Genomic DNA, 1,153,433 nt, shown 5'->3' with positions numbered 1-1,153,433 from the left:
TAGTTTACTCATCACTGTCGATACAAATCACTTGTTCATGGCTCTTGTATTTGACGTATTCCGAGTGTTTTTATGCCCTACTTGAACTCCAAAAATCGCAGATATAGTTTTTCACATTGTAAGTAGCTAGGAGGATGTGGAACGCAATAGCATTTCTACTATTGGCTATTTTCAATTCAATCGTCCTGAAGGACGGCAGCACCCCTTCTAGTGGAAACTGAGAATAGCAAACCAGAAAAATAGAAAGCACAAAACTAACAGACAATAAACTATAAAACGGCCAACGGAATGTGGCTGAAAGTGACACAAGACAGTTGAGAAAAAAGAAAACTAGATCTGAATAGGAAGGGCTGAACACAAAAACCAGTTAAGTTCTCCAACTATCTGAATAAGTAATTCCTGGCCAGTGTACACTTACTATATATGGGTCAAAAAAGTATTCATACACTAAGTTTTCTTACTTTATCTACTGAACTTTTGTTTCTAGGATGACTACTTGTTCAGCACTGAAATCGAAGATAGTAACTATGAATTTAATTCTCTCATTTTCTTTTATAAACATAAAGAATTGATTAAAAAGCAGAAAAATAATTTATTGTATGCTAAATAAGGATTCATAGAGCTGATGGTTATGAATTTAAGCTTTATTTTGAGTCTTTAGCTTGAGTACATATTTTGTGGCTAGGGGGCTAGAGTCCAAATTGATATTAGGATGCTCATATTAGGATAAATATTAGTACTTATTATCTATTGATTGAGATAGGGTGAAAATCAGCCGAATTAAATTCCGCGAAGAATGATAAAATTGAGGCGTTATTTCAGAAAGGGCTTAGTTATCGCCATATAAGGAGGAAACTTACATTAGCTCATGCGACCGTCCAGGAAATAATTAAAAAGTTTAAGACAAGTTCTACTGATAACGCAAAACGTTCTGGGAGGCCAAGAAAAGTTTCTGGGAGAGGAACGCGCAATCTGGTGCGGCAAGTTTCCAACAATCCCATGATAAGTGCACGCCAATTATTGGAAAGCCTCATGTCATCTTCAGGGACCCTTGTTATGCCACAGACATCCGAAATCGCCTATTTGCAGCGGGAAAGAATACATTCATTAGTGAAATGAATAGGATGAAGAGACTGGATTTCGCTCGAAAGGTTGCCAATAAGCAGCTGGAATTTTGGAAAAGTATAATCTATTCTGATGAGAGCTAATACAATATTTTTGGGTCCGATGGTCGAAGGTTTGTTTGGAAAAGACGTAATAGGGTACTAAAAAAGCAAAAAAGATAATAAAAATTGTACAGCAAGGAGGAGGCTGTGTGATGGTATGGGGCTGCAAGAGTGCTGCGGGGGTAGGAGAACTTGTCGTCATCGATGGAACTCTTAACGCTGAAAGGTACGCGGACCAATTCCGCCATTATATAAGCAAAAGTGCTGGTAAATTGGGGATCGAAAGCACATACTTCCTTCAATAGGATAACGATCCCTGCCCGGAATGGCTGCTTTATAATGCCCGGAAACAACTTGTCACCCCTCCACAATCTCCGGATATAAACTCTAATGAAAAATTGTCTTCTTTGGAGCGGTAAATTCGAAAATTGAGATGTTTTTTCAGAGAAAAACTCATAACAAATTTTAAAAAATCATGGGAAGATACCGCTGAACAAGTAGCTATCAATACTTAGTTCAATACTTAGATTAAGCTAGAAAATTAAGCTAGGTGTATGAATATTTTTGTGACCCACTGTGTATAGGGTGAACCAGTAAGTAATGTACGTCTACATTGGAGTTCAATGACGTATTTGACCAACTTCATATTTTCCACTGTTCTTGAGTGACGTCGCTTTAATTTTTTTCTTCTAAAATCATTACTTTTTTTTGCCTATAAAAAGAAGAAAAAGCACCACTGGAATTATCTGATTTTATTTTATTTCTGTTTTTGTTTTTTCAAAAAGAAGCATGAAAAATTCATATTTCTGTTCACCAATTACTGCCATTATTCTTAGAACATCTGCTTTTGACAATTTAATTGGTTAATTTTATCAATTACGTAATCTCGATGTTTGAGATGTTGTCAAAATTAATTAAAATTGCCAACCGCAAATCCAGCAGTAATATTATTTCAAACGGGGAATTTATTAATAAATAGATATATTTTAATGCGACACCAGCTGTAATGGCCAAACTCTAAAGTTCTATTTTTAAGCGCATATATTAATTAATGAAAGAGCATTCCAATTAATATCTGGCCAATAAAAAATTAGTTAACAAAAAAAACTAATGTAAACCATATTTTCCATCATTACTAGTAAATAAACAGATAGTCGTGGGTCACATTTCCTATTTTTTTTTTATAAAAAATCACATGTAAGAACACATGTCCACAGATTTCCGTACCGTGCTGATAACATTCTTTGACAGCCATGAAATGATGTAAATTTATGTTAAAAATAATAATTGTAGTAGTTTGTATTGTCTGTGAACCATTCCATTATTTGGAATAATTCCACTCAACAAAAGAATATATTGGCTATAAAACCCACACAAAAAGAGGTACCTAAAGTTTCATTTTAATTTTTATTACAAATACATATATTAGATAGAAATAAAACATTTCCGAGATATATTTTGCAAAAGCAAAGTGTTTACATGTAGCAATTTTTGCTCTGTCTTTACGTGCTTATTTTGACGGTTAAAAGTATTTTTTTTAACTAAATTTTGAACGGTTTAAATAAGTTTTTTCAGTTCAGTGTTTTTAGTTTCTAAACAAACATTTATTATTAATACTCAACCGATAACATTAATTCAGAGAACCAATCTTTCTCTTCAACACAGAAAAAACAGTCTAATATATCCACATTAGAAGTATCCATTTCTATTCAAAAACTTGCAAATTGGCTTCAGTTATTCTAATCAATGCGAAATCTTTACCACTCATGTGCTAGAGGATGAGATGGAAATAGTCGCAAACAATCGGCCAACTCATACAAAACCTCCCACTATTTACAGTAAGAACGTTACTAACATACAAAGGCTTTGCCTAACCATTGCCGAAGTCATAGGCAGCAAACAATCTCTCTGTAAATCAACGTCTCTGACGACTACAGGAAAATAATAAACTTTTTGAAGGAAAGAAATAAAAACAGGATAAACCACGACGTGTTGTGATTAGAAATCAACACCTCACTACTCCTATATCCACCATTAAAGAAGAAATACAAGAAGTTGGCTTTAAAGTAAGAAATAAAATAAACATTCTCTATAGTTACAACCTCTAAGCAATCCCTACCTCTCTTCTATGTAGACCATGAGCCATGACAAACATCTTGTACTATTAATTACAATATTACCAAGAATCAGAGTGGAAGAACCGCACTAAAGGGAGGACATTGCTCAGTGCAAAAGATGCCATCAGGACCTACTGCAACCACTTCACAAGATGTGTAAAGTGTGCAGGTTTGCATTCCACAGAGGAGTCGAAGAAGTCATGAGAAACGCTTCCCACATGCGTGCACTGTCTTCAAGAGCACTCGGCCAACTTTAATGGCTGCTGAACTTAAAGGGAACTATTGCAACTAAGGGATCGAATCAACAGCACTGATCGACGCCCACAATCATCGTCCTTTCAAGACAACCGGTAACCATTCCACTTCAATGAGCTACGCTCCTGCCATTGCGCCATCACTATCATTCATTCCTCAACCTTCAAACATGCTCCACACCTCTAGCGTCCTCTGACATCACATCCTTGCTCAACTGTTTTCTCAATGATTTTTAATCTCTTGCATCCCCTCTTATAACTCTTCTCACCACTGTAGTCAGTAAACCGCTTCCTAAAAGATAGAGATGAACTCTCCTTCTCGCAGTTCTCTTCAAATTCTCCCATGGAATACCAATTACCTGGGATACCACTACGAGGAACACTCATTACCCCAAATTTACCTTTAGCTTTTCAATATTATGTTATTTATTCCAATTATTTTTCAAAAAATAATTTAAAAAAAAGAGATTGTTCCGTTGCAATTTTAAACTGAAAAAATCTATTGAAAATAACCAGCAGTTAGAATTCCAAGAAATGGCTGTAACTGCTGTAATGCCTAAAAATTATTCATTTTAAGTAAAACAGTATATCTGCCGTCCATATTAAGAAATTCCCCCAAGTCTGTAAAAAGGTTATGAAATGATAGTTGATTCGAAGACACCAATTTATTGATTTCCAAAACTTGGAATATTGAAGGCAGGATATGGAGTTTTAGAGTGATTCGAAGGATTCTGGGTACAATGTTATGAGAAAAGGAAATAAAAGGCTCTAGCAGACTTAGCAGAGCGATCTGAATAAAAATATAACATCTTCTAAAAATTTTTCCTTATACAGAGATCTGGGAGAATATCTCAAACTTCTAAAATCTGTTGTGAATCCTTATAAAGGATTTCTTACGGCAATTTAGTTATTTAAATTGTTGTTTAAACTAAATATTATGGCGACCACTCACCACATACCTAAAGGCCTATGCCCAAAACTACCCACCTCACTTCTTCACAAAGCTTTACCAAAGAATAAAGTAATTCTTATGTGATCACGATCACACAGTCTGGATAAAAACCAAGTTAGAAATTAGGGATGAAAATAAAAAAACAAAAACTAAATCATCTAAAACGTCGTAAAAAGAAGATGTTCTCATGCCTCTTAGAAAGTTTCTTTAAGAAAAACGTAAACAATTTCATAATCTCTGGTCTCGCTAGAAAAAGTAAAATTCTATTCAACAAAGTTTGGAGATGATTTTCTCCTCTATGTTCATCTATAATAATTTGAAATTTTGCCAGATAATTGAATGCACATCAATAATCTTAGTTCCACGACCGTCTAATGCACTAAAAGGTATAATGCACTTCCGAAACTCCCACCTAAATAGACTTTAACAGGAAAATTAATTTAAATGAAAATTATAAATCTAAGTGGGGGGTAATTACCATCAGATCCTCTTCTTTGAATCAAAAATCATTTTCGAGAATGTATTTATTAAATCTTAAGAAAACAGTTAAAAGACTTATTTAGTTGCTTTAAAGTCGTATTTTATGGTAGAACATAAACGTAAATTAAGTTTGAGCTTTTTTGAATTTCATATTATACGATTTTGAGATTAACTCACATTCATATTTTATAGAAATCATTCGACAAAATTAGCACTAATACAAAATTTAGATGTAGGAAAGCTGGAAGAATCATATTGTTTTTTAAGTATTTGTTGTTACAGCTTTAGCAAGAGCATAAAAAGTAAAACCCAAGAGCTCTAATGAAATATGTCTTCTAGACGCCCGTCTAACGAAAGTAAAAGTAAAGTAAATGTTAGTACAGCAGATAGTCAAAAAGGAACAAGTCATAGCGAACCCAAGGGTGATAATAAAGTAAAGAGTATAAGAGAAAGGATTTTTGGAAGTAGTAGTAACAAAAAAGAACCTAGTACAAGTAATGACGGGCGTCAAAATGGGGAAGAGAGCAAGAGCAGGGCAGACAGTGAGATAGAAAGAGGTAGTAACATACGTAAGAGCGATAAAAAGGCAATGAAGACAGCAGATAGTGAGATGGAAACAAGGAGTAGAGAACTTAAGAGTGATAGTAAAGCCAGGGGTATATGGGAAAGTATTTTCGGAAGTAGTACCAACAAAACAAATGAGAAAGAGGGCAAGAGTAGGGTAGATAGTGAGATAGAAACAAGTAGCAGCGAACCAAGGGGTGATAACAAAGTAAAGAGCTCAAGAAAAAGTACTTTCGGAAGTAGTAGTAACAAAAAGGAACCTAGTACAAGTATTGACAGACGTAAAAGTGAGAAAGAGGGCAAGGGCGGGGTAGATAGTGAGATAGAAACAGGAAGTATCAAACCTAGGGGTGATAATAAAGTAAAGAGTATAAGAGAAAGTATTTTTGGAAGAGGTAGTAACAAAAAGGAACCTAGTACAAGTATTGACAGACGTAAAAATGAGAAAGAGGGCAAGGACAGGGCAGATAGTGAGATAGAAACCGGAAGTATCGAACCTAGGGGTGATAATAAAGTAAACAGTATAAGAGAAAGTATTTTCGGAAGAGGTAGTAACAAAAAGGAACCTAGTACAAGTATTGACAGACGTAAAAGTGAGAAAGAGGGCAAGGGCATGGCAGATAGTGAGATAGAAACAGGAAGTATCGAAACTAGGGGTGATAATAAAGTGAAGAGTATAAGAGAAAGTATTTTCGGAAGTACTAGCAACCAAAAGGAACCTAGTACAAGTATTGACAGACGTAAAAGTGAGAAAGAGGGCAAGGGCAGGGCAGATAGTGAGATAGAAACAGGAAGTATCAAACCTAGGGGTGATAATAAAGTGAAGAGTATAAGAGAAAGTATTTTCGGAAGTACTAGCAACCAAAAGGAACCTAGTACAAGTATTGACAGACGTAAAACTGAGAAAGAGGGCAAGGGCAGGGCAGATAGTGAGATAGAAACAGGAAGTATCAAACCTAGGGTGGATAATAAAGTAAACAGTATAAGAGAAAGTATTTTCGGAAGAGGTAGTAACAAAAAGGAATCAATTACAAGTAGTGACTGGCCTAAAAGTGAGAAAGAGAGCAAGAGCAGGGCAGATAGTGAGATAGAAACAGGAAGTATCAAACCTAGGGTGGATAATAAAGTAAACAGTATAAGAAAAAGTATTTTCGGAAAAGGTAGTAACAAAAAGGAATCAATTACAAGCAGTGACTGGCCTAAAAGTGAGAAAGAGAGCAAGAGCAGGGCAGATAGTGAGGTAGAAACAAGGAGTAGCGAACTTAAGGGTGATAAAAAGGCTAAGAGCGTAGCAGAATATCAGAAAATATCAGAAACCGAAAGCGAAAAGCGGTCAACTGTAGAATTTACCTACTCATCACTGCAGTATAAAATTCATAGCGTCTACGCTCCGCAAACTGATTATGGTTTAAAAAAGCGTGAACAAGTGCCCAAACTCGAGGCGTTTAAATTATTAGTGGCTTTTTGGATATTTGGCTTTTGTAATAATGTGGGAAACATTGTAATGATAACGGCCGCGGAAGATATGTTATTAGAAATTACTGGAAGTAAATTATCCCGTGAATGTAGTCGTGAAGATCTTTCTAATGAAACTTATTACAACAGAGTGTGCAATGAGATTGGGACCGGTGCCATAGTCGTGGCAAACATAGCTCCGTCCATAATAGTGAAGATCATTGCGCCATTCCTGCCTTTTATGGTACACGTCAGACTGATTATTGCGGAGATTATGACGACGTTGGGTTTCCTATCGGCTGCTCTGGGCTATGGAAGTACTCAAGGTCATTGGATGGCAATATTTGGTTTGATAATTATATCATTTGCAAGAGGCCTAGGAGAAAGTACATTACTGGCATATACGGTATTCTTCTCTTCGAAAAACGTGCTCTCAACGTGGTCGAGTGGTACTGGCGCAGCCGGCATAGTTGGAGCTTTTCTCTACTCGCTGTTGAGAAAGGTAAATGTCGGTGTCAAGGATACCTTATTAATCATGACAATATGGCCAATGGTGATGGCCACCACATTCTGGGTTTTGGTTAAACATCCGTACATCAAGAAATCGAATATACGTTTTTCAACACTAGAAGAGGCAACACTGGAACAGATCGAAGAGGAAATACCCACTGTCGAGGATGTACATACGACTACAGGAAAACTGAAAATTTTGAAAAGAATTTTTCTTGAGTACATGGCTCCATATAGTTTAGAATTTTTCTTTGAATACTTAATATGTCCAACCTTTTGCGAGATACTGTATTATCCGGACAACGCTTATGCTTCATGCAAAACCGACTATCGTTGGTTCATGAGTATCTTTCTTCTTGGAGTATTCATTGCCCGCTCCTCTATGAACTGCATTGTAGTTAACAATTTATGGTTGTTAGCACTTTTACAGATAATAAACGCCTTAGTGATCTTTTTTGAAATCCTTTACGGCTATCTTTATTATATACTGGTTTGTGCGGCATGCATATTTTGGGTGGGCCTTCTTGCCGGCGCTTCTTACGTGAACACCTACCGTAGAATATCTAGAGAGCTACCACCGTTGCAGAGAGAGTTCTCAATGTCGATGACTACAGTTAGCGATGCGATTACGATAACATTGGCCGGATTAGTGGCAATACCATTGCACTTCTACTTGTGTGGAACACACAATCCATACGTAGAAAGAAAAAGACTACGAAAGCTAAGATTGTCGTAAGCCACTTCTTAAAGAAATAAAAATAAATCCGTTTTGGTTGAATGTAATATTTATTTTTCTTTAATAAATTTTGATAAGAGTTCCATATTTTACTTTTTTGTGTGAGTAAGAAGCATGCTGTGAGCAGATTGAGTTATCGGATAAATGCCTCCCTATCCTTCTAGGGTAACCCTTCATTATCGGCACTAGTTTACTCATCACTATCGATACAAATCACTTGTTCATGGCTCTTGTATTGACGTAACCCGAGTGTTTTTGTGCCCTACTTGAACTACAAAAATCGCAGATATAGTTTTTCACATTGTAAGTAGCTAGGAGGATGTGGAACGCAATAGCATTTCTACTATTGGCTATTTTCAATTCAATCGTCCTGAAGGACGGCAGTACCCCTTCTAGTGGAAACTGAGAATAGCAAACCAGAAAAATAGAAAGCACAAAACTAACAGACAATAAACTATAAAACGGCCAACGGAATGTGGCTGAAAGTGACACAAGACAGTTGAGAAAAAGAAAACTAGATCTGAATAAGAAGGGCAAGATTTAGGTTAAGGACTTCCGACGACCGCTTCTTACTGACTCAAGTAAAACCGCTGTCTCATGTAAAGTAGATGAGTCACCGCTATAAAATTATTATTCGCGAAAAGACTTAAGAGAAAAGGTGCACATGCATTAAGATTATATTGCTCCCTATCTAGAAGTTGGTCCACTTCCTCCAACCATCTCTTTTCTTGGAGGATTCAGCCTCTAATCGCTTTTCCAGTTCTCTCCAGTAGATCACATTCTAGAGCACTCTGCCGGGAGTGAAGGGAATCTATTTTTTTTTTCACTTACTGAGAGTGTATGTATATAAGAAGTCAGATAGTTCAAACTATGCCTACGTAGCTCCCCACTATTTTAATTATAACAATCTTCATGGAAATTGATGTTTTACAGGATCAACTATAAAATGTAATTACAAACGAAGTCACCTGCATTAATGGGAAGTTTAAATGTTAAATATAAGAATAAGCCTAGTCAGGAACAAACGTAGAACGAGTTTTTCACGATCTAATTGAAATCTAAATTTGCAAAATTTATAGTTTTGCTAAAAACATCATTTTGAAAGAAAAGAGTAAAGGGAAGGAAAGGAGAAGCCACTTTAGCCACTTGGTTTTAAGTTCAATTGACCAAGTCTTTATTATTGGAACTTAACGCGGCACACAACTGTGCCACGGCTACGGTAGATGTGTGCCGTCGCAAAAAATTGAAAATAGTTATAAAATTATAATTCCGTTGCATTAGAATTAATTAAAATAGTATAACCTCATACTCCTATAATGAAATAAAATATAAAATGATGCGGATATACCATTGGTTTCTACACAAAACAAACCTCGCTTACTAAATTCATTTCCAGAAACTTCAATCGCAGTGTACTGTCAGCTGCAACGTCAACAAGTTGCTCCTATTATTTTATTAGTCAAGTGCAGAGTTATGCAAGGAAATAGGGGCAGACCATTATATACTTTTGATGCACACAGATGTAAGATGGCTATCCAAAAGAAAAGTTCTTTCGAGAGTGTACGAGCTGAAAGAAAGAACTCAATTGTTGAGTGATTCCATCTGGTGCAGCCAATTGGCTAATTAGCTTAGCTAACTGCGTTGACATTTTTGAAGTGTTAAATGCACTGAATTCGAGTATGCCGGGCAATGAATCAAATATAATCTCTGTTACTGACGAAACTATGCGCATTTCGTCAGAAACTTCGAATGTGGGTCACATGAAATAGAAGCAACTAATTCAGTAGCTATGTTTCTTCGTGCTGTTGAAGTTGATCCTGGTGCAGTTGTGTTACATGACATAGTTATTGATTTATCACATTGTTGGATGAGAAGTTGCAACAATACTTTCCAAGTATAACTCTTTTTGACAAAGATTGGATCAGTAACCCATTTCATAGCCAAGTTGATATGTCTGGCCTACAATTAATGGAAAATGAACAGATTATTGACGTTGCAGCTGACAGTACACTGCGATTGAAGTATCTGGAAATGAATTTAGTAGAGTTCTGGATTATGGTTGAAAAAGAATACACATTGGTAGAGATAGTAAGGCAATCGGAATACTGCTTTCTTTCAACAATACTTACCTGTGGGAGAAGGCATTCTCAGCAATGACACTGATCAAAACGAAACACAGAGGGTGTTACGACTTAGAGTGTGCTTGTCAACTGAGGTTAACGCTCAAATTGAAACACTTTGACGGTCCTTGCAAAGCCAGTCGTCTCATTAACACACCTGTTGGTCGCTTGACTAGTCACTATTGACTAAATTAGTAAAATATGTCATAGCTTTCGTTCTTCTTTATTGACTGTTTAGTTTTTGTAACTTTAATCTCATTTAGAGGGGCTTTTTATCACTTTCTTTTAGTTACGGATTTACACGAATTTCAGGCACTTCTTGACATCAATAAAGAATTTCATTAAAATAAAGAATTTCTTTGACATAAGATTCATTGCTACTGTATACATGTAGTTAATTGTATTGACAGAGAACGGTATAGACGGGTGAATGATTGGGTTTGTTATTAATGTTACAGCCTGCCACGAAAACTTGTATTTTTTGTAGGATTGTAATAGTGTTGCTATTACAGCACTAATTGAGCATAATACGTCATTTTAAAATGAAATGAGAGCATTTCAGTTCCAGTGTGCCGTTTTTCTGTTTGGTATCTGACTAATATGCCACGACCAGAAAAAGGTTGGGAAGCACTGTCTATTGCAAGAGATGGTGCTGTAACAGTAAGGTTATACTAAACACACAACACCTTGTGATCTTACCATTTTAGCCGCTCCAAATTTTTAAAGGCTGCTAAACAAGAGCGAGAAACGGATTAGCTACTTCTTCAGGAGTCTTTCCTAAACGTTATTCCTGTCTTTTTTAACTTATCACCACATATTCACTAACTATACTTCAGATATTAAACCAAATGGTAGATCTTTTAGATTTTAGATCATATAAATTAGGCTAATGGCCACTCACTTTACAATCTACAAGAGCTAGTGGGAATGCCATCCTCCAACACCTACTCTATATTTCTCATTTTAATAAATGGGAGATTTCAATTCTTTCATGATGTTGGTCAATTAAATGCTCCTTTTAATCACTTACACCAGCGTTTCCCAACCTGTGGTACGCGAGTTGATGGTTGGTGGGATGCGAAAAATAATCAATGATGGCGGACATAAAAAATTAAATCTTAAAGAAACGTTTTTTCCGGTAATTCATAAAAATTATTTTAATTAATAATATTATCCTGTAAAGTTGTTAATATGTACAATTAATAAGGTTAGTCTGTCTCCAAGATATACGAGAAAATATAATAGCACATTTAACAGGTTTAAAATTGTCTTTCATGGAGTACTTTCCAAAACCCGAAAGCACAAATGATAATTGGATTTCAAACCCCTTCTATAAAGAAAATTTAGGAAAAGCTACGTCATTATCAATAAACAAAATTTAATAGAATTATCATGTGACAGAACTTAAATGATAACTACGTAAAAATCTGCTTAAAGAGATAATGAGTAAGCTCTATCCAAGCAACATTAAATTTAATTGGTACTTGCAGAGGTAGTTTAATGCCTAAAAGAAATTACTTTAGAAGATTTGGGCACAAATGTAATAATCCTAGAGAAGAACTTTGTAAATTAATCTGTAATCTTGATGAGAAAAATTTGAACGCATTTTTTAATTATTTAAAAAAGTTTTAAAACAAAGATCTTACACTTTACGAAGTTAAAAAGAGATCATGAACTTGAACTCCTTTGTAACGGATACATTGGTATCTCTAAACAAATAAAGATAATAATAACGGAACAGGGAAGGGATTAGCTATGAGGTTAGCATACTGGACTCCCACGCGGAGGTCCCGGGTTCGAATCCAGCAGCTGACCCTTAGATTTTCTCTTCCTAGGAGCTTCTTACAGCTCACTGTCCGGTGATGGTCAGTGTTGTCTGTAACGAGAGAACACTGTCCGGAGGCCGGCAGTGCACTGGAAAAAGCTCCGGGCGCTAATGACCTCAGCTGTTGATGCGCCAAAAAAAAAAAAAAAAAAAAAAAAAAAATATAATAACACACTTGGAATAACAAATTTCACGAAATACAATCATTTTTACGAAGTGGTACAATTTAGCATGATGTACGAGCCAAAAAAGGTTGGGAAACGCTGACTTACAGTTACAGAGTTCATTCACGTTTTCTGATTGGTTCTTTTCTATTTATTTTGAAAAAAAAAGAAAAAGAATTTTGGAAATGTAAAACAGACGAAATGGTTAACCTTTCTCCCTTCAAAACTTCAAAGCGAATCATCTTTTACTCAAAATATAACAACTGAATCTAAATATTAGTAATTTAAAATGAAAATAGGCACCAAGAAAAAAAATTAACAACAAGGTTAGACAAGTTTATTTGTTCCTGTAGTGTAAGCTGTGGACAAGCTACACTTATCGCTCCAGTATCAAGAACTGCAACTATAATAGCGAACAGAAAGCGCTGAAGATACCTTACCTAAATCACACATAAAGACTAATTCTAGTCTATCTCCACAAAAGTTTCATTTAATCTATTGATAAGCACTAATAAAACTGTATTGTATAAATATACTCGCCTAAAAGTGACTGACATACTGAACACTTCCCGATTATGAATTAGTTAATGAATTTATTTATTAAATAATAATTTATTTTTTAAATTTAATTAGTGTTGGCGCTTTAAGTACTCGTAAGAAACAGAGAATCAAATGAAGCAAACGAGTGGAGAAGTTACTCAGTGGTAACTTGAGAGGAGTTCACGAGGACACTGTCTCTTAAGGCGTCTTGTCCGGGTTGTCAGGAAGAGTTCTAGAAGAAAGATTTTGAGTTAGAGGATTTATATGAGATTGCAGGCTGAAGTGGAGTTTTCTGTATCGTGTTTTAGCGGCTTGTGTGATAAAAGAAATGGTTAAGGTCAGTGTGTATAGTCCCAGGTTGGGAGACATAAAATGGAGCATTTACAATAGTTCCAAGTATTTCAGATTGAAGAGATTGAATCCTTTATATCGTCTAAGAGTCTTTTAAGTAGTCGATAGCGTCTGTTTAGTTCTGTTCTTCTAAGTCTAGTGTCAAGGGTTACTTTTAAAAGGAAGTATTTCGAATGGAGGAACACTCGAAATGGAGTGCGCATGGAAATATCGGATGCCTGTGGGATTGCTACTCCTATTTCTCACTCTCTCCACAAGCTTTCGACCAAAGTTCAACTTAAATAACTATTTTTTCCCGTTTATTTATGCAAGCTAAACAGACGAGGGCTTAAACAAACCCACTTATGCTTAAAACTTTCTAGCACAAAAGAAAATTTGTAATTGATATGTATTACTATGGAAGGGATTAGCTGAATGATATAAAAGTGTACTGGGTTCCCAAGCGGAAATAGCGGGCTCTTATCCGGAAATACAACTGGAAAAGCTGACCTAGAGATCATTCAATCATGATACCAGTGAATTCTAAGAAAAGCTTGCAGCATTTCTTTGGTACAATTTTAGAAAGTCAGTAATATTTCTCTCAGGAAAGCATTTTTTCATTCTCTTTTGAAAAAAAGTTGAGATTAGGACTAAATCTCTATTTTTTCCAAAACGATAAAACTTAACACGAAGTGAACGAATCATAAATAATATCAAGAGACAAAACTAGAGATTTATTTTGAAATAAGAATTGGGCTCCTTACAATAATATTTTAGCTGAAACGCAAATCACATATAAATAAATAAAATCTCCAGTCTTAAGATATATATACATACTTTCAAGATGAACACTGTAGCGTTCAAACATCCTAACTTTACGCACACAATGTCCGAGTTTACACAGTGCAAGACGAAGAGCACTGGGCGTAATAAATCTGTTACATGAATTCACGGTCCGTTTCTTGAAGTATTTGTCTTTTTTTTTTACTAACAAGACTGGGCAGAATTTTTTATCTTTTTCACAAGTTAAATGAAATAATTTTTTAAACAAAACTTACTAAAATAAGATGTTAAAGAATCTTTTTTCTCATACTACCGATCTTGAGTTGTTGACTTATGACAACTCAAAATGCCCAAAATAAATTATCGAAGAAAAAATTAAAAAAAATGAATAGATAAATAAAATAAAAATAAAGAAAAGCACGCAGAGTCGTACATTATTCTGACACGGAACTTTAGTGGGAGAACTTTGAATCAAATTGTTATGAAATAATTTCTTAAAATTTTTTTTTTGTAGAATACGAGAATAGAAAATTCAAAGAAAACATTTGAAGGAATTTTCAAAGTAATAAATAATCCCTACAATAAAATGGTACTTCTTGTTGAAGACTTTCCATCAACTTTGGAATTTAATTCTAACCACCTTTAGGACATAACAAAAATTTATATTAAAATGCTGCTACAGAGGAAAACAATGCTACGGCTAGGTTTGATTTAAGCCTGTCCTGAATGGATTGAGAGTAGAAGGAGGAAAGTATTAAGCCCGCAATGAACAAGTAATAATTTATATTTCGCTTCCGTTGCAGAATAAAAGTTTAGAGTAGAATATAAAGAGAATAAGGCGGCACGGTAGCCGAGCGGTTAGAGAAGAAACCTGCGAAGCTAATATGCATTGTGGTACTGGGTTCGATTCCCGGTCTTAGGCCTTGTATTTTATTTAATGGAGGCGCCACGGTAGCCGAGCGGTTAGAGAAGAAACCTGCGAAGCTAATATGCATTGTGGTACTGGGTTCGATTGCCGGTCTTAGGCTTTGGATTTTATTTAATGGAGGCGCCACGGTAGCCGAGCGGTTAGAGAAGAAACCTGCGAAGCTAATATGCATTGTGGTACTGGGTTCGATTCCCGGTCTTAGGCCTTGTATTTTATTTAATGGAGGCGCCACGGTAGCCGAGCGGTTAGAGAAGAAACCTGCGAAGCTAATATGCATAGTGGTGCTGGGTTCGATTCCCGGTCTTAGGCCTTGTATTTTATTTAATGGAGGTGCCACGGTAGCCGAGCGGTCAGAGAAGAAACCTGCGAAGCTAATATGCATTGTGGTGCTGGGTTCGATTGCCGGTCTTAGGCCTTGTATTTTATTTAATGGAGGCGCCACGGTAGCCGAGCGGTAGAGAAGAAACCTGCGAAGCTAATATGCATTGTGGTACTGGGTTCGATTGCCGGTCTTAGGCTTTGGATTTTATTTAATGGTTAATAAAAAGAAATTTATAGTAAAGTATGTTTGCTAGGCGCCTCCGTTCACAACACCTAATTTGGTAGCTGGACCCCGCCTAAAAAAATTGTCGATTACTTTACTTTTTTTTTATTAAGAGAATAGCCCTAGCTTCTTTAATTGGAGCTAAACAAGGAGGTTCTTAAGGTCTCCTATCTTATCCTGATGCTGATTTTACAGGAGATGTGCACTGTGAATAAAGAGATAGTTTGATAGGCAATAAGTCCGAAACGCTGAATACATCTAAGCAGTATTTAAATCTGGGACAATAAAAACTCATAGAATGCACTTTTATCCTGTGCGAATGCCTGGCCAACTGAATCGTACAAAACTTGTAACTAAATAAATGCCGCATACGAAGAAAATCTGACTTTAAAAAAATAAATTAATCTGGGAAGAAAAATTAAAAATATAAAGGTAAATCATCATAATATCAACATCTTTATTGCTTTCAATCTCTTACGTAAATAATAATGGCATTATCATTCCCTTTTGTGTGCATGATTCAGCGGTGCATACAAAGGACTCTACATCCTTTTGTTAGCATAAACAATAATCGTATTATAGTTACATATTACACCATAAATACAAATGATTCATTGGTTACATGAACACAACGATTATTTACATTATTATAACGACAGTTTATCGCTGCTGCAGCGCTTCAGCAACAAATGCAATTGCATTTCACTTCAAGGGATGTAATTTTAAAAACTCTTAAAACTGATGTAACAATATTAAAAATTTTGAACAGAAATATATTACTTATTAGATTTGTTTATTTTTTAATGATTTAAGGCGTGTCAACATCTAAGGTTATTGGAGCCCGGAGCTTTTTTCAGTGCACTGCCGGCCTCCTGACAGGGTTCTCTCGTTACAGACAATACTGTCCATCAACGGACAGTGAGCTGTAAGAAGCTCCTAGGAAGATAGCATTAGATATATTATTATTTTTTTTAAATGCAATTTAAAACATGATTTTGTCTATTTAGAGTTACTTTCCTTCTGTGCCAGATTTTATTATCTCTTTGCATACTTAAAACGGAAATTGTTCTAAACTCTCAGTCTCAACTTGTAGATCGAAATAGTAAATTGATAAAATTAGAGGTCTAATGTTTTGCGATTCAGTTTTCAATGGAAATATTCAATTTGAGTTCGACATTTTCTTTTTTTTTTTTTTTGCTAATTCGACTGAAGTGGTTTTATGTGTGTGTGTTCGTAGTCAGTAAATCGAAAATAGAAACTCCCTTTATTAGATTACAAACAAATATCGCCACTTTGCTGAATCGATATTTCTTTTCTTGATTTTTTTTTTCTTTTAAAAAACGGCTTTCCGAAAATGAACAGTTTCCGCCAACGAAGAAAATCCTTTACCTACGATAGGAATAATACGAGATAAGGGTCGATAGAACTCCCAAACTCTTTCTCTTGTTATGGCTCTTAGCTGGAGAGAAAGATATCTAAACTTGAGGAGTAGTTTGAAGAGAAACTAGATTTAAAGGAAGTTTCCACTGGCAATATTTAAGTAATTCACTATCTCTTCCCTTGTTTGTACGTACTGTAACCCAACTTTGTAATAGAACAGAACTAACTTCACCGTTAAATTTATTGTATTTCCAGTTTTATAGTTTTACACTAGAACAATCTGAGACTGCTACATAGAATAAGTCTCGCAGCTGGCCGGCAACAGCCCGAGTTGTTACTAAAAGTAGAAACGTGCATGAAATGCACAAACAAGAAATTTTTACCTTTGGCCGGTTTGAAAAGCGAACTGATAGGGAAGTAAAACTGACCATTCACTGTGCGAAGGGTGGAAGGGCTGCAACAGGAAGGAGCTAGGGCAAACTATTGAGAAACTGTTCAAGCATGTGCACAAACTGGGTGTTGGCTTTCTTTCGCACCGCCTTCAGTATTATCTGTGCTCTACACAATTTTTCAATCAACGCTAGCTACTAAAATCATTTTATATTTTCTTTCGTAGATTATAATCACAGCAATCGAGTCAACCGAATTGATTCTATGAAATAAAAGGTAATTTGCCTTAAAGAAGTATGGCCAGTGATAAAATGCGTAAGTACCGAATTCGATTTCGGTTGTTTAGCTATAGATGAGATTGATGTCGATGAGTAAAGCCACGAAAAAGAGATTTAAGTAGATTAGATTAGACTAAACTAGGGCGGCCTCAAAGCCTACCCCTTTGGATCTATTGTGGCTCCCCTCACTCTAAAGCTCACCCTCCAGACCCTGTCCTTTTAATCAGACTCTTGATGCTGGAGAGCGGCACTTGGATAAAGCTCACAGGCGTTGGTTTTTCCTCCCCGGAGAAGTAACATCCTTAGCCATACGAGTCCTTCGCACTGACACAACACGAAGATTTAAGTAGCTACAAATATTGGAATATTGGGATTTGATTAGGGAGACTGAAGGGCTGAAAAGAATAAAAGATAAGATTACTGACTAGGAGTGTAATGGCTAGCATTAACTATAACTTAGGAACGAGCGTGAATTGCAATAACTAACTGGGGTGAACTAAATACAAACTATACTCAAGGACAAAATTAGCGCACCACTCAGTTTTTGTTTAGTTAAAATTAAATAAATTATCTTCCGCTTTTGTGTTGGACGTACATCACTTGCCAAAAGCGATTTAGGGAGACAAGAGGTCATTCAAGAAGAGATGTACAGCAGAGAGAGAGAGAGACGATAGGTACATCCGGCACCTGGCTTTACGAAACAGGAGCATAACGAGAAATGAGATAAAAAGTCTCATAAGGCAAGTCCGAAATGTTTCCATCTCCAGCAGGACTGTTAGAAGAAGACTTAATGAAAGTAACCTTAGAGCCAGACATCCTGCTCGTGGCCCTCTCCTTACCACAGTTCACAAAATGACCAGGCTTCAGTTTGCACGTGAACATGTGAATTGGACTTAAGACAACTGGAAGAGAGTTCTCTTCACAGATGAGGTGAGAATAGGCCTAAATTCTTCAGATGGCCGTAGTTACAAATGGCTTATTTTTTCAGCCAACAATATTTTGAAAGTCCAAAATTTGCACAAATTGGAAATAATAAAAAAAATAAGGGTGGTGCGTTAATTTTGTCCATCAGTGTATTTCTAAAAGAACTGGCTAAACTGAATGACGAGTAGAGTAAGGTTGAGAAGAGAGTGTAAGAATGAATCCCCAGGGAGTAAATGCAATGTCTGGATACGATTGTGTTCCGAGCGGTGGTCTGGTGTCCTTATACAGGGTGTACACTAAAGAGAGATCGAAATTTCGGTAGATGATTCAGAGCTCTAATGGAACAAAAAATATTCTCTTCACTTTGGCCCGATTTCCAATAGTGTCCAAGATATTTCGCATTTTTAACTTTTCCGTCGATATTCGCGTTTTTCACCATAAAAACGGTCGTAACTTTTCTATCCTTTATCCTACAACAAATCTGCTTATTCCAAACGAAAGAGCATTAAATTTTCTATAAATCTGCTTAACCCAGAGCCTCAAAACGTTTCTTATAAACCATGAAATTTTTACTTTAATGTCTAAAAAAATTCGTACTCGAAGAATTCTGTAAAAAAATTTCAACTGTATTTTTGCAATGATTAATTAATCACGGAGTCACCCATTACAAGAAAAGTTGTGTATTTATTGAGCTTCAAGACCATATAGAATTTTTGTTTTTAATATTACGCTAACCCGAACAGAGTGCAAATGCAAAAAACTGGGGATGTTGCGTAACCGACTTTTCACTGATATCAAATTATTAATTCACTCGTATTTTAATTTTTTGAAGAGCAACAAAAAGAAAATTAATCCTTTTTTAGTTTTGAACAATTATTATTTAATAAAACGGAAGTAAAAAATACGGCAGCAATAAAACACAGACAAAGATAAAATTTGCAAAAGGTAGGTTGCCTATCTAAAATCGTTAAACAAATTGTTCGAATTGCCCCAGAATTGATTCTTAACTGATTCTAACAACCTGGAGATCGTCAGTGCACAGTCAACGGTCCGGGTATCAATAACGTTGACACCTTATCGTAATTATCTAACTATGAGAACCAACCAAACATTCAGCTAGTCAAGATCCCTGAACCCGAACACCAGACCTACAGAATAAACAGCTGTAACTGAATCTAATCTCCTCACTACCACAAACAATCCATCATGAGATGAATGATGGATCATTCTTTTTGTATCTCATAAATTGTATAAATTGAATAACTGATCTGAAAAACCGTTGAACTCGCTGAACCCGTTAACTTTTATTAAAACAATACACTAACTAGATGAGCCACAATAATAACAGAAAGGGAAGGGATTAGCTATGAGGTTAGCATACTGGACTCCCACGCGGAGGTCCCGGGTTCGAATCCAGCAGCTGACCCTTAGATTTTCTCTTCCTAGGAGCTTCTTACAGCTCACTGTCCGGTGATGGACAGTGTTGTCTGTAACGAGAGAACACTGTCCGGAGGCCGGCAGTGCACTGGAAAAAGCTCCGGGCGCTAATGACCTCAGCTGTTGATGCGCCAAAAAAAAAAAAAAAAAAAAAAAAAAACAGAACATTCTTCTAACACTAATATGCAATTTAAATATAACACAATATCAAAACGCTCGAACTGAAAGATATACGATCATTTTAGAGTAAAAATTATGCCAATTATATGGAAAATTTTTAAAAATAAAACATTTTATACTTACAAAATAAAAAGCACAAAACCATGGGCATGTTTATGATAACAATATCTACACGTGTAACGCGATATACGTAAGTAGTTCAGGTGTGAAGCTGGTTATCCATTTCCAAGATGCCATCCAGATACACAGGGTGACCAGAGTTATATGCTCCACCCACTTTTTTTTTTTAACGACGGGAAATTTCGAAAAAATAAAAAACACGTATTTAATCATTTTTAGTCTAGTTTATTTTCAGTGATTGACCCATTTTTTTAAACCCTTGTATCTCGAGATACAGCATCCATCTTTTGTTTTTCAAATGGAACGTTATATTTTTTGTTGCATATTTTTGTAGTAATTGAGCTCCTAAAAACAACAAATTTTTTTTTGAAATCGGTTAGGTTTTTCAAAAGTTATGGGTATTTAAAATATGAAAATCAAATTTCAGTTTACTGTCAAAATTTCGTTATTTTTTTAAAGAATCTATTCAAACTGGGCACAACCAACGGATAGGCAAGCCAAAACTCTGGACTCCCACGCTTTGCTTGTAGCAGCACTTATAGTGGCGAAGTCAAGATCTAGGCAGGCTAGAAGTATTCGACGTTCAGGTTGTTTTTTTCTACAAACGTTTGGTGTGAAGTTTTAGGAAATCAACTAATCGGTCCATACTTCTACAGAGAGAACTTAACTGGTGCAAGGTATCTAACTTTTTTTAAAGAGACATTTTGCCAGTTCTACTTGAAGATGTTCCTCTACAACGTCGACTAGATATGTATTTTCAACAAGATGGTTGCCCGGCACATAATGCGAGAGTGGTTAGAGGTTAGCTGGACAGAAATTTCCATGAAAAGTGCTTAGGGACTCATTGTCCCATCCAATGGCCACCTCGATCTCCGGACTTAACCCAAATGGACTATTTTTTGTGGGGATACCTAAAAAAAAAAAGTGTAAAGTATCCTTAATCCCGTGGCTTCAGACGATGATCTGAAACGTCGAATAACTCAAGCCTGCCTAGATATTGACTTCTCTACCATAAGTGCTGCTACAAGCAGAGCGTGGGAGTCTAGAGTTTCAGCTTCCCTGCGTTGATTGTGCCCAGTTTGAACAGATTCTTTATAAAAAATTACGTAATTTTGACAGTAAACTGAAATGTGTTTTTCATATTTTAAATTACCATAACTTTTGAAAAATCTAACCGATTTAAAAAAAAATTCTTTTGTTGTTTTTAGGAGCTCAAATACTACAAAAATATGCAACAAAAAATATAACGTTCCATTTGAAAAACAAAAGTTGGATGCTGTATCTCGAGATACAGGGGTTTAAAAAAATGGGTCAATCACTGAAAATAAACTAGACTAAAAATGATTAAATACGTGTTTTTTATTTTTTCGAAATTTCCCGCCGTTAAAAAAAAAGTGGGTGGAGCATATAACTCTGGTCACCCTGTATATATATATCATCTTCACATACGAGAATATAGCATTTTGCAGAGGAAGATTTGGTGGAGTTTTTAAATGGAAAATATCGCTCTATGGTTTTGTTTGGCAGAAATATATATATATATTTTTAAATTATTTTTGCTAATGTAAGGAGAAGGAATCGTAAGCATACTCAATTTTGGAGGCGGGTCTAGCCTATAACCGCCAAACATACTTCACTGTAAATTTCTCATATTAACAATTAAATAAAATCCAAGGCCTAGACTAGTACCGCAATACATCTTAGCTTTGCAGGTTTAGCCTATAACCGCCTAACATACTTTACTGTAAATTTCTCATATTAACCATTAAATAAAATCCAAAGCCTAGACTAGTACCGCAATACATCTTAGCTTTGCAGGTCTAGCCTATAACCGCCTAACATACTTTACTGTAAATTTCTCATATTAACCATTAAATAAAATCCAAGGCCTAGACTAGTACCGCAATACATCTTAGCTTTGCAGGTTTAGCCTATAACCGCCTAACATACTTTACTATAAATTACTCATATTATACATTAAATAAAATCCAAGAACTAGACTGGGAATCGAACCCAGTAAGGAAGGATTCAGTTCAATACAAACACGTTATAAAATATTCCTTGAGGTGAATAAAAAGTCCCAATTATTTTTTTAAATATCCCCCTCGAAAGAACATTTTAAAATTACACTACAGGAATTTAGAAAATATAAGTTGTTAGATTTTAAATGTTTGCACACCCTTGCAATGTTTTTCTACATCCGCTAACATCAAACGTTTGTCGTTTAAATCTGTAATGCTTGTAAAGAGAAAATTCATGTCACCTTAACCAATTCCTCTATGACAAAATTATAAACTGTTTCGGAGCAAATATAAGAAGAAATCTAGAACTTTATAAATAAACTTTCGGAAATGAGATTTGCATCACAGAATTAGCCGCTTGGCTATTTTAAGAACGTTGATCCATCTCTTCTGCAACTTTGCCGGGAGAGTTCTTATTGCCACTTCTCTTGATTAGTACCAATATAAACCGAGAAACGCAATACATTTCCCGAAGTCGCATAAGTGTCGTAAATATTTCAATTTTCTGTTATTTAAGAAGCCACCATGACCACTTTCCGTTACTTCTCTATGGCTTCCATGCCATATTTCATTATTTATAGGTATTTCCCGTTTGGCAAAAAAAGAAAAAAAAGCGAATTTAAAGTATTCGTTTTCAAGATTTTTGTACCTTTTATTATTAATATAAATGTGGATTATTCGAAGCTTTTTCTTGCACAGAACAGAACTGAAGAGATAAAATATACAGTAAATAATTAAAAATACAAGAGGTCACAAGAATAATAGTTATTTATTTAACAAGTGTGGAAAGTAGTACTTTTCCTCACGCGAGGCAGGGTTTGCACGCAAATTGTCGAGTGTGAGGAAAATACTTTACACTAGAGTTAAATATTATATTTTTTCTGCAACCATTTATTAACTAATAAAATTAAAAATTTCATTTTTACAGTCTACAAAAAGTAATTTATTTATTATAAACATTTATTGTTATATTACAATTATTTACATTACTTACGTATTTACATTACTTATTACATTTTCTGCTGTTTCTTTTATTGAAGGAGGAGTGTTTTCTAAACAGGCATCACTAGAATCCATTTTAAATTTCTATAAGGTAACACTATAACCTTTTTAACTGTTATAATTAAAAATATCTAATTATTTATTAAAGTATTATTTTTATTTCTATATTCCTTTCAATTTTTACTTTATTTTTTAATATTCGTTTTTTAATTATTTAAATAAAATAAATTTAAATAAGCTTATTAGAGTTTTACAGAAAATATTTATGTTAATAACAAAACTTCTTATATCAAGGAAGCACAATAAAGTTTTTCCACTCACTTGTGCGGAAAGTGACACTAATGGGAATTTCCCTCCACTAGTGTGGGAAGTTGGGCATTACACAGCTGATTTTAATTGAGTAATGAGAACTTCCCTACATGGTTGCAGAAAAATATAATATACAGTAACTGTCACTGGCGGGGGAAAGCAAAGTGGCCGCTGTTTGGAGGTGGTCGTTAGAAGGAGGTAGGCAAGTTTCATAATGAAAAAATATGGGTTTTTTTTTCCAAACATCTATTTAAAAATTGTTTATTATTAATAGATTTAAAAACGTTCATAATTGCATAATTATTGCAGCTATATGATATGCATCAAGTTTTTCTTAATTATCCAAAAAATTTATCAAAAAACTACATATTATTGACTTAATTAATAATTTTTATAATTATCATCACATTTATTCATAACAATAATAATTTATGGTAAAATTATCATCATACTATCATCTATTATTAGAAAAATAGAACAAACCTTTCGGCAAGTTGACGATGGCTCGATTTGGTTTTTGCAAAATCTTCCAACACATTTATTTTCTCTTCTAGAGTTAAACCACTTTCGTTTGAGAGACATATTATAGGAAAAAATAATATTGTTCGTCCAAAGTTATATTGAAAAATGATTAAAATGGTACAAGATGTATGGAGCTTATATAGGAAACTTTAGGGAAAACCAGAAAAAAAAAAAAAAAAAAAAAAACTTGAGAGGGGATTATTATTTTTTATCGCCGCGTCAATCGAACTTTTAATAATAAGGTGGTCGTTGATGGGAGGTGAAACATGTAATCCGTTCCCCCAAAAAATCAATGTCCGTGGCCGCTATGTAGAGTGTCCGTTAGACGGTGGAGGTTCTTTTATATAGAAAGTGTATAGGGGTAAAACGGGGAAATCCAAAAACTGTCCGTAAATAGAGGTGGTCGCTAGTGAGAGTGTCCTTTATGGGAGGCTCGACTGTAGTTTCTAACTTAATGCAATAGCCGATCAATATTTACTGAAAATTTTCCAGCTAAAATAAAATCAATCCCAGTAAACTAACGGAGAACTTAAAACCCCATTTTACAATATTGTAAAGTTTTTCCCCCCAAAAAAAACCTTACTTACACAACTAATGCCTGCCACTAGTTATTAAATAATATGGGTTTGATTAACTAATAAAACTCGCTAAAGTTGTAAGTAATAACCTGATTTATTAACACGTTAACATTACTCACATTAACATTTACAAGCAACTAACGCTATTCATTACAGTCACCATTTACAACAGTCACAACAGTTTACTGTTACTTACTCACTTCGTAACGCCACAAAACTGTTCCTCGACTGACCACTGGTCCGCACTGCACCGAATTGCACTAGTCTCAGCTACACTAACACAGCTCTACTCATCAACTGACTAATTGCCCAACTAGCTACCACTGAAGCACTCCGCAACACTGACTCTCCAAGACTAACTCATAAACTTGACTAATAACTATAAACTCTAATAACTCCTTAAAACTTGCTTGAAAACTTAATTGAAACTTAATTGAAAACTGCTTAAAAACTCGATTGAAACTCTATGATTGAAACTGCTTAAAAACTGACTTCTCCAGCTATGTCTGCCTCCTTTTAACTGCGTGCCTCCCTCCAACTGGGACTGCCCTCCTCCAACTCTCTGAGCATAAGTTTCCACGCCCTCCTGACGTTCATTGGCTGGAGAAAACATACTGCCACCACCTCAGCTGTGAGCCGCCTCCTCCCATTCTCCGTCTCTCTCCAACACCGTCTGTCTCACTCTCACCTGTCAATCACAGGCTGGGAAACACATATGCCACCACCCCAACTGAGGCCTTTCTCTTAGCTGGCTTTTACACAGGTCACTACTCCTTGAACAATCTAGCCCTTGCCTTTCTAGTTCAAGTAAAGACCGGCCCTTTTGTCTACACAGTGGTGGCCTGTTACCGGCTTTAGTCGCTTAACCCCTAGAACAATCTAGGCCTTTCTTTTCTGCCACAATTAGATACCGCCCCTTTTGTTTATGCAGTGGCGGCCTGTTACTGACTTTGGTCGTTCAACCTCTAGAACAATCTAGGCCTTTCTTCTCCGCCCAGGTCAACTTCGTTACAATATTAACAACTAAAAGGGTTTCCCAAGATCCCATTAACAAGACTGCAAGACTATCATTGCCATTTGAGGGAACAATAGTAAGCGACTAATTGTAAGCCCTTAGATTATTCTCTGTTCGGAGGCCTAGCAGAACTGCAATTGGTAATAATCTTTATTCACTTTATATTGTGTTAATTTAACCCAATAATTTCTCTAATCAGCAATTAGGTGGATGGAAAAAGCTATCTTTGCAAAGAAATCTATGGGAGAAATATCTACCAAACGAGTCTAACAAAGATGCCGAAAGGAGAAAATACTGAAAAATAAAAAAAAATGAAAAATATTGAATATATAATTCTAAATTTTATTTATTTACATTCAGGATTAGATTCAGGCACCACATGAAATATAGTACAAGAATCCTGTTGGAAGATATTTTACCAACACTTCCCAGTAACTGCTAACATCTTGTTGGGAGAAATGCTTTACACCTCTAAGGAAACTAGAACCCTCTAAAGAATGATGGTTTAAGCCGCTTAAGAACGTGGCCCCAAACCCAAAGTAGCCGAGGGTGGAAAAAAATACTCAAAAGGATTGTCTGAAGGATAAAAAAAAAATCTATCCTCCCTTTCTAGTGAGATACTAAAAACATTTCCTAGAATTTTACTTTCTCTTACCAACCGTAAATGCAAGTACTGTGATCGTGCCATAATATATCCCAGAAATAGTCGCTTTTGAATGCCTGCCCAGGGTCCAAAAAAGATAAGTGATTTCCAGAAATTGCCTACAGTCTAGTGGCAGGGATTGCCGTCAAATCCACTCTTTGTGGAAGTATTTCGCAGGTGCATCTTATGATCTAGGAGAAAACAATTCAGCTGCACATATTTGCTGTGATGTGCACACAGACTAATGCTTAAATTGAATTGAGTTCTTTTCAAGACAAATCATCCCATTATCGCATACTTAATCAGTAAATCATACAGAATGTTAAGATGCGATAAGCGCATGTGCAACATGCTTAAATAGGAGAAAAAACAATAACAATTGCAATAAGCAGGTTTAGTTGAATAATGTGATTTAATTTAATAAAGATTTTTAGCATCATTACTTTTTAGGAATCTTATTAAGTGCGAGAATTGTAAAAGTAATTTTTAGTAATTACAGTAATTAACTTCAGTTTTGAAAGTAATTATGAAAAGAATGTTTGCTACATTAAATTTTCTTTGAGGAATGATATTAATCACTTGTGGGTTGAACATTGAGACAGAGATATACAGCAGCCCGCCATCTACCTGAGCACTCACAACAACAGCATTATAACAGTGAATAAGGTAACACCATCACACCTTCTACCATTGAACACAACCCCCTCTGTGAAAAAGGGGATGTAGCGAGAACATTCCTTTAGCCACTAGGTAGAGGGAGTGAGAGGGAGAGAAATAGCGGCGGCCCTCTTATAACTCTCAAAAAAACCAAATATAACCACACATACGCTGTAACCTGCCTCTTCATATGGCTTTCTAAAATTGCCACAGCCTTCTTTATATACCTATATATTCCCTTTCCTACATTCAACTGTTATTTATGAGCGGATAAGGACCCATACCTTAAAAATTATGTCCTTTATATATACATACTGTAGTATATAACAAGGCGGGATAACAGTGTCTCTCTCTTTTTCGGCACCTATCATCCTTTTAATGCAAAAAAAAAGTAAAAGAAATGTAAACAGTTTTGATAAGCCTTAGCCTTTACAAAGTCTTGCAGGTCAACTATTTTTTGTTCAATATAAAGAATGATTTGTTTTTGCCTTGTTATTCTAACTTGTTATAAAAAAAGAAAAATAATAAATCTTCAGAAATCTTTATAAATTCATATCAATGACTAATTCACATGTTTGTTCGTAATAATCATGAATGAATTTATTATTTAATAGGAAATGAGGAATCAGTAGGTTGTAATGCAAAAGTGCATGCAAGGCGCTGGCTGGGCAGGATAAGAAAAAAGGTAGTTAGAATGCTTAACTCCATTCTATGGAACGAATACAAGAATTACCAGCGAAAGTGAGATTAGAATCTTCAACATCAATATTTGAAGATATCCTTTTGTATGGGCCCCAAAACTTCGAGAACCTCCAAAAATCTTTAGCCTAAAATAAAAAGCAGAACTATCACTGCTTGAAGCGAAAACTTTTTAAGGTTTAGGGTTTTAAGTCTTTACTTAAAGCAGATATCACCGGGAACCCACTTTTTTTTAAATGATCTCCCCTCTCTCTCTAAAATGAGTATGAAAATAGCCATTTTATTCAAGCGAAGCTTAAAGTCGCAACTACCAATTAGGTGTCCTAGGATGGAGGCAGAAGCACAAACTAGAGGAAGCGGTGGTGGTAATATGGAACCCTTCTTTGTTTTTGACTTACCAATGCTAGAAATTCCAAACAATTGTATTGCTTTCTCTGGTAATTATTAGCTTTATTAAAACTGTCCGGTAGGACAGTTGTATAAGGGTTGACCATCAAAAACTGCACGAAAAAGTGTAACGTTGAAAAACACCCAACTTTGACAATTTTTTTCTATTTTTCTATAAAAGATAAAATTCCCAAATTTTCTTTAAATCTTACTCCAAATTCTCCTTTATAACTATAATTTTTTTGCAACCACCCAGATCTAATAGGTTTCGAGAAAAAAGTTGCCGAAAATGAGCAAAAACGGCTTTTTCAAAAAATGTTCTTGTTCTTCTTCTTCTTGTTCTTGTTCTTGTTGTTACCTTTTTTGTAAACAACGTAGCGCCTAAACGCGTGAACCGATTTTCATGAATGAGGTGTCATTCGATTCGGAACTTTATGTAGATGTGCCTTTTGGGGGTCTCGGCCCTGTACATCGAATGGGAGAGGAGTTAGCCCCCTTTATGTAAGGCCCCCTCCAAAATTATTATTACTAATTACTCTGTAAATCTTGGCCCTATTTTGATAAAATTTGGTAGGATGATAGGGTTAGGGCTCCCCTACCTAACAATAAAGCGACGATCTGCTCTTACACTTGTTAAGGGGAAGTATAGCAATCGTTTCAAATTATCGACACGTGAACCGATTTTCATGAATGGAGTGTCAATCGAATCGAAATTTTGTACAGATTTGTACTTTAAAAGTCTCGACGCTATGCCTCATAAGGAGGGGAGTTTGCCCCACCCAAATAAGGCCCTTTCTAAAACTATTATTACCAATATTTCTACAAAGCTTAACCCGATTTTGATAAAATTTAGCACGAAGAAGTGATTAAAGCTCTTCTACGTGGCTGTGAAGTGCCATCATGCTCTTACACCTACTAAGAGGAAGTACTGCAATCGTTAAAATTATCAATGAGTGAACCGATTTACATCAATGAATTGTCGTTCGATTCAAAATCTTTGCCTTTTAGAAAGAAGTACTGTAATCGCAGTTTATTTTTCTTGCTCCTCTTAAAAGGAAGTACTGAAATCGCAGTTTAATTTTGCTATTTACGTACAAATACCTTCCTATTTTATATAAAAAGGCTTTCTCAAAAAAATTGTTATTGAGGATGGTTTGGGGACCGCAACTATAACCATTCTTTAAAAAGATCTCTCCAGTGGTAGTTACGGTTCCGATTTAACACCTTATCAGGTTATAATGATAGAATAGCTTATTCCAAATTTTAAAAAAATCCAATCTGTAAAGCAGATATGTAACTTTGCTAATAGACAAAAAGGAAAATCTGTCCAAAAGGTACAAAAATCTCCTTAACAAAAACTTACAGTTTAAAAAGTTAAGTATAAGGGTTGATTAAACGCCAAAAGGTACACAAATCAGCAAGTACCCAACATTTCGTTAATACTTCATTGATATTATTTAAGTAATTTTACCGCATTAATTTTCATTAATATTTTTTAAGAATTTATTAGATGTCACATACCCTTATGCTGGCCAGTTCATTCATAATAGTTATAATTGTGATAAAATGTATATGATATCTTCGTATAAATAGGTACTTTATTTTAACTCTATTCCAAATTATTCTTCTGATTCTGAAGTTGTCACATATACATGCATGTTAAATTAGAAAAAGACAAATTTAGAGTCGGCCACTGTTTAAATTTGAATCACGGAGGATTTAAAGCAATATTTCAGTCTTGAATTCGTCTTACCGAAATATTCGTGAGGACAAATAATACACAGTTAATAACAAGTAGATTATTCAACATTATTTATTCATTTCTCAATTGTAATTTAATTTAGTTCCCCTAATTTTACTTATGGTAAAATACTGGAATAATTAGCTGTCCTAAAAATATGCATATCTTATTTATTTTATATTACATATACACAACATTGTGGGAAGAACACCTAGATGGAGAATGTAATTGAAGAAAACTATATTATTTGCGATAAAGCCAGATTAATTATTACCTATTATTATAAACGTTTGACTACTTCATACAATAACAATTACTTTAATCGAAGAATGAACTTAAACCGACGATTTTTATTTAAAAATAAAAATAAATAAAATCATTGATGTATGTTGGTGTAAGCAATTTTTAAAAAAGTTTATGAATTTTTTAGCCTCATATTTTTTTGTTTTTTATAACGTTTTCTTTTTCACCAGTGATTAATAGTTTGATTATTATAGATAAATAGATATTACAGTCAATCTAAGTTAAATGGTGTGCTACTTGAACAAATATTTTGTAGATGAAAATGGCCAGCATAAGGGTATGTGACATCTAATAAATTCTTAAAAAATATTAATGAAAATTAATGCGGTAAAATTACTTAAATTATATCAATGAAGTATTAATGAAATGTTGGGTACTTGCTGATTTGTGTACCTTTTGGCGTTTAATCAACCCTTATACTTAACTTTTTAAACTGTAAGTTTTTGTTAAGGAGTATATTAGTCTTGAGATTGTAGAAACTATTGCCATTTTTAAAGAGAAGGGAGTCTGCATCAACTTTTTGTGGGTCATTGTGGAATAAAAGAGAATGAAATTGTTGATAAACTTGCAAAGGAAGTCACCATTAGTGGGGAAATGGCTAATTATAAATTACCACACACCGATATCAAGTGTATAATTGCAAAAGCAGCACGACAAAAAATGGCAGACAGATTACAGTAATGGTAATAAAGGGAGATTCTATAAAACTCAGGCAGATCAGTTACCTAGACAACCATGGTTTAAGGGAACTGTCACTAATAAATGGGTTGTTACGACAATAAGCAGGCTGAGAGCGAACCACGCGGTGTGAGGATCGTATCTACACAGGATCAACAAAAGGTCCTCTCTCCTCTTTGCGTAGATTGCAATGAGGAGGAGGATTTCAAACATGATATGTAATAATGATATGTCCACGTTATGTGGTAGAAATGAAACGAATGTTTGACGATATATACAGGTATTCAGATGCACCATTTCGCTACGAAGACATTATATTCTCCACCAACATTTATGTGCTTAAGTCGATAGCAGAGCCAGCAATGAAATTTGAGTGTATTTAAAAGTTGTAAAATGAATGGATGAAAATGATTACAGAAGGAGTACGTGATTTCAATTTCGGTTAAGCTATAAGGATGGCAGGAATATAGAGTACTGATCCATCCATTAGTTGTAGTATATGTAAATAGTTGTATATAGTAGAGGGATGAATGTGTGAAGCGAATGTATTTATGAGTAAGAATGGAGAGTGAGTGATATTCTAGTGATAAGCACCTAGACGATGCTGGCTGTATGGCGAAAGCCAATGCCCCCAAAAAATATTATTCTTGCACTATCGCTTTCAAATTTACTTTCCACCGACCGCCAGATGAGCAACTTTCAATTTTATGAAAAAAAAAAATGAAATTGGTGCCTCTGACTTGAGTTGCAAGTAATATGGAACATCTTGGTATTTTTATTGCAACTCACCGTAGTGCCGTGGGTTTAGGTACAATGAATATTTCTGCAGCTTTGTTTTTTAGCCCCATTTTAGGTTCTTCTCCTTTTCTCCCCTAGAAAAATAAGTGATTTGCCTGTAATGCTTGCAATATGGAATCCCATGAAATTTTTCTACTGCGAGTGTGTAGAACAGTGTTCCAATATTACCAGCAGGGGTTCCATATTGCAAGCATCGCTATCTTGGATTTGATATGTCACCAAACGAAAATTAAAAGACATAAGAACTGATTCACAAATTAAAATCGCTGCAATACATCCCTTTGAAGCAATATATATAGTGCGCATAACTACCACTATTTTTGATAACAAAAAAAACAAACAACAGTTTGAACTTGCCTTCTTAAAGTTTTAAAGAATAGATAAAATTTCAAGATGAACTGAACCAACCACCTGCTTTGCACACTAGCGCTATCTAGCGACAGTTTGAGCCAGATACTGTTATCACAAGATCACTTGCTGCCCAAAATATTAATAGGGTTCCATAATACCAGCGCAGGGTTCTCCATATTACCACCAACTTCCTCTAGAATTTTTTTTTTTTTTTTAATAAATAAAAAGTAGCTAACAAGCTGCTGGATTCGAACCAGCGATCCACGCTTCATAATCCACTACACTACACCAATATCGCCCCCTACTCGTGAATGTTTGTAATAACACTGCGTGAGATTCAGTCAAAAGGCTGAAGACATATAATAATGGTTCCACCTTACAAAACATCGCTTTCGGAGTAATCGAATTTTACATTAAAAGAAAAGACTTGAAACAGGTAAGTTTTACAGAGAAATCGCATTTGTACCACAAATACATTCTTCTTTGGTTTCGAGTCCAGGGGGTTTAGGATATATACTTTTTTCCTCATCCACCAGATCCTGGTGTGTTCTCATTCTCCTTTATAAAGGATTGTTTCGGTGGTTTCTCAAAATAATTGCATAATCACAATAATCCTTTTTACTACTCAAAGAAGAGAAATAAGTATCTATAAAAAAAAGATGATTGATCCATAAGCTCTTTAACGTTCTACAGTCCAATTTAATGAAATTTAATCCAAATATAATTTGCTGCCAAAGAGATATTCAATTAACTGCCAATAAAACAAGTTCATAGATGAACAAGCACTTAAATTACACATACTCAAAAAAAATGCTCTATTCTTAAATTACAAAGATGTTAACATCATATATCATAAAAGTTCGTAAATAAAAACCTAAGCAATTTGTTCATGTAGTCAGTCAGTCATCAGTATCTTTTCATTCACCATTATGGATGTTCTAAGAGTTTTATGATGAACTTTAAACTCTCTCTCTCTCTCTCTCTCTGTGCGTGAGAGAGAGAGAGAGAGAAGAGAGAAAGAGAGCTGAAAGTAACATAATAGCTGCATCAGACATGCTGACCATTGAATGTGTCAGCAATCTGAAAACACTGCCTTCTGTCATTAAACTTGCTATTTTATAGAAAAAGATATAATTCTTTTATTTAACTTAGAACACAATTGCGTATTTCCTGTTCATCATGTTCCTTAAGAAATGTCTCATCATCAAAGAGAACCTATAAATAGTTATAGTTACTATTCAGCTGAAAAATATAAAAATAAATCTTTTTTTTTTTTATAAATTTATTTTGTTATTTACAATCTGTATAATACACTATACAATAAGTAAATAGGGAGATAGAAGTATAGAGGCGTGAAAGGCAGGAGGAAAGAAACTGCCCAGCGGCAGCACTTTCTACAGGATATTTATTTTAGGCCTTCAGACTGCGAGGAAGTCGCAGGGCCACTGGCGATTCAGACGGCGAGGAGGGTTGTCAGGAATATCAGAGGAGATGAGAGGCTGTAATAGAGGATTGGAGCAAGTGGAGAAAGCAGTATGGAATTTTTGATATTTCGTCTTGGCGAGTCGGTGTACGACTGGGAATGTTGAGGTCGTGGCGAAGAGTGAGGTTAGCCACGTAGAAAGGAGCGTCAGCTATCTGTCGGAGGAGTTTTGACTGAAATGTCTTGTACTGTCCGTATGTTTGTAGGTTTGGCTGAATCCCACAGCTCTAGCACCGTAAGTCCACGTAGGTTTGAGGATAGTACTGTATATTAATCGTTTGAGTTCAATAGGTAATTTGGAGCGTCGTCCAAGTAGTCTGTAAAGTAGTTTCGCACGTTTTGTGATTGCTTGCCTAGTGTGTGGGTTCCACGTGAGTCGCTTGTCTATGTAGAGCGCACCAGATCTGTGCCGAGGAAGAGGATTGCTGTTGAAGAAGACAGGTGGACAGGAGCCTCGCCAGAGAGTAAACGTGGCTTTTCAGTGGATTCATTTTAATCCGCCACTTCTTTGCCCAGGATTCTATTTTATGTAAGTGTGTCCTGTAACTTGTATGAAGCTGATGAAGGATGTGTACTTGTAGCTAGTATAGCTGTGTCGTCTGCATATGTACAGAACAGTGTAGAGGGTTATACATGTCTGATGTATATACTGTGTAGAGAACGGGGCCAAGTATCCTAAATTTTTAGATCAGAAACTTCTTGTCTTGAAGAAGTAGAATTGCCTTGGAAAGTTTTTTTTTCCCTAAATTTGTGTAGGATAATGTTTCGCTCGGTAATTTAGAAGTATGCTAACTTAAATTTTGCTCTAAGTCGCCTTGTGTTTGCTGAGAGTGGTTCAACAAATTTTTAGATTCTTTTTTGGAAATATTATTCCAACTATTTACTCTGAAGTTCAAAAATAAACATCTGCCGAGATAAAACGTGGTTAATTTTTTTTATCATAAACATTTTTTCAGAATAGAATCCATCATAAATGGAAGATTGGATTTTATAGGTAAATGATGGACAGAAATGGAATGAAACCAGAAAGTTATATTAAGACTTGCAGTCGACACGGTAATCTTGAATAGAGCAAACTTAGTCAGCAGCAGTAGTATATCTTGATGGTGCACCGTCCACCATACAAAACACCATAGGAATGCGGACCTCATGGTGAGATGAGGTTCAAGAATAGGAGGGGAGAGGAAAAAAACTCGTCGGAAGGGCCACCGCTTGGTTCTTCTTCAGAAACTACCACCACAAAGAGATCTCCCAGTGTTTTGTGGGGAATTGTCAGTGATATTGTTACGTGTTAGGCTCGGCTTCATAACCATAGCCCCGGCTTCTCATCAACGCGCATTCTATCACTATATAGCCTGGGTCTTTCCTTTGCTTCCTTCACCTTATACCAATACCTACACAAGGGAGGCCAATGCCCTTTTCCATTTTTCTTTACCCTGGTCAACTCCATCTTTTTTTTTTCCTCCCCTTAAAGTCGCTCCTTCTCTCGTTCTTTCTCATACCATCAATGAATTAAGAGGCAACAAAAACTGGGACAGCCTACCTGAGAAGTATATCTATTACATTATCTAATTTATTGTCCTAATTGGAGTTTAGAGACAACTTACTTCTTGTAGATCATAGTGCAAGATTTCCAAGTGATTCTCTTGTTATTATTTTTTTTTTAATTGTGTAATAACTACATAAATAAATACTAAGTAATAAAAGCAAGCAAAAGCATAAAAATTATATAGTTGTTGTTAATTCTTTTTGGTGACTGATTCATAGTTCACCATTTAAACAACATATACGCAAACTTACTACAAAATATTTGACAATTGGCAACATTGACTTCCACACAACCTAACACATATCACACTCAGTCCATGAACAGACAAGACAGAAGACACACCAACCCTCTAATGATGTAAAATATTACTTTATAAACTAGGTAAATAATTTTTGTAAATTTCATTATATTCTACATATTCGTTTTGACAGAATCATTGTTAACTATCTGTAAACATGTTCCACAGCCCTGAAGATGACCTAGTCCCTAGGTCGAAAGCTCGGCAAAATAAATTTTACTCGACTGAAATGGCAATTATTTTTTCATTCTAAAAATTATATAGTTTAATTGCATTGTAAATTGATTTTGATTGTAATTCTGAGCAAGAAAGTTACTCCATTTCCAAAAATATAAAAGGAAAATTCTATTCATCCATTCAACCTTCAATTCCAGTAAAACCGTGGTACAATCAATATACCGAGGGTAGACGATTCTACAGAACGATCTGCAGTTTAAGATTCAATCATAATTATTCACCACATCATTTGGCGCGGATCGGAATCTAAATAAATTCTTCATGTACATGGGTCGTCACTATTTTAAAATTACTTTTTGATCTTCGTGCACGTGGCCAAGGGGTGACATTCGTCTGGGTGCCAGGACACATAGGTGTGTCCGGCAACGAAAGAGCAGATCAGGCTGCTAAACAAGCTGCCTCTACTACCTCTGAAGATGTCATCCCTGTACGTCCTACTGATTTACAAGCCTATATGAAACTTATTATAAATAGAAAGTGGCAAGTTCAGTGGGACAACACTAATGAAAAACTAAAAGATATAAGGCCACGTGTGCTAAATGCCAAAGTCGAGAATTACCCGCGGCATGAATCAGTGATTCTAACAAGGCTAAGGATTGGTCATACACGTCTGACACATGGGTACCTCCTCATTGCCGAAAGAAGGCCGAGGTGCCCGCGATGCCGAGAAAGGCAGACAGTGTCGCACGTGTTGGAAGGGTGTCAGGCACTGCGAACACAGAGAGAAACAGCAGGCCTGCCACATGACAAGCGCGTTATCCTTCAAGAGGGTTCTCCTTACATCAGGAGGCTATTTACGTATCTAAAACAAATTAATTTATATTTTAAAATTTAGGTTAGTGATTAGGTTAGTTTATAGGTTAGTTCTTTTAAAGGGGAAAGGAATATCGAGTACTTTCCCCTAGTGTGAATGCTTAGGATGAGTGTATTATATTAAGGTGAGAATGTATTTATTGGCATGAATGTATTTATTGGCGTGAATGTATTTATTGGCACGAATGTATTTATTGGCGTGAATGTATTTATTGGCGTAAACGTATTTATTGGCGAGAAAGTCGTATGTATGTTTAGGTTAGGTTTTTTATCTCGGGGTTGAAAGAAATTTTATACGAGTATTTCAACCCCATTAGGTTAATTATATTTAGTTCTAGTTTATTTTGGGATGTGCAGGAATATTAGTTCAAAGTACTGCACATCCAACTGCTAGTAGAGTAAATAGCCTCCTCGGACTTAGTATTAGCAAAGCCCAAGCAAATAGTAAACATAGAAATGATAATACTTTTGGTTTTGCCTACAATAAATATAATAGAAAACATCTAAAATTATTAATTCAGATTTAGTTATGTATTGTAAAATTTAGTTTATTTAAGGGATGGCACAATGATGTTCCACACTCCCCCTCGTCGACAATGTCGATGAAATAAGAGGGGATGTGTGGAGACAATCTTGCGGACCCAGGCTCCACCCGACCTTGCTAAGCAAGGTGTAGTGTTTGGAAGCTATGGGTCTGCACACGTGTCATCCCAGCTCGAGTAGTATTTGGAAAGTGAAAAGAACATTATTAGTGCCCCGTAGGGGGGAGTGGACTAGCCACTTCTTCAGGGAGCTTGGCGTCCCTGCGGGTATCCCAGTCTAACAACACTTCAACACACACACACTGACACCCCTTAACACTTGCACACTACACTTACGACCTGCAGAGGTAGTTGCTGTGTGCAGCTACTTGGGTTTAGCGAACCCACAGGTAAACTCGAGCTCCCCACCACACATACTCATTTACACCTTAACATTCACACTATACAGACGCCTACACACACTGCACGAACAAGGACACGCACTCGTCGAGAGCCAGAGTATAAATATCTCTCCCTCGCGTGCCGTGGCGAGGCTTTGGGGCTAGGGTGGAAAAGAGGATCCTGGGCATTGAGGGAGACGTTGACCTGCGGGCAGCTTATCCCAACACATGTCTTTGGCCTCGGCTTCACCCGAGAGCTCCACCTGGAGGATACCCCTACTTCAGGAAATCGGTTAGGGAACACTGTCTCAGACAGGTTCCTAGGGGTAGGAAGGGGGTCGCGGGGGCACGGGTCGGTACCTGGTACCGGAACGTTGTCTTCCGCGGCACCGGTCTATGTCGAAGTGCGATGGTCTACCCGGATAGTAACCGGGTCCACTTGAGCGTCCGAGGAGGCGGGACCACGTACTTCGATGAATTTATATGATATCAGTATGGATATTCATATTAATTCAGGGCCTAGCCCACCAATCCTCCTCTCCCAAAATCCTAACCCTTCTCCAAATAACCTTCCCACCCAATCAAACCCTAATCCAACCCAAAACCCATCCACTAATCCTCTGACCAATCCCCCACCCCAACCAATTGTCTTTACAGGTTTACGACACGGCATGGAACAGGACAACTCAATGGAACATTCAACATCTGGGATGCAGGTTACACTGCAACCCTTCAGCCCTTCTTCCCCGCCAAGGAAGAAAGCCAAGGGCGGCCACCAGAAAGGTAAGGAGATTTTTAAATTTGTAGATTTTGAATCTGATAATTGGGGAAGATTTTTTGTTATCAAGAGGAAAGAAGGCTCATTCTCAAACGAATGCTCCTTCAAATTACATAAGTTTTTGAAAAGTGTACTGGGCAAAACCAAAAGTATTAGAAAGCTTGGCGATGGCTCCATTTGTGTTGAAGCGGATAACCGCTCCCAAATAGGGGCCATTCTTAACTTGCAAAAATATATGGATGCTGAAATAGAAGCGGGCCCACACAAGCGCCTAAACACCTCTCAGGGTGTGATCACTTGTCGGGATTTTTTGAACAGTGAGTTAGAAGATATTAAAGAGGGTCTGGCTGATCAGGGCGTGATAGAAGTGAGGCGGATCAAGCGGAGACTGGATGGTTCCTTAGTGGATACCGCCTCCCTTGTCCTCACATTCGACCGCCCGAGACCGCCACAAACGGTAGAAGCTGCTTTCTACAAGTTGAAAGTACGCCCTTACGTCCCATCTCCTATGAGATGTTTTCAATGTCAGAGGTTTGGACATACCTCCATGAAATGCAAGGCTACCGAAGCGGTGTGCGTGTGTGGGAAACCCAAACATGAGGGCGAATGCACACCGCCGATAAAATGTGTAAACTGTGGCGGAGATCATAATGCCAGATCCTCGGGGTGTCCGATCTTAATAAAAGAAAAAGAAATTCAGAAGGTGAAAACAATACAACAATTGCCCTATCATGAGGCAAGGGCTATTGTTGAAAGCAGTTCGTATGTTACGAAAGAACTTTCATATGCAGAGAAACTGAGGACACCCCAGACAGTGGCACACAGACTTCCAACCCCTGCAAACCCACAGGGGCATTTAAAAAATGGCCCTTCCCCGGCCTCAAGGGGAGCTTTTACTGATTTGGGAGAAATCCCACCATTTACTTCCTCCCCTACTTTAAAGGGGACCATTATAACGGTGGGAGAAATCTCACCACCAAAACAAAACGCCCCTCATGGGGCATCGGTAGCCGAAAGGCTACCATCTATCACTCCCACTACCAGTGGAAGTGACTCAAAGGTGGTGTTACCACCTAAAACAACGCCTTCCTCCGAAGGGGAGTGGAAGGTGGTAAGTCCACCTAAATACTCTACCAGGAGGAAGCGTGTAGGCTTGAAGATGCCTCCTCCTTATCCAGTAGGTATAAGGGGGAAGAGCAGTAAACCTAAAGGACAAACTTCTTCTGGCCAAAATGTCCATTCCCCCAAGCAGCAATGGCAGCTAATGGGGACGGATATTGAGGCCTCTGAATCGGAGGGTGGTAACATTTCCGACCACCCCCCAAGAAGAAGAAAAAGGGGCTGGCCTAAAGGCAAGCCTCGAGATAAGTGTGCCACTGATTGACAAGTGATCATGAGTCTCTCTTCAGCATCCATGTATTTTGTTACTAAAATCTCAGTAAGCATAACGAATTCATTCGGAATTATCCTGCCACGTGTGGTCACATCGAACTATCAAAATGTGTGAGTCTATCATGCAATGGAACATGCGGGGCTACATGAGTAATGTGGAAGGGTTACGCCGAATGGTGGCGGAACACCGACCATTTGGGTTGTGCCTCCAGGAAACTAAGATTAGACCGGTGCAATCCATTCGAATCCCTGGATACAAAGTATACAGCAAAGAAGTGCAACCTGCCCCAGGTGGGAGGGCGCGCGGCGGAGTGGCCGTCTGTGTACGGGATAATATACCCAGCCAGCGGCTATCTCTCCAGACTAATTTGCAAGCAGTTGCCGTGCGCCTTACTACACCACTGCAGATCACATTAGCCAGTATTTACTTGCCAGATATATTCTGGCGAAGAAGTGATCTGGAGAATCTACTCTCGCAGCTGCCTGCCCCAGTGTTGCTGATGGGAGACTTTAACTCTCACAACACTTTATGGGGTTCAGCTAGAACTGATGCACGAGGTAGGGCTCTTGAGGAGATTATAGACAATTCTAATCTGATGTTCCTCAACAGTGGTGAAGCTACACATTTTAACGCACACTCGGGAGGCTTTAGCGCAATTGACCTGAGTGTTGCTACTCCCACCATTGCTGTTCGCTTAAGATGGACCACACTAGATGAACTATACCACAGTGACCACTTCCCTATCTTACTATCAAGCTCCATCTCCAGGACGCCCTTTGTGATACCCTGGAGATACGACATCCAAAATGCAAATTGGCCTGCTTATGCACAAAATGTGGTGACTCCACCCCTAACCGGGGATGCCACCCTTGATGCAAAAAGGTTGACAAGATCGCTGGTGCAAGCAGCCGAAGGTACCATTCCTAGGATTGGCGGGAAAGTCGCAAGACTCCCCGTTCCCTGGTGGACTCCGGAATGTAAGGCTGCCAACGCAGCAAAAAAGCAGGCCTTTAATAGATTTAAAAGGTATCCGACAGAACAAAATTTAATTAGTTTTAAAAGATTAAGAGCCAGGGAGAGGCGTTTAATAAGGCATTTAAAAAAGGAAACTCTCACCTCATACGTGTCGACGATTTCCACATCGTCGACTTTGAAGGAGGTGTGGGATAAAATAAGAGCTCTCTCTGGTGGTTGCAAATATCCGTCGATACCAGTTCTAAAACGAAATGATGTCGTCGTCACCGAGCCCAAAGAAGTAGCAGAAGTATTGGCTGGGCACTTTGCACAAGTGTCCAGTTCACAAAATTACCCTGCGGAATTTCTAAGGCGAAAAGGTGACGTGGAGCAGCAGTCACTCGACTTTGAAATCGCCATTGATGAATCCTACAACGCTCCGCTGACCATGCAAGAACTAGAAAACGCTTTAAAGAAATGCAAGAATACAACTCCAGGAGTGGATGGAATCCCATATGCTATGTTAAAATACTTGAACATAACCGGAAAGGTAAACCTGCTAAAATTATATAACAGCATATGGGAGACCGGACAATACCCTGATGGTTGGCGGGAAGCGATAATTATACCGATCCCTAAAGAAGGAAAAGACCCTAGCGACCCCTCTAGTTATAGGCCCATATCATTGACCACCTGCTTGAGTAAGGTTCTCGAATCTATGGTCAACTATAGATTAGTATATGTGTTAGAAACAAGAGGACTTTACAGCCAGCATCAAGCGGGATTTCGCAGGTATCGTTCCACGTTGGATCAGATGAGCCACCTTGAGGTCTACGTACAAAACGCATTTATGCGTAGGGAGCACGTTCTGGCCGTGTTCTTCGACCTCGAGAAGGCTTATGATACCACGTGGAGACATGCGATCCTGCGGAAGTGTCACGATTGGGGTTTGAGAGGGAACATGCCGAGGTTCCTTCGTGGCTTTTTAGAGTCGCGAAGGTTCCGAGTACGCCTGGGGTCGGTCCTTTCGGACCCACACGTTTTAGAAAATGGAATACCTCAGGGATCGGTATTAAGTGTTACATTGTTCACAATGGCGATAAACAGTCTAGCTGATGTTGTAGCAGATCCGCTTCAAATTTCATTATATGTTGATGATTTGGCAATGTATTTATCAGGAAGGGATCTTTGCGAAGTTGGAGAATCGCTACAACAGGCAGTAGACAGAGTGGCTGCAGAGGCTTCCAGGAACGGATTTAAATTTTCGAAACTTAAGACGGTGTGCCTACATTTTTGTCGCTTAAGGCATGATCATGTCCCTCCAACACTGTTCTTGGATGGCACACCAATTCATTATAAAGATAGCGTTCGTTTCCTGGGCCTCATTTTTGATAGTAAGCTATCCTGGCAGGAACATATTGAACACACTTCTACAAAAGCAAGGAGAACCCTCGATATCTTGAAATTTCTTGGAAGTTATAAATGGGGGACCGAGCGGGAGATCTTGAAACGAATCTTTATATGTCTTACCCGCTCAAAACTTGAATATGGAGCCCCTGTTTACAGTTCAGCGCGCAAGTCACGCCTGGCGCTATTAGACAGAGTTTATAATGAAGGTATTAGATTATTTACAGGCGCCGTCCGGACCAGTCCTCTACAGAGTCTTTATGTGGAGTCGGGGATGTTGCCTCCTCAGTTAAGAAGAGAGCAGATTACCCTGACTTACACCGCCGGAATATGGGGGAAGCGCTTTCTTACCTTATTCCCTACCATATTCGAGAGCCTACACGATGAAGAGTTTCGTAACCAACGCTCGCGGACGCGACCCCTTAATATCCGAGCTAAGGAAATCTTAGCTGCAGAGGGTATAGAATTAGGAGAAGTTATGGGTTGGGGCTTTGCACCCCACCCTCCATGGTTACTGCCCTCTGCGCGCGTCCGCATGGACCTGGCAATATTCAAAAAAGATGATACACCGCCCGTTGTCTATAGACAAAGACTATTAGAATTAATGAATGCTTATTATGATTCTAGACCTGTCTTTACGGACGGGTCCAAAACAGACAACGGTGTTGGTAGCGCTGTGTACACCGATGGAGTTTCCCTTAGTTGGACACTCCCTCATTACGCGTCGGTGTACACGGCAGAGACGTATGCACTTTGCCAGGCTCTAAAGTTAATAAAAGATAATCATTATAATAAATCGTTGGTATTGACAGATTCGTTAAGTGCGATAATGGCTCTCCGGGATCAATTCTCGACGGACCCAATGGTCATCACCATCTTTAAACTACTTTTTGAACTTCGTGCACGTGGCCAAGGGGTGACATTCGTCTGGGTGCCAGGGCACATAGGTGTGTCCGGCAATGAAAGAGCAGACCAGGCCGCTAAAGAAGCTGCCTCTACTACCTCTGAAAATGTCATCCCTGTACGTCCCACTGATTTACAAGCCTATTTGAAACTTATTATAAATAGAAAGTGGCAAGTTCAGTGGGACAACATTAATGAAAAACTAAAAGATATAAGGCCACGTGTGCTAAATGCTAGAGTCGAGAATTACCCGCGGCATGAATCAGTGATTCTAACAAGGCTAAGGATTGGTCATACACGTCTGACACATGGGTACCTCCTCATTGCCGAAAGAAGGCCGAGGTGCCCGAGATGCCGAGAAAGGCTGACAGTGTCGCACGTGTTGGAAGGGTGTCAGGCACTGCGAACACAGAGAGAAACAGCAGGCCTGCCACATGACAAGCGCGTTATACTTCAAGAGGGTTCTCCTTACATCAGGAGGCTATTTACGTATCTAAAACATATCAATTTATATTTTAAAATTTAGGTTAGTAATTAGTTAATCTATAGGTTAGTTCTTTTAAAGGGGAAAGGAATATCGAGTACTTTCCCCTAGTGTGAATGCTTAGGATGAGTGTATTATATTAAGGTGAGAATGTATTTATTGGCATGAATGTATTTATTGGCGTGAATGTGTTTATTGGCACGAATGTATTTATTGGCGTGAATGTATTTATTGGCGTAAACGTATTTATTGGCGAGAAAGTCGTATGTCTGTTTAGGTTAGGTTTTTTATCTCGGGGTTGAAAGAAATTTTATACGAGTATTTCAACCCCATCAGGTTAATTATATTTAGTTCTAGTTTATTTTATAATATTAGTTCAAAGTACTGCACATCCAACTGCTAGTAGAGTAAATAGCCTCCTCGGACTTAGTATTAGCAAAGCCCAAGCAAATAGTAAACATAGAAATTATAATACTTTTGGTTTTGCCTACAATAAATATAATAGATAAGATTTAAAATTATTAATTCAGATTTAGTTATGTATTGTAAAATTTAGTTTATTTAAGGGATGGCACAATGATGTTCCACACTCCCCCTCGTCGACAATGTCGATGAAATAAGAGGGGATGTGTGGAGACAATCTTGCAGACCCAGGCTCCACCCTACCTTGCTAAGCAAGGTGTAGTGTTTGGAAGCTATGGGTCTGCACACGTGTCATCCCAGCTCGAGTAGTATTTGGAAAGTGAAAAGAACATTATTAGTGGGCGCTAATGGCCAAGGCAGTCGATGCGCAAAAAAAAAAAAAAAAAAAAAAAAAAAAAAAAAAAAAAAAAAAAAAAAAAAAAAAAAAAAAAACATTATTAGTGGGCGCTAATGGCCAAGGCAGTCGATGCGCCAAAAAAAAAAAAAAAAAAAAAAAAAAAAAAAAAAAAAAAAAAAAAAAAAAAAAAAAACATTATTAGTGGGCGCTAATGGCCAAGGCAGTCGATGCGCCAAAAAAAAAAAAAAAAAAAAAAAAACATTATTAGTGGGCGCTAATGGCCAAGGCAGTCGATGCGCCAAAAAAAAAAAAAAAAAAAAAAAAAAAAAACATTATTAGTGGGCGCTAATGGCCAAGGCAGTCGATGCGCCAAAAAAAAAAAAAAAAAAAAAAAAACATTATTAGTGGGCGCTAATGGCCAAGGCAGTCGATGCGCCAAAAAAAAAAAAAAAAAAAAAAAAAAAAAAAAAAAAAAAAAAAAAAAAAAAAAAAAAAACATTATTAGTGGGCGCTAATGGCCAAGGCAGTCGATGCGCCAAAAAAAAAAAAAAAAAAAAAAAAACATTATTAGTGGGCGCTAATGGCCAAGGCAGTCGATGCGCCAAAAAAAAAAAAAAAAAAAAAAAAAAAAAAAAACATTATTAGTGGGCGCTAATGGCCAAGGCAGTCGATGCGCCAAAAAAAAAAAAAAAAAAAAAAAAAAAAAAAAAAAAAAAAAAAAAAAAAAAACATTATTAGTGGGCGCTAATGGCCAAGGCAGTCGATGCGCCAAAAAAAAAAAAAAAAAAAAAAAAAAAAAAAAAAAAAAAAAAAAAAAAAAAAAAAACATTATTAGTGGGCGCTAATGGCCAAGGCAGTCGATGCGCCAAAAAAAAAAAAAAAAAAAAAAAAAAAAAAAAAAAAAAAAAAAAAAAAAAAAAAACATTATTAGTGGGCGCTAATGGCCAAGGCAGTCGATGCGCCAAAAAAAAAAAAAAAAAAAAAAAAAAAAAAAAAAAAAAAAAAAAAAAAAAAAAAACATTATTAGTGGGCGCTAATGGCCAAGGCAGTCGATGCGCCAAAAAAAAAAAAAAAAAAAAAAAAAAAAAAAAAAAAAAAAAAAAAAAAAAAAACATTATTAGTGGGCGCTAATGGCCAAGGCAGTCGATGCGCCAAAAAAAAAAAAAAAAAAAAAAAAAAAAAAAAAAAAAAAAAAAAAAAAAAAAACATTATTAGTGGGCGCTAATGGCCAAGGCAGTCGATGCGCCAAAAAAAAAAAAAAAAAAAAAAAAAAAAAAAAAAAAAAAAAAAAAAAAAAAGAACATTATTAGTGGGCGCTAATGGCCAAGGCAGTCGATGCGCCAAAAAAAAAAAAAAAAAAAAAAAAAAAAAAAAAAAAAAAAAAAAAAAAAAAAAAAACATTATTAGTGGGCGCTAATGGCCAAGGCAGTCGATGCGCCAAAAAAAAAAAAAAAAAAAAAAAAAAAAAAAAAAAAAAAAAAAAAAAAAAGCAGCAGATAAAGGAAATAATGCCAGTGAACTTTTTTCATCATGTATCCGACAAGTCGGGTTCCAACTTTATAATTATATTCTTATGTGATACGTGATTTGTATTCCGGTATGGACCATTCATTTCCTGAATTAACACCAAAAAGTTTTCCAATAGTCTGCGTTCCTGATTAGGATTAATTAACTATATCTGACTTCATAGTTTTTTTTAGATTGTAATTATATAAATGTAATTGTATCCTCTCTCCAAAAAGAAGTTACCGTCCGATAGAATTAATTTATTTTATTTCAGAAATTTTCAGAATGAAGTAAAACTTTTATTCTGAATTTTTGTATTTCCAAAAATAGATTGGGTCTGAAAATTTTTTAATGCTGATTTTTAAAGCAGGATTAAATCTACTGAAAATTTGAATCGAATGACACTTGATTCTTGAAAATCGGTTCACTTGTCTATAATTTGAAACAATGGCAATTACTTCCCCTTGATAGTTGTAAGAGCAGGATCGCGCTTACATGTTACACAGGGAACTTCCATAACCTCTCCTTTCTATTGAATTTTTGTTAAAATCTGGCTAAGATTTACAGAGTTATCAGTAATAATAGTTCCAAGTACGGGGAAGGCCCTTACATTAATGGGGCTAACTCCTCTCCCAATGCAAATACAGCGTCCATACCCCAAAAAAGGTACATCTACATAAAATTATGAATCGAACGACACTTCATTCATGAAAATCCGTTCACGCGTTTAGGCGCTACATTGTTTAGAAAGAAAAAACAGGTAACAATTACTGAAAATGCCGTTTTTGCCCATTTTTGGTATCGGTTTTCTCGAAACGTGATAAATTCTTTTGTAAATGAGGATATTCCCTTTATTAATGATCCTTGTTGTCATTGTTTAAATAGACCATTTCTTAACTTTAGTTTCGTTTGTAAGTTCTAACCACTTATTTCTGGCCGCCACGTTGTGAAAGAAAACGTTAGCAAAGATTTCAATAAAGACATAGAGAATCTAGCCAAACATAGAGAATCTTCCAAAAACCAAAGTAACTTCAGGAAACTAATTCCTTTTTGTCTGCAAGTCGGAAGTGAATCGCTTTTCAATAGCGACTAATCACCACATATGGGCATTTTGGATTGCCTTGGTTCCTTCCCCAATAATAATAATAATAATAATAATAATAACAATAATAACAATAATAACCGCCACAAAACATTTTTACCATTTTTCAATTAATAACAAAATAAAACAACAGAATTTTGTGTACGTAAACGAAAAGCGGAACATGTAAATGTTTAGTATAAATTAAGCGTTGTTATTTTCAGAGTAAATTAATGTAGTTTGTATTAAAACCGCAACAGCAACAGTAGTAGATGGAGAATATCGTTCACAGTTGGTTCGCAATTATATATGTCGACCGTTAGTGTACACTGTAGCGAGCCAGATATTATACTGTCACGAATTCCATTTCTCACTTTAAAACAGGATTGTTTTATCAGTTTTATATCTGCCTTGTCTTCCCTATTTTTAGTCAATATTTAATTAATATACGTCTAATATAATTATACTTTGTTTTATTGAAATACTAACATAGACGATGAAATGATAGTCTTTTAGTTAGCCTTCTTTTTGCAAATTTTACATGAGCTATTTTTTTCTGTTTAATTAAAAAGACATAAAGCGCGAATCATTTGATCTGATTAACCTTATATTCTGCTGGTTCCTTGATCATTAAAAATACTAATTTAGCCTGAGCGTCCTTGTTAGAAGACAGGCACTACTGAGTTATAATAAAACGCAGTAAAACTCAATGAGTTTTTAAGCAAACAGCTTTTCTGAACTTCAACAGGCTTCAGATTTGGGTTGTGATTAGGGCAAGTTTTCCCCCCCTAATCGAGGATGCTGGTTAAATCTAATAAAAAAGAAAATTTAAGGACAAAATAATTTTTAATCTATGGCGCATCAACGTCTGAGCTTTTTCCAGTGCTCTGCCTGCCTCCGAACAGTGTACTCCTGGTGCATCACCAGACAGTGAACAGTGAGGAGCTCCTAAGAAAAAAAAAAATTACGATCAGCAGCTGGATTCGATCTTTTGGATTTCTTCACGCCTATTAAAAACATCATTGAAATCTTCCAGCCGGAAAAAAGCAACTAATTATAGTTCGCAAGAACTGGGCAATATATATTATAGAAACTAAATTACACAGATCTGGTGCGCTACCTTGGGCTCTACATAGACAAGCGACTCACATGGAACCCACACACTAGACTTAAAAGACAAGCAATGACATAACGTGCGAAACTGCTTTACAGACTTCTTGGACGACGCTCCAAATTACCCATTGAACTCAAACGATTAATATACAATACTATCCTCAAACCTATGTGGACTTACGGACTAGAGCTGTGGAGTTAAGCCAAACCTACAAACATACGGACAGTACAGACATTCCAATCAAAACTCCTCCGACAGATAGCTGACGCTTCTTTCTACGTCACTAACCTCACTCTTCACACCGACCTCAACATTCCCTTCATAGACCAACTCGCCAAGACGAAATACCAAAAATTCCATGCTGCTCTCTCAACTAGCTCTAATCCTCTTGTACTGTCTCTCGCTTCCTCTGACATCCCTAACAATCCTCGCCGACTGAATCGCCAGTAGCTCCGCGACTTCCTTTCGGTCTGAAGGCCTAAATTATTACTCTCCTATCTCTCCTCTCTCCTCCACACATTCCCCTCTCTCCTATAGAGAGTGCTACCGCTGGGTAGCTTCTCTCCTCCTGCTCTTCCCGCACAAGTTCATCTCATTCACCTCCTCTTTACTTATTGAAAATATTTATACGACTAAGCTAGCATGATCCCATTATGAACTCATTAACATCTCAAAGCGGGAGTAAAAAGACAAAAAAAACGAAAAATATATAAATACTAAAACGGGATATAGACTGATCAGCGAAGTTGGCCCTTCAAACTAATATGGCATATCTGGATCACCATGTATCCGATTTAACGTCTACACAACAGTAAAAGGTTAAAGGTGAACTATATATTTGTTATAATAATTGAATCGGGTGAAATAATATTCCCTGGGGATTTCTAAATTAGAACAAATGATCACATATAGGAGATAACGCGGCCCATTAAGGCCACAAATTGGCAACTTTAATTAGATAGTACTAACATACTCGTACATACGTGCACGATGAAGGGCTATCGTTATGAAGATTTAGAAGGGCATTGTGAGCGTACTATTAAGGCAGCTAATTACTGGTACCTATCGATCTGTAATCTACTAATTTAGCCCTTAATAAATCATCAATGCTATCAGAAAATAAAGAAAATATTCATGCGAATATTCATGCGTCTTTTCCAAATTCAAAAATTAAAAATATCAGAGTTTATTACTATTATTCAGACAACTAGAACTATAAAAGGTGTATCGTGAAATATGTACGTCTTGAAAACGTGAGAGTTACATTAACTACTTCCAGAGCAATACAAATTGACTGCACCCAGAGGCGGCTAAAAGCCTCAAAATACACAAAGGATATAAACTATTGAGGCCAACTTTTAGAGAAGCGGAATACAGAACCGAGGTATTTTGGTTGTGAACTAAGATTCACAAATTTCCGAACAAGTTAGACAGCTTAGAAGCGTGGGGTTATGCACATAGATCACTTACTTTAAGCTGAACAATCTTTATAAACCCTACCTCTCCAAAAGAGAAGATGGTGGATCAATTTAGGTTCCCTTCTACAATCCCTAATTGTATAAGGATGTCCCGAGAAGACACAACTCCTTTATTCCATCAACTCTACTTGACTTATGGAAAGTGTACATGCTTACCCAGTCTTCCTAAGAGGAAATATAACTTAGGAGCCAGAACTAATTACTGCAGAGTCCTGTCTTAACCAGACATTATCCTCTGGCGATGAAATCAACGCTAAACCCGTGAAACTTGGGCACAAACATCTGGGTTCCCTCCAGCAACAATAAATCATTGATCTTATTGGTACTCAGTTTTCATCATTTACACCAGGGGTGTCAAACTCAATAAACTCACGGACAACAGACAAGATTCACGCGGGCTACATCAAATTTTTACAAATCTCGTGGGCACCACGATAGACGAGCGATTAGAGGCGAGACCTACAAAGCTAGTATGTATTGTGGTACTGGGTTCGATTCCCGGTCTTAGGCCTTGAATTTTATTTAATTGTTAATAAAAAGAAATTTACAGTAAGTATGTTTGCTAGTCCACTCCGTCCACGACACCTAATTGATAGTTGGACGTAAAGCCTGCCTGAAAAAATAGGCAATTACTTTTTACAAATCTCGTTAAATTTATATTCTGAAGTGAGGATTCTAGAATATGGATAAAATAAATTAAAACACTATATAACTGTATTTATAAAACGAAAATTATTCTTTTTTACCTCGAAACTTGGCCAGCGATTTCCTCGTACAAGTTTTGCTATATCTGGATTCAAAGACTGAGAACTTAAGAATATATTTTGGGAATTCCTACTTGTTTCCGCCTTTTTAAAAACCGAATCATTCTGGAATTCCACCTAGAGTGGAAGACATATCGCTTGCAAACATCGCGCGGAACTGGGTCAACATGTTTATACACGCCCGCAGGCCTTCAGGTAAGGTACTGGGCCACATGTACACTCGTCTTCAGAAGCTAAAGGGTTAACGAGGGAGCGAATTATGTGTACAATAGTGCCCCGACTATCCTAGGCGCAATTTTCTTCATAACAATTTTTTGTCTATTTTCATTTTATTTCAGAACATCGTGGGGCCACAAAAAAGATTACCTCGGGGGCCGCCATACAGTTTGACACCCCTGATTTAGAGAGATTTGAAGTGCCTCATAACCTCAGAATTTGAAAAATAATAAAGCTAAACCATTTTTAAGCTTAAAAAGCCAACAGCTTAAAATTTTCTGTAATAAAATAAGTTATGGATTAACTTTGTAGAAAATCGTTTGATTCACAATTTCTGAAAACAAAAGATCCATTCCGGAATGAGGTACTTTCAATGGAGGGATTTAATAAAAACTAACGAGTTTTCAGCTTTTTGAGATGTTTTGTTCACAATAATCACAATATTACCCAAAAAAACAAGTTTCAGCGGACTTCAAAATGTTTCTTTGAGGAAAATAGAAAATACGTACTATACTTTCAATTAGAGTAAATGAAAAGTGGCCAATTTTTAATGATTTAAAGCGTGTCAACATCTAAGGTTATTGGCGCCTGGAGCTTTTTTCAGTGCACTGCCGGCCTCCGGACAGTGTTCTCTCGTTACAGACAACACTGTCCATCACCGGACAGTGAGCTGTAAGAAGCTCCTAGAAAGAGAAAATCTAAGGTTCAGCAGCTGGATTCGAACCCGGGACCGCCTAGCTAATCCCTTCCAGTGACCAATAATTATACCTTTTTTTTTCAGATACTTCAAAAAAGAATGTAATTCGAGATTAGTACATAATTTAAATGTATCCAATATAAGTAACATAGAAAAAACTTAACTGCTGTTCCATGATAACATGGAACTTTTAAAGTTTTCATTTTTAAGGCACATGTGGAATTTTCAGTTTAAACTTTAAAAGTTTTCTGTTAAAATTAAATAGAATTAGAAACGGCGAAACAAAAAAAACGATAATTTAAATTCCATGATGAACGTACATTTGTTGAAATTTAATCAAAATGGCAGAGAGAGAGAGACAGAAGGTTTGTAATTTTTTGTATTCCAATGCCATCTGGTGGCAGTAAAAAAAAACGAACTGCCAATAAACGTGACCTAATTTGTTTGAATTAAAGAAAAACAGCTGATTTTGCCAAGCTTGGAGGAGGAAATACAGAAATTCCCTTTGTAAACACAAGAGTACCTTACGAGTATAAATAATCAATTTCCATTACACAATTTTTTTTTTTTAAATTAATGGACCCAATATCAAAATAAATGAAATTATAAAAACAATAAATACTAAAAGAGGAGGAGAATGATGGGTTAAATAAAATATTTGATAATTTTTTTTTTATGAGGTCAACCCCCCTCATCCCATGGGGCTTTTTTTTTGGTGGTCTGATGAGAGAAACTTTTTGCAAACTAGGCCACAGCAGGAACCAGCGGCCAGCACCAGCCGAGTTATTACTGCTGCTGTAGCCAGCCACCCCCTCTTAGTCCACGAAACATCGTCCCCAACGGTGGAGAGCCAACGGTGGCAAGCAAATTCACAGTGTGGTTGGGAAGTTGGTCAGACTGTCCGTCCAAATTGCTCGGCGAAGTTCCAGTTCAAAGCCGCAATCAGTTGCTCCAATTAATAATATACCGGGAATCATCCATCACCATAGCTACAGCAATTAGATATTTAATAAATTGACTCCAATTAAAAATAATTACTTTGCTGGCGGTGTCGACTAAATATAGTATTTATTCATGAGGTAGCTTAAACCGAGTTATTTCGCTGCTTATATCCAAATTTAATAGCAAAGAAAATGATAAAAGTTTCTAGCTCTGGAAAACCATGGCATATTTTCCTGATTTCCTTTCCTTTTAGGTTAATGAATTACTGGAATAGGATGAGTGCCCTTTACCGCTAATCTTGAGTAAGCTTCTAAAAAATATACAACCTCATACTTTACTTTTTACGATAATAACGACTGATAATTACATTTGTACGCTTTACTCTCAATACTTCTTTTTCGGATAAACCCACTAACAGCTGGGACTCCCTAATTATAGTCCTAATATCTCTAAACTACCTATCTCTACCTAGAATTATCTTCTTGGAGGAGCTTTGTTAACAGTGCCACCACTGGGCAGAGACAGGCGAAAGAGTTCATTACGAGCTATTCACCAAAGATGACTGCAGAATTAATCCATCAAGGGGTTAACAGGATAACTGTAGGCCAATTAACTGGCCAGTGCAGTCTTAGAAAACACAGGAGCTGGTCTGGCATAAGGATGTTACTACACGGAGAGGAAAAACCACAGGCCTGTGAGCTTTACCCAAGAGTCGCTCTCGTTTTAAGGTGTCACGGTAGCCTAGTGGTTAAAGGTGAGGCTCTTGAAATTAAAAGGTACTTTGTAGTACTAGGTTCGATTCCCGGTCTTTGCTCTTGGATTTTATTTAATGGTTAATTTTGGAAATTAAATAGTAAAGTATGTTTGTTAGTCGCCTCCGTTCACGACACCTAATTGGGTAGTTTGACATTAAAGGCTGCCTTAAAAAAAATAGGCAATTACTTTACTTTTGGCACTAATTTCAGATTCATTCATCATGCCACCACTGGGCGAAGGAGTTCAAAACGGGTTATTCGCTAAGGCTGGCTGCAGAATTAATCCGTCAAGACCGTGGGGTTATCAGGATAATTGTAGGCCTATTAACCAGGCCACTGCAGGCTCAGAAAGCACACGCATCGCATGGACCTGGCAGATGATAGCCTCTGTGTAGGTTCTGTCAGGAGGAGGAGTAGAAGGAAACGGGCACTGTTGCAAGTGTTGTGTCAGTGCGAAGGGCTTGTCTGGCTAAGGATGTTATTTCTCGGGGAGGAAAAACCAAGGCCTGTGAGCTTTACCCAAGAGTCGCTCTCCAGAATTAAGAGTCTGAATAAAGAGACGGGTCTGGAGGGCGAGCTCTAGAGTGGAGGGGTCGCAGTGGTGTAGGCCTTGGGCTGCCCTAGCTGAATCTTATCTTATCTTTGTTTACAATATTTTTTTTGGAAGGACAATGGAGAAGAAGTAAGCTCCCTTTCCTGCTTTATTAGCTCAAACTTCTCCCTAATATCCCCTAAAGACTCTGGATGAATTGTTTCATCATCAGAGATGCTGTGAATTCTCAACTAGCCATTAATGGAGTCACAACAGATTTAAGAAGAAAACCCAGAAAAAAAAAGTTTATACCTACACCGGAAATGTTTCAAATCATTAGATCAGACGTACTTCTAATGACATAAAAAAAGGAAACAAACCCAATCCTAAGAAGCACTCTCACGAGGAAGCCAGTACCATAAGCACAAGAAACATTGAAACCCTACAAAAAAACTGAAAATAAATAAATAAAAAAAAAAACGTCTGAATAGGGCAAAAAATAAGAGGAAAAAAGGGATTCTCCCATAGAGTATAGTTCTAATGTGAACATTTATCAGTAAATAACAAATACTATAATAAAGTTGTGTAAAGATAAGGACAACAACGTAGTAAATGCAGTTTATCTACATCTGCTACACATATTTACCTGTCAACACTTCTCGCATCTCGGCACCTTTTATCTACCTTCCTTATCTACACAACCATGGCTTTTCCGTCTCACACTTTTTATTATTAACTTCATAAACAAGGATCTTAATAAATAATGGAACTTATGCATAATATTCTACCTCTTTTACCTTGTTCAGGGAGGTAAATTATCATTAAATAAAATTATAAAATATGATTGAAAACCGAAGAAATCTTCAGATATAACCAAAAAAAGAGTTATTGTATAATTAAAATATAATATTATAATATTTAAATTAATTGGATAAGACTATGTAGCTAGTTAACTACAAGAGACCATTAAGACTAATTTGATCTTAAAGCGACTAATTTTTGAAAAATAAATTTCTACTCATAAGTTGGAAAAAATGTGAGTTAATTTGAGTAATATTTCTTTTGGGATGGGAAAAGCCTGGAGTGAACACTCAGACAGTTATTTTTAACTCAAATTCTTAAGTTCCATAATTTATTGTCAACTTTTGAATTGTAATTGAATATTGTACTCGTATCTACCACGTAGATTAACTGTACTCGTACTTTAACCAGTTAAGAGTGGAATTTAGTTAAAAAAAAAAAATCTCCCACAGTGTGCGGAATTAAAATTAGACAATGACGTGTATACAAGTCGAACGCAGGGGGCAAAACAAACAAAAGTTTACAATAGTCGTAATAGTCACTGCAAGCGACTTTTTCTGCAATCTCCTGGGGTCTTACAGATTACAGAGCATTCTATGCATTTCAAAATCTTGCACCACTTCACGTATGCATTGCCTAGTTAACTAGAGACGCAAGAGCATTTACAAAGGAAGAAAAGAGCTTTGAATTCTATGCAAAGTACAAATCATGCTCGCACTGAGATCTGAATCTCTATCTAAGAGGTAAAAACGGCTTTGCACAAGTGTTGAGAGCTTCTATTTGTGTCCGTAATTCCCCAATCTCTAATGCGGAAACCAAACATGTACCAACCACTTATCATTTGGCTGGCTCCCTCCACCACCCTTCGCATAAAATACCTGGCAGTTCTATTGGTATGACAAAGGAAACATCCCACCAAATAATATTCTTATTGTATTTTATTAAAATTTCGAGTTTTTTGTAGTTAATGGCAATTTTATATTTTTCACAACGAGTATACACGTCGAACGCACCGTAACAGAGATTTGGTTTGACGTGTGTACACGTCGAACGCGCTTAACTGGTTAATGGAACAGAAGTTTCATGAAAACATGACGTATCAACTCCCACCGTATTCCTTAAAAATGTACACAAAATATTAAAGTAATATCTATTTTTTTTTTTTTTTTTTCACGCTGGGCCATTCGCCCTCTCCCCAAAAAATACATTATGTATATATGAAACTGCAGTCAGCTAAATTTATATATTTCAGAAATTTAAAAAAAAAGAAAAAAGAAAAAGGCACTTACATGAACATGGTAATAACAACAGCAACAGATTCTTACCTGTAACAAAAGAAACAATAAAATTTTTTAGAAACAATTTTTCAAAATTCTAACACTGCGCATGTCATTAAATGTTTTTTGGCAAAATGTTTCAATTCAGTCGAGAAAAGGGATGTTTTATCCTCTACCAGAATCTTCGAGTTAATTATTGTTAATTTACAGATCAATTAAAATTTAATGTCAAGTTGAGAAAAATGAACATTTTCGACACCTCCTTTTTTTTTCTTGCTTCTAATCAAGGTTCTATGGCCGGAAAAGCTGCTCGCGACATTTGTACTGAAAGAACCGCTCGTGAGATTGGTATGCCAAGTTCAAAGGAATGGTAATAGCCCCCCCCGGTAAACAAGGGACACCGTAGCGTGAAACAAGATACAAGGAAGTGCTGAATCATTTTTCTTCGGCAATTTTGTGTAGATTAAACAACTGCCTCGTTTCCATGGCAATTCTAAGAGAGCGGGAAGTCCAACAGAAGCATGGCTAGAGTTACTAAAAAATCTACTGAGATTTAACGGGGGAAAAAACAAATTATTGCACTTATTGGATTATTTCAGCACGGATTAAAAGTTTTATATATTTTTGGCAAATCAATACTTTACAAAGAAAAAGTATTTATATTTAGGTATTTTATTCTTTTTAATTAATCAAAACATTTTACAACTAAAAGTTCCGTGAAATAATTGTTGAGAATTTCAGCTAGTAGGCTAGGAATAACTAGCATCAGCTGAATAATTGGAATTACCATGATAATCACTGTAATATAAGCAGCTGATTGGAACAAATCATTGAGGCGGTTCAAAATGATTGGCTGTTGAATTAGCAAATGAAATTATCACAGTAATAGGACTAACAATAGACAAAATATTCATTATATGGTTAGCTAGGTTACATTAAAGGTGATATGATGTCAAGAGATTCAACTAGTTTATACCTTTAAATGAAATGAACTTTCATTTGAAAAAATTCATTCAATAAATTATGAGAGATAAAGTTAGCGCTTACTGTGTGTTCACACAAGTTCAGTTTGATACCCATCCAGAGATACTGGACCCTAATAAGTTTTTTGGGGGGAAAAATTACCGGAGAAATTTCTAATGAATTCATAACTAAGTTGTTTACAACCTCAAGCACTAAAAGGAGAACCGTTTATCTAGAGAGCTAGTTCGTGTACCAGAGGAGCCTCTGGCAGACAGCCAAACCGACTTTAGAATGCCAAGAGAATGCTGAGGCAGCTTTTTCATTTTCTCATCCTAATTAATATTCATATAATTATGCCATTCCCTCTCTCAAAAAAAAAGTTACCAAATGTTTTTGGGTTTAAAAAAAAACAATTTTTTTTTAATTTACTTTGTAATTTACAATCTGTATACATTGTATACAATAAGTAAATATGGAGAGAGTGATGAACTGGAGCGGGAGGAGAGCATGAGGAGAGAAACTACCCAGCGGTAGCACTCTCTATAGGAGAGAGGAGAATGTGAGGAGGAGAGAGGAGAGATAGGAGAATAATGATCTTTAAGATCTTCAGACTACAAGGAAGTCGCGGGGCCACTGGTGATTCAGTCGGCGAGGAGTATTAGGGATGTCAGAGGAAGCGAGAGACTGTACAAGAGGATTAGTAGTACTAGTCGAGAGAGTAGTATGGATAATGATAGTTTTGGTTTTCGACCATTGTTAATTGATGATTTTTGGGAATAAGTACAGTAATCGCCTATTTTTTCAGGCGGGGCTTAATGTCCAACTACCAATTAGGTGTCGTGGACGGAGGCGACTAGCAAACATACTTTACTGTAAATCTCTTTTATTAACTATTAAATAAAATCCAAGGCCTCTAGACCGGGAATCGAACCCAGTACCACAATGCATATTAGCTTTGCAGGTCTCGCTTCTAACCGCTCGGCTACCGTGGCGCCCTTTTTTTTTTCTGCTAAACATAACTAACAGGCTAACACCACAGTAAAACTAATTTTCTATTTTTTTCCACGTTTTATCTTTTTGTCTCCACGTGCAACCATCACTTTTTTTGCATTCTATTATATTTTTATGTTCGTTGCTTAATTTCAATAATAATTGCTTATCGCAAGCAATAAAATTTGGACCTCTTTTATCTTTTTCTTCCTGTTTAATACATTCCATGTTTCACTGTCACAAATTTGCTTCATGTCAGTTTTAGGTTATGTATGTATATATACGTTGACCATTCGTACTGTTTTTGGCAGCTCAGTACTGTTTTTTAAGACGCTTTCCTTTTTTTTTAAGCATAAATGTCCTGTTTTTTTATTTATTTGTACTGTTTTTCAATGAAATTTAAATTATACTCAAATTTTATTTTTGAATGTAAAAATATAATATAAATGTATAATAATTAAGTTTGCAAATAATCGTTTAGAAAAAAAATTTCTGTTTACATTAACTTTGGACGAACCTTTAGCGTAAAACACAACCTGTTTTACCGATAGAGTAGACTAGTCGAATAGTGTAAACATCGATCGCTAAACGTCATGTAAAAGCTAATAACTAAACTAACCTATACTAATATATGGCCATTGTTTTGTAATAACCGAACTCGTGTTAATAAACGTATTAATATTTTTTATAGTTTTTTTTTTTGCTCCTTGTCCCGTTTTTTTATACAAAAATAATGGTCACCGTATGTTGAAAAACAAGTTTTCTGACTTTGGGGAGCTCCAATGGGCGATATATTCGGTGCAAACACGAAACCGGAAATTTACCATGATCGCAATACTTAGTAAGAAAAATAAAAACAAAAGCCCAAAGAGAAAAAGACGAGAAAACACTTATGTGATGACAAATGAAAAATCGAAGCTCTTTCTCTCTAATTATTGTAAAACCGAGCTAAAAGAGAGAAGTAATATTATTTTACTCAACTTAAACTCTCTCTTTTCTTCACCAAGTCCGTCTTTATGTTTGTCTGAACCACATACATAACACTCTTACCCCATACAGCCACGAGTTAGTGAGTTACAAATGTTTTTATTACGAACTCCTTGGATACTTTTATCAACCCTGAGTAAAAACGTATTATTTATTTTCTTTTATTTATTTGTATTCCGCACCGGAACTAATGTATTAGTCTCTCTACAACAAAAGGGCCTGGCTATACTTATCGACAAGATTCCATTTTAACTGCGCTTTGACTGGGGAATGGAACCAACTGATTGCTTTAGACGTGCGGACACGTGCAGACTGGTCTTATTATCTAAAAATCCTAGGGGAATTTCCTTTTTTTTCATTAGATTACTTTTTCATTTCGACAAACAACACTGTGAGCAACCTGTGTAGATTTCCGCTTTAAAGTTGAATTTAAGGGGTTATAGGCAGTCAGAAATTTGAAAAAATCGATTTTTTTTTAAATTTTTTTATATTAAAGTATCTCAGGAATGTTTACCTAAAATTTCAAGTCGATCCGAGCAAAATTGTAAGAGTGAAAGTGTTTACAAGCCCCGACCGTTCGAATTACCATCGCTGAGCACAGAGCTCAACTTGCTACGCGGGAGGCAAGAATCCTACGCAGACAGCAGAAATCGGAAAACTTGGACATTTTGGAAGACATGGAGGACTTATTTTATGGGCCTGGAATCGATGACTCTGTGTAAGTTGAAAAAAAGATTATCCAAGTTTTATTCGCAAACCTTTAACCGCTGAAAACTTTAAACGCGTTTTCAAAGTCGGTGGACACGATATCTCAAAATCTACTGCACCGATCTTTTTGAAATTTTACGTATTTCTTTTACACATATTAAAATCGTACTTGGACGAAGGATTTTTTTTTTCAATGAATAGAACTTGTTTTACAAACATAAAATGGTCAATTTTTTTTAGTGAAAATCGTGACTCAAACTTTAAAGTTGTCCCAAAAATTAAAAATTCAATTTTTTTCTAAATCCTTCGGTCAAGTACGAGATAAAGTCATCTACTAACGAAATCTTTTCGAAATTTTGATTTCAGATGATCCAGTCTCAAGATATCATGTCCACGAGAGGGTTGCATTTTTTTGACGTGTTGCATTAAAATATTCGCCATTGGTACAATTATTATTACTTTGTAACGAAAAAATTACAATAAGTTCTTTAAACATGGACTGAAATGACGCAAAAGTTCCCAAATAAAAAAGTAAACACGTTTTTCCCCCCAAAAAAATTGAAAAAATGACTTTTTTGGCGCCTCTGACTGCCTATAACCCCTTAAAAAAAGAAAATCAATTATCTTGGTGACGTTGGATGTAGTCTTCAAGGAAAAGAAATTGTGACGTCATGTTTGAAGATGCATGGCCAGAGAGTGTAGAAAAAGAAGTTTTAGAGGCAAGCACACGGAGATAGTAAAAGTTATTCTGTTCTGTACAAAAGATGACTTTGTTCAAAAAAAATGTTTAATCTTTATTAACCAAATAGATTCGGTTCGTTTTATCTAGAACAGACTGAGTGAGTTAAATAAGAGACTTCGTTAAGAAACAACCCAGGTAAGACTTGTGAATCCAAGCGAACTGGAATTTTGAACAGTGAATAGAGTCAGGAAATTTGATCTAACTTCACAGACAAGTTCTAGGTAGGAATGCTTGGCTCTCACAAGGAGCCGGTGTATGGACAAAAAGTGAGGACGTTGTGAACGAAGCCTACGTTTGGGAGGGCCTACCTATGGTATTTCAAACAGAAGTCATGAGCACAGTAAAAGCAACCAGAGAATAACGAGGTTAATGGAATAAGAAATTTCTCAGACAATCAGTGGTCTGAGGAAAGTAATGAATAGGATGAAAAAAAATAACCGCCAGTTTCAGTCATGATATATTTTTATTATGCCGAGTTTTCGACCTAAAGGGACTCGGTCAGGCCGCATGCGGCTCTTTTATCCAAATTTTGTGGCTCTTCAGCCTGCCCAAAATAAATTGTATATTTCAATTTTACTGAAACAAATGGAAATTTCATTTATTAAAGTAAAGATATTTTTTCAAAAAGAATTTTAAATGAGATTTGGTTTGGAATTGAATAGAATTATATTAAAATACAGTACGTAATTATAAAAGACTGCCGCCATTTTCATTCAAACACAGGTTTAATTATTATTTATTTGTTTATTTACTTTGCAATATGTGAAAATAAATATATAAAACAATTAAATGTTATTGAATATCATAAAATAATAATTTATGAATACAAATTGAACTACAGAGTTTGTTTACACTATCATCCTTGCGGCTCATGGTATGATTTATTAAAATTATTTAAGGAGAAATGGCTCTCTACTTGAAATAGGTTGCTGACCCCTGTCCTAGGTCAACTTCAGGGCACACACTCAGTCCATGAGCAGACAAGGCAGAAGACACAGTAACCCCTTTAATTATATTGCGTTGTAAATTAGCCTTGAAGATGACCGAGTCCCTTTAGGTCGAAAGCTCGGCATAATAAAAATATATCATGACTGAAACTGGCAGTAATTTTTTTCATCCTATCGAAACTATGAATCACTGTCACCAAAAAGTAATGAACAGAAAGTAAAATGAACTTCTTCTGGGTTCTGGGACATCAAGGTATCCAAAGAAACGTAATGGTTGATCAAGTCTTCTAGCAGCGTCTTCACCCAAACTTCCGCCACTCCCAAATCTTCTCTAATTCACTTCCGACTAAATCCGGAAGTCGTTGTCCCTGCCACAACATTAACTATCCTTCTCGTTTTTTAATGCTGCTGAATCACTTTCACCATGTATTTACCTAACTTATTTAATTATTGCATTTAATAAACATTCAAATAAATAGTAAATAAAACCACGAATACGAATGAGAGCAAAGTGAAACTATCTCAAACTATCAGCGTCTATTTGCATAGAAATTTATGTTAAAATATTCTTCAACAGTTACTACTTCCAAAATAGTTCTGTATTTGGATAATATGGAAAACATTTTATATATGTAAATGGAATATCCGACAGTTGGGTAAGTTTGGTGTCTTGGAGCTCACATTCAGCATCTCCTTCAAGACTGCTGCTGAGTATCGCCTTAAACACCTGTTCCTCCAGCACCGCCAGAACTACAAACTTCATACAACACCATTACAAATGTATATGGGCTTAATACCCATCTCTTACCACTTTGGCCTACTATTGCAGCAACAGCAGCTGTATCATATGCCAAAGTGGTTACAAGAAGCTAGACCACTCTGGCAGCCATGTTGCTAACTTTGTTCGCTGATGTAATATGTATAGTAGGGCGTCTGTTATTAACATAATGGCCTAGTATTAAATGGACTGTAAATGTCATACTGAATAATTATTAATTACATTATACGAGACTTAAAACAATCAAATTAGTTTAATTAAAGAAAACTTGATGATTGGTTCGGAGTTTCGGACATTTTCGGTGTTCTTCATCACAATCTGCAGGTAAATATTGTGGAAAATCTGGGTATGAACACTCACAAAACTTTCTCTTCCAAATATTCTCAAAGTAAGTTCGAAACTCACTAAATTCCTGCAAACTTCGAACGTTTGAGTCATATTTAATTCATATTAACATGATAATGTTCACAAAACCGTACCCTTGCACTTCAAATTGCACCTGAAATTCCCCCTAACGGGGCAGCCGCTCCCGACCCTACTCTCAGAACTGGTTTAAAACCAATCCTCTAAACAAAGTAAATCAAGTAAAAGTTATTAATCTATGTTATTATGCCAAGTATATAAGAAGTATATATTCTAAGTATAATGTATACAGGAGTTAACAGGAAATTCTATGCACCATTTTCAAAAAATTGAACCACTTTATTGACTAAAGACGTGCTTACGGATGAATTTTCAACAAATTCGGAATTTAGATAAACTTTTTTTTTTTAATTTATTTTGTAATTTACAAACTGTGTACATTGTTTACAAACAGTAAATATGGAGAGAGTGATGAACTGGTGCAGGAGGAGAGAAACTACCCAGCGGTAGCACTCTCTACATGAGAGAGGAGAATGTGAGGAGGAGAATGTGAGGTGGAGAGTGTGAGGAGGACAATAATGATCTTTATGATCTTCAGACTGCAAGGAAGTCGCGGGGCCATTGGCGATTCAGTCCGTTAGGGAAGTCAGAGGAGGCGAGAGACTGTACAAAAGGATTAGAGCCAGTAGAGTGAGCAGTATGGAACTTTTGATATCTAGTCTTGGTGTGTAGGTGTACGAAGGGAATGTTGAGGTCGTGGTGAAGAGTAAGGTTAGTCACCGTAGAAAGGTGCGTCAGCTATCTGTCAGAGGAGGAGATAAACATTAAATCCTCTTTTAAAAGCACATAAAGAGGACCTACATTAAAAAATGGCACTCGAAAGGGAATTAATTCCACCTTTCAGGATACGTCCTAAGTTTCACGATATTCGGCACACAAGAGGTTCTTAGAGCTCTTGAAATCGGCGTACAGACTGCCAAGAAGTTTGAGGATACAAAAAAGGGGTCCATAGACCCCCACCAAAAAAAAAAAAAAAGATCCAATAGACACCTATTTAAGAACCTGTGCTTAAAAGGAAAACGTAATCTCTGCCCCAAAGAAGTCCTACAAAGATTGTTCGCACTGTCGGCCTCCGGACAGTGTTCTCTAATTACAGACAACACTGAACATCACGGTAAGAAGCGACTATCAAGAAAAAAAAATCTAAGGGCCAGCAGCTGGATTCGAAAATAGGACCTCCACGTGGGAATCCAATACGATAACCGCATAGCTAATCTCTTCCCTTGTATACTGTTATTACTATTTCACTTAACAGTTTGTAGACATACAGACAGACATATAGACGACTTTGTAAAAACCTTTAAAATCTACATTTACGGTGAAAAATTAAATAAAACAACTGCACAAAAGCAAAATTCCCTCTACAAATTAAAAGATTTATCATAAAAACATTCAGTGTAAGTAAGCACTTACCTTTAAAGGCATCCCATCCTTAAGACTAGATGAGAACTCAGTGCGACAAACTTGTCTTTAAAGCTCACAAAGTTATAATGGAAAGTGAAGCTTGAATGGTCAATTTGGCGGGCGAGGGGGAGAGGGAAGAGAATCAGAAGTTTAGCAAAATTCAGTTCAACTTTCTGACACTTAAATAATAGCTCTAATGAACTTTAAACAATGGGCAGTACGTATTGTCACCTAATTTACTAAAACTTGGTGACCACTAAACAACAAAATCCACTACAGGAACTTGGGAAATAGTAATTAATTAATTCGGTACCAAGTAATTAATAAATTATGGCTCCACATGGTAGCCGAGCGGTTAGAGGCAAGACCTGCAAAGCTAAGATGTATTGTGGTACTGGGTTCGATTCCCGGTCTAGGCCTTGGATTTTATAGTAGTTTGCTAGTCGCCTCCGTCCACGACATCTAATTTGGTAGTTGGAGGTGAAACCAGCCTGAAATAATAGGCATTACTTTTCTTTTTTACATTTTAAATAACAAAATAAACCTATTTCTTTAAAGTTTTTATATTTCTAGTTATGTACAATTATTAACTAGTTATTTACAATCTTATATACTGTATAAATATAGCTGTTGAAGAGGCCTGATGGACAGGAGTCCCATCGGAGTTTCTTTAAAGTAGGCAAAATAATTGAATAGGATGAAAAAATAAATGCCAGTTTCAGTCATTATAAACTTTATTTTGCCGAGCTTTCGACCTAATAGGGACTAGGTCATCTTCAGGGCTAGTTTAGAAAGTTTAGAAACAGAAGACACACCAACCCTGAAATGTAACAGCACTACTTTCTATGACCTAGTCCCTAGGTCGAAAGCTCGGCAAAATAAAGTTTATAATGACTGAAACTGGCATTTATTTTTTCATCCTATTGAAACTATGAATCAGTCACCAACAAAAATGAACAACAAAATAATTGAAGATATATTTGATTGTTTAGAAGTGCTCTGGAGTCATACTTATGTGTGGAATGGGGGGAAGATGCTGGCAAGATACGCCAACAGTTTTAAATTCAGAGAATTTAATGACAATTATTAAAGAGTTATAAGAGAAACTTGAAAATAATTAGAACTATGAAGATTCCACACAAAGTATGTAACTATAGATAATTTATAGAATGGGCAATTCACCAAAATACATTTAGACGGACAGAAATGGCTGAAATGTGAAGCTCAAGGAAGAAGCTACTTTAGGGCAGCCCCTTTTCATGGAATCGTTAGGCTAAGGGTGTTCTTCTAGGACAATAATAGTTAGCCATCTTGTAGTGAAGGGTGATTTGGTAATATTGTTTTGATGTAAGAAGCTGAGCGCTATGTAGAGAGACTATTTCGCTTGCTATTTAATCAAGTAGATTCCGATTCCTCCAACCAAAAACAATCGTTCTGAATCAATTGCAAAAGTCCTTAAATATCTACTCAAGAATTCGTAACAACGATAACCATAAAGGAGAGCCCTAAAATCTCTATAACTGAGTAATTTCAGGCATCTAGCGCATTCATATTCCAGCATAACCTTCCATATATCACTTAAAACCTGATAAAACCACCAATCAATTTGAAGGCATAAATTTATAATATACATTATATTGGAGGTTGTGTAATATTGTGGTTTGGGTTAGACAGCTATATCCGAAAAGGGGATATTGGTGGGGAGGTAACTCTGGCGTTATGGCGATTTATATGTATGTATAGGAGATACGACAGACAAACATGCATACAAGCCACATTCCTCTAAACCCACTGTGCAGAAAACGACGCTACCACCACCAGAGATATAGATGGCAAAGCATTCCCTTGTTTTGCCAGTGTCGTTTTGCAGCCACTGGTTCCAACCAATGTCATTCAAACTACCTCCCCCTCCTCAAACTTCCATTATATGTCATTGTAAATTTTCTCACCCGCACATATACATCTACATCTATGTACATATATACATGTATATACTTCACCACTACACAGAATTCTGTATGAAACATAACTGCCGTTCGTTCTAGGCCATCTATCAGCTGTCAAATTAGTTATAAAATATAAAGTGGTTAAATTTGATAAGTACTAAAGTGAATAATGGCCAAACAACAAATTTTATATATTTTTTTTGAATTCGAAAAATTTTAGCATAAAATTTGATCATTTAGTGGTTTAAACCAAGAATATTAAAAACATTTAACCCTCCTTAATTTTCAAAAAAAAATTAATCAGCATATTATAATAACTCTCTCATAGATAATCACCGGTTCAAAAATATATTTAACAAATTCAGACTCGCAACAGACTCTCCACGACGCACTAGAATTGATTCACACCACAGAGAGTGCGTCCATTCCCCCCCCCCCCTACACTCCTATATCCAAAAATCGTCTGCTCAAACTCCTTTCCATCCTAGATTGCCATCCTAATCCACTATGTCGCGACATAGCCTCCTACAGATCCTTCTACAACATACAGACACAAAAGACTAAAGCATATCCTACTCTAAGGGTGCGTTCACAACGGAGCTGTGAGCATAGATGATAGCGGAAATGATAGGAGTGATGCATCAGCGCTTATACAATAGAATAACCTAGTACATTCTTATGTGAGCGTGCACAACGAAGCTTCGACTAGTGACTCATACGCGCTGCTATAAACGAGCATAGATGATAGAATTGAATTTTTCATTTTTCTGCCAGCTGAGCTCCAGTATCGGAGCTTCAAAATGGACGTAGAAAAATTATTTAATGCTGTCTTTACTCATTATTTTTGGTTATTATTTTATTATTTACTTTTAAACAATATTTTGTTTTTTAAATCGTGCTTACATTTATTTTCATGTGTATTTATTTGTTTTTTTTTTCTCAATAAAACCATTAGGGTGAAGGGACCAGTAATTGACTGGGCACCAGTAATTGACATACCAGAAATAAACTGGTATTATAAGGGATATGAGCCGTTTTTAGTGGTGATTCTTTCAATTTCGTTATTAAGAAGCCTTTGGGCAACAGTTCCAGAAAAATATTAATTATTGGAAGGTTCCTTGGTATCAGTGGAAGGTTATTTGTGTTAAAAGTTCAAAATCAAGGAAAAAACAAGCCGTTGCTAAGGAGGATTGATAAGAAAATAATTTTTCTTTTTTCTTATTTTTCGTTTATTTGTTCATATATTCGTGTGGTTATCAATGTTCTGTTATAATTAGTATTACTTGTAGATTTCATTTATGTAGTTTTTTTTTTAATTATAAGAAGCATGAGGATTAAAATGGGGCTGTCAATCACTGGTCCTTGAAACGGCAATCTGCCCAGTAATTGACATGTATGTCAATTACTAGTCCTACAGCTTTTTTGTTTGAGACCAGTGATTGACTTCCTGGGAAAATGGTAAGATAGGTTGATAAATTTTATCATAATTAAAAATTCAATACATTGTAAAATAAAATCATTGATAAAAATCGGCAACATAAAATAAATAGTAAAACTTCCAACAAAATATGTTTAAATTAATGAATTAGCAAATGTACGCCTTATTTCAAGAGGGCATGCAGAATGATTATTCTGCAGAGAACAACAACGTATGAACAACAAACTGGAATAGTCGAGATCGCCGAACAGCTTCACGAGGCCTACGTGACTAATAAAAACGACGCCCACTTATCGGAGTTGGAAAATATCTCATTCCCCTCAGTTTTGGGTCCTTGCCACATGACAAAGAAGAAAGGGAGGAAATGGCTAAACCATAGAATTCCATCAAAGAAAACGGCCAGATGAAAAAAGAAGTTCCTTCAAGAGAAGTACCAGGTGCGAAATCAAACATACGTGGAGAGTTGGTGACTTTGTGATGTTACACATTAATAACATAAAAAAGATTGTAAGATCTATTGTATTTACCAATTGACAGACATGTTGACCGTAGACGAATATATAGCATCCCATAGGCTAAATAGGCTAAACTGTAGTAAAAAAAAATGAAATCGGTATGAAAACCATTTTTAATCCCCAAAGACGTGAAGGTTGGATCGCCCTGTACTACTTTATGGAGAACGTTACCAATTTAATAAAACCGTTGATGTGTGAGGTTTTCAAATGGCTTGTAATTTCAAGTGGCTAATTATCAATTACATAAGATATATTATGATGTTCATTTCCTATGTATTCCGAAAGAATATTTTGTTTTTTCATTCATTTTTTCTTTTATGGTGTGCCTATTTTAATAACACATATTTTTGTCAATTGGTTACCTAGTTATGTGAATATCAGTGGTTTATTTGTAGGTATGTTTATATTAATACCTATCTTTTTCAATTTAATGAGTCAATAACAGATATATATTCTTTAACCTAGTTTTTTTTCATTGACGTTTCATTTATTTATTACTGTTATAAGTGCGAATGCTTTCAACCTGTGGCGGGACGCGATGAACGTGCACACAATGTATATATACATGTGCCCAAGAGGTAACTCAGTAATAATAAACAATAAAATACTGAATAGATGCAGAAAGTAAGAATGAATTACATCCAGATAGTTTGGTTTCGAAGCAAATGACACTGGCAGCACAGATTGTGGAAAATATTAGCGAAGCGCTCCAAAAGAAGGGAAGCGTAGGAGAAATTTGGTTCACTAGAAAGCGCCAACAACTCGAACCCAAAGTCGCGTAGTTGCGATCGGTAGCAGCGTTATAGGCGGAATGAATGAAACAAGGATGTGACCACATAGTCTAATCGGAAGTAGGGTAGTAGGGTAGTTTGGTAAAGTGAGAACCAAAAAAGTTCCCAAAAAAAGGTTTAAGTAACAAAATATTTAGCCGAAACTTGAAAGGATAAGAGAGCGGAAGAGTTGAGAGAAAGAGATAAAAGCGAGCCGACAGACATTGTGTACGATCCAACAAGTATGTTATGCTAATATCTCCTTGGTACTATTGAAAGTAAGGGCTGTTCTTCAAATTACCTGTCTTGGTTTGGACTTAATTAAAACTATCGTTGATCGTCAAAAACTGCATAAAAAAGGGTAACGTTGAAAAATATTAGATTATTTAGATTTGCCTATTTAAAAACTGATTGTAATTAATTATGAATAAGACTGATTTTTGTTATAAATCTAATTGAAAAAGTGATTTAAGTGATTTATTTAGATTTAAAAGTGATTTTGAATGCATACCTTATGTCGTTTCATGATTATATTTGTATGTCAATTACTGGTCCCACCCCATGTCAAACACTGGTTCCACCGAAAATTCGGTATGTCAATTACTGGGTCATTGACTTATTTTCAAAAAAAATCATTTTTGGTTGACATAAAGATCGAATTTACTGCTTTTAAAATATTAATAAAATAAAATACATCCTACTGGAGCGGTACAATTTTACAAAATACACCTGGAGTCAAAATAACGGAAGTTATTCTATCTTAAACTCAAATTTTTTCTTAAGCAGTCAATTACTGGTCCCTTCACCCTACATACCTAAGAGTAATCACTAGTTTTTCTTCTATGGTTATAGGATTTCCATGACAATTTTTTCAAAGTTTTCTTAATTTTGACCTTATTTTTTCTAAAATCTAGTCGAATGTGGTTGGACCCATCCTCACATATTCAAAAAAACGATCCGGATAATTTCTAAGTTCCTTATATAAATAGTGAAATTCGCCCAAAGTACTTCGTTTTTTATTTATGGGATGTACATGATATTTTCTTGAGCGTTTTTTCTTTAAAATATACCATTTTGTTGCTTCTTCACTACTCGGACATGTTGCATGTATCACAGCTCTGTTGTGCACACTAATCAGCGATTATATTTTACTCTATCAGTTATCATCTCTGCTATCATCTATACTCACAGCTCCGTTGTAAACGTATCCTAACTCTCTACACTAGCTGCAGGTTTTTCCTCTCCTTTTTTCCCTGCATTCCAATCCTCCTCACCTAACTTTTCTCTTACTTCACTTAGTTAAGAAGGTTGAAATGTTTTTATACATTTATACTTCTATATTTATTTTATTTATATATTTATACATTTCTATTCTTCTATTCAACAAATAATATTTAAATTATGAACAAACAATAACTACGCAATAAAATTTGATGTAAATCAAAATACTTTTAGTCGGTTAAAAAGCGGAAATTGGCATATTAAAACAGCGGAACTCGGATATTGAGGTAAAAAAACTAATTTTTACAATGTTTCTGCAAGAGAATTCGACTTTTTTTTGTGGTTCTTTAATGATATTAACCATTAATAATTGTTTTAACATTTTATTACTAATTAAAAAAAAATTGATGATGTCTTAGTTTAACAATTCACGCATTAAGAGAAAACCGTAAAGAAGGCAAAGACATTTGCCCAAACGTTAGCAAAAAATAAATTTTTTGTTTTTTTTGTTTTCTTTTTTTGGCATTGGCTTCCGCCATACAGCCAGCATCGTCTAGGTGCTTATCACAAGAATATCACTCACTCTCCATTCTTACCTACAAATACATTCGCTTCACACATTCATCATTCTACTATATACTGCTATTTACATAAACTACTGCTAATGGATGGATCAGTACTTTATATTCCTGCCATCCTTATAGCTTAACCGAAATTAAAATCACGTAATCCTTCTCTAATCATTTTCTTGCATTCAATCTATAACTTTTAAATACATTCATATTTCATTGCTAGCTCTGCTATCGACTTAAGCACATATATGTTGGTGGAGAATATAATGTCTTCGTAGCGAACTGGTGCATCTAAATACCTGTACATATCGTCAAACATTCGTTTCCTTTCTACCACATAACGTGGACATATCATTATTACATGTTTGAAATCTTCCTCCTCATTGCAATCTACGCAAAGAGGAGAGGACCTTTTGTTGATCCTGTGTAGATACGATCCGCACACCGCGTGGTTCGCTCTCAGCCTGCTTATTGTCGTAACAACCCATTTATTAGTGACAGTTCCCTTAAACCATGGTTGTCTAGGTAACTGATCTGCCATAGTTTTATAGAATCTACCTTTATCACCATTATTGTAATCTGTCTGCCATTTTTGTAGTGCTGCTTTTGCAATTATACCCTTGATATCGGTGTGAGGTAATTTATAATTAGCCATTTCCCCACTATTGGTGGCTTCCTTTGCAAATGTATCAACAATTTCATTCTCTTTTATACCACAATGACCTCTTACCCACAAAAAATTAATGCAGACTCCCTTTAAAAATGGCAATAGTTTCTACAATCTCTGCGATAATGTGATTCATTCCTGCAGACTGGTTGTGTATATGTGATAATTTACACAACGCACTCTGGCTGTCACTAATAATGGAATAGAATTAAAAATACCTGACGACAAACTGAGATTACTAATCAAAGATAAAGTGATAAGTTTGAACGAGGCAATGTAAATTTCCAATTGGTTACTGTTATTAAGTAACAAATACTTTTTAACTGTACAGTGTAGATAATATCTCATAGTTTTACTTAGTATACTTTCATTTACAACACATGAATAAAATAAAAATACTACAATGGAACGCAAGATCAGCCGTTTCCAACAATAAATAAATAAATAATTAATAAAAATTCATGAACGCTCTCCTATAAACAAAATAATAATAAATAATTCGACGCGAAGATCCCGGATTCGAATCCAGCTGCTGGACCTCACCTTTTTTTCTTCCTAGGCCATTTTCTGTAAGGAGAGAACAAGGTCTTGAGGCCGGCACTGCCCTGAGCACAAAGCACCAGACGCCAATGATTACTGATGTTGACCCACCTTAAATTTTTTTTTTTAAATTATGTTGTTTTCTTTAACTCCCCCTACTCAGTCATGTATAATCAGCCTCTGACGATGGACGTAAGTCCGAAAAACCGGTAACAGAGATCCCAATAAAAGCAAGCCCTATTAAGACGGGAATAAAAACAGCGACGTTAATTTTTTGTTTAATATTTGTAAACTCTTAAAGTACTGGGCGTTCCTGTTAATGGAATAATATAAATTAAAATACAACAGGGATTTTGGTGTTTTGCAAGTTTGGATTATTTGGAGCGGAAATTGTGGCGAAGTGGATAATTCCCATAATAATGCTCATTAAGATCTGTCTCCAAAAACAACAAATGGATTTTTTTCTGCTGGATTAACTTGCTCATTTAAACTGTGGCTTCGCCTTTTAAAGAATCACTTAGTTTCTGAATTATTATCTTAATGCTTTTGTTTTATATAAACTGAACGTAGGCGCATTCAGTGCTGTACATTCAACAATCTTTGTTATTTTATTTTAAACAAATATCTGGTGTATTAAAATCTTACTAAATTACAACATGATGAAACTACCTTTAAATTGTTGAATTAACCAGAAGGAATCTAGGTATTCAATGAAACGAGTATGGTTGTGAAGAATGTGGATATCCATAGAGGTTCTTCTTGGTTTTTTTTTCATGGGTACTTCTAATTGGTAAAGCCAAAAAATCCCTACTAGCGAAATCAAATCACTTAGGGTACTAAAACTGGATAACTTATTTTGAAATTTCTTCGCTATTTATTAATAATATTATCATTTGGCAGAATTAGAAACCCGATGAGAAAAACAAGAAAGCGAATATTTAATACGATCGCGATACTTTCCTTTTTTCAAATAAGAGAAAGGTAAAAATATAATGACGTAAGAAAAAGTCTTGTGAGTCCACATCAGGCATATAATTGTTTTGCCAAGAATAATTACTAAGATATCATACTTAGGCTCCGCATTTTCCGTACTAATTACCCCGTATTAAGTAATCTTGAAAAAAAGCAACTTAAGTTCTAAAAAAAACCAAGACGCTTTGGTTTGTGCATAAGACTTGATTGCTCCTTAAAACATGGGCAAATACAAAACTCTGCAATACGAGTAGGCTGAGAGAGGTGGAGCCCTGCCCTGCTGGAGACTGCCAAAGTGTGGTGGTTCGGCTGTTAGAATAGATCGTATCAGATTTTTCAGAAAATAAATCTAATCACTCCAGTGGAATAGGTTACCCGCTGGAATTCGTTATAAAAATGTATAACCTTACATAGCGTGTACCATTAATGAAAGTCGAGTATCAAATTTAGCTGAATTTATCTGCGGTGTATTCAATCTTTATTGGGCAATTTATTTGCTAAAATAAATATAACTCGAGAGCAATTTTTAGTTGTTAAAAAACCAAATTTTTTTAAACTAAGATTTATGAATAAAAGGTTTAAATTAAATTAAATCTTCTTTTTTAATTTTGTACTGTTAGGCTAGGAAATCCGCAGGGGCGCCAAAATCCCTGAAGTGGCTAGTCCACTTCTCCCTACGCCTTTTTGCACAAAACTTTTAAACCAAGAAGGCCAAAAAAAAGAGTTCGGTAATAAATTTACATAAAGAACAATTAAGAATCTTATCTTCCAAAAGAATGGATACTGATGTACATATAAAAGGATTCTATCTTTAGGAAGAAACGTAACACTGATTAAAATAAAGTTGAGAACCAAAATTACTGAACACCTTTCTATTGGGGCTAACGATAACTAGTTTTCCGCAGCTCTTTTAAAGCCAGAAACAATACCAAAAATTAATACAGAAATACTTAATACAAAAACGTCTTTTAAGTGAGAAAACTTTTGACACTACACTACACAATGCAAGAGACTGTCTGTACCTACGGCAGCTGTAGCCAAGAAGATATTCTATGTACTTAGCGACAGTCTCTCTCTCTGTAGTTTAAGGTAAAATACCATTCAAGAACATGAACGTAATCCTTTCATCCCTTGCAGAGTCAAGGCGCTCTCTTTACCAGAGTAAAGCTTACTGACACAGCTGAATTTTCATAAGTACCAAGAGCTAGCTTACTAAGTATGGCTTTTAGAAACCATTCTGTAAAGTAGAACTTTACTTTTCATTTATTATGTTTCATTTGCAAAGTAATTTTACAAAATTTTAATATATTATTAAAGATTGGAATAGTTTTGTTTCTTTTTTAATTTTCTTTTATAGAACTTATAATCCTCTGAATTAATTTATGAAAAACAGAATTGAAATAAAAGAATTAATCTATCGTTTAATAGAAGGAAACTCGTCACACGGACGACTTTTATTTTATGTTATTCTACTGCAGTAAGTTGTTTTAATGGAAAATTCCAATTTTGAGTTATCATTTGAGTCTAAAAAACATGGTGTTCACAAATTATGCGCCCGTCACTCCGCCTGTCGCATACAGGCTAACCTGGCTTGCAAGCCAGAGGAGGCACCTTTGAAGGCACAGTACATGCTTCACAAGTTGAGTAAAGTGCATTATTTGATAAATTAAGGAATAAGTTTGATCCTTTACATGAAAGATATTGATCACTTAAATATGTGGCTGGAGGTTTCCAATGTTTTTGGTAATTAAACGCAACTCACCCAAAAATTACCAAATAATTATTAAACCTTCTTGTTTGTAACAGAGCTAAAATTAATTTTTAGCCATTTTGTGTATGCTTGAGAACATCTAAAGCTCTCTTAACATTTGATTTTTCTTAGAAAAATCACTCGGAAAACTACTTATTTTTCGATATTAAGAAAAATACTAGCTTTAGTGCCTTGGCAATATTTTTAGTAGAAAGGGGATGGAAAAATAAATAAAAATGACCTATCGTATGCTCTTTGATAACAGGTTAAAAAATTGAAATATGATTAATAAATACCAGATTTTGAAATGGCTCATCACCTTAAATTTTAAAGATATCGAATTGAGGTTTCCGGTTTCTTTCATAACTTTTTATACTCTTTAAAAGTGTGTATATGAAAATGGGGGTGAACTGCGAACCCTCACTTTTGGTCGCGCGTCAACCGCGTATGCGGGCAGGAATCTAAAATCAAGTTACATATTCTGAAACTAGAGGTGAAGGGTAACAGATTTTTCCTCTACAATTTTTTGCTCAGATCAACCGTTTAAGCATGAAATGCATTTGAGCCGTCTTAAAATGAACACCCTGTATATCTACCATAATTCAAAAAACGAAAATTCAAATTTAGTACTTAAATTTAGCTTATAGGTGGTGATACTAGATACTTAACAGAGGACGTAACAATAAAGTTTTTTAGTCAGAAATCGATCTACCAGAAATATCGCTTTACTGAAAATCGTGTCCAGTCTAAAATACAAAAAAAAATAGAAAATTTATTACACCAAGTGGTAAACTCCTGATTTCTCCCAATAAGTCCAAAAATTTTGCCCATAATAACATGGCGTGTGGAGGGAACCACAATTTAGAAGATAAACTCGTAACTACTAAATTTCACTGTAACTGCAACATTTTATTTTGTAAGATTACTGTAAAAAAATTGATACAAAATTATGGGTATTAATGTGCAGTAATGCACGACCGAAAAAACAGAGATTGAAATTTGAAATTCTTGAACGCATTTTAGAATAAAAATATCGCATTATTTAGCCGGCACACGCGCACAAATTTCCCTCTTTACATCCACGATTGCATGGTAAGAGAGGCGTATGGAGATGGCCACAGTTATGCTCTGGTTACAAAAACTCTCAACTCAACTCTAGAGAGGTCGGGCCCCCGACGACGAGCTCCCTCCCACCAAATGGAATGGTGCCAAACTGACAATTGTCTCACATGAACTTTCAATCTTCAACCCTAACTGTACCCCATTCTGCCCGTCTACTTCAAGATGTCATCTTTAACTCACTGGAACAGTTCAATGCCCTAACCATTAAAGTTATTCGCTTCCTTAAATCTATTCACTGAATCATCTATTTATTTTGAAAAAAAAGGAAATGTTATTTACTTAAGTAAAAGTAAAAAGTAATCACCTATTTTTTCAGGCGGGGCTTAACATCCAACTACCAATTAGGTGTCGTGGACGAAGGCGAATAGCAAACATACTAAATAAATTTCTCATATTAACTATTAAATAAAATCCAAGGGCTAGACTAGTACCGCAATACATCTTAGCTTTGCGGGTCTAGCCTATAACCTACTAGCAAACATACTTTACTGTAAATTTCTCATATTAACCATTAAATAAAATCCAAGGGCTAGACTAGTACCGCAATACATCTTAGCTTTGCGGGTCTAGCCAATAGCCGCCTAACATACTTTACTATAAATTTCTCATATTAACCATTAAATAAAATCCAAGGGCTAGACTAGTACCGCAATACATACTAGCTTCGCAGGTCTCGCCTCTAACCGCTCGGCTACCGTGGCGCCCTATTTACTTAAGTATAATAAATTTAATAATAAAATAAATACATGTCAGGCGTTCATTATTTTTTTAACCATGAAAACCTATAGTAAAAACAAACATAATTTTGGCAACCGTAGAAAATGAACATACAAATATTTTGGGAAGGTTTACAGGGGAGGCCTTAAATTTAAAAACTTTAATAAACATAAAATGTAACTTAGGGCTACCTTTTTCCGGATTTAAATTAACAATAAAAGTTAAAATGCGTACATTTTTCTATGGTTTTTATTTTAAACACACAAAAAAGGGATGAAAACTTAGCCCTAAAGTACATGGAAAATGAATTAGGGAGAGAAACAAAAACACAGTTGAACTAAAGCCACATCCCTTTGGAAATAGCATAGAATTTAAATAAAGCCAAGCTGTGTATATTATATAAGAGTTTATCATATATTTATAATTATATATTATATATTTTTTAAAAAATAATTATAAATCGAAATTAATAAAGAACTTCAATAAAAGAAGAGATTTTTTTATTATTTAAAATAAAAGTGTGGCAAATATGAAAATCAGGGAAGGAAAAATTTAAAACCTCAGTTTGGGAAACCAACTTTTTACTCTCTCTCGGGTCATTGAATAATATAATTCCGGCAGGACCGGAAACATATAGATTATGATAAAATTAATGCAAAGGAACCATTTCCTGTGGGGAAAATATAAGCGGGAATATACATATTTTGCAATGAGTACATGTGCATTCGTTGCTTATTTTATTTTGCTATTTCACACCGCGAGGCCTCCGCTCTCTCGTCACAGACTTTGTGAGCGCTAACTGCTGAGATTGTCTGCGAAATTTAATATTGTACAGGTTTCCGAGACGAGAAAAGAGAACAAGAATAATAATTTTGTATCATTTAATTCATTATAGCTGACTTAAACTCACGAAAATGGTTACACAACCATTTTAGGAGCACAACTTTTTAAATTATGTTAATGAAATCAAATTTTACGAGAAATATTTAATCTATTTTTTAAATATGGCAAAGTAGGAGTATTGCGCATCAGTAAATCCTGCATTATAATTGGATCAAGGTGATGTTGATTGAAAATTAATGAAGTGTTACATCAGCTACTTACTATAATCGCGCATGCGTGCTTATAACTAGCAATATAAATAGAAAACTATCTGACACAACAAATAAGAAATAAACTTTAAACTATTTTGATCTAACTAAAGGGACAGAAGACTGATCGTGGACACATATCGATCAGCCCCATGACTCATACCTGACGCACCATGGCGACTAGCAGACTGTTTTTTCAGATGGATATCTCACTGATAAGATGAAGTGTTAAGGGTATGCACAGCGTTGTGGCTAAATTTTAATCAATTTCTGACTTAAACGCCAACTTCTGACGCCCGCAATTTTTTTTTTCAGTGCTCTGCCGGCCTCTGGACAGTGTTCTATCGTTACAGACCACCCTTCTCCCTAAGCAGACAGTGAGCTTGTAAAGAAAAAGCTCCTAGGAAGAGAAAAATCTAAGGGTTAGCAGCTGAATTTAAACAAAGGTTTTCCGCAAAAGCGTCCAGTGAAATAATCTCTGAGCTAATTCTTCATCTGGATTTCCCAGCACGGATATTAACTAATTTTGGGAGAGAGAGAATGAAAGAGAGAGTCCAATTTGTGAAAATCACTTTTCCAGACTTGGGGAGATCACAAAATGGAAAATCTACACAATATCTCACCTTACTTAAGGATGGAATTATTATTCTCAGGGGGATTGCTTATTCGAATTAATGATCTATAAAATGGACAGCCAGACGCACTAAGGAAGTTTCAACCAGTGGGCAACGACCAGATTAGACAGAGGATCTCGGAACAGAGGTGATCAAAGGAGAATCAACAGATAAAACTTCCAGTCCACCAAGGATGACCCCGACCAGATGAAATCGTTTAAACAACTAGGAGTTGTGATAATGAATCTGGAAGAATGATAAGCGAACTTAATGAAAGATTTATCGGTTGTACTTAGGAAACGTCGCACCAGAAGTCTCTCCAAAACCAGACAAACCCAACGACCTCCTAAACTCACGAAATGTTACAACAAATAAGTAATCCATGCTGAAGGTTGTTTGACGCTACAAAAGTAACTGTTTAAAGATATGGAGCCTTAAAAAAAATACAAAATAAACATAAACACAACGAGGGAGATGACTCCTTTACAAACAGGAAGCAAGTTTATCACCGCAAAGAGGAACTGACTCATATCTTAAGATGGAAGATGCAGGAATAAAGTATGTTGGCTCCTGGAGGAAGTGAAGGCACAAAACCACTAAGAGAACAGGATGCGGTTAGTAAAGTCAATCTCTACCATATTTTAAACATCCCAATTGCGATGAGATATTCGGCACTCCATAGCCAGAGCTGATCGTACCGCAATAAAAAAAGGTTGTCCACTGGGGTTGATGATACCAAGTAGTGGATCTTTAAAAAAAAAAGCTCTAAATTAACCCAAACTACGAGAAGTTATAGGCGCCACGGTAGCCGAGCGGTTATAGGCTAGACCCGCAATGCTAAGATGTATTGCGGTACCAGTCTAGGCCTTGGATTTTATTCAATGGTTAATATGAGAAATTCACAGTAAAGTATGTTTGCTAGGAGGTTATAGGCTTGACCCGCAATGCTAAGATGTATTGCGGTACTAGTATAGCTCTTGGATTTTATTTAATGGTTAATATGAGAAATTTATAGTAAAGTATGTTAGGCGGTTATAGGTTAGACCCGCAATGCTAAGATGTATTGCGGTACTAGTATAGCTCTTGGATTTTATTTAATGGTTAATACGAGAAATTTATAGTAAAGTATGTTTGCTAATCGCCTCCGTCCACGACACCTAATTGTTAGTTGGACGTTAAGCACCGCCTGAAAAAAATAGGCAATTACTTTACCACTACTACGAGAAGTTATCAGATTATGTAAAAAAATAGAAGCCCAACGAATGAAAACTGAAATTGTTTCATGATAGTCTCAGTCGATGGTTACATCTATGAGGACGACAATAATTACAAATAATAAATATCAAGACATCGATAGAACAAGACTAGCTGGAAAACTAACTTGTCAGTTTCCTTCAATAAATCTTCTTATAAAAAAAAGAAAAGCTAATTTATTATTCTGAAAATAAAACTTTTCTCTTAAAAATACTAAGAATTTCCCAAAGATTCATGTTTTTCCCGTGGAAGAAACTCACTCATCCAAAAAGTTATTTCCACAAATTCGCACTACTAGAAAAATCACAGTAATATTGTATGTATATATTCTGCGGTACCCAAGCTATACTAGTCCATTACCTGCGTCACCATCTAATATTCTAATATTATTCCCAAGAAGAAAAATATTAAAGCGGAAATAGCCCAAGTTAGAACAACCAACTTTCAAGAATGTAACCTTAGCTAGAAAAATTGCGGTATACCGCACAACTCTTGTGTATTCATGACAAATGGAGTGTGAATAAATAAATGGATTCGCTCGGTAATTCTCTTTTTCCATAGCAGGTGGTGTCTGTATTAGTGTATATATATATATATATTCACCAGTGATATATTAGTAGTAGTAGTAATAGTAGAGAAAGGAAGGTAACACACACAAAGGTTACAATTCTTTGTTTGATAAAATATTCAAACAATCATTCAAAGAGTGAATTCCATTTCAAAGTGAAGCTTTCTATTTTATTTATTCACGATTTTTTTTAATATTTCATATAGATATATTGTTTTGAGGGAAATTGTATCAACTTTTATTACATATTTCCCAGCTGTAAACATACTAACATTATTATTTTCCTCCATGTAAGGAAAGATATAATTTGATGTAAAAGTAAAGTAATTGCCTATTTTTTCTGGCGGGGCTTTACGTCCAACTACCAAAATTAGGTGTCGTGGACGGAGGCGATTAGCAAACATACTTTACTGTAAATTTCTCACATTAACCATTAAATAAAATCCAAAGATCCTGCAGAAAAATGGGTGAACCTGTTGGTGATAAGTTTATCCACTCCCTCCAATACGCCGATGACCAGGTAATAACAGCGACAGAGGCAGAGGATGTGTGCTACATGTTCAGGAGATTAATAGCAGAGTATACCAGATGTGGACTAAGCGTTAGCAAAAAAAAAAAAAAAAAAAAACAGAATATATAGTGTTCAATGCTCCATGTTTCGGTAGAGATAGATGGCTGGATGCTATATCCAAGTAAGGAATTTAAATATCTTGGATACTGGCAGTCATCTGCAGGAAAAAGTGAGACAGACATTGAAAACAAAGTAAATAATGGCAAGAAAATTATAAATGCATTAAACGCGACCATCTGGAGCAAGAAAATACGGATACAAACAAAAAAGAAGATTTTCCACTCATTTGTGGAAAGTGGTAGCCACATACGCAGCAGAAAACTGGACGTTGTCCAGAAGAGGTGAAAGTAGCCTGTTAGCCCTGGAAATGGACTTTTGGAGAAGAAGTTGTGGTAATATCCAGGCTCCAGCGAGTTCCCAACTCCGAAATTAGGAAGAAAGCCAAAGTCAAAAAAAGACCATTCTCTACACAATAGAGACCAAAAGATTGAAATGGTATGGCGGCCACCAAATGCGGATGGATGAAGATCGCTGGCCCAGGAGAATCTACAGCTTCACTCCAAAGGAATGGAGAAAACGGGGCCGACCTAGGAAGCGGTGGATGGAGGATGTGGAACAGGCGATGGCAGCGAGAGGATTGAGAGAGGGTGACTGGGAGGATAGAGAGCGCTGGCTGTTGGGTATCGGGGATATGACCCCATAGGTTGTAAAGTACCCGTTGGGGGGGGGGAATAAATAAAATCCAAGGCCTAAGACCGGGAATCGAACCCACTAAACCAACAATACATCTTAGCTTTGCAGGTCTCGCCTCTTAACCGTTCGGTTACCGTAGGTCCGAGCGGTCCTTGTGCCATTGTCTTCGTCTATAATATTATGATTCATCACATTGTGGTATTACTTAAAATTTGATGTGAATCATTAAAATTTCATTTTTAGACCAAAAAATTTCTTTCTAAGTTTAAGTTAGAGAAAATCCCAGACTGCTTACTTCTACTGGCCCCACACCCTTTTAAATAGCCACGCACTTCTCTTGATTTGAAATTTAACTAAACTGCAACAACCTAGGCAGGGGGAAAAAATGAAATGCATATTCTAAAAGTTGTTTACAACAACTACTCACTCGAAGACAGAGAGATCTCTTGCAATAAAAAAATCCCAATTTTGGGCTAAAGATTTAAATCAACCGAACGAAATAGGACAAAATTCCTGAAATAAGACGCTAACCACAAAAAAATTTACAGTTTAAACAACAACAACAGCAAAATCTGATGTAACATGGTAACATTATTAAAAAAGAGCAAGGAAAGGGAATAATTTGAATGTAATGGCATTTTTTTTGGTCTAGATTGGTCCCCGATAGTTAAGACAAACTGGGTACGACAACCAGCAATAAAATCTTGCAAATAAAAAGAACAGATGAATAAAACTTTTGCATCTCTTTCACCTCCCTGCAGCTCCCTTAAATTGTAAGAAATAAAAATAAAATAATAAAAAAAGTCCATTGACCCGTGAAAGTAAGTTTTTAAATCAAGTAAGTTTGAAGTTTTCTAGAGCCTGAGACACGCTAACTTGTTAAAAAAACGACTGGCGCCAACAAAATCGCTATCGATTACTGAATTATGTCTTTTTTTTTATTTAATGTTACATTTATACTTAAAGGTGGCCAAGAAATGACACTACTGGAACAGTATTAATAATATGCCGGAGTTGGTTTGCTTTATATAAAACTGCGTGGGATTTTATTTATGACAATAAATAGATAAATTATGTTAATTCCATCTCCAAAAAAAGAAGTAGTCTCTAAAAGTAGAAAAGAAACGGGGGATTCAATAACTTAGGTTTGATTCTCGTCGTCTTCTTCTACTTCTTAAGAAAAAAACCTGTATTGGGTAATGTTATTCAGTTTTGATTTTTTTTTAGAATTTCAGAGAGGTGTTAAAATAAGATTTGTGAACTTGTTTAGGCAGAAATGTCTCTTAAAATAAAAATAAAATACAGTAGTGGCCGTCTGAATTAAGCTGCTAAAGAATTATAGAGTATACAGAGTGGTTCGGCAAGCCTTTGAAGGAAAAGCACCAGCTTGTTTGAAACTTAAAAAGGGGAAAAAAGTCCAGTGAACCCAGGGAAGAAGTTAATCTACCCAAATGCGGTAGTTTCACAATTCCTCAACATGAGGAACTTAAACTCAAGTTTCTGATCATTTTAGAAAAGACAGTCTGGATATACGAGGGTCGTTTAAAAAGTCCGTGCGAAGTCAGAGAGATAGCACCACTGGCGCGTATCGAGGTTATGTTTAGTTAGTAGCATCTCTTGGAAGAACACACACCAAGTTTCAGCCAGATCGGTCTATTTCATTGCGTTTGGCATTCGTTTGAATCGAGGAAGTCGAGTGATTTTCAAAAAATGGACGAAAAAGAATTTCGTGTGTTGATTAAACACTACTTTATGAAAGGCAAAACGCCTCAGGAGACTAAAGAGAAGCTTGATAAACATTATGGTGACTCTGCACCTTCGATTAGAACAGTTTATAAGTGGTTTCAAAATTTTCGGAGTGGCCATATGGGCACAAGTGACGCTGAACGTTCTGGACGCCCTGTTGAGGTTACTACTCCAGAAATCATTGATAAAATCCATGATATAGTGATGGATGACAGAAGAGTGAAGGTGCGTGAGATTGCTAGTGCTGTGGGCATCTCGAATGAACGGGTACATAATATTTTGCATCAACATTTGGACATGACAAAGCTATCCGCAAGATGGGTGCCGCGATTGCTCACGCTTGACCAAAAACGAAATCGTGTGAAGTGTTGCAAGGACGGTTTGCAGCTGTTCCAGAAGAATCCGCAGGACTTTAAGCGACGTTTCGTCACTGTGGATGAAACATGGATACATCACTACACTCCTGAGACCAAAGAACAATCTAAACAATGGGTTACCAAGGGGAAATCTGCGCCAAAAAAGGCGAAGACCGTTCCTTCGGCCGGAAAGATTATGGCGACTGTCTTTTGGGATTCGCAAGGAATAATCCTCATCGACTATCTGGAAAAGGGTAAAACTATTACAGGTGCATATTATTCATCGTTATTGGACCGTTTGAAAACCGAGCTGCAAGAAAAACGCCCACAAAAAAGTCCTTTTCCATCACGACAACGCACCAGCTCACTCCTCAGCAGTTGTGGTCGCAAAATTAATGGAAATAGGGTTCCAACTCGTTTCACATCCCCCCTATTCTCCAGACTTGGCTCCCTCGGACTACTATTTGTTCCCCAATATGAAGAAATGGCTGGCGGGAAAAAGATTTTATTCAAACGAGGAGGTGATTGCAGAAACGAATGGCTATTTTTCAGACTTGGACAAATCCTATTATTCGGAAGGGATGAACAAACTAGAGCAGCGTTGGACGAAGTGTATAAGCCTAAAAGGAGACTATGTTGAAAAATAAAAAAGGTTTACCCCAAAAAATTAAGTAGTTTTTATTTTTGCACGGACTTTTCAAACGACCCTCGTATTACTGGCAAAGTTTTTCCAGAAGAACGGAGACTGTACAGGAGATTTTAAAAGATCTACCAATTAGTGCGGAGTGGTAGCTGATCGCAGAACATCAAAATTTGTTTTTTGTAATATTATACAGTTATATACGAGGCATGTCCAGAAAGTAAGTGTACCGAATTTTTGTAGGTACATTAGAACATATGTAAGCCTTTTTTTTTACATAGTCACCACTCCTCTCAATGCAAGGTGGTGAACCGGGGTATTATATTTTTTGATGGAAATAGTATAGTAAATAGTAATCCTGGGTATCACAGTATCTTGCAGAGTTGATGCTCTCCCCTTGAGGCATATATTCAATTAAAATTATGCCTTGACAGTCCCAAAACACGGATGCCATGATTTTCTAGGGCTGAAATTGTGGTTTTGAACTTTTTTGGCGGAGTGTGAAGAGGTGTGACGCCACTGTTGAGACTGCCTTGAAATTCATCTCCATAGAGTTTGTAGCGTCTCAAAAACTCGCACTTGGCGGGAGATTGGATTGTCATTTTTGCACGAAACCTCAACGTACTGACCTCGAACCGGTCTCGTTGCGGAGGGGAGGAATTCCCTCCGGCCGTGAGAGCCTCAGTACTCTTACTTTCTGGCCATGCCTCGTATATTGCAAATAATAATGGCAGCCAAAAATTGTAGAAGCTCGAAAGGATTGTGGGTAATCCCAACAACATAGGTCATCGCCTGACAACTTTATTCTAACAAATGGGGGGGTAATCTAATGAATTTTTCATTTTTCAAGGTGAGAAGCTTCAGCTGTTTGAGAAGTTAGTGTTGTCACGTTTATTAACATAGAATATTGAAGTACATTAAGAGGAACTGAGATTTGGATAACCTAACGGGCTGAAAATAAAATGTGAAAAAAGTTTATTGTATCGGAGACTGCCCTATGAAGGCCCTAAAACTATTGTGCTTATAAAAGACTGAAAGAAATAACTTCCATCAAGGATTTTTCCTGGATTAGACTAGTTTATTTAGAATGAGGATAGCTAACAGGAATGGTCAGTTCACAGAAGTAGTTATTGTGGATAAGCTCGTTGAGTTGAAAGCACTCTAAAATCCATGGTTTGGAGTCAGGAAAAACGGGTTTAAGGTAAGCATAGAGTAGAGGAAAACGGAAGGGAAAAATTTACAGAAAAGATGAAGGTGTAACACAATGAAGTAAGTAAGTCCCTCGATAAACCATTTCCCCATTAAGTAAAGTAAAATAAAGTAATGCCCTTTTTTATAGGTGAGCTTTAGGGCCAACTACCTAATTAGGTCCTTAGAAGGAGGTGATTAGCTAAAACATACTTTACTATAAATTTCTTATTATTACCCATTAAATAAAATCCAAGGCCTAAGACCGGGAATCGAACTCAGTACCATAATAATGTTAACTTTTTTTTTGGGACTCGCCTTTAACCCGCTCGGCTATCGTGGCGTCTATCCATTTCTCCGTAATATACACGGAAATAACTGATATACGTGAAAAGGAATTGAATTTCTAGTTTTTGGGGAAAAAAACACTTTTCTTTTGTTGAATCGATTTAATTCTCCACCTGACCACTGTAATAATTTCAAGGATGCTGTACAGTAAATGTTGAAGATTAAGGAAATAAAAGAAAATGGACACAGAAATGGCAAAGAAAGAGACACTGTGTGGTACACTTCCTGAATTGAGAAGGTGTAACACATTCGGGTTAAGGAACATGCAGCAAAAAAAAAAACCGAAGGATACTGTATTGGAGAGGAGATAAGGAGGGATCTGGTAACTAGCAGAGGGTAGCTTACCTGCTTCATCCAGGACCACTGTGTCCTTACTTTTATCTCGACAGTACGACGTCTACCTTACCCTCTGGGGTCTAACTTTTCCTACCACTCTTCGGCCAGTCCTACATTAATGTGATTACAAACCTCCTTTTTATGTTTTTTTAAAGATAAGATATGAAAAATTATTTATTTACTTTCTCCATTTATATTACTATTTATTACAGTATCTTTATTTTGACATTCTAACCCAAAAAAAGGCAGGTGTGAACACATATTTCTCTAACTGCTATTCTCGAAGTTATAACCCACCAATTTTCTTACAATTCAAAACATTTGAGTTACATTAAATTCTTACCCTTCATTAAATTGAAATTTAACTTACTATAGAAGCCTATAACCTAATACCTCACCAAAACTGTCCCAAAAACGAATTATTAAACAAAGATGAACTTTTTTTGTAAGCGAGTATATGCGAGGTCTGTCTAAAAAGTATGCGACCTTTATTTTTCCCTCGCAAAATAAAGACGACAGCGCGGCGCCACTGTACTCAGTAAAGGAAGACACCTTCATGTGCATGTGTGAATTTTGTCACCGCCTTCCAGCGCGACATTCGCTGCCTGTGGGTCGCCGAGTGAGATGCTACTCAACGCGTTCGTCGCATTATCGATTCTCTGACTTCCGGAACCGATTCTCTCAAGATGACTGAACGTGATGAGCAAAGACACTGCACCAAATTTTGTCAAAAGCTTGGTGATTCTCAAAGCGAAACAATTCGTAAGATTCAGCAGGTGTTTGGAGACAAAGCGACAAGTGAAACACAAATTAAGGAGTGGTTCAACTGCTTCAGAATAGCCGCACATCAGTGGAGAGTGACCAAGTTGTTGTCGCCGGAACGAAAGGACCTCCGTTTTGAAGTTGCATTAACTCCAACCTCTTGGGCAATCTCCCGCACGGTCAAGCGACGATCTGCCATCACCAAATTTCGCACAGTCTTAACAACGGCTGCACTCCCAGCAATCTGGAGCCTGCCAGTACCTTGGTCACTCTCCGCTGATGTGCGGCCATTTTTGAAACGGTTGAACCACTCCTTAGTTTGTGTTACACCCATCGCTTCGTCTCCAAACACCTGCTGAATCTTACAAATTATTTCGCTTTGAGAATCACCAAGCTTTTGACAAAATTTGATGTTTCAGTTCATCTTGAGATGAACACGTTGTATAGCACCTCACTCAGCGACCCACAGGCAGCGACTGACGCGCTGACAAAATTCACACATGCACATGAAGGTGTCTTCCTTTACTGAGTACAGTGGCGCCGCGCTATCGTCTTTATTTTGCGAGGGAAAAATAAAGGTCGGATACTTTGTAGACAGACCTCCTATATATTTTTTTTTAATAAAACCGCAAAAAAGTTTTCACACTAATATTTTCTGAGCGAAAAGAAAAGTTGACAATAGATGATTTTCTTTATAGCAAAAGAGGAAGAAGAAGAAAAATGAAATGATGGAAAAACAAGTGGTTAATGTTGGCACACCTGCACTGTTGTATAATACAGTTTAACATGTTGGTTATAGTGTGTGTTATAGAGGTCAGATGGGGGAAGAATCTAGAAGGAAAGTGTCACCATCCGGCTGGTTATAGAAAGAAGGTTATTATAGGTGGGTGTAGAACACCGTTGTCCACACTAACTTATATTGCAGACAAGAGAGTTCCATTAATTTCTGTCAGACTTGCCGCCCGACCTTCTTCTCACGCCACCCGCGCGCGCGCGCATTATTTTTAAAACAATTACACAATTTTACCGCCCTCGAGTATCTGTCTTCCCCCTCCCCTTTCTAAATAATAGTACTGGAGGAGTAATTAGTCATTAATTGCGTTAATACAGAAAAAGTTATTTCTACCAACAAAAGTTTTCAAAGAAGACAGACTCAGGGTTTCGAATACAAATAAAATTTGATAAAGCATAAAAAGTACTTACTTAAAAGAAGTAAACTGAATAAGTGAACACTTACCTGTAAATAAAAACAACCAATTAATGTTAAGTTTCGAAACAACTACTTACGAGGGTCGTTTGAAAAGTCCGTGCAAAGTCAGAGAGATAGCACCTCTGGCGCGTATCGAGGTTATGTTTAGTTAGTAGCATCTCTTGGAAGAACACACACCAAGTTTCAGCCAGATCGGACTATTTCTTTGTGTTTGGCATTCGTTTGAATCGAGGAAGTCGAGTGATTTTCAAAAAATGGACGAAAAAGAATTTCGTGTGTTGATTAAACACTACTTTATGAAAGGCAAAACGCCTCAGGAGACTAAAGAGAAGCTTGATAAACATTATGGTGACTCTGCACCTTCGATTAGAACAGTTTATAAGTGGTTTCAAAATTTTCGGAGTGGCCATATGGGGCACAAGTGACGCTGAACGTTCTGGACGCCCTGTTGAGGTTACTACTCCAGAAATCATTGATAAAATCCATGATATGGTGATGGATGACAGAAGAGTGAAGGTGCGTGAGATTGCTAGTGCTGTGGGCATCTCGAATGAACGGGTACATAATATTTTGCATCAACATTTGGACATGACAAAGCTATCCGCAAGATGGGTGCCGCGATTGCTCACGCTTGACCAAAAACGAAATCGTGTGAAGTGTTGCAAGGACGGTTTGCAGCTGTTCCAGAAGAATCCGCAGGACTTTAAGCGTCGTTTCGTCACTGTGGATGAAACATGGATACATAACTACACTCCTGAGACCAAAGAACAATCTAAACAATGGGTTACCAAGGGGGAATCTGCGCCAAAAAAGGCGAAGACCGTTCCTTCGGCCGGAAAGATTATGGCGACTGTCTTTTGGGATTCGCAAGGAATAATCCTCATCGACTATCTGGAAAAGGGTAAAACTATTACAGGTGCATATTATTCATCGTTATTGGACCGTTTGAAAACCGAGCTGCAAGAAAAACGCCCACGATTGGCCCACAAAAAAGTCCTTTTCCATCACGACAACGCACCAGCTCACACCTCAGCAGTTGTGGTCGCAAAATTAATGGAAATAGGGTTCCAACTCGTTTCACATCCCCCCCTATTCTCCAGACTTGGCTCCCTCGGACTACTATTTGTTCCCCAATATGAAGAAATGGCTGGCGGGAAAAAGATTTTATTCAAACGAGGAGGTGATTGCAGAAACGAATGGCTATTTTTCAGACTTGGACAAATCCTATTATTCGGAAGGGATGAACAAACTAGAGCAGCGTTGGACGAAGTGTATAAGCCTAAAAGGAGACTATGTTGAAAAATAAAAAAGGTTTACCCCAAAAAATTAAGTAGTTTTTATTTTTGCACGGACTTTTCAAACGACCCTCGTATTACAGAAATAGAGCTAAATGCGCAATAAAAAGTGTATATTACAAAAAAAAAAAAAAAATGCGTAAATCGATGAAGCCGAATTACAAGAATTTTTTAATCATAATTACAGCGTTTCGTAGCACCCATATTTCTATGTTCAGACCTACGTGACAATCTTGATTTCACTACTACAACCAAGTTGTTGACGCATCTTCAAAAAAACATTAACCAACCACAAGGTTGTTTCAATTTCATATTTCTTTCTTTTTTTTTTGCAATTCGCAATTAATAAGAATGACATAATTGTTATGACAAACCAAAAAAAGACATCATTTTCTTATTGAACAATGCCTTCTTAATATGTAATTATAACGCTGAACTCAACTTGATAGTACGTAATCAGTTTTTTTTTCTTACGCCAAAAAAGAAATACTAAGAACCATATTTACATGGTTTGTTGAAATAAATAATAAACCACTGAATAAATAATTAAACTTAATGAGGCCAAGATTAAAGGATATACACAGACTGTACTTAGTATTTCATCATTTCTCAAACCGTATGTAATAATGTTGAAAGTGACGTATCCTAAATATCTTATTTATTTATGTACTTAGTTATGAATACACAGGAATTATTATGTACCAAGGAGGTTACCATTATTCGTAATACCATAATTATAATATTTGCTAGAGCGGAAGGAAACTCGCGTTAATCTAACATATCCCTTATTTTTAACCAGTTATCCCTGGTAAGGCAAGTTTTCACCATAAAGAACATTGAATTCTATAAGAATAAGGGGATTTACAATAACTTGTCGCAGATAAATGCAACGAAACAGCCATATCGGCAGCTGGAAAATTCGTTAATTGAACAGAGTAACAGGCTTTCACTGCCAAGTTTTACTTTCCCATCAACAGAGGCCTTTTCTGGACGCCAGATTCCTGGGGAGAAAAAAAAATTGCAAGTCCTGAAAGGGGGGGGATAAGTCTCCTTAATTCACAGCTTTTACCCTGAAACAGCTAATGGGATTTAAAGAACGTGATCCTAACATTGGATTGGCACCAGCGTCAAGATGTTCAGTTAATCTACTCAAGAAGTGGGATAGCCTCATTTTGAAGGTTTCTATTGGTGAATGAATGGCGAAGAGGTAGCAGTTGCTTGAACCTCACAGTAAACCCTAAATCAAAATGATGAACGGAGTCCTTTCTCAGTGAATGCAAATAAGACAATACTAATATTCATATCCGGGGACAAGGGAGAACTGAATTTTAAATAGATTTCTTCCCCCATAACAAATTCATTATTAATCAAAATTCTTATAGCATCAAACTCTCCATCTTTCGGTAAAAGAATAATTAAATTTTCAAAAGAGCAGAGAAAAGAACAGCAACAGTGATGAATTAAAAAGGTAACTTGATTCCATTTTTTCTTTTTTCTTTAAAACAACTGCTCCAACATCCACCCAGTCTTTCTCAAGCTACAACCAACTTCAAGACTTAATTCTTAACGCAATTTAAAGTTGTTTGTTGAAAGGTGATAGAAAATGAAAAGAAGTATCTTTAGGAAAAGTTTTTTAAGGGTGGGTTCTCGGAAAGTTGAAGCACTCACGACGAACACGATGTACAAAATGAGAATATATGTTCTCGTGTTTAGAGATCTGGGATGAAGAGGGTTTCTTTCAACTTTCTGTTGGTAAAGTGAATAACAATCACTAGGAGGAACTGAACCAGATGAACCAGATACCTCGAAATTCAAGTTGCAAGAAAGGGAAGGATAAGAATGTGGTTGCAATTTTTAGATTTAGAACTGCGCAGAAGCTAGAAACTTGTGACCAGATTGAGTTGTGACAGGATATTCAGTGTTTCAGGTCCTCGGATGTTTAATAAACATGGTAAGAAGATTTTTACAAATTTCTTATGCTATATAATTCACCCAACAAAATGGCGCTTTTTGATTTGATAAATGATATGCCACCTTCCAGTATTTGAAAGACCAGAGGAGGACAATTTGCAAAAACGGTGGAGTAATCCTGGTATCCTATTGCAAGAAGGCATTTGAGCTGTTATTTTTTAAAGTGGTATAAGTCCATTTGGAGCTTAAAATATAGTTTATTTTTTTAAGAATTGTAATTATTATTATTTCATAATAAAATTTAAAAGGTGTATAGTGTTAATAACATCACTCGAATAAATTAAGGTTTACGAATATTAATTCAAATGCAAAACCTTAAATATCTCGATACTTATACCTTAAAAATGGACTTATACCACTTTAAAAAATAACAGCTCATTTCTTACTTAGAACAACAGACTAGGGTTTCTTCACAATTGTTTTAAAGCAAAAGTTGATTAACCTAGTAGGAGTCTCTGAGCAGGAGGAGAAGTGAAATGACTTGTCTAAATCGCATTGTGGCAAGAGATCTTTGCAAGCTAAGGTAGAACAGATTATCTGCGGAGATGGGCCACTAAGTCTAGAGATCTACATCGGTTACCAACGACAAGATTGCTCAAGTTTCACAGATACCAAAAAGAAAACTTATCCAAACAAATTTTCGCGTTGTATACACGACATAACGGTGCGTTAATTCGCTCCGCTTGCCATATTGGTGACCGCAACATGAAGCGTAAACAAAAAGACATGCCCAAAACGCTCTCCGACGAGCTAGCGAAGAGCTACGACTTGAGAACGCCACTCATGTCTCAAAAATTTCGTTGGGAGAGGATATTTAACCTACTAGAGATCCTAGAAGAATACATATTAGTAGCCAACCAATCTGTCCTCAAATACTAAACAGAATATACAAAAACAACTCACTAAATATCATGAGGGCAGATCCAATGTTATCAGTGGTGATAACGAGTAAAATATTTATTATTATTGTTTTTTGAATGATCAGCTGATATATTTTCGTAAATATTTTTCGCTAATTAAATATAAAAATAAAAATTGAAATGGGTTATCATCAGATATGATCATCGAATCAATCAATAAACGAGGCTATTACTCTTTATTTACAACTTTGTTATTTTCACTAATTAGCATATTTTATCACAATTTATCTCTATTTTGCCATACAATATCATTTACTTTTCACCGTTCAAAAGATTTGAAGTAAAATGCTACCTTTAATTGAAGGAAAGGAAACAAACGAAGTGTTATGAAAGCCCAAAACAATCTTTTTGACGACCTGGTCTTCCGGAGGAGAGATGAAGATCTCTTCGAGATTGTTGCTTCTGGTAAACTAAACGTACTTTCCAGCTCTCTGTAATTTGAAGTACTTGGGAAACTAGAACCGCCTTGTATGACTTAGTCGGCTGCAAATGATCCGGTTATGGGCGTTTATCCAGCCATTTCGGCGGATGATTCTTGTTTAAAGTTCTGGTATTCCATTTAGCGCGTTCCTTCAGTAACGGAAGCTTTCCTTTTGCGCAATCAATCAATCAATCGAGCGAGCTTGATTAGGGCCACACTTGTGGGGGGTCCTTCACTTTACTTAGATCTTTTGAATAATTCATATTTTCTGCTCTCTCACCGGCTGAGAATCATAGATAGCGACACTATATAACACAGAAATAACGGATAAGTTAAGTGGATTGAATCCACTTTCTCTGGGCCCTCTTAACATCAATGTTATTTTTAGCCGTGAAGAGTTTCAATTTAGAAGCATTGTCTCAAGTATAAACAATTATCTTATGCAATAAACAAAAATAACTTGTTTAGAGAGGTCCCATTATTCCAGTAAATAATCAAGAGGGAGACATAAGAGATATTGTTAAAGTATGTTGCTCCAGAATTACGTCTACTTTCTCACGATCCAATATAAAAGCTCTGCTAACAAGTGGAAAGCTTCCAAAAAGCTTCTAACAACTAACAAGTTCAACAATGTTCTTTTTTCCCCTCTCTTATCGGAAAATTACCAATAACGAAGTAAAACAAATAAAATTACAATTTATTGGATTATTATCTTTTATTAGTTTTATTACTGTTAGTTTATTTTAATTGCACTGTTATTGAGGTCAATTGAAAGGGTTTTCTAAATTACAGTTTGGTTTTTTATAGCTCTTATTAAATATACATGTAAATTAATTACATATTAATAAAAGGAAATAATATTTAAGAATATAATAGGGAGATTAAAGCACGGAACTAAGCAGCATCCAGTCGATTGTTCATATTCTTTTTTTTGGTAACTTCACATTAGACCCAAAAGAACAGAACAAAACAGACGCTATTGATAAATTAAAAAGACTCTTAGACGATAGATCTAAATTCCCTCAAGACAACAAAAGAATATTTTTAAAAACCTATTTGGGCGTATGGAATAGAGAGAGCTGTGGGGTTCAACCAAATATTCAAAGAATTCTACAATATTAAATACTTCGATCTGTAGTAAATGCTCCTTTTTTTTTATGTCTCTAACCGGACTTCTACAAACAGAACATTCCTTTTATCAAACGAAGTCGCCAAAACAACGATCCTGGTAACTTCACTTCAGCCTGCAATCACACGCAAATCCTCTAGCTCAAAATATTTCTTCTAGATCCCAAATTGGCTTCTTAAAAGATAGTAGCCTCGTGATTCTTCTCTTAAGTGAAGAGTAAGTGACCAATAGTTTAGTTTCTGCAAGTTCAGTTACCATTGGGTAACTTCTCCACTCGTTTATTTCCTTTGACCCTATTATCATTCGTTAATGATGCGCTGATTATAGTACTAATGAAGGAGTAGAAAAAAAATTGTTCAGGAGTTTTATCCAGTACATTGCCGGCCTTTGGACAGAGCCCTCTCGTTGCAAACAACATAGACCAGCCGCAGACAGCAAGCTGGAAGAAGCTGCTAAGAAGAGAGAAAATCTAACTGGCCAATCGCTCAAACCCTGGATTTTCGCGTTAGAATCCAGTACACCCTATTGGCACTGGTAATCTTGTTAATATGGTCGATTTGTTGCTCTAGTTTACTAGTATTTTTTTTTTATTAGGTTTCTACAATTTGATTTAATTTTATGTAGAGTATTTCAGACAAAAATTTACTCTATTGCTAGAAAGAGGACATCGCTTCGTGATGTAAGATTGGTATGTAATTGTATTTGAACGGGGTGATTAGGGAATGTAAGAAGGTTTCTCTAAGGTTACACAACAGTAGTGTCTAAATCATACAACCCTTATCCTACCGGACAGTTTTAATAATATTTAAATGTTGACTTTTATAATATTAATCTTTTTTTGATGGTATAAGTAATAATGCAAAAAAAATGAAAACTTACAAATTAAGCCACATAGCAACATCGTGCACCATTTTTTTGGTCGTTAGTGATACAACTAATCTTTGGCTGTTGGACAAAAGATGTCTGACTCGTGAGAAAAGATTTTCGAAACACATATGTAAACCATTTGGTAAAGTGGAGTTTGTCCATCCTACCACAACCTAAGAGAAATGCTGGTAACCTTTTTAACCAAAAGTTTTAAGTTAAGGTGCCCTTCCCTCCTCATTCGAATGTCGCAATAAGTTTTGAAAACAGAATACTAGTATTTTGAAATGAGTAACGATGCTCACAAAAATTTTATTTTACTTAAAGTACTAAAAACAGTAAACTCATAAAGAGGAGAAGTTAGGAACAATGGCTAGGAACTTGTCAGAAAACTGTTTTGTTCCATTACTTGTTCACCTTACTAGACAGCTGATATCTTTCATGCCCCTAACCACACCACAACTTGATGGCCACTAGTACTGTCATTAAAGATAAACTTGTTGTCATACAGTGCTGTCTATTTTCTGTTTAAAGGAGTTCCCCTGTCAACAGAATATTTCCTACATTTGTTACCCTGTCCACTTCTATTACTGTAATTTGGATTAAGAGAATAATTCTGTTTTAAATTAGAGTTGTAAAATTATAGAATAAAACGCATTACAGAGAGCTGAACGGCACAAATGGCACAGACTAGAGTTCAATTCGATTCTAATTGATTCACTAATACGGGATTCATAATGCTCTTTTGCAACACGCCATTTTTAGTTGAAGTACCCTTACAAAAGCCCAAGCAATTGAATTTAATTGTAGACAGTCATTTTTATAAAAACTAAAAAATTCTTCTGACTCAGAATACTCGAGGGACCATTACAAACTTGATTTTGAAATAATGGCATGAACGCGGTACGTCACATTACCGGATGGAGAAATTAAAAATATAATTAAAACCCCAATTAAATCTCTAAGCCCAATATTGTATATAAAGTAATAAAATATTACAGTAAATCTTAAAAAAATATTCTAACTAATTAATCTACATATAAAGGAAATAAATTTACTATAAAATTGAGTCTAGACTTGAATGGTGCTGTTTTTTCTTCTTAATTTAAGCATGAAAGGAAAAGCAAAATTTAAGAAAAGAAAAACCCCAACTGGTTGAGGGGGTTCCATTATAAGGAAGAAGATAAGGGACGAACGATAAGAAAACTAATCAAGAAGGCAATGGTGGGGTTTAAAAGAAAGAAAAGTTAAAACTTTTCTTATAGAGTGTACAGGGTGGGTTCGCGTGCTATTTAACTATGATGGAGCAGTAAAATGGAAACGAAGGCCAGAATTTCTACTCCAAAATAAAAGTACTAAGGTTTTAATTTAGGTTTGTTATTTTTTAAGTTGTCAAAAAAAAATCCAAAGGACATAAATTTAAAATTAAATTTATCATTTCATGTTGGTGTAAATAATTTATTTAAAATAATTATCTCAGAAATAAATTTTATTTTAATTTTAGGTTAATAAATGATTGGTATTCCTGAAGGATTAATATAATAATAGAATCTTCAGATGGTAGAGAAATTCCCCGACTTCCCCGCTAGGAAGAGATCCGTTGTTCGAAATGATATAAATAGGAACCTAAAGCGGCGCAAATAAAAAGTTGAAAGTAAAGTTAGAGAAGCAGCTCAGATTTAATTTCGAATTTAGTAACAGTAAAGGAAGTGTGCTGACTTATTATTTGAAGAGGAAAAAAAGGTTTCCACATTCCCTAAAGAGTCGTGAGGTACTCGAAACCCAGAGCTGTAACCTTTTTCCAGCCATTACCGAATTTGGCCTAACAATTTACTATCCAGTTATGAGAAAATATCTTCAGAATTTTCTTTTAGAGAAATGGCTTTTCATTTTTCTATGACTTTCAACAATCTAATGGATATTCAAAATTCAAATTTACATGTTTGTTCACCATCGTATTTTCTTCTTAAAGCGAGGTTGTATCTAAGGATGCCCATGATCACCTGATGAAACCGAGACTGAAATTCATCGTAGCTTTTTTTTCTCTTAATGATCTCAGATAATAACTACCTTAAATGCTTGGAGGAAAGGAGATTCGGCTAGCCACTTAATATTTTCTAATATATCAACAAAATTTCTCAGAAATCCTTTTTCTTTTTCTGATTTTTCATGAGAAACAAAATAAACACAAAAATCTTCCACGAAAAATGGAAACTCTAAACTTGAATTTACCTTGCGCAAAAAACAATAGTAAAACAACTAAAATAAAATCAACCCGAACGCAGCAGAAAGATACAGCATAAACATTATAACAAGAATGGCGTAAACCAAAGTAATATGGACAATGGAATAAACAAGTAAAACACGTAGCGGTAAAGACAGGCTTGTTTGAAGTAGAGCACCGCATGAACACGATGTAACAACATGAACTCACCCAGGTAGGGGATCCTCCGACAAAGAGGGGGAATGTTCAACTCACATTTTGTTGTTGGCAATTTTGTTTTATCTTTTACTGACTTCATTAACACGTTGCCGGGCACGGAACTTTTCAGGATTCTGGTCTAGGAAGCCAATTTAACTTAATCATGTTATATTATTAAAAACTTTAATTATAGACCTACGAGATCGCTACGTGATATCTCGTAGTTGGCGTCCTAGGCAAGTAAGCAAACTACGAGGTAACGCGTAGTTCCCAGTCAACGTGTTAAGAAGGAAATACGATGGTGAACAAACATGTAAATTTAAATTTTGAATATCCATAAAAACCCTCCAGTCAAAAATCCTTCGAACCATCACTGAAGCAACCATACCATCCACACCGACCTGCGAATCCCATTTGTTTCTGACCTTGCCCAGTCCCGCTACATCAAATTCCACTCCAAACTTTACCTACACCATAATCCCTTAATCAGCAACCTGTCCTGCACTAACCTCCCGTCAAATCCTCCTCGCAGACTGAGGCGCCGATGGCCACGCGATCACCTGGTCGAGAGGTAAACAAGGCCATCCTTCGTATTCAATCCATTCGGTGTTTTACTTTAACCGACTAATGATGGTCATCGTTGGATGGGGGCTTCATTCAAGCTTTTCATGTGATTTTATTTTATTTACTTATTTATTTATTATTTTATTTTGTCTTTACTTTATATATTACTTTATTTTTATTTTATTTTTTGTTCAATATTTCACATTTATGATGTACTATACGCTATCATATTTACTTGTTGCGTTTAAGTGTTACGCAGTTGCGAATTTAAGAGTAAAGAAAAAAGAATATCCATAAGATTGTTAAAGTTATAGAAAAATGAAAAGCCATTTCTCTAAAAGAAAATTCTGAAGATACATACTTTCTCTTAACTGGATAGCAAATTGTTAGGCCAAATTCGGTTAAATGGTCGGAAAAGGTTACAGCTCTGGGTTTCGAGTACCACAAGGCTCTTTAGGGGATGTGGAGAACTGTTTAGGTTAGGAATGTAAAACTGAAGATGCAAGAAAATTGTTTTTAAGACAGTGGAGGGAACTTTTGGTTATACAAGACGAAGGATATTTAAAAATATTTAGCTAGTTGCTGTAGATCTTTAGGCCCAATAGAATATGCAATTGGAGGAAGCGAGTCAAATGGCCTATAGTCAGTCACTGCAACTCATATGGTCATCATTGCAAACCGTCTTCAGGTTATTCAGCGTTAGGAGCAGCTACCAAAGCCGGCTCTGAGAGATCCTTCCCCCACAGCTCAATGCCCAATAAGAGAAGGCCCTTCTCTCAATCAACAAAAAGCCTCAAGTATCTTCTAAGATTGCAGGATCCGCTCAATCGGTCCCCAAAGGCTGTTCACAACTTCGGCAAAGGCCCATCGAATAAAACTCCTTCATACTGTCGCTGTACATGGTAGTACACCACCTAGTCTCAAATTCTCTGCGCATCCAAGATTCAGAGACTTTAATTTCATCATAGTCCTGAGCCTGTTGCTGGAAAAGTCTCCAAGAGATTGAGTAAGAGCTCAGAGATTAACTGAAACCTTAATGGGCCAATTCGTCCGCCTTCTTCAAGTTACCCACGTACCTCTTAAACACTCTGGCACGTGCTTATTAGAACTACCTACTCAAGGAAGGGGGAAAGCTGAAAAACCATCCCACACACCATTCTAAGTGGGAACTAATGGCATTAATCAATGCCTGAATGTTCTTTGGGCACATTAAGTGCCCAGGGTTCTATTTTTTATGATGAAATAAAAAACAAATATCTTTGATTTTATCCATCTTGGCGCGTGTTTGTACGTCTGTCCGGTTTCAGACATTCATCCATTAATAGAGACAGTTACACAATTTAGTTGACATAAATTTCAATCAATATTCTACTACACAGATAAACTTAAGGAGTAAAAGATTGAAATTTAAACTCTTTATATTTTGAATTTAAAACGGGAAATTTTTTAAAACAAATATATAATACGAATTGGTAGTTGAAAAAAAACGCTGCAAACTAAAAGCAAGGGAGTGACTTAAAAACTGCTAGGGAAAGTAGATCCCTAGGGATGATGCTTGCTACTAAACCGCCTTTAAGCCCCCAACCGTGAAAGGAAAGAGTGGTTTCAGGAATCCTTTTATTTTTTTTGTCTCTTCCTTTCAGGAGAGAAGTGAAAAACCAAGTGGGTACAATTACGATAAACCTTCCCAGTTACCTACTAACTTTCTTATTCTACCAAGACGGGTTCCTTATTCTTTCCCATCCTCTCAAAACCAATTTCCTCTCTCTTTGTATTTAACTTGCAACTTCTTCTTCCTTCATTTAAATAACTGTTACTAATGAAACTAAAGCCGCATTATATTTATATGGCTCCGCAAAAAAAGTGGTAAAGTACTTTGAAATATGGGTTTTATTTTTTACCATTTCGACCTTTAAAAAAAATTCTAAATCTAGGATTTTATTAAGAGATATTTTATCCGATAAGGAAGTATTGTAATTGCTACACATTTGGAAAATTTCTACAAAACAATCAAGAGAAACTTCAACCAAAAATAAAAGGCGGGTTTTGAGGGCCCCCCCTAAAACCTCTTTCTAAAAAAACAATCTATTCATAAAATACAATTAGAGAAAAGGCGAAGGCTATAAAAAGTAAACTGTGATTTCTTTATTCTACTCTCATAGAACTGTAGTTAGATCTATACAAGTCTGTGATGTGGCACACTACAATTGAATTGGTCCTGGATTTATTATGATGGCACTGACTTTTCGTTAGCGTCACCTTAAAGTTGTATAAATATATATATATGCACTTCCTGTTGTGTGCGAGTGGAATGCGAAAAATCTCTCCTCCAACCCCCCCTCTGGCTCACTAGAGAATATATAAACCAGTGCCGACTAAATTACTCTTGGCACATCACTAACATCGCGTCTGTTTCCTTTAAAAACAGCTCTCTTCAGAGAGAGGTTCTACAAGTATATACTGATGCCGTAAATAGAATTATTCTAAGTAAGGGAGGGTTTTTTGTCTTTTTATAATGGAAGACCAAGAATCCTGCAGCAGACTAATAATGTCAAGAATTTATGTTGTCTGATTGTAGTTATATTTATTGATGAAAACGTGGTGTAAAGTAGTTTTTGATCGAACGTTATTTTTATTAGGATGAAAAAATAAATGTCAGTTTCAGTCATGATAAACTTTATTATGCCGGAGCTTTCGACCTAGGGCCTAAGGTCATCTTCAGAGCTGTGGAACATATTCGCAGTGTGTTAACAATAATTATATTACAATGAATATGTATAATGTGACGAAATTTTACAAAAATATTTACCTAATTTACAATGTACTACATATTTTACATCACTAGAGGGTTGGTGTGACTTCTCTCTTCTCTGTTCGTGGACTGAGTGTGATCCGGTCTGTGTGTGATACGTGTTTGGTTGTGAGGAAGTCAGTGTGGCCAATTGTCAAGTATTTTGTAGTAAGTTTGCGTGTATGTTGTTTAAATTGTTCGTGTCAGTTTTGAATTTTAAACTGTTTTCTGTCTTAGATATGTATATCATTTCTAGCACTCCTTTTTTGGTGTGTTGGTTTCTGATTTAAGTATCTTTGTGTTTAGGGAAATCGAAAGTGTGATGATTTTCTGTGCTGTGTAAGTGTCCCTAGGTCGAAAGCTCGGCATAATAAAAATATATCATGACTGAAACTGGCAGTTATTGTTTCATCCTGCTGAAACTATGAATCAGTCACCAAAAAATAATGAACAGTTACTTTTATTCTTATTTGACTGTTTACTTAGCCTGCTTATTATCAATCTTTCCATTCTTTATCGAAGCCTTTCTTTCTTTATTTACAAAAGGGGCCACATTTCCGGCCATTTGTGCTCGCAACTTTGTCAAGATATGGTGTTCTTCCGGTTCCTGTTCTCACAATACTTACCATTTCTGGGACAATACACAGAGAAAGAGGAATTTCTAAAAAAAAGTATCCCTGAATGGAAAAGTATGAACTAATCCCTGCATCCCTGTGGGTATCCCACCATAAACAAACTAAAATACAAACCAACCCACAATATTCATACAATGCACTTAGGTTCTGCAAAAAAAGAAAAAGGTAGTGGACATGTGTGGGTTTATAGCGAACCCACACAGAACTTCTCTAGCTTATCTACAAATACCCACTCATATCTACACTTTATACACATAGATAGATAGATAGATTTCCAATGTGGGCGATGAAACGAATCAGCCGATAAATGGTAAATTCTATCTGGGGGCGTTCCAGAAAATAAAGGGGGCGGTGAAAGCAAAGAAAAGCTCTAAAATAAAAGGTTTGCAATTCCATGTAGATTATTTTAAATCATTTAGTTATTTCCTGTTCTAAAGTGTCCTATTTCCGGATCTTCGAGTTAAGAACGTACTAAAAATATTAAGTAAAGTAGTGCTTCTTCTTATTTGTAGGCAGGCTTTTACTTTCAACTGCCTAATTAGGTTCGCGAACGGAGGTGACTAGCAACCATACTTCATTAATCATAAAACAAAAATTCAAATGCCTGGGACGGAAATCAGGGCCCACAGAACCACAAATACTTCATAGCATTGCCTCCAACCGTTCGGCTAAAAATTATATACTTATTAAATGTAGAAGACGATATGAGAGTAGCATTATCATTTATTCGACCAAATATTGACGAAATTATCAAAAAACATCAAGCTCAAATTTCTCATTAAAAGTATTCTTATTACTAACTTGTAATTAATCCCTTAATAAACATATACTGTTGTTTTTGTAGTTTTATTTTTATTTTTGTATTGAAAATCTCCCAATATACTGTGGGGTTCAACCAAACGCTCCAATCTCCAAAGGATTCAATCGCTACAATCTAAAATACTTCTAACTATCGTAAACGCTCTATTTTATGTCTCCCAACCTGGACTGTACAGATCTTAACATTCCTTTTCTCACACAAGTCGCTGAAAACACATACAGAAAACTTTCTTCAAGAACTCTTCCTGATAACCCGGACAAGATGCCTTAGAAAGACAGTGTGGCCTCGTGACTCCTCTCTAGTGAAGAGAGTGACTAACCATATAATGTTTTGGAGTGTTACCATTAGGTAATTTCTCCACTCGTTTACCTTATCATTTGTCACTCTATTGTTATCATTGTTACTTATAGCGCTATCGCGCTGATTGTAGCACAATCAAATATTGAAAATAAACAAACTATTTTACACAGTGCATTATGGATAAGTAAAATACTTTTAAACTTATCTTATTGTTAGTGTTCCGCCAAATTTTTAAATTGTTAAAAGTGTGCCGCCGCGACAAACAATAGGTACTGATGTAGATCTATCACATTTCTGTTCTCTTTTTGGACGAATTACATTCCATGAATAAACACTAACAACTGGAGAACGTTGTGGGCATGTTCACAAACCTCCTGGAGAATCGTAAGTAATTTTACCAGGTGTTTACTTAGGAGAATGTACCCCGAAACTAGAACTCTTATGGAGGGAAACTGTCTCAAGAATACTATATCTAGGGCGGGGAGGAGAGAGAGGTAGCTCCAGGTAGGAGGAGCTGACTTTCATTTCTACTCCACGGACTTCCCAACTTCACCTGGGTGTTTCATCATCTGCGGAGGGATAGAACTGTAAACTTCCGGACACATTAATAGGTATACCTAATTCTAGACAAGAAGAAAAGGGGACGAATAAACAATGTCAGTAGATCTTTTACGTCACAGTTTGGCTATGTAGCCACTCCCCTACACAAATTTAGAAGGTATACCAGAAACAAAAGTCGCATAAAATGCGGAGAAGGAATTAGTTGAAAGGAGTTAGTGAAACTAGAATTGAAATCAGGCAACTTGCTGAACTGGCAGAAAGAAAATGCTATAATATATTCTTGGAGGAGGGTACTAGAGTGAGTGTAGAGAGATAGGATTGTGCAGTGAAGTCATGTAAGAGGTGAAATTGAAATTTTTAAGAGATATAACAAGAGAAGCTGTTGGAAGATTGGGTCCGGCCAACTTTTAGTACGTCATACGTTCAACCACAAGCAATGGTTTCTTCTAGATTACTTCGTGGCCCTTTTTTTGACATCTCATTCCCCTCATCTGTGCCCCGTCCTTCAGTTAAGCCCTCTAAGAATGAATCTCATTTTAAATTTGTATTTTTTTCCACAAATAATTGAAATAAAACTTCATATTTCAATTTACCTCGGCGAAGGTAAATTGTTTAAAAACTTATAATAATGTTGGGTAGGAGATGCTTTTTTTGTTAACGTCTAAGAGAAAAGGTCTTTTTTGAAAAGAACTTCGTGTCTGTTGCCATGTGATTCTGTTCACTCTTCTACAGTTTTTTTTAAAGGTATCCTGTTTCGAAACTTTCCATAAATTACTCTCTTTCTTTCGAAATATTTCCTTTTCTTCTCTTAACTCAGTGAAAATGTACAACAAGATATTAAACAAAAATGATAAGAAGGAAAACTTAGCGCAGTCTCAATTGATAACAACTACAGATGCAGCATAGAATTTCTAAGTGAAGCTGTACTCACCCATACCTAGGAAACTGTAGATTAAAAAGGAGAGAGACGTTTTGTTTTAACGTATTGAAAAACGTGAAGTGGTAGTCCAGAATCTACAACTAAGCGTGCAAATGAAAGGTCGACGTGCAATTATTGTTTACACAAAGAGCTTTATCGTAACGCTGTTTCCTGTAGGAAGGCACTTCTTGTAGCAGTTGTTCCTCAAGAAGGAACTCAAGAGAGTGAGAGAGAGAGAGGGAGAGAGAGAAGAGAAATAAAAAGGGAAAAAGTTGTTGTTGATGAAGGATGTGAAACAGGAACTAACCTTCAAGAGTCTTTAACACTTCATTCTTGTATACATACAGCGGTACATAACTCTGGAGCTGGAGTGGAACGAGCTGCAAGAGCATGGAATGTGGAGGGTAGAGAGGCCGAGCAACCCTTTCTTGCAGTTGGCAGGCTGTTCAGCTTGTAGTGTGTTTGCAAGTAACCACGCTATTGTTTCTAAAGCCGTCTTCTTGTGCAGAACCTTTACCGTCCAGGGTTCTCTTTCTTCCTATTAAACACGTTGTAGTGAACAGTCCTGGACCGGCTGGCGATTGTTAAGAGGAAATGAAATGAACTACTTCTTACAATGGATGGCTTGTGATTGTTCTCAACCACTAGAATAAAATCAAGGTAACTAATTGAAACCTTAACTCTCAATCTCAATCCAACCTAAGTAAATCTTAAATTAGTTGCTCTTTCTTAATGGTTGAACTTTATTAGAATATTGTTTTAACAATCAAAATTATAGTTAATTTTCGTTGCAAGATAAAAGGGAAGTTTGGAAAACTCGAAACTAATTGTTGGCCCCCATCAAACTAAGGAAGTCGTATTAAATGATTTATTTAATGATCAAAACTTTGTATACACATAACAAGTAAATGTGCTACGAACGAAGGCAACAATAGCATGAGGGGCACGAGAGAAGGTATCTACCAGTGGAGGTGCATCTTAACATTATTTACATTTCACTGAGCCTAATCTCTGAGACGGTCGAGGGGATCTAACGGCGTTCCAATCAACCAGCAGGATTGCCTGGGTTAGGCGGGTGGACCATCTCTGAACGAGAGGAATGGGTGACCACAATATTTGATTTATTGGGATACAAAAGGACTTTTTGGGTTCAAACTGAGATTTTTTAGATCAGTATGGAGGGGGTAGAATGTTAGAAGTATTGTATAATATGAAGCGTTGGTGATTTAGCGAAGGATTTTGGATTAAAGATTGGATGCTGTAGGAGTTAGACTACTTTGTGAAAAAAGAGGCCTATTTTTTACAGGCAGTCTTTACGTCCAACTACCAAATTAGGTGTCGTGGACGGAGGCGACCAGCAAACATACTTAACTATAAATTTCTCTTTTTTTTTTTGTTTTAAAAGGTGCACAACATCGAAGGTCCTTTGCACCTGAGCAATTCCGGAAAATAACTCGTCTTTCCTTTTAACCTAACCTAACTAATGTTGAGATGGAGTACTCGATATTCCTCGCACCCCATAGAGATCTAGCCTAAATTTTAAAATCACCTATTTACATACATACTCATACACTCATTCTAATAAGTATTTTCGTCCTAATAAATATATGTTCATCCTAATAAATACATACATCCCAATAAATACATTCATCCTGATAAATATATACGTATATACAATGTGTTATATTGAATTAAAAGCCCTAATATCTTTAAGGAATTGCAGAATAGTTTTGTACGCTGTTTTCGTTGTGGTTCAATACTTCTTCCAGTTGTGAGGGAATGTTAAACTTTTGCCTATCTCTGGAATACTTGGAACATTCAAGCAGGATATGGCGTACAGATAAAGGAAGGCTGTACCCAGAGCAAATAGGTGGTTCTGCTCTTCTGAAGATGTGACCATGGGTTAATAACGTGTGGCCAATCCTCAGCCTGGCTAACACAATCTCCTCACGGCGAGTGTTTCGTCATGATGTTAATCACTCCATTGGTGTTGACCCTTATATTCCTCAATTTGTTCGTTAGTGGAACTGATTCCCAGTCTCTTATCCACTGGGACATAATCTTTGATCTAAGATAACTTTTCCAGTCTGAGGGTAGAATAAAATTTCTCACATTAACCATTAAATAAAATCCAAGGAGGCCTAGACTAATACCGTAATACATCTTAGCTTTGCGGGTCTAGCCTATAACCGCTCGGCTATCGTGGCGCCCAATTGTGCAGCTTATTTACACCCAAATCCACGCATCAAATCCCTACGACTTTGATGACTAAGATGTGAATCGGCTTTTTGTTACTTATGTAAAGTTTCGAGGGAATTTCAGATATGTATAAATAGGATTCATTGTTAACTGTTATTGGCAACACACTTTGACCACAATCAGTTTTATAATACTACCAAAACCACTTTTAATAACAGAAATAGCAGCAAAATTATTTTCTTAGTGATTAAACCTCTTCGGTGAACGCTTAATCAATTTGGCTTGAAGCTAATTTGAGTTTAAGAAGCACGTATTGGGGCGCAGTCTTACATTCATACGAGAAGAAGATAAAAATACTAATTACGAGACAGTAATTACATTATTACTATTATTACATTGTTACAGTCTCCTTCTTCTTTTTTTTCTGTAGTAACAAAACGGAAAAATGTAATTAACAGTTGACATGCTCGGTGAAGCACAAAGCTGTATTAATTTCTACTCTTATTCCCTTATAATTTCTCCTTTATGTTTCTATCTAGTTAATTTATACACTGGTAAGGTATAAAAACTTACAATGCTGTTGAACAAATTGTAATCCATGTTTTTTTTTATTACTTTAAATATTGAGAGGCCAATCAGCTCGTTTCCGTTAAACTGTCACTCACTTCCGCAATCAAAGTAAATAAATTTTTCTGACATTTTGAAGGATAAATTGGAAGTTAGTAAAAGAAATTCGCTTTTGGAGTTCTTATCGTCTAAAATAAATCTAAATCTAAAGTTTAGCAGACATATATCTAGCGAAGGAGGTCTTTGCAATAATCCTTGCAGATGATTACGAGGGTCGTTTGAAAAGTCCGTGCAAAGTCAGAGAGATAGCACCAATGGCGCCTATCGAGGTTATGTTTAGTTAGTAGCATCTCTTGGAAGAACACACACACCAAGTTTCAGCCAGATCGGTCTACTATTTCTTTGTGTTTGGCATTCGTTTGAATCGAGGAAGTCGAGTGATTTTCAAAAAATGGACGAAAAAGAATTTCGTGTGTTGATTAAACACTACTTTATGGAAGGCAAAACGCCTCAGGAGACTAAAGAGAAGCTTGATAAACATTATGGTGACTCTGCACCTTCGATTAGAACAGTTTATATGTGGTTTCAAAATTTTCGGAGTGGCCATATGGGCACAAGTGACGCTGAACGTTCTGGACGCCCTGTTGAGGTTACTACTCCAGAAATCATTGATAAAATCCATGATATGGTGATGGATGACAGAAGAGTGAAGGTGCGTGAGATTGCTAGTGCTGTGGGCATCTCGAATGAACGGGTACATAATATTTTGCATCAACATTTGGACATGACAAAGCTATCCGCAAGATGGGTGCCGCGATTGCTCACGCTTGACCAAAAACGAAATCGTGTGAAGTGTTGCAAGGACGGTTTGCAGCTGTTCCAGAAGAATCCGCAGGACTTTAAGCGTCGTTTCGTCACTGTGGATGAAACATGGATACATCACTACACTCCTGAGACCAAAGAACAATCTAAACAATGGGTTACCAAGGGGGAATCTGCGCCAAAAAAGGCGAAAACCGTTCCTTCGGCCGGAAAGATTATGGCGACTGTCTTCCTCATCGACTATCTGGAAAAGGGTAAAACTATTACAGTTGCATATTATTCATCGTTATTGGACCGTTTGAAAACCGAGCTGCAAGAAAAACGCCCACGATTGGCCCACAAAAAAGTCCTTTTCCATCACGACAACGCACCAGCTCACACCTCAGCAGTTGTGGTCGCAAAATTAATGGAAATAGGGTTCCAACTCGTTTCACATCCCCCCTATTCTCCAGACTTGGCTCCCTCGGACTACTATTTGTTCCCCAATATGAAGAAATGGCTGGCGGGAAAAAGATTTTATTCAAACGAGGAGGTGATTGCAGAAACGAATGGCTATTTTTCAGACTTGGACAAATCCTATTATTCGGAAGGGATCAACAAACTAGAGCAGCGTTGGACGAAGTGTATAAGCCTAAAAGGAGACTATGTTGAAAAATAAAAAAGGTTTACCCCAAAAAATTAAGTAGTTTTTATTTTTGCACGGACTTTTCAAACGACCCTCGTAAGTAAACATTCTTGGTAAAATCTTTCAATTTATTAATATTTTTCCGAACTAAAATACTAATTTTTTCTGAAAGGAGAAAACTCGGCTTTAAAAACTATTTCCCTGCTAAGTTTGATGATTTTCCTGTTTGTTGGTTTGAGTAAGAACTAAATGTGTAAAACATTCATTGCTTTAATGAGATAATTAAATGAGGAAAAATAACGCTTAACCGGGGAACCACGGTAGCCGAGAGGTTAGAAGCGAGACCGGCAAAGCTAAGATGTATTGTTGGTTTAATAGGTTCGATTCCCGGTCTTAGGCCTTGTATTTTATTTAATGGTTAATATGAGTACTTTATTATAGTGCAGTATGTTTGCTAATCGCCTCCGTCCACAACACCTACTCGTAATTCTGATAGTTGGACGTAAAGTCTGCCTGAAAAAAGCAAGCATTACTTTACCTTTCTTTTTAATGCTCAAACACTTGTACTAAAAATTAAAAAGTCCAGATAGAAAATTTAAAACTGGTAGTTGTAACGAACGATTGTGACAACATGAGCAAGAATGGAGAAATTGAAAAATTATAGATTAGTCGCTTGACACTGGAGTTCCTTGAAACCTCTCTACATCGCCGGTTAGATTGCTGAAAGATTTTGAATTAATGGCTCTAATCGATAAAATTGATTCTCTTTTATGAGCGTACTATTTATAGACTTCTTCAGCACTGAATGGTGAGCAAAGATCATTCCTATTGATCTGGAGAAACGGGAGCAGCAAACGATATTGCGTGGACCAGTTTGGAAATTTTCCATATTTTCCACTCACGAAGGCCAAAAAAAAAAAAAACCCAAGGAAGACAAAGATTTTCTCTAAATTTAGGGACTCAGATCCTTTTTTAGATGAATCGAATCTTATCTAGCTGGGAAATCAATAATCCTTCAGTCCTTGTACATTATAAAACGAAATTTCTTCAGCAAGCTGAACAAGACGAACGGGAACACCCAGAAATGATTTACCGGTCAATTCGAAGTACGTTATTTGAGGAACATTACATGAAAAGTGACTGAGTTGACATTGCTTTTCTGAGGCATTTTTTTTTTTTTTCTATTTCCCCGCTAAAAAGTGGTTTTTCCTCACCTCGCACATTATTGAGCTTTTCCACTCCTCTCTATTGAGGGCCGCTGATTCTATAAACCCACATCTAGCCATAGTCCAAACCTGATCTCAACTATCTATTTTCTTATTGGTCTTCTTTTATTTCTTTTCCCTTTTCCTTTATTTCATCTTACTGCAATCTTCCGTTCTCCATTCTTACTCCGTGGACAAACCCACTGCTGTCTCTGCTTCTCAATAGTCACGAAGAGATTTTTCTTTATACCTAACATGTCTTTCTTATTTTGGAATTTAACTCTTCCGTATCTAAATTTTCTAGCTCTTCAAAACTCTTAAAAACTTAACTAATAGCGAATTGCCTGTAAGTTCGCAGATGAAGAACGACTTCTAATAATGATATCATTTCTTCATAATTCAGATTCTAGACTGAAACTCAATAATTGGATAGGTAAAACCAAAAGAAAAACCAGTTCAAGGATCGCGTTGTGCCACCACTAAGAAACTGATGGAGTTGATGATAAGATAACTGAACAGCTTGTCTCAAGATGCCCCAGATAGCGAGGGTATGATGAAACGTGCTTTTTGACTAAAAAGAAAAATAACCCAAGCAAATTAGGGAGAAACCAGCAAAAACTACCAGTGAAGTAAGGGAGGATTTAACTACGACTAGTTGGTCAGACAGTTTACTTAGTGAAATGGGAGTTGACCCTCTTGCTTGGTGCTTCCCGCAGACACCTCAAACTGTACATGTGAAGAAGCAGGTAAGCGTAATCAGGTGTACAAGATAAATGAGCTAACGATTCCAAGAATATAAATTCCTATAATACTGAATCAGTAATATATAGGGAAATAGCTGTTTAGAGAGCGCTTTGCGACATAGATGCCTCTTTACTGCTGAAGATTTATACGTGTTTAGGGCTGGGTCCCTTCTTCTAATCCACCACATGCAGTCAGTCGTCTATGGTGCATACATGTATGCAGTAGACGTAGATAACGTGTTAAGGAGTCAAACATTTACTGAAATCTTACTAAGCACTCTGGTCTGGCCATTTGCATTCAGATAAAACTGTAATGTAGTGCATACAGTTTAATCAGCAATAAGTTCTCTACACTAGCAACATTAACTTTACACTACAAATATTTTTAAGGCGGAAGAGTTCCGGAAGAAGCTAAGATCACAACGTACTATTTAATGAACTTCGGAATCTTAGGCTACTAAAGCAAAGCTAGAATTTACTTTTATTAATAATGCAAATGATTTATTATGAACATCAGCTTATACGAAAGGATGCTGCATTTAGTTTAAACTATTTCCGTCTTCAACGATTGCCGACTAATGGGTCAACTCCTGGGGATGTTAAGGTTAAAGCTAATCCTCGAGGTTTAAGTTTAACTCTAGGGTTAAAGCTTGGGAGAAGGGAAATGCAAAGCTCGTTTGCCCATTTTTTGCGTAAAATTTAGTTATTTTCTTTGTCCCGTTTTACGAAATAAATTGAAGGATTGCAAAAAAAAGATATTCTTCATTTTTGGCAGCACTTTTTCTCGAAACAATAATGTGCAAATCTAACGCAGATGTTGTCGCGTAATACGTTTGCAGTATTGAGCTATTAATAATTTCCACGTACTTTTTTAGGGAAGCGATACAAGGTAGAAACGGTCAGTAAACTACCATGCTTCAATTTAACAACCAAACCAAGGGACGTAGGCTAGGTATAACCACTGCTGGCGGCACAAATGGGTAACTAACATTTAGCAACGTATGCAACAACATACTGGCTCGAAATGGATGATTTAACAACGGCAAAACCACTGGGCTTGTTCATCAATTAGGGCACAAAATGATGACTAGCAGGTTGTATAAAGGACAGTTTTGATTATCATCATCCGTTAACAGTAATTGCTAGTTTCACAAAATAATGAACATCCAACTCCTTTATTCGTGCTATATAAAGGGATGATGCAGAAAAAGGAAATTAAGATAGATTTGAAGTATCAGAGGTAAGAAATGATGTCAAAAAAGGGTCTAGTTTTACAACCGCAGCTGATGAGAAGATATCGACCATCACACCGCGATAAAAAAAAAAAGGTACTGGACCCTGGCAACAGAATCCATCTAATCTTCTGCCATTGGTCATTGCGGTCAACTTCCGGAGTTCAGAAAGTAAAATTCAATAAAATAACTTCTGCTCTACGATCTTCATTTGCTATCTTTGCACATTAATATTTTGATTTGGAATTTTAAATTATATTATATGAATGTACGTAATAAAAACAGTAAATTTTAATTTTAGGGGAAATGTAAATATAACTTTTTCCGAACTATTACGAGGGTCGTTTGAAAAGTCCGTGCAAAGTCAGAGAGATAGCACCACTGGCGCGTATCGAGGTTATGTTTAGTTAGTAGCATCTCTTGGAAGAACACACGCCAAGTTTCAGCCAGATCGGTCTATTTCTTTGTGTTTGGCATTCGTTTGAATCGAAGAAGTCGAGTGATTTTCAAAAAATGGACGAAAAAGAATTTCGTGTGTTGATTAAACAATACTTTATGAAAGGCAAAACGCCTCAGGAGACTAAAGAGAAGCTTAATAAACATTATGGTGACTCTGCACCTTCCATTAGAACAGTTTATAAGTGGTTTCAAAATTTTCGGAGTGGCCATATGGGCACAAGTGACGCTGAACGTTTTGGACGCCCTGTTGAGGTTACTACTCCAGAAATCATTGATAAAATCCATGATATGGTGATGGATGACAGAAGAGTGAAGGTGCGTCAGATTGCTAGTGCTGTGGGCATCTCGAATGAACGGGTACATAATATTTTGCATTAACATTTGGACATGACAAAGCTATCCGCAAGATGGGTGCCGCGATTGCTCACACTTGACCAAAAACGAAATCGTGTGAAGTGTTGCAAGGACGGTTTGCAGCTGTTCCAGAAGAATCCGCAGGACTTTAAGCGTCGTTTCGTCACTGTGGATGAAACATGGAAACATCACTACACTCCTGAGACCAAAGAACAATCTAAACAATGGATTACCAAGGGGGAATCTGCGCCAAAAAAGGCGAAGACCGTTCCTTCGCCCGGAAAGATTATGGCGACTGTCTTTTGGGATTCACAAGGAATAATCCTCATCGACTATCTGGAAAAGGGTAAAACTATTACAGGTGCATATTATTCATCGTTATTGGACCGTTTGAAAACCGAGCTGTAAGAAAAACGCCCACGATTGGCCCACAAAAAAGTCCTTTTCCATCACGACAACGCACCAGCTCACACCTCAGCAGTAGTGGTCGCAAAATTAATGGAAATAGGGTTCCAACTCGTTTCACATCCCCCCCTATTCTCCAGACTTGGCTCCCGCGGACGTCTATTTGTTCCCCAATATGAAGAAATGGATGGCGGGAAAAAGATTTTATTCAAACGAGGAGGTGATTGCAGAAACGAATGGCTATTTTTCAGACTTGGACAAATCCTATTATTCGGAAGGGATCAACAAACTAGAGCAGCGTTGGACGAAGTGTATAAGCCTAAAAGGAGACTATGTTGAAAAATAATAAAGGTTTACCCCAAAAAATTAAGTAGTTTTTATTTTTGCACGGACTTTTCAAACGACCCTCGTATACATCATTTCCAAGATGGAGGGTAATTAGATGTGTTCTGATAAATGAGAAGCACCATGGATGAATAGATTGAAGAAAGTCTATTTTGCAGTTTAAGGAGAGAATCCTATTTCAGCGAGATTAATAAATTTTGGTCCAAAGCGAATTCAAAAATACGATGATGGTTTTCTCAAAATTCTTTTGCCTTGATTGTCTTTGTTCCAGGCTTCAGCATGACACGAAGTCTTGAGAATTCTTGAAAAGGCAAGGCTATTTAAGACTGCTAAGTCCATTAGATATTCCATTACAGGCGACCTTCCTTCTTACATACTGGGGGGATAAGAAATGACTTACAATCACCGTACAAGATACCAACTATATAATGTTTGGTTAAATTCTTTAAATTTGTTAATATTACTAAATAAGCAGTGATAAATATATAATCAACATTAAATTATCCTTATCGAGGAATTCCATGTCATAAAAATGATAATGATAATAAAAAATAGATGAAATTGTATAGCATGTTAAAAAGTGATATAAGATAATATCTGGACAGTGTGTAATAATTAAAAAGGATGAGTCCACAATAAATTGTCAGGAGAAAAATTAGGGATTAGGGGAGAGCTATCGAACCTTAGTTTGGGATTTCAAAGGGAAATCTATAATCTTTAAAATAATTACTAAAAACGGAACTTCAAAAAGTTCCCGAGACGAATTCAACGACGATCTTTAAACGCTTGGAGTCAATGATCACTATCAAAATTGAAACATATAAGACAAATAACAACAATAATAAGGCTAAACTTACCTTAGTAGTGATGCTGGGACTGTTCAGCGTGGCATACATAATCGCATCCGAGATGACATTTGAAAATCCAGCCAAAACATTGCCAATATTTGGTAACTGTCCATCACGTACTTCTTTAACAAGTTTCTGCGTTTCCATTAGGAAATTACTCCATGGTAGATCTAGTTCGGTGGTTCTTTGTTGTGTTAAACACCCACGCATCACGTTTAAACAATAATTATTACACGGTTTCACAGATGGCGCTAGTCCTAAACATTTTGGACAATAATATAATCGTAATAATGCTTCTCGACATGAATCGGAACTTTCTTCAGTTTTTGACATTATCTCGTCGGTTGTGTTCAATACTTCCAGTCCTAGTGTTAAAGCTTGTATCAATACCTGGAACAATAAATAATAAATGAAACAAAATATAACCTGTTTATTACAAAAACAAATAAATAAATAAAATAAAGTTGGATATTAAAAGAGATGATTCGAAAATGTGTGGCAACGCTATCGTTGATTTTATCCAATAAAAACTAGTTTTTTCTTATTTGACTTCCGCTATCAAAGCTTCTGTACCCACTACAGTACACAATTTCCTTAAAATCTCAAAACACAAACTATAATTACGAATTGAAATTACAATTTTTCTGCTTATTTTTTAATTTATTCACTAAGCGTTTCCGGTGTATAAAGACGGTATAATCCATTAAATTACAGAAGAGGGAGACAGTGAAGAAGAAATTAGGAAAAGAAGTGGCCCAAGATGACAAAGCATTGAGGATGCTTCATCCTGTGGTATAAGTCCTTATATCCAAGGAGAGCAATAATGGAAGATTTTTATCTGTTATTTCTTCAAAAAAAAAAAAAAAAAAGCCACACTCGTAAATGATGTAGAAGCATGAGCTAAGACTAGAAATGTCGGTGAAAAGGTGAAGGTTATAGAGAAATGGACTAACGGAGCACTTAGAGATATCGTTCTAAAATAACCTACCACAACATTGCATTATCGTAAAATTGCATTGGCACTCAATTGCTTTTTAAATGTCTTTTGTAAGGCATATTTCAGCAATATGGGCTTAACGTCCAACTACCAATTAGGAGTCGTGGACGGAGGCTAGCTTTAAAATAAATTTCTTTTATTAACCATTAAATAAAATCCAAGGCCTTAGACCAGGAATCGAACCCAGTACCACAATACTTATTAGCTTCGCAGGTCTCGCCTCTAACCGCTCGGCTACCGGGGCGCCTTGGTAACTCTTAATCTAAATACTAAAAAAATAATAAAAAGAAATTTACCTTAGTAGTTTCAAAAGATTGGGCCACATTATTTGCCATTTTATGGGCAATAGAACCAAAAGGCATGATTGTCTCAGTATGCTCAACGAGGCATGTCCTATAGGCCGGTGTAAAATCTTGTGTCTTCAAATTGTGCACCACCTGATGGTAGACCATTGGAAATAATTCTTTATAGAACTTGTTGACACTGGACTCCAGCATAGCACCGTCGCTGGACGGTACAGCCGGCGGAAGATCTGTTGGTATCATTTCCGCTTTTTCTAAATATTCACGCAATGTTTTATATAATTGCGATAATGGGCTTTTAACCAGTTCAAACATGCCTCTGTAAACTTCTTGGAATACATTCATTGTATTTTTCTCACTTTTTACCGCCAGACGCCTCACATTTGCTGTAACAAAGAAAAAGAGAAAAAAATATATTAAAAAAAGTAGAAAGTAGAGTACCCGCCTAATTTTTCTGGCGGCAATTAACGTCCAACTACCAATTAGGTGTCGTGGACGGGGACGGAAGCACTATAAACAATTTTTTCTAAGAAATAAAAAGTAGCCACACGCGGAGTTTTGAACTGGGGAGACGATCATGAGGAAAGTGGCTCATTTAATTATAAATCCTCACAAAAAGAAGTAAGATGTTGAATTTATCCGCCGTATATGTTTATTGTACCCCTAAACCGCTTTTAGATATTCATCCATCGTCAGCGGTGGATTAATCAATAGAATAATCAATTGATGGATTTAAGAGCGAAACCGGGACTAGGGATACAATAAACAAGTTATGGCGGCTAAAATCACCTATATTATCCAACGCTGCACTCCTTATCACATTTTCTTTAAGGGAGATGGTTACCCCAAGGTAAATGTTTAAGTAGCGAGGTTGATTTTTTACAGAACTCCTTTACTGGAACGAACCAAGAAGAGTTACGAGTTGAAGATGCCAATGTCCTTTTGCAAAAAACGGTAATAATTAAGAGAAGAGATTCGCTCTACATCTGTGAACTTGACAAAAACCGCAGAGATGAGAATTCGAAACCAACTAGCTGTCTTTAGATTTTTCTCTTCCTAGGAAACAAGATTTACTAAAGGAGAATGATGTCAGCAGCGAAAGAACACATAAGCAAGCAGTAAAAAGGCTGAAGGCGACAAGAACTTCAGAGGCTGGAAACGTCTTAAATAAAAATATTTATATAAAAATTAAGTCATTTCTTGTTCTCCAAAAAATTATGAATTTAAAGAATTCTGTGGTTATTTTTGTTTTAGAACTATAAAAATATGTATCAGCTTTAAAAATTTGAACTGGCCACGATAATTTTCTATTTTTTAAATTATCAACAGTTGGTTATATTACGATTACGAAAGAACAACAAGAGGAACACGATTTCTGTTAACAGGATATCAGGAAACTTAATATCAAAATGCTGCGATTAAAAATAACCATTTTTCTTTTCTTGCTTTTAAAAATATGATAAAAATTAAAGGGAAACTGACCAAAAAAATATTTTTTTAATCTTAAGGAAACTGTACAATACAATATTTTTTTAAAAAAGATAAGAAATTCTTAGCGAATTATATCATTTAAATGAAAAGGTCATTCTTTAAAAAATTCTAATAAAAAATATATGAAGTGATTTTAAAATCAGAAATATTATCTATGAGGAAATGGGAAGATAAAATGCAGGAAAAAAAAGAGTTGTCAAAGGATCTTCTAACAATAGAGCTCTAAGAACACTCAAAGAACTGACCAATAAAAAAAAATGGTTCATTTTATCCTTCTTAGAAAGTACGTTTTCTTCAATTTTGATCGATTTAGAGAGAAGAAAACTTCAGGTATAACAGTAATTAAGGAAGGGATTAGCTTATTGGATTTTCACACGGAGATCCCGAGTTCGAATCGCAGCTATCGGCCCTTAGATTTTTTTTCTCTCCCTAAGGAGCTTCTTACAGCATACTGTCCCGGTAATGGACCAATATTTCTGTAAGAAGAGAAAAACTGTCTAGAGACGGGCAATGTACTGAAGGTGCTTAGGGTCTCAGATGTTGAAACCAAAAAATAAACCATAATTTCCAAACAGTAGAACGTCTAACCGTTTTTTTGGGGTCAAAGTTTATTGGCAGGTGCTTTAAGCTTCGTCAAGTATACGAGGGTCGTTTGAAAAGTCCGTGCAAAAATAAAAACTACTTAATTTTTTGGGGTAAACCTTTTTTAATTTTCAACATAGTCTCCCCTTTTAGGCTTATACACTTCGTCCAACGCTGCTCTAGTTTGTTGATCCCTTCCGAATAATAGGATTTGTCCAAGTCTGAAAAATAGCCATTCGTTTCTGCAATCACCTCCTCGTTTGAATAAAATCTTTTTCCCGCCATCCATTTCTTCATATTGGGGAACAAATAGTAGTCCGCGGGAGCCAAGTCTGGAGAATAGGGGGGGATGTGAAACGAGTTGGAACCCTATTTCCATTAATTTTGCGACCACAACTGCTGAGGTGTGAGCTGGTGCGTTGTCGTGATGGAAAAGGACTTTTTTGTGGGCCAATCGTGGGCGTTTTTCTTGCAGCTCGGTTTTCAAACGGTCCAATAACAATGAATAATATGCACCTGTAATAGTTTTACCCTTTTCCAGATAGTCGATGAGGATTATTCCTTGCGAATCCCAAAAGACAGTCGCCATAATCTTTCCGGCCGAAGAAACGGTCTTCGCCTTTTTTGGCGCAGATTCCCCCTTGGTAACCCATTGTTTAGATTGTTCTTTGGTCTCAGGAGTGTAGTGATGTATCCATGTTTCATCCACAGTGACGAAACGACGCTTAAAGTCCTGCGGATTCTTCTGGAACAGCTGCAAACCGCCCTTGCAACACTTCACACGATTTCGTTTTTGGTCAAGCGTGAGCAATCGCGGCACCCATCTTGCGGATAGCTTTGTCATGTCCAAATGTTGATGCAAAATATTATGTACCCGTTCATTCGAGATGCCCACAGCACTAGCAATCTCACGCACCTTCACTCTTCTGTCATCCATCACCATATCATGGATTTTATCAATGATTTCTGGAGTAGTAACCTCAACAGGGCGTCCAGAACGTTCAGCGTCACTTGTGGCCCATATGGCCACTCCGAAAATTTTGAAACCACTTATAAACTGTTCTAATCGAAGGTGCAGAGTCACCATAATGTTTATCAAGCTTCTCTTTAGTCTCCTGAGGCGTTTTGCCTTTCATAAAGTATTGTTTAATCAACACACGAAATTCTTTTTCGTCCATTTTTTGAAAATCACTCGACTTCCTCGATTCAAACGAATGCCAATCACAAAGAAATAGACCGATCTGGCTGAAACTTGGTGTGTGTTCTTCCAAGAGATGCTACTAACTAAACATAACCTCGATACGCGCCAGTGGTGCTATCTCTCTGACTTTGCACGGACTTTTCAAACGACCCTCGTAAAGGAGGAACTACAGTTCAGGCTGGCTGGATTTTATTAGTAAAATCTGGATAGCAAAATCCTTCCTGGACTTCCATCCCTTTCTCTCACACTTTAATTAATCACCCGATCCTAAATCCAATACTTAATTCTCATTCCACTATCTCAGTAATCATCATCTAGCTCTGCCTTCATCTAGCCACCAAATTTACCTCATTAACCAAATTTTTGTGTTATTATCCACAAAGATCTTAGAACATGTATTTGTACACAATCATACGAAATTTTATTAACTATTTGCAAACAAAATTCTAACCATGTTTTTAAATTAAAAACATAAATTATAGAACGCAGTAGAGAGGAGAAATTGTACAGTGCAATCAACTAGATCAAGTCGGCCGCACAAACTACATAAAACAGGCCACAATTATCGCTAAAATCCGATATTATTAGGTCAAACCATGGTAAAAATCATGATGATAATACAGCCAACTGTGGTTAACCATAGCCAGGCCTGGTTTATAAATAAGTTTATCGTATGCAAAACAAATAACACATATGTGTATGGATCTATAATACACGAATGGGGGTTTGGGAACATATTCGATTTATTTCAGCCGCAATAACAAAGAGGTCGTAGGTTCGTATCCATTACGAGGAATTATGTCGTTAATTTTTTTTTTTTTTTTTTGACAGTTGAGGGTGGAGTGGTGGGGACTGAATATCTGTGAAGAGTGCCTCCCAAAAATTGAACCTACGGGACTAGAGCACTAAATCGAAACAGATTACATCTATAAAATGCTAACTCCCAACAAGCCAATTCTATTCCCTTATTGCCTTCTACTATTCAACACTAGATGACACACGAACTCAATAAATTCTGCAAAAAATGCTGCCATGTTAGTAATTAGTTTAAGTGAAAAGTGATGTTAGAAATTAATTTATTGCAAGTTAAGTTCAATATCGATGATGAAAAATACATTTTAAAATGTAATGTCGTGAAATATCAATGAAATTTTGACCTAAAAGGGTCTTCTTGTAATCCAAAAATTATTACACAAAAAGTTACGTGATTGTCGCTATTGAAATTGTCTGAACTTAAGTAGCGGAAACCTTAGTTGTAATACTAAGATCCTAGACAGTGACGAAGAGCAGTTCTCTGTTTTGTTGAGCGGATGAGCGGACTCGTAACTCCCCAAGTAAAAGTGTCTTGCATCTGTTCAGATAGTATGGCTATGGTGAAGGCGCTAAACTCTTGCCTTTACATTTCCCTTAGGGTTTATGGATTGTTCTAGGACAGGGATGGCGAACCTTTTTGAGACGTGGGTCAAATTTTGTTCTTTTTTTTTTTTTAGTACTATCTCTTGGGTCACTAATGCCCATTTGCACAAGAATTAAGTTTAAAAATTTTAAACTGAATATTTTCAAAACTAAACATCTTTAAAATTCAGTTGGCTTAACTGGGTAAAACGGGACGAAACAAGTGCTATGGAAGTCTCTTTTTACAAACATAACCTTATAAAAGTCTGTTTTATCTGAAGAAAAAACTAAATATGGTTATAAGCTTTGGGTTGTCGATTTTTTTAACAAACAAAATATGAGTAAAATTATACATTTTATTTGATATTTTGTAAACTCTTTTTGCTTTATTTCAAATACTACAAAAGTATTTGTCGTCATTTGCATTTTAGAACTGTAATGATCAAACTAAAGGTTATAGATAGCATTTAAATTGCTTTTGTGTCAATGCGTGATTGAAAAAAATACAGATAGAATATAAATTATCAACACAATTAGAAAATCTAAATCAACCCGCGTAAACAAACAAATGGTTGCCTAGCAATTGTGAGTCAGTGACTGACCCGCGGGTCATAGGTTCGCCATCACTGTTCTAGGAGATACGAAGAGTTCTTCTGAATGCTGGGTGACAAGGGGGATTTCTGGTTTTGAGAAGACAGGAAAAGCTAGAGCAAAATCGGAAGCTTTACTTCCTCGCAGCTGTCATAATGAATAAGCTCAGCTAATTTGAGGTTCGTCCAGGGTTTGTCAATGAGATGCCAGTGTCTTTCATGGAGCTCTATAACTCTATCTAGCACCTAGTTGGTTCCCTCACTGGGTGTAATAATTTTAAGAGGCCCTTTTATTAAATGAGGCTCTTTTTTTGCCAGTATTTTTCTATAAAGTTTGTAAAAGAGACGGTGCAAACAACGGTTCACTTAACGTCTGATTGTTTAGCATGTGAGGATCTTGAGATAGGAATAATAGATGAAGTTGGAGATGCTTAGGCTGCATAATCCTCGAGATCTTGCTAGCTTTGTTTAGAATTCTGTAAAGCTCAGAACTGAATCTTTCTCTTAGGCTCACTTTGTTGCCGTTGTTGTATTTTTTAAGGGGTAACTATGCGAACCTAGAGTGACTTTGTGGAGCGTACGGCTAACCCAAAATGAATACTCGTAATAATATAAATCATAAAAGCAACTGGAATGGATTTTTGGAAAACAACATGGAACACAAAAAGGAGGTTGTCATAAACAGATGAAATTATGTACTAAAAAGCTCGACATTACAGATCAGCTGAAATGGACTCTTTTAGAAAGGAGGCAGAAACAACTGCTATCAGCGCAAGAAAAATAAAGGGAGATGATAATCTGTAAGTGATCGATGACAAAGATCTGAAGTGTAGCACGTCTGCTAGGGCAGAAATGGTTAGGAATTGACTTGGCAACGTTCCTAGTAGATAGGAGCTCTAGTCTAAGAAATGTAATCATCCAGTAAGACGATAGTGGATAGAAGAATATTGTCTAAAAGCGGAATGTCGTCACATATGGATTCAGGAAGTTAGTTTAAGAAGGATTGGCTAAAAACTCAATAATTCTCCTGAGGTATCAACTTAACAAGTGAAGTTAGTGCAAATGTACGGCGAGAGACGGATAACCGCATCGAAGAAGTGATAAACGTGGAATGATGTAATAATAATCTTCTATGATTCAGACTTCTTTTTCGAATTTAGATTCATTGTCAAAGAAGGAATTGTCTCTCGTTCTTCTGTACACGGGAAGTAAAAGGCATATAGTTTCAATGGAAAAGCCAACAGTAGAAATGTCAAGACTGATTGATGGTACAAACAGAACAGAACTAAAGAACAAAAAAAGATTTTAAAAGACACAATTACTGAAGAAATTTATCTTAAAATTATATTAATAATAAAAGAAAGTTGTCTTAACTCTCTATAAAAGCCGGTTAGAGAGAAATAAAATTTAAATTGTGCTAAATATTGAATACAAAGGAATCTTCTGCAAATTAATGGGCAACAGTGCAAAAGGCAAGCAAAGGAAGGAAGTCTGTCTGCGGAAGTACTGAGAGGAAGCTCTAGAGGAAGATAAATGATGGATTAATAGAGTTCATCAACAGAAGCCTAAGAAGGAAGTAGATGATGGTACTCTTGGCAAAATTTATCGATTAAGACATCCTTAGAGAAAGCCTTTACTGGAAGTGGCAGTCAATAAATGTCAATCACATTCTTTCCCCCCCCCAATTCTACGGACATAGAATAAACATCCGTTCCCTGGGAACACGAGTTGTGGTAACTATTTAAAATTTAGGAACTGTAATTATATTGTTAAATATAATTGGGCCTCACCGTTGGAAAACTATTCTATCAATTTAGGCTATGACTGGCTGTGGAATAGTGGAATTTAAGAATAAAATACTGAGAGATTTCCAGGTGTACTCATTTAATAAAGATTTAGAGCGAGCGAACAATTCTACATACAGTACGCTTTATAAGGGTATCATTACAAAAACTTTTTAAAAAATGTACTGAATGGACACTCAGTCCATGAACAGACAAGACAGAAGATACATCAACTCTGTAATATAAAAATATTACTTTCTAAACTAGCCCTGAAGATGACCTAGTCCCTAGGTCGAAAGCTCGGCAAAATAAATGTATCACGACACTGAAATGGCAATTATTTTTTCATCCTTAGTGACAATGATGACTCACCATTATTAGGCTCTCCTACGAATATTGACCGGCAACGGGAGGTTTCGATTCTATATTTAAAAATATTTAGAGATCTCAAGATAAGGATCTAAGGATCTGTACAACTTATTTCAGTGCACTTCCGACATTTTGGAATAGAATTAAGGCTTCATATAGTCCTCAGATTCAATTCTAAATGAAAATGCAGTCAATAAAATACGAGAGTCGTTTGAAAAGTCCGTGCAAAAATAAAAACTACTTAATTTTTTGGAGTAAAACTTTTTTATTTTTCAACATAGTCTCCTTTTAGGCTTATACACTTCGTCCAACGCTGCTCTAGTTTGTTGATCCCTTCCGAATAATAGGATTTGTCCAAGTCTGAAAAATAGCCATTCGTTTCTGCAATCACCTCCTCGTTTGAATAAAATCTTTTTCCCGCCAGCCATTTCTTCATATTGGGGAACAAGTAGTAGTCCGAGGGAGCCAAGTCTGGAGAATAGGGGGGATGTGAAACGAGTTGGAACCCTATTTCCATTAATTTTGCGACCACAACTGCTGAGGTGTGAGCTGGTGCGTTGTCGTGATGGAAAAGGACTTTTTTGTGGGCCAATCGTGGGCGTTTTTCTTGCAGCTCGGTTTTCAAACGGTCCAATAACGATGAATAATATGCACCTGTAATAGTTTTACCCTTTTCCAGATAGTCGATGAGGATTATTCCTTGCGAATCCCAAAAGACAGTCGCCACAATCTTTCCGGCCGAAGGAACGGTCTTCGCCTTTTTTGTCGCAGATTCCCCCTTGGTAACCCATTGTTTAGATTGTTCTTTGGTCTCAGCAGTGTAGTGAGGTATCCATGATTCATCCACAGTGACGAAACGACGCTTAAAGTCCTGCGGATTCTTCTGGAACAGCTGCAAACCGTCCTTGCAACACTTCACACGATTTCGTTTTTGGTCAAGCGTGAGCAATCGCAGCATCCATCTTGCGGATAGCTTTGTCATGTCCAAATGTTGATGCAAAATATTATGTACCCGTTCATTCGAGATGCCCACAGCACTAGCAATCTCACGCACCTTCACTCTTCTGTCATCCATCACCATATCATGGATTTTATCAATGATTTCTGGTGTAGTAACCTCAACAGGGCGTCCAGAACGTTCAGCGTCACTTGTGCCCATATGGCCACTCCGAAAATTTTGAAACCACTTATAAACTGTTCTAATCGAAGGTGCAGACTCACCATAATGTTTATCAAGCTTCTCTTTAGTCTCCTGAGGCGTTTTGCCTTTCATAAAGTAGTGTTTAATCAACACACGAAATTCTTTTTCGTCCATTTTTTGAAAATCACTCGACTTCCTCGATTCAAACGAATGCCAAACACAAAGAAATAGACCGATCTGGCTGAAACTTGGTGTGTGTTCTTCCAAGAGATGCTACTAACTAAACATAACCTCGATACGCGCCAGTAATGCTACCTCTCTGACTTTGCACGGACTTTTCAAACGACCCTCATATATATATATATATATAAAAATGTAATATGGGTCAATCCCACTGTCACATACATGTCTGTATTAAAACAGTGTGTTAAATAAATAAAATAAATAAAAATAAATATTTAAAATTTATGTTTTAATTCACAATAATAACTGCAGGGAGAGCTATTCTTATTCCAGAATCCCTATGTTCGACTAAAAAATGTCTATTTGAGAGAGGATATTTTTCTTATAAAAAAATAATCTAATATCTCTCTTCCTTCAGTTACAAAAAAATAAAAAAGGAAGTCATAATTTATTTCCTACTTCCGTTATATTCGATAAATGGACGTAGAAAGAAAGGAACAACTAAATAAGAATTGTGAGTTATACGGGCCCACTTATTCACCACTGCATGCTGGTTCCATTCAACAAAATTTATAGTTTTGAACGAATTATTTGAATAGAAAAATATCTATTAGATTTTTAGTCAAGCTAATATGGACTAGAGTTTTCTATTAATGGTTGGGTAGCTAGCAGAGACTTGAGATTGAATTCCCCTGTTAATACAATCGCTGGCTATTGTATAATAGCAATTAGATTCTAATCAAGACAGTATTTGCTTTGATATCACCCTACTCAAGTTAAAATGTACAACCCCCTTCCCGATTTAGTGTACAGTGGTACCTCGGTGCTCGGCCACAATTCGTACCGGAAGTGCGGTCGAGAACCAATTTGGTCGAGAACCGAAACAATTTATCCCATAAGAAATCTATTAAATCTGGGTTGTTGCAAAAAAAATTACAGCTATAAAGGAGGATACGCCCTATATTTTAAAGAAAATTTGGGAACTTTATCTTTTATAGAAAAAGAGGCAAAAAATTGTCAAAGTTGGGTGTTTTTCAACGTTACACTTTTTCGTGCAGTTTTTTGGCGATCAATCCTTATACAACTGTCCTACCGGACAGTTTTAATAATGTAAACTATGTAGTTTATTTCGTTTCTAAGCCCCAGAAATATGCCGTTTTACTGGCCTGATTTTATGTATTTTATGTAAAAACATGTATCTAAACAAGAAATAAGATCTAAAAGTGTAAATATAAAAAACAACTCGGTTCATCTCGGGTGTTCGAGTTCCAAATGTTTGTTCGGATTTCATCAGGACAATATTTTCTCGAATTTCTTGGTCGAACACCGAATTGTTCGAAAGTCAAGTCGTTCGAAAACCGAGGTACTACTGTATTTTTCTTTTTACAAGATCCAGTTTTACGCGATTGAAACTTTATTTTGTGGGCACATGTGAGGGAGAATTTGAAATAATAAACTTCATTTATTCCACTAACTAATGTCATTTGTGTCCTGGTGCCTTTTTGAGCGTCCTGCCAACTTGAGAGAACAGTATTCTCTCGATATAGACAAACATTATCCAATTTCCGGGCAGTGAAGCTGTTTAGAAGCTTCCCGGAAAATCTAAGAATAGAGAAAAATCTAAGGAGCAGAAGCTGGATTCGAATTCGGAATCTCCGTGTGGGTATCAATGACGTAATCCCCCCCTTCTCAATGGATTATTAAAATTATCGCCGAAAATTTGGTCAAGAAAACAAAAATCATCCTTCAATTACAATTAAATTTAAGTATTCCTCTGTGAAAATTAAAGTGTTTATTAAAAAATTTCAAGAATTATAGGGGAATTATTTTCCAAAATGACGTAAAAATCGCAAAAAATAAATGTTCGAACGAACATCTTTCTACTTGTACCAAAAATTCGGGTTCACTCGACTTCAGTTTGGTACAAAACAATATAATTTAGTAAAAGAAATTGTCAATGATAGACGTGAAATGTCAGGACTTCCTAAAGATCTACAGCTTCAATCAGATCTACTTTATATGACGACGATCAAGAACCTGTATTTGCACCGTTTAAACGTAGAAAAAAGGTGGAAAATTAAGTTAGCTAGGTCTGTCATAGCAAAGTTTATAGTCAGGATAAAAAATTAATCCTCTATCTTGCTTTAATACAAAGCTTATTTCTGGTATAATATCTTTATTCTGGAATGTTTCTGGTTACAGAGTGGTAAGGTTCATCTTATAGTCGAAAGATTTGGATTCGGGAGAGTTTCTACGAAGACCCAAACCTTTGACAACTTATCGACTAATATGTAATTCTAACGCAAAATACGAAAATAAAAAAGAATATAAATTAATTTTAAAAAAGTCACTTAAGTTAAAACAAAGAACTACTAATAAAATTTGCAGCGTTCATGTTCCAATTATAACCAATTAATGAAGCCAATTAACAATGAAATCAATATTTCAAACCAGTTAGCCAATATAATATTAATATAATGTGGTATCGAATGATAGGACAGCCAATCAGTGAACGAAGAAAGAAGAAAAGTATATGTCAAACTTTGTTAATTAAAGTTCAAAAATTAATTATTAATAAGCAAAGTTGGTAATAAATACAACTAGAGGGAACTTTGGGACTTCGCCCTTCGCTGGGCTTCAAAATTTCTTGTTCTTTATTTGTTTTTTATAAAAGCTTTCCTAAGGTAAAAGTTAATTTTCTTCTTTTAAATAATTAACTGTTTTACATCGCGTTTACCTTGGAAGAAGTTCTGTGTTTATAAAATAAAGTAACCGCCCACTTCTATCAGTGCTTCGCTTAACATCCAACTGTTAATTAGTTGTCGTGGACAGTGGAGCGGAAGCACATACTTAACGATTAACATTTCTTTGGAACAAATAAGAATTAGCTGCACATGGGATTAAAAACTGGAAATCCACGCTTTGTTTAACACCCGCTCTCCCTCCAAAATCTAATTAATCCGAGAGAGAAAGAGAATAATGATGGAAATGAGTGGGTATTACGTTCACCGACTATTTTTCAAATAGTAAACAGCGCTGAAAGAAGCGTTAATATTTCACTGAGAGAGGCTGTAATGTTTGCGGTAGAAAGATAAATAATGGAATGGAAAAGATGATTTCTATCGCCAGTAGACAAACACCCACTAATTCTTAGCTATATAATTACAATCATAAATTTCGCAACAGGAATAGTAATTAATCTAATTATAAGTGAAACAGAATGGAGGTACCGGAGTTGGGTAAGCTCATACCCGGAAGTCATTGAACTGGGCTCTAGGTTGTGCATATGGTAGAGACGCTAAGAGAAAATAATATCTTAGGGAGATACTTATCCCAGAATTTTTTTTCACTTTATTAGTTACATTTACAACTGCAACAAATGTTGCATCAAGTAAATTTGATGAAACTGCTTTTAAGTTCTCATGAATGTCATGTAAGAGCAACCCACCCATTGATGGAACTCTTTCTCAGCGGATATTACACTCACATCAGTAGGTCGCTAGGCCACTTCCGCTTAAATCGACAAGGAGGATTGTCTGGAAGGTGAGGAGAGGAGAGTTGTTGTACAAGAGGATTAGGATGGAGAGCTAGGAGGCTGTGAAAGTTGCGGTAATTATTAGATCAGTGACAAAAGGGATGTGAAGGTCAGTGTGTATGGTAAGGTTAGAAATGTAGTCTGGATCTGGAGCATTCCAGGATTTTCCATAGGATTTTAGACTGTAGTGTCTGCAGGCGTTTGGAGTTACGAGGGTTTGGTTAAGCTCCACACTTCTGCTCCGTTTGTCCCGTATGGGTCTTAAAAGTGTCTTTGTAGATTGTCAGCTGGTGATTAACCCCTTAATGCACAGTTTTTTTGAAAAAACCGCTATATTTTATATTTGATTAAGTAATTGTTAGAGCTTACAATCCCATGTAAATGATAAATATCTATAAAACGATTGCTTTTCTTTGCTTTCACATTATTTTCAATTCTCGATTATATTCGAGAGTGAAAAAGTATAGTAGCATAAAGTGCAACGCCGCTCGAATTATCTCGAGTGTGCACAGTTTGGCCAGTTTAGCGCGCTCGAGTTAACTCGAGTGTGCACGTTAAGGGGTTAAAGTCAAGTTTGGATCTACGGTCAAGTAGTCTAGTAAGTAGCTTGTAGCGTCTGTTCACGTCTTGTCGTTTCAGTCGAGTATGTGGGTTCCACGTGAGACCCCAGAAATTTAGACAAAAACATTTTCAAATCTGATCAAAACCAAAAAAGAAATTGGGCTTACAGGTCTAATTGGGTCTCAAGATGTTAATCAAGAATTTCCAACCAGCCGAGCCATCTCTTAGATCAGCTCTTAAATTTATCAAATGAATAATGATAACAATTTTTAGCCAATAGAAATAAAAAGTTAGTATGAATACTGAGCACGACTTTCATATTCGAATTTGTTAATATATTTAATAATTTGGTAGAGATTTAAAATATAAAGTACCTATTCATTACTATTTATAAAGATGTATAATAATTTTAACAATAATTTTTTTTTAGTTTTTTCTTGGGCATTGGCTTCTGCCATACAGCGAGCATCATCGTCTAGGTGCTTATCACTAGAATATCACTCACTCTCCATTCTTACTCATAAATACATTCGCTTCACACATTCATCCCTCTACTATTTACAACTATTTACATAAACTACAGCTAATGGATGGATCAGTACTCTATATTCCTGCCATCCTTATAGCTTAACCGAAATTAAAATCACGTAATCCTTCTGTAATCTTTTTCTTGCATTCATTCTAATCGGCTATAACTTTTAAATACATTCATATTTCTTAGCTAGCTCTGCTACAGATTTAAGCACATAGATGTTGGTAGAGAATATTATGTCTTCGTAGCCGAAATGGTGCATCTAAATACCTGTATAAGTCGTCAAACATTCGTTTCCTTTCTACCATATAACGTGGACAAATCATTATTATATGTTTGAAATCCTCCTCCTCATTGCAATCTACGCAAAGAGGAGAGGAGGACCTTTTTTTGATTCTGTGAAGATACGATCCGCACAACCGCGTGGTTCGCTCTCAGCCTGCTTATTGTCGCAACAACCCATAAATTCATTATGAAGAAACTGGCCTAGCATAAAGGGGGGACATTTAATAAATTCTAAACAATATTATTGAAAATTTAATGCAGTAAAATTACTTAAATGACATCGATTGCAATAAAATGTCAATTTAACACACATGCTTTTTCGAACAGTTCGATATACATAACTAAAATGACGAACCGAAGTACGAATTAAATGTACTTAACAAACTGTAAATTTATTGTTAAGGAGATATTTTTAATTATTACTAACAATCTAGATAAGTAAAACTGCACACTATATGGAAAAGACACGTTAGAGAATATCTGCGACCATCCTCAGAAAGACCTCCAATGATAAAGATATACGAGGGTCGTTTGAAAAGTCCGTGCAAAGTCAGAGAGATAGCACTACTGGCGCGTATCGAGGTTATGTTTAGTTAGTAGCATCTCTTGGAAGAACACACACCAAGTTTCAGCCAGATCGGTCTTTTTCTTTGTGTTTGGCATTCGTTTGAATCGAGGAAGTCGAGTGATTTTCAAAAAATGGACGAAAAAGAATTTCGTGTGTTGATTAAACACTACTTTATGAAAGGCAAAACGCCTCGGGAGACTAAAGAGAAGCTTGATAAACATTATGGTGACTCTGCACCTTCCATTAGAACAGTTTATAAGTGGTTTCAAAATTTTCGGAGTGGCCATATGGGCACAAGTGACGCTGAATGTTCTGGGCGCCCTGTTGAGGTTACTACACCAGAAATCATTGATAAAATCCATGATATGGTGATGGATGACGAAGAGTGAAGGTGCGTGAGATTGCTAGTGCTGTGGGCATCTCGAATGAACGGGTACATAATATTTTGCATCAACATTTGGACATGACAAAGCTATCCGCAAGATGGGTGCTGCGATTGCTCACGCTTGACCAAAAACAAAATCGTTTGAAGTGTTGCAAGGACGACGGTTTGCAGCTGTTCCAGAAGAATCCGCAGGACTTTAAGCGTCGTTTCGTCACTGTGGATGAAACATGGATACATCACTACACTCCTGAGACCAAAAAACAATCTAAACAATGGGTTACCAAGGGGGAATCTGCGCCAAAAAAGGCGAAGACCGTTCCTTCGGCCGGAAAGATTATGGCGACTGTCTTTTGGGATTCGCAAGGAATAATCCTCATCGACTATCTGGAAAAGGGTAAAACTATTACAGGTGCATATTATTCATCGTTATTGGACCGTTTGAAAACCGAGCTGCAAGAAAAACGCCCACGATTGGCCCACAAAAAAGTCCTTTTCCAACACGACAACGCACCAGCTCACACCTCAGCAGTTGTGGTCGCAAAATTAATGGAAATAGGGTTCCAACTCGTTTCACATCCCCCCCCCCTATTCACCAGACTTGGCTCCCTCGGACTACTATTTGTTCCCCAATATGAAGAAATGGCTGGCGGGAAAAAGATTTTATTCAAACGAGGAGGTGATTGCAGAAACGAATGGCTATTTTTCAGACTTGGACAAATCCTATTATTTGGAAGGGATCAACAAACTAGAGCAGCGTTGGACGAAGTGTATAAGCCTAAAAGGAGACTATGTTGAAAAATAAAAAAGGTTTACCTCAAAAAATTAAGTAGTTTTTATTTTTGCACGAACTTTTCAAACGACCCTCGTAACACAAACTAATGATCGATTAATAGTTCTGACTGTTTGGCAAATTATATAAACCATTTCAATGAATTATTAATAATAAAATATTACAAACAGAAATTATTTATTCTCTTATTTTGTAAAAATAATCAGGGAAAAAATGAATTTTTATGCAATACACGTTTTAAAGAGAGAACAATGTGCCGTACACAATGGAGGGGGCAGCTTTATGTAAATTTGATGGAAATTAATCATTCAGTGTAAGTATTTATGGAAACCAACATTTGTAAAATGATTACACTGATGATATTGATTATGTTTACATAATTATGGAAATTGTGAAATGCTTTTTAAAAAATATTTAAAAAAACACAAGTGACTACATAATTCTGTAAACAATTTTTTTTTATTAATTCCGTTAGCGTATTATTCTGAAAGCGTTTATTAATTCGTTATTAGTAAGAAGAATTTGTAGTCAGCAAGAAACCCTGCTGAGGAATGTCAGGACAGTTATTGCGGGCTGAATGCCATAGCAAATGGTAAATCGAAGTAAAAAATCAATTAAAATTCTAATCGATATTAATTTATTCAACATTGAGTGTATATTGATTAAAGGGGGGTACCATATATGGAAATTTAAAATCCAAGTCCTAGACACAGGGAATCGAACCACAGCCTGATATTTTATATTTAGTTATCTTAAAAAAATGAAAATTTGGTCCAGGATTTAAGCAATTTAATTTTAATGGATCCACAGTTAGTGCTGCAACATTTTTTGGATAAAAAAAAATGATATACGCAAGGTGAGGCGGCCATAAATAATGATTAAGAAAGACCGTACACTAATTTGAATAAATTAAAAGCAGATCTTAATGAAATGAAGAAGTATGGGGAAGAGGGGGGAAAAAAATGAAGCTTAGTTTCCATAGAGACCAGAGGAAAGTGAGCAAATGAATGGAGTACGCGGTTTGTAGTACGATTGCCGTCCGTTGCGGTGCGCCTCAACAATCTGCACAAGGGATAGGTTAATAATTTTTAAACGATTTGGCTAGAGTACAAGTGAGAGTTGCATACAAGGGGGCAATGCACCCGTGATGGCATTCCTATACGGACCCTCTCTCTATCTATCCCCTAGTAACCCCGCAGCACTCCACTGTGGTCCGCGCCAGGCCTGCAGTGTTCTCCTCCACTACCTGCAACATAGGGACAAGAGTATTTCTCATACTCCGGCTAGGCTTTACCAGCTGCACAATAACCGTATGCTTTCTCTACCTTCGGGGTCCCACCTCAACCTCACCTACCATTTATCGCCAATACTCTCTTACACGCCCACATTGTACAATACTCCTAACTATTAAAAAGTAATGGTACTCGTTGCATTCTGATCTCCTGACGGATGTTCTTTTCGAACCAGTCTTTTTTCACACCACTCTTCGCTTATTCTGTACTGAACACCCAAAACAACTGGTGGAATAATCAATTGATTAGGCGTCAAATAGCGGTAAAATTCTTGCGCAGAGTACAATTTATCTAATTTACCATTCACGAAATCCAAAACACTTGTAAAATTTATCTGACTTGTAATAAAAATAATTAATAAATAATAATATATAGATTTCGTGACCGTAAATTGTTAAGCTTAGGATTCAAGATTGGCTTTGGAATCGGTCAAATAAAAATCAAACTCGTCTTCTTGCCAACGTTTCGACAAATATATTGTCCTCTTCAGCCCTGACGAGAAGACGAGTTTGTTTTTTATTTGACCGATTCCAAAGCCAATCTTGAATCCTAAGCTTAATAAATAATAATTAAAAACCTTGTAAAGTGAATATCTAGTCGCAAAAAGCGCCACATAACTGAGAAACTTTAAACTAATCCAAATGGAGAAAGAACGGTTATTCCCAATTTCAAGGCGCCACGATAGCCGAGCGGTTAGGAGGCGAGCCCTGTAAAGCTAATATGTATTGTGGTACTGGGTTCGATTCCCGGTCTTAGGTCTTGGATTTTATTTAATGTTTAATAAAAGAAATTTACAGTGAAGTGTTGCTAGTCGCCTCCGTCCACGACACCTAATTGGTAGTTGGATGTTGAGCCCGCCTGAAAAAATAGGCATTACTTTACTTTACTTCACCCAATTTCGGCCATAACATTTTACTCATTTTTTTTTTGTCCAGCTTTCGGAGCTAGATCATTTTCAGGGTTAATGTTAATTAACAATTATATTTTTTACCTTTATAAAGTCTAAGGTTGGTGTGTGTTTTGCCTTGGGCCTAAAACTGTCAAGGAAAGGAAGACACACCTTGGGGCAATCATCTGAATATTGGTGACAACCTTCAAATACATAAAACGTATTTGGAAGTAAAGAATTGTTAAAGTCATCATATAAGAAGATTATTATATGAATTGAACTTGTCCCCTGTATGAGGAGGTAGGGGATACAGTGTAAGAGCAATCTTAAGACGTTCCATCACAAAGATCCAGAACGAATCTACAGGAAATAGGGGGAATCCTATACAAACTGAGAATATTGGAAATATTCAATAGACATTGTTCCCACAATAACGAGTCACTTCGGGAAATATGCTTCGCTTTACATCCGTTACACATGTTACCCCAACTGTCTGTCGCAGTTGAAGGTAAAATACATTTTCCTAGAAAAAGGGCATCATTCAATCTTCTTTCATCAGTCTAAGAGATGATACATTAAGGTATGATGTATCAATATATTTTCAATTTGATGTGCTTGGAACCATAAAGACGCATCTTGAAACAAACTTTAGATAATGTGAATACATTCTTTGTTAGAACAAACGAACTACATGAAAATGTAGAAATAGGTTATTTTAATCATAATTTTTTATCTAGTCAGATGCAGCTTCAACAAAATTTAATTTTTTCTTCTGGCAACATTCATTAATCAGACCGGATTTAAGGGATTTAAGTAAGTAAAAGTAAAGTAATGCCTACTTTTTCAGGTGGGCTTTACGTCCAACTACCAATTAGGTGTTGTGGACGAAGGCGATTAGCAAACATACTTTACTATAAATTTCTTTTATTAACCATTAACCAGTTAAGCGTGGAATTTAGTTTTAAAAAAAAAACCCAGTGTGCGGAATTAAAATCAGACAATGACGTGTATAAACGTCGAACGCAGTTACAACGACATAATAGTCACTGCGAGCGACTTTTTCTGCAATTTCTGGGGCTTCAGATAAGTTCAGATTACAGAGCATCCTGTGCTCATTCAAACCGTCTTGCACCGCTTCACGTATGCATTGCTCTAGTTACCTAGAGACGCAAGAGCTTTTACAAGGAAGAAAAGAGCTTTGAATTCTGTGTAAAATGAAATCATGCTCGAATTGGAGGTCTGAACCTCTATGTAAGGTAAAAACGGGCATTGCCACAAGGGTTGAGAGCTGCGTAATTCCCCAATCTCTAATACGGAGACCAAACATGTACCAACCACTAATCATTTGGCTGACTCCCTCCACACCCCTCCGTATAAAATACTTAGCAGTTCTATTGGTAAGATAAAGGGAAACATCCCACCAAATAATATTCTTATTGTATTTTATTAAAATTTCTAGTTTTTATAGTTAATGGCAATTTTATATTTTTCACAACGAAAGTATACACGCCCAACGCACCGTAACAGAAATTTGGTTTGACGTGTATACACTGGTTAAATAAAATCCAAGGCCTAAGACCCGGGAATCAAACCCAGTACCAGTACCACAAAACATTTATTCACTCTTTACAGATCTCGCCTCTAATCGCTCTGCTACGGTGGCGCCTTAAATTTAAGGATAATACCGCACAGAACAGGAACTAATGTTGCATTATTCCAACGTCACGAGTTACAATACCCATGATGCAACAAGTAAATAAATATGGTCCCAAATTTATTTTTTTAAAAATAAAGTCAGGCGCCACTATAACTGAGCGGTTTCAGGCAAGGACCGCAAAGTTAAGATGTATTGCGGTATTTTTCTCAAAAAACAAAACAAAAATTCTGGAATAAACACTATCACCACTTCCTCATACTGCAATGAGTTATCGCACCTCAAAACGCTCAAAAACTTTGGTAATTTCAAACTTTATATAGACCCGAAATTTAATCGCCCTTTACAATATAAAACACGAAGAACCGTACATTAACTTGAAATAGTACTTTTGAGGGAAGAATAACCATTCTCTTTCTCCCAAAAATGAACAATTACTGAAATCCATCTGTACACAAGTTGAGCGCTTCTAGGATGAGTTAAGATTAGATACTGTGTAAACTACTTCTACATCACAAATCACCTGATAATAGCGTAGTTACTAAGATCATAGATTTTGATATTCTATGCCAAGATTCTTAATAAAATTCTACCGTTAATTGTTTTTAAACCAAAAGAGAAAACAATTTTCCATTTATGGCCAAGATAAGTCCACCAACTAATTAAATTACAAGGCTGTTAAGTTATCGGAATATGGTCGGACGGTTAATAGTGGTAAGTTTTCTTCATTTCTTGCGCAAGAAGACGAACACATATAAACTTTAATGATAGAAGAAAGAAGAGCACGAAGATGATGATGGCCAAGAACCAAGAAGGTTTTTCTCCTTCTTATTAGATTCTTTCTTAGGCGAGAGAGTTAGTTTAAATTACCTTTAAATTAATCGCTAGCAATATCCTGTTAAATAATGAAAACCAATTTCACCCATACACAACTTTAATGCGCCCCCTCCTCCTCCTGTAATGTACAGAACCCGTTACTGCAACTCCATTGTCTCCTGAAGCTAATTACTTAATTAGTAATTAAAGAGTAATTTTACCGCATCTAAATGAACTATTTAATAGAAGCTAAGCAAACTAAATCGTAAAATGTTGTTTTTTTTTTTAAATTCTAATTATACGACGACGGATGAGATTATCGGACGAAGAAGGAAGGATGTAATCTTGGTACAAAAACAGGAACTCTTAGATCAGAGTAAATGATTTTAATGGTGACGTAATATGACGGCTAATAAGGCGTAGGTGTGGAAGATTCAGAAGGCTATTCAAAGCAAGTAAGTGCTTGGGCAGAGACAGGCGAAGGAGTTTATTAAAGGCTATTCGCCGAGGCTGACTGCAGAATTAAACCGTCAAGGCCGTGGGGCTATCAGGATGATTGTAGGCCTATTAACTGGCCACTGCAGACTCAGAAAACACACATGCATCGCATGGGCCTGGCAGATGATAGCCTCTGTAGGTTCTGTCCAGAAGAAAAGGAAACGGCACTGCACGTGTTGTGTCAGTGCGAGGGGCTCGTGTGGCTATGGATGTTACTTCTCGGGGAGGTGAAAACCAAGGCCTGTGAGCTTTACCCAAGATTCACTCTCCAGCATTAAGAGTCTCTATTAAAAGGACAGGTCTGGATGGTGAGCTTTAAAGTTAGGGGAGCCACAATAGACCCAAAGGGTTCGCAGTGGCGTAGGCCTTGAGGCCGCCCTAGTCTAATCTATTCTAATCTAAGTAAGTGCTTCTACCAACGATGGCTCTTTTCTGGGTGTCTTAGTCATGTGGCTATATTGTGAAATCAAGTGGTAGAAGGATGGTAAAATTAGTCACTTCTGTTCCCTCTTATCAGTCCTGAAATTACTCTTGGCTTGTTTTTTTATTGACTCATATCATCGTCTATCTTCCAAGAACGGATAGGTTACAGTATTCATCCTGATGGATGGAGCTCTAATGGACTGTCGGCTGTCTAAAATATTGACTGAGTGATGAAAACAGGGTTGGTATTAAGATTAACCAGTGTCACGGATATCTCTCTTATATTCCTGGATAGTCCAAAGGATTTATGAAGACCACACACACACACACACACACACACACACTTCGAATTTGGCACATTTTTGCACCTTTTTTTTTTAGGGAATTCCCGTTCAGCCTAGGACGACTTCATTGTTTAGGGCAGCGTTTCCCAAACTCTGGTTGGTGGTTCACGAAAAATAATCAATCAATAATGGCGGACATAAAAAATAAAATCATAAAATATCATAGAAACGTTTTTTCCTATACCTAATTCAAAAAATTATTTTAATTAATAATATTATACAGTAAAGTTGTTAAGATGTACAGTAATAAGGTTAGTCTGTCTCAAGATATACGACAAAATTTAATAGCACATTTATCAAGGATTAAAATTGTCTTTCATGCGAGTATTTTCCCAAAACCCAAAAACACAAATAATTATTAGATTTCAAAACCCCCTTCTAGAAATAGAATTGCTCATTAGAATGCTTATAACCACAAACCTAATATTTCTGTAATAAAACAGGGAACATTTTGCACTTGGCTGATTTAAATAAAGTAAATAACATGTTTTATGTATTTTGGAATTCTCAAAATTTATTCCAAAATGTTGGCCAACAATATTTAGATAAACTCATTTCTTTTCAAGTTATAAGAATTCTTTCTGAAATAAGATTGGATAGATAATAATAGAAAAATAGTAAAATAAACACACTCGGAATAAGAAATTTCACGAAATACATTCATTTTTACGAAGTGGTTAGCTTGATGTACTACCCAAGTGGTACGCGAGCCAAGAAAAGGTTGGGAAACGCTGGTTTAGGGTTCTCTCAACGGAAGAGAGTTCTACGGTCGTACGAATGGGTAGAGCTTTAAGCTGATTTCTTTTAAGGTTTCACTTCCTTACTCGGTAAGCTAGGGAACATCTGGGAGATCTTCGCGGCTTAATCTGGGAGCTTTGACTTAAGAGTCAGCTAGTGTTGCTGATGTTCGTATTTTGGAGCCGAATCGGGGCAACGGAAAGAGGACGGCTTGGGTCCCTCCCCATGGGAAAAGAATATAGAGAGATCCAGCATAACTTGGTGAGAGCATATAGGATTAGGCTACTCAGATTCCCATAACTAGATGGAATAATAGAACAAAGAGCTCAATTGGCTGTGATTATTCCAGACGACGTTAGTTTATCAAATAAGTTCCTGTCGACTATCGTCCATTCTAATAAACTAATTCTAGGATTTGATGATGATTCACACAATGTAAAGAATGCTCTAGGAAATCTCATTTGAATGTCAGACTATCCCAGTTATGTAATTTAAATCTATCTCAATGCAATTCTCTCCATGATTTATTTAAACGCAAAAATGGTTGAAATAAGTTTCTTCAAAACAAGCCAAAGCGGTTTTTCCCACTTTATTTGTATATTTACAACTGCAACAATTGTTGCATCAAGTAAATTTGATCTTACTGGTTCAGTTCACTTGTAACCCACTGGTGAAACTCTTCCACAATGATTTAATCACAATAGATCTCTAGGCCACTTCCGCTTCAAACGACAAGGAGGATTGTCGGGAAGATTAAGAGAGGAGAGTTGTTGGACTTAGGGTGGAGAGATAGCTCTCCTAGCGGAGGCTGTGAAATTTGCGGTAGCGAGACTTTATTAGGTCAGTGACGAAAGGGATGTGAAGGTCACAGTGTGTATGGTAAGGTTAGAAATGTAGTCTGTGGAGCATTTCCGTAGGATTTTAGACCATGTAGTGTCTGCAGGCGTTTGGAGTTACGAGGGTTTGGTTGAGCTCCACACTTCTGCTCCGTTTGTCCCATATGGGTCTTAACAGTGTCTTTGTAGATTTGTCAGTTTGTGATACAAGTCGAGTTTAGATCTGCGGTCAAGTAGTCTAGTAAAAATAGCTTGAAACGTCTGTTCACGTCTTGTCGTTTCAGTAGAGTACGAGGGTCGTTTGAAAAGTCCGTGCAAAAATAAAAACTACTTAATTTTTTGGGGTAAACCTTTTTTATTTTTCAATATAGTCTCCTTTTAGGCTTATACACTTCGTCCAACGCTGCTCTAGTTTGTTGATCCCTTCCGAATAATAGGATTTGTCCAAGTCTGAAAAATAGCCATTCGTTTCTGCAATCACCTCCTCGTTTGAATAAAATCTTTTTCCCGCCAGCCATATTGGGGATCCAAGTAGTCCGAGGGAGCCAAGTCTGGAGAATAGGGGGGATGTGAAACGAGTTGGAACCCTATTTCCATTAATTTTGCGACCACAACTGCTGAGGTGTGAGCTGGTGCGTTGTCGTGATGGAAAAGAACTTTTTTGTGGGCCAATCGTGGGCGTTTTTTTTGCAGCTCGGTTTTCAAACGGTCCAATAACGATGAATAATATGCACCTGTAATAGTTTAACCCTTTTCCAGATAGTCGATGAGGATTATTCCTTGCGAATCCCAAAAGACCGTCGCCATAATCTTTCCGGCCGAAGGAACGGTCTTCGTCTTTTTTGGCGCAGATTCCCCCTTGGTAACCCATTGTTTAGATTGTTCTTTGGTCTCAGGAGAGTAGTGATGTATCCATGTTTCATCCACAGTGACGAAACGACGCTTAAAGTCCTGCGGATTCTTCTGGAACAGCTGCAAACCGTCCTTGCAACACTTCACACGATTTCGTTTTTGGTCAAGCGTGAGCAATCGCGGCACCCATCTTGCGGATAGCTTTGTCATGTCCAAATGTTGATGCAAAATATTATGTACCCGTTCATTCGAGATGCCCACAGCACTAGCAATCTCACGCACCTTCACTCTTCTGTCATCCTTCGCCATATCATGGATTTTATCAATAATTTCTGGAGTAGTAACCTCAACAGGGCGTCCAGAACTTTCAGCGTCACTTGTGCCCATATGGCCACTCCGAAAATTTTGAAACCACTTATAAACTGTTCTAATCGAAGGTGCAGAGTCACCATAATGTTTATCAAGCTTCTCTTTAGTCTCCTGAGGCGTTTTGCCTTTCATAAAGTAGTGTTTAATCAACACACGAAATTCTTTTTCGTCCATTTTTTGAAAATCACTCGACTTCCTCGATTCAAACGAATGCCAAACACAAAGAAATAGACCGATCTGGCTGAAACTTGGTGTGTGTTCTTCCAAGTAGTGATGGGCTATTTGAGCGGACTCGTTCCATTGGAACGAGTCCGATGGTGGAACGAGTTGATTCAAATCCCTATTTTTAAAAAAAGTGATTCCGCCCCGCCCCAAAAAATTTAGGCAAATAAAAATGAAAATGAGGCAGCAGAAGGTTTGGAACGATTAAACATAAGAACAAATGTCACGCAATTTATTATATTATTATATCATTAAATGTTAGCTTTCCCAGTTAATAACAAAACTATATTTCTTTAACACACATTGAGTACTATCCCTAATTTCCAATTGCTCTGTTAAATATAAAATTAACAACGTAATACAAATATTAACACAAAAATAGGCTAGTCAAATATAAATTAAAGCAATGCAGTTTTGTCATTATCTAGCTTGACCACTAGAAGACTGGAGTTAACTTACTTCAAGAGTATTCAAGGTAGAGAAACGGAAATGGGTAGGAAATTATTCCATAAAAATTCTAACCCTTCAAAATTATAATTACTCATAATATTTATTAACTAAGAATTGAATATCAAGCTTTTAAAATATTATCTTATTGTTTTACAAAAAGAAAAAGCTGTGTGCTTAATCTTAAACTTAGCGCTGGACACTCTTACTCTCATCTTCATTGGCGTAAGCTTGAACGTGTACATGTCAGCTAGACGGTCAAAGTAAAACTGGGCCAAAATTTAGTATTACCTAACTGGTTTACTTAGTGTAGTATCCCTCCCACTCTATCACCTATTTCACAAACATTCATCGATTGAAAATATTTTTTAGTTAAATATTCGTTTCATTGGAATACAAAAAACATTATAACGCTTTCTTAAGATGATTTGAATTTTTAAAATTTGTTTTTGTCCATTACTCTTATAAAATACGAAGAATTTCAAATAAAATATAATATACAAACACAGAATGATCTAGTGTGCAGGTGGAGTCAGTCGTAGTTACCATGACAACGGAACCGTTAAACGACTCCGGCCCAGCTCTAGCATTTTCATTGGTTAAATCCACTGGAGTTGGTGGAGTCGAATCCGGAGTGATTTAAATCCTTTTGAAACCGGACTCGTTCCATTTTTTCGTTCACTGAATCTAGCCAATAGAAATTGCTGGAGCTGGAACCGGAGTTGTTTAACGGTTCCATTGCTATGGTAACGAGGACTGACTCCACCTGCATACTAGATCATTGTGTTTGTATATTATATTTTATTTGAAATTCTTCGTATTATTTAAGAGTAATGGACAAAAACAAATTTTAAAAATTAAAATCATCTTAAGAAAGCGTTATAATGTTTTTTGTATTCAAATAAAACGAATATTTAACTAAAAATTATTTCCAATCGATGAATGTTTGTGAAATTGGTGATAGAGTGGGAGGGATACTGCAGTAAGTAAACCAATTAGGTAATACTAAATTTTGGCTCAGTGTTACTTTGACTGTCTCACGGTCATGTACACGGTTAAACTTACCCAATGAAGATAAGAATAAGAGTGTCCAGCGCTATGTTAAAGATTAAGCACACAGCTTTTTCTTTTCGTAAGATAATAAGATAATATTTTTAAAGCTTGATATACAAGTCCTAGTAAATAAATATTTCTTTATTTATGAGTAATTATCATTTTGCTTGAAGGGTTAGAATTTTTTTTATGGGAATAATTTCCTACCCATTTCCGTTTCTCTACCTTGGATCCTCTTGAAGCACGTTAACTCCAGTCTTCCAGTGGTCAAGCTAGATAATGACTAAACATCATTGCTTTAATTTTTATAATTGACTAGTCTATTTTTATGTTAATTTTTGTGTTACGTTGTTAATTTTATATTTATCAGTGCAATTGGAAATTAGGGATAGTACTCAATGTGTGTTAAAGAAATATAGTTTTGTTATTAACTGGGAAAGCTAACATTTAATGATATTTTTTAATGAATTGCGTGACATTTTTACTAATGCATAGGGTAAGTACAGAGACCGGAATCGGTGAACGAGTTGTTGGAATCGATTCCAACCCTGGAACTGATTCAAATCCAACGAGTCCAAAGACGGACTCGTTCTGCCCATCACTACTTCCAAGAGATGCTACTAACTAAACATAACCTCGATACGCGCCAGTGGTGCTATCTCTCTGACTTTGCACGGACTTTTCAAACGACCCTCGTATGTGGGTTCCACGTGAGTCTCTTGTCAATGTACCGCCCTAAGTATCGTAAGCCAAAGTTAGTTTGTAAAAACAGGTTGGAACGATAAGTAAAACTAGAAATTGTTCCAAAGAACTGTAATGTCCGTTGAACGTTGACAAGTGTCAATATGAAATTATATTGGAACACTTTTTAATTACTTTGCGCATGCTCAGAGAATTTTCTTAAGCTCCCTATGATCAGGTAAAAATAAATGCAGCTTATTGAAATTAATTTTTGAATCTAAATGATTCAAGTAAAAAAATGTTGAATGAATTGTTTGAAATGATTAGTATCAATATCTAATTCAGATTATCACAATAACAAAACAATCATTGTATTCAAATTAAAAGAAGAAAAACTTATCATAAATCATGACACAAAGTGGAACAATTGTTGGCCTGTAAACACCAGATTGGCAGAGAGGACCAGAGGTATATTAGGTACACAAAACGCTCAATTGAGCTGTAAACTAGCGATATGAATTAAAATGATTAGTCATTCAGGTATTATGGGGGTGCACAATGGTCTTTGTTTATTTTTCAACTATTAATCATTCATTTTTCTCTAACACATTTTTGATTGATAAGCTTTTTATATAACTCATTAATCATGTTCGTACAAGGAATTTAATCAGTGTATTTGTTTTCAAGTTAAAATGTTGATAAAGGAACCTGACAACTTTTATTCTAAAAATATCTTGGATTCCTGATAAGTGCACACCCACCTGATCAGTCTACAAACAACACTAGTACGTCATAACTTCATTTTTTTTGCTCACCTAAATCTTATTTTCCAAATGGAGCCTGAGCAGGAAGACTAAATCCTGTTTCCTGTCAGGAAACATTCTACGTACAAAGGATTATTTCAATCTACTCGCATGGAAACGGCTGTAGAATGTGAACTCAACTTCAGACGCTCTCCCAAAGCAATCACAACCACTGAATAGTCCCCGTCGAAGCTACAGTAAACTCTAGATCAAATATTCCAGGAGAAAATGCTTATTTCAGATTGAAAACAAAAACATTGTTTCCGCTGAATCTAGCCCCGAATTCCGACTTTTCCCATAGGTTTTTTTTGAACTCGTATTATACAGGGTGTTCATTTTTAAGACGGTTCAAATGCATTTCATGCTTAAACGGTTAATCTATACTTGTGAAGCATGTACTGTGCCTTCAAAGGTGCCTCCTGTGGCTCGCAAGCCAGGTTAGCCAGTAGGTTATCAACTGCTCTCTGTATCTGAGGAGGCACCTTTGAAAGCACAGTATATGCTTCACAAGTTGAGTGAAGTGCATTATTTGATAAATTAAGGAATAAGTTTGATCCTTTACATGAAAGATATTGATCACTTAAATATGTGGCAGGAGGTTTCCAATTTTTTTCGTAATTAAACGCAACTCTCCCAAAATTACTAAATAATTATTAAACCTTCTTGTTTGTAATGGATGTTAAATTAATTTTTAGCCATTTTGTGTTTGCTTGAGAACGTCTAAAGCTCTTAACATTTTATTTTTCTTAGAAAAATCACTCGGAAAACGACTTATTTCCCGATATTAAGAAAAATACTAGCTTTACTTCCTTAGCAATATTTTTAGTAGAAAGGGGATGAAAAAATACATAAAAATGACCTATCGCGTGCTCTTCTTTCTCTTTGATAACAAGTTAAAAAATTGAAATATGATTAATAAGTACCAGATTTTGAAATGGCCTAGCACCTTTAATTTTAAAGATATCGAATTGCGGTTTCCGATTTCTTTCATAACTTTTTGTACTCTTTAAAAGTGTGTATATGAAAATAGGGGTGAACTGCGAACCCTTACTTTTGGTCGCGCTTCAGCCGCGTATGCGGGCAGGAATCTAAAATCAAGTCACATATTCTGTGAAACTAGAGGCGACTGGCAACAATTTTTTCCTCTATCATTTTTTGCTCAGATTAACCGTTTAAGCATGAAATGCATTTGAGCCGTCTTAAAATGAACACCCTGTATAATTGTAGGACATTCCAGCTCTGCTTTAGAAAATGATTATTTGAGATTAGAAATCACTTCTTTCGGTGAACCTAGTCCGGAATCCTGAATTTACTCGCTGTTGTTTTTGAATCTACATCATGAAGTAAGGGCAACGCAGTCTGCAACACCCAGCCGTGCTCTAGGAAATGGTTGTTTAAGAATTAAAATCACCTTTTTTGTTATATTACTTCCGTTTTTACAGAAGTTAAATATTGTTAAAAGAAGAAAAAGAAACGTTCTAACTAAAAAAACTACTGAAGCATTTTAATCGTAACTAAGTATTATAGAATCTACAAATGATCGTTTTATGTTTTGAATTAATAAGTTGTAAATTTATGAATCTAATAAATAAAAATAAGGGTGGTAAAGTTATAATCTTGAAGAACTAACTTAAGAACATAGAACATAAACTAACTTCGTATGTGCCTGTGTAAATATATATGAACTGTGTGGTGTGTAAATAAATAAATAGGTGTGCTTGTAAACAAGGGGGAACAAGCAGTTACAGAAAGGTTGAATCTGGTTCTTTAGCATCCTCTCCTAGCCTCGCCGCTAGTTGATATAATCAGATAGGACCTCACACGATCATTTAGGAAGATCCATATCTAAGATATATAAATATATATAAAAAAAACCTTTAATTTTATACTAAATATGTAAATAAATATATATAAGAATCTTTATTTACTTATTATCTCGTTAAATGTCTTCACAAAGACAAATTATGGTGTGGAAAACCAGCATTAACTTTTTATGAAATTATATGAATTATTGTTGATTATAAAAAAGGATAATTTAATTATAAGTTATTCTTATTTAATAGGTGGTAATTTTACCCTTCTTCAGGGATCTTTGCTCTGAGAGTAGCCAAGTTCGAATAAAAGAGTACGAATATATAGTAAAACAATAGTGCCTGTCCAGGAAACTAGGGACAAATATTCGAGCCTAGAATGGGTTTGGATAATTTCAATGATTTGGGAGGTCTCTGTAAGTTGCTGAAAATAAATCGTTATAAGTACTATTTGCGGGAAATGGTATCGTTTATCGTTTTTTTTTAGCGATTGATTCGCTGAATCCAAGAGAAAGAAAGAATATTACCAATTTCACTTTTAATTCTTTTGTTTAATTGCCAAGCTTTCGACAGAAGCGACTTCAGTGCTGTGAGACATATTTTGCAATAATAGAATTATAATTGTACAGTAAACGAAGTTTACAAAAAATCATTTACTTTATGCAAAGTTCGCTATTATTGAACATTAAAGTTTGGGGATGTCTTATACAGCGTAGCTGTTTAGGAACTGAGAGTGTGTTTAGTTTTAAAATGTTCTGGTTTTATAAACAGGTGCAGTGTTGCCAATTATTAATAAAACATTAGAGGTAAACTGTTATTTTATACCCAAACTAATGTAAATTAGAATCTATTTCTGTAGAATACGTTCCACAGCCCTGACGATGACATAAGCCGGAAGGATGGTAAAAATTACAAATGGAATCAATTATTCCTAAGTTAACTTTATCCTTAAAAAGAGCCAAAATGACTTCGAAATTCTAAGAGCGAACAGACACAAACAAAACGGAAGTTTAACACAAGTTTTGATAAACATTGTGTTTAACTTCCGTAGTACTATCATTAGAGCAGGATTAGAGGGCTTGGAAACTGTATGTATACAATTACAAGACTAATTGGCTCCACAGGATTAAAGCTAAGTATAATACAAGGGAGTGAGTATACAGAATAAATTTCAATTTGTCAGTCTGACTGGAGAAAAATGTTCCGTCTTGGTATTTTGGTTGCTATGACTACGGGAAAGGGGAAGGAAGCTAAATATTTGCTACTTAACTAAATAAATAAGATTTTTTCCCTCCAAAAAAGCAGCTTCTACAATTCAAATGAAACATCGTACAGTGATTACAGAGTAAAAATTTTATTTAAAATTGTTCCAGTTGTTTAAAGAAAACTTTGTAAGTTAGTACCAATAAGAAAGTACGAGAAAGTCACGTGAGTAAAGTAGGCGGGGCTTAACGTCGCAACTACCAATTAGGGGACGGGGGGGAACAAAGAAATAAAAAGTGGTCATCCGCGGGATTCGAACCGGGAATCTCCCACTTACAAAGCCACGCTCTTGACCACTAGACCCGTCACTCGTGTGTATATTCCCAACAGAATTATTTTAGCCATGGAAATCAGAAATTTTTAGTCATTTCTTCTCAGAAATATTTCAAATAATTCAGAGATGAATTGTAAGAAAGGTAATTTATAAAGGTAATTTTTCTTCACGCGCAAACGTTTTGGCCAAATATACGAGGGTCGTTTGAAAAGTCCGTGCAAAAATAAAAACTATTTAATTTTTTGGGGTAAACCTTTTTTATTTTTCAACATAGTCTCCTTTCAGGCTTATACACTTCGTCCAACGCTGCTCTAGTTTGTTGATCCCTTCCGAATAATAGGATTTGTCCAAGTCTGAAAAATAGCCATTCGTTTCTGCAATCACCTCCTCGTTTGAATAAAATCTTTTTCCCGCCAGCCATTTCTTCATATTGGGGAACAAATAGTAGTCCGAGGGAGCCAAGTCTGGAGAATAGGGGGGATGTGAAACGAGTTGGAACCCTATTTCCATTAATTTTGCGACCACAACTGCTGAGGTGTGAGCTAGTGCGTTGTCGTGATGGAAAAGGACTTTTTTGTGGGCGTTTTTCTTGCAGCTCGGTTTTCAAACGGTCCAATAACGATGAATAATATGCACCTGTAATAGTTTTACCCTTTTCCAGATAGTCGATGAGGATTATTCCTTGCGAATCCCAAAAGACAGTCGCCATAATCTTTCCGGCCGAAGGAACGGTCTTCGCCTTTTTTGGCGCAGATTCCCCCTTGGTAACCCATTGTTTAGATTGTTCTTTGGTCTCAGGAGTGTAGTGATGTATCCATGTTTCATCCACAGTGACGAAAGGACGCTTAAAGTCCTGCGGATTCTTCTGGAACAGCTGCAAACCGTCCTTGCAACACTTCACACCATTTCGTTTTTGGTCAAGCGTGAGCAATCGCGGCACCCATCTTGCGGATAGCTTTGTCATGTCCAAATGTTGATGCAAAATATTATGTACCCGTTCATTCGAGATGCCCACAGCACTAGCAATCTCACGCACCTTCACTCCTCTGTCATCCATCACCATATCATGGATTTTATCAATGATTTCTGGAGTAGTAACCTCAACAGGGCGTCCAGAACGTTCAGCGTCACTTGTGCCCATATGGCCACTCCGAAAATTTTGAAACCACTTATAAACTGTTCTAATCGAAGGTGCAGAGTCACCATAATGTTTATCAAGCTTCTCTTTAGTCTCCTGAGGCGTTTTGCCTTTCATAAAGTAGTGTTTAATCAACACACGAAATTCTTTTTCGTCCATTTCTTGAAAATCACTCGACTTCCTCGATTCAAACGAATGCCAAACACAAAGAAATAGACCGATCTGGCTGAAACTTGGTGTGTGTTCTTCCAAGAGATGCTACTAACTAAACATAACCTCGATACGCGCCAGTGGTGCTATCTCTCTGACTTTGCACGGACTTTTCAAACGACCCTCGTATATATATATTATAATGAAATTTTAGGAATTTTGATTATTAAAGTGGCAGTTTGGAATTTCAATTAATACAGGAACAATGTCAGCCGATAGCCGGAAGTATGAGAACACTGGTAGATGATGGTAGATAATTTAGCGAGTTATTTTAGCGTTTTCTCGGTAGATTCTCTTTCTTTCAATTTAATTTTTTATTTTACTAAGATTATTTCCATCTTCTCTAACTGGCTCTATTAAGTTTGGAAAACATTTTACCATCTTCAAAGAGGACATTTAGTAAATAGTGTGGAAATAAAGACGTTCACAATTCTAAACATAGTTTTATAGAAATACCCCACTGAATATGGGATGAATGCCAGGCAACAGTTCATTAGATAGCAAAAGAAAAACCATTAAAATCTGGCACAACTTTAGTGGAAAACTTAGCGACACTTTTATCATTGAGAAAATCCTTTAGAATATTAATTTTCATAGGTGAAATTTGTACAACAAAATTATTTAATGATGAGTAGACACAAAACAGTTAAAAGACAAGTTCCCTCTCCCTCCGAATATTGAATCAATCAAATCGCAATCAATTTTGAACATTAACTTCCTATAATTTAATTAATCAAAACTGCAACTTCCGCATTTTCTGAATAGCAAATGAATTCATAGGAAAAAGAATCGAGAACATTGAAAGACGTTTTTGGAACAAAAGTCAAATTCGTAAGCAATGTTAAGAATTTAATAATTTAAAAAAAATAATCAGCCTTAAGAAGAAGTAGAGCTCTGAACTTCTACCGCTACAAGAATTGTCGGGCAAGAAAAGAAGGCAAAAAGTATTGGCTTTCAAGAATCAATCGAGCTTTGCACTGAAGTTATACTTCCATACATCTAAAATGGGAGATCCTTGAATTGAGATGGCCATCTAGCTCCAAAGTGGAATCCTTCGGGATGAGTAATCAACGCGAAGATCTTCGTCCGCCTAAAGGTTAGTTTAAGAGAGATTTCACTTTTTCAGCTGCTACTAAAAAGGAAAAAAAAGGTTTACCTATTGTTTTATCATTCTTAGGTGATCACCAACTCGACCATGGCAATCAATGACACATCTTAAGAGGCTACCAGGCGCCTCAATGAGTGAGACCACATTACATTTAATGATGACCCCGTTTTTGTTTTGGGCGATTAATCGAAAATTAAAGGCCAATTTTGAATTTGAAAGGCTATTAATTTTCTATAAACGCTTTAAAATTTTGAAGATACTATAACCCCCCACACTAGACTTAAAAGAACAGAACTAAACAGACGCTATCGAGTACTTAAAAGACTCTTAGACGACAGATCAAAACTCTCTCTGGACAACAAAAGACTAATTTATACTTCTATTTTGAAACCCATCTGGGCGTATGGAATAGAGCTGTGGGGTTCAACCAAACGCTCTAATCTCCAAAGGATTCAATCTCTACAACCTAAAATACTTCGAACTATTGTACACGCTCCAACCTGGACTATACACACTGACCTTAACATTCCTTTAGTCACACAAGTTGCTAAAACACGATACAGAAAACTCCCCTTCAACCTGCAATCTCATATAAATCCTCTAGCTCAAAATCTTTCTTCTAGAACTCTTCCTGATAACCCGGGCAAGACGTCTTAAAAGACAGTGTGGTCTCGTGATCTACTCTCCAGTTAAGAGAGTGACTAACCATCTAATGTTTGGGAGTGTTACCACTGGGTAATTTCTCCACTCATTTACTTCTACTGTTCACTGTTATCATCGTTAATTATAGCGCCAACGCGCTGATTGTAGCACAATAAACGCAAAAAAAAATATATTATAAATCTGATAGCATCGTACATCACACTTAGGTATGATACTTTTACTTTAAAATGTAAAGTGACATTTCACATTTTTAATTATGTTTACAATTCTCCTGGAGACCTCCCAAATATTAAGTTTTCTAAAACAGAGAAATCGTTTTAAAGATCAAAGATGGTTAGCGTACAGAAAACTAGAATGTTGATTCTAGTTGCTAGTCCTTAGACCTCTCTATTCCTGGAGAACTTCTTACAGCTGTTGATGGACAATATTGTCTACAATGAAAGAATACTGTCCTGGAGGCAGCCAACGACTTCAGATATTGACGCGTTTTTAGAAAAAGGAAAGAAAAGTAGAATCAAAAAGCGATTTCCGTGGGAGGGAGATAAAAACATTCCGCATAAAACCCAAACCCAACACTAAAATTGTAACATTTATGACATCACCAAACAGTTGAAGACCTAATTTTTAAATTTTTTCACGTTCACCACACAAAACGTTAAAAATTATTATTGTTATTTCAGTAGTATTGAACATGGTCTTTTTTTTTTGGCAAAGAGAACATTATATTTATGGAAAAATTACTCGTAATGCACACCAAGTTTTTGCTCGTTTCCAACTTTACTCAACTCCCGCGCGCGCGCCCCCCTAACACCATACATACGTTGTTTTACTGTAATACTTTTACTGAAAACTGTAAATGTCATAATGGTATAAATTATGCAAATGTACAATACCACACAAACATATAAATACAAAACGCGCAGACGTCTAACACATAAAAAACTTTAATGTAACAAAATTTTCTGCATTTATATAATATATATGTTATATAATGGAAAGAGAATATTCCACAAACACATTAAGTATTTCAACTACAACCGAGAGCAGTAGTACACTAAAGGCACGTGTTAGAATTAAGAGCATTTAGCACCATTTTAAGAGTAGTTTATGAAGTGAGCTAGAAATAGACAGAGATTTAGTGTTGTATTATATACATTTAGTGTATAGTTAGTTTTAGTTCAACGACTATTAACAAGGTGGAACATTATTTAAAACAGAAATGTTCACACATTAAGTGAAAGAGCTGAACCATTAGCACATCCTGAACTGAATACTAACTTTACTAAGTATATAAAATAGTATTTGGAAAAACAATTATAAAGTATGAACTGAATTAGTTTTAAAGTTAAATAAAGTTTACCATTTTTGGGTTTATTTCAATTTAAAGTAAAATAAATAAAGCAAATTTTGTTGCAAATAAATCCAAACTTAATATAAATTTCCAACATTCATGTAAAGACCTGCGAAAAATGGTAATTTGACTCAAAATAAGACACAATGGCTGCCTGTTGACGTTTAAAGTACAAAAACAAAAGTGGAACTAAGATTGATTGTAACAGTTTGATGGCGGCTAAAAGGAGAAATATGGATCTGTTATTCCTACTTCGTCAATTTGGGAGGAAAGAAATCCAAATTCAGAAGAAAATTGAGATTTCAACCACCCAAGAGAGTGAACAACAACTTCTGAATAGGATACACATTTTAGACCCAACTGAACTACAAACAGTACTACTGGTAATCGTACTGGACCTACGTAGATATCAAAGAAACTAGGCAATTTTTCGTGGATTCTGCCTGTACGGGAGGCTTGGCTTGCCGTTTGGGGTATAGTATGATATTCAGCCCATTCTGTCTGGTGCTATGGAGGTGGTTTATTTCTGCGTGCAAATGCTGAGGTTTTGCCGTTAACGCCATATTTCGCAATAGGCATTCTATTCTTAACTAAAAACGAGGGTTTACGTTTCCCTCTTACAAACAGTTATTTTCTAAACTAAATCTAGTAATCTGAGTTGATATTTCTATTCCAATATTTTATTAACATTAAATAAATAAAATAAAATGCAGATTTTTTTTAACACATTGATGTGACAGCTAATTGTAAATTAAAACTTAGAAGTGAAAAGAATTGATTAACATTTTTAAAGCCTTGCTTTCATCGACTAGAACCAGTTTCCAGAACCCCTCCTTAATCATTAATTTATCGAAAGTTCGAAAAAATTACTTTTGGCAAAACAAGATCATTAAAAAAGGATCTCCAACATGACCGCGAAAGTGGAATTTTATTTCAATGAGTTATAACTAGGGAACGGATTCGTATGTATTTACATATTTTTTTCTAGGCAATTTACAGACGTTTTTCAACTAGAAGTATTCATACTGACACTTTATAAGCCGTTTGAGTCTACTTTTATTTCACATATTTAGATGTTATCGCATATTTATACATATTTGATTAAAATAAATAAATATTTCTACATATTTAATCAAAATATGTACATATTTTTCATTTTGGGCATATTTTCATAATTGGGAGGTGGTTGACAGGAACTGTGAACCACAGACTGTGAATCACAGTGGTTAAAAAAAGTGTTTTTAAAAGCACCAAGTCGCATTAAAATGCTAAAAGATCTCTATCCAGACTTGTGCCTTCCACCAGAACCAATATTGACAAGATGGGGTACTTGGCTGGAAGCAGCTCAGTATTACTATGAAAACTACAATAAAATCAAGAATGTCCTTTCACATCTCGAAGACGAAGCAGTAGCGATAAATACAGCCAAGTCTTTATTCGAGAAACCTAATTTAAGGAACGACCTTGCATTCATTTCTGACAATTGCGTATTTCTTGCACAAGCCATTACCCAACTTGAGTCCCAAAATGTTCGACTGACAGAAAACGTGTCCAACGTTAAAAAAGTCATCGAAAAGGTGGAAGGAATACCTGGGAGTAAGGGAGATCTGATCAGTTCAAAACTGTTAGAAGTACTGAGCAAGAACAAAGGGTGGGAGACCATCTGACAGATTTCTGATATTATCAGTGGAACAGAAATCACCTCAGAACATCGTGTACCCTTTACAACCAACGAGATAACTTCTTTCAGCAAGGCACCTATAACATCTGTAGATGTTGAACAATCTTTTAGTCGTTACAAGTCCATCTTACGCCCAGATCGTCGTCACTTTACGTTCCAACATTTGAAATTTCATGTGGTTGAAAACAATTTCGAAGAGTGAAGTTTTCAAAATTGAAAATTTAACACATCTTTTTATAAATAGTAAAAATGTTCTTTGTTGTATAAATCATTATAACTTGTAAAAACAAATTATTTTGTTCCTAATAAATTATTATAAATTGTAAAAATATTCTTTTCTTGTATAAATAATTATAACTTACCCCCCCAAAAAAAATCCATTTTCATAAAAAAAAATGTCCATTTTACTTAAATATTCCAGAAAATATTTTAAGAAAATCACATATTTTCCACATAATTGACGAAAATAAATGCATATTTTAGTTAAATATTTGGCATTTTTAAATACATAAAAATCCGTTCCTTAGTTATAACCAACATAGTAAAAGGACAATATCCTTCTGACCGCAAAAGGAAAAGTAAAAAGTACAATAAAAACAAAATGGAACCTGTAGGAAAGGCTGTAATAACCAAATTACATAGGTATAAACCAAAGGGTAACAAAGAGATATTACTTACAGGTGAGGAAGTCGATAAAAAAGAACGATTCAGAAACTTACCTGAAACAAAAAAGAATGAAGGTTACTTCATTGTTACTTAATGAATAATACTTACTCTAAACACTATGTTAACACCTTTTTTATTTCACTTACTGTAAAGAGTAAAGAGAATTTTCATGGTAAATGTCGAATTTTCTAAATTGAAATTTCACTTTTCATTTAAGAAAAAATGAAACTTCGATTATTCCCCGGCTAAGAGTATTAATCAGATAAAGATTATTTTTAAAAATTACTCTAGAGAGGTGAGTGTAAAGTAATAAAACTAGAGAGCAAGAATAAAAAAGACAAGTGTTGGTGGCGGGTAAGAGAGTGGAGGAATATGGAATCTATCTGCTGTCCAGCAGCTCGTATAATGTGGGCTCTCTAAAGAGAGGAGAATGGTATGCAGATAGTATTGCCGACAAGGAGATTGCAAGCAATGAGAGCCAAAGCTTACTCTACCCTTCCTAAACAGTTCTAACAGAGGCGAGAGCACTGCAGGAGAATTTAATTGAGAGAACCGGAGGTAGGTGGAGAAAAAGGAGTAAGCACACACAGAAGAGAAGCAGAGACAATGCGGCAGTTTTGGGACAATGGAGTATGTTATAGCAGGGTACTTCTCTCTCCTTTAGTGTACATACTGAGCTGGAATAGAAGAGCGAGCAAGAGATTCGGGTACCGAGAGAGAAAGCTCTGCTCTGGGAGAATTGACCGAGCTACCCACCCAGCCTTAGAGTAGCCACATAGCACAAGAGGAGAGAGAGGAGAGAGAAGAACATGTGTGAGGCGAAGAATGCAGGCGAGACGACCAGTCTGCCTTGTTTTCCACCCGCGCGTCATGTCTACCTTCACCAACACCACCGCAGATCTCGCGCACGTCTACCTAGCCAACCAAAGTGGTCAAACAACGCCCAAAAACCACTAGCCATTCTGCGCACAATGCAATGCACTTGGTTGTACACCTTTATAGCTGTCAGATACTACGAGCATATTCACCATAGGGGCTAGCTGCTACTCTTTACGACCCTGTTTGAACCGTACATTGTTTTTATGATGTAATATTGTCTAGGAAATTCATCAATATTGAAATTTAAAATTAGCACAATACTTGAATTCTTCAATTTTAGTTGGGACCCCTTAAAATTTACTTTAAGGCTTAATAAGGCTTATATACTTAGTTTAAAGCGTATCGTTTAAATCCAGGCCTGGCTCAGACTTCCAGAGTAAACTGTACTGTTACTTTATACTCGTACATAGTGATTTAGCTTGCAGTGTTAAGTTTTGGTGTCCAATGGACCTTCTTCATACACTGCTAAAAATAGTTATAAACTTTATTAATAAAGTACCTTATGAAACGAAGAACATTACAACCTTCATTACATAGTTTAGGGAACGCTTAGGATGAGACAAGGATCAAATATGCAGGAAAAAGGATTAAAAAAAAACTGCAGCTAGATGAGAAAGTTACAGAAGGACATGTTAATACTTTTGTGTCAGTGCTGAATGGAAGTATTGTAGATCAGAGAGGAGTTTCAGCAGCAGGTTTGCGATAAAAGAGTTTACAGGGGGAATTAAGGAAGATATTTCAAGGAGACAGTTGATTCTAGTTGGTCGAATAGATTTAGTCGCAAGTCAGAGAAAGTTAGTTGTCTGGAGTTGCTTGATGTTATGACTGCAGATTAGGGGATCCAGACGAAGGAGTAGAAAAAGAGTTTGTTATTTACAGTAATCTTTGAGTCTGGTAAGAGAAGGAGGTCTCAGGAGTGGTGGTTGGCCACTAGTGGGCAGAGACAGGTGAAGGAGGAGTTTATTAGGGGCTATTCGCCAAGTCTGACTGCAGAAGACTTAATTCGTCAAGGCCGTGTGGATATCAGGATAATTGATGGCCTATTAATCGGTCACTGCAGGCTCAGAGACACGTGCATCGAATGTAATCTTATGATAGCCTTTGTAGGTTCTATCAGGTGGAGGAGGAAACAGTACTGCATGTGTTTTGTCAGTGCGAAGGGCCTATTTTGGATGAGGATGTTACTACTTGGGGAAGAAAAACCAAGGCCTGTGAGCTACACCCAGGAGCCGCTTTCCAGAAATAAGAGTTTCCAGGATAAGGACGAGCTTTAGAGTAGTGGGAGCCACGATAGATCCATTGGTCGCGATGGCGTAGGCTTTGAAGGCCGCTCTACTGGAATCTAATCTAATCTCGTAAAAGAAAATGGAAAAAAATTTTTTTTAAATTTACCGGAGTTCACTTCGCTCTGAACGTGAGTAACCAAGGTCAGTTTTCTTTGTCCAAAGTTAAGGCAAAAAACTTGACATGGTTAGACCAAGGGATACGAACATTATTATGTCTTAATTCGTCGAACTTCGTATCTTGTTATCACTGACTAAGCGAATAACACAGATACACGCTAAACCACGCAGAAAATGTAAATTTTTCGAACAAGATGAAAAGCTTATGAAAATGATGTACAGAAAGTTTAGAAAATATAATGACAAGGTTCTAGTGTCGGGAAAATGGACAATTAATTGAAAATTAATATTTTCACTTTACATACGTCACATCATGAGCGATTGTTGCAAAACTTATTACATGCATAAGCTATATTATTTAAAGATATATGAACAATTGAAGATGGTGCTAAAAATAGGACCACGGGACAAGGTGATATTATGGCATATGATGATGTAATGTTGCAGAAAACCAAAAAAGATGAACGCATTAGAGACAGAGAATACGATTTAGAACTGTTGGGGCGGTTAGTCATGGTTTGGAATGTGGTTTAGGAACAAGTCTCGACTGGTGCTTGCAGGGGACCTGCATCAGCTTGCCTTTCACACGGCTTCTCCCACTTAACTTACAATACTGTTAGCTCTATTGGAGCGCCGGTAATACCATCACCGCGCTGGACACCAAAGAACGAGGTCCTCCGCCTCAAGCTACTACCTGCCAAGCCTCCCTTTCCGTCCGTCCTCCACACTCTTCTGCTCATCACATCACACTAATACGCCACTAAAACACACACACACACACACACACACACATGTTAATATTATCACTTTAATAAGGGAAGGTGAAGCAAGGAAGAAGAAATAATCACCAATTTATATTCCTGGTCTAATCCTTTTGTCGGGTGTTCATCATTTCAAAATAAAAAGACGCTAATCGTGTTGAATCCAACAGGATATTTCTATCAAAGCAATGAATCTTTATTTATTTCTTTGTGCATATCAAGGAGGCGCATCTTTTTCCAAAAATAACCTCCACACTATTTAACCTCTTAGAAATAGTGTTGGGTATGTACAATCAAATCTATTAAAAACCACAACTTCTTTGTTACTGGTTGATTACATAATAATTGGTAAAGTTTCTCCAAATTAGGAATATTTACTGCCCTTAATTCAGCGAAAGTGCATCTCCTAATCTAGACAATTTGAATGGTTATAGCCAGTCAAAAGTTCACCAAGGTTGGCTAAAGTGACTTCAAAGCCAGTATTAAAAAAAACAAAAACAGTAGTATAACAATCTTTGCCAGTTTCGTTGGGCCAACGTTCTAGTGCACTAGAAGTATAAAACCAGCTCTAAGATTCAGATACAAGATGTTCTTAGTGACAATTGCTGTTCATTATTTTTTGGTCACTGATTCATAGTTTCAATTAGGATGAAAAAATAAATGCCAGTTTTCAGTCGTGATACATTTATTCTGCCGAGTTTTCGACCTAAAGACTAGGTCATCTTCAGGGCTAATTTACACTATACTGTTTCACATCATTAGAGAGTTGGTGTGTCTTCTGTCTTGTCTGTTCATAGACTGGATGGACACTCAGTCCATGAACAGACAAGACAGAAGACACACCAACTCTGTAATGTAAAAATATTACTTTCTAAACTAGCCCTGAAGATGACCTCAGATCCTAGGTCGAAAGCTCGGCAGAATAAATGTATCACGACTGAAAACTGGCATTTATTTTTTCATCCTTAGTGACAATGATGACTCACCATTATTAGGCTCTCCTACGAATATTGATCGGCAACGGGAGGTTTCGATTCTATATTTAAAAATATTTAGAGATCTCAAGATAAGTATCTAAGGATCTGTACAACTTATTTCAGTGCATTTCCGACATTTTGGAATGGAATTAAGGCTTCATATAGTCCTCAGATTCAATTCTAAATGAAAATGCAGTCAATAAAATACGAGGGTCGTTTGAAAAGTCCGTGCAAAAATAAAAACTACTTAATTTTTTGGGGTAAACCTTTTTTATTTTCCAACATAGTCTCCTTTTAGGCTTATACACTTCGTCCAACGCTGCTCTAGTTTGTTGATCCCTTCCGAATAATAGGATTTGTCCAAGTCTGAAAAATAGCCATTCGTTTCTGCAATCACCTCCTCGTTTGAATAAAATCTTTTTCCCGCCAGCCATATTGGGGATCCAAGTAGTCCGAGGGAGCCAAGTCTGGAGAATAGGGGGGATGTGAAACGAGTTGGAACCCTATTTCCATTAATTTTGCGACCACAACTGCTGAGGTGTGAGCTGGTGCGTTGTCGAGATGGAAAAGAACTTTTATGTGAGCCAATCGTGGGCGTTTTTCTTGCAGCTCGGTTTTCAAACGGTCCAACGTTTGAAACGATGAATAATATGCACCTGAAATAGTTTTACCCTTTTCCAGATAGTCGATGAGGATTATTCCTTGCGAATCCCAAAAGACAGTCGCCATAATCTTTCCGGCCGAAGGAACGGCCTTCGCCTTTTTTGGCGCAGATCCCCCCTTGGTAACCCATTGTTTAGATTGTTCTTTGGTCTCAGGAGTGTAGTGATGTATCCATGTTTCATCCACAGTGTCGAAACGACGGTTAAAGTCCTGCGGATTCTTCTGGAACAGCTGCAAACCGTCCTTGCAACACTTCACACCATTTCGTTTTTGTTCAAGCGTGAGCAATCGCGGTACCCATCTTGCGGATAGCTTTGTCATGTCCAAATGTTGATGCAAAAATATTATGTACCCATTCAATATTATGAGATGCCCACCGCACTAGCAATCTCACGCACCTTCACTCTTCTGTCATCCATCACCATATCATGGATTTTATCAATGATTTCTGGAGAAGTAACCTCAACAGGGCGTCCAGAACGTTCAGCGTCACTTGTGCCCATATGGCCACTCCGAAAATTTTGAAACCACTTATAAACTGTTCTAATCGAAGGTGCAGAGTCACCATAATGTTTATCAAGCTTCTCTTTAGTCTCCTGAGGCGTTTTGCCTTTCATAAAGTAGTGTTTAATCAACACACGAAATTCTTTTTCGTCCATTTTTTGAAAATCACTCGACTTCCTCGATTCAAACGAATGCCAAACACAAAGAAATAGACCGATCTGGCTGAAACTTGGTGTGTGTTCTTCCAAGAGATGCTACTAACTAAACATAACCTCGATACGCGCCAGTAGTGCTATCTCTCTCACTTTGCACGGACTTTTCAAACGACCCTCGTATAATGAAAAATCTTTTCTCAAAGCCCTACCACTAAATATTTGTTCAAATTATAAAAATTTGAGTCTAATTTAATTTTTAACACGATTTTAACCGAACATTACTTTGAAATGTAATCTTACTCTTGTAAGGACTCTAAGGGTACGTTCACAACGGAACTGTGAGTATAGACGATAGCAGAGATGATAACTGATAGAGTAAAATATAATCGCTGATTAGTGTGCACAACGGAGCTGTGATACATGCAACATGTCCGAGTAGTGAAGAAGAGTTTTTATGTGCAGCAGCCACGAAATGGTAAATTTTAAAGAAAAAACGCTTTAGAAAATATCATACCATAAATAAAAAACGAAGCACTTTGGGTGAATTTCACTATTTATATAAGGAACTCCGGATCGCTTTTTTTTTAATACGTGAGGATGGGTCCACCTACATTCGACTATATATTAGAAAAAATAAGGTAAAAATTAAGAAAACTTTGGAAAAATTGTCATGGAAATCCTATAACCATAGAAGAAAAACTAGTGATTACTCTTAGGTAAGTAATGGTTTTATTGAGAAAAAACAAATAAATACGCATGAAAATAAATGTAAGCACGATTTAAAAAACAAAATATTGTTTAAAAGTAAATAATAACAAAAAATAATGAGTAAAGACAGCACTAATTAATTTTTCTACGTCCATTTTGAAGCTCCGATACTGGAGTTCACAGCTAGCAGAAAAATGATGTATTTATCTCTATCATCTATGCTCGTTTATAGCAGCGCGTTTGAGTCACTAGTCGCAGCTTCGTTGTGCACGCTCACATTCGAATGTATTATGTTTTTCTTTAAGCGCTGTTGCATCATCACTCCTATCATCTCTGCTATCATCTATGCTCACAGCTCCGTTGTGAACGTACCGTAAGAATTGCCCTAAGACTCTAATTTTCATTAAAAAAAAAATTACAATCGAAAAAAGAGGAATAAATGTATGTGTGTTTATATGAGATGACTATACGAAGTCCACGGAAGGACCATTTTCAAGAAAATGAAAACAATTTATCGAGTATATAAGTACTTCCGGTAGGAGGAGTTCTCAAAATAATGAAAAGTCTACTAAGTGGCATTCGTCAGCCAATTTTCTGCAACGAAACGATTTTCTTGACGAAAAACAGTACAAGTTACAGAAATGGCAAACGCTCTCCTAGAGATTTAAATAAATAAAAAAATAGACATCAACAACTGTGAGATTGATTTTCACAAAATTAAAATTAAAAACGCGTGATTTTTGTGAAAATCTACAAAAAAAGAAAAGCTGTAAGTAGCTCATATTAATTATGTACAACAATTAAACTTAAACTTAATAAAGGATAGATTTGTTAAAAAGAAAAAGAAAAGAAATACCAAAAGAAATGGCAGTTTAAGATTCGATCCGGTAGGTAGGACGTGTGCATCGCTTTTAGCATGCCAAGTTGTAGTTTCTCTTTTTGTTCGTTTTCTCACGAGAGACGAGGGGGTGAAGAAAGACATGAGAGAATAGAAAAAAGTGTAGCAGCAAGCTGCTTCTCCTCTATTCACCTTGTTGGAGGAACATTTCGATTGTGACTGCACATCCATTGCAGTCTGCTCCTTTTTTTTTCTACACTTTTGTTGCTGATTCTCTTTCTCCGAGAGCCACTTGCCTCTCTCTCTCTCACTCTCTTCTTGTTCTACAGAAGGTTGCAGCGGAGAAGGAAGTAGAAGAAAACGATAAAGGAGAAGGAAGAAGTTGATAACAACAGCCACGGACTGACAATAGTCACACTCACATATTGTAAGTACTGACAAACTTACAGTTTTATATCTCACAGTGCAAACCTTTTTTGTAGCTCACCTACCGCTTCACATACACCGTTCTCTTTTATCTAACATATAAAACAATTCTAGCCTTGTTTTCAAAATAGTTCAAAATTTCTTTCACTTCCTGTACTAAAACTAACACACTCATTCAGTTTTAACGGAAATAGAAGCTCGCTTTTCCACTAACAAAATGGGTTTAGCGAATGTCTACGCTCTAAACTGACACTCCTTTCCACCTTGAAGCTCCTATAGTGCAAATGCAGCGATCCTCAGAGAAATTAAGGACAACTGGGAATGGTTAATACTAAAAAGCCGGGTCTCCTCTGTTTAGAACTTCTCTTGAGATAGGAGTGGTCATAAAATACCCTAAACCAGTTATACCAGGAGATGACGAAGAAAACTGCTCTTTTTCTTGTATTCAGGATGGATATCTGAGAGAATTGGGACTAGAGATTTCTATTCATGGATATAGAATAGAATAGTTTATTACAAGAAAAGAAAATACAATACAAAAGATACATAAAACCATATTACATAAAACTACATACAGCATTAGTAATAAACCGTCTGCCGGAAGTTGACTGTTGCAGGAAAGAAATAAAACCTCTTCTAGAAGTTGCAGAACTAAATTAGTACAAAAGTGATCTGATAATGGAAGAAAATACATAATAGCAATATTAAAAATACAAGAACACGCAGATATTATAAGCACTAATACAAAAAAAAAAGAAAAGTCACCTTCAAAGTAATAATATAATTAGTAATAAAAAATAATTAATAATATGATTAACAATAAAAAATCTATTTAGTAATTATTATAATTAATTATAAGTTGACCTACAAGAAACTCAATATCCCTGGATAATCACGCCCAAGAAAAATGCAACCAACTTGATCATGAAACAGGAAAATTGGATTTAGTAGACTGTTTTCCTAGCTAGGCCATCATTAACCAGTTAGGCGCGTTTGACGTATATACAAGGTCAAACCAAATCTCTGTTCGACGTCTACACTCGTGAAAAATATAAAATTGCCATTAACTATAAAAACTCGAAATTTTAATAAAAATACAATAAGAATATTACTTGGTGGGATGTTTCCTTTATCTTACCAATAGAACTGCTAAGGTTTTAGGGGGGGGGGTGGAGGGAGCCAGCCAAATGATAAGTGGTTGGTAGATGTTTGGTCTCCGCATTAGAGATTGGGAATTACCTCACACAAATAGAAGCTCTCAACCCTTGTGCAATGCCCGTTTTTACCTTAGACAGAGGTTCAGACCTCAGTACGAGCATGATTTCATTTTGCACAGAATTCTAAGCTCTTGCGTCTCTAGTTAACTAGAGCAATCCATACGTGAAGCGATTCAAGACGGTTTGAATGAGCACAGAATGCTATGTAATCTCAAGCCCCAGAAATTGCAGAAAAAGTCGCTTGCAGTGACTATTACGTCGTTTTACAACTTTTGGTTGTTTTGCCCTGCGTTCGACAATATACGAGGGTCGTTTGAAAAGTCCGTGCAAAGTCAGAGAGTTAGCACCACTGGCGCGTATCGAGGTTATGTTTAGTTAGTAGCATCTCTTGGAAGAACACACACCAAGTTTCAGCCAGATCGGTCTATTTCTTTGTGTTTGGCATTCGTTTGAATCGAGGAAGTCGAGTGATTTTCAAAAAATGGACGAAAAAGAATTTCGTGTGTTGATTAAACACTACTTTATGAAAGGCAAAACGCCTCAGGAGACTAAAGAGAAGCTTGATAAACATTATGGTGACTCAGCACCTTCGATTAGAACAGTTTATAAGTGGTTTCAAAATTTTCGGAGTGGCCATATGGGCACAAGTGACGCTGAACGTTCTGGACGCCCTGTTGAGGTTACTACTCCAGAAATCATTGATAAAATCCATGATATGGTGATGGATGACAGAAGAGTGAAGGTGCGTGAGATTGCTAGTGCTGTGGGCATCTCGAATGAACGGGTACATAATATTTTGCATCAACATTTGGACATGACAAAGCTATCCGCGAGATGGGTGCCGCGATTGCTCACGCTTGACCAAAAACGAAATCGTGTGAAGTGTTGCAAGGACGGTTTGCAGCTGTTCCAGAAGAACCCGCAGGACTTTAACCGTCGTTTCGTCACTGTGGATGAAACATGGATACATCACTACACTCCTGAGACCAAAGAACCATCTAAACAATGGCTTACCAAGGGGGAATCTGCGCCAAAAAAGGCGAAGACCGTTCCTTCGGCCGGAAAGATTATGGCGACTGTCTTTTGGGATTCGCAAGGAATAATCCTCATCGACTATCTGGAAAAGGGTAAAACTATTACAGGTGCATATTATTCATCGTTATTGGACCGTTTGAAAACCGAGCCGCAAGAAAAACGCCACGCCCACGATTGGCCCACAAAAAGTCCTTTTCCATCACGACAACGCACCAGCTCACACTTCAGCAGTTGTGGTCCGCAAAATTAATGGAAATAGGGTTCCAACTCGTTTCACATCCCCCCTATTCTCCAGACTTGGCTCCCTCGGACTACTATTTGTTCCCCAATATATGAAGAAATGGCTGGCGGGAAAAAGATTTTATTCAAACGAGGAGGTGATTGCAGAAACGAATGGCTATTTTTCAGACTTGGACAAATCCTATTATTCGGAAGGGATCAACAAACTAGAGCAGCGTTGGACGAAGTGTATAAGCCTAAAAGGAGACTATGTTGAAAAATAAAAAAGGTTTACCCCAAAAAATTAAGTAGTTTTTATTTTTGCACGGACTTTTCAAACGACCCTCGTACACGTCATTGCCGTGATTTTAAATCCACACTCTGTGGTTTTTTTTAAACTAAATTCCACGCTTAACTGGTTAAAGCACAGTGCACTAATGTTATGCAGAAAATGTTTTTAGGGAATTGCCCAGTAAACATAATCAAGTGGAAGTCATAGTAAATCGAAGTGCATTTGTGGAATTCTATTTTATATTTGGGAAAACGCTGCAAAGATCGAAATAGCCTACAAAGAATATTTCTATGGATAGGCATAGTTTACGAGCAGTTTCGTTTATCGTTATCACCTTTTACCCAATTGCTGTTTCAGGCCTCTATTTAGGATGTTCAAATTTTAGATTAGGAAAGCTCTTTTTTTGGATTTCAGTTGTGTATCTGCGTGGCCGATGAAACCACGTTGCGGAAGTCAATATCCACAAACAGAACTTCGTTCAATTGTAACAAAATGCTCTAAAGCCAACTTAGTAAAAAAAAAAAAAAAAATTAAAATACAATTTAGCAGTAAGAAGAAACGTTACGAATTACCGTCCAAGTAACTCTTTTCTAGATTGTGTTTCTTTTTAAGCACTAGAATATTCTCATCACTTAAAACGATCTTTTATATAGGTACTCTCTTATAGTGAAGAGTATTGTCGTCACACTTTGTAGCTTGCGTTAATTAAAATTGAAATGAATAAAACATTAACGGCTAAGAATTGTCAGATCAAATGTTCTTGATGTTTCACAAAGGGAACATTTCTTTCTTGTCTCTTCGCCATTCTACTCTTGTCTATTTTATGAAGCTTTTTTTAATTATTTTCTAATTGATTGCTCCTTTCAATTGTGATACTGTAGCCGTCTGACAGAATCGGAAATAAAACTGCTTTGCTCCCGCTTTTTTTTTTTTTTTGGCGGGGATCACGGTATTTTGATTAAATCTCTTCTCTGACAACACCTCTCTCTCTCTCTCTCTCTACATATATATATATATCTCACTCTCTCTATAATTAATTATTATCTCACTCTCTTAACTAATTAAGAGTATTGAACAAGTTCAAAAAAAGAAAATAAATTAACAACTGGCAGCGTATGGATTAGGACAGTGGTTAGCGCACCCTGGATTCTAAGTGTGCTAGCCCTTAGATTTACCGCCTCCTAGCAGCTTCCTGCAGCTCACTTTCCGGTGATAAGGCGCCAATGACCCCCTCAGATATTGTCGCGCCTTAAATTATTATAATACAATACTTAACACCAACCGATTGAGCATTCACGTAAAATTTTACTAAAAAGCTCCGAGAGGTAGCGAAGAATATGGCGAGCGTTTTCGTCTCATGGTGTGGTTAGTGCAGTGATGGCAAACCTATGGACCCGCGCAAGCTTTTTCACTGCTGACCCACACAATTGCTAGGCAACCATTTGTTAGCGTTTACGTGGGTTGATTTAGGTTTTCTAATTGTGTGCGATAATTTATATTCATTCTATCTGTATTTTTTACAATCACGCATTGACACAAAAGCAATTTAAATGCTATCTACAACCAGTTCTAAAACGCAAATGACGACAAATGCTTTTGTAGTATTTGAATTAAAGCAAAAGTGTTTAACAAAATATCAAATAAAATGTATAATTTTACTCATATTTTGTTTGTTAAAACAAATCGACAACCCAAAGCAAATAACCATATTTAGATTTTTCTTCAGATAAAACACACTTTTGTAAGGTTTTGTTCAGTTATGTTTGTAAAAAGAGACTTCCATAGCACTTGTTTCGTCCCGTTTTACCCCGTTAAGCCAGCTGAATTTAAAGAGGTGTTTTGAAAATATTCAGTTTAAAATTTTTAAACTTAACTCTTGTGCAAATGGGCATTAGTGACCCAAGAGCTAGTACTAAAAAAAAAAAAAATGAACAAAATTTGACCCACGTCTCAAAAAAGGTTCGCCATCCCTGGGTTAGAGTATGTGTTTAAACTCATCTTTACGAATGATCAAAATTAGTCAAATAATCTAACCAAAATCAATCAAACATTTGTTAACCATAAACATCTTTTGTATTATATAGTCTTTATTTATTAAAAATAAGAATATAAATAATAAAAAATACACTTCTTTTAATAGGTGCAAAAATATAAAGACAACTGGCCGTCGGCGGAGTGGGTAATACAAACTATTGTTTCAATTAGTGGATCTAACTAACACTAGAACCAAGAATACTTATTGCTTTGCAACATTGGGCCAACGGAGGCCAATCGGAACCATTTAAAATTTCTAATACTTCAACATCTGATATAGAAATATTTCTAAAAATATTTTAATTTGACCTCTACACAGTCTAAGAATAGAATAGAACAGAAAATAAATTTATTATTCCGGGACAATTGTCCCCTAAGAATAAACACAGGTACAATTAGAGGCCTTAATAGTTTGGCCTGTGATTAAACAGAAAATATAGTTACGTAAGTATTTACAAAAAGTGGAGCTTCTTACAGCTCACTGTCCGGTGATGGACAGTGTTGTCTGTAACGAGAGAACACTGTCCGGAGGCCGGCATTGCACTGGAAAAAGCTCCGGGCGCTAATGACCTCAGCTGTTGATGCGCCAAAAAAAAAAAAAAAAAAATAGTAGAAATTAAGGAAATACATTAAAACAATTAAAATTTCGGAGGAAGCTGGATAGAAAAGAGATAACTGAATAGACGGGATTTAAAGGTAGAAAGGGTAGGAGCATGGCGGACAGATGTTGGCAAGGAGTTCCAGAGAGTGGTAGCACGTATTAGGAAGGACTTGTCAAAGGATGAGGTACGGTGTGAGGGAATACAGAGATCAGATGAGCGAGATCTAGTATTACGGGAATGGATGGAAGATTTAAACTTAAAGAGTTGGAAAATATAAGATGGCCATTGAAATCGGATAACTTGGAAAAGGTAAGAAGCCCAAAAATTACTGGCGGCGGTAGACCGGGGAAAAGCCACTTCACAACTCATCGTAGCAGTGCGAAATGCGGAGAGTCTCTTATGAAGCAGTTCATGGAGGCACTTCGAGATCACCAGAAAGATCGGCTATACCCTAAGCAACCATAGACGAAATGGGGGAAAATAAAAGAGGAAACTGGGAGTAGTTAAACTAGTCTAGAACAAACTACCAACAAGATATGATGCATTCGATGATGTATTTAGTTCACTACATAACAAACAAACTTCTTCAGTGTTACCACGATGGTATCGTGGAGAACTATCTAGATACTACGAGTACAATATACACCAGCCCGAGCACACAAATTCGACATCCTGTCGTTCAATTAAATTCATTTCTAAAAACCTTCAAATTAGTTAAATCATTTTATCTCGAATGTATTATCTTGTTTAGTGTTCGTGATTAGAAGATATTTTAAAACAAATTCGGAGCAGTATTTTTTATCACTTGTTGTTTAAGGTGGTAACATTGTCAGTTAACACGCGATATCACACTATCATGGAGGCCCATTTATTTACCTCCTAGTAGACTGTTCTAATGTTTTTTAATCCCTTCTGTTTTTTGTACTTCTCATGCTATTATTTTTTCCAGCCTTTGGGAATTGGATATAGATTTAAGGGCTGCCCTAGGCCGCTCACTCTCAGAAAAAGCTACGAACAAGTTTTTATTACCTAGTATTTTACTCTCTCAATTTAAAGCATTTTTTTTGTCTTGCTATGCCAGCAACTAGGATAGTAATTAATATATTCAACGATATTTATGTAATTACTGGCTGAATATAAGAGTGGTGAATAAATGACGACTTAGATATCGATTCTTTAATTGTTTTGCAAGCTAAATACCTCAACCATTTTCTAAAAAGGTCGAAAACCCCTCATGACATACCTTTATAGCTTTCATGTTGAAAAACCAAGGCAACATTCCCTAAAAGTAATTTCTGATAAAGAGGTTTAACTAAGAAAAAACAAGAAAAATTTCGAGCAGAACGAATGGCCGCCTCAATATCCTAATAATATTATACAACTAATTAATTATGTAAAATAAAATACCCAATTTAGGAGAAAATCGATAGCGCTTGAGGAGAAAAATTCACACCGGACATGAATATTTTTTTGCTTTAAATTTCAACTCTCCCTTGAGAAGAAGGAGTGTTGTTCTGGGGTGTTCCTTGATGTGAAGCAGGCTTTCGATCGGGTGTGGCACACTGGACTTCTCTGGAAGCTCAAGACCATCCTTACAGCCACCCATTTCCTCATATTGAAATCATACTTGACAGACAGACATTTTAGGAGTGAAGGTAGGAACTATTCAGCCATGCTGACGCTGGAGTTCCGCCAGGCAGCATACTAGGCCCCATTCTGTTACACTATCTACTCCTCAGACATACCTACCATCCTCAAACTACTCTTCTCACCTATGCTGACGATACTGCCATCTTATCTACTGACAAAGATCCATTAATAGCTCATAGAAATCTTCAGTCCCATCTCACCTCCTTAGAAAAATGGGCTATCAAACTGAACGAAACAAAATCTCAAAACATTACTTTCACTCTTCGACGAATCATTCTTCCTCCTGTCTTTTACAATTTTATTCCTTTACCAGTAGTCAACGTATTCCGTTTCCTTGGGCTTTACCTTGATAGAAGACTTACATGGAATCCTAAAAAGAAAAGAACTCAACAGACGCTTCCGACAACTGAAAAGTCCACTCGACAACAGATCAAAACTCACTTTGGACAACAAAAGACTTATTTATGTAAGTATATTAAAGCCAGTCTGGGCTTATGGCCAATCGAACTGTGGGGTTTCAACCAAACGCTCAAATCTGCAAAGGATCCAGGGCCTTGCAGTCTAAAATTCTTCTATAGTTGGACGCTCCTTTCTACGTCACCAATCAAACCATTCACACAGACTTGAACATTCCTTTCGTGCAACACAAGTGGCTGAAAACACGATACAGAAAATTCCATCTTAACATTCAAACACATCACAATCCACTTGTACAACATCTATCTTCCAGAACATTTCCAGACAACACTTCCAGACCGTCTTAAGGGACAGTGGCCTCGCGATCTCCTCTCTGATGAAGAGAGTCAGTAGATTTATAATGTTTTTGGAGCGTTACCGCTGGGTAACTTCTCCACTCGGTTATGTGTGAATGCTATTTATTGTTATCATTGTTGCTTATAACACAATGCGTTGATTGTAACTAAATAAATGATTTAAAAAAAAAAATTCAACTATTACTTAATCGAATGGTATATTTTTTATTTTATACCAATCCGCTTTCAGTTTTTACTTCACTCGATCAAAACATTTACTGTACTGAACATGGCACTGGAGTTTAATCACCTCTAGCCAGTCGATACATTTTATTGCATCGGTAAAACTAACATCGATTGCAGTCAACAAACAACATTCTGAGTTTTCATTTCAACTGGGGGGCAAACACATTCATTCCAACTTTACATTGTCGTTTTAGTTAAAAGCTTATTCAATTTATTTTTTATCAATTCAGTAGTAAATATATAAATAAATGTAAGAATGAAATATTTAAAATGTTAGTGAGTAAAATAAAACAAGCAAATTTAAGAGAAATCAACACACGCAGTGTGTTAAATCAGAAACCAACACATAAAAAAGTTAAGTGCTAGAAACGATATATACATATCGTATATACGTGTATGTATATGTATATCGTATATACATATCGTATATTCGTGCTGATACGTATATACATATCTAAGACAGAAAACAGTTTAAACTTCAAAACAGACACGAACAATTTAAACAACATATACGCCAAACTTACTACAAAATACTTGACAATTGGCAACACTGACTCCCACACAACCATACACATATCACGCACAGACCGGATCACACTCAGTCCATGAACAGATAAGACAGAAGACACACCAACCCTCTAATGTTGTAAAAATATTACTTTGTAAACTAGGTAAATAATTTTTTGGAAATTTCGTTACATTATACATATTCATTTTAATAGAATCATCTGTTAACAATCTGTATATATGTTCCACACCCCTGAAGATGACCCTAGTCCCTAGGGTCGAAAGCTCGGCAAAATAAATGTATCACGACTTAAATGGCAATTATTATTTCATCCTATTGAAACTATGAATCAGTCACCAAAAATAATGAACAACAATTACAAGATTAGTAAGAAGAAATCACCTGAGTAACCACAACCAATTTTATAGACCCATGATTTAAGATAAATCAACTAAATCTAATAAAATATAAAACGATTTGCTATTTAGTTACAAAATTATTAATTAAAACAGAAATTTATCTCCTTTTATAACCAAAAAATACCCTGGAAAAAAAATATTAATAGGAACAAGGTTTGCATAAAGTAATTTTAAATGATTGTATAAAAACAACAACAAAAAATCAATTTCGATAAATAAGGTCAATAATATGATCGTTAAGAGTATCGATTAAATTTAATCACATTTAATTGGATATTTAAAAAAAAAAAAAAAAGAGACAGAGAAAGAACATATTAACGAAATCAGTTTGTAACTGAGTGGAAGGGCGGTAAAATTATGTAGCTCGTTTCATAACTGTGCAATTATACAGCTTCTTTTTTATATATATACATTTAATTAGTTGGAATTTAATTTTTGAGCACCTAGAAATAAAACTTTATCATTAAAAACAAACTAAAAAAAAATTTAATAAATCTGCGAAGATGAGGAGACTAAATGGACCGTATCCTGAATGCGAGCCAACTGAATGAAACGGGTCCACAGAAAAGAGTGTAACTTCCTCTGGAAATGAAGAACACTAATTAACTAGACACCTCTACGTACAAGCTTCAACATCAAAGTATTTTCCCATTTAGGGCGTCACCGTTTCCCCTATCTCCGTCACACTCAAAATCGATTTGTAATATTACCTAATTAGCAAAGAGGGCACTTTCCAACATTTAAACTGATGGTTCTTGCAAAAGGTATTGAATTCTATGGCAAAGAAATAATCATTGGAAATGGTAAAGGCTCCAGTTGAGAGGCTTGATCGGGTGGCAGAATAGATGGAGAAAGGAATGGAGGAGTTGGATCTTTATTAAGGTCAAATAAATAAATAAGATTTACTAAATTAGAATAATTAAAACTGAGTAAATAAAATGACTAAAATGAAAGAGTAATGTTGGAGAAGATGCTAGGCGAACAGAGCAAAGGTTTAAGATGGATCTTCAAACAGTAGATCCTCAGCAATGTCCCTTTTTTCTCAAAACATTATCCATTTTCAGTAAATTAGAACCATTTTCATTCAAACTTACATTACAGTCTATGTAGCTACTAAGAAATCTATTTCTGATATTGGCGAGTGGGGCACAAGAGAGCAAGAAATGGCGAATATCATCTGGCGAGCGATTGTCACAAAGATTGCATCGTTGTTCACCATCAAATATATAGTGCTATTCCTTTCTGCAGAAATTGAATTTGGCGACTCTTAACTGGCTAATTAATTTTAGATAAGGCTCTCTAAATCCTAAATTGCTTATTTTCCTGTAGGATGGACTGTAATTTGAATTCATAACAGAATTTATATCTATGGATACCTTGTGGTTTCTAATTTTTCAACTATGTTTGAAATTTCGCGATGGACTAAATTAGGGTCTGAAATATTAAGAACATAGTTATCACCCATTGTAAATAGTTTATTTTTTAATTGCGAAAACCAGTTGAATCTTATGTCATTATTAAAGAGATTATCCAAATACTTTAACTTTACCAAACATATTCTAGGGAGTCGTTCAGTACTCATATTCATTATCTTCGCCCACCAGCTAATCATTCTTTTAAGAACCTCCACCTCGACATGAAAACATCCTGTTTCCAGGCGCACGATATAGTTAGGAGTATGAAGAGGCCAATTGAAAATTGATTTAAAATATTGCAACGGAACGGATTCTATTTTATCAGTGTATAAAGGAGCCCATATCTCTGAAGAATATAATAAGACTGAACTGGCCATCGCTCTGTAAAGCTCACATTTAGGCTGGAAACATAGTGGAGCGGCGAAATCAAACACAAGTAAACATATGGGACCGCGTATAGTGGGGGAACAAAGCGAAGATTTAGTGGATACAAGAATTTCTTTAACTTTAAACGAGGCTAGTTTTGCTTTCCTTACAAATTCCTCAGCGGCCAAGGAGAATTCACCTGAAGATGAGAACCTGACGCCTAAGTAATTCACGCTTTTTACAGTACTGATTTTAGAATTATTAAAATAGAATGTTCTATTAGTCCTCAGTCTACCGCCTCTCCTGAACGGGACGATGTTAGTTTTGGCAATATTAACAACTAAAGAATTAGAATTACAGTAATCGGATAATAATTGTAATTTATTATTCATGCCCATCCAACTGTCATCTACAAGAACTAAATCGTCCGCATAGAGAAGAGCCACCAGATCAAGATCTCCAATCAGACTGATACCCAAACTGCCATGCTCTTCAAAAAAAAAAAAAAAAAAAACCAGATCACTTACAAATAGTGAGAATAAAAGCGGGCTCAAGTGAATCACCCTGCCGTAGGGAATTCACATTATCTTTTCCCATTCTAGTAACAGTTCCGGTGTTAAAGTAATAGAATGAAACCGGAAGTCCATCTTGTGAGGGAGGGGAGAGAAACCATTCTTACCATTGGGCAATTTCTCCCCTTCCGGATCTGGGCACCACGCTACCTCTATCGTAAACAATTTTATAAAAAAAATAGATAAATAAATCATAAGGTTAGCACATTAAAAACAAAAAACAGACTAAATGACAATGACAATGCATAAAACAAACCAAAATGAGTGCAGCATTCAAATTATAATTTTAAAAATGTAAATTAGGTTTATTTATAAAAATAAAATGAAAAGTGAATTATAAAAAGAATTTGGTAACATGGTAATGACAAGAGCAGCATTGCTGCCAATTGCCAACCAACAGAGAACGCATTCACTCCTAGATATGCTGTAGAATTACAGGGTGGAGAGAGGGGAACACAGGTGTACCACTACCTAACTGGGCTACATCGAGTACCCCATTGTCATTGGGTTATACTGCATGCTTACAGTTAGGTTCTTACGCCTACTGCATTGTAGTAGCGAAATCAGTATTACTCGTAATTGCAATCGACATTTACACTGACTTCACTGAACACAAAATGGAAAAAAAGTCTCATAAACAATTATCAAAAAATGTGATAGGAAATAGTTGACACAACCCATATTTACCTATTTCAATTATTATTATTTTTTGGGTTGTTGCAAAAAAATTACAGTTACAAAGGAGAATTTGCCCTACATTATAAAGAAAATTTGGGAATTTTATCTTTTATAGAAAAAGAGAAAAAAATTGTCATAGTTGGGTGTTTTTCAACGTTACGCTTTTTCATGCAGTTTTTGACGATCAACCCTTATACAATAGCGAGGTCAAAGACTGCGCTTAGGGAAAAACCTTGGAATTGGCTGAAGGTGCGGCCGGTCATGGTCCTGCAGATTAACGGTACATGGTCACAACCCGGCGAGCAAGATGTTTCAGAGAATTGATCACCGGATCAGCACCGGTTTGAGGGCGTTAGTGAATTTAAATATCTAGGAGCTGTTCTCACTAGGCAAAAATGTGGTAAGCCGAGATATAGAAAGTAGAATAGTGGCCGGAAATAGGTGTCTGGGAGCGCTAAGGAGGGCATTGTACAATAGATCCCTTTTAAGACAGTTCCAAATTGACGATCTACAAGTCAGTCCTTAGACCCGTTGTAACGTACGGCTAGGAATCGTGGACGTTGAGGTATATAGACGAATCGAAATTGAACCGCTGGGAAAGAAAGGTATTATGGGCGGTCTATGGACCATTGTGCTAAGATGGAGTCTGGAGGTGCTGAAAAAACGTGGAGTTACTAAGAGAGTTGAACGGGGAAGAGGATTTAGTGTCTGTCGTCAAGCAGGGAAGGTTGCGTTGGGTGGGACATGTGCAGAGGATGGAGAGTGAAAGGGCTGGAAGGTCATCCTGGAGGCAGTAGACCGAGAGGGAGACCTAGGCTGCGTTGGATATGTGATGTGGAAGAGGATCTCCGGGAGCTGAATGTAAGACAGTGGGAGAAGGAAGGCTTTGGATAGAGGGGCTTGGGGTCAGGTACTGGCGGAGGCCAAGGTCCTACACGGGCCGTAGTGCCACAGTTGAATTGAGAATTATTATTGCAGTCCAAACAGTAATCACTTAAAAATAAGATTGGTAATTAAACTATTATTTAATTATTAATTTAGTTTATTCGATTTAGTATAACTATTTATGCGTGATTGAATGATGTTAAGTAGTATGCAGTCTAAGAAAAAATGGACTTACGCCACTCTCATTCTCACCGGGACATATTTAACTTTTATCGAAAATACTTTTTTATCTGGAAACTGTTATAATTCTACAGCAAAAAAATATAAGAACTGTTAGGAAAACAGGAGAGGCCTTTTCTGGAAACCGAGCCCGGTTACAGGTGTCCACCACCTTAAATGTCTCTAGATCTCAACAGAGTATACCATTCGACAGAGTTATTTAAGGCACTGTCTGTCTATCAAAAGAATGAAAACATAAAAAAAAAAAATTACGTCTTCAAACTTAAAAAGACATGGATTCTTTAATGAACAATGAGTAAAGATAAGAATTCAATTTTGGATAGTTAACCAAAGCACTTACAGCTCTTACAACAATAACAGCAAGCCAATGAACAGCTTTAAATTATTTCAATTCTAACTATAAACAGTGTGAAATATACCGGATATAAGGTTCCTGTTATTCAGGTGTACTATCATCACAAATGGTATCCTAGACACCTACTAGTACAGAAAGGTTGTTGTGATATACTTATATTATGTACATACAGAATGGGCAAGGAAGGGATTATAACACAATGTTAAGGTTTACAACCTTTCACGCTGTTACTTTCTTGAAATTTATAGTTTCCTTCCGGGTTGCTACACACTATAGAAGTATAATTACACGTGGGTAACCAATGGCATGCATGTATTGTATATATTATATTTCAAGTAAATTTTAATTAAATACAAATATTAAATTGTTATCAGTGAAAATGAAATGTTGTATTTACCTTCACAATAACTAATACAGAGAATAATTTGGGAAAGAAGAGAAAGCATGAAGCAAAAGAGCAAGAACAGTAATTCGTTTTCCGTTTGGTATGAACGGGGTATCCTAGAAAAGGCGTCGGCCACCTACATATTTCAAGTAGAGAGCCATTTTTCCTTAAAAATCTTAATAAATCTTACCAAGAGCCGTAAGAATGATAGTGTAAAAACCTCTGTAGATCATTTGTATTTTCACAAATTATTATTTTATGATATTCAATAACATTTAAATGTTTTATACATTTATTTTCACATATTGCAAAGTAAATAAACAAATAAATAATAACTAAACCTGTGTTTGAATGAAAATGGCGGCAGTCCTATATATTACGTACTGTATTTTAATATAATTCTATTTAATTTCAAACCTATCACATTTAAAATTCTTTTTGAAAAATTATCTTTACTTTAATAAATGAAATTTCCATTTGTTTGAATAAAATTAAAATATACAATATATTTTGGGCAGGCTGAAGGGCCACAAAATTTGGATAAAAGAGCCGCGGGTTGCCGACCCCTGTCCAAAGAACGTTCTTGCACCTCATACTTTTAAGTATAAACGCCGCTTTTACAAACAACTATTTATTTGTTGTTCAGTACTTATTTATTTAATCTACTTTCGTAAAAGCCTAAAAACAGTTTAGAGGGAATACAGCCTATCCGAATTCTTATACCCAAAAATGTATTCTAATAAAAGCTATTGCATCATCTATCTAAACGAAGCTTAAGGAAAACGCAGCAGCCATATTACATCCAGATTATGTGGAACATTTACTCAATAAAATGGTACTTCCAGCCGAGAATTTCAAAGCGCAAAAAATTAACTCATTCTTTTGTTGTATAAGAACAAAACCGTACATTATACTGAAATGGTACTTATCAGGGAAGCTTTTTCACACTTTTCTCTCTGTTAAAGATACCCAAAATAGAATAGAATCAAAATGTTTCAAATAATACCAAATTTTGGATCACCATGAGTACAAAGATTAAAAAGAATCGCATAACCTTTTTAAAAAGAATAGGAATTTTAATCGATAAGTTACAACCGAATCTTCTGATGGTACCAAATCAAAATTTCAATCTTTATTTTCCTATGAATTTTTGTTTTTATGGTAATTTATAAACACACTCAGACTTAATTTCTATAAACCTCTTTTTATAAAACTCAGGATTCATCAAAATGAATTTAGAAACAAAACAAAACAAAAAATGCTGCGATAGATAAACTCAAAAATATCATCTGGCATCGTGAAACCAACATCTTTAAATGAAAATAAATTTAATCACTGGACTGGACTAAATTAAAGACATTTGAATAATAATATTGAATCAAAATATAAACTTTACTGTTGTACATAGAAAATGAACTAAAAATTCCCATTATATAAACCTTTACTTTTACAGGTGCTAGGTTAACAGTAAACATAAGTTTTAATTATATAGGTTTAACCCTGTTAGGTAATATAAAAGATGAACTACCGTGCAGACGAAAAAAAGTCATGCGTTATTTTTTTCGTCTAGTTTTCAAACAAATAATTAAGTTTTAAATAAAGCATTTGTTAGACTCATTGTCTGATTTAATTAGAACAGTTGGACTACATTAAAATGCTGTAAAATAAAGTAAAAAAAACTTGATTGACGCAAATAGAATAAAAAGATATGTAGCGCTCCTGTCGGCAATTATGAGAAACCCAAGCAAGAGATTTTTGCAAATTTCAATTTAAACAATTTTGTAAGACAAAGAATACTAAATGAGAAATTATACTCAAAGAAAAGATTGTAATAATGATTGCGTTAAAACTTTACAAAATCAAAGTAATTTTTTAAAAGATAGAAATGAAATCATTTAAAAGTTTATCACTGAACATAGCCAACCAAACAAGCAAGCGATTGCATTTTGTAACATCAAAATTTAAATGATGAATGATTAACTGTATTAGAGGAATCACAAAAATTGTAATTGAAATTTACTAATAATTAATGTTTAATAAAGTCTTACCTTGTTTAAGAAGTATAGAAAAGTTCATTAGCATCTCGGTAGATCACCAGTCCAAATAGCACTTGACACAATTTAAAATAATTCACAACACTATTTGCACTAAAACCGTATATCACGCACTAAGTATAAGTTAAACACAATTTATAAAATAGAATTTCACTTTACAACGCACTTATATCACTTAAAAAAACTCGTTTATAGCGTGAGAGAATTTACTAGTAAAAGATGTCCGCCGGTAACTGGTGGCCAGATCAGCTGGTGACTTAAGCATACAGAAAGCAGTATGACCAACTTAACTTTAATAATTGAATTATTATATATTATAAAAGTATACAACTAATGGAAACACAACTAACCTAAACACAATTAACCAAATTATCACCAAAACACAACTGTTCATAGAACTGGTTTAAGTCTTCGATTATTTAAACTATTGGAGTGTAGGTTATGTTTACAATATTGCTCTGTTGAAATATTCTTTAATAATTTACATGAACAAATTATAATATTTCAAATTTTGCAAAAACTCAATTAATTAAAAATGTCTGCCGTGAACACTCACAAGACTTTTTCTTACGTAATTAAATTTTTTCTTAAAACTAAATTAAAATAATTTAATTACAAATTTATACAAGTTTATTTTAAAGGAACCATTTTCGGAAAAAATGTGAAAAACTATAAAAAAAAAATCTAATTATTGGCACTACTGGTCACCTAATGTACTTGAAATTTGGAATTTCCATAACAAATAGAAATCCTGTTATTAATAAATAAATTGATTACGCTAAAATTGCACTTCAGCGGAAAATCTAACTACATCCACATTCCCTCAGAAGTGCCCTATTCGAATTTTTCGAGCAAGAAATGCAAACACTTCCCTTATGATTTTGCTATCCGTTCTTGAAACAATCACTCCATCTCTAAATCTGTCTATTTCAGTTTTCAGGGTTAAATTGAGACAGTATATTATGTAAATCAGGGGTCAGCACCGCGAGGGTCCCCGTTGCAAGTTTTTGTGCGGCCCACCTAGCAATATAACCTTTTTTTTACGGTAAAGTAACAATTAGGAAGGCTTTTTTTTATTATTATTGTTTATTATATTATTATTAAAAAAATGAATTTCATAAAAATCAAAATATAGAACGAGATTGACAGATGAAAATTTTAATGTTATTTTCATTTTAATAAATTAATATTTTTTTTTTTTTAAATTTATTTTGTTACTTAGAATCTGTATACTGTATCCAGTAAGTAAATATGAAGACTGAATATGATGAACTGGTGCAGGAGGAGAGCAGGAGGAGAGAAGCTACCCAGTTGGTAGCACTCTCTATAGGAGAGAGGAGAATGTGAGGAGGTGAATAAGATGAACTGGTGCGGGAGGAGAGCAGGAGGAGAGAAGCTACCCAGCGGTAGGAGATGGATGATGTTTAGGCCTTCAGACTGCGAGGATTGTTAGGGATGTCAGAGGAGGCGAGAGACTGTACAAAAGGATTAGAGCAAGAAGAGAGAGCCGTATAGTACTGGCGTTTAGTCGGCTAGTAGGATTGTTAGGGATGTCAGAGGAGACGAGAGACTGTACAAGAGGATTAGAGCAAGTAGAGAGAGCAGTATGGAATTTTTGATATTTCCAGTGGTAGCACTCTCTATAGGAGAGAGGAGAATGTGAGGAAGTGAATGAGATGAACTGGTGTGGGAGGAGAGAAGCTACCCAGCGGTAGCACTCTTTATAGGAAAGAGGAGAATGTGAGGAGGTGAATGAGATGAACTGGTGCGGGAGGAGAGCAGGAATAGAGAAACTACCCAGTGGTAGCACTCTCTATAGGAGAGAGGAGAATATGAGTGGGAGAGAGAAGAGATAGCTTACAGGGAAGTCGCGGGGCCACTGGCGATTCAGTCGGCGAGGAGTATTAGGGATGTCAGAAGAAGCGAGAGACTGTACAAGAGGATTAGAGCTAGTCGAGAGGTAATTATTTGAGCTAATCGATTTTTGGTATTTAGTCTTGGCGAGTTGGTCTATGAAGGGAATGTTGAGGTCGTTGTGAAGAGTGAGGTTAGTCACCGTAGAAAGGAGCGTCAGCTATCTGTCGGAGGAGTTTTGACTGAAATGTCCTGTACAGTCCGTATGTTTGTAGGTTTGGCTAAACCCCACAGCTCTAGTCCGTAAGTCCACCATAGGTTTGAGAATAGTACTGCATATTCGTTTGAGAATACTGTATATTAGCGTTTGAGTTCAATGGGTAATTTGGAGCGTCGTCCAACAGGCCTGTAAAGGCAGTTTCGCATGTTTAGTCATTGCTTTGTCTTTTAAGTCTAGTGTGTGGGTTGCACGTGAGTCGCTTGTCTATGTAGAGCCCAACGGAGCGCACCAGATCTGTTCAAGGAAGAGGATTGCTGTTGCATAAATTAAATTAATTTCTTATTTTAAGAATTATTACTTTTTTGTTCTCCGATGTTATTCTAGCATATAAATCAAATTGTTATTAATTTTTTTTTCTTTTTAATTGTTTTAAATAATATTTAGGTATATTTGAACTATAAAAAAAAAACTTATTTAAGCTCCATATTAGATTACAAAACATCTGACCTTGCGGCCCGCTTAAAATATGTTTTATTTATTTTATTTTTTTAAATAGCCCGCCATCCAGAAAAGGTTGCTAGCCAATCCCCTGATCTACATGATAAGAACTGTGAAAATGAATGGTGTAACAGAATGATGACGGAACAGTAAATACTTGGCCACTGTCGGATATTCAGTAACTAGCAAAAAGAAGACCACCTGGCCGGAGAGAGCTCAAGAAAGAAACTATCAGATCTAGTAGAAATGTCCATGAAACCATGATTCATTTTTTTCCCCACACTCTGGCACGCAATGTTGGGAAAATACAGGAACTTAGGGAGAGAGAGAGAGGAAAATGGATATAGAAAATACGGGGAAAGTAATTGATACGAGTGCTTTGTGACACTTTTCCGGTTTCAGCCAGCTGACAAGACCTGGTACTTAGGAACACCTCATCGTCCGGTTGTAATCGAAAAGATATGACGGGCAAGAATTTACCTCCCTCTCTGCCCCGAATTAAGGGGGATACTGTATCTTAACTAAAGCTCCAAAAATTGAAATGAATGCTCATTTATATTGAGACAATAGAAGAAAAAACAGTCGTAAAGGCGCTATAAGAACTACGCAATAAATCTAACTAGTCTCTTAGAATTTGTGTTTTATTTAGCCATCCCTCTTCAAGCTAAATTTGCATTCAAATGCGGTAATTCATGAGGCAATCTCTATATTCTGGCCACACCCACTTCAGTTCCATTCCAGAAGATGAATTCTATTAGCTGTGTACTTTGTTTTGCTTTACCCACAGTAATTAATCAAAGAGAAAGGAAGAATATCAACATCATCAGATCAATTTGAAACCAAAGTTTCTAGTCAAAGAAGTTTATAATTACGTATTAAATGCAACAGAAAATTAGGGACGTTATCCTATTTCTAATTATAGTGTGTTGTTATTGGATAGTTACAGATAATTCGGCCCACTTAGTGGTTGCACCCTACCTCAACAAGGATGTAACACTTTAAACTCTGGTCCAATTATATACGTACGCGCACATAAGGGCTGCTTAAACGAGATTGATGACCCTAACCTTGGCAAAGGCAATCCAGATGGACTGGAAGTGGGTAGCAGAGAATCCGGAAGGAACTTGCTCATCAAGCTGGTCAGTTAGATGCAAAAACTTATTGACATGATCATCAGTGTTTCCGTTTTAATTTATTTCCAAACTGCCTTCATGATTACTCGACAATCCCCTCTAACCCTGGACAATGAAGGTTCTTATTCATGCGTAAACATGGGTACTTCAAAATGTGTATTTCATCAAAACGATCGATTGCAACACTTCCTCCTAGGAGCGGACAGAGAAAACTATCAATTCATTAAACAATCTAATAAAAAAAACATATTATTCGAGATAGAGAGAGAGAGGTGGTTGAGAGAGAAGTTAAAGTGAGATATTTAACTCGAATCATTTGTAACATATGTCTGCATACAGAGATTTGTCTTAGACTCAACACCACCTCAACGTTTCCAGCATCATTTATCACACTGTTTACAAAGTGGTAATGGTATGACATCACCACCACTAATACAGACATCACTCCTGGCTGTCTGTAACGACACACTGCAATATCACCACCACTGTAACAGTTCCTTGGATACCACCACATAAATATTCTATTATCCCAACTACCCCCAGCTATGCCAAAGGAAATCGTATCACAAGAACTTTCTTCCCGCAAAAGTTTTTAATACTTTGACATATTGTTGATCGTCCATCAATTTCGGTCTCGTTTAGTCTCTTCCTTATCACTCCTCACTGAATTAAATCGATTGAAATTCAATCGAATTTTCTGTCTTATATTGTTCACTAAGCTTTCACAAATTGTTGCCATTCTATTATCGATTTCATTCTTATCGATTTTTCGTACTTACATCCACATTCACACGTTTGATTCCTCTATATCAGCCCCGTGCAACCTGAACCTAGCAGGCCGCATGCAACTCGCACTATTTTTGTGCGTCCTGAGGTAGTTTCTATATTTTTTTTTAAGCAGGCCTTATGTCCAAACGACCAAATTAAGTGTCTCAAAGAATTGACTGGTATAGGTACTTCAGAAAATGTGGTTAGATCCGACGTGCTGGAGTAAATATCTTTGATTTATCCTTCGCGAACCACATGGCCTCTTGAGTGTGGTGGCTCTTCCATAAAATACCAAATGAGATTGAAACTTCAGGATCCATAACGCAGAAGTTGTTTTCAACCTGAGCAAAAATATTAAGAAGAAGTGGTTTTAAGACTAGGGCTGGGCTGGTAGGTGAAATTCCCATTCTTAGGGTACGGAGCTGTGAGCATAGATGATAGCAGAGATGACAGGAGTGATGATGCATCAGCGCTTAAAGAAAAACATAATACATTTGAATGTGAGCGTGCACAACGAAGCTGCGACTAGTGACTCATACGCGCTGCTATAAACGAGCATAGATGATAGAATTAAATATATCATTTTTCTGCTAGCCAGTAGTATCCTCCAGTATCGCTGCTTAAAAATGGACGTCGAAAAATTATTTAGTGCTGTCTTTACTCATTATTTTTTGTTATTATTTTATTATTTACTTTTAAACAATATTTTGTTTTTTAAATCGTGCTTACATTTATTTTCATGTGTATTTATTTGTTTTTTCTCAATAAAACCATTACTTACCTAAGAGTAATCACTAGTTTTTCTTCTATGGTTATAGGATTTCCATGACAGTTTTTCCATTTTCTTAATTTTGACGTGTGAATTAAGGCGTACCTTATTTTTCCTAAAATATAGTCGAATGTGGGTGGACCCATCCTCACATATTCAAAAAAACGATCCGGATAATTTCTAAGTTCCTTATATAAATGGTGAAATTCACCCAAAGTAATTCGTTTTTTATTTACGGGATGTACATGATATTTTCTTGAGCGTTTTTTCTTTAAAATATACCATTTTGTTGCTTCTTCACTACTCGGACATGTTGCATGTATCACAGCTCCGTTGTGCACACTAATCAGCGATTATATTTTACTCTATCAGTTATCATCTCTGCTATCGTCTATACTCACAGTTCCGTTGTGAACGTACCCTTATTCGGGATTCAGACTACGTGCACTCCTCATTGCTATACCTGGGACCGCTTTTGCTGCTTGTGATAATGTCTTCGAAAGTCTGAGTTTTGATGAATGTGAGATTATCTTTAACGTGCTGAAGTTCTGAGAAAATGAAGCCAGCGGGAGGAATATCTATTCCGTGGAAGAGAGTGTGACTCTGACTCTCGTCAAGCATGGATAAAAGCGTGCCATCGGGCGAAAGAAGGAGAAAAAGATAATTATCTTAATAAAGAACAAAAACAAGGGTTCATTTGAAAAGCGAAAAAGCCTCAAATCAGATTGAGGACGTTTTTAGCAAAGGCAGACTTAGGTAACACTCTACCGTAAGTTAATAATAACGTGATTACCGCGAAATATTTTTTAAAAAATTGGCTCTCCCCCCAAAAAAAATTTATATCGTTGTACTGTTGACTAATGAGTTTACTGACCACTATGACGGTCGAAACACTATGATAGTCGAAACACTAAGAGAGGATATTGAAAGAAAAATAGTTTTTACTGAAGAAAAATGTGTGTCAAATGATCGAAACACTATGATGGTAGAAACCCTATGATGATCGAAACCCTATTAAGTTCAAAACCCTATGCTTACCAAAGAAAGAGTAGTAAAGTAATAGGTTCAATTCCCGGTCCAGGATTTGGTTTCTATTTATTGGTTAATATGAGAACTTTGCAGGAAACTAACGTTTCGAAGTCGCCTCAGTTCTAATTTGGTAGTTAGAAGTACGTATAGCCTGCCTGAGCATTACTTTACTTTCATTTCAAAGAAATAGACATGTAATTAGATAATAAATGCAGTAAATGTTTCATTTTCCCCGCCTTTAGAAATAAATAAATACATTAAAATAGTTATTTATTTAACAAGTGTGGAAAGTAGTACTTTTCCTCACGCGAGGCAGGGTTTGCACGCATGAGCGAGCGAAGCGATGCGAGTGCAAGTGCAAATTGCCGAGTGTGAGGAAAATACTTTACACTAGAGTTAAATATTATATTTTTTCTGCAACCATTTATTAACTAATAAAATTAAAAATTTCATTTTTACAGTCTACAAAAAGTAATTTATTTATTATAAACATTTATTGTTATATTACAATTATTTACATTACTTATTATTACATTTTCTGCTGTTTCTTTTATTGATGGAGGAGTGTTTTCTAAACAGGCATCACTAGAATCCATTTTAAATTTCTATAAGGTAACACTATAACCTTTTTAACTGTTATAATTAAAAATATCTAATTATTTATTAAAATATTATTTTTATTTCTATATTCCTTTCAATTTTTATTTTATTTTTTAATATTCGTTTTTTAATTATTTAAATAAAATAAATTTAAATAAGCTTATTAGAGTTTTACAGAAAATATTTATGTTAATAACAAAACTTCTTATATCAAGGAAGCACAATAAAGTTTTTCCACTCACTTGTGCAAAAAGTGACACTAATGGGAATTTCCCCCCACTAGTGTGGGAAGTTGGGCATTACACAGCTGATTTTAATTGAGTAATGAGAACTTCCCTACATGGTTGCAGAAAAAGGTAATATTATTTCAAATTTCAAAATAAAAACTTCCCCATGTTAATAAGAATACAAATTTAGATATATAGAAAAGTGAAATAGAAAAGAAAATGAGAAGAAAATGTTTTTTATGAGGAGAAAAATGTGTAAGGCCGTTATAACGTTGGCCGAGTGGAAAAACTATGGTGTAAAGTTAATAGGCTAGCCGAGGAACGCTGGTTGGCTAAAGATATGAGACACTATGGCCATTTCGCGCCCTATCGCCACCACCCTCTCCCGCCTAAATATAAATGTTGCTATAAATTTTTACCACAACTTTCTGTCCAACACCTTTCATATGGTACCAACTGCAAAAACAAAAAAAAATTGAAGCTCGACAAAATAGGGCGAAAAAAATATATTGTAGGGTGTGCGCATGCTCCGCATTTTCTTGTAGCTTATCTTTATTCTATAGGTAAGACTGCAAGTCTGTTATTAGCTATGGCGTTTTTTTTCTTTTTTCAACGATAACCTTTCAAGAAAATCAAATGGTTAATCAAGAATTGGGGTCCCAAAAAAAGAAATTGGGGATTTCCTGTATTACGGTAGGAATTATTACTTGTTTAAAGGCGAGAGAGGCCTCCTGATCATACGCGATATGGTCAAAATTACTAAGATAACTTTATAAAGATGAGAATGTAACGGTGGTGAGCTAGAGTTAGACCTGTAAACTGAAGAATCTGCAATCTATTTACTATTAACTACCTTCTAAGGCGCCACGGTAGCCGAGCGGTTAGAGGCGAGACCTTCAAAGCTAATAATATGCATTGTGGTACTGGGTTCGATTCCCGGTCTTTGGCCTTGGACTTTATTTAATGGTTAATATGAGAAATTTATAGTAAAGTATGTTTGCTAGTCGCCTCTAATTGGTAGTTGGACGTTAAGCCCCGCCTGAAAAAATAGGCGGTTACTTTACTTTACTACCTCCTAAAGGCCAAAAGTTTAATTTATTACAGGTACAGGTGCCAGTGTTGCAGTGTTGTTTAGCTGGGGTAACCTTAGGCATGTCCAATCCCTGAAGAAGTGCCTGTGAAGATGCAATTGTGTGTTGTAAAACAACTGGCAAAGGTTCAACTGAAAATAGGGTTCACCATTACTTCAGGATGCCCAAGAGATAAGGATAGAAGTTGATTTAAAGTTGCGATAATCTTCTCCAAACGGGTAGATTGATATTAAAACTAAGATCAGATAAATAATCTAGTAATTGGTCCAGGTAGCTCACAGTAAGACTTCAAAAAATAATAGTAGGGAAGTAATTCCAACTAATCAAACAAATAAGACCAATTTCTCGGACAGTCAGGCTGCTTTGAAAGGCTTGGTAAAGACATAGCTCATTAAAGCTAGTAAGAATAGTGGAAAATTTAAAAAAAACTATAATAGATGAAAGCTGAGAGCCTATTTTTTGCCTCTCTGGACCTTAAGAATCCAAATATCGAGAAAGCTTTGGGTCTTCACAACCTTCACAGTCCCAAAATCGATCTCTGAATCCCAGCCTAATGGGTTGCCCAGAATCAGAGAGTGGGAATACAAAGAAATGGACCTAAGATAGTGCCCCAACTTAATTCTAGCGACCAGTCGAAGTGATTTACGCAAGATGTTATGATGGCCTGAGCATTCCCTTAAAGATTATTAAATGGAGTACGAATACTTTAAGGCAGCTAGAGGCGCTTATTCTATTGGACATGTACCAGTAGCTCGACACCTGTTCAACGTGTGAAGGTAATTTTGCAAATATAGACACAAAAGAGTGCAGACATCTTTAGAATGGGGGATACTTCAGTAAAGATTAGCTTATAACCTGCTCTTACGGATTTCCAAAAAAGGTACAGGAGACTAAGACAGGGTTAAAGATCACCTGTGTGAAGATTAAATGAGATTAGATTTCTCTATAGGGTAGGATAAAAGCCCTTCTTTGTTAGGATCAAAGCCTTATAGCAACTGTCATGAAATAGTAATCACCCAAACTTGGTATTCTGTTTAAAGCACTATCGATAATTGAAATCCGATTAGGAAGGCGTAAATCGAAATTACGATTTCCTTTAAAACTTCTTTTCAATACCTTTTCATCAAGTTTTTTATTTTTATAACTTCACTAAATTGTTAGCTTATAATTTATGATATTCTAAATGACCAATTAATTGCATTTTAGTGATCCTAAGTACCATTAAGTTGATAAGTAAGTAAATTCATTGCAAAAGTTCCAAACGAGAAAAAAATTCCAGAGCAGTAAACGCGAAATTTCAAAGAAAATGGTTTTCCCATTCCTCATAATGACAACAGCAGATTACCCTGAAATTATTCCAACCAACTACACTAACAAAGTGCAAAGAGAAAACTTTTCTTCCCAGAAAATGAACGTTGCATGTTTCTGAGTGCGCTAAAAAGTGCAGGAAAACAAAGTTAAAGTACAGAACAATGGCGGAATAAAGTGTGACCAACTTGAACCAAACAGAATAAATTAATTTAATAAAGCGGCTAAAATAAATAAATAATATTAATTAATATAAAGTGGCTATTATTTCAAACCAGTAACGAGCTTACAAGATAAATCCCTTCTATGGTTTAACAACAGAAATGTCTCCCAAATTAGGTAGAATCTGTGGTGGGGGGATGGAAGAGGCCATTTAAAGAGGCTTAAAGATTGAGCATACTAAACTTGGCCATATAGACATTAGTTTGGATTGGTAGCAATTACATTTACAGTGTCTGCAAGGAGACGTCCCTGTGGGGAGCTAAAAAGAGAGAGACATTTGTGCCAAACTGGGCAAATTCAGGGGGATTAGTGAGGAGCTCAGGAAATTGGCACAGTGAAGTGAAGGATAGATTTATGTTGGGACCCAGGACAGTAACTGCGACGAATTGGAGACTGGAGTTAATCAAATATGGTGTTTGCTTAAAATATGAAGAATAACAATAAAAGCCATTATTTAAATATTATTTTATTCCAATTAAATTCTTTAAATAATTATAATATCAAAAAATTCAAGGTTTGAATTGACAGTAAAAAAGGGCACAAATTTCGAAAAAGAGGCGATTGAAAATTTAAAAAAACAGTTTTTCTTACTCTATACTACTAAGGGAAGGAAATTATTGGGATTTTCCGGACTTTTGACTTTGAGTTATCACGGTAAACATCTTTTTTTGAGTCTATTAATTTTGTTTTGTTTTGAAATTGGACTACGGTGTGTACGATGCAGTATAACTCGAAATGGGGATAATTGCCAAAAGTTCTAATCTGATATTTTGAATCAGCATGGGATGCTATAAGCTTTAGTACAAATTCAGTATACTCCGTTATTTTGCACATCCTGAGGATCAGTAACTTGATTTAATACATTTTTTATTGTTCACAAAGGAAGTAAAAATAGTTATGTGAATATTGAAAATAATAAAACACATTATGAAGAGAAATTGTTTTAAATATTAATTTTTTTCCAAAAATTAACATCATGACTCTTTTTTTGTATTTATTTGTGCTACAATCAGCGCGTTAGCGCTATAAGTAGCAGTGATAACCGAGTAACAAATGATAAGGTAACGAGTGCAGAAGTTACGCAGTGGTAACGCTCCAAAAACATTAGATGGTTAGTCACTCTCTTCACTTGAGAGGAGATCACGAGGTCAGACTGTCTTTTAAGTCGTCTTGTCCGGGTCGTCAGGAAGAGTTCAAGAAGAAAGATTTTTGAGCTAGAGGATTAAAACTGTCCGGTAGGACAGTTGTATAAGGGTTGACCATCAAAAACTGCACGAAAAAGCGTAACGTTGAAAAACACCCAACTTTGACAATTTTTTTCTCTTTTTCTATAAAAGATAAAATTCCCAAATTTTCTTTAAATCTTACTCCAAACCCTCCTTCATAACTGTAATTTTTTTGCAACCACCCAGATCTAATAGGTTTCGAGAAAAAAGTTGCCGAAAATGAGCAAAAACCGCTTTTTCAAAAAATGTTCTTGTTCTTGTTCTTCTTCTTCTTGTTGTTCTTGTTCTTGTTGTTACCTTTTTTGTAAACAACGTAGCGCCTAAACGCGTGAACCGATTTTCATGAATAAGGTGTCATTCGATTCGGAATTTTATGTAGATGTGCCTTTTGGGGGTCTCGATCCTGTACATCGAATGGGAGAGGAGTTAGCCCCCTTAATGTAAGGCCCCCTCCAAAATTATTATTACTAATTACTCTGTAAATCTTGGCCCGATTTTGATAAAATTTGGTAGGATGATAGGGTTAGGGCTCCCCTACGTAACATTAAAGCGGCGATCAGCTCTTACACTTGTTATGGGGAAGTATAGCAATCGTTTCAAATTATCGACACGTGAACCGACCGAAGTGTCATTCGAATCGAAATTTTGTACAGATTTGCACTTTAAAAGTCTCGACGCCGTGCCTCATAAGGAGGGGAGTTCGCCCCACCCAAATAAGGCCCTTTCTAAAACTATTATTACCAATATTTCTATAACGCTTAGTACGATTTTGATAAAATTCAGCTCGAATAAGTGGTTAAAGCTCCTCTACGTTGCTGATGCTCTTGCACCTACTAAGAGGAAGTACTGCAATCGTTTAAATAATCAATGAGTGAACCGATTTAAATCAATGAATTGTCGTTCGATTAAAAAATCTTTGCCTTTTAGGGAGAAGTACTGCAATCGTAGTTTATTTTTCTTACTCCTCTTAAAAGGAAGTACTGAAATCGCAGTTTAATTTTGATATTCACGTACAAATACCTTCCTACGCTTTTTCAAAAACATTGTTATTGGGGATGGTTTGGGGGACCGCAACTATAATCATTCTTTAAAAAGATCTCTCCAGTAGTAGTTACGGTTCCGACTTAACACCTTATCAGGTTATAATTATAGAATTGCTTATTCCAAATTTTAAAAAAATCTGTAAAGCAGATATGTAACTTTGTAAAATAGACAAAAAGGAAAATCTATCCAAAAGGTACAAAAATCTCCTTAACAAAAACTTACAGTTTAAAATGTTAAGTATAAGGGTTGATTAAACGCCAAAAGGTACACAAATCAGCAAGTACCCAACATTTCATTAATACTTCATTAATATTTAAGTAATTCTACTGCATTAATTTTCATTAATAAGTTATTTTTTAGAATTTATTAGATGTCACAGACCCTTATGCTGGCCACTTCATTTATAATATTTTTTTGTTATAATTATGATAAATCACATAAATATGTACATGCATGTTAAAGTAGAAAAATACAAAGTTAGAGTCGGCTACTGTCTTGAATTCGTCTTACCGAAATATTCGTGAGCACAAATAACACACAGTTATAACAAGTAGATTATTCAACAACAATTATTGATTTCTCGATTGTAATTTAATTTAGTCCCCCTAATTTTACTTATAGTAAAATACTGGAATAATTAGCTGTCCTAAAAATATGCATATCTTATTTACTTTATATTACATATATACAACATTGTGGGATGAATACCTACATTGAGAATGTAATTGAAGAAAACTATGTTACTTGCGATAAAGCCAGATAATTATTATAAACGTTTGACTACTTCATAAAATAACAATTACTTTAATCGAAGAATGAACTTAAACCGACGATTTTTGAAAATCATTGATGTATGTTGGTGAAGTTTCTTTTAAAAGAAAGTTTTGAATTTTTTAGCCTCATAATTTTTTTTTATTTTTTGTAACGTTTTTCTTTTTAACCTGTAATTAATAGTTTCATTATTATAGATAACTAGATATTACAGTCAATCTACAGTGCTACTTGAACATATATTTTGTAGACGAAAATGGCCAGCATAAGGGTCTGTGACATCTAATAAATTCTAAAAAATAACTTATTAATGAAAATTAATGCAGTAGAATTACTTAAATATTAATGAAGTATTAATGAAATGTTGGGTACTTGCTGATTTGTGTACCTTTTGGCGTTTAATCAACCCTTATACTTAACATTTTAAACTGTAAGTTTTTGTTAAGGATTTATATGAGATTGCAGGCTGAAGTGGAGAGTTTTCTGTATCGTGTTATTAGCAACTTCGGTGATAAAAGGAATGTTAAGATCAGTGTGTATAGTCTAGGTTGGGAGACATAAAATGGAGCGTTCAAAGTATTTTAGATTGAAGGGACTGAATCCTTTGGATATTTGGAGCGTTTGGTTGAACGCCATAGCTCTATTCCTCCATACGCCCAGATGGGTTTCAAAATAGTAGTATAAATCAGTCTTTTGTTGTCCAGAGAAAGTTTTGATCTGTCGTCTAAGTTTCTGTTAAGTAGTCGGTAGCTTCTGTTTAGTTCTGTTCTTTTACGAGGGTCGTTTGAAAAGTCCGTGCAACGTCAGAGAGATAGCACTACTGGCGCGTAACGAGGTTATGTTTAGTTAGTAGTATCTCTTGGAAGAACACACACCAAGTTTCAGCCAGATCGGTCTATTTCTTTGTGTTTGGCGTTCGTTTGAATCGAGGAAGTCGAGTGATTTTCAAAAAATGGACGAAAAAGAATTTCGTGTGTTGATTAAACACTACTTTATGAAAGGCAAAACGCCTCAGGAGACTAAAGAGAAGCTTGATAAACATTATAGTGACTCTTCACCTTCGATTAGAACAGTTTATAAGTGGTTTCAAAATTTTCGGAGTGGCCATGTGGGCACAAGTGACGCTGAACGTTCTGGACGCCCTGTTGAGATTACTACTCCAGAAATCATTGATAAAATCCATGATATGGTGATGGATGACAGAAGAGTGAAGGTGCGTGAGATTGCTAGTGCTGTGGGCATCTCGAATGAACGGGTACAAAATATTTTGCATCAACATTTCGACATGACAAAGCTAATCCGCAAGATGGGTGCCGCGATTGCTCACGCTTGACCAAAAACGAAATCTTGTGAAGTGTTGCAAGGACGGTTTGCAGCTGTTCCAGAAGAATCCGCAGGACTTTAAGCGTCGTTTCGTCACTGTGGATGAAACATGGATACATCACTACACTCCTGAGACCAAAGAACAATTTAAACAATGGGTTACCAAGGGGGAATCTGCGCCAAAAAAGGCGAAGACCGTTCCTTCGGCCGGAAAGATTATGGCGACTGTCTTTTGGGATTCGCAAGGAATAATCCTCATCGACTATCTGGAAAATGGTAAAACTATTACAGGTGCATATTATTCATCGTTATTGGACCGTTTAAAAACCGAGCTGCAAGAAAAACGCCCACGATTGGCCCACAAAAAAGTCCTTTTCCATCACGACAACGCACCAGCTCACACCTCAGCAGTTGTGGTCGCAAAATTAATGGAAATAGGGTTCCAACTCGTTTCACATCCCCCATATTCTCCAGACTTGGCTCTCTCGGACTACTATTTGTTCCCCAATATGAAGAAATGGCTGGCGGGAAAAAGAGTTTATTCAAACGAGGAGGTGATTGCAGAAACGAATGGCTATTTTTCAGACTTGGACAAATCCTATTATTCGGAAGGGATCAACAAACTAGAGCAGCGTTGGACGAAGTGTATAAGCCTAAAAGGAGACTATGTTGAAAAATAAAAAAGGTTTACCCCAAAAAATTAAGTAGTTTTTATTTTTGCACGGACTTTTCAAACGACCCTCGTAAGTCTAGTGTGTGGGTTCCAAAAAAGTCTTCGGTCTAAGTAAAGCCCAAGGTAAATATCCATATCTTAAGAACAGTTTAAAATCAACTTTTAAAACATGATCAAATTTGTTAAATAAAATAAACATTTTCAGCGGGTGAGAAACAGTAAATCATGTACAGGAATTTCATTTTACAATGGTAAAATGCATGACAATAGAATATTAAATTATAATTTAAACATTGCCTGCAGGTTATATGTGAATAATAAAGGGTAATATAAACGAGAAATGAACTTCCAATTCACCAGAATATGGGAAAATAGCAGGGAAATTTGGAATTGTCTGAACAATGTGTTGGAACAACAAAATGGAGTTCTAGATAATAAAATAGCAAGGCTTGTTTTCCAAGATTTAAAACTAGATTAAAGAGATTTCGGATTATAGTTCTTCATAAAGAAGTTTTAAGTAATTAAAAAATGGAGATAATAAAGAAAGCAATTAATCTTTCCTCCACTTTAACCTTAAATTCAAGTTAATTAGGATTAAAAAACAAACAGGCATTAACAGGCGAAAAGCTCCTCTGTTTTTTTGTGGGAGCCGTGCGAACGGAATGATTCATTAAAATGACACTTTGAACAGTTCAAAGATCATCAAGATAAGCAGACGAGCTTTAGTCACCTATCTCTCCTCTTTGGCCCCCATACTAAAACAATTAACCAATCAAAATCGCGTACCTAATTAATAAAGCTTTCATTTCTTTGATCTTTTATCGCATTCATTTATTAATATTAAATAGCGATTACAAATAAATTTCTCTTTTTTTTTTGGTTACAAATAATAGATTTATAGTTGTAATTTACAATAGAAGATTGGTCATGGAGAAATAATTAAATGATTTATTAATTTAGTGTTCATTGTCAGAGGAACCACAAAAGAAGGATTCTTCGCTTACAACAGCCTCCTTAATTAGAGCTTAGAGCTGGTAATTAAATATTCATACTGTTAACTGACTGCTACTAAAATATTTGTATGATTTAAGTAAATTAACCCATTAATTTTCTGCTAATTGTTTAATTTAGGAGATTTTAGGAAAACCTTCATTACTTTTTTCTTTTTTAAAATTTATTTTGTAATATACATTGTACACAATAAGTAAATATGGAGAGAGTGATGAACTGGTGCGGGAGGAGAGCAGGAGAAGAGAAACTACCCAGCGGTAGCACTCTCTGTAGGAGAGAGGAGAGATTTAGTTCTTCAGACCTCAAGGAAGTCGCGGGGCCACTGGCGATTCAGTCGGCGAGGAGTATTAGGAATGTCAGTGGAAGAGAGAGGCTGTACTCTAGTACAGATCTAATCCTTTAGGATTAGAGCTAGTCGAGAGAGCAGTCAGGAACTTTTGATATTTCGTCTTGGCGAGCTGTTGTACGAAGGGAATGTTGAGGTCGTGGTGAAGAGTGAGGTTAGTCACCGTAGAAAGGTACGTCAGCTATCTGTCGGAGGAGTTTTTGACTGAAATGTCTGCACAGTCCATATGTTTTGTAGGTTTGGCTGAACCCCACAGCTCTAGTCCGTAGGTTCACATAGGTTTGAGAATATTAATATTAATATTTGTTGTATATTAAACGTTTCGAGTTCAATGGGCAATTTGGAGCGTCGTCCAAGAAGTCACTACTAAGTTGTAAAATATCATCGCCGCATTCATGATGTTAGAAAGAAGACCAACATGTAAGAAAGTTTCTCTTAGGTTACTGAAACTTCATTTAAGATTTAAAACGTGTTGCTAACTTATAAATTTCCATTATACTGGTTATATGTATATAAAATTATAACTTTGATATTAAATATCACGACAGATATTAGGGATATCGAAACAGGGTCTTCCGGATTTCCGCTTTCCTAAAAAAGTTATTAGCGATTGATGCATTTTAAATGGATCACCTTGGATATATAAATCAAAACTTATCAATTAAAATCCACAAAGAAGTTGTGCCCAAAATAGTGACTACCAATTAAACTTCAATTCTCTTAACTTCGTAGAATAATGGATAGACTAAAAAGTGTGGATGATTGGAAAAAAATAAAAAAAAATTAAGTTTTCTCAGACTTCGTGCAAGAAGTATATAATTTTCTTGTAATTAAATATGTAACTATCCAGTATAATGCAATCTCTCGAGGTCATCCTAGTATAAATTATATTTACAAACATGTGACAGAAAATGTGTACATTGTAGTTAAAGTAAATGGCGTGCAACGGACATAATATTTGCGTGATGTATAAAATATTTGGAATTTGCAAACTTGTTTTTCCCTTTATTGATAACAAATTGTTTCATTCACTGACGCTCTGTTCGTGTAGACATGAGGGTTGGTTACTTAATTAGTTCAATCGATTGTAAACCAGCGAAAAACAGAAGGCACATCATGTAGACTGCCTCAGAAAAGCCAAAGACACGAAAAAGCCTAAATAGTTTTACCAATTCGGCTTTATGTGAAAACTGACAAACAACGGCTGCAGAACCGGAAAAACTGAGAAATGATTAGCCCATAAGTGATTTCCATTTAAATAAAAGCAATCCAACAATGCAAGCTGCTGATGGCTATTGTTTCAGAACAGGAGGGAAAGCCAGTACTGGGCTGGGGCCCTTTTTAGATCAGGATTTCGATCCTGTTTTGCATCCTGCATTATTGTACCAAATAAAAAAAGAATCTTCCTTCAACTTAGTTCCTCTTTAAATGATCCAACCTTTCAGACAGATTCTTCGAGGTACAAATACTGAATCAGTAATTTCTACTTTCTTTTCAGTAGAGGGTAGGAGTTCCGCAGTGTACTTGGCCCCGTTCTCTACACTACGCACGTCAGACTCCTCCACAATACTCTGTATACGCACAAGTACACACTCTATGACAGCATCAAACAAGTTACAGACCCAGTTACATAAAATAGGATCTTGGACAAAGAATTGGCGAATTAAAATGAACTAACAGAAAAGCCACGTTTACTCTCCGACGGGGCTTCTGCACTTATGTCTTCTACAACAGCAATCCTCTTCTCCTACAATGCGATATTCCTAGAGAAATAGCTCGCTTAGAATCGTCATTGAATACTTAAAAGACAAGCAAGAACTAAGAGTGCGAAACTTCTTTACAGACTTCTTGGACGGCGCTCCAAATTGTCTATAGAACTTAAAACGATTGATATACTAGACAATTCTCAAAACTATGTGAAATTAAGGACTAGAGCTGTGGGGTTCAGCCAAACCTACAAACAAACGGACTGTACAGGACATTTCAGTCAAAACTCCTCCGACAGATAGCTGACGCTCCTTTCTACGATGACTAACCTCACTCTTCACAACGACCTCCACATCCCCTTCATAGACTAACTCGCCAAGGCTAAATACCAAAAATTCCGTACTACTCTCTCGACTAGCTCTAATCCTCTTGTACTGTCTCTCACTTCTTCTGACATCCCTAATACTCCTGCCGACTGAATCGCCAGTGGCGCCGCGACTTCCTTGTAGTCTGAAGGCCTAAACGCCATTATTCTCTTATCTCTCCTCTCTCCTCATCGTATTCTCCTCTTCCAAGATCGCCAAGACTAAATATCAAAAGTTCCATACTGCTCTCTCTAATCGCTCAAATCTATTCCTACGGTTTCTCGCCTCTACAGTTATTCCACCTGAAACGCCAGTGGCCCCGCCCCGGCATTTCCTTGAAAACCAGAGATCAACGTCATCATCGTCAAGGTAATTCCTGCATGCTCTTCACGTACACTCCTACTTCTTTGCCATTCTTATTTACTAATTATTATTTATATACAGCTTTTTAAATAACGAAAAATAAATAAAAGCAACACTCAATAAATTTACCAACTTTGCTACTTTAATTGCCCAACACCGATTTTAGTCAACTTCTTTAAACTCCGCAACATTCACCTTGCGGAATTTTTATTCAGAAATATATTATTCAGATAAATTGGCTTTGAAACTAAATATAATATAATAACTTAACGAACAAATTATTATTTTTAAATTAAGTAAGCAAAAAATAAAAAATAAAATAAAAAAAATTGATATTATATATAATTTAATGCCTGAATTAATCAATTTCACAGATTCCTAGTTTCATAATTGGATCACTTAATTTGCATAATCACATATGAAATTCTTAATAATTTTATTTTTAATATATACAATTATGTATTGTAATGAAGTGTCAAAAAAATAAAATAGGCCTACACATAACACTGCCATCATAATTTAGTTAAACTTGATGATGAAATTTACACACATAAAGACACCAAACAAAGTAGAAAATAGATAATTAACTATTTAGTGATTAGTCAAGGCAAAGTTTGGGTGGTAGCTGTAAGAAGAGTTAGTGGGAGGTGGAGGTCTGCTCTGAAATCTGAGGGTCCATTTAGTGTTGATGATGGGCAATTACCTGGACAGAAGGAGGTGTAGAATCAAACAACCTTGTAAGCGGAAACCTTCCACTAGAAATACCTCACTAAAACGTTTCCGCCACCTTTTTGTAACAATTGACCGTATTATCTTGTTCAAACATGTTTAACTCCTCCCCCACCAACCCAAAAAATTATAGCCTACTTCCCACTTATTAGCAAGTAGTTTCAAAACATATCTTTTGGCGGGCTTTACGTAGTCTATAGATTAAATACTGGACAAAAATATATAAATACTACGACTGAAATTTGAGAATAATTTCTCTTCTTGGAGTAAAGTATTACTTATACTCCTTAACAAAAACTTACAGTTTAAAAAGTTAAGTATAAGGGTTGATTAAACGCCAAAAGGTACACAAATCAGCTAGTACCCAACATTTCATTCATGGTTAGTTGATATAATTTAAGTAATTTTGCTGCATTAACTTCTCCTTCACATTTTTTAGAATTTATTAGATGTCACAGACCCTTATGCTGGCCAGTTCGTTCATATTATTATTTGGTTATAATTATGATAAAATGTATATTATATCTTCATTTTTAAATAGGTACTTTATTTTAACTCTATTCCAAATTATTCTTCGGATTTATCTTTAATATGCCCTTTATTCTGAAGTTGTCACATCTTATACATGCATGTTAAAGTAGAAAAAGACAAAGTTAGAGTCGGCTACTGTTTAAATTTGAATCACGGAGGATTTAAAACAATATTTCAGACTTGAATTCGTCTTACCGAAATATTCGTGAGCACAAATAACACAGTTAATAACAAGTAGATTATTCAACAACAATTATTCATTTCTCAATTGTAATTTAATTTTACTTATAGTAAAATACTGGAATAATTAGCTGTCCTAAAAGTATGCAATACTTATTTATTTTATATTACATAACATATATATAACATTGTGAGAAGAACAGCTACATTGAGAGTGTGATTGAAGAAAACTATATTATTTGCGATAAAGCCAGATAATTATTACCTATTATTATAAACGTTTGACTACTTCATACAATAACAATTACTTTAATCGAAGAATAAACTTAAACAGACGATTTTTATTAAAAATAAAATAATCGAAATCATTGATGTATGTTGGTGTAAGCATTTTTTTAAAAAAGTTTTTAAATTTTGTAGCCTCGTAATTTTTTTTATTTTTTATAACGTTTTCTTTTTAACCTGTAATTAATAGTTTGATTATTATAGATTAATAGATATCAAGGTCAATCTACAGTGCTACTTGAACAAATGTTATGTAGATGAAAATGGCCAGCATAAGGGTCTGTGACATCTAATAAATTCTAAAAAATGTGAAGGAGAAGTTAATGCAGCAAAATTACTTAAATTATATCAACTAACCATGAATGAAATGTTGGGTACTAGCTGATTTGTGTACCTTTTGGCGTTTAATCAACCCTTATACTTCACTTTTTAAACTGTAAGTTTTTGTTAAGGAGATTTTTGTACCTTTTGGATAGATTTTCATTTTTGTCTATTTTTCTAAGTTACATATCTGCTTTACTGTTTTTTTTAAATTTGGAATAAGCAATTCTATCATTATAACCGTAGGAACCGTAGCTACCACTGGAAAGATCTTTTTAAAGAATGATTATAGTTGCGGTCCCCAAACCATCCTCAATAACAATTTCTTTGAGAAAGCCTTTTTATATAAAATAGGAAGGTATTTGTACGTAAAAAGCAAATTTAAACTGCGATTTCATACCTTCCTTTTAAGAGGAGTAAGAAAAATAAACGGGCGATTACAGTACTTCTCCCTAAAAGGCAAAGAGGCAAAGATTTTGAATCGAACGACAATTCATTCAGGTAAATCGGTTCACTCATTGATAATTTTAACGATTGCAGTACTTCCTCTTAGTACGTGTAAGAGCATGATGGCACTTCACAGCCATGTAGAGGAGCTTTAATCACTTCTTCGTGCTAAATTTTATCAAAATCGGACAAAGCGTTATAGAAATATTGGTAATAATAGTTTTAGAAACGGCCTTACTTGGGTGGGGCAAACTCCCCTCCTTATGAGGCATAGCGACGAGACTTTTAAAGTGCAATTCTGTACAAAATTTCGATTCGAATGACACTTCATTCATGAAAATCAGTTCACGTGTCGATAATTTGAAACGATTGCTATACTTCCCCTTAACTAGTGTAAGAGCAGATCGTCGCTTTAATGTTACATAGGGGAGCCCTAACCCCATCATCCTACCAAATTTTATCAAAATCGGGCTAAGATTTACGGAGTAATTAGTAATAATAATTTTGAAGGGGGCCTTACATAAAGGGGGCTAACTCCTCTCCCATTCGGTGTTTAGCGTCGAGACCCCCAAAAGGCACATCTACATAAAATTCCGAATCGAATGACACCTCATTTATGAAAATCGGTTCACGCGTTTAGGCGCTACGTAGTTTACAAAAAAGGTAACAACAACAACAACAACAAGAAGAAGAAGAAGAACAAGAACAACAACAATTTCTGAAAATGCCGTTTTTGCTCATTTTCGGCAACTTTTTTCTCGAAATCTATTAGGTCTGGGTGGTTGCAAAAAAATTACAGTTATAAAGGAGGAATTGCCCTATATTTTAAAGAAAATTTGGGAATTTTATCTTTTATAGAAAAAGAGAAAAAAATTGTCAAAGTTGGGTGTTTTTTAACGTTACGCTTTTTCGTGCACTTTTTGACGATCAACCCTTATACAACTGTCCTACCGGACAGTTTTAATTATACCCCATTTAGAGAGGAGCCCGACGTAATTCCTTCTCCAGTGTCTCCTACCAGGAATTTATCCAGAAAAATCTGGTGCGAACACTTTCAAGAACTTTCTCTTGCTACAATTTTTATGGTTCGAAATTTCCATCACCGAATTTGGGAAACATATAAAAAAAACCCATTGGTGCGGGAAACGGAGAGAATGGAAAAGTTTATTGTGTGTAGTAAGCCTCATTATAAGAAAATATTTATTTCTTTTCGTCTAATGAGTCATCGATCCTTATTATTATTATTTTTTTAAATGATTAAATGAAGCCATTTCTTCATATTGGGGAACAAATAGTAGTCCAAGGGAGCCAAGTCTGGAGAATAGGGGGGATGTGAAACGAGTTGGAACCCTACTTCCATTAATTTTGCGACCACAACTGCTGAGGTGTGAGCTGGTGCGTTGTCGTGATGGAAAAGGATTTTTTTGTGGGCCAATCGTGGGCGTTTTTCTTGCAGCTCGGTTTTCAAACAGTCCAATAACGATGAATAATATGCACCTGTAATAGTTTTACCCTTTTCCAGATAGTCGATGAGGATTATTCCTTGCGAATCCCAAAAGACAGTCGCCATAATCTTTCCGGCCGAAGGAACGGTCTTCGCCTTTTTTGGCGCAGATTCCCCCTTGGTAACCCATTGTTTAGATTGTTCTTTGGTCTCAGGAGTGTAGTGATGTATCCATGTTTCAGCCACAGTGACGAAACGACGCTTAAAGTCCTGCGGATTCTTCTGGAACAGCTGCAAACCGTCCTTGCAACACTTCACACGATTTCGTTTTTGGTCAAGCGCGAGCAATCGCGGCACCCATCTTGCGGATAGCTTTGTCATGTCCAAATGTTGATGCAAAATATTATGTACCCGTTCATTCGAGATGCCCACAGCACTAGCAATCTCACGCACCTTCACTCTTCTGTCATCCATCACCATATCATGGATTTTATCAATGATTTCTGGAGTAGTAACCTCAACAGGGCGTCCAGAACGTTCAGCGTCACTTGTGCCCATATGGCCACTCCGAAAATTTTAAAACCACTTATAAACTGTTCTAATCGAAGGTGCAGAATCACCATAATGTTTATCAAGCTTCTCTTTAGTCTCCTGAGGCGTTTTGCCTTTCATAAAGTAGTGTTTAATCAACACACGAAATTCTTTTTCGTCCATTTTTTGAAAATCACGCGACTTCCTCGATTCAAACGAATGCCAAACACAAAGAAATAGACCGATCTGGCTGAAACTTGGTGTGTGTTCTTCCAAGAGATGCTACTAACTAAACATAACCTCGATACGCGCCAGTAGTGCTATCTCTCTGGCTTTGCACGGACTTTTCAAACGACCCTCGTACATCACCAGATAATGAGCAGTAAAGAAGCTCCTAGAACACGAAAATCTAAAGAGTCAGCAGCTGGATTCGAACCCGGGATCTCCGCGTGGGAATACAATACGCTAACCGCATAGCTAATCCCTTCCCTTGTTATCCTTAATCTATTTCAAGTTGATACTTCGTCACCGTTCGTTCTTTTAAATATAAAAGTTATGTTTTCTTTTTAAAGCAGAATTTAAGCATTCATAAAGAGCTAGATTAGATTTAAGCTTGGAAAAAATGCTGCGCCAAAAATATCAAATCTCTGGACTACTTATAGCTTATTTATAATGCAGCTAGAATTTTAAAAAGCTAATTCTCATTTTCAAATAAATTATTACAAGTGTCCCATTGTATCATTATTATTTTTTTTAAATTTTCATTTCCTACATCTTTTAATTTAAATAAATATATTTCAATAAAAAAAAAACCTATGTCAGGGAAATATTCATAAATAAAAAGATTAAAATAAGATAACAAAAATGTAGCACTAAGTGAGAAACTGAGGATTAAAAAATTCAGAAGCTGTCGAGAAAGAGAACTTGAAAATATGTTGTCTAAAGTTTTGTTTAAATTTATAAACAAGTAGAAAATTTTACCACAAGGATAGTACCAGTCGAGGCGAAGATTATATAATATATTCAGAAGAAGTACAAAATGAATTCAGGTAGAAAAGTAGCAGGCAGTGCGCTACTGTTTTATAGAACTATGGTTATGGATAATATAAATCTTTTTTGATTGGCTACAGATATATTCCTACGCATAAAGATGCTCTTAAAGGCATCTAAAATGGAAGACAGAGAGAAAATACACAAGATGTGATAAGGTAATATGTAAATTTTGGTGTAAAACGGTTTCTCTTTTAGTACACATTTTCTTTCTAACCAGTTCTATCTTACATATTTATCACTTTTACTTTTTAAATTTGTTGATCTACATGTGAATAAATCAGTTTTAAAGAGAATCGTAGCTGACAGTTGCAACAAAAAATGCAGGAGAATGCAATACCCCCAAACAGTAAAGTTTGTTAGATGCACTTCACACTTGGCATTTTAGCAGAACATAGAACTGTTCCTTTATAAAATTAAAATAAATTATCGATTCAGAATAACAAAGTTTAATGTTCATTAAAAGAAAACTGCAGCAGAAATTTCTCCCAAAAAAGTGAAAATCCCACTTTTTCTTATACAGGAAAGGTAAAAAAACGGATACTTCCGGAGTGAAAATTCCATTTCCAAAACTTGGCATTGACACAGAACCCAATATGAGGGGGGGGGGAGTAGTTCACAATGTTTCTGCTACTTCTCACAATGCTAAATTCGCAGATCTGGGGGTCTAATTTTTAGGGAGTGTCTTATCAATGTTAAGTTTAGAAAGCCTGCACTTATGACTCGTTCACTAACACACAACAAAAATTTATTGAAACCATATCGTTTAGAAAGAGAGAAACTGGCTTCGAAGCCAAAACAAATCCAACGGTAATCTAAAAATAGAAATATATAAATATACCTCAGGTTTCTTAAATGCGAGTGAGATAAAATTCACCAAAATTAGGGCATCGGTAAAGTGAACAATGTCTCAATTTGGAGTGATTGTGATTGCCTAAAAATCAACTATCCCTTTAAGCGTAGTGGTGTTAGTTGTTTTTTAGGATAAGCGTCAGCGTGTGTTGTCTTTGTACTGAGGCAGGTATAACCCACACGGGTGATCCAAGATCCCTAAAAAAAGCCGTCTTCTTCCCAAGTAACTTGATCTTATTACTGAGCTACATATATCGTAATGGTGACTTAAAATAATAATTACTTACATCATCAAGAAGTAGAGAATAATTACCAACTTACCTGCAAAGAAAAAAAATTATTAATAAAATTATAATTAACAAAGTCGATATACAAAGCACTTTAAAAATTAATTATTTTTAGACTGCAACATGCTCCACTAGCCTAAAAGTAGGATAATATTTGGATAAATCTGTTTTGGATTATTTTTTTCAATTTAAATTCTAATATATTCGCTATAATTACGATTACGTAGATTCTGCATCATTAGACACTTATTTCAAGTACTTCCGTCCGTTTAAGGAAGTATTGAAGCACATAGAACGTGTACGTCAATATATGGGAGCCTCTCATTAAAAATCTTAATATTTTAAATGTTAGAATAATAAATATTTGGAAGCCAAGTATCATAAAAGGAAAATAGTTTGACCCCATTTTTATTATCAAGTAGGCTGCGAATATTCTGCTTTCTAACATGTTTCATTTGTCCTTTACGAGGGTCGTTTGAAAAGTCCGTGCAAAGTCTGAGAGATAGCACCACTGGCGCGTATCGAGGTTATGTTTAGTTAGTAGCATCTCTTGGAAGAACACACACCAAGTTTCAGCCAGATCGGTCTATTTCTTTGTGTTTGGCATTCGTTTGAATCGAGGAAGTCGCGTGATTTTCAAAAAATGGACGAAAAAGAATTTCGTGTGTTGATTAAACACTACTTTATGAAAGGCAAAACGCCTCAGGAAACTAAAAGAGAAGCTTGATAAACATTATGAAGACTCTGCACCTTCGATTAGAACAGTTTATAAGTGGTTTCACAATTTTCGGAGTGGCCATATGGGCACAAGTGACGCTGAACGTTCTGGACGCCCTGTTGAGGTTACTACTCCAGAAATCATTGATAAAATCCATGATATGGTGATGGATGACAGAAGAGTGAAGGTGCGTGAGATTGCTAGTGCTGTGGGCATCTCGAATGAACGGGTACATAATATTTTGCATCAACATTTGGACATGACAAAGCTATCCGCAAGATGGGTGCCGCGATTGCTCACGCTTGACCAAAAACGAAATCGTTTGAAGTGTTGTAAGGACGGATTGCAGCTGTTCCAGAAGAATCCGCAGGACTTTAAGCGTCGTTTCGCCACTGTGGATGAAACATGGATACATCACTACACTCCTGAGACCAAAGAACAAATCTAAACAATGGGTTACCAAGGGGGAATCTGCGCCAAAAAAGGCGAACACCGTTCCTTTGGCCGGAAAGATTATGGCGACTGTCTTTTGGGATTCGCAAGGAATAATCCTCATCGACTATCTGGAAAAGGGTAAAACTATTACAGGTGCATATTATTCATCGTTATTGGATCGTTTGAAAACCGAGCTGCAAGAAAAACGCCCACGATTGGCTCACAAAAAAGTCCTTTTCCATCACGACAACGCACCAGCTCACACCTCAGCAGTTGTGGTCGCAAAATTAATGGAAATAGGGTTCCAACTCGTTTCACATCCCCCCTATTCTCCAGACTTGGCTCCCTTGGACTACTATTTGTTCCCCAATATGAAGAAATGGCTGGCGGGAAAAAGATTTTATTCAAACGAGGAGGTGATTGCAGAAACGAATGGCTTATTTTCAGACTTGGACAAATCCTATTATTCGGAAGGGATCAACAAACTAGAGCAGCGTTGGACGAAGTGTATAAGCCTAAAAGGAGACTATGTTGAAAAATAAAAAAAGTTTACCCCAAAAAATTAAGTAGTTTTTATTTTTGCACGGACTTTTCAAACGACCCTCGTACTTCCTGTCCGGATCAGAATTGGTTTCTTATTCTACGTGTTGCCGGCCATTTTTATTATTTTATTACACCTCTTGAAAGTAATTCTATTAACTCTCAGTTTGGCAAATTTCTTCATTAAAAGAATCTAAAAGAAGCTATTAAATACAAAAAACCTGTAGTCATCATTTAATGTCAATTGTCTCCCATAATACAGTCTCCCGAGGGTGGCAGAAGGGGAAGAACAAGAACTCATTAAAAGGGGATAACTTCTAAGCCGATTTTATTCTAATAGACTTGTTCCGCGAGTATTTAGATACGGAAAGAAGATGACGAACTGAGGATCTTACGTAATACTGCTTATTATTTTATTAAAATGAATTTCACCAGATGGTACTGGAGCTTCAACTCGGTAATTTTTGAAAGAAAAATATTTTATGGGCAACTCAATTTTGAAAACAACTTTTTCCCATAGTCTAAAAAAATACGTTTCCTTTTTTTTTTTTGAGCTTTCCAGATAAAGGCAGCCTTTCATGATTCTTTTTGGATAACCATAATGGAATCATTTTCCTCTCATAATTCTCCACCTCTTTGGAAATCTCAAATAAAATTTACAATACCCTCTTTCAATTAAAAGCAAATGTTATTCGAAAGAGCTTATAAGTTCTTTCTTTTAACCCTTACGCTGCTTCATTCAGACTATTGCTGTTTGGTGTTCAACAGCTGAATATAACAGTAAACATTATTTTAATTTAAAAATGGTGATGCTAATGGATTTAATCCAAAAATCTTAAGACCAGATTTTGAGTTGGCTATGATTTTGTCCATAGGGCGGAAGTTAGGATCGAGAAAGAGCTAGAAACTCATTTTTTTTTTGTACACGGAAATTACGAGCGAAAAGAAGAAGTATTTTTGCCGTAATCTCAATTTTGGAAATTTATCAGGTTTGCTACACTTCCTTTTTCTAAGTACAAGAGAAAAATAGGCTTAATAACATTAAAAAAAAAACTTTATGAAAAATATTATCGGCATTTTGGCTTGCTCAAAAGGAGCCCTATCCTTTTTATTATCCACCGGAAGTAATAAAAGAATAAATAATGAACAAAATTTATAAAATCGTGGCAACGTTTTTATCAGGAGAGCAAAAAGCGAACATTCCTATTGGCTGTATTTTCTTTTCCAATCTTCATCTTTAATTAATAAATTCTGGAATAAATTTGTATTACGGAAGCGGAAGATGAAAAAGAAGAGAAAAAAATTAATTAATAAATTCAATAAACGAATTTTTATAAAATCTGGTTTCTTGTACAAAAAATATTATCTCGTTCGTCTTGCTTCACTGGTCCAGCATCTACCTCATTCTAAGAGATACTTGGCTTTTTGATTTTTTTTTTATCCTGTTACTTATAAATTCAATAATACTGTTAAGTTCAGGATATCCGCCAATATTGTTTTCACATTAAATGTAAAAAGCATCGACAAGAACTATTTAGAAAAATAGTGATTAAAACTGTCCGGTAGGACAGTTGTATAAGGGTTGATCATCAAAAACTGCACGAAAAAGCGTAACGTTGAAAAACACCCAACTTTGACAATTTTTTTCTCTTTTTCTGTAAAAGATAAAATTCCCAAATTTTCTTTAAAATATAGGGCAAACCCTCCTTTATAACTGTAATTTTTTTGCAACAACCCAGATCTAATAGATTTTGAGAAAAAAGTTGCTGAAAATGAGCAAAAACGGCATTTTCAAAAATTGGTCTTGTTGTTGTTGTACTTCTTCTTGTTGTTACCTTTTTTGTAAACAACGTAGCGCCTAAACGAGCGAACCGATTTTCATGAATGAGGTATCAGTCGATTTGGAATTTTATGTAGATGTGCCTTTTGGGAGTCTCGACGCTGTACATCGAATGAGAGAGGAGTTAGCCCCCTTTATGTAAGGCCCCTTCCAAAATTATTATTACTAATTACTCTGTAAATCTTGGCCCGATTATGATAAAATTTGGTAGGATGATAGGGTTAGGGCTCCCCTACATAACATCAGAACGACGTTCTGCTCTTACACTTTTTAAGGGGAAGTATAGCAATCGTTTTAAATTAACGACACGTGAACCGATTTTCACGAATGAAGTGTCATTCGAATCGAAATTTTGTGCAGATTTGCACTTTTAAAGTCTCGACGCTGTGCCTCATAAGGAGGGGAGTTATCCCCTACCCAAGTAAGGCCCTTTCTAAAACTATTGTTACCAATATTTCTAAAAAGCTTAGACCGATTTTGATAAAATTTAGCACGCTTTTGGCGTTCAATCAACCCTTATACTTAACTTTTTAAACTGTAAGTTTTTGTTAAGGAGATATTTTATAATAATTAAAAATAACAATTACACTTTCAATGTAAATATTCAAGTTTTTAAAACGAGTTTAAAAATTGGGGTAATATTGGGAATATTGAGAATAACTACGTCCCCAATTTGGACCAAATTATGATGGAACTATTATCAAAAACACTCGCAGCTTCGTACGTCGCATTAGTTTAATTTTGATATTATAAAAATGATTTTACGCACTTACTGTATTTTTTTTACCTAAAAAAATTTATTACGGCCCGTCAAAATGTCTCCTTTTTAGTTTTTAGGCCCGCTATTAAAAAAAAAAGGTTTACCCAATCACTAGTCTAGTAGTTATTAGGTTTAATGTCAATGATTCGAAACAAAGATGCACAATAATATATCCCAAGAAATATATGCGAGCAGAATGAATTTTAAACATGTTGAAACCTGCAGAAAAAGAAAGAAAAGTTTATTTGAACGAAACAAAAAGTGATTTTTCCTGCTAACCAACATCCGCTGTAGTATCTCCAGCAGGTTTTTTTTTAAATAAAAATATTTTTCTACCTTAGGCTAAAAATTTAATAATGTTTCTACCGTCATAATATTCCAGAATATTTGCTAAAGAAATTATTAATTTTTAGGGTTAAATAAATAATGAATTTCCCCAAAAACAAATAGCGGAAAATTCAATGCTACAGCTTGATGAAGCAAGTAAGTTTTCATGGGAATTGAAAGCCATCCGGAGGAAGAGAGTGCTGGCTGATTAAAAGAAAATACAAACAGTTTTCAGTGAGTGGAAAGCGGGAAATAGATAAAATATTCTGAGCACGAATAACCCCCCTCTGCTCCAGGACCAGCAGCTCCCTCAACAGCCTGCTGCTCCTGTCCATCTTGTATTGCGATGACCAACCTCAACTTGTCACTCGTTCAATGGCTTCTTCTTCTTCTACTTCTGCACACAATTCTCTTTCTGACATACTTTCTCAGGAGACATTGGATTCTAGATTGTATTAAAAGGGCGGTTCCACCAAAAAAAAGGTGGAAGGAACGCTAGACTTTTCACTGGTTCAAAATAATGGACGATTCTTAAAGTCAAAGAACTCCTACTTTTTTATTACAACTTTTATTCTTTACGTACATCCAACATCTCAGATTATTAGCGCCCGGGACTTTTATTCTGTGCAATGCCGGCCTTAGGACAGCGAGCTGTAAGAAGCTCCTAAGAAGAGAAAATCTAAGAGCTACCAGCTGTTGATTCGAATCTGGAATCTTTGCGTGCACAATTCATTGAACTAATCCCTTCCCTTGGAACCTTTATTTACCATTTATACCATGGAAAGTCATGCACGATTATATTACCTAAATAATACGTATTAACGAGGTTGAAATGTTTGGTTAAAACCTCAAGTTTATTTTGGCACTGACAATTTATAATATAATCAAATATTGCAGCATCACAGAGCTGACAGAGCCGAACTACTCTTCGGTTATTTATACCATGAAAATCTCACCTACCACATTCATGCTAATCACATCGTAAAACCAAACAACTAACGCAACTCATTTATGCCAAATCTATCATGTCAATATTCATAATGTAGAAGTGGAGCACTCGATATTCCTCGCACACCATCCTACCCAAAACATCACAATAAAAACACCAAGTTTATACAAAAAAAAAATAAAATAAATAAATAAATACATAAATCACATAACAGGGAAGTGCCAATTTCATGAAAGGTACTTTTTATATATATAATTCTCTGGTATTTACTTCCGCCCGTTCTGAACCTCAATTATAAAGCAGGCAATCCATCTTTACAGCCTGACGGTGGCAGAACTCAATATTCTTGCCTTAGTGACCTCTCTCAACGCCTTCTTAAGAGAAGTATTCGTAACTTATTGGTATAAAGTTTAGATACTAGTAGATGAACTCTAGCTGAAGAAGATAATGTCCTCGCATCCGTAAGAAAATACCTGTATTAAGTATCGAACTCTTCATTTCTTCTGTTTTTATTAAAGTATTCTTTTTAATGGGAGCGGGTATATTGATCAAGAGTCGTCAAGAGTGTGGCTTTATAAGTGGGAGCTCCTTAAAACTAGATTTCTCGTTCTTCGGGTGGTTAAATGTTGCCCTCCCGGAGACTGTGGCAGCTAGTAATCTTTACCAGAACTATCTAGGTTTATTCAGTGCTCTGTGGCGATTGAGTCGCCATGCTCCCTAGTGTCATGTTGCTACTTTATTAGTTTATAGTACTGCTATCCGGCAATTTTTGGCCGGATTTGTTGGTCTTGAAGCCCCGGTATCTCTTATGAGATGAGGGGTGGGCGAGGAACAATGAGAACCATTTTGGATTGCCTGCGTTCCTTCCCCTTTTTTGGTGGAACCGCCCTTCTAATACAATCTAATCTAACCTAAATGGGAGATCCAAAGTTCGAATCCCACGTATGACTACTTTTTATTTGTTAGAAAAAAATTGTTTATAGTAAAGTATGAGCTTCCGCCTTTGTCCACGGCACCTAAAGTTGGACGTTAAGCCTCGCATGAAAAAATAAGCGATTAGTACACTTTTTTCTTTTTAATGTGGTTAGGCACCAAAGTGCTGGACGGTCGAAGCACACATAGTAGCGTAGCATGCATTAATCAATTTGGTGAAGAGATGTTTAAATTCACTTTCACAGAATACTTGATGACCCATTAATCTCTATCTCTGATGATGTATTAAAGTTCGAATCCGGCCAAGGATCCATGCATGCTATTTTTTTTTTTTTTTTCTTTCCTGGCATCAGTTTGCACTATTAGCCAGAACATTGTATTCTTGGTTCTTAATTTTTACTTAGGGCGTCCTTAAGTATGTTTATGCAGTGCACCAGTTCATCATGCTTTTCTACTTTTCTACAGAATCCTGGGATACGTTATGTCAGCCGGTAATTGATTTTTAATTTTTTAAAAAGGAGGTCTCTATGGTAAGTATGTTATATTTTTTTTTTTTTTTTTTTTTTTTTTTTTTTTTTTTTTTTTTTTTTTTTTTTTTTTTTGGGGCGCATCCACAGCTGAGGTCATTAGCGCCCGGAGCTTTTTCCAGTGCACTGCCGGCCTCCGAACAGTGTTCTCTCGTTACAGACAACACTGTCCATCACCGGACAGTGAGCTGTAAGAAGCTCCTAGGAAGAGAAAATCTAAGGGTCAGCTGCTGGATTCGAACCCGGGACCTCCGCGTGGGAGTCCAGTATGCTAACCTCATAGCTAATCCCTTCCCTATATGTTATATTTGGAGCACGTCATAACAATATGCTCCATGTCTTCTGGGTTGTCACAGGGGAAGCCTCTTTACCTATTTTATATGGATATTTTTTGCATATAACTATGATGGTCACTGCGCAGTCTATTAACGATGGTGACATACTGCTTGGAGCATGATCCATCTCGGAACCAGGGTTTTTGCCCTACTTTTGGGACTAATGACTTATAAAATTGTTCCTTAGGAGATTCTATGTAAGAACATATATGCATGCTACAATGGATAAAATCAACAATATTATTCAGCAACAATGCGCGGCGCCTAACTACATTTTTTCAGAAGTCAAATTCTCTACACCAAATTTGTTGAAACTAAACCTCTAGTAGATGGATGACAAACTGGTGCCCGCTAAAATGAGCGATATAATCCCAGAGCTCTGCAGAACTAACAATATTTTGCAATATTTAGGGCTGGCTTTCCTCTAACGTGTTATTTCGGTATAAAGTCCATAGTGTTACCAAGAATTTAAATAAAAAGAGTTCAGCTTTACCAAAATTTTTGTTGTTATTTTTCATTTTTTTTTTCTCCCTCATTGCTTATTTACTGTTCATTACTTGTAATAAATTGCTGACATTATAGTGTGGCAATCAGAACTGATAAAACTGAGGACGTTGAAAGTTAAGTTGGTGTTTGCTATATACCTAGCAAGAAAAAGTAAGGGTAATGGAGGAACATTGGGTGTGTTAGTAAGGTGGTAAAGTACTGCTGCTAGGAAGGAGGGTTACTCCAGATTCAGGGTTGGCTCTTGAACATCTGCAGCCTCATTGACCTAGGTTACTTCAAGCTGTGCCGCCTTCTTCTTCTTCTTCAATGTGCTCACCACCACTGAAGCCGGGCCCAAAGTGATATGAGGCGACGAAGGACAGACGAGAAAGGAGATCCACACTTATTCACAACTGACTAGCTCAAGTGAATCTCAATGACATACTCTTACTTCTGCTACAGTTCCCACTCCTCCACCCTAGAAGCGAGGCAACCATCTATTCACAACTACTTCCACTGGTGCACTGCTTGGGTTACCATAGCAACAATAATAGCCTCTCCTTCTGTGTATATGTTGCCCTTTTTATTCTCCTACATTCTTTGGAACATTCTCTATTTTAATGACGCTCCATTTTTTTTTTTCTTATTTCAAGTGGGGTTTTTCTTTTTTTGTATTTAACTAAAGACTTTCTTTTTTTCGTTACATTAAGAAATGTCTCCTTTAAGGGGAGACCAGAAATCAGGAATTAGGATTGAATCTGAACACCAGTCGACTTATTATGCACCATATGTTTCATTAAAAACTTAAAATTTCGCAATATTAAGAGTGATTTTTACAATTGTAATAAAGAGTAATAAATCTTATGTTTCTAAAGAGAAAATAATTAAATAGTTCTCTTATTAATAATATAAATTATTTATTCAGTAGTTACTGGTCAGATAGATCCATACTCGTACCGAGTTATTCACGAGAATGTGCTTTTGCAAAATAATTCCCCAGAAATCAAAAATTATATAAATGTGGGTTTCCAATTATTTTAATCCTGTGAGGATTTGCATTTTCTTGAAGATTAACATCAGTAACTTCTTAAAAGGATCATGGGAGTTTTCTCAAACTGTAAGTTTCGCCATTTTATAAGTGGATACGTCTTAATGATGACATGCAATGCGTAGTACCTACGGTAAAAAGGGCTTAATGGATGGAACAATAATACTTAAAAAATCTCTAATAAACTGGTACCATTAGAGTGGTCTTTGTTATAGTGAAATTTGTGAAGGAATCCCACAAAAGAATTAGCATAGATGGGCTGAAATACCAATTGTGCATAAGGATTCAGGACAATAGGGAGGGAGGCCGACATATTGGCAAAGGAAAAGACCTGCAGGGGCCCCACAGCTAGCATTTGTACCCTTCTTTGTCCTCTCGTTCTTTAAAACTGTCTTTGAGAAAAATTATTGAAAAAGAAAGAACTGTCTTTTAAGGAACCATATTCCATGCTAGAGAAGTTTTTTGGTGCACGTAGGCTTGTGTTTCCGTAGTGGGGAAGTGGATTAGCCACTTCTTCAGGGTACTTGGCGTCCCTGCGAGTATCCCAGCCTAACAACATATACTGTTACACCCCAATACATTTTCACAGTACACACATAGAGCATAGTCATCTGTACAAGGTGGGGGCTTATTAGCTCGGTACTGTTGAGCAGATTGTGTCAGGATGAGGAGGAAACGGCCTCTCACGGCGTTGCAATCGATTGATTGCGCTATGAAACCTTTGAATCTTTGAGACCAAAAAAGACAGTAGTGCAAAAAAGAACTAGTAGGGAAAGTCATCCAATTCTTTAGTAGGGGAGGTTTCGTCTACTAGATCTAAGAAGGGGGCTGGCACAATAAGCCTCTTTTGGCTGCGGTGCCGTGGGTAACAGGTCTCACCCCTGCAATCTAATCTAATCTAATAGGCTTCTGTAGGGCCCACACATTTCCTGGAATGTGGAATTATTTCTTGGCAACAGGGTATATATCCTAATTTAATTTTAATCACTTAGGCAAAGACACTTAGAAAGCCTCAATGTAGCCTTATAAATGCACAATACTAGGCACTGAGCAACGATAAGATAAATGCGACAAAGAAAATGAAAATGGCTTAGCAGATTTGATGGTTCCCAAAATTTTGGGACCAAAATCAATCGAACAGTCTTACTTCGCAGCTAGGTCATCCACAATCTACTTGGATCTGTCTTGGAACATAATTCTACAAACAATTCTATAAAAGCTATTCTAAAAAAAACCAGTCAACCTTTAAACAGTCGTCAACCTCGCGTAGTTTTGCAAAGGCTACAAGTTTATGATCACGAAGATGATCAAGAAGACAGTAACTCTATTCAAACAATTCTTTCTTAATAATATTACTTATTAACCATTCAAGATTGCTGTAAAATTCTTAAAATAAGTAATGCTTATTTTTTCTCCTCGTGAGCTTTACGTCCAACTACCGATATACATAAATTAGCTCGACTCGCGACAGGTTTTCTAATCTGTTTATTTCAACTTTGCTCTTCTACCTTCCTACGGTGTTGTATTGTTCCATTTAAAGCACCCGTGCCAAGTTAGCAAAACATCAAGGCCATAATGAAACTAGACACTGGATGTAAATACCAACCTGGTCAGCTTGTAAGCGCTTAAAGGATATAATGGTAATCGTATAGGTTTCATCTGAACCCACCTACACTATAATACAATCTACTCATATATCTTACATCGCAAAAACTAAGTAAGGTACACTATACGCCTGTCCGAATGCAGTTATTGCAGCATGTGTCATGAAAAATGATGAGTCAAGCTATTCTTGGCGGAGAATAATGAACGTATTTTCCACGTCCCCCCCCCCCCCAGGCGTGGCTTAACGTCCAACTACCAATTGGATGTCGCGAACGGGGGCGGAAGCTCACACTTTACTATAAACAATTTTTTTCCAACAAATAAAAAGTAGCCATACGCTGGATTCGAACTGGGGATCTTCCACTTACAAAGCCACGCTTTTGTCTACTAGACCAACACTAGCCCTGACGATAACGTAGTACATATATTATGTACCTCTACTTTTCCAGTACAAAATATAAACCTGTTTTGAAAATCCGGAAACATGCCTAAAATATGATTAAATCCATTAAAATTCCCATATATTTTGTTCAAATTAGTTATTCAAGAATTCATCCTTTAGGATGACTTTCATTTATCCTAAAAAAAAAGTCAGTACTTTCTTTGCAGTCGAATAGCCTTTGGCAAAACTAGAATATCAAATCATCCTCGAACGAAGTCATTTCCAAGTGTATGCTACATTTTTTTTTTAACTAGGTGATGAACAGACTTAAGTCCTACGATTTATGCAGCTTTGGGTACTATCGACCAGCACCCTCTTTCGTGATCCATCAGCGGCACGAAAGGTTAACCAGAAGACAGTCTCTCAGGATGGAGACTACAATTACCATAATTCTAGTTAATACAGTCTACTTGTTTAGGTATTCTGATCCAATAAAACAACTTGCTTCATGGTTAAAACTTTTTTTCTTTTATAAGACAATGTATTCTTTGTTTTGATTCAAAAAAATGTTTCAGAATTATCGAATGTGAGGACCCCATAGGTTGGGGTGACAATTTGAGGCTGTACAGAATTGGGCAGCCTCTAAGCACATTTAAAGTATTGCTTGGAACTATTTTAAGATTGAAGTAATACCTAGACGACCATCTTTGCTCTATTCTAAAATATAGTTAATAATAAATACAAAAATATACGAGGTGTGACTATTAAATAACGAGACTGATACTGCTACAGAAGAACTATGCATGTGCCAAATCCTAACGACCGACAGCTGTGCAGCGTAAAGCTTTCTTCTTTCGTCTCACGTGATTGTAGAGAAATCTCTCCGACCGGAACCGTCGTTTGTGTCAGAGGTGTTAGTTTCGTTTTGCCGAAAACATGTTACTACACATGTAGCAGAGCAACGAATTGTCGTGAAATTTCACATTAAAACTTGATAAAACCGCTACTGAAACTTATCTTTTATTAAAACAAGTTCATGGCGATGAATGTTAATTACGTGCGCAAGTTTTTGAGTGGTTCAAGCGTTTCCAAGATGGCCGAGAAGATGGCGGAGATGAAGGACCGCCCGGGTCGCCCTTTCACGTCCAAAACGGATGAAAATATCGATTATAATTAATCAGTATTACTACCGTTAGGTGCTTGCTTAACTCCGTGAAAGAGTAAGCAAAAAAAAGACCCGATTTGTGAAAGAACAAGTCATGGGTTCTCCAATAAAACAACGCGCCAACTCACACTGTCACAAGACGTTTCTAGCCAAGTACAACATCATAGTTTTAGGCCAACCGCCTTATTCGCCTGACCTGGCGGCCCCATGTGTTCTTTTATCTGTTCCCCAAAGTCAAATCTGCATTAAAAGGAACACGAGATTTCAGTCCGTTGAAGCTGTGAAAGAAAAAGTGGCACGCGTCATGCAGGAGCTCACAGAAAAAGACTTCCAGCACTGTTTCGAACAATGGTAAATTCACATGGAGCGTTGTAGGGATAGGGGAGGGGTGTATATTGAAGGTGATAATAACTAAATATGTTTAAATTTAAAATAAAATGTTTTACAGCAATAGTCTCGTTATTTAATAGCCACCACCTCGTAATCTAAATATGAAGAGGAATTAAGGAAACATCAGAATTTATATTCACTTGCAATCTTGATTAAATGAAATACTTTCTAGGACATGGAAGATATTTTAAAATTGTGATGCTGCAAAATTCCTTCCATAATTAATAAATTCATTTCTGGTATTGAAGAGCAACCTTTTAGAGATGCGCCACTGATTTTAAGCATCAAGAGTGGCTTAGACTAAAAACTTAATGAAGTAAAACCACTAATATTTTTACAAGAAATAAACTACGGGGCCGAGTAGAAGAACGGACGAACATAACGATATCCGGCAGATGATAGGTGCGCAGGAAATATTTTTCCAGCACATTAGTTCCAGTGACTATGCTTTACATCCAATTAATTCGGTGACCAAAATATATAAGCAATTAAAAATAATTATTACTGTCAGAAAATTAAAGAGATCATTTTTTTGTTTTAAGTAACAATAAAAGATAATTGATTGATTGTGTAGGCGCGCGAACACGCCTACACCCAGATGCTAAGGTGCCTAAGTGAGCGCCTTAGAAGTAATAGTAAACAAAAAAAAAAATAGAGAAAAAGGGGAAGGTACTTACCCTTTGGTGCAAGGAACGATGTGCGTGAGGTATGTTGACGAGGCGCCTGAGAAGCGATGATAGGGAAAGGAACCTGTGGAGCGGAAGCGTGTGAATATGTTTGTGTGAGTGTGTGTGTGTTGAACTCTGAGAAAATAGGCAATATTTGGGCTCAGGAGCAGAGAGGCGTAATGGAAGTGGAAGTGAGGTAAGCGGAAGAGTAAAGGGGAATAGTGCAATTAGTGCACTAAATGCGGTTGAGGGAAGAATAATAGTGCAATAGAGATGCGGAGGATGCGGACTGCTAGATATCAGCGGCAGTAAAGCGTAATAGGGTTGAGATGCGTTTAGAAGAACACCAACAGCAGACAGCAGAAACGTAGGATGCAATGCCCCAACAGAGAAGTACTAGGCGTCAGCGGAAGTGATGCGTAGCAGGCGGAGATGGTTAAAGGTAGCTAAAGCGTGATTAGCAAAGAATTGTCTGAAGCAATGCCTAGCAGGGAACTGCATAGACTGGAGAAGTGACCACATGGTCCAAAAGGAAGAAGTGGAGCAAAGGGTCTAGAATATAGACACACAAACAACGGGGAAAGGAAATAGAAATAGGTAGTGACGCATTTGGCATAAGAAACGGATACATGTTGAGATAGATAGAAAGTTTAAGAGAATAAAAAGGTGTCAAATAATAACATAATAATTAGCGATAAGAAATATGTAGAAAAAAGGAAATTAAGGAGGATGCGTACATTAGTACGCGCGCGGGCGCGAGGCTGACTCGCGAGAGACGGACGCTAGCCAAACTGGGGTTAGGTCACGACCGAACAGATTGATTAAAGTAAAAAAGTTTAACTTTTTAAACAATTGTTACATAAAATATAGAGCAAACATTTCTGCTAATAATAATAACGCACAGCATCATAACTGTCAACATTAAGTTTGTCAGCACTATTCATTTAAGTACAAAGATAAGTTCTTGCAGTTAACAGGTCTCTACACTACCTCATCCACTCTGTTCGGTCATATTAGGTTCATGCTGCTCTATCTCAACATATACATCATGCATTTATACAACAAACATATACACAACTCCTATAATACAAACTTTATCACAATGTTTACACGTTTCAAATCAACATCTATCTAGCTTGTGTAATATAAATGGAAAATATAAATGTTTGATTTCAGATGAAAATGTTGAAATTTATCTCAACAGAATGCGCAGATTTTTAACTCAATTTATTTGATTAAATTCAATGTAAATAGAATATTTAAAAGGGGCCCTCACATATTTGGGGCTAACTCCTCTCCTATAGCATGTGTTATACATCGAGACCCCCCAAAAGGCAAATCTTCAAGGAATTTCGAATCAAATGACACCTTATTCATGAAAATTGGTTCACGCCTTTAGGCGAAGTAGCGGATTAAAATGAAACCACAGAAAAGCGACGTTTACTCTCCGGCGTGGCTCCTGTCCACCTGTCCTCTTCAACAGCAATCCTCTTCCTTGTACACAGATCTGGTGCGCTACCTTGGGCTCTACATAGACAAACGATTCACGAGGAACCAAAAAAGGCTTAAAAGACAAGAAATGACGAAACGTGCAAAACTTCTTAACAGACTACTTGGACGACGCTCCAAATTGCCCTTAGAACTCAAACGTTTAATATACAACACTGTCCTCAAACAAATCCTGGACTTAAGGACTAGAACTGTGTGGTTCAGCCAAATCTACAAACAAACGGACTGTACAGACATTTCAGTCAAAACTCCTCCGACAGATAGCTGACGTTCCTTTGTACGGTGACTAACCTAACTCTTCACAACGACCTCAACATCTCATTCGTACAACGATTCAGGTGCGCCAAAAAAAAAAGCAATTACCTTTTTTTGCCAGATTAATACACAAAGGTAGCAATAATAAAAAAGAAGAAAAAACTGGGCGGAAGTAATTTACAAAGCATAATCTAATTATGATATCAAGGGCTAGTAAAGACAACAGTATAGCCAACCTAGAGTTTTTTTTTCTTTTTAGGTTTTAATAAACATTATGCAAATGTTCACATGCGTTGTAATAAAAACCCTTCGTGTAAAAAGGTAAAATGCCCTATGGAGTAGGGGGAGTAGATGTGTAGAAAAGAGAATATAGTACGAGCAGAAGGGCAAGGGAGAGAAAAATTAAATGAATAGTACGTGGTAGGATGGTAACAAAAAATAAAAAAGTGATATAGCAGCAAGATGGAAGGGAAAGAGGTAAAAGGGTTCCAGCACGTAGAGAACACAGCAATTAGGGCAGCCATGTTAATTGCTAAAGTGGGGTTCTTCTCTGCTGTACTGGACTGAGCAAGATGTGAATGCTTGCTCGCATTCAATTGCGAGAGAGAGAATTGGAGACTGTAACGTAAACAACGATAAGGATAGCAGAGGCAGGATGTACTCCACACGCTGAAGAGGATGTAACTATTTAGGTCTTCTCCAAAGAGGAGCAGCCTAGCAAGAAATTTCGATGCGCTTAAACTTCAACTAAGAGTCTTCAAACTATTGTGAATTTCCGTCAAATTTGGAATAGCTTTGTTAATTAAAGAGTTGAATGAACAAGCAAAAAAAAAAATCGTTTTAAAAATAGTCTTAATCCAGAAAAAAGGATGTATTGTGATCGAATCGGACAATTCTTTGATTTAGCCCGTCATAGCAATCATATTTAACTGTATCTCTGATCGGTTCTGCACTTTCATCCATCAATAGAGATTGATTCATCAATTTGGAATAAAGATTTTGAAACAGGAAGTGTACTGCAAGACGATAACCTAAGTGAAGTCGAAATCTTTACACCAAACTGATTAATACAACTCTGATAATGGATAAAAGACCGAAATCGATTCAAGAATACAGAAAACATGCGTGCTACGATAGAAGAATTAGATAGATCAAAGCTGCGGAGCTGATCATATTTTTTCAATCGATTGTTCCAATATTGAGCTTCTGGTCATTGAAAACAGCTGATATAATCACAATCACACGACTCGCTCTTACCATAGTTTTATGCAACTAATTTTTACTATATTCCTGAAAATTAATCAGACCGAAATCTTTAGACCAGCTTACTGAAACCTATCAGATTTTGTTGTAAAACTTTAAAGAGATGAACCCAAATTAATACCGATTTAAAGGAGCTATATCGGTTCCCTTAATTATCACTTCTTTTTTTTTATCTTTTTGTATAAATTTAAGCTCGTGGAAAGCTCATATTTAGGGGTGCGCCTATGAGTGGTTAGCTAAAGTTTGCCTATGAATAGGCTAAACCCAAATAGGTCAGCTCTCCCTGACCTATTCATTCCATTCTATCACTCTCGCCAGCATGATTATTCGTGAAATCAGTCAAAAAAACATTGCCAGTTGTTTAGCTGGGGTGGACGCAAAGAACCCCAAAAAAGAGGTTCTGTCCACTTCTCAGACAGAATCTCTAGAACTAGAATCTCATGACGTCCTCCAAGGGAAAAGCGAAGTGCTGCACGAGAAACGAGACAAATCTCGGTCTCGGTTTTTCAAATATTAATTTTTAGCTACAAAATTATAAAATTGTGTTCTTTATTAATAAATAATCATTACGGGTATTGAATTAATTATTAAAAGATACGATTTTATTATATATGTTCAATAATACTACATCTATTTGACTTCGAATTACATAAGTAAAGTAAGCAAAGTAAAGTAATCGCCTATATTTTCAGGCGGGCTTTACGTCCAACTACCAATAAGGTGTCGCGGGCGGAGGCGACTAGCAAACATACTTTACTGTAAATGTCTTTTATTAAGCATTAAATAAAATCCAAGGCCTAAGACCGGGAATCGAACCCAGTACCACAATACATATTAGCTTCGCAGGTCTCGCCCCTAACCGATCTTCTATTGGTCATTATCAACGCAGCTTGCGAAAATAATCTTTCCGATGGCACTGAAGTTGCACAGATACTAAAAATATCTTTCGCCATTCTAGACAAATTTTTGAAGGAATTCTCAAGTGTTTTCCACTATTTTAAAATGTCAACGTCTACTGGTGCTTGGTCTAATTTGGTGTAATTAATTATTTCTGTCTTCCATGCTTCGGTGATATTTGCTGATTTTTGAGCAAATGGTGCAAAAATATTGATGCAGTCGACGTCGTCGTCCAAAGGTGAATCATCAGAATCTTTATCTTCACCAACAGCCATAACTAATGGAGCGGGAAGTTTGTTGGGAGGTGTATTTTTTATTTCACGAATCGACTTGATATAGGAGGCAGATATGTTATTTGGGTCTTTCATTTGGCGCGTTTTTAACATCTTTTTGAAATTATATAAAGATATATAACAGTAATAGTAATATATGATGCACTGAAGTGTTAGTAGTTGTCTTCTTTTAAACACATTTTTTTTTCTTTATATCAATACCAATATAGAAATTAAAATAATTATTAGAAAATAATAACATTTTTTTGAAAATATTATTAATAGTAAACCGCTTTTAATACTTAAACAAAAATTCAAAAAACCGAGATATATCGACTAGTCCTAGACCGAGACCGAGACCGAGATTTGAGCGACCGAGACCGAGACCGAGATCGAGACTGCATAAGGTCTCGCCTCGTCTCGGTCTCGTGCAGCACTAGAAAAGCATAATTGTTTTTCCTCTAAAGTCGTTCATAGAAAAGTCTACAATTTTATTTTATTTTTATTTATTTATTTTTTTTAGGTGGAGTTCAACCAAACGCTCCAATCTCCAAAAGATTCATTCGCTACAATCTAAAATACTTCGAACTATCGTAAACGCTCCATTTTATGTCTCCCAACCTGGACTATACACACTGATATTAACATTCCCTTTTATCACCGAAGCCGCTGAAAAAACTCTCCACTTCAGGCTGCAATCTCATATAAATCCTCTAGCTCAAAAATCTTTCTTCTAGAACTCTTCCTGATAACCCGGACAAGACGTCTTAAAAAAAAGACAGTCTGGCCTCGTGATCTCCTCTCAAATGAAGAGAGTGACTAACCATATAATGTTTTGGAGTATTACCACTGGGTAACTTCTCCACTCGTTACCTTATCATTTATTACTCTATTGTATATCATTGTTACTTACAGCCCTAAAGCGCTGGTTGTGGAATAAATAAACGCAAAAAAAAAACATTTTTTTGGGGGGGCGCCCCGACAATTGCGGGCATTAGCGCCCCTCAGCTTTTAAACAGGAAGCTCACAGGCTGGGATAGCTTTGGGAAAGCTCCACCTGTTTGGCATCCGAAACAATATCATTTTTATTATTTATATTACTATAATTAAAACTATTGCTAAAATTTTTGATTGCTCACTCATGTTGTTGTGCTACGGAATACGAGAAAAGAAAAGGACATAATAATAATAAAAATTAAAGACCCTTTGCCCTAATAAGCTATCAAATCTTAAAGGTAACTATCCCTTTTTTTTTACTCATAATTTATTCACGTACTATTTGAGCTATGGAAGCAGTTACTTTAAGTCAGTTACGGCGGCCATTTAAAGGGCCCTACGCCCTTCCTCGTTCCCTAAAGGGTCATCACGATCCACAAGTTACTTAATGAATATTCAAGCATCTACTTGGATTCCTTTCCCGTTTTTATAATACTTGATGAGGCAATATTTTTTTTCTCCCTCCCTCTACAAAATGTCCAAATATTAAAAACAAAAATCCGTTAAAACATCGCTAAAAATTTCTCTTTAATTTTCTGAATATTATAAAGAAGCTGAAGAAAAAATAAAAAGAAAAAATTAAATTAAAAAAACTCCCGCAAATAATGTAAACATTTCCTGGGTTCCTTCCCCCACAACAAACATGAGAAATTTAATTAAATTTAATCCCATAATTTGGGTAAATCTCTCACTTCACTTTTATTTTACGACCATAAAAAATTTTAATCCCTGGATTAAAATGAACTCCTTATTTTGTTACAACTCACTTTTTTCCCTTCTCTGTTACAAAAATTAATGTAAAGTAAGAATATTAATGGGGGGGGGGGGGAACATTTTTATTTCTTTTTTTATATCTGTAATTTTTCTTAATACAAAAATTTTTGTGTAATTAGATTCAGGGAACTCCTTATTGTAATCCAAGAATTAAGTCTACTTTCTCTTACTACATTAGAAAAGGGGAAGTGCTGCGATCGTGTAAGGTTTTACACCGGAAGTATCCGTTTTTGAGGGCCCTTAAGTTAAAAAAAAACGGTTTTTCCCAGATTAAGCCTATCCAGAATATCCAGAGACAATAAGCCTGCGATGTTTTGGGGGAAAAAAAACCTACGCCTTGTCTCAATAACAATAAATAGGTTCTGTATCTTTGATCGGAACCGGATTGACGGAGAACTTCCCCTTGAGCGTTTCCCCTTGAAGTTAACTGCCGTGAAATGAAAGGCAGCGCTTATCCCAGTGGTGGCGAACCAATGACACGCGAGCTCATTTTTGGGTGACACGCATCTTCAAAGATAAAAAAAATTCATAATTCAAATAATATTAAGACAAACAAAAGGAATCGGTTAACAGATGAAGTCAGTTTTAGAAGTCAGAAGATTTAGCAGACCAACTTCAAGCACCAAAAAAGTCACTAATTTTTCATATAAATTTTATATTGTTTTTCTATTTTTGTTCAATTATATTCATACACCTTCAAAGGTGCCACCTCAGATACAGAGAGCAGTTGACAACCTCCTGGCTAACCTGGCTTGCGAGCCAGAGGAGGTACCTTTGAAGGCACAGTACATGCTTCACAAGTTGCGTAAAGTGCATTATTTGATAAATTAAGGATTAAGTTTGATCCTTTATATTAAAGATATTGATCACTTAAATATGTGGCAGGAGGTTTCCAATTTTTTTGGTAATTAAACGCAACTCTCCCAAAATTACCAAATAATTATTAAACCTTGTTTTTAACAGATGTAAAATTAATTTTTAGCCATTTTGTGTATGCTTGAGATCATCTAAAGCTCTTAACATTTGATTTTTCTTAGAAAAATCACTCGGGAAACGACTTATTTCACGATATTAAGAAAAATACTAGCTTTACTGCCTTCGGCAATATTTTCAGTAGAAAGGGGATGAAAAAATACATAAAAATGACCTATCGCTTGCTCTTCTATCACTTTGATAACAAGTTATTAATTTTGAAGATATCGAATTGCGGTTTCCGGTTTCTTTCATAACTTTTTGATACTCTTTAAAACTGTGTATATGAAAATAGGGGTCAACTGCAAATCCTCACTTTTGGTCGCGCGTCAGCCGCGTATGCGGGCAGGAATCTAAAATCAAGTCACATATTCTGAAACTAGAGGTGACGGGCAACAAATTTTTCCTCTACCATTTTTTGCTCAGCTCAACCGTTTAAGCATGAAATGCTTTTGAGCCGTCTTAAAATGAACACCCTGTATACAGGGTGAACCAGTAAGTATTGTCCATAGGCCTACTGTGTGAAGTACATCTAAAGTGGAGTTCAATGACGTATTGGCCAACTTCATAGTTTCCTCTGTTCTTGAGTGACGTCACTTTAAAGTTTTTTTCTAAAATCATTACTTTTTTTCAATAAAAATGTTATTACTCAGAAAGTTTTAGTCCGAATTCTGTATTCTGATGACACGGTTAGAAAGATAGATAAATTTTCTAAAAATTTATACCATTTTGAAGCATAAGTTATTCTCCAATCAGCCTCAATCTCTCTCCGAATCCTGGAAAAATAAAAGTAATCGAAATTTTTAAGAAAACTCATTAGGCCCTTACGTGATCATTATGAGACCTAGGTGCTGGCACTTTTTATAAAAGTTTCCTTGTTTAATGGGCTTTCAAACGGTATATCATTTTCCAGAATTCTTTTTATCTTCGTATGAGAAATTACGTTTGTTTTACCAGAAAACGTGTTCACGAGCACTCAACAGTGTTATGGTACAATAGAAAATTTTGAAACCAAGTCTAACAGATAAGGGAAGTTCATTTGTAAGGCCCTAGTTGTATTGGTTAATACCTAATTCAGATTATAAAGATTATCTGTTAGTGGGTTCAAAGGGTGGTTAAGGCTTATTCATATTTTTTTCTTTTTCAACAGTGTATTGTGTGTGAAATTGTAATTTGGAGTAAATACAAACTATATGAATTTTTTTTTATAAAAATAGTACTTGTTTAAAATATTTCCTAACATTTTCTCAAATATTTCAGAGTTTAGATTTTTTTTTTTTCAAGTGCAATTTGTAACCTTTGACTTCCTTATTTAAAGACAGCCTACTTTAAAATTGACTATTGGTCCATCTAAAAGAGTTTTCAATGAATTAAACAGCTTGATAACTAACACTCTTGAGTGCTCGTGAACACGTTTTCTTGTAAAACAAACGTAATTTCTCACACGAAGATAAAAGGAATCCTGGAAAATGATATACCGTTTGAAAGCCCATTAAACAAGGAAACTTTTATAAAAAGTGCCAGCACCTAGGTCTGATAATGATCACATAAGAGCCGAATGAGTTTTTTTTTTAAATTTCGATAACTTTTATTTTTCCCAGTATCCAGGAGGAAGATTGAGGCTGATTAAAGAATAACTTATGCTTCAAAATGGTATCAATTTTTAGAAAATTTATCTATCTTTCTAACCGTGTCATCAGAATCGAATTCGGACTAAAACTTTCTGAGTAATAACATTTTTATTGGATAAAAGTAATGATTTTAGAAAAAAACTTTAAAGTGACGTCACTCAAGAACAGAGGAAAATATGAAGTTGGCCAATACGTCATTGAACTCCACTTTAGATGTACTACACACAGTAGGCCTATGGACAATACTTACTGGTTCTCCCTGTATAACTTGATTTTCTATGTTAAGTGTCAATGAAATATGTAAAACAAGTCTCTAAATGTAAATCATTGGTTTCATAATTTTGGTTTTTGTATTTTAAATGGTATTATAAATTAATAATTAACTTAAAAAAATTATAAATATTTCTATTTTATTTTTAGTCTTTACTTTTGTGATGTGTGGACACGCCACGAAAATTATGTTTCAATTTTAACAAAATTTTGCCACACCCAGCTCAAAAGGTTCACCATTACTGGCTAATCCCAAGGGTTGAATGTTTATTTTATCTGTAAGCGATATTAATTTGCTGATGTTTTGATCCGTGGTAGCTGTAAGAACCAATGGAAGCGCAGGGTTATAACTTCTTCCCCTGTCTGTTAAAAAAAGGAAAAAAAAGAAGAGATATCGCCTTTGTAAATTCACGCTAAAGTTAAAGCAGAAGGGATAAAAAATTAAAATTAAAAAGGTACAATAACATCAGGAAAGAGTAAAATGATCATGTTAATACATGTTCAAGTATAAATTACCTCCCTTCTTTCGCCGTCCTACACGAGATTAACTGCTTCATTTTCAGCCCTTTTACCCCCTCCCATTCTACACTGTCAGACCGCCAATGAGAAGCTCCTCTTACACCTAACTTTAAAACCTTTAACAACGCTCGCAGAAAATTGACTTCACAAAGATAAATATAACAAACAGAAAGATACCACAAAACATCGATGTTTTTCACACCCTCCTTGCTTGTTTACAACCACTTGGTGGTGGTGGCCTATAGATAACGGAGCCATACTTTTTCATACACGATGGATAGGGTTGTCCCTATAACAGAGCTAGGTAAGATAGGTTGGCACAAAAAAAAAAAAGGATAGACCCTAGTTCTCTGGGACCTAATAGCTGCCAGGCGGAACACCACAAGTTACCAACCTAAAAAAGATCACAATTATCGCCCACCTTTCTAATAAGAATGCAGGGGAAAGAAACAGGAGACCTTTTAATAGATTTATGGCTGTTTACCCTAAATATTTTACCTTATGTATCAGCTGTGGTTTTTAGTAAAAATGGCTATTAAAGCTTTATTATTTTTTTAAAAAAGTACGCGAATATTTTTTGAAGTTTAAACCATTTAGTAATTTAAATATTTTTTTTTTTTAAAAAAAGCTGCACTATTACTACTATTTTGATACTGCTAACTGCATAACGATGCTACGATTTAGCAGAGCAAGCAAGGCTACTACACAAACACACTTTGACATACCAACCATACAAACTCATGAAGGGATGCTGCGACAGTAGCGCCACGTTATATTTTAAGCCTGAGCTACAAATAGAGCATGACGCATAGTATCAAGTTTACTGGAATGGAATTCATTAAAAAATAAAATAAAATAAAATGTATATGTACGAATTATGGGATTATTTAGCCACAATTTAGTTTTTAAATTGTAATACAGATGTTTTATTACTGTTTTTTTAAGTTGAGTTATATCTTTTTTTGGAGGAATGAAAAAAGATTTATGTTCAAGATTCACTTGACTTACATCTAACCAGAATCTTAAAATTTATAACTGAAATATTTCTGCATTCTTAAGTTTTTTTTTTTTTTTTTTTTTTTTTTTGGAACAGTATTTATTTTCTTGTACATTCTAAAATTATATTTAAATTCCTAATAAACATTGGTTTTCTAAATTTAAATCCCTGGAAGCGAATTTAAGGCTAATTACAATCAATGTCCTGATAATTACAGATAAAACTAGACTTTAGTTTGTCAGGTCCTTAAAGCACGAAAGAGAAGACGTAAATCGTATTTTTTTTTTTAAATTTATTTAGTAATTTACCATCTGCATGCATGTATACAATCAGTAAATAGAAGGTAAATAAGATGAACTGGTGCGGGAGGAGAGCAGGAGGAGAGAAGCTACCCAGCGGTAGGAGATGGATGATGTTTAGGCCTTCAGACTGCGAGGATTGTTAGGGATGTCAGAGGAGGCGAGAGACTGAACAAAAGGATTAGAGCAAGTAGAGAGAGCCGTATAGTACAGGCGTTTAGTTGGCGAGTAGGATTGTTAGGGATGTGAGAGGAGACGAGAGGCTGTACTACTAGAGGATTTGAGCAAGTAGAGAGAGCCGTATAGTACTGGCGTTTAGTTGGCGAGTAGGATTGTTAGGGATGTCAGAGGAGACGAGAGGCTGTACTACTAGAGGATTTGAGCAAGTAGAGAGAGCAGTATGGAATTTTTGATATTTCGTCTTGACGAGTTGGTGTACGAATGGGAATGTTGAGGTCGTTGAAAAGAGTGAGGTTAGTCACGTAGAAAGGAGCGTCAGCCAAGAGTTTTGACTGAAATGTTTGTACAGTCCGTATATTTGTAGGTTTGGCTGAACACCACAGCTCTAGTCCTGTAAGTCCACCATAGGTTTGAGAATAGTGTTGTAAATTAATCGTTTGAGGTCAATGGATAATTTGGAGCGTCTTCCAAGAAGTCTGTAAAGCAGTTTCGCACGTTATGTCATTGCTTGTCTTTTAAGTCTAGGGTGTGGGTACCACGTGAGTCGTTTGTCTATAAAGAGCCCAAGGTAGCGCACCAGATCTGTACAAGGAAGAGGACTGCTGTTGAAAAGGACAGGTGGACAGAGCTGGCATTTCTGTGGGTTCATTTTAATCCGTCACTTCTTTGCCCAAGATTCTATTTCATGTAAGTGTGTCTGTAACTTGTATGAAGCTGATGAAGGATGTGTACTTGTGGCTAATATGGCTGTGTCGTCTGCATATGTACAGAGTAGTGTAGAGGGTTGTACAGGTATGTCTGATGTGTAGAGAACGGGGCCAAGTATACTCCCAAATCGTAAATAAATTTATAATTGCCTCGTTTACTCTCCGGCGGGGCTCCTGTCCACCTGTCCTCTTCTACAGCAATCCTCTTCCTTGTACACAGATCTGGTGCGCTACCTTGGGCTCTACGTAGACAAAAGACTCACGTGGAATCCATACACTAGACTTAAAAGAAACTGCCTTTTTCAGACTACTTGGAGACGCTCCAAATTACCCATTGAACACAAACGTTTAATATACAACACTATTCTCAAACCTATTTGGACTTACGGACTAGAGCTGTGGGGTTCAGGCAAACCTACAAACATACGGACAGTACAAACATTTCAGTCAAAACTCCTCCGACAGATAGCTGAAGCTCCTTTCTACGTGACTAACCTTATCTTCAACAACAACCTCAACATTCCCTTTATAGACCAACACGCCAAGACTAAATACCAAAAATTCCATACTACTCTCTCGACTAGCTCTAATCCTCTTGTACAGTCTCTCGCCTCCTCTGACATCCCTAACAATACTCCTCGCCGACTGAACCGTCAGTGGACCCGCGATTTCCTTACTGTCTGAAGAACTAAATCTCTCCTCTCTCCTACTAATATTCTCCTCTTCACATTCCCCTCTCTCCTATAGAGAGTGCTACCGCTGGGTAGGTTCTCTCCTCCTGCTCTTCCCGCTCCAGTTCATCTCATTCACCTCCTATTTACTTATTGTATATGTTTATACATATTGTAAATTACAAAAAAATAAAAAAAATAATAATAATTTATAATTATTGATTAATAGTTAACAAATTTTGTGCTTAAATTTGTGCCTCAAGTCCTTGGCTGGACTTATTTTGAAATTAAAAGGAATTACTAGCATAAAGCCCAAATTACGCTGGCTAAACATGGGTCACAACTTGGGAATGTGTTTTATTCTTATTTGATTTATACGTCCGAGAGACACCTCTTTCTCAAAAATTTAATAAGGGAATGTAATCACACAAAAAACTATAGTAGTAACTACTACTAAAGTTACGCGACTGAAACATTAATTACTCCCGCCAGAAATACTGGACCAACTCGCGATTTGAGAAACTTTTATTCAAGTATTAGAATTTTTTAAACTAGAAAAGGACTTAAAAATAAACTACTTTCTTATTCATCTTTAATTTTCAAGTTTAATTACGGACATATACTGACGAATTCCCCCCCCCTCACACATAAGAGAAATTTCATCAAACTGATATAAAAATCTTTGAAACGAACCGAATAAAAATCTGTGAGAGAAAAAAATAATAATAAAAGCCAAAGAAAGAAGGCAAGAAATTGATGTATAGTTCAATTAAAAGTTTGGAACAGTCGAAGTTTGTACAGAGTGAAGTGAAGCGTGCTGCTGAAAATGTTAAATCGATTTTTATGACAGCGAACATAGCTGTGATTCATACTGATACATTTTTTTTTCTTTTCTTTAAGTTAGATAATACATAAAAACTGCGATAAATAATTTTTTTTTTTGTTTCTTTAATGTAATCTGAATGTTTATCTTGAAGTTACAATTTATCTTAAGTTCAAATCGCAATGTTATATTTCCCGTTATTTTGCGTGTACAGCTGATCAATCTATATTTGTGCAATATAAAGCCTTTGATACCGTTGACCATCATATCCTGCTATCTAAACTACAATCCCTCTCTTTTTCCAATAGCACCCTCCGTTGGTTCCAATCCTTCCTGTCTAATCGTTCCCAATTCGTTGTCACTCCCGATAGTAATCCTTCTTCACTTCTTCCTTTGTCACGCGGTGTACCTCAAGGTTCTTCTCTATCTCCCACCCTCTTCACAATTTACATCAATGACCTTCCTCTTTCCATCTCTCATTCCCAGTATCACCTCTATGCTGATGATTTTCAGATTTACCTATCCTTTTCCCCGTCGGATTTGTTTGAAGCTGTATTTAAACTTCAAGAAGACCTCAATAATATCTCAGCATGGGCCACGAACAATAAGCTTACCCTGAATGTATAAAAGACCAAAGCTATAGTTATTGGCTCCAACCCACTTCTTAAATCATTGGCTCCTCTTCCTAATCTTTTCCTTTACAATACCCCCAATAAAATATTGTTCCTCTGTGAAAAACCTTGGTATCACTTTCGATCAAAACCTATCCTGGAAAAACCATGTTTCCCAAATCTCTCGTCGTTCCATCCATATCCTTAAGCAGTTTAATAGTTCCCGTCACCTTTTTCCAATTAAGACCCGGCAACTCCTAGTTTCCTCTCTTATATTCCCCCATTTCGACTATGGTTGTTTAGTGTATGGCGGTCTTTCTGGTGATATTGAAGCTAAGCTTAAGCGCCTCATGAACTGCTTCATAAGATTTATTTTCAGCATTTCCAGAGACTCTCGCATTTCGCACTGCTACGATGAGTTGAAGTGGCTTTTTCCTGTCTATCGCCGCCAATATTTTTTGGCTTCTTTCCTTTTTCAAGTCATCCAGTCTCAAAGGCCTTCCTATATTTTTCAACTCCTTAAGTTTAAATCCTCCATCCCTTCCCGTAACACTAGATCTCGCTCATCTGATCTCTATATTCCCTCTCACCTTACCTCATCCTTTGACAAGTCCTTCCTAATACGTGCTACCTCTCTCTGGAACTCCTTGCCTTCATCTGTCCGCCATGCTCCTACCCTATCCATCTTTAAATCCCGTCTATTCAGTTATCTCCTTTCTATTCAGCTTCCTCCGAAATTCTAATTGTTTTAATTTATTTCCTTAATTTCTGCTGTTATTTTTATTTTCACTTTTTGTAAATACTTATTTATTTATTTAATTTCTGTATAATCACAGGCCAAACTATTAAGGCCTCTATTTGTACCTGTATTTATTCTTAGAGGACAATTGTCCCAGAATAATATATTTCTTTTCTATTTCTATTTCTATTTCTATAATTATCGTTCAATCAAAAATATATCGACTAAAGTAGTGAAGAAGTTACTGTAATTAGCTAGCGAACTCAGAGGACTTAACTAAATTTTATTTCATTTTCATGATGAATTTGCACATCATCTATCAGCCTGGAACATCCAGATTTTGAAAAAAATTATCATTAAATAAATAACTCTACATATAAGCTAAATACGAATTAGACTAGCGATCTATGTTCAGTAGTAGACTTCCAGTGGCAATATCGTCCACCAATGAAGGCCTCCTGAGGTGCGATTATTGCTGGGCGCCACGATAGCCGAGCGGTTAGAGGCTAGACCTGCAAAGCTAAGATGTATTGTTGGATTAGTGGGTTCGATTCCCCCGTCTAGGCTTTAGATTTTATTTAATGGTTAATATGAGAAATTTATAGTAAAGTATGTTTACTAGTCACCTCCGTCTACGACACCTAAGCCCCGCCTGAAAAAATAGGCTATTACTTTACTTTACTACTATAAGCTAAATACCATTCCCTTGGCTTCAGAGGCTGATATATTTGGATTTCAGCCTCCAGATTCCCCTATGGTTCTAGGTGCACGCCAATGAACAGTTTATTTTTTGGAAATTCTATACCTAACTGCGAAAATCGCGATACATAAAACGTAAAGTGCTACTGCCATTAGTTACACTGGCCTAACCCGTCAAAATTGATTTGAAAATTGAAGTGATTTGTTCATTCCTTTCGAAATAATTGTTATAGTACTAACTTTAAGTGATAATTACTTACGTATAAAGGAACTGGTTAATAAAACTTACCTGAAACAACAAAAGAATTCAACATTAATTAACAGAATATTTTGAACTTAATTAAAAATACTTTCATTAGAGGACAGAAATTATATTAAATTTCTGAAAAACCAATAACTGGTTTTTCCCCTACAGAAAATCTTCATATTGTAATGAGAATCACTGATAAGGACACACATCGTATCAAAACAATTGGTACTTAGATAAAACCTCTTTTTCAAGATCTTCATCCAAAGAAACTAGAGTTCACCATTAATATAAATCTAATCAAATGTTCTAATCAGCAAATAGTACAAAATATAGTTTTAAAGTACGTTGTGTGCTAGAAACGAAAAACCCAAAATTTAACAATAAAATGGTGAGCCTAAATTATATTGCTGAGAAAAAAATTAAAATTAAAAAACAAAAAAATATGACGTTTTAAAGAATATTTTCTAACGGAAGGAGTTTCTCTAAGGTAGGAAGGTATCTCTAATAACTGCATACCTTGGAAATTCCTTTCTCACGTATTTGTACCGTCAACTTGGTGGACCCTTGTTCACACACAAACCATAAAAAAGGAAAAAAAAAAAAAAAGGGAATAAGAGCCATAGCGGCCCTACAGAAAAAGGGAGACGGCGCACAAAAGACCTCTTGGTTCACTTTTCACACCCAGTATATTCTCTTCTCTTGCTTAGGAAGTTCACAATTCTTCTTGAGAGTTATCAATGGAATGAATATATAGCGGAGGGGGGGAAGGACTTTTGGAAGAGAAGTCGATTAGTCAGGCCTGATTAGATCTAGCTTGGAAGGCTCTAAGGAATCTCTCTTTGTGCGCGTGCGTTGTCTGCAAGGTGTCTCGCCAGTGTTCTTCTAAGAAGTACACTCTGAGTAAGACAGAATGTCCCTTAAAGTGAATAACATTAAAGGAAATGGACTAGACAACCTGATCGAACTGTACGTCGAATTAAAGAGATTGCACGCGCGCGCGTATGTCTGTTTGTACACCAGGTTCACACTAATTGAGAAATCCCAAACTTATCAGACCTTTCCAAACTACTTCCCCTCTCTCTATCCCACCTCCACACAGAGCACCGATGAAACGATGAGTTCCTCCAGTCCTCTATCCAACGTACTAATCATACCCAGAAAGCTATATACTATGGTCTAGTCCCAGAGAGACCACCAGGTAACAAATCTCTACCTTTATCCATATCTACCTCCACACCAAACCAACGCACGCTGCTCTACACTAGTTCCAGCTATAAAATCTAATTTATAGGCATCGTCAGGTACTAAAACTAGTTATTAAAATTAATACTTTTAAAATAAAAATAATAGACGTGCTTAAATAATAAGATGGAACAGTTTTTCCTAACAAGTCGTGTTTATTAGGGACATTTTCTGCCCAAATCAATATTCTTCTGATATCCTATCACATAGTTCTTTCACGAATTTCCAAATTATCTCCAAAAAATTGAAAGAACAGGATCCGAAAAAGGATTAGCTCGGTGGTTAGTGCATTGGACTTCTATACCCTTAAATTTCTTCAAGAACCTAATCATGGTTTCGATGAAGACAGTATTGCCCTACAACGAGAAGAACATAAAGCAGAGGTCGCCAAAGTGTTCTATATAGACCCCAGGGGTCTATTTAACAAAAGTAGGGGTCGATCTGAGCCATCGGGTCGATTGGGGGTTCTTATTGATAATTACTTATTGTTTAATAGATATTAAGGTACTTAAAATTTCAACATTAAGATATTTTTCATAAAACTGCTGTTACACAATGTAAAATTACTTTAATAATTGTTTAAAATCATAAAATAAATGTACAAACACAGAACCTAATAGATAGTTTTATTTTAATTAACTGAAAGTTACAGTGGAACCTCGCATAACGAGCACCTCGCTTAACGAGTAATTCGCATAACGAGTAAAACAAATTGATTCTTATAGCGAGCGATGTTTCGCATAACGATAGTTTTCTAATGAAATTTCGCTGACGTGTTTTCCTCAGCCAGTAAGCGGCCGGTGGGCGTGACCAGACGGAGTGGGGCAGTCGCAGTTAAAAGGGGCAGACACAGCTGGAGAAGTCAGTTTTTGAAGTCAGTTTTTAGTGAGTTTTTAGTCTTTGAGAGACGGTTTGGAAGTGATAGTTCGCGAGAGAGTCAGTGTTACTGAGTGCTTCAGAAAAAACTTTACAAAATTATTGTGTTTATTTTGTTATCCCTCTAACAAAATGGCTTCGAAAAGAATTAAAATAACGTTAGAATTGAAACGTAAAATCATTGAGAAACGAGAAGATGGTGTAAGTGTGGCTGATCTAGCACGCACCTACAATCGATCAACATCAACGATTTGCACTATTCTCAAGAATAAAGACAAAATCAAACAGATAGATGCATCAAAGGGCGTTACAAGAATGTCTACGCAGCGGTCACGTATCCTTGATGATTTGGAAAGATTACTTCTCATTTGGATAAATGAAAAACAATTGCAAGGCGACACTATAACCGAACAAATAATCTGTCAGAAGGCAAAACTAATTTTCACTGATCTCCGTACGAAAACTCCAGGATCGTCAACAGACGAAAAAGAATTTAAAGCAAGCCGTGGGTGGTTTGAAAAATTCAAAAAAAGAACCGGCATTCACAGCGTTATGAGGCACGGTGAAGCAGCAAGTTCCGATAAGAAGGCAGCTGAGAACTACGTCAGCGACTTCAAAAAACTTTTGATTTCCGAGGGTTACTTGCCACAACAAATTTTTAACTGTGACGAGACAGGTCTCTTTTGGAAGAAAATGCCCAAGCGAACCTACATAACAGAAGAAGAAAAAGCATTACCCGGCCACAAGCCCATGAAAGATTGCCTCACGTTCCTGTTTTGTGCTAATGCAAGCGGTGACTTGAAAATTAAACCATTGCTGGTGTATCATTCGGAAACTCCACGAGCCTTTAAGAAATGCAACATCCACAAGAACAAACTAAATGTAATGTGGAAAGCCAATAACAAGGCTTGGGTGACACGTGACATTTTTGTTGAATGGATAAATGAAGTGTTTGGTCCTTCTGTGAAAAAATATTTATTGGAGATGAATCTGCCGCTCCATGCGTTGCTTGTACTGGACAATGCTCCCGCTCATCCTCCAAGTCTACAAAATGATCTTCTTGACGAATTTCAATTTATCAAAATTCAATATCTGCCTCCTAATACTACACCGTTACTTCAGCCTATGGATCAACAAGTAATTTCCAACTTTAAGAAACTGTACACTAAAGGTCTCTTCGAACATTGTTTTGAGGTGACTGAAGAGACAAACCTTACTTTGCGAGAATTTTGGAAATACCACTTCCATATTGTTACATCCCTCAAGATAACCGACAAGGCGTGGGACGGGGTTACCAAAAAAACTCTAATTTCTGCATGGAAGAAGCTCTGGCCTGAAATCCTCGTCGAATCTGGTTTTGAGGCGATTGAATCCGAACCTGTGGAATCTCTAGATAATGAAATTGTGTCTTTGGCCACGGATATGGGATTGACAGTTGATAAAGATGATATTGATGAGCTTGTAGCAGATCATAGTCAAGAGCTATCCACAGAGGAACTTGTTGAGTTGCAACACATTTCACAACAAGAATTGGTGGAAGAGAATTTATTAGACAAAGAGGAGAAAATATCAGAGGAACAACAATCTTCCAGCGCAATAAGAGAAATGTTGAAAGCATGGGAAACTGTTGCAACACACGTAGAAAACTATCACCCGAATAAGGCTGTGGCTATGCGATCTATAAATTTATTTAATGATAATGCTGTGTCACTTTTGAAGACATTTTGAAGCGACGGCAGAAACAAGGAACATTGGACAAATTTATAATTAAAAAGGATTAATTATGAATGTACATATTTATCTCAATTAATATATGTAATTTATATTATATTACATCATATGTACATATGTATATAATTTTTTCGAAATAAATGTTATAAAAAAAAATTTTATCAATATTTTTTTTGCATGGAACCAATTATCCCCTTTTATTTTAGTTTAAATGAAAAAAATTGTTTCGCTTAACGAGTATTTCGCTTAACGAGTAAGGTTCTGGAACGAATTATTCTCGTTAAGCGAGGTTCGACTGTACTATTATGGGGGTCGATGGAGATTTCGAAAAATTATATACGGGGGTCCATGATCAAAAAAGTTTGGCGACCTCTCACATAAAGTACGTATTAATTGTTGCAGCATATCTCTCTCTGCCTGCATGAACCATTCCATTGGTTTAGAATTTTCAAAGAGGCAACTTCGATTGAAAAGTTTCAGAGTTCTAAAACTTTGAATTTAAAGATATTTTTAAAAACCACATCGAAATGAACACATCAAATTTAAAGGATATTAAATCGTTTTAATTTTAAAAGACAAAATCGAGAAAAAATGTTTGCTTATAATAAATATAAGATTATATCTTGATTCAAGTTTAGTGATTGATTAAATTAGGAATTAACTTAAATCCGCATTTTGCTAGCACTGTTCGTCGTTAGCTTTCTGATCCTAGATAGATACAAATAAATTGGATGTCCCCAATCAGGTGGACTAACTATAACTATAAAACAAAAATAAAATTTGTCAAAATAAAAATAGAAATTTCAACCATGATATTGCCAATTCCAACTGATATTTAAAGAATCTAAACCAGCGGCAACATCTCAGAAAAGATCTCCAAGACCTTGTAGCGGAGATTTTTTTTTTTTACCGACAGAAAGAGGAGGAAGAGGAGGAGGAGTGTGGCCAGCAAACCGCAGTTCATTGCCTTCTTGATCTGACATCTGAATATCCTAGTGCTTTAAATAAACAAGAGTCTGCGATTTAAAAAGAAAAAAGACCATATTGTAAGTAAGCAAATATAACTAAATTGACTTTGAAACCTTCATTTTTTGTTCTAATTTCTGTCAGCTGTCAAAATATTATTGGCAGTAATTTCATTCTATGTAGTTGTGCTGCTATTTTGCCGCGGTAAAAACAAAGAGATTTCGGTAAGATCCTTTTAAAGATGAACCAAAGCAAAATTGTAGGGATATACCGGTACTGAAGTTAGTCACAGTCGTTCTCCTAATAGCTGGAACTGTAACTCCCACTTTGTTTTCCTCTGCTGGACTCAACTAACTTCTTGCAGAGAGTATAAAAACAGAAAAGAGTTGGCTTGTGATTGGTTGAAATAGAAGCGAATGAGTTGCTCGAAAGCTCTACTAAGGACATCCAGGTGGAAGAAGACGGTAGATTGCGTTGGCAGCAGGATGTCGAGAGGCGGATTTGACGAAGATGGGCTTCAGTCAGTGCAGAAGATAAGCCAAGGACAAAAATGGATAGACCCGTCTGCTAAAGGAGGCCAAGGTCCTGCAAGGTATACATCCAGAGGCTCTGTATAATTGCCAACATTATTATACGAGGGTCATTCAATAAGTAACGAGACAAATTACTACTGCTCAAAAACAGCTAAATTGATCCGTATGAAACTTTCAGGACATAAAGTTGGCAACCTTGCGATGACATCTGATCAGCTGTTCAATTATATTTTGTAAACATAATCTCATATTTACTCAGTTAACGATGGCGAGTCCGCTCGAGAATTGCACCGTGGAAGAACAACGTGCCGTGATCAGATTTTTAGTCGCGTAAGGTGAGAAAGGTAGTAAAATCCACAAAAGAATGTTAAAAGTGTACTGAGACAATTGTTTGAATCGTTCGAACGTTTACAAATGGGTAGAACAGTTTCAAAGTGGCCGTACAAAAGTTTCTGACGAGCAACGCAGTGGACGACCGATCGAAGTTGGGACTTCCTCTCTCGAATCTCGGATTGACGCGTTAATTCGGGACAATAGGCGTATCACCGTTGAACTGATAAGTGAAAAAGTAAACGCGAGTGTTGGAACTGTCCATAACATTATTCACAACAAGCTGCAGTATAAGAAAACCTGTGCGAGATGGGTGCCCAGACAACTCACGGACGCTCACAAAGAAACCCGGCTTCAAATCAGTCAACAGTTGAAAAATCGATATTCGACTGAAGGAGAAGGTTTTTTCAAAAGAATTGTAACGTGTGATGAAACATGGATCCACCACTATGAGCCAGAGTCAAAACGACAGAGCCTTGAGTGGAAAAAATTCAGGACCCAGCCATCTGCCGGTAAAGTCATGCTTACAGTATTCTGGGATTTTCAGGGGGCCAATTTATTGTGATTTTCTTGAAGGCCAAAGAACAATCAACAGCCAGTACTACTGTGACATGCTGGAAAACAAGATAAGACCTGCCGTGGGCTCTTGACTGAAGGCGTGATTTTGCTTCATGACAACGCCCGTCCACATACGGCACAGCTGACGAAAGAAAAACTTCAGAAACTGGGATGGGAGATCCTTCCACATCCCCCCTACAGACCTGACCTCGCCCCATCAGACTTCCATCTGTTTGGACCCCTTAAAGATGGTCTACGAGCGATACATTTTCGATCCAATGAAGAGGTAAAAAATCAGGTGCAAAAGTGGCTTCGAGATCAACCCAAAGAATTTTATGCCAAGGGCATTTACAAATTAGCAGAAAGATGGGACAAGTGTATAAGTGTTGCTGGGGACTATGTTGAAAAGTAACCAAAGTTTTATACTGATTCAATAAACCGTTTTTGAGCAATAATAATTTGTCTCGTTACTTATTGAATGACCCTCGTACAATCCCAAACAAAATAAATAAATAAAATATCTTAATCTTGTCATTGAACGTAAAGTTATAATTCAGAATCTTTACTATTATAACCGTAAATTTGTATTTCTTTAAAATTATTTAATAAATTTTTAAAATATTATTTAAATTAAAAACACTCATAAACAATTCTGCAGACACTTTGGGAACAATATATTGGCAAGAAACATTCTATAGACAACACCTTTTAAACACATTTAAATTATTACCATCGCTTCTAATTTTATAGAACTGTTAACTAATTTACCTGCTGGTTGATGTAAATAATTGTTTTTTGTATTATTAAATTTATTTCTACAACAAAGAGGGAGTATGGGAGCTATCCTATAAGAATACTTTTATTTTTACAAATTAATTAGGTAAATAGGGCGTTAATAATTAATTTATTTGAACGGGAATTAATATTATTTATCTTGTCTATTGAAAATTTGTTATTTATCATTACAATAAGGATGTATTGTTATTCAACTTCTTCTTCTTATAGTTCTTTTTATAGTTTCAAAGCTTTAGTCGCATGAGTAATTGTCACACATTTCTGCATGAATGCCTGAATTCTTCTAATACGATACAGCAAAGACTCTGAACAGAGACCATCTTTGATGATCAGATGATAATCAGGTAAACGCTATCGCGACCAGAGGCGCTGCGCCATCTTAATTAACTGATAAAGTCAGCGATATTATCTAGTAATACGGATCTAGTAAAAATAATCCAATTCCTAAAATCTTTTATCACAGATTGTTGGGCGTTTAAATTGATTCACCGATGAATGAGTAGAAATGTTTAACCTTAAAAGTTTCCACGGATATGCTTCAAAATGACAAAGGGTGTGCAAATGGTAGGTTAGCTGTGGAGGCGGCAGTGTCATGTAGATCATGGAAATCATGGATACTGTCCTGACTGACTCTGCTCTTCATGAAGCATACTCCCAGCACAAAACTGGGACAGAAGTGGACCTATGTGTAGCATTCTGAATACAGATAATTCAGGCTCCTGAATACAGATAATTGGAAAAGGATATACAAGAGGCGGCCGGAAACGCGTTAGCTGGAAGCTGACGGTGATACATCCGGTTAGAGCGGTACACATCCCCCATTAGTGTTTGCATAACATTTCCCCACCGCGTTGCAAAGCGGTGACTCTGTATCAAAAGCAGACAATTTACTTCCATCAGTTAGTCTCTCCATAGTTTCAACAACATCGTTCCTCTCTCTCACTAACTGCACCAAACACGAAGCTAACCCAGAGTCACAGAATCCACACGATTGTACTCAATGGAAGCTTTAAACACTTAACTTCATGAACTTAACGAACAATAACTTCCAATACTACGTTCCTATCGTTTACAAATTGGCCAAACACAGCGGCATTGTCTGCGAACACACATACATTTGCCCTTCCCTCGCTAAGTCAGCAATCTGAACTCAGAGCTACTTTCCAATCCTTCCAATATTTAGAGCAACTTGAAGTTCGGGAAATCTGATTGACTATGGAAAAATCCTGTATTTATCGCCAGGTTTTTTCTTCTAGTCATCTTCTGCTGTTTCGTTTCTCCTTTCAAATATTTGTCAACCAAATTTTCAAGTTTTTATGTAGTTCAGGCGGGGGCTTTACGTCCAACTACCAATTAGGTGTCGTGAACGGAGGCGACTAGCAAACATACTTTACTGTGAATTTCTTTTTATTAACCACTAAATAAAATCAAATGCCTAAAACCGGGGAATCGAACCCAGGACCACAATACATATTAGCTTCGCAGGTCTCGCCTCTAATCACTCGGCTACCGTTTTTATGTAGTTTAATAGAAATACAAAGAATTAGTCTACAAATAGTTCCAACAATAATTGTAGAATTTTGTTGTCCTTCTCCTTTCTTGGCCTTATGGTGATTCCAAACTAGCCATCATGCAGAGATTGGTTTTTATGTGGTGGGTGGTTTGTCTGTTAGTATGTATAGTGTTAAAGTCACTGTCCGTGTGGTTGCGTGAGAATTATATTTTAATGTTATTTGTCCTAATGTATTTATAAAAGTCTGGGTAAATGTTTAGGTAAGTCAGTATATAGTGTTTAAGTTGGCCGGAAGTGGCCAGTTCGTCTGTAATATGGCCTTCCACAGCTTGGTCCCTACCATTCTTGTTCTTGCTGCAGGCCAAGATGATATGATTGGCTTTGGATACTGATTCCTTGTCACAGGAGCATATGGGAACTATTTGAATGCCAATATTCGTGCCAAATGATGAGGAGAGTAATTGAATCTCAGTCAGCTCATGGTGCAGTAAAATCCTTTGTTTTCCGCAAACGCTTCAAACCATGGTTTAACCGGTATGAAGGATTGTATAGAGGAGTAGAATTTTCCTTTAACTGTTTTCGAGAAAGAGTAAATGTCAGACCATTTTTTTGTACCAGATTTGTTTTTTGAAGTTTTTTTAGATTTCAGTGATTAGAAAAATTAATACAAAAAAAAAGCAAAGAAACTACTGAAGCTGCAAAATGCAATTTTAACAGACAATAGATCGTTTCCGACGTAAGTAGGGTTGTGTGAACAATGCGTATGTATATATGTATATGCTACTGTGTTGATAAGAAATATAACAACAACCAGCTACTCCACCAAGATATGGCGGCCGACGACCACAGCGGCACCAGTATGATGATGGTAGGTGTGGCAAGAGCTAGGAGATGACAAACTGGCTATAAAAGATGGAGGGCATAACCAGAAGCTTATACTGAAAGTAGAAGATGTAATGACAATAGTTTTCTTCACCCACACAATACAACTGGATTTCACGCTAGCACAACTCTAACCAAGTATATATATATATATGTATATAATATCTCTGATCCAGACAAAATACAACAACCAGCGGCCCCCCCGTCTCATCATTTCCACATACAGCAGACAATTCCCTCCACTGTAGCCTTGACCAGAGATATGGGATAACACTTAGATAGCCTAGGATTATATTGACAGGGTCAAAAGGCTCAATGCCTATTGTAAATTATAATAATTATTATTCTCCATCATCCTAATGAACATAACATTGATCTCTATAATAACTCAAAGAGACAGGACAATTGAATACAGATGTTAGACATTAAATGCAGGCAGTGAATCCAAGGCCTTCTATATATTAATAGAAGATGCTAAAAGGATGACCTACAAAATGATTAGATGAATGATTAATTCACTACAATTATCTTTTGACAAATGTCAAGTAATTGTCAGTAGATTTGGTGTAGGAGGAGTAGTCGTTAAAAAAGAGTAAAGTCACATTCTAAAAACAAAATTGAAAACGAATGGAACAAATTAACCTCGCGTCTCCCCTCAAATTGAATGGTTGGTGTAAAGCACTCGCATATATTTTTCTTACAGCAACTGACGTAATAAAAATTTTTTGAAATCTATTTGTGCGATAAAATTGCTAAAAATTACAAAACTGATAACGGAAATTAAACCCCATACACTCGAGATTGAATTCTTCTTCTTCCTTTGGCGCAACAATCCTTGCAGGACCTTGGTCCCTACTTTAGCAGGAAGTCCGTGGCTTTCCTTCTCCACGATCTGACGTCCCCTTCTTCTGCAGATCCGCCTCCACATCCTGCAGTCAACACAATCTTGGCCAACCTCTAGAACTTCTAACACCTGGGTGTCCTTCATAGATCTTACAAGAGGCTTTTTCCACACTCATTCTGTGTCGGTGACCCAACCATCGTAACCTTTCCACTTTTATGACAGCCACAAGAGTCCTCTTCTCTGTGCTAAGTACAAACTATTTCTAAAACAATTGGCTAGACTGAATGACGAGTAGAGTAACGACGTGAAGAGAGTGTAAGAATGAATCCTCAGGAAGTGAATGCAATGTCTGGATGCGATTGAGTGCCCCGAGCGGTGGTCTGGTGTCCTTATACAGGGTGTACAGTAAGGAGAGGTCGAAACTTCTGGAGGTGATTCAACAGCTCAAATGCAATAAAAAATATTCTATTCACTTTGACTCGATTCTCATTAGTGTCCAAGATATTTTGCATTTTTAACTTTTCCGTCGATATTCGCGTTTTTCACCATAAAAACGGCCATAACTTTTCTATCCTTTATCCTACAACAAATCTACTTATTCCAAATGAAAGAACATTAAATTTCCTATAAATCTGCTTAACTCAGAGCCTTAAAACGTTTCTTATAACAATGAAATGTTTACTTAAATGTCACAAAAATTCGTTCTCGATGATTTCTGTTAAAATTTTCAACTGTATTTTTCCAATGATTAATGAATCACGGAGTCACCCAATTACAAGAAAAGTTGTGTATTTATTGAGCTTCAAGACCATATAGAATTTTTGTTTTTAATATTACGCTAACCCGAACAGAGTGCAAATGCAAAAAACTGGGGATGTTGCGTAACCGACTTTTCACTGATATCAAATTATTAATTCACTCGTATGTCAATTTTTGGAGAAGCAACAAAAAGAAAATTAACCCTTTTTTAGTTTTGAACAATTATTATTTAATAAAACGGAAGTAAAAAATACAGTAGTAATTAAACACAATAGAAATTAAAGTAAAAATTGCATTGTTATAAGAAACGTTTTGATTTGGAGGTGAAATGCAAAAAACTGGGGATGTTGCGTAACCGACTTTTCACTGATATCAAATTATTAATTCACTCGTATGTCAATTTTTGGAGAAGCAACAAAAAGAAAATTAACCCTTTTTTAGTTTTGAACAATTATTATTTAATAAAACGGAAGTAAAAAATACAGTAGTAATTAAACACAATAGAAATTAAAGTAAAAATTGCATTGTTATAAGAAACGTTTTGAGGCTCTGAGTTAAGCAGATTTATAGGAAATTTAATGTTCTTTCGTTTGGAATAAGCAGATTTGTTGTAGGATAAAGAATAGGAAAGTTACGGCCGTTTTTATGGTGGAAAAAGGCTACTATCGACGGAAAAGATAAAAATGCAAATATCTTGGACACTATTGAGAATCGGGCCAAAGTGAATAGAATATCTTTTGTTGCATTTGAGCTGCTGAATCACCTCCAGAAGTTTCGACCCTGTATTATACATTTTCGAACTAAAATAAGCGGTAGGCCAAAACAAAAATTTAATAAAATATAAGGAAATATAAATTTAGGGAACAGAAATGTAAGACAAAGTATAATAAGAGTAGTCAAAAATAATTCAAGAGAAAGAGTGGAAATAGCAGAAAGGACTAGAAAATTAAAATTTTTCTCTTGAAATATAAAACTAAGAGAAAGAAGAGGAAGTGACAAAGAACGGACGAAAGTGGTTGAAGGCAGTGGAAATAAGAATATTGCCCTGATGGCTGGGTGTGTATACAGATGTCTTTACAAGCAGCACCCTGATAGCATCCCCGCTAGCAACAAATCATACCATATCTGCCTCATTTTCAGGATGTTTATTTTAGCAAGAAACTTCATGCGTTAACAATAACGATATATCTTAAATTATCATTTATATACACCTCTTCCTTTTTTATGCGCATAATTTTATTATATTACAATTTTTTGATATTAAATTGGAGAGGAGTTTATGACAGTAATAAAAAATCTGGTGTGTTTTTGGCCAATCATATTCTTAAAATTTATAACCTCAAAAGATATTTGATTATTATACTGTTGGCAAAACTGTTAATTACAAAAAAGAAAATTATCGATACCTAAAATGATACAATTAACGGTCAGTATTTCATTCCGAGTTTAAGTTCCACTTTAACCCCCTCAAAAAATGCTAAATTTTTGTGTATTTCAACTATATTCTGACAGACAAAACTGCGTTATAACTCTAAAGTTACAATTGATTACTTAATTGATTATTCTATAACAGTTATGGACCTAATATGACTGTCCGGTAGGACAGTTGTATAAGGGTTGATCGTCAAAAAAACTGCACGAAAAGGCGTAACGTTGAAAAACACCCAACTTTGACAATTTTTTTCTCTTTTTCTATAAAAGATAAAATTCCCAAATTTTCTTTATAATATAGGGCAAATCCTCCTTTATAACTCGTAATTTTTTTTGCAGCAACCCAGATCTAATAGATTTGGAAGTTGCTGAAAATGGGGAAAAACGACATTTTCAAAAATTGATCTTATTTTTACTTTTTTTTTTTTTTTTAAATAAACAACGTAGCGCCTAAACGCGTGAACCGATTTTCATGAATGAGGTGTCTAAATAATAATAATCATTAAAACTTCCAGAAAAAAATTTCAGAAACCTTTTTTTAAGATAAAATTTTGAAAAAAAATTGTGAAAAAATCCACTCTGTAAAAAAGGACTTCCGGTTTTTTGATTTGCATCAAAAACTTTTAATTTTAGAAATCTATTTAAATCCTCCATAATGATAAAATTTGGATCTGACACATAAAACGGAAATAGCACTTTAGAGAGAAGCCCAATCATCATCCTCAACCAAAAAATGCCCCTCATCCAAAAAAAAAAAAGGGGATGCTATTTTCTTGGGGAAGAAAAAAGAAGTAAATATGCGTAGTTTAAAAGAAGTCCTTTGACTCGTTTCCTTTAAAACCTCAAAAAAGGAAGTAAAAAAAAAATGCAATAAAAATGGTTGAGATTTTAATCGACAAGCTCCTATACTCGTAGTAGGGACTCATTTTAGATTTAATGTTTCATCTTGTAATTTTGAGTCTCCTGAAAATTAGTGGAAACTCTAATTTCAAAACTTTGGCAAGCTCAAAAAAAAAAGAAGCTCAATTTAATTAAATAAATAAAAAAGCCATTTATTGAGCTAAAAAAATATTTAAAGTTTTTAACAAGTAATACAGCTTTAATTGATTAGCTCAAATCAGCCGGTGAGACTGAGGCCTCTTCTTAATGAAGGTGAATGGATACACCTTTTGCAAACTAAACATATTAACATATTAATATTACATTAACAACATAACCCAATATAAAACTTAATATATTGAAATTACACTCATTTTTTATAATATATACTATAATATTTTACTGTTATTATAATTATTAATTGATTATTAGATAATATTACTTAATTATTCTTTTTGTCCAAGAGGTTACCCTAAGAGTTGCCATTTCTATCTATTACTAAGTTCTTCCACTCTTGTCTATACCTAGCACATCTCATCCAATTTGCTGAGCCACACCTCATTTTAAATTGCGAGTCCCATCCGAAGTTTTGGTCTACCCACTTTCCTTAATCTGTCTCTCTTGGATACCAGCTGATTATTTCTGTGGACCATCTTCCAACTTCTCTTCTGCTGATGTGGCCTGCCCAATTAGATTTCAGTTTCCATACTCGTGTCTCCAATATCTGAAATGCCTGATTGTGCTCTTATCCAGCTGTTCCTCTTCTTCTTCTTTCAAGGAAATATTCAGCGCTATCTTCTCCACTTTTCCTTACGGCGACCCTTAATTTTTCTACAATTTCTTTTTTTTTTAATATCCAAGTTTCCTCCTCCGTAGGTTATGGTCGGAAAAACATACTTTTCTTTTTATTTTAATTTGGGATAGTTTTGCATTTCACCAGAGAATAATAATCAATGACGATTGCTCACAAGAGAAATTAAGAAACCTGCCGATTACACTTCCAATATTACAACAACCCTAAACTGGATGAAGTTCCGGCCCAATTGTACCGGAAAGACAAAGTCGCGCCTGGTTATTAATAAAAAAAAACATTACATTTACAAATACTAGTCGAACAAACGTTTATCTTAATAATTATTAACAAAATCTACTTTTCCAAGATAACCATCCAGGAAATTAGAATCGTTTAGTGGGTGTCATTGAAGTAATCTTCCCGTCTGATGGATTTCTAAATTTAAAAACTAAATGAAATCATATGCCTTTATTGGAGCAATGAATAAGATCAACTAGTGTCTCCAATTTTATCGTCAAGGTAACCGTAGTCGCCATGTTTCCAATTAAACAAAATTCTTCTTTAACTTATTTAAACAACTAATAAATAAAGTAATGTCTATTTTAATTTATTGATTTATTTTTAAAGGGCAAGGTAACGTCTAATTTCACTATAAACTACTAATTTCTGATATAAACTAATAAATTTAGGCAAAGCTCGGGAATCGAACCTTCATACATCCTGGGCTTTGTAAGCTACGTCTCTTGAACATCTGGTCTAAGCTGTAATCATTACAAATAATTATTGGGAACTTTAAATTCACCCACAGCCGGGTGATAGAGACAAAATCTTGAGGTTAGCGCTTCCCACGTGTACCAAAACAATGGAAATCATAGTACCACGATCAAAATATAATACGCTACAAAAAGATAAACTACAGGGCCACCCGCTCTAGGGATAATGCAAGCATAGTGCATTATCCGTATGTTTCCTAAACCACTAGCTTTTCAGCAAATGAGAGAGCACTCCTTTTAAAAATCCGTGGTCAACTAGCGCCTTGAGGGTTTAAAAAATCCCTAACCCCAAAAATAGCCGGAAAGATACAAGAGGCATTTGCAAGAAAACGGAACTCCTTTGCCATGGCTGGACGATCTCCAAGATGACCTCTCTCCAATGGGTGTTAGACAGTGATTGAATGAAGAGGATATACAGCAGAAGCTTGTGGACTAGTGTCCGGATTGTTGAGGACTATTAAGCCGTAGATAGATAGACATATATACAGGAATTCCAACGAATACAAATAGGGTGCATTATTCGTACAAAACTAGGTTACAAAAAATGCAGTTAACTTTTTAACTGACCTCCACTTACAAAATAAAATAGGTCTTAAGACTGCAACTGACTCTTTTTTAATTAAAAAATAAATTAAAAACACCAAGACAAGTAAAGAAGACTGCATGCGTACAGAAGCTGTGATCTAATGAAAGTAAGTTGAATCATATCAACAAGTAAATCGAAATTATGTCATATGATTCGCTATGCGAACATGATCCGCATTATAATGTCCTTGAGAATGAAGCGCACTAGTTTAAATAAAAAAAAAATCATTAAAAGACCAACATAATCAGTATGATTGTGCCCATGATGATTTTTTATTAAAGACGTATATTTATTTGCACAAAGAACTATATTTACTAAACGGGATTTATTATTATAATATGTATATACTCTGTAAAACTTCATTTTATTTATTGAACATAGGAAATGACGTCTACGGTATGTGTAAGACTGTTTATTCAAAGACGTTCTTCCGAGTTCAAAACATTAGTTTGGAAAATTAGCCCATTTTGTTGGACGAAGGAAGATCCCCCCCCAAAAAAGAAATGATTAAGATCAGGTACTTCACTTGCTCAATAGAGATGATATATCGCTTATAAAGTAAGAAGAGAATAAATAAACTTTGGCTCACGACAATAAGCTTTACCAAACTGAAGAAATTTTATAAACTTCCAAATTGGAATTAAAATAAAAAAACAAACCAACAGAAAGGTTACTGAACAGTAATCTTACTTTTCTTTACTTCCTAGTATAGGCAGGTAGGAGAAAATAGGAGTAGACCGTCGAACTTGGTGAAAAGGAGCAACTTTGAGCACCCCCTAGGGCGCCATATGTATAGAGTTTGGTTTGGCAGAACAATATAACAAGAGCTTAACCTCAGTAGGTTCCCAAAAAATAAAAATAAATAAATAAAAATATCAATGAAACCTTGATTAGATTATTATCTGCAATGACGATTCGGTTCTAGTAAAAATTAGTTCCTGAAGTCTTTCTAAACACTCACACCCGTGGGTTCCCCCTTTGAAGTGGTTAAACATCGTGAACTGAACACCCACAAATACTCAAAAAATTCTCTTAGTTCTAAGTGCCCTAAAACTTAGGAGCCCCCTCATTTCTTCCAAGAACTGATAAGAGGCTTATATTGATAACGAAATTGTTAAGAATTGAATGTGGAAGGGGGGGGAATCCCCCGGAGACGAAATACGAGTAATAGGGACGACAAAGTACTTTGATGATCACGATGGCCGTTGTAGCAAAGTATCTACAAAACTTTTTAGGGAATAAGCGCGTTTATTTATCCCTAAATATATTAACCTTTTTTTTCCTTAATAAAAAATATATAACAAGAGATTAAGACAAAACCATGATCTTCATCAGATCATCAGTCAGACTGCAAATTTGTGATAGAAATTGAAAAAAAGAACTCTGTTTCAAATATCTCTAATCTCATTGAAGATGATGGTTCCTCCTCAATTTAAGAAATAAAGCAAAGAATGGGTAGGACAGTTGTGTAAGGGGTTGATCGTCAAAAACTGCATGAAAAAGCGTAACGTTGAAAAACACCCAACTTTGACAATTTTTTTCTCTTTTTCTATAAAAGATAAAATTCCCAAATTTTCTTTATAATATAGGGCAAACCCTCCTTTATAACTGTAATTTTTTTGCAACAACCCAGATTAAGTAGATTTCTAGAAATACGTTGCTGAAAGTGGGCAAAAACAGCATTTTCAGAAAATGTTCTGGTTACCTTTTTTTATAAACAACGTAGCGTTTAAACGCGTGAACCGATTTTCATAAATGAGGTGTCATTCGATTCAGAAATTCATGTAGATGTGTCTTTTTGTGGGTCTCAACGCTGTACATTAAGTTAAGAATGAATGATCCAAATGAAGTGATAATATACTCAACAAAATGTAGATTTGGAGTAGAGAAATGCCTAGTAACTAGTATATCTGGCTACAACTCTTAACTTACTACAGAAGAAGAGCTTCGAGAGTATCCAGACTTGAGAGAAAGAGGTGAAAGGTACTAATTTGAGAAGAGACTAGAATTCTTTGGGTACCTTTATGGACTAGGAGAAAATCCATTAATAGATTTGGAAATGGTTGGTAGAAAGAAGAGAGAAAAACCAAAAAAGATGGATTTATTGGAGAAAATAAGTTTTTGAGCTGAGGAGACACGTCACAGAGAAATTTATTTATATAACGCAGTAACTTTCCAATTAATTCTATTGGATCAATTATAAATTGAAGGCCACCCGATAATTAGCCACTTGGCTAATCGACAAGGATCGATCATTCCATAGCTTTTTTTTTGATCCAATATAACAAACATGTACCGTTAATATGAACAGGTGTCATTGAAAAATGCGACTTTCATTTCTACTAAAAGCCCTTGAACGATGGCCCTAAATATTTAGTTTAATTAAATTTGCTAAAATTTATTTCAAATAAAAATTTCACAATATAAAAGGCAAGGACAGATTCCTAATCAAGGTCGTTTTGGATGTGGTATAAAGTGGAGTTGATTAAAACTATGTACAGAGATATTCTTGTAGGAATGTAATAATATAAATACAGTTAGTTCTAAAAATAGATACATTAATGTGGTCATTCTATATTATACATTCAGGGGTTTAAAAAGATTATGGATTACATTTTATGCAAATAGATAAATGCATGTATGTTAGTTAATTTATAAGAGAATAAAACTTCAACATCTAATAAATAATTTAAAGGGTCGTAAAAATCGATAAGCGGACAATTATTATTGTGTGGATTGATAAAATAGTGTTCATCTTCGGCTGATAATTAGATTACGCGCGGGGCGGGACCCTTGCCCCACGGCACCGCAGCTACCAAGAGGCTTATTGTGTCTTCCCTATAAGTCTAGTAGATGAAACCTCCCCTTCTAAGAAGGTTGAGGACTTTCCCTACCAGTTCCTTCTGCGCTATAATCTCCTTTGGTCTCAAGGTACCAAAGAGTTCGTAGCGCAGTCTCTCAACAGATGAGAGGCCGTTTCTTCCTCTTCCTGACCACAATCTGCACATCGGTTCCGAGCTAATATGGCCCTAACTTGTGTGTAAATAATTTAAAGGGTCATACAAAATTATTGTGTGGACTTGATAAAATAGTGTTCATCTTCGGCTGATAATAATATTTACAAAAAACAAAACAAATAAACGTTTAATTAGATACTATCATTATAAAAAGATCCAAGTTTCAAAAATCTTTAACCACTTACCATGCAGAGCGCCGGCGGTTGAAGCGAGCATTGCACGAACTGAGACGAAATTGTTTTGCAGAAATGTGTGCAGTGCCATTGTGGCTGATTTCTTCAATTCAGCTTCCACTTTGGCACCGCAACAACTGTGTCCATCGCCGCATACTCCACTGTCTGCGAACAATGGAACGATATAAATAAAATTAGCTGGAAGGGGGAAAATTCCTAAAAAAAAAAAAAATAAATAAATAAATAATTAATCCATAATTATTGTAATAAAATTTCCGTTTTTTTTTAAACCAATTTTGCAAGAAAATCGTAAAGATTAAAGGAGCTTAACAATCTTATCTTCCTCTCAAATATAAACTTTTGGTGAAAAATCAATTTTGAAAGTTACAAGAATGAAGATGGAAATAATCGAGAGTAATCCAAAGATTAACGAAAATTTATTAAATTATAATTCTGTATCCTACAACTGGACAACCAGCTTCTTAGCAATGGTACAAAACAAGAACTCATCCTGTGAAGAAAATGAAAACTTTAACCATTTAAGGAGAAAGAGACTTTTCCTCTTTTTCCCCCACTTCAGTCACAAGAGAAAAATTTCACCCTTTAAGCATTGAAAAGCACATCTAAATCGATAAACTTCCGGACAAAAAGTTCATCATCATCGAAATCAATAACCTCTTATAAGGTTGGAGGAAGTACAATAGGGAGAAGACCAACTTCCTCCTTTTTCCCAGTGAATACTACCCACTTCCTTCCTCTTCTATTTTCCCTTTCAAGTCTTTCTCCAACCAACCAATCAGAATAAAAACGGCCGTTTTCTTTATACGATCCCCCTTTTGGGCGAAAAAGGAAAAATCTCATTATGCTTTACAGTTCACCGAAAAAAAAAATAAGTTTATACTTATAAAAGAATCTTTTTAAAGGAATCATTGAAGAATCATATACTGACAACTTCTGCCGTGTATATCTTCAGGGAAGAGTGGAAAAATTTAAAATAATTCTAATAGCATTCAAATTATTTTAGCATAAAAGTTTAAACTGAAATTAAATTCTGGAATATTAATTAAAAAGTTGTACCTATCCAGATCAGGTAGTTCTCCAGGAGATATAATGGAATTAATTTCAAAAAAAACCAGCCCAGATAATTAATTTTTCGACATAATAATATTAATATTTTAGAATGAAATCAATAAGTCTAATTATTTTACCAACAATACGATCGTTGAAGCGAATAAAACAGAATTAGAATGAAATAAAGTTTCTTAGAGGATTTAGGATACACTGAAATCCATGCGTAAAACACAAAGATGGAGACTTCCTCCGCAGAAAATTCTAATAGCAGAATTTACCCATGTTAATTTAGACAATGACATCTTTGATACCCAGAAACGTGGACAATATTTCCAGATTCTTGATGTGATAAGTCAGGCAGTCCTAGGATACTTAGAGCTAAAGATCTATTATGCCTTTAGCAAAGGGGAGAAGCCCCCAACTGACAGATCAAGGATCCAAACTTTGAACTGCTAGCGGATAGTGCTGGGTAAAGCCCCAAATTGGGAATCAGGTTCCACCCTGATCTAGTGCATTCCGGCATCAGTCATCCTCGCTTCATTGCGGCCGTTTTCTGACATCGCTCTCTGGGACACTAGGGCGGCCCCACTCGCCAATCTCTTTTTTGTGGCATAACCATTTTCTCCCAAACCTTGACGACATGATAGCCTACCTTTTCTGCCCAGCATAAAATTCCTCATCTCTTTACAGTTCCACCATCTTCCCAACCAAATTAATCCACCTTCTCCAATTCCCTTCTTTAAGTAAGCCATAAATTCTAGGAAGAATTTTGCATTCAGTGGACTGTAACCACCTTTCATCAGTAACATTTCATGTCTCAGAGCACTGTAATACATTTGCGCACCGTCTTAATATCTTACTTCTAATGGGATACATCAATCTAAAGTAGTTCTTTATTGTCACCTTTTACTGGCTAACACCAGGTACTCCAGGTAGCCAATTACTTTAGGCACGTAATGTTTATTACAGATTATCCCCTCCTGATAGCCTATCTGTTTGGACTGGTATAAGACTGCTTAAATATTCTCAATGAATTACATTGCCTCAAATTTCTTGCACTGAGAATCTTCTATAAGAACAGTTAAATTAAAATCTTACGTTTTTTTTTTCCCCCAGTAAATAGAACACAGTTATAAATAAAGATAGATCTGACGTAAACCTTTCAAGGTTCCTGACAAACTAATCTACTATAATTTCGACTGCCTGATAGTCGACAGTTCAGTCGACTCCGCATCTAGTTTTAATTAAACAAAATAATAATAATAATAATAATAATGGAGAAAGGGAAGGGATTAGCTATGAGGTTAGCATACTGGACTCCCACGCGGAGGTCCCGGGTTCGAATCCAGCAGCTGACCCTTAGATTTTCTCTTCCTAGGAGCTTCTTACAGCTCACTGTCCGGTGATGGACAGTGTTGTCTGTAACGAGAGAACACTGTCCGGAGGCCGGCAGTGCACTGGAAAAAGCTCCGGGCGCTAATGACCTCAGCTGTTGATGCGCCAAAAAAAAAAAAAAAAAAAAAAAAAAAAAAAAAAAAAAAAATAATAATGGAGAAAAGTTCAAGAATGATTTTTTTTAAAACATTTTAAAACGTGAGTGTAACATTACATATGAATTAAAACTTCTGAAGGCCGAAACATACCTGGCGAACAAGGAAGAGACAGATCGTGATGCTGTGAAAGGAGGAGAAGATAAACAGATTTAGAAAAGGATGTATTTCGTCATAATTGTAATCGCAATGTTTGTTTTAAAAAAAAAAAAAAAAGAAACTATAAAAAAAATGGAAATAGTTTAATAATTAATTATATAGACCAAATAGTTGCGAAAAATAGTGATGACTCAGCTGCTGGTAATTGTTGATATTTCTTACCGGTAATAAATGAAAAAAGAACCCACGTTGAGGGTAATTTTAACCTTTTTACCTCTAAATAAGCTCCTTTTTTTAAGTTCAATCCAATTAAATTAATTAATCGATTAATCACCAAAAAATTAAATACGAATAAAATTAGAACTGATCAAAAGTAAAGCAATCCCTTTACAAGAAAGGGGATAACCAGTGGAACAGACGGAAATCCTAAGAGAAGAATACTATGACTCATCGCTTCATCCCTTGACAATACTGTAACCTAAAAAGGTTAGAATTATTGGCCAGATATATCCGATATGAAATCGGGGCTAATGTAAAGAATAGTTACCCGGAGGTGTGGCCTGTTTATTTTTAGGGCATGCGCAGTACAGCACACTTACCGTTGAGTTTTTAAACTACTTCCCGCCAATGTTCAATATATTATTTTTAAATTTCTCAACTTCCCGCTAATGTGCTGTATATAATTTGTTTGAATTTCTTACCTATTTATGTTGAGCGCGCATGCGCAGTACACTTACTGCACAGTAACTGCTTCCTTTTTAATGTATTATTAATGTATTATCAGTTCCCACCAGTGCCCTGTTTGTGACTTGAGGTGCCTTTTTTTTGTAACTTCATGAGCATGAGCGTTTTAAATTTGCAGTTTTTTAAAAAAATTAAAGCATGATTGCAGTGTGAGTGAGGATGGAGTAATGAATGTTATAAAATTTTGTATGGATGTTGGTTTGATCAGTAGGAGATATGTATGTCCGAAGTGTGGATGTGATATGAAATTACCAAAAAAAAATAGTGCGATTGATATAGGCATAGGAGTCATTCTTCCAGTGGCGACCTTATGAGAGACTTTCTGGAGGGAGTCCGCCAAGTATACCCTCCTCAGGAAAAGGACTCCACAGAATAAGGTAAGTTTCTTTTGTGTTGTTCTTTGTAATTATTGTAATGAATCTTGTGACTCAAATTAAAAAATTAAGGGTGATTAGGTAGGTTAGGAGGGGTGTGTGGAGCCGAAGCCCCCCATTAAGAAATAAATAAATCAGGGGGTGTGGGGACAAAGCCCCCACATAAAGGGGGGTTTAAATAAAATTATCAATCTTAAATAAATAATTCGAAGTGATTCTGATTCGCTGTTACCATACAACCCGCCAGATTTAAATGTAAATATAAAATAAAGAAATAGTTTTATATTTATATTTGAATATGGCGGGTTATATAGTAACAGCGAATCAGAATCACTTCGAATTAGGCCACACCTCCGGGTAACTATTCTTTACATTTACCGAAATCGGATCTAGACAAGAATTAGCCTTAATTAGAAAAAGAAAGAAATCTATAATAAAAAGAAGAACTTACTTTACTGTAAATTTCTCATATTAACTACTAAGTAAAATCCAAGGCCTAAACCCTTGAATCCATTCAGACGACAATTAGAGATTAATGGGCACAGATTAAAATAACAATTTAATCATTTTATTTGCGTAATTTGTTTTTTTTTAAATTTCAATCAGAATTTAATCAGCGAAATTAATCATACTGTTAATCATATGACAATTAATTAGTGAACTAAATTCAAATTTAAACGTTAATCAAACTAAAAAAAATTATGGTTAAATTAATTATAATTAAAATTTTAGTTTAATTTTAGGTGATACTACCTCATAAGTATTTGATTATTAAATTTCTAACCAAACTTCCAATAACAAAAGAAATCAATACACCTGAAGTGCAGTTATAATGAAAAGCTTTTCCTATAACTTACTGTGAATTTCCCAAACGGATTCATTCAAAGCTGATCTAATGGCGTACTTAAGTTTAAATGTCAGTTTGGCTTGTAATTATTTCTCAATTAATAGTTTGGTTCAGAGGGAATGTGTCGCATTCTATCAACATTATTATTAAATTGATCTTTTTATCGTGCAATTCTAAGTTACAAGAAAATTCCATTATCTTCTTAAATTATGGTTAAGAAAAAGTCATGTGAGTGTCCATACGAGATTCTTTTCATGAGAAAGTGAAGTGAAACTGTCGAATATTGGCGAAAACTATTCGAAAACGATCTTAACTTCATAAAAAATTTCTTGAAAATTGAGAATATTTAAAAAAAATAATAATTTGTTAGCATTTTTTCTCAATATCTACTTAAGATTAATATTCTTTCTCAAAAAAACAAAAAAAAGTTAATAAAATATGAGAAAATAATGAAAGATTTAGTAAAATAAGGGAAAGGTAATGTGGGCACCATTGTTACTACGCTTTGGCCCAGCCCATAACTGGTTTTCATTGGAAGGGGCGTGACTAAACTAGAGGTGGGCATGACCCGCCCACCTCTTGCTACCTTACTGCGCTGTGATTGGCTAGTGCTTTAAAATCAATGAAATAATTAATTTAAAATTTTTTTTTCCACATTTCTCCCATAGGTATTTGATAAACAATCGATTTAAGCAAGAAAAACAATTTTCTTTGAAAAATACGATAAATAATATTTCTTTTGGAATAATACTTCATGTTTCACCCAAATTATCGTTAACAGAAACAAAAAAGTTGAGAATTTGTGTTGTTTAATCGTGAAATGGATAAAAGATAAACGGGCATATTGTAGCCTTGTAAGCCGCCATTACATGGGCGGTAGGCTCACTTTACAGTCCAGTCGGTGGAGAACTCTAGTGGCGATTTCAGTAAACAGAAATGCAGTTACTACAGCTTGGCTATTTCTTGATTTTCTTCTCAGTATTTTTTAGGTTTATGAATTGAATTTGCTCGGAAGGTTTTTCAATTTTCAGTTCATGAAATAGTTCCTTAATCATCTTGGTAACTCACAAGACTTTTATAGGTCAACCTTACACTCACATACGACTCTTTAGACTTAAGTAGGACAACCTAACATGCACATTTAACCATGTTGGTAACTCTCAAGACTTATATAGGACTATCTTACACTCATAATTAACCATATAGACGACTCACTAGACCTGTAGAGGACTATCTCACACTCATACTTACCCATGTAACGACTCACCAGACTTTTATAGTACTATCTCACACTCATATTAAAATATGTAGACGACTCACTAGACCTTTATAGGCCTTTCTTAACACTCATATTTAACTATGTTGACGACTTAACAGACGTTTATAGGACTACATTACACTCATATTTTAACCATGTAGACAACGCACTAGACTTATACAGGGGACTATCTTACACTCATATTTAAGTATGTGGTGACTCACAAGACTTATATAGGTCAACCTTACACTCATAATTAACTACGTTGACGACTCATAAAACCTACGAAAATAAACACCTTACATTCACATTCAACAATGTTGGGAGTTAAAAAAATGGATTTAAATATTTCATCGTCTAAAGTAAACACAACTAAATTTCCATCAATTAAAATTCTGATCATTTAATTTTAAATACAATGAGCTGTAAGAAGCTCTAATGCAGAGAAAATTCCAAGGGCCAGCAGCTGGATTCGAACCCGGGATCTCTGCGTGAGAATCCATATGCTAACCGCTTAGCTAATCCCTTCCCTAAATTAAAATCCAATTAAATTAAACTGAATTTATTCACAATCAACTTATTTTTATGGAATATATTTTTTTAATTCCATTGAAATTTAATTGATAAAAATTTGTATCCATCTCTGGTACGATTCTCGTCTTAGACCTTCGATTTTATTTAATATTTAATGAGATGTGGTATTTTGACCTGGTACTGGCTAATCCAAATATAAAATTTCAGCTTCTAAACTTTTTAGCTTTTTGAGATATTTTGTTTTCAGGCAGACAGACGCCTACACTCATTTTCACTTATTATATTTTCACTTTTGTAAATATTTATTTATTTATTTAATTTCTCTATAATCACAGGCCAAACTATTAAGGCCTCTATTTGTACCTGTATTTATTCTTAGGGGACAATTGTCCCAGAATAATAAATTTCTTTTCTATTTCTATTTCTATTTCTACACTCACACACCCGAGTGAGAGAGTGTGTGAGAGAGAAAGAGAGAGAGAGCATTTTCCACACAAAAACCACTTTTTCGAACTCACGGAACCTGAAACCCAATAGTTCCGGTATAAAGTCTAAATCGAAAATTAGACACAATTGCAAAACTTTTTAAGGTTTTTAAGTAAACATTATTTTACAAAATTCTAAAATAATTATTATACAAATAAAAACAATAGTTCAGCGGTTAGTGTACTGGACTCCCATGCGGTGATTCTGGGTTCCAATCCAGCTGCTTGTTACAACTCTGTACCGAGAGAATATTGTTCTCTGAGAACAGCAGTGAAAGAAGCTCCGGACGCGAAAATCCTGTGTTATTGACGCGCCTTAAATTGAATATATACACACATAAATATATCTCTTAAATAATATATGTAAGGCTGAAGTCGAAAATAAAAAACTAACTGTGGCGGGTAAGATAAAGGAATTTGGCGCCAACTATCTGCAAGGCAACTCCCCCTTTATAATGTCAACAAGAAAAAAAGAAAATAAAAAGACAGACTGTAGACTGTGTAAAATAACAGAGAAAAGTATAGGATAAAATGTCCGTCCATAAATTTTACGATCTGACAAGGAAAACGAGATTTCGTCACATCAATCACTAAGATCTACTCTTCAAATATTCTATCTCCAAAAACAACTTTCAGTTTTCATATGTTAATTGCGTTTAAATTGGGAAAAAGCCTATTTTTACTTTAATTATTTCAATTCCATAGGCAAAAAAAACAAATTTTGAATATAGAATTTTTGCAATTAATTCACTGTTTACAAAAAACAATAAAAGTTAGCTTAAAAAGGAAGTGATCAGCTATGTGTGATTCCCATGAGGAGATCTCGGGTTCGAATCTAGCTGCTGGCCCTAACATTTTTTCTTAAATTAAACGATAAAATAAAAACAATAAATGTCCTTAAAAATCTTTTACCTATACCTAATCATTATTTGTATGGCTAATAAACGGTAAAGCAAGGAAGCTCATTGGTAACGATTTGTTTCAAATTTATCTATTACCGGATTGGCATTTGTAATGCTAAGTGATGAAAATTCCAAACGAAATTGTCTTATCACGTTTCGTACTTTGCAGACGGTTTTAGCTTAAGAGAGAGCTGATTTGCCTAGAATAAAGAATCTTCTATTAAATCATTGCTGGATATCTACGAAGTATATGTATCTGTAATATCGTCATCTTTCTTTTCAAGAATAAGGTGGCAGAACTGAGCTCCTGGTTGATATTGGATGCCTTCGAAAAAAATGACCGGATCGGGAGTAGCACTTCTCCTAAAATGAATAAAAACTGACAAAAGTAGAAACTAACTGAACTTTCATATCGATCAGATCAACAGAGGAGAAGAGATACTTCAATTATAATCAATAACAATCGACCAACTTTTTAAATAGTTTTTTAAAAGACTCAATATTTATAAGAAAAAAATAATTAAAATAAAATAAAATAAAATAAACCAAATGGGTTAAAAAGAAACCACTCTAGGCCTTACACGTATTTACCCACCTTAATTCCGTGTGAAGCATCTAAACCGCCAGTAGAAGCGCTCGCGACTCACATCCTTCCGCCACCACTTCATCCCCTCCCTCTCCTCTCCACGTCTGCTGGAAAAGCCCTCTCTATTGAAGATGAATTTCACAGATGATGAAGTTCCATTGGAGCGTAATAATATTCATCCATAAACTCAATAGAGAGTCAATCACCTACTAAATCCAGTTACTCAAATCTCTGCTCACATACCCTAAATTTCCACATATTTCCCAACTACATACCCGAGTGTAAATTGAATTAATTTTAACATCTATTTTTAGAAAGAAGAATTTCCATTGATCTATTATTAGTAAATTGTTGATCAAAAGAAAGGAACTAAATTACATTATTTACTCCTTAGACCGAGAGAAGTGGGTAAGCCAACATCTTCAAGGTGAATGAACATCGACTAAAGAACTCATTTGTTGAGGTTCACGCGAAATACTAAAGGGATCTCTACCGAGGAAGTTTATCACCCCAAGTACAGAACTTGATAGATGAACTGTACACAGCATAACTAATCTTCTAAGCGGAGAGTGCCAACCTAACAGCGCTAACTGTTTTGTTAGCTATAGCTGAGGTGGATGTCGATGACTACAGCCATGAAAACGAGAATTCTGTAGCTACAAATTCATAGGCAAGAGCAAAATATTGTGATATGATTAGGGAGGCTGAAGGGCTGAATAAAATAAAAGATAATATTACTGGCTAAGAATAGAATGGCTAGCATTAACTCTAACTTAGGAACGAGCTTACATTACAATGACAGAAAAACTGAATGACGAGTAGAGTAAGTCCGTGAAGAGAGTGTAAGAATGAATCCTCAGGGAGTGAATGCAATGCCTGGATGCGATTGAGTGTCCCGAGCGGTGGTCTGGTGTCCTTATATAAGGTCGTGAAGAGAGTGTAAGAAAGAATCCTCAGGGAGTGAATGCAATGCCTGGATGCGATTGAGTGTCCCGAGCGGTGGTCTGGTGTCCTTATATACTCTAAATATAAACTATTTCTAAAAGAATTGGCTAGACTGAATGACGAGTAGAGTAAGGTCGTGAAGAGAGTGTAAGAATGAATCCTCAGGGAGTGAATGCAATGTCAGGATGCGATTGAGTGTCCCGAGCGGTGGTCTGGTGTCCTTATATACTCTAAATATAAACTATTTCTAAAAGAATTGGCTAGACTGAATGACGAGTAGAGTAAGGTCGTGAAGAGAGTGTTAGAATGAATCCTCAGGGAGTGAATGCAATTCCTGGACGCGATTGAGTGTCCCGAGCGGTGGTCTGGTGTCCTTACATACTCTGAAGCTCAGGCAGCTTCCACTATCCTGAGCTCTACCTAGCTTTAACCCTCTAAACCTTTCGCGACCGCTCTTCCAATTTAATTTCCTAATTCAGTTACACCACAAACATATGTAGTTCCTTCCCAAGAAAGGCAGTAATAGAATAATCAGCTGGGACGAGAAGTAGCCAGAAATTCCTCTGCAATGCCTGCAAGAAGAGGATACTTGCATTTGCAATTCTTCTAAGTGCCTCTTAATTGGATTTCCCCCATTATCTCTGAATAACATAAAAATCTTACTATATTTTAAAAATTTAACGTTATTACCATAATTTCTCTCTCTTCTTTTTCACGAAACATAAGGATCACTAAAGATCTGCGGTACAAACCTGGAGGACCACTTATTTGAACTAGTTAAATAAAATTCAATAAAAATTTAAATACAGAAATCAATTTTGTAATCACTTTATTAAATAAGTGCGAAATAATTAAGAATGGAGAAAAAGCAAATAGTCTTTTGTTCCAGTCATTGCTGGAGAAAAATTGAACTAATCAAGCTAAGTTGAAAGTAAGTTAAGCAAAGTATTGGAAACCCCTCAAAAGTTAAAAAAAATATAGAAAACGAAAAAAAAAATACAGTTTGTAAAATAAAGTACGTGCTAGCAATGGTTTTAGGAAGTAGTAATGGTAGTTATAACACATTTAGGTTCCCGCTTAATAGGTTATGGGAGCAAGACCGAAGGAGCAAGAGCTCTTCCAAACTGAGCTTAATGTAATCGTATTTACATTGTTTGGAAGTTGCGAGTTTAGAATTTACTCGCAGTAAAGAGAGAGGTTGGCCTAAAAATAACACAGGCAATAATTGAAAGTAAAAGTGAGCCCCGGCAAGGAAAGAAATAGGCAAGCCAGCACCACTCACACACACACACACACACACACACACGCGCGTCTAGAGTATGTTATTAGGATCTTGAAAAGTAGAAGACTCTCTTAAAGAAGCGAGAGAGGGAGAGAGAGCTTATAAAGAGTTCTCTAGAGCGGAAGGAGGGTTCCACTAACATCAGATCTAGGATGTCAGTCTCGACCTAGCAGCAGAGGGCTGGCCAACTTCCTCTTCCAGAACTATACACCAAACCTCTTCTTTAAAAAAAAAAAACTTCTTCCTTACAAAACTCTCTTTACATTCTAGAACTCTTTAAACAACGTCCGTCGACAGTCGCACACCAAATACAGAGTTACGTACCCATACTCTGAGACTTACACCAACATCAAAAGTACGTCTTTAAAACCACTGTTTACTAAATCGTTATCAAAAAAGTTTTTTTTTTTTTTTTACTTAATCTCCACTCTTTCTGTATAAGCTGAAAGGAAGTATTGCAATCGTGACCAATTTTACTTTTCTTTGTGGCCACAGGAAATATTCGCTTTGAGATCCTTTGAGTAAAGACGGCAGTATCACTTTATTTTAATCAGCAAAGAAAGCATACCACGCTAGGGGGCAGCAATCTATCCCAATCTGGGGACTCTTCTCCTCTTCCTGGAGGTTCCCCAGAGAGAGGTCTATGGGTAGGTGATTATAGTAAAATTCAGATCTCTGGACTGTCGTGGGAAGCCAGGGCGGTGGGTGGTATTTCCGACAGGGTTTATAGGGGGTGTTGGCATATCATCCCCTTAGAACGGCCCAATATTTTAATTTAGGAATGAATTTACGGAATACGAGATCCTTTGGACCTCTAGGAAGTTTATCCCTGTCTACTAACTCCGCTCTATTTCTGGAAATCTCCTTTCAGAGCCTTCATCCCTTTTGAACTAAGTAAACCATCTAAGACCTATGAAATCATAAGGTTGTTGCAAAAAAAAAAAAAAATACAGTTATAAAGGAGGATTTGCTCTATATTATAAAGAAAATTTAAGAATTTTATCTTTTATAGAAAAAGAGAAAAAAAATTGTCAAAGTTGGGTGTTTTTCAACGTTACGCTTTTTCGTGCACTTTTTGACGATCAACCCTTACACAACTGTCCTACCGGACAGTTTTAATGCGTGGCAATGATAGTGGTCGCTCACTATAGAGCCTGGGCAGATAAGAAGTGTTAGAGGGGAATATTCCTTAACCCAGAATCCTCTAAGGGCGGAGCTTTCTTCGGAATATTTAGGGTGGAAGGATGATTCTTCGGAAGTTGGCTTCATAGGATAGATATCCCTTAAGATCCTGCACCTACTTCCTTCTCAAACCTCCCTCGAGTAGCTGGGGGAAGCTGAATCATCCCAGGTGATTCTCCTGCCATTATTGGGGGCCTAGCAGGTCTAGGTTCACAATATACAATAACCCAATATATAAAAAAAAAAAGATATTAATTTCAATAGGATGAAAAAATAATTACCATTTCAGTCGTGATATATTTATTCTGCCGAGCTTTCGACCTAGGGACTAGGTCATCTTCAGGGCTGTGACAGTACACAGCACAGAAAATCATCACACTTTCGATTTTCCAAACACAAAGATACTTAAATCAGAAACCAACACACAAAAAAGGAAAGTGCTAGAAATGATATATACATATCTAAGACAGAAAACAGTCAAAATTTCAAAACAGACTCGAACAATTTAAACAACATATACGCCAATACTTGACAATTGGCATCACTGACCCACACAACCTAACACATATCACACACAGACCGATCACACTCAGTCCATGAACAGACAAGACAGAAGACACACCAACCCTGTAATGTAAAATATTCCTTTGTAAACTAGGTAAATAATTTTTGTAAATTTCGTTACATTATACATATTCATTTTAATAAAATCATTGTTAACAATCTGTAAAATATGTTCCACAGCCCTGAAGATGACCCTAGTCCCTAGATCGAAAGCTCGGCAAAATAAATGTATCACGGACTGAAATGGCAATTATTTTTTTTCATCCTATTGAAACTATGAATCAGTAACCAAAAATAATGAACAACGATATTAATTTTAATTATTGAAGCCAACCAAATTCTATATAAAAGCATTTAGCTTTCAAAATAATTTTCTTCAAACCAATTATTTGTGATGAAATTAAATTCTAAAAGCATATATAATAAGTAGAGCAAAGACCGCATAATATTTAATTGAACCCATCTACAGCATATATATTCCAGAAATTAATCATTCAATTTAAATATTACATCAGCTGTTGTAGAGGGAATAAAGAAGGATTTCAATGGACATAGTGATGGAATACTACAGAAGCGACGCTGGCTGGTCTTTGCTATTTGTTGTGATGCGTTGTTGCCGTATCGAAGACTCCACACTATGTTAGAGTGTTAGTTACATTCCAGAGCCCTGGGGACATATGGTCAACTTTTCTTGACATAACAATAGTGAAAAATACAGTAAAATATAGCGAGAAATAAAATTAAAACAAAAAACTAAATATATAATTGAAATGATTGTTTTATTCTCTAAAACTAAAAATTTTCTGCCTTGATTTCCAGTTTGGTTATTCTAAAATCTTACTTGTTAATCACTAACAATTTTATTATTATTATCATGATTTAAGGCGCGTCAACATCTGAGGTTATTGACGCCTGCAGCTTTTTTTTAGGGCACTGTCCACCTCCGGACAGTGTCCTCTCGTTACAGACTACACTGTCCATCACCGGAGTTTGTAATAGTTTCAAAATTTTATTATATTTTTGAAAGACAATATAATTTTAATTTATTTTCTCTGATTCTACGAGAATAAAAGAGCAATCATGCTAAAGTTTCGTCTTACAAATTTTCACCGGAAGCCGGTATCCGTTTTTAAGGTTCTTTGCGTCCAAAATAGTGGTTTTTACAAAATGGCATGTCTATCTGGTGTGTACCGTATCCACCGAAACTCAAAAACAAAAACAAATAGTAAAAAAAAAAAGTTAAAAATTCTGATATTTCGAAGGATGCCATAATGCCATTGGTCCAAATCGATAAAACGGAAATACTACTTAAAATGAATCAATTCTTTTCATGTTTTTAGGCAATTTCCTTAAAAAACCGCATAAACGATTTACCTTAAAATTGGCATTCTAGTTGTACATGTATATTTTATTAATAGATACATATATACTAATTCATTCATTATTAAAACTGTACGGTAGGACAGTTGTCAAAAGAGTTGATCGTCAAAAAAAAAGTGCACCCCCACACTAGACTTAAAAGAACGGAACTAAACAGACGCTATCGACTACTTAAAAGACTCTTAGACGATAGATCAAACCTCTCTCTGGACAACAAAAGACTGATTTAAACTTCTATTTTAAAAACCCATCTATGGGCGTATGGAATAGAGCTGTTGGGTTCAACCAAACGCACCAATCTCCAAAGGATTCAATCTCTTCAATCTAAAATACTTCGAACTATCGTAAACGCTCCACCTGGACTATACACACTGACATTAACATTCCCTTTTATCGCACAAGTCGCTGAAAACACGATACAGGAAACTCTCCACTTCAGCCTGCAATCTCATATAAATCCTTCTAGCTCAAAATCTTTCTTCAAGAACTCTTCCTGACAACCCGACAAGACGCCTTAAAAGACAGTGGCCTCGTGATCTCCTCTCTAGTGAAGAGAGTGACTAACCATATAATGTTTTGGAGTATTACCACTGGGTAACTTCTCCACTCGTTTACCTTATCATTTGTTACTCTGTTATCACTGATACTTATAGCGCTAACGCGCTGATTGTAGCACGAATAAACGCAAGAATAAAAATTTAATAAAGTGCACGAAAAAGAGTAACGTTGAAGAATACGAGTAACACCCAACTTTGACATTTTTTTTCTCTTTTTCTATAAAAGATAAAATTCCCAAATTTTCTTTATAATATAGGGCTAATCCTCCTTTATAACTGTAATTTTTTTGCCACAACCTAGATGTAATAGATTTCCAGAAAAAAGTTGCGAAACATTTGGGGGAAAAAACGGCATTTTCAGATAATGTTCTTGTTCTTTCCTATCTTCTTCTGGTAATATTTTTGGTAAATATAGATTCTAAAGTGATAATGCAATATAACACTATGTACGAAGTTTGAAGAACATTTGTGACTTAGGACTTCGAGAGAAAGACTTGGAGAAAGTCAGGCGGGGGTGTGCCCTCAGGAGTTTCTTTTTTTTTTTAAAGCCAAACTTAATAATCTTTAATGTATACACGAACGTTACAGTAAAGTTTTCTCAAGATAATAACAACTTCTAACAAGAAAACAAAGAAAAAGAAGTTTGTGGAGTGGAAAAAAAAAGATTGAATTAAATATCCTTAATTTTCTCTAAGAACGGAAAAACTTAACTTGATTTTTTTTTTTGTTTTTTATTAATACAGTTTCCCAGAACTTTGGTTTATAAATGAACTAAAATAATCTTTTAGAGGGCATTTAAAAAAAAAAAGAAAGGGAGACGTGAACGTTTAACTGGATTCCCCAAGGATTTAATCCGATAATTCCATCACAATCCTTGATATGATCGGATTATTAATAATTAATAATACCAGAGAGAGAGCCCGTTTTGCTCAAAGTTGTTTTTTTTGTGCTGTTCAGGTCAGCGCTAGGCGACAAACCTACGGGAAAGGACCTAGCGCACCTAGAGTTGAAATGGAGAAGTGGTATTATTAGCAAAAATTAGTTTGATAAACATCCAAACCAAAATAACTGTCCTAAAAGAACGATCAGTTCCATTATTTATATTAAACCTACGCTCATCCCTAATAATAACGAAGCTGTAATTAAATTGGTATCCCATAAAACTGTAGAGCACATCTCACCACTCCACTTAAATCAAAGTTTTCTGAAAAATATCTCTAGCAATATTCCATTGTAACTCTTAATACCTGTCTTATTAATTAATAAAAACACTTCAGGACAGCCTACAATTCATTAAAAAGAAAAGCCTATAAAATTCAAAACCAAATTAAAATAATAAGCTCAGTTTTTAGCGAATTGAATTCTCAAGCAGAGAACCCGGGTTCGACTTCCAGCCGGCCCTTACATTGTATCTTCCAATAGGAGAGCTTCATACAGCTTGGACCCTTGTAGTCTAAGACAAGAGAAAACTGTAGAGAGGCCGGCAGTGCAAAATAAAGCTCTGGGAGCCTTATAATCTCAGGAGTTGTGGCGCCTTAAATACGAGGGTCGTTTGAAAAGTCCGTGCAAAGTCTGAGAGATAGCACTACTGGCGCGTATCGAGGTTATGTTTAGTTAGTAGCATCTCTTGGAAGAACACACACCAAGTTTCAGCCAGATCGGTCTATTTCTTTGTGTTCGGCATTCGTTTGAATCGAGGAAGTCGAGTGATTTTCAAAAAATGGACGAAAAAGAATTTCGTGTGCTGATTAAACACTACTTTATGAAAGGCAAAACGCCTCAGGAGACTAAAGAGAAGCTTGATAAACATTATGGTGACTCTGCACCTTCGATTAGAACAGTTTATAAGTGGTTTCAAAATTTTCGGAGTGGCCATATGGGCACAAGTGACGCTGAACGTTCTGGACGCCCTATTGAGGTTACTACTCCAGAAATCATTGATAAAATCCATGATATGGTGATGGATGACAGAAGAGTGAAGGTGCGTGAGATTGCTAGTGCTGTGGGCATCTCGAATGAACGGGTACATAATATTTTGCATCAACATTTGGACATGACAAAGCTATCCGCAAGATGGGTGCCGCAATTGCTCACCCTTGACCAAAAACGAAATCGTGTGAAGTGTTGCAAGGAAGGTTTGCAGCTGTTCCAGAAGAATCCGCAGGACTTTAAGCGTCGTTTCGCCACTGTGGATGAAACATGGATACATCATTACACTCCTGAGACCAAAGAACAATCTAAACAATGGGTTACCAAGGGGGAATCTGCGCCAAAAAAGGCGAAGACCATTCCTTCGGCCGGAAAGATTATGGCGATTGTCTTTTGGGATTCGCAAGGAATAATCCTCATCGACTATCTGGAAAAGGGTAAAACTATTACAGGTGCATATTATTCATCGTATTGGACCGTTAGAAAACCGAGCTGCAAGAAAAACGCCCACGATTGGCCCACAAAAAAGTCCTTTTCCATCACGGCAACGCACCAGCTCACACCTCACCAGTTGTGGTCGCAAAATTAATGGAAATAGGGTTCCAACTCGTTTCACATCCCCCCTATTCTCCAGACTTGGCGCCCTCGGACTACTATTTGTTCCCCAATATGAAGAAATGGCTGGCGGGAAAAAGATTTTATTCAAACGAGGAGGTGATTGCAGAAACGAATGGCTATTTTTCAGACTTGGACAAATCCTATTATTCGGAAGGGATCAACAAACTAGAGCAGCGTTGGACGAAGTGTATAAGCCTAAAAGGAGACTATGTTGAAAAATAAAAAAGGTTTACCCCAAAAAATTAAGTAGTTTTTATTTTTGCACGGACTTTTCAAACGACCCTCGTATATATATATATATATATAAATAAAATAGAAAGGGTTAATTCAAATCTGTAATCAGGAAGTTAATACATATAAATTCAATTATTGGACCAACCAGAGAATGTCAATAAAATAAAAAAAGGAACATTTGTTCGTTGCGTAATATTAAAATGGGCGGGAATGGCAAACTTTTCAAATATGATAATAATCTAAAAGAATTTATTTATGGTACAATATCTGAAATTGGAATCTGTAATTGGAACATTTTAAACATTCCATTTTTTATTACAAGCAATTACATTTGTAACTGTATACTGTAATGTAATAGTATTGTTTGAATTTAAAAATTGTTTTTTGAAGTTATTGGTTACTGAGAACTTGGCTCGTAACAGTGGCGTGAATGGTAGGTGATTTGTTGCGCGATCAGTATTACTCTGGACTGATTCTTTTTTAATAGAAATCATATCCTTGATTCAGAAAGATGGAAATCAGGCTCAAAGCCACTCGCCAGATAAGACTGCACTGGGAATATAAAACGTGAACTACCAATATTAAATCGCACTAGTAATGAAATTCGATTTTCAGTTCGATTTCAAGCGAAAAAACAAAAATGTTTTGTACCCAAAAACATCTAATTCAGCTGCATTTTCCTCAAATGAAAATAAGAAACAGATACAGTTCTATTTAACTGTATATTTTTAAATATTTTTAAACAAATATTACAACACATAAAAGATAGAATTGTTTCTTTAAATAATCAAATAAGATATCACCTTATTATAGCCCAATGAGCATACGCTAAAAATAATTTATTATTGTTCTAATTAAATATTTATTTTAAACCTTTATTTATATTTGAAGAGAATATGTTTCAAAAAATTTATATTATATAAATATTTGCCGCCATACTGGCAATGAAAACTCTATAACAAGTATTATTATATACGTAGAGTTATAAGGAAATCAAATACTGAATTTACTTCTTCAAAAAAAAATAAATTGCAATTTATGCAATAACCAAGTGAAGATATTAGCTAAGAGTGCAAGGCACTACTGCACCTGGGAACAGGGCAGGTTCGAATCCAGCTATGAACATTGTAGATTGTGGATTGTAATAGAAGGGCGGTTCCACCCAAAAAGGGGAAACAACGCAGGCAATCCAAAATGTCCATTGTTCCCCGCCCACCCCTCACCTCATCAGAGATACCGGGGTTTTAAAACAATAAATCCGGCTAAAGTTTGCCAGATGCCAGTTACAATAAACTAATAAAGTAGCAACAGGACACTTAGGGAGCATGGCGACTAAATCGCCACAGTGCACTGAATAATCATAGAAAGTTCTGGTAAAGATTACCAGATGCTACAATCTCCGGTAGGGAGACATTTGACCTTGCGAAGCGCGAGAAATCTAGTTTTAGAATAAACGGGGACACACTTCTACAAAGTGCCGCACAGTCTCATTGGACTCAGATTGGCGAGACTGGGTAAGGCCGCATTTGAAAAGATGGTACGCTAAATTCGCATGTCCACTCAACCATCTGAACCTAGCTGGCGGATCCGGGACCTGCTAAAACCAACTATAGCCGTTATAATAGCTATGAAAATAATTTGAAATGAGAAATAACGCTGTCTAGATGATTAGAAGTTTCCGGATACCTATATCATTACGTGTTGTTTTAGATTAAAGGATTAGTCTAATAATACGACAAGGAGGTGAATTATTAGAGGATTTTAATGCTCTCTGGAACTGGGCTCTTCGCTGGGTGATAAACAAGATTTTTTCCTACTTTGCGGGAGTAGGAATATGAACGTGCGAAACGATGTTAACACTATTTTGATGGGGGTAGCCGAGCACAAGGCTTGCGGTTAAGTTTGTTATGTTAATGGCTACGGATGAGTTAACTTCACCAGCCTCTTCCATACAACCTCTATCTTCACTTCTCTTTAACGACTTGTACGAGAGATGGGCGGTGTAAGGCTGCAAAGTTGCAACAACGCTGTTAGAACGCAGATATAACTGTTTTAATGAATTGCTCCTGCCCCCCCTTCTAGCAGTCACCACTGGAGGGTATCTAGGTAGGGAGAAACAACCCCGCTGTCTGTAGGGACTGTACTAAGTGCCCTGGCTCGCTCTCCAATGTACCATGTACCCGTGTAGCACAACTCCCTCGCTAGGGTGCCGATGTAATCACGCTCTTACTGGCCTGTTGGGGGGGCTAACTTGTGGTAAATTCCAACAGTTAATAAACTTGTTTAATGAAATAGTCCCAGGTCCAGCTCCCAACGGAGGGATGTCGTCCGCTCACTGGTTACCACTTACCCAGTGGCCCTGGCTAGGTAAACAGCGTGGAAATACTGGCCACCAACAGTTTCTACTGACCACTCTACCAACGCCTTTGTCCACTACTAGACGCGCACTACCTTACCCTAGCTTATATTATATTAGTCAGTACTGTTTGCCTTAATAGTTAACATCTCTGGATATACAGTGAAAACAAAAACCGTAATGTTAACCTTGCAAAACTTCTCTCCTACAATAAGGATTCAACAATATTTTCAAAGTAATTAATTACTTAATTACAGTAAAAGTCTGCACCAATATTAGAAGCAAATTGAATTGGATTACATTGAACCTCAATTTAAGAAGAGAACGCAAAAAGTCCACAAGCAAGAAAAGAAGACGAATTATAGAATAAAGCAATTTCCAGAGTGATGCTGAAAACTGAACTACAATTGAAAAACGATTTCTTAAGGCGTGGTAGCGAGGGAAAAAAAGAAGCAAAAGGGAGAAGGAAGAACAGTGGGAAAATTGGACCGAAGATGGAAAGTAAATGAGACGATGACTATGAGAAGAACAAGAAGTTGGACGCTCCTCCTAAAGCTGATGAAATACGAGGGTCGTTTGAAAAGTCCGTGCAAAGTCAGAGAGATGGGGTGATCAACTTCCTCGGTAGAGATCCCTTTTGTATTTCGCGTGAACCTCAACAAATGAGTTCTTTAGTCGATGTTCATTCACCTTGAAGATGTTGGCTCACCCACTTCTCTCGGTCTAAGGAGTAAATAATGTAATTTAGTTCCTTTCTTTTGATCAACAATTTACTAATAATAGATCAATGGAAATTCTTCTTTCTAAAAATAGATGTTAAAATTAATTCAATTTACACTCGGGTATGTAGTTGGGAAATATGTGGAAATTTAGGGTATGTGAGCAGAGATTTGAGTAACTGGATTTAGTAGGTGATTGACTCTCTATTGAGTTTATGGATGAATATTATTACGCTCCAATGGAACTTCATCATCTGTGAAATTCATCTTCAATAGAGAGGGCTTTTCCAGCAGACGTGGAGAGGAGAGGGAGGGGATGAAGTGGTGGCGGAAGGATGTGAGTCGCGAGCGCGCTTCTACTGGCGGTTTAGATGCTTCACACGGAATTAAGGTGGGTAAATACGTGTAAGGCCTAGAGTGGTTTCTTTTTAACCCATTTGGTTTTTCAATTATTTTTTTCTTATAAATATTGAGTCTTTTAAAAAACTATTTAAAAAGTTGGTCGATTGTTATTGATTATAATTGAAGTATCTCTTCTCCTCTGTTGATCTGATCGAAATGAAAGTTCAGTTAGTTTCTACTTTTGCCAGTTTTTATTCATTTTAGGAGAAGTGCTACGCCCGATCCGGTCATTTTTTTCGAAGGCATCCAATATCAACCAGGAGCTCAGTTCTGCCACCTTATTCTTGAAAAGAAAGATGACAATATTACAGATACATACTAATAGAAGGTAAAAGCTGTTCCCAAAATATAGAAGGCTACCGGAGAAGATGGAATTTTTATTCCTCTATCGTGTGAGTATTCTCAGAGTCAAGAACTGGAGTCTACAATTCCGAACTAAATCTACGAAGATGAAGGTAGTAGATATGGTTTACCGATTAGCTATATACCCAAAAAAAACAGTAAGTGATAGATTGAGGAGTACAATTTTCAGAGAATGTTCACCTCCCCAAACGGAGAAGAAGTTAAGATAGTATGGACATTTTAGAAGGAACTACCAGAAATGATGAGAAGCTGGAAGCTTTCCGAAGAAATGGAAAAAGGGAAATGCAACCGGATGTTGACAAGAGGAGATGACTAGGATTGGGGGCTTTGGTGAGATGGTTTGGCCAAAACGGAAACGTCGTCGACGAGCAGCGATTAATCTTGTCCAGCATAATCTTTTCAAATATTTAATCAAAAACAACACGATATTATAAATTTTTTTAGAAATTACACCTCAGAATTTGCAAATATTCTGTGAGCGAAAAAATTGCAGAATTTTTGTAATTTACAATTTGCATAAATACATACAATAAGTAAATATGGAGAGAGTGATGAACTGGTGCGGGAAGAGCAGGAGGAGGGAAGCTACCCAGCGGTAGCACTCTCTATAGGACAGAGGAGAATATGAGGAGGAGAATATGAGTGGGAGAGAGGAGAGATTTAGTTCTTCAGACTGTAAGGAAGTCGCGGGGCCACTGGCGATTCAGTCGACGAGGAGTATTGTTAGGGATGTCAGAGGAGGCGAGAGACTGTACTAGAGGATTGGAGCAAGTAGAGAGAGCAGTATGGAATTTTTGATATTTAGTCTTGGCGAGTTGGTCTATGAAGGGAATGTTGAGGTCGTTGTGAAGGGTGAGGTTAGTCACCGTAGAAAGGAGCGTCAGCTATCTGTCGGCAGGAGTTTTGACTGAAATGTCTTGTACAGTCCGTACGTTTGTAGGTTTGGCTGAACCTTGCTGCTCTAGTCCTGTAAGTCCACATAGGTTTGAGGACAGTACTGTATATTAAACGTTTGAGTTCTAAGGGCAATTTGGAGCGTCGTCCACTTAGTCTGTAAAGAAGTTTCGCACGTTTTGTCATTGCTTGTCTTTTAAGTCTAGTGTGTGGGTTCCATGTGAGTTGCTTGTCTACGTAGAGCCCAAGGTAGCGCACCAGATCTGTATAAGGAAGAGGATTGCTGTGCAGAACTAAAACCGTGAATATTGCGTTTCAATCAATGCTGCAATCAATTTCACTTTAAAGTCATAATAAAATATAAAAGAATTCATAATTTATAAACTGAACCGATACAAGGCAATTCTGAAACAAAAGCAATTTCTCGATATTGCCTGTCAGCTTCCAGTAATCTATCAACTCAAATTGAAGAGTGATAAAAAAGAAAAACAATGGATGGCATAACAAAGAAAAAGGATATTAATATAAAGAAATGTCTGTCAGCCTTGACATCTACATGGTTTGCTGAAAAGACGGATATATTTTAATGGAAAAACCTTGTTTTCCGTTCTGTATGATAACCTGAGAAGGCCTTGACAGAGCAGGTTATATTGATTTAAAAAGAAAAAATCAAAATAAAACCCCAAATGACTTTCATTGTCTGCAGTTATTAAAATATTTTTTTTTTTTTTTTGAAATTCACAATTTGTAATTTACTTTTAAGTTTACTTGATTCATTATGCTCTCTCCTCATAAAGACGCTGGTCTTTGCTTATCGCTCCCTTAAATTCCATTTAGAATCTATTGAACCTTGGCTAAAGAAATGGAGAGTTAAAATCCAATGAAAACAAATGTAATTACATTACATTCTCCCTAAGGCGAACTATCCTTCCACCCGTTTACCTAAACCTCACTCCTCTTCCCTTAAAAGATTTTGTTAAGTACCTAGGACGTACTGCACGTGTTGTGTCAGCGTGAGGGGCTTGTATGGCTAAGGATGTTACTTCTGGAGGTGAAAACCAAGGCCTGAGAGTCACTCTCCAGAATTAAGAGTCTGATTAAACGGACGGGTCTGGAGGGCGAGTTCTAAAGTGAGGGGAGCCACAATAGATCCAAAGGGGTCGCAGTGGCGTAGGCCTTGAGGCCGCCCTAATTTAATCTATTCCATTCTAAGACTACCTAGGACTCTGTATGGACATGAACAAACGAATCCACATGCTGGACTCAAACGAAAAGAACTAAACGGACGATTCACAATCTTCTCTCTAGACTTCTTGAAAAACGATTTAAGCTTTCACTAAACAATAAACGACTTATCTACCCAATGATACTGAAACCTGGCCTGGACTTACAGAATGTAACTTTGGGGCTCAGTCACAGCTTCCAATATCTACAAGAATCTAATCCTTCCAGTAAAAAACACTCCGCCGAAACCGCTAATGTTCTAATTATAACTTGCACCAAGATTTCCTTTTGTTCCTTATGTTTCAGAAGCTTCAAGATACCATTACCTTAAATTCTACACATATCAATCACCTCACATCCTAATCCACTAGTATCCCAACTTACTGCACATTGCCTGGAAATACTCCAAGACGGCTGAAGCGTAGGAGGCCACGCGATCTACTCTCTATGAAGTAAAAGTGCCAATGGACGATAGTGAACTGTTTTTCTTTCGGGAGTTCCACCAATGGGATGAATTCTTCCCTCAAGTTACTCATGTTTACACTTGTGTCAAGTTATATCAGTTTCACTTATTGCAGAAAAAAGAAAAGTATACTTGATCCAACAGAACTATTTGTTAATGAAGTCTTAGCCACCGACTGATGAATGAATAAACTTTGTTTCATTTTAAGACATGTGACAGGACCTTTAAAGCGAATCATTTTTTTTGTATTTTAATTTCTAAAAGCCTCAAGTAAGAATACAATCATTATGGTGCAAGTAATCATTAAAAACAGTTTAGTAATAATAAAAAATAAAAATGAAAGAGAAAAAGTAATTTAGGTATAAATTATTGTCACGCTAAAAGATGGTATTGTATTCAAATTCTATCACACAGGTAGACAATAAGAAATAATAACGAAGGTATGCTACATGAACTTTAACCTATTATAAGGCATAATAATATCTGTTTGGCTCGCCCACTAAATATATCATTTTTTTTTTTTATTTATATTCCTTTTTTTTTTAAACGCTTATCACTTTTACTAAAATAGATTTAGGAGCTGTTGCCTTAAAAGTGGGAAAAAAATCTTCAAAACGGGTTATTCTGGGACGTAAGTCCTCTAAGAGGTGTTGGCAAGTTTAAGATAAAGACCTAAATCTGACTGAAGGGAGATTACTTAATTATCGCAGGGATCAACGCAAAAGTAATCATTATATCATAGTTAAGTTTAAAAATATGAATATATAGGTTTCGTGACCGTAAATTGTTAATCTAAGGATTCAAGATTGGCGAGGAATCGGTCAATTAAAAAACAAACTCGTCTTCTTGCCAACGTTTCGACAAATATATTGTCCTCTTCAGGGCGTGGCTCTGCGGGTTGGTTGAGTTACAGAAACTGTAGCCACGCCCTGAAGAGGACAATATATTTGTCGAAACGTTGGCAAGAAGACAAGTTTGTTTTTTATTTGACCGATTCCTCGCCAATCTTGAATCCTAAGTTTTAAAAATATGTATACATACATATTAAAACGGAAGAGGAAGTGCCGTATAAAGCATTGATTAAGTTTCCGGTACATCCTCCAAACTTTAAGGACAAAAATGTAGAAGAATATCCATTCCTTTAACAGTGACAATGGAGTCAAAGAATCCGCTATCACCCGTGATATCATTGATATGACTAGAAATAGCCGTGAGAGGCAAAAGAAGAAACTACGAGGACGCCGACTTCAAAAAGGATCACCAAACAGCGTGAACACCGACGATGTGCTGATTATGGCCAAGGATAATGGCAACTTAGCAATGAACAGATTTGGCGGTAGTAAGACTTGGGCAATGACACAAGAATGTGAGAATATGCTCAGGATATGAGAGCGAAAAGTGTGGCAGAAGATCTTCGGCCAGGTGTACAATAACGGTGAATGAAGGATCTGAAAGAACGAAGAACTCAAAAGAATATACGGAGAACCCGGACATTTCTTGTATCAAAAAAAAAGGTAGGCTGAGATGACTCTGCCATGTTGAACGGATGTCCCATTACCGAGTTCCGAGAAAAGATTTATAAGGACACCCAGGGTGGGGAAGGCGCTCGACGTAGAGGACGTCCCAAGAATAAGATGGTTAAATGATGCAGAAAGTGATCTGCGAAAGGCAGGTATTAGAAGATGGCGCCAAAAAGCCGAAGATATGGAAGAGTGGCACTCCCACTTAAATGTTGTTCCTGATCCAACTGTAGGACTGTAGCACTAACTATAAGAAGAAGAAGAAGCGATCTGGAGATAGAACCCGGAGACTACCAAGACTTAAGTGCACCCAGACACCAGGGAGTAATCGACAAAGGTGGGTTCAGAGGCTGAACAGTTTCTCTACATGCAATATAATGCAAATAACTTAACTCCGTACTTTGTTCAGTCATTTATTAGGTTTTAGTTATAAGTAATAAATTTTAACGCCAACGTTTCGAGACTAATTAAGTTCATCTCCAGAGCTTAGATTTTTTTTCTTATTAATTATCTATAAGAACGTATTTTTCTAGAATACTGACTTGCGCACTGCAAAGAAAGATTTTTAAGTCAAATCGAGAAAAACCTAAAAATATTAAAATGAAACTATTGAAGATATGCATTTCGTAAAGAGGTAGGAACTAAATTAAATATTTTATTATTTATATTTTAAATCTACTTTTCACCTTTATTTATTTTTAATAAAGTTGACTCATCACTTTTTCAGCTGTTAGATAGATTCAGTTCTCAGAAAGTATTACATTTCATAATTCCAGCTAATAGATAAGTATTACGAAGTGAGCAATTTGAAGATGAATATATATCTTTCGATAGACACACTGTTTTGCTTCATCATTCAAAAAAGAAAATGATAGATAACTGAAACAAAAAAGCAATTCTCAAAAACAAAAAGTTAGAAAGATAACTGAAACAAAAAAGAAGTTGCAGTAAATAAAAGTATAACTTTCATTACAGTAGGAATAACTAATTTACTTCGCAAACTAAATTCTGGCAAACGAAGCCCAGCAGGTATTTAAAAATTCGAATCGAAAATCTGTACGATTTCAAAACTTTCTTTTTGAAGTACCTGTGCGTGAGTGAAACAAGCTATCTCAAAGAGAAACCTGTAGAAACCAACAGTTGGACCCGAAACCTCTTAAGATTCACAAAGAACCCCGCACAAAACAATTAAAATTCTTCCAGCATCTTACTTGGTACCGAGAAGAATGACCCTAAACCCAGCTTCAACACAAACTTACAACATCTATAACATGATGAATGAATTTGTATCCTTTTCTGTCTTGATATAGTGTACCAAAAAAAAAGGATCTGTCATTAGATCCGTTAAGTAGAGTTGTATCCTCAAATTACCAATAACCTACCTAGTAAGTGATCCAATAAGAAACATAGAATCACTACAAAGCTTAAAAAAAATTGTTGAAAGTCACTTCCGGTATCTCAAAAAAAAAAAAAATTAAGTAAAGAAAAGTAAAGTACTACAGTCGACTCTCGATAAATCGAAATCCAAGGGACTACAAGAAAAATTCGAATTATCGAGAGTTCGAATTATCAAGAAGTTTGAATTATCAAGAAGGGGAAAAAAAATTCGAATCATTAAGAGTTTTTATTATGTATATATGTATGTACATACGTATATTGAAAATACGTATGAGCTTACCTAAGTTTTAGACATATACAGCCTCAAGTAAAAAAGTAAAAATAATGAAAACGACAAAAAAGAACAAAAAAATTACATATGTATTAACATTTCAATAAATAGTAATATACATATGTACCTAATTAAAAAAATGAAGAACAGTTTTTTGTTACAATGTGGCTTGACTTAGTCAAGTGACTTAGAATTGCAGAAAGCGCTGATGGTGGAATATTGAAAGTTTTGGCGATATCTTCTTTTTTTCGAACCACTTTTCACGGCTACGATACTGTTTTCTTTGTGGGACACAGTAAGGGAGACGTACTTCCTATCGTGACAAACTAAGAAAGAGAATTGTAAAGTTAAACTGGGCTGGAAGGAGGGAAACATTACGCAGGAAATGAACAATGAGCGGAAAATGAGAAGTAAACATTACTAGGGAAAATTCGAATTATAAAGAGGGGAAGCGGCCTCGTTCGAATTATAGAGCCTTCTCTCTCCCTGTTGTTAAGAAAAGGATTTCGAATTATCGAGCGTATCTAAATACACTGCATTTTTTCGATTTACCGAAGTTAGCAGCTGTAGAGTTCGAATTATCGAAAAATTCGAATTATCGAGAGTCGACTGTACTTTAGATGATTTAGCAAATTTGATATGATTATTCAGGCTTGTCCATGGGACATATTTTTCTGTCCCATCCCATGGCAATTTATGCCTGTCCCATCCCATCCCATCCCACGGGATTCCCATTATAATATTAATATTGAATACAGTTCAAATAAAATTATTAAATTTATGAAAGTTTACGTTTAGTGTCTACTAAATAGGACTACATGTACAAAGAGACATGCAAAACTACAAGATTTATTAACTTTAACACTCAAAAGTATAATCTAAGTATGACAATTCAGTATCATTCTGACACTCTCATTCTATTTCTGAGTCACTCTGCTCATGCAGCACACTATCAATTTCCTATCAATTTTGTTGCACTTACGCAACTGCAAATTTCAGCCTAAATTTATTTTACAATATCAAGTATCGACTACCATGGGAAATACAAATGTGTGCTGTCCCATCCCATCCCATGGCACGTTTCCCATGGGAATAACTATGGAATTCCTATGGACAACACTGTGATTATTGCTGATTTCGGTAATCATTTTTTATTTATTTTATTTTTTGAAAGCCAAGCTTCCGGACTAAGACACTAGACTAGATGATCTTCATGGCTGTGGAACTTTACAGAAAGCATGGCTTTCAATGAAAGTGAATACAAAATAATAATGGCTAAAATTGGCAATAATTTTTTAGTGATGAACTGGTGCGGGAGGAGAGCAGGAGGAGAGAAACTACCCAGCGGTAGCACTCTCTATAGGAGAGAGGAGGGTGTGTGGAGGAGAGAGTGATGAACTGGTGCGGGAGGAGAGCAGGAGGAGAGAAACTACCCAGCGGTAGCACTCTCTATAGGAGAGAGGAGAGGAGAGATAGGAGAGTAATAATTTAGATCTTCAGACTAGAAGGAAGTCGCGGGGCCACTGGCGATTCAGTCGGCGAGGAGTATTAGGGATGTCAGAGGAGGCGAGAGGACTGTACAAGAGGATTAGAGCTAGTCGAGAGAGGCAATAATCTTTCATCTTTGTGGATTAATGAATCCGTGATCAAAGAAAAAGATTACCAATTCCTAAACTAGTAACTAAAATAGTATTTTAAGGCCTGAACTAATTTCAAATACAGTAAAATCTAAAAGCGGAAACTAGAATGACAATTGATAATTTTAAAATATCATTTTGACGTTTCAATTGAATTTCCCCCGTAGTTGTGTTCCTCTAGCTAACAATAGATTCCAGCTATATTATAAGAAGTGTTAAGCAGCCTCTAGCCAGCACACAGAGCGGGTGGGGGGAACAATTGAGCCCTGCTGGTGCAGTAATTCTATTTTTTTTTACACCTTCATCGAGTTCCCACACACTTTAGGGCGATTGGACGGCGACAGCCAACTTAGCGTGGCTAAAAAAAAAGAAGAAAACCTTCTTCTTCTTCTCCTTCGTGGTGTAGATAGTTTCGTCAGTACAATGCAATAACAAGAACACAATGCTCTCCAGATCTGTTGCATGCATGCATCATTCATCTTATGATGTACATTGTCCATAACATAGGATATACTGTTCTTTTCTTCAAACACTCTGGAGGGAAATTCTATGCTACCATAGGTCTAAACAAATTTTAAATTTTTTTTATGAAAGTGGATATAACTGAATCGTGATCTAAATTGATATCGATCGGAAGTAAATGTTTAGATAAGTTTTGATAAGAGAAAAGAAAAGTTGCAGAGAGCAACTCAGTATATGGCTTTGGAAGTTTCAGCCAAGAGAGCATAAACCAAACACTCGTCTTGTTAGATGGACAACTGCTAAACAGAGTTGGTAAGAGGATTTGTGCCCTCAGAGTAAGAAGTGGGCAATAAACTAACATCTAAAGATGTTTAAGAGAAGGGATAAGGGAGCATATGGCGGTTAGTAGTGAGTAGCGTTTCCCCGTTAATAACGAAAGTTGGAAAGCACTTGACCTCCCCCTAAGAAAGCCTTCGTAAATTTTGGATGGTGGAGAAGAACATTCCCTCAATTGGGAGAGATAGGTCTGATTTTTAAGAAGCGACCATCCCCTTTTCAATCTGGGGTACTTAAAAGGTTCCCTAGAGAGCCTATGGGGTGGTCACCAGGTTTTGGGGGCGGGATATATTTAATTGGGTAATTGGTGGAGACTTCTGAAGCCACCTAGAGGGGTTGCCCCAATCTTTGGAATTTTCCTACAGAGCTAAAGGGTTTGAGATCTCCTCAGAACCCCACTAGCTCTAAATTTAAAGGCCGCATTGCAGCATTTCCTCTCCTAGAAAACATATTCTGCACAAAACCACCGCTCCTCCAATCAACTATATGCAGCGATTTTCAAAATTAAAATTAAACAATAATGGAATTAACAAATTTTTTGTCTAGTTTTAGTTCTAACAGAAGCTATGAGTGGTACAGAGGGCATGCGCACTAGAAGACTGGCGTTAATTCTCCATACAACCCCAAACTTGTTTTATATTTCCAATATTTCAAAAAAAAAAATCTTCTTTTGACGAAAAATTAATGACTGATAGCATCGTAAATTGCAGCAAGCAAAAATGGAGGTTCCATTTCAGATTTATAAGTTTTTTTAAGCGCTATTTTTAAGTAAGAATTCATATTTATAGTGTGAAAAAAAGCTGAAACCACCATCCTGGAAGGGAAGACGACAACTAAAATAGGCTCTTGGTAGAAGAAGACGAGGAGGAGACAGAAAAATGAAAAAGACGACACAGTTTCGCCATATAGCGTAGGACGCCGCTAAGGGTCTTGTGAATAGTAAGAATAATTTTCCAAGACGGTGATCTAGCCATACAACGAAAACAGAACAGCCACAAGCAATGAGAGGAGGATGAGAGGAGAGAGAAAATGAATGAAAAGTGGTAAGAGGAATGGATTCCCAGAGTTGTTGTCTGTATGTAGAATAGTCTTCTTTAGGAAGGGAGACATCCCGAGGACAAGGAGTTGTGGGAAGAGCTCCGGCTAGTTGTGTGTCACTACTGGCAGTGTAACTACTGGCAGGATCTCCCTTCGAGTTGAAATTGATCGATGAAACGCCACAAACTTACGACGTACCCCTACCCCTTTTCCGGTCGTTCGTTTTCCCCTATCTTAACAACTTACCACCCTTTAACAGTTTGTATCTCGTACAAAACTTTCCTAAAACAAACTATGGACACAAGTGCTGGGGTTATTGTGGTCCATTTTGTGCAAACATTGTCGCTTTTCAAGAAATCTCAGTAAAATTATAAATTAATGAAAATTAAAAAAAATAAAATAACTTGAATGTTAACTGTATACTCTTAAATCAATATGTATTTATTTATTTATTTATTTATTTACAAGACGGGCAATCACCCAGTTACAAAGAAATATAATTTAAAATAACATTTAATAATAACTCAATATATAATAATTATAGTATATACATACATCATACATTTATACATATATATATCGTAGAATAGAAATAAAGATAAAATAGAAATAATATATACACATAATTTACTTAATAGATAAACAAAATACTTCAAAATATGTACTATAAAATATACTTTAAAAATAGAAACTTTACTCAATTAATAAATCTTTATATCACAAATAACCGGTAAGTTTTCCCTAGTACCAATCACCGCAAAATCAGCCATTTAACAAATGTTTCAACTCGATCATGTTGGTGTTAAATATATCAAAATCAGCGGGTAGATGATTAACTTGATCCGCAACTCTTGGAAAATAACCGAACTTACGATAATTGGTACCATGGCACACTTTAGAAAACACTTGTTTTTGTCTAGTACCGTTTGTTGGCACGTGAAAATTTAACAATGATAAAAGTTCAGGGCAGTTTATATTATTATTTAGAATTTTGAAAATAAAATTTAAGTCTGTGGCTTGTCTACGAAACTGTAAAGTACTCAAACCAGTAAATTCCATTACGTCATCGTACGGTACCTCCGTCATGACTTTTGTCTCTCGATACCAGAGCAATCTTAGGAATCTTCTTTGAAGTGATTCAAGTTTGTTGACGTAAGTTTTCTGATAAGGAGACCATAAAGCAGAGCAGTACTCAAGAATAGGTCGCACCATTACTTTGTAAAGGATAATTATGGTTCTGACATCTTTAAAGTTTCGAGTAGATCTAGATATAAAGCCAAGCATTTTATTTGCCTTTGTGACTATGGAGTTCATGTGGAGGTTGAATGAAAGGTTAGCACAGAACGTAACACCAAGGTCCTTCACTACATTAGATCTACTTAGAGTTGAAGCATGAAGAGAATAATCGAAGTTTGTACACGTCCGACTACGATGATAGGATACTACCTTACATTTAGAGATGTTTAGGCTCATATCATTTTCATCGCACCAAACACTCAGTCTATGAAGAGAGTTTTGGAGGAGGAGAAAGTCATCCGCAGAGTTAATGGCAGTATAAATCTTTAAATCGTCAGCAAAAAGCAGAAAGTTTACTGAATTGAGACATGTAGATATATCATTGATAAAAATTTTGAATAAAAAAGGGCCAAGAATAGAACCTTGAGGTACACCAGATGATACAAGAAATTCTTCTGACATTAGTGATTTGTATTTAACAGATTGATGTCTTGCGGTGAGGTAGGAGTAAAACCAGTCAAGTATTAAAACAGCTTAACGTTAATTCGTAAAGGAAAAAAGCTATGGAATAAAACGAACTGCGAACGATGATAAAAGTTCATTTGTATTTCCTTCAAATCAATGTAAAAAGAAATAGTATGTACAGAATTTTGGATTTTGAGGGCTTACCGGAAATACATTATTTTAATTTTTTAATTTTTCCAGCATCCGGAGAAAGATTGAGGCTGTTTGGAGAATAACTTATGCCTTCCAAATGGTATCAATTTTTTAGAAAATTTATCTGACTTTCTAACCGTGTCATCAGAATCGAATTCGGACTAAAACTTTCTGAGTAATAACATTTTTATTGCAAAAAAAAAAATAAAGTGACCATCATCACTCAAGAACAGTGGAAAATATGAAGTTGGTGAATACGTCATTGAACTCCACTTTAGATGTACTACACACAGTAGGACATTACTTACTGGTTCATCCTGTATAGAGTTGTATGGTTCATTAAAAAAAAAAAAAAAAAAATACACTGCACTTTGCGCATTCTTTGTGTGTCCTAAAATCCAATCAGAATTCTTAGGATATCCTAGTTAACTTGGTCGTTTACGGGTAAGGATATAATCTGCCATCCACTTCATTCCTTTGGTCATTTCCGGTAAAAAAGAAAAAAAAGATAAAGTTCATTTCTACTTCCTCTAAATCAACGTTAACAGAAATAGTACAGAATTTTGGATTTTGAGGGCTTACCGGAAATACACTATTTTGATTTACAAATTGTTTGTATGTGTGTTTGTTCTCCCCATAATTGATGGAATTCATTCATCTCAACTAATTTCTGCTCTCCAAAACAAAAACTAGAAAACTAGGGCTTCGCGTGAGACAAGTGGTCAGAGTAAAGCTAACTGTAGACCATTCAGCCGTAAGTCTGTAGTGAGAATATTTACTATTACTGGGCATGACGAGCGCCAGATTTACTGTAAAATCTCTGGGACTAACACTAGCTAATGGAAAGCTTTCATCCTCTTAAATTCTATGGCGGCTAATGAAGCCTTTACGTCTATTTCCCGGTACTGTATTCTAGAATTCTAGAACAGAGCGTGTTTTGTCTTCTTCATAAAGGTTTCAGTCGTCTAATGTACCCGTTAGATTCCAGGCCACTGCGGATTCGAGAGTAATGCAATGCTGGACATAACAACCCAAGCTAAGGGGAAACGTACCTTAGACTGCTATCCAACTTGGTGTGTAGGGAAATTTGACTCCTTCAACCTCCATCCTGTTCTCATTTATTTCACTTTCTTTGTTGAATTATTTTTTTATAAATTCTTAGTGCTATTTTCTTAGTTATCAAGCGCATTGTGTAAGCAATTTCATTCTTTAGGAGAGGAAATCACGTGCTAATAGTATAACTATAGTCACATGCTAATGAGTATGCACTATTACTGTTTAGTGTATATTCCTTCAAACTTCCTTCGTTTATTGCATTTTTAATTTTATTTTCACAACCGTAGTTGATTTCTGCAACAACTGAAGCTGATACAACATGATGCAGAGAATAAATACGTGAGTACCATGAGAGGAGAATTCACCCCATTGGTGGAAATTGCTAAAGAAGAACATTTCACTAATGTGCACTAGCACTTACTTCATTAAGAGGGAAGATAGCTTGGCCATCGGCGGCTTCAACCGTCTTGGAGGGTTTTCTCTTGCCAAGTAGTAAGTTGTGGGGAAACTCTGGGAAATTGAAGCGTGGAATTTAACGTAACGGGATCTTGCAGCTTCAGAAAACATTGGGAAACAAGAAGATCTCGGTGCAGAATAAAGTTAGTTAAAAAGTAAGGAACAATTAGTGATTCGACTCAAGTGTTTTTGATTGGAAAGATTGGATTCTGTAGTTATTGGAAATCTTTGACTGGATTGGAAGGATTGTCGTGCATTTTATTCGCCAATTTCCGTAAAAAAGAACACTCGACTCTTTAAGGGAAATCATTTTTAACATAAAAAAACTGAAATAAATAAACCAATTAGCGGCTACAAAAAAAGGAATCACGTATTACATAAAAAATCAATTATTACCTTATTATTTTATTTGGTAATACTGATTCAGTTCAAGGTATTTGTTAAAATAAATAAATAATGAAAAAAACATTAACTTAAAATGGTTGTTATCGTACGTGTAGAGAGTGATGTTTACGTAATCGATAGATAATTTACTTTAAATTGTATTCGATTACATTAAATAGCCTCATTTGAATTCATTTTAGGTACCAAAGTCGATTAAAGACAAAAAAAGGACACTGATTAAAAATAGAAATTGCAAAAATCAGAATTAAAAGAAAAAAAAAATACATCTACCTTTAAATTTGATATTTATGTAGTAAAGGTGAGTATCAGCAAGGGTTTAGCGAAACTATTTCATCCCATTCAGCGATTGGTACTAATCTATCCCTTAACTGGATATGGATAGCTGAAACTGCGTGTGCCAAGAAAATACCTAAACTTACACTGAATGGATTTTTTTGTTTTACTGTTTTCAAATTCTGCCTCAACTAGCATCGACTGTAAACCTCTTATATACAGATAGATAAGGAAGCATACTACAATAAGGAAGGAATACGAGGTTTGGCTATTAAATAACGGATACTTATGCTGCTACAGAAGAACTATGCATGCGCCAAATCCTAACGACCGTCAGCTGTACAAGCCCACGTACTTGTAGAGGAATCTGTCTGACCGGAACCGTTGTTTGGGTAAGAGGTGTTAGTTTCATTTTGCCGAAAACATGATACTACACATGTAGTAGAGCAAAGAATTGTCGTGAAATTTCACATGAAACTGGGTAAAACCGCTACTGAAACTTATCTTTTATTAAAAGCAGTTTATGGTGATGAATGTTTATCACGTGCGCGAGTTTTTGAGTGATTCAAGCGTTTCCACGTCCAAAACGGATGAAAATATCGATTATAATTAATCAATATTACTATCGGTGAGGTGCTTGCTCAACAGAGTAAGGAAAAAAAACGACCTGATTTGTGGAAGAACCAGTCACGGGGTTCTCCATCAAGACAACGCGCCGGGCTCACACTGCATTGTCTGTCACAAGACGTTTCTAGCCAAGTACAACATCCCAGTTTTAGGCCAACCGCCTTATTCGCCTGACCTGGCCCCATGTGACGTTTATCTGTTCCCCAAAATCAAATCTGCATTAAAAGGAACACGAGATTTCAGTCCGTTGTGAAGCTGTGAAAGAAAAAGTGGCACACATCATGCAGGAGCTAACAGAAAAAGACTTCCATCACTGTTTCGAACAATGGTAAATTCGCATGGAGCGTTGAAGGGATAGAGGAGGGGTGTATATTGAAGGTGATAATAACTAAATATGTTTAAATTTAAAATAAAATGTTTTATAGCAATAGTCTCGTTATTTAATAGCCACATTGATTCCAATAATTTTTGCAGGAACATTCGTTTTGAAGAATAGTTCTGAAGCTGGGGTTGGTTCAGGGCAGCCTGAATAAGAGGAATCTAGAGTTTTACATTTTAAAATTCGGATTAGAAGAAAATGTTATGATGGAACTCTTAAGAATATATTGAAAGTTTAACCAACTTTTCTAGATTATCCCTACTTTTAAATGATTCCAAAAAAATTAAATTCAAATTTTAATTTCATTAGATTAATGACCCGATTTAAATTAGAAGATCTATTTGAAATAACCCTTTTGATTTTTGTATCCTCCATTAGAAAAAATATTAATAATTTAAATAAGTCAATGAACAGGAATGCAACGAACACAAAAAGAAATGAAACAAAGTGAGAAACAGACAGAGAGGGGAGATTAGAATAACATAGGCAATAAGTTGAAGTGACTATTAAATGTTAAATATTGCAGAGGAAGGAATGGGGGGGGGGTCGGACAGCCGACAATAGTGACGTGGGGTTCAGTTGGCAAGGGCGTCGGTGCAATGCACTGGCCTTGGAGGCGCAACTTGTACGTACAATATTCTTAGAGTGCTACTTCTGGCTCAGCTCCTCTCTCTATATTTATTTAAAGGAGTAAATCTGACATGAGTTTCAACACTGCAAGTCTCAAGTTTTTGTTTTTTTTTTTACTGTAAACTAGGAATTTTGATTTGGAAAATTAGAAAAACTGTTGGTCCATTTAGCTGAATCTGCAACAAGCAGATGTCTATAGTGTGATAACGTTGAAGGAGAAATCATACAGTTATAAACTATCAACACTATTTCAGTAAAAACAAAAGATAGTAATGCCGAAGTGGATTATCTGCAATGCATATTGGATGAAAGCTGGTGGATCAAAAGAATTGTGATGATTGCCAAGAAGGATGAAGGATTAGCGATGACATTTTCGGGATCAGAATAGACTTTTTAATTGGATCCCTTAAAAGCAGGATTAGTTTTACAAAACAATTTTTTTTTTTATTGAAAGGAACGAAAGCGCTAGATTTTGGAAACCCCTAGATAAAACACGAATCCGTAATTCCAAATTGGTTTTAAGTAGAGAAGTACTTAGTTATTTAAGGTTGATTTCTGTAGTTGCTTAAGCAGGGTAATAACTTCGTTTTGTAAATTCCAGGTCTATGCAAACTCCTAGATACATCACTACATGGTAGTCTTGGTTTGTAAGAAGTGGATAGTGGGACAGTGTTGCCTGTAACGAGAGAACACGACCTGAAGATCAGCTGGTACACTGGAAAGCGCTTCCGGCGCCAATGATCTCAGATGTTGGACGAGTACCTTAAATACCCATTGATTCCAATAATTTTTGAGGGAAAATTCGGTTTTAGAACAGTTCTAAAGCTGGGGTTGGTTCAGGGAAGCCTGAATGAGAGAAATCTTCAGTTTTACATTTTAAAATTCGAATTCGAAGAAAATTTTATGGATGATATGATTTAAGATGATTGGACAGTTGATCTTATAGCTTTTACAGATGTTATTCTTCTTCGGTTAACTATGGCCTCTGCGTAGGTAAAGATATGTGAGTGCAACATATGATTAGGTTAGAGAATATTGGTTAATGATAATGTGGGCCTCGAAGATAATGCCTTGCAAGATACTAGCTGCTAAAGGATATTAAAAAGACAAGGAGAAATCAACACTGTCGCCGAAGTGTCTGTGCAAGTGGTACAAATTAAAACTAAGGTGATAGATATGTGTTAGGTTGCTTCTACAGCATCAAATGCTTGTGCAATAACTAAGAATACTCTGAAACAGTTTTCTCTCAAAAGTGGATGCGATGAGTTCTGAAAAAAAAAGCGAAACTATTGGTGAACCTGGGAATTTGAAATCCGAACTAATAGTTGGGAGCTTAAAGAGTCATGAGAGCAAATTTTAGATTAATTGTAAACTTATCCTTAATTAAACATGGCGACCATAAAATCACATTAAATTTTCACAATTTGTTGGGTCACCTACAACAACACGTCATATGAATACATGAATCAATATATTTCAACATTTGTTTGACATTTCAAGTTGGATTGTACGTGATGGCCTTGCAAATTCTAAGCAGTAACCCAGCGCTCTACTGTAGTAGTAGTTCTCTAATCAATCTCGTGACACACAGATGGCATAATCCACCAGGACGAGTGACTTGTTGATCTAGCAGGGAAGTTAGCACTTACACCGTAGCTTCAGTATAAACTTCAGATGGTTTAAACGTGAGACTGTAAGTTTTGCATAAGTTTAAGGATTACTTAGCTTTAGAAGCGAAGTGATTATGATTTGCTGGAGGCTGGAGGCTATATCGAATGAAAGTTTAAAGAGGAGGAGCTCTTTACCGACTAAGCACCAGTTTGGGCGCATAACTGGCGCAATTTATGAGTAGCCAACCTTTCCAACCAAAAAGCAGAAGCCCCCTTAAGAGTAAACAAAGTACAAATTTCAAATCATTTCAAACTGAATTTCAAAACAAACCAATGAAATTTTTTAAAAACCCTTCGGAAAATTCGCCCTTCTGGAATAAAAAAAAGGCTACCACTTATGTGAAAAGCCTAATTTTTCTATGTTAAGCAAACATGTTCATGTTTTCATTTAATGTTACTAACATTTTTTATTAAGAATCTCTACATTTTACATCCAAGTATGTACACAAATTTTTATTTGATTGCTCCCGCTTTGGGAAAGTTAGGTGCTTGTTTCCTCTCCAGAAAAACATTTCCAATTAATTCACTAATTACTAAAAATTATTCTCCTTTCACCTGAACATAATTCAATTATTAGATTAATTGAGTGGATTTGCACTGGCAACGGTACCAATTCACTTTAAATATGTATACGAGGTGTGTTCAAAAAGTAACGGGAATTTTTAAATTTCGCGGGTTTGGAGAGTCTGATTGTAAATTTTTTTTTTTTATTATGTTGGTACACATGCCCCTGAAGTACGATAAAATTTTCAGTAATATTCATTGTTTACTTCTTAAGTGGCAGCCGTTAAGGTTAGACGTGTTTTTCGAGCTTGGCGATTTTTGTTTGTTAAAAAAAATGGATCAAAGAATTTGTATTAAATTTTGCGTAAAAAATGAAATAAAGTGTGTGAAATGTTAATAAAGGCATATGGTGAGTCTGCTATGAGTAAAACAAGGATTTACGAGTGGTATAAGCGTTTCCAAGATGGCCGCGAAAACGTTGAAGATGACGAACGACCTGGACGTCCAAGCACATCAACAACCGATGAAAACGTGAAAAAAGTGAAAGAAATGGTTATGAACGATCGCCGAATCACAATCAGAGAAGTCGCTGATGATGTTGCCATATCAATTGGCTCATGCCATGAAATTTTTTCGGATGTTTTGGGTATGAAACGTGTGGCAGCAAAATTTGTTCCAAAATTGTTGAATTTCGAACAAAAACAGCGGAGAATGGAAGTTGCTCAAGAGTCACTCAATGAAGTCGACAACGATGCGGATCTACTGAAACGTGTTATAACAGGTGACGAAACATGGGTTTACGGATATGATGTCGAAACTAAGGCTCAATCGTCCCAGTGGAGGCATTCTGGATCGCCAAGACCGAAAAAGGCTCGACAAGTGCGGTCGAATGTGAAGGTTATGCTCACTGTGTTCTTCGATTTTAATGGCATAGTGCATCATGAATTCTTGCCACAAGGTCAAACAATCAATAAGGAGTACTACCTACAAGTTCAACGCCGTTTGCGTGAAGCAATCCGAAAAAAACGCCCGGATTTGTGGCAAAACAATTCATGGATTTTGCACCACGATAATGCACCTGCTCACACTTCATTGCTTGTTCGTGAATTTTTGGCCAAAAACAAAACTTTAACGATGCCCCAGCCTCCATATTCGCCAGACATGGCTCCATGTGACTTTTTTCTATTTCCAAACATAAAGAGAACATTAAAAGGCCGTCGTTTTACAAGCATAGATGACATTAAAAGCGAATCGCTGAAAGAGCTGAAAGCTATCACAAAGATCGAGTTTCAGAAGTGTTTCGAGGATTGGAAAAAGCGCTGGCACAAGTGTATTGTATGCGAAGGGGACTACTTTGAAGGCGACAATATTAATGTAGATGAATAAATAAATGTTTTTTTCAAAAAACGAAAATTCCCGTTACTTTTTGAACACACCTCGTATACAGGGTGATCCATTTAAAACGCACCAATCGCTAATAACTTTTTAGGAAAGCGGAATTACGAAAAAAAACTACGAAGTAAACTATATGTTTTTTCGGGTCTAGTTTTCAAATTTTCCACCCCCGATGCTGTATCTTCATTTTTGGCGGAGTTACGGCCAAAAAACCTTATTGGAGTTTCATAAAGACCACTGGTTTTGACAATGATTGTGAAAACTACATTAATAACTGTGAAAAATGACGTTGACCTCGTTTCGATATCCCTAATATTAGTTGAGATATTTAAGATCAAAGTTACAGTTTTATCTATTCGTGATCGGTTTTCAATATTAATTTTCCACCAGAAATACACGTTTTGGGAGGTCCTCTGATTGCAAAAAATAATATTTGTGAAGCAATGTAAAAAAATAATAATAATTGAAGATTTTAAAACATGTAGTGTAATGTATGGTTGTGGGTGAATCAGGATAAATTTGTTTTATCATCAAATAAAAGCAATGCTCACATCACATCGTTTTAATGCACCCTGTATGCAAGACTTCTTGACCTATCATTAGGGTAAGAATATCTTGCCAGTATGTTGGTCTAGTGGTCAAGAGCGTGGCTTTGTAAGTGGGAGATCCTCAGTTCGAATCCCGCGTATGACTACACTTTATTAAAAAAAGTATTATGATTTTTTTAAGTAATAAGAATGACTGCATACGCGGGATTTGAACTGGGGAATTTAATGAAGTCTTTGCCGGAAGTAAAAAAGTCAAATTGATCGGAGTAAAAAACAAAATAATAATCTGAGAAGAGAGTACAATACAGTGAAATTGTATCCAAACTTTAATCTGTTCACTTTCTTTTAATTTTTTCGTAAACATTTATTCGTCCAAGTGGACGAAATTCAATCTACCAAGACCACAGAAGAATACAAGATACATAAGAAGATTTGCCGTGGAGAAAAGATGGAAAAATAACAAAAGGAAAAAAATGCACAGCTGATTTCCCATCCCAAACACAAAAACAGAAGACAATCCACAATTCCCAGTTAGCCAAGATGGCCATCGAGACTGTCTCGAGAGATTTGTTCATCCTCTCCTCCCTATAATTCTTATCTCTCATTCATTTCAATTCAGCTCATTCTTTATTTTCATTCATTCAAGTACTTTTCGAGTATACGTATTTCAGCTGGTGCAATTATTTATTTTGTTTACAAAAATTCTTATTTAAAACTTGGTCTTCAATGAAAAGAATATAAAACATTTATTATGAATTCAATTGTTGGCCAATATCGTTATTCATAATGCCGATATGGGGCCACAAAGAAGCTTATTTCACAAAGGCTACTTACCAGTAGAACCTACAATAGAAAATGGCCGTGGAATAACAGGGCATTAAAGAGGACTAAAGAGTAAATGTTCAAATATAAAATCTATTATCAGATTTAAATTCAAAGAGAATATAATAAAACTTTACAGCATTATTCTTCTATGGTTGGTTATTCCATGAAATATGTAGATTATTGAAAGGAAAAATCACGCATTCCCATTATTTTGTAGAATTTATAGTCTGTAGAAGAATAAGAGTAAGTTAGCGAACTAATTCTATTTAATTTATTATATCTTTAACCATTTGTTGGGTGAAAAAAAAATATGGAAGTCAAACGAGAGGCTCAAGGTAAAGTGAAGGTGACAAGTGAGGGTCTATCAAAAAGGAAGTCGGAAGGAGATGAATCAATCTGACGGCAATTGACGCTCCTTGGCGTGTCGCTATTGATTGATTTCTGCAAATCTGGACTACCAAACTTCACCTACTGTAACTACAGCCCTTTTTTTTTAGGCTATCTTAAGTAATCAGAACCAAATGAATTCGTGATTTACAGTTTCAAGTGAATCAGAATCAATTCCAGGTGTACCAAAAGGAACCAATTCAATTAAAGTCGAGCCTCCTATAAAGGACACTCTCACTAGCGACCACCTCCATTTACGGACAGTTTTTTGGATTTCCCCGTTTTACTTCTACACACTTTCTATATAAAAGAACCTCCTGTCTAACGATCACTCTACATAGCGACCGTGGACATTGATTTTGGGGAACGGATTAAATGTTTCACCTCCCAACAACGACCACCTTATTCTTAAAAGTTTGTTTCACGCGGTGATAAAAAGTAATTATCCCCTTTCAAGTTTTTGCTTTTTTCTGGTTTTTCCTAAATTTTCCTTTATAATCTTGTACCATTTTTATCATTTTTCAATATAACTTTAGACGAACAATATTATTTTTTCTGATATGTCTCTCAAACGAAAGTGGGTAACTCTACAAGAAAAAATAAATGTGTTGGAAGATTTTGCAAAAACCAAATCGAGCCATCGTCAACTTGCCGAAAGGTTTGTTCTATTTTTCTAATAATAGATGATAGTATGATGATAATTTTACCATAAATTATTATTGTTATGAATAAATGTGATGATTATTATAAAAATTATTAATTAAGTCAATAATATGTAGTTATTTGATAAATTTTTTGGTTAATTAAGAAAAACTTGACGCATATCATATAGCTAAATAATTATGCAATTATGTACGTTTTTAAATCTATTAATAATAAACAATTTTCAAATAGATGTTTGGAAAAAAAACCCATATTTCTTCATTATGAAACTTGCCTACCTCCTTCTAACGGCCATCTCCAAACAGCGGCCACTTTGCTTTTACCCGCCAGTGTCCGTTATTGAGAGGTTCGACTGTATACTGTGAAAATAATTCATTTGGATCTATTATCTAATCCAATCCTTCCAGTCAAAAACACTCCGTCAAATCGCAAATGCTTCTTACTATGTCTCTAACTGTACATTGCACCGAGATTTCCTTGTTCCTGATGTTTCAGAAGCTGTAAGATCCCGTTATATTAAATTCCACACATCAATCACCTCACATCCTAATCCACTAATATCCCAACTTACTGCATTGCCTGGAAATACTCCCAAGACGGCTGAAGCGCAAAGTGTCCACGCGATCTTCTAATTGAAGTAAGTGCCAATGTACAATAGTGAACTGTACCTCTTTGGGAGTTTCAGAAATTGCATAAGTAAGAAATATAATGCAGTTGTGAAAGTAAATGAGGTAAAAAAATAAATAAATGATTAAAAAGATCTACTATTTCACATACTGCAATAAGAACAAACTTATTGGGTGCAGATAAAAACGAATTTACCACTTTTCTAATTAAAGTAATTGTAATTAAAGTAATAAAGTAAAAGAAATAACGTGGGAAGTGCATTTACTGACTTAGACACTTGTTTGCACCTTTTTTAAAATCCGTAAAAATTGTATTTAACAAAGTATCACTTCCGTTTGAGTAACTACGACCAAAATGCTCCCCAGAAACCCCAAGAATTATAAAATTTAATTTTACTTTTTTTTCTAAATGTGACTAGAAATAGGAATCACCCACTTACTAGTCTACACTTATAACCACTACAAACCAAACAACCCTCCTACTTTTTATAGATTGCAGCAACAACAATAACCTGACAACACCGTCAAACCCCCAACAACGAACCTATCAACAACAATGACACTTATAAAACTTCTCTCTCTCTTTCGTTTCTCTTCAAATGTTTATGTCAAACTAATCTGGTACATGTTCCAATGGGCCGCCGCCCACCAGTACTGGGCCCAACTAGTAGAGGCAGACTATACCGCCTCCATACACTTTAAAATAGGGTGCCATCGTTGACATTGACTCGGACAATTACCACAAAAACCACTCTCTTTATATCACTATTCCATAGCACTCATCTACAGCCATTTCACCGCCTACGAACAACCACAAAACACTTCTGTCACAATCCATTTACCTTTACAGATGGTATGTAACCAAAAGTTGGCAGAGGATGGACAATTTTCCATTCACGTAAAGGCAATAATTTAACAAAACTGATAACCACCAAAATAACGTTAACTTTTTGATTGTTTTATTCCTCATAAAAGTGAGTAATCTGCAGTTCGAGTTATTTTTATTGGTGACAGCGGTACGAAGTTCCTGAACTACAAAAAAAAGGGGATTTCTACTAATTGTATTCTTCCTCTTACTGGGCGTGGACTCCCTGAGAGGATACAAAGCGTTAAGGCGATTAAAGATCGCCGATTATTATATTTAGCAGGAAATTATTCTGAAGATTAAATCTGGAGCTTTATCATGGGCTCTTTTAGGTAATCTCGCTACCAAATTCCATCGATTGGAAACGTTTAATTCTTGAACGGAAGATTTAAGTATTCCAGTTGCGACAACATCATCTCTTCATGTCCTGGAGTTTCATATCCAGGGTAATTTACAAAAACACTTTGAAAAATCCAACAACTGAGTATAGCTTCAATTTTACGAAGCGAGCAACTACGAAGGTTTTGGATCTTCTTTAAAGTATTTTAAACGAAGTAAAGTTCACCCTAACTTCTGTTGAAAATTGGTTTCAAACAAATGAATGAAAAAATAAAACCAACCCAAAAAAAAAAAAGAAAAAAGAAACCTGTCAAATGGAAGCCAATGAGATTTAATAAAACATGACAAATGGGGACAACAACAACAACAACAACAAAAAATATATGAGCAAAAGCGCCAATTAAAAATTGCGCAAAGGGTTGGTAGGAGGAGCCAGCCATAAATTTGAAATGCACTCCCCTCTGAATATTGGACGATAGTTGGGAGTTTTGGAACTGGACAAGACTTTAATTAAAAAATTTAATATTAAAGCAATGGGTCAAACTTTCCCCCCACCCCTCACCACGCCCCAGTTTGGGACATCATTATAAATTAGGCACCAGAGTGCGCATGATAGATGTTAAAAGAAAGAGAGAAAAACCGTCAGCCAATGAAAATTCTATCAGTGCAATTTTCCATCAATTATGGGGAGAACAAACACACATACAAACAATTTGTAAATCAAAATAGTGTATTTCCGGTAAGCCCTCAAAATCCAAAATTCTGTACTATTTCTGTTTACATTGATTTAGAGGAAGTAGAAATGAACTTTATATTTTTTTCTTTTTCACCGGAAATGATCAATGGAAATGAAGTGGATGGCCGATTATATCCTTTACTCTAAACGACCAACTTGACTTGGATATCCTAAGAATTCTGAATGGATTTTAGAAACCCTAAGAGTGCGCAAAGTGCAGGTTTTTTTTTACTGAGCCATACAACTCTATATATCTAAAAAATTAGGTGAAAACTCAGTCGTACTTACATAAATCAATTTATTCGATTAACCATGAAATAATCCATGAAAAAAATAGCACGTACCTGGAACAAAAAGAAAATATGTTAGGGGAAAATAAACATATTAAAAAGAAAAAAAGATTGGAAAAGTCTGGTAAATTATTAAGTAGGTATATCTAGCAAACAGATGCTAGAAAATAAAAAAAAAAAGCAGATATTCAATTTGAAAGCACCATGAACTATTGGGAAATATTCAAAATAAAAGTATAACTTTTGCAAAAAAAAAAAGAGAGAGACGGAAAAAAGAGAAGCTGCATCAAAAAGAAATATGATAAAAAGAAAATTCCACTCAGTGAAAAATGGTTGCAGGCCCCTTCCTGCAATAACCCTTGAACAGTAATAAATATCTGAATACATTTGGAAAAGCACGAGAAGCGAAGATTTACTATGAAAATGGCCATCTTTACATAAGAAAAAACTGATTCTGCAATCTTTTTTTCCATAACAATTTTCCTGTCGATAGCCTCATTGAGTCTGTTTTCCCCCTCACTCTCTCTCACTCATTCAGAAATAAGAGGAAGTTTTTCAGGCTTGCAGATTTACCGGAAATAGTATGGTCGAGACTTCCTGAATTTGAACAAAATAGTGTGTTTTTTTTTTAAAGTCTATCTGTCTGTCTTTGGGCATAGGATATGCACCCAAAAATAAGTGAAAAATAAAATTTTTGGAAAAGCCAAAGTAGATTATAGGCACCGACAGGATGGCCAAAAATCGGCTTAATAGGTAAAAAAAGATACAAAAATTTCCTACTCACTTTAAATGGATATTATTTCTACTAGAGTTTTTACAATAGGCAAAAAAAGTATTTGCACACCCGGTTATTTCAAGGTTTCAGATAAAAAAAAATCGCTTTTTTACCCAAATTACGTTTATTTAACTTCTTAAATCAAGCACTATAAGATGATAAATAAAAATATGCAAAAGAGTCAAATAAATTAAGTATAAAGAACATAATGTTATTTTATACTGCAAAAAAAGTATTTGCATAGCTGTAATTTGGGATCTCTTGACATGTAAATAAAACAAATGCCCTAACAAAAGAGGATTAACGTCACCTTTGGTACTGTCTATACTCCCTTTACTAGATTCATTAGTTTTAATTGTGTTTTCAACTAGTGCATTGAGATGGCTCCAAAATCTAGAAAAATTCCTGTGAGTGTGAAACAGGAAGTGCTTATATTACATCGTGCTGGAAACAGTAATAGAGAAATCGGAAATAAAGTAAATTTATCGTTTTTAACAGTGAGGTATATCATTAAAAGAGGAACAACAGAAAATAAACAGCGAACAGGTCGACCAAGAGCCTTAAATGAACGGGAGAGGAGGAAGGTCGTCAAAGACACGCTGAGGAAACCAACTCACAGCGCTCAAAAACTTGCGCATGACCTGGCGTCTTGTTCAGGAAAGACGGTTACACCTCAAACAATAAGAAACGTCCTTCACAATAAAGGCATACGAGGCAGGCGACCCTTAAAAAAGCCATTTATTAGTGAGGTTAATAGGAAAAAACGTCTTGAGTTCGCCAAAGAATTTGTTAAAAAACCTGTTGAATTTCGGGAAAAAATTATTTAAGCAAGATTGAGGTTTTTAAACCACAAAATGTAATAACAATCTGGAGAAGAAATAAAACTGGTTTGAATACAAAAAATATATTAAAAACTGTTAAGCATGGAGGAGGAAATATCTTGGTTTGGGGCAGTATGGCTTATTCTGGGGTGGGTAATTTAGAAGTTATTGAGGACATAATGTCAGCTCGGTCTTAGGTGGAGGTGTTGCGAGGCAACTTGAAGGCAAGTGCTGTAAAATTATGTTTGGAGAACGATTTTCATTTCCAGCAGGATAACCATCCAGAACATACGGCCAACATTACAAAAGAATGGCTCCTTTATAATGCCCCAAGAAGATTACTGAACCCACCTCAATCACCAGACCTGAACCCAATTGAAAATCTGTGGCATATTTTGGACAGGAAAGTCCGCCAAACCTCTATTACAAGTAAGGAGCACTTAAGACAAGTGTCAGTTAATTCCTGGAGCAATTTATCAGATGAGGTGACAAGAAATTTAGTTGAATCAATGCCAAGGCGTTACAAGCCGTAATTGAAGCTAAAGGGATGCACACTAAATATTAAGGACAATGTTATGATTGGTTATGGGTCAACCAAATTAGTTTTTGAAATGTTTAACTAGCTGTGCAAATACTTTTTTTGCAGTATAAAATAACATTATGTTCTTTATACTTAATTTATTTGACTCTTTTGCATATTTTTATTTATCATCTTATAGTGCTTGATTTAAGAAGTTAAATAAACGTAATTTGGGTAAAAAAGCGAATTTTTTTTTATATGAAACCTTAAAATAACAGGGTGTGCAAATACTTTTTTTGCCTATTGTATAATTTTCATTTGTTAACAAAAAACCATCGAGAACGAATTTTTTAGACATTAAAGTAAAAATTTCATTGTTATAAGAAACGTTTTGAGGCTCGGTATTGAGCAACTTTATAGGAAATTTAATGCTCTTTCGTTTGGAATAAGCAGATTTGTTGTAGGATAAAGGATAGAAAAGTTACGGCCGTTTTTATGGCGGAAAACGCGAATATCGATGGAAAAGTTAAAAATGCAAATATCTTGGACACTATTGAGAATCGGGCTAGAGTGAATAGAATATTTTTTGTTGCATTTGAGCTGCTGAATCACCTTCAGAAGTTTCGACCATTCCTCCCTAACATATACACCCTGTATACATCCTTTATTTTCTCTTCAGACAAAAGAGTTGAAAAACTCAATAATGGAATAAATTTATCATAGTCTCCAGATTGCAGAAAAATGTTTTACTAAATATATTTAGCTCTGTGCGAGGACGAGGCCAGGCGGTTCATTAAAAAGTGAAATATAGTGGGGTACCTCGGTTTTCAAACGACTTGACTTTCAGAACAAATCGGTATTCGACCAAGAAATTCGAGAAAATATTTTTCTGAAATCCGAAGAACAAACATTTGGAACTCGGAACACCCGAGATGAGCCGATTTGTTTTTATATTTACACTTTTACTCGTAGATCTTATTTCTTGTTTAGATACATGTTTTTATATAAAATACATAAAATTAGGCCAGTAAAACGGCATATTTCTGGGCCTTAGATACGAAATAAACTACATAGTTTACATTATTTCTTATGGGGTAAATTGTTTCGGTTCTCGACCAAATTGGTTCTCGACTGCACTTCCGGAACGTCACCAAAGTCATTTGGTGTGTGCAATTGGCAGAGAGGACAAGTTGAATCTGCTCCAAACTTTTTTAGTTTAGTTTAGTTTAGTTTTTAGTTTAGTAAACAAATTTTTTTTTTAATAAAGACGTAATTGTAATATATTTATATTATATAGATATAATTTTCATTAAATAATGCAGGAATTAGAACCGTACAAAATATATATTGGAAAGACATTATTTACCTCTAGGTACTCTTAACTTTAACTATGTTTTCTTGAAAAATAACAGCATTAATAATGCATAAAAAGCAACGTATGTTATAACAGTAGGTGAGGCGCCCCCCCCCCATTCTTAGGCTAGCTGATTCTGATGGTTATCCGTGATAGAAAAAAAAAGGAAAGAGTTATCCAAAAAAGTTTGGGTATGGGTCCAGGACCTATGAGTGCGTGATGGGAGAAAATTAACCCTGGGTTCAAAGCGAAAGGATATTAAGGCTTAGTTCAGAGGTTGGTTCGTGTCCTTGCCTAGTCATCACACCGATTTGAACTAACTTTGGGAGGGGACGAAAAAAACCGATCTGCAGTACCACCCAGTAATCCACCGGAAAAAAACCCTTACATTCCCTTGTAACCTCCCACTTCCTTCCGCACGATGTGCTACGTTACTATTGGCTAGTATAATTATTATAATTCTTTTATTGAATCTACATTAGGTGTACAGAATTTTGTTAGTGACAAAATGTTTAAGCTAAAAACATTCTAAAATATACATTAAAAAACAAAAAAAAATAAATTACATGATTTTTTAAAGAAAATTAATCAAACCCTTACAACTCTCGCCGCAAACTTCGATTGCATCCATGTCAACGGACATGCTGTGAGCTCCGAAATTACCTTCAAAACAGACCCATGTCAACGGACATGCTGTGAGCTCCGAAATTACCTTCAAAACAGACCCATGTCAACGGACATGCTGTGAGCTCCGAAATTACCTTCAAAACAGACCCATGTCAACGGACATGCTGTGAGCTCCGAAATTACCTTCAAAACAGACCCATGTCAACGGACATGCTGTGAGCTCCGAAATTACCTTCAAAACAGACCCATGTCAACGGACATGCTGTGAGCTCCGAAATTACCTTCAAAACAGACCCATGTCAACGGACATGCTGTGAGCTCCGAAATTACCTTCAAAACAGACCCATGTCACTCAATGCTATTTGTTTGCTTACATCACAAAAACTAAGTTACTGTTAACAAAACTTTACTGCAACCTATAATGAGGACCTACGGATTAGTGGTTGGTAGGGGTTCCGCAAAGTATTCCAATCTTTTTGCAGGCTCAGGAAGCACATGCATCGCATGGGCCTGGCAAATGATAGCCTTTGCAGGTTTTGTCAGGAAGAGGAGAAAACGGAACTGCAAGTGTTGTGTCAGTGCGAGGGGCTCGTATGGCTAAGGATGTTATTTCTCGGGGAGGAAAAAACCAAGGCCCGTGAGCTTTACCCAAGAGCCGCTCTCCAGAATTAAAAGTCAGATTAAAAGGACAGGTCTGGAGGGTGAGCTTTAGAGTGAGGGGAGCCACAATAGATCCAAAGGGGTCCCAGTGGCGTAGGCCTAGAGGCCGCCCTAGTTTAATCTATCTATCTATCTATTCCAATCTTTACCGTATGCAATCCTTAAAATCCAAAATCCTATACTAGTGCTCCTTATAGTGCCACCTACAACATATACATATCATTCTGAATCCATTTCGCTTTATCCGGTCTAGTAAAATTACGCAATTAAAGATTCCTCAACACCATATAATGAACTCCTCTCCCATTCGATGTACAGCGTCGGGACCCCCAAAAGGCACATCTAAATAAAATTCTAAATCGAATGACACCTCATTCATGAAAATCGGTTTAGGCGTTTAGACGCTACGCAGTTTACAAAAAAGGTAACAACAAGAACAAGAACATTTTCTGAAAATGCCGATTTTGCCCATTTTCAGCAGCGTTTTTCTCGAAATCTATTAAATATAGGATGTTGCAAAAAAATTACAGTCATAAAGGAGGATTTGCCCTACATTTTAAAGAAAATTTGGGAATTTTATCTTTTATAGAAAAAGAGAAAAAAAATGTCAAAGTTGGGTGTTTTTCAACGATACGCTTTTTCATGCAGTTTTTGACGATCAACCCTTATACAACTGTCCTACCGGACAGTTTTAACACAAATTCCATATTCATCACAAACCGCTGTGGACACAACAGCTTTCAAGCCTTAATCTTACTCAATACTCCAAGCGACAGTGGCTTCCTAATCCAACTAATCCAACGCTAACAAGTGATATCATCAGGGGATCTTCTTCACCAGCCATTTCATACTCGTACCGCATTTGAGAGGAAGAAGTAGACGGCGATGCTGAGTGGGAAGAGACAGTAAAATATGGGCCCGAGGGAGAAAAGATTGCGTGGAACGACAGGAAAGCTTTGGCGGAGGAATGAGTTTGGATGGAAGAAGATGTAGAAGAAGAAGAGAGCCACACACCGCTGACGGCAGAACAGGTGTACGATTGTGATGATTACGATGATGACCGCATTTGTTGTCGTAATTTTATAACTGCAAATGAATAAATGGGTGAGAATTGCAAGAACAAAGAATAAGATGAGTATTCTGAGGTTTCAGTGAGATAAAATGTGGGCAGCAATGCTACTAAGAAATTAAAATATGTTCTTCAAATTAGGAAGAGGGTAAGTACATAAAGTAGAAGCTCGAGAATCATATAGAATGTCGAGTGAGCATTTAACACAATACTTTTCTGAACCAATATGTAAACAAGAGTAACATGAGCACACTAACTAAATGATTTGGTCAGTTAGTTTTAAATAGAAATAACAAAAATCAGCAGACCAACTCATTACGTGTTACAGCAGATTGTCCAGTGGTTGTTGTTGACAGACAAAGCCTGAGAAACGCTGATACAAAACTACAGATGGATGTAGCTGAGAACGCTTTTGTCTCCTTTATCATTATGTAGTTGGTAGTAAGTTAATATTAGCAACAGTAGTTCTTTTGCTTCTCTCTTTGTCGTTCACATTGTTCAAATACTAGTCATCTCTTTCTTCTATCACACCCATCTTCTAACTCTAACCAACAAATAACTGGGCCCACATACAATTACAAAAACACAATCTGTGTCTCACAATACACAATATGTGTTCCAATTTCACAAAAACCCTTCCTCGAATTGGGTAAGGGACTCTGTTCTCGGGTTCGCTCTACTAAACCGACCAACTCCTCCTGTTCAGCTCAACCATTCCCTTTTCTTCACCAACAATCGATAAAATTAATAGAATCTCGCAACAATTGACTGTTTCAACGCTTTTCTCTTCAAATTATTTAACTTCTGGTCAATTATTTGTTAAATTAAATTTAGAAAAATATTAATTTTAGGGGAGACCTGCAAAGCTAATATGCATTGTGGTACTGGGTTCTATTCCCGGTCTTAGGCCTTGGATTTTATTTAATGGTTAATATGAGAAATTTACAGTAAAGTATGTTTGCTAGTCGCCTCCGTCCACGACACCTAATTTGGTAGCTGGACGTAAAGTCCGCCTGAAAAAATAGGCATTACTTTACTTTACTTTTTTTTATTAATTTTAAGGGCGGGTGCTGGTCTAGTGGTGAAGAGCGTGGCTTTGTTAGTGGGTAAACTCCAGTTTGAATCCCGCTTATGACTACTATATATTTGTTAGAAAAAAAAAAATTTGTTTATAGTAAAGTATGAGCTTCCGTCTCCCGTCCATGACACCTAATTGGTAGTTGCATGTTAAGCCCCGCCTTACAAAAATAGACTTACTCTTCTAAATATTTATTTTTTTATTTTTTAAATGATTTAAGGCACATCAACATCTGAGGTTAATGGAGTCCAGAGCTTTTTTCATTATACTTCCGGCCTCCTTACAGTGTTCTCTCGTTACAGACAACACTGTCCATAACCGGACAGTGAGCTGTAAGAAGTTCCTAGGAAGAGACAAATCTAAGGTAACTCCGTGTGGGAATCGAATACGCTAACCGCATAGCTAATACCCTCCCTAATATCAATTTATAAATATATTTAAATTTTGTAAAGAAATTTCAGATTGAATACATTTTTTTTGGGTTGTCACAAATCTTAGAGAAAACAATCAATACTACTTACTGTTAAGAATGTGATAATTATTAAGTCCCAAAGGCTTCATTAGTGGCAAATAAGCCTAACACTAAATGTCTTACAATTGTTAAACTTTCAAGTCTCTGACCGATCTATTTTTTTTTTTTTTGGCATTGGCTTCCGCCATACAGCCAGCATCGTCTAGGTGCTTATCACTAGAATATCACTCACTCTCCATTCTTACTTATAAATACATTCGCTTCACACATTCATCATTCTACTATATACCGCTATTTACATAAACTACTGCTAATGGATGGAGCAGCACTCTGTGCTCCTGCCATCCTTATAGCTTAACCAAAATTAAAATCACGTAATCCTTCTCTAAGCATTTTCTTCCATTCATTCTAATTCGGCCATAGCTTTTAAATACATTCATATTTCATTGCTAGCTCTGCTATCGACTTAAGCACGTAAATGTTGGTGGAGAATATAATGTCTTCTTCCGATCTATTCTTCAACATGAATATATAGTACTTGAATTTGTATTTTAAAAAAAAAACAAAAATACCTACGTTTCCGGTAAATACAAAGTAAAAAAATTAATAATATAAAACAAAGGTGCCTCCTCTGGCTCGAAGGCCAGGTTAGCCAGGAGGTTATCAACTGCTCTCTGTATCTGAAGAGGCACCTTTGAAGGCACAGTACATACTTTACAAGTTGAGTAAAGTGTATTATTTGATAAATTAAGGAATAATTGTGAACCTTAGAATGAAAGGTATTGATCACTTAAATATGTGGCAGGAGGTTTCCAATGTTTTTGGTAATTAAACGCAACTCTCCCAAAAATTACCAAATATTTATTAAACCTTCTGTTTGTAACAGATGTAAAATTAATTTGTGTATGCTTGAGAACATCTAAAGCTCTTAACATTTGATTTTTCTTAGAAAAATCACTCGGAAAACGTCTTATTTCCCGATATTAAAAAAAATACTAGCTTTACTGCCTTGGCAATATTTTTAGTAGAAAGGGGATGAAAAAATACATAAAAATGACCTATCGCGTGCTCTTCTTTCTCTTTGATAACAAGTTAAAAAATTGAAATATGATTAATAAATACCAGATTTTGAAATGGCTCATCACCTTTAATTTTGAAGATATCGAATTGCGGTTTCCGGTTTCTTTCATAACTTTTTATACTCTTTAAAACTGTGTATATGAAAATAGGGGTCAACTGCGAACCCTCACTTTTGGTCGCGCGTCAGTCGCGTATACGGGCAGGAAACTAAAATCAAGTCACACATTCTGAAACTAGAAATGATGGGCAACAAATTTTTCCTCTACCATTTTTCGCTCAGATCAACTGTTTAAGCATGAAATGCATTTGAGCGTTAAAATGAACACCCTGTATGTCAAAATATTTTTTCTTTTAAACTCAAAACTCATTTTCCACTCAATATAAGATAATGTGATAGAGTAAAAAACCACCAACTCTACTCTCACTAAGTGTTAATCAAAACTTTTTATAAAACTAATTGATGATGATGATGTTGATGAAGAGAGAGAGAGAGAGACAGTGAAGAGCAATGACATCATAATTCGTTTTCATTATAGTGTAAACTGATTTTTATTACCTCCTTCTTGGTTAATTACTATTTTACGACATAATCAAGAAGGCCTATAAACACTAGCATTTCTGGGAGCGTCGTTCAGATGTTTATTGAAATAAATAAACCCAAGCGATAAATTATTATTAGTTTATTTGTCAGATTATTATTATTATTTATTGTAAGGAATTTGAAGTATTGCAGACTGATGTACAACTAGTTGAAGCAAATATTAATAATTAGAGTAAATTTTATTTTAATGAAACATATGTAGGAGCAAATGTCAAATAATGTTAAATAAAGTAACTATAAAACAGTGAGCAAATAGTGATATGATTATCACTTTTGATAAGAAACCAGTAAACAGTTTGTTTTGTTGTTTTAGCCTGCTACTGATACCAAAATGTTGGTATTTTTTTTAATAAGAAATAATAAAAAATTAAACTCTTTTTAAAGGCGATTAAAGTTAATTTAAAAAATCCTTTAGAAACATCAGTACAGAAAGTATTGCGACTTGTAAAATGATTTAGTAAGTGAAAATAAAGTCCATGAACAGACAAGACAGAAGACACACCAACCCTTTAATGACGTAAAATATTACTTTGTAAACTAGCCCTGAAGATGACCTAGTCCTTAGGTCGAAAGCTCGGCAGAATAAATGTATCACGACTGAAAACTGGCAGATATTTTTTCATCCTATTGAAACTATGAATCAGTCACCAAAAATAATGAACAGAAAATAAAGTAGTTAGGTAAAAATAGAAGAAACCAATACCTGAAAAAAAAAGATAGCAAGTGTAGTTAATCAATCTCTGATGATGGATTAAAGTACGAAACTGGTCTGAGATTCACATGCGACCTACGACGGATAAAAATCTGCAACTTAAATTACAACTTGATTGAATTCTTTGAAAGAAAACTTATCTTCTATTTTTTTGTCTTAAGAAAGGATAATAGTGGGCTAAAAAAGGATAAAAGAAAAAACAACAACAGGATAACAGATTCCAGACTTTTAAATAAATCAACGATTTGGAAAACATTAAACAGATAACAAATAAACTAACCAAACAAACACGACAAAACGGTGGTGGTATGTTGTTGGGCAGTCAGTCAGTCGATGGTTATACGATAAGTTGTTGTACTCACAAATAAAGAGAGCTATCTAGTTGTGTATACTCAATAAACTTCCCACGTGTTCCACCACCATATCTTTTCCAGCCACTCTTAGGTTCTTCTCCATGGGTCTACAGCAAGGATCGCCTAATAAACTCACTCCTTGGGTATACGAAATTCAAAAAAAGTTTAGAGTGCTTCCCGTAAAAGCGTTTCCCCTCCCCAAAATTGCCGGAAATCTTCAATTAAACCGATTTTGGGGGGGGCCCATTCTCCTACAGTTTTCAATTGCAAGTACGTTTTTTAACTTAGAATTTGTAGACTTCAATGCTAGCTAGATCAGGATGCTATTGAAAGAAACGTGACGACTTAGCTATCCCAAAATTCCACTAAAGAAAACAATATAACCTGATAAAAAGTATGTAACAAAGGCTTCGATTTATACAGGGTGAACCCTGTAAGTAATGTCCATAAGCCTACTTTGTGTTTACATCTAAAGTGGAGTTCAATGACGTATTCACCAACTTCATATTTTTCACTGTTCTTGAGTGACGTCACTTTAATGTTTTTTTTTTTCTAAAATCATTACTTTTTTCCAATAAAAATGTTATTACTCAGAACGTTTTAGTCTGAATTCGATTCTGGATGACACGGTTAGGAAGACAGTTAAATTTTCTAAAAATTGACACCATTTTGAAGCATAAATTATTCTCCAAACAGCCTCAATCTTCCTTCGGAAACTGGGAAAATAAAAGTAATCGAAATTTTTAAGAGTTTTCAATGAGTTTGATAAACTAACTCTATTGAGTGCTCGTGAACACGTTTTCTTGCAAAACAAAAGTAATTTCTCATACGAAGATAAAAGGAATCCTGGAAAATGATATACCGTTTGAAAGACCATTAGATTAGACTAGGGCGGCCTCACCAGCACCTAGGTGTCTGATAATGATCACATAAGAGCCTAATGAGTTTTCTTCAAAAATTTCGATTACTTTTATTTTTCCCAGTTTCCGGAGGAAGATTGAGGCTGTTTAAAGAATAATTTATGCTTCAAAATGGTGTCAATTTTTAGAAAATGTATCTGTCTTTCTAACCGTGTCATCCAGAATCGAATTCGGACTAAAACTTTCTGAGTAATAACATTTTTATTGCAAAAGTAATGATTTCATTAAAAAAAATTTAAAGAGACGTCACTCAAGAACAGTGGAAAATATGAAGTTGGCCAATGTGTCATTGAACTCCACTTTCGATGTACTACACACAGTACGCCTATGGTTATTAATTACTGGTTCACCCTGCATAACGTGCAAGTTTCAAGTGAATTTTTTTTTGGCGACCATCTACAGAAATAGCAAACCCGAAAAGTGTACTTTTGAATGCGGAACTAACAAAAAAAAAAACGTCTTAACTATTAAACAGTTCCAAATAACATTCCGCAGCCTAGCAACAGATAGCTGAATTGAATACTCTCAAGAAATAAATAAAAGTAATTTAAAACTACAACCTTCAAGATAATATCAATAATTTGTAATATAATTGTCGGATACATTCAATGCAATACAATGGGAATTAAAGAATCAAAATAGGTTTGTAATGAATCTTTAAAAAAAAGAATATGTGTGATTGCAGTTCGTCTGTCCGTTAAGAAGAATAAGGAACAATGGCAATACATACAAATTAGCAAATTAATACAAGAATTTATGATGTGTACACATGAACATTAAAAGCATAAATTTTAATAAAATATTCTATCAGCGTACTTATTAGCCTGTATGAAGGCCATAGAAATTAACATTATTGAAACAGCATTAAAGTGATTAACATTTTTTACAACCAGAAATGAAATAATAGTTAAAAGAACAGTAAATGATGTCTTTCAATATTTTATTGAGATGGGGACAGTTAAAATTCTTTACTTCCATTTATTACCCCGTAGAACAGGAAGGGTATGCATGCATAAAATCAGATATGTAAACTCCATTTTTATTGAACAATACGAGGGTCGTTTGAAAAGTCCGTGCAAAGTCAGAGAGATAGCACTACTGGCGCGTATCGAGGTTATGTTTAGTTAGTAGCATCTCTTGGAAGAACACACACCAAGTTTCAGCCAGATCGGTCTATTTCTTTGCGTTTGGCATTCGTTTGAATCGAGGAAGTCGAGTGATTTTCAAAAAATGGACGAAAAAGAATTTCGTGTGTTGATTAAACACTACTTTATGAAAGGCAAAACGCCTGAGGAGACTAAAGAGAAGCTTGATAAACATTATGGTGACTCTGCACCTTCGATTAGAACAGTTTATAAGTGGTTTCAAAATTTTCGGAGTGGCCATATGGGCACAAGTGAGGCTGAACGTTCTGGACGCCCTGTTGAGGTTACTACTCCAGAAATCATTGATAAAATCCATGATATGGTGATGGATGACAGAAGAGTGAAGGTGCGTGAGATTGCTAGTGCTGTGGGCATCTCGAATGAACGGGTACATAATATTTTGCATCAACATTTGGACATGACAAAGCTATCCGCAAGATGGGTGCCGCGATTGCTCACGCTTGACCAAAAACGAAATCGTATGAAGTGTTGCAAGGACGGTTTGCAGCTGTTCCAGAAGAATCCGCAGGACTTTAAGCGTCGTTTCGTCACTGTGGATGAAACATGGATACATCACTACACTCCTGAGACCAAAGAACAATCTAAACAATGGGTTACCAAGGGGGAATCTGCGCCAAAAAAGGCGAAGACCGTTCCTTCGGCCGGAAAGATTATGGCGACTGTCTTTTGGTGGGTACGATTGGCCCACAAAAAAGTCCTTTTCCATCACGACAACGCACCAGCTCACACCTCAGCAGTTGTGGTCGCAAAATTAATGGAAATAGGGTTCCAACTCGTTTCACATCCCCCCTATTCTCCAGACTTGGCTCCCTCGGACTACTATTTGTTCCCCAATATGAAGAAATGGCTGGCGGGAAAAAGATTTTATTCAAACGAGGAGGTGATTGCAGAAACGAATGGCTATTTTTCAGACTTGGACAAATCCTATTATTCGGAAGGGATCAACAAACTAGAGCAGCGTTGGACGAAGTGTATAAGCCTAAAAGGAGACTATGTTGAAAAATAAAAAAGGTTTACCCCAAAAAATTAAGTAGTTTTTATTTTTGCACGGACTTTTCAAACGACCCTCGTATATAATTTATTTAATGACAAATGCATTGTAATCTAGTGTTTACCACCCACTCCCTCCCTAACACAGGAAATTCAAAAAAAAAAATCTAGTCAAGCTTTAAAAATGTCAGTCTTTAATCTGTACTTCCTTCTGACAGAAGAATCTGAGTATTTTATTTATAGCGCACAACGTTAAGACAAGTGTCTATTTGTGTGTGACACAAGTGAGAGAAATAACTGTTTAAGGAAGATAGAGTGATTTAGTATCTCTCCTCAGTGTGTGTGAAGAGAATTCCAGTCACAATGTTCTTAAAACTGGGAATCTTTACACAATAAAGAAAAACATTTTTATTAATTAATTAATTTTTTTTTTTTTTTTTAAAAAATGGAGATCTGAGAATACTAGTGTTTAAGAGAGCTCATTTATGCAAGTATTTGCGATATATTTAGCGATGGCTAGGCCAAAAACTGCGTTAGCCTTTCCCAAAATTTAGCATCTTTAATACTGTTCACCAAGTGTACTGTAGTCAAACGGATATTCTTACGAAACAACACCAATTAAAGCGATTTCTATTGGCTTTTAGCGACCATAAAATATTTATATTAAGGACTCAATTTAGCGAGGAATCGGTCCGCAGAACAAAAAAGCAGCTCCGTCTTTTTTCGCCAACGTTTCGCCTTCTTCAGGTTTTTCCTACATTGATGTATTAAAAGAATTTTCTAATATCTATTCCACTCTTTGTTAAACTTAACATTGCATTTATACTATAGTATTTGTCCCATCATTGTATAGTCATTACCTAAATTCCACTTGTTAGTCCCGTTACATTTGTTCATTTTCTCCATTTTTGGCATGTAGTTTTCTGTAATTTAACCAACAAGCATAGCTACGTATGTTCTAATGATTATAATTTATATAATTTCTTACAGTTTTAATAAGATGTATTATTCTAAATTGTTTGTATTGTTGTATTTGTAATATCCAGGCCCTGAAGAAGCCAATAAATTAGCCGAAACGTTGGCAAAAAGAAGTTGTTTTTTGTTCTAGACCAGTTCTTGGTCCGCAGGAACTGAAATATTGTCCGCGAAACACTTAAAACATTTTTAAAATAATAATATATTTATTTGACATGCGCCCGCGTGTGCGGCGACAACGCCTTGAATTGGACTTCAAGCGAGCTTAGAGCGCCTAAAAACAAGTACAGGAGTCGACTAAAAAGCGTGTAGCTTAGAACAATCTCATCAATCCCAGGATTACCCCCATCTTGTTAAGAGAATGCAAGCTCAAAAAGCACATTAATATAATACTGAAAACATAATCACAATGTTAATTAAAGTTTATTTTTAAAATCTAAAGGTAGTTTACTGTGATAATGAACCTTGTGGTCCCTACTAACAACAAAAAATATTAAAATGGTCACTGGTCATAAAGAGATTGGGAACCACTGATCTAGACCGATTCCTACCTAAATTGAATCCTTAATACAATTAAAGTAATGATTGAAAGTCCTGTGAACTCTGTACAGAAAGTCATTATGACCAGTCTGTGATGAGGTTAAAAGAGTTGAAATTGAAAGAACAAATTCTCAAGAAAATAGAATCAATTCTTACTTCAACAGAAAAGCATTTCCCTACAAAAATGTTCCCGCAAAAAGGCTCGAATTGTTGACACTCCCTCGCAATTTAGGATGTGTGTGTGTATGGTAGGTATATAACACATCCTAAAGGGATTCTGGTTCTAAGTTTAACCCCAGAACTCTGGAAAATGGATTTATTGCCATCGGGAGAGTTGAAAATAAATACAAGATTAAGTTAAAAAGTGAAAATTAGAATAATACGAGTATTTAAACTAAATAAACTCGGCTGTTCTCAATAATTCTATTTTCAGATTTCTTTATTACCAATCGAATTGTGGCAATCGATAAGTTGGGTTAATAATATCAATTTTCCTTTCTTTATTTAGCATAAACGCAGATCGATTTTCGCACACTATAATATTGAATTAATATTATTCATTATCAGTAAATAGTAAATATGTTTTGTTTTTTTAGAAATCTCCCCCTGCACACGTTTTATTGGTTATCGAGTTATATGGTGGAGCTAAGTATGCACATGAATAATACTTTCTCTTAGGCGACTAATTTGCATATGAGTTGCAATTTGCATACTGGACACGTTCCCTTACCTCAACCCTCCACCACCAGCGCGTACTGCCAAACCTATTAGGATCTGGCTGGACTACGGATTAATTGTGTACATTGTGTATTACTGCGACATAAATGTCTCTCCAACTCTCCTGGTAAGACATTCATTTGAATGTTTATATAAATATATATTTTTTATGTTCAAAGAAGAGTGACGTCAGTTTTAATTTACTATAATTATTGATGTTTATAACACTGATGACTCAATTTTTTTGCTCATTCTCAGAGAGTGGAGAGAGAGAGGAGCTGTAGCTACATTATAGTGCGGAAACTAAATCTAGAAAACCTCTACATCTAAGGAGATCTAATTAGAGAGAATTAGAGAATTAGCACAATGTTTAGAGAGAACGAGAGAAAATGAGCAAAACTAAAAAAGAAAAGATCACAGTTGACATTTCACTTGAGATATCCACCAAGTGGACGCGCGACAATATGAGATATTGGAAATTTTAAACATCAGTCAAACAAGTTCCAAGAATAAGACGATTACTGGGAAGAGACTGTTTCAAAATCCCCTTTTTAGAAAAATAGAAACATTTTAAAATAACAAAGCAACTTAAAAAAAAAGTAATGTATTTAAAGAATCACAACTACGAGGATCGTTTGAAAAGTCCGTGAAAAAATAAAACCTACTTAATTTTTTGGGGTAAACCTTTTTTATTTTTCAACATAGTCTCCTTTTAGGCTTATACACTTCGTCCAACGCTGCTCTAGTTTGTTGATCCCTTCCGAATAATAGGATTTGTCCAAGTCTGAAAAATAGCCATTCGTTTCTGCAATCACCTCCTCGTTTGAATAAAATCTTTTTCCCGCCAGCCATTTCTTCATATTGGGGAACAAATAGTAGTCCGAGGGAGCCAAGTCTGGAGAATAGGGGGGATGTGAAACGAGTTGGAACCCTATTTCCATTAATTTTGTGACCACAACTGCTGAGGTGTGAGCTGGTGCGTTGTCGTGATGGAAAAGGACTTTTTTGTGGGCCAATCGTGGGCGTTTTTCTTGCAGCTCGGTTTTCAAACGGTCCAATAACGATGAATAATATGCACCTGTAATAGTTTTACCCTTTTCCAGATAGTCGAAGAGGATTATTCCTTGCGAATCCCAAAAGACAGTCGCCATAATCTTTCCGGCCGAAGGAACGGTCTTCGCCTTTTTTTTGGCGCAGATTCCCCCTTGGTAACCCATTGTTTAGATTGTTCTTTGGTCTCAGGAGTGTAGTGATGTATCCATGTTTCATCCACAGTGACGAAACGACGCTTAAAGTCCTGCGGATTCTTCTGGAACAGCTGCAAACCGTCCTTGCAACACTTCACACGATTTCGTTTTTGGTCAAGCGTGAGCAATCGCGGCACCCATCTTGCGGATAGCTTTGTCATGTCCAAATGTTGATGCAAAATATTATGTATCCGTTCATTCGAGATGCCCACAGCACTAGCAATCTCACGCACCTTCACTCTTCTGTCATCCATCACCATATCATGGATTTTATCAATGATTTCTGGAGTAGTAACCTCAACAGGGCGTCCAGAACGTTCAGCCTCACTTGTGCCCATATGGCCACTCCGAAAATTTTGAAACCACTTATAAACTGTTCTAATGGAAGGTGCAGAGTCACCATAATGTTTATCAAGCTTCTCTTTAGTCTCCTCAGGCGTTTTGCCTTTCATAAAGTAGTGTTTAATCAACACACGAAATTCTTTTTCGTCCATTTTTTAAAAATCACTCGACTTCCTCGATTCAAACGAATGCCAAACACAAAGACATAGACCGATCTGGCTGAAACTTGGTGTGTGTTCTTCCAAGAGATGCTACTGACTAAACATAACCTCGATACACGCCAGTAGTGCTATCGACACAAACTTTTTATAATATCCGGTAAAAAGAATTCACCACAAACTTGGAATTTTCTTTGCTTTTACATTTTCTTAACATTAAAAAAGAAATAAGACGAAATATCAAATCTTAAGATTCTGTAGCAAAACTTTACTTAGAAAAGCTCCTAAATTATACAGTTCATTTGAGACTACAAAACTATTTCCAAAATCAAGTAATATTCTCCAAGAAATTCCAATGATTTTAATTTATAATCGCTTCGTATATCTCAAATTTTTGCTGCATGACTATGTCCATATATTGCATATATTGTTAAGTAAATGCTGTGTCATTATAAAAACGTGCTATCTACGGAAATATAATGTAAATCATGGAATTATTCATAGATTATTTAAAATTTGATGTAAACCGTCAAACGACTTCTTCTGACTTCAAAATTCTAAAGCTGATATTAAAGGGTACGGACTAGGGCTCTGGTTTTCTACCCGCAAATCTTTGGCTCGAATAAAGCTTAGTTTTCTTAATACAGATTGTCCTTTGAAGGACAGTGATGTCTGTATCGAGAGAACGTTGTCCAAAGTGTGACAGAGCTCTGAAAAATGGCTCTTTGATATTGGACCCAGATTATTGCACAAAATAACAAATCGATTCTAAATAAATCACCATTATCGATTAGATAAAATGAAGTAATCATACTGCATTTAAGCTAAATATTCAAAGAGTTAATTCTGTATAAAAGTTATTCAGTAATTTGTACCACAAAAAAAATAACGGTCGATTAGCTGGTAGATTATCCTACTACCATTTAGACAGAATAAGATTAATTTCAGTGGCCAACTGAGATAAGGTAATAAAAATCTATGAATGAACATTATGGTAGCATACTGTAATTAATATCGAATGAAGTCATTGCACTCTATAATTTAAATAAGGCTTGAAAATACAGGACATACGAACTTGGTATCTCAAGTCCTGTTTACAGCTCAATTAGCGAAAATTACATACATTTCTAGACTGTTATTTTTTATGTTTCTTTTTGTAACTACAGTTCCATTTAGAATAAAAATGAATAATAAAATATTTTTGCATTGTAGTTTTTATATTGTAAAACAGAAGTAATAAAAAATGATAATAAAAAGTTAAGTACAAATATTTTAAAGAGCTATGAAAGCTTAACGGAAGTTTGTTTATTTATAAAAAAACATGGCCTCAAAACATAAAGCAATCATGAAAAATACTAAGCATTACTTCATTTTACTTTTAACTACCAACGAACCTGTTTAAACTTGATCGTTTTATAGTAAAAAGAAAGGTAATTAAAGACAAGTAATTTCTCTTTGGTTTTATCCGTCATGAAAATATTCTATCCAATGTTTTAATCCAAAAACAAAATTCCATTTTATAAGAATTTATATTCAAAATATTATAAATTTTGAAATAAATGCATATTTATTATGTACCTTTTTATACAGGGTGTTCATTTTGAGACGGCTCAAATGCATTTCATGCTTAAACGGTTAATCTGAGCAAAAAATGGTAGAGGAAAAATTTGTTGCCCGTCACCTCTAGTTTCAGAATATGTGACTTGATTTTAGATTCCTGCCCGCATACGCGGCTGACGCGCGACCAAAAGTGAGGGTTCGCAGTTGACCCCTATTTTCATATACACAGTTTTAAAGAGTATAAAAAGTAATGAAAGAAACCGGAAACCGCAATTTGATATTTTCAAAATTAAAGGTGCTAGGCCATTTCAAAATTTGGTATTTATTAATTATATTTCAATTTTTTAACTTGTTATCAAAGAGAAAGAAGAGCACGCGATTGGTCATTTTTATGTATTTTTTCATCCCCTTTCTACTGAAAATATTGCCAAGGCAGTAAAGCTAGTATTTTTCTTAATATCGGGAAATAAGTCGTTTCCCGATTGATTTTTCTAAGAAAAATCAAAAGTTAAGAGCTTTAGATGTTCTCAAGCATACACAAAATGGCTAAAAATTAATTTTACATCTGTTACAAACAAGAAGGTTTAATAATTATTTGGTAATTTTGTGAGAGTTGCGTTTAATTACCCAAAAAAGTGGAAACCTCCTGCCACATATTTGAGTGATCAATATCTTTCATGTAAATGATCAAACTTATGCCTTAATTTACCAAATAATGCACCTTACTCAACTTGTGAAGCATGAACTGTGCCTTTAAAGGTGCCTCCTCAGATACAGAGAGCAGTTGATAACCTCCTGGCTAACCTGGCTTGCGAGCCAGAGGAGGCACCTTTCAAGACACAGCTCATGCTGCAAAAGCTGCAAAAGTGCATTATTTGATAAATTAAGGAATAAGATTGATTTTTTACATGAAAGTTATTGATCACTTAAATATGTGGCAAGAGGTTTCCAATTTTTTTGGTAATTAAACGCAACTCTCACAAAATTACCAAATAATTATTAAACCTTCTTGTTTGTAACAGATGTAAAATTAATTACTAGCCATTTTGTGCATGCTTGAGAACACTAAAAGCTCTTAACATTTGATTTTTGTTAGAAAAATCACTCGGAAAACGTCTTATTTCCCGATATTAAGAAAAATACTAGCTTTTCTGCCTTGGCAATATTTTTAGTAGAAAGGGGATGAAAAAATACATAGAAATGACCTATCGCGTGCTCTTCTTTCTCTTTGATAACAAGTTAAAAAAATTGAAATATGATTAATAAATACCAGCTTTTGAAATGGCCTAGCACCTTTAATTTTGAAGATATCGAATTGCGGTTTCCGGTTTCTTTCATAACTTTTTATACTCTTTAAAACTGTGTATATGAAAATACGGGTCAACTGCAAACCCTCACTTTTGGTCGCGCGTCAGCCACGTATGCGGGAAGGAATCCTAAAATCAAGCCACATATTCTGAAACTAGAGGTGACGGGTAACAAATTTAACCTCAACCATTTTCCGCTCAGATCAACCGTTTATGCATGAAATGCATTTGAGCCGTCTAAAAATGAACACCCTGTATAATAGCCGCAAATGTTGATTGACAAAATTGAAATTCAAAGGAAAACAGATTTTTAAATTATTGATTTTTCAAAAATATTTTTCATTAATATTAGGTGATGTTAAACAGCCAGTCTTATTGTTTTCAACTTTGTTTCTCCGCAAATATAGTAATGTATTATGCATTTAAATATAATAATCAAAAGTTTTGCTATAATTTATTTATATTAAAATAAATAAGGAAAAAATGCTGTTTTATATTTCTTATATATCTTAATAAAATATATCCATATGTAGATAGTATTAAATAACTGGTTTCATTACAGATAAATACATAATATATATGTAAATATTTTTTTTAAAAAAAGTCCTACTTGGATAAACAAATAAATTTTGCTATATACATTTTAATTTTGCATAATAAAATATTGCATATTAAAATGATTTTTCTGTAAACATGTTCTTGTTTACCTTTTAGATTTTGAACATATGGCTAACTAAAAGATAAAATCTAAATTACATCTTTTTTGGTTATTAACCTCTACATTGAAATTCTAATTTAAACGTTTCATCGAAGACACTAATGCTCCTTCTAAACCTAACTCGCACCGAGATCTCCTTCTGTTACTTAAGCTTCCTTAAGAAATCCGTAAATCTGTGAGTAGATATTTACGAGGGTCGTTTGAAAAGTCCGTGCAAAAATAAAAACTACTTAATTTTTGGGGGTAAACCTTTTTTATTTTTCAACATAGTCTCCTTTTAGGCTTATACACTTCGTCCAACGCTGTTCTAGTTTGTTGATCCCTTCCGAATAATAGGATTTGTCCAAGTCTGAAAAATAGCCATTCGTTTCTGCAATCACCTACTCGTTTGAATAAAATCTTTTTCCCGCCAGCCATTTCTCCATATTGGGGAACAAATAGTAGTCCGAGGGAGCCAAGTCTGGAGAATAGGGGAGATGTGAAACGAGTTGGAACCCTATTTCCATTAATTTTGCGACCACAACTGCTGAGGTGTGAGCTGGTGCGTTGTCTTGATGGAAAAGGACTTTTTTGTGGGCCAATCGTGGGCGTTTTTCTTGCAGCTCGGTTTTCAAACGGTCCAATAACGATGAATAATATGCACCTGTAATAGTTCTACCCTTTTCCAGATAGTCGATGAGGATTATTTCTTGCGAATCCCAAAAGACAGTCGCCATAATCTTTCCGGCCGAAGGAACGGTCTTCGCCTTTTTTGGCGCAGATTCCCCCTTGGTATTGTAGTGCTCAGAAGTGTAGTGATGTATCCATGTTTCATCCACAGTGACGAAACGACGCTTAAAGTCCTGCGGATTCTTCTGGAACAGCTGCAAACCGTCCTTGCAACACATCATACGATTTGGTTTTTGGTCAAGCGTGAGCAAACGCGGCATCCATCTTGCGGATAGCTTTGTCATGTCCAAATGTTGATGCAAAATATTATGTACCCGTTCATTCGAGATGCCCACAGCACTAGCAATCTCACGCACCTTCTCTCTTCTGTCATCCATCACCATATCATGGATTTTATCAATGATTTCTGGAGTAGTAACCTCAACAGGGCGTCCAGAACATTCAGCGTCACTTGTGCCCATATGGCCACTCCGAAAATTTTGAAACCACTAATAAACTGTTCTAATCGAAGGTGCAGAGTTACCATAATGTTTATCAAGCTTCTCTTTAGTCTCCTGAGGCGTTTTGCCTTTCATAAAGTAGTGTTTAATCAACACACGAAATTCTTTTTCGTCCATTTTTTGAAAATCACTCGACTTCCTCGATTCAAACGAATGCCAAACACAAAGAAATAGACCGATCTGGCTGAAACTTGGTGTGTGTTCTTCCAAGAGATGCTACTAATTAAACATAACCTCGATACGCGCCAGTGGTGCTATCTCTCTGACTTTGCACGGACTTTTCAAACGACCCTCGTACGTTAAGAATTACATATTGTAAATCTTGTAGAAATGTACAAAAAATTAATTAATTATTTTTTAGATAAAATTTTATTATTTTTGGGCATTTAAATAAATAAAATGGTGGAATCCTTTCCAATAATTGGGTAGAAGTTAGTTAACAATAGCCTATATATATATATATATCATACAAAAAGTAGGAAGTCATAGATACAAATAATAAATTATATTGCAAACAAATTAATAATGAAAACGATTCTTCTGCTGGGTGGGCATCGAGGGCCATTGGAACGTTCCGATATAGTTTTTTATCGATAGCAATCCATTATGAAGATAGGTGAATAGAGAGAGAAAGAAAGAAAGAGAGAGTGTGAGAGAGCGATCAAAGAGTGAAAGGGCAAGTGGTCACACCACATCCAAATACATCCACACATCCACGAGCACACACTGACAAATAAAAAATAAAAAAAAAATCTACCTGTCTGAACAGGTCTACAGGACTTGTAATGATGAGAACACACACACACAGGACAAGAAATCTATCCTGTCTGAACAGGTAGGTCTACAAACTTATGCTAAATAGAGAGAGAAGATTAGTTGGAAACGTACTAACTGTATTTTAATTTTTTAACATTTTAGATAATCTTCGTGACGTCACCATAGTCACGGAAATGAAGAAAGAAACTCGGAAGCTTGAAAAGAGCAACCAGTTCCTACCAAATTCATAATTCACGTTATGCATAACGATTTGATAAAGTTACAGATTAAGTAAATTAAAAGATAAGCAACATTTTTAAAAAGACGTCCAGTTGATATTTTTTTAATTTTTTTCTCCTCGAGCTAAATTAACAAATGGTACATTTCCTGTGGTTTTTTATTATTATTAGTAATATACTAATAATAATAAAAAAATCTTGGGTAGAAAAAGTTAACTCCATGTATTCAATTGGAAGCGAGCTCTACATGCTCAGAATTACGTTACAGGGCAGCCCCCCCGAGAGATGGACGAATTGAGGAAATTATATTATTATTTACCCTTGGTGTAAAACCTACACAGATTAAAGACAATTCTCAGACCTAGCCAACCCTCCACCATCAGCTTCTTAATAAGTTCCATGCCAGGCCATTTTCGCCTGTCTTTGGCGTTCAGGCCATTTGACTAAAGGTTTGATATATTATCACATGATCTTTCATTACATCATCAATCGATAAGTAGCTCTCTTGTTTAGGAGTTGCTATCACATCGTGCGGTATGTAAATAACTTGGAGGATGTAAATAACAACTCGTCTTCAGAAACTGTGACAAACTCTCGAAGATGAAATTAAAAAGAAAGAGGGCAAAGCGAGGACAGCAAGACAACGTTGCATTTCTTGCTGCAAACAAAATGTTAAAAAAATTCGGTACTGAAGCAGCAAGAGAGAGTAATGACGTTTTGCAGCGATTGCCCCGAAATAGCCGTCTTTACGCCTCCCTTGCTTTTACGAAACCCATTATTAAATTTAATTATTAATTATTCTATAGATAACAAATAAAATAAACTTATGTGCTTCGTTCTATACTCCATTTTGTATAATGCCTCAATTTTTTTTGGAGTAGAAATATATTCTACAGAAGTACATTTGTCACAAAATGTATGTTTTCAACGCATTAAATAAATATGACTGCGTTTTACCACCGGGTGGTACACGTGACCTGAAGTGTACCACCGGTGGCACGGAACGTGTTAATTCTTCATTTTCCTTCGCCTTTCAAATAGAATAAAATGTTATTATTCATAAAAAGAATAACTAAGTATAATGCAATTAATAACTGAAATGGATTTTTTTGTAGGTAAGGAAAGTGGTCATGTAAAATATATTGCCTGTGTCATAACAAAATATATCAAAACTAAAAATTGTAATTTTGCGCTTAGATTGGGGCCCACCAAAGTGGTGGACCTGTCTGTAACGTAGCGATCTTAAGGCGGAAGTAATACTTTACTGAAAGAATTTAACGGAACCAAAAAGACTTAATCTACAAACTTAGAATAAAATGATGGTTTTGGTTTAATTCGACCGTTGTTGATGGATGATTTTTGGGCAATATCGAGGTGCGGTCATCATAACAGTTATGATGATATAGCTCTACATTAAACTTCACAAACTTTCTTTTATAATACCCTGAAGAAGGTAGTAAAAATTACCGAAACGTTGGTATAAAGCAAAAAAGTTGTTTTTATTGATGACCGCACCTCGATATTCCCCAAAAATCCTCTTAGAATAAAACCTATATTGTTATTCTGACTAGAACTCTGGGATTCAGACAAACATACGGAAATCACAGACATTTCTAACATTAATACTACGTACGACAAATGCTGCCTCATTCTACGTCACACTATCGATCTCGTCATTCCTTTTGTAAGGCTGCTAGCCAAGGAGAAATACCAGAAATACCACACTCTCTCGTTGCTGTAATCCTTTTCGTTCAGTTCTTCGGCTCTTCTACCATTCCTGGACAATCCTCTACGCCGACTGAAGCGTAAATCACGGAGAAATCTCCATCAGAAACATGGTTATCACATCGAAAGTGCTACCAAGAAGTAGTCTCTCTTCTCCTACACTGTTCATACGATTTACTTATAGTATTCTTCACAACACACATTGTAAATTTATTAAATAAACTTTTAAAAAATCCAGAAAATTCTACTTTACGATAACATAATTGTAGAAATTGCCTATTTTTTTTTTCAGGCGAGCTGAAATTGGTCCAACTACCAATTAGGTGCCGTGGACAGAGGCGAATAGCAAACATACTTTAGGACTTTAGACATTAATTCTACAGGATCTTTTCTGCAGTAAGTGGTCGATTGCGAATAATGTAAAATTTTGCGACAAGATAATTGAAACAAAATAACAGCTGTGCATAATTAGATGCAAATTAGATAATGCTCTGGTCCTCAAAGAAATCCCTTAAGTTCCGAGTCCTACCTGGCAGCTATTAGATTTTCTCTTTCTAAAAAAAACTACACAGCTCTTATTCCGGCGCTGGGAAGTGGTAAAATTCACGAGCGAACACTATCCAAACATTGGCAATGCACGAAGAAAGCCTGTAGAAGCTACTTTACTAAAAAAAAAAAAAGGAAGTATTTTGACGACTAATCTAAGGACACCTTCCGGTCTGAAGTGTCCAAATTCAATTACAAGGTATCCAGTACTAAAATGAGATTTCTTTAAGAAGAGAAATCAATTTGAATATAGCATTATATTTTGCTTGAGTTCTAATGAATAGAAAGAGAGTTATAATGGATTGAAATTTGAACGATTTAAAAATACCTCTAAAATTTAACCTTCCATATCTCAATAACTACGAGGGTCGTTTGAAAAGTCCGTGCAAAAATAAAAACTACTTAATTTTTTGGGGTAAACCTTTTTTATTTTTCAACATAGTCTCCTTTTAGGCTTATACACTTCGTCCAACGCTGCTCTAGTTTGTTGATCCCTTCCGAATAATAGGATTTGTCCAAGTCTGAGAAATAGCCATTCGTTTCTGCAATCACCTCCTCGTTTGAATAAAATCTTTTTCCCGCCAGCCATTTCTTCATATTGGGGAACAAATAGTAGTCCGAGGGAACCAAGTCTGGAGAATAGGGGGGATGTGAAACGAGTTGGAACCCTATTTCCATTAATTTTGCGACCACAACTGCTGAGGTGTGAGCTGGTGCGTTGTCGTGATGGAAAAGGACTTTTTTGTGGGCCAATCGTGGGCGTTTTTCTTGCAGCTCGGTTTTCAAACGGTCCAATAACGATGAATAATATGCACCTGTAATAGTTTTACCCTTTTCCAGATAGTCGATGAGGATTATTCCTTGCGAATCCCTAAAAGACAGTCGCCATAATCTTTCCGGCCGAAGGAACGGTCTTCGCCTTTTTTTTGGCGCAGATTCCCCCTTGGTAACCCATTCTTTAGATTGTTCTTTGGAGTGTAGTGATGTATCCATGTTTCATCCACAGTGACGAAACGACGCTTAAAGTCCTGCGGATTCTTCTGGAACAGCTGCAAACCGTCCTTGCAACACTTCATACGATTTCGTTTTTGGTCAAGCGTGAGCAATCGCGGCACCCATCTTGCGGATAGCTTTGTCATGTCCAAATGTTGATGCAAAATATTATGTACCCGTTCATTCGAGATGCCCACAGCACTAGCAATCTCACGCACCTTCACTCTTCTGTCATCCATCACCATATCATGGATTTTATCAATGATTTCTGGAGTAGTAACCTCAACAGGGCGTCCAGAACGTTCAGCCTCACTTGTGTCCATATGGCCACTCCGAAAATTTTGAAACCACTTATAAACTGTTCTAATGCAAGGACTTTTCAAACGACCCTCGTATTATCACCTTAGTAACAATACAATACTAATTCAATAAGTAGACCCATATTGAAGAAAACTGTGATTGGTACCACAGAAAGCCAACATACAGTCAAATAATGCCTTTTTGTTTCATCTAACTGATGACTGAAACTAATATTTATGGAACGTTTTTTGAAGTGTCTACTAACAAATCGATTGTTGGAATTTTCAAAAAAATTAAAATAAACTGATCATTAAGGATGATGACAAGTTTACCTTGATCAAGATTCATTTGTTTAACCATATGATATCATCGCATTAGTTCATGCTTTCTGCGAAATAGATTTGATACATCATTAAACTAAAATGTAAATTTAAAAGATAAAAAAAAAAAACAAGCCCTAAATTAATGAAACGATTAAAAATAAACTCAACAAATAGAATCTACGAAATAATGGTGACATCATTAAAAATGTCGTAGCCTCCTTGATACTGAATAAAGCGAAACAATTATAAAAGATCTAACCGGAAGATAAGTTTCGATTGTTTTTATATTGTTTGTTTGTCGATGTGTTTCTGATTACACAAACAAATTAGAGCTAATTAGATAATAATTGGGTAGATTATTAAATTATTTTGAAAAATAAATGGCGCCCATGAACGAGAAGTTGCGAATGATTATATTGTCTTTATTCAGTAAAATATCTTAAACAATAGGAAACTGTTTCGATTAGTAAGGCATTGTAAAACATAAAATTTGTAAAAACTGATCAAAAGAATGGTACAAAAATACCTGTATCTGGAGAGATGTAATTATCATTTTATTTTTTTAAAAAAAACCACCTTTTTAGAACCCAAAGGATCTTTTTAAAAACCGGATATTTCCTGCTTTTCAATAAAAATATGTGCAAAAAAGAAGTAATTAACTATGAGCAGAATAAATAATAGTTTAGACAAAATATATATATATATACAACTGCATTGCATGTGACGTCAGAGGATGATGTTTTTTTTTTATTCCTAGGTCTCGGAGTTATGTCTGGGACCGGCGATGAGTCATCAGTTCATACCTCTGCCACCTACAGGTCGTTATCGATGACTCAACCATAAATCTTTTAAACATGTACGTATGTATGTTCGTTACCTGTAGTTTTTAGTTTTTATCTTTTCTTCTTATATTTTATTATTGGCTATATTAATCATCATCTCCATAAAGATAGAAGCATTGATCTCGTTTATTGCTTTGAAATTAATTTTCATCTGGTAAAAATTTTTGATAAATGGTTTAAAATTTGTAGGATCAAAATTTGGTTCTGTTTTGGGTCCTTTTTTTTTTTCAGAAAACAAAAAAATCAGCAGCAATTAATCTGTGAATCTAGTCGATGGTAATGCTGGGCAGTTCAAATTAACTACTTAAAAGGGGTGAAGTCCTCATGCAGAGTGATTGGGCTAGATTTGTACGGCAGTCCGTCCAAAAAAGTCGTGAGTGAATCGTAATTCACGTCTCAGTATAACTGTTTGGTAGGTCGATGGGTAATCAGGAGCTTTATATGTCCAATTCGGAGGCGGTTCAAGTAACACACACCTAACCTCTTAAGTTTAAAGCGGAAAGAGAAGTTCCATGTTTTTTTTTTTTTTATATTTAAGTCACATCTGAGGTTATTTTTTGGGCTCACTGCCCAGTGATGAACAGTGTTCCTCTCTTGTCCAAGTCAAAACTTCCAGCAGAAGCTGGGGAATCCAGTAGACCCTAAAGCACTAAGCCAATCCCTTCCCTAGCTCCAACTCATCGTTTTTAATTTCACTTAATTTACCACCAGGACTGGCATTTCCAAGCGGTGCCATCACAGCAATGGCAAAGTTTGTCGTTATTTTTTGAAACCTAAAAGAATTCCTAGTTTCAAAACAAAAAAAAATACTCATCTAAAACAGGGCCTCCTCAATTATAGGGTAAATCTATGTTATATGAACGCATTTTTGTTTATTTCTTTCCACGTTTCTTAGACCCACTCACATATTTTAAAGAATAAATCAAGATGTTTATTTAAAATAAATATAGTCAGCAAGTAGGATGAAAAAATAATTGCCATTTCAGTCGAGTAAAATTTATTTTGCCGAGCTTTCAACCTAGGGACTGAGGTCATCTTCAGGGCTAGTTTATAAAGTAATATTTTTACATTACAGAGTTGGTGTGTCTTCTGTCTTGTCTGTTCATGGACTGAGTGTGATCGGAGGTCACACACAGACCGATCACACTCAGTCCATGAACAGACAAGACAGAAGACACACCAACTCTGTAATGTAAAAATATTACTTTGTAAACTAGCCCTGAAGATGACCTAGTCCCTAGGTCGAAAGCTCGGCAGAATAAATGTATCACGACTGAAATGGCAATTATTTTTTCATCAATTATTTTTTGGAATTATGAATCAGTCACCAAAAAGAATGAACAACAATAGTCAGCAAGTGTAGTGCAAAACAGTGACGTAAGTGAAATCGAAATCTCTACACCCAAACTTATAAATCGAACTCTGATTATGGATATACTCGTAAATCCGAAACCGGTCACAGATACAATAAACATGCGTGCCACGACGGATAAAATAAAATCGATATCAAAGATGATAAATACAATAAATTGACTTGAACAACTAGATTTAAAATATTATGTAAGATTTATATGTTAATAATAGTACTTGTTATACAGGATATTCATTTATTGGCCAAGAATAATTGCAGCTGATCATGCCAACTTGTGACGTCTTAATCTAGTCTGAAGGACTTAAAATCATTAAGTTTTCCTTTATTATAGTAAAGCAGATATGTAATTCTATCTTATTTCATTTCTGTAAGTCTAACTAATAACTTTTTTATTTATTTTTTTAAATTGGAGAGCCATAAACAACAGATTAAGTTGACAATCTATGAACAGATGGTTGTCCCGTATTCTTAAATCATAATACGCTCCAAGAGGTGACCTTAAAGAAATCAGTTTATAGATTTCACAAAGTAGTGATTGGATACGCAATGCTAGATATAGTGGGCGCATATGGTCGTCCTGCGGTTCAGAGGTCTCGCAGCCGATATAGAAGGGAAATCGTAAACCCAATTACACTGTTGGCTATTCTAATGGTCTTTCCTGGATTTTTAAAGGGCATTTCAATTCTAACTTTTAGAAAGGAAAGTTCCCCAAAGTCAAATCTGCATTTTAAAAGGAACACGATTTCAGTCCGTTGAAGCTGTGAAAGAAAAAGCGGCACGCATCATGCAGGAGCTCACAGAGAAAGACTTACAGCACTGATACGAACAATGGTAAATTCGCATGGAGCGTTGTAGGGATAGGGGAGAGGTGTATATTGAAGGTGATAGTAACTAAATATGTATAAATTTTAAAATAAAATGTTTTATAGCAATAGTCTCGTTATTTAAATAGCCACACCCCGTATATATCTAGGATCCTCTGATGCCATCTAAGCGAAATATTTCAACTTCCTGCCATCTAGAACACCAACATCCACACATATACACATAAAGAAACACTCAAAACGGATATTTTCTCGGTAAAAATCTCAAAATCGAAAATCTCTTACAGTAGTAAGTGTAAGAAAAAGAAAAAAAATATTGATCCTCCACAAACTCAAATAAATCTATAGAAAACTATTCAAAATTAATTAAAGAATTTCAAATTAATTTATAAGAAAACAACTATTTCCTCTAGAGTTCTATTCCGTAAAGGTCCATATGGTTGCAAGTAGGGCATGATATAACCGTCTCTTATTCTGTAAGGTTAGTTTTTGAGTAGTTGCCAAGTTCTATCAAGCTGGGGTTTTAGTTTACATATCTTGTTGAGTTCACTATGTGTTTTTAAAGTTTTATATTATGTATAGGTATGAGAGTTCCCCGAGGTAAGTCTCATGTCTATGTAAAGTTAAAGATAATGCAACAACATTTCACGTTAAGATAAGTGTATACAGTTTAGGAGTTAAAGATTAAGTACTGTGATTTTTCTAGTTGTTAATTTTAATGGTAACAGAAGTTTTTGTAGGATTTGTGTTCGGAAAGTCGCATGTACATTACTTAGTAATCAGAAGGCAAACTACGAAATTTCTGGTGGAACCCCAGCATGTATACTAAGTAAACTTTAAAAATACCTAAATTAATAAAAGTTAATTAAGCACAGAGTGAGAAGTTGAATTCTCTACACCCAAATGAAGCCTGTAGATGTTGGATAAAGGTCCGAAAAATAACTAAAAGACTACAAGTGCCAATCTTAGTTCTTAAAAGAAGAAATTATTATTTATAAAGATAATAACCGGTCTGCTGTATTGGAGAATTATGATCACAATTTCCTAGTTGTTACGTCAACGAGTCGAATTGCCTTGATTCTTATATTGGTATTTTTAAAAAAAAGGGGGGGGAAATAAATAAAGGCCAAATTATTTTGTTTTTTGAATTTATTAATAATATGGTTTTTCTTTATTTTTATCCAGACCAAAAATATGTGCAGTTCAAGAATCATTGCAACAAGTTCATTTATTTAAGATAGCCAATTATTAATTATTTTGTTAATCTTAAACTATAAAAATTAGATTATTTATATTATATTTAGATAACCTAGTTTGCATTCTGTTTCTAAATATTAAACAAGAAAATCCAAAATGGATAGTTTTCCATGGCAACTAGAGCTGTCCTGATTCCTGGATTAAACCGTCGTTAAACTTTTAATAACCTCCCCTACCCACTAAATGATCGATATGACGCAAACGCTACTTGTCAGACTAAATATATCGACGGTAGTTACTCGATTTTCAACATTTCAAACTTGGAAATGACTTTAAAGGAATACCAGTGCTAACTACTAGATTGACTTTGATATTATGAAGCCATCAGCTTTGATATATTTTTTTTGGAATTTTATTTATTATATGGATGTATACTGTCAGAATTGAATGAGATCAATGATTATTATACAGCATCTCTAATTACTATCAAAGTTGGGTGTTTTTCAACGTTACGCTTTTTTATGCAGTTTTTGACGATCAACCCTTATACAACTGTCCTACCGGACAGTTTTAATTTACATAATTTAAATATAGACAAAAACAAAGATGAAATAATAGTTGAAATGACCAAAAATAGGCCCTCCAAAACTTCACAACCAATCTACATCTAAAAGTAATAACCATAAAATTGAATATTAATTTCGAGTACAATACCTACTAAGTGAACGCATATTTTGTAAAGTTATTTAGTGGTTTCGAGCTGGGATTAAAAAAAATAAGTTGAAAACCCTGAACAGGAATAAAATGCTCTAAATTACTGCCACCGAGATCATATTCCAGTAATCTGTTAATATAATTTGTAAATAAAACTAGTGAACATACTGGCCCCGCTGCGACAGTATACACACCCCCGCGCTAGGTCACCATATATACCATATTCCCGCCCCCGCCTGGTGCAAACCCCGCTTTCAACATTACCATATCCGAGTTCCACTGGTTACTATATCAGCCGTGTAAATATGCCAAGTTTAACTTTAAATACAACCCTCCCCCCCGCTGGACCACACAGATACGGGAGTTGCAGGATACATTTTAATTTAAAATTACATTTTTAAATACTTCCAGATTTACATATTTGAACATCCTGAATATGTAACCTACAAAAATGGAAATATTAAATCAATATCCTTTCTCTACCCCCTCTCCCACATTTTGTGTTATACGTATGAATTTGTGTCACTACTAATGAGTATGTTAATTAAAAAACGGATATTTGCAATAGTTTTATGCGCGAGCGAATTGTTCTATTCCACATGGGATGCAGTGCAATTAATAAGTAAAACATGCATCGAACATTCTCTACCAATAAAAAGGCGTTTAAAATTCAATCACATAAATTTTGTAGAGAATCAAAAAGGATTGTTTATTCCCAGATATCAATTACGGCATCGGAGATCGTGTAGCTTATGGTATAGTTTAGATGTAGCCTCGAAAGAGGAATGGAGCTATATTAGTTTTTTTGGCTAAGGGGACACTTGTGGTGTTAAAGCCAAGGAAATAGTAAGAAAATTGGCAAAGAAAGCCTCCTATATTGGCGAAAGGGAAGCCAGTTACCAATAAGACTTAAGATTACAAAGTCAAATCAGGTAGACAAGTAGAATACAATGTTGGTAACAAGAGTACATTTAATGAGACCATGTCAAAAGAGAGGCTCCTGACTATAAATAAAAGAATTGTTACAATTAATAGATCAGGATCTAATCATACAGTTTGTGACTCAGAATCAATAAGAGATCTACTCCAATATTGGCAAAGTGCAATGAAGAAGAAGAAGAAAACCTCAAACTTGTAATAATGACAGGCCTAGAGCAGGGATGTCAAACTGGAGTCACGCGGGCCACATGCGGAGTCGGGAAATTACGGTACTACCTTTAACCCATTAGCTACTGAAGACGAGTGTACATGTGGCCCAGTGCCTTACCTGGAGGCCCGCAGGCGTGTTGACTCAGGAGACGTTTGGACATATCGATGTTTCTGCCACTCTAAGTGGAATTCCAGAATGATTCCGTTTTAAAAGACAAAAAAGAAGTAGGAATTCCCCAAAATATATTCTTACGTTCTCAGTCTTTGAATCCAGATATAGCAAAACTTGTACGAGGAAATCGCTGGCCAAGTTTCGGGTAAAAAAAAAAAATAATTTTAGTTTTATAATTACAATATTCATATTCCTGAATCCTCATTTCAGGATATAAATTTAGCAAGATTTGTAAATGTGATGTGGCCCGCGTGAATCTTGCCTATTGCTTCCTATTGGCCCGTGGTATAATTGAGATTTGTCACCCCTGTACTAGAGAAAGAAAAGAAATGCTCGATACTATTTAGAAGTATTTAGAGATGCCCTTTCGGTTCGAGGACATCCTATATAAGGACGCGAGCTCCAGAGTTTATTTAGGTACTTCAATCCATGGTACCCTTTACCAAGAAATATAAGTATTCTTAAATCGTTATGGTTACAAAAGCGACGAGAAGTCACGAAGGCAAAAGAATATTGAGTACTACCACTGCTATAAAGAAGAAGGTTGTAACAGACTTAGGATGGTATCAGTAGTTACTTAGTTGCAAGAATACAGAAGGTGAACTAGATTTAAGGTATTATTATTTACATCAGTGAGTGCACATAGATATCAAGTAAATGCCGCAGTATGGATGGTGAAAATCGATAGAAAAAATAAAGTAATCAAAATTTAGATACAAGAAATTGATGCAAATTGGGCTGTATCGGTAATGATGGCTAATATCGAGTTGGATTGTATCGATCATTAGAATTAGCAGCGTTAATTCTTGAATATTCTGACCGCTTTTCCATTTCCATCCATTTTCATTGATTGCATCAGATCGTATCACCCAGTTTTACCACAGCACGTCATTAAACAAAAAGAAAAGTTGATTCCCCCTTTAACCTCTACAGTTTCTGAAGACATTAAACATTAAAGGTGACCAATAACCGTGTTGTTTTCATCATTAAAACATGGCCGCTAACAATGGGAGCAGAGTAGTTGAATGTTTTGAATGGCAGGCGGACGAGGAAATGTCTGAAAGAGCGGGCGATAAGTCTACCCTGACAAGACTGGTGTGACAGATCAATAATGGCGGAAGCCGGTTCTTTACCTCTTTGTATAATTTAAGTCCTAATGCTACATACTTTAATAAAAAAGAAAAAAAAAACATATTTAAGTTCTAATTTAATTTTCAGCCACAAATCAATTTTCATATTTAAGGTGCGTTACTTGGTACCCAGAGCTTTTTTTTTCAAAGCACTACCTTGCTTCTGGGACAATTCTGTCCATCACCGGAGAAAGAGAAATCTAAAATCCCTCTGCCGGCATTTCCTGGATTCGAACCCCCTGGATCTCTGTGTAGACATTCAGTACACTATCCACTGACGTAATCCCATCCCTAATCCACAATCGATCTTATATACAGCCCTCCTTAAACCCTCTCGAACAACTCCAAATTTTTACCCCACTGGTAAACTACAAATTTTTAAAGACAATCATAGTAACTTACGATCACCTCCTCATCAAAAAATTTCTTCAAGTCTTACCTGTAAACAGAAAACGAAAATTCAAAGTTAGTGAAATTAAATTACGAAATAATAGTAACTAAACTACATTTAAATGTTCTAACAAAAACTATTTAGTTGATGGATGTAAAACTTATCTAGAAATGGCAGCATAAAGGCGAGCTTTAATATCCCCTTCCCTGGAGTACACTTTTAAAATGAAAGTTCAGATCGAAAAAGTGTTAAGTTTTTCTTTTTCAAGTCTGCAACCGTGTAATAATGTACCATTCAATCCAAATAAAGAGACTCAACTTCTTTCTACTTTTAATCTTTAGTGACTGAAGTTAAGTTGGCCATTACTTTACTTCACAAAAGAATGTATCTTTATTCAACTTTATTTTTAAATAAACTGAAGACATATTTTCAAATACATGAAAGTATTTATTGATTAAATATTTAACAATTTCTTGTTTAAGACTCTGATATTATGTATGATGGAATTGTGGTGATAGATTTGTTAGGCTGTGGAATTTAGTACATCGTACAAGAGAGAAAATAAGGAAATACTTATTAAACTAAGGATTGAAAATTGGCGAGGAATCGGTCCAATAAAAACAACAACTCGTCTTTTTGCCAACGTTTCGACAAACATATTGTCTTCTTCAGGGCGTGGCTGTGCAGGTTGGTTGAGTTACAGAAACTGCATAGCCACGCCCTGAAGAGGACAACATATTTGTCGAAACGTTGGCAAAAAGACGAGTTATTTTTATTTGACCGATTTCCTCGCCAATCTTCAATCCTTAGTTTAATAATTTACGGTCACGAAGCCTATATGTTCCTTTTAAAACAAACTTAAGGATGTAAAAGAAAAGGATAAAAAAAACACCAACAAAATTCTGTGGAGAACGAATTAGAGAAACAAGAATTTCCCTTCAAGATGCCTCTATCACAAAACTGTTATATGTCAATGATCTGCAAGAATTAAAACATTGACAACTTAGGCTGCAATTTTAAGTCGGGAGCATGAACATAATACTGAAAACGGAACATAACATTTCAGTTAACTTATCACGAAAAACCACCCAAGATAAAAACACAAAACTATTTGCTGAAAAAATAAATGTTTATGTTATCCAGGGTGAAAATCTCCCTGAAAACACAATTTCCAAAATCTGACACAATAGCGACTCTTTCAGTAAACCCTTATACCCTTATCCTACCGGGACAGTTTTAGTAATATCCGCTAAAAACTTCGGGTAAAATGCTTTAAGAAGCTTCTCAAAAATGTAATAATTTTGAAAACCTCGATGAAAACAAATTTTCCATTGGTCCTCTCTCCCCAGGAAAGAAAAAATGGAATTCTGGGAGATAAAGAGAGAGAATATTGCCCTAAAGTTGATGTCTCTAGCCAATGGAAATGACATAAGAGAATTTATGGGCTTACAAATTAGAGGTGACCTCTCCGCTCTTCTCGGCATTTATTTACGGTTCCAACTTTGTATGCAATAATTCATGCCCTTTGGAACCACTGTTCACCGCCCTTAGCCCCTTAAAGACCCTCCGCCCTTAATTTAATCCGTAAAAGTTAAGTTTTTACTCCACCCAAAACTTTTTCTTCTTCTTCCTCTTCTTGTAAGCTGCAACTTTGTTTCGTAAAGTTTTTATTTAGCGCTTAATTCTTGCTTTTAAAGTGAAAGTGTTAGCGATAATCTTTGTACCTGAGATTAAATTTTTAAAAATTAAAATACAATTTTTTTAAGTATCCCCAAGAAATAAAGGGTCGTTTTAGAAACAGGTCTAGAATTCACATTGTATTTTGATTTCTGGTAAGTTTTTGTTCCATGTTTTACTACAACTTTTCTTTTTGTAATGTTCGGAAGTCCGTTAAGAACACCAAGAACTTTTTAAGAAGATGCTGCTGGTCGTTTCCTATCCAATGAGCTTGCTGTAGATAGTCAAGACAATAGTTAAGAGTTCTTCTTCCACTTGTAAATAGAGGACTATCGATGGATACTATACGGATATTGTGGGATCGAATTTACTTATATTTGTGAAATCTGCAACGATTTTGGATTTTCTTCAGCTCATTAATAAAGGAGCCACAATAAATCTTCTAGCTAGTAGCAGATCTGGCTTTTCAACAACTACCTCTACAGCATAGATGGTCCAGAAAATGTCTTTTCTCGATATTTCCATGTTATTCTGTAACATCTAGCCTTCTTTCTACAGTGCTCTTTCAAAATGCCAATTATCCCTCAGATCAAGATCGATCTTAACTAACCTCTGTAAACAATTTCTTAGATCTTCTCCTAAGGTTTGATTACAGCGGTTCTTATACCGATCTCAACCCTGACTTTTCAGTTCATCTCTTTCAGCTACTATTTCATTTTCAAACTCGTAAAGAATATTCCTAAATTACGAGAAAAACAGCCCCGATAATGATGGCACAACAGATTAACCTTACGCCTGTTTAAATTTGTATTGGTGCTCAAGATGATCTTATCCACACTATTATATGATACAGTTTGTTCAAATACATTTATTACTTTTATCTGTTTGCTTATTTGAAATCAATCCATTAGTGAATCTCAATGTAATTGATTTTGATTTAAAATGATTTAAATTTTCTAATCAATTGCTTGCCTCTTCAATAAAATAATTCTCTCTAAAAATAATAATTCATTTGAACAATATATTAAAATAACGTGAAAGGTATTTTGGAAGGAATTAATTAGGTTAATGAACTAATGTTTGGCCGTTCCTCAAAAAATCCTCAGATAAAGAGAGCAGTTGATAACCTCCTGGCTAACCTGGCTTGCGAGCCAGAGGAGGGACCTTTGAAGGCTCAGTACATGCTTCACAAGTTGAGTAAAGTGCATTATTTGATAAATGAAGGCACAAGTTTGATCCTTTACATGAAAGATATTGATCACTTAAATATGTGGCAGGAGGTTTCCAATTTTTTTGGTAATTAAACGCAACTCTCCCAAAATTAGCAAATAACTATTAAACCTTCTTGTTTGTAACAGATGTAAAATTAATTTTTAGCCATTTTGTGTACGCTTGAGAACATCTAAAGCTCTTAACTTTTGATTTTTCTTAGAAAAATCACTCGGAAAACGACTTATTTCCCGATATTAAGAAAAATACTAGCTTTTTTTCTGCCTTGGCAATATTTTTAGTAGAAAGGGGATGAAAAAATACATAAAACTGACCTATCGCGTGCACTTCTTTCTCTTTGATTACAAGTTAAAAAATTGAAATATGATTAATAAGTACCAGATTTTGAAATGGCCTAGCACCTTTAATTTTAAAGATATCGAATTGCGGTTTCCGGTTTCTTTCATTACTTTTTATACTCTTTAAAACTGTGTATATGAAAATAGGGGTCAACTGCGAACCCTCACTTTTGGTCGCGAGTCAGCCGCGTATACGGGCAGGAAACTAAAATCAAGTCACATATTCTGAAACTAGAGATGATGGGCAACAAATTTAACCTCTACCATTTTTCGCTCAGATCAACTGTTTAAGCATGAAATGCATTTGAGCTGTCTTAAAATGAACACCCTGTAAGTATAAACAGTTAATGATTTCAAATAATTTTCTGTTTTACTTAAAATTTCTAGAAAGAACATTTTTGTTCTAAAAGTGCCGCCGGCTAATTGATAAAATAGTCTCTTAACGGAAGTTCCTGAACTACACAAATGCAAGAAAGCCTTTTTCTTGTTCAGAATACAAGATTATTTCAATTTATTTAAACAATTATAAGTAGGTATTACTTAAGTTTGAGGAGTGAAAACATCGTGAAGAAAGGGTAATGGAAGAGTAAGATAAGAAGGCAGCGACCAAAGTAAGCAGGTATAACAAAAAAGTGGGTGGTACACTTTGATGGATGTTGTTGAAAGTGTCCAGGCTATATCTACGAACGGAGCTATCAGACTGCGATAGAGCACGCCGATAAGTGAGTGGGAGTTTCTCACAGAACAAACAAATAATATATATATATAGAGAGAGAGCCCAATAATCGACCCAAATATACACAAACAAACAAAACAGTTACGTTATACATCAAACTTCTCGCAATTTTATGTAGTCAAGATTTCGCAGACTTCAAAAAAGGATTCTAGTAAAGTTGAAGAAGGAGAGAGATAGAAAAGAAACCCTAGATTTCAATAAGAAAACTTTTAAAACCCCTGAAGAAACCAAAGAGTTCATCAAAGCTGGCAAAGTAATGTAGAAGAAGACTTAATGAATTAGGTTGAAAGAAGTACTGAGTTGCGAAATCCATGATAATGGAACGGTTAGTTAGCAAAGATGGTCTCCTCTCAGCATTAGAATGCCCGAAGAGAGAGTGGAAATTACATGAGACGACATGGCATAAAAGAAATAGGACAAACATGGCTCCCAATCGAAGAGAACTATAAAGAATGTCAAGTCTTCTTTAAAGATAATTAGATAGAGCCGAAAAGTACTAAGGAACATGGTAGCGCTGGATTACAGTGGCTAGCTAATCTTATTGAAACAGTGAAGGTAATTCAGCGAGCTCAGTGTCGAACAGCCTGGAATACAAAGGAACTCACAGTCGATGGCGCTAAGCGTTGGAGAAGGCCTAAATTTGGACGCAGTGTTTGGAGTGGAGGTACTACTAAGAGAGACATGCAAAGGTATTGTATCCAGAATGGTAGATTCAAAACTAAAATTTTGTAAGAAGAAATGTACGAGAGCGAATTTGAGATTTTTGGTTATCAATTGGGTAGAATAAGGGCTAACTTGTGACCTACATTTCTTTAACAAAGTACTATACTTCGTAGGCAACAAAATGAAAGCCAAATTCTCCACACTAAACTGATGTTGCACAGAAAAACAGAGTAAGAACAAAACATTAGTGTAGCCGAAGACCACCATCATAATTATAAAGATGAAGTATAATGATACACAAAAGAAGACATATAAGGAGCAGATTTTTTTTTTTTTTAAATATTTTTTAATAATTGAGGAAGATAAAATAATAAATAGACATGCATGAAAGCGTGCGTGGGAGCCAAGTAACCTGTCAAAGTGGACACTTTTTTTTTGAAACACCTTAAATAATAGACGAAAGCAACCGCGTCCCTCCTAAGTCAGATAAGCTGTGAGGCCGTTCCCTGGTGGCGTCGTGCAAGATGGTGGTGGCGCTGGTTAAGGTGAGAGGAATCCGTTCGCCCGAACGCCCAGTTTACAGTTTATATGGCAGCAAATATCTGGCCGACAGTTTAATAAATCGTTGTGAATTATAAATGCTAAAAAAAGAAAAAATGTAAATACATTTACAGCAGATTACGGCTTTACAGAGAAAGAGGTTCGGAGTGAGTGAGTGAGACAGGGAGAGATGGCATGTGGGCGCCATAGTGGTTTCAAGTTGAGGTAAAACTTGTTCATTATACTCATTACAGACACAGATACAAGTTGAATGTCCGGTATACCTACACTAAATTGTGTCTGTGTATATGTGCGATTTGCTTGTGATCCACCATATGTACCAGCATCACCACACACACACACACATACAAAACTTGGACATGTACCAACAATGATACTAAGTAAAGAATAAATAACTTGCTTAGGATTCTCGCAATTAAGTTATATATATATAAAATTAAAGAAATATATTTGCCAGAAAATAATTTTGTATTTTAATTCTACTGCATATATTAAATAGCATATAATTATGCATCTTATTTTAAGTACAGTTTTCTTCAAGGACAGGAAAACATAAAGGTTTTTATTTAAGGCGTACCATTCGCAGGTCTTTAACCCTAACCTAGTCCCAATGCGTAACCTTCACTCTTAACAGAAAAATACTCCTTTCAGTTTACCTGAACCACACTCCTATTCCTGTAGCGGATACTGTTCGTTATCTTGGAATATACCTTGAAGCGACTCACGGTGGAATCCCACATACCTAGACTCAAACGACTTGATCTTGATCCAGTGATACTGAATGCTCAAGAGACTACTTGATAAACGATCAAAACTCTTAAAAACAAGAAACGACTCTACTCAACCCTATTCGCTCCCATCTGGACTTAAGGACGTGAACTGTACGAAACAGCTAAGCGTTCGTACCTAAAAAAAAAGGATCCAAATCCTCCAGTCCGAAAATATTTAGAACCATCACTGATGCGCCCTTTTACGTAAGCAACCTTCTACGTGTTCCTGACCTTGCCCAGTGCCCGCTATAATTAAATTACACTCCAAACTTTACCTACATCATAATCCCTTAATTAGTAACTTGTCCTGCACTGACCTCCCGGTCAAATCCTCCTCGCCGACTGAGGCACCACTGAGACTGGCGCGAGTTGGATGGCGAACCGATCAATACAGGAAACAAAACAAAAACCTAGCATAAAACCATGAGACGATTTCGGCAAGCCTGATCTTATTTTAGCAGCTTTTATCTAATATTGATAGTCAGTAATATTGGTTTAATAGAAGGGATTAGCTCCGTGGTTGGATTCCCACGCGAAGATCTCCCCCAGCTTCTGAGTCCAGCCCATAGATTATATCTTCCCAGGAGGCTCACAAACCTCACTGTCAGGTTATAGAGTGTGTTCCGGTGCTAGGTTCAGTGCTTCAAAAACCTAATGCGGCAATCACTTCCGTTTTTAACACGTTCTTAAATTTTAAAAAGTTAAATAAATTAATAAAACATTTCAATTTAATGTCATGGGTCTGGTGTGAGAGATCCACAGTCCGAGTCTTAAAAATTTTCATTGCGTCACTATCAGCTTCCGCTCACAAAATCCATATTATGGACTCAAACGTGACCTCAAAATGGATACTTCCGGTACACCTCAAAAATAAAACTCACAATTACAACAGTTGATATAAAAGCAAGTGAAAAGACAATAGATCTCTATAGATATATCTTATCTGGACAACAATAACATTATAATTGACAATAATTTGTTTTGTAATACTGGGCTGGGGACCCCCGCCGCCGGCAATCTGCCAAATAGGCAACCTTTCAAATACTATTCTTTCATCTGCCGAAAAGTAAGAAGCAAACAAAAAAATAATAATAATATTGTACAGGTCTAACTTTTTCAAAAGAAATTGGAATGTAAGAAGATCAAAGTAAAAGGAGTTGCAAAAGATAAACAGCCTCTCTAAATAGCGGAAATGAGCAATATAACTACAGAAAGGATAGAAAACCAACTGTATACTAAAAAATATTAATGTTGTCCATAAATCAAAATTATAGCACAAAGCAATTGGAATAAAGCTTTTTATTGGTATACTTAATGAAAGTGAAAATAAACATCAATCAATTAAAACATTTTCTCAAAAAACTTTTAAGAAAAATCTATCGTGAAACAACTTTACCGTATTGCAATGTTCAAAATTGTTACTTAACTTTTTTTAAGTTTTAAGACACCGAATTTTAAATTTTCAGCCTTGAAAAAAAACTCAACCCTAATTCTTTCAGTCTAATCTCAGTAAAGAGTAATTCCAGTTTAAAAATTTTATTTTGAAACTCTGTATAAGTGAAAAAAGGACCGTACATAAATCCTAAATATGATTCCGGATCATCAATTCGGATTTCGGAGACATCACTAAACTTCTCATCAGGTGCTTCGCGTTGTAGACACTATTACTACCTCCCTCGAGCGAAAGCAGTATTGCCCGAGTGTTTTCCTTGACGTCGCTCAGGCGTTCGACAGGGTGTGGCACGAGGGACTACTGTTTAAGCTGAGGGAGATTCTTCCTCATACTTACTACCTCATCCACAAATCTTACCTAAAAGATCGGTATTTCAGAGTCAACTGTGGAGCAGCAGACTCTGATGTCCGTCTAGCTCGAGCTGGTGTTCCTCAGGGCAGTGTCCTAGGAACTTTACTCCTTGTATACAGCAGACATACCTCAACATCCAAATACTATCCTCTCCACCTTTGCTGACGATACTGCTATCTTATCTCCACATTCCGATCCTCTTATCGCTACACGAACTCTACAAACACACATCAACCACTTACAGGACTGGCTTTTCAAATGGAGAATCAAAACCAACGTTTCGAAGTCAAAGTTTATAGTATTTACTCTCAGACGGAAAATCCTACCTCCTGTCATCTTGAACCAAACTCCTGTACCAACTGTGGACAAAGTACGCTACCTTGGACTGTACCTAGACAAACGGTTGACATGGAATCCCCATACTAGACTGAAAAGACAAGAAACTAACCAGCGCTACAAACTTCTCGCCAGACTACTTGACAAACGTTCGAAACTTAACCTACATAACAAAAGACTCTTATATCTACTGTTACTGCGACCCATTTGGTCATACGGCATCGAAGTATGGGGCATCGACTAAGCGTTCCAATTCTCTACGCATCCAGTCTTTACAATCAAGAATACTAAGATAATTTCTTAACGCTCCGTTCTATGTATCTAACCTCACTATCAATAATGACCTCAAAATCCCTTTCATTACAGATCTTGCTAACACTCGTTTCTTCAAATTTCATTCCTTTACAGCAGCTCATCCTAACCCTCTCATAGAACACCTATCTTCCTCCACATTACCAGGTAATCTTCTAAGGAGATTGAAGAGAAGATGGCCTCGTGATCTACTCTCATCGTGAGAGCAGTGTAGGTGAGCACGTTACTGGAGTGACACCACTGGGTGCCTTCTCCAATCATGATTTCCTGTTATTTCTTTTCTCTTTCACCATATTTGCATGCTGCAACCACTGTTGCAGTGGTAAGTTACAATAAAAGATTAAAAAAAAAAAAAAATCAGTGAAACTCTTGACAGATTTCAATCGACGCGTGTTTTAAAACATTTGTGGTTTACATAACTAATTACGCACACTTATCTATGATAAGAAATAATAATAATAATTACTCCACAGATTTGTAAGAGTACAATTTTACAGCCTCTAACTAAAAAACATTTAGAAGCGATGTTAATGGTTTGCTCAAATCAAATAGTAGGGAAAAGAGAAGAGAGCTATTATAAATATTTAAGATTAATGTCATCTAGGTTTCTTTATTAATTATAATAAATCTAAATGACATATCTAAAAAAATTAAAATAAAAAAAAAAAAAAAGTAATCGCCTATTTTTTCAGGCGGGGCTTAACGTCCAACTACTATTTACTAGGTGTCGTGGACGGAGGCGAATAGCAAACGTCTTTTACTATTTCTCATTTAACCATTAAATAAAATCCAAGGCCAAGACCGGGAATCGAACCCAGTACCACAATGCATATTAGCTTTACAGGTCTCGCCTCTTAACCCGCTCGGCTACCATGGCGCCTAATATAAAATAATATTTAAACAAAATTCTAATAAATCAATTGTCTACAATATTTAGTTATTAAAATATTCCTGAATTTTGATTAGCACCGCTTGAGTGGCAAATCTTTAGAAGTATAAATTAAAAAAATATAATTTCTATTATAATACGAGCACTGCGATAGAGTTGGAAATATTTCGTTAATGTTATTACGTCGATAGAACTAGTGGCCTGTATATTGGTGTACGAGAACAGGCTCCTCTGGTGCTTTCTAAAATACCTTCCTTCCTTTTATCTCACTAAATATAATAAAAGAGTTCTCAATTTATGATTATAAAATAGGTTCAACACAAAAGGAAAATTAGATGTGGCGCCACGGTTAACGGAAAGTGTTAAGAAAATAATAGAAGACGTAACCAGATCACACATAGACACTAATATGATTGTCACCTAAAAGTGAGACAGATGTATTCTCCAGACTCCTAACAAGAGGAAGTTCTAAGATCTTTTCGAGAAAAACACACTTCTTTAATCAACATCTGAGGTTGTTGGCGCGCAGAGCTATTTTTTTTTTTTGCCTAAAAAACATTTTATTCATGGCAAAATGATTATTATAAAATTCTACGTCACATGTAGGATAAGGAGTTTACAAGAAATCTGTAGGAATCAATCTTTTAGAATCAACTTCCTGTAAAGTAGTACTTCGGGTTGAGTGATTTTCCAAAAACTTGGAATATTAAATAATTATTTAATTTGTCTAATATGATAATAGGGACAAGACTGTACGACTGTAGGGACGTAGATGGGACTAATATCGATATTTGGAGGAAATATCAAACCGTCCTCTTTGCCAGAAATGCCCTTAATCGAATTTTTTGTATTTTAATCGAACTTTTGAATCGAAAAAAAATGTTCCATGTTTTTCTATTAATAAATAATTTACTATAAATATTGCACGCAATATTTATCTGTCTACAAGTAATACGTAATTGGGAAATATGCTGATTTACTGCGTTGTAATTGCGTTGCACGAGGTGTGGCTATTAAATAACAAGACTGATGCTGCTACAGAAGAACTATGCATGCGCCAAATCCTAAAGACCGACAGCTGTGCAGCGCGTAAAGTCTTCTCTTTCGATTGCAGCGTCTCACGTATTTGTAGAGAAATCTGTCTGACCGGAACCGTCGTTTGTGTAAGAGGTGTTTGGTTTCGTTTTGCCGAAAACATGATACTACACATGTAGTAGAGCAACGAATTGTCGTGAAATTTCACATCAAAACTTGGTAAAACTGCTACTGAAACTACTATCTTTTATTAAAAGAAGTTTATGGCGATGAATGTTTATCACGTGCGCAAGATTTTGAGTGGTTCAAGCGTTTCCAAGATGGCCGAGAAGACGACGGAGATGATGACCGCCTGGGTCGCCCTTCCACGACCAAAACGGATGAAAATATCGTTTAATCAACATTACTACCGTGAGGTGCTTGCTCAACTCCGTGAAAGAGTGAGGAAAAAAACGACCCGATTTGTGAAAGAACAAGTCACGGGGTTCTCCATCAAGGCAACGTACCAGCTCACACTGCATTGTCTGTCAAGACAAGTTTCTAGCCAAGTACAACATCCCAGTTTTAGGCCATCCGCCTTATTCGCCTGACCTGGCCCCATCCTGACTTTTATCTTTTCCCAAAGTCAAATCTACATTAAAGGGAACACGAGATTTCAGTCCGTTGAAGCTTTGAAAGAAAAAGCGGCACGCGTCATACAAGAGCTCACAGAAAAAGACTTCCAGCACTGTTTCGAATAATGTTAAATTCGCATGGAGCGTTGTAGGGATAGGGGAGGGGTGTATATTGAAGGTGATAATAACTAAATATGTATAAATTTAAAATAAAATGTTTTACAGCAATAGTCTCGTTATTTAATAGCCACACCTAGTTTCTTACAATTGTTGTACACACATACTTTACTTTTTTTTAAAATTGAAGGAACTATTTTAAAAAAGTCTACAGAGATAATTAATATTCTAATGTTGGGAGTTAATTACCGCGTGCTGCAATCCCTTGTCACTTAGTCTAGACAAACTTTAAAGAGAAATTCTGCAAGCCCATGTTCCTGCTCGCCTTGAGTTTTACCTGCTCATACATTCTCCTGGGAGAAAATCAGCTTTTTTCTCACTTTGAGATGAAAAAGAAAAAAGTTCCCACGCATCCAGTGACAAACATCGCGCTAAAAGCTATATGTAGGACACTTCTTTCATATTTTATAGCTCGCTAAAAGCTTTACTTCTACTATAAAGTAAGCTTTCAACGCGCACAAGGGGAGAGGGGAACTTCAAAATAGCAACCTGATTTCTTTGAATTGAAATCAAGGCTTATCGATCCGATGAAATCTCTTCAAGACAATTCATTTTTCAGCCCTACAATAATCTATTTCGGTAATGATGAGCAAAAATAAGGGCCGATATTCTGCTTTAAATGAGAAGAAGTTTTAAGTTTGGCATTAGACACAAGTTGTGTGGTTAAAAGTTTTCCGGAGATGATACGTAAGATATATTTGGACATACGTAACTTGAAGAGTGGGTGGACAAGAACAGCGAGTGAGTTCTCAAGGAGGCGTTCTGCAGCGTATGAGTCAGCGTCATCGTACTCGCTTAGCTGATCTTGCAAACACCATATCCAACTTTCTCTATCTCTTATTAACTAAAAACCTCTCTCTTTTCTTCCCTTCTTAGAGATACCGAAGATACTTCCTTCCAAGGTGACGGCTATCTCCTTCATGAATTATTCCCGGACTGAGGTCTCACACACAGATATATGTACACTCTGAATCCTACTCACGTTTAAAAACACATCGAATACGCATTGCACTGTCATAATATAAGATAGATAGAGCCATATATTGGGACATATAAAATGTATTTATTTAAAATGACGTTATTCAAATAAAAATTGCGATCTATTTATTTTATTTATTTATTTTTAATGCAAGCCTGAATAAATATTAGAACTCAGAATCCAGAACTCTGAAATGGACATTACGAACCACTACAATCTTACATTAAACACGTTTTTTTTTTCAAACTGTATATTACAAATAAGTGTCTCTTCAGAGAAAAGAACTAAAATACAACCTCGATTAACTGGTCCTCGGTTAACCGGGATTCGGATTAACCGAGATCATGTTGAGTCATCATAAGAACACCTCAGATTGGCGCCGAAACAAAAGTTAATTTTCGGTGGCGACAGGAAAATTTTTTGTCTTCCGGTGTAACATAATTGTAGGCGTGGCAGCAACTCTTTTATACCTGATTTTCTTGAAGGGTCATTATGTATGTATGTACGAGGGTCGTTTGAAAAGTCCGTGCAAAGTCAGAGAGATAGCACCACTGGCGCGTATCGAGGTTATGTTTAGTTAGTAGCATCTCTTGGAAGAACACACACCAAGTTTCAGCCAGATCGGTCTATTTCTTTGAGTTTGGCATTCGCTTGAATCGAGGAAGTCGAGTGATTTTCAAAAAAATGGACGAAAAAGAATTTCGTGTGTTGATTAAACACTACTTTATGAAAGGCAAAACGCCTCAGGAGACTAAAGAGAAGCTTGATAAACATTATGGTGACTCTGCACCTTCGATTAGAACAGTTTATAAGTGGTTTCAAAATTTTCGGAGTGGCCATATGGGCACAAGTGAGGCTGAACGTTCTGGACGCCCTGTTGAGGTTACTACTCCAGAAATCATTGATAAAATCCATGATATGGTGATGGATGACAGAAGAAAGAAAGAAAGAAAGAAAGATAAATTTATTATGCTCTGGGACTTATGTCCCTTAAGAGCAACCAATAAAATTTACAATGTTAAAAATATTTTCTCTGATCTGAGAGATTAAACTGAAATAAATCCTTGACAACTATTTACATCCATAATTTTATATAAAATATGTACATATATAAAAATTACTAATTATAATGAATTAATAAAATAATAATAATAATAGTAATAATAATTATTAATATAATAATGTAAAACAAAAACAAACAAAAAAAAGAAAAATATCTTCTATATACAAACTTAAAAATCTCTTTTGTACAATTCAAACAAATGATTGTAATAGAAAAACTTAAAACTAGGCAGTAATTTCTTGTTGGTCAAGTCAGTAGGTAAGTCGTTCCAAAGTCTACTGGCAGCAACAGTAAAAGAGTTTTGATACGTTACAGTCCTATGTGGTTGTATGTAAAGTCTGGAATCGACAGTCCTTGTAGTTCTTAAGTCTAGTGCAGCTTTTTGTGTAAACATGTCATATAAGTATTTTGGAGTCTGTGTTCTAAACAATTGGTATATGAAATTACCCATAAAGTATTTTCTACGGTAGTCAACAGTAAGCCAATTTAAAGTAAAGTAATGTGGTGTAATATGTTCGTCTTTCCTAATATTTAGTATAAAACGAATACAAGAGTTAAGTGATCTCTGGAGTTTGGTATTAAGTTCCGAGGTAAGATCAGCATATACCAGGCAACAGTAATCAAAATGAGGAAACATGAGAGTACTAACTAACTGTTGACGGAGAGGTATAGGCAACATATTTTTATGGAGTTTTAGCTGGTATAGAGATTTATGAATACTATTACAAATATTACTAACATGACTATTCCAAGATAACGTGTTAGAAATCGTCACACCTAAACATTTTGCAGTCGTAACATAAGGTATATTTATGTTATTAACAGTAATTTTAGAAATTAGGTCCAAATTGATTGTATTTATATATTTTCTACTGCCAATTATCATTGCTTTTGATTTTGTTATGTTAAATGCAATAAAATTTGACTGTGTCCAGCTAAGGATGGAATTCACATCAAGCTTAACTTTCTCAATGCCAGCTTCTAATTCTGACGGTAAACAGTGTAAATATATTTGCAGATCATCAGCATAGAGCACATGTTTGCAATGCTTTATTACTCTTGGCAGATCATTCAAATACAAGCAAAATAAAAGAGGTCCCAAAACAGAACCCTGCGGGACACCAGAATTAACTGACTCCCAAGGAGATCTTTCTTCATTACTATCAGTCACTAACTGCTTTCGGCCACAAAGATATGAACTAAACCATGAGAGAACAGAATCCGAAAAATTTAATAATTTTAATTTATGAAGAAGTAACAAATGGTTAACTGATTCGAAAGCCTTAGAAAAGTCAAAAAGTAGCAGAACAGTAACCATTCTTTTGTCAATTGCAGAACGAATGTCATCTGTTATTCTGAGCAAAACACTCTGTGTGCTGTGTCCTTTTTGATATCCAGACTGGTATGGATCTAATAAATTATTATCACTTAAATATTCTTTTATTTGACAACAAACAATCCTTTCCAAAGGCTTGGAAATTGCTGGAAGTAAGGATATTGGACGTAATTCATGTAAGGAGGAAGGAACTTTAGTTTTAGGAAGAGGACGAATAAGTGATTGTTTCCATATTGATGGATATACTGAATATGTTAAGGAGAAGTTATAAATTTCTAATAACGGAGATATGATAACAGGCATTGATTTTTTTACAAAGTCTATAGGAATTTCATCTATACCTTTGGCTTTAGTTTTACTATGAAAGAGATTAGCTAGAAGTACGTCAAGAGTTATGTATTTAAAGTAGAACTGCTCAAAACTCAAAGTTATAGGTGCATAAGGTAAACTCGAGGTATTAAAGTTAGTAGGATTATTAACAAAGCTGGCGAAGTATTTATTAATTTCATCACAACTGAAAGGTATGTTTGTCTGTCCTGAACGAGATTTAATTAGTCCAAGTTTTCTTAATTCTTTCCAAATTAAGTTGGAATCATTAATGCTGGAAAATGTGTTTGAGTAATAAGTACGTTTAGCTTTTTTAATTATATTTTGCACTTGATTTCTTTTTATTTTGTATTTCATATAGAGAACCTCGTTGTGCGTTCTTATAAAAGCTCTACGTAATTTATCACGGTCACGCATTAAACATCTAATGTCATCTGTCAACCAAGGTGCTGGTGGTCGCTTAATATTAGCAGAACGTCTGGGAGCATGCTTATTCATTGCTTCTAAAATAAATTTATTGAGAAGTTGCACTTTTTTATCTATATCTAACGTTTGATAAAGTGTAGTCCAGTCACAGTCCTGAAGGTCCGTCAAATATTCCTCAATAACGAAATGTTTAAAATCTCTAAAAACAATCTTTTTGCTGGGTAGACGGGGTACCTTGAAGGAGTATTTCATTTTAATTAAATCATGACTAGAGAGGAAAGAAACTGGGAATTGAGAATGTTCTATGACTTTATCCGGATCATCAACAATAAAAATATCCAACCAGGTGTGCGAGGAAGACGTATGATGTGTGGGATAAAAAGGAACAAGGAAGAAGTTACATTCATATATAAAATTACTGACGTAGCTACTATCAAATGTAACACTATTCATATCGGAGTTCCAATCACCCGCAATTATTAAATGTTTATAATTCTGATTATATTGCAGAAAAACATTTTCAAAATCAGAAATAAATCCTACTTTAGGAGGGCGATATAAAACAGAAAATAACAATTTAGACGCCGCATGACCAGTAATTTCTACAATGAGAAACTCAGGACGAGAAAAGTACTGTTCGGATGAAGTAGCAAGTACTTTAGTATGTAGTGAGTGATGAACAAACAAACCCAAAGAGAGAAGGTGCGTGAGATTGCTAGTGCTGTGGGCATCTCGAATGAACGGGTACATAATATTTTGCATCAACATTTGGACATGACAAAGCTATCCGCAAGATGGGTGCCGCGATTGCTCACGCTTGACCAAAAACGAAATCGTGTGAAGTGTTGCAAGGACGGTTTGCAGCTGTTCCAGAAGAATCCGCAGGACATTAAGCGTCGTTTCGTCACTGTGGATGAAACATGGATACATCACTACACTCCTGAGACCAAAGAACAATCTAAACAATGGGTTACCAAGGGGGAATCTGCGCCAAAAAAGGCGAAGACCGTTCCTTCGGCCGGAAAGATTATGGCGACTGTCTTTTGGGTTTCGCAAGGAATAATCCTCATCGACTATCTGGAAAAGGGTAAAACTATTACAGGTGCATATTATTCATCGTTATTGGACCGTTTGAAAACCGAGCTGCAAGAAAAACGCCCACGATTGGCCCACAAAAAAGTCCTTTTCCATCACGACAACGCACCAGCTCACACCTCACCAGTTGTGGTCGCAAAATTAATGGAAATAGGGTTCCAACTCGTTTCACATCCCCCCTATTCTCCAGACTTGGCTCCCTCGGGCTACTATTTGTTCCCCAATATGAAGAAATGGCTGGCGGGAAAAAGATTTTATTCAAACGAGGAGGTGATTGCAGAAACGAATGGCTATTTTTCAGACTTGGACAAATCCTATTATTCGGAAGGGATCAACAAACTAGAGCAGCGTTGGACGAAGTGTATAAGCCTAAAAGGAGACTATGTTGAAAAATAAAAAAGGTTTACCCCAAAAAATTAAGTAGTTTTTATTTTTGCACGGACTTTCAAAAAAAAAAAAAAAAAAAATAGGAGTTGATCTCTGGGACGAAACAGCTTTTTAATTTACATATTTTCACATAGGCATCTTACTGATGAGTCTACCTATGCACCCGTATAATGCAAACATACTTATATACATATGTGCATTCATAGGTACAAATGTACTATGTATTACTGTGTATTCGGTTTAACCGGGATTTCAGTTTTCCGGGGTGGGTATAGCCGGAGGTCAGTCCGGTTAATCGAGGTTCTACTGTATTCTCAATCCCTATACAAAACAAATCCAAAAAGAATTATTCAAGTAAAAGATATTTTGAGCATGTAACGGAAATACGCGAGCCCAATTTAGTGAAAATCCTTGAATATCAAAAAAAGAGAGAATAATTCACTCAAGTAAAATGATTATTTCGGTGGAGGATTTATAAAAATTTTGAAATGTTTATTTAAATATTTAATTCAAAATAATATTTTAATATTTTTAATTGAGTAATGAGACCTTAGATTACGTAGAAATGGAAAAATTAGAGAAAAGCCACCCTAATCATCTCCAAAAAGTGACTTATACGAATTTTCTAAAGAAAATGTTTCCATTCTAATGAAAATTTCAACAGAAATTAAAGAAAAATCATATGAAAAACGTTTTTATTTTCCAGTTGACCACACACACACACACACACACACACACACACACACACACTGCACCGGCGACAGGACTTATACATAAACAGACCAATTTTCCTAAAAACTTTTATGACTTTTATGTTCACAAAACGGATCTTTCGATGAAAATTTAATAATTAAAGTAAGAAAACACTAGTCAATCATCTAATTTATACTAGCTGCAGCTCTGCAAAATTGAGGTGTAAATTCAATTTGGCAAATCTCTTATAAGAATAAAATTTCCCTCTTATCGGGAAAAATATTCTTAAAAAATTAGAAGAGAAAAAAATGAATCAAACTGATGAAATATAAGCTGTTGCTGCTTCTCTAGTAAGCAATACATCCTGCCACTACCGCTTCATTGATTTTCCTCTAACTTGGAGTTCTAGCAAACATTTAATAGTCTTTTTTGATAATAAGTAGGCAGCGATAAAAAAAAGTAATTGTTTTTTTAGGACGCCGCTTTCGTAACAAAATTGGGAAAAAAACAGTTTTTTTTTTAAAAAAAAAACGCACTTCCGGTAGAAAATAATTCGGCTGAAAATCAGAAGCAATATCAAGTGTGGCTTATTCTTAGCTTTCAATTTTGAAATTACGAGGTTTGGCCATTAAATAACGAGACTATTGCTGTAAAACATTTTATTTTAAATTTAAACATATTTAGTTATTATCACCTTCAATATACACCCCTCCACTATCCCTACAACGCTCCATGCGAATTTACCATTGTTCGAAACAGTGCTGGAAGTCTTTTTCTTGTGAGCTCCAGCATAACGCGTGCCGCTTTTTCTTTCACAGCTTCTACGGACTGAAATCTTGTTCGTTTTAATGCAGATTTGCCTTTGGGGAACAGATAAAAGTCAGAATGGGGCCAGGTCAGGCGAATAAGGCGGATGGCCTAAAACTGGGATGTTGTACTTGGCTAGAAACTTGTCTTGGCAGACAATGCAGTGTGAGCCGGCGCGTTGTCTTGATGGAGAACCCCGTGACTTGTTCTTCCACAAATCGGGTCGTTTTTTTCCTTACTCTTACACGGAGTTGAGCAAGTACCTCAAGGTAGTAATGTTGATTAATTATAAACGATATTTTTATCCGTTTTGGACGTGGAAGCCGACGTCTTCTCGGCCATCTTGGAAACGCTTGAACCACTCAAAAACTCACGCACGTGATTTACATTCATCACCATAAACTTCTTTTAATAAAAGATAAGTTTCAGTAGCGGTTTTACCCAGTTTTATGTGAAATTTCACGACAATTCTTTGCTCTACTACATGTTTAGTATCATGTTTTCGGCAAAACGAAACTAAACTCCTCTTACACAAACGACAGTTCCGGTCAGACAGATTCCTCTACAAACACGTGAGACGCTGCAATCGAAAGAGAAGGCTTTACGCTGCACAGCTGTCGGTCGTTAGGATTTGGCGCATGCATAGTTCTTCGTTAGCAGAATCAATCTCGTTATTTAATAGCTACACCTCGTATGTTCACAGAAACAATCAAATATATTACAAAAATAAAGAAGCAAAAATACTTCTTAACGCCACAAAAAACCTCCCGTTAACTAACAAATTTTAGAAGACGTGAAATTGCAATATAAATTGTAACTAAAAATGGTTAGCTAGTATTTCCCAGCAAAACAATAAGACGGATGTGAATTTAATTCATTAAAAAGTTCTTTATTGCTTGAGCTAAATGAGATGAACCCAAGTAGATATCTCTGATAAATCTGAATGTAACCGAAACAAACTAGAAGACACGAAGGAAGCCAGTAATCACTACATCTTTAAAATAATCACGTGCTCATACCTAATTAAAGTTGGTAACTAGTAACTTCCGCAGTAACGCGTACATTTAAGTAAATGTAGTTAAAATTGTACCACCATTACTTCCTTTAGAAGTGTTAACTGTTTCTATTATTATTAAAATATGTGGGAAATACTAAGATACTTTTCTTCAGTAAATTTCCTCACAAACTAATAATTTTCAGAAAATTATTTTATATTTAATTTTTCTATTTTCTTTCATATAACTTGATTTTCCATTTTTCAAAATATTACTTTTACTCTCCGCCGGATCACTCTTCCTCCGATCTTCTATGACTCAATTCCAATTCCTCCTGTCAATGTTGTCCGTTATCTTGGGCTTTATATAGATAAAAGACTGACTTGGAACCCGCATACACGACTTAAACGAACTGAAGTTTACTGGCGTTATCGATTGCTTAAAAGACAACTAGACCAACGCTCAAATCTTTCACTTAATAACAAACAACTGATTTACAATTCTATACTGAAACCCGCCTGGACGTACGGTATTGAACTGCAGGGTTCAACGAAACGCTCCAATCTTCAACGAATTCAATCTCTTCAGTCTAAAATTCTCCGCACTATCGTTAAACAGCTCCATTTTACGTTTCAAAACTAACCATCCACACAGACTTGGAAATTCCGTTTGTAGGTCCAGGTTGCACGAACTCGCTATAAAAGTTTTCATCAGAACTTGCACTCTCATTCCAATCCTCTCGTTCGCCATTTATCCTCTCATCACCATTCAGATCATCCTCCCAGACGATGAAAACGCCAGGGCCTCGTGATTTTCTCTCTTCTGAAGAGAGAAGCTAATCCTGGAGACGACTTAGGGAGTGTTATCAATGGGTAACTTCTCCCCTCAATTAGTTAGTTTGATGTCTGTTATTGTCATTGTTACTTTTGGCGTATCTAGCGCTGGTGTAACTTTACAAATAAATTTTTTAAAAAAAATCGATTGAATATTACGTTAGAGAGAGAGAGATTCATTTTTGGAGAGGAAAATGAAAATTTAGTTTTCTGTAACATTGGACCTGCGATAATTTTTATAAGATACGGTAGCAATTTTTATAGATAATTTAGAAATTAGACGCCCACGATAGCCGATCGCAAAACTATGATGTATTTTGGTACTGGGTTCGATTACCGGTCTAGACCTTATATGAGAAATTTACAGTAAAGTATGTTTTCTAATCGCCTCCGTCCATGACACCTAATTTGGTAGTTGGACGTAAAGCTCGCCTGAAAAATTAGGCATTACTTTACTAACTTTACAGTTCACAAATTTCACTATAATTTTTAAACTCGATAACCCGAAATCTCTGTATAGTACCCCAGTCAAGAAGAGAAGAGGTTTCTCATATCTTGATAGATTGCCTTGTCCATCACAAGGTTTACAAGAAGTGATATTTTAATTCACTGAGGCCATAGAAAATGGTTTACCACCCTAAATGGTGGAGAAGATTCTGGAACTTAGAAGAAGGGAAGGAGTTTTCTAACTGCCCACCTAGGAAATAGTACAAAGAGCCCCAGTTTGAATGTAGAGCCTTAGAGCATTAGGGCTCGCCCCTCTTTGTTCCAATGTTAATAAGATGGAGTTTAGCTGCAAAGATCTACTTTGGTAGAAAAATGTTAATAGTGAAGTAGATTCCTCCCCTGGTCACTTAATTTAGATACTTGGCCGTTAAGCCTTACTTGAATAAAGGCTTAAACTACTTAGAAATCTGTTAAGTGTCCTTTGCTGTAAAGCTCATCAGAATATCATAGTAAACTGAATGGACAGGACGTTCAAACCAGCTTGTTGCTGTAGGCTGCAGGATTACGCGCGCACTGCAGCCACCTTTACGGAATAAAAATGCGGTTAGCGTATTGGATTCCCACACGGAGATCCCGGGTTCGAATCCCAGCTGCTAGCCCTTTTCTCTTCCTACAAGCTTCTATTACCTCACTGTCCGGTGATGGAAAGTGTTGTCTGTAACACTGTCCGGAGGAACTGAAAAAAATCTCCGGGCGCTAATATTTGATGTTGACGCGCCTTAAATCATAAAAAAAAAATTAATAGACGTGAGTGGGATAACCAGCCAGATTGTCCCAACACTTAGCAGTAGAACTCCAATTATAACTAGAATACGAACAAGAGCCAATCTTTGAAAGAGAAAAGAAGCAGAACAATCAAAATGAGTGACACACTCGTAACTAGCGGTAATATTTGTAACTAATTGTTTTACAGATCTAGTAAAGAATGCTATCCAAATATCAAAGTGAATACAAGACATTTTAATTGCAATAATAATTGAAGATAAATGTCAAAATAGAATTTACCAGTGTTATACAAATAGAGAAGTTATTAGAAACAAGCACAGCTGTTAAATATTTCTAACTAGTTATTATGCGATGAAGAATAGGCCAATATAGTGTACAATTTCAATTTATAGCTATTTGATTGTGGTGAATTACTGATAATAGACCAAACCAATATCATTTAGCAGAGAACAATATCTCCACATGTCTAGACATGGACCGCCGTCTTACATATTAAAATATAATTCTGCACTTCTATTCTACTAACTACTTCCTTGTTTCTGTACTCTTTTATCTTTAATTCTTTTTAAATCTATTATTTCGATTGTAATCAACATCTTCCGCGTTCTAAATCTGTTTATCTCGCTTTAGATTTCGTTCCTCATTTATTTATCATTTATTTCCATGCAGTTATTTCCTTGTTATTCCACTAGTTGACAACGTTCTAACAGTAGGCCTAAAAAAATCAATCCTGATTTATCATTAATCAACATTCATTTTTAATCTTAATCCTCAGGAAGTTATTTTTTAAATGAACTTAAAACAGGATGTCAAGCTATAGGAGGATATTTTCGAGGGAGTACATTACTCTAAGTAAAGAGAGTCGAGTATTATTATTTTGGATTTAAAGTCAAGAAAAGCAAACCAAGGTATAAGTTGTGTCGGTCACATGTAAAGGAAAGTGGCAAATTGAGGACTAGGGTGGGTTGTTCTATATAAATTCCAGTGAGCACTTTCAAATTCTAGAGAATTTAAAAACCTAAAATGATTTAATATTTAATTTAAAAAATACAAAAAAAATAAATAAATAAATAAGAACGACCCATCTCGTAAATGTGAATATTAAATTTAATACTCTTACAGGGGAGAAGGAAACGAATTACGTGTACAAGAAAAGCACCAGAGACTCGAAGGTGACGATGAAGTAACATTTTATATGGAAAAAAAAAGTACGAAGTAAACTTTGCACAAGCTAAAAAAAAGTAAGCTCAACTTGAGAGACGTAAAAGGGGTGGTGTTATTCCAATGGGAAATAACTAAATATAGAAGGTATGACAACCAGTACACTCATGTTTGTGTAAATATTCTCATATTTTCTAAAATATATACGTATATACGCACAGCTGACTGGTGTGCAAGAAGATTGAGTGCGTACCTAAGCCTGTGTCAAGATGGAACCATTATCCAAGATGGAGTCCAGGAACTTGTAAATCACAGATTTTCAACATGTGTACTAACAGCTTCCGGCGAAGCCCACAAGTTACAAAAATGACAAAATTTCCTTCCAAAAATACTTTTTCAATTTTCTCTCAATATCTGATTGCTATTGAATATTTACAAATCTAGGAGAATCTTTTTAAAATCAGGACAGTGGTTAGAGTATGAGGGCCCATTTAACTTTTAAGAGAGAAAATACTTCAACAAACTAAAACAAAAAGTCGGATGTGGTTCATCCCAGATTTGTTTTCAGGTACACAAACGAAGAGGACAAAAAATATTTTCTTGAAAGCCGGAAAACGTCTTTTTCAATCTTAGCAAGTAAGATGATAATAATTATGGAAAGAGGATATCTGCAAGGCTGAACAACGGGTATGCTAACGGAAATGAAAGGGGACGTAAAAGAATAGAAGAGCTTTAAAACTGTGAATGGCCGAGAAATGTGTACAGAATGTTTAAACTAAGGATCCAATATTCTAGGATTATCTCTCGTAAATATCTTCAGTAAACTTCCAAGCTGAAACAACTTCGTCCTGCCGTTTTATGGAACGATGAACTTCACTCTCCGCTCCCGGCCACTCACTAAGAAGAAGCTGGCGCGAACAGTTGGGCTGTGTTAAAAGGCTATGGAAGAAAATGTGCAGAAGGTTAAACACAGCCCGGATTTCAGCAAGAGGGACCACTCTTCAGCGCCACCGTATTTACTAGCCTCCCCCCTTTATGTAGCCAACTTCCTTTTCCACTCCCCATTTTATTTCCACGCAGGTGCCTACCAAATCAACACACCTGAAGATAATGTTCATCCTGAATATATTTTACCCAACACGATATAATTAACATCGTTTAAAAAAATATAAAATTCAAATAACTAACTAAAACATCGCTTAACATACTGATTTATTTATTTACTTTTTATTTAAATTCACAACTGCAACAACTGTTGCAACAAGCAAATGTGATATAAGATAACAATATCGTGAATATGGATCGGAATAAGCACCCAATAGTGTCACTCCATTATCGCGAACAGATGCACTATATTGCTATCATGATGAGAGTAGATCGCGAGGACATCCTTCTCTTCAATCTCCTTGGAGGATTACTTGGTTAAAGCGGCAGTAGATAGGTGTTCAGTTTAAAGGATTAGGATGAGCTGCTGTAGATGGATGAAATTTGAGAAAACGATTTTAAGCAAAATATGTAATGAAAGGGATTTTGAGATCATTATGGATGGTGAGGTTAGAAATATAGAATGGAGCGTTAAGTAGTTTTCGTAGTACTTTTGACAGTAATAGTTATCTGGAGGCGTAGAGAGTTGGAACGCTTAGTCCAGAGATGGCGAACCTATGGCACGCGTGTCAGTGCTGACACGCATCTTTAAAGATAAAAAATTTCATAATTCAAATATTTGTCTCTCATAACGGCCAGAGTTGGTTATTAATAATAACATTATTACGTTAATATTTCATTAATAATCTAATTCTGAATTGTTCAATAATTGAATATAATATAATTATTATATATATTACTTGATTTTCTATGTTAAGTGTCAATGAAATATGTAAAACAAGTCTCTAAATGTAAATCATTGGTTTCATCATTTTGGTTTTTGTATTTTAAATGGCATTAATAAATTAATAATTAACTTTAAAAAATTATAAATATTTCAATTTTTATTTTTAGTCTTTACTTTTGTGATGTGTGGACACGCCACGAAAATTATGTTTCAATTTTTCAAAATTTTGACACACCGAGCTCAAAAGGTTCGCCATTACTGGCTTAGTCGATCCTCATACTTCGATGCCGTATGACCAACGAGGTCGCAGTAACAGAAGGTGTAAAAGTCTTTTGTTTTGTAGTTTAAGTTTCAATCGTTTGTCAAGTAGTCTAGCGAGAAGTTTTGAAGCGTTGGTTAGTTTCTTGTCTAGTATGGGGGATTCCTTGTCAACCGTTAGTCTAGGCACAATCCAAAATAGCTTATTTTATCTACAGTTGATACAGGAGTTTGGCCCAATGAAGATAAGGAGGTAGGATTTTTTCTGATTTATTAATCCAAAAATTTTAAGAGATTGGCAAAAAAAAAAACGAACTATTAATTAGAATTTGGTTTAAAATAAATAAACCAAAACCGAGAATTTAATGCAAATTTCCAGTTATTTATTTACAGCCACGCCCCAGATAAACTTGCAAAGAGCCGGACCTTGCTTCTATGTAATAATGTCAGCATTTATAAATTTATTTTGTATAGTTCAACTATTGAAATTATTTAAATTTGCTAACTTTCCCTACTTCACTTAAATTTAATACAACAGGAAATTGGTATGTATATATTGTATATATACATGTATATTTTAATTCTATTCTACCATCAAGCAAAAAAAACTATTTCCATGGGTGCCAAATTAGGGCCCATTAAATCGAACTGAAAATTAAAAATTTAGAAATTTAAAAAAATAAATGAATTTTATGGTCCCATTGTTTTAGACTTTAAATGAACTCCTTTTTTTAGGATTTCCGCTTGTCACAATACAGTTTACTACCCCTTCAGTTATCTCTGTTTTTCTCACGTTCGAATGTTCTATAATAGCCGAAAAGTGTTGAGGAAAATTTTGCTTATTTTTTTTTTTTAATCAATATTTAAATTAAGCCGCAAAATTATTGTAGTAATTACGCAATTCTGTCGATCAGAAAACATGTATTGTGTTGATGGTTAGTAAGTGACGTAAAGCGATAAAATCCCACGAACGGAAATATAAATACCACATTCATTGCCAAGCCACTTCCTGTAGTATTTGCTGTGTCGCAGTGGTTAACTTATTACTTTGGCGGAACCACCAGCCAGCTGAAGTTCCGTTCAATTATCGATATAACACCTTCAGATACCCAACATATGATTTTCTGGAGGGAAGGGACATTATTTTTTTAATGGCTAACAATAATTATGCGTAAAAGGTAAATCTAATCGAAATCTAAAGCTCAACAGTGTCAAAACCTCTTTTCCGTATATAGAAGCACCTCAAATAGTACACTTCCGGAAACAACACTTAACAAATAGTGCTGCACGAGACCGAGACGAGGCGAGACTTTATGCAATCTCGATCTCGGTCTCAGTCTCGGTGTCAGTTTTTTGAATTTTTGTTCAAGTATTAAAAGCGGTTTACTATTAATAATCTTTTCAAAAAATGTTATTATTTTCTAATAATTATTTTAATTTATATATTGGTAATGAAAATGTGTGTACAAGAAGACAACTACTTACACTTCAATGCATCATATATTACTATTACTGTTATATATCTTTATATAAAAATATATAAATATCTTTATACAAAAAAAATGTTAAAAAACGCGCCAAATGAAAGACCCAAATAACATATCTGCCTGCTATAACAAGTCGATTCGTGAAATAAAAAATACACCTCCCAACAAACTTCCCGCTCCATTAGTTATGGCTGTTGGTGAAGATAAAAAATCTGATGATTCACCTTTTGACGACGACGACGACTGCATCAATATTTTTTGCACCATTTGCTCAAAAATCAGCAAATATCACCGAAGCATGGAAGACAGAAATAATTAATTACACCAAATTAGACCAAGCACGAGTAGACGTTGACATTTTAGAATGGTGGAAAACACTTGAGAATTCCTTCAAAAATTTGTCTAGAATGGCGAAAGATATTTTTAGTATCTGTGCAACTTCAGTGCCATCGGAAAGATTATTTTCGCAAGCTGCGATGATAATGACCAATAGAAGATCTTCTCTAACTTCTGACTCAGTAAAAGCTCTTTTATGTATCAATGCTTGGGCAAAGTGTATCTTAAAAACGAAAATTTGTGGCAATATTTTTTAGGTGCATAGATAGTCTTTTTTTTCAAATTCACTAATTCCAAAATTCTAAAATATAATTCAAATAATATCAAAGTTCAAAGTATTAGATTATTAATAGTGAAATTTATGAAATTGAATGAATGAATGATATGAATAGTGAAATTTAGTGAATTTATGTAAAAATTATGTAATTCGAAGGGGGCCGTGGCAGCCGAGCGGTGCGAGCCCTGTGAAGCTAATGTGTATTGTGGTACTGGGTTCGATTCCCGGTCTTAGGCCTTGGATTTTATTTAATGTTTAATACGAGAAATTTATAGTAAAATATGTTTGCTTGTCGCCTCCGTCCGCGACACCTAATTGGTAGTTGGACGTAAAGCCCCGCCTGAAAAAATAGGCGATTACTTTACTTTGCTTACTTTACTTATGTAATTCGAAGTCAAATAGATGTAGTAATATTGAACATATATAATAAAATCGTATCTTTTAATAATTAATTCAATACCCGTAATAATTATTTATTAATAAAGAACACAATTTTATAATTTTGTAGCTAAAAATTAATATTTGAAAAACCGAGACGAGACCGAGATTTGTCTCGTTTTCTCGTGCAGCACTATTAACAAAAGGCGAATTTAAATAATCTAAAGTTTTAATAACATTTTGTGAATTCAATTCGTCGGCTGAAATTTTCATTCATCGTCACAAAAAAGAAAAAGCGAAAAAGCTTCAAGTGACGTTAATTATAGCAAACAAAAAGATCAATAACAATTTAGAGTAGAAACTGGGCTGTGAGATAAATGTTTTTTGGCAAGGAACCACGTCGCGCTCTCCAAACACAGATAAAAAAGTTCATTGCTTTTGAAAGATTTTTTTTTTATCTGCGATAAAATATATTTAGCGTTGATAAAAGATAATAGGAATTATCAAGAAATTGAACAAATTAGCTTTGTTATTAAAGCGATAGTCAATCTTGTGACAAATACTTTTTATTTATAAGCGGTATAATGTAAAAGAATATATATATATAAAAAAGTCTTGAATTCCAATTATAAGAAAAATTAGTTAACGAGAAATGCAATCAGATGTTTACAGAAATGATGTTTTAAATGGTTGCCTGATTTTATTCAAATTTGGGCTTGATAACTGCACATAGATAGCTACACATTTGTAACATTCCTCACCACCCCCAAATTGAGTTTAAATTGGTTTCTGGAATTTAGAAAATACACTTACTTTGACCCCAAAAAATAGTGGAATGCAATTGGAATAACTTAAATTGAAATTGACAATTGCAGGCGCAATATCCCTAGCCGCCACAAGTAAATCAGATTACTGGACATGTGACATGAGAGGAAATTACCTGAGGTAGCTCTTAAATGAGTCTATGTATTATTGAATAGCACTGCCGAGTAAATCGCGGAGGCAATGCCGTTTCTAACAGATGGTCGAGATTGTCAAGAAGTGTCAAAAGATGAAAGCTGGTCAATGAGAGGGCTGGGATGTGCTGAAAAGGAGAGAGGGAGAGTAAAATTTCTTGCATAAAGAAAGGCGGAGATTATTGGTTCTTGAATAAAAGATACTTTCAGAACGGATGGTTGGTCTAGTGGTCAAGAGCGTGGCTTTGTAAGTGGGAGATCCCCAGTTAAAACCCACTAATAACTACTTTTATTTGTTAGAAAAAATTAGTAGTAAAGTAAAATAATATGCCTAATTTTTCAGGCAGGCTTTACGTCCAACTACCGAATTAGGTGTCGTGAACGGAGGCGACTAGCACAACATACTTTACTACGAATTTCTCATATTAACCATTAAATAAAATCCAAGGCCTAGACCGGGAGTCGAACCCAACAATCAAAATATCTATCAGCTTTACAGGTCTCGTCTCTAACCGCTCGGCTATCTTGGTGCCTATCGTAGTTGGACGTTAGGTCCCGCCTGAAAAAATAGGCAACTACTTTATTTTTAGAAGGTTCAGGAAACATCTGCACAAGGTGAGGGGGGGGGCTTACTAGCTACGTAGATTGTGTCAGGAAGAGGAGGAAACGGCCTCTCACCTATTGTTCGATTATGTGGCAATCGAGTGGTTATGCTATGAAACCTTTGGATCTTTGAGACCTAAGGAGATAGTAGCGCAAAAAGAACTAGTAGGGAAAGTCCTCAATCTGTTTTAGTAGGGGGCGGTTTCTCGTCTACTAGATCCAAAAAGGGGGTTGGCACAAAAAGCCTCTTGTGGCTGTGGAACCGTGAGGCATTGGTCCCGTCCCGTTTTTTTTCAATTCTAATTCTTACTTTCAGAACATAATATGGAGCATTAGTTATACGGCTTAGAATTTGGGAGTCGGTAGATGTTGTAAAGCTAGGCTGAACCTCACAGTTCGTGTGCATAAGTCCAAATCGGTTTCAGTAGCGCTTTATTTACAATTACTTCGTAGTTACGCACCATTTTTATCACCTCTTCAAGGAGACTTGCGCGTGTATAATACACGTTTTCTTTTTAGCTCTTGTCTTTGAAGGCGTATATTTGGAGGATTCCATGTCACATGTTTGTCTAGGTGAGGTATCCTACCTCACATGGTTATGTTCTGACGTTCACGTCACTTTTGAACGTTCATTTTCATATATCGACGAACCATTCTTCTAGAGAATTTAAATCTTGTTGTAAGAAGCGACTGAACTGGGACTGAATGAGGTAGAGAGGAGACTGACTGCTGACAATGTCGTCTTCATTTGAGAGATATGAATAGGAATTTATTTAATTTTTGAATAGTTTAAAAAGAACAAAAAAGAATTGAATAGAAGAATTATATAAATAAACATTGGATTGAATGATTTTGATTGCAAAATAAATGAGGGAATAGTGGAAAGATAATGTTTACAACAGAGAATGTGAGAAGAGTAAACGATAGCAGAAAGGAGAGCGTACATATTGCCCGAATCAACAAATAGCACGAATTCTCTGTCCCTCGAATAGCAACGATCATGTTTAAAATTTGATTTCTGCTAGTCAAAGCAAAAAAAATCAAAATAAACAGACATTTAAAAGTAAGAAAACAATATTCTAAAGTTTATTTAAAACAAAATTATTTAAAAACCAAATTTTTAATTTTATGTTAACATTTTGACACTTCCTTCTCAGCCAACCCAGTGGGAATAGATTTAACTCTTTTTTTCTGAATACTGACACGACAATCACAAAGTTTTAAATCACAAATTTTCTCCTAACACTAAAAATTTGGGTTATATTCAATTCTAATCACTTTAGAAGGTATCAATACATTCCCTCTCTCTCGAAGTACCCTTTTAATCGAATTTTCCGGGGGAAATTCTATCAAATAAAAGCTGTAGACTAGTGCTGCACGAGAAACGAGACAAATCTCTCCGAGACGAGACTTGAGCAACCGAGATCGAGACATGATATATATCTCGTCGAGAAATCTCGGTCTCGTCTCGGTTTTTCAAATATTAATTTTTAGCTACAAAATTATAAAATTGTGTTCTTTATTAATACATAATTATTACGGGTATTGAATTAATTATTAAAAGATACGATTTTATTATATATGTTCAATATTACTACATCTATTTGATTCGAATTACATAAGTAAAGTAAGCAAAGTAAAGTAATCGCCTATTTTTTCAGGCGAGGCTTTAAGTCCAACTACCAATTAGGTGTCGCCGACGGAGGCGACTAGCAAACATATTTTACTATAAATTTCTCGTATTAAACATTAAATAAAATCCAAGGCCTAAGACCGGGAATCGAACCCAGTACCACAATACACATTAGCTTCGTAGGTCTCGCACCGCTCGGCTGCCACGGCCTCCTTCGAATTACATAATGTTTACATAAATTCACTAAATTTCACTATTCATATCATTCATTCATTCAATTTCATAAATTTCACTATTAATAATCTAATACTTTGAACTTTGATATTATTTGAATTATATTTTAGAATTTTGGAATTAGTGAATTTGAAAAAAAAGACTATCTATGCACCTAAAAAATATTGCCACAAATTTTCGTTTTTAAGATACACTTTGCTCAAGCATTGATACATAAAAGAGCTTTTACTGAGTCAGAAGTTAGAGAAGATCTTCTATTGGTCATTATCATCGCAGCTTGCGAAAATAATCTTTCCGATGGCACTGAAGTTGCACAGATACTAAAAATATCTTTCGCCATTCTAGACAAATTTTTGAAGGAATTCTCGAGTGTTTTCCACCATTCTAAAATCTCAACGTCTACTGGTGCTTGGTCTAATTTGGTGTAATTAATTATTTCTGTCATCCATGCTTCGGTGATATTTGCTGATTTTTGAGCAAATGGTGCAAAAATATTGATGCAGTCGTCGTCGTCGTCAAAAGATGAATTATCAGATTCTTTATCTTCACCAACGGCCATAACTAATGGAGCGGGAAGTTTGTTGGGAGATGTATTTTTTATTTCACGAATCGACTTGTTATAGCAGGCAGATATGTTATTTGGGTCTTTCATTTGGCGCGTTTTTAACATTTTTTTGAAATTATATAAAGATATATAACAGTAATAGTAATATATGATGCATTGAAGTGTAAGTAGTTGTCTTCATTTACACACATTTTCATTACCAATATATAAATTAAAATAATTATTAGAAAATAATAACATTTTTTGAAAAGATTATTAATTGCAAACCACTTTTAATACTTAAACAAAAATTCAAAAAACCGAGACCGAGATATCTCGACGAGACCGAGACTTGAGCGACCGAGACCGAGACCGAGATCGAGATTGCATAAAGTCTCGCCTCGTCTCGGTCTCGTGCAGCACTACTGTAGACTGTGGATTTACCCAAACAAGACAGACACATTGAACAAATACATTTATTAAAACAATTTTTATAACTTTCAGAAGTACTTCAAAACGGAATAACTCAAAATAGAAAATTTAGGCACGATTACAACAATATTTTAAACTTAGTAAAAGAAAATAATGCAATCCATTATGCAATTATTAATGAAAATGCTGAGCAAACAGTACCAACATTCCGACGACAATATCTCGTAGAGTTCAGCACAGAAAAAAAAAGTATTTATGCAAACAATTTCTGAGAAATCAATCTGGTAATTTATAATACAATAGCTGGAAAGGGGTCTTATAAGAGACAACAGGGCCTCCTAAGTTGGTTACCAAGAACTGCATGGATTATAAAATAATTATGCATTCTTTATAAATTATTGACGTCACAATTGCATATGGCGTGTCTTAAAAACAGAATATAGACATGATGACTTCTTAAGAATACTAATAAGTAATTGGAATAATTTAGTAAAGATATTGTAGTAAATTAATTATAGGATAAGATTTTTTTTTTTTTTTCAACTGTTCTGAGATGTTCTAGAGCATAGGTCGGTAATGGCGTGGCCCGTGAGCCGCATGCGGCCCGTACTGAGTTTTTTATGCGGCCCACCAAATAATATAACATCTACTTTGAAAAGTCCGTGCAAAGTCAGAGAGATAGCACCACTGGCGCGTATCGAGGTTATGTTTAGTTAGTAGCATCTCTTGGAAGAACACACACCAAGTTTCAGCCAGATCGGTCTATTTCTTTGTGTTTGGCATTCGTTTGAATCGAGGAAGTCGAGTGATTTTCAAAAAATGGACGGAAAAGAATTTCGTGTGTTGATTAAACACTACTTTATGAAAGGCAAAACGCCTGAGGAGACTAAAGAGAAGCTTGATAAACATTATGGTGACTCTGCACCTTCGATTAGAACAGTTTATAAGTGGTTTCAAAATTTTCGGAGTGGCCATATGGGCACAAGTGACGCTGAACGTTCTGGACGCCCTGTTGAGGTTACTACTCCAGAAATCATTGATAAAATCCATGATATGGTGATGGATGACAGAAGAGAGAAGGTGCGTGAGATTGCTAGTGCTGTGGGCATCTCGAATGATCGGGTACATAATATTTTGCATCAACATTTGGACCATGACAAAGCTATCCGCAAGATGGGTGCCGCGATTGCTCACGCTTGACCAAAAACGAAATCGTGTGAAGTGTTGCAAGGACGGTTTGCAGCTGTTCCAGAAGAATCCGCAGGACATTAAGCGTCGTTTCGTCACTGTGGATGAAACATGGATACATCACTACACTGCTGAGACCAAAGAACAATCTAAACAATGGGTTACCAAGGGGGAATCTGCGCCAAAAAAGGCGAAGACCGTTCCTTCGGCCGGAAAGATTATGGCGACTGTCTTTTGGGTTTCGCAAGGAATAATCCTCATCGACTATCTGGAAAAGGGTAAAACTATTACAGGTGCATATTATTCATCGTTATTGGACCGTTTGAAAACCGAGCTGCAAGAAAAACGCCCACGATTGGCCCCACAAAAAAGTCCTTTTCCATCACGACAACGCACCAGCTCACACCTCAGCAGTTGTGGTCGCAAAATTAATGGAAATAGGGTTCCAACTCGTTTCACATCCCCCCCTATTCTCCAGACTTGGCTCCCTCGGACTACTATTTGTTCCCCAATATGAAGAAATGGCTGGCGGGAAAAAGATTTTATTCAAACAAGGAGGTGATTGCAGAAACGAATGGCTATTTTTCAGACTTGGACAAATCCTATTATTCGGAAGGGATCAACAAACTAGAGCAGCGTTGGACGAAGTGTATAAGCCTAAAAGGAGACTATGTTGAAAAATAGAAAAGGTTTACCCCAAAAAATTAAGTAGTTTTTATTTTTGCACGGACTTTTCAAACGACCCTCGTATTGCAAAATTATTTGCATTTTTTCTAGCACTTGGGCGAAAAATTTTTTCAAAATTTTCATTAAATCTTTTTTGTACTCCGATGTTATTATAGCATGTAAATAAAATTGTTACTAATTTTTTATTGTTATAAATAATATTTATATTTGAACTATAACAAAAAAAAACTATTTAAGCTCCATATTAAATTACAAAACACCTGACCGTGCGGCCCGCTCAAAAATATGTTTTATTTTTGTTTTTTTAAATGGCCCGCCATCCAGCAAAAGTTTACCGATCCCTGTTTTAGAGCGTTCAGATTATCTTAGGAAAAACCATTTTTCGCCCATAAACTGATTTTCCAATAAAATTTAAATTACAGAAATTCTAGCGTAATTTTCAGTAATACCTGTTCATAGCATAAGAAGTTAGAGTAAAGAGCTTTGAACGTCTCGAATTGACAATAAAGTCAGGTAATTACAAGAAGAGTTACGCCAACTAATTCTACTTTTCTTAAAAGCTACTGGAATTGGATCACAGATGACTCTCTAATTATTTCCTTTAAAATGAAATAGTCTTACTTCCGGTAGAAGATTTTTTTTTTTCCTTTGCAATTAATTGAATTTGATTCAATTCAAAAAAAATTGTAGGCTCTATTTTTAGGAGCGAGCTATGAATTAGAGATGTACAAAGAAAAATATTAATTTGAAAATATTTAATATTTTATTAGTTTATCATTATTTCTAATATAAATACGTACCTATATAATAACATACTCGTAAATATAATCCCCAGTCTGAATCCCGTGTTTTTATCTACATTTTATCGGTTAGAGAAAAAAGAAATTTACTAAAATATGTGCTTCCGCCTACCTCTACTTTACGCAAATAGAAGTTAAGCTCCGCCTGACAAAAATAGGCGATTACTTTATATTTAAAGCTCTTCAACTCCCAATAAGCACCTGATGAAGAGCACCAATAGTATCCGAAATGTGGGATTCTACGTGAAACCGAATGAAAAAGTTTATGTAAAAAAAAGGTCTTTCTCTGGCCATTGCTGAACATTTTTCTTTGTCTCATAATTGTTTTTCATTTTTTTTTTTTTTTTCTGGATTCTGGAGGCCTATTTAAAGGATAACCAGAATTCGGGTCCATTATTATTATTATTTTATATAGAATTAGCAAAAAATTGAAAATAAATAATTTTTGTAGAATCTGTGAGCCAAAACTATACTTTCCCCTTGCAGGAATGCCACACATACAAGTTGTGGCCAAAATCTCAGAAACCGGAAACGACAATTTTACTCAAACGATAAAAAAACAGGAGAAAGCCTCGCACTAAAATTTGTTTTTCGTACTCTAAGTCGCTTAAAATTTGTTTTTATTTCCGGTTATTATATATATGTATATGTATATATAAAATCTACCGATAGGTCCCTATATATTTAGGACCGCCCTCTGTTGACATACACCACTATAGATCGATGCCCGGCTCATACATAATAAAACACATCCCTTTCACTAATACTAATACCAACAAGAACGACGCCCTATATATCGGTCAACATTACCTTCTAACATTTACACTGTTTCCCAACTAAATATTGATATCAGTAATTATATTTTTTTTTTTGATATCCTAATTTAGAATGTAATTTTACTGTATTTGGAACACATTTACTTTTATTGAATCAAAATATTTATATAATTTTGTAGCATTACGGGAAAGGAATAATTTAATGGAGGCTTAATGTTAAATATCATCTTAATAGAATAGTGGAGCTCCAATCTCAATAGATAGCAAAAGTATTGAGCTCAAGCGATTGTAAGTTTTAAGTTTTCATTTAATTGAAATCGAAAAAAAAAATTAACAAATATTTTAATGGAATCTTCATCCATCTTCACTCACTAAGTTGTTAAGGGTAAGGAGATAATTTAAACCAAAATATAATCTAATCTTTGTTAAAACAAACTGGATGGGAAATATAAATCTCATTAGGGAAAGCAGATGCCCATTGTATCTCAGTCAGGAAATTGGAAAAGTTAGTTTTTTGATAAATGGACATCGCCAGCTTCCAAGCTAGCTGTTTGAAGCAGATAAACATTTTTCTTTTACAGAACTTACAAAAAAAGAACCAAAGGAAACTGAATAAAAAGCGATAGTTTATATTCAGATGGAAATGATCAATGAAGAATAATTCGGAGTTAAATGGAATATAGACAAGCATTGTTTGAACGAATTAATGGTCGTTTTAAAACTTATTTATTTTCCCAAATATTGGCAGTCCACTTAAAATTTAAACCTCTATTTTATAGAGGAGTAGTTATAGTAAGTAGTATGTTGTGAGCCTTCACAGACGACGACTGGAAGAACGCTCAACTTTATTGGTAGGCGACTAGTAGAGCCTTCAAAGGAGAGCCTTTGAAAAGAAAAAGGTTCCGTCTCTTCTAAAACTTGAAAGAAGACAATATCTTATTACACTGCTATTTGTGGCAAAAGTATGACCATATCAAAATGATGATCAGAACACTATCTTGTCGAAAAGCAATGATAAAGAGACTTATTTAAAGTCAATGCCTGCAGCAACCCCCATCCCAAGAATTGAAAGCTCAAACAGCAAACTTTAACTTTTTTTAATTCACCCAATGAACCTTCTAATCGCTAATCTTAAGAGATTTTAGTCGCAACTTGAAGTGAAGCCTGGCTTTTTTTATGGATTCGCGAGAAAGATAGCCTTCGATCTGATCGTAGAAGTTTAAAACGAAACGGTGCTCTAGAACATCCCCTCAACTTAACTCGTTTGGTGCAGAGTGAAATGTTTTAAAGACTACTCAAGATCTAAGCTTCAGATACAAATTATTCATTAGCAGAAATTATATATTATTTATTATTAAAGTATTAATGCCTATTTTTTCAGGCAGGCTTTACATCCAACTACCAAATTAGGTGTCGTGGACGGAGGCGATTAGCAAACATACTGCACTATAAAGTACTCATATTAACCATTAAATAAAATCCAAAGCCTAAGAGCGGGAATCGAACCCAGTACCACAATACGAGGTGTGTTCAAAAAGTAACGGGAATTTTTAAATTTCGCGGGTTTGGAGAGTCTGATTGTAAAATTTTTTTTTTATTATGTTGGTACACATGACCCTAAAGTACGATAAAATTTTCAGTAATATTCATTGTTTACTTCTTAAGTGGCAGCCGTTAAGGTTAGACGTGTTTATCGAGCTTGGCGATTTTTGTTTGTTAAAAAAAATGGATCAAAGAATTTGTATTAAATTTTGCGTAAAAAATGAAATAAAGTGTGTGAAATGTTAATAAAGGCATATGGTGAGTCTGCTATGAGTAAAACAAGGATTTACGAGTGGTATAAGCGTTTCCAAGATGGCCGCGAAAACGTTGAAGATGACGAACGACCTGGACGTCCAAGCACATCAACAACCGATGAAAACGTGAAAAAAGTGAAAGAAATGGTTATGAACGATCGCCGAATCACAATCAGAGAAGTCGCTGATGATGTTGCCATATCAATTGGCTCATGCCATGAAATTTTTTCGGATGTTTTGGGTATGAAACGTGTGGCAGCAAAATTTGTTCCAAAATTGTTGAATTTCGAACAAAAACAGCGGAGAATGGAAGTTGCTCAAGAGTCACTCAATGAAGTCGACAACGATGCGGATCTACTGAAACGTGTTATAACAGGTGACGAAACATGGGTTTACGGATATGATGTCGAAACTAAGGCTCAATCGTCCCAGTGGAGGCATTCTGGATCGCCAAGACCGAAAAAGGCTCGACAAGTGCGGTCGAATGTGAAGGTTATGCTCACTGTGTTCTTCGATTTTAATGGCATAGTGCATCATGAATTCTTGCCACAAGGTCAAACAATCAATAAGGAGTACTACCTACAAGTTCAACGCCGTTTGAGTGAAGCAATCCGAAAAAAACGCCCGGATTTGTGGCAAAACAATTCATGGATTTTGCACCACGATAATGCACCTGCTCACGTGAATTTTTGGCCAAAAACAAAACTTTAACGATGCCCCAGCCTCCATATTCGCCAGACGTGGCTCCATGTGACTTTTTTCTATTTCCAAACATAAAGAGAACATTAAAAGGCCGTCGTTTTACAAGCATAGATGACATTAAAAGCGAATCGCTGAAAGCTATCACAAAGATCGAGTTTCAGAAGTGTTTCGAGGATTGGAAAAAGCGCTGGCACAAGTGTATTGTATGCGAAGGGGACTACTTTGAAGGCGACAATATTAATGTAGATGAATAAATAAATATTTTTTTCAAAAAACGAAAATTCCCATTACTTTTTGAACACACCTCGTACATATTAGCTTTACATGTCTCGCCTCTAACCACTCGGCTACCGTGGCGCCTTCTTATTTATTATTATTATTTCTGTATTTAAATATACTTTTTACAGTATTTCACCTCCCTCCAATGAAGTGTAAACGCAAACGTCTTGGGAGAAGTAATGAGTAATGCGAATTAAAGATAGAAAATTAATTATTTTTACACAGGAAGGAAGTAACTACATTTTGGCGCTAATGACCATAGACGTCGATGCGCCGGCAAAAAAAAACACCCTTTACAAATTTACATCTCATAACCTAGTAAAGAACCAAAAAAATTTTTTTTTAATTATAAATTCTGAGAATTATAATGCTGGAGAATCTTGTGAGGTCTTCCAGCAATGGTTTATAAATTCCAAAAAAAAGAAAAATTAGTTTCTAATAAAAAAGAACCTTTTCCAATTAAACTAAATATAAAAGAAAATAATTAAAACGGAAAAACAAATGGGATGAGAAAGATGGACTGGTCCATTTAAAGAATTCAAAAGATTAAATTTAAACCTCAACTGATTGCTGATGCAAAGAGGGGAACGACAAAGGTAAAGATGGATGCTGTGAAAGGGAATTCTCCAAACCTAAATTTAACATCCTCTAATTAACTCTTTTTAAACCAATCAGAAGATTACAATGAGCCTCAAAATGATTTTATTAAAAATCACTCTTAAGTGAACACGCATTTTGTACCGAGTATTTTAAATTAGAATTAAAATTTAAGAGATGAAAGTAAAATAAGTTCAAGATATTGCTATAAAATATAAATCCCATCATAATTACGTTTTTTATCTAAAACAAATTATAAAAAATGATGGGCAAACATAAAAGGGAATTTTCCTTCCCAAGTCTAATATCCCACTGCATCCTCCTTAATGATAAGAGATTTCTCCAAATGTGCAACGCTAACTAGCGATTGGTAGTTCACACTACTTGGCCATCCTAATTATACATTTCGGATAACGGAAACATAAGTTTGATTTACCTCAGTTCTCTAATCATCCTGTTTAAAGTAAAAATAAGTTCATTAACTTTAAATAATAAGTGCTTCGTTTTTTCACTAATTTAAAAAAAAGTCGAATTAAAATAAGTTCCAAGTAACAAATTATTACTCTAAATAACGTAATAATGGGCAATAAGTAGTGCTGCACGAGAAACGAGACAAATCTCGGTCTCGTCTCGGTTTTTCAAATATTAATTTTTAGCTACAAAATTATAAAATTGTGTTCTTTATTAATAAATAATCATTACGGGTATTGAACTAATTATTAAAAGATACGATTTTATTATATATGTTCAATATTACTACATCTATTTGACTTCGAATTACATAAGTAAAGTAAGCAAAGTAAAGTAATCCACTATTTTTTCAGGCGGGGCTTTACGTCTAACTACCAATTGGGTGTCGCGGACGGAGGCGACTAGCAAACATATTTTACTATAAATTTCTCATATTAACCAATAAATAAAATCCAAGGCCTAAGACCGGGAATCGAACCCAGTACCACAATACACATTAGCTTCACAGGTCTCGCACAGCTCGGCCCCCTTCGAATTACATAATTTTTACATAAATTCACTAAATTTCACTATTCATATCATTCATTCATTCAATTTCATAAATTTCACTATTAATAATCTAATACTTTGAACTTTGATATTATTTGAATTATATTTTAGAATTTTGGAATTAGTGAATTTGAAAAAAAAGACTATCTATGCACCTAAAAAATATTGCCACAAATTTTCGTTTTTAAGATACTCTTTGCCCAAGCATTGATACATAAAAGAGCTTTTACTGAGTCAGAAGTTAGAGAAGATCTTCTATTGGTCATTATCATCGCAGCTTGCGAAAATAATCTTTAAGATGGCACTGAAGTTGCACAGATACTAAAAATATCTTTCGCCATTCTAGACAAATTTTTGAAGGAATTCTCAAGTGTTTTCCACCATTCTAAAATGTCAACGTCTACTGGTGCTTAGTCTAATTTGATGTAATTAATTATTTCTGTCTTCCATGCTTCGGTGATATTTGCTGATTTTTGAGCAAATGGTGCAAAAATATTGATGCAGTCGTCGTCGTCGTCAAAAGGTGAATCATCAGATTCTTTATCTTCACCAACAGCCATAACTAATAGAGCGGGAAGTTTGTTGGGAGGTATATTTTTTATTTCACGAATCGACTTGTTATAGGAGGCAGATATGTTATTCGGGTCTTTCATTTGGCGCGTTTTCAACATCTTTTTGAAATTATATAAAGATATATAACAGTAATAGTAATATATGATGCATTGAAGTGTAAGTAGTTGTCTTCTTTTACACACATTTTCATTACCAATATATAAATTAAAATAATTATTAGAAAATGATAACTTTTTTGAAAAGATTAATAATAGCAAACCGCTTTTAATACTTAAACAAAAATTCAAAAAACCGAGACCGAGATCGAGGTTGCATAAAGTCTCGACTCGTCTCGGTCTCGTGCAGCACTAGCAATAAGCGTCTAAAACATTCAGAATAGTAAACAAGGAATCCAATTTTGAAATGAAAACCATGAAATATAAATTTAGTAAAAAGAAAAAATTAACAATTTTAAAAAATAATCATTTAATTAATACGAATCACTTTCGGATGAAAAATTGTAAAACCTAAAGTTTTTGCACACTTCCGCATTTATTTTTCCGCAAGAATTTTTACAATTTCTTCGCTGAGAATGCTTCAAAATTAGAACAAAAACGCAGTGAAAAATTTGATGTGTTAATGAAAGCTTTAGGAAATCATTTAAAATTAATATTATTTAAATTAATAGAAAATAGAACAAATATTAAAATATAAAAATTGCAATAGAAAATGAAAATTTCAATTAAAAGATTTAATAAGACCAAAGTTGATTGGTTAAATAAGACCGGTATATCCTTTGACCTCTTAACCTATTCACCTATTCAATGGATATTTTATGTACTAAAAAAAAACTAAACTAATAAATAGTGCAAGTATTTCTGTAGATAATAATGGTAATTAATAAAAATGTTTTAAATGAAATATTACAAGGAGAAGATTGTTTAAATAGAGCTGATTAAAAATCTCGAAATAAGAATGTGGCCCAGCTCCTTAAAAGGCTATGAAAAGCCAAAAATCCAACAGGGTGACAACCTTTATTTTGAAAACCCAAAATTCGTGAACAAAAAATAGCTACCGTTGTTCTGACAACTTTCAGGAACATGATGCAGAGATATTATTAAAGCTGTGCCAATATACTTGAAGTAGTTTAAGCTATTTAGAGAACAGCTTAACTCAGAACCCAATTAAAATGATTTTTTTATTTTATTTTGGGAGAATTTTTCAAATAAAAGTAACAGATATCATGAAAGAAATAAGTAATCGATATTATAATCATTTCAGGAAGAGTACTATGTAAATAATCGATTTAGATCTATGTATAGCAAAAAAAAAAATTGAAAGCGGCATTTTCTCTTTGGATGATTTTGTCCAAAAATCAAAATAACAAATTTTAAAGCTGCAATTTTTCAATTTGCAATTATGCTGATGCCCAAATTTACTGGACAACCTTTCAGCGAGCTACGCTCCAGGAATTTCCGGATAAATAACAAGAAATAGTAAACTGCAAAATCACAATACATACCCGCCGAGCGATAAGAGAGAGAGAGAATGATGAAAAAATGAAAACAAAAGATATTAAACGAATTTATTAAATGTAACTACAGTTATTTTGTTCATTGAACACTTAAAAATAAGACGATTAATCAATCATTGAAGGGGAGAATTTCTTTTAGAGCGAGAAAGGAAGGAGGTTGATAAAATTAGAATCCACAATTTTAGCGCACAGTGCCAAAAAGGTGCCACTAGAAGTGAAGATCATGTTTTTCAGAGCGGTCAGCTGAGCTGATTTAAAAAAAGAAAAACCAACAAACTCGAGTGAGCTAACATTTTCAATGAAACTATGAAATTAGGCTCACTAAAACTATTGTCTTCATTTACGCAAACAAAAAAAAAATAAAATAAAATTTAAAAGCAATTTAAAAAGTAAATGCTAATAAAAGCATTAATTTTGAATAATTTACCATTAACTGGAAGATTTGGTATGTCCAGCTTAAGTCCAGACTGTTCTAAAGTTGTACGAACTGTACGACATTCTTGTACAGCTAATGGACCAGCAACAGTAGTTATTGGTATTGCAGAAGTGGTAGCTCCAGACACTATGGGTGTCGGCGTAGCATTAGTAGTCGAACTACTAATACTACCATTTTTTAAACTATTACTATTATTATTATTAATTAGATTTTCCTCATCAATAAATGCTAAATGCGGTGGATATATTGTTGATGAAGTCACTAAACTACATAGAAACGTTGACACTAGAAACACTATATGATAATAAACCATTGTCAATTTAAAAAGATTTTTATTAATTAGCACGTAAAACGAGACAAGCGCACATATAATTTGTTTTTTAGAAAAACAGTAACAACCGCGATGTTAAAACACACGAAATTTTTTTGCACAATTACTTCGGTAAAACAAAAAATATGTCTTCCAAATTCGACTTGTAATAAAACAAAACAAAAATCATCAAAATTGAAAAATAACTAAAACCGTAAATAAATAAATTAAAAATATTTGGTAGATCTTGTTTTAAAAAAAAAAAAGAAAAAAAAAATCAAATCGAATATTATGGCAGGAGAACGAAAATCGCGTGCACACACCTAGACACTGCCGGTACAATGACTGCCAGTTCGTCGTACATTTCCCCCTCTTCAATGTACAGCCAAACTGCCGCCAAACGGCAACCTAACAACCAACACCGACACTAGCACTACCTATCTGCCGCTATGCCAAGTAATCTTTCCCTTCTCATACTCCTATAATAAAAAGAGATTTTCGTTTTCTTTTTTTTTAAGTACCAATATGTGTTTGTCTGTTAGTCTGGTGCTTAGTATAAACGAAGCTGTTGAAAAAGTAATAAAATTACAGTTCCTCCATTCCCAAATTTCTACTTGATATTAAAAAAATATTAAAAATTTAATACGCGATTTGCAATTACAAAAAGAATTATAGTTAATCTTAATAAATATAGGAGTAGAACTTCTAAAAATTACATTATTTTGTTGGACATCCCCACAGAACAAGGTAAGCAAAACGGACAGAAATTGCAAAGGCTGCCTCTCTCTGGGAGATTAGAGCGGGCCAACATAAAGAATAAAATGAGGGTACCAGAAGACTTAAACTCAGTCTTAAGCTGCTGAATGCCGCTCTAGCTTTAACCTGGAGTTCTTCCTTCAAATAAAAAACAACAATAGCAACTAGACCCAAATTTGAATCACCTAAAATCTAAAGAAATTTGGAGGCAAACTTGAGAGGGAGCAGGTAAAATTCCACCCACCGAATACCTATACCTCAAGATTCTCTTTGAGACACATCAAGATGTAGCAAATGCGGAGTGAGAAAAGCAACTAGGGAGGCTGAAAGATGACCGAATCAAATCTTACTATCACCACTATCCGAAACCCAAATAAACATATGAATATCGACAACCTACCTAGCTCAACCTAGGCATGCCATCAACAGGTGCGGGACCAGGAAGGAGAAGAGTCGTTCCTATCTATCTCATCATTTCACATTATGAATCATCAAATACTCATCATTTTTTCCCGGACACCACGATTTTCTGCAACATCCTTATAAAAAAAAAAGTCGCCTTCTAGTGAGCTTATCAATTCGCTAAGTCGTTCGAATCAAGGCAATTCAGGACTTGGCTAAGAAGCAGAAGATTTAAACAACCAGGAATATTCCCTATCATGCCCATGATCCTATCATGGTTATCTTACCCCTATCATGATTTAAGATTTCAGTAAGGTACAATACTGAAATTTTAACCCTCAATTTCCGCCCTCACAATGTTCAGAATTTATGAAATTTATACTGTTTAAACTATAAGTTTTTGTTTAGGAGATGGCTTATCACTCCAGCAAACAGGAGACGAACCGACTTACACCATATAAGTCAATCAGTATACATGATGAGGTTCACGTTACGCTTCGTAAAAACAACCAGAGGCGATTGTAGATTGTATTAGAAGGGCAGTTCCCCCAAAAGGGGTAGGAACGGAGGCAATCCAAAATGCCCATTGTTCCCCGCCCACACCTCATCTCATCAGAGATACCGGAGCTTTAAAACAACAAATCCGTCTAAAGTTTGCCAGATGCCAGTACTATAAACTAATAAAGTAGTAACAGGACACTAGGGAGCATGGCGACTCAATCGCCCAGTGCTTATGAATAAACCTAGAAAGTTCTGGTAAAGATTACCGGTAGGGAGACATTTGACCTCCCGAAGAACCAGGAATCTAGTTTTAGAATAAATTGGACACACCTCTACAAAGTGCCGCACAGTCTCATTGGGGACTCACCCACAGTCAGCGCAAATTGGCGACTGGGTAAGGCCACATTTGAAAAGATGGTACGCTAAATTCGCATTTCCACTCAACCACCTGAACCAATTGGCGGATCCGGGACCTGCTAAAACCAACTATAGCCGGTTTTGACAGGCCAAGAATTTCTTTAGCCTGACGGTAGTCAGCTCGGGATCTCCACCGAGGTTCACGTCACGCTTCATAAAAACAACAACCAGAGGCGATGCGCTCAAATTGATACGGCCAATTAGTACCAGTGAGAGAAAGGAGCGGGGATAAAAGATAGAGCGTCATATAGATTATTATGGCAGTGGATGAAAGTGGACTTGATGTAGGCGATGAGAACACTGGTCACCAGCTACTAGAAAACATTTTAGTGCTACTGCTCTTAGGAGGAATCGGCCGTAAAGATTTACAGCTTACGGATGCAACTTACAAGATAGCAGATTGCATTGAGCGGATATGGTTCTACCAAAGAGAACCACAGGGGGTTAAAGTCTGTTTGGAGAAAGATAGGAAGTCGCTTATAGTAAAAAAAAATAACTATTAAATAAATAAGGAAATGAGTAGAATTCAAATTAACAATAATCTTAGTGACACATTCACTACACAGCGGAAATATTTATTATAAACAGAATCGTCAGTAATTGATAAAGAATATAATTAGTTCGTCCACTGGGAAAGGAAACATTCTAAGTTAGATATAGGAATTGCTAGAGTATTATTTACTAGGAAGAGAAACTTAATGTTAGTGACGTAATCAAATAGAATCTGCCAGAGTTCTGTTGTTTAAGGGTTGCCCATATTCCTTCAAGTGTCTTTAATATTATCAATTAACTAATGAAAATTTAGAAAATTCCCACCGGTAAGAATCAGCTAGCACCCGGAGCTAAAATTAGCTAGCTATAATCCTCAGGATAACCTCTAGCGCAGCGGCACGTCCTATCCAATCTCGCTTGGTTGGAAAAAAGCTATGGAAAGATTCAAGATCCTGGCCAAAACGGAAGGTATACTGGACGATAACCAATAATTACTTGAAAAAATCCTCCACGATTTGCGGCCCTTGGAGCGTTTGACACCGATATGGAAAATTTATATTCCAGGTTTAGAAAATATAATATGTTCACGAGTACTCTCACTTTAATGTAAGAAAAATTAAGTAATAAATAAAATATCTCTCTATATATTTCTTATTAACATAGATTCAAACTTGATTTAGCTGCAAAAGAAGATTTGTTCTTCGAATATTCTATTCTATAATCCAGGGTGATAGCCGTGAGTAACAAATACGGTACAGTATCAGAAGTTTTATTATTAATAATACTCGATAAAAAGTAAGCTAAGAAATGATTAGGAAAACACAATTTAAGGATGAATCAATCATGAAAAAAGAACAGGTCTTAAGGAGGAAACGAGCCTAAATGAAACAAGAATCATTAGAAACAGAAAGTGGAAATAACGTTTTGTTACAAAGCCTTCAATTATTTTTTTAAAATTTAAAAGTGGAAAGAAAAATTTATCACTTTCTTAAGCAGAAATTTAACCATTTAAATGAGGTTTCAGATTTAGTTAATTTAAAAATTTAGATAAAGTGGCGATTATCCATTGTAAACCACAAGATCAATTTTGGAATGTTGAATTTCAGTATCTATCTCAGAAAATGTGAACAGTCTGTGAAACCTTCACTGTGTTAGTATTGAATTAAGTCAATGTAAAGAGTGAATGAGTGGAGTAACTAGCAGGGACGTTATCTGAAGATCTGGCACCCTTGATGGGTATTTGCATTGTGGAAGAAAAGTAAGGTGTTTAGGAACATGTTGAATGCAACATCAATGGCAAAGATGTAGGTAACCACGATTAGTATAGAAGACTGATTAAGTAAGACCGTTTTAGGTTCATTTTGAACAATAACTTAGTTTAAGCACTAATACCAGTCCGGTTTTATTTTATTTTTTAATGGGTGATTAAAAAATGAATTATTTCTAAAGGAAGAAAAAATAATTGCCATTTCAGTCGAGTAAAATTTATTTTGCCGAGCTTTCGACCTAGGGACTAGGTCATCTTCAGGGCTAGTTCAGAAAGTAATATTTTTACATTTTAGGGTTGGTGTGTCTTCTGTCTTGTCTGTTCATGGACTGAAGACAGAAGACACACCAACCCTGAAATGTAGAAATATCACTTTCTAAAGTAGCCCTGAAGATGACCTAGTCTCTAGGTCGAAAGCTCGGCAAAATAAATTTTACTCGACTGAATTGGCAATTAATTTTTCATCCTATTGAAACTATGAATCAGTCACCAAAAAGAATGAACAACAATTATTTCTAAATGTAAGCTCTTTGCAGAGAACCAATAATTTAGTATAAAAGGAGTTCCAAAAGACCATCTTAATCAGTACATTATAATAACTCCATAGTAGTAACTAAATCTGATCCTCTGATCACAAAATGAATCAAGCTTTCATGGGAAAAATATTATTATATTTTCCTTTAAGGATAGTATTCTTCCAGACAAGAGTTTGTAATAGCTTTATGTTTAAAAACATTAAAGGGTTAAATAGTGTATCATTATTTAAATGAGCAATTTATAGTTATGAAATGCAGGTATTATTTCTAAAAGAAACCAGACGAGAAAGAATTCCAGTAGGGCAGCCATGGAAACAATATGAAGTAAGATGTGGAGTACCGCAGGTATGCCGGCCCGTGTAGCATACTTCTGGACATACCGACCGCATTCTTTCTATGTATTCCCTCATAAAACTATTTCCAATATATAATATCAAACTATTTGCTTTATACAGATTCATCTGTGTATTGAATCCAAATATAAATATCTTGGATGTTTGATCTTAGCTTTTGTTACTATTTATCATAGATTCAACTCAATTTTGTTATTAAAGATACTACAGTAAAAGTCTAATTTTATAATAAGTTCAATTCTAACATAGGTACAGTATAAGAGTATGTTTTAAAATACCAAAATAGAAAGCTGTTGTAGAGCTAGAAAAATGTTTTAACCACCAAAAAAACATTAATTTTCACTTATTTTCACTAATATGTAGTCGATTGTGAGCATTTTTTAAAAACCTTTCTAGAAATCAATATCTAAGTAATTTTTTTTCCAACCAAAAAATAAATTTTTGAATAATATATTAACTAAACTTACAATATCGTGTAAATTTCTAAATATCATGAAATTGAAAAATAATTATTTTGAACAATTATTACAGACTAATATGCGAATTGTGGTGACTTCATTTTCAATTAAACTAAAAAAAAAGACAAATAATTGAAAAAGAACACCCCAAAACTTTAAAAATATAATAGTTTCAATTGCTACCAGAACTGAGGAAAAATGAAACAATGTTATGAATGCTTATTCAAAAAAAAAAAACATTGAATACATGAAAAAGATTTTGCACAATATATTTCTGCCCTAAAGTATAATTTCGCCAACAAAAGTTCAGTCCTAATAACTGATAACTGGACTGGAACAAAGCTAAATTAAAAGAAGCACGAAATTCCATTGAAAGGAATAAATACTTAGCTCAAATAGGTAAAACGAAGTTTCATTTACCTTTTGATGATGCAATTTCCAGAAAGAAAGTTGAAAGTTGAACAGCATTTGCAGAAAATCCTGAAATCAATTTGCTCACTTTAAAACCAGTAATGTGTTCAAATTTCAAATTTAGCCTAATGAAATTTAAACTTATGTGTACTATAATAAGTCAATGAAATCTTTCTAGATTCACTATAGATACAATTAGCGATATGCCAGGATAATATCAGAATTTTAAAAAGTTAAGTTTGCTTTAATAAATTAAACAAAAAATCACAAAGATTTGCAAAACTAAAAAAAAAATTCCATAACCAACCAGTGGTGAATGAAGATATGTTTGCAAATGCTTGAAAAACGTTAACGTTTTCGAATTAACATTAATAATAGCACGAGTAAAAACAAATGTTGCTTCGAACATTAAAGGAAATATAAATTGAAAATTAAGGATAAGATTGAGCTACTTACAATGTGTACTTGACCCAGATGTGATAAGATGAAACGTCCGAATGACAAAATAACCGAATCACACACACGAGATGTTATAGAAATTTCTGTATTCACTAATAACTTAATAACTTTCACAAATTAATCAAAAACTCTAATTCAAACAAACATTAATTAATATTTTATCACATGAGAAATTCAAACGCACCCGATTCACAAAATGGACCGTAAGTACAGAATAATGGCGGACTACTGTAACTAATCACATTACGTTGTTCATATGAAATTCAAATAAAATATAATTACTTCTAAACTCAAAAAAGTATATTTTTAATAAATTACAGAAGTTCTTAAGTTAATCAATTAAAGAAAAAACTAATCATCTGTATTCACAAATTAAAAAAACATATCAATAAGTATCAAATACCATTTAAAGGATCCTACATATCAAGGTTGCTGTGGAATTCCAAACAAACCATTACATGCCTGCTTTCCCTAAAAAAGAGAAAATTCAAAACTAATACAAGAGCACTGCAAATTATCGTATGTTGTGATTTAAATCAGATGTCAGTAATAATAAATTAAATTTTCAATTCTGGACCCACTGCTTTTATGGAAAATAACCTAAAACCTTTCTTAACACAGAATCTTGGCGAAAAGAACATGCATTTTATAAAAATAATCAAATAAGCCTTATCCATAAGCGATAATTGTCAACTATTAAGGGCATCATCAAAATCGAAACGGCATTTAAAAAGATAAAAGTAAAGTTAAGCAGTACAATAATTTTTACTTCATAAATTAATCGAGTATATAAACAAAAATATATCAGTGAGAATTATAAATAAAAGTGTATATCAGTAGGACGAGTTATGGTTGGAAATTAAGTTACGTTTTTTGAAAAATAAGAAACAATTATGAACTAACTTGTAAAGTTTAAACTACTGACAGTAAATACAGGTTACTCCTGCTACCTAGCGGCAATCATGGAACTACATAAATACACTCCTACAATAATTCCAATTTTATCTCTAAAAATCTAGTAAAACTAAACATTTTCTGAAAGTATATATTTAAAAACTAACTAGACTTACATATACTAACTACCTATGTCGTAGAAATAAAATGATGAGAGGAAATTGAATATTTATAAACAAATAAATGATATAATAATCTTTCATTTTTGAATATATTTTTCTGTTCTTAGGATTCAAAAACCAGTCAACACTAACTAAATGCTAACTAAATTAGCAATACAATGTTATAATTTGAAAAGAAGAAAATTTCAGTAAAACAAATAGAGATTTTGGATTTACCGGTTTTTTTCTGAACCTCTACATCTAAAATTAGCCAACCTAATGAGAATAATAAATAAATAGCATAGAAAAAAAATGTAAGAATAAGAAAGCAAAGAAATTTTAGTAAAAATACGCAAGAGTTTCAATTTTCATTTTTTTCTGCGAGTCCACAACCAAAACTAGCTAAGCCCAATAGATGAAAAGTACAACCGCTATAAAAAATACAATGTTACAAACAGAAAATAAGGAAACTCCCGTCCAACTATGCCAGATTAGGTATTTCATAATTTTATCTGAATATCTAAATTCAAAACTAGCCGACCTAAAGCGTATAATACATTATATAAACTTGATTTAGATGCAATTGCTTAAAAATGCAAAAAAAATTAATAATAATAAGTCATCCGAATTCAAAGTTCAAAATAAAAAAAAAGCCAATCTATTGGGTACGAATCTTGCCTGTAATTTATATACGATGTAAAAAAATGAAAAAAAAGAAATTCCACAAAATCTAAAAGAGAATTTGGTTTTTCATTTATTTTCAATCACCATTACCAAAACTGGCCGACCAAAGGTCTGTAATGTACACCTAGTATGAAAATGAAATATTGAAGCCAAAACTACAGAAATACCACTAATCCAACTGAAACCTTCGTATTAACTGTTTTTTCAAATCACTAAAATTCAAAACCAGCAAAAGCTTCCTACCACTGAAAATAGAACCTTTTTCCAACTTTTTTCCATGTTTTTAGTTTTTGTATATCCAAATAGGTCGACCCTACAAGTACAACCCAGCAGGGCCCTTAATATTAAATATCAAAAGCAGAAAAAGGTTAGTACTACTGAAATTAGGGACTATTTCTATTTTTTTCCATGGTTTTTACTTCTTCTTTTTCAAAATAGATCGACCCTACAAGTACAACCAAGCATTGCCCTTAATATTAACTATCAAAAACAGAAAAAGGTTAGTACTACTGAAATTAGGGACTATTTCTACTTTTTTCCATGGTTTTTACTTCTTCTTTTTCAAAATAGATCGACCCTACAAGTACAACCAAGCATTGCCCTTAATATTAACTATCAAAAACAGAAAAAGGTTAGTACTACTGAAATTAGGGACTATTTCTACTTTTTTCCATGGTTTTTACTTCTTCTTTTTCAAAATAGATCGACCCTACAAGTACAACCAAGCATTGCCCTTAATATTAACTATCAAAAACAGAAAAAGGTTAGTACTACTGAAATTAGGGACTATTTCTACTTTTTTCCATGGTTTTTACTTCTTCTTTTTCAAAATAGATCGACCCTACAAGTACAACCAAGCATTGCCCTTAATATTAACTATCAAAAACAGAAAAAGGTTAGTACTACTGAAATTAGGGACTATTTCTACTTTTTTCCATGGTTTTTACTTCTTCTTTTTCAAAATAGATCGACCCTACAAGTACAACCAAGCATTGCCCTTAATATTAACTATCAAAAACAGAAAAAGGTTAGTACTACTGAAATTAGGGACTATGTCTACTTTTTTCCATGGTTTTTACTTCTTCTTTTTCAAAATAGGTCGACCCTACAAGTACAACCCAGCATTGCCCTTAATATTAACTATCAAAAACAGAAAAAGGTTAGTACTACTGAAATTAGGGTCTATTTCTACTTTTTTCCATGGTTTTTACTTCTTCTTTTTCAAAATAGGTCGACCCTACAAGTACAACCAAGCATTGCCCTTAATATTAACTATCAAAAACAGAAAAAGGTTAGTACTACTGAAATTAGGGTCTATTTCTACTTTTTTCCATGGTTTTTACTTCTTCTTTTTCAAAATAGGTCGACCCTACAAGTACAACCCAGCATTGCCCTTAATATTAACTATCAAAAACAGAAAAAGGTTAGTACTACTGAAATTAGGGACTATTTCTACTTTTTTCCATGGTTTTTACTTCTACTTTTTCAAAATAGGTCGACCCAACAAGTACAACCCAGCATTGCCCATAATATTAATTATCAAAAGCAGAAAAAGGTTAGTACTACTGAAATTAGGGACTATTTCTACTTTTTTCCATGGTTTTTACTTCTTCTTTTTCAAAATAGGTCGACCCTACAAGTACAACCCAGCATTGCCCTTAATATTAACTATCAAAAACAGAAAAAGGTTAGTACTACTGAAATTAGGGACTATTTCTACTTTTTTCCATGGTTTTTACTTCTACTTTTTCAAAATAGGTCGACCCAACAAGTACAACCCAGCATTGCCCATAATATTAACTATCAAAAACAGAAAAAGGTTAGTACTACTGAAATTAGGGACTATTTCTACTTTTTTCCATGGTTTTTACTTCTTCTTTTTCAAAATAGGTCGACCCTACAAGTACAACCCAGCATTGCCCTTAATATTAACTATCAAAAACAGAAAAAGGTTAGTACTACTGAAATTAGGGACTATTTCTACTTTTTTCCATGGTTTTTACTTCTACTTTTTCAAAATAGGTCGACCCAACAAGTACAACCCAGCATTGCCCATAATATTAATTATCAAAAGCAGAAAAAGGTTAGTACTACTGAAATTAGGGACTATTTCTACTTTTTTCCATGGTTTTTACTTCTTCTTTTTCAAAATAGGTCGACCCTACAAGTACAACCCAGCATTGCCCTTAATATTAACTATCAAAAACAGAAAAAGGTTAGTACTACTGAAATTAGGGACTATTTCTACTTTTTTCCATGGTTTTTACTTCTACTTTTTCAAAATAGGTCGACCCAACAAGTACAACCCAGCATTGCCCATAATATTAACTATCAAAAACAGAAAAAGGTTAGTACTACTGAAATTAGGGACTATTTCTACTTTTTTCCATGGTTTTTACTTCTTCTTTTTCAAAATAGGTCGACCCTACAAGTACAACCCAGCATTGCCCTTAATATTAACTATCAAAAACAGAAAAAGGTTAGTACTACTGAAATTAGGGACTATTTCTACTTTTTTCCATGGTTTTTACTTCTACTTTTTCAAAATAGGTCGACCCAACAAGTACAACCCAGCATTGCCCATAATATTAACTATCAAAAACAGAAAAAGGTTAGTACTACTGAAATTAGGGACTATTTCTACTTTTTTCCATGGTTTTTACTTCTACTTTTTCAAAATAGGTCGACCCTACAAGTACAACCCAGCATTGCCCTTAATATTAACTATCAAAAACAGAAAAAGGTTAGTACTACTGAAATTAGGGACTATTTCTACTTTTTTCCATGGTTTTTACTTCTACTTTTTCAAAATAGGTCGACCCTACAAGTACAACCCAGCATTGCCCTTAATATTAACTATCAAAAACAGAAAAAGGTTAGTACTACTGAAATTAGGGACTATTTCTACTTTTTTCCATGGTTTTTACTTCTACTTTTTCAAAATAGGTCGACCCAACAAGTACAACCCAGCATTGCCCATAATATTAATTATCAAAAGCAGAAAAAGGTTAGTACTACTGAAATTAGGGACTATTTCTACTTTTTTCCATGGTTTTTACTTCTTCTTTTTCAAAATAGGTCGACCCTACAAGTACAACCAAGCATTGCCCTTAATATTAACTATCAAAAACAGAAAAAGGTTAGTACTACTGAAATTAGGGACTATTTCTACTTTTTTCCATGGTTTTTACTTCTACTTTTTCAAAATAGGTCGACCCTACAAGTACAACCCAGCATTGCCCATAATATTAATTATCAAAAGCAGAAAAAGGTTAGTACTACTGAAATTAGGGACTATTTCTACTTTTTTCCATGGTTTTTACTTCTTCTTTTTCAAAATAGGTCGACCCTACAAGTACAACCCAGCATTGCCCTTAATATTAATTATCAAAACCAGAAAAAGGTTAGTACTACTGAAATTAGGGACTATTTCTTCTTTTTTCCATGGTTTTTACTTCTTCTTTTTCAAAATAGGTCGACCCTACAAGTACAACCCAGCATTGCCCTTAATATTAATTATCAAAAGCAGAAAAAGGTTAGTACTACTGAAATTAGGGACTATTTCTACTTTTTTCCATGGTTTTTACTTCTTCTTTTTCAAAATAGGTCGACCCCACAAGTACAACCCAGCATTGCCCTTAATATTAACTATCAAAAACAGAAAAAGGTTAGTACTACTGAAATTAGGGACTATTTCTAATTTTTTCCACGGTTTTTACTTCTTCTTTTTCAAAATAGGTCGAACCTACAAGTACAACCCAGCATTGCCCTTAATATTAACTATCAAAAACAGAAAAAGGTTAGTACTACTGAAATTAGGGACTATTTCTACTTTTTTCCACGGTTTTTACTTCTTCTTTTTCAAAATAGGTCGACCCTACAAGTACAACCCAGCATTGCCCTTAATATTAACTATCAAAAGAAGAAAAAGCTACTTTACACAGGAATTAGAAAACTTTTTCAACTTTTTTCCATGGTTTTTACCTCTCGGTTCTAAAATAGATCGATACAAGAAATACAACCCAGCATTGCCCTTAATATTAACTAACAAATGCAGAAAAGGCTTCCTACCACTGAAATTAGGAGACTTTTTCCACTTTATTCCATGGTTTTTACCTCTCGGTTCTAAAATAGATCGATATAAGAAGTACAACCCCGCATTGCCCTTAATATTAACTGACAAATGCAGAAAAGGCTTCCTACCACTGAAATTAGGAGACTTTTTCCACTTTATTCCATGGTTTTTAACTCTCGGTTCTAAATTAGATCGATACAAGAAGTACAACCCAGCATTGCCCTTAATATTAATAACAAATGCAGAAAAGGCTTCCTACTACTGAAATTAGGAGACTTTTTTACCTTTTTTCCATGGTTTTTACTTCTTGTAGTTCAAAATATATCGATGCAAGAAGCACAACCCAGCATTGCCCTTAATATTAACTAACAAATGCAGAAAATGCTTCCTACCACTGAAATTAGGAGACTTTTTCACCTTTTTTCCATGGCTTTTACTTCTTATAGTTCAAAATAGATCGATGCAAGGAGCACAAACCAGTACTGCCCTTAATATAAACTAACAAATGCAGAAAATGCTTCCTACCACTGAAATTAGGAGACTTTTTCCATTTTTTATTGTGGTTTTTACCTCGTGTTTTTCAAAATTGATCGACCCAAAAACTACTGCCCAGCATTGCCCTTAATATTAACTATCAGAAACTGAAACACCAACTTTACATGGGAATTAGAAGACTATTTCCACTTTTCTCAATGTTTTTCCTTTTTCTTTTTCCAAATAGAACGTCTAAACTAGTGCAATACAGCCTATCCCTTAATATTACCTATCAAAAGCAGAAAAAAGATCCTACCACGGAAATTAGGGACTATTTCCACTTTTCTCAATGTTTTTCCTTTTTCTTTTTCCAAATAGAACGACTAAACTAGTGCAATACAGCCTATCCCTTAATATTACCTATCAAAAGCAGAAAAAAGATCCTACCACGGAAATTAGGGACTATTTTCACTTTTTTCCATGGTATTTACATTTTCGTTTTCAAAATAGATCCATCCAACATGTACAAACTCGCATTGCCCTTAATATTAACTAACAAATGCAAAAAAGGCTTCCTACCACTGATATTAGGAGACTTTTTCACCTTTTTTCCATGGTTTTTACTTCTTGCAGTTCAAAATAGATCGATGCAAGAAGCACAACCCAGCATTGCCCTTAATATTAACTAACAAATGTAGAAAATGCTTCCTACCACTGAAATTAGGAGACTTTTTCCACTTTTTTCCATGGTTTCTACCTCTCGGTTCTAAAATAGACCGATACAAGAAATACAACCCAGCATTGCCCTTAATATTGACTAACAAATGCAGAAAAGGCTTCCTACCACTGAAATTAGGAGACTTTTTCACCTTTTTTCCATGGTTTTTACTTCTTGTAGTTCAAAATATATCGATGCAAGAAGCACAACCCAGCATTGCCCTTAATATTAACTAACAAATGCAGAAAAGGCTTCCTACCACTGAAATTAGGAGACTTTTTCCACTTTATTCCATGGTTTTTACCTCTCGGTTCTAAAATAGATCGATATAAGAAGTACAACCCCGCATTGCCCTTAATATTAACTGACAAATGCAGAAAAGGCTTCCTACCACTGAAATTAGGAGACTTTTTCCACTTTATTCCATGGTTTTTAACTCTCGGTTCTAAATTAGATCGATACAAGAAGTACAACCCAGCATTGCCCTTAATATTAATAACAAATGCAGAAAAGGCTTCCTACTACTGAAATTAGGAGACTTTTTCCACTTTATTCCATGGTTTTTACCTCTCGGTTCTAAAATAGATCGATATAAGAAGTACAACCCCGCATTGCCCTTAATATTAACTGACAAATGCAGAAAAGGCTTCCTACCACTGAAATTAGGAGACTTTTTCCACTTTATTCCATGGTTTTTAACTCTCGGTTCTAAATTAGATCGATACAAGAAGTACAACCCAGCATTGCCCTTAATATTAATAACAAATGCAGAAAAGGCTTCCTACTACTGAAATTAGGAGACTTTTTCCACTTTATTCCATGGTTTTTACCTCTCGGTTCTAAAATAGATCGATATAAGAAGTACAACCCCGCATTGCCCTTAATATTAACTGACAAATGCAGAAAAGGCTTCCTACCACTGAAATTAGGAGACTTTTTCCACTTTATTCCATGGTTTTTAACTCTCGGTTCTAAATTAGATCGATACAAGAAGTACAACCCAGCATTGCCCTTAATATTAATAACAAATGCAGAAAAGGCTTCCTACTACTGAAATTAGGAGACTTTTTCCACTTTATTCCATGGTTTTTACCTCTCGGTTCTAAAATAGATCGATATAAGAAGTACAACCCCGCATTGCCCTTAATATTAACTGACAAATGCAGAAAAGGCTTCCTACCACTGAAATTAGGAGACTTTTTCCACTTTATTCCATGGTTTTTAACTCTCGGTTCTAAATTAGATCGATACAAGAAGTACAACCCAGCATTGCCCTTAATATTAATAACAAATGCAGAAAAGGCTTCCTACTACTGAAATTAGGAGACTTTTTCCACTTTATTCCATGGTTTTTACCTCTCGGTTCTAAAATAGATCGATATAAGAAGTACAACCCCGCATTGCCCTTAATATTAACTGACAAATGCAGAAAAGGCTTCCTACCACTGAAATTAGGAGACTTTTTCCACTTTATTCCATGGTTTTTAACTCTCGGTTCTAAATTAGATCGATACAAGAAGTACAACCCAGCATTGCCCTTAATATTAATAACAAATGCAGAAAAGGCTTCCTACTACTGAAATTAGGAGACTTTTTCACCTTTTTTCCATGGTTTTTACTTCTTGTAGTTCAAAATATATCGATGCAAGAAGCACAACCCAGCATTGCCCTTAATATTAACTAACAAATGCAGAAAATGCTTCCTACCACTGAAATTAGGAGACTTTCACCTTCTTTCCATGGTTTTTACTTCTTGTAGTTCAAAATATATCGATGCAAGAAGCACAACGCAGCATTGCCCTTAATATTAACTAACAAATGCAGAAAAGGCTTCCTACCACTGAAATTAGGAGACTTTTTCCACTTTATTCCATGGTTTTTACTTCTTGTAGTTCAAAATATATCGATGCAAGAAGCACAACCCAGCATTGCCCTTAATATTAACTAACAAATGCAGAAAATGCTTCCTACCACTGAAATTAGGAGACTTTCACCTTCTTTCCATGGTTTTTACTTCTTGTAGTTCAAAATAGATCGATGCAAGGAGCACAAACCAGTACTACCCTTAATATTAACTAACAAATGCAGAAAATGCTTCCTACCACTGAAATTAGGAGACTTTTTCACCTTTTTTCCATGGCTTTTACTTCTTATAGTTCAAAATAGATCGATGCAAGGAGCACAAACCAGTACTACCCTTAATATTAACTAACAAATGCAGAAAATGCTTCCTACCACTGAAATTAGGAGACTTTTTCCATTTTTTATTGTGGTTTTTACCTCGTGTTTTTCAAAATTGATCGACCCAAAAACTACTGCCCAGCATTGCCCTTAATATTAACTATCAGAAACTGAAACACCAACTTTACATGGGAATTAGAAGACTATTTCCACTTTTCTCAATGTTTTTCCTTTTTCTTTTTCCAAATAGAACGTCTAAACTAGTGCAATACAGCCTATCCCTTAATATTACCTATCAAAAGCAGAAAAAAGATCCTACCACGGAAATTAGGGACTATTTCCACTTTTCTCAATGTTTTTCCTTTTTCTTTTTCCAAATAGAACGTCTAAACTAGTGCAATACAGCCTATCCCTTAATATTACCTATCAAAAGCAGAAAAAAGATCCTACCACGGAAATTAGGGACTATTTTCACTTTTTTCCATGGTATTTACATTTTCGTTTTCAAAATAGATCCATCCAACATGTACAAACTCGCATTGCTCTTAATATTAACTAACAAATGCAAAAAAGGCTTCCTACCACTGATATTAGGAGACTTTTTCACCTTTTTTCAATGGTTTTTACTTCTTGCAGTTCAAAATAGATCGATGCAAGAAGCACAACCCAGCATTGCCCTTAATATTAACTAACAAATGTAGAAAATGCTTCCTACCACTGAAATTAGGAGACTTTTTCCACTTTTTTCCATGGTTTCTACCTCTCGGTTCTAAAATAGACCGATACAAGAAATACAACCCAGCATTGCCCTTAATATTGACTAACAAATGCAGAAAAGGCTTCCTACCACTGAAATTAGGAGACTTTTTCACCTTTTTTCCATGGTTTTTACTTCTTGTAGTTCAAAATATATCGATGCAAGAAGCACAACCCAGCATTGCCCTTAATATTAACTAACAAATGCAGAAAAGGCTTCCTACCACTGAAATTAGGAGACTTTTTCCACTTTATTCCATGGTTTTTACCTCTCGGTTCTAAAATAGATCGATATAAGAAGTACAACCCCGCATTGCCCTTAATATTAACTGACAAATGCAGAAAAGGCTTCCTACCACTGAAATTAGGAGACTTTTTCCACTTTATTCCATGGTTTTTAACTCTCGGTTCTAAATTAGATCGATACAAGAAGTACAACCCAGCATTGCCCTTAATATTAATAACAAATGCAGAAAAGGCTTCCTACTACTGAAATTAGGAGACTTTTTCACCTTTTTTCCATGGTTTTTACTTCTTGTAGTTCAAAATATATCGATGCAAGAAGCACAACCCAGCATTGCCCTTAATATTAACTAACAAATGCAGAAAATGCTTCCTACCACTGAAATTAGGAGACTTTCACCTTCTTTCCATGGTTTTTACTTCTTGTAGTTCAAAATATATCGATGCAAGAAGCACAACGCAGCATTGCCCTTAATATTAACTAACAAATGCAGAAAAGGCTTCCTACCACTGAAATTAGGAGACTTTTCACTTCTTTCCATGGTTTTTACTTCTTGTAGTTCAAAATATATCGATGCAAGAAGCACAACCCAGCATTGCCCTTAATATTAACTAACAAATGCAGAAAAGGCTTCCTACCACTGAAATTAGGAGACTTTTTCCACTTTTTTCCATGGTTTCTACCTCTCGGTTCTAAAATAGATCGATACAAGAAGTACAACCCCGCATTGCCCTTAATATTAACTAACAAAGGCAGAAAAAAGATCCTACCACTGAAATTAGGAGACTTTTTCCACTTTTTTCCATGGTTTCTACCTCTCGGTTCTAAAATAGATCGATACAAGAAGTACAACCCCGCATTGCCCTTAATATTAACTAACAAATGCAGAAAAGGCTTCCTACCACTGAAATTAGGAGACTTTTTCCACTTTTTTCCATGGTTTCTACCTCTCGGTTCTAAAATAGATCGATACAAGAAGTACAACCCCGCATTGCCCTTAATATTAACTAACAAATGCAGAAAAGGCTTCCTACCACTGAAATTAGGAGACTTTTTCCACTTTTTTCCATGGTTTCTACCTCTCGGTTCTAAAATAGATCGATACAAGAAGTACAACCCCGCATTGCCCTTAATATTAACTAACAAATGCAGAAAAGGCTTCCTACCACTGAAATTAGGGACTATTTCCACTTTTTTCCATGGTTTTTACTTCTTGTTTATCAAAAAATATTGACCCAAGAAGTACAACATTGTCATTATTAAGTACATTGTCCTTAATATTAACTATCAAAAGCAGAAAAATCTTCCTACCACTGTAATTAGAGACTAATTCCACTTTTTTCCATGGTTTTTACTTATTGTTTATCAAAATAGATCGACACAACTTGTACAACCCAGCATTGCCAATAATATTACCTATGAAAAGCAGAAAAAGGTTCGTACTACTAAAGTTAGGGACAATTTCAACATTTTTCCATGGTTTTTAACTCTCGTTTTTCAAAATTGATCGACCCAAGAAGTACGACTCCGTATTGCCCTTAATATTAACTATCAAAAGCAGAAAAATCTTCCTACCACTGTAATTAGAGACTAATTCCACTTTTTTCCATGGTTTTTACTTATTGTTTATCAAAATAGATCGACACAACTTGTACAACCCAGCATTGCCAATAATATTACCTATGAAAAGCAGAAAAAGCTTCGTACTACTAAAATTAGGGTCAATTTCCACTATTTTCCATGGTTTTTAACTATCGTTTTTCAAAATAGATCGACCCAAGAAGTACAACCCCGCATTACCTTTAGTAATAAATATCAAAAGCTGAAAAAGGTTCGTACCACTGAAATTAGGTACTATTTCCACTTTTTTCAATGGTTTTTACCTCTCGTTTAACAATATAGATCAATACAAGAAGTACAACCCAGCATTGCCCTTAATGTTAACTATGAAATGCAGAAACAGCAACTTTCCACAGAATGTAGAGACTATTTCCACTTTTTTTCCATGGTTTTCACTTCTTGGTTTTCAATGTAAATCGACTTAAGAAATGTCTCCAAATTTCTGGGTAAAGTTGCTGTTTCTCCTTTTGATAGTTAATATTAATTGCAATGCTGGTTTGTACTTGTTTCCTTTTTCTCTATCTAACTGTTTATTTTCATGTTAATCGTATATTTCACATATTAGGTTGGCTACTTTTGGGGGTTGTGGTTCTTAAAAGTGGTGCACAATTTTTTTTTTTTTTCAATATATGATTTAAGGCGCGTCAACATCTAAGGTTATTGGCGCCCTGGTGCACAATTATTCATCTTAACTAGTTTTAAAGTTAACTGCTCAATTTCTGTTTTCAAAGTTGCATTTGATAGGTTGTCGTACAAGGTATACATAATATTGTCCATTTTTGGTCATAATGTATCTTAAAAAAATAAATAAATGAAAGTGTGGTTTAATAAATTTTAAGAAATATTTATTTTTCGTTTTTACCTTTTTATATTTTTATGCTAGACGTGGATTATCCCGTAAAACTAGTTAACTAAAAAACTAACTAACGTTTTTCTTTTCTGAACCTCTATTACCAATTCCAGCTCTAAGTTTTATAATGTTTTTTTGGATTTTAAATACAATGTTCAAAAAAATTAAAAAATGGATTTCGAATAATCTTTTTTTCAATTAGTTTTTTTTTCTGATGTTTCTTTTCACCTGTTTTCTTATGTAGGTGATTCTATAATCTTTTTATATTAACCATTGCATCTTCTGACAACAGATACACATTCAAAAGATCCTGATGAATGATACCTCTGGACCAGAGACTGAAAGAAAAATAATTGTTTGTTTTAAAGCCTTTTCCTTTTTAGGCCAAACAACTCTCATAATTTTAATACCTTAAGTAATAGTAACTAATTCTTGCAGAGAACTGATTGTTTAAATATATCAACTTGGATATTAATATCTTATTTAGAATGGGTTTGTGAGTAGAAATGAAAATCTGAACACTTGTTTTTTTATGAGTTCTACTGGAATCATGCTCAAGCACTGAATCCAGAAGAATATTTATTTATATATTTACAAAAACAATACACAATGAAATTTGGGGTACACAGAGTTAAAGTAATACAAGAAATATACAATTTTTGATTTTTGTCTTAATTAACTGTAACTACAATAGTTAAGCGAACATTCTTCTAAGAAATATTTTCTCAGCATAAGAATCTTTGGACAGTAATAGAATAGACAATTTATAGGCCGTTCGTTGTCTACTCTTAAAGTATTAGTTATAGTTATATTGGTTAAACACAATATTTCAATATATGATCGCCTTAACTTCACGAAACTTGGGCAGCGAAAAAAGGAAGGATCATCACCCTCTTTATGATTGCATACCAGGTGAAATTAGCTGTTAACTAAAGTAAAAGATTCCTCTAAGTATGCATGTTTAAAGACTTTTTTATTTGAGTCTCTCATCTGGCTGATTAATCGGATTTCCATTAGAGGACATTCAATGTAGATCAAAGTTTTGAAACTGAGAACAACACTAATCATTGAAATAGATACCAAAAGATTTCGCTAATAATAAATCAATAAAATCCGCTAACAGTTAAGTGAACATTAACGGACTTAACACAGAATCGAAATTAACTGTGGTATGTACTCCCAAACTCAATCCAGAAAAAGTAAGATTCATATTTCATAATGTATCTTTATACATAAATAAGTATAAAAAATAAATAAATCCTGCTCTTTTGAAAAACTGTTGGGTTACATTTTATCGCTTCTCGGCCTTTTGGCTAAGATCAAAGTGTAGTATCTAGTTAGAAGACTATTATTACATAAGGGCACGATGTCATCCCCCAAACAAACTGCAGGCAAAAAATACGGCTCGATTCTTCTAGGTCAGGTAGGGGAATCCTCCCATTTTTGAAATATCTTAACATTTGGCATCATCAGATCTGCAGACCAATAGAGAAACACCGAACAGACGAATTTCTCTGAAATCAAAACAATAAAGAAAATAATTATTCACAAGGAATAAGCAGATATTTGTTGTTTTTTTTAATTATAGTTGTTTTTGGATTCATTGGTGCATACATTATTTATAATATAGGTACAATAAAATGTATGACAATATAAAATAAAATACATACGGTATATACAATAAGATAGATATAAGTAGTTACATAAAATAGATACAATAAAATATATAGAAATATAATACAATATTAAATGAAATATACATTATTTATAATATAGGTACAATAAAATGTAAGACAATATAAAATAAAATACATACGATATATATACAGTAAGATAGATACAAGTTACAGAAAATAGATACAATAAAATGTAAGACAATATAAAATAAAATACATACGGTATATACAATAAGATAGATATAAGTAGTTACATAAAATAGATACAATAAAATATATAGAAATATAATACAATATAAAATGAAATATACATTATTTATAATATAGGTACAATAAAATGTAAGACAATATAAAATAAAATACATACGATATATATACAGTAAGATAGATAGATACAAGTTACTGAAAATAGATACAATAAAATGTATGACAATATAAAATAAAATACATACGGTATATACAATAAGATAGATATAAGTAGTTACATAAAATAGATACAATAAAATGTATAGTAATATAATACAATATAAAATGAAATATACATTATTTATAATATAGGTACAATAAAATCCAATTTTTTTAGTAATTAAACGCATCTCTCCCAAAATTACCAAATAATTATTAAACCTTCTTGTTTGTAACAGTTGTAAAATTAATTTTTAGCCATTTTGTGTATGCTTGAGAACATCTAAAGCTCATAACATTTGATTTTTCTTAGAAAAATCCCTCGGAAAACGACTTATTTGCCGATATGAAGAAAAATACTAGCTTTACTGCCTTAGCAATATTTTTAGTAGAAAGAGGATGAAAAAATACATAAAAATAACCTATCGCGTGGTCTCCTTTCTCTTTGATAACAAGTTAAAAAATTGAAATAAGATTAATAAATACCAGATTTTGAAATGGCCTAGCACCTTTAATTTTGAAGATATCGAATTGCGGTTTCCGGTTTCTTTCATAACTTTTTATACTCTTTAAAACTGTGTATATGAAAATAGGGGTCAACTGCGAACCCTCACGTTTGGTCGCGCGTCAGCCGCGTATGCGGGCAGGAATCTAAAATCAAGTCGCATATTCTGAAACTAGAGGTGACGGGCAACAAATTTTTTCCTCTACTATTTTTTGCTCAGATCAACCGTTTAAGTATGAAATGCATTTGAGCCGTCTTAAAATGAACACCCTTTATATTTCCCCTCAAAAAGTTAACATATTTACACGGACAAAATACACAAAAGCGAAATTCCTAGGATTGATGGTTAATAATTTTGCGGTGAAATATGTACTGTGAATGAATTTTTTAAAAACCTCGTAACAGTCTCTGCTTCGGATGGCCATCTACCTCCTTCTAGCAATATCTTCCTAATTAGTGGAGACCGTTTTTGTTCCCAGAGTCTGCATTGAAACAGAATGTGGTCCGGAGACTGAACAGTTTCACTGCCGCAAGAACTAGCGGGAGAACGAAGTAGTTGCAGCCTAAACAGATATTCACTGAATGCACCGTGTCCGGTTACATACTGTGTTATAATGTAATCAGATTTGTAATGCAGTGCTTGCAATCTACTTCTCACAGAGGGAAAGTATTTTCTTGTGACAGCAGCTTTTGGGCTGTTGCTCCATAACTGTTCCCACAATGTTAGGGAGTTTTCCCGTAGTACTTTCTTTAGGTAAGAAGTGGGAAATTGGTTATACACCACAGGTAGATGATCATCCAAAGCAGCACTCTTAGCGTTGATATCCGCCATTTCGTTTCCATCAATTCCGGAATGGGCTTTTACTTTGACGACGTGGACCAGAATCCCTCTAGCTTCCAGCCTGCTTATATTCTCCTTAGTCCGTTCAATAAAAAAAGAATTATAATCAACTTTCAACAGCAATTTAAACGTTATTTCACTGTCAGTATTAATTACATAATGATTAACATTTGTACCTTGCTCAATGATCCATTCAGTGGCTCTGTACACAGCCAGTTGCTCGGCCTGATTTATGGAACAATGTTGTCCTAACTTAAACTTCTCAATAGCCAATATATTTTTTGATGAATTTACAGCCACGAATGCGCTTCCTATTTTTGGTCCCATCTTACTCCCATCAGTATAGATCTCTACACAATCTGTGAAGTTGTTTTCAGTGGTTAAACCATCTCCTATTTCGGGATAAACCAAATTATTAATTTTAACTGGGGCATCCCAATCTCTGATATTCAGACCTTCTATTGATGTGAGATCTCTAGTAACCAGGTACAACATAGCTATTTCTTTTATTATTAAATTTATTGGAGCTAGCCCAGGTAGTATGCATCAGGCTTCAAAAGAAACAGTTCTATAACCTTTAATGATGCGTAAGGCCATATTCCTTTGCACTTTATGTTAAATTTGAATAGTTTGACCAGGTTTGAACAGTTTGAACAATCTAGAACCAGGTTTCCTAGATTTTCTAGATGGGATCTGTCTTTTCCGGTTATGATTATAAGAAAGTCATCAGCATATGCCAAGGTGAAAGTGTGAGAAGGATAGTCTAACTTCAGCAAAGAGTCAAATAAAATGTTCCACAAACCAGGTCCGCAGCAAGAGCCTTGCGGACAGCCTTTAGTTATCAGCCTAGACGTTCAGATAGATAATTCGTTACTAATTTATATAAATTAAGTAATTTCAACTGATTTAGAATTGAAGGCCACCAAGCGGAATCGAAGGCACCTTTAACGTCGAGAGAAATTAAAAGAGTTTCCCTTTTACAGTTCATGTTAGGCTCTACTAAGGTTTTCAGATACATTAAAGCATCAACAGTGCTCCTTTGGGGACGAAACCCATATTGCTGATTCCTAAGCAACTTATTTGCTTCCAAGTGCAACATTACTCTTTTATGAAGAGTTTTTCCAGTAATTTCCCACTAATCGGAAGTAAACTTATGGGGGGAAATTTTAAAAAACATCACATATGTTTTCTTTGCCTACCTTATTGGTAAGAATAACCTTTGAAAGTTTCCATATTCTAGGAAAAATGCCATCCCCTAAACACCTGTTGTACAACTCCGTCAGAGATAAGGGAAGAAGATCAAATGCTTTTAATAATATTAGGGTGTTTAACCCATCCTCGCCTGAAGCCTTCTTGTAATTGAAGGTTGCTATGGTATGACGCACTTCTTCTCGGCTGAATCTTGCGTCGTTTCCTGACTTAGGCAGCAATTTAACTTCCTCTCTGAGTTTCCTGTGTACTTCTTCATCTTGCGAAGTGTCATCCTGGGGTAACATGTTTTCCACAATAACGTTTAAAGTTTCCTCTAGGTCAGCTGTAAATGTGCCGTCTCCTTTCTTTATAGTGCTCACGGTCATGGCAGGTTTTAATTTTCCAGATACCATTATGTAAGCTGTGGACCCTGGATTTGTGCTATTAACTTGACTGAAGTAACTCTTCCACGAATTTAGTTTTTCCTCCTTGATCTTATCTTGGTATAGGTTTTTGATGGTGTTATATTCTTTTTTACGGATGTTTCTGATTTCTTCTTCTTTAGTTCGTTGATACAATCTTCTCTTTTTCCTGACGATGTGTCTCAACTTACTCAGTTCCTCAGACCACCAGCATACTGAATTCTTACTATCCCCACTTGATCGAGTGTTGTTCTTTTTTGGGATAGAACAATTTGCTGATTTCTGAATAATTTCCTCCAGTTCTTCCGCTATGAAATTTGCATCATATTTTACCAATTTTGTTTTAAGAAGCTCATCAATTTCATTGTGGGCATTTGATGGTTCCTTTATGTTGAATTTTGTGGTAATTCTCCTCCTTATTACGATTGCAAATTTACCCCAGTTTGCTTTATTTATGTTATAAATGAATGTTTGGTTATTTTGCGAATGTTGGGTCCGTGCTAAAGAGATTTTGTACGTAATATAGTTGTGGTCTGACAGACTGATTTCCTGTGGATCAATTTTCCAATCCTTCACATACGAGAGCATTCCATTTGTGACTAATGTTAGGTCGATACTGCTTTTGCCCTTGACGTTTCAAAGGTCGGTATATCAACGTTGTTGTTGCTGAAGAACAGATTTCTAGCTGCTAAGTAATCTTCTAATATTTTACCACTTCTATTTGTAACTCTGTCGAACCAGGAAATTGATCTGCTGTTGGTATCTACCGATAACACTAAGTTGTTTGCTTTTATGATACGCTTTATTTTTAAGAGATCAGTTTCTAGAGAATTGTCGATACTAAAATAGGCGCTTACTAATTTAAATGTTGTGTTTTTAAAATTAATCTCTATGCAAACAAAATCTTCATCAGAAAATTGTTGCATTAGCAACGCCATTACTTCATTATTTGTCAGCAATATTGCTGCCCTTTTGCGATGTTCCCTGCTTCATAAATTCTGTAATAATTAGGGAATCCAGCCACTTTGTTGTTCACTGTGAAAGGTTCTTGAATTAAAACGACATCAACTGCCAAACGTGAAATTGCTTCACAAAGCTGTGAGGTTGCTAGTTTAGATCTTTGCACATTTATTTGAAGGCACTGAAGATAAGTTTTGTTGTTGTTAATAATGATTTTTCCTTACTTTGTCGTTAAAAATTACTATTTACCTTGGATTTCTCACAGCAGCTCACAATAGTAGAACTAGCGTAACACGACTATGTGGCACCATCTAGCTTGTCCACGATCTTCTTTTCCGTTTTAAACTCAATTTCTCTAGGCATGATGAAAATTCTAAGAAAATAGAAGGTGACGCAAATTTGCAAACACTGTTTAATAAGAGGTGGGAAAACAATGCCGCTATGATGAGAATGCCGTTCAATTACAGAATTCAAAGACTTAAGTTTAACATAACAGTTATTCATCTCCACAGTTAATATTTCCTTTTTTTTCCTTTCAATCGCATAAATAAAATGGGGTCATTTGTTACTTTTTGCAGAGTGATTTACATTAACTTTATTATTTTTCCCGAGAATTCGATTAAAATTTACACAGTTTATACAAGAATGTTCTCCAAGCAGTTCTGCTTTTTCACATTTGTTGCTGTGATGGTCATTCGCACAATAACATTTTGATTCGCTTCTACAGTTTCTCGAAGTGTGATTGAATGTTTGACACTTGTAGCAACGACGCACTGAAATGTAGTCATCACAAGGGCAAATATTCCACGACAATCTTATTTTTCTCTCAAGAAATCGTTTACGTAACGCAGGGTTTATCTCTATCACAAGGTTTCTTCTGCTGTTATTTCGATTTTTCCAAATATATTTTGCTACTATACTGTCTCCATCCCAGACAACATCAGGATTTTGCTCCCTTATAGTTCCAGAAGCATTTTCCAGAGTAATTTCTTCTGGAATATTGAAAACAACGAGCCTCGGAAAACATTTTTCTACAATAGTAGCGGACATATCTTGTGTACCATTATTATTTATTTCATTACATTTTTTATCTATCATAGTTTTCGATTCAGTTTCGATGAGTACTGAATTGTTTTTTAGCCAATTTAAAATTCCTACTTGTAATTTAGTTGGGTTAATATTTTATTAAACTAAATTTTTAATTTCATTAGATGGTTTGTTGTCTTTAGATTTCACAATTCTTTAAAAGAGCTTACCTTTTTTATATTTTTAAAAGGGTTGCCAGAAACCACCTGCTAATAACAATCCACAACAATCCACTGTTCAGCTTAACCTGACTTTTAGCCATAACTTGTTCTTTTAAATCAGCAATTACGTTTTTCATCCTAGCATGAATTTTTTCCAACTCACTAACTAGACGCTTCACTTCTTTAAATTCATTTTTCTTCATTTTTGTACTTTTATCACAAACACTAACAATATTTTGAAGAGCAGCAGAGAACTCACTGTCTGCACAAGCCGCCAGCTTGAAATTTCCAATTTGAAATTGTAATGAGTATAAGGTGAAAAGACTGACACTAAAACAAATAAAAAAATTATAACTTGTAATGGTAATAATCTTCCTCTTAGATTAATAATCAGTCACAAAAAGAATCGTCTCAAATTAATTATAAAGGGGACGACTAAGATTTTTGTAACTGTCTTCAGATTGCCAAGGAAAAAAGAGGTTGGTTGTAATATTAACATTTCTTTTGAGAGTTTGCAATTCAGTGATCAATTTCACTACTCTGTCTCCTTTCTTTTTGCGAACCAGATAATTTGTATTAATTGTTTAGTTGAAAAACATATCATTTCGTTTTGCTCATTAGAAATATATGGCAACTCTAAAAATAATGAAAACTTCAAGGTGACGAAAGTTAATAACTTACAAGTATGGATGAAGTAAAGGAAACTTGAAAAGTACTTGTTCCATAGCCAATTGGTTTTTAAACCAGCATTGAGCTAGGTTTAGAAGTTCAAAATCCTACTCTAGAGAGACTGCATTAAGGTAGAGTCACCAGTTTTAGAGATATGCTGGATGAATAAACTAACTAATATAACTAACTAGCTATATCTTTATATAACACATATAGATAGCTAAGTTGGTGGACATTGAACAAAATACACAACAAACTGCTGTTCGTAACTAGGAATTACACCTCATAAATATAACAAAATATAGCAGGGAGCAATTAGAATATTGAACAATTGAAATTTTATGATTAATGCAGTAAATTTTTAAGAAAGAACAACATTTTGGGTACTATTTCTTGATAGTTACGTCTGAGATTGTATAAAGAAAAATTAACAAAAAGAGAGAATAGAAACTATAATAAACGCAGTAAGAAAAACCTTGTGCGTGAATCTCACCAGATTTGTTTTCCTACGCAAGAAAGGAGAGCAAAAGAAACACTTCTTAGCTTAACGATTCTACGATTATGTAAAGAACTGCAGAAAGATTCATAACTTGTTCGTGGGACACACCTTTCATAAAATGAATAAAGTTTGTTTTAATTAACAATAATCACATAAGTAAACTAAAACAAAATTGAAAAAATAAAATTATACATACATCAAAAATTCAACTTCTACCACAACAAATGTAAAGTTAAGATTATATTTACGTACTTGTAAGATTATTAAATAGAACACTGTTTATAACCTTTAAAATAGTTCACTCATTTCAATTAAGAGGTCGGTTTCTTGTATATTAATTCTTTGTATATAATAATAAAGTATTATAATTTATTATATTAATACATGCATATTGTTTAATTCAAGTGTTAGTTTCTGTAATTTATGTTGGTTTTCATTAAGTGATAATGTCCTTCATCAGGATAGGATTGATAAAACCCTGTACATGTGCATCACTTGAGTATTTATTACTGTTATTTTCAAAATATAATTTGATGGAAAACTGGATAGCCTCACTGAGAAAAGTTTATAATGGTTGTCTAGCTCACTGTTTAGTCCTTATATTTAGATGTACTAAGAGCGTTTTTATTTTACAAAGAGTCATTTAGCAGCATGTAATGAACTAAGGAACTGTTATTACTGGAATTTTACGTATAAAACATAAAGTAACTGTAATTTATTTTATGTATTTGAATGTGATCATTTTGCAATAAAATGTTTTTGAGTTGGCAAGTGTAAAAACTTTTTAAAATTTGAAAGTATTCTGTAAACGATAAATGAGTTATTTCTTTCTTGAAATTAATTTAGACAGATTTTCCATAGATCCAAATAATTAAAACTCCTTTACAAGTTTAAAATCTAGAGGGACATTCCATTCTGCATTGCATTTACAATAATAAACCATCTAAAAACTTCGAACTTTTACTAAACATAAATTGGCGTTTAAAATAATTATAAATGTAGGTATTGGAATATAACAAGGCTGGTTTGTTAATATAATATATATGAATATTGAGTCAATCATAAACATAAACAGGTGATTTTAGGTTGCCAGATTTTCTTAAGGCTTACAAATTTTATTAAATACTTTATTTCTGGAAGTTTTGGTTGTGAACAGAATCTATAAAAATATCATTTCTGTAAGGTATATCGTGAAAACCGAAGTAAACCTTGTCCTATGTTATGTTTTAGACTAAACCAGTTTTTACCAATTGTTTTGTAGGTTTCAGCCTTATATTATATGATAAAACAGGTACTCAAATTCGTTTTTAGAGTTATTATGCAACCTAAAAAGAAATTGATTAAAGAAACTTACAGTAATTGATTTACGATATGTTTCTGGAAGAACTGATGATCTTTTTTTTAAATAAAAACTATCTTGAAAATGATATAGTGTTTGTTTCATTAGTACATATCCTTTAAATTCACACTAAAAGTTTGATTTAGATGAACAGAATCTATTGATACAGCCAAAGAAATTAATTGAACTGAATGATCGTACCAGACATTGATTTTTTGAAGGTGAACTGTTTGATTGAAGATTTATATTAATTTTTTTAACATAATTCTAACTTAATTGCATAAATTTGCTATCTAATGTACGTTTTAACGATCCACCATTAAATACCTACTAAAATTTCAACCCTGATCTCTTTTGGTTGATGGATACCGAAGTTATCTGGTTTGTTTTATGGTTTCAAAGAAAACGACTACAGCAATTTACTTTAAACTTTGTACAATTACTGAACATATCACATTCTATAATTTTTATTGATAACTATTTTCTGAGATATGATTTCAAACAGGTTTTTGGAGTGGAAGTCCAACTGCAGGGTTATCACTCTTCTCTGCCTCATACAACTGTTTATACATTTTCTTGGCATTTTTTTTTTTAAATTTTTTGTCTTCATTGTGTAAATGTGCAATCTTACGTACGTTTTAACGATGTATAATTAAATACCTACTAAAAATTCAACCCTGATCTCTTTTGTTTGATGGATACGAAGGTTGACCTATTTGTTTTATGGTTTCTCGAAAACGACCGCACCAAATTGTTCAAAACTTTGTACGATTACTGAACATATCATATTTTATTATTTTTATTAAAAACTATTTTCTGAGATATGATTTCAAAGAGGTTTTGGAGTGGAAGTCCCACTCTGGACCTTCACTCTCACCTACTTAAGATTCAGGTCTAGTCTCATTTACTCATGTGACGGTTCAATCACCGATTAAATTTTAAAGATAGTTCATCACATGACCCAAATTTCAATTTTAAAGTAAATCTATCGAGCCAATTTTCAAGAATTGCCAAAATGAAGTCGTACGTAATAGCTTTCTACTTTCGTCTTTAAAACTTAAATTACTTTTACAAACTCAATTCCAAAAATTAATTAGACTAAAACTAGTCTAATTAAAGTAAAAAATGACAAAAAAAAAAGATAATTAGTGATTTATTATCAAAAGTACCATATGGTCACCATCTGCAGTGACGTCATAAAGTAGTCCCTAATAAATTAATAAATGAATTAAAAAATATTTTAGGTGTAGAAAACTTTTTTATTTAGCCATAATTTCATTAAATTCAATATAATTTGATTAAATAATTTTTAATAATATTTGTAAAGCAGAACATATGTTTTATGTAACGGCCATTTTGCCAGTTTCACTGGTGATCTCAGCCAGGCAACATCGTAGTTGCAAAGTATAGTCCTTTTCTTAATTGAAATTGAAAATATTCCATCAAATTTTTATTATTATTGATATAATAATAAAAAAGCAAGAAAATTATATAAAAAAAATCGTTTTAAACAATTTTATTGATTTAAAATAGAAAAAAAGAGCTACCTGCTTAAGCGACTTGTTCCAACAGGCATGAATTTTTATTTCCTTGAATTAATTAGTGTTTTATTGTTAATAATCAATCTTTTAGCTTCTATTTTATTGTTTTTATTAATATTTTAGGATAAATTAGTTTTTATAATAAAAATTTGATGGAAACGAAGGTATTTTTTTTCAAATCTATAAAATAAGTTTTAGCTCACTTATTTATGTATTACAATTTATGATAAAAAAATCTAATGTAACTTTAATCGAACCAAATTTAACTTAAATTGACCCAAATTTATAACTGAAATTGGCACAAATTTCAGGCATGAATGAATTCTTAGACACGTAATTTTTTATTTTTTAACTTTTAATTTTTTAAACTGCTATTTTAGTACTTTTTTTTTTTAATAAAACAATTAGTACAGATTAAGCCATTTTAAAACTAACTGTGTTTTCAATAATTTTATTCTTTCGAATTTATTAAAGATGGCCCTAAAGTTTATTTTATTTGAATACAGATTGGAAGTAGATTATGTGAATATAACTGAGTAGTTTATAGATTCTTGTGATTCTTTTTTCTTTTTAAATTATTTAAATAATTAATGAGATCTTTAATATTGTATTAGCATATTAGTTATTTACTAAATTTAAGGTAGCTATTAATTTGAGTTTTGAATGAACTGTTAGCAATAAAGTAGGCTATTTTTGTTTCGCTAGTAAGAGAATAATATAACTTAATATATGTATAATTGTCAAGTATCCTCAATCCTTCAAACTAATTTTTACTAATATTTGTGTTTTCTTATTGTTACAGACACCGAGATCGGGAGTGTTAAAATCCCCGGGAGTGATTGCTTGCGATTGTTTCAACTCTTTATTAAGACGAACAGCCAGTGCGTTTTAAATATACAAAAAAATAAAATTGCTTCGGTATTTTCCAAATTCCGTTACAGTCATGCGTTACAAAGTGTTTGTTGCGTTATACGTCATTTTGACCATGGTCAAGAGACCAAGGCTTCTCCTCTACTGACAACTGACCAGACCTCCAACCCCACTCCACTCCACCTAACAACCTGGACGTCGCAGCAGGCCACATCGATGGATATGTAACTGCAAGATGTTACATATCCCAACCTACAGCAATATAAGGTAGACTGGGGAATTCTTAGTGGCATATTGATGACGCGTTGGGCGCGATTAGTGTGTCGCTCTCCTAGAGCGAGCGGCACACTAAAATCTCCATTTTCAAGTTTTTTTTTGGTCAAACTTTGCTTCCAAATTAATATTCTCCGTCCTCTCGTCTCCGATCTAAATAAAGTTAAGTAATGCCTATTATTTCCGGATGACTTTACGTCCAACTACCGATTTAAATAATAAATAATTATAATTCCAATTATTAGGGCATGTTAGGGACTTCAAGAAGAAGGATGTGGACAACGTATATATTAGTTAGTTTTTAATGTTATATCAAAATTAAAGTTTAGAATTTGCTTTTCATTTAGGGTTTTCAGGTGGACATCATATTAGTTAGCATTTAAATAAATACAAAATTAAAGTTCGGACTTTGCTTTTTAGTTAGGGTTTTCAGGTTCATCAAACCAGCAACTTTGGATGTGGACAACATATTAGTTAGATTTTTAAAGTAATATCAAAATTAATGTTTAGAATTTGCTTTTCAGTTAGGGTTTTCAGGTGGACATCATATTAGTTAGACTTTAAATAAATACAAAATTAAAGTTTGGAGTTTGCTTTTTAGTTAGGCTTTTCAGGTACCAATCAACCAGCTACATCATCAACATCATCAACATTAGTGCATGATATTATTAGTGCATGACAAAATGACACTAGTCATTTTATTAAAGTAACTGGAATTATAATTATATTGATCGTTAATATGACCACTATTAATATCCTTCTTCGGAACTTCAAGTCCAAGTAGAGCAGAGTCGGTCAGTCCATTCTGCATGTTACTAAGCATCTTCGCTTTCTTTGCATGATTTTTTTACCAGGTTTTACACAAGGACATATTTAAAAATATTAGTTAGATTTTAAATTAATGTCAAAATTAAAGTTTAGAGTTTCCTTTTTTGTTAGGGTTTTCAGGTGGACAACATATTAGTTAGACTTTAAAATATTATCAAAATTAAAGTTAAGAGTTTGCTTTTTAGATAGGGTTTTCAGGTACACCAAACCAGATACTTTGGAAATAGACAACGTATTAGTTAAATTTTTTAAAATAACATTAAAATTAAAGTTTAGAATTTGCTTTTTAGTTAGGGTTTTCAGGTGGACATCATATTAGTTAGTATTTAAATTAATACAAAATTAAAGTTCGGAGTTTGCTTTTTAGTTAGGGTTTTCAGGTTCACCAAACCAACTACTTTGGATGTGGACAACATATTAGTTAGATTTTTAAAGTAATATCTAAATTATAGTTTAAAATTTGCTTTTCAGTTAGGGTTTTCAGGTGGACATCATGTTAGTTAGTATTTAAATTAATACAAAATTAATGTTCAGAGTTAGCTTTTTAGTTAGGGTTTTCAGGTGCCAATCCACCAGCTTTTGCTGTTAATAACACAAACAACACTCTTACACCGACACCATATCAGATATCAACAATCACACAATGTAACAAGTCTCACAACTACATTCTGGGATAGAATCACTTTACACTAAAAAAGTTTATTGATTTTTTATCATTTGAATAATCAAAAAGTGTTGTATAATGATTCTTGAATAGTACCATTTTTATTACTAAACTGTGGTTCAGTTGGTTTGAAACAGATATATTTTTGTTGGTATCAAGAGGAAGAAGTCAACAACCTATTTGATGAGGAAATATCCTACCCAAGCGAGACATTATTTCGAAACTTTCGAAAAAAAAAATTAAATTTCAATTTTCTTCAATAATTTGGGATCGTTTTATTTCTATGTTTCGGAACCTCGCCTTCAAAACAATGCTTTTAATGTGTTATCTGATTTGTTTCAAAATTAATGCTTTTCTATAGGATCTGTAATTCAAAGAGCTTTTTTTAAAAAAATTAATATTAACTATGGCAACACTCGATTGCACTGAAGATTAGTCTGCTTGAACTGCAGATAAGTTGCTCTTCCCCCATTATCACCTAAACTTGCAGTTTGTTATAAGTAGTAATTATTTAAATGTAAATGATTATTCCGATGCTAACGCTCATGGAGGGAGACAGTTTATAGCTTACAAGGAATGCTATGTAGTTGCTAGAATTTGAGCATTATCAAAGTTTACTTTGAGCAGAAAACTTAATTCGAACTTTCATAAAAAAACAAAATGCTTATATAGAAATCAAGATGGTTAAGCTTATATAAAACTAAAACTCCAAACCTTGTACTCATAGTCTTATTATGTACACAATATGTGAAAAACAAAACGTTCAACTTCTCAGTTGGAACCGTCGTTAATATCTGGATCAGATAGCTCGTTATGTATGGCTTGTTCAAAATGAATGTGTTTAAATTTCTGAGTTCTGAGTAGGCCTTACAATACATAAAATGCAGGATGTGATCTTTTTCAGCTTTAAGTCAAACTTATAATTGCTTTCAAACTAAAAGTTCAATCTTTTGTTTTAAATATAAAACTCTACAGCATTTTTTTTTTCTATTTGAAAGTCTTTAATTTCATTTTTCATTTATCAATCTAATAAAGATTCATTGACTTATATGAACTAATAGAACGGTACTTTAGCGGTTTTTTACCCCACAGTGTTGAGCAGGAACCAAGGTATGTAAAAGATTAACTCATTTTCAAACCCAGCTCTATGATATCGAGCTAGCTAACGGTCTAACTTGTTTTTAAACAGCTCAATTGAGCAAGTTTGATTCCATCTCTCATCATTCGACTTTAGAGCTTTGTATCTATCGCTTTCTAAACGTAACTGATAGCTCGCGAGTATAAATTAAGATCTATTTCTATAAAATCTAATTTAGTTATTGCTACCAATCTAATGCGACAACTTCCGATAAATATAAGATAACAATTTTAAGAAGTTCGGAAGTTTAGTTCCTTGTAGAAGTAAAATACAATATTCCAGAAATGTTAGATAAAAAAAAGTGAGCGTGACTATGACTCCTTGTAGCACTCCAGTTGTAAAGAAACAGCTAGATCGTTTTTGTAGATCACTGGCGGCAGAAAGGTGCTCAGATAATTTCAGAAAACTTACCTGTTTTACACTCTCCATCAAACAAACATTCTCGGGCTGAGGATTCCAATGCTCTTCCTTTAATTCGAAAACATGATTCCATTTTTTTTTCTTTTTGCGTTGTTAATTGAATTTCATAAGCGAAATTGTGGTGACCTTTATATATATTATTTTTAATATGTATTATGCGTTACCATCGCATTACCTAAAAAGGTTGTAAGTACTTAAATTACACCGAAACAGCAATCTTCCTTATTTCATAGTCTACGCTTCGAAATTCCAATTGCATTTTTTAAAGCTGCTTACAAAACAACAGACCTGTATTGAGGTAACTGCAGTAGTTGGACTGCAGCCAGCCTGAGTCACCTCGATATAGGGTCTTCAAGTTTGTTAGTAGTAAAAAAAATGGATATTGGATTTTTAGCTAAAAGACAGAAATAGAAGTTTTTTGTTGTTCGGAATTTAGAAAAATATAGTATTAACTTTATTCGGTTTAAGGCGAAATGAAATTATATTTGGAATCGTATTTGTGATTAAATGGAAGATTATGAATCCGAAGTCCAGAACAAATTGATCCAGTTTGGTGGTGAGGGTAAAATATAATTGAAAATATCTGTGCTTTTGTTTTTTTGGTGTCTGCGTTCTCCGAAAATGATTGATAATCGGATAACTTGAATCTATGAGAAGTTAGAGACACTTTTCTTCTTGTTTTTTATTTGTCCTTTGTCGGAATATTGTAGGATGTATTTGTTTTTCAAGGAGCGTTAAATAATTTAATTATATGCGGTTACAGTAGCTTAATCAAGGGCTGATAAAGTTTTCTTTTAACTATCCGGGAATTTACCGAATCAATTGTACTCCTTGAAATAGGTCTGTATATATTCGCGTGCTTTAGTTACTATGGTAGCGGGTGGGATACTAAATTAGTTTTATAAGCTTTTTTGAGAAATATGATGAGAGTTGAATCATGTTGCTTCAATGCTGTGTAATAACGAGAAATTGGATCTGTGCAGACTCTATTTAAGAAATGAAGTAAACTGGGTATCTAAATTGAGAAATCTTTTATTTACCTCAGGTTTCTCTTAAAGGTGGGTTAAGAATGAAGTATAAACAGAAATGATGAGTTTACAAAAACGAAGTCTTTTTTTAACTTATCATGTTCTGATTTACCGTTTTATAACTCCTGATAAGTCTTTGAGAACCTTGTCTGAGATTGAATATAAAAGGAAATGAAACTAAGAGGTCTCTCTCTCTTCAGGGAAAACGGCGGTTCCCTAACGTTCGAATAGTTTCTGTCGGTTTCGATATCGTCGTGACGCTTCTAATAATTTCGAATACGTTTATCGTCGGTGTTTTTGTCGATCGTAAAGGCTGCCTGCAACTAAACCGTTTTACGCCGTTCTGCGATCTTCCGTTCCGTATTCCGCGTAAGTTCGTGTTCTTATAGACCCGGCGTGAGAAGGCATATAGGGAAAAATGCTGTTAAGTTTTAATTTAAGAGAATTGGTAATGCCTTAGTCTGATTGTGATTATCGATTTTGGTTTTAGTAAGTGAAAAAAAGATCATTCCTAATAATTTTATGTTAGATTGGTCCCGTTTATTCAGTCTGTAGAGATTTCTACAGATTCCAACTGAAAGCCTCCAGGCGCACACACTCGCAAGACTAGCTGCTCCAGAAATTTGCAATACGTAATTCTTGCTTTTTTTTTTCCTGAAGTGTCCTAATATAATAATATGTGTTCTGATTTGGAGTTTGAGTTTATATAGCACTTTTAACCTGATAGTTTCTGCATTGGGAACATTTATTGTGAAAGTTCCTATTTTGTTCTATACAAAGAACGCTTTATTAATGCCCACATTCAAGGCGGCAGATTTACATCCCTGTCAGCTAAATAATGCTCTCTGTCTGCGTGTCATGTTGAGATAATCGTTTCACATTTTTTTGATTTGTCACTTCTAGCAAGTCTTCTAAATAATTGTATAATGATTAGGGGTTAGTGGGTATTAGAGAGATATTTGGAAGTTCATAGACAAAACTCAGTGCAATTGTTGCAGCGATACTTAGGTTTGATTTTTTTTTCAGTGCATATTTAATTACAGCTGAATGAGTTAGTATGCAATATTCTTATTGTTCTATTTTACTTCATTTTGTGATGGCCTTGGTAATTTATTATCCAAGTGCTTTTAGTAGCTTTTCTTATTTCAAACTAAGACTGAATAGGTGAAAATTAAACCTATTTATGTTCGACCTGATCCCTAAATTGCTACTAAGTATATGTATTTGACTTGGTACTGGTCGGATGTCCTGACCTGTAAGTTTGCCTGGGCTGCTAATGATTGCTGCTAAGAACACTTTAGAGGTTTCTAGGCTCTTGCACTCACTATACTGTTTTGAACCAACTTTTGCCTTCCGTGTTGATAAAAAATTAATCATTCTTCATTTATCAGTACTTCTTTTGTGCCCAAAACTGTTGATTCTGGCATTTTTTCGTCATAATTTAGGTAATATTGCCGGGAGTACCGCAGGGGGTGACAGATGCATGCTGTCACCTGGGGAGTAGCGACCCCACGGATACCCCAGCTCAGAAGACCATGCACACTGCATAACAGTAGAACTTGACACATACAGACATAACACAAACCACTTCCTCCCCCCATTGGGGAGCATTTCATTAACTTTTTGTGTTTTCAGGTCGGGAGTGTTAAAGTTCCGGGAGTGATTGTTCGGAAATGTTTTTAATATTTTTTCCCCAATTGGTAAGTTTTCTAAATTCCGCCATTTCATGCGATATAGTTTGCGTTTACATCTACTCTTATGAGGAGCTCAAGGAGAAACGCTATCCTCCGTTCTATCCTTCTCTATCCTTCTGCTTCGCTGTCCATCTGATGCGGTGCACAAGACGACTGTCAATCGACCAGACCTCTATCTCCACTCCACTAACAACCTGGACGTCGCAGGCCACATCGATGGATATGTAACTGCAAGATATTGTTACATATCCCAACCTACATCAGTATAAGGTAGACTGGGGAATTCTTAGTGGCATATTGATGACGCGTCGGGCGCGATTAGTGTGTCGCTCTCCTTGAGCGAGCGGCACACTAAAATATCCATTTTCAAGTTCTTTTTATTCTAAATTTTGGTCATACTTTGCTTCCAAATTAATATTCTCCGATCTCTCGTCTCCGATCTAAATAAAACCTATTATTTCCGGATAACTTTACGTCCAACTGCCGATTTAAATTATAAATAATTATAATTCCAATTATTAGGGCATGTTAGGGACTTCAAGAGGAAGGATGTGGACAACATATTAGTTAGATTTTTAAAGTAATATCAAAATTAATGTTTAGAATTTGCTTTTCAGTTAGGGTTTTCAGGTGGACATCATATTAGTTAGACTTTAAATAAATACAAAATTAAAGTTTGGAGTTTGCTTTTTAGTTAGGGTTTTCAGGTACCAATCAACCAGCTACATCATCAACTTCATCAACATTAGTGCATGATTATTATTAGTGCATGACAAAATGACACTAGTCATTTTATTAAAGTAACTGGAATTATAATTATATTGATCGTTAATATGACCACTATTAATATCCTTCTTCGGAACTTCAAGTCCAAGTAGAGCAGAGTCGGTCAGTCCATTCTGCATTTTACTAAGCATCTTCGCTTTCTTTGCATGATTATCTCAAATATCTTTTTATATTTACATTATGTACTTTTATATTATGTATATTTATATATTATTTGTAATATTTGTATTATGTATGTATTTTACTTTTCAGGTGTTGTTTTATTCTTTTGTTGTTTTTGTTTCAGTTGTTTTGTCTTTTCAGTTGTTTGTTGGTTGTATTCTTGGTTGTTGTTGTCCTCCCTTTCTATAAATTCTCAAACGCGACTTATCCCTTATTCTGCCATTCATGCCAAAATCCCCTGAATAATTTCGCGTTAGGCATGAATGGTATATTTTTTGGGGGGCAGAAATCTGAGCTCTACCTCCTCGTGGTGCCCCCCGGTAAACTGCTCTTAGTGAGCAGGCTAACAGAGCCAGTACCCAATACAACCTCAAATTTTAGCATTTGCAGCCATTGGATCTGTAAACAGTCCAATGGTTTGTGATGTACTGAGTTGATACTTTTAAACTTGTTAAGATCCCCTCAATCAGCAGTGGTTTAGCTGCGTCTCGGCAGATTGTCAAAATAATCCTCGAAAATGTTTATCTGTAAAACCATTTTTGCCCTTGATATTAATCGAGATAATGATATATTCAGAAACGCAAAAATTTTTTAGCAATAAAAACAAAAAACCAAAAATTTAATTTAGAGAGCACTAAATACAATGAAAATAATCAATTTATATTAGACGCAAGAGTTTTACTTGAAAGTCTTCTCACTTGCAGTGTGCTAAACTTTCCTTGTCCAATCTGTTCTTATTACATTTCTTGATTCCCAATTAAAACGACATATGTTACACGTTATCTAATTGATATATAAAATTAATTACATTTCCAAGACTATGATTTCAATGTCAAGACGGTTAATTTTTGACAAAAAATACAAAACTGCACTTGGAATTGCCTTGAATACACTTAATTCAGAACCAAACGATATTTTTCTGTGCTATTTATTTGTTAAAAGTATTCAAAGCAAATTTCGCGCACTCCACTTCCTTTTGAAAATGCTGTTCCAAAGATAGTATAGATGGTAGCGTGACACTCAATTACTTATGGGAAAGAACCTCAATTGCTTCCTTCTTATGCCACTTTTCTCTTCTGGCTAACCTTTTCTCTTTCCTGAATACTTTAATTTACGTCGACTAAGTTTCACATATCGCAGTAGTCAGATAGGGAATTTATTCATTTTTTTAAAAGGGAATACCAGTTCGGTAGCAATAACACCAACTCATCTGCATATCCCAATCTTAAATCTTAGTACCCTGAATTGTAATTCCCACCCTCAATGGAATCGTAAATATCATCAATAGATGCCAATAATCAATACGAGGGGGTACCCAAAAAAAACCGGAATTATTTTTTAAAAGCTATTTATTTACAAATTTTTTACAGAACAACCTTATCCCCTTCAAAATACTCTCCATTACAACTAATACATTTGTCCCACCGGTGCTTCCACTGTTCGAAACATTTTTTGTAGTCATCTTTAGAAATGGCTGACAGCTCCTTCTTCGTTTTTTTCTTGACCTCTTCAATGTTGTCAAATCGGTGACCTTTCATGCCCTTTTTCATGCGTGGAAATAAGAAAAAGTCGCACGGAGCCAGGTCAGGCGAGTAAGGTGCGTGGGGCAGCGGAACCATGCCATTTTTAGCCAAAAACTGTGTAACAGAGATGGCTGTGTGTGCAGGTGCATTGTCGTGGTGGAAGAACCAGTCTCCTGTTTGCCACAAATCGGGTCTTTTGTGGCGAACACTATTGCGCAATCTTTTCAAAACTTCCAAATACAAGGTTTGATTGACGGTCTGACCTGGGGGGACAAACTCTGAATGAACTACGCCTTTGGCATCAAAAAAGCAAATCAGCATTGTTTTGATGTTTGACTTGACTTGACGACATTTTTTTGGTCGGGGTGAAGATGACGTCTTCCATTGGTTCGACTGTTGCTTTGTTTCTGGGTCATAACCATAGCCCCATGACTCATCAACAGTAATGACCTTTGACAGAAAGTCTGGATCAGTTTCAAGCTGTTGTTTCAAAGCACGACATGTTTCAACTCGATGTTCTTTTTGATTGTCAGTCAGAACTCGAGGAACAAACTTGGCAGCAACCCTTTTCTTCCCCAAATCTTCCGTTAAAATTCGCTGAACCGAGCTCCAAGATAACCCACTACTCTCTGACAGTTGATCAATTGTCTGTCGACGGTCTGTGAATACCAGCTCTCGAATTTTTTCAACATTTTCGTCGATTCGGGCAGTTGATGGACGTCCAGAACGAGGTTTGTCATCAATCGACATGTCGCCATTTTTAAACCGAGTAAACCACTCGTATACTTGAGTTTTTCCCATAGCGTCATCTTTGTAAGCTGTTTTCAACATTAAAACACTTTCAGCAGCATTTTTGCCGAGTAGAAAACAAAATTTCAGAGCTGCACGTTGTTCACTTAAACTTGCCATCATTAAAAACGAAAAAAGAACAAAACAGCGCTGGTAAAAACAATCACTGCAGATGAACAGAACAAGCCAGGCAGACAACACAGGCAGGACTGAACTGGCAAGGAATTGCGCTATACACGTCTAGCGGCAGAAATGCGTACTACATAAGCTCCATGCGCGGCAACGCAATTCCGGTTATTTTTGGGTACCCCCTCGTAATATAATAGGCTCAATTATTCTAGAAAGGTTTCTGGTTGGGACACCTTATTTTGTTAGCATTATTATTAATAATATCGTTATTGGATAACCTACAAAATATTATAAGAGAATAACTCCTTTTTATTGTAAAATTACCTGTAAAGGGTTAATGTTTATTTATGTTTTTAATATTAATGTTTATTGTAATGTATTTGGTATCAAATAATTCCCAGAACACCTGAACTTGGGTATTCAGTGTTTGTGCTTACCAAAGGCGGCCCCCTCATGTAAAATACAATTTAAAAACATAATGCAACAAAAATACGCAAGACTGAAATACATACTAGGTTTCCTTAATTTTATTTCACTATTTTTCAAAAAATGTTTGATAGCTCATTAATTAACACACACACACCACCATGTGATATGTTGTAACCACGTATGTAACCTCATTCACTCAGTCAGCAAGTGTGAATTGGAAAAATGGTTGAGGTAGAATTCACAATCCATTCCATATTTAAACTGATTAATCATGGCTGATAATGAATGAAAGTGCAGAACCTGTGGGGGATTCAACAGGTACTAAGAAGGACAAAGTCAACGATGCATTGTAAATTCAGGTAATAATAATTGTCAATGCTTAGTGATATAAATAAGCATGTTTTGAGATGTTATTTGAAAAATAATACTACCTTATTTTACAAATGAACTCCTCAAAAGAAAGTGGGATTTTAGTGAACTTCTTTTTTTTGAGTGTTTACATTTTTTGGTTGATTATTATTACTGGATGTACGGTTTATTTCTATGGTTTCCTTTCTTTTGGTAACAAAGGTAGCTAAATTATATGTATAAAATATGTACATTTTATGTAAAAAAGGTTTGGTTATAGTTTGAATTGAATTCGAATTATCCACTGAGGGTTTAATGTAGTATTCTTTCTTTTATCCAGTGCTTTCATCCTTGGGCATTATCGTTCTTTTGTCAACTTACAGCCCGTTAAGCTCGACTTTCACATGACATGATCATTATAAGGACTCTTCTTTAATTCCAGCAGCAAGACCGTAAATATAAGGTGATTCGCATCCATTCTGTTTCTGATAATAAACTGAACAAGGGAATCTACATCACTCCATCAGTGGAACTGTTCTTCAGGTAGTCTGATCTATTATTTAATACGTTCAAAGTAATAAAACATACCAAAACTTTTTTTTTCATATAATTAAAATCTTTTCCTTTGAATCTGAATAAAAATAATTTTAATAGTCGAAAGAAGGATTTAATTTGATGGAAAGATTCGACATAAAACGTGCACATTAATTCTGTATCATTTTTCAATAACTTAGAACCACAGTTTAGCTAATAATTTTTAAACCATTTTCATAAATATTCTTGAAAAATTAGCATATTACTAGATTATATGTTGTATTTGCAATTAAGTACAAAATAAATCAAGTTTTTTGAGTCTTTGATGTTTCTTTCATTTTTATTCTATTTTGTAAGCCCTAATTGTTTCCTAAGTCAATATCCTTCATTTTTTTCATTTCATTACAGCTACAAAAAAATGTAACCCATGCTTATTCTTTCTTCCATTAATTATTGATTATTTGTTTTATAATTTTTTATTTAATACAGTGGTTTATTATGTACTGTCATGGCTTAAGCCATTATTAATATGCACTTTGTAGTGGGAAAAAAATAGATACTATTATTGACATTTCAAAATTGCAGGGATTAAAACTGTCCGGCAGGGCTGTTGTACAAGGGCTGATCCTCAAATATGAAAATTTGGACTAGTTCAACAGGGTGTTCAGAGTGGGTAAGAGCAAAGGTCTAGAAAGTTACCATGATGGTTAAATGTGAGTGTAAGGTAGTGCTGTATAAGTCATGAGAGTCGCCAGCATGGTTAAATTAGAGTGCAAGGTAGTAAAAAATAAATCATGAGAGTCGCCAACATGGTTAAGTATAAAAAGTCATGGGAGTTGTTAGCATGGTTAAATGTTTGCACGAGTTAGGAATATATGTTATGAGAGTCGCCAGCTTGGTTTAAATTAGAGTGCAAGGTAGTAATAAATAAATCATGAGAGTCGTTGGCATGGTTAAGTATAAAAAGACATGAGAGTCGTTAGCATGGTTAAATGTGTGGGCGAGTTAGAAATACATAAGGCATGAGAGTCTCCAGCATTATTAAAAGTGAATGCAAGGTCATATATGTGTCATGAGAGTTGCTAGCATGGTTAAATGGGAGTGTAAGGAAGTAACGTATCAGTCATGAGAGTAGTCAGCATGATTAAATATGAGGAAGTCATGTGAGTGGTTAGTATGGTTAGGTATGAGTGCAAGGTGGTATATATGTCGTGAGAGTCGTTTACATGGTTAAATGTTTGGAAGTCATGAGAGTCGTTAGCATGGCTAAATGTTTGGAAGTCATGAGAGTGGTTGGCATGGTTAAAGGTGTGGAAGGCATGAGAGTAGTTAGCATGGTTAGATATGAGTGCAAGGTCGTATATATGTCGTGAGAGTGGTTGGCATGGTTAAATGTGTGGAAGTCATGAGAGTGGTTAGCATGGTTAAATGTTTGAAAGTCATGAGAGTCGTTAGCATGGTTGAATATGAAGAAGTCATGAGAGTGGTTGGCATGGTAAAATGTGTTGGAAGTCATGAGAGTCTTAAGCATGGTAAAAGAGGGCATGGGAGCGATCTAGCGGCAGTTTGTTGAATGTTTGGCGGTTGGCATGGTGACGTGACGCGTTGCTATGGAAACATGGTCTCCAGAGGGTATATAAGAAACTTCGTCGCGGGGGTGGGGTAGGGTGGGGAGAATAGTTGCTTTCCGACCGTCGAAGCGACAACATCTTCATAACCATTACACTACCATCATGATTCTTTTATGAGAGAGGTGATGACAAGATATCAATGATTTTTGGAGTGACGAGCGAGAGCGATATACCCCCCTGCATCACTCAAGTCGTACTGAAGAAAATTTGTTCATGTTTACGTATATATACTAGAGATGACAGCTGAGAAATCTGGTGGTCATTTTTAGAACTAATAACTGTAAAAGTTGTTTACATATGTAAACAAACTGCCAAACTGGTCTGTTTTGTGGCGCCCTCCCAACGGATTTTTTTAGAACTAACTTTTTATTAACTTTTTTTATGTTTCGCGTACTCTTACGCATTTTTTTAGAACTAATTTTTAAATTTTTTATCTTTTTCGATATTTTGCGTTCTCTGCCGGATTTTTCTTGAACTAATTTTTTATTTTTGATGTTTTTTGTTCCAATTTTTTCCTTTTTTTAGTTTTTATTATTTTTTAGCACTTCTTTTGGCTTTTTTAATAATTTTTATTGTTTTATTTGTTCAATAATAGAATATAAATATTAAGTCTGTGTAAAAAAAATAGGTATTCAAATAAATAGAATTTTTTTAATTCAAGTGTTTTCTTTATTCTCATCCAAGCTATACATTATCTTTACAAAAGTAAAAGTTTCATATAATTAACTATATTGTGACATAAACTTACATATTATACAACTAAATAATACATTTTTTAGAAGGTGGTTCATAAGTTATTTTATATTTCCGTTCGGAGGATGTCATCTCCACGTCTTTTTCATTTTAACTTCATTTGATGAACAGTTTTGCAGGAAGTACTCCCAGTATTGGCTGTTTCAATCTGAAAAGCATCATTATTGAATGAAATAAAGTGTTTATAACAGTTAATCTTGAATTATAAAGCGTTCTACCTAAAGATACTACAAATTAACACTCAACCATTTTTAAAGAGAAACGTTAATCTTACAGGAATTAAAAAAATGAATTAAATGATTGAAAATAAAAATTTAAGTTTAAATCTTGTAAACAGATATGATCAGATTTTTGAATGAACACGTCGTAGTGTAAAAATAGTAAATTTAGTAAAAAAAAGAATATTTGCTACAGAATTCGCCAATTTATCAAATAAAATTTTATACAAATTAAAACATTACTTATTCCGATTAAAAGGGAAAGATTATTTATGAGAAAGGAGCTTTTAGTTTGTTGCAATACTGATAATGTATGAAATAATAGGTAAGATTACCTGAAGAAGTACCACATAGGCAGAGTGGCAAGTGGATTGCTTACCTTGACAATAATCAATTCTTAATACCCCAGAATAGAATTGATGAGAATCACCTAATAACGGCGTGCTGCTGGATGTAAAGAAGGGTCCATAGAGGTAATCATTTCCACAAGAAAGCTGAGCATTACTGGCAAAGCTATTGAAAGCTTTGGATAAAAATAGAACCCTTCTGACTACAGATTATAGACTGCACAGTCATCCCTACTCATCTATCGCACGGCTTTGTTTCATCAGTTTCATTTCTTTGTGGACTCACCTATCTATTACTAATTAAACCAACATCCCATACAAAATCTCAAAACTTTCATGTGGCCTTCCTCACTCAGACAACATTCATGCCCTCAAGAGAGTAAAAACTGTGAACAATAACATGTCAAATGAAGTTAAAAAAAGGAAAGATAAGGCTCGGCACTGTAGCGGGAACTAAACTCAAACTAAATAGCCGCTAGCGTGTGCGGGAACTAACAATGAATTATTTGAAAGTACTCGTAAATGGTAACTTTTGCTCTACAATGCATGCACTCAAAATAAATAGGCCACAACTCCGAGGGCTAATATAAGATTAACCAGATTTTACTTCAACTTAAAAAAGCTCTCATTTCTGCAGTCTAACACAAGGTGTGAATTTAGTTAAAATTATTACTTACGAATTAATTTTATTAATTTCCAGTACTTTCTCCCGTCGACTTTTCTTATTTTTTGCCGGCTAACAGCACAGAAATGCTCAGTTTATACCTTTTATACATTCAGCAGCACATTGGTAATGCTTATTAGATGGTTCTCATCCATCCATCCGTAAATCCTAGGAAATAATTATTTTTGTTTAAACCTACACAAATTAACATTGATTTTCAAGGAGGTTGAGTTTTATTTATAGGATCATTCAGTAAACAGTCTATCTCATTGTATAATGTCATTTTCCAGAGTTGAAACAGGCGAAACTGGAGTGCTTCCTGCAAAAAATGTTCATCGAATTAAGTCAAAATGAAAAAGAAATTGAAAAACAACTATCCAACTGCACTCTTCCAATTCTTTTATTATTCAGTCGATTATTTGTAAAAAGTATATATGATGTTGAAAATGTAATGTAAATTTTAATTTTACAATGTAGATAATTTTAAGAATCATTACCTAAAAGAATGTAATTGAATTTAAAATGTTTCTGTAGTACGAAAGAGAAAAAAAAATGTATAAATGGTAGCAAAATAAAGAATTATCTATACATTATTAAAAACGTCATTATGTATTTTCTCTTTTCCCATAGACTTCTTATTTTTATAAAAACAAAGTTAAAAAAGAGTAAAAATAATAAGAGGCAAATAAAGTAATGTACAGGTATGTATAAAACTAAAAATTCCGTTCACATTAAACAAAAAAAAATAAAGTAAAGTAATAGCAGTTCGAAAAAATGGCGACAGGAAGAGGTAAAAACAGAAAAAGTAAAAAAAGTTGAAAAAATTGCATCAGTAAAAAGTAAAAAAGAAAAAATTGTTCACATATTTGCCACCAGGACAGCAGCACTTACTAGACTTGTTAGCTATGTAAAGAAAAGTTAGTTCATATGTTTGCCACCAGGGAGCACTTGAACTGCGTATATAACATACAACTGTCAAACAAGATGTCTCCTCAGTACTAGTGATGGGCTATACGAGTCCGCCTGTGGAATCATTGGATTTGAATCAACTCCAGGGTCGGAATCGATTCCAAAAACTCGTTCATCGATTCCAGTTGCCGTACCTATCCTATGCTTTCGTGCAAATATCATGCAATTTATTAAATATTTTATTAGTACTTAACTTCATCAGTTAATAACAAAACTACATGTAATTTGCAACAGTTTTAAAAGATATATAATATCTAATTGTTATTGACAACATCAAATAAAATTAGCTTTACACAAGAACAAGATTTAAAACAAAGCAGTTTTGTTAATATCCAGCAGGACCACTGGGAGGTTGAAGTTACCCTGCCAGGAGGGGAAATGAAATGGGAAGGAAATAAGGTTGTTAAAGGTATCAATGATGTTAGTTGGACCTTAAAATATGTACATGCAAACAAATTAAAATATAACAATGAACATAAACTAAGAAAGATTAACGAAATGAAATTATATTACTAAATATTTAATAATGAATAAAACTAAGCCGTCTATATATATATATATATATATCCCAATACAAAACAAAATGAATAATTTTTATCACAGCATTATCACAGACTAGAGAAGGATTAAAGTTTAAAGCTACTTAGAACTTAAGAAATTAATTAATGTAAATTTTTATTCAGAAATAATATCATAGAAACATTGCTCGACTTTAATCTATTGCGTCTGTCAACTAATATTTGTCCAGCTTTAGAGAAAATCCTTTCGCAAGGAACTGAAGTGGCTGGAATGCATAATCTTTTCAAAACAACGTCATACAATCTGGGATATAAGTCTTTCCTCTCTCTCCACCAATCTAACGGATTGGCTTCTCTATTTAAAAAAGGTTCTGCCAAATATTTGTCTAATTCAATTATACTGGCAGATACTGGGGTCTGTTTCGCGTTTAACGTTTTAATTTTTGCATCGAATTCCCGCCAAAGACTAGAAGTAGAAGTTGTGGATGATGGAACATCGGTAGATAACGAAGCTTTCGGAATTTGAATAAATGATAATTTAGTGGCAAGAGAATGGTACATTTTCCGGAATTTAATGTCGCTCGAAAAACCTTCGTTTTTAAATCGCGGATCTAAAATCATCGATTGACCTATAATTTCTACCGATTCTAAATTGGAAAACCGATTTGAAATATTAGCGCAAATTACTCGAGCCATTGATTGTATTTCAGGTCTGTAATTTGTGTGCAAAAATTTTGAAACGTGATCGGTCATAAAGCGCGAGAATATAATAATTTTAGAAATTGTTATATAATTTTCCGAACTTACTTCGTCCGTAATTTCATTAAATATCTGCAATAACTGAACCGCGCTCTCTAATATTTCCCAATCGATTGTTGTTATATTATGTTCACCCTGTAGATTTAATAAAGCTATGGTCGCGATCAATGGCTGTTTGGTTTTTAAAACGCGATCAAACATTATAAATGTGGAGTTCCAACGAGTGGGGACGTCTTGTTTTAATTTTAATTTTGGGAAACCCATCTGTGTTTGTGTATTATGTAGCTTGGTCAGAGAATGAGAACTTCTTTTAAAATATTCTACTAAAGCTTTAATTTTGTCGGTCGTTACGCGAATTTCTGCGATTCCCGAATGGACAACTAAATTCATTGAATGGGCAAAACAAGAAATATGCCTCCAATTGCACTGCTTTACTGCCGAAACAATATTTGCACCATTATCAGTAACAACGGCAGTTACTTTATTGGTGAGTTCCCATTCTTGGACCGTGGATTGCAGGTGTGAGGCCAAGTTATTCGCTGTATGTCGTTCAGAGTAACTAGTACACTTCAATAAATGTGTTTGTAAATTTGTGTTTTGGTCTATGTAGTGGGCAGTTATAGCAATAAAGCTTTCATTATTCACCGATGTCCAACAATCAGTTGTTAAACAAACGGCATTTACTTCGTTGAATCTACTTTTTAATTTTGATTCTTCCCGCTTATAAATCATTGGGAGTAAACTGTTGGATATATACTTTCGTGAAGGTACATTATAACTGGGGCAAAGCAATTTAATTAATTTTCTGAACTCTTGATCTTCAACAATACTAAAAGGATGATATTCTTTTACTATCATTTTGAGCAATTGTTCATCAATTTCCTTGGACTTACTGGGGTGCAAAGGTTTGATTACTTCTACAAAGTCAGTCAAGGATTTTTGAATTACCGGAGCCTTATGGGCAGATGAAGAGAGAGGAGCGACATCTGCAACTTCTGAATGGATGGAAGCTAAACTAGTAGAGGGAAGCGAGCTTAAATTTTGAGTGTCTATAGAAGTTAAATGAGATTTCTTAACAGGGATCTCTTCAGTGCTTTGCTCTGTATTCTTTCTTTTATTGAATGATATAGGATGTTTTCTCTTCATATGTCTGAACAAATTACTAGTAGAGCCACTTGTAAAGCTAACGATTTCGTGGCAATACCGGCATTTAGCTTTGACAGAATCAATAGAATTAAAGTGATTCCAAATTTCACTGCGTTTTGGCATTTGTCTGAAATTAATTTACTAAAAATTAATAAAATATTAAATTTAAAAAATAAGAAACAATAGTAAAAAAGGCGATAATAACCCCGTAGTTGATGGGCAAAAATAAATAAATAAATAAAATAAAATAAATAAAAAAGTAAAAAAATTAAACTAATTTATTAAATATTTTGCTTTTAAAATATTTTCAAATATTCAATAAAGAAAAACAAAAGATAAAAATGAAATAATTATTTAATTTAGGAAAATATTAGTCTTTGAAAATATTTTAGAAATCAACAAAGCACATGCTCTTCAACTTAATTAAGATTTACCACTGGAAAACACCCTTATCTGCTTATCATCAGAAGACAGACACACATGAAATATTGTTATCAGCACGAAAGATGAAATTGAAATGGCCCTTAGGGAAGGGATTAGCTATGAGGTTAGCATACTGGACTCCCACGCGGAGGTCCCGGGTTCGAATCCAGCAGCTGGCCCTTAGATTTTCTCTTCCTAGGAGCTTCTTACAGCTCACTGTCCGGTGATGGACAGTGTTGTCTGTAACGAGAGAACACTGTCCGGAGGCCGGCAGTGCACTGGAAAAAGCTCCGGGCGCTAATAACCTTGGATGTTGATGCGCCTTAAATCATTAAAAAAAAAAAAAAAAAAAAAAAATGGCCCTTATTGCTATAGCTACATATCTAGAGACAAAAAAATTATATTACCTAAAGAGCGTACTTACTACAGACTCCCTCCCACTCTTATTACCTATTTCACAAACATTCGGCGATTGGAAATATTTTTTAGCAAAATATTATTCTATTTATTCTAAGCAGATTCTTAAGATGATTTTAATTTTTAAAATTTATTTTTGTTTATTACTCTTATAAAATACGAAGAATTTCAAATAAAATATAATATACAAACACAGAATGATTTAGTATGCAGGTGGAGTCAGTCGTCGTTACCATGGTAACGGAACCGTTAAACGACTCCGGTTCCAGCTCCAGCAATTTCTATTGGCTAGAATCAGTGAACGAAAAAGTGGAACGAGTCCGGTTTCAAAAGGATTTAAATCACTCCGGATTCGACTCCACCAACTCCAGTGGATTTAACCAATGAAAATGCTAGAGTTGGGCCGGAGTCGTTTAACGGTTCCATTACCATGGCAACCACGACTGACTCCACCTGCATACTAGATCATTTTGTGTTTGTGTATTATATTTTATTTGAAATTCTTCGTATTTTATAAGAGTAATGGACAAAAACAAAATTTAAAAATTAAAATCATCTTAAGAAAGCGTTATTATGTTTTTTGTATTCAAATGAAACGAATATTTAACTACAAAATATTTCCAATTGATGAATGTTTGTGAAATAGGTGATAGAGTGGGAGGGATACTACAGTAAGTAAACCAATTAGGTAATACTACATTTTGGCTCAGTTTTACTTTGACCGTCATGCGGACATGTACACGTTTAAACTTACGCCAATGAAGATAAGAGTAAGAGTGTCCAGCGCTTAGTTAAAGATTAAGCACACAGCTTTTTCTTTTTGTAAAACAATAAGATAATATTTTAAAAGCTTGATATTCAATTCTTATTAGATAAATATTGTGAGTAATTATAATTTTGTTTGAAGGGTTAGAATTTTTATGGAATACTTTCCTACCCATTTCCGTTTCTCTATTGAATCCTCTTGAAGCAAGTTAACTCCAGTCTTCCAGTGGTCAAGCTAGATAATGACAAAATTGCTTTAATTTATAATTGACTAGCCTATTTTTGGGTTAATATTTGTGTTACGTTGTTAATTTTATATTTATCAGAGCAACTGGAAATTAGGGATAGTACTTAATGTGTGTAAAAGAAATATAGTTTTGTTATTAACTGGAAAAGCTAACTGTTAATGATATATTTTAATAAATTACGTGACATTTGTTCTTATGTTTAATCGTTCCAAAACCTCTGCTGTCTCATTTTCATTTTAATTTTTTTGGGGCGGGGCGGAATCACTTTTTTTTAAAATAGGGATTTGAATCAACTCGTTCCACCATCGGACTCGTTCCAATGGAACGAGTCCGCTCAAATAGCCCATCACTACTCAGTACGACTGCAGAGTCGCTCTTGTGAGGAGGGGTCAGCGTCGCTCTTCGCCCCAAAAATATCTAGTCAAAACACCTCTCTCCACATATACAATCTTGATATGTCATGGGAGATGTGTTCACCTCGACGGTCGGAAGGCAAATATTAAAAGATAATTTTATGACAATCAAAAAACAAGCTAGCATATTCTTCTTTGAGTTTGAACATTCACATTTAATCAAGAAAAAGAACTTATGTATATTAATATTATATCAAAAATAATAACCACATCAAAAACATAGAGCATCTAACGATCGACGCAGGAATGGCAGTAAAATTACCTCATGATAAAAAAAGTACGCGAACATTTAGCGGCTGAAATTATCAAAAATACACGTACTAAACTGAAGACATAGAACTAAACAATCAGGAACACTGAACCACAAAAAACCTAAATCACAAAAGAAGGCAATAATCACCAATTAACAAAGCGGGCATAGGCAACTCAGTTCAGATTATATAGTTAATGTTAATATAGTTCAGACTATATTTACAAAAAGATGGAAGACTTCATCGACAAAAACAGATACATAGAGGTTAAGAACGATCCGACAACATATTCCAACAGCAAATCTAGTAAGCTATAAAACCATCCACATTATGTTTAATATTTCTAAAACCAAAACCCTGATTGTTGTAAGAGCCAGAACAATAGTTAACTACTAGTTCCATTTTAAACATTACAGCAAATCAGAACCCTACTCCATACGTAATATCAGCAAAATGTTAGGGTGTCACAATTACAACACATCGTGGAATAATCATGTTAATATCCTTTCTAAAAAAATTTCAAAAACGTTGTACCAAATAAAATATATTTAAAACATTCTGTATATTTCAGTACGTAAACAGTTCGTCGCAACCATATTTCCTTACCTTGATTACTGTTCGCTGATGTATAATGATAACCTGCAAAGCTGAATTTAAAATTGCCAGATCTCATAATTTATACGTCCTTTATATTTTGAATTAAAAAAGACATGAACATATTACCCTTCACTTCATCGTTCTTCGTTGGCTATGTGTGAAGTACTTAAGCAAGTATTTCCTAGGTAACAACTTCTTGTAATGCTCTTCAGGAATAAACACCTGTAACATTTATTTGATATTCATGAGATTAGTTCTTAGAAACACTACAGAAGTTGATACTTAATTCTTTCTCTATTGAGAACCGTTAGTTGCAAAAATTCATTGCTTATTCAATCCTCTTTATGATGGATATCTTTACCTCCAACATTAACCCATAGTACTATGATAGCAAAATTTAAAACTGAATTGTATAAATTATTTAATGCTATTAATAAGTTTAGTTAATTTTATTGATATTTTTTATTTCAGTTTTTATTTATACAGATTATTTAAATTTATTTTAACAGTTACTTAACAACTCAATACTTATTTTTTTTGTTGCGTAATTAAGTATTTGAATTTTCAAGTTAATATTTGATTTATCATTTTATAAAAAGAGCCATGTTAAGTGTCTTTATGTAATGTATTTCTTCTTTCTGTCTCATAAAACGGATACATTGCAAATATCTGAACATTCTATTCAGATTAGTGAGCTACCAAATCAGTGATCAGTTTCACCCCACAATCCGCTTTAATTTCCTACCGTACAATTTTGCATAATGAATGATACTTTTGCTTGTAAGGAACAAGTGCAACCCTTATAATAATGAAATCTTGAAGGCGAAGAAGCTCTTCAAATAACTGATCAATTAATTTTGTGATTTACGAATCTAAACAATTAAACTTTATAGATTATAGGAATTTTAATTATTTGAATATTTTATAACTACATACCCTGTTTGAATACACTCTTGCATAACCCTTGCCACCTTTAGCATTAGTTGAATCTTGCATAACCTTCCGTAAAGTAATTTATATTACAATGCCATTTTTCTCGCTCGTTTTAACCAATAACTCAACAACCACACCTTCAAAATTATCGATAGATTTTATTTACAATTCTTAAATTAATATTCTTACAGAATCATTTTTAATTAAAAAGTAATTTCTTACCGCTATAAATCTGTGATCTGTTGTTACCTCCACCTCACGAATAATAAGTTCTACCTAAAAATCTATATTATACTTATTTTAAAAAGCCAAATTATTATTATTATAAAACAAACCTTATTTCAAGAAAAGTTTCCCCATGAATATAATTCTTCCTTACTGCTATAGCTTTCCAAGGAAAGCTAGCAACACATGGATCACACTGGTTTGCAATCATCCCATCCACAGATCAATAGTGTAACACCAAAAGTAAGATCTTCTCTAAAACCTAAATAATTAAGAAGTAAAGATACTCAAAAAATAAATGAGGTTTTTTTTTTTTAATTATTCCTCCTTCCTAGGCTTTCATCAGGCGTTTCTGAAAGTGATTCTGTTACCTTTTATTGTTAACCAGTGACCACTAAAACCTCTGGAAATTTCATGATGAATGATACAATAGAACCAGAGACTAACAAGAAAATTACTGATTTTTTTTAAAGATTTTTCCGGCAACAGCAAAAATAAAAATTCAACACTAAAGAGAAGTTTGTGATAAAATCCACAAATCTTTTAGAAGCAGTGGTTTATTTATATTGCATGCCCTGGATCCATCCAATAATAATAGAAATGTTTTAATAATAATAAAACTTCTAGGAAAGTTTTGCCATCAACAAAATTCTTCACTCCTGCAGCTTTCAAAGAAATGCATGCACCGTGATGAATCACACTGGAATAATGACGCTCTGTTATTATGATATCCAAAAAGCAAATAAAAAAACAAAAAATAATAACACAAGCTGAACAATTTGCTCCTACGTAACGTAACGCACCAACTAAATATTGATAAAAGTGGAAGGTTATTGCAAACATCTAAGTTTCCAAAAGTCACCACTGGAGTGCTCTGCAAACTGGAAAAAAGCTTTAACATTCAAAACATGGCCAAAATATCAACTTTTGATTCAAAATGTAGAAGGGCTCAGAAGCTCTTTTTTGCTTACAATCCTTTTTTTTTTGTCAATTTTATTTAAATATTTGACAAATATAAATAGAATACAAATTATTCTATTTGGTAACAGTATTGTGAATTTTAATTAATTTAGAGTCTAAAAGTTAAAAAGAGCTGCCCAATTTTTATCATTTTTTTTATTTAAAAAGTATAAAATGTATCTATTACAGGCCTTAATTTCCTTAAAAACTACTTGATATTAGTTTTAGAAAATATTTAAAAGAGTATTTTTCTACTAATTTTTACAATTCACAAGCTGTCAGACACAAGGAATTCTTTTTGTTTGTTTTCCTTATAATTTTGAATATAAAAATGTACGCAGTAAAAACGGTAATGCACAATAAAAATATTTTGTGATCCCGACTTTTTCAGCTGAAGAAATGTGGCTTTTGGTTCAATTTTTCAAGAGAACGTAGCTCACTTTGGGAAACTGGAAAATTAGTGTAATATATCTCTCAACACTAATTTATTGATTCAGATTTTTAAATCTTTTTAGAATAAGGAAACAAATTATTAAAATCCTTCCCAGTTCTTTGAAAAAAATTAAAAATCGAACTTTGGAATGATTTAGGGTCCTACTCTGAACGTTCCTCATAGAATATTTTAATTAACACATTATGATTAAAAGTGATGGGTTCTTGTGGTTTGTAGAAGGGAGATTTCAAGTACGTATCTAACAGCAAGTATGTTTTTTCAAGAAAAAAACAATTCGTCAGAAATGTCCAATTTAAATGTGTACAAATTTGTACACATCCTCATCGCTCTGTAAGCTAAACAGTTAAAAGACTTAAAAATAAATAGAGACCTTACCTATTTACTTATTACCTGCAGCTAATGTGGTTTCAAATATTTTACATGCTATAGATACTAAATTCTAATTTTTAGAAAATAATGTAAACATTTAGTGACAAAACCGAATTTGATAGACTTAATTGCCATATTTTACTTGAAAACAATAATTATTGTATTTATTTGTTATGTAAAATATATTCCAATTTTCAAGAAGATTTGAAGAGTTTTCTTTTTTGCTCCCTCTCTATTTTCACTTTCACCTTACATTAGGAATGTCGGTAAAAACAATTTAACTTGTGCTTTCTTTTTTATACTGATCCAGTTAAAGAAGAAAGGCGTATAATGTCTTTCTCTGAGATCTAAAGAACGATTAGATTTCCTACCATGAATGAAAGAATCGACTACTGGCATAAATTGAACACTTCACGTCTTCTAAGCTTTCAATTTGATGAGGTTTAGCTTGGATATAATTTTTAAGAAAACTAATGAAATGTTTTCCTGGCCGAATTACTATTCCCAAGGTACTTTCATCATACTCTAAATCCCGCTTCATCGCAAACATCAACTTCTATATTATCGGCTACCATTTGATTTTTAAATCCTTCAATCAGTGTTAGATTAGCTGAATGTACAGTTCCAATAACTCGGAATCTAAGCAATATTGAATTATGAGAGTCAACGACTTTGTGGCATTGGAGGTAAGAAGCACCCGAATATTAATGCAATTCTTTTGCATGATTAAAAAAAGATATCTTTCTCATTTACTCTCTCTCACTCTTGCTTTCTCAAGAACAGTCTCTTGGCTGAAAAAATGAAATTAAAAACAAATGACTGGAACTGGCATTAATCTAACATTCCATTTTATAAATGATATTTTAAAAGTCCGATAAGTCCAAGTGTACCTAGGTCGACATACGGCCTAGCTCTTATAAGATTCACTAAGAATTTTGGCATGAATAGTTTAATCAATATTACGAAACTCCAACTCGATATTATTAGTAGAAAAAATAAAACGAAGGTAGAATACTGATGAGTTTCTGGATGAATAAATGCACAAATAATTAACAAAGTCTGCGCCAGAAGACTAACAAAATATATAAATGCTAAGGAAGAATATAGAGGATCAGTAAAGATAAGAATTCACAAATCCGCTTCCCAAAATATTCCCCACCAATGAAGATTAGCAGGGATTATTAATCAATCGATATTTATTGCGACTGGGTCAGGGACTGAAGGAAAGAATTATTTTCTTTAAGTCCATGTGAATAATCTTTTGGAGTATCAATTCAATAACTAGGACTCGAAGCAAACGCGAGAATAAACATCAATAGATCCAATCAACATTTTAATAATAAAAAAAAAATAGAAAAAATCAGCCATAAGAATTTGCAACAAACAAAGGACCAAATTTCACCAAATTGTGTAGAACAAATTCTTGTCTCCACTGTCCGCCAAGTTATCTTCTATTACATCCAAAATATTAGTAGGACTATTACAATTCAAGTCCTTCATCCATATCCACATTGCCAATCCGTAAAGTCATCATTTAAAGGAAAACCCAGCCTCATTAGAACTAATTTATTTTTACTTTGATGAGAATTTGTTAATCAAAGAATTTTATTAATTAATTATTTTCCAATATGTAAAATATTGTAGATTCAAAGTAGATACCATTGTCTATTTATCCACCACATGCCAGACATCAAAGTAGGCATAGCTTCGAATCATAAGAGTTCTTATTATATAAGACAGTTTTCACATCACCTCATAAAGATTATAACTCTCTTATAAAATTAATTAAATTACGTTTAGAAAAATATTGGTTTCCACATTACTGCATCAAAGTTATAACTATTATTTGAAACTAATGACCTTAATTACAGAACGATGTTTGGCGTCCTCATCACAGCTTGGAATTACCGTTTCTTTAAACTATCTTATAACTAACAACTAAACAGAAATAGGTTTCAAGAATAATTTAAGCTTTTTCCTAAAACTTACTTATGTTAACAAAATTTTTTTATTTTCACAACACTGCATCACAGTTATAGCTAGCTATAAATTTACTGAATTAATTAATTTAAAACGATGCTTGACTTCCACTTCACTGAGTGTCAGGATTTGGCTGACTTCTATAGCTTCTTATTTACATAATTCGTATTAACGATTTTTGGCTTCCATATCATAGCTGCTTCGTCTCTAGATAGATATCTCAAACGTTCGTAATGCTGCACCAGATAAAAATTTTATATTCTACAACCCTTTTAAAACTGTCCTAATTTATAGTTTGTAGTACTTTCAAGAGAATAAACATTTCGCATTGCTTAAAAACAAGTAAATACGTCGCGCAATTTTGGTGAACGTGTATTGTTCGTGTCGTTAGAGCTAGGGTTACCGCAGGGACGCTAGGCCAGTCCACTTCCCCCCTACGGGAGGTGTTATCGTAAAATAAACATCTTGGTATTTATAAAAGTTAATTAAATTAGAAAAAAGATTTTAATTTAATAGGTTTGAAAAGTGTACTGTCTCTGTTAGCCTACTCCCGGGAGTAGTTGCCCGGGGAGCACCTCGAGGAGGTAGAGATCAGTTTTCGCTCCCCAAAGAACGCCTTTCTACCCACATCCACATTCTAGTTGGTCTTTAGGTAACATAGAACTCTAGATAATGGAGTTCGGAAAAATGGATTTGGGGAAAATTGGAGGATAAGGGAATAGAGTAAATAAATCATTTAGTGACTGAGGGATATACAGGGAGATCTGTCTGCAATGACCAGTGACTAGAATGACTTAAACCTATATTTCTAGGATATGTATAGGATAGGGCAATTAGGGAAATAGGAGGGATAATCAGAAAGGCGTTCGGAAAAAAGGGGTTTTTGGACTTGTGGATCATTGGACTTACAAAAAGATACAGACTTGAAGAAAACCAAGTCCGCAAAACAAACAAAAGAAAATGAAATTCAAGAAACAACTGGAAGACAATTAACAACTAAAACCTCAGCCTGAAATTAAACAAATCAACCTAGAAACGACAAATTAAAAAAACTGAATCGTGTAATGTGTAAAATCGGAGCTAGTGTTTTTTTGTCACGAAGTGTTGTGCAGAATGTGTATACGAAATAAATCTAATACAATATTTTATTAGTCTGTATAATTGATTCACAGTTGGCCTTAAAAAGCCGAAGAAAACCATTGATAGTTACCACTAAAATGTTTTAAATAATTATAATTCCAAGTATTCATTTAAGTGATTAGTGCACATGCAATTAGTGAAATGATTTAATTTTTTCATGCATTATTATCATGCTGTTAATTACACCATATTAATAGAATATGAAAATGTAAAATAAATGGAATTATAATTATTATTAAAACGCAAGATTATGTTAGAAATTTGGAAAAGTAAGTGAACCAATTATAACTATAAAAACTCATAAAGATTCCTGATTCCCTGCGAAGCTATTAATGCAGAAACAATCAGACTCCTGAGAACTACCTGTTGCTGGGTAAAGCTATACTCTCCAGAGAATCACGTCATATCCTGAAACATAAAAGAAAAAAAAGATCCTGTCCATAGAATCCTCTTGAATCTGGGCTTTCTTGGATACTAGGGGCGTATGGCGTCGTAAGAGATTTCCAAATTGAAGGCATCGTTATATTTCGAAAAATAACAAAGTGATAACGGCGGTAAATATCGAAAACCCGACGATCGTAAAAAAAATATACTGCAATTTCTTCAAGGAGCTTTAATCACTTGTTTTCATTCTCTCTCAAAATAAATTTTAAAAAAACCGCTGGAGCTGATAATAGCTAAGCAAGGTGATCACTACTGAACTTAAAGTTAGCAGACTATAAAGGGGTTACTAGATGCTCCCAAACGAAGCGTTTGAAAATGCTATCAATACTAGCTAGAAAATATCACCTATCCTTGGACGAATTTGAAATGAAACCATCTCGACAAGATTCCCAATAACCAGCGAACGCAATTAAACCTATTCAACCGTTTCCTCCTTCTAATCAATGTCACTCTTTTACCTAAATACAACCTTCTTTTATAAGATTAAAACCCAGATAAATTAATAAAAATATATTGCCAGGAAATATACTCTATCTGTTCCAAAAGAAAAAAAGTCCTTTACTTGCACCAATAATGCTATGTGTACAAAAAAAATATAAAAGCGAAATTTAAACACATAACAATACTTCAAGAGCACTTCAACAGTCTGCAAAACAAAATTGAAGTGCTCACTTAAGTTAGTTTAGAATGTGTTATTATTAGATGACTTACACTGAAATTAATATTATAGTTGGTATGTAACTAATTAAACGATTTGTTCCAAACTATTTCCTTAAAATCTACTTATGAACTAATGTCATATCTACCATTGAGATTCCTAAGATATAGTTCCTTCAAATAATGCCGGGGCATACTGCCCAACTTACAACTAAATAACTTATATACTGATTACTCAAGGCATCCATTGAGATTCCTAAGATATAGTTTCTTCTGATATGGCAGGGGCATACTGCCCAACACAACTAATCTAAGTTACAAACTAAATACTTACATGCTTAATACTTAAATACTAAATAAGCTATCCATTGAGATTCCAAAGATATTGTTTCTTCTTATATAACTGGTGAATATTTCCCGACTAATTACTTTAGGCATCTATTGATATCCCAAAGATATGGTGCTTCTGATATGGCAGGGGCATAATGCCCAACTTATAACTATGCTAACTACAAACATTTTACTATCTAACTAAACTAACTGCAGATGATGTGAATAAAATTTTTTTTAAAAATTATTGCACTAATATCTTGTACTAGACTATAAGCTTAAATTATTCTATTCCCATAAAAACTAATCACATTTGGCACACGTTGATATTCCCAAAGTACGACTTTCATCTGTCTTGATGGGGTATTTTACCTGACTTACAGCTAACATAACTTACTAACTAATCACGTTTGGCAGTCGTTGATATTCCCAAAGTATGGCTTTTATCTGCCTTGAAGGGGTATTTTAGCTGACTTAAAGCTAACTTAAGTTACTAACTAATCACTGACAGCCATTGAGAGTCCTAAGATTTATGTTTCGTCTGAATTTGGGGTGCATATTGTTTACCCCTAAATTACTTAATTACTTTCAAGTGATGTGAACACCAATATGTGAAATCTTAAAAAAATAACGCGAACTTTAAAGGCTTAATCTAATTCTTTACTTCATAAACTAAACACCTGTCGCTCCCAATGAGATTCGTGAAATGCGAATTGGGTTTGGCAACCTTTGCGATTCCTCTGTCTTAAAGGTTTCATTTCTCTTGTCTTGTAGCCAAGTTAACAAAACTGTTTGGCACCCATTGGAATTCCAAACATATGACTTTCTTCTGTCGTGATGGGTAAAAATTCCTCAACTTATAACTAAGTAAACTTAAAAACTAATTATTATTATTATAACTAATTTTTGCTAGGCTTGGGATTCATAAGACGTAGATTTACGTAATACGGTGGTACAGATTAGTTCCATGTTTTAGCTGCACAACAGAAATAGCAGCCTACAATGAACCCATAAACCAACGAACCCCAAAGAAACATATTACAGCAACCGGGTTTACTTCCATACTCTATCTACATAACGAAAGTAACTGTCTACTTAGTGCAACCTACTTGATAGTCAGAAATGTGGTGTCCATCAGTAATCTAGTGGCAACTTCTGTGAACGCCCTCTTACACAAGATAACAAACCAACTTCTAACTCAACAATCTAAACTTTTCATAATATTTTGAAGATCATATTACCAGAAAATGAAAACTTTTTGGAAACGTTTTTATGAAATATTGAAACAGCAATGCTTACATTGTGCGAAGGGTAAAACGTTTATGGTCAGAAGATGTTCTATTTACATGCAAGGTCAATGTATACACAAAAAGAAAATAGTACATTTCTTTAAGCATTGTTGCCGACTAACTGTTGGTAGAAGAATATCAGCTTCTAAATAATTGATTAGTAATTCATTTAAAATTTTCATAAACAATTAAAAAAAATAAAAAAATACTTTTATCTTACTTCACACGTTTTGAATCTTAAAAAAAGGATTCCATCTTTTGAGAGATTAACCCCTATGGATTGTTAATCTACTGCAGCGAAAACAAGTCCATGAACATTAAACTCTCAACAGAATGAAAAAATATCCCAAAACATTAAATTCATAAACGTTGAACATAATAAAAATAAAAGCACATTTGGAAATTATGTAAAATTTAAATTCATTACTCATAATGAATATAAGAACATATACCGTTTTTATATTGCACTGAAACTTACGACAAAATAAAGCCCATCTGACCAATCATCTAAGGAATTGTTCTTGCACAGTGCAAGGTGTACTGCTCAAAAATTTCCTGGCTATTTCTTATTGTTAACATAAACTGTAAAATATAGGAACGAATTCGACGCAAGACAAGCAATTTTACTAAATTACAACTCATACATGCTCTGCGCCCAGTTCTGCTTGGCACATTAATAACAGTAAATTAATTGTTCAGTCACAATATGTCAATTCTAACTGTTCTAGAGACCTCATATTATCGAAATACATCGGTAAACGATTTAGTTCGGTTCGCCACAACGTATTACTTCCCGAACACGCTCTGCGCCGAATAATCTTTTAAACTCTTCAAAATAGTCACTCGTACGGTGGATATTTAATACCGAATAGTTTTAAATAGATATCCGATTTTATCGATGCCTTGAAGACCCGACACTACTAATTTCACCAGAACTCATACCGTTTTATTCTCCTCAGATATTTCTTAAATAATTTAGTCGCCCGGATATTAGTATGGTACCATACTCTTAAAATATACCGTATTTGTGAACCCTAGAAGAATTATATCTCACATTTAAGCTAGTAATTATTTTTTTAATAACGTACAAAGATGTGTAAGGCGCAGAAATTTTTAGAGGAATAAAAGTGTAAAATTGCATGTCTGGAAGTTAGCATCAAATTCAGTTATCTGAGATATTAATTTGAATACTAAATCTAACAACACCTGAACTTTTTCATTAAATGTAAACTGATATGATGGCATTAAAATGTGCTTAAAACTATATCTAATTCTTAAAACTATACCTACCATTATATCTAATTCTTATAACTATATCTACTTCTATATCTAATTCTTATAACTATATCTACTTCTATATCTAATTCTTATTACTATATCTACTTCTATATCTAATTCTTATTACTATATCTACTTCTGTATCTAATTCTAAAAACTATACCTACTTCTATAACTATTACTTAATTCTATAGCTACTCTCAAACTAATGCTTTACTTAAACTTAAATACAACTAACACTGTAATTAAAACTAGTGCCATCTATCAGTTTATAATGCTACTTGTGATAGAGTCAGTTTCAATACTTATTTCCTAACACTCATGGGAAAGATTCACTAAGAATTTTGGCATGAAAAGTTTAATCAAGTATCATAGTTAAACTTTACGAAACTCCTTTTTGGAGTATCAATTCAATAACTAGCACTCAAAGCAAATGCGAGAATAAACAAACAACAATTAATCCAATCAACATTTTAATAAAATAAAGAATAGAGAAAAACATCAACCATAAGATTTTGCGACAACAAAAGAACCGATTTCAACAAACACCAAATGTGTAGAATAAATTCTTTTCATTATTGTTCGCTAAGCCATCTACTATTACATCCAAAATATTTGTAGGTCTATATAAATTCCATTTCTTCATCCATATCCATTTTGTCAATCCATAACATCATCATTTAAAGGAATACCCAGCCTCATTAAAACTAATTCTTAAAACTAAGTTTTTTTTACCTGGATAAGAATTTGTTCATTAAAAGAAATCCTTGTATTTATTTTCCCATATGTCAAATATTGTAGATTAAATGTAGATACCATTGTCTATTTATCCACCTCATGTCAGACATCAAAGTAGTCACAGCTTCGAATCATATAACTTCTTAATATATAACACAGTTTTCACACCACAGCTTCTGGATTATACTTACATAAGTGTAAATAAACTAACTAACTTAATATACGTTTGAACGATTTTTGGTTTTCACATCACCTCATAAAGATTATAACTCTCCTATAAAACTAACTACCTAAATTACGTTGAAAAAAATATTGGTTTCCACATCATTGCATCTGAATTATAACTATTATTTGAAACAAATGAACTATTGTTGGTTTCCTCAACCCAGCATTAACGTTTGCGTTTTCTTAAAACTAACTTATTACTATCTAACGATTAAATTATGAGTTGTTTCAACATCCCATCTTCTTAAAGAATTAAATTTTAAATTAGCACTTAAATGATATTTAGTTTCCTCATCACAGCTTGGAATTAGCGTTTCCTTAAACTATCTTATAACTAACAACTAAACAAAAATAGGTTCTCAAACTAATTTAAGCTTTTTTCTAAAACTAACTTATGTTAACAAAATTGTTTAGTTTTCACATCACTGCATCACAGTTATAGCTATAAATTTACTAAATTATTTTACAACGATGTTTGACTTCCACTTCACTGAGGGTCAGGATTTGGCTCACTTCTATAGCTTCTTACTTACTTAATTCGTATTAACCATTTTTGGCTTCCATATCATAGCTGCTTTCTCCTTGGTCGTACAATTTAATATCATACTGGTGTTTAATGTAAAGAGGATTAGGGAGAAAAAGAGTAAGAGATATCTTTTTTTCTTTTAATGAAATGTACAAACTTAAAATATCTTAAAACTAACTTAACTAAACGAAGTTAGGTTTCCTCATCACAGCTTGGAATTAGCGTATCTTAAAACTAACTTATAACTAAGTAGCATTTAAAGTTTTTGGTTTCCTCATCACAACTAGGTTCCTCATATTCATTATCATTGACGTTCTTCATTATCTTTGATCTTAGTTATTATCTTAACTATACTTAAAACTAATTGTTTGGAACATGAATAGTTTAATTTGTTAGGTAAACTATAATGTTATTTCTGTGAAACGTCACTAAATAAACTAGACTTAAACTAACGAAAGGCCCTCTTTAATTCTGTCAGGTCAGTATGTATATTCTGCCATGAAGTATCGTTATGCATATATTTTTCTGTTTATCACTTTTACTTGTTTTGTAAATAAACCATTATTGATTTAAAAAGAACCCTGATTCCTAGATTAGTACAGAAATAGTATATTTAGCTGGCAATACATTTTTCGATAGTTAATTTAAGATTCGATCATAAAAGGTAAACGGCGAATTTAAGTCACAAGAAGACATCAATGCAGAAAAAAATTGAAAAAAATTAAGGCCGCTTGCTGGAGAGGAAGAAATAACTTGACGAGATCTTATTAGTTTTATTTCAAGCTCGAACTGGAGCAGAAGTTTAATTTTTTTAGTAAGTTTTGATATACATATCTCAAACGTTCGCGATGCTGCACCAGATAACACGTTAATATTCTACAACCCTTTTAAAACTGTCCTAGTTCATAGTTTGTAGAAATTTTAAGAGAATAATCATTTCGCTTTGCTTAAAACAAGTAAATACGTCGTGATTCTTAATCGATTAATCAGCGGTTAGCGAAAACCGTTTTAAAAACCTCGCTCGCCATAAAAGTGGAAAATTCTTCTGCCTTTTTATGATGTAGGTTGGGATCAGAAACTTAATCTTCAAGTCCCATTTCCTAGAAGGGCTCCTTTGTTAAGGACATCATTGAAATGTACACGTGTCACAAGTGAAACAAATTTAACTAGACAAAATAACTGAATGTGTGTGTGCCTGTATAGTGCGCTAAATTTTGGTGAACGTGTTGTTAGGGCTAGGGTACCCGCAGGGACGCCATGTTCCCTGAAGAAATGGCTAGTCCACTTCCCCCTTACGGGAGGTGTTATCGTAAAATAAACATCTTTGTATTTATAAAGGTTAATTAAATTAGAAAAAAGATTTTAATTTAATAGGTTTGAAAAGTGTACTGTCTCTGTTAGCCTACTCCCGGGAGTAGTTGCCCGGGGAGCACCTCGAGGAGGTAGAGATCAGTTTTCGCTCCCCAAAGAACGCCTTTCTACCCACATCCACATTCTAGTTGGTTTTTAAGTAACATAGAACTCTAGATAATGGAGTTCGGAAAAATGGATTTGGGGAAAATTGGAGGATAAGGGAATAGAGTAAATAAATCATTTAGTGACGAGGGATATACAGGGAGATCTGTCTGCATAGACCAGTGACTAGAATGACTTAAACCTATATTTCTAGGTTATGTATAGGATGGGGCTATTAGGAAAATAGGAAGGATAATCAGAAAGGCGTTCGGAAAAAAAGGGTTTTTGGACTTGTGGGTAATTGGACTTACAAAGAGATACAGACTTGAAGAAAACCAAGTCTGCAAAACAAACAAAAGAAAATGAAATTCAAGAAACAACTGGAAAACAATTAACAACTAAAACCTCAGCCTGAAATTAAACAAATCAACCTAGAAACGACAAATTAAAAAAACTGAATCGTGTAATGAGTAAAATCGGAGCTAGTGTTTTTTGTCACGAAGTGTTGTGCAGAATGTGTTTACGAAATAAATCTAATACAATATTTTATAGGTCTGTACAATTGATTCACAGTTGGCCTTAAAAAGCCGAAGAAAACCATTGATAGTTACCACTAAAATGTTTTAAATAATTATAATTCCAAGTATTCATTTAAGTGATTAGTGCACATGCAATTAGTGAAATGATTTAATTTTTTCATGCATTATTATCATGCTGTTAGTTACACCATATTAATAGAATATGAAAATGTAAAATAAATGGAATTATAATTATTATTAAAACGCAAGATTATGATAGAAATTTGGAAAAGTAAGTGAACCAATTATAACTATAAAAACTCATAAAGATACCTGATTCCCTGCGAAGCTATTAATGCAGAAACAATCAGACTCCTGAGAACTACCTGTTGCTGGGTAAAGCTATACTGTCCAGAAAATCACGTCATATCCTGAAACATAAAAGAAAAAAAAATCCTGTCCTTAAGTGCACCTAAGAAATGGTTTCTTCCGAAATTACAGAGGCATACTGCCCAACTTAAAACTAAGCTTAACCTAACTTATAAACTAAATACTTTAGCGATCCATTCAGATTCCTAAGATATGGTTACTTCTCTTATTGCAGGTGGATACTGCCCAACTCAAAACTAAACTTAACCTAACCCATAAACTAGATACATTAGCGATCCAACAACATACTTAAGATATGGTTTCTTCTATTATAGCTGGGGCATACTGCCCAACTTACAACTAAGCTTAACCTAACTTATAAACTAGATATTTTAGCGATCCATTGAGATTCCTAAGATATGGTTTCTTCTCATATTGCAGAGGCATACTGCCCAACTTAAAACTAAGCTAACTTATAAACTAAATACATACTTACTTAATACTAAATACTTAATACTGAAGCGACCCATTGAGATTCCTAAGATAAGTTTCTTCTGATGTAGCGGGGCCAAACTGCCCAACTTAGCACTAAGATAACTTATAAACTAAGTACTTATATACTAAATATTTAAATACTAAATACTGAAGCGATCCATTGAGATTCCTAAGATATGGTTTCTTCTCTTATTGCGGGGGCATACTGCCCACCTTAAAGCTAAGCTTAACCTAACTTATAAACTAGATACTTTAGCGATCCATTGAGATTCCTAAGATAAGTTTCTTCTGATGTAGCGGGGCCAAACTGCCCAACTTAGCACTAAGATAACTTATAAACTAAGTACTTATATACTAAATATTTAAAAACTAAATACTGAAGCGATCCATTGAGATTCCTAAGATATGGTTTCTTCTCTTATTGCAAGGTCATACTGCCCACATTAAAACTAAGCTTAACCTGACTTATAAACTAGATACTTTAGCGATCCATTGAGATTCCTAAGATAAGTTTCTTCTGATGTAGCGGGGCCAAACTGCCCAACTTAGCACTAAGATAACTTATAAACTAAGTACTTATATACTAAATATTTAAAAACTAAATACTGAAGCGATCCATTGAGATTCCTAAGATATGGTTTCTTCTCTTATTGCAAGGTCATACTGCCCACATTAAAACTAAGCTTAACCTGACTTATAAACTAGTTTTTTTTAGCGGTCCATTGAGATGCCTAAAATATGGTTTCTTCTCTTATTGCAGGGGCATACTGACCAACTTAAAACTAAGCTTAACCTAACTTATAAACTACATCCTCCAGCGATCCATTGAAATTCCTAAGATATGGTTTCTTCTTTTATTGCTGGGGCATACTGCCCACCTTACAACTAAGCTTAACCTAACTTATAAGCAAGATACTTTAGCGATCCATTGAGATTCCTAAGATATGGTATCTTCTCTTATTGCAGGTGGATACTGCCCACCTTAAAACTAAGCTTAACCTAACTTACAAACTAGATATTTTAGCGATCCATTGAGATTCCTAAGATATGGTTTCTTCTCATATTGCAGAGGCATACTGCCCAACTTAAAACTAAGCTAACTTATAAACTAAATACATACATACTTAATACTAAATACTTAATACTGAAGCGACCCATTGAGATTCCTAAGATAAGTTTCTTCTGATGTAGCGGGGCCAAACTACCCAACTTAGCACTAAGATAACTTATAAACTAAGTACTTATATACTAAATATTTAAATACTAAATACTGAAGCGATCCATTGAGATTCCTAAGATATGGTTTCTTCTCTTATAGCTGGGGCATATTGCCCACCTTACAACTAAGCTTAACCTAACTTATAAACTAGATATTTTAGCGATCCATTGAGATTCCTACGATATGGTTTCTTCTCATATTGCAGAGGCATACTGCCCAACTTAAAACTATGCTAACTTATAAACTAAATACATACATACTTAATACTAAATACTTAATACTGAAGCGACCCATTGAGATTCCTAAGATAAGTTTCTTCTGATGTAGCGGGGCCAAGCTGCCCAACTTAGTACTAAGATAACTTATAAACTAAGTACTTATATACTAAATATTTAAATACTAAATTCTGAAGCGATCCATTGAGATTCCTAAGATATGGTTTCTTCTCTTATTGCGGGGGCATACTGCCCACCTTAAAGCTAAACTTAACCTAACTTATAAACTAGATACTTTAGCGGTCCATTGAGATGCCTAAGATAAGTTTCTTCTGATGTAGCAGGGCCAAACTGCCCAACTTAGCACTAAGATAACTTATAAACTAAGTACTTATATACTAAACCTTTAAATACTAAATACTGAAGCGATCCATTGAGATTCCTAAGATATGGTTTCTTCTCATATTGCAGGGGCATACTGCCCATCTTAAAAGTAAGCTTAACCTAACTTATAAACTAGATCCTTTAGCGATCCATTGAAATTCCTAATATACGGTTTCTTCTGATATGGATGGGGCATACTGCCCAACTTACAACTAAGCTTAACCTAACTTATAAACTAGATATTTTAGCGATCCATTGAGATTCCTAAGATATGGTTTCTTCTCATATTGCAGAGGCATACTGCCCAACTTAAAACTAAGCTAACTTATAAACTAAATACATACATACTTAATACTAAATACTTAATACTGAAGCGACCCATTGAGATTCCTAAAATAAGTTTCTTCTGATGTAGCGGGGCCCAAATGCCCAACTTAGCACTAAGATAACTTATAAACTAAGTACTTATATACTAAATACTGAAGCGATTCATTGAGATTCCTAAGATATGGTTTCTTCTCTTATTGCGGGGGCATAATGCCCACCTTAAAGCTAAGTTTAACCTAACTTATAAACTACATCCTCTAGCGATCCATTGAAATTCCTAAGATATGGTTTCTTCTTTTATTGCTGGGGCATACTGCCCACCTTACAACTAAGCTTAACCTAACTTATAAACTAGATACTTTAGCGATCCATTGAGATTCCTAAGATATGGTATCTTCTCTTATTGCAGGTGGATACTGCCCACCTTAAAACTAAACTTAACCTAACTCATAAACTAGATATTTTGGCGATCCATTGAGATTCCTAAGATAAGTTTCTTCTGATGTAGCGGGGCTAAACTGCCCAACTTAGCACTAAGATAACTTATAAACTAAGTACTTATATACTAAATATTAAAATACTAAATACTGAAGCGATCCATTGAGATTCCTAAGATATGGTTTCTTCTCTTATAGCTGGGGCATATTGCCCACCTTACAACTAAGCTTAACCTAACTTATAAACTAGATATTTTAGCGATCCATTGAGATTCCTACGATATGGTTTCTTCTCATATTGCAGAGGCATACTGCCCAACTTAAAAATATGCTAACTTATAAACTAAATTCATACATACTTAATACTAAATACTTAATACTGAAGCGACCCATTGAGATTCCTAAGATAAGTTTCTTCTGATGTAGCGGGGCCAAGCTGCCCAACTTAGCACTAAGATAACTTATAAACTAAGTACTTATATACTAAATATTTAAATACTAAATTCTGAAGCGATCCATTGAGATTCCTAAGATATGGTTTCTTCTCTTATTGCGGGGGCATACTGCCCACCTTAAAGCTAAACTTAACCTAACTTATAAACTAGATACTTTAGCGATCCATTGAGATGCCTAAGATAAGTTTCTTCTGATGTAGCAGGGCCAAACTGGCCAACTTAGCACTAAGATAACTTATAAACTAAGTACTTATATACTAAACCTTTAAATACTAAATACTGAAGCGATCCATTGAGATTCCTAAGATATGGTTTCTTCTCATATTGCAGAGGCATACTGCCCAACTTAAAACTAAGCTAACTTATAAACTAAATACATACATACTTAATACTAAATACTTAATACTGAAGCGACCCATTGAGATTCCTAAGATAAGTTTCTTCTGATGTAGCGGGGCCAAGCTGCCCAACTTAGTACTAAGATAACTTATAAACTAAGTACTTATATACTAAATATTTAAATACTAAATTCTGAAGCGATCCATTGAGATTCCTAAGATATGGTTTCTTCTCATATTGCAGGGGCATACTGCCCATCTTAAAAGTAAGCTTAACCTAACTTATAAACTAGATCCTTTAGCGATCCATTGAAATTCCTAATATACGGTTTCTTCTGATATGGATGGGGCATACTGCCCAACTTACAACTAAGCTTAACCTAACTTATAAACTAGATATTTTAGCGATCCATTGAGATTCCTAAGATATGGTTTCTTCTCATATTGCAGAGGCATACTGCCCAACTTAAAACTAAGCTAACTTATAAACTAAATACATACATACTTAATACTAAATACTTAATACTGAAGCGACCCATTGAGATTCCTAAAATAAGTTTCTTCTGATGTAGCGGGGCCCAAATGCCCAACTTAGCACTAAGATAACTTATAAACTAAGTACTTATATACTAAATACTGAAGCGATTCATTGAGATTCCTAAGATATGGTTTCTTCTCTTATTGCGGGGGCATACTGCCCACCTTAAAGCTAAGTTTAACCTAACTTATAAACTACATCCTCTAGCGATCCATTGAAATTCCTAAGATATGGTTTCTTCTTTTATTGCTGGGGCATACTGCCCACCTTACAACTAAGCTTAACCTAACTTATAAACTAGATACTTTAGCGATCCATTGAGATTCCTAAGATATGGTATCTTCTCTTATTGCAGGTGGATACTGCCCACCTTAAAACTAAACTTAACCTAACTCATAAACTAGATATTTTGGCGATCCATTGAGATTCCTAAGATAAGTTTCTTCTGATGTAGCGGGGCTAAACTGCCCAACTTAGCACTAAGATAACTTATAAACTAAGTACTTATATACTAAATATTAAAATACTAAATACTGAAGCGATCCATTGAGATTCCTAAGATATGGTTTCTTCTCTTATAGCTGGGGCATATTGCCCACCTTACAACTAAGCTTAACCTAACTTATAAACTAGATATTTTAGCGATCCATTGAGATTCCTACGATATGGTTTCTTCTCATATTGCAGAGGCATACTGCCCAACTTAAAACTATGCTAACTTATAAACTAAATTCATACATACTTAATACTAAATACTTAATACTGAAGCGACCCATTGAGATTCCTAAGATAAGTTTCTTCTGATGTAGCGGGGCCAAGCTGCCCAACTTAGCACTAAGATAACTTATAAACTAAGTACTTATATACTAAATATTTAAATACTAAATTCTGAAGCGATCCATTGAGATTCCTAAGATATGGTTTCTTCTCTTATTGCGGGGGCATACTGCCCACCTTAAAGCTAAACTTAACCTAACTTATAAACTAGATACTTTAGCGATCCATTGAGATGCCTAAGATAAGTTTCTTCTGATGTAGCAGGGCCAAACTGGCCAACTTAGCACTAAGATAACTTATAAACTAAGTACTTATATACTAAACCTTTAAATACTAAATACTGAAGCGATCCATTGAGATTCCTAAGATATGGTTTCTTCTCATATTGCAGAGGCATACTGCCCAACTTAAAACTAAGCTAACTTATAAACTAAATACATACATACTTAATACTAAATACTTAATTCTGAAGCGATCCATTGAGATTCCTAAGATAAGTTTCTTCTGATGTAGCGGGGCCCAAATGCCCAACTTAGCACTAAGATAACTTATAAACTAAGTACTTATATACTAAATATTTAAATACTAAATACTGAAGCGATTCATTGAGATTCCTAAGATATGGTTTCTTCTTTTATTGCTGGGACATACTGCCCACCTTACAACTAAGCTTAACCTAACTTATAAACTAGATACTTTAGCGATCCATTGAGATTCCTATGATATGGTATCTTCTCTTATTGCAGGTGGATACTGCCCACCTTAAAACTAAGCTTAACCTAACTTATAAACTAGATATTTTGGCGATCCATTGAGATTCCTAAGATAAGTTTCTTCTGATGTAGTGGGGCCAAACTGCCCAATTTAGCACTAAGATAACTTATAAACTAAGTACTTATATACTAAATCTTTAAATACTAAATACTGAAGCGATCCATTGAGATTCCTAAGATATGGTTTCTTCTCATACTGCAGGGGCATACTGCCCATCTTAAAACTAAGCTTAACCTAACTTATAAACTAGATCCTTTAGCGATCCATTGAAATTCCTAATATACGGTTTCTTCAGTTATGGATGGAGCATACTGCCCAACTTACAACTAAGCTTAACCTAACTTATAAACTAGATATTTTAGCGATCCATTGAGATTCCTAAGATATGGTTTCTTCTCATATTGCAGAGGCATACTGCCCAACTTAAAACTAAGCTAACTTATAAACTAAATACATACTTACTTAATACTAAATACTTAATACTGAAGCGACCCATTGAGATTCCTAAGATAAGTTTCTTCTGATGTAGCGGGGCCAAACTGCCCAACTTAGCACTAAGATAACTTATAAACTAAGTACTTATATACTAAATATTTAAATACTAAATACTGAAGCGATCCATTGAGATTCCTAAGATATGGTTTCTTCTCTTATTGCGGGGGCATACTGCCCACCTTAAAGCTAAGCTTAACCTAACTTATAAACTACATCCTCTAGCGATCCATTGAAATTCCTAAGATATAGTTACATAGTTTATACTAAATGCTTCAACAGCTAACTAACTGTTCCGTCATATGTCGTATATAATTGTTCTAGAGATCACATATTATCGAAATACACCGCAAACCGATTCAGTTCCGTGGCCACACCGTATTACTTCCCGAACACGCTCCACGCCGAATAATTTTTTGAGCTCTTTAAAATTTTTAACTCGGACGGAGGATATTTAATACTGAATTCTTATCAAATTAATACGGATTTTCAAAATACCCGTATATCTGATTTTATCGTTGCCTAGAAGTTCCGCCAATACTAATATCACTAGTACGCGCTCCGTTTTATTCCCCACAGACATTTCTTAAATTATTTAGTTGCCCAGATATTAGTAGTATGGTACCATACTGTTAAAATATCGTATAACGTATTAGTGAACCCTAGAAAAATTAAGCCTCAAATTTAAGCTAGCAATTATTTTTTTATTAACATGGAATGATGTGAAAGGTGCAGAAAGTTTTAGAGGGATAAAAGACTAAAAGTGCATTTCTGGAAATTAGCATCAAAATCAGTTCTCTGAAATATTAATTTATTATAAGACTATGTTAATGACAATCTAATTTAAGTCTCCATTTTATTATTTGCATTAAATAACAACAAATAAAAATCAAATCGAGGCATTTGCATGGAGAAAGTTGCATCACTCTTTGAGTAAAGCTGGCCTAAGCCTACTCATAGATAATGCAATTATCTATTAAAATTAAATCTCACAACACCTGAGCTTCTTCATTAAATGTAAACTGATATGATGGCCTTTAAATGTACTTAAAACTATACCTACTTCTATAACTAATTCTTAAAACTACCTACTTTTATAAATAATTCTTAAAACTATACCTACTTCTACAACTAATTCTTAAAACTATACCTATTTCTACAACTATATCTTAAAACTACCTATTTTTATAACTAATTCTTAAAACTATACCTACTTCTATAACTAATTCTTAAAACTAGACCTACTTCTATATCTAATCCTTAAAACTATATCTATTTTTATAACTAATTGTTAAAACTACCTACTTTTATAACTAATACTTAAAACTATACCAACTTTTATAAATAATTCTTATAACTATACCTACTTCTACATGTTATTCTTAAAACTATACCTACTACTGCAACTAATTCTTAAAACTATACCTACATCTACATGTAATTCTTAACACTATACCTACTTCTATATCTAATACTTAAAACTATACCTATTTTTATAACTAATACTTAAAACTATACCTACTTTTATAAATAATTCTTATAACTATAACTACTTCTACATGTAATTCTTAAAACTATACCTACTTCTACAACTAATTCTTAAAACTATACCTATTTCTACAACTAATTCTTAAAACTACCTATTTTTATAACTAATTCTTAAAACTATACCTACTTCTATAACTAATTCTTAAAACTACCTACTTTTATAACTAATTCTTAAAACTACCTACTTTTATAACTAATTCTTAAAACTACCTACTTTTATAATTAATTCTTAAAACTACACCTACTTCTATATCTAATACTTAAAACTATACCTATTTTTATAACTAATTCTTAAAACTACCTACTTTTATAATTAATTCTTAAAACTATACCTATTTTTATAACTAATACTTAAAACTATACCTACTTTTATAAATAATTCTTATAACTATAACTACTTCTACATGTAATTCTTAAAACTATACCTACTTCTACAACTAATTCTTAAAACTATACCTATTTCTAACCCTAATTCTTAAAACTACCTATTTTTATAACTAATTCTTAAAACTATACCTACTTTTATAAATAATTCTTATAACTATAACTACTTCTACATGTAATTCTTAAAACTATACCTACTTCTACAACTAATTCTTAAAACTATACCTATTTCTACAACAAATTCTTAAAACTACCTATTTTTATAACTAATTCTTAAAACTATACCTACTTCTATATCTAATACTTAAAACTATACCTATTTTTATAACTAATTCTTAAAACTACCTACTTTTATAATTAATTCTTAAAACTATACCTACTTTTATATCTAATACTTAAAACTATACCTATTTTTATAACTAATTTTTAAAACTACCTACTTTTATAATTAATTCTTAAAACTATACCTACTTCTATATCTAATACTTAAAACTATACCTATTTTTATAACTAATTCTTGAAACTACCTACTTCTATATCTAATTCTTAAAACTGTACGTAGTATTTCTACAACTAATTCTTACAACTATACCTATTTTTATAAATAATTCTTAAAACTACAACTACTTCTACAACTAATTCTTAATACTATACCTATTTCTACAACTAATTCTTAAAACTACCTAATTCTTAAAACTATACCTACTTCTATATCTAAAATTTAAAACTATACCTATTTTTATAACTAATTTTTAAAACTACCTACTTTTATGAATAATTCTTAATACTATACCTACTTTTATAATTAATTCTTAAAACTATACCTACTTTTATATCTAATACTTAAAACTATACCTATTTTTATAACTAATTTTTAAAACTACCTACTTTTATAATTAATTCTTAAAACTATACCTACTTCTATATCTAATACTTAAAACTATACCTATTTTTATAACTAATTCTTGAAACTACCTACTTCTATATCTAATTCTTAAAACTGTACGTAGTATTTCTACAACTAATTCTTACAACTATACCTATTTTTATAAATAATTCTTAAAACTACAACTACTTCTACAACTAATTCTTAATACTATACCTATTTCTACAACTAATTCTTAAAACTACCTAATTCTTAAAACTATACCTACTTCTATATCTAAAATTTAAAACTATACCTATTTTTATAACTAATTTTTAAAACTACCTACATTTATGAATAATTCTTAATACTATACCTACTTTTATAAATAATTCTTATAACTATACCTACTTCTACAACTAATTCTTAAAACTATACCTATTTCTACAACTAACTCTTAATACTACCTATTTTAATAACTAATTCTTAAAACTATACCTATTTTTATAACTAATTCTTAAAACTACCTGTTTTTATAACTAATTCTTATACCTACTATATCTAATTCTTAAAACTATACCTATATCTACAACTAATACTTAATTCATTATCTACTCTAATACTAAACTACAACTAAAACTAGCCATGTATCAGTTTTTATAGCCACTTATGATAAAGTAAATTCTTAAAACTCTGTTTTTTTACATGTATGAGAATTTGTTAATAAAAGAATATCCTAGTAAATAACCTATTAAATAATTTGTATAGTTTTAATATAGTTATCCCAAATGATACTGCACCAGATAATACTTTCATATTCTACAACTTTTAATTAAATTTGAAAAAAAAAGTGTGAAAAGTGTACTGTCTCTGTTAGCCTACTCCCGGGAGTAGTTGCCCAGGGAGCACCTCGAGGAGGTAGAGATCAGTTTTCGCTCCCCAAAAACCTCTATCTTAATAACAATAAGTTATAGGAATAACTTTCCTTATTAATGCAATGTACTAACTTAAAATCTCGATGATTGTTTTAGATCAACTTTAGGAAGTAATTAACTTACCCATTTCTCATTAAATCAACGATATTTACATCTTTCTTTTTATTTATTGCTTAACTCTAAAGTGAAGGTTGTCTTTCATATTGTGCGCTTTAAAATTATTTCAAAATCCAATCAATTGTAGTTTGTATCATGTTTCATTTGAATCCTTAATTGATTTTGTTTTAAACTATTTGAATTTCTATTAAAAATTTTTAATTTGCAGTTCTTATTGAATATAATAATAAATATTACTTACTTGTATTTTTTCCAAAATTTACTTAACCCCTGCGTATTCAGTTCAAGGTAGGTAAAGACAATCGCCTGTTTGGGGTGACTTGCTTCATAATTTGGATTATTGATTGTTTTAGTGTAGTGGTTAAGAAATGTTCCAAGGTAGAAAGCTATTTCAAGAGTGCAGTTACAAAAAATAAAAATAAATTAATTCAAAAATATTAATTTAAATGTGCTTAAGTGTCTGAAATGAATTTTAGAAATTGCTCAGATTATAAAAAAAAAATTTAAATAAAAATTAATTTCAAGTTAAAATGTAAAAATTAATAAAGTGAAATAGAAAAATAATTAAGGAAATACGAATGAATCATTGCTTGTCCAGGCATGCAAGATTCATTGGTCGACCACGTGCTAATTCAATTCTTTTAATTTTTTACTAAAAAAATATCTAAAACTCCGTAAATTTAATATAGTTGTATCACTTTATTAATTTTAACAAAAATTTGATTGAATTTAATTTAAAAAATAATAAAATCTTACTTACGTGAACAGCGTGGTTGTTCACTGGTCGGGAGCCCAATGGCAACTGACTGCAAAAATCCGTTAGTCGCCATATTTGAACTTACATTTTTTTATAAAATCAAATTTAAGCAAAATTCTGATTACATTTGATAAATAATAGTTAATTTAGATAAAAAAAATTATTTTCCCACAGTAATAATTGTTTCAAAGTCTTTTTTAAATAATTAATTTGGGACTACTTTATGACGTCACGTATAAAGCACGTGGACGTGCGGAAGAATACAAAAAGTAGTTCCAATTAAAAATTAATAATACTAATTATTTCCTTTTAAAAAATGTTAAAATTTTAAATGATTAAGTTGAATAAATTGTTAAAAAATTGATTTTTCACTAGAAATTATTTTTTAAGGTAAAAATGAGCACCTGTACTTCTGACCTTCTTTTGCTAATTCTTGAAAATCTGCTCGATAGATGTTCTTGAAATTTGGAATTTTAATAAAATAATAGGTAATGTTTATTAATAAATTAGTAGTAAAACGTAATATTTTATTTAAACGCTAGTTTACGAGTTAGACCTAGAGCTGAAGATGTACTCCAAAAGTGGTCTCAAAGTAAAATTTCAGAAAATGGTTTTCAATATAATTTATGTAATATTGCCTAAATAAGAAGTTCACAAAGTTTGAACAAAATCTTTGAAGCCGTTTTTAAGAAAATCCGAAATAACTACTTAACCTATTACCTACCCATATACCTGGCGAATTTCCATTAACCTACGAAATAACTTTATCTTTTAAGTTAATATTTGTATAAAATCTTCATTTCCTGTAATTCTACGTTAGCAGTAAGATCTTAATCTTGCATTGAAATTGTTTCTTATGTAAGCCTTAGAGTGGAAAAGCTAGTTACGTCAATATTCTTTCACAATGAAATTTTAGCTCGCAATTACTGATCATTTACGCTTTATAATTGAATTTGACATCATATTAAAGAATAATAGTTAAGTGTAGGCGGAAACTTTAACCTGTGAGCCATTTTCTAAAGAACTCAAACCAGCCTTTACACAATCTTCCTTTTTGCTGCATGTGCACTCTATCAGTTTCCTTTCTATTGGTTAATATTAATAAAAAAAACTAAATTTAGGTTTTACTTTTGTGGTTTACATGGTTTAAACATGCTATATTAAGCTTAAGAACAGTTAAGATCCTAAATGTGATGTTCACTTCACTAAGATAGCTCAAAAACCAATACTCAATACATACGTTCAACATTTACTTTTCTGATTCATCAATGTAGCAATTTTAGAGTAAATTAAGATATGTTTAACAATAATATACCACCTAGAATCCTGAATATTAATATAGCTACAAAGAATTGAGAATGTGGGATCTTATTTCGTTCAAAATACCTTCTAATTATGTGATCTACCATCATTTACAAGAACAGTAAGCAGACTAATATCTAATAAAGTTTCATAATAGTTACGAATTCTATGTAAATTTGTAATTTTTTATTTATACTTGTAAAATTTGGTGGAAAAGAGGTAGGTAGTTCTACCGCTCAATTCTGGTTCATCTTTTTACCAAAAATAGCTACAATTACACGGTTCATCATCAAACAAATCAATCTAAGCTTAAAAACAAAGATGAATTTGTGAATTATATTTGTAACAATAGTAAAAAAAACAGGTGAATTGTTCTAACGTTGAATTATTGTATAAGCATTTCTTTTTATTCGTATTTAACGACAAATTGTAAGCTTTACCAAAATCTTCTTATTGTAAGTTCTAAAGGGCAACATATTTAAATACAAATCGTGAATTTTAAATAAATATAGAATTATTTAATTCAAAGTATGAGGTGTGCCTCAAAATCAATTCTCTAAACGTTTTCAATAAAAATGAATGTTCTATTTGATAAAATACATAAATTTAATAAAATCTGGAGTTACTACAGTATGGAGTCATCTCCATAAATGTTTTATTAAACCTGAAAAATGAATTCTTGCAGAACCAAATGTTCTAAATCACACACAGTTTACAATATTTTACCATCTTGTTTATTTAAAGATGTTTTAGGGGCAACTAAAGCTTTAATAAAACTTCTGAGTTATCAAGAAGATTTGCAATAATGATGGAAGTAATAAAAATAAATAAGTAAATAGGATAAAATAGAACTGGGAACACCTAACTAGAGTATATAATCCTCCTGTAATTTGTCGCGCACCCAGAAAAAATGAATGAAATAGTAAATACAACTGTCGAAGCAGGGATCGCTTCAGGGTATAAGGAGAAATGTATTGTAAGAGCAACAAAGGGAATTTATCACGGTATTTACAGTCAAATGAATTATAATATTAATTACCTGAATACAAATTTGAAATTAAAAGATATCAGTATTGTAATGAAGTGTAGGGGCGCTCTAGTGAATTTGAATTGTAAGACATTACCAAAAATTGTAAATAAAATTATCAATCTTGAAATAATATTTCGAAGTGATTTTGATTCGCTGTTAAAGTGCAACCCGCCAGATTTAAATGTAAATATAAAATAAAGAAATATTTGGAATGAGATCCAATTAAAGTTTCTATTTATTTATGGAGTGGTAATTTACATTTTATCATAATTTTAACAAAACATTATTACGAATAAACTGGCCAGCGTAAGGGTCTGACATCTAATAAATTCTAAAAAATATTAATAAAAAATTAATGCAATAAAATTACTTAAATGATAACAATTGTTATAATAATTCCAGTAAGCACATGCTTTTTGAATGTTTCTAAATGGCTGAAATTACAAGCGGAAGAATGAATGAAATGTTGGGTACTTGCTGATTTTTGTATCTTTTGTCCTTTAATCAACCCATATACTTAACTTTTTGAACTGTAAGTTTATGCTAAAAGATAACAATGAAATCTTGAAGGCGACAAAGCACTTCAATTAAGTGATCAATTAATTTTGTGATTTACGAATCTAAACAATTGAACTTTATAGAATATTATAGGAAGTTTAATTATTTGAATATTTTATAACTACATACCCTGTTTGAATGCACTCTTGCATTATCCTTGCCACCTTTAGCATTAGTTGAGTCTTGCGTAACCTTCCATAAATTAATTTATATTACAATGCCATTTTTCTCGCTCGTTTTAATCAATAAACTATAGACAGGACCCACACCTTCAAAATTATCGATAGATTTTAATTAAAGTTCTTAAATTAATAGTCTTGCAAAATCATTTTTAATTATAAAAACAATTTCTTACCGCTTTAAATCTATGTGATCTGTTGTTACCTCCACCTTACGAATAGTAAGTTCTATGTAAAAATTTATATTATACTTATTTTCAAAAGCAAAAACGTTCTTTTCACAAACTAAGAGCAGGTTTGTTAAAATCTAAAGATCTAATAAGGGCGGCGGATTTCCCTCTAGCCTACACGTCCAATAATCAACAAAAACAATGGAATACAAACAACTACATGCCATTGACGCAATTAATAATATTATTATTATTATTACTACAAAACAAACCTTATTTCAAGAAAAGTTTTCCCATTAATATAATTCTTCCTTAGCTATAGCGCATAGCTTTCCAAGGAAGCTAGCAACACATGGATCACACTGGAAGAACGTTTGTTTGCAATCATCTCATCCACTGATCAATAGTGAATTAATAATAAAAATTACAACTAATTTTAGCGATTGCCTTCTTCACACATTTTTAAAAAATCGCCAAGGAAAATAGAGGTTGGTTCTAATATTAACATTTCTACTGAAAAATTCAAGCAAAATGTGCAGCACTATCACTTTCTTTCATGTTTTTGTGCTTCATAATTCATATGTGTCTTAATAAATAAGAAGCTACACTTAAAGATGAAGCATAATCATTTATTCCTGGACCAAGATCAAGCAGTATAGAATTAGGAAAAGGGCAGGACCGAATAAGTATTTATTAATAAGAAACAAAAATTACCAATTAGTTTGGTCTAGGCATAAGTTTTTTAAAAAATAATCATTAAGAAATTAAATGTTCTGTGATAAATGTTGAGTTACAAATAAATATTTATGGATTAAAAACTTATTTTTTTATTTTATCCACTGAAATGATTATTAAAATATACTTACGACTTTTTATCATAACATCGAACACATGGTTTCAGAGAAAGAACACATTTTATTTGTGGGTGTCACTTTAAAGTAGACTTAATGCCACCATTAGACAGGTAACACAGGCCTCGTAAAAAAACAGTTACTTTTTAACAGAGAAATAGGACAATCAAACAACCAGTTTACAAATGTGGAACAAACGTAACGAAAACAGCAAGACGAGAAGGCAGCATATGATGTCTTGCCTCCCTCTCAGAAACCCTTGAAAAAAGAAAAGCTATTTGGTTCTATATAATCTACTAGATAGAAAATACTTTCCAAAATGTTCAAGTATAAAAATAATTAAAACTGTCCGGTAGAACAGTTTTATAAGAGTTGATCGTCAAAAAGTTCACGAAAAAGCGTAAGTTGAAAAACACCTAACTTTAATCATTTTTTTCACTTCTATAAAAGATAAAAAGTCCCTTTTTTTTTATACATATAATATACTGCAAATCCTGGAAAGTCAACTATATTCTTAGAGTACCTACATGAAAACTAGTGGTGTCTCCTTAATCAAAATTGGTATGTTTTCACTGCATTAGAAACCAGTTGAAACTCTTAATGAAACTGAACTAATAGACAAAAATCAATTAACTGTCAACCAAGAAATGGGTTTACATTATGCAAATTAAGGCAGTGAAAAACCAGCAAAGAATCATGAAAATATTACCATGCGCAGAAAACGTTATAACAACTTAGAAACATCTCAAAAGGAGCAAAATGTGATATATGATTCAAATTCTGGCTTTAGACCAAGATCTTGTAAAAAGCTATTTATAAGGGCTTTATTGAATAGTATTTAGAGATAAACTCTTAAAAAAGAATATATGGGCGAATTAATTTTCATGCTTTTAGAAGAATGTTATCCTTAGAGATGGAACAAATTCTTGTGGTGCTGCTTATAACTAATCTTTTCAGAAACACATTTCTTTTAATAATAATTTATTTTACCTTAAATTATTGGTATTATTGCATTGATTTTTTTTTCACTTTGTTAAATAAACCAGTAAACTAATAATTCAAATAAGTTTTGTTAATGTACACAACAAATAAACACCCCCTGCTCATCGTACACAAGACTTCAACCATGGAACCGACTGGTTAACTAAAACAGAAGGTTAAACTAAATATTAACCGTCCCGAAGAATACCGATACTTGCCGACTACATTCGTGTAGATGTAGTAGCAAGTGAAACAGATAGTGGAAGGTAACAGCCGGCTAAGGCAGCATGGGTTCTGACCCATGTAATATCTTTGTGTTAGTGACTACTTTTCTCGGAATTACCTCACTAACACTAAGATCTTACGTGGGTCAGAACCCCGGCTGCCTTAGCCGCCTGTTACCTTCCACTACCTGTTTCACATACAACTGTACGAATATAGTCGGCTATTATCGATAATCTTCGGTCAAGTTGATTTTATTTAATTCAACCATCTCCTTTAGTTTACTAGTTGTGAAAAGGAGACAGTAACTACTAGCGCTCACTTGTATTTAGGTTACTAAGTGCATAACTACTAATTAAAAATAAATTATTATTTTATCTCAATATTATTCCAGTTACTTTACCAACTATGATTTTAATATAAATAATTCCATTTCAACCCAGATAATACTTTTAACATTTCACTTATTGCACTAAAAGAAAAACTGCTGATTATGATGTAATCAGCTCTTAGGTTTTTTTAGTATTTACTTTCCTAAAGTAAGTTTTAAAAAAATCAAGAGCGCTACGTCGAGGAAAATTAGAATAACTACTTACTGCACATTAAAGTGACTGACTTGAGAGAATAAGGAATAAATTAGATTGAATTTAATAATCTTTTGTATTCAGTTTTTCAAGGGAAAAAAGCAGGGAAACTGGAAAGGTAAAACTATGAAATATTTTGTATTTTTCCTTTTTTTTCTGAATCTCTGTATCCAAAAATAACCCGTATAAAATACGATTGGCATAAAAAGATAATGTTAGAAACAGAAAATAAAAAATTTACTAGTAAAGATTTTCTATTTTTCCCTTCTTTTTTTTTTTAATCTTTACATGCAAAATTCAGCCCACCTAATAAGTGTAGTATACGCCTGCTATAAACATACAATGTTGGAAAAAGAAAATAAGGAATTTCCAGCAAAACTAATGAAGATTTCCTATTTTTTCGATAAAGTTAATGAAGATTTTCCTGTTTTGTAAAGTTAAATGATTTATTAATTCCCCAAGACGCTTAAATCGGTAGTAGGACTATTATAACAGTGAGACCAGAGATATTTTACTCATTGTGCCCGAATAAATTGGCGTTATTTTATAAAAATTAACATTGCACCGAAATGAAATTGATTAAGAACATTAATTCATTCCCAAAATATCGTTATAAAATAAAAAAACTCACGTTAACATTTCGATCTACATGTATAGTACTCTTTAAGTTAGTGAAAATCGTAATTTTAAAGATGTCTACCCAGCTCCTCTCATCAGAATTTCTTTTAGACCGATCTTCCTGGAAAAATGTTTCCAATACACGTTGAAGGCCACATGAGTTTTATATAAAAGGTCAATTTTTTTTATAGTTGTAGGATTTAAATCTCTAGATTATAGTCAGGTTTCTACTAGAATCAATACATCAATTTATTAATTTTCAGCTTCTAGTGATTTTCCATTTTTCGAGATATTTTATTCACACATACTCACAAGGGTTATTTTCTAAAGCCACATTTTCTGACTCAAGATCCTCAAAAGGACCTTACCGAGAAAATTCCATATCCAAAAATTGAATGGTCGTAATACTTTTACTAAAAGTAAAAGGAAGTGGGGAAAAAAATGAACAAATCAGGAATGCTGCTGCAGGAAAAGGAAATAAGACGAAGTAATAAAACAAAAGAAGAAATTATTACAAACAATTTAATATATATGATGTTTATATTTAATAGGTATAAAAAGCAACAATATATATAATAATGACTACAATATTTCAGGTGAATATAAAATAAAAAACTTTTTAATTATAGAAAATATGTATAAAAAAGGACTTCTTTAGAAAAAAAAAAAATTATTTTTGTTCTCTCACTTTCTCGAAAAATTATAAATTAAGCTTACGAAATAATTAACGGGAGAAAATGTGGCATTTTTTGCCTTCTTCACAAAGGGGTTACCACCATAAAGTTTCTAATAGAAAAAATTATGAAGTAAAAAGTTTAAAAAAATGTTTTTCATTATAAACAATGAAAATATTTTTTCAAAAATATTTACATACAGAAAGAACAAAATACCAACCCCTTTTATACCTTTTTTTTTTTTTTTTTTTTTTTTCACTTTCTTGTAAACCAAAAAAGTAATGAAGTTTACAAAATTTATTATATTACCTACAGAAACTTTAATTTACCCCATCTTTTATTTTGTATTTATTCTGTGTTCATAGAAAAAATTGTGATACTTGATTTAGATGTTTCTCACCTTAATTTATTAATTTCACAACAATGAAATTGTTTCCTTAAAAAGAAATAAATCAATGACTGAAATATGTATAAATATAATTTATAATATATTGTTTAAGAATAATTAGTTTCTTTTTTGTGTGTAGTTAGAATGATTATTTACATAAATTATAATAAAGTGATATATTTATTAATTATTTAGGAGGAAAAATTGTGAAAAATTAATTTTTGTTTTCTGTACACAATTCCCTAGAAATATTGTAATAAAAAAAAAATATACATATATGATAAATTCTTCTGAATTAACTATAAATATATACAAAAAAAAAAAAAATCGTTTAATTATTTTTAAAATTTGTTTTAAATAAAACGAAATTATTTGAGCAATAAAATATTGGGGGAGTGGCTAAAAAAAAAGGCGCTGAAGAAAGATGTATGCGTTGTTTCTGTTGAGAGTAAGAAATATTATTTGAAACACAATTTTAGATATGGGTTGAAACACTTTCTTGACATTGCTAAGTGTTTGTAAAGGTTAAAGCGCGTCATTTTACAAGTAGAGGAATCTAAAAAAAAAGAAATCTGTTTTGAAGGAGGGGGCAAGTGAATTGCGAATATTGTGGGTCTGTTTTTCATCATTCAAACTCGTCTATTTAATATATTTCTACAAAACCGTGAGGCTGCTTTTCGGAAGACTCTTACTCTTCATTAAAAACCACTGCGGGTTTAAGAAGCAAGTGCATGCATCAATGGGCCTGGATATCCTGCAACAGAAAGGAGAGAAAGCAATATATCACGTATTGGGTCATTGTAACTGAAATTGCATGACCGAAATTTCGGCTCCTCGGGGATGTAACAATGAATCGGTCATTTACAGCTTAATCCAGCAGCCTCTAATCACACTCCCACGTGTTATCAAACATACATTTATGGCCGAAGCGAGTACTAATCAAATGAAGAGAATTGAAATAGGTTGATCAAAGGGGTGACACTACAACAGACGAGAATAAGCTAACTTGGCCGTTCTCCAGGAATCTGTCAACAATTGCTAAAACAAAGTACTTTCTAACTTCTAAGTTCTAAAAAAAAAAAAAAAGCATTAGTTTTCCAAATTTGTCTCCACGCTGCTAGACTTTTGGATCTCTTTCAACCAAGCTAGCAAAGAGTTGCCACATTACGAAGCTCCCCAGATTGCAAGCTACTTTAATAAGAAAATTAAATTCAATATGAACTACGCGCCTTCAAAGAATTGTGTAAAATAAAAAAATTATTAAGAACACATAAAAAACAAAAATTGTCCACAACCCAAATTTTAATATTAAATATTATTACTCTTTTTTTTTCCTTTCAAGACTATTATTTCTTTACTAATTAATTGAATCTAAAAATCCGTCGATTTGTATTTTTTAATAGAAAAGATCAGGCACAATAACATGTAAACATTTTTTTTTATTTATTGTGTTTTTTTCTTTAATGTGCAATTAAAGCCGATGAAGTAATTTAAATGTTAAGATGAGCTTAAATTTTATAACAATTTACTAAAGAGAGCTTTAAAATAGGGGGAATTAATTACATCTACAACTATACATAACGATTAATCATCAAAGAAGAACAAGTTTGAGTTGAAAAGTTTAAGGCTGTGCTAGGAATAAATTATTGTATTCTGGTAAATGGAAAAACAATTATTATTCTTCGTTCAGGTAAGAAATATGATTATATAAATCGATTAATAGTAAAGTATGTTCAGTAAAACTAAAATTTAACTCAATTTCTTCTTAATTATAAAGATTTAGAATTTTCAGATATGCAGTTTCAAATATTTCTTAACAAATATAAGGTGAATTGACCCAATTCCTGAATCGCGATTAGCATTCATTACACATTTTACTTTAAACCACACAAAGAATAGGTATTTCAATGGAAACACACCTACAACAGTTACAAGGATTTTACTACTTTGTTGATAACTCTACCGCTTTGCGTGTTAACTGATAACTAAAAAAAAAGAAGAGATATCGGATTAAAAATATTGCAAAAACTTAAGAGCATTTATCAAATGGAGAAACCAATAAAGAGAACTTGGTAGAAATCTTCACCATTATGTTATCATTGTCGAGGAGCTGCCCATCTTAAAAGAAGTGTGATATGGTCATGGATATAACATAAACAGGATGCAGAAGGAAGGCGGTAATACATGTTTAGAAAACCAGGTATTCTGAAAACACAATTATTTGATCGGATACCTTTCTGTGGGCGAAAGGCAAATGCCCAATACCAGTCCAATAATAATAATATATGGCAGGAGTTTTCACGAACCATTGACTAAAACTCCGACACACATAAATACTCTTGCACAAAATGGAAGACTAGTTTTCCTCTAGAAAGCATCAAAACATCGGCTTCTAAATTAAAACAAATTCTTCGCAGGAAAGCAAACCTTTTAACAGATGGAAGAAAAAATAAATAAATAAAATAAAACAAATTCACTAGGGGTGGGGGGGGGGAATTATGAGGGTATTTCGAGATGTGGGTCAAAAAAGCCTCATGATAATCTTCCTCTCTTCCTTACTGATAATACACAGCAACAGAAATTTCATTCTAAAAAGTTCCATTCAAGACTTATATACATATATACTATATACAGGGTGATCCATTTAAAACGCACCAATTGCTAATAACTTTTTAGAAAAGCGGAATTTCGAAAAAACCCACGAAGTAAACTATATGTTTTTTTGGTCTAGTTTCCAAATGTTTCACCCCCGATGCTGTATCTTCATTTTTGGCGGAGTTATTTAAAGTTTTGACAATGATTATAAAAACCAGTGGTCTTTATGACAATGATTATAACCAGTGGTCCTTATGAAACCCCAATCGGGTTTTTAGCCGTAACTCCGCCAAAAATAAAGATACAGCATCGGGGGTGAAACATTTGGAAACTAGACCAAAAAAACATATAGTTTACTTCGTAAGTTTTTTCGAAATTCCGCTTTCCTAAAAAGTTATTAGCGATTGGTGCGTTTTAAATGGATCACCCTGTATAAATCAATGGTGGATACGTAATCAGAGTTTTAGTAAATACGCTGGTGCAGGGGGATTCGCTTATCTTACAAGTTTTTTTTTCTTTTCTCTACGCTTGTTAACAACGTTCAAGAATTGGGACGTACAAAAACCAATTCATTAAACAATAGTAAGGTGAATTTTACAAACATTAGGGCAAAGATTGCAAGTATGTCAACATAAAATGAATAAAATTTACATAAAATAAAATTACACAGACAAAATTAATTATTAATAGTAATGATAGACTAGCAGATAGATACAATTCCACATAATTTTATGTTTTAATAAAATTTGTTTCCTTTATTACTTTTGATCGCATAATGCCCTAGATTAAAAAAAAAAAAACTATGAGACAATGTGAAAATATTTCTTTACTTTTACCACGTACAACTTTAAATAGAAAAGATGGGTTATCGATTTATTTATTCGAGTGTTCTAATAATTATTACATAATTAAAAAATAAAAATGTACAGTTATAAAAAAAAATTTGTAAAATTAATATTTTTTAAAAAGAAAAATTAAGCAGAAATTTTTAGGAATGCAATTTTATTTATTTTAATGGTGTTTTTTATTTTTTGAAATTTTTTGAGCTACTAAATGTAAAATTTTGTGAAAATCCAGTATTTGTTTTTTCAAAATTCCGAAATAAGGGCACAAAATTTATCATTACCTCTTAAGTATTAAGAACAAAGGAAAAAATAGTACAAACAGAAATAATGAAACAAATAAAACCTAATTCCACATTAGAAGGCACAGTCTTTCTTAAAAAATTTCTACAACACAGTTCTATTTTTCTTCTTCATCATTACTAAGATTAAACAAAAACTTTAATTAATATTTACTGGGAAAAATTCTTCATTAATTCAACAATTAATTACTTTATTCACACTTAATACAAAACACCAACATTCTTTGTATTCAATTTAAAAAAAAAAAAAATTATTTGCTACATTCAAGGAATTTATTATTATTTTTTTTAAGAGGAATGTGATTTTATGTATATATATACCTTTTTGTTTTTATTATTAATTAAGTCCTGTGCCCTTATTTATTAATTTATTTTGAAGCTAACACTTTTTTTTTACGATTTTTATTTTATATTGCTACATCACTACTTAACTAAATAGCATTACATAAATTATTGATTTTTTTTCTTCTTGATTTTTGTTATTATTCAATTATTTTTGTTTTAAAGTTTATTTGAAATAAACAAAAAATAATTTGATAAAAAATAATATTTCACGGGAATTGCACCTAAAGATTATATAAAGTCCCCAAACACTATAAAAATTAATAAACATTTGTTTTTAGTATGAAGAAAATAATACCTTTTTTTTTTTTTTTTTTTTTAGATTTATTCCAAGAGTCTATATTTCAAGTTATAGTCTAGTGGAACTAAAAGAATTCTGGGTGTTATTGGGAAATTTTTTTTAGTAATTAATTACCCAAAATTTTAGATAATACAATTTATACTGGGTGACCTTTAAGTATAATAACATGCTATATTCTTAATAATAAAAAGATAGGTCAGACAACATGGAATTAAACATTGAACATATCACTTGTACTAAATCCTGAATAATGGCTGATATCTTTTACAAATTATAACTAAAATTTTGGAACATTTGTTTATAGAATCAAAGAAGTAAAATTTAAACACGTACATACGCAAACTGATCACTTTTAACAGCATTGATAATAAACCCAAACTCATATTAATAATGTACCCATTATTATATGAAAAATAATAATAAAATCTGTGTATTGTAATATTATTATTATATTTACTATACAAATATTTATTTATTTATAATTTATAGTGTTTGGTTTCATAAATATTTATAAGTAAAAAAGTATTATTGAAAAAATATCACATCCATACTGTGGGCGTCAATAGTGATGACACTTCTATATATTAATAAAAATAACGAAACACAAGAAGAGAAATAAATGGCAATCCTCCCAAAATTGCCAGAACAATTTATTTATATATAATTATATTTAATAAGATTTTACAATAAATAACAATAATTATAGTGATAAAAAGAAAATTCAAAGATGGAAACAAAGCTTTCTTTATTTTTATTTTATTTATTTTTTTTTGTCTTGCAAGTGTTAGCAACCTTTATGCATTTTTAATAATGTATTGTTTTATATATGTATTATTTTCAATTAATTTACTTTATTTATCAGATCAATTTAAAAAAATAAGATAGAAAGAAAAAATGAAAAGGAAATTGTTGGTTTTTTTTAGTACAAGCTAAGATCGCCTTTTTTAATAAACAAAATATAAAACGAAATAACAGATTTTTTTGGCACTTTATAAAAAAATGATTCCATTGTTTTTTTTTTTTTCTTTCTTTCTTGACTTTAGGGGCACAAAGAGAACAGTATTTTTTTAAAAAATAGATTCAATAACTGCTCTCTTTTTTTACCATACATCATGTATCTTTATTATTCGTATATTTTTATTATTTTTTTTACATACAAACGTTCGTATGTCTATTTTTTTTTTTTGTATTTATAATATTTATATGTATATATATATATAAAGAAGAAATTAAATTTATAAAGTTGGAGCTATTCATTAAGTGTGGTAACAAAGCGTTGTATGTGATGTCATAAATACGGCTGTTACTAACGCTCCAAAACTTTATAAATATTAGTGGCGATACTCCTGAAATTAATATGATTAAAAATGTAATTATTAGAATTAATATTTTTAAAAAAATAAGGATATTTTGTAAACTTCTATCTTAAATTTGTTACAAGGATAAAAATTTAGGTACACTTAGAGCCGCCATTCTTAGATTTTTCTCGCGAACGACTTAGCATCTTTCCCGTTTACACAAAAGAGCAATCAACTACAAATAAACTGCTAATTACTTTAATCGTTCCAATTGTTATGTTCGCTTAGTGCTGAAAAGAATGAATGAAAGCGCACAACAAATGTTTTAACTCTATGGAATGTTGAAATCTGTTAGCATAAATGCCATTGATTTTAGCTAATCTACACATTTAATTTCAAAGCTTCAAATAATACCTACTCAAAATAAATTTAACGAAATACCAGAGATCTGTGGCAATTTCTTTTAAAAATAATGAAAAATTGAAAAAAAAAAAAAATCCAACACAACTGACCTTGGATTTCGAATCACCAATTTGCCATTCCTGGTTTGTTCAACGTCATAAAATATATTTGGCAAGAAGAACCACCCTTTGCAGATGAGAAAAATACCTTTAAAAAAAAAAAAAAAAAAAAAAAAAGCGTTAAAATAAAAATTGAAAGATAAAATTCTTCATGAGCCGTTTATTTTGAAAGTGGGGCAAGTCCATTTTTGAAAAAAATGAAGATAATGGTAATTATAGATAAAACTTAGTATGATCTTTTTATCTGTTAACAATTTAGAGTAAAAAAAAATGCATAATCCTAATATTTGGGAGATGAAAGTTTTAGCTCTTAACAATATTGTAAATATGTTTAATTTGAAAATGGTGCAAGTCCATCTTAGGTTGAAATTATTTAACCTTACAGCCAAATTTAACTCCGGTTGCTGTATGCTGAAGCAAATGTGATGGTTCATGTCTTATCTATCTATCATTGATATTGGTTATCGGTGATTGTACAGTATTTCATAAAATTTATTATTATTTAATAATAATAAGTACATCTTAATTTTTGTAATAACACCAACATCGGGTAATTTTAGTACTATTGGCTCTGAAAAACTGTAAATTGTATAACTTTCGACTTATATTATCGGCTATCAAGTAAGTTGTGTTGTTTTGTGCTCGGTGTACGAAAAAAGTTTCATTATTTGAAAATTAATAACGGATTGTGGTTTATTTTATAAAAAGAAAAAAATGGTTGAAACCTATTACAACGGTAATTATAACTCTGATGCATCTGAAAGTGAATTTGATAGGTAACAAAAATAAAATGAAAATACTTTTCTAGGTAATAACGCCATTTCAATAAAATCCTCGTTTGTAAGTAATTTTATTATTTTTATTATGTTTGTAGAAATAAGACCCATGACAATAGGTAATAAAAGAAGACTCTTGGAATCAGAATCTGAATACGAAGGCAATTCAGACCAAAATGATTCAAAAAAGAAGAAGAAAAGTTGAACTCTTGATTAGTATTTTGTAAAATATGAAATATTATCCATTTAAATCAACGATTACAATAATTCATTAATTTTGAAAGTGAGGCAAGTCCATTTAGTTATAATAAAACCTTTATTTTTCTTAGCCAGCACTATAAACACTATTGGATTAAAAACTTACATTATCTTATACCACAAAATACAACAAATATGTCTATTAATATTTACCAATATTTTTAAATTTATTGAAACGCAAAACCTTAAATAGCTCGAAATAACAAAAAATGGACTTGCCCCACTTTCAAAATAAAAGGCACATATAAATAATTTTTATAAAATTGTTCTTACCTTATCATTTCTTTCGCAAAGGAATTTGAGTCTTTGGGCCTTTTTATGCATAAATACACCATCTAGATGACCAGTCTCTACACTTCTAATTTCTATAGCTTTATTGCCCCAACCCATTATCTGTCCAGTACCAATATATGCTACTGAGGTGGGCATTTCTCCCCATTGCAATACGATATTCTTAGAAACCTATTTACAAAAACAAAAAACGTATTTTTAAAGTTAACATTTCGAATTATTGTAACAAAAAAAAATCTTTAAAATATAAATATTTTAAAAATTTAAATATCAACTTACTTTTCCATAAGTATTTACATATACTCCTTCATTATCGTAACATAAAAGAAGTTGCATACCATTAGAATTTGGTAGCGGAACTATACAGTGTGGACTTATTGGCCCTTGCGTCTGGAAACACGAGAGAAGCTTTGTACGTTAAAAAAATAAAGAAGATACTGACAAACATCTGGTTGTTAGATACACACCAGACATAATGACATAATCAATTTCTCTTTAAATAATAGAAAACTGAAAAATAACTTTTGTCTACGTAAAATTAAAATTAATGCCATAGGTAAACTAATAAATATCTTAGATGGAAGATTTGCGAGGAATCGGTCAAATAAAACAACTCATCTTTTTGCCAACGTTTCGACAAATATATTGTCCTCTTCAGTAGCCAATTGCTACAATTTTATCTTTAAAAAATAAATAGATATCCAAAATTTTGTACATAATTATTGCTGTTTTTTTTTTTTTAAATTTACTTCAAATCTTTTGGTTATTTGTTATTTAGTTCATAAGGGTTATTTGGTTTCTCCTGTGTTTTGTGTTTAACGGTTTTTGTTGTTTAAAGAAATTTCCCAATATTTATTTATTTTTTTATTTTATTTATTTATAATGCTTTATAGAAATTACATTCTGTAGCAAAGAGCAAGAGAGTTGGCCTCTGCTAAACAATAAAAAATACATTGGAAACAAAGATAAAATAAAATACAAAAAATAATGAAATTTACATAAGAAACAAAAATATAAATATTACAAGAGCAAAAAACAAAAATTCAAATGACAATATTAATTAGTGTTGGTGCTAATCCCTTCATATAATTAAGTGGTTACTGAAAATTCAAATTTATTTCTAGAAAGAGATATCCTTATAGCTACCAAAAATACAGTTAACAAATTTTAATCTCTCATCCAACGCGCCTGCCAAATAATAAAAAATACTTTTCAATTTTAAATTGTCAACAATATCAAATAGTGAGAGGAAGGGATCAGAACTGGCAATTAAATACTTGTGAAGCCATTTCTCCCTTAACTTTCCATAATAAGAACAGCTTAGGACAAAATGTGAAACATCATCTTTTTGATTACTAAAACAAGTAAAACAGGTTCTATTAGGATAGAAATGGTGTTTCACACCATTGTACAGAACGGTTGGATACTTATTGCTAATTACTCTAAACTGAACAATTACTTTGGTCATAACAAAATTACAATTAAGATTAATAAGCGCATTATTCTGCCCTAGAGCACATAATAATCGGTAATTTGGATTGTATGTTGAGTTGATTACCACATCGATATCCCTACTGAAACTATTATTAGAAAATTTTAAATTGAGGTCTTTTAGATGACAACTATCCGCGTATTGCATCTGCCATACGTCCTGAGCTCCAATGGAGAACAGTAGGTCCCTCAGGGAACCAGCCCAATTAAAGGGAACATCAGAGTTAGGCAAAAGTTCCACAAGTCTGGAATAACACTTTCTCAGCAAAGAATCGTTATCCGCGGATAGCAATTTAACCCAGAATTTCAAAACTCTACTAAAGACTCTGACCTTAATGTGGAGACACTCAGATTCGAGGCGGACATAACTATCAGGTGTGTGAAGTGGAAGATTCAGGAGCAACTTCAAAAATTTTAACTGAACGCGTTCAACTTGAGCAAAATAATTTAGCGCCCAGATTTCTGAGGAGTATAAGAGCACGGAAGAGATCATACTGTTATAAAGAAGCATTTTAGATTTCCAACTGTCAGATTTGTAATATGATAGAACGTTTAAAACTCTTGGTATCGCAACAGAGCTCTTGGAAACAAAAAACTCGCATGCTAATCTGAATTTGCCCGAGGAAGCAAGAGGTACACCTAGGTATGTGAAGTTACTTCTAACTTTTATTGGGATACCATTATATGTAAAAGAGGAGTGTTTCCTGATGCGGCCAGCTCTGTTAAATGGTACTATAACTGTTTTTGAGGTATTCACTACAAGCTCATTTCTTTCGCAGTACTTAGCCAGTAACGAAAGTTTAAATTGGGCATCATGCCACGAATATGCAAAGATAGCCAGATCATCGGCGTACAGCAACATCAGCAGGTCTGACTCGTTATTGATGCTAATACCAGTAGCCCCATTAGAACGGAAAAAGTCCACAATGTCACTAATAAAGAGTGAGAATAGCAGAGGACTGAGCTTTTCCCCCTGAAGAACCCCTCTATCGACCTTTATTTTCCTAGATTGAGTGGCTTGTTGATCAATGAAAACAACAGCATTATCATAAATTTTTTTAATCAATCTTATACATTTCGAACTAATTCCTAGATCAAATAGCTTAAGCCAAAGAAGGTCATGGGACACAGAGTCAAAGGCTTTCATAAAATCTACAAAGATGACCCATACTTGACTGTTTTTCAACCTTAACTGAATATTAATTGCAGAGTTCAGAACAAAAATAGCATCAACGCAACTCTTGCCGGCTCTAAAGCCGTATTGTTCTATAGGTAGCACCTCATTCGATTCAACCCAACTACTAAGTCGATTATTTAAAATTTTTGTAAAAATCTTTGTAATACAATTTACAAGGGCAATACCCCTGTAGTTCTCAGGTAGTTCGGGGTTCCCTTTTTTAAAAATCGGATTTAGCTTGATGACACTCCAGGCTTCAGGTACCGTTTCACTTTCCCAAACTACATTTAGGAGATGCAAAAGGTAGTGAACCCAGCTAGCAGGCAGAGTCCTAAAACACTCGGTAGGAATCAAGTCAGGGCCAGGTGACCTGCCACTCCTGCCAGAATCCATACTGTCGACAAGCTCCTCCAAGGTGATATGCGAATCAAGACTCTCGACTGAAACGCCATAAAAATGGACCGATTCTAAAGGGTTCGGGGAATTAGCTCGAAATAAGTTAGTATAAAATTGCTCCCAAGTTGCAACATCTAAACTACTGACTTGAGGTTTCCTATTTAAGGCCTTCACTAGATTCCAGAATTGCTTGGAATTATTTATATTCATGAAATCAGCCCTCAATTTATTCTTAAATATTTCTTTCTCCTGTCTAATAATTTTTTTATATTGATTCTTAGCATTCAAGTAGAGTTCAAACAACTCTCCCTCAAAACCATCCCTTCTACATTTTCTATGAATAGAGTTAAAACATTTTTTTGCGGCTCTGCAGTTCCTATTAAACCAAGGTTTGCTGCATGCAGACCTATTAGAAAAATGTTTTTCTTTAATAATTCCTGAATTTCTAGCTGCAACGTTCATTGTATCAATCAAGTTGCTATTTAGAATTTCCACAGAGTCACTGAAGACATTTATATTGACAGAATGATCCAACAGATAGTAAAAGTTTATTAAATTTTCTGGAGATAAGTCCAAAATTAAAAAGCTATTAACAGGTATTCGCCTAGTATCCTTAGAGAAGGCAGATATCCCCGGCTCGCTATATGTCAAAGAGCACAGAAAGTGGTCCGAGAAGGAAGAATTATCATTGACCTTAAAATCGAGACAACAGTTCAGTGCCAAATGATTGACCCATGTCAGATCTATGGTGCTCTTTCCCTGGGGGCCGACGAAAGTGTACCGGCCTGGAGAGTCGCTGGGAGATCTGCCATTACACAATAGTAGGCCCAACTCTTCCATATGTTGTATCAGACAGCGACCCCTCGTGTCCAACTTATCATCCATCGAAGATCTAACACCAGTAAAGAAAGAATCATCAAAAAGGTCATTATCCAAACTATTACCATTACCAACTCTAATGTTAAAGTCCCCAGCTAGGATAAATTTATCATTAACATAACTTACCATCAAGTTATATAGAGTATCATTAATAAATTTTACTATTACATCAAAATTCAGATTAGGTGAAAAATATAAGTATCCAACAATTATGAAGCCAGACAAAAATGACATCCTCAGGAAGATCCAGTTTTCATTAGACTCAATTAAGACAATATTATTGAACACACTGTTTTTATTTATTGTATTTACTCTTTTGTTGTAATTAGTCTATTGTATCTGTCCAATTGTAATTACCAAAATTCCCGTGTAAGTCCCGCTATATCTGTATATACTATATATACCTGCTTCTCCATTTCTGGCTCTTAGTTGCTGTAACTTAACCAACCCGCATAGCCACGTAAGTTTTAATAATTATAAAAAAATTTATTGTATTTTACAGTTTATGTTTATATTACTGCTTTTTACTGTTTTTTCTATGTTACTGACTCTGTAAATTGTTTTGTATTTGTAATATCCAGGCCCTGAAGAGGACAATATATTTTCGAAACGTTGGCAAAAAAACGAGTTGTTTTATTTGACCGATTCCTCGCAAATCTTCCATCCTAAGTTTAACAATTTGCGGTCACGAAACCAATATATTCATACTAATAAATATCACACACATATTTCTAGAGTTAACTAAAAATAATACATACGTTACATACATGTTTAGGTAAATAAATGTCGTACACCGAGGCAGAATCCAGATCAACCGCATGAAAACCATCAGCTGATCCGTAGATTACTTTCAGTCTTGTACCTTCTTCAATTGTTAAATCGACCAATAACGGACGGTGGGCTAGCTCTCCGAATGACTATTAAATAAAATAATTGAACATATCATATTATCAACATATCTTAAATGCAACCTAATTTTTTATTCTCTTAAATATTTACCTTAAAAGCCATAAATTTATGATAAGGTTTAGGAGCCCACGCATAGATTTCAATGGAATCTTTCAAGGCTATAACAAGGAACTTTATCCGTTCGTATTTGACTATTTTAAAATGAACAGCACCTTGTAGATCTCCAACATTGATCCATCCATTTCTCCTTTCAACTTGCTGTATCAATAATCAAAAGTTTAAATCGTAGATTTTCATAAAAATATTTACTAGTTAAACTTAATTGAAACAGTATAATTACTGTTTTAAAATACTAACCTCGCTTACACCATCTGTTCTTAAGATTTTACCCTTGAGCCAAGACAGATAGTATACTCTGACCCTATTTTTCTTGCCTGATACAGTTACTAAAATATTCTGCCCTTCCAGTACTTCCATTTGCTGAAACCTTCTTCTAGATATAAGTTGATATACTTTACCTTGTCCACTTCTGTCTAATAACATTAGTCCAGTTTCTGTACCAATCAGAAGGTTTACACCTGCCAGGACATGGTAAAATTTATTAAAATGGGTTTTTAATGTTTTCATGTTTAGAGCTTTCTGTAAAAAATAGAATAGGCATCGCCTCAATACACATAGGCATAGAGCGAGGATGAATAAGAACTAGATCAATTATTTTATTGGTTCAATAGTTGAGGAGCCAGTTTAAGCAATGCTGGAAGCAAACTATTGTCCATGGTTGCGGACTCAAAAATCATGTTTCTTGATATTTTCAACAGACATTTTTAAAGTTTTGTTTTAGATAAACTATCACATTGAAATAAAAACATTTCTGTTAGCTACCTTTGAGAGGAAAAAAGTGTTGAATTACTTACCCCATAAAGCAGCACAAAGTATTTCCGAATTAAAACGTTTCTTATATTTCCTGATTTCTGGCGTATCCGAGGCAAGATCATGCGAGGTAGGTGTAACATTTACGTTGACATGTGATTCCCTGCGACTGGCGGCAGCATTATTTCCAGCGCCAAATCCAAACGTCAAGAATGATCTCTGTTTCTGTTGACCAACAACACCACCCAACTTAGCAACTGCTTGCCGGTACTGGACAAAAACATGCACATTTGTTTTTTCTAAATCATGCATTTGTTGTCTCTTTTACATGCTTAAAACAAAAATGATCGGCTACTTTTTTGTTTTAATTTTAGTTTCATAATTATTGATTTGTTTCCACAAAAAAAACACAATGTCCTAAACAGAATTTAGGATAAAGTTGTGCATTTCTAAATTTAACTTTAAATATATTTTTTAACTAAATATGTGTTTCTTCTTAACATTAGATGAAACTACAATAACTTTAATGTGATTCAATCACTCCCAGATATTTAATAACTACAGATATTAGGGCAAACATCGCTTTGAATAGTGTTGGTAATTTACTAAGAAATTGTTGAATTTACTGGAATCTAAATCTAGTTTGATAGCTGAAGTCTATGAAAATGGCAGTTGAAAAGAAAGTTTAGGAACTATTCACTCATAACACGCATTGAAAAGAATAACTGACTCAATTCGTCTTAAAATAAACAAACAGTGCACATAAAATAAATAAATAATTCTAATAAAAGACGTAGTAGTAGAAGTTATTTAATTTTTAAAAACGCAAAACTTGCAAAGAATATTTAATATTAATATTTAATGCTAATGAAATAAAAACACAAATAAACTCCTAAAAAAACATGCAATAAAGAAAAATAATAAAAACATTAAAATTTTTGGAAGAAATAGCAAAAATTGGCCCGAAAACTCGAAACTAATTGATAGAAAATTCCATAAATTAAAACCTAAAACTTGGTAACAATGGACAAATACTGATTTTATAGTTATTTCTTATGTTATATCTCCTAAGGTTTCTAGAAAAATATGAGATTAGATTGGTCCCGGTTACTTTGGTAAAATTTATATAGATATCGGGTTTTCTCAACATAAACTGATACAAATATTATTCAGGATAATTTAAAATTAGATCGTATATTTACTTTGGAACTTTCAGATTCATGAATGAATTTGGCCAGTACTTTTGATACTAGATATTAGAACTTCAAACGTTTGGATGAAGACAAAGTAAAGTCTATGTGTGCGCCTCAACTTCAAACTCTGAAAGATAGCAGCCTTAACTGGATATGAATTTCATGAATGAATTTAAACTTTATTTTATAATTTTAAGGGCGGCTTATAAACTACGATCTAATCCAATTAGATGTAAATTAAAATCAGTAATACAAAACACTATTAATTTACTGATACTGATTTTCTATGTTACTGACTCTGTAAATTGTTTTGTATTTGTAATATCCAGGCCCTGAAGAGGACAATATATTTGTCGAAACGTTGGCAAAAAGACGAGTTGTTTTATTTGACCAATTCCTCGCAAATCTTCCATCCTAAGTCGGAATAAATTTACGGTCACGAAACCTATATATTCTTATTTACAACATACACTTTAAATAGGAGAATCTGTCGTAAGATTGTGAAACATCAGCATCAGTTTGTTTCTCTCTAACTAACAGCGGTGCTACATGACCAGTTTCTATGATTGCGTCAAAACATCAAAAATGTTCTCCCCTTGAGATGACGAACTCTGTGATTACACCACAGAATTCAGCCTTTTAAATTAAAACCCGCCTCATGAAAATTTAGAAATTTTGTTAATAATTTATGTGCACATATAATTTTTGTGCACGTATAATTTTTTCAATTATTAGCACTTATTTCAAACTTAGGATTTGAGTAAACGGATATAATTTGGTTAAAAAGATGAAAGTTTACAGAATAAAAAAAAAGAAAAGATTTTAACGATTTAAGAGAACTATTCAACATTTTAAAATAATGATTACTGCATCAATAGAACCGCAGCCCTACAGATAGAAATACGACTAGCACTAAATTTATTAAAGGTTAATTCAGTAATTTATATAAGAAGGTTACAACGCAGCTGGTCTTATCTGAAAGTACGATAAGACAAATATACGGGTTGATAAGAAAAGATTATTTAAGCTTTACGCTCTTTAGGAGCGTTTTTATCCTGAAATTTATAAAATTGGACCGAAGTTTATGAGGGTGAGCTAGCCGCCAACAACCAAAAAGAGAAACCCTTTCAATCAACGAAATCAATTTATTTTAGAGAATCCGAGTTCAAAGGATTATACTCCACCATACATTCAGTAATAAAATGCCTCGAATAAAGTTATTAGCCTGTGAAGGAAGGTTACTCAGATTGAAGAGCAGAACGTTCCCCACACAAGCTGTCTTCTTCAAATAACGGACCAACAGAGTATCAATTCTACAATTTAGCTTAGTGTTTTTCTTATTTTTACCTTGCAAATTCTTTTTTAAAATAATATACAATATTTATGACTTTAATGATAATTTTTAACGTAGATGGGAAGAAAAACAAATGAATTCATCAGTCAAATTAGAAAAAATTAAAATCTAAAATACAAATTTTAAAAAATATATATTAAAGCAAAAATTAATTAAACTTATAATTAAAATTATAATTATTGTTAAGTGTCATACTAGTGCCCTTAATATTCTAAAATTAGTGCGTAATATTAAAAATAACAAAAACTAATTTGTAATATTAAAAATAATTATAAAAATCAACATAATTTGGTAATACTCACTTTATAAAAATATATTTGCAGTTAGCCCAAGTTTCAAAGACTGCCACTCACATTGTTAAACTCTCCCACAGCACAACACACATTTTTGTATTAGTAATCAGGCTTATTTACAGGCAATATTGTTTTTGTTTTTTTTAATTTAAATAATGTAGTTGCATTTCTAATCCTTTAACTTTCAATATAATGATAATAAATAATAATTAAATAAAAAATAAAAATAACAAATAGAAGTAATCTTGAAAAAAATTTATCTGTTAAAATAAAAAATGCCGATTTTTATTTTTTTAATTAAGGAAGTGGATATTTATTTTAGTTGATCTTTTAAATAAAATTTTGTTAATTAAAATTCTGAGAAAACAGACACGATTTTTTAATTAATTTTATAATCACAAAGAATAAACAAAATTTCATTTTATTCTCGCAAGATGCAGAACGATTGCAAGGCAACCTATTGTCAATTACATCTATTATTTGGAGTTCAAATGCATTGCCAAGCAGAAGAAATATTTCCAAAAAAATAGGAAGATACATTTAAATAAAAACTACTTAATCACAGCAAACAAAAATAAATGAAAATAAAGCATAAAAAAAAACGAGAATTTTTAAAAATTCTCGTTTCAAATTAAAGCAAGCAAGTCGATTATTTTGGTTATTTAAAAATTCTGTTCCGAACTACATTTTCCATATTTAAATTTTTTTTTTTTTTCAAAAGATCGAAATCTTGAAATTACCCAGTCATATAAATACATTGAGAATCTATATTTTTTTTTTTTCACACGCAGATTTTTCTCTTAAAACAAGAATGAGCTAAAAAAAATCCCACATACTAAAAAAATATAAAATGTTAAGCCATTTGAGTGGAAATCACTGCCAATTCCATTCTAGCAGCCCACCAGAATAAAGATATCGGGAATTATTCATAATCATAGACCAGGTGTTAGTTGTATCACTCATACGCCCAGAGGTATTACCTCTGAGCCAACCCAGAGGGCACGAAGGGCTTTTTCCCTCATTTAACGGAATTCAGAGAAATGCTCCTTGAGGACATTATATCGTATAGTTAATTAAGGTTGGAGATGAAGTTCCCTCCGTAGATTGTTCACACTGGGGTGGGTTATTCGCTACCCTGTTCAAGTCTATCAATTAACTATAGGGTTGGCAAATAAGTTCGTTCGGTTTTTGAGGGTGGAATAAATAGCAATTTTTTTGATACACAGAATAAATTTTAATCAATTATATATTGACCATTCTTACTGATGACTTCTTGCCATCTTTCCACCAACTTCATTATACCACGTTCGTAGAACGTCTGTGGCTTATTGTCGAAAAACCAATCAAAATGTTTTTTGACAGTCTTTCCTTTATCGAAAGTTTTTCTGTTCATGGAGTTCTGCAACTATCAGAATAAATGATAATCAGAAGGTGCCAGGTCCGGTGAATACGGAGGATGAGAAAAAACATCCCAGCAGTTTATTCCGAGTGGTCAATGGCGCATGCGGTCTGGCGTCGTCGTGGTGGGAATCGACACCTTTGCGATTTGCCAATTCTGGACGTTTTGTGCGGATTGCATGGTCCAGTTTGATTAACTGATAGCTGAATGCAGTTGAATCAATTGTTTTGCCTGACGGTAACAGCTCGTAATAGATGATACCTTTATAATCCCACCATACGGAGAGCATGATCTTCTTCGGATGCAATTCCGCCTTCGAGCTTGTTTGCGGCGGCTCACTGCAGTGCTTCCATGATCTTTTAAGCACTACATATCGTAGACGATCCATTTTTCATCTCCCGTTACCATCCGCTTTAAAAATGGGTCGCTTTCTTGACGTTTCCGCAGCGAATCGCAAATGGATATGCGAGTGGCTAAGTTGGCCTCGGATAATTCATGCAGTACCCAAAAATTGAGCCGAGAAATGTATCCCAGCCGGCGCAAATGATTTTCGGAGCTCGTATAGGATATGTTAAGTGCTGTTGCTATCTCTCTCACCGAATGGCATGGATCTTTAGCGATTACGCCCTTGTCATCATCTGAATTAATCTCGGTCGGGCGACCGGAGCGGGGCGCATCATTAATGTCAAAATCTCCAGAACGGAATTTGGCAAACCACTTTTGGCACACGCGTTCTGTAAAGGCATCATCACCATATACTCAGCATATCTTTTTATGAGCCTCTACAGCTCATTTGCCCTTTTTCAAATAATAGAGCAAAATATGAAGAAAATGCACTTTATTTTCTTCCATCTTTGCAGCTACGCAGCAAGCACAATAGTAATGTTTGTTAAACCGAAATCCATAGAAAGGTTAAGCATAACATAATCTTTCAAAGGAACAATCGAGTTCTGCGCTTGCGCCAAAAATAAAAAAAGAAAATCGGAATGAATCTGTACCAAAATAAAAACCGAACGAACTTATTTGCCAACCCGATAGTTCCTTTTCAGTTAATGGGATCACACCGATAGTTAACTGACCACCCTCTAAAAATTAATAAATAAGCTTACCATTAAACTTGGAAATTGAGACTAAGGGGAACGGAACCAAGGGCCTTCTGGGAGTCGTCTGTAAGGAAGACTGACTTATCTGTGCAGTGAGACTACATTTCTAGCGCAGTTGAACCGAAAGCCATAATCACCGCATAAATATTGAAACAGCGCTTTCCAAGAGCTTTTTATACTTTATAAAAACAAAACTCGAGGAATAAACCTGAACTAACAACGCCCTTTTCTTGATCGGTACATCCGTCTGAACAAAATTGAAGCCAACCATCAGGAGAATTCGATAATTGCGGCTACAAAGCCACAAAAAGCATGCAAAGATAAAAAATTTAAATTTAAATTGAAATAATCAATGGTATTTTGAAAAAGTATTGAAATAATTATGGCCGGATCACATTAAAGGTAGGAGTAAAGTGCACAGTGAAGGGTTGTTTAGGGCACGTTCAAGCTGTAAAGTACAGCCAGAGAGTTCATACTGTCTGATTTTACTAATGACGGTAGAAGTGGGAGTGAGCAAGAACTGTGTAAAAGAAGAGAAAAGAGAGAGAGTAAATCCATTCTTCAGCGATCTTGGAGACGCGCTTAACGTAACACATGTAGTATCTGCAGAAGGAAGTTGATGTGTAAAACTACTTTAGATTTAGTGAATCCATAGGTTAACCCATACTCATAGAACAACAATAAGTTGCACTGACATTATAGGGAATTTAGGATGTGTTCGCCACGGGAGGCACCATACTATTGCAGGAAAAAAAAAGAAAAAAAGAAAACTGAGTGGGATTACAACAGATTTTTCATTTTCAATGGATTAATCCACTTTAATTTTAGTAAGCAGAAAGCTTTAATGATTATTTATAATTACGATAGCTAATTTTATAAATATTCAGTTTAAAAAAGCTTTTCATTCTCATGCCAAACTTTGGGTTATTTCTTTTCGTGAAAAATAGATTTACTAATTTTAATCAACTTTATACCATCGAAATTATTAAAAATTGTTAATAAGCTGCAAAATTAAAAACTTCCCAAAAAATTAATGCTATATCCTATGTAATTCACTGCATGCACTTTTTTAAATATATTTTGTAATTTAGGCAATTTATTTAGAATTGTATTTTTTGTAGCTTTTTAAGTTATTCTGCATTATTTATGATATCAGTGAATAAGTAGTATAGGTTTTATTGTGATAAAAAATAAAATTTGCAATAAAAGAAACTGAAATTGATGCTAGCCACGAATAATAAAAGAGTCACTATACCAATTATAATTTTATGGAGTTGTTAAGAAAATTTCAGGCACATAATTTCCGTTTATAATATCTGATAAGGAAACTTTTATTGTAATAAACTGTAGATTGAATTTTTAATAAAAACCCAATTTAGCAACAAAGCCGATAATCAAACTACTGCATTAAAACAAATTAAAATTTGAAAAATCAAGACTAATATCGATTTCTAAAAAAATAAATGGCACAGAAGTTTGGACTGAATATATATTTCTCTCAGACTGAATATTAAAAGTATTGAAAAGAATGAGCCCCAAAAAAAACCGTACCTCTTCACTGGTTGATTTATCCTGCCGTTGATTTGGTGTGCCAGGTGAAGATGATGCCTAGAAAAAAGAAGGAATTCAATAATTAAGATAAGAAAGAACAATATTAAAGTTATAATTCCTAAACTACTACTTCCGCACAGTGATTTTTGATCCCTTATACATTCAGCCAGATCTCAAGGAAGCTCATAAAATTCCAGAAATGTGTCGTATTTAAGTGACAGCACTCTTACAACAAACAGCCACAAATACCATATTCATAGAAGAAACAATTTGTTAGATTCTGAGTAACTCAAAACATGTTCCGGTGGAATTTAATACAGAAATTTTAGCATGGTTGCATTTAGATATATTTACCTGTGGCAATAGATCCGGTAAAACTGAACTAGTCCTAGATCCAGGGGTGGCCAATTGCCCCTGTCCAGAATCCATCCTATGCAATTCTCTACCTCCTCCGCCACGTTCCTCTCTTCCCTGTTGCATATCAATAATTGTTTTAATAATATCGATATTATAATCATTGCATTTTATGTTAATGGAAATTAGAAAATGTTATTGTTTAAATATTAATAAATTCTCATGATTTTATTTTTTGTTTTAATTGTTATTAATTCAAATAGATTTCTTATTAATTAGACGTGATTTTTGCGTAAAAAGAACCAAAAGTGCGGCAAAAAGAATTAGAAAATGAGAAAATGTGGCAAAAAAGAGAAAGTTGCTACTAAAGCGGAAGAAGTGAAGAGACTATGGCAGCCACAAAATCAATGTATAACAATTAGATGTCTCAGAGACAAACAACAACAAAAAACAAACATGCTTTTAAAATTAACAAACAAAAATATTTTAACAAAAAACACATAAATAATTCATTCCGTGCAGTAATAAAACAACATAAATGTTTACAAAATCAAAAATTTGCTGAACACAAAACAAATGAAGGAACACACACAAAATAAATAGTGCAAACAAAAAAAAATTATTACAAAGTACAAAAAACAAACCAACATAAACACAGCAAAACTTTTTCGTTTTTTATTTTTTATTTTTGTAATAAAAAATAACAAATTTCGAACACAAACAAAAATCAAATCATGCCACAAACAGGATAAATAAAATAAGCATTGGTGAGATATTTGTGTCAAAAATTATTTTGTCATATATGTATCATTTTACGAGAAAATGAAGGGAATATTTCCCTTATATGTTTAATAAAATGTTTGCAATTTATTAAGTGCACATTGCCATGCTTAAAATTGAATGACGCCAGTATTTAATATTAATCGAATTTCTTTTTATTATTCTGGTTTTATGGTTCAATGGGAGAGTGGCAAACAGATATTTATTTAATACTCCTCTGAAGATATAAGCACAGTGGATAATACATAATTTTTATGCATTTATATACAAGATGATGAAGAGTTTTGAGGCGGGATTACCATAAACAAGGTGTAGTATACATCTTTATATTAATTATCTATTCTTCATTTTTTACTTTCATTTTTATGTTTAACATGTAACAGAAATAAATAAAAATACATAATATTCACAATGTAGAGAAAAATCTTTACTTGTTTTGTTTTTACTTCAATAATTCTTTGGAAAAAAACAAAACAACTGTTTAGAGTGCAGAGGGTTAAAAATATGATTAAAATAAGTAATATGTTCATATTATTATTTACCAGCTTTTTCAAATTCGGTTAGTTACATTAACCAAAAAAAAATAAATAAAAAGATATTAGTTTTTTTTTTAACAAAAAAAAGTTAGAAATGGATACTTTTTAAAAATTTTATTCTTTGTTATAGTGCAACACATACTTTGTAAAAGAAAAAACAGTGCAGTATTCTATTTTAGGAAACAACCTTTTCTTAAATGGAAATTAGAAATAATCAATAGCTTTTTACAGAAAGTTTACTTTATTGCTTTTCGTCTATATACACAAGCTCAATTTTGGATGATCCCTACCATAAAACCAGTCGATAATGAATCTATAACTGAACCCAGAATTGATTGGGATATAAAGAAGAAAAAAAAGTTACGATAGCAAGACGGATACAATGGAGCTTCATTTGGAAAGAGCTCGTCTAAAATGGTTCCAGGATGGTGGTGATTGGTACACAAACTAGGGAACGTAAAAGGGAGTGATGGAAAATGAGAAGTCCTGATTTAGAAAACCAGGGACTCTACACACTCTCCATGGACTGAAAAGCCAAAAAGAAGAATTTTTTCAGTATTTTTAAGCGATGAAAGACGTTTAAAATATGTAATGAATCTGGAACTCCAATACTACAACTCTAATTTCTTTCAAAGCAATATAAATAATCAAAAAAAGCTCTTCAGGTTATTTTAAAGCTCGATGTGATCAATTGTACTACCGTATCCTGTTGCAGAACCTATCGGAACTAGTCCAAAAGTCTCTTGTATGTTATATTCCAAGTGCCGTTTGTAGTCCAAGTAATGAATGAAATGTGCTTAGTCACATACTCATTTAATCTCAAGTAGTAAGAATTTAGATAGTACTTTTTATTCTCGTTCAGGGTACAAGAAATGTACATTCTAATCCCAAGTCATTTAAGTCTACTCCAACCGTAACTAAGATAGATGAATAACACAATATAATTAGGTACATCCCTAAAGTGTCTCAGGAAATCTAAACTAATTTCAACATGTAGTAATTTAGAGAAACCTACTTGCAGGATGATCCTCGAAACTATATATTTTCGGAATTCCAACACTTCGCTTATATTTCAATAAAATAAATACTGTTTTTAAATTGTACCTGAACATGTCAGCATTGTTATTTTTTTAAAATAAGGTTGGTTCCCAAAATTAGGTTAGTTTATGCAATAACTTGTTAATTAACAAAATAATAAACTAAATATTTAGTTTAAATAAAAGAAATGCATATTTTTTTACTTCGAAAGTCCTTTCATGTTTAATGAAATCTTAATATCATGTTTACTAATTTATAACCTCCCAACAAAAAGAACATAAGACAAAAAAACAGAACATTAAAAAACAACCTTTAAGAATTTCCTTAACCAGGCGGGAAGATGACGTAAAAAAAAATATTTGAATATTTTATTTGTTTTTGATAATCTCAATAAAAAAAAGACATATGATAGAAAGGCAATATAAAATTAATTGAAAAATAAGCTATAAAACGTACGTGAAAAATGTGCTCTAAATTTTATGAACCTATCTATCTACCTATCTATTTAAAAAAATTCCACACAAATTCAAAATTCAATAAATTATTTTTAAAAAATTATCACTAGATTTAAATTTATGGAACATAACATGTATATGAATAAAGCAAAATATCATTAACTTAACAACATAAGCAATATAAGCTAAAAAGGCTAAAAATGTTTCCCCATTCAGCAACAAATTTCAAAAAATATTAAAAAGTAATAATAATGAAAGGATTATATTCTTTGAACAATACGATAAAAATTAAATTCTATAATTAATTTATTTTTGGTCCAAGAATTTTAGGTCTAGAATTTGTGAATCTTGTGCTTTAATTTTAATTAATTAGCTCTTTTTCTTTTTTTTAATTTAGTTTTTGGTTTTGTTTGTTTGGTTTATAAACCTTCACTCACCTTATCTGATTTGTTTTGCCTCTCGCCATCGTTGGTCAATCTACTAGCGATATGTCTAGCACGAGCTTCCAAAGTATTCCTAAGACGTTGGCTGGACCTGTGTAGTACTATATCACCTTCGGTTCTTTCACGTCTTGGGCGGATCAACGGTTCATCTTTGTGGTATTCATTCGTGGTAGTTACATTTGTCAATATAGGTTCACCATTATTATTAGCTTTATTAGTATTGGCGGAAGAGGAAGAAGTAGAAGATGTACCAGCTACTACATCAGAACCCCGCCTCAAACTTTGTGGTATACTTTTTGATTCTAAAAACACAGCTGAATGCCTGGTTGATGGTACAAAGAAATCTGAATTTTCCCGACGTATACGCATAACCTCTGAACCATTTCTTCTGTGTGCCACCCTCTCAACAATAGCTGAAGTTGGTGAATCATCTTTCTTACATTTATCTTCCTTTTTTTTCATTAAATCTTCACTATTGCTATTGTTATTACTATTACTACTGCTTTTTAAATGTTGATAAAATTTCAATATATCCCATTCTTTTAATAAGGAAGTATCATCTAGCTCTGATTGCCTTTTGCCTTTATCTTGATTTATCAGTTGTTTCTGTAATTTTGTATTGCTTATTTAAGGAAATTGAAAAAAGATTCCGTGAAAAAAATGATAATTTTTTAAACAAATCTGTCACAGAGAGATGTTTACAATTAAAATAATTTACGTATTTAATTTATTTTAATATGATAATGAGAACTGACTTGGCTTTAAGACTTTTCACTTAATTTTGTGCCAAAAAAAAATCACTTTTCAGCCTCGAATTTATTTTTTATTTTCTACATATTTCGTGGATCTTTCGAAGTTACCAGAATTTATTTTCAGACCATCTTTCAATTTGAGATAAGCAAATACTTCTTAAAACTTACACGTACGTAAAACGCACGTTTTAGAATCCTACACGTAGTACTATTATACGTTTTACGTATATTGTCCAACTTAATGGTGCCAGGTGATACCTCCCATTCCACAGTCCCTCAGAGAAATAAAGACATACCCGGATTATCTTAGGTAAGAACGCTGGGAGTCAGCAGTTACCACTTACAGATGCAAACTCACCACCTCTCCCAACGCTTCCCAGATAATCTGATTATCACCAGGAAAGTTCTAGAAAGAAAGAGGGGACAATAGCTTAACCCCTTGACGTCTCCAATACAACCTTCTCGTAACGCCATCACCATTAAGCAGTTAGCAGGGTTTTAAAGAGGTTACACTAAAATTAGTAACCTATTGGATCTAAAGCAGATTCCTAAAAAGCAGGGGAAGTTAGCCAATAGCGGCAATCACTTCCTTTTTGCCAGCCAGACATGCACTCCATGTAAAATTACAGAAATAATAAGAGCCATTTTTATAAGTAATCTCCAAAAAAATTTAAAAAAAAAATCGATGTTTCATTTCCAATTGACCAATTTAGAACAACTAACTAAAAGAAATATCAAATATAATTTTTTTTTTGTTTCTGAGATCAATCCCAACTATTTAGGATATTTTTGAAATCTTAAAATCAAATTCATGTACGATTGCAATACAGTAATAAAGGAATATAGTAAAAGAAAATGCACTTTACAATATATATGGTGTACCAAATTGGGATAATAGATCAATTTCACAAAGAAAATTGTTAGAATTAGAATATGTACTTTTTGAATTATTTTGGAAAAAAAATTAAGAAGTATTTTTATCTTTACAAATTAATTGATGATAGAAAATGAACTCTGTTTCTGAATCCACGCCTTAAAATTTGTAGAAAAGTTCAGAATTTTTGGAGTAAAAAGTATTTTTTTTTACCTTTTTCTAAAATTTTATTCCTCTCTTTTATAAAATAAAAATAAAAATGATAATCACACTGAATGCAACAAAAAAAAATTGATATTTTTTTTTTCAGAATGGAGGTTGCTACAACTCCAACTCAAAAAAGTATAATAAAGTACTTATAACACTGACAACAAATGCATTCTTTTATTATTATTAAGCAATTTGCATTCCATAGAAGACTAAAAATGGTGCAAAAAAAAAAACATAAATTGTTCAAATATATTCCAACCAAGCCGGACCATTCGTTCGTCAATATTTGTTATTCATGTAAATTTGAAACCGTAATATATATTTTTCTTTTACTTTTTTCAAAAGCATAATTTAATTTATTACTTCATTTATTTATTTTTGTAGTAGAAAAACAAAAACAAAGGGTTGGAGTGTGCAAATTATTGTGCAAAAAACCATTTTGTGTATATACACATGTATTTATATAATTTTTTTCCCACATTTTTGTTCAAAAAATTGAAAATGGTTTACTCTATGCCCCCAAAAAAGACATTATATAAACATTAAAAACAATAAAAGTAATTACCCTTCGCTTAACCAAAGTTCGATCACCGCTTTCTTCTTCATCTGGCGTAGGTGGCAACGGACGATTTGGTGCACCACCCGAAGATGATGGACCTAAAAAAACATAGTTTTGTTTGTTTGTTAGATTTTTCCCTAAAAAAACAAATTTTACATTAAATTTTCATTTTCACTTTGTGCATTAAATTTTCTTCTTGTGCTTATATTTTCGTCCCCACCCCACTTATTTTTTAAATATATATTTACAAAATAATTATACAATTTAATGACAAAATATTATTAATACATATCTGACCTCGATTGGATGAGAACAATAATCCAGAGGCTTATTAAAAAATATCAATATGTAAACAAATATAAAGATTTATGTTTCATAAATCAGTCTAATCACTAAAAATATAAAATTTATTTATAAAAGAAAAAAAAAGTAAACATACCTTTGACTTCATGCAGAATTGATTGAGTGTCAGCGGGTCTGTAAGGAGAGAATTCAGGCCTATTCAGTGTGTGCATGAAGAGAAGAGACAAATAAAAGGAATGGTTAGTTTTGGGGGTTAGATTTTAGTACAATTTGACAAATTTATAAATATTTAAATTCTTTTAATGAGGCAATTGTAAGGCAATGTGAGCATTATTTGTAGCTCAGCTTATTTGTACTTTCATGATAACGTTGATAGAATGATACAATTAAACTGGAACGTGAATCAAGCATCAAAAACCAATAATTCAAATTATTTCGAAACTGCAGTGTGCAACACATACGGGTTGAATCTCATGCAAGTACTCATGTTATATCTTCATACAAAAATATCACTTCCTTTTAATTTCCAAAAATTCTTGTCAGGATCAGTATGAAAATGAATACATTCTTCCAAAATTAAATTTTAAAGAACGACTTAAACGGAAAACCTTCTGGGCCGAACACCGAAGTAAAGGGGCTGTTTACAGATGGTTCTAAGATTGCCTCCAGCTCGGTAGTCGAGGTGAATCCGGTGTTATTGAAACGACACTCCTCTATATTTTAGGCTGAAACCTTCACTATCAAGACTTGTGTTGAGGCAAACCTAACAAAAGGCTTTAAAGAAAATATTCTTATCTTTTAGAACAGCCAGGCTGATCATAGCTGAAAAGGAGATTTTCAGAATACCTCATCTGGCAGTTCAGGATGTCCCGATAAGTGCCTGGAAATACTGTCATGAAGTGAAATGAAGCTGCCGATCACAAACAAATATAAACAAAAATGGTGCAGCCATTTTACTTAAGGTTAAAAATCTGTCTTAAGGTGATAAAGAGCACGCAGTGAATATATTTTAAGGCATATATATTTAGAGCCACAATAGATCCATAGGGGTCGCGGTGGCGAAGGCCTTGAGGCCTCCCTAATTTAATCTAAGGCATGAATTTGGAGAGAGAGTACGATATACACTCGAGAACAATTTTAGGAATCAACATGGAAAAAGGCTATTGCCAAATCTGCAAAACCAGAAATGAGAGGGACTCTTAAATTCCGAAGAAACCAATTTAGTCTGGTGACTGTCCAAATGATGGTTTTTCAAAAGACAACTCTAAATTATTTTAACAATCTAGAACTCCAGTGCGAAGTGCGAACCTTAAAGAAGAGTAGATCCTCATAGTTCCCTGTATTACAACCATTAGTTTGTGACATGAGGTCTTTGACACTTTGTGACCGGTAGAGATCGCAATCTAAAAAACTAGTTCTTCAACAACACGTTCTTAATTCTTAAAGGGGTTCACCAATGCGATTCACCAAGGGTTGGCACAATAAGTCGCTTCTGGCAGAAGACTTATTAAGAACACGGCCTATACCATTCTTAAATCTAATATAATCTTGTTTTAGTTAGTAATTGTGCGTTTATGATTTGAGTTTTATTCTCTTTCTAGCCACCTCTAACTCTTGGACACGTACATTCCATACTCCTATGTCACATGTGTCAGAACAAGCCTTAGAGTGAAAGCGAGGGGGCCAGATCAGGATTGAAACCATTTTTTGTGTAAGTTAGTAGTGTAGATTGTTTGCTCGAGAGCAAATCTAACTGAAGTCTATGTGAAGACAAACGTTTTAGATTAAAAAGAATTAGGAACTAGTGTAAAACAAAAACATGTTGTTATCCACAAATTTTTCTTAAAATCACAACTTCTCACATAAGTAAGAAAGAGAAAGAAAATATAGAACTTTAAATAATCACAAATATGGATATTAAAAAAATATATATAAAATACTTGCTCAGTCATAGAAAAATGGAATATCCTACGACTTAGAGCTACGATCAGTAAATTCAGTTTTATCAACTCTATTAATTTCTTTAAATTTTCTAAAGAGGCTGGTGACATCGTCATATCACTTTCAACAAAATTTAGCTACTGTTCAACTTTATTAGTACAATCAGTTACTAATTTTATTATTTACGGTTCTCCTAAGTAACGTAAAAGCATTCAATTTTTCATAGGAAAGTAGAAAGAAAAGTTATTTAAAATGTTGGCCTCTTGCATACATAAATAAACATGGGACATATATAATATAATATAAAATATTCTTCACTACAAGTAAATAAATTAAGAAAAAAATAATATTAATAACAATCAACTTACAAGGGTTTTGGTGGATCACTGGCTAACATAGTTCCATCATTGGCTTGTCTACCACTAACCCCGACTACACCTTCCTCATCGTCCGAATCAGAATCAGTATCCGAATCAATAACACTACCTGTTGTTGGCGGCTTGGTCCCACCATTCTGTCTGCCTCCACCACCGCCACCGCCGCTGCCACGTACACCCAACTCTGTCAACTGGGCGGCAAGCATGTCCAGATCCTGAAAAATGGAAGAATTAAAAAAAAACCATTCATACCATTTGTCCATATATATTGAAGAATCTAAGGTGGACAAGAGTAGATTGACCGAAAACAAATTAATTCATTTCTTGATAGTTTATTCCATAGCGAATTGATGAGAGAATCACGTAGGCAACATTTATGATAATTATTTTTCTTCAACTTTCTATTATCACTTTAGATAGCCTATGCTCTGGCAACTTGTAAAGTTCTACAGGCTTCTGAAGAACCCTTACCGAACCAATAACCTTTTTGCGCCCTACTTTTCCAACAGTACCTTTATCTTTTATGTGTAATATCCTGCGACAATATGATTTCAGAAGGTATTTGCTATCAGCATTCCAAATGAAGACACTATTGCGACTACCTGCTCACGGGCATCCTGTACGGGACCGGAGTGGACTACAAGTGGAAGACATGAAGGGCTTATTTCAAGGTTAATTTAAATTTAAAAAAAAAAAATACAAAACACAACAAAACTGCAAATACAAATTCATCTTTTCGTATCATTTTAAGTTATACTTCACAATTCTGAGATTGCTTTGCTAAGAAAGGGAACGAAAAGAAAACAGCAGAGAGATAATGATGATAAGATGTCAAAAAATAAATAAAAATAAAAATTAAGAGGCAGAAACGTCCAACAAAATAAAAAAATAAAATAACTTAAAACAAAAAAATAATTCTTAACTCACCTCCGGTCTCCTAGAAGGCAGCTAGCAGTGTGAACATGTAAAAAAAAAGAACACAAGACAGATAAGAAAAGGCACTAAATAAAGAGATCTAAAAAATCAAATAAAATAAAATGTGAAGAAAAAAAAATAAAACAAAAAAGCACATTTAAGAATGACATAAACATGCAATGATGTAGGTTTTGATAACATTAAATTGAAAAATAAGTAAATTTTTTGAACATGACAGGAAAACGCAGGACTAAATTTGAATTACTTGATTAATTATTAAGAAAAAATTGTTTAGATCTTCAAATTAAAATTCCATACTATCTTTTCTAAGAAACCATCACTATTCTAATTTCATTCGCTAGTTTAAGACATTCCTCCCACCAAAATGTAGTGAAGATAACTGATTCTGCAGTAACAGAAAAATTTACTAATGCTAATTACAGAATGTTCAGTTTTAAACGGTGATAATTAGAATATACACGTACTTTACATCTAGAACCTAGATGTTACATTAAAAAAGACAATTAAACACCGACTATTTTCAAAGTTATTCATTGGCTCAAATTATAGCTAGCTATAAACTCTGATTCCATCTTGCAATAATAGGAAATATACGTAAGTTTTGTAAAAGGTGCCGACCATAAAAAGTAGCCTCGCAGATGGCCCAATGGTTTTAGGTAATTAGTAGTCTTCATTCATTCATTTGTGGTCATAATTTCTTCTTTTTCAAATAATGACCAAGATATACACGATTAGACATCAAGGACCATTTGAGATTATAAAAATAAATTTGTAAAAAAACAAATAGCTCTTGTAATTTGTTGAGTTCTTTCAGTACAGCTAATACTCTTAGCAAGAAATCTTGAAAGATGAAAGAGGTTGGCTTTTACAATAAGATTTTTTTACAGTGTTGATTAGGAAATTTTTTTTTTTTTAGAAATGATTTTTTTTAGATAAAAATTATGATTTCTTTATTGAGTACTCTTAAACCTAATAACCATCGAAAGGACAGCTAAAACGAAAGACCAAGACTGGTAATGAACCTGTGGTAAGTAGCTAAAATATTCGTGAATCACGCAGACCTAATTCTGAACCATTTTCTAGGTTCAATAGAAGAATTGCACACTAAGAAGTTCTCTAAGTGTAATTTAAACTTCGATTCTAATTAAATAAAATATGATATTGAAATAAATACACATCTATAACAATTAAGTATCTAATAGAAGAATAGATAACAAAAATTCTAACCATTGGTTTGAATACATGTGAATTCCTTTGCTGATTTTGTTGCTGCGATTGTTGTTGCTGTGATTGTTGGGGCTGAGGTTGAGATGGTTGTGACTGTTGGCTAGATGGTTTCTGACGTTCTTCTCTTGGTGGTAATGGAAGTGGACGTGACGGAGGATGTGGATCTGGTACAACTGTTGGTACGAATGACAAATTGCTAATTTTTTTTTTTTTTTTTTTAAGCTCAAAACCCTAAATAGAAAAGAAGCTATTGAAAGATCTTTTTAGCACACACTTTCTAGTAGATTAAATTTAGTAATTATATGCGTTCTAGAACTGAATGACCTCGTAACTTGCATGTCCACGCAAAGTTGGTGGTTAACAATGTCCTTAATTAAAGTTTGCAAACGGAAATCTTAGAACATTTTTAAGACGAAAATCCTTGTTTCTTGCTGCTAACCTGGTCTTGATGTGTTCATTGGAATGTTTATTATCAGAGGTAAAAGATCGTAGGGCTTTAAAGTTTTGTACAAATACCAATTAAGTCACTTTTGGATGAGATATTTATAAATATAAGGATGTGACAGAGAAAATAACGCAATCTAGACTACCTCTAGATGTGGAAGTCTAAAATCTGTTAAAAACAAGAAAATGCTTGCCTTGAACAGGAAACCCTCCGATTTTATTCAACATAGCAAATCAAAGCTATTCTTACAATGTACCTATTGTCTTATAGTCCAAACAATAAGTTTCTTTAAACCCCCAAAAAATTGTTTATTTACGATAAAGTTATACCAATTAGTCTCTGTGGTAAATTCGGTCTGGAAGGAGGTCCCGGTTCAGGTATCTCTTCTCGTTCAGACTTCTCCTTACCATGTTTTATCTCCTTTGTTTCGTTTTGAGTTAGAGTTCTTCCTTCCTGAAAAGTGAATAAAACACATCACTTAAGATTAAGGCTACAATAACCAACAGGAAATGAATCATGAATTCATTGAATTCGTGACATTATCTAGTTTATGACTGAATAAAAACCTGAATTTGTTGGAAGTTCCTCCTAAGAGTATTATCGCCAGGAGCTTGAACAATGGAAGAAGGTTCACCAGCAGTTGCGACTTCTTCCTCTTCATTTTCACTACCGCTGTATCGATACTCTTCACGTTCTGTAAAGTTTACAAATGTCACCCACCACATTTAATGTTCATAATGAAGATATAACATTTATGAAAGATTTTAGTACTCTTTGACCCGAAATAAACTTACCTTTTTCTTGTTTCCTTTTCTTACATCGATCAATGTGATCTTTCAATTGAATTCTAACCTGCCTCTCTGTTGGCTGATCTCGTATAAATGGATGTTTCAAAAGTTGTTCGGTATAAGGTCTTTGATGATAATCTTTTACTAAAACTGTTTCTATAAAACCTATAAACACAAATTAAACATTTACAAACTAAACAACTTTAAGTTAACTTTGTAAAGTTTTCTTAGAAATTAAGAATTTTTTATCAGGAAAATTAGAATTCAAAAGTTCTATTCACCATGAAATTTTTTTGACCATTTTTTGGATTTAAGACGTGGCGGCGGATTTCTTGGAATGAGAAAGAGTGCTCTCATTGGATGAAGATCGCAAAGTGGAGGTTGTGATTCTGCCATTTCTAGAGCAGTTATACCTGGAAAAAATTATTGAATAACTTTTATACATTAAAAAAATATGTAAGTTATAAGTAATAATAATAATAATAATAATAATAATAAGACACTTTATTGAAAATAATTACAAACTTTAGAATTGAAAACAAAACAAAAGCGTATACGGCTTGGTAATCCGTCAGCCGGAAGTTAGGTGCTTTTTTAATATAATATAATTAAGCAAAAATAAAACTAGAAGTGACTTAATGAAATGATAATTGTATAAAACAAAACCTATTATAAATAAAGAACAAGAAAATACATAATATTACAAATAAGATAAAGAAAAAGAAAAAAAATAAATAAATAAATAAAATTGCCTCCATCAAGTACTAATAACCATTCATTGAAAAAGTAAATAGAAAATAACAAAAATAAAATTAATGGACATGAACATATAAATAAACTAATAATTAAATTCTTGAATTAATTGGTATCTGTACAACCAGGCAGAGCGAGCGTAATTAATAAGATTGAGACAGTTAGTAGAGTTTAAAAGCTCTCTTAGATTGGGCAAAGTTAGAGAACGAACACCGAGGAGTCGCACTCTAAATTCTGCCAAGATAGGACAAATAGCCAAAAAATGGACTATGTCCTCTCTGGCCTTTAAATTGCATAGTGAGCACAACTCTACCTCCCTGTCAACCCAAGGGGTAAAATTCAAATAGAGTAGTTCGCATCTCATCTTAAACAGCCAACGTAATTCTTTTAAATTTAATTCTGTAGTCTGAGATGAAAAAGAAAATAGACCAGCATTAACATTAAGCTCTCTATAAAAAAAGGTATCTATTAGAATCTTTGGCGCCTGTAACACACACTTCCCGATGAACTATCTTTATTTTATTTAACAGAATAGCAAACTGATTCTTCCACAATGAAACATTATTATAGGAGAAACAGAAATTAAGATTGTACTTTTCAGCCAGTTTTATCCAGCTGTCAAACCAAAAGGTTTTGTGTTTAACGATTTCTAGTGCAACTACTCTAGGGAGTCTATATGCCGGTAATTCAAGGATTTTCAAAATGTATCTGAAATGGAGCCCTAAAGTAAACGTAAATAACAAATCAACACCAGTTTCAAGATACAGCATGAAGTTTGGAGTAATTGAAGGCAGGGAATATAATTTCTTAATAAAAAAACGCAATAATTTCTCCAATACATCATACTGCTCATACCCCCAAACCTGAGCAGCATAACAAGCGATAGATCTGAAGACAGTATTAAAAAGTTGGAACTTATGGGACAAGGGAACCATGCACTGAGCAACAAGGACTGACCAGACAGTATTAAGGGCCATTTTAGCCATAAAGACTCTCTCCTTAATGTACGTTTGGAAGGAAAGGCGAGGTGTCAGAGTAACCCCCAAATATTTATATGAATTGACCACATCTATCAGCATATCCCCATATCTCCAACTTTCCCTCGACGAAAGCCTACCTCCTCTTCTAAAAACAACAATCTTGGACTTCGCCAGATTCACCTCCAAACCCCACTGTTCACAGTATTTTTTAAGGATATTAATATTGTTCTGAAGTTGGAATGGATTCTCGCTCAGGAGCACAATATCGTCAGCGTACATAAGTACTTTGACAGTAGTATTAGAAATTCGTATTCCACATTCCAAACAACCAGGCAAGTCGTCAAGAAAAAGAGAAAACAATAAGGGGCTCAACAGGCAACCCTGCCTGACACCACTAGATACCCGAAAAAACTCCGAGACCCCATTATTCCCCCTAACAGCAGACACCGTTACAGCGTACAAGGATTTCAGAATAGCAAGCATTTTTGAGGACACGCCTAAATTATACAACTTCAAAAATAATGCCCTACGATTAACACGGTCAAAAGCAGCTGAAAAATCAACAAAAAAGCTATACACCTTTTGACCTCGTTTTAAAAATTTTAATTTAACAATACTAGTAAGAACAAGCAAATTGTCAAGAGTGGAGTAACCACGCCGAAAGCCCGACTGATATTCACTCAAAAGATCATTTTCAACTATAAAACTATCTAGGCGCCTCAAAAGTAAACCAGTAAAAATTTTAGCAACCACATCTATACAGGAAATGCCTCTATAATTAGACACCTCATTAATTTCACCGCGTTTAAATAAAGGAAACACAATAGATCTGCTAAATGAAGACGGGGTTATACCAGTTTCATAAATATAATTAAAAAAAGACAATAGTCTCTCAAAAAATACATCCGGGGCATTTTTATAGAATTCCGAGGCAATTCGATCAAAACCGGGAGCTTTTCTGTTTCTTAAATTCGCTACCACTGTCTTTAAGTCGCCCAGTGTAAAAAGAGAATCAATAAAAGAATTAGTAATAAAAGGCTCAGCATAATGAACCAGTACATCTGAAACAGGATTAAGAAGATTATCAAAGTGAGAGACCCAGTCGGACATTAAAATATTATTACCACATACAAATTGTTTTTTTTTAAATTGGTTAAAAATTTGCCACAGTTCCTTAGAATCCCGCACTGATCTACAAGAATCTACAAGGGAATTGTAATACACTTTCCTTTTGTTTAAGCAAACTGATTTAAACACCATATTACTCTCCAGATAAGCACTCTTTACAAATGACGAACCAGTAGCACGAAAGAGTCTCAGCAAATTAAAAGACCTATTTCTAGCCCGAAGGCAGGCCCCATCAAACCAGGGTTTTTTTTTTATTATTCTAACGAAACTGGAAGTTATAGAAGTGGGACAGGAACTTTTAATTGCATTCGTAAGAGTGTCTAGCCAATCTTGAACCCCAGAAGGAAAAGTACAAACACTACTTAGAAGAGAATCCAAATTTGATTTATATTTATCCACCATATCCTCAGACCAAAATAACTGAGGCATTAAAGGCAAAACTAACACTTCTGAGGAGGGAGCAAACTTTAATGTGATACAGAGAGGCAGGTGATCAGAATAATTAACAGGTAAAACACAGAAATCATCTATAACAGACAAACAGTCTAAAGAAATAGAGCAGATGTCATTAACAGAGCAGCCATTATTACTTAAATAAGTAAATTCGCCCATACTATCCCCCGGAAATCTACCATTTAAAATAATTAAATTATAGTTTTCACAAAGCTCAAGAAAATCAGTACCTCTTTTATCTAGAACCCCATCCTTAGAATTCCTAGAGAGTTTACACTTACAGTTATCAATAAACACATCCTCGGGAAGAGACTGCATACTTGCTATCCTAACATTACAATCACCCACCAACATATAATCATAAGAATTATGCTCACCTAAAAACCGAACCACTTTAGAAAAACAATCATTCCAAGAGTTACAGTTAATATAAAGTGGATAAATAAAAAATGCATTATTAGAAATATTCACAGAAATTAAATCAGTACCATCAATTCTTACAAAATTAAATAAATTTTTTGGGAGAGATGACCTAATCCCATAAAGCTCACCTCCACTGGCTCTACCATAAATAGAAGATCTCTTTGCTGGCACAAAGTGTAAATAATAATCACCAAAATAATCACTACAACCAGCATCATCAATCAAAAAGGTTTCAAACAGAAGGAAAATTTCAAACTCGTGTACAAAATTTAAAAAAAAAAGGATCTCTAAATTTAGCTTTTAAACCCGCTACATTATATGAAAGAACACGTAAATTATTCACATTAAATTCACTACACTTATTTATCTTATTGATGTGATTCCGACTGACGACAAAATCTCATGAAGCTGCAGGCAGTGAAGATGAGCCAGAACGAAAAACAGCCTGACGTTCACTAGACGAATCCATCCGATCTGCACTTACATTCGCCATCTCCTTCACTTTATTATCCAGTTCGCACCAAATGTATTTCTTCCCTTCAACATAAAGAATGTCCCTTCTCAGGACGATTCTCTTGGTTTTATCTTTTTGTAATAACTCCTTTCTGAATTGAAGGAGATGTTTCCTTCTTGCTCTAATGGCAAAAGAATAATCACGGTCAATAAAAAAACCAGATCCTTTTAACTTTTTAGTGTTCTTCAACACTTCCCGGACAGTATTAGCTCTAGTGAATGTAACTTTAAGCAAATGTTTCCCCGAATTACCAATATTTATTTTGTGAACATTTGCAATATCATGAAGCGAGACTGGAACCTTTAAAACATCTTTGCAAAACGTAGATATAAATTCTGAATCTTCCACATCCCTATTATTCAAACCTTTAAAAAGAAGATTGTTTTTTCTACCTTCGTTCTCCATCACCTCCAATCTGTATTCCAAAGTATCGTTTCTCTTTTGTAAATACTCAACAGATGCTCTCAAGAACCTATTTTCATCCTGTAAGGCAGAAAACTGCATTTTCAGCTCATCCAAATCCTTCTTACGAGCAAGTCCCTTAGCATCTATCATGGCGCTAAATTCGGCCAATAATTTACTCAAGGAGATTTTACCAACATCCAGTTCACTTTCCATGTTAAAAGGTATTTTACTAACAGAACTTTTTCTTATTTTAATCCTATCTTGACCAAATTCAGGAGAAGATCGCGATCTTTTAATTTGTTCTCTCTTATTCTGATCCGGAGACTCCTTTAATAAATAGTCTTTTAATGACCTTGACATTTATAGTACAACCAGATATGGATATGACGTAAGACAAAGACCCTACGAGCGCACCGCTCTATTTATCTCAAGTTATAAGTATTACGCTAATATATTATTTATTTTATTATACTAAGAACCGTGAACACATAAACGACTTTAGCAATATAGTAGTTAAATTAAAGCAAAATGAAACACTCCAATTAAATTTTCGTAATAAGGGCAAATTAAACTACTTGCTTCATGTGACACAGAACAGTAAGCTGTTCTGTATAACCACACATCCAGTATGAACTGAGATGCTTCCAACTCAGAATTTTGGTTAAACATTTTTTCACTCATATTATATACTTAATAAAACCGATAGCACGCATAATTACGGTCTTGGCACTTTTTTGAAGAATTATACAATACTTCCCAAAGGCATTACTCAGCAAAACCGGGAGGTTACTCAGTTGTAAGTCTTTTGAGAGGCCAATGCAGACATGTTTTGCGTTTGTATATTTGACATATAGCGTTTGTAGATTTGACACAATGCACTTTACAAATTTAGTAATTCTTGACAACTCTAAGAGCTTGAACAGCTGTGAAAGTTCGGCTCTGAAAATTAGGGACTTTAAAGTTTTACCAAGATGCCCATCTGTAGTCTCTTAAATCTAGACAGGACTAAATTGGCGCCATCCATCTTTTTAAAAATTTATCAAAAAACATAAGTTTTAAATTCTACAAAGACTATTTAATTTTACCTAAACTCCATAGATCACTTCTATTATCGTATGTCGCATCAGGATTTTCATCACAAGCAATAACTTCTGGTGCCATCCAATATGGTGTTCCTATAAATGTGTTCCTACGGCCGATAGTACGGTCTAGTTGAGCGCTCACACCAAAGTCAACTGAAAGTAAATCCAAAAAGAATCAATGCTTTATTTAATAAAAAAAAGTTAAGATTGTTCTCTCTTCCTCATTGTACTCGTTTTTGCATTCTTAATTTCTATAATTTCATTCACCTTTTCAGTTTAATTTCAATTATCTTTATTGGAAGGATAATTGTCAATATTTTGTTTTTTTTTTATGGAATGTCAGACATCTAAAACGCACCTAGTTTAACTTCAGCATTATCAGTGAGTAGAACGTTTTGTCCTTTAATATCCCTATGGATGACCTTATTGGAGTGTAGATATGATAAACCACGAAGAATTTCTCTGCAAATATACGCTATCCATTCTTCCTTTAATGATTGGCCTTTGGTTGACTTGACAAGATCAGTGACCGAACCAGCACCACAATATTCCATCACCAGCCATAATTGATCATCCTTGCCAGGTGCACTTTTCTTAATAAATGCACCATAATAGGTGGCTATGTTGCGATGATTTGAATACTGAAAAAAAAGAAACCAAAGAGAAATAGAATAACAGAAATTATGTGCAGTATCGACAAATTAGTTTAAATGTACACCATCTTTCATTCCCCTCATAAAGAAAAGTTTGCAATCGTGTCAATTATTCAAAATTCAAACTTTGAAAGGATAATTCACCCACACTTTTTTCTATTTCAGACATTTGTTCACAAAAAGTAACTCCAGTGAAGGTCAATCTGAACTGCTATAAAATTTTAGAAACCAAAAATGCAAAGTAAAGGATTTCTTCTCCTCATTTCAGTTACTACACCCAAAATTTTAGCAGATTCAAAAATCAAACTGATTATTAGAAGAAACAATACGTATGTAGAAAGTACCTAATGTATCTAAAAATTAAATATGATAATGTTAGTAAACATCTGTCATGAATACAGTCCAACTAAATTTCTTCAAATTCTTTTTTTCTTAACAGAAAAAAAATTATTGAAGGGAAAAAAGAAGTTCAGAAATGTAACACTCATTTCTTTAATTTTCCTCACCTTTTTGAGAACATTGATCTCAAGTTTAATTTCTTCCTCTTCGTCCTGAAACAGTAAATAAATAAAGTAAAATATCTATTCATTAAATAAGTATCTTTAAATGTACAGCACTATAAAAGTGTTATAGTCAAACATATATGAATAGCTAAAAAGTCCGGTTATCGATTAAAATATATAATCTAATTTATTTTTAAACAAATATCCGCGTGATAAGATTACTTCACGCTGCGGAAATAATAAATGAATATTTCACAATAAAAAATCTGCAGTAAATATATTTTTATGATATAAAATGACTATAAAGTAAGGTTTTAACTAAAAATTATTTTCGTAACATAATTAAGAATTCAAAAAAATCTTTGCTTTTGGCAATGAACTTCCTAATCAATAATTGAATAAAAATAAAACTTGTATCCAATATCCGAAATAATGGAATAAAAAAACTTTTTACTTTAATTTTTCGTTTGTGTCAAAATTCAGCATGCACCAAATATTTACATTAATTCACCTCTGTAACATCCATGACTTTAATGGCAGCCAATTGGCCGGTTTTGGTGTGGCGCCCCTAAAATAAAAAAACATAAAAAAATCAATTAAAAAGTGATGGAATAAAATCCTAAGTCATAAACATACTCATCAAATTCACAGGCCCAAAAGAGTAGTCTATGTTTTAAAATTAAAAAAAAAAAATCACTTAGAATCAAATCTATTTTTTTAACATTTCCTACTTCGACTATTTCCTTAATGATTTACTAGAAATATGTAAATGAAATGTGAAAATAAAACAAAGTTTTTCATTATTTTCAATGTTGAAATTTCACCATCAATTGTTGGCATACAATTTACTGACTATCAGTGAGCAACAGTTCTGTTGGTTCTGAGGTTATCCGATCCATAGAAGCTAGTGAGTGATAAAAGTAAAATTTAATAGAAGCAAAAGTTTCAAATATATAACTAAAGCAATGGTTGGTCTTTTCACAACAGTTTCAGAAAGGAAAGCATATTAGTTTTCTTGGTTCAACAGTATAATGAAGAAGGTACAATGCGCTCATGAACTAAATAACTCTCTTATAAATTCAAAAACTGAGTAGTTCATACTTAGCTGTCACGAAAGCTGCCAATATTTTACTGAAACTGAGAAGTAGATTCTAAGGTTTTCTGCCCTCATATAGAGTGGAGTGGAGTCTTGGACCGAATGAATATTGTAACTTCGAATAACTTATAAAGCTTACTCCTCTAGATAACAACCGTTTCATCCAGAACTCAAGGAATAGAATTTTAAAGAATCCTTTAGTGAAACCGAATCCTCATAGCCCAGCTTCTTGAAATGCAGAAATGTTTAGTGTTATATTCAAGGACCATGCACTGAAAACTCTTCGAACAATCAAACAATAAGTACCAAATCAACTTCATCATCTTGCACAAACATAGCATTAAGATACAGAAAAAAATTTAACGGATTCAAAACAGAGTTTTTTTTTTCTCTTGCGGACCTGGCACTCGCAGATCATAACATTGTGCCGGTCTCTCTATATTGTTCTAACTGAAAAAATTAAAGAAGACATTAGTCACAGCCACAGAGAAAAATTTCAGGTATCCGACCTCCGAACAGTATTTGCTGTTAGAGTTGAGATTGTCCATTCTTCTGCAACAGGCTTCTAAGACAGGAAGTTGGACTGAAACCCAGGTTCACGGGTAGGAATTTATGAGATAAAACTGTGTTCATTTCATTCATTTTTAAAAATGTACTATTTTTTACCCCTTTAAGTACATTTAGTAACGTTAAAAAAAAAACGCAACTAAATTAACTTAAAAATGGCATTTTTAGTTTTAATCTAATCGATCAAAAACTATACTTCTTCGAGTTTGATCAAACAAAAATTAAAAAATATTTGTAAATTTTCTTTCATTTAGCATTTAAGAAACTGTTCTTAAAATCAAAAAACAAAGAGCTGAGAATTCTTTTGAATGAGGAAATTTAAAAAGAAGTTTCAACAAGGAAGTCCCGTTCCTCAAATCTGGATAAGATCCATTAGTCTTAATTTACAATTTAAAATGCCGTTCGAATACAAATTAAGAAGTGCTCAATTTAAAATTAAAAGAAACCACCTAATTTGTAATGGTACTCATGGAGAATAGAAATTTAATCTTACTTAAGATTAGAATCTAACCAAGGAGTTCCAACTCTTTGAATAAACGAGATAATAAATATCAAATAAATCACTGAAGTAAAGTTACTCATTTCAAGTTCTCTTTAAAAATAAATTACTCTTAAAAAAATAATTTATGATTGTTACTGTTTTCGCAAACTAAAGTATTATTCAAGTGATCTTGTGTTAAATTGATTGGTTTGATTAAATTCGAATTGCCACAATTCTCTTAGAAATCAGACTACAGATGTTTACTGTTACATAACTTTCTTAAAAACAGAAAAAAACAATAAACTTGCATACAGAAAATTTTAAAGTTTCAAGTTTTTAAGTTTTTTTTAAGAAATAAAAGATAAGGAATCTTAAAGCAATGTTCAAAACTTTGAAGAGTTGATAATTGCTACAACATAAAACAAAAAATTCTTGCGAAACATTAATTTCCCATTTAAAAATAAAAAATTAGTTGCAAAATGAGAACACAAACAATTCTACTTAGTAGGAGGCCGTCAATTTCTTACCTTGTAAACTTGCCCGTAAGTGCCATTTCCTACAACTTCTATTAACTCGAAAATTCCTGCTGGATCCTAGAAGGAAAATGAAAAAAAATAACATCAAATTTATTTTAATGTTAATTATACCTATATTTGTTCATAGAAATCGTGTTAATTCATAAAACATCAAAACGACAAAATCAAATTAAATGTTCAATTAGCACAGTAAAATAAAGCGTAGGATAAGTTCTTACATCAGGAGAGAATTAAATTAATTTCTACAGCAAATGAATTTTACAGTATCTTTTTTCTCATGATTGGTGACTCACATTTCAACCATTCAGTCATGTTTTGTAATTTGATAAAATTCTTGCAAAATCATCTAATGTATTTGATTTTTTCATTTCTAAAGGAATAGAAATTAATGCCAGAAATAAATAGAATACTTTGAATTAAATGAAATTCTAATATAAACAACTTAAACTGAAGTGCAAGTAAAGTCACATTTCTCATTCATCATTGTCTGGATCTCCTATTACAGATATCTTACGTATTTTACATAAATAATCAATTTATATGAATTTCTGTCCTTTAATTTTACTTACTTTTAAAGCAGTTAAGTCGATATCATCTAATGAACAATTTACTGTAGGGGCTAAATTATGCGCCATCTTGAAATTCCTCGCAACAAAGCAAAGTAGATCACTTATAAGACTTGTAAAATTGAAACTTTTAAAATAATAATATTGACAAGAAGTCAGGGATTAATAATAAACCCTAAACTTTCCTGCTATCTATTCATCATGAACATATTTCTAAAGGCTTCAGCACAAAACAATGGTACTCCATACTACCACAGTCCACACCTACTTATCAACTACTTCATGACGTCACGTATGCCGACCGTCAATTTCATTAGGTTCCTGAACTTATTCATTTCATGAAAAATCTAATCATTTCTCATCTAGATAACTCTCTTTACAGCCAACTGTTTGGTAGCAGTTTTTTAAAATGTCTGTTTTGCTGTTATATACTGTCGAAATTATATTTTAAATTAATATTTAAGTTTGATCATTTGTAAAAGTATAAAAATATGTATTGAAAAAAGAATAAATTCCCGCAACTGGTTGCTACGTTTAAAAAAATTGTTTTTATCCTTCTGATTTATGAATACTAAAAGTTTGGGGTCAGTATAATAAATGAAAATAAGTTATCTACTTTACTTTCGTTCTGGTCCCTTTCCTTATTAGAAAAAGGTTACGCTCAGAATTTTTTTTTGTACTTTTTTTTTAATTGATGGGAGTTGCCCGAAGTATAATCCATAAAAAATTATTTATTCATAAACATTTCCACGATGTTCATACCACATTCTTAGAAATAGATAATTTTAAAATGATTGATTTCTTTGCCTCCGACACGGTTCTGATCATCCCTTAGGAAGTATGGCTTTACAAGTTTGCTTTCAAACTTCTATCTTTATAAATTGAACTTTTGCTCATGAAACCTAACTTTGTTCACACTTCTAGTTTGAATTAGCTATCACTAACTGCAAAACTTCCATACAATATTATACTAGAAGTAAAATTAGCAGGAGGCGCTAATAACCATGGCAGTCGATGCGCCTTACAAAAAAAAGAAACAAGATAGTGCTCGACACATAATAAAACTATTGTTGAACAAGTTCGAAGCTGATCTGAAAGAATACATATATCCTAAGCAAATCAATGGACTTCCCAGCACTGCTGATTCAACGTTGTGGCCACCACACACTTAATTCCTTCAGATTATGAAAACCATGAATTACCTACAGCGGGTAACATGGCTTACTTACCACTATTTAATTTCATCATACTTCTAATTCACTAAAACTATTCCCCACTGTTAAGTATCGAACAAATTTATCAACGGACTAGTTTTAAATTAAGTAGCTGGTTGTATCGTTTCATTAAAGTTCCCTTTAATCCACTGAAATTTGCTTCTTAGATAAAGCTGTATTCGTCCTGTATGTAACCTTGCTTTTCCTTTCAATCAAATCACATAACTACATACTTATCATTAACATTCGTGTTTGGCCCAAAAACTGATTCTGAAAGTTGGTTGTAATGATTTTAGAAAACACCTGTTTCCAAATTTTCCAATTGAAATTTTTCATTGATGAAAAATAATAAAAACACCGCCACACGTGAGAACTTCAGAATTACTAAAATTGAATAATTAACAACGAACCTAATTCGAATGCATTCTCCACATTAATTAAAATTTGATGTCTGATTTTTAAAAGTTGTAAAAATAATGCAATAATATTATTAACTGAATACAAAATGTAACTTTTTTTATGTTAATTTTTAAAGTACTGCTATGATCAATTTACCATTAAAAAAAATATATACACATATAGTTCCCAGGAATGCTTTTTGCCCTTTAATAATGAAAAATAAAGTACAAATAAAGACGTGCAAATCAAAATAAAAGCATCTGAAATAAATGATCGCCTTCATTACAAAAGTATTTCAGCTAGGCGAATACATAAATATTCGCAAGGTGATATTGTTACATTTAAATTTCTGGATGGCACGTTTTCCTTCTGTTGATTGTTCATTCGGCTCGCGTCCAAAAAAAGTATGAAAACAGTATCTCTATTTGTTTCTCAGAATACGAACAGTACCAAACAGCTACTGAAGATTAAAAAAAGGATAGGAAGGAATAGGATCAAGATTAAAGTTGAAAATGTCCTACGTTAGAATGTGTATCTTAACCAGTTAAATACTTTTATGAACATTATTTAAGGCTTTTTTTAACAAAACAAAAAAAAACACTCTTAATCGTAAAATTTTATTACGACATTGATAAAAATTACTTCCCCTTCTTCGCTTTTATCTTCCTTAGGTAAAACTCTAGTTCCTTACCCTCCAATATATAACCATCAGCTCTTCCACATTGTCCTGGTCTACTAGCGATACAAGCTGTAAAGAAAGGAAAATTAAGCAATTAATTTTTACAATATAAAAGTAAACTTATATATATATATATATATAAAAGACGATGTCTTACCAAGAACTCTACCAGTCTGGAATTGTTCTTCCAAAGCAGATTCTACTTTAGCTAATCTTTGTCTTGCTTTATATTTACTTTCAACTTTTTTTGATCGTTTTTTATACAGAACAGCTTCCTCTGCTTCAGTCTAAAAGTTGTAAATAAATTAATAAAACTGAAATTGAATTAAATTGTTTTCAAATTAAAATCTTTAGGTAACCTTGAACCACTCAAAATGCTGTCAGAGTAAATTCTGTTTCATAAGAAAAATGTCGATAAAAAATCAACAATATTCTTCAAATGACACGCATGTTGTCATCATCCAGCATTTTAGAAAGCATCATTTTAAATAAAAGCATTCTATCCAAATGAAGAAGAAAATACCTTGAATTTTCCCAGTTTCTTACTGCCTTATAATATAAAATAGAATTCCAATAACCAAAGTATACAGAGAACATTATTACTGGGTATTTGTTGAGTATAGATATTAGCAGTCATCAATCTGTTTTTCCTCCGAGTAGATCATGTCCAGACTTTGTAGAACGTAGGTTCTCTTAAAATATATTATGTTGCCCTCTCCTTAAACCCGAGAACTTCCATAACTTCACCGGCACATTGGGGTTAGTATTAAGAAAGCTTGATATGTCTAGCAATTAGAAAGTAATGCAGCCCATATCCACATCATTCCACAATAGAACCAACCAAGAACAAGTTTTATTCATTGTTGCAGTGTTAATTATTTCAATATTTTTTAAGTGTTAAATATTGAATACAGTAGGAAAGTTTTAAGTGACCTTTATAATTAAACAATAAATTTGTATCTTCAACAACAGGAAGACAATAGGAGGGAAAGACCAACGCTTAACATATTCGATCTATATAAATAAATCCATAACAGAATTTCTTGTTTAAATAAATAATTGGTACTATTTAGAGAATTTCACTAGCAACGAAACAGAAAAAAACTAGAAAAAGCTCTCAGTGTAACTATGACTAAACATCACAAACCATAAAACCATTTTAATTATGATCTTCAAAATGGTAAACGATTGATTTCATCACAAAGCTTTTTTTTTGTACATACATATGCACATATTGACCTTTTTTAAATAATAAAGCCCTTAAAAAAAAAAATACAAATTAAATTAAAAGAAGGTAACTTTATTTACCAATTTAGCGTTCTTTTTTCTTCCGAGTGGAAGTGCATAATGTGCTTCATACCACTGCCTAAATGGAGTTGCATCAATCACAACTATAGCATTCTTTACCAGAGTTTTTGTACGAACCAATTCATTGTTTGAAGCATTGTAGACAACATCAATCAAACGTGTTTTCCTTGTGCAACCTATAAATTTAAGAAAATACTTTTCAAACGTTCATTTTGAATTGACTACTAGAATAACTATAATTCTATTCAATTAAAGCTCTCAGTGTAACTATGACAATAAATCAAAGATCACATAGTTAGCCAACTCAATATGATCTCATGTTTGTTAAACGAATTTCATCATCTGAGCTTATAAAACGTTGGCAAATTAAAAAAAAAAAAAAAAGGAAACAAAAAATGCCAGTGTAATTTTGGTTTTATATGAACATTTCGTCAGAACAATGATAAATATTCTTCAAAGGCATAATGTCATTATTCAGCACTTGGAATCGCACAATCACCTTAGATGCAATTAATTCATTTTCTTTTTTCATCTATTTCTTTTCAGAGAAAGGGTTCTAAGAACAACTATACAAACAGATATCACTGGCCATTTAAACAGATCAAAACGATTTATTGTTTTTTTTTTTAATGATTTCAATGATTATAAAAAATTATAATCAAAGAACATTCAATAAAATTAGCCGAATAAATAAATGGAAAGTTTGTGTTATCCCTTACTTTTCACCTGCTTTATTTATAATAATTTTTTTAACCTACAAGAACAGGATAGTTAATGATGCTTTACATCAGAAATGAATAATTTGTTTTCATGAAACAATATCAAAGAGATTCCCTCTAATCTCATCATTGTAAAGCATTAATCAATAACTTCATTAGATGTTCTTAGAACATTAGAACTATCTTAACTTTATTATACAAGATCAGATTTTGTTTAGTTAAAATGAATGCTTGAGACAAGGTTGGAATGATGAGCTGACCACAACTCAGTTTAAGATATTATTTCAAGCTCTAAATTTACAACATAAAACAGTTGATCTCCACATTAAGGCGATGGAGACTAGTAAGCACTAACAAAAATCCATCGTGATAAATTGCTGGCAACATAATTTTATTGGTATGCATAAAATGTGAAACATTGATATAAGAAAGTGTTTTGAGATATAGATAAAGTTGAACATTCAGATTTAAAGAATCATTGTACACAAACATCTTACGAAGACGTGAGGTGTGACCATTTGAAGAAATAGATTCAAAAGAGAAGGGCGATGGATTGACAGCGTGATGGATGATAGAGAATAAAATTATAAATAAAAAGATAGGTTAAGATCAAGGTAGGATAGTAGGACGAATAAGTGGGAACTTGAAAAGCATTTAAAAATCAAACAAGCTAAAAAATTATTAATATTCGAGGGACACTTGTACACTTTATTAAACATTATTATTAAAATTAAAAGAAAAATCTTGATGTACCCCCACACGAGACAAAAAAGAAGTAAATGCTGTCAGTGTTTGTTTGGTTTCACAAGAAACATGTCGATAAAACATCAACAATATTCTTCAAATGACACGCATGGTGTCATCATTCAGCACTTTGGAAGGCTTAACGTTTAAAATAACAGTTAACTTATCGCTTCTATTATTTTCAATTTAACTACAACGGTCATAGGTCATACAATTTTTTAATGCACTGATCATAAAAATAATCAATCAATGCACAATTGTTTTAAAAATAAAAAACTAAGCTCGGACAAATTGATTTCCTTCTGCACATGTACATCGGCAATGCTGTACAGTAAGCAGTATGCTTTACATCAGTTCTAAGAATAAGTTCTTTTCAACTTACGATTCAAAGAGATTCCCTCAACTCTCATCATTGTAAAGCATTAATTCATTTAACATTTTCAAAGAAAAATATAAGAGCTATACTGGGCGTAATAATAATATATATATGGTTACAAATTCCTCTAACACTTATTTATTTCAACTTACCTTGAGTCCATCTTCAACAATATACACTTGCAATGTGCTTAAGTATAAAAACATTGCTGCTTTATTATAGCGTGTTGTAATTTTTTAATGTATTTAAAGAAGACAAAAATTAGTATTGATCTCAATTTTTAATCGATCAGTCAGCAAAATAAGTTCAAATGCAAACTGCCTCGACAATGATACATGAAATAAGACGAGAAGATCAAGCAAATGTAAATGTTCATATTTTATTTCTATTTTTTTTTTTTTTAAATTAAAAAGGTTAAAACATAAAAATATTTGAATATATAGGGAATCAATGAAGAACAAAAAAGGTTTCAGTTTCACTGCAGTGTAAACTAAAAGAGAAACAAAAATGGAATAAATTAAATCGCCACTTAAAACAATTTTCTAACCGGTACAGAACTATATTATTTACCACCTTTAATAGGTCTGGAAAAATAAAAAAATTATTTCCACTTTCAAGAATCAAATGATTATGTAAACTGACTTCCCAAGTTTTATCATCAGAAATTAATGATTTTTTTTATAAATAATTTCAAGGAGGTTTTCTGTCTTTTTACCACCATCGGTTAGTGTTAAAAATTTTAAACTGCCTTAAAAAAAAAAAAAAAAAGGTATTGCGGTAGACGAGATTCTAAAATAAAGTAGGAAACAAAAGAATCTACGTAACAATAGCACCTCTCTCACGCACAATATTGTGTAAACTGAAAGTACATTTGTGAGTTCTCAGTACGCTGTGGGAAAATTATGTCATCCTTTTGAATCAGATGGAAAAATCATCATTAAACTCACAAGATGTAATTTTCTTTCTCAAGAAACAAAATCTGAAGCAGATTTGACTTACAAAAAAAAAAATTTAATGAACTTCTACTGCATAGCATTAAATGTCATAGCCTTTATGACGAGAATCGCTGAATACGACCACAGACTTAAAGTACGGAAAAAAGATATACTGAAGTATGCTTGGAAATATAATACAAAATAACTACCTAAATCAGTAGTGAAATGTTTTAATTAACCTAAACGCTGTAAACTAGATTCACTCTATCACTTTTTGTACTTACACTCTGTGTAAATTGTGCAAGTTGAGGACATCAGTGTTGTGTCATTAGTTGGGTGGGGCAACCTTAGCAAACACGTCAAGATCCCTAAGAAAGGGACCATCCAATCTTCCCCACATGATGTAAGTACAATATAACGTTCAGGTGCATGAGAAGGGGATTTAGAACCCTAAATCCATCCTATGCGTACAATAAATATCGCACACAGCAAACATAAACTGAGACACAAACTGTTAGATATATTGGAGGAACTAATGGGATGAATTTCATTGGCCTTTCTAAGAAGCTCTCAGTGTAACTATGACAACCATCATAGATAATAATAAAGTAGCTTTTTTTTTATTACCTCAATTAGTAATTAGTTTCATCACTAAGCTTCCACATTTTACGTTAGTTAAGAAACCGAAATTGCTGATACTACTCTATGTATTTAATACTACTCGACGAATTCCTTTAATCTTTGTAAACATGGTTAACAGGATTCATATTTATATTGACTTGATTTTGACTAGTACTTTTGCAAACAACATATCAGTTTATTCAGTAATGGAATGAGTTTCTGAAAAGATGTGACGGTTTTCATTATAAAGTAAATACATAAAAATAAAGTATAAAATGAGAAAAGCACTCTGGGTATTTTTTATTCGTCCGTTGTAGAGAGAAGATACTACACAATATAAAACCCTTCCTTTTCTAAACAGCAAATTTTAAACCATAAATTTGAGTTGGACAAGAACTGTTTAATGAATTCTACTTTTCTGTCGTTTTCTTTGACTGGAAATTAAAAACTTGTTTATATATTTACTGTAAATATTATAACCTCTAAGTAAATATTTTAAGAAGTTTCTGAATCTAGTTTACACTGCAAATTCTTAACTGTTCAGAAAATGGAAATAATGCCTTTAACGAGTTTTCAGACCACTGTGGACAATTTTCTTTAAGAATTTAAGAAAAACCAAACTTGCTTTCATATGGAAATAAGAGAAATGTTAAAGGAAGCAAAGAAAGAGGTTCAATAATAAATAAATAAGCAGGTATTAAAAAATGCTGATAGCACAATTTAAGAAAAATGACGGAGTAAAAGCTAACTCTTAATATATACACTTAATATATAATAATATAATACAATCTTAACAAAATATAAGCTTACATTCAGATCCCCAAGAGAAATTGCCGTGATCCAGTCTGAGAGCACGATATTTTGCATTGCCTCCACGAGTCCTTACTGTGTGTACCCTCTTCGCTCCTATCTGAAACAAATGAATATTTTATTACCTCACGTAGTTCTTAATTTGTACGTATTTAGTGATTTAATTGCTCATAACATCCGATTTATTGAAATAATGAAGCAAAATCCAAAAAATATAATTGCTTTAATAACTTAAAACAAATTTAGTAAGAGAATGAATGGCCACGATGGACGTGGTTATAGTGCAGTGCACTTCGTTGTGTACATATGTCTTAGAAAGTTACAAAAAAAAAAAAGATAGCCTACCTTTGTATTTGCAGCAGGTCTTCCAAGCTCATGCTTCCTCTTCTTCCGAATTGGTTTCCTCTTTCCTCCAGTTTTCCTCCTCTTATGCCAATGATCACGAGAAATACCTACGAAGATAACAAACCATTGAACATAACCTAAATCTATCCGCACTAGAACTAAGTCACGTTGGATACTAGGCAAATTCAAAATACCAAATGGATATTATTAATTCTTTCAGTATATAAAATTTCTCGACATCTATTTCAGTGTAGGTAAGGTTTAATTAATAAACATCATTAAGAATTCATTGACTCATGTCGGCTAATTGTTAATGGAATTCCAAAGGGTACAATTTAACTTTTAAGAAATTACTACATTTAAAATAAATATAAAGGAATTGTTCAATGCATTTAATAATATTGCAATCATAGTTAGATGTTTAAAGATATTAAAAGCACAACTTACATACCCATGATTGAAACGCTTCAGGTAAAAGGAAACTAACTCACATTGTCCTATGAGTTCTTGATTTCATTCGCGCTCATCATCTGTTTCTGGGAAGTGGAATGAACTTTAATTTATAATAATTGAATCATTAAAACAGTTATTGTTGTAATCAATCGTTTTAGTATATTATATAAAATTAAACATAATTGTTTATTAATTGAATAAGAATTTTAAATATTAAATTTTTAAAACCGTGCCATTTTTTACCGCCATTTTCAAATTTGGAAAAACCATTTCATGTTAACAGTGAGGATAAACTTTATTTTTACAATAAATAAATTTTGAGTGCAGAAATTAAAGTAGTTTATGTGTTTTAATTAAGTTAAATAGCTGTATGCATATTTCTTACATTTTTAGAGGTAATTTTGTTTTATTCACTTATATTTTGGTACTTATTTTACAGCGAAAATAAAATACCTATATGTTTTCTTTTACATAATAACTTCTCTAAAGATCAAAACTAAATTGGTTTAAATTTTAATTTTATTCTTCGGCTTTTATTTTTTTAATAATATTATTTCAGTTATCAGAAAATTATATGGAAAAATTAGGAAACATTGTGAACGATCCTATTCGTTTTTTCGGGAGCTTGCTCAGCGTTGATTCTGAACCATTATTAAACATGAGGAGCAATAATTTTAGGTATCGGAATCTAACGGGCATTATAAGAAGGTTAAAGTAATTGCTTATTTTTCAGGGGGGGCTTAATTAGGAGAAAGCAAGCAATTAGGAGAAAATAAGAATAACGAGCTAAACGTTAGTCAATCAGAAATGACATCAAACGCTTTTGGCTTTTCTTTAGATATTATAAAAAAAAGTCCGTACCTCTAGTACTATCCGGGCTAAGCTGTTAACATACAGGGAAGTGACAGTAGGTAATGCCGTGGACATGGCAATCCCAGCAGCGAGTTTCGTAAGATATAGCTCCGGTCTCAGGAGAAAAGTTAAGTGAGGCATATACCACGAAAGCTTGTTGAGGCAATACAAAATAAAGGGCTTGAGATGTTGGCAAGTTGGCACATTTAATCCGCATATGTAGAAATAGCTAATTCAGCAAATGTGAAATGAAATTACAGTTAAGGAAAGTATTGTTATAAAAACAAATTATGTCATTATTATTTTTCCAATAAAGAAATTGAGTTGAATCTTGAAAAAAAGATGACATAACAATAGGAGGCAGGCGTTAAGGTGCCTTTGATTTAAAGCAAGCAACCATTAAAATAAAGTACCAAAGTCGTTGCCCTCTTTGTCAAGACTTTTTTCAAATTTTTAATCTGCGGATCTTGACTCCTGTAAAAGCCAGAAGCTCTATGTCCCTAAATATTCCCAGTTCCTCCTGCAGTATGGGCCAGCATTGGTCACAATACTGACTAAAGGACGTCCTTAAGTCGAGTTTTCAACTATAACTTCTCCTGAATATATAAGTCTGCTTCTTACACATCTCTTACCTACAAATTACAACAAAGGCCTTCTTCAACAAATTTCTTTTTTAAAACTGTACGGTAGGACAGTTGTATAAGGGTTGTATTTTTAAGAGCCACAGACGATTTTTTTATAAAGCGTAATTTAACTTCACAAGTTATGTGAAATCTCAGCAGTTAACAATTATTTAACTTTTGTATTAAATTATCTAAAGCGAGCTCTGAACATTTTGTAACTAGAAAAAGAATTCTTTAAAAAACTGCTGAAGTTCTGCACTTCCAAAACAAAGTTTGGGAAAAAATAAATAATTCAATTATACTGAATCATAATATAAAAAATATATTTTTACAAGAACAGTCTTCAATAATGCAAGTAAAAATTAGAATAAACATAAATGTCCAAAATGTTAACATTTTTTCCTTTAATAACACGAAAATAATTCAAATTTAAATTGTAATTTTGTATTTTTTTTTAAAATACCTAATAAACAATATAGGAATAATGTTTAATTAACTTTGTAGTGTATAAGCATATATGTATTTTTTAGAAATCTAAGGGCTCTAAGCTATTATAAAATACATTAAACACTTTCCGATATGATTTAATATACGAAATAATTCATGCTTCAAAATTATTTTTCGATTAAATGAAACACACGTCATTCGAATAATCACATTTAATTACATTAAATGACTTCTTTCTTTATTTTTTTAATCAACATCAAATGGAATAGTCTTTTTTTTTATTTTATTTTGATCAACTAGGATATAAATGGCAACGTAAAAAATATGTATTATTTCCCCACCTTATTGTCGGTTTTTATTTTTTTTCACACTTCTCAACGAATATCCATGATTCCTTTTTTTCGGTGATTTTTTCTTATTCCATTGTTCATGAAGTTTCATAGCGATTTCCAAATCCTCCTTTTCTTGTAATATTCTACGCTGAATCACTTCTTGATCTTTAATAATTTCTTGAGGAATTGTAGATAAATTGGTCATTTTTCCTGTCCCTTCATCTTTTAATTTACGAAAACTTTCTTGTGATATTGGTTTTGTTCTTAGAAAATTATTTGAACTAATAATTAATGATGTTTTATTTAAAACTGTTGGAGGATGAAAATTTCTTTTATTATCCGAAGATGTTGCTAAATTGACTGGTTTTAATATTTTTGTGTCTCGTAATTCACCATCTGAAAAAAATAAACACATATTAAATGAAATACACTGAATTTTTTTCTAATTTAGCATTTCTGTGAAACATACTGCAGTATAAAGTTCTTCTGTGTGACCGATGTTTCTGCAGTAACTATCTAGCCAGGATACTATTAGATTTTTATTATTAAAATGAAATTGACCGTGCTACCAACTTTTTAATGTATCACCAATTCTTTCTTAAAGTTTGCATAAAAAAAAGTACGGTAAACGATTTGTGGGTAAATTTAAAGAAAAACTGTTTTTTGAAGGAGCCCAGTATAAGAAGTAAAATACAAAAAATGTAAAATCGTGGGCAACGGATTACTCGGACCACACGGTTTTTGTTTCAGAAATTCGTGACTATCTTATTTCTTTAAAATGAAAAACGACTACGTTGAAAGAGAGGCCTCTGGAATACCGGGCGTATTATCGAAGCAAGTATCGTTCCCCAGTTATCATGGACATATCATGGGTTGATATTTGATCTCTACAGAAAGATTTCGAGTGATGTAGGGGAGGTTTCTCTCTTGGGGGAAAGGTGTTAAGGCTATATAACGATATGTTCACCCCAATCTGCCGGCTTCTCTCTCTTCCTGGGAATTCCCAAGAAAACCTGGGTGGTAACTAGGTGTTGGATCGGGATTCATCCTTCCTAGAGGAATTGTGAGTCTGGGCAGTCTAGGGAGTCTGGGCGGTTAGGTGTATAAAAAACTTGAGGCACTTACAACCACCTACTTGGGGAGATAATTTTTGAACATCTTCCAAAATGTGTTAGAGCAGAATACACCCTCTTAGCTAAAATCCTCTCAGGGGAATTTTTTCCAGAATATTTTCAATGAGTGGGCGAGGTAATTTGGTTCCTCATGATCTACTTCCCTTCTGATTCTTCCTTAACTGACCTTCGTCTACCTCATAATCATAAAAGGAGAGGAAAGTGTTTCACATTAAAATCTTTCCAATTTCATAATATTACAAATGGTGCTTCTTTGATCAAGAGTAGTCTAAACTATAACCAAATCCTGATGCCCTATTGGATGATCTTATCTCAAGCGGCTTTGGCGAAAATGAAGGGTAAATAAACCCATCCAATGAACATGTAAATTAACTAAACGAATAAATGAATTCGCAAATTAATGAATAATACATAAATAATGTATTGAATGAATTTATAAATTAATGAATAGTAATTAATCACAACCATAAATTATGAATGAATGGATTTTATAGTGACTATCCTCCCAAAGCCTGGAAAAGATCACTCTCTACCCAGTAGTTATCGACCAATCTCTTTATTACCCTGCCTTAGTAGAGTCGTTGAGCGTGTTGTACTAAAGAGACTAAATGCATTTATTGAAAGTAATGATTTACTATCTCAAGTGCAATTTGGATTTAGATCATTTCACTCCACTACTGCACAGCTAGCAAGAGTCACGGACATCATTGCGGACGGATTTAATGTAAACAAGCACACAGGAATGGCATTGATCGATGTTGAGAAGGCTTTCGATTGTGTTTGGCATGATGGCCGAATCTACAAGATGATCCAGAATGGCTTCCCTAAATACTTAATTTATTTTGTCAAAAGCTATTTGACTAGCAGAAAATTCTGCGTAGCAGTTGATGATGCTACTTCTAACCTCAGGCCAATCTTAGCAGGTGTGCCGCAAGGTTCGGTCCTTGGACCAACTCTCTTTAACATTTTTATTAACGATTTAGCGAAAATTAAACTTAAAGCCAGTAGTGCGCTGTTTGCCGATGACTCTTCCTTTTTCATATCCTCCTTCAGAATTGACACTATAGCCAATCATTTATCAATAGCTCTTGCTAAAAGTTTCAAATACTTTAAAAAGTGGAGAATCAAACCTAACCACACTAAAACAGAGCTGATTCTATTCTCTCGAAGAAGACCCACAATCAACCATACTGCTACAGTAAATAGAGTCTCTCTACCATGGCAAAAAGAAGTTAAATACTTAGGATTAACTTTAGACTCAAAACTAACGTACACAAAGCATGTGAATAATGTGTGTAATAAGGCGCTAGGCGTTATGTGCAGTCTGTTCTCCTTGCTTAATAGACACTCATCCTTGGACTTCCAAAATAAAAAATTAATATACTACCTCTATATTCGACCTATACTCCTGTATGCAGCCCCTGTCTGGTCTCAAACTTGCATAACCAATTACAATAAAATACAGAGAGTGCAAAATAAATGCCTGAGATTGATTGGTTCATTTCCCAGATGGACGCCCATAGACTACATGTATGCAGTAATTGACGTTCCTAGCACCTCCACTACTGTTTACTGTCTCTTACAAAAATTCGTCTCCACTTGTTACAATAGTCCGTACCCTCACATAGTAGCCATTGTTAATTACAATATAAACTCTCTTAGCTATAAAAAATGTAAATATAAACGCTTGAAGCATGTTTTGTAACTACCTGTATATCAAGCTTAGGTTTTTTTTAAAAAATTTCCTTAATATGTAAATATGTTTCTCTTAATCTGAACTTGATATAATTTGATGGGTGTATATAGGCGCTAAGCTTGAAACCTCAATTTCAAATTTGTGTACATATGTAAAGTTTTGTAAATAAATATTATTATTACTATTATTATTATGGACTTTATAATGGGCTACTTTAACTGTAAAAATTTACTGAATGGTATAAACGCAATCTCATTAAAATTTCTCGTTCACACACTATTATCACTCCTTTGCATACGCTCACTAAACCAAGATAAACAGGACCAAATTCGCATTTTAGGAAGGGTGAAAACTTACATTTTAGTTATTTTAAGGTTTTACTTCCTCAAAATATTTGATTATTAAACTTCTAACTAAGCTTCCAAGAAGAAAGAAAATCAATACACCGGAAATGCAATCTTAAAGAAAGGCTTTTCCTGTAATTTACCATGATTTGCCAAGCGGACTCATTCGAAGCTGATCTAATGGCGCACTTAAGCTTAAATGTCTCTTTGGCTTGTATTTTTTCTTAATTAATAGTTTGGTTCAGAGGGAATGTGTCACATTCTATCAACATTATTATTAAATTGATCTTTTTTGTTATGGAATTCTAAGTTACAAGAAAATTCCATTATATTCGTAAATTATGGTAAGAAAAAGTCACGTGAGTGTCCATACGAGATTCTTTTCATGAGAAAGTGAAGTGAAACTGTCGAATATTGGCGAAAACTATTCGAAAACAATTTTAACTTATGAAAAATTTATTGAAAATTGAGAATGATTTTTTTCGAATTCGTTAGCATTATTTCTCGTTATCTACTTAGGATCTTATATTACTAAAATAACAAAAAAAAAAAGTTAATAAAATATGAGAAAATAATACAAGATTTAAAAAAATATGTGTAAGGTGTTACAGCTCCATTGATAATATGCTTTGAACAGCCTTGACTCGCTATCATTGGAAGGACTATCTTACAATCGTATTTAACCATGTTGGTGACTCACTAGACTTATATAGGACCGTCCTGTACTAACATTTAACCACGCTGTTGACTCTCTAGACTTATATTAAAATTAAATTTTGATTTAATTCAATTGGAATTTTATTGACTAAATTTTTGCCCTCCCTGTATTTAGGGAGAAGTGAAACTTCTATTTTTTAAAGAATCTTGGCGGCTATGGCGTCCAGCTAACTTTCACATTTTCAGTACAACTCCAACACTCACACAATCCTCTTCAGTTTTAGTTTTCAGTAGATTTAATCTGTTATCATTATTTCATTCTCTTAAATATTCATATTCTTACTTGGCAGAAGTTTAGGAGGCGTTTTTGGCATCACACATATAGGTGTAAAATGTCTACACTCAACAGATATTGAATCTCTTCCATTAGCCATGTGAAAACTCTCCTCACCTGCAAAAAAAATGTGAATCAGATATAGAATATGTAACTTTACTACAATTTATCGATGAAAAATATAACTACTTAAAATTTAAAACATGAAGTTATTCTATTGGAATAACATCCTGTATTATAGCATTGCGTGTATACAAAAAAAAAAAAAATCAATTGTAAGAAGCGTGTTATTCCCTCTCCCTCATACATATTTCAAAAGCAATAAAAGTAAATAAACTTCATGAAAAAAACAAACAAAATTCTTACTTGCTGAAGAAGTAGATGAATCGTTAGCCTATAAACAAAATACAAAATTGCAAGGTTATTATACATTTTGAATTAATTTTAATATCAGCATGCTTATCTTTTTTTTTTTGTATTTATACAAAGTTGCATGTTACAGAAAGAGTTAGCCTTTTACTATACTTTAAGAATACAAATACAAAAATAATTGAAATCAACAAACTCATACTGTAATTAAACATAACAAAATTGCTAGTGAATTTAAAACGAAAAAGGAAAATATCGCTCAATAATACATAATACTGTTCTCTTTTTTTGATCGTATTCGAAAGAAAACAAAGTAAGAGGTACCGCAGGGAAACATCAACCTATAATAAACGAAACCAAGGCAGTACAAAATCACAAATTATTCATTCGCATTACCGACCAAAATGATATATTGTAGTTCTAGCGAGCTCAGACTCGAAATTACTCTTGCAACAAAGCACAACGTAGTCTCATTGCTTAAGTAAAAGAGTTATACATATTAAATACTTGAACTTTGTTTTCAAGTACAAGTATGTTTTTTTAAGAAGCATTCGAAGGACTATTAACGTATTTGTTTGTATATAAATTGTAATGGGGGCATATAAAAAATATGTGTTCGAGAGATTCCTCACTTGCTTTGCATAATTTACAAGTTTCCGATAATTCTACGCTACAGCTTATCTTTTTTTGTGTAAATAGTACATTTTTTTTAGCAGAACTAATCCTGAGTTGACTGAACACCCTGACAACTTCAGAACTAATATTATAAAATAAGTAATAGTTCCCATATTTTCCGCGCAGAATTTCCTTATACAATGTACTATACTAGAAAGAATGCGCTCTCTCTAGGTCATTAGAAATAGATTTCTGCCTCCAACCACTTATCAACAGGTATAAGCTAACATCCTCGATATTTATAAATTAAAATAACCATAATAGAAACCGGCAAAAGTGTTTTACTTAAATCCACAAAACATTGAAACAAACAAAAGTGAATATAATTGGATGGATACGAAAAACTGTTCAAAAAAGATATAAAATAAAGCCAACTCCGTCGAAATTTGTAGAGATCTGTGGTGTACCTAAAGTAGCCGTTGAAGTTGGAATTTGGTCCGTCAAGAGTACTGATTTTTTAGTGATGAGTAAGAATTTCTCTGTTAAGTTAAAACAAGAAATACACTAGTACCTAGCCAGGCCCCCAGTTTTATGGTATGAAAATTAGCAGATAATGCATTATCAATTCTATTAACAATTATCTATCATTAACAATTCAATTCTAGACAGCAATTACATTTAGCACACACCATGCTGGGTCCAAAGAGAATGTAAAAGCAGACGAACTGGCATGGCACGGCCAAAACAAACCTTTAAAAAAAAAATGACAAAATTATAAAGCGAGCCTAGTACTGTGATCAAATCAGTTTTTTAAGTCCTGTGTTCGTGGCCTGTAATATTCCACAGGTCAAAGACTAGTTTAACTAGATACCAGAGATCCATCACTTATTAAGTTAATGGAAAATTTGCTTAACCTGGCACAACTGGCTCTAAGACAAACAGTGGCTCTGCTAAGAATGAGTGAATGAATGGCTTAGTTGAATTGCAAACCTGTTGGATACGATCTATAGTGGTCATTGACTGAGGAAGAAACACTACTTTCCATGTTCCCTGCCACTGCAATTGCAGGCAAAATGTCCTTAACACCACCGAAGGGAAAAGAAATTAAATTTACCAAAGTTCAGATGAAATAAAAAAAAAAACTTAGTGATTTCCGCAATGAGAGAAAAATTAATGAATGAATGGCACTTGAAGCGAAATAAGTTCCTAGTTACCTTTTCAGAAAGCATAAGACTCTTTATAAATGCAGCATCATTTTCTTCGATTTCCTTGCTTCTAAGTTTTCTATTTCTTTCCTCAGCTAAATCTTGTTCCTATAAATTAAGTAAATATAATTACTATTTTATTTATTTTAAGTTCTTTCTGCAACTATAAATTTATTTGTTTCTTTATCACCATTAGAATTTTTGCCAGTTTCTCACTGGCCTCTTGCTGGGCAATTCGAGTTTTTTCCTCTTCAAGTTTTAAATTGTTTAGCATTTGATCAAATTCCTCTTTAATACAACCTTTTACTGTAACAACACTTGGTCGGGGCTGAGAAGAAAATATTTCTGAAATAATTTAAACAAAAGTTATGTGAATTTGATGTTCCGCATTTTTATTGTCATTAGATGAGTTCAGAATTGATCAACTGACACCTTAGTATGCTTGGAAACTATTGGATAAAATGGTTCATTCATAAAAAATGTTTATTAAATACTACATATAAAATATTACACGAAGACAGTATTGTGTAAAGCTTTCAAGTAAAAGCAAAATTCATCAAGATTGCCGGTTAATTTTAAGAACACTATTGTTTCTGTTAAATATAGTTTTATTTGTAACTGCATACTTTTCAATGTTTCTACAAGTTATATGTAATTTGATTATGAAAAAACAAATAATAACAAGAACAGAAAAAAAAAGGAAAACAAAAACATCTCAATAGAAGTGCATAATGTCGTCATTTTAGTAGAAACACAAAGTTCTCCTTATTATAGTGGTGACATATAACCTATGTAAATCGATATAAAAAATATTGTTTGGCTAGATTTTTATTTACGAGTTTCTTTTTTCACAGAAAGCACTTTCGCATGAGATAACTGAGCTATACGAAACAATACTTACTAAGCTTCGGGCAGCAGACTCAATAACAAAACTAAAATGAAAATAAGAAGTATTCAACGAATTCTTTTCCAGGAGGGACAGTCATTGATTGATCTACAATTGAGCAGAAAAAACAATTTACAAAAATTAGAAATAAGTCACTTACTATCCTCTATTCCATCTTCTTCACCATTCTGTTTCATTCTTATTTCGTGAGGAAATTGACGTTGTATTTGGTCCCACAGCCCTTGGTTTACAAGTTTTTCGAGCCCCTTTGCATGCCGAATATAACTTCCAATTCTAAACCTACAAATCGGACAAGCCAAACTATTAGATTCTATAGTTCTTTCTAAGCACTGTAAACAAACAATATGCCGACAAGGCAGTGAAACAGGTTCTATATAAATTCCTCTGCAAATAGAGCATAAGACATCTTCAAATTTCAATTTTTTCATTCGCAAACACAGGTTCAACAAAGATGACATAAATTCAATAATTGCTAGATTCGTCAACGTAAAGTACACAACTTTAGTTATGAAGTGTACAGCTCTTGTACTATAATCAGTTGTCTCGTAATATCAGCTGTTCTTTTTTATATTGGCGGGTTAATTTCTTCAACAAGAGAGTTCTTGTGTTATACCGCTGCCGACAAAATCAACTCGTACTAATACAGTTGATAATGATTCTGTATTGCAAATAATTATGCCATTATTTAAGCTAGATTTTTAAAGGGAATGAAAGATTTATTTTTGTTATAATATTAGAACTTCTTAGTTTTAAAAGAAAATGGTATTCTTCTTTAATTTTAAACTATCGATTTCTCATGTTCGAGTTTTCAAGAGATAAACCATTTTAATTTGATTGGGTACCAGGTTTAAGGTATTCTATTTGGTTTAAAATAATTCTGTGTTACTTAAATTGTAGATTTAACTTTCTGTTATCACAGCTATAAGATATTTAATTTTAAGATTCGGTTGATTTGAATAATTTTTAATGCAATTTATATGTTACCTGACTACTATGATATGACTAGGTAAGTTTCTTACTTTGACTTTTCCTACTCCTGTAAATATTTTAATCTAACATTATATTGTTTCAGGCACTGAGAAAAAATAAAATAAAATATTACTATTCTTCAAGGAATATAATGTTAGAGTGTAATTATTTTAATCTAACATAAGATTCATTGAAGAATATTATTTCATTTTTCCTTTCTCAGCGCTGAAACTATTTCGAAAATAATGCAAGTTATTTAACTAAAAAGTGGGCAAACGGGTGGAATGGCATGGATACAAAACTTTAGGTATATATGACCAAATCTAAACGAATAAGATACTAAGACATTCTCTCTTAAAAATAATAATCCTGGTAAGAATTGCAATAGGGCACACCAGGATCACCACCTTACTGGTGAAAACGGTTTGTACAGATAGCAATTTATCTGTAATAGTCCGTTATTTTTTGGAAAATGCAATGTGCTATTAGAAAGGAAGAAAAAGTTTAATATTGAAGGCCCAATTGGGGATATCCTCAAAGGTAACGATGACAAAATCAATATGAGAAAAATTATCAAGTATTAAAGAGAAATTAAAATATTGCATATTTGAAATCTCCAGCTTCACCAATCTAGTTGAGCAAGATGTTGTTGTTGGATGTGTGATTAGGTGAATAGGGGCGATTTCACCGGTGATAGTTTATTGGTAAGTGTTAACAATAATTAGTTGAGACGCTAGTACTGAATTAAAAGGATAATTGCCTTGGCTTCTGATGCGCTATACAAAAAAATTAAAGCTAATCTACCGTATCGAATATTTTAATTTATTTGATATTAGGCAATGCATGTACCAGTATATGGGCTTATTTTTGTGTGGCTCCGTCTAATACCGATGTCCATGGTTATGCCTCATATCACTCCACACCATTGAAGTGACAACTTATGCCTGAATAGGTTAAAGTTCTTTAAAGAAATTTAGGTTAATATGTATATATAAAATTTCTTCTTTTTTTCAAAATAGATCTATTGAACTCGACACTCTATAGAAAGAGAAGTATGGCGTCCCTTTTGTGAATCCCCGATACTGCATGTATCAGAATAATAAGTGAATATAAGCTGTAATGTTTAGAAGACGCCAAAGGGTTTCACTTTTTCTTTTCCAGAAAATGACGATTTTAGTGAATGACGGTCTGGAGATGCTCTAATAATCTCGTTTGCTTTAACAGAATAATTTTATACAGTCGTCTTGTTTAATGTTTAGAATTATTTTTGTTACAAATTTAAATTTTCAAAAAATATTAAATACGTCAACTGCGGTAGGATAAAGTGTAAGTTTTCACACTAGATTGTTATTTTCTCTAATTTGATACTGCCATCATGCCCAATTACAGACTACGTTTTCACAGGAAAATATCAGTTTTTGCTCTCCTGAAAAACTTTGAGGGTTCCTAAAAAAACTGAATTCTTCAATATTGGGAACATCTTCAATGGTAGGAGAAGATTTATAGAGATTCGGCTTAAGTTGGTCATAATTTCTTTAATGTTCAAGGGTTTTATCTAGTATATTTTAAATTTCTATATTTTAATTGATAGTTGAAGATATCTGTAGCGTTTTCTAATTAGGCAATTTAGTTTTTACATTGCGTCCCATAAATGATTCGTTTTCTTCTTTTATTATTGTTAATATACCAAGGAGTGAAAGAAGAGAATGGGCGAAGGAATGCAAAAAGAGCAGGGCACAAGGAGTAAAAGTATGAAGTGTGAATGAAGAGTATGGATGATGAAGTAAAAAAAGTATGGATCTATGATTACGAAGGAGTAGTTGGACAGAAGCCGTTTTATGATATACATACTTTAAGAATTGTGAAGCTTAGAAGACAAGGACTTCATTATCTGTCCCCTGATACATTATAATACATTCAAATTGAACTTATATAAGTGTATTTCTTACTATCCAAGTCCCACAGTTCGGGAAGGGATCTGCACGTTTAAATATATAAATGGTGGCTGTCAATAATTTCGCGGCTTTCACAAAAATTTTTATGCAACTAAGGAAACTGAACGAACCGGTTTTAACAAGTATTTACTGTTGTACCAAATTTGGAGTTTATGATAAACATTTGCGTAAAAAAAAAACAAAAAAATCCAAAAACAATCCTTTACATGAACAACCTAGTAAATAATAAAACAGTAAAAGTAAGCTGGAAGGACTGAAAGTGGGTAGAATGTAAGAAGGTTAACTTTATTAACCAAAGGAAAATAAAATAAAAGAAAAATACGCAAATTTCAAACATATTCATTAATAATAAAAATGAATTTATAAAAACTTAGTTTCTTTTGAAACTATTATTTTATGGACTTATAAATAAATGTAGTATTTTTTTAATATATTTTTTTTTGTTTATTCAAAAATTTTATAACAATTGGTAAAAGGCACTAGGAATGCTCAGGCATTAAATTTTCTTTAAATTTGTCTTGCCTAAATTATATAATTAATTCAAATTAATTTATAATACAAAGCTTAGTATTTAAGAAATTATTTGTAATATATCTACAAAAGTTAACTCAAGTTTTTAATTTTTAAATCTAAATTCAAGACTTTTTTTCAATATATATTTTACATAGTTCGAAAAGTGTTGAACATTTGGAAGTGGTTTTTCATAAGCTAACTATAGAATATTATTTGGGAAGAATTTGTTCAACCAAACTGCTAACATCGAATTTTTTTTTTAATAATACAATTAATGCTATGAGGAAAAGTCAATTATTTATTTATCCGCTAGAGGAAATTTCTCAAATATTTAATTTTAAAAAAAAGTCAGTAACTTAACAAAATATTTCGTTCAAAATCTATTTTGTCATAGTTTTTCACCCTTTTGTCCCTACATTTGTTGGCGTATAAGAAAATTGTTGTAACCACATAGCGATTGACAATTTTCAAAAAATGCAATTTGATGAGAAGGATCCTCATAAACAGGTGGAGCTATTTCGTGAAGCTAAATTGTGAGCAATGTGATTTGATTTTTGAGGAGATTCATTTTAATAGTTTATCCATCAAATCTGCCGCTGGCTTAACTCCTATATAAATATTTAAATAAATATATGGCCCCGATATTTAATTTAGCGTTATTTCTCGAATTTAAGGCAACAAAAATTAAAAGGATATAACTCAGCAAATCAGCGAATTTATCAACTACAGTGTGTTCCTCTTGGAACTGGAAACCATCATTTCCATCGCTGTATACTGAATTTAAAACTACACACTACGTATTTTTCATATCCATAACTACAATCATAACCATAATCTACAATTGTGGGTATAACACAATGGATAATCGTCACTGCAGCTGTGATAATTAGAAAAGATAGCGGAATAATTTTTCAACTATTCTTTGCCAATAGACACTTACTTTAATATCTTATTAAGCGAATAATAATTGTATTAACCTCTTCAATATTTATTTATTGCACTTTGATGACCTGCAATATTAAGAATAGATAATAATTGGCACACGTTTTATTATGTAATCAAGAAGAAAAATTTGAAAAAATACACAAAGTTTAATGCAAAAATTTGAATTACGTCATTACGAAATTATCATTCACTTGGATACTATTCATGAAACTGAATTCGAGACTTCAAAATCGCGGACTTTTTTTGGTTTTCAGTCAAACAGTTAAAACATTTGCATTAATTTGGCTAAAGTGGAACCTATAAAATATTAACATTCTTATTAAAGTAGCAAACGAATAATATTTTAACACAATCATTGTCGAACAATATTACTACAATTATAATTAAATTTTAAAACTGTTATTTACAAAGATTATTGGCAAAACCAAAATTAAAAAATATTTTACACGTTCTTTTAACAGATTTTTTTTTTCATTTTAACTAAATATTTATTTACATCCTAAAACTTTTTAGCAAATGTATCTATCACAATTAAAATTACTGGGATAAACGGAAAAATCCTTAAAAATGTTTAATAATCTTGATAAAAGTACATCAAGAAAGCCTTAAACTGAATTTTCAGATTTTATTTAATCAACATTTTTTGGAATTTAAATTTATAGAAAATTATAGAATAAAAATTTAAAGAATGGTTTATAAATTGTCCATTATATTATTATTATTATTATTTAATGTGAAAGTGAATCACAAAATCTTTTAATAATAAACTGGTCGCTGGTCTGTAACTGTTAAGCGATAAATCAGACAAAGAGAAGGATTGACAATCTCTGGATCCATCACTACTTCAAAATTTCAATTTAAGTTTACATACATCTAATCTTATTATTATTGTGCAGGCTTTATTAGATTGGAAAAAATAATTTAATATTGGAATGTAACAAGTAGAGTATTGATTTCTCGGATCCCTAGGAACATCTCAGAAATCTACATTCTCGAAAGAAATCTTCAAATGAAAGTTAATATAGTTAATAATATTACAGCTGCAAAGTCTACGGCGAGTCGCAGAAGCATTGAGGAGCTTAGCCCCTAAGTCATTGCCATTTCCTGGTCGGAGCTTTCCCAGTACATCGCCGGCTAAGAACAGTTTCTTACAGACGATAATATCAACCATCGAACAGTAATCTTTAGAAGTGCTGAAAAAATAAGGTGAGCAGTATTTTTCTTTTGTTTCTGTTTTCAAAGTAATTTTGTTATAATTAGGTTTTTTAGCCTAATTTCCTCAAATAAAAGCGAGATCCTTATTGCTTCTCTCCAACCCTGCATGGCCTCATTAAGAATGTCAACAAAGCTCAGCGGCCTCCCTTTTTTCCTTCTTTTGGCATTTCTTTAAACATTTTCTGGGACGATCTCTGGCCAACCATCCTTCTGATGTACCATTGTTCCCTACTTTCGTCCCCAATAAATCCTCTCTCCATCGTTTTTCTAATTTTCTCGTTACTGTTTTGTAGATGAGACTTTACGCCTAACGTTGCAAGTCTTCTATTTTCTCTGCCTTCCACTTGTTTTGCTCATTGATACCTAAGTCCAATTTTTGCATCCATATAATATAATGTTTTGCATTATGGATTTTAAATACGTATTCTATTTCTTTTTATGATGCTGTTCTAGGATCCTCACTTATTTCGCAATTCAAAGAGTGGTTCAGTACAATTGGTAGAACTGAGAGATTTACCTGTTTTTTTTCGTTCCACCATAATTTGGGAGTTATGTGTCTGTCTTCAAGGGCTCGATTTTTTTTTTTTAGGTTGATTGGTAATCCCCATTTCTTGCCTATTAATCATGAACACTGTGTCCTCGCTACAAAAAGGAATGGCGATCTGGACATCAGAAAATAATGGGAAGTAGGTTAGAAGTGCTGTCTAGTTAGAAACCCAATCTGCAACATCTTCGTATCCAATTCCAGAACCATAAGTTTGTGTTCATTTTAAACAGATTAAATCTGCAGAATTCACAAGCCTTCCAATTTGGACTTGTTAAGAGTTACCAAGGAGAAATGGTTTGTATCAAGAATCCATCGCTTAGTGAGCCATTCAATGTCTTTTTGCCTTGCGTAGCATTTTTCTTACCCTTGTTTAGTGAAATATATATGATCTGTGGTCGGTGATGATCTACCAGCTCAGAACCCACTATGTACTTCCGTTGATCTATATTCTCTTTCTAATTTCTTCTTAAGAACAGCTCCCAATATTTTTATTTCTAATAAATTATTAAAAAGAATCATAATATTCTTACTTTTCCAAGTAGATGTCCCTATTTGGTTTATACCTCAAACAAACTATTGTACTTTTGCCAATGTTTATCACGTAGTTTTATTATGCTCTTCTATAAATGTTTTGAAAAAATAAAATAAAATAAAATTAGACTATCTTGAATTTTAAGGAACAAACCTCATATGAGGTTTCCTCATATGATCTCATAAAGGAACAAATTACAATATCATATCGGTAAATAATTACATTGACTCTTTCTTCAAGGTCTAGTTAATACTCAAAATATTGTTTATATGTAAATCTATTCCATACTTTATTCAATTATTCGGCCCTGATACATGTTTTTTTTTGGTTCTGTTAATTTCTAGGATGGAATAAATCTGTTTCCGACAATACCATAATACTTGGATTAAAGTTTTATGTTTTTGAACAATAATTTTCTTCAAAAAGTTGTCAATTATTAAAGTTAATTGATGGTAATGGTACATATTCCCTTTGTTCATCTCTTGCTTCCTCTTTTACAGAAACAAAACAAAACCCTAAACCTTTTTCCTGTTGTTGTTGTTGTTGGTCTTCGTTTTGATGGTATTTCTCCTGGGCGACTTGTCCAGCTAGATCTGGCACATATTCAATCAGACTACCACCGGTCTCTTTATCAGGATTATACACTTGTTGGTCTTCCTCTAACGGTACATACTCAGGTCCTCGTACGTTCGCTCCCCCACCATACATATAACCATCATGTTGTGGTACCATATTTGTATAAACATTTGAATAAACTGGTGACGATGGATTTCCACCACCATAACTATTGTTCGTTGAATATGGACTTGAATTTAATAAATTTAAATGTGGTCCCATATCGTAGGAATAAGTGGCCCAAGCGTCAGCTGCTGTAGGGGTGCTGCCTTGTTGGCTTCCTGCTGCACCGCCAGAGGCTGCATATCCACTGAGAGTTGTGAATCCTGCAGCGCTGCTCAATGAAGAGGTAGGTGAACCTGTTTAAAAAAAAAAAAAATGAAAGCGCTAATAGCTTGTTCTGTATATTTATTAAAAGTGTATCAATACGACTTGAATCAAAATTGCAATCAAATATAAGTTATAGTAGCCTCAAAAAATCTCTATTGACCAAGAAACACTCATGGTGAATTGATTACTTTTCTGAACGCGAATGATGATTTCTTTTTCCCCTCTAAAATAAATGCTTCAGTGAAGGATCCTTTATCAACATTCAATTTCTCTCTTACTTCCAGAAAAAAACTTCTTTCATAAATCAATTAGCATTGGGATGGGAGATTGTGAACCTAACTAAATATCATTTTAAGTAACTTTTCTGGTGGTCTATAAATCGGTTTTAAGAAACAATTTTGATACTGAATCTGATTTTGTAAAACTTAACTGTAACTACACCATTTTCATACTTAAGTAATACAGAAATGTTGCAGTTTTTTAATAAAATAAGGAAGTTTAATCACTTAAAGTAATTTCTTTTGAATTTTAGGAACAATGTGACTAGGGGAAAAAGGAATTAGCTCAGTGCTTCGTGCTCTGCACTCTAAACTCAAATCCTAGGTTCGAGTTTAGAAGCCAGCCAGTTATACTTTTTCTATGAGTTTTTACAGTTCACTGTCTGATGGTGGGAACTGTTGTCTGTTACAAGAGAACCGATAGTACAGTAGCAAACGATCGGGTGTCTAAGAACTCAGATGTGGTAGCGTTATAACTTTAAAACGAAATAATGATAAAAGTAAATTTGATCGCAAAACAATATTTTTATTGTAAGTTCAATTTTATTTTGTGTGTTGACATTCAAAAAAACTAAATACACTTTTTGTTTTCAAGTGATGTGCAGGCTTGTCAGGAGTTAGAAAGCTTCAAGATTTTTGGATATATAATTTGAGTATAAAGATAAATCATTTCAAAAGGTAGAATGCTCTTTAAACAAAAAAAACTCACCAGTAGTGGGCAGATAGCCAGTTTTCCTTGGTGGCTCCCTTTTACGCCATTTCGCCCTCCTATTTTGAAACCATACTTGTACTCTGGATTCGCTTAGATTTAGTTTTAATGCTAATTCTTCTCGTGCAAATACATCAGGATATGGAGCACGTTCAAAGGCTCGTTCTAGTTCTTCTAACTGATAAGCAGTAAAAGTGGTCCTGTAATTAATAAATAAGAGGTTCAAATTTTATGAATATTGTTAAAGTTCGTTAGAAAGTTAATTATTTGTTCATGATGAAATATTTTTATTTATATTATTTATTTATTCTTAAAAGTCATTTCATTAGCCTTTAATTTATAGTTGGTGAAATTAGCAACTCTTCGTGGTATTTTTAAAAGTCGAAGTATTAGAATTTACCTTTTTAGTACGGCAGCTTGAACTACCATTTCTTAACAGCATTTCAAAGTAAAAGGATCAAATGGGGAGTTGCTTACTGACACCTTATGTTAAAAATTTTGAAATAGTTTGACACCTTTTTGAGTTCGAGAAAAATTAAAAGTTATTCAAATTATTAAACCGAATATTTTATATACATATATAAAATAGCTTCTGTCAACCCACGTAATAATGTGATAAACTATTTCATTTCGTTTCGATTGAAATGTGGAAGTACTGGGCAAATGCAGTCATAATAGATTTGTCAAAGGACATAATTCAATTTTGATTATTATAATTTTAATCGCACTTATTTAAAGATTTCCCATGAACTATCATCATTTTCCAATTGAAAAAAGCAAGATATCCTTTTGTTTTTCGTGAGACAGCCAACGATCGGTGCCTGGAGGCAGTGATACACCCCATTGCCAACTTTTACGCCACCGTCCTCGTATAGATAACTCGTACGTGATGATGAGGGCGTCTACCATGTGACGTGCGTTCGCCCACATATGCCAAATGGCGTTGTACTTAAATGTTTCCATAATTTGTTTTTTTTTTTTCTTTTTATTTGTTTTTTTCTAAGTAAATTACTTCCGATCAGATAATTTTACTTGGATATTTTTTTGATTTACTAAAATATTTTCGTAATTCAGTAGGAAGATTCTAGATTTCGTGGAATCAACGTAATCCGAATCAAAATTCTCGAAATGACTTTATTAATGTTATTTGAAGAAAATTAAATATTTAAAAGCCTTGAAAAATCTTTAATTGCAATTTTGGTAAACTGTGTATGAAAGAATTTGTAAGTTTCCACTCCCTCTGCGACTTTAAAATAAAAAATTTATTGATTCATCTAGGCACCAGACAGTTTAATTCATTGTCTAGTCTGATTGAGTGAATCATGCTACAGTAGTTTATGCTTACTAAAAGTGACACAATCCAATTTATTGACAGCGCCACTTTTGAGATTATATTTAATTTTTTACAAGATTTAACTGAGGTCAAGTAGATCAGTAATATGCATTTTTCGTTTTATTTTTTTTTATGGCTTTATTCATACATTTATGTATTAAAGAAATGAATTTTAACACTAGAAAAATGAAAACTCTCTGCCAGTAAGGTGCGTTTTTAGCAAATCCAGAGAAAATCTGTAGCAAAAACTCTACTTTCTCTTTCTACAATGTTTTTAATAAGTCGTTATCGTTTCTCACCAACTTGGAATTTTTAGAAAACTTTTAATTGTGCTTATTAGGCAAATACGTTCACTAGATAATTATAGGAGGTTTATGGTAGAACTTCGATTCCTGCAACTGTTCTTAATGTCTTCTAATGACGGAATCAGAATTAGGTTTCCCAGTTCTCATAAAATCTTTTAGCATTCTTCTTATTTTTTAAAAATACAATTTGCGTTTTTATCTAATTTTTATTGAATCTTAGAATTTGCATGGAAGTACAATAAAAACTCTTGTTTTAGTATTATAAAATTGGTACTGTCGTAGGAAGAAGTTAGTCACAACTATGATTGCGAAATACTCTTTTGCATACCAAGAACATACATACAAGGGTTACGTGTTGTGACCTGAAATAGATTGAGATGGGGTCGAAGATAATCAAATTTCAAATTAATTTTTATCCTAAACTTTCAAGAATCTGATGTACCCGAAAATTACCAGTTCTATTTTCATTTATTAAACAGGCTAATGCACTTCGGGGGTGCTCCAAGGAGTATAATTTATAAAATGTAAACTTTGAAAAGAAAGTATCTCTTTAACGCATTAACATTTCTCACAAAGTGAAATTCTTGACTAGGTGAAGATTAAACAAATCAATACTTGTTGAAAGAATTAAATCACGTTCATGATGTGAACTAAAGTTTGGACCTCAATATTCAAATTTTAATCAGCGATCCTTATAAAATGCACCGGGATGAAGGATGGATTGTGAAAGTCTTAAAAGAAAGTTTAGTATTTAAGTACGTATTCCTTTAATAGAAATATAAAAATATTTTCCATTTAATGAAATTAATTAAATGAATTTCGTATACAGCATTTTAAATAAATGTTAGTTAAATTTTAATCATTCAATCTGAAAATCTAAAATATTTCGGTCCACAGTAAACGCTCTAACCCGGACTATACATGCAGCTCTTAACATTCCTTTTACCATCCAAGTCGCCAAAACCCGGTGTAAGAAACTCCACTTCAATATGCAGTCACACATACTCGTAAATCCTCTATCTCAAAAACTTACTTTTAGAACTCTTCCAGTCAACTTAACATGACGTCTTAAAAGACAGTGGCTCGTGATATCCTCTCTAGTGACTATTTTATAAGTGAATGACTATATTCAGTAAAAAGGGTTTATTCGATAATTAATTATCACAAATTAATAAGAAAAAATTGGCTGCATTAACAACCTTAATTGATAACTAGTATAAGTTGCGAAATTAATATATAACCTTTTACTGAATATAACCCTTTGTTTTTAATTACACTTACATATGTATTTTGTTTTGTTTTGTGCATTGTGATTTAATGTGAAGTAATGTTATGTTTTCGTTTTGTTCTTTGCTCTTTTCAATTTTTACGAAATATAATTTTTTTTTGTTTAAACGTATTATTCTTTTGATTCATTTTGTGGCTTCAGTTCAGATATGTAAGTTGGTTTTTAAAGAAGTTGATGATCATGTATGGTTTCTTTGTTCTTTTTTCTAAGTTTTTTACTTGGACGACCTTATAGACGATCTAATAAACCGTGAATATGTCTAACTTAAAGTTACTTTTAAACATTTGAAGGTTTTATAAAAATTGCTGTATAAACAAAAATTTGTAAAATTTTTGTTGTATTAGATCACGAAGTTAAGATAAGGCACGAGAAAACCACTTACACGAACATCCCGACAGACGAAGAGGGCCAAAAGTGAGATTAGCAGAAAGAGCAGCACTTGGACAGGTTTGACACGAGCAATTGGATGGTAGCTGTTAGGAATTAAGAAGAGTGGCGAAGGTACTTCTAGGAGGTCAGGTCCACTTCCTATATTACTGTGTGTGAGAGAGAGAGAGAGAGAGGTGATGAGTAATTTTAATTATAATTACCTGGTTTTCTTCTTTTTGACTCCGTTACTGTCGCTCTTCTTACTCTTAGACTCTGACTTTTTGGAGGTGGTGCTGGTCGTCACTGCTTCAACTGCAACTGCAATACACTGGAATTATTAATTAATTACATTTCAAGAGCACTCACACCCTCAAAATCTGTATAAAACTCTTTTAAATGTTCTGTGGACCTTAAGATCATAATTCCAGTTAAAAATACTTCAAACCCATATTTCCATGATTAAAATGAAATTATGGAAAGTAGGGAGTTTTCTTACCTGGAGCCTCCTTCCTCTTAGGGGTTTCTGGCTGGATTGGAGCCAGTTCTTGTGTGTGAAACATTCCCTGTAGTTGATCCATTTCTGGACACTGTTGTCCCTGCAAACCCAGCATCACCTTCCAATGGACAAATCTCATGAATATATATTCAGTATTGCACTGCCATACAAATTATATTTGTAATTACTCAATCTTAGACCGTACTCTTTCATTCATTTGTTTAATATAGAGTTGTATGCCAGTATGAGGAAACACTTATTGCCGAGGTTACCTTTTCTTGAAAACCATTTCAAGTCTCCATCGAAAAGTATTTAAAACGAGGATATACTATGAGCATAATAATTAAAATTTCGACTTAATAGAATAAAGTAGGAGAATTAAAAAATATGGAATGTCTTCTCTGATTTGGCGAAATGTTATTGCTGGAAATGAAGTTTGAGGTCTAGAAGTTTCTCGAAATCTATTTTTAAAAACAATTAAAACCTTGAAATTCATCTGATAAAGTTACTGTCCTGACATCGATAGGAAATGTTCCAAAGAATTTTATTTTTTGTCTTTAGCTATTTCCAAAAATCAGAAATGGGATTTGTTAAGGGGTGCGGAGGTTTCGTCTCAATTACATTGAGGTTTTACGTTACCGAGGACCTTCTCAGCTCATTACCGGTAATGTTTTGTCTTTACGAGAGTACTCAGCAGTGCATTAAGATTCACAGTAGTTTGCTTAGCCTTGTTTAACTATAATTTAATAAAATTATTGTATTAGTATTATCTTTACGGTTTAATATATTCTCTTTAAATTTTGGTTTACGTCTGTATTTTTAGTTATAGGCCTTATTAATAAAGCATTTGGTCTTCTTAACAAATTATCAAAACTTAAAGGATCGCAACCGTCACGCTAATTTTTTGTTATAATACAATCATGATACTTTGAACACATACCACACAAAACTTATGAGGGTTAATTCATGACTAAAAACCACCCTTAATGGGAGGAAGGATGTACATGTCTTGGAAGGGGACAGTTTTTGAACTAGAAAACAATTTCAAGAATAAACCTGCTTGCTATAAATTTTCAATTTAATTTATTATTATCGTATTTGCTAAATTTGTTGTCACTTCTGATTCTAGGCCGCATCAAACATTTTATAAAAGTAAGAATTTAACATTGAGATCATTAATGAAAAGTTTTTTTATATCTAAAACCTGAATTCTTTTATCTAGTCAAAACGGTTCAAGTTCAACTTCCAGTTATAGAATGGATATTTTAGGTTTGCCTAAAAATTATTATGGTTAATCTTTTTGAAAGCACGTTATACTATTTAATAATCAACATTGCTAAGGCTACATAATATTAAAAGCAATATAAAAAAAAAGAAGGGAACTTTTAGCTTGCGTAGATTCCCAAGCAGAGATCCCGGTTTCGAATTCAACTGTGTATCCTTAAATTTTCACTTAACTGAAAGCTTAATTTACTCAAATAATTAATTAATTCTCTTACAACTACTCTTACAACCCAATTTCTGGTGATAGTGTTGTCTGCAACGAAAGAATACTATCTGTTCGCCGGCAGTGCATTAAAAGAATTTTTTTTTCATTGTGTCTTGTATTAAGGCTTTTTAATATTTTCGGTTACTTGTTTTATTTTCTTTTAATATAAAATCTTGGCCAACATAATAATAAGAATGAAAATATGAATGAAGTAAAATACATGCAATAAACATAAAATGTCTATAACATAATAAAAGTATATTACGGATTATTATTTATTTCGACCGAAAGTAGAGTGACCAAAATTTCGAGAAAGTAGATTAGTAGTGTCCATTCAGATCGCTTCAGAATGCAGTGATTTAGATGCATTCAACAAGAGATCAAACTGATTCTTGCCAACTATAAATTTGTCGAAAATGTATGGCTTATATACGTCATATTATTTTAAATACCACATAGCCTATACAGCACTTTTAAGTATTTTAAGTACTTCTCCTTTTAACAGAATTTGTAATAAGTATTAGGCAACAACTTAGAAATGTATAATCCTATTTTTCATGCGTATTTTTGAAAAGAAAAACTGTAAATCTGCATTTATTTTCACTCCAGCTTTTACAGTGTCTTTTTCTCCCATAATAATATTGTGCTTGTGATAAACTTATGATTATTCTTTGCTCTGAATAGAAATAAGCATGTTTTCAGCCTTCTGAATAAGAAAAATAATATATTTTAACGAAAGGTCTATTTGTAGTTATAGTTAAATAACAAAGGTTATTTTGTTAAAAAAGACCTAATAAACTTATATTATTTATTTATTTATTTATTTATTACTTGCTTATAAATACAATTTGTAGCAAGGGGTTTGACCTAAACATATATTTACAATAGAACTTTAATCACAAAATAAAATACCTATTCTGTAAACAAATAAACTGAGATCACAAAATGAAGAAATAAACAAAAGTAGATTAACATGTTTTTTCCATACATGAATTCTTCTTAATAACAAATTTGCTGGTATTATATATATATATTAAAAAGGGTAAATGTACACAAACTGAGTTAAAAGAAATATACTGGAATCATAAAAATAGAATTAAAAAAAATAATAAAAAAAAAAAAAAAAAAAAATTGAATAAAAATATGAGAGTATAATAGAAATGCCTAAATATCAGATTCTTAATTACACAAAATAAAACTTCTTATTTTTAACGCTTTAGTTGCATAAATATCAAATTCTTAATTATTCAGAATAAAACTTCTTATTTTTAACGCTTTAGATACATAAATGTAAACATATTTCACTTGGTGCTGACTATCAAAAGATAACAGATTTTCCATAACTGTTTTAGATGGAGGCACATTAATATATTCTATTATGAACTTATACCTTAAAGCATCGAAAATTGGACAAGTTATTAAAAAGTGCATAATATTGTCCTTGTCCTCCTTGCATAGGGGGCAAGGCGCCTCTGAGTTAAACTTATATACTTTCCCATCAACAAATAGTTGGGGCTTTTTCTGGGAAAACAGTCTAAGTTGGCAGGCAACCCGGGTCACATTTATATTACATTTAAAATGAATATATTGTTCACTTGAACCAAAACTGCTGATGTTTCTAAAAATGGAATTAAATTTCGAATTTATCGCAATGTCAACGTCCTTACAGATGAGGTGATTATTGAAACTTGTTATAATGCCAGGTACTCTGCTAGAAATGAAATCTATATCTTGTTGGTCAAATATATTTTCGGCACCAATAATAATAAAACTTTTACGCGTGTTTGTGACCCAGTTGAATGGAATGCTCCCATTGTCAATATTTGCTAAAAGCGCTTCATAGCAGATACGAGGAATTCTTTCGCGTGGCATAGTCAGGATCTTCAACCACCAAGAGACAGTACGTTTAAAAACTTTCGATATTATATGTATAATCCCAATTTCAAGTCTCACAAAACAGTCAGGCGTGTTTCTAGATAGCCTCATCAAATTTTTGTAAAATCTTAGCGGTATTCTTTCTGCAATCTCCGCATAGCGGAGCCCCCATAACTCTGATGAATACAGGAGTACGCTAGAGACAAGAGAATTAAACAGATAATTCTTTACATCCCAAGAATCCGATTTTATCTTCGATAACAAAGAGAGTACGGAAGAAACCGCGATTGAGCTTTTATTTTTAAAATGTTGGGCCGCCTGCAAGAATTTACCCGATGTCGAGAAAGGAACACCCAGGTAGGAAAACGAATTAACAATTTCGATTCTTTCATTGTTACAAAAAAATTTTGGAATATTTGAAGATAATTTACCTTTATAGAAAGGCATAACAACAGTTTTGGAGGTATTAATTTGGAGATAATTAGTGTCACAGTAAGACTGTAGTAAATTGAGCTTAAACTGAACATCCTTTGGGGAGTAAGCGGCTATGGCCAAATCATCCGCATATGATAGCATTAGTAGTTCATTAGATTTGTCAATGCTAATTCCTTTGGCGCCCCTAATCTTAAAATATTCGACAATATTTGAAGTATACAAATTAAATAAAAGTGGGCTTAATTTCTCCCCTTGCAACACTCCCTGTGTGATGTTAATGGAATTTAAATCGTCATGTAATAAACTTATAAAACGCACTAAGTTTACATTTAATAATAGCATTTAGATTTAGACGAAACTGAAAATCCATGACTACGGAAAGATTTTTTCTGCGGTAAATTCATTTGAGGGGCACGTCTAGATGTAACAGAAACTTCAGAGAGATAATTCTAGAACTAGAATCTGATTTCTTTTGAGCGATTCTTGATATAAGGAAGAAGAAGAGAAGGTATTTTTAAAAAATGAAAAGATAATTTTAAAGATCGATTGTTTTTTTTTTGCAAAATATTTGTAATACAATGTAAAAATGATGGTAAAGAAAACATTACAAAAAGAAAAAGAAAAAAAAAGACAATGTTGGTAACATACCTGAATTGAATGGACTCCACCAGCACCAGGCAGTTTTCCAAGTCCACTTCCAGATCCGGAAAAATCCGAAAAGATAGCATCTTCGAAAGGCGTACCTTCCATATCGTTTGGCTCTAATTTAAACATGTATTCTTCTTCCGGTTCCACGATTGGTTTATTAAGTAGAAAACTGTTTTTTAAAAAAATTCTTCTGGGAAGAAATCAAACAAGTGGAAATCTTTTCTAGTAGACGAGAGTGAAGGTGTTAATTGAAATTAAAAGAAATTAAAATCTCTTTAAATTGATATAAATTTTTAAAACTGATTGAAAGAATTAACTAAACCAGTAATTAATAGAGAAATTAGAAGAAATATGAAAGAGAGGTCCGATTATTATTGTGATTATTGTTTATTTTGAGGAAGAACTCCGGGGGGGAAAGGGCGGTTAACCGATTAATTAAGAAAGTGGAGAGAAACTTGGTAATAAAGAGTTAACCAACAAAGCTCATTGATTGTTATTAATTTTTAAATTGGTCTAATCAAATTCATACGAGGCGCTAAGCAGCAACCAACATATAGAGAGGCCAACCGACCGAGTTAAGACCAATTCAGCCAACTAAGGCCAATCGAGCTTATTTGTTACAATTGTGTGGTGAGTTGTGAGAGCCCGCTATGTACTAGTGTATGAACGGCTAGCATACAGTTATGATGACGGACTGTCTACTCGGCTGGAACTCTGCGCGTATATCAGACCTCCGCTGGAAGGCCTAACTACAGAGTAGAGGATACACACACACAAACCACCAAAATACAATGTACGTTCATAAAATGTGTACCAGAGGTTGGTCCAGCCATACATACTGCACAGCTTCATGTGGAGGAGGCATTTTGTTTTAGTGTGTGTAGTGTTTGTGATACAGTGTTTTGTTAGTGTATGTAATCTTTTATGTGAATAGTGGGGCATGATCACCGTACATCGGCCAATAATAACTGCAACTACCACCGACTCTACCAATAGCAAGTTCTGGCTACGCCTTACTTCTCCCCACCTTGAAGTCTTTTCACAAAAACCCTACTCCTGGTAATAAGTGATTAATAATTATATATAATATTTATGCAAATGAGATTAAAAAGTAAACTATAAGATTAAGGTAACTTAGTTTTAAAAAAATCTGACATAAAAATCAAATTATAGTTGAGATAAGGAAGAAAATTATCACCAATTTCAATCTTTCAGTTTAGCCAAACTTTCAACCTAGGAGCTACATCATCTTCAGAATGGGAAACATGTTTTCTTCCTTAATTAAAGTATCAGTCAGGCACCATCAAAAAAATGGACAGTCTCCTCAAATTACAAGATGGTAATAGTTCTTGACTAGTAAATTAATCTTGAGTTTTAGTTTGTTTTTGCTGAATTCTTGATGACAATATGGCGAACTATATTTAGTTCATCCTCGGGGCTACAAAACAAAAAGGTAGATATGAGTGTTCACAACATTAAAATAACAACTAAGAACATTATACAAAAATCAATCAAAAAAATCATATGGAAACTATTTAAGCGAAGTTTATGTGTAATTGTAGCTGATAACTAATGCTATTGTAAATAATCCTGCAGTTAAAATAATTTTTAATTTATATATAGTATAATTAATGATTCTAAACTTACAAATTTACTTTTAATTTTTGTTATAAATTAAAATTTTAATTTGGACGACGAATATAGAATTACAATTATTAGATAAACCTATATTTGAAGATTCTGTAGAGCAGTTATTTGATATAATTACATAAACCGCTTTAGATTTAATATTACTTTGTGTTTTTATTTATGAATAATATTCTTAGTTATGTTGATTTGTAAACACTCAGATCTCTCGTTTTATTTTTAAGTTCTATTGATAACTAAATATAGTTCGAAAAGTTGGCATAAAGTACTTTTAAAAAACTTAATAAAATTCAAGATTTCTCCAAAAATAGTATGAACAAATTAAGTTCACTGATAACTTTAGAATTTTTAGAGTTCAAACATTTAATCTATACCATACAATCATAAAGTTGTCTTAATTATTAATGCACCTAAACAGCTATGGTTACAGTTGATGTGTGTTCTGACGAAGTCTTTCTGATCATTTCATTTCTTATCTTATGCCGCAGTAGCTTCCTAGCAGATCGACGGAAAAAATCAATCTTTGACGCTACAACATTCTTTGTATATTTATTAATTTATGGACAGGTTTCGCAGCCATAATATACTATTTGGTGTTCTTTTTGTTGGAATGCTATGAGACCATATTACTGAATTAAATAGGCTAATTGTTTAACGTGAAACCTAGATATTTGTTTAATTTTGACGTCATCTATGGCTAGGATGTTCCTATCTTTGAAATTTCAGGTAATTAACCAGAAGTCCTGGGACTCTTGTACCAGAAAAAAATAAAGAAAACTATTTAGAGATCTATATTGATGCAACTCTTCGTCAGTCACCTGGAGGATTATACCTTACTGTATTTTAAACAACACAAGAGGCAAGCTGAGAGGCTGAAAGTTTTATGAGGATCTCAGTAACTGGCACTGTCCTTATCGATCAGTCATTTAACATTCTACACAGGCTGCCTACCAATGTTCTCTATACGCTGACCAAGGGGTTAATGCACAAACTGCATTCCACAAGAGATTAGACCACACAGAACAACGAGAAGTTTTGACTATCCAGTGCCGGTAATATGGCGCATGCTGCAGAGATCTTTAATATTTTTCTGAAAGTTGAATTAAGGTTGTTCAGTTCGTCAGGATATCTCATCTTCAGTGATCGTTTCTAAGTTTCTAATATTAAACTCTCCATGCATAAATCTCCTCTCTGTTGATTTGATGGCCGCATGGATTGTTAAAAAATTAATTGAATATATTTCTCTTCATTTCTGAAATGTGCGTTTAAAAGGTTATTTAACTTTCAAGATTCCATTATCTTAAGAGTTAACCATTTAGTTTAACTACAATCCAATAATTTATTATATTCCACATCACTGTTATACCACTAATTTATATTTTTTGTAAATCATCATCTAATGTGCAAATTAATACTTTTTTAAATTAGATAGCGATAGTTATATTGAGTTATATTATTACGCCATATTTTTCTCAGTATGGCCTACAGGAAAAGTAGGTTGCTCTTATTTGTACTAAATAAAGGTTCGTTGAAAATGTGATTAGTTTCGCGGATAAAGTCAGCACTGTAAAGGTTCGATTAATATTACGGCCACTAATAAACATTTTGTTCTGCCCACAGACCAGAAGAACAACTTAAAATTAGCAAGGCTCTTCCAATCTTCAAGAACATTCTGGAAATGAAAACATATAAGAATTCAACACCTTCATCGCAGCCTGACTAAAAGACGTACCGGGAAGTTATGGATCCGTTCCTCCGAAACACAACAGAGAAAAAGGTTCGTTGCACTTCTAATTACAGAAATTTATATTAAATCCAATTTTAATTATATTAAAAATACGGTACAAAAAATAAAATACAGTACGTTTTCTTTGTACAGTAAAGTACAAAGTATTTTACAGTAAAGCGCCTCAAAAGACCATACTGTGCCGTGTAATACACAGTAAGGATGGTATTACATATTGAACTATTGTAAATATGTGAGAAGACGTTATGTCTCATTTACAAAGTGCCCTGACCTCACAGAATCTGATATAGTTCCTTACAATATAAACTTCCATATTATTACAGTTTAAAGTAGCCCGCTTTTATTAGAACAATACGCACAAGTATCCATATTGAACGGGAAACTATATTGTTTGGCGGAAAATAATGAAACAGTGCTGGAAGTCGCCGCAGGAGGTGATCAACTATTGTGGAGTGACTTGATATGATAGGGGTTCAGAAGGCACTGGTCTACAATGTTGATACTATCTCACCATCACTTCCCCTTAGAGGGCCAACATTTTTTTTTTTAACTTGTCTCACCTATTGTCGAACTATTTACTTCATATCTCAGTCCTCGAATCTCTTTATCTAATTCTTTTCTCTCCCCGTAAGCAAGACTTTCATCCCCCAAAAAAGAGAACTTTATGCGATCTTTTTTCCGTAAAAAATATTGACAGTTTTAACGGTCTTTTGCACTCAGTTTTGATTTACGCCAGGATGGTCGGGAATAATTCAAAATATCTGCGGAAAAGAGTAACTAGAGTGAGAATCCGATTAAGGTCGTTGGACAATTTATAAATTTGAAATGGAATTTAAATAGAACGATTATTCCACCTACAGCCGGTGATGAAATGGAGTATTTCAAATTTGCTGTTTGTACTCACGACGATTAATTCCACTTTATGATTAAGTCTATAATATCACAATGAAGACATAATGGAGATGGGCGAACCCCTGAAACCTAGAGGCAGGAGAATGCCTTTTTTTGAATATTGATCTTAAGTTAGTTCAATAATCGCACTTTAAGTAGTTCTGTTGTACAATTCTATTTTAGTTTAAGAAAACAAAGTAAACTTGAAGTTTTTAAATTAAAATAAAGATGGAAGTCCTAGAATTTCCAAATTAAAATGATGGTTTCCCAATCAGATTATTTTTCACGTCTGAATTTTATTGTTTTATTATCAATAAAAAAACCTTTATCTCATAATCTTTCTTTCCATTTTGATTTCTTACTACCAAGTTTTCGATTGAGGGCTTATCAAATTACATTACAAAAACATCTAATTTAGCTGATTTTTTATCTATGCTGAAACATTTTTCCTACTTTAAACTTCCAAAACATGACGTTGATCCTAATAATTGTAATCTTGTATCGAATATAAGTAAAAAAGTAAAGAAACTCGTATTCTTTAGGCTAGGCTTTAAGGCTTTACAGGTGTTTTAGGTGGAGGCGGGTAGGTAATGTACTTTACCGTATAAATTTCTCATATAAATAAATAAAATACAAGGTCTAGCCCTGGGATCGAACCTACTACCATTGTACATCTTAGCTTGATCATTGCAACTAATAGCTGAGATGCAATGGCGCCTTATTGTAATCTATAATGCATTTTAGTAGATCTTGTTTAAGGATTTAAATATGTACCCAACGCTTTAAAGTTTTTCCTCTTTGAAAGTGTGATAACAGAGCCGATGACTCTCTTTAATTTCATTTACTGAGAAATCAGCTGAGTTGTTTTTATGAAGGCAATTAGATGCTGTTCCTAGGATTGATAATTAGTAGTATTAAATTTTGTCCATTATTTAGGCGCTAATTAATTAACTCAATAAAGCTATTAAAACATTAAAGCTATTTAAGCTTTAAAATTATTACTCTTTGACCTTCATGTTTTTTATCACTAGCGGCCTCCGTTTTCTCTCTTTACAGCCAACATTGTCGTATCACCGCTCAGTGAGCTGCAAGAAGCTCCTTGGAAAAAAAAAAAATGTAAGCCAGCTGGATTTGAACCCGGGATTTCCGCGTGGTTATCCAGTGTACGCTAACCACTGGCTAATCCCTTCCCTAAAATTAATATTATTATTTAAATTATCTCATTACTATCTTGGTTTGGGTTCTGACATCGTTAAATATTAAGTTGGATTTTGCCTGGTTTTCAATCACTTTTTTTTTTATTAATAATTTTACATTGGTATCCAAATTTGTTTATATTTAAATAAAAGTTTTCAACAGTTGGGGCAAAAGATTTATTTTTTTGCATAAATGAAGACTGTCTCTTGCCTCTCCATCTAAAAAAGTTTTGTTTTTTAACTTATAGGAAAGATTTGGAATTAAATAAATTTTATTGAATATGTATGTATAAGGAAGTCGTTTCTTATGACGTGCATTTTTAGTAGATTTAGTTTTAACCAGATTTCAGTTTAATGACTTTTGGTTATCATATATATATATATATATATTTATATATTATACTAACCTTTGTTAACATTGTACATACTATGAATTCACTGCCTCTTAGAATCATAATTTTTCCTTAATTAGTTCTGGTTTTCTTCGCAGTCTTTAGTTAGGTCTGAGGATGTATCCTGTGACATCCGTAACTTCTTTAGTTGGAAAAATTAATAAAAGTGTTGAAGACTGAAATGATATTTTTAGGTAAATCCTGTCTCATAAAAAATAAAATTCTAGTGTGATGTAATATACCCTAAACTTACTATTTGTGAAGTTGAGAGAGGTTCCGTTATGCTTGCCTAAAATTGGTTAAGGTATAGGTTCTTAGTTCGTACTGTGAATGTATAACATGAAGCGTCAATTATGCTTAATATTTTGGATACAGTTATATTTTGGATACAGTTAATATTTTAAAATAAATGTCCGGAGTCTTTGTTGAATTAAATGGTACTTTAGTTAAAATTCCATCTAAATGAGAAGAATATCTATAAATATAGAAAATATTTAATTAATAGAGGAACATTAGCGAATCAGCCTGCTGAAGAAGGGAGTTTGGCGAGTACGCTTGGCAGTAGATAGATCGCCCTGTCTTCATAGACAGAGCGGCAGAGTGGCTCGCCGCGATGAGGTAACTTCCTCATTATCTCTGCACCACCACACTAGCTCGCACACATCACAAAAATAGATACCTTTTTCATATTAAATGTGTCTACTATTAATATGCAACTTGCGAAATATTAATATGAAATTCTACGGCTCCTTAGAGCCAATACACTCTTTTGCCGGCATTGTTAACCCTAAAATATTCTGAAGAAATCTCCTTACCAGGAATATATTCTCCTCTAGCACCTGTAACTACCCAGTATATTTGAGGATCTTCACCCAAGGAATGGTACTTAAGGATGGTTTTCCCAAATCAAAAAGAGGATTTAGTTCTCCAGGGAACATCTAGAAAGGGGTCTCAAGCACTTTCTCCCTACAAAATCTTCACCAGCTTTCCAAAGTTGGCCCGAAATTAAAAAGTTGGGTGCACTCTCATAAGCTATTTGTTCCTACTTTAATTTAAACTTTAATTTTTCCTTTAATTAACCAGTACGATACGTTTCTATTAGAAGAAATCAATCTAAAGTAGATAATATTTCCTTAGGAAGCACTTTGGTACTATTTCATTCGTAACTTGTTCATTACTGGTACTTAGTTTCTCTAGTCACTGTAACAATAACTTGGGCCATCTTTTTTTTTTAACATGAAGTAGATTTATAACTTTGAATAATTTTTTTTATGAAAATTTGTCGTTGTGCAATTTTGTAGGTGGGGCGGCGTAGACTTGACCCTAGATTTCTCATTTCGTTTTAATGTGCCACTTTACAAATTGAGTAACTTAGTAAGAATTAAAGTAATCAGTGAGAAATATTATTAAATATGTTTTTAAAAATATTTTGAACGAAGAAAACTAATAATTTACAATCGCTGTCAATATTATTGAGAATAAGTTGTAAGATTCGCCTGATTTTTTTATTTCTGAAAAAATTTCTTTTAGGAATTTTTTGGGGGCTCTTTAATGTCAGATTTTAGCCTATCTTTGGATAGCATAAAATTCTCGACCTTTTTTTTGTAGCAGACAAAAAATATCAGTATGATTTATTAATGATAATTAATTAATTCCTTTATCTTGTTCGATTTTCAAATCTTAAATCTTTTAAAGCTCTTCTAAAATTGTAAGTAGTGTTGTATTTTTTTTTGTCTTTGAGGCTCGTTTCACTATCACTAACCGATTAGGTTTCATTTGACTTCAAATTTTTCATTTTAATATATTAATTGCTGGAAGTCAACACCGCAATACATCTTAGTTTGGCGGAGCTAGTCTATCTCCGCTCTGATACCTTTGGGTCTGGTTGCCTTTCTTTAAATAATTCATTCCAAAATTTAGATATGTAAGAAGTGATTGTCCTTTGATTTTGTTTTTTTAAAATAATAAATGGTTTTATAATTAAATTTCCATTTATGTTTTGAACGCTCTTTTCTTTTGTTTTTAGGTATTGAAATTTTTGTTTTTGCCAAATGTTGCAAGAGTTCGCCAAGCAATGTCCACATTGATCATGTTCCTTGTAGTAGCAGCCACTGATAAGGGTACCCTTCCATGCTGAATTGAATGGCAAAAAAGAGAAATACCAGCCTTTTATCTACGCCTGTCAAACAAGAATACAAAATCGGAATCTGGTACACGTAATCTTAATGATATAATCCAGGGATATGTCCCCAGAGTACCAGGGACTGATGGCCACCTTAATCTACAATAGTATTTGGGATCATTAAGAAAAAATAGCAGTAAAAGAAATGGAAGAGAGCAAAATATATTGTGTGAAGCGTAAAATGTAGTAAGGTTGTTATGAGAGGAGTGTAAAGATGTGTGGAACTAAGAGTGTACGGCCAGGGTCTCGAATATGCGGGACTATTATACAATTGTCTTCAATTGGTAGCAATTGCTGCTGACGGCTCTTCAATTGGGATAGATTAAAGGTCAATTAAGTGTAAGTAGTGGGGGTTGTATGACAAACAGTTGTTGACTAGATAGCCAGAGTTTCTCCATACTCTCTCTATATATATACACTCAACAATACTTGGGGCTCTTGTAACTTGTATCATTTTTTTTAATACACACAGAATGAACAAACTATACTCTCACTCTTTGAACGCTCAGACAATACTCGAATATCATCTTCCATTTTCTTTTTAGCTTACTATTAATAGTGCTCCCCTCCACCCACTTTATTCGATTTAACCAAGTGTGGCTAAAAATCAATTTTATCAAACGAAAGAAACAAATATTTGGTATTTATTGAAGTAATACCAAGTTTAATACAGACAGAGCATTATTCTAGTATTAAAAAACTTATATCCCTGTGGTGAATTACTAACATGCTTTCTATCACCGCAATTTACGAAATAATTGTCATTTATTTATTTTATTTTTTCTAAGAAAATGTTTCAAGTAAAAGTTATAGTTCTAAAGTTATGTATTGAGCATAAGAAAACTAAAGGAAATCAATAGTTATGTTTGAAAGAAAACTCCAGTCTAGTGGCATTTGCCAGTTGGCTGATTTAATTTTAAAGATGTATTGGAGGCGTAGATTCGAAATATTACGATTTTCTTATTTTTTGAGTTATACTGTTCAAACAAATTCACAAAACAAAACAGACCACATCATCGCGATCATACTCTTACTAACTTGTAGATTAAGAGAAAGGAAAAATAATCTGTGTGACACTTCTACGAATTTCTCTAATTATCTGTTATAAAGTTCTAAATATAAATTTTCATTTACCTAAATCCTAATTATAAAAAATAATTAATTTTTACTAACACAAAAGTTTATAAAGAGGTAAATTACAATGAACTAACTTTTTAGAGGCAACCTATCATCATCCTTCTTCAGGACTAATCTGAAACTCTCCTTTATAATAAATAAAATACAGAACCATACATTATATTAAAATAGTACTTGAGAGAGAAGCCGATCCCTCCTAAGAAGTGTACTTAATAGAATTTTTCTTTAAAAATATTTTAAATAAACGTAAACCTCTTAAATTTTGTTACAATAATTTAAGAAAACCCAATTAAATTGTTAGGTTAAACCCATTTTCTTTAAACTATAAGTTCAAGCATAAAACTGTCCGATAGGGAAGTTGTATAAGGGTTTACCCCTTGGCGGTACGGTCCTTCGCTACTCTTTGCCATTTTTCCTTCTCATGGGCAAGTTTCTTTCATCTCCTCACTTCCTCCAAATGATCCAGCCATCTTTTACGAACCTGTTTTCTTTGAAATATGAGTTCAATCAGTGCTTTTTAAAACTGTTCCGATAGAGAAATGTTGTATAAGAGTTTACAAGTAAAAAGAATTGTGTAGAAAAATAAAAAAAAAATTAATTTACTATTAAACTATTTCATTCAGTAAACTTATTTTGTTGTACCATATAAAGGTGGTTCCCCGTAACCCAATATATCACCCAACAAATGAGAACAGTAAAAAAAAAAGATACTATGCGAATTAAATTTTGATGTGGGTGTTTAAAAGGATGTTAAATATGTTGGAAATGGTCACGTGATGAATACTGGTTGATGATGAGGGCATCTGAATACCAAGTGTGTATGTGTAGCTAGTCGTGTGTCCCACATATGGTTCTGAGCTAAGTGTCAGGATTGGCCGCGTGTCCACCATTTCCATCATTACAGTACATATGCTATTTTGTTACCCCCATACTAGAACATCAGTGGTCACTAACTGGTACTTCTGACTTTAGTAATATGTTACTTCACTACTAAACCATAACCCCCTTTTTTTTTATAAACCTTTAATTTCCCACGCCTGTTTTATAACTAACAACAACCTTTTTGTTAAAATAAACATCATGAGGGTTCTTACCTGTTGATCAATTTTCAAGATGATCAAAACTTTCCTGGCTTTAATACTATCATCGCCATTTCTTCCTTTCATTTTCCCAATCAATCAAAAAAACTTCTATTTTCCGGTTTTGGTATTGAAAAAGTTAATGATCTGAAAAGAAATAATAGAGTTTCCTGTTTAAAAAGGGAGTAAGCTTACCAATGAGGCGAATACCCTGGTAGAGAAATGAACGTCTTAAGACCTTCTTCAATTCTTCAAAGGCCGCAAGCATTCAAAGAGAAAACCCTTTCAATCCGAAGGAAGGGGTTAACGAGCACAGAAGCTTCACGAAGAAGATAAACAGCTTTCATACTATTTTCGAGCAGTCTCCATCCTCTACTTAGCTAGAGAGATCGAAGAAACTTTAACAAAAATAAAAAATCTAGCAATCAATAGACTCTTCAGATGTGATTAGAGATTAGTTGAAACTATTCAGTTGGGAACGCCCAAATCTATTCCAACTTCCTGCACTATCTGTCCTTATCTTTAATAGAAATGACCGCCTGTCTCACGGAAAGCTGGACCGTAGCAGAAACCATCCTAACATTTACTAGTCTAGCTGGATTTTCATCGATCACTTCATCAACCATTGAAGTGATTAAGCAGTTGTATTTTGGTGGTTTGAATGTTATTTAACTCAGATCTATATTATTTATCTATTTTAAATGGTTCTCACTAAATAGAAACGTGTCTTACTGGTTAATTAGAATTCTGTTAGTAAATTATTTAAACGGATTTGGAACTTAAAATCATACCCTCTGATATGTATACACTATAATGGTCGAACAGCTTATGAATTTACTTGACTAAATAAAATGAAATAGTTCCGGTATGTGGTCTACATCTAAAACTAAATTTCACCTCAACTAAAACAAGAAAACAACAAAAGAAGAAAGAAGAAAGAGGTTAATAAATACAATCAACATCCAAAATTACTAGATGTTGATACCATTAACCAACCAAGATTTAAAGGTGGTAGGTTTGATATAAAAACGCTAAAAGGCGTTAGTATTTCCTCTTATGAAATACTTGTATGGCTTAAATTTTGGCATGTTAGAGAAGAAAATTCTAGTAAACCTTCTCTATTTTTTAAAAGTTATAAAAAGAACTGGACAAGTAGGTGTTTTAAGTACTGATATGCTTTCGTAATAGTCCCTCTTCAGTTCTAATCAAATGAACAGGACAAGTCGGTGTTCCAAGTATAGGATGCCACAACTGAGTCGCGGAGTGGTAGGGTAGCTACCAAACCCCACGGATTCTAATCTAAACTTAGTTCAATATTTAGATTAGAGTTATCATGTTTAGATTTATGTTCCTGTACAGTCTTACAAGATTTAAACCATCTTAACTTATCACAAAACTGGAGTTTATTTAATAATGCATATAGACTCCTTAAAAATTGCAATTTTTGGCAAATTAATTTTTGGGAGAGTTTCAATCCGTAACTCCTTCTGGTGTGCCCTATGAGAGGAATCATTAAATTAGAGTTATTAGAGTTAAATTAAATACAAAATGTGGTTGGATCATCTTCGAAGCCAGCTCAACGTGGAAGATCTTTCTAACATTGATAAATTTAAATGTTTCATTAATGTTTTTTAACTGTAGACACTGCTTTTTGTTTTAAGATAACAAAATTTGTTTGCTTTCAGGTTTACAAGAAGTTGACTATTTTTGAAAATCAAAGATCGTAATTTGATGGACCATAATTGAAACAAAATCCGTATTCGTGGCTAAAAATTCTCAGGCCAAGAGGTTTGTTTTGAATCTCTAAGGATTTTTTTGTTCATTATTTTAAGTTGATGCTAATTAGAAATTCGTTAATGCAAATAATATATATGGTTTAAATTACATATATTTTTTGGGGGGTTTGAAAAAATGGATGAGTTCTACATAATTCATTTAACAGTTGCCGCTGCTTTGCACTCTGTACCTGATGTGAACTAAACCTTACTACCAGTTCACTTAGGAAGGTTAAATATTGGTTACTATATTTCAGCGGATAGGATTTTGGTAAGCCAGTCGGAGTGAGATGGTAATAAGCACGTAAAAGTTCATTTAGTAAAAGCAAGCACTCGTTTAATGTTTCTTGAAATTCTGAGATAACCAATCTGATTGCAACAAGCATGTTAATAAATTGAGTTAAGTAACAAGTGATCGTGATCTAGAAAAAATGCCGCTAGGAGAATATATTTCAGCTCTCGGTGATAACCCATATTTTGGAGCTGGGTTTGGATTGTTTGGAATTGGGGCAGCTGCAGCGATCATGAGAAAAGGTTTACAAGCATCTTTAGTATTATTTAGAAGACATTATATGATTACGATGGAAGTTCCTTGCCGTGATAAAAGTTATCAATGGCTTTTACAATGGATAACTATTAGAGGTGCACGTAAAACTCAACATCTTAGTGTTGAAACTAGCTTTGAACAAAATGAATCAGGACATACCAAAACTAAATATGATTTTATACCAAGTATTGGAACACACTTTTTCAGGTACGATATCCTAAATTCTTTTTTTGTTTCTACAAAATAAAACAGTGTGATATTTTATAATGATACTTCATATATTTTTATGTGACAGTTGAAATGATGAAAAATACCTTTTTACGACACTAGGTATAAGGGTACGTGGATTAAGGTAGAGAGGACGAGGGAACAACATACATTAGATCTGCATATGGGAATCCCATGGGAAACTGTCACTCTTACATCTTTCGGCCGAGACAAAAAATTATACTACAACATTTTAGAGGAAGGTAATGCACATCTATTTTTCGCAGCATTTTAACAATATATGACACGCCTCCTTTGTTAATTTTTCTGTAAAGCCCCTTTACAATTAAAAAAGGTTCTAAAGGCATAAAATGCAAAATAGCTGTGTAGAAGTGAAAATTTACTAATAAAGAATATGACCTTTTGTAGCTGCAAACGGTTTACTTTAATTTTTGATCAGCTTTCTGTAAATACCTAAATGTAATATATTAAAAAGAGAATTAAATTTCAGCCAGGCAAATGGCATTGGCTCAGACAGAAGGAAAAACAGTAATGTACACGGCCATGGGGCCAGAATGGAGACCTTTTGGACATCCAAGACGACAGAGACCAATCACTTCCGTGGTACTTGATGTGGGCGTAGGTGAAAGGATACTTTGTGACATTCAAGACTTCCTAAGAGCTTCCTCATGGTACATTGACAGAGGTTCTTGCAGTTTGGATATTCTTTATTTGAAAGTGCTCTGAAATTATTTCATTTACTTAGTTTAGAAATTAATGTTATAAGTTCTTTTAATTTCTACGTATATTTGATCTAAGTTACCTAAGATGAAGTTTATGGTACATATTCCCAATGGTTCCCAAATTGAGAGGGGCGGTGGAAGGCTCAGGTTCGATCTGTGGATGTTAAATATATATCTTGTATTTATAATCTATTTTTAGCCAACATCTTAATGAGCACCTGATCAGTTCATTTTATTATATTAAAATTTAAAGCCTTTTGGTAAAATTACAGAATTCAGCAGTTTCTTGCTTCTCATTGAAGTCCGTTGATTCTTGTTCATATTTGAATCTATTTTATACTCTTCAATTCAGGACTGGGGTTCTTATAAAACAATGGTAAAACTTTAAGAGCTTATTTGATAAACTCAAAAAAATGATACTGCGGATTTCACAAACGTATTTATCAAATTTAATTAAATAAATCTGCAGCTTTAAGTTGATGACCTAAGATTAATTAGAGCATAAAGGGTTTCTTCTGTCATTGTGACAAAACTTAGGACTAAGAGAATTCGACCACTTTCTAAATGTAAAGATAGAAAATTATAATAATTGTTATCACCAAATGCATTTGCATACTTTCTATACAGAATTAAATCAATGATAAGAAGATATTTTAAAAATTAACATGCCTTGTTGTATTTAGAATTCATTGTCGGAGTTTAAGATACCAGCAAAGTCTCAAAAATTGCACGGGGAATTGTTGGAATTAATGGTAATTGATAAACTAGAATTTAAATCAGGGTATTAGCAATTATGCCTACAGAAGCAGATATCTTCATATTTCATATCATACCTCTAACTTTTGCGATAACTCTGTTCTGAATTCAGGGCTGCAGTATAAAAGTACTTCATCTTTTCTTTCAACTTTACTAGTAGAACGTTGATTTAGTCCAATTACATTTATATTCACCAAAATCGATGTAATATGCAAATATTAGTACGCGGCGATATAAAGTTACTATTTACCATAGTAGAGTCAGACTTTTCGAGAATAATATCACAGCGCCATGTTTTATCCTTCCATACTTTTTAAACTAGTTCGGAATGTTGTTCTATGTAGTGAAAATTTGATTTTGTTACTACACAGTCTTTTTATAAGTTTATAACTCTGTGTTGATTTATAATTTAGTCATATTACGTCCCAAGATAGGCGATAAAGTTTGGGAATCTATACATTTACCTCAAATTGAGTTAGAATTTTAATGATATTAAATTAGTTATTTTCAGGTATTCCATATCGCCGTGGATATTTATTGCATGGTCCACCAGGTTGTGGTAAATCGTCATACATTACGGCATTGGCAGGCCATTTGAACTTTGGTATTTGTGTATTAAATCTTAGCGATAGAGGTTTAACGGATGATCGACTTAATCATCTATTAAGTGTAGCTCCTCACAATACTTTAATATTATTGGAGGACATTGATGCTGCTTTTATCAGCCGACAGGATTCTTCTCAAGGTAAAATTACAGGGCGAAAGCATCGCTTGAATATAATTTTTTTAAATATTAAAGTTGCAAATCTAATTTTTATTAATTGCAATAACTAGTTCATATCGTTTAATTAATTCTACAATTTTATAGAAGATCATAATAATCTCAAATTCATTTATAGAGTAAAAGATTTGTCTCTGTTTTACTGTTAACAGTGAGTACAGCCTATGAAGGTTTAAATAGAGTTACATTCTCTGGATTATTGAATTGTCTGGATGGTGTCGCAAGCTCTGAAGCTAGAATAGTTTTTATGACGACAAATTATATAGACAGGTAATCATTTTATTGTTTGGGCTTCTCCAAGACATGACCTTACATAAAGCTTTTCCTTATGAGCTGATGTAAATACTCAATAATCGTAAGTTTTTCGAAAATAATTGTGTCAAAATATCCATTAATTTTATTTTAAGTTTTCCACTTATTAGCACCATATCGTAAGTTAAAAAAAGAACATCGTAATGATGTTTTGGTATTATAGGTCTGTTGTAAGCCGAACTGTCGAACTCTCATAAAGTTTTTATTTAGAAAATTTGGTTATGAAGAGTGCTAGATGAGATCAGAAATATTACGGGTTTAATCCCTTTTTTGGTATTTAGAGACATCTGATGATTTACCAAAAAGTAAATTTGTTGAATGGAACATCGAATTTGTTATTTATTTGTGAATGGAATGAAGTTTTCCTATATCATTCCACAACTGTTATCTACAGTTCAAAAATGTATTTGTTCCATTTGAGTGATTTGTTTAATAATTTCTATTGTTAAAGTTTAACCGGTTTGACGAAATAGATATACTATTTATCAAGCAAACGCAAGCCACTCGGGTTTTGAAGAAGGCTTTTAGGGATTTTTTGGAATATGAAATGCTTCAGAAAGCCGGTTGCTTATGAAAATTTCTTTTTCTGATGCATGGATCCGTTTCATCTGCGTCAGAAGTACTGAATCGTCAACACAGAGAAGTCCTAACGAAGCTTACTTCTCTAGCTCATATTATCCTTATCGTTTTGTATAAAGATATCTTCAGAATCAATGCTAAACCTCTCGCGAAGTTAAAATGTAATGATAAACTCGTTACATACTATTCGCATAGTGCTCCTGGAGCAACGCAAAGTCCAGTTCATTTATAGCTTAGCATTAATTTTTCCTTTATCATAATTTAAACTCTGATTGGGAGACTCTTTCTTTAGTTGGCGTCCTTGAAGTAATCATGTAGCGGTTCCCAACCAGCTTAATTTCTTGCTTCGTTTTAATTCGGGTATTGCAAGCTCCCAAAGTTTTCTGAGCAACAAGAGTGATTACTGTCGAATACTGAATTCTTGCACCAAAGGCGAGTGCGCTTGTCACTAGAAAATTAGAAATAACGCGTGTTGCACACCCAAATTATTTATATCTACACGTATTATTATTATTTTTCAGGTTAGATCCTGCTTTAATAAGACCCGGCCGAGTGGATTTGAAAGAATACATAGGCTATTGTACTACTCATCAACTTAAAAAGATGTTTTGTCAATTTTATCAAATCACCGACGAAGATCTTTTACAGAAGTTCTCGGACATAGTACAATCAAGAAATCTATCAGTCAGTCCAGCCCAAATACAAGGTTATTTTATGAGACATAAATGTGATACACCATATATTGTTACAGAAAATATTAATGAAATTTGGGAAGGTTCATAATTTGATGTAAATAAAACTAATTTTTTTTTTCATTTTTAATTTTATTTATTTACAAATTTATTATCTAAGTGGAAAATACTTTAAGTAGTCTTCAATAGTTTTCTTGATTACCCTCTGCGCTTTGTTTATGATAGTTGATTCAAAAAGCGTTGTAACAACCTTCAATATGCTGTTTATTATCCAGCTTAGCAGTTTATTTGTTTCTAAGGTTAATTCCAGTTTACTGAAACAGAAGTACAATTTTCTGCAAAAGGTAGCAAATATAATTGTTTTCTCAAATATCAAATATTTCGAAAATGACTGATTTTTAATGTAAAGTAATTTACAACGTTGCTTAGGATTAATCCTAATTAAAAGCAATTTCGTTGTTTGCACATTTTGATTATAAACAATAATTTAATTGTAATAACAACAAGAAATTTGGATAAAATTGGTTTTTTTAGATTATCTATTAGAATTCCATCCATGCTGATGAAATCAGAATGAAAGATCTTTTTCAGAATATAAAATAATTAATTTGGAAAAGAAAATAAGCTAGATTGATACTAAGTAATCCGTCAGCAATATCTCACAATTTGTCAAGACTTTTGAAGTTCGGGAAACTCCGAAATCGGCCGATGACCAAAACCTAGTAAGTACTGAATACCAAAGCAAAAGTTTCAAAAAATTCACCTAAGTGCATTTTTTAGTTGTGGGATAGGTAATTTTATTCTAAAGTAGTTTCAATTTCATGGCGAAGTGTAAAAAACGTTAAATAGAGCCCTTTGTTCTAAACTTTTCATACTGAATGTAAAATAAGCTTCTGCAGCCCAACAAATGTTCTAACAAATTAACTCCTTCAGTTTTGGAAACTTAATGATAATTGTTTTCATCGTGTAAGGGAGTTAGAAGAATGACAAAAGTAAAAATTCCTCACTAACTCAGTATTTAGTTTAAGAAAAATATTGTTGCATGCTAGGAAGTAAACTTTCAAAACTAGTGAAAATGTATCTGTTGGGCATTAAGCCTAATAATATACAAAATCTGTACAGCACTTCACAAGAAAGGATCTGGTGTATGCATGTTTATAATCAAAAAATGATCAAGCAGCAGTGATATTGATTAAAGTTGATTTTGATGGCCGCGGCAGTATTAATTAAAATTATAGTCATCAAGGTTAAAAAATAAATTGTAAGAATAGTTCGTGCCTCAACATATTTAACGTTGTCTGACTCTCGAAGAAGTTATTTGGGAATACTGACTGTCGGACTCGATAGTCATTGGACTCCGCCTCTGAGTTCGAGTACACCCTGTCCTTATTACATTTTCTATTGCTAGGAGTTTCTTGTAGCTCACTTTTCGGTGATGTAAAGTGCTGCTTGTAATGAGAGGATAATGTCCGCAATCTTTAGTGAAGTGAAAACGACTCAGGGAGTACGCGACGTAAGGTGTTGACGCTTTGAAAATTAAAACATCAAAACTCCTGACGATAGAATTTTTGGCTGTTACAAAATAACACTGTCCAGCAGACTAGTGCAGTGAAAAGTTTCTGGCTCAAATGATCTCATATTTTGACGAACTTTAATTTTTAAATAAAGAACGCTGCTAAATTTCTTACCCTGGATGTGGAAAGCTGATCTCCTTTAGAGTAATATTTAACGTCTTCGTTTCCACAGTAGCTGCAAATCTGATCCTTAGCATTTTTAAATCGCCATGCAATATTCCATGCAGTTCGTGTCCGTTGAAAGAGCTTTCTAAAAAGTACTCTACCTAAGTTAGATGGAATATGCAATTATTAATGAGTTTATTACTTACGCAATTATTTTATAAGTTTTTTTTTTGTTATATTTGACCAAAGAAAATTATAAGATTAGTATATTTTTTTAATACCTTTAAATTCTCCACTTCCACTTCTAACTGTACTTCTAAGGTCGCGTTCTCATAAGAAACTGATGAATCACCGTAACGGTGCATTGTTTCCAAGTTGTACATTTTACCATTGGTTAAGTTATACACTTCTGTGAGCTTACCAATGATCCAAAAAGACTAAAAATGCATAATATTACCTACCTTCTAAGAAGAATCCTAAATAAAACTACTAAATAAAATCACTTAATCTTAATTACCTGATTATAAGCCTCCATCAAATCTGGCAGTTTTAAGGGTTCTAATCCTATTGCTTTGGCATTTTTTTTTAAATTTGTACAAACATCATCCAAAAGTAAGTTAAGGCTTTTATTTTCAGAACTATCAAATAGGAATTTGCAAAATAAGTAAATTTAAAAAAAGTTTAATAAATTAATACTCAAGTTTGTTAATAAAATTTTACTTACTATTTGTATTGTACATTTTCTATAGATGTAGAAACGTTTATTGCAAATATGATAAATATTAACCATATTATTAAAATAATTTGTTTTAATGGTAAAACATACATTACGATTACCTGTTATCTTACAGGTACCACTTATCCACTAATTCAGTTTATTATCAGGTTTAAGTTTGAATTATTCTTATCAGGCATATGTTTGATTTTTTATTTTCTCTTATTTTTTTTCAATAAATTAATGGACAAATTCTATAGGGGCTTGGGTTCTAAAAAACTGCGCAAACGGTAAATATTCCTTGTCTAAATAATTTGTAGCTATTTATTTGCGCTAATAATCATAAATTTAATAAAGACAATTATTCTTAAGAAGATTTAATACAAGACCAATCCTCCTAACACAATAGAAGCAAAAATAAACAAATTAAATAAAATATTATACATGCAAGGATAGTTTTTAATTTTTGTTCCGTCTACATCTATTTAACATCAGGCTATCTAAACACTATGAATTCTTCATCAGCTTTGAAAGATATTTATCGTATACTTCATTTTTGAAAATGAATTCTCTAGGTATTAGTTGAGCTTCAAACTTCTGGTATGAAAGACGAAATACGTTTATTTAAGATAATGTAAGTTAATTACGCCAGTGAAACTCTCTTCTTATCATGGAAAATAAAAAGGTTTAGAATCTGTGAAATGATAATCTAAGGAATTAAAATTTATTTTGTAAAACACATTCGGCAGAGTAATGGTGAATGGCTAATTGCAAGAAGAACAGGGAGCTTGATGAATTATTTGACCAGCCAGGTCTTATCTCTATTATCAAGGATGGCCAGCTTAAACACTGTGCCATGCAAGAAGAAAGAATCTCAAAGAGACGTACTTATTGGAATCCCGGAGCGTATAGTCTAGTTAAGCTGGCTGTAAGTGTGCTACATGACTTTACTATTAGAAGATCGAGTAAGAATGAAGGAACGAGTAAGAGAAATGTGATTTGGTTCTTTAGTTAAATATAGTTTTATAATCTGAAAAACTGTAGAGTCTAAGATAGGTACAGATAAATATTTTAACATTAAAAGAATAAAATATCTTAAATAGTATCTGAATTCTCTGATAAGAAGTGCGTTCTCACACGTTTGGAATAATTTAAATGCATATCATTTCTATAGAAGAATGTGAGGATATAAAGGTTTGAAACAAGGAATTATTAGGAAATTGCTATTTGAAAATATGCTTCTCATGTCAAAATATTTGTATTTTAAGTTAAAATCACCAATCTTGGAAAAATATTGTATTTGAACAATTCCTTTTCATTTTTCACATGTGCTAATAAATTTGATTTGAATTTTTTTTTTTTATACATTCCACAATTAACCTAAACACTAATTGTTCGAAAAATTCAGCTAGCATTTTTATCTTAATTTAAGGTCGGCTTTGTCGTACTTTATTATTAATAATAATTATTTGTATTATTACTTTTTTTATTTTCTTTAAAGTTTTCAAAAATGTTACATGAATGCATAATTTTTCCAGATTTCCTAAAGTTGACTATTTTTCTCAAAAAAAAGTTTATAAAATTGAAAAATATAACAAAAAATAATATAAAATATTAAATCTGTAGCAAAAGAGATTATTTAACAATTATATTTCTTTGTTCAAACAATCGTTGTGTGTGTATTCGGTTAGTTTACAAGTTTATAGTTAAAGGTTCATTACAAAAGGTATAGTTGGAGTTGGACTGAAGGTGTAAACTAAGAAGGGAGGCTTTCATTGTACATTTGTTTTGTTTTCGATACTTCTGCAAGTAGAAATTCCTTTTATAATGTGTTAATTTTTTGGTAATAAGTTACTTTTTTTCTTTGTAATTTACAATTAAGTAATTTAGAATTTAATTTGTTCATGGAATATTCTTTACTGAAATACTGCGGCATTAAGGTTATGTTAAATTTAGTGTTTACATTTTTATATTTTTTTATGGTGCATAGTATTTGGTTTAAATAATGAGCTTCTCAAGTGACGAAGTTAACTTTCTAGTCTACAGATATTTACAAGAATCAGGTATTCGTATACATTTCTGCCTTTTTGAATTTAGTTGCAAAACTGTCGTTTGTTGTGATTTCATTGAATAACATGGTAATCAAAAATATTTTTTGTTTGTAAGTAAATGAAATTTATCTATTAACTTTGTTTGCTTGAAGGATTCCAACATTCTGCTTACACATTTGGCATCGAATCTCACATTTCTCAATCTAACATTAATGGAGCACTTGTCCCTCCCGCAGCTTTACTTAGCATACTACAAAAAGGATTACAATATACTGAAGCTGAAATTAGTATAGGGGAAGTAAGTGTGATGATGATAATAATTTAAATTTAATTAAGTAGTGTAAGTAACGGTTATCTAATTTAAGCTAGATATTATCTGGATGGATAGCTGATTGCTAGCGACTTTATTTTGACTGTAATAACTTCAGAAGTTTAGATTGTTTATAAATAGTTTGTGATCCCTTTTTTTGCTATTCTATTTTTTTAGGATGGAACTGAACAAAGAATTGTTGAAAGCCTTTCTTTAATTGATGCCGTAATGCCAGATGTTGTGGCCAGCAGACAACAACAGAATCAACAAAAACCTTTGTTAAAAAACGAACCACACGATACGAATGGCGATGAAGGAAAAGGTAACTAGAATAAATCGAATAGCAAATGTTTTAAGATTTATTCGTATATATCAACTCACATATTTTATAGGAACTGCAGCACCGAATCCTGGCATTGAGTCAACCATGGAAGTTGATGGAAGTATTGAAATACCTGCTAATAAGGCTACCGTTTTACGAGGTCACGAAAGCGAAGTTTTTATCTGCGCCTGGAATCCCACAACCGATCTTTTGGCTTCAGGGTAATTAATTCAACCCTTCGGCTTTTCTTTGTCTAAAAGTCATAAAAATATACTTTTACAATTGGACCGGATTTAAATTAGAAAAATGTATTCAAAACGAATTTATTTATTTTTAAGAGATATACAACAAGTAGTTTTGTTTTTTCCAGTTCTGGTGACAGTACAGCGAGGATTTGGGATATGTCTGACAACTGCCCGTCACCGAATCAGCTTGTTCTTAGGCATTGTATCCAAAAGGGCGGAACTGAGGTTCCTAGCAATAAAGATGTCACTTCTCTCGATTGGAACGTAAGCTTTATTATGTGTAAATCTGTAATTCTGAAATGATGATGTGATGGTAATCGCTTCAACTGATTTCAAAGAGATTTTCAACCTTCGTTCTTTGCCTGAGTGATGTTTATAACTGAGGGTTTGGATTTGATTAGTTAAGTTGTGACCGTAAACTCTAGTTCGCGACGACCTCAATGACATATTTTGTTTGCCTTAAGAGTCAGTATTTGTTCATAGATTGTAGTCAAGAATGTAGATGAGATAGTATGAGGTTGACTTGATTTTTTGTGGGTGGAGTTGTGAACTCTAGTATCCAAACAGTATACAGGGTGAGCAGAGTTACATGCTCCACCCCTTTTTTTTTTAAGCGGCAGGAAATTTCGAAAAAATAGAAAACACGTATTTAATCATTTTTAGTCTAGTTTATTTTCAGTGATTGACCCATTTTTTTAACCCCAACATCCCGAGATATCCAACTTTTTTTTCAAATGGAACGTTATATTTTTTTTTGCTTATTTTTATAGTATTTGAGCTCCTAAAAAAATAAAAAACAAAATTTTAATCGGTTACTTTTTTCAAAAGTTAAGGTAATTTAAAATATGAAAAACAAATTTCAGTTTAATGTCAAAATTACCATATTATTTTTAAAGAAGCTGTTCAAGCTCAACGGCCATGCAAGTCAAAACTCTGGACTCCCACGCTCTGTTTGTAGCAGCACATATGGTGACACAGTCAAGATCTAGGCAGGCTAGAGTTATTCGACGTTCAGGTTGTTTTTTTCTACAATTTTTTGGTGTGGAGTTTTAGGAAATCAACTAATCGGCCCATACTTCTACAGAGAAAACTTAACTGGTGAAAGGTATCTAATTTCTTGAAGAGACATTTTGCCAGTTCTGCTCGAAGATGTTCCTCTACAACGTCGGCTAGATATGTATTTTCAACAAGATGGTTGCCCGGTACATAATGCGTGAGTTGTTCGACGTTACCTGGACAGAAATTTCCATGAAAAGTGCTTAGGAACTCATTGACCGATCCAATGGCCTCCTCGATCTCTGGACTTAACCCCAATCGACTATTTTTTGTGGGGATATCTAAAAAAATAAAGTGTACAGTAACCTTAATTCCGTGGCTTCAGTCGAAGATCTGGAACGTCGAATAACTCTAGCCTGCGTAGATCTTGACTTTACCACCATAAGTGCTGCTACAAGCAGAGTGTGGGAGTCCAGAACTTTGGCTTGTCTATCCGTTGATGGTGCCCAGTTTGAACAGCTTCTTTAAAAAAAATAAGGTAATTTTGACATTAAACTGAAATTTGTTTTTTATATTTTAAATTACCATACCTTTTGAAAAACCTAACCGATTAAAATATTGAGGTGTAATTAGAAGTACACTGTTAGGCTTTGAAAGAAAAAGTAGTTTTTATAAATTGGTCTATGTAACTGTTAAATACATATGCACCAAAACTTAAAAACTGAAAATCGAATGCTGGGTATGGAATTTCGATTTTAACTTACTTTTACTTTGACTTGAAATATTTTCCTTAGAAAATTGAAACTTTTTTTAGAGAAAGGTTTTCCCTCTAAACGGTCATTTTAGGTAATGGGCTGTGATCGTTCCTTGAACTAATGATAAAAATTAAAAGTGGAACCGAAATTCCAAACAGTCGACCTGAAGTGCCCCTATTTTCTTTTATTTGAAACATTTTTTTAAAGAAAAAAACTCTTTTAAATGGGCATTTCTAAGGGAAGGGACATCTGAGTATTAATGGTAGCTGTCAAATGCGTTTCAAAATCACAGGTTGGAAGAATATCCAGAGAAATAGATAGAACGGGTTTGTCGATTCTTCTAGGCTGCCACCAAAAGATTTCTTGAAGCTATTAGCCAATTACTTTGGTTTGGAATATTTTTGAAGGACATTGGCGAATTTAGTGGGGTAATGGGCAAGTTGTGCTGACGTTGCACTTCTTTCAATAGTATCATTTTTATTGTGAATGTGTATAGTATTAATGTAATATTGTCTTAATTAAGAAAACTGCAAGGGGAGAAAGTTTGTATGAATCCTTCCTCTCCAGATTTAGAGATAAGATTCCGTGGCATAAGCGAAGCAATTCTATTCTTATTTTGATGGAGGAATTAATTTCTTAAGTTTAATAACTTTTAACTCTGCATTATTACATCTCACCTAAACTATCAACTTATTTTAAAAATTGTAATATTTTTTTGTTCTTCTAGCTCTTACGATTCCCTTTCGTTCGAGATTACTTTCGTTATTTTTCATTAAATGGTTTATTCTAGTGCGATGGTACATTACTGGCCACTGGATCTTACGATGGCTATGCACGTATATGGACAACTTCTGGACTTTTGGATAGAACATTAGGACAACATAAAGGACCCATCTTTGCTTTAAAGTGGAATAAAAGAGGAAATTATATATTAAGTGCCGGTGTTGATAAGGTATGTTGTAAACATTCTCTTTTATGTTTCAAAAATATTAAGAGGGCCTGTCTAATTTGCTTATTATTCGTTTTTTAGACAACAATTATTTGGGATGCTGGAAGTGGCCAGTGTACGCAACAGTTTTCATTCCATTCGGCGCCTGCTCTGGATGTTGATTGGCAAACAAATACTAGTTTTGCCTCTTGCAGCACAGATCAATGTATACATGTATGCAAACTGCACGTTGATAAACCAATTAAATCTTTTCAAGGCCACACAGTAAGTGATTAGTAAAGAAAAATAAATAAGAATTAGATAAAAAGTTTTAAGTTAATTTACGGCATTTTGTTTTTTCCTAGAATGAAGTTAATGCAATAAAATGGGATCCACAAGGAAATTTATTGGCATCGTGTTCAGATGATATGACATTAAAAATATGGTCCATGAAACATGATACTTGTGTGCATGATCTTCAAGCTCATAGTAAAGAAATTTATACGATCAAATGGAGTCCTACTGGTCCAGGCACTCTGAATCCTAACATGAATCTTATCCTAGCAAGGTATTGAAATAATATTAATTTTTTAAAGGACATAACATCTGCATTCATTGAGCTAGGAACGTTTTTAGTGCACTGCCGATTTTGCAGAGATAAAACAAGCATCGGAATGGTGAATGGCGAGAGGCTTAAGGGAATGAAAATCTAAGGGCAGCCAATTTGGCTCGATTTCGAGAATTATTATTGGCTTCGTCAGAAGTGATGTGTTAGCAACTGAGCTGAAAGGTAGTCTGTTTTGACAAAAATAAAAAAGTTTTTAGAGGGAAAGAAAGAGACGCAATTACCTTTATGCTTATTCGTGACTCTTGTTGTTTACTTTTTGCATTAAGGTGCGTCGACAAGTGAGGTTGGCTTTCGGACTTTTTTCTGTGCACTTTAGGTATTCAGTATTCTGTTGGTCCAGACGGCACATTCCATTAGAGGACAAGTTGTAAGAATCTAGCAAGTGAAATTCTAAGAACAGAATAGAAACTCGAACTCGGCATCTTTGCGATGGAAGCCACTGCACTTTCACAAAACTTTTCTTTCTACATTGACATCATTGGAGCTCGGAACCTTTTTCTGTGAATTGACAGCTTCCTGAAAGTGGGTGTTGGAAATTGTCGTTTTTCTTTACACCCTAGTCTGTGAGCTGTAAGAACCTCCTAGGGAAACAAACACTAAAGCTGCATATTCGCATGGGAATTCAGTGCGCTAACTACTAAGATAATCCTTTCTGTTTATTCTGCTTCTACGTTTGTTTACTAGTGCATGCAATAATTTAATTTTTTATTTATAGTGCCTCATTTGACTCAACGGTTAGATTATGGGATGTAGAAAGAGGTGCCTGTATTCACACTCTTACAAAGCACACAGAGCCAGTATATAGCGTTGCATTTTCACCGGATGGTAAATTTTTAGCTTCCGGCAGTTTTGACAAATGTGTTCACATCTGGTCAACACAGGTATTTTTTTTTTTTTTAAATTATCAATACTTATAAATTCTTGGAAAATATTCAGTAATGATTCCAACTAAAACACATTTTTCTTTCCTTTCCTGCTATCCTTGTTTTTCCCTTCCAATTTGTAACCACAAAATAAGAAGCCACTTGTTCTTAACAGAAGAATGGTGCCGAATTAGTATCGAGAGTACATTCTTGATTTTGGACATATAAAATAAAAATCTGCTCTTATTAACGGAGTACACAAAGCTTTAGATATATTTATTGTCTTTGAAAATTTTGCAATTGTATGTGAGGAAAAATACTACACATATTTAGAGGGAATTGATTATGGTTAGACTTTTATTTCGAACAGTTAAATCACCCACATACATACATAATTAACATAACATAAAAATTATAACGAAACCTGTTACTTAACTTATTAATAGATTTATAAGGAGTTAGAATAGGAGAAAGAAGAGCTTTGCTATAATTACATTTACAAGTAAATACCTGCACTTGTTATCTTCAAACATGGAATAACAATCATCCAAAACGATTATTTTATTTGAACCATTTTCTGGAAAAATCATTTTTGGAGAATATAAAAGCTCTTATTGTTCGGCAAGCGCACTGGTTTTATTTGATCTGTACCTTAATGTTTAATTTTAAGGCAATATGAAATACTATTTATAATTGCACTTTTGTGAGGGTTTCACACCAAATTTACGACTTGCTATAATATAAAAAGACTCCAGTTTCAACTAATGTTTTAAGATACGTTTCTATTTTTTTTTTTTTTTTTTAGAGTGGACAACTAGTACATAGTTATAAAGGAACGGGAGGTATTTTTGAAGTTTGTTGGAATTCTAGAGGTGACAAAGTTGGAGCGAGTGCTTCGGACGGTAGTGTAAGTATTTTTTACGTTCATATACATACAAGGTCTGAATAAGAGAGGCTGAGATTGATTTTTATTTTATAGCTGTTTAATATCCTTCGTCAGTGTTTCTGTGACCTTTTTCCAAGTAGTCTCCCTAACTACTCTTGTTGCATTTTGTCATCCAAAAGCTGCTGTAATTATTAGTGCCACTATTTGAATGCACTTTTAACAGAGTTCTTGAACATATTCTTGATTGAACTTTGATTTTCTTGCCAACCATTCCGACAGCTGTGGTCATTTCTTTGCAACGTGCCTTCTCAGTGACGGCCATCATAACATTTGCGATTGTAATAGTTGTATGAAGGGTAATTGGTAACTGATTCTTGTAAATCGCAAAACGTAGCATCAGTTTCGCTGCCGATACAGTACACTTTATGTTACTTCTGTTAAAGAAAAATATTGCGATTGTATTACATTTTCTATAACGAGTAATTAACGGAAACGTTTCTTTTTTGGTACCTTAAATTCGGAAAGTGATTTTACAAATTAGTTTGTGCGTATGCGAACTCAATTGTTAAAAAAAAGTCACCAAAAATTACAACTTTTATTTCTGAATTTAAGGGGAAGCTGAAAGGATTTCTCACTTCTCTTTTTTTATATTTTCTTCAAAATTTGTCCTAAGAGAATTTTTATTCGTATATAATTCTATAAGAATTATTCGAATTAATTAGCTGACAAAACTAAATTTGATTGCTCTGCGTGGCCCCTCTTGCCGCTTTATCTATCTGCTGTGGATAGTGAAAAGTGACAACATCGATCGAATCCAGATTGCACAAGCATTATGACTGTCAAAGCATTGCTGCTTAACCAAATTCCCGTTCGTTTTAATTTTGCAAGATATAGACTCATGACTATTAAGGAAGATGAAAGAAAAATCAGTCTATCTTAATAATAAAAATCATTCTCAGACTTAGCTTTCATTTCTCGTATATAATTCTATTTTTGCAAACAAAACAAAAAAAATCGCAGCTTCTTTAATTTAACTATATTATTTTGTATTTTAGGTATTTGTGCTTGATCTACGTAAACTGTGATTAACAGACAATTGTCTTACTTGACGGGTCAGTTTTTTATACAAAATTGCTTCCCTCCATAAACTGATAGGTGCACTTATCTTCTACTTTTTTTCTTAAAAATTTTATCATCTTTTTCTTTCCAATTTTATTATGTTGAATTCAATAAATTTCTTTAAACTAATTTATTTTAAATTTCTATAAAATAATTAAGATGAATGTTGATGAATGAACTTCAAAGAAAGGAAATTAGTTACTTACTTTGATAGGAAAATAGAAGTGGATTTTACTATTGAAACACTCTTCTAGAAACGCACCAATTGTGTTCATTGTTGAACAGGGAAAGAGTTTTGTCTTTTTATAAATAACCCATAAATAAACTAAAGAAAAATCTGATTTTGAAAAACTTAAAAATCTCTGTAATTAGTTTTAAAGATGAAGGACTTAATGCGATCCAGGAAAAACAAATATATATATATGTGCAACAGTTTTAAGTTTTGCATTTTATTTGTAAATATTATACATAGATCATAAAAAATAAATAAATTATTGTATACTACACTAAGAAAAGACTAGATTATTTGATATTTATATTTGTAATGAAGATAAACTGAGGTTCTCTGTGTATCTCAAGGTTATACTAGAGTGAGAAAGAAGCTGGTAAATCAAAATTACCTGAAATTTTATTTTAAATTTGTAAATAATCTTCACTCACTCATTTTATTTTTCTTTTAGATTAGTTTTATTATTAAGATTTCACAAAAAAAAAAAAAAAAAATTAAAAAAAAAGTTGACACCGTTTTCTGGAGCTGAACTTATTTTCTTTGGGTCTGTTATAAAGGATAATTGACAGATTATTTAACGAAAATGAAGTAGAAAATCTTTTAAAAATAATAATTTTCTGTATTACATTCCTTTTTTTAAATGAGAAATTTAGTTGGACATTTTTACGTCGATATTACCGCAAATAGTTGATTTGGTTTTTACTTTAGCATTTTTTCGTATTAATTAATCTTTATTTTGTTTTTAAATAATGCTGGTCCTGTGAAATATTAAAAACAAGAAATCCTTGAGTAATATTTTATCTCAATAATTTTTTTTGTTCACTTCTATAATTTTTTGTTTTGATTTTATATTACTTAACACTTGAATCCTTTTTTGTCATTTCCTAAATACATTCGGACTCCTAAATAAACGAACACCACTTTTTGGCGATGTTGCTGTATCACTCCATTAAAAAAAAAAGAAAAGTATGGAAAAATTATAGAAGTAAATCTTTTTTAGCCTTCTGGAAACCATTTCGCGCGCGTCTGTCAATTAAAAGCAAAATCGGAACATCTTCATTATAGCTCTGTCTATAAGAGCACATTCAGTCGTACTGGAAGAGAAGTTTAAGCCCAGTAGTTGGTTTCCGTTCGCTCAAATCAGGTACAATCAGACTTTTCCCATGAATCACGCAAAGATGTGATTAGTAATCTAATAACGTCCCTGCGTGGTGAAAATATCGTGAACCTTACTCGTTATTCACCTTTTGCTTGGCCGAACTCCCCCGTGTGATTCGCTATGATGAGATTGGTATTTAGGTTACAAAATGTCCAATGTGTCGGTAACTCTGCATTTTTTCCAACACAATCGATTTGGATATTCAGTTCTTGCCCTAGAACAGATTGCAACTTGTAGAAAATTGTGGAGACTTATTTTCCATCCAAAGACTAAAATGGAGTTCAAATATAGTTTTAGATGTCATAATATCATTTCCCTGGAGTTAATTATCTCATTCCTCTTTTTATTACTAATTAAAAAACAAGAACTTGAAAGATGGCAGAAATAGTGATTTACATTTATTAAACAAAAAATTAGAAGTTGTTGAACAATATTTTAAATAACAAAGAAATAAGACAGGTATAAATTGATATTGGTAATAAGAAAAAAAAAATAAGTGTAGCTTTTAAAGCAATCTCGAATACCCAAAAACCCTGTAATTAATAAAACAAGTTCCTCTATATGGGAATTTAACGTTAAGAAAAATGTGCAATGAAATTTTGATTTTCTCTTCTTTTTTTACTTCAACTTCAAACAATTATTGAGAAATTTCTATTAAGTTGCTATTAGAAATACTTTTTCCAAACAGGTTGTATTATATAACTAATTTAACTCAGGACATAAAAAACAAAACAAATCGTGCCCATGACAATTTTGTCTTATATATTTTATGTGTTGTGAAAAGATAGATTTTTTTAAATCATTTCCTTAGTTTTTTAAGAAAGTACAAAAAAATTGTATTATAATTTTTAATATTATTTTTTAAATAATTTAGATTATTTCGATTAACAGTTTTTTGCTTCCATGTTATTGCAAAAATTTGATTTCAGGCAAAACGAAAAAATAAAACATTTGTTTTATATATATATATATATATTTTAACATTTAGTTGTTGACAAATTTATTTTTATAATATCTACAAGTTTTTAAATGCCTCAAGCTATCTCTGCCAGCTACTAATACATGTTTTCCCTATGGTTATATTTTATTAATGCCGCTACTAAAAGGCGATAGCTGTTCTCCTAAAGGTTATTGTTTAATATTATCACTGCTAATGAAGATTCCCGTAAGATTGATGGTTTTTGAAAAGAAAGAATGAATTAAATCAAAGTTTACTTCGCGTATTTACAGATATTGATCAAATATCTGACTATTGAGTACATGAATCTGGCAAACGTACAGTTTAGATTTGTTTTTTATTTAAGACGCGTCAACATCTGAGGTCATTGGCACCCGGAGCTCTGCCGGTCTCCTGAATTGTTCTCTCGGTACAGACAACACTGTCCATCACCGGAAGGTGAGCTGTTGGAGGCTTCTAGGAAGAGAAAAATATAACAGTGGAGAACTTATTCGTAAATATGTTTCAGTACGAAAAATTTTATTCCAACAGTACGAAAATGAAAAGCAGAATAAGTTCCGTATATTCACCTTTGAGAGCTTTGGTGGTAGAAATTAGCATTTATTTTGCTACGAAAAACCATTCCTTTTCATAATGATGATTATTCAGGTTTTGGTATCTGTTGCACAATCGTGACCTCAAAATACCCCTCATCCTTCACGTTTAGGCAATTATTCTGCTTTGAAAAACAGTCGCCATGGTAGACTTATTTCAAGAGAATTTAAATTAAAGTTTTACACTTCTTTAAGTTAAAAAAGAAAAGTTTAGATCATAGCCATCAAGGTGATTGCCGTCCTCATTACTGTTTCTCTAAATTTCCTCCACTGGTTTACTATCGCTTTTTCTCACTCCTGCATTTAAATCCTCTGATATCAACTTCTTTACTTGGTCTAATTTTCTGCTATAAGGCGTTTTTTATTGAAGTAGTAGGCATTTTACGATGCATGCACTTCTTTTACCTTAATGTTCTTAAATTTCATTGCTTTTATATTTTTGTTTCACCAACATTGAAAGGATCTGCAGATGCTGATAATGAAATAACTTTTATGAAAAATCGGCCCAACTACTCAACCTGAAGTACCTTGATTGCATGCAAAGAGATGAGTGCTTTCTTGAGAATAATGATAAATAGATTTATTTTGGTCATAGTAAAGTAAAACATACCTCGTTAATAAATCAAAAACTATTGATGGAGGGAGTTCCGAAGCAGGGGAGCTTCTTCTGTTTTAAAACATTCCAGAATTCCATGACAACTAAATAAATCATAGCGCAAAAAGGTCACCAAAGTTTTGAAAATGCATATTCTGAAACAAATTGTTAACTTTATAGAGTCCCAGTCGGAATGAAAGACAGAATTTGGTGTGCCACAGGTGGAAACAAGATGCGGAACACCGGATAACTTATTTGTTATCCATTTGTTCTTATAATAAATCAATATTCCAAAAAGTGCAATGATTCAAAGTTAATTTTGTATGAATGCCTCTGCGAATATTAAATAACGCACCTTTAATCGATTCCTGTTTTCGTCATTTTTTGATATAACTAAGCTGTTACAGAAATTTTACTTTTATAATTTCATTTCATTATAATAATTGGAATAACGCCTTTTCTTCTTTAGTTATTTCTTTTTCTAGGCAGTTATTCATTTCACATCTTTAATTCTGCGATTTCACGTTTTCGTCATTTACTTTATTAGAAAAAAAATAACACTAACAATTACTCAATCAAAAACATATGATCATTGATATTATTGAAAAATTATTATCAAAAATGGCCGCCTATGCGCTGGACCTAGGCCCACATTTAAAAAAATTTAAAGAAAAATGTATTATATTTAGTTAACATGTGAAATTACTTAAGAGAAGTTTAATTAAAGAAACCTCTTACTTAAAGAACTGGAAATAAGCAGTTGTCATCTTTATCAGGTACGTTTATAAGTAATAAATCAAGTACTGTTCTTGATCGTGAGCTTGAGCATTTATTTTTATTACTTATAATAATTCTAATATAATTCCTGGTTCTAATTCCCTGAATGTTTAACTTACTTAAATATGTCATTATTTTGAAGACTTTCAAAGTTTCTCAATTGATCTCCTTATGTAAGGGCAATACTTAAATATTATTAAAGCAGTGAGATAATGTTTCTAATTAATGTTGAAAACAAAGGAACGAAAAACGTTACACTCTCCAATGCAGAAGTTCATCTTCAAAAACAGATACAAATTGAACTGATAGTAAAAGAAGTAAAAAAAGTTGAAAAAAATAAGACTCAAATAAATAATTTACAATATGAAAATGTATATACTGCACTAACTACTGTGATATTCACCTCCTTTTCTATTGGGAAATATTTAATCTGGTACACTCGACATAGTTGGATCTGAGAGCAATCTGTATGAAAGTTCGTCTTATATTTTAACTTTCAATTTTATTCATTTTCATAATGCAATACTCCTACCGTCTTTGCCAGTGTAGACGCCTTATACTCTCTTCAGTTCCATATTCATAGCCAGTTTTTTTTCTTGATCGTATCTCTTCTGGTAGTCTCTACTTATATTTTCAGATACTTCATCTCCAATGCCTGGAGATAGCTTTTTCAGTTTTGTTAGAGTCAGTTATTTGAGATCGATACAATCGGTGAGACTTTTTTATTTTTTAGAAATTTCTTGCTAGCCATTTGGAAGAACATTCCTGCCGCACCTATTATCTGTTTTACTTCTTCTATACTTCCTGATATTTAAGGTGGACGGACATTCAGGTATTTAAAATTCTAGTTTTCATCATTAATTTTCTCTTGAACTTTCCTTTGAATTCCACTAATTTCCGTGCATTTAAACGAATAGCTTTTAGGAAGTACTGAAAAACAAAAGTAGTGCTTTACTATGAAAAAGTAATTAACTAAAAATTTTGATCAATTTTGATTTAGTAAATTGTGAGCTAATTTTGTGTAGGTATATTTAGTTACAGAAAGTACTGATTGATGCAGATGGATGGACATTAATTAAGCAGTAGTGGAAGTATTCGAAATAATGGACCTAGACTTGTTTGTCAATAAGTTAATGGGAAAAATCTAGGTTACAGACTTAAGGTTCTATGTAGTGAACAAAATAACAAATAACAAAGGTAAATGTGCTTTATTATGACAGCGATATTTTCTTTTTAAATTTAAGTAACAATTATTTACAAATAAAAAGCAGTAAGACTTTCTTCGTAAAATGAAATCTAAATCATGAGTACAGTGAAATGAAAAAAATCGAAATATTTAGAAATTAAGCCGATTTTAATTTTCTATAATAAAAAAAAAATCCAAAAGTAATAATGGTAGAAATATAAAATGTTTTTAATAGGCAACCGATACGTTAATTTAGCAATATTTTAAAAACTCAGTGGGTAACATATCTTCAGTTTGCAGTGAAGGATATATTTTGGAGTTAAAAGGGTTGTCGGCAGTCTATTGTGCTTAGAGGGGTTATGGATGGGGCTGATTAGGATGATTCCATTGTGCTTAGAGGGGTTCTCAATAGGGTAGCTTGAGGTTGATTCTATATTTGCCACTGACATTTCTAAGACTCTTGGCTGGTTACTTCAATAGATGATTTTGAGGAGACATTTACGTAGACATAATGGATCTCATCCATTTATTTTGTGGGGTAAGTATATATGATAAAGAAGGGAAATTCCTCTTATTTCTGAGAAGGGTTAGGTTCAGAATCTTTTATTGGTTTAGGTTGACGGCCAAAGAGCTTCTTATGAGCCCAGGCAGTTTCTCCTTAAGTATGCTGTTAGATGTATTCGGGCTGCAGTAAATCTTATATGGCTTAAATGCGAGTTTATACTTTTTTTATAGACTCATTTGAGTTGCTATTACTGTTCTGCCCCAGAAAGTTCAGAGAGGTGCTTTAGGTAGAATATGGCTTTGATCTTACCCCCATAAAATAATAAAATGTGTAAATTTAATAATAATTGTAAAAAAAATATCGTAGTTTCATTGCTTAATTAAAAAAGGAGTTTTCATCAATCGTAAATGTATTTACATTGTACAAATAAATAGCATTTTTATAATTAAAAAAATATAAAATAAAAAGAGTAGATTGCACTAGCTGCCAAAGTTAAGAACTTTTAGATTACTTTTTTTTCTTAATACTTTTATCAAAAATACGTGAGCTTAGTGTTTGAGAATTCTAATGAAAATTTAAAACAGAATATAATATTTAAAAACACGTAAGTCTTAACTTCGTCAGTAAGTACAATATATAACAAAATTTAAAAATAAATCCTTTCAATACAATATTCTTAGCTAAACTGTAGCTTTTCTAGCTAAACTTCGTTAAGAGGATCACTGCTAAGGATAAAATCATTATGTTAGGTAGGGAAAAAGAGGCGGAATCCTTACAAGTTTCTCTTATTGAAAATATTTGCAATTCTCTGTGTTCTAACATTCTATTCACACCACGTAATTCAGCCTTGGGCAGATGTTTACCTCTGGACATAACCACACTGTACAGTTCAGTCTCTGGTGTACAGAAAGTTAATACCATATGGGTGCCAACAGCTTTGGTAACTTCTACAGTGCCCGCAAATTGATTGTAAGACATTCTCAAAAGGGAACCTAGAAAAGAAAAAAAGGAGAGATGGTTACAGTGTTGATGAGACATAACAATAAGTTCCTATAGGCCTCAATATAAGTTGATATTTACTTCCATAATAAGTATTTACTGATAATGTGATTATTTATTCACAAAGTTAATAGTTGAGTTTTGAACTTAAGGGAGAAGCATAAAGACACCCCTTCCCCAATATATCCTGGGATACATTTTTCTGAAAAAATGTTTCTGATAAAACTTACAGATCTTCTCGTCTATAACGAGTTTTTTTTATTTATTTATAAAGAGACTGAAAGGAGTTTTTTCGAGGAAGTCGCGGAAAACTGAAAAATTCCGCTTTCTGTTGTTCAGTGGAGCACCTAAACAAAATATACAGTTCTAATTCGTTTATAAATATATATTTACGATATTTCATATTTTGAGATGCAGTGTACACACACAACTGTTTTAAAAAACCACTTATTTAGATTCAAGGATGCTGAACTGAAAACTCGTAAAGTACAATACAATGAATTGAAAATGTAATTAACCTGATAACCAGGTTAGACTGTTTAAATAAACAGTAAATTAATTTAAATAAACTTTATGAAAATCAATTTACTTTTTTAATTAATTTGATAAAATATTCTTTAAAGCGTTTTATTAAATTTTTTTTTAATTTTTCTGTGTGATATTTGTTAATCAAACTAATAAAAATTTGATTGACTTGAATTAGCGTAGTAAAAACCAAGAAATTTTCTCAAAATATATTTACAAGTGTTTTATTTATTTTATTTTATTTTTTAAAAAAAGCAACGTAATGTTTGAACATTATTATTAAACTTAACTAATCTTGAATTCAAAATAAAAGCGTGTAAAAGGAATTCAATTTAAGTGAAGTCTTATAAGAATTTAATTTTACACAGTTCCAAAATTAGTTATAAAATATTTTACCATTTTGCGCTCCGTAGGATAGCCAATATCCTGGTTGATTAATCAGATCTTGAATATGAAAGTTATATTCTAATTTTCCAGCTTTTTCATCCCACAAAAGTTTAATTTGATTTGTATCTGTTCTCGTTAGATGAAGTAATGGACATGCATCAACTACGACTTTTCCTTTTGGATGTTTGGTATCATCTCTGTGTTGAACCATTTCGACAGCGTACCATCTGCCTAGAACCTAAAAAAAGTTGTAAAACTTCCATCAGTTAGAAAAGAAAAGAAAGTGTAAGTTTGTTAAAATTAATTAAGAATTATGAATTAACGAATAATTACAACATTTAAGCACCAAACATAAATTAATTACACCTCGGCATTTAGATACACAAAAGTGAGAGCATCAAACTTGTTATAGCATTAAAAATATAATGGTTACTGCCTTTTTTTCTGCCTCTCGAAAAAAAAGGATTTGAACTTGCATTTAGATTAAATAAACTGATTTCCGACTAACAATTAGTCTTATGGATTTTAAAACAATTATTTTTCCGTCATTCTCATACTTTTAAATCGATCTTTATTTATTTTTTTTTCTGTTAAATGATAGCAATGAACACCTAGAATTTTAATGTCTACCGCGTAATAATTTGATGGACGCTATTTGTATTGAAACATGTGTTTATAACAGTTTGATATTCTTGAAATGAAAGGAAAGGTTGCTGTCATTATTGCATGTTTTTGCTAGAACATGATTGTAGAGATTAAAATTATAGAACTTAGTAGGAAGGTAATTCAATAACATTTTTCTAATACAAAATCTTTTAGTTTTATTAAAAGAGAGGTTTTACTTAAAAAATTAAACGATTGCAAAGTTTTGTGATTAATGAAATATTCAAGAACTTGTAAGAACGAAGAATTTTGGTGGGCAAATTTAATAAATTAAAAGTAATATTGAAGTGAAAGTATCAAAATAAACGATTTTAACTTTAATCGAGTCAGCTAGTTTACATTCTATTGGGGATGGCAGAAAATCAGAGCCATTTCGGTGATGTCTTGTCTTTTTCTTTGTTCTTTTCTCCGGTCTTGTCAGTCTCCGAAGAGCCAAATTCTAATCCATTCAAGCCATTCAGCTGTTGCCTTTTTTTTGACGATACCTTTACAGACTGTCCGTTGTCGGGCCTATCCATCCGCACTGCCCCATCAACAATAATGAACTTTTTCACCTTCCTCCGCCTTATCCTCTACGCCTATTTCCTTCTTTCCTTCTTTGATGTCTGCCCTTAAAAGGCAATAGTGAAAGCTATAGGAACCCTTCCGGGTAAAGCGAACTGTGCCCATTTCTTCTGATTTCCCAATTTCCGGGCCTCAGACGAGTAAAATCTTGTTTTGTGCTTTCCAAGCAGTCCCACACTAAGTTTGAGCTGATTTCATAGGAGTTGATAGCTACTAAGCCGCCTGAAAGATCAACCCCTCTAGAAATAATTTTTCTTCCCTCGGCTTATGAAGTCAGAAGTTTATCGAGTACCAGGTTTAACTATTTTTCTATTTTTATTATTATTATTTATTTATTTATTTACCGCTTTCGAACTCAGCAAAGAGATTCAAATTTAAATTTGTGAACCTTTTTAATATATTTATTGATAGAATAATTATTTTAAAATATAGGATCATTTTACTTAAGAAAACATTTAATTTTCTCTCTTAAAGATATTCATGATTCATTTTAGTTGAAAAAGAAGAAGTGAATATGCAGTCATAATCTACGAATGCGTTATCAGATTTATTTTATAGATTGATTTATGCGCAAATAAACCAATTTTTTCTAGTTATCTTTTCTGACCTTAAGGACATTTTTTTTTCGTTACGTATATGAAATGTCATTCTTAAGAGTGCCTATAATCGAAATAATTGCTCTTCATAATGATTATTATTTTGTAGAAATTTGATATTTTTATAAATATATTCATTAGGGTTGCTTTATTTATATAGGCTAGACAATTGGAAACTATAATTAGGTTTATAAATAGCTTGTTGTGCTTCATTTTTGATGTGAAAGTACAAAAAAACATGTTTTTCCTTTTATCTTGAATTTTTGAAAATCTTTATTCTATATTTGATGTAGCTACTGATGGAGTTTTATGTCAACAATTTATTTTGCAAAATAATTTTTAATTAATCTTCATTTAATTTCATTTATCACTTGTCCTGCATTATGAGATCATATAATTAGCATTCATTAAATAAATAACTTCGCAATTATTATATTTTGGAACTGAAAAAGCAGGTAATTATTTTAAAATCTCAGAGGAATTTGCTCTCCAATTATTTGAAATGATTTCCTCCTAGATAAAAATCTCTGAAAATTATAAATGCCAGAAAAAAGAATTTCCATCAAAGTTAACGTTTGTTAGTTTGCACACACATTTTAGGTCTAATTGATGAAAATCGAAAAGATAAATGTTGAAAATGAATATATAAATTACGAGAAAATATATCTCATAAATGTACTAAAAAAAGGCATATCAGATTTTCTTTTTTTGTTTTTAAAGTGAATGTTCTGTGGGAGACAGTTTTAATAAATGATAATTATATTAATATCAATTATTATAAGTTAGATATAATAATAAATTAAAAAATTCTCAGTTTAAATCTTTATGTTTTTTGTCAGAACTAAATACAAATTGTTGTTGTAGCTGATTTAACTGAAAGCGAGTTAGTAAAATGTGGTTAAGTCTAATTGATTAGATTAACAATGGTCCATTTATTGAACATCAACGGAGCTAATCGACCATGATTTAACTGATCGAACAAATTTTTGTTTGTATAGATAATTTTATTACTTGAATTTTATTATATTGAACTAAAAACATGAAGATAATTTGATTTATTACTGTACTTTATTCAAAAAATTTGAAAAGTCAGAAATTATATTTTGAATGAAATTGTATTTATCAATTTGATTATTACTTAGTTTTGACCACATATTATGAGAAAATACCGTGTAGCCTTCGTATTTGAGCTTTTCGAAGCTTAAAAAAAAGGTTGTTAATAGAAGCAACTTCCTGGCGAGTTAAGGGGAATGATTGAAGATATTTGTCAGAAAGTTGTTTGAAACTGAAATGAAACATTCAATTGAATAGCTTTTTTTAAATGACGGAATTAGATCAAAATTTCCAATGAAACTTACGATTTTTCATTTTAGAGTTAAATAAAAAATCATATTATACAATTAATTCGAACATAAAAACAATCGTAAATTCCTCTGAACGCTATATTTCTCCTTACAATAGTGAGAGAAAGTAAATGTCAAGTTAAAATTGGGAATTTCTATGATGATTAGATGAAAAATTTCATGCTCGCAGCCACAAGACATAAAGGATTACATTCATTTTATTGTTAACATCAAACGGAAATGGGTGTGATTATAGGGAATGGAATGTCTCAACGACGCCAAGCTGTTTCCACGACCATTTATTCAGAGGTCTTTTTTTAAGATTATAAGTCAACTTTGTTTTTCATGAAGTGAGTCTATAAATTTTAATAAATATGACAGTTTTGGAAAGGCTAACTACAATTTATAGCCGCTGTTTGGAACGAATTAATTTTCAAAATTACGAACGATTAGTTGTTTTACTAGTAACATTAGATTGTAATTATAATGGTTTGCATTTTTTCGAAGAATTGAGTTATCTCATTTCTGTAATTCATTAAGGTTGAAAGAAATTTAAGTATTGAAAAAGTTGAAAATAAAACTTCTTGAGAATTTAGAACTGAAAACGCCAATAATGATTTTTGTTTGTTTTTGTAGGGCTAAAATTAAACACTGATGAAATCAATTTGACGCTTTCAGTGGATAAACAAATCTACATATAAGTTTTTCCAAACGATTCAAGTTGCAAGTTCTATACATTTCAATTCACTTCTATTTTTGAAATTAATAGCAAGGAATACATTTCCGTGAAGTAAGTAGGGTTTTTTTTTATATTTATTAATTTAAAGCAAGGAAGTCTTTCTATGTTGCATGTGTATTATGTTTAAACCCAGCAAATATAAATATACACTGATGTACGTTATTCAGGTCGCTGGGTTTTTTTTGTTAATTGCTGGAATTGTGTTCATTAAGAGAATAAATTTGTCAATTCTAACTAGATGACCTTCCAAGGTCTTTTACTAGATAGTTCATTTTAAATGTACATATTAAATATATATATATATAAAGGAAAAAAGGTTTACTTTTTTCCACTTTCTTAACCCACTAAGAAAGCATTCGTTTTCAGTTTTTCAGTATTAAATTTTACACCTGAAATAATTATTGAGAGGTTTTTCTTTTTCTTTTAGTTTCTGTGAGTATCTGTGATATTTCATATTTGATATTTCGATTTGGAGTTTCTAGTGAAAACAACAATAAAGTTTGGGACAAATTATGTTTACCAAAAATACCACTTTAATGGAAGAATTGTTAACTTTTCTTGTGGAAAAAAGCGCCCACAATTTGTTTTGAATACTCATTGCAAGCTTGTAAGGTCTCACTTCCTGGGGAAATCGCTTCGCTATAGAGAACCATGTTAATGTAATCATTTAAATTAATATTAATGAGGATAAATTGAGTTTTCCAGTCAGCTCTAAAGCCCAAGTTTATTTTTTTTAAAAAAAGTTGAAATGCTAATTCTTCTTAGGGCTAGCTGTAACTTTTATTTTAAAGAGTTCCGAGGGAGGAGACCCTTTAAACTATCCGTCTGTCTATGTGTCATTTCTGGGCATTGTTCGATGTTACCACCTATATTGTAACTTTATATCTTCATTTAAATATTACTAAATAGTTTATAAGTAAGTTTGCACAATAGTTTTTAAATAACTTTGCACAAGGAATTTATTTTATTCAATATTAAAATTAAACTTATTTCACATTATATGTTCTGATTAAATAAGAAAAGGTTTTAGTATTTAGTAATATTTAGAAGGTATTAATTGCGACACTTTCTACAAATTATTTGAATTAATTAGAATCACTCTGAAAACTCATTAAGAGGTATGAGGACGACGATACCCTAGAAAGGGATAAATACTTTTAATTTGTTTTTAACGACACTATTAGGTACCCTCTTGATGTATTAAGAAGCTAATGTTTTAAAAATTGGTAAGTTTTATTCATATATCATTAATAATACTAAAATGTAAATTAAGACGAAAGAAATTTAAAAAAAAAATACCTGATCTAAATCCAAATTTTGTTGCGGATGAACACCGGAACAATGGAATTTTGGATCAGTTGTATCTCTGGCCGACACCACAGCACCATATTGTACTAAAACTAGTGCTAAACTTGTTGCACAACAGATAAACAGCTGTACCATCACTGACAACAAATAATATAAGTTATTCAGCTTGGAAATAGGTGGTCGTATCTATTTAAAACTGTTTTTTCACAATGTGCCATTCACTAACTTTACATTACATCTAGAGAGACTGACAGATATAGACCTCTATCTTTATATATATGTACATATTTATTTAGCATTATGGCAATCTCTTCGAGTAAATATTATTTTGTCGTGTGAATATTTTTTTACAAATTTTCTGCTCATTTAAAAAGGAATGTATTTTCAAATAATTATGTACAAAGTTCTGTTTGAAAAATGTCAATAAGATAATCTTAACTATGAATTTTAGTTAATAGATAAGATTGTGAAAACATTCTAAAGGTCTTTATTTTAGAGAAACTGATTAAATTTTCAAGTAATAGTGCAAATTTTATCATTCTAAATAATTATTTTACTCTTCCAATTTTTGATAATTTTTTCCCCCTGCTGATTTTTTTCCCCTGTTAATTCAAGAGCGACAACAAATGTATAATTTCTGATTCGTGCAATTTCCCTATATGTGAATTATTTTTTGTTTTTTTTAGATTACTTTTTTTAAAAAAAATCAAAGATAAAGAAGAGAAATTATTGCTAACTTCAATCTTTATTTTGATCAGGCTTTCAAACCCAGTTCTCTCAGGGACTCAACTTTAGGGATGTGAAACCCAGTAATCAGAATTTATTAGATTCAAGTTTAATATAATTTCAATTTTAAGAAGTTCCGATAACTCAATAAAAAAGACTGAAATCGGCTATAATTGCCGTTCCTATTCAGATGGATCTATGAAAAAAGATTGACAGGCAGTACTTCACAGGACAGAAATGATATGTTACTTACTTGTATTACATGTTTAAAGCAACAAAAGTCAATGTCGATTTAAAAAAAAAATCGAGGAAAATGTCTTTATTTATTTTAAAGTAGCGGATACGTACACATAACTAATAGATTCCAAATAATTTTTAAATTTTAACGCTCATAATTTAAACTTTCACATGTTTGAACTTTTTAAACTGATATCGCACAAATAATAACAAAAATACAGAATTATACGAAGCCTGGTGAAGAACAGTGCAGATGTAACTGACAATACCTTCAAATATTCTAAAACTAACTATTAGAATAGTGAATGTGTGTGTGTGTGTGAGTGGAATACTATTCTTACAAGGGTAGGGTTAATTAACAAATTGGTTCAATTTACCATATACCATAATGCTACATGCAGTGGGTGTACGCTACGTTTACTCCGACTTCTAATAAGACCAAAAAGTTTTGCTCTCATCCGCTTTCTTTGCCATCTTTTTCTTTTGTTAATGTGTGCGTTTTTGGTCCATCATTGTACTGCACACACACACTCATCTCTTGGTCATGACAATCTTCGTCACAAATTGTCCACATTTCTAGGTTATTGTTAAAAGGACACTAACGCCTACATACACCATTCTTCCTTATCAAACTTAATTACTTTTATTCCGTAGCTATGTTTCTGTCTTTTTTTCTTCCTTATAATTCTATACATTATTCCAAGAAGAACCAAGAGAAAACAATAATAGAGACCACCAAGTAACATTCATATTACAACTTTTCATTCTGTCCATTTACTTTCAATTATTTAAATAATATAAGTATATATTACATTATTATTATGTATTTTAAATATACAGGTGAGTAGGAAAGGAAGAATTAATTGTGAGGTTTTTATTAAGGATGGAATTGTTATTTTACTGTCCCGAAATTATTTTTATTACTAACATACATCAAATGTTAGTTTGCTAATTTAATGATTATTGAATGAACACACAACTTTTATTGTTTCTTTATTTTTATTTTTTAGAATAAGTTTACATGTCCCAACGGTAACATATAATAATTATAATATAACATATAGTAATTAGCACTGTGTTTTAAAGTTTAAAAGAAATTAAACCGAAATAAAAAAATTTAAACATTAAAATTAGGAAATTGAATAGAAAATAAGTACAATAGCACTTACTTATTTTTCAATTAATTTTTGTTTTAAATCCCATTATTTAAACATTTCTTGAATGACTATATTTTCTCTTTTAAACATATTTAAGGATTATAATTAGAAATAAGTGTGACTCTCAATATTAGCAGCAAAATTTGGTAATTAGAAATTTGATTAGTTGTACAGAAAAGAGGCTTCTCACAAAACTAAGTAGTAAGGCTTTATATTGATGTTGACCAATACAAGAAGTTGTACATTTTCTCATTTAGATTAAGGTTTATTAATTTAATGAGTTTTTTAGGGTAAATAAATATCTCTGATCACGAAAGCCACTTTCTGATTTTTTTTGTTCAAAGTTCATGCAACTTCCTGATTAGAGGACCTGTTGATTTTTTATTGGTTTGATATTGACTGCCTATTACTATGGAGATTTAGTAACAAACAAGTTATTGAAATGACATATACTGCAATTTAGTAAAGAAGTTTTATCATTTTTTCGATTCCATGTATTTTCAACTTATGATGTTTGCCAGGTTTCATTCTTTGATCACTTACTAAAAGTAAAGTAAGGGAAAACTAAACTAAACATTTTATAAATTAACACAATAATGTATGCATGTTCTAGGTAAATATCATATTATTATTATTATTATTTTCATCAGTTTTTTGTGAGAAATTAAATATAAAATATTATATAATATAAAATTATCCTTCACTCACTTTCTGAATATTTTAACAAATAAATTTCATCTAACAAATCCATAAAATCAGGCCCTATATATTTTGTTTTTCACATACGTTTACTAAGTTATTCACTGAATGTTACCTCCAACTTTGTAATTAATTAGATTTTAAAACTGGACCTTTGACAATAATTATTAACTAATAGATTTTATAATAATCTTTTTTCATTTGATTGCAGATGGCAAATGAAATAATTATACTAATTGGAGATAATGTTACCCTAAAAGTGCGAGTTGAAGATCATGAAAAGTCGTTTGATCATCAATGGCTACATCTTTTGACAGCATTTATTATCGTCCTGTGTACACTTCTGTTATTGTTAACTATTTTAGCAGTGTACCTCTGTTCGCCCGAAACAAAACCTTCAAATTCCAAAGTAACAACTTTAGTTAATCTTTTGGTTACTGCTTCTTATAGTGAATGTTTGTTTGGACGAACACTTTCTTTAGTATTCGCTATCATTTATGTGAATACACCGCCACATCAAATACTCTGCAGGTAAATAAATTTTCAATTGTAATTAACTTGGATAAAAACTGTGTAAATGTTTTACTGAAAATGTAACTAAATTGAAAAAATATTAAATTTTTTTTCTGCAGAATATAATTACTTCAATTTTGCAGGCTATCAACAGCTTCTTCAATATTTTTTGCTCTGATTACAAGTCTTTCTATAAATGGCATTGCTATGCCAAAAATTTTTCGAACTTCGTTAAGCATGTGGATGCTTCTTGTATTAGCTACAGCACTGACTTTTCCATTCTTTTTCATCCCTACTTCTGAAGCTGTAACATATTTCTTTAACAGGTACTCATAGAATTTATGTATTTATTTGACATTTTTACAAAAGTAAATGATAGGAAAAGCTTTCCAGCCGCTCTAATTCTTCTCTAATCGTTACAAATGTCTGGATGAAGATTACAAAACAAAACAGAGAATTTTTACAACATATTGCTTGATGGAAATAGTGTTTTTTGGGATCTTACCTTTTACAAATAATATTTGTATATTTCAAAAATTCAATCAGAAAAACGTAAAGCTAAGAATTGATGTTTGCCTAAAAACCTCCAATTTGATTTCTTAATTTATGAAAATATTTAGAACGCTTAGCGCGCCAAACTTGTAAAATTATGTTTAAATATTTTTGTTATCTGGATGTGCCTAAAGCAGGACTACTTTAAAACTTTTTTTGAAAGTTTAAATGAACACACAACTTTTATTGTTTCTTTATTTTTATTTTTTAGAATAAGTTTACATGTCCCAACGGTAACATATAATAATTATAATAAAACATATAGTAATTAGCACTGTGTATTATAACGTGTATTAGTAAACCGTGATATTATAACGGTTCTTGTCGTTTAAAATCAATTTAAAATGCTTTTTTAGAAACAGTAATAGATTGTGAAATTGAAGTAATTGAATTAAGAAATTAAAGTAAGTTAATTTAATTCGGGTGAAAATTCGAATTTTATATGACAACTGGAAGTTTAACTAGGAATAACAAAACAGTTTAAAATTATTTATGAGATAATAATTCTGGGAAAGTGTTTTGAAAAATAATAAGTGTACTTTATTGAGCAATTAGGTAATATTTGAAACCAAATTAAAAGCATAACATACAATTATCCTTGAATCATTGAAGTTTTTATGGGATAATACTGCCCTTTTGCATCAAATACAGATGTGGGAAACTAAAATCAAATTGCTATGCTCGAAACAAATTAAAAAAAAGTGATAGGAAATTTGATATGTCCACAGTTTTAAGTTGCCTATGTACATTCACCTGTAAAAGATAAAATAATCTCTTTTATATTAATTAGGTAAATAGATCTAAATAAATTAGAAAATAATTATTTTCTTAAAAGTCTCAATTAATTCGCCAATATCAACATCTGTTTCAGAAATGATTGCCAAGTGTTTGGGAAGGCAGCTGTCTACTACATTTTGGCAATAACCATTTTTGTATTCATACCATCATGGATAGGAATGATAAACTTTTTAATAACTTATAAGTTTATTAAATGTCGATCTAATTATTTAGGGATAGATGATCTAAGGAATACCGATGGTAGATTTGTTGTTTTATTAATTTTACTCTACATATTGCTAGTAATACCAAACATAATTTCAATAATAATAGATGAACTAATTACATATAATGAAATAATTGTAATAAAAGATCTAAAACTTCGATCTATAACATCATGGCTGTCAATTGTATTTTTGTTTTCATGGCCATGTCTGTTATTGTATATGTATCCGACAATTGGAACAGCTTTTAAGACTTTATTATCAGACTGTAGGAGTGTAAGAAATTTTTCCAGTACAAAGAATGATTATTGTGACAGTTCAACTCCAGTGTTAATGGCCACTAGTGATGGTCTTTTTCTGTGCAATGCTGGCTGTAATGATAAGCATTCAGATTTGACATTAATTAACAATGATCTGTCTTCTAAAAATTCTAAGCAGACTCTAGCACACTTTAGAAATGTTCAACAAGAAGAAAAAGAACATGGAATAAGTAGAAAGATGGTAAGATTTGCATTTCACGTGACACATATTCCAGAAGCATCTACTGCATATCAAAGTCTACCCAGTTGTCACAGTTCTACATCTTCATCTTTTTAATTTTTTCTCACACAAAAAGGAATAAAATTTCTTTTAATAATGAAATAATTGAGAACACTTTATTTAATGAATTACAAGAAAAAATTCATAAATTAAAGACTGATTTTACATTCAAAATAATTATTTTTTGTCTTAACGTAGTGCCTTATATTTTTGATAATTTTTAACGTCAACCAGTTTTTTAAACTATTTGAACAAACTTTTTTTAAATTTTGTATTGCAGTTGTTAGTTTATAAATTTTAAATCAATGTTCGAAATATATTTTTTTTTGCAACTTAAAAAATTGACCAAACTTCAAATAACTTATAACAGAGTGCAGCACTTGTACTTTCAGCTAACCTTTTGAAATCTGTATGACATCTTTTTAGTCATGGTTTTTAATAATTTTTTAATTTTTTCTTTAATAATCCACAATAAAATACAAGTCTGCGTCATCTTCTTCTTTTCCTTTTTATAAATGCTAATGGCTTCGAAGAATAATTCAGGTAATATTTCGTTTTGTTACTGCTGCTCGTTTTATGGTCGAAGTTTTATTTTCATTCATTTTCCAAATCTTTTTTATAATGATCTTGTTTCAAAGATTGTGTGATTGAGGCAAATGATTGCATTAAGTAAACTCATACAATTTTTTAGTGTCTTGACGGAAATAAATATTTCATATCTCTTGGAAACCCTGCGGTAACTTCCTCATAACACTTCTTTTTTTAAAATAATTTTTTCGAAAGTTCCTATTTTTGTAAACTTATGTCTAGTAGTAGGACCCTTAGTATATCAGGGTATACTAAAAGCACGGTTAAAATTCCCAAGTTTAAGGATATCCAATTAACCAGGAGTGCAACATTACTGAATATATTTTTGGGATTTTAGGTATTTTTTTTGTAATCGTGGAGCGGTAGTTGCACACATATATCTTTCCGGAAATTGTAATTTTACTATTTTTGGGATTGTGGAGTTTTTAATCACATTCTTTCCCTTTAAAAAATGCGATAGCTATATCCTGCCCATGTAGAACATAGGAAAACTAATTCTAAACGACATATTAATAATTTTTAGTATTTATAATTATTTTTTTATGATATGAATGTTTCACTGAGGGATCGGTGTTGTAGAAGCAGGTCTCAAAAATAATTAGATGGAGGTTTTGGAGATAGAATTTGGAAAATAAGTGTGAAGTGACGGTGTATTGACCTAACCGTGACATTGGAGTGGAATAACTGGAAAGGCTCTGGTCATTAAAGAAGCGCAGTTTCCTGGAGTAAGTAAGCTAATCGTTTCAAGAAAATTTATCATTAAAAATAACAATAATTTATAAGTTAAATTCTTATGAATGATTCAATCCAGAATTTCGCAATGCTAAATTAGTAAAAACGAACGATTTGTTTTCAAGTCTGCTTTAAGAAGTCAAATAAGAGATTTTTAAAAGCAAAAATTTTACACTCTGTATCTTGACGAAAAAAAAATAAAAAGTTATGTAATGGTACAGAAGCTACATGTCCGAATGTTGGCTGAAATGTCGTAATCAATGGGAACTGTGATAAAAGTATTAATGAATGAAAATGTTTTAATGTCCTTGCTAATTTCAAATGTTTTGTGTGCTTTTTATCTTTAATGTTTGTATTTCATTTAAAAATAAAGAACGTACTACTGAATTGGGCATTAGAAAGGCTCTGTTAGTCTTTAAATAGTTTTTTAAAAATTCTGTTGGAAAGAAAAAAGCAATTTATGAGTTATTACTGCAGTTCTGCTGTTATTATTTATAAGTTAATATGGGCAGTTGGGAAATACTTTTGCGTTTGAAAGTATGGTAGAAAAATATAAAAATTGAAATAAAATATAAGCATTTGCTGAGCAAAATCAACGTTAAAAAAAAAGTCTGCTTTTGTTTGGGTCGCATAATTCAAAAACGAAAGATGTGCAAGAACTTCACATTTGAAACTTATTTTAGGTTCTACCACGGAACCTTGACGATGAACATTGTCTTAGAAGTAAGTACAAATTCTACGTATCAAGAAATTTATTGCTCTAAGAGGGAGTGACTTAAGTTCACGCCAGATATTCTTTCCATATACTTTTTCTAGTGGAGTATTACAAAAGTTTTTGCTGAAAAATGAGTTTTTTGGTTCTAAAAATTTTTAATTATGAAAACCATTTATATTCAGTGACTAAAACTTTCAAGAATTATTATTATTATTTCAAAAACTAATGGACTGCTGTGAAAATGTGCTTAAAATTCTCATAACTTTTTATTCACATAGAACATTCCAGCGGTAGTGTTTTGAAAGTTAAAATGCTAATAGGTTGTTCGCATTGAGGACACTATACGATTACACGCTGCTTGTTGGGAAACAGAGAATGTACAGCAAACATCTCTGCTTTCCTTTGTTCTTAATTTTTTCGGCCGTTGTCCGTTTTTACGCCAACATTAGACTTACTCAACTTCAATTGTACTATATCCGCTTTTAGATTTCTACACTTATTTGTAAAGAAATGAAGATACAATCATTGGAGAAAATAAAAGGTTTTTGTAGTAAAAATATATCTCAGTTTAAACTCGATCTTAGGTTGAATGATTTACATCAAGATTGTGCGTAAGTATAATTTATTTTGGTTTATACTTTGATTACATACAAAATATTTTGAGCACGAGGTAATTTGGCATGTGTGTGAGAAAAATATCTCAAATACATGTTACATTATGCTCAGATTTGTTCTGTATTGGTCTTTTCAAAAACCAAGTCTTAGGCTGAAATACCTCGATAAAAAATATGACTTTACTAATCAGATTTTTCCGTTTTTTTGGATGTTCTCAAAAATTATTTATTTGAAACTACCTATAATTGACTCTGTCCACCACTTTTCGCAGGAATTATTATTATTGGTAGGTCATCCTGGTGAAAGTCTTGTTCGACTGTTCTCTAGATCGAATCTAGTTTCACTACAATCACAGCAACTTCTTTTTAACAAATTTCCCTCTTCAGTGGAATGTACAGCTGGTTGGCCCCCTTCTATTCAAAATCAATTTGTTTTCATCGCAGTTAATGCTTGAATGGCTTTTTAGAAAATGTTTTCTTTAATTGTAAGTAAGGTGTATGTTTGTGTCTTGTAAGCACAAAACCAAGGAAGCTCTAGTGTGGGTATCGGTACTGTAATTGAATCTGACCGAAAAATTGAGAACCAAAAAAGGCTACTTTTTCGATTGTATTTTGTTTTTTCATATATTTTCTCGAAATTGGCCTTTAATTTTATTAAAATTTAAACTAATATCTTTTAAACGTCAAATGCTGATTGCAAACTTGAACATCTGTTATTTTTATTAGATTAGATTAAATTAGGGCGACCTCAAGGCCTACGCCACCGCGACCCCTATAGATCTATTGTGGCTCCCCGGCTTTAGAGCTCACCCTCCAGACACGTCCGCTTAATCAGACTCTTTATTCTGGAGAGTGGCTCCTGGGTAAAGCTCTCAGGCCTTGGTTTTTCCTCCCTGAGAAGTAACATCCTTAGCCATACAAGCCCCTCACACTGACACAACACGTGCAGTGCCGTTTCCTCTTCTTCCTGACAGAACCTAGAAAGGCTATCATTTGCCAGGCCCATGCGATGCATGTGTTTTCTGAGCCTGCAGTGGCCAGTTAATAGGCCTACAATTATCCTTATAGCCCCACGGCCTTGACGGATTAATTCTGCGGTCAGCCTTGGCGAATAGCCTCTGATGAACTCCTTCGCCTTTTGGTAAATAGTTATTTTTATTAATAACTTTTTTTTCTTGAAAATTCATTTTAATCTAGTTCCGGGAAGAGTGCTCTCACTAAATAGTCATTTCAGTAATATATTTCATACAAATCTACCACATGCATATTAATATTATTTAGAAATGAAAATTTCTTGGATGGCGTTTATTTTTAGTTTTTCTCTCCACCACTTACTCGTCCACCATTTACTGAAATCGAAATGTACACGGTTATATTTTGTTTGAAAATCTTTACCGTAAAAGTTTATTTTTAGAGCCTTCTAATTTCATAGGAGCGGGTACTTCAAACTACTTTTTAGGTATTATTTCTAAGCGTGTTTCTGAAATTCCAATTTGAAATAATACTTCTCTGTTTTATTTTAATACGTATATCATCTATTTAAAACTTACACTTTTACTTTTTCTTGTAAATTGTTTTAATGAAAATTAGGGGAAATAATTCATCACACTCTCACCTTAAGTGTTATTTTCGTCCATCACTTTTTATATACCCACCATAACTGTAATATTGATTATAAAAACTCTTAGCCAATTAAAGTTGATACTAATCCAATCTATTAATTAAATTTAAGAAAAACATAAAATTTACTCTCAACTCTTTAAAATGCAATGTCGTTTTAAATTAATTTAGGCTGTATTGATTAATATCCTAAACTCATTAAAGTAATATTTTAAATATAGTAATTACGCAACTCCGGAACTCTATTTCCTGTTCAATATTTCAGTAAAAATCTTGTAACTATTTCAAAATGTACATTCAAATGTATCTTCTTACCAAATGAACTTCCGAATACATTTTTCTTATAAAATGCATAAAAAAAAGTATATTGAAAAACTAAATTGCATTCACGCTTGAATTCTTTACTGCATGAAAATTGTGTTTCGCATAGAATATAAGCTTCTTTTTCGAATAAAAACTGTTAGCTAGAGTTTAGGTTTCCGAAGAGCAGAATTTAAAATTTTAATAAATAGCAGAGAGTTTTTGGTCAGCTACAGCTGATGAAGAATCTGTAAACTGGAGTAGTTCTCATTAAAATTCTCTTTCTTGTGTAAAAGCTGCTGTTGTTTAAACACAGTCCTCATTTGAAGCATCTCCTTACCTTATTCTATCGTCCTCAGAGGATACTAAAAGGTCTTTGTCTTTGCTAGGTTTTATTTTGCTCTAAATCCTTAGATTATCTACAAAGTTTTATTTTACATATTCCTATTAATTTTGAGTTTAAGTTTGAAAAAGTTTATTTACAATTTAAATTTTTTTTATACAAATATATTGTATATAATAGGAGGTTTCAGGCTGCAGTGCCTATATACTCTCCACAACATATTAATATTTACACTGGTGGATATAAGTCGAACTTAATACAAAGGCAAAAATTTAAAAAAAAAAAACCTTACTAGGTGTACATACAGTTAATTAAAGCAAGATATGTTTAAACCTTCTATGCTTGTATTTTTTATAATTAAGAGAACTTCGAGTTATAGTCAACAATACTCTTTATATGTGGGTAGGGAATATGTGTACAGGAAGTTACCAAGTTTTCCGTAGCATTGTAGATAAATGCTACCCACGGGATAGCTGAGTGGTTTAAAACTATGGCCTCTCAGCGATGTACATTTATGAGATTTCTATTAAGTAATTTCGCTAAAATTTTGCACTTAGATAGGTATTCCTTCCTAAATAAATGACAATTAAACCTTGTAACTTGTAACAACTATAATCATGTGGATATTCAATTTGGAATTTTTTGGGGGGCATTGAAGCTTTTGGGACCCCCTGGAATATTAGATCAGTCAATCATTGGACCCTACATTTTCTTAAGTAGTCAGAGACATATTGCAAACGATCATATGTCCGATAAAAAAATAATTCAGGCATATGTAAACGAATATGCTAAGTAAATTTAGGTTTTTTGTACAACGGTATCTTTTTTTCCACATTGACTAAACCGAATTTATATCCTTTTTCCTTGTGTGTTCACTTCTTTTTTTATGTTTTTTATTGATCATTTTACATAATTTTCAATTGCTATTTAAAATTAAAAAAATAAAAAAGTAATATTACTTTTTTTACTTTTACTTTTAAAAGTAATATTAATATGTAATAAAAAATAATATTACAACAATAAGAATCTTTCAAAATGTAGTTGGATTTTGAATAAATTGACATCAGAGAAAGTACATTAAAATTAGATTAATACGGAAAGAAATGAAACAGTTTAACAAAAAAGTTTACATTTTATTACAGGGAAGAGCTTGTCAATAAGCTTGTTGCTCAGTTTATCTTTATCTGAGCTGAGAACGTTTACAAATTCACAGAAAATATAGTTTTTATTAAATATTGGAAATCTTGTTTTTCTAATTTTTAATTGCAGCTGTTTCTTTGTACGGATTAGCGAGTTTCGATCCAGGCACCACAAAGCAAAATACACATTTCTTAGGCAATAGAGAACGTATTATGAATGAATGAACATTTAACAATACATTTATTTTAGAACTGCAACTAATTTTACGGTACTATTTCGTTGTCACAAATATCCATGTTGAAAGAGATATATATATATATATTTTTCTTTTAGACACGCTGGCAAGAATAATTTATTATAAAGATGATGACAATGTTATTTTCTCCTATTTCTTTCCAGAAAGAAGGGTAAAAACAAAAGGCGTTTAGAGATTTAAGAGGTCAGACAAGAGAAATCTAAAACAAAAACATTATAAAGAGACAGAAGGACACAAAAAGGAAAAATGATGGGGAAATATGCCCGTGAGAATCTTGGCAATAATGAAAGAGTTGGAATATTTTACTATTTTATAAAACAATAGCCTGTAGTAAAAACAAAAGGTGTGTAGAACCTCTTTTATATGCTTTTATATTATCTTTTATTACTACGACTACTATACGGATGTTATACAGGTCATTTAGATATGTATTTCGCTCCCACATTCAATGTTGTGTGTACTAAGATAATGATAATGAAATGGTGTTTCACCATTACGAGACAACAGGTAGATTACGTGATCTCGTACTGAAACTAGAGTTCAATTTTTTTACTAGTTCCTGAAAGTAGATTTGTATTTTCTATTATTGCTATAGTAAAAATGCTGTAATAAATAAAAAATTACTTTTTACTGCATGCCACAGTAAAAGTTGGAGATTGCATTATTGAAGCACCTCAAGTTCCTCAATTAGGTGCAGTAGATTTGTGGAAAATTTAAACTTCCTAAAGTATCATGACAATAAAATAAGGTGCTTGAATGAATAGTTTTCGTATTATTTTCGAGTTTCATGTATAGCGCTTGGCCAAAAGTAAAAGTCTCTAGAGTTCTGAGACATCATCCTTCCCAAAAAAGTATTTTTATGATAGTGAATAGACTTTTTTTTATTATTTAAATAACATGTTTTAAGAAAATGTGAAAATGGGAGTTGGAGAAAGTCATGTGCGGATCAAATCAAATTTTTTGACATGAGATTGACGAAATCGGGAAAAGGTGGACGATTTTTGTTTTGTATCAAGTCAATGGTCATACTCCATTGACACTTCAGTTGAAGTTGTTTAAAGCCTTCAGTTGCGCATTATTTATTTTCACTTTCAGAGAACATATAACCTCGACGTTTTCTCAAATTTTCTTCTGAACCTTCCGGAAATTCTGTTTTACCACTATTCTTATCATTGGCCACTAAAATTTCGCTAATCAATTTACTAAACTCATGTCAATAATCATAGAAGCGAATTCAGTTGTATTTTTAAGTGAATTCAACTGTTCTGTTTAGGACATGGACATTCTTTTATCTATCCCATATCACGGAATTACCAGTTAACGTTGAATAAACATATGCAGTACTGCAGCAAGTGCTTTTGGTTAGATTTGACTTAACAGTATCTTATAGTCTCTTCGAATGACCTTTTTTTTTTTTTTTAATGATCTCACCTACAACCATAAATTTTCGAAGCGAACGCCGGACTTTAGTCAAAAGCATCTTCACCTTTTCAGAAGATTCAATGCATGTAAAACCACCTTGCAGAAACTAAAGCAGAGAAAAACTATGCATCTCGACAGTAGACTCTATGATTGGGTTTCAAAATTAATACAAAATTTATTTACAATAAAATGCCTTTTTATTGCTAAATCATTATCAATAATAGATAATTTTTAGTTTAAGGAAATCAGATTTTGAAATATATGTCGACCAGACATTATTGTTGATATTAGGTAAGATTACGAAATTTTATCTGTAGGAAGTACAAAAAAAGAAGAAGAAAAAAAGAATTATTCCGATATGAATGAAATCTGATGAATGGACGAAAGAAGTGGGAGGAGCAAAAAAACCATTCATAACATTTTCAGGAAACAGGTCTGTTTAAATAACCAATTATTTTTATGTTAAAAATCCCCTAATGTTCATTTCTTAATGACAAACAAGCCTATAATTTGTGCTGAGGGTATGAAAATAGGTATTAACATTAATTAATGAAGTAGTTTTAATAATTCACTTAAGATTACTTTATTTTGTAAGGTTCATTTAATGATCATTGAATAAATTTAACAGCTTTTACTTGTTTTTATATTTTTTATCTATCATTAAGACACTATATATATATTCAATAATTAAATTTTGCTTTAATATTTATTATTTCTAACTATCTTTTGAATGATATTTACTAAGTTGGGATTTCATTATTGTGGTGAAATTTTGCAGGTATTTCTATTGGTGTATTGGCTACAGTGGGGACGACTTCATTCACTATTATTATGGTTGTGAGCTGTAGGTTGTCTACCTCCGATTCTGTTAGTTAAATGAACACAAGATGGCGGAAGTAAGGCATAAAGTGCGAGTTGAAGAGAGGTTAAGAATTAAAATTGGTGAGTTTTTTTAAGAAGAAAATTGATTTTAATGCAATAATAGTGCCGTACTTGTTCACATTATTTTTAAAATGTGTTATTTTAAGTGTTTAAATAGTGTTTTATGTTTGATCATATATTGTGTCATGCCTATGTCGAGCCGGACGTCCCCCAGCTTTTTTACTATATATTCTGGTTTCATTTAATTTGCAATTCTATTTTTTCGTTGAAATATTTTTATATTTTATCATTTGTGATTGTTGACAGTAAGTAATCGTAGTTTAAGTTTCTTCCTGTTTTTTTCATATTTGGATATTCTAACCTTACATGGGTATGTTTATGTTCCCATTTTGGTTATTGTGATAAATGTTTTTAATGCTGTTTGCTGGGTTAAATGCTTTTTCTGCATTGTTGGAAGCTTTAAGTAATAATCTCATTTAGATTTATTTTGAGATTTTGAAACATATGATTATCGATAAAAGATATTGGTTCAAATTAGTCGTTTTAATTGTTAAAGGGAGTTGCCTTGTCTTCTGATCAGTATTTATCATCTAATTTTTCATTATTCGTTTTCTGTGTTGTACAATATAACACAGAACGTGTGGTCATTTTTCATGTTTCAATTTTTACATCGAAACAATGTTTCCCACCCCGTAAATTAATAACTTTTAAATTGATGGACGTGATAGATGTAACTTTTTAAAGTGATACATTAGATTTTAATTACAACTGAAAAAGTTTTCAATAAAATTAAGAATATGCTAAAAACATGAAGTAACTATCATTCATGTTAGCAATTGTAGTTAAAATTATTAATATTTTTAAACATTTTGAAGAATTGAACAAAAATTTTATTTTATTCTAAATTTTAAACACTAATAGGCAGTACAGTCGTGACACTTTTTTTTAGAAACTTCATAACCCAAAAGATTTATTTATTAATTTTCTCAGTTATGACTCCTAGTCTTAGATGATTGATAATGGAGCTAAAAGATCAATTTTATTTGAAAATTGCAGAAGCCGGAAATAATTATGTGTCACTCAGCACGACAGTGCAGGAATTCCGTGTAAAATATTATAAACAAATGAGATGAATGATTTTGCTGTATCTCTTTATTTTATAATCTATATTTTTTGGAACGTTTCATAAAGTATTAATTTTTATCAGTCTGTTAAAACAAAAATCTTATGATGACGTCTCACAACTTTCTCCTACAAGAATCTAATTTATATTTCCCTCGATGTAACTAAGAATTTTAGAAATATATTCTCACTAACAAATAAACTAAGCAAAACGGACAGTTCACAGAAATGTCAATTTTAGAAGTTGGCCGATTTGGTTCAAAACTTGATTGTCGCGTACCCTTGAGACACCAATATAATATTTACTTTGAATATTTGTAAGTTGTGTTTAAGTTTTTGAGTAGATTCTCTCGAAAGGCAAGTTGGATACCCACCACGAATATATTCGGTGAAAAGTTGAAAACGGTAAGCTGCATGAATGCAGTACTTTCTATTACAACGAATAAAAACAAGTAAATATCTATAGAACGATTATTGCACTGTTCATTCATTCTGTTTTTAATTTATGTACAATAGATGATAATAATAACTTTTTGTGATTTTTGCCAAATGATTTTACTTTTATTGTGACACAGTAAAATTTATTAAAACAAAATAAGGAAAATTCGTGCTGTTTTAATGTTTTCTAAGAGTGGAATACATTAATGAAATTAAAGAATGAATGAACTAAATGAATAAATAAATAAATAATCAATATATGTCAGCAGTGGGTTATGTAAATCAATGAATATTCTTATCAGCGTAATCTTTTTGTTTCCGTCATTTTGCCTCATATTTCTGTATCCCCTCTGTTATTTACGAATTCTCACATTATCTGCAATTTTCTTTCATTACCGTTCCCCTACGAGATGCCCTCATTTTTTTTCGGTAAATAAAATTACTTCAAAATCTATTCAGTATTACCTTACTTTTATTTTTATAAAAATTATTTGAAATAGGAAAATAATAGAATGGGCAAATATAATTATTACGGTATTCAAAAATGTTACTGTTAATAGTGCCGCGTTTTTAACTACTCACTTCATTAAAATCTTTTAAAATTTGTAAATCTCAGTTTTCTTTTGTATTATCCGTTTTAATAAGTTTAATATTTTACATTTTAATTAGTACATTTTGCTCCAGAGTTATGGTTTGTTTGTAAGACATTTGCAAAATGGAAATCCATAATTATTTATTGAATTTGTACTTATAAAAGAGCTGGAGGTTGTCTCAACTGGTTTCATTTATTTATATTTACAATAAATGCACGTTTATGGTGCATTCATTTTGAAAGGCACGTTTTATTCATTTAATTTAATAAGACCGGAAGTTTAAGAGTCCAGCTTTGCTGAAGATTTTTTTGTGTACCCGTATAAATCAATCGTTACTTATCACTTTATTTAAGACAAATTATACTTTTCTCTTAGGAAACTTATATTTTGGGGATGATGAAAGCCGCAATCAAATGTTTTGTTATTTCTTAATTTATATTAGTAATGATTGAGCTAAGTTTTTTATATTTAAAATGATGTGCAATTTACTCGTATTTAATCGAATCCTTGATGTTTATTTCTTATTTTTTACAGCTTCAGAGTCTGAACTAGACTTTTTTTATCCAACGGTTTTTATTGAAGGTTGTAAGCGTTCAAAAGGTCTCCATCTTTAATATCTCAATTGGGAATGCTGACCGTCATTTTTAACAAATAAAGGCCTCAAAATTGCGCGAAGGCGTGCCTATAGATATCCAATATCCATTTTTTTCCTATATGAAGATTTGATTCTCGAAGAATTGTGCGTAAAGAAACATAGAGATAGTTGGCAATGATTTCCAGCATCTAACCTTTCAGAAATCACATTTTTAATCCTCTATTTATCGAAAAAAATATTTTTTTAAACTCATATATGTATGTATTGCCTGAATATATAATTTGCTGCTATCTAAATAATTGGTTCAAGCAAACTGATGTTAAAAAATAATGTTAAAAAAGAAGTATTTTATGGTTATAAAATCTTTCAAATCTGAGACTTTTTGATGACGTACAACTTATATCATCCCTTTTTTTTCTGCTTTTGGTACGCTTTTATAGATGCCCATTTTAGTAGAAAACAGACCGACTCTTGAGGAAGCACATCCCAAGACTGAATATTATAAATATATTTGTACTTATATAATAATTATATTCTAATCTAAATATATACATGTAAAATCTAAATATAATTTAAATGTATTTATTTTTAAAGGAGAAGCCAAAAATCTGCCCATGAGAAGTCATGGCTCTGCAGCAGAAAGAGATGTCTATTGTGCACTTTCCCTCGACCAAGAAGAAATATTCCGCACATCGACAATTGACAGGACATTGAGGTATGTTCTTGCTCCTAAGACCTAAGGGCCAACTTTGAGACTTATTTCATAATTCATTAAAACCGTGCAGATTATATCATTTATAATTTATTATCCACTTTATAATGTCTTTTAAAGGAATTTAGTCACGAAACAGTTTGGATCTAATTGTTCAAAAATGTTATTAAATAAGTTATTTGATACTTGACTTGATAAGTCAACAAAATTAATTATAACTTTAGGATCAGAGTCTTACATATATTAATTCAATACTATGTATTATGATTCTACAATGATGTTGTATAAACTGGTTGTGTCGAGAGCATTCGCTATAGATGTAAGCATCAGAGATTTTTTCGTCTGCTAACTGAGAACAAGAGACTTCTCTTTGAATGACTCAAAAGTGCTCTACAAAGAGGAAGATTTTACTTAAGTCAAATGGGCGATGCCCAAAATTACTTCTCGCTGGGTAACTCAACTCAATAATTCCTGCCAGCTTATGGCTTATAGTTCTAAATTTGCCAACATTAGATAATAATAATAATAATAATAATAATGAGGGAAGGGATTAGCTATGAGGTTAGCATACTGGACTCCCACGCGGAGGTCCCGGGTTCGAATCCAGCAGCGGACCCTTAGATTTTCTCTTCCTAGGAGCTTCTTACAACTCACTGTCCGGTGATGGACAGTGTTGTCTGTAACGAGAGAACACTGTCCGGAGGCCGGCAGTGCACTGAAAAAAGCTCCGAACGCTAATAACCTCAGCTGTTGATGCGCTAAAAAATAATAATAATAATGAAGTTAACACGCTATTCGCCAACATTTCGCACATTGAAATTAAGCGGAATCTGGCTGTGGCCTGTTCGAATCTTTAATGCCCGCATGTCCTATAGATGGACTGATTCCTGAATTAGAATTTTTTTTTTTTTGGATAACCAAACCAAAAAATGGAGAGGCTGCCTTGGGGGAAGTGCTCTGATAAAATTGTTCATTACGAAATCTCTATAGCTAAGGAAATTACTGCAGCGTTGGTGACGTTGCTTGTTATTTATAAAAATGTTGGTTCTATAAATATTTTCATGTTGAAAACTGTAGAATGTATGGAAATTATCTTTGTAGAATTTATTGTGAATGTAGAGCATTTACATATTTTGTAACATAATTTTGTTTTTATACAGTCCATTTTTTGGAGAAGAATTTCAGTTTGGCGTGCCGAGGAAGTTTAGATATTTAAGTGTATATATTTATGATAGAGATAAAACGGACAAAGTGATTGGTAAAGTTGCTATTAAAAGAGAAGATCTGCAAACTTATCACAATAAAGACCACTGGTTTCAAATAAAACCGGTCACTCAGCACACAGAAGTTCAGGTAAATTGTCTTAAAATTTTCTTTATCTTGATTTTACTCTAATATTTATTGTTAATTTATATAGTTTCATTATTTATTGATTTTAGGGTAAAGTACATCTTGACATAAAATTTGAAAATGGTTTCGATGCAGAATCTGAAAAATTAACAGTACGAGTATCCGAATGCAGTGATCTTACGCTAACAAATGGTAGTTGTGATCCATTCACAACTGTTGCAGTACGTTTTACTTCTGGCAAAGTAGAATCTAAACGAACTAAAGTAAAAAAGAAAACGAATTCACCTGTGTTTGATGAAGCATTTGTGTTTGAGGTAAACGAGCTTTTTTGATTAAATGATATCGTAGATAATAAAACATTAAGATATTATTGTGTTGGATTGATATACCTAAAAGTTTGCGATGGGTACATTTTTTTTTTTTAATTTCATAATTTAATTGAAGAATTTAAATCGCATTTTTTTTCTCTTACTTCTAGTACTACAGTTTTGTCAATTTCTCGAAATTGAGTATTTCGAAGTATTTTTTAGGTCCTTCAGTTTTTTAGGTTATTTCAATCATTTCCTTAGGAAAATGGTAGAATAAATAAAATTCTAGTTTGCTATTTCTCTCTAAATAGCAGTTAAAGGTCTTGTATAGTAACACAAACAGTTCAATGTTAGCAAGAAAAAAATATGTTTTAACAAATTTGGAGTTTGGAGGGCAATTGGTGAGATATTAGTAGTTAGAGGTAGTTGAATTAGGGTCCACCTAAGATTTTTTGCAAAAGTATTGCTATAAAGGTTTTTAATTTCATTTTACATCAGTTAAATAGATGTGGCCGTGGCAATGATAGCAGATATAACCTAAATGGACACGATGGAAATTGGTGCGAATTGGTGGTGACCGTATGTCATGACGGTGGAGGAAATAATGTATTTTTAGGCGAAGTTCGAGTACCTCTTCAACAGAATATGCAACAAAGTGCTTGGTACGTATTTATAGCTGTTAAAATATACATCTATTAATCATTAATTCGAAATTGCATCTTATCTGAAATTTTCGCTCTATAAATATGCAAGTATCTTTTAATATTAGAAACTTCAGAACTTTTGGAATAGCATTTTCCAAAATGTTCAGTTTTTTTCTTTCTGATTTATTTTTAGGAACACAGAGGATTTGTGTTCATAAATAGGAGAATAGGCCATGGCTTATTGACAGTTTTAAACTCATAAAAATTAAGTAGTTCTTTTTTTGTATTTGTTTTAGGTATTTGTTGCAACCTGGTAAAAGAAATGTTGGTAAAGCGAAATCTACATCTCTTTGTTCAGATATTGGATCTCTTCGTCTTAAAATTTATTATACTCGTGATTATGTGTTCGACTCAAATATGTATGATGATCTTAGAAAACTTATTCTCCATTCTGTTTCTATGCAAGTAAGTACAGAAATATTTAATTATTTTATGAGAAGGGCTTTATCTGAAAATGTGATTACGTGGGCGATTCTTTTAATGCTCACAAATAATAAGAAGTATGACGAACACGGGAAAATAAATATATCCCATTTGCCATATCAACAACCTTTCTGGAAAATCCTAGTCCAACAGAAATAAGAATAAAGAACTTTTACAACTGACAGCTTAAAGCTTTCGGAGGATCTGCAGTTCTTACAGATTAGTTCAACTAAGCTTTCGGAGGATCTGCAGTTCTTACAGATTAGTTCAACTAAGCTTTCGGAGGATCTGCAGTTCTTACAGATTAGTTCAACTAAGCTTTCGGAGGATCTGCAGTTCTTACAGATTAGTTCAACTAAGCTTTCGGAGGATCTGCAGTTCTTACAGATTAGTTCAACTAAGCTTTCGGAGGATCTGCAGTTCTTACAGATTAGTTCAACTAAGCTTTCGGAGGATCTGCAGTTCTTACAGATTAGTTCAACTAAGCTTTCGGAGGATCTGCAGTTCTTACAGATTAGTTCAACTAAGCTTTCGGAGGATCTGCAGTTCTTACAGATTAGTTCAACTAAGCTTTCGGAGGATCTGCAGTTCTTACAGATTAGTTCAACTAAGCTTTCGGAGGATCTGCAGTTCTTACAGATTAGTTCAACTAAGCTTTCGGAGGATCTGCAGTTCTTACAGATTAGTTCAACTAAGCTTTCGGAGGATCTGCAGTTCTTACAGATTAGTTCAACTATGTGTAAGGCGAATCCAATTTTATCATCATTAGAATTTATTTTAGTAAAGTATTCGTAAAATTTCTTATAGTGATGGAACTTAAAAGATTTTTGACCTTGAGATAGGCTTCCCTTGTCGTCTCTTCTGCTAGTTTGAAGTTTTAAAACTGTATTTCTCTAAACACCTTTTATATGCAATAAGCATATAAGCATATTTTATATGTAACATAAGTACGAATACGGCTGATTAGATTCCTAAATCTTTTTGACCAACATTACGGGTCATAAAATTTCAGGCTTCATGTTTACAATTTTGTTCTCCCGCACAGTAGTTCTCGAGATCAAAGGAAATAAATGTTCTTGAGACAATTTATGCAAATAACAACTGCTTCCATAGCTACATGTAGTCACGTACTCTGTTCCGGACAGAAATTTTGGACCTTCCCATGGATCCAATGATATTCAATGTTTTGAATAAATTGTAACTAAATGAGTTACAAGTTTTGTTAAAAATATCTGACTGGCACTGCTTTCCTTAAAAGATTCTTGGTTTCCTCAAAAAATCTGCCAACTCGATCACTTGTATATAATGTGTTTGTTACTTTATTTTTTATTTTTATTTCAGCCCATAACTTCAAGTGCCTGTTTCCTATTGGGTGAAATAATTCCGAACAAATTGGACGCAGCACAACCTCTTGCTAGAATTTTTCTACACCATCGTATGATTGTACCTGTTATTAAAACCTTAGCATCTTGGGAAGTTTCCAAAACTACGTAAGATATTCATTTATTAAAACTAGTAGTAGAACATTTATAAATTTAGAAATGCAAAGATATAATTGAATTGTAAACTTTACAGTGACGTCAATACTATATTCCGTGGTAATACATTAGTGTCTAAAATGATGGATGAAACGATGCGACTAGCTGGGCTACATTATTTACACGAAACACTTAGGCCAGCTTTAGATGTGGTCATCTCCGAGAGAAAATCGTGTGAAATTGATCCATCTAGGATCACAGACAGTACAACTATTTGTTCTAATCTTAATAATTTAAAAGTTAGTAGATTTTTTTTTCTTCATGTAATAATTTTATTATGCTTAGACTCACAAAAGATATTTTACTTTCTCAGGAATATGTTGAAAATATTTTTGTGGCTGTAACTAGTTCTGCACTGAAATGTCCACCAATATTGTGTGAACTATTTCATGAACTTAGAGACATCGCTATTTCACGTTTTCCAGGTATTTTTGTTTGATTGTTGTTTTTTTTTTAAATTCATTTAATAAACAAAAAATTGTCTTTGCTTTTCAAATTTATTACTTGAATATTGCTAGTTTCATTTCGGTGATGCCGTTACATTACCTGAATGCAACTTTAGAGGAAATACTAAAACTCAGTTAAAAGTTTGTGTGATGTTTCACTCATTGTTATGATGGATATTCATACAATTACACACATATATTCTTAAATTTACACACTTACCCATCAATTTGTAAAAAAAAATCACATTCGTATTCAGGGGACATTAAATCGGGTATTTTCTGGGAAAACGTAAAATCAAGAATCTACAATTCTATTACTACATGATGAAGAGTAAGACAAAATAATTATATAACTTAGGATGTAATAATTAATTTAAAAAAATATATATATTTTTGCTTCCCATCATTTTCATTAATCATTTATTATGCCTTTCTAAAAAGGAAGTTATGGTTTGATCTTTCATTGCTATTAGTATTTAATATTATTTTTCTGCTTCTTCCAGATAATAAAGAAGTGAGGTATTCAGTAATTTCTGGCTTTATTTTTCTAAGGTTTTTCGCACCTGCTATTTTAGGTCCTAGGTTATTTGATCTCACAACAAAACATATTGTAAGTTTGTAAATTTATGTTATGATTTTATTTAGAAAGAAAATACGCTTGTTTTTAAAATTATTTTTTATTATTATTACTATTTTTATACAGGATTCCCAAACACATAGGACTTTAACACTAATTTCTAAAACTATACAATCACTTTGTAATCTTGTAACATCAAAATCAACATCTTGTAAGGAGCAATATATGAGTTCTATGTATGAAGCGTTCAACACTGATACACATATCGCAGCAGTTCGTCAGGTTAATTTTATAATACTCTCTTTGCCAGATAGTATGATTGTCTTTCTTATATTTTTTTTGTGACTTTAATATAAATTATTTAATCCACAGTTCTTGGAAATCATATCAGCTTCATCAAGTCCGTCTCGTGACAGTAACGACAGTCCAGTGATCTTGAAAGAAGGGTCAGTGAAAATTTAGACTATAATTTTCTGATTTACTACGTATAACTGCCATTTCAAAGAGACTTCACCTTTTCATGGGACTTGGTGATGTTGTCATTGAGATTTTAGATCAATTTTGCTGACGGAAATAGCTGTAATATTCTTTAGAAACATTCTAGTGTACATTTTTGTTCTCTTAGACTTTTATCTTAACGGCTTAATCGCCGATTAGTCATGTTCCTAAAAACTTATATTGGGAGTGTTAGAATCAATCGACGTCAGAGTAACATGGTTTTAACTTTGATGTTGGTAACAGTGCTAATCATTCCAAATGTTCCTTTTGACTTACGTTTCAATATTAGATGTAGCACTCTTTCATAGCGATATTTTACCAGTAAATTTGTCTGAGAAAGACCAATGCCCAATTTTAAATTCGCCGTTCAACTAAACAGTCAACTGAGCAGATAACATCATCAGGAGAAGTTTCATTGCGAGTGCTGAAAGCAATGTTTTATTCAGTTCTTCTTTAAAAATATGCATGGTTTATCAAATTTAAACAAAAATTATTTTGCTCGGTGAATAAAAAAAAAAAAAAACGAACACTAGTAAAGATTTAGCGAAAACAAAAACTTTAATTGGGAAAAAGAAGTTCAACGTACATACTTTTTACCTCTTTTTTTCGATATCGAATGGTTTTTCGTGATCTTTATATTAAAGTATTTTTAAAGGTAACTCTGGAATTCCAAGTTTAGATGAATACTTTAAATACAAAAGTATTGATTTTTTTCGCAATTAATAATATTTTATACTAACTATACACGTATAAATCCATTCAAATCGGAAAAATTGTGGTTATGACTACTTTTACGGGCAGGATTACAGTAGCGTACCGAGTACTCTCCACATCAAGTAAGCATCGGGACATTTTACTCATCAATTGTTTTCCCTATCTCTAACATAAACTTAAGGAAGTCATTAGAACTTTTTATGGCTTTATTAATTTTACCCCTTTCTAACTTATCGAAGTTTGATTATAATTTTTTTTTGAGTCCAATTGCCGTAGTAAGCAGTAGTAAACTGTTTGATGCTAAAAGAATAAGTCTAATAGTATTCGTTGTGACACATGAAATAATTTTAAAAAGACGCTTTTTGTTTTGGTCTAATTTTTGTATTAAAATTGATAAGGATTACCTATCTAATGTAAAAATCCTTTTTTAAAATGCGACAAGGAAGGAATGTGTTTCAATTTAGAGGGTAAGAGCAATATCAGTTTTCATAATTTTGTTGCATGTTATTAGTAGTTTTTGTTTTTTTAATTTGTACTATACTTATTGAATTTTATGAAAATGATGTTTTTTTAAAAAAAAAAATCAAAGAAGCCTAATTTCTTTGTTTTTGTACAGGATGATGACAAAAAGAGCTCAGGGTAGAAAGAGATTCGGAATAAAAAATTTTAAACCAAGATATTTCACTCTTACAACTCATGATCTCAGTTATGCCAAACAAAAAGGTTTGATATTTTTTTACCTAAAGTGCTATATTTATTGGTCTGGCTCAGATTGCTAATTTTATAATTGTGATATATGTACTAGTTTTATCTCGGTATCTTTATTGCATTGTGGGGATGTAATATATATTATAGTGTAATGGAATGTTATAATATATGTAATAAATATTACATAATACATAAATTCCAGCTTTAACTCAAGCTTAACTTCCACATTGTATAGAATCTATCGCATCTTTTGTTTGCATTCTGGACAGATCTATACTACATTCCGTAAATCATTCAGTACATCCCGAGGCCAGTAAGAGTGCCACCCTGACCAGATCTGTTGTGACGCCGTCTTGAAGTGGATTTTCTCCTTCTTTCTTTTGAACCTACGCATATGCACCTGCCAATAAGCCTGTGAGCGTCCGAATGTTAAGAGTAATTCCACTCTGTAAACTTACTAGAATGGGGCAAATAAAAACGTTTTCGCCTTCCTCTGGTCTGAGGTTATCCCTCACCATTTGTCCAATCTCTCTCTAGCTGCATTTTTGCTCCATTGTTCTTCTATGCTGTAAATGGCTCCATATTCAAGGATACCATGGAAACTCTTCTGTATCAGGTAGACTTCCGTCTCGTAAACTGAATGCCCAAAGCATCCAGACAACATGTGTTAACTAATAAAACTATCCGGTAAGACAGTTGTACAAGGTTTGTGGTAGTTATATACGTTTATTTTCTTGTAGGTAAAGAGTCCTTATGTAGAATACCACTATCTGACATTTTGGCTGTGGAAAGAGTTCACCATGACTCATTTAGGAAGAGTAACATGTTTCAAATTGTACAACCTCGTAGGGTATTATATGTTCAGGTATTTATATTCTATTATTTAACCATTATTATTTTTGGACCTTACCTAACTTTGTTATAAAAACCAAAAGATATAATTGAATAACATAACTATGTAGAATAATGTGAGAGAATTGAAATATATGAACATAGTTTTCTCTATTAAGAGGCAGATGGGTAGAACACCATTATCTTGGATCCTATTTGATATATCTGGTGTCTATAATTTCTATAAGGTCCATAATTTGTCTTTCTAACCAGGGCAGCACCGATTAATCAGGATCAGAAACATTTATTCATCTAATGCATTCTGTTCTTCTTATTTTATCTTACGATTTATCGCTCGCATTCCTAGAACAAAGCAAACGCCCGCTATTCCTGGCAGTAAAATTATTCTCTTCAAACTCTCACATAAGTTGAACCTCAAAGAAAAACAATACTGGGAACTAGTGTGAAGTGAAATTAAATTAGATTGCCTCATGCATTTAACCTTAGATGACATGTTCCATGATAAATGAGAACTTTGTCAATTACTTCCATTAAATTAATTAATATTTATCATTTCTGCATTTATAGGCGAATAATTGTGTAGAAGAAAAGGAATGGGTTGACATGTTGTCGAAAATGTGTTATACAAATCACCAAAGGTTACAAACATATCATCCTGGTGCCTATGTGAACGGACATTGGCATTGGTACGTACATTAAATGTAAACTAATTTTCTGATTAATTTTAAATTCAATTATTCAATGACACCTTATCTCTCTCTCTAGTAGATCTGCAAGTTAATCTTATTAACTTGTTCAAATTTCATTGGCGATACGAAACTTTTCAAGTTATTCTAAATTGGGTGGTCTTGGGAAGATAATACACAGGTCTTAACAAGTGCATCACCGTCTTGCTTCATAGTGGAATTTTTGGTTGATGTTAGATCGAATTAATTGAACTTTTAATGGAGTAGTTTATGTCTTGCAAAGGGCGTAAATAAAGATTTTCTTATTGTTATTATTTAATGTTTAAAAAGAGACAAAAAATTAAGACACTATCACCGACTCTTAGATCTCTAATCTCTGTAAGCTATTCTTGAATCTAATTTCGTTCATGCACCAATTGGTGAAACAGATTCTCTTAAGGTGCGCTAAAATGGGTGATCATGGAAAGGTAATGATCAGGACTTAACTACCGCATCATCATCTTCCACTATAGTAGAATTTTAGGATGATGTAAGATCAATTTGATTACAAGAAATTCCTCAGATTTTTTCTGTTAATGACGCCACTTCTCATTTTTATATTTTTACTTCTTTCAATTATTGATTATTTCTATTATTATATTTTGAGACTACCAAATTTGTTCAAAGGCAATATATGGTATTTTAATCTTGCTAATTTGATTTCACTGTTTTGACTTCGTGCTGAAGCCGAAAAAAAAACATCTGAATTTCACGCCAGAATGTTTACTATTTCAGTTGTTATACTACCTCAGAATCAGCTGAAGGTTGTAAAGAAGTTTCAAATAAAATGCATCTACAAATGAACATAGATTCCGACAGGGAGCTTGCCCGAATTCATTCATTGATTGTTCAGCACAATGACAGACTCCAAAGCATAATCAGTAAGTACTGTCGTTATTATTTACTGTTGAAAATGTGGTTGGATTCGCAAGTGCTGGATAATATCGCTGCTTGTTTTTATTTGTTTACTTTATTTAACTCACTTACTTTTCACAATAGTTAAAAGAATTTGGTGTTACCAAGCTCGTTTTGTAGACGATTTACTTATTTCTTGTACTCAAGTAGGATGTTGATGTAGGCAAATTATTGACTCACATTAACAGTCTTCACCCTACATAAATTTTACACCCGAATATGGGATTGCAGAATTCACAAATTTGACTGTTTTGACTAAATTAATGTGATAGGCAGAAAAGGATTCTGTTTAACCAAGAATAGGTAAGGTACAAAGAAACATTCGTTTGGAAAAATGCAACAAATCAGATTAAATTTAAAACAATTCTTTATCAAACACAGTCGCCAACTGGATACCATCAACATAATGACGCTATTACAAACAAGAAAAAAAGAAAGACATCTTAGAAAGAGTACAAGATTAGATCCACAAAGCAATTTTGAAAAACTGGTGATCAAATACTATTATTCGGGAACACTCTTCAAAGTTATTCTGTGTTATAGACCAAACCCTCTGACACAGTTGTACAAATCTTACCGAAACAATAATCTACTGCAAAAAATACATGAATTTAGGAGCATATTGAATGTACTCTATTTAAAGTAATCTTTTCGCATTATATCTCCCAGTTCAAATGAACTAGATTCATTGTTGCTATTTAAATTCGTGCGTCTCTCCTTCATATTAAAGTACTGCTCCAACTTGGCGACTCTAAACCATTAACTATTCACAAAACATGCAGAACCCTTTAAATACATTCTAATTTTCATTATTTTTTTAAATCAATTTTTACATTTTCCATTGTTCTCTAAATTTTTAAGTAACACACACATTTCATGAAATACCATCAATCAGTCAGCACGTGTAGTGTACGATAAAAATATCCAAATTGATGAATCAACCTCTAATGAAGAATGAAAATTTGGGACCATTATGACAAAATTAAAAGCATACGTATTTACACATAATTAAGATAAATTCAACGAGCTTACTATTAAGTTTGGGTGAAATCAGAAATGGGTATAATTTTCCAATCTTCCTTTGTTTTAGATTTTTGTGAGTCAAGATCCCACCGTAGTGAAGCAGTACCAAGTTGTGTTATCGAGGATTCAAGCTCTTCTTTAAAAACTCTAATAGCTTTAAGAGATGCGGCAATTGATCTTCAGGCGGAGACAAGATTATATTTACGGATGATAGCCAGGGAAACTAAATATGGTAGCAAGTAAGTTATTGTTCATCTTGTTTGAAAGAGGCCAATTGGATTTTTTTTTTTTTTTGGCATTGGCTTCCGCCATACAGCCAGCATCGTCTAGGTGCTTATCACTAGAATATCACTCACTCTCCATTCTTACCTACAAATACATTCGCTTCACACATTCATCATTCTACTATATACTGCTATTTACATAAACTACTGCTAATGGATGGAGCAGCACTCTGTGCTCCTGGCATCCTTATAGCTTAACCAAAATTAAAATCACGTAATCCTTCTCTAAGCATTTTCTTCCATTCATTCTAATTCGGCTATAGCTTCTAAATACATTCATATTTCATTGCTAGCTCTGCTATCGACTTAAGCACATAAATGTTGGTGGAGAATATAATGTCTTCGTAGCGAAATGGTGCATCTAAATACCTGTATATATCGTCAAACATTCGTTTCCTTTCTACCACATAACGTGGACATATCATTATTACATGTTTGAAATCCTCCTCCTCATTGCAATCTACGCAAAGAGGAGAGGACCTTTTGTTGATCCTGTGTAGATACGATCCACACACCGCGTGGTTCGCTCTCAGCCTGCTTATTGTCGTAACAACCCATTTATTAGTGAAAGTTCCCTTAAACCATGGTTGTCTAGGTAACTGATCTGCCATATATAGAATCTACCTTTATCACCATTATTGTAATCTGTCTGCCATTTTTGTAGTGCTGCTTTTGGATTTAGATTTTATTGTAACTTTGATACGATTTTTCTCGATAACATGGTAATATTTTTGTTTAACACATTGATAAAATGAGTTTCTACCTTGTTTTTGAGAGTTATTGGGCAGTTTTCATCCTTAATCTCACAATATACTATAATAAAAAGAAATTCTGTATAAATTTTGGCCATCTCTAAACTTCCTAGCTAGATTTTATTCATTTAAAATTTATTCCCTCAGTATTACGACAAAGGTTTGATATTTTAGGTAGATTGCACAAAAATAAGTAATCTTTTTAGTCTACTTGGAACCAAATATGTCCCACGTGTTTCTGCGATCGTAGAGACGCTTTATAAACTTTTTTAAGAGCATAGTAGCTTTTATATCAATATAAAGATTTATAAATAATTTTAGGGACAGCGAAAAGAGAAAACTTTTATTTAAATAGTATTCTGTAAGTAAGATGTTGAAAGCTTCTCACTGGATAGGAGTCTTTTCTTTTTACTAAATCATATTCTTGTTTAAAAAAATTTACATTTTTTGGGTGTTCAATTAAAGCTTTAAGAAAGGTGTCTTCAAGAGCTCACTATCCCGTGATAGTATCTGTTTTCGAGAGATCATTGGGCGTCAATGATGATAAAGGTACCGGATGATAAAATGTAATTATATTTTTTCAATTTACAAATTGTTACACAGATATAATTCATATTGATCTTTACCGTTTCTAAAAGTGTAAATTTTGCTGAAGTATACTTCAGCTTATCCCAACCTTCCTAAAAACTATCCTGATTCGACTTTTCTTAGAAAAATTAGTCGGATAAAATTTAAGGATCTTCATGTATTTACTGTATACTCGAATTTTATGAAAATCGTAAAGCCATGCACAAATTAAAGTGAAAAATCCATTTTACAAAGAGGTATATCTATGGATCCTCCTTGGACGCCAATCGAAATATATCGTTAGATTTCTTCTATTTTTATTTTACTGTTTCACGCATTTATAAAAAAAAAAACAACTACTTTTTCGGACTCCGGAAATTTCAAAACGGATATTTCCTATGACACCTCGATCTCGGAAATTTAGAATCTTGATCGCAATACTTCCCTAAAGGACTAAGATCTAAAAAATCTATTACATCTTTTAGTGAGGGGTTGTTATATGTCCGATCACTTAATGGGTATCAAGATCTCTAAAGCAGTTGGAAAAACTACTTGTCAGTTTAGATTGGTACATTATTTGAGTACTACTTTTGATCCCAACAAATAAAATATTATTGTTTCATTTCATCATTTTTCATTTAAAATGAACCAAAATTTTCTCGAAATCGTTTCTGGTATCATTAAAGCTATTACTTTTCAAAATCACTTTTAATAAATATTGCAAAGGGTCGTCACACCTTCTTTTCAATATTTTTAAATGTCAAAGTTTCATATCTCCCAACATTCTTAACTTTTATAAAGTGAACATTCCTTTTATAATTATTATTATTTGCAGTTTTGTTTTAATTTTTTTTTAGGCAAGCTCCAATTGGGGACGATAATTATTTATTACTTGCAAGTCGTCTTGACGCTGGTACACTTCGTAAATGTTGACATTTGATCAGAATGCTGTTACATCTACTTCCTTCGTGTATGGTTGCTATTTTATTCTTTATACTTGAACAGTATTTTTGAAAATTAAAAAAACAAAGTTAAAAAAGAAAAAAGTTTTTTAAAATTTACATCACACTTAAACAGTTACTAAGTAACTTGTACGTACGTATTAATGTACAATTAAATTCCTGTAAATTTCACTAATTTCTCCTTATCTTAAAGTTTTTCTTTTTTATTTGTTTTTGTGTACATTACAGGTGCATATTACTTTCAAAAAGTAAAATGCTTTATTTTAAGGGTAATGTACATACATATATGTGATAGACATTATGTTATCTGTTCAAATCCTTATATTTATTAAATATTGCTTTTATTTTACAAATTTTTTTTAAATAATATATTGTTATGTTGAAAAAAATTAAAACAAGTGTGGCTCCATAGTGAGGACTGAATGACGTCATAATTCTTTAACAGATGTTCGATCTGAAAGGAAGGTTATATCAGTACTTGGCCGGTTGTTATCTGTTCGTTAGGGTTGGGCTGAATTTTCATTTGATACGAATGGAAAATGTCAGTTCTGTCGAGGAAGGACGATAAATCCAAAGCTTATATAAAAATATATATATACATATATATTTTAAAGTTTCGGGAGAAATTGTAACTACGAAAAGCTCAAGCATGTGTCTTATAAAAAGTTGTTGAGCCACAGTGTTCCTTATTACTCATTCAGTAAATAGAGAAATACTTGTTTTGGGTTGAATATCTCGATTTTTATTTTTATAAATGTTATGACAAAGAATTTCTATTACCCTTTTGTAGGATTTGTGAAATTCAATTATTACTGTAAGTGTTACTAAAAGTACAATTTTGAGATCTTATTTTGCTATTGTATATTTTGGAGTATATTTCTTTCGAAGAATTATGCTGGTGCCTAATTAGTACTTTCTTTTCGTTCTATTAATTTAATTTCAATTTCTATGATATTATTGTATGTTTAAAGTTTTCATATTGTTTAAGGTTCTTATCGCTTTAACAACAAAAATTATTAAAGTTTTTTCTGATATTTTTTTTTTTTTAAGAAGGCTACTTGTAATTAGTAATTGAATGTTTTTCTTTCTACTTAATTTTCGTGATTTTTTTTTTATTAAAATGTAAAGCAGACAATTTCCTCTCTTAATTTTGAATAGTTAGTTATTTTTGCAAAAAGTACAAATTCATTTTCTAAGGTTCAAAGTAATTTTTATTTTAGTTTATACTTTTTATTTTGTTAATGTACCTAGATGTTGCCAATTTAGCTGCCATATAGGACTGATATTTATTTTATTGTGACTGTAACTACTTTTCTTCTCTTTTTCTTTGTAATGATAACACGATTTTTGTTTTGTTTTTGTACGAGGTTTTTAAAAATATTTAGATTAACTCGTAACAAATTTTAAAATTTAGTTTTCAGTATTTTATATTATATTTAATGAAATGTTTATTGTAAAATACAGATTCTTATTTTATATTTGTACATTGGACGGACTAATTTTCTTTTATTTACTTTAATAGTGGTGCCGTAAAGTACAAATCAAAACATTTGTCTTCTTCCTTACAACTTTATACTTAAAAAAATAATTAAAAATATTAATAAATTCATGTCTAAACATTGAGTTAAACTTACATTGTGAGTCGTAAGATCTATTAAAAAAGTTAACCGAATCTAAATTAATTGGAAGTTTTGGCTTTTATTTTCATGTAAAGTTACGTTTGGAAAGTCAGTTTTTAATGAAAATTTAAATGTAACGTTTATCACTCCTTTCATACAAGTCTGAATGTTTCTTTTACTACATGGTAAAAACTATTCTTGAAAATAATACATTCTTGTCGTTAGACTTGCAACTTTTTAAAAATTTGGTTGGTGACTACCCCCTAGTAGAGAATAACTAAATAAAAAGAAATTACTTTACTGAGTGATTTCTGATACCTGACTTTTCGGCTAAATGCTCACCTTTTTCAGGGAACCAAGAATAAATAAAAGTGTAATACTTTTTTAGATTAAGTTCTTTCAAAAGAAAAAAATGTAGATGTTTTAATTGTTTCATAGCTCTTTGGTCTCCTAAATAAGGCAAAGCAGTGAGTGCCGAAAGTTGGGCACTAGATGAAGAAAAGAAAAGTATATCTTGTTTAACTTCAACAAACCCAAGGTAATTAATATTCTCACATTTTTATATAAGTGTTTTTATCTCGTAGGTATTTTGTGACACGATGCACAGCGAATTATGGAAGTTTCCATGACGTATTTAAAGTCTCTTGGTTGTAGCTAAATTCCATCCTGTGATCCCTGGTGCTGCTAAAAATATCTCCTGAAGAATAGATGATATTTTACTTAGTGTAATGTGCCTTCTCCATCTTATCGCACAGAAATCAAGGTTGTATGGTTTGTTGAAAAACTGAATGTTGCTTTCTGAAAGTTGACGATAGCACATAATATCCATTTTACCATTCACTGGCAGGTTAGTTTTCTCATTTCAAAAATTCAGTTTGAAAATTTGTTTTTAATTGATTTCACTCGAAGAAGTTGCTGAATATTAAGCCAACCAATATCAGCCGCTTCAGGTGGTCGTCTGTTTGGGACCATTAATATGAGCTAGAGACAAGACGAACAAACTAAAACTTTGAAAGTTGGTTGTGATTTTTTGGTTGTCTTAGAGTCTACCAGTTTAGTGTTCCTACCCATATCAAAAGATTTTATGTTTGGTTTGTTCTAATCCGTAGAATGCATTTGTGCCTAAAGTGTTTAGATGTACTATTGGACTTCCAGTGATCTCTGGCTTTTGTTTTCTTAGGTTTAAATTTGTTTAGTTTAAATAAAAGGGACCAGAGATAAACTTGGAGAGATGCTGTAACATTATCGCTTCCGATTGAGGAACAAGAATGAGAAAAATGAACAAGTTGTTCCAAATCTGAACTTTTAACGATTCCTTGTCTTTTTGAAATAAAGAAAGTTGTCTTTCGTATCTTGAATAAAGCCTCACACGATCTCAACTCCCTTTTCAGATTTTGAGTTGTTTCCAACTTTGTTATAGAAATAAATTAAAAAATCGCTTTCAACTTGACATTTTGTCCAAGGTATATATATCATTTGTTTCCTGGTAATTGGTAAGTGGATTCAAAATAGGAAAATCAATCTGATACTACTACTAAGCCAAACTGACTGTTATTAATTCTTACTTTCTTTGTTAACTGATTTTTAAAAATGATGTTTATAACTCAATATCTCCATGTCTGTTATTTTTTAACAAAAAAAGTTTAAACAAAAATGTTTAATTTATGTGTAATTAATAAATTTACATATTAGATAAATTTCCATTAATAATTTAATGATGTAAAAATATTTATGTAATATTTTTACTTGATTTCGTTTTAAGAAGGAAAAATAACTTTTAAATTTCGAACTACCAGAGTATTTTAAGGTTGTTGGATATATTTATTTTAAATATATGTGGATTACGTAAATTATATTTCAGTAAAGATTTTTGTTTTTAATTCTTGATTAAATTATTGCCTAAACCGTTTTTTTAAAAGGGGGAATGGGATTGATTAAGTTCTTAAGCTCCTTGCGTCTAATACTATCGTCATGTAAAAATGTTTAACTTCAAATTATGGAGTTCCCTGTCTTGAACAAACTTGTCCATTTTGGATACTACGGGTCAAGAGCGCCCTTGGCAAGGTAAGTTAATTAGAGTGTTTTTACTAAAGTCATTATATTACATTGTTGATCTTAAGTTTTGGTAAAAACAATGAACTCCAGATATAAACAATACTGTCGTTCATATTATTATTATTTTCTTTAACTCCAAATGTACTAACCCAAATTTTTAACAAGAAAAAGACCCAGCTTCACAGAAATGTTCCGAGATCTCTGACGAAAATATTCCAATTTTTTCGACTTTAAAATGTTAAGTTAATTCCAAAGTATCTCGAAAAACTAAGAAAAGAATTTTGGCCAGCACCCGCGAACAATACTAGAAAAATACTTTAAAGAGAAGATTAGCTGCCTGGTTCTACGTTCCTTCGCACGAAGCGAGTGATTAAAGGTGGCTGTTAACCATTTCATTGAAACCATAAGTTTAATTAACATGAATGATTAAAGATTTTGAACGAAACTTTATCTGTAAATTTCAGAATAATCCATCCATTCGACGATTTTAAGATTACCTCACTTTACTTACGTTCTCTAATAGTCCATTTCGTATTTAAATCTCGATTATTATAATAGACTTGGATTATAGGGTGATTCAAAATAAAAAGGCATTGTTGAGAAAGTTCATCCAGTGCTAAGCACCCTACTCAGTGCAATGCTTTTTCTAGTTTTCACTTACGAAATCTACAGGCTATTCGCTGCCAGGTTTACAAGTTAGCGTTATCTCATCCTTCCTTATATTCTATACCAGTCTACGATTCATTCTTGCATTTTCTAACTGATTGGCTCTAATGAATTGTGTGCAGCTTCAAATTAAATCCTCTTGGACTTTAACGGAGAACAAGGACAAAATAATGAGGTGAGGATTGAAAAAGTAGGTGATAACCTTGTTAAGTCTTTGCTGATTTAATCAATTTATTAATAATATTTTTACACAAAGCTAATATATTCCATTTTTTGTAAACATAAATATATAATTTAATTTATATTTATATAAATTTTTTGACTAGATGCAACAAATAAACATTGTTTCTTGTTTTACTCCTAATGAGTAAATAAAGCCAAGTATTGGAATAACACAAAAAAAAGGGACAATTCATTATTTTTTTTAATATGCATTGCACAAAAAATTCATAAAATTATTATTACTTCAACATCTTAGCTGGGGCTCAGCAGTTTCGTTTTTCTCATTAAATGGCACGTAAATATAAAAGTGCCACCGATCTAAATTTGCCAAGCATTACTGATTTGTTATTAAGCTAATGAAGACAGCATTGCCTTTAAACGCTTGAATTTTGTTTTAAATTTGGATATTAAATAAGACGAAATAAATGGACGGGAATCAATTTTTTAAAATAATATTTAGGAACAATAAAATAATAAAACATAATCTCTTTCTAAGAGAAATAGAAATTAACCACTAATATCGCACAAAGCGGATAGGATTAAATTTTATAACCTTAAAAGAGAGCATAAACCTAGCTATAAAAAAAATAAAATAATTACAAATTTAAAAAATAAATACATTCATTTAATTTTCAAGAGTATCTACTAAATCGAGTTTATTTAAAATTGAGCTGTTTCACCATTACAATTAGTGACAGTGTAGAAGAGAACTCACTAATTCCTGTTTATGACCTAAATACGTTTTCTTTTTTAATACAATTTTAAATATTAGGAAAAAATTGATTTATTTAAATTATTTTTTTACATCACAAATATATTTACAAGCCAAATTTTTCGGAACTATTCAATGTCAAACTCCGAACGTACGTGCCATAAAAAACTTGCACTATTAGAACGAATAATACTATATATTGTTGCAATTTTTTAATAAATTAAAAAATATTAAAGAAAATTCCATTTTTTAAATAATTTCAAAGATTCACGATATTTTTGTTTAATAAAGTAACTGGTTACTGTGTAACTCTTGACAATAAGTGTTCGGTTCTAAAATTAAGCTATTTAAAAAGAAAGAATTATTCTGGAAAATTTCTAAACACACTCCATCCGCGCTAACCATCTTCCTTTACTTTTGATCAGCAATTTGTTGATCATCTAAATAAAATTTATCAACTTCATAACATCGGCTCAAAACATTGTTTTACCTTCACATTCTCCTAATAAATAATTGTGTAAATGAAAGAGAATGCAGAATACGTTAAACGAGACGTTGCAAAAAAAGCCAGACAGAGTTAAAAGTCTCTTTAACTCTTTAAAAAATGTCTATAATTGACTTAATTTCATACATGCTCATTCATTATCGAAACAAATATACTTAGCTTTGAAAATCAGGCTATTACTTTAGTATTTAGATTTGATTAAAATTTAAAATGAGTTAAAATACAAGAAAGATGGCCTGTTAAGTACTTATTATTATTTCATGTAAAGTAAGTTTAATGCTGCTTTTATTTAAAATGGGAGTATTCTAATTAGTCGTTAATAGCATGCTTTGCTTTTTTTTTTTTATTCTAATGATTCCGGATTTTTTACATGCATCGCGAGTCGTGGGTAGGGGCAGAATCAATTAATTCACTATCAAGTTTTTCAAACAAAAACTTATCGGCGAGTAGTGTATATGCTAATCTCCCAATAGCAAGTTTAAATCCGAAAGTAATCCGATTCAAGCAAAATTGAGCTTATGTGAATAGCAATCTAAGATAACATTTGTAGTATTTAAGATATCCTATGGCCCTTCGAAGATTCTGATTGGTTGATTTTTTTTCTTTCCATTAAGATCTTTTCAAAAAAGTGATAATCGATTCAAATCTATGAACGTTTGCTGCTACAGTATATATTAAAGTAATGCACCAAATGGAAAACCGAAAAAAAAGTCTACTAAAGCAGTGTTTAAAAAAAAAAAGGTTTGTAATTAGTCATAAACTTCTTTCCTTTTTATGAATCAATCCACAAATGGTGAAAAACACCATGCTTTGGATGTTTGGAGAGACTGGACAAAAAAAAAATAACTAATATGTACTTAGTAAGCATGCAATGTTATCATTTTCAGATTCAAGACTTGTTCAGAAGTTTTGGAAATTAGAATCTGGTAGTAAACAGTTTTTTTCCCCCTCCAAGTGTGATTGTTTTAGAGAAAAAAGGAACAAGTTTGTTACAGAATTGGCCCACCCACGGAAATTACCAAATTTATCTTCAAGTATCCAATTTGAGACTTTTATTTTAATAATCACTTATTGATTTCAAATAAGTGTTTAACATATTGGTGAATAAATACCATGCCAACTACAAATAATAATAAAACTTTTAAAGATTTAAAGAAAACTGATAAGTATTTTTAATTGAAAAAATAAATTATCAATAAAAATAACAATAAGAAACTGCTAATTTTTAATATTGCATAAGCGACTACCATCGCTTTTTTGTTTAATTCCATTTAAAACTAATATTGTCCTATTTATAAACCTTTATAATTGTTTTATTAAATTATTGTTAAGATTACTAATTTAATCAATAATTAGGAATATTAATGTGTTTTCATATTTATTTGGTAACTCATTTTTATCATTTTTTTAAAGTATAGCTCCTCTGAAATGGTGGCTACTTTTGATTGATTAAGACTAAAATTTCATTCCAAAAACATCACGAAATTAATTCGCTAACTGAAAGAAACATCATTCATAAAATTAACACTTTTCGGAAGATTTTTTTTTTTTATCATTCCCTAGAAAAACAATCAGTGATGAAACCTTAGCAGATCTGAAGATAAAAAAATTAACATATTGCATTAAGAGCTGAATTATTTTAAAGTATAATTCCCGCAGAACACGCAGTACTTATACACACACTTATAATACCGGCAGTACATTTAGTTTCTTCATAACTTGTTTGCTTACGTTTTTGGTATTAACAGAAATCAATGATCGAAAATCATTTTTCTTTTAATAATTTATATCATTCAAATATTCTCAGAACTTTAATAATACAATTTTTCCCAACTTTGAATTTCTCCATATTTCATTTTCAGAGAAAAAGCTATTTAATTGCAATTGAACTTTGAATGAACTTTTTTAAAGAATTGTGAACATGTTTACAACATTATGATTACGGACAAAATTATTTTGAAATGAATTAACGTGAATTCACTAAGAGAGCAAACAAATTATTGAAACTACTTTTAACTTTTCCATTTTAATCTTACAAGATATAACAGAACAATTAAACGAGCAATATATCTTGTAAGAGAATATTATTGTTATATTTCATAGTTACTAAATGATAAAGATGTTAAATATATTTATAAGAGATAAAACGCTCTAAATATTATTTTTGGAATATACGTATATATATATATATATGTATAGTAATCTTAGAATGCATAAGAAAGAGGGAACAGCTTGGGCTTTGACGACAAAAAGTTTTCTTGTTTTTTTTGTTTTAGTTTACTTAAAACAAATAGAGGGAAAACGAAATAACGATGGCGTTTAAATAATGTATGTAATGGTGTATAACAGCTGCCAAGATGGCATACCTTGGTGTCATTCTTCAGTCTTGTTGTGTCATCTATTATCTTCCTCGCCATTATTATCATCCTATGAGAAAACATTCACCAAATCCCAAATAACTCATTACTTTAATAGCTAATTTATTTTAAACCTTACTTTAAAATATCTGAAACATTAAACAAGTTAAATGGTACAATTAAAAACAGTCGACAGTAAATTTACCAAAGAAATTACATTATTTAATTAAAGATAAATCATTCACATTTCAGTCTTCCGACGAAACTTGTTAGGACGAAAATTAACTTTTCTTTAACGAAAAAATGAAAATAATTTTTGAAGTTATCTTTTCCTTTATGCATTTTCGAGATAAATCCAAAAAAATAGAAGCCCAATTCAATATCCTGTTGAATTAAAGCTTGACAATGGTAGAAAATCTAGCATAGTCAAAATTGTTAAAAAAGAAACATTTGTGACATAATATAAAAACTCATTTTATTAAGATTGATAACATTCACTTTCCTCAATGTGTTCTGACCGGGTTACTTTCAAAATTACAATTCGTTTATTCAACAAAACATGTTCTATTTCTCTAATTCCAATTTGTAAAGTTTTATTTTTAATCCCAGTTTGTTAGACATGCAGTACATTTAGAGTTTCTACCAGTTGCATTTCTACCAGTGTTTTAAAATATCTTCATGACTCAACTTCTGTCGATAGAGGAAAATTAATCGAGATATTAAGATCGTGAGAAAAATCAAAGTTAATTAGAATTACCTTTCAACATAGCGATTAAATCTAAATCTCTAATTTAAGACTGTTAAATTTATTTCAAATATCCACTTACAGAAAGAAGAAGCGGTGTTCTATTTCCCTGCTGAATAATACCACCTTTGCTTCTTTGTTTCAGATACAGGGCTTCCATTTTCTCCTGTAACTGTCGCAATTCAGGTGTTGGTCGAAAAGTCTTTGGTGCTTCCACTAATTCTTGTGGTGGATCTGCTGTTCGCAACTGTTCTACATCATATGAGATACCAGCACGGCACACAGGACATACCGCCTAAATAATTATATAAATAATTTGTTAATAAGCAATAATTAACTTCATAATATTTATCTTAATTTTTTTTTAAGTATATAATACTAATGACCTGAAAAGTGGCCGTCTGCTGCCAAGGTGGTAGTTTGTCTTGTTCTTCTTTGAATATATTTTCTGACGCAGTGAGATGTCCAGCCAAACAGTGTGAATGAAAATAGTGGTAACATTGTGTTTTAGTGAAGTGGTCGCCACTTCTAAATCCATATAGACAGATGCAACATGCAACGCAGGGCATATTACTGGCTGTTAGCTGTTCTTTCACGATCTAAGTACAACCAACATATTCAAGTGATCGAAGAATTCGTGTACAAGTTAGTTTTATAGTGGTGATAAGATACTTTGGTGCTACTGGGATCGTGTAACGGAGGATTAGTTTGCTAGGCTTTTAGAGTAGATTCTAAGAGGCAGTTAAGAGTTAAATTTTTGTTTCTCTGCAAAAACAGAGATATTATAGGAGATTCACATCGATAATTATAGTGATTGGCACTTCCAGAAAGTTGGACCCAACACTAGTCAAGAAAAAATTAGAAAGCATAAATTGATAATTAAATGAACCTATTTGTAACTGCAGATAACATTACTTACTTCAATGATTTCAAATATTACGGGCTGGCCTAAATTTTGTGTACACTTCTTTGAGATATCCTCTCGTATCCGGCAAAAAGTGGAATCATCCAATCCTCTGGGATTAAACAGCCTCACCGTTGGTCTAATATCTGGATACCCACAAGGAAGTTGTACTTCTAAAGACACGCGAACAAATTGTTGTTCTGTATCCAAAGCTGTCCATGGATGAACCTCAGTTTCAATCCCCACAGCTTTGCCGCTAGATCAATTGAATAAACAAAAATATTTCACCATACATCATAAGGAAATTTCTGGTTGTAATCCATGTGAATAATAGTTTATTAAGGCCAAATTATTGAATTTCTTAAGGTTTTAAATGGAAAATACCAGGATTTCAGTATTTATTGAACACTAAAAAAACAAAGTATCGTATTTATTAAAGGAAACAAAATATTTTAAGTACCTAAGGAGTTTTAAAGCAAAACGCGGGCGGGTATGTGTTTATCCGTCAAAAAAAGTACCATTGAAAATGTCATTAGGTCCGTTAAAATAAAAATAAAAGATATAAAAAGTAACTCTTTGAAAGCACTATCAATTAAAACCATCATTTACTATTTAAGTAAATACTCATGGCACTACACGAAAATTTAGACTGTTAGACTTGCGCAGGACAACATAACGAAATAACGGGAGTGAACTTATGCTAATTCAATAACAATGTTGGGTTATTAGCGCATTGACTTCTCTCGTTGGCTTTCATCTTTAAATTATCTTTTGTTTGCTGCAATCTTTAAAAGAAATAAGCATCAATTTGAAAAAATCATTTAGATTTATTGGGTAAACTCACCTCACAAAAAAAAAAAACTGCCCTATTGGTTCATCAAAATTAAGAATATGTAAATGGCCAATATTAAGATTTATTTCGTGAAAATGGTTTTAAAGTTAAGTTCTTTCTCCAACGTTCTGCAAAAATATGTATGATAAAGATAATTTCGTGAGATTTATTCTTTACTTTGGTCTATAAACACTTTCTCATACTAAATGCTTTATTTTACCCGCCGGCACCGTCTACAAAAGAAGCTAATTTGGTACTTACTACAGGCTGCGAGGAAAAGAAACTACAATCCCATCACAAAAGAACATCTAAGAAGCATGGTCTTTTTTTTACAATCTACTTCAACATTATTTCTCTGATGAGAAGAAAAGAATCCTATAAAATAGATAGTTTTTGCTCTTCTTCCAACAGCCACAAAAAGAACACAAACTGCTAAATCATTTGATGCAAAATCCAACTTGATTTAGATTTGGATGTAATATTTGTACAGTACATAAAAAGTCATTAAAATAAATTATTGAACTCCCTTCATAAAAAAAAATGCTGCAACTCTACGCAACAGAAAAATATCAGCATTACCAAAAGCACATAAGTTCCTCAATTTTATTTCTTCTCTTTTTTATGGGCAGTATTAAATGCAAAAAAGAAAAGAAAGCAATAAAATTATCAACATATTTTGTATTACACATTGACATTACATTATCCTCAAGTTAGTAAAATGAAATAAAAAAGTAAATGATTAAGCTCACTTAGAAGGTGTAAGTTTCTTATCCGAGTTCTTTAAAGGTTATATAAGAAATTTAATTCTAAATTATTATATTTTACTGAGAAAAAAATCTGTGACTATATTCTCCAAAATTATTAAATTTTAAACTAAAAAGCCAGCTTATTAGTGCCCGAATTTTAAACTTTAAACAATTACCTTTCATCTGTTAGTATCTTTATCTCGTCCATAAGAATAGCCTGCAGAGCTTCCAGCTCTTCGGCCACTCTAAAACATAACAATTGACAAACTTAAAAATAAATATAAAGAGGAACACAGGAGGAAATTAATAATAATAATAAAAAAGATTCTTCCTTAAAATGATATTCATCTTACCTCTCGTCGTCGTGCATATCTCTTGCTAAAATTATCTTCTCCAGTAATAGTTCCCTTTAAATTAATGATTAAATAAAGGCCGAAAACATTAAATTAAATTAAAAAATTATAGATTAATAAACAATGATTTATCGATTTTAAAAATGCAAAGCCCAGAAAGGTTACTTAACTCCACCAGTAGTCACCAACCACCAGTCAGGTCTCAGGTCTATTGCTTCCACACTGCCAAGGAGATTTTACACCATAAGCATATAGGCCAACTCATCATATTACAACTTATTCTAAATAATTTGTATTTATTTTATTTTGTTTATTAAAGAAATAATACTTTACAATATGAACAGAACTCTATTTTCTTTAATTTTTTCAACTTTATTCTTCCCCCCAAATAAAATTTAAAAAATTTGGTCCATTTCATGAAAATATTTCCCTCGTTTCTAATCAATCGTGTAAGTTAGATATTAAGTTAAATTTTATTAACAAAAAATGGTGCGGATTTTAATAATTCTTATTGCTGCTGTTATTCACCGTTGCATTGCAACGGGTCAGTAGATAATCAATACTTTTCCAGTCAAAAATTTGTTTTATGACTATTATTTCATACATTCTATCTGTTCTATACATTCTATATAGTCTATTTAAAAAATTCCTTCAAATAACTTTGTTCACCCGTAACAAAGATATCGAACCAATATAAGAAACAGTAAAACGCAAATGGAAGAATTAATTGGAAGGTGTAAACTCGACCCAACTAATGGATTGGGGAACAAAATTGTGAGTAACCAATTAAATCACAAAAAATTATCACCTATAACTTTTCAACAATCTTTACAAAAGAAACAAATTCAAACTAATTCTACTTTAAAAAAAATAAATTACTTAAAATTAAAGCCCAAAAGAAATGCAGCAGTTGAAGGGCCAAAAAATACCGCTTGTAAACAAAAAATATCTCGTCCTTGCAGAACTGAGGCAAAAAAAAAAGATGTTAAGACTATTCAAAATCAACCAATTTCTGATGGAAATGCTAAACAAATATTTAAAAAAACAGATGAAGAATGCTTTAAAAATTTATTGGCTTTAGAAGCAACACCAGATTCAGATTCATTGGAGAGTGATTTTGATGAAGAAAGAGGATTCACTACAGCAGATAGATTTTTAATGCTAAATCATCTTTCTAAAGAATTAGAGAGAAGAGAACGTGTTATGAAAGATTTAAAGAAACAAAAAATCGATGAGCTAATTGAAACACAAAAGAGTGAAAGTGATATTGATAACGAATTTTCTGCCTATGATCTTGAAATCAATAATATAATAAAAAATCTTTTTAAAGATATTCAAGAAGAAGATGCATCGCAAAATGTTTCTAAAAAAATTGAATGCACAAAAAAAGTTACTGAATCTTTGGCGAAAGACAATAGTTTAGATAGTGAAGATTCTTATGATGCTGAAAACATTGAATTTGAAGTAGAAAAATTAATTAAATCACTTAATAAAAGAATCAAAGATTATAACGTGAATGAGACAGTGTTTGGACAACACTTTGATCCTTTTGAAGGTGTAACTGATCAGAGATTGCATCATTTCTTTTTAAATGAAGTAATGACAAATGTAGAGGAAAGTACTAAGGTAGCGTTTGAGAGCAATCAGGGAGCTAAAAACGTTGTAAGTGATGTTTATAAATGTTTAGATGTATAGCATCCACTATCTTCTGAAGAGAAACGCCAAAAATTAAACAAACTCATAAATGATTTAAAGTCAGAAACTTTTTTGAAAGCAAAATCTAAAAGGAATTTAGTAAATATTTCTAAAACCATTCCTTTTGGTGCTAAACAAAGTGATAAATACTTAAAAAAACTATCTACCAAGGAACGTCTCACCAAACAGGTAATGGTTCCTCTACTTGATGAAACTGAAGAGATAGTAGGTAAAGGTAAAGAGTGTGATGAAGAATTTCGTATTATGTTTTCAGATATAAGTACGGAAGAGGAAGACGAAGGGGAGGAAGTGCAACACCAAAAAGAAAACGTTGACAAAATGGAAGATGTGACAAAACTTAGTTTTAAACAAACACTTGGAAAATTTATTAAACACATGAAAGATCCTTCTACCACACAGTCTGGCAAAAAATCAGACATGCAACCTCTCTTCAAACATAAACATACACAAGAAGAAGAAACGCATCGAAAGAGAGAATTTGTGCGCTGGTTTGGTAAGAGTTCAATTCAAGATGAGAAAGAGGAATTTAGCGCTGTTATACCCTGCTGGGAACCAGGTTGGCGCAGATTGGATTCAAACCTGAAGGTTGACATTTTGAAGAACGAAAGGGACGGAAATTTGCGTTTTAAGAAAGGCCATGAATCTGATCCAATAGAAGAATATAGGCACCTTCTTAAAGAATATGAACAATTAGTAGGAAAAGTTGGTTCGACAGATGATAAGCGAGATGAGAAAAGTGGGGAAAAAGATATAAAACCTGGTGAGAAATGGATTAAAATAAGAAAGGGTACATTATTAAGGGATTATCAAATAAGATGGAGGCAAGGAATGTATTACCTGGTGGAAAGAAAGCACATCAAGAAGAATATAAAGCAAACTTCAAATAAGAAGAAAGCAATGTATGAGGACACTAACAAAGCTAGACATAGTAAACTCCTAGTTAAAAAATGCAGACCTTTAAATGTACAACGTTATTTAGGAAATAAAACAGGAGGTAAAATGGTCAAGTACAAGAAGTCATTTAGAAAAAGAGGTGAGGCTGTAAAAGAAATTAGAAGAATTTTATCTCATTTGAAAAGGAAGTACTTAAATGAAGGCACTGAAGATCTGATGAATAAGAACAATATGAAATTGGAATGGACTATTACAAAATTAACTAATCATTTAAAAAAAAAATGTCAAGATTTAGGCCTAGAAGTGAGTGACAATGAACAAAACGGTGTTAGAGAACTATTTCGTAAATACTGTTTGCTTTTTTTTGAGACAAAACTTCAAAACAAAGAAAATCGATTGAAAAAAGAAGAACAAGATAAATATCCATTGGGTTTATTTAGACCGAAGTCAGTTGTTAATGGTGATTTTGATGACGAATTAAGTGAGGGGTCAGAGAAAGCTTACAGTGATGATGACATTTTCGAAGAAGCTTTAATAAAAGAAGTGTTCAGTTTTTGGAAGTCAGATTTTCAACCAAACATAGGCCGTGACTCTGAGATACGGATTTTTGAAACAAAGAAAGAAAAGCCTATTGTTAACCCTGGTAAAGTGATTTGTAGGAAGGAATCCAGATTTATAGCTGAAAGCCCAACAAAGCCATCCAATAATAAAAGTAAAATAAAAAATAAAGAAGAACCATTGCCAGAGAATTGTAGAGAGCTCTGTGATTTGCCTCCAGATCTTGAAGAAAGTTTCTTTGGTTCTAAAAAGGCAGTAAGTACTCTTCATTCTAAAATACCTTTTAGAGATAAATATTTAATGAAAGATAAAAGTTATTTAGGTACTAGTTCTCAGTGTAGCTTAGAGAAATATGTGAATGTCATCTCTGAGATGAAACTAGAAGGATTGATTCAAACCGATGACTATGAGTTCTTAAAGGATGATGAGGCTATATTTCCTTGGGATGAAATTCATATAGAACTATTGGAACGTCCTGCTTACATTTCTAAAAAGGAAGATGAACCGCCTTCTGTTAAATATGAAGCTGTTTCTGAAGAAGAGGATTCCTGGTCTGATCCAGATGATGTGCATTTACCTTGTAAGTAATTTAAAAAACATACTTAGGAATATGTACTTCTCCTCGCATACATTATACCATGAAGCAATAGTTCAAAACATTATGTTTATTTTGTTTTTTATCAGAATGAAGATTTATAAAAACAAGAGTTTATATACACACAAAACTGTCCTTGCTAATAATCATTTCTCTAAAGTGGCAAATAAAAAATTAATATTTACGTCTTAAATTAAATAAAGTTTAACAACCTTCATTTCATTTTTCGGGAAGCGATACAGATTTCTTAAATTAAATTCATGCCAGTGAGCTAACTCCATAAAATTTTAAATCTTAACTCCTGAAAGAAAGGACAAGCCTCTTTGTAACTTCCATTTGAAAGAGGATATATATATGGATTTGTATGCTCAATAATTGGAGAATTTCGGATATGATTCTTCATTATTCTACTTTCTCTCTCTTTTTTGGGATAATTGAAAAACGTTGAAAACAGAAGCATTAGATTTCTTTGATGCCGAAGGTTACTTGGATATGTTAACGAGAATTGGTCTCAGAATTTTGATAAATCTAAAAACTTTTAGACATTTGATTGCAAAGAGTAACTTTCTTTTTAGTTGAGGTTTTTTTATTTTATTTATCCCTTTTTTGTGTAAGCTGCTAAACATGTTTTTAAAATCCTTGTAAGAGAATGCACCTTGCAAATATAGGTGACATCTTCCTCTTTTTTACAATTATTTAATTTGTAATTTAAAACATTAAAGACGATTATTGTGTTCACGCATGTTATTCATCTTCGACTTTATATGTCCTATTTATTCAGACGTAAGTAAAGGGTTTATGCGGTGATTGCATCATCTCAATGCTGGCGAACCTTCTCGTCATCAGTCAGCTGAATGCAGTTAATGCAGCAGCTAAACCGGTCAACGTCACTCTATGAAAATTTGTTGAACCGTTTCTGGATTTCTCTAGATCTCTGTGTCATCATCTGTCAAGGTAGGTAGCGATTATTACTTCAATAAAATGATTCAATGAAATACTTAACTAGCGAATCTATTCCAGTCCAAGGTAGGGTAAGTCCGAGGTAGTTACGCTATTTACCTCTCAGCATGGTAACTACAGAATATTTTACTTATGAATATCCTGAACAAATTATTTTAGCTTAACGTTAAATATTATCCGAATAGGTAGAACATGATTCTCACTTGGTTCAAATCAACTGAGTTCTGCATTACATAGGGTGCACAGAAAGCAGCTTATACACTGACCTCTCTGGTTCTCTGTCCATTTAACATTAAAAAACTAAAATTGTTATTTTCAGTAAATCCTGACAAGGTACACTAATGCGACTTATGTTTTATTTTTTCTACATCACACTGGACCCTCTTTTGAGAACAATATGCTTCTGCATATAAACAAGATGTTATTGTTTAATTAGTATCTTTTATGATACGAGGCGATCTATAACTAAGCTTAACGAAATAGCTTTTATTTAAAAATTTTATTGTTTTAAAGTTTTAATTACTAGAAAAGATGTCTTAAAAAATATTCAATTGAACTTCTAATTAAAAATAAAAGTTTGTTCGGATTCTTGTTACGGACATTATTCTTGTTCACGCTACATTATGTCCAGTTTGATCATGAATCTCAATCAATTTAAGTCTCCTTCGTCTCCTTTATTGCAATTCTTTAATACAAAATGATAATTTTATTTTTAATTCTTCATATTTCTATTGCATTGTTAATTGAGATAATATTATTTTTTAATGTATGGCATACATCATGTTGGCTTGTTATAGAAGGAAAGTATTAACATTGTATTGTAACATTGTAACAAGTATTATCATCAAAATTACATTTTAAAAAAGTTTCAAAATATAAGTAAGGACCTATTTATTTGAAAATGTAGGTTGGGTTCGCAATGGTGTATAATGCAATGGCCATTTTATCCGTCTTAGCACATATTATTTGTATTTCTTAGAGGTTTTAGGAATAAAATCTGTCTTCAGCGATAGATTATCAATTTGGTGTGTAGAGGATTTCAGATCAACTGAAGAAAGCGGCTAAATGTGTAGTTAGGAGCATTCTGCCGCAAAATATATAATTACGCGACAATCATTAGTTGTCAGGTCTCCTACTAGATCGCACGGGTATGTCCGATTGATGTTTGTAATGTCACAGTGAGCATTTGTTTCTTGTCAACTTCTGAAACAAAATTTCTCCTTTCATTTTATTTTTTCTATCGAAAAAAAGTTTTAAATTTTGTTGTATTAAAGAATATTACTTTTCCCTGTTCTTTAAATCAATTGCACCCTCATTTGATTAGATTTTAACCATCCAATATTAATTATGGCATGGCGAGCTATATTTAAAAACTGGAATTAGGATGAGTTAAAACCATTTTATTGAATGATAGTAAAATTGTGGAAATTCCTTATATCAAACAGCCTGAAAAAATTCAACACAAAAATTTGTAAGCTAAGGTGTTTGATTTTTAATTCTACTTTAATGGTTATTAGTTACATACATACATATGTATGTTTAATTTTATTATTCTGTATTATTTCTTCTTTATTTTCGATCTATTACGTATTCAATTTAGTATTTATTTCTTAGCCTATTTTGAATTCTATTATTCTAAATCATTATTTTATTGATATTTAATTCATTTTTGTGTTTTATGTAATTGATAATATACCATTTAGATTTTCATATTACTGATAAAAAACAAAATATTGTGATAGTACGCATTTATTGGTTTATTTAATTTAAAAAATAAAATTTTAATTTTGTTTATTAATTTTTCATTTGTTTACTTATTTTGCTACTTTTATCAAAATTTAAAATTATAAATTAGCAATAATTTTTAAATGTCATATGAAAAAATTAGTCGTCACACCTGGTGTGTAACCTTAGAGAAACCTTCTACCATTACGGTCTACCTTCTATCTTCAAGAGGTGTTAGTGTAACTAGGGATCATAGAGTACACAGTTACGGAATATTGCAAAATTAAATCATGGAACCAGAATGGTTAAGGAAATAGAAAACTAATTGTTAACACTCAAATATAATTGTACTAACCAATCAACAGCAAGATAAAGTTCTACAGTTAGTTAAGGAAACAATTGTAAGTAAACATCAAAATTGAAGTAAATCTTTGCAAATGTAATTTGTATAATGAATTTTTACAGTTTTAATGACTAACTTAACTTAATATGTTTAAATCAATGCCTATCCAACCATCGAAAGATAGCCTTTTTTTTTGTGTAGAGTTTATCTTCTAAATTATTGAAAGCCTTCAGAAATAAAATAAATATTGCACAATTGAAAGAACATTTTACTTCTTTGTTCAGAGCCCATTCGCTATGCTCGTTTGGGAATAATCTTGACACTTTGAATCAAATCCCTGTATCTAATACTGGTATTATTCATAAATATTTTATAACAGAATTCTTAAATAAGGTTTAATTCAACTTATTGAACAATCAGTAGTCAAGCCGTGAATTTTATTGGAATAGAAGTTTACAGGGCAAGCCTAACTTTTCACTCTAAAGTGCAAGAACAACTTAAAATGAATTGAGTAAAATGTAAGTTTACTATAGTTTTTCAAAAATAGAAATCAATATTTTAAATGTAGAAAATTACAATTAAATACGTTAATAGCAACGAAGCTAAAAACATGTAACTTCGCAATAGAAGTTAGTCAGGGAATTTAATTTAATTTAACTAAAAATAAAGTATTGGAAAGGAAATTGTATTGGTATAGGACGGGGCTGGACCTCGCTGGGAAGTACGACAGCGATATAGAAATTATTCGCGGTAATGTCCAGGAACTGTCCGTGAGAATGGGTAGAATTGTGGAACTGGTGGGTCGTGGTCATAGTGAGGAAATGATGGCTTTGGCATCCCGTTCGGAACGCTACAGTCTTTATAAAGTGCTGCTCTCATGTGTAGATTATGTGTCGTACATTTCAGATGAGCAGAAGCTATCAACGATGAGGTTAGTATTCCGGACGAGGTGTCGTATGCTATAGAGTGAGGTATTTTGGGAAAGTTCAACTGTCCCAAGAAGACCTTATAGAATATTTAAACGGGAAGGATTTGGATAGACTTTGTTGGTATGTGAGGGCTGCATCCACATACAGAGCTTTTCTTGTTGCCCAGTACAATGGATAAATAAGAGTATGTATATAATGTAAATATATTATTTTATTATTATTTTCTCTAGCTTTTATTTTATATTTGAGTTATGTTATAAGTTAATTTAAGTTGCGTTTTCATTTTTATTTTTATATATATTCTGTAAGTTAAAGACTAACTTGGCAGACGGGCGTATGTCCATTGTCGAAAAGTGTATTTTTTATTTAGTATAGTTTATACAATATTCTGTTCAAATAAACACTTATTATTATTATTATTATTATTATTAATTTAACTAAAGCATATACACTTATTATTAACCAATTACTGTTAAAAGTACAATATCGTGAATTGTAAATAATTTATTAAGATTCCAGTTGTAATTTTCTGATCACGTATAAGCTAACTTATGAAATAAATAATTCGAAACTTTGATAAAATTGTGAAATGTAAATATTTTTTTTTATCGTGACTTAAAAATAATATTATTAGTTATCATTGCAGTTTAACAATTTATTCTAGAATGTAGTTCCTTAGCACTTATGTGTTTGCTTGTGCTATTTATGTCACTAGACAAAAACTGAATGTGGAATCAGTAGTATTTATGAGAAGATAAGGTAACTTAAATTCAAAAATTATTGTTGACTCATACTTCTCTGGATATTTAAGTAAAATTACCTTTTCTTTCTTTTTTTTTGAAATGTAATAATTTAAAGACGTTAATTACGCAAAAAAGAACTCTTAATAATTTTAAATTTTACTTCAGATTCAAAGTATTAGTATTTCGCATATTTTTGTAACTTGAAGCAGTATGTTTATTTTTCTTCTTTACCTTTTAATAACAACATCAATTTTTTTTTTTCGCTTTGTAAATAGTTTTGTCGATTATCTTTCTTTTATTTAAATAATTATTCCGTTTTTGTTTACGATCATTTTTATTACCAAATTATTAAAGCTATAATTATTTTAAATTATTAAAAGGTGGTTTTATATAAGTCTAGAGAATCACCACCTTGATTAAATGAGGGCAATGTTGTTCTATATAGCTCAAGAGAGTCACCAACACAGCTAAATGTGAGTACAAAATAGTTCTATTTAGGTCTAGAGAGTTAAATGTGAGTGCAAGGTAATAATAAATGAGTCATGAGAGTCGTTAGCATGGTTAAATGCGAGGAAGTTGTTGTATAAGAGTGGTTAGCATGGTTAGATATGAATGCAAGGCCGTATATATGTCATGATGAGAGTCGTTGGCATAGTTTAAAGTGTGGAGGTCATGAGGGTGGTTAGCATGGTTAAATGTTTGGAAGTCATGAGAGTGTTTAGCGTGGTTAGATATGAGTGTAAATATGTGTCATGAGAGTGGATAGCATGGTAAAATATTTAGAAGTCATGTGAGCCGTTAGCATGGTTAGATACGAGTGCAAGATCGTATATATGTCATGGGAGTCGTTGGAATGGTTAAATGTTTATAAGTCATGAGAGTGGTAAGCATGGTTAAATTTGAGGATTCATGAGAGTGGTTAGCATGGTTAGATATGAGTGTAAGGTCGTATATATGTCATGAGAGTCGTTGGCATGGTTAAAAGTTTGGAAGTCATGAGAGTGGTTAGCATGGATAAATGTGAGGATTCATGAGAGTGGTTAGCATGGTAAAAACGGCATGGGAGTGATCTATGAAGAAGTCATGAGAGTGGTTAGCATGGTAAAATGTGTGGAAGTCATGAGAGGCGTTAGCATGGTTAAATGTTTGAAAGTCATGAGAGTCGTTAGCATGGTTGAATATGAAGAAGTCATGAGAGTGGTTAGCATGGTTAAATGTTTGAAAGGCATGAGAGTCGTTAGCATGGTTGAATATGAAGAAGTCATGAGAGTGGTTAGCATGGTAAAATGTGTGGAAGTCATGAGAGTCTTAAGCATGGTAAAAGAGGGCATGGGAGCGATCTAGCGGCAGTTTGCTGAATGTTTGGCGGTTGGCATGGTGACGTGACGCGTTGCTATGGAAACCTGGTCTCCAGAGGGTATATAAGAAAGTTCGTCGCGGGGGTGGGGCTGGGTGGGGAGAATAGTTGCTTTCCGACCGTCGAAGCGACAACATCTTCATAACCATTACACTACAATCATGATTCTTTTATGAGAGAGGTGACGACTAGATATCGATGTTTTTGGAGTGACGAGCGAGAGCGATATACCCCCCTGCATCACTCAAGTCGTACTGAAGAAAATTTGTTTATGTTTACGTATATATACTAGAGGTGACAGCTGTGCAATCTGGTGGTCATTTATAGAACTACTAACTGTCAAAGTTGTTTACATATGTAAACAAACCACCAAACTTGCCTGTTTAGTGGCGCCCCCTGACGGATTTTTTTAGAACTAATTTTTTTATATTTTACGTACTCTTACGCATTTTTTTTAGAACTAATATTTTATTTTAATGAAATTTTGCACTTACTGACGTATGTAAACAGACAAACGCCTGTTAAGTATCGCCCTCTGATGGATTTTTTTATAACTAATTTTTTATTAACTTTCTTGATGTTTTGCGTTCTCTGACGCATTTTTTTAGAACTAATATTTTATTTTTTAGCTTTATTATTTATATTTTGTGCTCTGATTTTTTTGAACTAATGTTTTATTTTAGATGTTTTTTTTATTCAAATTTCTTTTCTTTTCGCTCTTATAACCGTATTTTTAGTACTTCTTAATGCATTTTTTAATTAATATATTTTTATTTTTCCCCAATAGTTTAATATTTCACTAAGTTTAGGTAAAAAATAGGTATGCAAATAAGTAGATTTTTTTTTGTAATTACAGGTTTTTGTTTATTCTGCTAATAAATTATACACTTATTTTGCCTTATAAAAGTAAAAAAAATTGTATAATTAATATGATTGTGACATAAGATCAATGCATAATTCATATTATAACTAAATAATACAATACATTTTTCAATAACTGATTCTTAGCAAAAGTTGTTTCCATATTTTCATTGAATGGATGTTTTCTCAACGTCGTTTTCTTCATTTGATGGACAGTTTTGCTGGTAGTATTTCCAGTATTGGTTGTTTTCTAGAAACAAGAGAATAATTATCAACCAAATTAAACTTTTGTCCTAAAAAATTAAGTGAATAATAATTTAATTTGTTACAGGCAGACACAAACTACGTGAAAAAAGGTTCAATTTAACAGACAAGTGTGGTTGCCACTACATTGCAATAAGTGTTTTATAAAAAAATGAATGTAATAAGAAAAATATAGTTTAATGAAAAATAAAGAAAACTATAATAAAAAAACCTAGTGCTTAACTTTATTTCATAAACAAGTAAACCACAAAAGTACACCAAGAAAAAAATTAAATAAAATAAAAATAAGCAAAGAACTGCACAAGGCACTTCTTTGGACCACCTAAAATTATTATGCACTCCCGATGTCATAACGACCAAAAGCACAATAAAAAATAATTAAAGCACAACATCCAATAAAAGCTGAAAGATATAATTCTAGAGAATAACATGTAATAATAACATTAAAAAAAAAACAAAGAAAATAAATATATCATTACGTACTTCCAATGACAGCGTTCACTTCTAATACAATAACCTTTATATGCCCCTGAATTAAATTTTCATGCAATAACTGAGTAAAATTTTCTTAATACTTGTACTATTCTTATTATTTATACCAGGGCATTCATTGACTGTAAGAATAAAATCTTCTAATGTACCCCTCATAAGTTACGAAGACTTCCTGATCTATTTTGTAGGCAGTACTTTTCTGGGTCATTGAAAATAGTGTAGGAGGGTTTTTTAAAAGGGCTCAAAAGAAAATTGTTTAGAATTTGAACTAATAAGTCACTAAAGTAATTGCTGTTTTTTGAACGTCAAACTACCAATTAGGTGTCGCGGTCGGGGCGGAAGTATATCTTTGCTTTTTACATTTTTTATAACAAATAAAAAGTAGCACGGCTATACGCGAGATTCGAACTAGGGACCTCCTGTTAACAAAGCCAGGCTTCGAAACTACTAGACCAGCATCCGCCCATACTAACAAGGCATTATGCATCCGTAAAATACGTTTTAACCAAAATAAAGATACTAAAGTAATAAATAAAACCCTGCAATCAATTTAGGTTCAGTTGTGATTTAACTTAAGATGAAGTAAGAGTTTGTTCAGCGAATAAACGTTAAGGAGCTTACACCATGAAATTATGAAATGGCATGCTACATAACATGACTACATACCTGAAATCTCTTACAGCTTCATCTAAAATTAGTGCACATTGAGACCATCATTCCTTTCCTAACTTGTAAACAGGATTTTTTTGTCCACTGAGTTGTCCAGGATGATTCCACGTTCGCTGGGGTAACGTTGCTTGTCCAAATTACGAACAAGCAATAATTCTAAACATTATTCGAAGCGGAATTACTTGTTTAAAAACATCAGATTCTAAAAAATTTAGCTACTAAAAAATTGTTAGTTTTGAAACACTTTTAAATATCCACATTCGCTTACAACCTTGAAAGTATATGCTTAATATGAAATAACTAATTCATAAAAAACACACTGAACTAATAATTTCCTCCCCAACTCAACCGCCTATTTTCATTATTTCAACTATTCACTAATATCAGGTACTTATTACAGCGATAATACACCATCATTATTTGCACTTTTAGGGTTCTTAATTTTATTGCTAAATTCATAACCCTAAAAAAACAAATATACCCAATTCTGTTTTTACACGATTTTGATTTAACATGATTTACCCAAATTTTAAGAAAATTTTGGTTCTTTTAATTTTTGTAACTGCGACATTGGAGGCAAGAAATGTAATGGGATTTCAATTTGTCAGAATTACCCGAAACGTATTACAATTTTTCGAATTAAAAACAAATATCTTGTCCTCCTTTGGCTCATACAATAGGCGGAGAAGGATTTGATGATCTATCGTTTGTAGATAGCGACGAATTATTAGTTAAAAAAACCCCAAGCGAAGACGAATTAGTAGAGGTTGTCCTTGGAGACTCCTGATCCCAAAGTACATAGTGTTACAAGACGAAGAAGATCCTGTTCTATTGTTAATCATGATCCTAATGAAGAACGTGCTGGGAAGTTTCAATGAGATCTAAAGTCATTAATGTCCTCTTACAGAGAGTTATAAAGTGGTCTTGCCATAATACGATTGATTACTGAATTGGTTCTCAAATCTACTGAAACCGCGGCACACTAATTTTGTTCAAGAGAACCTCTTACAGAATGAATTATACCAATGGAGCACGAAGACGATAACCAAGACATTTCTAGTGATGACCGTAATATTGCAGTCTTACGCAAACGTAGCGCTTATTGTCAGAAAGTGAAATGGATAAAATCTTTTTATGTGTAACTCAAATTATTTTGGCTAATTTTTTGTTCATGAATTAGTGAAATGTTTTTTCCTTTTCAAATGATAATTAAATTTGTATGATACCTGTGCAATCTTTATGAAATAAAATGTTAAAGATACTAAAATGAAAACTCATGGTTTATTGTATTATTTTTGCTGATTTCTTAGGACTGGAATCTATCTTATATTTTTCGACACATGCAACATGCATCCTCTCATAGAAAATTATACAAAGGCCAAGCCGAAACACAAACACAACGATTAATTATTGAATTCGTTTTTAAATTCACCGAAACATCGGCACAATAGGAGGCTAGTCCTAATTTTGTTAAAAGATTCCAGAAATAGTACACGTATTCTTCGGGAACGTATCTATCGTGTAAAAACAGAATTAGGTGAATACTTACTGTTAAACTCTTTATAATAAATACCACCATTACGTCGTGCAAGTTTCATAAAACCATTCACTCCACTCCCACTCAGCTCCGTCCATGTGTTTACATTACACTGCACTGTGTCCAACACACATAAATATCTATAATGTACTATACTATTGTAGTTAATAATAATAAAAATTAATAATTAATTAATAATAATGTTTATTATTATAATGTATATTCAGTCTGACTCCAACACTCATCACCTGGCTAATGGGTAATAATAAAAATTAATGATAATTTATGATATAACATCTTAATAACCATTTTTGTTATCCCGACACATAAAACACTGAAAATTTATTCTATACATTGGATTTCTAAAAGGTAGAAAGGTAATTTGTTGTCAGTCTATTCAAGATACTTATGCAACCGACCAATATGTGTTTAACCTTTCTTTTGCCTAAAAAATATTTTTGGTACTTGGTCAGAATTTCTGTCGTATCTTCTTAGGTATTATGGAAGACTCTTACATGTAAGTGAAGGAATTCCTCTCCTTCTCCAAGAGAACGTCAAACTTTAGAGACGTCTAAGTGACAAAATGTAAATGTTCGTTTGTTCAAAATCTTGAATCTCCGGTAGTTCTTCACCGATTGCTTTGAAATTTTGACAAAACTTTGCATTCGAATACGCGCGTATTTTTATGTTCATAGCTTTCAATGTGAAACAAATGGCCCTGAATCCACCGGCTACATTGTTGAATGCTTCTCTTCACGTTATGTCAAAATGACGTGTTTGCAAAAACCCTGCTGTATTTGGAAGTACACATGAAATGCAAGTACAAAATTATTGTATGACCCGAAGAGAGCGAGTTGACGGACAGACAACCAGGCATATTTAAAGAAACTACGATAGGCAGACTGTACACCGTGCATCCCATTCAAGATGAATGCTTCTTTCTTCTTGTTGGTCAAAGTGCTTGGTCCTACGCCGCAGTGCATGTCAAGCTCTGAATTTACTGGAGAACATTGACATCCGACACTGGGATGTATGTATTAATGACGCATGCAACACGTCACATCCAAATCTAATTCGGGCATTGTTTGCAATCATATTAACCGCCTGCTCACCTTCAACTCCAACAGAGTTAAGAGAGAAATATAAATCGCACATGGCTGAAGATATTTTCCTTCCAATACGCAAGGAAAGTGCAAATATGAACATGTATTTCACAGCAGAAATCTACAACGAAGCGTTGACAATGATTGAAGATTTGTGCTTAGGAATCACGAACTAAGTTTTTAATCAATCGGGCATGCCATCACCGAATCGACTGCTGCTGCTTTGTTCGAGCTAGGATTCCGTCGTGAACAAAATTATAACATAGGTGATCTTTGTCATAAGTACCGAATTCTAATTAATGTTCCTAATAGAAATATTCCTAAGCTAACTACTCAGTGGCACTAGAACCCAGTCAGTTGGGTCCTGGCCTCCTCGATCTTACTTCCTCTTTCTTGAAGCCGCTATCCAGTATTCCTAAGCAAACGCTAGAGCTAAAAGGCATTTATGATCATAATTGTTTCCTTTATTGACAAATTGTCAATAATGAGGTTGGAGAAATCTTCTTAGATGCGCTAGGTGGAAGTGGTAAAAGTTTCTGATTAGATTAATTCAGGTAGCAATTCGATCCCAAAATGACATAGCCTTAGCTCTTGCGTCGTCCGGAATGGTTCCATTTAATCAGACTGATCCAGAAGTTATAAAATAAGGAGGGTGGTAAAGTGATTGCATATGTTTATGTGTGAGAAAGTATGCGATGTATGATATGAGGTGATCTATCAAGGAAGATACATTATAATTGCCGCTTTCAGATGTTCCTGCCTATCAGAAACCGTGTACTTTAGGCCAACTCCAAACTCACCCGTCTTCCTGAGAGATTGAAGAAGTTTCCTATAGTGTGCGCAATATATCAAATTTATGTACATATCTAATTTACGAGAAATAATGAGTTATGTAAGCGATAGAAAATGCTCATATTGAATTTCATTGCAAGAGAGAAAAGTTTCACAGCTGAGATAACTTTTACTGTTTTGTTAAGCACATTCAAGTATGAAATTAAATAATTTTGTAGAAAGCTTATTTTGTCAAAAAATAGAAACCTTTGAATTTGCATAAGTTTATAGATTTGAAAGGTGAATGAAATTTCGCATTCTCTAAAATAAAAGTAATTTTAGTATCTTTTTTAAGAATTTCGCAAGTTAAGGCGAAAAAATTTGCATTTAATCTTGTCACGTCTACTTTGTGCTTTATAGCGGTATGTGGGTGGGAAGGAAACACACACAAGCGATATATTCAATTTAAAAGAAAGTATGCAATTGTCAAAAAGTCTTTTTTGTTAAGTTATACAGGCATCAGAAAATAGTAATTCATTAGCGTCCGGAAGGTATATGCAATTCTTAGGTGAATAATATTGCAGAAATAGCGAAGAACTTGGTATATGAATACAAAGACATCTTCTAACATTGGAGGTGACTCTAATATTGTCTAGGGACGATAGCAAAAAAAAAAGTGATTTGTAACTGAGTAGAGGTCGTAGGAATGTATATTTTCAAAGGAACATAGATTTTGTACATCCATTGTATAGAAGGATAAATACTTTGTGATGTTTCTATTTCAATGACACTTATCTAGGCACTGATGGAGATGTTAGACGAAGAAATCCTTCTGAAAATGCTGAACCGTAGCTCTCGATTTGTAAAAGGGTATGAATTTATTGTTATATTAATTCTGCCAGAGCCAAAAACTCTGGTCAATTAACATTAAATAAGAAAAAAAGCTAATCGATTAAGCTGTGATTATAATGTAAACTCGACTTATCCAGTAATGAACTCAAACAAGTCATTCATTTAGCAAGTAAATTTAGTTCATCGTTTTTGGTGACTTGATTCATTAAATCCATTGTGAAAAAAGAATATTTACAATTACAGTCATACTTTTTTTATTTTTGATCAAGCTTTATTAGGTCATCTCCAGGGCTTATGTTTGTTGACAATTATATTTTTTAGGGAGTTACATCTAAGGTTGGTGTGTCTTCTGTCTTGACTGTTTAGATACTGACGAGTTCTCAGAAAATAAAGACAAGCTATTCCCTAGGTCGAAAGCTTATCCAAAAATTATAAAAATCATGTCTGAAGAAATTGGCAATATTCTTTCTTCCTATTCAGTTAAGTTACGAGTACATTCCCATTTATCTGGGCACACGCAAAAACTAATTACTAAACTCGTTACCTCAAGAACCAGGAAAACGTAACACTAATTCAGTGATATTCACGATATCCAAAAGAAAACACTGTAGACGAATTTTCGTAAATTAAAAGGATCCATCAAAAATTTAATGAGACGATATCATTACAATGGAAAAAAAATACAGATAAAAGTACAATATAAAAAAAATATTGAAAAGAGCCCACTGAAATAAATATCTATGACAAAAATTGAAGGCTTAAGTTCTGGTTTTGACATAGCGAATTAATAAATTGCCTAGGAAGTATGCTCATTAATCGTAATGTATGGTTATGCAACTTAACGCCCTCAAGTTCCACCACTGTTACAACTTGACAATAATTTTACAAGATATAAAAATTAGCATGGGACGACCAACAAGCTCGTAACACTTCCATCGCCAAACATACATTCCTATTTGGTTGGCTAATAAGTGGGTTACAATTTGTAATAAATTCTGACATAACATTGACACATTCATTAATCTCTTGCTGGACAAGCAATGAGCATCCACGTTCATAATCACTAGTGTAACTTTTATACAAAGCTACTTGATCTTCTACCCGGTTTTCTAAAGAACATTTTGAACAATGCCAATTTTCTAGCTTGTTTTGATCAATTGGCAAATTATATGTTCCTTTGCAGCCTCGTTTACGGCATCTGAGAACAATATAAATAAATTTTAGACCTTCTTACTAAAAACTATTATAATATACAATTTTCTTGAAGAAAAAGAAACAATTTTAACTTACTTAAGAGTAACATTCGCTTCAGTTAACTGACTAAGCATTGGCCATTTTCCACGACAGGCTTCACATATGCACCTGAACTTGTACCTGGCCATCAATGATTTCTGACGGTCATCTAATGTCTTCATTGTAAACACAGGACCATAGTTTTCACTAACTTCTTCTCCAGTAAACAGGGGACGTTCAACGCGAAGTACCATGGTATCACCGATGAAATATCTATAAAACAATAATAAAAAATAGCTCTGATAGTAGTCATATTTATTAGTCATTTAGGTACTTGGTGCAACAAGAACCTAACTGAAAATGTCATATAATAATATATAATTGTAATATATTACAATATATACTGAGGTTTTGTTGCAACATTACATTACAACCTTACCTCCAAAAATCATTTAACTTTCAGTGTTTGTAACGAATCTATTGTAGCCTCAAAAGTTAAACTTCTAACAAAAATAATGCTTTGATTTTATGACGAACAGTTTTCAAAATCTTAACTCATAAACCTTGAAAAATATGCGTATTTTTTTACATTTCCAATCTTCTTGCAGGTTTGGAACCTTCTTTGAATAAATGCTGTCATATATACCTCCATTTCACTCTTCTGGATTTTTTTAAAAAAACATTTTTTGACAACATAAAATGTTTTTTAATAACCCTTATTCATTGGTTATTGCCTGGGTGTAACCTGATGGTTTAACTTGATAGACATAATAAAAGATAATCTTGAACGCTACAGGTTTGATGGGTTTTCACAATTACACTATAATTAAAAGATGATAAATTCATTTTTTTTTTTACGAAAAAGATCTTAAAGAAAGAAATAAGAAAATATTTTTATGGGGAAAATTTAAATAAAAAAAGAGATCGGTACGTAACTGGTTTAGGATCAGAATGCTCGCTATAAACCTTAATGATGACTGCTAGTTTTCACGAAGAAGGTGAAATAGTTTTTAGAAATAATTAAGGAGAAATTTTCTAACTTGTTGATTACCTACAATGTGAATTCTATACTTGATCTATATTACTGTACACTCTAATTTCATTTCATGAAGAAGTGGCTATTCCAACTGCTTTCTAAAAGAGTACAATTAAGTACTAACCTAGCAAGAGTTGGTGTACAGTCATGATTAAGTAGAGCTGAGGCTGGATATAACCCCACGGCCATGTAATTAGTTTTTGTGCTACTCCAATCAATTGATCCTGAAATGAAATTAAAATAAAATTTTACATTGATAGATGAGCCAAATTAGGTGTATGTATATATACATACATACATATATATATATATATATATATATATGTATATATGTGTATATATATATATATATATACACATATATATATATGTATATACGAGGGGTACCCAAAAATAACCGGAATTGCGTTGCCGCGCATGGAGCTTATGTAGTACGCATTTCTGCCGCTAGACGTGTATAGCGCAATTCCTTGCCAGTTCAGTCCTGCCTGTGTTGTCTGCCTGGCTTGTTCTGTTCATCTGCAGTGATTGTTTTTACCAGCGCTGTTTTGTTCTTTTTTCGTTTTTTATGTTGGCAAGTTTAAGTGAACAACGTGCAGCTCTGAAATTTTGTTTTCTACTCGGCAAAAATGCTGCTGAAAGTGTTTTAATGTTGAAAACAGCTTACAAAGATGACGCTATGGGAAAAACTCAAGTATACGATTGGTTTACTCGGTTTAAAAATGGCGACATGTCGATTGATGACAAACCTCGTTCATCAATGTCGTCAAGTCAAGTCAAACATCAAAACAATGCTGATTTGCTTTTTTGATGCCAAAGGCGTAGTCCATTCAGAGTTTGTCCCCCCAGGTCAGACCGTCAATCAAACCTTGTATTTGGAAGTTTTGAAAAGATTGCGCAATAGTGTTCGCCAAAAAAGACCCGATTTGTGGCAAACAGGAGACTGGTTCTTCCACCACGACAATGCACCTGCAAACACAGCCATCTCTGTTACACAGTTTTTGGCTAAAAATGGCATGGTTCCGCTGCCCCTCGCACCTTACTCGCCTGACCTGGCTCCGTGCGACTTTTTCTTATTTCCATGCATGAAAAAGGGCATGAAAGGTCACCGATTTGACAACATTGAAGAGGTCAAGAAAAAAACGAAGAAGGAGCTGTCAGCCATTTCTAAAGATGACTACAAAAAATGTTTCGAACAGTGGAAGCACCGGTGGGACAAATGTATTAGTTGTAATGGAGAGTATTTTGAAGGGGATAAGGTTGTTCTGTAAAAAATTTGTAAATAAATAGCTTTTAAAAAATAATTCCGGTTTTTTTTGGGTACCCCCTCGTATGTGTATATATATATATATACACACACACACAACCATATATATATATATATATATACGTCTAATTATAATTTAATATAATATACGTTTAAATTATAATTAAACGCATATTAAATTAAATTAAACTAAATGCGTTGACATCAATAGAGTACATCTTAGTGTTGATTTTTGAAACAAACATCTCCATAAATTGGAGATGAATTTTGAAGATGCACTAATGTACTGATTTTAATTAATAATCTCGTTGAATTTATTTTGAATAACTATTACATGAAATAATTAAAGAAAATATTATAGAAGCTATTTGTACAGAAATAGCTAATTTAAATATTACTGAAATTCTAAGGGAAAATAATGACAATTTAAACAGCTGAAACAGGAAGTCGAAGAATTAAGAAATAGTAACAAAACTAAAAAATGAAATGGAAAATATTAAAAGAAAGAATAATCTTACGATTTTTTGGAATAAAAGAGGATAAAAACAAAAATTTTTGAGAAAGTAGAAAATGCTGTTTTAGATGTAATAAGTTGCTAGTAGAAATTGACAAGTGAGGAATATATTTGGACCGATTCCTCGCCAATCTTGAATCCTTAATTTAATATTTTACGGTCATTAAACCAATATATTTATTCTATGTGAGAAGGTTTGGAAGAGCTAAGACCAAAATACGTTCAATATTGGTGTCTTGTGTTTCTAATATTGACAAAAGAAAACTTCTACTTGACTCAAAAAAATTGAAGGGATCTAGTATCTTTATTACTGAAGATTATAGTAAAGAGGCATTATTACAGAGAAGAAGTATTATTAAAACCCATCTGGACACTCAAGTGTAGTAAAGAAACATGGATTGTTAATAGACGGGAAGTATATGCCTTTCTCCGAGATTCTGAAAAGTGAAACTAAAAGCTAGGAAGAGTCTGAAATAAATGCTTACGATAAGGAATTAAAAATCGAAAAGGAAAAGAAAAGAATTCAGTCTGGCATCTCTGTCTCTAACACACCAAAAATCAAAATTATTAGGGAAGGAAAAACGAAACTAATGATTTATAGCAATTACAGAAAAATATTAATAAGAATACGAGAAATAATAATGAAGTGGTGTCTGTTTGTACATATGCGCACAACTGTAGAACTTTAAAAGATAATAAACTTCGGGAACTTTTAGAAGAGATGAAAAATGTAAAATGGCATTTGTAGGATTGACCGTGGTTAGAAGAAACGGGAAGGACTGTATTGAGATAGAAGATGGAATGAAATTTTAACTACAACGGAGAAGGAAGTTTGGGAGGAACTGGGTTCTTAGTGAATTCACATAAGTAAAGACATATAGTATCGTTTAAAGACTACTCTCATCGGGTATCGAAATTAATATGGAAAAGGAAATGGGAGAGTAAAAATTATACAGGTATATGCTCCCACAAGTGAAGCTACAGAAGAAGAAATAGAGGAATTTTACAATCAAGTTCAGACTGCTATTAACGAAGACTTATGTAGATTCACTATTATAATGGGGGACTGGAATGAGAAAGTCGGAAAATCAAACGGAGAAACTGCAGTAGAAAACTTTGGATTGGGAGAAAGAAACGAAAGAGGTGATTAGATGATAGGAGGCAAATAATTTGATGATCATGAACACCTTTTTCGAAAAAGACTAACAGAGAAAATGGACATGGATTAGCCCCGATTACATTACATACACTGGTCTTAACATGCATAAATTGTACAACAAATGTTGACCAAATAAACTTACCAGTGTTATCGGTTTGTTTCGCCAAAGTTTCATAAATTTCATGAGCGTTGTATTGTGTAACCTGAAGATGTCTTAATAATAGGCAGCCAATCCAAATTTCAATCTCTGTCAAGTCATCTGAAATGATATTTAAATCTTTTATTATATTTTATCTCAAAACATTGCTAGCGATCGCGGAAGAGTCTGCTCTCTAGATAAATCTAATCTCAAAGAAGCAATACCAAACAAATAAGATTAGTATAACTTAAAATTAATTAAATGGAAAATTTAAATAAAACACCTATTCCTGAGGATCCTTTTTCACCAAAATAACCGGAGTTCCTAAGGATCTGCAGAAGCAACAGAGCCATCAATGTTCTAAATAAGAAATCTTTGGGTTCCCTCAATTTGCAGTGTGTTTCCATGTTGTACACCTGCAAACAAACAAGAATTATATTCTTATCACAATCCGCAATAATTTAGGCACTCCAACTTGGTCAATTATAACTTTAAAACTCTTACTTTAAGATACGGATGATCAGTGCCGGGTTTCTTTAGTCCTGAGATGAAAGTCTCAAAATATTGAAGTTTCGATTGTGTTACCATCCTGAGTGAAAGATGTGACACAACAGACATACCTGATCCGATCATTAATTCCATAAATGGACACTCCCAAACATGATATGTTAGAGATTTCGTTTGACAAGCGGATGAACAGAATGCTACTCCTGAACAAGTAGGACACGGTACACCACATTTCAACCTTAAATAACAAAGAACAAAACCAATCATTACTCATTAATAAAAGACTAATGTGGACGTAAGGTCTTGATATGTGCAAGTGATAATTGTTTGGAAAAACTCGGCCGCATACAAAATACTACTTTGAGAACGGCAACTAGTGAGAGAAATCAATCCCAATGGGCTCTGCGAAAATCGCAGAAATGGTTGAGCCCCTTCAATTGACGGGTCACAGATATGTACTGAAATTCTGGAAGAGAAATAATTGGCACCATGGGATTTTAAATGGAATATGAAGGTTATACTTATAAGTCAATAAGGCGCCACGGTAGCCGAGCGGTTAGAGGCAAGACCAGTAAAGCTAATAATATGTATTGTGGTACTGGGTTCGATTCCCGGTCTTAGGCCTTGGATTTTATTTAATAGTTAATAAAAGAAATTTACAGTAAAGTATGCTTGCTAGTCGCCTCCGTCCACGACACCTAATTAGCAGTTGGACGTTAAGCCCCGCCTAAAAAAATAGGCGATTACTTTACTTATACGTCAAACAGCCTACAAATCAAGAACTGAACTTTAGCTGAGACAATGACAAGTGAAAAGTTATAAAAAGTTTTCATTCCCTGGAACCAGCCCTGGTCTGACGGAGTGGCTGGCCACCTCTGATGCAATGGTATCTCCAATTGAGACATCTGTCCCAATGTTATGACGCTAGCGGCCGCCACTCATGCGATGCGCACGTCAAACAAACGCAGCATTTTTGGGACGCGCGGTTTGGGCGAGCTTTAAATAAAACATTATTGATAATAACCTCTTAAAACAGTGCAGACAATGTGAACCATGTTTTTCCATCCTCAGCACAGAAGAATACGCCGGTTCAACGGATACTACGGCGCCAACTGGCAGGTTAGCATTGGCTACAATGTAACGTCCTGCTATGTCCGATCTTTTCATTGACAGATTGCTGGATAAACAAGGCACTGCTTTCGAGTCACCATCGTACAATGTTGGTAGACCTATCATCAAAGTTCAGTTTAATAAAACTTCGTTAGCAATTAAATAGTATTGAATATAACAATATGATTTGTAGTAGTAAAATAAGGAATAAATTGATTTTCTGTTCAAATACTACTTGTACCTAAGTTAAAATTAAATTTGCAAAATTGGACCCTAGACGATCAATATTCACATCGATATATAGCACATATTGTGCACGATTGGCCAACCCACACGGGGATATTATTGCACAATAATTTAGTTCAATCAATAAACTTTTATTTATAATTAAATGAAAAATACAAAAAAATAAACAAAAAATACTCCTAGGAAATGCATGGCGTATAGCCGTCTGCAGGAATAATTTAGTTCAAGGCTGACATTTCTGTAGTCAACATGTGGAATATTAAGACAGCAAGTTGTCTGGCAATCGCATTAGTTATAGCTTTAAAAAAGAAGAAGAGAAAGAAACGCAGGTGGATGATGGAATGGTTTAAAAAAAGAAATAAGGAAATTCATCTAAGAATTAGAACTAGTGGACCAAATGATTTTCACAACTGTTTGTGGTTAGTAGATAAGAGTAGATAAGAGATAAGAGTATTGTTCCATTAATTTCCACATCGCCGATATCATCTTGAGATTCCTCTTGCCGTCATCCTCTTTCTGCATGCCATTTTGTGACGTATTTGGGGGTCGTTCTGACTCATGAGAAACTTCATTTTCTCAAAATACCATAATGTTGGTTCTATTAAACCGTCTGTCCCAGTACCGCTTTTTTCAGAACCCTTTGTTCGGTTCATTTCCTTTCTGAAGTTAGTGAAACTAAATTTTTTAACTAACTGTGACTTTTCAGCATCCGGATAGCATTCTCTATATTTAGAAAGCAACTGTTTGTACTGTTCATTTTTTATTTATTTTGTTGCTGTAATCTTTGCTCTTGATATTCCACAAAGCGGGAAAGCTCTGATACACCTCGATGCATTCTAAAATGAATTTTCTTTTTTCATCATTCTCTTTTACTGTAGCCATCTTTTATAGATAAGTCGATTTTGACACCAACACTGTCACGACAAGACTGAACCAAATTGCGCAATCTTTCAATCTGATCTACAGACAATCAATATTATTGGAGTTGTATTTCACACCAAATTTCAAAAAATAAAAATAAAGGGGAAAAAGTCAAACAAAAATATGTAAAAAATATCACTGAAACCATTTTCGAAAAAATTACGAAAGTACGAATTTCACTAAGAACAAGAGAAAATAATCATGTTAGAAAAAGTAATTTTCATTTTGCTAGTCTACCGTACATCCAAAGAAAATCTTTCAAGTTTAATAAAGTAATTAGAAATACTTAACATGTCTTTACTTTACTCACTGACTTCCTTCTTTGAAACCACTGGTACAACAAGTCGATCCAGATTATTCAATAGTTCATTGCATCTATCCACTACTTCTTGATTGTTTGCACTTGTGGCCATATTTTTAGCAACTCCAATGGAAACTTTTGCTTTGTCTTTCATCCCAAGTTGTAAATAGCATTCACCCATCATTTGATATGCATCCGCTCTGTACACATACCAAGCTATAACCTTCTTTAAATCTTAATTTAATTTATATTTCTAACAAGTACAAAATTAAATATTACACATAAAAGTATGCACACAAAATTGGCAAACATAGTTTCAAAACTGATTTTTAATAGTTATGAGCATCGTTACTTTAGAAAGTTCTGGTTTTATTCTTTATAGAATGTTAAAAATAAGCGCTGATTGTTGAAGTAATTGACTTTTTAAATTTTTAGGTATTTGTGAAATTTGATAAATCAATCCAATATGGATAACCCTTCATAGTATTGGTTTTCTATTTATAGTTATTTAAATAACTATAAAATTTTGTCATCTTACATACAGAGTGATATAAGTACATACAGGTGAGTACATTTATAAACAAATACTCTCTAAACATGCGTATAAATTACGAATGTTTGCCTTAATCGAATAAATTTCAACAAAGAAAGAAACGTTATAAAGGAAAAAGGAAACGTGGAAGTATGTTCCCTTACTTGTATTTTTCTGGAAGTTTGTACTTTAAACTGAGCTGAAAATCGGATAATGCTAATTCGAAGTCCTTTGTTTCAAACAATATCATAGCTCGTGATCGTAGGCAAAGTGAAAGGGTTAAACCATCCTCTACCTTTGGGTCAACACCTGAAAAATTGATATAAAGTATAGTAATAATAAAAAAATAGAGCACTTGCCATTATGATGGAATTTAAAATATATGAGGAGACTATCCAAGATATTTTATGAAAATATTAAGAAAAAGTATGAAAAGCTGGGCACAGTATTTTAAACGTCTTTCTTAGGAGAATAAATTTCTTTTTTCAAAACTGTGTTTGCACTTCATCCCAAAAATTAGTAGACATTAGTGTGACATATTCAAGAATTAATTAAAACCCATTCTATAAACTTTAGATAGAATAAACAATCATACAGAAAATATATTGAACAAACCTGGTAATGGTGCTCTAACAACACTTTGATTTGCTAATTGTAAAGCTTTGTCCAATTTGTGTTTACTATAAAAATGGTCTGCTTCTTCTCGTTTTGTTTTAGCAAATGATGCATTTTTACTACGAAATATCTTCTGCACATTCGCTAAAGTTCCACGGACCAGTTCTCTTACCTAAAATATGTTTATGGATAAAAGTACGAAGTGAATTTTAGAATGCAGTAGAAATTTAGAAATAAAAATGAATTAATAACTTACTTCTCGATCATTGTAGCAAGCAATAACTCTCTGTTTATCATTTTTAAGCCCTCCGAATTTAGACAACCAATCAGCTCCAGCAGATTCTAATACAGATTCAGCTAACTGGATGAAGAACCCTCGCTTGTCTGACTGTAAGGTGACCGAGGAACACAACCAAGCATATCTTGCTTCATCCATCTAAAAAAAAAGAAAAAATAGAGTTTTATTAGTTAATAAATAAATACCATAGGAATTAAACGAATGATTAAATCTGAGATATCTATTATATTATTACACAAAACAGAAACATCCATTTTAAACTTCTAGCTTATTATTATTATTTTTTAAAGGACCCATACTTAGACATTTTAATTGCAATAATATGTTTTAAAGCTCACCTTAACATATAAACGTAAATCCAAATAAATTTATAAGTAAACATTTAATAATGTAACATTACTTGTCCATAATAAGAAAGAAGCATGTGAGACTAGATTTGAAATAAGGTCGGGTGGTTATAAAATTAGATTCATGAAGTGGTGGGAACACAGAATGCTAACTTAGGAGCACAAGATACATACATACTCTCTAGCCCTTTAATTTCTTAATTATATGCGCACAAACAAAATATATATTTAGATTTTAGTCAGTAATTCAAATTATAAAATCAAAATAGCATATTTTCTCTATTCATTTTAATATTTAAAAATACCATTCTACAATTAAACAATAACTTAAAATAGTTTTCTTTTTTTGTTGTAATTTCTTGCTAGGCAGTTAGATTTTATTGTTTTCTGCCAATCTTTGATTTACATTATTAAATAAAATTACACTGAACATCGTAATTTAATAAAATATGATGGTGTAACATGATTTATTGTTCTATTCAAGTTCAGATACAAGTTTTTTTTTTATTTAGAAAGAGCTTAAAGTGACCTAAAATGTGAAAAGAATTCTGATTTGCACGATTCAAACAAATGGATGGGAATTGTTCTTTTGTACGCATTTTTTATGCATTATAAACAGTCATATTCGTTTGTGGCAGCTGAAACAATGTAATAAAGGAATGGTACATATAAAGAAGAAAAATTGAGACAATTGAAGTATTGGTCTTCTCTATACCATGACCATACTAGATGCAAGAATGGGAAGGTTACAATCAGAAAGGTAAGGCAATGGTTTAACATATGATTCAATTTGAATTCAGAAGTTTAAGTTTAAAATTATTGTTATATGAAAGAAAATAATTTTTAAAAATTTAAAATAAATATTTATGATTAAATAAAAATTAAAATATTTTTATAAAATGAAACTAACAACAATAAAGTGTATTTTGTGCAATAAACAGTTAAATACTTAGAACACTATAGAACACTGATTGACATAATTTAATTTTGTCCTAGCTAAAGTCAAAAAATCTCACCACTTTTATTCCCATAAATTTTTGCACACTCCCACGAATTAACTTACAGGAACATTTTAACATATTTCACGATGCTCAATATGCATTTACTAGAAACAAAAATTCAAATAATTTTTTTTTACTTAAAACGTTTACTGATAATAAAGGAGATGAAAAATCTAAGAAAAAGGAAATTCCAATCAGTTACGTGGCACTTCCGGTTCTTGCCAATGTTCTTTAGGAATTTTCTACAACTCGAAATTTTATCAGAACATTTAATCCCCTTTAAAATATAAAACACGCTAAGCCACAAATTATAATGGAACAGTACTTGAGAAGGGAGAATACTCTTTCTCTTTCCTAGAGTCCCTTTAACGGATTTGTAGAGGAAATTTTTTGGAAATACAAGTTGTAAACCAATACTATTGAAATGAGGTTAAAAAGTTGAATGAATATATTGTTTGATCCATCTTTAGGAAAATCTTTTTGAAAAAATCCATTTAGCTTAGATTCAAATTGGAAAATGTGATATTTTTGGTTGCTGAATTTTCATTCAACTCATAATTCTAGCAACTCACTTGTACTCTCCATTGGTCAATTGGTATACATTGGTCACACTCAATCGTATATAACAATCAAATGGTCCTTTAAAACAAAGGTGTCAAACCCGCGGCCCCGAGGTAATTTTTTTGTGGCCCACGATGTACTGAAACAAAATGGAAATAGAAAAAAAATATTCAGTAGAAAATAGTGCCTAGGTGAGATCGAAGCTACACCGTATCCAAGATTCCCTCGTTAACCCTTGTAACAACTGTAGACGAGTATATACGTGGCCCAGTGCCTTTCCTGGGGGTCCTTTCGGTGGTTATAAAGTCTGGCCCTCTGAGTGTCACTTAATGTAAACAGAAATTAAATAGAGTATTTTATGTTGTGATGTTATAATCACCAAACGTTTCAGGTGTGTGTGTGTGTGTGAAACCAGTTTAAAGAAAATCGGAAGATCCGTTAAGGGAAAAATATCAAAAAATTGAAAAATCTATTTAGTAAACTTAAGCAGTGCACGACCAATTAGGAAATGAGAAAAAAGTCAGGTCCCCCCTAATCGAAATATTTCTGCAATTGTTTATGCGATTTTTTAGTTTTTGAGATATAACATTCATACAACTGACACATTTTTACAAAAAAATCCCCTTTTTCGGATTCAGTGGACCTCAAACAAGATATTTCCATTGAAAACTTGAAAGTGGAATTTTGCATGATTGCATCACTTTCTTTAGTTAGAAAGAGAAAGAATAAAAAAAACGATAAAATCTGATGGTGATACGTATTTCTAGGTAGGGCAAAGGTAAATAAAATTATGGGAGTGTTAAGGTGACTTTTGATCTTTTGAACTATAATTGGCAAATTGGTCTGATAAAATTGGAGACTTATAAAGGCACTGAACGATGATAAATGCTCCAATTAAAATTATTATTTTATAAAAGAGAATAATAATTCACAAAAAAAAAAAAACAGAACTATAGCAAAAATGGAAAGTCCTTTACATATGAAATAAGTTTGATATAAACTTACAATGATTAACTCTAGGCCAGTTTATGGGCAACTTCCATAATGTCAATCATTGCTACATCAACTAAACATGGCTGGATAATTTGGTTTTATTTTGTCGGTATTGTAAAATGTGCAAATGTGGATTTAGTGGATCAACAACGACAAATAATATTTAATTATTTTGAATTGACCAATATTGAAACTATAAATTTGATTACTTGCTGGAATATTCGTAATTAATAATCTTATTAATTAATTAACAATTGAGTCTTTTAAACATTTCATGCCTATTATCCTAAATCAAGATGTAGTATAGCTAAATGTAGGGGGAAAAAATCTGGCACCAAATTCGCCATTTTAACTACTGTACTTTTTTTTTATTTTCTTTTTTTAAGGCAAATTAGTGAACTTAAACAAAAAAATTATTAAGGTTTAATAGGTGGCGAATAGGTGCTTTAATATTACAGAAATACTTTTCTTACAATCAATTAACCACTTTTTTTTTTAGGAGAAAAATATGCAATGCTTCAGGAATCATCTGAAAAGGGTTTAAGAGTGTCATTTTCTTTTGAATCCATGAAACCATGGCCTGAATTTCGACGTGGCGGTGTTCTAGATCTGGGCTGTCCATTTACTGAATATTATTTAACTAGGGTAGATAAAAATTAGAAAAACAATAACACACTAGTTCTGAAACAGCTTACCTTTTATCAGAGATAAGTTTATTCATTTCTAATCTAGGCTTTAAAATTTTTGTAGATTTCAGCAGAAAAGATGTTTGGAATTCATACAGAATGGCTGTTGATAGATGTTACAGATAATACTGACGATAACCATGTAGAAGGTACTGAAAAAAAAGGGGTATTTAATTAACTAAAAGTGTAACTATATAACTAGTGTTTTACATAAAAACAAAAATTGTATTAATATGATTTAAGGCCAGATATACGAAAGTAATGGAGTGTTACGAGCAAGTAACAGTTATTCACTGCCTGGAAGCTGTGTAAGATTGGTGCAAATAATGACTAATTCTAAAATGGCCTTTTACTTTAACATGTACAGAGTAACTATGAGAGAACCAATGCAATTCCAATTAGACTGGTCAGGTTCTATTGACGATCTGCCGTCTTTATTGACACCATGTTCTAACTACAATAGATCGAATTTTGGAGGAGCTACTCTAAATGCGGCTGTGGTAGTAAGTAATTTGAAATATAATAAAACATTCTATTTATTTTGATATAAATTGAAAAAAAAATTAAAGCGATGATATTTATTACAATTATTTACTAACATATTACTAAAAGTAATCATAAACTTAACGAATGAAAAACGCCTTTAGCCAAAAACATAATTTTAAGACGTGGTTTACCAATAAACCTATTTTTTTTTTGCTGATTAAAATGATGCCATCACTCTTTGGTCCTGCTAGGATTCTTAACACAGTCCGCATTATAAAAGTGATCCGTATGGTGGCGAATGAAGAAGATGTTCGAAAACAAAAAAAAAAACCTAAGTCTTCAAGGATTTTCAGGAGGTTCACCCCAGATGTTGAAAACAGGATTTTCATGAATAAATCTTTTCAATGAATGTCTTTTAGTGTCGAGGTGTGAAGACTCATTAGTCAACTTTGTATGAATCTAAACTAACCAACTACATATTTTATTTGGAAATTACGTATTAAAAAAAGAAAATATATATCAAGGGAAAAGTTTATCTATCACAGCTTATTCCAAAGAGAGACTCCAGTTATTGGAGTATTTTTTATTGCTAGCCAGAAAGTCGCTAAAATTTGAATAGCTGCTTCCCGAATATAAGTTCTGTAAATAATGCAATATAGCAGTTGAACTTAACAAAGAGGTAAAAAGCAAAAATTATAAAATTAATGCTATCTATTGTCATTTTTTTTTTTTTTTTGCAGTTCCCACCTTTACTTGTAAATATTGTATAACTGGATTTTTATTATTTACATTTAGATTTCTAAATTTAATAAAGTTGGATCCGAATTTTAAAAGATAAAAAACATTGAAAAAAATCATAAGAAATAAAGTTACAAAAAGCTTAATCGATTGTCAGTAGCAATCAAACCTCAAACTATTCCATACTTTAATTGGATTTATTCACAAACTCTTCAAAATTGCAGGTTGAATTTCCACATTTATTTGAAGGATTTGATAGTATGTTACACATGGACGTGGACATCTGGCCAAAATCACATTATCCAATTACAATACTATTTGCTGAACAGCTTAATTTTCGGTTAGACTTTTTCATTGCATAAAAATATTTAAAATAGCATTATCTATTACATTTCTACGAGTACCATTTGTGGTCCACTGAATACGAAAAAGTTATTTATTTATTTATTTTTATGTAAACTAATTTTAAAATACCAATATATATTTTACAAACTAATTAGTTACTTTTGTTGACAGAATTAACTTTACAGTAGTACCAAGTTTTGGATGGTTGGTAAATGGTACTGACTTTGATGGAATGATTGGAATGTTGCAAAGGGAAGAAGCGGAAATCGGTGCCACTGGTTCATTCATGCGTGGAGATCGTATGAATGCTGCACAATATACTACGGATACTTTTGAACCTAGGTACAGCCATATTGTTCCAATAAGAATTAATTTGGGATATTTTTAATAAATATGATTGTAAACAATTTTCCTTTCTCCAACCACTGGACAGTTGGGAGTTCTGCGATGATGTCACATTTATGAAACTGATTTTGAAACAGTTGTAGATGACCGCTAAGTGTGTATATGTTTTTAAAGAAAGATCTTATGGACGAAACATATCAGAAATTGATATCCTTTATCTTGATCTTGATCCAAGATACCATGTAATTGATTTGGGAAGTTCTATTTATTGAAAATGGCTCCTAATAAATTCTTTTTTCATTTTTTCTTCTTATAAGGAACAGTTAGAATACTCACGGCAGAGTCAAGAAGCCTCTAACTCAAGACAGTCGTATCAAAGGACCCAACTACCTAAAGCGCCGATTACACAGGGTAATGGAGGTTATTAATCCCATATGTCCCCTCTGTAATTAAGGTAAAATGGAAATACAGGAAGCCTCATACAGGAATAATGCAGACGGATGTCGTCACGAAAAACAGTACATCATGAATTAAGAATAGTGCCACTATGACAAGATATTATCTACGACAGAATACATTATAGCATTACATACATGCTGATCTATAACTTATATTTGTAATACTCTTCAAAAAATAATTTTTGGAAATATTGACTAAACTTATGGCAGCAAAACAATGCTAAATTTCACATTAAATTAAATTAGCTGAAATGAGCAATAATATATACATTTTTCTTTTCTGTCATTTTTTTAGATTACAGATATATTAAATCAAAATCGATTATAATGTTAATTATAATAGGATGAAAAAATAATAGCCAATTTCAGTCATCATATTTATTTATTGTGCCGCAGTATTCACTTAGTGACTTATAATCTGCTCATAATTGATTATAGTCAACTCTAGACTGCGTATTAAAAAAGTCTTAACCCTTTCCAGCTCGATGATGCCATATGGCACCACTAATTTAAAATGTATTATTTCATGCTTAATTTTGGTCAAATGATACAATTGGCATCATTTTAGTTTTCTTTCATGTCTGTTGAGGCAGCACAAGTCGTGATTTTTACATTTTTGTATTTTGCATTTTTTCTGTGTAATAATTCGATCCTTCTTGACCTCATATTACGGTTTTCCTTATATTGCATGCAAATGTTTTGTCTGGTTTACAAGGAATTCCAAGAAAAAAGAATGTCTCATGAGTGTATCTTTTTTGTTTAGATCGGCGGTACTTTTCAAACAGCCACCTTTATCTAGTGCGTATAACATATTTCTGTTACCATTCAGCCGATTAGTATGGATTGCATGCGCAATACTATCTCTTTTAGTTTCTCTTATTTTGGCAATAGAATTTGTTTTAACCAAATACAAATCTTTAAGAGCATATGAACAGCAAAATGTTGAGCTAGCCGATCTGATTACAATGGTACTTTCTGCAGCCTGCCAGCAAGGTATTAGAAAATTAAATTTCATGTAATTTCAATTCGGAAAAATATGTTGCAAACTTTTTTTTATTTGTTTCACTGACTTTTCTAGGAACTGAACTCATTCCAATATCTATGCCGGCTAGAATAACAGTATTTCTATTTTCATTAGCAGCTTTCTTTTTATATACCTCCTATTCAGCAAATATTGTTGCACTATTACAAAGTACTGCGCCAGTGCTTAAATCATTGGAAGACATCACAAACAGTCATCTTGGTATTAAGATACAAGATCTTCGGTATAACAAAAAATTCTTTAAGGTTAATTATTTTTCTTAAAGGAAAATTTGTGTGCATAAAAATTTACATACCTAATAACTTTCTTGATTATAGGAGACCGCTGATACAAATATTATTAATTTATTCCAAAGGAAGGTAGAACCATTTGGTGATGAAGTGTATTGTTTGCCAGAGGAAGGTATGCGACATATGAGATCTGGAAAATTTGCATTTTTGGTTAGTTCTTTACAAAGCAAAAATATCTTTAGATTAACTTATCAAGGAAACTTTTGGTAAAAATGTTGGAAACAGTTTTAGCCTTTAATATTAAATCTCTTACACATCTTTTAAAAGATATATCCCGCACAGGTAGAAGCAAATGTTGGTTATAAAATAATCAGCAATACTTTTGAAGAAATGGAGAAATGCGGCCTGGGAGAAATGAAAATGTTCTTCAACCCTAAACTGAGCATACCATTAGTCAAACGATCAGGACATAGAGAGCATATAACCAGAATGTATGTGCTGTTTATTGGTTCAGAAATCATGCTTACTCCATAAGAAACATAGATTTTATTTACTTTTTTTTAAGCAATCAATTTAATAATGATACACAATTCTTCTTCAGGATTACCAAACAAAGGGAAACAGGACTTTTAGAAAGAATACGGCTTTATTGGTTACCACACAAACCGCTATGTGAATCCAAATCAAGCGTTTTCATAAGTGTTGGTATTGCTGACTTTCTACCAGCTCTGCATGTTTTCTTATATGGGGCAGCAATTACAGTTGGCGTGTTTATTTTTGAATCTGCCTTCTGTTATGGGTGGGTACAACAAATAATTTATAATTAGTAAAGTGAAAAGCATTTCGGGGATTAGCTAAGTGGTAATCCGCGTTCAGGAACCGAAGGTAGATAGAGTTCGATTCAGCAGCTACTCACTGACTGTCTTTCCATCTCTTCACTAAGACTTCTCTCACCGCAACACACGTAATTGTATTTTTGAGAAAATCAGAACTTGTACGGATACAATTGATTTAAATATACACGTTTAATAATTTACGAAAAAAATCGATACAAACTTTTAGTAAAGTTGCACTTCGAGTAAATCGATTTTTTTTTTCAAATTTGCACATTAGTAGTGGTACCAATTTACGATTATCGTTTTTGAGTCTATCTACCCACTACAGAATTCACAAGCACAATTCGTATAAACTGCTTGTTCATGTTTAGAGGATATTAAAAATTATATCCAAAGAAACCTCAAAAAATTGCACCATCACGGTACTTGCTCTTACGACAGGTAAATATTAAATTAAAAAAAAGGAAAATTGACTAAAATATATTACGAACACCGAAATTTACATTATAAAATGTTTCTTAACACTTCCTACAAAAAAAAAAAAAATCTTTCGAGAACAGTAAGACGATTTTTCTCTTATGTAATTTGAAGTGGCTAACTCAAACTTTAAATATATACATAAATATTTATAAATATATAATTATTTGTAATAAATATTTATCAAAATGAGAATAATAATTTATTTTTTTTTCTAGCAAAAAGATCTATGTGCTAAAGAAGAGTCAACTAAAGAATGTCCGAAAAGTAATTCCATCTTACAAAATCGTGCATTAATTTTTTTTAAACCCATTTTTGAAACATAAACTTAGTAATGTATTAGTTAAAGTAGAAATAAAGTACATTTAATAACGATTTTTTTTTTGTGTTCAAAATAAAACCTAAGTTAGAGCTTTGAACGTGATACCTCACATTAATTTCTACTTAAACAAAAAATAAATGAGACTGATTGATAAAATCTAGCTAAGAATTAGCCAGGAACACGCTCAAAAACAGGATAATTTCAAAAATTATTGAGTTTATGAAAGGTTAAGAAAAAATAATAAAGTTTTTCTTAATGACCTAATACCTCATAGTAGTTTCATGTTAAACAAGAAATAAATGGAACTGATAATGGTAATAAAATAAGTTCGGCTGGAATGGGTGCCGGGTCATGTGGGGATTGAATGGAATGAGAAGGCTGATCATCTGGCCAGTAATGGATTTAACACTCCTTTCATCGGTCTGGAGCCTGTCCTGGGGATCACCAAGGGTTCAGTTCGTGCGGCTCTCAGAGATTGGATCTGGAGGGAGCACGAAAAGAACTGGGTGATGTGTCCTGGGGTTAAACACAGCAAGACTATGATGTGTAAGCAAAGAACCAAAGAGACCCTGCGCGCGCAGGTAGAAATCAGATTACTCTGATTACAGGCCTATTCACGGGGCACGGAAGGTTCGGAAAGCATCTGCGCAAGGTGGGGCTTATTAGCTCGGAACCGTTGTGCAGATTATGCCAGGAAGAGGAGGAATCGGCCTCTTAGCTGTTGTTCGATTGCGTGGCCGTCGAGCGTTTACGCTATGAAACCTTTGGAACGCTGAGGCCGAAGGAGATAATAGCGCAAAAAATACTAGTAGGGAAAATACTCAACCTCTTTAGGAGGGGAGGGTTCGCTTACTAGAACTAAGAAGGCCACAATAAGTCTTTTGTGACTGCGGTGCCATGGGGCGTAGGTCCCGCCTCATCTATTATTCTATTCTATGGTCACAAAATAACCATTTCAGAAAAAAAAATGAAGAAAATCATTGAAAGTAATAAATTATAAAAAATAGATCCGTACTTTCGAATTCTAAGTATCCTAGCCGTTAATAATTCCATTTAATACAATTAAAAAAAAGAACTAATTTTACCATTTTCTTTTTGATTTGTTTTTTTTCCCCCATTTTGTAAGGACTGATACAAAAAAGATTTATAACCTAAAACTATTGTTTAGACAGGAGGTAAGTTAAATATTTGCACAGCCGATGTTACCCACAATTCATATAGTGAATGCCTAATGATATTTACTTTGAGCTCTACTTTAAATATATATTTTTAATCAAAATTGGAAACAAAGTACACTTTTTTTTAACTAAAAAAGCAATATAAAGAATTTAAAAAAAAATACAAAGGTAGGATTCCAAACCTATAAATAAGAGACAAATGAAGCGTAACAACAACACGTCAACCATGAATTACCTCTTTCTTTTCCTATTTACAGCTTTACTCAGTTTACATTTAGTCCATTCACTACCAGGGAGTCTCATCATTAACTTTTTTGATCAAACTCACATAGATTCGATCACTATAATTAGCTGCGTTTCTTTAGGTAATTTTTTATTTGGTATCAGTTTAATTAAAATAAAAAATCTACAGCTCTGTAATGTGATAATCAAGAAAAGTTATGAGTACTTCAAGTAATTTTAACATTCTCTTAACCCTCGAAAGAGACGTATTGCAATAGTACAGATTTTCGCCCAATTAGAACTCGATAAAGTTTTTTTTTTTACACAGTGAGTTGAGTTAGTCAGTTGGTCTGTAGAAAAATATAATTTAAAAATCGAAAATAGTAGATCAAATAAGTCGTTTACGTGTCAACACTGAGTACAAATTAATAAGGTAAGGGTCAAAGTTGAACCACCGGTAATGCCACAGAATCAATTAATCTTTCAAATGCGATTTTCTCTTAACTTGATTGCACAGATGTAGATCGACTTCTTTAACTAGTAACATGCTCTCAGGAATCTCCATTTTTTTGGACCTTTCTAGGAAAGAAGCGGTTGTAAACCTCTTTTAAGTGTGATATTGATTGTAATGAATGGATCTATATCACTTTAAATCACTAGGAGTAAATGAGCTGAAACAATTTGAACTTAAAAAACGTTCCTGAAAGAGGTTTTAGCAGGTGATAAATCAGTAGAATAAATAGAAATTACACATTAGTGAGGACCCCACTTTTTTAAACTCCGGAGCCTTTATAAAATCAATTTTCTGAAAAAACGCGTCAAGCAAAATTGATAAAAATTACTTATAAGTTTTTGTAGATCAGTTACTATACTTTTTTTTAAAGAAAGCTGTTGTATTACTTTTCGGCGAGATAGTTTGAAAACTGATGCTTCATTTAGTAGCCATTAATTACGGCTTGGCGTTTGTCCATTTACAGAGACCATTACAATATCATTCTGAAATGATTACATCCTAAAAATAGTGTGCCAAACGGTAGATAACAAAAAAAATCTCTGAATTTTCCATTTTTGCGGACCGAACTCATACGAAACAAAAATAATATACGTTTGAATAGATGACTAGATCCAAGAAACGCAATTTTATTTATAGAAAAAAGTAATGGTTACGACGTTTCAGACACCTCTGGTGTCCTTCCTCAGGAACTGGAAAAGAGGGTTGGGTTTGTGTTATGATTTTTAAATACTACTTTATGATTATATTATTATTTTTATTGTACTCTTTTCTTTCGCAGAAATAAATTTGGTTCAGCTCAAAAATTGTGCACAATAAGATCAATTAGCAATTTGAAAATTTGGCAAGATCCATTAAGACAGATATTTTCATATTCGTGTAAACCGATAGTTCTAAATATTCGTTAATTTTCAGAGCACAGGCGATGTTATAATGAACTAATCTACATTTCAGAAAAAAAACAGAATAGAACTCATCAAAGTTGAGTTGAGCTATCACTTAAATCATTGAACAATGAAAATAAAATTTTTGAAAATTCCGTAACTGGGAACAGGATAATGCGCACATAATTGCTGGCTATAAATGAGAAAAAAGTAACTTAAATAATTTTTTTGAAAATTCCATAAATTATTTTAAATTTTTAGGAAGAAAGTTATCTGCTTTGAGAGAAATCACTGCTGGAGGCCTGCAAGTGTCATTTTCATGGAAAACGATAGATCCGACACCTAAACAAAGAAGAGGAGCCGTCTTAGATTTGGACTGCCCAAAGATCAACACAATTATTGCAGAGGTAAAATGATCTTAATTTTAAGTTAAAATTGCAGTAATTCTTGTTTATAAGTAAAATTGCTTCTACAACTAAAAATTTCGTAATTTTCTTTTCAAAACTATTATGCCGCGAATTTAAAATATGTATAAATATATATTTCTCAAGAAGTTTTTACTAATAATAGATAAGTAATCCCCTGTTTTCCATACGGGAAGCACTAACTAACTTTACTATAAACATTTTTTCGACATAGAAGCGAGCTATTAAAAAAACAAAACAAAAAACTACCTACAGTCTCAACTTGAATAAAACTAAAACAAAATTAACATTTTTAAAAGTATTACTTTTCCTCGCAGATCAACAAAGAAAAAATATTCAATACACACACGGAATGGTTAGTAATCAACAGGATCAACAGCAAATCTTCCTACTCAAAAAAAGGTGAGTGTTGAACTGATGAAATTAACTGTAATCAATTCAGAGGTAAGTAGAGATACGATAATCAAAGCAACAATGAACATTTCTAGGAAACCTATACCTAAGTGAAGGTGTGAAGGCTATTTCAGCAAGCTACGCTCTACCAGGAAGTTGTGTCAGATTCGTACAATTAATACTTGACACAGGAGAAGCGTATTATTTTGATATGTACAGAGTTTCTATGTTAAGACCAATGAAATTTCAATTGGATTGGGCTGGCCCATATGAAAGTTCACTTCCAAATGAAATGACGCAGTGCGCAGAACGAAACAGGTCTAATTTGGAAGGTATTTTCCTGAAAGGTGGATCTTCCGTAAGTTATATCTTGTGTTATGTTATTGCATTTTTGAATACATGCAGTATTTGCAAAATATCAAGAAATAAGAGGTTCAGAATTTAAAATGGTAGGTAGGCATAAATGTACTTTATAAATTTAATAACCGCTATAATTTTATGTATTCTCTTATGTAAGTTCTTAAATGTTTCAATTATTTCTATTTGCTGGAAATTAAGTTGGCAATTAAACTTAATGGACCAGTAAAATGAAAGAGTCTACTAAAATAAATGACTTTATGCAATTTGTACGGTGGGCAAAAGAAAAGAAGTATAAAAACTACAAAAGCTTGTAAATCTATAACCAGTTTTAGAAAACATTCGTAACTATAAAAGAAACTACCAAATAGGTTTTACCTGAGCTATTATTAGAAATAAATTTAAATATTCTTAAGTAGACATTTAAGATATAAATTTTACAATAAAATTTCTAAAAGATTTTTCGGCAAACAGTCTTACGAGTGTTACCGTCTAAGTAAGTACTGGAGGTATCTAAACAGTTTGAGAGTATACGGCATCAAATTATTAAATTCTTAAGGGATCTTATAATTTAATTATAGATAGAAGATGAAGAAGAAAAGTAACTAGGCAAAAAAGATATTTAGCGAATACTGCTTACTATGCTTAATTTGGATTAAGCATTAATATACTTAAGCATACTAGTTCTGACTGCCAAGAAAATAATTTTGTAAAGTATTTTTAACAGGTGGTGCACAAGGAGCTAATCGAGAATTTTGATAAAATTCATAGGGATGATGTGCCAGAGGTGGACTTCTGGGCTATGGTGCACTATCCAATTGCTAAATTGATTGCTGAACAACTGAACTCTGTGTAAGCAAACGTTTTTTTACTTGCCTAATCGGTCAATAATTTTAGACTTTGTAAATTAAGAAGACACTTCTTCTAGATATACCTGCATCGAAATCCATCATATTTATTGCCGTTTTTCTTTTTTTACCAGATTAGAAATGGTTTTAATGGATGACTATGGATACCTGACTAATGGTAGTTTTGATGGATTGATGGGACTGTTGCAAAGAGACGAAGTTGACTTTGCAGCCACAGGATTAATAATTAGGCACAGCCGATTTATTGCCGTTCAATTTACTGCAGAAACTTTTGAACTTAAGTACGACTTACACCAGCTAAATAAAATAACAGTACCTAATTAAATAATATAGTAATTCATATTCTAATTTAGGTTTAGATCGAAATTGAAAAGAAAGGACATACAGGCAAAAGTTTTTGAAAATTCTGTTAAATTCAAAACTCAACGTTTAATAAAAGATCAAGAAAAAATAGAACGAACTTTAACTAAGAAACTGAAAATTAGCTGACGCTACTGCCCCAAAAGCCTATCCAATAAGAGAAATAGTATAGATATATAACTTCAAATTGTAACAACATATCCTTTTTAAAAGCAAACTTTCAAAACCAAAATTACGAACCACTTACTTAGGTAAATTCGAACTATTAGTAATAAAATAGGTTGCTTATTTTCGGCAAAGAGAAGCATTCAGAAATGCAAAATGAATTGTTTTAGCTTTCAGTGAAAGATTACATTAATATTTACTTCATTAGCTCGAAGTCAATTAAATTGGAAATTTTATCACCTGAAACCACTCATAATTAAGATTTAGGCCTAATCGTAATAGTGCATTCAAATTGGAAAGTCACTCTGGAAAATAAAATACCGCAAACTTCACAGTTGCTAAAAACGTTCTAATCAAAATCAAATCTTCATTTACCATTAAAATATCTTTAAAATAATAAATTTTCTCACTTTTTGACGAGTTTTCCTTAAATTATTTTCTGGAATGAGGCTCTGCGATTCGTCCTGTTTCCTGGAATCCCAAACGATCCAACAACACCAACTTTCACAATTAGCCACCTCAAAAAAAAGTTTAATACGATGATAGCCATTTCTTGCATTACTTCTGAAAGAAATACATGAATTAGACCGCACTTGGTTTGGATAATTCCCTACATGGTTACATTTCGCTCCTTAAAGTACAGGAACAAATGCAGCCGCACACTAATTCAAAGCAATATATAAGTGAGAATTTACACTAATTTGATACATTTACTGCAGAACAGCCGTTATATCTAAACAACCGCCTCTATCCAGTGCCAGTAATATCTTCCTGCTACCATTTTCACAATTAGTATGGATCGCTTGCTGTTTGTTGTCATTGATGGTTACGGCTATTCTTATTTTGGAATACACTTTATCTAAACATATGCCAGAACAGCCTTACAGTCAAAAATACACGACAATGGCCGATTTAATTACCATGGTGCTATCTACAATTTGTCAACAAGGTATTTTAATTAACTTTTACTATAAAATTTTAGTACAACGAATTACAAACCGAAAAAGTTATTTGACCTCTATTATTCAAAATGAAGAAACTAATAATGCAATAAAACCTACCTAAAATTGACTCAAAGTTTCAACAGTTGTAATACACTTTGTCTTGCAGGTACAGAATTAGCACCAGTCTCTTTGTCGGCCAGAATCACTGTTTTTCTGTTTTCATTGTTTGCCTTCTTCTGCTTCACATCCTATTCAGCTAATATTGTTGCACTTCTGCAGTCGTCAGCTCCTATATTAAAGAATTTGAATGATATTACGAACAGCCCTTTAGGTGTAAAAGTACAGAATTTAACTTACAATCGTTTCAACTTTAGGGTATGTATTCTAAAAATAACATAAACAAAAACTGATATTTTATCTTGATAATCGTACCTACATACTCCTAACTATGTAAACGCGAAATGATATCATTAATTTAATTATAACTATTAAGAGCATACAAAGTATAGAAATAATTAATGTTCATTACTTTTGGTGACTGATTCATTATTTCAATAGGATGAAAAAACAAAAGCCAATTTCAGTCATGACATTCTCTTGAATAAAGATCATAAGCAAGTAAGACAGAGAATACACCAATTTAACAGTAACCATGTAAAAGTATCATACAGACAATAAGCCCTGAAGATGTCCTGGTTCCTAGGTCGAATGCTCGGGCCACTAAATAAATGTCATGACTGAAATTGGCATTTACTTTTTCATCCTATACAAATAATTATGGTTTCTAATTTTGGTTTATCAAGAAAACACTTTTTTCAAAAAGGAAATAAAAATAAGTTTTTCCCAAGGTTATTTAAATACAAAAATTGTTGGAAATCCTCTAAAAGCTTTTCAAGAGACAACTTTTCTTAGAAATGACTTTTTTTTCCAGGAAAAGTAAACAAACGCCTCAACCTTAGTAGAAGTGAACAGTGACTAATTTCAATGTAAAATGGCAACCAAATAATGAAATGATTATTTTGGACTATTCAAACATTGTTTTTACATATATTTTTCATAATTTTAGAGTGCAGTAGCTGAAGATGTGATCAACTTATATAAGAAGAAGGTAAAACCACAAGGAGAGAAAGCTTATTGCGAACCCATTGATGGCATGAAACTGATGAGAACTGGAAAATTTGCTTTTAGTGTAAGAGAAAACAGACAATGAATATCAAAAATATTATTAATTGGATTATTATCATCAAAGAAAAAAAAAGCTTGTCTTCATATACTTATGCGTAAACATCACCATTTGTATTATCTAAAAACTAAACTAAGTTTGGAGAGTTTTTAGAGTATTAGTGTTCTTTCTTTTAGATAACAGTGTCCATATTGAACAATGGAGCTGCAACTGGCTCCTAACAAGTGATATAAGGGCAGCCAACTTAACACAAACCTAAAATTATACAGTACAATTAACCAGATGATAATTTCTTATGAGTAATACTTATATTAATATTATATATAATGATATATAATAAAATTTGAAGTTCCGTTCTAAAAAAAAAATTGTCCAAAAATTGTCGAAAATTAAATTTTGGTATCACTAGATTCAGAATATTCTTTTCTACTCAACCGACTAGATTTTATAGTTCCAAAGCGAGACAGATCCCTTGAAAAAAAAAAGCATCTGAAGATACTGGACAGAAACTAAATGCTTTTGTGAAACATGTTCTTTCACTGAAACTGATCATGGCTGACTACATTTCTCCAACCTGTTTTCTGCAGTCGGATAAAAACATCTGATCTTTACTCTACAAAGTTATAATGGGGACAAAAATTTCATTTTGACTAAATAATGTTCTTCTTTGGATAATCTTCTCAGTGATTTGGAGGTTCTACCTCATCCAGCACATCTGATATTATCCTCATTCACTCCTTGCCCATGGGCGAAAACAATCAATTCGGTGAAATTGAATATTTGGAATTTTTAGCTCCTGAAATAGAACCTAATTTTTTCTTGTTACAGTAATGATATCCTATGTTTCGACGTCTAAATGAGTAAACATATAATTAGATGATGCAAGCTCTGACGGTAAGCTGAATGAGAAGCTCACTAAAAATATTAACTGAACAAGAATATTACTCAACCCAAACAGAGTTTTATTCCGATTTTTTAATTCGATTCTCACATTTTTAACATAAATTTTATTAATTTAGGTAGAAACAAATCACGCCTACAAAATAATAAGTGACACTTTTGAAGAACACGAGAAATGTGGGCTAAGTGAAATAAGGATATTTTTCATACCTAAATTGGCAGTAGGAGTAGTTAGAAGATCTGGCTACAGAGAGCAAATCACACGAAAGTAGAACTAATGTTTATTTCAAATAAAAGTAGTTAATTTTTTTTAAAATTAATTAAAAGAGATTTTAATTTTAATAGAGTTACCTGGCAGAGAGAAATCGGACTTCTGTCAAGAATAAAATCTGTGTGGTTGCCTCAAAAACCTCATTGTGAATCCGGTACATCCACATTTATTAGTGTAACCATCGAGGATTTTATACCGGCTCTTCTTGTATTTGCTTACGGTGCAGTGGCTGCTTTCTCTATACTTGCAATGGAAAACGTTCATTATTTTAGGTATTTTCATCGTATTTTACACTCTAATATGAGTAAAAGTGATATCTTAATGCACATGTCCAAATCTTTTCAGGATCAAATATTTTTCTAACGCAATTGCAACTGACATTAAAAAAATACAATTAAATCCAGAAGTAATGATAATAAGAGGAAAGCACAAAGGCAAATGAACTAACAAAAAAGAATTGTGGGAAAAAATCCTTTAAAACTTTTAGAAAGAGTGAAATGTAATTAAAAATAAATAAAATTATTTAAAAAAGAACTTCAGTTTTTGTTAGCGATTCCTGTAAGAAAAAACTAAATTAGAGATGTTAATAAGAATTATCACAAAAAAAGGAACTAAGAAAAGAAATTGTAATGTTGTAAAGTGCTGCAACTAGCGGTAAAACTAATAACGATTATTCATATTAAAGCAATCTATATCTCAATGAAATAAAAAATAATTTTCGAATCTATAATTCGTACTTACGAATGTAAGTATGCGGAGGAAGTGCATTTATAAACATGTTTTTTTAAAAATTCTAAAATAAAATGTTTTTAACAACACTATACAACAACTGTTTCATTTTTATCACAAACTTTGGCCCATGAAATTTAACAAATTAAATTTATCCCATTAATATAGGAAATTGCATAATATGATTAAAATTACATAATATAAAAACTTAGGGTAATAGAAATAATTTACAGAAACTTAAGTGCACACAACATAAATAATCTTCCTAAACTATACAGTAATTACGGATATGTTCTTTCAAAGAAAGCAATAAAGGCAAAGAATTCAAAATAAATAGATAACACAAGAAAAATATATTCTATAAAATTTTTTTAAAGCAACGATAGTTTTTTGTCCCATGGTTTGCGGATAAATGAGCCCTTCTTAGGAGGAAAAAAATTAAATGAAATGACACAAAGCTAAATAATAATTCGGGCAATCAATGAACTGTATAGAACTCCTCATAATACTGGTTATCCTAATCAAAATTAACAACATTTCTAAAATAATTCTAGCTCCTAGTAAAGCATTTTTTAAACATTTTCTCACTTCACTAAGGAATGAAGTAAATTAATAAGAGTGTAATTAATTTAAACAGATTTGGAAAACTTGTACAACTCTATAAATTTGTATCTATATACTGTTGCTAAACAGTATCTTTTAAAAAACGTAAATCCAATGTTACGAGCTTTGTTCGTAAATACATTCAATTATGGTACTGCTCGTTGGGCTCCTTCCAGATTATTTATCTATGATCAAAAATTTTCTTTTTCCCCTAAAATGTTCTCTTCCTAAGAAACCTCTGAAAGCTCACTTTCCAGAGAGAGACGATAACGATAAATCACAGACTTGAAGCCGGAAGCGCATTTAAAAAAAAAAAAAAAAAAAAAAAATTGATAATGTTTCTGCAGACATTGCCTTAGAAGTTGACGAGCCTTAAATTACAATAAAAAAACTTATTCATCTTAAATCTTATAATAATCAAATAGTAATCTTTATTTAGTAAACAGTATTACTTTACATCCTAATTATACTTTTTTACTAAGTATAAGACGACATTGTTTAATAAAGTAATATTTCTTCAATTATTACAAACCAATTGCTTGTGGGAATACAATCAAACTTCAGTGCGTATCGTAGGAACTATTTTTGAGTAATGTGATTTGAAATTAAAAATTTACACCTCTTTGAGGTACTGCAGTAAACACTGGACTGGCCAAGATTTACGATACTTAGATTAGAATTACTTTTGACAATTAAGGTGTACATAATTACAAGTACATAATTGAAATATTGAAATTGCTAAAAACAATAAAAGCAGATTAATAAGTTTACAATATAAAAATTGTAGAAACAATATGACAAAATGTTGCTCACTGGAAAATATTTTTGTTTTCAATAAAATAAAAAACAAAATGGACAATTCACGCAAAATTTAACGTTGAATTATAACTTAGAAAAGAAAAAACTTACTATGTTTATGAAGTCCAGGGTAAACTGCTCTTCTATAATGAATGTTTATTCTTGAAAGTCCTCATGGATTCTAACGTTGGTTGTTGGGTACTAAGGTTCTCTCATCTTGTCGAAAGAGTTTTCTGGGAGTAAGCTCCAAAATTAACAGCAGCAATTTCGAATTACAGCCCTCCTTGATGCAGAGTACCTTAGAATAGCAGAACCTCACTAGAATAGTATTTAAGTCATGAATGAATATTTTTGTATAACATGGTAATACTCAAGAGTATAAGTGGTTGAGGCGTACTACTTAGGATAATATAATACATTCTTATTTTACGAGGCCAAATTTGAGACTGAGTACAATTCAGAATTACTTTTAGAAATTCAATTGTAATAACGAAACAAATCAAATGTTATTGTGGGTGTCAAGATTATTTGTGTAAAGATAAAAGTAAATCGACAACTAAATATTGCTGAAGAAAAATACTATATTTATATAATATACAGCCAAAGGATGCAGAAACGAAGTGTTCCATATATAGAGTGATCTGATTAAGCAAAATCACCATTTTTAGCAAAAACAACCAATAAAATTAATGAAAGGTAAATTTCCTAAGAAGAAACAATTATTTGGGATTAGCGAACCCTTAGTCAGTCTCATTTCCACATAACAATCAATTACTCGCACACATTTATCATTTTAAAGACATCTATAATAGTGCCAAAACACTAATACTTAAAGCAACCTCAGTAAATTTTTTAGGTCTCAGAGGCTTTATAACGTACAGTCTACCACTACCTTTTCAATTTGCATCATAAAAAAGGTTTATACCCAAGTTCAGGAAAATGGTTACTACATATTAAAACGAATTTTGCAGATGTGTTTGAAAGGATTTTTAAAGTCAACAATGAAACTGTAAACTGAATAATGGAATTGAAGTCGAATTACATTATGATAGGTTGTGTGTAACCTATCAATCTGATGCGAATTATTTGTTAGAAGTCAGCATATGATGAAATGTAACGTTTCATTACTGAACAATGTACAATAATACACTTATGAAGCCCTGCTGAAAATGTGGTTAGGTCCGCAGTACTGAAGGTAGCACTATAATTTGATATACTTTTTTATTTTTATTTCATCCGAAGTAGCACGCATGTTTTTTATATCCCTAACCAGTTTTAGACTTTAATCTGTCATCAGCGGTAGGTTTATCAGTTTAATGTAGAAACTTCGAGACTTCATCAATGTTTCCGTCTCAATCCATACATCCGTACATGTTAAAATTCGCAAACAAGTTTCCGATTAAAACTGTATTTCGAAAACTTTAAACGATTCTCAAGTAATTCCTAATTGCTACTTCTCCAGTACAGATAAAGTACAAAAGTTTAAATGTACACATCAAAAATTGCTTTTAAAAATTTAGTATGGTTTAATATTTGTAAACGTATAGCTCACTTGCAGGACACTCCAACCAGTTAAGTAGTATTGGTGGAGCGTACAGGCGTAGCGTAGGATATATCATTCAACAGGTGGACGGCTAGAGTACGCAGGTGTGAGAAGGACGCTCTTGCCGCCCCACCACCCGCCTCCGACGGGATGAAGGCATAAGCTGTGGCCGCCTCTCTCTCAGTCAGTCACCATCGTCCGACCTCCGCCACAATACACCCATGACACAGTAGCAAGTAAGTATTTACCTGAAATCACGTCAACTTTTTTTTTAAAAAAAATATTTAAAAGAGCAAAAGAAAAGCAAACATCTGTAAAAAAAACACAAAAAATATTTGTGAATTTAGTAAATTAATACAATGTATTTTAATCTTCCGCATAATTAATTTAATGTTAAATATTTTTCTGGAATCTACACTTATAAAATCTTGGCCTCATCATACAAAATGAAACATTTAGCGGAAATAATAATAGTATAAACAAGTACAACTACCATACTGAATTAATTACATCTAGCTATCCACTTAATAGAAAACAGATATTACGAACTTATTTCATATGAAAGTGAAGGCAAACTTTTTCTACGAGTAAACAGGGAATAAATCATATAATAAACTATAAACATAAAAAGCTTTAATAAAATAATCTTAAAATTAATTTTTTTTAAAGCAAATATAGTATGATTTATTACTGTTTATGAATTATGATGGAATTTAAATGAATGGATCTTAAAAAGTGATGATTTTTTTAAGAGTAATTTTTAAAACAATTTCTTTAATGCGTTTAGCTTAACGAATAAGTTACAGGTTTTGGGTAAGTTGGTTACTGGTTCTTCGTTTTGGTTTACTTTTCTTATTACTATATAATCAAGAAATAGTAATATGAACTCAGAATATTTCAAAATATTAGGAAAAATGGGCATCAAAATAGTTTTTCTTTCAATATTTTACAATAAAAACTGGGCATAAAATCCTATATGACTTTCTTTTACTGTCACAAGCACTAATTTCTGTTTTTCTTCCCAAGTTAACGATTTTAAAGTATTTAACAGCTTTTGACTGCACACAAGTGGGAAAAAGAAAAACCGAAAGAAGTTTTCTTTGCCGGAACCTACTACATTTTCAAGAAGAAAAAAAAAAGTTTTATCCGTACTTAATATTTTCTCTAATAAAATCCGATTTCGTATTTTTATATATTTTCGAAGTGAACCATGAGAGATGTTTTTTTTTTGGTAAAAAAAATTCAACATTCACCTCGGATAAATCAATCTCTTAACATTGCTTATTATTTATTATTTAGCAAAAGCGGATCTGTCGTTATTCATCATTATCCAAAAACTTGTACCTGTTTTTGGTTCTAGAATAAAAGAGGTTATTAGGTACTAACTAAATCTTTTTGATTACTCAAGCAGTTAGCCAGCAAAATTTAATGAAATCAATGAATGAACATTATTTAAGCTGCTTTCGAGAAGATTTCAAAAAAGCTTATCCTATAAAGTAGCACTTTCTATTTCCCAATTTTCACAACTTTGGAGATGAGAGATGTATAATGTTACTACTCTATGTAGTGAAATACATTATTTATAAGAAATACAATAGAAAGAGGGGGTTTTAGGCAAATCATTGGACTACCTGTAAGACAAAACACGAAAAACAAAAATTTAAACAATTAAAGTCACTCCTCCAGCTGAAGAATATCGTCCTAAATATAACTATTGTAGCAAATCTACCAAACAGAACATCCGAGTTTCAGCTTTCAGCAATTTGCCTTTTTGGGGTATTTATTTAAATCAAATTTCGTAAATTTGATTCACAATCGTATTTCTTCCTTACACGGCCAGCATGAGGAAAAAAAAGATACTCGATTGCAAAGATTAATAATAACCTAATGCAATTTCTTCAACAATGGTTGACTGACTGCTCTGCTATCTTACAATTATGTCTGCGTATTTGTCACTTGCACTGAGTAGAGCGGGTCAAAATTTGCAGGTGGATTGTTGCTAGAAACAGATTACATGTTTCCGAGGAGATAAAAGTTCTCCTTCTTGTGATTGTCGCATCTAGGAAGTTATACGAATTCTCTCAGCAATTGGAGACTAGGCAGCCTGATCAATCAATCAAGTAGTAATTTGGAACAATAATAAAAGAAAAGTATTTACCTCTAATTTAAACAATTTATCATACATTTAGTCAAACAAAAGAATTTATGTAATTGACTCGAACAAGTTAATAAAAAAGTTACTTAAATACTTGAAATATAAAATGTATTTTTAAGTTACTATAGAATAACAGTGTCTAATCTACCACGGGAACCAATTCCTCTACACATTATTGTAATATATAATTTTTACTCCTTAACAGCCAGCATCTTTCGTTAAATACTAAATTACACAGTAACCAATTTTTATTTACAATTTTATGTAGGTTGAAATATGTCACCGGAAGGAAGTAATTTTGTTTGCGTGTACTAGACTTGTTTTTATTATTTCAGCAGCAGACGCATAAAAAATTATTACAACCGATTGTACACTGACTACACCGCACATATACGTCGTCCTTGATAAGTTAGAAATCCTGATGTAGAATAAAAGTTTCTATTAATATTAATTGGCTACAATTTAAAATAACCTCGTAATGAAAAGGATTTTAGACATACTAAAGTCTTCCTAAAGCAATCAATTTTTCAAAGCGAATGATCTTTACATGAGTTGGTGCCAAAAAGCATTACTTCAAGGATCAAGAGATTTTCTTGCAATTCTGAATTTTAGTAAAATGTAGATATACTGCAATTCCAAAAGTATTGTATTTTGATGCAGTCAGTGGACCAAATGTAAGCAAATCCGTTGAAATGGTTACAGATAAAGCGAAAAAAGTTAAGCTAACCGTTTCACATTTTTTATTTTTTCAAATTTGGTTGGACAGCAATTTATCTGACCCTCGCCAATATAAGTATTGCACCCACACAAGAAACTAAAACGACATTTTAGAATGAAAGTTTACGGAAAATATTTATAGCCTTTTCGAGAAAATGTATTTTTTTTTTTAAGTGAAAAAAAACTGTAAAATTATTCGATTGCGCGTTTTTTGTTCACTAATTTTCTTTCTTTTATATATGGAAAAGTAATCTATTTTATGTCACGTTAAAACGTGCTCGACTGAAAATTCGGTATATCGGATTCTTTTTAGCACCATTTTACGCAGAATTTTTTTCGAGAATATTAAACATGAATATAAGAGAAACAATCTTCCACCAATTAGTTACTCTAGAATATTGGTAATTTACTTTACTGGACTGAATTGATGGTGTTATTTGATAAATTAGGATGAATATATCTCTAACAAAAGTCACTGTTACGGACTCAATTATGTATTCGTTTATTCAAGACTGTTGGTCTTGGAATTATGCTCTACGTGTTAAACTGGATTTAAAACAAAACAAAACAAAAATAGACAGACCCTAATGAGGAAGGAATGGTACACATAAGTAATGTAAAACTTGTATATTATTAAATCTTAGTAATAGTACTCATCTTTAAAAACCAGTACAGCACAGTTTTAACATAAACATACCTAACACATAACACTTTACTCTTTTTACTCTTATAAAATAATTATAATATCCATAGCGAAAAGATGCGGTTTTTTTCTGATCTTACAAATCAATAAAATCACCTATTTTCTCGAGGCACTACAACTAATGAAGCGAGAAAACTTTTTATTTAAAGTTTAAGCGAAGTGTTCAGTATTCTATTAAAATCACTTTTTATATTGAATTCATTAATGAGATTTTTTTTGTGAACTCATTCTTGGTAACTAAACCAATTACAAATCAAGTTGACCCATCCTGCCGTTTTGAGTTCGCTGATCACAAAATAGAAAAGAAATCATAAGAAATGGAATGATTGGTTTTTTTTTTGTTTTTTTTTTGGCGCATCAACAGCTGAGGTCATTAGCGCCCGGAGCTTTTTCCAGTGCACTGCCGGCCTCCGGACAGTGTTCACTCGTTACAGACAACACTGTCCATCACCGGACAGTGAGCTGTAAGAAGCTCCTAGGAAGAGAAAATCTAAGGGTCAGCTGCTGGATTCGAACCCGGGACCTCCGCGTGGGAGTCCAGTATGCTAACCTCATAGCTAATCCCTTCCCTAGAATGATTGGTTTTGCAATCCGCCTTTCGTCTAAACTGACAATATGGTTGACATTGATAGAGGTAGATGTATTTAACACACACAAAAAAAAAAAACAAAAATAATAGGCAAATTTTTCATATTCATACCTCAAATAAAGTCCCAAGCCAATAACTAGAATCGTACTCAGAATTTTCTCAACTGCCCTTAAACTTTGCGGTCCGCTGATCAGAAGAGCACTGATGTTAGATTAAATCTGTAAAAAAACGCAATATTTTGTCATATTAATAATTTTTAATTCTTTATAGACCGCATTATTTTAAAAATTTGTAATACTCTCTTTTTTGAAACCTGAAGTGCATTATTTATAATGCACACGCTTCAGCGTAACTACTACAAATTACAATTCAACGGTTGTTCTTTAAAACTTCTCTTTTCTGTCTTGTTTCACAAGAATTATAAGTACATGGTGGCTAAAAATTTAATCGTATTATTTTTTTTCCCCCCACACTAGCAGATTATATCGCAGTTTTGGTCTAACTGATAATACTCGTATTATTCAGTCTCATACTATAATGACAGAATTACCTTGATGTAATTTTATTTGGTGCAATGTATGTAGATTTTTTTAGATTTTAAACGGGCGGGACGGGACCCTTGCCCCAGGGCACCGCAGCCACAAGAGGCTTATTGTGCCTTCCCTCTAAGTCTAGTAGATGAAACCTCCCCTTCTAAGAAGGTTGAGGGCTTTTCCTACCAGTTCCTTCTCCGCTATAATCTCCTTTGGTCTCAAAGGCCCAAAGATGTCGTAGCGCAATCGAATAAAAGGTGAGAGGCCGTTTCCTCCTCTTCCTGGCACAATCTGCACAACGGTTCCGAGCTAATAAGCCCTAATTTGTGCAGGTGCTTTCTGAACCTACAATGCCCTGTGAATAGGCCCGTGATCAGAGTGATCTGATTTCTGCCCAAGCCCAAAGTCTCTTTGGTTCTATGTTTGCACAGCAAGGGCATAACACTCCTGCTGTGTTTGACCCCAGGAAGCATCACCCAGTTCTTTTCGTTCCAGATCCAAACTCTGAGAGCCTCACGAACTGCACCCGTGGTGATCCCCAGGACAGGCTCCGAGCCAATGAAAGGAGTGCTGGCTCCATTCCTGGCCAGTAGATCGGCTGTTTCATTCCCCTTAATCCCCACATCAATTCTAACCGTACTTTATTGTGCCGAGCCAGTAGTTCTGGTGCAATGTGTGTAACGAATGCTTTGAAAAAAAAACACCACACGATATGAGAAAAAGCTCTGAATTAAGGAAATACTCAAAATTATGGGAAAAATATCAATTTTCCAGTTCACTAAACAAATAAAACATTATGAAATATAATCTCTTTTAGCTAGTACGGTTTTTATCCTCAAGAAAGCAAATAACGATACTGTAATAAGAAATTCTGATCAACTATTAACCATTGCTTTTTTATTTTACTCATTGGTCCAAATTTCCTTCAATTAATCTTCTGTTCAGCACTTTCCCTCTACCATTCCTCCATATAATTCCGTTTCATTTTAATAATTCAAGTATTACTTTCTGTAAAACTTATAGTCGAAATATGGATACAAGTATACAGATCTAATGTTACTAGAGACTAAAATTTATTATGAACCTAAGGTTGGCTTTCACGACGGAATAATATACTGGGAAGGCAAAGCATTAAGCATAAACACATATACCACCATATTGTTGTTATTATTTTATATAGAGGAGGGAACAATCCTCACACCCTCTCCTTTTCACCCATCATAAAAAATACTTCAATGAATTTAATAAAAGAAATTTTTACAAATGTAAAATATTTTCCTTATTAAAAGTATCTTCTTAAACTGTTTCGAGCAATTTGAGTTCATTTACTCTAAATTGAGATAAAAATATTTAATATTTGCGACATTTTTTAAGAATGAATTTAATAAAAAAAACAGCATACTTGAAATTCAGTCCCAACTTTCGCTGATCTCCCTTCATGATTGACACAGAATGATTACAGATACATCTGCTGATGTTAGGAAAGGATGACTCATCATTGAACAAATTCTTTGGATGATTCTTATGATTACATTTATGGTAGCAAAAACCTGTAAAAATATTTGAGGTATTATATTCTCAAACAAATGAATACTTAAAGAGAGGTATTTCTTCCCAAATAAAACATGGATAAAATGAATATCATTCAGGAATGGCTGAAAATGCTAGCAACACACACACACACTCACAGGAATACCTTACTAAAGACAAAAATAACGATAAGTTGATACTTTTCAAGAACACTGTTATCAAACCCCTTTGGAAAATAAACAAATAATTTATATTCAATGTTTTCTTTACGGTTTTCTTTTTTTAAATTTAAATGTTTTAATTTTATCCTAAAAGAGCAGATTGTTATTTGAAATTTGGACGCAATTTAAAATAAACATTTAAGAAGGAATTGACTTAGTGCTTAGTGTAGAGTTTCTTACATCTCTTTGCCCGGTGATGAACAGTGATGTCTTTAGAACTGTCCGGAGGCTGCCATAACACTGAAAAAGAGACTATATCAAAAGTAGATTTAAATTGACAAAAAGTTTGAAGAACAGTCACGGTATAATGGTTAAAACAGGCGAAAATGCCTGTAAGAATTAGATATATGAAAGCATTTCAGTGAACAAGAAAGTTGCGAGACTAACCGTAAATCCTGCTATGCTTTTGCGATTTCCACGAAAATAGTTCCTATGGTTTTTTAAAGTTCGTATAATAGTATTCCACCTCTATTTGAAACATCTGGTATGAGCCAATTCTAGAAAAGGATTGTAGTACACTTCCCTTTAAGGTGCCATTTTGTAATACGGTCTTACACCGGGATAGGATTAAAAGAATCAGATTTGACGCAATAATTCTGAATTTAAATAAAATTTATTTATCAGAAGTATAACTTTACTGAATATGTATATATTTCGGTTGTTTGCCAATTTTCGGGAAATATTTGCAACGATCTTCTAACCTTGTATTATACATAAATTAAATATACATATATTAAATAAATGGAAAACCTATCAATATTGTTTGAACATATAACTGGAAAAAAAATTCATTTTAGAGCAGTTTTTGTGGTAGAAGTGATATTAAGTCATTTTTGTGTACTATATTCATTTTTAATTATTCAACTTCAATTTCAATAGAAAACATTAACAAAATTCCACATCAATTATTTACTACCAAAAGTAATTTATGATTAATTTCATCTCTACTTGATTAAATTGAATCTCACCAATATTAAAGTTAAGATAATATCTACGTAGGTAGTAAATAACGTGACTGTTCCGAATGCTAGTATACCACTAATAAATTTGCTTAGATTCAAATGAAACTTGAAAATCCAATACTCAAATGTAAGTTTAACCTAATATTATCAAACTGTTAATTTTCCTACAAGAAGTTAGTAAATTAATTCCACCAAATTTTACTAATAATCTTATTATTAAGCAATATGATATTCTATTAAACTTACATATTCCACACACATTGAAAGTTTCCAGAGATTATGTCCTTTTCGACATCAGTTATTGATTCGCTAAAAATTTCACAGTGCTGAAATCATATTAAAAACTTGAGAAATCTAAATTTCAAGCTTAGAGAAAGAATTAAATCGTAGACTTGTACACAAAAAATTATTTCTTGCATATAAAAAAAGCTTTTATCAAAGCAGCAATTTTCTGAAAATCTAAAAAAGTTGAAAATCCATAGATGAAATGATGGAAAAATGGGTGAAAAACAGTTTTTTTATCTATAAATAATACTTTTAACCCACTTTAAATAAAATATGTTTCAGGAGAGCTTACAATATACTGAAATAACATTCCAGAAGAGAACCTAACTTCTTCCTACTACAAAAGTCCATTTAATCGTATTTTCCAGGAAAAATGTTACAAACTATGATTGTACGTGAGAATCAATGTTTAATAGAACGATGAGGAAAAAAAAGTGGGAAAATCCACTTAGTTAAGTGGTACTTTTGGTTGATGGATTTCCATCAGTAATATTTAAGAGGAAAAAATCAAAACTCGAAGAGATTAGTTTCACGAAAATGGCTTAAAAATATCTTCATTATTCATGGACCAACTGACTTCTCTCTAAAAACCACCTAAAAAATTAATTTTTCTACAAAAATATTACAAATATATGATATAGGTCAACGAATCCATAATTTATTCTAGAAATTTAAAGCTGTATTGACTTACTCAAAAGTTAAGTAAAATGTTGAAAGACCTAACGGTATCTTTCCATTTAGTGACATCTTCCCATTACATGAAGTATCGTTTTTTTTTTTAAAGAATTATAATTATAATTACCGCTAAAAAGACTTGACAATTCTTACAGATAGTGATGACTACCAAATCTCACAAGTGGTACGTTAGGCATTCCGGTGGAAAAATAAACTACTCCTGGTTTATAGAGTTTATTTAGAGATAACCGTACTCTATTATGAACAGTCTTAATTATGTGGGATTTTGCAGCCATTACATTTACTAGTTATGTATACTGCAACTACCTTGATTCCAACTTGTTAGACAGAATCAGTTTATCTTTGGGCTGTAGGTATATTTACAAGTAACAATTCCTAAGGCATTTTAAACAATAAAGTATTTAACACTAAACCACTTTCGTTTACAATAAACTTATAGTGATGGTTAAATTTGAGTAGTCAGTAACTTTAGGCGAATTTGTTTGTTACGTGTTTATTGTTAAAGCCGCAATAACTTCCTTGGATTGTTACTTTTAGTAATCCTGGTTTGCTTAGATTTCTTGGATGGAACAAAGTGCATATTGTATTTTAGAACGTTGTAAGTGAAATATAAAATAAAAAAGCAAAGAAATTTTAAATCTAAATTGAGACCAAGTAGCTGTCAGTTTTCTGACTAGTTTAGGACTTTAATTCATCATCAGAGGTACATTAACTAGTAGAGATTAAATGAAGTCGCAATAACTACACTAAACTAATCATTCTACTTCTGTTGATGGATGAAATTCGAAACCAGTTAGGGATATAATGAATATACGGTGCTACGACGGGGGTCACATCTAAGATACACAGCATTACGATTTTCTTTTGATTTAGAGTACTTATGTTGATTTGAACTTTTATTCGAAATTCTTTCAGAAAAATTCTAATAAAAGCTGAAGCAAAAGTAAGTTCCTAACTAATTAAAAATTCTCTAAATTTGCAAAAAGTTTAAATACAATAGACTTATAATATTCTATTCGTTTCTAAAACAATAAAACGATTAAATTAAATTATTACATTTTTTAATAACAAATAAAATTAAAAACAAAAAAATACTTCGTTGATCATATTTCGTTGATTTTTGCACTGGCCATGTTTCTTTTATTGTAAGTAAAATAACAGCCTGGAAAACCCTTTGGTTAACTAATTTAATTATCTCATAAAACTTATTGAAGTTCAAGAACACAATGGTACTTTTTTCCCCCTACTTTATCTTTGGTTAATAATCACACCTGAAAGGACTAAAGTAAAGTTGTTTCTTCTTGAGATACGAAATAAGTTTAAAACACATTTCAAACTCATCTAGTATTTGTTGTAAAAGAGTTTTTATCTTAAAGAAAGTGTGTTATCAGAATAAGGTAAGTGAAGTGTGAAAGAAAGATATGTTTTACTTGCTTTTGTTTCTGAAACTACAGAACAATACAAATTGGAAATAAGACCTAGTTTGAATATTGCATAAATATTTCTGAGGTGTCCTAACTTTACAAAAGATCTTATAACGGAGTGAAAATAACTTTATTTAGGCTTCTTTTGAGGAAAAATTCTAGTGTGAAACACTTTCCTTACTTTCCTTTTTTTCTAATTTTCAAGTTGGAGGTGACAAAGTTTATTCATATTCTATTTGCTCCAAATTTTCAGTAAAATATTAAGTTCACTCCTAAATTTGTATGCCGTCCCTAGAAAAGTTTAAACTTAAATCTTCTTTTACTAAGAAGTTTGTCAGTACTTTGTACAGCCTAGCATTGTCATAAAGTAGTATATTTTCTCTGTTAATCAATATCGATAATCCATTGGTTATTACAAGTAAATTTTAAAGTTTAAAGAAGGCGTGTAAATTGAAATTGTAGCGGAAAGCTTGGGCAGGGACTTAGTGCTAGTTGCTCAAAAATGGCTGTTAATTGGGCAGTCAAGCATAATTTTTGACAAGTTTTCTGGTCAAGAATTGCCTTCGACAGCTGTTACCTGAAGAGCAGAATCGTAGAGAAAGGACTCCTTCATACAGCGGTTCCAGGCATATATTTTAATAATTATACCACCCTCTTTAAATTTATCTACATCCACCTGAATAAGTGTAAAAAACAGTTTTTCCCTTTCTTTTTGATTAATTTCGTAGGAGGCGATTATAAGTAGCAACGAATTTACAGTATTAAAGGATTGTGTAAATTGATTGATTCTTTCAAACTCCGAAAAAAGCAAACACTGAAAGTAAAGAGGTAATACTTACTCTTAAGAACGTAAGAAACACTAACTGATGAACAGTAAAATTTCCTGCTGAGATTTAAGAAAGATAGAGAACGCTAAGGTCTTAAGTACATTAATTCAGGTTATAATAAAATTCAAAAATGGTCCACTTCCTTGTTTGTTTTGAATTTTACCAAATAAATGCCTTATTATAAGCGATTTTTTCTTATTTTTAGAAAAGTTAACACTTTAATACTAATCTATATTCCTACGCAGAAATGGAGTAACTCATTTCCTATAAAAAGTAATAATTAAAATTTTACAATAATTTTACCTGAAGAAAATGTAAAGTTTCCTTTATTTTGCTCTTCAAATTGGCCAAGGACTATTCTTTATATTATTCTTAATAATCTCCGAAACAAAAATCACCCTAGTCACAATTTTTTTGAGAAGAGTTTGTCAAACTACAAAAATTTACCTTCACATTAGTGTAAAGACAAATAAATGTTAATGATATAGAATATAAGCGATAGTTTCTTAATTAAATAACTTCTGACATTTAGTTGTAAAAATATTTGTCTATGTAGTGTTGTAGAATAGCGTTTCAAGTTTAGGGCAAAAAAGGGTCTTAGAGGATATGTTGGCTGAAAGGCTTAAAATCCCTAAACGATTTATTTGTGAGGTCACGGTAAGCTTCAGTATTTGTGCAGATTGGGAGTGTGTGGACAATTTTTACGAGTAACTATCGTAAAGATTGTGTAGAGATTTGCTACGGCTTCGCAAAACCCGATGTTTCTAATGTATATTTATGAATGTTAGGGTGTGAACGCAATAAAAAGTTATAGTGGCTGTTAAGATATCCGTTGAGATGATGCCAAGATTCGTGAAAAACATAAACACCACTTCCTCTGATAGGATGACGAAGTTTTTTTTATAAAAATGAAATCTTTTTCTAGCCTAGAATATGTGTACAATGTCAATGCTTGTGATTGATAACCCACAGGCTACAATGAACTAGAAGATATACATTGCACAACTTTTAAAAACATAGACAGCTTTGAGACCAAAAGAGTAGTGAAAATACGACTGAAAATTAGATTCTGGATTAATCTAGAAAGCATTGAACAGTCTTTCTAGATAAACATTTGCCCACACATAAACTGTAGTTGTTTGGAATAAGGTTGAAATTTTTAAAAGATATCACACCTTAATAATAGTTAAAAGCAATTGATTCAATCAGATTGTTTCAGTAGTCTTCTAAGGTCTTGAAGCCTTAATTGAACCAGATGGTATGTTCCCTCAAATAGGATGCCTAGAAACGTAATGGTGGATGAGATAGCAAAAGAGTTCTGCCTTAGTCCTAATTACGATTGACAGATACTTTCCTGGCAGACCCTACACAGTTTAGGCACTATGGCATTTGCCAGGAAAGTTCTTTTTCAACGATAATTAATTATTCGGCCCTGAAGAGTGATGAAGCTGGAACTGTAGCACGGCGGTTCATATGTAGGTCAACATCTTCTTGATAGAATGAATTACCATCAAATAATGGTATCGTGAACTCCTGACAGAGAAGAAGAAGAAACCTAGACAAGGTGGTTCAGTGATCTTAGTACTTATCAGGGCTGTTACTTTAGGTAGTATGCAGAATATAGCGTTGGGGGAGCTTAGAGTACCTCTTAATTATCTCCTAATTCTAGTTATTTATAATTTCTAGAAAGATTCATTTTCCTACTAAGGAACTAGTTGTGTTTGATTACAGATGCGAGACGATAGGTGGGAGGATGAGGAGGAGGAGGCTGGCGGAGGAGGCGGCAGCGGAAATGGGGGTGCGGTCGTTTTACAGGCGGCCAGGGACACCTGGTCGAAAAAAGTGGAATTCCTCCTAGCCGTTATCGGATTTGCTGTTGATCTTGGCAATGTGTGGCGGTTTCCTTACATCTGTTACCAGAATGGTGGAGGTAAGTCTTCATTTATCTAAAACAGCATAACATACGTATACTTACACCTGAAGGAGCCAGCTTCTTCTTTAGAGATCTTGATACTCCATGTCTCTTCAAGTAACATGAACTTACTTTAATTCTGAGTTCCCAAACGAACTAACCTGAAACAAATAAACGCAAATATTAACTAATGCATTTATGTAACATATATAAACTTAAATATAGATATATATAGTCAAGTTTAACGTAATCTTTTAAGCTCTATTTTATCAATTCACCGAAATAAATGAACTACAGAGAAACAACAAAAGATATTTAATGAAAATATAATTAAGACATTTTCGCTTTTGGAACTAGTTTCATTCTCTACGCAACAGAATGAACAATCATCAGTATGACTTATTCAGTGAGTTCCTAGCAATACAAAGTTCTCGACTCATTCTGTTTGGAGAACTAAGCGCCCTTAGTAACTTAATGGATTACTGCAGCTACTGGAATTAATTACAGCTGTACAGTCATAATAATTACAAGATTAGCTACAGTTAATCTGCCACGCGCGAAGCAGCACATTGCATTTAAATATTTTTTCTATTCACTTAAGAAAAAATCATGATATTCTGGGTTTAAATAGCCATTTAAAACCTTTAAACATTCCATAAATAAATAAACTAACCGCTGATAAAAAAAATAATCAAGTTGCGTACTTTATTTTCGAATCAACTTCAAGAAATCGTTTAAAATAAAATCAGAAAATCTTTTAGTTCTGAATTTGAATCCCAAACCAATATTAACAGCCTCTTTCTCTTATTTATTTTTACGCTCTCATTTAATACTTTTCCACCTTTGCGATCATCTTTTAATTTTTCTTCTTCTTCCTATTCTTATTTTTTAGCAGAAACACTTATATTAAATATTTTTCAATACTTTATTATTTAAGTAAACTTTGTTTCTATACTTAGTGATTCTTATTAAATTGTTCAGTTTATTGGACCGACCAAAGATCGAAAATATTATTAGACTATTAACAATGGTTACAGATTTTTCAACTATGACAAAAATAATTTGTGATCGAGAACAAATAAAAATTAGAAATATAATGAGAATCTTTTCGAACTGAATCAACTCAAGCAAACGAAAATTGGAGGCTATCTGGAGATTTTTTTTAAGTGACTGCTATATGATTTCTTTTTTTTGGAATCATGTTAAAGTTTATTTCTTCAGTTGGTTTTAATTTGAAATGATCTAAGAATACATGAGAGACCATTAAGTAATGCATTCGTTACCTTATTAGCAATTAAAAAGTTTCAAAAAAAATACTAGTATTTAAGTTTTTTGTCCTACATCAGGTACTTAAGTTAGTTTACAATTTTTATTCTTAGCACTTAGCATTGTTTACAATTTTATTCTCATTCAATACTACTTTTGGGATAAAAGCACTTTTCGGAAATTATATTTATTTAAAATAACACGTGTTGTATCAAACTAGACAAATTACATATTTTCATATACTCAAATGCAAATATAAAATACAATTTTTGGAATTGGTAAAAAAGAAGATACTTAAAAAGATTAACCATACATGTTCTAGATACTATAAAAATATTTGCTACAACAAAATAAATTAAGGAGTAGCGGTTTTATGAAAGTGAAGAAACTTTATATTTACATTATATAAATTAATGTACGAAAAATTGTGTTAATGTTTAAATTTTTCTTTTTTTTTTAAGTATTATCTTTTTAACATTAGGCACTTATATTTTCTGATTCTTATCTTAAAATGCTGTGGAAATATACGAAAATTTTCATCTTAGAAAAGTTTTTTTTTATAATAAAAAAGCTTCACTTTCATTCTTAAAAGAATTTCTGTAATGACTCTTAGGCTATAAACTCGAAAGAGCTAAATCTAGAAGAGAAAATAACATTTTGCAAGGAGAATAATGGGTAGTGTAAGGGAGGGCCAGTTGATAACAGAGATGATTAAAGAGTTTATGCACGAGTATACCTGTTGTCTCATTCATTAAACCATCCAGTTGGATCTAATTATCTAAAAACTACCTTAAAAGCAGAAGACATTTGAAAAATGGAGATATAAATTTGAGATACAAAACGGAATAAATACAGTAAACCTCTACGATAATTATATAATTTTTAACTACATTTTTTGTAAATCAATGTTTATTTAATCAATTTCATTCAAGCAGAATAAAAAAAAAAAATCATTGAATAAAAAATTAGATTTACTGATTATTCTAAATAATCTATTTAGAAAAGTAAAGAATGTTGTTTCTGAGTCAGTAGCCTGGTATTCCAACAAGAAACACAATGCGTAAAGTAACTAGAGGGGTGACAAAGCGGCAGAAAAGACGGTATTAGTATAAGAGATTTTACTACAAGCTTTTGCTACAACTACGGTTCATGTTGGCAATTGAATTACTTAAAATCTGGAGGGTGCTATGTTTATAAAAGAAAGAGACAAAAACTGCTAGCTTTCGTTTGTTCATTTTCTGTACTAATTTAGTATAGAGTAACAAGTAATTTCAAAATCTGGTGAGAGACAAGCTAACTTTCTCATTCTACAATATAGATAATATTATTGTCAAACTCTCTTTTAACATTAAATTTAGTTGAAAGCCCTAATAACTTAGTAAAGTTTTATATATAAAAGAAACAGAGTTTGTAATTTAAACAGTTAGCAGACCAAGTTTAATACGAATCATTGCAATCTTTTTTCGTGAAATTACTAAAAATAAATAAATAACTATACCATAAAAACCGTACCTCCTAAACTTTTGGAGAAAAACAGGGCGACTGTTTTCAATAAAAATTCGTACAATAATAAAGAAAAGAAGAACTAACGCACCTTCCTCAAAATCTTCATTCCAAACTCCTGAAGAGGTTTCAAATAAAACTGATTGGTTATAATTGACAAAATAAATTATTTAGAATCATCGAGTAAAAAAACAATCTGCTGTAAACAGTCACATGTTTTTTCTTTCCAGTCTACAAATGTTCTATAATATTGACTTATATACTAAACGAATATCAATATATAACTAGGAGTTGTGCAGGGCGATAAATTACCCTTGTAGGTAGGTAAATTTATCTACTACCTTGAAATCCTACTGGTAAATGTATGTGTTCAAGTTATATTTTCCGTCAACATTCTTTTCTTCAAAATATTTCAAATAATTCAGCTATTTGACAAGTAGTTAAATAAAAATTGTCATCCACTCATAATAACTATTTTATTAAATGTTTTCTCACCAATTATGTTAGTAAAATAATGCCTAATTTTTGAGGCAGACCTAAATTAGAGTCGAAAGCGATTAGAAAAGTACTTAACTATAAATTCCTCCATTAATTAACCAAAAAATAAAATCCAAGATTTAGCACGGAAATCAAAACCCCAATATGTTATAGCTTTTTGGGTCGAGTCTCGCCTCTAACCGCTCGGCTACCAGTTATATAAGATCGCAATTGTGAAAATTTGTAATTCTGGCAATACTTTTTATATATCTTAACATAACAAAGGTGGAGAACTCCTGAATAACAGAGAAGTAGCACTTCAGGGAGAGCTTAAAGGTGTAGAATCATGACATGCCCACATTTAACAATGTCGAAGAGAAATATTTCAAATGAAAGATGCAATTTGCTAACATGATTACATCTTATACACTCAACAGCAAAAAAAAACCTGACACTTAATATTTTTTATATTAAAAGCTGATTATCAGTAATGTGTTTGTTATTGTGGGTAATCTGGTTATTACAGAGAATGTAGGGTCTTAGTCCATTGAACTAATCCCTTCAGAATTAGTAGGGCATGAGATAAGACTCAGATGTGGCTTATTTGTCTTGAGGCTGCTTTACCTGACAGAACTCTTCTAAACTGTAAGCAGGTTTTCGCACCTTTAAAGATCTTTAATTTATTAACCATGCCTCTTCTGTCATTAATAGACGTGTTTTTTTAAATTTTGGTCCAGAATAAATTTTGGTCTACGAATGTAGACGTTGCCCGAGCTGATGCCTTGGCAAGAGAAGGTCGGAGCGTCCGATCTATCGCAGAAACCCTTGGAGTAGCGAAGTCCACCATTAAAGATGCACTCCGGCGTTTCCGGGAGACTGGCAGTTACGAGCGGAGGGCTGGCAGTGGCCGACCAAGGGCCACAACTGAAGTTGACGATCGATTTATCACGCTTTCAGTATTAAGGGACCGCCATTTAATTGCTCCTGAGGTTCGGAACAGGCTTCAAGTGGCGCGAAATACGCGTGTTAGCTCGGACACAGTACGGCGGAGACTGAGGGAGCGTGGACTGGAAGCAAGACGCCCCGCGACAGGGCCCCAACTCCTGGAAAGGCATCGTAGAGAAAGGGGTATTATTTGCCGACCAGCATTTTCATTGGACTGTAGTGCAATGGGGAACAGTTTTATTCACAGATGAGTCTCGCTTTGGTCTATACCACTCAGACGATCGAGACAGAGTGTGGAGACGATCAGGGGAGCGATTTGCTCAATGCACTCTTCGCGAGTCACGATCTTTCGAAAGATCAGTTATGGTTTGGGGTGGAATCAATTTCCACGCCCGCACTGAACTGATTTTCATTGATAATGGCTCTGACTGCTCGGAGGTACATTGAGGAAGTGCTCCTAGAGGCTGTGATCCCGTTTGCTCCATTTATTGGTGACCAATTCATTTTGATGCAGGATAAAATGCTCGCCCACATACCGCCAGAATTGTTACCGAATACTTGAAGCAATTGGGAATCACAGTTCTGGACTGGCCTGCACGAATCCCGATAGGAATCCCATAGAACATTTGTGGGATAATTTAGGAAGGCGTGTTAGACATCGTCATTCTCCTCCTAGTGACTTTAATCAGCTCCAAATTGCTCTTCGTGAAGAATGGGATGCTCTGCCGGTGGAGTACGTCCAAAATTTAATTTCATCAATGCCTGACAGGGTTAGGGTTAGGGCCCTTCGCTGTTGAAAAGGGAAAAATACCCGCTATTAGAAGAACATCCCTTGTCAGAAAACCTGTTAAAAATGAAGAATAAAGTTTTAAAAAAAATGTGTTTATTTCTTATTTTTACTTTATTTTATAATTTTTTGTAAATAATTAATAAAACTTATTCATTTGTGGCAGATTTTGTGTAAATAACTTATAAATAAACCAATTCTTACCATAAATTAAAAAGATTAACGTATTTAACAAAATTATGAGACCAAATCTGAGTGTCCGGTTTTTTTGCTGTTGAGTGTAGTTTCACGACTATGGTAAGCCACTTATAATGAGACGAACATTTTTTTGATGTACCTTCTCACAAGAAATTATTTATACGAAAAGTATCATCCAATCAGCAATTACATAATAAGGGCACAGTAAAATTATAACACAAATTGTTACATAAGAAATTATTAGTATATATTAACTTTCTGATAAAAAGGTTGCAAATTTGTCTGAGAAGAAGCGTTAAATTATTAAAAGAAGCAAATCACTGAAATAATATATAAGAAAGTGTTGCCCTAATATTGATTTTAAGAATTTAATACTTCCTTTCAAAATGTCATTCATATAGTCATTATTAATATTCATTCTTTAAGATTTCGTGCTTCAGCTAATATTAATTGGATTAAAAAAGATGATCTTAAATGTTTATTTTTAACTTATTGAAATTGCAAAACGAAATAATCATGATAAATTTTATAGATTATGAAAAAGAAGAAATGCTAATTAATAAATTGTATGTTAAAACGAGATTAATTTTACTTTTTTGTTTTATTAACTAGTAGCGCAATTTAGATTATTGTGATGAATGAAAGAAGTTTCAGTGGAATCCATTATAAGTTACTACTATTGTCTTAAGAATTATTATTATTATTATTATAATGGAGAGATGAAACCTACTTTATTCAAAACCCCAATCGCCTCTCATTCATAATCTCCACTAAAAGTAAAACCAATTGACTATTTTCAGGGGAAAATGGTAAATTTGTCTTTAAATTTTGCCCGCCACTTATCTGTCCTTTAAATGAAAACTATTCATAATAAGAACCAGTCGCACGATTCATAACAACAAAAATATTAGTAAATTAATTACACTAATTTGTCCCATTTCAACATACTACAAATATAAATTAAACTACTTTCTAGAAATAAAACTTTTAACAGAGTGATAAAAAACTTACTATGGATGGTGATGCTGCAATTTAACTGAAATCGGTCCCCGGATTCTAATATGGACGTCCACTTCAAGTTTACAGCAATTTTTCGATGAACTTTCAGTTCTTTCTCGTTGATATTCATATGCCTGCATTTCTAAAAAAAAAATCAATTTAGAAAGAATGACACGGTTGTAACGTTTCTTATAAGACGAAAATTGAAAGTAAAAATGTTAGAACAATTAAAATTCATTTAAAAAAAAATAAATAAAATAAAATGAAAAAATAATAGTTGACTAAAAAAATTTAGAATAAATATTCATATATTTTTCACTTTAATCCGTTTTATAGACAAAAATGGAATGAAAAGATGCATATTTGATGAATTAGTGTTGATATAAAAAGATTTTTTATTGATTGCTCGACCCATAGTTTTAACCATATTTTCGTTTTTATCTAGTATTATTGCTAATTCGAAATTTAACGACAAAACTAGCAGTGAACCCAATTTAATGTATTTGCTTTAATTTCATTTAAGCGAATGTTTACGAAAGTGTAAATATGTTCGAGATAAATATGTCCTTTTACCTTTTTCCAGCACACCTTCCAAATTAAGAAGTAAGATATCTAGGAAGGTTATGTCCTTGCCAAACTTTGTAAATATCTTGGATACCACAAATTTTCTTTCAATAATGGTTGGCTTTGCTGTCTATAAGCAAGTGTATTGGAGTCTTCTCCATCATAACATGAACACGATCACGTACAAGAACTAAAGTTTTTTCAGGGGTCCTCCAAGTCGGTGATGTCCTGTGAGTTAACACGTCAGCATGTGAATATCTATTTTTATTCAGACTGTAGCACGCTCTTTCGGTTATAAAATTGTCCTAACAGAATTTCTATGTCTCAAGTTTTAGTAAGTGACCACAGAGCTAAGCCATGCATGCTTCCTCACTTTTCCAAAGCTCTTCCTGGATGAAACTCCAAGAGTGAGTTTTGTAAAGAAGGTTACAGCCTTGCTCTAGAGCCGATGTTCTCTTTTTCTGCTACTCCAAAATAACCTGCACCAAAATAAGACCACATTATTTTTCTAGATCAGATTATTGAGATTGCTGAGGATTCTCATACCATTTTTATCTTTGAGAACTTTAACTAACATGCATACATCTCCAATTTAAATTTAGGGGGAAAAAATTACAACTTATTAATACAAATAATGTGTCAGTTTATAGCAATGAACTGCAATAAACAAAACAGAAAATTAAGAAAATCTTTATTTACTTGATTGTAATTATCCACAGATTGAAAGATGCTGGGTGATTCCAAAGAAGGGCTTTAGAATCTTTTGATAAATTGTAAAAGTTTATGTCATCATAAAAGGACGTTACAATATCCCTCTTAGACGTCACACTATAAACTGCGCAGATAAAATAAAATGTATAGTTTCCCTGTTTACTTAACTAATAATTTTAATTATGATCCATGTTACTGTAAAATATTTATTTCTGTCGATTAAGATTTTTATATTTTAGTCTAAAGTTATAGCCTTCTACGTTACTGCTTGTAAATCAATAAAAAACGCATTCTATTAAATAAACATACACCTATTTCGAGTGATTTGTAAAGGGAATGTATTTGTTCTTATAAAGGCTCGTCCACAGCCTCAAACATTACTCGCAAACACGAAACTAAACAATGAACATTATATCAAAAATTAAAACAAAGGCTCTCGTAAGTTTGGTTTTCCACGACGGAGAGTTTTTAAACATATATGAAACTAAAACAAAGCTCACAAACAAGTGTGAACCCAATTACTGCACATTTAACGTAGAAACATTAGTAAGATGTAGTCATAGAGAATTTTACTTTTTCAAATTGAAGATTCACTAAATGCTCTACTTCTCAGCGCACCAAATCGAAAGATCCTGCAAGGTTTGGAATAGCCCACTATGAAAGAATTCCTTTTGCCGAAGTAGATAAGTGTTTAGGATTAATTTTTGACCAAACCATTGCCCGTAGTAGGAGCAGAAGGGTGAGTGGGATATCTTGAGAACTAAGCTCTAGGAAGTCTTGACGATCTAAACTAGTGTGATTAGACAGTGGTTCTTTCAACAAGGGAGAGAATGAAACTGCTTTGCACTTATTGTGTAACTGTGAAGGAGTGGTTTGGCCAGGGTTCGGTTCTTTAAAGGGAACACAAAACAAAAAATCTACGCCTTCATACTTAGCCAACTTCACCAGACGTCTAAGTCTTTCTTTTTATAATTTATACTAAGAGTAAACAAAGTCCTCTAATAGAAAAGATTTCTATATATAATATGTATTGATTATTTTTCAATTAATTGTGATTAATTATAACAAAATTGGTTTGTTTGTGATGAAATTCCAATATATTGCAAGTTATTTAGTCAATGGATTATATTTATTTATTTTTTTAAATCCGCATATAAACTTGAAGATTGATCTTTTGTATTACACTGGAGAGTCTACCGTCTAAGTTTATACACAAATGTACACCCATTCATCAATAAACCCTTGAAAACCTATTCATCAATAAATTATTTAAAACATAATTTATTATTTTATATTCAATTTAATATTAATAAACTTTCAACAGGTGCGTTCCTCATCCCCTACTGCGTCATGCTTCTCTTCGGCGGTTTACCGCTCTTTTTTATGGAACTTGCACTAGGACAATTCCATCGATCTGGCTGCCTTACAATATGGAAAAGAATCTGTCCAGCTTTAAAAGGTAGGATTGCATTTCATTTCACTCTACATCTTAAGATTCTTTATATACATAGAACATATACGACCTTTAATATATAGTATACTCGTATATCTGAAAACTTCTCAATGTTGCTTACAATAAAGACATGTTCGTACGAGAAAAATAAATTATCAAATCCTCAGTCAAGCTTACATCCATCAATGGCATGAATTATGGCGTCACATTGATTAAAGCTCATCATGGCCGTTATCTCAGAAAATGATTTCTGAAAAAAGGTCGCCAACTTTGTTAAGATGAAATATTGCTATCCAAAAATATATAATTCACAAACACCTGTAGTAAAGCAGTAAATGACAGTAAAGTTACTGCCTTCGCCGTTAACAGCAACTTTTTCACCTTTGAATTGACTTTTAATTGACACCTTCTTTCGCAAATGGCACCAGCAAATTTGCTTAAATTCGCATTCCATTTTCTTATACCAAACGTCTATTACTTTGCCCAACGATCTATTGTTTTGTTTTTGTTATGATGGTTCTCAGCAAGATGTTAAGCTAACCTCCTAAGTATGGAAAAACGTTTCGCTAGAATTTCAAAGTTTGAATAAATTACGTTAACACCAGCAATATTATTTTACAAAATAAATGTTTCAGATTTATTTAATTTTTCTTGGTGGCTTGGATTTTTTAAAACAGTTCGGAATCGTAATTTGTACACACATTATTATCTTGTACTTCTTACTTAATGTATTTAGACTTTGATTTTAAGGGTAAAGGAGCGAGGCAAACTACTAACTGTACGGTCCAGGCGCTCATCTAATTCTCATCTAATTTATTCCAGAGAAAATAAACGGAAAATAGTTATAATAGTAATCACTTGTAGAAGAGAAAGAAGCGACAGATGTTCACATAAGGAGTTTTTGCCTTTTTTTCGTAAGTGAGGATCTAAATTGAATTTCCAATAAAAACTATTTCAAAAAACAGGCATGATAGTTATCAAAATGGGAAATAGGTGAAAGTCAAAACAGAAACGCGGACCGATACAAAGGTGTCCTGGGTTTTCTGCGCAATGCTCTATTCGTCTCCAGATGATCTCCGTCCATGCTACCATTTGAGCATACAGGAAAGATATTTCTATTGCCTCTAATTCTGAAAAGATATGCCTGCAGGCGAAAAGCGGACAAGCAAAAATAAATCTACACAGAAAAAGACATGAACTTTAAAAGCAAGTAGCGTGACTTACTGTTATCTACAAAAAGTACAGATTAAGTAAAAATGTTAGGAGGCCAAAGAATAAAAGATGGTCAATCAGAAGTAAATAAATTATGCATGGAATAGGATGTCGAACGACGATACACTAAAATAGGGAAAAGAACAGAATGCTAAGGCTCAACATTAATGTTAAAAAATAAATTATTGCAAAATAAGAACAAGCCTATTTTTATTTAAAACTATTTCGAGGAATTTTAGATTTCCTGTTCATTTTAACTGTTGCGTGATCAATTCTAATTAAATTATAAAACGTTTACAAAGAATGATTATAATTAATTAGTGACTTGGAAGGTATTATTACAGCTAAATAGTGACACTAACATTATCTACTTCAGTTGCTTCTTCTATTTAAAAAAAAAGAAAGACATGTTTTGCGGCTAGGGATAAATATATAGATTGTAGGATTTCTTAGGAAGCAAGATCATGATTCTCACCAACCTTGGAAAATATTATTTCTACCCATTAATATGCAAATCATTTCCCTAGATCTGCACAAGAAATACAAGTAACCTTATATCTTCCTATCAAATTTCTTGACAGGCTGTACTACAGCAAAAAACAATCCAAAAAAAACAAACAAGAAAACAAATTATAAATCTCAAATTACTTTGAATAGAACTGTACGAAAAATAATTACTTTTGTTCAGATATCATACTAAATAACTGATTTTGAAATAAAACAAAGAATTAGGAATATAACTATGCTTGACGTATGTGAAAAGCTAAGATTGTTTTTTATCAAACATTTTGGGTTAGTGACTGTACCTCCAAATAAAAATCAAGTTCAATATGTGGAACACAAAGCCATTTTTGAATGGCAAAAGTATCTTTAAGAATGTATTTTTGCAGATTCCCATTGTTCGGCTCTATATACTCGCACTCTGCAAATTAAATGAGAACAAAACGCCAAAACAGTATGTATATAACTTCCCCCAAAAAAGCAATATTAATTCATTGCGTAGCTTTGATCTTCTAAAGGAAAGACTCAAATAATATACCAAGGAAATTAGGTGAAATTGAATTATCTTTCAATTGAAACAAACAAAAATGGCAACAACATAAATTTCCGCCAATTTTTGAACCATTACGGATCTTTATGTAATTATTTCTCTGTAGCACATTTACAGTGAAAGATATTTCATAAAGGCTGGGAGAAAACAATGCCTCAAAGAAGGAGAGGAAGTATAAAACAAAATACATCGCCCATAAGTGTGAAAATTAACAATTCTATAAATATACGTTAAAAAAAATAATTAACTAGAGATCTTATGCCAACGTTTTAACAGCAAACAGTCTGCTTAATATTTACTTATTTCTGTTCACTTAGCATAAGATTGAAATAAAGACAAAAAAGACATTTAACAAAAACAACAAAAAAATCCATAATGGATAGGTGGCGCCCTAGTGTTACAATTGAAACGAGATCTAAAGTCCAGCTAGAACGGCTCTGTTACAGTCCAAATCTTTAGCGTATTGAATAAAAATGAAAATTGTTATTTGAATGTAACATTTATAAATTTAAATTATTGTTTGCCTGGGGGTTTGCAAGTAGTTGCACATATCATCTATTTCAGTAGTGTTAAGTGAGAATTTAAAGGTAAGAAGGCTGTGATTTGTTAAAACACAGAAGGAATGCTTAGTTCCCTGAAGAAGTGACCAGTATATTTCCCATTATATGTTGACAGAGTCTTAAAATACTAAAGTGAAACAACGATATAAGTGATCCAACGTGGTAGAACTTCTTTCTGCCTAAATTGGGTTAACTTAAATAAAAAGACAGACCCTCTAGCACATTTCCAGTCAGATCTTAAGATGGAGGTTAATTACTAACATTTGATTAATCAAATTAAATTACTAAAACGAAGTCAATTGCTGCTACCTTTAGCGAAAAAAAGGGGGCATCAACTTCGCCGTCTGAAATCGATACGCTGAAAAATAAATAAAGACAGTTATAAAAACTGTTGCTTAATAATACTTACAGAAACCATTTTGTTGCTTATTATTCCTTCAGTATTGTTTAGAATATCAGATTAAAAAGAAAAATCCACTCATGAAGCTTCAAAATTGTTTCCTTTAGTGATTTCACTTTGGACCATCCTGTAAATTAAATCGCACGAATTAAATTTTAAATACTTATAAGGGCGATAAAAATAGCTTCATAAAAATCTAATATTGTCTTAAGTTTGAATATTTTTATTTTTTTCAGAAAATTGTTGTTTATTTTAATAACAATAAACCACAACAAAGAGATGGGGGATGTTTGAGATGATGGATTATTCGTTCGACTATACTAAACAGACTGAAAACAACTTTGTAGTAAAGATTCCAACCCTTTTTTAAAGCTATACAGTTTTTGAGGCGGTTTACCCATCCTCTGTTATCTTGTAACTAATAGCCCATGAAGTTTAACTACTCAAATTACAGAGAAGAGGATCCTTTATATTCTTATATAAGTATTCCCCATCAATATGGGTTAAAGTTGACAATTACAAGCAAAAAGTCCGAATATTTGCATTATTCCTACTCAGATATACGACTCGTACTTCCCTTGGACTTTGTTTCTTTAAACAATTGGTTTTGGTTGACATCAGGAAGGAAAACTATAGTTAATTATTTCAGAAAGTGACACTGCATTGGAATTTGCATAAAATGGTGCTTCTAGAGTAGATTTTTTTTACAACCAACACGAAATTTTATATCATTTTATATTTAATCCTTTAAATAATATATAAGACTTATGGCCATATATAAAAATGAGTTGGTACTTAGAGCGAAGCCTAAAACAACCATCCCATTCAACACTCATAATTATTTTTACTTTAAAGATGTTTCAAATAAAACTTGTGGACAGCAAGTTTAACTAGTTAAAAAAAAAATCGAAAAATTCATATTGTGAAAAATATATTCAGTACTAAAAATACCTGAGCAAGCCCCATAATGTCCCCCATAAAGATAACTGTTTAAAGTAAAACGATTTTTTCGTATTTGATATATTTTGAATCACACACAATTGACTATTTTGTAAATATATATTAATTGCGGGACCTTGGAATGAATATTCCAAATAAATAGTAGATATCGAACATTTGGCATGACTTAAATTAACTATAGTAAGTAAGTGAATTCAATCGCTTACTTTTATTTTGATTTGAAGTAGCAGCAAATAGAAAAAAATCATTCGATATATTGTTTCATGTCTAATGGACTAAATAATCAATACACGGTTTCAATTACATAAAACAAAAGTTTCCACTCAAATGTGACATTTGGAAGCTTATTGACAAGCCTTTATTTCAAATGTTTGGACAATTAACACCCCTAACTAAATAGAGATTTGAGCTCTATTTATTGTTTATAACAAACAAACAAAAAATCAGTTTCAAGGGTCATTTCAAAATATAGTCAGTGCCAATATATAAATAAATTTCAGTTCCTAAAAAAATATATATAAATGTTAGCTAATAAACTCCCAAAGTGCAGATTGTATCGATATGTGAAAACTATACCTTGAGTATTTACTTCTAAATAGTAACTGAAGTGTTGGTTTAAGATTTAGAGTAAGATTTTTTCCAAGGCAGCTTTGAACAAAGCATATAATTGGCTAAATAAGAGAGCAGAAAAATTGTAATAATTCAAAAACTTACGTCAAGAATGTAACATCTTTATCGATATAAATTGTAAAAGCTTATTTTTCTAAACACTTGAATGTCGTTCAAACGAAACATATATTACAGTAAACCCTAAAAACGCATAATTTAATAATTCGTCTTCTTTTTCAGTTTATTCCAATTACCAATAAATAGTCCATGATCATAGCAAGTAACAACGTTATTAAATATTAAATTAGTTCGCTTTATAAGTTCAACACCGGGATTCCGCCCCTTGGCCGGTAATCGCCCCAAAAAGTATCAGAATTTTAAACCCAATTAACGAGAAATCGCACGTAGGTAGTTACTTTTTAGTGCACGGAAGATACACACAGTTTGAGACTAATTTAGTACTAATCTTGGAACAGTATGGTATTCTTTTTCAAACAATTTTTATTTTTTGTTTTAATTTTAAATCTAATACATTCATATATAAAATCTTATATTAAGCAGATAAAAGAATTTTTAAGAACATGTGTAAACAAAATTCATAAGAAATAATACTTAATAAGATAAAAAAAATGCTTAACATACATATTTCTAAGACATCACTTTATTTAAGTGAAAATGAAAACCACGTTCAATTTACCGAGAACGCCTAAGTAACGGAGAACTGACTAGACGTAGATTCACTTAATAATTTCACTTTACAGTTTGCTCCCATTTACTTCTTTGTTTCTTCATCAAAATATGATATTTTTGCTGAAGTTTAAATCAATGAAATAATTATTCGTTTTAGAGACTGAGTTTCCTTCTTTGATTTGTAAATACAATGTTATGAATAAACAATTAAATGCTTAGGATGCCAATTAGGAAAGATCGCTGAAAATTACGTTTGAAGAAAAATAAAAAGCGTTGCTTAAATATCAAACTCGATAATACTGTTTATAAAAATAATAAAATCAAGAAAAAAAAGGAGATTAACCAGAGCAATCTATCTTTGACGGGTGTTTTTATTGTTCCACCCACCACTGCTATTTCGATCTGTGCTAATGATTTCAATATAGATTATAAGCTCTGCATTCTAAAAGCTTTTTCATTATACTGGCAACATTAGAAACATCACGAAATTGCAGAGCCTTTCTTTTATTCCATCATAAATTCATCTTAAACTTGTTTTATGTCATGAAACTCTACAAAGATTTTTCCGGGTTCCCCCCCTCCGAATATTACTCCTATTGCAAAGAATATTTATTTTCCTTACACTAAAAGAAGTATTACAACAGAATTGTAATAAATATATTATGTAGGTAATAAAATTCTGAATACGTAAAATCACCGAGGGTTAAGGCTAAGCTGAAAACCAAAAATTTGAACTTTTTTTCTATTTTATTGAAAAGATTTTGAATAGTAAACTGAGTAATAGGCAGTTCATAATATAAAGGCTAAAATTGTTTAGTTAACCATTTTTTGTGGCCTACCTGCTACTTATAAAACATTGAGTAAAGTTTTAGTATTGGTTGAAATTGTTTCTATTACGATTGTAACTGGATGAAGTGTACGGTCTATACAAAATTGTTTCGTACCATTTTATCAATGACCAATTTATTTGCAAAAATATTTACCAATAACTTATAGGTAAGTATTCGAATAAAACAGATTAGTATTTCTATACGGTATTCAACTAAAACAGGCCGATACTAATATTGTGGTCAGCATAATCTAGATACACTGCAATTACATCGCTTATAACTTAACCTGGCCATACATATTATAGTATTTACAGTTTAATGTACGACTATTAATCACTAACATACTCAAATGTCAACGCTGATATTGCTTAAATTGTTCTACACTACTGCAGAATGCAGGTGCAATCATAAGCAAATATGAATGGAATTATTAAATTCAATGCTGCACTAAATAACGAGTCATTGAGAATGTCTACTTAATTAATCACTGTAATAATATTAATTTAATACTACTAACTCTTTGTAAAGTGTTGTAAACGTGGCAAAATTTGGGGAGTCTTTTTTTTACCCTACCACTTCGCGGTCGATCGTTACCTACTTTGGCAATTTGTCAGTCAAATTTCTGTAAACCTCTTTTAAAGTTGAGTGAATGTTCAGAAGCTTAGAAGCATCCATTTCAATTGCTCTTCTGAAGTTACATATATTATTTTTCACGACTCCAATTTCGGAAATAATGGAGCCACCATAAAAATATAGAGACACAATTTAGAAATTTAGCAAGATAAACAAAAAAAATGTTTAGTAAATCGTAGTCTAGTCTATTATCGAAGCAAACTAATAACAACTGAGTTGACTATATGCCCAAAAATCGATCTTGTAGAAAATAAGAATAGTATTTACCCCCCAAAAAATGCATCCTCTTTAGTAAACCTTGAGGTATATTATACAATTAATCTGTGGTTCACCTTTAGACTTGTCTTTCCTTCAGTTTTTTACTAAATTTTCGTTTTTTTTTTATCTGTAATGAGAGGTTTTACTACTTGGCGATGGTTAACTTTATCTTATAAAATTGTACCATGAGCCACTAGGTGAACGTGCTGCTGTTCTTTGGCGAAAATCACTATTGGCCAAATCACTGACAACGTGCCGATTGAGGATGTCAGCAATCGGCCAATACAGCACGAAAAACTTACGATCTTTCTTATCCGATCAATCAACGGTAAGATGTAGTATACAACATGTCAGCGTCTTGTCTTAGGTCTTTTTCTTTTCCTTTATTTCTTAGATCATTCTTCATTATTTTCTTTAGATCTTTGTAATAACATTTTTTTTTTGTTTTTTCAACTAATATCAAAAATGCTTATGTAAGAAAGAGCACACACCAGACCTGAGAAATCCTTTTCGAAAACTGAAGTAAACTGATTAATCAGACTATTTGAGTATACTCTATTTCTCCGGTTTTAGGTACAATGTTTAATAGAAATAAAGCTGCAAAAAAGAACACCAAAATGTCCCTTCCTACTGAGATATTCCATTGCTAAGTTACAGACGGCTTTAGTTTTTTAATTACATCAACATTCACTTACTCATCACACCAGCAAAGGAGAAAGAGAATTTTAAGACTCCATTGAATTCAAAACGTAAACTCTATTCAAAAATTTGAAAAGATTCGAAATACCTCCTCCTCCAGTATACTAGTGAAAAACTTACAGCGGTAATAGCCTGTGGTAATAGCATTGGCAAAAGAGTCGTGAGGCAAGTAGCTGTAAGATGCACAGTTCATGCTTCTCGTACGAATGAATGCTCTCAAATAACTTGGGCTCAAACAGAACACCTGCAGTCTGCAACAAAAACAAATTGTACTTTACTGTGCCTTAACAACAATTACCAAGTGCAGCTTACATTAAATTTAAAACAATAAACAGAAAAAAAAAAAATTATTAGACGTGGGGTTTCAGCAACAACTTTTACAAATTTACCAAAACTAAAAAAAGAATATTCCTAACATCCAAAATATAAAAAATTAATTAAGTTTTCCCCTTAATAAGATAAAAAAAAATTGCCCTAAATTGGAATAAGTGCAAAATATAAAACAAACAATCTAAGAATACTTTCAAAAAATAAAATAAAATCCAAGAAGAAAAATGGTTTTTCTCGCAGTACAAATATAGGTTTTTAATAAAAAGTTTAACAAATCTTAAGGCGTTAATTATAAAATTGTAGATTTATAATAGGTGATTTTTATTAGTAAATAAGTATTAACAAATTGTGTTTTGTATGAATTGAGAAAGTAATAGGTAAAAGGTAAAACAATTATTTCTGAGCTATTCTCAGTGTGGGCAATTTACAAATATGTGAGCTAGACCTACATTTGCCCGAATTGCACAGTTTGCAGATCTCTTCAGAGTTAATTACAAATAGGATGCCTTTACTACATTCAATACAGTTCCTCTTAAATGCCACTCTAGGCTAACTCACGATTATTTTTGCTTTAACTACTTCAATAAGTACGGTTCTGTACTACATTGCGTAATAAATACGGACTGATTAAGTAAGTACTTACTTGCAAGTAATTAAACTGTACATACAGCTTAATCTCACGACCTTCTCTAGGTCTTCTGTTATCAAATTTCATTTTTTGAACTTATAACAGTTTATTTTTAAATTTGACCAAATCTTGTTCTACCCACAGTATTTGAACCCCAGCTCAACGAAATAATTTTTCATTTGAGTTACCCAATTAAATTGCTTAAAGTTACACAATTCGGCTAATAAAACCAGTTTATTTTAACATATTTTTGCTAATCTATCATTAGGCATACTTTAATTTTAACCAAAAAATATAAAAAATATTGATATCCAATATTTCTCACAATTTATTTAAAGAATATAAAGCGAATTGTTACATTTAATAAGTTATATTGTCAAGAGAGCTATGAAGCTGAAACCACTGTATACAAGTTTCAATATTGTGTTGTGGCACAGGTGTTAGAATGCGACATATAACACATCATTCTTATTGCCAAAATCTACAGCACAGTCAAGTTAAAGCGATAAATAAAATATTTAGAGTAATCGTTGTTGCATCTATGGGGATAAAAAAAAAAGAAGTGTTTTTTATCACTTGTGAAGGATGGCTTAAAAGATCGTATTTAGTGTTGTTTTTTTTCCCCATAAGGAACGTTATTCACTCCTTTTTCACCTTGATTGATAATCCTTCATTACTATTTCTTCACTAAACGGCAAAGAAATATGTGAAGTCAATATTCAAAAGATATCAATCAAAAAGAATATGAAGACTATTCAACTACAGCTATACTTCAAAAAAACTTATCACAAACACCCAGAACTGTTGAAAAATTATTCCGTTTTATGAAGATCCAGCGCAATTAGTAATATTCTATACAAATTGAAAGATAACCAGTTTAAACCTTAAGTTATTTTGCCTTCTTTTAACAACATGGAAATAGACAAATTGTAAAATTACTCACTTTACCTTCACACATTGTACTCTTTAAAGATAATCACATGCTAAGCTAGAGTATACAAATTACTGACACCCAAAGAATTTACCCTAGAACTTATAGATTACAGTCAAATCGGGTTTGTGGTCTCTCTATTTACAGTATAACATCTTGTCTAGAGGCGACGCGGTTCAAGCAAGCAATTGATAGACTTATCTACAAGTACGCTTTAAAATAAATATTGGTAAATTCTTCCAATTAAAATTCATGATCGGTTGAAGTTGAAAATTGAATGAATTGAAATCAATTTTACAATATAAAAAAAGGGATAATGCATAATAATATCTTCAAAAATTAAAAAAATCAAAGGTGGATGACTTTTGCACAAGATAGATAGGGTAGTCAGTTCTGAGGGCGAGAATTGTGCTGAGAAGATTAGAGAAACGGTATACAACAGTTCAGGTTAATGAGTGAGTGATACCGATACTTGGTTTACTCTATTAGGGAGAAGTACACTCTATTTTTTTTCAAATCACATCCTCAAAAAAGATTTGAAGTTTAGGAATATCTTACGACATCGTAGGCAAACCGTAAGGCTGTTTAAGATAGGACTTAGATGGATTTGAGGGAAGGAGTCGGGATGGAGGTATAAGAATGCACTAGCTCCGATCCTATAATGATTAAACAACCCAATAAAAAATAAGATATTCTTTCGAATTTGATGGCAGGAAACTAATTATTATGTTTACTAAGCTACATGTGTTATGTATGACAAGAAGCACACACTAACTAGAATGAATTAAACCCGTTTCGGAATTTTAAAAAGAAAATATTTACAGGGGTTACTCCGTTTTGAACTGTTCAAAAAATTACCAATACTTTATCTTTTCAATGTGGAAAGAGAGATCTATAGTTTTTTACCCGGATGAATTCCGCCATTACTTTACAAACACACACATTTCCCAAGAGAACAGTGTATCGGCTCTTAGGTTGTTTCTTTTGTTTTATTAAAAGAAAGAAGAACCGGATAACAGAAAACAATAAGAGCTGAAGAAAAGTGCTGCAAAGTACAAAAAAGCTACTATTAGAGATAAGCGCGAATCTATAACGTTACATTTCTTTTATTTTTAACAACAAAATATCTTAGAATTGATTATAGGATCAGTGACAAGAGAAAAAAAACAAACTTTTTGGAACAGAACATGAAATCAATATTAATCTTGCCAATTACTTTCTCTAACTGGAGTAAGTTCTCATAAGATCCAGAGTTGCTTGATTAAAAGAAAAAGTGTTCAATGCGTAGTCTGTGACATGTATTATGAATAGAAGAATATGTAGAAAAAAGGTCAAATTTAAAATTCACTTGAGAATTCAAATTTTTAAACTTCATACATTACTTACTCACCTAATGACGCTCCTCTATTGCTTATTTAGCAACTTTCTGCAGGAATGCTAATTTTTTTCTAAGATGTGATAATCCAGGAACTGATACGTCAGGCTAGCCTTGCCTTTACACTGCTTCTACAAAACAATAATTAATTAAATAATGAAAGCTTTGTTGGATTATTAATATTAAAGCATTATTTGTATGCGCTTATTACTTATTAAATTAAATGGTAACCAAAATCCAAATTTATGAAGAATTAACTGGTATTGCTTTGAAAAGATTTTTTTTCGAACAGGATATCTTCAAAGTGAACTGTAAGTTATTGAAGAATAATATATTTTTAGTTCAACTTGAAGTTTTATGAAAATTATGATTGATGTAAACTGCTGCAAGAGATAATCATGCAGTGTCCATATCAGATTGTTTTTAATTTTAATTTGAGTTTATTAAGATTGAGGAAATATGAAATTATTAAGTTTATCTAACTTGGAATTACAAGTTGCCGCGTGGAAAAGGGACCAGATGGTGTTGCTAGATAGAGAGAAAGTGACGTAAATCCGCTGTACTTTTTTGTTTTGTTTTTTAAAATGCCAGGAAGTCGAGGCATCATCATTTTAAATAATTGTACTGAGAACTTTATTCAAAACTTGGGAAAAATTAATTTAAAAATAACTCACACAAACACTGTTCAGAGATTACGCACACAGCACACTTAAAGAGTTTCATCCTTTAATTTCCTGGCTTTAGTGATGTCACGAAAAAGTAGCAAGGATTAGTATTTAGAGAAGATCTGTTTCTAGGCCTGGGATGTGGAAAGCCTCTGTGGGAGGTTTTGCTAGGCATCCTGCTTTGGGTGAGGACATTTACATGTACTCTCTAGTCCCAGACCTGGTGGCTGGTTCCAAGTTTATCTGTTGCCCCTTGGAGCTTTGTAACCTACAGTGGTAAGTGACTTATGGGTAACATGCGACAAAATATCCAACGCACTGGCCAAAGCGTTGGGGTCGAGACAAAACCCGATGTTAGCAGAATCAATTAATCTTGAACGATCACGCTTTCATAGAACATGGCATTTGATGATATGCATGCTAGTTTGCGATTTGAACTTTAAATACAATATAATTATTTATTGAGGAGATAATGTCATACCTCGTACTCCAATTTTCATTTTCTTATCATTAATTACAAGTGATTAAAATGAAAAGTTGAATATTTAATGCAATTTTTAGAATTAAGTACTGCAAAATTTTTTAAATTTGAATAAATTAAGTGAATGTGGCTAGGGCAGGGGTCGGCAACCTATTTTAAGTAGAGAGCCATTTTTCCTTAAATAATTTTAATAATTCTTACCAAGAGCCGCAAGAATGATAGTGTAAAAAACTCTAGATCATTTGTATTCACAAAATTATGATTTTAAGATATTCAATAACATTTAAATGTTTTAAATATTTATTTTCACATATTGCAAAGTAAATAAACAAATAAATAATAACTTAACGAATGAAAAGGCGGCAGTCTTACCATATAAATCAAGTACTTTATTTTGATATTGTATAATTCTATTCAATTTCGAACATATCACATTTAAAATTATTTTTGAAAAAATACCTTTAATAAATGGAATTTTCATTCGTTTCAATAAAATTAAAATATACAATATATTTTTGGCAGGCTGAAGAGCCATACTATTTGGATAAAAGAGCCGAATGTGGCTCGCGAGCCACGGGTTGCCGACCCCGAGTTTGCGGCCAAATAAAGTTAAGACACTCTTGCTCTAAAACGACATTTTACTGAGTTGAATGGTTTTATCACCTGTGTAATATTAGAGAGAATTAAATTTGATAATTAAATATCGAGTTTGAAAAAAAAATCAATATAGTGATGGATTTTGAATGATTTCTTTTTACCTAATTAAACCTAATTAGTTAAAAGGAGACATTTCGCTTTAGTTTCAAATATTTTAATGAAAATTGATTTTAAAGAGAGCGATGTCACATTTCCCTCAAAAATTCTTTTATTTTAAAACATTAAAAACTATAGTAAAAGAGAGTCGACTAAGTTAATGTGATTTTTTTTAATAAGTCTCTAAATCTAACTGAATTACTGGCAACTCTGGCATACGTGAAATACTTACCGTTATGCCTACTAAAGGAAAATGGTTGAAACTAAGAGTTGAACTGAGGAATATACGTACTAAGGCGCGGTAAGAGGTCGAGAATGAATAGCGACAATTATAGGATATCACATTACAGTTTATGGATGCCATCTCGCGAGGGAGAAGCTCAGGCTGTAAGGGTATATCCCTAGCCTCCAACCCCAAACCGACCTTACACACAAACTGTTACTAGTATGTCTTGTGCTTTCAATGATTGGGTTTTGTGCTTCCACAACAGCCTGGTGAACTAAGTCATCTCTCATCCTCCCTTATTACAACTTTAACCCTTCTAAACACGTTCCCTCTTTCAATCTCACTCTCTCATACTGTAAAGTTATTCTCATGTCGCTCTCCTACAATCTGAGAAACAGTGAGATCTTACTACGCAATTTGCCTCTTCCATTCATTCGCTATTGAGCTCCCAAAGATTTATCAAATCTGAATACACTTACGACAATTCATTTATGTAAAGTTAAATGTAAAAGCAGAAATAAATAGGATACAAATCTCTTGTTACGTACAATCAAATGGAGTTGAGCTTTGTTCAGAAATAAAGTTATAATCAACCAAATCAACAAAATATTGAACTCATTAAATTCCAAGTATTATTTTCAAATCCTAACTTGGTTTAGAGTGCAAGTCAATTCTGCAATTTTGCCAAATTTTTTTTACTACAACTTTCGCTTATTCCATATGAAGTTTTGTTTTGGTGTACGCCTTGGAAATATGGGCCATCTCAAAGACGGACGAACGAACAACGTCTGCGTAAAATTAACGGCCTAGTACGTGAAGACACGACTTGGCGACGTATAACAGGGAGCTGTATGGATTATCAAAAAAGCACCCAATAGTAAATTGGATCACGTTGAGCAGATTGAGATCGGTTGGCCATAAAGCGAGGATAGATGGTGACGAAATTCCCTCCAAACTTCACCAGACAAGAAACGAAGAATTGGATGGCCCAGGTTGCGATGGCAGGACGGTGTGGCTCAAGATGCTAAGAGTATCCTCAGAAACCGTAACTGGATGGTGGTTGTTAAACATAGGGACGATTGGCGGAAACGTATTAGGAGGCAAAGCCCCACAACACTGGGTTACTGGGTTCTAGCGCCATGAAAGAAGAAGATAATTCCCTCAGCTGGAACTAGTACCTTTTGAATATATTTTCCATTTTTCTAGGATTTTTTTTGAAAATAACTCCTATGATTTTCACAGAACGTGGCATGCACTAAAAGCGCATGAATGTTCAACTTTTATTTGAATAAATTTTTAAATTTTAGATCATTTTGAGAAGAGAAGAAAATAAGTATCAAAATTAAGAAAAAAAAAAAAAAATTGGAACCTGAAGAATTTAGTAAGAGAAAGCAGTGTGCATTTATTTCTTATTATAATATTATTACAAAAATTTTAATTTTGAAGCTAGTCATATGGTTAGTGATCTGACCAATGTATACGTCACTGACAGATATTTAGTCTCACTTTAATGAACATTTATGCAAGAGCTTAAGGTGCTTTTAAGACTGCGATATTGCCTTGATTCTTCTTCTTCTTCAAATAAATCCCTTTCCATCACATGATGGGTATACATTTTGAAAGATAACACACCAAAAACATTCCTTCCAATTATCTTTGATTTTTTCGGCGTAAAGAAAATTCTTTTTTCTTTCCCAACTCAGGTTTAAAAAAAAAAAACTTATTTTTTTATTTATGACCTCGAAAGAATAATGTTTGTAATAAATTTAAATTTATTAGTAGAAACTGTTATCAGAAAAGACGAAGTTTAAACCGTATTAGAAGACAGTTTTCAGATTTTTTTGTATTGAAACTGCAGTGTTTTGATGTTGAAGTTAAAACAGATTAATATTTAACTCTCTAACTTCTATTTTTAGCACTTATTTTAAAAAAAATTAAATTTTTGAAAAAATTTTTTTTTCTTTACCATAAGAAATAATGATTATCGGCTCTTTCAGTCTTCAATCGAAAATTATTAAGTATATTCATAAAAATAATCCACACGTTTTAATTTTATACTTTATTAAAAAGAATTTAGACTGATATTTAACTATTATTTAACTGATATTTATTAAAGTAAATAATAAAAATTATGTCACTTGAGAAACACTCAATATCGCTAAATATTTTGTGCGAAAAAAATCTCCGTTTCCGCGACCACTCATAGACCAGATATATGTATGTATATACAGACCAATTTGTAAAAAAAAAAAAAAACACTTATTCAGCTTGGGGACCTCACAACCGATATTTCCGTTAAAGATTCAAATTCGAATTTATATCTTCTCTTACTTAAGAGAAAGTAAAAAATTGGTAATTCTGGAAGTTGTAGGATTACTTCGTGTTCACAAGTGAGCAAAATCAATGGTGCTATTTTCATTCGTCGTAAAGAGTAATGAAAAAAAAACACTATGTTATTCAAATCCCTAATGGGTAATATTGTAATACTGATATTGTATGTTACGTTTGTTAAAAGTATGCGGGTAGATGTAAAGTAAAAACAATGATTTAAGAATAAGTAAATGTGATTGATGGTGAGGATACCCTGTAGTACAGGAGTACATCCTGTCCCTGAAGCCACAGTGATGTGTGCACTGTACTGTCTAATCTGTCGTGCTTTAAGCCTATGAAATAAAGGAAATAAGGACTCCAAGAACCCTGAAGTAGTGGCTAGGTCTAATTCGCCTTAACAAGGAAAAATGATTTATTACAATCATAGTAGTAAAGGTATAAATTTCATAGATCTAAAGAGCAAAAGGAAGAAAACAAAGAATTTCAGACTTCCAAAGTTTGCATTTCTTTTTCAGCCATTAAAAAAAAATCAGTTTTCCTTCAATTTCAAAAAAAGAATAAAATAAATGATAGCCTATTTTTCTTCAGGCGGGCTTTACGTCCAACAAAGTGTCTTTATCACTTATTTATAAATTTGGTAGCTGACCTTACGCCCCGTTTGGAAAAAGGAGTTGAACAATTCAATTGCATTAAATTATAATTATCTTTTAAATTAAATCTGAATAGAAAATCGTTCCCAGCTACAAACAATAAACCTATGCTTGATGGTCGTCTTCTAAAAAAAGTGAAGACATCTTGTTACCTTTTCTTTACTTTTAAAAGATTTAAATTTAATTTTAAATATAATTAGACATGTTGAGGAGAGAGAAAAATGTCGGAAATACTAAGGTTTCTCTTTGAGTAAAGGTTAATTTGCTGAAAAGTATAGAACTCAAGAGATTAATGTATAGTAAGAATATAGTGTTAAGACTACATATTTGGAATACCTACATGTTTGGTCATTTCTACTTTGACTGCTGTCTTGTTATGGCTTCTGAAAACTGATTTCTTATTCTGCTGCAGTAATCACAGTTTATACCAGCTTCTTACGCTTGTTCCAGGTATCGGTTATTCCATCTGCTTGCTTGACATCTACATGGGCATGTACTACAATACAATAATCGGATGGGCAGTCTATTACTTAGTAGCAAGCTTCCGTTCAGAACTGCCATGGACTTCTTGCAATAATCCCTGGAACACACCAAATTGCACTTCAATATTAGATAAAAATGCTACAACTAATTTCTCTGTTAGCCCTGCTACAGAATTCTTTCAGTAAGTTTAGTATTTTTCTTACTAAATCTACTTGAAATTTAAACAGTATCAATATCATAGAATAATTAATCTTAAATTAATTTGATTTTTTTGTCTTAAATTTTTTACAGACGAAGTGTTCTGGAACAGTACAAGTCTGACGGAATAAGTAGATTGGGACCTATAAAATGGTCACTAGCCCTATGTGTTCTATCAGTTTTTTTACTTGTCTATTTTTCGTTATGGAAAGGTGTCAAATCTACTGGCAAGGTAAAGATTATTTTATTTTCTTGTTTAGTAACTAAAGTTATTATTTAAAAAAATTAAAATTGAGACAAATAACACTACAAATATCCCCCACATCAACTATCTCTGCTGGTCCTATGCATTTTGAGTGAGCGTAAATGATGTTCGAGGCTGGGATACCCGCAAAGACGCTAACATCCTAAAAAATTAGCTAGGCCACTATGTTAACATCTGTAAGGCATACGATAGTGAAAAGTAATACAGTAAATGATAAAAATGGTGCAAATGAATGTCTCGGTAAATTATAATTTCTCGGATATTACAAATAATTAGAATGATACAGACTAGGCTGTTATAATTTATCTGAGGTGGCAAGTTTCTGACCGAACAAAGGCATTGTTTTGTTTAAAGAAAATGAGCTGAGACTGATTACATTTAACGTTTACAATTTACATGCAAAAAACTTAACAGCTTAAATTATCGAAAATTAGACCGTTCAAATTTGCTAAAGAAATAACCACAAATTACTCAAACGGTGATAATTATAGCTGAAAAATTACTTCTATTAAAAACTTCTTCAGTCAGTGTATTTAATACTACTTTAATTTCACCTACCTTCAAAAAATTGCTAATGTTTTTGCGAAGTATAGTATCGTAGCCTACTTTTTAAAAACCAGAAAAATGTAAATGGATTTTTTTGTCTAACTAACAGGACAAACAATAATACAAACTATTAAATTATAAGTATACAAAAAAAAATAATAAGAATAATAATAGTAAATATCAACAAGCATTCGGAAGCTGATTAGAAATGGAAGTAGATATTCTTTTTTAAAAAAAGAACACCGCGTTTTTGTCAACATCTGCTGATTTTTACTTCTTTATCAAGGATAAGATTTAATACTACGCGTATGTATCGTTTGTATGTGGTGTATGAATGTTCTGCTCATTCATTGATTCAGTCTTCTAATAAATTTTTTTTTACGTGATAGGATAAATGTTTAGTTAATAATAATAATATACAGTAAAAATTTCTGCATTCATCACTCTGGTAAATAACTAAATAAGTATTATTCAACAAATACGCAATAATCACCAAAATACGTACAAGATCGAACATCTTGCTATTTTTGACAGAAATAGTACCTCTTATAAACTAAAATTAGAACTAATAACATTTCTTTTTACTCAAATCCAAATAAAAATAGAATTCTCTCTTCGCAAATAATCTCGAAACATAAAATTAACTTAGTGCGAGTAAATAACAAATGAGATGAACTGTTAGAGCTACATTTACATTTTTAAGACCTTAGGCATCAATCTCCTACTGACACAAGAAAAGGTCGACAGTGTAAAAAAAAAAAAAGTAAGTGAAATACAAAAGATTAACGCTTAATACTCAAAAATAACCTCGACACAATGCTACTGGAAAATCCTTGTTAAAGAATAAATTTGCGAATTAGTTAAGTTTTTTTTAGAATCCTGGAGCATAAAAAATCCAACAGAACAAGAAAAAAATGATATATATTACTGGTAAAAAGAACTTCTGAGATAGTGCGTATATTGTACAGTTCTCGAGATTCTCTTAGAATGAAAACAGATTAGCTAAAAAGCACGATCTTCATATTGAATTTTAAGGTCTTAAGATTACAAAATGAAAGCGGAGGAAGCCAAGGAAACACTAAATGATTGCGGCCTGTGAATCTGAGTATACCTTAATTGCCTTGAGTAGTACCGAATAAAACAAAAAAACTATCCAATTTATAACAAAACAAAAAAATAAAATAAAATAAAGACGGTGATAACAAAGAGATTTCTATTTTCGTTTGATGAAGATGGTGGATAACAAAGAGATTCCTACTTTCGTTTGATGAAGGCGAAACAAGATGAGATAGTAAAAAATAAAAAAAAGTTAAAAGTAAGAAAGTGACAAAAAGAGGTTTGAATACATTAAGCTCATGAAATAAGTAGAGGGCCTTCTTCGCAACACATAATGATGCTTTATTCCGTCAGAGTCAATTCTATTTCACCAGAAAATAGCTTACTCTACACAAATTATGATTTCTTACTACTATCTGCCTATTCCACAATAAATTCAGCACACTATTGTTTTAATAAAGTTTCTTTTCTCATTCATTTAGGAAGAATCTCAGTTGGTACGTAATTTTAAATCAATTTAATTTCCAGGCGACTGGCATTACAACGCCACTATTGGCTAGTAAACCTTGCCTCAAATTGGCTAGTATGTCTTTTTTTTAATTATAATTTGTTACTGCGATACGGAGTGTTGTAGTAATCGAAAGTTGTGACCCTTTTAGGCATCCTAAATGTGACAAAGAGCAAAAAAAACAAAAACAAACTCTAATTGAGCTATTTTCCATGATATTTTGAAGGCCAAGGATCAAGTCAATATTTTTTCTAACAAAAAAAGAGGACATCATAAATAGGAAACTAGTAATTAATGTATTGGCGGACCACATAGTCCGAATGCGAGAATATCTACTAAGATAGCGGTAATAATGAAGAAAAGTCTAATGATTTAAAGGCAGCAGTCAATACTAACGAGTGGAAACCTAAATATTAATAGAATAACAGTGACCTCATAATTATGATGGTTTTAATATCGGAGATTTTCCTTTAGAAATATAAAGCGGTGAGAAGCGCATTAAAATTACCCAGTATACGCAAATAACGATGTAAAGAGAAATCTCAATACAAAAATTTAAAAAACTTGACCAGTTTGTCAAAATGGCTTTTCACCCATTAACTGAATTAATTATACTTCCCTTCACCTCACAACTGTGATGTTTTTAGCTGAAAGTGGAAGCCGTAGAAGACTTCAGGAAATAGCAATAACATAAAACAGAATACTATCCAGAAATTGTGTAAAGTTTCAGATTATTTTAGACAATTGATCAAAACATCATATTTAAATTTTTCGAGATTTCTACCATATCAAACATTTAGAAAAATTAAGAACGAAGAAATATCACTCTGTCAAAAACCAAGAAATTTTCCTTGGAACAGATACCACCAGAAAAGTCAATTTTTAATTGGTATGCCGATCTGTTAACCCACATGTCTATTAAAATAGGCAAACTGACTTTACTTACTAAAAAATGTGTGAAAGTTCGTAATATTTTCTTTGGCTTGAAAGATGAATAAAAAAAGTGTTACCAAAAACTTCACTAATGGCACTATAATCTTGAATATCGAACATCTGACTAGAATAAATACTTCTTTTACAAAGAGAAGTGGTTGCATAAACATCATTAAAAACTTAACGAACATCTGACAGAAATCAATACTTTTTTTGGAAGGAAGAGTAAATGGTGGCATTTACCTAAGATTGTATCCCAAAACATTCGATTCAAAAAAAGAACTTATCGTAAATGTCTACTGTAAATGGTGCTTTGATTTTAGCTGCGAAATTTGCTATTATATCTTAGGTACACCATAAAATGACCCTTAATGCCAAGTTTAGCTTCCCTAAGTTATTTCTTAATAAAACCTTACAACCATAAGTTCTATCTTTCAGCTCTAGGTGGGTAGTTGAAAAGTGACACCATTATCCTGATAGAAACAAAGAACTTAGCACATGTTTAAATTTTAGGATAAAATTACTTTAAAATACTTCCAATAACATTAGATGTCTATGACAATTGATGTTTATTATCGTAGTATAGATAAAAATACGTTTTGTTCCCAACAAGGTTTGCTTCTATCAATATTATGTCAGGTCTTTTGTTAGAATGTTTGACAAATCTATTTTTCTACCATTAATAGACGTAATGGTAAAATGGTTTTTTGACTCAAAAAACACAATTCACCCTTAAGTTTTGAATGTTTTATAAATAAATTTTATAACTTTCGACTGAAATGTTTTTTTAATAAACCCAAGTATTAAGATGGTGAAAGTTAGTTTACAATTTGTTACCTTTTGCTTCTTAGAAGATATTTATTAAATCCAATCTTCTTAGTAACTTATGTTTCTTCTTTGATAACATTTAGCACATTACTTAATCATCTGCATTTTACCATTTTTTTTCTTTAAAGTGCCTAGTTCAGTTCATCACTTTTAATTGGTGACCGAAAATTTTCAGTAAAAATCATAAATTGAACTTATTGTTTGAAAGTTTTACATAAATGTTTTTTGCACTATTTTGGTTTTAATTTTCTTGAGAAACTCCAGGCAGTTTTAATTGATTAAATGTTGGCCAACTTTATACAGTATTACATCAGTGTTTAAACTGTGAGATTGAAGTAGCTCATTAAAGTAGGCGTTATCAGAAGTAGAAGGGCAGATAGAAGCCAACCTAAGAGCAATTAGGCACGGTCAGTCAGCTGTTCAATCTAGAAACAAGAACAGTGGACCATTACTTTGCTTAAGAGGTTACAAGGGGAAGAAGAGGTAACCTTACTTACTGATGCGAAGGTTACCTACTAATGCAAAGGTTACCACATTGTTATTAATTTACTTCGTAATGTTATAAGGATAGCTGGGGTACCTCATTAATCAAAGAGAAAATATAGAAATGTAAACATATAGGAATAAAATATGCTATATGTACAATATTTGAAATAAACAATACACTAAACTAATAGAATTATAAGGGTATTTTTCCTCCTACAATTAATTGAGAGATTAATTCTTTCTCTCTTAACTGTAATTGAACTTATAACTGAAGTTCGTTCTTACGTTCAGGCAAAAAGTAAAGTTACTGCATCACTTATGTTAATTCCGATGAGATTATTTTTATAGCATAATAAAATTAATCTTATGTAAGTTAGTGGAGAAATAGACCTGTCTTGAAAGCATAACATACGTAAGCAGAGTGCATTAAATTCTGCAGCATCAATTTCTACAGTTAGATCAATCCCTTCTTTCTAATTGCACATTTTCATTATGTGGCTCAGTAAACTCACAGTGCTTGAGAGTCAACAAGTACAATAATTCCTTTCAAGTCATGTTTCGGCAGGCTCATAGTCAAAAGCGACATAAATTGCACAAAGCCTATTTTCGTAAACTTCAGCCCATCTGCAGGGCTGGCAGAACCATTTGTAAACTTCTAGCCAATTAAGATTTTCCCAACGTACAACAGATTTGTCCAAACCGTATACAAAAAATAAATAAATAAATAAAATTAAGTGCGGAGACTTGAGGACCTGCTTTAAAGAAAAATTCCCCCAAATAGGGGATGTCACTGCTGCAAAAAAATAAGTGTCCTTCACTAAAAGTACGTAAAAATTAGACCCTTCTCGCGTTGTTGGGCTGATTTCTATCCATTACTTGCAGGATCATCTATTTTTAGTAGCAGTAACAGACACCGTACATGGAAAATCAACAATTTACAGTCTAGATTATATTTTAGAAGAAAGAACCGATGTGATACTTAATATAAGATTTTATCTACCTTTTAATTTCATGAACAGATAAAACTACTATGGCAATTACATTACGACTAGTTACAACCTAACTACAGTCGGTTAGTTTGGGTACCAATAAATTATTTTAGAAAACATCCTACACATTTCACAAAGATAAAACTTGTTTCTCAAGAAAATGGTCGAAATTTAATTAAAAATGAACATTTATAGCAAAGAAGGATTGGCTTATCAAACACAAAGTCCACAGCAGCATAAAAGATCTTTAGTGGCTCCCTTAACTGATAGAAGGCGTCTATATAGTGTACAGTGTGAAAGATGAGATAGAATGTACCTCTAGCTTTGCTAAACTTAAGCTGCACACATCTCTGTTGGCACTCTGAGTATTTTATGAGTGTGAGAGGGCAGTATTGATGCAGCTTAAACTACTAAACCAAGATCCATGAAAGTGACTAATCCACTTCTCCTAAAGGAAAAAAGTAACCTTTGAATTTAGGATTGTCTTAAAAGAAAAAACATCTGTTTTGCTCGCACGTCTTTTTCGTATAAAATTCTGACCTGAACGAAACATAATTATTTTCCACAAACATTTTACAGACGTAAACCCGAACCTCACGCTGCGCTGAAATGAAAGAGCCAATATCTAATATCCCAAAACTCCCTCCCACTTTCCTTTAAAAAAAAAAGTATTTAAAAAAATCTACGAGTATGATTCGACTGTTTTACACAATGAGTAGAGAACGTCTTGGGTGAAGAAAAACTCAATTCGGTAACTTCCATACTAGTTCACTGCACTATGATAGAATATCTGACAACCAAGACTAGTATTAAAATATCTATTAATGATTCTAATATATTAAAATCTCGAACATATTGATGTGAGGAAATATTTCAGCCACATTATCTATTCTAATGTTTTTGCGCGCTGTATTAAATACAAATATTTTTGTTTTCGCTACTTGAATTCAGACTCTGATAACCTTTTGCCAGGCCTCACTATAAAACACTCCAAAATAATGTGCATATTATCAGGTGGCAAATCAGTAATTCAACCGAAGTAAACAATTTTGCTAATTGAAAGCTAATACTCGTTTTACGAATATGTAATAGTTTATTTTTGCTAAGAATAGCAATACTAACTAGAGTCTAATGATTGATTTATTTTGTTTTCATTCCTAAAATATTCACAACTCAATCAAATTATTCCTAATTAAAAAAAAAAAAATTGTTTGATTACATTTCCTATATTCTCTGATTTATAAATTGTAACCATTTTTTTCTGGACGATTTTGCTGATCTTTTGAATTTACGAATAATTTAAATTAGTATCCGATTTTTTTTTTTAAGAATACGTGATCGAAAAAATTGAAAGGGCGAAAAATGTACATGTAAGTGCAAGTCAGTGCACATTTTAAAATGTTATAGTACTTAGGTGTAAATTTCATTTCAAGTCTAAATTAATTTAAAAGAAAAGTTGTTGGTGTTAGACGCATTATTATCAGTGTTAATTTTATAAACAAAAAAATGCATTCAGACCTACCAAATTTAAAGTCTTTGCAGTAAGAATTCGTTCCGTTCATACAAAGAGTGTCAAGTTGCATTACAAATTTTTCTATAAAGAGGCTACAAAACTACTAAGTTGTTCTAATTAGGCATTTGGAAAAGGGGAAGAAATGAATGCTTCAGTTTTATCCTGAAGCTTTATTTTAACAATAGCTCATACAAATTCCTGGTTTCCTTATTGGTTAAAGTAGAGAGGTACAATGTTAATCTTAAACAATCGTTCCAACAATAAGTGGCATCAACAAACCAAATATTTATAATATACAACCTTTGTAAAAAAATAAGGAGAAACTTCTGCCTCTGACGTAACATGTCCACGATCCGTTTAAATATTTGTTATTTAATTTGAACTATCAGAATGAAAATCAAGTTTTAAAGGTAACCCTTAATTGTTGAAATGTGGATAGGTCGGAGTGCTAGACAATATGGCTGATTTTTTGGACAGAGGTTGATTAATGAATTTGGTTAGAGAATTTGGCTTCAACTAAGTTACGGTCTCACACAACACCTGCTGAAATTAAAACAAAAAATTAAATTAAATTAATCTGAAAAATTAAATTAATCTCTCTCTGCAAGTAAAGTGTGAGATGCAAACGTTTATTTGAAGTAAAATTCCCTACACAAACTGATTAATCAATTTCTGATGACTGGTGAAAATCCGATGTCAAAAATACGAAAAACGTACAAAAACAAACAATTAATAAATTTTTTTTTTCTTTTTTTTTTTGGCGCATCAACAGCTGAGGTCATTAGCGCCCGGAGCTTTTTCCAGTGCACTGCCGGCCTCCGGACAGTGTTCTCTCGTTACAGACAACACTGTCCATCACCGGACAGTGAGCTGTAAGAAGCTCCTAGGAAGAGAAAATCTAAGGGTCAGCTGCTGGATTCGAACCCGGGACCTCCGCGTGGGAGTCCAGTATGCTAACCTCATAGCTAATCCCTTCCCTTTAATAAATTTTAATAACAAGTTAAGGCTTGCTGAAAAAATTTATATGTAAATGTTCTTTGGGCCAACTTGTATTAACTAGTAAAAACATTTCATTTTTTGTCACAGAGTTTCTTATTTTGTTTTATTTTTGTCATTTCCTCCTACCAGGCAAGAGGTAGTATTGCGATCGTTCAAAATTTCTATATCTAGTTTTACAGGAAATATCACTTTTGTGAACCCTTAGGTCCAAAGAAATGATTTTTCAGTCAATGGCCAATACAATATGTATGTCAATACTTCAAAAATGAAAAATCGTAGGAAGCTAAAACTGAATACTACGTCCGGGGTAATATCATGGGATCCGACAGAAAATTAGCAGTCAAGATCTCTTAAATTTTACAAAAGGAACTTAATAGTTTTTTAAGATCCTTGAAAATGGTCCCTACATTTTATAAATCTTCTGTATAATACATAAATAATTTTTTTCCCCTTTTATTTCATCATTTTTCTAAGGAAAGGCTTTTTCTTAGTAGGATAGGGGTGGGCTTCACATTAATAAAATATTGATTCAGATTATTTATAAAGGCGGTCCAAAGACCATTGTTTTAAATGTATTTAAAATAGTTTTGTTCAATTATATTTACTTTTGAAGCAATAAACGTTACATTTCCCTAATTAAAACAGGCAAAAGCCCAGTTTCTTAAACAGCTAATTTAAAGTGTTACTCGCTAATTAAAATATAGAATTATAAGTGTAATAGTACTTAAAATAAGTAAACGTATCAAAAAGAAAAGAAAAACTTCGTTAACTTTGTTAATTTAGGAAATACTAAGAACTGTAGAAAATATAATACGAAGCAAATGAAGTGGGAAAAACAGATGGGGTTAGCTTTGATTATTAAAACATAATTTTAATTAAAGCTTGAACTGTAAATGTACTAATATTAAATTTTCTCAATGATTTTATTATGGAACTCAAATTTCCCTCAACTTCAAGATGGCTTACCAGCTAGCACTGGTTTATTGAGATTCAATGGCAAACGTGGGATATTATAAAATTTATATAAATTAAATTCAAGTCCTATAATTTTCTGCATTCCATTTGAGAACTTAATTTTGAATATTTGACACGATTGCAACAGTATCCCTTGCTAAGAGCAACAGCAAGTGATTAACATAAATACATTTATTTATTTTATTCATAATAACTTTAAGACAGCGATCAATCAGATCGTTAATAATAAGTTCGGAGAGCCTCTAGCGATACACTCGTCAGAACATTGATTAGAGACCTACTCCAGCTCATCACCACTATTTTCACTCTAGTAATACTATCTGAATTATCACCTCCGCAAGAGACTCACAAACCTAATGAAGTAATAATTCTGACAGTTCAGAAATTCTGCGACTTGCAACCGAATAGAGTCATGCCTTTAAAACTTTTTTTCTTTTCTCGGCCAGTCTGAATACGTCTAAACAACTGTACTCTTTTGTCACCTAATTTATGCGGCTTAGGAGTTATGTGAGCGAGTCTGTGACTCGTAATCTAAAAAAATATATAGTTTTTCAAATACTTATGGCAAATAATGAGCCTCAACAGAACGACTTTAAAATACTCAGGAGTAATTGTTGTTGGACTCTTTCTATGCAACCTCACATTTAATTTGAAATCTTTCAAATTTCAAGTTACTATTTAGAAAATAAACATATCGTACTTACAGTGAATGGATAAAGTCCCATCTTTCTAATTACTAATTTTAATACAGAAGAAGAAGACAGTATTAATCTGCTTATTACATGGTCGTTTCAGGCAGTATGGGTGACAGCTTTAATGCCCTACGTTGTATTGTTTATTTTGCTGATACGAGGAGTTACTTTACCTGGTGCTGCAAAAGGTATAAGTTACTATTTAACACCACAATGGCATAAATTAGCTAACACTAAGGTAAGTAAATTTGATGATTGTTTATTAGAATAACCTTTTGGTTCTTCATAGATCGCGACTGATTTCAGCGATCCCTCTCGTCTGGCTCCTTAGATTTCCTTGTTCCTCAGCGTCATTTATTTTAAAGTATTGACATTTCTCGAAGTAAATAGTTCATCATTAAATAAATATTCTATAAAAATTGAAATAATCGTATTACGGTAACTAACCAACCAAATTAAATACTTAAACAATACAGTCAATTTAGTGATAAAATACATATTTCAGTGTTCTTATGTAATAAATAATTCAACTTTATATCATTTTGCACAAACTAAATTCAAAGTAGAACAGTTACTCCAAGTAAGCACCAGATGTGTATGGGTAATCCGGTGTGAATCCTGTCCGACTTCATTGCACAGACAAGAGTCAAGTTTAAGGATTTATAATTTTCAAGTACATTATATTACACTCCTCACTTTTACAAATAACTCAAGGGGAAACTAAAACGCACAGAATGTAAGGTAATTCTCGGATTACCAAAGAGAATATGAGACAGGATTATATTTCTGTGAAAATTACTACTTTCAATCCGTAAATTATCTTAATAATCTTTCAATTCGTTAATTTTATTTAATAAAATAATTAATTAATTATTCTACAATAGCTCTTGCAAAAAATCATTATCAAAATCTCGTAATCATCACATCTAACATGTTAGATTGTAAGCGAAGTATTTTTTTTTTTTTTTTGCATATTAGGTAATCATATTTTCTTTCACACTCTTCATAATGGAGGTCTTTTAATTTTGCGTGAGACTGCTAAAACAAAAAAATTAAATTATTAACTATTAATTTAAATAATGACACGCTTCTCTGTTAATTTAAATTATGACGCGCTTCTCTTAAACCTCTCAAAAAAATCTTACAATTCCAGAAAAAATACAATTAATGGCTTTATTTTTAAACTTGATAAAATCAAAATCATTCCCAGTTAGTTACTTAAATTAATTAGTTTATATTTAATAGAGTGGAGGCTAGAAAGTCTTTGTACGATACGTACGATGGTTTGTTCTAACATACTCCTTTGTTTGCCTTCTACACTCCCGAATCTTTTCTTTTTATTCACGAGGAATCTGGGGAAATCTTCTATGGTATTGTTTTTCTTCTTTAAAAATGCTAGAACTACATTCAGAAAGCCATTCATTCAAGTACTAAGGAATCCATTGTACGAGAAAGTTAATTTTTTAATACAACTTACTTTTTACATAATTTTTACATTTGCAGACATGTTTAATATTTGTTAATAATATAAAAACATTTATTCATATTACCTGATCAAAAGAAGCGTTAAATAAAAAAGCGGTTCACAGAACGCGATCAGTCCTGTCAGCGATACGGAACATCTCTTTGGATGTGATATTTTTATGAGTCTGGATTACTTTCTAGCGAGCAGATCGTGCTAATTTGTACAGTATTCTTAATAATTTTTCACGGAAATGAGTGTTTTTGGACCACAAACAACTTCTGCTGTTAGCGTTACGAAGGAAAATACCTTATTAGCCGCGTAATATTAGGAAAGAACAACCAAAGTGTTTAGGATTACTAACGCTGAACCCATCAAGAGTATAGCTAAATAGCCTACTCGCCTCCGATGAGTTATCGTTGAGCGCAGCAACAAGTAGTGTCCCTAACTTTTATGTCTTTTATGGCATTGAAAAACTGATACAAAAGCATAGAAAGGCTTTTAATTTTTCTTTTTCTTGTTGGAAAAGCAATTTAAATAGGCTGAACACAAATAAATGGTGATTGATATAGGAACTTAACTTCCTAAGTAATTCTAATTATTGAGATCAATTAATTCTGCGATTTTTTGTTTGTTTTATTGACATAGGTTTGGATTGATGCTGCATCACAGATATTCTTTTCATTGGGACCTGGTTTTGGCACTTTACTTGCACTATCTTCTTACAATAAATTTCATAATAATTGTTATCGTGATGCCATTGTCACATCGTCCATCAACTGTCTTACCTCATTTCTGGCTGGTTTTGTCATATTTTCTGTTCTGGGATATATGGCGGAAGTACAGAATAAAAGTGTTGATCAAGTTGGTTTAGAAGGTTAGTTACTCTTAATTTTTATTTGTTTAGTAGATTATTTTGAAGTAACAAGCTTTGGAAAGAGCAAAGAACTTGTTCCACAATCTCTCATTTTATACTAAGAGGGCATCGTCCACTAAATACATGAACATATTAATGCACTAACATGAAAAAATTATTAACACAAATTTAAATATTCAATTAATGCAGGAGAGCAATTGGAGAAAAAATCGCCGATGTTTTGCGTTCTTTAGAACTACATGTATGAAAGCATAATTTGCTTTCTACTACTTGCTTTCTGCCCTTCACTTTCTAACTCCTAAATATAATATACTCAAATACAACCAATATCCAGTTTTGATCCATCTTGTTTCGCAAAACATCAAACCACGAACTTGCTTTTCATACGTCCTTCTTTTATCAACTTCCTGTAGTCCAGACGATTTTCAACAAACCCAATATCAATTCTTTCAGACAATGGCATCTTTCTTCACGAGTGAAAATAAATTTCATCGAAGTTGAAGACTAAAGAGTAGCAAAAGTTGTTTCCAAACCAAAGAATTAGAATAAAATCCGTAAAACTAATAAAATATCTTACTGAAAAATTGAATGTTTTTATACACTCAGTTCTTTGTGCTTAAAAAAATGAGAGAAAAAAAATTCAATTTAAGATTGATAAACAAATATTACGTTTTACTACTAACTGAGATTCCTTTCTTGATGTTAAGCTGATCCAATATTCTTAAAAATTTGTTATTTCTTTTCAGGACCTGGACTGGTATTCATAGTATATCCGGAAGCTATAGCTACCATGACAGGAAGTGTATTCTGGTCCATTATATTCTTCCTCATGCTCATAACACTTGGTATGTAGTTGATTTCTTGATGATCTTAATAATCAAGAAAAAGCGAAAGATTAGATAGATAATTATTCTGTGTCACACCGGACATTCATGCATTGTCTGGGTTACCTTGATAAAGAATTGATATCGAAGATGCAAACAATGCTTACTAATTTTATGTGTTTTAAAAAAATTAAGACTAACCGTGAGTAAGTCCAAATTTTATCTAAAAAGTCCTTTTAATCGTTTTATTAATTGTATTTACTGCCTACGTAGTGAAAATAAAATTTTAAAAACGATGAAAACAAATAACGCTAGTTGAGTCGAATAAAGAGTAGAAACTATGCTACCGAAGTCAAATTTTATCCCTTATATTTCCTTTGTCCTCGGTTGTTAGAAAGCTGAGAAGTTAAAGTACCTTTTTCTCTCAAGTACGTAGGAAATAAAATATAAAACAATAGACAGTTGTGGTATGTTAAGGGATGGAGTGTTGAAGTTGTGGCCGTTACCCCAGGCTATAAAGAAGTTCTACAGTAGCGCCACACTCTTAACTATAAAAATAGCCCCGTGTAGAAAAATCTTAAGTGTTTAAAAAAAAACTGAAGGAGAGTAGTAGTAGTGAAATCCTTTTCTAAATGAGAACAGGCTCCCTTCACTAACAGTTGTGCAAATATTTGTGGTTCGGAAAAATGTAAGGACTATATAACAGAAAAATCCTCTCTGGAGGTGGTTCTTGCAATCACTTATGTTTGTCATAATCAATTCTCCACTTGAGGCTTTTTTTTATTTATTCTTTTTAACTTGATGAAAAAAAAAGGAGCTACTTTTTTACTTTCTCTTACCTCTATTTAGAAGGAGCATGGCAATCGTGCAGATTTTTTATTTTTAGTAAAAATAGCCTTTGCAAATTCTGTAAAGCGTCACTGACAATATTAAACAAATAAATTTCTGCTTAACTCTTTGTATTAAACTATTAAGACTTACAAGCCAAGTTTGTTTTGACCGAGTAGAAGTAGTTTTTAAACGAAATATGCCTCTTTTTCCACCTGACCTGTAAACAAATTTCAGAAATAATAAAAACAAAGATTTATCTGATTCGTAAATTGTAAGGTCTTAAATTACAAGAGGAAGTAAAAAAATATATATTGATGCTCTACTTTTGCTTTACTTTTTTTTTTTAATTATTATTATCAGCAATAATGTAACATAAAATCTAAACCTGAATTGCAGGTTTGGACAGCACTTTCGGGGGAATGGAAGCAATGATTACTGCTCTTTGCGATGAATATCCAAGATTACTAGGACGCAACAGAGAACTATTTGTCGCCGTTTTACTCATTGGAGTATACATATGTGCACTGCCCACCACTACATATGTAAGTTGACACGGATAATGGATTTAAATAATCCTAATTAAGAATAAAATTTTATGATACTTCACATTAGTCTAATCTAAATTTTCATTTATCTAAATTAATCTCAATGAGATAAGAAATCAGTCCAAAAAGTGAAGTCTGCGATTAATTAATATCACGAATTTAATATTTATGCCGCATCACTTCTATTAACTATTGAACCACGCATTGTGTGATGATTACAATTTTTTAAATATAAAAACAGAATACCATTACAATGTAATATTCAACGCAAAAACTTTTCATACCAAGGTTTTTTATTCAAAGAAAATATTATTTAACGGAAATTATAAACAGAACCTTCATGACAATAAATATTATTTTCAACGTTTAAATGTGACAAGAGTTATTTCCTTCATAGAACAAAACTTATTTTATATACTAGCGTTTTGTTTTGTACAGTCGATTTATAGTAAATATTTTTATAAACACTATTATTCGTACGAAAATGAAAGTTAATACATACAAATGTTTAACTTAAAAAAAACTGAATAGGATTAACGAATAGGATACATTGTTTTAATTTTAAGGAGTAAAAATGGATCTCTCTTTTTTAGCCATTCTTTTATTTACGATAATCTCTGCCGAGGTATTATGTACTAATACTTTTTTAATATTAACATAACTTTTACTTGTTTTCTTTTTTTAAGGTTTCCAAGCTTTTTTATTTTTTTGCATGCATATTGTTGAATGTTTATCAAATTTAATTCAAGACAATTTTATCTTCAGCGTACAAAATAAAGGATGAATTTAGATGAATACATTTTTTGTTCAAATTTGTTGATGCTCCAGAAGTTTAAATCTACTTTAGCTGACACTCGATAATTAACAATCATTAAGAAATACATCAAAGCAATATATTAAGCAGAATAAATTTTTTCAGTATGGTCAATCGTAAAGAACGTCAGTAGATAAATACTCCACTTCTTCAAAGAATAAATATAATTGTTGTATTGGTTTATACATTCTTGACAAGGAGCCCATTTTTATTTGAGAAAATAATATCTAAAATTAAAAATTTCCGAAATAACAGTGTTTTATTTAATTAAATAATTAATAATTTATTAATTGAAATAGTTATTTGTCATTGCTCTAATATTCAGTTAATTTATTATTATTTTCATTCAAAATGTTGAAATGAATAAAACTTTTTTACAGTAACGAAATGTAAAAATAGGTCTCATTATTAAAGAAATGCAGGTAGTCTTGTCACTCCACATAGCTAGGCGTATATTTTTAATGGTTCTTCACAATTTTTAATATTATAGTACTTACTAAGGAAAGGGATTAGCTCAGTGATTACTATCCTGAATTCCAATGCGGAGAACCTAGATGTTCGACCCTAGTAACCTAGACTCTCGAATCCCTTAGGATTCCCTTAGGTTTTCTCTTCCTAGTTCATTGTTCATTGTTTTTCTAATCTGTGACGAACAGTGTTGACTGTAACAAGAAAACCCTGTCCGAGTGTCCGGAAGTCCACTGAAAAAAGTTCGTGGTGCCAATGATAGATGTTGACGCACCTAAAAAAAAAATATATATATATTACTAACACTCCTTCGTGAACTAGTTAGTTGCCTGTTGTAAGTTAAATTCAAAAAATCGTAATGCGAATAATTATTAAAATTTCGATTTATTCATGAACTATTAAATAATATATCAAATCATTCTCTGAAATTATTGAATTATTATTAACACTAATTATTATTTATTGCATATTTTAAATAAATGTTGTTTAACATTGTTTGTGCTCCCTCCCAAGGAAGCATATTTTGTTGTAAAACTTCATGTTGCATAACTAGCTTTTCATACAGTGTAGAAATTGTTTTAAGAGAGTTTAATCTGGACTGCTACTGTGGGGCTGAGAGATAAGGCGAAAAGCTCCAGGCTGGGTGAGAGAGAGACCCGCGTAGAAATGAGTTCTATGACCACACTACGAGAAAGGAGAGTTGGCCAGTAACTGTTGAACTCATTTCCTACTGTATAAACCTCCTTATTTTAGTAAATGTTGGTAGGAGCCGTCTCCTCAACTTTTCTCAACTGGTTGCTTCTGTTTCTCCTCTTCAACCTGTATCAGATAAAGTCCCTATTGTAATTACTTTACTTGCCCATTGTATTAATTAACACTCCATCTTCAGATAACGAATGATTTAACGCTGACGTTTTGGCTGATAAGCAAACAGGAGGAGATATATATATATATATATATATATATATATGTATGTGTGTTTGTGTGTGTAGAGAGAGAAGGAGATAACCTTTACTCTACCTTTCATCCATCTTGAGAAACGTTTCCAAAAATCTGGCTCAATTCTTGCCATCTAACACCAGAAGTTTCCTAATTTTTCCCTGCAAATATATATATAACTTTTTTAAGAACAATTTATCTACATAATTATTAGGAGCACAATAAAATTAATCTCACCTTGTACTTAAAAGAAGAAACTGGATCAAATCAAAATTTCGAAATAGTTTTTTCACCAGTTTGAAGTTGATTTGTATTGACGTGATCTCTTTCACCAGATTAAAAAGTAAAAATAAAATAATTGATTTAATTCAAATAATATTTTTTCTGTAAAAATATTTTATATAAAAGTGAGAGCTATATCTTATGAAATTAGGAAAACTGAAAAGAAATCAACATTGTGGGTTGACAGAGTTCGATCAAAACCTTCCCATTGAAGGTGACGTTGGTCGGAAATTAAACAGACAATACGTTCAAGTTCAAAATTTTATTTCATCGTGTAACGGAATAAGAACTTATAAATGCCTTCCCTCCAGCAAAGAACGTAAAGAGACGTTCACTAGCAAAGAACTGGAGTGACATACTTTCCTTACTGTACAACGTGAAGATGGGCTCAAAGGAGGATGGCAAGTGAACATGAATTAAGGCTTGACAACAGTAGATTGGTTAGTTTGTATGGCAATCTACAAACGACAAGATCTAGAGATATACAGCAAAGTAGAGGTCTTAAACAACGTAGTAAACAACATTTTACTGTATCCATTCTTCAATAACCTTGGTTCCTAGCGCCAGTCGATTAACCTTCCCCTTGACTGTTTACTTCAAGTGGCTACTTCACATTTCATCTTTTGCCAACAGGTTTCTCTTGCACAGAATGCATCTAATTCCTGCCTCATAACATAGCTCAGCCCTTCAAAACATTTGTAGTTTTTCCATCAGTGAGTTTTGGAACAGAATTCTATTTCTAAATAATATCTTAATCCTTCACCTCAATCTCGTTTTCAAATTAGATTCCTTTACGAATAATGCAATACTATGCGTTCATCATGCGTTGAATGCATTTTTAAGAATACTGATATTAGTTCTAGAAAATTCATGAATCGTAAAAAATAAAACAAACGCTTTTCCCTGTAAATAAAAAAAAAAAAAATAGAAAAGAAAAGTGAACTGAAACGGTAGAGATTTCTGCATATGTAGATGAATGGTTTCGAAAGGAAAAAGTTTGGCGTTAGTTTGGAATTGAAAGAATAGTAAGAAGTATTTTGGATGAGTTTAGGAAGGGTGGAGGAAAAAATAAAAGGGGTAAAGCCAATATGGGTACTGTGTGAGAATTGGTGAGCCTATTTTGTGCTACCAGCCACTGGCCAATAGTGAGGTCTTGAAGAGGGTGAATTTTGAAGGCGTATCCTCATTACTGGTTTAGAGCCACCCAAAGTGAAGAAGAAGAAGCAGCAGCAACAGACAATGATGGGTGGGGAAGTAGTGGAGTGGTTACACTATGAATGTTCCATGAAGTTCCACACGGACGCACTCACCTGTGTGTAGCACTATCAATCTGATCCTGACTCATCCTTAGTAAGAAGCGTGAAGCCGATAGTAGGATGAGGGTCTCTTCCACTGACTCTGTAAGTGCTAGGAACTTTATGTCAACACTTCAGTTTCCAAGTACTTCTGCCTGTTGAAGGTGACGCACCTCTTCTTCCTTTGTCAACAATCCATCCCTAAGCATCCTCTTCTTACCATTAACCTACTCGTCTTTTGCCGCGGTCAACCTACATTCCAATTATTAACACCATCCAAATGAAATTTGATATTCAATTTATCTGAAAACAATTGTTATTGTAAAGAAATTTTTGAAATAAAAGTCAAAAATAAATTATCCTGCATTACATTTGAATATTTTTAAACCACTTTAATTCTAATAAATTGCCTGAGCATTTTATAAATAATACAGTTATGTATTACAGTATTTGCGTGCAATCTCGCAACAAAGTGATTTATAATAAAAAAATATATAAATCTGGATACTTACGCAGTTCTCAATGTTCTTATACAAGTTTCTACAAACTTGGATTTTTTAAAAAATGTTAGTTGCTTTAAAATTAATACAGGACTCTCTATAATTAAGACTTGAACTGGGTATCTCCCCCTTACGAGTGTACGTTCGCAATCAATATATCTTACAATTAGCCACTTATGTTTGACTGATATAGACCAAAATCTTACTATATAATGGGCACCCTTTTGTAAAGGACGCCTTTTTGATACTTCCACACTCAAAAGCAAAAAACAAACTCCTTAATTGTAACCACAAAATCTTATTTTTGCGTTCCCAGTTTGACAGCTTAACGAAATTCCGAATTTCAAACTGTCTATTTTCCATTGAATGCCGAATATTTAGATTTGCACACTCACCATTCAGATATGCATTTATAAAAACCATTTTTTCCAAAATTGGGGCGCTCACTAAAATGATGATTTCCGGTGAAAAGTTACACGATTGCAAACTTCCTCTTACAAGAGGAGGTAATAGAAACAAAAAAAAAAAATGGAAAATAACAATAAAAATGTTAACAATAAACTTTTAGTTTATCTATTAAAATATATGCAAAAAGTAAGAATTCCTGCTTTGTAACGAAGCCCTAATAAATCATTATTGTAAGTCCCAAGTGTACTTGATCAGGTAAATCAATGTCGAATGCATAGGTATACTCTAGCGATGGCACTTCATAATAATGATGGAGACCTCTGAGTCAAAGATATAATACAGACTGTAAAGTAAATTGTTAGGCTCTTTAATAATTACGAATGAGAGCAAACATTTTATTTGTTGGGTAAAATAATGATAATAAAGAAAATATGTATGTAATTAAATACATATTTCTTTTCCACATTACATTATTTAAAGTGAAAGCGATTAGACTCTGTAGCGATACCAAAAAATAGAAACTACATAGGGTACTCTCTTTTAGTATGGGGTTCATTTTATAGCAAAAATTATTGAACAAATTCATTTTTTATGATTTATTGATAAATTTCTTTTAGAAGGAAGCGGAAAACACGACACATACTCACTCTATACTTGAAAAAAAAGGGATTTCTTTGAAATTCTTACAATTAGTGACAGATACTTGGCATTATACTTTGAAATTATAGGCTACCTGTCTTTTAAAAAGATGTAAGCACTAATCAGTCTCCTTTGGTGATCGGCAAACGCTCTGAAGTGTTCACTGAAGTTTCATTAGTTCCTCAATGAAGAAGATTCAGATGCACGTGAACAATGCATGTACGCGAATGCAATAGATGGGCATATTAAACGGAATGTCATATTCTCCTTTTATATGACGATTTATAAGAGGGTCAATGTTTCTTTCGATTTTTCTTTGACTTTATTTTATCCGTACACAGAACTCACATTCGCTGAAAATACTTTTAGTATTTTTAATGGACTTTCAAACATTTATTTCAGTGTAAACTCAAATTCAAAATTTTGTAAATAATGCTTCTTACGTGAGTCACTAGAAAGTAAGATTTAGTAATATGCAGTTACTGCTTATATTAAAGGAAACTAACAGAATTATGATGAATTAATACCTTTTGTTCGATTTAGAATGTTTTTAAAAGAACTGCATAAAATATATAACAAAAACAATAATTTTATTTTCGAGTATATTATAAGTATTAAAGCATAAATTTTGTTAATAATTTGGAGATTAACTAACTAGAAAGTCGTTTTCCTGCCGTAGTACATAACAACAAACACAAGTTAACACAACTTATAGATGTGGTTTGTTATTCAAGCCACAAACATTCCATTGTTGTCAGCAATAACGACAGCATAGCTTTTCATATCATGTCAGGTAGGATCGTAAACTAGTTTGAAAACCAACTGTCCACATTCAAATTTCTGGTAGTTAAATAAACAATTTCATAATCACAAAACTTTCATTTAACTTTAAAATTCTTACTTCAACTTTCATAAAAACTAAAACATTTTTTCATTTTTTATTTGCATCAAGGCTAAAACCTTGTATTAAATAGAAAACATCTTTTTTCATTCAAAATTCTGAGCTGTCTTCACACTTCGACTTCTTACAAAAAATGTTTTTTAGTTTTAATACTAATGTTGGGTCTTAAATGGAGTAAAAGAACTTTTGAGGAAATGTTTTCCTCAAATGACATCCAAGACGAAAATAAATTTGCGTCAAAGAATTTCAAACAAAACTGAGTAGGTGCTACTCGAAAGTCACAAAAAAAATCACAGAATATCACATAAAATTAATAATTTTCCAAAAAAAAAAAATTTAAAAGCAAGAGCCAACATAAAGCAAATAAGTTTTAGAAAGAACGGATACAACTGTCCTTATTTCCGGGTGTTGATGATGACGATAAGAGTGTGTAAATGAAAGTGCTTTTTAGTAAAGGAAAGAAAACTGTAACAAGATGCACTGAGGCGCCATTCAATGAGTCTCACCATTTCTCTCCTCAAATACAAGAGTTTTAACACAACTTGAGCATGTGGCCTAGAGCATTAGCAATGTATGAGATGGTGTCCATGGTTTGCTACCCAAGAAATCTATAGCTAGATTATACGCTACTATCGTAATGTAAACTACTAACACTGGCACAAAGTACCACGGAAATTTATCAGAGTTTTTGCCCAATGAAGGTAAAGTGAATTCTATACTTTTAAAACTACCTTGACACAATTGGTTGTAACAATTTTCATTGTTATTCAATTTATTAAGAGATGGATGTTCTTGCAAATTATAATAATTTTATGAAGAGAATATACGATAATTACATTTTTTATATTTATGGATTTTTAAAAAAGCAGATCTAAAAACTAATCAACTAATACAGTTCCCTTATTTCTTTTAACCCAGAATGCTTACTTAATATTTTACTACCAGTATTTAAGAATGGTTTTCAACAAGTGACATTGTTGAATTAATTAAGGTCCCTGTAACCTTAAACCTTACCCACTTAGTCCCTTTAGTTAACCCCTTAATGCCTTTCCTCTTCACTCTCACGATGTCTTCAATAATGGTTTCCAAAAAGCTTTACTGTTGTCGTACATCATTGCTGGAATAGTACCAAAGTATTAAGCAAATAATAATCAACTTTTTCACCTTCTTCTGTCTTGCGGTTTCCTATGACCACTACTTTTGTTATCACTTCGGCGACTTTTTGTACACTCATTCTTTGATAGCTGCACTTATATGGTATTTTCAATCACAATAAAAGAGTTCAGATGTTCGAGGAGAAAACATTTGCCGGAATTCTCCCTAGTAAGCGATCTGTTATCTCGTTGGCTTCTGAATCACGAATGTCCGGGCATCCAGAACGAGAAAAACAAAGTTTTACATTTACTTAAAAATCTGTCACTTAAATCTAAACGTACACAAACATACTTACGAAAATTTGTTTGTGTCCAATTTGGATTTAGCTTTAGGGCCACTTATTACGACGTACAGCTGCTAAAAATGTTCATAGTGCTTATAGTTGGTTGCACTTCCTTCAGAAACACATTCCTTCCTAATCAATTTTCCAGAGATTAAGTTTCTCATAGAAGTGATACAAATCTGCAGCATAAATTACATACGAAAATAGTTGGAACCTCAAAAGCAAAGCCTTCCTTAGATACATGTAACCTAAATGGACTTTTTAATTTGAATTTTCTATAAAAATTCGGTTTTGATAAAACATCCACTCAACCTTTGTGTAGTTGTAATCAATTTCTACAAATAAATTTTAATTATCACGTAATTCATTTCATTTTCATCAGACATAGAAACTTAATTTCTAAATTTTCCGGTTATTTTATTAATAAAAAGTAATTGAGCTTTTAAAGGACCATAAGAAGATTACAAAGTCTTCGTATAATTGAAATCTATTTTTACCTTTTCAGTTTAATTCTAAATTAAAGTCACTTTTTGTTTCAAGGGTGGAGTATATTTGGTAGACTTCTTAAACGTTTACGGCCCTGGATTGGCTATTTTGTTTGTGGTATTTGTGGAAGCTGCAGGCGTTTGTTGGATATATGGAGTAGATAGATTTTCATCAGACATAGAACTGATGTTAGGACAAAGACCAGGATTGTTTTGGCGTCTATGTTGGGCCTATATTTCACCGATTTTCCTTCTCGTAAGTACTGTGAATTACATTTACAAAATGTTCATTAATTTATTTATAAAAAATAAATTAGAAATTCAACAAAAAATGATCTTAGTTTCAAGCCTAAATTTATAATGTAGTATAACCACTCTTATTCAATAAACATAAACCCTAATGAAATTTTTTATCAAAACATCTTACAGTTTTTTTTGAAATACTGAGAATATATTAAATCACAATGGTTAGTATTACATTAATTATTTTTATCTATTTCAGGTAATATTTGTTGCTTCAGTATGCAGTTATGAAGAGATGTTACCAGGTCCATACGAGTATCCTGATTGGAGCATCAAACTAGGATGGGTGCTGACTTGCTCTTCATTAGTGTTCATACCAATCTATATAGTGTACAAATTTCTCATCACCAAGGGATCATGTATAGAGGTAATTTTGAGAAATAAATGTTCTGTTTTTATAAGCCATGAGAATTCAATTTAAAAAAGAGAAACTTGCTTAAAAGAAAAAAATGGAAAAAAAATGTATACGAGTAAATAATTTTTCTCCGAGTAAACAGGATAGCAAGGAAGTCAGGGGTTGTTAAACATGGAGGTACTCACACGATTTACTGTTATTGGATATGTGCATATTCATGAATACGACTGCCTAAGACCACATGCCATGTAAATTATAGTTACTTTTACGTTATTTGGTCCACTCCCCACATAGTAACGTTAAAGTTCATATGTATTAATTGCCTCTATTTCTTTCAGTGATGAAATATTCTATGTTTTAGAAGTTTTTTCCAGGCTAAGCATCTCAAAGATTTATTTTTTAGATCAGGTCTGAGATTTTTTTACCTTATTACACTTTTATCAAATGGGCATTTCTGATGAATTTACATTCATCAAAGAGGCCAAGTTTTCTGGTCGTTTTTGTTTACATCGGTCGGTCATCTTTCTTTCCGTTTTACGTTAGGTTTTGATAATTGTACTTAAAATTTGTTGCAATCCCTCATATCTGTTGCCACTTCCAACTAATTTTAATAAATTTTGTTTGAATTATTTTTCAGAGAATAAAATTGATCATGAAACCAGAAGAAGAAGTAACAGAAATCCAGGTGATAGGCACTACAACCTACGGAGTAGCCGGTACACACGTTTGACTCAAAGAATGGCTTGTATGATTATATAAGAATAGAAGTTTTCCATCAAAAGCAAAACGCTCAGCTAAAAATACTATATTGGCCGGCCTAAAAAAATGCCACAAATATTGCCGCAATTAGCGCAAAACTGCTAAAAAAATTATAATTGTGTGCTTAAAGCACTTGTTTGCCAGTCTTAAAAAAGAAATAATAATAATAGGTTTTTAACATTTAAATACGTTAACGCCACAAAAAGAAAATACGTCGCTAGGATCATATTAAATTGTTGGTCCATTGGTTTAGCTTTAAAGACAAATCAAAAGTTATGTGCTGTATATATTTATTAAAAATTTGTACTTGAGTAAAATATAAATAAAAATTTGTTAACTAAAAACTAAATTAAAACATTTATAGAATGCTCAAGTATAAAATTGTGTTGGTACACCGATACGTATACAGCCATCGTATCGGATATCAAATATTCACTGCATTAGTACAATTAATTTAAAATAATATACATTATGCGAAAATCGGGAGAATCGTCTCATTACTATTATTTATTAAAAAATAAAATAAATGTTAGACCATAAAACTGATAATAAATATTGTGATTTAATAAAATTGTCCCTTGTTTTGAAGTATGTTAAGATGTGATGTATGTAAGAAAATAAAAATTAATGTATAATAATCTAACATATATATTTGTATGCTAAATAAATTTTAAATGTGGTGCTTTTTTTTGGTCCTGCCTGGTCAAAATTATGCCACTATTTTGTAATGCTGTTTAAAGAATAAGAAGTGAAAAACAAAAATGCGTTGTTTGTAAAATTAGGGAACTAAACGGAGCTGAACAGCCACAGCATCCGCGATACGTTCCTAAAAATTTCTTAAATGACAATATCAATACTTATAATATTAAATAAATAAAGTATTACAATAGAAATAATGTAGTATTGTTATTTGTTATACCAGTATTAATATGGAAAAAAAAAATTGAAATTAAAATAAATACATGTTCTATTTAAAAGTTATTTTTAAATTATTATTCACATCGGAGAGAAAAATTTTCTACTTTTTATGATTTCTCATAAGAGAGCCGTGAATATTTTCGATTTTGACTTTTCATTGGAAATGAGTGCTTGAAGGGATACCTCGAGAAATAGTGATTTCTACGAATTGGTCTTAGTGTGCGTCCTGGCGACACCGTTTACAACCGATTACCCAACACCTGGACTATTCAGACGATGTGTTGATTTCAGCGCACAGGCAAAGCGGTCGTACTGGAAATCAACGAGGTAAAGATCAAATAAAAGCGAACCTCGAGTGCCAAGTCGCGTGAAGATAGACAAATCCAGTTGAGAGATCTCATCTTTCCTACGTATAGAGATTTAAAATATCTAGGGTCACACGTTACAAACAATTACAATGTTAGCGCAGAAATCATGGCCAAAAATTGGGACAGGAAATATTCATAATACATATTGAAACATTTTTTTTTCAGAAAAATTTCAGAAAATGGAGTTTTGTGGGAGCTGAGGCGTCATCGTCCTTCTTTCACTATCATTTTTAGTTTGTTTTACCAATCGAGAAAGTAGTTATTGTTATTTAAGAAACATAATTAAAAAAAAAAGAACAATCAGTTAGTACCAATTAAAAGTTACAAGAAATTTACGTTAACTGAGATAAGTGAAAGTTCTACTTTCAAACCAGATTTTTTTTGTTTTTAATTTACCTGTTGCTAAATGTATTTTTTTAAATCGCCTAGATCCAGAATAAACTAGAAAAGAACTATTTAGAGTAGAAATGTAAGTTAACTTTTTGAAAAAGACCTATCTGATGTAGGAAGAGAAAACTATGTAAATCACTCTGAGAATCATATTGTGATAAATAAAACATTTAAAAAAACAATATGTCAAAACAGCTGAGACCAATACAGATTTAACCTCACTTTTCTACAATATTCAACACAACAACATTTTGACAAACTAGGTAGAATGAAAACATGAACAGTGGGGTGAGTTTTTGATTTATTACTTTATAAGTAAATTTTTTTTTTTAAAAAAAAATGAGGTTCTGGATCAAACAGATCAATTTTCAATTTTTTACAAGATGGTGAGGCGACCCGGAAAGGAAACCAGCTTATTTTGGTACTCTCAAACCACAATGTATATTTCTGCTTTTATCTATTAAACAAAATAAAAAAATCTCGCAAAAACACTTAATGTATTGTAATTCTCACGCTTTTATCTCATATATTTTATTTAAATTCCTAATATTTGAAATATTTTTACTTTTTACTAACATTACTCAATTTGAAAATCAATACGTTACACTGAAATGACTGAAAAGGAGAGAATGCCTTCCACCATCGATCTCAAATTTTGGTGAAAATCGTCGGGGCTAGTTGCAAAAAAAAAGTGCAAAATCCATTCAGATCTGTATTACAACCGTATTAAAACAGGTTTTTTAAATTTTAAAAACACAGTTAATGCTCATAAATAAAAAAAAAACTCGAGAACTGCACATTATACTGAAATGGCCTAACCACGTCGCTCTCTAAGAAGTGCTCCGAGTCGAATGTTTGGCGGAAAAATGAATCAAACAAGAGTTTATAGAGCAATATGATTACAATGAGTATGAACAATTTTAATAGAACTATACAAATTTTAAAGAAAATCAATAATAATCTTTATAATTTCACATTGGATTAGACGTTCAGTTGATGATAAATAATAAGGGCTAGCTTTTTGAGCAATTCTAAATTTAACGTTGTTTGATCAGAATCAGCAATAACAATTTGATATTTTCAAATAAGATTGATGAAATTTCGCAAACTTATATCAAACAATTTCAACATTCTTTTCAGGAAAGGGCAAACAAAAACGCCCTTACCATGATTCAAGGTGATTCAAGTTGTGATTCGAGGCAATAATGTCAGGTAAATTTCATTTAATACAAATAGTAATGATTTAACTAACTTTTTCTTCCATTTTTCCTTGATAGAATGATTTCTTTCTATGAGATACTAGTCTGCACTGCCGATAATTAGCGTTTTAAAATGCCCTTTCCTTTTTACATTAAATGCTTTACTGTTCATTACAGAATCAAATGTATCAGAGTCTCCTGAACACACTGATCCTGAAACAGAAAATAAGGATGCCAAAGCGAAAGGTACAAAATTTATATTAATTTTATGTTAGCCTTATAGAAATTATTTTAACTTTTCGTCCTTAAATAGAAGGGTTTTAACGTTCATAACCTCCATCACAAGCGGGTGTCTTAGGAAATACAAATTTAACTTTTTGTTTTGTCTTCATAACAAATAGATGGCGCGGCATGTAACTCTGACTTGGGCACATATCTCGATAGCCTAAAGTATTTGCTAATTTTCTGCTTACCACATCCACGTCATCTAAAAAAACGAAATTAATTTTTCACCTACATGTTTATATCGTTCATTCAGGTAAATATTCTGTTTTCAATATATTTTCATATTACAATACTCATTTTATTTTAGTATTTGCTACTTTTTACTATCTTAAAAGAATCATCTGACTTCTGAATGCACTGTTTGCGATTCTTAATCTTAGAAAATAGAATATATTAAGCTATGTTGATTGTAAATGAAAAAAAAGTATGCTTCTAAGGAAAATGCTGGAGATTCACAGATTTCAAAAAGCACAAAACTGCTTTTAGGTGACAATGTCAGAATTTTTCTACCTCTGAGAAAAGAAATATGAATAATGAATATGATGAAAAAGAAGATTCGATAATTTTGAGTCACGGGCAGAATAATATTCTACATCGTAAGAAAAATAAATTAAGAAATTACTTTAAAAATACTATAAAATACTTTTGTTTTTACGTCACATAGAATACAACAAGAAGTTTAAAAGGAATTATGCTGCTACGTAGATGATCTCATTAGATGATTTGTTATTGTTCTAAAAATCATGCATCTAATGACAGAAAGTAAAATGAAAATTTTGTATTAACTGCAGTCTCGTGCCCCGACTTTATGCATCCTATCTAAAAACAAAAATATTTTCTAAAGTGCTGGAAAAACACAGAGATTATGATTTTCCATAAAGCTGTAAAACCAAAACAAGAGCCTTGCAACTACCGACCAATAAGCCTTCTTCCAACTCTCTCAAAACTATTCGAAAAAACTCTATATGTTGCCACAAAGTCCAAACTGCCTGAACACAAAATTGTATCAGCACACGGGCGCCTAGCAATCAATGTAGGAAAAAAAAAATCATCAATTTCAATTTACAAAACCTAGGGCTCTAACAATTTTTACGAATAATCGAACAACTCGTGAGTGGATTCAGACATAAACATACTTGAAAGTTTTTTCACTTTTTGTAGTTCCAGCACTCTAAAGTACGTCATGACGGACCTCTCTAAAAATTTTACTCAATAAAGGCTTCTCTATTCTTACAACCTATACCAACCATTTTTTTTCCTAAGGACCAAAAAAAAAAAAATTGAAATTAGAGTAAATTTGACTCAGTACCTGAGATTTATAAAGGGTGTGGTTCCTCCTCAATTCTCAATCCCATCTTATTAACAATTTACATAAGTATGAGACATTCCCAAAGCCTCAATACTACCCTTGCAACTTTAGCAGACGATACGCTTTTCTTTTCAAGACATCACATCCTTCCTACACCAACATATAAATATATAAATCTTATTAAAAAAAATTACTAATGGTTCACAAATGAAAATTATGAATAAAAATGTACAAAAACACCGATTGCAATTATACCGTAGATTCTGATTATATACTAATTCTTAATCGAATAAATGAAATGTAAATCGTTTTATGAAGAGAATTTCTGAATAAAAAGTAATTTTTTAAATTATTTTATCATTTTTCCCATAAAATCTTACCTGCGTAGATCATAATTGTGTAAAATTATGATAAAGTGCTCTAGGCTTACAATTATCTGAGATACGTGGCTGGAGGAGAGCTCCCCTCGCCTATTCTATGTAAGCTCAGTATATAGAAATTATCAATATTAAAATATTTCTTTAAACTATAGATATTGTACACCAATTAATTAAATTATATTTAGGGATGGAAACTAGAAAATAGTCTAATTCAATTAATTCACCGCCCTAGCTACGATGGACAATAGAAAAACAAGGATTGATTCCAACGGACTATTTTGCCTACACAAATTCTCGTAGTGTTCATCATACAAAACTAGGATGATGAATTAATTAATTTAACTTTGCTTAGTTTCTATATCTTACACGGTTTTCGAAATAAGAGAATTATTGATCACATAAAGAAAGTAAACTTGAAATCGATCTGACAGTCGCCCGCTTAAAAACAAGTGTAAACATTATCAGTGAGGGTTGATGGTTAAGGAAGGTTTCACCTTACAGCAGAATATTCAAAAAGTGACAAGTAAACATTAGGTAGAGGCCCGTTTCCCTTCACTTATGAATCCTTAGGACGAATTCTAATACACCTTTTGCCTAATGTTTTTTACCACTATCGGTCAAGGCTACAAGGTAAATCTCAATGCTGGACAGTTTTAAAATTTATATCTCAGCATTTACTAAGATTCTAGGATAGCCAAGCAGCTTTGAATGCCCTGGAAAAGTCAGTGAACATAACAGTGGTGTGGGAATGTTAATACTCACGAAAGTAGAACAGAAAAAAAGCATAAAGCCTTTTCTGGCTTTTAAGGAAATGATTTAATGAACCTAGTATCGCTGATTGCTGAACTTGCACCTATGGTTCGTCACTTGTTCAAAATGAAGTTAATTCGGCAGAAAGAGTGGTCATCCAAGAAAAATTAAGACTGAAGAGTCTAATCTGTTGTACATTAGCTCAGAGAATGCTAGCAATGTAGTCTGCGATTTTAGGATATAAAAAAATTTGTTTAGGAACATTTCTTAAACGGACAAAGTATTGCGAAAGTTGAATGAGAGATAGAATTAGTACGGTAGGTTAAATACCCTACTGTGCTTCAATGTCTCAATGCAACTTCTTATGTATAAGAGTTTGAGAAGTGTGATTATGTAAAACCTATTCTTATTTTTTCGTACATTTTTAAACCATAATTGTAAAGAATTAATAAATGTACTTACGTACGGCAACTCATCATTTGGGTTTTAAACGGTTTTCAATGTCTCCAGACAAAATATTTGGTTAGTTATCAAAATATAGCTATCAATTAGCGGAAACCATTAAATTAAAATAATTAAATGTACGCTATGATTCCAAATTTGAGTTTAAAATTCAGATTATAAAATATGCGCCGTACTTGATCATGATCAATTATCGATAAATAGGTTATTATCAAAATTACAAAAGGGTGAATAGGAACGTCTTATAATTCAACCATTTTTCACTGCTGCCACTGGTCATTGAATACTTTAAATTTACAAAGTATTTTAAAAGGTATTTGTCCCAACGCTTTATATCTTGTGAAGAATATTTCAAAGCAATATTAAAAAATATGGGGCTAAAACATGATAAAAAATTTTATTCAAAGTAAAATTAGCAGAAAATTTTCAACTTTTATCACGAATCCCTAGAATTCTCAATTCAATTTTCAGAAGTAAATTTGGTTCCCCTGATTTTACTTTTTAGTTATACTCAAATATTATGTACATTCAAACTAATAGAATGTAGAATGGTATTTTAGCAGAAGCAGAGGAAGAAATACCGATCAGTGCGAAAATTCTACCTAACGTACTTTCATCCACCGAACAAATTAATGTAACTACATCTTTACATACTAAGTCAAGGGAAGACTCCGCCATACAATGTTCCATATTTTTGGAAGAAGGGGCGAAGAGCACATCTTTCGTCAGTTCAAATACAATACCTGTTAAGTGAGTTTAATTTTGTGTTATTAATTGATATTTGTTGCAAATATTAGGATATTCACAGATATATGTATCTGTGAGAGTAGTAACTGAAATCGAGACAAATTTTCAAAATACGTTTTTCACTGGATGTTCACTAAGGTCCTCTAAGTATTCAAAAGAGGTTTTTAGAATATGATTGCTGATTATCTATACACGAACTAATTTAAAAATAAAAGTGAGAGAAACTCAAATTTTATACTAGTTACTGAATGATCTTTCACAGATTTGTGCTATGTGAAGGCACACATGTATGCCAAAATGTTTCGCAGTTTGGAGAGATGAGTTTTAAATACCCACGCCCAAATCAAACATTAAAACAGAAGAACAAGTAAAATTAAATACCGCAAAACACACTTTGTATTGCTATTGGATTCCGGTATTCGCCACGTTATTCAAGTTACAGTCAAAATTTATCTAACGCGGATGTATACTTATCTGCAGTTCATGGGGAGGGTTGAGGATGAGTTTCCTCTCTAATTTTGTGGACATACAATTCAGAAAGAAATACATACAATGTCTTGTAAGGTACTAGCCTATGCGCTGAAATGTTTTTCCATGGAAACTAACTAAAAAGACAATGTCGTTTTATATTCTTTAAAGGATCATTTTTTTGTTTCACAGTTTTATTACTACATATTTACTGTATGATTTTAATTGCTGATTACCGAGATTTAAAAATGTGGTCACAAGTTTTTTGCGTTTTTGTTACAAAAAGTATAAGATATGTTTTTACATTTGGTCTAGTGACATCTTAGACAAAAGCCGTGCATAGTAATTTTGTTCGTGTAAGATTTTTTAAGAAATTGGAGAGAGTAAATATTAGAAGGAAAAAATTATAATATTTAGTACTTCATTTTTGAGAAAATGTGTGATTTACATTGATTTGTTTTCGAACAAAATGAAATGAATTACATTTTCTGTTTACAGCAGCTATCTATCCAGCGACCATTTAGCAGCAGGAGTAAGCGATCTTGAAAAAGAATTTGAATCATTTTGTAGGATATGCCATGAAGTAGAGAAAAAAGAATCATTTATATCACCATGTAAATGCAAAGGTACCATCTCTTGGGTGCATAAAGCTTGCGTCGAAAGGTGGCTAGCTGAACGAGACATCAATAAATGTGAAATCTGTGGTTTTTCTTACAATACCATCCGTGTTCCAAAGTAAACATTAAAATATTTGTCATAACAAATAACCAACTTTTTACCATCATTTGTATGAATAATCTTAATAACAGTTTGAATCAATTTATAGATACAATGTATTTAAAGCTTTCTATGTGTGGCTGACGTCAGATGATACTCAAAGAGATCGAAGAGATGTAGCATTAGATCTGCTGGGAATGTCCTTATTTGCCCCACTTGTCACCACTGGCACATACGTTGGTCTAATATTGGCTGATGCAGTGGAAAGTCTACCGCCTAATGAAGACAACAATGTGAGTTTTCTTCAGGTATAATAAAGGAAATTAATTTTTATATAACGTATTAAAAGATATGACCTCCCGACCATGTAACGCTAAGGAGAAACTTAAGAAGAATAAAGTGTTATCGTTATCACAGATTCGTTTAGTACTATCTCCTATGCTTTATTCATAGTTTAATTGACCATTAAGTTAGGTAGATTCGGAGGCAGGAACATTTGGAAAGAATGGAGGGCAGAGAAATTTTTGAAGCGCTTGCTGTCTGAAAAACACGGGGAGCCAGAAATCAAAGAAGAGTCTGCTTGAATGAATTTCAAGGAAAAAATTTCCGATAAATGCAAAATAAAAAACAAAAATATTCTAGTCTTCCTTCGATTATTAATTTTAACCAACACTCTTTGAAAATCCTAAATCAGATATCGCATTTTAATCTATTTTCCCTTTTGAGTTATACTAACTTCCACAGACTAATTTGTAAAGCCTACTTTTGCTTTCTCAGGAGGCCTCAGAACTAGTATTTCCGATTAAAACAAAGTTCATGTTTGCTCTCAACAGTTGTACTGGAATGTTTTATATTGTATAGTGGTTAAGACAACACCAATCAAGCTTTGGATTCCTATAACAGTAAATCTAATACCACACTCGTCCGACCTCAAACTCCCTAAAAATTTTCCACGTAATGATTTACTTTGTTTAGATATAATCCAAATTTTAATGAAAGTTGGGAGACGTTTATGAAAATTTCCGAAAACAGGACAAACTTATTCTGTATAGTCGTACTGATAACAAATTTATCAGGTAAAAGAATCTGAAGATTTATTGTAATTTTGTAAAAATATAATAATTTCACTTAAAATATTGTCTGTTATCTCGTTTGTTTGCAGACTTAAAAAAATAATAAATAAATAAAACATGGTGTGCAACATTAATTTCCTTTTATTAAGGAGATTAATTTTATTAAATCATTCTCTCTGTTAGGTTGTCATATTAGAGTAACTATTTTAAATAATTTGCTTAAATAATGTATTTATTTTCAAGATACTGTTGCTGGCATCAGGCAGATTAACAATGCTTAGTGTCATCTCATTGCTTGTAACAGTTGATGTCGCTTATGCTACTTGGATTGCTATCAGGGTGCAAAATCATGTCAACAACTGGTGCTCCTGGTTCAGAAGAAATACTATGGTTACATTGCTACCTTCTTCCAATGATCAACATGATTAACTTTTAAAACACTTTTCAATAAAAAGTTTCCTACAAAGTTGGTTAGATTTATTTTAATTTAACTCCCTACAGACAAGTCTAGAAAGTGAGGAACCCATAATTTGAGTAACCACTCCATGATATTCAAAACACTCCAACCCATGACGCCCAAGCAATGATGTCCAATGAACCGCTCTAATCCTGGTAACTACAGAAGCCAAAGCTATGATCGCCAAGATTCCTGAAGATGAATTGATACCTTCGCTTTTCAGGGCAGAATATATATTAACCTAATCATAGAAGGGGTCAAAAATGATAAAAGCATACGTAAAAACAAAAAATATTCATAGGGAAATAGGGAGTAAAAGATCAAACAAGAAAAATATGTGATGAAAATTAATTGAAAGTAAATTAAAAGCAATAAGAAACACTGAGTAACCTTTTTATAAATTAAGTATTTGAAAAAAATATTGTGTGAACTACTCAATTTTTACTGGTAACTTCGAAATTTTAGTAAAAGTTATTTCATTTGACTAATTAAAGGAATTAGTGGGGAGTAATTTCCCAAATCTCAACCGCTTGAAACCATTGTTCGTATTATAATCATTGATCATAGTATTCTGGTCTTTGATGTTGTTTTTCGGACACCTAGGCAAAACACTTATATAATACTCATAGGTATCCAAAACATTTTTTCCATTTCATTGGTTCCGCGAGACAGGAGTTTATACAGACGCTCTGAGCGAGCTTTAATAATCCTCTTTTAAACCCCGACTATATAACAATGACATAGAATATTTATTTCTAAACTGCTATTTAATGCAACAGAATGCCCTGACTGGCTCCATACTCTTCAGTTTCATGTCCTTACCACACCCGACAACAATTGACATTCGGCAAAATATACTCCACCAATTATTTCAAATTCTTAAGTCACCCTCTTACAGATGGCGTTACTTCCTTCTCTTCAAAAACATAAATATCTTCAACGAAACTTAGTTATTGTTTTAATTAATCTTGATCTCATTATATTTTACATTGTAATTATTGTACTTAATTGTTAGTAGTATATGTCTTGCATGGATTATTTCTTATAATTATAGTTCTGTAAGATTGAAGTTTAATGACTGGTTTGTAATATTTTAACTGTAAATGGACCAGAAGCACTCATTTGTTCGAGTGATGAACAAGTAATAGTCAAGATACCAGAGTAACAGTCAATGGATGCCTGTTGGCGAATAAGTAAGCAAAACGAAGTCTTCATGGCGACTGTATTAAAAGTATGAATTTAATTTCAAATTTAAACATAAAAACTTTAAACGGTGAAAATCCATTGCGTCTTATAAAATCTAATGCTGATTCTTTATGTGGCAGTATTGTTATAATTTAAGCTTTTGCAAAGTAGATATTAAGTTTTTGTGTTAATGTAAATGAATGTGTGTGATGGTGATAAGCTAGAGTTTGCCTATGGAGACACTAAGCCCAAATTGTTGCACCCATTAACTTGCTCTGCAGGAACTTGACAGAAAATACTCATAGGTCGCCAAGTTTGCTTAAGAACTCCAACTCCCCCTGCAGGATCTCTATCAGTCAAATATGTCAAAAGCTTCCATTGTTTTTAATCTGGGAGCTGTATTGATTGTGGAATTGCATCAAGCTCACTAGAACCATATTTTTTAAAAATGATTTTCTTACAAAAATAAAATATTCCCAGATAATTGCACCCAGACAGATACGATGTAAAGGTTCACAAATAGATAAAAAGTTATCTATCTCATGATTTTCATTAAATTGCTTATTCATTAAATCAGATGATTTCTGTCACGTGAATAAAGAGATAGTATTTTATAATTTAGATTAGAATTGAAACTACAAAATTATTAACCAAAATTCCAGTGTTATTTTCGTGAAAATTCAGGTGAGGATCCTTATGATTAGTGAATTATGTTCAAGTTCTGCAAATGGGACTCAAAGGAGTACGCAAGTCCTTGAGTAAACTCTTTTCTGGTCAATTCCTTTTATTCAGCAATTTCATTCGATGATTGCGAATTGAATTTCATTTTCATATAACTTGTAACGACGTGTAGGCAGTGTTTTCAAGTTTTTCTCATAATTTAACGACGATTAAGCTTTTATTCTTTAAAAAACAGAATTTTTTCTTTTTAATATAGAGGAAGTTTTATGTATAAGTAAATCACTATGACCCTAAAGAGTTACCGTACTTATTTGTGGATCTCAGTATTATGTGAATAGGAGTGGTTGCACTGCAATGGAAGAACTAAATCCACTCTAAAATACATTAATACATTCTAAAAAAATTATTATGATTCTATTGCATCAAATTTGGCACAGGATTTATTTCTAGTAGAAACATGTATGTGTACCTGCAAATTGGTAATTGGTGATGAGCTAGAAATTGCCTAGTCGATCGCTAAATTAAGAAGTTCACAACTTCCACCGGTTCAACGAGTAATTAATTTTTACCTATTTGGATTGTCACTCTCAATATGTACGTGAGTAGGATACGCCAAGATCCTTGATAGTCCATTCATTCCAACAAATTGGATTCTAGAATCAAAAATGGAATCGCTGAAAATGTACGTAAGTATTAAAATTGTCTAATTCGGAAGAGTTGTGAAGAGGCTAAAGAAATAATGCGATTTCATCAAGAAATTTTAGCGATTTTCCACTATAAGTGATTCTTTTTTTTTCTAGTGTTCTTTAATCTATTTGACTATTTTCAAAGCCTTCTGCCTTTATATTATTTTCTGATACATATTTAATAAAAATTGTGAGTGATTAGCAAACATATCTACACTGAAAAAAATATAACCCGATATATTTTAATACAGTTAGTACAGATTTTATTTAACGTAACCAACTATATACTTTTAAGTCAGGCAAAGCTTAAACTTCGTAAGCTATTGAAACGTTTTTTGTTAACTTATCTTTATTCTTCTGTAGGGATGGGATGGGTAGTGAAGAAATAAAAACGCCTGCTGACTCTCGTTCGGAGGCGGAAAAATCAATTTTACCACAATCACTTGAAGTATCTGAAGCGTTAACATCACCTCCATCACACGGAACTTCGAATGTGTTAATTTCACTACCGCCAAAAATAGCATCAGGAACATTACCTGTGTCAGATGGAGAAAAGCAAGGTACTAGTGGAGAAAGAATTTCTAATTTAATTGAAGAAATTACAAATATTAACATATCTAAGATTAAAACCAGCAGCGAAAAACAGATAACCGCCAAAAGTGAAAAAGATGCTGTGGATTCTAAAGATCACGAGGGAGACTCCAAAATTGTGCAGCCACAAGCGTTAAAACAACTATCAAGTGAAAACAATTTTATATCTCCACAAAACCCACCACGTATTGAGAATGAAAATGGCAAGTTTATTAATTCTTTCTATCTTAAATTTAAAAAAATAATAATTATAATGATAATTTATTTGGTCAATATGCAACGTTAGTAAATTAACGTTTTGGCCATAACCGATCAATCATGCTTCAATTATTTAATATGTTTTCTAGATGAATCATTTCTGACAAGTGATAGTACCCGTAACTTTACAGAAAACAGTAGTTCTGCAGCTTTTACTCTTCTCTTGAGGTATTTTTCCACATTGTTTTGAAAGAAAATAATTTTTAGACAATATTAATTTTTTCCTAGCATAACTGTTTTTTTAAAACCTTGATTTACAGAAAAGATTCCCATCAATTCTGCAGAATATGTCATGAAGTTGGATCAGATGATTCTTTTATTTCCCCATGCAGATGTAAAGGTTCACTATCTTTGGTGCATAAATGGTGTTTGGAACGATGGTTAGCTGAAAGCGATACAAATCATTGCGAACTTTGTGGATTTGTATTTAATGTTTCTAGAAAACCAAAGTAAGAGTAATATCTTTGCTAAATTTTGGTTGGGAAAGTGAAATCTCTTAAATTTTGTTTAATAATTTTAGGTACAATATTATATGGTCATTATTATTGTGGCTTTGGACGGCAGCTCCGAGACGAGAACGACGTCTTTTGCTATGTGATACCTTACTATTTGCAGCTCTTTGCCCATTAATTATACTAACAACGGTACTCGCGTTTCAAGTGGCCGAATCAATCTTAGGTCCTGATATTAACGAGAAAATTATTCAACTTGGCCTGCAGTTAAGTCGTGAAAATATTCAAGTATGCTGAACTTTATTTTATATCTATGTTTTCAATGTTTTATGCAATTATTTAAAAAAAAGAGCTAACACATTTAAAGTTTACAGTTGATTGCTACTTTGGTGACCCGTCTAATTCAGATGACATTAGTGAGCTTAGTGATTACGGTTGACGTTGGCTTTGTATCCTGGTCAGTACTTAGATCTCAATATCATATACAACGTTGGTATAGATGGTATCGGAGAAATTGCAAAGTAGTGCTTAGAGGATATCCAGAGATTAGAGGACCCATTTTACCAAGCACTGAGTCTTCTTCAAATATTCGTTCTGTCACGTTTTAGCAACAAAACACTCCCATTAATCCAAATAAAAAAAATTTTCTGAACAGTAATTATGTGCTTCAATTAAAATTAAGTAGCCGTAAGCTATACCCGGCAGTATTTCATCCTTAAACAAATAATATAAAATATCAATTTTATCTCTGTTTATATATAATAATTACAATTATAAACTGTAAGCATTTGTCTGACACACATTAATTAAAAAGCCAACTTCATTACGAATTTTCCAGTGAAAACCAAATTTTAATAATTAATGTCTAAAATATAAATTTTTATTACGTTTTAATTTAGAAAGAACATTTAAAAGTGATTAAACCACAGGGATAAAAGCTAAAATGTTTTCAATACCATTAGTACCATCACTTACTTTTGTCGGTCATCACTGAGATTATCGCATCACGTAATTTAGCATTTATATGATAATCAGAGAAACTTCTCACTAGTATGTATGTAGATGACATGTAGGGCTCACAGATTTACAAATTTAGGATCATAGAAATTTTAGAGCTTCTTAAATAAAAGTTTATTTAATTTTTCCATCGTTCTGCATGAGATTTTCAAATTTTGAAAGAATTATACACAAGGAGGTTCTGTATGCAGTAAAGTAGTATTTTCATTTAACGGATTTTCGAAGAGAACCTGCTCAATTCTGGCCACATATTATAATTTTATTCCTAGGAATTTTTTATTCCTATTTTAGACTCCAAATATTTATACTTTACGTTCCAAAGGATTCTAGAACATCATTTCCCAAAGGAGAAAAAAATATTTTTAAAAATCATTATAACAAAATAATATTTACCGTACCATTAAGTATAAAAATATGTAATACGATACAAAAAAGTGGAAAACGTAAAATTTTGATTAAATGATTAATTCCCTTAAATCCCACTAGATGGTGGTACAATTCAAATTTGCACTGCAGTGAATTCTTGTTTCTTAAATAAAAAATACATTTTCTGGTAAGATGTTTAAAAAGAAAAGTGTTAAAGCTAATATTCTCGAATTAATAAAAGCGTAAATAAAAGAATGTCATAGTCAAATATCTACTGAGTTAACCAAGACCTAAGAATATAATTTAACACTCGCTGACTTGGAGTCAAAATCTCAAGTCAATTATAATTTTAACTGAAAATTTAGTTCTTGTTATTGTAATAATTGGATTAAATGATGCTTTTGCGAGAGTTTCACCCCAAATCATTCTTAAGAGGCACGTCATTTATCCTGTCAAATAACTTTGTGCACAGAGAATGAACTAATGGAATTTCATTCTGCTGTTGAATGTAAGAAGAAAAGAAGTAGAGAGTATTTTAAATAAATAAAAGTGACATCATCTAGTTTTGTGTTCAGAGGAACTCAAAATTGTTATCGGTTAAAATCTCAAATTCGAATCTAAATTTTTTCCCCAAACAGATACAAGGACAATACATAAAATAGTAATAAAAATTTAGTACAGGATAAAAGTTATTAAACTTTAATAAGATAAAATATACTTTTTGTATTTCAATATTTTAATAATAAAATTTGTTTCCTTAGTAATCAATTTCGGAGATTCGAAATTTCAATATAATGTGAATGTTTTCATAATTCTGAAATACTTTTTTTAAAGAAAAAGTAGTTTTACTTTGTTTATATTAAAGAATTGCATACAACAAGCTCTGAGTTATGTATAATAATGTCCGCAGATTAAGTTATGCAAAATTTTTATCTGCATAGTGTAACTTATTATGTTATATTGTGAGTAATTTCCTCATTAATTCTATTTATTTTTCTTACATTGGAGTTATTTTACGAACGCTAGATCTCTAAATAGTCATCTCAATGCATTTTTTAAATTTAAATTAAAAAAAAAAAAAAACTGCCATGCTACAGTAAGTACAGAGCCAGATAATTTGCGAAAACATTGAATAAGATTTTGAAATTCGAACAATGGAATGCCCGGGCGTGATTTATTTATGCTAATCATTTAATTTATTCAAATTAAGAAGCCAACAATTACCTTTCCCAACAGAAAACCAATTAGGAGCATGGTTTCCGTTGACTAATCTAACCTTCCAGAGAAATAGGAAGTGGCACATCCAGATACTGTTCTAAAAGATTTTTCCTGTTCAAATAAACAATTCGCTTAGAAACACCTCATCTTCTCTATCTACCCAATACAGTATGGCGATCGAATGAACTGGGTCAATATTAAGCTATCGAAGTAATACATGTTTGAAGTTCTCTGAGTACGAATAATCAGTTTTTTAGAAAATAGACTTGAGTTAAAATTAAAGGAAGTCAAAAAATTATATTTGACAGAACTTAGCAACGGTCAGGATCGGAAAGTACCAATTTACATAGGTGGAGCCTTCAATTTTTGAGACTTTCAAAAATGCCCCAAGCATTCTGCAAAATTTTCATAGAGATTTCTGATACTGAAGAGCAATTTCATTGTAATAATATGGAGGTTCCTAAATTTATGGTGATTAAATAATTTAACCTTTTTATTTCAAATTAATGAGTTAAAATTCTGAATTTAAAGAAAATGGAAAATAGAGAGCATTAAAACTGTCCGGTAGGACAGTTGTATAAGGGTTGATCGTCAAAAACTGCACGAAAAAGCGTAACGCTGAAAAACACCCAACTTTGGCATTTTTTTTCTGTTTTTCTATAAAAGATAAAATTCCCAAATTTTCTTTAAAATATAGTGCAAATCCTTCTTTATGCCTGTAATTTTTTTGCAACAACATAGATATAATAGATTTCGAGAAAAAAGTTGCTGAAAATGAGCAAAAACGGCATTTTCAAAAATTGGTTGTTGTTCTTGTTGTTGTTACCTTTTTTGTAAACTGCGTAGCGCCTAAACGCGTGAACCGATCTTCATGAATGAGGTGTCATTCGATTCGGAATTTTATGTAGATGTGGTCTCGGCGCTGTACATTGAATGAGAGGGGAGTTAGCCCCCTTTATGTAAGGCCCCTTCCAAAATTATTATTACTAATTACTCTGTAAATCTAGGCCTGATTTTGATAAAATTTGGTAGGATGTTTGGGTTAAGGCTCCCCTTTGTAACAATAAAGCGACGGTCTGCTCTTACACTTGTTAAGGGGAAGTATAGCAATCGTTTCAAATTATCAACGCGTGAACCGATTTTCATGAATGAAGTGTCATATTATTCAAAATTTTATGTAGATTTGCATTTTAGAGGTCTCGACGCTGTGCATATTTGGGAGGGGAGTTCGCCCAATGTATGTAAGGCCCCCTCCAATATTATTATTACTGATAACTCTGTAAATCTTAGCTCGAATTGATAAAATTTGGGAGGATGAAAGGGTTAGGGCTCCCCTGCATAACAGTAAAGCGATGGTCTGCTCTTACTTTATTATATTATATATGCGTTGTAGTTTTATTTTTTATATGTGACTAAACTAACTGACGGACTAAGTCCGCCAAGCCGGTCACAAGCCCAGGTGAGAAAGGATGAGGGGTCCGTCGGAGTTACTTATGTTTCAGGATCTAAAGGCTAACTATACACAGAGCCAGGAGAGGGAGGATATATTCATAAATGTTTATGCTGTGTAAATATGTTATTGTTTGCAACCCTCTATAAAACTATAAATAAATCTATCCAAAAGGTACAAAAATCTCCTTAACAAAAACTTACAGTTTAAAATGTTAGGTATAAGGGTTGATTAAACGCCAAAATGCACACAAATCAGCAGGTAACCAACATTTCATTCATACTTCATTGATATTATTTAAGTAATTTTACTGCATTAACTTTTTATTAAATTTTTTAGAATTTATTAGATGTCGCAGACCCTTATGCTGGCCAATTTCAACTACAAAATATTTGTTCAAGTAGCACACCATTTAACTTAGATTGACTGTAGTATCTATTTATCTAGCAGTAAAATTACTTAAATTTTTATCACTAATTATGTTGATATTACTCACCTTTTATTATTATATCAAAAAACTTATAATGAATGAAATGGCCAGCATAAGGGTCTGTGACATCTAATAAATTCTAAAAAATTTAATAAAAAGTTAATGCAGTAAAATTACTTAAATAATATCAATGAAGTATGAATGAAATGTTGGTTACCTGCTGATTTGTGTGCATTTTGGCGTTTAATCAACCCTTATACCTAACATTTTAAACTGTGAGTTTTTGTTAAGGAGTTAATGAATGTAGGGCAAAGTTTTTTTTAAATTTCTCAACCCAGAAATAATCCCTTTTAGATTTTTTCGTAAATTTTTTAGTTTTTCCATGGATTTTAAAATTTATTTAACAGTTTTACAATCACCATACAAAGTGCCTTTCCATTTTTTCGAAGAAAAAATAATAATAACGATATAATTACACAAATTTATAATCTCACCTTCATTTATTTTCAGTTACTTCAGTTTATAAAATTTAGAAAAACCTTTAGAAATATAGCTTTATATCACGTTTTATTTTATTTCTAAGCTAAAGCGTCCAATCATACACCTAGCCCGTGCAATTGTGCAGAGTTTTGAATAGATTTTTAGTTTAAAATATCTTATAATCGTTAAAATGAATATTTTAATAAATGAAGCAAAATTTTCTTATATATAACAAACTACAGAATAAAAAATTGCAGGAAATAATCATAAACATTTTTCAGATGGATGTTTATAAGTGAAGCGTCATTATGGTCTCTAAATTCAGAAAACAATTTAAAAATGAATAATGACCAGCAGAAATATTACATAAGCCAATCTAGTGATGTCGAAGAACCAGAATATTTTTGGGATACATTATCTTCAACAGAAAACTATCTCGAAGAAGCTAAAAGAATTAAGTTTGTAGAGAGTGCAATAAAACATCCAACAAATCAAGAAGAATATGAATCTATTGAAAGAAACTTTAAGAAGTATCCGCTTTTAAACATCATAAATAACTTTGGCAGACCGGAACTAGATTACAATAAACATGGGATACTTAATCTACAGATAAAAACGAACGCTAAACGTAACGCAGACAATAAAGATGTAAGATATTCAATTATTTTTTGTTCCAAAAACTAAGCCAAATCATTAAACAGAAAAGTAGGTTCCCTAAAATTTTTCAAGCTATATTAAAACCCCAAAACATTATTCTTGTTCCGACAAAAATAAAAAAAGGGTCACTCTTACACGATAAGATTGTTTTATCTTTGTACGGGAATGATCATTCTTGATTCGCATAATTAATTCTTGCCTAAAAGGATGGAAATTAATGAACATATATCCTGTGCAAAAATTTCTCATAAATCTGCTCGATTATTTAAAATTCATTCATGGTTAAAAATCTGTGAACTTTTCAGAATACTTGCTCTAACCATAGGGCAAGTAAAAAGTAATTTAGCGTGAAACTTACATAAATATGACAAACTCTGTCATACACTTTTTAGATCTTTGTTTAAAGATGTAAAAACTTTTTCATTTTTTTTTTACCTAGTTTTTACTTTTTTATAATTAAATTTTTTAATATTTTGATATTTCAAATTTCAATTTAAGGAAAAACTAATAAAAAACAGAGAATTTGAAAATAAAATTAAAGAAATGGATCTGGCTGATAATCCAGATACATTGGTAGAAATATTCATTAATATTTTAAAAAAGAAATATCCAAAAAAGTTATCAGAAATGAAAACTTTATTAGATAAAATGGCCTTATCCGGAGAACTAAATTGTAGTGATAACAATTTAACTAAATTTAAACCTGTGAAAGATAAAATTCAGCCAACAACCATTAATTCTGGAATAGCTTCGAATACCCAAACAATGAAATCTATTACAAAACTTAAGAGTGAAACTGTTAAGGATGTGATTACAATTAATTCTCATGTAAAATCATCAATATCAACTGCAACTACCGAAAGTAGTGATGATGAAAATGAGGAGGAAGAAGAGTGTGATGAAAAAGAGGAGTATTCGGACGACGATTACAAAACTGAAGATGAACTAGATGAAGACGAATATGGCAATCCATCCGATGATAATAGTTTAGTGACAGAAAATCCTAGGTATTTAAAAAAAAAGGTAGGACGAACTAGTGGTGAACTGAACAATCGAATGAATGCACTAAAAACTGCCAGTCCAGATGATTTTATTATGCCATCTACAAATTTGAGTTATTTCAAAAACGAGGCTAAAATCGTTACACAATCCACTTTAACAGAAATGGATTCTGAAGAGCAAGAAGATGGTGATGTAGAAAACAAATCAAATAAAAATACATCAAAATGGAAGTTACAGTTACTAACTCAGCCTAAATTAGGCCTTGAAACGACAAAACCAATTCAAACCGCTGACCATTTCACAAGCACAGAATTTATCGCTACAAGTGTTGATCGTGATGATTCTCTCATTAATGTATCTGACACAGTTATGGTGGATAATCCCAGTTTATCCATGGTAACAACAATTAACAACGATGATCTTATTAATGAAGAGTACGACACAAGTTCTCAATACAATTCACAGATTAAAACTCACGCCAATGGAAGAAAACATTCCCAGCGCAGAAACAGACGTAAAAGAATAAGATATATGCATGAAGAACCTCTAAGATACCGAAAAAAATATAAAGGAATAAACAAAATAAATATATAATAATAAAAATTATGTTATTTTTATATTGAGAACATAAAATATATACAAATGATAAAATATTTATATGATCCCAATTTTATTAGCAACATCTAAAGCATCATAATCTCTAGCCAGTCTCACGTACGCCTTCTTCTTTCCGTCAGGTCTGCAACAAAAGGAAAATAAATAATATTAATGGAAAAAAATATATATCAGTAGGACTTTTATGGCTATGCCTACTGTTGAAACACTGTCAGATTCAGATAGACATCACACAGAAGTTAGATAGTTTGGTGTCACTAGGCAAAAGTAGTTATAAGTGGAATTCAGTGTTTCTCTACATTTTTTAATATGTATAATATTTCTCTACAGAAACCTGATAATTCTGTCAATAAAAATATTGAGCACCTTTTGCCAAAAAGCTAACAATAGTGATTAAAATATTCATCCATGTAATCACTAGAATGTAAATTTGGTTACTTTATTATTATAACTGTCGATAAAGAGCCTTTATACTAATTTTAAAACAAACAACACTTACTGGTAATACAAAATATTCAAATTAATAGCTCAACTATTTAATACAAATATTCTATAACTAGAAACAGGCAATTCAATATAACTGATCATTAACAACTTACCTGACAAGAGTATTTACTTTAGCTACGTCAATATCGTACAACTTTTTAACAGCTGTTCGGATATGGTGTTTGTTTGCTTTCAAATGGACAATAAATACCAATGTATTATTGTCTTCAATTTTCTTCATCGCTGCTTCAGTAGTTAAAGGATATTTGATGATATTGTAAGCATCCATGCTAAAAATCAAAACAAAATAAATTGAACAAACAATAAATTGAAAAAAGAAAAAGCGTTTCACTAAATTTCTTAAATTGAATACAAAAATCATAGTACTTTTTTCTTTTAAAGTAAATACATTACATAATAAGGAATAATGTTACCAAAATTGAGATAACTATGAATCTAAGCTTCTTTTACATTTTCATTTAGCTGAAAATAGCTTTGCAATCGAGATAAAAATTAAGGTAAATTTTGGGCCTAGCTCAAAAAGAAAATATCTAACACGACTGAGATGTATGTATGTGAATGTTTCTTTAACACAGTATTCCAACTGAGATATAAAAGTAGTTGATTTAAATTAACGGATAAAGTGAAAATAAAGCAAAAATATTGCGTCCTTAAAGATAAGTGGCTTCCCGGTTGACTTCATTCGTAATATCTGGTCATGGAATGTGAATACAGATAGTATATATGGGGGTAAGCCTGAGTTTATGCGCCATTAAAATCCCAGGATTAGAAAAAAAATAGCTAATAATGGAGATACTAGCTTAATATTGTGTATTCTTGTATCCGATTCCTTCTTAGCATTAGGTGTAACCAATTGCTTAGGAAATTGTTATGAGATGTCGCAGTTCTACATTAAGTTCTTATGACTGTTAGCTTTAAAAAAATATTTAAAAGAAAAATTGGTCTTCACGCTAAATTGACAAAGGAAACATGTCAGATTTTTTTTCAAAATAATTTTTTATGTTCAGGGAATCAAAAAATATGTACAAAAAATTACTAAAAATTCAATTATTGCATTATTTCTTGCTGAGAATGCCATGAAAGAATAAATCTAGATGAGAGTATATGTTCGAGATAAAATTTGTCACTCAGAGCGTATATTTTGATAAAAATCACAAAATATCGTCATAATATACTCTATCATCACAGTGATCAACATTTATCTGTTGTTTTTTTTTTTTTTCTGCAGGTTAAAAGAATCATTTACCTGCAAGGGATGTCTGTTACATGCAGTCATCTGGGGGTAGCGATCCCATGGGCATCCCAGCACAGTACACCATGCACAATCACCACAACCAAGAAGCACACAATACTCTTACACTACAACACATACACTATACAGACAAGGTCATTTACAGTACATAACCTGGAATCACCGCCCCTAGGCTTTGGCGTATGCCAAGGGAGTAAACCCTCAAAATCACAGGTCCTCCAAGTTAACGAGGGTTAGACGTGGGGCTAACAACTCCACCCCGGAAAAACCGTATTGTTCAGAAACCACCAAAGAAAAGCCAGACTGATTTTCAAGGGAACCGACTTCGGAGAGTTAACGGACATAACTGGATAGCAACATGGAATGTTAGAAGCTTTTTTAGAGCCGGAAGTAGCACCAACCTGCAAACAGTTAGCACCAACCTGCCTCAAGTGATAATGGGATGAGACTCGTGAATTTTGCAATGGCCAAGAATTTAAGAGTAAGCAGTACTTTCTTTCCTCACAAGGAGATCCACAAGGAGACCTGGATTTCTCCAGGCGGACTAACCAGGAACCAAATAGACCACATTCTCATTGAAGCTAGACATGCCTCGGACATCCTGGACGTGCGCAGTTGTAGGGGGGGCCGATTGTGACTCGGATCACTTTCTCGTGAGAGTGAAGAACCGGCAAAAGGTTGCAACAACCTATAGGCCGAAAGCGTTTTTCCAGCAACCCACTAATTTCAACATCAAGGCCCTGAAAAATGAGACTTTTAAAAGGCAATATGAGGAAAGTTTGAATATGGAACTAATAAAGCGCAGAGCGGGACAGGAGTTAACCACATCAATCGAACAACGTTGGAGAAGTCTAAAAGAATCAATTTACAAAGAGGCAAAGGAAGTTCTGGGTGAAGAAATAAGTACTAAAAGGAGATGGTTCGATCAGGAGAGTGAGAGGGCCTTAAGGAAAGAAAGACCCATTTTTCGAAGGTAGAAAAGCGAATAGGAACAAGCGAAGGTCAGAAACTTTCAAGAAAATTACGAAGAACGCTACGCAAGGAAGTTCTATAAGGAAGTAAAGGAGATTAAATCAGGAGATGTTCCAAGGAATTATTTGTAAAGAAGAGATCGGCAACGTTTTGATGGATTAGGAGAGGAATGTAGAGTGTTGGGCCTAATATTTTGAAAGGTTGCTAAATGGGGATGAAGGAAGAATGGACGGATTGCAGGAAAAAGAGGCGAGTGACGGCGAATGGCAAAGTGACAACGATGATGCAGAGGATGAATCATCACAACTACCGACACTAGAAGAAATGGCTGATACAATCGAAAAATTAAAAAAATTTAAAAGCCCCGGCATAGATAATAAATCAGCGGAATTATTGAAATCTGGTGGTGATATCTTTCGGGAAGAAGCATATAGACTCTTCGGGGACATTTGGATGCAGGAAAAAATGCCAGAGGAATGGTCCACAGCTATAACTATCCGATCTATAAGAAAGGCGACAAGCTGGAGTGTAAGAATTATCGGGGAATCGTGCTTTTAAGCATTGTTTATAAAGTTATGGCTAAAATTATCAATAATAGGATAACTTGCTGGACTGAGAAGGTACCGGAGGACTACCAAAGTGGTTTCAGAGGTGACAGATCTACCATGGACCACATATTTACCCTCAGAATGAATTTTGAAAAATGCCGAGAGTTTAACATCAAGTTATATAACATTTTCATCGACCTGTAGCAGGCTTACGACAGGGTGCATCGAGATTAGCTGTTCAGGATGATGACGCTGTTTGGAATTCTCAAGAAGCTAATCAACCTAACAATCATGGCATTGGCAAACTCAAAGTGCTGTGTCAAGGCCCAGGGCTCCGGATCTAGAAGCTTCTCAGTGACGAATGGGTTAAGACAGGGAAATTCTCTCCTACGTTATTTAATCTCATAATGGAGATGATAATTAGGAGCGTCACAATCAACCCGGAGGTAATATTTACAACCGGTTATGTCAGATCCTCGTCTATGCAGACGACGTCGTTCTGACGGCTCGCAGCATTAACTCCTTAAAGACTGCATGAAAGAGTTCGAGGATGCGGTTAAAAGAATGGGGCTCCATGTAAACGAATCGAAAACACAGCAGAGACATCCAGGGAACATGGTGAGAGACAAGGCAGTCTGCAAGTAGAGTACAAGGTCTATGAACGTGTGGGAGGCCTTGTAAGTATCTGGGTGCGGTGCTGACTGAGGACAATAACGTCGGAGTCGACGTAAGGGCTAGAATAGCAGCGGCAAACCGATGTTATTTTGCCTTGCAAACAATTTTCAAATTCCGCGATATTTCCCGAGAGGCCAAATTAATAATATATCAAACGGTCATTAGGCCTGAGGTGATGTACGCCTCCAAGAAATGGTCTCTAACGAGTGCCAACCATTTGTTGGGGGTCTGGGAGAGACTGCTTCGCAGGATCTACGGACCAGTGTGTGAGAACGGCCAGTGGGTATTTGCGCCAATGCAGAGATTCAAATCCTTTTCGGGGAAGCAAACCTGGTGACAAAAGTGAAACAAGCGAGATTAAGATGGGCTGGCCATCTAATGAGAATGGATCGCAATCGCGGGCCAAGAATGGCGCTGGAGGGCAAGCCTGGGGGCAGGAGGCCCAGGGGCTGCCCACCAAATAGATGGATCGACCAGTAGGAGGAGGATCTGAGGGCGATGGGTGTAAGGAAGTGGAGGGCGTGAGCCGAAGAAAGGGAGGAATGGCAGAGTATAGTGGTGGAGGCCTTAGTCCTTTTAAGGACGGTTGAGCCTTAGAGAATCATTCAAAAAAAATAATTAGCCAATTTTTAAAGCATCAGTTCAAGTTTAAATATGAACTACCTAAGTTAAGCTTAAGTAACTAATAAAGTGAGTGTATGAAGCACTTTCTCTATTTCTTAAGGCAATTATTGCACATAAAGCCCAAACATAGAATGTTATGAGGATAGCTCCTCAAAATCAAAGAGAACTAAGCTCTCCCAGGAAGAAAGCGGATATAATCTCCCTGGTGTTCCAAGCTCTCCTCCCCGCAAATTAATTATGATATTCCGAAATTGGCCGTAGTTAAAAGGAAAGTTCTAGGAAAGAAAAATTTCTCCACCTACGATAACCGCTCAAAATCGAAGATCCTCTTGAATCAATTCCCCCACTTAAGGTATCGATCATCCATAAAAATTAAAAGATACAAATTATCACTCAGAGCGTATATTTTGAGAAAATCATAGAATCTCATGATTATGATTATACATGGTCTTCATAGTGATCAATTTACCTCATTTGTAACCGAATTAAATATCTAAACGAAGGTGGTTTTGTTAGCTAGCAAGCAGTATGCTAACAAAATTAATTTTTTAGAGTACAAAAATGCAACTTTTATCAAATAGAAAAAATGATTAATAGACTCTTCTAAAAATAAATAATTAATTCAACTAAAACAAACATATTTAATTTCTTTCACAGCAAGAGAAAATACAGCGTTCTTTAAATTATTATATTATTGTGCTAAGTCTAGAATAGTAACCAAAAAGCAGAATAGTAAGTTGATTTTTAATTACCATCTAAATATTTATGTTAGGAAAATCAGTTTGCAAGTTTAAAAAAAATAATAATAATAAAAAATTGCTTCTAGGCATAAAATGTGTCAGGGAAAGTCAAATTTTCTAGCTCAAAAACGGAAAACCTACCAATATGAGTGATGAAATAAAAAAAAAATTAGAAAACCTATTTTATCTTACACCTTTCATACTCCGTATACATTAAGACCTCCGAATTTCCTACTTCTGTAGAAGTCGGGAACTGGTACATCAGCTTCAAAGGATCTTACAATATATTTATTAGATATCTTCCAATTTAGTGCATTTCCAATACAATAAAAATCACATGAAAATCTGATTCAGGCCTAATAAGCGACCTAACTAAATAAAAAATCTAGTTGGAAACAATTACCAGATTTTCTTTTAAAATATTCGTCGCACCAACGTACAATTCACAGAAATGGCACTTTAGAGGAACATCTAAAACACTACTTCCATTCGTCTCTCAAAACCGAAATTGCTGAAAAAGTTTCTAACAAAATTGGATTCGTGCAGTTGTCTTCAAACCCCTTGTTTTAGTTCTAATATGCGTTTAGAATAAAGGAATACAGTTAATATGATATTCAACTCTCCAACCCTAACCAAATTTTCTAAGAAAAAAAGTTAAAAATTAAACTTTCAGATGTATATGGATGAACGAGGTTCAAAGAAACCGAAATAATAGTTATCGAGAAAATCGGCGAACGCTTTCGGAATGAGGAAGCCTAAAAACATAATTTCTATAAAGTCAATTTCGAAAAAGTACCTCAATCACAACACTACCTCTTACTGGTAAGAGAGAGAGAGAAATAAAAAAAAAATTAAATAAAATTGCTTAAATATCTAATACATTGCAAGAATAAGATCTATGTACTTCTAATTCATTATTTAAATAAAATTATATAAACCAACCGATTTCTCCTTGGTACGGATTTTCTTGGGTATTTTGGATTACGAGGAGGCTTGAATGTCTTCGGTCTGCGGAAATGGACCGATGTCCTAATTTTCCTAGTTCGTTTTCCAAATGGTCCTTTTATTACCTTGAAAAATAAATTAACATTTGCGAAAACAACAATTTTTTTAAACTTTATTGTGATGAAGTTAGAAAACGGAAATTGACAATATATTGCTTTTCCATCAGATTGTAAATTATTCTTTTCATGCTTTAAATTCAAAGAGATTCCCTCTTGTTTTTTTTTATCATCACTGTAAAGCATATTCTTTACTGGAGACATGCAGATATCCTCACTAATGAAGTTCAAAATTTGTATTGTAATTAAATTTGTGAGGTGTTAAAAGTAATGTATAATAAATAAATATTTTATACACTAATTTTTAAAATTACTTTCTCTGTAAATTATGTTTGGCATAAACTTATGTCAACAATCAACAATTTTATTTATAAAAATATAAATAAAAGCAATAAAAAAACAAAATAAGACAAACAAACAAACCAACATTTGTACCTTCATTTTCACTTTTAAAGCTTTCTGAACTGGAGCCTTTTTAACAACTTTACCACCCTTCTGGGCTTTAGGTGCTACTCCACGTTTGGGTTTTTCAACTTTCTTAGTAACCAGTTTGAATGGACTTTTCTTGGGGGCTGGTTTTACTCCAGGTTTAGTAGAAGGTTTGGCGCTAGGTTTGGCTGATCCCTAAAAATAAAATTCTGGGTAAGTAAAAAATGGTAAGAAAAATTCTAGATGTAGTTCATTTTTATCCATTAATGGGTTTTGAATTATAATTAACTCTTTTTAATGTTCCTACAAAATAACAAGATAAATTCTAAGTACGATCACCTCGAATTTCAGATCACAATGTCAACGTTTATGATTTTTTAAACACAATTTATAAATTTTAATTTAATTCAATTGTATCCAATGTAAAGTAACTTTAACTTCTTTTTTCAAGATAATTTGTTTTTACATATACAATTTAAAATATACATAAAAGATAGATAAAAAAACCCAGAGATTAAAATCTTAAAGAGACTTTTTTCCTTCTTAGCTTCCTGACTTTTGCAGATCACCACTTAACTCACTTTAATGTATTACCTGGGTATGTTGTCTGGTTACTTGAGTTTAAATAAGTTTTACTGGAATTTATTTCTAAACGTTTATTCTAAAAGTGGGCGCAAACTTTGAAGTTTAATGACTTGATATTTCAAAAATTCTTGTTAATCTCTACTTTGCTAAGTATCGTACTCATTGAGATAAAAATTCACACGAACTAACAGTATTCCTCAAACTATTTACTGAATAAAAATAACCAATAAGAACTGTAAGCTTTTGTTTTTCTTTATTTCGACACCTTCGTAAAATGATGCAAGAGTTTCGGATAGAGACTATTATGTGTAGTCACTCCTTTCTAACTATCGTAGTAGAAACTTTGTACGTGGTAGCCAATATTATACAAAGCTGATGAATCAATATTTAAAGATAGATAAAAACAAAACGTTATAAAAATAATTTATCTTGACGGATAAACAAGCTGGAATTAAGATCAATTATTAGTCTTATAATACCAACTTAAAAAATACATACTTTTGCAGCAGGTTTGACTGGTGCTTTCTTTGTGGAAGCTGCTTTTGCCGCTGCAGGCTTTGCAGCCGCACTTTTAGCTGGTTGCTTACTGCCTCCAGTTTTCTGACTTCCTTTAGACTGTGTTTTAAGTGCAGGTTTTGAAGAAGCAGCTGCTGCTTGAGCTGCTGCCACTTTAGCAGTCGCAACTTTAGGAGCAGGAGCTGGAGTTTTTGAGGATTTAGGCGCAGGAGGTTTTGGTGCCGCCTGAGAAGTACTAGCCTGAGAAATACTAGAAGTGGAAGCAGCTGCTGGAGCTGGCTTCTTCTCCTGCTTTTTTTCAGGCTTTTTCTCCGTCTTACCTTCACACATAAAATGTTTTGTTAAAATAAAATACACTACAAATAGTTATATCGACATTTTTACAAGGTTTTTTTTTAGAAGTGATAATTTTAGTGAATTTACATAACAGATACAAAAAAGAAATAAAATATAATTTTAGCCAACCATTATTGTTTTAACATAGAAATAAAAACAATAAATCCAAGTTTTTATTAGTAGCCTCGTGGTCAATTCTACACAGGTTATAATGGAAATTAAGAGCTCACCCACAATAATCCCATATTTTCGGAATTCAACAATATTAACAGTAAGTCACAATTTTAGAAGTCAAGATAACAAAATTACCTGATTTATCCGTGGTTTTCGGTTTCGGTCCCATTGTTAATACTTAAACGAACCTAATAGAAACACATAGACACCATGCCGTTAGCTCGAACAAGATCGGTACCAGTGCTACTTAAATCATAATGTAGTGGCTCAATGGCACACTCAGGAGAAAGTAGCGGCAAATTCAAATTCATAGCTGGAAAGCAAACACCTGACCCGTATCCATGGATACCAATTCTCTTTGGGAAATATAAACAACTCACAAACTATATTTAGTTTTTTTTTAATTACAAATGATGCCTCCATGTTCAGTCCTACTGAAAATGTTGAAGAAAGAAGCAGATATAGACAGACAGATCACTAGCTTCCAACTACCATTTAATATAGAGTACACTCCTTATGAGACTGATTTTAATGAAAGAGTTAAACGTTATTGTAAAGAAGGCAGAAATCAAAACCATTTGAAAATATCTAAAATTATAGTGATTGGCGATGTAGGCGTGGGTAAAACATCTTTGGTTAACAGGTTAATATATTTTAATATTATTATTTCAAAAAAGTGAATTTCTGTAAATTGTATTGGTAGAAAAATAATAGTGTTGGCCAGATTATATTTTTCATTATAATACATTTTTTTTGTACTTTTTTATTTAGATTCTGTCACAAGACATTTAACTGTAACTACAAAGCAACTATAGGCGTAGACTTTGAAGTTGAAAGATTTGACATTTTTGGTGTACCATTTAATGTACAGATGTAAGTATTTTACTTAAAATTTCATTAAAAAAGGTGTCGTAAATAATTTTTTGCTTGAGGGGTTAGCTTTATGAGAGGTAGTATTAACATTTTGCAAATTTTTGATTCTAAGTTTTCACTGGTGCTTGATGTGCGAAAAAAGAGTATGTAAAATTGGTCTGTCTCTGTACATCATAACCCAAAGACGAAAAATCGCAAATGAGCTTTGATTTTTGATTTAAATGCTTTGACAGGACCTAATAAACTTTTGGCAAAAATCATTTGAGGAAATGCGAAATTTACAAAACCAAATCTTCTGTTTTTTCGAATTATCTCGAAAACAATTTCAATCATTCTCTTTAAACTTAGTTATTATGAATGAAGATCTATGTTTATGGATAACTTTCTTTATTTTCGTTGTACATTTTTTTATTTTAAAGATGCATATGTTGTTTGTTGGGCTAAAACTTTTGAGTATTTATTTTTATTATGTACTCTACCCAATTTTTGTAAAAAGCTTTTTAAAGTAAGAGAAAAAAGTGTAAAATCTGTTCATACCACAATTTTTTTTTTTAGATGGGATACAGCTGGACAAGAAAGATTCAAAAGTTTGGCTTCATCTTATTATCGAGCAGCTAATGGTATTATAAAATTTTCATTATTATTCTGAGAATAATTTAAAATTTAGTAGTTCTGTGTTACCCACGCATGTTTCATTTAATTCTTTTCATTTTCAAAAAATGGGTAGAAGTTTTGTGTAGATTATTAGTTTTCCATTTACAACTGTTTCGTTTAGCTAAAGGCGCAGATGTTGCGGGTTCGAGCCAGCTGCCAGCAGTAAGTTTCCTTGTAGTTGCTTTAATAGTATAAAGAGAAAGCAATGGCAGTGCTTTAAGTAGGCTTAGGGCGTCAATAATCTTCAGAGTTTGATGGACTTAAGTGCCAAAAACAGAAAGAGAGAGAGCTTTTTCTCTCAAATACTAATATATTAGCTGTTAACATGGCGAAGCAGTTCTTAATAGTTGAACACGAACTGTACAGAATTAAGGAAAACCAGAAATATGCTGATAGGGACATAAACCAACGAAATTCTGACAAACTATTGCACAAAGCTTTATACCCTATTTCTCATATTGTGGTACAATACAACTTCTTAATGTCTTATTTAACTATAATTATAGTAATTTATTTCTTTCCCAGTAATTATCGTTGTATTTGATTTGGGAAAATTAAATAGCCTAGCAAATTGTAAACAGTGGATGGAAGAAGCACTGAGAGAAAATCAAAATAATATGCCACCTCCTTACACATTTCTTATTGGAAACAAGCTGGATTCTGTGGTGAGTACAATCTAATGATATTAATTTGTATTATTTCCGCAGTATCACTATTTAAAAATAATATTAATACAATAAGAGAAACCTATAAAATGTTACAGTCATTATCAGCTTACGACAGTATTCAGCTACAAGCTGTTAAGTTGACAGAGGCAATAAGGGCCGAATACTGGCCAGTTTCCTCTAAATCTGGAATTAATGTGGATTCACTCTTTAATAGAGTAGCTATTTTGGCTTTTCAATCTTCGGTACTGCAAGAAATATCAACTTCTCATTTGACGAAAATAGAAATAGGAAAATTTAGTAAGTAATATTTTTCTCTTCTATTTATAAAAATTAAGTGTTAATATTTAAATATTTATTAAATTAATTTTAAATTTTATTTTTTAAGATCACACTGTTAGCGAATTAAATCAAAGAAGACTCAAAAGAAATTGCCAATCTTGTAACTACAGATAATTGATATTTTAATATTTTGATATTGTAAATAATGGATATCATGCTCAAAACAGTGCATTTTCCTTTTTATATGAGTTTCATTTTAAAGTTTTATGGCTAGACAATAATAAAGTATTTGCAGTTTTTATAATTTTGAATACAAAAAAAATATTGGTTACTAAAGAGTGTGCTCTTTGGAAACTAGGTAACTTATTTCCCAATTCTGGACATTCCCTTCTTGCCTTTAAGGACATTACTATTTTTTTATCAGAATATTGGGGTTCAAAATACAAAAAATATTTTCATGATCGAAGGAAAATAAGAAAAATAGTTCTTCAAGTGTGCAGAAAGAATATCAAATATTGTCTGGAAGAAATTATGATAAATAAAACTTAAAAAAAATTATTTTCATTTCTTTTCCACCTCATAAGGTTCTGTGGTCATAGTAGAACTTTGAACTCCTGCTGTAGAACTCAATGCCAGTGAGCTCTCCTGTGTCGCTTCTCTATGTCTTCTTGATCCGTGAATGCTGTCCAAACGTTAAAGATATTCAAACAGCGGTGTCTATTTGGTTTTATTGATGCTACCAAGTTCTCATGTCTAGCTTCCTTGTAAAGATTTCTAAGAACTTGGTTCTTTCTGATCCAGCAAATCCCAATTTTTTTGTACGATCCATGTACCGTTCTTAATGCTCCCTCCCTTCTGCTATCTTTCATTTCTTTTATAACCTCAACTAGTATGAAAGCCACACATATCTGTCGGTTTATATCCCGCCGCTATTCTGTTTTGCACATCTCGACTTTGAACGTTATTACACGTTAGTGAGCGCCAAGGTGTCTGATCTAAACCTCTCAATTGAGAGTACCATATTACTGGATGGATATTCCAGTTTCTTGAGATGTTCTCAAACAAAGCAAACACTGTTTACATATATGCAGTTTAATGACTTTTATTGGAAACAGTTTTCTAAAATAAATCACATGAATGCCCACACCTGAGATTATGCTTAAGCATGGTTTTGAACATTACACATATTTCATATTAATTCGTAGAAAATTTATGATAATTATTAGAATTTAATATAAGGTCATACAAATGTTCTAAATTTAATTTTTGTTCAACATTGTTCTATCAGGATGAGGGAAATTTAAGAGTTTTATGTTGGTTAACTTGCTTTCAGTAGTTGGAATGAAAATGGAGGGGTGCCCCAATGGAGGGGGATTCAATGTAGAGTAGAAATGGAAGCAAATTTCCTTCATTCTTGACGTTTGGCAAAGTAAGGTCCGGAACGTGAATAACACGTCTGCTCTTCCAAGATATTCACAAAGTTTCCGAAAATAAGTAATACATTTCTTGGGAATTCGATTTTTATATTATATATTACGGTAGCCGAACTAGTTTTTTTTTTATTTGTTTACAAGTGAATCACTATAATTGATCCGTTTTTATCTCATTACTATCATTTTAATATTCCCAAAAATTTACTTCATTATTTAAAAGAAATTTGGAATAATTCAGCGCAACGATAACATTATAAGGTAAGTGAATGTGTTATCAGTTATCACTTGCTTTATCACATTAAAACCATGTGAGTTTTTTTTATCAGTCTCATTTGAGATGAGATTTTGTAAGAACAGTTTTTTATTGAAGAGGAAAAAATTAACTTTTTTTTAATCGATTAAGAGTGATTTCAGAACTTTTTTATCCGGAGAATATGTGCACACATTTCGGTTAAATTAACCCAATTAGCTAAGGTCAAGGTGTTAATAGTAATAGGTACCCATAATCACTAACAATTCTCTTCTCTAGGTGACTGTTTTTTATTATTATTATTATCGTTAATATATTCCTTCGTGAGTTCTTTTTATTCATACCTGTATATCTGACCTGAGACGGTAAATTATTTAATCTTGAATAAAACATTGAGAAATTTAAAAGACATTGAATTTTAGATGTTTTGGATGAGTTTAGCTTTTCTTATTTTTTTAAATTATCTTCACTCTTTTTTTGTTTCTTTGTTTTTTAAAATTATATTTACTAATTTTTTGGGCAGTCCAGCCTTAAGACAGTTATCTAAATTTTACGAAGAATTAAGATTCTTCTTTTAATCTGTTAATTCCGATTTCAAAGTTTATTAAATAAGAAATGACACTGGTTGCCGGTTGTCAAAGTAATTTCTCTTTAAAAGAACGACGAGGAAACAACTTATGAATTCTCAAACCTAAAATAAGTAAAAATCTAGTTGACTGATAATATCTAATTGAAAAGATTTTTCTGATTTTCGCAAATATGCCTTAAAGAAATATTTTGGACGACCTACTTTTCAGTAGGGTCCTTACCAATGAAGAAACTACTTGTGAATCTAAATTTATAGGTATTCTAGAGCTAATTTTCTTGATGTAGAGGGAAAGGATACAAAAACAAATAAATCATTGCGACCTAAATGATTTGTTGTGGCTTACATTAGTGCCTGTGATTTTTCATGAATGTTGGCGTCTCTGAAGTGTAATTGTGGTATTACCAGAGTATAATTTGATAGTATTAGGTTGTGGGCAAGCAAATGCCAAAAGCATGCTGCTGGCTTTATAATTTGTGTACTTTTTTGGAATATTTGGATAACTGTTAGTGTTTTCTGGTTGAGATAACCGAAAGGTAAGACAAACTCCCTGATGTCCACTAGTCTAGTCCACTTCTACCCGCAAATTCTTGCACGAACTAGAAATGCAAATTATTCTGCGTCTAACGCCTAATAAAGAGGTTCTAGTCCTCTCATAGTATCCTAGGCAATCAAATAAATTTAAGAAAATGTATTAACTTAAAAAAACCATTACTGCTCCCGCTTAAGGGATATTCACTATCCACTTCTTGTGGCCTCTGAAGGCACCTAGCCCAATATTACAAAGTACCCATAATTTATGAAATATCCAATATCCACAAATTCAGAGGGCTACAAAAGTCATCTGATGTATGCTACTGCTTGGGTTAATGAACCCTTTTGCTAATTGCAGTATAATTAGAAGGCGACCTAATTCCCACAAAGCCCATTCTATATGGATTTTAGGTGCCAAACATTTTTTTAGGCACGCAGAGAATCCTTTTAGGCACCCTCTCTGCAGGCTACAATCTCACGTACTTACATACTACTCTATAGGTTTCCTATTTTATCTTCCGAAATCACTGTTAAGTATCTAGCCGTATCCAGTCCATACCCAACTATTTTAAGTATTTCCGAGTGGACTTTAGGCAGATCTTTGTTACTAAACCCTAAACAAATCTCTCCCTGCGTTTTTTATAAAAACCATATCCATGGATGTATTGTTATAGCAAATCCTATTAGTTCCCCAAGAGTTTATTGTTAAATATTTTTTGGGTACTCCTTAATACGTTTATTTGTTGAATTCTTGCCGTAGAAAATTAATAATAAATGTCAAAAAGGTGATTAGGGAGATATAAGAGGTGAGATTTGAAAGGATAATACACGATAATTGGTGGAGAAAGTTGCACAGTAAGGCCTTACCAAACTAGACTTCAACCAAAGGTTTACTTTAAATTTTGCAAACTTACTTTACAAAAATAAGCTTTAGACTTTTATTTAAAAAAACTATTCTATGGACACTTTTATGAACTTTTTCTCAGTCTCTAAGGGAGCATCTATCTCTAAGCGTCTTTGAAGTTCTCTTTTTTGAGTGAAGTGTATGCCCTAAATCTATTGCATAATATGATGCATTTAGTGCACAGTTATAATTGCAGAAGCGGTAAAAATCATCATCAACTATATTGATTTTTCTCGTATTTACACGAGTCTTGCAAATTTTAATTTTTCCGATCAGAAGCAAGCTAGTTCTCTTTAATTTTAATCCGCCCCCCTTAACGTGAATGTGTTGTTTGCCCCCGGGACTGTATTTATAGGAGTACACCTCTTCTTGCAATAATAAATAAATAAATAAATGAATTCAGCAATATTTTCTAGTTCATGAATGTTGTAAAAATATTCTCAATAGTGGCTTACATTTTTTATCAAGTCCGTACTAAAAAAACAAAACACTTTATTCTAAGTGTTGTATACATAATCAATTGAAAAAATTCAACTTTAAAAAGTGTATCTCTTTTCTGAAACTAGTTTTTCGATTTGATTATTCGGATTGTTTAAAAAAAAATATATTGTTCGTAATATCGTTCGAGAATTTGGCTCAAAGTCTAACCAAAATATTAAAAAAAGATAAAGAAAAGAAGTAATTTCAAGTTATAAATGAAGCCTGAACGTTGCAAATACATTTAGAGGCTGCCACTTTTTGCAACCTCCTGCGCATGCGCAATGTTTGCTTTCCATTTGTGATTATTGCTTTATAGTACTTAAGGGTCTTTAATGCAAAATTTGTTCATCATTACCGGATAGATTTATCACCAGCTTTATTACTGATAGTTCTTATTCAATTATTTTTATCGTGAGTGATGAGGAGCCCTGTGTACTTAGTTGCTCCTATGGATGATGATGATGTCAAGGAGTGTAAGTGGAGAACCATAGCTACACGACTTGGAGGACACCGGAAGTCAGCCGCCTTAGCAATTGCTGATGATCTAGTTATAACAGCAGACTGCGAAGAGAAGTTGTTAGAAAATTTACAACGTATGGAAAGAGGAGTTGATGCTAAGAATCAAGTTCTTCTCCAGAACAGAGAAGAAAGACAGAATCTCCATGGAAGGGACGAATATTAGAGCAGGTTCTTTGTTTCAAAGTATCTGGAAGTCTAACTAAGAGAAAGCGGGAAACTAAGGAACTATAAATCATAGAACTTTTTACTAGCAGAAACAGACCAAAATTCATTTTTTTTACGTAAATTATTTCACAAACAGTTAGTAGATACATTTTCAGGTTAGAAGTGTATAAAGGAAACTGTAAAAATTACTAGAGGTTATTGTATAAATCATATGCAAAAGAAACCTTCACAAAATCTAACCAATCAATGCCATACATCAGGGGTCGGCAACCTATTTTAAGTAAAGAGCCATTTCTTCTTAAATAATTTTAATAAATCTTACTAAGAGCCGCAAGGATGATAATGTAAAAAACTCTGTAGATCATTTGTATTCAGAATTTATTATTTTATGATATTCAATAACAACTGAATGTTTTAAAACTGTCCGGTAGAACATTGGTAAAAGGGTTGATGTGGACAAAAACTGCATGAAAAAGCTGTAACGTTGAAAAACACCCACTTTGACAATTTTATATATTTATTTTCACATATTGCAAAGTAAATAAACGAATAAATAATAACTAAACCTGTGTTAGAATGAAAATGGAGGCAGTCCTATATATTACGTACTGTATTTTAATATACAATAATACTCTTCAATTTCAAACCTATCACATTTAAAATTCTTTTTTTGAAAAACTATCTTTACTTTAATAAATGAAATTTTCATTTGTTCCAATAAAATTGAAATGTACAATTTATAATTTGGACAGGCTGAAGAGCCACAAAATTTGGATAAAAGAGCCGCATGCGGCTCGCAAGCCGCGGGTTGCCGACCCCTGCCATACATGGATAAATAATTAAAAAAGGAGTATTCATTGATTTAAAAAAAAAAATACAGAGTTATAAAATGCGTACGCATCTTTGTGTTGCTTATTTAATTAACAACTGAACATATTAATTCAAAAATTAATTACATTTTTTTTTAGACATTAACCAAACAGGTGTTTTTTTTTTTTATTTAATTATGTTGTTTATTTACGTTTATGGGAAAAGATTTTCTTTGAAGCTTCTAATAAATTATTTTTCTATTTAATTTAATTTAATTGAAATATAAGCTGCAAACTTTGTGGCTTTCTCATGAATTATATTTTTATTCTTAAAATTATTGAAACTTGTTTGCACATTTTTTGAGAAATACATAATCAGGGTGAAATGATATTGCTACAGAAATATTAAATATTTAAATTTGAAGCGAGTTGATTGTAATTTGAAATCAGCATTATAGTTTTTGTAGATTAATGATGGGAGATAAAATGTTCCAGAATAAAGAGGATTGAATTAGGAATCAATTTTTGCAAATAACTTGATCTGAACGGAGAAATATGGAATTGTGTTTTGACTACTCCTGGTGTTTCTAAAGATCAAATTGAGCCCTGATGGTGTATATATTGAGGATGTTGATACCTGAAGAGTATGAACTGGAGATACTTCCTTCTGTACTTCGCATTCAACCTAACCAAGAATTATGAAGTGGGTGGAGGCTAAAGACGAGAGAGAATGAGAGGGAGACCAATTTGTCAAAATTGCATTTTCTAGCTCAAGACATCTCGGAAGCACATACGAGGGTCGTTTGAAAAGTCTTATAAAATATAAAAACTACTTAATTTTTGGGGGTAAACCTTTTTTATTTTTCAACATAGTCTCCTTTTAGGCTTATACACTTCGTCCAACGCTGCTCTAGTTTGTTGATCCCTTCCGAATAATTGGACTTGGATTTGTCCAAGTCTGAAAAATAGCCATTCGTTTCTGCAATCACCTCCTCGTTTGAATAAAATCTTTTTCCCGCTAGCCATTTCTTCATATTGGGGAACAAATAGTAGTCCGAGGGAGCCAAGTCTGGAGAATAGGGGGGATGTGAAACGAGTTGGAACCCTATTTCCATTAATTTTGCGACCACAACTGCTGAGGTGTGAGCTGGTGCGTTGTCGTGATGGAAAAGGACTTTTTTGTGGGCCAATCGTGGGCGTTTTTCTTGCAGCTCGGTTTTCAAACGGTCCAATAACGATGAATAATATGCCCCTGAAATAGTTTTACCCTTTTCCAGATTGTCGATGAGGATTATTCCTTGCGAATCTTAAAAGACAGTCGCCATAATCTTTCCGGCCGAAGGAACGGTCTTCGCCTTTTTTGGCGCAGATTCCCCCTTGGTAACCCATTGTTTAGATTGTTCTTTGGTCTCAGGAGTGTAGTGATGTATCCATGTTTCATCCACAGTGACGAAACGACGCTTAAAGTCCTGCGGATTCTTCCGGAACTGCTGCAAACCGTCAATTGCAACACTTCACACGATTTCGTTTTTGGTCAAGCGTGAGCAATCGCGGCACCCATCTTGCGGATAGCTTTGTCATGTCCAAATGTTGATGCAAAATATTATGTACCCGTTCATTCGAGATGCCCACAGCACTAGCAATCTCACGCACCTTCACTCTTCTGTCATCCATCACCATATCATGGATTTTATCAATGATTTCTGGAGTAGTAACCTCAACAGGGCGTCCAGAACGTTCAGCGTCACTTGTGCCCATATGGCCATTCCGAAAATTTTGAAACCACTTATAAACTGTTCTAATCGAAGGTGCAGAGTCACCATAATGTTTATCAAGCTTCTCTTAAGTCTCCTCAGGCGTTTTGCCTTTCATAAAGTAGTGTTTAATCAACACACGAAATTCTTTTTCGTCCATTTTTTGAAAATCACTCGACTTCCTCGATTCAAACGAATGCCAAACACAAAGAAATAGACCGATCTGGCTGAAACTTGGTGTGTGTTCTTCCAAGAGATGCTACTAACTAAACATAACCTCGATACGCGCCAGTAGTGCTATCTCTCTGACTTTGCACGGACTTTTCAAACGACCCTCGTATTTCAGGTAGAAACTCAGAACCAGAGAATGTGCCCTACTCTCACTAAGAGAATCAAAGGAATCAAAAAGATTTGGGCTAGTTAACATTTTAATTAAGTAGCAGGGATTCATTAGGAATTAGCCCGTAATATGGTTCCTTATTTCTTTCTCTAATGATTCCAATTGTAACCATAATTTCACATGTAAACAATTTCTTTTCAAAGGAAATACAAACTATTAATGAAATTTCTCAGTTCTTGGTACATTTAAATTGATTTTTTTTGTTCAAATTTAGATAGAAGACAAATACAATTTGATAGTATAAGATTTGTTTATCTGGAAAAAACAATCAAAAATAACGCCAAAACACTTAGCAATTTACCAGGATTGGTAAAAACAAACACTTTAAAAGATTTGATATTTTAATTGTAATGAACGTTTTAATAGCTAAATTCTTTTTTAAAATAATATTCTCATATTTTATTAATTATAACCCCATCTATTTATTTTTAATAAATTATTTGTTACGTTTATTATTAAATGGTATGTGAAAAAAATGTGGGTCACCCACACAGGGTTTACATTTGACTTGAAAAACTTTGAAATTCCTCACTATTATACGATTTCCCTCTGAAGGAAGGTAACAAATAGGAGGTTGTAAATAGTAACGGTAAATAGGTATATTTGGACGCCTTCTAGTTGTAAAAGTCTTGTCTTTTTAAAATTGCTTATTTCTTCAGCTTGCTAAAAGCCTTAAGCATATATATATTATAACTGATTTTTAATTTTCCTTAATTTTGAAGTAGATATCTATTAGATTGGGGTTATGTTTTACTCAAAATTATTTTCTTTTATTTACTGATCCAGTAACCTCTGAAGATACATGAAAGCCGGAAGACAGGTCAAATTGCAGACGAAGTAAATGACGTTTAAAATTGAATTACATATTCAACCAGTTTATCTTTATCGTTGTTTTTATGAAGATTATATAAAAGTTGGTCTGATTAGCAACCGTCTGTTAGCTTGTTCTTCCAATTAATGGAATTACAGTTCCTTTCTATTAATGTGTGAGAATTAAAATTAGTAAAAATTGCTAGTTTTTTTTTTTTAAGTTATTAGAATTCAGTGGATAGAAGGAGCTGATGGAAGGAACTGTACACACTTGTTCTTTACTTAATACGAGGGTCGTTTATAAAAGTCTTATAAAATATAAAAACTACTTAATTTTTTGGGGTAAACCTTTTTTATTTTTCAACATAGTCTCCTTTTAGGCTTATACACTTCGTCCAACGCTGCTCTAATTTGTTGATCCCTTCCGAATAATAGGATTTGTCCAAGTCTGAAAAATAGCCATTCGTTTCTGCAATCACCTCCTCGTTTGAATAAAATCTTTTTCCCGCCAGCCATTTCTTCATATTGGGGAACAAATAGTAGTCCGAGGGAGCCAAGTCTGGAGAATAGGGGGGATGTGAAACGAGTTGGAATTTCCATTAATTTTGCGACCACAACTGCTGAGGTGTGAGCTGGTGCGTTGTCGTGATGAAAAAGGACTTTTTTGTGGGCCAATCGTGGGCGTTTCTCTTGCAGCTCGGTTTTCAAACGGTCCAATAACGATGAATAATAAATATGCACCTGTAATAGTTTTACCCTTTTCCAGATAGTCGATGAGGATTATTCCTTGCGAATCCCAAAAGACAGTCGCCATAATCTTTCCGGCCGAAGGAACGGTCTTCGCCTTTTTTGGCGCAGATTCCCCCCTTGGTAACCAATTGTTTAGATTGTTCTTTGGTCTCAGGAGTGTAGTGATGTATCCATGTTTCATCCACAGTGACGAAACGACGCTTAAAGTCCTGCGGATTCTTCTGGAACAGCTGCAAACCGTCCTTGCAACACTTCACACGATTTCGTTTTTGGTCAAGCGTGAGCAATCGCGGCACCCATCTTGCGGATAGCTTTGTCATGTCCAAATGTTGATGCAAAATATTATGTACCCGTTCATTCGAGATGCCCACAGCACTAGCAATCTCACGCACCTTCACTCTTCTGTCATCCATCACCATATCATGGATTTTATCAATGATTTCTGGAGTAGTAACCTCAACAGGGCGTCCAGAACGTTCAGCGTCACTTGTGCCCATATGGCCACTCCGAAAATTGTGAAACCACTTATAAACTGTTCTAATCGAAGGTGCAGAGTCACCATAATGTTTATCAAGCTTCTCTTTAGTCTCCTGAGGCGTTTTGCCTTTCATAAAGTAGTGTTTAATCAACACACGAAATTCTTTTTCGTCCATTTTTTGAAAATCACTCGACTTCCTCGATTCAAACGAATGCCAAACACAAAGAAATAGACCGATCTGGCTGAAACTTGGTGTGTGTTCTTCCAAGAGATGCTACTAACTAAACATAACCTCGATACGCGCCAGTAGTGCTATCTCTCTGACTTTGCACGGACTTTTCAAACGACCCTCGTACATTAGATCTCAGCAAATTTAAATTCGATATTTCGCTTTAATTCATTTATTGCAAATCTATTTTTATATATTTTAACATTTCGATTTAAATGCACTTTTAGGACAGAATGATGATCTAACATTTCTGTTGAGTGCCATTATTGCCTTGCTTCCTGATATAATAATGATAGTTTTGGTTTTTTCGACCATTTTTAATTGATTATTTTTGGAAATATTGAGGTGCGAATGAATAATGAGGCGGTGAATGAAATTAACTCCAAAAATTTTAAAATATAAGTCATTTTCTAAATATTTTTTTCTAGAAAATTTCAAAAAAATTCATTTTACTCAGTTTTGTATCTATATTTGTGTAACATCCCTTTTCGTACAGACCCTGAAGAAGGTAAACATATTTACCGAAACGTTGGTATGAAGAAAGAAATTTATTTGTGAATTTATCGACCGCACCGCAATATTCCCCCAAAAATCATTAAAAAATTCCAGAATAATGTTAATAAAAATCAAATATAAGAATGAATTTCAAAAAAAAATGTTTTTTAAAGTCCGGAAGTGCCTTTCTATCAAAACTTCGTTTCAATATTTTGAGATTTTCTCAATAATGACTCTTAAAATTTCCATTGTTAGGTACACCGTATAGTTATTACAAAACTTATAAAATATACAACAGTATGAACCTTTTTTCTTTTATGAGTGCATAATGTACACATTGTTGCTAATTATTGTGAATCTGTCAGATTTTTTTGTCGGATTTATATTTTTCATTGGAAATATTTGTTTTCAGGTCGCCTTGGTAATGTGGAAAAAAAGTAAGTGCCATTTTGCTTTTATTTAATTCTTGTGCAAATTTGAGTACAGCCTACTTTTAAAAAGTTAAAGCTTTACTAAGAAAGCTTAAACTTCAGTTATAAGTATGTTAGGAAAGTAACTATCAGCTTTCCTCTTAATAATAACCTTTAAGGCAAAGCCTTTACAATCAGCAGCCCCCCCCCCGAAATTGAATTAAAATTCAGTTTAACAAAGAATATATTTTGTAAAATATATTCTTTGTTAATAAAAAAATAAAAGAATATTGTTTTAAGTTAAAAACTTTTGCCTATTTCCTATTGTTTACTTAAAAGAAATCGATTTAGAATCCATTCATATTTTATTTGTAATGTACTCGATATAATTTATTCAATTTCACATTATAATCGATTGAAGGATTGTTACGTCAGTTCTCGTCTTGTCGCTAACAATTCATACAGTGCAAATCAAGTTCATACATCTTCAGTTTATTCTATCCTTAGAAAGATTTCTGCGAAAATATCGATACTTAAGGATTGCATGACGAAGCAAATATATCGATATCAGGTTTTTTAATTGTTATTTAGAAATTTTATTCAGTCCTTGGGTAGTGTTCTCTCTTTACATACAACTAATAATCGTATTAAAAAAGTATCTAATTTTTTTTAAAGGAAAAAAGATTGATTTCCCAATTTTAGTCAAAAATTTGGGTTTTTTATTTGAATTAATGCCAAGCTTTTTAACCTATGGAGTTGATCATCTTCAGGGCTTATACTTTTAAATGTTATAATTTTTTATTTATACTGTGAGTGTTTGTCTTAAAGATTAGGGTCTTTGGTCTCAAGTGGTTGGTTTTTTTAAATGTTCTTGATTGTGACAAGTTAGTGTTGTCAATTGACTAAAAGAGGTTTGTTTTTTATTATTTCTATTTGTGGTAAGTTGGACAGATTGTAGCACAGCTCTGAAGCATTAACACAAATACATAAATTTATGACAAATTGGCCAGAATCTTTCAGTATTTCTTAAATATTTGAGAAATTTGAAATTCATTACCAGAGATGTAGAATGTACGAGGATCGTTTGAAAAGTCCGTGCAAAGTCAGAGAGCTAGCACTACTGGCGCGTATCGAGGTTATGTTTAGTTAGTAGCATCTCTTGGAAGAACACACACCAAGTTTCAGCCAGATCGGTCTATTTCTTTGTGTTTGGCATTCGTTTGAATCGAGGAAGTCGAGTGATTTTCAAAAAAATGGACGAAAAAGAATTTCGTGTGTTGATTAAACACTACTTTATGAAAGGCAAAACGCCTGAGGAGACTTAAGAGAAGCTTGATAAACATTATGGTGACTCTGCACCTTCGATTAGAACAGTTTATAAGTGGTTTCAAAATTTTCGGAATGGCCATATGGGCACAAGTGACGCTGAACGTTCTGGACGCCCTGTTGAGGTTACTACTCCAGAAATCATTGATAAAATCCATGATATGGTGATGGATGACAGAAGAGTGAAGGTGCGTGAGATTGCTAGTGCTGTGGCCATCTCGAATGAACGGGTACATAATATTTTGCATCAACATTTGGACATGACAAAGCTATCCGCAAGATGGGTGCCGCGATTGCTCACGCTTGACCAAAAACGAAATCGTGTGAAGTGTTGCAATTGACGGTTTGCAGCAGTTCCGGAAGAATCCGCAGGACTTTAAGCGTCGTTTCGTCACTGTGGATGAAACATGGATACATCACTACACTCCTGAGACCAAAGAACAATCTAAACAATGGGTTACCAAGGGGGAATCTAGGCCAAAAAAGGCGAAGACCGTTCCTTCGGCCGGAAAGATTATGGCGACTGTCTTTTGGGATTCGCAAGGAATAATCCTCATCGACTATCTGGAAAAGGGTAAAACTATTACAGGTGCATATTTATTATTCATCGTTATTGGACCGTTTGAAAACGGAGCTGCAAGAAAAACGCCCACGATTGGCCCACAAAAAAGTCCTTTTCCATCACGACAACGCACCAGCTCACACCTCAGCAGTTGTGGTCGCAAAATTAATGGAAATAGGGTTCCAACTCGTTTCACATCCCCCCTATTCTCCAGACTTGGCTCCCTCGGACTACTATTTGTTCCCCAATATGAAGAAATGGCTGGCGGGAAAAAGATTTTATTCAAACGAGGAGGTGATTGCAGAAACGAATGGCTGTTTTTCAGGCTTGGACAAATCCTATTATTCGGAAGGGATCAACAAACTAGAGCAGCGTTGGACGAAGTGTATAAGCCTAAAAGGAGACTATGTTGAAAAATAAAAAAGGTTTACCCCAAAAAATTAAGTAGTTTTTATTTTTGCACGGACTTTTCAAACGACCCTCGCAAGTACCCTTATCGTTCTGCATGTCAAAGTTTTGTAATGCTTAGAATTATGTTTGCTTTATGTGTTAGGTTTCAAAAAATTCTCAATTATTTTACAATTTTTATAATGAATTGCTTTTTCCAATTAAATCTAATTCATTACATTTATTGCTCTAATTTCCAATTGGTACCAACTGAACTTTAAATAGCTAGTCACGCCGGAAATGGGCATGACGTTTAGTTTGAACACTAACATCATCGTTTGTTTTAAATATTCCACGTAGGCAGAGTACTACAATTCTTTTGATAGTAAACACATTCCCACGGCTGAAATAATCGATTTGATTTAATTCATAATTAGTTTTGATTTATTTTGTTAATTATCTAAGTTGTGTATTTTTTGTATTCCATTTTTTTTTTCCTGCGGTGAGAAGATAAGAAATTTGTCAATTTTTTAGAATAAGTGTTCACTATGAACGCATTTTTCGTGGTCTATTTTCGAATAAATGTTTTAAATTGTCTGCAGTCTGGTGTAGAGACCTTAACTTCATTTTATGATTTTAGAATTATTTATGAACTGTTTATCATTTTAGGTGAACGATTAATTGCTTCAAAAGGAAGAAAGATTATTGTCAATTTTACTAATTATTTTTTACCAAGCTTTAGGTACTAGGTCATCTTCAAGGACTTATGCTTATTGACAATTATATTTTTTTAATTTTTAATAGTCTTTAAATAAACAAGATAGAAGACACATCAACCTTTGACGTAAACACAGTAGAAAATAGTAAAATTTTTAATAAGTGTAAGCCCTGAAGAAGACCTTAGTCATTCTAAGTCCGAAAGCTTTGGTAAAAAAATGAATGAAAAATTATGAATGAAATTTGGGGAAAACCTTTCATCTTTAATCAATCATTTTGTCGCCCCACAGTAAACTTGCTGAGGACACTCACCGTGTGAGAGTGCATTTTATCGCCCCACAGTAAACTTGCTGAGGACACTCACCGTGTGAGAGTGCATTTTGTCGCCCCACAGTAAACTTGCTGGGGACACTCACCGTATGAGACATACGGTAACATGCTACTTGCTACTACGGGTAAAATAAAAAATACTCGAGTATTGCTGACCAAATCTGATCTGTGTCTTTGCAACACATTTCTTTTTAACCATCTCAGCGAATATTTTGCAATTTTTAATTTATGCAAATACTTAGAGATTGACCAGTGTGTATAGTAAATGCAAATATTCCCCTTTAATTCCTAAAAACTGATTGCTAAGCTCCCCACCAAGCTTAGACAGCCCACCGAGCTCCAAAGTGTGTACTACGTAGTGAAGCACATATTAAACCAGACTAACTACTTTCACTGTAATTGCAAAAAAAAAGAATGTTAAACCAAAGCCTGTTTCCTTATAAGAAGTCTTCCGTTTACTTTTGAATGTTACCAAACTTTTGAAACAGTCTTACCGCCTCCTAACTCATTCCGTTTTTTGCTTTTCTGACGCCCCCCATCGTAAAAGTAACCTTTTATACAGGATGAACCAGTAAGTAATGTCCTACTGTGTGTAGTACATCTAAAGTAGAGTTCAATGACGTTTTGACGAACTTCATACTTTCCACTGTTCTTGAGTGACGTCACTTTAATTTTTTTTCCCTAAAATCATTACTTTTTCCCAATAAAAATGTTATTACTCAGAAAGTTTTAGTCCGAATTCGATTCTGATAATACAGTTAGAAAGACAGATGAATTTTCTAAAAATTGATGCCATTTTGAAGCATAAGTTATTCTCCAAACAACCTCAATCTTCTTCCGAATGCTGGGGAAAATAAAAGTAATAGAAATTTTTAAGAAAACTCATTAATCCCGTGATCAATATCAGACCTAGGTGCTGGCACTTTTTATAAAAGTTTCCTTGTCTAGTGGGCTTTCTATCGGTATATCATTTTCCAGGATTCCTTTTATCTTCGTATGAGAAATTACGTTTGTTTTTACAAGAAAACGTGTTCACGAGCACTCAACAGTGTTAGTTTATCAAGTCGTTTAATTCATTGAAAACTCTTTTAGATGGACCAGTAGTCAATTTTTAAAGTAGATTGTCTTAAAATAAGGAAGTCAAAGGTTACAAATTGCCATTTCGAGCATGATCTGTAATATTAATGAGGAGTAAAATTTATAATAAAATAGTACTTTTCTTCTTATTCTATCAAAAAACCGTTATAATATCATTTTGACATTTCTTATAAGAATCATGTTTTCATTCATAACTTGTAAAATATCGCTTACAGAAAAAAACCGTTCGAGTAAATTTTTCTTTAAAAAAATAGAGGAATCTATTTCTAAAATAAAAACCACACCTCCCCATTTGAAAAAATGCAGTTGGTGCCTGTATCTCGCTTCTGGAAGCACCGAAAAAATTTACAAATTAAATTTGGATTTCTAAGAAAAAACTAAGGGAACACGTATTTTTTAGTTTTTTTCTAGCTATCTTAGTTTCCGAGAAAAATAGCTTGGGACACCCTGTGTAGTATAGTAATAATTGTTAATCGAATTATAAAATCGATTTATTGTTTAAAAAAATATCTAAAAACAAAAAGGATAATTTTATTTTATTACGATTGAAAAGATTAGTGCACTGGACTACTTAACGCTGTTCCTAGGCAGAGGTAGTGCTGGAAAGGTAGAGCGCCCATGACTGGAGAAGTTTAATTAAAAATTAATAGACAAGTAATAAAGGGAAGGGATTTGCTAGTGGTTAGCATACTAGGTTACCACGCAGAGATCTCGGGTTAGAATCTAGCTGCTGGTCTTTTAGATTTTCTCTATCTAGGAGCTTCGTTCAGCTCACTGGTGATGGACAGTGCTTAGGGTACGTTTACAACGGAACTGTGAGTATAGATGATAGCAGAGATGATAACTGATAGAGTAAAATATAATCGCTGATTAGTGTGCACAACAGAGCTGTGATACATGCAACATGTCCGAGTAGTGAAGAAGCAACAAAATGGTATATTTTAAAGAAAAAACGCTCAAGAAAATATCATGTACATCCCATAAATAAAAAACGAAGTACTTTGGGCGAATTTCACTATTTATATAAGGAACTTAGAAATTATCCGGATCGTTTTTTTGAATATGTGAGGATGGGTCCACCCACATTCGACTATATTTTAGGAAAAATAAGGTCAAAATTAAGAAAATGGAAAAATTGTCATGGAAATCCTATAACCATAGAAGAAAAACTAGTGATTACTCTTAGGTTAGTAATGATTTTATTGAAAAAAAACAACAAATAAATACACATGAAAATAAATGTAAGCACGATTTAAAAAACAAAATATTGTTTAAAAGTAAATAATAAAATAATAACCAAAAATAATGAGTAAAGACAGCATTAAATAATTTTTCGACGTCCATTTTGAAGCTCCGATACTGGAGTTCAGCTAGCAGAAAAATGAAAAATTCAATTCTATCATCTATGCTCGTTTATAGCAGCGCGTATGAGTCACTAGTCGAAGCTTCGTTGTGCACGCTCACATAAGAATGTACTAGGTTATTCTATAATCGCTGATGCATCACTGCTATCATCTCCGCTATCATCTATGCTCACAGCTCCGTTGTGAACGTACCCTTAGAGAGCACTGAGCTACAATAGATCCAAAGGGGTCACAGTGGCGTAGGCCTTGAGGCCGCCCTAGTTTAATCCATCTAGAGAGCAGAGAAAAAAGCTCCGGGCGCCAATAACCTCAGATTTTTGTCGCGCCCTAAATTAAAATAATAATAAGGGAAATAACTTATTTATTTATTTATTGGTTACAAAAGGACAATGTCCTGTAGCAAGGGTTTTGTTGCAAAGCTTACACATTTAAATGGTCAGAAAAATTTACGTATCTTTAAAAAAACAAAAACAATTTATACAATAGCTTGGCTCTCGCAAAATAAATAATAAATAATAATAAAGTCTGAGATTACAACTTAAAATAAGTTTTAATTGGCCACCTAGTTATGAAGGAGAAAAATAAAATTATATAGAAATAATCAGAATAATAGTGAGTAAAAATAATAAATGATAGCAACTGTGAGGTTGCACATAACTTAGATTTCATTATTTTAATAATAAGGCAAATAAATAAATAGATAATTAAGGTTAGGCTACATAAACCTGTTCAATCTGTTCTCGGTTCTACCAGATTTGCAACTCACGCATTAAGCCTCGCTCATAGCGCTATCTCAGCTATTGGAGTTTCAGGCAGTACCCTAGAGGCTGTTTTTAATTTCTATTTGAAAGTCATCTGTGCGGATTTCTTATCAACTTTTCGTAAACTTCTTCCTGATTTTTTTTTTTTTTTTTGTGATAAAAGAGCTTGATTAAGACTGCCTTAATATACGTTCGTGTATGTGTATGCTTTGACCAATAGGTTTTCCCCTATTCTTTAATTTTACGTCATTAAAGCTAGCTTACAGCGTAATAATCTCTTAACCCAGCACAACTTTACCTCCTAGCATAGGACATCGAGTACATTAAATTCTGTTTTAATATTCTGCAGAGAAGGACAAACGTCATTGAGTGTGCAGTATAGTGCAGCGTTCGGCGCACAACATACCCCAAAGACTTATAAGCAACATCATATTGGGAATAATGCTCTCTCCATGGCAATTTTGTCTCCACCCCCCACCCCCCTTTAACATCCTGAAGAGAATAACCCACGGGTAAATTCGGTGTCACTTGATTCTCTCAGAGATTCCCATTATCCTGTAACAGAACCAGCGTGTTATCAAAGGAATAAGAGCGAGTTTAAGGCGCATTAAAGTGCATTACTTTGGCGGTATAAGGAAGCTATAAAAAGCTTACGTGTTACGTAATATTTACCTTAATACTATTTTTTTTTTTCAGCTGCATTACTAAAAAGAGATAAATATATTAAAGCAAAAAACCTTTGGGATTAATCTGGTTTGTAAATAGCCAGTGTTATCAGTATTAGAGTGTTACAAATACTGCAGCGAAAATGCAAAAAACAAACCGTGGAACTTTTATGTTATCAAAACAATAATAATTTTTTCATTCTCGACCAATCCTGATTCCCATCCGGACCGGCCATTCCAAACCCAAAATTCATCCGGCTCCCTTGGTATATCTCAAATCTTCTTACGCCTCATGATGACCTAAGTATCCCTTTTGTTGCCGTTACGACTGCTTAACGCCGTTGGTAAGCAGGAAAAAAGGTAGAGTGCCAATGACTAGAGCAGAGGTAGCCAAAGTGGTCTATATAAACCCCCAGGGGTCTATTTAACAAAAGTAGGGGGCGATCCGAGCCAGGGGTCGAATGGGGGTCTTATTTATAATTACTTATTATTTTAATTAACTGAAAATTACTTTTATGGGGATCGATGGAGATTTCGAAAAATTATATAGGGGTCCATGTTCAAAAAAGTTTGGGTGACCCCTGGACCAGGAAACATTAATAGAGAAGTAAAAGAGGAAATGAATTTGCTAATGGTTAGCATACTAGGTTGCCACGTAAAGATCCTGGGTTAGAATCTAGCTGCTGGCCTTTTAATCTTTCGACGTCAGATTATTCCAATTCTTCTGATATCCAGCACTAGACGTCGCTTGAAGTGGCTCGAATCTTTGTACTCCGATTTTTCACGTGGTACTGCCCTTCATATGTTGCCCCCACTACACCAGAAGTGGACCTGTCATCCCCCCCCCAAAAAAAGCACCCCTTAACACACTTAAGTCCTTTCTCCTTGGAAGTTCTAAGGTAGAGCTGTCATTTAGGGGATAATCAGTCCTTAAGTTGTCAGAGAAGTGACCGTTTTATTTAATAATTTTTTTGGGCGCGGTGGTGTGTCAACATCCTAAGGTCATTGGAGCCTGGAGCTTCTTTTCAGTGCACTGCTGGCCTCCAGGACAGTGTATTCTCGTCACTGACAACACTGTCTTAGGAAGAGAAAGTCTAAGAGCCAGCAGCTGGATGTGAATCCGTTTTGGGAATACGTTAATCACTTCCTGATGAAACTTTTTACGATTATATTGTCAATATGATAAACCCCACTAATTTTCTTTGAAAATTTTTTATTGATGACGTTCTTGAGAGTAAATAAGATTTCAATGTTCGAGTATAAGGTCTCGGACAAGTATGATAGAAAAAAGAAGACGCTGCCTGATAATTACAGTGCCTATCTCTTAACATCTTAGCCAAATAATACCAATTGAAATTTAGGTGAATTCCATCTGTGATAAACTGACATATCATTACATTTCTTCCTCCAAAAAATTAATCTATCCAAAGTATTTAAAAAATTGAACCCAATTTTTTTGTTTTTTGTACTGTCACTGTCTGTACAGGCTTCTTGAACTACTTTAGTCACTCAACCTTGACTTCTTAAACAGGAATTATTTCAGTTCGTATTGGTAGTTACTTTCACTTCATTTACTAAATCCACAACTAGAAATCTATTTTACGTAATTATATTATTCAGGCCATGAAATTAGTAGGTTGTACATTATATTATTTAAAAAAATTAAGATAAGAATGTTATCTCGGGGCGATCCATCTCCCATCATATTTCATCATTTATTAAGTGATTCTTTTTAATAATACTAATCAGCAATAAAATTATTATTATTTACTTTATGATCAAGGATTTATTATAAAGAGCACAGAGCTCATTAATTATTCTAAATATTAATTCCACATTGAGAGAGGTCTTAGAACTGTTGTCTTGGACAAAAAAAAGGCACCACGATAGCCGCACTGTTATAGACAAGGAACACTAAACTAGGATGTGTTGTTTGTAACTTGGTTCGATTCCCGAACCAGGCCTTGGATTTAATTTAATGAAATTAAAAATAAAATAAACCAAAATCCAGTGGAACAGGTTGGCTACGAGGGTCGTTTGAAAAGTCCGTGCAAAAATAAAAACTACTTAATTTTTTGGGGTAAACCTTTTTTATTTTTCAACATAGTCTCCTTTTAGGCTTATACACTTCGTCCAACGCTGCTCTAGTTTGTTGATCCCTTCCGAATAATAGGATTTGTCCAAGTCTGAAAAATAGCAATTCGTTTCTGCAATCACCTCCTCGTTTGAATAAAATGTTTTTCCCGCCAGCCATTTCTTCATATTGGAGAACAAATAGTAGTCCGAGGGAACCAAGTCTGGAGAATAGGGGGGATGTGAAACGAGTTGGAACCCTATTTCCATTAATTTTGCGACCACAACTGCTGAGGTGTGAGCTGGTGCGTTGTGGTGATGGATAAGGACTTTTTTGTGGGCCAATCGTGGGCGTTTTTCTTGCAGCTCGGTTTTCAAACGGTCCAATAACGATGAATAATATGCACCTGTAATAGTTTTACCCTTTTCCAAATAGTCGATGAGGATTATTCCTTGCGAATCCCATAAGACAGTCGCCATAATCTTTCCGGCCGAAGGAACGGTCTTCGCCTTTTTTGGCGCAGATTCCCCCTTGGTAACCCATTGTTTAAATTGTTCTTTGGTCTCAGGAGTGTAGTGATGTATCCATGTTTCCTGCACAGTGACGAAACGACGCTTAAAGTCCTGCGGATTCTTCTGGAACAGCTGCAAACCGTCCTTGCAACACTTCACACGATTTCGTTTTTGGTGAAGCGTGAGCAATCGCGGCACCCATCTTGCGGATAGCTTTGTCATGTCCAAATGTTGATGCAAAATATTATGTACCCGTTCATTCGAGATGCCCACAGCACTAGCAATCTCACGCACCTTCACTCTTCTGTCATCCATCACCATATCATAGATTTTATCAATGATTTCTGGAGTAGTAACCTCAACAGGGCGTCCAGAACGTTCAGCGTCACTTGTGCCCATATGGCCACTCTGAAAATTTTGAAACCACTTATAAACTGTTCTAATCGAAGTTGCAGAGTCACCATAATGTTTATCAAGCTTCTCTTTAGTCTCCTCAGGCGTTTTGCCTTTCATAAAGTAGTGTTTAATCAACACACGAAATTCTTTTTCGTCCATTTTTTGAAAATCACTCGACTTCCTCGATTCAAACGAATGCCAAACACAAAGAAATAGACCGATCTGGCTGAAACTTGGTGTGTGTTCTTCCAAGAGATGCTACTAACTAAATATAACCTCGATACGCGCCAGGAGTGCTATCTCTCTGACTTTGCACGGACTTTTCAAACGACCCTCGTAGAAGCGCCTAATTTAGTCAGCACAATTATATTGCGCGGCGAGTAGAAGTTGAAGTCAAATTCACTACAGTAACTGTAACAAAAAACCGGAAGTAAAAAAAAAAAATAAACCTTCAAAAATTTCGGAGAGAATTGGGAATATCTGTAATAGTTACTTTAATGGGAACAGAGAAGTTGAAGAAAGAAAGAAGTAGATGTGAGGAATACCTTGAAAGATACCATCAAACAAAGGAAGAAAAAAACTGCAAATGTACATTGTTCGCTCTGTACATCAAGTAAATATTTTATTTCTTTAAATTATTAATTAACAAATGCATTATTTTTCTTGATGAACAATGATTTATGTGGCCCAAGGTCCCAGCTATTGGAAAAAACTGCTAATATTGTTTTTTTAAAAGATCAATTAAGTTTTCGAGTCTGTTTCTATAAAAAAAATAAATTTCATCCGAAATTTGTCGGCTGAAACTGTGTTGACATTTACTGAGCGATATTTCCAGCTTATTTTCGCGTTTTTGGAGCTTTCTTTGGTGATATCTTTACAAGAGGAGGAATATTCAGGTTTTTTTCAGGTTAGGTTTGATAACATAATTGGGCTCATTGGTTCTAAGGAATTTTGTTAATGACAATTAATTGGAAAGTTAGATTGAGTTCCGTTCGATCTGTGATTGAGAACGGAAGTGTGGTTTTGTTGTCCAGTATAAACTAGTGATCAGGTAGGTCTAGTATTTTGCTAACAAAGTCGCGCTACCGTTTGTTCATCTCTTATGTTTTAAGCCCAAGCTTTTGGTTGAATTCAAATTACGAAATCGATTCCTATACATTTATAGCAGAAATATTAGAAGTAATAAATTAACTAAAAAAAGATATTCAGTTTTAATGTATGTAAAAGACCTTATTTTTTTTAATCAAGGTAGCATACAAGGAGTACTCCTTATATACTGCAGACATACCTCAACATCCAAATACCATTCTTTCTACCTTTGCTGACGATACTGAAATCTTATCTCCTCATTCCGATCCTCTTATCGCTACACGAATTCTAAAAACACACATCAACCAATTTACAGGACTGGCTTTTCAAATGGAGAATCAAAACCAACGTTACGAAGTCAAAGTAAATCCTACCTCCTATCATCTTAAACCAAAACTTCTATACCAACTGTGGACAAAGTACGCTACCTTGGAATGCACCTAGACAAACGGTTGACATGGAATCTCCCATACTAGACTCGAAAAGACAAGAAACTAACCAACGCTACAAAACTTCTCGCCAGACTACTCTTGACAAACGATCTAAACTCAACTTACAAAACAAAAGACTCTTATACCTGTTGTTACTGCGGACCTATTTGATCATACGGCATCGAAGTATGGGGATCGACTAAGCGTTCCAATTCTCTACGCATCCAGTCTTTACAATCAAGAATACTAAGATAATTTCTTAATGCTCCGTTCTATGTATCTAATCTCACTATCCACAATGATCTCAAAATCCCTTTCATTACAGGTTCTTGCTAACACTCGTTTCTTTAAATTTCATTCCTCTACAGCAGCTCATCCTAACCTCCCTCTCATAGAACACCTATCTTCCTCCACATTACCAGGTAATCCTCTAAGGAGATTGAAGAGAAAATGGCCTCGTGATCTTCTCTTATCGTGAGAGCAAAGCACGTTACTGGAGTGACACCACTCCCAATGGGTGCCTTCTCCACTCATGATTTTCTTTTATTTCTTTTTTCTTTTACCATATTTGTTTGTTGGTACAACTGTTGCAGTGGTAAATTACAATAAAAGATTAAAAAAACAAATAATAATCAAGGTAGCATTTTACCGGATATAGTTTTTTTTAAATAAACCTTGTATACTCGTAATTAGTGTTCTAAATGTGGACTGACTTACAGGAATTTTTCTATTGGATTAAATTTCCTTAAGTTTCAGTTTTTGTTTCTGATATCTTCTTATAAAAGAAGTAATTGCGATGCCAGTTTTGCGAAATGGAATTTTATCGGAAATACAATGATTACTGGATTGCAATATCTCCTTATCCTTTGAAGTCTGAGGGGAATTTTTTAAAAAAGAAACATTTGTTAAGACGATATTCAATTTAATTAACACAATCGCAAGTTCATGAAAGTTACGGTCTTTTTTGGAAATACTTTTCCATTATATCTACAATAATATATTTTTTGCTTTCTATTTGGAAACCACTACGAACGCGCTACACTTTGATAATAACAGAAATAAAAAGGTAGAAATATGAGGTGCTTTCTTTGATTACTTTGTTTAAACTCGTCCGCTGATATTAGGACTAACTTTGAGCTTTACTACGTTAAGTTACATTCTTATTAAAGAAAATAGTGAATAAATAGAAATATTTGTTAGCTTTATTATAATTTTAATAACAATAATAATAACAAAATTCCGTTTTCCTCTAAAATGAAAACCTTTTATTCCGTATCCAGATCCATTATTTGTTATGGTGCTCAAATCTGGGGACACAAACAATTTGAAGAATTAAACAGATTTCTGTTTTTTTATGAAAAAATTGCTTCACCTGCCTTCTTACACACCAGCTTATTTAATTTATTTAGAGTCACACTTAACTTCTCCTTTTGTATATACACTTCAGCTCCACTTAAATTACGTAATCAAAACTATTAATTATCCCGAATATACGAGGGTCGTTTGAAAAGTCCGTGCAAAAATAAAAACTACTTAATTTTTGGGGGTAAACCTTTTTTATTTTTCAACATAGTCTCCTTTTAGGCTTATACACTTCGTCCAACGCTGCTCTAGTTTGTTGATCCCTTCCGAATAATAGGATTTGTGCAAGTCTGAAAAATAGCCATTCGTTTCTGCAATCACCTCCCCGTTTGAATAAAATCTTTTTCTCGCCAGCCATTTCTTCATATTGGGGAACAAATAGTAGTCCGAGGGAGCCAAGTCTGGAGAATAGGGGGGATGTGAAACGAGTTTATTCCTTGCGAATCTTAAAAGACAGTCGCCATAATCTTTCCGGCCGAAGGAACGGTCTTCGCCTTTTTTGGCGCAGATTCCCCCTTGGTAACCAATTGTTTTGATTGTTCTTTGGTCTCAGGAGTGTAGTGATGTATCCATGTTTCATCCACAGTGACGAAACGACGCTTAAAGTCCTGCGGATTCTTCTGGAACAGCTGCAAACCGTCCTTGCAACACTTCACCACGATTTCCTCTTTGGTCAAGCGTGAGCAATCGCGGCACCCATCTTGCGGATAGCTTTGTCATGTCCAAATGTTGATGCAAAATATTATGTACCCGTTCATTCGAGATGCCCACAGCACTAGCAATCTCACGCACCTTCACTCTTCTGTCATCCATCACCATATCATGGATTTTATCAATGATTTCTGAAGTAGTAACCTCAACAGGGCGTCCAGAACGTTCAGCGTCACTTGTGCCCATATGGCCACTCCGAAAATTTTGAAACCACTTATAAACTGTTCTAATCGAAGGTGCAGAGTCACCATAATGTTTATCAAGCTTCTCTTTAGTCTCCTGAGGCGTTTTACCTTTCATAAAGTAGTGTTTAATCAACACACGAAATTCTTTTTCGTCCATTTTTTGAAAATCACTCGACTTCCTCGATTCAAACGAATGCCAAACACAAAGAAATAGACCGATCTGGCTGAAACTTGGTGTGTGTTCTTCCAAGAGATGCTACTAACTAAACATAACCTCGATAGGCGCCAGTAGTGCTATCTCTCTGACTTTGCACGGACTTTTCAAACGACCCTCGTAGGTATCCGAAATTAGTCACTTTAGAAATCATGAAATGCAATAGTCTCTGGTTAAAAGAATTAAATAGTTTAGCTTCAGATTATGAATTTAAATAACGTAGACTTATGGTTGTCTAATTTAAAAAATATTCAGTCTCGCTTTAATTATTATTTCCGTCAGAATTGTATATCTAAAGCCCTAAATTCTTCATCAGGCAGAATTTACAAAGAATTGAACTTAGATGTTCAATATATGAATGACGAGCTGCCAATAAGTTACATCAGTTGAATAACCAAGTCCAGAGGAGAGTTATTATATTTGAATTGCAATGTACTTAAGAGAGCCGTCAAGGCATTTATGTTCCCTGTGTAATATGTCTCATTTAGAGAACGTATACCATTTCATCGCTGAATGTCCTTGTTTGAAGGAATTCAGAGTGATACATTTTAACAAGAGCACTCTCTCTTTGGAGGAGTTAGTACAATATCTGAATGGGTACAGGGGATGGTTACCTCTCATCAATTATTGCAAGGATGCGTGGAAATATAGGTATTGCCTCATTTCTAAATTCAATTATTGATATTTTATTTATTTATTTTTTTCTTCTGATTTTGATTTGGGCCTGGTATATTGCTTAATTTATGATAAAGTGCTGTATATACATATATAATTTAATTTATTTTATTATTATTATTTTTTCTTCATTTATTTATTTATTTATTTTTTCTTATGAACATATACAGGGTGTTCATTTTAAGACGGCTCAAATGCATTTCATGCTTAAACGGTTAATCTCAGCAAAAAATGGTAAAGGAAAAATTTGTTGCCTGTCACCTCTAGTTTCAGAATGTGTGACTTGATTTTAGATTCCTGCCCGCATACGCGGCTGACGCGCGACCAAAAGTGAGGCTTCGCAGTTGACCCCCATTTTCATATACACACTTTTAAAGAGCATAAAAAGTAATGAAAGAAACCGGAAACCGTAGTTCGATATCTGCAAAATTAAAGGTGCTAGGCCATTTCAAAATCTGGCATTTTTAATCATATTTCAATTTTTTTAATTTGTTATCAAAGAGAAAGAAGAGCACACGATAGGTCATTTCTATGTATTTTTTCATCCCCTTTCTACTAAAAATATTGCCAAGGCAGTAAAGCTAGTATTTTTCTTAATATCGGGAAATAAGTCGTTTTCCGAGTGATTTTTCTAAGAAAAATCAAATGTTAAGAGCTTTAGATGTTCTCAAGCATACACAAAATGGCTAAAAATTAATTTTAGCTCTGTTACAAACAAGAAGGTTTAATAATTATTTGGTAATTTTGGGAGAGTTGCGTTTAATTACCAAAAAAAATTGGAAACCTTCTGCCACATATTTAAGTGATCAATATCTTTCATGTAAAGGATCAAACTTATTCCTTAATTTATCAAATAATGCACTTTATTCGACTTGTGAAGCATGGCTGTGCCTTCAAAGGTGCCTCCTCAGACACAGAGAGCAGTTAATAACCTCCTGGCAAACCTGGCTGGCGAGCCTTTACATGAAGCCTTTATTATAATTTTAAAAGTATAGTAATATGATTAGAATACGAATACGAACAACTAATTTAAGTTTTTTGTACAGTGTATTAGTTTGTTTATTGCGCATTCACTTCCACAATCATGAGTGCCAATTAACTAGTTCTTTAATTAACGAATTAAACCTGTCCGTTAGGACAGTTATACAGGTATTATTATACCATAGCATAAAGAGATAGTTCATTTTGAAGCGCCTAAGACCTTATGAACTATTTAGATAAGACCAATTCAAGGTGTTATGACCTTGCTATGCGTAAAAGAAGAAAAAAAACCATGCCAAGGTAGACATATTTCAATTAGGTGACAACCTAAAACAATTGTAAAGAAATTTTTGTTAAAAAAAGAAAAAAGTAAACAAAAATATCACAAGAATTTTTAAGACTCAAGGAATCTTCTGTTACTTCCGGCAGAAACTACTAAAAATATTTCATGGCAACAATAACTTTTCAGCAGTAAGAAAAAGGGAAAAGTTAGTAATGTTGCTAATGTCGGTGTAATGATTTTGATAAATATTTTCTACCGGAACTTGACGTAATGTCGCCACGATTTAACTAAGCTGAAGCTACAATCAATTTGATTATACCATAATATACTTGTTACGTTTTAACTCTTTGCAGCTAGGTGGGTTAAAAACTGTCCCACCTTTTGCTTAGCTTTTGCTGCATGGTGGGATATATTTTAACCCACCTTGAAAAGTTGAAGTTATTCATACATACAGCTTAATATGTTATTTAAAGTTGTTCATTCAGTTGGCAGTGCTATGCACCAATGGTAAATGCGTAAATAAGTGAAATAATTTTTATATTTATTATAAACTTGACCGATAGTAAAAAATGGTGGCACCGCATACTGTTCTATTACTTGAATGCAGCTGTTATTAATTCATATATTGTTTATAAACAATTGGGTCAGAACATGGAACTTAAACATTTCAAGGAAGAGTGCGTTGAAGGACAGTGCTGTACTGTCTGCAAAGTTCGGCTTTGTTTTGGTCAAAAAGTTGTGTTTGAATGAACATCATACGAGGGTCGTTTGAAAAGTCCGTGCAAAGTCAGAGAGATAGCACTACTGGCGCGTATCGAGGTTATGTTTAGTTAGTAGCATCTCTTGGAAGAACACACACCAAGTTTCAGCCAGATCGGTCTATTTCTTTGTGTTTGGCATTCGTTTGAATCGAGGAAGTCGAGTGATTTTCTAAAAATGGACGAAAAAGAATTTCGTGTGTTGATTAAACATTACTTTATGAAAGGCAAAACGCCTCAGGAGACTAAAGAGAAGCTTGATAAACATTATGGTGACTCTGCACCTTCGATTAGAACAGTTTATAAGTGGTTTCAAAATTTTCGGAGTGGCCATATGGGCACAAGTGACGTTGAACGTTCTGGACGCCCTGTTGAGGTTACTACTCCAGAAATCATTGATAAAATCCATGATTTGGTGATGGATGACAGAAGAGTGAAGGTGCATGAGATTGCTAGTGCTGTGGGAATCTCGAATGAACGGGTACATAATATTTTGCATCAACATTTGGACATGACAAAGCTATCCGCAAGATGGGTGCCGCGATTGCTCACGCTTGACCAAAAACGAAATCGTGGTGAAGTGTTGCAAGGACGGTTTGCAGCTGTTCCAGAAGAATCCGCAGGAGTTTAAGCGTCGTTTCGTCACTGTGGATGAAACATGGATACATCACTACACTCCTGAGACCAAAGAACAATCTAAACAATGGGATACCAAGGGGGAATCTGAGCCAAATAAGGCGAAGACCGTTCCTTCGGCCGGAAAGATTATGGCGACTGTCTTTGGGGATTCGCAAGGAATAATCCTCATCGACTATCTGGAAAAGGGTAAAACTATTTTAGGTGCATATTATTCATCGTTATTGGACCGTTTGAAAACCGAGCTGCAAGAAAAACGCCCACGATTGGCCCACAAAAAAGTCCTTTTTCATCACGACAACGCACCAGCTCACACCTCAGCAGTTGTGGTCGCAAAATTAATGGAAATAGGGTTCCAACTCGTTTCACATCCCCCCTATTCTCCAGACGTGGCTCCCTCGGACTACTATTTGTTCCCCAATATGAAGAAATGGCTGGCGGGAAAAAGATTTTATTCAAACTAGGAGGTGATTGCAGAAACGAATGGCTATTTTTCAGACTTGGACAAATCCTATTATTCGGAAGGGATCAACAAACTAGAGCAGCGTTGGACGAAGTGTATAAGCCTAAAAGGAGACTATGTTGAAAAATAAAAAAGGATTACCCCAAAAAATTAGGTAGTTTTTATTTTTGCACGGACTTTTCAAACGACCCTCGTAGTTCATCTTCAGGGCTAGTTTACAAAGTAATATTTTTACATTACAGGGTTGGTGTGTCTTCTGTCTTGTCCAATCCAAGAACAGACAAGACAGAAGACACACCAACTCTTTTATGTAAAATATAACTTCGTAAACTAGCCCATGAAGATGACCCTAGTCCCTAGGTCGAAAGCTTGGCAGAATAAATGTATCACGGACTGAAATGGCAACTATTTTTTTCATCCTATTGAAACTATGAATCAGCCACCAAAAATAATGAACACACTTTATTAAGTTATACAGATGATAATATCGTACAACTTATACACAGGTTGTTGCAAAAAAAAATTACAGTTATAAAGAAGGATTTGCCCTATATTATAAAGAAAATTTGGGAATTTTATCTTTTATAGAAAAAGAGAAAAAAAAATTGTCAAAGTTGGGTGTTTTTCAACGTTACAGCTTTTTCTGTGCAGTTGTTGACGATCAACCCTTATACAACTGTCCTACCGGATATAGTTTACATTTTATAAAGTTTTACAGTTGATAAAAACGTACAGCTTAACCAATTTTCCTTCCATGGAAGTGTCCTTACAGTTTAATGTGGAAATTATTTTAAATAATTGTCATAGATCATCTTGTTTCCGGTTACGCAGTAGTACAGCGCGTTATGCCCTTGCAAAAAAAACGTTATTTCCTGTTTTCAATTTTGACCAAAACTTGAATTATTACGCCCATTTTTATTACGTTTTTCTCATTTTGAGTTATGGTGGCCATTGATAGATTTGTGTCTCAATTCCTCGCTCAGATCTTTCTTAATTTTTTTTTTTTTTTTAAAAAAAAAAAAGAACCTCTTGGGGGTTCAGAGCACCTCCAAAAAAAAGTTTTCCCGATGCAAATTCAAAATCTAAAGATTTAAAAATAAAATTGTAAAACTCGTAACTATCCTCGAAATCTCCATATTAATTGAATATTACCATTTCATTACAAATCTCATAAAGTACAAAAACTTCGAGCAAAAATTATTTTTCTTTGAGAAAAACAAAAAAAGTGAAGTGAAAAGAAAAGTGGCTTGCAGACAGACGTTTTTGTATTTTGCGTCACCAAATAGCTTCACTTTAATTTTTTATCCTTGAAATTCACTCAACGAGATCGCTAGCAATTTAAATTGATTGTTAAATTAAATTTGAAAGATTTACTAGGTCACACACCAAGTAGTTACGACATGCAATTTTTTATTTATTTATTTATTAAAATATTGATTATTTATTTCGCGTATTGTATTTCTAGTTAGCAGTGGTAAGTCCACAAAAACCTTCGTTGCCTTGTTCTGGTTCAATGAAATGAAATATTATACAGGGTTATATGCTCCACCCACTTTTTTTTTTAACGGCGGGAAATTTCGAAAAAATAAAAAACACGTATTTAATCATTTTTAGTCTAGTTTATTTTCAGTGATTGACCCATTTTTTTAAACCCCTGTATCTCGAGATACAGCATCCAACTTTTGTTTTTCAAATGGAACGTTATATTTTTTGTTGCATATTTTTGTAGTATTTGATCTTCTAAAAACAACAAAAAATTTTTTTTTTGAAATCGGTTAGGTTTTTCAAAAGTTATGGGTATTTAAAATATGAAAAACAAATTTCAGTTTACTGTCAAAATTACGTAATTTTTTTTAAAAGAATCTGTTCAAACTGGGCACAACCAACGGATAGGCAAGCCAAAACTCTGTACTCCCACGCTCTGCTTGTAGCAGTACTTATAGTGGCGAAGTCAAGATCTAGGCAGGCTAGAAGTATTCGACGTTCAGGTTGCTTTTTCTACAAACGTTTGATGTGGAGTTATAGGAAATCAACTAATCGGCCCATACTTCTACAGAGAGAACTTAACTGGTGAAAGGTATCCAACTTCTTTTTTCAGAGACATTTTGCCAGTTCTGCTTGAAGATGTTCATCTACAACGTCGGCTAGATATGTATTTTCAACAAGATGGTTGCCCGGCGAGAGTGGTTCGAGGTTAGCTGGGCAGAAATTTCCATTAATAGTGCGTAAGGACTCATTGTCCCCATCCAATGGCCACCTCGATCTCCGGACTTGACCCAAGTGGACTATATTTTGTGGGGATATCTAAAAAATAAAGTGTACAGTATCCTTAATCCCGTGGCTTCAGTCGATGATCTGAAACGTCGAATTACTCTAGCCAGCCTAGATCTTGACTTCACCACCATAAGTACTGCTACAAGCAAAGCGTGGGAGTCCAGAGTTTTGGCTTGCCTATCCGTTGATTGTGCCCAGTTTGAATAGATTCTTTAAAAAAAATAACGTAATTTTGACAGTAAACTGAAATTTGTTTTTCATATTTTAAATTACCATAACTTTTGAAAAACCTAACCGATTTCAAAAAAAATTGTTTTTGTTGTTTTTAGGAGCTCAAATACTACAAAAATATAACGTTCCATTTAAAAAACAAAAGTTGGATGCTGTATCTCGAGATACAGGGGTTTAAAAAAATGGGTCAATCACTGAAAATAAACTAGACTAAAAATGATTAAATACGTGTTTTTTATTTTTTTCGAAATTTCCCGCCGTTAAAAAAAAAAGTGGGTGGAGCATATAACTTTGGTCACCCTGTATGCTAATTACGAGAACTGCTTCGTCCATCTTGTGAGTCTGTTAAGAAACCCAGTGAATGATGATGTGGTAAATTTGAAAAATCTCTTCTAATTTCAGATAGAGTTTTTGTTTTTCTGAAATTCTCATATCAAAATAGATTATTTCGAAGCCCTATGAAGCGTAGGATTTTTAGAACATAAGCTTTGTAACGTTCCAGTATTCTTCACTTCACCATCTTACATTCATGGAACAGTTGAACAGGAAGTTATAGTGCGACAGAATACAGTCGGAAATGGATTCTTTACTACAAGAAAGATGTTCCAAACCTTTTTCCTAAAAAAGCAACGAACAAATAACTAATATCAGTATTTCCTTTTTGTGGCAGCGTTTAAATACAAAGAATTGTAGATTTGTAGGTGCAAGAATTTCGTTTTCAAATCATCTCTAATACCATTTTTCGTAATTCTGCCATTTTACAGTTTACTTCCGTTTTTCCGTCTTCATTTTTTTTTTTCTTATTTTTCATTTGGGATCGACGTTAATGCCTCTTTTTCAGCACGTATTAAATTTGAGGTAAATTATTCAGTTAAAGTGGTAAGGTTTAGTAAAGAAATAAAATCATTTTGCGACTTTGATGTAAATGATGCTGTTAGTTTGAGTAAATAATTATTTTTTTTTTTACTTATTTACATATAAAGAATAAAATTTGCTATTTAGTAGAAAATTTTCCATTTTCATCCTGTTCGTTCCCTTATATTTTCATGTTTTCCATTTCACTGCAGCAGTTTTCTAGCTTACTTCCAACACAATCACGTAAGATAAATGCAATGTAATACTTAAAAAACAAAAAATTATGTTTAATTAGTTTGTACATAATCCAATTATGTTTATTTTAATGTATAATAATTATTCTAATGATATTATAATAAGGTAATAAAAATCTACAATTCTTGGCCCTAACAAAAAAAGAAATGGAATGTTGGCAATTATAATTGTTTTATTGACCGAAAATCCGCGCAAAAGTATGAATATCTACAAATAATTAGAGTAGATAGTAATTGTAGCTCCAAAGGGAAGGGATTAGCTATGAGGTTAGCATACTGGACTCCCACGCGGAGGTCCCGGGTTCGAATCCAGCAGCTGGCCCTTAGATTTTCTCTTCCTAGGAGCTTCTTACAGCTCACTGTCCGGTGATGGACAGTGTTGTCTGTAACGAGAGAACACTGTCCGGAGGCCGGCAGTGCACTGGAAAAAGCTCCGGGCGCTAATAACCTTTAGATGTTGATGCGCCAAAAAAAAAAAAAAAAAAAATTGTAGCTCTGTAACCAAACTAATCAATCATAATGCTTGTACTCATTCTCTTTCCGAGAACCTTTATTCAGTAATCTCTCGCTAAAACGCTATCAATCAACCGGGGCAGGGTTTAGTGGCTGCTAGAAATGGAGATAACCCGGGATTTACGCATGTACGTGCAGGTATACTGGTAGCTAGTATACTTTCTTTAGTTAGCTGTTATTCTTATTAAATGAATGTGACCAGATTTTTGCTTCGTTCAGTGAGAAAAATCGTCTTATATTATTATTGATTCCTCTAAAATCACGACAATAAGCCGGAAGTGTGACTTTTCTGAATTGAATTTCCTGTTTTTTTCGCCGTTTTCTCGTTAAAATGAATCCTTAAAGTTGGTATGCCAATAAGGATAAGCGCATGTTACGTCTATACAAAACATGAAATCGGGAAATTGTTTATTCCAGATGTCCTTGGGGAAATTCTATTTTAAGATTCTTTCTGAAGTGTTTTTTTTTCAGGGCAATTTAATTTCCCATCATCTGGTTAAATTCTAAAATAAAATTATGAGCATTGCTAGAATTTCAAATTCGTGCTAAATCTGTCAAGCGTAAGTGCACATTTAAATTGTGATGATTTTAGTAAAGGGAAAGTTTCACACCTAACTTCAGCAATCTGAAGAGGAATACCAATAATTGCAATGGGGAAAGGGATTAGCTATGCGATTAGCGTATTGGATTCCCACGCGGAGGTCCCGGGTTCGAATCCACCTGTTGGCCCTTAGATTTTCTCTTCCTAGGAGCTTCTTACAGCTAATTTTGTTGTCTGTAACAAGAGAAAAAAAGCTGTCCAGAGGCCGGCAGTGCACTGAAAAAAGCTCCCGGGCGCCAATAACCTTGTCTTAAAAGAATACCAACAATTCAAGTCGTAATCATCACATCATCAATCAAGGTTATTCTCCAATAATGGACTTGAAAAAGAGATACATGAGCTGCAAATTTCCATCATTCATTCACTTACTCGTACTCTCGAATTGACTCTGCTCACCTTGCGACTTCCTCAGCCTCTTTGCCATGTACAGCAATATAATACCAATATCTTTTGGCTTCTCTCCTTTTTCAAGTCATCCAGTCTCAAAGGCCTTCCTATATTTTTCAACTCTTCAAGTTCCAAATCCTCCATCCATTCCCGTAATACTAGATCTCGCTCATCTGCTCTCTATATTCCCTCTCACCGTACCTCATCCTTTGACAAATCCTTCCTTATACGTGCTACCTCTCTCTGGAACTCCTTGCCATCATCTGTCCGCCATGCTCCTACCCTATCCATCTTTAAATCCCGTCTATTCAGTTATCTCCTTTCTATTCAGCTTCCTCCGAAATTCTTTTAATTTATTTCCTTAATTTCTGCTGTTTTATTATTTTCACTTTTTGTAAATACTTATATATTTTCTGTTTAATCACAGGCCAAACTAGTAAGGCCTCTATTTGTACCTGTGTTTATTCTTAGGGGACAATTGTCCCAGAATAATATATTTCTTTTCTATTTCTATTCAATTCAATATCAGGAACTTGATACCGTTACCGGACATAGCCAGTTCTTTAACGTTGCAATAAACTCCAATCATCTCTTTTAGGACTCGCTGAATACAAACGAAAAGCTAATATATCCTTCATTACCACTTATACACTGAATTAATTTCAAGGTTAAATTGATATGATTACCCTATTGGTGACGTCTGAACTAGTAAATGTATAACCTTTTTATAAAGTAATTTCTTCGTTTAAAAAACTTATTGCTGTTAAAAAAAGTTGTTTGCATAAATAATCTTTTTTAATTAATTTTTACGGAAATAGAAAAACAGTAGCAAAAATGGAGAGGGAAACAGGAATTCTCTATTTCAGAAGATACAAAATAAAGGTTATAGAGGATATCCGGTAATATGATTTAACAGATCATATTTCTTTGAACTTTTTTAGATTATTTCAATTCGAGCAGTCTTCCTACAACTTACTACCTTCACAGGAGTAGCCTTATCTATCTGGTGTTATTAGGGCGAGGTTCATCAGGAGCCTAAAGCAGGCGTTATGCTTTCTAAGATACAACCAGTAGATTTTACGGATCTACTTCTGGTAAAATATTAAGTTTATTCCAAGTTAACAAAAAATAAATAAATAAATAAAAAACTAATTATAAATCCAGAAATGCAGTTTCAGTAAATGTGATCTGCGAGTTGGTAGAATGTTATTCCTAAGTTGCTGAGCTATTTCAAAATTGTAAGGACACTCATGGGCCACACTTAACTTATTTATTATTTTTTTTATTTTTATATATTTAATTTATTTTATTTTTTTAAAAGAGCAAATAGGTTCTGCTTGAACAGAGACTTCCTCTTAGGGCAGAATATCGTGAAAGACAACATATAAACTGAAAATGTGGCTAATGCACTCCCAACTAACCGGCTATTTTGAAATTCCCACTTATGGATCAATTTTTTTTTTTTTTAATTATTCTACAGGGTGTACCCGAAGGAGAGGTCGAAACTTCGGGAAAGTGATTCAGCAGCTCAAATGGATTAAAAAATATTCTATTCACTTTGGCCCGATTCTCAATAGTGTCGCAAGATATTTTGCATTTTTAACTTTTCCATCGATATTCACGTTTTTTCCACCATAAAAACGGCCTCAACATTTCTAGTAATGAAATAGAATAGGTTGGTGCCTACCTAAAATCGCTACAAAAATTGTTCGAACTATTCAAACAAGGAAGTGGGAAAGAATTGTGGCAAATTTTTAGTTTCTTGACGACTACATTATTTATGCAACTTATATTAATGACATAATTGAGGTTTTTTTTTCATCTAAGTTGATTAATAATAATTCAAAATTAATCAATTTCTGGAAAAGGAACAAAAAGAAAAACTACCATTTTATTTTTGAATTATTATTAATTAACTTTGATTAAAAAAATACTCCATCATATCATTAAGATAAGTTGCAGAATTGTAGTCAACTATACTGAATATTATTACTACTGTATTTTTTACTTCCGTTTTATTAGATAGTAATTGTTAAAAAACTAAAATGGTTACTTTTCTTTTAGTTCCTTCTCCAAAAAGTTGACATTTGAGTAAATTAGTAGTGAAAAGTCGGTTACGCAAAATCCCAGTTTTCTGCATTTACACCCCCTCTGTTCGGGGTAGGGTTTTATTAAAAACCTAAAAAATCCGTATGGTCTTGAAGCTCAATAAATGCTCAAATTTGTTTGTAATTGGGTGACTCCTTGATTCATTAATCATTGAAAAAATGCTGTTAAAAATTTTAACAAAAATCATCGAGAACGAATTTTTGTGACATTCAAGTAAAAATTTCATGTTTAATTCGAAATGTTTTGAGGATCTAGGTTAAGCAGATTTATAGGAAATTTAATGCTCTTTCGTTTGGAATAAACAGATTTGTTGTAGGATAAAGGATAGAAAAGTTACGGCCGTTTTTATGGTGAAAAAAAACGCGAATATCAATGGAAAAGTTAAAAATGCAAAATTTCTTGGACACAATTGAGAATTGGGCCAAAGTGAAAGAATATTTTTTGTTGTATTTGAGCTGCTGAATCACCTCCCGATGTTTCGACCTCTCCTCAGTGTACACCCCTGTATATTCGGATGAGGGGTTCAATTCCACAAATTACTTCATTTAATCAACTTTATTGCGGGTAATCTAAATCAAACTGTAAGCTCAATTAGGTTACTGTAAGCTTGCACGATGTAATCAAGGATGAAAGCGTTTTATAGATGAAGAAGTAGTTATTTACAGAGGAGCTAAGGGCAATTAAGTTTGTCTAATGAAATAATATAGGAAATAATGGCGGAACTTTACGTTTATTCGATATTAAAAGTAATTGGAATTACTATGTAACAGTATAGTCTTCGAAACATCATTTTTATATTAACTATTCTTCCTATTATTTATGAGGAACAAAGCAATTAAATTAAAGAAATAAGTGATGTATTTCGTACTTTAGAACTTGAAAATGTTATTAAAGCAAAAATAAATAATAAATTTATATAAAAAAAATATATATCGTTAAAATTATAAAAATACATTGAAGGAAAAGAGCTGGTAATGAAAGGAATTAATACTAGTGATTACTTGAACCAATTAAACTCAAATTGTTGTAAGGAAATTTCAACTTTTGTTTTCCTTATTGTTACTAAATGTGTTCATTTCCGCTTTTAAGATTTCACCATAAATATCCGCATTTGAGGTCCCCAAAGTTTGAGAAAAGTAGTCCTTATTCTTGAGCCCGATTTGTGTCAAATTTGACTGAATAAAGAGATTAGGGTTTCCCTTAGGGTACGTTTACAACGGAGCTGTGAGTATAGATGATAGCAGAGATGATAACTGATAGAGTAAAATATAATCGCTGATTAGTGTGCACAACAGAGCTGTGATACATGCAACATGTCGAGTAGTGAAGAAGAGTTTTTATGTTCACCAGCAACCAAATGGTATATTTTAAAGAAAAAACGCTTTAGAAAATATCATGTACATACCATAAATAAAAAACGAAGTACTTTGGGCGAATTTCACTATTTATATAAGGAACTTAGAAATTATCCGGATCGTTTTTTTGAATATGTGAGGATGGTTCCACCCACATTCGACTATTTTTTAGAAAAAATAAGGTCAAAATTAAGAAAACTTTGGAAAAATTGTCATGGAAATCCTATAACCATAGAAGAAAAACTAGTGATAACTCTGAGGTAAGGTTATATTGAGGATAAACAAATAAAGACACATAAAAATAAATGTAAGCACGATTTAAAAAACAAAATATTGTTTAAAAGTAAATAATAAAATAATAACCAAAAATAATGAGTAAAGACAGCACTAAATAATTTTTCGACGTCCATTTTGAAGCTCCGATACTGGAGTTCAGCTAGCAGAAAAATGAAAAATTCAATTCTATCATCTATGCTCGTTTATAGCAGCGAGTATGAGTCACTAGTCGAAGCTTCGTTGTGCACGCTCACATAAGAATGTACTAGGTTATTCTATAAGCGCTGATGCATCACTGCTATCATCTCCGCTATCATCTATGCTCACAGCTCCGTTGTGAACGTACCCTTAGTTAACATCGAAAGTGTTATTAATCCTGCTCTTTACACCTGAGTATGTGGGTAAGTAAACAAATCGCCCGTCAAATTTTCGACGCAAAAAAGAACAGTCCAGATTTAGGTTTATCTGAGGAGCAGTGGGTTTTCTTATTCTCCATAATGGGAGTATTTTAAACATTTTATTTTTTTAAATTTTTGAAAAACGGTTTTATGTGGAGTGGTGATTTAAAATTACAGAAATAATTTATCATTTTATTAAGAAAAGTTCACTAATAATGTTAACTATATCTTAATTTTTGGATTATAGAAAATCTACATCACTAGGAATCATTTAGCTTTAATAGAAGCATTCAAAATCCTCTATATCTGGCGTGAAGAATTAATCCAGATTATTCCCTATATTTATCGATCCATAAATCAAGAGGCTTTACTTTTCAATTTATTTTCTAGAAATATTTCCTTTCTTTCTTCAATGAACGTTTTTTAGAGAAAGTAGAAGCAGCCTGAAACATTTGCAGATCTATTGCTTTTGACCTTTTACTTTCAGGGAAAACCCAATAATTATTGTGAAGCCCATTTCTAGTTTTAAAGGTAAGTATGACACCCAGTTTTTTTTGTCTATTGTGGTACTGTACATTTCAATTTTGGTGATTACTAAACTTTTGAGTGTTAACAACTTCTTAACAAACATTTTATTGTGTATTCCAATAGGGAAAATTTATATTTTTTCTTTTCAACTTCTTACACTAGGCACTTTTATATAAAGGTTCATAAAAGATGGTTAAAAGTCAAAATACAATACATTTCTGAGTCGTATATATTTCGAAAAGAACCGGAAAAACTACTTAAAAGTTGAATTTTTCTCAATTTTTTTTTTGAGATATTTCGTAAATGCCTCCTGCTACATTTCCTCAAAACTTTTCATTTAGATGAAAAGATCTGATTTGAATCATTTTTGGGGGGATGGCCCAATTCATTTTTGGCATTTCCTAGGGTATTAAAATGTTCTTTTAATTCGATAGTTCGAGAACTATAGTGAAAGAGTGTCTGCAAGTATCCTCAGCAGATTTATTGTAGTATTTACCAAGACATTTCTTCCAGGACACTCCTTCCTGTAGAAACACTTCTAGGAGTCTTGTAAGACGAAGGCAACACCATCTCCTGTTCTCGGAGTGTTACCACAGGGTAATTTCCCCACTTTTCAGTATATTGTAGACATTATATTTTATCCTTGTTACTTATAACGCAATTAATGCGTTGATTACAACTTCAGTGGTCAAAAAAAGTGTTCATACACTAGGTTTTTTTTACTTTATCTACAGAACTTTTGTTTCTAGGATGACTATTTCTTCAGCACTGAAATCGAAGATAGTAACAACGAATTTAATGCTCTCATTTTCTTTTATAAACATAAAGAGTTGATTAAAAAGCAGAAAAATAATTTATTGTATGCAAAATAAGTATTCATACACTCAGTCTGGATGTTATAATTAACGCAAAACTAAAGACCTAATATTTTGTAAACAATCCCTTTGCATTTGTTATTGCCTGAAGCCACCTTGGCATAGATTCCACCAGGTTTAGTGTCTCTTGAGATGTGATTTCTGCCCATGATTCCTTTCAACAGGATAACGATCCTAAACATACAGCCCCAAAAAAAACTAAGGAATGGCTGCTTTGTAATGCCCAGAGAACAACTTCTCACCCCCTCCACAGTCTCCGTATATAAACCCTATTGAAAATTTATGGTCTTATTTGGAGCAGAAAATTCGAAAATTGAAATGTTCTTCCAGAAAAGAGCTCATAACCAATTTAAAGAAATCATGGGCAGTAAACATATCTCAAGAGACACTAAACCTGGTGGAATCTAAGCCAAGGAGGCTTCAGGCAATAATAAATGCAAAGGGATTGCGTACAAAATATTAGGTCTTTAGTTTTGCGTTAATTATAACATTCAGACTGAGTGTATGAATACTTATTTTGCGTACAATAAATTATTTTTCTGCTTTTTAATCAATTCTTTATGTTTACTAAAAAAATAGAGTGCATTAAATTCATTGTTACTATCTTCGATTTCAGTGCTGAACAAGTAGTCATCCTAGAATCAAAAGTTCAGTAGATAAAGTCAAAAAACTTAGTGTATGAATACTTTTTTTTGACCACTGTAAGTAAACTATTAAATGAGAAAAAGTAGTATTCAGAACGAAATTATTGTCACTTCGTTTGGCCATCTTTAAACCTCTACGTCATCTCCTTTCACTGTTGTTTTTTACCAAGAAGTTTTCTTATATAATCCAGTCTGGATTTTTATTTTGTACCATATAATGTAGCTAAATGTCGCCATTTTGCTTTAGACATTTTTCTAGATATAATTAGTTGAATATTTCTTATAAGCACGCTTTCTATTGAGGTTCTCCCTTCACAGAGTAAGGTCTAATTAAAGGTAGCATACTACATAACAATAAGTATATTAATTGCATAACACTACGAAGTTGTAAAAATAAGAATTAATCGGTAATTAACCAAACCGCGAATTCCAAAAGTGTTTTCTATTTATTGGTCTATCTCTTTTTGTGTGTGTGTCTGTCAGTGTTCATGTATGTGCGCACTAAAATTCAAAAACGGAAGTAATAGAAAACTTCGGTGCCTCGATCGAATTCTGTAAATAAGCTTTTAAACAACAAATTAAACCGGAAGTGCCTATTGATTTAAAAAAAAAAATTCTTTTTTAACTCCATCGATTTTTCTTCAATTATTGTGCATACGTCACAATACTTCTACAATTTTGGTTTATTTTCTCTTCAAGATGCTTCATAAGCAGTTTTGGAGGAGAGATAAGTTAAACATTCTTTTGAAGTTTTATAAAAAGTATAATGTACGACTACATAACCTGCTTTTTCAGTCATTTTTTCAGGCGGACTTTACGTCCAACTACCAAATTAGGTGTCGTGGACGGAGGCGACTAGCAAACATACTTTACTATAAATTTCTCATATTAACCATTAAATAAAATCCAAGGCCTAAGACCGGGAATCGAACCCAATACATCTTAGCTTTACAGGTCTCGCCTCTTAACAGCTCGGCTACCGTGGCAAGTCAATATCAATTGGCGCCCAGTACTTTTTTTTAATGGTCTGCCATATGCGATTCTGTCCATAGCCGAGTAGTGAGCCATATGAATCTAAGGGTCAGCAGCAGGATTCTAACCTAGGATCTCCGCGTGGGAATCCAGTACAATAACCATTGAAAGCTTCTTCCTTTCCTTGACATGTGATTGAATAAATTCATTACTATTTAGAGAATAGTTACAAAAAATTCCGGATAAAAAGGGGGCGTTTTCCAATTGAAGAGTCAATCCTGAAGATTACTTCACTTCCTTAACTGAGTCTCAAGAAAGTTACCTCTTCTTATTTTAGGGGTCAGATAAAGGATTTCCAATTCATTGAATTCATTCATATTAAGTAAAAGGTGCCACTCTAGCCAAGCGATTTTAGGCTAGACCCGCAAAGCTAGGAGATGTTGGTTTGGTGGGTTCGATTCCAGGTCTAGGCTTTGGATTTTATTTAATGGTTAATATGAGAAATTTATAGTAAAGTACGTTTGCTAGTCGCCTCCGTCCACGACACCTAATTTGGTAGTTGAATGTACAGCCTGCCTGAAAACAAAGCCGTTACTGTACTTTACTTTTTACTTTACTAACATATTACGTGGGAGAAAACAAAGCTTTAAAAATTTACCAGTTGAAGAAGGAGCGTCTTAAGTAATTATACTCTGAAATGAAAACGTTATTTAAACTTTTGTAAATGATTTAGTCTACGAGAAAGAGATGTGATGTAAAAAGTAAATAGTTCTAGTAATTGTGCTGAAAAATGACAACGCTAAATTAAATATGCCACTTCATTGCCATGACAATTAAAAGTGATAAACATCAAGGAGACTAAATGACGACGTTTGGATTACAGTGAGAGAAAAAAATTAGTAAATTAAATCGAAATCTTGTTTTAAAAATTATACTAACTTTTGAATCGTATATTTTGAGTACAGTTTTGATTAAATATTCTCTCGAATCAATTTATTTTGATATTAAATATTTAATTAGCAATAATGACGAAATTGTCGCTTAAGTAATATGTCAATAGTTGTTTTTTGATAAGAGAATACAATTGAGACTTGTAAATATTCGGGGTTCAGGGTTGCCACATTCTGGTAAAAGCGAGATTGCTTTTTTGGTTAATCGCGAGAACGGATCAACAAAACAATCCTGGCTTAAAAGCAGCTGTCAAAGATTATTGTAGTGTCTATTCTTAAAATGCAGGCGTGAGAAGTGTATTCGCTCTTCCTAAACGTAGAAATGCACTGTTCTCCCATGTACGAGGGTCGTTTGAAAAGTTCGTGCAAAGTCAGAGAGATAGCACTACTGACGCGTATCGAGGTTATGTTTAGTTAGTAGCATCTCTTGGAAGAACACACACCAAGTTTCAGCCAGATCGGTCTATTTCTTTGTGTTTGGCATTCGTTTGAATCGAGGAAGTAGAGTGATTTTCAAAAAATGGACGAAAAAGAATTTCGTTTGTTGATTAAACACTACTTTATGAAAGGCAAAACGCCTCAGGAGACTAAAGAGAAGCTTGATAAACATTATGGTGACTCTTCACCTTCGATTAGAACAGTTTATAAGTGGTTTCAAAATTTTCGGAGTGGCCATATGGGCACAAGTGACGCTGAACGTTCTGGACGCCCTGTTGAGGTTACTACTCCAGAAATCATTGATAAAATCCATGATATGGTGATGGATGACAGAAGAGTGAAGGTGCGTGAGATTGCTAGTGCTGTGGGCATCTCGAATGAACGGGTACATAATATTTTGCATCAACATTTGGACATGACAAAGCTATCCGCAAGATAGGTGCCGCGATTACTCACGCTTGACCAAAAACGAAATCGTGTGAAGTGTTGCAAGGACGGTTTGCAGCTGTTCCAGAAGAATCCGCAGGACTTTAAGCGTCGTTTCATCACTGTGGATGAAACATGGATACATCACTACACTCCTGAGACCAAAGAACAATCTAAACAATGGGTTACCAAGTGGGAATCTGCGCCAAAAAAGGCGAAGACCGTTCCTTCGGCCGGAAAGATTATGGCGACTGTCTTTTGGGATTCGCAAGGAATAATCCTCATCGACTATCTGGAAAAGGGTAAAACTATTACAGGTGCATATTATTCATCGTTATTGGACCGTTTGAAAACCGAGCTGCAAGAAAAACGCCCACGATTGGCCCACAAAAAAGTCCTTTTCCATCACGACAACGCACCAGCTCACACCTCAGCAGTTGTGGTCGCAAAATTAATGGAAATAGGGTTCCAACTCGTTTCACATCCCCCCTATTCTCCAGACTTGGCTCCCTCGGACTACTATTTGTTCCCCAATATGAAGAAATGGCTGGCGGGAAAAAGATTTTATTCAAACGAGAAGGTGATTGCAGAAACGAATGGCTATTTTTCAGACTTGGACAAATCCTATTATTCGGAAGGGATCAACAAACTAGAGCAGCGTTGGACGAAGTGTATAAGCCTAAAAGGAGACATGTTGAAAAATAAAAAAGGTTTACCCCAAAAAATTAAGTAGTTTTTATTTTTGCACGGACTTTTCAAACGACCCGCGTAATACTCTCATTCCGTGGTCTACCCACGTGAAGTACTTAGGGCTAACTTTGGACAACAAAACTAGCTTTCACTAAGCACGTTCAGGACAAAGTAAACTCAGGCAAACTGGACTACACGATTGTTATTTCCTCTTTTCTCACGTGACTCCAAAATGACTAACAAACTACTCCTTTACAAAGTAGTCATTAGGCCGATATTGCTCTACACCTGCTCCGCCTGGGGCCTGTAGTAGCAACATCAAGAAACCTCAGGACAACATAGAACAAATTTCTGAGACTCGTAACAGACTCTCCACGACGCACTAGAATTGACTCACTCCACGGAGACTGTGTCCATTATTCCCGTACACTGCTATATCCAAAAAAACTCCTTTCCATCCTAGGCTGCCATCCCAATCCACTATGCCGCGACATAGCCTCCTACAGATCCTTCTACAACAGACAGACACAGAAGACTAAAGCAGATACTCCTCTAACTTTCTACACTAGCTGCAGGTTTTTCCTCTCCTTTTTTCCCTGCATTCCAATCCTCCTCACCTAACTTTTCTCTTACTTCACTTAGTTTAGAAGGTTGAAATGTATAGTACATTTACACTTCTGTATTTATTTTATGTATATATTTATTGTAATAAATATTTATTCTAGGTCCTTTCTGAGGCTAGACATATGAATTTCCATAAATAGTTTGGCAAATTATTGGGATAGAGTTATTGGGTCGCGATTACGTCGGATGACTGGGAACCCTCGATCTAAACGTTTTATAATCTTTCTAAAAGGAAGTTTTTGTTCTGATTTGAACAAGTTATGAAAAAGTTTATAAATTAAACGATGAATTATTTGGGCAAACATTGTGGTTACTCAATTCAAGAAACTGTTGAATCATTTGCAAACTATGTTGTTGTATCCAAGACATTCACAGCTATTACACTGCAGGACAAAAAACGAATTTATAAATGATTATCTCGAGGTAAGAATTTGTTTGGGAGTAAGTTCAATCACGTTTATCTACTGCGCTGTGGTGGAGTTTTTTTTTTTTAATAAAGTGACTTTGTTTCCTTTATATTCTTAAATTTTGGGGTACATTACTTGTTTTTGTATTTACAAGAAAATGATGTTTTTGTTGGGTACATAGAAAGAATGCTACCTCAGAATACCGGAGTAGCTTTTCTCTGTCTTTCTCTAGAAGTGAGACAGTCTTATTAGTTTAGAACCTTCACCGACCCCAAGGCATGAGACCGTCTCAAGCTAACCGTCCTTGGGCTACTTCTCTACTAACTTATATTTATATACAGGTGGCGTTACATATTAGTATTTCAATGCTTCTAACTTAAGGGGCATCCAATATATGTAGTATATATTATATAATATAATTTCTGTACTTCCTTTTAAGAGACGAAGGTGATATCGTTGAATAAGGCAGCCATTAAAAGATTTAAGTAGCTATTTAAGGCTAAAGGGCTGAATAGAATAAAAGTTTATAGTACTATTTGGAAGGCCCCGCGGTAGCCGAGAGGTAAGAGGCGAGACCCCGCAAATCTAAGATGTATTGTTGGTTTAGTAGGTTCGATCCCCGGTCTAGTGTTTGCATTTTATTTAATAGTTAATATGAGAAATTTATAGTAAAGTATGTTTGTTAGTCGCTTCTGTCCTAATTTGGTAGTTAGACATTCATAGCTTGCCTGAAATAATAAGCATTAATTAACCGCTTTACTTGTTCTATTCGTGACTAAAATATTTCCAAAGAAGATAATATCTTTTCCCCAGGGCCAAGGACACAAAATATTCCAGACAATTCTGTGGATACGCAGTGAAAACAATAATTACTGCCCAGAATGGTAAAGATATAATGCGAAAATTACACCCAACATTTAGCCATTATTGTGGGCTATGTAACTAATATATTTGAAGAAGACCAAACATTTTATATCCATGTTTGGAAGTAAAGAATGTAAGAGGGAGTTCTCTCTGTGTGTTTGGAGGGTGGGGGTTGAGATGGGAAGAAGAGAGAGCTTAAGTTGGTAGAACTGGAAAAAAAAATGTTTAGTTTAGTTGCATGTTGAACAGTGGCAAGGTTGTATGAAGGTTATGGTGACGGTCGGTGACGTGATGTATCCTCACGTAGGCAACTAGTTCAAGAAAATAATGCTGCTTGTTAACTAACGTTGTTAATAATTAGTGGTAAATATTTATTCACTGTATGGTTTATGTGTTAGTGTTATTTTGACCTTAAAATTTGGAGAAGAATTGGTGACATTGAAGAGCAAAGATAAGGTAGTTTATCTATCGACACAGTTTTTCTACGTTGTAAGGTTTTCTAACTAAACACCCATATTATACTTAATTATCATAAATATTGTCGTTAAATTTACGCAATTTATTGTTAACCCCTGTCACAGCCCCAAATGTCTTTTTTTTTGGGGGGGAGGAATATTTCAATTAATTGTTTATTATACTTTAAAATTAATAAAGTATTCTGGCAGGGCCAGAACTTTGTTTAAGTCTAACTATATTTCATGTTGACAGTACCAAAAGTGGGCACTACCACGCGACGTTAACCCGTCAAATAACTAACATGTTATTCACAACAAGATTTATAAAGACTGGAACATAACAGATTCTAAAGTCTCTCCAGAAATTTGTCGACAGTTGCTCCAAAAGTTACGTTAATTTTGAACAAAATACTTGGTTACAACACTGTTTTCAAAAAACCATTTTTGCAAAATGCCATGAGGTTTGGTGTACCATCGAAACAATTTCAACTTCTATCATAATTTAATCATTCAATAGTCGAATAATTTTGAACAAATAGTTGTTGGTGACCTCATCCGTTAATCTCTAAACCGCTTAATCACGGATCTGTAACTGACTGGATCGTCTTTTTTTTTTTTCTGTCTCTGTCTCGCAGCCAACCATTACAGCTGTACTCTTGATATGGTGGGGATGGCATCTTCCCGCTCATTTTCATGTCATGTGTATTCCACGTGAGAGATCACATTCATTTGTAATAATTATAATATACGTATAGTAAGTAAATTTTAATTTTGTTTACATTTTTTATAATAATACTAATACCGGTATTTTGCCGGTATTACCGGTTCTAAAAGCATTCCCTAATTCTATTAAATGGAAATGATATACATATCTAAAGTTATGATATTTGAAAGAGAGAAGAGCTTTTTAAAAAAAAATTTATTTAACAGCAAAATTAGATGTTAACAGCTCGGAGGGTTTGACAAGAATACAATTGCAGGAGAGCGTGAAAAAATATTAAGAGAACATCAGAACATGAGCATAAGCGGCATAAGAGCATAAGAGAGTAATGTGGGAAAACTAAGTGTATATATTAATGTGATTCTGCGGAGTCAGCTCGAGGTGTCGGGCTCCTGTGAACATTGCTGTAACTTAAGACAGAAAACAGTTTAAATTTCAGACTCGAACAATTTAAACAACATATACGCTAAACTTACTACAAAATACTTGACAATTGGCAACACTGACTTCCACACAACCTAACATATATTACACTCACTCAGTCCATGAACAGACAAGACAGAAGACACAGCAAACCCTGTAATGTAAAATATTACTTCGTAAACTAGCCCTGAAGATGATCCTAGTCCCTAGGTCGAAAAGCTCGGCAGAATAAATGTATCACGGACTGAAATGGCAATTATTTTTTTCATCCTATTGAAACTATGAATCAGTCACCAAAATGAATGAACAACAAGTAGATACTAAGCTTAGAGACGGTTATGCCTATTTTTTTTTTTTTTTTTTAGGCAGGCCTTATACGACCCGAATACCAAATTAGTGTGTGACGTAGGCGGAAGCGACTAGCTAACAAATTTTACTATAAATTTCTCATTAAAACATTAAAAAAAAAAAAAATCTAAGCTCTAGACTGGGAATTGAACCCCTGTATCAGAATGCGACTCAGTTTAAATCAAGTTATACAATATAAAATAAACGTTTCTATTTTTACTATTTCATTATCTAAATTTGTCACTATCAGACATTATTCAGACCATCATTCGCAATCCAAAAATTTGTATTTTTGATAAGAGAATAAATTTAAATAAATACAAAAATACAGGAAATAATCCTTCTCAGCCACGGATTAAAAACAAAAACAACGCGATAAATGAAAAACCCTTACGATTTTTCTAATTTTTGGTTAAAAAAATAAATAATTTTTTTGGGGGGAAATTTCAAACGGTTTTCTTTACTGAACTTCTCACTGCTGACAGCCACAGGTAATTTGATGGCTAACTATCATATATATAATAGTTCTAGAGTCTCTCTTTCATAAATTGAAATTCAAAAAGAACAATGACAATAGAATGTTTTATCACACAAATCAAGGACTTGAATTAAAATTAAATCACGTGACCGATTGAAAAAGGAAATGTGTATATTTTTGTTTATATTATATGTACGCCATTTTGAAAATACGAAAATATGTTTAAAAATGGTAATTTTTTAATAATTAACTAATTATTATTTTATTTAAAAATTAAACTTGTGCCAAGCGAATTTCCTTTGACACAGCTGTTGACATTAAGCTATAAAATATTATTGTATATAAGTCGTGAGAGTGTGGCCTACCGGATTTACGCTCTGCGATTAAATATAAAAATGTATTTCTAATAAATATTAGATAAAATAAAGGCAACCAATCCTCAGTAAGCAAAGGAATGGCATGTATTAATAAAAAACCAATCCAAAAAAATAAACTTACGAATATCTGTTATTAATCCATTAATGAGCCACCAATCGATTCTTCGATCTTCGAAGTCACTTGGTCCCCTTAGTAGGTACGATAGAAGCAGTTTCAAAACAATTTATTTTAATTTACTATTTTGCACTAAGTTTCTTACGGAATTTTGAATACCCGAAGTGTTTGTTCGCACTGGTCAAAATATTCTAAACAAATTTAAGAAAAATAAAAACAAAAATCCCGCCCTAAAAGTCCCTAAAATATTACAGCGCCATCTGAAAAGAAAAAAAAATTGTAAATTATCTTAGAATTTAAGAGTTTATTATAGGCTTCATTTGAAAAGAAAAACCTGTGATTCAAAGGGAAAAACAAACATTATTTTATATCAACCAAAAATACAGACAAAACATGGACTAACCGACTCAGCTCTACTTGGACTGGAAGTTCCGAAGGAGGATATCATAGTGGCCATATAAATGCTCTCAATAATAGTAATTCCATTTTTGTTAGCAAACATGCTAACAAAAATGGAATAATATTATTATCATGCAGAAGGTTACATTGTAACGTAGTAGATTGCTGAAGACGACGATACCCTAGCAAGGCAAACATCAGCATAGATATGACCACTACATTCCTCGCCCTACCTGGTTTAGCTGTCGGACGGGATATGTAACCATCTCTTGCAGTCACATATCCATCGATGACAGGGTAGTCTGATGATTCTCCTCACTGGACACTTGACACAGTTTAAAGATCATTTACTTCAATAAAAATGTACGATTTAAGTATTAACTTTATTTTGCGGAATTTGGAATACCCGAATTACTTCTTATTTAGTGCACCAGTTAAAAAATAAACTTTTTTAGTAAATCCAAAAAAAAAAAAGCACTCGCGTTAAAAAATCTGTTCCGGCACACTTCTGCAACAGCACCTGGAAATATAGAAATTAATTTTAATACATCTTATCAAAATAAGGAAAGTATGATACATGATATCCATGGCTAAGATGGTTGGTTACAATCAGTAGTTTCATTATTATTAAAATTTTGGGTAAATTAGAGCACAAACTGACTTACAATCTTTTATTGATAGTGTGATTGCGACAATTTGATTTTTTAGGTCATCACACTCAAAATGGCAAAGAGTGACAACTTATCACCTTCTTTTTTTGGCAAGAGCGTTCTGTAGATCGGGTTCTCTCCTGGATGTGTCAAGCTCAAAGACGAGACGTTGGCATATCGCTCTTGTCGAACAAATTCTACCTAATAGATACTTTGTGGATATGATAAAGGAAGTGTACTGCGAGATGGTGACGACGTAAGTGTAGGTGAAATCTATTCACCAAACTGATGAGGGTTGAAGGACCAAAAATGGTCCAGGGATACCACAAACATGCGTGCCAGACCCGGATAAAATTGAGGATTTTTTTGAGTTTGGTCCGTCAACATTTGAGCTTATCGTAGCCTAAAGTTTTTTTTCCTAGTGTACTGTTGGGCCTACAGTTGTCCTCTCGTTACAAACGATACTGTCCAACACAGAAGCTCCCTAGGAATAAAAAAATCTAAGGTCGGATAACTGGATTCGAACCCGGGATCTCTGGGTGGGAATCTAGTCTGTTAACTACTTATCTATAGCCTATCTTAACGGATATTGTTATTTAAAAAGAATAGTTAGCTAGCTGTAAAGTAGTAAAGTAAAGTAATTGCCTACTTTTTCAGGCAGGATTTAAGTCCAACTCCAATTAGGTGTCGTGGACGGAGGCGACTAGCAAACATACTTTACTGTAAATTTCTTTTTTCTGCAACCATGTAGGAATTTTCTCATTACTCAATTAAAATCAGCTGTGTAATGCCCAACTTTACCTCACTAGTGGGGAAAAATTCCCATTAGTGTCACTTTCCTCACTAGTGAGTGGAAAAACTTTATTGTGCTTCCTTGGTATAAGAAGTTTTGTTATTAAATATTTTCTGTAAAACTTTAATAAGCTTATTTAAATTTATTTTATCTAAATAAACAAAAAACGAATATTAAAAAATAAAATAAAAATTGAAAGGAATATAGAAATAAAAATAATACTTCCAGCAGCTGACCCTTAGATTTTCTCTTCCTAGGAGCTTCTTACAGCTCACTGTCCGGTGATGGACAGTGTTGTCTGTAACGAGAGAACACTGTCCGGAGGCCGGCAGTGCACTGGAAAAAGCTCCGGGCGCTAATAACCTCAGATGTTGATGCGCCAAAAAAAAAAAAAAAAAAAAAAAAATTAATAAATAATTAGATATTTTTAATTATAACAGTTAAAAAGGTTATAGTGTTACCTTATAGAAATTTAAAATGGATTCTAGTGATTCCTGTTTAGTTTTTTTTTTTTTTAATTAATAACCCTAATGGTTGCAGAAAAAATATAATATTTAACTCGAGTGTAAAGTATTTTCATCACACTCGGCAATTTGCACTTGCACTCGCCTCGCTTCGCTTGCTCGTGCGTGCAAACCCTGCCTCGTGTGAGGAAAAGTACTACTTTCCGCACTTGTTAAATAAATAACTATTATTAACAATTAAATAAAATCCAAGGGGTTAGACTAGTACCGCAATACATCTTAGCTTTGCGGGTCTAGCCTATAACCTCCTAACATACTTTACTGTAAATTACTCATATTAACCATTAAGCCAACATTATTACACATTTGCATTGAAATTTGAAAATAGGCTATTTGTTAAGGGGCTCTTACTGGGTGCTTTTCTTATTTTTTTTTTTAATTTTCTAATAAAGCTAGTTGGATTAAGATAAGAGTTAATGATACAAGTTGACCTCTAATTTTGTGCGCATGAATGTGTGGCGTGTGTAGAACCTTCACAATGATAATGACACAATTTTCAAGGCTGTTGTAACTTATTACTGACTAATAAATTGATGTGATCTCCACTATGCTAACACTTGTTGCCTGGTTTCATTCAGTAAACATTTCAAAAGACAATTCAATTAAAATTTTTTAATAATTTATAGAGTATTTAAAAATTTCGTGTACAAAAAATTAAAACCTAGTAATGCGCCTATTTTTTTTTAGGTGGACTTTACGTCTAAGTTTACCACTTTTTCTGTAATTTTTAACCGCATTAAATAAAATCCTAGGTCTACTAGATCGAACCCACTAAACCAACAATACATGCTAGCATTGCGGGTCTAGCCTATAACCGCTCGGCTACTGTGACGAGTTTTTTTTCTTGTTTTAACACAAATTCAGTCTCCCCACTTTTTACCACTTGCAGGAAATGGTTTTTCCGAAATAATTGGAACCCAAAACGGAAGTAAACAAAAAAAAAAAAATCGATTTGTATCACCATTTGATTGAATGATTTCAATTAAAATCGTATCACACTAGAAGTTCTTATTTACCAAAATCGTGTTTTAGTAATTAATCATCTCAAGTAAGTACTAGGTCAGCAATTTTCTTTTTTCTCGACAGTGGGGGCGGGAGTGCCGCAGGGGAGTCTACTTGGTCCCGTTCTCTACACAGTATACACATCAGACATACCCTCTACACTACTCTGTACATATGCAGACGATACAGCCAAACTAGCCACAAGTACACATCCTACATCAGCTTCGTACAAGTTACAGACACACTTACATAAAATAGAATCCTGGGCAAAGAAGTGGCGGATTAAAATGGAACCCACAGAAATGCCAGCAAGCCACGTTTACTCTCCGGCGGGGCTCCTGTCCACCTGTCCTCTTCAACAGTGTACAGATCTGGTGCGCTACCTTGGGGCTCTACATAGACAAGCGACTCACGTGGAACCCACACACTAGACTTAAAAGACAAACAATGACAAAACGTGCGAAACTGCCTTTACAGACTTCTTGGACGTCGCTCCAAATTACCCATTGAACTCAAACGTATGTAGACTTACGGACTAGAGCTGTAGGATTCAGCCAAACCTACAAAACATACGGACAGTTTAAAAATGCCTAAACATAGCTGACGCTTCTTTCTACGGTGACTATTCTTACTCTTCACAACGACCTCAACATTCCCTTCATTGACCAACTGGCTAAGACGAAATATCAAAAATTCCATACTGCTCTCTCGACTAGCTCTAATCCTCTCGTACTGTCTCTCGCTTCCTCTGACATCCCTAATACTCCTCGCCGACTGAATCGCCAGTGGCTCCGCGACTTCCTCGCAGTCTGAAGGCCTAAAAATCATATCCTGTAGATAGAGCTACCGCTGGGCAGTTTCTTTCCTCCTGCCATTCACGCATCCATTTATCCTTCATTCTCCCTATTTACTTATTGTTTATTATATTATACAGATTGTAAATAACCAAATAAATTTAAAAAAAAGAAGTAATTAATCATTTCGAAAATAACTATTTCATTTAAACATGTTTCTGAAACTTCACTAAGTCCTGCCACTTTTATTTGGAAAAGTTTTCTACAGAAATTCATTTTCTGGAGGGTAAGTCCTGGGCAGAAAGAAGAAAGGAGACCAGTAGACTTCCGGTAAGTGAAAGTGGCGTAGAATGAAATATTTCAAGCCCCATAATCAGGTTTTTTATTTCGGTATTTACTTAATATTTTATACTCAAAGAATTTAATGAAAAGCCTTCAACCGGAAGTCTCAAATTTGTGGGGGGGGGATAATTTTCACGTGTTATTGTAACCTCCAGTGCATGTGTCAGGTTCTAATTTTATATGCGCAGAAATTGTTTTTTACCGCTTTATTTAATTCAAACACGATTATAATCAGGAAGGCTGTAATGTCGAACGTAATACAGGCAACATTCGAGATAGATTCTTAATTAACATTTTATTAAAGATTTTTTTTTATTTCTTTCAAACACCTTGAAATTCAAATTAATTAATTTGGCAAGAATTTCAGATGACAATTAAATTGTTAACAAATCATCAGCCATTTAAATTATAATTTATTGACAAAATAATCTAATTTACATTTTGTTTTCTTCTTCAGTAAAAATGTTTGAAACAGCAAAAATTAATAATTCCTTTATTTAATTTTTAGAATTTATTTCTTCTTTAAATAAGTAAAACTAGTATTTTTACGTAAAAGCGTTATCTAAATATTACGTTAATTGCTGAATATTTTTCTATCCGATTTGCTGTGTTACGTATGACCTCAATTTAATTACCTAAATTGCTATGCAATGCTATTATTCGAATACAATCTGTATGGAAGTATGTTTTGGTTTAAAAAGCAATTAAATTCTTTACAGTTTTCTGCGATATAGCATGGTTTTTGGCCCATTTTCGAAATATTCCTTAAATAATGGAAAATTAATTCAATAAAATGAGGTATTTCAATAAAAGGTGTGGTCTTTTGTGTTTTGGCACTTAACCAAAGTATCAGATTTAAGCTTTCAGCATTTTTTTCGTTTTATCCACAGACACACTTTGTAAAAACTACTTATTTCGAACTTAAGACACCTCAAAAGTGGTTAATAGTAAACTCAAATTCGACAATCTATAGGATAAAGAAGGAATTGACTGAATGGATTCCCTCCCGGAGATCCTGGGTTCGAATCCAGCTGCTAGCCCTTAAGTTCTCCTTTTCTTAGGAGCTCCTTCTGGAAGAAGGTCCTTGAATAAAGCTCCGGGCGACAATGATCTCAGATGTTTACGCATTTTAAATTAAAAAAAATAATAAAAAGAATCAACAAAAACATAACCTATGATAGACGGTTGTTTTTTCCCCAAGCTTCACTGCATGCTTACATAAGAACAACAAATTGCATGAAAACAAACGAGACAAACAGGAAGATAAAACCAGTTGGCCGGAAATATTGCTAATAAATATGGAATTTAAGAGAAGGAGCTAGGTATTTTTCTTTCTTCCAATTAACCTTGACATCTAACTATATATTATAGATGGGACAAACTTTTCACAGCCACTTAAGAATACTATTTTATGAACAGGTTGTTAATTTTATTATTTTAAATTGATTGATAATTAATACATTTGCCGATTTTTTAGACCAGTGATGGGCAAACATTTTTATGAGCGGCCCAAAAACTAAAAGGCCAAAATTTTGATCGGCCATAATAAATTTTTTATTGAAAAAAAAAAATACAGTAATTGAGGAAGCCATTTTTATAATATCAAAATTAAACTAATGCGATGTATGAAGCTGCGAGTGTTTTTGATAATAGTTGGTCATAATTTGGTCCAAATTGGGGACGTAGTTATTCTCAATATTCCCAATATTACCCCAATTTGAAAGCTTGAATGTTTACATTGAAAGTGTAATTGTTATTTTTACGACTATTACTATAATTATTATTATAAAATATAAACTTTGTAACTTCCTGTGTACATAGTCCCTACCCACATGTAAGAAGTATTATGGACTATAACTCGAAGTTTTCTCTCTTAATTATAAAAAATACAAGCATAGAAGGTTTAAACATATCTTGCTTTAATTAACTGTATGTAGTAAGGTTTTTTTTCTAAATTTTTTGCCTTAGCATTAAGTTCGACTTATATCCACCAAGGTAAATGTTGATATGTTGTGGAGAGAATATAGGCATGCAGCCTGAAACCTCCTTTTAAATATATTTGTATAAAAAGTTTTAAATTGTAAATAAACATTTTCAAATTCAAATTATGAAATATGTGACGGGCCGAATTGAACCTTTCACTGGGCCGGAGTTGGCCCTTAAACCGTAGTTTGCCCATCATTGTTCTTGTACAGATCGGAGTAGATTAGATTACTCGTTGATTAAAAAGCAGGACGGGACTTACACCCCACTGGCACCGCAGCCACCAGAGGCTTTATTGTGCCTTCCCCTTTTTGGATCTAGTAGACGAAACCTCCCCTACTAAAGAGGCTGAGGACTTTCTCTACTAGTTCTTTTTGCGCTGAAATTTCCTTTGGTCTTAAAGTTCCGAAGACATCATAGCGCAACTGTTCGATTGCAACGCAATAGAACAACAAGTGAGAGGCCGTTTCCTCCTCTTCCTGACACAATCTGCACAATGATTCCGAGGTAATAAGCCCTACCTTGTACAGGTGCTTCCTGAACCTGCCATGCTCCGTAAATAGGCCTGTAATCAGAATAATCTGATTTATGTCCAAGCCCAGTGTCTCTTTGGTACTTTGTTTACACAGCCAAGGGCATAACCCTCTTGCTTTGTTTGACCCCCAGAAAGCATCACCCAGTTCTTTTCATGTTCTCTTTAGATCCAATCTCTGAGAGCCGCTCGAATTGCACCCTTAGTGATCCCCATTACTGGTTGATCCCATTACTGGCCAATATATCAGCTGTCTCATTCCCCTTAATCCCCACATGACCTAGCACCCATTCCAGCCAGAACTTTATTGTGCCAAGCCAGTTGTTCTAGGGCCTTTTTTACATTCCCAAACCAGGGAAGAGATAGTTCTGAAAGAAGTAAGAGGGCCTTCAATTCAGCTTGGCCTTCCGAAAAAAAATGCAAATCATCCTTTTTTCTAACAAATCACGAGTAAGCTATAATTATCTTAAAGTCGGGTGCAAGCTGAAAGGTCTGGTAATCTCGCCTTGATAGTCTCGAACTTTGTATTAACTATCAGTGAAGTTCTGTTCTATAAATTTTAGAAATATGGAGGGAGTTGCCAGTGATTAAGGAAGTAGTGAACTATCGGATCTAGTGAAAATTCTCGGAATGAGTGAGGGGCGAATGAATGAGTGAGTGACGGATGAATAATGAGTGAGTGACGAATGAATGAGTGAGAGATTGGTAGATAAAGAGGGGGGGAGCCTTGTTTCCGTGCTCAAGGGAAGATCAAAGTGTGCAGTTTTCCGCTGTTAGTGTTGTAATGTGTACTCTAGTATGCGTGTTTGCCATAATGATTGGTCATTCTTCTTTTCTGACTGTTCATGTTTTGAGAGGACTGTTGAAGATTTAAATTAGAATTTTTTTATAGAAAGGCTCCATGTTTAATAAATTAATTATCTATTGAAAAGAGTAAAGAACAGTATATATACTCGTATAAAAAAAGTCCCTTTATTATGTTGTCAAGTTAGTATGTTTGTTCGTGACACTGAGTGTACGCTAGCTTTCACTTCCAACTGGCCTAATAGTGCTGCAAGAAAGTGGCTGGTCTTTTAGTACTTCCGCTATCTTATTTACAGTGACATGCATTTAAAAAAAATCTCTAACTACTCATTGTGCAATGATAACGTGATGGTTTTGCAAAGTTACGATCTTCTGTTACCATTTTAAAAGTTGACAACAATCTTTTATGGTAATAATTCATTTAACGTTTATATGAACAGTATTACTTTCGGTAGATTTTCAAATTTTACTATTCAATGGAAAAAATCCGTTTTAAAGTCTCCTTCGGGAAGAAGGAGGAGCCGTTTTTTTAAATGAGTAACTCATAATCGAAGAATCGTGAAAACTTCACGATTCATGTTTTGCTATTTAGTGAACGTGACAGTTTGGGCTTAATCAAAGTCAGGCGTACAGAAACTACTGCTTTACTAAAACTGTTGTTGAACTACTAATGTAGCGGATACATAGAAATCGCAAATGGTAACTGAATTGGGTCAGAAAAACGATTACGGAGTAATGTCCCCTAAAATTAGTAAAAACTAGGATATATTATGGTCTATAATTGAGAAAGATAATCCACAGCTGAAAGATGATTAAAGGAACTCTTAAATGACTCCTTAAATTCTGGATTTTAATTAGATCGCATTACCGGAAGTATTCCTGAATAGAATATAATATATCCGGGTCTCTTTTTGTGGAACTTTTTATTTAATTAATTATTTTACAACAGAAGTATTTATTGATATTTCGTGCTCATTATACAGAAACTTGGCGCTAGAAAAAAACAAACATCTGAGGCGATTCTACAGGGTGTACACGGAGGAGAGGTCTAAACTTCTGGAGGTGATTCTACAGCTCAAATGCTACAAAAAATATTCTCTTCACTTTGGCCCGATTCTCAATAGTGTCGCAAGATATTTTGCATTTTTAACTTTTCCATCGATATTCGCGTTTTTTCCACCATAAAAACGGCCTCAACATTTCTAGTAATGAAATAGAATTGGTTGGTGCCTACCTAAAATCGCTACAAAAATTGTTCGAACTATTCAAACAAGGAAGTGGGAAAGAATTGTGGCAAATTTTTAGTTTCTTGACGACTACATTATTTGTGCAACTTATATTAATGACATAATTGAGGTTTTTCCTTTAAAGTTAATTAATAATAATTCAAAATTAATCAATTTCTGGAGAATGAACAAAAAGAAAAACAACCATTTTATTTTTGAATTATTATTAATTAACTTTGATTAAAAAATACTCCATCATATCATTAAGATAAGTTGCACAATTGTAGTCAACTATACTGAATATTATTACTACTTTATTTTTGACTTCCGTTTTATTAGATAGTAATTGTTAAAAAACTAAAATGGTTACTTTTCTTTTAGTTCCTTCTCCAAAAAGTTGACATTTGAGTAAATTAGTAGTGAAAAGTCGGTTACGCAAAATCCCAGTTTTCTGCATTTACACCCCCACTGTTCGGGGTAGGGTTTTATTAAAAACCTAAAAAATCCGTATGGTCTTGAAGCTCAATAAATGCTCAAATTTGTTTGTAATTGGGTGACTCCGTGATTCATTAATCATTGAAAAAATGCAGTTGAACATTTTTAACAAAAATCATTGAGAACAAATTTTTTAGTCATTAAAGTAAAAATTTCATGCTTTATAAGAAACGTTTTGAGGCTCTGTATCGAGCCTATTTATAGGAAATTTAATGCTCTTTCGTTTGGAATAAGCAGATTTGTTGTAGGATAAAGGATAGAAAAGTTACGGCCGTTTTTATGGTGGAAAACGGGAATATCGACGGAAAAGTTAAAAATGCAAATATCTTGGACACTATTGAGAATCGGGCCATAGTGAATAGAATATTTTTTGTTGCATTTGAGCTGCTGAATCACCTCCCGAAGTTTCGACCTCTCCTCCGTGTACATCCTGTATATAAATTTGTTTCTTCATTTTTGAAAGCAATTTTGTTAGCAACTATTAAATCAAAATAAAGACGACAGCATACTATTTGTCAGAACAAAATTACAATAATTAATTCTTGCCTGCTTGGCATTATTGAAGAAAATAATGGGGAAAAAACAAGAATCGAAAATAATCGACTGGATTTCCTCTTGAATTGGATTTTTGTTTAAAGGTTTTCCTTCTCCAAACAGAAACAAAAAATTGAAGAATTAAAAAAAACGAAGTTCCGTTTTCCGTTTCATAAATTAACAGTTCTGTTATTTTATTAAGCGCCATTAACACAATTAATTTGATTTTTTTCTGGTAAATTACCGACCACAATTAATATAACAATTTGCATCTGCGTAGGAAGTAAGGAGTTATTATTAACGTGTTAACGTAAGAAAAAAAAGATCAGTAGTAATTAACAATTATAACTTGCACCAATAAAAGAGAATATTTTAATTAATTATTAATGTATAATAAAATAAGAAATAAAATCGAGGAACATAAAATTATTTCCTGATACCTTTGAACAAGGAAATAGAGAAGAAAATACTAATTTATTAGATTCTTTTAAAAGATTGTGTTTTGAATTCTGTATACGCCATTCAGTAGTATATGAAATTTAAATAAATTAACGGATATTGTTAAATGAATGGAAAAACTAAATAAGTCATAAATAATGCGGGATTTTTAACCGTAACTTTGGAGGTTAGAAGTGATGGCCAATATTGATGGCTGATTGCTAAATTTGAGAATTCCTGTTAGACTTTTTTGTTTTAAAATTGAAACGTAGCAAAATTTATATTCAGTTTGCAATTATCAGATGGAGATAAAATAAGTAACTGTAAAGCGACGTAAAAGCCTAAATAAGTTATGGTTATGCTAGGCCTCCTAGGTTATACTAGTGACCTTGCAACTGGGCGTAACCTTAAGTGAGTTTTTAACCATTGGTTAGTTGGTTCAGGTTATAGTAAGTCCAATGACTCTTTTCAAACTAGTATATTGTTAACCATTTAAGCGCGTTTGACGTGTATACACGTCAAACTAAATCTCTGTTACGGTGCGTTCGACGTATATATATAATATTGCCATTAACTATAAAGACTCGAAATTTTAATAAAATACAATAAGAATATTATTTTGGTGGGATGTTTCCCTTTATCTTACCAATAGAAGTGTCAAGTATTTTATACGGCGGGGGTTGGTGGGAGCCAGCCAAATTATAAGTGGTTAGTACATGTTTGGTCTCCGCATTACAGATTGGCGAATTACGCACACAAATAGAAGCTCTCAGCCCTTGTGCAATGCCGGTTTTACCTTTTAGATAGAGGTGCAGACCTCAGTACGAGCATGATTTCATTTTGCACAGAATTCAAAGCTCTTTTCTTCCTTGTAAAAGCTCTTGCATCTCTAGTTAACTAGAGCAATGCATACGTAAAGTGGTGCAAGATTTTGAAAGAGCACAGAATGCTCTGTAATCTGTAAGCCCCAAAGATTGCAGAAAAAGTGCTTGCAGTGACTATTATGTCGTTGTAAACTTTTGGTTGTTTTGTCCTGCGTTCGACGTGCATACACGTCATTGTCTGATTTTAATTCCGCGCACTGTGGTTTTTTTTTTTTTTTTTTAAATTAAATTCCACGCTTAACTGGTTAAAGAAGATCGTATTATTAGCCAGATTTTTTTCTTCGGATGTTAAGTGGATTAATTCCTCTTTCTGAAATTGTGGCTTGCAGCGAAATTTAATGGACTATTTCTAGAATGTTTTAGAAGACACTCGCGTCGCTGCTAACCTTTACTTGCTCCTAACTCCGAAGGAATTATAGTGATTTCTTATCATAAATACTCGTATAGCTTCTGAATGGGGAAGAATCAGATTCCAAAATTTGCCAGAAATGCAGCGCCAGGACATTCTAGTATCTACTGAATTTTTTAAGAACCCTTAAATGCATTAAAAGATCTCTAATTAAAGGGAAAACTGCAACTATTAACCGTGCTTAATGTTCTAGCTCTTTCTCGCTATAGCTTTTTGGGGGGCGATACAATAAGACCCGCTGGAAGCCTATTTCAATTTTTTGTTCTGAAGCCCGGTTTTCAGATTAAAATAAAGAATTCAGGTAAATAAAACTACAATTTATTATTGCAACATTTCGAGGGAAATAAATATTTTAAACCAGATTCTGGGAACAACTTAGAGAACATGTTCACTAGAAGTGATTAGGTCACTTAGCTCTAAAACGTTCATTCTCTGAATTCCAGTAACGTTAATTACACTACCAGTATTTTTTTTGTAATTGTGCAGTCAACTGCTCTGAGGCCAATGAATGGTTTAACAGGAGACTAATACCTACATTGCAACACTGTATTGTCCAAAATATTTATAGGAATCAGTGTTATACTTCAGTTTGGTTTAAAAGTGATGCAATTTTTTAAATGGATGTCCGTTAGAACCAAGTTTCTTAATCGCTAAGTGGCCCATCATCACATGGAATACATAGTTGGCTTTCTCCTCAAAAAAGATGTTTAATTTATTTCAATTTTTTTTTGGGGGGGGCTATAAGGATGATTGTAGGCCTATTAACTGGGCCACTGCAGGCTCAGGAAACACATGCATCGTAAGCGTCTGGCAGATGATAGCCTTTGCAGGTCCTGTCAGGAGGAAGAGGAGGAAACGGCACTGCATGTGTTGTGTCAGTGTGAGGGTCTTGTCTGGGCTAAGGATGTTACTTCTCGGGGAGGTGAAAACCAAGGCCCGGTAAGCTTTACCCAAGGGCCGCTCTCCAGCATCAAGAGTCTGATCAAAAGGACAGGTGTGGAGAGTGAGCTTTAAAGTTGGGGAGCCACAATAGATCCAAAGGGGTCGCAGTGGCTTAGGCCTTGAGGCCGCCCTAGTTTAATCTATCTATTTCAATTTTAGAGGAATTTGGGTAAAATTACTTTCTCTTGTAAAGGGAAGTTTTGCGATAATGAGTTTTCAGATCATGCTTTCACTTGAGTCCAAAAAACAAATGGTTTTACATCTCTAATGAGTTCTCTTAAACGTGGTCCACCTATTCTACATACTTAGACCTAAACATTTTTGTTTATTTAAAAAAAAGGAAAGGTTTAGCTAGCGAATACTGGATCCCAACGCGGAGATCTTGGGTTCGAATCCAGGCTACTGACCCCCTTAGACCTTGCTCTTCCTAAGAGCTTCTTGTAGCTCACATTGTCTGTAACTTTGAGAAAATTGTTCGAAGACAGACAATGCACTTCGAAAAGAAACTCCAGGCGCCAATAATCTACAAGATTTTTGATACGCGTTAATTGATTTTATTAAAAAAAGTATTTCAACGAGAGGAAGGGAATAGTGCTGCTGCCATTTTGTGGGAATTCTACGGTTTAGTCATCATATATTTTTATGTAAATATCAATATGTTTTTTTAAAGGAATTGCCAAAATCCCCGGGTTGCCATAAAATACGAAGAATATTTATCAATTACAGCTCTAAAAGAGAAAGAGAGACAATATTTCACCAGCTTTTCTATAATATTCACTTCCTCTTATTCCAGTAAGAGAAATTATTGTTTTCGTATAGATTTTCTATTTTGAATTTATACCGGAAATACTATTGTCAAAATCGGTCAACCGGAAATAGGAGAGAGGGGAATGTGAAGAAGAGAATATGAGTAGGAGAGAGGAGAGATTTAGTTCTTCAGACTGTAAGGAAGTCGCGGGGCCACTGGCGATTCAGTCGTCGAGGAGTATTAGGGATGTCAGAGGAGGCGAAAGACTGTACAAGAGGATTTGAGCAACTGAGTTCTCTACGTAGTATACACATCAGACATACCTGTACAACCCTCTACACTGCTCTGTACATATGCAGACGACACAGCCATACTAGCCACAAGTAAAAAAAATGTACAGTATAGTAATCCCTATTTTTTCAGGCGGGGCTTAACGTCCAGCTACCAATTAGGTGTCGTGGACGGAGGCGACTAGCAAACATACTTTACTGCAAATTTCTTTTATTAATCATTAAATAAAATCCAAGGCCTAAGACCGGGAATCGAACCCAGTGGGGCTCCTGTACACCTGTCCTCTTCAACAGTAATCCTCTTCCTCAGCACAGATCTGGTGCGCTACCTTGGGCTCTATATAGACAAGCGACTCACGTGGAACCCACAACACTAGACTTAAAAGATAAGCAATGACAAAACGTGCGAAACTACTTTACAGACTACTTGGATGACGCTCCAAATTACCCATTGAACTCTAACGCTTAATATACAACACTATTCTCAAACCTATGTGGACCTACGGGGCTAGAGCTGTAGGGTTCAGCCAAACCTACAAACATACGGACTGTACAAACATTTCAGTCAAAACTCCTCCGACAGATAGCTGACGCTCCTTTCTACGGTGACTAACCTCACTCTTTACAACGACCTCAACATTCCCTTCATACACCAACTCGCCAAGACTAAATTCCACACTGCTCTCTTTTCAAGTTTTCTTATCAAAAACTGTTACAAAGTACACATTATAAATTAAAAGACAGTTTTCTACTTATTGACTATTTTTGCTTTCGTTGAATAATATTGAATAGAAGAAAGAGAAGAGGATTCGGACACTAAACAAGCTTTTTTTTTTTTAATTTTTAGAAGATTTTTAGCGGATGATTTTGAGTGCGTATGTACAGATAAAGTAACCAAATTGTCGGATAAAAAACCTAGTTCTAGTGTTAGACGAGGGAGCCATAATATTTTATGGCGTTTGCCTGGTATAGTTGGGTGACAACGTCAACAGAAACATTCATAGAGATGGTTCCATAGTCATTCTTTCGCTCTTCTGAACACAGCCGGACATCAATGCGTAAAACTAATTTCTTGGATAATGCTAATAAAACCACCTCACACATTCATTCATAAATGTACACCCCAAAATTAGGGATGACTGTGATTTTTCTATTCACAAGTTCTGTTCAACTTTACGAGTTTTAAAGAAAAGCTCGAAACTGAAATTTTTCATACGTTTCCAAAACATTTTTTGTTGAAATTAACAGCTATTTGGGTCATTAATCTCACAGATTTGTTGCGCCCTAAGGGTCTTACAAAACATACCGTCTTTTTCCGAAAATAAGACATCCCCCGAAAATAAGCGAGCGTGATTTTCGGGACTTTTTGTAATATAAGCCCTTCTCCGAAAATAAGCCCTAGTTAAAATAATGTGAAAAATATAATTCGTTAAAAAATGCTGTTGTAAACTGTTGAATTTAGTAAGTATCTCTTAGCTGCCCTAATATTCCCGGCAGGAATGACTGACTACCTTCAGACACTTGACATTACAATAAACAAGCCATTCAAGGATCATTTGCGGATGGAAATCAATGAATATATTGAAAACAGAATGGTGAGAAATCAACAAGGTGATTTTGTAAAGCCAGGCTTACAAGAGAAGTTGTGAATTGGATATAAAATTTATGGGACAAAATAACGTGACAGTTGTGTATCCAAATACACTACTAACAGGTTACTTATAGACGAGAAGTATTCATTTAACGATAACTATATTGCAAGACATGAGAGATTCGGACCAATGATTCTACAGGAAAATGGATTTGGAGGAAAATCAGAACGGAAGTCAAAATTTGATCATTTAGGACGATGTTCCACAAGAAGATGACATGACTGTAATTGAATTTAAATTTCTGTATATAAATAAATATTAAAATCTACTTATTGTACTTGTAGCTCTCCTCCGAAAATAAACCCTAGCACGTATTTTGGACCTAAAAAGAAAGTAAGACAGTGGCTTATTTTCGGAAAAAGACGGTATTGCGCCCGATGAAGGGTTAACATAAATTATGGAAGCCTAAATCTAGGTAATGACACAGGGAAATATTCCTAGAACCATTCCAGATCCATGGATACACTTAATAAAAAAATATTATTTGCAGCATTACCGTGGAGGACCCAAACTAGCCCTGAAGATAAAACAATGGAATGTAGTGGATATTATCAGAATAAACTCTTAATAAAAATGAATTTTGAATTTACTTCGGTGAAAGTGAGCCATTACTAGGCTTAGTACCTTTTTAACTCCATAATTTTGTAGAGCAACAAGAGTTGGGACTTATCACAAATTTAAAATCAAATAAGATCTTTCATATATCCTAAAATGTCAAACAGAAACATCCAAATATTTATAGAATAACCCATTGCTACATAATTCTAAATTTACTCAAAAATAGAAGGAAGAATAAAGTTTAAAAATATAATTGAATATTGATCTTTCTCAGTAAAAACAAAAACAAACCAACGTATTTCTTATATTCCTAAAAGTGAATATTTTCTGGATCAAATTATCCCTTCCCTAACATGAAGACCTCACTTGACGTGCCGGTCAACACAGTGGTAGTATTCTCTCTCCTCCCCACTTGCACTACACGCAGTTGATAATAAATGTTGCCACGAGATACGCATTTTACTGACTGGCAGTCACGGTGAATCCTTTGTCTAGGTATGTGTCGTGGAGGTTAACTTTGTTTTCCTTCCAGGATTCTAGAATTACGCCTATTCATGTGAAAAGTATTTAATTTTCTCTTTCATTTGTTCTTACAGCAACAATCATGGAAAAAACTATAGGCGCGGAAGAGCAGACGGGACCGTTGGAAGACATTGAAGAACCAATGTTTGGCGTGTTGGATGTGGTATTATTGGTAGCTTTACTTGGAGTAGCCGCTTGGTGGCTTATGAGGAATAAAAAAGCTGATGCAGCGCTTAGAGAGAAAACTTACGCCATACAGTAAGTACTTTCATAGTTATATATTTTTAAAGAAAATGATTCCTTAAATCTTCCTATTTCTCGAAATCGGATCCACCAAAAGCAAACATTTTGGTGTTTACAACCTGTTCAGTAAGTTAATTTTTAAAAACCATTTGAAACCTCCCTACTACCATGTTTATTGTTTTCTAGTTCATTTGATACTGGTATCTTCCCCCCTCTCTGCCCTACAAGAGATTAGAAGAGGAGGCATTCATTTCTAAAACACATATTTTACACCAAAAAGTAAAAAATTTAAAGTTTCAGAAAATCGGTCTTGTAACGTCACTATACTGGAAGATCTGTTTTCCTGATTTATCATCATGAATTATAATGATAAAATCTCAACCTTTATTATAAAATAAGAGAAAAATATTTTTCGGCCAGTAGAAGTCTGATTTAAAGAAGATTAGGTATTCTAAGTTTCGGATATTCTATTTAAAGCCTTACATTAGGAGCTTATTTGGTATTTAAAAGAGCACGTTATAAGTTATAACCAGTAGTGGAAGACAAAACAAATAAAGAAGCTCGTGATGTAGGTTATTCATGATTTCCGAAAGGAAGAGGTTTAAGATCAAAACAGGTTAAAGGTGAAAGAGAATTTACGGTTTTCTCTGAAGCTTTATGGCCAATTTCTTTGGTAGCAAGTGTGGAACATGTTTGCCCAAGACTCAGTTTGAGTTATTGCTTTTTTTCAGAGCAGTTATTTGGGCTCTGTAGGGTTATTTCCACCTCCACAGAATAATATTAACTCAATGATTGTAGAGATGAGTACTCATTTTGAGTATTCGATTCGCTAAGACGTCGGAGGTTTTTTGCTAAAGCTAGGATTACTTGTAGAAACTTTGAATGAATAAGTAGATCCCACTGGGGATGTAAGTCAAAATATAGATCTGTTAATCCGTACATAATTATATCTATGGACTTTAAGGCTCACAAAATTGAACAGCTCAGTTGTAAATGCATGACCCCACAGTATGGTTGTGCTATGCTACCCGGACAGGGTTTGGAGCAGTGATGCGCAAAGTACGGCCCGCGGGCCAACTCCGGCCCGCCGAGGGTCCATCGACATGGATAGTATATGGCCCGCTATAATTACGTTTTGACGGTCGAGAAGTATAAAGTAGATTCTACTTAGTAGAATAATAGATGCATAGCCTATAGGTGAAGCTAAACTAGCCGCGTAGTTACACAAGTGTGTAATGCTGTAATGTTTTTATAATATTATGATTAAAAGCTTTAACACAAAATGCATTTTTTCTATAATTCTGGCCCTCCTCTAGAATTTCTTAAACTTTGTGGCCCCCCATTAAAAAAGTTTGCCCACCACTGGTTTGGAGGGTCCACATTTTCTCATTAATCCTAGGCAGGATCTTAAACACACACACGATACAATATATTTTGATCAATTTCATAATTAATTGCAAACAATCTTTGTTTTTTTCCAGACCAATGGCAATGAGCTCAATGCCACAAAGTACAGAAAATTCTTTTATTAAAAAGTTAAAATCAAGTGGACGAAGCCTCATAGTATTCTATGGTAGCCAGACTGGTACTGGTGAAGAATTCGCTGGACGTATTGCTAAAGAAGGGATTAGGTATAAAATGAAAGGAATGGTTGCCGATCCAGAAGAATATGATATGGTATTTAATCATTTTAAATTTTCTGATTATCAGTTATTTGTATATTTATTTAATTTTTTTCATTTAAAAGAAAATTACGAACTCAGTAAGGGTACCCACCCACGTAACATTAACTTTTAGTGATACCTCCGTTTATATTAAGAACTTGACATAGCCTGCCCATTCGCTACCTCCGCTCTACTTAGACAGACGAGCAACACGCTTCGAAACCTGGACCCTTTTTGAAACAGTTTCTAATAAACCGTTTTTTCTTTATTCCACAAACTAACCAGACTGAACACATGTAAGATGTATAGAATAAGATTCTGATCACGCATTACACACCTTCTTTGTTGTAAACACGTTTAACAAAACACCCTGACCTAATTAATTCATTCAAAACAGACTTCTAAACTCAATAACTACACTAACAAAATCCACAAGATATCCCACAAATCATCAAAATATTTTCTTTATCTTTGAGTAGTGTTTGAAAAACATCTTGGCCAAGAGCCTTACAAGTGGTAGAGCAGTGAATTGTACGTAAATAACAAAAATGAATGTGAAATAAAAATAAAATAAGAGTTGTTCTTATTCAAGAAACACTAATATTGGATTTTTAAAAATATTTTTAGGAAGATCTAATTCAAATGAAGACAATACCAAACTCATTAGCCGTTTTCTGTATGGCAACCTATGGTGAAGGCGATCCAACTGATAATGCCATGGATTTCTATGAATGGCTTCAGAATGGTGAAGCAGATCTTACAGGGCTTAATTATGCTGTAAGTTATATGTATATATATTTTAATTAAATCTAGTTGTAACAGATCAGAATGTCCCTCTAAGTGAAGGGCTAGCTTGCAAGAGATATTCTTTGGCGGCTGTAATTGGAGGATGAGATTTGTAGAACGCCTACTGAAGTTGGAAGTCACGATTTGCAGTAGGAAGAACGAATGGTGTTAAGGCTTTATGAGGTTACACACCTAATAGGCCTAAGGTTCTCCGCCTTTTTTTTTTTTTGGATCTATTGCTACGCTAAATATTTTTTTGTTCAGATTCGCTTGTAAAATCCTCCCGCAAAACTCTTGAAATTCAGCGCACACCTAAGAGTATTCAGTCGCCTACTAGTTGCCTATATTATCTGCATTGAGAACCGCTGGCTTAATGCGGAAGAATAGCGTCAGTTATTTCTGACGATGTTATTTATGCTTATAAAGTAACTTAATAGTTCTGAATGGATTATTGAAGTGTTATTCATTTTTAGACTCCATTAAACTGCTTTATTGTGACCTCATTGACTTACTAACAAGTCTACTCCAGTACTTATGCGTTATTCAAATTCAATGTTGCCAAAGAAATCATTTTTATACATGCAATACCGTTTCTTCGAAGTAGTTGTAAACACAAACAACAAACAGTGTATTGCCCTAGTTTTATCGGACATTAAACCTTTCGACGTCAGAGGTTGCAATGTTGCGTAAATGAGAGACATTGGTTAAAAAAAAGAAAAAAAAAAGAAGTTTATCTATCGTATTTTAAGTTTCTAAATTTCATTATCTTATTTACTAAATTTGTTAGAGGAAAACAAGTAACTAATACATTTTTGTACAGGTCTTTGGTTTGGGTAACAAAACTTACGAGCACTATAATGAAGTTGGTATCTACATTGACAAAAGGTTAGAAGAACTAGGAGCAACTAGAGTATTTGAACTAGGACTTGGGGATGATGATGCTAAGTAAGTCTTTATCTATGTTACATTTATGGTTGAAGATGATTTTTATTGAACTTTACAAGAAACACCTTGAAACCAGTTTCAGGAAGTGTTCAAGGTCACTTCCCTATAAAATTACCGTTTATTACATATCATTGAAAACTAATTGTATTTTTAATTATAATTTTCCTGATTGTTAAAGAGTTAACAATCCAATTGTAATGGAGGAGTAGGTCATTGGTTGTTTATATCAACTTTCCTGACTGTTTAGATACAAAAGACACACCCACCTTTGTTGTTAAAATGTAACAAATATTATAATTGTCTACAAGTGTAAACCTGAAAGTGACGTAATTCCTAGATCGAAAGAATTGTCTAGTACTAGTACATCAGGTATCGCATCCCTCGCTCCAAACCGCAGGCCACAGACCTAGAATCATCTCGCATCTAACTTTTCTTGGAATATTTCTTCCAAAAGAGGATTATATTTTCTCACGGTGTACTTTTTGTGCCAGTCAGGTCATTCGTTTCAATCCTCACGGCCAAGTCCATGATCAGAATAACTTTAATAGCTTTCTTAAAAGCACAGAACAAGGCACAAGGCAATCTTAAATAAATTCAAAAGGGATAAACGTAAAGAATTCGAAAATTAACTTGAAAAATTGTTAAGTATTTTTTTTTTTCAACTTTTCTTGATTAAAAACAAAAACAATAAACGCTCTTAGGGAAGGGATTAGGTAAGCGGTTAGCATATTGGATTCCCAAGCGGAGGTTCCGGGTTCGAATCCAGCTGCTGACCCTTAGATTTTCTCTTCCTAGGAGCTTCTAACAGCTCACTGTCCGGTGATAGACAGGGTTGTCTGTAAGGAGAGAACACTGTCCAGAGGCCGCCAGTGCACTGAAAAAAGCTCCGGACACCAATAACATTAGATGTTGACGCGCCTTAAATCATAAAAAAAAAAAAATAAACGCTCTTAACGAGTTCAAAATTTTTGATAAATTTGGGTAAAATTTTAGTTGTATTTTTTCTTTAACAGTAAAAAAAAAAGTGCAGAAGGCTCCGGGAAGTGCCAATGACCTCATCTGAATATTTACCAAATTTTAATTAACAAATAATAAGTTTAATTTTGAAATTTTTACAATTTTGTTTCTTTACATTTTTTTGATAGCATTGAAGATGACTTTATTACTTGGAAAGACAGATTTTGGCCGACAGTTTGTGCCCATTTTGGTATAGAATCTGCGGGAGAAGATGTCTCTGTAAGGCAATACAAACTCACCGAACATATAGAGACAATACCAGAGCGAGTGTTCACCGGAGAAGTGGCTAGACTGCATTCACTCATCAATCAGAGACCGTAAGTTTTTTTTTATTTCTTTCTTTGAAAGAGTAACTAAAAACTAAATTGAGTTAGTAGTTTGTTACACGTGGTTCTTTTGGATTTGCAGACCATTCGACGTGAAGAACCCTTACTTAGCGCCAGTAAAAGTTAATAGAGAATTACATAAAGGTGGTGGAAGATCTTGTATGCATATTGAATTTGACATTGAAGGATCTAAAATGCGATATGACACTGGTAAGTTGCCCCAAATTTTTCAGATAACCGTAATAACAATATAGTGAATAGAAGATTGATAGCGTATATGTAAATAAAATCATTTAAATTTGATTAAAGCTGAAAAGATGCCTATTCTTAATTTAAACTAAAATTATCAGTTTAAATTAAGAATAGGCATCTTTTTATTTTGAATACATAGAAGACTAGATGTTGTTGCCCGTGGAATATTTCTTAAAAGTTGGTATGCGGTCGGCCGGTTTATTTGGATGAAACTCCATAAAAAACAAACATTAGTATATGTTCATTGCGCATCGACGACCATGGTAATTAGCGCTCCTAGAGCTATGTTTTTTCTCGGACTAGAATGACACATGTCTCTCCACCCGATTAGGGTCCAACCGATATCTCAGCCAGTGAGGCTTGGTGGAGCCCAGGGTAATCCGACCTAGGTTCACACTCTCCTTCATAAGTTATCGGTCCAGCCGACAAGAGGGAGTGCGGGTACCCAGCAGTGCCTTCCTTTACTGACTCAACTCATTCGTCTTGTCTCAGTTTTATTTACCACCTAAAGGCTATTTGCATCTATATCCTTTCCCAAACTATCCTAGCTATCAGTTTTGAACTTTAGGGTGTATACTCTTATGAATATTCCTACACCCCTTATCTGTTCATTATTATTATTATTTTTAATGATTTAAGGCGCGTCAACATCTAAGGTTATTGGCGCCCGGAGCTTTTTTCAGTGCACTGCCGACCTCCGGACAGTGTTCACTGTTACCGACAACACTGTCCATCACCGGACAGTGAGCTGTAAGAAGCTCTTAGGAAGAGAAAATCTAAGGGTCAGCAGCTGGATTCGAACCCGGGACCTCCGCGTGGGAGTCCAGTATGCTAACCTCACAGCTAATCCCTTCCCTCATTATTATTATTATTATTACCTGACATTTCGTCAAGCTTTGCCTTTCATCTTCATAATTGGTATAAAATACCATAACAAAAATGTATTATTTACATGGTGTCTTTAAATTCAGAGTGCATATGAACTTTTTCTGTAAATTCTCATTATTTGAAGACTCCTTCTGTGTTTACTATTGATTGAATGTAGCAGTATTTTATAATTATTCTATAATCCACTGAAGATGATAGAGCAAAGCTTGTCGAAAGGTCGGCAAACAATTAAAAAAAAAAAAAACAAGAAGATATTTAGTGATTTTTCCTCCCCAAAAACGGCCGATAGTGAAAATAATTTTAATAAAAAAAAAAGCAGAAATATTTTTCCCCTTTAGATGTCCAGTAAATTCTATTCTCACTTAGAAATACTGGATGATCAAAAACAAATTCTCCTCCTCATTAAAAATGCTTTATTATAATTTTCGCCACTAAAAGAGCTGGGGTTTTAAAAGTACAAATCATCATTGCACAACTTGAAAGTGGAATATTCATTAAATGAATGAATTCGAAATCCGGTCAGTTTGAGAATTATATTTATTACCGGTATATATCACATAATCAACGGGCAGATAAAGAATTGATAACTTGAGTGGAATTGCAGTATATGATGCGGTTATATAAATTAGATAAACAGCTCATCCTGATTGCATTACATAAATTCTTTTCCCCTTAATATCCATCCTAAAGAGAGGAGTCGTATTAAGCTGAAATTGTGGAACTTATAGCAAGCCTAAAACACAGAGAATGGAGTACCATACTAGTATACTAGTAAGTATAGTTTGTTAGGTGCCACGGTAGCCGAGCGGTTAGAGGCGAGACCTGCGACGCTAATATGTATTGTGGTACTGGGTTCGATTCCCGGTCTTAGGCCTTGGATTTTATTTAATGGTTAATAAAAGAAATTTACAGTAAAGTATGTTTGCTAGTTGCCTCCGTCCACGACACCTAATTGGTAGTTGGACGTTAAGCCCCGCCTGAAAAAATAGGGGATTACTTTACTTTACTTGACTTTTAGTATAGTTTGTTTGGGTAAGAGGTTAAAGCAATGAACTTAGAAGACTTTACTGTCAGTGGGTCATCCGAAAGAAGAGAAATAGAAGAAGATTACACAGATTACCTTCCTCAGATTTTAAAGAATATGATCTTAAAGAGTGGCCGCCGTCATAGTAACGAGTAAGGTTGAGAGGTAATCAGGCAGTTTGTGGAGCATATTTACATATAAATGAATAGAAATCTTCGCCTTTTTGTAGAGGCCGCAATAAGAGGAAGATATAGTGAGGATTTTTCCTCAGAAGTCAGAAACGAATTATTTGTCATTTATCGATGCTCCCATCCAGTACGGGTGTATAGTATTCTTCGCCATAATTTCCGAACTCTAGTAGCATTAACATGTAAATTTGAATTATAAAGATTAAATTTATGCTGACATATTAACGCTAGATATTAATGTCTGCATGGCCAAAGCCATTGTCAACAGTTCGCAAACAAACTATCAGTTCTCAATTAAAAATTGATAAGATTAAATTAAGACATATATTTCAATTGATACTAAGGTTAATTGTGTGTTACTCATGTTTAGTTATTATTATTATTATTAAATGCGCACATTTTGTGAGTGTCACATACTTTTAAGTGCACAGAGTTCTTTCAACTTATTGTGTTATCATTTATTTTCAAGTATTGTGGCTCGATAGCACATTGTTTACATCAGAAAATGTGGCTAACTTTTGCTAAATCCGGATTAATAGAGAATTCTTTGAGGATGAAATCATCAACTTTTGATTCTTCGTATTGTAATCAAATTATTTTGTTTCTATAAAATACAGCAAAAAAAAACGTTTATAGACAATATAATATATGAATCTGCTCAAAATATTTTTTGTGTTTTTGTTTTGTGAGTGCAGCTTACAATATTTCTAAAGAATAGTTATTTTTAATTCTATGAGGTAGTTGCGAAGGTAATATTGAGGGTTATATACTGATTATTTCTGCAGGCGGGAGAAAGAATAGATATTGCAACGCACTTCTTTCAAAAGTCTTGATACTTTAGTTATGAACTGAATACCGTAAGAAATAAAAAACTTGTCACAAACCCTAATCCTCTGCAACGTCTTTTCCTCTAGCTTCCAAAACTTACTACAGGGATGTTTATTTGTAAGTTCATCTCTCACCGATTAGGGATATAGCAATCTTCGCCTATGTCGTAGCAAAGTGGAAATATATGCGGACTATCAAAATCGTCGTAGAAGCTAAAGGTTTTAGACAATGCCAAAAACCTCACCTGACAACTACCTAAATATTTTTGATGTTTTTAGTGAGACTCAAAAGTTCCAAACTAAAGACAAACTAAATTTTTATTATGGAATCGAACCTACGCCTTGATTATTACCACCCCCTAACTCAGAAACTTGCATTCTACGAACAAAATTCTCAGAGAGAACAGCTTCAGCACTGTTCTACATTCATAGCATTTGGTAAAATTAAATGCCTTCGTCTTTGGTATGGACTCTCTTGATGACCAAGTTTCTCCTCACATTAAGAGCCGCAGGAAGCTCAGGTTTCTCGCGTTTTTTGAGTCCTTAGCATCAGTAATAATAATAATAATGATATATTTCCCTAATTTTCGTGCCTTTCAAGTTGTCACCAAGAGGTTGCGAGGATTAATTTAGAATCAGGTCTGGGGTCCTTGCGCTACTACAATTTGGGCTGACGGTAAGGCTTCTTGGGATTTTTTTTTAGACATTCTGCAATTCGCAGAATCCCGGAGCTCGTCAACAATCAGGAGAAGGCTTACTCTACTAAAACTTGCAAGAGGAAGACTCTCTTTGGCTGTGGTGACGTGGGGTACAAGGCCTGTCCCATTTTACAATTAAAATAATAAAAATCATCACTGTCAATCAGCTCGATTCATGGATCTGCAACAATCTTGTCCCTTCATTGGGATAAAATTTAGGATGCAGACGTGCCGATTGAGATTGTGAGTCGTAACAGTAAATGCTGCGATTAATTACCAACGTTTTTGGCAGTCCTAATCCATCAGGATTTTTTTAGGTTCTCTTCAAATAATTGTGACTATTATTTTCAGTAAAGTAAAACTAATTACAGAATTTTTCTGATTATAATCCAATCTCTTATTGTTTTAGGGGACCATGTAGCCGTATATCCAATGAATGACTCAGAATTAGTCAATAAGTTTGGCACATTACTTGGAGTTGATTTAGACACTATTATTACCTTAACAAACACTGACGGTAAATTAATATTTTCAATCACTTTTTGTTGATTTAATTTACTAGATTCTTTAATAACCAAAAATTGTAATATAATTACTATTTCTTTACAGAGGATTCTAGTAAAAAACATCCATTCCCTTGTCCGTGTTCCTATAGGACCGCTTTGACGTATTATATTGACATAACATCTAATCCACGTACTCATATTCTTAAAGAACTTGCAGAGTATGCCACAGATCCTGAGGTATATCTATATTTTTTATGTATATTTGTCGAGGATCTTGCTTTTTGATCACTTCAATGAATTGTTGAAACATTATCTTCCATGAATAGGAAGCAGCAAAATTGAAGCTGATGGCAAGTACTTGTGCAGATGGTAAACATTTGTACAGCCAGTGGATAAATCAAGATAATAGAAATATTGTTCATATATTAGAGGACTTGCCTTCTTGTAAACCCAAATTGGATCATCTTTGCGAATTATTGCCGAGGTTACAATGCCGTTATTACTCAATATCATCGTCATCCAAGGTGAGTTTATTAGGAATTTTTTTTTAGTAATTAAATTATATTTAAAATGTGAGTTGAGCCTAAGTCCTACTTAAATATCGATCATCCTAAATTTCAGCATTTTAGCAAAAAGAAGCTTTGATAGATAAGATAGACTTTCTTTATTTAATATGAACAATTAATTACAAGAAATGAAGTGCCAATGTATTTATATTTCAACCTTCATTAAAGTTTAGGGGACGCTTAGGGACAGGGATTAAATATGAAGGGAAAAAGGATAGAAAAACTAGAGGAGTATATTAGAGAAGAAAATGTTTAATTCTCTTGTGTCTGTTGAGAATGGTCTGTTGGGTAGCTGGCTATTTCTCTAGGATAACAACCTAGAGTGGAAAAGGGTTTCAAAAGACGGTTTTGGATAAAGAAGTGTACGGGTATTATGGAAGCAATCTCAAGAAGAGAGGGAGCATGTAGAGGAGTCTTAAGAAATTTGTTTTGTGTTGTCCGGAGTTCCTTGATGTTACTGCTGAAGTTCAGGCTCCAGTCGGAGCTGGCTTAGAATAACATCGGTCTGATGATCACTTTATAATGGAGGTGTTTGTTCTATAGTCATTTAGGCGAGTTTAATGAGATGAAAGGGAAAGCCTTGCAGTCAGTTTACCAGAATTGACCTTGTCTTGAACGTTAGTAAAGAAGGTCAGTTTGTTGTCCAAAGTTAAGGCGAAGTACTTGTCGTGGTTAGACAACGGTATCAGAATATTGTTGTGTCATAATTTGTATGTTGAGGATGGGTCTTCGTCTAGTAAAAGTATGGCGTTAGTCTCCTCACTCTATCTATTAGAATTTTGATTAACCGTCTCAGTCCAACTTGTAGATCTTGCTCTTAATAATTTACGATATTTTGGAAAACGAATTTAATTAGCCTTAGTTGGCTAAGCCGTATGACAACTTATAGTTGCCAAGATAGACGAGCGGTTAGGCCCGCAGTAATTCAATAATTAATTATTTTAGTGGACCACCACAATTATTACATCACAATAAATGAAAATTGCTGTTAAGCTTTCTCTGTGGTTTCTTTTTACTTATATTTTTCATATAACTTTTTTAAAATTAATAAATAAAATTTTCAGCTCTATCCTACCACAGTGCACATTACAGCTGTAAAAGTGGAATATGATACTAACACCGGGCGTAGAAACAAAGGTGTTGCTACATCATGGTTAGGAAAAAAAATACCAACGGACCCTAATGCCCTTCCTGTTGTTCCTATCTTTTTCAGGAAATCACAATTCAAGTGAGTATACTTTCTTGGATAAAGTTAATGAGGTAAATAAATAAGTTAATGAAATAATATATCTTATTGATTATTTCCAGATTGCCCACAAGACCTCAGACGCCAATAATTATGATAGGGCCTGGTACAGGTTTAGCCCCATTTAGAGGATTCATACAAGAACGACATATGGCCAAAGAAGAAGGTACTGTAATTATTTTCAAAGTTAGCGACTATATTGAAAGTCTTAAGTAAAATATGGCTTAAATAAATTTCTGAACTTTTAGGCAAACCTCTAGGAGAAACTATCCTATATTTTGGATGCAGAAAGAAATCAGAAGATTATCTTTACGAAGAAGAACTTGATGAATTTGTGAAGAAGGGGACGTTGAAAGTAGGTTTCTTTAAGAGCATTTATAATTATTATTTTTACCGTTGGTATTTCAAATTTTATTTTTGTGTGTAAACTTTTGGTATTTAGTATTGTTTCTAGTCTCGTTTCATAATTTTGAAAGTTAGGTTTTCCCTGGTAAATACTGGAAAATATAACAAAAATGAGCTGGGTACCGAGAGGTTTTGGGATAAGTTTAATGGGATTGAAAAGATTTCTACTGTACTATTGTGCTTTTTATTTGCTAGAATGTTTTCTGGGCTAAGTTTACTGGTCTAGCCACTTCAGGGATCTAGTTCTGTGCGGGAATCGTACCCGGACAACAAGAACAACACGTCTTAACTGACACCTCCATTATTTCACATAAGAGCCTACGGAAGGAGAAGATTTGGGAAACTCTTTAGGTTTAGCGTTCTCTCGTTTAAGAACTAAGAACTTTAGCACACCATCACTCTTTCACAATCTTATATTAAACTCTATAGACTAGGGATGGCTAGAGATAGGGAATTTCCCCTAAATTTATGTATTGGATGTATACGGCCTTAGTGCGCCCTATTTTAGGCTTATGGATGTATTTGTGGTTGAATGCCAATCGGCAAAAGATGCTTTGTAATGTTTTACAGGCTGAGAAAATAATTGGCCTATCTAAAACCGCTGTGGGGTTCAGGTGTTGAGTGGGCATGCGAATTTAGTGTACCATCTTTTTAAAAGCAGTCTTTACCCAGTCGCCAATCTGTGCTGGCTGTGGTGAGGCCAATAAGACTGTGCAGCAATTTGTGGAGGAGTGTCCCGTCAATTCTAAAACTAGATTCCTCGTTTTTGAGGTTAAATGTTTACCTCCCGGAGATTGTGGCATCTGGTAATCTGTGCAAACTTTCTAGGTTTATTCAGTGCACAAGGCGATTGAGTCGCCATGCTCCCTAGGGTCCTGTTGCTACTTTATTATTTGTAGTATTGATATCTGGCAATTTGTGGCCGGAGTTGTTGGTTTTGAAGCCCCAGTGTCTCTTAGGGGGTGAGAGTAGGCGGGGAACAATGGACATTTTGGATTGCCTGTGTTCCTTCCCCTTTTTGATGGAACCGCCCTTTGTCACAATCTAATCTAATCTAATAGGCCAGGGATCATCAAAGTGGTCGATGCCGAACCCTGGGGATCGATGAATACCAATGCCATTCAACCGCAAATTTATTGACTGTAACGCACCAATTACGATTGTTGTTTGAAATGCCATTTGTAATTACAATATAGTAAATAAAGTTTTGCTGACGCGATCATTTTTATGCCTGTATTATTATTGTTACATTGTTACTAAAGGTCACCTCGAGAGAATGCATTCGGATAAAAAAATTAAAAATTTGGATTTTGTTTACAAAACTTAAAGTAGGATATGCAACACTACCAATCGTAAAACAATCTATTAAATCGCCGTCAATTGAAGTTAATAATGAAAGCAGGTTATATTGTTCGTACTAAATTTCATTCAGTATTGCGAAAAAGGGAAAACCTTATCCAGCCGAACGAGATATAATTGCACCTGCTATTAAAGATATCATTGAAAGTGTAAAAAAAACAAAAATCTACCACTACTTTTTAAGTTTAGTAAAAAGGCTTATCCATAATAAATTAAAGAATTTCGAACCAAACATAGCTTGCCTATTGTCATCAAGCACAATCTTTCTCATCGATTTATGTAAAAATTCATGCTCATGAACCCTTGGCATGAAAAGTACCACAATAGGTCTGATTTACGACGCTGTGTAGATTTGACTTTGTAACCTTTTTATAAGTAAAAGAAATTTAAACTACCTTTAGGTCAGATCATATCAATTAAACGTATTTAATTCGTTCTGTTTCTTCTATTTTTTTTCCAGTTACATGTGGCATTTTCACGTGATCAAAAAGAAAAAGTATACGTTACACATCTTTTAGCACAAAATGCTGATGAAATTTGGAACGTCATTGGTGAAAACAATGGACATTTATATATCTGCGGGTAAGTCAATACAGTATATAAATCGTAAATTTTTTTTCTTATACAGGGTGTTCATTTTAAGACGGCACAAATGCATTTCATGCTTAAACGGATAATCTGAGCAAAAAATGGTAGAGGAAAAATTTGTTGCCCGTCACCTCTAGTTTCAGAATATGTGATTTGATTTTAGATTACTGCCCGCATACGCGGCTGACGCGCGACCAAAAGTGAGGGTTTGCATTTGACCCCCATTTTCAAATACAAAGTTTTAAAGAGTATAAAAAGTTACGAAAGAAACCGGAAACCGCAATTCTATATCTTCAAAATTAAAGGTGCTAGACCATTTCAAAAGTTCAAGGCACCTTTGAAGGCACAGTACATGCTTCAAAAGTTGAGTAAAGTGCATTATTTGATAAATTAAGAAATAAGTTTGTTCCTTTACATGAAAGATATTGATCACTTAAATATGTGGCAGGAGGTTTCCAATATTTGTGGTAATTAAACGCACCCCTCCCAAAATTACCAAATAATTATTAAACCTTCTTGTTTGTAACAGATGTAAAATTAATTTTTAGCCATTTTGGGTTTACCTGAGAACACCTAAAGCTCTTAATATTTGATTTTTCTTAGAAAAATCACTCGGAAAACGACTTATTTCCCGATATTAAGAAAAATACTAGCTTTACTGCCTTGGGGATGAAAAAATACATAAAAATGACCTATCGCGTGCTCTTCTTTCTCTTTGATAACCAGTTAAAAAAATTGAAATATGATTAATAAATACCAGATTTTGAAATGGTCTAGCACCTTTAATTTTGAAGATATCGAATTGCGGTTTCCGGTTTCTTTCATAACTTTAAAACATGAAAAGGGGGGGTCAACTGCGAACCCTCACTTTTGGTCGCGTGTCAGCCACGTATGCGGGCAGGAATCTAAAATCAAGTCACATATTCTGAGACTAGAGTTGACGGGCAACAAATTTTTCCTCTACCATTTTTTGCTCAGATTAACCGTTTAAGCATTAACATGCATTTGAGCCGTCTTAAAATGAACACCCTGTATATTTCAAGAAAATAATTTGTATTTGAATAATTATCAACTGCTTTTTCAATTAATTTTACAGTGATGCCAGATCGATGGCACGCGATGTGCACGATATACTATTAAAAGTGGTACAAGAAAAGGGGAAAATGACTGAAGAAGAGGCTAATAATTATGTAAAAAAGATGGAAGCACAAAAGAGATATTCAGCTGATGTTTGGAGTTAAAAAAATATTTTATTTTTTTTTTAAGAAATAGTCCAAATTTAAAAAAAAAACGGATGAAAAACGCTAATTGATTTCCCACATCATCCAGTAATTGAATTTTTGCATCTCAAGTTCACACACTTTTTATTTTATTTTGTTTTACTTTTGTTGAAAGTTAGATTCAATACTTTAGATTGAAGATACTAAAATGTGAGCAATCAATTAATTAGTAAACACGAATGGATTGGTGATGGGAATTATTTTTTTAAAAGGAATAACAATTTCTCTTTTTAAACATGACTTTGATTTATTTTAAAATATAAAAAACAAGAAAGTGTGTGAACCTGAACAATTGTAAATATAAGAAAGAAATATATATTATATTTTTTTGTGTACAGTACTATTAGATATTAAGGTAGTGTTTATTGTAAGATTAAGTCTGCTGGAAATAAATCATTTTTCAGTATTATTACTGAAATCTTTCCAGTTTTTGCCCATCGTTTTCCACCTAGTGGCAATTATTAGAACATACTAATCTTACAATTGCATAAAATTTGTTTCTATTGACGCATTCCTTATTAAAAAGAAACAATAAAAATTAAAAATGTGATAGTCGTGAAAATAAAAAAAAAGAGAAGATATTTATATGATAAAAGTAAAGAGTTTTGTGAAAAGAATGAAATCGTTAATTTATTATTGGAAAATTATGAAATTTATTTATATTCTTGCTCTGAGAAGTTACTAATTGTACCAATTTATTTTTGGTTGCACCATCCACTTAAAATAATTATAAACAGTTACCCTCAAATCCGAATTCTTAAGTTTTGGTTTTAGTCTTCTCAGCCATTAATTAAAATTGTAAAACTATCATTAAAAAAAAAAAAAACTTGTTACCAAATTAAATTAGCTCAAATTTTAATTGTGATCAAGAATTTAAGATAAAATTCTAATTAAAAAAAAACTAGATGTGACGACAAAAAATTGGAACGAGGTAATGAAATGATACTACTCTATTGAAGAAGCTCTGTAAGTATGTGTGCCTTCATCACAATGACTACAATTATTTGTGATCTGTGAACTAAATTATAAAATTGTGCTACATGGTCTCCCTTCATGTTCTATGAAGTAAAGGCATTAATTTTTTTTAAAAAAAATATCTTGTTTTACTTTTATTTTCATTTCCTTTATAAACTCATTTTTCCCGTAATTGTATTATAAGTACTGAAGACAATATTTGGATTCAAGAAATTTGCTACTTTAGTAATAGTTCATAGTAAATAATGAAGTTTAGAGCAATTCGCTTGTTCTTGCACTATACAACACTGGGCACTTGTTAAATAATAATCATAATGTTACAGTATTCCAAACAATGATTAGGAAACGAAAGAAAAAGATATTTGATTTAACTGTAGATTTCCATTTAATTTTTTCCGTTCACTTAGTTTCGTCGAATGTACGTGTAATAACAAATAGTAGTAATAAATAGTTGCGAATGAAAAGTTGAAAAAAACAGTCACAGTTTGTGCCAAGAGTTTATTCAAATTTTTATAGAGATGTTTCTTCGTAAGATTCATTCTTTTAAGCAACATTGTTGGCTGACCATCTTCGCCAAGGTAACTGGCTAAACGACCATTTACCAGGCAGCAGAGAGGAAATTCCTCTTTCGAATTGTAGGGAAGTCTAGAAGAGACAGGAATTAGAATGGAGTAATGAGGTGAAAGTAGACGAAACTCTGAGCCAGAGAAGGCTGACGTGGTTTGAAGCCAACTTGGGATGTTTATTTGACGAGAATATAGGAAGCCTACGAATTAATGCGGATGACAGTTTCGTTGAAGTAGAATTATACATTAAAGGTTTTAATACGAACTCAATTCTTAGCCAAGAAATAGAAAAATAGATAAAATGGGTGTGAAATATTGACCACAGCTTCTTTGAAAAAGAAAGTAAGACGAGACTGAATTTCTGAATGTAAACATCTTTGAATGTATCCAGACGAAATAGGCTAGAGAGTGAAATTACTTTCTGAGAGATGCAAGACGCAAGCCCTAAAAAAAAAGAAGAGGGAAGAAGATGGAGTGTCAAATTTGGGAAACGATCGCAAAGGCGAAAAATAATAAAAAATGTACTCTTTCTATGAAAGGTATACTGGTCTTTTGTCTAAGTGCAATTTGGATTAATTCCAGAAATGTCTACAGTCACACACAATTCTCGACTTAGCATCAAAATGAAATTTTGAATGTAGATGTAAGGCAGAGCTTTGACCTTTATATCGATATAAAATTTGAGGAATTATAAAAATCATGTAATAAAACGGACAATTTGCTAGGGTATTCACTTTCAAAAGAAATATAACCACCACCATTAGGACAAATAATTAAGAATTCATTATAACATGGATAGTTGTACACAGTTTCCTACCTTACACTCCTCTTCGATATCTGTAACTGAAGTTGCCCTGAAGAAGCACTTGATACTGCACTCAACGCACACCACGCCTGTAATTAGTAAGGGTACTTTGTATTAAATAAAATAATTTTTCAGTGTAATTTGAAGTAATTAGTGTCTTTAACAATTCTAAGATTTGGATCCAGAGGAAATAGCGACCCAGCATTTATTGAAATTATTATTTTTTAGAATATTCTTATGTTGATTTTATTTAGTGAAAAAACTGAAATTGAAAACTGAAATGCCTTAAGAAATGTCTTTCAGGAATGAAAAGCTTTTTAGCACCTTTTAAAAGGAATTAGTCCATAAATGAACTCTTCACTAGCTTCTATTTCTTGAGATATTATTAATTTTTATTCAGATTAGTTTCATAGAACATTTTGTTCCAAAATTTGAATTATTCAAAAATTATGCTCAGGACAAATTAAAGATTCCCAAAATGGATTTCAATGGATGGTTAACAGATATCAGTTAAATTACAATTGATACCAGTTCTACTGAAATCGATTATAATTTCATTTGTATTTAAGAGGAATTGATCTTAAAAAAAATCTCTTAAACCTTAAATATTAGTAAAAATTTACAAATAAACATACACTAAGGTACATTAAACGATAAACTCCTTAAAAAATTAAAATTATTTAAAATCGCCATCTTACTTTTAGAGACCCATGATGCTCTTACGGTTCATAGTATAATATATAGTTTACTTTAGCCATTCATCTTAAGTTATTTTTATTGCTAACATGCTAATTAATTATTCTTTTAATAGAATCATTGTGTATATTTAAATATCTTGCAATTTAAAATAATATTAATTCTACTTACACATTCTAAGCTAAGTTGAGAAGAAATCCACACAGGAGACTAACTAATCCGGGCAGCAGTAGCGACTACTAAAAGTTCTTTTAATTTTTATTTTTTAATTAGTTCTAATTTCTTTTATCAAAATTAATCTTTTTTATTTTAGATTACTTAAGAAATTATTTAATTTAAATAAAACAAAAATTTTCATAAAGGTCATCAAATGTTAGAAACAAAGTTTCAAAATATTTTTTAATAAAATATGGTTCCATAATTCATCAATTTTTATTTTTTATTATTCTAATAAAATACGTTTTTATTTAAATAAAAACAATTTTATTATAATCAGTTTCCGTTTTTTCAAGACCACTTTTGAGAGACGCCATTAAGTTTCCACTTAGAAATGATGGCCCCAATTGCTGCGATTTCTTTTTCTTCATATTATGTCTATTCTGAGTTGTAAGTAAAAAAAAACTGTCAAAACATTATGAAATTATTAACTTGAATGTCTTTTTACAAAGGAAAATAGCTCATTGTAAACGAAAGAAACTTGCATTTATTATTTATTACTAAATATTCATCTGCTTACATAAGTGACTGGTAAGTTTTTAAAATTTGAATTTAATATGAAACAATTCTGGTCTTTTTAAATTTTATTTATTTATTTTATTTTTAGGATTAGATTCATTTATAGCAAAAAAATGGATTTGATAAATGCAAAATTGAAGCTCTTTATGGAATTTGAGTAAGTTTGATTAAGTGTAATCAATTATTTGATTTGTGCATAGATTTTTGAATAGATTACACAAAAAAAATTAATAAATGTTAAAATGATTTTAAGAATTCTTCGCAGTGAAAAAATAATTTTAAATTAGCTAATGTCTGCTGGTAACATTTTTCCACTTTTTTGGCTAGGAATTTTCTTTAAAATCGCTGCAGCTAATTGTTAGAAAACTTTGTGTGCTAACTTCTTTTTTTTGTTACCAATCACTATTTTAAAAATTTTGAAATAGGTAAAATTTGATTTTTGGATGGCGATGATTAATATAAAAGAATAAAATACTTCTGGATTTGAGATTATTGGATGGTGGCTCTTCTAGTGGCGAATATTGTAACTACACAAACTTCAATACCTGTAAGTAACTTTTGGCTTTACCCAATGAACATATTAATTATTTAAGAAAGTATAATCATTAAACATGTTTAGTAAAATTCAGTGTTGAGATTTGTCAATTAAAATTGTAATAATTAGATTAAGAGAATCACGTGAGATTATTCACACCATATTTCTAGTTATTGTTGAATGTTCATATTTCATAATCTTTCTTAGTGTCACACTAAAGTTCTTTTCATATCTCTTATTAAGTATTTGTTGTGGAATATCTTAGAAACTACATTGTAGAACATGAAATCAATAATATAGACACCGAATTAAAAAACCTGTACAATATTTCATTGATGAGTTTGTAGTTCGGGACAATTTTCCCCTTTACTGGTGAGAAGTATTGGCACAACTTTAGTTTGGTAATGATTCCTCATGATCTTCCGATCATAATAAAAAGAAATAAAAAACTTTATTTGAAGAGAGAAATACATCTCATTGCAAAGAAGTGAGAGATAAGGAGCAAGAGAAAATTGAATAAAATTCCGGTTATAAAATTAGCTGGATGAATTGTGTAAAAGTTTCAACTTTATACATTTTGAAATATAAAAATAAACATTGTTTTGATAATGATGGGTGGAAAGGTTGAGTAAATTAGAAAGATTGTCGTGTACATTATCTAGCTTGAAATAAGGTTCCAAATATCTTTTTCTGTGAGGAGAAAGTGGGCTAGCAAATAGACATAATCGCTGCTACCAAAACTACAATCAAAACATATTTGTTCTCCATACATTTCTTTTACTGTATCGTTGCTTTCCAGCTGGACGTACTGGGATTCATTTTATTTTAGAAAATTGGGTTAATCAAGCATAAATATAGTTCAGCTTAAACCAAGGATCTAAAATATGTGTAAAATAATCTGTAGGTGGAATTCATGGCAAATTTAATGTCCTTGCGTTGTAAATAGTTTCTAAAAGAGTGGAATGTTATTCAAATGAGATTAATTAAGCTGAGCTTCAGATGTTCCCAACAGTGAAACCTTAGTATATATTTCTCTCACTCCATTACTAGGCTTGTTGCTTGACGTATCAGTTTTGATAAAATAATCTACCACGTTTTCCATTTCATTCTTATACTTCCCCAAGCCTCTTTCCTAAGCATCTAGCCTTGTAAGATTATTTTGGATTCTTCTCTCTTTCATTCTTGTAATGTGTCCAACCCTATCGTATTTATGTTATGTGTCTTTGCATAATTCGTACCGCTATTATTTTGATGTGATTGTGATGTTTTAACATGGTTCCTTCTTGTTTTACCTTCTACTCTCCGGAGTTAGCACTTTTCCGCCACTTGTAAAACAGCTTTTAATGTTTTTAGGTGAGATTCCAAAAAACACATCCATACTTCTCTATCGCTAAAGATTTCTTTCTTTATTATTAATGACTAAGAATAATCATCATGATGAGGCAGCCCTTGCAATGAGTCAATACTCTGCCATCCGAACTGATTTTTACCCTAAAATATTTAAAGAATTTTACCTGTTGCAGTGGCTTTTCTTATTTTTTTTATGTTAATTGTTCTGCTTAATTTCTCTTTTCTGTTCTGCTTACTTCAATGGTGTTACTCTTCTCTTAGTTGAATATCAATCCTTCTCCATATATGAATGACTTTTGTCCCGAAAGTAGGAGATGGCTCAGTACTTACACCTGTAGAAAATATTATTACATCTTTAACAAGAGATTAACAATAATTGAAAACGGATATCCCATACCTAAACTTGTATTCAGGTATCATATATCTTGAATTTTTCTCCAGGTATCCTGTTCTGTATTCTATTATGTTAATCTCGGTTATAAGAGATAATTATATTTTTATTTTTTATGAACCTTGTTTGTTGTACCTGAAATTAACACCAAGGCTATTTGAAACGTTTAAACAATAAATATACAGTGGTCAAAAAAAGTATTCATACACTAATTTTTCTTACTTTATCTACTGAACTTTTGTTTCTAGGATGACTATTTCTTCAGCACTGAAATCGAAGATAGTAACAATGAATTTAATGCTCTCATTTTCTTTTATAAACATTAAGAATTGATTAAAAAGCAGAAAAATAATTTATTGTACGCAAAATAAGTATTCATACACTCAGTCTGAATGTTTATAATTAATGCAAATCTAAAGACCTAATATTTTGTATGCAATACCTTTGCATTTATTATTGCCTGAAGCCTCCTTGGCATAGATTCCACCAGGTTTAGTGTCTCTTGAGATGTGATTTCTGTCCATGATTTCTTTAAATTGGTTATGAGCTCTTTTCTGGAAGAACATTTCAATTTTCGAATTTTACGCTCCAAATAAGACCATAAATTTTCAATAGGGTTTATACCCGGAGACTGTGGAGGGATGAGAAGTTGTTTCAGGGCATTATAAAGCAGCCATTCCTTCGTTTATTTGGCTGTATGTTTGGGATCGTTATCTTGTTGAAAGAAGTATGTGCTTTCGATGAGCACGCCAACTCTCGGAAAGCCTCGCGTCAACTTCAGGGACCCTTGTTGCGCCACAGACCATCCGAAATCGCCTATATGCAACGAGTTACAAAGGTAGAACTGCAAGGAAGAAACCATTCATTAGTGAAATCAATAGGATGAAGAGACTGAATTTCACTCGAAAGTTTGCCAATAAGCAGCTTTTGTAATTCTTCCCAAATTCTTGATGCAATTCTTTATGTTTATAAAAGAAAATGAGAGCATTAAATTCATTGTTACTATTTTCGATTTCAGTGCTGAAGAAATAGTCATCCTAGGAACAAAAGTTCGGTAGATAAAGTAAAAAAACTTAGTGTATGAACACTTTTTTGACCCACTGTAAATATTTTTTTAAAGAGAATTTGGACCAACCACCAATTAATTGCAACAACTTATTTTTTAAACAATGACAAAACATTTAATTATAACTTATCAGTTGTAAAACTATTTAGTTAAGATCAATAATCAAAATCTATCTAAAACATTAGTTCTATTATGATTATCTGTAATCGTTGCTCGCTTAAAACTATCCCCTTTTTTATAATACATATAAAATAAATTATTTTAAAGAGTCAAGGGAACATTCTTTATTTAATTTTAGTTTTTCTTTCTCCAACATTCAGCATCGAATGCATTTACGTTATTAGGTCTTTAGATTCATTTTCTTTTTTTGGTTTGTTGCATCTTAAAGAAAGAAATAATGTCATCTAATTCTAAAAATAACTTTACTTTTATCTGTCCAAATAATATGTTACATTTAGCATCTTAAGACAGTTTTTATTTTCGTGGAGATCGTTTTATGCACCAGATTTGTTAACTTCAACTTTCACCATGAACAATTGCTCAACAAAGTGGTCTAAAAGAATTTAGAACATTTTTGTTTTTCTATTTTCATATGAACAATAAAAAAAATAGTCTTAAATTCGCCAAAATGTCCTCTTTAGCAAGTCGTTTACTCTTTTTAAAAAAATAGTTTCATCTTCTATCATAATACATCGTTTTATCACTTTACATGAAACGTGTCTCAAACAATTAATGTATGTATGTAATCAAAAAGTATTGCCAACGGCATGACAGCAGGTAATTTCCGTACAACAGACCTGGTTTAAAGTGTTTAGAATCTCTGACAAGAGGTTGCCAGTGGGATATCTAACCATTCTCTACGTAGTAAGAGTTAATAGACGACGGACCAACGTTCAAACTGAAGTCTGCACAAAGTCAGAACAGTAAGCTGCACTTAACTTCTTTTTTTCTTTCTGTCATCACAACATAAGATCAAGTGTTACTGGATATTTCTAGTATCAAGAATTATCAGGAAAAGAAAGAAATATATTGTTTCATCAAGGCTGAAAATGTTAAGCAAAGATCAAGATGACTTTTAAATATCATCATTTTTGAAAATGAAGTTATAGTTTTGTGTCACTCAATAGATTTTAATATTAAATGTGTACAGCATGTTCAACTCTTTCTTTTTTGTAAAAAATATACAGATTAAATATTTAAGACGAAGTTTTTAGAAGAAGTCCAGAGAAATTCAAATTTCTGAATGTTGGTTGCAAGACCGTCTTGTATAGAGGAGTGTTGCTTTCGTATTCCAAGATACAATTCTTTATGTGTCGGTCGATCCCGAAAGGACATAAGTTTGCCTGAAAACAAATATTAATTGAAACCCCAATGAGATCAATCATAAAAAACATTCATTTCTAACTTATTTCATTCTTATTTACTACTAATATAAAAAGCAACTTTTTTTAATTTTGAAGTGCGCACAAAAAAGCATTAGGCAATTGAAAATATTCTCTGTAGATTTTGAATGGTAGTTTAATCCCAATTCTCTGAACTTAATTCAAGCAGTGAATAATTATCTTTAGGACATTGTGATTGCACTAATTAACTATTTATGAAAAAACAAATATTTTAAACTGTATAAAAGTAAAATAGTTAATTTTCTTCATAAGTTCACAAACTGAAAACATGAAAATTTAAGAATACTTATGATTGTATTTGATGCTTTTATGAAATCTAAAGGCCTGAATTGAAATAAAATTAGATAATTTTGCAAATTACAAATTGAGAGGAATTTATGTGTGAACATTTTAATTAAAAGTATTGTCTTAGCGGTTATTTAAACTTTTCCTTGAAAGATTAACATTACTTAAGCTCATTGCTCTTGTATTTTTATTTATTCTTTGTTTTTTTTTTTTAAGAGGCTATTGAAATTGATCGCGTTATTTTTATTAATAGAATGGATTAAATTATGTGATCTTGATTTTGCTTTTTGTATTTAAGTTAAGTTAGTCAACTGGGAAGGTTAGACAATGAAGAAGGTTAAATACCGAAGGTTTTGAAGTGGGCCACGACATTTGAATTTGCCTTTGCATGAACATTTTACATAAACTTTGTCTTTACATGGAAATCTGGTGTGAAGTTCAAGTGTTTTTTTATTTTTTACCATATATTTCCTGTCATAATGATGTATAATAGAATACAGACTATTTCTATTCATTTTGAAAGTTATATTGAAGAGTTCGGCATCTGCTGTGTTTTAATTTTATCTTCATTTTGTTTTTCCATTTGTAATGACAACCTGGATGCCTTAAAAAGCTAATAACTGTGATATTAGAGAATATTAAATTTGCTGGCCATTGCTATGAATGAAAAAAAATAAGAAGCGCCCTTTATTCTTAAAGTACATCGTAAAGAGGAGAGGAACCTACGAGAAGGTAAGTTCGACACTAAGAAATCATTTTATATACTTTATTCAAATCATTTTGAAGACCTAAATGTTGTAAATTTATTATTGAATTAATTCCTTTGCCTGTTTTTTCCTGCCTCTCATCTCTCTTGAGAGGAAGTATTGTATTCCTGCAATTTGTTTTAATATCTAGTTAATCTAAGGTCATTTAATGTTTCCAGCTAGTGCGGAAACGGCATCGTTATTTTTGCGGAAGTGGTTTTGTAAAGTAAAAGTTTATTTTATAACTAGTGCGCTAAATAACAAGTAATTCGAGTATTCAAAATTCCGTAAATTAAAGCTAATCGTACATTTCTTGAAGTAAATGATCTTTAAACTGTGTCAAGTGTCCAGTGAGAAGAATCATCAGGCTACCCTGTCATCAATGGATATGTGACTGCAAGAGATGGTTACATATCCCGTCCGACAGCTAAACCAGGTAGGGTGAGGAATGTAGTGGTCATATCTATGCTGATGTTTGCCTTGCTAGGGTATCGTCGTCTTCAGCAATCTACTACGTTACAATGTAAACTTCTGCATGATAATAATATTATTCTATTTTTGTTAGCATGTTTGCTAACAAAAATGGAATTACTATTATTGAGAACATTTATATGGCCACTATGATATCCTCCTTCGGAACTTCCAGTCCAAGTAGAGCTGAGTCGGTTAGTCCATGTTTTGTCTGAATTTTTGGTTGATATAAAATAATGTTTGTTTTTCCCTTTGAATCACAGGTTTTTCTTTTCAAATGAAGCCTATAATAAACTCTTAAATTTACAATTTTTGTTTTCCAGATGGCGCTGTAATATTTTAGGGACTTTTAGGGCGGGATTTTTGTTTTTATTTTTCTTAAATTTGTTTAGAATATTTTGACCAGTGCGAACAAACACTTCGGGTATTCAAAATTCCGTAAGAAACTTAGTGCAAAATAGTAAATTAAAATAAATTGTTTTGAAACTGCTTCTATCGTATCTACTAAGGGGACCAAGTGACTTCGAAGATCGAAGAATCTATTGGTGACTCATTAATGGATTAATAACAGATATTCGTAAGTTTTTTTTTTGGATTGATGTTTTATTAATACATGTTTTCAGAAAATATTTGTAGCCATTCCTTTGCTTACTGAGGATGGGTTGCTAAATTTATTTTATCTAATATTTAGTAGAAATAATTTTGTATTTAATCGCAGAGCCCGAATTCGGTGGTTACTCTCATAGATTCTTTTATTGTGGCCATTGTTCTACTTCTGATGGCTGACTTTGACTACAATTTGTTGTCGAGTTCTTCGCCACGTCTTAACGTAATATAATGTTTGAACTTGATACGATTTACTTTTTCATTGGCTTTTACACAAACTAAAAAAATTTCTCAAAACCGAAAATTCGTAATTTTGGTTTTGATCCACCAAAATTTGACATTTTCGGTGATCCACCTTTCCTACCCTCCAATTAATGCGTGAATGATACCACTGTTCTGTAAATGTTATTCGGCCCAACACTTCCAGAATCACAGATTAGAATTAAGTGACATTTAGACCCACTCAAGGCAGTAAGCACCAATGCAATCGATGCTGGGTGTCATCTCCTTGAACTTGATACACAATCCTGGTGAAGCCACCAAATGTTGTGGGTGGATGTAACGAGATCTCATTATGATCTTTGCTTCAATGGAAGTCAATAATACGTACGAGATCTGTGTCACATACCATTCTACCAAAAGCGAGATTATTATTCCTATTCTATTTCTTAGGAATGATTGACTTCTTGTTCTGTGTAGCTGTTTCCTAGACTTGGAGTCTATCCCCTTAGGTATGCAACTCCGACTTTAGAAAGATGGACGATTATTTCTCGTGTTTTGACTCAGCTGGGTCATTTTTTTTGGAGTATCTGTAGCTTTGTACAAAACTCTTACTGTTTAAAGGCTAGAAATTATCTTATTTTTAAAATAATGCTAGTTTTTTGAATAAGGTTCCATTTGAATCACAGGTCTTACGTACTTTCAGAGAACGGGAATTTCTTCCTGTAAAACTCTTAACCTGATGACCACCACTTACTTTCGTACTGTTCCACTCTCATGATCTTCACTTCCTGTTAAGACCGTCAGTTTCGGGTCTACAGAAAGATTTTCCAAACCTCTCCTTTCCAGATTTATTAGCTTTTTCGTTTTCTTTACTTCCTAAACATTAATAATAATAATATTAAGCCTTTATTTACATATTTTACAGAAAAATAATAACACAAATAAATATCCATCGCTCAATTTAAATAAGACAAAAATTAAAAAATAAATAAAATGAAACTACACTGATATAAATCATTGTTCATTGATCCATTCTTATGTAAATATGTAGGCCTTCCCATAGGGGAGTTTTGGTCCTTTGACGGTGACCAGCCGTACCTAAGAATAAGAGTTCCTCGATTTCTCCATCTGCGCACATTTCTTGTACCAGTAGGCTCTGTCTTCCGCTTTCCTCGTCCCGCTGACTCCCTCTTCTTTTTTCATCTCGTCTGACCATCTTTTGCGCTGTCTCCCTTTTTTCCTTTTTCCTTCTAAAGGTAACCACTCCGTGACCATCCTTGTCCATCTGTGGGTATCCGTTCTGGCCAAATGTCCAGCCCACTCCCACTTTATCTTCTTGCAGCACCGAGCGGCGCGTCTCTCACTGAAGTTCTTTCCCTTATAATTCGGCTTCTGATCCTCCTGTCTCTTCTCTTTATGCTTAGCATGCTCCTCTCAACACTTCTTTGCCAAATTTCTATTCTCTTCTCCACTGCTTTTGTAGTCGACCAAGTTTGGCATCCATACGTCCAGCACAGGAAGTATATTGTAGTTGAATATACAGGCTCTTCCATTTAATGTCTATGTTTGCCTTTATTATGCACTTCAAGGACCAATATTTTCTCCAAGACAAAGCGATGCGCCTCTGAATCTCTTTTGGGAGCCTGTTTTGCAGGAAACTGTTTGACCCAGATAAACAAAATCTTCAACAACTTCAATTCATTAACGAGTCCAAATTAGACTAACATCCTTTCCTGGGCTAGATGATCCAGAATTCTGCATTCTTCTTTTTCCTATCTTCTTAGAGTCCCAGCTAGGCTTAGCCTTTAATGCCGTCTGTCAGAGAAGTTTTTCTATCTATTCTTCTGGATCCTCTCCAGCGCCTTACAGCAAAGTATATTGTTGTAGAAGATCAAATCGCCGACTCTAGGGTGGAGATTTTCGTAGCAACTGTGACTGAGTCACAACTGTGACCAAAATGACTTCTTTTTCTGTAAGAAGATTATCTTTATGAGTAGATTATTCTAACTATCTGCAGAATTCAAATTATTTTTATTAAAAATATTTATTATATTTAATTTGAATGATTAAACAATATAAGATGCGAAAGGGTTTCTAGCACTAATCCCCATTATTGTGAGATTCAGGTTTTAACGCTTAGGGTGACTTTAACAGTCAGAAGGGTGGTTTAATGAATACTTCTTGGGTATGTGTGTGCGTTTGATTTAGGGTTAAATGGGAAGAGAGAGGATACAGTTGGGTGTGTGATGCTGTGATGGGATGAGTAGGAGGATGCCCGAAGAGACAAGAGAGGACAGTTAACTAGTATAATGAGAGGGGTTGCAATGCTGCAAGAGAAGAGATATGTGAATCGCGTACACACACAATCATGCGGTAGAATGGGTGACAATGTGAGTGAATAGGAATGATGAAGAAGTAGTAAAAACAACTAGAATGAAGAGAGAAGAGTAGAGAGTATGGACTGTTATACTATGGTAGTTGGTGGTGGTGTGTAGGTTATTCTGAGAACAGTATGAAGAGGTTTCAACAACAATAACAACTTCAGTTACTAGTGTTCACTGCCCGCATTAACAACTCCGCACAATGTTAGCTGCCGTAATATTAGCTTCTTCTATTGTAGTGATTGTCACGCGGGTGAGTACTATATTTTTTTCAAAAATAAGTCATTTCTTTTAGGGGGGGAAAAAAATATATCTTTCTAAACTTTCTTTAACTCTCTAAGTTAAAGAATCTCTCGGAATTTTTGTGGCTTATCAGTTAAGTAAGTCTTATCGCACCTTAATTGTATCTCTAAACAACACTTCCATTAGGGAATCAGGTAACATTATCAGGGTTGGTTTCACTGATGCCCTATAGGGCGCTCTGGGCCTACTATTTGGGTTCTACTATTTTTCTTCCACGATTATTTATTATATTTCTCATGAACAAATCTTATTACTGCTGCTTTTTACTCAGTTTCTATTTACTTTTATGTTTTCGGAAAGATATAAAGATTATTAGTTTCACCTTAAAAATTGTAATGTTTGGTACAAATCAATTAGTTTACTGTAGATTTTAACGAAAGATTCTGTCAGTTAATATAAATTTTATTTTTAACATAAATTTTCTTTTTCACGAAAAGCTTGTGATTACGTCAGAATAGATAAATAAATAACAGTTATTTTATTTTATTTTTTTTTTAATCGTAGAGTCTCTTAGACTGAGTTATTGGCGCCATGGGCAAAGTATATAAATTTTAGCGCGCTTTCTTTCTCCCTATGGCAAAATTTTTGGTTAACTATTTTTTACCACTTCAACGAACCAGAATTTAAATTTATTATACATTAATAATTTTTAAATAAATTTGGTTTATTTTATTTATTTAAAATTATTCTAAGTTTTTTCCTCCCCTTGAGTTTGACTGCCAAAATGTCAGGAAAAGTTGTGTATCTTTTACAATCCTTCTCAGTGTAACCAGATTAGCTACCCCTCAACAAATTTAACTTTTAATATTTTTTACTCGCTTTGATGACGACAAATAATCCTTATCTTGTTCTGAGGCAAATACTTTAACTCAATACATTCCAAGAGAATGTATTTCATGGTTGTTTTCACTTTAACAAGTATTTGGTTTCCATATTATTAGACCCTATGTGGTACTGGGTTCGATTCCCTGGTCTTAGGCCTTGGATTTTATTTAATGGTTATTAAAAGAAATTTACAGTAAAGTGTCTTTGCTAGTCGCCTCCGTCCACGACACCTGAAAAAATAGCCGATTACTTTACTTTTTACTTTTTTATTATTAGACCCTAATTTTGATATTTTGGAATAATTGGGTTAGAACAATAAAAATAGTTCAAAAAACCAGTACTCTTTAAGAATGAATTTATATTGCTTTTAGTGGCCGTAAAAATATTATATTAAGGATTCAGAATTGGCAAGGAATCGGCCCAGAAATACAAACAACATCTCTCTCCTTTTCTGTAAAAACGCCATGAAGAAGGCAATATATATTTGTGGAAACGTTGGCAAAAAGACGAGTTGTTGTTTTTAATTTGGATCGATTCCCTCGCCAATTTGAATCCTTTGATTACGCATTTTGCGTCTAGCTATAGAGTATTTCTCGCTAATTTGTGGTTTCTCTTATCGAGATGTTCGTGTAGAGAGAAAAAAAGAAAAAAGCGTTGAACATGTTTTCAACTTTGATTCTTTCAGTTTCATAGACTTAGACTATTTCCGTTCAGAGAATCACTCTCTTGTGACGATAACACGCAGTTGAATTTTGGTTTCCCCGTTCATTAAAATCTCTGTACTAGATCTAATATTGATTAGACATTTTTAAAATTACAATTAGACAGTGCCTCTTTGATTTTAGCATTGTAAAACATTAAATTTCATAAATCTTTTCATGAATTCGAATCCCAGCTGCTTGCTTTTAGATTGTCTTTTTTCTAGGAGCATCTGACGGCTTATTGTAATGGACACTGTACAAAAAATAGGCTTCGGGCGCCTAAGTCCTTAGATGTTGCCGATTCTTTATCGAAACAATATATATATTAAAAAATTGGCGAGGGCTTTGCCCTGATGCTTGATTATTTAGCGTCACACTTTTTCTTTTTTTTTAATGAAATGCCCGGCAGAAAGATGATTCAAAGCTACCAACGGTCGGTCCATCACTGCCTATCATCTTCACCTCTGACAAGTTGAAGGTCACCTCTATAGGCCTTTTATCCTCTCCATCTAGACACTATATATTATTCCACATTATAGTTCACACGGTTATAATCAATTCCATTACAATGAAGAAACAAAAACACACACACACACACTCACACACAGGATAGAAACTAAAAGAAGTGGCAATTTAAGTGATAATAGTTTAAGTTTCATAGCTTAAACTAACCTTCTCCTGAAACATGATGAGAGGTTAGTTTATCTTATGCAGATCTGTTCACAATATTGTTTACCCTCTTCATTTCCATCTTTTTAATAATAGCATCATATTAAAGCTTATTACGTTCAGAAAACACAAGGTCAGAACAAATGTTTCTTGTACTTAATATTGTAAATAAGTGTTAAAACACCAATCCTTCCTTTTAGTTTAGAATGCATAGAATAAAACCTTATAAATATTTTCAAGTACGTATTATCTCCCGTTTGTGGTTTATTTATTATTATTATCTTTTTTAGGACTTAGTTTACTTCGTGAATAAATTCTTTATTAACGACCAAATATTAATTACGTATCGTAGACGGAGGCGGAAACATTTGTGAAAAATCTCTACACCAATCTGATTAATTTACTTCTGATGATAAGATGAAGGTCCGAAAACTTGGCAGTAATGATGATTTAAAAAAAAAAAAAAAAAATCGATTCACAAATTCGATCTAAAAGCTCCTCTATGCTGCTACCTCAATCACATTCATTCACTCGAATTTGTAAAAAAAAAAAAATTTACTTTTTTGGACTTGGTGATCTCAAAACGAATATTTAGGATAACTTTCGTTTACTGTTTGTTCTCAAGAGAATTGACCATTGTTTAATTCTATTATATCCTCATATTTCGAGCGGAAGTGCCAAATTTTCACTTTTGAATTTATTAACGGAAATACACGTTTTAAAGTACTTCGTCTTCTTCTTCTTTCATGGCTCTACAACCCAGTGATGTGAGTCCTCCTCAATATGCTTCCGCCAGTCGTCTCTATCTCTAGCGGCCGCCATCCAGTTACGCAGTTCGAGGATATTCCTCGCGTCCTGGGCAGCTCCATCATTCCAACGCAGTCTAGGTCTCCCTACCTTCCGTCTCCTATCCGGGGTCCCGCGCAGCAGATTGGAGGGAATCTCATCGGCACTCAGCCTCGCCCACATGGCCTTCGCCCATCTCAGCCGGTTTAATTTAATCCAGGTTCCAGTACAGGTCGTGCCTTCACGTACTGGGCCGTAGATTTTTGTGCAGTAGTTTTCTCTCGAACACCTGCAAACGGTGTTTGTCTGACTTTGGAAATGGTCCAGGTTTCTGAGGCGTATGCCAAGACAGGCCGAATGAGGGTCTTGTACAGCCTAAGTTTGGTGCCTCTTGTCAGCAATTTACTTTTAAGGTGCTTATTTAGGTCGTAATAGCACCTGTTAGCCGACATCAACCTCCTTCCTATTTCTTGGGAGACGTCATTATCCGCTGTCACAAGAGATCCCAGGTAAACAAAATCAGCTACATTTTCAAATGTGTAGTCCCGTATGCGGAGTGGGTCTTTTTGTGTTGGGTCGGTGGGGAGGAATTTTGTTTTTTTCCTCATTAACCTCCAAACTCAATCTCCTGCCGTTGGCTTCAATTCTCAGGAAAGCATTCTTTACAGCTTCGACTGTTCCACCCACAACAGTCTATGTCATCTGCGTAGGCTAAGAGCTGCACAGATTTATGGAAAATGGTTCCCGAGGTTTGGATTTCCGATTCTTTGATCACCCTTTCGAGAGCCAGGTTAAAAAGCAAGCAGGCTAATGCATCACCTTGCCTTAATCCGTTTCTCGATTGGAATTGAGAGGAGATGTTCGACTGTACAACGCAGTGAACATTCGACATACTCATCGCAACAAGGCGTACCAACTTAATCGGTATATTTATTTCACTCATAGCCTCATACAGCTCGCACATATTTACGCTGTCGTAAGCGGCTTTAAACGTTTTAACCTTTACTAATCTTGATATTTGTGAACAAAGTATCCGAGTGGCTTTTCCAGTATTTTTGGAAATTTCAAAAAAAAAAGCACCTATCTTTAAGCAAAACTCTGGTCAAGAGGAGGCGGAATATCATATTCTCCTAATAATCCTGAATTTTAGCAAATAAAGACTCGAACTGGGGATCTCCCACTTACTAGCCCGCCCTCATAACCTCTACAACAAACCAGCTCCATTCAGAGCTGATTATAAATATTAAAACATTTAGCCTTTGTGTTCTAATTTATTTAAACAAAAAACAGAAAAAAAAATTTAGCTCTTAGTAACATGTATCTGATCTAGAATTCATTGGCAATTCTTTTTAGTATTTTTTATATTCTCTTTGGAATTTAGATAACCATCTGGACAATAATTAATCAATCTTAATTTATGTGGGCTAATTAATTACTAATCGTCTTGTTAATTTCGTTTGATTTGTAATAAGTGGTTCGTAGAATTATAATTAACTAAGGTAATTAATTAAAGAATTGTCTAATACAATACAAGGGTGAATCTAGAATTGAAACCGTCTAAAATTTTTGTTTTTGAACTCATTCATTTTGTAATTCTATTCACCATTTCTTTATTTAAACGAAAAATGTAATTCCTGTACAAAAGCGATTGAAGTTGTACTGTACAGAGAGAGAGGAGATCTTCCAATTAAAACAGCTTCTTCTACCTTTAAAAGCGATTTAAAAAAAACATACGTTATAAAAACAAACATAATCAACATTTCAGACAGAAATAACAAAAAAATATTTAAAGAAAATCGAATCATTCAATCGATTTGATGCGGATAACTGTAAAAAATAAATTCATTAAATTACTACAGCATTTTAGTAACGGAGGTTAATAAACATCTTTGAATCATCTTTTACAGAAAATCAATGCATAATTTTTTCAGTAAATAAAGAAATAATATTGAAAATTAGATAAAATCTATCAAGATTGTAGCTATAGTTCTTGGCATTAAGCACGTCCATAGGAAATCTTTAAAATTTGTAAACAAATGATTATCTTTGAAATTTGGATTTTATTAAAAACGTAAAACTAAATAAGACTCATTGCCCGATTTACCCGCCGGCTTCAAGACGTGGCTTCCTTAAAATTGGCGCAAAAACTAGTCTCAGCTTTCAGGGGCGTAATAAATTTAAAGCAGATGATCAAATAAAGTTGATAATCGAAAAGGATTTATTTCGATTATTATATACAGGGTGATCCATTTAAAACGCACCAATCGCTAATAACTTTTTAGAAAAGTGGAATTTCGAAAAAACCCACGAAGTAAACTATATGTTTTTTTCGGTCTAGTTTTCAAATTTTCCACCCCTGATGCTGTATCTTTATTTTTGGCTGAAAACCCAATTTGGGTTTTATAAGGACCACTGATCTTGACAATGACTGTGAGAACTACATAAAAAATTGTGAAAAATGATGTTGACCCCGTTTCGATATCCTTAATATTTGTCGAAATATTTAAGATCAAAATTACTATTGTATCTATTCATTACACAGTTCTACAAAATGAAACTTTTTGAGAGCTGTTTTACTTCTGCAAAGTGACTATATACAATTGAGTACAGCCATTTTCAAAAATAACCCCCCTTTTCCCCTATCACGTCAAGTTTTTTCACAAATCGAGAATGAAAAATTCAGCGTTAATTACAAAAAATACACATTTCTTTTCAAATGTTGATATAGTTTTGATTAAAATGCTGGTTGTATTACTTGGAAATGCGCAATGTTGATTCACTAGAATGTTATTTAATCAATAATAACGTTTTCGTTTGCCTTCCAGTGATCTTCTCTGATGACCTGCTGCAGAGTCTTCTCTTTGAAGCGTCCAGCAGTAATCCGCTATCATTGATATACTCCATCGTCCTTGGTACCGTCGTTCCATCTCCCGGATGTCCTGATGAAAGCGTTCGCCTTGTTCCTCGCTCACCGCCCCCAGATTCTCAGGAAATACATCCAAATGCGAAAATAGAAAGTGCACCTTAATACTCATGTTGCATCCCAGAATTCTGAATTTCTCAAGCATTGTGGCTACTAATTTTACGTAGTTAGAATCTTTGGTATTTCCTAAAAACCTTTTGGTTACATCTATAAAGGCTTGCCAGGCTCCTCAGGTCAACTTCGTTACAATATTAAAAATAAAAGATAGTGTGAAGTATGCAATAACGCTGCTAAGACTAAAAAATTAAGACTATGACTAAAAAAGAAAATGGTATGTGATACAAGTAAACGGGTATCATACTTGGTATCAGGACATGCATATTACTTCAAAATGACTCAAGAACTCAAAACAGCAAAATCACTGTAGACCTGTGTTATCGGTTTTCAATATTAATTTTCCACCAGAAATACACCAGTTTTGGGAGGTCCTCTGACTCCAAAAATGTTATTTGTGACGCAAAGAACAAAAATCATAATAATTAAATGTTTTAAAAATGTAGTGCAATGTAATGGTTATGGGTGAGTCAGAATAAATTTGTTTTATCATCAAATAAAAGCAATCATCACATCATTTTAATGTACCCCGTATGCGAGACTTCTTGATCTATGATTGCGGGTAAGAATATCTTGCCAGGGAGGGGCGGGTGATGGTCTAGTGGTCAAGAGCGTGGTTTTGTAAGTGGGTATTAATATTCTTACCGTAATCACAGTTCAAGAAGTCTTGCATACGGAATACATTAAAATTATATGATGGTATACTTCTGACTTCACTTCAGTGTTAGTGTCAATATCCAAGGAAATCGGTAATACGAGCTCGTAACATCTCTTACTCGTAATATCGGCTATTCAGGGGCTATTTTCCGTACCCCGGATATCCCGCTATCTCAGTTGGTTCCCCCACTCCAAATGGACCTTCAGGACAGTGTCTACCTCTAATGTCTTTTTCTGAAATTAATTTAGGTGAAATTTTGGAAAATCTACAGTCCGTAATTGCACCATTGAGATGCTCTCTTTCATCTCTTAAAAAGTACAGGTTGCCAAGGGTGATTGCATGTACTGCAGTGGGCCAGACTACGACCTGGGTTGCGTTAAGCCAAACTTAAAACTACACTGACCTTTTCTTTTTTTTAAGGTTGTGCGGCTGTCAATGAAAGTATAGTTCGTGTTCTTGGGCTGGGTTCCCCTGGGGTGACATCATAATTTCTGTTCCATTCACAAATAGTTTTCCTAAAATATATATTTAAAGTGTATTTTGTTTTGTTTTTGTACAAAAAAAAAAAAACCCACCACGTCTTTCTCCTTATAAGGTAGTTTGCCCATCACTTAATGGTAAATATGAGAACTTCATAGTAAAGTATGTTTGTTAGTCGCCTCAGTTCACGACACTTAATTCGGTAATTCGGACGTTCATAGCCTGCCTGAAATAGTAGACATTGCTTAACGTACTTTACTTATACGAGGAAACTAAGTTATATTTCTTGAGTTCGCCCTTTAAACGAAAAAAAAGAGAGGATTTTCGTGTTTATGATACAGAAAATGAACATTTCGGGTGGAAATTCAAAAAAGAAAATCTGCTGGATAAGAGTTTCCTGTTGTTGTTAGGAGTGAGAGTAATGAAAAATTATCGTAATCATTTTAGTGCTCATTAATTACATAACATTATTAATTATATAAGTGATTCGATCGTCCTTTACAATAAAATGGTACTTTGGAGGGAATCCTAACCTGCCCTCTTATCCAAAAACGAATTTTTTTTATAGAAAACCGTTACAAATAAAAGTTTTAAAACGTTATTGTAAGCCATTAACACGTAAAAGTGAAAAATAAAATAATTTTTTTGCGATTTTTTTGGGAAAACTACTTCCGGTCTAAATTGCGGGTTCTTTCTCGGAACACACATTTAATTTTATAAAAATGTTGAAAAAAAATGTAATTAGACAAATCACTGGTTATTTTGCTAAAAAAAATAAAAATAAATACGGATACATCACTACACTCCTGAGACCAAAGAACAATCTAAACAATGGGTTACCAAGGGAGAATCTGCGCCAAAAAAGGCGAAGACCGTTCCTTCGGCCGGAAAGATTATGGCGACTGTCTTTTGGGATTCGCAAGGAATAATCCTCATCGACTATCTGGAAAAGGGTAAAACTATTACAGGTGCATATTATTCATCGTTATTGGACCGTTTGAAAACCGAGCTGCTAGAAAAACGCCCACGATTGGCCCACAAAAAAGTCCTTTTCCATCACGACAACGCACCAGCTCACACCTCAGCAGTTGTGGTCGCAAAATTAATGGAAATAGGGTTCCAACTCGTTTCACATCCCCCCTATTCTCCAGACTTGGCTCCCTCGGACTACTATTTGTTCCCCAATATGAAGAAATTGCTGGCTGGAAAAAGATTTTATTCAAACGAGGAGGTGATTGCAGAAACGAATGGCTATTTTCCAGACTTGGACAAATCCTATTATTCGGAAGGGATCAACAAACTAGAGCAGCGTTGGACGAAGTGTATAAGCCTAAAAGGAGACTATGTTGAAAAATAAAAAAGGTTTACCCCAAAAAATTAAGTAGTTTTTATTTTTGCACGGACTTTTCAAACGACCCTCGTATTTGCCCACGCTTGAATTATTGCTAAAATCTTAAATGTTTAAAAATTTGCTCAATAGAAAGCGCTGGTGTTAAGTTTATTGTAGTTACTACCTCACGTAGTTTACCACCATTTTGTAATTTTTCATTTTTGCTTATTTTTTGTATTGTTTTAATGTTTCATTATTTCCGGTTTGATCACTTATACGACTTTTTCTTTTCTTATTTGACCTTATTAAATATTGTTAAAAGGGTGTATTAATTAAACAATACAATAATGAGATACTGTTTAAATGTTTAAATGCATACGCGAATGAATGTTTAAGGATGACATCACATCTCAATCTGAATTCCATTAAAACATCTTTTTAGCACTTTCTGTGCATTAAATTTAAAGAATTCAGCTTATGCCATTTGAATCTATTTAGTCAAAAGTGACACTTTTGGGTAATAATGATGGCTTTGGTTTTTGGACGATTGGTAATAGATTTAGGGAATTTAGAGATCCGGTCATTAAAATTTAAGGTCAATTTTTTTGCCCACCGACGTTTCGGTAAATTTATTTATTTATTCGATATATTTTCAACCTTTACTTTAATTTTAATTTATTATTGTTATTATTATAATATATTTTTTTTTTACTTTTGCGTTTACTTCTCAGTTTGTTATTTACATTAATGTACTATTCCTTTGTACAGACCCTAAAGAAGGTTCATAAATTTACCGAAACGTCGGTGGGCAAAAAAAGAGATTTGTCTATAAAATTTTAATTGACCGCAACTCAAAATTCCTTAAGATAACTTTTGGGTAGATTCTTCCAAAAATCTTAATTTTCTTGAAAATACAGTAAAAGCTCCTTATTCGCGCTTCCTTCATTCGCGTTTTCACTATTCGCGGATTAAAAAAATGCGACCCAATTCCTATATTCGCGGAAGTACACTATGATAATAAAAGGATTCCAATAGGTATCCAACCCAATATCCTTTGTAAATGCCGTCAAATGGACTAATAAAAAAAGTAAAATAGATCTTATTATAACTTTGCCTAAAGTATGATGTTAAATGATATCGCCGAGGACTTTGACATAAGCCGCCTTTGCCGCGATCGGTGTTTTTGAGAATGTAAACGCACAGAATGAAAGCAATTGTTCGTGATCCAGCAATAGAAAAAATGGAAGTGGCGTTGCCATTATGGATCGAAGACCGCAATCAAAAAAGGGTGCCCCTGAGTGGTCCAATGGTCCGGGTGAAGGCAAAGTATCTTTACGCTCATTTTAAAGAACCTGATGGTAGTTGTAGTGGCAAGTTCAAACTTTGACTGCAAACAAAAGCTTTTAAAAACTGCCAAGCAAGAGGAAATTACAATATTCTTCTAACCATTGCCTAAGCCTTAAGATGATTAATCAAAATGTTCAAAAACTTCAATTAAATTGATTTTTTTATGTATTAGTTTTTTTTTATTTTGTCACCTAGGAACGTATCCCCTATAATCCCATATAAATTACCATTCCGTATTCACGGTTTCTGTATTCGCGGCATATTTATGGAACATATACCCCGCGAATAAAGAGCTTTTACTGTACCTAAAAAGAATATTTAAAAACTGAATTTTATGCTGTTACGCGCTTTTATTACGTCAAGAGGGACTTATTCCCTCTTGAAAAAAAAAAAAAAAAATCACTTTTACAAATTCTGGAGGCTTTGAAAAGTTATTTCCGGTGATTATTTAAAATAGAATCTCTGCAAGACTGTAAAGGAGAACTTCCTTCTCCTGATTCGATTACAAACTTCAGATTTCTTTTTTTTTTTAAAGATTGATACATCGATTTAATTTGATTCTAAAGAGTATTTATATTGAGAATCGTTCAGACATCTTTAGTTGAAGCTACAGTTTGTGAACTTGGTTATCGAACACCCTTTCTGTACAAAACAGTTTCCTCTATTCTTCTTAAAAAATCTGCCTGACCTGCATACTAAGAAGGTTTGATTAGTATAACAATAGATAACCTTACACGCTGGTTAATGCCTTCTAATATTCTTTAAGGTGTTCAGAGTCATCTTTTTTTATAATCTGATTTTTTTTTTTCTAGCGACATTGAAAAATTCATTTCCTGATTCTTTTTTTAAAATCTTCCCATATCTTCTCAGTATTCAGTATTGATTTAGCAGAATTAGTTCTCATTCTCTCTTATCAAAATTTTCGGAAATTGAGATATTTTCCAAAAATTCGTATTTATGACCCTTAGATTTCTGTCATCTCAGTTCTCTGCACCCCCCACTCACTGGTAAAAATATTTTTCAATGCTGCAATCTCCTTGCACATTCTTTGTGCAATTCTACGAGGCACGATCTAAAAGTTTCTAAAACGCGCGTTTATTTATTGTTTTAAATTAATTTGCCAACGGATTCTTCAAAGTAGATTCCTTCTGAATCGATACATGGTATCTTAAGGAAATTCAATCCATTCCAAACATCTTCGGAAGTCCTTTTTTCTGTCAAAGTGTTTCATTAACATTAACGAATTTCACTTACCCATAATTCTTAAGGTTCTTAATCGATTTTTTTTTTCGAGTTTGAAATTTCAAAACATATTTGATTGTAGTTACATTAAGCAATTTTGTGTTCACTAAAGTGGGCCTTCCAATAGAAGAATTTCCTTCTCTTAGCACTTGGTAATTCAATATTCTTTCTGCGCTTCAATCGACAATCTAGAAATAAACGTAATAGCAATCTGTTGCATCCTTCAGATCTTCTGGACATGGCATGTCTAAAACTAGTTAAAGATCCAATCATCAGCGTCACAACTAACGATTCTGCCTTCTCTGCATCGAGTGGACCACTTGTACACTTTACTCTTCACCTTGCATCCCAATATGCAGGGTGATCCATTTAAAACACACCAATCGCTGATAACTTTTTTAGGAAAGCGGAAATCAGGAAAAACCCATTAAATAAACTATATGTTTTTTTTTGGGTCTAGTTTTCAAATTTTCCACCTCCCGATGCTGTATCTTCATTCTTGGCGGAGTTATGGCCAAAAAACTAATCAAGGTTTCATAAGGACCACCGATTTTGGCTGATGATCATGGAAACTACATAAAAAATTGTGAAAAATGATGTTGATCCTGCTTCGATATCACTAATATTTGACGAGATATATTAGAACAAAGTTACAATTTTATCTTATTCTTGATCGGTTTTCAATATTAATTTTCCACCAGAAATACACCAGTTTTGGGAGGTCCTCTGACTGCAAAAAATGTTATTTGTGACGCTAAGAACAAAAATAATAATAATTGAATATTTAAAAAAATGTAGAGTAATGTAACGGTTGTGGGAGAATCAGGATAAATTTGTATTATCATCAAATAAAAGCAACCATCACATCAGTTTAATGTACCCCGTTGATTACGGTAAGAATATCTTGCCAGAGTGTTGGTCTAGTGGTCAAGAGCGTGGCTTTGTAAGTGGGAGATCTCCAGTTCGAATCCCGCGTATGCAGTCATTCTTTTAATACTTAATACATCATAATACTTTTTTTAATAAAATGTAGCCAAGATATTCTAAAACGTTATTAGCGATTGGTGCATTTTAAATGGATCATCCTTTATATTAGGCGCCACGGTCGCCGAGCGGTTAGAGGCGAAGCTCGCAATATTTGTTTTTCCTATGTTCTATGCTCCTTATGTTGAAGCTTCCTTTAGAACAGCTTATATCAGATCCTAAGACCAACTACTGGAGCTAACTTGCTGGAAATCATTTCACTAAATCCTTCAACTCTGCGGAGACGCTCATTCCTGAAACTTTTAGATCGCTCTTGGTATAACTTTACAGTTTGATAGAAGTGCGAATTCAGAGATGTTAAACAGAATGAAGTCTAAAAGAAGTGAAAAAAAGCTTAAGAAAATTGAAATTCTGTAATCGGATTATCTTGAGGTGGAACTATATAACGCAGTATACTCTGTCAATATAGCTGTTGAGAGATAGAGTGTGGATTATCGTAGTTCTTCAGCTAGTGGTATTGACGTGGTTTAGGCCAGACATTGATGTAGTCGAACAATGAGAATAGTAAGGAGCATGACCTTTTTTTTTTTTCATTTTGTTTGTAACTACGAGATATTGTTTACGAGGAAGTATCCAAGCAGCAAGCGGTGGGTGTAGAAGAATGTGTTGCTAATTCAGTAGAACCAAGCGAGCCCATGGCTTCCACTTCTTGCTTGGCCACCATGTTCAATGGATAATCACAAGATTGCCGTGACTGAATCAACGCCGGCAAAACTCGCTCGCATATTGACACAAACTACCAACATACTCTCCTCATACATACTCGTACATGTGCAGATGTCTTGTCTTCCCTTCTATTCAATAATTCAAAACTTAGTTACCATCTTCAATTCTTTACTCTATCTTACGACTCATGAGAAGAAAATTCTTTTTTTTTTTTTTTAAAAAAAATAAGATTTCCGATTTACAGTATATAACCATAATGTCCGCGTACAAAATAGTGATTTTTTACAAATTACTAAATGTTTGTGTGTATATTCGTATCGCCATAAGTTCCGATTTGGTTTATCCAATTAGTTGCATCGTGCAAACACGTCATTTTGGTTTTGGTTAAAATGAGTGAACCGGAAGTACCGGCAAATGGTTACACACACACAAGCGCATTGTATATATTTATATACAATAAATATTGAAAATGTAGTTAGGTTGGCAGTGTTGGATAATATATTTTGATTTTATTCGTCGTAGCACCTAGTTTTAATTGTATCTCTGACTAGTTTCGGACTTCCTTCCATAATCAGAGGTGCATTAATCAGTTTGATGTAGAGATTTTTTAGTACACTTATGTTTCTGTATGGCAGTACTCTAGCTGACTACGAGGGTCGTTTGAAAAGTCCGTGCAAAAATAAAAACTACTTAATTTTTTGGGGTAAACCTTTTTTATTTTTCAACATATTCTCCTTTTAGGCTTATACACTTCGTCCAACGCTGCTCTAGTTTGTTGATCCCTTCCGAATAATAGGATTTGTCCAAGTCTGAAAAATAGCCATTCGTTTCTGCAATCACCTCCTCGTTTGAATAAAATCTTTTTCCAGCCAGCAATTTCTTCATATTAGGGAACAAATAGTAATCCGAGGGAGCCAAGTCTGGAGAATAGGGGGGATGTGAAACGAGTTGGAACCCTATTTCCATTAATTTTGCGACCACAACTGCTGAGGTGTGAGCTGGTGCGTTGTCGTGATGGAAAAGGACTTTTTTGTGGGCCAATCGTAGGCGTTTTTCTTGCAGCTCGGTTTTCAAACGGTCCAATAACGATGAATAATATGCACCTGTAATAGTTTTACCCTTTTCCAGATAGTCGATGAGGATTATTCCTTGCGAATCCCAAAAGACAGTCGCCATAATCTTTCCGGCCGAAGGAACGGTCTTCGCCTTTTTTGGCGCAGATTCCCCCTTGGTAACCCATTGTTTAGATTGTTCTTTGGTCTCAGGTGTGTAGTGATGTATCCATGTTTCATCCACAGTGACGAAACGACGTTTAAAGTCCTGCGGATTCTTCTGGAACAGCTGCAAACCGTCCTTGCAACACTTCACACGATTTCGTTTTTGTCAAGCGTGAGCAATCGCAGCACCCATCTTGCGGATAGCTTTGTCATGTCCAAATGTTGATGCAAAATATTATGTACCCGTTCATTCGAGATGCCCACAGCACTAGCAATCTCACGCACCTTCACTCTTCTATCATCCATCACCATATCATGGATTTTATCAATGATTTCTGGAGTAGTAACCTCAACAGGGCGTCCAGAACGTTCAGCGTCACTTCTGCCCATATGGCCACTCCGAAAATTTTGAAACCACTTATAAACTGTGCTAATCGAAGGTGCAGAGTCACCATAATGTTTATCAAGCTTCTCTTTAGTCTCCTGAGGCGTTTTGCCTTTCATAAAGTAGTGTTTAATCAACACACAAAATTCGTTTTCGTCCATTTTTTGAAAATCACTCGATTTCTTCGATTCAAACGAATGCCAAACACAAAGAAATAGACCGATCTGGCTGAAACTTGGTGTGTGTTCTTCCAAAAGATGCTGCTAACTAAACATAACCTCGATACGCGCCAGTGGTGCTATCTCTCTGACTTTGCACGGACTTTTGAAACGACCCTCGTAAGTTAAGGAAGTTACTTGGTGGGTTTCTTTCATACTCTAACCCATGCTCTGGCTGAGACGGTATTTTTATCTTGAAATTATATAGATTTTGACATCTGCATTGTTTTAATTCAATAATAATGATAATAATAATAATAAGGGAAGGGATTAGCTATGTGGTTAGCATACTGGACTCCCACGCGGAGGTCCCGGGTTCGAATCCAGCAGCTGACCCTTAGATTTTCTCTTCCTAGGAGCTTCTTACAGCTCACTGTCCGGTGATGGACAGTGTTGTCTGTAACGAGAGAACACTGTCCGGAGGCCGGCAGTGCACTGGAAAAAGCTCCGGGCGCTAATAACCTCAGCTGTTGATGCGCCAAAAAAAAAAAAAAAAAAAAAAAAAAAAAAAAAAAAAAAATAAGGGAAGGGATTAGCTATGAAGTTAGCATACTGGACTCCCACGCGGAGGTCCCAGGTTCGAATCCAGCTACTGACTCTTAGATTTTCTCTTCCTAGGAGCTTCTTACAGCTCACTGTCCGGTGATAAAACAGTGTAGTCTGTAAAGAGAGAGAACACTGTCCGGAGGCCGGCAGTGCACTGAAAAAAGCTCCGGGCGCTAATAACCTTAGCTGTTGATGTTCTCAGAGAACCCAAACTAAATATCAAAATAATCAAACATTCCTTATTGATTAAGAACTAAAGTTTAGTCCAATCGCCTCATGATTATAGAGAGAACAATAGTGTCTATTTTCATCCCTGTTTACACTAAAATCTAAGTTAAACAGTGTGCCTCTCAGCTTCATTATTGCATTAATAAATTTCAATCTGTGTTCATCATTAATATACCCGTTTTCCCCTAAATCCAACTCTAATTCTTTGTAAATACAAATGGTATTTAGCGCTATTTGCTTTCCGTATCAGATTATCTCTAAATTCTGATTTTATTGTTAACATCAATTCATTATTAGATTATTTGATTTTATTTACTGAAATGTAATTGATCCTGGGCTGTGCCATGTTTCTTACACAGATCGAGATAATCTTTGTACCAAAACAATTTCTTTCTTATCACTTCCCACGCTAAAATATAGGGGGCCATGAATTTGTACATAATTATAGTGTAAATTAAACATGAAACCGAAGATCGGGTCGTCACTGTTGGTCTCTTAAGTACAATGTGTAGTTTGGCGTGTCACTTGGCAGCATAAACAATTTCTTTTTAAAAAAAATATGTAAATTTTCTCCACCTGTTAATTCAATTCCGAGTTTGCTCTTATAAACTGAGAGTTGAAAGTCTTTTTATTATGTACGAGGGTCATTCAATAAGTAACGAGACAAATTACTACTGCTCAAAAACAGCTAAATTGATCCGTATGAAACTTTCAGGACATAAAGTTGGCAACCTTGCGATGACATCTGATCAGCTGTTCAATTATATTTTGTAAACGTAACCTCAAATTTACTCAGTTAACGATGGCGAGTCCGCTCGAGTATCGCACCGTGGAAGAACAACATGCCGTGATCAGATTTTTAGTCGCGGAAGTTGAGAAAGGTAGTAAAATCCACAAAAGAATGTTAAAAGTGTACGGAGACAATTGTTTGAATCGTTCGAACGTTTTCAAATGGGTAGAACAGTTTCAAAGTGGCCGTACAAAAGTTTCTGACGAGCAACGCAGTGGACGACCGATCGAAGTTGGGACTTCCTCTCTCGAATCTCGGATTGACGCGTTAATTCGGGACAATAGGCGTATCACCGTTGAACTGATAAGTGAAAAAGTAAACGCGAGTGTTGGAACTGTCCATAACATTATTCACAACAAGCTGCAGTACAAGAAAACCTGTGCGAGATGGGTGCCCAGACAACTCACGGACGCTCACAAAGAAACCCGGCTTCAAATCAATCAACAGTTGAAAAATCGATATTCGACTGAAGGAGAAGGTTTTTTCAAAAGAATTGTAACGTGTGATGAAACATGGATCCACCACTATGAGCCAGAGTCAAAACGACAGAGCCTTGAGTGGAAGCATACGACTTTTCCCATTCGGTAAAAATTCAGGACCCAGCCATCTGCCGGTAAGGTCATGCTTACAGTATTCTGGGATTTTCAGGGGCCAATTTATTGTGATTTTCTTGAAGGCCAAAGAACAATCAACAGCCAGTACTACAGTGACATGCTGGAAAACAAGATAAGACCTGCAATTCGAACGAAACGCCGTGGGCTCTTGACTGAAGGCGTGATTTTGCTTCATGACAACGCCCGTCCACATACGGCACAGCTGACGAAAGAAAAACTTCAGAAACTGGGATGGGAGATCCTTCCACATCCCCCCTAAAGCCCCGACCTCGCCCCATCAGACTTCCATCAGTTTGGACCCCTTAAAGATGGTCTACGAGGGATACATTTTCGATCCAATGAAGAGGTAAAAAATCAGGTGCAAAAGTGGCTTCGAGATCAACCCAAAGAATTTTATGCCAAGGGCATTTACAAATTAGCAGAAAGATGGGACAAGTGTATAAGTGTTGCTGGGGACTATGTTGAAAAGTAACCAAAGTTTTGTACTGATTCAATAAACCGTTTTTGAGCAATAATAATTTGTCTCGTTACTTATTGAATGACCCTCCGTATTTCCGATAATAATTCAGTACGAAGTATCAGAGACAAAGTTTTTTGAACTCATGGAAGTTTAATTCTATTAAAAAATTTCTTGTTTTCAAAAATAACAGTTGGTACAACTGAAGAAATATTTAAGTGGCAGTCGCACATGTCACCGCACTTATCCCCCACCACTATCATCACATTTACATATTCACATATATATATGTAACCCTTCCTTTGTCTCGTGAACTGTTATGCAGTGTGCATATCTAATATTTACCATGGGACGGGGGTGCTGGGAGATGGACCTAGTTATTTATCATATGTGCCGGAGGAGATGACACCTTAACTCTCCCTCTCTCGTTGCCTCCCTCCACTGGTGTACTGGCCGCGTCACATTTTCTTATTCGGACAATTGCGAGTTATTATTAGATTTCCGTGTCACGTGTGTATGTATGTACTATGTGATACATTCTTAATACTGTAACTCTTTCAAACAGTACCATAACCCATGTAATAAATATCTTATAAAACTAAGGCAATTCAAATGTTCTACGAGTTGAATGCTTTCTAACTTAAAACCGGTTTCTTTTCGCCGGAAGTGGGAAACTAACTAATAGTACTCTTCAAGTCAGCTGTGAGTCAGCCACTTCTACCAACCCATTGACTTACGCTGATATCTCCCAAAGGAAGTATACTTGGACCTCTTTTCTATCCTTGGCTGATAGCATCACCATCCTTTCATCGAACTCTGATCCTAAGGACTGCCCTTCACAGATTAAAAGGAATTAGGGATTTGAACGCAAAAAAAAAATGCCCTTAGGACTCAGCTTTAATACTTAGGCCTTCTTGTGTCCTTCAATCAAACTTTACTCAATACCACTTCCTGTGCAGATTTGGGGTTCGCTATCTTATCATGTTCATTGATAAAAGACTAACTTGAACGTTCACACTAAACTTAATGGAGCTGAAGGAATCGGTTATTTTTTATTTTATTTTAGCATCGTCTAGGAGCTTATCACTAGAATATCACTCTCCATTCTTACTTATACATACATTCGCTTCACACATTCATCCCTCTACTATATACTGTTATTTACATAAACCTTACAACTAATGGATGGATCAGTACTCTATATTCTTGCCATCCTTATAACTTAACCGAAATTAAAATCACCGTAATCCTTCTCTAATCATTTTCTTCCATTCATTCTATAACTTTTAAATACATTCATATTTCTTTGCTAGCTCAGCTACAGATTTAAGCACATAGATGGTGGTGGAGAATATTATGTCTTCGTAGCGAAATGGTGCATCTAAATACCTGTATATATCGTCAAACATTCGTTTCCTTTCTACCACATAACGTGGACATATCATTATTATATGTTTGAAATCCTCTTCCTCATTGCACTCTACGTGTATACTCATCCTCATTGTTGATCTTGTGTAGATACGATCCACACACCGCGTGGTTCGCTCTCAGCCTGCTTATTGTCGTAACAACCCATTTATTAGTGACAGATCCCTTAAACCATAGTTATCAAATTGAAATTCCTACATTGACAGGTTTCTTATCACGTTTTGTTTTTTTCCGTTCGATTAGACCAAAAAGATTTGCTTTTTCCGCCGCCATTTGCAAGGTAATCAATAAAAAAGAATCCCTTTGCATCCTAGAAAACTCTAGAGATGACCTTTCCCTTAACATGAGAAATCGACTTTGTGTCTTATATAATATTAAAGAAGGATAGAATATGTTGCTAAAATTATTGAGGTAAACATTCAACAAACCAGTCCTATTTTACCGAATAAATTTATCATTTTCTCTCTATTTATTTGGACAGTGGCTGTTCACATTTCTGGACATTTAAACATCGTATTTATACATTATCTATTCGTAGATCTATCTGTAAGTTATTTATCGAGGAGAATTCTTTCTTCGGGAGTGTCTGAGGATGGAGAGATTGAACTTAATCTTCTTTATTGTCCTATCGGTCCTTTCCAAGCTAGATAACGAGGTACATCTGTGAAGTAAAATTGTGAAAAGAAATCTAGAGTCCCAAAGCTCTAAAGTCCCAGATCTTTGCCATGCCCGACAAATTCCTCTCCAAGTATCTTTGTCTTCAGCTATTCATCTCCATTCCAGTCATTTCGATTTCACAGACAGATCTTCTTCTAATACATTACCCCTTGAGTTCTAAAGAGAATTTGGAGCATTTTCCAAGTGGATCTGTAAAGAAGTTTTGCACTTTTGGTCATTGGTTGTTTTTTAAATCTTCAAGTGAGGATCCCAAGATTGTGCACCATCTCTGTACAAGGAAGAGGATTGCTGTTAAGAGAAGACAGTTGTCCCGCTGGAGAGTAAACGTCGCATTTCTGTAGATTCATTTTAACCAGTTAAGCGCGTTTGACGTCAAACCAAATCTCTATTACGGTGCGTTCGACGTGTATACTCGTTATGAAAAATATAAAATTGCCATTAACTATAAAAACTAGAAATTTTAATCAAATACAATTAGAATATTATTTGGTAAGATGTTTTCTTTATCTTACCAATAGAATTTTATACGGAGGGGGCTGGAGGGAGTCAGCCAAATGATAAGTGGTTGGTACATGTTTGGTCTCCGCATTAGAGATTGGGGAATTACGCGCACAAATAGAAGCTCTCAACCCTTGTGCAATGCCGTTTTTACCTTAGATTGAGCATGATTTCATTTTGCACAGAATTCAAAGCGCTTTTCTTCCTTGTAAACGCTGTTGCGTCCCTAGTTAATTAGGCAATGCATACTTGAAACGGTGCAAGATGGTTTGAATGAGCACAGAACGCTCTGTAATCTGTTAGCCACAGAAATTGCAGAAAAAGTCGCTTGCAGTGACTATTACGAGACGTTGTAAACGTTTGATTGTTTTTGCCCTGCGTTCGACGTGTATACACATCTTTGTCGTAATTTTAATACCGCTCACTGTGGGGGGTTTTTAAAACTAAGTTCCGCGCTTAACTGGTTAATTCTCCAATTCTTGGTCCAAGATTCTATCCCGAATAATAACCATTTTAATGAATTTATAGGTTGAGTTGAGGTTGCCGGACTTAAGAAAAATATTTTTTTTCTGCAAAAAAATGCAAAACTTCTCAGATTTGACATTGCAATAACAAAATACTGAACCTAAGTAACACACTAGTCTTAAAAAATCTTTTTTCCCTTATTTTTTGTTAAACACAACAAAAGAGGGAAATTTTTTGCTTTATTTAACGGTGTAACATTGTCACCAACATGAATAGTTTGGCCAACATAACCTGTACACATTCATACACATACTATAACAATAATAATAAGAAAACCTTTTCTTGTTTTTTTACATTTAGGCTATAGAAAAAAGAATTTCATTCATGTGTGTTTATTTCTTTTCTAAGTAAAGATGTCATTGTTTATTTTTTGGTATTTTGAAGTTAAAAACTTATTTTTCCACTTTTTTGCGTTTTTAAAACACATTTATTTACAATGTAAGTTTTAGCATACTTTTTATATCATTTGAAATTTCACTTTTTATATTGGTCTATTGGATACTTTAAATGGAACTTTACCATTACTTTGTTTCTCAAGAACAGTTTGCTTCTTTTTGCTTTCACTTATTTTGCTCTTCATTATTTTTAGTGACTGATTCATAGTTTCAATAGGATGAAAAAATAATTGCCGTTTCAGTCGTGATCTATGTGTATTAGGCCGAGCTTTCGACCTAGGGAGTAGGTCCATCTTCAGGGCTAGTTTACAAATTAATATTTTTACATTACAGGGTTGGTGTGTCTTCTGTCTTGTCTGTTCATGGACTGTGTGTGATCGGTCCTCACAACCATACACATATCACGCACATACCGATCACACTCAGTCCATGAACAGACAAGATAGAAGACACACCAATCCTGTAATGTAAAATATTACTTTGTAAACTAGCCCTGAAGATGACCTAGTCCATAGGTCGAAAGCTCGGCAGAATAAATGTATCACGGACTGAAATGGCAATTATTTTTTCATCCTATATTCATTTATTTATTTTTTTGCTTCAATTGTTTGCCGGAAGAGTCTAAAATATTCCTTCTAATTCGTACTTTTAATGGAAGGTTTTGTTTGTTTATGACAATTTTCTTCTTATTTTAATCGATAAGAACTTAATCGATAAATTTGAAAATGAATGCACAATACCTCGTTAGTGCAAATATAAACAAAAAAACAATAAAAAATGGGTGCATAACAGGTCACATAATCGCTGTAGAAAACGTTTTATATCAACAACTACTTGCCGAGGAGGTCCATTATTGTTGATCGCAGACTTCTTAAAAGGCTACTTTATTGACTTGGCAAAGCGTGGGCTGAAAGGAAACGGCGATAAACTTATTGTGTTAGTAGCGTTGGTATGACTGCAGGGTTGGTGGTTTTCATACTTTGTCCAGGAGCCTCTATCTAGGCTCCTTATAGTAATAAAAACAGATCGGAAGAGACCTGGGTATTACGTTAGACCAGAGGTCGCTAAATTCGACCAGAGGTCTATTTAACAAAAGTAGGGGTCGATCTGAGCCAGGGGGGGTCGATTGGGGGTTCTTATTTATAATTACTTATTATTTAATAAATATTAAGGTATTTAAATTTCAACATTAAGATATTTTTCATAAAACTATTGTTACACAATGTAAAATTACTTTAATAATAATGTTTAAAATCATAAAATAAATATACCAACACAGTACCTAATTTTTAATAGATAGTTTTTTATTTTCTTTAACTGAAAATTACTTTTATGGGGGGGGTCGATGGAAATTTCGAAAAATTATATAGGGGGGTCCATGATCAAAAAAAGTTTGGCGACCCGTGCGTTAGACTGTCCGGTTCTTTTAGGCGAAGGATTTGTGGTAAACCCTCAAAGTAAAGTAAAGTTATCGCCTATTTTTTTTAAAGCGACGTTTAATCCAACTACCATATTAGGTGTCGTGGACGGGACCGGAAGCTCATACTTTACTATACACAAATTTTGTCTAACAAATAAAAAGTAGCCGAACGCGTGATTCGTACTGGGGGATCTCTCACTTACAAAGCCACGCTCTTGACCACTAGACCAACACCCGCCCCACGTCATATTACCTAACCTAATCGAGTGCATACTGAAGTTAGAGAATGTCCATGTAATTGTTTCACACCATTTTCCGTTTTGTTTCCAAAGTTTGTAAATTTTCGAGAAGTTTTCAAGTAAGTTAATCAAATCAGGGACGCCTTACTTTCTATTGTAAATACATTTAGTTACACAATTTACTACAATGTGCGCGTGTTGTGGCAGTGAACTTCCTATGATACACGTGTCCCCCTCTTCCTATACTATATGCCACGTGTCCTTTTAAACCCTTCTTCAATTTATTCTCTCGTGTTTTTTTATCCTATTTTGTAACCAACTCTTGTTAGTAACAGTACAGTGCCACTAGTATGGAGAGCATGCTGATTAAGGGGAGAGTGTCCCCTGCGTTCCTAATTTAAGGTTATAATCAAGGGTACCTACTGTGGGGAATCGGAAATGACGTGGATGGTTTTATATCACTTGATGGGGAAATTTAATGTTGGTTTTTACAATCCTGGTGTGTTTTATTGTCTTCTTCTTTTGTACACTTGTGATATCTGATTGTAGTATTAAGTAATTTCTGTCACACCAGCTCACCACTCAGTAGGGGATATTCTAATTCTGATTTTATCCTTTACTGAGATTTAGTCATCAAGATAAGCACAGAATCCTAGATCTATTTTCCTTTTTTTATGACCGAATATTTTGAAAGAAGTCCACTAAATTTTACAACCACCATTAAAAATAAGAAGTAGAACAATAAAATAATATTATTCTAGTAATAAAAACAAATGAAATTTCATTAATAAAAGATGGTTTGTAGTTCTGTTTTAGCGTGACATGGTTTAACAATTTTGATTGTTTGAGACACTGAACTGGAATGCGCCTGAGTATTTAAATTCTACTCAGCCAGTTTCACTTCTTTACATCGATAAGAATCGATATGAGAAATAGAGGAATTGAGTTAGATTTATTCATGACTTGTGAGTTCTGAGCTTGATCGACTGTACCTTAAACTAGTAGAGGCCTTATTACGCTATTTACGTAATTACATTTTTTTTTTGTGTGAATCTCCTTAACAAAAACTTACATTTTAAACTGTAAGTTTTTGTTAAGGATAATTTATTAGGAACAAAATAATTTGTTTTTACAAGTTATAATGATTTATACAACAAAGAACATTTTTACTATTTATAAAAAGATGTGTTAAATTTTCAATTTTGAAAACTTCCCTCTTCGAAATTGTTTGCAACCAAATGAAATTTCAAATGTTGGAACGTAAAGTGACGACGATCTGGGCGTAAGATGGACTTCTAACGACTAAAAGATCGTTCAACATCTACAGATGTTATAGGTGCCTTGCTGAAAGAAGTTATCTCGTTGGTTGTAAAGGGTACACGATGTTCTGAGGTGACTTCTGTTCCACTGATAATATCAGAAATCTGGCAGATGGTCTCCCACCCTTTGTTCTTGCTCAGTACTTCTACCAGTTTTGATCTGATCAGATCTCCCTTACTCCCAGGTATTCCTTCCACCTTTTCGATGACTTTTTTTAACGTTGGACACGTTTTCTGTCCGTCGAACATTTTGGGACTCAAGTTGGGTAATGGCTTGTGCAAGAAATACGCAATTGTCAGAAATGAATGCAAGGTCGTTCCTTAAATTAGGTTTCTCGAATAAAGACTTGGCTGTATTTATCGCTACTGCTTCGTCTTCGAGATGTGAAAGGACATTCTTGATTTTATTGTAGTTTTCATAGTAATACTGAGCTGCTTCCAGCCAAGTACCCCATCTTGCCAATATTGGTTCTGGTGGAAGGCACAAGTCTGGATAGAGATCTTTTAGCATTTTAATGCGACTTGGTGCTTTTAAAAACACTTTTTTTAACCATTGTGATTCATAGTCTGTGGTTCACAGTTCCTGTCAACCACCTCCCAATTATGAAAATATGCCCAAAATGAAAAATATGTACATATTTTGATTAAATATGTAGAAATATTTATTTATTTTAATCAAATATGTATAAATATGCGATAACATCCAAATATGTGGAAATATGTGAAATAAAAGTAGGCTCAAACGGCTTAAAAAGTGTCAGTATGAATACTTCTAGTTCAAAAACGTTTGTAAATTGCCTAGAAAAAAAATATGTAAATACATACGAATCCGTTCCCTACTTATAACGCAAAATGCGTTGATTGCAACTAAATAAATGATTTAATAAATAAATCTTTTTGCTCGTTCTCTAGGGGGCCTCAAAATGGCGAAAACACACAATCACCATTACAATACCACTCTCTTATGAGTAGAATAAGAAAACAAAATTCCACATTTTTTCCAATACTATACATTTTAAATTTATTTTCTATTTTCAAGGCAGAATATTGAGCTACATTTATATTCATGGACATGCGTCACCATTGTTAACATACGCACATACAAATGCTACGGACGATTTGACAAAAAACAATAAAGCGGTGGTTACAAGTCCGAGAGACGACCAGAGTTCTAACCCATTGTATGGCGCCTGTGTACAATAATACCACCAGACTTCTAGAAAATAGTTTCAGTAGAATTCTGTAACCTCTAAAACTGTTCATAACTGTTGGCCTCTCGTAAAATTATAACCTACCAGCTAGCTTGTTGGTCTTCAAGGGTCTAAACTGTGGCGCCAGCAAGTCCTTGTTATTCTGTTTGTTCACTATTTTTGTTTGTTTGTTTTTGAAAAGGAAGAATAAAACAGTAATTTAGGTTAAACTATAATTCTTGCTAACAAATCAATTTTGGGATCCCATAATCTGTAAAAATAATCAATCAAAGATTATGGGATCCCTAAATAGATTTTTTAAAAAAAATATTCAATTATTTTTCCACCCCAATTACAACTTTTATTCCACACGGTAATGCGCAAGTTTAAATCCAGGTTTACCAAATTTTCTCCACATTTAATTAATTATCATTAACATTAAAATTAGATAAAACACGAAGAGTTATGTTTTCGCGCGAACAGATAATCTTGCTTTAAAGCAGCATTCTGTGTGAACACTGAGTCGATATTCTCGTTATTTTTCAACGTTAATACCACTGGTGCTGATAACTTACACCAAAAAATATGAACAGTAATAATAATTTTTATCAGTAACTATAAAATAAATCTCAAAATCATTAGATCTGGTTTGATGCAAAAAATTACAGTTATAAAGGAGGATTAGCCCTAGATTATAAAAAAAAATTGGGAATTTTATCTTTTATAGAAACAGAGAAAAAAATTGACAAAGTTGGGTGTTTTTCTTCAACGTTACGCTTGTTCGTGCAGTTTTTGACGATCAATCCTTAAACAGCTGTTCTAATTAATTAATAGCTGTTCAATTAATCAAATTTGAAAAAGAAAATAAAATAAAAACGATAAATAGATAAATAAACCACATTATAAAAAATATTTACTATGAAGTACCAAAAGTAAATCTACATTTTACCTCCGTAACAGTTAGGGGCACACTTAGGATGGGATAAGGATAAGATCTGCAGGGGAAAGAATAAGGATAGAAAAACCTGCAGCTAACTGGGAGATTCCTGCCAAAATAAAGATTTACTATAGGATGAAAAAATAATTGCTATTTCAGTCGTGATAGATTTATTCTGCCGAGCTTTCGACCTAGGGACTGAGGTCATCTTCAGGGCTAGCTTACAAAGTAATATTTTACATCATTAGAGGGTTGGTGTGTCTTCTGTCTTGGCTGTTCATGGACTGTGTCTGACACCAACCCTGTAATGTAAAAATATTACTTTGTAAACTAGCCCTGAAGATGACCCTAGTCCCTAGGTCGAAAGCTCGGCAGAATAAATGTATCACGGACTGAAATGGCAATTATTTTTTTCATCCTATTGAAACTATGAATCAGTCAACAAAAAGAATGAACAGCAATAAAGATTTACCGTGTACGGAGAATTTAGTAAATAATCTTCAGCCTCTTTGGCATTTCGTGATCTCCATTTTGGGGGAGAATTTTCTTCTTTTCTACATTCCTAGTATATAGTACACTTTTATCTAGTTTGGACGCAACAAATTTCCCATTTTCACCATTTACTAAAGAAAGTAGGTCAAACATTAATGGTATTTATTTTCTATTTATTTCTAGGGGAAAATAGTGTTTAAGAGTAACTTGTTTTTCTTTTTACATTTAATATTATTTGTTGGCAGTTTTCTGTACTATTTACTAGGTTATCTCAGCCACATATACTTCTTTAACATACTTATTTGAAGCTGCATACCTTTTCATCTGGTAGTACTGACCAATTTTCTTTGTAATATTAAATCCAATAACATTTTTAACTCGTAAAAATTATTCTCTTTTCAAAAAAGACACTTTAATGGAAAAGACAATGATTCCTTTTAAGGAAAACTAAATGGCCTATGAGGAAGAAATATTATGGCCAATTTCAGTCATAATTTTGTATTAAAACTGTCCCGGTGGGACAGTTGTCTAAGGGGTTGATCGTCAAAAACTGCACCGAAAAAGCGTAACGTTGACAATTTTTTGTAACGTAACGTTAACACCCAACTTTGACAATTTTTTTCTCTTTTCCTATAAAAGATAAAATTACCAAATTTTCTTTAAAATATAAGTAAAATCCTCCTTTGTGACTGTAGTTTTATTGCAACAACCTAGATCTAATAGATTTCGAGAAATAAGTTGCTGAAAATGGGTAAAAACGGCTTTTTCAAAAATTGTTCTTCTTCTTCTTCTTGTTCTTGTTACCTTTTTTTGTAAACAACGTAGCGCCTAAACGCGTGAACCGATTTTCATGAATGAGGTGTCATTCGATTCGGAATTTTATGTAAATATGCCTTTTGGGGGTCCCGTCGCTATACATCGAATGGGAGAGGAGTTAGCGCCATGTATTTATATTAATACCAAGTTTTCGGTCTTGGGACTCGGTCATTGTCAGGGCCTTATTGCTTGTAGACAATAATAATAACTTTTTTTTTAAATTTTTAACATCAAAGTTTGGTGTCTTTTCTATCCGGACAGTTTTAGGTACTTTGTCTAGACTATCTCAGGACAATAAGCACAAACAATAGCCAAATCGAATGCATAGTCATTAAATTGTCTAATTTAAGGTTTTCAGAATGGTTGTTCCATTGATAGCGAACCAGTGTTGAGGGATTTTTTGAATCAGCTTATCTTTACAGCCATCATTAAACTGTATATCCCCCTTTTTTTTGAGAACTTTTTGGTCTGAGCATCCACCTACTGGATACCAATATGGGATTTCAACCAGCCAAAATAAATCCTAATTCGATTTCCGCTTAGAATCTCTACTGTAGTTTATATTTTCATAATTTTTTAAATTCTAATTAAAGTAAAATTTTAGCTGTGTCAAGGCGGCGTTCATGTAATCTAAAATGTATTTTTTCAGCACCCATTTAATATATTTTCAAGCTTGGCTTAAATGACCAGTTTTGCGTCCATCTGTGCCTTGTTAGGCGATTGTAAATCCGTTAAATTGGTTTTCAATACTCGTACGGTTCTGCGGATTTATTATTTCTAATTATCTATCATGCACTATATTTTCTTATCTACTATCTAATCGCTGACGAGCATGCGCACTCCCTAAAAGGCAAATATTTTGAATCGAATTCATTGATGTAAATAGGTTCACTCATTGATAATTTTAACGATTGCAGTACTTCCTCTTAGTAGGTGTAAGAGCATGATGGCACTTCACAGCCACGTAGAGGAGCTTTAACCACTTCTTCGTGGTAAATTTTATCCAAATCGAACTAAGCGTAATAGAAATATTGGTAATAATAGTTTTAGAAAAGGCCTTACTTTGGGTGGGGCAAACTCCCCTCCTTATGAGTCATAGCGACTAGACTTTTAAAGTGCAAATCTGTACAAAATTTCGATTTGAATGACACTTCAATGGAGGTTTAGTGCAGAAGTGATTTATTCAAAATGATCACGTACCATCCTATTTTTGTGTTTTTAAATTTATAATTCTATCTAAATTTAGGTCACAGGTTACCGAGGTATGTAAACATTGGGTCGCTTCTGTTTTGTATAATTCGAAATTAACTTAATTTTCAATTGAGTTGTTATTAACTTAGGCAATAGCATTAGTTTGGGGGAAAACAAACAAAGTAAAATTGAAATCAATATTTAATTTTTGTGTAAAAAAGCAGGAGTAAGTTCAACAAAATGGAGATTAATAAATTAAATTAATCAATATTTATCAGGGGACCGAATAAATTTGTTTAAATACCAGCCAATCTCTGCCGTTCAGATAATCGATTAGTTGCAACATACTTGATAACCCTTTATCAAAATACCTTGTGATTCGCTCTCAGAATACGGTAAACCTCTATAAAATGATCTACTGGCTCTCATATTACACGTGGAACAGTAATGGCCGCGCTTTCAACCCCTGTTACCATGTAATTTAATTCCAGAAGCTGCTTCTCTTGCTTTCAGCGTGTTTCTCATCAAATAAGCATCATTGTCTGTAGACTTTGAATGGTTATCTGAGCTTGATTTCCCAAGTCTTTGTTTTTAGACTATTTAGACCGCCTGATTTTAGTTAAACTCTTGTTTTATTCGCTCATGCCATCAATCTAGTCTACGCTCTATTCATAACTTGTGATGAGTAAATGTTTATTAGCATTTATTAAGCCGTAATATATACTGCATTTTTATATTAACGAAAAACATGTAATGAATGAAAATGGCCAGCATAGGGTCTATGACGTGAAATAAAATGTGAAAAATATTAATGAAAACTTAATGCAGTAAAATTGTACTTAAATGATATCAATTGTTATAAAAGTACAATGGATTCTTATTTGTTTTTAATATCTTCTGCAAGGATGCATGAAGATACTGTTCACAGGGGAATGTTCTCAGGAAACCAAATAGTAAGAGAAATCTGTTTATAAAAATGGCGAAATATTAAAACAAACATAAAACATGTTTTTTTCAAAACGTTTTCTAAATTGCTGAAATTATTACGAGCTGTAGTATAAGTGAAATGATGGGTACTTGTTGATTTGTGTTCCTTTTGTCGTTTAATCAAACCTTATACTTAATTTTTGGCGCCACGGTAGCCGAGCGGCTAGAGGCGAGACCTGTAAAGCTAATATGTATTGTGGTAACTGGGTTCGATTCCCCGGTCTTAGGCCTTGGGTTTTATTTACTGGTTAATATGAGAAATGTGTAGTAAAGTATGTTTGCTAGTCACCTTCGTCCACGTCACCTAATTTGGCAGTTGGACGTAAAGCCCGCCTGAAAAAAATAGGCAATTACGTTACTTACTTAACTTTTTAAACTGGTAAGTTTTTGTTAAGGAGATTCATATCATGTGATGAATTATCACCCCATTGGTGGCTCTCAAATGAATCAGTTATTGCTCTTTACCGCTAAGTAATTTACGAGACCAACGCCCGTCTCTATCAACGGCCAGGGTTGTCTGGAAGTGTGAAAGAAGAAGTTCTTGTATCGCGCGTTGATTATATCTTACTTGAAAGGTACTTATAGATCGGTGAATGGTTCTGTTAGATCTGTAGTTTGGAACATTAGTATCTGGAGTCGATGATAGTTGTTGGTATGCTTGTCTGAAACCCACAGTTCTACTCCGTAAATCCAAATTGGTTTCTGTAGCGTGTTCTATTTAGAAGTACATTGTTGTGTAATGTCAATTTTGATGCTCTGTCCATGAGTCTAGCCAGTGCATAGCAGCGTTTTTTTGAGTGCTTTTCTTCTATGGTGGATTCCATGTCAAAAGTTTTTCCCACAAATAGTCCGAAGTATCGGACAGTGGGAAATGACAGTGACAGTACAAGGAAATGCAATCCAGTTTAAATAATTATTCTAACGTTTTCAAAGTTTCTTTTTAAAATAGTAATTTCATTAAAGACAATTTCATTTAACGACAGTCGGCCATATCTTAGACTTTTATTTTCCCTATCACCAAACATCTGCGGCTGGCGCTTACCGTAAAAGAAAAACCGTTAGCTTAAACTTAAAGAAAAACTTGTCTGTGGTATTTTGGTTTAACGTTTTATGACTATTTTGTGGTTTATCATATAAATTTGCTTATTACTTATTGTAAAACCTTCTTCTGACGTTCTCATCAATTATAGGCCTTTGGGAAGAGTCTTTAAAAATTATTGTTTCATATATTTTAATTATATACGAGGGTCGTTTGAAAAGTCCGTGCAAAAATACACTTCGTCATAGTCTCCTTTTAGGCTTACACACTTCGTCCAACGCTGCTCTAGTTTGTTGATCCCTTCCGAATAATAGGATTTGTCCAAGTCTGAAAAATAGCCATTCGTTTCTGCAATCACCTCCTCGTTTGAATAAAATCTTTTTCCCGCCAGCCATTTCTTCATATTGGGGAACAAATAGTAGTCCGAGGGAGCCAAGTCTGGAGAATAGGGGGGATGTGAAACGAATTGGAACCCTATTTCCATTAATTTTGCGACCACAACTGCTGAGGTGTGAGCTGGTGCGTTGTCGTGATGGAAAAGGACTTTTTTGTGGGCCAATCGTGGGCGTTTTTCTTGCAGCTCGGTTTTCAAACGGTCCAATAACGATGAATAATAAATATGCACCTGTAATAGTTTTACCCTTTTCCAGATAGTCGATGAGGATTATTCCTTGCGAATCCCAAAAGACAGTCGCCATAATCTTTCCGGCCGAAGGAACGGTGTTCGCCTTTTTTGGCGCAGATTCCCCCTTGGTAACCCATTGTTTAGATTGTTCTTTGGTCTCAGGAGTGTAGTGATGTATCCATGTTTCATCCACAGTGACGAAACGACGCTTAAAGTCCTGCGGATTCTTCTGGAACAGCTGCAAACCGTCCTTGCAACACTTCACACGATTTCGTTTTTGGTCAAGCGTGAGCAATCGCGGCACCCATCTGGCGGATAGCTTTGCCATGTCCAAATATTGTTGATGCAAAATATTATGTACCCGTTCATTCGAGATGCCCACAGCACTCTAGCAATCTAACGCACCTTCACTCTTCTGTCATCCATCACCATATCATGGATTTTATCAATGATTTCTCGTACAATATTTTCTACATTTTTAACATCAATGGTTGGTGTACCTTTTGCCCTGACTGTTCAACTTTTGGTGTCTAAAAGGTATTATTGTTATATTGAGTGTAAGCCCTGAAGATAACATAGTCCCTATGTCCGAAAGCTTGGCAAAAAATTAAGAAGGTTATGACTGAAATTGGAAATAATCATTTTAACTTTTGGATTAATGCATCAACATTTTTCTTCAGCTTAAGAAGTTTTTACCTCTTTAAAAGATTGATGGTTTTAATAGAAGAAACTTAGATGCTTTTATTGTACTTCATGTTGAGAGTACTACTTATATAACTAAAAAACTATCATATTTTAATGCCTATATTATTATACTATCATACTAAACTATAACATTCTAGATCACTGTTATTTCTGACTTATTTTACTCTAAGCAGTTTGTTTTCTTGACGTTTAGTTGCGCGACTATATTTGGGTGCATGGTCTCAGATATCGATTAGTGAACATGAATTGCATATTTATGTTACAAGAAAATCGCTCATTTCTATTCTCTGCACATATAAAACGCAGATCCCACGCTTACGTCATGCTTTAACTGTTTTTTTTTTTTTTTCTTTCATAATTTTATTCCGTCCCATGCATGGAATTTTATCATTAGATCAAAAAAACTGCATAATGCTTCACTAATGAAATTCTACCTTCATTTACATTTTTGCTGTTAATTTAGAACTGATTATATTAGAAATATTGAATTAAACTACAAGTTTTTGTTAAGATTTCCTCTTAGTATAAAAACCATTGAATAAAAAACCTAAACCGCGAAGTCAAACCCTGTACCGTAATATTTCTTTAGCTTTGCGAGCCTCGCCTCTATCCGATCTCAGCTATCTTGGCACCTGATAGATACTGTGATTATTAGGGTGGGTCAAAAAAATCGACTATTTTTTTTTTTACAAGTGCAACGGAAAAATGGGTTCCTAGACACCTTAAAAAAATTCCCACCAAATATGAGCTCTTAATTTTGAAGGGAAGATCCTCCGCATCGCAGTTTTTTATTTTTTTTTAGTCCAATAGAAAAAAATTCATACCTCTCTATTAATTGACTGTACAAAAAAATGTTTCGAATGAATTTTGTAGGAAATTTAATGCTCTACAAAAAAGGTACCTTATATTTTTTTCGTAAACCTCGCCATTTGAAAGATATAAAGGATTTAATTTTGATTATTTTATGACAAATTCCATTTTTGTTTATGAATTTTATAACTCGACAATAAATGACTTTTACGAAATGCAAAATACCAATTTTTGTTGGAAATTAACTGCTCTATAAAAATGGTTTCTTATGTTTTGGCGATAAAATTAACCGTTCAAAAGATATTCATCATCAAACTTTCATGTGTACGGATTTTAAAAGTTTTTGATTAGATATTCGAAAAATTTCAATTTAATTTATGATTTTTAAGAAAATTTACACGAATTTTAGTTGTTATCGATTGAGAAACGTCAAAATATTTTTTAAGTTTTTATTTATGTTTAAGTATATTTGTCTTTTTTTTTTTTTTTTTTTTTTTTTTTTTTTTTTTTAATGATTTAAGGCGCGTCAACATCTAAGGTTATTGGCGCCCGGAGCTTCTTTCAGTGCACTGCCGGCCTCCGGACAGTGTTCTCTCGTTACAGACAACACTGTCCATCACCGGACAGTGAGCTGTAAGATGCTCCTAGGAAGAGAAAATCTAAGGGTCAGCTGCTGGATTCGAACCCGGGACCTCCGCGTGGGAGTCCAGTATGCTAACCTCATAGCTAATCCCTTCCCTTATATTTGTCTCGATTTATTATCGACAATATCAAATAATGCTTTAAGTTCGTTCTGAAATTTTATTTCATTTTTGCATCGTCCTGATGATTTTTTTCGCGCAAAAGATTTTTGCAATTTCAACCATCGATTATGATAGCGAAGAATTTTTTTTATTACACTAGTCGATTCACTAGTCGGAATCTGGTTGTTTTTCCATAATTCAATAACTTGATCAGCTGCATTTTTGGCACTTTGTTTGACAGAACATTTCAAAACTTTGAGCTGATGAAAAAAAACACTCATAACCTCTTTCACTGTTGGTAACTTACGTTCTGAAAGTTTTTGCACAAGTTTTCCGATCAAATGAATTTCTTTATCCATATTTTCGATAAATATCAAGTTAATTCACGTAGTAACCACAATATTTGTAAATAATTAATCGATCGATCACATATACAAGACCATAAATTTTGGAAACACTAAAAATGCTGTAGAAATAAATGTATACAAACCAACGACAACATAACGATGAAGTAAAAAGTAGGTGGTGCTAGTTCAAAGTTCACAATTCAAACAGATGAAATAAAATACGAAACAAAAATTCTCTAGAGAAGAAATTTTCCCTAGGATCTCGTGATTTCTAATGATTAAAACTAAAATGTTTAGAATAAATGAAGAAAAATTTTGATAATTTTGAAAATAAAACTCAAATAATACTTATATTAATGACAAGAAATGAAATTTATAAATTAAATTGAAATTTTTCGAATATCTAATCAAAAACTTTTAAAATCCGTACACATGAAAGTTTGATGATGAATATCTTTTGAACGGTTAACTTTATCGCCAAAACATAAGACACCGATTTTATAGAGCAGTTAATTTCCAACAAATATTAGTATTTCGCATTTCGTAAAAGTCATTTATTGTCGAGGTATAAAATTCATAAACAAAAATGGAATTTGTCATAAAATAATCAAAATTAAATCCTTTATATCTTTCAAATGGCGAGGTTTACGAAAAAAATATAAGATACCTTTTTTGTAGAACATTAAATTTCCTACAAAATTTATTCGAAACATTTTTTTGTACAGTCAATTAATGGAGAGGTATGAATTTTTTTCTATTGGACTGAAAAAAAAATAAAAAACTGCGATGCGGAGGATCTTCCCTTCAAAATTAAGAGCTCATATTTGGTGGGAATTTTTTTAAGGTGTCTAGGAACCCATTTTTCCGTTGCACTTGTAAAAAAAAAATAGCCGATTTTTTTGACCCACCCTAGTGATTATTATTATTATCTCTTAATTATTTTGTTTTTACCTGTTAATATTTTCAATTTACTAATATTTTTCTTCAAATTTCGCTTAATTTTTCTTTTGTAATTCATTTACTTCTTCTTGTGATCAACTCCTGTAATTACAATTTTTAAAAAAGATCGCCACCTTTAACTCAGAACTGTTCTAAAAATAATTTTATTAGAAAATTATTGGATAAAAATTATAGATCCTTGTGTACGTAATCTGTATGCGAGGTTTAGAGAAGAGTCTTATTGGCCATTTTTGTGAAAAAGTTCAAAAAAATGTGAGAAACCCAGTAAAGATCTAATTTTGGCCGTGGAACATTTTTTTAACTCGGAATATTAGGCGTATATTTAACACTTCCGTTAGAAACGGCCTCTCACCTGATATTCGATTGCGTTGCAATCGAAAGACTGCGCTGCGATATCTTTGGTACTTTGAGACCAAAGGAGATTATAGCGCAGAAGGAACTGGTAGGGAAAGCCCTCAATCTTCTTAGAAGAGGAGGTTTCACCTACTAGACTTAGAGGGAAGGCACAATAAGCCTCTTGTGGCTACGGTGCCGTGGGGTATAGGTCCCGTCCCGCCCGCTAAAATCTAAAAAATCTAACACTTCCGTGATAGAATATAAGTGGTAGAACTGTACATACGTAATGCTGAAATAGTACTTTAGAGTGGGATCGTGCTCACCATTTTTTTCCAAAATTACTTTTTTAAAAGAAAGTTGGAAATCTAAATGAGTTCTATAAGAATTAAACTTTGTAGAGGTGGTTTTCAAGCAAATCTCAATAAAATGAAAAATCTATTCAACAAAGTCGTACTTCCGGTAGTAAGTATTGGTCGCTAACTTTCTCCGAGTTTCCGTGAAATAACCAAACGAAATATAACGTTTGAGCTTCATTTGTGGTTTTTATTTTCGAACAGGACAAGCGCACAAACGTTTTTCTAAAAAAGCAACATTGTACTCGAAAGTAACTGAAAACGCTATATTTTCGTTTACGAAAACTTTTTAAACGTCCACAATTCTTTCATTACCTTGAACAGGAAATAGTAAAAATTGTATCAAAACTCGAGGGAGAGAAAAAAACAAGTTCCCCCCCCCAAAAAAAAACTTTAGTTTCTCTTTTAATTTCCAACTTTTTTGCTTTGTCCACTTTGAAGCTTTTAATTTCCTTCCTGGCTGCGTCAAAGGCATTAATTAGGTCCAGCATCTTTTCTCGAGAACATTTAGGACATTTGGTTTTCCAGTACTTTTCAAACTTATACGTAACCTATTTTCTACAGATTTTCTGTTAATTAAAAATGTTTATAATTGAAATTAATTTAAATCTTCACAATTAACAGTTTTATTAAAAAAAAAAGGAAGGTAAATGCTTTTAGGATTGCTTTTTCTAGTTGATTTACATTAATTCATGAAAAGATGTAGCCTAAATGAGTTCGTGGAGTCACGTTTATGCCATTATATCGCAATAAACATTACAGATTTACAGTAAAGTAAGTTAATTGCCTATTTTTTTCAGGCAGGCTTTACGTCCAAGTACCACAATTAGGTGTCGTGGACGGAGGCGACTAGCAAACATACTGTACTGTAAATTTCTTTTATTAACCTCTAAATAAAATCCAAGGCCTAAGACCGGGGAATCGAACCCAGTGCCACAATACATATTAGCTACACAGGTCTCGACTCTAACTGCTCGGCTACCGTGGCGCCTACATTACAGATTTACAGTAAAGTAAGTTAATTGCCTATTTTTTCCAAGCAGGCTTTACGTCCAAGTACCACAATTAGGTGTCGTGGACGGAGGCGACTAGCAAACATACTGTACTGTAAATTTCTTTTATTAACCTCTAAATAAAATCCAAGGCCTAAGACCGGGGAATCGAACCCAGTGCCACAATACATATTAGCTACACAGGTCTCGACTCTAACTGCTCGGCTACCGTGGCGCCTACATTACAGATTTACTTAATATTTATTAAAAATAATAATAATAATCCTTATAAGTTAATGTAATAAGCAAAACTGTCCTGAATTTTGGTTATTCATTAATCTTGACCGCACTGGGCAGAGTCATCCTTAAAGAGGGCTATTTATTTGAGAGGGAATCCATTCGGGAAGGAGCTATAAAGTAAGAAACACTGAATATGTTTTTCTATACAGGGTGAACCAGTAAGTAATGTCCATAGGCCTTCTGTGTGTAGTACATCTAAAGTGGAGTTCAATGACGTATCCTCAAATATTTCAGTGAGATCAGAAGTAAATGTTTAAAGTGCAATTTCTCTAACCTTTGACTCCCTTATTTTAAGACAATTTACTTTAAAAATTGACTGCTAGTCCATCTAAAAAGAGTTTTCAATGAATTAAACAACTTTATAAACTAACACTGTTGAGTGCTCGTGAACACGTTTTCTTGTAAAACAAACGTAATTTTTCATACGAAGATAAAAGGAATCCTGGCAAATGATATACCGTTTGAAAGCCCATTAAGCAAGGAAACTTTTGTAAAAAGTGGCCAGCACCTAGGTCTGATAATGATCACATAAGAGCCTAATGAGTTTTCTTCAAAAATTTCGATTACTTTTATTTTTCCCAGTATCCGGAGGAAGATTGAGGCTGTTTAGAGAATAACTTATGCTTCAAAATGGTATCAATTTTTAGAAAATTTATCTGTCTTTCTAACCGTGTTATCAGAATCGAATTCGGACTAAAACTTTCTGAGTAATAACATTTTTATTGGAAAAAAGTAATGATTTTAGAAAAAAAATATTAGTAAAATCAAGAACAGTGGAAATATGAAGTTGGCCAATACGTCATTGAACTCCACTTCAGATGTCTTCACACAGTAGGCCCTATGGACATTAGTTATTGGTTCACCCTGTATAAGCTAAGCTTAAAAAGAAATTAATAAGATAAAAAAACGAACTGTTGATGGTCAGACTTCGTCAGCAACGAGAGAATACTGAATGTCCGTTAGTCGACAGTGCGTTGCAGGCTCCATTAACCTCAGGTGTTAAATTAGGCTATTTTTTCAGGCGGGGCTTAACGTCCAAGTACCAATTAGGTGTCGTGAACGGAGGCAAACGTACTTTACTGTAAATTTCTTTTATTAACCATTAAATAAAATCCAAGGCCTAAGACCGGGAATCGAACCCAGTACCACAACGCATATTAGCTTTGCAGGTCTCGCCTCTAACCGCTCGGCTATCGTGGTGTCCCTCAGGTGTTAAATTAAAATTAATGATAAAAAAAAAATAGAATAAAGGCTAGCCAAACATTTGATCCAAAGTTCCCAGATTAGAGGGATAATCAGCTAAAGCCTTCTATTTTGCGCTAGATTTATTGTTTGCTCCCATTTTGGCACTCCACCCCCTCCATGTAACCATGAATATCAGCCTTGATTTGTATCTTGATGAAATTTTGGGACTTCAATTAATCAATCACTCTTCTCGTATGCGAGAGAGGTTTTTAATTTGTTCCCTTTGGGTTTTTTTTGAGCGGCCGACAAAGCGTGGGCTAGTCTCCCCTCTCTCTCATCCTGAACGAGGATAGATTGTCCTGTTTACTGTTCTGGAGAGGAATATTTACTCATACATGGACCCTTTATTACTCTAGCGTTTGTTTTTGTCAATCTGTTCTCTTTTACAATTTATTGCAAATATTAATAGTTCATGTGCAATTATATATTAATGCTTTCCACTTGAGCGAAACAACGCAAAAGGAAAAAAATAAATATTTTCATTGGAGTCAGGAAATTTCATCTCAGTATTTTCACATTAGATAAGTTTTTCGAAATAAAATCCTTAGACTTTTCCTTTTTTAGAAAATGGCCGAACATTTTAAATACAGCTATTTAAATTTCCTTCTTCTAGGTCAACATTTTCATTTTTCCTCCAAGTAAAATCTTACATTTTCTGTTGCTGTGGAAAATTTTCATGACAATATTGTCTTGAATGAGTTTTATTTCCCACCTCTCAACATGTTTTTTTCTGTCCTGTCTGGGTAAACAGTGGAAATGAAGTTATGTATATATAAAACATTTTTCCGTAACTGCTTTCTCAGAATATTGAAGTAAAAAGTATTTTTTTTTTTTTTAAATTCTGTCGAAAAATTCAATTAAAAATAAAAAATTTAAATTAACAAAAAGTTTATCTTGATTTAAATAATGCTTTTCTTCAAGTTTAACATCTAGCTTCCAAACTTTAGTGGATAACGATTAGGACAGAGGATTCTATCGCGCAGATTCTGAGTTGGAATCTAATTTTCACTTCCTGAGAGCTTCTTTACAGCTCTCTGTTCCAGTGATAGTGTTTTCTGTAACGAGAGGGCACTGTAGGTCAGCAGTAGAGTGGGAAAAGCTCTGGGCGCCAATAACCTGTAACGTGGATGCGCCTTAAAAAAATGAAATAATAACCTAAAGTATAACTTCTACTAAAGTTGCAACTCGTGCCCGTTTTCATGGTCGTGGTATTTAACACCGGAAAAAATCTTAACAAAGTTACAACTACACAAACTACACATTTCAAAATTCTCCTTCTGTCAGTTCATAAAAAAAAGAAAGAAAAAAAAAAAAAAAAAAAAAGCTGGATATGCGAGGTAGGGATAGGGATTTTTGTGCGAAGTACGGTATGTCAGTTTTTATTAGTACTAGCTAAGATGTAAAACTACTAGAAGAAGCGTTATTCATCTTCCCTTGCAGGTGCATCCGTCATTATTGAGGATATAAAAATTTGCCATAAATATAGGGACTTCTTTCTATTTAGGGAAAGTTTACAACTTTGTTGTAATTAATAACATTATTTAATTGTGTTAATATCCTGTTAACATCGATTATCCTGTTAATATCGATGAAGCTTTATTAATTAGAAAGCGATAATTAATTTTAACTAGACTTAGTAAGATTAGCCTTTATTAAACTCGAGGAAGAAAGTAATGCAAATTTTCTTTTAATTTTTCAAAGATTTTCGCGGAGATTTTAATTCTAAGTTAAAAATCTTCAATTTTTGCCGAAAAGAATACTTATTAATTGATAATGACTAATCTGACCTTGAGTCTTTGAAGTATAGAAGGAAGAAGGAAGACAGAAAAAGAAGGGAATCAATTCGTTCCAGGAGCGTGAATGTATTGTCTGTCACAAGTTGCATAAGAAGTGGAGCCCTCACTTAGTATATTTACCATCAAACATAACTAATCTGGTTTTGGCGATAACGTGGACTTCAGGGTATATTTTTTTGGATGCAACTTAGAATTATGGTTTTTTGGGTCAAATTTGAGAAGTAAGGTCTCTACTGAAGTGTTCATTTCCTTTTTTGTTGAACATTTTCTAAGAATACTTTACCTAGGAGTCGCTCAGACTCTAAGAATGCGCTGATACCTCGACTGGAGGGTACTCTAGGAATTGGCTACTTCTTGTAAATGGAGATAACGTATATTGACATGACCAGTACATCATTATAGCCCGATAAAAAAACTAATTGGGTTGGCTGTTAGAAGATGGTTGAACTAGGGTTAGCCTGTGGGTTCGCTAAATCCATTCAGTTGTGCACATCAACGTGCGAATTTTGGTGCGATATTAGGGTATGTCAGTTTTAGTACTAGGTTGGGATATTCACAATGGTGTAAAACTCCTAGAAGAAGCGTTATTCAACTCCTCTAGCTGGTGCATCCGTCATTAAGATGTCAAAAACGCTATTTTGACACCAGTAGTGCTTCTTCAGAGATTAGATTTTAGTGCTGCACGAGAAACGAGGTAAATCTCGGTCTCGGTTTTTCAAATATTAATTTTTAGCTACAAAATTATAAAATTGTGTTCTTTATTAATAAATAATCATTACGTGTATTGAATTAATTATTAAAAGATACGATTTTATTATATATGTTCAATATTACTACATCTATTTGACTTCGAATTACGTAAGTAAAGTAAGCAAAGTAAAGTAATCGCCTATTTTTCAGGCGGGGCTTTACGTCCAACTACCAATTAGGTGTCGCGGACGGAGGCGACTAGCAAACATACTTTACTGTAAATTTCTCATATTAACCATTAAATAAAATCCAAGGCCTAAGACCGGGAATCGAACCCAATACCACATAAATTCACTAAATTTCACTATTCATATCATAAAAGAGCTTTTACTGAGTCAGAAGTTAGAGAAGATCTTCTGTTGGTCATTATCATCGCAGCTTGCGAAAATAATCTTTCCGATGGCAGTGAAGTTGCACAGATACTAAAAATATCTTTCGCCATTCTAGATAAATTTTTGAAGGAATTCTCAAGTATTTTCCACCATTCTAAAATGTCAACGTCTACTGGTGCTTGGTCTAATTTGGTGTAATTAATTATTTCTGTCTTCCATGCTTCGGTGATATTTGCTGATTTTTGAGCAAATGGCGCAAAAATATTGATGCAGTCGTCGTCGTCGTCAAAAGGTGAATCATCAGATTCTTTATCTTCACCAACAGCCATAACTAATGGAGCGGGAAGTTTGTTGGGAGGTGTATTTTTTATTTGGGTCTTTCATTTGGCGCGTTTTTAACATCTTTTTGAAATTATATAAAGATATATAACAGTAATAGTAATATATGATGCATTGAAGTGTAAGTAGTTGTCTTCTTTTACACACATTTTCATTACCAATATATAAATTAAAATAATTATTAGAAAATAATAACATTTTTTGAAAAGGCAAACCGCTTTTAATACTTAAACAAAAATTCAAAAAAACCGAGACCGAGATATCTCGACGAGACCGAGATCGAGACCGAGACTTGAGCGACCGAGACCGAGATCGAGACTGCATAAAGTCTCGCCTCGTCTCGATCTCGTGCAGCACTATTAGATTTTCTTGGTTTACTTTTCTCTCTTACCCCACTTAGTAAAACTGTCCAGTAGGACAGTTGTATAAGGGTTGACCATCAAAAACTGCACGAAAAAGCGTAACGTTGAAAAACACCCAACTTTGACAATTTTTTTCTCTTTTTCTATCGTATAAAAGATAAAATTCCCAAATTTTCTTTAAATTATAGGGCTCACCCCCGTTTACAAGAGCAATTTTTTTTTGGAACCACTTAGATTTGATAGATTTCGAGAAAAAAGTTGCCAAAGTTGGGTGTCTTTTTCAATGTTACGCTTTTTCGTGCAGTTTTTGATAATTTCAATCGTGATAAAATCTGATTTTGAGTTACTACCTGAAAAATATGTTTTTCAAGGGCCCCCGCTCATGGAAAAATGATTCTCTAAAAATTGGTCTCTACTTTTATGCGTTCGAACCAGTTTAATATTTCCTTTATAGGCCAACAGAGTTCGTCCCAAACATGAATGTCTGTGAGCTTCTCCTAGGTAACATTTTGCCCAGGACAATTGAATTTTTGAGAGATATCCGGGATGACTGCCAACTTTTTCTTGCTTTCTTTTAAAGTTGCGGAACAATTTTATGGAGCTTGACCACTTTCATGTACTTTTATAGCAACTACCACGCGGAGAACTCGGCTTCAAATTCAGCTGTTGGCCCTTTACACCTTCTAGGATCCTTTTACAGCTCACTCTCCATGGATTGACATTGCTGTATGTGACGAGAGAACAACGTCCGGAAGCGGGTAGTGCATTTAAAAAAAAACAAAGCACTAGACGCCAAAGACAGATGTTAATGCACTTTTACGAGGGTCGTTTGAAAAGTCCGTGCAAAGTCAGAGAGATAGCACCACTGGCGCGTATCGAGGTTATGTTTAGTTAGTAGCATCTCTTGGAAGAACACACACCAAGTTTCAGCCAGATCGGTCTATTTCTTTGTGTTTGGCATTCGTTTGAATCGAGGAAGTCGAGTGATTTTCAAAAAATGGACGAAAAAGAATTTCGTGTGTTGATTAAACACTACTTTATGAAAGGCAAAACGCCTCAGGAGACTAAAGAGAAGCTTGATAAACATTATGGTGACTCTGCACCTTCGATTAGAACAGTTTATAAGTGGTTTCAAAATTTTCGGAGTGGCCATATGGGCACAAGTGACGCTGAACGTTCTGGACGCCCTGTTGAGGTTACTACTCCAGAAATCATTGATAAAATCCATGATATGGTGATGGATGACAGAAGAGTGAAGGTGCGTGAGATTGCTAGTGCTGTGGGCATCTCGAATGAACGGGTACATAATATTTTGCATCAACATTTGGACATGACAAAGCTATCCGCAAGATGGGTGCCGCGATTGCTCACGCTTGACCAAAAACGAAATCGTGTGAAGTGTTGCAAGGACGGTTTGCAGCTGTTCCAGAAGAATCCGCAGGACTTTAAGCGTCGTTTCGTCACTGTGGATGAAACATGGATACATCACTACACTCCTGAGACCAAAGAACAATCTAAACAATGGGTTACCAAGGGGGAATCTGCGCCAAAAAAGGCGAAGACCGTTCCTTCGGCCGGAAAGATTATGGCGACTGTCTTTTGGGATTCGTAAGGAATAATCCTCATCGACTATCTGGAAAAGGGTAAAACTATTACAGGTGCATATTATTCATCGTTATTGGACCGTTTGAAAACCGAGCTGCAAGAAAAACGCCCACGATTGGCCCACAAAAAAGTCCTTTTCCATCACGACAACGCACCAGCTCACACCTCAGCAGTTGTGGTCGCAAAATTAATGGAAATAGGGTTCCAACTCGTTTCACATCCCCCCTATTCTCCAGACTTGGCTCCCTCGGACTACTATTTGTTCCCAAATATGAAGAAATGGCTGGCGGGAAAAAGATTTTATTCAAACGAGGAGGTGATTGCAGAAACGAATGGCTATTTTTCAGACTTGGACAAATCCTATTATTCGGAAGGGATCAACAAACTAGAGCAGCGTTGGACGAAGTGTATAAGCCTAAAAGGAGACTATGTTGAAAAATAAAAAAGGTTTACCCCAAAAAATTAAGTAGTTTTTATTTTTGCACGGACTTTTCAAACGAACCTCGTAAACGAACAAAAAAAATAGAATATTAATTTAAAGTTTCCCTAACTCCGAGAAACCAGGTGACTCGAGACCAGAATGAACGGTGGTTAAAAACAAGATTGACATTTCCTTATCAACATCCAATGACGTAACAAATTTAATTCAAAATCACAATGAGTTTGTTCATTCTGTAATTGTTAATTTGTTTTCTATTTTTGTTGTATAAGCTCAATGAATGGACATAATTAAACTAAATATATAGGTCTAGAGAATCTAGTTGGCATTGTTTGCCCATTACATTGTCTTCCTTTTAGATGTACACTAACAGGAACACATTGTTATCCTGAAATTAAAATATCAAACCAATGTTCTTCAGCTAGATAGTAGTTTAAAGGTCACGTTATAAAGGCTCGTGCAGGTTAAGAAATATCTATTTTTTGTTTTCACGTATTTTAATATTAAAAAAAGAGATCGAAAAACAAAATAGTTTTCTAAAATAATAACAAAAAGAAAAAAATCCAAGATGTTTGTGATACCAAGCATACCTAAGTGATTTAGGACAATAATATTACTTCCATTTCACATTTTCAGCATCAGTAAGAGATACGCGTAACAGTTTTGTCCGGAATTGAAGTAAAAAGTCCTCTTAACAACCAAGAGCATATCTAAATAATTATCTATCGATACTTAGGTATTGTAAGATTCTAGTACTGTTATATTCGTATATTTCGATACTGGTGCCTTTTTTTTTCAATTTAAACCGCATAAAGATAACATTTAGTTCCAATCAACGCATTGCGTTATAAGCAACAAAGATAACAATAAATAACATTCACACATATCAGAGTGGAGAAGTTGCGCAGCGGTAACACTCCAAAAAACATTCTACGTTCTACTGACTCTTAATCAGAGAGGAGATCGCGAGGCCCACTGTCTTTTAAGACGTCTAGAAGTGTTGTCTGGAAATGTTCTGGAAGATATGTAGATGTTGTATGAGTGGATTGTGATGAGATTGAATGTTAAGATGGAATTTTTCAGCGACTTGTCCGACGAAAGGAATGTTCAAGTCTGTGTGCCATGGTTTGATTGGTGACGTAGAAAGGAGCGATTACTGTAGAGCAAAGAATTTTATATTGCAAGGACTGGATCCTTTGTAGATATGAGCGTTTGGTTGAACCCCACAGTTCGATTGGCCATAAGCCCAGACTGGCTTTAATATACTTACATAAATAATAAAAAAACTAAGAGTGACTGTGAGATCGATGGCAAGAATAATGCTAGGAATTACTAGAAAGGATAAAAAAAAGAAACAGTGGATAACAGAACAATCACTTCTGGTGGATGTCGGTAAAATAGTGACAGAAAGAAAATGGAACTGGGCAGGGCACATAGTAACAACAAAAGATGAGAGGTGGTCCAAAAAAATTATAGAATGGTATCCCAGAGAAATGAAAAGAAAACGAGGAAGACCATCCCGCACCTGGGAAGAAGAGTTTAGAAAAGTTTGTGGGGGAGTTACCTGGATGAGAGTAGCTAGAGATAGAAGAGAATGGGAAAGATTGAAAACCGTGTATTCGACAGTGTGGCTATACCAGGACTAACTCAAGTTATTAAATCAAATCAGTGTAAAGTAAATAGGTGATGATAAAATACAAGAGTGTAAAGAGATAATAAGTGAAATAAGTAAAATTTATGAAAAAATTCAATATATAAGAAATTTAAATGTATCCATGAAATTGAATTATAAATATGATTTGAGTGTAAATAGGAGTAAAAATCAGTTCAATTAAAACAAAGCTAAAAAATGTACATAATAACAGGAAAGAAAAAATTATTTTATTCTGCAAAAAGGAACTTAACTTTATAATTTCTATTTTTTCACTTTATTGTTTATCTAACGCATTTAACTAGAGTATTAACAGCACTCTAACCTTTAAAGGTGCCACGGCTTACAGCCGATTTGTTTATGTATTATAATTGGGTAAAAGAAAAAAAAAAAAAAAAAATGAAAAATGTCAATTTGTAAATCAAAACAATAAATGGCTATTATTATTATTATTATTATTACATAAATAAGTCTTTTGTGGTCCAGAGTGAGTTTTGATCTATTGCCGTGTAGTCTTTTCAGTTGTCGGAAGCGTATGTTGAGTTCTGTTCTTCTTAATTCTGAGATGTGGATTCCGTGCGTCTTAGTTCAAAATTCATTTTGATTTATTAACACCTGCTCTAAAATTTTCAATATCTTTATCAATTATCCTTAATCTTACAAGAATAATATCGATAGTGGTATTGTATCGAAAATATTGAAACAACATTCAATGGTTATGTCTATCATTTAAAAAAAATTTTGTTTGGAACTATCATATTTAGGAAGAAGCTTTTTCCTTCAATTTCTCTTCAATTTGCCTAGACATATTTCAGAGAAACTAAAAATTTCTTTGGAGGAAAGATTGCGTAAAACGATTTTGAATTCACCGGTTTGTGCGGCCAACTGTTCAAATAAATACAGTAAAACAGAATATTGTGTTATTTCTGTTTAGGGATCTAACCAACTCTGCTAGAGTTACCTTTAGACTCCCTTAGTCGCAGGAACCTGCGTCAAGAATTGAATATATCCATAATCTGATTTATATTCATGGCTCTTCTCGGTGTATACCTTTAAGGCATCGATCTTCCGTTGCCAACCTGTATACTTTACTAGTGTAAGAATATTATCGGCAGTTCCACTCTATCGATAGCTGCCGTATCTTCGTTAGTTCTGATTTCACTTCATATTCAGTCTTAGGTGGTAAGCCACCGTCCCATTTCCAATCAGAGATTCAGAGATAAGCCAGTGGATACCTAGCTGAAGCCGATAGCCTTAACGCAATGGACCTTGGCCACAGATTGGCTGCGACTATTACGTGCAATCTTCACACTGGTTACCTACTAGTCTTGTTACCACTACCGTTTCGAATCCAACTGACACACATTTATAAAATCGTCCTTTCGAAAAAGAGAAAAAACCTCCTTGCACTTTACCGGCTCCAGTTACCATGTTTCCATAGTGAACACACTTAATTCTTAACATAACATGTAAAAAACAGTACAGAGTTTAGTACAAACATTTCACTTCTTGAACTGGAGCGTGCTGGTTTACGTGCGGATGTCAGCGGACATGTATGTATGTGTTTGTGGAGATTCCTAAATTGCATCCTTCGGACGTGACACCACTAACCGGAGAGTAAAAAGTGGTCACGTAGGAAGCCGACCACGTCCTAAGTGTTCACCATTTATACGGATTTAAAGGCAATAAATATATGTCTAGTAAAAATTTTCTATGTTTAGAAAATGTTGGTATAATTTTTCTTACCAAATTGCAGAGAACCATTCCATTTTCCGTTATAGTTCACAAAATATGCAATATATCTTTATTCGTCACTATCTGATAATTCATTGCGTTCTAGCCAGCGACTCTTAAGCACCAAGACGTCCTTAGATAAGCCGCTAGGGCAATCTATCCTCCTCCATTGTCTCTTCACATGTCCCAATCTACGGGGCCGATCTGCCTTTAAATGAGATGTCGTCTTTCTTTGAACAGTTCGTAAGATTTTCTCCAGATATACCACTTTCCTTGGACTAAATATCCTTCTTGAAGGCCTTTCTTTCTAACACTCCAGAGAGCCTTTTCCGCTTCTTCTTAAGATGGTTGGTGAATTTTTTATGGAATTTATAGTTTAACTGTAGAACTACAAGGAGACCAAATGGCAGAAGGAGACAGACATATTTCTGATACATATCGCAAAAATTATTTACATAACATCATTCGTAGCATAACTACCAAAAACATAACCTTCTTCTGCGCTTCCTGGTTGGATTACCCTTCAATGATCCGACTATTGGATCTTACACAATGCAACTTACTACAAACGCAATTTCAAACACTTCAAAATGCCCTTAAATTAGAGTTAGTAGCTCAATTTTATATGAAGAGAACATGTTTACTATCAAATTTAAGAGTTTTCTTCTTCTGGACTGGAATTGGCCAGCAATGACAAGATGAACTTGTATGACGCAAGCTTGACTCTAATTAACTCCAGCTGAAAAGCTGGAATTGCGTAGAAATATCTGCCGATTCTTCATGATTGGGTCAGAGTCAAACAGTCATCCAAGTTCTGAAACAGGATGCCCAGAAAAACTAGTCTTTCACACCTCAGTCAAGGAAATTACGAGTATTAGGAAAACTTCGTAAAGGAATAATCGTATTAGGAAAACTTCAAATTAACATTGTTTCGGGCAGTGCTGCCTGCTTTCGGGCAGTGTTCTTTCTGTTCCCGCTGGACAGTGAGCTGTAAGATGCTCCTAGGAAGAGAAAAGGGCCAACAATTGGATTCCATTTTTGCCAACATCCGTGTATATTAATATTCCAATATTCTCTATTAAATTTTCATTATTCTAATATTATTCAAAAAATTAATAATCACAACTATATTAATCAATAACATCTCTACTAATTGCTCTGTTCAAATCTAATTGATGGCTTAGAGAGCACTCGCTCGGTGCTGGCTGATTTGGTTATAATCACGTATGCAATTTATCTCCAATAATTTACACTTTCTAATATTAATTAAGTGATAAAACGATGTAAATTATGATAACATATTGCATAATTTATGCTTGCTAATAGCTAATACGGTTGCATATCTGAACAGTCCATTGATTTATATGATGGCCGTTAATATTCCAAATTGTATTCGAACTTGAATTGCTATGGAAGTTAAAATTTGTTTTGTGTTAACAAATTATGCATGAACAATATTTGAACAATATTTGCTTTACTAAAATTTATTCTCTGTTATTATTTGGAAATATTGAATAATAATTTTGCTGTAAGAAAAAGACTTGTACTTTTTTAACTAAGAAGTTTTTCAATCTCATAATGATGTGTCGATTGTCCGCCTAAGATCAAAACCTTCTTTAATTCTTCATTAGTTAGGTCCTATTTTGGGATTGATCTGAAAGATTTCTTCGTCTCCAATTTCAACCACTCTGGCCAAATCTGGAAATAGGGTCCTAAAATGAAATGTAGCACTTTAGTCATCCGCCAATCGAAAAAGCGTATCGTATCGGCCTTGTATCAATCAAAATAAAACAGAGGCTAAATTAGAGGCGAACGAGAACTTCGAAATCATCCCTTGTTAAACTTCAGGTTGCAGGCTAGACATTTGATATATCCCCTCCTAGGAAATGGACGGGTTTTCTTACAATTTCGAGGCCAGAACAATCTTTATGATGATGTTTCTTCAAGAGGCAGTGCTCCTTGTGACCAGGACAATTTACCGACCTTAGGCTCCATTTTATTTCTCCTAAAGAGATAGTAGGTTGTGCAAGTTTTGACAGGATCCTCTGTAGAGTTCTTCAGTTATTTTTTTTGTCAGCATTTGCAGGGACTTTAAGAATTCTCTAATCTGAAATATTTTACGAAATATTATTTGCTAAGTAAACAGTTGAATTTCCTGTTTTAAACCATTAACGTGATAAATCTAGCAACAAAAAATTATATATATTTTATTATACATATCGTATATATATGAATATCTGCCTGTCGGTCTGTGTATTTAATATAATACCTGCAGAAATATTAAATTTTAAATGAAACAAGTTATAAAACAATATTTAAGGTTAATACTAAAATGTTAATAATAAAGTTAAACAGCGATGATTTAGGTTAATCAAAACTATAAACACCACTCGCCCTTAGGGAGATATATACCTATATATGTATATCTACCACTTTGTGCACATTTACTAGAGATTAACTTCATGAACAAGTGAAACATTTTGCGGTTACAGCTTATTTGTGGATTATATTGAGTTTGTGTAACTAGCAAGCATAAAGTTCGTGACATTTAACAATATATTTCTATATGAAATTAATAGTTTAGTTTGATTAACTAATTTCAAACTTAATCTAATTTAAATTTATGTATATTTTGTCAACATTTGATTAGTTATATTTCTATTATTACTTACTATCTGGTGTAACAGTCCTTAAAGTAGGACCTGGACCTCCTCAACAAGTTGTCTCCTTTCGTTCCGGTCTGCGGCCTTAAGGCGCCATCTTCTTACTCCAGCCCGACGAAGGTCTTCCTTTACATCATCCAGCCATCTAAGACGAGAGCGCCCTCGAATTCTTCTGCCTCCTGGGTTTTCTTTTAACAGTTTTCGGGGCACCCTTCCCGCAGGCATCCTCTCCACGTGTTCCCCAACCATCTTAATCTCCCCTTCTTTATTTGGGCGACTATGTCTGGTTCTCCAAACAATTCCATCAATTCAAGGTGGTTCTTTCTGATTTTCCAGTCGCCATTCTCGCACTTCGGGCCAAATATCTTTCTTAATATTTTTCTTTCCCAAACCCCGAGTATCTTTTCACTTTCTTTGCTGAGCACCCAGGTTTCGCTGGTGTATGTGTCTGATTATTGTTGTATAGGCTATTATCTTAGCCTTGCGGGACAAATCCTTAAACCGCAAAACCTTTTGAACAGCGAAGAGGCATCTGTTTCTTACCGCTATTCTCGCCTTTATTTCTGCGGTTATGTCATCATTGTTTGTAACAATTGACCCTAGATTATTAATATATTAGAAGGTAAAATTATAAGAGACATCGATATATGTTTAGATTAGAATAAAAACGTTGCAGTAATTTTTAGCGCAGATCATAAAATATTGAAATACAAAATTCTTATCAGGTCATTTCCAGTTCATAATTTTTTAAAGAAATCATTAAATGATTAATTTCTTATAAGAAAAAAAACTTTTTGAGGTATCAGGACCGTACATTGTGCTGGAACAATATTTTACAGAGAACGTTTACTCTCTTTGATAAGTACCCTTAATTGAATATTACTGGAAATAAATAAGTATGTAAGTAAGTAAAGTAATTGCCAATTTTTTGAGGCGTGCTTTACGTCCATCTACCAATTAGGTGTCGTGGACGGAGGCGACTAGCTAACATATTTTACAGTAAATTTATTTTATTAACCATTAAATAAAATCCAAGGCCTAAAACCAGGGAATCGAACCCAGTACCACAATACATATTAGCTTTACAGGTCTCGCCTCTTAACCCCTCGGCTACCTTGGCGCATAATATTACTGGAAATATGTAAGTTATAAAATAGAAATGTTTGTAGTCCTCCTTCTGTCTGCGTAAATAGATAAGCCTAGTCTAAAGATTTGAAGGAATCATTCTCATCCGAATGGAAAATCTACTTCGTGGAGGGATTTGGTTCGCTAAGTTATACTCGGAAAGTTTAACTACGAGGGTCGTTTGAAAAGTCCGTGCAAAAATAAAAACTACTTAATTTTTTGGGGTAAACCTTTTTTATTTTTCAACATAGTCTCCTTTTAGGCTTATACACTTCGTCCAACGCTGCTCTAGTTTGTTGATCCATTCCGAATAATAGGATTTGTCCAAGTCTGAAAAATAGCCATTCGTTTCTGCAATCACCTCCTCGTTTGAATAAAATCTTTTTACCGCCAGCCATTTCTTCATATTGGGGAACAAATAGTAGTCCGAGGGAGCCAAGTCTGGAGAATAGGGGGGATGTGAAACGAATTGGAACCCTATTTCCATTAATTTTGCGACCACAACTGCTGAGGTGTGAGCTGGTGCGTTTCCTGATGGAAAAGGACTTTTTTGTGGGCCAATCGTGGGCGTTTTTCTTGCAGCTATGTTTTCAAACGGTCCAATAACGATGAATAATATGCACCTGTAATAGTTTTACCCTTTTCCAGATAGTCGATGAGGATTATTCCTTGCGAATCCCAAAAGACAGTCGCCATAATCTTTCCGGCCGAAGGAACGGTCTTCGCCTTTTTTGGCGCAGATTCCCCCTTGGTAAGCCATTGTTTAGATTGTTCTTTGGTCTCAGGAGTGTAGTGATGTATCCATGTTTCATCCACAGTGACGAAACGACGCTTAAAGTCCTGCGGATTCTTCTGGAACAGCTGCAAACCGTCCTTGCAACACTTCACACGATTTCGTTTTTGGTCAAGCGTGAGCAATCGCGGCACCCATCTTGCGGATAGCTTTGTCATGTCCAAATGTTGATGCAAAATATTATGTACCCGTTCATTCGAGATGTCCACAGCACTAGCAATCTCACGCACCTTCACTCTTCTGTTATCCATCACCATATCATGGATTTTATCAATGATTTCTGGAGTAGTAACCTCAACAGGGCGTCCAGAACGTTCAGCGTCACTTGTGCCCATATGGCCATTCCGAAAATTTTGAAACCACTTATAAACTGTTCTAATCGAAGGTGCAGAGTCACCATAATGTTTATCAAGCTTCTCTTTAGTCTCCTGAGGCGTTTTGCCTTTCATAAAGTAGTGTTTAATCAACACACGAAATTCTTTTTCGTCCATTTTTTGAAAATCACTCGACTTCCTCGATTCCAACGAATGCCAAACACAAAGAAATAGACAAATCTGGCTGAAACTTGGTGTTTGTTCTTCCAAGAGATGCTACTAACTAAACATAACCTCGATACGCGCCAGTAGTGCTATCTCTCTGACTTTGCACGGACTTTTCAAACGACCCTCGTACTTCCTGCAAATTTTTGATTTTCATCATCATTTTGATGAAGCGCCCCATTTTTCGTTTTTGTTTTTTTTTGCCTTGGTGGACCTCAAACGGATATTTTTTTTGGGGGGGGGGAAACTCAATTTAGAAAATTTGTTATAATCTCTCTCATACTTCCGTCTTGCGTAGCATAAACTTGGTAGCTGCTAATTGTTTTATGATAAAACAGCTCTTGTTCTGCTGTAAACAGGATGAGAATCTTCAAGAAACATTTAAATTTACAACAAACATTCAAGAATGGTGTTTTTCCTAAAAAGACTGGAAAATTGGTTGATTTTATATTTTATCGCCAGACAAGTAAGCCACATAGTGACGTCACTTTAGAAATGTGACAAACACGGAAAGAGTTTTTCTTTTTTTATTAGATATTTTCCATTTCATTTGGTCAGACTAAAGAAACTATTTTGTCTAGTCCAGTGTGACATGGTTTTTTTTCCCCTCTTGGTCCTGATCTTTTACTGGCCGGCTTCTAGTTAGATTCAGAAGAGAGATTTTAATGCTAGACGTATATTGACCAGTCAACACTAGTTTATGTTACAAAAGCGTATCCGTCGGTTTGTCCGTGTGTCTCCGTCTCGCTCTATGTCGACAAAAAAAGAATGCCAGCTTTTAGTTTACCGTAAAACCTACATTCATTTTTATGATTATTATATACAGAGAGTTCTGCTGCAGTTCTGTGGCCAATGAATTGAGCGCCGGCGGCCTGCAACTCTCTCAGAAAAACATAGAACCATTATACTTTTCACCTTTTTTGTTTTGCTTTTCCTTTAGTTGTTATCATCACGTGTTTGTTGACATTGATAATCGTCCTGTTGAATTATCTTCTTCTTCTTCTTTCTGTTCTCCCCACCCAAAAAGTAATTTAAACTTTTCACTTGAAAAATGTCTGGGCCATTTTTATTTTCTACTTTCTCTTGTCGCCTGAAAAGATGAGGTAAAATATTACAATTGTGTGCCAAATGTTTGGCATACTGTTTTCCATGGAAAAGTATGTCTTTAGGTTGCTAATACGAGCAACATCATCGTACTATATCCTCGTAATATTGTAGTTAGTTTTAGCTGATGTTTATTTAACACTGCATTGCCAATCCGGAGTCAATTTGACTCAGAAAAAAATAGGAATGGTCTCTGTTTCTCCACATCACATAGCTATCCCGAAATGCTTTTAGATATGCTATCCCCACACCTCTCACCATTTGATAGTCACGAGCTGAAGACCGTGGAATTCTTGGTTTCTTTTTGCAGATTGGTTTACTTTAATCATATGAGTCATTTCGACTCCTGATTGGTAATATTAGTAGATTTTCTGTTATTAACTTGACTCCAGATTATTGCCTAAATGCTTATTTGATAAATTTACATAATTTTCATAGAAAGTATCAAGGCACAAAACAAAAAGCCTCTTTCTAGAATTGATTTTCTGTCCGAATTGCAGCGAATTGGGTAATTTCCGATCCGTGTCAACAGCGCGCAGTAATTGAAAAAATAGTGAATGCAATTAAAAAAAATAAAAAAGTCCCTGATCAGAAGGCAGTCAATCAGGATTCTAGAAAGTACTGAAATCACTGCGATCCTAAGTTGAAGTTAATTCCTTCTGCGTGAAATGTTAAAGCCGATTTGTGAAAAGCTCCAAAATTTGTTTTTTTCGTCCTTAATTCCTATTCTTTCTCATCCTTTAACGCGAATTTTATTATTAAAATTGAAATCAATATAAAAAGAGCTAAAAATAAATTATGAAGTCAATATGACTCCACATTGGCAATAACTAATTAAGTACGAGCATTGGCAATGCAGTGTTAAGGATAGGTTTTCTAATAATTTTTTGATAAAGATTTTATTGAAAAAGCTCTATTTTTAGTGCTTTTAAAAAATAATAAATATTTTTTTTCCAGTATTTTGAGATTGTCTGGAAAACGCTTCTTATTGTTTTCTATAATTTGGCGCACTACTTTTTCTGAAAATAAATCTATAACTTTGTCACAAAAATTTTAAACTGAAAATTTAATAAAAAGGAAATAGGGGTAACAGTTTCCCCTTTAAATTTCAATTGTTTTGAAGGAAAATCCTTCTACTAAAAGTGCCTCCTTTACAGTACTAATAGCTTGCTTTACAAATACTTTGATGCTTTTTGACAATATTACTACTAATACGCTAACTTCACAATAATGATAGATTTATTACCTCTTTTTATCATTTTTAGGACAAATTTGTTTTTTAGAGCAGTTCTCTGAGAGTGGTACAGATTGGCTTTACTTTATGACGTAAATATTTTAGGACAAAGAAAATTTGTGACTTAAAACCTTGTATTGTAGGCGCGACGGTAGCCGAGCGGTTAAGAGGCGAGACCTGCAAAGCTAATGTGCATTGTTGGTACTGGGTTCGATTCCCCCGGTATCTAGCTCTTGGATTTTATTTAATGGTTAATATGAGAAATTTATAGTAAAGTATGTTTGCTAGTCGCCTCCGTCCACGACACCTAATTTGGTAGTTGGACGTGAAGACTGCCTGAAAAAGTAGGCTATACTTTAATTTTTTACTTTACTTTTAATTACTTTAATCATTTTTTGGGCAAATTTGTTTTAGTGCAGTTCTCTGAAAGTGGTACTTTACTTTATGACTTAAATTATGCTTAAAGAAAATTTGTCACCTGAAACCTTTGTATCCAAAATGACATGTTGCCACAAAGTATTTTAAAAGCCTTGAATTGTGGTTCAAACAATAAGTACAGTAAAAGCAAAAAATCACAGAATGACTATTACATCAAATTACCATTTAAAAACCCCCTTTTCTAATCCATTCTGTGATCATGATCCCAGACTCTACTGGTATTCAGAGAATTGGACTTACATTTCCATCGTCTTGGAGTTGACTTTGTTCTAATTTGCTATTACTGTTCATTATTTTTGGTGACTGAGATTCATAGTTTCAGCAGGATGATAAAATAACTGCCAGTTTCAGTCATGATATATTTTTTATTATGCCGAGCTTTCGACCTAGGGACTAGGTCATCTTCAGGGCTAATTTACAATCTACTATTTTACATCATTAGAGGGTATGGTGTGTCTTCTGTCTTGTCTTGTTCATGGACTGAATGTGATCGGTCTGTGTGTGATATGTGCTAGGTTGTGTGGAAGTCAGTGTTGCCAATTGTCAAGTATTTTGTAGTAAGTTGGCGTAGTATGTTGCTTAAATTGTTGGTGTCAGTTTTGAAATTTAGACTATTTTCCGTGTTAGATATGTTTATCATTTCTAGCTTATTTGCTATGTGTACTTCTTAAGTTAAATCGTTAAGCAAATAAATTACATACACTCACTTAAAATTCATTGTTACCGTTAAAGTTACAGCTAATTCAATGAACTAAGTTTTAATTTTATCGAAGTATTTCCCATAATTTTGCTCATTAGTTGTTTTTAATTAATTTCTTTTATTAATACCCATTGTTAATATTCTCTATATAAACATAGACTGGGCTAGAGTTATTTTTATTACGTAGTTAAAATGACGTAGAGATGAAAACAAACTAGGCCGAGATTAAGTAAATTGTAGATAGATTATTATTGCTCTGAAAGGTTACCATGTTTCTTTTTTACAAAGAAGTGAAAGTTACTAGGGGAGAAGGGGGAAATGAACACATTTTTCTGGAATAAAGTGAAATAACCGTTAAAATGGATTTAGATGTATTTTAAATTAACCTTGTAATTTGCGGGAAGAAATTTTCTGTTTTTTTCTTTGTCTTTTATTTTATTTATTTATTAAAGTTAATTAACTTTAATCTGGTTTTTATCTCGTTAATCACTGATCCGTGCATCAGCGCTTTAACTTCTCTTCAAGTAGAGATTTCCAAACTTCCTGTGACGTCGCTCCTCTTCTTCTTCGCGAGCTCTCCCTCTTTCTCTTTTAAATAATTCTTGAAATACTACGAGGTGTGGCTATTAAACAACGGAAACTGATGCTGCTACAGAAGAACTATGCATACGCCAAATCCTAACGACCGACAGCTGTGCAGCGTAAAGACCTTCTCTTTCGATTGCAGCGCCTCACGTGTTTGTAGAGAAATCTGTCTGACCGAAACCGTCGTTTGTGGAAGAGGTGTTTAGTTTCGTTTTGCCGAAAACATGATACTACACATAGTAGTAGAGCAACGAATTGTCGTAAAATTTCACATGAAAACCGCTACTGAAACATATCCTTTATTAAAAGAAGTTTATGGCAATGAATGCTAATCACGTGCGCAAGTTTTTGAGTGATTCAAGCGTTTCCAAGATGGCCGAGAAGATGTCGGAGATGATGACCGCCCAAGTCGCCCTTCCACGTCCAAAACAGATGAAAATATTGATTATAATTAATTAACATTACTACCGTGAGGTGCTTGCTCAACTCCGTGAAAGAGTAAGGAAAAAACGACCCGATTTTGTGGAAGAACAAGTTACGGGGTTCTCCATCAAGACAAGGCGCCGGCTCACACTGCATTGTCTGTCATGACGTTTCTAGCCAAGTACAACATCCCAGTTTTTTTAGGCTATCCGCCTTATTCGCCTGACCTGGCCCCTTATGACTTTTATTTGTTCCCCAAAGTCAAATCTGCATTAAGAGGAACACGATTTCAGTCCGTTGCAGCTGTGAAAGAAAAAGCGGCACGCGTCATGCAGAAGCTGACAGAAAAATACTTCCAACACTGTTTCGAACAATGGTAAATTTGCATGGAGCGTTGTAGGGATAGGGGAGGGGTGTATATTGAAGGTGATAATAACTAAATATGTATATAAATTTAAAATAAAATGTTTTACAGCAATAGTCTCGTTATTTAATAGCCACACCTCGTATTTTGTATTACATCAGGGGCTGGTGTAGTGATTATGAGGCCTGGATTTCTAATTAGAGGATCCCTAGTTCGAATCCCGCGTATAGCTATTATTTATTTGTGGGGAAACATAATTATAGTAAAGAATGTGCTTTTGCTTCTGTTCAACATGGACGTTAAGCTCCGTTCGAGAAAATTGGCGATTACTTACTTTACTTTAAAAATAAGTTGTCATTCCTTAGAGCCCAAAATCCTACTACAATCAATGCATCTCAAACCTTACTATCCATAAAACTTCGACTTAAAAATTCCCTTCGTTTCCGCCAAAACCAAATTCCATTATTTAAGCCCTCTCAACTCTGATTCCTCTCGTGAACCCTTCTAGACTCCTACTCTTTCCTAAGACACTCTCTCTCTTAAAAATTGTTTCGTTTTAATGAACTAAAATGTAAAATTAAATATAGGTTAGTTCACCCTTCACATTGAAGGTTAGAAGTTATCCTAAATTTAATCTTTTTAAATTATTATGGTAAATGAATCATATTTCGTGACCTGAGTTCATTTCAAGTGTTTAGGTGTCATAAAAACCAGAATTCATTATTGTAATAAAATAAAGTAAACTGTAAAATGTTAATAAGCTACTAGGTTAGGGGGTTTCTTAAATTATTACGATATTAATGCTGGCTTACTTAAAATAATTGTTTAATAGAAAAATCAGTTATTAAACAAAATACTGTATTAATATTATTATGAGAAAAATTTAGGAGTGAATGTGACGTAAAAATGGCTTACTTTAATAAAATTTACCATGCTATTCATGTATTTATTCTATGTATCATGTTGTATCAGCTAGGAGAAACATGCTACAGTTGTGAAAATACAGTAAAAACAAAAAATGTCCAAGATGATAATTTTATCAGTTTAAATGAGAACACGCAATGCCATCGAATTTAATAGCATCTTCCGCTTCTTATCCTATCTATTACTTCCTCTTTGGATTATTCTACATATGGAGTTTAGTATCAGATAATAGCGTGTTTTAGGAATTTCATTGGTGTTTACCTAGAACTGTCCACCTATTAAAGTGTGCACAAATCAAGAAATAGATTAGATTAGATTAGGGCGGCCTCAAGGCCTACGCCATTGCGACCCCTTTGGAACTATTGTGGCTCCCGAACTTTAGAGCTCGCCCTCCAGACCTGTCCGTTTAATCAGATTCTTAATTCTGGAGAGCGACTATTGGGTAAAGCTCACCGGCCTTGGTTTTTCCTCCCCGAGAAATAACATCCTTAGCCCGGACAAGCCCCTCACACTGACACAGTACGTGCAGTGCCCGTTTCCTCTTCCTCTTCCAGACACAATCTACAGAGGCTATCATCTGCCAGGCCCATGCGATGCGTGTGTTTTCTGAGCCTGCAGTGGCCCAGTTAATAGGCCTACAATTATCCTTATATAACCCCACGGCTTTTTGACGGATTAATTCTGCAGTCAGTCTCGGCGAGTAGCCTCTAATGAAATCCTTCGCCTGTCTCTGTCCAGTGGTGGCAAGTCACCATTCCTGAGACCTACTCTGCACCCATAGTTTAACGGCCGCAGTCTTAACACACTTTGAAACCCCAAAACAGGGTTCTGGGACAACGAATTGTCCCGCAGAGCCTTCCCGGGCCAATAATTCTGCCGCTTCGTTTCCCTTATGTCCTGAATGACTTTATTATGGTCACTAATTTCCTTCAGGGCACCCAGACAGTCCCTGAACCAGCCTTGAGTTGACCTGGTAGGAACTAATTGTCCGTAGAGCAGCCTGACTATCCGAGAAAATATGACCTTAGAATTAATAATTCCTCGCCCATTTAATCTTGGTAGCGCAGAACCTAATTGCAGCTAACTCAGCCTGAAAAACTGTAGCTAGTTTCCCTAGGCTAACCGAAAATTTCCATTTCGGCTTCACCCCGTACACTCCCGCTCCCACACCCTCCTCCGTCTTGGAGTCATCCGTGTACCACATCGAATCTCCCACCACTGGGGGTCCACGACTCCAAGTCTCCCGGTCTCCAATACAGACTTTGAACGGCTTGTCGAAGTTATATTTGGGAATCATAAAATCCGAAGGCAGGCCCAGATTCAAAAAATAACTGGACCAAAAAAAAAAATTGCGGGAACATTTTGTACGATTAATTTCACCGATTAAATTTTATTTTTAATTAGTGCTCATCTCGGAAGTGAACAAGTTATTTAACGAAAATGTAAGAAATATAATCAGACAATGGTCGTGAGAGTTTTCTTATCAGGTTCATTTTTATTTATTTATTTTTAGATTATTATAACTGACTTCTGTCTGAGTCACGTTTTCTATAGATATCTAGTTAAAGGTCGGATACTCAAGTGTAATACTGTCTCGGTGTTGTGCGTGAGGAATGCGCTGTACCGGGTAGTTATGGAAATGCAACGTTCAATGGTGACGGAGTACGACGGTGGTGGTTATGAGTATTGAAGTGCAAGGCCGAGTTATTGGTCATCTCATCATCGCCATCATCATCTCTCTCTCTCGATCTCGGTTCAACATCTTGCCTGGGTGATGATATTGTACGTGCACAGCCGTGATTGTCAGCATTGACCGTTAGCCTGAAGTTTAGTTTTGTCTGTCTGTTCTAGTCTAGTAACGCGCTGACTACGCGCTAGTGACTAAACTGGACATTATCACATAAATATATATAAAAATAATGAAATAAATCAAAGAAACCAGCGCTCTTGTGGCAAGGTAAGCCAGCTGAGGAAAAACTGTTTTCTTCCAATAATTCTTAAACCATTTTCCTGCGGTCATAATATTTCTACTAGCCTCTATAATTATATTTTGGTCTGTCTGGATTTATCGCAGACTCAGCTTAAAAGTCCTACGGTCCCTGTATGAACAGTATAAATTCTTTTTACCATTTTGTTCGTCGTCTCCACACAAGTACCGTATTATTGTGGTTAACTTTATTGCTAGTATAGTACATACTTTAAATATCGCTTATTTACTATTTGGCCATTAAATAAATACATAAAACCCTTCTTATTTTATTCATCTTGAATCAATAAAGTGATAATAATAATAATAGCTATTGTTTCGAGGAACTATTGCTATTATATTAAATTTTTGTTATCACTATCTTTACAGAAAATGCACGATTCTAAAGAGTGGTTTTTAGAACATTTTGCTTGAAGACCTTTAGTTCAGAAACGCAACAAGTTCATCAACAACCGGAAAAACACTCTGCTGAAAAGATTGTCCATCTTTTTTAAAAATATTATCTTGAAAGTGGTTCTTCGAACTTTAAGGATATGAAACTTTTGTTCCAAACAAAACGCTGATAATTACACAAAAAGGGTATGGAGGCCAATGCTTACTTAAGCATTATTAATTGGGGATATGCCTGTATTATCAACATAAATGCACTTTCGGGGTGGTGTACAGTAAGTATCCACAGTAACAAGACGAAATTTGGTATTCTGATTTGGATAACACCAGATGGGTTATCAAAAAGTAAAGTAATCGCCTATTTTTTGGAGGCGTGGCTTAACGTCCTACTACCGAATTAGGTGTCGTGGGCGGAAGCTTATACTTTACTATAAATAATTTTTTCAAATTGTGGATCTCCCACTTACAAAGCCACGCTCTTGATCACTAGATCAACACCTGCCCCCCGGGTTATGTTAACAACAGGAATTTTCACAGATTTCCCGGGAAAATGTGGTTAAGAATACTTACTCTCCCCCTCGTCGACTGGATCGATGAGATAAGAGGGGATGAGTGGGATATATTCTCCAACATACCTGGGCTCCACCTTACCTTGCTCGGCAAGGTGCAGTATGTGGAAGCCCGAAGGAACCGCGTGCCGACCCAGCTCTAGTGGATAAAAGAAGAGATAAGACTAAAATGATCAGGGGCGCTAATGACCTCAGCAGTCGATGCGCCCAAAAAAAAAAAAAAAAAAAAAAAAAAATACTTCCGGAAAAAGAGAGTTTGTAGACTCTCTTTAAAGATTCATTTTTTGAAAAAGTAATCTATCTAATGAGTAATGGCTGGTTAGCGATTTAACCAGTTAAGCGTGTATGACTTGAGTATACACGGACAAACCAAATCTCTGTTACGGTGCGTTCGACATGTATACTCGTTGTGGAAAATATAAAATTGCCATTAACTATAAAAACTCGAAATTTTAATAAAATACAGTAAGAATATTATTTGGTGGGATGTTTCCTTTATCTTACCAATAGAACTGCCATGTATTTTGTACGTAGGGAGGTGGAGGGAGCCAGCCAAATGATAAGTGGTTGGTACGAGTTGGACTCCGCATTAGAGATTGGGGAATTACGCGCACAAATAGAAGCTCTCAACCCTTGTGCAATGCCGTTTTTACCTTAGATAGAGGGTTTAAACCTCAGGACGAGCATGATTTCATTTTGCATAGAATTCAAAGCTCTTTTCTTCCTTGTAAAAGCTCTTGTGTCCCTAGTTAACTACGCATACGTGAAGCGGTGCAAGATTTTGAAATGCACAGAATGCTCTATAATCTCAAACCTCAGAGATTGCAGAAAAAGTCGCTTGCATTGACTATTACAACGTTGTAAACTTTAGGTTGTTTTGCCGTACGATCGACGTGTATACACGTCATTGTCTGATTTTAATTCTGCACACTGTGGGGTGTATAACCATTAGGTAATACGAATTTTCAAAAACTGCTCTAGGTTTTTCTGAAAACTACCAATATGCATTACATGCACATAGGTTTAACTATAACTTTTTCTTTGCCAAACGGAATTGAGAAATTAATCCTTAGACATTTAATTGGAGTATTCACCAAAAGATAAGACTGTTTACAATTGAAGACTTCATGGAAAAAAGGGGTTGAGTACAATTTTGACGAAAATGAGTTTTTGGCATCATTAAGTAGAGTTCATCACACAAACTTTCAGCTGGGTCAACTTAGTTGAATGTAATGGTTTTAGTCTCAGAGTTATAGCCAGATGAATATATATGGTATACACTGAGAAAACGATGCGAAGAACATCCAAAGAGTGAAGTCCTGCAGGTGTGCATTTCTAAGCTGTATTAATTTTTTTCCTCTGGTTTTATGAAAGTTATTTTTAAAAGGTATAATATTATAATTTACATAAGTTCATTCAAAATAAAAGCAGAAAATTTGTAAACAATATTATTATTTTCTGAAACTCAATTAGACATGAACCACCCTGCATGATAGACTCCACAGATGAATAGAATTTTGTCGTGGGAGTTGCATGGAGTTTATATAGTGAAATATGATCTCTATATTATATTATATTCTTATTTTCACAATATGATTCGAAAGGTTATACCAAGAAACTGGAAAATAGACATACAGACAAATAGATCCAGAGGCCCCAATTTGTTTAATACTTTTAACGAATACTAAAGAATGGTCCATTCAATGCACTGTATAAATTACAAAAGCTGTAACGTTTCAAACTTTAAAGTTGCTCTCCTGAAAAAAAATCAATAAAATGGACTTAACCCTTTCTTCCCGTCTAGTCGTCTTCAATTGTAATTTTACTGATAAATCTTAATATTGATTCCGATTCTAAAATTAACAGTTTGTGGAAAATCTATGAGGTCATAACCTTGAAAATATTAGTAAAAAAAAAAGTAGTTTGTATTTAAGCCAGATTTTTCTTTTTGGCCAACTATTTCCTATTTCTTTGTACAAAAAATAAATAAGTAAAAAAGAAAACTCACTAACTAACCAACGAAACAACGAGCTACAAGTATCGTGACAAGAAGACATTGTGGTTAGGTTGGTACAAATGATGGCTATGTATTAATATTGTATGCTGTATGGTTGGTAACGTATCCGGGTCGGCTCTGTACACATCATTTCTGGGCTGTGTTGATACTGCCCCCCTTCCAGGAGGGTGGGCTAGCCTTCAAGCTCGCGTGTTCACCGACATATCACCAATTATGATGGTGTATTAGTTCTTTTCAAGTTTTATTGGTTTTCATTATTATAGTTATTTTTGTCTTCTTCTTTCCCCCCTGTAGTTTTTTACGTGTCGTAAAATATAGTGAAGTGATCCATCAGTTAGGCAGCATAATCTAGACTAATCTTAGTTTGGTGGTTTTCTCCTGCCGACAACTAGATTTACTATAATTTGTTGACATTTTATACAAAATAATATTTTATTACTAAAAGATTCCAGCCAATTTAGTAAAACACTAAACCATATATTTCCGCTAAAACGTTACAGGTTCCTTTTTAAAACAAAAATGCAATAAATAATGATTGGAATTTCTTCTTCTTCTTAATGCCTATTTTTTGAGGCAGACTTTACATCCAGAACTACCAAATTAGGTGTCGTGGGAGAAGGCGATTATTTTACTATAATTTCTCATTATAACCATTAAATAAAATCCAAGGCCTAAGGCCGGGGAATCGAACCCAGTACCACAATACATATTAGCTTCGCAGGCCTCGCCTCTAACCGCTTGTCTACCGAGGCCCCCTTTTTAAATAAAATCCAATTCCTAGACCGGGGAATCGAACCCAGCACCACAATACATATTAACTACGCAGGTCTCGCCTCTACCCGCTCGGCTACCGTGGTACCTAATTGGAATTTAAGGCCGGGTTAATATATGTATATAATTGATCACTTTGCCCTTTTTCACGTGTCTTAGGGCAATACTCTTTGACAACGAACAAAAATTGTTGGCCCAAAATAAGAATGGTCGGCAGGTGAGAATCGAATTGCGGGAGAATCTCCGCTGTAGTCTTGGTCCTCGAACAGAGGAGCATCTCTAACTCGCAAGTTACCCATTTCATCGAGGCTGACCGCAGAATTAATTCGTCAAGGCCGCGTGGGGCTATAAAGATAATTGTGGGCCTATTAACTGGCCACTGCAGGCTCAGAAAGCACATGCATCGCATGGGCCCTGGCAGATGATAGCCTTTGTAGGTTCTGTCAGGAAGAAGAGGAAACGGGCACTGCAAGTGTTGTGTCAGTGTGAGGGGCTTGTCTGGGCTAAGGATGTTACTTCTCGGGGAGGAAAAACCAAGGCCTGAGAGCTTTAACCAGGAGCCACTCTCCAGAATTAAGAGTCTGATTAAGCGGACGGATCTGGAGGGTGAGCTCTAAAGCCGGAGAGCCACAATAGATCCATAGGGGTCGCGGTGGCGTAGGCCTTAAGGCCGTCCTAATTTAATCTAATCTAATCTACTCATTTCATTGATTAACAGATTGCTATTAATGGTGGACAGTTTCTCCCATCAGGTAGGGCTAAGCTCAGGGATTTATTAATTATTGACTGGTTTGGCTGAACATGGATATCCTTCTAGAGTATCCTTATTATGATAATATGATGCTGTAAGAATGGTGATTCGTGGCAAAACTAAAAGTGGTTTATTAAAAACCCAACCAGCTTGCGCTTAACAAAGAAAATGGTCTGTACTTCCTGACAAGTATGGCTGATGTAGACGATGATGCCAATCTCTCTAGCTCGGCCAAAATTGGACATACATTCAGAAAATGCCTATATAGTCTTCCATAACCCTGAGATTAGTTAGCGAGCCACATACTTTCATCGTTTCCATTCTTGGTCTAATAATGATAGCTCGGCTCTTAGTCTGACTAACTTAGACTTACTACTGACTCACTAATAGCTCTCTACTAGTCAGATATCTATAAGATTCCATCGAGATGAATCTCTGTGGACTCTCTTGTATTTCGAGTTAAATTTTTTTGTAAAAACACCTGCATCTATTAAAAGAATTCACCATTTTTTTTAAACTATTATTCTTTTACTAGCCCAGATTCTTTTCTATCCTAATTCCAATCCTCTAGTTCGTCGTCTCTCATCCCGAACTCTCCCTGACAATCCATCTGGGCGGCTAGTGGCTTCGAGACTTCCTCTCTGGTTTTCAGTGTCAGAGAATGAATCGCCAATCAGGAATGTTACCCACTAAGTACTTTCTCAAATCACTTGCCTTTTGTAAAGTTGTTATTTCTGTGCAAATTTACTTGAGTTTCTAGTGACGCTATAAATTTCCAATAAATAAGTAAATGTAATTTCAATTAGCCGATCATATTTGTTTAAATGAGAAATAGAAATAATTTCAGCTTGCTTTCCAATTCCATCTGTTAATATTTACTAAGAAAATCAGTTAATTGATTTATAGTAATCACATCATGGTAGTGGAGAGGGGGGAGATTTGTAATAGCCACACAAAGATTGTCTTATTGGCATAAGAACAGATGTTCTATCAAAATAGTAAATCTTAAAGTGATAATTGCTTCAAATTCTATTACTCTGTTAATTAGAGAAGCTGCTATAATCATATAATACGATATATCGTAGTACTATATATAGTATTATATGCTCGTAGATAGATTTTCGATTTGAAAAGGGAAATATCAGTTGCTAGGATTGTTCTGTGAGAGTGTCTGAGGCTGTAGGGCTACAATTTGATGTAGTATAGCTGTAGAGCAACAAATTTTTGTTGCATTTTTCTAAGAAAATTTCGGTCAAGACCACTGAGGTTTTTCCCTGAGAATAGTTGGATAGATTATTTTTTTTAAATTGCCATTTTCCTGTAACGTGTGGTTCTATTTCTAAGTGCACTATTGAGGAGGAGTAAAACATGTTGCTAAAAGTCGAATTTGAAGAAAATGTATAAGTTAGAAGTACGAGTATCTCGTTGCTCAACAGTTAGTCCACTGTCTCGAAAATTGCTATCACGCTTTTTTTATGTGCAATTATGCATTATACACTCATTGATTTATATAAAGGGTGTTCATTTTAAGACGGCACAAATGCATTTCATGCTTAAACGGCTAATCTGAACAAAAAATGGTAGAGGAAAAATTTGTTACCCGTCACCTCTAGTTTCAGAATATGTGACTTGATTTTAGATTCCTGCCCGCTTACGCGGCTGACGCGCGACCAAAAGTGAGGCTTCGCAGTTGACCCCCATTTTCATATACATACTTTTAAAGAGTATAAAAAGTTATGAAAGAAACCGGAAACCGCTATTCAATATCTTCAAAATTAAAGGTGCTAGGCGATTTCAAAATCCGGTATTTATTAGTCATATTTCAATTTTTTAACTTGTTATCAAAGAGAAAGAAGAGCACGCGATAGGTCATTTTTATGTATTTTTTCATCCCCTTTCTACTAAAAATATTGCCAAGGCAGTAAAGCTAGTATTTTTCTTAATATCGGGAAATAAGTCGTTTTCCGAGTGATTTTTTTTTCTAAGAAAAATCAAATGTTAAGAGCTTTAGATGTTCTCAAGCATACACAAAATGGCAAAAAATTAATTTTACATCTGTTACAAACAAGAAAGTTTAATAATGATTTGGTAATTTTGGGAGAGTTGCGTTTAATTACCCCCCAAAAAATTGGAAACCTCCTGCCACATATTTAAGTGATCAATATCTTTCATTTAAAAAGGATCAAACTTATTCCTTAATTTATCAAATAATGCACTTTACTCAACTTTTGAAGCATGTACTGTGCCTTCAAAGGTGCCTCCTCTGGCTTGCAAGCCAGGTTAGCCAGGAGGTTATCAACTGCTCTCTGTATCTGAGGAGCCGAGCGGATAAAGGCGAGGCACGCAACGCTAAGATGGATTGTTGGTTTAGTGGGTTCGATTTCCCGGTCTAAACCCTATGAAACTGAGCAATCTGGTGAAGATGTGTTTGAATAACTCATCAGCAAAAGTGAAAGTACAAGGCGGCTGCTCAAGACGGTTTAACATTAATAGAGGACTGCGACAAGGTGATGTTCTGTCAACCATATTGTTTAACCTTAGTTTAGAAAAGGTCATCAGAAGTATTAAGGTAAACCCGAATGGTACGATCTTTGAACGATGCATTCAGTATTTGGCGTATGCGGATGACGTCATATTAGTTGGAAGGACTTTTAGAGCTTTGGAGGAGAGCTATGAGCAGTTAGAAAAAGAGGCAAAGTCCGTTGGCTTACGAGTAAACTGTGACAAAACCAAGTACATGTTAGCTTCAAGGTTTGACAGCAGAATATGTCGGTTAAGTTATGTGAACATCAACGGAAATAAGTTTGAAAATGTTAAAACATTTAAATATTTGGGAGCCATATTCACAAAGCAGCGGGATGTGAAAAGTGAAATTCAAGAGAGGTTGGCTGCAGGTAGCAGATGCTTCTTTGCATTGAGCCGGATAATGAAATCAAAGTCCATTTCACGTAAGAACAAACTCCATATCTATAAAGTTATTATCCGGCCGGTTGTAATTTATGGATCAGAGACATGGCTGCTGAACCGGAGCGATAGTAACATGCTAAGGGTTTGGGAGAGGAAGATTTTAAGGAAAATATTTGGCCCTAACCTGAAGGACGGAGTTTGGAGCATTAGGAAAAACAGGGAGCTCAGTGAGCTTTACGCGTCGCCAGACATAGTAGCTGAAATTAAAGGGAAAAGACTTGACTGGCTGGGGCATGTAGAGCGCATGGATAGGGATAGTATTACAAGTAAGTTGTACAGAAATAAACCTGAAGGAAGAAGAAAGGTGGATTGAGGAAGTGGAAGAAGATATTGCCAAGCTGGGCATAGCACGATGGAGGTATAAGGCAAAAGAGAGAGAAGACTGGAGGAAAATTACTAAGGAAGCCAGGGCCCTACAAGGGCTGTAGAGCTATAAATAAAATAATTTACTTAATGGTTAATAAGAGAAATTTACAGTAAAGTATGTTAGTCGGTTATAGGCAAGACCCGCAAAGCTAAGATGTATTGCGGTACTAGTCTAGCCCTTGGATTTTATTTAATGGTTAATATGAGAAATTTACAGTAAAGTATGTTAGGCTAGTCGCCTCCGTCCACGACACCTAATTTAGTAGTTGGATGTAAAGCCTGCCTGGAAAAATTGTAATGATTTTTTTTCCCCCCCGGCTGAAACCTAAAAGGGGTTTTGTACAAAGTCCTTTTTAACTTAGCACAATTTTATTTCTTTAGAAGGGGAAAAAAAGTCCTGTACACCGGCGTATAAAATATGCGGAAGGAAGCTGACAGGTAGAGCAGTTTGCGCTTAAGGAACGTTACTAATATAAAAACAACTGACCTCTACGACCATTAACGGCAATTATTACCTGCCCTGTACTGTTATCAAGAATTATGTGAATTATAAAAGTTAGATTCACATAATTTTTTTTTTTATTATTATTATTTTTTTTATAATAATCATTATATCATAATTGTACAACTTTCACATGGAAAGAAAAAACTTTATTAGTTCGCTGGTTTTCCACTCTTAAAGTCGGTGAAAAGCGCTCACAGAATTTTTAATATTCTTCAAACATGGAACTTTTTAACTTAAGAGAAGACTTTAACTCTTCGAGGCACACGATTTTAAAGAAAATAAAAGCCCTAGTTGCACAGAATTTCTTTTATTATAAAAAAAATGGAAATAAACATTCATTTCCATTAATCATCATCTCTCAAATCATCCCTCCCAAATAATCATCACTCTCGAAATAGAATAGAATAGAATAGAAAAGAAATTTATTATTCTGGGACAATTGTCCCCTAAGAATAAATACAGGTACAAATAGAGGCCTTAATAGTTTGGCCTGTGATTATACAGAAATTAAATAAATAAATAAATATTTACAAAAGTGAAAATGAAAGTAAAAATAAAATAATAAAACAGCAGAAATTAAGGAAATGAATTAAAACAATTAGAATTTCGGAGGAAGCTGAATAGAAAGGAGATAACTGAATAGACGGGATTTAAAGATGGATAGGGTAGGAGCATGGCGGACAGATGAAGGCAAGGAGTTCCATAGAGAGGTAGCACGTATGAGGAAGGACTTGTCAAAGGATGAGGTACGGTGAGAGGGAATATAAAGATCAGATGAGCGAGATCTAGTGTTACGGGAATGGATGGAGGATTTAAACTTAAGGAGTTGAAAAATATAGGAAGGCCTTTGAGACTGGATGACTTGAAAAAGGAAAGAAGCCAAAAAATATTGGCGGCGATAGACAGGAAAAAGCCACTTCAACTCATCGTAGCAGTGCGAAATGCGAGAGTCTCTGGAAATGCTCTGGAAATACGGAAAAAAGAAAAGAAAAAATTAATACCATTTCAATAGTCCTTTTTTAGTGTGGGCCACTGGTATTGTATAATACCACTATGCAACTAATGCTTTATATGATGTTCATTCAAACACAACTTTTTACCAAAACAAAGCGGAACTTTGCAGACAGTACAGCCACTGTTCCTTGAAATGTTTAAGTTCCATGTTTTGATCCAATTTTTTATAAACAATATATGAATTAACAACAGCTGCATCCAAATAATAGAACAGTATGCGGTAACACCATTTTTTACTATCGGTCAAGTTTATAATTGATATACAAGCGGGAATCTGCGCCAAAAAAGGCGAAGACCGTTCCTTCGGCCGGAAAGATTATGACGACTGTCTTTTGGGATTCGCAAGGTAATAATCCTCATCGACTATCTGGAAAAGGGTAAAACTATTACAGGCGCATATTATTCATCGTTATTGGACCGTTTGAAAACCGAGCTGCAAGAAAAACGCCCACGATTGGCCCACAAAAATGTCCTTTTCCATCACGACAACGCACCAGCTCACACCTCAGCAGTTGTGGTCGCAAAATTAATGGAAATAGGGTTCCAACTCGTTTCACATCCCCCCTATTCTCCAGACTTGGCTCCCTCGGACTACTATTTGTTCCCCAATATGAAGAAATGGCTGGCGGGAAAAAGATTTTATTCAAACGAGGAGGTGATTGCAGAAACGAATGGGGTCATTCCATGTCAAATCAACACAAAAAAAGACCATTTTTGACCTCACCATCTCGGATTTTCTTGAAATTTGGCACATGTGTACTATTGGTATAGACTTGGAAAAATATGAAATTTTACTGTGATATGTCAACTGGTTTATGAGTTACAGGGCTGTAAAGTTGCCAAAAATGGGCCGAAAAACAAGGAACCCCGTGTTTTTGAATTACTGTAGAAGCTTTCCTAAGTAAGCTACAGTCTTGGGATTGGTGTCATTTTATAGCATATATAATGCCCTTTCCTGTGATATGCGACACCATATGGGTTAGGATTAATAAAGTTTGTTAAATTTAAATTTAAAATTTAAATTTTAAATTTTTTAAAAAGTACATATTTTAAAATTTTAAAATTAATTCTATGAATAGCTAATAGTGTTATGAATCACTGGGCAAAATATTAATTTGGGACGACAATGGCTTCATTGTTAAAAAAATTTAAGACTAAAGCTCCATTTCATGGAAAATATATTTTAATAAAATTAAAGTAATAAATAAATTGAAAATAGTAATAATGAATCAATGAATCATAATTAATAACTATTAAGATTTAAAATATTGATTTTGAAATCATTTTTAGAATTAATAATTATGATTACAGTAATTATTCATATTAATTATAATATATTATTTTAATGAAATTATGCAGTTAATCAAATTATACAAAAATAATTCAATTCAATATCTTTGTTTAAGAACAGTCTTCTTTGGCTGAGATAACAGCCTCTTTAAGTTGGTTTAAGTCGGCAAAGGGCCTTGTGATGGCGTAGGGGGTTCGGTAAAGAGACTGGCAGCTCGTGCCAGTTTGCAACGACCCTATGGAAATCAAATCCAAACTTCACTACAACTTTTTGAGTGGGCAGTAGAAAACATCACCAACATAGACTTTGCATATTCAACCCAGGAAGACTATGTTGAATCTGAGTGTTTTTTAAAAAATCGGTTTGCTCAAGCATTGGCTATTAAAGGAACACAGCAATACCATGCTTTCATTCCCAGAAGTCAATCCAAAATATTGGTTAATAACGTTTCTATGAAATCAGAAGCTTGCGAAGTTTCAAAATTCCCTGATAAACTAAAATTAGCCGACATATCAGGTTATATCAGTGTAGTCTATAAAGAAACTGGTGGCTTGGATATGTTTTAGAGAAAAATGAAGAACTGGATGAAGTAAAAGTAACTTTTCTTCATCCAGCTGGACCCTCTAAATTATCTCGTATCCAAGAAATGCTGATATTCTTTGGGTCTCAGTAGTGGATGTTTTGATAAAAATTGATCCTGTGACTCTGACAGGAAGAACTTACATATGTCCTTCTAGAAAGTGATGCATGTCAAACAAATGAAGCCTTTTCAAGCTTAAAATAAAAAAGAGATCCTATTACTTAACAGTATGTTTTACTTTGGACTTATTAGTGGAATTATTATTAGCATTATTATATTAACATGAATTCAGAGTTGAATTAATCGGATTGGAGCTTTAGACTTAATTTTTTTTAACCATGAAGCCATTGTCGTCCCAAATTAATATTTTGCCCAGTGATTCGTAACACTACTAGCTATTCATGGAATTAATTTTAAAATTTTAAAATATGTACTTTTTAAAAAATTTAATATTTAAATTTTAAATTTAGATTTAACAAACTTTATTAATCCTAACCCATATGGTGTCGCATATCACAGGAAAGGGCATTATATATGCTATAAAATGACACCAATCCCAAGTCTGTAGCTTACTTAGGAAAGCTTCTACAGTAATTCAAAAACACGGGGTTCCCTGTTTTCGGCCCATTTTTGGCAACTTTACAGCCCTGTAACTCATAAACCAGTTGACATATCACAGTAAAATTTCATATTTTTCCAAGTCTATACCAATAGTACACATGTGCCAAATTTCAAGAAAATCCGAGATGGTGAGGTTCAGACCCCGTGTTGATTTGACATGGAATGACCCAATGGCTATTTTTAAGACTTGGACAAATCCTATTATTCGGAAGGGATCAACAAATTAGAGCAGCGTTGGACGAAGTGTATAAGCCTAAAAGAAGACTATGTTGAAAAATAAAAAAGGTTTACCCCAAAAAATTAAGTAGTTTTTATTTTTGCACGGACATTTCAAACGACCCTCGTATTAAGCTGTATGTATGAATAACTTCAACTTTTCGAGGTGGGTTAAAATATATCCCACCATGCAACAAAAGCTAAGCAAAAGGTGGGACAGTTTTTAACCCACCTAGCCCCAAAGAGTTAAAAAGAACCTTATTCAAAATTTGTCGATTTCAGTAAATCGGAAGTCTTTTATATATACTTATATAAAAAAAACTACTTTATTTAATGATTTAGTGCAAAAATAAGAGGTTGATGCAAAAGTTACCACTGATGTAGGCGTTACTACAAGTTTTGGGTAACCTTTGTGTTATGGCAACCCTCAAATAAATAAAAAAGACGTCCGATGTGGAGTGACCCACATGATTCTATAATACGATTCTTTTGAAACTGTTCTACCCTTATAAATATTTAACTATGTTCATTTCACAGCAAAAAAAAATGAACTAGAAAATTCAATGTTGCATGTTCAAACTTGCACCTTATCCACCTTCCTCCCCTTCCACCACATCATGGTTCACCAGATATTTTTTGTAGCTCTCTGTAAACAGGACTTATACAAGTAATACGTAAATAAATAATGTTTTTTTTTTGTAAATATGGTTAGATCCGCCGTACTGGATAAGTTTTTTAATTTCCAGGACCGATTTCGGTTTCTATTCCATCATCAGTTTGGTTTAGAGAATTTGATTTCAATTATACTTACACACTATACTTGCTAACATGTTGAAAACAAATTCTCTCCACTAAACTAATCGATTGACCTCTGATAATGGATGAAAATCCGAAATCCGGTCAGTAGTAACAAAAGCATGCATACAACGACGGATAAGATCAACGATTGAATGCTTTTTAAATCAAAATTTTGTTACCAACGCACTGAAATAGATTTAAAATTTTAAAATAATACTTTGGATTGCAGGTTTTTTTTTTTTTTTACACAATTTTACGTAATTTTGTACAAAATAAATGTTTCGTAGTATTGTTGAATAATTTTTTTATTTCTCTCGAAGTTAATCCCATTTCTGGACAAAGGCCGTATTCTATTCTTCCGCAATACACCTTAGTTTGGCGGCCTCCATTTCAAGCTGTCGACTATTCTGGCGCTTGAATGGTTGGATTAGAGTTAGATGCGTAATTGGGAACATTTGACTATAATGCGAAGGATTTTTTGGTAGAAATTGAATGCGATATATGTTTGTCCGTTTGGAAGTCTCATATAGTTCGAGGTTAGTTTTTAAATATAGAGTTTTTTTTGTTAAGGCCATGAAAGTTTGGAGCTTTTTTGTCTTTGTTTGGAGTCTTTATAACGTTTTAAGAGTAATGTGGAAATTTATTGCTGCTTGTTTGTAACATTAGATCGGTTTAAGTGACGAAGGTGAATATTTAGACGATTGGTGCTGCAAAGTTATATCAAATAAACAGCCCATACGAAAATTGGAACACTCCTTATTGGTTCTGCGTAGTTAGCTGGAGAAAAAACACTTTTCTTGAGCTGAAGGTGATTTAAAATGTTTAGACATCTGGGGAAAACTCCAAATTTGCCCTACTTCTTCTTAACGGAAGTAAGGGAAAGTAAAAAATATCCAAGATTTCACGTAAATTTGTGCACCAGTTCGTGACCTTAGTACCACTTGACTTTTACTAGTGAAAATCATTCTTTTCTTTTAAAGATAAGTGCCATCGAGAGTAGTTTTCTAATTTCATTGTAAAATAATGTGAAACTGTAAACAGTGAGTGCACAGAGGCTGCTGAAACAGAGTGGTAACCATGGCGCTTTTAGGAAGTTAAGAGAGACAGCACTTAGAGCCATCTATATTTGTAATGGTGTTGTATTTGTGGCTGAGAAGCTGAGATACAGCATCTATAATTAGAAAGTAGGCGTGCCTTGCCATCTGTTTTGCAATGCCATTATTATTGTTATTAATAATTCTATTTAATGTTCCAGGCGGCTGCAGAATTCGGTGGAAGTCTGGGTAGTGCTTGCCAACTTGATCAAGACTGTACTACACAGAACAGCCGATGTAACCATGGAACTTGTGCCTGTTTACCATACTACGCTACCTATAATAGTTCGCAGTGTTTACAATGTAAGGTGTTCTTCTTAGATTATTAAATTATTAAATTTAGAAGCTGCATTCGTTTGGCAATTGAGTAAGGAATCGAAAAAGTGCATATAGGGGAAAGGTTGCTCAAGTCTTACCCCTTAAAAAAAACGTTCTTAGAAATCAGAGAATATATTAGAAAATACACACTTATGGGTATCATTGGAAACGTTATAAACCCTGCTTCTATTTTTTGTACAAAAATTAAATAGTCTGCGCACTTTTTCCCTTAAAATTCTAAAATTTAAAAAATTGAAATCGGTACGACTAAGGAAACCAGTACCTTAAGTGGGACCACCTGCTGCTTAAGTCGTATCTCCGGCTAAAATTAAATAAATATATGGTTTATTTTCAAATAAATATATTTGGACGTGGTACTGGAGCCAGCAAATTTAAATTCACCTTTAATTCTCTTGAAGTGTGACGCGATAAGTTGGAGACTGAATGTGAGACAATATCGACAGCAAGTGTTTCAATTTCCTGTATTTGTCTCGATTTGTGTAGGTGTTGTCCTAGAGTCGGCGGAGGTGGGCCGGGGCTGACGGACTTTCAGTTTTTTCAGTTTCAATATTCTCTTCTGGAGTTGGTTATTGGAGAATGAGTCCTCATTATTTATCATTGAAACAGAGAATTCTTCATTTCGATGTCTATTCTTTATGCCCACAATCCTGAAGATTTAAAGCCGTTTATGGCGAAATCCGTACGAACAGATTTTGGTTACGCTCCACCTTATAACTCCGAAACGGTACTTTGTTTAATTGTTTTAACACAGGATTTGTTCTTACCTAATTGACGAGGCTTCGTTACAATAACTCTTAAGTGATTTAAAAGAAGAACGGTCCAGTGGTTGAAGACGGTGTGCTCATCTATCTAGCCCCATAGTTATTGAAAAGATATTTCAACAAATACAAATACCGGTGGTACGATTTAGGAAGCGTAAATGGGTACGAGATAAGACACAGCGTCCATCAGTTAATGAAGCCCCAAAAAACTGTTTTGAAAAAAAATCTTTCACAAAATTGCAAGAGGCAAACAGATCGCTGATAGATATTTAACTAATACTAAAAAAGCAAAATGTATTTAACTAGTGTTTTCTTGCCTTAGGAGCTTCCACACACCAGATGGAAATTACACTGAAATGGCCGTAAATGAATTTTTTTATCATTCAAGCAGAGAAGTGTTCATCCCGAAAGATATGTCTATTATATGGCCACAATCCTGTAGATTTAAAGCCTTTTATGGCGATATCAGTACGAACAGATTAACAGAGTCTTAATTCGTTGAAACGCAGATTGCACTGCCTACACGTTTGAGTAGAACCGAGCAGTATAACTATATACCTACTGTTACCATTTGTAAGACGGGAAAAGTATGTACTTTTGAAATCATTGAGGTACGATTTAAGCACCGGTACGACTTACGCAACTTTTACTCTAATATACAAATGTAAGTAATACAGTATATAGGGACTCAGGGTGAGAAGAATTAACTGAATTATTAGTGCAAAGGATTTCCATGTGGAGACCCTGGATATGAGTCCTATTGAGCCATTAGATTTTCCGTTTCTGTCAGGTGATGGACAGAACCCTGGATCTCAGATATTAGCACACCCGAATGAATAAGATGATCTATTGGCCACTTGCGCTTCAGGCGACGCGTAGGGTTTTCAGAAAGAATGGTAGGTGGTAATGATGATACCAAGGGGATTAGTTTGTGTGAAAAGGCTGGAGTGGAATTAATAATAATAATGTTTTATTTGTAATAAAAAGAAAATAAATACAATTAAATAAATTAAAAACATTCTGCGGCATGGAAGTTCCGTCTGCCGGAGGGTTAACGCAAAATTAATAAAGCAAAGTAACCACTACATAACAGATAATACAAAAATTAAATTAGACAGAAAAATAAATAAATAATAATAATAAAAATTAACAGCATAAAAAAGAAAAAAAAGATAAAAATAATAATAATAAAAAATGAAAAAGAAATAAAACAGAATAACTGATTCATGCTAATCTAAAGAAAATTATACATACTTTGAAAAAAGAAAAGTAAAATACATAAATAAATAAATAGAAAGAAAATAAAAGAAAATTATAATTCTCTGAAAAAGAAAAGAAAAATATATAAATAAATAGAATAGAAAATGAGAAATACCTACAAGATGGCAAAAATAAAAATATAAAGAATTTAATATAACTATTGAAGTTAATATAATTGAAAGAAATTCACACAAGCCCTGAAGGCAATAAGACTATGATGGTCAAGTCTTACGACGGTGATAATGCCAAGCAAGTCGCGCAAAGTCTATTAAACGTTTGCAATCTTTCTCAGAAGAAGCATTTAGAAAGGGTATCAGCGCTGATGCAGGAAAAGGGCTAAAGCCAAGGTACCGCAGCCGCAGTTCGCTAAGGGCAGTACACTCGCACAGAAAATGATGCAAATTCTCCCTCACAATCGGGGCACAAAGAGGGCAGTTAGAATTAGGACGGTCAAGCCATGGGATGAAATTTAAATGTAAAAGCTCATATCTGAGCTTAAATAACCATTTCAAATCGTACAGATTAAGAGCTAAATGGCACTTAGCCTCAAGACAGAAAAGTTTAACATCATAATTGAGTTCTTTGTACAAGAGAAACCTGTCTGAACCCTGAGCAAGCCGTACACATTGTTCAGTATGCCGAACCTTAACAGTATCTAGCAAAGTCCTGAGCTGCCCTTGCCAGAGAGAAACCTGATCCAGAGCACTATCAAACCCACAGGAGTATCTTAGCGCTAGCTCGCACCAGTGCCGGAACCAAAAAGCATTCTGATTAATTACCTCGATTGCCAGAATACGGGGCAAACGATGAGAGGGAAGATTTATAGCCCCTAGGCAATATCTAAAATGTAAATTTAAAGTAAACACTTTAAGAAGATCTAAAGAAGTTTCCAAGTAAATCATGTAGTTAGGTGTGGAGGAAGGTGATGAAAACAACTTCTTCACGAAAAACCGCTGAAACTTCTCTAACCGCTCATACCTCTGAAAACCCCAGACCTGGGCTCCGTAGCAAACAATGGAGCGTAAAACGGCATCGAACACTTGTTTCTTTGCATGAAGAGGGATCAGTTGCTGAGCGATGAAATTCGACCAATTCCTATTAAGAGCTAATTTAGCTGCTGAAATTCTTTCTTTCAGGTGGCATTCCAGGGAAAGGCGAGTAGAGAGCGTAACGCCAAGATACTTGTAAGAATTAACCACTTCCACTGGCTCACCCCTGTACCTCCACCGATCTGCTACAGCCAGCCTACCCCCCTTGTCAAGATTAACAGTCAAACTCCACTGTTCACAATTTTTTCGCCAACAGATTAATGTTTCGCTGCAAAGTAACACGATCCTCCGCGAGAAGAACAATATCATCCGCGTACATCAATACACTAATTCGACGACCCCCAATACGCACGCCACCCTCAAGTACCTGTGGCAGGTCATCCAAAAAGAGCGCAAAAAGGAGCGGGCTCAAAATACATCCCTGACGAACACCAGATTCAACAGGAAAAAACTCGGAAATACCCTCTCTACCACGAACAGCCGATTCAGCGTCGGAATAAAGACTTTTTAAGATGCGGATAAATTTTGTTGAAACTCCAAGATTAAACCATTTCAAAAATAAAGCCTCTCTTGGAACCCTGTCGAATGCGGCTTTAAAGTCAACAAAAAATGAATATACTTTATTACCTCTTTTAAGAAATTTAAGCTTAATAATGTTCAAAAAACAAACAGGTTATCAATGGTAGAATACCCTCGCCTGAACCCGGCCTGATACTCACTGAGAGTGGAATCATCTTTATCTAGATTTATCCAGGTCATTATGGAGGACATTAAAGGGGGAATCTCCTTAAGAGAGTAAAAAAAAGGATGAGTTTTACTGAGATAAAAAATGGCTTCAATATAAGACGTTCCTTTCAAGCACCCACCTTGGATTTACCGTCTGCTCAAAATTCCTGAACAAGAAACCCCGATTTCCCCATCTAAACTGCCCGTCTCTTAATATTTTAATTAAAAGCTTTTATACGACAAATTTCCTTGAAAACTGCCGAGCGAAAGACCCTGTTATTGAAAAGAAACATGCGTCACAATCCCGTTAATCCTGGAAGCCCGGGTGCCTACCAATGTTCCGGCTACTATCTTAAGAGATTGGTCACACACACATCCTCCTATTGGAAGGAGTCTGGCGGTGGCATTCTCCTGTGGGCGACCACGTACACATATCTCTTTAGTACTTCCCCCAGGGCTATGTAACGTTGAAAGCATTGATTTTTCACTTATCTCTTAGGCTACGTCCTATTGGCGCTCTGGGTCACAGTGTGGGCGGAGAGGAAGGGAGAATTTCTGCATTATCTCCTCTCCTTACCTCTTCATATACACCTTGTTGCTTTTTCAATTTATACATACATTCATCTTCTTGTATAACATGGCCATGGTCTACTCTATAGAATAATAACTTTGTACTTTTATTCATAGATTGAAAAATAGTCTCCCCTACTCTTAATTGCATTTCTTAATTAAAACAGTAAATAAATATTGTTCTATTTACGAGGGTCATTCAATAACTGAACTGACAAACATACTTAGTGAGAACGACGATTAATGCAGGGAAATTTAAACTTTTATAAGACTAAGTTGGCAACCTTGCTAAGAGTCAGCTGTTCGATTAATATTTACGCAAACATAACCTTTTAGGTCACGATAGAGTGTTCGCTCGAAGAAATTACTTTTGAAGAATAGCGTGTACATACAAACAATCAGAAATTTTCGCTCGGATGAATACAACAATACGGCAAATGGTTGCATGATCCTGGTGAGTTGATTTAAAGCGTGGGTTGACAAGTTTATATGTGGCCACAAAAGCGTAAGTGATGATCAACGTTCCGGGTATCCGGGATAGCGCAGTATCGACCTCCGCGTTCCATTCTCGTATTAATTCACTTATCCATAAAGGACCAACTAATATTTAAACAAATTGTATTGTTTTAATAAACAATTTTTTAATGTATAGCTCTCTTGGACTGTTTAATTAATTGAAGGCCGCTCGTATTGAATATTAATTTATCTAACACTTACTCGTAGGTCGATATCTGGAATAATCGCAATCGATCATTTAGTGTCAGAATTTCTCAACCTAAATTTTTTAAAATTATTTATTTCGCAGTTTACGGGAACACAGTTTATCGCATAGAGTCTCTTTGCGTTGTTTACTTTTATAATCTCTCTTTTTCATCCAACCGGGACTTTTTTATTCTACACAGAAAATTTGAAAAAAAAAGTAGATTAATTAACAAAAAGTTCCTACATTTTAATAATATTTTTTAGGTTTTTTTAAAGCAGACACAAAACTAACACCACACATTACACTATAATTAATAGCAAGGACCTATTAAATTTTCGAGACAGCTCTGATGAAAGTATTAGATATTGAGATATTTTGTTCAAACACACGAAACTTACGAGGGTCGTTTGAAAAGTCCGTGCAAAAATCAAAACTACTTAATTTTTTGGGGTAAACCTTTTTTATTTTTCAACATAGTCTCCTTTTAGGCTTATACACTTCGTCCAACGCTGCTCTAGTTTGTTGATACCTTCCGAATAATAGGATTTGTCCAAGTCTTAAAAATAGCCATTCGTTTCTGCAATCACCTCCTCGTTTGAATAAAATCTTTTTCCCGCCAGCCATTTCTTCATATTGGGGAACAAATAGTAGTCCGAGGGAGCCAAGTCTGGAGAATAGGGGGGATGTGAAACGAGTTGGAACCCTATTTCCATTAATTTTGCAACCACAACCGCTGAGGTGTGAGCTGGTGCGTTGTCGTGATGGAAAAGGACTTTTTTGTGGGCCAATCGTGGGCGTTTTTCTTGCAGCTCGGTTTTCAAACGGTCCAATAACGATGAATAATATGCACCTGTAATAGTTTTACCCTTTTCCAGATAGTCGATGAGTATTATTCCTTGCGAATACCAAAAGACAGTCGCCATAATCTTTCCGGCCGAAGGAACGGTCTTCGCCTTTTTTGGCGCAGATTCTCCCTTGGTAACCCATTGTTTAGATTGTTCTTTGGTCTGAGGAGTGTAGTGATGTATCCATGTTTCATCCACAGTGACGAAACGACGCTTAAAGTCCTGCGGATTCTTCTGGAACAGCTGTAAACTGTCCTTGCAACACTTCACACGATTTCGTTTTTGGTCAAGCGTGAGCAATCGCGGCACCCATCTTGCGGATAGCTTTGTCATGTCCAAATGTTGATGCAAAATATTATGTACCCGTTCATTCGAGATGCCCACAGCACTAGCAATCTCACGCACCTTCACTCTTCTGTCATTCATCACCATATCATGGATTTTATCAATGATTTCTGGAGTAGTAACCTCAACAGGGCGTCCAGAACGTTCAGCGGTCACTTGTGCCCATATGGCCACTCCGAAAATTTTGAAACCACTTATAAACTGTTTTAATCGAAGGTGCAGAGTCACCATAATGTTTATCAAGCTTCTCTTTAGTCTCCTGAGGCGTTTTGCCTTTCATAAATTAGTGTTTAATCAACACACGAAATTCTTTTTCGTCCATTTTTTGAAAATCACTCGACTTTCTCGATTCAAAGGAATGCCAAACACAAAGAAATAGACCGATCTGGCTGAAACTTGGTGTGTGTTCTTCCAAGAGATGCTACTAACTAAACATAACCTCGATACGCGACAGTGGTGCTATCTCTCTGACTTTGCACGGACTTTTCAAACGACCCTCGTATCTACACATAAACAAACACATACAAAAGGATAAAGAATTTTCAAAAAAATCACTATTTTAGGCTCAAAACAACGCAAACTTAACGAGAAATAACTAGAAATCAAAAATTTGACATAATTGGAATACATTTCTCACCAAAATAAGAGAAATTGATAATTTATTAAGAAAATAAATTATAATAATCATCATATAATTGTATCTCGCATTCTATCAATGATAAATGTACGAAATTTCGTACAACTAGAAACTACATCTAACTCTACAATCGGGATGAATATTAATTTTGAGGAAGCATGAAGTATAGAGATATTGAAGTTGAAAATTTCGGAACATTACATCGTATGCAAAATTCAAGTCCAAATATCGCCCCTTCTTTTAGTGATGAACGTATGAAACTACATACAACTAGACACTACATCTACCTCTACAATTGAAGGAGTTATCTACATTTTTTTCAGAAAATGTGTTTAGTGGTGCCCCCTATTGTAATGTTCAATTCTCGTACATCTTTTGGTGCATAAACGAGTCTTTATGCAGACTCCTTTATTATTACTTATTCTCTAACCTAGGTTAGATTTGGAGCAAAAATGAGTTTTCTACTGCAGATAACTTTCTTTTGCTCCAAACAGAAAAGATGACGCCATCAATCGAACAAAAATGTTTTTATTAGGTTTATTTAATGTTTATATTAGGTAGATATTATTATTTTTCTTTTTGACAGGCATAATAATATATCTAACATTCGCTTCGACAAGACACAAAATGCCACTTAATAACTCAAAAACAAGAAATCTGTTGACTAAAGTACTTAATATGTACTCAAGTTTTACTGAAAATTATGATTTTGGTGCAATAAAGAGCTAACTGCAAAATAACTTTTGCTTATAGCAAGCTTAAAAAATGCCCTAGAACAGGGGTCGGCAACCTATTTTAAGTAGAGAGCCATTTCTCCTTAAATAATTTTAATAAATCTTACCAAGAGCCGCAAGGATGATAGAGTAAAAAACCTCTGTAGATCATTTGTATTCACAAATTATTATGATATTCAATAACATTTAAATGTTTTATATATTTATTTTCACATATTGCAAAGTATATAAACAAATAAATAATAACTAAACCTGTATTAGAATGAAAAGGCTGCAGTCTTATATTATTACGTACTTCATTTTAATATAATTCTATTCAATTTCAAACCAAATCTCATTTAAAATTCTTTTTGAAAAAATATCTTCACTTTAATAAATGAAATTTTCATTTGTTTCAATAAAATCAAAATATACAATTTATTTTGGACAGGCTGAAGAGCCACAAAATTTGGATAAAAGAGCCGCATGCGGCTCGCGAGCCGCGGGTTGCCGACCCCTGCCCTAGAAAGTTCAAATTGAGCCCCAAATGACCCCATCACCACATATTAACTAATCCTTTCAGCAGACCCAACATAAGGAATACATCTTAAAGCATATTTAGTTTTTTGCCCTTACTAAACATTTTAAAAAACTGTAGATAACTCCTTTGTGCACCAAGCTCTTCAATTGGGATCAATATTAATTTTGAGGTAGCAAAATTTCATACAACTAGACACTATATTTACCTCTACAATTTAGATAAATGTTAACTTTGATGAAGCATGTAGAGCGGAGATATTGAATGTTGAAAATTTCGAAACGTTACATCGTACACGAAATTCTCGAGTATATTTCGTACAACTAGACAATACATCTGCCTATTAATAACCTAACTCAACCTTCAGCGAATTATTTCTTCATCTAAATGTATCATTTATCTTCCGAATTACTGAAGCGATCGCAAAAAAAAAAAAAATTATTGAAATGATAATATTGTACACTTAATGGAATTGTTTTCATACTTCAATTGCAATAAATATCTATTCCTAGTGGCGGAAAATGGTATTAAAATGATATTTTCTTGTAATATAAATGAAGGAAACAATTGAAAAAGGTTGCCAATCTCTTGGGAAATATATTCGAGTTAAACTGGGTCACGTGTGCTTCATGTAGTACCATCGTTAATAATAATGTGGATCTTCCTTCTACTCGCTAGCTCCTCCCTTGGGAACTTGTTGAATTTCCATCTATTTTATTTAACCCTTTGGTATCTTTTCCGCCAGTTAAGGGAAAGAAATTACATACTAGAAGTCGCTAGTTTAAATAACTTTTTTTTTTTTAATCTATTTTTCTACTTGAAGTGTCACGGTCTTGTGTGAACTTATTGCAATGCAAGGAGTCCTGTAGCATTACGCTATTTCCCAATAAAACACATTTTTCTTTTTCTTTTTCCCCCTTGTCACGATGCAAGCATAATACACAATGGGTATGACCCGTTGGCGGTGAAAGCATTTAGTTGATTTTATTCTTCTTTTTAACACTAGTGCAAAAAATATGCATGACTGGCTTGAACTCCGAGAAGGGAGACTCACTCATAACTTAGACAAATATGTTTTTCTTTTATATTTTCCATTTCTTTTCCGTTTATTCTATACGGTGCGTGTTTGCACGCTCATGATGACAGTTACAGAACATACAGGATATTCTGCATGATATACGTGCAGTTCTATTTGTATTAAATGGGGAAAAACTTTATCTACAAAAAGCAGCTACTACCTTACAATCAAAATACTTCTAGTTACGATGTAGTTTTTCTAATTTTAGATACTTAGAATCATTACATCGTACACGAAATTCAAGTCCAAATATCTCTCTTTCTATCAATGACAACCCTTTGAAACTTCATACAACTAGACACTACGGGTGCGTTCCACTAAGCGACCACAACGACCAATACATACCTTCAGGCGCTCCACTTGGCGACCGCGGTCGTTGTGGTCGTGGCGAAAACGTCACTAATGACGTCACTATTTTCGCTCACGCGAAGCCCACAACGCCCCATCTAAAGAGCTGGATCGAAGTGGGTGTTTAGAAATATGGCGCAATTTTTGAAACAAAATATGGCGACCGAAAAAATTATATCATGTAAATGAAAGTATTATTTCATGTAAATAATAGAATGTGTTTCTCGAAAGTCTACAAAAAAAATAAATAAATAAATAATTACTTATCCCTTTACATACTAAATCACTGAATAACACAAAATCATTTACCTGAAATAACTTTTAAATTCTTCATCTGAATAAAGATCAATTACACTGATAGCTAATAATACGTGGCCTAAGTTTTCGCTTTTTATCATTGCGATTTTGTAAAATTGCATTCCACTCTTCATCGGAACTAGATAAAGAACTTTCTAAAGCATTATTAATAAATATCCAACTGTTGCCTCAAAAGACATTTTAATTTTATTTAAACGTAAATTTTATAAATACTCCACTAAAATGTAATATAAAAAATTGAACTTATATATTCTTTAAATAAAAGTCAACTTTACCAATAATTAATAAAGTTTATTGTAACTGCTTATAAACGGGGTTAAAATTAAAAAACAATCTCTTCAAGCTTCTGACTTATTTTCGAGGTCGCCATATGTAATGTTTACATGAACGGTTAAAACGCCCACAGACCATTCCACTTGGGTTTTCGATCGCAACGCTCGCAAGCAAGTGGAACGGGCAAAATCGCGGTCGTGAGCGTGGTCGTTGTGGTCGCTTAGTGGAACGCACCCTAGATCTACCTCTACTATTGAGATAAATTTTAACTTTGAGGAAGCATGTAGAGCGGAGATATTGAATGTTGAAAATTTCGAAACGATACATCGAACACGAAATTCTAGTCCAAATATCTCTCTTCTTATCAGCTAGATTTTTTAACTAGATCCGCTCAAAAAAAGAAGTCTAGTCTATTTTTGGGGGGGGGTCTTGGCATTACAGCTGATTTTCCAGCTTATACACCAAATTAAGATCTTTTCTGAAAGGAAAGTGTGCTTTGGTTTTCTTCTAAAGAGCTTGTTTGGTACATCGTACAGTGTTGCCATCTGTAAACAATAAAAATAGAAATAAATTATCTCTAATAATTATAGATATAGGGGGAAAAAATGGCACTTCTGGAAGTGTCCATTTTCCAAAGGGTTTTTCCTTTTTTTCCCCAGTTTTCCGTAATTTTCTTTAAAATTAATTGAGCTTACCAGTTTAAGCTGAAGTTTCTCTTATAAGAGCTTTTCATTTTTTTAAAAAAAAACATTTTCTGTTATTTGTTTTTAAGTAATGATTCCGGAAGTGGGAATTAAGGTTTCCCATTGAAGGTTATGTTTTGGTCTTATTACTTTGCAGTATTTTGTGAACACTTAATGCGGTGCGAAAATTTCAAAGCATTTTTTTTTTAAATGAGAAAAGATTTACATTTAAAGAAATTGGTCAAAAGATTTTTTACATCCTGAAGGAAACATTTTACTGTAGTAATAAATTATATCCAAGCTTTAAATACATTAAAATTCTCGCTACTATATATTTGCATAAAATTATTTTCAACTGTTATAAATTTTCTGTAGAATAAATTTGAAATTAAATGTCCTTATTTATACAAACAATATGTATGTAGCAGTCATAACAGAAATAAATTTATATAGAAAACAAAAGCTACTCTGCAATAATTAATGTTGAATAAAGTGAATTTTATTAGCCCAAGTTTTAGATCGTGCGGTGGTGAAGTACTCCTGTCCTCCAATGGGGAAGTAACGAAATTTACTGTAACTTTTGTTATCCATACACCCACTCTTGTGAATATATTTTATATATTTAGTTCTTATTGCAGAATTCAATTCTTTGGTGCTTTTTGTTAAATTTATATATTTTACAGGAAGTTTTACATTTCTATTTTTAACTTTTTTTGACTTCTTGCGATTAACCAGTTAAGCGTGGAATTAACATTTTAAAAAACCCCCCCACAGTGTGCGGAATTAAAATCACGACAATGACGTGTATATGTTACCGTGAAAGACCGAAATTGGAGAATGTCAAGATTCACTTGATGATTCACATAGTCGCTTCGTTTAAGTACGAAATATTTGCTAAATATCCCTTATTTCTTCTTATTAGCACCTGTAAATGTCGACATTCACTATGCACTGATAGTGAGTATTGAATAAAAATATTTCTGTTACATTTTTAATTATACTTTATTATTAGAACATATTATCAAAATCAAAATAGGAGAAAATAAGAGCATACGAGGGTCGTTTGAAAAGTCCGTGCAAAAATAAAAACTACTTAATTTTTTGGGGTAAACCTTTTTTATTTTTCAACATAGTCTCCTTTTAGGCTTATACACTTCGTCCAACGCTGCTCTAGTTTGTTGATCCCTTCCGAATAATAGGATTTGTCCAAGTCTGAAAAATAGCCATTCGTTTCTGCAATCACCTCCTCGTTTGAATAAAATCTTTTTCCCGCCAGCCATTTCTTCACTTTGGGGAACAAATAGTAGTCCGAGGGAGCCAAGTCTGGAGAATAGGGGGGTTGTGAAACGAGTTGGAACCCTATTTCCATTAATTTTGCGACCACAACTGCTGAGGTGTGAGCTGGTGCGTTGTCGTGATGGAAAAGGACTTTTTTGTGGGCCAATCGTGGGCGTTTTTCTTGCAGCTCGGTTTTCAAACGGTCCAATAACGATGAATAATATGCACCTGTAATAGTATTACCCTTTTCCAGATAGTCGATGAGGATTATTCCTTGCGAATGCCAAAAGACAGTCGCCATAATCTTTCCGGCCGAAGGAACGGTCTTCGCCTTTTTTGGCGCAGATTCCCCCTTGGTAACTCATTGTTTAGATTGTTCTTTGGTCTCAGGAGTGTAGTGATGTATCCATGTTTCATCCACAGTGACGAAACGTCGCTTAAAGTCATGCGGATTCTTCTGGAACAGCTGCAAACCGTCCTTACAACACTTCACACGATTTCGTTTTTGGTCAAGCGTGAGCAATCGCGGCACCCATCTTGCGGATAGCTTTGTCATGTCCAAATGTTGATGCAAAATATTATGTACCCGTTCATTAGAGATGCCCACAGCACTAGCAATCTCACGCACCTTCACTCTTCTGTCACCCATCACCCTATCATGGATTTTATCAATGATTTCTGGAGTAGTAACCTCAACAGGGCGTCCAGAACGTTCAGCGTCACTTGTGCCCATATGGCCACTCCGAAAATTTTGAAACCACTTAATAACTGTTCTAATCGAAGGTGCAGAGTCACCATAATGTTTATCAAGCTTCTCTTTATTCTCCTGAGGCGTTTTGCCTTTCATAAAGTAGTGTTTAATCAACACACGAAATTCTTTTTCGTCCATTTTTTGAAAATCACTCGACTTCCTCCAAACGAATGCCAAACACAAAGAAATAGACCGATCTGGCTGAAACTTGGTGTGTGTTCTTCCAAGAGATGCTACTAACTAAACATAACCTCGATACGCGCCAGTAGTGCTATCTCTCTGACTTTGCACGGACTTTTCAAACGACCCTCGTATGTAAATAAACTGTAGAACTTAAAAGTAAAATTATATTCAAAATGAGTAAAGAAAATAATAGCAATAATAAACTTCATTATATGATTGACGTTAAAAAATCTTATTGAAACAACTTAAACCAAATAACATATTTGGATATACACCAAGCGACTGTGTGAATCTCAATATTCACCAAGTTAATCTTGACATTCTCCAATTTCGATCTTGCACGGTAACATATACACGTCGAACGCAGGGCAAAACAAACCAAAAGTTTACAACGTCGTAATAGTCATTGCAAGCGACTTTTTCTGCAATCTCTCTGGGGCTTACAGATTACAGAGCATTCTGTGCTCTTACAAAATCTTACACAGCTTCACGTATGCATTGTCCAATTAATTAGGGACGCAAGAGTTTTTACAAGGAATAAAAGAGCTTTGAATTCTGTGTAAAATGAAATCATGCTCTAACTGAGGTATGAACCTCTAACTAAGGTAAAAACGGGCATTGCACAAGGGTTGAGAGCTTCTATTTGTGTGCCTAATTTCCCAATCTCTAATGCGGAGACCAAACATCTACCAACCACTTATCATTTGGCTGGCTCCCTCCACCCTCCTCCGTATAAAATACTTGGCAGTTCTATTGGTAAGATAAAGGGAAACATCCCACCAAACAATATTCTTATTGTATTTTATTAAAATTTCGAGTTTTTATGGTTAATGGCAATTTTATATTTTTCACAACGAGTATACACGTCAAACACGCTTAACTGGTTAATATATAAGTATATTAAAGAGTGGCATTTTAAGTTTCATTGAATGTAAGATAATCCAACTTAAAACTCACTTCAAGTTTAGGAGACCTTTTTACCCGTTAAACTCTTATTATTACATTACAAAGGGCGCGTCAACATCTGAAGTTATTAGCGCCCGGAGCTTTTCTCCAGTGCACTGTTTGCCTTCAGAAAGTTATCTCTTGTTGCAGACAACACTGTAACATCACCGGACAGTGAGCTGTAAAGGAGCTCCTAGATAGGATCTCCTCATTGGGATACGCTAACCACTGATCCAATCTCTTCCCTCTTATATAGTCTAATGTTTTGTACTTTTTAAAACATTTGTCCACAACTAATTTGTCCCAGAGTATCGATAAAAAAAATTTTTTCTCAAAGGAATTTGATGTTTCAAAATGCTTCGAATTTGTGGATTGAATTTAGTTCAGCTTCCAACTGGGAAATTATTTTTCTTAATTTTTCGCGTATTCTACTAGATTTTCTTATTTGGATTTTTCACCCATAAATATCCATTTTTAAGGCACCCTGAGTTCGGAAAAGTCTCACTCTTTCTCACGACTGATTTCGAAAACAACTGAATTATCTGCATTTTTCGGTTTCGAGTCATGTTGCTCACATATGCGACTATTAAGTAAAAAAAAACAGTATTTTTTTGAGGGAGTTACAGTCATTTTCTAAGATATCGAGGAGGCCTTTTAAAGATATGGTAAAAAACAAAAACCTAAATATTTCCAACTAATATTCGCAATATTAATCTAAAAAAATAAGTATTATTTTTCTCCCTACATTAGACTTTAAAATTTTTTTGGTGCATACTAAAGAGTAATTGATTAGTTTTAATTATACTTATTATTACAATGTACCTCTTTTTTCTTTTTCTTTTTTTTAAGAAAACATGATTCCTTAAATTTTTTCTATTTAATGTTACAGCTACATTGTTGGGCATGCCTTGCGTGACTTCAGAACAGTGTTGGCAAAAAGTGGCCAACAGCTCGTGCACGGCCGGTGTTTGCAGATGTAGTAAAGGTTTTCTGCAATTTAGAAGGCATACTTGTCTTTCACGTAAGTAATAATTCTTACTAGATTTACTGTTCTAATTTTGTCTTAATTAATATTTTACTTTTTGAATATTTATTAGTCGTACGATATACAGCCAAAACTGCAGGATTGCAAATATTTATGTTAAAAAAAATTATTGTAAGTTCAACATGTCTCGATTTAAAATAATAATTAAAACTGTCCGGTAGATGAAAAGGGCCAGCATAAGGGTCTGTGACATCTAATAATTTCTAAAAAAATGTGAAGAAAAAGTTAATGCAGCAAAATTACTTAAATTATATCAGCTAAGCATGAATGAAATGTTGGGTACTAGCTGATTTGTGTACCTTTTGGCGTTTAATCAACCCTTATACTTAACATTTTAAACTGTAAGTTTTTGTTAAAGAGATAATAATGATAAACTGTGATATTTCTTTTCATGTTTCCGTCTTTTAATCGAGAATTTCCGGTCTGTCAAACGCAAGATACAAACTAGTCTAAAGATAGTACTCAAGTCAATCAGACGGAAAGGAACTTAAAGTGGGGATTGACTGATTTAATTTCGCTTCCATGTTGATTTCATTTCACTCGTACTTTTACTCTCTCATTTTATTTTAATTATTAAATTACCCTTGAAAGATTTCTCGAATTATATTGGGTACATCCCCAGATTTTATTTTATCAGAGGATCCTATTGGGTTGGTGCAAAAATAATGCAGGTTTTTATATGCCAAAAAAAAAATTATTATAATTTGTATAAAACTAAGATTATTTATTCAAAATATGTTCCATCATTATCAACACATAGTTGCCAACGTGTCAGAAGCATTCTTATTCCCGTTTCTAAAAAATCTTTATTTAAACTCTCAATAAACTCGCGGAAGGCATTTTCGGTTTCACTTCGGTCCCTAAAATTTTTTCCTCTTAAGAAGTTGTCCAAATGTCTAAATAAGTGGAAGTCCGTCGGCGAGAGATCGGGGGAGTATGGAGGGTGCGGAAGTGTTTCATATTTCAATTCCTGAAGTTTCCTGAGAGTTGGCATTGCGATATGTGGCCTGGCATTATCGTGAAGAAGAATTGGTCCTTTCCGATTCACCAATGCTGGACAAAGATTTTGCAATTTCCTATGCATTTTGTCAATTTCTTGACAATATGTTTCAGCCGTGATTGTTTCGCCAGTATTTAGGAAGCTGTAATGAATAACACCTACAGTAGACCACCACACTGTCACCATTACTTTTTTCGGGTGCAGGCTTGGTTTCGCGAAATGTTTTGGTGCTTCATCCTTGTCCAGCCACTGGCCTGACCGTCTCCTGTTGTCGTATTGGATCCATTTTTCATCACATGTCACGATTCGATTAAGAAATGGTTCATTTTGGTAGCGCAACAGAAGAAAATTGCAAATTTCAAAACGCCGATGTTTTTGGCTCTGGGTCAATTCGTGAGGTACCCACATGTCGAGCTTTTTAACTTTACTAATTTGTTCGAGATGGCGAACGACTGTTGAGTGGTCAACACTAACTTCTCTCGCAAAGTCCCGAGTGGTTTTGCGAGGGTTATCTTCCACCAATGCCCTAAGATGGTCGTGATCAACAACAGAGGGCCTACCGCGACCTTCCTTGTCTTCGAGATCAAAATCTCCAACACGAAATTTTTGGAACCATCGCTGCACTGTACATTTACTGATGCTTCCTTCACCCCAAACAACATTGATGTTACGCGCAGTTTGAGCCGCACTTCGACCAAGTGTGAACTCGTAAAAATAAATTTGACGAAAATCTTGTTTTGACATGGTGAATATCGGAGGTCTTAACTCATACAAAATGGAACACAAACTAAACTGATATTTGAGGAAAAACAACATTATTGTTGCACCAATAATGAGGACAACCTGCATTATTTTTGCACCAACCCAATAGATGCCGGACTGCTTGGAGCAGTAAAAATTAGCCATAACCGAGAATGCCTTAAATTTCTTAGAGGATCTTGGATACACAATATTGTATAATGTGCTTCATCAAATTTACACTCCTCCGTAGTGGAGAGGGGAGCACATTTGAACAGAATTTACATTTTCTGTTACAGAGTGCACAGAATCGTATTATTTAAACTTTTTATTTTGTTTTCTACAACTTTCAAGTCTTCTTAACAGATCTATATCAATAAACAGTTATTACTTTACATACATCTTCCTTGTACAGATATGGTGCGCTACCTTGGACTCTACATAGACAAACGACTTACGTGGAACCCACATACTAGATGACAAGCAATGACGAAACATTCAAACATTCATCGCCATAAACCTCTTTTAATAAAAGATAAGTTTCAGTAGCGGTTTTACCAAGTATCATGTGAAATTTCACGACAATTCGTCGCTCTACTACATGTGTAGTATCATGTTTTCGGCAAAACGAAACTAACACCTCTTACACAAACGACAGTTCCAGTCAGACACAGATTTCTCTACAAACACGTGAGACGCTGCAATCGAATGAAGAAGGCTTTACGCTGCACAGCTGTTTGGCGCATGCATAGTTCTTCTGTAGCAGCATCAGTCTCGTTATTTAATAGCCACACCTCGTACACTTCCAAAGCTGCAACAAAAACTTTTACTTCCACCTTTCAAAATAATACATTCCTCAATTCTGGACTTTACCAAACAATGAAAACGAAGGGAAACTCTGTCAATTATATATTATACGTACAACAGGTCTACCACAAAATATGGAGAAAATTACCAATTCATAAATGTTTTAAATATTTGGCGAGAAATTAAAACTGTTAAAAGGTGCCCCTTCCTCTCCCCTATATAGCAACTTTCAAAATTACGCCTTAAGTGATACAGGATGTTGATTGTTTTGTTAAGTTTTTTCTACATTCGTTCTGGCTCCTAATAAAATCAGGCTGGAAACATAGTGGAGCGGCGAGCAAAGCGGCGATGATAGCGAAGAGCAAAGCGGCGAAATCAAACACAGGTAAACATATGGGACCGCGCATAGTGGCGAGCAAAGCGAAGATAGAGCAACGCTATCTCTAGAGAGTGGAGCAAAGCGTTATGACATGTTTGATTTCTTCGCTCTCATCGCGCTCAATTTGTAAAGGCTATTTTTCAAAGGTTATGGATATTGATACATTATTGGTTTAGTTTGTTTAAAGAAACCTCTGTGGGACCACAGTATTTGTGAAGCTACAATAGTTTTTAATAATTAATAGTTTAAATTAATTAACAATTAGTAGTTAATGGAGAATTCAGGTAATTTTTGCTACATTTAATTTGGTTCTCAATCCCTTAATGCTAACTTTCATCTAAATACTAGGCAAAATTAAATTACATTTTCACGTCCTACTACTTCTGATCAGGACGAATTCTCCAATCCTTCTTCTGTAGCGTCGTACTACTCCAGTTTTTCAGATGAACAACATTAATTTACGACAAATCATGGTGTAGTGATTTAATAAAATTATTGTGTTTTTTTAATTGACTAATTTCTTTTTATCTGCATATATTTCTATTTTATTTTTATTTATTTTGATTTTCTTATCTTAAAGTAACTGCTAGGATTAATGGGGTTACACAGATTTGTATTTAGTTAATAATTTAGTTAATTTTTCTGTATTGTGCCTAACTCTTGTTATGAGTTGTATTATTCAAAAACAATAAAATTTGATTTTGATTAATGGGGTTACACTGGGCTAGTATGTAATCAAATGTTGATAAGACATTCGAAAATACGAATGAAACTTGCCAGGATGCTCCCGAAGTTGATGGTACAAGTGATGAAATTTACCAAGATCATTTCTAGACTTATTTATATCAAGAACATTGCAGCTCCTACTACTAAGCTGCTGCAAATACCAAAGTTTCAACGAAGAATTTTCATATAAAAATAGTTCCTCCATCTTGTTTTGTCAAAAGGAGAACGCGACTAAGCTCGTCACTATGTGCATGCGAATCTTTGCTCGCTGCTCGTCGCTCTCTTTGATCTGAAGCAGCTATCATCGCCGCTTTGCCCGCCGCGCCACTATGTTTCCAGCCTCAGGGTCACAGACCCACAGATAATCCAACAGCAAATTGAGGAGTTATAGAGAGTGCAAATTTGCAACACACGGGAGTATTGTGGGTTTAGCATAACTGTTAGTTAAACTTAAAATATACAACTCCTTTTGCTCGCACTTGCTGTTATTGTCGAGTTGATCTTTTTTTTGGTAATTTTTAGATAGCAGAAGAAAGAAAGTAAATTATTTCAGCTTTTAGCAGATAGTTGGAGTGTGCGAGATATAAAGTAATTTCTGGACAGCTGGTTAACTTTGTACTATAAAATTGTACACAAATAAAGATTTTTTGTTCACATTTCCTTTTGAAAAATTCTACACAAAAAATTAGGTTTATTTTCGGCTGAGCGTGAAACATTGTAATAATTCTAGGGGGGGGGGGGTAAAAAAAGCCTTATATATATATAAGAAGTGAGCTAATACGTGTTGTATGAAGTACATATAGAATTATTATTGTTATAATACGTATATCGGAAAAAGTTGTGCTCCAAGGACCAACTCATCTCCAGGTTCAGTGTGAAGGAACCTTGCTTGATGTTTTTATGTCACTCTTACTTTGTTCGGTACAAGTTCAAGATCCTCACGCCAAGTATGTTGGGTGGCCTCCTCCCAACGCCACGGGTCAATCTTTCTCCCACCATTTTCCACAGCTTACACTCAAACCAATTTGCTTCAAAAGAATTTGTTTTTCCTTTTTCGCCTACTTTTTTTTGTTTTTTTTGTTCTTGTTCTTCCAGTTGTAAATAAATGTTCCAGGGATTCATCATCGTCTTCGGGCAAGAAGTGCTTCTGTTAGATCTGTCCTATCTACTATGCTGCGAAGTTTAGCTGAAAAATTCAGCAATATGGTTGTGAAATGGTTCTTGGGACAGGATAACCTACTTGGACTTTTTCTCCCATTGGTTATTACCTTTTCCTCATACAATCCGAGGCTTTCAACGCGGTGTGGCGTCCATATTGAATACCTTATCTTGCAAGGCAGGATGAGCCAGTCGTACGTCATAATATTTATTCAAAAATACTTTCTTTAGTGCGTCTTTTCAGTCGATGTGAGGGACTGAGTGATTGGTTTTGTATCATTTATTGCTGTATTAGGCCATTATTTTGAATATTACTTATGTGACTAACCTACCCGATAAGGTTACTTTGGGAGAGAAAAAAAAAATAGAACTATTCTTAATATAATTTTTTTTTCATATTGACATTTGGCTTTGTAAACTATGCTGTTTACAGATATTTTTGAATAGATTTGTGAAGAAGAATAGAGAGCTCCTATGAAACGTTTAACAGCTTAAGTTACTTTATTATTGATAAATTATTTAAGTTTAAGCTGTCTTCTGGAAGTACAACAGATTATACTTGGTCATTTGGACAACTTAGAAAATCAATTTCAAAAATATTATCATTCAGATACTGACTCTAATCTGTTTGATTGGATATTGAAACCATTACAGATAGAAATGGATCAAATGGTCTCCAACGCGGAGTATCCAGCGGCGAGCATTTAAATTTTCTCTTCCCAGGAGTTATTTACAGCTCAGTATCCGGCAGTGCACTAAAAAATAAGCTCTGGGCACGAATTTACCTCCAGATATTGACGCGCCTAAAAAGCGAATGTATTTTCGGCATTTCCGTTACCACTCAGTACTGAATGAAGGAAGGCGAATAATAGAGTTTAGTTTCTCCGCCTCCTTAAAGAGGCCGCTCCCGCCCTCACATTGCCTGCCGGCCTGATGTTACTCTGGTCACGCTACTCTCCTCTAGTCTTACAACAATCTACCGTCCTTATCTTTCCCCATTTAGAGCCGCCTTCCACTTTGTCTAAATAAATCCAATTACTTTTAGTCTTTAATTATGATAATTCAATTACCCTTTAAAATCCATCTAGATAACACTGGATTTGTGTATCATTTTATTTATTTTGCATAATTACAGGCGCTTGGTAAGATGAAATATGCGAGCTGTGATATGATATGTTAGGGTAATTAGTTAGATTAGATGGTTTAAATGAACCCTCTTGGGATTACAGTTGAAGGTATATCTTGTTACAGTCTAAATATATTTATGCAAGATGAGCTGTTTCAGAACAGGAGGGGATGCAGACTTGAGACTTAATTAGCTGGGGTCGTTCTCCATTGAATAATTACTTTCTTTTCAAGTCCCTGTGTAAATAAGATGCTTACTTTTATCATATTCTTGTGTTTACTTTGAATTTTTAATAACGAAACTTCTTATTATTCCGGCAATGGCGAATAACGAACCAGAACATAATTTATTCTTTTTTGTCGGCTGTGTGAGCCAATCAGAATTCTGGCCTGTACCTCATTCCTCTCTTATCATTGCAATTCTTCTTCAGTTTCATTGCCCACTCTCTTCTTCTAGTCGCCCTTGAAAGACAAGTTCACTAAGAAGGGGTGGCTCGTGGTTTTTTTTTAAATAATTGAACAGTCAAAAAAGATTTTCATAGTCGAAATGCGGAAATAAACAGATTTTGATATGAATTTCATTTCTTGACATTTTCGGGGTTGGTTATATGTCCGGTCTTTCTAATCGTAGATGGAAAAGGATATTTTCTTCATGGAAGAAGGTGTCTGTTGGCATCAGCGAATGGTTATCCTTAAACCGTCCGGCTTTCCACACTTTTGCTTGGACTTGCTTGGAGAAGAAGTAAGGCGATGGAGATCTCTTCGTTATTTTCATTAACTTTTCGCATTTTGGGGGAATCTTTGTGGGAGAACTTGGAGCATTGGATGGGGGTATTGGAATGTTTATCCTAACTGCTAGCTCTCCATTATTCCCAAAACTTTCGCAGAGAAACTAGGTGAACTGTTGCATTAAAGTTGAATGAAAAATTTCAAAAAAAAAGTTCAAATCACGAATTGATGACATTCGTTCGATATCAGAGATGGATTATTATGCATTATATATTATATTACTATACATTCACCTTATGACATTTAAAAATTTTTTTTTTATAGAATAATTAGACATTGCGTTCATAAAAAAAAGCAAGGTGTGATTTGAAGTAAAGAATTCTGTTTCTTCGGGAGAGGTTATTGTATTTCATGGATAAAGGAACCACATATGATATATCTAGGTTTAAACTTTAAACTAGGTGAATAGTTCAGGTGTGTTCAGATGACCTTTCTGGCATGAATAGAATTTAGTGAACTTAGCCTTGTTAGAACGATAGAGTGGTCCTCTAGAGTGGTTTTTACTGGTTGATTTTCGTGTTTGTATCCACTGTAACTCAGAAACGGAAAATCGCAATTTGAAATTTGAGTTTTAGCTTAGAGGAGGATGCCACAATAAGGTTTGGTCAAAATCGGACTACCGGAAATACCCCTAAATGAATTCCTACTTCCTACTTCCTCTAATCCTACTTTGTCACTTTTACTAAAGGAACAAAAAGATTCGAATTTAAGTTTCGCAATCGGTACAGCCGCGTTCGTCAAGGGCAGGCCCTCCCGTTCTTTATACCCATAAAAGCTGGGGTCCCTCAAGGAAGCATTCTAGGCCCTTTCCTTTTTCTACTGACTTACCTCTATCCCAAAATACAATAGTTTCAACATTTGCCGACGATACTGCTATACTTTCATTTCACTCCGATCCGGTCCAAGCCAGTCAGAACATTCAAACTCACTTACTGCTCCACAGACTACATTTCTAACCTTACAATACACACTGACCTTCACAGCCCTTTTGTCACTGACCTAATAAAGTCTCACTACCGCAACTTTCACAGCCTCTTTGCTCTCCATCCTAATCCTCTTGTATAACAACTCGCCTCTCCTCACCTTCCAGACAATCCTCCTCGTCGCTTGAAGCGAAAGTGGCCTAGGGACCTACTGATTTGAGTGTAATATCCACTGAGAAAGAGTTCCATCAATGGGTGGTTGCTCTTACATGACATTCATGAGAACTTAAAACCAGTTTCATCAAAATTTACTTGATGCAACAATTGTTGCAAGTTGTAAATGTGGCTAATAAAGTGAAAACAAAAAATCGCGAGTTTTTTTTTTGGCTTCTTAAGTTAAAATTGCAACTTTTATGTGAAAAAAAAAATAATTAAAATTGTAAAATTACAAAATTAATTAAATTATTATTTGTAAAGGGCGAAGGAGACGGGTATTGCAGGACAGAATAGACAAATATCTCGGACATAAAGGTATAGCACCAAAATAGAATTCATAAAGGTTTTAGATTTGAAGACTCAAAAAAGTATTGTATATTGCCACCTTTTTTTTTGGTATTGTCTCAAAAAGTTTTTCAAATATTGTAATGCATGAAATTTTGAAATCTCAAATTAGGCGATTGTTTTTATTTTGATGGTTGTGAAGGCCTTAAGTGTTAATTGTAAAATAAATAGTTATTTATTTAACAAGTGTGGAAAGTAGTACTTTTCCTCACGCGAGGCAGGGTTTGCACGCACGAGCGAGCGAAGCGATGCGAGTGCAAGTGCAAATTGCCGAGTGTGAGGAAAATACTTTACACTAGAGTTAAATATTATATTTTTTCTGCAACCATTTATTAACTAATAAAATTAAAAATTTCATTTTTACAGTCTACAAAAAGTAATTTATTTATTATAAACATTTATTGTTATATTACAATTATTTACATTACTTATTACATTTTCTGCTGTTTCTTTTATTGATAGAGGAGTGTTTTCTAAACAGGAATCACTAGAATCCATTTTAAATTTCTATAAGGTAACACTATAACCTTTTTAACTGTTATAATTAAAAATATCTAATTATTTATTAAAGTATTATTTTTATTTCTATATTCCTTTCAATTTTTATTTTATTTTTTAATATTCGTTTTTTAATTATTTAAATAAAATAAATTTAAATAAGCTTATTAGAGTTTTACAGAAAATATTTATGTTAATAACAAAACTTCTTATATCAAGGAAGCACAATAAAGTTTTTCCACTCACTAGTGCGGAAAGTGACACTAATGGGAATTTCCCCCCACTAGTGTGGGAAGTTGGGCATTACACAGCTGATTTTAATTGAGTAATGAGAACCTCCCTACATGGTTGCAGAAAAATTATTTTAAATTGAAGTAAATTTTTAATTTCATCTCATATTTTGGTTTTTGTTCTTTGTGACATTAAATTAAATGTCAGAAAATTTTTGTCGTTTATTAAGTTGTGAAGCTTGTGTGAATGTGTTATCTTTATCTTCTATATTAAGTTCAGGCTTCAGCAAAGTCACCCAAAAATAGAACACGCTTTATCCAAAAAATAAACACAGCATCCATCTTCGGCAAAACATGATGATGTCAGACAAAAATCGGCTGACAGGTCTGATTCATGATTCTCATTAAAAACGTATCTGACCTATTCCAAGTCCATAAATCTCACGATCAATATGTTCTTAAATATAGCAAACAGAATAGTTAAATCTATTTCCAAACTGGTTTTATTTACTAATAGCTGGATAATAAGTGATCTTAAGCTTCTAGTTTTACCTAATTTCTAGTTACCTAATTAATAAAAAAAGATAGAGAATAACATTTACGAGTAAAAGCTAAATTACTGGATTAGTAAACGTAACTTTATTCTATCTTCCCAACATAAAAAGAATGATTACAAATAGAAAATATTATTCTAGCTACTAATCAAAATAAGAAATCGTCCAAATGTTATATTTAATTTCATCTCTCAGTAAAATAACCATCTTCAGGACACAAGGGAAACGAAGCGGCAGATTTATTGGCCAGGGAAGGCTCTGTGGGAAACTTCGTTGGCCCGGAGCCCTATTTTGGGGTCTCCAAGTAACTTAAGACTGCGGCCATCAAATTATGGGTGCAGACTAGGTCTCAAGAGTGGTGTCTTGCCACCACAGGGCAGAGACAGGCCAAGGCTGGCTGCAGAATTAATCCGTCAAGGCCCACGTGGGGCTATAAGGATAATTGTAGGCCTATTAACTGGGCCACTGCAGGCTCAGAAAACACATGCATCGCATGGTACTGGCAGATGATAGCCTTTGAAAGGTTCTGTCAGGAAGAGGAGGAAATGGCACTGCAATTGTTGTGTTAGTGCGAAGGGCCTAGTTTGGCTAAGGATTTTACTCTACTCTGAGAGGAAAACCAAGGCCTGAGAGCTTTACCCAAGAGTCGCTCTCCAGAATTAAGAGTCTGATTAAACGGACAGGTCTGGAGAACGAGTTCTAAAGTTGGGGGAGCCACTGAGATAGCCTTAAGGACCGTCCTATTAGAATCTAACCTAATCTAAAATAACCATCACAAATTAGTAAGCATCAAGCATGAGCAGACTTTAAGTTACATAATTAAAAATATTGAACAATGCTTATTTTTTATTATTATTATTTTTTTTTATGATTTAAGGCGCGTCAACATCTGAGGTTATTGGTATTTTTTCAGGGTACTTACCGGTCTCTCCGGACAGTGTTCTCTCGCTGTAGACAACACTGTCCATCACCGGACCAGTGAGCTGTAAGAAGCACCTAGGAAGAGAAAAAATCTAAGGGCATGCAGCTTGGATTCGAACCCGGAACCTCCGCGTGGGAATTCAATACGATAACCGCATAGCTAATTCCTTTCCTAACAATGTTTATTGAAATTTAAAAACAGAAATACGAGGGTCGTTTGAAAAGTCCGTGCAAAGTCAGAGAGATAGCACCACTGGCGCGTATCGAGGTTATGTTTAGTTAGTAGCATCTCTTGGAAGAACACACACCAAGTTTCAGCCAGATCGGTCTATTTCTTTGTGTTTGGCATTCGTTTGAATCGAGGAAGTCGAGTGATTTTCAAAAAATGGACGAAAAAGAATTTCGTGTGTTGATTAAACACTAATTTATGAAAGGCAAAACGCCTGAGGAGACTAAAGAGAAGCTTGATAAACATTATGGTGACTCTGCACCTTCGATTAGAACAGTTTATAAGTGGTTTCAAAATTTTCGGAGTGGCCATATGGGCACAAGTGACGCTGAACGTTCTGGACGCCCTGTTGAGGTTACTACTCCAGAAATCATTGATAAAATCCATGATATGGTGATGGATGACAGAAGAGTGAAGGTGCGTGAGATTGTTAGTGCTGCGGGCATCTCGAATGAACGAGTACATAATATTTTGCAACAACATTTGGACATGACAAAGCTATCCGCCAGATGGGTGCCGCGATTGCTCACTCTTGACCAAAAACGAAATCGTGTGAAGTGTTGCAAGGACGGTTTGCAGCTGTTCCAGAAGAATCCGCAGGACTTTAAGCGTCGTTTCGTCTCTGTGGATGAAACATGGATACATTACTACACTCCTGAGACCAAAGAACAATCTAAACAATGGGTTACCAAGGGGGAATCTGCGCCAAAAAAAGGCGGAGACCGTTCCTTCGGCCGGAAAGATTATGGCGACTGTCTTTTGGGATTCGCAAGGAATAATCCTCATCGACTATCTGGAAAAGGGTAAAACTATTACAGGCGCATATTATTCATCGTTATTGGACCGTTTGAAAACCGAGCTGCAAGAAAAACGCCCATGATTGGCCCACAAAAAAGTCCTTTTCCATCACGACAACGCACCAGCTCACATCTCAGCAGTTGTGGTCACAAAATTAATGGAAATAGGGTTCCAACTCGTTTCACATCCCTCCCCCCTATTCTCCAGACTTGGCTCCCTCGGACTACTATTTGTTCCCCAATATAAAGAAATGGCTAGCGGGAAAAAGATTTTATTCAAACGAGGAGGTGATTGCAGAAACGAATGGCTATTTTTCAGACTTGGACAAATCCTATTATTCGGAAGGGATCAACAAAGTAGAGCAGCGTTGGACGAAGTGTATAAGCCTAAAAGGAGACTATGTTGAAAAATAAAAAAGGTTTACCCCAAAAAATTAAGTAGTTTTTATTTTTGCACGGACTTTTCAAACGACCCTCGTACGTGTACAGCTGATCTATGGCACCGAACAGATTAGATATTTCAATCTGATCTCATTACAAAATTGGACAACTTGCAGCAATATACCAAAAAAATATTATAGTATATTTTTAGAAGTCCAATTTATTTTTGCTGGCGTTGACAATCTTTTTCCTGTACCTTTTTGTCAGCCATTATTACCACAAATTTTTATACTATTTTTCGAAGTAAACAATATTTTCGTTATCGTCAATCCATCAGCGTGCCGTCGAAATAATTTAAAACATTTTTATCTGCTTAAATTTAGGTTTTTTTTTTGGTTTTTTTGTGAGTATTGCACGTAAATGTTCAGTCAGTATAATAATGTAAGCCTGCAGTTTGGCTTTTTGTAATTGTAGGTTTGTTTTTGTCGTTTTTAATACTATCTTCTTTTTTATTGCTTGCATCATTATTTTTATCTGTGAGTTATCTTCTTGAAGAACCTGTTCTTCTCTCATATCTACTGTCATTAAATCTTACACCATATTTCTAAGAGTCCCTCACTTGAACTACCACTTAATTCTCGCTTTAACTTTACTTTGCAATAATATTAATTCAGCTAATTTCTGTAATTGTTCTTCTTTTACAGCCGCCAGGGTTGGAGAAGTTTGCTATAGTAATACCCACTGCAAGATGTGGGATACTGAATCTCAATGTGATTTTTTAATACCAAAACTATTTGGAAGATGTTCGTGCCGAGGGCGGGCCAAAGGAGACCGATGTCTACCTCCTGCGCATTTGCCGCCATTAATTAGAAGTAAACCTAAACCTCAAATAGGTAAGGGTTTATTGTTTCAACTTTATTTGCTTACTCTTTCAATTTTAAATTTTCGACTGTATAATTTATTTTGTTTCTTACTGATTAATTAGCAAAGCAGGAGGTGTAGTATATTTTTGAAGGATTCCTTTGATAGAAACAACTGTCCTTCATAATAAAGAGCTTGCGCTCTGAGATCATTAAAACTGTCCAGTAGGACAGTTGTATAAGGTTTGAAAAACACACAACTTCGACAATTTTTCTCTCTTTTTCTATAAAAGATAAAATTCCCAAATTTACTTTAAAATATAGGGCGAAACCTCGTTTTTTTTTTAATAGGTAACGCAGGTTTATTATTTCTCTAGAAAAACTATTCCAAAAATGAGCAAAAACAGCATTTTCTAAAATTTTTCTTGTTCTTGTAAAACATTTTTGTAAACAACGAAGCGCCTAAATTTATATTTACAATGGTACCTCGGTTTTCGAACGACTTGACTTTCGAACAAATCGGTATTCGACCAAGAAATTCGAGAAAATATTGTCCTGAAATCCGAACAAACAATTGGAACTCGAACACCCGAGATGAGCCGAGTTGTTTTTTATATTTACACTTTTAGATCTTATTTCTTGTTTAGATACCTTGCTTTTACATAAAATATAAAAATTAGGCTAGTAAAACGGCATATTTCTGGAGCTTAGATACGAAGTAAACTACATAGTTTACATTATTTCTTATGGGATAAATTGTTTCGGTTCTCGACCGCACTTCCGGAACGAATTGTGGTCGAGAACCGAGTTACCACTGTATATCCTTCAAATTATACTCGTATAGTAGATTCTCTTTGTTCTCTTTGCTATTTTCAAAACACTATTGAACTGTACTGAATAGTTCCGAGATAGGGCCTGAAGGCCTTAGAGACCAGGATCTTCTCTGATTGTCAGACAGCTCTAAAAATCACTAACTAAACCTACCGGGATTACGGAGTTAGTAGAAAAACTGCTGAAGAAGCCTTAACCATTTAACCCAGGAAAGGATAGTTAGCCGATTGTGGATTCTCTATAGACATTATGGTAAGGCAAGAAGAGGCTAGCTGTACATTCTTTGGAGCCGAATCAGGTCTTGGCAATCTGGTAGCAATCTAGTAGAACAAGAGAACATTGAGGCTGAAAGAATTTTGGAAAAGTTCTGGACGGACCTATAGAGGTTTGCGACAGGGTTAAGAGTTTTATAGAAGGAAATAATCAAAACACAACAAAGTTATTTATTGGATCTGGGAAAGCAAGTTTTTTTTAAGGGTTCTGATGATAAAGGTAATGATTGGAACTGCTTCTGAGATTGTATATCGGCATATCTTCGAAATGGAGACCGAGAAATCTGAACATGGTTTAATAGATAGGGTGCTCGAGACTCATTACACGGTACTCAGTATTCGGCTCATTGTACTCGTTTTGTGGAAGAAGATATTGTCCTAAAGAGAAGGATCTAGATCTGTTATATTCTTAAATATTTCATAATCTTGTTCGTGATTGCAATTAAATTTAATTGTAATTATTTAAAATCTTCGCTAATTGATACACACACACACACACACACACACACACACACACACACACACACACACACACACACAATTACTCTCCCTCTCTTTTCATTTATTGTTCTTTTTTTTTATGCAGTTCACTTTACCATAACTGCATCACCGGCGGAATATACTGCTATATTTTAGCAGAGATCGGCAAGTTCAATCAAGTATCGAATGATGACTAGTATCGATAAAATATGTTTGTGATTGCCGCGAGATTATTTTAACTAGCCATTACCAATCGCTAATTTTACGCCGGACGTTCACCGAAATGTAACCAACCTATCATAAGTGCTCTATATATCGCGATTTGCAATCTGCTATATTGGTATATATATTACAGTTATGAATCTACTATAGATATCCTAAACAAGCCACTGGTAGAATTATTGCCAGTGGTAAATGGCATTTCCATTTTGGGAACTATTCTACAAATTAGTTCAGCGATGTACACAATATCAGGCCATTATCTCATGTTTTGTTATTACTATTTACTGAACTGTGAAACAAATGGCTATCTGACTAAGATACATTGTTCCAATAAATGTTGCCCTAAGTTCTGGCAATTCTAAAATATTAAAAACTCTCCATTAGGACTATGGACCAAACTATATACATGTAGTAATATTACATTTATAACAATCGTTTATCCCGAGCAACTTTGTTCAGGAGGGGGTTAAATAAGGTTTTCTAAACTTCCTTTTTAGATTTTTTAAGGTTTTACTACCTCTAAGTATTTGATTATTAAATTTCTAACCAAACTTCCAAGAAGATAGATAATCAATACATCGGAAGTGCAGTTTTAAAGAAAGGCTTTTTCTGTAATTTACTATGAATTTGCCAAACGGATTCATTTGAAGCTGATCTAATGGCGTACTTAAGCCTTAAATGTCAGTTTGGCTTGTGATTTTTTCTTAATTAATAGTTTAGTTCAGAGGGAATGTGTCGCATTCTATCGACATTATTATTAAATTGATCTTTTTATTATGCAATTCTAAGTAACAAGAAAATTCCATTATATTCTTAAATTATGGTAAGAAAAAGTCATGTGAGTGTTCATACGAGATTCTTTTCATGAGAAAGTAAAGTGAAACTGTCGAATATTGGCGAAAACTATTCGAAAACGATCTTAACTTAATAATAAATTTCTTGAAAATTGAGAATGATTTTTTTTTCGAATAATTTATTTTTTCTCAATATCTACTTAAGATTAATATTATTTCTCAAATAATAAAAAAAAGTTAATAAAATGTGAGAAAATAATAAAAGATTTAGTAAAATAAGGGAAAGGTAGGCACCATTGTTACTACGCTTTGGCCCAGCCCATAACTGGTTTTCATTGGACGAGGCGTGACTTAACTAAAGGTGGGCATGACCCGCCCACCGCTTGCTACCTTACTGCACTGTGATTGGCTACTGCTTTAAAATCAATGAAATAATTAATTTAAAATTTTTTTTCCAACATTTCTCCCATAGGTATTTGATAAACAATCGATTTAAGCAAGAAAAAAAAATCTTCTTTAAAATTCGATAAATAATATTTCTTTTGGAGTAATACTTCATGTTTTACCAAATTATCGTTAACAGAAACAAAAAAGTTGAGAATTTGTGTTGTTTAATCGTGAAATAGATAAATGAGAAATAGGCATATTGTAGAGTTTAAGCCGCCATTAAATAGGCTGTAAGCTTACATTACAGTCCAGTCGGTGGAGAACTCTAGTGGCAATTTCTGTAAACATAAATGCAGCTACTACAGCTGGGCTATTTCTTGATTTTCTCCTCAGTATTTTTTAGGTTTATAAATTGAATTTGCTCGGAAAGTTTTTTTTTCTTTTTCAGTTCATGAAATAGTTTCTTAATCATCTTGGTAACTCACAAGACTTTTATAGGTCAACCTTACACTTCCAATTAACCATGTTAGGAACTCACAAAACTTATATAGGTCAACCTTACACTTACAATTAACCATGTTGGTAACCCATAAGACATATAGGGCAACGCCACGGTAGCCGAGAGGTTGGAGGCGAGACCTGTAAAGCTAATATGTATTGTGGTACTGGGTTCGATTCACGGTCTTAAGCCATGGATCTTATTTAACGGTTAGTAAAAGAAATTTACAGTAAAGTATGTTTGCTAGTTGCCTCCGTCCTCAACACCTAACTGGTAGTTGGACGTTAAGCCCCGCCTGAAAAAATAGGCAATTACTTTACTTTACTCTACTTTATAGGGCAACTTTACACTCACAATTAACCATGTTGACGGCTTACTAGACTTATATAGGGCCATTTTACATTCACATTTAACAATGTTGGTGACTCACTAGACTTATTATAGGTCAACGTTACACTCATATTTAACCATGTTGACGACTCACTAGACTTATATAGCACCACCTAATACTCATATTCAACCATGTTGGTCACTCACTAGACCTATATTGGACCACCTTACACCCACATTTAACCATGTTGACGACTCACTAGACATATATAAGACCACCTACATTTACATTTAAACATGATGGTCACTCACTAGACCTAAATTGGATCACCTTACACCCACATTTAACCATGTTGACGACTCACTAGACTTATGTAGGACTACTTTACTCTCACATTTAACAATGTTTGTGACTCACTAGACTTATGTAGGACCATTTTACACTCACATTTAACAATGTTGGTAACTCTCTAGACTTATGTAGGACTACTTTACACTAACAATTAACCATGTTGGACACTCACCAGGCCTATATTGGACCACCTTACACCCACATATAACCGTGTTAACGACTCACTAGACTAATATAGGACCATTTAACACTCACATTTAACAATATTGATGACTAGTCGTATGTAGGACCACCTTACACTCATATTTAACCAGGTTGGTCCATCACTAGACCGCCTTACACTCACATTTGAACATGTTGTTTATTCACATTTTTTGATATACTTCCGTTAGGGTCATTCGCCTCGTTTTTAGAACCTTGTCTGGCTGAGAACAGGGTTTTCTTATTACAGTTAACATTATTATAATATTACAGTCCATTTTGTCGAATATTCTAGGTTCAGCACTCAGGAGAGGCGAAGTAGACGACGGACCTGTAACTCTTGGTCTACCTTGCTCTTCAGATAGACAATGTGCCAGTGCAGACCCCAATTCAAGGTGTATCTCCGGGTTCTGCGACTGTATAATCACAAACTCCAGTTGTTCAGCGGCCTTTACCGGCTGTCATAAAGGCACTTTCCAGGTTGGTGAAGAGAACATTTTCTATTATGTATTCCTAATCTTATATATACTATAGAGCATATACTATAGAGTGAGACGAAAACGAAATTTAGAGATCGTTGATTTTATCCATCGGAAATACGCATGTTTATTGTATGTCTGACTAGTTTAGGACTATTATCCATCATCAGAGGTAGATTAATTAGTTAAGAGTTGAGAATTCTGGGCAACACCGTAGCCTATTGGTTAGAAACGAGGCCCGTTAACTTGAGGCTTAAGTATGGAGGGGTACTGAGTTCGACTTTTGATCTAGGTCTTGGATTTTATTTCATAAGTTAATAGTATTTAATAATTATTGCAAAGTCTAGTCGCCTCTGCCTTTCCTCTTCTTCTCCTTTCTGGGCATTACAACCCTTCTACGAGTACATTTATATTGAGGTTTGGAGACGTATTAAAGTTTTGCTGGGTTAGGTTGTACTAAGCCCAACCCTCGATACAACTGAGGGTTTACTCCTTTTGTTAGAGATCCCTTTGGGGTTGTGCGGTGTATTTGCCTTGGTGTGCTTGATTACGTGAATGTAGTGCAAGTGCATTGCATCCCTGTTGTATAGTGTATAGTGCATGGAATACCCATTGGGATGGCCACACCCAGGAAGCTACATTTGCATTAGCAAATTCCTGCAGGCACTTTATTATTTTAGAGGGTCCTACCGTGAACGTATATTGTTCGATTGTTCGAGATAAATATGTCCTTAATGGGCAGGAATTTCAGATTAAGAATCGAAGTAAGAGAAGGTATAGAAACACTAAAACGATAACTAATTGGGTTCATGAGGCCCAAGGAAAAAGCGAAGAAGCCTAAGAGGGGATGTTCGTTAATGTCAGGAGAGAGAGTTTGAAGAAGTAGGAAGTAATACGTCACCATTAATTGTAGAGATTGCAGTCAATCCTTATGGAGAGTAATTGCTCCATCAATCTCCAGCAAGCTATTGTGGGGCTGGCCACGCAATCCGGCAACATTTACACGGAAATCAATATATTTATATTTCTTCTGGTTTGTAATAATTCTCTAATAATCTAATAGCACCTTATTTTGAGCTTAAGTTCTACCTGAATAGAATAAGTTCAGCTCTTTCAAGAGTTTAACCTCTTTAAAGAGGTTTTTTTTTTTAAAATTTGAGGCACTTCGACATCTAAGGTCAAAAGCGCCCGGAGCTTTTTACAGTGCTCTGCCAGCATCCGGCGACGAGTGTTCTCTCGTTTAGAACAACCCAATCATCAGACAGTGAGCTGTAAGAAGCTCCTAGAAAAAGAAAGTTGGATTCGAACCCTTGATCTCCGCGTTGGAAACCAGTCAATACTTCAACTTAAAGTTGATCCTTTTCTTGGATACCAGTTTATAGGTTGGGTACAAAGTCTTGAACTTTTTTGAGTTTGTAGCTATTGAACTCAAGGAGTGGGTCACATTTAAATTGAAATAGCTTAATCCAGACATTCACAACCCATAGCCAACATGCGATCCACCTAGTTATGATATCGTCAAACATTAAAGTAAATCTGACAGTCAGATCCATTCATAAATCATGGCCAGAAATTTCTGCGTGCAAATCTCCGCCCGCTATGATGTATCATGTAATTAACAGTGTATATAATTACAGTAGCAAATAGAACGTAGCTTCACGTGGGGGGATCCTACCAACACCTGTCCCAGAATCACAGTAACAGATCATTGAACGAACAGTTTTTAGTCAGATTAACACAACTTTATTATCTCCTCGTTTTATGTCTGCTATTTTTAGGATTATTCTGCTACTGTTCTGAAAAATAAACATCAGTCATTTTCTATCAATAATTTTATTGCAGTAATAGATGATGTAATGGTTAAATGGGGCCATTGTGGCTCTTGATCAAACCTTGTACAAATTCTGGCCCTCAGACTTAAAAAAGTTGAGCCCTCTTTGTCCAAATGTACGAGGGGGTACCCAAAAATAACCGGAATTGCGTTGCCGCGCATGGAGCTTATGTAGTACGCATTTCTGCCGCTAGACGTGTATAGCGCAATTCCTTGCCAGTTCAGTCCTGCCTGTGTTGTCTGCCTGGCTTGTTCTGTTCATCTGCAGTGATTGTTTTTACCAGCGCTGTTTTGTTCTTTTTTCGTTTTTTATGATGGCAAGTTTAAGTGAACAACGTGCAGCTCTGAAATTTTGTTTTCTACTCGGCAAAAATGCTGCTGAAAGTGTTTTAATTTTGAAAACAGCTTACAAAGATGACGCTATGGGAAAAACTCAAGTATACGAGTGGATTACTCGGTTTAAAAATGTCGTCAAGTCAAGTCAAACATCAAAACAATGCTGATTTGCTTTTTTGATGCCAAAGGCGTAGTCCATTCAGAGTTTGTCCCCCCAGGTCAGACCGTCAATCAAACCTTGTATTTGGAAGTTTTGAAAAGATTGCGCAATAGTGTTCGCCAAAAAAGACCCGATTTGTGGCAAATAGGAGACTGGTTCTTCCACCACGACAATGCACCTGCACACACAGCCATCTCTGTTACACAGTTTTTGGCTAAAAATGGCATGGTTCCGCTGCCCCACGCACCTTACTCGCCTGACCTGGCTCCGTGCGACTTTTTCTTATTTCCACGCATGAAAAAGGGCATGAAAGGTCACCGATTTGACAACATTGAAGAGGTCAAGAAAAAAACGAAGAAGGAGCTGTCAGCCATTTCTAAAGATGACTACAAAAAATGTTTCGAACAGTGGAAGCACCGGTGGGACAAATGTATTAGTTGTAATGGAGAGTATTTTGAAGGGGATAAGGTTGTTCTCTAAAAAATTTGTAAATAAATAGCTTTTAAAAAATAATTCCGGTTTTTTTTGGGTACCCCCTCGTATAAACGGTGAATAAAATGTTATTTTGGTATTTTAGAAATACTTCTACGAATCAATTTTCCTCCTCAGAGATCTTATTCTTATAAGTAAAACTTTTCTTTTTTCACTGAAACTTGAACATTTAAAAGCTCTAAATAAAGTGAAGAACTTTTATTGGATTAAGCTAGACATTAAACTTTATTGCTTTGACTGCAAACACAGTTAGCAACTTTGGCTCAAATAGAAAAGTAAGTTTTTAAAAGTTGGTCTAAAATAAAATAGTAAATCGATTTAGTCGCTTAAAGCTAAGTTGTTTGTGTTTAGCCCTAAAGTGAGTAAATAAAGTTCTTTAGCTTTAGGTTTGAATTGGACAATTTCTCTCACTCAGAGAGAATTATTATCTTTTCTTGTTGAGAAAGCTCTCGACTGAACAAACTATTCTCTCTTAATATTATTTGAACTGCAAATAAGTGGTAAAAATGGGTTTGAACAAGAATTAGTGGGTACTTAAAAGATAAAAGTTGTTTAATCTTTGAATTATGATCAGTATTATCTGTAACCAAGAAAGAGTTCTATTCTTCTGGATCCTGAGTACAGCCAGCCAGCTCTTTTCCACAAAATAGACAAATTAAATTCTAAATTACGAAAATTTAGCCTGATTACAACGCTTTCCTTATTTACTTTGTCAAAAAAATGTAAGTTATACTAAAATAAAGTAAATTACAGTTGGCCAATTAGCATAGTTATTGCTGTGCTCCATGTGGAGCATTGAATCAAGCCACTTCGAGTCAGCTAGAGATTTTGCTTCTATTTTTGTATTAATTACGAATTACGTGTTTTATAAATTAACCTTGAGAAAAATCAACTGTTCATTACAGTATAAGGGTTTTATTAGTTCAGTATATTATTTTATACCGTTCACATTGTTATGTTTAATTTTCTTAATTAATGGCAATAAAGTTCCACATGGTATTCATATATTGTTGCTTCTAACTTAGGAATTTCCCACAGGTAGGTGTTTATTAAAGAAGTCCAGTAAACTAGATATATATACTCTGCTTAATCCTGGAAATGTAGTGCGAGAAGTCTGACAGGTTTTTTGAATCTCTCGTTCCTTCTTCTTAGTCTAATTTCTGTGGAAGATGACATTTCCGTTATAGCTGCTAAATAGTGGTAATATGTTCGTGTTGAAATATGTAACACTTTGTAAAGAGGAGAGATTATGCTGTCTAAAATGGTAAAGTGGGCTATAACACTCGTGATTTGTACGAATGGTTTGAATCTCTTTGATTTTGCCCTCTGACTGGTTCCAAACTTTCATTCACTAGCGAGTTTTAGCGGAAAACAATCAATAATAACTCAATGAATCTTTTAATAGATAGAAGAGACAGGAAATGATGAAGTGTGGCATATACACAAACACTGGAATGAGCCATTCAGGGCGGAAAACGGCAGTGCCAACCTTTAAATATCGACAAAACCAAACTGAAAAAAGCTTGCCGCCGGTCATAACGCTTAAACTGTTCCCCCTTGCCCCCAGGATACGTGGGACATCAACTAGCTGTATAAATGTGCAACTCCACTCTCCTCATCGTGATCGTCCCTTGCATCTCCCTCGCGTAAAGTACCAGACTCAATCACCATCATCCCATCTCCACCAACCACCCTGTTCATGGTCTATTTCTATGGCGGCCACCCTTATCATGATTCAGGTCACGCTTTTTTTTTCTTTTTTTTGCAGAAAAAAGTAAAAAAAGAAAAATCTTTTCTCCAATAACCAAATGGTTTTATAATATTAGGTTCGATTTTCATCGAATATATCATCCAAAAATAATCGGCAAGCACTTCGACCATAAATACAGCTTTCAGTGACGCTACATTAATTCTTTCTAGTGTCGATTTATTAGAAAAAAAATACTATTATAAATCAGAGATAATGTTATTTTCTTTTTCTCTTGCAACTCTGAAGAGCTAGCTCTAGAGGTTTTTATTTTTAAGTTTTTCACTGGTACTGTCCATCATAGAGAAGTGATACTTTGGGGGGATTTGCCCCTCATTTCCCAGGAGTCCTTATATCGTTCAAATAAACGATATAGATTTACGGCCAATCGATTGGTGCACTAAGTTTTGAGAAAATCATTTTTAAAAACTAAAAACTGAGAAAAACGATTCACAGTAAAATGGTACATCCGGTGGACCGGAACCGAATCTGCGATTTTTCCTTTTTTTAGTTTCAATGATTTATAGTCGCAAGTTGTTTGTGAAAAACCCACTGTTTCTTACTCAGGAGATTACTTTAAAATTTTTCACTTTTGGTGAGAATTCAAAAATTAGAAACTTCTGTTCTCAGTTAATTACTTTAACCAATAGGTTAAGAGAAAGTATAACTAAAAGGGAATTTTGAGTTTGAAGACCGGGGATCCTGAACTTAAATTAAGTAGAAAAATAAAATCTTGAGTTCGATAAAGACGTAAAAGATGCATATTTTGTAGTTTTGCAGCTGTTAAAGTCGCCTGCTAATTACAATTTATTTCTGTTAAATGAAACTTCGTAACAATGCCTCTCATTAAAAAATCCATTTTCATTAGATTGATATGTATTTCCAAGATGAGTACGTAGATCAAGGGTGTCTAACTGGTGACCCCCTGAGGTAATTTCTTGTAGCCCCACGATGTACTGAAATTAAATTGGAAATGTAAAGAATTGTAATGAAGAAAATAGCGCTTTTGGGAGATTGAGGCAATACTCGCACCATATACACCAATTCCTTGTTAACCCTTTATACTATTGAAGACCGAGTATGTATACACGTGGCGCAGGGTCTTTCCTGGGTGGGTGGGGGCCTGTGGGCTTGTATAAGCGCGCTTAGTTCCAGAGACGTTTGGAAGCCATATGTCCTGCCTTATCTTAGTGAAATTCCAGAATGATTCGGTTTTAAAAGACGAAGTAGGAATTCCCCAAAATATATTCTTATTTAGGTGAGAAATATATAAAAAAAAAAGTGTTAATTTTGGTGTACTTTCTTGTGTGAACAACTATTTATGTCCATGAAATTAAATAAAACGGCCTACAGATCAAGATTGACTGGATAAACATCTATCTACCTTAATGAAGATTGTCTGTTCTCTGTCTCTGACTCCAGATATTGGAAAACTAGGAAACATTTTGTGAATACGAGTATGTTGTGGCCGGCGTGAATCTTGCCTGTTGCACCAAGTGGCCCGTGGTTTAATCGAGTTTGACTCCCCTGACGTACATAGATATTATTTTCCAAATTTTATTCTATTTCCTTTTATGTACCAGTGTGGGCTATATTGCTAGTTTTCCTGGATATTCGGAGCCAGTACTCCCCTTACCCACTTCTCAGTAAGATGGAAAGATAAGAGGTAGAGGATTATCCTAAACCCAGCTGTTGTAGGTTATCCTCTGTCGGCTCTGTACAAGGAGCTTAGGTCTTGTTACTCCATCCTTAGGAGCAATTACCGGTGGTGGAGCATCAGAAGAAGGTAGAGAGTGAATTTTGCCCCTTTTTTAAGAACTTTAATTTACATAGTAAACATTCTTGGTTTCAAAAAATAAAATGAGGATCCTGTAAAGTTAATATCCCCTATTTAATATTACAGGTTAATATAAAGGGAATGGATGTACTTATAAATTCCATCTAAATTTGAATTTCAGCATGTGATGGACCTAAGACTTCGACACTAAGACCTAGTTTTACAACTGTTGAATAATGAAAAGCCATTGTTTGACTTTGCTACATTGTATGAAACTTAACTATTAACCAAGCTTGGGTCTAGCGTTCAGAACTACTCTCCATGGATTAAGTTAACCGCTTTTATTAATCCATATTTCACTAGCTGTAGTCCACAATACTTGTCAGAATATTGAAAAACTTACACTTATTTATGGGCTTATTTTTAGAAGTAATTTATATTATTACATTCTTATAGTAATAAGAATACATATTTATATTAATTATTTATTAGTTGATTTATTGCTTTCGCTTTATTGACAACAGTCGCCTGTTGCTAGTGCATAATAATGTGTACATTGTATTGAAAGGCTGTTTAATAATTCTGTTTCTTTATAAGGGGAAGTATGCGTGATATTATGCCCCATTTGTCACCATACTACAGCCGCCTAATTTAGATGTGTGTCATTTAAGCATATTTTAGTAGCCTTAAGGGGCATGAAAGGCCTTAAATAATTATCTATAGAAAGCTCCTTCTCGTTTTCGCTTTCGCTGGCATTGCTAAGTAGCCTTTGCAAATTTCTCTTAGATAAATTTAAATAAATTGTTCTCAATTTAAATATTTTGGGCAATTGAGGGGTTAAAATATGAGTTCTGTACAGCGAGAAGTTGTGCTCATTAGATCAGTTCAGCGTAATGGATTTGTTTCTCTACATAAATGTCAAACTGACAGCATAAGCGAACGTTGAGGGGTTGAACGTTAAGGTTAGGTTGATATTTACTACTGAGTAACCTTCCATTTAATGGTGTTTTGTTATGAAAACAAAGGTATGAGTCAGGAGGTTAATAGTACTCGTACTTCTATGGAGCGATTTAAGGGCTGGTCTTAACTTTTAGAAATAATGTCATAAGTTGCCAATTGGGTAAATTACTGAAAGATGATAGCTCTGTGCTTAATTAAAGTGGGCTAAAATTTACTCAGCGTACTTAGAATGTTTTATTAAATTAACAACTCTACAGCTTCAACGAGATAAAAGAGTATTTTTGAGGAGGACCTCCCTTAAATTACTGTTTTTCAAGAAATAGAAAACTTGACATCATCCATCTCATTACATTTTCTAATAAATTGTTTTTCCGCTAATTCAGTTAAAAGTAATAGGCCTATCACTCCAGTAAATGTGAGCATCATTTTGTTAGGCACAGATTGTAGGCTGAATCCGAGGTTCCAGCGCCACAATCGGAAGGGATGCTAAGAGGGGTCAGCCAATGCTGGAACTCTCTAGAGGTTGTAAGGAAGTTTAGGAAATAGGTAAAAGGTCGCGGGGCCAACTTCGTGGAGTACTGTCAGGATGGGTTGTTGTGTGGATAAGGCTTGTGTTGTGGGATTAGGATGTATGGTTAGGCTATTATGGAAATTAAGGAAGCGAGAATGGATTAGATCATTGACAAAAGGGATATTAAGGTCTGTACACATACATCTGGATACATAACAAGGAGCGTTGACGATATGCCGAAGGAGTTTAGATTGAAAGGATTGGATTCTTTGAATGTTGGAAGGTTTCGCAGAGCCCCACAGCTCAGCCCCGTAGGACCAGATGGGTCTTAGTAGTGTCTTGCATAGAGTCAGTTTGTTCTGTACGTTCATGGCTGATCTCCGCCCTAGCAGTCTTCGTAGTTGTCCTAACACTCTTAGTGTTTTTACCAAGTGAGAGGAATTATAATCAGGCTGAGCTTTTCTAAATGGGAACGCTGAAAACTCAAAATTATGTTCTTTAAATTTAAATTAAAACTGTCCGGTTGTGGTTGTGGCGCTGGAACCTCGGATTCAGCCTACAATCTGTGCCTAACAAAATGATGATCACATTTACTGGAGTGTTAGGCCTATTACTTTTAACTGAATTAGCGGAAAAACAATTTATTAGAAAATGTAATGAGATGGATGATGTCAAGTTTTCTATTTCTTGAAAAACAGTAATTAAGGGAGGTCCTCCTCAAAAATACTCTTTTATCTCGTTGAAGCTGTAGAGTTGTTAAAGGTTTGAACTGTTAAAGGTTTGATCGTCAAAAACTGCACGAAAAAGCTGTAACGTTGAAAAACACCCAACTTTGACAATTATTTTCTCTTTTCCTATAAAAGATAAAATTCCCAAATTTTCTTTAAAATATAGGGAAAATCCTCCTTTATAACTGTAATTTTTTTTTGCAACAACCCAGATCTAATAGATTTCGAGAAAAAAGTTGCCGAAAATGAGCAAAAACGGCTTTTTCAAAAAATGTTCTTATTCTTGTTCTTGTTCTTCTTGTTGATACTTTTTTTTCTGTAAACAACGTAGCGCCTAAACGCGTGAACCGATTTTAATGAATGATTAAATAATTCGAATCCGTCAACTTATAATCACCGGAAATTCCCCAGGAACTGTGGATGCTCTTTATCCACGCACAATCCTGAACGCTTCTGGATATTTTATAAACACCCATCAAGTCCTCTTACGGGGGTCTGAGTTGACCTGAAGCAATTGTCCGTGGGGGCACCAAAAAAAGATTGGATTTACTCAATTCTCAATTTTCGTGGATAAAATATTTCAAATAATAGAGATAGGCCACTTTGTTTGGCACAAATCATATGGTCACTTCTTCAATGTTGGCGACCCAACCTAACATTGTTACCAACCTTACACTGTGATTCTAAAACCTGAGAAGGTAGTGTACCCGTGCTATACCCACAACAAACCTTACGCTGATTAAATACTCACAAAAGAAGCTCCCTTCTACAAAATTATCTGGACAATATAAAGGTTATATCGATGCAAATTCAATTTGGTAAAAACGTAAGCTCAAACGAATAAATTAGACGGGCCATATTTAAATAAAGGGTTTGCTTCAATTATATTGGATGGACCAAAGGGCCTTTTTTGTAATAATGAGCTCTATTGGGGAAGGAGCACAGACAGGAAGGTGGCCATGTTTAATCAATATTATTAAATTATTTATATTCCTTATCTAGGGCTAGACAATTTCATTTATATTCATGTAATAGCAGCCAAGTTATCCTTTCATTTAATTTACAATTAACTAGAGTCTGATTGGCATCGGTTGATAGTTACATGGTGATAATGTCAACCCTAAGCAACTTCTAATTGGTTAACATTATTCACTCATCGCTACGTATACACTTCCACTACTGTGAACAGAAATTACACAAATTAACTTGCTATTTGTTAGTAACAGCCATAGATAATTGAGCCGTTCGCTGCACAAATCGATTAACTCTCCTTTTTAAGATACTATCTAAAATTTAAAGGTCAAAGCACTTGGTTCAGTCATAGCTTTTTATATTTGTAATACATTTTTTCGGCCATTGAATAATAAATAATTTATTTCAGAAGCCATTTTGATTAAGTCCGTGTACTAACGTAAACAGTTGCAATAATTCATCTCAAATTCAGAAGCGGGCGCTGAATGTTGACGGTAAATTTATTTGAATTTATATTACAAAGGGAATTGTAAAAGACATTATTTCATCGCATTTCTCCATTTTTTGTTTTATGGAGTTAATCAAGTTGTGCAATTGAACGGCTCAATTAACTAACCTGTTTAATTAAAATGTGACGTTTGATGTTTAAAATTGAATTTTTAATCGCGCCCATTGATTTGTTGTTAAATGCTAATTTATTATTTATCCTTTTAATGAAATTTACAGCTGTATCTACAGGGTACAATAAGTAAATGCGATAAGTGTATATGAATAGCGTGGCAGACGTGAATGACGGTCATCCAGTGATGGCCGCCATTAGTCACCCAGTTGGTCACGGGGGCCAACGGCGCCTCAGCCGTCTCTTCGAGGATTGGAGGGTAGCGTAGTTGAAGACAAGTTTGCAGCTAAAGGGTTGGGATGAAGTGAGAGTTTTTGGTTAAAATTTTTATATCGAATCTTAGCAAGTTCGGAGATGAGTGGAATTTGGAGATCTGTATGGATTGTTATGGGTTGCTAACATAGAATGGAGCGTCTACTCTATGCGGCAGAGTATTTTGGATTGTAGGGTTTGCAGACTAATTGATGTTTGATTTTTTAGCTGTTCCTTAAAGTTCGAGTCCGTAAGTCCCTAATTGGTGGTGAGAAGAGCTGTATAGAGCCGTCGTTTGTTCTGTAGTGAGAGTTTTGAGCGTTTGTCAAGTAGTCTGGCTAGAAGTTTGTATCTTTTGTTTAGTTCGGTATGTTTAAGTCTCGTATGGGGGTTCCAGGTAAATGCTAATTCTGAAATTGAGTGAAAAATTGCCAATATATTTTTTTCCAGTTCTTTTGAGATTGAGTTTGGTTAAAACCTACTCTGTAAATTCGTTCTGTTGGTTAACCTACTATCTTCATTCAGGATTTTTTAATATTTTAAAAGGTGGCCTAATTATAGCTGGTTTTCCTAGCAGTTTAGAGGATTGCACTTAGGGTTCCTAAAGTAAATTTTCGCGAGGAAATGTTTCAAATAAAATTTGATTGGTGCTTAGATTATTCAATTCAACGTAATATCTTTAGTCTTCCGCCTAGCGCTTTGAGTACGAACAGATTGAGAGCTCATCAATTGTATGTGTTAAAATTCTGGGTTAATTCGCGTATGGTTGCAATGTACATATCTTTGCTACAGTGATCTGCCATTTGCCAGAATGGAATTATAAACTACGAAACAATTACCTTTGTTGTAAAAATAGATCATTTAAAAGAAAGAAATATTTTAGAATTACTTTTTAGGGAAGGGATTAGCTATGAGGTTAGCATACTGGACTCCCACGCGGAGGTCCCGGGTTCGAATCCAGCAGCTGACCCTTAGATTTTCTCTTCCTAGGAGCTTCTTACAGCTCACTGTCCGGTGATGGACAGCGTTGTCTGTAACGAGAGAACACTGTCCGGAGGCCGGCAGTGCACTGGAAAAAGCTCCGGGCGCTAATGACCTCAGCTGTTGATGCGCAAAGAAAAAAAAAAAAAAAAAAATTACTTTTTAATCTCCCCCAAACATTATCACTAGAAGAAGGTAGAAGACCTCGTCATAAATCATCAACCATATTAGAGGGTGACGGTTCGATAAACCTGGCGCGTCCAAGCAATTATCTATTGAATTTCTAATCTTAGCAACGATTGGTTGGTTAATGGTGAGAGGTCTGTTGTTGCAACATTCACTTATCAATATCTTCTCCCATTGTACTTTGGCTTCTTTCAAACATTTTTTTTTAATGACGTTTCGATGACGTAGGTATATGGCCACAAATATTCATTTAAAATAAATAATCTCGCTACTATTTCTGCAAGAAAGTTGATTGTTATTTATTCAGTTGTTTTTGAAATCGAATTCGTCAGGGGTTGTTCTGCTTCGCTATCGATTAAAACAAGTCTCTTGATCTGTTCTGCATGAATGATTGCTGTGACCGCTTGTAATAATGTCTATAGCGTCAAATCAGTAGTTGAATATTATATAATTCACAGAAGGGCTACACTACTTCAACCTAAAATGTCTATTGTCTCCTCCTTTAGTTAGGGCGTCCCTACACGATTCCTTCTGTTTAGTTGTACTTAGGAGTTTTGGGAGAGGTTTCTAGGCAAAGTACAAGGTATGGATTTTTCATTTCGGAAGAGTTGAACCCTGAATCATACAATCCCTTCGCTCTAACACAAAACGTGCGGCAATGTTTCCTCTCCTTCCTGACGTACAGAATATCCTCTACCATTTCCATTGGTTTTCACAATCTATAATGGACCCAGGACGAATCCTGCTATCTAAGCCAGCATTACCGCACGGTCTTGCCGGAATAATACCGTTGAAATTTTTGGTTTGTCGACTTTGTTTTTTGTTTTTTAATATAAGGCACGTCCAAATTTGAGGTTATTGTTCGGATATTTTTTCAGGGCACTTACTGGGTCTCCGGATAGTGTTCTCTTTCTATAGACTGCACTGTCCACGGTGAGCTGTTGTAAGAAGCTTCTATATAAAAAAAAAAATCTAAGGGACAGCTGCTGGATTCGAATCTATTGCGCTAAATGTCCTTAATCCCTTCTGCATGTATACCTTTTTGTTGTCTACATTAAAGCCTTGTTCTGGCTTGAGGTACTTCACTCACTTCTGCTTCTTATGATTGCAACGATTGCAACAACTTCTGCAATTTATTATGCACTCATTCTTTGATGTGACCAATGCCATGAAAGGGTGAGAAATCTGCTCGGGACAAGCGATCTGCAACCTTTTTTGCCGCTGTAAGTCGAATGTACGGGCATCCAGACAAGAAAAGATCACTTATTTTAGTAGGTTTTCTAAACTGTCTTATACCAGCCTTAAACAGACTTCTTAGTCTTTGATAGTCTTTAAGGTCGTAAGACTGTCCCTCAGAAATTAAATAATTCGCCAAACAAAGCTAGATTGAAGATGTTGTTAGATCTTCTACACCGAATTGATTATGAATGGATGTCCGAAACCCGTCAGGGATACAATAAACATACGTGCAGCGATAGGTAGATAAAATCAAAGATACCACACAAAGATTTATTGCTTAAACCTGTGCCCAAGAAAATACAGCCTCCTCTTATAGGATTACTGCCTAGAAATGATGAAACTCTTAACTAGGATTATATCTGGTTTCGAAATTAGTCGTTCTCGTGATATATTTCTCTCATAAAACTTGATTTTATTAAATTAAAAAGAAATGGAAAGTAAGAAGAGATAAAATGGCAACATTCTGCTGCGTTCGTTCCATAAATAGCTCCATGATTGTTTGTGTGGTTTTCTATTTTGATGCCTAATGATCCTTTAATTAATGAGTTTACTAAATTAGGCCAACAACGTATACTAGCCTAATATCTTTGTGATAGAGTGGAATGTTATTTTTCAATCGATCAGCTGTTTATTGACTGTGAAAGAAAGTAGGTAAGACCATTTAGCCCAATTTAATGCTGAAGAGAAATGTAATTGGCCGGGGCGTTTTGATGGCCGAGCAGAGAAGGTAAAATATTATCCTCTCACTGAACATCGACGTGATCGAGTCTGGAGCAGCGTGACGTTCCAGAAGTACTGTATTAGTGACAGCGGTCGGCCGCGCTTTCATTATTTTGTCCTTGGAGAAGGTTATTGTTTTCTATCTCTTTCTTTCACCTGTACATTACTTTTTGTTGTTTAATTTTTTTTCTTTTTTTATGTTTTGTTTAGTGTCGAGGCAGCGGTGAATGTATCAGCTGGTATCTGGTGTGTGACGGCCGACAAGACTGTAAAGACGGAAGTGATGAACAGTGTAGAGGTCCGGGACATTGTCCTAGGACAGCGTTCAGATGTGCCCGTTCTAGGCCACATTTGTGTATATCAGCTGGACTAAGATGTAACGGTGTGGCTGATTGTCCAGCCGCTGAAGATGAAGCGAATTGTCGGGATCTGGCCAATCGAGGTAATTGGGGGAAGTGTGATTGTTTTGGATTTTCTCGTATTAATAGGCACCAGTCAAGAAGTTGAGAGACTGGGTGTACCAGACTTTTTTTTTTCAATTTAAGGCGCTTCGACATTTGAGATCATTAGCGTCACTAGAGCCTTCCATTTTTAGGGATACACGCCTCTATTTCCTCACATCCTAAACATCTTAGGTTCCGACCTTATTGCAATGCCATGCCATACCATTTTGAAAAAAAAGTTGCCGAAAATGGGCAAAAATGACATTTTCAAAAAAAATATTCTTGTTCTTCTGGCATTTTTTTTGGCATTGGCTTCCCGCCATACAGTCAGCATCATCGTCTAAGTGCTTATCACTAGAATATCACTCACTCTCCATTCTTACTTATAAATACATTCGCTTCACACATTCATCCCTCTACTATATACAACTATTTACATATACTACAACTAATGGATGGATCAGTACTCTATATTCCTGCCATCCTTATAGCTTAACCAAAATTAAAATCACCGTAATCTTTCTCTAATCATTTTCTTCCATTCATTCTATAACTTTTAAATACATTCATATTTCATTGCTAGCTCTGCTATAGACTTAAGCACATAGACGTTGGTGGAGAATATTATGTCTTCGTAGCGAAATGGTGCATCTAAATACCTGTATATGTCGTCAAACATTCGTTTCCTTTCTACCACATAACGTGGACATATCATTATTATATATTATATGTAAGGTTATATGTTCTTGTTGTTGTTGTTACCTTTTTTTGTAAACAACGTATTGTATCAGCCAGCTTTATTTGCTGCATAAATTTACTGCAGTTTTGAACATAAAATAAGAAACTGAATATCTTTGCAATTAAATATCCAGTGATTACTATAAAGTACAGCTGATACTGAAGTATTACAACTAACAGTATCAGCTTAAACTGAATAAATGCAATTACAGGACAATGCTCATGGTGTAGTATCGATCTGATATACGTACAATTGATTGGTTGAAATAATTGGAATGTGGCCCCATTGATTGTTGGTTGATTTTGTTTGTAATTATCGTAGAAAAAGTTAAATAATCAATTTATATTTTGAAATTCTCCTAATAATTATCGAATAAAACTGGATCATTTGATGGTAAAATATATCTCTAGACTGATAATCGAGATTATATTCACTTTTAATTACTATTTCCGAATTATAATTAAAAAACAAGAATAGAATAATATCAATAATGGGCCTGTTAACTTTTGAAATTAGTGGAACTTGTTGAATTATTCAAATGGGGCCCATTGATTTCTATGTAAATGGTTTTATACAAACTGCATATACACAGTTGAATGTCTTGTTGCGGTTTACTAGCGGTTTACCGTTGCCATTGCCTTGCTTTTCCCACTAATATTAGTTAAATTTATGTAACTGTTGACTGCTAATATATTCAGCATATAAATATATAATTATTGTGTACAAGATAAAATGTAAAATTGGATAAACGGTGGTCGTCCTTCATTTTTTTTTTAGATTTTCTTATTCCTGAATGTAGAAAGAACTATTGGGCAAAGAAGTCTGTGTTCTTCTATCTAAAGATATATTATCATAGGCACGATGTTTTTTCTAAAACATTTTTTTAAGGCACAACGGGCACTCCGCTGAACGAGCTACTTCTACTATATTATGGAGGTAGTTTTGGAGATAGCCTTGTCTGGTTGCAAATAGGGAGCCAGGGATATCCGGATGGAAATTTATCGCTTCGGGTTTTTTTCTTTTTAGAGCGTCGTACCTTCTGCTTCTATCAATTTCTTCTTCCTGCTCTTTCGCCGTTGTTCGTTACTTTGCCCTTTATAAATCTATTCTTGACAAGACAGATAAGGGTCTGGCCGACCGACTTCGTAGCAGCTTCTCTATCGTATCAGACCGCTTTCTGTCTTGAAGTCTGTTTTTTTTTTGCCAACTATGTCAAAGAATGTGTATTTGTGTAGAAATAGTACAGAACAAGAACAAAATATCGCAAGAACTTAATCTTTATTCTTTTGAGTACTCCACCTGGAGCCGGATGTTGGTATAGTGGATTCGCTCGCTCGCTCGTGCGTGCAAACCCTGCCTCGTGTAAGGAAAAGTACTACTTTCCGCACTTGTTAAATAAATAACTATTTATTTATTAGACAAATTCAGAGTTAATGAACTAATTTGGAAATTGAACCAGTCTTTATCTTTCGTACAATTACAATTGATTATAAACTGGTCGCGTTTAAAGATTATCTCTTGTATATTGTAATGGGAATATTTTTACTTTTATCATGATTGTAATTATATTTATGTGTCATGCAAACTTGTCTAGAGAGAGATGGAATGATAGGCTATGTGAGAAATTATGCAGGAGTGAGTGAAAGAGATATATAACTTAACATTATAGTATGTTATCATGTAACTGTTTGAATACTAATCTTGCAATGTACAACTGCATTGCGGGTTAGCATACTTTATATTACGTTCACTTAGATAAAAGATTCCACAAAATACAAAAGAGAAGAAAGATTATTGTCAATTTCATTCATAATTTTATTTATTTTATATTAATGGCAAGCTTTCAATTCTGGGACTCGGCCATCTTCAGGGCTTGCAGACAATTACAATAATATTTACTTTTAATCTTTCTTCCTTTTGATTTAATGAATCAGTTACCAAAAACGATGAACAATATTCTACAATACAAAATGCCTTTAAAAACATAGAATAATTCGTCCTAATGATAATGTCAAAATTAACGATTTCCTTTCTATTTATCTCATTTTCAGGCTGTCCAAGGGGTACTTACAGATGTAGAGAAGGAACATGTATAGGTGGCCATGAATTTTGTAACGCTGTGCTCACATGTCCGGACGGTAGCGACGAACCAGAAGGTGCATGTCAGGCTAACGGTCCAGCACATTATTGTCCTTTTAGATGTGCGAATGGCAGGTGTAGATCGACGGCTGTTGCTTGTTCCGGTAGAGACGGATGTGGTGATAATTCTGATGAGGAACACTGTCGTGTTTGCAGTAAGTTCTTTATGACTTATAGTGTTAAAGTAGAGAAAGTTAGTTAGGAAAGAAAAGAAATTAATATATTAAGGATTCAAATTGGCGAGGAATCGGTCCAAATAAAAACTACAGCTTGGATCGATTCCTCGCCAATTTGAATCCTTAATATAATATTTTTACGGTCACTAAAACCAATATACAGGGTGTTCAGCATAAGACTACGGTAACTTCGGGAGGCGATTCTGGGCATCATTTGCAACAAAATATTCCATATAAACTATGGCTCGATTCGGCTCCGTTTTATAGATATTTTTAATTTTATGTTTTTTCAAGGTACTACTACTTTTTAGCAAACAGTTATCTATATTTCACAAACTATTAAAGCCACAGCTATTTTAATAAGCTCATTAGAAAGAAGGTTAAATTTCCTTTTAAATAAGCTAATTTGTATTCCAAAATAATAATATTAAGTATTTTACTTTGTGGCCCAAACATAAGAAATAGCAAGTTTCTAATTTTTTCCAAAAACTTTGACTTCATTTTTCCCAAAAACATTTTATATGAAAAAACCGTGCACTATTCAGGAAAAACATCTACATACGATCACCTTTCGAACGGTATACAATAATTGGGGTTATGTTAAAAATTGATGCAGAAATCTGTGATTAATTGCAAAAAAGTAGGCCTCAAAATGGCGTCGGCATTATGAAAGGAATTCTCCTACCATAAGAATATAACTGATCAGAATCATCAAATCCAGTACGATTTTTTGCAAACGTGTAATTTAATAATTAATTAATTTAAGAACTATATTCAAAAATATAAAACTTACATTAAAAATAATAAAATAAAATAAAAAGAATAAAAATGAATATGATGTTAAATGAGTGTTAGGTACCAATTTCGAAAGAAAGGATTTTCGTTTAACGAGTTTAGATCTGTGTGTTATTCTTTAGTTAATCAAAGAAATATTCCAAATAATGTGAATAAATCATCATTTTGAACTACTCAATAAACTTTTTGAATTAACAGGTTGTGAAGAGCTAATGAATAAACCGAGAACTTACTTATCGCTCTAATCTCCAAGTTAAAAACTGACATGTTTTATCCTAATACGGCTTATAAAAACAAATAAATACATTAAGAAGAAAAGATAGTTTAAAGTCTACATTTTCATTAGATATTTAGTTGTCATTTTGCTATCATTATGCCAACGTATTCGAATATTGAATATCGCGATATGTTATACATCTACGGTTTCGTAGATTAGAATAGTGGAGAAGCTAGGCGGGAATATTCTAGATGTTTTCCTGATAGGTGTTCCGAACGCTTATTAAATTACACATTTGCAAAAAATCGTACTGGATTTGATGATTATGATCTGTTATATTCTTATGGTAGGTGAATTCCTTTCATAATGCCGACGCTGTTTTGAGGCCCACTTTTTTGCAATTAATCACAGATTTCTGCATCAATTTTTAACATAACCCCACTTATTGTATACCGTTCGAAAGGTGATCGTATGTAGATGTTTTTCCTGAATAGTGCACGGTTTTTCATATAAAATGTTTTTGAGAAAAATGAAGTCAAAGTTTTTGGAAAAAATTAGAAACTTGCTATTTCTTATGTTTGGGCCACAAAGTAAAATACTTAATATTATTATTTTGGAATATAAATTAGCTTATTTAAAAGGAAATTTAACCTTCTTTCTAATGAGCTAATTGAAATTGCTGCAGCTATAATAGTTTGAGAAATATAGACAACTTTTTGCTAAAAAGTAGTAGTACCTCAAAAAAACATAAAGTTATAAATATCTGTAAAACAAAGCCGAATCGAGCCATAGTTTATATGGAATTTTTTGTTGCAAATGATGCCCAAAATCGCCTCCCGAAGTTACCGTAGTCTTATGCTGAACACCCTGTATATTAAAAAATAATGACGAAACATTAGGTAACATAAATAATTTGAAAAACAATGAAATAACTTTTTTATTGTATATCGTTTTTATTACTGCATTCATGCACTAGTAAAAGAACTATTCTGCTAATGCAGATTTTTCATGATGCGTTTTCAATCTGTGTTGTGGTCTACCCAGACCAAAAAGGTATTTTTTACAAAATCAGTTCTGTGTGTGCGGTTAGCTTTCTAAAAATCAATTATCTAAAAACATTTTTAAAGAATTAGTGTGATTGTAAGGAGTTCTAAGAGAATTGCAATGTTATTTAAATAACAATTGTTTTTTTTTTCGAAAAAATAGTTATGCCATCAATTTAAGCAATATTGACGCAAAATTACTTCAAGAGAGACTTTATTGATGCTTTTTCATAGTTTTTTTGGTTAAAAGCGTTTCATGAAAAAAAAAAAATTTGATGAGAAATCTAGGTCAATATTAATTGGTTTTTCTTTCAAGTCTGCAATAAACAATAAAATATCTATTTTCTAATAAAACGTTTATTCCAGTACTTTAAGTACCAAATCTTCTATATAGTGAAAAGCTAATATAATTTTCTCTTATATTACTCACATAAAATCTAATAATGCAACCTGTTGGCAAGCTTACACAGCAACCATCCTAGGAGGTCGGCGTTATATGTTGAGATGATCGCGTGGCCACCGCCGCTTCAGTCTACGTTGAGGATTAAAAGGAAGTGTTGTGGTAGACATGTTGTGGATCAGAGGGTTGTAATGACTGTGTAGATTTGAATGGAGTTTTGTGTAACGAGATTGGGGCTATTTCAGAGTCGAGAGGAATATTTAGATCAGAGTGTATAGTAAGATTGGAGACGTGGAAGGAAGCGTTAACTATTTTTCTTAGAACTTTAGACTGTAAGGTTTGAAGTCGGTTGATGTTTGATTTTTTGGCGCTTCCGTAGAGCTGTATTCCGTACTGGTGCAAGTAGAGCGGTATATAGTGTTCGTTTGTTTGTCAGGGTCAGTTTTGATCGTTTGTCGAGTAGTCTTTTCAAAATTTTGCACCTCAGATTGAGGTCAGTTCGTTTGAGTTTCGTGAGGGGGTTCCATGTTAGTCGTTTGTCAAGATGTAGTCCGAGATATCGTACTTGGTTAGAAATTGGTATAGATTTGATTCAGAATTGATTTAAATTTTTTTTCCTTCCCAATAATTTTATTTTAAATTTTTCCGATACAAATGGCTGACTAAACTAAACCAAATCTTCTTCTTTCTGTTTCAGAATGTCCAAAAGTGTGATCTCAAGCAGGCGACGCTTACCTTTATAAATTTTGTTCGTTATTTCGTCATAAGAACCATTTTTTTTTTTTGTAATTTAAAATAAAATTCGTATTTATTCTGTTATTTATTTGTGTGAATTTTATGTATTTTTTGCAATTATTACATAGACCGTTTTTTGGGTGGTAGTAAACTGTTACCTAATTAAAAAATAATGTAATAATATTATTAATAATAGTTCCGGTTTTAGTCCGTTGTTAATTGATGATTTTGGGAGTATATTGAGGTGCGGTCAATCAATAAATTTTAATTATAATATAATATAATTATAATAAATTTAAAATAAAACACAAATTTTTCTTTTTATTTCACCAACGTTTCGGTAAATCTATTACCATCTTCAGGGTAGTGTAAAATTTGTGGAGTTTAACTTTAAGCGACTCACGTGGAACCCACACACTAGACTTTAAAAGACAAGCAATGGCGAAACGTGCGAACTGCTTTACAGACTTCTTGGACGGCGCTCCAAATTACCCTTTTTGAACTCAAACGCTTAATATACAGTACTATCCTCAAACCTATGTGGGACTTAGGGACTAGAGCTGTGGGGTTCAGCCAAACCTACAAAACATACGGACTGTACAGGACATTTCAGTCAAAACTACTGCCGACAGATAGCTGAGCTCCTTTCTACGGTGACTAACCTCACTCTTCACAAAGACCTCAACATTACCTTCATAGATCAACTCGCCAAGACTAAATACCAAAAATTCCATACTGCTCTCTGGACCAGCTCTAATTTTCTTGTACAGTCTCTCGCCTCCTCTGACATCCCTAATACTCCTCGCCGACTGAATTGCCAGTGGCCCCGCGACTTCCTTGTAGGCTGAAGACCTAAATCATTATTCTCCTATCTCTCCTCTCTCCTACTCATATTCTCCTCCTCACATTCCCCTCTCTCCTATAGAGAGTGCTACCGCTGGGTAGCTTCTCTTCTCCTTCTCTCCTCCCGCACCAGTTCATCACTCTCTCCATATTTACTTATTGTTCACGATGTATACAGATTGTAAATTACAAAATAAATTAAAAAAAAAAAACTCTAAGCTACATCATCATAACTGTTGACACTAGCTCACCCTCTCACCGTACCTCATCCTTTGACAAGTCCTTCCTAATACATGCTACCTCTCTCTGGAACTCCTTGCCATCATCTGTTCGCCATGCTCCTACCCTTTCTATCTTTAAATCCCTTCTATTCAGTTATCTCCTTTCTATTCAGCTTCCTCCGAAATTCTAATTGTTTTAATTTATTTCCTTAATTTCTGCTGTTATTTTTATTTTCACTTTTTGTAAATACTTATTTATTTATTTATTTTCTGTTTAATCACAGGCCAAACTGTTAAGGCCTCTATTTGTTCCTGTATTTATTCTTAGGGGACAATTGTCCCAGAATAATAAATTTCTTTTCTATTCTATTCTATTTCTACCCTGAAGAAGGTAATAGATTTACCGAAACGTTGGTGAAATGATACAAACTTTGTGTTTGAATTATATTGATTGGCCACATCTTAATTCTCCCAAAATCATCAATATTAATAAATAATAAAATTAAAAAAACAGGTCTGCCAGCATCTGCAGCTTCGGGATGTTGAGGATTGTTACCACCGGAAATTGGGCCAGTTGGAAAATGTTTACAACCCTTAAATGGACACCAAATGAAGTCTTTTTTAATTCTTTGGTAGGTATTACATGATTTAATGAAAACTAAATAGAAATATTCAATGAAAATTGGGTCTTTGGTGCTCCAGCTGGATGCCAAATTCAATGCGAGCGATGCGAACCGTTTATTGTCACAAAAAAAATTATGCTAAAATAATTCATATAAAAATATCAGCAATGATGATACCTTGAGGCAAAATGGCAGAGCAAAAAAATGTAATCTCAAATTATATTTCATTTTATTTTTCTTAAGGAAGTACAAAAATAGAACTAATTTAATAAAGTTGGTAGAAGACAGGTGGTAAAGTAATAACTAGTGGTAGGTACGCAGAAGGTGTGGCTCGGTGCCAGACTATGGGAGCGAGCTACTGTTTGAGCCAAGCGAGTCGAATGCAAATTGTGCTTGTAAGTGGAAATGTAAGGGGTTTAAGCGAATGTACACACGTGTTAGGGGAAACAGGAGAAAAGTTAGTTATAAAGGAAGGAAGTAGGGGGTCAACTGATGACATTTTCCAATTCAAAAGACGTCTTTTGCATCTGAAGAACTTTTTTACTGTATTAATGCAACGAAAAGAAAACATCTAATCAAAAATAATGGGGGGACCGGAAAGTAATGTCGTTTCTGCGCAGTCGATATTTGGTTCTCATTTGTCGGCTCATTGTGTATCTCGAAGGCGCGCCAAAGTCAATTTAAGGTTATTGTGACTTGTTCACTTCTAAATAATTCAATATTAAACTCTTTTTTTTGCAGTTTGGGGTGAAATAGCCAGCCAAATACCAGAAGAGCAAATACGGCATTGTATGCTTTTTGGGTTTCGCTAGGGTAGTAACGCAACAATTGCGACCAAAAACATTTGCGATGTTTATCCTAGTGCATTAGACGTTCGTAAATGCCAAAGATGGTTTTCCAAGTTCAGATCCGGTAATTTTGATCTCTCGTGACTTCTATCGATCAGGAAGACCAACAACATTAGACAACGACATGCTAAGGGCAGAAGTGGAAGTAAATCCATGTCAAACAATCGAGGAACTATCAAACACCCTTAACCAACCTTGGCCGACCGTCCAGGAACATTTTAAGTCTTTGTGTTTGGGTCCCCCATAATCTGTCCGAAGAGAACAAAGCCAACCGATCCATCCACATGCAACGTATTGCTTCAACAGCAGTTCAACAGTTTTTTGATCGTTTGACCACTGGAGACGAAAAATGGGTCCTATATGATAATCCAAAACGCAAAATGCAGTGGCTCTCTCCAAATGAATCACCACGTAGTACTGCGAAGCCGGGTTTACATCCCAAAAAGGTGATTCTGTGTGTGTTTGGTGGAGTATTCGCGGAATTGTTCACTTTGAAGTGTGGCAACCTGGAGAAACTGTTAAATTCAGACATTTACTGTGAACAATTGGATCGAGTGAACCAATCTTTAATCGAAAAGTATCCGGCGATTGGCAACAGAAAGAGCGTCATTCTGCAACACGACCATGCAAGACCACACTGTGCAAGGCGAACCCTGGGAAAAATTAATGAATTATGGTGGGAGGTACTGTCTCACCCACCATACTCGCCCGATGTCGCACCCTCGGATTTCCATTTATTCCGATCCCTACAACATTTTCTTGGTGGCAAAAAATTTGAAAATTTGGATGATGTCCAAAATGCCATCTCGAGATATTTTACTCAATAACCAATTCATTTTTATCGGTCCGGGATGAAAATTTGCACACTAGATGGCAAAAGGTTGTTGATAACGAGGGTGACAGTATTATTGATTAAAAATAAAGACTTATTAAACATTTATTCGTTTGAATTTAATGTAAGAAAGCTACATTACTTTCCGGTCCCCCTATTATTTGGTTCTTTCATCCCATCATTGGCACAACATCTCTCTAGCATTATCTGATAAAATTACAACTCGGAAATTTGATTATACTTCTTTTATAGCTTCACCATAACAAAATACGTCTCAAAAACTCGTGGCTTGTTTTTACTAAGCTTAACCAAAAATCTTATCTCGCATTAGCGCTGTATACCCTTGCAGACCAACAGTTCTTCTAGATCTTGGAGTCGTCCCAGTTACTCTCAGAATCATATCGTTTTAAGGAAAACATATTACCTGTATTATTTTCATAAATAATCTCGTTAAGTAAATTCTTGTACCCTCAGTGTACTTTTAAAATGATCAAGTAAAGCATTTACTTCTCAAGAACAAATAAATAATTGAATATGAATCGGAAAACAAATAAATTTTTTTTTAAAATTCATAGTTTTAAGGACAATTTATAATTTATAATTTGGAGAATTGAAGAAAGAGGAAGTAGATTGATAATGTTAAATCTGTTCGATATTATTGGCAAGCAGAATAATCGATAAATACTGAGCTGACTTTATTAGCATTCCTTTATTATTTATAATAGGCATAAATTTACATTTATTACTTCCGTTTGTGTTAATAATGCCTTGCGGTATGTCATTAGAACACAATATGGTGTAGGTATAGACACAGTTAATATTTGGACACATTGCTCTGTACGTATAGGCAGCACATGTGATTTATATTTTTTTGAATGGTTAAAGTCCGGCTAATAAAGATGGCTTTTGTTTATGTATAATAATAATACGATGCAGCCTCCATTGCATAATAGTCAAGGTAACACTTATTGATCGATCTCTTGTCGTTTTTATTTTTATTGTGGAAAGTTATTTTCATTTCCTCTGGTACTGTTATTGGAAATTCTGTTTGAAAAATTTCTCGTAAGAAATGAAGCATAGATCGATGAAGCAGCTCAGGTAAGTTTGTTTTGATGCTGGGCATCATTATTGGATTGTTTGTTTCCGCTTTCGCTAAATGATGGGCCCATTCATTTCCATTCTAAATTCAATTTAAGTAATTCAAATTTCAATCACTAGGGAGCCAAACTTTTGTATTTCATGGCTATATGAGCTTAATTAGTATTGTTTATTTTTAAGTTAATCTTTTAAACAAAATAGTCTAGAATTGTTACAATCGATTGTCAAATTCAAAATCAATAATTGCAAATTTAAATTTAAGATTAAGTAAGCAATTACTTTTTTAAAAATTCAGGAAATTTTAGACTGTACTCCTGTTCTGTAAGCTTTTGGAACGGTGGTTGCTTCTCTTTGAAGTCTTCCTGGTTAATGGTTATACAACTCCCTGGTGGAAGGGTTTTGCGTTGGATCGGACAGTCATGGTTTGTTGAAGACGGGAACTTATGTGTTTTCATTTCCATAAAATGTTCTAGAAGACTGGAAGATCTAGCTACTTTTTATTGGTTCTTCTAGTCTGAATGATTGGCTCAGGTGGGGGTATTGGGTATTGTGGCTAGCCAAAATGGAACCTTACTCCTTTTCATCGTCCCGAGCTAGCTGTTAAGATTGTCAGGCATAAAAACAGCGTCACATCCTTCAGCGAACAGGCTATGGGGCTATCAAAAGTCCAAGATGGTTGAATTATAGTTTAAAAAAGGGACGCCCCCCCCTAAATGAACCTCCATGGCCCAATCTTATCTGCAGAGTTTGCCGAAGGAGAAAACACCCCTTACTGATTGTTTAGGATGTGATAAGTCTTAGTTTAGGATATTTGATCTGATCAGGTTGAAGGTAAGGGGAAGAAGTTGGAGATAAGGTTTCCCGTTCAAGGTGGTTACTCGATTTGTTTGGGCAGCTGTGATTCTTAGACGCAATTTAAGAATATCGTCCATTATTTTTTTGGCGAATGATTCACTAATTCCTCAGGAAGAAAAAGATTAATGTCAATTTTAGTTTGTCTGTTTGTTCGGGGGTTCTTTTTTAGTTTTGCGTCTAAATGCAACTCTAAGTGCAATGTTCTTCCAACACATATTTTGTGGTAGTCTTCGCATTCTATTTCGAAGATGAGATTTAATTGTTTTTGTGTTTTAGTCTGACCCTTCCAAATTGAGAAAAACTGCCTTTTTATATTGTTAATGCTTTTCTTGTAGCGATTATTGTGTACGTCGAGTTTTGAAGTTATCTGGTCGAACATAAGGGAAAGAGGCGTCCTTAATTTTGGTAATGTAGGAACTGAAATTGGTGATAATCTTTCTTCCTTAAGGATAATAATTTCACTTGAAATAATCTTCCAAATTAATTTTAGTAAGTTTGGATGAGTACACTCAAAAAAAAAAGTACCGTTACTATATTTTGCACTTATATAACATGTTATGTACAGATTCTAAAAGTAAAATAAGTTTGTTTATTTTAATAAAATACCTAATCAACTTCAAATACATTTAATATATAATTTAGCCGCCATTGTGATTCAAATCATTGGTTAAAACTTAAAATAATACAAAAATTAATGGAGTAACGTACACGCACAATTCAAATACGATTCTTGTAATATTATTTAGATAAACACGTAATATCGTGACCATTGTAGTAGCGTGAACAGTATCATGTTAAGATTTTTTTCTTTTTAGAGTTCTAAAAGCTTTTTACTATTTGCAGCTTTAAGTAAGTGCTTTTATTAAATACAAAGATTTTGGAAACTTACAGAGTAGGTATAGTTACCATATAGTGTCGAGTGTAATTCAGTAGTAATAGTTCTGCGAAAATTTTAAAAATAAACAAATTTTGGGAGGCAAAAAGTTCTAAATTGGCAAGTTGTCCAAGTCGATCAAGTTAAAGGAATCGAATTTTCTCGTACATTCAGATACCAAAATGATCAATTTCTTTCATTTAAAGGATCAAAGTTATTCCTTAATTTATCAAATAATGCACTTTACCCAGCGTTTGCTGCATATACTGTGCCTTCAAAGGTTTCTTCTCTGGCTCACAAGCCAGGTTAGTCAGGAGGTTATCAACTGCTCTCTGTATCTGAGGAGGCACTGTACTTGCTTCACAAGTTGAGTAAAGTGCATTATTTGATAAATTAAGGAGTTAGTTTTAACCTTTACATGAAAGATATTGATCACTTAAATATGTGGCAGGAGGTTTCCAATTTTTTTTTTGGTAATTAAACGCAACTCTCCCAAAATTACCAAATAATTATTAAACCTTATTGTTTGTAACAGATTTAAAATTAATTTTTAGCCATTTTGTGCATGCTTGAGAACATCTAAAGCTCTTAACATTTGATTTTTCTTTAAAAAAAATCACTGGGAAAACGACTTATTTCCCGATATTAAGAAAAATACTAGCTTTACTGCCTTGGCAATATTTTTAGTAGAAAGGGGATAAAAAAATACATAAAAATGACCTATCGCGTGCTCTTCTTTCTCTTTGATAACAAGTTAAAAAATTGAAATATGATTAATAAATGCCAGATTTTAAAATGGCCTAGATATCGAATTGAGGTTTCTGGTTTCTTTCATAACTTTGTATACTCTTTAAACGTGTGTATATGAAAATGGAGGTCATTTCCGAACCCTCACTTTTGGTCGCGCGTCAGCCGCGTATGCGAGCAGGAATCTAAAATCAAGTCACATATTCTGAGACTAGAGTTGACGGGCAACAAATATTTCCTCTACCATTTTTTGCTCAAATTAACCGTTTAAGCATGAAATGCATTTGAGCCGTCTTAAAATGAACACCCTGTATATAATAATATGTATAACATATATTATAATAAAACAAAATCACTTGAACATCTTGAACATGAAGGTCAACTTAACGAAGGCCATCACAAGTCGTTAAATCAAATAATCGAATGAAATGAATTCGAATGAAGGATGCCCAGTTTTTTGTTCAATCTACCTGGCGCCATCGTTGACTCAGCCTAAGAGGATTTGACGGCAGGGTACAAGTTGCGAATTAAGGGAAAGTTTGGAGTGGAATTTGATATTGGCTACACTGGGCGCAAGGTTTGAAACGAATCGGATTCGCGGGTCTGTGTAAAATGGGTAGAATGGTCGCTTTCATTTGAATCTAGTTTTTAAAAAAACATGTGTTCAGATAAAGCAATAATGGAATAATGTGTGTACCCAAGAAAAGCAACAGTTTTATAGATGAAAACTATGTAGAAAAATGATTTCTGCTTTTGAACAATTATCATATTAGCTAATTGCGTCACCGGTAATACGCAGTTGCGAATGTATTAATAAAGATTAAAAAAATGGTCATTAATCTATTAAACAATTTGTCTACAATTGTTGGTTAAATTGACGGTTGTTTTTGAACGAACAACTTCAAATATTTTGGACATTTACACCTTTTCATCAGGGCTGTACAGTCACTTTGTTAATTTTTATTCACTTGCTTGCTCTCAAGTTTTACAGAGTGATCAATTTAGCATTGATTACGCAACTTTATTCTCAAGTTAGTGAGATCTAATTTGGTAAATCAGCATCTTACTCGTCTTCTTGATAAGTTCAACTCTTTGGAAGTCTTCTTTTTAAAGAAGTCTTCTTCATCGTTATAGTGCTGCAGGTCAAGTTCACTAGTCTCTCGGGTTGGTTTTTCTCATTCTCTGATATTATTTTAAAACATACTTGGAATTTATCCTTATTAGCTAAATATTTCCTTAAAAATATCTTTTAGCAATCAATCAGCAAACAGAATGAGTAACTGTTCACTTCCCGCCATCATATAACAACGAAAGTACCACTAAACTTGCTCACACGATGGGGAAAATGTGTTCGAGATGGTAGTTAGTGAACCAACACAGTTCCAGGTATCATGGAGAGGTTACTAAAAAAAAAGCAACTGGGTTCGAACCTTAGAATCTCAGCTAACCACTGAAAAAAAAAAAATCGCCTCTTGCGGTACATAGGTACAAAAATTGGAAAAATTTAATTCTGTAAAATTTTACTGCCGGATGACAGATTTTGATTAAAACCACATTGCGTCATACTCTGTTGGCACCTAAGGTAAATATCAAATTTGAACTTTAAGGGATTTTTTTTCCGTTTTACTTGTACAAACTTAAAACACACACGGATTGAGGAGAGGGAGAGAATGAGATGATAATAGAGTGTATAACGAGAGAACACTACTCGGAGACCAGTAGAACACTGAAAAATAGCTCCGGGCGCCAGCAACAGATGTCGCTCCTTAAAATAAAAAAATGAATAATAATAGTTTGTATAAACAACTATTTTCTACTTAAGAAGACCTCAAAAAATCCTGATGAAAAAACAAAGAAAATTTGCACTTAGTAAAAATAAATAAATAAATGAAATACAAATAAATAACAGAAAATATAAAAAAAGAGAAAATAATGTTTGGAGTAAAGCGCATGCGCTGTTTACTAGTCAGTCAATAAAACATTAGGCGCGCGCCTGTACCTTCCACTGGTTTCAGTCTGTGGGATAACCTTCACGTGTTTACACAATTAGACAGTACTACTTAGCAGGTGAATCTCTAATTTTAAAAATAAGTACGTACATTTTGATTGTTTTTTTAAAATTTTAATAAATTTACAGGAGATATTTCAAAAAGTGAATAAAAAAAAATGCTAAAATTTTGTTCGTAATGATTGATTGGAACGTATTTCCTCTTGTGTTTTTTTATTTTATTCTTTTCATATGTGAATTCTTTTTTTAATTGATTCAGCAGAATTTACATATTTGCTTTCATTTTAAATACGTTTAAAAGAATCTTTTTGAGATTATTTAACAGTTCTCAGTAATAAACAAACCTTGAACCTGCTCCACTAACAAATTCACATTTTAATTAGTTGATCGCGTGATAAAATTTATGATGACGAATTGCATGTTCTGTTTTTAACTTGAGAACTCTTATACACCACCAAGGAAAAAGAAAAAGATCCTTATAATGAGAAAGTTTCAAGTTTATTCTAGAAAAATACACTGTTTTTATTTATTTAAATCATTCTCTAATTTTATCTACTATTTTGGTGATATTTCTTTAATAGATATTTTACTCAAAGTAAATTTGTTGAGTTAAACATAAATATCAGTTGTGATTGTTTTACTTAAAAAGTTAAAAATCACCATTGACAACAAACAATTATATCTAACCTTCCATTTTGATAACAGCAGTTTTTGAAATATTAAGCATTATTAAAAATTGAATACAGCTAATATTATTTCCTTTTTTATAAACTAATATTTTCCATACAAACATTTTTTATTCAGTTAACATATTGATTTATATTTATTACTTATTTATTTTTTTAACTGACGGCCTATTTAAGAATGAATAAAATTGATGTGTTTAACATGGTTTTTTTTTCATTTAATTTTGGATAAGATTCAGAAACCAGTTATAGTCTCCATAGTATTTTTTATTTTTGGGGGTTTAAAGAAGGACAATGTTTCGACTATTTTCAAGGCAACTTCAGATTTTTGTTTATCACAGTATAATTAATTACTATTATATTTTGACAAATAGGAAATTGCTAGAAAAATTGTTTCGTTTAAAGTTCTTTTCTATTTTACGTCTTAAATTCTATACTTTGGAAAATGACGTGGTAGATATTTATGTCTTTTGTAGTCATGGGTACATTTTTTGTCCAGATTTGAGCTAGTTGAATTTCAACTCACCAATTATGAGTTTCGTTTTTGTTTCAGCTACAGTAAAACCCTTTATCTAATAATATCTTTAGAGTCATTCAAATATTGGTTTTCCACAGTAACATTGAGCAAACGAATTTGTTAAAAAATAAGACTAATCTATCAGTATTTGGTTGGTTTATATTTAAAGAACTTTATCGAAAGTAAAGAATCAAGTTTTCATTTTGAAGCCGCGTAATTCTTAATGAAATGCATCTTTTAATTATTTTTTAATACGTGTTAGAAATTCAAAATCATTTGAGCAGACTTTACCACCCTACTAAATCAATATTTTTCGGAATCTTTTCTTTAAAAAAGGAAGTCTACAGCGGTCACTCACATGACTTCCTTTGTCGACAAATCTCTAAGTTCTCATCCAATTTCCAAGTTATTTTTTATTGAAAGTTGGTTTTCTTCTTACAAAAGTTATTATGCTTTGCTGTAAAAATACTTTTGAAAAATTAGTCGCAAACATCCCAAATTATAGTGTAATATTTTGCAGTGAACTTGTAAGTTGCCAGAGTGCATGTTTTAGGTACCATGATGTTTAATTTTGGTTACACAAATTACTAGCCGACTGTTATCAGTAATTAATGGATTCAACTTGATTATTAGTTTATCTTTAAGAGAAGTACTCGTTCTAGGGAGTCTAAATTTAGATAAGATCTTGTCGTTTAAAAGAACGTAATTACTTAGATAGGACCCTACCCCCACTGTCAATGATAACCAAAGAGATGTCAATTTCACAAAGTTTTACTTTCTCCTTCCTTCCACGGCCTTTTAGAGTCCATAGAGATAAGAAATGATAAATCGTACAATGTTGCCGTTCATTAGTCTCCAGTAACTAATTTGTTAATTGGCTTCCTGTATTCGCCATTTTTTTATTTAATTAAATCTAAATTAAGAAGTAAACATTAATTTCTCTCTATTGGGCTGTTCAGTAAATAATGTTGTTGACTTTCTGAACACTTTTAATGGCCATAGTAACAGATACATCCTGCGGTTGTGCCATTTTAGCCCAATTAGAGTGCAACATTACAGGGGTGGAGCAGGTTAACAGAATTGCCCACTCTTTTGGGTTGCTAAAATCTTGGTTTTACTGAAGTTTTTTTTTATTTATTTATGGTATTTTTGGTCTTGCTGGCACAATTACCATGTATTGGTTTCGAGGGCTGGAACAGCTACTGTTGGCTTCTATTGTTCTGCAGCCTCTTTCACTTCACTCATCTTCATGACTTCCTCGAGGTAACAGTGGCTATCTTCTACTATCTTCTTCTTCGTGGCTTCCATTAGATAAAGGATAACTTGAGCGCTGCTTACAGGTTTATTCCTTCCAGAGAAATAACGTAGTGGTAATTGAATGTGTCTTCCTTCGCTCAAGTGTTTGGTGCTTAGTGTGATGTAATTACTAGAGCAGCGTTTCCCAACCTTTTTTTGGCTTGCATATACAGCATACTGATCCGGTGCGCTACCTTGCGCCCTACATAGACAAGCGACTCACGTGGAACCCACACACTAGACTTAAAAGACAAGCAATGACAAAACGTGCGAAACTGCTTTACAGACTACTTGGACGACGCTCCAAATTACCCATTGAACTCAAACGATTAATGTACTGTACTGTCCTCCAACAAATCCTGGACATAAGGACTTGAACTGTGGGGTTCAGCCGAACCTACAAGCACACGGACTGTTCAGACATTGCAATCAAAACTCCTCCGACAGATAGCTGACGCACCTTTCTACGGTGACTAACCTCACTCTACACAACGACCTCAACATTCCCTTCGTACACCAACTTGCCAAGACTAAATATCAAAAATTCCATACTGCTCTCTCCACTTGCTCCAATCCTCATGTACAGTCTCTCGCCTCCTCTGACATCCCTAACAATCCTCCTCGCCGACTGAATCTCCAGTGGCCCCGCGACTTCCTCGCAGTCCGAAGGCCTAAAGTTAATATCCTGTAGAAAGTGCTGCCGCTGGGCAGTTTCTTTTCTCCTGCCTTTCACGCCTCTATACTTCTATCTCCCTATTTACTTATTGTATAGTGTATTATACAGATTGTAAATAACAAAATAAATTTGTGTTTTCGGATTTTGGAAACTACTCCTTGAAAGACAATTTTAATTCTGTTATATTTTCTCGTATATCTTGAGACAGTCTAACCTTATTACTGTACATATTAACAACTTTACTGTATAATATTATTAATTAAAATAATTTTTTGAAGTATAGGGAAAAACGTTTCTATGATATTTTTATGATTTAATTTTTTTTAATTATTTATGTCCACCATTATTTATTATTTTTCGCGTACCACCAGTGGTTGGGAAACGTTGTAGTAGATGATAGTGTTTAGGGTGAGTAATATGGAAACTATGAAGTCTCTTTGCCTAGGGAATTCATCTGGATTCATTTAAACGTATCTAGCTAAGGTACGTTTAGCGCCACAGGGAAATCGTACATTTTGCTGACCAATTAAAACTGTCCGGTAGGACAGTTGTATAAGGGTTGATCGTCAAAAACTGCACGAAAAAGCGTAACGTTGAAAAACACCCAACTTTGACAATCCATTAAGGAACTTATCTCATATTTCTACTATATTCTACTGCATCTAAAGAGAAGAGTATGGATGACTCCGTCCTCTCCGCTACCACAATCGCACCTAGGACTATCAACTAACGTTATTTCAGGGAGATGCGTATTCGTGAGGTCATGGTTTTAACTGAGTCACAGATTAGTTTTGTCAGATAAGAGCTACTAGAGCTTCATACCTGTGCTTTTCGATTTTTTGAGCAAACGGTTGTATCAAATTATAAACATCTTATCGACAGACTTACGCTACCAACTTTACATTATTCATTTCATTAGATGTATTCACGCATTAAGGCATTGTTTCTCCCTTGGTTTTTGGCCTCTTGTACTTAGCAAATCAGCCATTTAAATGTTGGGTGTTCGAACAAATATCTTTGCGTGTTAATATATCTTCTAATAAAATCAATGGTTAGCTTCGTTTATGCCGTTGTCTTCTTTACATCCACTGTTTTAAGTTATTTTGAGTTTTGGGTTTTTTTGATTTCTTAGTTGTCTAGTCTATAAACCAAACCCTATACATGACGAGCGTTTTTAGTATTTTCATTAATTATAGCGTTATCCTGTTGTGTTTTATGAACTCAAAGAGTTCTGCGTAAATGCTGCCATCATCAGATGCAAGTGTAGTGTTTAGATTGGCTGGTAAGGGACATCCACAATCGTTCTCTTCCTTTAGAGTTGTTAGCACATTCCAGGATTAGGTGGTTGGCGTCTGCTATTACTCCAGAAGTACATTAAGCCATTTAGGTTTTTACTTTTAAATCTTAATTTAAACCTTATAATGCAGAGGTTCCCAATCTTTTTCGGTTTGCGGTTCCCTAAATAATCGGATGTTTTCCGCGGCGCCCTTAATACAGAAGATTTTTTTCTAAATTTTTGACTTTCTTTAAAAATTGGAAAACTTTCCTTTTCAAAAGCGATTTCCCATTTAACAGCGAAATATTAAAAACAGATACTATTTTCCTTGGGATAATATAAAATTATCTAATTTCAACTGTTTCGGTAATATCCATATCGAGTATATCCACAACCACCATTTGGTTAGGTTGGTTGGAAAATAAATTAAACACGAATTTTAAATTCACAAACAATTTATTGAACGTCCATTGATGATTAACATTATTAAAATTATTAATGGGATGGATGGGCTTGATGTTCACTACACCAACTTCTCAAATCTCGGAATAAAATTGGATATAAAATTCGAGAATTGGAAATTCCAAGAAAATTGCCGAATTGTTTCGCGAATTGAATATTTCGCGGCGCCCCTGGGTGCCGCGGCGCACACTTTGGGAATCACTGTTATAATGTATACTTCAATATACAATATACAAAATAACATGTGGTTATGCACTGCTGCCTATGTACATATGTAATACCATGTTTCCCCGAAAATATTATTTTCAAGGCCTTCTAAGCCTTAAAAAAAAGGGGTTTTAAGGCAATGATCTTTGTCTGTGTGTGTGCGTAGGCTTGAGAAAAAAAAGGAACAGGAAGGACAAACTGATAAATTCATATTTTAACACTGAGGTCATTGGCATCCGGAGCCCATTACAGGCGCATTATTATTATGCAAACGCTATAATGCACAATTTTCATTTAATTCTTTATGATTGTGACCTAAACACAAATTCAGAGGGATGGAGACGACTAGCAAGTCCAGTCTTGCCAACATACCGCTTCTGGTTTATTTTTCTCCCTCCTTTACCACCCTGATAAATATTAAAAGAGGGATTAATGCGCATTATTGTGTCTTGTTTCTTATTACCTCCTTCTCCTACCCCTCTTTCCGGCCAAAAATATACGCTGAAATTTTTTTAAGTTCTAACAACACAATGTTAATACAAAAATCTATTATAGCGTAAGAATAGAATGTAGCAAGTTTTCTGCATAATCTAACGGCAACGAGCAAAATTCTTGTAGCTCTCTGTTTTATGGTAAATACAGGAAACGTTTGATTGGTTGAAGTGGAGGGAGGATATTGTGTCAAAAAGAGTAACAGTTTGGTTAACTTCAAAACAAAATCCTGAAATCTAAAGCCAAATTCAGTAGTCAACATAGGGGGGCTTCCTTGAGATCAACATCGTCAACACGACGTGCTTATTTATCTGCATACATGAGTTAAGAGAACCAAAGTCTTGCTACTTTTTATTTAGTAAACATTCCAAGTTAGACGGGAAACTAATTTTGAATCGCTCCTTATAGTACTCGTACTTCTAATTTTGACTTGCTCTACTAAAACAGGAAACCGCGAATTACGATTAAAACAATTATCTTCCCATTAGCGGACGTTATAAACTAAACATTTGTTTTTGTTTGTTGTCTAAATAAAATATTAAAATGTTGAACAGTTGTTGATAGAAGCTGGTATGATGATAATTGTAATTAGAGAGCGGATGGTGTTCCATTTAGAAAGACCTATCTAGGGAATGGGAATTTTTTAAGATAATGAACAAATTTTTAATAACTAGTTAACAAAAAAATAACATTTGTTATCTCCTGTAACGTATCTTACCGTTAGTTTGGGCTGTAAAGATAAATGACAAACGATTTTTAACCCTAGGTTAGCCTCGGTACTATGAGTGCACGTAGCAGTTCACGCTCTTCGTGAAATGACGCATTTTCGCCGCCAAAAAAAAGGTCAGTCTTAGAAAATTGGCCATACTCTATTTGACTGAGAGCTGAGCCCATGAAGTCATTCCACAGACATTTGAAGAATTAGTTTGAAGAAAGGGAAGGGAATTTTGTGGCACTAAGGATATAGCCAAGAGTGCTGTTCGCCGGTTTTTCCAGCACTTCTAAAGACCAATCCAAGGCGTTAAGGACCTGTACCGAAGGATGGATGACTCAGAGGTTACTAAGGTAAAAAACAGAGCCTTCGAGGTATCGGGTTGCTCGCTCGGAATAAGCTTTCCCACTTAACGCTTGGAGCTCTCCAGAAAGCCTGAGGGGAGGATACAGCTTCTATCACGTGGAATTAAGGTCTAATGGGAGAGGCTATCCCAATCTGCTTGGGTCTTGTAATCCTTGGGATTTCCTTGAAGAACGGTAGGCGGTTACCAGGGTCGTATAGATCAAGCCTTCTTGATACACAAACATCCTTCTAATTTTGACCAATCATGTAATGGAATATATGTAATAGTGTGGTTTAGTTACTGGTATTAATTGCCAAGTGATAAAAATAACGTATTTTTGAGTTGAGTTGAAATACAAAATTGTAACAAATCCTAATAAAGAATATCTGGAACAATTCTAGAGTTCTTTTCGTTGTAATAGAGTTATTACCTAGGCCTTTGCTATGGAAGGATGTCTGGGACTCAAATGTTTGACTGGTGGTTCTCCAATAATTCTCAACTTCCCTGTAGAGAGGGAGAGCTTGGTACCCAGTTGATCTAAGGGAATCCATCCATATTTGGGGGAACGTTGGTGATGTGTCGTAAATGAAGAGTTCCTAGATGGGATACCAGTCGTTAGAAAAGAATATACTCGGCCAGGAATACTTTTGAATAGCTTCAGAATATTTATGGATAGCAATGAGGAGGGATGAGTAGGCTCACAAGGGAATATTGGTTCTGATGGCACCCACTTCTCTAGAATACCAGGTGTGATTCCAATTGGTTCACCCTGGCAATAGTGTGGGACACAATTGAAGATCGCAATGCTAATTCCCCTCCGCCCCAACTCACTAAGATCGTACAGGAAACCATAGCAACCATTTTCAAGTATCAAAAGAATCATAAAATAAATAAAATTAGTTTATCAATCCAGCCAAACATAAATACTTGCCGATAGATGTGGTCGAATAAATGTAATATTAGTGAATAAATAAGTTAAACGAAGTATCTTATAAAGGTGCTTGATCGATAAACGGTGGCGCGTCAGTTTGTTCTTATTTTTTCACATTCCCGCCAAGGTGTTTGTTTTGTTTTAAGGCGAATTAACTTATCCGTCCCTCAACTAACTCCAGCTCAAGTATTCTCGTTGTTTTTGTTTTTGTTTTATATATATAAAAAAAAAAATTACTGTAACTAAAATGAGTAAATTCTAAAATCTGTGCAAGAGGGAATCTAATTTTCGTTAGGAATCTTTAAAACTGTAGGCATAATAATTTACGACTCCCAAAATCTTCATTTTACTATTTTGGAATTAAATACAAGTAAAAAGTGTTAGTATTAAAAAAAATGTGCACGTACAACTATCAAAATGCATCAGAATTTTTATGCAACTCTGAGGAACGATTGAACGTATTGAGCATGATGATAGCAGATGCCCTCCAAAGGAAATAATCATTTTAAAACTCGATTGACAAAGAGTGAAGGCTAGCGATTTTTCCATACTCTCGAAAGGGATAAGTAGAGAAAAGCTGGGATGTTAGAGATTAAAAAGCGATGATGTGGAATCATCGAGCTGAGCTCTCTGAAATCATCATCTTCTTCCATTAGCGATCCTGATCCTGAAACGTCCTGGAACTCCTCAACCATCCGACGGGTTATCATCCTTATTTCCTGCCCTTGACCTCCACATCTCCTTACCCCCAACCTACTCAGATCCTCCTCCACGTCATTTATCCACATCAAGCGAGGGGGATTTTCTTTGTTTTCTTCTTGACTTCTATGCAGCATGCGCCTGGGAAATCGCAACCTCAATCCTTCTCCACGTATCAACATTCAGAAACTCTTTCATGCGCCTCTTTAGATTAAAAAATAAAGAAAAGATGCACAAGGGGTCTGGTTTAGATAAACAGGACGGCTAGTTCGTAATTTTTCTTTGACTTGAAGGTAATTTAAATAGAAATTAAAGTGATTTAAACTTTAAATGTCGAAATAGTTGCAAATATTTCAGCAGGAAACTAACTTGAGTTCTCACCAGCCTATTTCCTCTACTGAAAGAAATATGGCCGAATAATATAGACGTACCTTCGTTGAGCAATATAGACATTCCTCTCCAGTAGTCAGTCTAAAAGGTCCTGTATTCCAGATCTTGAGCTTTAGCAAGATAGCTACAATTCTTTGGAGCTTTTACCCACTTCTAGTCTCTTTTTACATTCCACTCGAATATATTTTTCTCATTTGAAATGCTCCATTTCTTTCCCTACTTACATTCTTTTGCCTTTCATGCATCCGTAATTAACCTTTTGGAAAGATTAAAAACTGCCAAATATTAAAATATCTGCCGATTTTTTTCAGTAAATATTTCTGGAATAATTTATATATTACATGATATAGTAAATTAATAGTCAATTGTTTTCTGGCGGGGCTTAACGTCCAACTGCCAATTAGATATCGTGTTCGCTGTATAATACATACTATATCTAGAATATATTGTAAAGTTTTTCTTGTCCTTTTACTAAGAAAGAACTTTACTTACACAACTAATGCCTGCCACTAGTTATTAAATAATATGTGGGTTTGATAAAATAATAAAACTCGCTAAATTTGTAAGTAATAACCTGATTTATTAACACATTACCTTTACTCACATTATCATTTACTAGCAACTAACGCTATTCATTACAGTCACCATTTACAACAGTCACAACAGTTTACTGTTACTTACTCACTACGTAACGCCACAAAACTGTTCCCCGACTGACCACTGGTCCGCACTGCACCGAATTGCACTAGTCTCTGCTACACAAACAAAGCTCTACTTACTAACTGACTAACCGCCTGACTAGCTATCTCTGAAGCACTCCGCAACACTGACTCTCTCAAACTGTCACTTCCAAAGTGTCTCTCCAAACTAACGTCTCTCCAAGACTCACTCAAAACTAACTGATTAAAACTGATTAACAACTGTAAAACTCTAATAACTCGTTAAGAACTGACTTCTCCAGCTGTGTCTGCCTCTCTTTTAACTGCGTGCCTCCCTCCAACTGGGACTGCCCTCCTCCAACTCTCTGAGCATAAGTTTCCACGCCCTCCTGACGTTCATTGGCTGGAGAAAACATACTGCCACCACCTCAGCTGGGGCCGCCCTCCTCCTTCTCTCTGTCTCGCTCCTACCTGTCAATCACTGGCTGGGAAAACACATATGCCACCACCCCATTTGAGGCCTTTCTCTTAGCTGGCTTTTACACAGGTCACTAACTCCTTGAACAATCTAGCCCTTTCCTTTTTAGTTCAGGTAGAGACCGGCCCCTATTGTCTACACAGTGGTGGCCTGTTACTGACTTTGATCGCTCAACCCCTAGAACAATCTAGGCCTTTCTTCTATGCCCAGGTCAATATTAAAATTTACAATATATTAAAATTTAAATGAACATATAACGAAATGTGTTTTATATTCATTATATGTACACACTACGCGTTAGAATTTTATATCACATTAATTTTTGTTGCCACCAGGTCAGACTGCATCCAAATTAGTTTTTCCAATTCACAACAATAGATATAAATAATAAAATACATTTCACGTTTCTATTATTTAGCCAATGTAGGTTTTTCATTTTCTAAATGCATTTATTATTTATTATAATAAAGAAGTAAAGTATAAGTTAGGTTACGAAGTTTAGTACCGTCAAAGTATAAATAATAAATATTAACAGTTTTGCAATAATAATGGCGGGCAGCTTTTGTTCAAATCCTTTTATCACTTTTATTTTTTTTAATTAAAATAATTAAACGTTATGTATACACAGCGCTATCTTTATTTCTTTATTATCACAAGTAAATTTATTACCATTCCAATTATCGTTGATAAAAAAACAAAGAAATAATTCTTAGTAGAATAAACTGATAACAATGGTAATCGCAATACGCTCGCACAGCATGCAAAAAGGAGATGATGACAGCCAGGCTGAGGATTGGCCACACGTTATTAACCCAGGGTCACATCTTCAGAAGAGAAGAACCACCTATTTGCTCTGGGTATAGCCTTCCTTTAACTGTACGCCGTATCCTGGTTGAATGTTCCAAGTGTTCCTACAGAGCTAGGCAAAAGTTTAACATTCTCTCACAACCTGGAAGAAGTGTTGAACGACAACGAAAACAGCGTACAAGACACTCTGCAATTTCTTTAAAGATATTAAGGTTTTTTAATTCAATATAACAATAGTCACTTTACTATGTGAGGTCGCTTTTAACATATAAACTTATAGAAATCGGTATCTTACAAAAGTTTGGTAGTAGTAAAAATAACAGTAGTATTTGATAATGGTAACAATTTAGGAAGGAGTAGGTTTGGCAGTTTGAATGTGTGTGTGAAAGAGGTGTAGGGGGGCCAATGCCGAGGCAGGGGTGGCAAACAGTCGTCTTCTTGTCTTGCAGGAAGTCTTCCTGCACTTTCTCGGGAGCCACTGCTTTCTAGGGTGGATCTGTGTCTGGATTGGCGTCCTGGAACGCGTATGAATGGGTTGCGTGAATGTAAATAGGTTTAGGATTGTAAATGAGTGAGAGGAATATAGAGTATTCCACTCAATGTATATACAGGATGAACCAGTAAGTAACATAATGTCCATAGGCCTAGTAAGTGAAGTACATCTGAAGTGGACTTCAAAGACGTATTGGCCAACTTCATATTTCCCACTGTTCTTGAGTGACGTCTCTTGACATTTTTTTTTTTTCTAAAATCATTACTTTTTTGCAATAAAAAATGTTATTACTCAGAAAGTTTTAGTCCGAATTCAATTCTGATGACATGGTTAGAAAGACAGATAAATTTTCTAAAAATTGACACCATTTTGAAGCATAAGTTATTCTCCAAACAACCTCAATCTTTTTCCGAAGGCTGGAAAAATAAAAGTAATCGAAATTTTTAAGAAAACTCATTAGGTTCTTACGTGATCAATTATCAGACCTAGGTGCTGGCACTTTTTGTAAAAGTTTCCTTGTTTAATGGGCTTTCAAACGGTATATATTTATCTATCTTTCTAACCGTGTCATCAGAATCGAATTCGGATTAAAACTTTCTGATTAATAACATTTTTATTGGAAGAAAGTAATGATTTTAGAAAAAACTTAAAAGTGGCGTCACTCAAGAACAGAGGAATATATGAAGTTGGCCAATACGTCTTTGAAGTCCACTTCAGATGTACTTCACACAGTCACCATAATGTTTATCAAGCTTCTCTTTAGTCTCCTGAGGCGTTTTGCCTTTCATAAAGTAGTGTTTAATCAACACACGAAATTCTTTTTCGTCCATTTTTTGAAAATCACTCGACTTCCTCGATTCAAACGAATGCCAAACACAAAGAAATAGACCGATCTGGCTGAAACTTGGTATGTGTTCTTCCAAGAGATGCTACTAACTAAACATAACCTCGATACGCGACAGTGGTGCTATCTCTCTGACTTTGCACGGACTTTTCAAACGACCCTGGTACAAATAAACTTCACTTATCTGTTACCTTGGTTTCAAAATTTTCTATCGTACCATAACACTGTTTAGTGCTCGTGAACACGTTTTCTGGTAATACAAACGTGATTTATCATACGAAGATAAAAGGAATCCTGGAAAATGATATACCGTTTGGAAGCCCATTAGACAAGCAAACTTTTATAAAAAGTGCCAGCACCTATGTCTGATAATGGTCACGTAAGGGCTGAATGAGTTTTCTTAAAAATTTCGATTACTATTATTTTTCCAGCATTCGGAGGAAGATTGAGGCTGTTTGGAGAATAACTTATGCTTCAAAATGGAATCAATTTTTAGAAAATTTATCTGTCTTTCTAACCGTGTCATCAGAATTCAGAATTCGGACTAAAACTTTCTGAGTAATAACATTTTTATTGGAAAAAATTAATGATTTTAGAAAAAAGTGTAAAGTGACGTCACTCAAGAACAGAGGAAAATATGAAGTTGGCCAATACGTCTTTGAAGTCCACTTCAGATGTACTTCACACAGTAGACCTATGGACATTACTTACTGGTTCACACTGCATATTTATCAGGATGAACGTATTTATTAGGATGAACGTATTTATTAGGACGAATGTACTTATTAGGATGAGTGTATGAGTGCGTATATAAATTTTATGTAAATAGGAGATTTTAAAATTTAGGCTAGAGCTCTATGGGATGCGAGGAATATCGAGTACTCCACCCCAACATTAGTTAGTTAGGTTAGAAGGAAATACGAGTTAGGCCAACCACTAGGTTAATTTCGACAAGATTAGATGTTAAAGTAAATCAAGTAATATAGCATAGTGTCTATTCTGCTGTATAGTTCAGGTGTAAAGGACCTTCGATGTTGCGCACCTTTCAAAACAAAAATAAAATTGAATGAGAGTACAAAATAATACAAAAATTAATTATGTAATTAAAAATAAAGCCGTGCGAAGAAACATATTTGGATATACGTACCTACTCTTTAATATTTTAAAGCCGGGAAGCTACACTCGTTGATGGCGTCTAAAAGGATTGCCACAAATTACTTGGAGGTGAACTAGAGAAGTTTGGGTGAGTAGATACAAGGTTTATGGTGTAGCATTCTTCTTTGATGATATCTTTTAGGAGAGGGAAACTGATATCTTTTTTTGTGGGAATGGTTATATAATAGGGCTCATTGGTTCTAAGGAATTTTGATTGTGGCGATTAAATGGGCTGTTGATTGGAAAGTTTGGAGAGTTCGTCGATCTGTTATTGAGAACGGAAGTGAATATTAGTGGTTTGTTTTCTAATAAAACTAGTGATCTTTTAGGCCTAGTATTCTGCTAACAAGTCGCGCTACCGTTTGTTGCACTCTCATCTTTTAAATCCTAGATGGGAGTTAAGTTTTATAAAAAGTAGAACCCCAGGAAGCACGAACAACATTAAAATGAGTGACTTGATTTAAAGATGGTGGAGTTATAGAGCGCAGTAAGAAGTTGATCGATTGACATTTATTTTTGTTTTTCCAATTCTTTTTTCGAACCAATATTCTGTTTGTGTTTAATGGCTCTGTAGGTATCTGTAGAAGAGGAAAAAGACGGGGATACATCGCAGTATCATTTGCTTAGATGGTGAAAAGAGGGTGTAGTTCGAGAAGGAATATCGTCTGTAGTGTGTTCTGAGTAAAAGGGCAGGCCCAAGAATACTGTCCTACGTCACGCCCGCCTTAGAACAATAAGGGGAGCAAGGGAAATCCAATCGACGCTTGGAAATATCGATTGGATGGATAGGATTTAAGTATAAGGTTGTAGGGAGAGATAGGATGACCTTGAGAAGTTCTTTCATTGTATTTGGGTTCGTCTTCATTTACTTTGAAGGCCTATTCCTGTTGCAACATACTCATAGTCAAAATATTATTCCTGGCAGCATCTTTTGAACGACTTGCTGGATTCACATCATCTGCAGCTGCACTATTCACTCTACTGTTCAGTTCCTCATAAGCCTAAATGCTCTACGATATCCTTTATACTTGGTTTACTTATTCCGTCGTCTAAGGAGTAGTTCTGCATTACTTTTATTTCAAAAATTTTCCCAAAAATTTGGTGAAAGGCACATTTGGGCAAAAAAGGATCCTTTAAAGTAGGCTTCATTATTTAAAGACCTATGACCTATTTAATAAGGATTCAGTGTGTAACCAAAAAATACCAAAATTTGAGGAAAATTAGCTAACTAAAGATGCTGTTTAAATAAATAAACTTTTATTGTAGCTTTTAGCGATTATTTCGCTAGTAGTGAGATTTACAGGAAGCTTAAATTTGATATCCGGTTCAGGTACCACCGTTGTATCTGACAGTAAGTGCCTCAGTTGATTTTCCATTTGTTTAATAATTCTAGAAAATTGCTCCATAAATGTGTTCAGAGTTTGAAATATCAATTTGATAACGATACCAAAATAATTTTATATGTAATAATGATAAAAGATAAATTATTTAAGATAATAATTATTAAAATTTCAAGATGATTGAAGTCAGCTATTTTAAAAAACACTCTCAATAAAATTCTAAAGTTGGGAAATACTCGTACTAACTAAATTCTTGTTACCACTCAAATTTTATACTCACAAATCCATGGCCTAGTTAAAGAGAACTGTCTGCCAACAGCTAGTCAGTCATTCCAATCAACCAAGCAATCACAACGCCCATATATGTAACAGACAAAGTGTTCTAAAACTACTGCATCAAAGTGTCAAGGAGAGGGGGGATCGTAACAATAAACCTTGGGAAAATAGATGATGTACAGACAGACAGATCTCTTTGTTATGGGAATATCCTTTCTTCCAGTCTTTCATCAAGGTTTCTATTTATGTTGTAATTATTTGAGATCATTGCTGTCAAGTTGGTGATTCCTAAACTGGTTTTATTGCTTCCTTGAAGTGTGCAATATTATAAGTTTCTTTATACGATAAAACGATTGTACAATTGTCTAGCTAATATTTTATTTTACTTTTATGTTAACAAAAAAAGAGTTAGATAATGCCTATTTACGACCAACTACCAAATTAGGTGTCGTGGACGGAGGCGATTATCAAACATACTTTAATATAAATTTCTCATATTAACCATTGAATAGAATCTAAGGCTTTGACCGGGAGAATCGAACCTACTAAACCAGCGTTTCCCTGTGGTACGCGAGTTGCTGGTTGGTGGTACACGAAAAATAATCCGTAATGGCGGACATAAAAATATCATAGAAACGTTTATTCCTATAAAACATAAATATGATCTTAATTAATTAATTAATTTACAGTACAGTTGTTAATACGGTATGTATAATACTAATAAGGTTAGTCTGTCTCAAGATATACGAGAAAAATCGAGAAAATATAAAGCACATTTAACAGGATTAAAATTGTCTTTTATGGAGTATTTTCCAAAACCCGAAAACACAAATGATAATTGAATTTCTAACTCCTTATATAAAGAAAATTTAGGAAAAGCTACATCATTATCGATAAAAGATAAAGAAAATTTAATAGCATTATCATTTGACAGTACTTAAATGATAACTATGAAGAAATCTGCTTAAAGAGAGACTGATTGTAATGAGTTATCGGTACTTACAGGTAGTTGAATGCTTAAAAGATATTAATTTAGAAGATTTGGGCACAAATATAATAATCCTAAAGAAGAACTTTGTAAATTAATTAATAATTTTGAAGATAAAAATATGTAGGCAATTTTTAATCATTTAAAAAAAAGTTTTAAAACTAAGATCTTACACTTTACAAAGTTTATAGAGTGAACATAAACTTGAACTCCTTTGTTGTAGATACGAGGGTCGTTTAAAAAGTCCGTGCAAAGTCAGAGAGATAGCATTACTAGCGCGTATCGAGGTTATGTTTAGTTAGTAGCATCTCTTGGAAGAACACACACCAAGTTTCAGCCAGATCGGTCTATTTCTTTGTGTTTGGCATTCGTTTGAATCGAGGAAGTCGAGTGATTTTCAAAAAATGGACGAAAAAGAATTTCGTGTGTTGATTAAACACTACTTTATGAAAGGCAAAACGCCTCAGGAGACTAAAGAGAAGCTTGATAAACATTATGGTGACTCTGCACCTTCGATTAGAACAGTTTATAAGTGGTTTCAAAATTTTCGGAGTGGCACACCTCAGCAGTTGTGGTCGCAAAATTAATGGAAATAGGGTCCCAACTCGTTTCACATCCCCCCTATTCTCCAGACTTGGCTCCCTCGGACTACTATTTGTTGTCCCAATATGAAGAAATGGCTGGCGGGAAAAAGATTTTATTCAAACGAGGAGGTGATTGCAGAAACGAATGGCTATTTTTCAGACTTGGACAAATCCTATTATTCGGAAGGGATCAACAAACTAGAGCAGCGTTGGACGAAGTGTATAAGCCTAAAAGGAGACTATGTTGAAAAATAAAAAAGGTTTACCCCAAAAAATTAAATAGTTTTTATTTTTGCACGGACTTTTCAAACGACCCTCGTACATTGTATCTCTATACAAATAAAGATAATAATAGTAAAATAACACCTTGGAATAACAAATTTCACGAAATAAAAGCATTTTTACGGAGTGGCACAATTTAGCATGATGTACTTACTGGTAGTACCTTGGTAAGTGGTATGCGAGCCAAAAAAAGGTTGGGAAACGCTGCACTAAACCAACAATACATATAAGCTTTGCGGGACTAGCCTATTATCGCTCGGCTACCGAGACGCTTTCGACTAGATGAAAATTTAGAATTTTACTTAAATATTAAATTCTTAATTATATCATAAAATTATTAAAATCGTACTTTGCACTTAATTAGCGCTTTAAAGGAAATCTTAGTGCCAACTTCCTTCTCAAAACTGTCTCGTGACGTAGCATCCTGTGTACGGAATGAACAATCGAAGCTTATAGAAATCATAGGACTCATTTTTGGGATAATCTAAAAAAAAAAGTAAATCAATATGAGGTGGGATTTATTTAAGTACCAACTGCCGGCCAGAAGCCGAGTAGATATCAACTACTAATTTTATTGGGAGTTTAAAGATATAACGAATTCGTTTTACCACAATTCTAAATAATGTAAAAAAAGCAGATCTTAAGCATGGCATTTTTCTATGCTAATCACGAATAACACTCGCAACATGAATTTTAAAAAATGTTGATGTTACTAATAGCAAAAAAAGATGATGAAGTAAACCAAAAAAATGCACACTTGTCAGAGTTTTTTTGCAGGATTAATTTATTTGCAGAAACAAAAATTTTACTCTGTCAAGTAAAATATCACTGATTATTTTGCCCACTAAATGATAATGTTCCTTAATTACAACTAATTCTTCGAGACTTGGCCATTTTCAAAGGGATTGGTTGGTGTAGTCGATAGATCACTTAGTTGTCGCCAAATTGGCAGAAAGAAGGAACAGAAAATAAGGAGAAAGTATCAAAGCTACTATTCCTTAGCCAGCTAAAAGAAACGAGTGAAGGAACAAGTTGACTTTATTGGATATAAACAGGAACTTATAAAGTTTTCTTCGTGTCTGAAATAAAATTCTGTGTCAATTTCCATCTCAGTTTTTTGTTTCTTCAGAGTTAAATGACAAAAATTAGAATCATACAACCTAATATCTAAATTATCAGCTGTTAACAAGAAGGCAGTGGCAATTAAAAAACAGCTGGTTTTAATGATCAAATGGCGTGTGCTGGTGCTGAACTTGCTACATAATATTCAAGTGTACGAGTATATAGCTCATTTTAGATGCGTAAGCATTATCGCTTATACTATTTCACAACTACTGTAACAGAGCTGCCCTAAAATGTCATCCATATTTACATATTCAAAAAAGCTGGCATCATTTAACCAAACTTACATAACTGCCTTTAAACTGTCCGTAGAATATTAAATTAGTTTGAAAATGTTTTCACTACGATTTAGTTAGACCTAAACACCATTATTATCATCAACATCGATATCCTGTAGATAGAGGAGTTGCTGTCGCCGGGTCGTTACTCTACTCTTCCTACTCACCATGACGGCGCATCATTTACTTATCTTCACTCATATTTACTCATTGGAGGAGACGACAAGCAAACATATTTTACTGTTAAATTTTTATTTTAACCAATGAATAAAATCTAAGAATCTCCAGACCAGGTATCGAACCCAGTAACACCACAACAGTACATCTTAGCTTTGCAGGCCTCGCCTCTAACCACTCGGCTATTGTGGCGCCTAATCTTTACCTAGTTAGAGAAAGTAATGAGTTAACATATTCTTTCAATAAATTGGTATTTCAGGTGAGAAATTTTTCTTCCAAAAAAATCTGAATGTTTGGAAGGTAATACTATACATGTCTAAACACTGCTCTACGTATAACTTTTACTTATATTACTTTTTGTAGAAATGTTCGTTTTGTTGTTATACTCTGGTTTGGTTGTAGTCTTTACTGTGAGATGTCATTTAGATTCTAAGTACGGGTTAATTGGTAATAATGTTAGTTAGGCTCATTTTTAATTAGGTTTAAAAATTCAAATAGAAGTTTGGCACGAGTAGGTGAGTTAGATCCTTCAATACAAATAGTAATAGGAGATTGTCTAGAGAGAATCTAAAAGAGAATTTCTTTGTTTTGAAACCAGAGATTTGCCTTGAGCCCCTAAACGCTTTGAGACCGAATGTGGAGGTAATATTTTCCTACTTGTCTAAATACTCGTCAAATTTATCATTATTGAAGCGCGATTCTAGGAATTCCTGTTTTCTTTGAATCGGATACTCCACAAGAAGAGATAAAAAAATAAATTAGTGATGTCACTAATTGGAAACTTAAAAGTCATCCTTGGAATCAGGTGACCACACATTCACTTATATAATCAACGAGTTATAAAGATAAAATTCCATGCGTCCAAACACAAGAAGATTCTCCAGTGTTGTGACATATAGTTCCGCCTCCCACCTTAGGCTGGTTGCAAGAAGAAATCACTATTGCTCATCCAAGATATCGTACCAACAGCGTACAATTCTGATTTATAAGATTTAACTTCTTTCATTCCCTGTTCTGGGTGATTCAATACGGGTATGTAAGGTCTTGAATGTTTGCGATGTTTTGTTTGCTAAAGATGAGGTTGATGTCGATGAGTACAGCCACGAAAATGAAGATTGATTTATAAACACGAGCGGATAATTAGATTTGATCAGAAAGGCTGAAGGCCTAAATAGAATAAAAAATAATATCACGGATTGAGAGTGAAATGGCTAGCATTAACACTAAGTATAAACTATTGCTTAAAGAATTGGTCTAAACTGAATGGCGAGTAGAGTAAGGTCGTGAAGAGAGTGTAAGAATGAATCCTCAGGGAGTGAATGCAATGCCTGGATGCGATTGAGTGACCCGAGCGATGGTCTGGTGTCCTTATATACTCTAAATATAAACTATTTCTCAAAGAATTGGCTAAACTGAATGACGAGTAGAGTAAGGTCGTGAAGAGAGTGTAAGAATGAATCCTCAGGGAGTGAATGCAAGGCCTGGATGCGATTGAGTGTCCTGAGCGGTGGTCTAAGGTCCTTATATACCCTATTGCTAGGGCAACTTCTACTGTTCTGGGCCCTAACTGAAGTTTTAACCCTTTAAACCTTTCAAAGCCACTTTATTTCCCCCAACTTTTGGATTTCCCAATTCTGTGACGCTACACATACGAGGTGTGTTCAAAAAGTAACGGGAATTTTTAAATTTCGCGGGTTTGGAGAGTCTGATTGTAAAAATTTTTTTTTTTATTATGTTGGTACACATGCCCCTGAAGTACGATAAAATTTTCAGTAATATTCATTGTTTACTTCTTAAGTGGCAGCCGTTAAGGTTAGACGTGTTTTTCGAGTTTGGCGATTTTTGTTTGTTAAAAAAAATGGATCAAAGAATTTGTATTAAATTTTGCGTAAAAAATGAAATAAAGTGTGTGAAATGTTAATAAAGGCATATGGTGAGTCTGCTATGAGTAAAACAAGGATTTACGAGTGGTATAAGCGTTTCCAAGATGGCCGCGAAAACGTTGAAGATGACGAACGACCTGGACGTCCAAGCACATCAACAACCGATGAAAACGTGAAAAAAGTGAAAGAAATGGTTATGAACGATCGCCGAATCACAATCAGAGAAGTCGCTGATGATGTTGCCATATCAATTGGCTCATGCCATGAAATTTTTTCGGATGTTTTGGGTATGAAACGTGTGGCAGCAAAATTTGTTCCAAAATTGTTGAATTTCGAACAAAAACAGCGGAGAATGGAAGTTGCTTAAGAGTCACTCAATGAAGTTGACAACGATGCGGATCTACTGAAACGTGTTATAACAGGTGACGAAACATGGGTTTACGGATATGATGTCGAAACTAAGGCTCAATCGTCCCAGTGGAGGCATTCTGGATCGCCAAGACCGAAAAAGGCTCGACAAGTGCGGTCGAATGTGAAGGTTATGCTCACTGTGTTCTTCGATTTTAATGGCATAGTGCATCATGAATTCTTGCCACAAGGTCAAACAATCAATAAGGAGTACTACCTACAAGTTCAACGCCGTTTGCGTGAAGCAATCCGAAAAAAACGCCCGGATTTGTGGCAAAACAATTCATGGATTTTGCACCACGATAATGCACCTGCTCACACTTCATTGCTTGTTCGTGAATTTTTGGCCAAAAACAAAACTTTAACGATGCCCCAGCCTCCATATTCGCCAGACATGGCTCCATGTGACTTTTTTCTATTTCCAAACATAAAGAGAACATTAAAAGGCCGTCGTTTTACAAGCATAGATGACATTAAAAGCGAATCGCTGAAAGAGCTGAAAGCTATCACAAAGATCGAGTTTCAGAAGTGTTTCGAGGATTGGAAAAAGCGCTGGCACAAGTGTATTGTATGCGAAGGGGACTACTTTGAAGGCGACAATATTAATGTAGATGAATAAATAAATATTTTTTTCAAAAAACGAAAATTCCCGTTACTTTTTGAACACACCTCGTATACGTTGAACAATTAGCTCATCTGTGTAAATATTTGTTCATTAGTCATGGATAAATTATAAATGATGAAAGTTTATTAGATGATAGAGTTTCAGTCTTTTATTGAATTGTATGCTTTTTCCACAAGAATGCAATCGATTTTTAATGTTATTGTTATCGATTAGATAGCGAATTGCTAATTAATTTGAAGACCTATTTCATCTTATCTTCCTCCATCAAAAGGCTGCCAAAAATAACATCACCCTCTGACCAGCTATCTCCATTTACATATCTTGCTTGAGACTTTTAATGAAAAGGTCTAATTGATTTGATAGCATTTATATTTTCTTGTTGTTGTAATATTTCTTTTAATTCTGATAATTCCTTCACTCTACCTAATAGAAATAGAAATAGAAATAGAAAAGAAATTTATTAAATAAATAAAATAAATAAATAAAAATAAGCCTTTATTCTTTTCCTAGATTTACATCCTTGGTACAAAAAAATAAAAAATTTATATTTTCTATTACTTCAATGAAAAATAAAATGTACATTATATTACCAATCCTTTACAAATAATTAAATAAAAAATTTAAAAAAAGTCAATTCTTTGTATAAATAAAATAAACTTGTTATCTTTTGTATTCCATAAACAATTCTTGGAATCAGGCCCATTTCTGGGCAAAGGCCTCTCCCATTTTATTCCAGTCTTCGCGACATCTTGCTATTTTGGCATAATTACTTCCTGTTACTTGGGTTATCTCGTCCCTCCATCTGCGAAACTGTCTTCCTTTCTTCCTCTTCCGGTTCGCCGGGCACCACTCAGTACAGACTTTGGTCCACCTGTCACCTTCTAACCTAGAAATATGACCTGCCCAGTTCCACTTGAGTTTCTTAGCTGCTACTACCAGATCCGTAAGCAGAGTCTTCTTTCTGATTTCTGTGGCTTGAATCCTGTCTTTCTTCTTTACACCCAACATACTCCTCTCCATCGCTCTTTGAGTGGTACGCAACCGTTCCTCATTCTTTTTAGTCAGCGACCAAGTCTGGGCTCCATAAAGGAGACACGGAAGTACACATGCATCAAATACCCACTTTTTAATACTGACATTTAATGGAGCTTTAAAAATATGCTTTAGAGACCAGTACTTCTTCCAACCAATGGAGATTCTTCTGTTTATTTCTTGCGTGGTCCTATTTTTGGATGATATGGTTTGCCCCAAATACACTGCTTCCGTTACCCACTCAATTTTTTCATCATTCAATGTAATAATACTTTCAGCACCATTGGTCATAAGTTTGGTCTTTTTAACATTTATATTCAGCCCAGCTTCAGAGGAATGGATCATTAGGTCTTGTATCATACCTGACAGTTCTTCTACAGATGTGGCAAACAAAATAACGTCGTCAGCAAACCTTAAATTATTTAATTTTCTTCCATTTACCGTTATACCTCTATCTTCCCAGTTCAAACTCCTGAACACCTGTTCCAGCAGTGCGTTAAAAATATTAGGCGACAGGGGATCCCCCTGTCTTACCCCTCTCTCCATATTGAATCCTGCTCCAGTTCTATCCATCTTCACTTGTAACTGCACATGGGAATATATATACTTCAATAGTCTAATATACTTAGAATGCACTCCTTGCTTAGACAGAACATTATACATATAGTCATGGTTTACCTTGTCAAATGCTTTTTCAAAATCTATCAGTGCTAAGTATATAGTGACCCCATATTCCCTGACTTTTTATAACATCTGATTTATTGCTTGCAGATGGTCGATTGTGGAAAATCCGTTACGGAAACCCGCTTGTTCTGTTGGTTGGTTTTCATTTAATGTCCTATTTAGCCGATTTTTCAAGACCATCATGAACAATTTATACAAGTTGGATAGTAGACTAATAGGTCTAAAACTATTTAGGTCTTGTGCGCCTTTTTTCTTCGGGATTAGGATTATATTGGTTTTATTCCACTGTTCTGGAGTTATTTCTTCTTCTAATATCTTATTAAATAAGATAGTTAGAGGTTTGACGATACAAGAAGCCGCTGCTTTGATTACCTCATTCGTTAGATTGTCCTCGCCTGGAGTTTTATCCTTTTTTAATTTTTTAATGCCTAGCAGTACTTCCTCTTCCATGATTTCTTCTACCACTTCGTTTCCTTCCTCTTTAAGGTCTATCTCTAAGTGGGATGTTCTACAATTTTCCGAATACAGATTCTTGAAAAAGAAAGTTGCCTCATTAATAATAGCACTTCTATCACATATTTGCTTTCCACCGTTGTTTTGAATATTGGGAATCCACTTTTGGTCTGTAAATAACATCTTGTTTACTTTTTTTGTTGAGTTTGTGGCTTCTAAAGTTCTTTCTATTACTGTATTATTAAAATTCTGAATGTCTTGTCTAATATGTGCTCTGGTTAGTTTGCAAATTTGATTTGTCTCAATTTTTTCTTTTAGACTTTTCTTTTCCTTATTTCTCATTTTTTCTCTCCTTTGGATTAATTTCTTTGTTTCTTCAGATAATTTAGAGTTTTTAGTTGTATTTTCCGGAAGAGCATTTACAGTTGTTTTTATTATATTTTCTATTCTGTTATATAATGATTGCATGTCCTTGAAATTTGTACAATATTTTAATTCAGAATATTTAGATAACTGTAATTTTATATTCTCTTCATCTACGTTTCTTTGAATATCAACTAAGTTTTTTCTTGGAGTCGGAATGGATTTAGTTATGTTTAACTTGCAGACGACCGGTCTGTGATCAGAATGAAATTCAAAGTTTGTCAGAACTTCATAGCCGGAAATGATGCTTTTATTGCTAGTGAGAATAAAATCTATTTCATTCTTATATTTGCCGTCCGGTGATTGCCAGGTCCATCTTCTTCCACTTCTTCTTTTAAAATATGAATTCACTATTCTTAACCTTTGCTGCTGACAGAAACGTAGCATTACCCATCCTCTTTCATTTCTTCTTCCTATCCCATAGGGTCCCATTGTCTGTCTCTCTTCTTTCTGTCCACTTCCTACTATACTATTAAAATCTCCAATTATTATTAGTTTGCTGTGTAATTTCCTCTTCGCTTCCGCAACTGTTTTCTCTAATTTATTATAAAAATGTTCTATTTCCTCTTGCGATGAAGCGGATGTGGGAGCATACACTTGGATTAAATTTATTATTCTTCGACTTCCAAAATTCATCCTTAACATAGCAATTCTGTCAGAAATTGCTTTAAAGTATTGAATTTTTCCTTTTAAATTTGCCTTGACTAGAAATCCAACTCCATTTACCCCTTGTTTTGCTCCATAATAATAGAGCATATAACCACTTTTCCTAATAATAATATTTTCGTCAACTCGTCTTATTTCTGATAGGCCAAGAATGTCAATATCAGTTTTTTCTAATGCATTTTCAAGTTCCACTAATCGATCCTCTGCTAGCAATGTTCTTACGTTGTAAGTACCTACACAAATGTTTGAAGTGCTTTGACGTTTTTGTGTTTGGGAGGATATGGTCTGACACTCCCTTGGTGACCAACCTTTCTGGGAGGTTATTTTCGTTGTTCCATTTGAATCGTTCCTAAAACTGCCAGAGTCCTGTTGCCGTCGTGTGAGCCTAATTCCATTTAATTCCTATTTTCCTTCGTTTGCTGAGTTTCTGTTTGAATAAACAGAGCTTGTACTGCTTTCCGAGTTAGTACGTTCCCTGAAAAAAGTGCTTATATCCTTTGCAGCGGATGATGGGGTCACTTTTTCTTTTAACTTTTTTACTTTACTTTTTTCTGCCTCAACTTTATTCGCCTTACCTCTTTTTGGTGTATCACTGGAAGCTCTTCTTCTTCTTTTGCCAGCACTTTCTTTTTCATCCCTTACTATCAATTTATCATAAACTAGAATCGCAAATTTACCATTCTTCCTTTCCTCCATCATCTGACCTCGTAGTTCCTTTCTTTTGGTGAGCACTTCCGGTGAGAAATCTTCAGTTATATAAATATCAGTATCTTTTAAGTACCTTTTATTTTTTAAAATCATTATCTTCTTTCTGAATGTTGTTATTCCCTCTAATATCGGCCTAGTTTTGTCTTCTATTTTCTTTCCAATCCTTCTTAAAAAATCTATTTCTTCCTCTTTTAGATCCACCTTGATCTTGTTTTTTATAAATTTCACTACTTGCCTCTCTAGTTCTAAATATTTGCTATTTCCCTCTTCTTCTAAACCATGTATTATTATATTTCTTTTACGTATCTCTCTGTCGAAATATACATCTTTTCTTATACACGAATCAATTTTTGCTATACTTGCGTTCCAATTTTTCTCCAGATCCTCTAACTTTGTCTTTATTACATCAATATTTTTGTTTAAATCATTTTTAATATCATTGCTGAAGTCAGTTAATAATTGTTTCATTTTTAATTCATCCATTACGTAAGTAATTTGAAATTGAAGATAATTCTCAAATTATAAGCAAGAGCAAAAGATTTATAGAAGAAGAATTAGTACCAAAATAATAGTTAATATTTAATAAAAGAGCAGTAGTAAACAATAAATAATATTACTTTAAGAAACGGACTTACAAACGGACCCGCTGGAAGAAGAGTGCGGTAGGTGAAGTAATGCTACTACCTATCCCTACCTGGCCACGCCTACAATCCCGCTGACTGTTTCACTTCTGTTGATCAAATTTAATAAAAAATTATTTTACACTTTAATTTCTCGATAACTGCTCGATAAAGTTTTCCGAAATTGTACAGAGTTAATCACTATACAAAGCACTTAGTATACACTAAATTTTAACGTTTACTTTCAAATATAAACTAGTTTTTTCTCACTTTTTACTTTCTACACAATTAATAGATGTTCACTGTGCAGATGCTCTAACACGACTCAAGAAATTTATTATTCTGGGACAATTGTCCCCTAAGAATAAATACAGGTACAAATAGAGGCCTTAATAGTTTAGCCTGTGATTATAGAGAAATTAAATAAATAAATAAATATTTACAAAAGTGAAAATATAATAAGTGAAAATGAAAGTAAAAATAAAATAATAAAACAGCAGAAATTAAGGAAATAAATTAAAATAATTAGAATTTCGGAGGAAGCTGAATAGAAAGGAGATAACTGAATAGACGGGATTTAAAGATGGATAGGGTAGGAGCATGGCGGACAGATGAAGGCAAGGAGTTCCAGAGAGAGGTAGCACGTATGAGGAAGGACTTGTCAAAGGATGAGGTACGGTGAGAGGGAATATAGAGATCAGATGAGCGAGATCTAGTGTTACGGGAATGGATGGAGGATTTAAACTTAAGGAGTTGAAAAATATAGGAAGGCCTTTGAGACTGGATGACTTGAAAAAGGAAAGAAGCCAAAAAATATTGGCGGCGATAGACAGGAAAAAGCCACTTCAACTCATCGTAGCAGTGCGAAATGCGAGAGTCTCTGGAAATGCTGAAAATAAATCTTATGAAGCAGTTCATGAGGCGCTTAAGCTTAGCTTCAATATCACCAGAAAGACCGCCATACACTAAACAACCATAGTCGAAATGGGGGAATATAAGAGAGAAAACTAGGAGTTGCCGGGTCTTAATTGGAAAAAGGTGACGGGAACTATTAAACTGCTTAAGGATATGGATGGAACGACGAGAGATTTGGGAAACATGGTTTTTCCAGGATAGGTTTTGATCGAAAGTGATACCAAGGTTTTTCACAGAGGAACAATATTTTATTGGGGTATTGTAAAGGAAAAGATTAGGAAGAGGAGCCAATGATTTAAGGAGTGGGTTGGAGCCAATAACTATAGCTTTGGTCTTTTCTACATTCAGGGTAAGCTTATTGTTCGTGGCCCATGCTGAGATGTTATTGAGGTCTTCTTGAAGTTTAAATACAGCTTCAATAATAATAGAATAATAATAAAACCAATCTAGTGAATATAAAAGTTGCAAATTACAAATTTGTATTTTTTCAAATTTACAAAGGTAAATAATGAGCAAACAAGAGGTGAAACACAATTTTGATTGTCGAGATGAAATTAGAACAGATATAGAATGTTCTCTGGAGACAAGTCACAAAAAAACTTGTCCCAATTACAAATGACTTAGTTTTGTATCATTTCTTTGATACTTCGGGCCAACTTACGTTGACCGCTGCTATTTAACTAATCATGTTTGATTTAGAACGAAGCTGCATTAATCGCTTGTATGATTGCAACAAGTGGGATACAAGACTTAAGGCGCTACTTGTTGCTCAGTCTTTAGTTGCTCTAAACACTTAGTTATAGAGGTAAAAGGGGATTGTGCCAAAATTTCAAAATTGATTTCTTGCGATAAATACAAGTTTTGGGTTAGAAATTAAAATGTTTTTAGCGTGTTCACAAATAAAAATCTTAAATAGCTCATACTTAGATTAGGAATCGTTTCTAAAAAACCAAAAACTTAATTAAAAATTAATCGATTTCCTTCTTTGGTTTTTGATTGTTGACATAATTGGAAAAAATCCCCTTTTTTTCATATAAATGGGACGCCGATAAAACGATTAACAATTTGATAGCCTTGACAACTCTTGGATAAATTGCGTTTATCGAAATATATCCCAAATTGAGATCATGATTGCATTTATGTTTGCACTGCTGAAGATAATTCGATCAGCTTATTATTTTCAAGTTGATCAAATGCAATTGATTTTATATCTTCCATGTTGGGGTCCAGACGATAACTTCATGAACTAACTCTCTCATACTTCCTGGTCAACTTCAGGAACATTAGAAAATTCTCCCCCTTAAGTGGAAAAATTTCTAAATCTTTCTGTTGTTGTACCTACCCCAAAAAACCAACTTTCATTTAAACGCATTTTTTTCCCCCCCCTAAGGATAAAAATATTCTCCTGAAGAAGAACATCAGGTTCGTTCAGAAGACTAAATATGTCCACCATGTTTCCCCTCACAGACAACACTTTCCATCATCGGAGCAGTAAGTTCTTATAGAGTAGAAAATCAATGGGCCAACAGCTGGATTCGTTACCGGGATCTCCGCATAGGAATCAAGTTTATTTAATCTTTTCTGATTTAATTCACCAATGTTATACTAAATTTAGTGAAGAAAGTTTAAATTTCAATCACCATTTTATGCACTACTCATATTAGTGCTCACGTAGTAAGTTCTCATTTTTTTACATTTTTTTTTTTTTTTTTTGTTTGTTTGTTGGCTTCCTGTCTGTGTTTTTTTTCATTAAACATCCAAATATACATTGTTACATTCATTATTAATACGTACTCATTTAAATTTAAAGTATAAGTTAGGTATACCTTTTAAATATATGATAATTTAGGCTGGAAACATAGTGGAGCGGCGAGCAAAGCGGCGATGACAGCGAAGAGCGAAGCGGCAAAAACAAAAACTAGAAATAGATAGAGTTGCTCTATCTTCGCTTTGCTCGCCACTATGCGCGGTCCCATATGTTTACTTGTGTTTGATTTCGCCGCTTCGCTCTTCGCTATCATCACCGCTTTGCTCGCCGCTCCACTATGTTTCCAGCCTTAGACATCCTTGATCTATAACCTAAGAGAAACCTTTTTACATAATGGTGTAACATCAAGATGCAGCAGCTAATTGCACGGGCCAGTTTTCTTCTTAAATTAAGATAATTGTGTAAAACTAATAGATAACTTACTTAAAACTTACAAATTGTATAGGAGCAACTATTCAATTAACATACCAGTTATGGATGTAATTGAAAATCGTTGAATATAATCGCGTGGAAAATAACATGAAGATTTACTAAAAATCGTTGAAAAATACTCAATTAGATGTCCAATAAATGTATACCTAGAAGTAATTAGTCGGTGAACAACTAACATATCGTCACAAAATAAGAAAAACAACCAGGTTCATGTGAAGGTAGCTAAGTATAACCTTCCTTCTTTTTGGTGCGCATACACGATACGTTTCAGACAGTCGTGTGTTTACTTAAAGATTATATTATAAGTTTGTTTTTTGTAAAAACTTCCATGATCTTTTTCTGGAACTATTGAAGAGACTTTGTATAGTGTTTTTAATACTTAATAACTAGCATTTATATATTTCAGATTCAGCCATACGACGAATAATGAAGGATCTGCATACGAATCTGTTAATCCTCCCAGAAAGAGGTTTGGTAATATATGCTGCGATCAACAAGTATTTGTCGCCAATCCCACCATGAACAGTATGGCAAAGTCCTCTCAAAATGGGGATCTTAAGGAGCAACTAAGTGGTAAGTGTTTCAATGCAAACTAGTTAGTTTTTTTTCTTGAATGCACTGATAAGCTGGCTTATCGTGGTTGATAGAGGTGCATAGTTAGTGTAAGATAAGTGATATATATGATGGAAAAGAGAAGTTTGCTCTTATCTACTAGTGATTATTAAGATTCGCTAGGGAATCATATGATCGTTTGAATAGTGAAATTGTTTGATTTTGCTCTCTTAAATAATCAGTTCTATTTAAGTTATTCAATAACTATTTAAAGGCATTTGTCCTTTTTCCCGAAAAGGGAAGAAAAATAAAATCCAGGTTTTTTATCTTTGAACATTTAATATCGTGTTAAGAAGGGTTGCTAGTGCTTTTGATACATAAAATAGCTCTATACATATACGAGTATAGAGCTCGTATAACTATTAAAACCATGAATTAACAAAAACAGTGTCGTAAATTCGTAATTTAAGGAAGCCAATTAAGAATATTGCCAATTTCATTCATATTTTTTTTTTTTTCTTGCCAAGCTTTCTGTCTTAGGACTAGGTAATCAATGAATGGGTATTGAGAAGGACGAAGCCGTACGTTGTTGAAAGCCCTAACTGGTTCTAGCTTCCGCAGTATGCCGGTATATGAGTTTGATTTTTGATCTCCTGGGAAAAAACACATGAACATTGAACATAATGCGATTTGTTCGTTTCCTTTTTTTACTTTTTAAAAGTTATAAACTCATAGGCACCACCAAAACTCAATGAAGAGCGATTCTTTAAAATCATTTTTTGGGATTATGGTTGCTCAGTTTTAGAAAATCTTCTAGAATGGAGAATCTAATCTCCTCTTCTTATAAAAAGGAAGTATAATCATATCGTTGCTAGTAGTTGCTTTCAATGATATATAAATATTTTGATAAATATAAATGACATAAGTTATCTGAAACATAGGAAATGAACTCCTACATACGGCCCAATTTAGTTAAGGCAAGTCAATTTAACTGCATCATATTTCAATTAATGTTCAAGCTATCTATTCTCAGTCTTCTAGAATTGAGAAAATTATACTCGTATCGTTATTAACATTAGACTAAGCATTGGGAAAAGTTTTCCAATTTAATTTTCTCATAATCTACATAAATAAAAGTGTAAATGTTGCTTAAATCTCTGAAAATTCTTCACCGATTGCTTTGAAATTTTGAAGCAAAGTTGCATTCGAATATGGGCGTGTTTTTATATACCTATTATGTAGATGACACCACTGTGGCAGGTAAAAATATGTTAAAAATACAAAATAATAAAACAGCGCCATCTGATGGACGCAAAAGCAACACAGGCTTTACTTGAATATTTTACGATTTCTTTTCAGTGTTTCCGATTTACGATTCCAATTTAATGTTTCCGATTGCATAGTAAAATTGAATGTTCATAGATTTTAATGTGCAACACACATCGCCCTGAATCCATCGGCTGCAGCGTTAACTGCACTCTTCATGTTACGTCAAAATGACGCGTTTTCAATCAATCAATAAGTCTTCAATAAGTGACCCTTTCTCAATCAAAAGTGCCTTTAATCGAATTTCTCTGTATAAATACGAGGGTCGTTTGAAAAGTCCGTGCAAAAATAAAAACTACTTAATTTTTTGGGGTAAACCTTTTTTATTTTTCAAGATAGTGTCCTTTTAGGCTTATACACTTCGTCCAACGCCGCTCTAGTTTGTTGATCCCTTCCGAATAATAGGATTTGTCCAAGTCTGAAAAATAGCCATTCGTTTCTGCAATCACCTCCTCGTTTGAATAAAATCTTTTTCCCGCCAGCCATTTCTTCATATTGGGGAACAAATAGTAGTCCGAGGGAGCCAAGTCTGGAGAATAGGGGGGGGATGTGAAACGAGTTGGAACCCTATTTCCATTAATTTTGCGACCACAACTGCTGAGTTGTGAGCTGGTGCGTTGTCGTGATGGAAAAGGACTTTTTTGTGGGCCAATCTTGGGCGTTTTTCTTGCAGCTCGGTTTTCAAACGGTCCATTAACGATGAATAATATGCACCTGTAATAGTTTTACCCTTTTCCAGATAGTCGATGAGGATTATTCCTTGCGAATCCCAAAAGACAGTCGCCATAATCTTTCCGGCCGAAGGAACGGTCTTCGCCTTTTTTGGCGCAGATTCCCCCTTGGTAACCCATTGTTTAGATTGTTCTTTGGTCTCAGGAGTGTAGTGATGTATCCATGTTTCATCCACAGTGACGAAACGACGCTTAAAGTCCTGCGGATTCTTCTGGAACAGCTGCAAACCGTCCTTGCAACACTTCACACGATTTCGTTTTTGGTGAAGCGTGAGCAATCGCGGCACCCATCTTGCGGATAGCTTTGTCATGTCCAAATGTTGATGCAAAATATTATGTACCCGTTCATTCGAGATGCCCACAGCACTAGCAATCTCACGCACCTTCACTCTTCTGTCATCCATCACCATATCATGGATTTTATCAATGATTTCTGGAGTAGTAACCTCAACAGGGCGTCCAGAACGTTCAGCGTCACTTGTGCCCATATGGCCACTCCGAAAATTTTGAAACCACTTATAAACTGTTCTAATCGAAGGTGCAGAGTCACCATAATGTTTATCAAGCTTCTCTTTAGTCTCCTGAGGCGTTTTGCCTTTCATAAAGTAGTGTTTAATCAACACACGAAATTCTTTTTCGTCCATTTTTTGAAAATCACTCGACTTCCTCGATTCAAACGAATGCCAAACACAAAGAAATAGACCGATCTGGCTGAAACTTGGTGTGTGTTCTTCCAAGAGATGCTACTAACTAAACATAACCTCGATACGCGCCAGTGGTGCTATCTCTCTGACTTTGCACGAACTTTTCAAACGACCCTCGTACTCCTAATACAAGTTGTAAATCTACTTTTAGCATTGAGTATTCCAGCTGACGTAGTGCGATACCTAGGACTGTACATTGACAAGAGACTCACCTGGAACCCACATACTCGACTGAAACGACAAGACGTGAACAGACGCTACAAGCTACTTACTAGACTACTTGACCGCAAATCCAAACTCGACTTGAATCACAAACTGACAATTAACAAAGTCACTGTTAAAACCCATATGGACATACGGAGCAGAAGTGTGGGGCTCAACCAAACCTTCTAATTCCAAACGCCTGCAGACACTACACAGTCTAAAATCCTACGGAAAATCCTGAATGCTCCATTCTACATCTCTAACCTTACCATACACACTGACCTACACATCCCTTTTGTCACCGATATAATAAAGTCTCGCTACCGCAAATTTCACAGCCTCCTAGCTCTCCATCCTAATCCTCTTGTCCAACAAATCTCCTCTTCTCACCTTCCATGACAATCCTTCTCGTCGTTTGAGGCGGAAGTGGCCTAGAGGTCTGTTGTGATTAAATCATTGTGAAAGAGTTTCACCAGTGGGTGATTGCTCTAACCAAGACATTACAAGTGAACTGAACCAGTAAGATCAAATTTACTTGATGCAATAGTTGTAAATATACAAATAAAGGGGGGGAAAGCACTGAGTATACCAATTTTATAGAAAATTCATTGATACATTTTCGAGGCAGTCTCAAAAAAAAAAAAAAGTTTAAAGAATTTTGATGGCTAAATGGATCGCAGAAGCGATTAAATGAAATTTTTCGTTGCGATATTTCATGTAGCCCAATCTGGGGGAGACCTCCAAGAAAAATAGAGGGGGAAGAAAAAAATATCTTCATAAAAATGCGACAGATTTCCCGGAAAATAATTGCAATAAAATTTTCATTTTGTCCATATTTTGTTGAGCATGCGCATTATAGAATTGGGATTGTCTCCCTCCCCTCTTCTTCTTTATATTTATTTAATCTCAACAGTTGTTTGTGTGTCATTGAAGGCAGTTAACGTTTTGTGTCCATCAAGGGAATAGTGTTTCTCTTATTTTATTAAACTTTGCCCAGTTTTGTTCGTATACAGATGTTTGTCAATGAAATAAATCTTTATCGTAGTTACGATTATCAAATGTTGGTGTCATGCAGTCGGGTGAAGGTAAGTTAAGTTTTTATCAATTAGGTTCCTTTTCCAATTTTTTTAAGAAAAAATATTTTATGTACAAGTAATGTTAATTTATCTAGCTCGTTTAAATGCTGGCAAATAAGATACATTTAATACGTTCCTTTAACTCTCTGGACAATGTTTCATTTATTTATTAATTTTAAATTATAGCAAATATGTGTTAATTACGTTTAAGAAACGGGGAAAACAAATTTTTGATGAAGATTGCGAATTAATCTCCTTATCATTTACAGTATCACATTACCCACGCATTAACCAAATTAACCCCAAAAAAACATGTTTGTCATTAATATTTTTCAGCACAACATTTTTCTGTAAATATCCATACAATATTAATATAACGTAATATTAAAAATTTTTTTTTTTTGTTTATTTGCAACTGTATGCAGTACAATAAGCAAAAGAGATGCATGTGCTCCAAGGGCGTGATTGGAGTGAACGACGACCATCCAATGATGGAAGCCATTTAGTTCGCCAGATTGGCAAGCTTACACAGCAACCATCCTAGGAGGTCAGGTCGGCGTTATATGTTGAGATGATCGCGTGGCCACCGCCGCTTCAGTCTACGTTGAGGATTAGAAGGAAGTGTTGTGGTAGACATGTTGTGGATCAGAGGGTTGTAGTGACTGTGTAGATTTGAATGGAGTTTTGTGTAACGAGATTGGAGCTATTTCAGAAACGAGAGGAATATTGAGATTAGTGTGTATAGTATGATTGGAGACATGGAAGGAAGCGTTAACCATTGTTCTTAGGATTTTTGATTGTAAGGTTTGAAGACGGTTGATGTTTGATTTTTTTTGGCACTTCCGTAGAGACACAAAGAACAAAAATAATAATAATTGAAGATTTTAAAGAATGTAGAGAATGTAATGGTTGTGAGTGAATTAGGATAAATTTGTTTTATCATCAAATAAAAGTAACCATCAGATCATTTTAATGTACCCCGTATGCAAGACTTCTTTAAATGTGATTACGGTAAGAATATCTTGCCAGGGTGTTGGTCTAGTGATCAAGAGCGTGGCTTTGTAAGTGGGAGGTCCCCAGTTCGAATCCCACGTTTGACTACATTTTATTTAAAAAAGTGTTATGATGTATTAAGTATTGTGAATGACTGCACCTGCGGTATTCGAACTGGGGAACTCTCACTTACAAAACCGCGCTCATGACCACTTGACCAACACCCGCCCCTCACGGGCAAGATATTCTTACCGTAATCATAGGTCAAGTAGTCCTCCATACTGGGTGCATTAAAATGATGTGATGATTGCTTTTATTTGATGATAAAACAAATTTATCCTGATTCACTCACAACCATTACATTCTTTAAAATCTTCAATTATTATTATTTTTGTTCTTTGCGTCAAAAATAATATTTTTACCTTCCAAAACGTGTATTTCTGGTGGAAAATTAATATTGAAAACCGATCACGAGTAGATAAAATTGTAACTTTGATCTTAAATATCTCGACTGATATTAGGGATATCAAAACGGGGTTAACGTCATTTTCCACAGTTTTTTTATGTAGTTTTCATAATCATTGTCAAAACCAGTGGTCCTTATGAAACCCCAATCGGGGTTTTGCCCGTAACTCCGCCAAAAATGAAGATACATCATCAGGGGTGGAAAATTTGAAAACTAGACCAAAAAAAAAACATATAGTTTACTTCGTGGGTTTTTTCGAAATTCCGCTTTCCTAAAAAGTTATTAGCGATTGGTGCGTTTTAAATGGATTACCCTGTATAGTGTTCGTTTGTTTGTCAGGGTCAGTTTTGTTTGTCGAGTAGTCTTTTCAACATTTTATACCTCAAATTGAGGTCAGTTCGTTTGAGTTTCGTGTGGGGGTTCCACGTTAGTCGTTTGTCAAGATGTAGTCCTTCCACAATACTTCTGTACCAATTACCAACCAAGTACGATAATTTTATTTAAAAAAAAAAATCAATTATTAATCTAAAATTTTCTGTACTTTGAAAGGGATGTAAGTACATGAAGGATTTATCTAAAGACATTTATACAGATTTCAAAAATGACGAAGACATTAAACGAAGTAAAATAAAGTGAGGAAGAATATTGCCAATTTCAATAATAATTTTTGTTATTTCTTGCCAAGCTTTCTGTCTTAGGACTAGGTCATCTTTAGAGTATCTAAACAGGGCAGAAGAAGGTTCACCAAGTATTGATGTATTATACAGTGGTACCTCGGTTTTCGAATCACATTTGACTTTCGAACAAATTGGTATTCGTCCAAGAAATTCGAGGAAATATTTTCCTGAAATCCGAACAAGCATTTGGAACTCGAACACCCGAGATAAGCCGAGTTGTTTTTATATTTACACTTTTAGATCTTATTTCTTGTGTAGATACCTTGCTTTTACATAAAATTAGGCCAGTAAAACGGCATATTTCTGGAGCTTAGAAACGAAATAAACTGACATAGTTTACATTATTTCTTATGGGATAAATTGTTTCGGTTCTCGACCGCACTTGCGGAACGAATTGTGGTCGAGAACCTAGGTACCACTGTATTAATGTAAAAAAATATAATTGTTAATACTAGGGAAGGAATCAGCTCTGTGGTTAGCTTAGTGGATTCCCAAACGGTGATCCTGCTGGCTACGATATCCAGCTGCCAGCCCCTTAGATTTCCACTTCTTTGGAGCTTCTTACAGCTCCACAATCTTGTGATGGGACCAGTGTTGTCTTTAATGAGAGAAAACAAAGCTTCCGGGGACCGTTAGTTAGACCTCACTGATATTGACGCGCACGCGCGCAACAAAAAGTAGTAGCATAAGCTCTGAAGATGACGCAGTCCCTAGGAAAACTTGGCAGAAAATTATTATTATGACTAAAATTGGCAATCATATTTCTTGCTTTTGGATTTTTAATGAATCACCTACCAAAAATGGTGAACAAATAAATACTGTATAAGGTAAAATATTTTACTGAAGGTGGTTTTAAAAAACTATTGGTCACCATAATTAATTAGTTTTCACACCCAAAAGCATTATTCGAAAATTCGGAAAATGCCTCTGCAAAGTCGGCTACCGGAAGTGCTAAATTACCAAATAGAATTTTCCTTATTTTAAGATTTTATTTAAATTTTGTACAGTGATTACAAATACATAATCTAAAACGTTTAGAATAATTTTCTTTATTCAGGAAATTGTGATCAATAATAATTAATATTAAACATTAATACGACTCGAACCTTCGGAGTTCAAAGGAAATTTGAGAATTTGGACTTGAAATTTGAAATCCATGTTCATATTTGAATTTTCCTTGCATATCCGAAGAAAAATATCTTCCAGCCATGTGCGATTTATATTTCTCCCATAACTCTGTTGCAGATTAGGGAGTGCAGGCAGTCAATATGATTGCAAAAAATGCACGAATTTTTATTTGGATGTGACGTGTTGCATGCGTCATTAATGCATACATCCCAGTGTCGGTCTCGTTCTCTAATAAATTCAGAACTTGGACATGCTCTGTGGAAAGTGGAAAATGTGCAACGCCGCTGGAAGACGTTGGCCTGGGGACATTTACCAATAGCATGCGAAGAAAGAAGCACTTATCTTGATTGGGATGCATGGTGTACAGTCTGTCTATCGAAGTTTCTTTAAATGTGCCAGGTTGTGCGTCGACTAGCTCTCCTCGTTTGCGTCAATCAAATGATTTTCTACTCGCATATCTTGTGTAAAAAGTAGACATTTCCGAATACATCAATGTTTCAGTGCAAACGCGTCATTTTGACATAACGTGAAAAAAATCAGTTTAATGTTGTTAAAGCCGGTGGATTTATAGAGTTGCACATTGAAATCTATGAACATTCAATTTAACAATGACATCAAAAACATTGAAATGGAATTTAAAAAAAATGTAAATCAGGCAATCGTAAATAGGTAATAAATCGGAAACCTTGAAATGAAATCGTAAAATATTTATGATTGATTTATTAGTGATGCTTTTAATTGAGATGAAACAGATGGTGATGTTTTTTTTAAAAAAGCATGTTTTTACCTGTCACAGGGGTGACATCCATATAACAGGTATATAAAAACACACCCATATTCGAATGAACGTTGTGTCCAAATTTCAAAACAATCGGTGAAGAACTTTCAGAGATTTAACTAGTTAAGCGTGGAATTTAGTTTTTAAAAAAAACCCACAGTGTGCGGCATTAAAATCAGCCAATGATGTGTATTCACGTCGAACGCAGGGCAAAACAACCAAAAGTTTATAACGTCGTAATAGTCGCTGCAAGCACTTTTTCTGAAATCTCTCTGGGGCTTGAGATTACAGAGCATTTTGTGTTCATTCAATATCTTGCACCGCTTCTCGTATGCATTGCCTAGTTTTAATTAGGGACGCAAGAGCTTTTACAAGGAAGAAAAGAGCTTTGAATTCTGTGCAAAATGAAATCATGCTCGTACTGAGGTCTGAACCTCTATCTAAGGTAAAAACGGCATTGCACAAGGGTTGAGAGCTTCTATTTGTGTGCGTAATTCCCCAATCTCTAATGCGGAGACCAAACATGTACCAACCACTTATCATTTGGCTGGGGCTCCCACCGCAGTTCTATTGGTAAGATAAAGGGAAACATCCCACCAAATAATATTCTTATTGTATTTTATTAAAATTTCGAGTTTTTATAGTTAATGGCAATTTCATATTTTTCACAACGAGAATACACGTCGAACGCACTGTAATAGAAATTTGGTTAGACGCGTATTCACGTCAAACGCGCTTAACTGGTTAAGACTTTGAACAACCAAACATTTACAGTTTTATTTAAATAGATTGTTTTAAGAAAATGTTATTAGAAACGATTGCTTGATGCCAGAAAATCTACGAGATTGATTTTTCAAGTTGTTGGAGAAGATAAACATGTGTGTGTACCCAAACCCTATATTTCCGAATCATAGTACATTAACAAATGATCCTTTTCTTTTCATTGCAGGATATAAGAACGGGCTGCAAACTCGAAAATTTCTGCGGTTAGCAGTCGCCTTATCAATTGTAGTTGTTATCACAACTTTCTATCTGCTTGGCGATTTGACGACAGACGGATATCTCTTTGTAATTCGGCACATGGAAGCTTCTGGTGCTGGAGACGGATGTTAGTATGGTTTTTAGTTTTAAAACTTACAATATTAATATTTTTGGTTATTTTCTTGTATGAAAGACATATTTCTCGTTCACTCTCTCTACCTCAAAAGACGCCTTGCCCTTTTCTGATGGTAGAAGAATAAACCAAATTGTTGAAAATGTGCTTTTGAAAAATGTACTTTATCCGTCGTGGTACGCATATTTATTGTATCCCAGCTCGGTCTCGGACTTCTGTCCATTATTAGAGGTAGATTATTCATTGTAGTGTAGAGTCAGAAGTGTAGTGCGAGACGAAAACTTAAATTAGATACTTAAAAAAGTGGAGTTAAACGATTTGTGCTAGGAACGGCTCATATTTTAGTGACTTTATCTTGTGCACACATTAGAAGCGTAACTGAGGGTTTCTAAAATTGGAGGTCTCAAATCTTTATTTTTTTAAAAAAATGTCTTACTTTAAATAATCATCATTTTGATTTTTACACTCATCATTATTACCAATACTGAATAAAACTTTAATTGAATATAATGTGGTTAATGAATTCTGCGAAGATCGCTTCGTGGAAGAAATATCTACGCTTACTAATTAGGCCGATCCTAGAGTACACATTATCATTAATAGTTGAAACACTTTCAATTTTTCCTGTTTGCAGAGGACAAGGTGCGGTGCCTCTTCAGTCAAGCAAAACATGTAATGATCTCCTTAACAAAAACTTACAGTTTAAAAGGTTAAGTATAAGGGTTGATTAAACGCCAAAAGGTACACAAATCAGCGAGTACCCAAAATTTCATTAATATTTAAGTAATTCCACTGCATTAATTTTCATTAATAAGTTATTTTTTAGAATTTATTAGATGTCACAGACCCTTATGCTGGCCATTTTCGTCTACAAAATATATGTTCAAGTAGCACTGTAGATTGACTGTAATATCTAGTTATTTATAATAATCAAACTATTAATTACAGGTTAAAAAGAAAAACGTTATAAAAAATAAAAAAAATATGAGGCTAAAAAATTCAAAACTTTTTTTTATAAAAAACTTACACCAATGATTTTGTTTATTTTATTTATTTATTTTTATTTCGTAAATAAAAATCGTCGGTTTAAGTTCATTCTTCGATTAAAGTAATTGTTATTTTATGTAGTAGTCAAACGTTTATAATAATAGGTAATAATTATCTGGCTTTATCGCAAATAATATAGTTTTCTTCAATTACATTCTCCATCTAGGTGTTCTTCCCACAATGTTGTATATACGAAATATAAAGTAAATAAGATATGCATATATTTAGGACAGCTCATTATTCCAGTATTTTACTATAAGTAAAATTAGGGGGACTAAATTAAATTACAATAGAGAAATGAATAATTATTGTTTAATAATCTACTTGTTATTAACTGTGTGTTAATTGTGCTCACGAATATTTCGGTAAGACGAATTCAAGACAGTAGCCTACTCTAACTTTATCTTTACTTTAACATGCATGTACGTATATGTGATTTATCATAATTATAACAAAAAAATAATATAAATGAAGTGGCCAGCATAAGGGTCTGTGATATCTAATAAATTCTAAAAAATAACTTATTAATGAAAATTAATGCAGTAGAATTACTTAACTATTAATGAAGTATTAATGAAATGTTGGGTACTTGCTGATTTGTGTACCTTTTGGCGTTTAATCAACCCTTATACTTAACATTTTAAACTGTAAGTTTTTGTTAAGGAGATCATTACATGTTTTGCAAAAAAATTACAGTTATAAAGGAGGGTTTGGAATAAGATTTAAAGAAAATTTGGGAATTTTATCTTTAGTAGAAAAAGAGAAAAAAATTGTCAAAGTTGGGTGTTTTTCAACGTTACGCTTTTTCGTGCAGTTTTTGATGGTCAACCCTTATACAACTGTCCTACCGGACAGTTTTAATCAGTATCGGCTAGTTTCAAACTAGTTTCATGTGTTATTCAACTTAAAAAAGCCTTGGTTCCAGCGTAAGCAAGTAAGCCTTACCTTGCTTACTTGTGGAGAGTACGTATTCATTTGCCTACCTGTGGACGATAGTATTATGCCACTAAATTCGCTGCTAACTGACGACTTTGAAGACCAATTTCATTTCTGTCCTAAGCCAATCGCAGAAAGGTTGGACGAAAGACAATGGACAGGATTGAACCATATCAGTCTCTCATTGCCCAGAAGTCTTCTTGTATTGGCGTATTGAATTATTTGACAGTATTGGAACTGTCTACACATTGGTGAGGGACTGAAACAATTGATTCTGTAGGAATTGATGGCCTTGGTTGTTACGTGAATAAGGAGTAAGTTACTTAATAAAGGAATGTTACTTACGTCATACCGTGGAGATCATGTTTTAGAATCTCATCATCTCAGCTAACGCTAACATTGCCATGTTATAATTAGTAGTAAGAAATTTACTGGCTGAAAAGAATCTCAGATAGTTTTTATTTATGCTGAGATCTTTGGAAGAATATTTTATGAAAAACTGAATCATCAGTAGCAATCCATCCACAGATCATTTATATACAGCTGTAGAGTGCCCCTTTTTTGTAAACTGATTAGAGAAATGAAGGTTCTCGCGTTGTAATTTTTGCAATTTTCGTTACCAGGTGGAAATGATTTTAAAGAAAATACTAATATGAGATTTCGCAAACAAATCGCAGTAATTAAAAAACTGTGCTTTCATTTAATTACTATCCTGAAGTAAATTGAAATGGGCATTTCATGTAACATTCACAAGTGTAAGGGTATTGCTGCTTCTTTGTCCGAAATAGGGTGGGTACTCAGCTTTCTCTGAGTATTATGTTCTAATAACTTGTCATTCACAAAATTAATTAGAAGTAAAGACTATTATTAATTAATAAAAATCAATAATTTTTTTTTTTAAATATTAATTTAAAGACTTTTCCTGTATTTCCTCTTTTTTTTGTTACAGCTATGTTCTTCACATACATGAACTCGAATCTGGCTGGAACACCTCCCAGCGGTTATGTAGTATGGAGCCCTAGTTGTCGTATTCCAGACGTTCCCATACTTCATGAGAGTATTAGAAAATTTGTTTATATAGTAAAACCTGTGCAATGTGCCAGTACACCTCATCTAACATCAATTGCTAAAGAAAATGGTTCACATATTTTACAAGTACATAAAGAAATAGCTGTCAAATATTATAAAGATCCATCGCCAAACTGTTGTTATTCATTGATAACTAGACAAGATTCTGCAGAAAATGCAACCAATATAGAATCTGCTGATGATAATTTCTCGTAAGTACCGCATTTATTTCAAAATAAAAAAAAAAAGGTGAAATGTTTGCAAAATGTAATAAATCAATAATAAAATATTTCTATTACTGCATTATATTAAAGGACTAATTATCTTTTAAATAAATGTCGAAGTACATTATATTAAAGACAGTTTTTGATTTTGTGATAAGGAGTTCGTCCTCCAATTTCTTCTCTTTATGTTACTTGTACGGAAATCAAATTCAATTCCTAACCCTAACAGTTCTAAAAAAATTCTCTAAAAATAATTTCCAATGAAAATAATGTTCATTTTTATGCAATGTTTCGGCAAGTTATGCGGTACTGTCCTGGAACCGTTTTTCAGAAACTTGTTTTGAAGTTCAATAATGTTACGTTTAGTTAGACTTTTATTATTTTCTTCATTTTGTCAAACATGTAATAAATTTGCTATAAAACTACAATTGTATATTTAAAGCGAATACAAAATATATATTTTCTTACATTATAAGATGTTTTCTATAGATGTAAAAGTTTTGCTACTTACCGTACTGTATTCTATGAATAAGAAGATTAATTAGGTTCGTTTATGTAATGTAAGCTAATAATAAGCTGCAATTTACTAAAAATAGTAAAGTTAAACATTACCTTGCTTAAGTATAGTAAACATTACAAATAAGATTAAAAATCATTTCAGTCTATACAGAATTGGGTTAGATTCCATTTCTTTTCTATGTTTATTTATGCGCATAAATGTAGTGTTTACATTTCATTTAGTAGGAAAATAAGGTATATATGATAAGTGTGGGCAAACCAAAATTTGAAGGCTTTAGAGATTCAGAAGTTTCTAAAATCAAATCTAAAGTTACGTATTTATTTAAAAAAATAAAATAAATAACTCAGATCGATAAGGTTTTAGTTTATAACTGCTCCAATTTAAAATTGTTTAAAGTACAAACTGCATAAAATTCTATATTGTTTATAATGAACTATGAGCTTCCGCCCCCGTCCAGGACGCCAAATTTGTAGTTGGACGTTAAGCCCACTTGAAAAAAATGGCGATTACATAAAATTGAATAGCTTCAAAGGCTCTTCGTTTAACGTAAGACAAAAAATTAAAACACACACATATATTTAGACAGTTTAAACTTTGTGTAGTATCATGAATTACATTAGCACTTAAGGTCTACTCCGGAGTTGTTTCTCTACAGCGAACAGAACTTGATGTAGGCTGTTCCTTTTTGTGCTTTGATTCAGCCAACTTGTAGGAGGTTTGCTTGCCAATAGAGAATTTCCTTAGAAGTGATTGGGGAAAAGATACAAGGATAAATCTCTCTTCTGGGCTTTACCATTGCCTTTTGCAACCATCTGATGGACTATAGAATCTGGCCCCATCTGAGAAAAGAACACGTTTCGCTTTTCGCTCAGCTTCAACATGAGCAAACTCCAGTTGTGATTAAACTTCAGCACATTGGAGGTCACAACTGATTTGTTTAATCTTCTTTGTACAAAATATTTGTTCATTACCTTTCTTCAAGGAGATTATCAATATCTGGAGTTTTCTATCGATAGAAAATTTGCGTAAACACGTAAACGATATTGAGAATTGAATTTATTTTCATGTATGTGTATTCATTTTCCAAATAGCGTAATTATAAAACTCCTGTAATATCTTTAAAAACATCGTTAGCCTGTTGCCTTGAAAAAAACAAACAAAGCAAACGTTGACGATAAATATGTATTCATAGTATCTCTTCGTATCTCTTCCATACTTTAAATGTTACATATTTAATTTTTGTAGAAACATAAAGAGAATTAAATTATAATAATGTTGTTGGTCTGTTTGTTTCAGAATAAGCAAGTGTACTCACTTTTCGGATAATGTTACTTTCACTAAAGAAGAACAGTTTGTGAAGGTAAAATGCACCACAAAAAGTAAAAAGAAGAAAGATCTTTATAATAATATTCACGCCTTTGTTAGAAGAAAAAAGAATCTGCAGAAGAAAATCAGACAAGTATTTGTGGATACTAAGAGTGAAAGTGATAGAAAATTGAGTGTAATGTTTGTTGGTATTGACTCGGTATCAAGACTAAATTTTTTGAGAACCATGCCAAAAACTTCAGCATATCTTCAACAAAATAACTGGATTTCTTTGAAAGGTTATAATAAAATGGATGATAATACTTTTCCAAATTTAATGGCTATATTAACTGGTCATACGGTAAATCAGATTACGCAGTTATGTTGGCGACATCGAAAACAAAAATTAGACAATTGCCCATTTATATGGTACAATTATTCATCGAATGGCTATGTGACATGTTATGCAGAAGATGAACCTACTATCGGATCATTCAATTACCGTAAATCTGGTTTCCAAAAAACGCCAACCGATTATTATCTACGTCCTTTTATGCTGGCTGGTGAAAAACGTTTAAAAATGAAAACTATAAACAGTTTAAACGTGTGTATCGGGCCGACCGCCACTCCTGACCATATTTTAGATTATGCCGTAGATTTTGTACACACTTTCAATGGTGCATTAACATTTTCTTTGTTTTGGATGAATTCCTATAGCCATAATGATTTAAATAGTCCGTCCTTGATTGATTCAAGAGTGCTAAAATTTTTTAAAGACTTGGAAAAAACTGGCGCATTAGACACAACACTAGTAATCTTCCTAAGTGATCATGGCATGCGATTTGGTAAGATCAGGGAAACATATGTTGGTTGGTTAGAAGAAAGATTACCTTATATTTATTTTTGGTTACCAGATTGGTTTCAAAGGATTCATCCAGAGAAAACAAAAAGCCTTATGAAAAATGTTAATCGCCTTACATCGCCGTTCGACGTGCATGTGACTTTGCTAGATATTCTCGGTCAGAAGCCTATAGGCCCGGCCGGCTGTCCAACGTGCCAAACGTTGTTCAAAGAAGTCGCTTGGAACAGGACGTGTTTGGATGCTGGAATTACGGACCATTGGTGTACATGTTCAGAATATAAAACCTTATCCTTAGATTCTAGTCCAGTTCTTGCAATAGCAAGACATGTTTTAGACGAATTGAACAAACTTGTAGAAAATGGTAGCCATAATTTATCAAATAGAACTAAATGTGCTAAACTGAAACTCAAACGCGTATTATCGTTAAGAAGTAAAATTTTTACAAGAAAAATAGGTTATAAAGAATTTGTTATACTGCTTCAAACGGTACCGGGCGAAGCGATGTTTGAGGCTACGGTTAGGCATAAAAGTACTTTTCAAATTATGGACACAGTTAGTAGAATTAATACTTACGGTAGTCAAAGTAATTGTATGAAAGATGCATTCCTTCAGAAATATTGCTTTTGTGAAAAAGTTACTTAAATGATTGTATGAAATAAGTGAATTGTTACAGGCGAAGGGCCCAACGATGTAGTTACCATGAAAACTATTATAGTGGATATTATGTACTGAAAATGAGTTTTCTTTACGCTTAAATACTTAGATAGCCGCGATGGTACGAAACATGCTGAAAGTTAACAATTATTTGTGGAACTTGAATATTCACCCCTGACAAAGTTTTAAGCAAAAGAGTCTTTTATGTTATTTTGGTTCGCTGAAAAAATGTATTTTGATATGAAAGCTTCTTTTTCACTGTTACTACGTTTAGAGCAACGCTTTATTTAAATGTTACTTTCAGTACGTTTTGTACATTTAACACAAAACGTTGTCGAAATCAGTGTCAACGATTTTTCATTAAATATGTGTAAGTGATTTCTATTTATATGTATATGTATGTAACGAATTTTATTTTTTAAGAATGGATTCCAAAATTTGCGTTAAGGCTCTTGGGTTCCACTTTCAGGGAATATTAAGAAATTAAATAAAGTGTCTAAAGCAGTGGTTCCCAATCTTTTTTCATTAGTGTACCCCATTACCTGATTGTTTCCTTAGTGGGTACCTCTAACATATATATATATAATATATAAATACAAAAAATAAATAATCGTATTCTTGATTTTACGTATTGTAACTTTAAATTAACAGTAAAACAATCTGAATATAATGTATCTTGTAAAGAACATGTACATATGATATTGATTGATTGAACGTCTTTATTACTACACTGATAGAACAATTAATACATGGTAATCATAAAATAAATAACACTTAAGGTGCAAAAAGAAAACAAAGGAACCAGAAAATTACCAAATTAAAATTTATTTTTTTTTTACATAAAGACAATACCATGGTCTCTGACCGTTGGTAGAGTCGTATAATAAATTAATAATATATAAGAAAAGTAAACTAATAATTCAACTTAAATGGATAAAATGTAACGTAAAATTTAACAAAATATCATATTCTTCAATTCCGACAAAATTAAACTTTTCAAATTACAAATAACAGATTAAAATAAGTAAAAACATAATTAGCAAAATATATAATCAATTACCACTAGCAGACTTGTGAGTACGCATATGCGGCTTTACAAAAATTAGCTAGAGAAGGCCAATGTCTGCCATTTAATAACTCCATCATAGTATGCCCAGATACACGCTGACTACCAAACCATTTCAGCCTCAATTCACTAAAACGGGTACAAACTGCCAGATAATGATAAGTTTGGTCCGAAAAGTAGCACCCGCATAGTTCGCAATATAACGGACTGTCATCAAAAAATGCAGACTGATGGCCTAAATTTAACATGCCCGCCCTAGCCCTCATTATCCATCTCGCTTGGTCCAATGGGACGTTACACTGCAAATAATGATTAGAACCTAGGTCACATTTTAATTCCCTATAAATGGGGTACTGATCATAATCATTTACCTTCTCATTAAATTGATTTTTAAATTCATTTCGCACACTGTCACTCAGTAGCCGAAAACATCGGTCCCAATTACTTACATTATTTGCAGTTATCACACCTATTCCGTACTTAGTCAACAGGTTGTTAATGTCACTAGACCAGAATATATTTTTAGTAACAGTCTCTCTCGCTACAATCAGAGGTAATCTCCAGCTGGGCATATCAAATACTTTTAGCACATAGTCTAGGTGTAACTTGAGAGTGTGTGTAAAAATTAGCATGTAATTAACCTCCCTATATATAAATACTGACGGCACAAACACTGGCAGTCTAAACAGTTTTTTTATAAAATAACGGAACAACTTTTCAATTTCCTCGTGGCAGACACCTCCCCAAACCTGAGCCCCATAACACGCTATGGATCGACTTACGGTATTAAACACTCGCAGTTTCGAACCGAAGCTAACATTGTTATATGTACATATGATATGTTCCTATTAAAAAAATCATCTATGAATAGGTTAACATTTCAAACCAATAACTATTACAGGGGCCGTAAATTGAAACAGCAAAGCGTTAATATAGGAGAAGTAAATTATATGCGGGCCATGTCTAATATTAGTCAAAACTAAAGCAACATTTTTTCGCAATTTTTACATTCTCCACCATAATAACTTTTTTTTTGCGCACCCCTAAACAATCTTTCGCGTACCCCAGTTTGGGAACCGCTGGTCTAAAAGCATCACCTGATTGCTTTTTACACTTTTTCAACGACCATGTTAACTTTCAGCTCTTCTCAATATAGTTCCGGTGCTTATGTTTGAATCCAGCGATTATTCCGAACAGCTATCAGTCTTTCATTTTGTACAACATCTATTCCATAATAGTTTGTCTTTATTAATAAAAATGTAACATTTTATTCATGTTGTAATATTGTTTTAACATGCTTTTCTTTATTATTTAAATTGTTTAATCACAATAATGTTTTTGAAGGCTGAAATATTCTTAATTTTGATCGCTCTCCCGTGCTACCAGGTGTGCCGAAGATGTGCAACAAGTGGCGAGTTCTTTTTTAGCCCCGGGTCTTTCACATTTTTTTTTTACGCTAAGCTAGGGGTTAGCTCTTACTTTAGAATATTTACATCGTTTCTTTTAGTAAATTTCTGTTAGATCATATCACATAAAACTGTTTCTTATCTGAAATTGTTGTATCACTATCTTTTATTTAGGTTTAATAAAAAAAGTACATTTCTGGTCCAAATCGCGCACAGATTTGTCACAAAATTATGTTTTTTGACTTTTCTATAAATGTAAATATTACAGTATTAAATATAATTTTATTCTAATAAGTAAATAAATACGATTAGATATGCTGTGCTTTATACAAACAAATAACTAAATTGTGTTAGAAAAATAAACTGCTTTAATTAATAAAGAAAGATATGTAAAAAATAAATCATTTTAGAAGACAAAAAGAATGTATGTGTAGCCAAAATAATAATAATTTGTTGCATACATGCCTTAGGCAAACAATAATAAAATTCTTAGCTTAGATTCTTAGCATAAATAACTTGTGATAAATTTTTGTATATTTCAATTTACGAAAATTATGCCACAAATCAAAGAATATGAGTTTTGTTCCTATATAATGGAGGACCATGAAATATTAATAATAATCAAACTAATGTGATAATAATTTAATTATATTTTAGAAAAAGAAAGTATAAGTTATAATTAAAAACTTTAAAATTCTAAGATACTCAATTTGTTTAGGTAAATACTTTGATTTTTTTTTTGTTTATTCTAGTGCAGCGGTTCACAATCTGGGGTAAGCTACGAACCATTTGATGGGATTCGTACTGAAAAGCTCAACTGTTTGAATTAAGCTCGTTGATCTCATTGAATTTCACTTAATACTCGAATATTTGTACGGCTTGATGAATGTAAAACATTAACGTAGTGTTAGTTTTCATCACGAGGGAATTTTTTTTTTGTCTATATATTATCAGTTTAGAACGAACATTAAATGTAATATATTAAAATAAAATAAAAATTAGAGCTTGTAATTGTCATTAACATGTTAATTTTGCTAACTAGACAATATTTCTAGCACAAACAAACTTTGGGCGTAAAAATATAGGTTAAGGTTATCAGAGGTGGGTTACTCTGGAATGAAAAGCCTATTCAAGCCATACAATAATAAGGATGGGAACCGCTGGACTGGAACTGTAAAAATTTTTTTTGGTGTATCATGGAGTTTGATTATAAAAAGTATGTTTACTATGTGAGTACATTTCTCTATATGCAGTAACCATCTTTGGTTAAGTTTTGTTGAACTTAAACCAATTATACAATTTAAGTTGGTTTAAAGTAGTTTTACCTATAATAGCTTCATTTAAGCATGCTGTAATGGATTAAATCACATTATGTTGTCAAGTATTGCAGATCAAACCGTGTGTTTGATTCAACAATTGAATGTTTTACGATCTACCAGGCTAAGTTTGGTTATCCGATTTTGTCTCCAGATCATTTAAAAGTATTTTCTGGGATGATTTTAATGAAACTAATGTTTGTTTTTATATCATGAACGGTGGTGATGGTACAGATTATCTTTACCAATTTGTTAAAAGTGAGCGGAGGTTTTGTTTTTTTAATTTTGTTTGTTTGAAATTATGATTACAAATTTTTCAATATGTTGTTATTAAAATAACCTGTGAAAAAGTAAATAACAATTCATTAAAAAAAAAAAAAAAAATGGCAGAAATGATTTTGCTCTTCGTGAGCTTGATTCACTATGGCCCTTTTTCAGTCACCAGTTTTGATCTACTCCTATACCGCTAAGACACGTCTTAGATTTTGTAAAGCTACCTCCCAGATTCATTCTCTCTAAACAAGCTAATAAACTTTTATACAACAAACGCGATTATGTTATATATATATGGAGTTCCGCGAAACTTAGCCCATAAACATGCCTTTATTGATAAAGAAATCAAATTCCACTGCTATGTAACAATTCTATTTGCACTTATTTTTATTTTTTATTTTTTTTTTAATGTATTTTCAATAGATCTAACTCAGGGGTCGGCAACCTATTTCAAGTGGAGAGCCATTTCTCCTTAAATAATTTTAATAAATCTTACCAAGAGCCGCAAGGATGATAGTGTAAAAAGCTGTAGTAGATCATTAGTATTCACAAATCACTATTTTATGATATTCAATAACATATTTATTCATTTATTTTTACATATTGCGAAGTAAATAAACAAATAAATAATAACTAAACCTGTGTTTGAATGAAAATGGCGGCAGTCCTATATATTACGTACTGTATTTTAATATAATTCTATCCAATTTCTAACCTATCACATTTAAAATTCTTTTTGAAAAAATATCTTGACTTTAATAAATGAAATGTTCATTTGTTTCGATAAAATTGAAATATACAATTTACTTTGGACAGGATGAAGAGCCACAAAATTTGAATAAAAGAGCCGCATGCGGCTCGCGAGCCGCGGGTTGCCGACCCCTGATCTAACTCCATGATTAACCCCAAAAAAACATTATAATTCTATTATAATTTTTTATGTATGTATATTTTTATTATCGGAGAGCCCAAGAAGTACAATAGGTTCAAGAAACCTCCATTACAGTTAAAAAAGTAAAAAACTTTTAATGAATATTCTCTATAAAACTGGCACCCATCTTGAAATTATCATTGTACTAGTACTTTTTATTGGGATGAATGCAGAACAGTCTGTTATCCATTGTTGAGGTGACGATAAAAACTGTCTGTGAGGGAGGATATTATCGTAAATGCTATACATTTATTTATTCAAATAAATTTTGTAAGTCTCTTTTTATTTAAATCCTTATTTTAAAATTTACTTCCAGATGAGTTAATAATTATCTTAAGTGCAAAGAAGGAAATTCTAGTTACTAGAAGACCAGCATTTGTTAATATAAGAATTTTAGCTTAAGATGAACAATTTAGGAAAAAATAGCCTCATAAAATTAAAAATGGAAATATATATAGCGTTTACGAATAATTTAAAAAAACTTAATTAATTTGTACTTTTGCGAAGTTACCACATTATTAATATGACCTTGTTATATAAATAATACAGAAAAGTGCCAAAGAAATAATTTGTATTTTTAATTATATATAAATTTATTTATTACCAAGTTTTTCTAAATTCGTTATTTTTTTATTTTTGTTCAACCAAAATTTGGCTTTTTAAAATATTGCGTTTCAATGAAACTGAACTGTAATAAATATCTATATTTTCAACATATCTGTATTTGCTATTGTCTTTTTCAAAATAAAGTATCTATTTTGGAATAATGTCAAATGAAACCTATAATTTCTTTAAATATCTTGTATTTTATGCTAACATAAAGCCACAAAATATACAAAAAAAAAAAAGTTTGTAGAAGTAATGGAGAGACATTTTTAACAATAATGTGATTCATCTTCTACCATAAACTCACAATATCGCATTTGCACAAAATATATTAGTCGAAAGTGTTAGATATGGTTAGGTTGGAGATATCCCTTGTATTCTAAGTCGCTTTTTTGATCTCAAAATGAAAATTTTGCTCTGTTTTTGCATGAATATGTAATTCAGGGGCAGATAAATGAATTTGAAAGGCATGCTATTGTTTGGAGGTAAGTAATGATGTGCTTATTTACCTTGTTGTTAATATTATTATTACATGTTAAACTTTTATTTCTAAAATTATAGCTTATAGCTAAGAAAAAAAAAAAGGAAGAATAGGAAATCTCTATTGGTTTTACTGGAAATTTCTTATTTTCTACTTTTAACATTGCATTTTGAAGGTTGAAGTACATGATACAGTTTTGGATATAGAGATTCGGAAAATGGAAAGCCTTCAAAATTTTTACTGGAAATTTCTCCATTTCTTTTTCTAGCTTTGGATTTCCAAGCCAGACGTACTTTACAAATATTATATTGACTATGTAAGGATATAGGAATTGAGAAAAATGCGAGATCTTCACTGGTTTCACTGGAAATTCTTTTATATTTGTTTCTAACATTGTACTTTTGTGCCAGGTGTATATTATACTTATTAGGTAGGAACGTTTTGGATGTTGAAATTCAGAAAAAAGGGACAAATAGAAAATCTTCAATTGTTTTGCTTTTCTTTTCCTAACTCTGTATTTTTGTGCCTGGTGACATTATAGACATTAGGTCGGTTAGTTCTGGATACAGATATTCAAGTAAAAGAGAAAAATATCAAATCTTCCTTAGATTTACTGGAATTTTCTTATTTTCGAATTCTAACATTGTATTAATGCCAATCATACATAATACACATTTGGTCGGCATGTTTTGGATGCAGAGATTCAGAAAAATAGGCTATTGCTGTTAGTTTTACTGGAAATTCCTAATTCTCAACTTTTAACTTTGCATTTTTCGAGGCTGAAGTACATAATACTTTAGGAGCAATAAATTTTGTATACAGAAATCCAGAAAAAAAAAATGGATAATAGCATATTTTCATTAGTTTTACAAAATGGTTCCAGCTCCAGCATTTTCTATTGGCTAGATTCAGTGAACGAAAAAATGGAACGAGTCCGGTTTCAAAAGGATTTAAATCACTCCGGATTTGACTCCACCAATTCCAGTGGATTTAACCAATGAAATTGCTGGTGTTGGGCCGGAGTCGTTAAACGGTTCCATCACCATGACAACGACGACTGACTCCACCTGCACTTTAGATCATTCTGTGTTTGTATATTATATTTTATTCGAAATTCTTCGCATATTATAAGAGTAATGGACAAAAACAAATTTTTAAAAATTAAAAACATCTTGAGAAAGCGTTATAATGTTTTTTGTTTTCAAATAAAACGAATATTAAACTACAACCCATTTCCAATCGATTGAATGTTTGTGAAGTAGGTGATAGAGTGGGAGGGATACAGCAGTAAGTAATCCAGTTAGGTAATACTATTTTTTAGCTCAGTATTACTTTGATTAACATGTACACGATTTAACTTTCGCCAATGAAGATAAAAGAAAGAGCGTCCAGCCGCTAAGTTAAAGATTAAGCACACAGTATTTTCTATATGTAAAATAAAATATTAAATAATAAGTAAAGTAACTACAGCATTGCTTTTTAATTAATGAGATGGGTGTGCCTGGTGTTTCTTTGCAAGGTTCGCTATATTGGGTACGAAATTATTTTTCCTTCGACTCCCTGTCTTAGATCGACCCCTACTTTTGTTTAGAAATTAACAAAATAATAAAATGAATATTATTTTAGAATTGATATTCTAAAAAAACCTTCGAACTTATTTTATTCTTCAAGCATCAGTATTTAAGCTCGCCAGGTTTTGTATTTTGGTGTGGATTCCTCTTACAAGTTGGAATGTGTCAGTGAACTTCTTCATAGTAGCCTTAAGTCAGTTTTATTTTAGTGTAAACGACTACAGTATTAATTATTTTCATTTTAATTTGCCTCAATTTTTTGGGGCTGGGCGGAATCACTTTTTTTTAAAATAGGGATTTGAATCAACTCGTTCCACCATCGGACTCGTTCCGCTGGAACGAGTCCGCTCTAATAGCCCATCACTAGTTGGTAACATCGTGCAGAGGTTATATTCGTTGTTTACATTAATTATTGTGATTTGAATTAATAGTTCTGAATTATTTAACAAACAGAAAAAAAATTGATGTACTGACGCCTATCGTTTAAGGTACTAAAAATTATTATTAAAAGAAATGTGTTTCCGAAAAGATTAGTTTCAAGCAGCACCACAAGAATTTGTTCCAACTCTAAGAATAACATTCTTCCAAAAGCATGAAAATTAATTCGCCCATATATTCTTTTTTAAGAGTTCATCTCTAAATACTATTCAATAAAGCCCTTATAAATAGCTTTTTACAAGATCTTGGTCTAAAGCAAGAATTTGAATCATAAATCACATTTTGCTCCATTTGAGATGTTTCTAAGTTATTATAACGTTTTCTGCGGATGGTAATATTCTCATGATTCTTTGCTGGTTTTTACTGCCTTAATTTGCTTAATGTAAACCCATTTCTTGGTTGATGGTTAATTGATTTTTATCTATTAGTTCAGTTTCTTTAAGAGTTTCAACTGGTTTCTAATGCAGTGAAAACATACCAATTTTGATTAAGGAGACACCGCTAGTTTTCATGTAGGTACTCTAACAATATAGTTGACTTTCCAGAATTTGCCGTATATTATAAACAAAATTGGGAATTTTTATCTTTTATAGAAAAAGTGAAAATAATTATTAAAGTTAGGTGTTTTTCAACGTTACGCTTTTTCGTGAACTTGTTGACGATCAACTCTTATAAAACTGTCCCATCCACATTTGTAAACTGGTTGTTTGATTGTCCTATTTCTCTGTTAAAAAGTAACTGTTTTTTACCAGGCCTGTGTTACCTGTCAAATGGAGGGCATTAAGTCTACTTTAAAGTGACACCAACAAATAAAATGTGTTCTTTCTCTGAAACCATGTGTTCGATGTTATGATAAGAAGTCGTAAGTATATTTTAATAATCATTTCAGTGGATAAAATAAAAAAATAAGTTTTTTAATCCATAAATATTTATTTGTAACCCAACATTTATCACAGAACATTTAATTTCTTAATAATTTTTTAAAAAACTAGACCTAACTAATTGGTAATTTTTATTTCTTATTAATAGTACTTATTCGGTAACGTCCTTTTTCCAGTTCTATACTACTGAATATTGATGCTTGATCTTGGTCCAGGAATAAATGATTATGCTTCATCTGTAAGTGTAGCTTCTTATTTTTTAAGACACATATGAATTATGAAGTACAAAAACATAGAAGAAAGTGATAGTGCTGCACATTTTGCTTGAATTTTTCAGAAGAAATGTTAATATTACAACCAACCTCTATTTTCCTTGGCGATTTTTTAAAAATGTGTAAGAAGGCAATCCCTAAAATTAGTTGTCTTGAAATAAGGTTTGTTTTATAATAATATTATATTATTGTTGTTTATTATACAACTACATGCCATTGACGCAATTATTATTATATTAATTGCGTCAATGGCATGTAGTTGTTTGTATTCCATTGTTTTTGTTGATTATTGGACGTGTAGGCTAGAGGGAAATCCGCCGCCCTTATTAGATCTTTAGATTTTAACAAACCTGCTCTTAGTTTGTGAAAAGAACGTTTTTGCTTTTGAAAATAAGTATAATATAAATTTTTACATAGAACTTACTATTCGTAAGGTGGAGGTAACAACAGATCACATAGATTTATAGCGGTAAGAAATTGTTTTTATAATTAAAAATGATTTTGCAAGACTATTAATTTAAGAACTTTAATTAAAATCTATCGATAATTTTGAAGGTGTGGGTCCTGTCTATAGTTTATTGACTCAAGACGCGAGACTCAACTAATGCTAAAGGTGGTAATGATTATTCAAGAGTGAATTCAAACAGGGTATGTAGTTATAAAATATTCAAATAATTAAAGTTCCTATAATATTCTATAAAGTTCAATTGTTTAGATTCGTAAATCACAAAATTAATTGATCAGTTAATTGAAGGGCTTTGTCGCCTTCAAGATTTCATTATTATCTTTTAGGATAAACTTAAGTTCAAAAAGTTAAGTATATGGGTTGATTAAAGGACAAAAGATACACAAATCAGCAAGTACCCAATATTTCATTCATTCTTCCGCCCGTCATTTAGAAACATTCGAAAAAGCATGTGTTTAATGGAATTATTATAACAATTGTTATCATTTAAGTAATTTTATTGCATTAATTTTTTATTAATATTTTTTAGAATTTATTAGATGTCAGACCCTTACGCTGGCCAGTTTATTCGTAATAATTTTTTGTTAAAATTATGATAAAATGTAAATTACCACTCCATAAATAAATAGAAACTTTAATTTGATCTCATTCCAAATATTTCTTTATTTTATATTTACATTTAAATCTGGCGGGTTACACTTTAACAGCGAATCAAAATCACTTCGAAATATTTCAAGATTGATAATTTTATTTACAATTTTTGGTAATGTCTTACAATTCAAATTCCCCTACACATCATTACAATACTGATATCTTTTAATTTCAAATTTGTATTCAGGTAATTAATATTATAATTCATTTGACTGTAAAGACCGTGACAAGTGCCTTTTCTTGCTCTTACAATACATTTCTCCTTATACCCTGAAGCGATCCCTGCTTCGACAGTTGTATTTACTATTTCATTCATTTTTTCTGGGTGCGCGACAAGTTACAGGAGGGATTATATACTCTAGTTAGGTGTTCCCAGTTCTATTTTATCCTATTTACTTATTTATTTTTCATTACTTCCATCATTATTGCAAATCTTCTTGATAACTCAGGAGTTTTATTAAAGCTTTAGTTGCCCCTAAAACATCTTTAAATAAACAAGGTGGTAAAATATTGTAAACTGTGTGTGATTCAGAACATTTGGATCTTCTAGAATTCATTTTTCAGGTTTAATAAAACATTTATGGAGATGACTCCATACTGTAGTTACTCCAGATTTTATTAAATTTAAGTATTTTATCAAATAGTACATTCATTTTTATTGAAAACGTTTAAAGAATTGATTGTAGAGACATACCTCATACATAGAATTAAAAAAATCTATATTTATTTAAAATTCTCGATTTGTATTTAAATATGTTGCCCTTTAGAACATACAATAAGAAGATTTTGGTAATGCTTACAATTTGTCTTTAAATACGAATATGTAAAAAGAAATGCTTATAAAACAATTCAACGTTAGAACAATATTAGCTTTTTTTTTACTGTTGTTACAAATATAATTCACAAATTCATCTTTGTTTTTAGGCTTAGATTGATTTGTTTGATGATGAACCGTGTAATTGTAGCTATTTTTGGTAAAAAGATGAACCAGAATTGAGCGGTAGAACTACCAACCTCTTTTCCACCAAATTTTACAATTATAAATAAAAAATAACATATTTACATAGAATTCGTAACTATTATGAAACTTTATTAGATATTAGACTGCTTACTGTTCTTGTAAATGATGGTAGATCACATAATTGGAAGGTATTTTGGACAAAATAAGATCTCAGATTCTCAATTCTTTGTAGCTATATTAATATTCAGGATTCTAGGTGGTACATTATTGTTAAACATATCTTAATTTACTCTAAAATTGCTACATTGATGAATCAGAAAAGTAAATGTTGAACGTATGTATTGAGTATTGGTTTTTGAGCTATCTTAGTGAACTGAACATCACATTTAGGATCTTAACTGTTCTTAAGCTTAATATAACATGTTTAAACCATGTACACCACAAAAGTAAAACCTAAATTTGTTTTTTTTTATTAATATTAACCAATAGAAAGGAAACTGATTGAGTGCACTTGCAGGAAAAAGGAAGATTGTGTAAAGGCTGAATTGAGTTCTATAGAAAATGGCTCACAGGTAAAAGTTTCCGCCTACACTTAACAATTATTCTTTAATATGATGTCAAATTCAATTATAAAGCGTAAATGATCAGTAATTACGAGCTAAAATTTCATTGTGAAAGAATATTGACGTAACTAGGTTTTCCACTTTAAAGCTTACATATGAAACAATTTCAATGCAAGATTAAGATCTTACTGCTAACGTAGGCAATGAAGATTTTATACAAATATTAACTTAAAAGATAAAGTTATTTCGTAGGTTAATGGAAATTCGCCAGGTATATGGGTAGGTAATAGGTTAAGTAGTTATTTCGGATTTTCTTAAAATCGGCTTCAAAGATTTTGTTCAAACTTTGTGAATTTCTTATTTAGGCAATATTACATAAATTATATTGAAAACCATTTTCTGAAATTTTACTTTGAGACCACTTTTGGAGTACATCTTCAGCTCTAGGTCTAACTTGTAAACTAGCATTTAAATAAAATATTACGTTTTACTACTAATTTATTATTAAACATTACCTATTATTTTATTAAAATTCCAAATTTCAAGAAAATCTATCGAGCAGATTTTCAAGAATTAGCAAAAGAAGGTCAGAAGTGTAGGTGCTCATTTTTGCCCTAAAAAATAATTTCTAGTAAAAAATAAATTTTTAACAATTTATTCAACTTAATCATTTAAAATTTTAACATTTTTTAAAAGAAAATAATTGATATTATTAATTTTTAATTGGAACTACTTTTTGTATTCTTCCGCACGACCACGTGCTTTATACGTGACGTCATAAAGTAGTCCCAAATTAATTATTTAAAAAAGACTTTGAAACAATTATTACTGTGGGAAAATCATTTTTTTTATCTAAATTAACTTATTATTTATCAAATGCAATCAGAATTTTACTTAAATTTGATTTTATAAAAAAATGTAAGTTCAAATATGGCGACTAACGGATTTTTGCAGTCAGTTGCCATTGGGCTCTCGACCAGTGAACATCTACGCTGTTCACGTAAGTAAGATTTTATTATTTTTTAAATTAAGTTCAAATTTTTATTAAAATTAATAAAGTGATACAACTATATTAAATTTACGGAGTTTTAGATATTTTTTTAGTAAAAAATTAAAAGAATTGAATTAGCACGTGGTCGACCAGTGAATCTTGCATGCCTGGACAAGCAATAATTCTTATTTCTTTAATTATTTTTCTATTTCACTTAATTAATTTTTACATTTTAACATAAAATTAATTTTCGGTTTATTTTAAATATTTTTTTACTAAAAAATAGAATTAGCACGTGGTCGACCAACGAACCTTGCATGCCTGGACAAGCAATGATTCATTCGTATTTCCTTAATTATTTTTCTATTTCACTTTATTAATTTTTACATTTCAACTTGAAATTAATTTTTATTATTTAAATTTTTTTTTTATAATCTGAGCAATTTATAAACTTCATTTCAGATACTTAAGTACATTTAAATTAATATTTAGAATTGATTTATTTTTATTTTTTGTAACTGCACTCTTGAAATAGCTTTTTACCTTGGAACATTTCTTAACCACTTCACTAAAACAATCAATAATCCAAATTATGAAGCAAGTCACCCCGAACAGGCGATTGTCATTACCTACCTTGAACTGAATACGCAGGGGTTAAGTAAATTTTGGAAAAAAAACAAGTAAGTAATATTTATTATTATATTCAATAAGAACTACAAATTAAAAATTTTTAATAGAAATTCAAATAGTTTAAAATAAAATCAATTAAGGATTCAAATGAAACATGATACAAACTACAATTGATTAAATTTTGAAATAATTTTAAAGCGCACGATATGAAAGACAAACTGACAAACATTCACTTTAGAGTTAAGCAATAAATAAAAAGAAAGATGTAAATATTGATGATTTAAAATACACTAAGTGAAAATATAAGATTTTTATGAGAAATGGGTAAGTTAATTACTTCCTAAAGTTGATCTAAAACAATCATCATTAAATTCATTGTTTAAAAACAAAATCGAGATTTTCAGTTAGTACATTGCATTAATAAGAAAAGTTATTCCTATAACTTATTGTTATTAAGAAATTCGGTAATTAGAGGTTTTTGGGGAGCGAAATCTGATCTCTACCTCCTCGAGGTGCTCCCTGGGCAACTACTCCCGGGAGTAGGCTAACAGAGACAGTACACTTTTCAAACCTATTAAATTAAACTTTTTTCCAAATTTAATTAAAAGTTGTAGAATATAAAAGTATTATCTGGTGCAGTATCGCGAACGTTTGGGATATCTATATCAAAACTATACAAATTATTTAATAGGTTATTTACTAGGATATTCTTTTATTAACAAATTCTCAAACATGTAAAAAAACAGAGTTTAAGAATTTACTTTATCATAAGTGGCAATAAAAACTGATACATGGCTAGTTTTAGTTGCAGTTTAGTATTAGAGTAGATAATGAATTAAGTATTAGTTGTAGATATAGGTATAGTTTTAAGAATTAGATATAGTAGGTATAAGAATTAGTTATAAAAACAGGTAGTTTTAAGAATTATTTATAAAAGTAGATATAGTTTTAAGTATTAGATATAGAAGTAGGTATAGTTTTAAGAATTAGTTATAGAAAGAAGTAGGTATAGTTTTAAGAATTAGTTATAAAAATAGGTAGTTGTAAGATATAATAGAAATAGGTATAGTTTTAAGAATTACATACAGAAGTAGGTATAGTTATAAGAATTATTTATAAAAGTAGGTAGTTTTAAGAATTAGTTATAGAAACAGGTAGTTTTAAGATATAGTTGTAGAAATAGGAATAGTTTTAAGAATTAGTTGTAGAAGTAGGTATAGTTTTAAGAATTAGTTGTAGAAGCAGGTATAGTTTTAAGAATTACTTATAGAAGTAGGTATAGTTTTAAGAATTATTTATAAAAGTAGTTAGTTTTAAGAATTAGTTTTAAAAATAGGTGTAGTTTTAAGTATTAGATATAGAAGTAGGTATAGTTTTAAAAATTAGTTATAATAATAGGTATAGTTTTAAGTATTAGATATAGAAGTAGGTACAGTTTTAAGAATTATTTATAAAAGTAGGTATTGTTTTAAGTATTAATTTTAAAAGTTGGTAGTTTTAAGAATTAGTTGTAGAAATAAGTATATTTTTAAGAATTAGTTATAATAATAGGTATAGTTTTAAGTATTAGATATAGAAGTAGGTACAGTTTTAAGAATTATTTATAAAAGTAGGTATAGTTTTAAGTATTAATTATAAAAGTTGGTAGTTTTAAGAATTAGTTATAGAAACAGGTAGTTTTAAGATATAGTTGTAGTAATAGGAATAGTTTTAAGAATTAGTTGTAGAAGTAGGTATAGTTTTAAGAATTAGTTGTAGAAGTAGGTATAGTTTTAAGAATTACTTATAGAAGTAGGTATAGTTTTAAGAATTATTTATAAAAGTAGTTAGTTTTAAGAATTAGTTTTAAAAATAGGTGTAGTTTTAAGTATTAGATATAGAAGTAGGTATAGTTTTAAAAATTAGTTATAATAATAGGTATAGTTTTAAGTATTAGATATAGAAGGAGGTATAGTTTTAAGAATTAGGAGGGAAGGGATTAGCTATGAGGTTAGCATACTGGACTCCCACGCGGAGGTCCCGGGTTCGAATCCAGCAGCTGACCCTTAGATTTTCTCTTCCTAGGAGCTTCTTACAGCTCACTGTCCGGTGATGGACAGTGTTGTCTGTAACGAGAGAACACTGTCCGGAGGCCGGCAGTGCACTGGAAAAAGCTCCGGGCGCTAATGACCTCAGCTGTTGATGCGCCAAAAAAAAAAAAAAAAAAAAAAAAAAAAAAAAAAAAAAAAAAAAAAGTTTTAAGAATTAGGTATAGAAATAGGTAGTTTTAAGAATTAGTTGTAGAAATAGGTATAGTTTTAAGAATTAGTTGTAGAAGTAGGTAGTTGTAAGATATAGTTGTAGAAATAGGTATAGTTTTAAGAATTAGTCGTAGAAGTAGGTATAGTTTTAAGAATTACATACAGAAGTAGGTATAGTTATAAGAATTATTTATAAAAGTAGGTAGTTTTAAGAATTAGTTATAGAAACAGGTAGTTTTAAGATATAGTTGTAGTAATAGGAATAGTTTTAAGAATTAGTTGTAGAAGTAGGTATAGTTTTAAGAATTAGTTGTAGAAGTAGGTATAGTTTTAAGAATTACTTATAGAAGTAGGTATAGTTTTAAGAATTATTTATAAAAGTAGTTAGTTTTAAGAATTAGTTTTAAAAATAGGTGTAGTTTTAAGTATTAGATATAGAAGAAGTAGGTATAGTTTTAAGAATTAGTTATAGAAGTAGGTACAGTTTTAAGCACATTTAAAGGCCATCATATCAGTTTACATTCAAGGAAGAAGCTCAGGTGTTGTGAGATTCAATTTTAATAGATAATTGCGTTATCTAGGAGTAGGCTTAGGCCAGCTTTACTCAAAGAGTGATGCAACTTTCTCCAAGCAAGTTCCTCGATTTGATTTTTAATTGTTGCTCCAAATAATGCAAATAATAAAATGGAGACTTAAATTTGGTTTCTGTCATGAGAATGACATTAACATAGTCTTATAACAAACTAATATCTCAGAGAACAGATTTTGATGTTAATTTCCAGAAATGCACTTTTAGTCTTTTATTCCTCTAAAACTTTCTGCACCTTTTACATCTTTGCATGTTAACAAAAAAATAATTGCTAGCTTAAATTTGAGACTTAATTTTTCTAGGGTTCACTAATACGTTATACGATATTTTAACAGTATGGTACCATACTACTAATATCTGGGCAACTAAATAATTTAAGAAATGTCTGTGGGGAATAAAACGGAGCACGTACTGGTGATATTAGTATTGGCGGAACTTCTAGGCAACGATAAAATCAGATATACGGGTATTTTGATAATCCGTGAATGTTAAAATAATTCGGTATTAAATATCCTCCGTCAGAGTTAAAATTTTTTTAAAGAGCTTAAAATATTATTCGGCGTGGAGCGTGTTCGGGAAGTAATACGGAGTGGCAAAAGGAACTGAATCGGTTTGCGGTGTATTTCAATAATATGTGATCTCTAGAACAATTATATACGTCATATTACGGAACAGTTAGTTAGCTGTTTAAGCATTTAATATAAACTATGTAAGTATTTAGTTTATAAATTAGGATAGTTGTATGGGCAGTATACCCCTGCTATATCAGAAGAAACCATATCTTAGGAATCTCACTGGATGTCTTAAGTAATTAGAAGGGCAGTATGCCCCTGCCATATCAGAAGAAACCGTATCTTAGGAATCCCAATGGATCGCTTGGGTATTTAGTATATACGTATTTAGTATTTAAGTATTTAGTTTATCTTATAGCTTAAGTTTGAAGTTTAAGTTTAGTTTTAAGTTGGGCAGTATTCCCCAGCGATAAGAGAAGGAACCATATCTTAGGAATCTTATTGGATGGCTAAAGTATTTAGTTTATAAGTTAGGTTAAGGTTAGTTGTAAGTTGGGCTGTATGCCCCTGCCATAAGTGAAGAAACCATATCTTAGGAATCTCAATGGATCGCTAAAGTATTTAGTTTATAAGTTAGGTTAAGCTTAGTTTTAAGTTGGGCAGTGTGCCCCTTCCGTATCAGAAGAAACCATATCATAGGAATCTTATTGGATGGCTAAAGTATTTAGTTTATAAGTTAGGTTAAGCTTAGTTTTAAGGTGGGTAGTATGTCTCTGCAATAAGAGAAGAAACTATATCTCAGGAATCTCAATGGATCGCTAAAGGATCTAGTTTATAAGTTAGGTTAAGCTTAGTTTTAAGTTGGGCTGTATGCCACAGCAATAAGAGAAGAAACCATATCGTAAGAATCTCAATAGATCGCTAAAGTATCTAGTTTATAAGTTAGGTTAAGCTTAGTTGTAAGTTGGGCAGTATGCTGCTATATCAGAAGAAACCATATCTTAAAAATCTCAATGGATGTCTTAAGTAATTAGAAGGGCAGTATGCCCCTGCCATATCAGAAGAAACCGTATCTTAGGAATCCCAATGGATCGCTTGGGTATTTAGTATATATGTATTTAGTATTTAAGTATTTAGTTTATCTTATAGCTTAAGTTTGAAGTTCAAGTTTAGTTTTAAGTTGGGCAGTATTCCCCAGCAATAAGAGAAGGAACCATATCTTAGGAATCTTATTGGATGGCTAAAGTATTTAGTTTATAAGTTAGGTTAAGCTTAGTTGTAAGTTGGGCTGTATGCCCCTGCCATAAGTGAAGAAACCATATCTTAGGAATCTGAATGGATCGCTAAAGTATTTAGTTTATAAGTTAGGTTAAGCTTAGTTTTAAGGTGGGCAGTATGTCTCTGCAAAAAGAGAAGAAACTATATCTCAGGAATCTCAATGGATCGCTAAAAAATCTAGTTTATAAGTTAGGTTAAGCTTAGTTTTAAGTTGGGCAGTATGTCTCTGCAATAAGAGAAGAAACTATATCTCAGGAATCTCAATGGATAGCTAAAGTATCTAGTTTATAGGTTAGGTTAAGCTTAGTTGTTGGTTGGGCTGTATGCCACAGCAATAAGAGAAGAAACCATATCTTAAGAATCTCAATGGATCGCTAAAGTATCTAGTTTATAAGTTAGGTTAAGCTTAGTTGTAAGTTGGGCAGTATGCTGCCATATCAGAAGAAACCGTATCTTAGGAATCCCATTGGATCGCTTGGGTATTTAGTATATATGTATTTAGTATTTAAGTATTTAGTTTATCTTATAGCTTAAGTTTGAAGTTTAAGTTTAGTTTTAAGTTGGGCAGTATTCCCCAGCGATAAGAGAAGGAACCATATCTTAGGAATCTTATTGGATGGCTAAAGTATTTAGTTTATAAGTTTGGTTAAGCTTAGTTTTAAGTTGGGCAGTGTGCCCCTTCCATATCAGAAGAAACCATATCTTAGGAATCTCAATGGATAGCTAAATTTTCTAGGTTATAAGTTAGGTTAAGCTTAGTTTTAAGTTGGGCAGTATGTCTTTGCAATAAGAGAAGGAACCATATCTTAGGAATCTTAATGGATGGCTAAAGTATTTAGTTTATAAGTTAGGTTAAGCTTAGTTGTAAGTTGGGCTATATTCCCCTGCAATAAGTGAAGAAACCATATCTTAGGAATCTCATTGGATCGCTAAAGTATTTAGTTTTTAAGTTAGGTTAAGTTTAGTTTTAAGTTGGGCAGTGTGCCCCTTCCATATCAGAAGAAACCATATCTTAGGAATCTCAATGGATAGCTAGATTTACTAGTTTATAAGTTAGGTTAAGCTTAGTTTTAAGGTGTGCAGTATGTCTCTGCAATAAGAGAAGAAACTATATCTCAGGAATCACAATGGATCGCTAAAGGATCTAGTTTATAAGTTAGGTTATGCTTAGTTTTAAGGCGGGCAGTATGTCTCTGCAATAAGAGAAGAAACTATATCTCAGGAATCCCAATGGATCGCTAAAGGATCTAGTTTATAAGTTAGGTTAAGCCTAGTTTTAAGTTGGGCTGTATGCCACAGCAATAAGAGAAGTAACCATATCTTAAGAATCTCAATGGATCGCTAAAGTATCTAGTTTATAAGTTAGGGTAATCTTAGTTGTATGTTGGGCAGTATGCCCCATCCATATCAGAAGAAACCATATCTTAGGAATCTCAATGGATCGCTAAAGTATCTAGTTTATAAGTTAGGTTAAGCTTAGTTTTAAGTTGGGCAATAAGCCCCTTCCATACCAGAAGAAACCATATATTACGAATTTCAATGGATCGTTAAAGTATCTAGTTTATAAGTTATTTTAAGCTTAGTTGTAAGTTGGGCAGTATGCTCCTGCCATATAAGAAGAAACTATATCTTAGGAATTTCAATGGATGGATAATGTATCTAGTTTGTAAGTTAGGTTAGCTTAGTTGAATGTTGGGCAAGTGTGCCCCTGCCATATAAGAAGAAGCCATATCTTAGGAATTTAATGGATGGCTAATGTATCTAGTTTGTAAGTTAGGTTAGCTTAGTTTGTAAGTTGGGCAGTATGCCCCTTCCATATCAGAAGAAACCATATATTAGGAATTTCAATGGATCGCTAAAGGATCTAGTTTATAAGTTAGGTTAAGCTTAGTTTTAAGTTGGGCAGTGTGCCCCTTCCATATCAGAAGAAACCATATCTTAGGAATCTCAATGGATAGCTAGATTTACTAGTTTATAAGTTATTTTAAGCTTAGTTTTAAGGTGTGCAGTATGTCTCTGCAATAAGAGAAGAAACTATATCTCAGGAATCCCAATGGATCGCTAAAGGATCTAGTTTATAAGTTAGGTTAAGCCTAATTTTAAGTTGGGCTGTATGCCACAGCAATAAGAGAAGTAACCATATCTTAAGAATCTCAATGGATCGCTAAAGTATCTAGTTTATAAGTTAGGGTAATCTTAGTTGTATGTTGGGCAGTATGCCCCATCCATATCAGAAGAAACCATATCTTAGGAATCTCAATGGATCGCTAAAGTATCTAGTTTATAAGTTAGGTTAAGCTTAGTTTTAAGTTGGGCAGTAAGCCCCTTCCATACCAGAAGAAACCATATATTACGAATTTCAATGGATCGTTAAAGTATCTAGTTTATAAGTTATTTTAAGCTTAGTTGTAAGTTGGGCAGTATGCTCCTGCCATATAAGAAGAAACTATATCTTAGGAATTTCAATGGATGGATAATGTATCTAGTTTGTAAGTTAGGTTAGCTTAGTTGAATGTTGGGCAAGTGTGCCCCTGCCATATAAGAAGAAGCCATATCTTAGGAATTTAATGGATGGCTAATGTATCTAGTTTGTAAGTTAGGTTAGCTTAGTTTTATGTTGTGCTGTATGCCCCTGTAATAAGAGAAGAAACCATATCTTAGGAATCTCAATGGATCGCTAAAGTATCTAGTTTATAAGTTAGGTTAAGCTTAGTTTTAAGTTGGGCAGTGTGCCCCTTCCATATCAGAAGAAACCATATCTTAGGAATCACAATGGATCGCTAAAGTATCTAGTTTATAAGTTAGGTTAAGGTTAGTTTTAAGTTGGGCAGTATACCCCTGCAATATGAGAAAAAACCATATCTTAGGAATCTCAATGGATCGCTAAAGTATCTAGTTTATAAGTTTGGTTAAGCTTAGTTTTAAGTTGGGCAGTATGCCCCAGCAATATGAGAAGAAACCATATCTTAGGAATCTCAATGGATCGCTAAAGTATCTAGTTTTTAAGTTAGCTTGAGCTTAGTTTTAAGGTGGGCAGTATGCCCCTGCAATAAGAGAAGAAACCATATCTTGGGAATCTCAATGGATCGCTTACTACTTAGTGTTTAAGTACTTAGTATTAGGTAATTAAGTATGTAAGTGTTTAGTTTATAAGTTAGCATAGTTGTCAGTTGGGCAGTTAGCCTCCGCTATATCAGAAGAAACATATCTTAGGAATCTCAATGGATCGCTTCAGTATTTAGTATTTAAGTTTTTAGTATGTAAGTACTTAGTTTATGAGTTAGCTCAGTTGTAAATTGGGCAGTTTGCCCCCGCTACATTAGAAGAAACCTGTCTTAGGAATCTCAATGATGCCTTTAGTAATTAGTTTGGAAAATGCATCTGCCATATAAGAAGAAACCATGCCTTAGTAATCACAATGGATCTCATAAGTATTTTGTATTAATTATATAAGTACTTTGTTTATAATTTAGCTTAGTTGTAATTTGGACAGTATGCCCCTGCCATTCTATGGCGGGATATTATCTTTTTATGCTTCAGGATATGACGTGATTCTCTGGAGAGCACAGCTTTCCCCAGGCAACAGGTAGTTCTCGGGAGTCTGATTGTTTCTGCATTAATAGCTTCGCAGTCAATCGGGAATCTTTAGGGGTTTTATTAGTTATAATTGGTTCACTTACTTTTACAAATTTCTATCATAATCTTGCGTTTTAATAATAATTATAATTCCATTTATTTTACATTTTCATATTCTATTAATATGGTGTAATTAACAGCATGATAATAATGCATGAAAAAATTAAATCATTTCACTAATTGCATGTGCACTAATCACTTAAATGAATACTTAGAATTATAATTATTTAAAACATTTTAGTGGTAACTATTAATGTTTTTCTTCGGCTTTTTAAGGCCAACTGTGAATCAATTGTACAGACCTATAAAATATTGTATTAGATTTATTTCGTATACACATTCTGCACAACACTTCGTGACAAAAAACACTAGCTCCGATTTTACACATTACACGATTCAGTTTTTTTAATTTGTTGTTTCTAGGTTGTTTTGTTAAATTTCAGGCTGAGGTTTTAGTTGTTAATTGTCTTCCAGTTGTTTCTTGAATTTCATTTTCTTTGTTTGTTTTCTTCAAGTCTGTATCTTTTTGTAAGTCCAATTACCCACAAGTCCAAAAACCCTTTTTTTCCGAACGCCTTTCTGATTATCCCTCCCTATTTCCCTAATTGCCCTATCCTATACATAACCTAGAAATCTAGGTTTACGTCATTCTAGTCACTGGTCTATGCAGACAGATCTCCCAGAATTTCCCTCAGTCACTAAATGATTTATTAACCCTATTCCCTTATCCTCCAATTTACCCCAAATCCATTTTTCCGAACTCCATTATCTGGAGTTCTAAGTAACCCTACGCCTGCTTAAAAGACCAACTAGAATACGGATGTGGGTAGAAAGGCGTTCTTTGGGGAGCGAAAACTGATCTCTACCTCCTCGAGGTGCTCCCCGGGCAACTACTCCCGGGAGTAGGCTAACAGAGACAGTACACTTTTCAAACCTATTAAATTAAAATTTTTTCCAAATTTAATTAACCTTTATAAATACAAAGATGTTCATTAACTATAACACCTCCCGCATGGGGGAAGTGGACTAGCCACTTCTTCAGGGAACTTGGCGTCCCTGCGGTAACCCTAGCTCTAACAACACGAACAATACACGTTCACCAAAATTTACGCGACGTATTGACTTGTGGGTAACAAAGCGAAATGTTTATTCTCTATAACTGGATAGGATCAGTCTAAAAAAGAATGCACAAGTTAAATGGTTTTTAACGACATTCCTAATGTAAGGTGAAAGTGAAAATAGAGAGGGAGCAAAAAAGAAAACTCTTCAACTCTTCTTGAAAATTGGAATATATTTTACATAACAAATAACTACAATAATGGTTGTTTTCAAGTAAAATATGGCGTCTATCAAATTCGGTTTTGTCACTAAATGTTTACATTATTTTCTAAAAATTAGAAGTTAGTATCTATAGCATGTAAAATATTTGAAACCACATTAGCTGCAGGTAATAAGTAAATGGGTAAGGTCTCTATTTATTTTTAAGTCTTTCAACTGTTTAGCTTACAGAGCGATGAGGATGTGTACAAATTTGTACACATTTAAATTGGACATTTCTGACGAATTGTTTTTTTCTTGAAAAAACATACTTGCTGTTAGATACGTACTTGAAATCTCCCTTCTACAAACCACAAGAACTCATCACTTTTAATCATAATATGATAATTAAAGTATTCTTTGAGGAACGTTCAGAGTAGGACCCTAAATTATTCCAAAGTTCGATTTTTATTTTTTTTCAAAGAACTGGGAAGGATTTTAATAATTTGTTTCCTTATTCTAAAAAGATTTAAAAATCTGAATAAAGAAATTAGTGTTGAGAGATATATTACACTATTTTCCAGTTTCCCAAAGTGAGCTACGTTCTCTTGAAAAATTGAACCATATGCCACATTTCTTCAGCTGAAAAAGTCGGGATCACAAAATATTTTTATTGTGCATTACCGTTTTTACTGCGTACATTTTTATATTCAAAATTATAAGGAAAACAAACAAAAAGAATTCCTTGTGTCTGACAGCTTGTGAATTGTAGTAAAAATTAGTAGAAAAATACTCTTTTAAATATTTTCTAAAACTAATAATATCAAGTAGTTTTAAGGAAATTAAGGCTTGTAATAGATACATTTTATTCTTTTGAAATTAATTAATAAAAATTGGGCAGCATTAATTAATATTCACAATACTGTTACTAAATAGAATAATTTGTATTATACATATATTTGTCAAATATTTAAATAAAATTGACAAAAAAAAAGGATTATAAGGAGAAAACAGCTTCTGGGCACTTCTACGTTCTGAATCAAAAGTTGATATTTTGGCCATGTTTTGAAAGTTAAAGCTTTTTTCCAGTTTGCAGAGCACTCCAGTGGTGACATTTGGAAACTTAGATGTTTGCAATAACCTTCCACTTTTATCAGTATTTATTTAGTTGGTGCGTAATGCCGGAGCAATTTGTTCAGTCTGTGTTATTATTTTTTTATTTGATTTTTGGATATCACAATAACAAAGTATCATTAGTCCAGTGTGATTCATCAGGTGCATGTATTTCTTTGAAAGCTGCAGGAGTGAAGAATTTTGTTGATGGCAAAACTTTCCTAATAAAGTTTTATTATTAAAATATTTCTATTATTATTGGATGGATACAGGGTATGCAATATAAATAAACCACTGCTTTTAAAAGATCTGTGGATTTTATCACAAACTTCTCTTCAGTGTTGAATTTTTATATATGCTGTTGCCAGAAAAATCTTTTAAAAAAATCAATGATTTTCTTGTTATTCTCTGGTTCTATTGTATCATTCATCATGAAATTTTGAGAGGTTTTAGTGATCAGTGGTTAACAATAAAAGGTAACAGAATCACTTTCAGAAACTCCTGATAAAGGCCTAGGAATAATTAAAAAAAAAAAACTCATTTATTTTTTGAGAATCTTCTTAATTATTTAGGTTTTAGAGAAGATCTTACTTTTGGTTTTACACTATTGATCTGTGGATGGTATGGTTGCAAACCAGTGTGATCCATGTGTTGCTAGCTTTCCTTGGAAAGCTGAAGCATTAAGGAAGAATTATATTCATGGGGAAACTTTTCTTGAAATAAGGTTTGTTTTATAATAATAATAATTTGGCTTTTTAAAATAAGTATAATATAAATTTTTAGGTAGAACTTATTATTCGTGAGGTGGAGGTAACAACAGATCACAGATTTATAGCGGTAAGAAATTACTTTTTAATTAAAAATGATTCTGTAAGAATATTAATTTAAGAATTGTAAATAAAATATATCGATAATTTTGAAGGTGTGGTTGTTGAGTTACTGGTTAAAACGAGCGAGAAAAATGGCATTGTAATATAAATGACTTTACCGAAGGATTCGCAAGATTAAACTAATGCTAAAGGTGGCAGGGGTTATGCTAAAGTAATCCAAACAGGGTATGTAGTTATAAAATATTCAAATAATTAAAATTCTTATTATGAATGAATGATGTATATTTACAAAATATATGAAAATACATAAACAGAAAAGTAATACTTATTACAAAATAATATTCAACTACAAATAAATTCAATTATAAACAATGTAAAAAAAATAATAAAAGTAAACTATTCAAAAAAATAACTTTTCAATAAAATAAAATTTCGCATCATAGACAATGGCTCGTAGGCCGTCTGTCGAGTAGTTCCATTTAACTAAGTTTTTAAGTATAAGTTTGAAAGTGGATGATGTATGTAAACTAAAAGAATAATAATGAGCACAACAAACGATGAGGGGCTAAACAATATAATAATAATGTTATAATTGCGTATTATTAATTTTTTTTTTTTTTATTTATATATTAATTATTATAATTATATTCAGAGCATAACATTTTCCTGTACCGATATGCATCGCGGATATATTTATATAAATTATATAAGCTATTGACATTATCATTTCCATTTAATATATCAACATATTCCTGACACTCCATTCTCTTTTTCCCAAAAAACCGTAACCTGAACTCATTAAGTACAGGGCATACTGATATAAAATGGTAGGTGTCCTCGTTCACATTCAAGTTACAGAGGGTTACTTATTATTATAGAATATTTTCTATAACGTTTAATTGTTTAGATTAGTAAATCACAAAATTAATTGATCAGTTATTTGAAGAGCTTCTTCGCCTTCAAGATTTCATTATTATAAGGGTTGCACTTGTTCCTTACTAGCAATAGTAACATTCATTGATGCAAAATTGTACGGTACGAAATTAAAGCGGATTGTGGGGTGAAACTGATCACTGATTTGGTAGCTCACTAATCTGAATAGGATGTTCAGATATTTGCAATGTTTTATGAGCCATAGAGAGAAGAAATACATTACATAAAGACACTTAACATGGTAGGCTCTCTTTACAAAATGATAAATCAAATATTAACTTGAAAATTCAAATACTTAATTACGCAACGAAAAAATAAGTATTGAGTTGTTAAGTAAGTGTTAAAATAAATTTAAATAATCTGTATAAATAAAAACTGAAATAAAAAATATCAATAAAATTAACTAAACTTATTAATAGCATTAAATAATTTATACAATTCAGTTTTAAATTTTGCTATTGTAGTACTATAGGTTAATGTTGGAGGTAAAGATATCCATCATAAAGAGGACTGAATAAGAAATGAATTTTTGCAACTAACGGTTCTCAATAGAGAAAGAATTAAGTATCAACTTCTGTGCTGTTTCTAAGAACTAATCTCATGAATATCAAATAAATGTTACAGGTGTTTATTCCTGAAGAGCATTACAAGAAGTTGTTACCTAGGAAATACTTGCTTAAGTACTTCACACATAGCCAACGAAGAACGATGAAGTGAAGGGTAATATGTTCATGTCTATTTTAATTCCAAATATAAAGGACGTAGAAATTATGAGACCTTAGCAATTTTAAATTCAGCTCTGCAGGTTATCATTATACATCAGCGAACAGTAATCAAGGTAAGGAAATATGGTTGCGACGAACTGTTTACGTAGTGAAATATACAGAATGTTTTAAATATATTTTATTTGGTACAACGTTTTTGGAATTTTTTTAGAAAGGATATTAACCGGATTATTCCACGATGTGTTGTAATTGTGACACCCTAACATTTTGCTGATATGACGTATGGAATAGGGTTCTGATCTGCAGTAATGTTTAAAATGGAATCAGTAGTTAACTATTGTTCTGGCTCTTGTAACAATCAGGGTTTTGGTTTTTAGAAATATTAAACATAATGTGGATGGTTTTATAACTTATTAGATTTGCTGTTGGAATATGTTGTCGGGTCGTTCTTAACCTCTATGTATGTTTTTGTCGATGAAGTCTTCCATCTTTTTGTAAATATAGTGTGAACTACATTAAAATTAACTATATAATCTGAACTGAGTTGCCTATGCCCGCTTTGTCAATTCGTGATTATTGTCTTCTTTTGTGATTTAGTTTTTTTGTGGTTCCTGATTGTTTAGTTCTATGTCTTCAGTTTAGTATGTGTATTTTTGATAATTTCAGCCGCTAAATGTTCGCGTACTTTTTTTATCATGAAGTAATTTTACTGCCATTCCTGCGTCGATCGTTAGATGCTCTATGTTTTTGATGTGGTTATAATTTTTGATATAATATTTAATATACATAAGTTCTTTTTCTTGATTAAATGTGAATGTTCAAACTCAAAGAAGAATATCCTAGCTTGTTTTTTGATTGTCATAAAATTATCTTTTAATATTTGCCTTCCGACCGTCGAGGTGAACACATCTCCCTAACCATAACCCATGACATATTATCAAGATTATATATGGGGAGAGAGGTGTTTTGACTACATATTTTTGGGGCGAAAAGCGACGCTGATCCCTCCTCACAAGGGCGACTCTGCAGTCGTACTGAGGAGAAGATGTTTGACAGTCGTATGTTATATACGCAGTTCAAGTGCTCCCTGGTGGCAAACATATGAACTAACTTTTCTTTACATAGCTAACAAGTCTAGTAAGTGCTGCTTACCTGGTGGCAAATATGTGAACAATTTTTTCTTTTTTACTTTTTACTGATGCAATTTTTTCTACTTTTTTTACTTTTTCTGTTTTTACCTCTTCCTGTCGCCATTTTTTCGAACTGCTATTACTTTACTTTATTTTTTTTTGTTTAATGTGAACGGAATTTTTAGTTTTATACATACCTGTACATTACTTTATTTGCCTCTTATTATTTTTACTCTTTTTTAACTTTGTTTTTATAAAAATAAGAAGACTATGGGAAAAGAGAAAATACATAATGTTTTTAATAATTTATAAATAATTCTTTATTTTGCTACCACTTATACATTTTTTTTTCTTATTCGTACTACAAAAACATTTTAAATTCAATTTCATCTTTTAGGTAATGATTAAAAAATTTACAATTAATTAATTGTAATTTAAAATTATTTACATTATAAAATTAAAATTTACATTACATTTTCAACATCATATATACTTTTTACAAATAATCGACTGAATAATAAAAGAATTGGAAGAGTGCAGTTGGATAGTTGTTTTTCAATTTCTTTTTCATTTTGACTTAATTCGATGAACATTTTTTGCAGGAAGCACTCCAGTTTCGCCTGTTTCAACTCTGGAAAATGACATTATACAATGAGATAGACTGTTTACTGAATGATCCTATAAATAAAACTCAACCTCCTTGAAAATCAATGTTAATTTGTGTAGGTTTAAACAAAAATAATTATTTCCTAGGATTTACGGATGGATGGATGAGAACCATCTAATAAGTATTACCAATGTGCTGCTGAATGTATAAAATGTAATCACATCACCTTTCTGTGCTGTAAGCCGGCAAAAAATTAGAAAAGTCGATGGGTAAAAGCAACTGGAAATTAATATAATTAATTCGTAAGTTAATAATTTTAACTAAATTCACACCTTATGTTGGACTGCAGAAATGAGAGCCTTTTTAAGTTGAAGTAAAATCTGGTTAATCTTACATTAGCCCTCGGAGTTGTGGCCTATTTATTTTGATTGCATGCATTGTATAGCAAATGTTACCATTTACGAGTACTTTCAAATAATTCATTGTTAGTTCCCGCACACGCTAGCGCCTATTTAGTTTGAGTTTAGTTCCCGCTACAGTGCCGAGCCTTATCTTTCCTTTTTTTAACTTCATTTGACATGTTATTGTTCACAGTTTTTACTCTCTTGAGGGCATGAATGTTGTCTGAGTGAGGAAGGCCACATGAAAGTTTTGAGATTTTGTATGGGATGTTGGTTTAATTAGTAATAGATAGGTGAGTCCACAAAGAAATGAACTGATAAAACAAAGCCGTGCGATAGATGAGTAGGGATGGCTGTGCAGTCTATAATCTGTAGTCAGAAGGGTTCTATTTTTATCCAGTGCTTTCAATAGCTTTGCCAAGAATGCTCAGCTTTCTTGTGGAAATGATTACCTCTATGGACCCTTCTTTACATCCAGCAGCACGCCGTTATTAGGTGATTCTCATCAATTCTATTCTGGGGTACAAAGAAGTTAAGGTATACAGTCCACTTGCCACGCAGCCTTCTTCAGGGACTTCTTCAGGTAATCTTATCTATTATTTCATACATTATCAGTATTGCAACATAAACTAAAAGCTACTTCCTCATAAATAATCTTTCCCTTTTAATCGGAATAAGTAATGTTTTAATTTGTATAAAATTTTATTTGATAAATTGGCGAATTCTGTAGCATTTTCAATCAAATAACTGTATTCTTTAGCCAGGTTAACCTTTACGAAATTAATCTCGCTGTATCTGATCTATTATTTAAAAATACATTTTCTTTGAAAAATTACAATTTTGTTAGAAAAAGTTAATGTTTAAACCACATAAAAATGACGTTATTTCTCCCAATAGAAAGTGATGTATTTTATTATTGACAAGAATTCATTTATATTAATCAAAAAATGTTGCAGTTCTTAAACAGTTACTTAAATTTAATATCAGTCCTGTATCTTTAATCATTGAGCAAAATTATTCACCCAAATTAAACTTTTTTTCAAAAATATTACTATTTTTTAATTAAACCATACTCTTTTAACTTAAATTTCATGGAAAAAGGTTCAATTTTAGTCAAGAAAGGTAGCATTAGAGTGTTCCAAAATTAAAATTTGTGTTACAAACGAGTTAACCCATTGCCAATTAACCTGGTAGTTCTAATTTTGGTTGGAGAAAAGGATAAAATTTGATTGAAATATTCAACGTTAAACTTAAATTCGTAGGCTGCAGCATTTTCTAAAATTGACTAAGAAAACTATTATTCCCCAAATGAAACCTATTTTTCTCTGAATATTAATTTCGTTGTAAGTATTTGATTTGTTAGAAAGTGGTAATATTCAGGTGTAAAATAGTAATATAATGTATAATACAAGTTTAGTACAAAACTAAAATTACATCGTAGGAGTGGGTCAGGTTCAAATAATATTCTTTTTTTTACTAAATTTACTATTTTTACAATGCGTCGTGTTCATTCAAAAATCTGATCATATCTGTTTACAAGATTTAAACTTAAATTTTTATTTTGAATCATTTAATTCATTTTTTTAATTCCTGTAAGATAACGTTTCTCTTTAAAAATGGTTGAGTGTTAATTTGTAGTATCTTTAGGTAGAACGCTTTATAATTCAAGATTAACTGTTATAAACACTTTATTTCATTGAATAATGATGCTTTTCAGATTGAAACAGCCAATACTGGGAGTACTTCCTGCAAAACTGTTCATCAAATGAAGTTAAAATGAAAAAGACGTGGAGATGACATCCTCCGAACGGAAATATAAAATAACTTATGAATCACCTTCTAAAAAATGTATTATTTAGTTGTATAATATGTAAGTTTATGTCACAATATAATTAATTATATGAAACTTTTACATTTGTAAAGATAATGTATAGCTTGGATGAGAATAAAGAAAACACTTGAATTAAAAAAAATTCTATTTATTTGAATACCTACTTTTTTTACACAGACTTAATATTTATATTCTATTATTGTACAAATAAAACAGTAAAAATTATTAAAAAAGCCAAAAGAAGTGCTAAAAAATAATAAAAACTAAAAAAAAAAAAACATCAAAAATAAAAAATTAGTTCAAGAAAAATCCGGCAGAGAACGCAAAATATCGAAAAAGATAAAAAATTTAAAAATTAGTTCTAAAAAAATGCGTAAGAGTACGCCAAACATCAAAAAAGTTAATAAAAAATTAGTTCTAAAAAAATCCGTCGGGAGGGCGCCACAAAACGCAAGTTTAGCAGTTTGTTTACATATGTAAACAACTTTTACAGTTATTAGTTCTAAAAATGACCACCAGATTTCACAGCTGTCACCTCTAGTATATATACGTAAACATAAACAAATTTTCTTCAGTACGACTTGAGTGATGCAGGGGGTTATATCGCTCTCGCTCGTCACTCCAAAAACATGGATATCATGTTGCTACCTCTCTCACAAAGAATTCATGATGGTAGTGTAATGGTTATGAAGATGTTGTCGCTTCGACGGTCGGAAGGCAACTATTCTCCCCACCCTACCCCACCCCCGCGACGAACTTTCTTATATACCTTCTGGAAACCATATCACCATAGCAACGCGTCCCGTCACCATGACAAACAACAAACATTCAGCAAAATGCCGCTAGATCGCTCCCATTCCCTCTTTTACCATGCTTAAGACTCTCATGACTTCCACACATTAACCATGCTAACCACTCTCATGACTTCTTCATATTCAACCATGCTAACGACTCTCACGACTTCCAAACATTTAGCCATGCTAACCACTCTCATGACTTCCAAACATTTAGCCATGCTAACGACTCTCATGACTTCCAAACATTTAACCATGTCAACGACTCTCACGACATATATACCACCTTGCACTCCTATCTAACCATACTAACCACTCACATGACTTCCTCATATTTAATCATGCTGACTACTCTCATGACTGATACGGTACTTCCTTACACTCCCATTTAACCATGCCAACCACTCTCACGACACATATATGACCTTGCATTCACTTTTAATAATGCTGAGACTCTCATGACTGATACGGTACTTCCTTACACTCCCATTTAACCATGCCAACCACTCTCATGACACATATATGACCTTGCATTCACTTTTAATAATGCTGGAGACTCTCATGACTTATATATTTCTAACTCGCCCACACATTTAACCATGCTAACGACTCTCATGTCTTTTTATACTTAACCATGCCAACGACTCTCATGATTTATTTATTACTACCTTGCACTCTAATTTAAACCAAGCTGGCGACTCTCATAACATATATTCCTAACTCGTGCAAACATTTAACCATGCTAACAACTCCCATGACTTTTTATACTTAACCATGTTGGCGACTCTCATGATTTATTTATTACTACCTTGCACTCTAATTTAACCATGCTGGCGACTCTCATGACTTATACAGCACTACCTTACACTCACGTTTAACCATCATGGTAACTTTCTAGACCTTTGCTCTTACCCACTCTGAACACCCTGTTGAACTAGTCCAAATTTTCATATTTGAGGATCAGCCCTTGTACAACAGCCCTGCTGGACAGTTTTAATCCCTGCAATTTTGAAATGTCAATAATAGTATCTATTTTTTTCCCACTACAAAGTGCACATTAATAATGGCTTAAGCCATGACAGTACATAATAAACCACTGTATTAAATAAAAAATAATAAAACAAATAATCAATAATTAATGGAAGAAAGAATAAGCATGGGTTACATTTTTTTGTAGCTGTAATGAAATGAAAAAAATGAAGGATATTGACTTAGGAAACAATTAGGGCTTACAAAATAGAATAAAAATGAAAGAAACATCAAAGACTCAAAAAACTTGATTTATTTTGTACTTAATTGCAAATACAACATATAATCTAGTAATATGCTAATTTTTCAAGAATATTTATGAAAATGGTTTAAAAATTATTAGCTAAACTGTGGTTCTAAGTTATTGAAAAATGATACAGAATTAATGTGCACGTTTTATGTCGAATCTTTCCATCAAATTAAATCCTTCTTTCGACTATTTTTTTTTTTTTTTTTTTTTTTTTTTTTTGCGCATCAACAGCTGAGGTTATTAGCGCCCGGAGCTTTTTCCAGTGCACTGCCGGCCTCCGGACAGTGTTCTCTCGTTACAGACAACACTGTCCATCACCGGACAGTGAGCTGTAAGAAGCTCCTAGGAAGAGAAAATCTAAGGGTCAGCTGCTATTTCGACTATTAAAATTATTTTTATTCAGATTCAAAGGAAAAGATTTTAATTATATGAAAAAAAAAGTTTTGGTATGTTTTATTACTTTGAACCTATTAAATAATAGATAAATACTACCTGAAGAACAGTTCCACTGATGGAGTGATGTAGATTCCCTTGTTCAGTTTATTATCAGAAACAGAACGGATGCGAATCACCTTATATTTACGGTCTTGCTGCTGGAATTAAAGAAGAGTCCTTAAAATGATCATGTCATGTGAAAGTCGAGCTTAACGGGCTGTAAGTTGACAAAAGAACGAAAATGCCCAAGGATGAAAGCACTGGATAAAAGAAAGAATACTACATTAAACCCTCAGTGGATAATTCGAATTCAATCCTAACTATTGTAATTACAAGTACTAACAAACCTTTTTTACATATAATGTACATATTTTATACATATAATTTAGCTACCTTTGTTACCAAAAGAAAGGAAACCATAGAAATAAACCGTACATCCAGTAATAATAATCAACCAAAAAATGTAAACACTCAAAAAAAAGAAGTTCACTAAAATCCCACTTTCTTTTGAGGAGTTCATTTGTAAAATAAGGTAGTATTATTTTTCAAATAACATCTCAAAACATGCTTATTTATATCACTAAGCATTGACAATTATTATTACCTGAATTTACAATGCATCGTTGACTTTGTCCTTCTTAGTACCTGTTGAATCCCCCACAGGTTCTGCACTTTCATTCATTATCAGCCATGATTAATCAGTTTAAATATGGAATGGATTGTGAATTCTACCTCAACCATTTTTCCAATTCACACTTGCTGACTGAGTGAATGAGGTTACATACGTGGTTACAACATATCACATGGTGTGTTTGTGTGTGTGTTAATTAATGAGCTATCTAACATTTTTTGAAAAATAGTGAAATAAAATTAAGGAAACCTAGTATGTATTTCAGTCTTGCATATTTTTGTTGCATTATGTTTTTAAATTGTATTTTACATGAGGGGGCCGCCTTTGGTAAGCACAAACACTGAATACCCAAGTTCAGGTGTTCTGGGAATTATTTGATACCAAATACATTACAATAAACATTAATATTAAAAACATAAATAAACATTAACCCTTTACAGGTAATTTTACAATAAAAAGGAGTTATTCTCTTATAATATTTTGTAGGTTATCCAATAACGATATTATTAATAATAATGCTAACAAAATAAGGTGTCCCAACCAGAAACCTTTCTAGAATAATTGAGCCTATTATATTATTGATTATTGGCATCTATTGATGATACATTGAGGGTGGGAATTACAATTCAGGGTACTAAGATTTAAGATTGGGATATGCAGATGAGTTGGTGTTATTGCTACCGAACTGGTATTCTCTTTCAAAAAAAAGAATAAATTCCCTATCTGACTACTGCGATATGTGGAACTTAGTCGACGTAAATTAAAGTATTCAGGAAAGAGAAAAGGTTAGCCAGAAGAGAAAAGTGGCATAAAAAGGAAGCGATTGAGGTTCTTTCCCATAAGTAATTGAGTGTCACGCTACCATCTATACTATCTTTGGAACAGCATTTTCAAAAGGAAGTGGAGTGCGCGAAATTTGCTTTGAATACTTTTAACAAATAAATAGCACAGAAAAATATCGTTTGGTTCTGAATTAAGTGTATTCAAGGCAATTCCAAGTGCAGTTTTGTATTTTTTGTCAAAAATTAACCGTCTTGACATTGAAATCATAGTCTTGGAAATGTAATTAATTTTATATATCAATTAGATAACGTGTAACATATGTCGTTTTAATTGGGAATCAAGAAATGTAATAAGAACAAATTGGACAAGGGAAGTTTAGCACACTGCAAGTGAGAAGACTTCCAAGTAAAACTCTTGCGTTTAATATAAATTGATTATTTTCATTGTATTTAGCGCTCTCTAAATTAAATTTTTGGTTTTTTGTTTTTATTGCTAAAAAATTTTTGCGTTTCTGAATATATCATTATCTCGATTAATATCGAGGGCAGACAAAAATGGTTTAACAGACAAACATTTTCGGGGATTATTTTGACAATCTGCCTAGACGCAGCTAAACCACTGCTGATTGAGGGGATCTTAACAAGTTTAAAAGTATCAACTCCTCAGTGCATCACAAACCATTGGACTCTTTACAGATCCAATGGCTGCAAATGCTAAAATTTGAGGTATTTTTTTTGGTACTGGCTCTGTTAGCCTGCTCATAAGAGCAGTTTACCGGGGGGCACCACGAGGAGGTAGAGCTCAGATTTCTGCCCCCCAAAAAATATACCATTCATGCCTAACGCGAAATTATTCAGGGGATTTTGGCATGAATGGCAGAATAAGGGATAAGTCGCGTTTGGGAATTTATAGAAAGGGAGGACACAACAACCAAGAATACAACCAACAAACAACTGAAAAGACAAAACAACAAAAGACAACAACAAAAAACAATAGAATAAAACACCTGAAAAGTAAAATACATACATAATACATATATTATAAATAATATATAAATATACATAATATAAATATACATAATGTAAATATAAAAAGATATCTGAGATAATCATGCAGAGAAAGCGAAGATGCTTAGTAACATGCAGAATGGACTGACCGACTCTGCTCTACTTGGACTTGAAGTTCCGAAGAAGGATATTAATAGTGGTCATATTAACGATCAATATAATTATAATTCCAGTTACTTTAATAAAATGACTAGTGTCATTTTGTCATGCACTAATAATAATCATGCACTAATGTTGATGAAGTTGATGATGTAGCTGGTTGATTGGTACCTGAAAACCCTAACTAAAAAGCAAAGTCCGAACTTTAATTTTGTATTTATTTACATGCTAACTAATATGATGTCCACCTGAAAACCCTAACTGAAAAGCAAATTCTAAACATTAATTTTGATATTACTTTAAAAACTAACTAATGTATACGTTGTCCACATCCTTCCTCTTGAAGTCCCTAACATGCCCTAATAATTGGGATTATAATTATTTATTATTTAAATCGGTAGTTGGACGTAAAGTTATCCGGAAATAATAGGCATTAATTTACTTTATTTAGATCGGAGAACATTAATTTTGATGCGAAGTTTGACCAAAATTTAGAATAAAAAGAACTTGAAAATGGAGATCTTAGTGTGTCGCTCGCTCTAGGAGAGCGACACACTAATCGCGCCAGACGCGTCAGCAATATGCCACTAAGAATTCCCCAGTCTACCTTATACTGCTGTAGGTTGGGATATGTAACAATATCTTGCAGTTACATATCCATCGATGTGGCCTGCTGCGTCGTCCAGGTTGTTAGTGGAGTGGAGATAGAGGTCTGGTCAATTGACAGTCGTCTGGTGCACCGCATGAGAAGGACAGCGAAGCAGAAGGATAGAACGGAGGATAGCGTTTCTCCTTGAGCTCCTCATAAGAGTAGATGTAAAACGCAAACTATATCGCATGAAATGGCGGAATTTGGAAAACTTACCAATTGGGGAAAAAATATTAAAAACATTTCCGAACAATCACTCCCGGAACTTTAACACTCCCGGCCTGAAAACACAAAAAGTTAATGAAATGCTCCCCAATGGGGGGAGGAAGTGGTTTGTGTTATGTCTGTATATGTCAAGTTCTACTGTTATGCAGTGTGCATGGTCTTCTGAGCTGGGGTATCCGTGGGGTCGCTACTCCCCAGGTGACAGCATGCATCTGTCACCTCCTGCGGTATTCCCGGCAATATTACCTAAATTATGACGAAAAAATGCCAGAATCAACAGTTTTGGGCACAAAAGAAATACTGATAAATGAAGAATGATTAATTTTTAATCAACACGGAGGGCAAAAGTTGGTTCAAAACAGTATAGTGACTGCAAGAGCCTAGAAACCTCTAAAGTGTTCTTAGCAGCAATCATTGGCAGCCCAGGTAAACTTACAGGTCAGGACATCCGACCAGTACCAAGTCAAATACATATACTTAGTAGCAATTTAGGGATCAGGTCGAACATAAATAGGTTTAATTTTCACCTATTCAGTCTTAGTTTGAAATAAGAAGAGCTACTAAAAGCACTTAGATAATAAATTACCAAGGCCATCACAAAATGAAGTAAAATAGAACAATAAGAATATTGCATACTAACTCATTCAGCTGTAATTAAATATGCAATGAAAAAAAAATCAAACCTAAGTATCGCTGCAACAATTGCACTGAGTTTTGTCTATGAACTTCCAAATATCTCTCTAATACCCACTAACCCCTAATCATTATACAATTCATTAGAAGACTTGCTAGAAGTGACAAATCAAAAAAATGTGAAACGATTATCTCAACATGACACGCAGACAGAGAGCAATATTTAGCTAACAGGGATGTAAATCTGCCGCCTTGAATACGGGCATTAATAAAGCGTTCTTTGTATAGAACAAAATAGGAACTTTCACAATAAATGTTCCCAATGCAGAAACCATAAAGTTAGAAATACTATATAAACTCAAACTCCAAATCACAACACATATTATTATATTAGGACACTTCAGGAAAAAAAACAAGAATTACGTATTGCATATTCTGGAGCAGCTAGTCTTGCGAGTGTGTGCGTCTGGCTTTCAGTTGGAATCTGTAGAGATCTCTACAGACTGAATAAACAGGGCCAATCTAACACAAACATTAGTAATGATCTTTTTTTCACTTACTAAAACCAAAATCGATAATCACAATCAGACTAAGGCATTACCAATTCTCTTAAATTAAAACTTAACAGCATTTTCCCTATATGCCTTCTCACGCCGGGTCTATAAGAACACGAACTTACGCGGAATACGGAACGGAAGATCGCAGAACGGCGTAAAACGGTTTAGTTGCAGGCAGCCTTTACGATCGACAAAAACACCGACGATAAACGTATTCGAAATTATTAGAAGCGTCACGACGATATCGAAACCGACAGCAACTATTCGAACGTTAGGGAACCGCCGTTTTCCCTGAAGACCCAGTTTTAGAGAGAGAGACCTCTTAGTTTCATTTCCTTTTATATTCAATCACAGACAAGGTTCTCAAAGACTTATCAGGAGTTATAAAACGGTAAATCAGAACATGATAAGTTAAATAAAAAAGACTTCGTTTTTGTAAACTCATCATTTCTGTTTATACTTCATTCTTAACCCACCTTTAAGAGAAACCTGAGGTAAATAAAAGATTTCTCAATTTAGAAACCCAGTTTACTTCATTTCTTAAATAGAGTCTGCACAGATCCAATTTCTCGTTATTACACAGTATTGAAGCAACATGATTCAACTCTCATCATATTTCTCAAAAAAGCTTATAAAACTAATTTAGTATCCCACCCGCTACCATAGTAACTAAAGCACGCGAATATATACAGACCTATTTCAAGGAGTACAATTGATTCGGTAAATTCCCGGATAGTTAAAAGAAAACTTTATCAGCCCTTGATTAAGCTACTGTAACCGCATATAATTAAATTATTTAACGCTCCTTGAAAAACAAATACATCCTACAATATTCCGACAAAGGACAAATAAAAAACAAGAAGAATAGTGACTGTAACTTCTCATAGATTCAAGTTATCCGATTATCAGATAATTTTCGGAGAACGCTGACAGCAAAAAAACAAAAGCACTGATATTTTCAATTATATTTTACCCTCACCACCAAACTGGATCAATTTGTTCTGGACTTCGGATTCATAATCTTCCATTTAATCACAAATACGATTCCAAATATAATTGCATTTCGCCTTAAACCGAATAAAGTTAATACATATATTTTTCTAAATTCCGAACAACAAAAAACTTCTATTTCTGTCTTTTAGCTAAAAATCCAATATCCATTTTTTTTTACTTCTAACAAACTTGAAGACCCTATATCGAGGTGACTCAGGCTGGCTGCAGTCCAACTACTGCAGTTACCTCAATACAGGTCTGTTGTTTTGTTAGCAGCTTTAAAAAATGCAATTGGAATTTCGAAGCGTAGACTATGAAATAAGGAAGATTGCTGTTTCGGTGTAATTTAAGTACTTACAACCTTTTTAGGTAATGCGATGGTAACACATAATACATATTAAAAATAATATATATAAAGGTCACCACGATTTCGCTTATGAAATTCAATTAACAACGCAAAAAGAAAAAAAAATGGAATCATGTTTTCGAATTAAAGGAAGAGCATTGGAATCCTCAGCCCGAGAATGTTTGTTTGATGGAGAGTGTAAAACAGGTAAGTTTTCTGAAATTATCTGAGCACCTTTCTGCCGCCAGTGATCTACAAAAACGATCTAGCTGTTTCTTTACAACTGGAGTGCTACAAGGAGTCATAGTCACGCTTACTTTTTTTTATCTAACATTTCTGGAATATTGTATTTTACTTCTACAAGGAACTAAACTTCCGAACTTCTTAAAATTGTTATCTTATATTTATCGGAAGTTGTCGCATTAGATTGGTAGCAATAACTAAATTAGATTTTATAGAAATAGATCTTAATTTATACTCGCGAGCTATCAGTTACGTTTAGAAAGCGATAGATACAAAGCTCTAAAGTCGAATGATGAGAGATGGAATCAAACTTGCTCAATTGAGCTGTTTAAAAACAAGTTAGACCGTTAGCTGGCTCGATATCATAGAGCTGGGTTTGAAAATGAGTTAATCTTTTACATACCTTGGTTCCTGCTCAACACTGTGGGGTAAAAAACCGCTAAAGTACCGTTCTATTAGTTCATATAAGTCAATGAATCTTTTATTAGATTGATAAATGAAAAATGAAATTAAAGACTTCTTCCTCCAATTTAAGATGACAAATAGAAAAAAAAAATGCTGTAGAGTTTTATATTTAAAACAAAAGATTGAACTTTTAGTCTGAAAGCAATTATAAGTTTGACTTAAAGCTGTAAAAGATCACATCCTGCAATTTATGTATTGTAAGGCCTACTCAGAAATTAGAAATTTAAACACATTCTTATTGAACAAGCCATACATAACGAGCTATCTGATCCAGATATTAACGACGGTCCCAACTGAGAAGTTGAACGTTTTGTTTTTCACATATTGTGTACATAATAAGACTATGAGTACAAGGTTTGGAGATTTAGTTTTATATAAGCTTAACCATCTTGATTTCTATATAAGCATTTTGTTTTTTTATGAAAGTTCGAATTAAGTTTTCTGCTCAAAGTAAACTTTGATAATGCTCAAATTCTAGCATCTACATAGCATTCCTTGTAAGCTATAAACTGTCTCCCTCCATGAGCGTTAGCATCGAAATAATCATTTACATTTAAATAATTACTACTTATAACAAACTGCAAGTTTAGGTGATAATGGGGGAAGTGCAACTTATCTGCAGTTCAAGCAGACTAATCTTCAGTGCAATCGAGTGTTGCCATAGTTAATATTAATTTTTTTTAAAAAAAGCTCTTTGAATTACAGATCGTATAGAAAAGCATTAATTTTGAAACAAATCACATAACAAATTAAAAGCATTGTTTTGAAGGCGAGGTTCCGAAACATAGAAATAAAACAATCCCAAATTATTGAAGAAAATTGAAATTTAATTTTTTTTTTCGAAAGTTTCGAAATAATGTCTCGCTTGGGTAGGATATTTCCTCATCAAATCGGTTGTTGACTTCTTCCTCTTGATACCAACAAAAATATATCTGTTTCAAACCAACTGAACCACAGTTTAGTAATAAAAATGGTACTATTCAAGAATCATTATACAACACTTTTTGATAATTCAAATGATAAAAAATCAATAAACTTTTTTAGTGTAAAGTGATTCTATCCCAGAATGTAGTTGTGAGACATGTTACATTGTGTGATTGTTGATATCTGATATGGTGTCGGTGTAAGAGTGTTGTTTGTGTTATTAACAGCAAAAGCTGGTGGATTGGCACCTGAAAACCCTAACTAAAAAGCTAACTCTGAACATTAATTTTGTATTAATTTAAATACTAACTAACATGATGTCCACCTGAAAACCCTAACTGAAAAGCAAATTTTAAACTATAATTTAGATATTACTTTAAAAATCTAACTAATATGTTGTCCACATCCAAAGTAGTTGGTTTGGTGAACCTGAAAACCCTAACTAAAAAGCAAACTCCGAACTTTAATTTTGTATTAATTTAAATACTAACTAATATGATGTCCACCTGAAAACCCTAACTAAAAAGCAAATTCTAAACTTTAATTTTTATATTACTTTAAAAATTTAACTAATACGTTGTCTATTTCCAAAGTATCTGGTTTGGTGTACCTGAAAACCCTATCTAAAAAGCAAACTCTTAACTTTAATTTTGATAATATTTTAAAATCTAACTAATATGTTGTCCACCTGAAAACCTTAACTAAAAAGCAAACTCTAACCTTTAATTTTGATATTCATTTAAAATCTAACTAATATTTTTAAATATGTCCTTGTGTAAAACCTGGTAAAAAAATCATGCAAAGAAAGCGAAGATGCTTAGTAACATGCAGAATGGACTGACCGACTCTGCTCTACTTGGACTTGAAGTTCCGAAGAAGGATATTAATAGTGGTCATATTAACGATCAATATAATTATAATTCCAGTTACTTTAATAAAATGACTAGTGTCATTTTGTCATGCACTAATAATAATCATGCACTAATGTTGATGAAGTTGATGATGTAGCTGGTTGATTGGTACCTGAAAACCCTAACTAAAAAGCAAAGTCCGAACTTTAATTTTGTATTTATTTACATGCTAACTAATATGATGTCCACCTGAAAACCCTAGCTGAAAAGCAAATTCTAAACTTTAATTTTGATATAACATTAAAAACTAACTAATATATACGTTGTCCACATCCTTCCTCTTGAAGTCCCTAACATGCCCTAATAATTGGAATTATAATTATTTATTATTTAAATCGGTAGTTGGACGTAAAGTCAGCCGGAAATAATAGGCATTACTTAACTTTATTAAGATCGGAGACGAGAGATCGGAGAATATTAATTTGGAAGCAAAGTTTGACCAAAATTTAGAGTAAAAAGAACTTGAAAATGGATATTTTAGTGTGCCGCTCGCTCTAGGAGAGCGACACACTAATCGCGCCCGACGCGTCATCAATATGCCACTAAGAATTCCCCAGTCTACCTTATATTGCTGTAGGTTGGGACATGTAACAATATCTTGCAGTTACATATCCATCGATGTGGCCTGCTGCGACGTCCAGGTTGTTTGGTGGAGTGGAGTGGGGATGGAGGTCTGGTCAGTTGTCAGTAGAGGAGAAGCCTTGGTCTCTTGACCATGGTCAAAATGACGTATAACGCAACAAACACTTTGTAACGCATGATTGTAACGGAATTTGGAAAATACCGAAGCAATTTTATTTTTTTTGTATATTTAAAACGCACTGGCTGTTCATCTTAATAAAGAGTTGAAACAATCGCAAGCAATCACTCCCGGGGATTTTAACACTCCCGAACTCGGTGTCTGTAACAATAAGAAAACACAAATATTAGTAAAAATTAGTTTGAAGGATTGAGGATACTTGACAATTATACATATATTAAGTTATATTATTCTCTTACTAGCGAAACAAAAATAGCCTACTTTATTGCTAACAATTCATTCAAAATTCACATTAATAGCTACCTTAAATTTAGTAAATAACTAATATGCTAATACAATATTAAAGATCTCATTAATTATTTAAATAATTTAAAAAGAAAAAAGAATCACAAGAATCTATAAACTACTCAGTTATATTCACATAATCTATTTCCAATCTGTATTCAAATAAAATAAATTTTAGGACCATCTTTAATAAATTCGAAAGAATAAAATTATTGAAAACACAGTTCGTTTTAAAATGGCTTAATCTGTACTAATTGTTTTATTAAAAAAAAAAGTACTAAAATAGCAGTTTAAAAAATTAAAAGTTAAAAAAATAAAAAGTTACGTGTCTAAGAATTCATTCATGCCTGAAATTTGTGCCAATTTCAGTTATAAATTTGGGTCAATTTAAGTTAAATTTGGTTCGATTAAAGTTACATTAGATTTTTTATCTTAAATTGTAATACATAAATAAGTGAGCTAAAACTTATTTAATAGATTTGAAAAAAAATACCTTCGTTTCCATCAAATTTTTATTATATAAACTAATTTATCCTAAAATATTAATAAAAACAATAAAACAGAAGCTAAAAGATTGATTATTAACAATAAAACACTAATTAATTCAAGGAAATAAAAATTCATGCCTGTTGGAACAAGTCGCTTAAGCAGGTAGCTCTTTTTTTCTATTTTAAATCAATAAAATTGTTTAAAACGATTTTTTTTATATTATTTTCTTGCTTTTTTATTATTATATCAATAATAATAAAAATTTGATGGAATATTTTCAATTTCAATTAAGAAAAGGACTATACTTTGCAACTACGATGTTGCCTGGCTGAGATCACCAGTGAAACTGGCAAAATGGCCGTTACATAAAACATATGTTCTGCTTTACAAATATTATTAAAAATTATTTAATCAAATTATATTGAATTTAATGAAATTATGGCTAAATAAAAAAGTTTTCTACACCTAAAATATTTTTTAATTCATTTATTAATTTATTAGGGACTACTTTATGACGTCACTGCAGATGGTGACCATACGGTACTTTTGATAATAAATCACTAATTATCTTTTTTTTTTCATATTTTACTTTAATTAGACTAGTTTTAGTCTAATTAATTTTTGGAATTGAGTTTGTAAAAGTAATTTAAGTTTTAAAGACGAAAGTAGAAAGCTATTACGTACGACTTCATTTTGGCAATTCTTGAAAATTGGCTCGATAGATTTACTTTAAAATTGAAATTTGGGTCATGTGATGAACTATCTTTAAAATTTAATCGGTGATTGAACCGTCACATGAGTAAATGAGACTAGACCTGAATCTTAAGTAGGTGAGAGTGAAGGTCCAGAGTGGTACTTCCACTCCAAAACCTCTTTGAAATCATATCTCAGAAAATAGTTTTTAATAAAATATGATATGTTCAGTAATCGTACAAAGTTTTGAACAATTTGGTGCGGTCATTTTCGAGAAACCATAAAACAAATAGGTCAACCTTCGTATCCATCAAACAAAAGAGATCAGGGTTGAATTTTTAGTAGGTATTTAATTATACATCGTTAAAACGTACGTAAGATTGCACATTTACACAATGAAGACAAAAAATTTAAAAAAAAAATGCCAAGAAAATGTATAAACAGTTGTATGAGGCAGAAAAGAGTGATAACCCTGCAGTTGGACTTCCACTCCAAAAACCTGTTTGAAATCGTATCTCAGAAAATAGTTATTAATAAAAATTATAGAATGTGATATTTTCAGTAATTGTACAAAGTTCAACGTAAATTGCTGTAGTCGTTTTCTTTGAAACCATAAAACAAACCAGATAACTTCGGTATCCATCAACCAAAAGAGATCAGGGTTGAAATTTTAGTAGGTATTTAATGGTGGATCGTTAAAACGTACATTAGATAGCAAATTTATGCAATTAAGTTAGAATTATGTTAAAAAAATTAATAGAAATCTTCAATCAAACAGTTCACCTTCAAAAAATCAATGTCTGGTACGATCATTCAGTTCAATTAATTTCTTTAGCTATATCAATAGATTCTGTTCATCTAAATCAAACTTTTAGTGTGAATTTAAAGGATATGTACTAATGAAACAAACACTATATCATTTTCAAGATAGTTTTTATTTAAAAAAAGATCATCAGTTCTTCCAGAAACATATCGTAAATCAATTACTGTAAGTTTCTTTAATCAATTTCCTTTTAGGTTGCATAATAACTCTAAAAACGAATTTGAGTACCTGTTTTATCATATAATATAAGGCTGAAACCTACAAAACAATTGGTAAAAACTGTTTTAGTCTAAAACATAACATAGGACAAGGTTTACTTCGGTTTTCACGATATACCTTACAGAAATGATATTTTTATAGATTCTGTTCACAACCAAAACTTCCAGAAATAAAGTATTTAATAAAATTTGTAAGCCTTAAGAAAATCTGGCAATCTAAAATCACCTGTTTATGTTTATGATTGACTCAATATTCATATATATTATATTAATAAACCAGCCTTGTTATATTCGAATGCCTACATTTATAATTATTTTAAACGCCAATTTATGTTTAGTAAAAGTTCGAAGTTTTAAGATGGTTTATTATTGTAAATGCAATGCAGAATAAAAAAAAACTTTCGAATGGAATATCCCAACAGATTTTAAACTTGTAAAGGAGTTTTAATTATTTGGATCTATGGAAAATCTGTCTAAATTAATTTCAAGAAAGAAATAACTCATTTATCGTTTACAGAATACTTTCAAATTTTAAAAAGTTTTTACACTTGCCAACTCAAAAACATTTTATTGCAAAATGATCACATTCAAATACATAAAATAAATTACAGTTACTTTATGTTTTATACGTAAAATTCCAGTAATAACAGTACCTTAGTTTATTACATGCTGCTAAATGACTCTTTGTAAAATAAAAACGCTCTTAGTACATCTAAATATAAGGACTAAACAGTGAGCTAGACCAACCATTATAAACTTTTCTCAGTGAGGCTATCCAGTTTTCCATCAAATTATCTTTTGAAAATAACAGTAATAAATACTCAAGTGATGCACATGTACAGGGTTTTATCAATCCTATCCTGATGAAGGACATTATCACTTAATGAAAACCAACATAAATTACAGAAACTAACACTTGAATTAAACAATATGCATGTATTAATATAATAAATTATAATACTTTATTATTATATACAAAGAATTAATATACAAGATACCGACCTCTTAATTGAAATGAGTGAACTATTTTAAAGGTTATAAACAGTGTTCTATTTAATAATCTTACAAGTACATAAATATAATCTTAACTTTACATTTGTTGTGGTAGAAGTTGAATTTTTGATGTATGTATAATTTTATTTTTTCAATTTTGTTTTAGTTTACTTATGTGATTATTGTTAATTAAAACAAACTTTATTCATTTTATGAAAGGTGTGTCCCACGAACAAGTTATGAATCTTTCTGCAGTTCTTTACATAATCGTAGAATCGTTAAGCTAAAAAGTGTTTCTTTTGCTCTCCTTTCTTGCGTAGGAAAACAAATCTGGTGAGATTCACGCACAAGGCTTTTCTTACTGCGTTTATTATAGTTTCTATTCTCTCTTTTTGTTAATTTTTCTTTATACAATCTCAAACGTAACTATCAAGAAATAGTACCCAAAATGTTGTTCTTTCTTAAAACTTTACTGCATTAATCATAAAATTTCATCGTTCAATGTTCTAATTGCTCACTGCTATAATAATAATAATAATAATGTATTTATTATTGATCAATTACAAAAGCTACTATTTACAAATAAACGGATTCATACAAAGCATGGACAATAGTCCATCTGCTGAGTTGCGTCGTAATAGTTCTTTAATTTTCATACATATATGTATATATTTATAACAAAATAATAATAACTCTTGATATAAACAGAAAAATAAAACCAAAACTAAATAGAAAATAAGCAGTAATACTTCCAGATTCTTTAAAATATATAAAACAAATAAAATTATATTATATTTTTAGTTATTTTAATGGTAATTAAGTATTATAATTTTCAATTAAAAAACTCCTGTATTTCCAAGCATTAACGTGGTAATTATATAAAGCTGCCCAGTTCTGACCATTCAAATAGCTGATACATTCTTCTTTAGACAAATATTTCTTACCGAACCACCTTACCCTGAACTCACCCAACACCGGGCATACTGCTAAATAGTGGAAAGTATTTTCTATGGCCTTACAATTACACATTGTACATAACTGAATCTCCTCTCTCCGTGTTATATTATAATTTAAATTTAACAATTGACCTCTTAACTTTATTATTGTTTTCATAAAATTGAAATTAACATCGTCAGAAATATAATGATTATTACCTTAACTTAAATTTAACTCACTATACAAACGGTGATACTGGGAGTTTTGAGCTTTTACGATTAAATTGTTCTTAAAATCATTTCTAATATTCCCCAGTAAACCTTCAAAACATTGTTTAGTCTCATTAATGAAATAGTAACTGTTTTCCCAGCTGTACTTTTCACAAATTGCTTGAAATTCCTTATACCAAAATAGTTTTTTACTGATTATTTCCCCTGCCAAAATTTTTGGGATTCTATTATTAGGCAGAAGCAACACTTTTTGAATATATTTCAAATGCAGTTGGAGAGTAGATATGAAGGGCGGGTCAATTCCAGTCTCCAAATATATTACATAATTTGGTGTTGACCTATAAAGTGAGCCTTTTTATAAAAAAGGTAAACAATTTTTCTGTTGCCTCTTTACGCAAAAAACCCCACACTTGCGCAGCATAGTTCATAATCGCTCTACTGACAGAGTTAAACACTTCTACTTTTGACGATAAAGGGACATCTTTATTTTTAAAAAATTTTGAATAAGTAGAGTGAATACTGAACTTGGCAGCACTTAACCTGTCCTCAAAATGCTTCGCGAAGGAGAGTTTAGGTGTTAAGACAAGGCCCAAGTATTTATAGCTGTTGACGATTTCAATTCGTTCCCCATTTAATTGCCATCGTTCACTTCTCGCCCTCCTACCACCTTTACCGAATACAATAATTTGAGACTTTTTCAAATTAATAAATAAATTCCATAATTTACAATAAGTAAAAAGTTTATTTATCATTTCTTGTAAAATAAAAGGATGGTCTGCCATTAACACAATGTCGTCTGCATACATTAAGCATCTAACATTTATTCCAGCAACATTAACACCTCCCTCAACAAATTCATAAATATCCGCTATAAAGATATTAAATAACGCTGGCGAAAGAAGGCAACCTTGTTTCAAACCAATATTAGTGGCAAATTTATCTGTCACTCCACGTGGGGTCCAAACACACGATTCTGTATTATTATATAACCCCTTTAAGACTTCAATATATTTTGTAGAGGCACCCAATACATTTAATTTATAATAAAGAGCGCGCCGGTCCAGGGAATCAAACGCTGATTTAAAATCCACGAAAAAGCAATATAACTTTCTACCTTTCTCCAAGGTTTTAAGCTTAATAATATTTACAAGGCTAAAAATACTATCCACAGTGGAATAGCCCTCCCTGAAACCTACCTGATGCTCTTTTAAAACATTATTTTTATTCACCCATTTATTTAATCTCAGCAGAAGCAATCCTGTAAATAATTTAGAAACACAATCAGAGAAGGCTATTCCTCTGTAATTTTCATCTAAATTTCTTTTACCTTTTTTGAATAGAGGAAAAATTATTGATTTTGTAAAGCTCACTGGCACTATACCAGTTTCATAAATATGGTTAAATGCATTTAATAAATAATCTAAAAAATTTTGTGGACTCATTTTAAAAAACTCATAGAGCACCCGATCTGGTCCTGGTGCTTTTCCAATTTTAGCTCTGTCGAGCACTTGATTTAATTCATTAAATGTAAAGGGTTCATCGACAAAGGGAATAGTTATTAAGAGTGGCGCATAGCAAATGGGATCCCCACTTTGCATTGGATTTAATAAATTTTTAAAATGTTCAATCCACTCGACCTCTCTAATTTCAGGGGCGCCCACAAAACTACAACTTTTTAATTCCCTTACTAAACTCCAAAAACTTCTGGAATCAAATACTTCTTTAAATTTTCTATTTAAACTAAAATAATATTCTCGCTTCTTATTCTTACATGTTATCTTATATTCTTTATTTATTACAACATACATACGTCTAAATAAATCTATATTTGTTTTCCTAAAGAGATTTAACAAAGCAAAAGACTTGGACCTTAGTCTTTTACAAACATCAAACCATTTTTGTTTCCCATTGTTAAGTAAATAAATATTCTGATTACAACTCCCTAGACAGGCAGCGCTCTTTATCAACTCTATGCCCTTATCAATTATACCCTGTGTTTCGACTGGCGCGCATTTTAAATTATCAACCAAATTCTCCAACTTTTTTTTAAAGTGTTTGCCATCCATAGGCTCCCATTTTAATCTTGGCAAAAGAGGCATAATTTTTTCTCTGTCCCCTATATTATCTAAATTCAGAACAAGGTGGATCGGCATATGGTCAGAAAACAGCTGAGGAACAACTCTAAAATCTCTAACGCTATTTATAATGTCGAATGATACACAGCAAACATCATTTACTGATCGGCCAGGGGCACCAATAAAAGTAAATTCCCCTTCCAGATCACCTGGAGTTCTCCCATTTAATATTATCAAATTTTGTTCATCACACATTTCCAAAAATTGTTTCCCTTTACTATTTATAATTAAGTCTTTAGATTTTCTTTTCAAATTAAATTTAAATTTACCCTCATTTAATTCTTTGGGAACTCTCTGAGCGTCTCCGATTCTAATATTCATATCCCCCATTACGATAACATTTAAAAAATTATCATTTAAGAGTCTAGCAATACATTCAAATTCATTACACCAATCACTCCCACTTATATAAACTGGCAATATATAAAATACTGTATTATATACACTGCTATATTTTGTTATATTTATGAGGTGTAATTCCTAGTTACGAACAGCAGTTTGTTGTGGATTTTGTTCAATTTCCACCAACTTAGCTATCTATATATGTTGTATAAAGATATAGCTAGATAGTTATATTAGTTAGTTTATTCATCCAGCATATCTCTAAAACTGGTGACTCTACCTTAATGCAGTCTCTCTTGAGTAGGATTTTGAACTTCTAAACCTAGCTCAATGCAGGTTTAAAAACCAATTGGCTATGGAACAAGTACTTTTCAAGTTTCCTTTACTTCATCCATACTTGTAAGTTATTAACTTTCGTCACCTTGAAGTTTTCATAATTTTTAGAGTTGCCTTATATTTCTAATGAGCAAAACGAAATGATATGTTTTTCAACTAAACAATTAATACAAATTATCTGGTTCGCAAAAAGAAAGGAGACAGAGTAGTGAAATTGATCACTGAATTGCAAACTCTCAAAAGAAATGTTAATATTACAACCAACCTCTTTTTTCCTTGGCGATCTGAAGACAGTTACAAAAATCTTAGTCGTCCCCTTTATAATTAATTTGAGACGATTCTTTTTGTGACTGATTATTAATCTAAGAGGAAGATTATTACCATTACAAGTTATAATTTTTTTATTTGTTTTAGTGTCAGTCTTTTCACCTTATACTCATTACAATTTCAAATTGGAAATTTCAAGCTGGCGGCTTGTGCAGACAGTGAGTTCTCTGCTGCTCTTCAAAATATTGTTAGTGTTTGTGATAAAAGTACAAAAATGAAGAAAAATGAGTTTAAAGAAGTGAAGCGTCGTCTAGTTAGTGAGTTGGAAAAAATTCATGCTAGGATGAAAAACGTAATTGCTGATTTAAATGAACAAGTTAATGTGGCTAAAAGTCAGGTTAAGCTGAACAGTGGATTGTTGTTAAACAAACCTAGTTATTAGCAGGTGGTTTCTGGCAACCCTTTTAAAAAATATAAAAAAGGTAAGCTCTTTTAAAGAATTGTGAAATCTAAAGACAACAAACCATCTAATGAAATTAAAAATTTAGTTAAAGAAAATATTAACCCAACTAAATTACAAGTAGGAATTTTAAATTGGCTAAAAAACAATTCAGTACTCATCGAAACTGAATCGAAAACTATGATAGATAACAAATGTAATGAAATAAATAATAATGGTACACAAGATATGTCAGCTACTATTGTAGAAAAATGTTTTCCGAGGCTCGTTGTTTTCAATATTCCAGAAGAAATTACTCTGGAAAATGCTTCTGGAACTATAAGGGAGCAAAATCCTGATGTTGTCTGGGATGGAGACAATATAGTAGCAAAATATATTTGGAAAAATCGAAATAACAGCAGAAGAAACCTTGTGATAGAGATAAACCCTGCGTTACGTAAACGATTTCTTGAGAGAAAAATAAGATTGTCGTGGAATATTTGCCCTTGTGATGACTACATTTCAGTGCGTCGTTGCTACAAGTGTCAAAAATTCAATCACACTTCGAGAAACTGTAGAAGCGAATCAAAATGTTGTTATTGTGCGAATGACCATGACAGCAACAAATGTGAAAAAGCAGAACTGCTTGGAGAACGTTCTTGTATAAACTGTAAATTTTAATCGAATTCTCGGGAAAAATAATAAAGTTAATGTAAATCACTCTGCAAAAAGTAACAAATGACCCCATTTTATTTATGCGATTGAAAGGAAAAAAAAGGAAATATTAACTGTGGAGATGAATAACTGTTATGTTAAACTTAAGTCTTTGAATTCTGTAATTGAACGGCATTCTCATCATAGCGGCATTGTTTTCCCACCTCTTATTAAACAGTGTTTGCAAGTTTGCGTCACCTTCTATTTTCTTAGAATTTTCATCATGCCTAGAGAAATTGAGTTTAAAACGGAAAAGAAGATCGTGGACAAGCTAGATGGTGCCACATAGTCGTGTTACGCTAGTTCTACTATTGTGAGCTGCTGTGAGAAATCCAAGGTAAATAGTAATTTTTAACGACAAAGTAAGGAAAAATCATTATTAACAACAACAAAACTTATCTTCAGTGCCTTCAAATAAATGTGCAAAGATCTAAACTAGCAACCTCACAGCTTTGTGAAGCAATTTCACGTTTGGCAGTTGATGTCGTTTTAATTCAAGAACCTTTCACAGTGAACAACAAAGTGGCTGGATTCCCTAATTATTACAGAATTTATGAAGCAGGGAACATCGCAAAAGGGCAGCAATATTGCTGACAAATAATGAAGTAATGGCATTGCTAATGCAACAATTTTCTGATGAAGATTTTGTTTGCATAGAGATTAATTTTAAAAACACAACATTTAAATTGGTAAGCGCCTATTTTAGTATCGACAATTCTCTAGAAACTGATCTCTTAAAAATAAAGCGTATCATAAAAGCAAACAACTTAGTGTTATCGGTAGATACCAACAGCAGATCAATTTCCTGGTTCGACAGAGTTACAAATAGAAGTGGTAAAATATTAGAAGATTACTTAGCAGCTAGAAATCTGTTCTTCAGCAACAACAACGTTGATATACCGACCTTTGAAACGTCAAGGGCAAAAGCAGTATCGACCTAACATTAGTCACAAATGGAATGCTCTCGTATGTGAAGGATTGGAAAATTGATCCACAGGAAATCAGTCTGTCAGACCACAACTATATTACGTACAAAATCTCTTTAGCACGGACCCAACATTCGCAAAATAACCAAACATTCATTTATAACATAAATAAAGCAAACTGGGGTAAATTTGCAATCGTAATAAGGAGGAGAATTACCACAAAATTCAACATAAAGGAACCATCAAATGCCCACAATGAAATTGATGAGCTTCTTAAAACAAAATTGGTAAAATATGACGCAAATTTCATAGCGGAAGAACTGGAGGAAATTATTAAGAAATCAGCAAATTGTTCTATCCCAAAAAAGAATAACACTCGATCAAGTGGGGATAGTAAGAAATCAGTATGCTGGTGGTCTGAGGAACTGAGTAAGTTGAGACACATCGTCAGGAAAAAGAGAAGATTGTATCAACGAACTAAAGAAGAAGAAATCAGAAAAATCCGTAAAAAAGAATATAACACCATCAAAAACCTATACCAAGATAAGATCAAGGAGGAAAAACTAAATTCGTGGAAGAGTTACTTCAGTCAAGTTAATAGCACAAATCCAGGGTCCACAGCTTACATAATGGTATCTGGAAAATTAAAACCTGCCATGACCGTGAGCACTATAAAGAAAGGAGACGGCACATTTACAGCTGACCTAGAGGAAACTTTAAACGTTATTGTGGAAAACATGTTACCCCAGGATGACACTTCGCAAGATGAAGAAGTACACAGGAAACTCAGAGAGGAAGTTAAATTGCTGCCTAAGTCAGGAAACGACGCAAGATTCAGCCGAGAAGAAGTGCGTCATACCATAGCAACCTTCAATTACAAGAAGGCTTCAGGCGAGGATGGGTTAAACACCCTAATATTATTAAAAGCATTTGATCTTCTTCCCTTATCTCTGACGGAGTTGTACAACAGGTGTTTAGGGGATGGCATTTTTCCTAGAATATGGAAACTTTCAAAGGTTATTCTTACCAATAAGGTAGGCAAAGAAAACATATGTGATGTTTTTTAAAATTTCCCCCCATAAGTTTACTTCCGATTAGTGGGAAATTACTGGAAAAACTCTTCATAAAAGAGTAATGTTGCACTTGGAAGCAAATAAGTTGCTTAGGAATCAGCAATATGGGTTTCGTCCCCAAAGGAGCACTACTGTTGATGCTTTAATGTATCTGAAAACCTTAGTAGAGCCTAACATGAACTGTAAAAGGGAAACTCTTTTAATTTCTCTCGACGTTAAAGGTGCCTTCGATTCCGCTTGGTGGCCTTCAATTCTAAATCAGTTGAAATTACTTAATTGTCCCCGAAATTTATATAAATTAGTAACGAATTATCTATCTGAACGTCTAGGGTGTCTATGTTTAGGTTCAATCAAAAAATGTAGGCTGATAACTAAAGGCTGTCCGCAAGGCTCTTGCTGCGGACCTGGTTTGTGGAACATTTTATTTGACTCTTTGCTGAAGTTAGACTATCCTCCTCACACTTTCACCTTGGCATATGCTGATGACTTTCTTGTAATCATAACCGGAAAAGACAGATCCCATCTAGAAAATCTAGGAAACCTGGTTCTAGATTGTTCAAACTGTTCAAACCTGGTCAAACTATTCAAATTTACATAGAGTGCAAAGGAATATGGCCTTACGCATCATTAAAGGTTGTAGAACTGTTTCTTTTGAAGCCTGTTGCATACTATCTGGGCTAGCTCCAATAAATTTAATAATAAAAGAAATAGCTATGTTGTACCTGGTTACTAGAGATGTCACATCAATAGAAGGTCTGAATATCAGAGATTGGGATGCCCCAGTTAAAATTAATAATTTGGTTTATCCCGAAATAGGAGATGGTTTAACCACTGAAAACAACTTCACAGATTGTGTAGAGATCTATACTGATGGGAGTAAGATGGGACCAAAAATAGGAAGCGCATTCGTGGCTGTAAATTCATCAAAAAATATATTGGCTATTGAGAAGTTTAAGTTAGGACAACATTGTTCCGTAAATCAGGCCGAGCAACTGGCTGTGTACAGAGCCACTGAATGGATCATTGAGCAAGGTACAAATGTTAATCATTATGTAATTAATACTGACAGTGAAATAACGTTTAAATTGCTGTTGAAAGTTGATTATAATTCTTTTTTTATTGAACGGACTAAGGAGAATATAAGCAGGCTGGAAGCTAGAGGGATTCTGGTCCACGTCGTCAAAGTAAAAGCCCATTCCGGAATTGATGGAAACGAAATGGCGGATATCAACGCTAAGAGTGCTGCTTTGGATGATCATCTACCTGTGGTGTATAACCAATTTCCCACTTCTTACCTAAAGAAAGTACTACGGGAAAACTCCCTAACATTGTGGGAACAGTTATGGAGCAACAGCCCAAAAGCTGCTGTCACAAGAAAATACTTTCCCTCTGTGAGAAGTAGATTGCAAGCACTGCATTACAAATCTGATTACATTATAACACAGTATGTAACCGGACACGGTGCATTCAGTGAATATCTGTTTAGGCTGCAACTACTTCGTTCTCCCGCTAGTTCTTGCGGCAGTGAAACTGTTCAGTCTCCGGACCACATTCTGTTTCAATGCAGACTCTGGGAACAAAAACGGTCTCCACTAATTAGGAAGATATTGCTAGAAGGAGGTAGATGGCCATCCGAAGCAGAGACTGTTACGAGGTTTTTAAAAAGTTCATTCACAGTACATATTTCACCGCAAAATTATTAACCATCAATCCTAGGAATTTCGCTTTTGTGTATTTTGTCCGTGTAAATATGTTAACTTTTTGAGGGGAAATATATATGTATATATATGTATTGTAGGGAGTGGGGAGTGCTCTTTTAACGTGTTCACTTCGTATCCGTTTAAATTCAACAGTTTACTAAGTTTTAGGAGTTTCTGTGTGCTGAAAATTTGCAGACTTTAAATTTAATGTGCTTTTGTTATTTGTGTGAAATTTGGAAAAAATCTATCGAGCCGAATCGGTAATATAAGCGAATAAAAAGAATTGACTGATTAAAATCTGCCCAGTTTGGAATATTCTTGTCCAGGTAGGTTTTATGACGTACTAATTAGCGGGAGATAAACGTCATTTCAAGTAGAACTGATCTGTCAACAAACGGAGGCTCGACCACCACGTCACTGTGTTTGTTGGAGTAATAGTTTACTTGGACTCTATACTACATTAATAGTAATTTATCTCAACAAAACTATATATCTGGTTATTCAATCTTATAAACAGCTGAGCTATTCTATTTTATCGGGGAATAGTTATTAGTAATAATAATTTTATTTTCGCTTTGAGGCTATAATTTCTCAACATGGGAAGTGAGATTGCTGAACAACTCAAAAAACTACGCTTGGATTTAAAAGCCGACATGGAAGAGAGTAGATCGAAAACTTTAAATGAATTAAAGCAGTACTTTGAAGTCTTGGAAAATAGAGTTAAGATAGTCGAAACGAAAATGGATACTCTCGATCGCGAACTGAGAAAAAGGAACGTAGTTATATTTGGAGCTGTCGATGAAATGGTGGACTATTGGGAATTGGAAAGTTTTGTCTGCAACTTTTTTGCTAATAAATTGGAGTTAAATATTGGCAGAACGGATATTGACTTTGTTAGACGTTTAGGTAAACGAGATGGTAGTAGGAATCGTCCGATTCTCGTAGGACTGGCTGCTTTCCGTTCTAAATTTATGATTATGCAAAATGTTTTTAAGTTGAAAGGCTCTAATTTTTCGATTTCGCATGATTTTCCAAAAGATGTAATCGAAACTCGCAAGAGCTTACGACCGAAGCTTGTCCAGGCCCGAAGAGAGGGAAAATTTGCTGTCATAAAATATAATAAACTGGTGATAAAAGATAGCTATGATCCTCTTTTAAATAGGAAAAGAATGATGTCGGCCTCACCTCCTAGTAAAGATCAATTATTGCTGAATAAGGATAACAAGCTAGATACTACTAAACGGAACAAACTGGAACCAGACCAGAATATTATTCCGAACAGTAATTCTGAACTGTCTGATTATACTCATACCCCCAGAAGTGTGCAGTGTATAGATCGGAAAACTTCAGTTTCAGACTCTTAGCAACTACGGCAGCGGATTGGTCGACTGGATATTTTAAGTTACAATATAGCTGGATTGAAAAGGGTTTTATCTAATAGGAATTTCATTTCGTACGTTGTCAAATTTGATATTTTTATGATTTTCGAAACTCATATTGAAGAGAAGGATATAAATAAATTCACCAACTTGTTTCAGGGATTCGTATTGAAGTGGGTAACAGCATCTAGAAAAGCTGCAATGGGGAGAGCTTCTGGTGGTTCATTGTATGGTATAAAAGTTAACAGTGCAATTTCTCAGTGTGCTAGCTTTGTTAAATTGTCGGGCAGAGATGTGATTTGTGTAAACATATGTAGCGATTGTTTTTATATTGTTCCAGTGTATTTAAACCCTACTGCATGGGAATTAGATTTTAAAAAATTATCTGATATCCTTTATGGTAATAGTAATTTAAAATTTTGTTTGGTTGGAGACTTTAACAGCAGGACTGGGTGCCTGCAACGAATTTCAAAACATTGTTTAAACTCAAGGTCATTAGTGGAGAATTTTTATAGGAGATCTAAAGATAACGTTGTTAATAAAAATGGTAAAGCCTTACTGGAGTTATTAGAAGATTTTAGTCTAATTATTTTGAATGGACGTGTGAAAGGTGATTTGGAGGGGGATCTTACTTACATTAGCAACCACGGTTCGTCAGTCATTGATTACTGCTGCATTAGTGCAGATGTTATTCATTATATTTCTAATTTTCAAATCAAAACTCAAATTTTTTCAGATCACCTGCCTTTAGAGATAACTTGTGACATTAGCGTAAAAGAGCCCAAAAGTGTTCCTATTCCTATACCTAAACTAATATGGCGTCATGGGAAAAACTTAAAGGATGTATACCAATACAAATTAGATAAAATGCTAAATTCCATGATATTAATTACGGACAACACTGATTCTAAAATAAACTTTCTTATAAATCTTATTATGTTAGCTGCCAATTTTAACCCTAAGCCAAAGCAGAAATATGATTATTGTGAAAAATGGTTTGACAGAGAATGTTTTAACTCTCGGAAGTTATCGTTTCAGAGTCTAAGAAAGTATCGGAAGTCTAATCAGTTAAGCGATAAACTGGTCTATCTGAAGTATAATTATGACTTTAAAAAATTGTGTGAGTTAAAGAAAAGTCAGTTTAATTATAAGATATTAAATCAGATAAATAATAGCTATAATAGTAAAGAGTTTTGGCAGGCGGTGAGATCTCTTAAGGGTACGAATTACAAATCTCATAGTATATCATTGGATGAATGGACTAAGTATTTTCAAGATCTATATAACCCCTCTTTGAGTATGAGTAGAATGCAGTATGCTGCGCCTTTTATACAAAATACAAAATATGATGCGCCATTTACTATGTCAGAGTTGGAAGTGGTACTATCTAGGGCTCGATGTGGAAAAACGCCTGGCCTTGATGGTGTTCCATATGAACATTTTAAAAACGCACCTCACACTTTTCTAAAATTATTACTAGATGTATTTAATGAAATATTTGATTTTGGTAAAGTTCCATCTAGCTTTAGAAAATCAGTTGTTTTTCCTCTTTTAAAAAAAGGAAACTGTAATGAGGTTTCAAATTACAGAGGAATTTCTTTTAATAATGTTGTTGGCAAAGTATATGCTGGTCTAATTCTAGAAAGGCTAACAGAGTGGGCTAACAACGGTATTCTAAATGAGTTTCAAGCAGGATTCCGGAAAAATTACTCCACTATTGACAATATTTTCACATTGGTTAACCTAGTAAAGCTGAAGCTAAGTGCTAAGAGGCAGAAAGTCTACGCCTTTTTTGTTGATTTCGCTGCTGCCTTTGATTCTGTTGACCGATATGCTTTATTTTTTAAACTTAATAGTTTGGGTCTGTCCACAAAGATTATCCGAAGTGTTGAGGCACTTCTCTCAGATACGGTAGGCTGCGTTTGGGGTCCGGAGGGAAGAGGCTCTGAGTTCAATATGGAAATGGGAGTTAAACAGGGTTGTGTGCTTAGCCCCCTCCTTTTCTCTTTATTCATCAATGATATTGAGGAGTGTCTGGACGGGGGTGGTGTGCTTGTTGGCTCCAAAAGAGTAAAGTTGTTAGCATTTGCTGACGATATAGTGCTTCTTGCCTCCGAGCCCCAAACGCTGCAAAGAATGATTAACTCTCTTTGTAACTACACGCAGTTATGGAACTTGAAAATAAACATGAAGAAATCTAAGATTATTGTTTTTAGGAATGGAGGAAGGCCTGCAAAACGAGAGAAATGGTTCTGCCATAATGAAGTTGTAGAAACGGTAAATGAGTACAAGTACTTGGGCGTGACATTGACTTCTAGATTGTCATTTGTAAAGCATATTAAAAGTAATGTGTCTAAAGCTAAACAAGGGCTGAACACGTTATGGAGTCGACTTATAGAAAATAATAGTATAAAGTATTATTCGAAACTAAAATTATTTAACAGTGTAAGTCGCTCTATGGCTTGTTATGGGGCCCAGGTTTGGGGAGGAGACCAATATGAAGATCTAGAAAAGCTATACCGTTTCTTTATTAAAAAAGTGTTTAAAGTGCCATTATTTGTCCCATCTGCCTTTATTTATTGTGAAACTGGTTACCTACCAATTTATACTCACACCCTCAAATTACAATTAAAATACATTGTTAAAGTTTTTGCTATGAGTGACAACAGGTTACCAAAAGTAGTTGCGACCCAAATTGTTTCTAAGAAGCTTTTTTGGTTTCTAGAAATCATCAACCTTTTAAAAAAATGTCATATAAACTTTGAATGTAATACTAACAATATAACCTCATGGAACAATATTTTTAATAAATTAGTCAAATGTGTCCAACTACAATTTAAAGAGGAATTTATGCAGAAAGCTTTGGAACTCGATTCCTATAACATTTATAAAGAGCTTAATTTTAGCTTAGGTAACAAACATTACTTCAATTGTAGTTTATCATTGGAGCAAGTCAGGTGGATAATTAAGGCTCGAGCTGGTTTATTGTATTTAGGTAGTTCTCCGCCATACCACCATGATAATACCGAAGAAGTTTGTCTCTTATGTAATGACCTAATGCTTGATCGAATGTACCATATATTGGTAGTTTGTTCTAGACTGAGTGAGGTCAGACTAAAATATTTTAGGAATATTTCTATAACAAATGTGGAAATATTAGAAATATTAAATGGTTCTGATTGGCCTCGGTTAGCACAATATTGTAAAGCAATAAGTATATACGGTTCTAGTATTGGTTAAATTACATAATAGAAATAAATGTTAGATTTATAGGGTAATCCATTACTTTCTGAAAAAGGTTATTATTAATTATTCGCAAATGATTTTTTGAAAACTTTTATTTACCTAAATTTTTTTAACTCTCTGGTTTCTTTAATAATAATAATAATAAGAATTAATAATAAAAAGAAAAAAAAAGAAAAGAAAATTGTATTAACCACTCCGCCGACGGTCATTGACCATGGCAGATGTCTTTATAATTATTTTGTACACCCAGGAATGTATTTTATTTTTATTTTTATTTTAATAAATAAAGACTGTATAAATAATATATATTTGTAAGTAATGTATATTTTTTGTATATTTATTGTATATATTGTATTATATTACTATATATTTTGCTGCATCTATTTTCTGTAACTTGTATCTATCTTACTGTATATATCTTATGTATTCTATTTTATATTGTCTTACATTTTATTGTACCCATATTGTAAATAATGTATATTTCATTTTATATTGTATTATTAAAACTGTCCGGTAGGACAGTTGTATAAGGGTTGACCATCAAAAACTGCACGAAAAAGCGTAACGTTGAAAAACACCCAACTTTGACAATTTTTTTCTATTTTTCTATAAAAGATAAAATTCCCAAATTTTCTTTAAATCTTACTCCAAACCCTCCTTTATAACTGTAATTTTTTTGCAACCACCCAGATCTAATAGGTTTCGAGAAAAAAGTTGCCGAAAATGAGCAAAAACGGCTTTTTCAAAAAATGTTCTTGTTCTTGTTGTTGTTCTTCTTCTTGTTACCTTTTTTGTAAACAACGTAGCGCCTAAACGCGTGAACCGATTTTCATGAATGAGGTGTCATTCGATTCGGAATTTTATGTAGATGTGCCTTTTGGGGGGTCTCAACGCTGTACATCGAATGGGAGAGGAGTTAGCCCCCTTTATGTAAGGCCCCCTCCAAAATTATTATTACTAATAACTGTAAATCTTGGCCCGATTTTGATAGAATTTGGTAGGATGATAGAGTTAGGGCTCCCCTACGTAACAATAAAGCGACGATCTGCTCTTACACTTGTTAAGGGGAAGTATAGCAATCGTTTCAAATTATCGACACGAGAACCGATTTTCATGAATGAAGTGTCATTCGAATCGAAATTTTGTACAGATTTGCACTTTAAAAGTCTCGACGCTATGCCTCATAAGGAGGGAAGTTTGCCCCACCCAAATAAGGCCCTTTCTAAAACTATTACCAATATTTCTATAACGCTTAGTCCGATTTTGATAAAATTTAGCACGAAAAAGTGATTAAAGCTCCTCTACGTGGCTGTGAAGTGCCATCATGCTCTTACACCTACTAAGGGAAGTACTGCAATCGTTAAAATGATCAATGAGTGAACCGATTTACATCAATGAATTGTCGTTCGATTCAAAATCTTTGCCTTTTAGGGAGAAGTACTGTAATCGCAGTTTATTTTTCTTGCTCCTCTTAAAAGGAAGTACTGAAATCGCAGTTTAATTTTGCTATTTACGTACAAATACCTTCCTATTTTATTCAAAACGCTTTCTAAAAAAAATTGTTATTGAGGATGGTTTGGGGACCGCAACTATAATCATTCTTTAAAAAGATCTCTCCAGTGGTAGTTACGGTTCCGATTTAACACCTTATCAGGTTATAATGATAGAATAGCTTATTCCAAATTTTAAAAAATCTGTAAAGCAGACGTAACTTTGCAAATAGACAAAAAGGAAAATCTATCCAAAAGGTACAAAAATCTCCGTAACAAAAACTTACAGTTTTAAAAGTCAAGTATAAGGGTTGATTAAACGCCAACAGGTACACAAATCAGCAGTTCCCAACATTTCATTAATACTTCATTGATATAATTTAAGTAATTTTTCTGCATTAACTTTTCCTTCACATTTTTTAGAATTTATTAGATGTCACAGACCCTTATGCTGGCCAGTTCATTCATAATATTATTTTGTTACAATTATGATAAAATGTATATTATATCTTCGTAATTAAATAGGTACTTTATTTTAACTCTATTCCAAATTATTCTTCTGATTTATCTTTAATATGCCCTTTATTCTGAGTAGTCACATATACATGCATGTTAAAGTAGAAAAAGACTAAGTTAGAGTCGGCTACTGTTTAAATTTGAATCACAGAGGATTCAAAACAATATTTCAGTCTTGAATTCGTCTTACCGAAATATTCGTGAGCACAAATAACATACAGTTAATAACAAGTAGATTATTCAACAATATTTACTCATTTCTCAATTGTAATTTAATTTAGTCCCCCTAATTTTACTTATAGTAAAATACTGGAATAATTAGCTGTCCTAAAAATATGCATATCTTTATTTTCTTTATTTTATATTACATATATATAACATTGTGGGATGAATACCTAGATTGAGAATGTAATTGAAGAAAACTATATTATTTGCGATAAAGCCAGATAATTATTACCTATTATTATAAACGTTTGACTACAACATAAAATAACAATTACTTTAATCGAAGAATGAACTTAAACCAATGATTTTTATTTAAAAATAAAAACAAAATCATCGATGTAAGTTGGTGTAAGCATTTTTTAAAAAAGTTTATGAATTTTTAGCCTCATATTTTTTTTTATATTTTTTATAACGTTTTCTTTTTCACCTGTGATTAATAGTTTGATTATTATAGATAAATAGATATTACAGTCAATCTAAGTTAAATGGTGTGCTACTTGAGTAAATATTTTGTAGACGAAAATGGCCAGCATAAGGGTCTGTGACATCTAATAAATTCTAAAAAATGTGAAGGAAAAGTTAATGCAGTAAAATTACTTAAATTATATCAATGAAGTATTAATGAAATGTTGGGAACTGCTGATTTGTGTACCTTTTGGCGTTTAATCAACCCTTATACTTGACTTTTAAAACTGTAAGTTTTTGTTACGGAGTATTACTATATATTTTATTGTATCTATTTTCTGTAACTACTTGTATCTATTTTATTGTATATACCGTATGTATTTCATTTTATATTGTCTTACATTTTATTGTACCTATATTATAAATAATGTTTATTTAATTTTATATTGTATTATATTACTATATATTTTATTGTATCTATTTTCTGTAACTACTTATATCTATTTTATTGTATATATCGTGTGTATTTTATTTTATATTGTCTTACATTTTACTGTATCTATTTTCTGTAACTTGTATCTATCTTACTGTATATATCGTATGAATTCTATTTTATATTATCTTACATTTTATTGTACCTATATTATAAATAATGTATATTTCATTTGATATTGTATTATATTACTATACATTTTATTGTATCTATTTTCTGTAACTTGTATCTATCTTACTGTATATATCGTATGTATTCTATTTTATATTATCTTACATTTTATTGTACCTATATTATAAATAATGTATATTTCATTTGATATTGTATTATATTACTATACATTTTATTGTATCTATTTTCTGTAACTTGTATCTATCTTACTGTATATATCGTATGTATTCTATTTTATATTATCTTACATTTTATTGTACCTATATTATAAATAATGTATATTTCATTTGATATTGTATTATATTACTATATATTTTACTGTATCTATTTTCTGTAACTTGTATCTATCTTACTGTATATATCGTATGTATTCTATTTTATATTATCTTACATTTTATTGTACCTATATTATAAATAATGTATATTTCATTTGATATTGTATTATATTACTATACATTTTATTGTATCTATTTTCTGTAACTACTTGTATCTATCTTATTGTATATATCGTATGTATTTTTTTTTATATTATCTTACATTTTATTGTACCTATTTCAATGATTAGTGTTGTTCTCAGTTTCAAAACTTTGATCTACATTGAATGTCATCTAATGGATTAGATTAATCAGCCAGATGAGAGACTCAAATAAAAGTCTTAAAAATGCATACTTAGAGGAATTCTTTAGTTAACAGCTAATTTCACCGGGCATGCAATCATAAAGAGGGTGATGATCCTTCCTTTTTTCGCTGCCCAAGTTTTGTGAAGTTAAGGCGATCATATATTGAAATATTGTGCTTAACAAATGATACTATGACTAATACTTTAAGAGTAGACAATGAACGACCTATAAATTGTCTATTCTATTACTGTCCAAAGATTTCTTATGCTGAGAAAATATTTCTTAGAAGAATGTTCGCTTAACTATTGTAGTTACAGTTAATTAAGACAAAAATCAAAAATTGTATGTTTCTTGTATTACTTTAACTCTGTGTACCCCAAATTTCAATGGGTATTGTTTTTGTAAATAAATAAATAAATAAATATTCTTCTGGGTTCAGTGCTTGATGGTTCCAGTAGAACTCCTAAAAAAACATGTGTTCAGATTTTCATTTCTACTCACAAACCCATTCTTAATAAGATATTAATATCCAAGTTGATACATCTAAACAATCAGTTTTCTGCAAGAATTAGTTACTATTACTTTAGGCATTAATATTATGAAAGTAGTTTGGCCTAAAAAGGAAAAGGCTTTAAAACAATCAATTATTTTTCTTTCAGTCTCTGGTCCATAGGTGTCATTCATCAGGATCTTTTGAATGTGTATCTGTTGGCAGAAGATGTAATGGTTAACATAAAAAGATTACAGAATCACCTACACAAGAAAACAGGTGAAAGGAAAGATCAGAAAAAAAAACTAATTAAAAAAAGATTATTTGAAGTCCTTTTTTTAATTTTTTTGAACATTGTATTTAAAATCCAAAAAAAGCATTATAAAACTTAGGACAGCTGGAATTAAGAGTAGAGGTTCAGAAAAGAAAAACGAAATTTAACAGCACCACTAGTTTTACTGGATAAATCCACTTCTTGCATAAAAATATAAAACATTTCTTAAAATTTATTAAACTGCACTTTTATTTATTTATTTTTTAAAGATCTATATTGATAAACGAGAGGTAAAAAACATAGAAAAAAGTGGAAAAAGTCTCTAATTACAGTGGCAGGAAACTTTTTCTACTTTTATATTTAATACTAAGGGTAATGCTGGGTTGTACATGTTGGATGGATCTTTGTTGATAAACAAGAAATAAAAACAACTGAAAATAGCAGAAATAGACAACTAATTTCTAAAAAAATTGCCTTTTCTACTTTTGAGAATTAATATTAAGGGCAATGCTGGATTGTAATTGTTAATCTATTATTCGATCGATCTATTTTGAAAAACAAGAAGTAAATACCATTCATAAAAGTGGAGAAAGTCGCTTATTTCTGTGTACAGTTGCTGTTTCGGCTTTTGATAGTTAATATTGAGGGCAACGCTGGGTTGTACTTGTTGGGTCGATCTATTTTGAAAAAGAAGAAGTAAAAACAATGGAAATAAGAGGAAATTTTCCCTAATTTCAGTGATAGGAAGCTTCTTCTGCTTTTAATAGTTAATATTAAGAGCATTGGTGTCACAGCGTTAGCTGATTTAAATATTTAAATGTATTGTTTAAATGATTTAATAAATGGCTTTCATTTCATTTCATTTCATTAAGAGCATTGCTGGATGGTACATGTTGGGTCGATCTATTTTGAATTACAAGAAGTAAAAACCATGGAAAAAAGTGGCAAAAGTCTCTAATTACAGTGGCAGGAACCTTTTTCTGCTTTTGATATTTAATATTAAGGGCAAACCTGGATTGTACTTGTTGGGTCGATCTATTTTGAATTACAAGAAGTAAAAACCATGTATAAAAGTGGAAATACTCCGTAATTTCTTTCTAAAGTTGCTTTTTCAGCTTTTGATAGTTAATATTAAGAGCAATGCTGGGTTGTACTTGTTGGGTCGATCTATTTTGAATTACTAGAAGTAAAAACCATGTATAAAAGTGGAAATACTCCGTAATTTCTTTCTAAAGTTGCTTTTTCAGCTTTTGATAGTTAATATTAAGAGCAATGCTGGGTTGTACTTGTTGGGTCGATCTATTTTGAATTACTAGAAGTAAAAACCATGTATAAAAGTGGAAATACTCCGTAATTTCTTTCTAAAGTTGCTTTTTCAGCTTTTGATAGTTAATATTAAGAGCAATGCTGGGTTGTACTTGTTGGGTCGATCTATTTTGAATTACTAGAAGTAAAAACCATGTATAAAAGTGGAAATACTCCGTAATTTCTTTCTAAAGTTGCTTTTTCAGCTTTTGATAGTTAATATTAAGAGCAATGCTGGGTTGTACTTGTTGGGTCGATCTATTTTGAATTACTAGAAGTAAAAACCATGTATAAAAGTGGAAATACTCCGTAATTTCTTTCTAAAGTTGCTTTTTCAGCTTTTGATAGTTAATATTAAGAGCAATGCTGGGTTGTACTTGTTGGGTCGATCTATTTTGAATTACTAGAAGTAAAAACCATGTATAAAAGTGGAAATACTCCGTAATTTCTTTCTAAAGTTGCTTTTTCAGCTTTTGATAGTTAATATTAAGAGCAATGCTGGGTTGTACTTGTTGGGTCGATCTATTTTGAATTACTAGAAGTAAAAACCATGTATAAAAGTGGAAATACTCCGTAATTTCTTTCTAAAGTTGCTTTTTCAGCTTTTGATAGTTAATATTAAGAGCAATGCTGGGTTGTACTTGTTGGGTCGATCTATTTTGAATTACTAGAAGTAAAAACCATGTATAAAAGTGGAAATACTCCGTAATTTCTTTCTAAAGTTGCTTTTTCAGCTTTTGATAGTTAATATTAAGAGCAATGCTGGGTTGTACTTGTTGGGTCGATCTATTTTGAATTACTAGAAGTAAAAACCATGTATAAAAGTGGAAATACTCCGTAATTTCTTTCTAAAGTTGCTTTTTCAGCTTTTGATAGTTAATATTAAGAGCAATGCTGGGTTGTACTTGTTGGGTCGATCTATTTTGAATTACTAGAAGTAAAAACCATGTATAAAAGTGGAAATACTCCGTAATTTCTTTCTAAAGTTGCTTTTTCAGCTTTTGATAGTTAATATTAAGAGCAATGCTGGGTTGTACTTGTTGGGTCGATCTATTTTGAATTACTAGAAGTAAAAACCATGTATAAAAGTGGAAATACTCCGTAATTTCTTTCTAAAGTTGCTTTTTCAGCTTTTGATAGTTAATATTAAGAGCAATGCTGGGTTGTACTTGTTGGGTCGATCTATTTTGAATTACTAGAAGTAAAAACCATGTATAAAAGTGGAAATACTCCGTAATTTCTTTCTAAAGTTGCTTTTTCAGCTTTTGATAGTTAATATTAAGAGCAATGCTGGGTTGTACTTGTTGGGTCGATCTATTTTGAATTACTAGAAGTAAAAACCATGTATAAAAGTGGAAATACTCCGTAATTTCTTTCTAAAGTTGCTTTTTCAGCTTTTGATAGTTAATATTAAGAGCAATGCTGGGTTGTACTTGTTGGGTCGATCTATTTTGAATTACTAGAAGTAAAAACCATGTATAAAAGTGGAAATACTCCGTAATTTCTTTCTAAAGTTGCTTTTTCAGCTTTTGATAGTTAATATTAAGAGCAATGCTGGGTTGTACTTGTTGGGTCGATCTATTTTGAATTACTAGAAGTAAAAACCATGTATAAAAGTGGAAATACTCCGTAATTTCTTTCTAAAGTTGCTTTTTCAGCTTTTGATAGTTAATATTAAGAGCAATGCTGGGTTGTACTTGTTGGGTCGATCTATTTATTTTGAAAAAGTAAAAGGAATAACCATGGAAAAAAGTGGAAAAAGTCTCCTAATTTCAGTGGTAAGAAGCTTTTTCTGCTTTTAACACTTAATATTAAGAGCAATGCAAAGTTGTACTTTTTGTGTCGATCTATTTTCAAAAACAAGAAGTAAAAAGCACAGAAAAAAGTGGATGTAGTCACCTAATTTCTGTGTAAAGTGGCCTTTTCTACTTTAGATAATAAATATTTAGGGCAATGCTGGAAATAGTCCCTAATTACTGTGTGAAGTTACCATTTCTACAATTGATAATGAATATATAGGGCAACGCTTGGTTGTACTTCTTGGGTCGATCTATTTTGATAAGCAAAAAGGAAAAACCATCGAAAAAAGTGGAAATAGACCCTAATTTCTGTGTAAAGTTGCGGTTTCTGCTTTTAATAGGTAATATTAAGGGCTAGGCTGGGTTGTAGTAGTTTAGTCGTTTTATTTTGAAAAAGAAGAAACAAAAATCTTGGCAATAAGCGGAAATAGTCCCTAATTTCCGTGGTAGGATCTTTTTTCTGCTTTTGAGAGTTATTATTAAGGGCAATGCGAGGTTGTACATGTTGGATGGATCTATTTTAAAAAAGTGAAAGGAAAAACCATGGAAAAAAAGTGAAAATAGTCCCTAATTTCTGTGTAAAGTTGCTGCTCCTGCTTTTGATAGGTAATATTAAGGGCTAGGCTGGGTTGTAGCAGTTTAGTCGATCTATTTTGAAAAAAAAGAAACAAAAATCTTGGCAATATGACTCATGATTTCCAAACATTTAACCATGCTAACGCCTCTCATGACTTCCAAACTTTTAACCATACCAATGACTCTCATGACATACATATATACGACCTTGCACACACATTCTGACTTTGCTGGTGAGACCTATTTAGTGCTGCTTACACACACTTTTAACCATGGTGGAGACTAGGAAAGAAAAAAAGTGGACCAATACATAAATAGGTTACATGTGACCCGATGAAAAATAATTTAAATGGTAAGTATAACGTAGATTACCAGCATAGTTAAATGTAAGTCAAAGGTAATTCTATTTAGGTCTAGAGAGTTATTATCATGGTTAATTGTGATTGAAGGCAATCCTATATAAGTCTTGTGAGTCATCATCATGGTAAAAGATGAGTGTAAGTTAGTTTCCACATAGGTCTAGAGAGTCACCAGCATGGTTAAATGTGAGTGTAAGGTAGTACAATGTAGGCCTATAGAGTCGCCAGTATGGTTAAATGTGAATGCAAGGTGGTCTTATATAAGTCATTAGAGTCGCCAGCATGGTTAAATGTGTGTGCAAGGCGTCCTATATAAGTTATGAGAGTCACCAGCATTGTTAAATGTAAGTCAAAGTAAATTCTATTTAGGTCTAGAGAGTCATTATCATGGTTAATTGTGATTGAAGTCAATCCTATATAAGTCTTGTTAGTCATCATCATGGTAAAAGATGAGTGAGGGTAGGTTAGTTTCCACATAGGTCTAGAGAGTAACCAGCATGCTTAAATGTGAGTGTGAGGTAGTTCAATGCAGGTCTAGAGAGTCGCCAGTATGGTTAAATGTGAATGCAAGGTGGTCCTATAGAAGTCATGAGAGTCACCAACATGGTTAAATGTGAATGCAAGGTGGTCCTATAGAAGTCATGAGAGTCACCAACATGGTTAAATGTGAATGCAAGGTGGTCCTATAGAAGTCATGAGAGTCACCAACATGGTTAAATGGGAGTGCAAGGCGTCCTATATAAGTCATGAGAGTCACCAAGTTAATTCTTAACGTTCTAAAAGGAGGCTTCTATTTAAATAGTTTTTAGTACCCAACTCAAAATGCAACGCTCCATTAATGATTGTAGAACTCGTAAATTATTAAGATCCAAAATAAATTATTTCTTGAACAGATTTTCTCGGTTTTAGCGTACTTCAATAAATACATTTCACCATTCATGTCTTTTATTGATAGCATGTTACCTATATTTAAATTATTAATTTCTTTAAACCATGATAGTTTATTTTCAATAATAGTTATTGCCAACCTTTTAGCAAACTGGTCGTCTGGTAACTCACGAACATTACAGATATAATCATGATGTAATCTGAGGGTATAGAAGAACAAGGGCATTAAATGAATTTCCAGATGTAGAAAAAGATGTAGAAGTTGTAAAGAAAAACGCATTTACCCACATTAATTTTCGATATACTGAGAAGACACAATCTAAAGATTTTGGAGCTGTTTGTCATTTGAAAACGATAGGGAAATATTACTTGATATGCGATCTTGAATAACTGGCTGTCAATTTTAAATGAATGAATTAATGTAATTAAATCTGAGCTAATACACCCATAATCGATAAAGGATGAACTAATCATATTTATATTGGTCTATTCACCATCCAGTCTTCCATTTAATACGTACTATTATATCAAAGTCACTTAGTAATTCAAACAATTTAAACCCATTGCTATTACCTATTTTATCTTTAGAACATCTATTAGAATTTCCCTAACAATATAATGCTACCATACTATATGTGGACAAAATATGTTTTTCCTTCAATTCAACAATTAAAATCTCCCAACATCAAAAAGCTAGGCATCCCAAAGGATGCCAAGGTATTCATACATAAAATAAGTAAGCTAATCAACTACAATTAATGTAGATTGGAATTAAATATAACATTTTATCACTGATATGTAATTCTATCACATTACAATTACTTAGTAAAATAAAATAAAATTTACTTTGAAAATTTACAAGATTTGCTTCTTTTTTTTTTAACCGTTCACACAGCCTCCAGTATTGGTTCTTCTTTGCGTAGATATAGTTCGTGTTAGGTACTCAATTTTTATAGCGTTCCTCACTTATTACGAATATTACATATAAATCCAGTCAAATAAAAACAATTTATTCTTATGAAATGGAAGAGATAGCTTAATTTAACTCCCAAGGTAGAAAAACCATAACAATTTAGGCACAATTCTAGCTCATTTTCTGATTATTTTAAACAAAAAGTTAGGTAACGTTTTATAAATAAGTAATAAGCCAAAGAACAACTAACCTGGAAAGCACAGAATGTTTTGTGCCGCTAGTAACTCCATAAGTTGTTCCAATGAGCAAATAAAGATACGGCCTTTACTACGTATTAAACTGATTTACATGTCCTCAAGATATATCCACAGACTTACAGTACTCTATATAAATATTTTATACCAAGAGTTAACTGCTACAAAACCTGAAAAAAAATCTAACGAATTAACTTAGTTCAGAAATAGTAAAAGAACATTTTTCTTCTTATAATACCTTGGAGCGATCGTAAATAACATAAAAACACTCACAGAAATGGACAAGCTAATGCTAATATAACATATTGGATATTCCCTTAAGTAAGCATAAATGAAGTGTTGCAAGTTTTAAGGCCTACGTTTTGCATACAACATCTAAAGGAACTTAAAATCGTACCATTAGTCCAAGGAGGATGATATCGTGGCATGTTGAAAGAATTGAGGAAGGTACCCTTCCCAAAAACTTCACAAGAGTTGACCCTTTGATGCTCCTCTGAGAGGTAGGTATTTGGGCAATGTCCATGAAGGCCACCCTTCCAAGGGCTATCAGAAAATGAGAAAAGAGAGACCGTTGTAACCTAGATAGACAGATTACATCAAATAGTTTTAAAATTTGGTTTAGGTAATTGAAAATAAAATGAAGACACCTTAAGAAATTGCAAATAAAGTATTCTATTAAAGTGCATGATTAAAAATTGAAAGACGAATAGTGAATTTAATTACCTTAATGGAAGTGTGCTACATGCAAATATTGTAGTCACTCTAATGTCTTATTTACTGGATACTAGCAGCAAGCATGAGAACAATACTCGCCTACATTGTTTTTAGTGTGCCCCATATTTCAGTAAATTCAGCGAACAATAATACCATTTTGTAAGACTTATTGATAATTTTCTTTTAATAAAACTAACAAAATTCGAATATCAAATTCCGTTTATATATATTTTTTTGTTATAAGTTCTACAGAAATGTTTCATTATAATCAAAACTAATTAACTAGTTAAAAAACGAACATTCTTCTACAAAAGAAAATAGTACATCAGTAAGACTCTAAAACAAATAAATGTAATAACTAAGACTATTTTGCACCAATCACGAACTTCCTTTCATGAAAGAGTAGATGTAGACTCCAAACTTCTGTCTGCATTTACAGAAACATTGGAAAATTATAGCAGGTTGGATAGAAAGATGTGGAGATAAAAACAACTATTAAGGCCGGGGATAGATGATTCAATTAGGGTACACCCAAAAAAGGGTGTTTTGGAGAGACCATAACCAGTATTACGGCGGGGTGGATGATAAAAATGGAATTGACCTTATTTTTATATACAATAAAAAAATTTAGGAAAATTTGGAATCTTATAGCTAATTAGGGCAGAGAAAAAAGATTTTAAAGAGATAACTACTCCTAATAAGACCGGGATAGATAATATACTGGGTCGGACCTAATTTGACCACTAAAAAAAAAAAAAAAATGAACAATGCACTTCGTATACAATCAGAACATAGGTAGGCACTAAAATAATTTAAAACTAGACACGATTACGATTACAAAATAAAGTAAAACATGAAACTTACTGCTCAATGTCACGGTAGAAGCAACCTTGTGCTACCTTCTCTTCCCCGACTCAGTGTTGCAACTCGGTTACTAGCTTATTGTTATTTTAACTCAGAGATGAGCACTGATTAAAAAAACAATTTAATCATAAATTTAATAAATTAAGACTTAAAAAAGATTTAAAGATTTAAGATTTAAAAAAAAAAAAAAAAATTTATTCAGAATTTAATCGTCGAAATTAATTGTAAATTTTGATAATTTGACAGATTAGATTATGGGAGGTGGGACCTATGCCTCACGGCACCGCAGCCAAAGGAGGCTTTTTGTGCCATCCCCTTTTGATCTAGTAGATAAAACCTCCCCTTCTAAAGAGGTGGATGACTTTCCCTACTAGTTATTTTTGCGCTACTATCTTCTTTTGTCTGAAAGATCAAAAGGTTTCATAGCGCAATCACTCGATTGCAACGCCGTGAGGGGCCGTTTCCTCCTCATTCTGACACAATCTGCACTACGGCTCTGAACTAATAAGCCCTGTACTATGATGACTATGTCCTATGTTTACTGTGTAAATGTATTGGGGGGGAGGGGGGGTTACAGTATATGTTGCTCATGTTCATGTTGTTAGTCTGGGATACCCGCAGGGACGCCAAGTACCCTGAAGAAGTGGCTAATCCCCCTACGGGTTTATTTGATAGTTTGTGATCTAAAATTCAAATTCAATCGTTAACCAAATTGATTTAAACACTCACTAAATGACTTTTCAAAATGGTTTGTACCACGTTTTGGCGAGGTCACCTTTCTGAGTATCTCCTTCAAAAACGTTTCGATTAATTATTTTAGACTTGGACTTCACAAGCATACGATTCACTAAACCAAGATAGGTCCATCCTCACACACATTTAACAGTGTAGGTGACTCACCAGACATATGTAGGACCATCTTATACTCTCATTTTACGAGAGTTAAATAAGGTTTTCTAAACGTCCATTTAGATATTTAAATGATTTCCTACCTCTAAGTATTTGCTTATTAAATTTCTAACCAAACTTCCGAGAAGATAGAAAATCAATACACCGAAAGTGCAGTTATAAAGAAAGGCTTTCTCTATAATTTACTATGAATTCGCCAAACGGATTATTTGGAACTGATTTAATGGCGTACTTAAGCTTAAATGTCAGTTTGACTTGGATTTTTTTTTTTTTTTTTTTCTCTATTAATATATTGGTTCAGGGAGAATGTGTCGCATTCTATCAACATTATTATTCATTTGATCAATTTTTTATTTTTAATATGCAATTCTAAATCATAATTCTAGAAAATTCAATTATACTCGTAAATTATGGTAAGAAAAAAGTAACGTGAGTGTTCATACGAGATTCTTTTCATGAGAAAGTAAAATGAAACTGACAAATATTGGCGAAAACTATTCGAAAACGATCTTAACTCAATAAAAGGGGCCAAGGGGGGGAGTCTTCGGGCTTCCATTCCGCCAGGGTGAATAGTTAAGGCTTCACCTTCTATTCACCAAGACCGTCCGAGCGTAGCATTAAGTTATACTACATCCTGCAAGAGGTGGCCCTGCTGGATAACTAAACTCGGCGGATCTAGACATGGATGTCGATAAAAATCCCGGGTGGCTTAGGGTGGAAGTCACTCGTCACCAGGGTGGTGTCCCCGGGGGCAGCTCTGGAAAACACCCCCCCCAATCCAAGGTGTGAGACTCCGTGCTGAGGGATGGATGGCACAGGGGTTTTTGTGCCAAGAACGGATCCTCCGGGGTACCAGGCGACCCCCCGGTAGTAGGTAGCCTTACCCGACCAAGCGGGGCTCTGGCCGGGCGGACTTTTTAATTCCCTAGCTACTCGTGGGACCAAAATGGACAAGGAAACAAAAAACAAAAATACGGGCGGGGAAAACAACAACAGCAACAACAGATACAACAGGCACAACAACAGTCACAACAACAGCAGTCACAACAACAACATCAACAACAACAGACACGACGACAAAACAGACGGAAACAACAGTCTGTAATAGGCCAGGGGGGTGGAGGTAAAAAACCCACGACCTCTAATGCCGATCCCAACACAATAACAGCCAAAGGCCGTAAAAATGTGGCCATGGCAGGTATAAGCGGGGAAATAAAACCCTGCAAAGGCCAAGGGAAGGGGATGGGTAATCCTCCAACCAAAATGGCCGGTATGGTTAAACCTAAGACACCTGAGGCCCTAGGGGCGGGAGGTGGACAACGATCTAGTTTTAGGGCAGACTCCCTAGAGGCGATAGAGAACATGTCGGATGCAGAAGTGCATGCGGCACGTATCTCGGGTAGCTCAAAGAAGAGGGTCATGGCCCTTACTAGAGAGGGCCGGGATTACGTGCAAGCCAAGAGGCAGGTAATCCGGGATAATTTTAATCGCTGAGCCCAGCAAACCTCTAAGGCAGCTAAAAGACCCAGGTCAGAGGGGGAATCTCCACAACAATGGCAGCCGGCAAAGAAGGCTAAGGCTAGGGCTGGAGAGAAATCCTACAGCGAGGCCCTCTCCTTTGTCAAAGTTGCCATTGTGCAGGAGGGGTACCCTGAAGCTCAGCTGGCTCCGGAAAGGCTCACCGCCATCCAGCAGGCCGTGCTGAAAGAATACGATCAAATCCCAAAAGGGAGCATGCAGGTTAGATTAGCCAAATGCATGTATAGGCCAGGGTTTGTCTTGGCCACCTGTGCTGATCAATTCAGTGCAGAGTGGCTTAGGGACATTGTCCCAAAGCTTAGACCCTGGGAGGGAGCCAAGCTGCTGCCGCTGCTAGGGGATGATATTCCAAGGCCTGAAACCGCAGTAGTATTTATCCCCGATGAGCAGGGTAGCAGGATAGAGGCCGATATAGTGCTGAAGCGGTTGGAGGTAGGTAATCAAAAGTTATGTACCGACAACTGGAAAGTATGGGGTTGTAAGCCCGCGGAGGGTGGTCAGGTGTGGACCTTCTCCATGGATAGGGCCTCATTAGACGAATTGAGAAGGCTGAATATGTCTCCTTTCTTCGGTTGGGGACAGGTGAAGTTTAGGGCGAAGTCCTCAAAATATCAGGGCCCGGAAGAGGCCAAGACATCAACAGAAGAGGAGGGGTTGATGTTGAAGGCCACAGACCCTGAAAAAGAATCTACACCGGGGGGGCAGAGTGGGTTGGAGGGGGAAATGGAGGCCCTCCGTGCCGCTCTGTCCGAATTACCTGCGGACGTGGGATATCCCAAAGGAGAAGGGGTAGAGGTGATGGAGATTTCCGTGGGCGAACTCCCGTGTGGAAGTGAATCCTTGCCTCAGAGGCCTAGCGGCCTGGGGCAAGAGTCAGGATCCGCCGAGACACGGGGGGGAGTCGCGGGAACACAGGACGTCGCCCTGCCCCCCCGGACGCTTAACATGGTGCTGAAAGTGGTGCAGGCAAACCTTCACCACGCCAAGGCTGCTTCGGCCGTGGTGTGTAGGAGGTTTGACAGCGAGGGGCTAGATTTAGCCCTACTGCAGGAGCCATGGTACAGAGGGATTGCAGCTAATACTGGGGTGTGACGCCAACGCACACAATACTGCATGGGGGAGCACCGACGACAACGCCAGAGGTAAGTTACTTTTAGAATTCATTTCTGGTGAGGGGCTGCATGTGTCTAATATAGGATCAGTCCCGACTTTCGTGACTGCAACTAGGAGGGAGGTGTTGGACTTAACTCTTGCCACGCGTTGCATGTCAAATACCGTAGTTAATTGGCATGTATCGAATGAGCCGTCTTGTTCCGATCATAGGCATATCAGATTCGATATATGCGTCCCGCCCCTGGTTATCAAGAGGCTGCGAAGCCCTAGAGAAACCCACTGGGCGGGATTTACCCAATCGCTCACAGAGTCCCTAACAAGCTTTAAGGTTGATGTTAGAAGGACGGAGAGCATCGAACAGGCAGTGGACCACATCAATGAGGCGGTATTGGAGGCCTATCAGGAAAATTGCCCGGAAAAGATCAGACCTCAAAGGTCGAAAACAGTCTGGTGGAATAGTCACCTCGAAAAGAGGAGAAAAGAGGTGAGAAGGCTGTTCAATAAGGCCAAATATAACCAGGACTGGGATTTGTATAAACAAGCTCTGACGCAGTACAACAAGGAGATTAGGAAGGCCAAGCGAAGCGCCTGGCGGTCATTCTGTGAGGACATTAAAGAAGCCCCAGAATGCGCCAGAATACATAGAGTCTTGGCGAAAGAAGGTACTGCGGGCAGAATAGGTTTCATGGCTAAGGATGATGGAACCTATACTAAGTCGATGGAGGAAACCCTGGAATTACTCTTGAGTACTCATTTTCCGGGGTCCACTCGACTATCAGCCTCGGGTTATGAGGAGGTCTGCTCGGAGGTACCGAAAAGACCTTCAAGGGCGGATTGGAAGATTGCGACGCACATCGTTCAGCCAAACAAGCTGCGGTGGGCGATCGCGCGGTTCCAGCCCTTTAAATCCCCGGGGCCGGATGGAATTTATCCAGCCTTTTTACAAAAGGCAGGGGAGGTGCTAATGCCCTTCCTGTGTAGAATTCTCAGAGGCTGTTTGGCTTGGAGGTTCATTCCTGAAGTATGGCAAAGGGTGAAGGTCGTTTTTCTTCCTAAAGTTGGGAGATTAGGGGACCAAATACCGCAGTCATTCAGGCCGATTAGTCTGTCGTCCTTCCTGCTTAAAACATTGGAAAGGCTTTTAGACAGACATATTCGGGACGAAATCCTAAGAATTCAACCCCTTAGTGATCGTCAATATGCCTATCAGGCAGGCAAGTCGGTGGATCTTGCTTTGGATGATGTTAATAGGCTACTTCAAAAGTCCCAAGAGGACAAAGAAATCGCAATGGCCGCATTTTTAGACATACAAGGGGCCTTCAATAATGTCTCGGCTATGTCGCTGATAGATGCCCTGTCAAGGAGAGGCTTGGCGCCAACTATCTGTCAGTGGATTAAGTCTAATTTATTAGGCCGCATTGTTATGGCCACATTAGACGATTGTTCGGTGGAGGTCAGGGTGGCGCGGGGTTGCCCGCAGGGGGGGTTTGTCACCCCTTCTGTGGACGATTCTGGTCGATGACCTTTTAGTGAAAATGACGGCGGAGAGTTTCTACTGCCTAGGTTTTGCAGATGACCTGGCAGTGGTTGTTAAGGGACGATTCGCTTCTACGGTTTCGGAGCGCATGCAGAGAGCGCTTAATATCGTGGATAGGTGGAGCAGAAAGGAGGGTCTCTCCATCAATCCGCAGAAGACTAAGGTTGTCCCTTTCACAAGAAGGAAGAATCTGGGTGGACTGGAGCAACCAATTTTGGGGGGAGTTACGATCCCCTTGTCCATGGAGGCCAAGTATCTGGGAGTTATCTTCGATAAAAGGCTTACATGGAATTCACATTTTAATATGATTTCCCGCAAGGCTAAGGTTTCCTTAGGTTGCTGTAAAAGGCTGTGTGGGAAAAGTTGGGGACTAAGCCCTAGAATGACACTCTGGATCTATAAAAGTGTAGTTAGACCCATGGTGTCACACGGGGCGGTGGCGTGGTGGGCGAAAACCTTGCAGGTGGGTGGGGTTCGGGCACTAAGTGGTATTCAAAGGCTGGCTTGCCTGAGTGTCACTGGTGCCATGAGGACTTCCCCTACTGCGGCCTTGGAGGTTTTATTAAATTTACCCCCATTGCACATATATATTCAAGGCGTTGTAAGGGCCGTTGTCACTAGGCTTATGAAAGGACAAGCTCCTATTACCGTTAGGCACGGAGGAGCGTATCAAGAGTTATACGAGGAGCTGGAGGCGGACCCTATTTTGGGCCTGCCTTCAGATTTTATGACTCCCAAATATAACTTCGACAAGCCTTTCAAAGTCTGTATTGGAGACCGGGAGGCTTGGAGACGTGGACCCCCAGTTATGGGAGACTCGATGTGGTACACGGATGGCTCCAAGATGGGAGAGGGTGTAGGAGCAGGAGTGTACGGGGTGAAGCCGAAATGTAGCTTTTCGGTTAGCCTAGGAAAGCTAGCTACAGTTTTTCAAGCTGAGCTAGCTGCAATTAGGTTCTGCACTACCGAGATTAAAGGGCGAGGAATTATTAATTCCAAGGGCGTAATTTTCTCGGATAGTCAGGCTGCTTTACGTGCAATTAGTTCCTACCAGGTCAACTCAAGGCTGGTCTGGGACTGTCTGGGTGCCCTGAAGGAAATTAGTGACCAAAATAAGGTCTTTCTGGTTTGGGTACCTGGTCATTCAGGATATAAAGGAAACGAAGTGGCAGACTTATTGGCCCGGGAAGGCTCTGCGGGACACTTCGTTGGCCCGGAGCCCTGTTTTGGGGTTTCGAAGTGTGTCAAGACTGCGGCCATTTTGTGGGTGCAGAGTAGGTCTCAGGAGTGGTGGCTCGCCACCACTGGACAGAGACAGGCGAAGGAGTTCATCAGAGGATATTCGCCGAGGCTGACTGCAGAAGTAATCTGTCAAGGCCGGGGGGCTATAAGGATAATTGTAGGCTTATTAACTGGCCACTGCAGACTCAGGAAACACATGCATCGCATGGGCCTGGCAGATGACAGCCTTTGTAGGTTCTGCCAGGAAGAAGAGGAAACTGCACTGCACGTGTTGTGTCAGTGTGAGGGGCTTGTATGGCTAAGGATGTTACTTCTCGGGGAGGAAAAACCAAGGCCTGAGAGCTTTACCCAGGAGTCACTCTCCAGAATTAAGAGTCTAATTAAACGGACGGGTCTGGAGGGTGAGCTCGAAAGTCGGGGAGCCACAATAGATCCAAAGGGGTCGCAGTGGCGTAGGCCTTGAGGCCGCCCTAATTTGATCTTATCTAACTCAATAAAAAATTTCTTGAAAATTGAGAATGTTTCTTTTTCGGATAATTTGTTAGCATTTATTCTCAACAGCTACGTAAGATTAATATTACTTCTATATTAAGCAAAAAAAGATCATAAAATATGAGAAAATAATAAAAGATCTAGGAAGATATTGAAAATAATAAAAGATCTAGGGTGCGTTCCACTAAGCGACCACAACGACCACGCTCACGACCGCGATTTTGCCCGTTCCACTTGCTTGCGAGCGTTGCGGTCGAAAACCCAAGTGGAATGGTCTGTGGGCGTTTTAACCGTTCATGTAAACATTACATATGGCGGCCTCGAAAATAAGTTAGAAGCTTGAAGAGGTTATTTTTAATTTTAACCCCGTTTATAAGCAGTTATAATAAACTTTATTAATTATTGGTAAAGTTGACTTATATTAAAAGAATATACATAATTCAATTTTTTATATTACATTTTAGTGGAGTATTTATAAAATTTACGTTTAAATAAAATTAAAATGTCTTTTGTGGCAACAGTTGGATATTTATTAATAATGCTTTAGAAAGTTCTTTATCTAGTTCCGATGAAGAGTGGAATGCAATTTTACAAAATCGCAATGATAAAAAGCGAAAACTTAGGCCACGTATTATTAGCTATCAGTGTAATTGATCTTTATTCAGATAAGAATTTAAAAGTTATTTCAGGTAAATGATTTTGTGTTATTCAGTGATTTAGTATGTAAAGGGATAAGTAATTATTTATTTATTTATTTTTTGTAGACTTTCGAGAAACACATCCTATTATTTACATGAAATAATACTTTCATTTACATGAGATAATTTTTTCGGTAGCCATATTTTGTTTAAAAATTGCGCCATATTTCTGAACGCCCACTTCGACCCAGCTTTATAGAGGGGGCGTTGTGGGCTTCGCGAGAGCGAAAATAGTGACGTCATTAGTGACGTTTTCGCCACGACCACAACGACCGCGGTCGCCAAGTGGAACGCCTGAAGGTATGTTTTGGTCGTTGTGGTCGCTTAGTGGAACGCACCCATATTGAAAGGTATTGAAGCACCATTGTTAAGCACGCTTTGTTCAGCCCTAACTCGCTATGATTGGACGGGGCGTGACTACACTAGAGGTGGGGTGATGACGTTAGAGGAAGGCGTGACCCGCCCACCGTCTGCAACCGTACTGCAATGTGATTGGCCACTACTTCGAACGTGACAGTTGCAATGAAATAATTAATTTAAATTATTTTTTCCAACATTTCTCCCATAGGTATTTGAAGAACTTTCGATTTAAACAAGAAAAAAAAATCTCTTTAAAAATACGATAAATAATATTTCTTTTGGGATAATAATTCATATTTTACCCAATTATCGTTAACAGAAACAAAAAAGTTGAGAATTTGTATTGTTTAATCGTGAAATAGATTAAAGAGAAATAGGCTTATGAGCCGCCATTAAATAGGCTGTAAGCTTCTTTTACACTCCATCCGGTGGAGAACTCTAGCGGCAATTTCTGTAAACATAAATGCAGTTTCTACATACATATTTACCCATGTTGACGACTCGCTAGACTTATATAGGACCACGTTACTCTCATATTTAACCAGGTTGGAGACACTTATAGACCACCTTACTCTCGTATTTAACCATGTTAGTGTCTCTCAAGACTTATATAGGACCACCTTACACTCGTATTTAACCATGTTGATGACTCACAACACTTATATAGGTCCACCTTGCATTCACATTTAATCATGTTGGAGGCTCACTAGGACCACCTTACACATATAATGATGCTGGTGATCTATATAGGACTATGTCAGTTCGACTTATACTTTTTCTTAAATAACAGTTTAGTTCTGGGGAAATGTGTCGCATTCTATCAACATAGTTTAATCAACAGCCAACCCCAACCGAGCATACAGACGAGTCATACTTATTCTATGGGTCTTCGGTCAGAATTGAAGTTCTATAAAAATCACTGAATGTAAATTGGGAAGGGAGGTCCAGATCATTAACTGAACTCCGCCGTCCTAATAGCCCGACGAATATCGCCACTTGTTAAGGAAGCCAAGCGATAAAAGTCAACTAGGTTGGAGCAACCCGCATATTGTAACAGATCCATAAATTGGGACACCCAATTAAACTTTTTATCAGTGGAACAATATAATTGTATTTTCTTGGATCCTAGAATTGCATAATACAATTTAATAATGATGTTGATAGAATGCGACACATTTCCCCAGAACTAGCCAGGTTACTGTGACTAAAACAAAAACCCTGTTTCAATAGAAATGAAACGAGGTGTTTACTCTGCAAACAACATGAACGCACTCCAGCAACCACCGTCCTGTTGTTAGCGCTAGTGTCGATCATCACAAATTAGAAATGTAAATACACAAATCAAAATATATACACAAATCAAAATATATACACAAATCAAAATATATACACAAATCAAAATAAATAAACAAATCAAAATACAATTCAATAGAGCGTGATGCACACAAAGTATGTCTTAACTAACGTTAGATCTAAACGCGTAACGCTAGCATAAATAGGGAGTGGTATCATCCTGATAGTGACCCTTTAATAATATCTAAACTCGCAATGAAAAAGTGCGGTATCAATGTGCTACAGCTACACTAACATTAAATCTAAACGCGTAACACTGGCAGTAAAAATGTTTTGTGTTGGGTGCATGGTGTACTGAGCTGTGGTACCCGTGGGGTCGCTACTCCCCAAAGCGACTGCATGCATCAGCCGCTCCATGCGGGGTAATTTTAGAAGTGTTTTAAGAAATAGAAGTAGCCCTAAAACAGGAAAGAAAATCACTTTATTCGAAAAATGTATGAAGCAGTACTTGAGCGAGAGAATGAGGGTGTCACTCCAACGTAAAGTCTTGGAATTTAACCTGACTGACGGTTAGTTAATAATCAGGTCCCTAGACAAAATAAAATTTATAATCCAGTAGATGATGATGATAATGTGTAACACTGAGCTATAGATTTCTTCTAGTTCTGAATATAGCGTCATCCTAACTTAGTTACTTGAACGTATATCGGAATTAAGCTGAGAACATCTGATAGATCGCAGTACATGGAAAAACCTCTAATTGCCATAGAAATTGAAAAGTAAAACTACTTTAATAAACAATAAAATTGTAAAAACTTTTTCACTAACCTACTTAATAAAGATTAGGGTTGGGGGACGACCTTATGAAGATGACGAGAAATGGTAACTGGGATACCTATCTACTGGAAAGTACACGTAGCTAGTTCATCACGGCTGAAGGTTTCTTGCGGTGCCATAGAATTTCTGAAATGGTGTGGGCAGTCAGACTTGCGCAGCTGCCAGAATACTATTGGACTACTGCTAACCTGAGTCTTCATTCTCAACAAATGTCCACTCAGAATACTTAAAGGAAGTGGTACTGGCTCTGTTAGCCTGCTCCGGGGGGCACCTCGGGGAGGTAGAGCTCAGATTTTTGCCCCCCAAAATGCCATCCTGCCTTTAATATCGCATTCCAACTGGTTTTCATCCTCTATTAAGCAGGCGTAGTAGCAAATCTCATTAACAATGGAGATGCATTACCTGCGATTTACAGAGGGGGAGAGAGAAAACATGCTTTGGACCCGTCAAGGAATACGATTATACGGAGTTTGGGTAGGGTAATGGACAAATAGCAGGAATGGCAGAATACAGGATACGTTATTTGTGAAGAACCGCGCTTGGGAAAAAAAGCTTCAGAAGTAATCTTGGGCTCGTTCAAGCAATAGACAATAAACCAAGCGATAAATAGGAAATAGCCAAAAAAATATCAATCCAGTATAAACAGAAAAATGTAGTATCAACCTGATGGAGTTCACCTAAGATTAAATATGACGCGCATCCTATATATTTACAGAAAAGATTTTTATCTACCTCACGGTGAAACACGAATATACCAACATTAAAATACACTAAATAAAGTAAAATAGATAACTTATCTTGGAAGAAACCGAACAAACAATGTGATACCAAAACTAGCTGTTTAGCTAGGGAGTTAAACAGAGCCACGACGTGAACGTTTGAGGGCCCTTACTCATGAATTCCCTCGGAAAATGACATGTTAAATCTGGTGCTGGGCAAATCTAGTAGTTACATCTCATAGTGAAATATTAGAGTATTAATGCTCCACTCATATGCACTAAAGTTCAACTAGTTTGCACTTGTTACAATTGGTGTGTCTTCTAATCGTCTAATCTTCATCAATGTGCACTACACTTCCACTAATGTGCACTGGTATTCTACTAATATGCACGAATATTACTATAATGTGCAACTAATGATCTCTTAAAGAGCAGGTATGTACTACTGCACTGAAATTTCACAAATAATACATTAATGTTCAACTCAACTACCCTAATAATCATTAATGTGCTCTAATGTGCACCAGTACACTATTAACATGCACTAATGTTACAAAAATGTGCACTAATGATCTCTTAAAAAGCAGGAATCTTCCATTAATGTGCACTGAAATTTCGTAATATGTACTTATGTTCAACTTTACAACTCTAAAATCATTAAAGTGCACTATAGTTCCACTAGTGTGCAATAGAATTCTACTAAGATGCACTAATGCTCCAGTAATGTGCACTAAAGATAACGAAAAGAGCACCTATGTTTCATTAATGTGCACTAATATTCTACATATTAGTACTAGTAATATCTAAGGTGCACTAGTGTTACACTAATATGCAATAATCTTCCACTGTAAGATAAAAGAGAATTTAATTAGTCTACAAAAAATCACGATGTTCCAAAATTAATAAAAAAAATACATATAGATGCTTTTCTTGATTCATAAACATAAAGCTAATCGTTTCAACAGAGTCCAGCAGCAATATTAACACAACTCATTCGGAGGCAATCCATAAGCCAATCGTCCTCATCACGGCACTGTTTCACTCCAAAACTTACCAGATAGTTTATCGACCACCCATGTACTTTAGGTAGCTAATAAGATATAATATCCGTTTATTGCATCTATCAACATACAACATATTTATTAAAAGAACTTTTTAATAATGAAGCCAGTGTTAGATTGTCCTCCAGAATCGGAAAGGTACCACCATAATATTAAGGGGCAAGTTAGAAGTAAAATACCATTAATGCAAGAAATTACTACGATCCGGATTTAATATACCCTGTTAACTCTATGTTACGATACATAGCTAATACAGCAACACAAAAGAATGTAAAAACATTAAAACCACCACGAAAATAATTACTCGCCTTACTAACAATAAGAAAAATTATATGATCAAAATAGTGAAATTACCAACTACAAAATTCAAAAACAGCAGAAAAAAAAAATATTGAACGAATCTGATGGAGATACCTTAATAATTATAAACTAAAAAAGAATCAAATCAAAACTGAAAAAGGTAGAATAAACCTGATAGTCACCCCAGAATCTTGCCTACTAAATCTGCAACAACCAGTAAAAGAAAAGAGATTCATCAGTCAGATGGAGATACCTAATTTAAAATACTAAACGCGTCTTAATCCTCCTCGGAACCTGACCGTGGAAGTCCAATCTTAATAACAATCAGCGAAAATAACCTGCCACAGAAATATGTTGTGCAAACCTGAAAGTGATACCGCAATCTTGGTAACTAAACGCGTCATATATAATGACGGAAATGTGCGTATCAACCTGACAATGATACCGTAATTTAGTAGCTCATCGCATATTGGCCAGGACAGAAAACTGTTGTATCAACCTTGCGGTGAGACCCCAAACTTAATAACTAAAAACGTAAGTTCATTAACGGAAATGTGTGTATCAACCTGACGATGATACCGTAATCTAAATACCTAAACGCATCATATACAATAACAAAAATGTGTGTATCAATCAGACGGTATTACCTTAGTCTTATTAACTAAACGCGAATTAGCCAGCAACAGAAAACAGTTGTATCAAACTTACGGTGACAACCTAATCTTAAAAATAAAACGCGAGAAGTTCAATATCGGAGGAGTGTGCATCAACCTGTCGGTGATACTCTGATTTTAATAACTAAATGCGTATTAGCCAACAACAAAATACTATTGTATTAACCTAATGGTGATACACTAATCTTAATAACTAAACCTGTCCACTTCAATATCGGAAAAGTGTGCACCAACCTGCCGGTGATACCCTAATTTTAATATCTAAACGCGGCATATTTAACAACGGAAAAGTGTGTATCAACCTGACGTTGATACCTTGATCTTAATAAATAAACGCGTAGTAGCCGGCAACAAAATATTGTGTCAACCTCATGGTGATACCAGAAACTTAATACCTAAACGCGTCATATTTCATTACGGAAAAGTGGGTATCAACCTGACGTTGATACCTTAATCTTAATAACTAAATGCGTAGTAGCCAGCAACAGAAAAGTGTTGTATCAACCTTATGATGATACCCTAATATTAATACCTAAATGCCTATGAGCCAGCAACAGAAAAGTGTTGTATCAAACTTACGGTGACATACTAATCTTAAGAACGAAACGCGAGAAGTTCAATATCGGAAGAGTGTGCATCAACCTGTCGGTGATACTCTGATTTTAATAACTAAATGCGTATTATCCAAAAATAAAATACTATTGTATTAACCTAATGGTGATACCCTAATCTTAATAACTAAGTGCGTCATAGTTAATAACGGAAAAGCAATATCCTAACGGTGGATAAACTAATCCTAATACCGAACGCGTATTAGCAAGCAACAGAAAACGTTTGTATCAATTTGACGGTGATAGCTTTATCTTAATAACTAAATGCGTAATAGCCAGCAACAGAAAACTGTTTATCAAACTTACAGTGATACCCTAATCTTAATACCTAAATGCGTATTAGCCAGCAACAGAAAACTGTTTATCAAACTTACAGTGATACCCTAATCTTAATACCTAAATGCGTATTAGCCAGCAATGGAAAACTGTTGTATCAAACTTACGGTGACATACTAATCTTAATACCTACATGCGTATTAGCCAGCAATAGAAAACTGTTGTATCAAACTTACAATGACATACTAATCTTAATACCTAAATGCGTATTAGCCAGCAACAGAAAACTGTTTATCAAACTTACAGTGATACCCTAATCTTAAATCTTAAAAACAAAACGCGAAAAGTTCAATATCGGAAAAGGGTGCATCTACATGACGGTGATACTCTGATTTTAATAACTAAATGCGTATTATCCAACAATAAAATACTATTGTATTAACCTAATGGTGATACCCTAATCTTAATAACTAAATGCGTAATAGCCAGCAACAGAAAACTGTTTATCAAACTTACAGTGATACCCTAATCTTAATACCTAAATGCGTATTAGCCAGCAACAGAAAACTGTTTATCAAACTTACAGTGATACCCTAATCTTAATACCTAAATGCGTATTAGCCAGCAACAGAAAACTGTTTATCAAACTTACAGTGATACCCTAATCTTAATACCTAAATGCGTATTAGCCAGCAATGGAAAACTGTTGTATCAAACTTACGGTGACATACTAATCTTAATACCTACATGCGTATTAGCCAGCAACCGAGAACTGTTTATCAAACTTACAGTGATACCCTAATCTTAAATCTTAAAAACAAAACGCAAAAAGTTCAATATCGGAAAAGGGTGCATCTACATGACGGTGATACTCTGATTTTAATAACTAAATGCGTATTATCCAACAATAAAATACTATTGTATTAACCTAATGGTGATACCCTAATCTTAATAACTAAATGCGTAATAGCCAGCAACAGAAAACTGTTTATCAAACTTACAGTGATACCCTAATCTTAATACCTAAATGCGTATTAGCCAGCAACAGAAAACTGTTTATCAAACTTACAGTGATACCCTAATCTTAATACCTAAATGCGTATTAGCCAGCAACAGAAAACTGTTTATCAAACTTACAGTGATACCCTAATCTTAATACCTAAATGCGTATTAGCCAGCAATGGAAAACTGTTGTATCAAACTTACGGTGACATACTAATCTTAATACCTACATGCGTATTAGCCAGCAATAGAAAACTGTTGTATCAAACTTACAATGACATACTAATCTTAATACCTAAATGCGTATTAGCCAGCAACCGAGAACTGTTTATCAAACTTACGGTGATACCCTAATCTTAAATCTTAAAAACAAAACGCGAAAAGTTCAATATCGGAAAAGGGTGCATCTACATGACGGTGATACTCTGATTTTAATAACTAAATGCGTATTATTCAACAATAAAATACTATTGTATTAACCTAATGGTGATACCCTAATCTTAATAACTAAGTGCGTCATAGTTAATCACGGAAAAGCAATATCCTAACGGTGGATAAACTAATCCTAATACCGAACGCGTATTAGCAAGCAACAGAAAACTTTTGTATCAATTTGACGGTGATAGCTTTATCTTAATAACTAAATGCGTAATAGCCAGCAACAGAATATTGTTGTATCAACCTTACGGTGATACCCTAATCTTAATAACTAAATGCGTATTAGCCAGCAACCGAGAACTGTTTATCAAACTTACGGTGATACCCTAATCTTAATAACTAAATGCGTATTAGCCAGCAACAGAAAACTGTTTATCAAACTTACAGTGATACCCTAATCTTAATACCTAAATGCGTATTAGCCAGCAACAGAAAACTGTTTATCAAACTTACAGTGATACCCTAATCTTAATACCTAAATGCGTATTAGCCAGCAATAGAAAACTGTTGTATCAAACTTACGGTGACATACTAATCTTAATACCTACATGCGTATTAGCCAGCAACAGAAAACTGTTTCATCAACCTTAAGGTGATACCCTAATCTTAATAACTAAATGCGTATTAGCCAGCAATAAAATACTGTTGTATCAACCTTATGATGATGCCCTAATATTAATAACTAAATGCCTATGAGCCAGCAACAGAAAACTGTTGTATCAAACTTACGGTGACATACTAATCTAAAAACGAAACGCGAGAAGTTCAATATCGGAAGAGTGTGCATCAACTTGTCGGTGATACTCTGATTTTAATAACTAAATGCGTATTAGCCAGCAACAGAAAACTGTTTATCAAACTTACGGTGATACCCTAATCTTAATAACTAAATGCGTATTAGCCAGCAACAGAAAACTGTTTATCAAACTTACAGTGATACCCTAATCTTAATAACTAAATGAGTATTAGCCAGCAACAGAAAACTGTTTATCAAACTTACAGTGATACCCTAATCTTAATACCTAAATGCGTATTAGCCAGCAATAGAAAACTGTTGTATCAAACTTACGGTGACGTACTAATCTTAAAAACAAAACGCGAAAAGTTCAATATCGGAAAAAGGAACATCAACATGACGGTGATACTTTAATCCTAAATGGTGATACCCTAATCTTAATACGTAAAAACATCATATACAATAACAGAAAAGTGTGTCTACCTGACAGTGATTCCCTAACCTTAATACCTAATCGCGTCATATTTCACTACGGATAAGTGTGTATCAACTTGACGGAGATACCCTAATCTTAATAATTAATGCGTATTAGTCAGCAAGAAAACATTTTTGTATCTACCTTATTGTGATACCTTAATCTTAATAATTAAATGCGTATTAGCCAACAACAGAAAACTGTTGTATCAAACTTACGGTGAGATCCTAATCTTAATAACTATATGCGTATTAGCCAGCAATATAAAACTGTTGTATCAGCCTGACAGTGAACCCTAATTTTAATAACTAAACGCGTTATGTCCAATAAGGGAATAGTGTGTATAAACCTGATAGAGATACCCTAATCTTAATAACTAAACACGTCATACTTAATAATGGTGCAGAGTTGTATTAACCTGTCGGTGGCATCCTAATCTTAATAAAAACACTTGTCAGAACAATAAACGGTATGGTGTGGTATGAAGCTGACGGTGATACTCTAATTTTAATAACAAATTGTTTAATAAATAGCCGCACTAAATGTTTTATCAACTGATGGGGATACCCTAATCTTAGTTATTATTCGCGTGTTACCCATTTCGTTTGAATGAGTTTCCATTTAGTGGGTTTGACCACTGTGTAAATCTGGCAACCCACTTATCTAACATCGAACTTTTTTGGAATAGATATTTATAATTAAAGAAAAATTATTAAACTAAATTTATAGTCGGATATAAAACTGGTTTTTAGTTTTGGAGTTTAACAGGGCAATGACGCAAACGATTAAGGGCTGGAATAAATTTAATTTAATAGTTTCATCTCAAAGTGAAATATTATGGCAAAAATGCTTTACTGATATGCATCAAAGTTCAACTAGTGTGCACTAATGTTCCAATGAATTACCATAATAATAATTAAATAGCACTAAAGTACCATTAATGTGCAGCGTACTCATCTAAGATGCGCTAATATAACAATGAGGTGCACTAATGATTAACTAAATAGCGGGTATATTCATTCCATTTATGTGCAATGAAATTCCGTTAATATGGAATAATGTTCCATTAAAACACCTTAATAATCATTAAAGAGCACTAAAGTTCCATTAATGTGCACTAGTATTTTACTACCATGCACTATGTTACAATAAGGTGCACTAATGATCTCTTTAAGAGTAAGAATGCTCCACTAATGTGCACCGAAATTTCATTAATTTGCACTATCGTTTCATTTAAATACCCAAATAATCATTAAAGAGCACTAAAGTTCCATTAATGTGCACTAGTAATTTACTAATATGCACTAATGTTACAATAAAGTGCACTAATGATCTCTCAAAGAGTAAGTATGGTCCATTAATGTGCACTGAAATTTCATTAATTTTAATGTTCCATTTAAATACCCTAATAATCATTAAAGAGCACTAAAGTTCCATTAATGTGCACTAGTATTTCACTAAGATGCACTATGTTACAATAAGGTGCACTAATGATCTCTTTAAGAGTAAGAATGCTCCACTAATGTGCACCGAAATTTCATTAATTTGCACTATCGTTTCATTTAAATACCCAAATAATCATTAAAGAGCACTAAAGTTCCATTAATGTGCACTAGTAATTTACTAATATGCACTAATGTTACAATAAAGTGCACTAATGATCTCTCAAAGAGTAAGTATGGTCCATTAATGTGCACTGAAATTTCATTAATTTTAATGTTCCATTTAAATACCCTAATAATCATTAAAGAGCACTGAAGTTCCATTAATGTGCACTAGTATCTCACTAAGATGCACTAATGTTACAATAAGGTGCTCTAATGATCTCTTAAAGAATAAGTATGGTCCATTAATGTGCACTGAAATTTCATAAAGTTTCATTAATGTGCACTAGTATTTTACTACCATGCACTAATGTTACAATAAAGTGCACAAATGATCTCTTAAAGAGTAAGAATGCTCCACTAATGTGCACTGAAATTTCAGCCAATTTCCGAACATTCCTGATCAAAAACTGCAGAATGAATTTTAATGAAATAACATAAATTCTTCCTAATATTCATTTAACGGAAGTGAAGTATCATCCTAATTCTGACACCCTAAAAATATCTAAACTCGCACTGAAAAAAAGTTGCATCAAACTGCTGATGATACACTAACATTACCTAAACGCGTAACGATAGCAGAAAAAGAGAGTGGTATCATCTTGATCGTGACACCTAAATGATATCAAAACTCGCAAGAAGAAATGGTTGTATCCACCAGCTGGTGATACAATAACATTAACTAACAATACATCGAAACGCGTAACGCTGGCATAAATAGAGAGCGGTATCATCCTGAAGGTGACACTTTAATAATTTCTAAACTCGCAATAAAAAAGGGCTTTATCAAGCTGCTGGTGACACACTATCAACAACTAACACTATATCTAAACGCGTAACGCTGGAATAAATAAAGAGTAGTATTATTCGGATGGTGACACCCGAATAATATCTAAGTTCGCAATCAAAAAGCGCAGTATCAACATTCTGATGATACACTAACATTAAATAACAATATAACTAAACTCGTAACGCTGGTATATATGGAGAATAGTATCATCCTTATGGTGACAACTTAATAATAACTAAACTCGCAATAAAAAATGGTTGTAACCACCTGCTGGTGATACACTATCATCAACTAACATTATAGCTAAACGCGTAACGCTAGTATAAATAGAGAGTGGTATCTTCCTGATGGTGAAACCTTAATAATATCTAAACTCGCAATAAAAAAGGGCTGTATCAACCTGCTGGAGATACACTAACATTAACGAACAAATAACTAAACTGGTTACGCAGCATAAATAGAGAGAAGTATCATCCTGAAGGTGACACATTAATAATATCTAAACTTCCCATAAAAAAGATTTGTATCAACCTGCTGGAGATACACCATCTTCAACTAACATTATATCTAATCGCGTTACGCTGGCATAAAAAGATAGTGGTATCATCCTAAAGGTGACACCTTAATAATATCTAAACTCCCCATAAAAAGGGCAGTATCAACCTCCTGGAGATACACTATCATCAACTAACAATATAACTAAACTCGTTACGCTAGCATAAATAGAGAGTGGTATCATCCTGAAGGTTACACCTTAATAATATCTAAACTCCCCATAAAAAAGGGCTGTATCAACCTGCTGGAGATACACTATCATCAACTAATATTATATCTAATCGCGTTACGCTGGCATAAAAAGAGAGTGGTATCATCCTGATGGTGACACCTAATAATATCTAAACTCGCAATAAGAAATGGTTGTATCAACCTGCTGGTGATACACTAATATTATATCTAAACGCGTAACGCTGGCATAAATACAGAGTGGTATCAACCTGATGGTGTCCCCGTAATAATATCTAAACTGGCAATAAAAAGTTGTTGTATCAACCTGCTGGTGATACACTAATATTATATCTAAACGCGTAACGCTGGCATAAATACAGAGTGGTATCATCCTGATGGTTACACCCTAATAATATCCAAACTCGCAATAAGAAATGGTTGTATCAACCTGCTGGTGATACACTAACATTATATCTAAACGCGTAACGCTGGCATAAATACAGAGTGGTATCATCCTGATGGTGTCCCCCTAATAATATCTAAACTGGCAATAAAAAGTTGTTGTATCAACCTGCTGGTGATACACTAACACTATATCTAAAGGCGTAAAGCTGGCATAAATACAGAGTGGTATCATCCTGATGGTGACACCCGAATAATATCTAAACTCGCAATCAAAATAGGCTGTATCAACCTTCTGGTATACACTAACAATTTATCTAAACGCGTCATGCTGGCATAAGAAAAGAGTGGTATCATCCTGAAGGTGACACGCCTAATAATATCTAAACTGGCAATAAAAAAAGGCTGTATCAACCTGCTGGAGATACACTATCATCAACTAACATGATATCTAAACGCGTAACGCTGGCATAAATAGAGAGTGGTATCATCCTGAAGGTGACACCTTAATAATATCTAAACTCGCAATAAAAAAGGGCTGTATCAACCTGCTGGAGATACACTATCATCAACTAACATTATATCTAAACGCGTAACGCTGGCGAGAGTGGTATAATCCTGATAGTGACAACTAAAAAATATCTAAACTTGCAATAAAAAATGGTTGTATCAACCTGCTGGAGATACACTATCATCAACTAACATTATATCTAAACGCGTAACGCTGGCGAGAGTGGTATAATCCTGATAGTGACAACTAAAAAATATCTAAACTTGCAATAAAAAATGGTTGTATCAACCTGCTGGACATACACTATCATCAACTAACATTATATCTAAACGCGTAACGCTGGCATAAATAGAGAGTGGTATCATCCTGAAGGTGACACCTTAATAATACCTAAACTCGCAATAAAAAAGGGCTGTATCAACCTGCTGAAGATACACTATCATCAACTAACATTATATCTAAACGCGTTACGCTGGCATAAATAGAAAGTGGTATGATCCTGAAGGTGACACCTTAGTAATATCTAAACTCGCAATAAAAAAAGGCTGTATCAACCTGCTGGAGATACACTATCATCAACTAACATGATATCTAAACGCGTAACGCTGGCATAAATAGAGAGTGGTATCATCCTGAAGGTGACACCTTAATAATACCTAAACTCGCAATAAAAAAGGGCTGTATCAACCTGCTGGAGATACACTATCATCAACTAACATTATATCTAAACGTGTTACGCTGGCATAAATAGAGAGTGGTATCATCCTGAAGGTGACACCTTAATAATATCTAAACTCGCAATAAAAAAGAGCTGTATCAACCTGCTGGAGATACACTATCATCAACTAACAATATCTAAATGCGTAACGCTGGCATAAATACAGAGTGGAATCATCCTGAAGGTGACACCTTAATAATATCTAAACTCGCAATTAAAAAGGGCTGAATCAACCTGCTAGTGATACACTATCATCAACTAACATTATATCTAATCGCGAACGCTGGCGAGAGTGGTATAATCCTGATAGTGACAACTAAAAAATATCTAAACTTGCAATAAAAAATGGTTGTATCAACCTGCTGGAGATACACCATCATCAACTAACATTATATCTAAACGCGTAACGCTGGCATAAATAGAGAGTGGTATCATCCTGAAGGTGACACCTTAATAATACCTAAACTCGCAATAAAAAAGGGCTGTATCAACCTGCTGGAGATACACTATCATCAACTAACATTATATCTAAACGTGTTACGCTGGCATAAATAGAGAGTGGTATCATCCTGAAGGTGACACCTTAATAATATCTAAACTCGCAATAAAAAAGAGCTGTATCAACCTGCTGGAGATACACTATCATCAACTAACAATATCTAAATGCGTAACGCTTGCATAAATACAGAGTGGAATCATCCTGAAGGTGACACCTTAATAATATCTAAACTCGAAATTAAAAAGGGCTGAATCAACCTGCTGTAGATACACTATCATCAACTAACATTATATCTAAACGCGTTACGCTGGCATAAATAGAAAGTGGTATGATCCTGAAGGTGACACCTTAGTAATATCTAAACTCGCAATAAAAAAAGGCTGTATCAACCTGCTGGAGATACACTATCATCAACTAACATGATATCTAAACGCGTAACGCTGGCATAAATAGAGAGTGGTATCATCCTGAAGGTGACACCTTAATAATACCTAAACTCGCAATAAAAAAGGGCTGTATCAACCTGCTGGAGATACACTATCATCAACTAACATTATATCTAAACGTGTTACGCTGGCATAAATAGAGAGTGGTATCATCCTGAAGGTGACACCTTAATAATATCTAAACTCGCAATAAAAAAGAGCTGTATCAACCTGCTGGTGATACACTACATTATATCTAAACGCGTAACGCTGGCATAAATACAGAGTGGAATCAGCCTGAAAGTGAACACCTTAATAATATCTAAACTCGCAATAAAAAAGATTTGTATCAACCTGTTAGTGATACACTATCATCAACTAACATTATATCTAATCGCGTAACGCTCGCGAGAGTGGTATAATCCTGATAGTGACAACTAAAAAATATCTAAACTTGCAATAAAAAATGGTTGTATCAACCTGATGGAGATACACTATCATCAACTAACATGATATCTAAACGCGTAACGCTAGTATATATAAAGAGTGGTATCATCCTGTTGGTGACATCTTAATAATATCTAAACTCGCAATAAAAAAAGGCTGTATCAACCTGCTGGAGATACACTATCATCAACTAACATGATATCTAAACGCGTAACGCTGGCATAAAAAGAAAGTGGTATCATCCTGAAGGTGACACCTTAGTAATATCTAAACTCGCAATAAAAAAAGGCTGTATCAACCTGCTGGAGATACACTATCATCAACTAACATGATATCTAAACGCGTAACGCTGGCATAAATAGAGAGTGGTATCATCCTGAAGGTGACACCTTAATAATACCTAAACTCGCAATAAAAAAGGGCTGTATCAACCTGCTGGAGATACACTATCATCAACTAACATTATATCTAAACGTTTTACGCTGGCATAAATAGAGAGTGGTATCATCCTGAAGGTGACACCTTAATAATATCTAAACTCGCAATAAAAAAGAGCTGTATCAACCTGCTGGAGATACACTATCATCAACTAACAATATCTAAATGCGTAACGCTGGCATAAATACAGAGTGGAATCATCCTGAAGGTGACACCTTAATAATATCTAAACTCGCAATTAAAAAGGGCTGAATCAACCTGCTAGTGATACACTATCATCAACTAACATTATATCTAATCGCGTAACGCTGGCATAAATAGAGAGTGGTATCATCCTGAAGGTTACACCTTAATAATACCTAACTCGCAATAAAAAAGGGCTGTATCAACCTGCTGGAGATACACAATCATCAACTAACATTATATCTAAACGTGTTACGCTGGCATAAATAGAGAGTGGCATCATCCTGAAGGTGACACCTTAATAATACCTAAACTCGCAATAAAAAAGGGCTGTATCAACCTGCTGGAGATACACTATCATCAACTAACTATATCTAAATGCGTAACGCTGGCATAAATACAGAGTGGAATCATCCTGAAGGTGACACCTTAATAATACCTAAACTCGCAATAAAAAAGGGCTGTATCAACCTGCTGGAGATACACTATCATCAACTAACAATATCTAAATCCGTAACGCTGGCATAAATACAGAGTGGAATCATTCTGAAGGTGACACCTTAATAATATCTAAACTCGCAATTAAAAAGGGCTGAATCAACCTGCTGAAGATACACAATCATCAACTAACATTATATCTAAACGCGTTACGCTGGCATAAATAGAGAGTGGTATCATCCTGAAGGTGACACCTTAATAATACCTAAACTCGCAATAAAAAAGGGCTGTATCAACCTGCTGGAGATACACTATCATCAACTAACAATATCTAAATGCGTAACGCTGGCATAAATACAGAGTGGAATCATCCTGAAGGTGACACCTTAATAATATCTAAACTCGCAATTAAAAAGGGCTGAATCAACCTGCTGAAGATACACTATCATCAACTAACAATATCTAAATGCGTAACGCTGGCATAAATACAGAGTGGAATCATCCTGAAGGTGACACCTTAATAATATCTAAACTCGCAATTAAAAAGGGCTGAATCAACCTGCTGAAGATACACTATCATCAACTAACATTATATCTAAACGCGTTACGCTGGCATAAATAGAGAGTGGTATCATCCTGAAGGTGACACCTTAATAATAGCTAAACTCGCAATAAAAAAGCTTTGTATCAACCTGTTAGTGATACACTATCATCAACTAACATTATATCTAATCGCGTAACGCTCGCGAGAGTGGTATAATCCTGAAGGTGACACCTTAATAATATCTAAACTCGCAATAAAAAAGAGCTGTATCAACCTGCTGGAGATACACTATCATCAACTAACAATATCTAAATGCGTAACGCTGGCATAAATACAGAATGGAATCATCCTGAAGGTGACACCTTAATAATAGCTAAACTCGCAATAAAAAAGCTTTGTATCAACCTGTTAGTGATACACTATCATCAACTAACATTATATCTAATCGCGTAACGCTCGCGAGAGTGGTATAATCCTGATAGTGACAACTAAAAAATATCTAAACTCGCAATAAAAAATGGTTGTATCAACCTGATGGAGATGCACTGTCATAAACTAACATTATATCTAAACGCGTAACGCTAGTATATATAAAGAGTGGTATCATCCTGATGGAGACACCTTAATAATATCTAAACTCGCAATAAAAAAAGGGCTGTATCAACCTGCTGGAGATACACTATCATCAACTAACATGATATCTAAACGCGTAACGCTGGCATAAATAGAAAGTGGTATCATCCTGAAGGTGACACCTTAATAATACCTAAACTCGCAATAAAAAAGGGCTGTATCAACCTGCTGGTGATACACTACATTATATCTAAACGCGTAACGCTGGCATAAATACACAGTGGTATCATCCTGATGGTGACACCTTGATAATGTCTAAACTCGCAAAAAAGGGCTGTATCAACCTGCTGGTGATACACTAACATTATATCTAAACGCGTGACGCTGGCATAAATACAGAGTGGTATCATCCTGATGGTGACACCTTGATAATGTCTAAACTCGCAAAAAAGGGCTGTATCAACCTGCTGGTGATGCAGTAACATTAACTAACATTATATCTAACCGCGTAACGCTGGCATAAATACAGAGTGGTATCATCCTGAAGGTGACAACTTAATAATATCTAAACTCGCAATAAGAAATGGTTGTATCAACCTGCTGGTGATACACTACATTATATCTAAACGCGTAACGCTGGCATAAATACAGAGTGGTATCATCCTGATGGTGACACCTTGATAATGTCTAAACTCGCAAAAAAGGGTTGTATCAACCTGCTGGAGATACACTATCATCAACTAACATGATATCTAAACGCGTAACGCTGGCATAAACAGAGAGTGGTATCATCCTGATGGTGACACCTTGATAATGTCTAAACTCGCAAAAAAAGGGCTGTATCAACCTGCTGGAGGTACACTATCATCAACTAACATTATATCTAAACGCGTAACGCTGGCATAAATAGAGAGTGGTATCATCCTGATGGTGACACCTTAATAATATTTAAACTCGCAGTAAGAAATGGTTGTATCAACCTGCTGGTGATACACTACATTATATCTAAACGCGTAAAGCTGGCATAAATACAGAGTGGTATCATCCTGATGGTGACACCTTGATAATATCTAAACTCGCAAAAAAAAAGAGCTGTATCAACCTGCTGGAGATACACTATCATCAACTAACAATATCTAAATGCGTAACGCTGGCATAAATACAGAGTGGAATCATCCTGAAGGTGACACCTTAATAATATCTAAACTCGCAATTAAAAAGGGCTGAATCAACCTGCTAGTGATACACTATCATCAACTAACATTATATCTAATCGCGTAACGCTGGCATAAATAGAGAGTGGTATCATCCTGAAGGTTACACCTTAATAATACCTAACTCGCAATAAAAAAGGGCTGTATCAACCTGCTGGAGATACACAATCATCAACTAACATTATATCTAAACGTGTTACGCTGGCATAAATAGAGAGTGGTATCATCCTGAAGGTGACACCTTAATAATACCTAAACTCGCAATAAAAAAGGGCTGTATCAACCTGCTGGAGATACACTATCATCAACTAACTATATCTAAATGCGTAACGCTGGCATAAATACAGAGTGGAATCATCCTGAAGGTGACACCTTAATAATACCTAAACTCGCAATAAAAAAGGGCTGTATCAACCTGCTGGAGATACACTATCATCAACTAACAATATCTAAATGCGTAACGCTGGCATAAATACAGAGTGGAATCATTCTGAAGGTGACACCTTAATAATATCTAAACTCGCAATTAAAAAGGGCTGAATCAACCTGCTGAAGATACACTATCATCAACTAACATTATATCTAAACGCGTTACGCTGGCATAAATAGAGAGTGGTATCATCCTGAAGGTGACACCTTAATAATACCTAAACTCGCAATAAAAAAGGGCTGTATCAACCTGCTGGAGATACACTATCATCAACTAACAATATCTAAATGCGTAACGCTGGCATAAATACAGAGTGGAATCATCCTGAAGGTGACACCTTAATAATATCTAAACTCGCAATTAAAAAGGGCTGAATCAACCTGCTGAAGATACACTATCATCAACTAACATTATATCTAAACGCGTTACGCTGGCATAAATAGAGAGTGGTATCATCCTGAAGGTGACACCTTAATAATACCTAAACTCGCAATAAAAAAGGGCTGTATCAACCTGCTGGAGATACACTATCATCAACTAACAATATCTAAATGCGTAACGCTGGCATAAATACAGAGTGGAATCATCCTGAAGGTGACACCTTAATAATATCTAAACTCGCAATTAAAAAGGGCTGAATCAACCTGCTGAAGATACACTATCATCAACTAACATTATATCTAAACGCGTTACGCTGGCATAAATAGAGAGTGGTATCATCCTGAAGGTGACACCTTAATAATACCTAAACTCGCAATAAAAAAGGGCTGTATCAACCTGCAGGAGATACACTATCATCAACTAACAATATCTAAATGCGTAACGCTGGCATAAATACAGAGTGGAATCATCCTGAAGGTGACACCTTAATAATATCTAAACTCGCAATTAAAAAGGGCTGAATCAACCTGCTGAAGATACACTATCATCAACTAACATTATATCTAAATGCGTAACGCTGGCATAAATACAGAGTGGAATCATCCTGAAGGTGACACCTTAATAATATCTAAACTCGCAATTAAAAAGGGCTGAATCAACCTGCTAGTGATAAACTATCATCAACTAACATTATATCTAATCGCGAACGCTGGCGAGAGTGGTATAATCCTGATAGTGACAACTAAAAAATATCTAAACTTGCAATAAAAAATGGTTGTATCAACCTGCTGGAGATACACCATCATCAACTAACATTATATCTAAACGCGTAACGCTGGCATAAATAGAGAGTGGTATCATCCTGAAGGTGACACCTTAATAATACCTAAACTCGCAATAAAAAAGGGCTGTATCAACCTGCTGGAGATACACTATCATCAACTAACATTATATCTAAACGTGTTACGCTGGCATAAATAGAGAGTGGTATCATCCTGAAGGTGACACCTTAATAATATCTAAACTCGCAATAAAAAAGAGCTGTATCAACCTGCTGGAGATACACTATCATCAACTAACAATATCTAAATGCGTAACGCTGGCATAAATACAGAGTGGAATCATCCTGAAGGTGACACCTTAATAATATCTAAACTCGAAATTAAAAAGGGCTGAATCAACCTGTTGTAGATACACTATCATCAACTAACATTATATCTAAACGCGTTACGCTGGCATAAATAGAAAGTGGTATGATCCTGAAGGTGACACCTTAGTAATATCTAAACTCGCAATAAAAAAAGGCTGTATCAACCTGCTGGAGATACACTATCATCAACTAACATGATATCTAAACGCGTAACGCTGGCATAAATAGAGAGTGGTATCATCCTGAAGGTGACACCTTAATAATACCTAAACTCGCAATAAAAAAGGGCTGTATCAACCTGCTGGAGATACACTATCATCAACTAACATTATATCTAAACGTGTTACGCTGGCATAAATAGAGAGTGGTATCATCCTGAAGGTGACACCTTAATAATATCTAAACTCGCAATAAAAAAGAGCTGTATCAACCTGCTGGTGATACACTACATTATATCTAAACGCGTAACGCTGGCATAAATACAGAGTGGAATCAGCCTGAAGGTGAACACCTTAATAATATCTAAACTCGCAATAAAAAAGATTTGTATCAACCTGTTAGTGATACACTATCATCAACTAACATTATATCTAATCGCGTAACGCTCGCGAGAGTGGTATAATCCTGATAGTGACAACTAAAAAATATCTAAACTTGCAATAAAAAATGGTTGTATCAACCTGATGGAGATACACTATCATCAACTAACATGATATCTAAACGCGTAACGCTAGTATATATAAAGAGTGGTATCATCCTGTTGGTGACATCTTAATAATATCTAAACTCGCAATAAAAAAAGGCTGTATCAACCTGCTGGAGATACACTATCATCAACTAACATGATATCTAAACGCGTAACGCTGGCATAAAAAGAAAGTGGTATCATCCTGAAGGTGACACCTTAGTAATATCTAAACTCGCAATAAAAAAAGGCTGTATCAACCTGCTGGAGATACACTATCATCAACTAACATGATATCTAAACGCGTAACGCTGGCATAAATAGAGAGTGGTATCATCCTGAAGGTGACACCTTAATAATACCTAAACTCGCAATAAAAAAGGGCTGTATCAACCTGCTGGAGATACACTATCATCAACTAACATTATATCTAAACGTTTTACGCTGGCATAAATAGAGAGTGGTATCATCCTGAAGGTGACACCTTAATAATATCTAAACTCGCAATAAAAAAGAGCTGTATCAACCTGCTGGAGATACACTATCATCAACTAACAATATCTAAATGCGTAACGCTGGCATAAATACAGAGTGGAATCATCCTGAAGGTTACACCTTAATAATATCTAAACTCGCAATTAAAAAGGGCTGAATCAACCTGCTAGTGATACACTATCATCAACTAACATTATATCTAATCGCGTAACGCTGGCATAAATAGAGAGTGGTATCATCCTGAAGGTTACACCTTAATAATACCTAACTCGCAATAAAAAAGGGCTGTATCAACCTGCTGGAGATACACAATCATCAACTAACATTATATCTAAACGTGTTACGCTGGCATAAATAGAGAGTGGTATCATCCTGAAGGTGACACCTTAATAATACCTAAACTCGCAATAAAAAAGGGCTGTATCAACCTGCTGGAGATACACTATCATCAACTAACTATATCTAAATGCGTAACGCTGGCATAAATACAGAGTGGAATCATCCTGAAGGTGACACCTTAATAATACCTAAACTCGCAATAAAAAAGGGCTGTATCAACCTGCTGGAGATACACTATCATCAACTAACAATATCTAAATGCGTAACGCTGGCATAAATACAGAGTGGAATCATTCTGAAGGTGACACCTTAATAATATCTAAACTCGCAATTAAAAAGGGCTGAATCAACCTGCTGAAGATACACTATCATCAACTAACATTATATCTAAACGCGTTACGCTGGCATAAATAGAGAGTGGTATCATCCTGAAGGTGACACCTTAATAATACCTAAACTCGCAATAAAAAAGGGCTGTATCAACCTGCTGGAGATACACTATCATCAACTAACAATATCTAAATGCGTAACGCTGGCATAAATACAGAGTGGAATCATCCTGAAGGTGACACTTTAATAATATCTAAACTCGCAATTAAAAAGGGCTGAATCAACCTGCTGAAGATACACTATCATCAACTAACAATATCTAAATGCGTAACGCTGGCATAAATACAGAGTGGAATCATCCTGAAGGTGACACCTTAATAATATCTAAACTCGCAATTAAAAAGGGCTGAATCAACCTGCTGAAGATACACTATCATCAACTAACATTATATCTAAACGCGTTACGCTGGCATAAATAGAGAGTGGTATCATCCTGAAGGTGACACCTTAATAATATCTATACTCGCAATAAAAAAGAGCTGTATCAACCTGCTGGAGATACACTATCCTCAACTAACAATATCTAAATGCGTAACGCTGGCATAAATACAGAATGGAATCATCCTGAAGGTGACACCTTAATAATAGCTAAACTCGCAATAAAAAAACTTTGTATCAACCTGTTAGTGATACACTATCATCAACTAACATTATATCTAATCGCGTAACGCTCGCGAGAGTGGTATAATCCTGATAGTGACAACTAAAAAATATCTAAACTCGCAATAAAAAATGGTTGTATCAACCTGATGGAGATGCACTGTCATAAACTAACATTATATCTAAACGCGTAACGCTAGTATATATAAAGAGTGGTATCATCCTGATGGAGACACCTTAATAATATCTAAACTCGCAATAAAAAAAGGGCTGTATCAACCTGCTGGAGATACACTATCATCAACTAACATGATATCTAAACGCGTAACGCTGGCATAAATAGAAAGTGGTATCATCCTGAAGGTGACACCTTAATAATACCTAAACTCGCAATAAAAAAGGGCTGTATCAACCTGCTGGTGATACACTACATTATATCTAAACGCGTAACGCTGGCATAAATACACAGTGGTATCATCCTGATGGTGACACCTTGATAATGTCTAAACTCGCAAAAAAGGGCTGTATCAACCTGCTGGTGATACACTAACATTATATCTAAACGCGTGACGCTGGCATAAATACAGAGTGGTATCATCCTGATGGTGACACCTTGATAATGTCTAAACTCGCAAAAAAGGGCTGTATCAACCTGCTGGTGATGCAGTAACATTAACTAACATTATATCTAACCGCGTAACGCTGGCATAAATACAGAGTGGTATCATCCTGAAGGTGACAACTTAATAATATCTAAACTCGCAATAAGAAATGGTTGTATCAACCTGCTGGTGATACACTACATTATATCTAAACGCGTAACGCTGGCATAAATACAGAGTGGTATCATCCTGATGGTGACACCTTGATAATGTCTAAACTCGCAAAAAAGGGTTGTATCAACCTGCTGGAGATACACTATCATCAACTAACATGATATCTAAACGCGTAACGCTGGCATAAATAGAGAGTGGTATCATCCTGATGGTGACACCTTGATAATGTCTAAACTCGCAAAAAAAGGGCTGTATCAACCTGCTGGAGGTACACTATCATCAACTAACATTATATCTAAACGCGTAACGCTGGCATAAATAGAGAGTGGTATCATCCTGATGGTGACACCTTGATAATATCTAAACTCGCAAAAAAAAAGAGCTGTATCAACCTGCTGGAGATACACTATCATCAACTAACAATATCTAAATGCGTAACGCTGGCATAAATACAGAGTGGAATCATCCTGAAGGTGACACCTTAATAATATCTAAACTCGCAATTAAAAAGGGCTGAATCAACCTGCTAGTGATACACTATCATCAACTAACATTATATCTAATCGCGTAACGCTGGCATAAATAGAGAGTGGTATCATCCTGAAGGTTACACCTTAATAATACCTAACTCGCAATAAAAAAGGGCTGTATCAACCTGCTGGAGATACACAATCATCAACTAACATTATATCTAAACGTGTTACGCTGGCATAAATAGAGAGTGGTATCATCCTGAAGGTGACACCTTAATAATACCTAAACTCGCAATAAAAAAGGGCTGTATCAACCTGCTGGAGATACACTATCATCAACTAACTATATCTAAATGCGTAACGCTGGCATAAATACAGAGTGGAATCATCCTGAAGGTGACACCTTAATAATACCTAAACTCGCAATAAAAAAGGGCTGTATCAACCTGCTGGAGATACACTATCATCAACTAACAATATCTAAATGCGTAACGCTGGCATAAATACAGAGTGGAATCATTCTGAAGGTGACACCTTAATAATATCTAAACTCGCAATTAAAAAGGGCTGAATCAACCTGCTGAAGATACACTATCATCAACTAACATTATATCTAAACGCGTTACGCTGGCATAAATAGAGAGTGGTATCATCCTGAAGGTGACACCTTAATAATACCTAAACTCGCAATAAAAAAGGGCTGTATCAACCTGCTGGAGATACACTATCATCAACTAACAATATCTAAATGCGTAACGCTGGCATAAATACAGAGTGGAATCATCCTGAAGGTGACATCTTAATAATATCTAAACTCGCAATTAAAAAGGGCTGAATCAACCTGCTGAAGATACACTATCATCAACTAACATTATATCTAAACGCGTTACGCTGGCATAAATAGAGAGTGGTATCATCCTGAAGGTGACACCTTAATAATACCTAAACTCGCAATAAAAAAGGGCTGTATCAACCTGCTGGAGATACACTATCATCAACTAACAATATCTAAATGCGTAACGCTGGCATAAATACAGAGTGGAATCATCCTGAAGGTGACACCTTAATAATATCTAAACTCGCAATTAAAAAGGGCTGAATCAACCTGCTGAAGACACACTATCATCAACTAACATTATATCTAAACGCGTTACGCTGGCATAAATAGAGAGTGGTATCATCCTGAAGGTGACACCTTAATAATATCTATACTCGCAATAAAAAAGAGCTGTATCAACCTGCTGGAGATACACTATCCTCAACTAACAATATCTAAATGCGTAACGCTGGCATAAATACAGAGTGGAATCATTCTGAAGGTGACACCTTAATAATATCTAAACTCGCAATTAAAAAGGGCTGAATCAACCTGCTGAAGATACACTATCATCAACTAACATTATATCTAAACGCGTTACGCTGGCATAAATAGAGAGTGGTATCATCCTGAAGGTGACACCTTAATAATACCTAAACTCGCAATAAAAAAGGGCTGTATCAACCTGCTGGAGATACACTATCATCAACTAACAATATCTAAATGCGTAACGCTGGCATAAATACAGAGTGGAATCATCCTGAAGGTGACACCTTAATAATATCTAAACTCGCAATTAAAAAGGGCTGAATCAACCTGCTGAAGATACACTATCATCAACTAACATTATATCTAAACGCGTTACGCTGGCATAAATAGAGAGTGGTATCATCCTGAAGGTGACACCTTAATAATACCTAAACTCGCAATAAAAAAGGGCTGTATCAACCTGCTGGAGATACACTATCATCAACTAACAATATCTAAATGCGTAACGCTGGCATAAATACAGAGTGGAATCATCCTGAAGGTGACACCTTAATAATATCTAAACTCGCAATTAAAAAGGGCTGAATCAACCTGCTGAAGATACACTATCATCAACTAACATTATATCTAAACGCGTTACGCTGGCATAAATAGAGAGTGGTATCATCCTGAAGGTGACACCTTAATAATATCTATACTCGCAATAAAAAAGAGCTGTATCAACCTGCTGGAGATACACTATCCTCAACTAACAATATCTAAATGCGTAACGCTGGCATAAATACAGAATGGAATCATCCTGAAGGTGACACCTTAATAATAGCTAAACTCGCAATAAAAAAACTTTGTATCAACCTGTTAGTGATACACTATCATCAACTAACATTATATCTAATCGCGTAACGCTCGCGAGAGTGGTATAATCCTGATAGTGACAACTAAAAAATATCTAAACTCGCAATAAAAAATGGTTGTATCAACCTGATGGAGATGCACTGTCATAAACTAACATTATATCTAAACGCGTAACGCTAGTATATATAAAGAGTGGTATCATCCTGATGGAGACACCTTAATAATATCTAAACTCGCAATAAAAAAAGGGCTGTATCAACCTGCTGGAGATACACTATCATCAACTAACATGATATCTAAACGCGTAACGCTGGCATAAATAGAAAGTGGTATCATCCTGAAGGTGACACCTTAATAATACCTAAACTCGCAATAAAAAAGGGCTGTATCAACCTGCTGGTGATACACTACATTATATCTAAACGCGTAACGCTGGCATAAATACACAGTGGTATCATCCTGATGGTGACACCTTGATAATGTCTAAACTCGCAAAAAAGGGCTGTATCAACCTGCTGGTGATACACTAACATTATATCTAAACGCGTGACGCTGGCATAAATACAGAGTGGTATCATCCTGATGGTGACACCTTGATAATGTCTAAACTCGCAAAAAAGGGCTGTATCAACCTGCTGGTGATGCAGTAACATTAACTAACATTATATCTAACCGCGTAACGCTGGCATAAATACAGAGTGGTATCATCCTGAAGGTGACAACTTAATAATATCTAAACTCGCAATAAGAAATGGTTGTATCAACCTGCTGGTGATACACTACATTATATCTAAACGCGTAACGCTGGCATAAATACAGAGTGGTATCATCCTGATGGTGACACCTTGATAATGTCTAAACTCGCAAAAAAGGGTTGTATCAACCTGCTGGAGATACACTATCATCAACTAACATGATATCTAAACGCGTAACGCTGGCATAAATAGAGAGTGGTATCATCCTGATGGTGACACCTTGATAATGTCTAAACTCGCAAAAAAAGGGCTGTATCAACCTGCTGGAGGTACACTATCATCAACTAACATTATATCTAAACGCGTAACGCTGGCATAAATAGAGAGTGGTATCATCCTGATGGTGACACCTTAATAATATTTAAACTCGCAATAAGAAATGGTTGTATCAACCTGCTGGTGATACACTACATTATATCTAAACGCGTAAAGCTGGCATAAATACAGAGTGGTATCATCCTGATGGTGACACCTTGATAATATCTAAACTCGCAAAAAAAAAGAGCTGTATCAACCTGCTGGAGATACACTATCATCAACTAACAATATCTAAATGCGTAACGCTGGCATAAATACAGAGTGGAATCATCCTGAAGGTGACACCTTAATAATATCTAAACTCGCAATTAAAAAGGGCTGAATCAACCTGCTAGTGATACACTATCATCAACTAACATTATATCTAATCGCGTAACGCTGGCATAAATAGAGAGTGGTATCATCCTGAAGGTTACACCTTAATAATACCTAACTCGCAATAAAAAAGGGCTGTATCAACCTGCTGGAGATACACAATCATCAACTAACATTATATCTAAACGTGTTACGCTGGCATAAATAGAGAGTGGTATCATCCTGAAGGTGACACCTTAATAATACCTAAACTCGCAATAAAAAAGGGCTGTATCAACCTGCTGGAGATACACTATCATCAACTAACTATATCTAAATGCGTAACGCTGGCATAAATACAGAGTGGAATCATCCTGAAGGTGACACCTTAATAATACCTAAACTCGCAATAAAAAAGGGCTGTATCAACCTGCTGGAGATACACTATCATCAACTAACAATATCTAAATGCGTAACGCTGGCATAAATACAGAGTGGAATCATTCTGAAGGTGACACCTTAATAATATCTAAACTCGCAATTAAAAAGGGCTGAATCAACCTGCTGAAGATACACTATCATCAACTAACATTATATCTAAACGCGTTACGCTGGCATAAATAGAGAGTGGTATCATCCTGAAGGTGACACCTTAATAATACCTAAACTCGCAATAAAAAAGGGCTGTATCAACCTGCTGGAGATACACTATCATCAACTAACAATATCTAAATGCGTAACGCTGGCATAAATACAGAGTGGAATCATCCTGAAGGTGACACCTTAATAATATCTAAACTCGCAATTAAAAAGGGCTGAATCAACCTGCTGAAGATACACTATCATCAACTAACATTATATCTAAACGCGTTACGCTGGCATAAATAGAGAGTGGTATCATCCTGAAGGTGACACCTTAATAATACCTAAACTCGCAATAAAAAAGGGCTGTATCAACCTGCTGGAGATACACTATCATCAACTAACAATATCTAAATGCGTAACGCTGGCATAAATACAGAGTGGAATCATCCTGAAGGTGACACCTTAATAATATCTAAACTCGCAATTAAAAAGGGCTGAATCAACCTGCTGAAGATACACTATCATCAACTAACATTATATCTAAACGCGTTACGCTGGCATAAATAGAGAGTGGTATCATCCTGAAGGTGACACCTTAATAATATCTATACTCGCAATAAAAAAGAGCTGTATCAACCTGCTGGAGATACACTATCCTCAACTAACAATATCTAAATGCGTAACGCTGGCATAAATACAGAATGGAATCATCCTGAAGGTGACACCTTAATAATAGCTAAACTCGCAATAAAAAAACTTTGTATCAACCTGTTAGTGATACACTATCATCAACTAACATTATATCTAATCGCGTAACGCTCGCGAGAGTGGTATAATCCTGATAGTGACAACTAAAAAATATCTAAACTCGCAATAAAAAATGGTTGTATCAACCTGATGGAGATGCACTGTCATAAACTAACATTATATCTAAACGCGTAACGCTAGTATATATAAAGAGTGGTATCATCCTGATGGAGACACCTTAATAATATCTAAACTCGCAATAAAAAAAGGGCTGTATCAACCTGCTGGAGATACACTATCATCAACTAACATGATATCTAAACGCGTAACGCTGGCATAAATAGAAAGTGGTATCATCCTGAAGGTGACACCTTAATAATACCTAAACTCGCAATAAAAAAGGGCTGTATCAACCTGCTGGTGATACACTACATTATATCTAAACGCGTAACGCTGGCATAAATACACAGTGGTATCATCCTGATGGTGACACCTTGATAATGTCTAAACTCGCAAAAAAGGGCTGTATCAACCTGCTGGTGATACACTAACATTATATCTAAACGCGTGACGCTGGCATAAATACAGAGTGGTATCATCCTGATGGTGACACCTTGATAATGTCTAAACTCGCAAAAAAGGGCTGTATCAACCTGCTGGTGATGCAGTAACATTAACTAACATTATATCTAACCGCGTAACGCTGGCATAAATACAGAGTGGTATCATCCTGAAGGTGACAACTTAATAATATCTAAACTCGCAATAAGAAATGGTTGTATCAACCTGCTGGTGATACACTACATTATATCTAAACGCGTAACGCTGGCATAAATACAGAGTGGTATCATCCTGATGGTGACACCTTGATAATGTCTAAACTCGCAAAAAAGGGTTGTATCAACCTGCTGGAGATACACTATCATCAACTAACATGATATCTAAACGCGTAACGCTGGCATAAATAGAGAGTGGTATCATCCTGATGGTGACACCTTGATAATGTCTAAACTCGCAAAAAAAGGGCTGTATCAACCTGCTGGAGGTACACTATCATCAACTAACATTATATCTAAACGCGTAACGCTGGCATAAATAGAGAGTGGTATCATCCTGATGGTGACACCTTAATAATATTTAAACTCGCAATAAGAAATGGTTGTATCAACCTGCTGGTGATACACTACATTATATCTAAACGCGTAAAGCTGGCATAAATACAGAGTGGTATCATCCTGATGGTGACACCTTGATAATATCTAAACTCGCAAAAAAAGGGCTGTATCAACCTGCTGGAGATACACTATCATCAACTAACATTATATCTAAACGCGTAACGCTGGCATAAATAGAGAGTGGTATCATCCTGATGGTGACCCTTTAATAACATCTAAACTAAAAAAGTGCGGTATCAATGTGCTACAGCTACACTAATATTAAATCTAAACGCGTAAAACTGGCAGTAAAAATGTTTTGTTTTGGGTGCATGGTGTACTGAGCTGTGGTACCCGTGGGGTCGCTACTCCCCAAAGCGACTGCATGCATCAGCCGCTCCATGCGGGGTAAATTTAGAAGTGTTTTAAGAAATAGAAGTAGCCCTAAATCAGGAAAGAAAATCACTTTCTTCGAAAAATGTATGAAGCAGTATTTGAGCGAGAGAATGTGGGTGTCCCTCCAACGTAAATTCTTGGAATTTAACCTGACTGACGGTTAGTTATTAATCAGGTCCCTAGACTAACTAATTTTTATAATCAAGTAAATGATGATGATAATGTGTAACACTGAGCTATACATTTCTTCTAGTTCTGAATATAGCGTCATCCTAACGTAGTTACTTGAACGTATATACGAATTCAGCTGAGAACATCTGACAGATCGCAGTAGATGGAACAACCACTAATTGCCGTAGAAATTGAAAACTAAAACTACTTTAATAAACGATAAAATCGTAAAAACTTCTTCACTAACCTACTTAATAATGATTTGGGTTGGGGGACGACCTTATCAAGATGACGAGAAATGGTAACTGGGATACCTATCTACTGAGAAGTACACGTAGCTAATTCAACACGGCTGAAGGTTTCTTGCGGTGCCATAGAATTTCAGAAATGGTGTGGGCAGTCAGACTTGCGCAGCTGCCAGAATACTATTGGACTACTGCTAACCTGAGTCTTCATTCTCAACAAATGTCCACTCAGAATACTTAAAGGAAGTGGTACTGGCTCTGTTAGCTTGCTCCGGGGAGCAGTTGTCCGGGGGGCACCTCGGGGTGGTAGAGCTCAGATTTTTGCCCCCCAAAATGCCATCCTGCCTTTAATATCGCATTCCAACTGGTTTTCATCCTCTATTAAGCAGGCGTAGTAGCAAATCTCATTAACAATGGAAATGCATTACCTGCGATGTACAGAGGGGGAAAGAGAAAACCAGCTTTGGACCCGTCAAGGAATACGATTGTACGGAGTATGGGTAGGGTAATGGACAAATAGCAGGAATGGCAGAATACAGGATACGTTATTTGTGAAGAACCGCGCTTGGGAAAAAAAGCTTCAGAAGTAATCTTGGGCTCGTTCAAGCAATAGACAATAAACCAAGCGATAAATAGGAAATAGCCAAAAAAATATGAATCCTGTATAAACTGAAAAATGTAGTATCAACCTGATGGAGTTCACCTAAGATTAAATATGACGCGCATCCTATATATTTACAGAAAAGATTTTTATCTACCTCACGGTGAAACACGAATATACCAACATTAAAATACACTAAATAAAGTAAAATAGATAACTTATCTTGGAAGAAACCGAACAAACAATGTGATACCAAAACTAGCTGGTTAGCTAGGGAGTTAAACAGAGACAAGACGTGAACGTTTGCGGGCCCTTACTCATGAATACCATCGTAATGTGACCTGTTAAATCTGGTGCTGGGCAAATCTAGTAGTTACATCTCATAGTGAAATATTAGAGTATTAATGCTCCACTCATGTGCACTAAAGTTCAACTAGTTTGCACTTAAGTTACAATTAGTGTGTCTTCTAACCGTCTAATCTTCATCAATGTGCACTACACTTCCACTAATGTTACTATAATGTGCACTAATGATCTCTTAAAGAGCAGGTATATACTAATAATGTGCACTGAAATTTCACTAATAATACATTAATGTTCAACTCAACTACCCTAATAATCATTAATGTGCTCTAAATTACACCAGTACACTATTAACATGCACTAATGTTACAAAAATGTGCACTAATGATCTCTTAAAAGCAGGAATCTTCCATTAATGTGCACTGATATTTCGTAATATGCACTTATGTTCAACTTTACAACTCTAAAATCATTAATTTGCTCTATAGTTCCACTAGTGTGCAATAGAATTTTACTAAGATGCACTAATGCTCCAGTAATGTGCACTAAAGATCACGAAAAGAGCACCTATGTTTCATTAATGTGCACTAATATTCTACATATTAGACTAGTATTATCTAAGGTGCACTAGTGTTACACTAATATGCAATAATCTTCCACTGTAAGATAAAAGAGAATTTAATTAGTCTACAAAAATCACGAAGTCCCAAAATTAATAAAAAAATTTATACACACATAGATGCTTTTCTTGACTCATAAACATAAAGCTAATCGTTTCAACAGAGTCCAGCGTTTATTGCATCTATCAACATACAACGTAATTATTAAAAGAACATAAAGTTCTTATTTAAAGAACTTTTAAAGCAATCTTTTTTATTAATGAAGCCAGTGTTAGATTGTCCTCCAGAATCGGAAAGGTACCACCATAATATTACGGGGCAAGTTAGAAGTAAAATACCATTAATGCAGAAATTACTACCATCCGGATTTAATATACCCTGTAAACTCTATGTTACATAGCTAACACAGCAACACAAAAGAATGTAAAAACATTAAAACCACCACAAAAATAATTACTCGCCTAATAAGAAAAATTATATGATCAAAATAGTGAAATTACCAACTACAAACTTCAAAACCAGCAGAAAAAAAAAATATTGAACGAATCTGATGGAGATACCTTAATAATTCAAACTAAAAGGGAATCAAATCGAAACTGAAAAAGGTAGAATAAACCTGATAGTCACCCCAGAATCTTCCCTACTAAATCTGCAACAACCAGTAAAAGAAAAGAGATTCATCAGTCAGATGGAGATACCTAATTTAAAATACTAAACGCGTCTTAATCCTCCTCGGAACCAGACCGTGGAAGTCCAATCTTAATAACAATTAGCGTAAATAACCTGCCACAGAAATATGTTGTATAAACCTGACAGTGATACCGCAATCTTGGTAACTAAACGCGTCCTATTTAATGACAGAAATGTGCGTATCAACCTGACAATGATACCGTAATTTATTAGCTCAACGCATTGCCAGATCAGAAAACTGTTGTATCAACTTTGCGGATTATATTGGGCTGCCAGAAGCCGAATGGACTGAGCACCAACGGCTTGGCGTTAAAAAAAAAAAAAAAAACTTTGCGGTGACACCCTAAACATAATAACTAAAAACGTAAAGTTCAACAACGGAAATGTTTGTATCAACCTGACGATGATACCGTAATCTAAATACCTAAACGCATCATATACAATAACAAAAAAGTGTGTATCAACCAGACAGTATTACCTTAATCTTATTAACTAAACGCGAATTAGCCAGCAACAGATAACAGTTGTATCAAACTTACGGTGACAACCTAATCTTAAAAATAAAACGCGAGAAGTTCAATATCGAAAAACTGTTCATTAACCTGACGGTGATACTTTAGTCTTAATAAATAAATGCGTATTAGCCAGCCACAGAAAACTGTTGGATCAAACTTACAGTGACATCATTATCTTAATAACTAAACGCGTCCACTTCAATATCGGAAAAGTGGGCATCAACCTACCGGTGATAACCTAATCTTAATAACTGAATGCGTATTAGCCAGCAACAAAATACTGTTGTATCAACCTTATGGTGATACCCTAATCATAATAACTAAACGCGTATTAGACAGCAACAGAAAACTTTTGTATCAATTTGACGGTGATACCTTACTCATAATAAATGCGCATTAGCCAGCAACAGAAAACAGTTGTATCTAACTTACGGTAACCACCTAACCTTAAAAACTAAACGCCTCAAGTTCGATATCGGGAAAGTGTGCATCAACCTGACAACGATACTTTAATCCTAAACGGTGATACCATAATCTTAATACCTAAACGCGTCAAGATCAATAACGGAAAGAAGTGTATCAACCTGACGGTGATACATTAGTCTTAATAACTAAATGCGTATTAGCCAGCAAGAGAAAACTGTTGTATAAAACTTACGGAGATATCCTAATCTTAATAACTAAACGGGTCAAGTTCAATATCGGAAAAGTGTGCATCAATTTGTCGGTGATACATTAATCTTAAACTGTAATACCCTAATCTTAATACCTAAACGCCAAATATTTAATAACGGAAAGTGTGTATCAACCAGACGTTGATACCTTAATCTTAATAACTAAATGCGTAGTAGCCAGCAACTAAATATTGTTCTATACACCTAACGGTGATACCCTAATCAGAATAACTAAATGTGAATTAGCCAGCAACAAAATACTGTTGTATCAACCTTATGGTGATACCCTAATCTTAATACCTAGTAAACGCGTCATATTTAATAACGGAAAAGTGTGCATCAACCTGACGGCGATACTTTAGTCCTATACGGTGATACCCTAATCATAATAACTATACGCGTCAAGATCAATAACGGAAAAAAGTGTAACAACCTGACGGGATACTCTAATCTTAATAACTAAATGCTTATTAGGCAGCAACAGAAAATTGTTGTATCAAACTTACGGTGTCCTCCTAAACTTAATAACTAAACGCGTCAAGTTCAATATCGGAAAAGTGTGCATTAACCTGACGGCGATACTTCAATCTTAAACGGTGATTCCCTAATCCTAATAACCAGTCGTGTCAAGTTTAATAACGGAAAGAAGTGTATCAAGCTGTCGGTGATATTATAGTCTTAATAACTAAATGCGTGTTAGACAGCAACAGAAAACGGTTTATCAAACTTACGGTAACCTCCTAATCTTAATAACTAAACGCGTCAAGTTCAATATCGGAAAAGTGTGCATTAACCTGACGGCGATACTCCAATCTTAAACGGTGATCCCCTAATCCTACTAACTAATCGTGTCAAGTTTAATAACGGAAAGAATTGTATCAAGCTGTCGGTGATACTATAGTCTTAATAACTAATTGCGTGTTAGACAGCAACAGAAAACTGTTGTATCAAACTTACGGTGATATCCTAATCTTAATAACTCAACGCGTCAAGTTCAATAACGGAAAAGTGTGCATTAACCTGATGTTGATACCTTAATCTTAATAACTAAATGCGTAGTAGCCAGCAACTAAATATTGTTCTATAAACCTTACGGTGATATCCTAATCAGAATAACTAAATGTGAATTAGCCAGCAACAAAATACTGCTGTATCAACCTTATGGTGATACACTAATCTTAATACCTAATAAACGCGTCATATATCATTACGGAAAAGTGTGTATCAACCTGTGGGTGATACCCTAATCATAATAACTAAACGCGTATTAGCCAGCAAGAGAAAACTATTGTATTAAACTTACGGTGATATGCTAATCTTAATAACTAAACGCCTCAAGTTCAATATCGGGAAAGTGTGCATCAACCTGACAACGATACTTTAATCCTAAACTGTGATACCATAATCTTAATACCAAAACGGGTCAAGATCAATAACGGAAAGAAGTGTATCAACCTGACGGTGATACATTAGTCTTAATAACTAAATGTGAATTAGCCAGCAACAAAATACTTTGTATCAACCTTATGGTGATACCCTAATCTTAGTACGTAATAAACGCGTCATATTTAATAACGGAAAAGTGTGTATCAACCTGACGTTGATACCTTGATCTTAATAATTAAACGCATAGTAGCCAACAACAAAATACTGTTGTGTAAACCTCATAGTGATACCCGAAACTTAATACCTAAACGCGTCATATTTCATTACGGAAAAGTGTGTATCAACCTGTGGGTGATACCCTAATCCTAATAACTAAATGGGTATTAGCCAGCAACAGAAAACTGTTTATCAAACTTACGGTAACCTCCTAATCTTAATAACTAAACGCGTCAAGTTCAATGTCGGAAAAGTGTGCATCATCCTGACGGCGATACTTTAATCCTATACGGTGATACCCTAATCATAATAACTATACGCGTCAAGATCACTAACGGAAAGAAGTGTAACAACCTGACGGTGATACTCTAATCTTAATAAGTATTTGCTTATTAGCCTGCAACAGAAAATTGTTGTATCAAACTTACGGTGTCCTCCTAAACTTAATAACTAAACGCGTCAAGTTCAATATCGGAAAAGTGTGCATTAACCTGACGGCGATACTTCAATCTTAAACGGTGATTCCCTAATCCTAATAACTAATCGTGTCAAGTTTAATAACGGAAAGAAGTGTATCAAGCTGTCGGTGATACTATAGTCTTAATAACTAATTGCGTGTTAGACAGCAACAGAAAACTGTTGTATCAAACTTACGGTGATATCCTAGTCTTAATAACTCAACGCGTCAAGTTCAATAACGGAACAGTGTGCATTAACCTGATGTTGATACCTTAATCTTAATAATTAAACGCGTAGTAGGCAGCAACAAAATACTATTGTGTAAACCTCATGGTGACACCCGAAACATAATACCTATACGCGTCATATTTCATTACGGAAAAATGTGTTCTCAACCTGTGGGTGTTACCCTAATCCTAATAACTAAACGCGTATTAGCCAGAAACTGAAAATTGTTGTATCAAACTTACGGTGACATCCTAATCTTAAAAACTAAACGCAAGAAGTTCAATATCGGAAAAGTGTGCATCAACCTGACGGTGATACATTAATCCTAAACGGTGATACCCTAATATTAATACTTAAACACGTCATATACAATAACAGAAAAGTGTGTATCAACATGACGGTGATAGTTTCGTCTTAATAACTAAATGCATAATAGCCAGAAATAGAAAAATTTATCAACCAAATAGTGATAGATAACTTTGTTAACTAAACGCGTAAGATTTAATAACGATAAAGTGTTGTATCAACCTGACGGAGACACCGAATTCTTAATTACTAATTGCCTAATAGCTAGCAACAGAAAAATGTATCAACCAGATGGTGATAGATAACTTTATTAACTAAACGCCTAATATTTAATAACGTTAAAGTGTTGTATCAACCTGACGGTGATCCCCGAGAATTAATAATTAATTGCCTACTAGCTATCAACAGAAAAATGTAAATCTGACTGTGATACCTAATCTTAATATCTAACCGCGTAATATTTTATAACGATAAAGTTTTGTATCAACATGTCGGTGATACCCTAACCTTAATTACTAAATACATAATAAGGAGAAAAAGAAAAATGTATCATTCTGATGGTGATACATAGACCAACTAACTAAACACGTAATATTTAATAACGATAAAGTGTTGTATCAACCTTACGGCGATACCCTAATCTTAATAAATAAATGCATTCTAGACAGCAACAGAAAAATGTATCAACCTAATGGTTATACATAATTTTATTAACTAAACGCGTAATATTTAATAACGATAAAGTGTTGAATCAACCTGACGGTGATACGCTAATCTTAATTACTAAATGCATAAAAGCCAGCAACAGAAATATGTATCAAACTGAAGGTGCTACCCTAATCCTAATAACTAAACGCATATTAGAGAGAAACTGAAAATTGTTGTATCAAACTTACGGTGACATCCTAATCTTAAAAACTAAACGCAAGAAGTTCAATATCGGAAAAGTGTCCATCAACCTGACGGTGATACATTAATCCTAAACGGAAATACTTTAATCTTAATATCTAAACTCGTACTATTTAATAACAATAAAGTGTTGTATCAACCTTACGGCGATAACTTAATCTTAATAAATAAATACATAAAAGCCAGCAACAGAAAAATGTATCAACCTGATAGTTATACATAATTCTATTAACTAAACGCGTATTGTTTAATTACGATAATATGTTGTATCAACATGACGGTGATACCCTAATCTTAATAAATAAATGCATTATAGACAGCAACAGAAAAATGTATCAACCTAATGGTTATACATAATTTTATTAACTTAACGCGTAATATTTAATAACGATAAAGTGTTGAATCAACCTGACGGTGATACCCTAATCTTAATTATTAAATGCATAAAAGCCAGCAACCGAAAAATGTATCAAACTGAAGGTGATATCCAATTCTTAATTACAAAATGCATATTAGCCAGGAATAAAACATGTATCAATCTGATGGTGATACCTAATCTTAATATCTAAACGCGTAATATTTAATAACGATATAGTTTTGTATCAACATAACGGAGATACCCTAACTTTAATTACTAAATGCACAATAAGCAGAAAAAGAAAAATGTATCAACCTGATGGTGATACATAATCTTATTATCACATCGCGTAATATTTAATAACGATAAAGTGTTGTATCAACCTGACGGTGATACCCTATTCTTAATTACAAAATGCATATTAGCCAGGAATAAAACATGTATCAACCTGATGGTTATACATAGATTTATTAACTAAACGCGTAATATGTTTTAACGATAAAGTGTAGAATCAACCTGACGGTGATACCCAAATCTTAATTATTAAATGCAAAAAAGCCAGTAACTGAAAACTGTTGTATCAAACTTACGTTGAAATCCTAATCTTAAAAACTAAACGCGAAAAGTTCAATATCGGAAAAGTGTGCATCAACCTGACGATGATACTTTAATCCTAAATGGTGATACCCTAATCTTAATACGTAAACACGTCATATCCAATAACAGAAAAGTGTGTATCAACTTGACGGTGATACTTTAGTCTTAAAAACTTAATGCATAATAGCCAGAAACAGAAAAATGTATCAATCAGATGGTGACACTTTAGTTAACACTTTGTTAACTAAACGCGTAAGATTTAATAACGATAAAGTTGTATCAACCTGACGGAGACACCGAATTCTTAATTACTAATTGCCTAATAGCTAGCAACAGAAAAATGTATCAACCAGATGGTGATAGATAACTGTATTAACTAAAAGCCTAAGATTTAATAACGATAAAGTGTTGTATCAACCTGACGGAGACACCCAAATAGGTGTTCTGTTTCAAAGTTCAACAGGGGAGTGATGCGAACGATTGAGGGCCCTTACCCATGAATCGCCTCGGAAAGTGACCTGTTAAATTTGTTGCTGCAAATCTGGTAGTTACATATCTGAGTGAAATATTAGGGTGGTAATGCACCACTGATGTACACTAAAGTTCCACTAGGTTGCACTAATGTTACAATTAACTACTCTAATCTTCATTAATGTGCACTAAAGTTCCATCATTGTGCATTAGTCTACTAGTAAGATTCACTAATGTTACGATAATGTGCACTAATGATCTATTAAAGAGCAAATATGTACCATTTATGTGCAATGAAATTTCATTAATATGCACTAATGTTCCAATGAATTACCTTAATAATCATTAAAGAGCACTATTGTTCCATTAATGTGCACTATTAATTTACTACCATGCACTAATGTTACAATAATGTGCACTAATGATCTATTAAAGAGCAAATATGTACTATTTATGTGCAATGAAATTTCATTAATATGCACTAATGTTCCAATGAATTATCTTAATAATCATTAAAGAGCACTAAAGGTCAATTAATATTCAACAGTACTATACTAAGATGCACTAATGTTACGATAATGTGCACAAATGATCTATTAAGAGCAAATATGTACCATTTATGTGCAATGAAATTCCATTAATATGCACTAATGTTTCATTTAATTACCCAAATAACCATTAAAGAGCACTAAAGTTCAATTAATGTGCAACAGTACTATACTAAGATGCACTAATGTTACGATAATGTGCACAAATGATCTATTAAGAGCAAATATGTACCATTTATGTGCAATGAAATTTCATTAATATGCACTAATGTTCCATTTAATTACCCTAATAATCATTAAAGAGCACTAAAGATCCATTGATGAGCAACAGTACTATACTAAGATGCACTAATGTTACAATAATTACCCTAATAATCATTAAAGAGCACTAAAGATCCATTAATGAACAACAGTACTATACTAAGATGCACTAATGTTACAATAATCTGCACTAACGATCTCTTAAAGAGAAGATTCCATTTATGTGCACAGAGATTCCACTAATTAACACTAGTATTCTCTGAAATGCACTACTGCACAGCCGCGTGGTACATTTCCTCTCAAATCAAGATCTACAAAAATTATTAAGTAATAACATACAAATTTCTAAACAATATTAGTTACTTCCATGATTCATAACCCTAAAGCTAAACAGTTCAACAGAGTCCAGCAGCAATATTACAAGTACTTATTCAGAGGCAATCCATGAGCCAATCGTCCTCATCACGACAATGTTTCACTCCAAAACTAACCAGGCAGATTATGGCCAACATATAAAATAACATTATATCTAAACGCGAATCGCTGGCAGAAAAAGAGAGTTATATCTAGCTGCTGGTGATACACTAACATTAACTAACGTTATATCAGGTTTGAACCTGAAGGTGACTCCCTAATAATATCTAAACTGGCAATAAAAAATTGTTGTATCAACCTCCTGGTGATACAATAACATTACATCTAAACGCGTAACGCTGGCACGAATAAAGAGTGGTATCATCCTGATGATGACACCCGAATAATATCTAAACTCGCAATGAGAAATGGTTGTATCAACCTTCTGGTGATACACTAACATTATATCTAAACGCGTAACGCTGGCATAAATACAGAGTGGTATCGTCCTGATGGTGACACCCGAATAATATCTAATCTCGCAATCAAAAAGGGCTGTATCAACCTTCTGGTGATACACTAAGAATATATCTAAACGCGTAACGCTAGCATAAAAAGGGAGTGGTATCATCTTGATGGTGTCCCCCTAATAATATCTAATCTCGCAATCAAAAAGGGCTGTATCAACCATCTGGCGATACACTAACAATATATCTAAACGCGTAACGCTTGCATAAATACAGAGTGGTATCATCCTGATGGTGAATCATTAATAATATCCAAACTCGCAATAAGAAATGTTTGTATCAACCTGCTGGTGATACACTAACATTATATCTTAACGCGTAACGCTGGCATAAATACAGAGTGGTATTATCCTGACGGTGACACCCTAACAATATCTAAACTCGGAATAAGGAATGGTTTTATCAACCTGCTGGTCATACACTAACATTATATCTAAACACGTAACGCTGGCATAAATAGAGAGTGGTATCATGCTGATGGTGACACCCGAATAATATCTGATCTCGCAATCAAAAAGGGCTGTACCAACCTTCTGGTGATACACTAACAATATATCTAAACGCCTAACACTGGCATAAGAAGGGAGTGGTATCATCTTGATGGTGTCCCCCTAATAATATCTAATCTCGCAATCAAAAAGGGCTGTATCAACCATCTGGTGATACGCTAACATTATAATTAAACGCGGAACGCTGGCATAAATACAAAGTGGTATCAACTTGTTGCTGACACCCTAATAATATCTAAACTCGCTATAAAAAGTTGTTGTATCAACCTGCTGGTGATACACTAACATTATATTTAAACGCGTAACGCTGGCATAAGAAGAGAGTGGTATCAACTTGTTGGTGACACCTAATAATATCTAAACTCGCATAAAAAAGTTGTTGTATCAACCTGCTGGTGACACACTAACATTATATCTAAACGCGTAACGCTGGCATAAATAGAGAGTGGTATCATCCTGATGGTGACACCCGAATAATATCTAAACTCGCAATAATAAATGGTTGTATCAACCTGCTGGTGATACACAAACATTATATCTAAACGAGTATCGCTGCCATAAATACAGAGTGGTATCATCTTGATGGTGTCCCCCTAATAATATCTAAACTCGCAATAAGAAATGGTTGTATCAACCTGCTGGAGATACACTACATTATTTATATAAACGCGTAACGCTGGCATAAATACAGAGTGGTATCATCCTGATGGTGACACCTAATAATATCTAAGCTCGCAATAAAAAATGGTTGTATCAACCTGCTGGTGATACACTAACATTATATCTAAATGCGTAACGCTGGCCTAAATACAGATTGGTATCATCCTGATGGTGACACCCGAATAATATCTAAACTCGCAATAAGAAATGGTTGTATCAACCTGCTGGTGATACACTAATATTATATCTAAACGCCTAACGCTAGTATAAATACAGAGTGGTATCATCCTGATAGTGACACCCGAATAATATCTAAACTCACAATCCAAAGGGGCTGTATCAACTTGCTGGTGATACACTAACATTACATCTAATCGCGTAACGCTGGCATAAGAAGAGAGTGGTATCAACTTGTTCGTGACACCCTAATAATATCTAAACGCGCAATAAAAAGTTGTTGTATCAACCTGCTGGTGATACACTAATATTATATCTAAACACGTAACGCTGGCATTAATACAGAGTGGTATCATCCTGATGGTGACACCCGAATAATATCTAAACTCGCAATCAAAAATGGCTATATAAACCTTCTAGTGATACACTAACAATATATCTAAACGCGTAACGCTGGCATAAGTACAGAGTGGTATCATCCTGATGGTGACACCCGAATAATATCAAAACTCGCAATAAGAAATGGTTGTATCAACCTGCTGGTGATACACTAACATTATATCTAAACGCGTAACGCTGGCATAAATACAGAGTGGTATCATCCTGATGGTTTCCCCATAATAATATCTAAACTGGCAATAAAAAGTTGTTGTATCAACCTGCTGGTGATACACTAACACTATATCTAAAGGCGTAACGCTGGCATAAATACAGAGTGGTATCATCCTGATGGTGACACCCGAATAATATCTATACTCGCAATCAAAAAGGGCTGTATCAACCTTCTGGTATACACTAACAATTAATCTAAACGTGTCATGCTGGCATAAGAAGACAGTGGTATCATCCTGATGGTGACACCCTAATAATATCCAAACTCGCAATAAGAAATGGTTGTATAAACCTGCTGGTGATACACTAATGTTATATCTAAACGCCTAACGCTGGTATGAATACAGAGTGGTATCATCCTGATAGTGACACCCGAATAATATCTAAACTCGCAATTCAAAGGGGCTGTATCAACCTTCTGGTATACACAAACAATATATCTAAACGCGTAACGCTGGCATAATAAGGGAGTGGTATCATCCTGAAGGTGACACCCTAATAATATCCAAAATCGCAATAAGAAATTGTTGTATCAACCTGCTGGTGATACACTACATTATATCTAAACGCGTAACGCTGGCATAAATACAGAGTGGTATCATCCTGATGGTGACACCCTAATAATATCTAAACTCGCAATAAGAAATGGTTGTATCAACCTGCTGGTGATACACTAATATTATATCTAAACGCGTAACGGTGGCATAAATACAGAGTGGTATCATCCTGATGGTGACACCCGAATAATATCTAAACTCGCAATCAAAAAGGGCTATATCAACCTTCTAGTGATACACTAACAATATATCTAAACGCGTAACACTGGCATAAATACAGAGTGGTATCATCCTGATGGTGACACCCGAATAATATCATAACTCGCAATAAGAAATAGTTGTATCAACCTGCTGGTGATACACTAACATTATATCCAACCGCGTAACGCTGGCATAAATACAGAGTGGTATGATCCTGATGGTTTCCCCCTAATAATATCTAAACTGGCAATAAAAAGTTGTTGTATCAACCTGCTGGTGATACACTAACACTATATCTAAAGGCGTAACGCTGGTATAAATACAGAGTGCTGTCATCCTGATGGAGACACCCGAATAATATCTATGCTCGCAATCAAAAAGGGCTGTATCAACCTTCTGGTATACACTAACAATATATCTAAACGCGTCATGCTGGCATAAGAAGAGAGTGGTATCATCCTGATGGTGACACCCTAATAATATCCAAACTCGCAATAAGAAATGGTTGTATAAACCTGCTGGTGATACACTAATATTATATCTAAACGCCTAACGCTGGTATGAATACAGAGTGGTATCATCCTGATAGTGACACCCGAATAATATCTAAACTCGCGATCCAAAGGGGCTGTATCAACTTGCTGGTGATACACTAACATTACATCTAATCGCGTAACGCTGGCATAATTAGAGAGTGGTATCATCCTGATGGTGACACCTAATAATATCTAAACTCGTAATAAGAAATGGTTGTATCAACCTGCTGGTGATACACTACATTATATCTAAACGCGTAACTCTGGCATAAATACAGAGTGGTATCATCCTGATGGTGACAACCTAATAATAACTAAACTCGCAAGAAGAAATGGTTGTATCAACCTGCCGGTGATACACTAACATTATATCTAAACGCGTAACGCTGGCATAAATACAGAGTGGTATTATCCTGATGGTGACACCCTAATAATATCCAAACTCGCAATAAGAAATTGTTGTATCAACCTGCTGGTGATACACTAACATTACATCGAATCGCGTAATGCTGGCATAACTTGAGAGTGGTATCATCCTGATGGTGACACCTAATAATATCTAACCTCGCAATAAGAATTGGTTGTATCAACCTGCTGGTGATACACTAACATTATATCTAAATGCGTAACGCTGGCATAAATACAGATTGGTATCATCCTGATGGTGACACCCGAATAATATCTAAACTCGCAATAAGAAATGGTTGTATCAACCTGCTGGTGATACACTACATTATATCTAAACGCGTAACGCTGGCATAAATACAGAGTGGTATCATCCTGATGGTGACACCCTAATAATATCTAAACTCGCAATAAGAAATGGTTGTATCAACCTGCTGGTGATACACTAACATTATATCTAAACGCGTAACGCTGGCATAAATACAGAGTGGTATCATCCTGATGGTTTCCCCATAATAATATCTAAACTGGCAATAAAAAGTTGTTGTATCAACCTGCTGGTGATACACTAACACTATATCTAAAGGCGTAACGCTGGCATAAATACAGAGTGGTATCATCCTGATGGTGACACCCGAATAATATCTATACT

The 1,153,433-nt window shown here is 33.8% G+C and overlaps 26 protein-coding genes, 13 long non-coding RNA genes and 1 pseudogene across 139 annotated transcripts in view; 22 read left to right on the top strand and 18 right to left on the bottom strand.

Moving 5' to 3' along the window:
* dally (division abnormally delayed protein) overlaps positions 1-374,099 on the bottom strand; it is a 442,796-nt gene extending 68,697 nt beyond the window's left edge. For 2 of the 5 annotated variants that reach the window (XM_074115960.1, XM_074115961.1), the window contains exons 1-4: positions 367,529-368,210; positions 246,342-246,494; positions 113,284-113,675; positions 112,000-112,380 (exon numbers count right to left, since the gene is read on the bottom strand). In XM_074115960.1, the coding sequence (XP_073972061.1) occupies positions 112,000-112,380; positions 113,284-113,675; positions 246,342-246,494; positions 367,529-367,850 (1,248 nt within the window). In that variant the 5' untranslated portion in view covers positions 367,851-368,210. Of the gene's footprint in view, positions 1-111,999; positions 112,381-113,283; positions 113,676-173,995; positions 174,189-246,341; positions 246,495-250,618; positions 250,757-367,528; positions 368,211-373,449; positions 373,510-373,896 lie in introns of those variants that run through there. The other 3 variants (XM_074115962.1, XM_074115963.1, XM_074115964.1) reach the window with 3 other exon arrangements.
* Positions 2,321-8,311, top strand: LOC141447971 (uncharacterized). The gene is made up of 2 exons (XM_074115956.1): positions 2,321-2,549; positions 5,252-8,311. Exon 2 carries the CDS (start codon positions 5,298-5,300, stop codon positions 8,232-8,234), a length of 2,937 nt encoding a protein of 978 aa, XP_073972057.1. The 5' UTR covers positions 2,321-2,549; positions 5,252-5,297; the 3' UTR covers positions 8,235-8,311.
* A 13,750-nt stretch (positions 374,100-387,849) lies between the features above and the next one.
* LOC141448286 (U2 spliceosomal RNA) lies at positions 387,850-387,934 on the top strand (annotated as a pseudogene).
* Positions 387,935-411,747: 23,813 nt separating this feature from the next.
* On the bottom strand, positions 411,748-421,600 carry LOC141447713 (uncharacterized). Of its 4 annotated transcripts, XR_012454526.1 has the most exons (6): positions 421,115-421,597; positions 420,741-421,005; positions 420,522-420,655; positions 419,595-419,807; positions 413,279-413,398; positions 411,748-411,998 (listed from the first exon to the last, which is right to left on the bottom strand). It is a non-coding gene; the product is annotated as an uncharacterized lncRNA (long non-coding RNA). The 4 variants fall into 4 exon arrangements; XR_012454528.1 differs by lacking the exon at positions 413,279-413,398 and adding an exon at positions 413,093-413,247 and having other exon boundaries at positions 420,741-421,600; XR_012454525.1 differs by having other exon boundaries at positions 420,741-421,593.
* Positions 421,601-443,245: 21,645 nt separating this feature from the next.
* On the bottom strand, positions 443,246-450,230 carry LOC141447717 (uncharacterized). 2 transcript variants are annotated; one of them, XR_012454538.1, is made up of 6 exons: positions 449,613-450,225; positions 448,044-448,133; positions 447,778-447,945; positions 447,552-447,691; positions 444,536-444,581; positions 443,246-444,161 (listed from the first exon to the last, which is right to left on the bottom strand). It is a non-coding gene; the product is annotated as an uncharacterized lncRNA (long non-coding RNA). The 2 variants fall into 2 exon arrangements; XR_012454537.1 differs by having other exon boundaries at positions 447,778-448,133; positions 449,613-450,230.
* Positions 448,885-452,458, top strand: LOC141447720 (uncharacterized). Its single transcript, XR_012454541.1, has 2 exons — positions 448,885-449,022; positions 451,291-452,458. It is a non-coding gene; the product is annotated as an uncharacterized lncRNA (long non-coding RNA).
* msn (serine/threonine-protein kinase msn) lies at positions 451,925-494,689 on the bottom strand. 18 transcript variants are annotated; one of them, XM_074115404.1, is made up of 27 exons: positions 494,392-494,687; positions 493,814-493,879; positions 491,654-491,710; positions 491,146-491,190; positions 490,345-490,627; positions 489,990-490,139; positions 484,530-484,661; positions 484,255-484,413; positions 484,027-484,154; positions 483,790-483,913; positions 483,016-483,188; positions 481,780-481,800; positions 480,844-481,067; positions 478,671-478,729; positions 478,529-478,558; positions 478,238-478,329; positions 475,831-476,442; positions 472,585-472,701; positions 472,231-472,287; positions 465,382-465,607; positions 464,825-465,045; positions 464,558-464,725; positions 464,317-464,475; positions 459,895-460,005; positions 459,598-459,786; positions 458,282-458,378; positions 451,925-457,817 (listed from the first exon to the last, which is right to left on the bottom strand). In XM_074115404.1, exons 1-26 carry the CDS (start codon positions 494,455-494,457, stop codon positions 458,295-458,297), a joined length of 3,753 nt encoding a protein of 1,250 aa, XP_073971505.1. In that variant the 5' UTR covers positions 494,458-494,687; the 3' UTR covers positions 451,925-457,817; positions 458,282-458,294. The 18 variants fall into 18 exon arrangements, with proteins under 18 accessions (XP_073971505.1, XP_073971512.1, XP_073971507.1 ...); XM_074115411.1 differs by having other exon boundaries at positions 465,382-465,556; XM_074115406.1 differs by having other exon boundaries at positions 478,671-478,708.
* A 1,913-nt stretch (positions 494,690-496,602) lies between these two features.
* RpS8 (ribosomal protein S8) lies at positions 496,603-503,085 on the bottom strand. Its single transcript, XM_074115475.1, has 6 exons — positions 502,990-503,085; positions 502,539-502,645; positions 502,194-502,293; positions 497,989-498,164; positions 496,838-496,967; positions 496,603-496,749 (listed from the first exon to the last, which is right to left on the bottom strand). Exons 1-6 carry the CDS (start codon positions 502,991-502,993, stop codon positions 496,640-496,642), a joined length of 627 nt encoding a protein of 208 aa, XP_073971576.1. The 5' UTR covers positions 502,994-503,085; the 3' UTR covers positions 496,603-496,639.
* Positions 503,086-504,768: 1,683 nt separating this feature from the next.
* Positions 504,769-513,075, bottom strand: LOC141447705 (uncharacterized). Its single transcript, XM_074115456.1, has 6 exons — positions 512,645-513,075; positions 511,789-511,943; positions 511,608-511,706; positions 509,776-509,803; positions 509,419-509,526; positions 504,769-505,641 (listed from the first exon to the last, which is right to left on the bottom strand). The coding sequence occupies exons 1-6, from the start codon at positions 512,961-512,963 to the stop codon at positions 505,256-505,258; spliced, it is 1,095 nt and encodes a 364-aa protein (XP_073971557.1). The 5' UTR covers positions 512,964-513,075; the 3' UTR covers positions 504,769-505,255.
* Positions 513,076-515,753: 2,678 nt separating this feature from the next.
* LOC141447706 (uncharacterized) lies at positions 515,754-529,833 on the bottom strand. Its single transcript, XM_074115457.1, has 5 exons — positions 529,352-529,833; positions 524,905-525,022; positions 524,630-524,726; positions 521,114-521,313; positions 515,754-520,155 (listed from the first exon to the last, which is right to left on the bottom strand). Exons 1-5 carry the CDS (start codon positions 529,475-529,477, stop codon positions 519,611-519,613), a joined length of 1,086 nt encoding a protein of 361 aa, XP_073971558.1. The 5' UTR covers positions 529,478-529,833; the 3' UTR covers positions 515,754-519,610.
* Positions 520,023-546,137, top strand: Bcs1 (mitochondrial chaperone BCS1). Of its 11 annotated transcripts, none has more exons than XM_074115439.1 (9): positions 520,023-520,145; positions 524,384-524,553; positions 532,619-532,775; positions 541,308-542,151; positions 542,275-542,414; positions 542,663-542,857; positions 544,162-544,395; positions 544,584-544,701; positions 545,844-546,137. In XM_074115439.1, the coding sequence occupies exons 4-9, from the start codon at positions 541,829-541,831 to the stop codon at positions 546,103-546,105; spliced, it is 1,272 nt and encodes a 423-aa protein (XP_073971540.1). In that variant the 5' UTR covers positions 520,023-520,145; positions 524,384-524,553; positions 532,619-532,775; positions 541,308-541,828; the 3' UTR covers positions 546,106-546,137. The 11 variants fall into 11 exon arrangements, with proteins under 11 accessions (XP_073971540.1, XP_073971541.1, XP_073971549.1 ...); XM_074115440.1 differs by lacking the exon at positions 520,023-520,145 and adding an exon at positions 524,036-524,189; XM_074115448.1 differs by lacking the exons at positions 520,023-520,145; positions 524,384-524,553 and adding an exon at positions 530,268-530,410 and having other exon boundaries at positions 541,308-541,410; positions 541,854-542,151.
* LOC141447709 (uncharacterized) lies at positions 546,133-548,575 on the bottom strand. The gene is made up of 5 exons (XM_074115471.1): positions 548,418-548,575; positions 548,211-548,331; positions 547,975-548,130; positions 547,703-547,854; positions 546,133-546,328 (listed from the first exon to the last, which is right to left on the bottom strand). The coding sequence occupies exons 1-5, from the start codon at positions 548,519-548,521 to the stop codon at positions 546,166-546,168; spliced, it is 696 nt and encodes a 231-aa protein (XP_073971572.1). The 5' UTR covers positions 548,522-548,575; the 3' UTR covers positions 546,133-546,165.
* A 1,487-nt stretch (positions 548,576-550,062) lies between these two features.
* ebi (transducin beta like ebi) lies at positions 550,063-558,941 on the top strand. 3 transcript variants are annotated; one of them, XM_074115436.1, is made up of 12 exons: positions 550,063-550,251; positions 550,399-550,471; positions 550,612-550,757; positions 550,947-551,091; positions 551,162-551,312; positions 551,462-551,600; positions 553,878-554,039; positions 554,118-554,300; positions 554,381-554,583; positions 555,359-555,524; positions 556,312-556,413; positions 557,448-558,941. In XM_074115436.1, exons 2-12 carry the CDS (start codon positions 550,414-550,416, stop codon positions 557,475-557,477), a joined length of 1,485 nt encoding a protein of 494 aa, XP_073971537.1. In that variant the 5' UTR covers positions 550,063-550,251; positions 550,399-550,413; the 3' UTR covers positions 557,478-558,941. The 3 variants fall into 3 exon arrangements, with proteins under 3 accessions (XP_073971537.1, XP_073971536.1, XP_073971538.1); XM_074115435.1 differs by having other exon boundaries at positions 550,064-550,471; XM_074115437.1 differs by lacking the exon at positions 550,399-550,471 and having other exon boundaries at positions 550,079-550,251.
* A 965-nt stretch (positions 558,942-559,906) lies between these two features.
* LOC141447704 (uncharacterized) lies at positions 559,907-576,554 on the top strand. Of its 5 annotated transcripts, none has more exons than XM_074115452.1 (6): positions 565,569-565,709; positions 569,227-569,380; positions 573,102-573,310; positions 573,668-573,987; positions 574,113-574,295; positions 575,393-576,554. In XM_074115452.1, exons 4-6 carry the CDS (start codon positions 573,668-573,670, stop codon positions 576,117-576,119), a joined length of 1,230 nt encoding a protein of 409 aa, XP_073971553.1. In that variant the 5' UTR covers positions 565,569-565,709; positions 569,227-569,380; positions 573,102-573,310; the 3' UTR covers positions 576,120-576,554. The 5 variants fall into 5 exon arrangements, with proteins under 5 accessions (XP_073971556.1, XP_073971553.1, XP_073971551.1 ...); XM_074115450.1 differs by having other exon boundaries at positions 573,102-573,370; XM_074115451.1 differs by lacking the exon at positions 573,102-573,310.
* On the bottom strand, positions 563,012-571,895 carry LOC141447710 (uncharacterized). Of its 2 annotated transcripts, none has more exons than XM_074115473.1 (4): positions 571,712-571,895; positions 570,629-570,774; positions 565,434-565,662; positions 563,012-564,505 (listed from the first exon to the last, which is right to left on the bottom strand). In XM_074115473.1, the coding sequence occupies exons 1-4, from the start codon at positions 571,713-571,715 to the stop codon at positions 564,210-564,212; spliced, it is 675 nt and encodes a 224-aa protein (XP_073971574.1). In that variant the 5' UTR covers positions 571,716-571,895; the 3' UTR covers positions 563,012-564,209. The 2 variants fall into 2 exon arrangements, with proteins under 2 accessions (XP_073971574.1, XP_073971575.1); XM_074115474.1 differs by having other exon boundaries at positions 571,617-571,894.
* RasGAP1 (Ras GTPase activating protein 1) lies at positions 575,419-611,523 on the top strand. Of its 12 annotated transcripts, none has more exons than XR_012454520.1 (25): positions 575,419-575,559; positions 577,230-577,375; positions 582,514-582,713; positions 584,110-584,225; positions 584,571-584,734; positions 588,017-588,137; positions 589,295-589,487; positions 589,574-589,798; positions 590,291-590,454; positions 590,733-590,901; positions 592,261-592,409; positions 592,495-592,696; positions 592,771-592,882; positions 593,407-593,513; positions 593,607-593,762; positions 593,853-593,926; positions 595,139-595,159; positions 595,309-595,415; positions 596,141-596,265; positions 596,820-596,938; positions 597,713-597,858; positions 598,983-599,154; positions 601,376-601,488; positions 603,538-603,637; positions 610,507-611,523. XR_012454520.1 is itself a non-coding variant. In XM_074115425.1 (24 exons), the coding sequence occupies exons 5-23, from the start codon at positions 584,680-584,682 to the stop codon at positions 601,449-601,451; spliced, it is 2,493 nt and encodes an 830-aa protein (XP_073971526.1). In that variant the 5' UTR covers positions 575,419-575,559; positions 577,230-577,375; positions 582,514-582,713; positions 584,110-584,225; positions 584,571-584,679; the 3' UTR covers positions 601,452-601,488; positions 610,507-611,523. The 12 variants fall into 12 exon arrangements, 2 of the variants coding, with proteins under 2 accessions (XP_073971526.1, XP_073971525.1); XR_012454517.1 differs by having other exon boundaries at positions 601,376-602,294; XR_012454521.1 differs by lacking the exon at positions 610,507-611,523 and adding an exon at positions 608,147-608,449.
* On the bottom strand, positions 608,788-613,418 carry LOC141447708 (E3 ubiquitin-protein ligase RNF25). Of its 3 annotated transcripts, none has more exons than XM_074115470.1 (6): positions 613,197-613,418; positions 613,020-613,088; positions 611,281-611,521; positions 610,748-610,960; positions 610,444-610,656; positions 608,788-609,765 (listed from the first exon to the last, which is right to left on the bottom strand). In XM_074115470.1, the coding sequence occupies exons 1-6, from the start codon at positions 613,211-613,213 to the stop codon at positions 609,757-609,759; spliced, it is 762 nt and encodes a 253-aa protein (XP_073971571.1). In that variant the 5' UTR covers positions 613,214-613,418; the 3' UTR covers positions 608,788-609,756. The 3 variants fall into 3 exon arrangements, with proteins under 3 accessions (XP_073971571.1, XP_073971570.1, XP_073971569.1); XM_074115469.1 differs by having other exon boundaries at positions 608,788-609,686; positions 613,197-613,417; XM_074115468.1 differs by lacking the exon at positions 608,788-609,765 and adding an exon at positions 610,066-610,306.
* A 1,527-nt stretch (positions 613,419-614,945) lies between these two features.
* On the top strand, positions 614,946-618,156 carry LOC141447699 (uncharacterized). 5 transcript variants are annotated; one of them, XM_074115431.1, is made up of 3 exons: positions 614,946-615,080; positions 615,166-616,944; positions 617,741-618,156. In XM_074115431.1, the coding sequence occupies exons 2-3, from the start codon at positions 615,231-615,233 to the stop codon at positions 617,764-617,766; spliced, it is 1,740 nt and encodes a 579-aa protein (XP_073971532.1). In that variant the 5' UTR covers positions 614,946-615,080; positions 615,166-615,230; the 3' UTR covers positions 617,767-618,156. The 5 variants fall into 5 exon arrangements, with proteins under 5 accessions (XP_073971532.1, XP_073971531.1, XP_073971529.1 ...); XM_074115430.1 differs by lacking the exon at positions 614,946-615,080 and having other exon boundaries at positions 615,084-616,619; positions 616,701-616,944; XM_074115428.1 differs by lacking the exon at positions 614,946-615,080 and having other exon boundaries at positions 615,084-616,944.
* Positions 618,157-618,558: 402 nt separating this feature from the next.
* Positions 618,559-619,668, bottom strand: LOC141447719 (uncharacterized). The gene is made up of 3 exons (XR_012454540.1): positions 619,449-619,668; positions 619,202-619,365; positions 618,559-619,122 (listed from the first exon to the last, which is right to left on the bottom strand). It is a non-coding gene; the product is annotated as an uncharacterized lncRNA (long non-coding RNA).
* A 173-nt stretch (positions 619,669-619,841) lies between these two features.
* Positions 619,842-624,351, top strand: LOC141447712 (uncharacterized). Its single transcript, XR_012454524.1, has 3 exons — positions 619,842-620,045; positions 620,894-621,100; positions 624,209-624,351. It is a non-coding gene; the product is annotated as an uncharacterized lncRNA (long non-coding RNA).
* Positions 623,745-627,104, bottom strand: LOC141447714 (uncharacterized). Of its 2 annotated transcripts, none has more exons than XR_012454530.1 (3): positions 626,852-627,104; positions 625,300-625,765; positions 623,745-624,127 (listed from the first exon to the last, which is right to left on the bottom strand). It is a non-coding gene; the product is annotated as an uncharacterized lncRNA (long non-coding RNA). The 2 variants fall into 2 exon arrangements; XR_012454529.1 differs by having other exon boundaries at positions 625,300-625,458; positions 626,852-627,039.
* Positions 626,961-629,753, top strand: LOC141447718 (uncharacterized). The gene is made up of 2 exons (XR_012454539.1): positions 626,961-627,098; positions 628,693-629,753. It is a non-coding gene; the product is annotated as an uncharacterized lncRNA (long non-coding RNA).
* A 428-nt stretch (positions 629,754-630,181) lies between these two features.
* On the bottom strand, positions 630,182-646,865 carry LOC141447698 (SET and MYND domain-containing protein 4-like). 2 transcript variants are annotated; one of them, XM_074115426.1, is made up of 13 exons: positions 646,741-646,865; positions 643,041-643,183; positions 639,402-639,581; positions 639,146-639,317; positions 638,695-638,839; positions 638,008-638,198; positions 636,445-636,649; positions 635,418-635,658; positions 635,197-635,329; positions 634,917-635,033; positions 631,959-632,058; positions 630,856-631,071; positions 630,182-630,763 (listed from the first exon to the last, which is right to left on the bottom strand). In XM_074115426.1, exons 3-13 carry the CDS (start codon positions 639,579-639,581, stop codon positions 630,448-630,450), a joined length of 2,016 nt encoding a protein of 671 aa, XP_073971527.1. In that variant the 5' UTR covers positions 643,041-643,183; positions 646,741-646,865; the 3' UTR covers positions 630,182-630,447. The 2 variants fall into 2 exon arrangements, with proteins under 2 accessions (XP_073971527.1, XP_073971528.1); XM_074115427.1 differs by lacking the exons at positions 643,041-643,183; positions 646,741-646,865 and adding an exon at positions 639,782-639,940.
* On the top strand, positions 642,375-657,666 carry LOC141447829 (uncharacterized). The gene is made up of 24 exons (XM_074115705.1): positions 642,375-642,568; positions 642,845-642,990; positions 643,096-643,180; positions 643,275-643,534; positions 644,480-644,595; positions 644,772-644,942; positions 646,167-646,396; positions 646,482-646,690; positions 646,763-646,885; positions 647,018-647,166; positions 647,277-647,474; positions 649,479-649,485; positions 649,661-649,853; positions 651,367-651,512; positions 651,848-651,932; positions 652,019-652,281; positions 653,008-653,132; positions 653,263-653,430; positions 654,394-654,623; positions 654,785-654,993; positions 655,685-655,807; positions 656,821-656,969; positions 657,047-657,244; positions 657,318-657,666. Exons 1-24 carry the CDS (start codon positions 642,397-642,399, stop codon positions 657,412-657,414), a joined length of 3,852 nt encoding a protein of 1,283 aa, XP_073971806.1. The 5' UTR covers positions 642,375-642,396; the 3' UTR covers positions 657,415-657,666.
* Positions 657,667-660,739: 3,073 nt separating this feature from the next.
* On the top strand, positions 660,740-723,442 carry SerT (Serotonin transporter). Its single transcript, XM_074115434.1, has 12 exons — positions 660,740-660,881; positions 673,019-673,217; positions 681,974-682,108; positions 698,825-699,038; positions 699,149-699,287; positions 708,949-709,083; positions 710,956-711,184; positions 711,931-712,029; positions 713,236-713,381; positions 721,609-721,809; positions 722,056-722,223; positions 722,849-723,442. The coding sequence occupies exons 2-12, from the start codon at positions 673,019-673,021 to the stop codon at positions 722,939-722,941; spliced, it is 1,758 nt and encodes a 585-aa protein (XP_073971535.1). The 5' UTR covers positions 660,740-660,881; the 3' UTR covers positions 722,942-723,442.
* LOC141447716 (uncharacterized) lies at positions 709,118-721,700 on the bottom strand. Of its 5 annotated transcripts, none has more exons than XR_012454533.1 (11): positions 721,566-721,700; positions 721,081-721,247; positions 720,795-720,980; positions 717,198-717,485; positions 715,843-715,930; positions 715,687-715,766; positions 714,696-714,940; positions 712,990-713,056; positions 712,848-712,915; positions 711,868-712,053; positions 709,118-709,255 (listed from the first exon to the last, which is right to left on the bottom strand). It is a non-coding gene; the product is annotated as an uncharacterized lncRNA (long non-coding RNA). The 5 variants fall into 5 exon arrangements; XR_012454532.1 differs by having other exon boundaries at positions 709,124-709,255; positions 711,854-712,053; XR_012454534.1 differs by having other exon boundaries at positions 709,124-709,883.
* Positions 723,170-729,495, bottom strand: LOC141447715 (uncharacterized). The gene is made up of 3 exons (XR_012454531.1): positions 729,032-729,495; positions 727,440-727,589; positions 723,170-726,332 (listed from the first exon to the last, which is right to left on the bottom strand). It is a non-coding gene; the product is annotated as an uncharacterized lncRNA (long non-coding RNA).
* Positions 724,784-732,502, top strand: LOC141447707 (E3 ubiquitin-protein ligase MARCHF3-like). 10 transcript variants are annotated; one of them, XR_012454523.1, is made up of 8 exons: positions 724,786-724,934; positions 725,787-725,858; positions 726,023-726,091; positions 729,592-729,781; positions 730,745-730,981; positions 731,073-731,256; positions 731,939-732,039; positions 732,280-732,297. XR_012454523.1 is itself a non-coding variant. In XM_074115465.1 (8 exons), exons 4-8 carry the CDS (start codon positions 726,657-726,659, stop codon positions 732,463-732,465), a joined length of 879 nt encoding a protein of 292 aa, XP_073971566.1. In that variant the 5' UTR covers positions 724,801-724,934; positions 725,787-725,858; positions 726,023-726,091; positions 726,617-726,656; the 3' UTR covers positions 732,466-732,502. The 10 variants fall into 10 exon arrangements, 9 of the variants coding, with proteins under 9 accessions (XP_073971561.1, XP_073971560.1, XP_073971559.1 ...); XM_074115465.1 differs by lacking the exon at positions 731,939-732,039 and adding an exon at positions 726,617-726,726 and having other exon boundaries at positions 724,801-724,934; positions 729,595-729,781; positions 731,073-731,271; positions 732,280-732,502; XM_074115462.1 differs by lacking the exon at positions 731,939-732,039 and adding an exon at positions 726,617-726,726 and having other exon boundaries at positions 724,801-724,934; positions 731,073-731,271; positions 732,280-732,502.
* A 1,733-nt stretch (positions 732,503-734,235) lies between these two features.
* On the top strand, positions 734,236-736,998 carry LOC141447969 (E3 ubiquitin-protein ligase MARCHF2-like). 5 transcript variants are annotated; one of them, XM_074115954.1, is made up of 6 exons: positions 734,236-734,362; positions 735,409-735,839; positions 735,984-736,062; positions 736,155-736,343; positions 736,415-736,634; positions 736,714-736,934. In XM_074115954.1, exons 2-6 carry the CDS (start codon positions 735,416-735,418, stop codon positions 736,783-736,785), a joined length of 984 nt encoding a protein of 327 aa, XP_073972055.1. In that variant the 5' UTR covers positions 734,236-734,362; positions 735,409-735,415; the 3' UTR covers positions 736,786-736,934. The 5 variants fall into 5 exon arrangements, with proteins under 5 accessions (XP_073972055.1, XP_073972051.1, XP_073972052.1 ...); XM_074115950.1 differs by having other exon boundaries at positions 734,237-734,362; positions 736,721-736,998; XM_074115951.1 differs by lacking the exon at positions 734,236-734,362 and adding an exon at positions 734,391-735,045 and having other exon boundaries at positions 736,721-736,998.
* Positions 736,999-738,500: 1,502 nt separating this feature from the next.
* LOC141447693 (uncharacterized) lies at positions 738,501-743,560 on the top strand. The gene is made up of 3 exons (XM_074115399.1): positions 738,501-738,691; positions 741,589-741,955; positions 742,463-743,560. Exons 1-3 carry the CDS (start codon positions 738,648-738,650, stop codon positions 743,558-743,560), a joined length of 1,509 nt encoding a protein of 502 aa, XP_073971500.1. The 5' UTR covers positions 738,501-738,647.
* RpL23A (ribosomal protein L23A) lies at positions 743,558-752,292 on the bottom strand. The gene is made up of 6 exons (XM_074115400.1): positions 752,136-752,292; positions 751,473-751,810; positions 750,396-750,584; positions 749,842-749,969; positions 744,181-744,357; positions 743,558-743,705 (listed from the first exon to the last, which is right to left on the bottom strand). Exons 1-6 carry the CDS (start codon positions 752,167-752,169, stop codon positions 743,621-743,623), a joined length of 951 nt encoding a protein of 316 aa, XP_073971501.1. The 5' UTR covers positions 752,170-752,292; the 3' UTR covers positions 743,558-743,620.
* Positions 752,293-752,335: 43 nt separating this feature from the next.
* RabX5 (RAS oncogene family member RabX5) lies at positions 752,336-754,778 on the top strand. Its single transcript, XM_074115403.1, has 6 exons — positions 752,336-752,643; positions 752,772-752,873; positions 753,429-753,493; positions 754,053-754,192; positions 754,291-754,492; positions 754,581-754,778. Exons 1-6 carry the CDS (start codon positions 752,411-752,413, stop codon positions 754,646-754,648), a joined length of 810 nt encoding a protein of 269 aa, XP_073971504.1. The 5' UTR covers positions 752,336-752,410; the 3' UTR covers positions 754,649-754,778.
* A 1,042-nt stretch (positions 754,779-755,820) lies between these two features.
* Cpr (Cytochrome P450 reductase) lies at positions 755,821-835,471 on the top strand. 5 transcript variants are annotated; one of them, XM_074115394.1, is made up of 16 exons: positions 755,821-756,165; positions 765,483-765,507; positions 819,644-819,827; positions 821,294-821,489; positions 822,104-822,253; positions 823,083-823,207; positions 824,353-824,541; positions 824,633-824,760; positions 828,837-828,944; positions 829,037-829,170; positions 829,260-829,457; positions 830,564-830,727; positions 830,808-830,911; positions 830,994-831,100; positions 832,970-833,091; positions 834,194-835,471. In XM_074115394.1, the coding sequence occupies exons 2-16, from the start codon at positions 765,495-765,497 to the stop codon at positions 834,336-834,338; spliced, it is 2,067 nt and encodes a 688-aa protein (XP_073971495.1). In that variant the 5' UTR covers positions 755,821-756,165; positions 765,483-765,494; the 3' UTR covers positions 834,339-835,471. The 5 variants fall into 5 exon arrangements, with proteins under 5 accessions (XP_073971495.1, XP_073971496.1, XP_073971498.1 ...); XM_074115395.1 differs by lacking the exon at positions 765,483-765,507 and having other exon boundaries at positions 755,887-756,165; XM_074115397.1 differs by lacking the exons at positions 755,821-756,165; positions 765,483-765,507 and adding an exon at positions 800,351-800,587.
* Positions 835,472-844,728: 9,257 nt separating this feature from the next.
* Positions 844,729-974,753, top strand: LOC141447691 (uncharacterized). 2 transcript variants are annotated; one of them, XM_074115393.1, is made up of 8 exons: positions 844,729-844,978; positions 921,722-921,863; positions 936,793-936,924; positions 949,469-949,657; positions 954,288-954,472; positions 968,193-968,424; positions 971,216-971,458; positions 974,632-974,753. In XM_074115393.1, the coding sequence occupies exons 3-8, from the start codon at positions 936,807-936,809 to the stop codon at positions 974,646-974,648; spliced, it is 984 nt and encodes a 327-aa protein (XP_073971494.1). In that variant the 5' UTR covers positions 844,729-844,978; positions 921,722-921,863; positions 936,793-936,806; the 3' UTR covers positions 974,649-974,753. The 2 variants fall into 2 exon arrangements, with proteins under 2 accessions (XP_073971494.1, XP_073971492.1); XM_074115391.1 differs by lacking the exon at positions 844,729-844,978 and adding an exon at positions 847,705-847,863.
* A 4,222-nt stretch (positions 974,754-978,975) lies between these two features.
* On the top strand, positions 978,976-1,033,643 carry LOC141447967 (uncharacterized). Of its 4 annotated transcripts, none has more exons than XM_074115946.1 (5): positions 978,976-979,134; positions 1,012,815-1,012,981; positions 1,021,993-1,022,151; positions 1,025,090-1,025,420; positions 1,027,249-1,033,643. In XM_074115946.1, the coding sequence occupies exons 1-5, from the start codon at positions 979,106-979,108 to the stop codon at positions 1,028,759-1,028,761; spliced, it is 2,199 nt and encodes a 732-aa protein (XP_073972047.1). In that variant the 5' UTR covers positions 978,976-979,105; the 3' UTR covers positions 1,028,762-1,033,643. The 4 variants fall into 4 exon arrangements, with proteins under 4 accessions (XP_073972047.1, XP_073972048.1, XP_073972049.1 ...); XM_074115947.1 differs by lacking the exon at positions 978,976-979,134 and adding an exon at positions 983,576-983,701; XM_074115948.1 differs by lacking the exon at positions 978,976-979,134 and adding an exon at positions 983,618-983,677.
* Positions 1,033,644-1,036,774: 3,131 nt separating this feature from the next.
* On the top strand, positions 1,036,775-1,042,487 carry LOC141447966 (uncharacterized). Of its 12 annotated transcripts, none has more exons than XR_012454725.1 (7): positions 1,036,775-1,036,911; positions 1,037,614-1,037,723; positions 1,037,919-1,037,980; positions 1,038,080-1,038,176; positions 1,038,316-1,038,662; positions 1,040,056-1,041,655; positions 1,042,182-1,042,487. It is a non-coding gene; the product is annotated as an uncharacterized lncRNA (long non-coding RNA). The 12 variants fall into 12 exon arrangements; XR_012454730.1 differs by lacking the exon at positions 1,042,182-1,042,487 and having other exon boundaries at positions 1,038,316-1,038,483; positions 1,038,570-1,038,662; positions 1,040,610-1,041,144; XR_012454729.1 differs by lacking the exon at positions 1,042,182-1,042,487 and having other exon boundaries at positions 1,038,316-1,038,483; positions 1,038,570-1,038,662; positions 1,040,056-1,041,144.
* A 9,447-nt stretch (positions 1,042,488-1,051,934) lies between these two features.
* On the top strand, positions 1,051,935-1,059,500 carry LOC141447964 (uncharacterized). 3 transcript variants are annotated; one of them, XR_012454722.1, is made up of 6 exons: positions 1,051,935-1,053,377; positions 1,053,474-1,053,738; positions 1,053,824-1,053,956; positions 1,055,289-1,055,502; positions 1,057,273-1,058,110; positions 1,059,245-1,059,500. It is a non-coding gene; the product is annotated as an uncharacterized lncRNA (long non-coding RNA). The 3 variants fall into 3 exon arrangements; XR_012454720.1 differs by having other exon boundaries at positions 1,057,122-1,058,110; XR_012454721.1 differs by having other exon boundaries at positions 1,051,937-1,053,174; positions 1,053,685-1,053,738; positions 1,057,122-1,058,110.
* Positions 1,058,412-1,062,455, bottom strand: LOC141447965 (uncharacterized). Its single transcript, XR_012454723.1, has 2 exons — positions 1,061,924-1,062,455; positions 1,058,412-1,061,152 (listed from the first exon to the last, which is right to left on the bottom strand). It is a non-coding gene; the product is annotated as an uncharacterized lncRNA (long non-coding RNA).
* A 21,892-nt stretch (positions 1,062,456-1,084,347) lies between these two features.
* LOC141447804 (uncharacterized) lies at positions 1,084,348-1,085,115 on the top strand. The gene has a single exon (XM_074115648.1). It carries the CDS (start codon positions 1,084,348-1,084,350, stop codon positions 1,085,113-1,085,115), a length of 768 nt encoding a protein of 255 aa, XP_073971749.1.
* Positions 1,085,116-1,090,260: 5,145 nt separating this feature from the next.
* LOC141447962 (uncharacterized) lies at positions 1,090,261-1,100,780 on the bottom strand. 2 transcript variants are annotated; one of them, XR_012454719.1, is made up of 4 exons: positions 1,100,733-1,100,780; positions 1,099,552-1,099,732; positions 1,099,151-1,099,324; positions 1,090,261-1,093,001 (listed from the first exon to the last, which is right to left on the bottom strand). It is a non-coding gene; the product is annotated as an uncharacterized lncRNA (long non-coding RNA). The 2 variants fall into 2 exon arrangements; XR_012454718.1 differs by having other exon boundaries at positions 1,099,878-1,100,775.
* Between the last annotated feature and the right edge of the window lie 52,653 nt (positions 1,100,781-1,153,433).

Source organism: Rhodnius prolixus, unplaced genomic scaffold (genome assembly GCF_049639745.1).
Source record: "Rhodnius prolixus isolate KJV_2025 unplaced genomic scaffold, Rpr scaffold_13, whole genome shotgun sequence".
NCBI lineage: Eukaryota > Metazoa > Arthropoda > Insecta > Hemiptera > Reduviidae > Rhodnius > Rhodnius prolixus.
This window is presented reverse-complemented; position numbering and strand designations above follow the sequence as displayed.

Coding starts and splice junctions, on each gene's coding strand:
- LOC141447971 (XM_074115956.1), top strand. CDS start 5,298: ATGTCTTCTAGACGCCCGTCTAACGAAAGTAAAAGTAAAGTAAATGTT.
- msn (XM_074115404.1), bottom strand. CDS start 494,457: ATGGCGCATAATTTAGCCCCTACAGTAAATTGTTCATTAGATGATATC. Junction 484,662..489,989: donor AAGTGATCTATGGAGTTTAG/GTAAAATTAAAT, acceptor AATTTTTTCCAG/GTATAACTGCTCTAGAAATG. Junction 483,189..483,789: donor TTTACCACAGAGACTAATTG/GTATAACTTTAT, acceptor TCGTACCAACAG/TTGTACCAGATCCACATCCT.
- RpS8 (XM_074115475.1), bottom strand. Junction 502,294..502,538: donor GACCTGCTGCAAATACAAAG/GTAGGCTATCTT, acceptor CATTTGTTTCAG/ATAGGAGCGAAGAGGGTACA. Junction 496,750..496,837: donor CCAGACTGGTAGAGTTCTTG/GTAAGACATCGT, acceptor CTTTCTTTACAG/CTTGTATCGCTAGTAGACCA.
- LOC141447705 (XM_074115456.1), bottom strand. CDS start 512,963: ATGTCATCTTTGTTGAACCTGTGTTTGCGAATGAAAAAATTGAAATTT. Junction 511,944..512,644: donor AGAAGATGGAATAGAGGATA/GTAAGTGACTTA, acceptor AAATTATTTCAG/AAATATTTTCTTCTCAGCCC. Junction 511,707..511,788: donor AACTGGCAAAAATTCTAATG/GTGATAAAGAAA, acceptor CTTAATTTATAG/GAACAAGATTTAGCTGAGGA.
- LOC141447706 (XM_074115457.1), bottom strand. CDS start 529,477: ATGTTTAAATTAGAGCCAAACGATATGGAAGGTACGCCTTTCGAAGAT. Junction 525,023..529,351: donor GTGGAGTCCATTCAATTCAG/GTATGTTACCAA, acceptor GTCCATTGGAAG/GTGATGCTGGGTTTGCAGGG. Junction 524,727..524,904: donor TAAGAGGAAGGAGGCTCCAG/GTAAGAAAACTC, acceptor AGTGTATTGCAG/TTGCAGTTGAAGCAGTGACG.
- Bcs1 (XM_074115439.1), top strand. CDS start 541,829: ATGCCGCTAGGAGAATATATTTCAGCTCTCGGTGATAACCCATATTTT. Junction 542,152..542,274: donor ATTGGAACACACTTTTTCAG/GTACGATATCCT, acceptor TTACGACACTAG/GTATAAGGGTACGTGGATTA. Junction 544,702..545,843: donor ACGACAAATTATATAGACAG/GTAATCATTTTA, acceptor ATTATTTTTCAG/GTTAGATCCTGCTTTAATAA.
- LOC141447709 (XM_074115471.1), bottom strand. CDS start 548,521: ATGTATGTTTTACCATTAAAACAAATTATTTTAATAATATGGTTAATA. Junction 548,332..548,417: donor GAAAATGTACAATACAAATA/GTAAGTAAAATT, acceptor CCTATTTGATAG/TTCTGAAAATAAAAGCCTTA. Junction 548,131..548,210: donor TGATGGAGGCTTATAATCAG/GTAATTAAGATT, acceptor ATGCATTTTTAG/TCTTTTTGGATCATTGGTAA.
- ebi (XM_074115436.1), top strand. CDS start 550,414: ATGAGCTTCTCAAGTGACGAAGTTAACTTTCTAGTCTACAGATATTTA. Junction 550,758..550,946: donor CTGAAATTAGTATAGGGGAA/GTAAGTGTGATG, acceptor CTATTTTTTTAG/GATGGAACTGAACAAAGAAT. Junction 554,040..554,117: donor TAAGTGCCGGTGTTGATAAG/GTATGTTGTAAA, acceptor TTCGTTTTTTAG/ACAACAATTATTTGGGATGC.
- LOC141447710 (XM_074115473.1), bottom strand. Junction 565,663..570,628: donor AAAATTTGGATTTAGATCAG/GTATTTTTTTTT, acceptor AACTTTTTTTAG/GTTCTAGGCAGATGGTACGC. Junction 564,506..565,433: donor ATCCTACGGAGCGCAAAATG/GTAAAATATTTT, acceptor TTTCTTTTCTAG/GTTCCCTTTTGAGAATGTCT.
- LOC141447704 (XM_074115455.1), top strand. CDS start 573,668: ATGGCAAATGAAATAATTATACTAATTGGAGATAATGTTACCCTAAAA. Junction 573,988..574,112: donor CCACATCAAATACTCTGCAG/GTAAATAAATTT, acceptor TCAATTTTGCAG/GCTATCAACAGCTTCTTCAA. Junction 574,296..575,392: donor GTAACATATTTCTTTAACAG/GTACTCATAGAA, acceptor CATCTGTTTCAG/AAATGATTGCCAAGTGTTTG.
- RasGAP1 (XM_074115425.1), top strand. CDS start 584,680: ATGGCGGAAGTAAGGCATAAAGTGCGAGTTGAAGAGAGGTTAAGAATT. Junction 592,410..592,494: donor TGGGAAGTTTCCAAAACTAC/GTAAGATATTCA, acceptor TAAACTTTACAG/TGACGTCAATACTATATTCC. Junction 595,160..595,308: donor AATGTGTTTCAATTTAGAGG/GTAAGAGCAATA, acceptor GTTTTTGTACAG/GATGATGACAAAAAGAGCTC.
- LOC141447708 (XM_074115468.1), bottom strand. Junction 610,961..611,280: donor TAATATTTGAAATCATTGAA/GTAAGTAATGTT, acceptor GGTTGTACTTAG/ATCGTGAAAGAACAGCTAAC. Junction 610,657..610,747: donor AGCAGACGGCCACTTTTCAG/GTCATTAGTATT, acceptor ATAATTATTTAG/GCGGTATGTCCTGTGTGCCG.
- LOC141447699 (XM_074115428.1), top strand. CDS start 615,084: ATGGTTCCTCTACTTGATGAAACTGAAGAGATAGTAGGTAAAGGTAAA. Junction 616,945..617,740: donor AGATGATGTGCATTTACCTT/GTAAGTAATTTA, acceptor CTATTTATTCAG/ACGTAAGTAAAGGGTTTATG.
- LOC141447698 (XM_074115426.1), bottom strand. CDS start 639,581: ATGGATGAAGCAAGATATGCTTGGTTGTGTTCCTCGGTCACCTTACAG. Junction 638,840..639,145: donor TGTTAGAGCACCATTACCAG/GTTTGTTCAATA, acceptor TCAATTTTTCAG/GTGTTGACCCAAAGGTAGAG. Junction 635,659..636,444: donor TGTCTGCACTGTTTTAAGAG/GTTATTATCAAT, acceptor TTGTTATTTAAG/GTTGAAATGTGGTGTACCGT.
- LOC141447829 (XM_074115705.1), top strand. CDS start 642,397: ATGTCAATCATTGCTACATCAACTAAACATGGCTGGATAATTTGGTTT. Junction 651,513..651,847: donor TCAACACAATTATTGCAGAG/GTAAAATGATCT, acceptor TTTTCCTCGCAG/ATCAACAAAGAAAAAATATT. Junction 653,431..654,393: donor GCAGAAACTTTTGAACTTAA/GTACGACTTACA, acceptor CATTTACTGCAG/AACAGCCGTTATATCTAAAC.
- SerT (XM_074115434.1), top strand. CDS start 673,019: ATGCGAGACGATAGGTGGGAGGATGAGGAGGAGGAGGCTGGCGGAGGA. Junction 699,039..699,148: donor CCTGCTACAGAATTCTTTCA/GTAAGTTTAGTA, acceptor AATTTTTTACAG/ACGAAGTGTTCTGGAACAGT. Junction 711,185..711,930: donor TGATCAAGTTGGTTTAGAAG/GTTAGTTACTCT, acceptor ATTTCTTTTCAG/GACCTGGACTGGTATTCATA.
- LOC141447707 (XM_074115458.1), top strand. Junction 726,092..729,591: donor TAAGGATGCCAAAGCGAAAG/GTACAAAATTTA, acceptor ATGGTATTTTAG/CAGAAGCAGAGGAAGAAATA. Junction 731,272..732,279: donor ACAATGTGAGTTTTCTTCAG/GTATAATAAAGG, acceptor TTTATTTTCAAG/ATACTGTTGCTGGCATCAGG.
- LOC141447969 (XM_074115950.1), top strand. CDS start 735,416: ATGGGTAGTGAAGAAATAAAAACGCCTGCTGACTCTCGTTCGGAGGCG. Junction 735,840..735,983: donor ACGTATTGAGAATGAAAATG/GCAAGTTTATTA, acceptor TATGTTTTCTAG/ATGAATCATTTCTGACAAGT. Junction 736,344..736,414: donor AATGTTTCTAGAAAACCAAA/GTAAGAGTAATA, acceptor TAATAATTTTAG/GTACAATATTATATGGTCAT.
- LOC141447693 (XM_074115399.1), top strand. CDS start 738,648: ATGCAAAATTTTTATCTGCATAGTGTAACTTATTATGTTATATT. Junction 738,692..741,588: donor GTAACTTATTATGTTATATT/GTGAGTAATTTC, acceptor AACATTTTTCAG/ATGGATGTTTATAAGTGAAG. Junction 741,956..742,462: donor GTAACGCAGACAATAAAGAT/GTAAGATATTCA, acceptor TTTCAATTTAAG/GAAAAACTAATAAAAAACAG.
- RpL23A (XM_074115400.1), bottom strand. CDS start 752,169: ATGGGACCGAAACCGAAAACCACGGATAAATCAG. Junction 749,970..750,395: donor CTTTAAAAGTGAAAATGAAG/GTACAAATGTTG, acceptor TTATTTTTCAAG/GTAATAAAAGGACCATTTGG. Junction 744,358..749,841: donor TCCGTACCAAGGAGAAATCG/GTTGGTTTATAT, acceptor TTTGATTTTTAG/CATGGATGCTTACAATATCA.
- RabX5 (XM_074115403.1), top strand. CDS start 752,411: ATGATGCCTCCATGTTCAGTCCTACTGAAAATGTTGAAGAAAGAAGCA. Junction 752,644..752,771: donor AAAACATCTTTGGTTAACAG/GTTAATATATTT, acceptor TTTTTTATTTAG/ATTCTGTCACAAGACATTTA. Junction 754,193..754,290: donor GAAACAAGCTGGATTCTGTG/GTGAGTACAATC, acceptor AAAATGTTACAG/TCATTATCAGCTTACGACAG.
- Cpr (XM_074115394.1), top strand. Junction 822,254..823,082: donor TTACAGGGCTTAATTATGCT/GTAAGTTATATG, acceptor ATTTTTGTACAG/GTCTTTGGTTTGGGTAACAA. Junction 824,761..828,836: donor TAAAATGCGATATGACACTG/GTAAGTTGCCCC, acceptor TTATTGTTTTAG/GGGACCATGTAGCCGTATAT.
- LOC141447691 (XM_074115391.1), top strand. CDS start 847,813: ATGTTAGCTGCCGTAATATTAGCTTCTTCTATTGTAGTGATTGTCACG. Junction 936,925..949,468: donor AAGGCATACTTGTCTTTCAC/GTAAGTAATAAT, acceptor CTTCTTTTACAG/CCGCCAGGGTTGGAGAAGTT. Junction 949,658..954,287: donor TAAACCTAAACCTCAAATAG/GTAAGGGTTTAT, acceptor CGAATATTCTAG/GTTCAGCACTCAGGAGAGGC.
- LOC141447967 (XM_074115946.1), top strand. CDS start 979,106: ATGAAGCATAGATCGATGAAGCAGCTCAG. Junction 979,135..1,012,814: donor AGATCGATGAAGCAGCTCAG/GTAAGTTTGTTT, acceptor TATATATTTCAG/ATTCAGCCATACGACGAATA. Junction 1,025,421..1,027,248: donor TCTGCTGATGATAATTTCTC/GTAAGTACCGCA, acceptor TGTTTGTTTCAG/AATAAGCAAGTGTACTCACT.
- LOC141447804 (XM_074115648.1), top strand. CDS start 1,084,348: ATGGGAAGTGAGATTGCTGAACAACTCAAAAAACTACGCTTGGATTTA.